This window comes from Schistocerca americana, chromosome 6, assembly GCF_021461395.2.
Source record: "Schistocerca americana isolate TAMUIC-IGC-003095 chromosome 6, iqSchAmer2.1, whole genome shotgun sequence".
Taxonomy (NCBI): Eukaryota; Metazoa; Arthropoda; class Insecta; order Orthoptera; family Acrididae; genus Schistocerca; species Schistocerca americana.
In genome coordinates, this window is record NC_060124.1 from 238,280,189 (window position 1) to 239,433,621 (window position 1,153,433).

A 1,153,433-nucleotide genomic window follows, 5' to 3' on the forward strand; every position below is an offset into this window, starting at 1 on the left:
TTCTTCAGTTACACTTTTATGGTGAGAAGAGGTCACATTGTTTTTAAAAGTAGTTACACAACTGTCGAATTTAAATGACTACCAACAGGCAGTTGCATCTGCTGCGACCACGATGTTGTTGTTGTTGTTGTGGTCTTCAGTCCTGAGACTGGTCTGTTAAGCCAAACGGTCGTGTACTATCTTGTAACTTGCCTTAAAACTAAAGGGTTCTTTTTCGTTTTTTTGATATAGCACAGTACTTAACGTCATCTGCTTTGTGATCACCAATCCTGTTACGTTTGGCAATGTACTCATTCTTGCTACTTCTTATTACTTTCGTCTTACTTCCTTTTCTTCTCAGTGCATGTTCCGTAGTTATTACACTGTTCATTCCATTCCTCTACTTCTTCTTCACTGTCACTGTGGATAGCAATATCATCATCGGATATTATAATTCATATCCTTTCACCTTCAATTCTATTACACTCTTTAATCTTTCTATTATTTACGTCTTTGCTTCTTCGATCTATGGATTGAGCAGTAGAGGCCAAAGACCACGTCCTAGGCTGACACCCTTATTAATCGAAGCACTTAGTTCTAGGTAGCCCACTCTTATTATTCCCTCTTGGCTCTTCTACATACTGTATGTTAAAGGTCTTTCCCTACAGCTTACAACTATTTTTCTCAGAATTTCGAACATCTCGCTCCATTTGACGTGGTCGAACGTTCTTTCCAGGACGACAAATCCTATGAATGAGTCTTGAGGTTTCTCTAGCCTTGCTTCCATTATCAACCGCGACGTCAGAATTGCCTTTCTGGTGCCTTTACCTTTCCTAAAGCCAGACTGATGGTCATCTAACATATCCTCAATTTTCTTTTCCATTCTTCTGTATATTATCCTTGTCAGCAACCGGAATGTATGAGCTGTTAAGCTGATTGTGCGGTACTTCTCGCCCTTGTCGGCTATTAGTTGTCTGCAGCTTATGTTTCAAAATATATTTAGCTTGTAATTCGTTTTCGATAACGCTTCATAATAATTTTGTTTCATTTACTGGTTATTGGTGTGTAGTAGCTTGATGGTGTGACACATAGACTGTTAAATACAGTACTGTCTAGATTATCTGAATTGCAACAATTTAAATTTGACACTACGCAAGAACGCAGAGGTGACCATGTTGTACCTTGGAACAGGTTTTCACCATAGCAAAAATCTGTCTTTTACAGGGTCAGTACAGTCATTTCACCAAAATTCTGCAGCACGCGTAAAATGGAACTCTTCATTTCATAGTGGAAAAAGAAAATATATTAAACTTCTATTACAGGGGTAAAGAACCTGAGAAGCGTTCCAACGAACTGGACTCTCTCTTTCAGTATGAAATTCCTTGTATAAAAGCAGTGCAGTTAAAGAGAATACTCTTAAATTAGAGATGACGCAAAACATAGCCCAGAGTCCAAGAGCATTTCTCCATGTAATAACGCGCTATATATCCCACTAACGTCGTCCCATTCGTGTACGACTAGTTTGATGCTAAGCCGTAAGTCAAAAGGAAAAAAATCATTTAACTCAGAATGACAGTAATGTAAACAGTAACGAGCATATCAGTCAACAATCTGTAAACAGTATGCTGACGATGATTTCGTTTTGGGAGTAAGGAACATTATTTTCACTGGCGTAGCTGTGAACTGAAGGAGGACGTAATCTGACAACCATATGTCGCCAATTCTTCGATTTTCTTAAGATTATTCTATATTTTACTTGTGATATTTAACAAAGACACTGGTTGCTCGCATTAATTAAGGCACCCTGAGGCGGCTTGTGAGACATGGAGCTGGTCCACATCTGGATGCAAGGCACGTACCGGGTTAACGACCTTTGCTCTTGCATCGCTTTCAGAAAAGTAAACGTTGCAGGTCGTTTACCACAACCTGTAAACAAGTTCCCCCGAATCATGAAAAAGAAACATTTAAAACAAAACAAACGCACACAGAGGAGGAGGCACAAGAATAGTACACAAAGCGGAATACGCAACATTTCTGATCTTCTTAATTAATACTGATGCGTCGGCTGGTGTGGTACTAAACCACAGGATGTTATTACTAAAGTCAAATCGTGGCTGGGTGGTTGCTCAGTTTGTGCCGACTTATTAAAATCTCAGGAAAGAGATATCAGCGAGAGAACTGAAGGACCAAACGAGGAATGAAATATATTCCTCCCTTTTACTTCTTTGTCACAGCCACCTACTCGATGTCAAGAACTGGACATAGGCCTCTTCTGGACACTTCAGTTGTACGCATCCGCTTGGTTCCCATGTGTTGCCCAATGTCTCTGACCCACACTTCATCAGGTTGTCGCCTCAGTATTTTCCTATCTTTTGGAATCCAGCAACTCGGTTAACCATTTCTCAAGCACTAGGCTACGTACATGTTCTGCCTATCACTGTTTCATCTTCATTACGTTCGCAATTACATCTTCCAGTGGTGTCTGTTCTCTGATCAATTTTTATGCCTCGTCTCTCTTGTAACATGGGAGAGTTTAGTAACTGAACGCACTAGGATTTGGAAATTCTGTGAAAATATGACGGTTTCCAACTACTGTGGCACTTTTCTGATTCCCGTAAGTAACGAACAGGAATAAGAAAGCACCACTAGAGCTGTGAACTGAGTGGGTGTGAGGCAAATGAAACAGACAAGTTTCTTGTTATTTGCAGCGGGAAATAAGAAGGCCATGATACAGTTATTGGAGATGTTGAATAGTCCACAGGTTTTGATGATGTCGATGAAAAATAACCAGTATGCTGTCGAATTTAAATGACTACCAACAGGCAGTTGCATCTGCTGCGACCACGATGTTGTTGTTGTTGTGGTCTTCAGTCCTGAGACTGGTTTGATGCAGCTCTCCATGCTACTCTATCCTGTGCAAGCTGCTTCATCTCCCAGAACCTACTGCAATCTACATCCTTCTGAATCTGCCTGGTGTATTCATCTCTTGGTCTCCCTCTAAGATTTTTACTCTCCACGCTGCCCTCCAATACTGAATTGGTGATCCCTTGATGCCTCAGAACATGTCCTACCAACCGATCCCTTCTTCTAGTCAAATTGTGCCACAAACGTCTCTACTCCCCGATCCTCTTCAACACCTCCTCATTAGTTATGTGATCTACCCATCTAATCTTCAGCATTCTTCTGTAGCACCACATTTCGAAAGCTTCTATTCTCTTCTTGTCTAAACTATTTATCGTCCACGTTTCACTTCCATACATGGCTACACTACATACAAATACTTTCAGAAACGACTTCCTGACACTAACAAATTTCTCTTCTTCAGAAACGCTTGCCTTCCCATTGCCAGTCTACATTTTATATCCTCTCCACTTCGACCATCATCAGTTATTTTGCTCCCCAAATAGCAAAACTCCCTTACTACTTTAAGTGTCTCATGTTCTAATCTAATACCCTCAGCATCACCCGACTTAATTCGATTACATTACATTATCCTCGTTTTGCTTTTGTTGATGTTCATCTTATATCCTCCTTTCAAGACACTGTCCATTCTGTTCAACTGCTCATCCAAGTCCTTTGCTGTCACTGACAGAATTACAATGTCATCGGCGACCCTCAAAGTTTTTATTTCTTCTCAATGGATTTTAATACCTACTCCGAATTTTTCTACTGTTTCCTTCACTGCTTGCTCAATATACAGATTGAATAATATCGGGGAGAGGCTACAACCTTGTCTCACTCCCTTCCCAACCACTGCTTCACTTTCATGCCCCTCAACTCTTATAACTGCCATTTGGTTTCTATACAAATTGTAAATAGCCATTCACTCCCTATATTTTACTCCTGTCACCTTCAGAATTTGAAAGAGAGTACTCCAGTCAACATTGTCAAAAGCTTTCTCTAAGTCTACAAATGCTAGAAACGTAGGTTTGCCTTTCTTTAATCTAGCTTCTAAGATAAGTAGTAGGGTCAGTATTGCACCACGTGTTCCAATATTTCTACGGAATCCAAACTGATCTTCCCTAGGTCGGCTTCTACTACTTTTTCCATCCGTCTGTAAAGAATTCGCTTTAGTATTTTGCAGCTGTGACTTATTAAACTGGTAGTTCGGTAATTTTCACATCTGTCAACACCTGCTTTCTTTGGGATTGGAATTATTATATTCATCTTGAAGTCTGAGGGTATTTTGCCTGTCTCATACATCTTGCTCACCAGATGGTAGAGTTTTGTCAGGACTGCCTCTCCCAAGGCCGTCAGTAGTTCTAATGGAATGTTGTCTACTCCCGGGGCCTTGTTTCGACTCAGGTCTTTCAGTGCTCTGTCAAACTCTTCACGCAGTATCATATCCCCCATTTCATCTTCATCTACATCCTCTTCCATTTCCATAATATTGTCCTCACGTACATCGCCCTTGTATAGACCCTCTATATACTCCGTCCACCTTTCTGCTTTCCCTTCTTTGCTTAGAACTGGGCTTCCATCTGAGCTCTTAATATTCATAGAAGTGGTTCTCTTTTCTCCAAAGGTCTCTTTAATTTTCCTGTAGGCAGTATCTATCTTATCCCTAGTGAGATAAGCCTCTACATCCTTACATTTGTCCTCAAGCCGTCCCTGCTTAGCCATTTTGCACTTCCTGACGATCTCATTTTTGAGACATTTGTATTCCTTTTTGCCTGCTTCATTTGCTGCATTTTTATATTTTCTCCTTGCATCAATTAAATTCAATATTTCTTCTGTTACCCAAGGATTTCTACTAGCCCTCGTCTTTTTACGTACTAGATCCTCTGCTGCCTTCACTACTTCATCGCTCAAAGCTACCCATTCTTCTTCTACTGTATTTCTTTCCCCCATTCCTGTCATTTGTTCCCTTTCGCTCTCCCTGAAACTCTGTACAACCTCTGGTTTAGTCAGTTTATCCAGATCCCATCTCCTTAAATTCCCACCTTTTTGCAGTTTCTTCAGTTTTAATCTACTGTTCATAACCAATATATTGTGGTCAGAGTCCACATCTGCCCCTGGAAATGTCTTACAATTTAAAACGTGGTTCCTAAATCTCTGTCTTACCATTATATAATCTATCTGAAACTTGTCAGTGAGGACGAATATCTGGGGTACAGCTGTGCTGGATGCTCCGGTTGGAATCATGTTGCAGGTACCATGTTTGTGGTGACTGCTCAATCAAGGAATGAACTTTGTAATAATTGATGAAACGTGAAAACAGAAGTGGTTACACATTCCTTCTCTCTGCTTGGATACATTTCAGTGTCCAATTTTGTAACAGAAATTATCAGGTAAGTTAATTGGCGATTATTTTCGCTCTTGTGTATTTAACATATGCTTCCGTTATTTATTACGTTTTCTCAACCACCGCAGAGGATTACTCCATGGGATGGGAAATCGTGTACCATCACATCTTACTTATATTTACAGTTCTGCTTCATTGTACTGTTTCCTACATTAAGATTGACTTAGTACAGCAAAAGTAGAGAAACTACAGCAATCTTCTGTGCAGTTGATTTTAGACTACTTATTACGAATTTGTCAAAATCATAACTTCCCTTGTGTAGACACTCTTCCCCCACTTTTCCTTAGTTTTCAGAATGTATCTCTTCATTCCTAGCTGAGCAACCCTCAGTTTTTGATTTGCTTTTTTATTAACCGTCTATGTCTGATGCAAAAGAAAGAACAGTTTACACATAATGGTTCAGAAGTTTCGTTTAGAGACACATCGAAAGTTTTGTTTTAAAAACTCTGTATGGTTTAGCAACAGACCTTCACATAGCTTTAACTCTTCTGTTGATGCTTTTTTCCTACACAAGAAGTCGTTGTTTTCGACTACGCTGTGGACTCAGCAGCGCATTATATGGATTAACTGGTAAGTTGTACGATTTCCTCTTCGATATGTTCCTCATAAGTTATTTTCATCTCATTGTAATTGATTCTCGACTCTCCTTTTCAAACTGAGCTGTTAAGTTCTTCTATTCACCGTCGAAATTTTTCGGCCATAGAGACAAACAAAGAAATGTCATTCACAAAACAGAAGAAGCATCAGATAGAATTTTGTGAACAGTTATTCCTTCCGGATTTTCCAGTTAAAGTTCCTCTGGGACCGGTAAACATAATTTTGGTGACACTCAATCTCCTTGCCTCCTCCTTGAATACTAATTTCTCACTTTGTTGATGAAGTTTATGGGAAGTGTAACTCTGAAGTGAAGTAGGTAGCCATAAAACTGTCTGAAAAGTATGTAAGGCTTTTGCAGGGGAGGTTGTTCAAATGGTTGAAATGGCTCTGAGCACTAAGCGACTTAACTTCTGAGGTCATCAGTCGCCTAGAACTTAGAACTAAGTAAACCTAACTAACCTAAGGACATCACATACATCCATGCCCGAGGCAGGATTCGAACCTGCGACCGTAACGATCTCTCAGATCCAAACTGCAGCGCCTAGAACCGCACGGCCACTCCGGCTGGCGGGGAAGTTGTGCTCAGAGATGATTCTAAAGATAGAAAGTTGATACGTTGCGCTGTTTCCGAGTTATTTAGCATTGTAGTTAACCAGTCAGGCCATTGCACGTGCAAATTGAAGCACCTGCACGTGCGAGAATGCGGTAATGCACAGACATCTGTGAATCTGTGAGTTATCATTTGGTGAAATGCTCATTATCAGTTAAAATGTGTCGTTTTCGGAAGTGATAAATTTAAGCTAGGTGTGAAAAAGATACGTTTGTTTGGTTTATGGAAACCAAACGAGGAACGCTTTTGGTGACACAGCCTCCGGCACGCTGCTTGATTTTGCGCGCGACTACCTGATTGGCTATCTTTAATGATAAATAACTCGGAAACGGCGCAAAGTATTGAATTTCTTTTTTAACAGTTCGTTCTCAGCACAATCTCCCATGTTACAGTCTTGAAAGATTTTCAGACTGTTTCTGACCACCCTGTATAGCCTCCAGAAAAGTAGCTTATGTTGGATCAGTACTTTGTGCTCAAAGGTTGTTAACAACTTCTCCTTTAGTGGTCATAATATATCACTACTACATTTTTTATTCTTGTTTTTATGTACATAAAACCCAGATTTTTAATCACTATCAGACAAGTACGATGCCGTAACTGCAAAATAGAATACATCGAAATATATGTAAGCCAACGGCCTTGCCGCAGTGGTAACACCGGTTCCCGTCAGATCGCCGAAGTTAAGCACTCTCGGGCTGGGCTACCACTTGGACGGGTGACCATCCGGTCTGCCGTGCGCTGTTGGCAAGCGGGGTGCACTCAGCCCTTGTGAGGCAAACTGAGGAGCTACTTGATTGAGAAGTAGCGGCTCCGGTCTCGGAAACTGCCATACGGCCGGGAAAGCGGTGTGCTGACCACATGCCCGTCCATATCCGCATCCAGTGACGCCTGGGGGCTGAGGATGACACGGCGGCCGGTCGGTACCGTTGGGCCTTCATGGCCTCTTTGGGAGGGAGGAGAAATATATGTAAAGTGCAATATCTATAAATTATCTTTGTGTCCCGGGGGAATCCTGGTCATCTTACTTGATCTCAATATTTCGGAAGTAGGACACTTGGGGTTCCGTGTGTAGAAGTTACGACTGACAGGAAAATGGGAGGCTCCAGTTTAATGCTCTGGAGGAAACAAGGTTACGTAAGGTGCCTGGTATAAATCGATTACGCAATATGTATTTCTCGTGCGTTGAAGGACTAGTGTCGCTTTTTCACATTGTTTCTTACAATACAAGGCACTGATACTACTACATGTTGACTCTCGGGAGCTCCGAGAAAGCCTGTGATGCACAATTAAGATAAATTCAAAATAAGTACGTACGATGTAGCTACAACTATCCTGAAAAACCAGAGAAACATTAGGGTACAGCGTTCTCTCGATGTCACTATCAGTCGGGGAGTAGCCTCAGTTAGGTGAATTTTAGGACAGTACTCAGATTTGTCCTGTTTGGTTAAGGAATCATCGCTGTATTCTCTGCGGTTGGTCAAAATAACTCCTGTAAAATATAAAACTTTGTTGCTAACTAATACTTCTAGCATTATATCGCTTCGTGTTAGAGGGAGCAAAAATAAGTGGTCATTAGTCAGTAGCAACTGTAAAAAAGTAACTGGTAAAATCTCAGCTAATGAAATGCCATGTAACCGAATAAATGAAGTGCAGATTATGTTTCACTCTTGAGGAGTGTACACACAGGAGTGATATTTCTTATTCGCATACCCTAGCGTTCGTGAAGACTGATTTCTTTATTACCAGGCATCACAGAGTGTTTTGTTAGAAGTCGCTCACGCCTAAGAAGAGGTACTGAGAATATATTATCTCATTTTCGTTTGGTCTTGCTTTGTCGTTGGTTCGTGCGAACAGCCAACAACCTAAGATGACGTATACATTGTTTCTTAATAATTGTTATTCCTGTTGAATTGTTTTATAATATTGGTTAAATCATGAGCTGAAACCAGGATAAGCTGTTTTAGCTACTCTACGGTAGATTGGTTATAATCTCATTCCATATGTTAACGAATTCCGGGTATCATTACCGGGGTAAGCTGCAATATATATAATTAGAGGAAGGCCTGTGTCTAAGAGGATTCCCGTCGTGATAATTTAGCGAAGTGTATGTGAGAGGATTTATACGTTGCACAACTCTTCTCGGAAAGAGACATTCTCGGAAATTAACCGGTCAAACTCACAGTGTCGTACATCGCCTTCCTTGTAGGGTCTGTGACTGGAGATAGATGAACTTCTCAGTGGGACACTCGGGACTACTAAGCGTACGGAGGGAAAAACTCGCCGCTGTTGTTTCTATTTTCTCTATCTGCTCCATTAACAACACCTAATAAGGGCCCCACATCGAAGAGGTATCCTGAAGACTGCGTCGAACAAGTATTTTCTAAGGATCTCCATTACGAGTGCATAATTACGAATATACTCTTTGCAGTCTCAAGGTATAAAGAATAAACCACAATGAGCGGAAGGTTATCTACATCTTGGAGCAGAAACCAGCCTGCCATTATAAAAATCGAAGGTTGCGAAAAGGAAGCAACAGTTGAAACATGAGTGCGACAAGGTTACAGTTTACCGCTTATGTTACTAAGTCCGTACGATTAGCAAGAAGTGGGGGAATCGAAGGAGGATTTTGAAAATTGGTTTGAAGTTTAGGGAGAAACAATAAAAATCTTTGGTGGTTGTCGACGATACTGTAATTATGTCAGCAAAGGACAGTGAAGATCAGATGAACAGAATGGATATTGTCTTGTAAATACGTGAAAATACGTAAAGATGAATGTTAACAAATGTAGAACTAGGATAACGGAATGCAGTCGAACCAAACCAGGTGATACTGAGGGAATTAGATTACGAAATCAGATAGTAAACGCAATATATGAGTTTTGCTATTTAGAATAATCGAAGTAGAGATGATATAAAATGCAGACACGCAATAGCAAGGTAAATATTTCTAAAAAAAGAAGAATTTGTTAACATCGAGTGTAAATTTGAGTGCTGGGAAGTCTTTTCTGAAAGTATTTCTCTGGAGTGTAGCCTTGTACGGAAATTAATCGTGAATGATAAACATTTCAGACAAGAAGGTAACGCAAGGGGCCCTCAAATGAATATGAGGCAGATGGCAAAATATAAGTAAACGATTTATTATTTGCAATTTCTCATTGTCAGAGACTGCAAGGAGCTATCTGCAGTTCCTGTGAAAAGTCTTTTAATAGCAAAGAACACATTCAGTATTATATAGCAACGAGTTTTTAGAAGCTCAGAAGATGACAGTCTTAAGGTTTGATCCCGGTCTCAAGTAATAAACAGTACTAAATGTGATCTGGGCTATTAACTCCTTCTGTAATGCTTACTACTTCAAAAGTATTAGCCGTAACCGCAACAACATATATCATATTGTGAGACAAGACGAAAAATATCTCCAAGGGAAAAGGTTTCCCGTGGCCTACGGCACAACAGGTGTGCTCAGACCTGATCGCCCAGTCGTTAGCAAGGCTGTTTCGACTACCGTGCAGACGTGTTGCGGGAAAGCCATTACACATTTTCCACACAGTCCCTATACCTGTCAATGTGATTTCCATGTTTTTGGTGCTCTCATGAAAGACATTCGTGGCTGTATATTTTCTTGAAGAGATGCATTTCTCGGTACAACCATAGTACCGTAACATGAAGCTGTGCATCATCTTGTCTCGCAATGTAATGAATGTGGTAGCAGTCATGGCGATTAATTTTGAAATAATGAACAGCTTACTTATGTTTTCCACCTGTCTCGTTTACATTTGACTTCTCCTTGTAGAGGCTCTGGAAGTGTCGCCCTAGATAAATAGAGAGAATGCTAATGAAAAAGGTATTGATTCAAGGAAAAAAGAAACTAGTAGTACGAAGTTAAAGGGTGACTCAGTAGATACTTAACATCCCGAGGCGTCAAGGAATACTTAATTTGCGATTTTAGTTAAGTGTTTGGGGGAACAACTGCAGAAAGATACCTAGGCTTGAATAAAATGAGAGGAGTCTAAGTACAGTAGTTTGCAGTAATGGAGCAGACATGACAATATTTGTACACGACAGACTAGATTGAGAAGTTGCATCAAACCTGTCTTCGGGCCGAATACCACAACACAAACCGGAAAAGAGAACAAGGGATACAAGTTGATTAAACATAGCTCATCTACCTTCGTTTTATTGTTGACATTAGATTACATCAACATCTGGCATGCCTTGCTTTCAATTACGCCTCTACCCATCAAGATTTAAGTTTTCAGAGGTTCCCCGCAACAGGTTAAGCTAAATGGCCCCTGTAAAAAGGACACGGCCTCAGAAAGCCGGAGTTCGTACCCAGTCATTAAATGATCGAGCTGTCGGAGAGACGTTAAACATAAGCTACTTTCATTCGGAAGTCAAGAAACACGACCGCAAATGGTGGCCCGACATTCTGCCACCTGGATCTCATTGAAGAACAGAGCTTCAGAGGATCTCTGTTGGTACAATCCAATCAGATACCTACAAAGGCGGTTCTCTTCAGAAAGGTCATAATACCTGACCATAAACCATGTTTCATAATTCTGTAACGGATTAACGTCGGCAGTGTCCGACTGCAGTTATTTACGTCTGTCCGACGACCTTTCCTTTCCTATTCTCAGTCAGTCTGAATGCTCGCTATAGAAGCGATTTACTGCTGCTACAAGGGAATTTCTTTCGCAGAATCTGTATTGAATCACAAAATAATCCTGTCAGATAAAACACCTCTCCTCTTCCAACAAATTTTTGTTTCCTATTCAGCAATTACTTTTCTGAAAATCTGGCGCTTAAGAGTTAGCAGGATGAGTTAAAGGAAGAATCGTAACACGATCATCCACAGTGAGAGTATCTGGGAGAAATAGAATCCGGCATGTCGACTCCATCGGTGTTGTCCTCTGTTTCGATGCCAGTATGATCACCAAACGGTTTTTTAGATGACATTGACCTGTTTACTTCTTTTACGAGAGCAGTCAAATGAAAACGAGACAGATGAAAAAAGGAAAATAACAGTTTACTGTTTTAAAAGTAATCGCGATAATAGATGTATCCCACGGCGAGACAAGGCGGTCACTGCCATCTTGAGGAAACGTTTGCTGTTGCCTGCATAACCATGTTGCCCGCCCACGTACTGCCAAGATTGTGTCGAGTATACTGCAGAAGCCCTGTACGTTCTCCATACAGACCCGAAATCTCCTCAGGCGGTTTTCATATTTTTGGTGCCCCGAAGAGAGACAATAGTGGCAGTCGATTAACTCTGGACGAAGAGGTACACACAGGCGACCGCAAACATTTTCCCAAGAACATATTGACCGTCTCACAGGGGAATAAACGCATTAACAGTTACGCCAATTACTTTGGAAATAATAAACAGTTTATTTTATCCATCTGTCTCATTTTCATTTGACTACCCCTTATAAATAAGGTGAAACCGTTATAAAACATCTTAATTTCATATTAATACGAGTAGAACGCTTTTTACATAACTTTCGTCATACCTTGTTTGTTAACAAGTATTTGACGTCGTTTAAAGGAGGATGTTTGTAAAACTGGTTAAAATTGTTGAATTTCCTTTCCACCAGATAGTTCTGTAGCACGTTAGAAATATTATCTCCAATTTTCAGAGTTCAATTCGTCCTACAAGTAATGTAAAAGCCACCTTGTTTCAGCCAGTGGACAGTGCCGCGCTCCAATCTTCACACGACTATGTCCTTGTTTGCGATACTTTATAATTTCCTGCCATCAGAAAAGACGTATGAAACGCTGTGAGCCCATTTACGATGCACTTAATGATGATTTTGTAAAGAAATGCACTCATGGTGGAACACAAAATTCAAACGACCGTCTTAATAATGTAATTTAAAATAGGCGCCCCAAGACAACCTTTAATTCAGCTACTGTTATTAAAGTTTCCTCATATGATGTTTGTCTGCAGTTCAATGATGGTAACACTGGAATAAAATGGCTCTGAGCACTATGGGACTTAACCGCTGTGGTCATTAGTCCCCTAGAACTTAGAACTACTTAAACCTAACTAACCTAAGGACATCACACACATCCATGCCCGAGGCAGGATTCGAACCTGCGACCGTAGCGGTCGCGCGGTTCCAGACTGTAGCGCCTAGAACCGCTCGGCCACTCCGGCCGGCAACGCTGGAAGAATCAGGACCATTATGAGACTAGGATTTAATGCAGGTTGCTTAACTAAAAACCCACTGATGAAGATTGACGATGTGCGTATTCCTAGCTCTGAGATGTAAGTGAAGGATATTGCTAAAAGGACACGCCAGAAGGATCAGACTATAAGAAAAGAGGTGCACGAAGACAAACAGACCAAGTGTATGGTTACGGCCAACATTAAGGTACTTATTTCTGGCATAAATGCTAAGAAAAACTTTTTTCTGCATATCCTGCAACATTGATTTTTCAGTGTATAAGGAAAATTTTCTGCTGAACCATTGGAGACAAGAAAGTGAAATTTGCTACAGATTTTGTACATGGTATAAAACAAGTTCTTGCGGTACAAAATTTTTGCATTACTGTCAAAGTATTGGAATTAATGTGAAATAAAAATTGCTGTGCTTCAAGCACAATTTTTTTTAAAAATGTAACGAGACTTCTAAAATGGTATTAAAAAATTGGTGAACAGATCTGTTTATCTAATTACTAAGAGCAACCTACCACATTTTGGAGTTGCTAAGTGAAGTAACCTTTGAGAAAAGTTTCGTGGAGTGATAGTAAGTGTTCTAAAAGTATCGAGAAACGTGCTGATCAAATTATTTGACATAAAATAGAAAAGTACGGTTTAGCGCCAATAACTAAACCACATCAAGCGCAAGATTTTGTTCAATTGTCTCTCAGGTAGTAAAAGTTACATTAGCTTATATGTACCAATGCACTTTCTCATACTTCCCCCTTAAAGTCTGTGATATTTCCAAGCCCACACAACAAACTGTTAATCACCCCACTGAAAAGTGGAGTGCTGTACGTCGTGTAGCAGTGATACGAGGCGAGAACGTGACTCTACATCGTTGACGTGAGTCACTGTAGTGAAGTGGTGTTTATGAGGAGTGGGTCGTGTCGAATCAGTGCAGTTATTTGAATGGACGTGACAAAATGGGATACAGGAGCTATCGTGATTGGAACTGCCCATGACCGCGCCGTGAATAAACTCGCCCGATTTGTTGGTGTGTCGACGGTGACTGTCCATTGTGCCTACAAGCAATGGTGTACCACTCGGAGCCTTACTACACAGCGTAAGGACAATGTCCTTCCTCCCTCTCTCAAAAAATACTGACGGAAAAGAATTCCAGCACCAAGAAGCAATTCATGTGGAATCATGAAATTTGCGAAATGTCTGTCTGGGCAGCATCTTGAAGTGATTGATGTTGCAAGTTCACAGGTTAATGTAAGTGGAATAAAAATCATTGCAAATGTGAAATGCGGGTACGTCAATAACCAGTGTAGCCGCTACAATGTTGAATGAAAGCATGCAAACGAACAGGTTTTGGAAGTCAGTTTGTGGGATAATGATGACGTTTGGTTTTTGGGGCGTTCAACTACGCGGTTATCAACACCCATACCAAGTCCAAATTTTTTCACAGTCCAATTTTTTACACACTCCAGTCGAGCCACTGTCACGAATGATGATGATGATGAGGTCCCCAGGTAAAGAAAATCCCCAACCCGGCCGGATTTGTGGGATGAAGTTCAATGCATGCTAAGGGAGCTGCATGCAATGGACATTTAGACCTGGATATCTTGCAAGACCCGATTGTTCACAAAGTCAAATAAAGGGGAGACAGTGAGCTAAGCAATACATAAAACTTACAGTAATTGAGTGGTGTCGTGTAGTCACGTAATCCGAGGAGTCGCTGAGTTGCCTCTTTACAGAAGAGTCGCAAAATGCGCCAAAGAGGCGTTTAAGCTGCAGTGTATGGAGTGTGGTGTTCACATCAGAGGTTGTTCTGCGATGTTTTGGGGACGTTTTTCGTGCCATTGCTTGGAACCACTCATTCGCGCTGCCTTGAAAGTTAGCCTGGCAATTTATTTCAACACTCTCTCTGACCACGTGTTGGTCCTTTCTTCCACATCTTCATGGTGAGTGTGCTGTGGTCTCTTCCGTCTTCCACGAAGGCAATAAACAATATTATTCCCATAGAAAGTGTCTGGTACTATATGGAAGAGAGCATGGAACGTAGCAGTCTACATCTCCGCATTCTGGTAGCTCTACGAGATATAATCAGCAATGAATAACTTCAGATGGATAGGCCTTACCTTAAGAAACTTGAGGACTCTCTTCCTCGTCAAATTGATGCCACTGTCAAGGATAGCGGCTGCAAACCGTGGATGAAGGGCAACAGGCTCACTCCATATTCCTAGATTTCCGGGAAGCGTTTGACATGGTGTCTTCTGCAGATTGTCAATGAAGAACCGAGCTACAGAATAAGTTCCCAGATCTGTGACTTGCTCGGTGACTTGATGTAAAGGAACCCAGTACGTTTTATCCACTGCGAGTGTTCATCAGATACAAGGCCATTGTCAGGACTGCCCCGGGAAGGTGTAACGGGACTGTTCTCATTCTCTCTATAGCGGGTGATTATTGTTAATGTGTTACGGAGATTTTTGTGCGTTGTAATCATCGTATGGCAGCGAAACTTGTTAGATATGCTAATGCGTTAATGTGGAACCGATTTACGCTGGAAAACAAACTAGTTCCCGTTATTGCCGTCAGGTGCTAATTTCTCGCTGTAAACTGTTTGTATGACGATATGACATCCACGCCGTTATTGAGAAGCCATAACGTCAGTGAACAGTATGGCTATTGAGAAGAGAGACCGTGCGCTGTTTGTGAAACTGGTTTATGTAAACAGCAGCAGCGACAGTGCTCCATTAGGTGGGGCTTGAGGAAAGGCCGGATATGATTAAATGGTTTATAGGAGATGAGAATGAAATTCAAAAACATTGGTGAGCTTCTTGAGGCACATGGAGGAGTAAGACATCCTATCTGGGTGATAGCTACTGGCAAGGTTGCTGTTGCTGTAACTGACCATGCAGCACATGGCATGTGTGATGCTGGTGCTCGTGCATTGTCACGAGAACGGTCAATAATATGGAAAGTTCTGTGGTCTATTTGACACTTGTACCCACACAAGATCCAGACGGTACAGCAACTGAAGCCTCATGATACGTAGCTACGTTTTGAATTTGTTCCTTCTCTTTGTGGCACGGATAAAAGTTGGTGATATGTGGCCGGGCAATATTCTGTGGAGTGACGAGGGGCATTCTGTATAACAGGTTGCAGCGAATACACAGAGCCGCCGAGATTTGGGTGCTGTTGAATCTCATGTTGTGCACGAAGAGCCATTGCGCTCGCCATATGTGACTGTGTGGTGTGCGTTCACAGGCACTTTTCTTCGCAGTCCGTTCGTCTTTGAAAGGAATACACCCAGATGACCTGTCAGGTGACCCGTGACTACTGCATGTTATCGATGTACCTCCTGCTTTTGAATGGAACAATTGTGACGAAACCACTCTTTTTGTGCAGGACTGTGCGACACATCATGTCATCCGCCCAGTGGAAGTTCTGCTTAATGTGACCATCTACGAACTTGTTGGCACCAGAGGTGCAAGGCCTGCAACACCGCTTGACCTGAATCCGTGTGACCAGAGACACGTTTGGTCTCTACCTCATCTGAAGTACAATATACGGGAACACGTCGCTCAGATTTCACCGGAACAGCTGCGAGCCACTGTTGATGACTTCGGTTTAGGGATGCAGCATCATCTAGACGTTCTGGCGTTCACCGAGTCAATTGTGTAAGCGGAACTTAACATTAAATTCAATATTGTCCCTTTTTCACTTGTTTGCCTTTTCCTGCCCGCGTTCGTTCCGAATCCATTACATGTTGTTGTTGTGGTCTTCAGTCCAGAGACTGGCTTGATGCAGCTCTCCATGCTACTCTATCCTCTGCAAGCTTCTTCATCTCCCAGTACCTACTGCAACCTACATCCTACTGATTCTGCTTAGTGTATTAATCTCTTGGTCTCCCTCTATGATTTTTACCCTCTACGCTGCCCTCCAATACTAAATTGGTGAACCCTTGATGCCTCAGAACATGTCCTAGCAACCGATGCCTTCTTCTAGTCAAGGTGTGCCACAAAATTCTCTTCTCTCGAATTCTATTCAGTACCTCCTCATTAGTTATGTGATCGACCCATCTAATCTTCAGCATTCTTCTGTAGTACCTCATTTCGAAAGCTTCTATTCTCTTCTTCTCCAGACTATTTATCGTCCACGTTTCACTTCCATAGATGGCCACACTCGATACAAATACTTTCATAAACGACTTCCTGACACTTAAATCTATACTCGATGTTAACAAATTTATCTTCTTCAGAAACGGTTTCCTTGCCATTGCCAGTCTACATTTTATATCCTCTCTACTTCGACCATAATCAGTTATTTTGCTCCCCAAGAAGCAAAACTCATTTAGTACTTTAAGCGTCTCATTTACTATTCTATAACCCTCAGCATTACCCGATTTATTTTGACCACATTCCATTATCCTCGTTTTGCTTTTGTTGATGTTCTATCCACTTTTCAAGACACTGTCCATACCGTTCAGCTGCCCTTCCAGGTCCTTTGCTGTCTCTGACAGAATTACAATGTCATCGGCGAACCTCAGAGTTTTTATTTCTTCTCCATGGATTTTAATACCTACTCCGAATTTTTGTTTTCTTTCCTTTACCCCTTGCTCAATATACAGAATGAATAACATCGGGTATAGGATACAATCTGTCTCACTCCCTTCCCAACCACTGCTTCCCTTTCATGACCCTCGACTCTTATGACTGCCATCTGGTTTCTGTACAAATTGTAAATACCCTTTCGCTCCCTGTATTTTACCCCTGCCACCTTCAGAATTTGAAAGAGAGTATTCCAGTCAACATTGTCAAAAGCTTTCTCTAAGTCTACAAAAGCTAGAAACGTAGGTTTGCCTTTTCTTAATCTATTTTCTAAGATAAGTCGTAGGGTCAGTATTGTCTCACGTGTTCCAACATTTCTACGGAATCCAAACTATCTTTCCCGAGGTCCTACCAGTTTTTCCATTCGTCTGTAAAGAATTCGTGGTAGTATACTGCAGCCGTGGCTTGCATTCAGAGTGCCAGAATTACACCTAATGGCCAAAATTTAAATCTATTTCTTTTCTGAAGTAAATCGGTTCCGCAGTAACGCACAGAATATCTGCGAAGTACCGCTACCATACGGTAATTACAGCGCACTGGACGTCTGTGAGTATCTGCACTTTAATGGTTCAAATGGCTATGAGCACTATGGGACTTAACTTTTCAGGTCATCAGTCCCCTAGAACTTATAACTACTTAAACCTAACTAACTTAGGACATTACACACATCCATGCCCGAGGCAGGATTCGAACCTGCGACCGTATCAGTCGCGCGGTTCCGGACTGAAACGCCTAGAACCGCTCGGCCACCGCGGTCGGCGTACTTTAATGATTACCACCCAGTACATAAATGACCTGACGGACAAGGTGAGTAGCAATCAGCGGCTGTTTGCAGATGACTCTGTGTTATACGGGAAAGTATTGTCGTCGAGTGACTAGGACAGTAGAAGGTGACAAAGAAAATATCCAATTGATCTAATGACTGGCAGCTTGTCCTAAATTTAGAAAAACATAAGTTAATTTAGATGAGTAGGAAAAGCAAACCAGTAACGTTTGTCTACAGAATTGGTATTGTGAGTCTGACAAACAGTCACGTCGATTAAACATCTAGGCTTACCGTTGCAAGGTGATATGAAATGGAGCGAACACATATGATTGGTAGTATGGATGACGCATGGTAGACTTCGGTTTGTTGGGAGAATTTTAGGAAAAATGCGGTTCATCTCTAGAGAAGATTGCGTGTACAACACTAGTGCGGCCCATTTTTGAGTACTGCTCGAGTGTTTTGGACACCCACCAGTCGGATAGAACGTCGAAGCAGTTTAGAACTGGGCTGCTAGATTTGTTACCGGTACGTTCAATCAACACGTATTACGGTGATGCTTGGGGAACTCAAATATGAATCCCTGGAGGGAAGATGATGATCTTTCCGCGGAAAGCTATAGCGAAAATTTAGAGAACCGTCATTTAAAGCTGGCCACAGAACTATTCTACTGCTACCAGCGTACTTTTCGTGAAAGGACTACGAAGATAAGAGCAATTAGGGCTCCTACGGAATCATACAGACAGTTATTCTTCCGTTGTTCTATTTGCGGGTGGAATGGGAAAGTTACCCTCCGTCAAGCACCATAGGTGATTGGTGGTGTATATATGTAGATCTCGATGTATATGTTACAAGGAATACGCGTGATTTGTCATGGGGGTAAATTATTGTTTATCCTACGTGCTTGTCTTTGCTCTCGTGGCAAATTTCTCACACTGCTGTTAAGGATTAAAAGTCACAAGACTTTTAAAAGCCGATAGCAATTACCCAATATTGTGTCAGTACAATGCTTCTATACAAACTTTCAGTGTTGATAAATCATATGTTTCGACTTATACAATTATGAGATTGACTTAGACAGTGCATACACCTTGTTTTCGTTTACCCATCAAGATATAGAAAAAAAACATTTTTGACCACTGAAATAATCCCATTTTATTTATTTATTGGGAAATTGGAGCACTTCCGGTCCATTGAAATTCAAAGATGTGTTTAAGCGACATTCATTAGCGTTTGAAAAGGGGAGAAAGATACAACCATACGGTGCTTTACATCCATTTCTGCCCGAGGATTATAGTGAGCGCCTCAAATTTGAGTTCACTTCACGATTATCTTTCTAAATCATTAATTAGGTTTATGTTTCTGGCAACTGCTTTCCAACAGATACTAAAAGATTTTAAACGAAATACATGCATTTCTTAATAAAACAGAGTTGAATCACTATTTCAAATGCTAAAAATACTTACGGACATAATTTACTATGCCTAATACACGTACTCACCACTCTGGGCACTGTGACTTTATGTAAACACGTTATGTTTGATTTGCTGCACTAACTCGCAACCGGAATGCTTCTAATTATTAGAAAATTGCATTTTTACATCTGTTAAATATATAAAATTGTATATAATTGTAAGCACATGGAGCTATAAAAAAAGTAACTAGGACATTAATTTGTGGTATCCTTCGTTGGATAAGGTTTTAGCATTATCTGGTATTATATGAAACATACATCGTCTACGTCCATGTAACGATTAGAAGAAAGGTTGGGATGCATAACTCGATTTCTATGGTACAAGATAACGCATTAATTTAGACAGTAGCATTGTAATATTTACAAATAATATAATATGTACAAGTGTATACAGAAGTGACTCCATAAAAAAGCAACATACAATAAAGGTACATTAAGTACAAGTTACTTACAGGACTCATCTGGTTCACAGTTTTATCATATCTGACTGTGAAGTTAACAAAAAATATAGCATCCTTCGGACAGATAAGGAAGTTCATAGTTTACCAAAATAACCAGAAACCACAAGTGAACAGCAAGTCCATGACTGAATTAAGACAATACCGCATTACTATTTCCGCAAGAAAGTTTTATTACAAATGACGTCTTTAGCTCCGAGTTCAGTACATTAATTGATGTAAAGTCTCACAGATGAAACCTTTCTCTCGTGATGATGTGATTAATTGTAGACTATCGTCGTGTCGAACGTATCTGTTGTTTTTGTAGATTGCATACGATCTTCACAAAAGTGTTGTCTGCCCTTTTAGAGACACAACTGTCTCTCAGGCTGTTGTTGGGTAGTTGTTTATCTAAAACCACGGACTGCAGTAGGATAGTACAATGACTGTGTCGTCTACAAAAAAGCCGATAGTAACAGTCGGTTGTAGGTGCACAGTAATGGCGGGAGAGGGGAGGGGAGGAACGGTTCGGGATTGGGGAGGATCGAGACTCGATTGCGTTTCACGGAGGATGCCGTCCGTCGTGCAGCAGAACGCGCACACGCACACCTGTGAGTTCAAACAGTCAACCCGAGCTCGGCTCGGTAAACATTACGCAGTGTTTACGGCCGCTGGGCGCCGCCGGGAGACCGCGACGCGCATGCGCGGGTGCTACCTGCGGGCGGCAGCACTGGCCGCTCGCGACACGGCGGCGGGGGCGGGCAGGGGGGCGTCGCAGCGGACGGCCCACAGAAAGGTGGCGGCGGCGGCGGCGGCGGCGGCGGCGGCGGCCAGCAGCGTCTGTGCGAGGCCCAGGGAGCGCGGCCCGGCGGCGGCGCCGCTGGAGCCTGGGGCTGCAACAGGGCGCGGGCAGACACTGCTGTCAGTCGTGCTGAGCTGATACCCACCAAACTGAGAAAGTCACCACGTTCGCAGAATGTCAGGTTTTGTGTAATTACACTACTGGCCATTAAAATTGCTACACCATGATGTGCTACAGACGCGAAATTTAACAGACAGGAAGAAGATGCTGTGATATGAAAATGATCAGCTTTTCAGAGCATTCACACAAGGTTGGCGCCGGTGGTGACACCTACAACGTGCTGACATGAGGAAAGTTTCCAACCGATTTCTCGTACACAAACTGCAGTTGACCGGCGTTGCCTGGTGAAACGTTGTTGTGATGCCTCGTGTAAGGAGGAGAAATGCGTACCATCACGTTTCCGACTTTGATAAAGGTCGGATCGTAGCCTATCGCGATTGCGGTTTATCGTATCGTGACATTGCTGCTCGCGTTGGTCGAGATACAATGACTGTTAGCAGAAAATGGAAACGGTGGGTTCAGGAGGGTAATGCGGAATGCCGTACTGGATCCCGACGGTCTCGTATCACTAGCAGTCGAGAGGACAGGCATCTTATCAGCATGGCTGTAACGGATCGTGCAGCCACGTCTCGATCCCTGCGTCAACAGATGGGGACGTTTGCAAGGCAACAACCATCTGCACGAACAGTTCGACGATGTTTGCAGCAGCATGGACTATCAGCTCGGAGTCCATGACTGCGGTTACCCCTGACGCTGCATCACCAACACGAGTGCCTGCGATGGTGTATTCAACGAGGAACCTGGGTTCACGAATGGCAAAACGTCATTTTTTCGGATGAATCAAGGTTCTCTTTACAGCATCATGATGGTCGCATCCGTGTTTGGCGACATCGCGGTGAACGCACATTGGAAGCGTGTATTCGTCATCGCCATACTGGCGTACCACCCGGCTTGATGGTATGGGGTGCCACTGGTTACACGTCTCAGTCACCCCTTGTTCGCATTGACGGCACTTTGAACAGTGGACGTTACATTTTAGATGTGTTACGAGCCGTGGCTCTACCCTTCAATCGATCCCTGCGAAACCCTACATTTTAGCAGGATCATGCACAACCGCACGTTGCAGGTCCTGTACGGGCCTTTCCGGATACAGAGAATGATCGACTACTGTTCGGGCCAGCACCAATTGAAAACGTCTGGTCAACGGTGGCCGAGCAACTGGCTCGTTCAAATTCGCCAGTCACTACTCTTGATGAACTGTGGTATCGTGTTGAAGCTGCATATGCAGCTGTACGTGTACACGCCATCCAAGCTCTGTTTGACTCAAAGCCCAGGCGTATCAAGGCCGTTATTACGGCCAGAGGTGGTTGTTCTGGGTACTGATTTCTCAGGCTCTATGCACCCAAATTGCGTGAAAATGTAATCACATGTCAGTTCTAGTATAATATATTTGTCCAATGAATACCCGCTTATCATCTGCATTTATTCTTGGTGTAGCAATTTTAATGGCCAGTAGTGTAATAGAACACGTAAATCTTCGCTCATTAGATAATTTTAGAAAATCAAAAAGATTTACTTCGCAATTCATCAACTGTAGACATAGGTGGTGGGGTGGGAAATTAAAAGTAGTGTTCCACAAGGTTCAATGTTCAGACCTCTACTGTTACACGTACTGAGTAGAATGGCAAGTACTACGTCGGGGTTTTTCTAAACGTTTGTAAATCTGCAGAGGTAGTAATCTCGTAGAAAAGAATAGTGAAGTTACTACCCAGCGAACTGCGAATATCACACAATTACAACACTTCGTTACAAAATCTGAGGTTTGATGGAATCAAAAGTGCAGCGTATTACTTAGCAGTATGGCTCAGGACTTAACAAAACGAAGAAAGAAGGTTGTACTTCATAATTACTCATGTGTCGCAGGGGATATCTTTTCTGGCTGAAAAGAATCATTAGTGCGGTTTCACTACGTTCAGTGTTGGATCTTCTGTTGTTTCTCAGGCGTGACTGCAATGGAGCAGAAAAAATATACTTTGAGATTAGCCGATGACTACATAATTCTCTCAGAGGCAGCAAAGGACTTGAAAGAAGATTTGAATGGAATGGACAGTGTCTTCAAAAGTGATCACGAGTCGAGCACATTCAGAAGTAACACATAGGTAATGGAATGCAGATGAATTAATTCAAGCTTAAGAAATTAGATTGGGAAATGAGACACTGAAATCAGTATATAACTTTAGCTACTTGGGCAGCAACGTAACTGATGATGGCCAAATTACGAGTAGAAACGATATAAAATCCAGACCAATAACACTAAGAAAACCATTTCTGCAAAACAAGATTTTGCTAAAATCTCGTATGGATTCAAATGTTAGGAAGTCTTTTCTTCAGGTATTTGTTTGGAGGGTAGTCTCGTACGAAAGTGAGACGTGGACGATGAACAGTTCATACAGGAAGAGAACATAACCTTTCGCAAGGTACTGCTACAGAAGAAAGTTGTAGATTAGATGAGTACATCAAAGAACTGTTGTGGAAATACTGAATCGAAATAGGGAGCAAAAGAATATAAGGACCAATTTGGGTAAAAGAAGGGTTTTGTTGACAGAACACACCCCGAGGCATCAAGGTATAATCAAACTGGCAATAGTGGTAAGTGTGGGAATTAGAAATTGTAATGGGAGATCTATGCATGACTGCAAAAAGCAACTTCAAATGGATTTACGTTGTAGTAGTTCTGCAAAGATGAAGAGGCTTGCACAGGGTAGACTTGCGTGGAGAGCTCCATTGATTTAGACGTCAGACTGAAGACCATGAAAGCAACATTAACAACTGCAAGAACACTTGCGAGTGACAACAAATTAATACATATTGCGTATCTAGGGAAACTTCGAAACATTTGAAAATCTGCAGACATAAGAATCTCGGGATATGGGGAGGATAAACAAGCTAGTCAACCTGCTTCACAAGTTACACGAGTTTCATGCAAAAAATTAAGATGTAGATAACCTATGGTGCAACTAAGTCCGTGTCCTACGTAAGCGTCAGAAGCGACCGACAGCGAGCGACGTCTGGATACGCGATGCTCCAGCGACAGGCAGCAAGGCAGCAGCATCGCGCGAAAAGATGCCCTGCATGCGAATGACCATCTAGCGCTGAAAGATGGCTACTTAGAGCTGGCCAGCTGTTTCTATAAAGCGGCGCCCCTAAACTGTTGAATACCGTGCCTGGGGAGTAAGGCTGCAAGATTACCTTCACTTAGGGAAATAAAGCGAAAAGTAATGCTGTGCATGAAGTTTACAAAGTGACGAATCTTCAAGGAGAATTTCGTAATTTATGTCATCAGTATGAAGATCACCAGAGAAATTCTTCGAATATAGGTGAATGAGCAGAGTAGTACTCGCCTATCTCGTCAATAAATTAAACACGAATGTTCTTTTTTTTTTACATGATCAAGGATTCTTAACAACCTATGAATACGGAAGAATGACTGTGCCGGCACGGTAGCTCAGCGTGTTCGGCTAGAGGACTGCTTGACCTCTGTAATGAAAAACTGAGCAAAGCAATCAACGATCAACTTGGACGGATGTCTCGTGATGTCCAGCCAGACCAAACATAACGAACAATACCCAACAAAATGAAAAAGAAAAGAAAAGTATCTAGTTTCGAACCCAGCTACATTTTAACTGACTCAGCTACAATTCTGTATACTAAGTTTCATCTACACTATATACATTACATCGCTAAGTACATTTTAAGGCTTTGCCAAAGTACTTGATATTTAAGTGTATACACACTTATCCCAGTATATCACACACATTAAATGCCTAGTAAATTACAATGAACAAGCATGAAATCTTACAGAAATTTGACGCTGCGAACGTAAATCATGAGCAGTCAGTATTAAGGCCAAGCGTTTCAGTTAATCTAAACACTCTGCGAATGTAAAGCATACAAAATTTTTGAAAGGAAAGTCAAACATTTTGTGAAATGCAAACGTTTGATGCACTTCATTTTCTGTTCATGATTTTGAGCATCATTCAAAGGCACGTAGAGCGTTTCTCTGGTCTGTTCATTTCTTTTATACAAATCATTTCATAAAATATTCGACCGACTTCTTTCATTTTTTATTTTCAAGTTTTATTCAGAAAGCATGATCTTACTGACTCCCCGTTTGCCTTCCTAAAGTCTTCTGTTCTCGAAAATCCTAACTTCGGCACTTGATTCGAAGGAAGCCTTTTTGACATTTAAATATCACCCCAATATATTTTTTATGTGCAAAATTACTAGGCCTTGAACAGATGAACTTTTTGCAAATCCATTTACACAGTTTACTAACAGCTGTTCGTGATATTTTTCTATTTTTCCTCAACTAATTAATTAAGTTTTCCTTAATTACTCTGATTACTTTCAAGCAGTTAAATATTTTCATGCAAAACTAGACCTCACGCTGGTCACTTTGATACCAGTTTACTTGTTTTTCTCTGTTTGTTTGGCTATGAAAAAAATTCAAATGGCTCTAAGCACTATGGGACTTAACATCTGAGGTCATCAGGCCCTATTGACTTAGAACTACTTAAACGTAACTAACCTAAGGATAGCACACACATTCATGCCCGAGGCAGGATTCGAAATTGCGACCGTAGCAGCAGCGCGGTTCCGGACTGAAGCGCCCAGAACCGCTGGGCCACAGCGGCCTGCAGAATATGAAAATTCGGACAAATCCTCATGTTGTAATTTATAGCGAGTCTTGTTTTCGCTCCGCTCACGCGTTTACAGAAACATATCGAGTACCAGTCATACGATAAAATAGTCCTTTCTGCGTGCTGTCATTTCCAAAAAAAAAAAAAAAAAAGTCGATTCGATACCTTGAACCGTTTATGAGATACGACGGTTTTTGCTAGCACTTGATTCCCGAAGTGCAGGAAAGGATTCCGACGCGCTGCGAGTGACCCGTCCACGGATATAACAACCAATATCTTCAAGAATGAAAAGAGATATCATTCCGGTCTCAACTTTAAATAAAATTTATATATATTGGTTGCATTTCATGCCCAATAACGTATGGCCTTAAATTAACTATACGGAATGTCTACGCAATGTGATTTTACCTCTGCAAAACCTTAAAAATTGCATGCAGCCATGTACTCAGTTTCGTGCAGCACAGTTACAATGACGAAATGAAAATAGATTCAGACCTTTATCGAGCAAATATATCAAACGGTATGATGGGGAAGAATCAACTTTTTTCACCAAATGCTGTTGTTTTGGTCTTCAGTCCAGAGATTGGTCTGCTGCAGCTTTCCATGCTACTCTGTCCTGTGCAAGCCTCTTTGTCTCAGAATAACTACTACAACCTATATCCTTCTGAATCTGCTTAGTGTATTCATCTCTTGGTCTCTCTCTACGATTTTTAAACTCCACGTTTCCCTCCAGTATTAAGTTAGTGATACCTTGATGCCTCAGAACGTGTCCTACCAACCGATCCGTTCCTCTAATAACGTTGTACCACAAATTCCTCTCCCTCCAGTTCTATTCAGTACCTCCTCATTAGTTTCGTAATCTACCCACCTAATCTTCAGCATTCTTCTGTAGCACATCATTTCGAAAGCTTCTATTCTCTTCAAAACTGTTTATCGTTTATGTTTCAACCCATACATGACTCCATAAAAATACTATCAGAAAAGAAATCCTGACGTTTAAATCTATACTCGATGTGCAGAATTTTCTCTTCGTCAGAAACGCTTTCCTTACCAGAGCCAGTCTACATTTTATATCATCTGTACTTCGACCATCATCACTTATTTTGCTTCCAAAAAGCAATACTCATTTGCTACTTTCAGTGTCTCATTTGCCGGCCGAAGTGGCCGTGCGGTTCTAGGCGCAGCAGTCTGGAACCGCGAGACCACTACGGTCGCAGGTTCGAATCCTGCCTCGGGCATGGATGTGTGTGATGTCCTTAGGTTAGTTAGGTTTAAGTAGTTCTAAGTTCTAGGGGACTAATGACCTCAGAAGTTGAGTCCCATAGTGCTCAGAGCCATTTGAACCATTTGAATTTTGTCTCATTTCCTAATCTAATTCCCTCAGCATCGCCTGATTTATTTCGGCTATTTTCCAATATCTTCGTTTTGCTTTTGTTGATGTTCATCTTATACCCTCCTATCAACACACTGTCCATTCCGTTCAGCTGCTCTTCCAGGTCCTTTTTCTGTCTCTGACAGAATTAAAACGTCATCGGCAAATCTCAAAATTTATATTTCTTCTCCATGGACTTTAATTCCTCCTCCAAATTTTTCTTTTGTTTCCTTTACTGCTAGCTCTATATATGGATTGAATAACATCGGGCATAGGCTACAACCCCGTCTCGTTCCCTTAAGAACCACCGCTTCTCTTTCATGGTCCTCGACTTCTATAACTGATATCTCGTTTCTGTACAAATTGTGAAAAGCCTTTCGCACGCTGTATTTGACCCCTGCCACCTTCAGAATTTGAAAGACAGTGTTGCAGTCAACACTGCCATGAGCTGCTTCTATGCCTACAAATGCTAGAAATGTAGGTTTGCCTTTCCTTATTATATCTTCTGAGATAAGTCGTCTTGTCAGTATTCCTTCGCTTGTTCCAACATTTCTACGAAATCCAAGCTGATCTTCCCCAAGGTCGGCTTCTACCAGCTTTTCCGTTCGTCTGTAAAGAATTCGTGTTAGTATTTTGCAGCCGTGACTTATTAAACTGATAGTTCAATAATTTCCACACCTGTCTACACCTTGGTTCTTTGGGATTGGAGTTGTTATATTTTTCTTGAAGACTGAAGGTAGTTCCCCTGTGTCATACATCTTACTCACCAGATCTAAGGGTTTTCTCATGGCTGTCTCTCCCAAAGCTGTTATCAGTTCTAATGGAATGTTGTTTACTCCCGAGCCTGGTTTCGACTTAGATCTTTCAGTATTGTGTCAAATTTGGCAGGCAGTATCAAATCATTTATTTCATCTTTTTCCTCGCCCACTTTCATTTCCATAATGTTGTCCTCAGGCACTTCGCCCTTGTAAAGACCCTCTGTATACTCCTTCCACATTTCCGCTTTCTCTTCTTCGTTTAGGAGTGGTTTTCCGTCTGAGCTCTTGGTATTCATACAGGTGGTTCTCTTTTATCCAAAGGTCTCTTTAATTTTCTGTTGGCAGTTTGTGTCTTACCTTTAGTGATACATGCTTCTACATCTTACGATATGTCCTCTAGCCATCCCTGCTTAGCCATTTTGCACTTCCTGTCGATATCATTTTTGAGACGTTTGTATTCCTTTTGCCTGCTCCACTTATTGCATTTTTATATTTTCTCCTTTCATCAATGAAATTCAATATCTCTTCTGTTACCCAAGAATTTCTACTAGCCCTCATCTTTTTACCTACTTGGTCCTCTCCTCCCTTCACTGTTTCATCTCTCAAAGCTACCCATTCTTCTTCTACTCTATTTCATTCCCCTGTTCTTGTCAACCATTCCCTAATGCTCTGTCTGAATTCTCCATAACCTCTGGTTCTTTCAGTTTATCCATGCCCCATCTCCTTAGATTCCTATCTTTTAGCAGCTTTTTCAGTTTTAAACTATAATTCATAACCATTCAATTTTGGTCGAGCTCACATCAGCCCCTGAAAATCTTACAATTTAAAACCTGGTTCCTAAATCTCTGTCTTACCATTATATAATCTATCTGAAATCTTCCAATGTCTCCAGGCCTCTTCCACGTATACAACTTTCCTTCATGATTCTTAAAGCAAGTATTAGCCATGATAAACTTATACTCTGTGCCAAATTCTACCAGGCGGCTTCCTCTTTCATTCTTTACCCCCAGTCCATATTGACCTAATACGTTTTCTTCCCTTCCCTTTCCTCCAGTACAATTCCAGTGACCCATGACTATTAAATCTTCGTCTCCTTTAATTATCTGAATAATTTCTTTCATCACATCATACATTTCTACAATCTCTTCATCATCTTCTTAGATGTACTATGTGATCAAAAGTATCCGGACACATGGCTCAAAAATACGTGTAAGTTCGTGGCGCTCTCCATCGGTAATGCTGGAATTCAGTATGGTGTTGGCCCACACTTAGTCTTGATGACAGCTTCCACTGTCGCAGTCATACGTTCAGTCAGGTGCTGGAAGGTTTCGTGCGGAATGGCAGCCCATCAGCCCATACTTCACGGCGTGCTCCACTGAGGAGAGGTATCGATGTCGGTCCGTGAGGACTGGCACGAAGTCGGCGTTCCAAAACATCGCAAAGATGTTCTTTAGATTTCAGGTCAGGACACTGTGCAGGCCAGTCCATTACAGTGATGTTATTGGCGTGTAGCCACTACGCCACAGGCCGTGAATTATGAGCAGGTTCAAATGGTTCAAATGGCTCTGATCACTATGGGTCTTAGCATCTGAGGTCATCAGTCCCATAGAAGTTAGAACTACTTAAACCTAACTAACCTAAGGACATCACACACATCCATACCCGAGGCAGTATTCGAACCTCCGATCGTAGTGGTCGCGCGGTTCCAGTCTGAAGCGCTTAGACCCGCTCGGTCACTCTGGCCGGCTATGAACAAGTGCTCGATCGTGTTGAAAGACGCAATCGCCATCCCCTAATTGCTCTTCAACAGTGGGAAGCAAGAAGGTGCTTAAAACATCAATGTAGGCCTGTGCGGTGATAGCGCCACTCAAAACAATAAGGGGTGCAAGCCCCCTCCATGTAAAATACGACCACACCATAACACCACCACCTCCAAATTTTGCTGTTGGTGCTACACACTTTGCCAGATGACGTTCACCAGGCATTCGCCATACCCACACAGTGCCATTGGATCGCCATATTGTGTACCGTGATTTGTCACTCCACAAAACGCTTTTCCACTGTTAAATCGTCCAATGTTTAAGCTCCTTACACCAAGCGAGGCATCGTTTGGCATTTGCTGCGTGACGTGTGGCTTACGAGCAGCCACTCGATCATGAAATCCAAGTCTTCTCACCTCCCACCTAACTGTCATAGTACTTGCAGTGGACCCTGATGCAGTTTGGAATTCCTGTGTGACAGTCTGGATAGACACCTGCCTATTACACATTACGACCCTCTTCAACTGTCGGCGGTCTCTGTCAGTCAACAGATGAGGTCGGCCTCTACGCTTTTGTGCGGTATGTGTGGCTTCACGATTCGCCTTCACTGTCACATCGGAAACAGTGGACCTGGGGATGTTTAGGAGTGTGGAAATCTCGCCTACAGACGTATGAGACAGTTAACACGCAATTACTTGACCACGCTAGAAGCCCGCGAGTTCCGCGGCGCGCCCCATTTTGCTCTGTCATTGTGTCTTTTAATACTGAGCTCGCTGATATGGAGAACCTGGCAGTAGGTGGCAGCACAATGCATCTAATATGAGAAACGCATATAGTGTAGTTACCATATAAACGTGTACTACTGAGGTAGCAGTGGGTTTCGTGTCTATGTTGGCAGCAATACGGCGTTTACTATGCTGTTTTTTAGTAGCTTCTCTGCGAACCAATTTTTTTATTCATTTTTAAACCTGCTCCTGCATTACCGTTATTTGATTTAGTTTTTGTTGTATTCACATGACTAGAAGTCTTGTTCCTCCTGACACCGAACTTCACTAATTCCCACTATATCTAACTTTAACCTATCCATTTCCGTCATTAAATTTTCTATCCTACTGCCCGATTAAGGGATCTGGAATTCCACGCTCCTATCAATAGAATGCCAGTTTTGTTTCTCCTGATAACAACGTACTTCTGAGTAGTCCCCGGCCGGGGGGACTAATTTTACCTCCGAAATATTTTACCCAAGAGAACGCCATCATCATTTAACCATACAGTAAAGCAGCATGCCCTCGGGAAAATTTACCGCTGTAGTTTACCCTTGCTTCCAGCCGTTCGCAGTACCAGCACAGCAAGGCCGTTTTGGTTGATGTTACAAGGCAAGATCAGTCAGTCATTAAGATTGTTGCCCATGCAACTACTGAAAAAGCTGCTGTCCCTCTTCGGGAACCACACGTTTGTCTGGCCTCTCAACAGATACCTCTCCGTTGTGGTTGCACATACTGTACGGCTATCTGTATAGCTGAGGCACGCAAGACTTCCCACCAACGGCAAGTCCCATGGCTCATGCGGGGGTTCACGGAATAGTTTTCTTAAAATTGGATGATAAATGTTTCAAAGCTGCGCCCGCTCCACTGCTTTGCCGAGAAAACAGGTGGCTGTCGCTCTCACTGTCGTGCGCTCTGCAGCGACAAGATTCTAACTCGTTTAAATTCAGACGTCGTTAATTGTAGCAGACAAGAGGCAGCGCCACGGAATTCGCCCACGTAGGACACTTCCGTAACCATACCTGCGGTGGTGCTCCTTCGTCTGAAGTTGTCGCGCGCTGTCGGTCTCTTCTGTCGCTTACGCAGGACGCGACCTAACAGATGTCTAATGTTACATTTAACATAAAGGAACAGAGAAAGTTTGTTTTGTTACTAATAACATTCTACGAAGCACATATTCCTCGCGCTTCAGCTAAACCCGAAAATGTGTACAAAGTGATGATCAATATTCAGGGGTATGACACGAACATGTGCTCTACAACGCTTACTTTAAAAGTTATGATCACTTGTTCATTAGAAGAGCTATATTTAACGGTGTCGATAATGAACAAGTACTCATAGCTCTCAAGGTATGCTTTTAGACCCACGTTTACTTGACTACTTTGATTCGAATGATCATTCTAAACACAGGAATTCGCGTTTAAAATACACTGTAGAACCAAAGCAACAGGTAAAAGTGCTCAATATCGTGTAGCGGCGAACACGCAGAAGTGCCGCAGCACAACATGCCATGGACTCAACTAATGTCTGAAGTAGTGCTGGAGGGAAATGACGCCATGAATCCTGCAGCGCTGTCCATAAATCCGTATGAGTACGAAGGGGTGGAAATCTCCTCTGAATAGCATGTTGCAAGGCATCCCAGATATGCTCAATAATGTTCATGTCTGGGGAGTTTTGTGGCCATCGGAAGTGTTTAAACTAAGAAGTGTGTTGTTGCTGCAGCCTCTCTGTAGCAATTCCGGGCGTGCGGGGTGTCGCCCACTGCTTGAATACTGCTCAGCAGTGTGGGATCCGTACCAGATAGGGTTGATAGAAGACATAGAGAAGATCCAACGGAGAGCAGCGCGCTTCGTTACAGGATCATTTAGTAATCGCGAAAGCGTTACGGAGATGATAGATAAACTCCGGTGGAAGACTCTGCAGGAGAGACGCTCAGTAGCTCGGTACGGGCTTTTGTCAAAGTTTCGAGAACATACCTTCACCGAAGAGTCAAGCACTATATTGCTCCCTCCCACGTATATCTCGCGAAGAGGCCATGAGGATAAAATCAGAGTGATTAGAGCCCACACAGAGGCATACCGACAATCCTTCTTTCCACGAACAATACGAGACTGGAATAGAAGGGAGAACCGATAGAGGTACTCAAGGTACCCTCCGCCACACACCGTCAGGTGGCTTGCGGAGTATGGATGTAGATGTAGATGTAGATGTATTGTCTTACTGGAATTTCCCAAGTCCGTCGGAATGCACAATGGACATGAATGGAAGCAGGTGATCAGAGCGGATGCTTACGTACGTGTCACCTGTCAGAGTCGTGTGTAGACGTGTCAGGGGCCCCATTCTCTCCAACAGCGAATGCCCCACACCGGTAGAGAGACGCCACCAGTTTCAACATTCAGCGTCCATGGATTCATGAGGTTGTCTCCATACGCATACACGTCCATCCGCTCGATGCAATTTGAAACGAGCCTCGTCCAACTAGGCAACATGTTTCCAGTCATCAACAGTCCAATGCCGGTGTTGACGGGCCCAGGCGAGGCGTAAAACTTTCTGTCGAGCAACCATCAAGGGTACACAAATGGATCTTCGGCTCTGAAAGCCCATATCGATGATGTTTCGTTGAATGGTTCACAATCTGACACTTGTTGATGGCCAAGCATTGAAGTCTGCAGCAGTTAGCGGAAGGATTGCTTTTCTATCACGTTGAACGATTCTCTTCAGTCGTCGATCGTCCCGTTCTCGCAGGATACTTTTTCCGGCAGCAGCGATGTCAGTGATTTCATGTCTTGTTGGATTCCTAATATTCACCGTACAATCGTGAAATTGTCGTACGGGAAAATCCCCACTTCATCGCTACCTCGGAGATGTAGTGTCCCATCGTTATTGCGCCAACTGTAACACCACGTTCAAACTCACTTAAATCTTGATAACCTGCCATTGCAGCAGCAGTAAGCGATCTAACAACTGTGCCAGACGCTTGTTGTCTTATACAGGCGTTGCCGACCGCAGCGCTGTATTCTACCTGTTTAGATATCACGGTAATTGAATACGTATGCCTATACCAGTTTCTTTGGCGCTTCAGTGTACATGAAAGACTTCAGTATGTTGTTGGCCTTGCCAAGTTGTAAGAGACTTGGTGCAGCGCCCTGCTAGAACATAGAGCGTAGTCCAAACAACAATGAAAACGCGAATAGACCTACAGAAATGCATTAAAAAATGTAAACGAGTAAGAAATAACGTTGTACATTACTTGTGCCGTCAGGACATGTACAGCGGTTTGTTTAGCGGCCAAGACTTTTTATCTCTTCAAGGCTAGTAAACATGGCTTCTAACATGCATACCGAAAGAGCTGTGAGCACATGTCTGATGGGAGAGATATGTCTCATAGAAGCAAAGATGCTCAAGGGATCAGATAAGAACCACGCACAAAAATTCTTTTTATGTTTATGGAAGATACAAGGAAACACAGTTTGTATGTGAAAAAAACGTTACAGGGACCCGTTCCCCGGTAGGGGTCCAAAAGGGGTTTGACATTAATTATGTTCACAGAGAGAGTTCAAGCTCCCGGCTGATGAATATTATTTCAGAGAGTTAGAGGAGATAAAAGACGCTTTTGCTGTGTGATATACACGACAGGTCGACTGCCACCTCGCCAGCGCTACCTCAGCGGTTTGACGCTGGGCTCTACAGGTAACAACGTTCACAGCTATTTTGTTGCTTCTGTGTACATAAATGTTGCCCCGATCAGGCTCCTATGGATTTCCTTCTGTGGTGGGAGGGGAAGCCTGCGGTATGCGAACAACGCTAGACACTCCACAAGAGCTGGCTGCCCGCTCAGCGGAAGCCGCAGACGTTTTTCGTGAAGTAACTGATTGTTCTGAGCGTGTTAGATAATCATTAATGCGGAGACATCAGTTGCGCATCAATATTGACTAATGTCATTTTCCATTTTCAGCAATACCTCTCAGTTATTAGTTTGAACACCGTCTCTGAATATCAGTAGCGTCAAATCCATCAGGATTCTATAGCGGAGTATGGTGCTCATGTGGCTCTTTTTGGCACATAAAACAAATGTTTTCATTTTTTAAAATTTTGTATATGTAGTTCTTTACAGAGAATCAGAAGGTAGCGAGCCCATCGTCCTGGGTGCATTTTACCCCCAGGGATTTCCGGTACTTCCCTGAACTGGGAGCTGGCGCCGTCCTGGAGGGACCAGAACGAGGAAAATTTCTCTGCTCCTACTTGGGATTGAACACGCCACCTGCTGGGCCGGAGTCTCCCTTGGACGTTCTAGAACTACACTAGATGTAATTCTTATAATTGAGTTGTGCATTCTGAAATTACTGAATTGTAATATGTCTTTATATTCGATGAATTATTCTGAAACAACTCTACCCTTCAATGACGTTTATTAATTATCTATCTTCATACTCGCTGAATCCATGCGCAAAGTAGTTTCATTCAATAGCTGTGCCATGAGCCCATAATTATTCATTGTAGTACTCTCTCTGGTGGTTGTTAGAAAAAAGCTTCCGAGATGGTCTTCGTGCCGATTAGCCTGAGCATTGTTTGAAGAATTGTAATCTGAATATTGCGATTTATGACAAAAGATAACTGATACGAAATTGTACGATTAAAAGGGAAATATATATATATATATATATATTGCTCCTTCATACAAAAGGTGTGTAACAATTTACATTATTTGACATTTGAGAATATTCATAGATATATTGCGTAGTTGTTAATCACAAGGGAACTTCCGAAAGACTGGATACGAACCTGCATTTAATAATCCAAGAACTCCAATACTTCTTCGGAAGGTTAAACTTCATCAAAGCCAAATATCCGCTTGATCTGAGGTTTCCCGACTGATTATAAAACGCTCCCAGAAATATGAGGCATTCTATTTGTACAGATTAGCAGACTGCCGTAAAGCACGAGCCTGCAGAGAAGAAGAATCATCGCCTGATTTCATTCTAACAAGTAAAATTTCTGAATCATTTTGAGTGACTGAGTTATGACTGTGTTTCCTATTATGAATGATTGATTGCTCGAGCGAATTGAGAACTACAGTACCTAGATGTTAAGTTTCTCAGAAAATGATTCTGTAACTAATTAATGGTAATCAAATGAAACTATATGGTTCCAGAGACCTTTTCACGTCTCAAACATGTTTATGTATTCAGAGTGAAGTGACGAATGAAAATTGGTACCACGGCCGGGATTCGAACGCGCAGTGGCTTTGCACAACTGCACGAACTATCCTAGCATGCCTTCCTACTCAGTCCAAATTCCGATTCACACTCACCCCACCTAGTATTTTCCCTAAACTCGAACAGCATTGCGGAGGCTTTCAAAGTCTGTTGGAACAGCACCTCAGCACAGAACAAAACTGGGGATGCTTCCTGAAACCCAGGTGTAAGTGCTTTACTCACCTACTAGATAGACGACGCGCGAGTCGGATCCGTGCAGTTGTGTAAAACCACTGCGCCACGGTGGCGTAGTGATTAGCGCACATCTCCCTAGAGAGCCGGAAGCCGCGTTCGAGTCCCAGTCTTCGTATATGTTTATGTTTGTAACGTCAGTCTGCATATATACCTCAATTGATGAAAACGATATCGTGAGAGGGTAGCTCAATAAGCATGTTTCCCTATTTTATTTCTCTGCAAAATATACTGTGCCTGTGTTATGTGAGGGCTGACGAGTGCGACTGTAATGTGTTAACTACGTATAAGCTCGTTTCTCCTTGGAGATTATATGGGTTAATTAATGATTATTATGTTACAATCCTCTTGTTGTGGTTGACCGTTTATATCAAGACATCGTTCATTGTTAAATGCAATGGTGTGGTACTAACTGTTGGAGAGGCAGTAAATTTAATTTATTTCCTTTATCACACTGCCCAAACATAAACACGTTATTATTGAAACTGTGTGCCACTACTATTAAACATAGAGATAAATCCTTCTCTACGCAACCGCCTACACCTTCCACGGCTTCTCAACAACTGCCTCTACTTGCGACTCTGCCTCGCCCTCCAAAGAACAACCACTGACAGATACTACACACCAGTACCCTCACAAACGCTCTCACCGGCTTACGAAGCATACCTTAGTATCTCGCTAATATGCTGCCATTTACCATGAAGTTTTCACTACAGTTTGTGAGCTGCCCTCTGTCATTCATTTTTCTGCAGCAAAACAACTGTTCGCTGTCGATATCAGTCGGGAATTAACCGCTGCCTGTGGGGAAGGCCGTATGAGCAGTCAAACAGGGTTGAAACCTGAGTCCATAATTCGATCCCCGAGACGAAATGCCAAAGCATGATGTGGAAGTCCCTCAAAAGGCAAGGGTAACAAATTCGGCAGGGTAAGTTATGGTAACCATCTTTCTGGGCTGTTGGAGGCGGGAGGGATGGTTGTTACACGTTCATGCCTGCCTTGCAACACCACAATGAACACAGAGAGGTAATGTCTTGAGGAATTTGTGTGCTGCCATCAAAGGGAGACGTCCTGGACTTTTTCCCGCAGACAATGTTTGGCCTCATACAGCTCGAATCATCCAGATCGAGCTCGGAAGATTCAACTGGGAAGCGCTCCCGAATCCTCCATCGACACCAGACCTTGCCCCAAATGTTTTTCACCTGTGCCCACTACTCAAAGGTCCCCTTGGAGGTAACACTTCAGCATCGATTCTGAAGTCACATCAACAGCGAACAGCTGGCTGCTAACACACGTTCGTACCGGGTAAAATACTGGTTTTGGAAAAACTTGTGTTACGTTACGAAAAATGTTTGGTAAAACATTGCGAGTAGAAAAGTAACAGAAGCAATATACGTACAATCTCAATAAAATTGTTTCAAAATTATAATCTGTGTGTACTTTTTTTTTTTGGTAAAATGATGAAAATTACTTATTGGAAGGCTCCCACAGGTACACACTCATAGTTTGTTTATTCATACATGTATTTCAGCGTATAATGCACATAAGAACACACGGCAACTCTGCGCACCTCAAATAGCTGGTATTTACTTACAAAGCTATTCTCACATTGGTTGCATAACTTAAATGCCGATTTAGGCTTCCTTTTTAAAAGTAAACTTTCTAAGAATGTTTATGTTTGATGTAATGTTAAGGACGCGCGCAAGCGCGCCACATAGAGGAAAGTTACCTAGTCGACTGGCTGCGCGAACGTTGTGTGCTTTGTAAGCAAACTTGTAAGCCTGATTGGAACGAGTTATTGCGTAATCTACAGACTGTGCTACGTGGTTTCGTAACATGCACGTGTGGCCTTATAGCAGCACTGCTTTTGAAAGAGTGTAGGGGTGGGAACATACATGAAAAGATGCAGCAAATCCACAATTTTGGAGATACGTCAATGAAATTTTGTACCGTACTTGACACGAAATTAACATATTTACTGTTAAGTTCTTCGGGTTATACATATTTAACTTCTTTGTTGTTGTTGTGGTCTTCAGTCCTGAGACTGGTTTGATGCAGTCTCCATGCTACTCTATCCTGTGCAAGCTTCTTCATCTCCGCAGTACTTACCGCAACCTACATCCTTGTGAAACTGCTTAGTGTATTCATCTCTTGGTCTCCCTCTACGACTTTTACCCTCCACGCTGCCCTCCAATACTAAATTAGTGATCCCTTGATGCCTCAGAACATGTACTACCAACCGATCCCTTCTTCCAGTCAAGTTGGGCCACAAACTCCTCTTCTCGCCAATTCTGTTCAATACCTCTTCATTATTTATGTGATCTACCGATCTAATCTTGAGCATTCCTTTGTAGCACCACATTTCGAAAGCTTCTACTCTCTTCTTGTCCAAACTATTTATCGTCCATGTTTCACTTCCATACATGGCCACACTCCATACAAATACTTTCACAAACGACTTCCTGACCGAGCGAGGTGGCGCAGTGGTTAGACACCGGACTCGCATTCGGGAGGACGACGGTTCAATCCCGCGTCCGGCCATCCTGATTTCGGTTTTCCGTGATTTCCCTAAATCACTCCAGGCAAATGCCGGGATGGTTCCTCTGAAAGGGCACGGCCGACTTCCCTCCCCATCCTTCCCTAATCCGATGAGACCGATGAGCACGCTGTCTGGTCTCCTTCCCCAAAACAACGAACCAACCAAACGACTTCCTGACACTTAAATCTATACTCAATGTTAACAAATTTCCCTTCCTCAAAAACGCTTTCCTTGCCATTGCCCGTCTACATTTTATATCCTCTCTACTTCGACCATCATCAATTATTTTGCACCCCAAATAGCAAAATTCTTTTAGTACTTTAAGTGTCACATTCCATAATCCTCGTTTTGCTTTTGTTGATGTTCATCTTATATCCTCCTTTCTTTATAAGGTTTAAAATTTTCATTTCCAAAAAGTATTATATGGATCTTTTTGTCAACAATTATTCATGACATTTCAAGAAAATTTTCTCTGTTTAATCAGCTTGCATACAGTAAGCTTCTCTCCTGAGTTTTTTTTAATATGTCAAATAGAAGAATTTTAATGACTTTTGGTTGTAAGCCTGTAAGTATAATGTAAAATTAACGCAAAAGTGCAAGCCCTTTTCCGGACATCTCAGCTTACACTCGGAATTTCAATATTACTCTTGCGCCAACATTTATTGGGTTTATAGAAATAAGTGCACAAATTTTCGTTATTCTAGCCTTCATAGATACTGAGAAAAATGTACATAAACTTTAAAAAAGACTATTTTCAGGAATCGCAGTTTAGAGTTCAACCCAACTTTATTTTTCTTATGTTACTTCTTCAGGGGGCCCCTGATTGGTACTCAGGGTCCTCTTTACCTTCATGGCTTCCATTCTAGTCTCTTGTTTGCTACCTTATTTCCTCTACCAGGACTTCAGCTGACTTTTCAGCTGCAGAGACGCGATGTGGATCTATTTTTCTCAAGATGTCTTGAGCGAAATTTCCTATCTTGAAACCCATTCTCTAATATGTCCATCCTCCCTATGTTCCAACGTTAAATACAAGAACTGCGTCATAAATTGCAATTCTGACAGCTGTAACAGATGAAATTCTGATTTTAGAGCATCGTTTCAAAATGGTTCAAATGGCTGTAAGCACTATGGGACTTAACAGCTGAGGTCATCAGTCCCCTAAACTTAGAACTATTAAACCTAACTAACCTAAGGACATAACACACACCCATGCCCGAGGCAGGATTCGAACCTGCGACCGTAGGAGCAGCGCGGCTCCGGACTGGAGCGCCTAGAACGGCACGACCACCGTGGCCGGCAGCATCGTTTCCATGTGAGCGAATATAGAGGTACATTTGGATTATGTGTTTTGCCGTAAACACACTTTTTTAAGAAGCTAAAGTAATCTTGACAACATGCAGGATGTAATTTGAAAGCCACTAATTTGTGAATACAATTCAGGTAATCGTTGTCTACTGAGCTAGTATTGAGTGTTGCTTCAAAAAGCAGGAGTGACAGGGAAGTCGCGTCAATTATTTTTCAGGCAGTTCGGATGCGATTTCACCTTTGAAACTTTGGGAACTTACTGTCCATGAGTTCAACTAATAAATAAAAGTAAATTCAAAAATTAACATTTTCGGTGAATATCATGAACGTCCCACCTTAAGGTTTCCCCCACATCGTGGCTCTCAGTAGCTGAATAGTTGCATTGTTTGCTCGTAGGTACCCACAAAGTTCCCCACAGATTTCACGTTCGCTGATTACAGTCTATTGAAGTAAGTTCTGCAGTAAATCTCGTAATATCCAGGATAGGTCTGCTGGATAGGACCATACCCTGACTAACATAATGTTCTTTTTCTTAGAGATTCACTGATGATACACCGGAAGACCGAATAGCACCAATAAAAGTAGTGTTTCCTCTGCAACCATGACTGTTTTTATTTTGAAATTAGGAATATAAATAACCAGTATAAATTAACATCATTTTAAATCCCTTATAGCAGCAACCATGAACACTGCTGATGTAACTGAACTAAAAAAACACTCCGTCATCAGGCCGCATGTGGCCCACCGGGACCATCCGACCGCCGTTTGATCCTCACTGAGGATGTGGATAGGAGGGGCATGTGGTCAGCACACCGCTCTCCCGGTCGTTATGATGGTTTTCTTTGACCGGAGCCGCTACTATTCGGTCATATAGCTCCTCAATTGGCATCACGAGGCTGAGTGCACCCCGAAAAATGGCAACAGCGCATGGCGTCCAGGATGGTCACTCAGCCAAGTGCCGGCCTCGCCCGACAGCGCTTAACTTCCGTGATCTGACGAGAACCGGTGTATCCACTGCGACAAGGCCGTTGCCAACTGAACTAAGGAGCTTTATTAATTATAGTATGTGAATTATACAGTTCAGCTCGTGATCTATCTACAGCCAAACCAATTAAGATATTTTCTTGTTAGTGTAGACCATTCTTATAGATCGTAGGACTCTACAAAGAATTTTAGAAACTAGTTTACTGAGAAAATTTGTAAAACGAAATGTGTTTTTCTTTGTGACGCATTATCAACACTAATTTAACTATTGGAATTTTAATCTGTCATTAATATTATTCAGTCAAAATAATGTTTCAGAAAGTGAGAATCAAAGAGAGAAACAGTCACATACTCCATATAGTTGTCTTCGAATTTAAAAACACGTAAGATAAAGACAACATTTATTCGTTACATACATAAAAGCAAGAAATATGTTCTCTCTGCTGCCTTTCTTATGAAGTATCAGTCTAGTCTTACAATTGTGCAGGTACTGAAGACTGGGATATATAGTTCTTTGTGATAGTTAAGTAGGACACCCCCTCATACGTTACAGCCACGGCCAAGCTTTCTGCCTGCCTCTGCCTACATCTCCCTCTCCGTCACATCATCGTCCTCTTATTTGCACCTCAAAGTGGGAGCACAGACGAAGAGGGGCATGCACTTGGTCCCTGGGGGCAGGGCGCTTTGGGTGTGGCGGCTGGGCCCAGCGCCCGCACCTGCTCGGACGCCTTTGAGGATCGACTTCAGAAGGGAGTCCTGGCAGGGTCGCCAATTACCTTGCTACAGGCCAGGTACGAGCGACCAATTTTGTACTGTGGGCGCACGGCTCCCTCAGTGTGCAGAACACATCACACACGGGTTCCCAAGCCCTTGTGGTGGCTACCAGGAACGTTACTGCTCCTTGACGTAGCACCACGTTAAAAGCTGACTCTTCATACATAAACTCCTCGCAGCTATCAGTAGTGTATTGGGTGAATTACGAGCTTAATACGAGAAAGTCACAGTAACTACAAACTGAGCCAAATTTACCATTATGAATCAAAAGTCACCGTTAAAAGACTGTTGAAAACTCATGGTTGTAAACAACCACATAAATCGATTTATTACACATCCATTTATGCCTTGCCACAGATTTACTGTACGCTATACCTGAAGATGGGTTACTACTGAAAATGCATGTATAAATGATCGCCTCCTCAAAATAATGTAACCATTAAAAGAGACATATTTCTCTCGACAGATTTCCAAATGTTCATCTGCACTACACAAGCACCTAAATATTTACAGGATTTTCTTCAGAAAATAACATTATGGAAAAGTCAACATGCGTCTGCCAAAATGCTTAGGTAACAGACGAATTTTATCACTGATGTAATATAAAGATTCACATTCATACTAATATAAAAAAATCCAATCTGAAGCTGATGAGTATGAAACACTGTTAGAACTTGAAATGAATCGAACAACCAACACAACATCTACATACTGCGCCTTCTATAACCTACGATTCTGTCAATACTTCTTCTTGTACATCAGATTCTCTGGCGTAAGCATCACTTTAATATAACTTCTGATCTGCTAGATACACAGGCTGCAGCATGGTGCAAAAACCTTCTGAAGTTGCATATGCATATGCATATGCACTACTGGAAGCAACCTCTTCGTAGTTTATATATGACAAAGGGTGATAATGATTTAAGAAGCTGAAATGTTTCTCCTACCAAAAAACTAAGAATGTCAAAATTAAGCGAAAAAACTATCTACTCAAAGGAGTAATGAACAGAGTCTTCATGACTTCTTCCATTAATTTTATCATCCCTTACTTCCGCCCTAATCTCTTAGTAATTCTCAGAATTTCACTTAATGTCTTTTTTCTGTTGTCGACAGAGATCCTTTGGCCGTCTGACTAGCTTCTTTCTTCTGATTCCATCGTATCCACTGAAAATATAACATTATACATCCGCATTACTTATCCAAATGTTATTATTATTATTACTGCATACTGTTGTTACTATCAATCTAATTACTGACGTTTTTTCTATCAAGAGTTTGCTATTTGATTATTATATTTCCGTATTACTGCCGATTTTATCATTTACTAGTGACGGACCTTGGATTTGAACAGGTAGCACTAAGTGTCTACATCCGGAAAATTCGTTTATAATACGTAGTGATACAAAACATCCTTTCTAGGCTCTGAGCACTATGCGACTTAACTTCTGAGGTCATCAGCCGCCTAGAACTTAGAACTAATTAAACCTAACTAACGTAAGGACATCACACACATCCATGCTCGAGGCTGGAGTCGAACCTACGACCGTAGCTGTCGCTCGGTTCCAGACTTTAGCGCCTAGAACCGCATGGCCACTCCGGCCGGCCCATCCTTTCTTGTAAATCAGTCTATCTATTAGTCAAACCCGTATCAAAGACCATACAGTACTGACTGAGATTAATCTTCACATGCAGAAAAACGCGACGTAATACTTTTAGTCAAAACCGTATCTACGTCTCGACAATACTGACTGAGATCAGCCTTCATACACAGAAAAGCAAAATACTTTAATTTATAATATGTATAGGTATGCACGCAGCTTCGTCATGAATTAACGTATTTATCAGTGAAGACCGTATCAAAATTCCTACAGTAGTTGCTAAGATTAACCTCCACATACAGACAAAGGTGGTAAAGGTCTTTCACTTATAACGTGCTTAGATGTTCAGAATTATGACGTATTGTTTACGGTATAAGTGCATTGTTGTGCCTCCAGCCAAGCTGATATTTCATACTTACAAAAATAATTTTCACGAAGTATATAAACATTTTCGTAACGCGACATGACTAACCGCATGTAGTTACTAGGTAACCTGAACCTCAAAGTCCTTGGAAACTCGAGAATGTATCTTTTATCCACCACCCTGGCAAAACCTTGGATGTTACATTTATAAGCATGTTCCAAGATAACCAAATCTGTGCAAGATACGTAATAAGGCGCAAGAGATGGTGTGTTGATAATCCTCATAATTACTGTAAATTCGAAAAATGTGATCTTTTCACTAGTGAAAATATAGTTGCCCACGTCGCAATAAATACCTACATAGACTACTAGTTTCCACAGCTTCAATTGCATTCTACAAGTATCAGCCGTTGTGTCAGTCCATGTAGTGCACTCTCATCTAGTCAAAAAATATTTCGTGTAGTGTGCATCAACGAGATGCTTCCAGATACAAGTATGTTCATGAGTAGGTAACAGTACACTACACCGAGTGGAACAATCGTTGCTGTATGTCAATAATCTGAAAATGGCAATTTAAACTGCCGGAACTAGTTGTTTATATATGTATTTCCTGCGATATGGCCGGCCGGAGTGACTGAGCGGTTCTAGGCGCTTCAGTCTGGAACCTCGCGACTACTACGGTCGCAGGTTCAAATCCTGCCTCGGGCATGGATGTGTATGATATCTTTAGGTTAGTTAGGTTAAAGTAGTTCTAAGTTCTAGGGGACTGATGACCTCAGATGTTAAGTCCCATAGTGCTCAGAGCCATTTGAACCAACCTGCGATATGGGCAAATAAAATATCTCTAGCAAGAAGATTACATAGTTCAATTCATGGATGACTCTCCCGCTGACAGTGTCACGTAACCATAATATAAATGCATTAATAAATAATGTGTGTTTCTCTTACTTGTGCTTATGACTATTTCAGTGTTTTTCCTGTTCCAAAACGTTTTCCGTTCTGTAAATTCCTTCGATGGTTCTGATAATGAAAAGAGAACCTCTAGCAGTTTGTTCGGAAAAAAAATATGTTGACAGGGGCTTGTGAAATGCATCTCACTTCTTTCATGACTTCAAGAAAACTGGGACAATCATCCAGTAGGTTTCTCTCAAGTGTAATTCAAAAACTGCAGTTGTATATAACCTCACAAATACTCCCAATTCCGATGGCCTCTGTCCTATTTCTAGCTCGATCGATATTTGGCTGAAATTCCCTGACGACGGTCATTAATTGTTCGAACAACCTGCGCTACTTAGATAAAAATGGCTCTGAGCACTATGGGACTTAAACCTAACCAACCTAAGGACATCGCACACATCCATGCCCGAGGCAGGATTCGAACCTGCGACTGTAGCAGTCACGCGGTTCCGGACTGAAGCTACCGCGGCCAGCTCTACTTAGAGAGATGTAAAAAGTATTTCCGTTTCGTATTCTCTTCGCTCTGTTCCCACACTACGGATATTTGGATGTAAAGAACCACCATTCTGTTCTGACAATGACTTCAAATAGCCTGTTCACACCTTTGAGTTGAGAACTGAAAAAAAAAAAAAAACTGAAATATGGGAAAATAGCTTCTGCACTACCCCAACGGTATGTTAGAGAATCTCTGTTGTTAACGAGCTACAATTTATTATATCAGATGATCTGCGAGGATGTTCTCTGAACCTGTTGACTTACTTAGGAAAACAACAAAGAAAGCAAACTGCAAAGAAAAGCTGGAAGCCTATTAGAGGATCGATGGTTGGTGCAGAGACAGAACGTTGACAACATAAACAGATATGAAGTACCGTGCATAAATGAGCTGAAATGCCGAGTGTTATTTATTTACACGACTGAAGTTTAGTCACTTGAAACAGTAGCAAGTATTAAACGCCGAAATAAAGAGATCGCATTAAATTTGCTTTATAAAAAGTAACTAATGGAAGTCGCCAGACATCATCTTTGTTTAAAAGTGTGACAGTCTATATGTGATGTATTACGATAGAGGATGGAGCCCGTGACCATTCGAGTCAATGCACAGGTTGCCCCAAAATCTTAACAGAACACACACGTATCGGATTAATACATATAAACCCACCCGATGATGCAGGTTTGAGCCTATGAAAAGCATTATGGATACAAATAAACAGTGGCTATAATAGTAATCTTGTCGATTAGTTCTAAGGAAGAGCAACTCTTTCTTCTTGACTTTATTTCGTTAGGACAAGAGCGTCACGGTGATTGTTAACCAACAATGGAGCGAGTAACAGAGCAAGACGGCGGCTCAGGTAGTAAGCATAATTTATGCGTTATGCAGATCTTGGTTCCACTTGCGTCCATCTAGAAAAGGTAAAGATTTTACTATTTTGTATTTCTTGTTTTTACTGAGTTTAACGAAGGCGATGTTGGCCTGATATATTTCACGATGCCCTTTGGCTACACTGACTAAAGGATTCTTCTAAGAAATACCAAATTAAGGTTTTTGCTCTTTCAATAGGTTATCTGTTTATACATGCTTATAGGTTATCCAAGTCTGCACAACGCGATCGCGATTCTTAAATAGATGTATTTGTTCTCTGTTTTGTATGTAGATAACCTGAAGATGCCTAAATAAGGCGAAACGCATCGTTGAAAAATAAAAAACTAAAATTGCAACCAAGACAGTTTCTAACCAATACTAAATTCTTACAGTGAAAGTTTTTATGAAATACAGTAATCTATTTTGGAGACATTTACGTTGCAATAAATATAACTGGCTACAACTTAGTGAATCCATAAGAGATTCAGGGTCCCCATGTTTTACTTATGTCCTGCATACTGCAAATACTTATATCTTCTACACTTGAAAAGATTTGCTACTGCTACTTGTTAGCATAACGGTTTCATGAGCATTAAACTATTACTCTACTGCAGCTGTGCAGTGTTAGGGCCATCTCACGCTCAATTTAGTTGCACTCATCCATAATTAAGCAGTACGGTGTAATGAATACTATCTATCTTGTTTTGAAATAGACAGTGTTCGTCAGCGGGAGATAGTTTGTTGCCAGGACATTTTAAGCATTTATCTGCGTTTGTCATGAATTGTTAATTAATATACAGTTACTTCGTTATGAAATTGTTTCGTATACAGTTTACAAAACAGATTCCAGGTAAAGTAAAGTTACATGCAGCAGTTGGTTTTCTTGATTAACAGCATATTTACTCAGGATCACTTTGCCTTATTAGGCCGACTACCGTCTTCTTATTTACGCGACCACAGTTTCACATTACAACAGCAATAATATTGGTTCGATCCACGTTAAATTAACTACTGCTCTCTTTCAAAACAGAATCTGTGTGGTAATGATATACAGGGTGGTCCATTGATCGTGACCGGGCCAAATATCTCACGAAATAAGCGTCAAACGAAAAAACTACAAAGAAAGGAAACTTGTCTAGCTTGAAGGGGGAAACCAGATGGCGCTATGGTTGGCTCGGTAGATGGCGGTGCCATAATTCAAACGGATATCAACTGCGTTTTTTTTAAATGGGAACCCCACTTTTTATTACATATTCGTGTAGTACGTAAATAAATATGAATGTTTTAGTTGGACCACTTTTTTCGCTTTCTGATGGATGGCGCTGTAATTACACAAACATACGGCTCACAATTTTAGACGAACAGTTGTTAACAGGTAGTTTTTTAAATTACAATACAGAACGTAGCTACGTTTGAACATTTTATTTCGGTTGTTCCAATGTGATACATGTACCTTTGTGAACATGTCATTTCTTAGAAGGCACGCTGTTGCAGTGTGATTACCTGTAAATACCACATTAATGCAATAAATGCTCAAAATGATGTCCGTCAACCTCAACGCATTTGGCAATACGTGTGACGACATTCCCCTCAACAGCGAGTAGTTCGCCTTCCGTAATGTTCGCACATGAATTGACAATGCGCTGACGCATGTTGTCAGGCGTTGTCAGTGGATCACGATAGCAAATATCCTTCAACTTTTCTCACAGAAAGAAGTCCAGGGACGTCAGACCCGGTGAATGTGCGGGCCATGGTATGGTGCTTCGACGACCAATCCACCTGTCATGAAATATGCTATTCAATACCGCTTCAACCGCACGCGAGCTATGTGCCGGACATCCATCATGTTGGAAGCACATCGCCATTCTGCCATGCAGTGAAACATCTTGAAGTAACATCGGTAGAACATTACGTAGGAAATAAGCATACATTGCATTATTTAGATTGCCATCGATAAAATGGGGGCCAATTATCCTTCCTCCCGTAATGCCGCACCATACATTAACCTGCCAAGGTCGCTGACGTTCCACTTGTTGCATCCATCGTGGATTTTCCGTTCCCCAATAGGGCATATTATGCCGGTTTACGTTACCGCTGTGGATGAATGACGCTTCATCGCTAAATAGAACGCGTGCAAAAATTCTGTCATCATCCCGTCATTTCCCTTGTGCCCAGTGGCAGAACTGTACACGACGTTCAGAGTCGTCTGCCTGCAAATCTTGCTGCATAGAAACATGGTACGGGTGCAACCGATGTTGATGTAGCATTCTCAACACCGACGTCTTTGAGATTCCCGATTCTCGCGCAATTTGTCTGCTACTGATGTGCGGATTAGCCGCGAACGCAGCTAGAACACCTACTTGGGTATCATCATTTGTTGCAGGTCGTGGTTGACGTTTTACATGTGCCTGAACACTTACTGTTTCCTTAAATAACGTAACTCTCCGGCGAACGGTCCGGACCCTTGGATGATGTCGTCCAGAATACCGAGCAACATACATAGCACACGCCCGTTGGGCGTTTTGATCACAACAGCCATACATCAACACGATATCGACCTTTTCCGCAATTGGTAAACGGTCCATTTTAACACGGGTAATGTATCACGAAGCAAATACCGTCCGCACTGGCGGTATGTTACGTGATACCACGTACTTATACGTTTGTGACTATTACAGCGCCATCTATCACAAAGCGAAAAAAGTGGTCCAACTAAAACACTCATATTTCCTTACGTACTACACGAATATGAAATAAAAAATGGGGGTTTCTATTTAAAGAAAAACGCAGATGATATCAGTTTGACCTATGGCAGCGCCATCTAGAGGGCCAACCATAGCGCCATCTGGTTTCCCCCTTCAAGCTAGCCCCCTTCAAGCTAGTGAAGTTTCGCTCTTTGTAGTTTTTTCGTTTGATGCTTATTTCGTGAGATATTTGGCCCGGTCACTATCAATGGACCATATTGTATAGTCCAATTCCATCCCATTACCACAGGCAGACGGTCAAGTTCCTATCACAGGAGCAACACTATCGAGGATTTACTCACGTGGTAATAAGCAGTATCGTTATATAGTGACTATACACCGCGGCATTTCGCCCCATCCTTACAGTGGTACCGACAGTGGAGATGCTGGTGACATCTGGCAGTGTCCGGAGGAAGACTAGGAGAGGTTCACGTAGCCAGCCCCGCTGATTTCAGCAGGAAGCGACCCTCTGACTTCCTGATTGCCTCCGCCGAGGATTGTCCGCTGTTTGGAGCCGAGACATGTGGAGTGGTCTCCCTGGGCTTACTCGCCCTTCGCTGTACACCACGCGTCCTAATAAAGGCCCGCCCTGCGACCTCGTTGCTCTGTCGGCTGCTTCTGTTGGCCGCGAATTGTGGTCCGCGTAATTGCATGCTGGTCTGGCACCGAGAACGCGGCAGAAAACATGGGACCCGAGCGGCTGCCCCAGCTGCAGGCGCTGCCACACAGGGGGCGCGCCGCAGGGTTAATTCGAAAACTCGGCTGCGTGTTGATTTGATATTCTGCTGGCCGCAACATTCTCATGCTTTGCAGTAGAACACTTCTATTGTGCTAGAGAAAACTAACTGAGGTCAGCGTATCAGTAGTTATTTCTGGAACCAATTCGGCGCTGTTTCTGCAGTCTCAAATCCACACTATTCTACAAGGTACATATCTAATGAGTACAGCAATCTGCATCCATTAATGCCGACTTACTGTATTCAAGCCTTTGATACCTCTAATACTTCATAAACACACTGTACAAAAATTTAGAAATTTCGTCACCCCCTGGAGATAACGCGTTAATGCCGTGTAACCTGACCTATAACCTTTTATCCTGTAGTGCTACCAAATTGCTGGTATGCTGACTGCTGCGGTTCACCCGCTGCAGTCTAGTTCCTCCACAAGTTGTAAATAACCCTCGAACCTGTCTTTTATGTTTGTTAACTACTAAATTTCAAAGAGCTTGAAACACCTATTTTCAAACTATTTTGTTGTTGTATAGTTGTTGTAAGACGTATATATTTCTATTGTCTATTGTCAAACCACAATTTATGAAAAATGTTTATATTTTATTAATAGTATTAAGTAGGAATAATTAATATTTGTCATGTTGGAAATAATTGTGGTAGCAGGGAATGTCTGCACCAAAGTGTTCTTGGCAGGAGAGACCGCACATTGATATAATTTTGGAAAGGGGTGGTAGAGACCGCGTATGGATACATTTTAAGAAAAGAGCGCGAAAGACCTCGCATTGATACATTTTGTAATGTAGCGGGGATTGTTTGCACCAGAAAGCATTGTTGGCGGGAGAGACCGCGCTATAGCGTTCGTAGGAAGTCAGTAGTAAGCGAGATGTGAAGCGAGTCGGTAGCAGGTCTGAAGCGAGAGGTTGAGAGGAGCGGTGTGCCTGCCAGCCATCAGCTATGATTTACAAGAGATTATAAACGGATGTACAGAGACAACAGCTAACTATTACCATAAGAGGAACTAATATTATTGAATTATTTTTTTGAGAAACTCAAGACTACTGAAGGTATGTTTGCGCAATTCTAGTTGTAAGATTATTGTAAAAAGTACGTCCCATTTGAACGTTTGTAAAATCATTTCATTTAGAATATAACAAATTTTTGCCAGCCATATTGCATTACTGACTATAATCCATCCCAAAAACCATCAACGTAAAACTTTGCAAAATTTTATTGTTGTCAAGAAAAAGTTTAACTATGAATGACGTAACTTCAGTCAAATTGATTAAAGAGTAACGTCAGCTTTGCTATTAAAGAATAACGTCAGCTTTGGTAATAAATACAGGCACCTATTATGACAGCCCACCAGCAGCTAATAGAGTATAGTAAAACAGAGTAAGTATATTCATGTCGCAGTTCGATGTAGCAGTCAGATGGCGATCCAGTAACAGTAAAAAAGGTAAGGAACCGTTCTGGGTCATTGCAGGTAACGACTGAGGACCATGACGACGACACATTCTATGTTTCGTCGGTATAATCAGAAAATAAATTTTAATAAGCAGCATTTAAATTTGTATGCGAAGATTGAGAAAGAGAATTAATTTCAAAGGGAAGATTTCATTTGTTATTATTAAGCAAGAGATAGAAATCCTAAGGGAAGGTTTCATAGGTTATTGTAGGAGGGAAGGTTGCGTAACAAAAGAGATATAGAAGAGACGGGAAGGTTTCATTGTTTCTATGTCAATTGGTAGTGTTGCTTATGTAGAGTGTTGTATCTGTCATGAAAATTCTTTGACTGCATATACATAGTTCAGTTTCTTTTGAACGGTGTTATTTAAACTGTGATTGTGGAGTTAAATAACTACTGGAATGATCGTTATATAATGTACTGTAAATGACTTGGTGCATAATTAGGGAACATAGGGTTGAATATAAAAGATGTGGGGAAGCCGCGCGGCTACGGAAGTAGCCTGGCGGAGTGGAAAATGTATGGTTGCTGCGCAACTGGCAACTCGTCGTTTGTGATGGGTTAAGAGTCTCGGTTGATCAGTGGTGTGGTTAACATTTCGCTAGTAGTAGCGTATCACTGTGGCTCATATTCTTGGAGTTTTAAGGCCAGAGGAGCTTAAGAGTAGTATACTTGGGCCTCAGATACTGCATTTAGTGTCATTTTCATGGGATGGTTTTTGGCCCTGTAAAAATATAATTTCGACGCCAAGAAGATCTTAGCCAAATCCATAAGGGGGGCACTAATAGTCATGTATGTTCCTCTTTTTTAGACTAATATTAGTGTCCAATGAGAAGTTCAGGCAGGCAGGTGCTAAAGAGATCAGAAACTCACAAGATTCTGACGACAGTAAAGTAAATAATAATGTTACCATATGTAACGAAAATATTGGTGGATTAAAGAAAAAAGTACAATCTCACAAAAGTAAAGTAAAAAATAATGTTACAATTTTTCACCAAAATATTCCAGGGTTGAAGAATAAAGCAGATAAGCTTCTGGTTTGTTTAGATGACATTGAATCTGATAATGTAATAGATATACTGTGCCTGCCTGAGCATCACATTGCGTCTGATATGAAAAAGGATAATATCAGTGGTTATAAACTATCTGCACATATGAGTAGACAGTATAAGGTGAGAGGAGGAGATGCCATATATGTCAAAAGTTATCGCTGTGTAAAAAGCTTAGATACAAAACGTTTTGTCTAGAGCAACATATAGAAGCATGTGCCTGTCAACTTATACTGAAGGAGAGCTCTTTTATAACTGTAACTTTCATTTATTCCTGGAAAACTTGGATGCCTTGTTGTGCTATCTGTCAGACAGAGGAAAGCAAATTATTATTTGTGGGGACTTCAATGTTGATTCAGTGAAAGAGTGTAATAGGAAGAATGACCTGGAAGTCTTACTCGGTTCTTTCAATTTGACATCGGTCATTGATTTTCCTACTCGGGTAGTAGAGGACAGCAGCACATTCATAGATAATACTTTCATAAACCAATATAAGTTTAAAAACATATATTCTTGTTCTGTTGAGAATGGCCTTTCTGATCATGGTGCTCATCTAGTTACAGTATATAACATAGCTCCATTCAGTAATTCAACACTACCCTCCAAAGTTGTGCATTAAATTAATGACTCAAGAATTAGAAATTTCAGGGAAAATCTTCAGCAGTGACACTGGGATGAGGTGAACAAGGAACCCAACGCTAATTTAAAATATAACTTATTTCATGATACACTTGTAAGAGAATATGGTAACTGTTTCCCCAAGAAAGCTGTTAAATCTAATTATATGAAACCATGCAAAAAACATTGGCTTACTAAAGGAATAAAAATATCTTGTAACCACAAATGGGAACTAACAACAAGAAAGGGTAATGACCCAGAAACAGCCAAATATTATAAAAACTACTGTGCTACATTAAGAAAAGTTATTAAAAAGTCCAGAGGCATGTGCATCATGCCTGAGATTAATACCTCTGATAACAAAATCAAAACAATTTGGAATATTATCACAATGGTGACAGGGCAACCAAGAGTACAGGATGATGGCATTACCATCAGAGCGAATGGAAACTTGATAAACAACAAGCCAGAAGTCTAAAAGGTTTTGAATAATCATTTTTTAAATGTTGTAGAGAAAATAGGATCTAAATGTTCATTAGAAGAAGCAAGGCAGTTAATGGAAGAGGCTGTACCCACACAATTTGATACAACTGAAATTCAACCCACCTCTCCTTCTGAAATTAGGAACATGATAAACTCTCTCAAGAATCAAAGCTCACATGGAATTGATGGCATTTCCAGCAGGATAATAAAAGCTTGTTCCCAAGAGATAAGTGGGATTCTTAGCCACATGAGGAATAGCTCTCTGAAGTAGGGTATTTTCCCAGTTGGACTGAAGTATGCCATTGTTAAACCAGTGCATAAAAAAGGGGATACGTCTGATGTCAACAATTACCGCCAAATCTCTCTTCTGACTGCCTTATCCATAATTCTTGAAAAAGTAATGTACTGTAGAGTAGCTTCACACCTTTGTAAAAATAAAGTTCTAACAAAATGTCAGTTTGGTTTCCAGTAGGGTTTATCAACGGAAAATGCTATATATACTATCACTAATGAAATATTAAATGCTCAGAGTAACCGGAAGTCACCCGTTGAGATTTTTTGTGACCTCTCAAAGGATTTTGATTGTGTAAATCATGGAATACTTAGAGATACGCTTAAGTATTGTGGTATAAATGGGACAGCGGTCAAATGGTTTAAATCATACCCAACTGGAAGAGTGCAGAAAGTTGAAGTAGGCAGTTCACATAATATGCAAAAAACTGGTGATCTCTCAAACTGGGGAACAATCAAGGATAGGGGGGCGCAAGGTTCGGTCTTGGATCGTCTGCTGTTCTTAATACATATTAATGACTTGACATTCCATATTCACGATGATGCAAAGCTGGTACTTTTTGCCGATGATACAAGTATAGCTATTACACCCAACAGACAAGAATTAACTGATGAAATTGTAAACGATTTTTCAGAAAATCATTAAATGGTCCTCTGCAAATGAGCTCTCATTAAACTTTGACTAATCACAGTGTATACAGTTCCACACAGTAAATGGAACGACACCATTAATAAATATAGACTTCGATCAGAAATCGGTAGCTAAGGTATAATATTCAAAACTTCTAGGTGTATGCATTGATGAGAGGTTGAACTGGAAAAAACGCACTGAAGGTCTGCTGAAACGTTTTAGTTCAGCTACATAGCTATTCGGGTCATTGCAAATTTTGGCGATATACATCTCAGTAAATGAGCTTACCATGCCCATTTTCATTCTCTGCTTTCGTATGGCATCATATTCTGGGATAAGTCGTCATTGTGTAAAAGAGTGTTCATTGCAGAAAAGCGTGTAATAAGAATAATTGGTGGAGCTCACCCAAGATCATCCTGCAGACACTTATTTAAAGAGCTTGGGATCTTCACTGTAGCCTCACAATGTATATATATATATATATATATATATATATATATATATATATATATATATATATAAATTCACTTATGAAATTTGTTATTAACAGTCCGAACGAATTCAAAATTAATAGCAGTGTACATGGCTACAACACTAGGAGAAAGGATGATCTTCACTACTCAAGGTTAAATCTAACTTTGGCTCAGAAGGGGGTAAATTATGCGCACACAAAAGTCTTTCATCACTTACCTAATAGCACCAAAATTCTGACAGATATCCATATAGCATTTAAAAGGAAATTAAAAGAGTTTCTGAATGGCAAATTCTTCGACTCATTAGATGAATTTTTGGATATAGTAAGTGGGTAATTTCCCCACTCCCACAAAAAATTTAAAATATTAAGTGTGATGCAATATTTTGTGTAATGTAATATCTTGGATAAACACTTTTTACTAACCTGACACGTTCCACATCATTACAAAGTGTCGTATTCGTGGTCTAAGCAACAAGTACTAATCTAATCTAATCAGTAACAGGGCGAGGCCAACAGTACTGCCACAATGTTAACAGCCACTGAAAATTACGCCACCAGTGCCACCATCATTCCAGTACTTGTTTATATTTGGTACTCTGTAAATGGACCAGGTATTTGTGAAATTTGGTTGATTTTAACAATAATGGTGGTGTTGCTAAGAACTATAGCTCACACTCATGATTACCCAAATCACAAACTTGGACCTGAATACTACCCTAGCGATTTTGATTCAGAGTGTCGTAATTTATTATGGAAAAGCTTATTCGGCAGGTGTAAAGATAGTTGTGACTGCTTTCTAATGTGTGGAGTTATAGTTTTTAAAGTTGAGTTTTATAGTTCGAGAAATACTCCACTTCCAGTGCATTTTTAAATCTATCTGCAGTCATTTTATTAAATAATTTGTCTTAGTTGAGAATCTGTCTGGAAGTAGTGAAGTAGCTAGTTAAAAGAACAATAGTATTGATCTGAAGTGAAAAAATTACCTGTTGAATTCAATGCACTTTGATCAGAAGTACAAAGTTCCATTAGTGATCATTTCATGAGAAAGTGTTTGAACTTGAAGTTAATGTTGTGTGGTCATTTTCACAGCCAACTATACTTTGAGTAGATTAAAAGACAGCTTATCAAATCACATTTGTTAATTAAAAAGTTATAGTTGATTTGCTTTATTTCATTAATAATTATTGATGAGAATACTTACCATTTCTCATACATACTTTCGTAATTTTGTTAATGAGCATGGTTCTTCAAATCATGAAAGTTTAAGGGCTCCCATTTCCTAGGCTAGTTCGTTAATGAAGCAAAGCAATGCCTCCTTCACAGCCAGTAGGACAGATTTTCATTCTGTTTATTTGTTTCAAAGTGAATTTTAGAGAGAAATATTGATTTTGTTAGCTATTCTGCTGCAAGCTGGTTGATGCAAAGGCATAGAAACCCTGTCGTTAGAATTTATGATCATTAATAGACCACCTGATTTAAGCCAGAATCGTTTCGTGCTCTTCCCTGTTTAGAATTGCTATTAGTTTCATGTGTGGTGGTGATTAGTTCTATTAACTGCTGCATCTAACTCACGTGTTGTTGAGAGGCATATGTTACAGTTCGCTATCTCATTGGCCATTTGTTTGTCTGATCTATCTGCAGAGAGAGAGAGAGAGAGAGAGAGAGAGAGAGTGTCAAGGAAGATTAGGTTAGCCTTAGCACTGCCTTCTGCTTTGTTATATTGCTTGACACAAGAATGCTTAATTAGGCTGGCGACCGATATTAATTACAGCTTGCTTTGCGCTATCAGAACGTCTGTTCCTGACCCACTTGTTTACTGTTGGTTATGCTCTGCTGGAGTGTTTCGGAAATGAATCCCAGCCTGACTGTTCTGTTTCCATTAGATTATCTCACAGGCAAAACTTCCTGAAGCTTTCTCGCAGAAGTTTAACGTTTCCCTCGATTGTCATTTAACGTGGTCGGTGCTACTGTTACAGGCTTAATCCAGTAAACATTGTCAAAAGTTTTTTCTAAATCCACAACTGCCATAAATGTAGGTTTGCCTGTCTTCGTCCTATCTTTTAGGATAAGTAGTTGCGTCAGTATTGCATTGCCTACTCCTACATTTCTGTAGAGCCCAAACTGCGACTCCTCAAGGTCGCTTCCATCATACTCTCCATTCGTCAATAAATAAGTCGTATTAGTTTCCTTCAACCATGTTTTACTGAACTCAGGGTTTGGTAATACTACGATGTGTCCGCTGCTGTTATTTTTTGGAAATGGAATTAGCACATTATTCTCAAAGTCTGTGGGTACTTTACCTCTGTCATACAGTGGAGCCTTCTTATCATGGATGTGCTCTCCCATTGAGACTTACGATTGAGAAGGAATGTCGTCTACTCCAGGTGCCTAACTTCAGAGTAAGTCTTTCAGTGGACTGTCAAATTATTGTCGCAGTATCATGTCTCCCATACCAGGTCCATCCATTTCCTCTTCCTTTTCTAAAATGTTGCCATAAAGTTCGTTCCCACGCTAACTGTTCTGTATTTTTTTTTCCATCTCTGAACCATCCCATCGCCATTTCGCGCTGACATAATTATCTGTATTCTTAATATTATCTTTTCTTCAAAGTTCACTCAAATTTTTCCTTAGGCGTCATTTGTCTAATTCCTCTGGTGATTCCTGTGTTGGAATTTTGGATTTTCTGTCAATCTCATTTTTTATACGTCTGTATTCCCTTATTCCTTATTCATTCCGTGCATTTTTCTGATAGACCCTTCCTTCAACTAGATTCAATACTTCGTGTGTTTTTTGAGGACTTCTATTGGATTTTGTCTTGTGGCGTATTTGCTACCTTCACCATTTCAACTCTCAAAGCTACCCATTCTTCTTCTATTGTCACAATCAATCGCCACCTAACGATCCCTTTGAGTTTCTCGACAACCTCTGGTTCACTTAAGATGCGACATAAAGTCGCGCAGGAGGCCCGCGGTAATGATGCAAAATGGGAAGCACATATTATGACAACGCTAAGGGCGACTCTAGAGATGAACTGACCTCGTTGTTCAAAAATTTCATACTGTTGAGTGTCGGTCGCTCCGTACCTTCAGAATGTCTGCCAAACAAAATACAAACTCATAAATAAAAGCATAACTTACAGAAGTCATTAAGAGTACATATACAGATGCTATTACAAACAGTATTAAAAAAATAATCATACCAAACCTTAATACAAAGTTGTGAGTAGCTAATCGGTATATAAACTTGGACGTGTGGTATATGGATTATAATTTTAGCAGAAATCGGTCATAAGCATGGCTTAAATAATTACTTAACTCAGACAAATACCGCATACGGATTTTTACAGTTTCTTAGAGATTTCCTTTCTTTCAAGCTGAGGCGTCGTTTTGTATACGTTACTAGTGAGATGGTGAGAGAAACAGAAGGTTTTCCGTTCATAATACGTTAAATATACGAGAGATGTTTCATTCTGACTTTCACAGAACTATTCATGAAATACTTTTTAATATAACAGGAAATGAGGTGGCAAGTTCTGTGTTGGATGTTTCTGAGTGACGAATTTGTGCTATTTTTGTGTTTGGCGCCATATAACGGCTGTTTAGTTCCATGTAAATTGTTATAGCATACATAGTATCATATTTTATGGTAATCACATGGTCAACATTTGAAAAACGTGGTCCAGCTCTCCTACCTTCACCATCTTACTAACGAAGAAACTTTTCTTCATCTCTGCCCACCACTCCAGTAACGAGGAAATAAAGAAAAGCTGTAATAAGCCATATGAAGACTGTTTTATAAAAATTCGAAACCGGTAACTTATTGAGGTAAACAATTCTTTGTAGAATCATATCCGTGACTGACTTCTACTTAAATTATAAACCTTCTAAATACAGCCACGTCTCTCAACATGTTAACTTTTGACAATAGAGCGTTGTACATGTGCGGTAGGTGTTTGTTTCATGTCTGTCGTGGCTACGATATTGCTTTCAGTATTCCGTTGATGGCAAATTATCCATATTCCCATTTTCATATTCACCGACGGACCTACTCTTACAGTGCCCCTATTTCCTTTTGTGTTGATTAATTCTTTACTCACCTGACCTGAAATCCAGTTCTTCCTGCCATTGCACATCACTTATTCGCACTGTGTCTAACTCCAAGCAATCCATTTGTCTTTTTAAATTTTCTAATGTACCTACTTGTTCAAGTGATACGAAATTCCATGCTCCAACCCGCAGAATGCAAGTTCTGTTTTTTTTTTTTTTTTTCTGATCACAGGAACCTCCGAAATAGTTCTCGCCGGATATCCAAATATAATGACCATTTACCTCTGGAATATTTTACTCAAGAGCAATAACTCACACAGAAGAGCTGCATGCCCTCCCAAAATATAAAAGTTGTAGTTTCCCCTTGTTTTCAGCTGTTCGCAGAGCCACAATGGGAAGGACACGTTGGCTGATGTTATAAGGCCACATCAGTCAGTCATCCAGAGCAGTGGTTCTCGAACTGCAGCCCGCGGACCACATGCGGCCTGAATCAAGCGTTCGTGCGGTCCGCAGTTCTCAGCCTATTTAATAATCAGAAATGTGCTTGTAGCAACAAACAGCAGTTGATAGAACACTTGCCTGAGGAAGGCAAAGGTCAAAAGTTCGAATATCTGTCCGGCACATATTTTAATCTGCTAGAAAGTACGTTAGCGGCAAGAAAAAATCAATGCCTTCTCTACGCGATAGCAATGGAGATACTATCGCAGACAGGGCTGCCAAGGCAGAGTTACTAAACACAGCCTTCCGAAATGCCTTCACAAAAGAAGACGAAGTAAATATTCCAGAATTCGAATCTAGAACAGCTGCCAACATGAGTAACGTAGAAGTAAATACCCTCGGAGTAGTGAAGCAACTTAGACCACTTAATAAAAGCAAGTCTTCTGGTCCAGACTGTATACCAATTAGGTTCCTTTCGGAGTATGCTGATGCATTAGCTCGATACTTAACAATGGTATACAACCGTTCGCTCGACGAAAGATCTTTACCCAAAGCCTGGAAGTTGTACAGGTCACACCAATATTCAAGAATGGTAGTAAGAGTATTCCACTAAATTACAGGCCCATGACGTCAACGTCGATATGCAGCAATATTTTGGAACGTATATTGCGTTCGAACATTATGAATTACCTCGAAGATAACGGTCTATTGACACACAGTCAACATGGGTTTAGAAAACATCGTTCCTGTGAAACACAACTAGCTCTTCAGTCACATGGGGTGTTGAGTGCTATTGACAAGGGATTTCAGATCGATTCCGTATTTCTGGATTTCCCGAAGGCTTTTGACACTAGCACACAACCGGCTCTTAGTGAAATTGCGTGCATATGGAATATCGTCTCAGTTATGTGACTGGATTTGTGATTTCCTGTCAGGGAGGTCACAGTTCGTAGTAACTGACGGAAAGTCATCGAGTAAAACAGAAGTGATTTCTGGCGTTCCCCAAGGTAGTGTTATAGGCCCTTTGCTGTTCCTTATCTATATTAACGATTTTAACACATAATCTGAGCAGCCGTATTCGGTTGTTTGCAGATGATGCTGTCGTTTATCGACTAATAGTCATCAGAAGACCAAAACAAACTGCAAAACGATTTAGAAAAAATATCGGAATGGTGCGATAATTGGCAGTTTACCCTAAATAGCGAAAAGTATGAGTTCATCCACATGTGTGCTAAAAGGAACTTGTTAAACTTCGGTTACACGATAAATCAGCCTAATCTAAAAGCCGTAGGTATTACAATTACGAGCAACTTAAATAGGAAGGAACGCATAGAAAATGTTATGGGGAAGCCTAACCACAGACTGCGTTTTATTGGCAGGACACTTCGAAAATTTAACAGACCTATTAAGGAGACTGCCTACTTTAGGCTTGTCCGTCCCCTTTTAGAATACTGCTGCACGTTGTGGGATCCTTGCCAGGTGGGACTGACGGAGTACATCGAAAAAGTTCAAAGAAAGGCAGAACGTTTTGTATTATCGTGAAATATGGGAGAGAGTGTACAGAAATGATACAGGATTTGGGCTGGACATCATTAAAAGAAAGGCGTTTTTCGTTGCGACAGAATCTTCTCACGAAATTCCAATCACCCACTTTCTCCTCCGAATGCGACAATATTTTGTTGACATCGACCTACATAGGGAGGAACGATCACCAAGATAAAATAAGGGAAATCAGAGCTCGTACGGAAAGATATAGGTGTTCATTCTTCCCGCGCGCTATACGAGATTGGAATAATAGAGCATTGTGAAGGTGGTTCGATGAACCCTGTGCCAGGCACTTAAACGTGATTTGCAGAGTATCCATGTATATGCAGATGTATAAGTTTCATATCAGCGCACTCCGATGCACAGCGAATATCTCAATCTGGTTACGTTAAGAGCTTCTTAAGAGAGTATTTTTCTCGCTCACTACTTGATATTGGAGAATTCGGCGGTGAACTACGTAGGGTTGACCACTGTCGAACGGAAATAGCAAGGACTGATGAATACATATTGTACACGTGGTCATTTTGAAATGAGGCACATGGTTGTGGTAAGCAAATTGATATCAAACTGTGACACAACGCAATACTTTGAAGGAAAGTGACATTGCAAACGTTAAGTAAACATTTGAGCTAGTGCCTCATATTGCGATTCCTTTTATTAATTAATACAACACTCTTATTTATGTAGGATACCAATTATCAGTAAAATCGGTGGAAGATGTGATAAAGTGGGCAGGACAGAAAAAGTGGCCATTGTGTATTTTCTACCACGAACAGTATCCTCTAATGCACGGAGAAGTGGACTTTCTGTAAGCCTTGAGAAAAATTCATGTGGCTGCCTGCCGAGAAGTGGTCACATGCATCGCTATTGTTGTCAGCAAGACTGAGAAGTGAAGCCTGGTCCGTTATTTTTTAATGAAATTATTTTGTTTCAGTCATCTGATGTAAGACAAGTCATATATGTTACTTGTGTTACCACATTTTACTTTTTAAAAATGTAAATTTCTGAACAACATTTTGGGTCTACAAATGTATTTTCTTGCTGTTTATTTCCGTTTGATAACTTCCTCGGTGTAGCACCAACACTGGCATGACGTCCAGTCACGAAGAGCGGCCACACTACTCGTCGGGAAAAGTGGCCGAAGTGTTCACTCAGATAATAGATGGTTACTTCAAAAAGTCAAGCGTAATGCAAGAGATAAAACACTCATAAACACTTTCATGTACAAATATATCACCCGCCATTTTATCCCTATGTCACAATTTTGAATTGATTAAATGACATTATTTAAAACCGTCTCTATTGTGTTATATCTGGCATAATACAGATGTCTAATTGAGATTGGTCTGCTGCAGTCGATTGGAATTCTTTCACATCCTAGTGCTTGAAAATCCTCAGAAAACGTGCCAGTAAACCAGAAAAACAGAGATGGGGTCCTGCCGCGATTCCACTGGCCACAGAAACCCATAATGCACGCCAAAATTGCTGTCTTTGTAAACCTTGAGGAAAATGCACATATCTCCTATGTATACTTTTATTTTTCACTTGAAAGTACATGGTGTATATAAAAGAATTTCGCGGTTTTAACGCTTTATAATATTAATTATATTAAACTTACAGTTATAATTGGTATGTAAAATGAAAGAGAAACTTAGTTTTACCAAGAAATGATCAATGTGAGCACCATTTGTCCCGGCACACATCAAGTCTATAGCTGAGTTCTTCTCAAACGTTGATAAGTGTGTCTTCAGTGATTGTAGAAACAGCTGCTTCAATCCGGTTTCGTAATTCAGGGAGGTCTGCTGGTAGCGGAGGCACGTACACAAGATCCTTGATGAAGCCCCAGAGGAAAACATCGCATGGCGCTAGGTCGGGTGAACGTGGAGGCCATGCAAAGCAAGCCCTGTCACTGCGACCTTTGCGGCCTATCCAGCGCTTGGGTACAGTGAAGTTCAACCAATCGCGTACTACTGCTATGCCAGTGAGATGGCGCACCATCTTGCTGGTGCCAAACACAACTGTTTGATTTGCTTGATTTGACATATCATTTACAACTGTGAGTTTAATGTAATAAACATTACAAATCGTTAAAACCTCGATATTCATTTATAAACACCCCGTATTTGGTGGTGTACCTCATAATAATTACATTCAAAATGTTTTAAAGGTACACTACTGGCCATTTAAATTGCTACACCAAGAAAAAATGCAGATGATAAACGGGTATTCATTGGACAAATATATTATACTAGGACTGACATGTGATTACATTTTCATCCAATTTGGGTGCATAGATCCTGAGAAATCAGTACCCAGAACAACCACCTCTGACAGTAACAACGGCCTTGATTCGCCTGGGCATTGAGTCAAACAGAGCTTGGATGGCGTGTACAGTTACAGATGCCCATGGAGTTTCAACGCGATACCGCAGTTCATCAAGAGTCGTGACTGGCGTATTGTGATAAGCCAGTTGATCGGCCACCAATGACTAGATGTTTTCAATTGGTGAGAGATCTGGAGAATGTGCTGGCCAGGGCAAGAGTCGAACATTTTCTACATCCAGAATGGCCCATACAGGACCTGCACCATGTAGTCGTGCATTATCCTGCTGAAATGTAGGGTTTCGCAGGGATCGAATGAAGGGTAGAGTCACGGTTCGTAACACATCTGAAATGTAACGTCCACTGTTTAATGCGAACAAGAGGTGACCGAGATGTGTAACGAATAGCACCCCGCACCATCACGCCGGGTGATACGCCAGTATGGCGATGACGAACACACACTTCCAATATGCGTTCACCGCGTTGTCGATAAATACGAATGCGACCGTCATGATGCTGTAAACAGAACTTGGATTCATCCGAAAAAATTACGTTTTGCCATTCGTGCATCCAGGTTCCTCGTTGAGTACAACATCGCAGGCGCTCCTGTCTGTGATGCAGCGTCAAGGGTAACCGCAGCCGTGGTCCCCGAGCTGATAGTCGATGCTGCTGCAAACGTCGTCGAACTGTTCGTGCAGATGGTTGTTGTCTTGCAAACGTCCCCATCTGTTGACACAGGGATCGAGACGTGGCTGCACGATCCGTTACAGCCATGCGGATAAGGTGCCTGTCATCTCGACTGCTAGTGATACGAGGCCGCTGGGATCCAGCACGGCGTTCCGTATTAACCTCCTGAACCCACCGATTCAATATTATGCTGTCATTGGATCTCGACCAACGCGAGCAGCAATGTCGCGATACGATAAACCGCAATCGCGATAGGCTACAATCCGACCTTTATCAAAGTCGGAAACGTGGATGGCACGCATTTCTCCTCCTTTCACGAGGTATCACAACAACGTTTCACCAGGCAACACCGGACTGCTGTTTGTGTATGAGAAATCGGTTGGAAACTTTCCTCATGTCAGCACATTGTAAGTGTCGACACGGGCGCCAACCTTGTGTGAATGCTCTGAAAACTGCATATCACAGCATCATCTTCCTGTCGATTAAATTTCGCGTGTGTAGCACGTCATCTTCGTGGTGTAGCAATTTTAATGGCCAGTAGTGTAGCATTCTACAATAAGCGTGGTTTGGTGAAAACTGAATTTGATTTGAGTGCCACTGTACTTTACCCCCCCCCCCCCCCCCCCCCCACACACACACACACAGCCCCCTTCCTTCCTTATGCGGCCTGATGTGTCACCCTACCACGTCAGAATTGGTTCTTAAGCAAAGATGTTTGACGGCCGCTAAGCCGGAGTCTTGTCCCCGCATCTACTGAAGAGGCTGCTGCTACTCCAGCAGGAGCCATATGTTAATCGGGACTCTCTGCAGTATCACAGCGTTGTGGTTGCACCTGCGGAACGGCTGTCTGTATCGTAGAAGCATGCTAGCAACCCTACCGCGTCAAGGTCCGTGATTCGTAGAGGTTACTTCTGGGTACGATAGTGAGCCGTGTATCGACTCGTGCTACACCCTGTGTTTGGACTGCATTGGTTTTCCTTTTCTTCCCCTGACATGTTTGTTTGATACGTTGTCTGTCATTAAGTGGCGGCTTGGTTGTCTTTTCCCTCTGCTATCGATATCTGCGTTTTTGATTCCGGGCAACTGCTATGGAGAAAGTGAGATCTTTGACCGGTTGTAACCTCGTGAGGTGGCACGGAAGTAGGGGCGTTGCGCGCAGAGAGTGTGGTGGACACGGGAGGGCAGTGTGGCTCTCCAGCGCGAAGCAGGCGTGGTCGGTTGTACCGAGTCGTTACGTGATGTATGTCGGTTGTGGGTAACGAGCGGGTCGAGTTGACGGAAGAGCTCCCCGCGTGTTGGTTGTATACAGAATCGCCCCACGAGTAGTTGCTGTTCGTTTCGCCTTGGTGGGACGTTAACAAGCTTCTTTAAATCCTCCGTATCAACACTGGAGTTTAAAAGGAGACACCTAACATGAAGGAGCGGTCACTACCCGTCAACGTGAAGACGTGAACTCCGGTGACAGAGCGTGTTGTCGCATGACCGTGGCGTGTTGGGTACGCTGGCGACGCGTGCGCGGTCGGATGTGTGGATCCTTGCCATCGGAGGTCGTGTACTGCCTGTTCGATCATAATTGCAAGTTAAGTTCGTGGAAGGTTTAATCATTAAGTAATAATTATGTGTAACCAGCGTCTCTTCTCCCTTGTGGCCTCCGGCGACCGGGTTTCCTGTCCCTGGCACCGGTGTAATTGAAGACAGTGATATTTCCTCCTCCTCGCGTTACTGTCCGATGGGAGGTGTAGTTTTGGCAGTTTAATTGTTTCGCAATTCTGTCGTGGGTTATGAGTAAATTCATGCTTCTTGTTGGTTTATCATGTGGTCGCTCACTCAGGACTGTGTGGTGTAATGTTTCCTTGCACGAGGTTAGCTGTAATTGTGTCAGCAAGTTAAGCCATCTTATAACAAGTTTTCGCTGGCTAAAAGTCGGTGCAGTGACCAGCCTGAGAGTGGCAATTGTGTTTACGGGCGAATTTAAATTGATCAGTATTCTGTTTAGCCTGAGCATCCCTGAGTGGGTGATTTGTGGCCGCCTTACACGGGTCCGTCATATCTCTTATGTTCTAATGATATTCCAGGACACTTTTGTTTAAAATTTTTTTAAATCTCTGCAAGTTTGTAAATTCCTTTTATTGCCATTAATCGTGTGTTTGCTGAGACCTGTTTAATTTTTTTAATGGCGGTGTTGGTAGCTTCACTACCTCACTGTACTTTATTAACAAAGTTCTGTATTTACATTAGTAGCCTGTTTACTGATGTTCTTTAAATTTTTTTAAAATTGTTGTATTGTTATAAATTACTTTGATTGGCGTTAGCGGTGTGTTTTAAAAGGTAGTTTATTGCCGTATTGCTAGCTTCTGTGTTTTTTTTTTTATTTTTTAAAATTGTTGTATTGCTATAAATTACTTGATTGCCGTTAGCGGCGTGTTTAAAAGGCTGTTTATTGCCGTACTGCTAGTTTCTGTAAGATACGAATAAAACATTTGTGAAAATCTCAACTCGACAGTAAACTACTAAAAATTTGGCCCCGTTTCCCATCTTGGGGTTTGGCTTGTAGTAACCGCAACCACTGTGTGTGTCAGATAGTGTAATTGATGTTTCCTGAGCTGGAGCGTATGTTTAGTCACTGAGTTGCCGTTTACCGTCTTCCCCTCCTCCCCAAAAGCAATGATAAGACGTCTATGGTTGTGGGGTAAGGACAACAACACCAATGATCGGAGCAGAAGGTCCACAAAGGGAACTTGCTCGGTCCCGGTGGGCGTGCCGGCGTTGGCAATATCATTGCAAATTTATCACCGGCCCAGGTGCCGGGCGGTGCGTGGTGGTTGGGCCCTGTCCCGGCGCCGTCCGCCACCTTTTATCGCTCGGCCACGCCGTCGGCCCGGGGCACGCGCCCCCCGCGATATTTATGTGTTTCTTCCCTGACAGCCGCCGCCAGCGCCGCTGCGCCTTTTCCCTTCTGCCGTGCGCTCGGGGAAGCGCTGAATTTAAAATTTCGGCAGACCGAATGGGCGTACGCATAAAACAGTGACTGTAATAAATTCAGGAGAGGCCACTCTTGCCCCTCCCCCCCCCCCCCCCCCCCCCCCACGCGCCCCTCGGTAAGCCAGCAGCGGGCTACGCGACCGTCTCGCCTCCAGCGCGCGTGCGCAGTTGCGTTTAGATGCCGCGTCGCGCCGCTGGAAAATTTATCTCCGTTCGTATCGTTTGTCATCAAAGGGATTAAATCGCTGCCCCACTGCGGGCAATAAATATCGAAATTCCGCGGTTTTTACTCGAGGGGCTATTTGGGGTCTTTCGTAGAGAACTGGCTTAGTTCGCCAAGTTACAATAGTATCATTCTCTATTGCCGTTTGTTCTTTTGGAGATAGCTGCCTATCGAAAAAAATTGATCCATAAGTCTTCAGAATGAGATTTACACTCTGCAGCAGAGTGTGCGCTCATATGAAACTTCCTGGCAGATTAAAACTGTGTGCCGGACCGAGACTCGAACTCGGAACCTCTGCCTTTCGCAGGCAAATGCTCTACCATCTGAGGTACCCAAGCACGACTCACGCCCCGTCCTCACTGCTTCACTTCTGCCAGTACCTCATCTCCCACCTTTCGGACATTACAGAAGCTCTCCTGCGAACTTGCAGAACTAGCGCCCCTGAAAGAAAGGCTGTGAGGACGGGGCGTCAGTCGTGCTTGGGTAGCTCAGATGATAGAGCACTTGCCCGCGAAAGGCAAAGGTTCCGAGTTCGAGTCTCGGTCCGGCACACAGTTTTAATCTGCCAGGAAGTTTCATATGAGCGCACACTCCGCTGCAGAGTGAAAATCTCTTTCTGATAACTTACGGATCAATTTTTTCGATTGGCATCTTTCGCGAGCAAGTGCTCTACCATCTGAGGTACCCAAGCACGACTCACGCTCCGTCCTCACAGCTTTACTTCTGTCAGTATCTCGTCTTCCACCTTCCGAACTTTACAGAAGCTGTCCTGCGAAACTTGCTGAACCAGCACTCCTGAAAGAAAGGCTGTGAGCACGGGGCGTCAGTCGTGCTTAGGTAGCTCATATGGTAGAGCACTTGCCCGCGAAAGGCAAAGGTCCCGTGTTCGAGTTTCGGTCCGGCACACAGTTTTAATCTGCCAGGAAGTTTCGTAAGACACATATTCAACACGTTTAAAAAAATAAGTATTGAGTAGAAGATGCCGAGTGGCATTTGGGCACGGTAGAATCGGTGGCTGCGTCAAACGATTGAGAGATATGTATGGCGGTAATATACTAAAGGTGTAACAGTCCCAACAGCAACAAATAAGCTTCGCGATATGGCGTTCCCCCCCATGAACCATGGACCTTGCCGTTGGTGGGGAAACTTGCGTGCCTCAGCGATACAGATAGCCGTACCGTAGGTGCAACCACAACGGAGGGGTATCTGTTGAGAGGCCAGACAAACTTGTGGTTCCTGAAGAGGGGCAGCAGCCTTTTCAGTAGTTGCAAGGGCAACAGTCTGTATGATTGACTGATTTAGCCTTGTAACAATAACCAAAACGGCCTTGCTGTACTGGTACTGCGAACGGCTGAAAGCAAGGGGAAACTACAGCCGTAATCTTTCCCGAGGGCATGCAGCTTTACTGTATGATTAAATGATGATGGCGTCCTCTTGGGTAAAATATTCCGGAGGTAAAATAGTCCCCCATTCGGATCTCCGGGCGGGGACTACTCAAGAGGATGTCGTTATCAGGAGAAAGAAAACTGGCGTTCTACGGATCGGAGCGTGGAATGTCAGATCCCTTAATCGGGCAGGTAGGTTAGAAAATTTAAAAAGGGAAATGGATAGGTTGAAGTTAGATATAGTGGGAATTAGTGAAGTTCGGTGGCAGGAGGAACAAGATTTCTGGTCAGGTGACTACAGGGTTATAAACACAAAATCAAATAGGGGTAATGCAGGAGTAGGTTTAATAATGAATAGGAAAATAGGAATGCGGGTAAGCTATTACAAACAGCATAGTGAACGGATTATTGTGGCCAAGATAGATACGAAGCCCACACCTACTACAGTAGTACAAGTTTATATGCCAACTGGCTCTGCAGATGACGAAGAAATTGAAGAAATGTATGATGAAATAGAAGAAATTATTCAGATTGTGAAGGGAGACGAAAATTTAATAGTCATGGGTGACTGGAAGTCGAGTGTAGGAAAAGGGAGAGAAGGAAACATAGTAGGTGAATATGGATTGGGGCTAAGAAATGAGAGAGGAAGCCGTCTGGTAGAATTTTGCACAAAGCACAACTTAATCATATCTAACACTTGGTTTAAGAATCATGAAAGAAGGTTGTATACATGGAAGAACCCTGGAGATACTAAAAGGTATCAGATAGATTATATAATGGTAAGACAGAGATTTAGGAACCAGGTTTTAAATTGTAAGACATTTCCAGGGGCAGATGTGGACTCTGACCACAATCTATTGGTTATGACCTGTAGATTAAAACTGAAGAAACTACAAAAAGGTGGGAATTTAAGGAGATGGGACCTGGATAAACTGAAAGAACCAGAGGTTGTACAGAGTTTCAGGGAGAGCATAAGGGAACAATTGACAGGAATGGGGGAAAGAAATACAGTAGAAGAAGAATGGGTAGCTTTGAGGGATGAAGTAGCGAATGCAGCAGAGGATCAAGTAGGTAAAAAGACGAGGGCTAGTAGAAATCCTTGGGTAACAGAAGAAATATTGAATTTAATTGATGAAAGGAGAAAATATAAAAATGCAGTAAGTGAAACAGGCAAAAAGGAATACAAACGTCTCAAAAATGAGATCGACAGGAAGTGCAAAATGGCTAAGCAGGGATGGATAGAGGACAAATGTAAGGATGTAGAGGCCTATCTCACTAGGGGTAAGATAGATACCGCCTACAGGAAAATTAAAGAGACCTTTGGAGATAAGAGAACGACTTGTATGAATATCAAGAGCTCAGATGGAAACCCAGTTCTAAGCAAAGAAGGGAAAGCAGAAAGGTGGAAGGAGTATATAGAGGGTCTATACAAGGGAGATGTACTTGAGGACAATATTATGGAAATGGAAGAGGATGTAGATGAAGATGAAATGGGAGATATGATACTGCGTGAAGAGTTTGACAGAGCACTGAAAGACCTGAGTCGAAACAAGGCCCCCAGAGTAGACAATATTCCATTGGAACTACTGACAGCCGTGGGAGAGCCAGTCCTGACAAAACTCTACCATCTGGTGAGCAAGATGTATGAAACAGGCGAAATACCCTCAGACTTCAAGAAGAATATAATAATTCCAATCCCAAAGAAAGCAGGTGTTGACAGATGTCAAAATTACCGAACTATCAGCTTAATAAGTCACAGCTGCAAAATACTAACACGAATTCTTTACAGACGAATGGAAAAACTAGTAGAAGCCAACCTCGGGGAAGATCAGTTTGGATTCCGTAGAAACACTGGAACACGTGAGGCAATACTGACCTTACGACTTATCTTAGAAGAAAGATTAAGGAAAGACAAACCTACGTTTCTAGCATTTGTAGACTTAGAAAAAGCTTTTGACAATGTTGACTGGAATACTCTCTTTCAAATTCTAAAGGTGGCAGGGGTAAAATACAGGGAGCGAAAGGCTATTTACAATTTGTACAGAAACCAGATGGCAGTTATAAGAGTCGAGGGACATGAAAGGGAAGCAGTGGTTGGGAAGGGAGTAAGACAGTGTTGTAGCCTCTCCCCGATGTTGTTCAATCTGTATATTGAGCAAGCAATAAAGGAAAGAAAAGAAAAATTCGGAGTAGGTATTAAAATTCATGGAGAAGAAATAAAAACTTTGAGGTTCGCCGATGACATTGTAATTCTGTCAGAGACAGCAAAGGACTTGGAAGAGCAGTTGAATGGAATGGACAGTGTCTTGAAAGGAGGATATAAGATGAACATCATAAAAGCAAAACAAGGATAATGGAATGTAGTCTAATTAAGTCGGGTGATGCTGAGGGAATTAGATTAGGAAATGAGGCACTTAAAGTAGTAAAGGAGTTTTGCTATTTGGGGAGCAAAATAACTGATGATGGTCGAAGTAGAGAGGATATAAAATGTAGGCTGGCAATGGCAAGGAAAGCGCTTCTGAAGAAGAGAAATTTGTTAACATCCAGTATTGATTTAAGTGTCAGGAAGTCATTTCTGAAAGTATTCGTATGGAGTGTAGCCATGTATGGAAGTGAAACATGGACGATAAATAGTTTGGACAAGAAGAGAATAGAAGCTTTCGAAATGTGGTGCTACAGAAGAATGTTGAAGATTAGATGGGTAGATCACATAACTAATGAGGAAGTATTGAATAGGATTGGGGAGAAGAGAAGTTTGTGGCACAACTTGACCAGAAGAAGGGATCGGTTGGTAGGACATGTTCTGAGGCATCAAGGGATCACCAATTTAGTATTGGAGGGCAGCGTGGAGGGTAAAAATAGTAGAGGGAGACCAAGAGATGAATACACTAAGCAGATTCAGAAGGATGTAGGTTGCTGTAGGTACTGGAAGGTGAAGAGGCTTGCACAGGATAGAGTAGCATGGAGAGCTGCATCAAACCAGTCTCAGGACTGAAGACCACAACAACAACAACATATGGCGTTGGGCTGCAAACCGCTGTCCTGGCCACTGTCGGCTTTTCTGATCTAGTAGCCATCAATTCTCACTCAATCAGCTGCCGATCTCAGGGATGAGTTCACAACATCGTGGTCCTCCCACCGAGGAAAAATTCACATAGCGGCCAGACACAATGACCACTGAGACACGGAGGCAGATAAAGAGCAATGGTGGTGATGCAAATGAGTGATAAAAATTTTACTACGTTCGAAGGAAATTATGCTCTCTTTATGGCGCAGACAAAATAATAGTGAGAGCGAAGGGGCACAGATTAACGAGTCTTTCTGGATCAGAATCGCATTAGAATAGCCGGAAAAGGGAATCTCCTCTGCAGCACATCAGAAGCTCAAGAGGGAAAGACTGGAAGTGTTTCTGTGCAGGCAGGCGTGGAAGTCAATCACACGCCCTCGCTCTCAGCCTCGTAACTTGTAACCAGTAGGATAGTAGGCCATGCAGCATCTTGTAGCCTGCTTTATTGTGTACGTACACTCTGTCGATATGTCATCTACAGACGTGTCCTAAGTAAAACGTAAAGTAAGACCAACGTTAATGCATCATAATAACTACATATTTAAAAATTCATATGTGGTAACGGAATTCACGTGGAGGTATAAAATGTTCCGTTTACTGTCAGACAAATAAATCAGATTGTACACAGCGTTATTTCCCATTAGGAATTATTAAAATGAAGACTTTCATGTGCCTAGACAAAGACATTATAAATACTTTCATTTGTATTACCACAGTGACGAACATTTGAGGGATGATTATGTTTTAACGTCCAGTCGACAACTGCTAAATATTCATGAGAATTGGATATACATCGTCATCTCCAACCCCCAACCCCCTCTCTCGGTGTCAATTATCTCCTCCCACCCTCCATCTCTCCGCCGTCCACAGCACGTGTTCTAGTGGCTATCGTTGCTGCCTGTGGATCACGGGATCCCGGGATCGATTCCCGACCGGGTTGGGGATTTTCTATGCCCGGGGACTGGATGTATGTGTTGTCCTTATCATTTCGTCATCATCATGCGTGACAAGGACCAGATTGGAGTATGTAAAACTTGGACTGTGTAAAATCGGGGCGCAGATGACCACGCAGTTGAGCGCCCCACAAACCAATCATAATCATCACCTCTCTGCCCATCTTCTCCTCCCACCCTCCATCGCTCTGCCCATCTCCTTCTTCCGTCGGAGGTTCGAGTCCTGCCTCGTGCTTGGGTGTGTGTGTTGTCCATAGCGTATGTTAGTTTGTTCGATTAAGTAGTGTGTAGGCTAAGGGACCGATGACCTAAGTAGTTTGTTCACAGAAGACCTTACCACTCACTCCGTCTTCAGGCCATGAGGGGCTTACCGGGACCATCCGCCCGCCGTGTCCTCCTCAGTGGAGGATGAGGATGGGAGGGGCGTGGGGTCAGCACACCGCTCTCCCGGTCGTTATGATGGTATTCTTGACCGAAGCCGTTTCTATTCGGTCGAGTAGCTCCTCAGTTGGCGTCAGGAGGCTGAGTGCACCCCGAAAAATGGCAACAGCCCATGGAGGCCTGGATGGTCACCCATCCAAGTGCCGACCACGCCCGACAGCGCTTAACTTCGGAGATCTCACGGGAACCAGTGTAGCCACTGCGGCAAGGCCGTTGACATAAGACCTTACCACAGATTTCCAAATTTATCACTCTCCACATCTCCAACTCCTGTTCTCTCCTCTATCTGTCCATTTCCTCCTTGCCTCTGTCTATGCACAATTTTTCCACCCCTTCCTCCCCTCCACCGGTCTCAGTCAATATCCTCTTTCCGCATCTCACTGAGCTTCAGCCATGTTTATCGTTACAACCAACGAAAACTTCATTGAGAATACAAGTCGCTTGTATGCTTTTGAGATATATATAATATCGCAATACACTACTGGCCATTAAAATTGCTACATCATGAAGAAATGCAGATGATAAACGAGAATTCATTGGACAAATTTATTATACTAGAACTGACATGTGATTACATTTTGAAGCAATTTGCGTGTATAGATCCTGAGAATTCAGTACCCAGAAAAACCACCTCTGGCTGTAATAACGGCCTTGATACGCCTGGGCATTGAGTCAAACAGAGCTTGGATGGCGTGTACAGGTACAGCTGCCCATGCAGCTTCAACATGATACCACAGTTCATAAAGAGTAGTGACAGGCGTATTGTGACGAGCCAGTTGCTCGGCCACCATTGCTCAGACGTTTTCAATTGGTGAGCATTCTGGAGAATGTTCTGGCCAGGGCAGCAGTCGAACATTTTCTGTATCCAGAAAGGCCCTGCTGAAATGTAGGGTTTCGCAGGGATCGAATGAAGGGTAGAGCCACGGCTCGTAACAAATCTGAAATGTAACGTCCACTGTTGAAAGTGACGTCAATGCGAACAAGAGGTGACCGAGACGTGTAACCAATGGCACCCCATACCATCACGCCGGGTGATACGCCAGTATGGCGATGACGAATACACGCTTCCAATGTGCGTTCACCGCGATGTCGCCAAACACGGATGCGACCATCATGATGCTGTAAGCAGAACCTGGATTCATCCGAAAAGATGGTTTGGCCATTCGTGCACCCAGGATCGTCGTCGAGTACACCATGCAGGCCCTCCTGTCTCTGATGCAGCGTCAAGGGGAAATGCAGCCATGGTCTCCGAGCTGATAGTCGATACTACTGCAAACGTACGAGATTGTTGTCTTGGAAATGTCCCCATCTGTTTACTCAGGGATCGAGACGTGGCTGCACGATCCGCTACAGCCATGTGGATAAAATGCCTGTCATCTCGACTGCTAGCGATACGGGGACGTTGGGATCCAGCACGGCGTTCCGTATTACCCTCCTGTACCCACGGATTTCATATTCTGCTAACAGTCATTGGATCTCGACCAACGCGAGCAGCAATGTCGCGATACGATAAACCGCAATCTCGATAGGCTACAATCCGACCTTTATCAAAGTCGAAAAGGTGATGGTACACATTTCTGCTCCTTACACGAGGCATCACAACAACGTTTCACCAGGCAACGCCGGTCAAATGCTGTTTGTGTATGAGAAATCGGTTGGAAACTTTCCTCATGTCAGCACATTTTAGGTGTCGCCACCGGCGCCAACCTTGTGTGAATGCTCTGAAAAGCTATTCATTTGCATATCACAGCATCTTCTTCCTGTCGGTTAAATTTCGTGTCTGTAGCACGTCATCGTCGTGGTGTACCAATTTTAATGGCCAGTAGTGTAGGAGATGTGGTGATCGGTTCCATCACTGCCGACAGATCAACGTTCATCTAGTTTCAGAACATTATTTTCAGTTTCAAGCTGAATTTGTAGTATAGTATTTCTTTACCTGAAAAAGCAGTTAACTGCATATTGATCAGTTACAATTATATGTTTACATTTATAGGTTTTTATTATTGAATACCGTATCTATTCCATCCGCAAAGTGACTTTCCTGTCTGTGAGATTGGCAAATTAGTACCTTTTGGGTATGATACGGTTTTTCCAAGTAAAATAAAGTAGCTCCGTTGAACTCAGTTGTACTACTACCCTCTGAACAACGTTTTCTAGAAATGATGATAGGAACTCAGTTGCTATTCCTTTTGTTCCCAATCATCCTACCTTCATTAAATGATATTACGGTGCACGTATCAAAAGTCTGGTAGAGATATAAGAATGTGTTTGTGATGCAGGCGTCATTGCTTGGTGTATAACGTCAACACTATAGAAGTCGTGCTCTGACTGACTCTCTGCTTGTCTACTTTCATACAGCCAACTGTGCTTTTCTGAATAGATTGCGTAACATAATTCATTTGCCTATGTTCCATAAACACTGCTATTACTTATGAGAATGATTACTGAAGAGATACAGCAACATAATTATTAATAACGTCATCGTTACCTTTCCTTAGATAAGGTGCACCTCTCGCTTGTCTTAGATGCTCTCTAAAAGATAACTGAACTGAAAGATATGTTTACTCTGCTTAAGAAGTTTGTATGTCATGTTTACTCGTCCCAGTATAAAATCATTACTCTCTCTGTTAACGCTTTATTTTTCTATTTAGTACTCCCTTCCCAGTAACATTGTAACATGGCTATCACATATCACTAGCGATTTTGTTTCAGCTCCATTTGGATCATGCCATAATTAATTATGTGAGCTTGATAGTGTTGGGAGTCAAAACATTTCATTCCTCGCCAGGAGAGAGTGGATCTTTAGGGCTAGAAGTCCCATAAGGTTGATAGGACTTTCATGGTGTCTAAAAACCAGAGAACCAGCACCTCTTCATTGGCAGACAAATCTTGCGGCAATGGTTCTGTATTCCAAAATGATTATCGTATACACTACCTAGCCACTAACCTTCATTGTGCCGCTGGTGGCCGCAGCTATTCTCTGAGGGTGAAAGTGCCTTTCCGTCCACACATCAAAGAGGAGCCGCCCATTGTTGCTTCCCTGGCTTAAGAAAGTTCTTTGCTCCCCCCTCCCCTCTCCCCAAAGGTACTAACCATTCAGTCCAAAGTAATGCCCCCGCCACTAAGATGCGGTGCAAACATTAGTCAAAAACGGAGAGACAACGTTTGACATCAATACCAACTTCATGAATAGTAGTATGCTTTTTGCAAATTTGCCACTTACCACGGTTTTTACATAGAAAATGGAACATATTCTTTCGTGAGAATGGCAGTAGCGTTTAGTCTCCTTCCAACTGGCGATCAGTGAGTTTCTGCTTCCCGCCTCTCATTTGGTGCTGCTGGCGCCTTATCAGTCTACTTGTGGATTATAGATTTCGCTCAGGCGGTAGCATAATCCATCTTCTGAGCGACTCGCATTTAACACATTTGGTTAGGCCAATAAATGGCAGTCCTTCGTTTGCTTTCCCAATCCATGTGATAGTTCCAATTGAAGGTATTTGTCATAGTAACCCCAAAATATTTAGTTGAATTTACAGGCTTCAGATTTGTATGATTTATCGTATAACCGAAATTTAGTGGATTTCTGTTACTACTCGCGTGGATGACTTCACACTTGTCATTATTTCGAGTCAGCTGCCACTTTTCGCAACATACAGATATCTTCTTTACAACACGAGGCATCTAACTTTAAACATCGTCCTGTACTTGCTGCGAATTTTTTTTACAATTTGTGTCCGACTTTTGGACTTGTGTTGAAACCCCTTTGCACAAACGCCATTTACAAAATTCATTTGTTCATGGGATTAATTTAATTAGCTATCCCACTTCTTTATGTATAATCGCAACTATTTATTGTCAGCATTACGCATTCAATAATTTCTTGACTGTTTTCAAGCAAGTAGTATACTAACGTAAATTTTGTGACAGATTATATAAGTAAATAACACATTACAGAGAAACGTTCTCAGCTATTATGAGGACCTCCTGTACAAAATACAAAGAACGTTCTACACGAAAAGATTTCAGTTTGGACCTGAATATTTGGGGTTTATAAGATATTATTTCCAGTTCTGCTGGAAGCCTATTGAAAATAAAGTATGCTGAATAGTGGATTCCTCTCTGCACAATATCCAAGGAAGTGTTATACAAGCATACATCGTTCTCCTTCCTAGTGTTCATTGAATAAATGTAGCAGTTTATTTTGAACGAGGCAGTACTGTGAACAACAAACCCCATTGTGGAATATATGTACAGGGATGGCAGAACAGGAATTCAGAGGCATTGGAATAACAGCCTGCACGAAGTCCGCGAACTACCACTGCAGATAGGTCTGACCTCCACATCTTGGATTAAGAATGTGCTAGGTGAGTGAGCAGATCTTCCTCGGATTATGCCACACCAGATAACAGCGTGAAATTAAGGAAACGAGCGTCGTTATTTTAGTATTACTGACAGTGATGATAATTCCTACATCAGATGGCAGCATTCACTTCGTATAAAGGATCTTGAAGCTGATACTGCCAAGATCGTCTTCCATCTACTCTCAGTCCTGAGAATTTTCAACGGTCACGTCATTGGCTGTTTGAACACCTTTAGACAACAGAACATCGCTTTTACAAGAGTTCCGTGTCGGATACATACGCGCTGCGTGTTGTTACAGTAATGCATTAATACCTTATCTGTAAGTCATGTAATAATGTTAGTGACTATTGCCTGAGCTAAATCATTTCTACTACGTTCCACGTCTTCCACAGTAACGGCTGTTATCTCTAGAAAGATAAATACGAGGGCGAGTTAAATGAAAACCTTAAATTTGTAATAACAAATTGAAATTTTGCGCCATTAACCTGTAAGTTGGTAATCGTGCTACAAACAGCGTGCAGAATGACCTGTAGGAGGCAGCACAGTGCATATGCATACATACCGTCGCAGTATCAGTATAAAGATGGCCGCTCCACTTGTTACTTGGACCAGGGAAGAACAGCGTTATGTTGTTCGGTTTTTGCGTCGTGAAGGTGTGAAACTTATTGAAATTCATTGACAAATGAAAGTTCAGTACGGTGATGCATGTTTGTCACAGCAGCAAGTCTACGAATGGAGTAGGAAGTTCGCAAATGTGACTTCAGTGGAGATGCTCCTCGGCCAGGTCAGGCACAACGAGTTGTGACTCCATGGAACATTGCAGCAGTTGAAGCCATAGTGAAGGAAAACCGCCGAGTGACACTGATTGACATTGCAGCATGTTTACAAATTAGTCATGGGTCAGCACACCACACTGTGCTTGATGTGCTCCAGTTTCACAAAGTGTCTGCAAGATGGGTGTCATGGCAGCTGACTCGTGAAATGAGAGAACGACGTGATGACGCTTGTGAAGAACTTCTTCGGCGCTTTGAACGAGAAGGTGACGGCTTCCTTGCAAGAATCGTTACTGGGGACGAAACCTGGGTTCACATCCACCAACCGGAAACGAAGAGAGCGAGCGATGAATGAAGCCATTCCTCATCACCAAAACCAAAGAAGTTTCGAACAGAACCATCAGCAGGGAATGTTATGCTTACTCTCTTTTGGGACAAAAAAGGCGTCATTTTGGAGCATTACATGCCTAGAGGAACCACCGTCACTAGTGCATCTTACACATATCCCTAAAAAATCATCTGCGACCTGTAATCAAATCAAAGCGACGTGGATCGCTGTCAGCAGGTATTTTTTTTTATTTATCGTGTCAGAAGCAAACTAAAAACAATATTAGATACATTACTACATACATACATACATTATGGTTTATAAATTAAACTAGTCAAGAATGAAATAAATGATTAGACACAGGTTGTGTTGTCAAACATAAGGTAATTTTAATCTATACAGTGGATGCCCAAAAATTTGCAACGTCCAGTGCACTTTGTGTAGCGTTTACGAGGTCCTCCATGGTGCACACAGTTGGAGGTAATGTGCATTGTAGTTGATGTGTTGATGTCTGCACGGCAGCTCCGCAGTCCAGGTGGACTCTCTCCAGTGTGACTGCGAAGCTGCCGTGCAGACATCAACACATCAACTACAATGCACATTACCTCCAACTGTGTGCACCATGGAGGACCTCATAAACGCTACACAAAGTGCACTGGACGTTGCAAATTTTTGGGAATCCACTGTATAGATTGAAATTACCTTATGTTTGACAACACAATCTGTGTCTAATCATTTATTTCATTCTTGACTAGTTTAATTTATAAACTATAATGCATGTATGTATTAATGTATCTAATATTGTTTTTAGTTTGCTTCTGACACGATAAATAAAAAAAAAAACCTGCTGACAGCGATCCACGTCAGCAGGTGTCCTTTTGCAACATGAAAATGCAAGGCCCCACACTGTACCTACAACAGTTGCAACAATCAGAGACCTGTATTTTGAGTGTCTTCCTCATCCACCATACTCACCATACCTTACCCCAAGTGATTTCCGTATGTTTGGACCACTCAAAGACGCAATGGGAAGGAAGAAGTTCCGTTCTGATAAAGAGGTACGCCACGCGGTGCGTGAGTGGTTGCGCAGACTACCAAAAGAATTTTTTTCTAAAGGAATTTATGCACTTAGTAAGCGCTGGAGGACTTGCATTGAGCCCGCATCTCGTGGTCGTGCGGTAGCGTTCTCGCTTCCCGCGCCCGGGTTCCCGGGTTCGATTCCCTGCGGGGTCAGGGATTTTCTCTGCCTCGTGATGGCTGGGTGTTGTGTGCTGTCCTTAGGTTAGTTAGGTTTAAGTAGTTCTAGGGGACTGATGACCATAGATGTTAAGTCCCATAGTGCTCAGAGCCATTTGAGCCATTTTTTTTTTTTTTTTTTTTTTTTTTGACTTGCATTGAGCGTGAGGGAGATTATGTTGAAAAGCGATACAGCTTTGTACCACTTCTGCACAATAAATAATATTTTTAAAAATATTTAAGGTTTTCATTTGACTCACCCTCACCTAACACTGCCAATGCGTCACACACAAAAGAATATTTAACATTTACTGCCGATATTCTTATCCTGAAGCCAAACTGAGAGTCTGGCAGCAAATTGTATGTACTGAGAAGGTCAGTTAGTCTAATATACGGCTATATTGCTTTACTCAGATGAATCGAATGACTAGTCGATATTCGAAGTACTGAGCTATCGTCACCGGCTAATTCTGCTGTTAGGGCTTCTCTATTCACACCCCAGTACACCCGTCCTCATTTTATACCGGCGGGTCCTCTACTCGTGACATCTAGTGCTCAGTTCAGCCTTACATGTAACGTCATGTGATGTATTTGCCTCGGAACACCAGCTTTCAAGAGTGCTACGTATTTACCGATTCCAAAAAACTTTTCGTTTAGCTTGCTGACTGCTGACAAGAAGTCATTGCTAAATATATTGCATAACTCTGATGGACCACTCCCAGTTTCATTTTCTCTCAAGGAAACTGCAATAATATAACGCCCAAACTAAAACTTTTCGATCTTGAGTTAGCTCGTAGAGATTAGCTTTAATTTCCGTGAAAAAGCCTAGCGTGATTATTAGTATCTCTAACGCAGACTGCTGACCGCCGTTCTTAGGATAAATTGCACATCACAAGTTTAAATTCAGGGCAATAAAATGCGTTATATGCCGCAGTTCAGTCGCTTGTCACTTAAAATAAGCTCTCGACAGAGCATCTTGGGTTTCCGTGAGACATTACGGCGGCCACTTCCCACACTGTTCCGCTTTACACCTGAAGTAACGTCACTTGTGAAGTGCTTCCTCATGTCTAGGTGTCGTCTATAATCGAACGGTAGCCAGCAGCCAATGTGTCAATGAGACATCGACTAACCTATAATTTTAATCGGACTGCAGTTTAACACTGCAACTGCATGCGCATAAATGCTGATAATGACTTTGTAATTGTATCAGAGACAGACAAGGACCTGTGAGAGCAGTTGAACGGAATGGACACGGTCTTCAAAGGAGGGTACAAGACGAACATCAGCAAAATGAGGATAATGGAATGTAGTCGAATGAAATCAGTGATGAGGGAACTAGATTAGGAAATGAGACACTTAAAGTAGTAAAAGAGTTTTGCTATTCAAGATTCAAGGAGCAGAGTAACTGATGATGGTTGAAGTAGGGGGGGTGGGGGGGGGGGTAAAATGTATACTAAGTATATGGAAAGGAAAAAATTTCTGGAGAAGAGATATTCGTTAACATCGAGTACAACAAACAGTGTAAACAAAAAGAGAATAGAAGCTTTCGAATGTGTTGCAGAAGAATGCTGAGGCTTGGATTGGTATATCACGTAACTAATGAGGAGGTACTGTGTAGAATTTAGGAGAAGAGGAATATGTGGCACGACTTGACTAGAAGAAGGGATCGGTTGGTAGGACACGTTCTGAGGCATCAATGGATAACGAATTTAGTATTGGAGGGAAGCTTAGTGAATAAAAATCATACAGGGAGACCAAGAGATGAATACACTAAGCAGATTCAGAAGGTTGTAGTAGTTATTCGGAGATGAGGAGGCTTGCACAGGATAGAATACCATGGAACGCTGCCTCTAACCAGTCTCTGGACTGAAGACTACAAGAACAACAACAACAACAACAACAATGGCATTATTTTCGGAAGACTGCATGTGATGTGAATACATATTATGTATTTGTAACTTATTCATGATCATGTCGTTGATAATTGCTGACTCTTACGTACCTAGGAGCTGTATTCATCCTGAAGGCCGAGGGGATGCCCTGAACCTCTGTCTGCTCATCCGCTCTGTTTGACACGGTTGGTAGGATGAGGGTGACTCTCCGTGCTGGAAGTTTTCGGCCTCCATAGCTGATGATTTTCATTAACAATGTAAGCAGGGGCTTTGATCAAACTCGGGACACAGAATCTCTGGATTGGCAGTCAGAGATACTACCCTTTATACTGTGAACAATAAGGACACCAACCTGATCCTTAGCAATTCCTGTAGGTGATGAGAACTCATGTTGAAATAGTGTTTAAAAGAATGCATTCATCGACTTCGCTGAAGGACAGAAAGTATTTCGTACAACGGTGGTGTTCATACAGACCACGCAAAAAAACGGAAGCATCGCATTGATTAAATGCCATTTTTCTTAAAGTCACGGAGACAGTCCTGTTTACCAATTTCATTAGGAATCTACATGTTGTTTGCGTTGTTTTCGTTGGTGATACCTCGATGCCTCACAACATGTCCTACCAACCCATCCCCTCTTCTAGTCAAGTTGTGCCACAAATTCCTCTTCTTCCCAATTCTAATCAATACTTCCTCATTAGTTATGCGATATACCCATCAAATCTTCAGCATTCTTCTGTAGCACCACATTTAGAAAGCCTCTATTCGCTTGTTGACCAAACTATTTATCGTCTATGTTTCACTTCCATACATGGCTGTACTCCATGCAAATACTTTCAGAAACGACTTCCTGACACTTAAATTTATAGTCGATGTTAACAAAGTCCTCTTCTTCTGAAACGCTTTCCTTGCCAATGCCAGTCTACATTTTATATCCACTCTACTTCGATCATCATCAGTTATTTTGCTCCCCAAATAGCAAAACTCCTTTACTACTTTAGGCGTCTCATTTTCTATTCTAATTCCCTCAGCATCACCCGAATTAATTCGACTAAATTACATTATCCTCGTTAGCTTTTGTTGATGTTCATCTTACATCCTCCTTTCAAGACACTGTCCATTCCATTCAATTGCTTTTCGAAGTCCTTTGCTGTCTCTGACAGAATTACAATGTCATCAAAAAAATAGCTCTGAGAACTATGGGACTTAACTACTGAGGTCATCAGTCCCCTAGAACTTAGACCTACTTAAACCTAACTAACCTATGGACATCACACACATCCATGCCCGAGGCAGGCTTCGAACCTGCGACCGTAGCGGTATCGCGGTTCCAAACTGACGCGCTTAGATCCGCACGACCACACCGGCCGGCTTACAATGTCATCGGCGAACCTCAAAGACTTTATTTCTTCTCCATGGATTTTAATTCCTAGTCCGAATTTTTCTTTTGTTTCCTTTGCTGCTTGCTCAACATACAGATTGAATATCATCAGGGATAGGCTACAACCCTGTCTCACTCCCTTCCCAACCACTGCTTCCCTTTCATGTCACTCGATTTTTATAACTGGTTTCTGTACAAATTGTAAATAGCCTTTCCTTCCCTGTATTTTACCCCTGCCACCTTCAGAATTTGAAATAGAGTATTCCAGTCAACATTGCCAAAAGATTTCTCTAAGTCTAAAAATGCTAGAAATGTAGGTTTGCCTTTCCTTGATCTATTTTCTAAGATAAGTCGTAGGGTCAGAATTGCCGCACGTGTTCCAACATTTCTACGGAATCCAAACTGATCTTCCCCGAGGTCAGCTTCTACCAGTTTTTCCATTCGTCTGTAAAGAATTCGCATTAGTGTTTTGCCGCCGTGACTTATTAAACTGATAGTTCTGTAATTTTCACATCCGTCAACACTTCCTTTCTTTGGGATTGGAATTATTATATTCCTCTCGAAGTCTGAGGGTATTTCGCCTGTTTCATACACCTTGCTCACCAGATGGTAGAGTTTTGTCAGGACTGGCTCTCCCAAGGTTGTCAGTAGTTCTAATGGAATGTTGTCTACTCTCGGGGCCTTGTTTCGACTCAGGTCTTTCAGTGCTCTGTCAAACTATTCACATAGTATCATATCTCCCATTTCATCTTCATCTACATCCTCTTCCACATCCATAATATTGTCCTCAAGTACATTGTCCTTGTATAGACCCTCTATATACTAATTCCACCTTTCTGATATCCCTTCTATGCTTAGAACTGGGTTTTCATATGAGCTCTTGATATTCATACAAGTGGTTCTCTTTTCTCCAAAGATCTCTTAAATCTTCCTGTAGCCAGTATCTATCTTACCCCTAGTAAGATAAGCCTCTACATCCTTACATTTGTCCTCTCGCCATCCCTGCTTAGCCATTTTGCACTTCCTATCGATCTCATTTTTGAGACGTTTGTATTCCTTTTTGCCTGCTTCATTTACTGAATTTTTATATTTTCACCTTTCATCAATGAACTTAAATATCTCTTCTATTACCCAAGGATTTCTACTAGCCCTCGTCTTTTTATTTACTGAATTTTTATATTTTCTCCTTTCATCAATGAAATTAAATATCTCTTCTGTTACCCAAGGATTTCTGCTAGTCCTTGTCTTTTTACCTACTTGCTGCCTTCTCTACTTCATCCCTCAAAGCTACCCATTCCTCTTCTTCTGTATTTCTTTCCCCCATGCCTGTCAATTGTTCCCTTATGCTCTCCCTGAAACTCTGTACAACCTTCAGTCCGGAACCACGCGGCTGCTACGGTCACAGGTTGGAATCGTGCCTCGGGCATGGATGTGTGTGATGTCCTTAGATTTAAGTAGTTCTAAGTCTAGGGGACTGATGACGTCCGCTGTTAAGTCCCATTGTGCCTAGAGCCATTTGAACCATCTTTCTGTACAACCTCTGGTTTAGTCAGTTTATCCAGGTCACATCTCCTTAAATTCCCACCCTTTTGCAGTTTTTCAGTTTTAATGTACAGTTCATAACCAAAAGATTGTGGTCAGAGGAATCTACATAAACAACCATATTTATACTCTGGAAACCATTTCAAACAATGTCGAAAGATTTTTCAGCACCATTATGTTTTTCTTCTTTTCCTTTCCAGGAAGCGAATGGTGCACGGAAAAATACTCTCTGCCAGACTTTACGGGAGCTCGAATTTCTGTGATTTTATCGTCATGGCTGTATCCAGAGATGTGCCTGTGAGAAAGTAATATAACGCCAGCCTTTTCTTGGAAAGTAAAAGAAAATGTTTCAGTGATATTCAACGCCTCTCTTTGTAGCATCGACCACGGGAATTTCAGGAGAATTGTGTGACGCTCTCGCTCTTTGCAAACGGGGCCGTGATGAAATACGTCAGTCCCCTTCATCTCTGATATTGATGCTAGGTAAGGTTTCCAAACTTAAGAGCAGTACCAGAGAATACTTCGAACGAGTGTACACCATGCTACTTTCGTATTTTTGGAATCCTGAAGAAAGACATTCGTGACCGTGGATTTGCTTTCGACGAAGAGATGCAAAACTGGGTACAATCATGTTTCAGTAGGCAACGGCAAACCTTTTACGGTAAGGGCATTAACCGTCTTATCTCACACTAGAATAAGTGTATTAACAGCTAGGGCAGTGATTTTTGCATTAATAACAGTTCACTTTTTTCCAAATGTCTGGATGTAATCGGAGTGCCCCTTTTACTTCTCATTAAATTTCTTCTTACGAATCTGTCTGGCACCTGATTTTCCTGTACGTATAGTTGTTACTATTTCCAATTATTTATCTCTCACAGCGTATGGCATAAAAATGGACGGTATGTGACTGGAATTGCGATTTCCTGTCAGAGAGGTCAGAGTTCGTAGTAATTGACGGAAAGTCATCGAGTAAAACAGAAGTGATTTCAGGCGTTCCCCAAGGTAGTGTTATAGGCCCTTTGCTGTTCCTTATCTATATAAACGATCTGGGAGACAATAGGAGCAGCCGTCTTCGGCTGTTTGCGGATGACGCTGTCGTTTATCGACTAATAAAGCCGTCAGAAGATCAAAACAAACTGCAAAACGATTTATAAAAGTAATCTGCATGGTGCGAAAAGTGGCAGTTGACCTTAAATAACGAAAAGTGTGATGTCATCCACATGAGTGCTAAAAGGAATTCGTCACACTTTGGTTACACGATAAATCCGTCTAATCTAAAAGCCGTAAATTCAACTAAATACCTAGGTATTACTATTACGAAAAACACAATTTGGAAGGAACACACAGAAAATGTTGTGAGGAAGGCTAACGAAAGACTGCGTTTTGTTGGCAGGACACTTAGAAAATGTAACAGACCTACTAAGCAGACTGCGTACACTACGCCTGTCCGTCTTCTTTTAGAATATTGATGCGCGGTGTACGATCCTTACCATGTAGGACTGACGCAGTACATCGAAAAAGTTCAAAGAAAGGCAGCACGTTTTGTATTATCATTAAAGGAAAGGCGTCTTTCGTTGCGACGGAATCTTCTCATGAAACTCCAATCACCAACTTTCTCCTTCGAATGCGAAAATATTTTGTTGACACCGACCTACATCGGGCGGAACTATCACCACGATAAAATAAGGGAAATCGGAGCTCGTACGGAAATATATAGGTGTTCATTCTTTTCGCGCACTATGCGAGATTGGAATAATAGAGAATTGTGATGGTGGTTCCATAAACCCTCTGCCAGGCACTTAAATATGATTTGCGGAGTATCCATGTAGATGTAGATGTAGAATGCAGCACGCTGCATTTGTTTATGTCGAAGACGAACTTCCAGTCCTAGCACTTGGCGTCGATCCTTTGAAGATCTTCTTGCATTTAGTTAGTTTTATGAAGCTGCAGCTTTCATATATACGACAGCACCATCAGTGAAGTCTCGTGAAGCTATCATAGAGGTAATCCACATCGCGAATGTCAAAGCCGCTGTAGCACTCCCTTGGGACAATCCCGAAATTACATTTAATTTTACGATTTCGGTCCAGTAAGAACGACGTGTTGTTTCCACCTACAGTGTAGTCCTAAATGCTTTTACAATGCTGGTACTACGTTATTCCGTAAGATCTTATTCTGCTCACAAGACAACAATCTAAAACTCAATCCTACTCCCTCCAGAAGCAAAATGGCGTCAACCTGGCGCCTGTAGCTACGGCTGTCTCTATCTCATGGAAGCAAAGAGCGAACTGAGTTTCGAAAGATCGCTGTTTGTGGAATGTATGTTGATTCCTGTAGAACAGCTACCTATTCTTCAAAATGGTCATAAGCCGTGAGCATAAATTTCTGTAATGCTACAACAGAAATCATATATAAAATTATCCGATCAAGTGCAACTGGTTAATAGATATTCTTGAGAACGGATGTGAGCTGTGGGGCTTCGTTGATCCGCAGACGTACAGGAAATTGCTGCTAGAACGCTTCTGTTTGTTGATAAAAGTAAACATGGTCCCTAGTAGACTGTAACGCGATGTTTATTTAATCGGGCGATTGGCTAATTTCGACTAAGAGTCACTGTCAAGCACATCCGTAACATATTTATTTGATGTCATATTGAAATCACTCTTAATTACAAGTAAAAAGTAGTCATATTCCGTCATTTTACGAAAGGAGCCACACTACAGGGACAGCTCTTTAGTTCGTATTTCATGTGTTTTTCAAATCACTCGTAATTACAGAAGGTGTCACTGTAGTGATGATCCTTTCGTAAAATGCCGGAATATGGCTACTTTTTACTTGTAATTAAGTGACTTGAAATGCATGTGCATGACAATGACGCTTAGTCAAAATTAGCTAATCGAGCGATTAAATAAACATCACATTACAGCCTACTGCGAACCATGTTCGCGTTTATTGCTTAATGGTCTGGAGACGGTGAATCACCATAAAATACAAAATTTGTGTGAAACATGCAACACGCAGAAGGAATGGTCGAAAGCACTCCAAAATCGGAGAATGTGTCGGTGATGAGCACATGTAATGTCACGTCCTTAGAGTTTCTCGTGTTGATTACAAGTACCTTCAATGTAAACTAGATTAGGCGCCAGTTACAGCATTCAACAGTCCAGTGGTTCCCAACGAAATTTTATGGGGGGCGGGGTGTAAAAACACAAAGGTTTAGATTACGGTTCAGACACGAAACTTAATTGCTCCAAAAATATCAATTTCACTACTTCATTAAACTAATAGGTTTGAGATAGTTTGCCAGTTCAAGAAGTATAAAAAATTACATTAACGCATGACGGAGCGTGGTGAAGGTCACAGCGAATATATTAACAACAGACATTATTGGAACTACGCGTGCAGTATGTGACAACTAACTGCGTTGGCTACTTGCCTGTAGTGTTGCGGCAGTTTATCATTTACTCCACCGAGTTATCTGCTCGGTCATTGTTCTTCTTTCGTCAATCGGTTGCTAACTCACCAATCAAATCGATGGACATGAAGCGAATGCCTCCGACTTCACTAACTTCTCAACGTATTTCGGATGAGACGAAAGAGAGAAACAAGGTGAATGAAGATTTTCCTATTCAAGCGCTAAGTGTTGGGTAAGAGATTCCTAATCAACAGCACTGCCTTTTGTTTCCTATTGGAGAGAAATAGTTGAGTCGATAAGGTATCAGTAGGTGTGTAAGATTTTTTATCTGTAGTTGTGTTGCCACTGAACAGTAATCCTAAAAAGATCACTATAAATAACGTACACAGCTACAATACAAAAATTATTTCACTGTAAGAACAAACATGGATTCACCACATGCCTGAAGCTGATCTTTTCACTGTAAAATAAACGCTGGAGACAAAGGTGTATGATTTCAGACATTGGCATAATAGTGATTACAGGGTTGCGAATCAAGAAAATGGAAGCCGAGAAAAATCCTTATAGAAGTCTATGAGACGTATTTTGTTATAGTATTCCCATTAACATAAAAAGAGAAACTACTCACTATCACGACAGTGTGGTGAATGGCTTCAATTGTGATCAAAGCTACAACAGATTTATCATCTGGTCATGCTTCGGAAGAAACGCTCACACTGCGCTAAACACCACTGTCCCCCCCTCCCCCCCGCCCCCCCCCCCCCCCCCCCGCCACCATTTTCTCACAAGCTGCCACCTGAAAACGCCTGATCTAGGCAAGCATAATAAAGGTGGCAGCAATCGCAGTACACAGTGACACAATGTTCAAACGCATTGTCACAATTGTTTGTGACAGACATTTTCGCCCTGCCACGCAAAGAATCTGGATTTGAGGAAAGCATAAATCTGAAAATTGAGTCGTATTCTGCATCGCTAAAAAAATTCTTTGTGTAAGAGAACAAAAGAGCCATTACTCGGTGAAGTAGATTTCCTTCGGAAAATGATTTACTTTTTGCATAAAAAATTAAAAACGACAGATTTTGGATTCGCGTGTTTCTTCGCTATGTAGTCAACAAACTAATGCTGTGAAACTATTCGTTTTGATTCTTTAGCGTCTTATTCTCATACCGTTATCTGATGATGAAGTATCTATGTTTCCATTATTGGTCATATTTATTACGATTTTTTCGAAGTTAAGTAGCTCAGTTCTTTTTCTGTTCGAAGAATGCGCAGTGTATTATGAGTGCAAAGTGCGACTGCTGATCCGAGGAAGGCAGAAATTGGAAATCTGAAAATGTCTTTTTATCCACAGGCGTCACCCAACCATCTCTACAAGGCTTTCGAATACTTCTGTATCCGCCCGCAAGTAATATGTGAATCCCATCCCATCCACTATATTTTAGAAGATTGTACCTATATGTGTCAAGTACTTTTAGAGCCTCATGAATCCACTCAGGTTTATAAACAATGCTGTTACCTTTCGGTTGCTGCATTTTAGGTCATACATTTGTGCAAATGAAAGTAGCTCACATACGGAAATAATTTTTTATGTTGATAATAGACCAATGGCCATTCCTCGTCACTGGAGATTCGTTCACCAGCCTTATGTATAATTTCAAAATTTACTATAAAAATAATCAGAATACATTTAGACGCGTCCACAAAGAGCGCTCTGGGTTGAACATTTTCTGCATGTTACAACAAAATCTTCTCGGTTTTCAAGCCGCATCAATTCGAATAAAGTTTTCAGTGTATCAATGACCATTTGATCCATCATCGTCAGGAGTAAATGGGTGGTCTGACAGCGGCACAATTCGCGGCCCATCAGCCAAGAGATTACATAGAATACCACAGGGGAATATTACATGCATAAATATGAGGATAAAAGGTGAAATTTACACATGAGAATGTGGGTGCAATTGGAGTCAAAAATACAAAACAGGGGTAGCACGTTTACATAAATGCCACATAGTTCGAATGGCACTCCATGAAGACATAGCACAGAGATACAGGCGTCATGAATAGCACAATTGAAAACGGCGTTACAGTATAGGACTATTACACTGAATATACACTACACTGATGTTCTATATACGGCGACCACCAGAACACGACGAAGTAACTGCAGTAAAAACTTTAAGCCCCTGCCAAGAGAAGGGAGGCCAGAGAGGAAGGAGAGAGGAGATAGAGATTGCGGATGACAGAGGACAGATGATAGGGTACAAGGTGGGGGTGGGGGGGGGGAAGCACACCAAGAGGCAAGAGATGGGGAGGGAGTGCAAGGACTGGGTGGGCCACGATTAGTGTGTCTTAGATGTAGACCCACCAGCGCCTGCATAAAGAGATGCTTCGGTGGAGTCCGCATACCCCTCCAGTCACGAGGATTGTTACTCTACACGAGGAGACCAACATGATTCCTCTGAAGATGTCCAGTCGAGAGAAGGCAAGGCGCCGACACACCAAAGTGAACACCCTACGTGACATGGTCCATGGATTGAAACACATTGGCACCACGACTCCCTAGCGCTGGCATATCCACCCTCTTCCGCTTACCATCCTTGATGATTCAGATTCGGACCATGGATAATGATAGCCCTGGTATGGCCACATGTACACTATTGGCTATTAGAACTGCTACACCAAGAAGAAATACAGATGATAAACGGGTATTCATTGTACAAATATACACTCCTGGAAATGGAAAAAAGAACACATTGACACCGGTGTGTCAGACCCACCATACTTGCTCCGGACACTGCGAGAGGGCTGTACAAGCAATGATCACACGCACGGCACAGCGGACACACCAGGAACCGCGGTGTTGGCCGTCGAATGGCGCTAGCTGCGCAGCATTTGTGCACCGCCGCCGTCAGTGTCAGCCAGTTTGCCGTGGCATACGGAGCTCCATCGCAGTCTTTAACACTGGTAGCATGCCGCGACAGCGTGGACGTGAACCGTATGTGCAGTTGACGGACTTTGAGCGAGGGCGTATAGTGGGCATGCGGGAGGCCGGGTGGACGTACCGCCGAATTGCTCAACACGTGGGGCGTGAGGTTTCCACAGTACATCGATGTTGTCGCCAGTGGTCGGCGGAAGGTGCACGTGCCCTTCGACCTGGGACCGGACCGCAGCGACGCACGGATGCACGCCAAGACCGTAGGATCCTACGCAGTGCCGTAGGGGACCGCACCGCCACTTCCCAGCAAATTAGGGACACTGTTGCTCCTGGGGTATCGGCGAGGACCATTCGCAACCGTCTCCATGAAGCTGGGCTACGGTCCCGCACACCGTTAGGCCGTCTTCCGCTCACGCCCCAACATCGTGCAGCCCGCCTCCAGTGGTGTCGCGACAGGCGTGAATGGAGGGACGAATGGAGACGTGTCGTCTTCAGCGATGAGTGTCGCTTCTGCCTTGGTGCCAATGATGGTCGTATGCGTATTTGGCGCCGTGCAGGTGAGCGCCACAATCAGGACTGCATATAGACCGAGGCACACAGGGCCAACACCCGGCATCATGGTGTGAGGAGCGATCTCCTACACTGGCCGTACACCACTGGTGATCGTCGAGGGGACACTGAATAGTGCACGGTACATCCAAACCGTCATCGAACCCATCGTTCTACCATTCCTAGACCGGCAAGGGAACTTGCTGTTCCAACAGGACAATGCACGTCCGCATGTATCCCGTGCCACCCAACGTGCTCTAGAAGGTGTAAGTCAACTACCCTGGCCAGCAAGATCTCCGGATCTGTCCCCCATTGAGCATGTTTGGGACTGGATGAAGCGTCGCCTCACGCGGTCTGCACGTCCAGCACGAACGCTGGTCCAACTGAGGCGCCAGGTGGAAATGGCATGGCAAGCCGTTCCACAGGACTACATCCAGCATCTCTACGATCGTCTCCATGGGAGAATAGCAGCCTGCATTGCTGCGAAAGGTGGATATACACTGTACTAGTGCCAACATTGTGCATGCTCTGTTGCCTGTGTCTATGTGCCTGTGGTTCTGTCAGTGTGATCATGTGATGTATCTGACCCCAGGAATGTGTCAATAAAGTTTCCCCTTCCTAGGACAATGAATTCACGGTGTTCTTATTTCAATTTCCAGGAGTGTATTATACTAGAACTGACATGTGATTACATTATCCGCAGTTTTGGTGCATAGATCCTGAGAAATCAGTTGCCAGAATAACCATCTCTGACCGTAATAACGGCCTTGATAACCCTTGGCATTGAGTCAAACAGAGCTCGGATGGCGTGTACAGGTACAGCTGCCCATGCAGCTTCATCACGATACCACAGTTCATCAAGATTAGTGACTGGAGTATTGTGACGAGCTAGTTGCTCGGCCAACACTGACCAGACGTTTCCAATTGGTGCGAGATCTAGAGAATGTGCTGGCCAGGGCAGCAGACCAACATATTCTGTATCCAGAAAGGCCCGTGCAGGACCTGCAACATGCGGTCGTGCGTGATCCTGCTGAAATGTAGGGTTTCGCAGGGATCGAATGAAGAGTAGAGCCACGGGTCGTAAAACATCTGAAATGTAACGTCCACTGTTCAAAGTGCCGTCAATGCGAACAAGAGGTGACCGAGACGTGTAACCAATGACACCTCATACCATCACGCCGGGTGGTGCGCCAGTATAGCGATGACGAATACACGCTTCCAATGTGTGTTCACCGCGATGCCGCCACAGACGGATGCGACCATCATGATGCTATAACTGACACTGGATTCATGTGAAAAAATTACGTTTTGCCATTCGTGCACCCAGGTTCGTCGTTGAGTGCACCATCGAAGAAGCTCCTGTCTGTGGTGCAGCGTCAAGAGTAACCGCAGCCATGGTCTCTGAGCTGATAGTCCACGCTGCTGCAAACGTCGTCGAACTGTTCGTGCAGATGGTCGTTGTCTTGCAAACGTCCCCATCTGTTGACTCAGGGATCGAGACGTGGCTGCACGATCCGTTACAGCCATGCAGATAAGATGCCTGCCATCTCGACTGCTAGTGATACGAGGCCGTTGGGATCCTGCAAGGCGTTCTGTATTACCCTCCTGATCCCACGGATTCCATATTCTGCTAACAGTCATTGAATCTCGACCAACGTCAGCAGCAATGTCGCGATACGATATAACGCAATCGGGATAGGCTGCAATCCGACCTTTATCAAAGTCGGAAACGTGATGGTACGTATTTCTCCTCCTTACACGAAGCATCACAACAACGTTTCACCAGGCAACGGCTGTCAACTGTTGCTGGTGTCAAAGAAAACGGTTGGAAACTTTCCTCATGTAAGCACGTTGTAGGTGTCGCCACCGGCGCCAACCTTGTGTGAATGCTCTGAAAAGCTAATCATTTGCATATCACAGCATCTTTTTCCAGTCGGTTAAATTTCGTGTCTGTAGCAGGTCATCTTCGTGGATAGCAATTTTAATGGCCAATATTTTTTAATACGGACACTCATTTTATGCAATCATTGTGTGACCACCTTGCTACTTCCTTAGTTGTACCACATTTTATCAGACACCTTGAATTCACACCGTTGGAGGATGGTATGTGACATCAAGTCCGAATGCACACCTTCAACGTGGAGTACAATGATGTCACTGAGATGCCATCATTCTATGACAGAAAACAGAAAACCATTACTCTGCCAGCAAGACAGCTATACTCCATACGTCGATGGAAGAGCCCTAAAAGCTGGCGCGGCAACACTCGGCTCCCTCGGAACCTAATAATGCCACGTCATTCACTGCAGCTTTCCTGTAGGGGCAGCACTCTGCTGACTGATCTGTTTTTTCACATGCGCTACCAGTGTTTGTCATCTTACACAGACACACACATAAATATTTTCTTTAATGATGTTGCAGCCATATGAGGAAATAAGATCGAGTAATTTTTTTGCACTGCAGTTAGATGAATCGACTGACATTGCGTATTGTTCCTAGGTGCTTATCTATGTTCGATACATATAAGACGGTGACCTGAAAGAAGAATACTTGTACTCGGAATCATTGGACACTAATACAAGCGGCGAGGATGTTTTCCGATCAGTAAAGAATTTTGATGCAGATAATAAGTTGCAGTGGTCGAAATTGATGGGTGTATGTACAGACGAAGCACGCTCCATGTTGGGCGCCCACTCTTGGTTCCACAGATTGGTGAAAGAAGCTGCAGTTGCCAGTTTTCTTCGGAGCCTGAAGCGTTACCAGCGCAGGACTGGAGTTCAAGCCATTTCGATGTCCCGAGAATTGAAAGTAATGCTCGATGCTAACAGTGAAAAGTGCTCATTCACAAATGAGAGAAGTCACCACTTATGATCAGTAACTAATTCTGTCAGTAACTGTTTTCCTGAACTGGGCAATCGACAAGTAAATTCCGGGGTTTTATGTCCGTCTTTAGTGCACGAAAGAATATTTTCAGATAGTGAAATTGAAGCCAAAGCATTACTTCTTGGACTACGTTAAGAACACACGCAGAAAATAGGAGTATATTTCTCCAAAACAGAGCTGGGAACATTTTGGAGAAAGCTAGGTGACAAGTACGCATTATTATAAGAAAAAGCATCAACAATGGTGATTCCATGCGGCACAACTTACAGGTGAGAAAATTGATTTGTCACTATTGTGGCAGTGGAAACAAAAGCAAGGAATCGACTGAACTCGGATCACGATTTACGATGTGCACCACAAAATATCGAAGCCAATATAAAAGAAATATTGTTAAAAATAAGCCCTTCCAAACATCTTATTGACGTTCATTATTTCTTGATTTAGTACAACGCTTTAAAAACATGTGAGTTTTATTTCTTGAATGTTAATAAAATGTTCTGTGTTCTCCTGTAATTTTAAAAATTGTAGTGTTCAAACTTTTCTTTCAAATAATAATGAATTAAGGATGAATGCCCCTTTTTGCAAGCATACAGTTATTCTGTTTCAGTACACAAACATGTTCCACCACAACTGCCGCAGCCTCGGTGGGTTGTTTCTTTCATTTTGTCTTGCAGTTTACGCTGTGTGAGCGCTGTGTCTGCCAGTGGAAATCGTCCGGAAGTCTAGATTTGTAAACTACATCATCTTTGCCGGATTTGGATTGCCCTGAGCTGTAGCTGGATTGTATTTTGTACCGTTTTTCATTTTTTTATGTTTTTGGAGTGACTTTTCCCCTGCTCGTTCGTGACTGCGTCTTGTTGTTTTTTCCACTCTCAAATTTAGTTATCACTAAACTCTATTGAGGGTATAGGTTTCTATACGATTTCGTTCAGTGGTAATTTTCTCAAAGAGGTTGGGAACCACTATCCTACACCCTGCCTCTCCTCCCACCTCCTCGTCACCGATCAGCAACCAGCAACACCATCAATGCCGGGTCTTTGCTGCTATGATTAGAAACGACTGCCTCCTTTGATGTGTCGCATTGATTTTAATATAATTTTCTATGCATATCTGTCTTTCTTTTACGTTACTCTGCCCACAACACCATCCTATCTTCTTTCCTCCACTCCTCTTTGCTGTCCTGTCATGTCGTGATTTCACTAAAACGCTTTAGGCAAATGCCGGCATGGTTCCTGTGAAAGGGCACGGCCGATTTCCTTCCCCATCATTCCCTAATACGAGCTTTTGACGTTACACACCAATCTCCTTCTCCCTCCTCCTCTTGTCATGTCTACCACCTCTTCAATTTCTCAGCATCCCATCACTATTTATATTGCTTCTTCCTCATCTCGTTCGCTCCTTCGTTTTCACCATTCATTTCCGTCCCCTTATCTAATCACTCTCCTCATCACACTTCGTCTCTGCTTCTCGCTCATTAATCCCTCTACCTCCCTTTGGTATTTTACACTCCCCCTGCTTTTCTGTCCTCTCCTCCCCCTACTCTCTCTCTATCTCTCTCTCTCTATCCCTACTATCTCTCTCTCTCTCTCTCTCATACACATCACTCTCCTCATCGCACTTTGTCTCTGCTTCTCCCTCATTAATCCCTCTATCTCCCTTTGGTATTTTACACTCACCCTGCTCTTCGTTCCTCTCCACCCCTACTCTCTCTCTCTCTCTCTCTATCCCTATCTTTATCTCTCTCTCTCTCTCTCTCTCTCTCTCTCTCTCTCTCTCTCTGTCTCTCATACACATCACTCTCCTCAGTGCACTTCGTCTATGCTTCTCCCTCATTAATCCCTCTACCTCCCTTTGGTATTTCACACTCCTCTTGCTTTCCGTTCCTCTCCTTCCCCTACACTCTCTCTCTCTCTCTCTCTCTCTCTCTCTCTCTCTCTAGCTCTCTCTGTCATACACATCACGCGCGCCACTCGCCCTCACCCTACTAGGGATGCTGGCTGGAGACGCACCTTGCACCATGTCCGCGCGCGACACGCTGGGCGGCCGCGTGGCTCTGCTCTCGAGCACGGGCGCCTTCTGCAGGCGGTCGCTCTCGACGCTCTCCTCATTGGTGCGCCAGTAGACGGTCGCCACCGTCGCCAGGCACTTGAGTTTCATGTCGCCGCGCCGGAAGTGCCGCGGCCTCACTTTGAACTCCAGACCCAGCACCGACGTCTCCAGGCCCGTGTCTTCACCGTCCAGAACAGAGTTGTCGCTCGACACCAGAATGTATGGCCCTCGTAGCAGCGTCGAGTTCGCCTATGGATGAAAAGACAATTTTATCAATGCTTGATGGCAGTCATCTATCAGTATTAATGATGGTACTTCGCGGCAGAATAAAACTGTGCGCCAGACTGGGACTCGAAGCTGATATTTGTTTTTAGTGGATAATGCTCTTCCGGCTGAGCTATGCAAGCATTACTCAGGACCATAGCCTCTGTCCTACTTTCCATATTTCACAGGTGGTCTGTTTCACACACTCATGCATCAGCACACTGGCAAGGAAGGTGACCACCGAAAAAAAGACTTACGATTTTATTGAATGGCCCCTTAACATATTGTGATTTTAATTTTATGAAGATGCTATATGCTGATGATCAAATTTAGGTGAATCCAAAGAAGTGGTTTAAATTGAAGTAAATAAATTGAGTCAAATTACCGCCATATAAGGAACGAGAATTTCAATAAATAAAGCAAAAGTGATGACGTGTAAAGGACTGAAACGCATATGAACCATATCAAGGGAGAAATTTTAAAATCGGTTGATGTAGATCTAAAATTAGGCACGTTCATACATTTCTGTAAAACTAAAACATACACTAAAACATAACGTACGGAAGGAAACACTAATTAGTCTCTACAAAATAATATCGTGGTCTTCGCTATTCTATGGTAGCGAATTTTGGACCCTAACATCTGATCAATTATTACGAATCGAATCATCAATGTTCCTCCGCTTTTAGCTGAATAGTCATAGTTGGGCCGCTAAAGAAAAACTGATATTAGTCTAGAACTAAATGTTGTACCCTTTACAAATATAACATACAAGAACCGACTGATGTGGAAAGACGATGTCTAGCATATGTCTAATGATAACTAAAGCTGCAATGCAATATCACCCAACCGACAAGAGGAACAATCGGCAAGAGGAATGTTGGACGTGCCTTAAAGAGATGGCGTGAACAATACTGAGCAGGTACAGGCCAAAAGGCTTAATCCTTCAAGACGATGACTATGATGACGGTGGTGGTGCTGGTTGTGGTGGTCATGGTGATGATGAATCTTTCATTCAGCAGCGGTCACTGCGCTGCTCTGAAATTTCGCGACAGATTATCGTTCAGACCGAGATTCAAACCGGAGTTTTGTCTCCGTTGAAGCGTGAATAATCAATTTTCGAAACAACCTCGAAATGTCCTCCCAGCATAACTGCGCGAAATGTTCTCTATTTTGAAGCTGAGTCAGTTCCGAATGAGGCTTGTGTCCGTCACGCCTACTAATGTCATCGCACCCCTGCTGGGCTGCTTTAACTGACATTTCTGTGCATGCGATAGTTACCGACTGAAGCTATTGAGTGCATCGTGAGGTTTCTCTTTAGTCCAGATGGAAGAACCATTGCTTGCAAGGGCAGGGTTCCAAGTTCGAACCGCTATGTTAGTTTTCCCAAAAATTTCAAAACTGTTCACATTTTGCTTCAAAGTGAAAGATCGAACCCAGTGTGAGTAACAATGAGCGCAAGATGAGACAAACGCTGCTGTCCGCTTAGAAGGGAGTGGAAACATTTGAATATGAATGAACCTAGTGTGAGAACTTCTGAAATCCCACAAGACTTTCAAAAGAGCGAGGTGGTGTAGTAATTCAGAAAGTGAAACTATGGATAGGGTAACTGGGATACGATCCCACGCCCTCTGCCATCTTCCTGCATCTTCGTCAGTCATTCCTCTAATACACCGTCTCTCACATTCGTACATCTCTTCGTCCCTTTCCTTCCTGTACTCCTTCACTCCCACACTTATATATGCCACCTGATTTCTTTACACAATTTTCGTAGACCACTACCGGTCGATATAACTAGACTCTTTCACAGTACCCTTCCACAGCTTGGCTTTACGGAACTTAGCTGGTGCATAGTTCCCACAGAAACGTCTACTGAATGGTGGTTGGTTGGTTGGTTGGTTGTTTTGGGGAAGGAGACCAGACAGCGAGGTCATCGGTCTCAACGGATTAGGGAAGGACGGGGAAGGAAGTCGGCCGTGCATTTTGAACGGAACCATCCCGGCATTTGCCTGGAGAGATTTAGGGAAATCACGGAAAACCTCAATCAGGATCGCCGGACGCGGGATTGAACCGTCGTCCTTCCGAATGCGAGACTACTGAATGGTGCCCTGGTCTCGTACACCGATAGCGACGTACGAGAATAGCACCCTAAGGGATTACACAAGTTTTCTGACTTCTGATTCGGTATCACTGAAGAGGGTATGACTACAGCTCCTCCTCACGATGCTAGGTAGTACACCAAATTGACAAATATCGTAAAATGATTACCATACTGAAAGCAACTGTCACTCCATAGATGGAAGTTCATTCCTTCAATCTGAGATACCTAATACATGTTTCTGCCATACCTGCCTTATTGTATCTGTCGTTTCACTCTAAATGCTGTTTCTAAAAATCATTATCTGAACAAAAAACCATTCCAATGTGCAGCTCAGTGATGGGATGGCGAGGCGCGGGCGACTCGAGTGCACCGAGAATTCCTCGAGCCTCTAGTTCTGAAGCATTTCTCGAGCACCGCGCCGCTGTTGTTTTAGGATTTGAATGCCGCCGCTAGACAAACACGCTCGCTGCTCGCTGTGCTCCTAACTAGTATGTCTCAGGTTTCATTCGAGTAAAATTGTTATTCTAATCAATATAGACACTCGAAAGCGAACATCATGGTGCTGGAAATACTTTACGGAGGATGGAGATAACGTTACTTGCAACATTTATAGTAAAAATCTCCGTAATGTGTCAAAAAATACAACGGACATGATTAGACATCTTAAACTGCACAATTTATCGAGGAATAAAACAGTGACGTCCGTGGATGCAGATGCTCATTCTTCCAATATTGCGAGGCAGACAAAATATCCAGGTATGTACGGTACAAAAGGTGAATTCCGTGCAAAAGTTCGGACAGTGTCCAAATCGTTCCGCCACGCTTAAGAAAATTTTTAGGTTTTAATCGTACTCCGTTTCTCTTGATAGAGGGAAGTAAACGACAACAACAGCTAGATGAAGCACTAGTGTCCATAATAACAGACGATTTTCAACCGCTTTCAATCGTCGAGGACACTGGTTGTCGACGTTTTGTTTCAGTGTTTGACGCACAATACTCGATACAAAATCGAAAAAAGTGGCACCTCATGACTGAGGATGATTACCATAAACAGAAAGGGGCTGTAAACTTGGCCGTGGAAGACTCTACTAGTGTCTCTTTAACGACCGATATCTGGACCTCACTCAATAGTGAGGCATATATTGCTGTAACTGGTCATTTCATTAACACTAATTGGTGCCTTAAAGCTTTAGCTCTCGAGACATTCCGTTTCCCGGGAAAGCTTACAGCGCTAAATATTAGTGAGGCGTAAGATAACGTGATTTCAAAATGGAACATTGAAAACAAAGTTGTAAGCATCACAACTGACAATGCCAGTGATATGACGGCAGCCGTACAACGTATTCACAGTGGCAACATAGATATGCAACATGTGCCTTTTTTAGCACACACCATCAATTTAGGTGTGAAAAGTTCTTTGAACAGCAACAGTGAGCTCTGCATAATACGGAAAAAGGCCAGAAAAACTGTTAGCTATTTTAAAACATGTTGCAATGCTAATGAAAAACTCCATGAGATCCCCGATCTAATGAAAAAACCTGTTCATAAATTGAATCGGGAAACCAAAACCCGATGGATCAGTACGTTTTATATGCTACAACGTCTAGTGGAGCAAAAGGAATGCCTTGCAACCTGTTTATCATCTTTGTATTCAGGTGTAGAGAGCCTCACAGCTGACGAGTGGCGAATTTTGAGCAAACGTTATGTGTACTGGAGCCTTGAAGTGGTAAAAAGTGGAATCTCAACTGAAAACTATACCTCTCTTTCGAAAGCTATTCCAATAATCAGACAGCTAATCCGTATGCGATGGGAAGTGGGCTGCCACGACAGCGCAAGAGCTACAGCAACATCTGCACAACTCACTAATAGCCCGGCTAGGATTAATAGAAACAAAGTACATGCCGTTGCCACAGTTCTCGACCCAAGATTCAAAACGTTACCATTTACGAATCCCATTCATTCAAAACATGCAGTTGCAAGCCTAATTGCAGAGTGCACAAACGTGGTAGAGACCGTACGATCTACTCATTCGGCTGCTAACGACACTATAGCATAGACCTGGAGATACAACGATATTTAGAAGAACCGTACCTACAACGATCGGATAATCCTTTACATTACTGGGAAAAAAATGAAAACCGTTACCCAGGTCTAGCTGCCGTGGCAAAAAAATATCTTGCAATACCTGCAACTTCTGTTCCTAGTGAAAGACAACTTTCGAAAACACGACTACTTGTAAACAAACAAAGAAGCAGACTAAAAGGCCAATTGGTTAATAATATCGTATTTCTAAACAAAAATCGACGACAGTGCAGCAAATGGATGTAAAAATGCCTTCTGCTGAACAACTTTTGTTTCCTTTCTTTCTTCAGTAAGTAAACGCATGTAAGCAGTTTCTTGTCTTTTACGTTTAAGCATGCATGCATACATGCCGAATGTACAAGGTAGTTTATTTTGTAAGAATAGAGCTTCTGTTTCATGCGAATTCTGTGCTTTGCTTTAAACAACAATTCTATGATTTTTGTCTTATGAGACATAAACTACCACTTCGGTGCACATTAATAACGGTAGCACAGTTGATATCAATCATAGAATTTCAAAGTTTTCCGTGCACGTACGTACGACGAGTACGGCCGCTGCGGCTCAGTGCTTCGTGTACTGAAGGTTTGCGCAATTTCTCAGAGAGCGCAGCGCTGTCAACTTCTCGAACGTACCCGAGACATTCTCGAGAAATTGCCTTCGCGTCGCGCGTTTCTCGAGTGCGATCATAGCCCATCCCTAGTGCACCTGTGTGAGATGTGAGAGAATCATCAGACATTCTACTTTTAAAACAAGTGACCCAATGGCCTCTGTTTCGGTTCTTCGGCCGACGTTTGTTTTATGATGTTTCTGACGTTTCGTCAGCACCAGTGGCAGCCATTGTGAAACCTTCACCCTCCATTATTGGTGGTGGTCTGGAGTCGAGCTCGCGTTCGCAGATTATATGTATCAGGTGCGTCAACGTTCGATGATTTCCCGTGGCCATTACTGCTGTGGTTCCCTAGTTACCTGCAACTGTCGTTCGACGCAGCGCGAGAATCCAGGACCGGTTCACCTTGAGGCTTTGCTCTTTCTTTGTCATTTTAATGGATTTCTATAGCTTTTCTGAACAAGTGATTGTGGCAGCTCTTCTTCGCAGCGAGCACTTCCGTGTCGGCGAATCTCATTCTGTGGTGAAGCCCACACAGCGGGTGCTGCAGCACGGCCGGTATCTCCACGTGCCCAAACATGCAGTGCCGCTTTTGTTCGGTGATCCTGGTACTGACTGATTGTCCAGTAAATCCAACAGTGGCCTCTCCACGTCTGCTTGATGTGCGGTATATTCCCGACATTGCTCAGTGTCTCTGTTTTATCCTTTGTCGATCTGGGACACTCATCGACTTCCTTCGTCGGTTTATAGTCTTTGCGCCATGTGGAATATACGGCAATTTCTATCCGTCACTCTGGGAATGCCTGTCAGGAAGCCCATACCCAACATTTCTTCTCCCGATGTGACCCTTCGCCGAGTTCTTATGTAACTGGTGGAGGACCCATTGTTCCTCAGAACACTTTCCAGGTGTTGGATCTTCTGCCTTCTGTTGCTTCGGCTCACTTATTCCTCTTGCGTGCGTTGTGAGCGTACTAATCGTGCCTTTTTTTTTTTTTTTTTTTTTTGGTGGTGAATTAACACTACGTGAAGGTGTCGGTCAGTGTGCGTCGGTTTTCAATATGGGCTGTGTCATACGTTTTAAAAACACTCGTGACCAGCACGTCTAGGAAAGGTAGCAGTTGGTCCTTTCCTGATCCCATACTAACTTTTATGTTGGCGTCTTAGGAAGTCACCCAGCTATCTCCCACGATTCAGGTAACCACAACGAACGTCGGCATCTACATCTACATCTACATGATTACTCCGCAATACACATTTAAGTGCTTAGCAGAGGGTTCATCGAACCACAATCATACAATCTCTCTACCATTCCACTCCCGAACAGCGCGTGGGGAAAACGAACACCTAAACCTTTCTGTTCGAGCTCTGATTTCTCTTATTTAATTTTGATGATCATTCCTACCTATGTAGGTTGGGCTCAACAAAATATTTTCGCATTCGGAAGAGAAAGTTGGTGACTGAAATTTCGTAAATAGATCTCGCCGCGACGAAAAACATCTTTGCTTTAATGATTTCCATCCCATTTTGCGTATCATATCTGCCACACTCTCTCCCCTCTTACGTGATAATACAAAACGAACTGCCCCTTTTTGCACCCTTTCGATGTCCTCCGTCAATCCCACCTGGTAAGGATCCCACAACGAACAGCAATATTCTAACAGAGGACGAACGATTGTAGTGTAAGCTGTCTCTTTAGTGGACTTGTTGCATCTTCTTAGTGTCCTGCCAATGAAACGCAACCTTTGGCTCGCCTTCCCCACAGTATTATCTATGTGGTCTTTTAAAATGAAGTTGTTCGCAATTTTAACACCCAGGTGCCTAATTGAATTGACAGCCATGAGAATTGTACTATTTATCGAGTAATCGAATTCCAACGGATTTCCCTTGGAACTCATGTGGATCACCTCACACTTTTCGTTATTTAGCGTCAACTGCCACCTGCCACACCATACAGCAATCTTTTCTAAATCGCTTTGCAACTGATACTGGTCTTCGGTTGACCGTTCTAGGCGGTAAATTACATCATCATCTGCGAACAACCTAAGAGAACTGCTCAGATTGTCACCCAGGTCATTTATATAGATCAGGAGCAGCAGAGGTCCCAGGACGCTTCCCTGGGGAATACCTGATATCACTTCAGTTTTACTCGATGATTTGCCGTATATTACTACGAACTGCGACCTTCCTAACAGGAAATCACGAATCCAGTCGCACAACTGAGACGATACCCCATAGGCCCGCAGCTTGATTAGAAGTCGCTTGTGAGGAACGGTGTCAAAAGCTTACCGGAAATCTAGGTTCATGTAATCTGCGGCCACGAGTTCGACTTCAGTCCGCCACTGAAGCTTTGACAATGCCAGACATTCTTAGTGACGAAACATCAGAAAAAATCGTCGAATAAAAGTCGCTCAAAGTTCGCGAAACAAAAGCGTAGAGGCGATTTGTCAACAAGTGACCACGAAAGTCTCAACAGTTTTGTACCATTTGTAAAAGATGGTACAACCAGGCAAACGGTTCTGATAAAAGTGTAATATTGTCTTAGTTCTAAACTAACAAGAGTAACACTTTGTACACTTCATTCAGCATTGGAGTAATTATTCCGCCACGGGCAGGACAATCAAGGGTAATCAAGTGCTGCAACAATTCTAGCACTTGTTTAACTAACTACGCAATCACGATGTACGACCAGAGCAGATTAGCAGCAGGTAGCTGAGATGTCAGATAATACGCAGGAGTAAACACCCAGGCCGTAATGAACGGTGTACACGGAGGTCTCTGAACGAGAACGCTGCTGTAGGCGCCCGCTTCATGTCAATCCGCTAACGATTAGGGGGAGAGTTAATCTAAGTTTTAATGGCCTTCCTAAGTGGCAGCCGGCCCCGTCCCGGCCGGTGAGCGGGCGTTAACCTCTGGCAGTGTGTGTGAACTCGCTGACCCTTCGGCACTAGCTCCTCCCCCTCTTTCGAGTGGGCGGCCAGCTTCTGCACTACCGTATGCTCCAGGCAACTGCCTTTCAAAAGTCTTAAGATACTCACTGAGTACCAAGTGTCTCTAGTTTTGGCGTGAAAGTCCTAGTTATGCATTTGCTACAGAACATCACCATTCAAGACAACATTACTTGCTGAAAAGATACTCCACGTCCTGACCAAACGTTCGTGGAGACTGTCGTCAGTTTCCTCAATCACTAATTAGTAATTAATTTAAAACTGAAAAATCAATACAGTGTTAAATATGCCTGGTTCTGAACAACCGTATATAATCTTGAAACACAGGAATTGTACAGGCAACAGGTTGCAAATAACTGTTTGGTACAATGACCTAGGTTTCGACACCTACTACGGGCGTATTCATCAGAATGAAATTCTGAGAAACCGTGAAATTATGTTGTGAGAAAGCAATGGTCCGAATTTATAGAGTAGCTATGCTCAAGTCAAAAACAAAATAAAACAAGTTCCAGTCTTGTCACGTATGCCTAGCTAGGCACAACATTGTAGACAAGGCTGGAACATGTTTTATTTGAATTTTGACTGCACAGCTGCTCCAAATACTGATCATTGCTTTCTCACAATGTAATTTTACGATTTTTCAGAATTTCATTCTGATAAAGACACCCGTTATAGGAGGTGAAGCCTAGGTCTCTGTACAAAACAGATACTTGCAACTAATTGGCTGTATAATTCCTATGTTTGAAAAACTAATAATTAAATGAAATGATCTGTAAAATACGGCCAGGAGCGTGATGCTGCTTTGGAAAGACAATTGGACTCGTCAGTTTCCTGTAATTTAAAATAAAAAAGTTTAATAGCAGACTTTCTTTATAGAGTGCGTAGTTGTATACAGGACGCGTGATTCACGAAGCAGTTTTATCCATGAGTAATTATCTCATCTAGGTAACAATGGTGACACTCCTTGCAGATTAAAACTAGACTAAACCTTGTGAGCACGAGCGATCCTTTTGTGACACACTTATTCAGGCAATAGTCTCTACCCGCCCTCGCAGCTTACATCTACGTCTGCATGGATACTCTGCATATCACACTGAAGTGCCTGGCAGAGGGTTGATCGAACCACCCTCACCATTCTCTACTGTTCCAATTTCGTATAGCGCGCGGAAAGAACGAACACCTGTATCTTTTCGTACGAGCTCTGATTTCCCTTATTTTATTTTGATGATCGTTTCTCCCTATGTAGGTTGGTGTCAACAAAATATTTTCGCATTCGGAGGAGAAAGTTGGTGATTGGAATGTTTTGAGAAGATTCCGTCGCAACGAAAAACGCCTTTCTTTTAATGATATCCAGTCCAAATCATGTATCATTTCTGTGACACTCTCTCCCATATTTCGCGATAATACAAAACGTGCTGCCTTTCTTTGAACTTTTTCGATGTACTCCGTCAGTCCTGTCTGCTAAGGATCCCATACCGCGCAACATTATTCTAAAAGAAGACGAACAATCGTAGTGTAGGCAGTCTCATTAGTAGATCTGTTACATTTTAGAAGTTTCTTGCCAATAAAACGCAGTCTTTGGTTAACCTTCGCCACAACATTTTCTATGTGTTCCTCCCAATTTAAGTTGTTCGTAATTGTAATACCTAGGTATTTAGTTGAACTTACAGCTTTCAGATTAGACTGATTTATCGTGGAACCGAAGTTCACTTAATGCTAACAGGACCTCGCCCCTATCCACCAGGCTTCAAACGGCCTTTTCCGCATACCATGCTAGTCCGACTTTTCACGTCGCGCATTCTATGCAAAGCTTGCAAGTAGATTGTCTGTTTAAGTGTCATCTACAGTGCTCGTCTCTAACATAGGCACTTCGTGATCATAGTGTATCTACTAAGCGACGTCGCCAAGCCCGATGCACTCTGATTTGTCCGATTGACAACTTTGTTCTTCGTCTACTCCGCTTACTTGGTTTGCGATTCAGTATGGTGGACTTAATCTTTAATGGAACGCAGAGGCATTATAACAGCAAGATCGAAGCATCTGTAATTTTTATTTTTATATATTTGATTATTCATTTCTTTTTTTACACTGTGCTTATTGTGTGCTGAGGTTTAGGGATGCAGCATCATCTAGACGTCCTGGCGTTCACCGAGTCAATTGTGTAAGCGGCACTTAACAATAAAATCAACATTGTCCCTTTTTCACTTGTTTGCCTTTTCCTGCCCGCGTTCGTTCCGAATCCATTACATGTTGTTGTTGTGGTCTTCAGTCTTGAGACTGGTTTGATGCAGCCCTCCATGCTACTCTATCCTGTGAAAGCTTCTTCATCTCCCAGTACCTACTGCAGCCTACATCCTTCTAAATCTGCTTAGTGTATTCATCTCTTGGTCTCCCTCTACGATTTTTACCCTCCGCGCTGCCCTCCAATACTAAATTGGTGTTCCCTTGATGCTTCAGAATAAGTCCTACCAACCGATCCCTTCTTCTTGTCAAGTCGTGCCACAAATTTCTCTTCTCTCCAATTCTATTCAATACCACCTCATTAGTTATGTGATCTACCCATCTAATCTTCAGCATTCTTCTATATTACCACATTTCGAAAGCTTCTATTCTCTTCATATCTAAACTTTTTATCGTTCACGTTTCACTTCCATACATGGCTACAATCCATACAAATACTTTAAGAAACGACTTCCTGACACTTAAATCTATACTCGATGTTAACAAATTTCTCTTCTTCAGAAGCGCTTTCCTTGCCACTGCCAGTCGACGTCTTATATCCTCTCTACTTCGACCATCATCAGTTATTTGGCTCCCCAAATAGCAAAAGTCATCTACTACTTTAAGAGTCTCATTTCCTAATCTAATTCCCTCAGCATCACCTGACTTAATTCGACTACATTCCATTATCCTCGTTTTGCTTTTGTTGATGTTCATCTTATATCCTCCTTTTAAGACACTGTCCATTCCGTTCAGCTGCTCTTCCAGGTCCTTTGCTGTCTACTGACAGAATTACAATGTCATCGGCGAACCTGAAAATTTTAATTTATTCTCCATGGATTTTAATTCCTACTCCAAATTTTTTGTTTGTTTCCTTTACTGCTTGCTAGGTATACAGATTGAATAACATCGGGGATAGGCTACAATCCTGTCTCACCCCCTTCCCAACCGCTGCTTCCCTTTCATGCCCCTCGACTCTTATAACTGCCATCTGGTTTCTGTACAAATTGTAAATAGCCTTTCGCTCCCTGTGTTTTACCCCTGTCACCTTCAGAATTTGCAACAGAGTATTCCAGTCAACATTGTCAAAAACTTTCTCTAAGTCATACATAGTATTGTAGTATAGTTTTATAAAACTTGTATTTCACAAGACCACATGAACAAATATATTTTGCTCGACTTCAACGGAAATAGTGTTCTTAAAGTACCTGCAGTTACTTTTGCATAACGTATATCGGCGTTTTGGACAATAGCTACGGTGCTGAAGGTTCTACAACAGCTGCAACTAAAAACAAAATCGAGAGGTAGGAAATATTCTCGGTCTTATTAAGGCAATCCGATGCAGCAAAACTCCTGGTAGTGGGAGTCAAGTTCTCATACGCAGTCACGCACAGAGTCCCTCGTAAATAAATTTCGTTCATAGGCGATCCGAAACAATAATGATGTCTCAGGTATTACCAGAATTAATTTCATGTTTTTCTCAACAGTTTTCTAGCGGTGAGTTTTCACGACGTCCAACAGAACGCAAAGGCATCAGCGACTACATTTTCTTTTACACAAACGAAACAGATTCAAACCTCTTACGGGATTCTATTTTTATCTTGGAATACTTTTAATTTATTCACGATAAAACATGTATCACATTTGAGAATGTCCACACTTTTTCAGTCCAAATGTGTTAGTGTTTCTATTTTCTTTCGCAGTTCGAGGTAAATGAAAATATTATTGTTGGAAATTTATCGTAACGTTATTTTTTTTTTTTTTTATTAACGACTGCCAAAATTTTCTTTGGAAAGTACACCATGACATTCTAGACCAAAAATGGAATGTCTAATATTTTTTTCTGAGTTTCGACAAACTTTAGAAATTTTCACTAACTGGCAGTACCGTAAGATAGTGTGACCGCACTGGCCTGTGTAGTTTCGCGACGTCGACTATAATGTTAAGTACACCACAGACCTATCGCTTAAACATACTGCTGCTATACCTTCATAATATTCGATCACTAATGAAAGTACCATGACATTTAATACTAGCAGCATGCTACAGTCTGTTCACTAGTGAATTATAAATTTTTCTTCTTTTCCGATACTTCCGGATCCCAACAAAATCACTGATTACGGCATCCACGTCTAATTACGTACGCTACAAGATTATTCTCATTCAGATTCTTATTGCTTCCAAATACAACCTTTGTTTTGATAGTGTGCCAAGTATCTCACATGTTTTCTGTCTTGATAGTTTAGTTCACTTCAGTTTTAACATGAAATCTTCTGAAAAATTCAGTTTGCAACATGACTCATGAAACAGAACCACTGAGCTGTGTTTTCAGCTGCTCTTTTCCAAAAGAAAACAAGTCAGCACCTATTCATCTGTTCAAATGTGTGTGAGTTCTTAAGGGACCAAGCTGCAGAGGCCATCGGTCCCTAGACACACTACATTAACTTAAATTAGCCTATGCTAAGAACAGCACACACACCCATGCCCGGCAGGAGGATATTCATCTGTCTTCCCTTCGCAGAAACCAGTGATATCGGAATATCTAAGCCTGAGGAAGAATCTGGAGCTTGAGTGAAATTTTATCAGGTTGTTAACGAAAACTGAAAACGGTGTGGCTACGCCTTCATCAAAAATTCATTTGAAAAAATATAATTCCTCAGCAAAAATAATTGCAACTACTAGTATAAAATTATCTCCAAAATTGCTCATATCTGCTTTTAACAGAAGTTTACTCTTAAGTTATAATATCTAAATTAAATTTTAATTTCATTCAGTTTCAAAATATTCGCATTTTGCACATCTGGCTATGATTTTTAATTTTTATTTTATTAGGTTAGCGTGCGGGAGGTATCCATCTGCAGACATAATGCCCACGACCTGGTCATGATGAAAACTTCATTCAGATGCAGACGTCTCAAGAAAGAGATAGTAAAACAGAAATGGGCAGTAGACAACTGAAGGACTGGTAACGTATTGTGCACAGTGCACAGACAACCTAGCTAAAAATTTCCGACATGACGGAGCATAAGAAGACTGAGGTGAAATTAAATTTGCTATATATGTAACGCATCAGAAAAGGCAGTTGAGAAAACGAAACCCAACAAAAAGAGGAAATGAATTACACCAGATGACATTGAGCATATCGGAAAGAGAACGCCACGTGAAAACGCAACTGATGAACAAGGAAAAGCTGAATACAACAGTCTAAGGGATTTAGTTAACAGAGAAACAAAGATAGAAAAAAGTCTTCCTTGAGGAAGTGTGAGGGGAAATGGAGTACAGTATGTGAAATGAAACAACTAATTATAGCACGCAGAACAGCAAATAAAAAAAAAGTTTTTAACAAGCGCAAAACAACACTCTCGGGTACAGCAGAAAACGAAGAAAAATGCTGTATGGTGAAGACGTAGTGAAGAGATAGAAAGATTACATGGAGGAATTATATGACGAAGGATGTAACAGGAGGATGTAATAGGAAAAAGTCGAAACAGATCAAGATGACAAAGGAAACAACATTGTACAAGAAGGATTTGAGAAAGTTCTCAAATAGCTGAGGGATAACAAAGTCACGAGTATTGTTGACGTTCCTGCAGAACTAACCAAGAATCTAGGTAACAGCATGAATATGACGCTGCTATAACTGGCTATGCCCACTTATAATGCGGGAAAGACTCCAAGCGACTTCCAGAAAAATCATCACGGTTTCTATGCCGAAGAAGATGGCAGCTGCAAAATGTGGTCAGTACCGAATCTTAAGCACAATACTACATACGTCAAAAATTGTCCTAAAGATAATTCTGAGGAAAACTGAAGAAAAGGTGGAGGATATGGTGCGTGAAGACTCGTTTGGACTGGGGAGGCAATTAGGAATCAGAGAGGCGATTCTGGCACTGGGGCTTCTTAGTGAAAAGCAAATACAAAAAATAAACCGACTTATATATCTTCCGTAGACCTAGAAAAAGCACTTGGTAATGTTAACAGGCAAGAGATATACAGAGTGATGAAGAAAACAGGTCTAAAATACAAAGAAATGCATGCGACGCTCGGCCTTTGTAAGAAAGAAATTGCTGTGTTTAGAAATGTTCATAAGGAACAGCAGACAAAAATTGGAAAAGGCGTGAAACAAGGATGTGCTCTCTCTCTCTCTCTCTCTCTCTCTCTCTCTCTCTCTCTCTCTCTCTCTTCTTATATTCCATGCTTACGTCCAAGGAGCTATAAACCAAGTTCGCAAAACTACTGAGGTGAGGATTGAAATTGATGGGGAGAAGATTGACATGCTGCGTTAAGCAGATGATATTTCTATGGTCATGAAAAAGGGTCTAGAGGTGGTCGCGAGCACAATGGAAAGGATTTTCTGGAGTCAGTACTGCATGATAATAAAAATCGAAAAACTAATATATGCAGTACTCAAAAAGAGTATGAACATTGAAGAATATGAATTGGTAGAGAGGAGCTAGTTGTGATACGGAAATGTAGCTATTTGGGAAGCGTGGTCACAAGGGATGGTAGATGCTGGAAAAAGAAAAACTGTGTGCATAATAGACGAGGCGAAATTGCATTTAATATGGAAAAGAACTTACTCACCTGCAGGAACATCACTCTGTGAATAAGGAAATGGACCATGAAAGCATTTATTTGGATCGTGATCCTACACGTGCTTGGAACTAGGACAGTAGGAAAACAAGAGGGTAGATGCTATAACACTGGAGATTTTACGCTACAGAAATATGATGACCAGCAGGAGAGACAGAGCTACCAATGAAGAGATGTTGAGAAGAGTACAGGAAACCTGTCTTTATGGAGGCAGGTCCCAACAACACGAGACAGACTTGTAGTCTGACACATTTGAAGACACAACAACATCGTTATAACAATAGCAGAAGGAGCTGTTGAGGAAAGAGTTGCTGGGGACGACCAAGGATGTCATTCACGCAACACATTATATATATGAGAGAGAGAGAGAGAGAGAGAGAGGGAGAGAATTTTTTTTAGTTATTTATTGATAGTAATGCATACATCTCAGAAATTCCTGGTATGCTCTTATGTTTATTCTTTGACCAGCGGTATTCTTCTGCACAGCTTTTCCGTGACGTAAGTCCTTCAAACAGTCACAAACAGTGTAATACGTAAATGCCGCTAACAGCGCCACATTGTGAGACTTCGCAGCCAGGCTCACGCCTGTGGCCCTTTGTTCTGGCTGCTTAACTATTCCTCCGTTGTTTACTTTTTCACTAATGTGCTCCGTTTTGTAATCATGATGTCTAGCGATTTTTGTGAAGGTAAACACTCAAAAATGGCTTTAAGACGAAACTATTACAGCTGTGAATCGGTCTTACTGTTTATTCAACTTTAGTGGAAAAATCTCACTTTCATCCAATAGATTTATTACTATGTTACTCACTATAAAGAAGAGGTTTCCAATACCTCATCACACCGGAAAATATTTGCTCCAAGTAAAAATAGTTTACTCTTCAGATACCATTGCCAAACACTTAGGAGATTGTTAAACTACATAGATTCACTTGTTTTGTAAATAAAGCCGCCTTTTCCTGCTGCAACTTAAGTGCAGCATGAAAAGGTGGTTTTATTTACCAAACAAGTATTTCTATGCTTGCTGCGGAAGATGGCCACGCAAACAAACTTGTCACTTAGATTCATTTTGCTGCCGTACGGACAACTGGTGCATCGCAAACTGCGAGTGAGATGGTACGGCAACTGGAAACGCATTCCAAAGCTCCAGTACGCGGGACAATATGATTCTTGTGGGCAAAGCGTCTGAACTGCACAGGTGCACCATGAAATTATGGCGATATACGGGCCAAATGGAATGTCGCTTCTAGCCATAGTGAAATGGTGCCAAAATTTGACCAACGCCGCACCGACGTAGGTGATACAGATCCACCATACGTTCCATATCTTACACAATGCGATTTCCATCTTCAGGGAAAGCTGAGAGAGTAAGGGAGGAGGGGGCCGGGAGAGGTTTCCAACGATGAGAAAGTTCACGCATCGGTTCTCGAAATGCCCCGTTGCATAGGAGCAGAGTTCTACCGTCGAGGAACCGAAAGATTGTTAGAGCGTTCGGACCATTATATACAGAGACATGGTGACCATGCTCATAATCAGTGTTATATATGTGAGTCACATGGTAGTGGAAAAATGTTTCCATGTGTTATCATAATAATATGTTTGTTACTTACTTCACTCTATAATACGTAAGGACTTCAGAAACTAGGTTACGCATGACGCCACTCGTGAAGTGTTGGATTTAAAAATTTCAGACATGTACAGGTCACTGTTTCTTAATCTGTCTTCTGTGGCAGTGTGTTTCACAGTCTAAGAAATTGCACTTTAGCAGCCTTGATCTTACTTTCTTGTAGTTTCTAAAACTGCATCAGTTTTTTCATTCTGTAATTTGTTTCTAAGGCACGTCCGTAATATCCCACATATTTTCCAATTTTGATATTTTCTTGTCTATCACTATGTCATACTCGTACATGATATAACATGACATAAAATTCAAATCAGTGACCAGTTCGACTACAGTATTGTTCATGTTATCTTTATTCTCATGGGGCCCCTTCCTACAAAAACCAATGTTTAGTTTTATTTATGAAACATATTGCAGTCTTTTGCTAATAAATCCATATAACGTACATTCCTTTTCAAGTCAGTCCCTTACTCTGTTAAGAATGCGACATCGTCTGTATATAAAACGATTGAAGGTTTCCTATTTGTTCTAACATCAGCATGAAACTTTCATTTACATTCACGCTGTTGCGATGAAGTAATATTAATTATTAATTCGTTGTTGACTATGATACAGTCCCACAATCTCGGGCCCATTCGAGAAATTCGTTGGGAAATTTGCCATTCACTCAAATGTTAGTGTATTCCGTAACTATGAGCACAGGCATCATGTTCAATATTGAAATGGCTGAAGTTTTTGCACTAATCGTATTAAAGTTTTTGATGTTCAATAGATTTGTAAAACAAACATATTTAATGGATATACAGAGTGTTACAAAAAGGTACGGCCAAACATTCAGGAAACATTCCTCACACACAAAGAAAGAAAATATGTTATGTGGACATGAGTCCGGAAACGCTTACTTTCCATGTTAGAGCTCATTTTATTACTTCTCTTCAAATCACATTAATCATGGAATGGAAACACACAGCAATAGAACGTACCAGCGTGACTTCAAACACTTTGTTACAGGAAATGTTCAAAATGTCCTCCGTTAGCGTCGATACATGCATCCACCCTCCCTCGCATGGAATCCCCGATACGCTGATGCAGCCCTGGAGAATGGCGTATTGTATCACAGCCGTCCACAATACGAGCACAAAGAGTCTCTACATTTGGTACCGGGGTTGCGTAGACAAGAGCTTTCGAATGCCCCCATAAATGAAAGTCAAGAGAGTTGAGGTCAGGAGAGCGTGGAGGCCATGGAATTGGTCCGCCTCTACCAATCCATCGGTCACCGAATCTGTTGTTGAAAAGCGTACGAACACTTCGACTGAAATGTGCAGGAGCTCCATCGTGCATGAACCACATGTTGTGTCGTTCTTGTAAAGGCACATGTTCTAGCAACATAGGTAGAGTATCCCGTATGAAATTATGATAACGTTCTCCATTGAGCGTAGGTGGAAGAACTAAAATCAGCTCTAACATGGAAATTAAGCGGTTCCGGACACATCTCCACATAACATCTTTTCTTTATTTGTTTGTGAGGCATGTTTCCTGAAAGTTTGGCCGTACCTTTTTGTAACACCCTGTATAATTTAAAAAGTATATATGTCAAGACTTTTGGGTATACAATCTTATATTTACGAGTTAGAGCGGACTTTCGTTGAAATATTTAAACGATCAAAACTATTCATACTTCGCAAATGATATTTTTATGAACTCTTAAGAACTGATTGATGATTAAAACGTAAAGGAAGATACAAAGAAAAGATGTATGGCACGTAAATTCTATATGGTGTTCAGCATGTGTTGTGTACAGTCAGAGCTTTCTGGAGGCGAAAGTTACAAATGAAACCGAAAACCTAGCACAGCTTTCGAAAAAAGTCGTATTTATTTCAGAATACCGCAAACGTAGCGATAAATCTATGTATTGAGCGAAAAAATAAAGGAAATGAGTATCTCTTTGTCATATTTTTACTAATTGCTTGCAGGCTATCCTGAAGAGAACAAAAGCCTGTTAAATGAAGAAGGCACTGAAACTCACGATGATGCAGGATCCTCATTATCAGGTTTTTAGTGTATACGTATCTGTTGTATTTATTCACGCTTGTTTTATGACAAGTGTCGGCTGGAACATTACACAAGCCTTTATTTTAAACAATCTTTATCATATTACTGTAGGCGATTATTCAGCCAATAATGAGCTTTGTAAGAATAAGAGATATTATATCAGGGCTATCGAAATGAAAGAATTTCTCTGTTCATTGGTAAATATCGAGAACCCCTGAACATATTTCAGGCTTTCTTGCAGAACAATGGGTGCATATATTTTCCTATTATTACTTTTATGACAAAATGTTGTTGCATTGCCTTTGAACGTCTGTTTAGATTGATAATTTTCTTTTCCCAGTTTGGGGAAAATGAGAAATAGTCGACCGATACCTACACTGTTATAAGCTCTGTTAATTTAAACAAAAATACTGGCATGTATGTTTTTAGTGATGGTCTGAAAACTACAGTAAATGGCGCTGAAACGCAGGGCAGAAACATCGCCCAGCAGAAAACATAAAAACCGAAACGCTGGGAGAAGCTTAATTATCGGGCTTCGCCCTATTCGCTTACTCTTTTTTTCCGCTTTTCCTTGAGTTTCAGAGAGACCTGGTTCTCTGATAACAACACGCAAAATATCCCCGTCCTATGCCCGCTTATCCAAGTTTCCAGCGAGCCGTCGGCTTAAACAGCGTCCTTTTTCCCCCAAATTGCCAGCGAGTAAAACTCGTTACCACCTAGTAGCGACAGAAATGTAATACAGTACTACAAAAAGAGATATCAAAATATGCATCTAAATACGGCCGTATAACAGCTCTTGGGTGCACATTGTTACAGCAAACAGAAACTTGGGTAATACACGAACAAACCCAGATATCCATTTACCACCGCCGAAATTATAGTTATTACTTCAGCCGTACGTCGTAATAAACAGCCTGACAAGAAACGTAAACCATCATTAAGGGGACGAGAAAATGAAATAAAACTTCATAGGCTGAGAGGATATATGGTATTATCCCAGTCATTTAAAAGTCAAGTGAAGTATACGAAGAAGTGGCAGTATGTGCCCCACCTATAGCATGACGGTATGTCCCCTGCGTCCTGCATGCATGCACTGACTCTGTTTGGGGGGAAGTCATACAGCTTTTGTATCCTCTCCTGACGCTAGTTGACCCACGAATATTGCAACAAGTCTTTGATATCCTGGTACTGAGATAGCACTGACAACAGGGCTGGTCCAACACATACTCTGTCATACTCTGTCCAACACATACCTTAGCAAAAGATCTTGCTGAAAACCCAAGGAAATTCTGATCTTACGTAAAATCTGTAAGCGGGTCGAAGGCTTCCATCCAGTCACTCACTGATCTGTCTGGCCTGGCAACGGAAGACAGCAAAACGAAAGCTGAAATTTTAAATTTACCATTTGATAAATCCTTCACGCAGGAGGATCGTACGAACATACCGCCGTTTGAGTCTCGTACAGATTCCCGTTTGGAGGACATAGCGATAGACATCCCTGGGGTTGTGAAGCAGCTGAATGTGTTGAAAATAAATAAATCGCCAGGTCCTGATGGGATTCCAATTCGGTTTTACAGAGAGTACCCTACTGCATTGGCTCCTTACTTAACTTGCATTTATCGCGAATCTCTTGACCGACGTAAAGTCCTGAGCGTCTGAAAAAAAGCGCAGGTGCTGCCTGTATATAAGAAGGGTAGAAGGACGGATCCTCAAAATTACAGACCAATATCCTTAACATCGGTTTGTTGCAGGATTCTCGAACATATTCTCAGTTCGAATATAATGAATTTCCTTGAGACAGAGAAGTTGCTGTCCATGCATCAGCACGGCTTTAGAAAGCATCGCTCCTGCGAAACGCAACTCGCCCTTTTTTCACATGATATCTTATGAACCATGGATGAACGGTATCAGACGGATGCCATATTCCTTGACTTCCGGAATGCGTTTGGCTCGGTGCCCCACTGCAGAATCCCAACTAAGGTACGAGCATATGGGATTGGTTCCCAAGTATGTGAGTGGCTCGAAGGCTTCTTAGGTAATAGAACCCGGTACGTTGTCCTCGACGGTGAGTGTTCATCGTAGGTGAAGGTATCATCCGGAGTGTCCCAGGGAAGTGTGGTAGGTCCGCTGTTGTTTTCTATCTACATAAATGATCTTTTGGATAGGGTCGATAGCAGTGTGTGACTGTTTGCTGATGATGATGTGGTGTACGGGAAGGTGTCGTCGTTGAGTGACTGTAGGAGGATACAAGATGACTTGGACAGGATTTGTGATTGGTGTAAAGAATGGCAGCTAACTCTAAATGTAGATAAATGTAAATTAATGCAGATGAATAGGAAAAAGAATGCTGTAATGTTTGAATACTCCATTATTAGTGTAGCGCTTGACACAGTCACGTCGATTAAATATTTGGGCGTAACATTGCAGAGCGATATGATGTGGGACAAACATGTAATGGCAGTTGTGGGGAAGGCGGATAGTCGACTTCGGTTCATTGTTGGAATTTTGGGAAGATGTGGTTCATCTGTAAAGGAGACCGCTTATAAAACACTAATACGACTTAGTCTTGAGTACTGCTCGAGCGTTTGGGATCCCTATCTGGTCGGATTGAGGGTGGACATAGAAGCAATTCAGACGCGGGCTGCTAGATTTGTTACTGGTAGGTTTGGTCATCACCCGAGTGTTACGCAAATGCTTCAGGAACTCGGGTGGGAGTCTCTAGAGGAAAGGAGGCGTTCTTTTCGTGAATCGCTACTGAGGAAATTTAGAGAACCAGCATTTGAGGCTGACTGCAGTATAATTTTACTGTCGCCAACTTACATTTCGCTGAAATACCACAAAGATAAGATAGGAGAGATTAGGGCTCGTACAGAGGCATATAGGCAGTCATTTTTCCCTCGTTCTGTTTGGGAGTGGAACAGGGAGAGAAGATGCTAATTTCGGTACGAGGTACCCTCCGCCACGCACCGTATAGTGGATTGCGGAGTATTTATGTAGATGTATAAGTAGAGGACAAATCTGGGCATCCCACGATACTTTTGCACTGGAAGGTAACACAACAGGCCCCAGGATGTACTGTCAGAGTTCTCTCGATCAACACCATCCGTGAACCGAGTAGCAGCTATAGCCCGACGTTACACCCGATGGCCCCTCATAGCATGACGGGAGAGGTAACACCACTGTTCTTCTTCAAGACATTGAGACAATGGCTTCTCTCCCCGTGTCGCCGCTATACTAACCGTTGATGGTCTGATCCGCCATTCATCGCTTAACACACTGCGAATACATATATTCTGGCACTATGCATGTCAGTGCTGAAATACACATTTACTGTTATTCAAGAAAAACACCATGGTGTAGGGATTCTACCGTTTCTTTATATGTTACAGACATGGGTGAGCATTTTACAGGAAATCATATCTTTCATAGTGATGCTGACATTAAAAACTTGATTCCAAAACCAGTATCGAAATATGCCAGTCTCAGGTCGCAATATTGGTAACGTAGGAAGCGACTTTATGTTTCATGGGGCAATGTGGGTAGAAATAAGAAAAAATTCTACCGCTCTGTCCATGTGTGCAGCTCGGGCGCCATTATGTTCCAGGAACGTTATTAGGCAAGTCGTACAAAGAGTTCTTCCAAATATATTTAATCCATACAGTAATCACCCAGAAAGAATAACAATCCACCATCCAATATTAAGCCTGTTTAAAATAAGGTCTGCTGTTAAAATAAAAGATACAGACATGTCCGCTACTATTTGTATAGTATCCACCAGGCCGGTCGGCAGAACAATTAGCGACATCCGTTATAGTTTCGAGCAACTGCTAACATAAAAGAAATTTTGGGGCTATACGAATCAGTCTTCGTGGGGCTTTCTGAATCGCAGCATAGTATGCATTATTACTTCTTTACTAAAATATGTATGTAACTTAATCACTCAACCTCGATTAGAGAATTTGTTTCTAGCAAAATTTTCGACATAGCCTGGAGACGGGAAATTAATGTAGGAGAAGCTGTGGAGGCACCTGAATGCACGAGAATTTTTCCCTTCAATGCAAACAAAGTACCATCACACAAAATCCTCCCTTCGTCGCGTTCCTGAACCATGGACCCGCTCTGTTACCACAGAAACAGAAAAAAATCCAGGCCCTGTAACTGCTTCTAGTCATCCAAGAAATTCGGAAAGTCAGAACTAAGCAACATTGTCACCATTTTCTTCTGTTTTGTCAGTCCTACCGAAAACCACCCGTACCACACGTTGGATATTCAAGATAAACCTTCCAGTCCATCAGCAACTGAAGCTGAGTCGCAGGGATGAAACATACCTTGTGGTTTCTGCAGCATCAAATAACACGGCCCTAGACCTATGAAGAACGTGGAATAGATCAATGTTGATAAGCGCAAGGTGTTTTTTTACAAAATATGTAAGGGGGCTGCTGGTCGCAACCAATTCCGCTGTGGGAAAAACATGTAATAACTACTAGAACACACTGTGTAGAATTGTATAACGGTTTACTTTTTCACTATTTTCGTTCAGATAGTCCCACAAATGTTAAATTTTTCTGTTGTTTCAATGTTTTAAATTTTGCTGTTTGTAATGAAAAAGAATATATCTTGAACCAATGTACCTTTATCCTGAAAATCTTACAACTATAATTTATTCATTTATTGTGGTAAAGTCTTATGAGACCTAACCACTTAGGTCATCGGTCCCTAACCTTACACGCTACTTAATCTAACTTAACTAACTTACGCTATGGACAACACACACACCCATGCCCGAAGGAGGGCTCGAACCTCTGACAAGGGGAGCTGCACGGACTGTGACAAGGAGCCTCAGACCGCTCGGCTACACCGCGCGGCTCTATTCAATCTTACAATTTAAAATGTGTAATAAAATATTTACTATCCCTTTGCGACCCAAAGTGATTCATTTAGCATACCTTACCTTAAACGAGGAACATAAGATACAACACTTCCATTGACAAGTTTTAAATAAGTAAAGTGCAATATGAATGCCGTCAAAAAATAACTATAGAAACACGAAACCAGTAATTCGATACACAGTTATAAATATGAATAATTTATTTATTGCAATCACTGTACGCTACGCACTGCCCTTTTGAGCATGTATTACATTGTCTGACAAAAAACGTGAAGCATTAGCCTCGCGGGATTAGCCGAGCGGTCTCAGAAGCTGCAGTCATGGAGTGTGTGGCTGGTCCCGGTGGAGGTTCGAGTCCTCGCTCGGGCATGAGGGTGTGTGTTTTTTCTTAGGATAATTTAGGTTAAGTAGTGTGTAAGCTTAGGGACTGATGACCTTAGCAGTTAAGTCCCATAAGATTTCACACACATTTGAAATTTTTTTTGTAAAGGATTACGAAGGTATGGTTGGATGAAAATGTAACTTCATACACGTACACACCATCGCTGGCTGCATAAGTGATTAGAGTTGTAATTCTCGGGACAAGCGGAACAGCCACCAGAGTGCATTAGTGTCATTGGTATTTAGTGTTGTTTCCACTTCCAGTTGCGAATATAAGTGACGCGAAAATCATCAGAGGTTGAGTGATCACTGTGGAGGACAAAGAGAAGCCACCTATTCGTGTGGGACAGATTTATAGACGCAAGACAATTTGAAAGAGGCCTGATTAAGAGTCTCAATTTGGCTAGCTTATTGAGTCGTGCAATATCCACAGTTACCCAGCATTCGGATATGACAGTGGCCTGATGTTGGACTACATGGTAACATGAGAGCAGGCGGACATCCTCGTCACCAACACTCCAGCCGATTATCACCAAATGGGAGGCTCGCCATATTCTGCACCAATCACATCGTGCCCATTCACGTCTGCACGTGCCATTCGAGAATATCAGTGGACTCTTTGCAACATTTTCTGTTACCTTGCACCATTATTCGGTGATTAGTAGCAGCTGGAGTAGGGAATTACCATCCTATGCGTAGGCTGCCATTACCACCAAAACACGAACGGCTGCGTTTGAAGTCCTGCTGGCCGGCCGGAGTAGCCGAGCGGTTCTAGGCGCTTCAGTCTGGAACCGCGCGACCGCTACGGTCGCAGGTTCGAATCCTGTCTCGGGCATGGATGTGTGTGATGACCTTAGGTTAGTTGGGTTTAAGTAGTTCTAAGTTCTAGGGGACTGATGACCTTAGCAGTTAAGTCCCATAGTGCTCAGAGCCATTTGAACCATTTGAAGTGGTACTATGACCGAGGTGCTTAGGTTCGGTTAAAACGTCGCATTGTGTTCAACGATGAAACGTGTTTTAGCATCGTCGGAAAGTAAGGCGCCGACGTGGTGAGTGGTCCGGTTCAGTATTTTGGAGAGGGACAGCGGTGTTAATCCCGGAGTCATGGTGTGGGGAGCCATCAGATTTGACTTCGCATCGCGACTGATAGTGACTGCTGGAACTTTTACGGTGGTGACATTTATCAACAAGACAATGCTCGACCACTCATGGCACGTGTCTACATCTACATCTACATCCATACTCCGCCAGCCACCTGACGGTGTGTGGCGGAGGGATGTGTCTCTACGAACTTCGTGCGTGTTGCTGCTGTACTCCCATGGCCATCAAGATTCCTAGATGTGTCCCGGATAGAGCACATGGGGGACCTGCTCGGACGTCAGAACAGTCCCAGCGCCAGAGTCCAGATGTGGGCCAGGAGAGGATACAAAAGCTTGTGAAACCTTTCTCAACCGAATCAGTGCATACATCCAGGCCAGAGGGGATGCAACGCCGCACTGATAAGTGGTTTCGTTCCAGTAAGATCTTTGTAAATTCTATTGGATTTTATTATCACTGAAATAACATCACGTACCCTTGAAATTCTACCCCTTGTTTGTTAACCTGATTAATTTTCATGTAAGAAGTATCTTCCTTTTATATGAGCGGACCCAGTACTCCATGGTTCCCATTTCTAGCGATATGTATCTAATTCTGTCAATTGGGACCGAGAAATTGAGATATGGGTAATCAAACCCGCTAGAAAAGATAGTATTCTAATTTAAAAATGAAGTAACGGATAACGCAACATCGATGAATGGCCATGGAACAATACGTCCACATTAGGGACGGTAAGACTTTCTTTTTCTGATACTATGAATTCAGTTAGTCGCATGAAGTGCATAATGCATACAATGGACATGCCTGGATTCAAAATTCATAGAACATAGTCATTATCTCAGTGGTATGGATGTAGGATACTAAATAACTCTAAGAGAGAATTTCAGTTATCATTCTGATTTATTTAGATAATATTTAAGAAAACTATTCTCTCTGTGACAAAACATTTAAGAAAATTATTACTCTCTGTGACAAAACAATTAAAGAAATTATTACTCTCTGTGACAAAACATTTGAGGAAACTATTACTCCTTGTGAAAAAACATACATGAAATCTATTATATTTAAGAAAACTACCACTCTCAGTGACAAAACTACATGAAGCACTCACTATCTCTTGCATCTCGTCATACCGAAAACACAGACAACACCTCGTCGCCAGTTACATCTACTAATGATTAAAATGGGTAAAAATTAATGTTACTGAATGGTGGCCTCTTAACACCCTTTACTTGTTGTCACACCTATTTAGCGCGCGGAGTAGGGAAGGATATTACCTTTCACTCTCTCAAATATTACTTGCGTTACTACAAATGCAGTACCATGCGCATAAGTTCATGTTGAAACCGCGTATTATGTAACCGCAATGCAACGTGAGCAAACCAGCCCAGGCTTCTTGACTCCACATTATTCATGCTATAATTAACGAAAGGCAAATCCAATGACTACCCTTATGAATGCTGGCAACACGTAGCCAAGTTCAACAACAAAGAAACGAGTAAAATAAACCGTCGAATCATGAAAAATTTATATTGCTTGTTTCCAGAACGAAACTATGCAACAAATGAAATATTAATGAACCTATCCGCCATTCACTTAAGAACAAGAACCGTTGGTTCATGCCCTCAATCACCTCGCGCCTAAGTCCGCTAGTGGAAACACATTAATCTGAAAAATATCTACAGATAAAATATCGCTGAACGTTTCCCGGTATTAATTCACACCCGAACATGCTTCATAATCAACTTTACCTCAAAAAACCTACATTATGAATAACTTTTCTCACCATCAATGAGGAGCGCCGCACCCCTGCGTCTGTCTCGTTCAATCGGCGGCCCCAGAGTGTCCTAAGACGGCGTGTTCCAGGAGCAACCGCCAACCGTTCAAAAAAAAAAAAAAAAAAAAAAAAAAAACTGGTGGTGGGGGTAGCACCTCAGTGAGAACCAACCTCACAAACTCTGCCCTGCTCATCCACACTATCTTTGGAATCACGAAATCCCTGCCGAATCTGCTCACGTTGTTATGTTGGTGCTAAACTACCCTACTGCTATGCCCGCATCTCGTGGTCGTGCGGTAGCGTTCTCGCTTCCCACGCCCGGGTTCCCGGGTTCGATTCCCGGCGGGGTCAGGGATTTTCTCTGCCTCGTGATGGCTGGGTGTTGTGTGCTGTCCTTAGGTTAGTTAGGTTTACGTAGTTCTAAGTTCTAGGGGACTGATGACCATAGATGTTAAGTCCCATAGTGCTCAGAGCCATTTGAACCATTACCCTACTGCTACCATCTTTGACTAACCCAGATTATTATACATCCCATGCATAGTTACGTTTATCCATCCACATACATCATGGGATCGAAGGATGAGAGATGAGGTGTGACACCAACAGAAGAAAAAATATACACGGAAGCATTCTTGAATCCAGAGGCTAATTAGCTAGACGAAACATTGAAAGGACGCTCCTGGCGTAAAATGAATTATTAAACATGTCGAAATTAATCAGTCAGTTAAATGAAGCGTAAACCTGTGACGTTTCACCCTCTCAGACTGAGGAGATTCATTCTTCTGTCAGGCAGTGTTGTTGAATGCGAATAACGAAACACGACAATGAAGAACACGGCAACATTTTTCAGCAGGCCAACATAGCAGACCGTTGGCAGCCGCGAAACGGTACGGAAGGAGGAGACGCGCTGTTTGCCGCTCTCCGCCTCATCACTCTTCGGTGTCTTCCGCGCCTGCAAACTGCACTTGACGCTCCATTTAATAGACGGTTGTTTTCCCAGCTTACTGTGAAAATCACATGCAAGACGAGTGTGAGGATGACTCACCTGCTCTCCATTGATGAACCAGGCGAGCTGCGCGGCCGGCTTGGACCTGCCCGAGGTGCAGTTGACCCTGACGGTGTCGCCCACCTGGTAGCGGGGTCGGCCGCCCGTGATCCGAGGACCTTCGTCCGGCAGGGCTGAAACACAGCAGGCAAAGCTGTCCTGCAATTTCTGCACATGATGGAACATAAGCTCACCGTGGTGGCCCCCTTAAAAAGCATTACACTGATGAGCCGAAACATTACGACTTCTGCCCACCACGAAAGTTCTGGTGGTGTTTGGGGCACATGAGGCAGTAAGGAAAGAATGTAAGCGGAGGAGAGACGAATGGGTATCCATTTTGGTGAAGATACTGGCCGAAAATACGGATATCACTTTTATGGGTGGCTTTGACGAAGTGGACATTGAAACTTCCTGGCAGATTAAAACTGTGTGCCGGACCGATACTCGAACTCGGGTTCCGAGTTCGAGTCTCGGTCCGGCACACAGATTTAATCTGCCAGGAAGTTTCATATCAGCGCACACTCCGCTGCAGAGTGAAAATATCATTCAGGAAACATCCCACAGGCTGTGGCTAAGCCATGTCTCCGCAATATCCTTTCTTTCAGGAGTGCTAGTTCTGCAAGGTTCGCGGAATAGCTTCTGTAAAGTTTGGAAGGTAGGAGACGAGGTACTGGCAGAAGTAAGGCTGTGAGAACGGGGCGTGAATAGTGCTTGGGTAGCTCAGAGCACTTGCCCGCGAAAGGCAAGGTCCCGAGTTCGAGTCTCGGTCCGGCACACAGTTTTAATCTGCCAGGAAGTTTCATAACAGTGCACACTCCGCTGCTGGGTGAAAATCTCATTCTGAAAGTGGACATTGTTATGGTCCTGCAGCTGGAAACGAGAATCTCTGAAACGGCGAAGCTGATCGTGTGGTGGCGTACTACTGTCGTGAACACCTATGGAAAGCAGCTGATGGATGGTGAAATAACGAGTAGGTCGTATGGTATTGGACTACCAAGTCTCATCACAAAACGTGGAGATCGGAGGATAGCTCGCTGTGTAATCCAGGATAGGCAGCGATCTGTGGTAGATCTGACGACAATGTGCAATTCTGGTGCAGACACAAGTGTCTCGGAGCACACCGTCCAAAGGCCATTTTGAAGATGGAGCTCCATATCGCATGACCTCCTGCTTGTTCCTGTGGTGACTCAACTACATCTTCAGTTACGATTGCAGTTGTCAGAGCATTACTGATTTTTCACCGTGGGTCAATAGAAACGTGTCTCCTATCGAATTAATCACATGTCCTCTTACACCACGTCAATGGCCGGTTTCTTACATGCTGTCATCCAGGCGAATGTGGCACGAAACATGCACTGCGCCATAGATGCATGTCCGTGAGTGCAGAATATTGCTATGGGGTACACTCAATTGGGCTTCCATGAAATCTGTGGTGAGAATCGAAGGTATCGGACATCAATGAACATTATTATTGCGGACCACCTGCGTCACTACATGCTTGAAGTCTCCCCCTAGGGCGATGACTTCTTCCAACAGCATAACTGCCCGTGTTGAAAGGTCAGAATCGTTTCACAGTGAATTGAGGGGCATTGCAGTGAACTCAGATAGACGTCTTTGCTAGGTAAGTGCCTGATCTGTCCCCACTGGAACACACATCATGCGCCAGCTGCGTGCCTTTCAAACACCATCCCGTAACTTGACGGAATTGCTTGGGCTGTGCCTTGACATCTGGTGCCACATACTTCCAGAATCCTTCCCAGGACTTGTAGAATCCATGCCAAGCAAAATATCCGCCGTACTGTGTTTAAAAAGAGAAATATCAAGCTATTAAACAGGTGGTCATAATATTTTGGCTCTTCGGCGCATATACGCCATAGAAATGGTGCCACATAGTCAGCTACCCTCCAGGTTTTATATGCCGGAATACATGCCCATGACCATAAGATGAATGAACTCGCTCCTCTCCTGAGAGGGGCCAATATGGACTGACCGACCGCCGTGTTGTCCTCAGGTAATGGCGTCATTTGGACGTGATATGGTGGGATATTGGGTTATCACTTCCTTATCAAAGTCGTTTTCCGTTCTGTAGACCTTTGAGCATCGCCTTCTCATTGAGGTGGATCCTCAAACTGCGTCACGAGGTTGAGTGCACCCCATTACATTCCTTCCAGTGAGGAACAATCCCTGGTAATATAGAAAAACGAACCCGGGACCTTCACACGGCAGTCAGTCTTTGACTACTCAGCTACGAACACAGACGTAACATGAAGATAACCAGTTTTTTCGCATCTCAAAGCGGACTGTCCTACACGTTTCTAAGGACTGACTTACCACACGCACCTATGCAACACAGTAGTCGTAAAAGGGTACCAACTGCCATGCAGCAGAGACGTGTCCCTCTCCCGTCAATAACAATCAGTGTCAAACCTGCCCGCTAGGGACTGCTGCTGTCAGTGAACACAGGTCCATGTGAATCAGTTTTCGGGAGAACATTGTCAAGCGAACAGCATGGAAGTGATACTTGGCGTCAGGTACCTTGAAAGAGAGCATTGCTCGAAGTGGAATATAAGACTGCACGACTTCTGTGGGCCAAAATACACAGAAACTGAAGAGAAGCTGACTGGAGGCGTATACTGGTCTGACTTGTTGGGTTTCCCTGTCCTTTCAAATTATGCACGGCGTTTAATCTATAGTGTGTTGAGAGCGTTGTTCAGGCTGGAGGTGGGTCGAGTGACTTTCACATCACGACTTTGGGGCACTCATGCAAATTATCCTAAACATGAACGATTTAGAAATGACCATCCTGGTTATGACGGAGACCAAGCGACATCCTTTCTACTACAACATCATGATGAGTATGCTGTGGACATGCTTCTTCCATGATAAATACAGCTATGTCATCATTATCCTCAAGGAAGGTGACTTCAATGTGTATCGGAACCCCCGTCGTACATCGGTACTGACAGTTGCACATAAAATTCCTGCAAGAATTCTTTTAAATCGGATTAAGCTTATTCCAGACAGCATTTTGCCTGAATCTCATTGTGGTTTCCGAACCTCCAGAAGCACAACAGGTATGAACTTTTGTGCCAGAGAACTCCAGGAAAACTCTAGAGGGCAACAGAAGCCTCTATATTTAATCAGCTACAACCAGGAAAAAGTCATTGATTCACTAATCTGCCATATGGAAGGAGCTAAAACACTTTGAATGTCGAAAACACTATGTGGAACTCAAGTTTTAGGTTGTCTATCCTTTTGACAGGAGGCCTTTGGGACAGCGGCTGTTTACTGTTATGAGAAAATCAAGCGCCTGTAGCCATCCTTATGATTTTATTTATTTTGTTGCAACCAGTTTCGGCGCTTCATTGTACCATCCTCAGGCTGTAGTTCATGCGGAGGGGGTTGACAGGATCTCTATATACACCGCATCAGTGGCCTGCTTAACGGCTTACACAGACTATCTGAAAATTTTGGTGTCAGCACTCTAACCATCGTCAGTTGCCAGTTGATGGTTAGAGTGCTGACACCATAGTTTTCAGATAGTCTGCGTAACCGGTTATGCTGGCCACTGATGCGATATTTATGGCTGTCGTGTGAACCCCTTCCGCATCAACTACAGACTGTAGATGGCGCATTGAAGCACCGAAACTGGTTGCAACAAAATAAAACCATAAGGACAGCTAGAGGCGTTTCATTTTCTCTCTATATGGCACTGGTTCGAGCTCTGCATGATGGCATATCTGGGCTGGTTCTTCACAGTGACTCTGCATCAGATTCGTTTCCAATCACTCAAGGTTTAAAACAAGGCTGTGTGTTTGCTCAAACACTCTTGCTACTGTACCTGGCTGCCATGCTGTATGAATCATCTGCAAAGAACGAAGTAATGGAGGTTAAATTTCATTTTGGTGGAGCTCCTTTCAATCTGAGAACACTTAATTCGCATGGAAATTTCGGTTTGACGGAGGTCTTTTCCGTTTGGGAAGACTTTGTTCACAAAGACGTACCGAGGTTACCAGTGCGACAGAGCTACAGGGCGCAACTGACACTGCATCACCTGGTCTAACACTGGCAGAGCTACAAGAGTCAGTCAACTGCTTTAAAATCGCATGTGACCAAGGAAGAAACGAAGGTACTCGCAGAACCTGCTCCAGGATTAACTCTCCCCGAGTTCAATATCTCCACCCTTGACACAGCACTGGAGCAGATTGAGCACTTTTCGTATCTTGGAAGCATCTCTTCTAAACGGTGTATGTTGATAAAAGACTTGGGGGTGTCCATACAGTATTTGGACAGTTAACGCACAGAGTCTTCATGAATAAAGAACTAAAACTGCATACGAAACTCATGGCGTACAGAGGTGTTGTCATCTCTGCACTCCAGTAAGGATGTGAAACTTTGATGCCCTATCACCGTGATATCAAAAAACTTGTGTTCTGGCACTAACAAAAAATGAGATATATCTTCAACAGTAAGTGGGAGGACGATGTGACTAGCATTGTGTTCTAGAGAAACCAGATATAATCAGCACTGAGGTAACCATCATCGCTCATCAACTGAGATGGTAAGGCCTTGTTACTCGCATGACTGATACAAGGCCTCCCCGTCAAGTCTTTTATGGTGAAATCTGCTCTGGCAGTAGATCTGATGGTGCCCCTCTCGAACGCTCTAAGCAAAAGCTAAAACACGTCATGAAGACGTCTGGCATAAACATACAAACGTGGGAAGAACGTACTGTTGGCCGGTTACTGTGAAGGAACACTACATTCGCGGCTGTCAGCTAGTATGAAGGAGGACGCATCAGACACGAAGAGTCGAAGCGACCATCAAGAAAGCTCCGTCAGTCACAACCCCACCCTCCTCCAACCATTCAGTGCGATTTGTGTGGGAGCATATTTTGTAGCAGGACTGATCCGTTTAGCCATAGAAAGCACATCCATAGTTGAGTTGAGATGCTCATTCTATGCAGCAAGAATCTCTGAATGGCTGGCTCTAAGTACTATGGGACTTAACTTCTGAGGTCATTAGTCCCCTAGACTTAGAACTACTTAATCCTAACTAACCTAAGGACATCAAACACATCCATGCCCGAGGCAGGATTCGAACCTGCGACCGTAGCAGCAGCGCGGTTCCGGTCTGAAGTGCCTAGAACCGCTTGGCCACAGCGGCCGGCAAGAAACTCTGCATACTCGGCATCGAGGCACAGCCGAGGACGATGACAGCCGCGTTCATAGTGGTGCATGCATACCTTTTCGGTCTGAACGTTCAAGTATTCAGTGACGCTAAGTCACCCAGTCTTAATCATCTAGAAATGTCTGGGACTATTTAGACCAACACGTTCAACATTGCATCGGCATCATCATAATTTGGTACCTCATTCTATATCTAATGCTCAATGAATGGCTTCCATGGCGTACCTAAAAGAACTTGTCGACTCTCTTCCTCGCGGGTTAAGACCATCATAAAGGTTAACGGTGATATCAGTGTGATGTCTCGTGAACGTGGCTAATTTTTATGTCCTGCGTGCTTGTAAGTTCCTAGACTCATCGGAGCAAGTATTGGAGGAGCTATTATCTGAGCTGAAGCAGAGACTTTATTTTCCTGTGACCCGATATAACGTGTTGGTTTTTTATCGACAGAGGAACAGTTTCCAGAAGACCTTCCACGGACACCATCAGCTATAGGTGCTGGCTTTAAAACCTGGATCTGATGCGTTAGGTTTCCGTAATCCGCGTAATGTGTGTGACAGGACACGTGCACAGATGAGCTGTCTCGAACATAATGATCTCATCTATACAAACTAGAGTGAATTCGAAAAGCGTACGACATGCTAAACCGAACTTGAAATTTTCTCACACCACTTTTGCAAATTATTTCATCTAGCTTCAAACAACGTTTATTGACTACAGTACCGTAATATGGGATATCGAACTATATTTGTGGATGGTCTCAGCATTTCTTGGTAGGAAGGACGCAGCATGTTGTATGGACAGTCATTTACAGCAGTAGAATTAATGTCAGTCGTGCCCCTGGGATGTGTGTTTGGGACCCTCCCTGTTAGTAATGTATATCAATAACCTGCCAAACAATATTAACTGTAACCTCAGACTTTTTGTAGATGAAGCAATTATCCACAATTACATACGATCTGAAAAGGCAGCACAAATATCCAATGACATAGCGATATGCAGAATGAAACTGTCACTCTGCATCGGAGTGTGCGCTGATATCAAACTTCCTGGCAGATTAAAACTGTGTGCAGGACCGAGACTCGAACTCGGGACCTTTGCCTTTCGCGGGCAAGTGCTCTACCAGCTGAGCTACCCAAGCACGGCTCACGCCCTGTCCTCACAGCTTCAATTCCGCCAGTACCACGTCTCCTACCTTCCAAACTTCACAGAGTTTCTCACTGTTGCAGCGAGGATTTAGCCCCAGCAGTGTCGGAGAAACCAACCTAGTATGGCTGTTTGGATGCAGCCTCCAGTTCACGTGGATGCCTGCTGCTACTGGAGACAAAGTCCTTGGAAAGCGACTGAATGCCTCATCTAATGATCTCGTATATTCATACTATGTTTGCCCTGCTAAAACACTTTTAAAAAAGAGAAGCACCACAAAGGAATTATCCAAATGGTACGAAATCGGTGGATGTGAATTACATGCACAGACAAACAAATAATTACAAATCAGAAATATTGGATGACTTATTGAAGAAGAAGTGCATCATAGACTGAGCAAGTCACTAACGCGTTGGTCCACCTCTGGACCTTGTGCAAGCACGTACTCCGCTTTGCACTGTTTGATTGGACGTCCTCCTGAGGAATACCGTGTCAAATTCGGTCCAATTGACACGTTAAATTGCCAAAATCCAGAGCAGGGTGAAGGGCCCCCTGTACGTAATGCCCCAAACGTTTTCAGTTGAGGAGAGGTATGATGACCTTGCTGGCCAACGTAGAGTTTCGCAAGCACGAAGACAAGCAGTAGAAACTCACGCCGTGAGCATGCGGGCATTATCTTATCGAAATGTAAGCCTAGGATGGTCTACATCTACATCCACATCCACACCCCGCAAGCCACCTGACGGTGTGTGGCGGAGGGTACCTTGGGTACCTCTATCGGTTCTCCCTTCTATTGCAGTCTCGTATTGTTCGTGGAAAGAAGGATTGTCGGTATGCCTCTGTGTGGGCTTCTAATCTCTCTGATTTTATCCTCATGGTATCTTCGCGAGATATAAGTGGGAGGGAGCAATATACTGCTTGACTCGTCGATGAAGGTATGTTCTCGAAACTTCAACAAAAGCCCGTACCGAGCTACTGAGCATCTCTCCTGCAGAGTCTTCCACTAGAGTTTATCTGTCATCTCCGTAACGCTTTCGCGATTACAAAATGATCTTGTAACGAAGCGCGTTGCTCTCCGTTGGATCTTCTCTATGTCTTCTATCAAACCTATCTGGTACGGATCCCACACTGCTGAACAGTATTTAAGAAGTGGGCGAACAAGCGTACTGTAACCTACTTCCTTTGTTTTCGGAGTGCATTTCCTTAGGATTCTTCCAGTGAATCTCAGTCTGGCATCTGCTTTACCGACGATCAACTTTATATGATCATTCCATTTTAAATAACTCCTAATGTCTACTCCCAGATAATGTATGGAATTAACTGCTTCCAGTTGCTGACCTGCTATATTGTAGCTAAATGATGAGGGATCTTTCTTTCTATGTATTCGCAGCACATTACACTTGTCTACATTGAGATTCAATTGCCATTCCCTACAACATGCGTCAATTCGCAGCAGATCCTCCTGTATTTCAGTACAATTTTCAGTTGTTAAAACCTCTCGATATACCACAGCATCATTCGCAAAAAGCCTCAGTGCACTTCCGATGTTACCCACAAGGTCATTTATGCATATTGTAAATACCAAAGGTCCTACGACACTCCCCTGCGGTACACCTGAAATCACTGTTACTTCGGAAGACTCCTCTACACTGAGAATGACATGCTGCGTTCTGTTATCTAGGAACTCTTCAATCCAATCACACAATTGGTCTGATAGTCCATATCCTCTTACTTCATTAACCGACTGTGGGGAACTGAACGCCTTGCGGAAGTCAAGAACCACGGCATCTACCTGGGAACCCGTGTCTATGGCCCTCTGAGTCTCGTGGACGAATAGTGCGAGCTAGGTTTCACACGATCGTCTTTTTCGAAACCCATGCTGATTCCTACAGAGTACATTTATAGTCTCCAGAAAAGTCATTATACTCGAACATAATACATGTTCCAAAATTCTACAACTGATCGACGTTAGAGATATAGGTCTATAGTTCTGCACATCTGTTCGACGTCCCTTCTTGGAAACGGGAATGACCTGTGCCCTTTTCGAATCCATTGGAACGCTACGCTCTTCTAGAAACCTACGGTACACCGCTGCAAGAAGAGGGGCAAGTACCTTCGCGTACTTCGTTTAAAATCGAACTGGTATCCCATCAGGTCCAGCGGCCTTTCCTCTTTTGAGCGATTTTAGTTGTTTCTCTATCCCTCTGTCGTCTATTTCGATATCTACCATTTTGTCATCTGTGCGACAATCTAGAGAAGGGCAACAAAACCGGGAGTAGAATATCGCCGACGTACCGCTAAGCTGTGAGTGTGGAGCGGACGACAACCAAAGGGATTCGGCTGTGAGAAGAAATGTCACACCACATCATCACTCCTGTTTGTTGGGCCGTATGGCTGGCGATGGTGGTGTTGGTATCCCACCGCTGTGTAGGTGTCTCCAAACACGTCTTCACTGATCGCCAGGGCTCAATTCGCAGCGGGACTAATCCCTGAAGACAATTGTACTCCAGTCAATGAGAATCCGTGTCTGGAGACATCCTGGACAGTGGTGGGATACCAGCCGAACTCATTTCACCGGGGAACTCGTTTCCCTGGACATACTGTAACACTGGCCAATGCTTCGAGGGTCGCTCTGAATGTAAGGCCCCATATTTCTTCCTTCAAGAATTATTTATTCTACTCAATAAAATTTAAACACATGAAAGCATGATGTTTTTCCACGTCGTATTTTTCCACGCAGCTTAACTCCCATTTTATGGCCTTCCTCCTGCGAGACACACGGACGTGTATGTCCTGTTCGTACGTGTTTGCCAGCTCACGAAGTCATTTCTTTATAGCGTGAATTATCCTTTTCTCGTCCTCAAAAAGTGTTGAACAAATGTTGTCCTTCAAAGGGGCACGCAAGTGAAGGTTCAAGGGAGCTAGGCCATGTCTATGGCGTAAGTGGTACCACTGGACGCCTCTGTTACGAGATGTGTCCAGAAGCCGTCGTATTCCTGTGCGACCGAGCATTATCGTGCTGAACCGAAACATCACCGGGTTGCTGTTGCACAGAAGTCGCCGGAAACACGTACTGGGTGTGGTTAAGGTATTAATGTAGTCCTCTGAATTAATGGTACTCCCTCTTGCGTCACAATGATCTAGATGCTTATCTGTCGAGCATTTCGTGCTCGGCATGTGTGCAGGTTAAAATTTAGTATATTATTCCTGCTAAAGCCGTCGATGCGATACTATAGTTACCTCATTTACTGTATTAGCCACAGGTGATGTGGAGATGATTTCTCTGGGGCCGCTGAGCAGAAAAATACTCTCGCAACAAGACTGGTACCTGGTGATGTGGAAGTGAAATGTTCTCAGACTGCTGCGGAGAAAATTATTCTCGCAGCAGATCCGGCCAACCTGTTGTCCGCCTGCGATGGCCGTCACATCGATGGTGATCAAATACTCAGATCCGAAATTACAGCCATTATGATCTTATCAGCAGAAGGAGTTGCTTTGAATTTTTTATTCCGTGAAGGCTGAGGAAAACGCAATTACATGGACTGACTTCTTGTTTCGGGCTCAACATGTTGAACGTGGTATGAAACTTCCTGGCAGATTAAAACTGTGTGTCCGACCGAGACTCGAACTCGGGACCTTTGCCTTTCGCGGGCAAGTGCTCTACCAACTGAGCTACCGAAGCACGACTCACGCCCGGTACTCACAGCTTTACTTCTGCCAGTACCTCGTCTCCTACCTTCCAAACTTTACAGAAGCTCTCCAGCGAACCTTGCAGAACTAGCACTCCTGAAAGAAAGGATATTGCGGAGACATGGCTTAGCCACAGCCTGGGGGATGTTTCCAGAAAGAGATTTTCAGCGGGTGTGAGTCGTGCTTCGGTAGCTCAGTTGGTAGAGCACTTGCCCGCGAAAGGCAAAGGTCCCGAGTTCGAGTCTCGGTCGGGCACACAGTTTTAATCTGCCAGGAAGTTTCATATCAGCGCACACTCCGCTGCAGAGTGAAAATCTCATTCTGGAAACATCCCCCAGGCTGTGGCTAAGCCATGTCTCCGCAATATCCTTTCTTTCAGGAGTGCTAGTTCTGCAAGGTTCGCAGGAGAGCTTCTGTAAAGTTTGGAAGGTAGGAGACGAGGTACTGGCAGAAGTAAAGCTGTGAGTACCGGGCGTGAGTCGTGCTTCGGTAGCTCAGTTGGTACAGTCTGCCTTCGGCAGTGACACAGTGCGGACCGTGTTGCCTGCCGGCCGCGCTGTGGTGCGCGCGCTTGTTTGTTTACGCCGGAGCAGCTTCGCGTGTGCGGTGTTGTGAGTCTAGAACGAGATGGCACACTCGTACCGAAAAACGACTTTGAAGTTCAGTTTTGCGAACGAATATACACGACCAAAGGCACACGAGATTGAACGTTTCTTCAGAGAAGAGGTAAAAATCGATCCACAGGAAATCGTGGGAATCAATTTATCGCTCGTTTCAAGCGTCGTCTATGTCAAGCTTGTTGACGAGGCTGCTTGTGAAAGACTTCTACTACGATCACCGAACGGGTATCGTTTCTGTCATGCCGACGGGAATGTTGGTGCGGTTACAGTCGATCACGCGGGAATGGGGATCCGCACTATACGAGTCTTCGAACTTCCGTTTGAGGTCCCGTCTGAACTTGTTACCGACGCCTTTCGCCCATGCGGTACAGTTCTATCCCATGTGGCCGAAAAATGGACGAGTTTTACCACGTACCCCGTTTTAAATGGGGTGAGACAAATACGGATAGAACTGCGCAAGCACGTCCCCTCTTATTTGTACATAGGAGGTTGTCGAGCGATTATAATCTATGATGGGCAACCTCGCACTTGCTCGGGGTGCGGGAAAGAAGGTCACGTCCGCTCGGAATGCCTCCAGCGACGTTTAGTGCAAACTCCACGGGATGACGTTCAGGCGCCACAACTGACGACTGTCTTACCGTTGACCTTTGTGGAAGCCCTGAGAGGTGACGTGAGGGAGACTTCCGTTGGGCACCAGCAGCTGCCCCCTATAGATAACATGGACACCAACGGACTGGAACTCCGACCACCGGTTCCACCACAGCAGACACAGGACACAGCACAAGAGATGCAGCTGACGGCCGCTCCAGGCTCATCCGTGGTGGCTGCCAGTGCTTCCACCGACAGGGTGATAGGCCAGGCCCAAGACGGAGGATACGCAACCCCAACAGCCGATGCGGAAGCAAGGCAACGGAAACAGCGTTCGCCGAAGAGAAGAAAGAAGCGTCGACTGACTTCTGCTGACGATAGCCATAGTCCCGAGGGGACAGTGGACGACAACGACAGTATCGACCTGAGACCAGTGGATTCAACAGATACCGAGATGTCGATGCAGGAACTACACAGCGACAAAAACTTGAACTCTCCTTCTGGTGACCGGAAGGCGGAAGTGGAGATGACAACTGTCCAGCATCAGAGCGATGACAACGTTACCTCCCATCCTTCGACCAGTTCCGGAAATATGCTGGGGGACTGGGCGCAAGAAATGGACCAACAGGAACAGGATCAAAATACGAACGCGACGATTGAGGACAGTCCTGCCCAGAGGCCGGGAGGGGTCGGGAAATGTTGACCAACTTAGTGTGTTGAGGAGCGCCGGAGGTGCAGATGGACGCTTAATGACACCGCCCTACAACTGATGAACACAAGTCAGGCGTACCGCATTGCCACGATAAACATTAATGGCATACGGACACCGCTTAAAATTCAAATGCTGAAAGATACGTTACGCGCTGCGGACGTGGATATTGTACTCCTACAAGAAGTGCGTTTCACATCGCCGCCAGAGTTCTACGGTTACGAGGCACATTATTCAGTGCACGATGAAAGTGGATGCGGTGTGGCGATTCTCACCAGGGAAGGAATAGGAGTGGAGGACGTCAGGTCTCTCCCTTCGGCACGCGGCATAGCGATCACTGTCGACGGCGTTCGTTTCATCAATTTATACGCACCATCTGGCTCCACAAAACGAAGAGAAAGGGCGGCTTTTTACACCGAAGAGATAGCACCGTTGTTCGCTGGACGCTTTGATAACTATATAGTGGGCGGCGACTTTAATTGTGTCGTCGACAAAAAGGACCAAGTACCTCATTATGTGCCATGCATGGAACTGCGTGCGTTGATTACCGAAATGGCGCTTCTGGATACCTGGGAACTGCAGCATGGTGACAGACCGGGTTATACGTTTGTCACGGGACACTCGGCGAGTAGACTTGATAGAGTGTACGTGACACGAGCTCTACGGACGACGATACTGGATGCCGAAATCTGGCCAGCGGCTTTTACGGATCATATGGCGTACGTCTGTACGATTTCACTAACGCGTCAGAAGATATGGCGGAGTAAAGGTCACTGGAACATGAATTGTGCACTTTTACGTGACACTGAATGTCACCGGTCGATAGAGGCGGCCTGGGAGACCTGCGTTCGCCGCCAACGAGCATACACCTCGGTCCTCCAGTGGTGGGTTAAATGCGCAAAACCAACGTTACGGCGAACGTTGATACGATACGGGCAGGACAAATCGCAGTGGACCCGCACAACGGCTGATTTTTATTTTACAGCCCTGAGGGAGCTGATGACCCAACAACCATCTCCGGAAAGGCACACGGCCATGCGCAGGATAAAAGCCAAGTTATTACAGCTGACGAGACTAAGAATGGAAGGTATAATGGTCCGGGCGAGATTGGCGGACACAGTTGCTGCCGAAACCCCCTCCATGCACCATGTGGTACGTGAACGCCAACGACGACGCAGGACATTGATCAGGGAACTAATCTCTGAAACTGGCCAGCAAGTTGTGCACCAGCGTGATATTGCGCATGTGTTTACCGACTATTTCCGCCAGTTATATGGACCTGTCCATGTGAACCACGAGACACTACATGATGTCATCTCGGAAATGCCAGACAGAGGACCACCACTGGATGCAGAGACTTTCATCACAGCGATAACAGAGGACGAGCTGACAGACGCAATTGCCAGGGGGGCTCCGAACAAGTCCCCAGGACAGGACGGCTTCCCAATTGAATTTTACCGCGCCTTTGCATACCTCATGGGACGGACCTGGATTCAGATGTACAACGAACTCCTGTTACCGCAGACTGAGATACCTGCCGAATTCACGGAGGGTATCATCATCCCAATACCCAAACCACGCGGTGGCAGAAATCCAGGAGATTATAGACCACTGACTCTCTTGAACTGCGACTATAAGATTTTCGCGCGCATCCTTGGGGCTCGCCTGCGGTCTTCACTTTCTGATAGACTCCTCATAGATCAAACTTGCCTCGGCGGTAAGAGCAACGTACATACGGCGCTCAGTGACTACCGAGATATCATCGCATTAGCAGCGGCATGCCGAGTGCGTGGGGCACTCGTCGCTATTGACTTCGATCATGCGTTCGACAGAGTGGATCATACCTTTTTGCATGCGGTGATGGGCAGATTGGGAATCCCACAGGCCTTCATCCTAGTGATCATGCGACTGTTACACGGTGTACGATCAAAGATCTCGGTGAATGGGCGGGGCACTGACTACATTGTTATTTCAAGGTCAGTTCGTCAAGGTTGCCCCCTTTCGATATTTTTGTATGCAATGGCTTTGGAACCCTGTCTATATGGTCTCCGAAGACGGTTGGAGGGAGTGCCGTTGCCACAACTGACCTTTCATTGCCGCGCTTACGCTGACGATGTGATGCTGGTGGCCCGGACCGGCGAAGAAGTACGTACGGCGTTGGCATGGATACAGCGATACGGGATGGCGGCAGGAAGCGTGCTTAATCTACAAAAATCACGCTGCATGAATGTCGGTCGAGGATTACAACCGGGGGAGGAAGGCCCGCTCATCTTAGTTAAGACCATAAAATGCATAGGTATTACGTTCCACACGGATGTGCAGCGGACAGCAGCGGATAACTACCGACGCATATTGAAGCTGATGCGGACAATGGTGCTGTTACAGAAATTAAGAGCGTTGGATATGATTCAGAGGGTGACCTATGTTAACGTATACCTAGCACCGAGACTCACTCACGTAGCGCATGTCCTGCCTTTAACGCGCACAATGGCATCACGGATACAAGCAACTTTCGGAACCTACGTGAGTGTGGGACACCTGTTTAAGATCCGATACACAACGCTTACACTACCACCTGGAGAGGGTGGACTTGGTCTAGTTAACGTATATGAAAAGGCACGGGCGTTATTCGTCAGTACGATGTTCCGACAGTGGCGCGGTCAATTTCGCAATATCTCGGGTGCGTTGGCCGATGTACTAGCGCCCACTTCAATGCTGCCCCCAGTCGATGTGGGCCGTATTTCACCGAAGCTGTCACATTTCAAGTCTTTTTTTTTGGAGCTTAGCTATGTCAGAGATTCCTTCCCAACAACACGACTACCGACGACGCGAGACGTATACCAACTCTTACTGCGCCGGTGCCCCAGGAATACCCTGGAAAAGAAGTACCCAGACAAGAACTGGCGACAGATATGGCGCGTTATACGGAACGTTTACCTCCCAACGTCGGTACGCTCAACATGGTATGTGGTGATAAATAGGAAGTTCGCAACGAATCAACGGCGGCACGCGATTCATTTGGCAGACACTCCACTATGTTTAGGCTGCGCAACAGTGGACACTGATGAACATCGTTTAGCATGTAGTGGGACGGCTCCAGTGTGGCACTTGGCACAACAGATATTGGCGTTCCTGTTACGCTCCGCCCCTCACACAATTTCATCAGACACACTTTTTTTCCCCCAAGAATCTTATTTCCCGGTCCAAAAAACCAATGCAGTGACATGGGTGCGGGGAATGGTGGTGGGCTACGTGTATAACGAATCGGAAAAGGACAAAATTGATTTTTGGCATTTTCTCCTAGATGGACACACGAAGCTGCAACAGCATAAGAAATATAGGCAAGACTTCGCTAATTACTTGCGACTTACATTTACCGACCCGCCGGCCAGATGGGGTGTGACGGGTGAGAGATGAGATTGACGAAGAAGCCGAGATAGACATCGATCACTCTTACGGACCCTTAGTTTAATTTCGAGAAGACGACCCAGTCTTACACCAACGTCTGGAGAACGAGTCGATAGATGGCTCTCTTGCTCTATCGAACGTCGGGTCGTGAGCAGGTGTCGCCCCCGACAGGAATTTCATTTCATTGCTACAGGAGAATGTTTATTTTTTATTTGTACTATCCGCAATGTCTTCATGTCTTTCATTTGGGCATTTTCAGTTTTATTCATTTCCTTAATTAATTCATAAAAAAAAAAAAAGAGTTGGTAGAGCACTTGCCCGCGAAAGGCAAAGGTCCCGAGTTCGAGTCTCGGTCGGGCACACAGTTTTAATCTGCCAGGAAGTTTCATATCAGCGCACACTCCGCTGCAGAGTGAAAATCTCATTCTGGAAACATCCCCCAGGCTGTGGCTAAGCCATGTCTCCGCAATATCCTTTCTTTCAGGAGTGCTAGTTCTGCAAGGTTCGCAGGAGAGCTTCTGTAAAGTTTGGAAGGTAGGAGACGAGGTACTGGCAGAAGTAAAGCTGTGAGTACCGGGCGTGAGTCGTGCTTCGGTAGCTCAGTTGGTAGAGCACTTGCCCGCGAAAGGCAAAGGTCCCGAGTTCGAGTCTCGGTCGGGCACACAGTTTTAATCTGCCAGGAAGTTTCATATCAGCGCACACTCCGCTGCAGAGTGAAAATCTCATTCTGGAAACGTCCCCCAGGCTGTGGCTAAGCCATGTCTCCGCAATATCCTTTCTTTCAGGAGTGCTAGTTCTGCAAGGTTCGCAGGAGAGTTTCTGTAAAGTTTGAAAGGTAGGAGACGAGGTAATGGCAGAAGTACAGCTGTGAGTACTGGGCGTGAGTCGTGCTTCGGTAGCTCAATTGGTAGAGCACTTGCCCGCGAAAGGCAAAGGTCCCGAGTTCGAGTCTCGGTGGGGCACACAGTTTTAATCTGCCAGGAAGTTTCATATCAGCGCACACTCCGCTGCAGAGTGAAAATCTCATTCTGGGAACATCCCCCAGGCTGTGGCTAAGCCATGTCTCCGCAATATCCTTTCTTTCAGGAGTGCTAGTTCTGCAAGGTTCGCAGGAGAGCTTCTGTAAAGTTTGGAAGGTAGGAGACGAGGTTCTGGCAGAAGTAAAGCTGTGAGTACCGGGCGTGAGTCGTGCTTCGGTAGCTCAGTTGGTAGAGCACTTGCCCGCGAAAAGCAAAGGTCCCGAGTTCGAGTCTCGGTCGGGCACACAGTTTTAATCTGCCAGGAAGTTTCATATCAGCGCACACTCCGCTGCAGAGTGAAAATCTCATTCTGGAAACATCCCCCAGGCTGTGGCTAAGCCATGTCTCCGCAATATCCTTTCTTTCAGGAGTGCTAGTTCTGCAAGGTTCGCAGGAGAGCTTCTGTAAAGTTTGGAAGGTAGGAGACGAGGTACTGGCAGAAGTAAAGCTGTGAGTACCGGGCGTGAGTCGTGCTTCGGTAGCTCAGTTGGTAGAGCACTTGCCCGCGAAAGGCAAAGGTCCCGAGTTCGAGTCTCGGTGGGGCACACAGTTTTAATCTGCCAGGAAGTTTCATATCAGCGCACACTCCGCTGCAGAGTGAAAATCTCATTCTGGATGTTGAACGTGGGTTTCATCACATGCCACAATCCAGAGCATGAAGGCCCCCTCCTCAACTGTAACAATTCAAAATAAACTTTGTCTCTTAGATTTGTATTCCAATGTATGACAGCGCAGAACCCACCTTGCACGCACTTTTGAGTATCTAAGAGCGTGGAAAATTACAAACACTTACTTGGTCGATTACAGCATCAGTGCCAACTGCTGAGTCGTAATGTGTCGATTCTCGCGAATGAGAACGTCAACAGCACGCTGAGACATGCCAAGCGTGACACCCGTTGATGATCTTCCGGCTTCAGTGAATTCATATTTAATGTCTCGTATCCGCAAAATTTTGGTCGGTTGGAGATAAAAGAAGTGGCTCATTACATTCTAGATAACGGTTGTACAAATAGCTGTCATGTGATGTGTATTGGTTTGCAAAACGACCAGGAGTTGGGATGTTTCAATATGATATCTGCAAATGTTAGCATCGACGTTTATCAGGACGATGGGTTAGTTCCGCGAGTGGATCAAAGGAAATTATTTTGGCGCACTCAGTCCTTACACCGGATTTCTGAATGTGTTTCTACAGGGTATTGGTCGGATTCCTTGACTTTCAGCGAAGTTGTAAGAATTCAATAGACACACCAATACAGTCATGGAGAACATCACAACAGATCTGTTTGAATATCCTTGGTAAAGTGGTCACCATCGCACGGATCTTACATCCAGTGTATCCTAGCTCAATGAAAGTACTTTTCACTTTGACGGAGTGGTAAATCATGTATATAACCCTTTAAAAATTGTAATCATCGTATACGAAACGTTTTTCTTGGATTTCAAAAACACGGTCCACTCAATGAATGTCTAAATAGTTGACAGTGGATTGGATTTTGAGATTCTGTATATTTCTGTAACATGGAAAGCTATTATAGAAGCATGAATAAAATCAGAGATAGACTGTTTTGGAGGGACAGAGAGGGAAGGACAGAGATAGAAGGGGAGACAGACAGACAGACAGAGAGAGAGAGGGAGAGAGAGAGAGAGAGGGAGGGAGGGAGGGAGGGAGGGAGGGAGAACGTTCTCTTTTCGATGGTGGATGAATTAATTCAGTGGGTCACTTGACTGATATTTCGTCGGAGTTTCTGCCTACCATTGACGTGAAGGACGGGTGCAGAGTTATTGAGACGCTTGATATCGTCGTATTTCACAAAGTTGTGCAACATATAGGGCATCTCATTTGCGTACTTGGGCACGCATTGACTCTCTCATGCTATCCCCGCAATCGCATTACGATCATATTGTGCACCGTGCAAGTGAAAATACAATTGGTTACCTCTGTGCAGCAAATTAGGTGCAACAGTCCGTTCAGACAGGCACTAATTCCCTTTGGACGTACACACATGCTGTTATATGTTGAAATCAGGCTTAACGCCACTATGTGTTCGACTGCAATAAGTTAACGTCTGAGTGGATTGAAGCTCCGACGCATCGTAGAGAGGTATCCTATCAGAACGGCGCCTCTGCTACGCTTGTGATGAGAGGAGGTGTTTCTCATCAAACTAGCAGTCCGAGCGAACGAGCTCTTTCGTTACATCACTGTTGAGTGTGGTGTGATGAACGGAGTATAGTATCCTTACTGTTTTTCCTGGCAGGCTCTACCAAGTATAAAGTGTCCACAATCAATCCTGTATAATGTGCTTATTGTTCTCTTTCTGATAAGTGGTAATGTTTATGAATCTCTTCCTTTTATTAAATCTGACTGCCTTTTTGAAAGAAATCTATCTACAAATGAAAGCTATTTACAGATTCTGCAACATGCAATCAACACAGACACTCCGAAGTCGTTTTCTTCGTCTGAGAAACTAATTTGCAATTCCTGTAAAAAATATCTGCTCTTTGCTACCTTAAAAAAAGTGGATCTGTGATGGGTTGTGTCAATCATGTCTTGATGTAAATTTGTTGTCAAGTGATTTGTTTGAAATGAGAAACACCTATAATCATTCCTTTTTCATTATCACTGTTATCAGACACTTTTACGTTATTCCACCATTTATGCCCATTATGTGCAAGTAAAAATAAACTTGCTCACGTAATTTTACATCCACACGTCAGTTTCCTCATACGCTCTCCTCCTCCCATCTTCACACTGTTAATTCAGACACTCGTTCTTCACATCAGTCGACGTAATCTCTCCCACAATTAATTGCCTCTCTCGACGTTGCAACTCGGCTTTCTGCTTCTGTTTCTGTGTGTGTATTCCGCCACTGTCTGCTCCTGGCTCGACAATCTACTTGGTGTACGTGTTTCGGGTGACGCTGCTGGGTTTGGCGTCCTGGATTATTTGTAATGATTTCAACTTATTCAATGTGTCTTTCCGTATTACCTGGCGATGTATTTGCTAATCACTGTCTTTTCCGTGTGATGCATTATTTTGATCAACGTCTGCTTTGAGTTCCGGTTTATTTCACCTCGAAGCTAGCTTACACAATGTTCGATTGTTCTGCAGTGAATGAAATGCAATGTGACATCTGAGTTTACCGCAGATTTCGTCTCATTATACGTTGCGCACTGCGAAGATTCCTCTTCTCTTGCCGATTTGTTTATATAAGACTTGAAAATGACGTTGTGAAAGAAGAGATCTAAATGACTAGCGACTGGGTTTCAGTGGTAACTTTACCGACGACAACATTATCTACACATTTGCAGTGAGTCAAAAATTTTCTCAAAGTATAAGGGACCATCAAAAAGCTTCGGTTTGAGGACGTTGCTGCAACGTATACACAACGTCTCAAGACTTCAATGTGTGTAAACAGGGTGGTCCATTGATCGTGACTGGGCCAAATATCTCACGACATAAGCGTCAAACCAAAAAAACTACAAAGAACGAAACTTCGAAACTTGTCTAGCTTGAAGGGGGAAACCAGATAGTGCTATGGTTGGACCGCTAGATGGCGCTGCCATAGGACAAAGGGATATCAACTGCGTTTATTTAAATAGGAACCCCCATTTTTTATTACATATTCGTGTAGTACGTAAAGAAATATGAATGTTTTTGTTGGACCACTTTTTTCGCTTTGTGATAGATGGCGCTGTAATAGTCACAAACATATGGCTTACAATTTTAGACGAACAGTTGGTAACAGGTAGGGTTTTAAATTAAAATACAGAACGTAGATACGTTTGAAGATTTTACTTCGGTTGTTCCAATGTGATACATATACCTTTGTGAACTTATTATTTCTGAGAATGCATGCTGTTATAGCGTGATTACCTGTAAATACCACATTAATGCAATAAATGCTCAAAATGATGTCCGTCAATCTCAATGCATTTGGCAATAGGTGTAACGACATTCCTCTCAACAGCGAGTAGTACGCCTTCCGTAATGTTCGCACATGCATTGACAATACGGTGATGCTTTTTGTTAGGCGTTGTCGGTGGATCACTATAGCGAATATCCTTCAACTTTACCCACAGAAAGAAATCCGAGGACGTCAGATCCGGTGAACGTTCGGGCGATGGTATGGTGCTTCGACGACCAATCCACCTGTCATGAAATATGCTATTCAATACCGCTTCAACCGCATGCGAGCTATGTGGCGGACATCCATCATGTTGGAAGTACATCGCCCTACTGTCATACAGTGAAACATCTTGTAGTAACATCGGTAGAACATTACCTAGGAAATCAGCATACATTGCACCATTTAGATTGCAATCGATAAAATGGGGGCAAATTATCCTTCCTCCCATAATGCTGCACCATACATTAACCCGCCAAGTTCGCTGACGTTCCACTTGCCGCATCCATCGTGGATTTTCCGTTGCGCAGTAGTGCTTATTATGCCGGTTTACGTTACCGCTGTTGGTGAATGACGCTCGTCGCTAAATACGACACGTGCAAAAAATCTGTCGTCTTCCCGTAATTTCTCTTGTGCCCAGTGCCAGAACTGTAAACGACGTTCAGAATCGTCGCCATGCAATTCCTGGTGCATAGAAATATGTTGCGGGTGCAATCGATGTTGATGTAGTATTCTCAACACCAACGTTTTTGTGAGTCCCGATTCTCGCGCAATTTGTCTGCTACTGATGTGCTGACTAGCCGCGACAGCAGCTAAACACCTACTTGGGCATCATCATTTGTTGCAGATCGTGGTTGACCTTTTCCGCAATTGGTAAACGATCCATTTTAACACTGGTAATGTATCACGAAGCAAATACCGTCTGCACTGGCAGAATGTTACGTGATACCACGTACTTATACGTTGTGACTATACAGCGCCATCTACCATAAAGCGAAAGAAGTGGTCCAACTAAAACATTAATATTTCTTTACGTACTACACGAATATGTAATTAAAATGGGGGTTCCTATTTGAAAAAAACGCAGTTGATATCCGTTTGATCTATGGCAGAGCCATCTAGCGGGCCAACCTTAGCGCTATCTGGTTTGCCCCTTCAAGCTAGATGACTTTCGTTCTTTGTAGTTATTTCGTTTGATGCTTACTTCGTGAGATATTTGGCCCGGTCACTGTCAATGGACCACCCTGTAAAAGCATCGACATGTAGGTAAGGCATAAATGTGTCATTCGTGTTTTTCTGTCGTGCGTTCGGCGAACGCTGGAGCATGAACTATTGCCACGATATTATCAAATGCACCCAGACACGACCAACGTGCTGTTATTCTGTTCTCGGTTGCCGAACGACAAACACCAGTAGACGCCCGTCGGATAATGAAGAATGTGTTTGGGGCAGCACGTCTGTCGGAAACCAACGTTGCGAAATGGTGCGCGGGAAGCAACGCTGCTGATTCAAAAAAATGCACGTCCACGTTTTGCAAATGTCGTAACGCAGAAATTACGCCAACTCAAGTGGTAGATACTCGAGCACTCTCCCGATAGTTCTGATGAATACCCGTACGACTATCAGGCATTCGGTTCCCTAAAAAAGGCCTTGAAGGGTGGAAAATTTCTGTCGGGTGATGGGCAGTAGGCGGTATCTTCGACGCCGCCGTCGGTTGGATGATTTCCTTACTGTTCACAGCGATGACTGGCATACCGATTCTGAACTCGGCAGTTTTCGAACAGAAACTTTTTGACCGCCCTAATGTTTCACACTGAATGTTTAGCTCCAACGAGTTACCGAAAGCATCACACACGTTCTCTGCTCGAGCATACATTTCAGTAACAAAGTATTAGCAAGTGAACTAAATGCAGACCGCGCAGATACTGATAGCCCACAAGAGAATTAACAAATAATTTGATCCAAAGTTAGTGTTCTAGTCTTCTTTAGGAAAACATTTTATTTTCCAAGATCACAAGGTAGGCTTCAGTGCTTACTAGTTTCGACCAGTTATATGACCATCTTCAGATCTGTAACTACACCGGCGGTTAAAGACCAATATTCGTAATAGTCGTCTTGGGGTTGAAGCTCTTTTTTCCGTGTTTGCTTTAACAATACGTATGTTTTTGGATAGGGGCCGCCTTTAGCAAAACACAAATTTGTTTTTTAACCCAAGCATGTTTCACTGCACTTCCAGCACCTTCAGTGGGCCACTGAAGATGCTGCAACTTCAGCAAAACATGTTTGGGTTAAAAAACAAAACATACGTAATACTCGTAACAGAAAGAAGAGACGAAATTAATTGTCTCAGAATAGTTGTCAGAGTAATTACCACATAACGAAAAGCAGTGTCTACAGCGACTACTGAAGTGAGTCGCTTTATCATATTTATGTATACAGTTCCAAAGTGTAAAATGTAATGAAATAAAGTTTTACAGAAAAAATCCCCAGTGATCAGTAAAAAATTAAGTGCAATAGTATTTTTTGAGTAACACGTATCCCAAGTTTTGAGGCTATAATACATACGTATCAGATACCGTACTCAGCATTTCATTGTGCGGTGTAACAGATACATCATAGTAATCTACTGAGACAGTATAAGGAGCAGTTTTGTCTGTTGAGGTATCTGATGAAACCATGCAGCTGACAGCAATAGTCAGACGGAACAGTATTCTGTATACCGACTTCTGATTCACTGAAGCTGCCATCAGATGGCAGTTCCGTAAACATACAATACTTTCACATAGTAAAATAATAAAAAATAACGAAAAAATGATGCAGTAATTTACAAGGTAGATGTTGAGTTCATTATAACATATTACACCTGAAAATTTGAAAGCTGCACAGGGCCGGCCGGTGTGGCCGTCCGGTTCTAGGCGCTTCAGTCTGGAACCGCGCGACCGCTACGGTCGCAGATTCGAATCCTGCCTCGGGCATGGATGTGTGTGATGTCCTTAGTTAGTTAGGTTTAAGTAGTTCTAAGTTCTAGGGGACTGATGGCCATAGATGTTAAGTCCCATAGTGCCCAGAGCCATTTGAACCATTTGACGCTGCACAGACAGAGCCAAAAAATGGAGTAGGTGATAAAGACTGACGTTCTAGTAATTCGATACATCGGACTATACGTACCTGTTTCAACGTAAAACACCAGACACCACACGAGACAGTAGTATGTTTAAAATTATAAAATAGGAATACAATGTACTTTTACAAATTTGAAATATAATTTATTGTGGTCGGTGGCTACTCAAGTACCGGACTGTCAACGTAGTAATGATGCAAGTTATACGAGAGAAAACTATTTTGTCTGACCTGCATGGTACCTGAAAGCGTATATAGTTAATGGCTATATTTAAATACATGTCAGTGTTTCATCCTGAATAACAGCAAATAATAAAATACTAAAGGTTATGACGAAACCTGATAAATATATTTAAAGCAAATGTAAATGTTACGTAAAAGAAGAGACTTATGAAGACGCAACTAATATAAACACATACAGTGATGTAGCGTTAGTAATTAAAGAGAAATACGAGTATCTACAAGCGTACATACAACTAACGTAAGTGAATTATGCGTACAGAATGCAGAATTCTCACACGTACTGCGTGGTATATATGCGCTAATAAACACATATGGCAGTCAAAACAGTACAAGTATAATGTCTTTTAAATTTAACAGTTCAGCAGTTAAGAGCTGAAGAATACATTGTGCGTAGATCGGTGTCTACTTTATTATTATATTGCCTATTGAACCTAATGCCAATCGCACATTGACTGCAGAATGTGATACCAGTCATACAAAAGCATGGTAGATCCGTACATTATGGTGACAGATGTAAGTAACCACTAAAATTCAATACATCACAAGCAAACGCTCTGGCTGTACAAACTGCAACATCTACGTAAATCTAACAAAATGATAAAATTGAAGAGGAAGGTTATACGTGCCTGTTATCTGAAGAACATACAAAGGCTATATAATATGATGTATGTTCTAATTTACTGTTTTGTAGTATAAATGCACAGCACTTTAGAGACATGTCTTGATGGTAAGATTGTCACATTTGGAAAAGTTTCCTTATGAAGTATGAGCTAGTGCTACGAAGCCCGAGAATATGGCCTGTAGCCGTCTGTAAACATTCAGACTAGTAAATGGCCACTTAAATTGTCGAAATCGGTAATCGATGTAGCCTCGAAACTTTCTGGCAGATTAAAACTGTGTGCCGGACCGAGATTTGAACTCGGGACCTTTGCCTTTCACGTGCAACTGCTCTACAAACTGAGGTACGAAAGCACGACTCACGTCGTCCTCACAGTTTTACTTCTGCCAGTACCTCGTCTCCTACCTTCCAAGCTTTACAGAAGCTCTCCAGCGAACCTTGCAGAACTAGCACTCCTGAAAGAAAGGATATTGCGGAGACATGGCTTAGCCACAGCCTAGGGTATGATTCCAGAATGAGATTTTCACTCTGCAGCGGAGTGTGCGCTGATAAGAAACTTCCAGGCAGATTAAAACTGTGTGCCGGACCGAGACTCGAACTCGGAACTTTTGCCTTTCGCGGGCAAGTGCTCTACCAACTGAGATACCCAACCAAGACACACGTCGTCCTCACAGTTTTACTTCTGCCAGTACCTTGTCTCCTACCTTCCAAACTTTACAGAAGCTCTCCTGCGAACCTTGCAGAACTAGCACTCCTGAAAGAAATGATCTTACTACAACACTGAAAAAGTTACGTAATTATGATTCAAAATTCATTACAAATGAGGACCAAAGTTCTTGACCCTATTACACATGTGTCCGGTGGGCGTGTACAAAACATTACCATTGACGATTTTTACTAATTTAACTGAGATCCTATGACAAACTGCTACATGAAAACGCGATGAGATTCCAAAACCATCAGGGTATTAAAAAGAACTGTATGATACGGCTGTTCTCATGAAGATGATGATTCTCCCTTATTTTCATATACCAGTCATGACTGCTCCTGCGCAACGGAAACTTACTTGTGGATAGGAAATATGTCACCGACTGAAATATTAACTACTGGCCATTAAAACTGCTACACCAAGAAGAAATGCAGATGATAAACGGGTATTCATTGGTGAAATATATTATACTACAACTGACATGTGATTACATTTTCACGCAATTTGGGTGCATAGATCCTAAGAAATCAGTACGCAGAACAACCACCTCTGGCCGTAATAACGGCCTTGATACGCCTGGGCATTGAGTCAAACAAAGCTTGGATGGCTTGTACAAGTACAGCTGCGCATGCAGCTTCAACACGATACCACAGTTCATCAAGAGCAGTGACTGGCGTATTGTGACGAGCCAGTTGCTCGGCCACCATTGATCAGACGTTTTCAATTGGTGAGAGATCTGGAGAATGTGCTGGCCAGGGCAGCAGTCGAACATTTTCTGTATCCAGAACGGCCCGTATAGGACCTGCAACATGCGGTCGTGCATTATCCTGCTGAAACGTAGGGTTTCGCAGAGATCTTATGAAGGGTAGAGCCACGGGTCGTAACACATCTGAAATGTAACGTCCACTGTTCAAAGTGCCGTCAATGCGAACAAGAGGTGACCGAGACGTGTAACCAATGGCACCACATACCATGACGCCGGGTGATACACCAGTATGGCGATGACGAATACACGCTTCCAATGTACGTTCACGTCGATGTCGTCTAACACGGTTGCGACCATCATTATGCTGTAAACAGAACCTGGATTCATCCCAAAAAGTGAGGTTTTGCCATTCGTGCTCCCGGGTTCGTCGTTGAGTACACCATCGCAAGTGCTCCTGTCTGTGATGGAGCTTCAAGGGTAACCGCAGCCATGGTCACGGAGCTGATAGTCCATGCTGCTGCAAACCTCGTCGAACTGTTCGTGCAGATGGTTGTTGTCTTGCAAACGTGTCCATCTGTTGACTCAGGTATCGAGACATGGCTGCACGATCCGTTACAGCCATGCGGATAAGATGCCTGTTATCTCGACTGATAGTGACACGAGGCCGTTGGGATCCAGCACGGGTTTCCGTATTACCCTCCTGAACCCATCGATTCCATACTCTGCTAACAGTCATTGGATCTCGAGCAACGCGAGCAGCAATGTCGCGATACGATAAACCGCAATTGCGATAGCCTACAATCCGACGTTTGTCAAAGTCGGAAACGTGGTGGTACGCATTTCGCCTCCTTACACGAGGCATCACAACAACGTTTCACGAGGCAAGACCGGACAACTGCTGTTTGTATATGAGAAATTGGTTGGAAACTTTCCTCATGTCAGCACGTTGTAGGTGTCGCCAAAGGCGCCAACCTTGTGTGAATTCTCTGAAAGGCTAATCATTTGCATATCACTGCATCTTCTTCCTGTTGGATAAATTTCGCGTCTGTAGCACGTCATCTTCTTGGTGTAGCAACTTTAATGGCCAATAGTGTAATTTTTTTCTGTAATTGTTGGAAAATATAGTAATGTTTGGCGCAACCACAAGGAGTAGATTTTTACAGCAATGGTTTAAAGTTACAATCTTTACTACATATAGTTTTAATTGGTAGCGACAAATCATTCTGAAATTACCTTGATTGCGTCAATTACTACTTCTGTGTTATAATTCAGTTGTTAGGTACAGAATGCCAGTGTAACCAGCAGTGACGGATTTGTTTACGTGTGTATGGTGTGTTTACGACGACGATATCCTGTAAATAGCATTTGCGTGTGATACCGAGCTACTGATCAGCAATTTTCCGTCGAGCAGGTGGCGGCAAAAGGAATTCCATCCAGCACGTGCCACTGCGTGTTTCGGGGAGCAACTACCGCAGTCGTAAATCATTTCACTCTCCTGCGGGTCACGGAAGTGTCACTGACACGTGGAGTGATTAATGAGTACTCGAGATCGAAACGAGAGGATTTAGAAGCATTACGGATTCCTCGGAGGTCTCTATTTACCTTCAATTACGCAAACTCCCGTTCCTGTCTGACTCACTCTCTGCTTCCAGCAGAAGCAGCAGCAACCGGTGGGGCAGTTAGGCAATCGGTATGAAACAGGTAATTGCTCGGCTCTCCCCTGATATCCGATTATACCATCTGTCTGATCAGAACTGTTAAATTCGTCGAAACACGGAGCTCAGGTTCAATAGAGCAAAGCAAACACTCTTAAAGTGGTCAGTTTCGACAATTTGCTGACGACCTAAATCAGCCAGCAAGAACAAAATAATCTTTGTAACTTGAACACTCTTTTGTTGGTCCATGATTGCGTAGAACAATATGGGGTCTTGGGTCCTCCTCGACACGAAAAACGCTTTGTTTATTACTTCCCCAAAGAAGTTCCAGCGAAAATTTCGCCAACATCAGTGATTTCTTTTTTATTCCGAAATGTTCAAAGTTAGCATAGTTACAGAACACTACAACAACAATATTACATGCATAATGTTTGGTTCCAGATATTGTATTTTGTGAATAGTTTTATAATACCTTTTTACATTTGAGTTACTGCATGGTTCTTAAACTCACGACTTTCTGGCGTATTTTCTGTGTTCGTTGCCACTTGTGGATTACAATACGTCATCTGCAACGGTGTGAGCGGCTGTTATTGAGGAGAACATATGGAACTATGAACTTACATACGTCAGCGTTATACTGTTGGGAACTGCGTTAGTGTTTTGGATAGAATTTTGGTAGGCAGTAGGTTATAACGTAACCTGTCATATACTCACGATTGTCGATCGTCCTGCAGTTCCACTACAACACAGGAAAACGTAACTTAACACCTTGGCAGTAATTCAGAACGTTACGCCACTTTGCTGCATGTGTGGCGAGAGGTATCATGTATCGCTAGAATGTTTCAAAGCTTTAGCGAGATTATTGTGGGGTGGTTATTTCGATTTATTATGCATAATGCGAAAATTGAGTGTGTGCCGTCACTCTTCAGAGCTCTCATGTGCTCTGTTTAGATCTTTGAAAAGTTTCTGCACGTTTATCTCATGTACTGCGATTAACAGGAGTTGCATGTGGGACGGTATATTCCTACATTTCTGAATTTTTCTGAAGTTCTTTATTCTGATCTCAGTTTTGGTTGTACTATGTTGTTTATTCCGAGGGTTATTACGATACCTTGTTTCTTCAATATATTTCCAATTAAATGTACTCTTTTACCACTGTATGTTCGTGCGTACGCCGGCAGCTGTGGCCGAGCTGTTCTGGGCGCTTCAGTACGGCACCGGGCTGCTGCTACGGTCGCAGGTTCGAATCCTGCCGGGGCATGAATGTGTGTGATGTCCTTAGGTTAGTTAGGTTTAAGTAGTTGTAAGTCTAGGGGACTGATGACCTCAGATGTTAAATCCCATAGTTTTTACAGCCATTTTTGTGTGTACATTTGTTCCATTTTTCTGATTGGTGTGGTATGCTGTGTTATCAGTTTGTTTTGCGTCTGTGGTTTCAGACGCTTCAGTTGTCCACTTGAGTAGGTGGAGACTGTCATTATCTTTCATTTTATCCTGTTGTTCAGCTTGTTTATGGTGTCCGCTTAGTACTGATTTTCAGTGGCAATTGTTTCGATTACATTTAGTTCGTGTGTGTACTTCTGAGGTTTAAGAGATGTTCTGTTTCTCCTGCGGAACATGGGTGTAAAAGTGGCAAACTTATGGTCTGTCGGATGCCTGGATGAAGAATGAATAACATTGCTTGATGTGGGTTTTCTGTAGACGGTGAGTTATTGATAGTGAGTAAAATGAGAGACTTAGCTTCAGATTTGATAGGATGACAAAGCTACTGGTCCAGAAAGCATTACAAAATCAGTGCCCTTAGATACTTGTACTTACGAAGATACTTCACGGCTGAGAGAAACGAGATGCTAATGATACCTAAAGGAGGGCACAAGCAATGATTTTACTGGAATACATATTTTTAAAGGTATTTTATCTGAACATTTAATCAGACCATGCTCCGACATCCCTAAGTTTGCATATGACGTGGTGTATTAATTCAGCCGAATTCGGCGCGTCCGAGGCGACTGCCTCGTCCGCGCGCGTAGCGTTCTCGCTCGTCGGCATCGCGAACTCCACATATGGTGCAGATTTATGTCTCATGATATACGGGCACACCGTAAGAGCCCCTACGAGTTCTCAGTTCATCCTATCGAGCCATCGTCAATTTTCGCATGTATGAAGTGTGCTAGCATTTCATTTTTGCATTTCGCCTTGTTTGGTTAATACTGTTGTTTCGTTCATGTCCGTAATTTTCTTATCTCAACTTAGTTTACATTACATATGCATTCAGCAATGTGGCGCCATCTGCCGGATAAAAAGTCCGATCTTCCTGGTTGTCATCAATTGTACGCTAGATGGATGCCAACACCGTTTTACGTTTTGGCATTATAATTAACTTTTGCTCTTGGATAAAAATATGATAGATAATTTACAAAAATTAAATTTTTTTAAAATTCTTTCGATGTTGTGCTTCTCAGCTATGTTTGTTCCTTTTTACTGATTTGTAGATTCGCTTTTAGGCGTATGTAACTGTACTACGTGGTTGACAAAATCTTTGTCGATATATCCGTTTCATGTGAATATTTTAGTATTATATCATCTCCGGCGGCGCATCAGAGGGTTGGATCCCCTCAGTCGACGACGTCAGGTTGCAACGCCTGGGCTGCTCTCAGGTTGTAATCTCCGTCTTCGGCGGTTGTGTCTGTCTGTCTGTCTGCCTGCCTGCCCGTCGCTTCCTGCTGTCGCTGTCCGTCCGTCCGTCCGTCCGTCTGCCTGCCTGCTCGCTGCCGTCTGCTGTCCGTCCGTCCGTCTGTTCGTCGCCGCCGCCAGCCGGTGCCCGCCGCCGCCGCCGCCGCCAGCCGGTGCCCGCCGCCGCCGCCGCCGCCGCCGCCGCCGCCGCCATCCGGTGCCCGCCGCCGCCGCCGCCGCCGTCGCCGCCGTCCTGACCCTGGTCTACGGCCGTCTTCATCCGTCTTCGTCTTTGTCTGTCCCCAGTTTCTGTCCTCTCCTCTTCGTTCTGTTCGTTCTTGTTTCTGTCTCCCGTCATGTCCGCCCCCACCACCACTGTCACTACTACCACCACCGCCATTGTCTATACCTCCCCTTCCGCCGCCTCCACCACTATAACTTGGTGTGCCCAGTCCCACCCCCCCTCCTTCCATTCCACCTCTCCTCACTCTCCCTTCACCCTCTACCTTTGTCGCCCCCTCTCCCGCTTCTTCCTCCCGCTCCTCTCGTTCTGATCCCTTCCCCCCACTCCCCCAGCCTGTCACTGCAGCTCCGGCTCGGGTGGTGGCCCGTCGGGCCACTGCCCACGCCCAGCTCTCCCCGTCACCTTCGCCGTCACCGCCGCCACTGCCACCGTCATCGTCATCGTCGCCGTCGCCTTCGCCTTCACCGTCACCGTCACCATCTCCGGCGCCGACTCCGGCCCCGGGACCTGCCCCTCCCCGCCACATTCCCGTTGTTCCCATCCCCCACACCTCCTCCACCGCCGTCAAGCGCCCCAGTGGCACTCCTGCTTCCTCTGCTTCCAAAAAGGCTGCGCCTCGTCCTCCTTCCCCCACCCATGATGCCATGGAAGTTTCCCCGCCTGTCCCTGCCCCCTCATCCTCCTCCTCTCCCCCTTCCTCCTACCGCTACCCCCCTCTCCCGTCCTGATCCCTCTCTCCTTGAAGCCCGGAACCTCACCCTCTTCCTTCGCCAGCATTGTCCTGGTGCCCCCATCTCCCTCCTCACTCCTCGCCGAGATTCGGTCCTCATCTCCTCCCCCAGCCCAACCCTCCACACCTCCCTCCTTTCCCGCATCCCTGACACCCGCTTTGGCCCTCATGCCTCTCTCACCCCTGCTCCTTCACCACCTCCCTCCCGCCAACCCGAACCTCCCCGTCGCCCGCCAACTCTCACCGCCGTGATCACTCGGCTTAGTCCAGTGATCACGGAGGAGGAGGTGTTGGCGGAGCTCAAGGCGCATCCCCATTTGGAGGTGCGTGCGGTTCGCCGCATACATAACGCTGCCGGCCCCACCCGCCTTATGCGGGTTTTTTCTGAGCACGCCCCCTCCATTGACCGTCTCCTGAAGGAGGGTGCCCTCCTTTTTAACCAGCGGTACAAGGTCGACCCCTCCCGTTCCCCTCCTCAATCCCTGCACTGCCAGAGGTGTCTGCGCTATAACGCGCACCCCACAGCTGAGTGCCGCGAGGCCCCCACCTGCCCGCATTGTCGGCAAGCGCACTTCCTCAGGCAGTGCCCTAACCTCCAATCCCCTCCTTCCTGCAATACCTGCAATCTCCCCCATCCCACCTACTCCCAAAAGTGTAAAGCCCGACCCCCTCCAACCACTCCTGAACTCACCGTCCCTGTCCGTCCCCTGGACGCCCCCACCCCTCCTGGCAATTCCCTTCAGGTTCCTTACCATCGTCCTCCAGAATGTTCATCCCTTTCAGCGCCCACACACCCTCCAACAGATCTCACTCGCCACCCATTCCATATACCAACTCAAGATGTACGCCACCTACGCCAACAACCAGGCCCATTTCACCTTCTCCCGCCTCGACACCCTCGTCTAAATCCCTATCATGGCGCGACAGCAACGTATCCTTTTCAACAACATCCACTCCCTACCCGCCAACAGGAACCTCTTCCTGCACACCCTTGCCACCCACCGCGTGGATGCCTTCCTCCTTAATGAAACCTTCCTCCAACCCCACCACACCATTCACACTTCGCCCTACCTCCTCCACCGCTCCGATAATCCCCTCCCAATTGCGCGTGGCGGAGTTGCCATTGGTCACCACCGCCAGATCCCCGTTCGGCTCCAACCTCTCCTTCTCGACCCCACCGAACACCTGATCCTTAGTCTCTTCTTCCCCAGCCTTACCGTTACCTGCGCCACCATCTATGTCCGCCCCAACGCTCCTATTCCCTTCGACTTCCTCTCCCACGTCGATCGTACCTTTTCCTCCTACGTGATCGCCGCCGACCTCAACATCCATAGTCGTTCCGCTGCCCAGTTACGGCGATGGCATCGGTTCCTCTCCACCCTTCAAGGTGACCTCGTCCCCATCCCCCGGCATACCCGTCCTGAATTCAACTCCACTCCTGATGTTATCCTCTCCTCCCCCAACCTCCTTGGCCGCATAACGGTGGATGTCCTGGAGCCTATTGGTAGCGACCAACTCCCTGTCCTCCTCACCGTTTCAGACGGTCGTCGCCCTCGCCCCGACCCTCGTACTGACCCTCCCCCTAAGTATGTCCACGACTATTCCCGAGCCGACTGGAATGCCTACCGGGATACCCTTTCCACCCAGGTCGATAGCTACCCTCTCACCTACCACCACCCTGACGATGAAACCCATGCCGCCTCCTTTATCCAGCAGACCTTGTCTGAGGCCGTGGAGGCCCACGTTCCTACTGTCGCCATCCACCCCCACCGTCCTACCTTACCCCCACAGGCCGTTCTCCTCCTCCGTGAATCCCGTCGTCTCTACCTTGCCTTCCTCCGCACGCGTGACCCAGACACACTACGACGCCACCGGCAACTCCAGCGACACGTTCGTAATTTGCTCGCGGCTAAGAAACGCGGGGACTGGCGGCAGAGATGCACCCGTTTAAATGCAACCCTACCAATCAACTCGTCCAAGTTCTGGTCGGCCTTCCGTCGCCTTACCGGAACTCAACCCACCCCCTACTATCCTCTTCTCCACGATGATCACCCCTTCCCTGACACCCTTAGTAAGGCCAATCACTTTGCCTCCTACCTCTCCGATGTCTTCTCCGCCCCCGACGATCCCCAGTTCAATTACTCCCTCTTCCCGGATATCCGCGATCGAACTGACACCTCTGTCCCTCCCCTCGCTCCTGGTTTCCAGTACTTGGACAACATTACACACACGGAACTCAATGCCCCTATCACTACACAGGATCTCATTGATACACTCCGCACAAAACGCAACACCGCTCCTGGTCACGATCGTGCCACCTACTGTCACCTTCGTGAAGCTCCTGTCTCTTTCCTCTCCACCCTGGCCAGGCTCTACAATGTAGTCCTGTCCACCGGTTACTACCCCGACCTGTGGAAAACCTCCCATATCCTCATGTTCTTTAAACCTGGCAAACCGCCATCCGCCGTCTCCTCCTACCGTCCCATCAGCCTTACCTCGGTCTTCAGCAAGGTCCTGGAATCCATCCTCACCCGCCGCATCCACCAGCATCTCAGCCAGCACCGCCTCCTTCCCGTCACCCAGTGTGGCTTTCGGCCATCCTTCTCTTCCGACGATCTTCTCCTTCACCTCACTCATCTCCTTTCAGAACAGCTTAATTCCAGTCGCTCCGCAATCTTCCTCTCCCTTGACCTCGAACGCGCTTATGACCGCATCTGGCATTCCGGTCTCCTCTTCAAGCTCCAAACCTTTGCCCTTCCCATTAACTACGTCCGTCTGATCGGTTCCTTTCTCTCCCGCCGTCCTTCCTATGTCACCATCCATAACACAGATTCCTACACCTTTTTCCCCTCCGCCGGTGTGCCCCAAGGCTCCGTCCTCTCCCCCCTTCTGTACCTTTTGTACACGGCGGACATGCCGCCGCCGTCGCCCCCCGTCCACCTCCTCCAGTTTGCCGATGACACCGCCTTCCTCGCCCTTGCCCCCACCCTGCAACGCTCCCAACGCCTTCTCCAATCCCATCTTGACCGATTCACCGCTTGGTGTAACCAGTGGTTGCTCAAGGTCAATCCTTCGAAAACCCAGGCGATCATTGTAGGCAAAACCACCCCTTCCTTCTGCCTCCTTGATTTCTATCTCACCATCTATGGCCGTCCCATCGCCCTCACTCCCACCCTTAAGTACCTTGGCGTCACCCTCGACCGTCGCCTCTCCTGGACTCCCCATCTCCATACAATCCAAGCCAAGGCACGTTCCCGACTCCGTCTCCTCAAGCTCCTTTCCGGCCGTACGTGGGGTCTGGACCCTTACACAATCCTCCACACCTATAAATACCTCATCCGCCCTATCCTTTGTTATGCCCATCCAGCCTGGATCTCCGCCCCCCCTACCTTTTATAAATCCCTCCAAATCCTTGAACGCCATGCTCTCCGTCTCGCCTATCGCATCCGTCTCCCCTCCCCCACGCGGATCCTGTATGATCTCATCCCCTTCCCCCACCTCCTCCTTTTCCTTGAAAGGATACGGATCCTGTACACCTCCCGTAAACTCGATCCTCCTCACCCGCTCGTCTCCCCAATCCTCTCCCATCCCCGCCCGCTGCCGCGCCTGTATTCCCACGTCCCGCCCGGTCTCCATCTCTCCACCCTCCTTACTCTCTCCCAAGGTGGCTTCCGCCAGCTCCCCCTCCCTGATGATGTCCTCCTCCCCTCCATCTACCCCTCCTATCAACTTTGACCCTGCCCCACCACCCACTTCCGGTGTCCTTTCCTTTAGGCACCCTCCCTCCCTCCCTTCTCTTCCCTTCCCTCCCCTTCTCTTTCCTTTTCTCCCATCCCCTCCCTCCACCACTCTTCCCCCCGGGCTTCCCCTCCCCCTTCCTCCCTCCCCCCTTTCTCCCCTGCCCGTGGCATCTCTGCTCTCCCCTCTCCCTCTCCCCTTCCTCCTCCTCCTCTCTTGGCAGGTCCCCGGACTCGCACACGCATGGTGAACATTCGCGCGCCGGAGATCATCGCCATCAGTGTCTAGTGTGTGCCGTCGTGTTTAGTGTTCAGTGTTCCCCGTCACTCTCCCTCGTTCACCAGTGCCATCGTCATCTTCAGAGTTTGTGCGTCGTCTCATCAGTTAGCAGTGTGGATTATCGACAAGTGTGAACGGCTCCGTGTTTGTCTCTATGTGTCTCCTGTTTTATTGCACACATTCTGTAACTTATGTGTCTTCTCCTGTTTTCTCTGCTTGTATCTTCTATGGCTGAAGAGCAGCGTAGTGTGCTGCTGACAGCCTGCCTGTTGTACAGGCTTTAAAATAACAATAAAGTAAAAAAAAAAATCTCCGGCGGTACTCCGCAAGGATACCGCCCTTCGATTGTGCCATTCCAGCACTAATCTAAGTGCTAGGTTTTTCAAGTGCCAGCCAGCCAGCCAGCCAGCCGAGCAGCAGAAGCAGCAGCAGCAGTAGCGGTCCCGGTCCCGGTCCCGATCCCGGTCCCGGCCAGCAGCAGCGGTCCAGCCGGCAGCAGCCAGCCAGCCCTCCTGCAGCAGCAGCAGCAGCAGCAGCAGCAGCGATCCAGCCAGCCAGCCAGCCAGCCAGCCAGCCCAGCAGCAGCAGCAGCAGCAGCAGCGGCCCCAGCCCCGGCCCCGTCCGCGGCAGCGGCAGCGGCAGCAGCAGCAGTAGCTGCGGCATTCCTGCCACCCATCGTCGACGTCAGCGCCAGCGCCAGCAGCGTGGGACTCTGGTCTTCGTCCGTCTTCGTCTTCCTCCGTCTCCGTCTCCATCTTCATCTCTGTCTTCGTCTTCGTCTTCATCTTCGTCTGTCCCCAGTTTTTGTCCTTTCTTTTTCGTCCGTTTTTGTTTCTCCCTGTCGTCATGTCAGCCCCCACCACCACTACCACCACAGCCATAGTTTATACTTCCCCCTCCGCCGCCACCACCACCATAACATGGTGTGCCAAGTCACACCCCCCTCTTTCCATCCCGCCTCTTCTCACTCTCCCTTCGCTCTCGCTCTTTGTCGCCCCCTCTACAGCTTCTTCCTCCCACTCCTCTCCCTCTGATCCTTTCCCCCCACTCCCCCAGCCTGTCACTGCAGCTGCACACCATCCACACTTCGCCCTACCTCCTCCACTGCTCCGATAGTCCCCTCCCGATTGCACATGGCGGAGTTGCCATTGGTCACCACCACCAGATCCCCATTCGGCTACAACCTCTCCTTCCCGACCCCACCGAACACCTGATCCTTAGTCTCTTCTTCCCCGGCCTTACCGTTACCTGCGCCGCCACCTATGTCCGCCCTAATGCCCCTATTCCTTTCGACTTCCTCTCCCTCATTGACCGTACCTTCTCCTCCTAAGTGATCGCCACCGACCTCAACATCCATAGTCGTTGCGCCGCCCAGTTACGGCGGTGGCATCGGTTCCTCTCCTCCCTTCAAGGCGACCTCCTCCCCATCCCCCAGCACACCCGTCCAGAATCCAACTCCACTCACGATGTTATCCTTTCCTCCCCCAACCTCGTTGGCCGCATAACGGTGGATGTCCTGGAGCCTATTGGTAGCGACCATCTCCCTGTCCTCCTCACCATTTCAGACGGTCGTCGCCCCCACCCTGACCCTCGTAATGGCGCTCCCCCTAAATACATCCATGACCATTTCTGTGCCAACTGGAATGACTACCGGGATACCCTTTCCACCCAGGTCGATAGCCACCCCTTCACCTACCACCACCCTGACGATGAAACCCATGCCGCCTCCTTTATCCAGCAGACCTTGTCTGAGGCCATGGAGGCCCACGTCCCTACTGTCGCCATCCACCCCCACCGTCCTACCTTACCCCCACAGGCCGTCCTCCTCCTCCGTGAATCCTGCTGTCTCTACCGTGCCTTCTTCCGCATGCATGACCCGGACACACTACGACGCCACCGGCAACTCCCGCGACACATTCGTAATTTGCTCACGGCTAAGAAACGCCGGGACTGGCGACAGACATGCACCCATTTAAATGCTACCCTACCTATCAACTCGTCCAAGTTCTGGTCAGCCTTACGTCGCCTTACCGGAACTAAACCCTCCCCCTACTATCCTCTTCTCCATGATGATCACCCCTTCCCTGACACCCTTAGTGAGGTCAATCACTTTGCCTCCTACGTCTCTGATGTGTTTTCCATCCCTGATGATCCCCAGTTCGATTACTCCCTCTTCCTGGATGTCCGCGATCGAACTGACACCACTGTCCCTCCCCTCGCACCTGGTTTTCAGTACTTGGACAACATTGCACACACGGAACTCAATTCCCCTATCACTACACCGGATCTCATTACTACACTCCGCACAAAACGCAACACCGATCCTGGTCTCGATCGTGTCACCTACCGTCACCTTTGTGAAGCTCCTGTCGCTTTCCTCTCCACTCTGGCCAGGCTCTACAATGTAGTCCTGTCCACCTGTTACTACCCTGACCTGTAGAAAACCTCCCCTATCCTGATGTTCCTTAAACCTGGCAAACCGCCGTCCGCTGTCTCTTCCTAACATCCCATCATCCTTACCTCGGTCTTCAGCATGGTCCTGGAATCTATCCTCACCCGACGCATCCACCAGCATCTCCGCTAGCACCGCCCCCTTCCCGTTACCCAGTGTATCTTTCAGCCGTCCTTCTCTTCCGACGACCTTCTCCTTCACCTCACTCATCTCCTTTCCGACCAGCTTAATTCCCGTCGCCCCGTGATCTTCCTCTCCCTGGACCTCGAACGTGCTTATGACCACGTATGGCATTCCGGTCTCCTCTTCAAGCTCCAAACCTTCGCCCTTCCCATGAAGTATGTCTGTCTGATCGGCTCCTTTCTCTCCCATCATCCTTCCTACGTCACCATCCATAACACGGATTCCTACGCCTTTTTCCCCTCTGCCGGTGTGCCCCAAGGCTCCGTCCTCTCCCCCCTTGTGTACCTTTTGTACATGGCGGACATGCCGCCGCCGTCACCCACCGTCTACCTTCTCCAGTTTGCCGATGACACCGCCTTCCTTGCCATTGCCCCCACCCTGCAGCGCTCCCAACACCTTCTCCAATCCCATCTTGACCAGTTCACCGCTTGGTGCAACCAGTGGTTGCTCAAAGTCAATCCCTCCAAAACCCAGGCGATCATTGTAGGCAAAACCACCCCTTCCTTCCGCCTCCTTGATTTCTATCTCACCATCTATGGCTGTCCTATCGCCCTCACTCACACCCTTAAGTACCTTGGCGTCACCCTCGACCGTCGCCTCTCCTGGACTCCCCATCTCCGGACAATCCAAGCCAAGGCACGCTCCCGGCTCCATCTCCTCAAGCTCCTTTCTGGCCGTACGTGGGGTCTGGACCCCTCCCCCATCCTCCACACCTATAAATCCCTCATCCGCCATATCCTTTGTTACACCCATCTGGCCTGGATCTCCGTCCCCCCTACCTTTTATAAATCCCTACAAATCCTTGAACGCCATGCTCTCCGCCTCACCTATCGCATCCGTCTCCCCTCCCCCACGCGGATTCTGTATGATCTCATCCCCTTCCCCCACCTCCTCCTGTACACCTCCCGCAAACTCGATCTTCCTCATCCGTTTGCCTCACCCATCCTCTCCCACCCCCGCCCACTGCTGCGCCTGTATTTCCATGTCCCACCCGGTCTCCATCTCTCCACCCTCCTTATCCTCTCCTGAGGTGGCTTCCCCTCCTCCCCCTCACTGATGATGTCCTCCTCTCCTCCATCTACCCCTCCTATCAACTTTGATACTGCCCTCCCCCCCCCCCACTTCCGGTGTCCTTTCCTTTAGGCACCCTCCCTCCCTTCTCTTCCCTTCCCTTCTCTTTCCTTTTCCCCCATCCCCTCCCTCCACCCCTCTTCCCCCGGGCTTCCCCTCCCCCTTCCACCCTGCCCCTATCTACCCTGCCCATGGCATCTCTGCTCTCCCCTCTCCCTCTCCCGTTCCCCTTCCTCCTCCTCCTCTCTTGGCTGGTCCCCAGACTCGCACACGCTCAGTGAACATTCGCACGCCAGAGATCATCGCCATCAGTGTCTCGTGTGTGTGCCTTCATTTGTGTTTAGTGTTTGTTCGCCATCACGCCACCACTGTTCACGTGTACCGTCGCCGTCATCCATGTTCTGTGCGCCGTGCCAACTAGTGTTAGTGATGTCTCTCGTCCAGCGTGAACGGCTCCATGTTTTTTGTTTTTTAGTGTCTACATTTTTTGCCCGCCGTTTTGATTGTATTCTCTGTGCCACCTATATGTATTACCTATTGTAAAACTCAGGGCTGAAGAGCGGCGTACTCTGCTACTGACAGCCCGCCTTGTGTAAGGTGATCAAAATCACAATAAAGAAAAAAAAAGTATTATATCATTATGTTTTACCTCACTTTGTATGTCATACCTCTTTCTTCTTCTTCTCATTTTTATTTTAGCTGTATCTTTTCGCATAGAGGGCGGGATTGCTTTGCAGCGCGCCCTTATGGTTTCTCGTTATCATAGTCAATTCTTGATGTATCACTTTATGTTTGACCTCTGCTTAAGACAGTATTACTAATCAGGGCACATATTGGTTGAAAGGTAAATTTGTATGTTCATTTCAAATGGTTTAATGCGTCTATATGCATTTAATTGGTTTCCGTTGCTTCATGAACATTTATTCATTTGTTCACAGTTATTAATTACTTTTATTCTTGAATTTGTAGCACCGATGATGGCTGTTAATCAGTTGAAATCTATTTGCAGAAGTGAATAAATAAAACATGATTTTGCGTCTGGTTTCGACATATTCGGTAATTTAATGGTTTACGCTCGCTGCACGACTTGGGAACCACAAGGAGCCCGCCATTCATAAGGGAGCATTATGTTATGGGGAGTATTTTCGTGACACTCCCTGGGTTGATTGTCATTCTGTAAGGCACAATGGATCAAAGGAAGTATGTATCTGTGTTCCAGTACCATGTCAACACCAACATGCAGTTCGGTTTCCGTTGGCACGATGGCATCTATCAGCAGGATAATGCAATGTGTCACAAAGCTCTCAGCGTACGTGCATTGTTGGAAAAGCAGCAGGATGCATTTACAGCACTTCCTTTGCAACTAAACTCCCCGGACTTAAACCCAATGTACAATCTATGGGATGGTGCCATCGATCCTCAACCGACAGTTCTAGCACAGTTTGCCACAGCTCTGGAGTCGGCGTGGCTCCACCATCCCCTTCAGTCCCTTCCAGAACCTCATTCAGTGTCTACCTGCACGTCTCGTAGCAGTCCGCGGCACGAGATCTACATCTACATTTATATGCCGCAAGCCACCCGACGGTGTGTGGCGGAGGGCACTTAACGTGCCACTGGCATTATCTCGCTTTCCTGTTCCAGTCGCGTATGGTTCGCGGGAAGAACGACTGCCGGAAAGCCTCCGTGCGGGCTCTACTCTCTCTAATTTTACATTCGTGATCTCCTCGAGAGGGATAAGTAGGGGGAAGCAATATATTCGATACATCATCCAGAAACGCACCCTCTCGAAACCTAGCGAGCAAGCTACACCGCGATGCAAAGTGCCTCTCTTGCAGAGTCTGCCACTTGAGTTTGCTAAACATCTCCGTAACGCTGTCACGCTTACCAAATAACCGTGCGACGAAACGCACCGCTCTTCTTTGGATCTTCTCTATCTCCTCTGTCAACCCGATCTGGTATGGATCCCACAGTGATGAGCAATACTCAAGTATAGGTCGAACGAGTGTTTTGTAAGCCACCTCCTTTGTTGATGGACTACATTTTCTAAGGACTTTCCCAATGAATCTCAACCTGGTACCCGCCTTACCAACAATTAATTTCATATGATCATTCCACTTCAAATCGTTCCGCATGCATACTCCCAGATATTTTACAGAAGTAATTGCTATCATTGTTTGTTCCGCTATCGTATAATCATACAATAAAGGGTCTTCTTTCCATGTATTCGCAATACATTACATTTGTCTATGTTAAGAGTCAGTCGCCACTCCCTGCACCAAGTGCCTATGCGCTGCAGATCTGCCTGCATTTCGCTGCAATTTTCTAATGCTGCAGCTTCTCTGTATACCACAGCATCATCCTCGAAAAGCCGCGTGGAACTTCCGACACTACTAGGTCATTTATATATACTGCGAAAAGCAATAGTCGCATAACACTCCCCTGTGGCACGCCAGAGGTTACTATAACGTCTGTAGACGTCTCTCCATTGAGAACAACATGCTGTGTTCTGTTTGCTAAAAACTCTTCAATCCAGCCACAAAGCTGGTCTGATATTCCGTAGGCTCTTACTTTGTTTATCAGGCGACAGTGCAGAACTGTATCGAACGCCTTACGGAAGTCAAGGAAAATGGCATCTACCTGGGAGCCTGTATCTATTATTTTCTAGGTCTTATGAACAAATAAAGCGAGTTGGGTGGCACACCATCCCGGTTTCCGGAATCCATGTTGATTCCTACAGAGTAGATTCTGGGTTTCCAGCAATGACATGTTACGCGAGCAAAAAACATGTTCTAAAATTCTAGAACATATCGTTGTCAGAGATATGGGCCTATAGTTTTGCGCATCTGCTCTACGACCAGCCGGCCGCTGTGACCGAGCGGTTCTAGGCGCTTCAGTCTGGAACCGTGCTGCTGCTACGGTCGCAGGTTCGAATCCTGCCTCGGGCATGGATGTGTGTGATGTCGTTAGGTTAGTTAAGTTTAAGTAGTTGTAAGTTCTAGGGGAGTGATGACCTCAGATGTTAAGTCCCATAGTGCTTAGAGCCATTTGAACCATTTTGTTGCTCGATGACCCTTCTTGAAAACTGGGACTACCTGTGCTCTTTTCCAATGATTTGGAACCCTCCGTTCCTCTGGAGACTTGCGGTACACGGCTGTTCGAAAGGGGGCAAGTTCTTTCGCGTACTCTGTGTAGAATCGAATTGGTATCCCTTCAGGTCCAGTGGACTTTCCTCTGTTGAGTGATTTCGGTTCCTTTTCTATTCGTTGGGCACTTATTTCGATGTCAGCCGGTTTTTCGTTCGTGCGAGGACATGGTTATTCAGGCTTTCAACACGTGAGCACTTTAACGTGACTGGACGTGTACTGGCATCGGTGCACTGCGCCACTACGTCCGTCGGTCGCCACGTTACTTTATCGTACCTTCAGCGGCACCGAGCCACCTGCTGGTGCACCTGCTCGCTCCGTCAGCGGACGGGACGGAGTGCAGCGTCCTCGGCGTCGGCGTCGCGGCGGCCTATCGACCCGGCGCCGGCGCCCTGGCCGCCCGACGCTCTCTGGCGCGCGCCGGACCGGAACGAGAAGAGTGCTGCCGCGTAATCAGCCGGCGGCGATCTCCGCTAATACAGCCGCCACGCCGCGCCGCGCCACGCCACGCACGTCAGCCGCCAGCCGGCAGCAGTAGCAGCAGCGCGCACAAAAGGCCCGCGTCACTCCGCCGCCTGTTGTCTGGCGAGACAGTCGCAGCCGCAGCGCCGGACCACGCGTGGGGCCGCGGCGGCAGTGACCACAGCTTGGCTTCCCGCTCATCCACGTCTCTACTGTTCTACTTTAGCGTACCAGCTCTTGGAGCCATGACCAGTTTCACGTCATTCAAAGCATCTTACGTATTGCAGCATGCTATGTCACAACTACACTCCTGGAAATGGAAAAAAGAACACATTGACACCGGTGTGTCAGACCCACCATACTTGCTCCGGACACTGCGAGAGGGCTGTACAAGGAATGATCACACGCACGGCACAGCGGACACACCAGGAACCGCGGTGTTGGCCGTCGAATGGCGCTAGCTGCGCAGCATTTGTGCACCGCCGCCGTCAGTGTCAGCCAGTTTGCCGTGGCATACGGAGCTCCATCGCAGTCTTTAACACTGGTAGCATGCCGCGACAGCGTGGACGTGAACCGTATGTGCAGTTGACGGACTTTGAGCGAGGGCGTATAGTGGGCATGCGGGAGGCCGGGTGGACGTACCGCCGAATTGCTCAACACGTGGGGCGTGAGGTCTCCACAGTACATCGATGTCGTCGCCAGTGGTCGGCGGAAGGTGCACGTGCCCGTCGACCTGGGACCGGACCACAGCGACGCACGGATGCACGCCAAGACCGTAGGATCCTACGCAGTGCCGTAGGGGACCGCACCGCCACTTCCCAGCAAATTAGGGACACTGTTGCTCCTGGAGTATCGGCGAGGACCATTCGCAACCGTCTCCATGAAGCTGGGCTACGGTCCCGCACACCGCTCACGCCCCAACATCGTGCAGCCCGCCTCCAGTGGTGTCGCGACAGGCGTGAATGGAGGGACGATTGGAGACGTGTCGTCTTCAGCGATGAGAGTCGCTTCTGCCTTGGTGCCAATGATGGTCGTATGCGTGTTTGGCGCCGTGCAGGTGAGCGCCACAATCAGGACTGCATACGACCGAGGCACACAGGGCCAACACCCGGCATCATGGTGTGGGGAGCGATCTCCTACACTGGCCGTACACCACTGGTGATCGTCGAGGGGACACTGAATAGTGCACGGTACATCCAAACCGTCATCGAACCCATCGTTCTACCATTCCTAGACCGGCAAGGGAACTTGCTGTTCCAACAGGACAATGCACGTCCGCATGTATCCCGTGCCACCCAACGTGCTCTAGAAGGTGTAAGTTAACTACCCTGGCCAGCAAGATCTCCGGATCTGTCCCTCATTGAGCATGTTTGGGACTGGATGAAGCGTCGTCTCACGCGGTCTGCACGTCCAGCACGAACGCTGGTCCAACTGAGGCGCCAGGTGGAAATGGCATGGCAAGCCGTTCCACAGGACTACATCCAGCATCTCTACGATCGTCTCCATGGGAGAATAGCAGCCTGCATTGCTGCGAAAGGTGGATATACACTGTACTAGTGCCGACATTGTGCATGCTCTGTTGCCTGTGTCTATGTGTCTGTGGTTCTGTCAGTGTGATCATGTGATGTATCTGACCCCAGGAATGTGTCAATAAAGTTTCCCCTTCCTGGGACAATGAATTCACGGTGTTCTTATTTCAATTTCCAGGAGTCTAATAATGGTCTCTCTTAGGCACCAAGGAATTTGTAGGTTTACATGCGGCACTGGAGTTCCAACAGGACTCGATTTTAGGTCACTTGGAACCTGTGGACGATGTCACAACCCGTTTGGCTGCAGATATACACTACTGGCTATTAAAATTGCTACACCACGAAGATGACGTGCTACAGACTCGAAATTCAGCCGACAGGAAGAAGATGCTGTGATATGCAAATGATTAGCTTTTCAGAGCATTCACACAAGGTTGGCACCGATTTCTCATACTCAAACAGCAGTTGACCGGCGTTGCCTGGTGAAACGTGTAAGGAAGAGAAATGCGTACCATCCCGTTTCCGACTTTGATAAAGGTCGGATTGTAGCCTATCGCGATTGCGGTTTATCGTATCGCGACATTGCTGCTCGTGTTGTTCGAGATCCAATGACTGTTAGTAGAATACGGAATCATTGGGTTCAGGAGGGTAATACGGAACGCCGTGCTGGATCTCAACGGCCTCGTATCACTAGCAGTCGAGATGACAGGCATCTTATCCGCATGGCTGTAACGGATCGTGCTACCACGTCTCGATCCCTGAGTCAACAGATGGGGACGTTTGATAGCCAAGAACCATCTGCACGAACAGTTCAACGACGTTTGCAGCACCATGGACTATCAGCTCGGAGACCATGGCTGCGGTTACCCTCGACGCTGCATCACAGACAGGAGCGCCTGCGATGGTGTACTCAACGACGAACCTGGGTGCACGAATGGCAAAACGTCATTTTTTCGGATGAATCCAGGTTCTGTTTACGGCATCACGATGGTCGCATCCGTGTTTGGCGACATCGCGGCGAACGCACATTGGAAGCGTGTATTCACCACCGCCATACTGGCGTATCACCCACCGTGATGGTACGGGGTGCTATTGGTTACACGTCTCGGTCACCTCTTGTTCGCATTGGCGCCACTCTGAATAGTGGACGTTACATTTCAGATGTGTTACGACCCGTGGCTCTACCCTTCATTCGATCCCTGCGTAACCCTAAATTTCAGCAGGATAATGCACGACCGCATGTTGCAGGTCCTGTACGGACCTTTCTGGATACAGAAAATGTTCGACTCCTGCCCTGGCCAGCACATTCTCCAGATCTCTCACCAACTGAAAATGTCTGGTCAATGGTGGCCGAGCAACTGGCTCGTCACAATACGCCAATCACTACTCTTGATAAACTGTGGTATCGTGTTGAAGCTGCATGGGCAGCTGTACCTGTACACGCCATCCAAGCTCTGTTTGACTCAATGCCCAGGCGTATCTAGCCCGTCATTACAGCCAGAGGTGGTTGTTCTGGGTACTGATTTCTCAGGATCTATACACCCAAATTGCATGAAAATGTAATCACATGTCTGTTCTAGTATAATATATTTGTCCAATGGACACCCGTTTATCATCTGCATTTATTTTTGGTGTAGCATTTTTAATGGCCAGTAGTGTACATCAAGCGCTCCGAGATGAACTACAATATTTTTCTTCTTCCAACAATCTAGGTTTGGCCTGTTTCGGCCTTTCTACCTCTTCCTCGGCCTTCCCACACCCCTTCATTCAATAGGACTGTATTCCACATTCCATTAGAGGTGACATACGTAATACATCCTCTTTCCAATCTTGTCTTCGTTGGACTACCTTCTCAGTTAATGGCTGTACCCCCCCTCCCCCCTCCCCCCGCCCCACCGGTTCCTATTATTTATCTTTATTTAGTATTTTAATTTTCTTGTTTAGCCTTTCACAGAGTCAAGGAACATCATTTCTGATATTCTTATTGTGACACGCTCAAGCCGACGGAAAAAATAGCAATACCAAACAGAGTAATACAATTTCGGAATACAATCGTCTAGGTAATGTATTTAAGTGACTAGTACTGCGAGATCACAGGTTAATATAAAAACTAAATGAGCCATTGTGAGTGTGAATTGCTGGTACATTAATAACCGGTGTAACCGGCTAAATGTTGAATGCAACTGTGTGTACATTGTGTTGTTGTGCAGGTGCCAATGTTAGTTTTGTGTAATGGAATTCCATGCCTGTTCCACTTGTTCGGTCAATACATGGACTGTCACTTGTGGTTGTGAGTGATGCTGGAGTTTTCGTCTGATGGAAATGGAAATGCTGTGTGGCTAGGGCCTCCCGTCGGGTAGACTGTTCGCCTATTGCAAGTGTTTCGAGTTGATGCCACTTCGGTGACTTGCGTGTCGATGGGGATGAAATGATAATGGTTAGGACAAGACCCAGTCCCTCAGAGGAGAAAATCTCCGACCCAGCCGGGAATCGAACCCGGGGCGTTAGGTATGACTTTTCTGGTAGGCTTTTGACACTGTACCACACAAGCGGCTCGTTGTGAAATTGCGTGCTTATGGAATATCGTCTCAGTTATGTGACTGGATTTGCGATTTCCTGTCAGAGAGGTCAGAGTTCGTAGTAATTGACGGAAAGTCATCGAGTAAAACAGAATTGATTTCTGGCGTTCCCCAAGGTACTGTTATAGGCCTTTTGTTGTTCCTTATCTATATAAACGATTTGGGAGACATTCTGAGCAGCCGTCTTCGGTTGTTTGCAGATGACGCTGTCGTTTATCGACTAATTAAGTCATCAGAAGATCAAAACAAACTGCAAAATGATTTAGAAAAAATATCTGAATGGTGCGAAAAGTGGCAGTTGACCCTAAATAACGAAAAGTGTGAGGTCATCCACATGAGTGCTAAAAGGAACTCGTTAAACTTCGGTTACACGATAAATCAGTCTAATATAAAAGCCGTAAATTCAACTAAATACCTGGGTATTACAATTACGAACAACTTAAATTGAAAGTAACACACAGAAAATGTTGTGGAGAAGGCTAACCAAAGGCTGCGTTTTATTGGCAAGGCACTTACAAAATGGAACAGACAACTAAGGAGACTGCCTTACACTATGCTTGTCCGTCCTCTCTTAGAATACTGGTGAGCGGTGTGGGATTCTTATCAGATAGAACTAACGGAGTACATCGAAAAAGTTCAAAGAAAGGAAGCACGTTTTGTATTAATGCGAAATATGGGAGAGAGTGTCACAGAAATGATACAAAATTTGGGCTGGAAATCATTAAAAGAAAGGCGTTTTTCGTTGCGACGGAATCTTCTCACGAAATTCCAATCACCAACTTTCTCCTCTGAATGCGAAAATATTTTGTTGACACCGACATACATAGGGAGGAACGATCATCACGATAAAATAAGGGAAATCAGAGGTCGTACGGATTGATATAGGTGTTCATTCTTTCGGCGCGCTATACGAGACTGGAATAATAGAGAACTGTGAACGTGGTTCGATGAGCACTCTGCCGGGCACTTTGAATGTGCTTTGCAGAGTATCCACGTAGATATGGATGTAGATCCCGTCGCGCTGACCACTCAGCAACCAGGGTCGGACGCCGCCTGATTGTGGCCTATATGTGCTCGATCGGAGGCAGATCCGGTGATCGAGAAGGCCAAAGCAACATGTCGACACTGTATGGAGCATGTTGCGTTACGAAAGCACTGTGCGGGAGTAGTGGAGCAATGGGGCTTCAAGCACCAGCGACGTCACAGCCTATCTCTGACGTCACAACAACGTAATGATGACGTCACAATGACGTAATGATGATGTCATAATGATGTAATTATGACATCACATTCTCAACCTATCTATGACGTCATAATGACGTAACTATGACGTCATAATGACGTCATGCTTATTTCCGCGTGTTTTGATACTGACCTTACATAATATGACATCTTTAGCTCAATGCAAAAATTTATTTTATGAAGTTATGATATACTTGGTGGACTTTTGCCAACAGCGTTGACCTTATTTCCACATGTTTTGATACTGACCTTACATAATATGACGTCTTTAGCTCACTGTGATAGTGTTGACAGTGCCACAACCTACATAGCTATATTTTGTTAAGTCATGATGATGACATGGTGATGTACTTGATGGCACTGACCTTACGTAAAATTCACACACACACACACACACACACACACACACACACACACACACACACACACACACATACACACACACAAGGTGTGCAATAAAAACAAGCTTATATGTTTATTCAGATATCATTTAATGTAAAAAAAATAATTTTATTACAAAATGTTATTAATTTATTTTACACTTTTACTTAAATCTACTACATCATCTGCCAGATCAGTTTTATTTTTCAACCATAAATACATGCAACCAGGGAACCAGCGATAGTGTTCACCCCATGGATCATCACCATCAACCCAATCATGCAGTGTGCCACCACAGTAGAAGCAGGTAGTGTGATCAGCAGTACCAGAGTAGAAGAAACCTGCTTCAGCCAGTTCTTCAGCCTTTACTGGGATATACGAGGGCCAATCATGGAAGGACTGTTGACGTACTTGTTGACAGCAATACTGAGGCCATGCTGGTTGTGCTGTATGCATCAAAGAGTGTTTTTTAACTGTACAACAAGGACAACATGTGTTGATACCACCAAGATGGTATGATGCAGGACATATATGTCTCAGAAATGGTATGTCATCAAATTGCCAGTTACTCTCTTCAATGTTACAATACATACATTTTACAGTATCATCGTTACTGTTGTGATTTGGTCTATAGAAGCCCATCTCTGCTAGGTCTTCAGGCTTCAAAAAGTCGATGGGCCAGTTACCATTCTCAAAAGTCTTTAGATGCTCAGCAAATGTAGGGTACATTGTGTGGCCTGCTTACAATTCTTAGTGCACATGTGTTATGTGGTCACTGACTCGTTATTTGCTCTTTATATATTCTAATGATTAGATAACCAACTCTTACATAATTATTCCAGCTTCTCGTAATTCTTCTTCAATAGAAATAATCTCATTGTCATGTGATGAATTACCTGCTGCTTTTGACCCATGCAAAAAGAAAAGACGTTCAACAAGTTCATTTGGGTCATCCCAGTACACATAATCAGGAGGTAAATTGCTGCTATATGTCTTCCACTGTTTTACTTCTGGAACATTACCTTCTGTTTCTTTCTCATCTACAGTAATTCCTTTACCACTATGAATACTAGGTTCACTTTCCAAAGTTTCCTCACTTAGCTGACGATGTGCTTTTAGTAAATTTGCTCGAGATGATTTTCGAACTTCGCTTACATCAGACTGATTTAAATGAAGTATGCGTCGTATGATTGTTTTATATTTTATACTGTTATTAATATTAACTGGTTTATGAGCAGAATAACCTTTCTTATGGGCATTGGTAGCTTTCAAAATTTTTGCATACGTAAGAAGATCAGATTTTGTATAGCTTCTAGCTAAAGGTTTTTTTCTAAGAAGTAGATTATATAATCCTTTTGAACCATTGTATGTTACATCATTAATGATTATATCCGCTCCATCAATTACCGCTTTTTCATTCCCTATCATCCACCCATTACGGAGATCATATCTCATACCATACACTTCATCACGTTCTTTAGGAGGAATTTGCCTTAATATTGATGATACTAATGTCTCATCAGGTGAAGTGAGAATATCTGGTTTCTCATCATCTTCCACTTTTTCCTCTTGATCATATGATATAACATCGGGTGAAATAAGATTTTCTGGTTTCACTCCCTCTTTATAATGAGATGCTGTAAATGTAGGATATGAAAGTTTTTCTCTTTTACTAATAGAAACAAGTTCTCTCAGAGGATCAGAAACTGGCTTCAATTCTTCCTCCAATTGTTTTTTTCTTTTAATCTCTTTTTCCTTAAGGGATAAAAATTTTTTACGTATATTTCTTCTAGCAGACATAATTTGCCTTTTCAATTTTATATTGCGGTTTACAGCCTGTTGAAGCATTTCAAGTTATTTGTATGGTTGGCACTAGATAATGATTGAAACAGGTACTGAGGTTACATCTCATCTGAGAAATATAGTCAAATTACAGCATATTTATATTACCTCATATTCAAATTCCACATGAAGACCATAATTTCCCAATTGAAATGGGTGCGGTTGTTTAAAACTGAATTTATCTCCTTCCTTCACGCTTAAGGGTACATTTAACGCAAGCTCAGTTTCCTTGCCATTGTGTACAAATGTAATCACTTCCAAATCAGGTGATGCTGAGCGTAGTTTCATAGTTCCTGTATAAGGAATATCATATTCATACTTTCCATTATGTAACAAATATTGTATAGAATTTGGATTTGTGGAAGGTATGCTATCTATGCGTAAAATGAATTTCTGACTTACTTTAGAGAGCGTTTTATCTACATATGCTTTGTTAGCTGCGTCTGTTTCTATTATTGGTTCTCGCAAATTTGCAAGACGCTTATGTTGTATATCAAACACTCGATCTGTTACACCAAAGAGATCTAACATATTTATATTAGGCTGTGACATTTTAACTCGAATATTATTCTCATTTTCTAACATAGATGTTACTTTATGATCGATTTTTTTTACAATATTTTCAACATATTTCTTATTAACAGCATCATACATATTAATTGGATCCAAAACATTTTCAATTCTCATATTGTTTATATCAAGAACACCTTCCCTGACTGATAAATTATTCAGTAGTAAATCATTCTGAGGAATCTTATAGGAATCGACAAGTGGTCTGATTTTTACTTCTAACTGATTATATTTTCTATCCACATAACCCTTTGTAGCCACATCACTTGATATTAATGGATCTATGACCCCACTTAGTCGTTTACCTTTAAGTTGCATGACATTGGTTCTATCATCGGACTCTAAGAAGCTCTTGTTTTTCAAGTCCATTTTTTGCTCAAACTGCTTCTTAAGCTGTATAAATGAATCATCCACATATTTCTTTGTGCTAGCATCATTATTTTCCTTAGGAGAAGAAAGGTTGCTAATGCGTTTCGAGTTTAGTCTGATAGAATCACTTAAGACATCGAATGCACTTAAAACAACATTAAGTTTGTTCCAGGTAACTATATTGTCAACAAACCTTCTAAGACTAGTTATGGAACTATCAACATACTTTTTGGTAGATGCATCACTGTTCTCCAGTGGATCTCGCAAACCTGAAACACGTTTGTTTCCAAAGTTGACTGCATCATGTGAAAGATGTAGTATACTGAAAAATGATTTTAGCTGCGGAATCCATTTACTGATTGAAGCTAAGAAATTGTCAACATATTGCTTTGTAGCTACATCATTCACTGCTTGTGGTTCAGAGAGAACAAGCTGAACATTTCCAGAGGACTGCATTGTGCAAACTAAAATAAAAGTAATGCGAAGTCTTCTTAAATGCAAAAGTACTCATCAAACTTCTTGCGATAACGTCCATTGTGAATTTTATCATCTTTGCTGATAACTAAGAAACTGTGTGGTTCACTATCCCAAACTTGTTTACACAAGTTTAGAAATTGAGCATAATCCATATCTGTATTAACATGATCATTGTATACATGCCTTAAATTACACTCATCTTGTTTGAATAGTATAATCATGTTAGCATTATCTCTAATCAGTTGCTTTGGGATCCTGCTGTATGTCTGACATAGGTAAAGGCAGTCAATATCATAATGTCGCCCCATGCAAAAATAAGCCCTTATGTTGTCCTGTTTGTCGCATATAACATCATCAAAAACAAAAACTGAAGATGGTAAGGCTTTATCAGGTAAAATAACATCTTCATTGTTTGAAAATGTAAAGAATTTGATCCCTTCAAGCCCAGATAATATGTGTGTGAGAAATTTATACTTCGCTTGATGCAACGATTTTGAATATATATAAATATTCTGAAATTTTAGACCATTTTCATGAATTAGAAGATTCACTACAACATTAGTTTTTCCACAATTTGAGGGTCCGCAAATAATGCATCGCACAGTATCTGGTAACAAATCACCATGTTTCTTCCTCTTACCATCTACATTATCAAATGAAATATTTGTAACTGGTAGTTGGAGTACATGTTTCTTCAAGCGCATGTTGGTTAAAAGTGTTACAGATGCTTGGTGTAATGTATATAAAAGTAGATTTTTCCTACCAATCTAATCATTTAATGGCTAGACACGCTCAGAGGAAGGTTGGCAGAGGTATTTTAAACACAGCTATTAACAAACTCCCTATAGAATTGCACCTACCAGGATACAATTATTGTGGTCCAGGTACCAAACTACAGAAGAGATTACAACGTGGTGATCGTGGTATCAATCCACTAGATGATGCATGTAAAGAGCATGACATAGCATACGCCACATTTCCAGATAATCTTTCACAAAGACATAAAGCTGATGAAATGTTAGCAAAGAAAGCTTGGGAACGTGTTAAAGCAAAATCCGCAAAGCTTGGTGAGAAACTGGCGGCATTAGGAGTTGCAGGAACAATGAAAGCAAAAGTTAAATTGGGGATGGGCGCAAAATATACTTCAAGGAGGAAGAAAGACACATTGAAGAAGGTTATTACAAAGGTAGGTAGAGCTATGAAGGGATTAAAGAAGAATGGGAATCTTCTTAGTACAGCTAAGATTGCTCATAAAATAGCGGTAGACAGTGTTCGAAAGACAGGAGTCGAAAATTTGCAAAAGAATAAGACTCGTTTCATACCTATTCCAAAAACAGGTGGTGCTTTACCTCTTATACCTATTTTTGCAGCTCTTTCTGCTATTGGAAGTCTTGCAGGTGGAGCCTCTGGTATAGCTAAAGCAGTTAATGATGCAAAAAGTGCCCGTAAGCAGTTGGCAGAGATGCAACAACATAATAGAAAAATTGAAGCTATAGCTTTGCAAAAGGGTAATGGCCTTTATTTAACCCCATACAAAAAGAATGGTATGGGACTTTATCTAAATAAAGGAACTAAAAAAAAAAAATTCAGTTGATCTTACCAGATCGACCTCTTACAAATATCGATTTGAGACTCTATGCAAAAAAGTTGAAAATACCTAATTTCCGAGGTGTTTTCATGAGAGACACATTACCTAAAACAGCAAAAAAATTTGAAAGTGCAATTGTGAACTTGAACACTTCAAAAGAGCCTGGATCACACTGGGTTGCATACAAAAAGAAGAATGATACTGTCTACTACTTTGATAGCTTTGGTAATCTACCACCACCTTATGAAATCTTAAAATATTTGAATCATTGCACTTTTAAATATAATTACAATACCTTTCAAGCAATTAGTAGTTACAATTGTGGTCACCTGTGTTTGAAATTTCTTTGTAAAGAATAAAAGGAGCTACAAGTGTACATACATATGCATTCACACAATGGATATTGGACAAGGTAAAACATTAATTGTTAGTGGAAAAAAATCAGTGCTGGTAACAAAATTTAATCCAGCACTGGACGTATCAAATGGTGTCTATGAAATAGCGCTTCTGAACTATTTTTCATACAATTCGATACCTAATGTTACTCCACAGAATTGCAATTTCTATTTTTCTAAACATAATGAAATATTCCAGAAGTTTGTCATTCCCACTGGTTCATACGAATTGCAAGATATTTTCTCTGAACTGTTAAAACAAACAGATGAATATAATGCAAAATTAGCAAGCTCATCTCTCAAAATTTTTCTTGACTTTGATTATGATAAACATCTTAATCGATGCAAAATAAAGCACAATGTTACACTAAACTTTGATTTAAATAACAATCTTGGATCCCTTCTAGGATTTACAAAAGGAGTGTTTAAAGGCAATAAAGATGATCACATTATATCAATAGCTAACCATTCTGTGAATATTCAGAACATAAATGTTTTAAATATAGAATGTAATATATCAGGTGGTTCCTATATTAATGGTGAACCTTCTCATGTTATTCACCAGTTTTGGCCAACAGTAGCTCCAGGATATAAGATTGTGGAAACACCAAATTCACCCATTTATATGCCAGTCATTACAAGATACATAACAGATTTGATAATATCTATTTGTGACCAAGACGGGCAAGTTGTACCACTAGATGAAGACGAAATAACTGTTAGGCTTCACTTGAGACGAATTAAGTAATGGGAATTGTGTATAAGGAGAACTGTAATTTTAGTAATGGAAGTGGTGTCACTATCAAAAAAGTAAGAAAAACTAAAAAAAAAAAAGTTTTTAACTATATACAGTAAACAGCTATTGAAGTCATTAGGGTACAAATTAGTATAAATACTATAACACCATAGATGGTAACAACACTTCTGCATGGATTGCTAAACAGTGAAAAAGGAACGATGAGCAGTATTTTGAATGTTCGTGAAACCATTACTTTCGATGATTCAATTCATCGAATTGAGAACCATGCATACAAACCGTATGGACAATCAGTATTTGGGTATAATGATTCAGTATCAATTGTCATTCAAAATGAAAACAGTTACTTATTACCTTCAGAAAGTAGATTATTCATTGAAGGAAAAATAGTAAATACGGCTAAAACTAAGGCAACTGATGCTAATTTAGGCAAAAACTGTGCACTTTTCTTATTTTCAGAACTTCAATATCGTCTTAATAATGAAGTTGTTGACCATGTTCGTAATCCTGGAATTACTACACTTCTGAAGGGAACCGCATCTTTTACACCTGATCATTCCAATATACTGTTAAATGCAGGATGGGGCTCAGTTGCAAACATCAAAGAACTTGTAGATAGTAAAGGACATTTCAACTTCTGTATTCCTTTGAAAATGATATTTGGCTTTTGTGAAGATTATAAAAAAATTATACTGAATGCACGACATGAATTAGTTTTAATTCGTAACAGGAATGATACATCGTCCGTATTAGCAACTAAATCAGATCCGGATGTGCAAATAATACTGGAAAAAGTGTGGTGGGAAATGCCTCATGTGCATGTATCAGATAAAAATCAAATTCCATTGTGGAATATTTTGAAAAATGATAGAAGTTTAAGACTTGCCTTTCGTCATTGGGATTTAATAGAAAGCATAGCACCAGAGATTAATTTTTGGTCCTGGCAAATTAAGTTCACAACACATCTGGAAACTGCTAGATATGTAATTTTGGGTTTTCAAGTTGATAGGGAAGCCTATGACAAAGATTCTAGTATATTTGATAGTGTAGATATAACAAATTTGAAAGTGTATTTAAATTCTGTGCGATATCCAGAAGAAAACTTTCTATGTGATTTTGAAACCAAAACATTGGCTCAAGCATATGATTTATATTCAAGATTTCAGCCTTCATATTATATTTATAATGGATTAAGTAAACCACTTTTCAGTCCAATTGAATTCCATAACAACCCCATATTTGTTATTGATTGTTCACATCAAAATGAATCAATAAAATCCTCCATAATAGATATGAAGATTGAGATAGAAACAAAGAATCCTTTTAAAAGGAACACAATGGCATACTGTCTTGTAATACATGATGTTATTATTGATATGAACCCCACTACCAACCGCGTGATAAAACGTGTGCAGATATAAGCTTATAAAGTTATATTCTACTGTTAGTACTGCTCTTGTAACAGACTGTATCAAAATGAATAAGGTAATAATCATTGAATCAAGACACAATATTGTGACTTGTTTAATGGTGAACTTGATTGAGGATGCTGAAAAAATATTAAGTGTTCATACTGTACCTTATTCAGCAAGTACACTGGAAAGTCTTATAAGAACCTTGCTTCTAGCGCACAGAGAGTGTAAAACAATTGCATACTCTAGAAATCATCTGCAAATGGAAATTCTACGGTGCTTGAAGAATGTTATTCCGGATGACTTAAATCTCATACAACTTGAAGATTATGGTTTCCAAGAAGATGAGTGCGACGTTTTTATGGTGTTTCAATGGTTAAAGTCAATAAATGTTTGTAAAACCATATTTAGAATATATCTTAAACTGGGACAACCTCAGAATCTAAATGGTTTAGATTATTATCTATTTCCTGTCAAGCTCTTACCCAAGTTAATCTCAGTTCCACAAATCTTTAAACTGTTACCACAATGTATGCAAGATGATGAATATTTAAAATGTTACCAATATTGTTATCGACTTCATGCCAATGATGTTAGAGATAATTGTTAAATGTGAATGTAAGTGATAAGGTTTATTTTTTTAATAAAATACTGAACAACTTATATAGACTTACTATTTTTATTTACTTTATAAGTATACATTTTACATATCACAAGTTTTGATAATGACATATTGTGCTACACATCCGAAAGTTTTTCTATCCTATAATGTCCCCATGGTAATGTATATACACCATTTTTTTCCACATACCTTTTATCATCATCATATGTTAATGCTAATTTTCTTTGCTTTATAGTGTGTACTATATGAGAATTAGATTGAATAGTGTATTGTGTAGTCATTTTTGGTACATTATCCAATATGCAACTACGATAGTCATCAATACTTATTTCCTTCAGAGATGCACGTTTCACACCTTTCGCCTTCTTTATAGTAGAATGAGAATCAGTATCTATTACATACATTTTTGCTCTGAGACCAATAAATTCAGTTGCAATCTCTCCATTAAATTCATCTTTCATTAAACCAATTACACGTTTGTTACATATTGGAATATTATATCTATTTTCAGATGAATATCCAGAGGTATCAAACATACAATTAATGTCGGGTCTGATATCACTATACAAATCACTTGTAGATATAAGATATACAAAGCTGTCAGTATCAGTGTAACACATTTTCACTTTTTGTAGAGGATACTTTTTCAACATATAATTATAATGGAAGTTAAACATACTTGTTTTAGAAATGTCAAGGATTGTCATTCCTACCGCAATCGGTTTATCAAATACTACTGATGTTTTTGCCATTTCTATAGCAACTAAAGATTCATCGAAAATAACCCTCTTCTTAAAATTTGGTTGGGCAATATATGCTGCTGCACCATACCTACCATTCCATGAGGTTACCAATCGAACATCTCGCATTTTTCTTACATTTTGCATAGTCTTACCAAAGGTACTATTATTCATTAACTTAAAAAAGTTTTTTTCAAAATCGTTTTTAGCTTGAATCCTTTTTCTTGTGTTGATTTCAATATATGGTTTCATCCATGCCTTCTGAGAAAATGATAGAATTCTGTGAATCTTTTCTAATTCAAGACCTAAAGAGAGGCTTTGTTTAAGATTTCTGTAATGTAAAACATATTTCGTTTTATCATAAAGTGTACACATTAATCTAGGTGGGGCTTTACTATTACTCTTAGGAGATTTCATTTTCTCAGGGCACAAAGGAAAATCTTGATGTTGGTCATGACATTTTTTGGGATACTTCAGATCAACTTCTAATATGTATCCAACATCAGCTTCATCCAATACATTCATTACATTGAATGTTTGTACCTCATCTGCTGTTAACCACTTAAAATTACCAACAGGTAAGTATTGCATCATTGCCCAACCATACAGATTATTTACATCAAAATATCCAATGAATGATTCTTCCTTAGAAGAATCATAACTCTTCATATACTTGTTATTAGCTACAGCATGTCTGTGTGAGCAATGAACAATACCTCCTCTGATTCCTCTTTCAACAAATTGTAATTGGGTTACATCTGTAATTAACTCCAATATTACATTTGTAGATTTAAGAAGAGCATCCCAAGCTAAACCTGGTGATGTTACATAATGAGCAGGATCTAATTTGTATGTATCAAGACATAATTTTCTGAAATTTTCAAATACATCTGCAAGCAATAGAACATCAGATTTTAAGTATATATCTGAATAATCTCCAATAGTTTTACATTTAAAAAGAGCCCATACATCATATGCACGTTTATACTCTAAGTGTGATACAGTTTCACCAGTTAGAAGACTTTGGAAATGTTCTCTCTGTGGTAGTTTTGTTTCTTGCAATTTCATTTCATCAGTGATATACTCATATGGGAATATACCTTTCTGACATACTAAACTGAACTGATTTTCATCATTAAAATATTTTCTTGTTAATTGTAAAGAGCATTTATCCATATATGAGACACATTTTTCTAATGAACAAGCTAAAAAATTTAGAGAGTCTATAAATCGGTATTTAATGAAGCCAAATGATTTATCACCTATTACTTTTTTCACATATTTTGTAAATGACTTGTATTTTTCAGTATTTGTAGGTATTAAGGTGACACGGCTTTCATTCTTTTTTGAAATTTCTTTCTCCTCATCAGATACCTTGCATTCACATAAATCTTTTATAAGAAAGTGAGCATCATAGTTCGTTAAGTTATGGAATATTACTGGTATTATCACACTAGGCTTATAATTTAAATTACAAGATTGATGTGCTGCTCCACGAAATTTTCCAGTAAAATGACAATGATCCTTGACTCTTACATCAGTTGTAAGGAAGTGTTTTTTACATATATGGCATGTTTTAGCGTTTTCAAAGAACTCTTTGTCCTGATCATTCATCTGTAATTGTTTTTTATTCTTAAAGTACTGTAATATATTGTCCGAAATTGCATTTAGATTATCAGTAAACCACTTCATACAATCTAACCCTCTATACAAGTAAAAATTGGAATATTTTTCATCATGAGTACAATGTACATACATTGCAACACTGTATGGAACATGAACATGAACAGGTTCTGAATGAGATCTCTCACTACTTTGAGAACATGTTGTGAGAGGTTGTAACATACATTCAATATCACCATAAATAACAAATGGTACCTTTTCCTTATTGCAGTAGTTTTGAAATTGTATAGTTTTAGTTTCTTTACTTGGCATTACTGTTCTCACAGCCTGAAATTTAATACAATCTTCCAAATGCACCTTCAGTTTATCCTCTGTGTAAAAGTAACACAAACATCTTTCACGGAAGTGAATCGATTGTTTATGGCTTGTTAGTGAAGATCTCATCAAACGAGATAGATTGGTTATGCAGTAGAAGTGATAAATATTAGAAAAATCAGTTTGAAGTACTAATAGATTTGCATGCCTATTATATCTTTGTTTGCTTATATGTATAGGTACAAAATTAAACTCTTTATTTTGAGTAATATTTTTTCTTGCAACCATCCAATCACCATTATCATACTGAATTCCATAGACATTAACTGATATACCTGGATTCTGCCTCTCGAATTGAGTAAGATATTTAAACTCCATTGGAAATGGAATTCCAGTAAAATTAAGTTCATTTTCAAATTTTTTATAATTAGACAACTTATATTTATTCTGTTTCACTGGATACAAAGCACATAACACTGCCCATTTAAAACATTCATTATCACTGCTATGTATGCTAACTACTGCTCTCTTGTCTCTAATTACATCAGGCAATTCATGATTCCCCCCAACTCGAAAGCCTTTATTTACATTAAGATTTACACAAAGCTTTACAATTTCCTTTAATGCTAAACCTGAATCTCTCTCTTGAAATGAATCAAATTTTTTCATGATTGCCTCCACAACATGTTCTGTGTACCATGCATATATATCATCAGAAATAAAAAACTCTTTATTTTTAGAAGAAATATAAATTTCCTTTTCCTCAGCAGATATTGGTGAGAGGAATATGCACAAAAGAGAACAATTGATTTTCAAAGCCTGATGTTTTGTTTCAACATTTGTTTTAAACAATGGAAAACACCTTTCCAAAAAAAGTCGTGGGTCTTGAATGTTATGATTATATATTTCACCAGTACAAATACGTTTTCGGAATGCTGATTGTCTATCAGTCCATTCTAATTCTACATCTGCTTGCTCACTTCTTCGCTTTTGCGGTAGAGCACTAGTAGCCATGCCCCCACAGTTTGTACAGTCTATCTGTACCGAGAAGTAATTGCTTACAATTTGAATATACACACTTGATTTCTCTGTTTGAGAAATCTGTTTTCAAATGATACTCTGCTTCACATTGGTCATATCTACAGAACACAGAATCTGATATCGAAGATGTCTGTAATATATATAACAATTCTTTGAAGTAGTGTACTCCAAGTTCTTTTGGATTGAATACGAAAAGTTCAGTCTCATAAGTACACTGGAGTTTGCTGTATCTCAGATAAGCTAAGTAATGCTCACCTTTACAGAACTTGTCATTTATTTCTTTCAAAATTACTTCTTCCAGAAGCCTTTTATATTCTAAAAAATTGTTACTGACACTGTGTAATCTAAATCTGAAGTTGAGTGTATCCTCATCTTTAAGTTTTCTATCACACCCATCATCCACAAAACTGTTGACATCTACAACCTTCACATTCCCATGTGCACATACTTTATTAAATTCTAAAGACATTTTTCTTCTTTCTAAACGCAAAGTAATTAGTCACACTATAAAACACTCTACAAGACACACTATAAAACACACTATAAACACTCTTCTTAGTCTACACAAAAACTAACTGTGTCCATATTATTTTCCTCAACTCTTCCAGTATATGTTAAATGAACTTTTCCACTGTTGAGGTACTCCAAATCTTCATCGCTCATCTTAGAAAACCGAGTAGGAAGAAAGACTTTTGTGCTTTCTAATTCCACAAGCACCGCTGGACCAAAGGGTGTAGTAACCCTTTTTGCTCGTAGTATTATGAACTTCTCATTTATAGGTAATGTTGACAACCTCGTTGTTGCCTTCTGTATGCTAGCCCCACTGCCAAGAGCATTAAGGTTCTGCAATGAAGGATTCCTATCTTAAGATATAATATAAACTATTTCATGTTTATGTTGATGCTTAACTATGCTTAAAGCAATACATATACTTACATTTTGGTAGGTCTTTGAAGCAAGATCAATAACACAGCTATTGACTTGTAGAACTCTAACTTCTCTGATCTGTGAATGAGCTTATATACACACTCCACCAGGATATCTCTAAAGTTCCACTTTTTTGACTTAAAAGGTTATCCAGAAGGTTAGAAGATGTAATGCTTTGCAGCTTCTACAAAACTAAAAGGTTATCCATTAGGTCAATGTGCTGAAATGTGACATCAGCATGCAGGCTGATGAAATTTGTGTCCCACGCAGAGGGTTATCCATAGGTCAACAGTCTAGCAGTCTTAATTATAACTGAAAGCCAGCTAATTAATCGATGTGATACCAACCAGTTGGCAAACGAAATGTTTACAGATTATCCATCAGGTCAACAGCTTGAATTGTGATGTAAGCTTGCTGGCTGATGAAATTTTACCCTATGCAAAGGGTTATCCATAGGTCAGCGAGCTAGTAGTCTTAATTACTCCCAGTGTCTGCTAATTAAACGATATGCGATTCTGGTCTGTCTGATAAAATTTTACCACGTGCACAGGGTTATCCATAGGTCAACAGTCTAGCAGCCTTAATTATAACAGAAAGCCTGCTAATTAATCGATTTGATACCGGCCAGTTGGCTAACGAAATGTTTACAGATTATCCATCAGGTCAGCATCTTGAACTGTGACCTCAGCCTGCTGGCTGATGAAATTTTATCACATGCAAAGGGTTATCCATAGGTCAGCGAGCTAGTAGTCTTAATTACACCCAGTATCTGCTAAATAAACGATATGCAATACTGGTCTCTTGGCTGACGAAATGTTTACCACAAGCATAGGGTTATCTACATAGGTCAATAAAACTAATGATTTGTTAACTCCGTGAGGAAACACCCTTTGAAAAAGGTTATTCATAGGTCAGCGAGCTGGTGGTCTTAGTTCCAACCAGCAACTCATAATTAATCGATAAGTGGTATCAGTCTGTTGCCTAACGAAATGTTTAGCGTATGCAAAAGGTTGACAATAGGGTCAACACACTGCTTAAAAATACTCAGCTCTTTATTATATAGCCAGCCCTTGGAAGAGGGAATAAAGTGGAAGTTATTTACGACATTGCAATGAGCTAAAGGCGTTATATTTATTTATCTGTAAATTATCTCCTCAACCAAACTAAAATGTATTTATACCACAAATTTGTGAAGCATATTAGTCAGTTCACTCTTCACCATTCTGGTGTGTGTGTGTGTGTGTGTGTGTAAACTTCTTTCAAGATGTATACTGTAATCTTTGACTGTCAAGGCTTCAAGACATGTGCGAATGAATTTGTTCCTAAGGACTTAGCATTCCAAATGCTGTGCGATGATGGAACAGTGTTTGCCTCTGGAAGCTACATTCTTCAATGTACAACACCGCATTATGAACTTGATATCGAATCAGCAAAATGGTTGGCAGAGAACCATCACCACTACAACATTAATTCAGTTGGAGTCTCGCTAGATAGTGCATTAAACTCCATCAAATCAGTGGTACCAACAAACTGCATTGTACTTGTTAAAGGTACTGAAAAAGTGAAATGGGTAAGAGAGTTCTTACCTGACTGCCTAATAACTAATGCGGAGGAGAAAGGCTGCCCTTCACTACATGCTCTACGTATGCTGAATGGTATTGGCAGGTACCAACCAGTAACTGCGAAATTGAACACAAATGTGCTGGTGAAGTGGTACAAAGAGTACTACTTAAAAAATGATGCCAAACAGTGTGGTGTAAAGAGTGTGATGGACCCATACTAAAACAGGCAAGTGTGAACTGATAGACAATTGTGAATCCTGTGAAAACTGTGAAGCTTATTTTCATTTCCTAGTATTCAGACCTTTTTTGTAAATGCTTTAAAAATTCCTGATGTGTTGTTTGATGGTGTGCATCTGTGGTATAACTATTAAGAACTTGAAGAAGCAGTTGTTCGTTTAGTATATCTTTAAAACATAACTGTAATTTTATATAATTCTTTAAAAAAACTGTAATTTTATATAATAAAATTACATGTTATGTTACTGTAATCCAACTGTTATGTTTTCTATCAAAACCTAACCATTTCACAAATGCTTTATTTCCTTTCCTGTACAATACTTTCTCTACTAGATAAGTATTGGGGTATTTTGTTTTTTGTAATTCATGACCATAAAACGCACCAGCAATATTATTTAGTTCAAAATCTTGCAGAGTGTATGTCCTAGGATTTGTTTCTTGGACTCCAATTATCTTAAATATTTCTGTAGACCAATTTGGTGTGTATCCTTTATCAAAAATGGCTTTGTTTTTACTGATTCTTACGAACTCTCCTACTTTAAATTTCTGCTTTGATTTGTCTATGGTACGTATTTTATTATATACTGTGGATAAAAGGTGATTATCATTAACATCGCAAGGTCGCATCTTAATTGTGGAATGCTTTGTTCTATTATATTTATCAGTTAAATGTGGTAGAATGTTAATCCACCTGTAAGAGCCTGTAGCTGTAAATTCTTTAAACATTAGTCCTTTTAATGTTCTGTTGAAACGTTCAACAACTGAAGCCTTCAGATTGGAATAAGTAGAATAATGATGGATGTTAAGTTGCAGCATTAACATTTTAAATTTTGAATTATAGAATTCTTTTCCAAAATCTGTTTGTAAAAATGCGGGTACTCTCTCACTGTGTTTGTACAATTTCTTAATAGCTTTTGTAACTTCATCTCCAGACTTGGTCTTTAAAGCAACTGCCCAAGCATATTTCGAGTACACATCAATCAGTGTTAGTATATACTTGTAACCTGAATTGTATTTAGAATATGCACTCATTTCCACTAAATCAGCTTGATGCAAGTCATCAAGTCCTTTGGTAACAACTGCTCGCCTAGGATACACTTTTCGAGCACTACGATGGAGCTCATTAGCAATGGCACGTTGTGTCATATTGAGTTGTGTAATTAGAGAAAAGTGATGTCATTTACACATGTCTGATGTTCTTTATACGTGCAGAATATATGAAAAAATTCAATGTCACTTCAGTGTGTGTGTGTGTGTGTGTGTGTGTGTGTGTGTGTGTGTGTGTGTGTGTGTGTGAATTTTACGTAAGGTCAGTGCCATCAAGTACGTCACCATGCCATCATTGTGACTTAACAAAATATAGCTATGTAGGTTGTGGCACTGTCAACACTATCACAGTGAGCTAAAGACGTCATATTATGTAAGGTCAGTATCAAAACATGTGGAAATAAGGTCAATGCTGTTGGCAAAAGTCCACCAAGTATATCATAACTTCATAAAAAAATTTTTGCAGTGAGCTAAAGATGTCGTATTATGTAAGGTCAGTATCAAAACATGCGGAAATAAGCATGACGTCATTATGACGTCATAGTTACGTCATTATGACGTCATAGATAGGTTGAGAATGTGATGTCATAATTACATCATTATGACATCATCATTACGTCATTGTGACGTCATCATTACGTTGTTGTGACGTCAGAGATAGGCTGTGACGTCGCTGGTGCTTGAAGCCCCATTGCTCCACTACTTGCGGGCGAGTATTTCCCTTTTACAAACATCCCCTGTAATGCTGTTCAGAAATGGCAGCACAACAGGTCGAATCACCAGACTGACGTACAAATTTGCAGTCAGGTTGCGTGCAATAACCACGAGGTTGCTCTTGCTGTCTTATCAATCGCACACCTGACCATAACTCCAGGTGAAGGTTGAGTGTGTCTAGCTTGCAGACATATTGTTTGCAGGCCTTCAACTGGCCTCCTTGTAACCAAAACACGGCCACAGCTGGCACTGAGTCATTCAGAAAACACAACACCCATCCACTCCGCTCTCCAGTGAACTCTCGCTTGACACTACTGAAATCACAAATGACGGTGGTCTGGGCTCAGTAGACTTCATCCTGAAAGGCATCTGGCTCGGAGCTGCCCTTGAACCGATTTGCAGCAGTTTGTTGTGTCACTGTGGTGCCAACTACTGCTCAGATTGCGGCTGCAGCTACCAGCAAATCATGTACAGTGCGCGAATTCCTGCCACGTCTTTATGCAGTATCGCATAAAGAACATCCAGCTTCTCGTAGCCCGATTACACGACCTATGAGGTGTTAACAATGTCGTCTTTGCGGCCTTAAAGGTGTTCTGGACTAACATCAACTAACCATTTCGAATGTAAGTAACGCTCCCAACCGCTACAGCGTGTATTTAAAACAAACCTGATCCTCATCCTTATAATGGCACTACTGGCGCCACACTTACGCGACTGGCGCGTAATCTCAATAGAGATCATCTTTCATATGTAGATACATGTCTACCAACTTTCCTGTATGTCGCAAGGCGCCTTCTTGGAGATGGAATCTTTTTTCCTGTGAGTGTATGTTTCTAGGTATTAATTTTCTTACACAAGTATTTCTTTGCATCAAAAGTTATCCTTTACTTTACATACTGGAAATGAGACTCCTGTTTTGCAATTATTTTACCAATATTTGTTTATCGTTGTTCTTGCGGGCTATTTTCCTAAAAACGTCCATCCTAATGTTGTTGTTAATATCGTCAGGCTATAATTTAAGATTACATTCTTTAACCTACACATCACTGTTTTGAATTTGTATAACTGCAATACGTTTTAGTAATTATTATACGAAATCTTGTCCAGTTAATAACTATTACACTGCACAACGTAACACAAATAAAGGACCACTTTTTCGAAACCCCGTACGCATAAATTTGAAATTTGATGCTTACAACACTCCACTGTGTAGGTGACAACGACATCACCCTTGGGCTCGACGATGCTTTAAACCACTAGCTGTCGACACATGCGAGAAAAAGGCCTTAGTTCAGAAGTCCATGTGCGCTGTAAGGTTGGTAAATGACGTCACATTGGCACCAAATATCACCACACTTCCTCCCTACGAAGCCGTGAACGTGTCACACGTTGGGAAGGTTGTCACATTCCCTTTTACCCACATTTCACTCTTTTTGTAACGCGTCTGCTATGGAGATCAGAACGGTGACACCTAGCCTTGAAATCACGAGACTTTGTTACGGGTAGCCGAGGAAACGATATCAGACACACTGAGGTTCAGAAACGACGCGAAAAGGCCTCAAAGGGTGGCGTGAAGGGTGTCTATCGAAGCACCGCTTCCCTCAGTGCGTACATTGCCACACATTTTGAAGTCTAAAATGACAGTTCTCAGTGCAATGAGGAGCATGACCATGTTTGACACTGTTGGCATCCCATTGTTGGAACCAGTATGGAGTGTTCAAAACCATTCGACGACATCTGAAAGTGATTCGAAGCAGAAAATGGTGATTACCCCATTCCAACTTTCCTGCGTGGCGTAATCACAGATGGGCGTTACATTGGCACATGCGTGAATACATGGTAAAGGGTCCTTCAAAGACCTCCCAGTTGAACAATACCTTCCAAGGTACACACCCCCATTTACTGTAAAGCTTAAAAATGTGCCTTCACAGAGACAATCTGCGCAGTAGCCCTGAAGGCTAACCACTTGGCACCTTCCGTCGTTTTCGACCGTGAAATGCGCCGGAATCAATGCCCCAAGGAAGTGGGCTGGTTTCATTGATACTCTTTATGACACCCCCTGAGATCTTCTCGTGTCGATTCTGAGCGACGGTGTCTGAAATCGTTTCCTCGGGTACCAATAAGGAAATCTCGTGATTTCAACACTGGTCGTCACCGTTCTAACCTCAATCTTAGAGGCGCCACAAAAAGAGGTGAAATACTGGCTAGAGAGGGTATGATGACCTCACTATGTGACACGCTAATTGACATCATTATCCCATCTTTACAGCTCATATGATCTTGTGAGCTGTAACCTTTTTTCGCATATGTCAAGATCTAGCTGTTCGATGCACCATCAAGTGTGAGGTCTCAGGGTGCCATGCTTTTGTACGTTTGCGGAGCAAGGTTGTATGCACATTGGAACTAAATATTAAATTTTTATGTCGCAATATAAGTCAATTACCGGTTTTCGAAAAAGTCTTTCCTTACTTGTTTTCCGCTTTGTATATTGTAGCCTAGTGGTCATCCAAGTCGCAAGCAACCAGACAGATGCGGACTGTCGACTGCCGCATCTACAGACCGCAGGCAACACTACCACATGAGTTACTTACAAAGAGCCCAAAAAGTATATGAACAGCCCAGGTAATTTTAAGCCAACCTCAATGGTTTCGCCATAATATCAGGTGGCCCTAGCAGTGGTGCTGCCGTCATACTGGTACAAAACACAGCGGTGCGATTATGGGCACCTCTTCCCATCCACGAGATCACAAACTAGTTGTATGCACGCCTTTAAACTTCCACCAGGCGGGTATTTCTGGCTCCAACCGACCGCAGCTCGGCAGTGTACTTATCATGTACTCAGCATGTACATCAGTGAGGTGGTCGAGAAACGATAACTGCTGCGTGGTAGTCGTCAGAGCATCATGATATGCCTCCTCTATTATACATTACTCGACTTCACATTCGAACCATCTTTCAGCTCGCCACCGACCGTACGGGTCAGTGTCTTCACAGGACGTCATCTACAATGATCCAGCGCTCCATCCTCATCAGACACCATCGGCAATCGTTCAGGGTTCTTGCCTCTACCATCTGGCGGTCCAGGGCCGCCTCCCAATTGGACGTATCTCTGACCATCTATCACTTCTGTCTCTCTGGACTGAACTCCAACCTTCAACGATTGTCATCTCCCTGTACACATCTCCAACCTGGAGACTAGCATCTCACTGGATACATCTTTGACATTCGAGTACTGCTCTCCCACTGGACACATCTCTTGCCATCCAAGACTTCCATTTCCTGGACACAGCTCTGGCTGTCCAGGACTCCCATCCTGCTTGGCACATCTCTAACCATCCAAGGCTGCTGTCTTGGTGGACACTTCTCTTATCATCCAGGACTGCCATCTCGCTGTTCGAATCTCTGGCCATCCTGGACTGCTGCCTTACTAGATTCTCTTCTGACTGTCCTAGACTGTTGTCGCACTGGACGCCTTTCTGACCATCCAGGACTGCCATCCCACTTGATTCACCGCTTACCACTATAACTGCCATATTGCTGGACGCATTTCACACTGCACAGGACTTCCATCCCACTCGACGCATCTCTCATCATCCAGGACTGCCAACTTGTTGAATACATCTCTGGCTCCGCAGGACTTATGCCTCACTGAACGGATCTGTAGCATCCAGGACTTCTGACTTGCTGGATGTATCTGAGACTATCAAGTACTGCGATTTTTCTGGACATATTTCTTACTGTCCAGGCCTGCAGACTCAGTGGAAACATCTCTGATGTTCCAGTATTGCTATCTCACTGGGTGAATCTCCCATCATCCAGGACTGCTGTCTTCTTGGACACATCTTAGCTGGTCCAGGACTGCCATCTCGCTGCACACTCTCTGACCATCCTGGATAGCTATCCCAAAAGATTTACCTTGTCATCTGCCATCTTGTCAGACACATCTGTGACTCCCCAGGACTACCATCCCATAGGGCGCATCTGTGACCATCTAGGACATCCGACTTGCTGGATGCATCTCTTACCATCCAATACTGCCATTTTGCTGGATATATCTCTGAGCATCTAGGACTACCATCAAACTGGACACATCTCTTACCACTTAGGATTGCTATTTCCTGGACACATCTCTGACCATCCAGGATTGCTGACCTGTTTGGCACATCACTCATCATCCAAGACTGCTGACTCACGGGACACATCCCTGAAATTCCAGTACTGTCATCCCACTCTACGCCACTGCCATCTTTCTGGACACATCTCTGGCCATCCTGGACTTCGATCCCACAGGGTTCACCTGTAACTGTCAGGACCATCTCATTATGCTGAACATCTCTGACTATCCATATCTGCTGTCTTGCTGGACACTTCTCTGATTGCACAGGACTTCCATCCCACTGGAAGCATCTCTGATCATCCAGATCTGCCACCACACTGGATTTGTCACTGACCATCCAAGAATGCCTTCTTGCTGGATGTATCTCTGACCATACAGGACTGCTTTCTTGGTGGAAACAGCTGACTGTCCAGGACTACCATTTCACTGGACACAACATCTCTGAAATTCCAGGACTGTCATCTCAGTGGACACCTCCCTGGCTGTTGCTGGACGCTTCTATTGCCATCCAGGACTGCCGTCATCAGACGCTTCTCCAACTGCCCAGGACTACCAACTCATTAGTCACATCTCCAACTGTCCAGGACTGCTGTCTCACTGAAGCATCTCCGACCATCCAGGATGGCTGATGCACTGGAATGCTGTCTAGATGAACACATCCCTGAATATACAAGCTACCATCTCGGTGTACACACGTCTGAACTACCAACTCACATCTCTATTGAAGAAGGGCTACCACCACGCTGGACGCCATTTTCGATCGTCCAGGACGTTCGCTTCGCTGGAATTCGACTGATTTTCGTGCTCAATCTTTCTTCCTCTTGTTTCAAAATTAACAAATACCGATCCTGTAAGATTTTCAAGGAGATCTCATAGTATTCTTTCTCAAAAGTTGTGCTAATTTCAGGTAACGATGATTGGAAGTCGATAATCATCACTCGCCGTTCTCTCAGAAGTAGATACTTAGAACTTAATACCACTAATGTATGATGAAACGTGACAATTCATCCTTGTGCTCACAGAAACAGTCCTGCTGCATGATGCGAGCTTTGTGAACAGGATTACAATCGTCTTATAACACAGCACCACCTTTGGGGAACAAACATTGTATCATGGGGTGGACCTGATCAGCCAAAATCGTCACACAGTCCTTGGAAGAAATACTGCCTTCAACAGTAACCACGAGGACCATACCACTATATGGCTGCCCATATCCTCAGCAAATCCCTCCATGTTTCACTTTTGGGTGTAAACTGGACCAGAATTTGGTAAGTGTGAAACAAGACTCATCTGGGCAAATAATTTTCTTGCATTGCACCACAGGTTTTATGGCGTCGGCATCACGATTTTCTGTTATGGGCATTTCCATCATTTGTGAGTGGTTTTCGAAATCCAGCTCGCCCTGTAATTCCAAGCTTATGAAGCTCCCTTCGAGTCTTTATGGCGCTGACAGGGATCACAAGAACAATTCAATTTTTCAGTGACTTTTGGAGCTGTCGTGCTCATTGATTTCGCCACAATTCTCTTCAGCAACCATCTATTATGATCACTCAACACACACCACAGTCTGCATTTTGATTTATCAGATGATGTTTTTCAACTTTCTTTGTATGTGGTGCGTCATGAAACTTTGGCTCCCTTGGGTATGGAAGCACCCATCGTACGATCACTACTAATTTGCCAACGATTGAATTTACTTACCTCCAACATAACGGCCTGAGAACTACACAGAACTCCATTCTGACCACGACTGACACTTGAAACGTACTGATGACGTGGCACACAGGTGTCGTCCGTGGTCAAATACAACAGCGCAATCTGCAGGCTTTACTACCAACTGCATTTGAGTTCAAGGACGGATTCCTCGCTGTGTGTCCAAAATGTTTGTCCATCTCATGTACTCCGCAGTGTATTGTATCTTGTAAGAAAGGTAATGAGGAATTCACGGCAGTTCCTACCGAGACAGATTTAATTCGTTTTCAACGTATTTCCACAAAGAAATGACAAAAGTAAACGGCACAATATCAGGAAGTGGGATGGAAGGTAAATATGAAAGCACCATGCATTACTTAGAGAAATCAAACTCGTGATTGATCAGGAGACGCCATATACCTCGTGCACAGCATCAGAGGAAACTGGAGATTGTGATGTCACGATAGTAAGCAGAATTATTTACACATTTCACGTGCAGCAGTTCACTGAATTAACCAGTAAGATCAGTTCGCTGTCCAGTGAACATAAACGTTGATTCTTTTCACAACAGATGACAGGGCAGAGACATGAGATCATGTAATATTTCAATCACTAATCAGTAAATAATTGTTTTATTTCAGTTTGCAACAGCTGTCACAGTAGAAAAACGCACAGATGACACCTTATGCACGCTATAACTTAGATAGTTCATTTTTTAAGTTTGTAATTGGTTATTGTGGTTTATGGGTCTATGCTGCCGTGAATGAGCTTATGCCCATTGAAACGTCGACCAGAAGTCACTCTGCTTAACTTCTACTTTTGTTTTCAAGGAAGCAACGCAGCCGTAGTATATGCGATTTCCACGTTGTCGATCTCCAACATATTCGCTATTATGATGCCAACGTTTTTGCTGACGCTTCTCCAAATAAATATTGCGAAATATTGTGCCGTTCGTGGCCTCGCGCTTCCGTGCGATAGTATCACTTCTTTTCAGCCAAAATTATCTGATGGAAGATGTAACGCCTCACATATCGCTGCGATGGAACAGACAGCTTGGAATGAAGACACGAGGTCAGTACAACTTGCAGAACCCAGCATTCTCCTCGAATGGGTTAAGACCTAACTTCCACATGGGCTGTCGTCTCAGTACATATGAGGTCACAATAGACAAAATGGTAACATTTGTGGTATTTCTTAGCATGTAGAGACACTTTGAACCGTGAGACAAATTGCTTTTACTAGTCGTCAGTGAAGGCGTTTGAACGGCTGAAGAGAAACAAAGTTCAAATACAGCAAGGGCGTCGTAAGCATACAAAATCTGTGATTGACTACCGAAAGAGAAAAGCCATATTGGTGTGGCTCTGTAGGAACAGCACTGCTAACAACCGAGTAGCTTTTCATTTCTGGAGCATTTCGTTTAATCTTTAACCTCCTTCAGTCTTAAAGTCGTATGTTATAAGTGAAGACGATGAAACTTCCTGGCAGATTAAAACTGTGTGCCCGACCGAGACTCGAACTCGGGACCTTTGCCTTTCGCGGGCAAGTGCTCTACCATCTGAGGTACCGAAACTGGAAAACTGGAAACATCCCCCAGGCTGTGGCTAAGCCATGTCTCCGCTATATCCTTTCTTTCAGGAGTGCTAGTTCTGCAAGGTTCGCAGGAGAGCTTCTGTAAAGTTTGGAAGGTAGGAGACGAGATACTGGCAGAAGTAAAGCTGTGAGTACCGGGCGTGAGTCGTGCTTCGGTAGCTCAGATGGTAGAGCACTTACCCGCGAAAGGCAAAGGTCTCGAGTTCGAGTCTCGGTCGGGCACACAGTTTTAATCTGCCAGGAAGTTTCGTATCAGCGCCCACTCCGTTGCAGAGTGAAAATCTCATTCTGAAGACGATGACTTAGAGCTCATCCGTAACTCGATGTGTAACCTCGAGGAAGATAAAAATGCCAAATGAAGATAGTATCCACTGCTTTTCTCAACACTCTTCCATAGTAACATGCAGAGAAATGCGTTACTATTGCTACGCTGTGAACAGTAGTAACGTTTTTAAGTACTACTCGTGGATGTTGTCTGATTAAACAGCTGCCTGTGTACAGCAAGACACTGTAAATAACAATTTAAACTGTGGCAGAAGTCACTTCGCGTAATGATATGTCAAATAAGGCAAATGAAACGGTATTAGCATGAATGCATGGACTTAATTGTTGCTGACTTCTTTTGCTTGTCTATTTTCATGCATAAAACTGAATACAAGACAGTTAAAGCAGAAATAAGCTTGTGAGGTCTATCACACATTGTACTGCAATATGCAATATGACATGCGATTTTAAACCCATATTGACTGTTAATCTACAGTGGCTGCTTTAAAAATATCAAATGGTATATAAACACCATTGCCGATCACAGTGTTTGTTGAGTACTCAAACTATTTAATTAACAGCATGTCTATAGTTTAGGCCTCAATAGCAGGTTATAGTGGCAATACAACAAACATTTAACATAAACAGATATTAAATTTTCTTTGCGTAGTATTGGTATGTGCTGAGGTCATATTGTGAAGAAAGAGAAGGATAAACGAGTAAGAATGGATGTCACTTTGTACATTGATCTGCTGTCCGTACGAAACATTTTTGAATAATCTCTCACTTTCATCTTGTTGTGTGTCAATCTTCTTATGATGTGTTGAAGAGTGTCTGTTTCTATCGCTCTTTGGAACTAGTTAGCCACTGCTCACAAATTTCTAAATGTATTAGTCGAACACAGTATTATTGCATCTGGGAATGAAAGTGCCTCGGTCAGCTTATCGTCAGATTTTATCGTGATATTTCATGAGGATATGCTGAACCACTTTGACAGTATATGCACATCTTGAAATCATTCAGAGTGCGATGCGTGTTCTCTGCCACCAGTGTACTTGCTTCCTGTAACGTTACCGTGTGTTTCTATAATGGCGACGGGAGGTCAAGTAAAATAGTAATGTGGTTTCGTACTTACTTGAAACACAATCTCATAAACAAATCAACAGTGCAGAAACCTAGATGGCTGTCAAAACAAAGCTTTTTTTCGATTTGACTATCGATACGCCGATTCTGGTGTAGTCAGTCACAATGTCTTCCGAAAAACTTGCTGTCGCAACACTGATGGTTTTTGGCGAAATATGAGAAAATGAGCGACTGTGACAATTTTATAATAAAAATGGCAGTGTAAAAATGTATTTTAAAAACTGAGTACCCAACGTTCGCAATGTATGTACTTATTCAGTCTTCCATTAGTCTATCTCCTCCTCCCCTGTATCTCTATCCATTTCCTCCCCCGTTTCTCTGTCCACCTACTCCTCTCTCTTTCCCTGCTCGTCTCCACTTCTCTTTCCCGGTACATCTCCTCCCCTCTCACTGTCCACCTACCACTTTCCGTTCTACATCTACATCTACATCCATACTCCGCAAGCCATCTGACGGTGTGTGGCGGAAGGTTCCGTCTGTCCCTTTCCCCAACCTTCTCTTTGTCAATTTCCTCCTCCTCTCTATCTCCGTTGGTCTTCTTCTCTCCCTTCGCTGTCTACACATCTCTTCCCCTTCCTCCCATTTTTCAATATTCTATCACGCTCACCCCAATAGGAAGCTGGTGGTTCTCACTCGCATAGTAATTCTCCAGATCATTACTTACATGTGTACCAAATATGAATGAAACCGTTACTGGGATTTAGGATGAGATTTTTACCTGAGTACTTGCCTACGTACGCTCAAGTCAAATATACATACCTCAAAAAAGTTTTGCATCACCCCTGTTTCCAGAACTCCTGAAGGTAAACTTTGAGGGTGGATATTGTATCACAGACACAGTCCATTTTGACTGTTCACAGATGTCACTAAACCCACCCAAAGATGTAAACAACCATGCATGAGCAATACCTATTAGACGGAGGGGATCCGACAGCCGCTCACTTCCAATCATTCCACCATGAGGGAGGTACATGGCTCGTGTTGACTGTAGTTGAAGCATGCCTAGAAGGTCAATACCGCGGTTCGATCTGTTCCGCATTGTTACTTTGTGCCAGGAAGGACTCTCAACAAGGGAAGTGTCCAGTCGTCTCGGAGTGAACGATAGCGATGTTGTTCGGACAAGGAGGAGATACAAAAAGACAGGAACTGTCGATGACATGCCTCGCTCAGTCCACCCAATTGCTACTACAGCAGTGGATGACCGCTACCTATGGATTATGGCACGGAGGAACCCTGACAGCAACGCCACCATGTTGAATAATGCTTTTCGTGCAGCTACAGGACGTCGTGTTACGACTCAAACTGTGTTCAGTAGGCTGCATGACGAGCACCTTCACTCCCGATGGCCATGGCGAGAACCATCTTTGCAATCACGATACCATGCAGCGCGGTACAGATGGGCCCAACAACATGCCGAATGGACCGCTCAGGATTGGCATCACGTTTTCTTCACCGACGAGTGTCGCATATGCCTTCAACCAGACAATCGGAGAAGACATGTTTGGAGGCAACCCGGTCAGGCTGAACGCCTTAGACACGCTGTCCAGTGAGTGTAGCAAGGTGGAGGTTCCCTGCGGTTTAGGAGTGGCATGATGTGGGGCCGACGTACGCCGCTGATGGTCATGGAAGGCCCCGTAACGGCTGCACGATATGTGAATGCCATCCTCTGACGGGTAGAGCAAACATATCGGCAGCATATTGGCGAGGCATTCGTCATGGACGACAATTCGCGATCCCATCGTGCACATCTTGAGAATAAATTCCTTCAAGATAAGGATATCGCTCGACTAGAGTAGCCAACATGTTCTGCGGACATGAACCCTATCGAACATGCCTGGGATAGATTGAAAAGGGCTGTTTATGGACGAACGTGACCGACAAACTACTCTGAGGGATGTACGCAGAATCACCGTTTAGGGGTGGGACAATCTGAACCAACAGTGCCTTGACGAACTTGTGGATAGTATGCCAAGACGAATACAAGCATGCATCAAATGAAGACACAGTGCTACTGGGTATTAGAGGTACCGGTGTGTACAGCAATCTGGACCATCACCTCTGAAGGTCTCGTTGTATGGTGGCACAATATGCTATGTGTGGTCTTCATGAGGAATAAAAACGGTGGAAATGAAGTTTATGTTGATCTCTATTCCAGTTTTCTGTACAGGTTCTCGAACTCTCGGAACCGCTGTGATGCAAAACTTTTTTTGATGTGTGTATTTCTGATATGTTTAACATATTTTCCACGTATTTCTACGCATATTTCACCCGTATCTCTAGCGAATTTCGCCATGTAGTTTATTTTCACTCAGCTTAATGCTATCGACGTCGTATTTTCTGAACTAAGTGCTTACAGTCATACAATGATGCAGATACATCCAGTGGTATATGTGGCTACTGTCTGCGAAATGTGTTATGAATTGTGTTGGTGGTCAAGAAGCAATAAAGTAAAATGCCATCCATGATGCGGCAGTTTTTCAAGCATGTCATTGCTGATGATAAGTAAATTTGTATGTACATTCATTTTAATAATACACAATATGTTTGGATTACAAAGATATGACTTGGACTTGGACTCATATCAACTCTTAACGTTTTGTATTTTCTGTGTTAAGAGTGTTGAATGCGTCCAGAGAATTTACGTCGAGTACTGGTCTGCTGGGCAGCCTGGATGTGATATCTGACTATATGGACAAGTTTCCGGTACTCATGTTCCGCCTCATTTACACCGTTAGTATACCTTCAGACGACTTTGCACGTTTCCATATGTGATAGCACTAAACGTAGATGGATGAGGTACGCGAATATCCGTTCCGGTGGGGAGAGAAGGGCGGTAGGGGAGGAGAGCGACAGGAAGGATATCCGGCTATCCTCTGCCACTAACACTGCCAGATTCATAAATTAAGCAGCTGACCCAGTGAATACACAGGATACAGATCACGAAAATGAAGAAACAAGTAGTAGTCAAACAATGTATGTAACAGTGTTGTCGCCGGCCGGTGTGGCCGAGCAGATCTAGGCGCTTCATTCTGGAACCGCTCGACCGCTACGGTCGCAGTTTCGAATCCTGCCTCGGGCATGGATGTGTGTGATGTCCTTAGGTTAGTTAGGTTTAAGTAGTTCTCAGTTCTAGGGGGCTGATGACCTCAGATGTTAAGTCCCATAGAGCTCAGAGCCATTTGAACCATCTGAACATGGCTGTCGGTAGCCATGAAGAGACAAAAAACAAGTGGTTGTACAAGACCGTTTGGACTTTCTTAAGCTCAGAAATGCGACTGAGGGTGTGCCATTGCTCCTTCCACTTGAGCCGTCTGCGGAGCTACGGGGAAGTGATTGTTTCAAGTTTTATTTGGTGAGTAGACAGTGTTAAACGCCACAGCTAAGGGTGAGGGCTAAGCCGGTCGTACATCCTAACGAAAGAAAGAGCATGAAGCATTGCAACCTCTCTATGGCCAGGGGAGGAGAGATTTCTGTGCATGTATGTACTAGCCCGGACTGTAGCAAACACTCGAACGTGTCGGCTGTTACCGGAGAATGTGCTTATCTATAGTAAATACCTATTTCGCTTACGATCATGTAAGCATTATATTACTGAATTTGGCACAAAAACATAAACAAAATACAGTCTGATGGCCAAAATATTGCAGCGACCATTATATCTCTTGTAGTAACGTTTTATCTCTTGGTACGCCAAGAAAATTTGAAGTGGGAGTAGCTTGTTCAGTAAGGTGGAGTTGTTGTCAGAACCAAGCGGTAGCACTGCAAAGTGTGATGCGGACAAACATCACAGATATATCTTACGCATGTGTTCATCACCACCTCAGATCTTTAATTCAATGGCAAGTTCGACTCATGGAAAGAAATTCGGACTGAACGTAAATACCACGAGTCGCACTCATGAGCAAAAAGTCTCTCAAAACTTTCTTCTTATGTTTTGGATATCGCTCTATCCAAAATACCTACTTAATACATACAATAATAGACGATCAGAGACAGGAAACATGTCTTGATTACTGAGTAAATACAGCACAGGTAATGTTAAAATTTACCAATTCCGGACTAGGTAAAGCGAGGAAAAATTTAACCCTAGGGGAAAAGAAAGAAAGAAAGATTGAAAGAGAGAGAGAGAGAGAGAGAGAGAGAGAGAGAGAGCAAGGATTTACAATGTTTGCGTGGGACACAAAGTACGAAGCGGAACGACTTGTGACACAGTGCTTTCGATATTATCATGCCATGCAAGACAACAAATTTTTTTTTAGTGTTTTATATGTTTTCCCACTATAAATTCATTCAATGGGGCCATTTCTCCTTGTAATTACATTTTTCGCTGACAATATCTATTTTTTGGCTTCGTGTTATTACGTTCCATGTCCGCCCCTAGTATCTGAGTGGTCAGCGCTACGGAATGCCATACCTAACGGCCCGAGTTCGATTTCCGGCTGGGTCGGAGTTTTTCTCCGCTCAGCGACTGGGTGTTGCGTTGTCCTTATCATCATCATTTCATCCCCATCGACACGTAAGTTGCCGAAGTGGCGTCAACTCGAAAGACTTGCACCAGGCGAAATGTCTACCCGACGGGAGGCCCTAGCCACACGGCATATCCATTTCCACTACGTTCCATTTGAAGAAGCCACATCTGAAGATACCACGAAGATTATAATTTCTATTAAAGCGTTATTTTTGTTTAAGAATTGTTATTTCTATTTTGAAGTTGTGAGGAACTAGAATTAAACTAGTATTAACGTCCATAGCAGCAGTATCATGTGAAGCAAATAAGCATGTAGCTACATGACAGGTACCCGCGTATCGGGTTGTATTGTGATCACACTGACCCGGTTCGCACGCGTCGTCGACAACCTTTTGGGTATGGGTTTCGTCAAACTAAATGATGTAGCAGGGAAGTAACGATGGGACTGGTGAAGACAAAGGCGACAGCTAATTAGCCAGCAATACATATCAAGTGTTTAATAGTTAGTTCAATTGTTTACTAATAAGGGAAACTCCCCATCGCACCCCCCTCAGATTTAGTTATAAGTTGGTACAGTGGACAGGCCTTGAAAAACTGAACACAGATCAATCGAGAAAACAGGAAGAAGTTATGTGCAACTATGAAAAAAAAGCGAAATATAGAAACTGAGTAGTCCATGTGCAAGATAAGCAACATTAAGGAACTGTAAGCTCAGGCGCACCGTGGTCCCGTGGTTAGCGTGGACAGCTACAGCACGAGAGGTCCTTGGTTCAAGTCTTTCCTCGTGTGAAAATTTAAATTTTTTATTTTCAGACAGTTACTATCCGTCCCTCCGATGCAAAGTAACTGCGCCGTAGTATGGGGACGCTACACCTAAACAAGAAAACCTAAATCGGGCAAGGTAGAAGAATCTTTTTACCCATTCGCCAAGTTAGGTGGGTCGACAACATATTCCTGTCATGTGACGCACATGCCGTCACGTGTCGTATATAATATATCAGACGTGTTTTCCTTTGGAGGAATCGGTTGACCTACGACCTTGCGATCAAATGTTTTCGGTTGCCATTGGAGAGGCACGTCCTTTCGTCTACTAATCGCACGGTTTTGAGATGCGGTCGCAAAACACATACACTAAACTTCTTACAGTGAACAGAGACGTCAATGAACGAACGGACAGATCATAACTTTGCGAAAATAAAGAACGTAAAATTCTCATGCGAGGGGAGACGTGAACCAAGGACCTCTCGTTCCGCAGCTGCTCACGCTAACCACGGGGACCACGGTGCTCATGAGCTCACGGTTCCTTAATGTTGCCTATCTTCCACATGGACTACTCAGTTTGTATATTTTGCCTTTTTTTCATAGTTGCACATAACTTCTTCCTGTTTTCTCGATTGATCTGTGTTCAGTTTTTCAAGGCCTATCCACTGTGCCAACTTATAAGTAAATCTGAGGGGGGTGCGATGGGGAGGTTCCCTTGTAAGCTGTATCTTATATCTGTTGCGATGACGATCAACACGTGACAAAAATTTACGGTCTTGCGCCTTATAACGATTGTAACTAGTTCATCCAACAAGCGTTGCATTTAAGACGACCAGTGAGCACGTACACATGTAGTCATCTGCCTGTATTTGTTGCTTGTGCCTATTTACTCAACCTGATAGTTGCAGTAAATCCCTACACCGAATATACCCAAATTTGAATTCAACGCTGTGAAAGGGGTCGGCTATCCGTTCGCCGTCTCCCTTCATGAAAGAGCAAGCGCTCCGGTCTCATGTTTTCTTGCCAAGTAGGGGAAGCCTAGCAGTCAGGCAGTACTGCCTGTGTGCGGCTGCCATCTTTGGACAGTCGCGCACTGAACGTCACGCAAAGTTCAAGGACTTTGGACAGCGGCAGCTAATCATGGGTAACCAGTGAAAATGACGTTTCGCCAAAACGTGGTCACACATGCCGCTCTTGGACCTGTTTTTGTTTGATGCGGACGTTTCGGTCATAGTTTTCGGACGGACGATTCCGATTTGCGATTTTAACACATTATTTCAAATACAGGGATAAAATTAATAAAACTGACAAACTGCAGGGACTGATTTCAGACTGGTAATAGTGGAAAAAAGGTCCTATGAAGATATATCTGGAAGTCAATCGTTAACGCGGTAGATATCACTGACGAACGGAAATTCCTCTGACCACGTGCCTTGTGCTGCTTGTATGTTGCGGGCTATGTTATTGAAGCAGGGTACTATCAGCCGTGGAATGATCCGGTATTCGTGTCGGGAACAAGTCGTGATGGTGTTTATTTACAAACAAGCACATGGAAACGGTCGAGAGCTCCACAGCTATACCGTAAAATGTACCCTCACCGACACCAGCCACATCACACAACACTTGAAGCCCTCTTTGGACGTCTGTGTGACCATGATCATTTCAGACAGTCGAGTGTCCATCAAAGCGGTGGCCTGTGCATACGCCAGATGTGGAGTACAACAGTCTATAGGATACTGAGGCGTACGCTGGTACAAACTCCAGGCAAGTGGGCCGCCAGCATGATGTAAGCCAAAGAATGATTACGTATATCGTGCACGACAACCGTTGCTATCCCTTTCACCTGAAACGAGTGCAGGGATTATCAGCGGCGGACTTCCCTCTACGGGAAGGGCTCTGTCGATGTTTTTTGCACCAGACCATCACAATTACGGGATTTCTGTTATCTATCCTCTTCACCGACGAAGCAATCCTTACCAGAACTGGCGTCATCAATCTGCATAATCTGCATCTGTGCGCAGCCGACAATCCTCGGGGAATGGCTGAGACATTTCCATCAGCGCCGGTTCAGCATCACTGAGTGGGCAGGGATTCTAAGTGACGACATATCTGTCCCGGTTATCATTCCGCAACGCCTCGCCGGAGGAACGTACTCGGACTTCCTCCGGAATACTCTGCCTGCTGCTTGAGAATGTGGCTTTGGTAATATAAGAGGTTATGTGGTTTCTGCAAGACGGAGCACTGCCCCACAGCCACATTACAGTCCGCAATCACCTCAACATCTCCGGACAATGGATAGCACGCGGAGGGCTTTAGCATGGCCTGCTAGATCACCGTACGTAAACCTCCAGAATTTTTACCTCTGAGGGCATCTGAAAAGTGTTTCATGTGCTGAACCAGTTCCCGACGTGCAGACTCTTCAACAGCGTCTTCACGACGACTTTGACGCTACTCCGAGAGGGGCCGGAACTTGCGAAAGAGTGCGGCAATCCGTAATGTGACGTGTGAACCCGTGAACTGCTTCCCATGGAGGCCACTTTGAACATCTGTTGTGACATGGATTCGATACTGCTGTGTACTGTGTTTCGCAACGATTTGTTGTCATTGCGCTCACACTTGTTGAAAGGACCTCTTCTCCTCGGTTTCCAGTCAGGAATACGACCCAGCAATTTGTCGGTTTTATTAATAACATATGTTTTTGGTTGGGGTTCGCCTTTAGCAAAACACAATTTTTTTTTTATCCCAGACATGTTTCACTGCAGTTGCAGCATCGTCGGCGTTTTTATTATTATTATTATTATTATTATTATGGCCGTTAAACGTAAGGAATGTTCTTTACTGTTTAAATACATATAAATATTAGTTTCTAAATTGTAACTACAGATTTTTGATGAACACATAAAATTGTGCATTCATACCTTCTTACTACATGGTGTGGTTTTCCTACTGTATTACGTTTTTACAGTCTGCTTTTCTTTACAGTTTGTCATCTGCAACTATGTACAACTTAATGTAGGCAAAATATTTATTCAAAAATTACGATATCTAAACTGTTACTATGCATGAGATTAATAATTTATGTGAAAGTGTGTGTGTGTGTGTGTGTGTGTGTGTGTGTGTGTGTGTGTGTGTCTATTTACATCATGTTTCACTTACAGTTTCTTTTTTCGTCATCTTCTTCATTGTCATGTTCTGCGTATTGAGTTGTCACTGTCACTGTTTACCAGTTGTAATAACAAGATGGCGGACAGTGCAACAGTTGAAGGTGTGAAAACAAGATTGCGGACAGTGGAACAGTTGAAATTCGGTATATATATATATATATATATATATATATATATATATATATATATATATATGTGTGTGTGTGTGTGTGTGTGTGTGTGTGTGTGTGTGTGTGTGTGATTGTGAAAAGAGAGAGAGACAGAGAGAGAGGAAGAGAGAGAGAGAGAGAGAGAGAGAGAGAGAGAGAGTAGGTTTGAGGATTTATCATTATTATTATAATTATATATATTTATTTATTTTTAATTTTATGTGTGTGTATGTACTTATGTGTCTGTGTGGGTGGGTGGGGAGGGGGGGGGGGAGTTCTATAGGTTGGTATTATCCAGTAATCCTTTGAGGGAAGAGAACAGACGTTTTATTAATGTTTAGTCTCTATTTAAGCGAGGTCGCAGATAGCGTTACTCTTGAGTCATTTTATAGAGAGCAAATAACCTTATCAAATTGTAACAAAAACAAGCTTTTCTTTTCGGTAAGTTCGGAATTATGTGGCCAGTTAGTTGGCGAAATACATTCGCGAGCGTCCCATCTGTGAAAAATGTTGGCAATTAAATTCTCTCTCTCTCTCCTTCTCTTTCTCTATCCCAACTAAAAGCAGGAGGAACGATTTCATTGTATCCTTTCCTGTTCAGGCTACATACAGACAAAGCTGCTCATTATTTTGTGGTATTTAAAACAAGGTGTAATCCCACAGTCACCCACGTGGGGATATCTGTTGATGTGTCGACAGAAGTGCCGACACAGTGTGGTTTGAGGAGACCGAAATGCACGCTATAAGCTCACGCAGGATGGCGTGAGGTCTGAAACAGGATACGTAATGAATGCTATAAAGAAAAGTACGTAGCTTCTGGAATACTTAACTTTAATCCATCATTTGTATACATCGTTCTTGATGAGACATGCTTCATACGATAACTATCAACTGCTATGGCGCCTTGCTAGGTCGTAGCCATTGACTTAGCTGAAGGCTATTCTAACTATCTTTTCTGCAAATAAACGAGGCTTCGTCCGTTGCATCGCTAGCTAAGTCGTCCGTACAACTGGGGCGAGTGCTAGTAAGTCTCTCGAGACCTGCCGTGTGGTGGCGCTCGGTCTGCGATCACTGACAGTGGCGACACGCGGGTCCGACATGTACTAATGGACCGCGGCCGATTTAAAGCTACCACCTAGCAAGTGTGGTGTCTGGCGGTGACACCACATCTGTCTTGTGTAAATTTGTTCGGAACAGTAGAATATCTACTAGCGCAATTTGCTTTCATCTTTTAGCTGCATATAGAAGGTTCCTTTGTATGATCTTGCAACAACGTGGCTTTATATGCCTGCACCAGTGCTGACTGTCCATACGGTTCCTGATTCCCTTTTTATTGTTTCGCTTCGCTAAGAAATGCACTTGCTTTGCGTTGTCGAACACTCTTATGCTGCCTTCCGTAGCATTTCCAGCTATCGGGTAAGTCGACGAGATGTAGTGTGGACTAGCTACGCCGTCAGATCATCCTCTTCAACATAAATTTCGTCATTAGTTGTTAGGGTTGAAAGTGTAGTTAATTTGATAGTAGGCGGACGCCAATCACGTTGTCTGACACGTGTTTCGTCTACAAGATGAAGCTTACTACACTTTGATGCACTAATGCTAACACATTACTGGTCAAAACTTGTCAATCCATTTCTTCGAGAAACATAGAAGTGAAATTCTTGTTGCGGTTGCGAAAGCACTACCGCTGTTATTAGAATTTAAGAGTCAGATTGAGTTATCAGGGAACCTGCCCGAAAATTGGCCCAAATCAGCGTAAAAGTTACTTCAACATTTTGAATGAACATTTTTTAACATTCTTCTAGACGGATGGAGGCTTTGAACTACGAATCATATTATTGTTTTTTAAATGGCTTCATGTTCGATTCTGGCTGTAACTTTTTATTCTGCTATTCGGCATTTGTGTCATTTTCACGCATAAGATGTCATAATGTATTACGGTATACTGTGTCCTACGCACCCGAGATTTATTTCCTGTGGGACTGTGTTACTCTTTGCGCTAATATAGTAATTAGTAGTTATTAATTACTGGAGTGAATTTATTATTGGTTTGCAGGTTGAAGTTAGTCAACGTGGGGTAGATATTTAGCATTGTAAGCTGTTGGGCAATCAGAAACACATTTACATTTCGGATACAGCAGAAATTACGAATAAAAATCCAATAAAACAAAGAAAATGAAAAATTAAAGTTTCATGCACACGTTTCCCAACCACTCGATTGCCTCGGAGCAAGCGTGGTAAAGTTCTGCAACATTCGAGTGGCAGCTGATATATGCACCTGCCTATGACAGCTCGTTGAGTCAGATCTTGGAGTGCCTCATCCCTGGTTGTCGAGAGCGGCTGCAGTTCCTAGTATACGATAGGACTTAGTTTACCCCTTATGGCATGAGAAACGTTGAAACCTGAAAGTATGACACTCAAGTTTCCTAATCGCAACAAGCCTTCCAGAAATGAAGATGATCATCACGATTTTCAGGAAACCTTGTGGATGAATGCACTTGTTAAGAGGCTCACTACTGTTCTCCTGATTTGTTATTTGCATTTATATCTCACTGTCGGGTCTTGATGAATTCTATAATGTGGGGAACAGATTCGTTCTTCTATATTTTTTGTCCATGTCTAAGCAATAGCTTATCTTCTTAGGTGAGGTGTATGTACTCAACGGATTAATAAAGCTAGGCAATAGTCATTTCCGTCGACCTCAGAATGTTTGCGACAGCTTTCTATGAAATTTCAGTTAACCTTCGCATGGATTATTTTGGCTTTTTATTTCTCCATATGATTTACAAAAATCTTTTCAGTGCTTAAGTGATCTACCACAAGTGACTTCCAACATTATAATCTGTGAACGTTACCTGAGGAACGGGGTTTGCATATTTAATGCTCAGATGAAATGCTGTGGCTTTTGCCTGATTGAGATTGGTTTGAGCTTCAACATTCTGAAACGCATTACCCACACACACTGGCCATATGTCATGACATTTTCTCCGTCTGAGAGAGTGGCCGATGAATAGATAACTGTTATCGCCGAATATAAATTTCTTGGCAACTACTAAGACTTGAGCTGCTTAGAAGATGCAAGTTTGCAATATAGATGGAAGAGGACAGATAAATTTATCCATGGTACGGAAATAAGGCAACGTGTAATCGTTTACCCTCGGATTCTGTGACCCACTGTTGCTTCCAGTAAGTGTTTCCGAATACGGTACGTGACGGACGAATTCCTTTCCTGTGTCTACTATTTCGACGTTTTTCTTCTTCTTCTTCTTCATCATCTTCATGATGAACTAAGTGAATACATCACGGTGTGAGATTCAGTTAGTGGTTGGAGTACTATAAATAAATTTATATAGTTGAACGCCTTGAGATATGCATCACAAACACCAGGAATTTGAAATGTAGAAAAGTGGATAACTGTAAACATAACAAAGCTCTCTCAGAATCTCAAAAGTCTGAAATTTCTGACAAGAGCTATAGGGAACCAGAATTCCTTATAGGAAAACGTCTATTGGAGATATTGTTTGCAAAAAGTGCTACATATGACAAATATGTTTTACTGCTTAAAAGAGAAGGAAAGTAATCTGAAATGTTGTAGAATGGAAACAAGAAAAAACTAAACATAACAACTAAATAGCTAAAGAACGAGGATAGAACAATAAATTGTTAACACGAGGTAGCCGTTTTTTACTGAATGCTTTCATACCCACTTGAAAATATATCGGAAAATGTTCAACAAAAGATAAAAGTATAGCTGATGGTATAGAGCCAAAGCCATGGTAGAACTGTATGTATGTATGTTGCCACGTCTGCAGATGAATAGAACTTGCTCATTATGGGTAACATTGTAGAAAACATAAAACAAATATAAATGTGACAAGTGAAAACACACATGATCATTAGAATTATGTTGTTAGCCTCCACAGACCACAAAGTTAAGAAAAAAAAATTAAACAGAAGCAGAGTGATAGCAGGCACAAAGTAGCAGTCGCTGTAATGAAAGAAAACAGATAGCATTCAATCTTTGTTAATTAACATGTTAAATGAGTTCTTCAGCTCACTTAAATTCTCACAGAGTCTAATGCAAAAGTTGTATTTCCACTGAAAAAAGGAAATGTAAATGACATCCATCCAAGGCGTTTGAAACTGTTGACCACAAAATTCCGAAATGTAGCCATCAAGGAGGTTAACAACTGGAGAGTAGGCAATAAACTGTATCTTAGCGTACGGACAAAACACTCAGATTGTTTTTCAGTTTGAGGAAGGAAAAGTTACTATCACACAAAATGTAAGCAGTAAATCCACAAGTGTACAACGAACGTAAAAGTCTTAGTGATGAATTTTTATTATCGACTGAAGTGCTCTTAACACGTAATGATATTAGAAAAGAAAGTGTCACCAGCATACTAGGCCTTAGATTGCCATTATCAGTGTTTAACACGAAAAGTAGCTCATAGTCACTTACAATTTCAAAGTATATTCCATGGCTAACTATAGTGTCATTTTTGGGGCTCGATTGCACAACATATGGGCCCAAGACGTAAAAACGGGTATAGTAATGATAGTTAAGTAGTGTAATCATGTTTATTGCTAAAGTTTCTTTGCAGAGCTGGAAATTCTAAGTGCAGAGTGTATTTCTATCAATCGATTTTCCATGTCCAGTATAACATTAGTAACTGTATCGCCAACAGATCTTTCCATGATCATGAAACAAAATTCCTCTTTAACTTACATGCACAGAAAAGCATTCAAAAGCAGAATTATCCACCCGGTAATAAAACATTGCAATAAACCCACCAAGAAATTGAAAGAATAAGCAAAATTCACCGGGTTCTAAAAGGCTGCTAAGGCATACCGCTTAAGTAGTACAAGCTGTACAGTGAAGGGCACAAAGTAGCACTATTAAAAGAACTCTTCGCAACGTAGTTCTGTAGTACGTTGGATGTTACTGAAAAATTTAATAATTACTACCTGCAATGCAAATGCTACCTCCTTTCATCTCCCTGTGGTCATCATCTCTTTTATTAGGGAGGGTTCCTGCGTCAACTGCCTAGACTGACAAATGGATGCGCACAGTTAATGTAATACAGAGGCAGGGCTATTATCATGATACTAATGTCTGCTGAAAAAAACGTGCGTGTAGTGTCTGCAGTGAGTGCAATTTGTGCAGTGACGCGTGATGAATTGCGAATAAAGAGTGATACATATGTTTTGAAATTTACTAAGTTTTTGTTGTTTCCTATTGTCATATTAAGCTAAAAAATAACAAGATAATTGAAAAATGATCCGCAAATGAGTAAACAACTAGGCGTTTTATTATGAAATACCATAGTCTTGTGTGAGTCTACCAACAGCGTTGCTAAAACTAAAGCATTCATAATACACTGTGTGAGTTACTGTAAAATAAAATAATGGTATGGCATTATTGGTCGGCAGACCCCGTGTGCCACTGTTGGATCGCCTGGTGCACGTATTTCTAATTGACACCACTTCGGCAGCTTTCGCGTCTTCGAAGATGGGATAAAATGATTGGGACAACACAAACACCTACTTCCTGAGAAAAGATAATTTCTGACACAGCTGAGAATCCTCATTTAACAATATAATCTATATTACATCGTCGGGTAAAGGACAACGCCGGGAAAGGAAATACAGCGATCTCTGTTGTTTGCTAAAGATTTTTAATAGTTTTAATTGCAACAAAAATTAATCAGTTCTTTCATATAATTACTATATTGTTCAAAAGTTTAGATTTTGTGTTTTATGTCATTAAGTTTCTAAAACCATGTGCGGACGACATTCTTTTACGAGGTATTCGCTAACTTTAACCGCGTTTTAAAAATGGAACGCACTGGAAACAGCACGAGCATGGCATCGTGGTTCGACGGGTAGGTCCTCGTAAATTATGCAACGGTATTGTGGATAGCACTCTCGCGGAAATTCGAAGCGTTTGCGATGCAGCGGTACGATCCGAATCGCGACGGCCTCAGGGGCACGCGGCTGTAAATGGCTACTGACTCTAGATTTAAAGTTGTCAGGACTGTGAGCTGCAGGTGCACGTATATAGCATTCGACAGGTATAGAACATGTTAATGCTTTGGAACTGTTCATTTATTCCATACACAACTGCATAATACCACGGAGGACCATCAACGTTTCCAAGCGTTAGAAGTCGCCTTAAGACTGGATGATTTATTCATTCACTCATTCATTCTTTGCGTTTCGTAGATTTCACCACGAACGTGAACCTTCAGGGAAGAGGAACGAGTCAATGTATACACTGACAAAAGGAAAACAACTCCTAGAAACCACTTGTGTGCAGTGTTTTAATAATAAATTGCTGATACGTTGCTCAATACTATTTGTGTTTATGCCAGTTAAAGGAAACATCTACATTTGAATGGATACTCTGCAAATCACACCTAAGTGCCTGGCAGAGGGTTTATCGAACCACCTTCAAAATAATTCTCTATTACTCCAACGTAAAGCAGCGTGGGAGGAAAAAACGAACATTTATATCTTTCCTTGCAAGCACTCATTTCCCTTATGTTATTATGATGATCAATTCTTCAAGTGTAGGATAGCGACAAAAAAATACACAAATCAAAAAACGTTTTGCATCACCGCGGTTGCAGTGTTCCAGAACCTATACAGAAAATTGGAATAGAGATCAACATAAACATGATTTCCTCCCTTTTTTTTGCTCATGAAAACCACACATTGTAAGTTGTACCACCGTACAACGAGACCTTCAGAGGTGGTGGTCTAGACTGCTGTACACAACGGTACCTCTAAAGCCCAGTTGCACGGCCTCTTGCATTGGTGCACGCCTGTATTCGTCGTGGCATACTATCGACAAGTTCATCAAGGCACTGTTGTTTCACATTGTCCCACTCCTCAACGACGATTCGGCGTAGATCCCCGAGAGTGGTTGGTGGGTCACTTCGTCCATAAACAGTCCTTTCCAGTCCATCCCAGGCATGTTCGATACGGTTCATGTCTGGAGAACACGCTGGCCACTCTAATCGACCGATGTCGTTATCCTGAAGGAAGTCATTCACAAGATGTGCACGATGGGGGCGCGAATTGTTGTCCATGAAGATGAATGCCTCGCCAATATGCTGAAGAGATGGTTGCACTATCGGTCGGAAGATGGCATTCACTTATCGTACAGCCGTTACGGCGCCTTCCATGACCATCAGGGGCGTAGGTCGCCCCACATAATGCTACCGCAAAGCAACAGGGAACGTCCACCTTGCTACATTTGCTGGACAGTGTTTCTAAGGCGTTCAGCCTCACTGGATTGCATCTAAGCACGTCTGCGACGATTGTCTTGTTGAAGGCATTGGCAACACGCACCGGTGAAGAGAATGTGATGCCAATCCTGAGCGGTCTATTGTACATGTTTTTGGCCCCAACCGTACCGCGCTGCGCAGGCCGAAGTGGCCGAGCGGTTCTCGGCGCTACAGTCTGGAACCGCGCGACCGCTACGGTCGCAGGTTCGAATCATGCCTCGGGTATGGATGTGCGTGATGTCCTTAGGTTAGTTAGGTTTGAGTAGTTCTAAGTTCTATGGGACTGGTGACGTCAACAGTTATGTCCCATAGTGCTCAGAGCCATTTGAACCATGTTCTGTACCGCACTGCATGGTGTCGTGGTCGCAATGATGGGCCTCGCCATGGGCGTCGGGAATAAAGTTACGCATCATGCAGCCTATTGCAGACATTTTGAGTCCTAACACGACGCCCTGTGGCTGCACGAAAAGCATTATTCAACATGGTGACGTTGCTGTCAGGGTTCGTCCGAGCCATAATCCGTAGGTAGCGGTCATCGACTGCAGTAGCAGCAATTGGGCGGCCTGAGCGAGGCATCTCATAGACAGTTCCTGTTTCTCTGTATCTGCTCCATGTCGGAACAACATCGCTATGGTTCACTCCGAGACGACTGAACACTTCCCTTGTTGAGAGCCCTTCCTGGCACAAAGTAACAATGCGGACACGATCGAACACGGTATTGACCTTCTACGCATCGTTGAATTACGGCAACACGACCCATGTACCTTATTATTGGTGGAATGACTGGAACTGATTGGCTGTCGGACCCCTTCCGTCTAACAGGCACTGTTTGCAATATCTCTTTATATTCTATGAATTATTCTGATACAATTCTACCCTTGAATGACGTTTACTAATTTTCTGTCTTCATACCCGCAGAATCCATGCGCAAAGTAGTTTTTATACAATAGCTATGCCATGAGCGCATAAGTATTCTTTGTAGTACTCTCTCTGGTGGTTGTTAGAAAAAAAATGCTTCCGAGACTGTCTTCGTCCCGATTAGCCTGAGCTTTGTTTGAAGAACTGTAATCTGATTCTTGATATTTATGACGGAAGATAACTGATACGGAATTGTACGATTAAAAGGAAAAAATACATTATATATATTGCTCCTTCATACTAAAGGTGTGTATTTGACATTTGAGAATTAATGACATTCATCGATATAATGCGTAGTTGTTAATCAGAAGGGAACTTCCGAAAGACTGGATACGAAACTGCATTTAATAATCCAAGAGCTCCATTACTTCTTCGGAAGGTTAAACTTCATCAAAGCCAAATATCCGCTTGATCTGAGGTTTCCCGACTGATTATACAACTCTCCCAAAATTACGAGGCCTTTTATTTGTACAGATTAGCAGACTGCCGCAAAGCACGAGCCTGCAGAGAGGAAGAATCATCGCCTGATTTCATTCTAACAAGCAAAATTTCAGAATCATTTTGAGAGACTGAGCTGTGACTGTGTTTTCTATCATGAACGATTGATTGCTCGAACGAATTGAGAACTACATAGATAGGAGGAAAAATTGCATGCTAATACATGGTTGTTTATCTTTTGGCGTGTTTAGTGACATCTGTGAACAGTCAAATCGACTGTGTCTGTGAGGCAATATCCACTGCCAACGTCTGTCTTCAGGAGTTCTATTTTAGCATTCAGAGGAGAAATCTGGTGACTGAAATCTCTTGACAAGATTCGGCCGCAACGAAAAACGCCTTTGTTTTAATCATGTCCACCACAAATCCTGTGTCACGTCAGTAACAGTCACTCCCCTATTTCTCGATAATACAAAACATGCTGCCCTTCCTCAAACTTTCTCCATGTACTTCCTTAATTCTATCTGCGAAGGACCGCACTCCCTGCACCAATACTCCAAAAGAGTCAAGTGTAGGCGGTCTTTGTAGCAGATCTGTTACATGTTTTAAGTGTCCTGCCAACCGCACGACCGCTACGGTCGCAGGTTCGAATCCTGCCTCGGGTATGATGTTTAAGTAGTTCTAAGCTCTAGGGGACTGATGACCTCAGAAATTAAGTCCCATAGTGCTCAGAGCCATTTTTTTGTCCTGCCAATAAAACGCAGTCTTGGTTTTGCCTTCCTCACAACATTTTGATTGTGTTCCTTCCAATTGAAGCTGTTTGTAATTGTAATTCCTGTGTATTTAGTTGAATTTACGGCCTTTAGTATTGACTGATTCATCGTGTAACCGAAGTTTAGCGGATTCCTTTTACCACTCAAATGAATGACACACTTTTCTGGCCAAATTCCAGTTCTCGCACCGTACAGATGTCTTTTCTAAATCGTTTTGCAATTTGTTTTGATCTTCTGATCACTAGTCGATAAACAACAGATTAATCTGCAAACAACCTGAGACGCTCTAAAGCGTATATATATATAAGGAAAAGCAGAGGGCCTATAGCACTATTTTGGGGAACGCCAGAAGCCATTTCAGTTTTACTCGATGACTTTCAGTCAATTACTGCGAGCTGTGTCCTCTCTGACGGGAAATCACGAATCCAGTCACAAAACTGAGACTATATTCCATAAGCACGCAGTTTCACTACAAGCCACTTGTGTGGTACAATGTCAAAAGCCTTTCGGAAATCCAGAAATACGGAATCAATTTGAAATCCCTTGTCAGTATTACTCAGCACTTAGAGTAAGTAAAGACCTAGTTGTGTTTCACAAGAATGAGTTTTCTAAATACTTCTCTTCGAGGTAATTCATAATCTTCGACTACAATGTATGTTCCGCAATCCTGCTGCAAAGCGACGTTAATGATATAGACCTGTAATTTATTAGACTTTTCAGTCTTTGGGTACGGATCGTTCGTCGAGCGAGGGTTTGTATATGATCGTTAAGTATCGACCAATCGTTCCAGTATAATATGAAAGGAAATTAATTGGTATAGAACCGAGACCAGAAGACTTGCTTTTACTAAGTGATTTAAGTTACTTCACTACTCTGCGGATGTCTACTCATGTTACTCATGGTGGAAGCGGTTCTTAATTCGAATTCTGGAGTATTTACTTCGCCTTCTTTGAAGAAAGGATTTTGGAAGGCTGTGTGTAATAACTCTGCTTCAGAAGGTCTGCCATCGATACTGTTACCATTGCTATCACGCAGAGAAGGCTTTCATTGTATTTTGCCGCTAGCATACTTTACGTACGACCAGAATCTCTTTGGATTTCCTGCTAGGCTTCGAGACAAAGATTCGTTCTGAAAACTATTATAAGCTTCTTGCTAAATTTAGAGCTTCTGTAAACGAACGCCAATCTTGGACATTTTGCGTTCGTTTAAATTTGGCACCTTTTTTCGTGTTTCTGCAACAGAGTTCGGACCAGTTTTGTGTACCAAGGATTAACCGATACGTCGTTTCTTAATTTATCTGGTATAAATCTCTCAGTTGCTATCGGTACTACTAGGTGTCCCTAAAGTCCCTTTCCAAATTCAAAATTTTATTACAACGGCAGTTGGTGAAATATTTTAACAAAATTTCTTTTATTGCAATCACTGTTTACTAAAGTTTTTATATGTACTAAATTTTTTGTTGCATATACTCTGTTGATGAAAGGAGCTGAATCTCTATAAATGGCGACTCTTCAAGAGAAGGAGCAATGTGTGTCCTGGTTTATTGAGACAAAATCGGATGTTCAGAACGAAGTATGGAAGAGATCCACCCTCTTGCCCTTCAGTCCGTGCAGGGACAGTGTTAGATAAAGGGAGGAGCGGGCGACCAAGAACATACGAGGAAACATCGATCGCATTTTAAACGTCTTCACTTGTTCACCTACGAAGTCCATCCGCACTGCTGCCAGACGGTTGCTACTACCACGTTCAACTGTGCATAACGTCCTTCACAAGAACTTACGATTGTACGCTTACAAAGTTCAACTGTTACAGACACTTGAGCCAAATGACAAGCCAAAACGAACAGAGTTTGCAATCAACATGCTGGAGCGCCTTTCGGAGGACGAAGCATTTGTCACGCGAGTTTGTTTCAGTGACGAGATAACTTTTCATGGTTCTGGGACATTAAGTAGACACAATGTGACTACGGAGCTTCATCTGAGAGTCCAAAAGTGAGTATGTGGTGTGGAATCATGTGCAACCGAATAATTGGTCCATTTTTCTCCAACCAGTCAACAATTACTGCAGATGTTTACCTCGACCTGCTGATCGAATATGTAGCACCACAAATGACTGATTTGTAACCAACTATCATCTTCCAGCAAGATGGTGCACCATAACATTGGGGACTGTGCATGGGGGCTCAGTTAAAAATATTAATAAATAAATGCAATAATTTTAGTATTCTCGTAACCGGTTGGCTCTGACTAGTATTAGCACGCAATATGACTGCATAAAATAAAAATAACGACTGACAAGGAATTTCCATTAAAACAATTGATTAATTAAGTCCCCTGCAACGGAACAACAAAGCACAAGTGTAACTGTTCTGTGTGTGGTAGTGTGGTTCAACGTACATGTATCTGGCTTGGTTCTTTCTCAATACGACAAAATATTTTAAACTCCATTTACAATGAACTAATTGAAAAAGCAGAAATACTATAATTGCACGTAGAAACAAGAATTACAAGTCCTATAAATGAACACGACCCAGATGCCTTGTTGAATGTACCTGTGAGCAAGAGTCATTGTCATTAAGGAAAACTGTAATACCTTTTTACCTCATTATATATTGACGAAAATTTTCCATTACACCAGCATCATAAATCAAAAGCCCATCTCCTTTCTCAAATACACTCTGACAATTGCAACTTCTTTCATCTATACATTACACCAACCGAACAGCATCTACTGTCTCGCCCAACAGAACAACAACTGCCCTCGACATCCTCTGCACTACTACTGCACCAGTGGAGGCGGCGGAATAATAGTCTTTGGCGCAATCTCTGGCGCTGTGACTCAGTGTAGCCACCTTTCAACTGCATGTTCGGCAGTTCCTCAATGAAACATTTCCAGGCATATGGATTGGGAGGGATAAGCCAATTCCTTGGCCACCGCGTTCGCCAGATGTCATTCCCTCGGCATTTTTATGGGGGTATGTGAAAGATATCGTGTATCAAACACAGATACCGGACATTAATGACTTGAAGGAAAGGGTTCGTAATGCCATTGTCACCATTGATGACGCTATGCTACAGCGAAAAAGGCAAGAAGTCGAGTAACGTCTTGACGTACTTCATGCAACTAAAGGCGCCCATATAGAGGTATACTAAACACTGTCAAAAAAACTTTTATAAAAACTGATTACAATAAAAGAAACGTTATTAAAATATTTCAATAACTGGGTTGTAATAAAATTTTGAAGTGGTAAAGGGGCTTTATGGACACCCTGTATTTCTTTGAATTCAAGCCACATCTGGTCCCCAATTACTGGTACATTGTTAATTTGGAAGAAGTTAAGATTGTTTCTCAGTAAGGTGTCAAGTGAATTTTTATCTCATTTTTTGAGTCGGTGCGTTTTTCTTATCTTTTTGGGGGATTTGGTAGCTACGGTACTGAGTCTCGCTACGACAACCCTGTGTTCGCTAATCCCTGCATCTGTTTTGATGCTCCATACACGGTTTAATACGTGTCGTACTCATCGGATCTTGTGGGACTCTCGCATTCAAAAGGCTGCATTTTGATAGTCTTATATTCTGACAGAATGTAACTTCTGCAGTGCTACTTGAAAATGGCCCTAACGCCGAAAATGCAATCGTAATAATAAATATATCATACAGTCAACGGCGACTATGGTGTCTTTTAAGAAATATTATATGACTGTGAATTCCAACCATGAGAGGTTAATCAGATGTTTTATGTGTAGCTCGGGATTGAAACATGTACTTTCGTCAACATATCGAAGGTTTAAGTCACCAACAATTGTAATTGAATGAGCCGGGTACTTGTTTGAAATTAGCCTCGAATTTTCTTTGAACCTTCCAGCAATTGCATCATCTGAGTTGGGAGGTCGGTAAAAGGGTCCAATTATTGTTTTATTTCGGTTTCCAAGAATGACCTCTACCCATAGTAAATCACGCGAACTATCTACTACAGTTTCGATACAAGATAAACTACTTCTGACTGCAACAACCACATCACCGCCAACTGTGTTTGGCCTATTCTTTCTGAACACCGTTAGGTCCTCTAAAAAATTTCGGTTGAAATCTCCAACTTTAACCAGCTTTCAAACTCTATAACTATTTGAGAATCACTGCTTTCTATTAGCGCTCGACTCGGGACCTTTGCCTCTCGCGGGCAAGTGCTCTACCATCTGAGCTATCGAAGCACGACTCACGCCCGGTACTCACAGCTTTACTTCTGTCAGTATCTCGCCTTCTGCAAGGTTCGCAGGAGAACTTCTGTAAAGTTTGGAAGGTAGTTCTCCTGCGAACCTTGCAGAAGGCGAGATACTGACAGAAGTAAAGCTGTGAGTACCGGGCGTGAGTCGTGCTTCGATAGCTCAGATGGTAGAGCACTTGCCCGCGAGAGGCAAAGGTCCCGAGTTCGAGTCTCGGTCGGGCACACAGTTTCAATCTGCCAGGAAATTTCATATCGAAATTGACACCCTTAATATGCTTGCTAAAACAAGGTTCGTATTGATCTAATCACGTGGTGTGAAATGCAGAGATATTAGAGAAACTATAGTGAAATTGGTTCATCTTGGCTTCGAACTTTCTCTCTCTCTCTCTCTCTCTCTCTCTCTCTCTCTCTCTCTCTCTCTCTCCCTCTCTTTCGACTAAGGAATTTTAGTGCGTCATCTTACTGTATTCTATGACTACTTTACCATTGTACACTACTGGCCATTAAAATTGCTACGCCAAGAACGAACGGAGATGATAAACGGGTATTCATTGGACAAATATGTTATACTAGAACTGACATCTGATTACATCTTCACGCAATTTGGGTGCACAGATTCTGAGAAATCTGTACCTAGAACAACCACCTCCGGCTGTAATAACGGCGTTAATATGCCTGGGCATTGAGTCAAACAGAGCTTGGATGGTGTGTACAGGTACAGCTGCCCACGCAGCTTCAACAAGACACCACAGTTCATGAAGAGTAGCGACTGGCGTATTGTGACGAGCTAGTTGCTCGGCCACCATTGATCAGACGTTTTCAATTCGTGAGATAGCTCGAGTATGTGCTGGCCAGGGCAGCACTCGAACATTTTCTGTATCCAGAAAGGCCCGTACAGGACCTGCAACATGCGGTCGTGCATTATCCTGCTGAAATGTAGGGTTTCGCAGGGATCGAACGAAGGGTAGAGCCACCGATCGTAACACATCTGAAATGTAACGTCCACTGTTCAGAGTGCCGTCAGTGTGAACAAGAGGTGACCGAGACGTGTAACCAATGGCACCCCATACCATCACGCCGAGTGACACGCCAGCATGGCGATGACAAATACACGCTTATAATGTGCGTTCACCGCGATGTCGGCAAACACGGATGCGACCATTATGGTGTCGTAAACAGAACCTGGATTCATGCGAAAAAATGATGTTTTGCCATTCGTGCACTCAGGTTCGTCGTTGAGTACACCATCGCAGGCGCTCCTGTCATCCTCGTGGTGTAGCAATTTTAAGAGTCAGTAGTGTATATCTCAGCGCTTTCCACTCATGTTTTAGCCAGCTCTCAGTCACAAGAGTAATTTGAGCCCGAGAACTTTCCTGGAGGGCAGTAAATTCTGGAACATTAGTACGAATACTTCGACAGTTTGCTGATGAAGTGGTGACTGTCGAAGTGTCTTTATTCTGAACGCCTTTTGACTTGCCTTGCTTTCTTTGCCGCCTGAACGCTATCTGCCTAAGGGGCTGCATAACGCGCATAACATTGGAGCTCCCATTTACTAGTGAACCTCTCCCCCCTGTGCCTCCTCGTACCCTGCTGATGGAGCGGCCACCTGTCCAACATTGGCCTTCCGCCTTCAGCGACGTGAACGCGTTACCAACGCCACGTACCCTGCTGTGAGGGCGGATCCGCAGTGTCCCGTGCACTAAGAGGTGTCTCGGAAGCAGGGTCCGTGGACAAAACAAGCCGCGCCAAGCTCCCCGCCACCGCTAGACCGTTGGGCAGCAGCCTGAAGTTAACTGTCCGTAGCCGAAAGCGCATTCAGCTGTTCGCGAACTGCGGTCAGCTCCACCTCCAGCCGCACACAACATTCAGTCATCCTAAACATCCTAGCAAGACAAACTGAAGGAGTAAACTATAGAAGCAGACAGATTCCAAGATTTGCAACTTGCTACAGTCCGGATGTGTCACCTATGGACGCTAATGCGTTAATGAGTTATCTAGCTGGCTCTTCAGTGAGCAACTACTGCGCAACAGACTGAATGAATTTACACTCACAAAATGAGAGATTAACCAACTTAAATAGAATAACAAACACGAAATTTAAGAAATATACTATGAGGAAAACACAGAGAAAGATAAACTCTTAACTTGCGTCTCTGTTGTTGTATATAAGTCTGTGAAGGTACTGGTGTGTAGCATCAGTAAGTGGTTGTTCTTTGGAGGGCGACAATGCCCAGTGGCGCAAAGAGTCGCAAGTAGAGGCAATTGTTGAGAAGCCGTGGAAGGTGTAGGCTGCATGAGCCAAAGGCGGTTGCGTAGAGAAGGATTTATCTCTGTGTTTAATAGTAGTGGCACACAGTTTGAATAATAATGTGTTTATGTTTGTGTAGTGTGATAAAGGTAATAAATTAAATTTTACCAGTTCATAATGCGTCTCCATCAGTTAGTACCACACCATTGCATTTAACAATGAACGAAGTCTCGATATACACGGTCAACTACAACAAGAGGAATGTAACATAATAATCATTAAATAACCCATATAATCTCCAAGGGGACGCGAGCTTATATTTGGCGACGCGTGTGTCGGACGTCGATTCCTTCGCAATCTTCGGATCGTCGGAGCAGACGGCACAAGAAACGGTTAGTGAAGCAGCTAACTGCGACCGCGGCGCTTTGATTCTAATTGTTTTCCACGTTGCACAGGAGAGGTTAGGAAAGGACTCTGAACTATGTTAGAGACTGTGTTATTTATAATATGATCTTTTAAATTAAGGGTTGGAACTAATTATTAACGAACAGTGATTATTCTGAACAATGTTAACTTGGCGGACACAACGCAAAACAACATTGAAGTTATTAACGAGGAGGGACAAGTTAATGCTGTATTCAATGTAGTCTGTATCCAGAAAGGCCCGTACAGAACCTGCAACATGTTGTCGTGCATTATCCTGTTGAAACGTAGGGTTTCGCAGGGATCGAACGAAGAGCAGAGCCTCGGGTCGTAACACATCTGAAATGTAACGTCCACTGTTCAATGTGCCGTCAATGCGAACAAGAGGTGACCGAGACGTGTAACCAATGGCACCCCATACCATCACGCCATGTGTTACGCCAGTATGGCGATGACGAATACACGCTTTCAATGTGCGTACACAATGATGTCGCCAAGCACGGATGCCACCATCATGATGCTGTAAACAGAACCTGGATTCATCGGAAAAAATGATGTTTTGCCATTCGTGCTCTCAGGTTCGTCGTTGAGTACACCATCGCAGGCGCCCCTGTCTGTGATGCAGCCATTGTCTCCGAGCTGATAGTCCATGCTGCTGCAAACGTCACCGAACTGTTTGTGCAGATGGTTGTTGCCTTGCAAACGTCCCCATCTGTTGACTCAGGGATCGAGACGTGGCTGCACTATCCGTTACAGCCATACGGATATGATGCCTGTCATCTCGACTGCTAGTGATACGACTCCGTTGGGATCCAGCACGGCGTTCCGTATTACCCTCCGGACCCAACGATTCCATATTCTGCTAACAGTCATTGGATGTCGACCAACACGAGCAGCAATGTCGCGATACGATAAACCGAAATCGCGATAGGCTACAATCAGACCTTTATCAAAGTCGGAAACGTGATGGTACGCATTTCTCCTCCTTACAGGAGGTATGACAACGAAGTTTCACCAGGTATCGCCGGTCAACTGTTGTTTGTGTATGAGAAATCGGTTGGAAACTTTCCTCGTGTCAGAACGTTGTAGGTTTCGCCACCGTCGCCAAACTTGTGTGAATGCTCTGAAAAGCTAATCATTTGAATATCACAGAATCTTCTTCCTGTCGGTTAAATTTCGTGTCTGTAGCATGTCATCTTTGTGGTGTAGCAATTTTTATGGCCAGTAGTGTATTTAAGTGACATCCAATAACTAGTGAGTATTCGAAGACAGTGAGCTCTCCTGACGGATTCCTTCTGCTGTCCCTTCTGCTGTTACTGTATCCCTACTGACAGCACAGTTCTCCATGCCTTCTTTCGTATTGGCGCTTCCGCCTCTGGTGACATCCAGTGGTCAATTTCGCAGTGTATAGCAGGGTGCGAATACTTTTAAAGAGATAGCGTATATCAGCATTGATATCATTGTCTATGCTTGTTAGGACCAGCTAAACGTTTCTGTGTGAAAGAACGTTGCATTTCAATGCATATCGAAATTGACACCCTTGATATGCTTGCTAGGACAAGGTTCGTATAGATCTAAACACTTGGAGCGAAATGCAGAGATATTAAACGATAGTGAAATTGGCTCTTCTTGGCTTCGAACTTACTCTCTCTCTCTCTCTGTCTTAGGAGTCTTTTATTTTAGTGTGTCATCTTACAGTTTTCTATGGCTACTTTACCATTGTATGATGGCACACCCGCAAGAGTGTTAGAAGGCTGACCCTATAGGAGTTGTGCCATGTAAAAATAAATCCCGGACAAGCTGTTCCGGAATGAAAGACATTCGCGCAACGCCGGTCTGGCGGAAGAATGTGGGAGACGCAACGGGAGCGACGCCCGCCCGTCTCGTGATGAACCTCAGGAAGGGACCCCGGGGCACTCCGGCATTCTCCGCATTCCGCCGCAGCCTCTTCGCAGCTCACTCGGCCAGCAGGCAGAAAGCGGCGTGGGGGTCGCAGATGCTCGCTCGCTTGCTCAGCAGCCCTCTAGAGGGCGGACTCTGCCGGCAGAGTTGGGAGATGTTCTGCCGAGGGGCCAGGCAACATTCTCGGCTGGAGGTGGCTTCTCGTTTGCTGGCAGCCACTCTGCGGTCACTGGCCTCTCGACATATGAGTCCCTGACCTACTTTTTCGTGTACTTCTTCGCTGTAGCTTTTACTAGACGGGACCATTGCGCCGAAAAACCGACAGTCACTTGCTTCTCTGTAATCTCTGTTGTTATTCACAGAATATGTAATGACGAACGTTTCTACATAATCTAATCAAGGGTATCCGGACTTCTCTGTCTAATGCGGAGTTGACTACTACCTGTCACCAAAAGCGACCCGCTAAAATAAAACGAACGGAAAAGGGGGTGGGGGCGATAGATCGTCGTATCAGTAGATTAGCAGTAACAGCTCAGTGTCTTCAGACGTGGGGTAATTAATGGACGTCACCTGAGTAACAAATCCATCGGTGACGTTTGAGCCATTCTAAAGCTGCTCGAGACGGCTGTGGTCGTTAACTGTGAAATGGAAATAAGAAAGAAAAAGTACAACTAAGACAAGATCAGGGAGCCCTCAACCACTGACGCACGGGGACCGTAGCTTGTTGCTGAGGTAGGTTGTAATGAAGCGGACGAAAAGAGCGGAAGGGATCCTCGTGAGATTAGTCCAGCCCTCATAATGACAGTGCAGAGGGCGTAAGACCTGTGGCGTGCAGTGGTTGGATATCTGCTCATTAGCGACATATTTCTACACTCAGTGCTAAGCGATACTCCAAGTGGTCTAAAGAGTGACGCCACTTGATATGGATGACAGGAAACGAGTGATGTAGAGTGAGAAATCACGCTATACTCTCTGACAGTGACTGTTTCGATGTGGTGAATGCCTGGAGAAATCTACCTTCCGTGATGTGTAGTATCAACGGTGAAATACAGAGGAGGTGGTGATAGGATAAGGGAGTATTTGTCGTGGTTAGGGTGTGGAACCCTTACCACTCCTAAGAAAACACTAAGTGAAAAAATTTAGCAGCATCTTGTATATGTGAGCATTTCGGAGAAGATGTTACAAGAATGACAGCTCCTTGCAGAACGCTTAGATGAGAACGCAATCCTTGCTGGAGCGAACCAAGACACTGATGAAGCCATTGTTATCGACGAGCCCTCCATTTCTGTGTCTACCGAAAATACTTCCTTTTCTGACATCCGTTGCGTCTACTTAATAGAAACTAGCGGTGCTCATACACGTCAAATGTGTGGCTGAAACGTTCAGGCCATCTGTGGACATTGTCCAAAAGACTACGACGGTGACGAGGTAAGGGGTTGTTGGGTTAGGAAATGTACAGTGTGTGCTTCAGTATTGAGAAAGCTGTCCAAAGTAAAACTGAATCGAAATTCAGCCTTGAGATTAAAGCAAAACAAATTGAAAAGGGGATTCTGACAAAAAAATTCCTCCTGCACCTTTTGGTGCCACTGCGAGAGTTCTGATACCCGATGTCAACAAAGAACAGGGAGACTCGCGCAATTTGGTGGCAGTTGTTATGAAGGCGACGGAAGATGCCTTTTACCGACTTGGATATGCAGAAGGATTCTTGAAGCAGCTCTACGCCAGATCAGAATTCACTGTAAGTTAAGTGCAATTAAAAAGCCTTTCCTCCTGCAACAAGTACGGCTTGCCTGTTCTGCTTCGTGTTTTACCAGTAACAGTATTCTGTTCGCATTCTTCTTTGAGGCGTGAAATACATGTGCAAGATCAAATTGCCAAAATGTAAGGTATTTTTTTGAGAAGAAGAAAGTGAGTACTTACTGTATCAAGTACCTCAATCACAGTTCTACTTTCATTGTTTCCCTATAAGGATAACCTGTGCTTTATTTCGTAGTCTTGTTCTTTTAATTTTAAAAGTCTATTAAGCAATAAAGGCTTCTCAGCTTGTGCCCTTTAACATAGCGTAAATGGTATTAATCATTCTGTATAATGTTTAGGAACAGTGTAGACACCCTAGGAAAAGTATATATCATTATCACAAAAACTTATGTTCTATAGTTTGCCTAAAACCATCAGACATTCTATACGTCACCAAGGTATTCTACAGAACACAGGGATTTCACGCAATGCCGGTAACATGCGTATGATAACTACACAGACTCTCGGTGTCATGTGCTCGTTTGCACAAACTATCGAGTGCTATTCTTGTGTTCCCATAAAAGCTATTGACACACTCCCTACTTAGTAAAATATTCCCAATAATTAGCAGTATTCGTTAGGATCTCTGTGTGTTAATCCAAGATTTTACCCTTATTTGTAAGGTTGCTTTCAGTAACAGCACATTATTCTAGATGTAGGTACTTGAGATGCCGCCTTAATCTTTACACCAGAAGCGTTTCGGTCTTATTTTAAAAAAGATCTTCTTTGCCGATTCTGGAAATATCGATAGATATGTCAATATATTTTGGTTGTTATAGATCGAAAAGAGTATTTCTATACAAAGTTGAGGTGCAATGTACCAACGGTGTTTCAACCTCTAGTTCACATATTCTGAAAACCACTGCGTTTTCCTTCGTTATAAGCCGAGGCTGAGGTCGAAACGAACTTCATTGTACATACACACTTGGCAGATCTTTGACATTTTTGAAAGCACTTTCTTTTACGCTGCATTGGCGTTTTTTGCACGTCACCTCACTTTAGAAACGGAACATTAGTTACGTGTATTCGCACACAGCCCAGTGTCGCAGTGTTCACGTTTCCTAATTTGTTTTTCGAGTAAGTTCTGAGCATTGCCAACCTGTGAAATATTTTCGAAATAACAATATATAATTCGTGTGTGTGTTTGTTTGTGTGTGTGTGGGGGGGGGGAGGGGGGAGGGGGGAGGGGGGGGGCGAGCGAAGTAGGGCGAGCGGGAGAGAGAGGAAGAGAGAAACAGAGAGAGGGACAGACATTCGAGAGTGGGGGAGGGCAGTAAAGATTTAAAGCAACACACCTTCTCGGGGCTTCACTCCTGCAATGTTTAGAAATGCAGGCAGCTGGTACTATCACAAGATATCTGATATTAAACTTGTGCATTAATTTTGACATTTTATTCCAAAAAATGTTTGTTTTCATATACTTTGTGCGAAGCATTTGATTTGAACGCTTTATGAAAGTGTTGACGAACTTAAACGAACTGTATTACAGGCACTGGGTTCAATTTCTCTAACCTTTTAAATGCCGATCAGAATTGAGAAAGTATTGTTTACAGACATCTTAGAATTCCAAAATCGAAAAGAACGTCCTAGAGCTTGTTTAACTTCTACATTGATAACTGCTATTAATATGTTACATTCTTGTTCCTCGATTCACTGTAGAACGTGGGGCAGCAGGTTGTTTTGACTATGGTAATGATGCTCACATAGATTGTCCACAGACTACTCGGTGGCAAGTCCGATAACTGAGGCTAGATCGAGATTTAGTTTAGTGGCTATTAGTTTTATCCTTAGAGAAAAGAGTATTGAGTAAGTGTTGTGTCATCCGACAATTCCAATGGCGCTATCACTCTCTCACATGGGCGGAGCAACAAACAAAATCGACAGTTAGGCTCGTATGGGTGGTCCTGAAGAGAAAAACTGAAAACACTGACCCGAAATCTGTAAATGCTTAAATCATCAATGAATTATTTTTACTGCGTACCTCAAGAGACATTCCAGGAACACCTGGAGATCTCCTGAAGAAAGTTTTATACATTTTATGTAACCATTATGTTGCAAGTTTCGATCTAATAACTGAAAGATGTTTTCGTCCTTTCATCAGCTACACCGAATGTAAATTGTGCGAACGCATAACATCAGTAGATTTTCACATCTAAGGTCCACAAAAGTTAGACATTCAGATTTCGCAAAAGAAATCAAGAATATACAATTCAAAGAGGCTTTGATCAAATGTGAAGTTAATAATTGGTCACAACATGACATGGTGCAGATCACTGCGAACAAATCAGTGCATGTTAATCACGACATGTGTTACGAATTTTGAGTTGAAGATGATATTGTTAATAAGATACTTAATGAAGATCTAACTGTCAAGAACACAAGGAGGAAGATACCAACATTGTTTACCATGCTAGTTGAATCAGGCAACTAAATCGAGTATCTATTCGATGTTGTGACTGAAATTTTCATTACAATGCTAGGGATTCTGAAAGATGTAAAAAGTTCCGTCAAAATTTGGATGGAAGTTGACAAAGTAATTCCCCTTGATACACTGAAATTTCGCTTCGGTGTGAAACATTGGGATAATGTCTGGCGAAATCTTTATCCTCTTTTCATTCTGCAACAATTTGGGATTACAATCAGCGCAAAGAAACAAAAAATGCTAAAAATTCTGCACTCTACAACAAGGCTTTCCCACATCCAGACAGATATACTTCTGATAGGGGGAAGGTTTACATAAACGTGTAAAATGAAAAGTGAACACTCTTTTGAAACTGTAAATCTGGGTTAATCTAATTACGACGACTGCAATCCGCCACCGTGTAAAGCAGAACGGAACAGCATCTGTTGAAAACAAAATATACTGCGCAAATATGGCGCAATGCTCATACAAAAAAACCTAACAAATCTAAACCCAACAGATTTTGGACGGTATGACAACGAGAGCCGTTACGATTTTTCGTGGTTCTCTGGTACCCAAAATACTAGAAATACTAGAAGTTATTTTCGAAAGAAAATCAGCATTCACAAAAAATACAGCTGAAACGAATTTTAGTGTAAGATTTTTCTGAGGCAATGAGTGATTTTGACTTATTGTAATTGTTGTCCAGAAAATGGAATTAAAATTCTAGGTAGTGATATTGAGAGTGAATTTGATTGTCACGATAATGATGAGGAGTCCGACAATGGATAAAGAGTTTTACATTTCATCACGCCGAATAAACAGTATTTTTTAATCTTCATCCCACTCTCCCATGGTGAAATTTATTTAAAATCCTTAAACAACACTACGACTGTTTCGAGTAAGCTAACTACACTACTGGCCATTAAAACTGCTACAACATGAAGATAATGTGCTACAGACGCGAAATTTAACCAACAGGAAGAAGATGCTGTGAAATGCAAATGATTGGCTTTTCAGTGCATTCACACAAGGTTGGCGCCAGTGGCGACACCTACAACGTGCTGACATGCGTAAAGTTTCCAACCGATTTCTCATACACAAACAGCAGTTGACCGGCGTTGCCTGGTGAAACGTTGTTGCGATGCCTCGTGTAAGGAGGAGAAATGCGTACCATCACGTTTCCGACTTTGATAAAGGTGGGCTTGTAGCCTATCGCGATTGCGGTTTATCGCATTGCGACATTGCTGCTCGCGTTGGTCGAGATCCAATGACTGTTAGCAGAAAATGGAATCAGTGGGTTCATGAGGCTAATACGAAACGCCGTGCTGGATTCCAACGGCCTTGTATCACTAGCAGTCGAGATGACAGGCATCTTATCCGCATGGCTGTAACGGATCGTGCAGCCACGTATCGATCCCTGAGTCAACAGATGGGGGCGATAGCAAGACAACAACCATCTGCACGAACAGTTCGACGATGTTTGCAGCAGCATGGACTATCAGCTCGGAGACCATGGCTGCGGTTACCCTTGACACTGCATCACAGACAGGAGCGCCAGCGATGATGTACTCATCTACATCTACATCCATACTCCGCAAGCCACGTGACGGTGTGTGGCGGAGGGTACTTTGAGTACCTCTATCGGTTCTCCCTTCTATTCCAGTCGCGTATTGTTTGTGGAAAGAAAGATTGTCGGTACGCCCCTGTGTGAGCTCTAATCTCTCTGATTTTATCCTCATGGTCTCTTCGCGAGATATACGTAGGAGGGAGCAATATACTGCTTGACTCGTCGGTGAAGGTATACTCTCGAAACTTTAACAAAAGCCCGTACCGAGTTACTGAGCGCCTCTCCTGCAAAGTCTTCCAGTGGAGTTTATCTATCGTCACCGTAACGCTTTCGCAATTGCTAAATGATCCGGTAACGAAGCGCGCTGCTCTCCGTTGAATCTTCTGTATCTCTTCTATCAACCCTATTTGGTACGGATCCCACACTGGTGAGCAATATTCAAGCAGTTGGCGAACAAGTGTACTGTGCCCTACTTCATTTGTTTTTGGATTACATTTCCTTAGGATTCTTCCAATTAATCTCAGTCTGGCATCTGCTTTACCGAAGATCAACTTTATATGATCATTCCATTCTAAATCACCCTTAATGCCTACTCCCAGATAATTTATGGAATTATCTGCTTCCAGTTGCTGACCTGCTATATTGTAGCTAAATGATAAAGGATCTTTGTTTCTATATATTCGCAGCACATTAAACTTGTCTACATTGCGATTCAATTGCCATTCGCTGCACCATGCGTCAATTCGTCGCAGATCCACCGGCATTTCAGTACAATTTTCCATTGTTACAGCCTCTCGATATACCACAGCATTATCCGCAAAAAGCCTCAGTGAACTTCCGATATTATCCACAAGGTCATTTATGTATATTGTGAATAGCAACGGTACTACGACACTCCCCTGCGGCACACCTGAAATCATTCTTACTTCGGAAGACTTCTCCCCACTGAGAATGACATGCTGCGTTCTGTTATCTAGGAACTCTTCAATTGGTCTGATAGTCCATATGCTCTTACTTTGCTCATTAAACGACTGTGGGACACTGTATCAAACGACTTGCGGAAGTCAAGAACACAGCATCTACCTGGGAACCCGTGTCTATGGCCCTCTGAGTCTCGTGGACGAATAGCGCAAGCTGGGGTTTACACGATCGTCTTTTTCGAAACATTTGCTAATTCCTACAGAGTAGATTTCTAGTCTCCAGAATAGTCATTACATTCGAACTCAACGACGAACCTGGGTGCACGAATGGCAAAACGTAATTTTTTCGGATGGGTCCATGTTCCTTATACAGCATCATGATGGTCGCATCCGTGTTTGACGACATCGCGGTGAACGCACATTGGAAGCGTCTATTCGTCATCGCCATAGTGGCGTATCACCCGGCGTGATGGTATGGGGTGCCATTGGTTACACGTCTCGGTCACCTCTTGTTCGCATTGACGGCACTTTGAACAGTGGACGTTACATTTCAGATGTGGTACGACCCGTGGCTCTACCCTTCATCCGATACCTGCGAAACCCTACATTTCAGCAGGATAATGCACGACTGCATGTGCAGGTCCTGTATGGGCCTTTCTGGATACTGAAAATGTCCGACTGCTGCCCTGGCCAGCACATTCTCTAGATCTCTCACCAATTGAAAACGTCTGGTCAATGGTGGCCGAGCAACTGGCTCGTCACAATACACCAGTCACTACTCTTGATGAACTGTGGTATCGTGTTGAAGCTGCATCGGCAGCTGTACCTGTACACGCCATCCAAGCTCTGTTTAACACAATGCCCTGGCGTATCAAGGCCGTTATTACGGCCAGATGTGGTTGTTTGGGTACTGATTTCTCAGGATCTATTCACCCAAATTGCGTGAAAATGTAATCACATGTCGGTTCTAGTATAATATATCTGTCCAAGGAATACCCGTTTATCATCTGCATTTCTTCTTGGTGTAGCAATTCTGATGGTCAGTAGTGTATTAATCATCTCAGAATTTGGGTATTTATAGTCATCCATTGGCTTGCATGAGCCTTAATACAATTTTTTAAATGATTTTTGAGTATAGAAAAGTTGTGTAATTAGAAATCTGCTGCACTGAATTTGCAGGTGTTTTCTGCGTTTGGCCAACTTATTTTATTGTACCCAATTGTTTTCAGACGTATAGCTTTCCTACTTGTCGGTAAAATTCTTTAATGTTTCCAAAACGTTTATAAAATGGAAGATGCTCAGATTTTATTCTGAAAAATTATTTTTTCGCATTAATTGACACAAATCTACTAGTAAATCATTTTTGTAGACTGTTTGCTCTGATTCTTTTTTCTCTCATTAAAAAAAGGACACATTGCTATGATAGAGTTCGGTAATATTTGTTGACATTTTTGAAAATGCGGTCGCATCACACGTGGCCGCAAAATTTCTGGGACTCGTATTTCTTGGCTTAGGATAATCGCATCCATCATTTTTATATGGTTTTGGCCGTATTTCTGTAAGCCAAGAATTTTCGTCATGGGCTCTCTCGTACTATTAGGTCAAACGTTGGGTCATCACTGGTGTCGCGGCGTGGTGAGAATGGCAGATGTGAAAAAGTGTGAAAGTTAAGGTCAGTGACTGATGAAGCTGTTGCGTGGACTGTATTAGGTCGACCATTGTCATGGTGGAAAATAACATCTGCAGTCAGAAGCCCGCGTCTACTCGATCGGAATATGAAGCACTGGTGATGGTAAACATATAGTGTTCCTAGACAAAAGCTACGTCCATCAGATAAAGGAGTCAGCATAATCTGCACATGGTTCATACTGTGCTTTGTTGATGAATACTGACACCATTTCTAGCTTGTTCTCTTGGTTTCGGGTTGGCGGTTGTGGACCGAAATGTAGTCTCGTGCAATGATTATCTTTTTCAATGAAGTCATCACCTTCTTGTTGCATACTCCGGCTACCATCGCCGGACACATCCCATCTCATAACACTAGGGTTGCCCGCCACGCCTGCACAGTCCGATGGCTGCTCAACATAGACCGTCTTCAAAATGGTTCAAATGGCTCTGAGTACTATGGGACTTAACATCTGAGGTCATCAGTCCCCTAGAACTTAGAACTACTTAAACACAAGTAACCTAAGGACATCACACACATCCATGCCCGGGAAATGATTCGAACCTGCGACCTTAGCGGTCGCGCGGTACCAGACTGAAGCGCCTAGAATCGTTCGCCCACTCCGACCGGCACTTCGTAATTATATCACACCGATAGACTATGAAAACGTACACTTAAGGATTTCTGAGGACAGGCCACACCTATGAGTCAGTTGTAAGGATGCTATTGTAACGTGTGTCATTAATATAATACTATGAAGTACTAGAGTACGAATGAGACGACTGTCTGCAATATTCCATTTAATCCCGAGGTAGCATCTCCCCAATGGGCTAAGATACAATACCTAAGCTCTTCCCTGCGACTACACTTTATCTGCGATCAGTGAACTATTGCCTTTATTTCCCATCAAAAAATAGTAACCTGTGTTGTTGAACGAGTATATATCCAATCTATAGTGACAAAGACCTTCAAATACGTATGTAATTTAGGTAAATTAATTATTAAACCATTTCCGGAGAATAAGATTCAATGTAGCTTAGATCAGTAGTGTAAATTTAAAACCACGTAAACAAGACATCAAGGCCAACCATAGCTTGGCGACCGTGGGCTGAAGCAAATGGTTGCAAACAATAAAGAATTATATTTGTCGTACTTATAGAATTTAGCATGGACTCCGAGACACTGTAGAAAGACTGTCAAAACTAGAGCAAATATCGCTACAGCGTTAATAAGCTTAAGTTCTACCTTGTACACAGTTTCACCAATGACATTAAAAAGTCAAGAAAGAATATTTCTCACAGCAATAAAGTGGAAGCTTCAGCGAAACTTCTCTGGCAGATACATTCCGTATATATACGTCCAAACTGAAGCTTTAAGCCCGCCAATGAACTTTTTGTGGATAGCTAAAATGGTGAGAAAATAACCTTGAATTGTCCATCGTGATATTCTGATTTAATATGTCAGTAGTTTTCAACCACCAAAGTAAAGGATAAGTTGACAGGACACATCCTGAGGCATCAAAGTAGAGTAAGTTGGCTAATGGAGCGAAGCGTATGATGTGAGAATTACAGAGGGATACTGGTCCTTGAATACTGTGACCAGGGTGAAGTGGATGTCGGCTTTAGTAGTTGTGCAGAGAGCACGGAACCAGAACGGGTTAAAATAGCATGTAGAGCTGCATCGAACCATTTTTAGAACTGAAGACAACAACAAATAAAATAACTGCCCTCCTTTCTCGACGCCTCGTAAAGGGGCACTGTGCGTTCGTCCTAAATTGTTGTAATGCAAGTAACAGACTTTTGACACAGATGAGAGCTGTCTCGTTTCTTAATATGTAGTTTCTTTGAAGCTTTATGTAAATCATGACCACATGCCTAGGCAAGGATCTGAGCTTTAATTTTGTGTAAAAATACCAACTAATTCTAAAGAAGTAAAGAAGGGAATAATAATTTGTTTGTTTGAAAGTACTGAGCTCGTAGTGATTCAGATGGAAATATATTTTTGCAGACGATAGTAAATTCACTTTCGTTCCACAGGATAGTGAGGGAGGGAGATAATGTTCTGAAGAAATAGACTGCCATATATCTACTAACATGTCAAACGCAGGAAACCAGAATACGTCTGCACGCAATTTGTGCGCTGTGCAGGAGAGGCGTATATTCGACCAGTTCTGCACTGCTGTACTTGTCTTAGCTAGGGACACGTCAGCAAACAGTACCGGAGCGAGCCGCTATGTGGTTATTGCGGCGAGGGGCACACACGGGACCACTGTCAGTCAACAGGCTAACCACGATACATGTACACTGTGGTATCCGAATACGCCGTGTGTGAAACATGGCTTAAGCCAGGTGAACAATTCCCTTGATTTGCCATCTCTATGACGAACTCACTAACGAAGGATAACATGTTTACAGGCCGGTTGCATTAGCAATGAATATCCAAAAATTACAAAATTATGTTTTTCAGACCAGACTTCCAAGAGAGACCGGTCACGTTACACAAACTCCGACCTACAGGTTGTAGCGTCGCAAGTTGTTCCGAGCGAACGTTTGTTTCAGGATAGCTTGCTACATGCAACTTCGGGGGCTTACATCTAGAGGCCTAACCGAGAGACACCCGAGAATCTGTCACTGCCTGCCGTCGGATAGGTATTCAAGGTCTCTTACTGGACGCGTACATTCACCACCTATAATAACCTAAATAAATGATATTAAGTATTATTCAATCATTTTCAAAATAGGTACACTACATTTTATTATTCAGGAAAAGATTGTATAAAAATTTCAACATTGTAGCTATCATACACTCTTGGAAATTGAAATAAGAACACCGTGAATTCATTGTCCCAGGAAGGGGAAACTTTATTGACCCATTCCTGGGGTCAGATACATCACATGATCACACTGACAGAACCACAGGCACACAGACACAGGCAACAGAGCATGCACAATGTCGGCAGTAGTACAGTGTATATCCACCTTTCGCAGCAATCCAGGCTGCTATTCTCAAATGGAGACGATCGTAGAGATGCTGGATGTAGTCCTGTGGAACGGCTTGCCATGCCATTTCCACCTGGCGCCTCAGTTGGACCAGCGTTCGTGCTGGACGTGCAGACCGCGTGAGACGACGCTTCATCCAGTCCCAAACATGCTCAATGGGGGACAGATCCGGAGATCTTGCTGGCCAGGATAGTTGACTTACACCTTCTAGAGCACGTTGGGTGGCACGGGATACATGCGGACGTGCATTGTCCTGTTGGAACAGCAAGTTCCCTGCCGGTCGAGGAATGGTAGAACGATGGGTTCGATGACGGTTTGGATGTACCGTGCACTATTCAGTGTCCCCTCGACGATCACCAGTGGTGTACGGCCAGTGTTGGAGATCGCTCCCCACACCATGATGCCGGGTGTTGGCCCTGTGTGCCTCGGTCGTATGCAGTCCTGATTGTGGCGCTCACCTGCACGGCGCCAAACACGCATACGACCATCATTGGCACCAAGGCAGAAGCGACTCTCATCGCTGAAGACGACACGTCTCCATTCGTCCCTCCATTCACGCCTGTCGCGACACCACTGGAGGCGGGCTGCACGATGTTGGGGCATGAGCGGAAGATGGCCTAACGGTGTGCGGGACCGTAGCCCAGCTTCATGGAGACGGTTGCGAATGGTCCTTGCCGATACCCCAGGAGCAACAGTGTCCCTAATTTGCTGGGAAGTGGCAGTGCGGTCCCTTACGGCACTGCGTAGGATCCTACGGTCTTGGCGTGCATCCGTGCGTCGCTGCGGTCCGGTCCCAGGTCGACGGGCACGTGCACCTTCCGCCGACCACTGGCGACATCATCGATGTACTGTGGAGACCTCACGCCCCACGTGTTGAGCAATTCGGCGGTACGTCCACCCGGCCTCCCGCATGCCCACTATACGCCCTCTCTCAAAGTCCGCCAACTGCACATACGGTTCACGTCCACGCTGTCGCGGCATGCTACCAATGTTAAAGACTGCGATGGAGCTCCGTATGCCACGGCAAACTGGCTGACACTGACGGCGGCGGTGCACAAATGCTGCGCAGCTAGCGCCATTCGACGGCCAACACCGCGGTTCCTGGTGTGTCCGCTGTGCCGTGCGTGTGATCATTGCTTGTACAGCCCTCTCGCAGTGTCCGGAGCAAGTATAGTGGGTCTTACACACCGGTGTCAATGTGTTCTTTTTTCCATTTCCAGGAGTGTAGTTTCGGAGGTAAAAAAATTGCTAAAAAGTAAAAAACCGACACTTAGGGAACTAAATTCAGTTAGGAAATATGATAGTTTATCTTTTGTTATAATTGTAAAACATAAATCGAACTCTCAGTGTACAGAAAAATTTTCATATTAAAACTTTAATTATTTTTCGTTTTCGTAATATAAAAAAATCTAAGTTATTATTTGTGTCTAATATGGTTGTGGGAGTGAATGTGAGTAAATGAGAGTGTGTATGTGGGACATTCGTTTAATTTCAGTGTTGCATTATATACTGTCTTAAGTAACCTGCAAGTGTTACACAAGCCTGTCGTGGGAAAATGATCCATTGGGATTTACCCACTTTGCTGATGACATATGTCTAGGTGTGACTGCTATTGTAACAGAGCAGCCAGAAAGTCAGCTGGAGTAAAATCTGTATCTAAGAATATTTCCAAAATTATTGTCTTTTCGTTTTCGTTTATTAAACACTACTTTTGTATTTGCATGTTGGAATGATGAAAATGCATCTGTCTATAAGGACGGGTGCAGGCCAGTTTTGGCGCGAGTATGATCTTGAGCGAGCATTCTGATTGGTAGCAAGTATGGTCAGCCAATCAGAATTGAGACAGTTCCCGCTCGTTACCTGATAGTTATACTGGGAGAGAGGCTGGAAGAATGGAGTCGTTCACTAGCTTTGAATGCGGACGGTCATGTTACTAGTGCCAGTCAAAATAATGTGTAAGATAAAGAATTACTTAGTGTTGGAGTTATTGGTGAGCTAAGTCGATAGCCGTTGTTATTGAGGACTCCTTGGCAAAATTTTAGAGGTTTTGACTAAATCTGTTGGACAGATATTCTCGTGTGAAAATTTGACCTTCATAGTATCCGAGTGGCATGTTTCAGTATTCAACCATTGAGCATTTTTGGCCAGCAGTTTATTTTTTAGAAATCCACAAGAAGGACCGAATGTAATAACTGAAATTAGTGATGAAATTAATGACTGTGAAAACGATGTTTAACTCGGGTGGGGTTTGGACAGATTTCTGGCTGCTGTGGGTGTGAAATGTGTGTATGAGTCGTGAACTGGAAAAAATAGCCAATAGTTTAAATGTGGACTGAATAGTACCTTTTTTTGGCTACCAAGGACAAAATGAACATTTTTGGTGTGGACATTTCTGAGATTACTTTCCAGAAGCTAATCCATTTTCTTACCACCTGATAATATTTCTAGTAGTGTATTTCTACAGAAATTTCTTTCATAAGTAGAGCTGCGCGGCCTCAGTAATTGTAGATATTAGGTGGTGTTTTTAATCAACGCTGCTTCCACATCATCTTGTAAGTATCTACTCTTGTAGAGCAAAGGGACACTGAGCAGACGCTGTTCTGAGGTAGGTGGACTTTAAACCTGAGCAGTACGACGATGAAGAAACCCAAACCCGCCACGCCGCAAGGTGTGTGACAAAATCGGAATTAGAAAGAATTCCTCTTCATAATAGAAATCCTTATACATTGTTAGGTGACGTAATAGCATAACACCATGTATGATGCTATAAATTTAACGAAAAACTGGCAATGTATTTTTAGAAGTCGTGGAAAATAGTACTTTATTGTTTTAAATATTAGTAGGGTAGCTCATACGAGGCAGGATAATTTTCAGGAGTAAAAGAAATATGATATCAACCAGCACCGGAATGGTGCTTCAGGAAAATATGAGACGTTACATCTTGCCCACATAGGTGGGTTTTAACACGCATGGACCTACCTTAGGTTAAAGGTGGTGAATATCAGAAATCTGGTGAAGCTGGAAGACACCATAAAATATGAGTGAACTTAATCATGTTATCACCTGATCGAATCAAGATCGTGAAGAATTAATTACAGTTTGAAATTGTGACCTTATTAAAACTTTAAAGTCCTAACAAATACTGAAATCAGGGAAAGTATTGGCTCCGTTGACACTCGACGTATACACACCGGACTTCATAGTGCTTATGACAGGGGCATTCATACAATACAAAAGCTACGTATGTTTAATGGAAGTAAACCATTGGAGAATTGCATCAAAAATATAAAAGTAGCAGTCAATGCACTAAGCAGATTTATGTATCTAAATAGTCTTAAAAAATCAACAAACAATTACGTTGCCGAAGTCTAATGCCGACAATTAAGAGAAAAGTGACTAAAATACTCACTCCATAATATCAGTCGAAAGTTGGAGCCACAATATAAAAGAAATTCCAAAAAGAATGAAAAGGAGCTAATATTCTTCGGAAGGTGCCCATATTGAGACGAAGAATGTACTGTGGAACATTGATCATGATGTACATAACACCCATCCGAGCATATTTTAAGAGCATGCTGCGGATTTGTGTCAAAAACCCTATTCCCAGAAACCAATAAATTTCAAGTTGTACGCTAAAAATACGAATCATAACAACGAAGTCGAAGCCTATCAACGTGCTTCTAGCATAACGTTTGGAATCGCCATTGTCTATTTAAGTTCAGGTTCCTGTTAGGAAAGCTTCTTATCAATTGTACTGAGTTGACTATCATTTCCCTTACTAAGTCACTTTAAAAGAAAAGTAATTACAGAGTATTGTTTACTCTCATGGTAGTAAATACATTCTGGCAATAAACAGTTTCTCTTTATTCAATAAATGATAATCACATTTCCTCTTAGCTTTTTCTGTACAAATGCAGCAAGTCATATACATGAAGCACGTTTAAAATCATTCAATGGGCTTACCTGATGTATATTATCTCATTACCAGGGAAGTTTATGAAGCGGATTTGCTGCGCAGGTCGAAAATGATTGAGGCGAAATATTATTAAGCGGTATTAAATACAATTGAAAGAACTCATACAATGATCAACGAGGCGCTCATGTGTGAATAAGTAAATTTTAACAGTATTACAAGGATATATTGAAATTAAAAACGCATGTATAGCTCCGTCACCGTAATTAATGTGCGGTAATACAAGGCTCAATTTATGGACAATACGTGTCAGCTTGAAATATACGGTGATCCCCTACAACGGCGGTATTTGCTGCGCATTATATATGAGCTTGCAGACAGGCAAACAACAAAGAAAGTATTACATACTGACGGCACAAAATTTGCCAAAGCCGCTGGAGAAGGCTTATACGGTTACAACAAAATGTCACTTTTGACTATACAAGATTCCATTATAAGTCATAATAGAAACAGTACAAGAGGTGGCAGACTTATGTGCCTTCAAATAAACAGAAAAACCATCAAGTAATGATGTTGATAATGTTGAACGCCCGAAAAACTTTTTTCCTGCCAGAAAAGACATAAACTGAAATAATCATATCAGTCATTAGACATCCATCTCAGGACACCGGTCTCCTATAGACTTTTCCATACAAGTTCTTCAGCTGTACACTTCCACTCTGCTTCTTTATTTGTATCTTGTGGCATCATATCCTACACGTCCTCTCCATTTTTCTATGGGGCTTGTGAGAGTTCTGGTGTGTAGTATCTGTAAGAGGTTGTTCTTTGGAGGGCGACAATGCCCAGTGGTGCAGAGAGTCGCAAGTAGAAGCAGTTGTTGAGAGGCTGTGGAAGGTGTAGGCAGAATGAGCCAAAGGCGGTCTCGTAGCGAAGGATTTATCTCTATGTTTAATAGTAGTGGCACACAGTTTGAATAATAGTGTGTTTATGTTTGTGCAGTGTGGTAAAGGAAATAAATTAAATTTTACTAGTTCTTAATGCGTCTCCATCAGTTAGTACCACACCACTGCATTTAACAATGTCTCGATATACACGTTCAACTAAAACAACAGGAGCGTAACATAATAATCATTAAATAACCCATATAATCTCCAAGGAGACGGGAGCTTATATTTGGCGACCAAAACAAAACTAGAGCTAGGTTACCCTTTGGCGAATTTCGCCTACTTCGGTACACAGTTCAGTACATTGCGTCTGTGCGCCTTGAACTAACTTAACAATTGTTTCTTTGTTGCCTTTACATGTACTCTTAATTTCAAAAATTTCATCGTTTTGAGCCTTAACTGTTTCTTGAATTTTGTTAACTAACGTGCTCGATTGTTTACCTTGTTCATTAACTTTTGTGTTAAGATCTTGCATTTTATTTTCAAGATCTTCATGTTTAGTATCACATTCCTTTTGGAGCTCCTTATGTTTCTGATTAAGTGAATTAGTGAGCTCAGTTCCCAAGTTAACCATTGCATTTGATAAATTCCTTATTTCCTCATTGGCGTTCCTACTTTCCTGTTTGATTTCTCTCAACATGTGCACTATCAAATCGTTAGTGCTACCACTCGTTCCCGGTTGTTGACTACTCACTGGTGTTGAACTAGGCGTCGTTGAATCGAAACTAACTACAACACTATCTTCCATTACGTCAACTGTGGTATTCTCAAGTCCAAACTCGCATTCTACATTGACTACAGCATTAACTTGTCCCTCCTCATTAATAACTTCACTGTTGTTTTGCGTTGTGTCCGCCATGTTATCAATGTTCACAAAGATCACTGTTCGTTAATAATTAGTTCCAACACTTAATTTAAAAGATCACATTATAAATATCGCAGTCTCCAACACAGTTCAGAGGTCCTTTCCTAATTTCTCCGTGCAACGTGGAAAACAATTTGAAACGAAACGCAGTGGTCGCAAGTAGCTGCTTCACTCACCGTTTGTTGTGCCGTCTTCTCCGACGATCCGAAGATTGCGAAGGAATCGACGTCCGACACAAGCGTCGCCAAATATAAGCTCTCGTCTCCTTGGAGATTTTATGGGTTATTTAATGATTATTATGTTACATTCCTCTTGTTTTAGTTGACCGTGTATATCGAGACTTCGTTCATTGATAAATGCAATGGTGTGCTACTAACTGATGGAGACGCATTAAGAACTGGTAAAATTTAATTTATTTCCTTTATCACACTGCCGAAACATAAACACACTATTATTCAAACTGTGTGCCACTACTATTAAACATAGAGATAAATCAAAAAATGGTTCAAATGGCTCTGAGCACAATGGGACTTAACTTCTAAGGTCATCAGTCCCCTAGAACTTAGAACTACTTAAACCTAACTAACATAAGGACTTCACACACATCCATGCCCGAGGCAGGATTCGAACCTGCGACCGTAGCGGTCGCACGGTTACAGTCTATAGCGCCTAGAGCCGCTTTTTTTCAGTTTTTTTTTTAATACAGAGGGCAGCTAGCCCTCTGACCGAACACGCTTTTTTCACTTTTTTCCATCTTTTTTTGTTTTTTTCTCTATCCACTTTTTTATCCGTCCTTTTTTCCAGCACTCCAATTTTCATTAACCACTTTTATTTTTTTTTTATTTTTTTTTTATTTATTTATTTATTTTTTTGTATTTTTAGGATGGTCAGGGCGTGGTACACGCCGCACTAGCAGTGGGGTCTGTTCACGGCACTGCCAGTGCGTCGAGGCCCAAACCCCTCCCACCCCTTTTTCATGTTCCCTGTTGGGTCATAGCACTAAGTGTGCAGAAATCTTAACACAATATTCCCATTCTCCGATGTAAGAAAGACAAAGAAACCTCTTCTCTGAGTAGAAACTGAACATTGATAAAAAAAAAAAACTTAACAATTCTTCTCGAATCACACAAATACTTTGGAAGTCGAACACGAGTAATTTTGAACAAAACGTTTTGAAAAAGAAAAATGTTCCGGAAGCAAGGTAATAGTAAATAATAATAAGAAACCAAGTGACTTTTAATTTTCTTCTGTTCGTTCTCGTTCAAGGTGTTGTAGTGGTTCCACATATTTAACCAACACCCATTCTTTCAAAAATGATCTTCAGCATGTTGCCGTAGTGGTTCTTGTGGTTGCGATATGTGCTGACTTTTACATATTCACACTTCATGTAAACGCGGAATTCTATCTCGTTGTCCGACCCAAGTGTGTGGATGACATAACTAACATATTTTCCCAGTAACCGGCTAATGGCGTTGGTTTTTAATTTCGGAAAGTATGTCATGTCTGGTCTCAGGAGGAGCGATGGCGTTATATATTCCGTAGAGGATCTGGTGAGAAAGGCGATTTGTTGCCTGATCCAATTCCAGTTATGCACATTGCCACCACAGGTGAATCTGTGGCTGAGTGTATCCACCAGATTACATTTTCCACAAAGGTGTGGCTGGTTTAAACCGATCTCGTTGGTGATGATGACATTATTAACTGTTTTGTACCATGCGGATAGCGTCTGTAGATAGCCCGGCATAGTTGATGTTCCGCCATACAGCTTTCCCACAATTTGGGAATTTCGTTTCAATTTTGTTTCTACCCTCATTTAACTTCCTTTCAAGTATGATGTCGCGCGCTGTGATACGTATGTTGCTTCTGATTTCGTCACTAAGATAACTTGCTTCGAGGCAAAAGTTCCTCACATACTGCAGACGGGCATTAATCCTTCGCACATCAATCGGTGCTTGCAGGCTATGGGGTGTCACAGCCTCAAAGAGCTTTGCGATTATACATTGTGGAAGTTCTCTGAGTATATGGAAAGTCCGTTTGAGAAGCAGAGCAGACGCTTTATTGCGAATATCCACCAAACCGAGGCCCCCGTTTCTGACATCCAGTATAACGGTAGTCGCACCAACCCTGAATATGTCTCCTCGCCATCAATAATTGGTAACAGTGGACATGATCCCTTTCGCTACTAGTTTAGGGATTGGAAATACCTGCGCAGTGAAATACGCTTTAGACAAAACGCAGGAGTTGATGAATCTGACTTTTTGCACCAGGTCTATAGTTCGATGGACGTTCTCCATTTTAGCACCATCAACTTTCCTCCTAGTTTCCGTCCAGTTAAAAGCAGCCATCCTCATCGGACATGTCATTAAGGTTATTCCCAAAGATTTATGTTTGTTGTCTTGTTTTGCCCATGCAAGTCGAAGGTAATCTAGGCCCCGTAGATTCAATATTTGACTTTTGTTTACATTTGCTGTCGCTCCCGACGCTAGACAATACCTTTGGATTTCTCTTTCCAGTGTAACTGTCTCCTCCTTATTCCTTATTACAACGCCCATGTCATCTGCATAAGCTCGTATGACAGTTTTCTCACCACTCAATGTTATGCCTGTTAATCTTGCGTGGACAGTGAGGACGGGCTCTAAAGATACGGAAAATAAAAACATAGATAAGGGACTGCCCTGTGGAACCCCTCGCCTTATCTGTATGGGTTTAGATGTTTGGCCATTGATTGCTATTTTCGCATTTATACCTGTTGCAATATTCCTTGGCACGTTCACAATCTGGGGGTGGAAAGCCATTCTCGACAGCGTCGCAAAGAGGTATCTATGACTAACGCGGTCAAAAGCTTTGTTGAAATCTATAAAGATTAACGCACATTTTATACTTGTCACTGAGGTAATTGCAATGACGTTTCTGTATGCAGATAGACTTTCGAATATCGTTCTGGTCGGAGAACAAGATTTATGATCACTCAATATTTTGTTGGAAAAGGCAGAGAGTCTTTTGTTGATAATACGCGAAATTATTTTGTAATCAGAATTTAGTAGCGAAAGAGGCCGAAAATTGTTTAAGTTGGTTTTGCCTTTACTCTTAGGAATCAGTAATATTTTACTTTCCTTAAACTCTGCAGGGACCGGTTTTCCGTTCAGGACCTCATTTGCCATGGAAGTGATCTTGTCCCCAATTATAGACCAGTAGCGGGCATAAAACTCCACAGGGAGGCCATCAAGTCCCGGAGATTTTTTGAGAGGTGAGTTACGCACTGCCTCATGCACTTCATCTTTAGTAATAGGTGACAGGATGACAGCGTTGTCTGTTCCCGACAATTGTGGACCTAAAATAGTGAGAAAGTCCTCGAGAGCTGCACCTTCCACTGTGGTAGGGGCATATAAGTTTTCATAGTACCTGTGGACTTCGTCCAGTATTTGTTTCTGGCATGTGAGCCTCGTACCAGTATGCGCCTGGACTTCATCAATTAAAGTTAGACGTCTGTTTTTAGCATGCCTCACCAAGTGATACAGAGGAGCTGTTTCATCTGCTACGACTGATGTGGCTTTCGATTTAATGTTGAGTCCCTCCATCTGTTGCCGTTTAATGCTTAATAACTTGGATTTTATTTTCTTGATATCATTCAGACGAATTACGTCATCATGGGCCTGTTGATATAAGTCTCTTAAAACTTTATAATAAAACTCCATTGTATTCCTCAACTCCCATTGCCTCGCTGCACTATACTGCATGACAACTTTCCGCAGCCTTGGTTTAGCCCTCCTAGTCCACCAGTCAATGACTGTTGGGTGCTTGTCTACTGTGCGGAGGCACATAGCCCACGCTACTCTTATTTCCTGTTCCAGTTCTTCGTCAGTAAAAATAGAGATATTTAAATTCCATTGGCCTCTGAATCGACGGGTTGGCTGTACACTTAAATTAAAGCAAGTTAAAAGTGTACTGTGATCGCTAAAATACACGGGAATAGTTTCAACGTTTAATAAATAATTTTGCAAATTGGTGACACGTAAGTTCTATCTAGTCTGCTGCGGGAGTGGCTGGTTATATACGTGAACCCGACTGACGTCGGGTGCTGAAGTTCCCACACATCCTTAAGGTGTAGATCACTTACTCGGCCACACCGGCCTGCAAAGATAAATCCTTCGCTACGTAACCGACTTTGGCTCAAGCAGCCTACACCTTCCACAGCCTCTCAACAACTGCCTCTGCTTGCGACTCTCTGCGCCACTGGGCATTGTCGGCCTCCAAAGAACAACCACTTACAGATACTACACATTTACTGCCCTCCAGGAAAGTTCTCGGGCTCTAATCACTCTTGGGACTGAGAGCTGGCTAAAACATGAGTGGATCCTCACAGGCTGATATACAACAACAGAGACGCAAGTTAAGTGTTTATCTTTCTCTGTGTTTTCCTCGTAATATATTTCTTAAATTTCGTGTTTGTTATTATATTCAAGTTGGGTAATCTCGTATTTTTGTGAGTGTAAATTCATTCAGTCTGTAGCGCAGTAGATGCTCACTGAAAAGCCAGCTACATAACTCACTAACGCATTAGCGTCCATAGGTGACACATCAGGAGGGTAACAAGTTGCATATCTAGGATTCTGTCGGCTTCTATAGTTTACTTCTTAAGTTTGTCTTGCTAGGATGGTTAGGATGAGTCTATGCTTTGTGCGGTTGGAGGAGGAGCTGACCGCAGTTCGCGAACAGCTGAATGCGCTTTCGGCTACGGACAGTTACCTTCAGGCTGCTGCCCAACGGTCTAGCGGTGGTGGCGGAGAGCCTGGCACGTCTCGTGGGACGCCAAGGTGTGGCTTGTTTTGCCCATGGGCCCTGCTTCCGGGACCCATCGTAGTGCACACGACACTGCCGATCCGCCCTCACAGCAGGGTACATGGCGGTGGTAACGCTCAAGGCGGAAATCCAATGATGGACAGGTGGCCGCTCCTTCAGCAGGGTCCGAGCAGGCACACGGGGGTATGGGTTCACTAGTTAATGGGAGCTCCAATGTTATGCGCGTTATGGAGCCCCTTAGGCAGATAGCGTTCAGGCTGCAAAGAAAGCAAGGCAAGCAAATGGCGTTCAGAATAAAGACAGTTCCACTGTTGCAATTCCATCAGTAAACTGTCGAAGTATTCGCACAAATGTTCCAGAATTTACTGTCCTCCAAGAAAGTTCTCGGGCTCAAATTACTCTTGCGACTGAGAGCAGGCTAAAACATGAGTGGAAAGCGCTAAGATACACTCTACTGACCTTTAAAATTGCTACATCACGAAGATGACGCGCTACAGACACGAAATTTAACGGACAGGAAGAAGATGCTGTGATAAGCAAATGATAAGCTTTTCAGAGCATTCACACAAGGTTGGCGCCAGTGGCGACACCTACTACGTGCTGACATGAAGGAAAGTTTCCAACCGATTTCTCGAACATAAGCAGCAGTTGACAGGCGTTGCCCGGTAAAACGTTGTTGTGATGCCTCGTGTAAGGAGGAGAAAAGCGTACCATCACTGTTCCGACTTTGATAAAGGTCGGACTGTAGACTATCACGATTGCGGTTTATCGTATCACGACATCGTTGCTCGCGTTGGTCGAGATCCAATGACTGTTAACAGAATATGGAATCGGTGGGTTCAAGAGGTTAATACGGAACGCCGTGCTGGATCCCAACGGCCTCGTATCACTAGCAGTCGAGATGACAGGCATCTTATCCGCATGGCTATAACGGATCGTGCAGCCACGTCTCGATCCCTGAGTCAACAGATGGGGACGTTTGCAAGACGACAACGATCTGCACGAACAGTTCGACGACGTTTGCAGCAGCATGGACTATCAGCTCGGAGACCATTGCTGCGGTTTCCCATGACCCGGCATCACAGACAGGATTTCGCATGAATCCAGGTTCTGTTTACAACATCACAATGGTCGCATCCTTGTTTGGCGACATCGGGGTGAACGCAAATTATAAGCGTGTATTCTTCATCGCCATGCTGGCGTGTCACCCGGCGTGATGGTATGGGGTTCTGTTGGTTACACGTCTCGGTCACCTCTTGTTCGCATTGACGGCACTTTGAACAGTGGTCGTTACATTTCAGATGTGTTACGATCGGTGGCTGTACCCTTCGTTCGATCCCTCCGAAACCCGACATTTCAGCAGGATAATGCACGACCGCATGTTGCAGGTCCTGTACGGGCCTTTCTGGATACAGAAAATGTTCGATTGCTGCCCTGGCAAGCACATGCTCCAGATCTCTCACCAATTGAAAACGTCTGGTCAATGGTGGTCGAGTAACTGGCTCGTCATAATACGCCAGTCACTACTCTTGATGAACTGTGGTATCGTGTTGAAGCTGCATGGGCAGCTGTACCTGTACACGCCATCCAAGTTCTGTTTGACTCAATGCCTAGGCGTATAAAGGCCGTTATTACGGCCAGAGGTGGTTGTTCTGGGTACTGATTTCTACATCTACATCTACATCTACATTGATACTCCGCAAGCCACCCAACGGTGTGTGGCGGAGGGCACTTTACGTGCCACTGTCATTACCTCCCTTTCCTGTTCCAGTCGCGTATGGTTCGCGGGAAGAACGACTGTCTGAAAGCCTCCGTGCGCGCTCTAATCTCTCTAATTTTACATTCGTGATCTCCTCGGGAAGTATAAGTAGGGGGAAGCAATATATTCGATACCTCATCCAGAAACGCACCCTCTCGAAACCTGGCGAGCAAGCTACACCGCGATGCAGAGCGCCTCTCTTGCAGAGTCTGCCACTTGAGTTTATTAAACATCTCCGTAACGCTATCACGGTTACCAAATAACCCAGTGACGAAACGCGCCGCTCTTCTTTGGATCTTCTCTATCTCCTCCGTCAACCCGACCTGGTACGGATCCCACACTGATGAGCAATACTCAAGTATAGGTCGAACGAGTGTTTTGTAAGCCACCTCCTTTGTTGATGGACTACATTTTCTAAGCACTCTCCCAATGAATCTCAACCTGGTACCCGCCTTACCAACAATTAGTTTTATATGATCATTCCACTTCAAATCGTTCCGTACGCATACTCCCAGATATTTTACAGAAGTAACTGCTACCAGTGTTTGTTCCGCTATCATATAATCATACAATAAAGGATCCTTCTTTCTATGTATTCGCAATACATTACATTTGTCTATGTTAAGGGTCAGTTGCCACTCCCTGCACCAAGTGCCTATCCGCTGCAGATCTTCCTGTATTTCGCTACAATTTTCTAATGCAGCAACTTCTCTGTATACTACAGCATCATCCGCGAAAAGCCGCATGGAACTTCCGACACTATCTACTAAGTCATTTATATATATTGTGAAAAGCAATGGTCCCATAACACTCCCCTGTGGCACGCCAGAGGTTACTTTAACGTCTGTAGACGTCTCTCCATTGATAACAACATGCTGTGTTCTGTTTGCTAAAAACTCTTCAATCCAGCCACACAGCTGGTCTGATATTCCGTAGGCTCTTACTTTGTTTATCAGGCGACAGTGCGGAACTGTATCGAACGCCTTCCGGAAGTCAAGAAAAATAGCATCTACCTGGGAGCCTGTATCTAATATTTTCTGGGTCTCATGAACAAATAAGGCGAGTTGGGTCTCACACGATCGCTGTTTCCGGAATCTCAGGATCTATGCACCCAAATTGCGTGAAAATGTAATCACATATCAGTTCTAGTATAATATATTTGTCCAATGAATACCTGTTTATCATCTGCATTTCTTCTTGGTGTAGCAATTTTAATGGCCAGTAGTGTAAATATCTCTAACTTTGGTTTGCTGGAGATTGTTTGAACATATTCTCAGTTCTAAGATAATAAACGTTCTTGAGACTGAGAATTTTATGTCCACGAAACTCAGCTTGCCCTTTTCTCACATGATACTCTGCAAACTATGGATGAAAAGGGCAACAGGCAGACTCCATATTTCTAGACTTCCGGAAAGCATTTAACACCGTGCTCCATTGCAGGTTGCTAACGATGGTACGAGCATACGGAATACGGTCACAAATGGATGAGTGGCTCGAAGACTTCTTAAGTATTAGAACCCCGTATGTTGTCTTCGACGGCGAGTGTTCATCAGAGACAAGGGTATTGTCAGGAGTGCCCCAGAGAACTGTGATAGGACCGCTGTTGTTCTCCATTTCATTAATGATTTGGGTCACTGCGTGGGCAGCAATCTTCCAATGTTTGCTGATTACGTCGTGGTGTACAATAAGCTGTCGAACTTAAGTGACTAGAAAGATAAAAGGTGACATGGAGAAATTTCCTTAACGCTTGGAATCGAGCATAGAAGTTTCATGAACCACATAGCATCGATTTGTGTGGCCTTATGTGTACAGTCATCGAGAGATCGCATGATAAAAGTGGAAATCGACAATAAAGCCCCCAGAAAATTTTCTGTCACCCTTTAGAGAGTGAAATTTACCTTTGGTACCATAAAATCATGTGCAGTAGTATTTGTAACTTTTTCGTATATTAATAGTAAGAGCTGTAAATCATGTATGTGGTTGCATAGAGTCCGTTTTCAGTACGAAAAATTAAATGTATCTTGGTCCTCAAACATCGGTTACTTGTTTAACAGAAACCATCAGTGTTACGGTTCATGTCGACGCTCTACGGAGGCATTAATTTAACCATGTCAATAAAGGGCTGGTTTCAGTATTTTAGCAACTAATTCAAGTAGTTATATACAGATATGTGGTTAACCTTATATGTCACTAACCGCGCCATCAATACATTCAACTTTACGTTACACTGTAATTAGTAGTAAAAGTAATGTCATAGAAATCTAGAGCAATGCGCGTGGACGCGGTATGCAGTGATCGCAGTGGAGACACGATGAAGTGACGCAATTCTCATACCCTAGCACCGATGTTAAAGAAGACAATGGAGAACGTCGACTGTAGATTCGAAAACGGCATATGTCGAGGAGAAATCCGTCAGCAGGACGTAATTTTCATACATGAGATTGGGCTAGAGTGTTTTGAAAGTAATGACGCAGCGGTTTAATTTTTCAGAATACAATTTTATAGGTTTCTCCTAGTTTTGTGGAATTTCGTGGGATTATCACAATTATTTTAGTGTTCACCTTTATTGTGGAACCACAACAGACATATATTCCATTACAAATTCTTTGATAAAAATAATTCATGCCTATAGCTGCTACCAGGTATGTGATACAAGGAATCTCAAAAACAAACCGGCAAAAATAATTATTCGACAGCAAAGCCGAATATTTGGTACGGTGAGTTTATATTGCTACATTGTTTCTGTATCACATGTTACGATAATATTTGCACGGTGTGGCTCGGTGACTAAGAGCATGACTGTCTAAGTACAAATCTGAAAGTCCGGGGCCTAATACAGAATTAGCTACAAACTCTCTTCGTTATCATATTGAATAGTCGTTTGGAGTCCGCCTTAAACTATGGATCCATCTATGACTGGCAGGCGAAGTCAATCCTAAAGTCGGTTGAAGACAGGGACATACCACTTGCTGTGGTATCATGTACAGTAAGGTTGTTTTCCATCGTCAAGATTGAAGAAAATTTCCTCTTATATCTCATTTACTATTACTTACCTCATAGTAAACCCCTCCATCCCAGATTCTTTAAGGAATCGACCCTGCAGACATGAAACAGCAACAGATGATTTAATATGTTAAATGTTTTCCTTTAAGCAAGTAAGCGAGAATAGGTTTAGGAAAGACTCGAAATCATATCTAAAGCTTTTGGAAATCACTAAGTGCTCTCATTATCATACCCTGGATGAGTACAGAGCAGGTAACTTACGCTCTGCTTTAAGCAGTGGTAGTTCTTGGCGCGTCTCAATGTACCAGAATGAAATATTCACTCTGAAGCGGCGTGTACGCTGATTTGAAACTTCCTGGCAGGTTAAAACTGTGTGCCGGACCGAGACTCAAACTCGGGACCACCGCCTTGAGCGGGCAAGCGCTCTACCAACTGAGCTACCCAAGCATGACTAACGACTCGTCCTCAGCTTTAATTCCGCCAGTACCTCGTCTGCTACCTTCTAAACTTCACAGAAGCTTCTGTGAAGTTTCGAAGGTAGGAGACGACGTACTGTCGGAATTAAAGCTATGATGACAGCCGTGGGTCGTACTTAGATAGCTGAATCTGTAAAACAGTTGCCCGCGGAAGGCGAAGGTCCCGAGTTCGAGTCTCTGTCCGGAACGCAGTTTTAATCTGCCAGGCGGGTTCTTATGTGTCATACAATTACATAATTTTGTAGGTGCATTCAGTGATATATGTGGACGCTGTCTGCAAAATTTGTTGCGAACAGAGTTGGCAGTACAGAAGTAATAGGTGAGATCGTCATTCGTGAAGCGAAAGTTTCACTGCATGATCAACGAAAATACAAGAAGTGATGCAGTTTTTCCTTCCTTTTGCTATTTTGTGAGCGGATTCGACGAAGAAAAGGCCGAAACGGGTTGAAATTACGTGTAAAGTTTGTTTTAAGTCACGAAGTGCTCTCGTTCCCAGTTACTGGATGAATATAGTCCGATTAATTTGCACGTTGTTACCTACAGTGCGTCATGAGGCAAACACAATTTCTAATTGTAATACTTGTACTACTGAGTTAACACTTTAACATAAGATTATACATCTTGATGAGTAAGTTAAGACAGCATTTCAAGTTTTTAAATTCGGTTAATAAATATATGAAGTGCTGGAAATCAGTCTTGTTGCCCCTGAAATCCATTGGATAGGCAACCTGCAAATGTATGCTAGCCCCCATTTAATCGTTCAGTAATACTGATGTCAGTCCTTTACTACAGTTTCAATAGAAGACCGTCATACGAAATAACATTTTTATTTGTGTGGCGATCACTCAAGATACGCCATGTGATCATAGGTTTCAAAAGGAATGGCACACTCAGGGAAATTGGATGAATACTTCCGGTTAAATTTTGGTACTGGACTAGGAGTGACCATCATGCTGCTGTCTTCTGCTTAACTTCGTTGTTTCATGTACAAATAAGGAAATACGCTGGTTCTGAAAAGGAAGAAACGCTTTTTTTCACTGCTACGATCCCGATGTAAAAGGAGCAGTTAGGAAATTCATGTACATTCTGTCCAACCACGGAACCGCTACGGTCGCAGGTTCGAATCCTGCCTCGGGCATGGATGTGTATGATGTCCTTAGGTTAATTAAGTTTAAGTAGTTCTAAGTTCTAGGGGACTGATGACCTAAGATGTTAAGTCCCATAGTGCTCAGAGCCATTTGAACCATTTTTTCTCGAACCACAATTTATAATTTGTAAATGAATTGCAGTTGTTTCAAAGAAAATGCCTTTTTTGCATATTCCACATCGAAATTTTTATTTTCATTAATACACCCAGATACGTTTCTCCTTTTTTACAAGGCATCTTCAGTGGGTGCCAGGTAACTTCTAATACACTGCATCTAAGCAAATTACTTTTTCTCATCTGGCAACCAGGTGGACATCTTACAGTTCACTTCCAGTTCACTGTTTACTTTACACATCACTGTAACTGCCATCTTGTACAGTGATGTGTAACGTAAACAGTGAACTGGAAGTGAACTGTAAGATGTATACCTGGTTGCCAGATGAGAAAAAGTAGTTTGCTCAGATGCAGTGAATTAGAAGTTACCTGACACCGACTGAATATGCCTTGTAAAGGCGAAACGCAGCTGGGTGCATATATGAAAATAAAAATTTCGATGTTCAGCATGCATAAAAGGCATTTTCTTTGAAACAACTGCAATTTATATACAGCTGCTGCGAAAATGGCTACTACAAGAAACGTGGTTTGTTAATGTTGTGGTCTTCAGTCCTGAGACTGGTTTGATGCAGCTCTCCATGCTACTCTACCCTGTGCAAGCTCCTTCATCTCCCAGTACCTACTGCAACCTACATCCTTCTGAATCTGCTTAGTGTATTCTTCTCTTGGTCTCCCTCTACGGTTTTTACCCTCCACGGTGCCCTCAAATGCTCAATTTGTGATCCCCTGTTGCCTCAAAACATGTCCTACCAACCGATCCCCAATTCTATTCAATACCTCCTCATTAGTTATGTGATCTACCCACCTTATCTTCAGCATTCTTCTGTAGCACCACATTTCGAAAGCTTCTATTCTCTTCTTGTCCAAACTAGTTATCGTCCATGTTTCACTTCCATACATGGCTACACTCCATACAAATACTTTCAGAAACCACTTCCTGACGCTTAAATCTATACTCGATGTTAACAAATTTCTCTTCTTCAGAAACGCTTTCCTTCCCACTGCCAGTCTACATTTTATATCCTCTCTACTTCGACCATCATCAGTTATTTTGCTCCCCAAATAGCAAAAGTCCTTTACTACTTTAAGTGTCTCATTTCCTAATCTAATTCCCTCAGCATCACCTGATTTAATTTGACTACATTCCATTATCCTCGTTTTGCTTTTGTTGATATTCATCTTATATCCTCCTTTCAAGACACTGTCCATTCCGTTCAACTGCTCTTCCAAGTCCTTTGCTGTCTCTGACAGAATTACAATGTCATCGGCGAACCTCAAAGTTTTTACTTCTTCTGCATGAATTTTTTCTTTTGTTTCCTTTACTGCTTGCTCAATACACAGATTGAATAACATCAGGGAGAGGCTACAACCCTGTCTCACACCTTTGCCAACCACTGCTTCCCTTTCATGCCCCTCGACTCTTATAAAAGTCTTCTGGTTTCTGTACAAATTGTAAATAGCCTTTTGCTCCCTGTATTTTACCCCTACCACCTTCAGAATTCGAAAGAGAGTATTCCAGTTAAAATTGTCAAAAGCTTTCTCTAAGTCTACAAATGCTAGAAACGTAGGTTTGCCTTTTCTTAATCTTTCCTCTAAGATAAGTCTTAAGGTTAGTATTGCCTCACGTGTTCTAACATTTCTGCGGAATCCAAACTGATCTTCCCCGAGGTCCGCTTCTACCAGTTTTTCCATTCGTCTGTAAAGAATTCGCGTTAGTATTTTGCAGCCATGACTTATTAAACTGATAGTTCGGTAATTTTCGCATCTGTCAACACCTGCTTTCTTTGGGATTGCAATTATTATATTCTTCTTGAGTCTGAGGGTATTTCGCCTGTCTCATACATCTTCCTCACCAGATGGTAGAGTTCTGTCATGAATGGCTCTCCCAAGGCCATCAGTAGTTCTAATGGAATGTTGTCTACTCCCGGGGCCTTGTTTCGACTCAGGTCTTTCAGTGCTCTGTCAAACTCTTCACGCAGTATCTTATCTCCCATTTCGTCTTCATCTACATCCTCTTCCATTTCCATAATATTGTCCTCAAGTACATCGCCCTTGTATAAACCCTCTATATACTCCTTCCACCTTTCTGCCTTCCCTTCTTTGCTTAGAACTGGGTTGCCATCTGAGCTCTTGATATTCATACAAGTTGTTCTGTGTTCTCCAAAGGTCTCTTTAATTTTCCTGTAGGCAGTATCTATCTTACCCCTAGTGAGACAAGCCTCTACATCCTTACATTTGTCCTCTAGCCAGCCCTGCTTAGCTATTTTGCACTTCCTGTCGATATCATTTTTGAGACGTTTTTATTCCTTTTTGCCTGCCTCATTTACTGCATTTTTATATTTTCTCCTTTCGTCAACTAAATTCAATATTTCTTCTGTTACCCAAGGATTTCTATTAGCCCTCGTCTTTTTACCTACTTGATCGTCTGCTGCCTTCACTACTTCATCCCTCAGAGCTGCCCATTCTCCTTCTACTGTATTTCTTTCCCCCATTCCTGTCAATTGTTCCCTTATGCTCTCCCTCAAACTCTCTACAACCTCTGGTTCTTTCAGTTTATCCAGGTCCCATCTCCTTAAATTCCCACCTTTTTGCAGTTTCTTCAGTTTCAATCTGCAGTTCATAACCAATAGATTGTGGTCACAATGCACATCTGCCCCTGGAAATGTCTTACAGTTTAAAACCTGGTTCCGAAATCTCTGTCTTACCATTATATAATCTATCTGATACCTTTTAGTACCTCCAGGATTCTTCCAGGTATACTACCTTCTTTTATGATTCTTGAACCAAGTGTTAGCTATGATTAACTTATGCTCTGTATAAAATTCTACAAGGCGGCTTCCTCTTTCGTTCCTTCCCCCCAATCCATATTCACCTACTATGTTTCCTTCTCTCCCTTTTCCTACTGACGAATTCCAGTCACCCATGACTATTAAACTTTCGTCTCCCTTCACTACCTGAATAATTTCTTTTATCTCATCATACATTTCATCTATTTCTTCATCATGTGCAGAGCTAGTTGGCATATAAACTTGTACTACTGTAGTAGGCATGGGATTTGGGTCTATCTTGGCCACAATAATGCGTTCACTATGCTGTTTGTAGTAGCTAACCCGCACTCCTATTTTTTTATTCATTATTAAACCTACTCCTGCATTACCCCTATTTGATTTTGTATTTGTAACCCTGTAATCACCCGACCAAAAGTTATGTTCCTCCTGCCACCGAACTTCACTAATTCCCACTATATCTAACTTTAACCTATCCATTTCCCTTTCTAAATTTTCTAACCTACCTGCCCCATTAAGGGATCTGACATTCCACGCTCCGATCCGTAGAACGCCAGTTTTCTTTCTCCTGATAACGACGTCCTCTTGAGAAGTCCCCGCCCGGAGATCCGAATGGGGGACTATTTTACCTCCGGAATATTTTACCCAAGAGGACGCCATCATCATTTGATAATACAGTAAAGCTGCATGCCCTCGGGAAAAATTACGGCAGTAGTTTCCCCTTGCTTTCAGCCGTTCGCAGTACCAGAACAGCAAGGCCGTTTTGGTTATTGTTACAAGGCCAGATCAGTCAATCATCCAGGCTGTTGCCCCTGCAACTACTGAAAAGGCTGCTGCCCCTCTTCAGAAACCACACGTTTGTCTGGCCTCTCAACAGATACCCCTCCGTTGTGGTTGCACCTACGGTACGGCCATCTGTATCGCTGAGGCACGCAAGCCTCCCCACCAACGGCAAGGTCCATGGTTCATGAGGAAGGAAACGTGTTTTAGAATTTGTAATTAGCCTCACTTAATTACATCAAATTAGAGGCTCAGCAGAATACATAGAACTACTTAAGTCTCCTGTTCACAGAAATCCTGTGATTTATCAGAAACAATTTACCGGATTTCGGACAGTGAACGCCGCCCAATCTGTTTCTTCTATATCGACGATACTGGCAAGTGATATTACTGTTGTTCCATTTGATACAACAAAGTCGATGCCTGTACGTTTGTAATTACTATTACCCTTGAAAGACAGGGTATGTGGCTTAGTTTACGGGTTTTATCTTTGAATTTATCTGAGTGGGAAGAAAATTACACTACGAGCATATACACACATACAAACACACAAACACTCACACACACACACACATACACACACACACACACACACACACAAAACACGCGCGCTAATGCGAATTCTAACGTAAAATCATTTCTCCTGGACAACTCCTCCTAGTCCGTGGACTTATTTTTTATTGTAATTACACGAGTGTAACTAAAAGGATAATATGTTCATCAATGTTAAAATTAATCACGTGTACATATCCTGTAAACTGACGCGTTCCATACCATTTCGATAAAAGAATCGTTCTAATCATCTGTCAAACATGTAACTACTTATAACACACGCTATGCGTCTTCATATGCTCGACGTTCGGACTTGTCCATGTATTAGCCTTGAGCTGTATGCATCTCATCGTTTTTTTGGACGTTATCTAGTGTCATAGATCGCAAATCATGCCTCATTCTGGAAAGATTTTCGCGTTACAATTCCAAGTCTCATTGTGATAAGCCAGGACTGGTAATACGAAATGGCCCTAAATTTTGCTTTTCAAGCACATCAACTTAGTGTTGAAGACCCTATTTAGTTCAGAAAAACCACTTAAACCTATTTTAACTCTATTGTTTCACTATTCCTCTGTCGGTTCAGGTGTTATATCCAGTTGCCCTAAATATAGAAACTCATCCACTGTTCTGTGATTCTACTGTTAAAGGTGCATTTTTGTACATTGGTTTTTTATTATTTTAATGTTATTCTAGTTGAGTATCAGGTGTATATTAAAACATGCTGTATTAACTTCCCCGGCCGGAGTGGCAGAGCGGTTCTAGGCGCTACAGTCTGGAGCGGCGCGACTGGTACGGTCGCAGGTTCGAATCCTGCGTCAGGCATAGATGTGTGTGTTGTCCTTAGGTTAGTTACGTTTAAGTAGTTCTAATTTGTAGGGGACTCATGACCTCAGCAGTTAAGTCCCATAGCGCTCAGAGCCATTTGTATTAACTTCTTGCTGTTGTTGCTGTAGATTATGCTTCCTGGACATCAGAAAATAAATACCTAAGCGCCAGTGAAAATTGTGTATTTGCAGGGAAGAGGTTGCCCAGAAAATTATTGCCACCTACACACTGGACATTTATGATTTTGTCATCAGCAAGTGCTCTGCCAGAGAAGCTGGTCCAGCTGCAAGCAATGGGCACGTAGTGCTCAGAATGTCGTAAATGCACAAAGTGGGTTCTGTCATCTTTTTCCTTCATAGAGGCAACGCTGGTAACTGGTCCGCCTGCCTCGCGTGTTATCGCATTACCGGTTCCCCCTTTCGCGGCCATATCGCATGCAATTGTCCACCATTTCAGAGGCGGTGCGCCGCAGGACTCTACGATTAGGCGGCCCCAAAGAGAAGCCCCGAGGGACGCACTTGGAGACCCACTATACGGATCTCTGGCTCGTTATTGCGCCGTTTCTGTAGACGGAATCCAGGAGCTCGAGGGCAAGAAATAAAGATCTGTTCCCCGTGCGGGCTCGGTCCGATCCCTTTCATTTTTCCGCAGAATCGCCCCCCCCCCCCTTACTTCCCCTCCCCCTCCCCCCGATCCCTCTGACACGGGCGCAGCACACAAGCACACACGATTCGGAGACAGAGAGAAAGCGCCGGCAGACGGAGCTGGGCCATTGTAGCGCATGTGCAGGGCGAAGAAAAATGGATATCGGGAAATTCCCCGCCTTGCACGTGGCCGGGTGGAGAGGGCATTCAGCGTCCGATATTACCGCCCTCTAATCTCGTTCTGGCTCGCCTGTCCTTTGTAGTGTTCGTTCTGATTTCTTTCTCACCCCAGGGAACGGGCAAATCTCCAGGTTTATTCGCCGTCTCTGGCTGAAAGTTGGTTGCATTACGCAAAACACTTTAAATTATTCACTCGTTATTCTCACAGAAATTGCAGAAAACAGTCCATTTTGCACAGACATATCTTATAATTAATCTTCCCTCTATAATATAAAAGAAGGACATTAGTTTGAGATCCGCAGATATGAGAGAGGATAGGCATTTGGCCATAAGAATCTGCCCTTTGTTTAAGTCACGTCAGTGGACTTCCCCATTTGAGGCCCATATTGTTGCCATAGTGATCCACCATTCATCTCTACTTCACTTGTATACTCGGAGATGCTGACTCGCGATGGACACAATAAAAAGATTCACACAATCATAGCTTTCGGCCATTAAGGCCTTAGTCAGCAGTAGACACACATACACAGGTGTAGTTTCAGGTCTCTGAGACTGCAGACGTGTGTACAAGTTGCGCTTGCGTAAGTGTGTGTGTGCGTGCGTATGTGTATGTGTGTCTACTGCTGACAAAGGTCTTAATGGCCGAAAGCTTTGATTGTGCGAATCTTTTTATTGTGCCTCTCGCGACTCAGCATCTCCGCTATATGGTGGGTAGCAACTGTCCTTCTCTCGTATTGTTACATTCCATCCTGGATTTTCCATTGTTTAATACACTTTTATACTCGTACTTTCTTACCGCGTCACATGCCCCCGAAACCACCAGACTGGATTCAACCTCACGGCGGCGGTTAACATGGTGAAACATGCTAGCAGATTGAAACTGTGTGCCTCAGCGAGGCTCGAACCTGGGATATTTCCCTATCGTGGAAATGTGCTCTACAGACTGAACTATCCAAGAATGTTTCACGACCTGTCCTCACAGGTTTACTGCCGCCAGTAGCTTATCTCCTACATTCCAAACTTCTGCACGTGGGCTTGATGTTTTTGCCCAATGGAATCAAATATGGCTCTGAGCACTATGGGACTTAACATCTGAGGTCATCAGTCACCTAGAACTTAGAACTACTTAAACCTAACTAACCTAAGGACATCATACACATCCATCCCCGAGGCAATCGCGCGGTCCCGGACTGAAGATCGTAGAACCGCTCGGTCACAGCGGCCGGCTGCCCACTGGGGCACAGTCATTATTTGACAAGTTTTTCAGCCCTACAAGACTCAGTTGGTATTCGAAATCGTCATTTCCGCGACAATTTTTATACAGTTGAGCGTTACTCTGGATTAATCTCCAACAACACCACGAAAATGTATTTGTAAAATCGAATATGACAGTTACAGTTTGTTGTTATTCACACGTTATTGTTAACTTAAACCACGTGAGCCGCTCACAATCAGAGACCTACTACTTTAATAACTCCCATCACAATATTTTCATCCATATTGCTAATTAATATGCATATTCTTGTCACGTCTACCATTAACCTTCTGTCTCACTTTCATTTCCACCAATGCTCTAAACTCTGGGTACTCCATCCAACTCCTCCGGCTCATTCACTGTCTGAGAACATATGCGCGCCTGAAACATGAACCTCACATTGTCTGCATTACAGTTCCCAACGACTGGCTGACAGGCGAAAACATAACTTGGTCTTGTCGAATATCGCACCTTTACAACTGGAGTCAAGTTCCGAAGGAGTGGGCTTCTAATCCCTGTCCAACAACCCACATCTTGGCTTCTGCAGTTTCTCTAAGTCGCGTAAAGCGTATGCCGGGATGATTCCTTAGGAAAGGACATGACCGATTTCCTTTTCAATCCTCCACTAACGACCCCTTCGATGAGCGCAACCTGAACCCTAATCTTACTTTTTCCTCCCTTGCGTCCACATTCCTTGACCAGCAGCTAGTTGGATATGTCTTGGTTGTGGTTGACCGGCTACTTGTTGTTCGTCCTGCGTCTCCAGTGAACCCTGTTACGCTTAGTGGACGAACACAGTCTACGTCAACGGAGGTGCTGCAGGTATCAAAGAAGTTGCTTCGATTCTAAGCGATAGTTTTTAAAGGTTCTTTTCTTACATCACTACATCAGCCTTTACTTCGGACACAGTATGGTATTGCACAGTGGGCTAAGGGTACTCTAATGTAAATCTCCAGATGTTTCATTCGTTGTGTCTTACTAAATTGTTCGCTTGTAGAGCTCCTAAAGGTAAATTTATCCAGCTGGCTATAGGGTAACCTATCATCTGACGTGAATTCTGAACCATGATGCAATCCGGCATTTTTAACATTAGCAAGTCATTGCCCGAGATGAAAGAAGCGATATGTGAGACAAAATATTCCAGCGTCTCCTTGATATCGAACTATCACACTACTGTATTACGTAGCACACCTCAAAAATGGGCACCTACACGTTGGCTGTCTATACAGATAGTATATCCACTCGGGGAACCGAGGATACAGACAATTTTTGCCTGTTGGCGACACTGATATTGGCGACATATAGGTTTGAAATCGGGTAACAAATAAGAAACGAAATACATTTTCGTGTGATAGAATTAAAAATTAACAGTATCGCAATTTTCCCTTTACTTGTACTGTGAAATCTATTTTCCTGTCAAATGTCATGATTATACTGGTTTTTTGGTTTGTAACCCAGTCGAGGGTGTCTGACCAATTTTCCATCATTCTGTGTCGGTCTTGACTGCATATCTATGGACCTGCGTTAGGGTGTGGAGAATTGTTGGTTTGCACTTTACAGGTCAGGACCGCACTACACAAAGAAAGCAGCTACTGAGATAGCAGAGTACGTGTGGAATTCACTTAATTTTTTTTTTAAGGCTAGGTGGTAATTTGACGTCCTCCGACGAACGCTCGATACACAGAGAGCGAAATCAGACCGCTTATAAAGTAAAGACAATTCAACGCTCATAATAACATTTAGCGACGCCATAGAAAGGGGAATGTTCAGTACAGTCGACAAAAGTATGTTGTCTATTAAGGGCGAAACTGAACCTTATTGTAAAGTTATCGGGATCCAAGTAATAGGCGTAGGTGAAGTCATGTTAATTATCGGACATTTTAGCGACCACCCGATTCCGCTGTGATAGTTGTAGAATCATTCAAATAAAGTCTACACTCAGAAGGGCAGAAATATCCAGATCATGCAATATTGGTTGGAGGTGACTTTAACCTACTGGGTATAGTCTGGGACATCTATGGATCCATTACATGTGGTAAGGACAGACATGCTTCTCACGTAATTTGAACACGTTTACCGAAACTGTATTGAGATAGTCCGACAGCCCATACGCAATGGAAATATTTTAGACCTTGTGGCTGCGGCCGGCCGGAGTGGCCGAGCGGTTAAAGGCGCTACAGTCTGGAACCGCACGACCGCTACGGTCGCAGGTTCGAATCCTGCCTCGGGCATGGATGTGTGTGATGTCCTTAGGTTAGTTAGGTTTAAGTAGTTCTAAGTTCTAGGGGACTTATGACCACAGCAGTTGAGTCCCATAGTGCTCAGAGCCATTTGAACCTTGTGGCTGCAAACAGGTCTGACCTTATCGACAGTGGCAGAATGGAGACAGATTAGTGATTCGATATCATCATAGCCACAATGATTATTTAAGTTAATAAATCCATAATTGTTTTTCTATAAAGAGCAGATAAGCAGTTTTCAGCATCCCAATGTACATCACTTAGTTCCAGAATGACGAATGTAGAGGAATCATTGATACTGCACATCACGCTCTGCAGAAGTATGTACCGAGTAAGTGGATTAATGACGGAAAACCCCCATCGTGTTTTTGTAACAAAATTCGGAAAATTCTGAGGAAGCAAAGACTCTTCAGCTCTCAGTTCAAAATGCAAAGCAAAGATGACGTCAAGCGAAAGTTAATAGAAATTAAGGCGACTGTAAAAAGTCGATGTGCGAGGTTGCAACTTCCATCGTCGTACTTAAGCAAAAACGTTTTGCCGAGTACCATGGTCCTACGTAAAATCGCAAAGCTGATCGAAGGTTTCTATCAAGTCACTGGCTGAGCAGTAAGGCGTGGTAACAAAAGACAGCAAAACGAAAGCAGAAGCTTCAAATTAAGCATTTATGGAACCATTAACGCAAGAGGATCGTTTGACCGGCGCACAGACTCCGCTTGGGGCTAGTGACATTCTAACATTCTGCGTGGTGTCTGTTTGTTCTATATCGTGTCTCCCTACCACTTTCGCGCAACGACGCTCTGAGCGTGTTTCTTAGGGAATTGACTAGTTTGAACCCGGGACCTGTTGCTGGTAAGGAGACGCCAGACCATACGTAACATGTAGAGTTCAGAAGAGTTCAGTGAGACTAGTGATGATATAACCAAATACTTAATGGTTTCAGCGTCAGCTCCACCGCACTCCCTGTAAAAGAATCTTAATACTAACTAAATTTAGTGGAAGGGGTTCAAGGCTTTCCTATTTTTAGTTAGCTGGTAAAATAACGTCGGAAAAGCAGTTAAGTTTACCATTGGAAATTTTATTCTACTCACAAAACATTGTTTTTAAACTGCACTATTGATAAAAGGAAATATTTTAATACAGGATGATAAAAACCAACTGCGTTCAACAAAAATGTGAACGAACATTCCCTGAGTGGGTTTCCAAGTTCTACAATGGATCGCAGGATGACCTATGCCATATTACATCTATAATCTAGGTTTAAATTAATTTTCACAAAAGAGAAAACTATCAAAATGGTCTATAGTGACCGTCGAATATCTTTAATTACTTATCTAACTTCTCGTAAATTACAGTGGCTGATGTGGCTTCTCAATAACTATATAACAGAAAAATCATCGCGTTTCAGATTTTTACTTCAAGTGGCAAATGTGAACACCATGAGCTTTAATTGACGATTTACACTAGTATTACGCAAAAAGGACAGATGAGACTTCTGCAGTTCTGAGTGAAGCTTTATGAGCTGTTATGCGGCATCGCGTGCGTTCATTACCTTGTCGGTGTTCGTCAGGGGGTGGCAGCCAGGACAGCTCCGCTCACCTCGCCGTCTCCAAATCAACTCTCTCCTCACTTCTCCTTACTACAATTTACCAAATTTGGTTTAAAAAAACTATCTGGCTGTGTTTTCATCTGACCAATCACGGTCTCAATGTTAACCTTAAGCTCCGCCTACAAAAATTCTGTCTATCCAATGAGAAACGTTATACTTTTCGTGGTGGGGCAATGTTTTTAAAGTTTGCAACGTAAGAGAGACGTGAAAAAGTCTCACGCTAAAACTTGCAGCTGGTGTGGTCCTTTTAGTGTTATCGTAAGATCTATACTGTTTTTCTGGAGGGCTCTATCTTTTAACATGGGCTGGGTGGTGGTCCTGACGTAACAGAGATGCGAAAAAGTCTCACGCTAAAACTTGCGCCTGGGGTGGCCCTTTTCGTGTTATCGTAAGATCTATGCTGTTCTTCTGGAGGGCTCTATCTTTTAACATGAGCTGGGGGGTGGTCCTGACGTTAGAGAGACGCGGAAAAGTCTCACGCTAAAACTTGCGCCTGGGGTGGTCCTAGCGGTTAGCTGGCGACATGGGTGTCCGTCCCTTATCGTAGGGCCTTCAGCTTAACACGGTTCTGCTCTCGGCTTCTGTTCTCGTTTCTCCCCTCGGAACTGCGTCTGTCTCACGGTGGGAAGGTATGACATGCATTTAGGCATTCTTGTGTTAGTCTGTGGTATTCCATTTGCTCACTCGTTACTCGTATTACTTTGGTTAATTTGATGTCACTATTTATTCGGAGCTATGTGACATACTATTGGATTTGCTTATCATGTCAGGGTTTTCATGGAAGGTGTTGGATTTGCCTGACACCTTACAACATAGTAGAGAAGCGACCAAAAGACCTGAAAGCAAATCAGTGTTCATATCTCGATGGATTCCTACTTAGGTTATAAAGAGTATACCCTACGGCATTGGTCTATTGTTTAGCTTGATTTTAGCGTAAATCTAGTGCCCAGCGCCAAGTCCTCAGCACAGGAGTGGCTTCCGTATGTAGGCAGCGTAAAAGAACGGGCCCGAAAATAACAAACTCCCTTAAAATCGGTTTGCTACAGAAGGAAGTGAGACAGGGTTGTAGCCTCTCCCCGACGTCATTCTATCTGTATATTGAGCAAGCAGTAAAGGCAACAAAAGAAAAATTCGGAGTAGGTATTAAAATCCATGTAGAAGAAATAAAAACTTTGAGGTTCACCGATGACATTGTAATTCTGTCAGAGACAGGACTTGGAAGAGCAGCTGAAAGGAATGGACAGTGTCTTGAAAGGAGGATATAAGTTGAAAATCAACAAAAGCAAATCGAGGATAATGGAATGTAGTCGAATGAAGTCTGGTGATGCTGAGGGAATTAGATTAGGAATTGAGACAAGAACTGAACAGATGCTTTCGAAATGTGGTGCTACAGAAGAATGCTGAAGATTAGATGGGTAGATCACATAACTAACGAGGAGGTATTGAATAGAATAGGGGAGAAGAGGAGTTTGTGGCACAACTTGACTAGAAGAAGGGACCGGTTAGTAGGACATGTTCTGAGGCATCAAGGGTTCCCAAACGAATGGTCAGTGTCTTGAAAGGAGGATATAAGTTGAAAATCAACAAAAGCAAAACGAGGATAATGGAATGTAGTCGAATGAAGTCAGGTGATGCTGAGGGAATTAGATTAGGAATCGAGACAAGAACTGAACAGATGCTTTCGAAATGTGGTGCTACAGAAGAATGCTGAAGATTAGATGGGTAGATCACGTAACTAACGAGGAGGTATTGAATAGAATAGGGGAGAAGAGGAGTTTGTGGCACAACTTGACTAGAAGAAGAGACCGGTTAGTAGGACATGTTCTGAGGCATCAAGGGTTCACCAGTTTAGTATTAGAGGGCAGCGTGGAGGGTAAAAATGGTAGAGGGAGACCAAGAGATGAATACATTAAGCAGGTTCAGAAGGATGTAGGTTGCGGTACGTACTGGGAGATGAAGAAGCTTGCAAGGATAGCCTAGCATGGAGAGCTGCATCAAACCAGTCTCTGGACTAAAGACCACAACAACAACAGAATTATTGAACATATTTTCCGTTAGAATATAATAAATATCCTTGAGACCGAAAAGCTTACGTTCACAGATCAGCACAGATTTAAAAAGGATCATCCATGCGAAACTCAGCTTTCCGTTTTCTCACATGATATTCTGCGCACATGGATGACGAGAAACAGGCAGATTCTACACTTCTACATTCCCGAAAAGTGCTTGGCACGGTGTCCCGCTGCAGATGGGCTAACGAAGGTTCGAGCACACAGGTTAGGTCCCCTGATACCTGAGTGTCGAAAACTTCTTATGTAATAAAACCCAGTGCGTTGTCCTCATTAGAGACAAGGGTAGCACCAGGACTGCCCCATGGAAGAGTGATTGGACCGTTCTTATCCTCCATACTGGGTGTCCAAGGAGCAATGGTCAATATTCAGGGGTATTAAAGAAACTGCCTTTGAATCAAAAATTTCTAGCAAACACGGGCTCCAAAATGCATGCCTTAAGAGCTATGAGCACTTCTTTATCATCGATACTGCGAAACAAACCTCTTCTTCTCCAACATCCTTGCTTTCCTTAATTTGGACGGAGAAGGTATGAGCGGAAACATTTTCTAGTAAACAATGGACTCTGATATGGATACCTTGTTCAGTAGAGGAAATTTGTTTCAAAGCAGTGAATATGAACAAGCGCTCATTGTTCTTAAGGTATGCATCTTAGAGCCCATGTTTACTCTATTTCTGGATCTAATGATTGCTCCTGTCGTATCACTGAATATTGAACATACCTCCTGTGGTATCCTGTAAACGTAAATGAACTGACGTGCAGGGGGAGCAGCAATCTGCTGCTGTTAGCTGATGACGCTGTGTCGTACAGGAAGGTGTCGTCCTGGAAGTGACTATAGGAGGATATAAGATCATTTCTCAAATTTCTAGTTGGTTTGACGAATGGAAAGCTTGCCCTAAATGTAGAAAAATTTAAATAAATAGATCTGAATGAAATAGAATCCTGCTCGAATACAGTATTAGTAGGTTGTGATGCAGGACACAGTTATATCGCTAAATATCTAGGCACAACATTGCAAAGCGGCGCGAAATGGAACAAGCACATAAAGATAGAGTAGTGAAAGTGAATGTTCGACTTCGGTTTTAGAGATGCGTAGCTCATCTACAAAGGAGACCATATATGAAACACTTTTGCGACACATTCTTGAGTACTGATCGGGGTTTTGGGATCCCTACCAGGTGGGATTATAGGAAAATATCGATGCAATTCAGAAGCGTTCTGATATATTTGTTGCCAGTAGGTTCGCTCAATACAGAGATAGTTTATGAACACCCTGGAAGCGAGACGACGTTCATTTCGCGAAGCACTATTTGGAGTAACAGAATCTCAGGGTGACTGCGGAACGATTCTACTGCAGCCATCGTACAATTAGCACGATGACCACTAAGATAAGATAAGATAAGAGAAATAAGGTTTCGTATGGAGAAATATGGACAGTCGTTTCACCCTCTCTCTTTTTGCGAGTGTAACAAGAAACGAAGTGATCTGTAGTGGTACAAATTACCCTTCGTCATGCACCAAACGGTGAAACGCGGAGCGTGTATGTAGAAGTAGATGTAGACCGTTATTCAATTACGTTGCGACTACGTACTTCAGAAATAGGTGAAATGCTCTCATTCGCATATCATTGTCAGTCAACTGCCTGAAGAGGAAAGAGGTATTAAACATTCTACCAACTATTCGCATATCATTGTCAGTCAACTGCTTGAAGAGGAAAGAGATATTAAACATTCTACCAACTCTATGTTTTCGCAGCGTAAAGACTGTTCCACAAAATTTCGGGCGTGCAGCCGCACAGCATAAATTCAGTTTCTTCTTCTAATATTTCAGCTGAATACCGTCCAGGAATCTTCAGAGTGAGCCGAGCTGAATGACGCTCCAGCACTTGCTCCGTCTTTTTAAACTAGAGGACCGAACCACTGCGGATGCGGCCGAGCGTCTTGTGTATCTTTGGCCTCATCCGCAGTGGTTCGGTCCTCGAGTTTAAAAGGACGGAGCAAGTGCTGGAGCGTCATTCACCTCGGCTCACTCTGAAGAAGCCTGGGCGGTATTCAGCCGAAATATTAGAAGAAGAAACTAAATCTATGCTATATAGCTGCACGCCGGAAATTTTATGAACATTTTACCAACTCGTTTGTGGTGGAACCGTATTTACGATATACATATCTGAGCCTGTCTCATACGTGGAATCCTTCACCAACCTCGATTAATGCATGTCTAACGATGGTTTTATAGTTCATACTGATGCGTTCTGTAGCCCTGTGTTTGATGAATGTTTATGGTTTACAAGTTTTCACCTTATATGATTAAAGCTCCAGGCTTTTCACTGAGATATTGTACGAAAAGAGGGTGCTGCAACAAATGTAGCGTACTTTGATGTTTCTCTCACTAATGCACGTCATGTCCTCATTATGTTGGTTGGGTAGCGCAGTTGGTACAGCACTTGCCCGCGAAAGGCAAAGGTCCCGAGTTCGAGTCTCGGTCGGGCACACAGTTTTAATCTGCCAGGAAGTTTCATATCAGCGCACACTCCGCTGCAGAGTGAAAATTTCATTCTGGAAACATCCCCCAGCCTGTGGCTAAGCCATGTCTCCGCAATATCCTTTCTTTCAGGAGTGCTAGTTCTGCAAGTTTCGCAGGAGAGCTTCTGTAAAGTTTGGAAGGTAGGAGACGAGGTACTGGCAGAAGTAAAGCTGTGAGTACCGGACGTGAGTCGTGCTTCGGTAGTTCAGATGGTAGATCACTTGCCCGCGAAAGGCAAAGGTCCCGAGTTCGAGTCTCGGTCGGGCACACAGTTTTAATCTGCCAGGAAGTTTCATATCAGCGCACACTCCGCTGCAGAGTGAAAATTTCATTCTGTTTCTTAATTGCTTAGTTTTCTTCTATTGTCGAAATTTATTATTCATACCTATGGCGTAAAACTTCAAACTGTAAATGAATTGAGATGTGCCCATTACGCATCTGATTCGTCGACTGGACATCTCCTTCTCCATAGTGAAATTCCTTATGATCTTCTTATGAATGTGGTATAGAAGTGATTCAGAAGTTTCATAATGGTGCCGGCACGGTAGCTCGGCGTGTTCGATCAGAGGGCTGCTCGTCATCTGTAATAAAAAAAAACTGAGTAAAGGAATCAGCGGTGAACTTGATCGGATGTCTTGTGACGTCCGCCCAGACCAAACGCAACGAACAATACCGAAAAAAAAACGGAAAAGAAAAAAGAAGAGGTATGGTTTCCATCTAATGAAATGTTTAAGTAGGCCGATTGCTTCAGATTAGTTGGCAATCAGATGTACAGATGTTTGCAGTTTATTTCAGTCCTGATTAATTAACTGGACTTGATACAGTTTTAGCCATAATTTGAGGTAATTGATGATCATTGATTAATGATGATGAGTGATCAATAATGGCCAATAATCAGTGATCAATTGGCATTATGCATCAGGCATTAATTATTAAGTGTTATGCATTAGGTGTTAGGCATTAGGCGTTAGCCTTTCTACATTATTCATTAGGCAGTAGATGTCAGCCATTAGGTGGTAGTCATTATGCATTAGTGATTAGGCAATAGGCTTCGACTATTAGGAATTTTCCATTAGGTTTTAGACATTAGGCGTTAGGCATGTGGCATCGATCTTAGGCAATAATTACTAGCAATTAAGCATTAGGTGTTAGGCATTAGCCATTAGCCATAATGTGTAAGTTATTAACATCTAGGGATTAGACATATTTGATGCCTCATTTTGCTCGTGAAATGTGTAAAATTATAGATAATTCCACCTTACTGTAGCACCTTACTGTAGCAGTATTTAATTTGAAGCCTCATTGTGCTTCCAGTGTGTGAGAAATCTTACATACAATGTATTTTAATTTTGCTTGAATGTTCATAAAGATCTTGAGTATATTCTGCAAGCTGAGTTCATTTGAACCCCTTCAGATCCTCTGGCTACAATTATTACGTTAACTTTTACTGTGTCTTAGCTGCAACAGAACTATGTTTCCCCAATGGCATCCTGAGGTACCCATTTGTAAATGTTCAACCTTTTCAGCATGCTGAAGTACTGCCTACTATTCGGCATCACTAAGAAAATATCAGCAAGTCAATGTAGCAGTGTGTTGTAGCTCGTGACTTCCACAATATCTGGGTGTAGGTGGTTGGCTACATTCCACTGAAAAATCGAATATTATTATTGTTGTTGTGCGCAGTAATTATTGAATGATGATTCTACTATTTATTACAATAGAGAATATTTCGTAATTAGTTATGTTGATCCATAAAAAGAAGCTAAGTTTGCGAAGCATATTTTGAAAATGGGTATATATTTTTGTATAAATCTCGCATCTAAAATTATTTTAAAAGATCATCTAATAGCATCACAACATAAATAAAAATTTTCCTTTCTCCAGAAAAAAAGGCAGGTCTGAAAGGGTTAATAAGTAATACAGACAAGTTACATGCTGAAATATTTAATTTTTTGAGCTTAATTGTGTTCGCAAAGTATAAGAAATCTCACAATAAGTGATGAATAATATTATTTATTTTCGACATATCATCTCTAATAATTTCACTGGACACGTCAAATCTCCCACTGTTACCGTCTTTGATCGTCTCAACGTGAGAGTGGGTTCATTAACAGACCATGTCGATCTGCAGTTTAAGTGATATATAGTAATAGAAGACCTTATTTCTTCCTAAAATCGAACTCCTTATTTCAGTCAAGTAAATGAGCAACCAACTTCACTTTAGAATGGAAGTAGCGTAAACATCACTCGCAAACACAAGGATTTCTTGAATGACCAGGGCATACACAGTACGCAATGGATTTCTTGAATGAGCAATGATGCTACTCCACAATGTACTCAAAAGGTTTTGTATGTAGCAGAAACGGTAGATTTCCGTGTTTGCAACGGCTAGCTTGCTTCTCACATTTATAATGTTTCAATATGAGCCATGGAATGACTTGAAAATTTAGTTCCTTCGTCTTCTTTTTCTACTCTCACCTATAGCCATCCACTCATACTCTGAGTACCGAATCCTAAACACATTAACGAAGGGATTTACTTCTTCCTTAAAATATTTCCATGTGACTGAATTCTGTAGGAAATGAAAAGTTTAGTACATGCGAATATTGACGATAACTAGAACATGGTTCACATTATTATTTTCTGGGTACAAACCTGCTATAATTGACTATTTGAAGCAATAATCAGCTTTCCTCGAATCAATATTTAAAATAATGGGTGAGTACCACCATTTTGTGATGGAAAATTTTAGCAATCTATCATATTTTGAATTTACTGCAAATATCGTAACTTAAGGTGGATACTAACTTTTTCTGATGGAAAAATGTAGCCATCTGCCGTTATTTTATTTCATTGTAAACAATATAAATTATAGATTGTAACTTGAGTTGAGTATCACTTTTTACTGACGCGAAAATTTGGTGGTCCATCATAATCTGATTTAATTGCGAAGATATAAATTCCTAAAAATATAATTTGAATATTTCAAGAACGTAAATACGTTAAAATGCGTTAAAACTATAATTTGTAATTAACATTCTATGAAAAAACCATTTATTCGTGATAAATTTCGTATGTGGGGTATTCTTTCTGCATTGAGTTCTCTTTCTTACTCCTCCATCGTCTGTTTTCACATAATGCTACAGAGTAATTTTCAGCAGCGATGCATTTTATCAGGTTAGGTGAGATGAGTGAAGATATTTCTATCTGCATTGCGCTTTATCTCTGTTGCAAAAGATGGGCACTGCCACTCGGTAATACGTTACTGTATGCATGCTTGTGACGAAAGAGCTTGAGAGATTGGAGTACTTATACTCTGACGTAAAAATTTATGAGAGATGACACGTAATAACGACACAGATGTGCACAAACACACGCGCGTGGTGAGATTTAATGATAAAAATTAAATGACGAGACAGTAAAGACGGTAATTTGGGTGATTTTTATTTGAAATTTGTTACACGTCCTTGGAAATCTGGGAAGAATGTTCTACTGATCACATATTTGCTTAAGTTGTATCTAGTATATTTGATGAATGGATTGCATATATATATATATATATATATATATATATATATATATATATATATATATATATATACGAGGGCAGTTCAATAAGTAATGCAATACATTTTTTTTCTCGGCCAATTTTGGTTGAAAAAACCGGAAATTTCTTGTGGAATATTTTCAAACATTCCCGCTTTGTCTCGTATAGTTTCATTGACTTCCGACAGGTGGCAGCGCTGTACGGAGCTGTTAAAATGGCGTCTGTAACGGATGTGCGTTACAAACAACGGGCAGTGATCGAGTTTTTTTTGACGGAAAACCAGGGCATCTCAGATATTCATAGGCGCTTACAGAATGTCTACGGTGATCTGGCAGTGGACAAAAGCACGGTGAGTCGTTGGGCAAAGCGTGTGTCATCATCGCCGCAAGGTCAAGCAAGACTGTCTGATCTCCCGCTTGCGGGCCGGCCGTGCACAGCTGTGACTCCTGCAATGGCGGAGCGTGCGAACACACTCGTTCGAGATGATCGACGGATCACCATCAAACAACTCAGTGCTCAACTTGACATCTCTGTTGGTAGTGCTGTCACAATTGCTCACCAGTTGGGATATTCAAAGGTTTGTTCCCGCTGGGTCCCTCGCTGTCTAACCGAACACCATAAAGAGCAAAGGAGAACCATCTGTGCGGAATTGCTTGCTCGTCATGTGGCTGAGAGTGACAATTTCTTGTCAAAGATTGTTACAGGCGATGAAACATGGGTTCATCACTTCGAACCTGAAACAAAACGGCAATCAATGGAGTGGCGCCACACCCACTCCCCTACCAAGAAAAAGTTTAAAGCCATACCCTCAGCCGGTAAAGTCATGGTTACAGTCTTCTGGGACGCTGAAGGGGTTATTCTGTTCGATGTCCTTCCCCATGGTCAAACGATCAACTCTGAAGTGTATTGTGCTACTCTTCAGAAATTGAACTAACTTCTCCTTCTTCATGACAACGCAAAACCTCACACAAGTCTTCGCACCCGAGAGGAGCTCACAAAACTTCAGTGGACTGTTCTTCCTCATGCACCCTACAGCTCCGATCTCGCACCGTCGGATTTCCATATGTTTGGCCCAATGAAGGACGCAATCCGTGGGAGGCACTACGCGGATGATGAAGAAGTTATTGATGCAGTACGACGTTGGCTCCGACATCGACCAGTGGAATGGCACCGTGCAGGCATACAGGCCCTCATTTCAAGGTGGCGTAAGGACGTAGCATTGAATGGAGATTACGTTGAAAAATAGTGTTGTGTAGCTAAAAGATTGGGGAATAACCTGGTGTATTTCAATGCTGAATAAAACAACCCCTGTTTCAGAAAAAAAATGTGTTGCATTACTTATTGAACAGCCCTCGTATAATATATATATATATATATATATATATATATATATATATATATATATATATATATATATGTGTGTGTGTGTGTGTGTGTGTGTGTGTGTGTGTGCGTGGCTGTGTGTGTGTGTGTGTGTGTGTGTGTGTGTGTGTGTGTGTGTGTGTGTGGGTGTGAATTAGAAAGAGAGAGACATTATTGCCTTCCATGAGGGGGATCAGAAGTGTGCACAGTATTCTGATACATAAAATACAGAGAGAAATGATTACTTTGGTTGAGAGAGATGTTTAAGGAGTATAATATCTGATATTGAAACGCAGATAGTTTTCATGTTTGTAAGGAACACAGAACATGACACACACAGACATCATTTCACGTATGTAATTGACGTAGTATGTGCTCGTCATGTGGAATATCTTTGACATATAAGGAAATAATGAATATCTTTGACTTTCATGTTGCCATTACGTAACTTTTTGCTGCATATCTAGTGCCTCCTTTAAAGAACATCATTGAAACACTATGCTCTGATGGGTTGGGAAAGGAGGAGGGAGAACCGCACAATTTGTCTGTCTCCGTCATTTCTTGCATATTTTCTTATACTGCATTATGACTGCTGGAGATAAGAAAGAGGTAGAAGGAGCGTGACTGGGTGTGTACGTCAGAAATGTAATTTGAGACCATTTTTAAGTAATACGCTCTGAAAGGGAGAGAGAGAGAACGCGTTATAAAGGTCACATTTGGTCCCTGTTTTCATGTAAGGAGGGGAGAATTTTCTATTAACACAACTGCGCTATTTCTGCCATTTTGTGTTTTTAATACCACACTATGATTAACTGGAGACGAGAAGTGCAGCACTGTATGACTGGCTGGAGATGGAGAAAGGGGCGTTTTCTGTCTTTTATTACTTTTCCATTAATAGACTACATTACTTCCACCATCTTAGATTTTTCAATAACACATTATGAATGGCTGGGAATGTGAAGTACTGAATTGTATGATTGATTGGAGGTAGTGGGAGGAAGACACCGTTTTTAATTTTCCACAAATTCTGTTGGCTATGTCCGGCATCTTGGATTCTTTAACACTGTATTATGATTGGCTACAGACAAGGAGTTGCAGTTGAGGGAAAGGGTCGTGGAATCACACTGATAAGGATGATGTCACTGATAACAGTGATGACGTCACTGGTGTGGATGACGACGATTTTTGTAGTCTGTCAGTGACCTATGTGACATGACATTGCAAATGTAAATAAACTGTGTGTCCTCGGAGTCTTTTGCGGCGGCATGACTGGATAACATATTCTCGATTTTCGAGCCGCGTCAGATCCAGTAGAATTCTCGAGCTTTCGACAGCTAGCTCCACCTTCATAGTTAGGAGTGAAATCACTGACAGCCGGGACTGGCACTATTTACTGCAGTCAGTAGTTCTACATTTGATAATGGCGGAGCTAGTCATCGATAGCTTGAGAATTTTACTGGGATTGAAGCGGCCTGAAAACCGAGAAGATGTTATCCAATAAACAAACTGTTCCAGAACCCCCAAACCCATACTACCACTTGGTGGTTTGTGTTCAGGGGAGCTAAGGCAGTATTATGTTGATACTTTGTATACACCATTTTAAATATTTCCTGTGATATATTTTCGTGCTTACGTGTGATGACACTATTTCACTTGTTGGTGTAGTAGCCTTTCATTAGACTGTGTTACCTCTGAGACAAGTAAATTCGATTACACCTAAAAGTAAAGGTGTATTGTCTTTCGTAGTTGTGAATCATAGTTCGCCACACACCGTCAAAAGTAGATGAAATGAATCTCAGCGAATGTGATGTATGTCAAATAAAATTGTAGGACCCACTTGTGGGAACAAGCATAAAGAATGTTAGGACGTATAGTTGGGTACAGGGTGAAAAGTATCTAAACCGACAAACTCTGGGAGGTAGTGGGGACTTCAAAACAAATATTTTTCCCGAATGTCATTTTTCCCTATGAGGATTATTTAAACCGGTCGAGGCCCTATTACGCTCTTCAGTTGTTAAAGGCCGTATTACGCTCCTCAGTTGAAGGCAACTGCTGTCCACCAGTGTGGTAGTACATTGTCTCTGTTTACTAATGCAGCGATACACCTGGAGTACACTGATATGGTTGGTGCGTACTACCTAGCGCACTACAACGGGCGAGCTGCACAGTGGGTTTATCAGCAACAATATCCTAATCGTCGTATCCCGCGTCATACGACCTTTGCTGCTGTGTTCCAAGGTCTTCGTGAGACCGGGTCATTTAGCAGATTACCTGGACAGAGAAGCCGTCGCACGGTAAGAACGCTGAGGTTTGAGGAAGCTGTCTTGCAGCATGTGGAGCGGGATCCTTCGATCAGCACTCGTGCAATTGCACGTCACATGCGGACGAATCAAACGAATGTAAGAACAGTCCTTCGAGAGCAATTGTTACGTCCATTTCACTTACAGCGTGTCCACAACCTGGAACCAGTTGATTATCCACCCAGAGCACAGTTTTCGCAGTGGTACCTGGAACAGTGTGAAATGCATCCTACATTTCCATCCTCTGTGTTGTTTACCGATGAAGCAACGTTCGGGCGTGATGGAGTCTTCAACACACACAATTCACATGTCTGGAGTGAGGATAGCCCACATGCCACAGTTACTAGCGCTCATCAAGTGTGGTTCTTCGTTAATGTGTGCGTCGGTGTTGTTGGGGACTGTCTAATTAGGCCGTATCTGCTACCTAGGTCATTAAATGGCAAGCACTATTACAATTTTCTCGCCAGAGCATTGCCAGAATCCCTGGAAGACGTCCCGCTCCCTACAAGACAACGCATGTGGTTCCAACATGACGGGGCGCAGGCCCATTTCAGTCGTCGTGTGCATCGATTCCTTGACCGACGGTTCCCAGAAACGTGGATTGGCAGAGGTGGTCCTGTACCATGGCCTGCTCGATCCCCAGATATGTCCCCTCTGGACTTTTTTGTGTGGGGAGAGATGCGAAAACTTGTTTACGCAACTCCTGTTGCATCAGAAGAGGAACTGGTTGCCCGGATAGTAGCAGCAACAGGAACAATTCAGGATACTCCTGGGGTTTTTGCCCGTGTCAGACAGAATATGATCCGACAGTGTAACCTTTGTTTACGTGTCAATGGAGGCATTTCTGAAAATCTACTGTAATTGAAATTCGGTTGTGTTAATGTGTTGTCTCTTGGTCATAAAAAATGGAAAAGTGTTTGTTGGTTTAATTAATGTGCCGCCAGAGAAATCTTCCTCTACCGGTTTAAATACTCTTCATAGGAAAAAATGACATTAGGGAAAAATATTTGTTTTGATGTCCCCTACAGCCTCCCAGAGTTTGTCGATTTAATACTTTTCACCCTGTATAGTGTTGGGAGTATTCTCGACACAATGATATTGATATCTTGCATCGAACTCCAAGCCGTTGAAGCTCTCTGGAAACTGGAAAATGTACATTTTACATATACAGCTACAGAATTGCTGCACCAAGGCTCTTTCTGTTGCAATGAGCTACTCCTGCGACGCTCAGCAAAAAGTCTTCATGCAGAGAGAAGCAAGAGTCAGCCTTAAGTCGAGACACCGTTTTACAAGAACGTGTATTTGGAACAAAGAACCCTTACCTGCAAGCTGTCGAAGCATAAGAAGCATCTGAAGTGTAATGCTGGGAAATATTAAAGCTCCAGCTGGGCTCCTGTGGAAGACGACCAAACTAGCCATCGGCACTCGATGGCGACATCCGCCCGCTGCATTACGCCTGCTGTAACCAGTAGTCTCTCCCAGGTTGGGATGGTGCTGATGAAGAAGTACTGGCCAAAACTCTCTCATAAATATTCCTTCCTTAGGTGTTCTCAGATGCTCACTGCCGTCCTCTGTACAAGACCATTTTGTTGTCTGTACGTGACGCCAAACACCATCGTCTTCATCAGCTGTTAACTTTGAAGCGAAGACTACTACAAAGCAAGAAGACATATCCAATCACGTATCTGTCCAGAAGATGCACAGCCGCCTGAGCTGGTGGCTGTACACAGACAAGTTGACACCTTCACACCACAGAGTGACCGGCCAAGTTACTGTGTTCTGCTGGTGACCATCTGCCTGGTGGGCTGCAAGTTCAATCCTAGGATGGGGGCTGCCTGGCCACTCTGTTGGTATACACCAGCTCCTGCAGGCTTTCGTTGTTACTACCCTGTCAGGCATACACCTTCGACTTTGGCTATGCTGGTTACTACAGCATCAACAGCATCCTCGCTGGTGTGGTTCACAGTGACCCAGGCGTAGTCAGGCTGTGAAAAGCTGAGCCTGACACACATTGGCAACAATTTCACTCACGCCAACGCCCATCGCTGCTAACACGTGCTGTGTCAGCCAGCAGTGGCTGACGTTGCCACCTGGCATGCAGACAGCCATCTGCATCATCGAATGGCTATAGTTTTCATTCTGTTGCAGTCATGTCTCTGTATAAAATCGTATAAATCAATTTTGTAAATAGGTATGGTTCAAATGGCTCTGAGCACTATGGGACTTAACTTCTGAGGTCATCAGTCCCCTAGAACGTATTACTACTTAAACCTAACTAACCTAAGGACATCACACACATTCATGCCCGAGGCAGGATTCGAACCTGCGACCGTAGTGGTCGCGCGGTTCCAGAATGAAGTGCCTAGAGCCGCTCGGCCACCCCAGCCGGCAAGCAGGTATGTTTTATTAATGGTGACTGGACAAATGGCTGCAGTCGCCATCACATCTTACAACTCATGTCGGTACCAGGAAGCAGCATCTTTTGCATACACATGAATGGCGGATTCCTACTGGTGTAATCAACCATTAGTTCTAACAGGACTTTTAGGTATCTGTGGCGCTTTGTTGCTTGAAAATTTTCGGTGCACGAAATGTACAGATTTTAGTTCGCAGCACAAATTGTAACTTTTCTAAAGTTCTTTCTTTGGACCCTCAGCCTCTGGGCTCTAGTGGGTGGTGGGGGGGCGCGGAGGGGGGAGGGAGGAGTGGGGGGGGGGGCAGTAGAGACCTGATCGGCTGATGTGCTAATCAAGGTAGCCACTGGGCACTGTTGTTGACATATCAAAATCCTCCAGACAGACGGGGTTTGTCAGTCTATGCTGAGTGCATAGAACAACTAACGTCGCAGCACCGTGTGACTTGGAGTGAAGTAACGTTTTCTAGCTCACAGCACTCTCATGCTAGCGAGAAACTCACATGCCGCAAGTTTAACCAGGCCTAGCAAACTGTGCTTGGGCAGAGCGAGACAGGATAAGCTGACAGGACAAGTATGTGACAAATCTACTCGTTCCCCCCTGTAGGACTACGTCAGAAGTGTATCTCATAGGGTATAAATAATCGAGGTTACAGGCTCAAAGCATTTAGTTGTGCCGCCATTCTGTCTGCGTCTTGCGTGAGGTACACAAGTGTTGGTGATGTTGGTCTGCTGGCTGCTTGCCCGCTGATTAACTCGCCATTTTCTGGCCGGAGGCTCGCCACACTCGCGTTGTGGCAGCTGCGGGTCCTGAGAAACTTCACCATTGCGTGGAGCTGGTGCCAGGTCATCCACTGCCCTCTGAGGGACTTTGGCTGGCGGACTGCTATATGTCTGTGATTTAGCTGGGGCGGAGGGAGGGAGTGGGGGGAGGAGGCGATCATGCCTGCCTGCTAGCCAGATAGCCATCATTAGCCACCGTCCTGATTTATTAATGGGAGGTGAGCAGGACGCAGATGCTCGGCATCGGGACTTATAGTGTTGGCTATCACACCCACGGGCACAACATTGGGACAACAGGTATGCGCGGGGGTGCCTAGCCAGAGGGCGTGGACGGGATGTGCTCGTCCTTCACTAAGTGGCGAACCACGCAGTGCCGCAGCAGCAGTCGCCAGCGACCCAGGATATCGGACATCACCAGCGTGATAGATTCATCAGCGAATTCTGCAGTCGGCTGCATTTGCACGCAAATAGTACGGCCCAGGGACTGGTCGGAATGCTGTGTAAGGCTGCTTGAATAAACACTTGTCAATACTACTACTGTTTAACTGCACTCACCGGCGTGGATCTGCCCTGTCCCTCACGAATTCTCTCGTCCTTCCTGAAGAATAGCAACCAGGAATAGGCCGTGTCAGTATGATATGAATATTCCGATATAAACCCACCAGCACCGAAACAGAATCATGTCTGTATAGGAATACCTAAAAGATACCACCACTCTGAGCAGATGTCGCGTGACATGTGAAATCCTTTGATACTAGTGGGATGCTGGACAATACTGCCAAGACTCCAAAGTGCGCCGGATCGCGAATGTAATATAAAGGTATTTCATTAAACGTTAAGTTCAATTTCGATAAAAATTTGGTTGACAGTAAAGATACACGTTTGAAAGTGCATAAATGCCGTCTCTTTGAGTAATAATTTCAATATTTGTGTGTATCTAGAGACTGATCGTTAACTTCTGTACTTCATTATTGACTTGCAGATTAAAGGAATACAAAACTATAAATTCTAATTGGAGGGAGCCCAATACTTGGAACTGTTGTCACTCGGATTCGAACATGCGACATGGGACGCAATACCAAGGGATGGAGTGGGAGGGGTCCTGGCACTCAATTACATCTCTATACGAACTTATCAAACGTTAACATTATCTCTTGGGAAATTATAAATGCATGATGAGAAGAAATGTGATAATACACTAGGTTTATTGGGATAGGAACTCGCACAGGTATCTAATATCGTAATAAATGTCTGCTTTGGGGCTGGAATAAAGCCGCTAAGTAGAAGAAATGAAACAGTTTCGAAAATGCAATAAAATGTTGCTATTATGGCATTCAGTACTAAGAATAGTTCGATATAGAGCTTCAAACTGATCTACTCTGTGCAAGCTTCTTCATCACTGCACAATAATTGCAATTTACAGCCGTTTTAATATGTTTGTTATAGTGAAACCTTCGTTTCCCGCTACAAAACCGGTATACAAAAACTGCATAAGGTGACGTCAAGGGTTTCGTAGCAGATGCATATAACTAAAAAGTAGTTCTACTTTGATATGGACTAAGCGGCCGAAAGTCACAGAAAGCGTTATCCCCCGCGTACGATGCCTGAATATTGTGGTGGGATGCGGCGTATAGTGCAAATGCTTAGGTATTATATTTGAGCTGTCTAGTACAGACTGCTATGTCATGAACTTGGCAACATTTGGCAAATTAGTCGACTTTGAACGTGGAATGGTAGTTGGTGCTAAACGCTTGAGTCACAAGATATCAAAGATTACATCACAGTTCGGATATCAGAGGTCAACAGTGGCTTGGGAAATCTTCACTATCGCTGAGACGATTTTTCCGGACCGCATGGGATGGCCACTAGCGTTTGACGTATGGCTGCGTCTGCAAAACCATATGCATGCCTGAATGGTCACCATGAGTCAGACAGCCGTCAGTTTAAGTATGGAGCGTCAAAAACCGTTCTACAACGAAACTTCCTGGCGGATTGCGACTGTGTCCTGGATCGAGACTCGAAATCGGAACCTCTGCCTTCCGTGTTCAAGTGCACTATCAGCCGAGCTACCGAAGCGTGACTCATGATCCGTCCTCAACAGTTTTACTTCCGCCAGTTTCTCGTTTGCTCCAACCGAAACTTACAGAAGTTCTTCTACAAAACTTGCAAGAAAGGATACTGCAAAGGCACAGCGTAGCCACAGCCTGGTGCAGTTCCACAATGGAATCATCGCTCTACAGCGGAGTGTGCGCTGATGTGAAACTTTCTGGCAGAGAAAAGGTGTGTATAGAAAGGTAACAAATTAGAAAACCGGGTGTGCTCCCTGCCGCCGTTGGATAACCAGCTGCAGCAGCAAGTCATATACTCTTAGCTCACTTATTTGTTACATAGTTTAATTCTTAATTTCTTTGCGTGTTTTGAGTACTTGCATTGTTTAATTCATAAATTTCGGGCGTATTATAGTATTTGAGAGTTGTAGCATCGCGCTTTAGTACCTGAATAGTGTAAATTCACGTAGTCTCATTCTGCCGCCGAGCAGTGTGACAGCAGTGCGCAAGTAGCAGCATTACTGCATTTACTAGGCAATCTTGTATTTTAGTAACCGTTTAAGTTTTGGCCGGCCGAAGTGGCCGTGCGGTTAAAGGCGCTGCAGTCTGGAACCGCAAGACCGCTACGGTCACAGGTTCGAATCCTGCCTCAGGCATGGATGTTTGTGATGTCCTTAGGTTAGTTAGGTTTAACTAGTTCTAAGTTCTAGGGGACTAATGACCTCAGCAGTTGAGTCCCATAGTGCTCAGAGCCATTTGAACCATTTTTAAATTTTGTGTCGAATTATTTGTGCTCTCTGTAGATTAGTTCATACGTTCTTTGCACAACAGTATTTAGCATGCTCAGAGCCATTTGAACCATTTTTAAATTTTGTGTCGAATTGTTTGTGCTCTCTGTAGATTAGTTCATACGTTCTTTGCACAACAGTATTTAGCATGGATAGGGACTGCGACTGCTGTGTTTGGATGCAGTTTGAGTTGGCATCCATTCGCTCCCAGCTTCAGGCAGTGTTGGCTTCGGTCACACAGCTTGAGGCTGTTGCCAATGGGCATCACTGTGGGAGTCCGAATGGGGGTTTTTCGGGGACGGCCAGCTCGACCCACGCACCCCCCGATCGGACTACGGCTGTGGCTGCCCGGGATACTGCCCACATTGAGGCTGACCCCTCACCTGTGGTAGAGTGGGAGGTCGTCTCGCGGTGTGGCAGGGGGCGGAAGACATTCCGGAGGATTGAACGGAAGGCCTCTCCAGTTTGTCTGACGGACCGGTTTCAGGCTCTGTCTCCGGCTGATACTGATCTTCGGCCGGACATGGCTGCTTGTCCTGTTCCAGAGGTTGCCCCTCAGTCTGCAAGATCCGAGCGGTCGCAGAGGGTGGGCTTACTGGTAGTTGGGAGCTGCAACGTCAGGCGCGTAATGGGGCCCCTTAGGGATATGGCAGCAAGAGAGGGGAAGAAAACCAATGTGTACTCCGTGTGCATACCGGGGAGAGTCATTCCAGATGTGGAAAGGGTCCTTCCGGACATCATGGGTGCACCCATCTGCAGGTGGTCGCTCATGTCGGCACCAATGATGTGTGTCGCTATGGATCGTAGGAAATCCTCTCTGGCTTATGGCGGCTATCTGATTTGGTGAAGACTGCCAGTCTCGCTAGCGGGATGAAAGCAGAGTTCACCATCTACAGCATCGTCGACAGGACTGACTGCGGACCTGTGGTACAGAGCCGAGTGGAGTGTCTGAATCAGAGGCTGAGACGGTTCTGCGACCGTGTCGGCTGCAGATTCCTCAACTTGCGCCATAGGGTGGTGGTGTTTCGGGTTCCGTTGGATAAGTCACGAGTCAACTACACACAGCAGGCGGCTACACGGGTAGCAGGGGTTGTGTGCCGTGGACTGGGCGGTTCTTTAGGTTAGATGGCCTCGGGCAAGTACAGAAAGGGCACCAGCCTCAAAGGGGGCGGGGCAAAGTCAGGACATGTGGGGACCAAGCAGCAATCGGTATTGTAATTCTAAACTGTCGAAGCTGCGTTGGTAAAGTACTTGAACTTCAAACGCTGATAGAAATCACCGAAGCTGAAATCGTTATAGGTACGGAAAGCTGGCTGAAGCCACAGATAAATTCTGCCGAAATTTTTACAAAGGCACAGATGGTGTTTAGAAAGGATAGATTGCATACAACCGGTGTGGAATGTTTGTTGCTGTTAGTAGTAGTTTATCCTGTAGTGCAGTAGAAGTGGATACTTGCTGTGAATTATTATGGGTGGAGATTACACTCAACAACCGTGCTAGGTTAATAATTGGCTCCTTTTACCGACCTCCCGACTCAGCAGCATTAGTGGCAGAACAACTGAGAGAAAACCTGGAATACATTTCACATAAATTTTGTCAGCATGTTATAGTCTTAGGTGGAGGTTTATATTTACCAGATATAGACTGGGACACTCAGATGTTTAGGACGAGTGGTAGGACAGTGCATCGAGTGACATTATACTGAGTTCACCATCCGAAAATTACCTAGAGCAATTAAACAGAGAACCAACTAGTGGAGATAACATCTTGGACCTACTGATAACAAACAGACCCGAACTTTCCCACTCTGTGAGCACAGAACAGGGAATCAGTGATCATAAGGCCGTTGCAGCATCCCTGAATATGGAAGTAAATAGGAATATAAAAAAAGGGAGGAACGTTTATCTGTTTAGCAAGAGTAATAGAAGGCAGATTTCAGACTACCTAACAGATCTAAAGGAAAATTTATGTTCCGACACTGGCAATGTTGAGTGTTTATGGAAAAAGTTAAAGGCAATCATAAAATGCGTTTTAGACAGGTACATGCCGAGTAAAACTGTGAGGGACGGGAAAAACCCACCGTGGTTCAACAACAAAGTTAGGAAACTACTGCGAAAGCAAAGAGAGCTTCACTGCAAATTTAAACGCAGCCAAAACCTCTCAGACAAACAGAAGAGAAACGATATCAAAGTTAGCGTAAGGACGGCTATGCGTGAGGCGTTCAGTGAATTCGAAAGTAAGATTCTATGTACCGACTTGACAGAAAATCCTAGGAAGTTCTGGTCTTACGTTAAATCAGTAAGTGGATCGAAACAGCATATCCAGACACTCTGGGATGATGATGGCACTGAAACAGAGGACGACAAGCGTAAAGCTGAAATACTAAACACCTTTTTCCAAAGCTGTTTCACAGAGGATGACCGCACTGCAGTTCCGTCTCTAAATCCTCGCACAAACGAAAACATGGCTGACATCGAAATAAGTGTCCAACGAATAGAAAAGCAACTGAGATCACTCAACAGAGGAAAGTCCACTGGACCTGACGGGATACCAATTCGATTCTACACAGAGTACGCGAAAGAACTTGCCCCCCTTCTAACAGGCTTGTACCGCAAGTCTCCTGAGGAACGGAAGGTTCCAAATGATCGGAAAGGGCACAGGTAGTCCCAGTCTTCAAGAAAGGTCGTCGAGCAGATACGCAAAACTATAGGCCTATTTCTCTGACATCGATCTGTTGTAGGATTTTAGAACATGTTTTTTTGCTCGCGTATCATGTCATTTCAGGAAACCCAGAATCTACTCTGTAGGAATCAACATGGATTCCGGAAACAGCGATCGTGTGAGACCCAACTCGCTTTATTTGTTCGTGAGACCCAGAAAATATTCAATACAGGCTCCCAGGTAGATGCCATTTTCCTTGACTTCCGGAAGGCGTTCGATACAGTTCCGCACTGTCACCTGCTAAACAAAGTAAGAGTGTAATGGTTCAAATGGCTCTGAGCACTATGGGACTCAACTGCTGAGGTCATTAGTCCCCTAGAACTTAGAACTAGTTAAACGTAACTAACCTAAGGACATCACAAACATCCATGCCCGAGGCAGCATTCGAACCTGCGACCGTAGCGGTCTTGCGGTTCCAGACTGCAGCGCCTTTAACGGCACGGCCACGTCGGCCGGCAAGTAAGAGTCTACGGAACATCAGACCAGCTGTGTGGCTAGATTGAAGAGCTTTTAGCAAACAGAACACAGCATGTTGTTCTCAATGGAGAGACGTCTACAGACGTTAAAGTAACCTCTGGCGTTCCACAGGAGAGTGTTGTGGGAAAATTGCTTTTCATAATATATGTAAATGACCTAGTAGATAGGGTCGGAAGTTCCATGCGGCTTTTCGCGGATGATGCTGTAGTATACAGAGAAGTTGCAGCATTAGAAAATTGCAGCGAAATGCAGGAAGATCTGCAGCGGATAGGCACTTGGTGCAAGGAGTGGCAACTGACCCTTAACATAGACAGTATTGACAACACATAGAAAGAAGGATCCTTTACTGTATGATTATACGATAGTGGAACAAAAACTGGTAGCAGTTACTTCTGTAAAATATCTGGGAGTATGCGTACGGAACGATCTGAAGTGGAATGATCGTATAAAATTAATTGTTGATAAGGCGGGTGTTAGGTTGAGATTCATTGGGAGAGTTCTTAGAAAATGTAGTCCATCAACAAAGGAGGTGGCTTACAATACACTCGTTCGACCTATACTTGAGTATGGCTCATTAGTGTGGGATCCGTACCAGGTCGGGTTGACGGAGGAGATAGAGAAGATCCAAAGAAGAGCGGCGCGTTTCGTCACAGGGTTATTTGGTAAGCGTGATAGCGTTACGGAGATGTTTAGCAAGCTCAAGTGGTAGTCTCTGCAAGAGAGGCGCTCTGCATCGCGGTGTAGCTTGCTGTCCAGGTTTCGAGAGGGTGCGTTTCTGGATGAGGTATCGAATATATTGCTTCCCGCTACTTATATCTTCCGAGGAGATCACGAATGTAAAATTAGAGAGATTCGAGCGCGCACGGAGGCTTTCCGGCAGTCGTTCTTCCCGCAACCATACGCGACTGGAACAGGAAAGGGAGGTAATGACAGTGGCACGTTAAGTGCCCTCCGCCACACACCTTTGTGTGGCTTGCGGAGTATAAATGTAGATGTAGATGCAGATGTAGTGGAGGAAGTAAAGCTGTGAGGACGGGTCGTCTGTCGTGCTTGGGAAGCTCAGGCCGTGGCGCCCTTGGTTGCGAAAGACAAAAGCCCCGAGTCCGAATATCGCTTCGGCACAGGAAGTTTCATATCAGCGCAAATTCCACGGCAGAGTGAAAATTACATTTTTCAAACACCCCTCAGGCTGTGGCTAAGACATGTCTCCGCAATATCCGTTCTTCCAGGAGTACTAGTCCAGAAAGTTTCGTAGAAAAACTTCAGTGAAGTTTGTAAGTTAGGAAGGGTCGTGACTCGTGTTTGGTTACCACAGTTGGAAGAGCATTTGTCGACGAAAGGCAAAAGTCCTGATTTCGAGTTTCGGCCTGGCACTCAGTTTTGATCTGCCAGGAAGTTTCACGTGAGCGCACATTCCGCTGCAGAGTGAAAATCTCGTTCATTTACGTATACAAATACGCCACATGGGCTTCTGCAGCTGAGGAAGTAATGGTATCACAAGGACTTCCTATGACTGTATGAGGCGTTGCGGCTAGGGCGCGATCGCCAATTTGTTTATTAAAGCTTTCTTGTATGAATGTATGTGGGTTCCAGCGCGAGCAGTCGGAATCTTATACGATCTGCAACGGGCCAGCTGCGTCCTGCAGACGTGAGTCATGACCATATGGCGTGACTGCAGCGTGTGAAAGTAGAGGAGAGGCGCTTACAGAGTAGTTACATTCTCTGGAACTATAAAAATTAATAACTGATCTAGAAACAGCCGGAGGAACTTCATATTAGGTATTCTGTTGTGTAAAGGAACAATCTGTCAAAATCTGAAATCAATTAAGAACTTGCAAGTGTTCCAGCTTTGTATCGTGGGAACGAATCCATCAGTGGCTCCCCTACTAGCGGATGACGGATGTCCAAGCACGTTTGAATATGTAAGAGACAGCCAGAACGTTCGCGACTATATAGTTAAATTCCAGACGTAAAGTACAGTTTAAAGTTTATTTCATTTTATTTATTTAACAAGAGAGTTTTGAGTTGCTTATTTTAATGACGTCAGTGAGCTGAGAGCAGTGATTGGTTCTTGCTAGATTTTGGCGCGAGCCGCGCCCTGAAAGTCAGTTCTGATTGGCCGTAATTCTGTACAGCCAATAGGAAGTGAGACGGTTTGCCACCTAACGCATAAGATAGAAGTGCTTGTAGAGGCAGAGAGAGAAGAAGGAGGTGGTGGACTATAGAGATGGGAACACTGAAACACGTAACTGTTTTGAAACAAATGAAACAGTACAATGTAATATTTCGACATGCAGTTTCGAAACAGTGAAACAGTTTGTGTTTTGTAATCTAATAAACCTACACATTTTATCATCTTGAATGTCTACTATATAAGTATGTCCATATAAACACAAATGAGGTGCGAGAGCGCTAATCATGTCGCAGAAAGTATGAAACTATCACTTCGGCGTCTTGGCAGTTTCGTATTTCCTGCAGCAAATGCGCTGCTCTCGTGTGTGACTTTCATACTTTACAACTGACTGAGGACAGCCATAGCTGAAGACAAAAGAACCACCACGAACGGAACCGGAGGTGGCAGCAAACTGCAGAAACAACGGATATGCTACTGGGATTCCCACATTCCGCTAGTATGGGTAATATACCCATCCTGCTAATTTCCATACACACGAAGGGAATCATTGTGGAGAATAGGCACATTGACTATGGACTCACAAATAACGCGCAAATAATTCGAATAAATAACCGTTACTATAAATTCACCATGCTTCCCAGCCCTTCCCGTTCACCACTACACTATAAGTGATATGTCAAACAGATTGCTTGCAATTGTACCTATATCAAATTTATGAATATGTCTAATAACTGTCACTCTACGCCTTTTTTTATTCAAAATGTTGTAGGCTTACTTGCGTTTCTTAATATGATTACTGTACATGAACAGAGAAGCGTATGTTATAAAAAGTGTAATTTAACTGAATGATTTTCACATATTTATTACTTTGAATGTGAATAGTATGCGTTGTTTTATTGTTTGTTTAGTGTTTATAAAACAGATGTTACGCCATTTCGGAATAGGACAGTCAGCTAGAAACGAAGCTTTATTTTCGGATATCTCAAGTTTCATGCAATTGCTTGTCACAAAGATTTCGACACTCTTGAAAGTGGTTCAAGGAGTCGTATGTTGTGTTTCAGTACCTGTGCAGAACCCGAATCTCGTCAGACACCGAGCGGAATGAACATCACTGTTTCGATACAATTAGTCCGTTCCAAGCACAGGTGGACTGAAACATCCTTATTTTGAAACAACGATACAGTTTCTGTGTCTGGCTCGAGATCGAATCTGGTCCGGTTATCCGAGACAGGGGCGGAATGAAACACCACTGTTTCGAAACAGTGAACCACAGCCGTTCCGAAACACTGAAACAGTTCCACGTATCGATACACTGTATCGAAACATAGAAACAGGGGCCAAGTCTAGTGGACTAGTTTTCGAAGGAGCCGGTTATGCTGAAAGTGTCCGAACGCATTGTGTGTAAAATGAAGTGATATTGTGACTTCTGCATTTCGGTACAGTGATAAAGGTAGCTGGTGTTTACCAATAACTATTTGTGAAATTTTAAGAGTCGAGAGATATTTTGTTCTGGAGAAAATCGCGTGTGTAAACTTTGAACTAAAAGCTTGGCGGCGCTTAGTACATTTTTTTACTGAGTATTTATGGCGAGCAAAAACTGTATTTAAAGACAACCACTGAATGCCGAGTGCAAAAGTAAATAGCAGTTTACTGACTGTGTTACTCTCGTAAATGATTTCAAAATTGGATAGGAAAAGTTCTGACTGTTTGAGTGTGACGAGGACTGTGAATAGGAACTTTAATGATTTGAACACATGTGGGCTGATGATCTTGCTTAATAGCAATTAAAAAAAATCCTAATGCAAGTTTAAAAGGACCTTCAAACTTAGAAATTTGAAGAGCAACCCATTTCCTATTTGCTCTTTAGAGTTCACAAGACTATTTTCAACTTTTTGTACTTATAGCGACCGACGTGTAGTTATGAAATCTCAGTTTCTTCAATACTGCTTTTCTGTGATCGCTTAATTGCTGCAGTCAGGAGTTACGTGTGTAGATCTGCAGCAGTATGGAGATAGGTGGACAATTTATGTAGCAGAACTGCCGTCGATGTCCGAAAGAGCGTGTTACGTCGTACGTAGGCGATTCATTACACTGTAACAACGTATTCAGCTGTCACTTCTCATTACGCTAGAGGCGCTCTGAGACAGTGATAGCTCTTTAAAAGGAACATAATTTTTAAAATTATATTGTGAGATATATCTACATCTACATCTACGTGATTACTCTGCAATTCACATTTAAGTGCTTGGCAGAGGGTTCATAGAACCTCAATCATACTATCTCTCTACCATTCCACTCCGGAACAGCGCACGGGAAAAACGAACACCTAAACCTTTCTGTTCGAGCTCTGATTTCTCTTATTTTATTTTGATGATCATTCCTACCTATGTAGGTTGGGCTCAACAAAATATTTTCGCATTCGGAAGAGAAAGTTGGTGACTGAAATTTCGTAAGTAGATCATGCCGCGACGAAAAACGTCTTTGTTTTAATGATTTCCATCGCAACTCGCGTATCATATCTGCCACACTCTCTCCCCTGTTACGTGATAATACAAAACGAGCTGCCCTTTTTTGCACCCTTTCGATGTCTCTAGTCAATCCCACCTGGTAAGGATGCCACACCGCGCAGCAATATTCTAACAGAGGACGAACGAGTCTAGTGTAAGCTGTCTCTTTAGTGGACATGTTGCATCTTCTAAGTGTCCTGCCAATGAAACGCAACCTTTGGCAATATTATCTATGTGGTCTTTCCAACTGAAGTTGTTCGCAATTTTAACACCCAGGTACTCAGTTGAACAGACAGCCTTGAGAATTGTACTATTTATCGAGTAATCGAATTCCAACAGATTTCTTTTGGAACTCATGTGGATCACCTCACACTTTTCGTTATTTAGCGTCAACTGCCACCTACCACACCATACAGCAATCTTTTCTAAATCGCTTTGCAACTGATACTGGTCTTCGGATGACCTTACTAGACGGTAAATTACAGCATCATCTGCGAACAACCTAAGAGAACTGCACAGATTGTCACCCAGGTCATTTACATAGATCAGGAACAGTAAAGGTCCCAGGACGCTTCCCTGGGGAACACCTGATATCACTTCAGTTTTTCTCGATGATTTGCCGTCAATTACTGCGACCTTCCCGACAGGGAATCACGAATCCAGTCACACAACTGAGACGATACCCCGTAGGGCAGCAGCTTGATTAGAAGTCGCTTGTGAGGAACGGTGTCAAAAGCTTTCCGGAAATCTAGAAATACGGAATCAACTTGAGATCCCCTGTCGATAGTGGCCAACATAACTTAGTTTACGTTTTTTTTTCCCACATTGCATTATCTGTGACACGGAGGAATAGTGTATGTTCTTTTTTGTAGGAAATCCTAGAGCCACCTTACTAGAGTAGCCAGTCCTTACTGCGAGGTAGTGCGCTGTCACGCCGCTGCCAACTCACCGACTACGATCATGTCGCCGTGCTCGGAGACAGTCTGGAAGGAGGGCGCCTCCCCGGAGACCTCGCAGCGGTAGCGGCCGGAGCTGCTCAGCGTCACGTCCTTCAGCTCCACCTGGCTCGCCGTCGAGTTGTTCATCTGCGAACAGGAAGAAGCCGAGCACGCTGTAGCCAGAGTCCAAACACTGTGGCAGCTGCGGCTCTGCTCTCTAGTCTATAACTTAGACTACTGGCCATTAGAACTGCTAAACCACGAATATGACGTGCTACAGACGCGAAATTTAACCGACAGGAAGAAGATGCTGAGATATGCAAATGATTAGCTTTTCAGAGCATTCACACAAAGTTGGCACCGGTGGCGGCACCTACAACGTGCTGACGTCAGGAAAGTTTCCAACCGATTTTTCATACACAAACAGGAGTTGACCGGCATTGCCTGCTGAACTGTTGTTGTGATGCCTCGTGCAAGGAGGAGAAATGCGTACCATCACGTTTCCGACTTTGATAAAGGTCAGATTGTAGCCTACCGCGATTGCTGTTTATCGTATTGCGACATTGCTGCTCGCGATGGTCGAGATACAATGACGGTTAGCAGAATATGGAATCGGTGGATTCAGGAGGGTTATACGGAACGCCGTGCTGGATCCCAACGCCCTCGTGTCACTTGCATTCGAGATAACAGGCATCTTATCCGCGTGGCTGTAGCGGATCGTGCAGCCACGGCTCGATCCCGGAGTCAACAGATGGGAACGTTTGTAAGACAACAACCATCTTCACGAACAGTTCGACGACGTTTGCAGCAGCTTGGACTATCAGCTCGGAGGCCATGGCTGCGGTTACCCTTGACGCTGCATCACAGATAGGATCGCCTGCGATGATGTACTCAAAGTCGCACCTGGGTGCACGAATGGCAAAACGTAATTTCTTTTTTCGGATGAATCCAGGCTCTGTTTACAGCATCATGATGGTCGCATCCGTGTTTGGCGACATCGCGGTGAACGCACATTGGAAGCGTGTATTCGTCATCGCCATACTGGCGTATCACCCGGCGTGATGGTAAGGGGTGCCATCGGTTACACGTCTCGGTCACCTCTTGTTCGCAATGACGGCACTCTGAACAGTGGACGTTACATTTCAGATGTGTTACGACCCGTGGCTCTACCCTTCATTCGATACCTGCGAAACCCTACATTTCAGCAGGATGATGCACGACCGCATGTTGCAGGTCCTGTACGGGGCTTTCTGGATACAGAAAATGTTCGACTGCTGCCCTGGCCAGCACATTATCCACATCTCTCACCAACTGAAAACGTCTGTTCAATGGTGGCCGAGTAACCGGTTCGTCACAATACGCCAGTCACTACTGTTGATGAACTGCGGTATAGTGTGGATGCTGCATGGGCAGTTGTACCTGTACACGCCACCAAGCTCTGTTTGACTCAATGCCCAGGTGGTTGTTGTGGATACGGATTTCTCAGGATCTACGCACCCAAATTGCGGGAAAATGTAATCACATATCAGTTCTAGTATAATATATTTGTCCAATGAATACCCGTTTATCATCTGCATTTCTTTTTGGTGTAGCAGTTTTAATGGGCAGTAGTGTACCTATCCGACATCTACACATGCTGTCCGATATCGTGTGCAGGAGGGTACGTATTTCGGCAACAACATTTTGCCCCTTTTCCCTGCGCAAGTGGTCCACAGGAAGACGTACAGCCGGTAAACCTTTACGTAATCCCGAGCGTATGCTACCTGCGTACTGTGCACCACTGTGTATTACTGTTTAGAAGGGGCGTTCGGTAATTAACACAACATTTTTTTGTGAAAGCGGATTGGTTTTATTTAGGATTCTGCTATACCATATTATTCCCCGCTCTTTTGGCCACCACATCCTATTTTGCAGCATGATACACGTTCAATGTTAGTGCCTTACGCCTCTTTACTGAGACGCGTGTACATCTTCAAGATACCATTCCACTGATCGATGTCGGAGCCAACGAACAGCTTTCCCATTATCCACGTACTGCTTCCCGCGGAGTTCATACCTCATTGGGTCGAACAGATGGAAGTTTGAAGGTGAGTGTTTCGGGCAGTACGACAGTGAGGTTTTGTGAACTCCTCTCGGGCAAGCAGACTCGTGTGAGGCCTTGCTTTGTCATGGAGATGGAGAAGTTCTTTCACATCACCTAGAATGAGAGTGTCCGCACGTTCCAACATTGCAGGAGTCACAGATGTGTGCAGTCGGTCGACACGCTAGAGATCGGACAGTTCTGCGAGTCCTTGTTGCCATGATAACACACGCTTCGCCCAAAGATTCGCCGTGTTCTTTTTTTTCAGTGTTAGGATTCGGCAGACTTCTGCAAATGCCTATGAACATCTGAGATGCTCAGCTTCTTCCGCCAAAAGAATGTCAGTGACAGCTCACTGTTGCAAACCCACCTCCGTTACGGGCGCTATTTTGAAGGGTACTTTCAGCGCAGCCACCTATAGGAATTTTGTGAAACTATAGGGGCTGAACAACGGCCTTGCCACAATGGTAACAGCGGTTCCCGTCAGATCACCGAAGTTAAGCGCTGTTGGGCTGGGCTAGCCGAGCGCTGTTGGCAAGCGGGGTGCACTCAGCCCTTGTGAGGCAAACTCAGGAGCCACTTGATTGAGAAGTAGCGACTGCGGTCTTGGATGCTAACATATGGCCGGGAGAGCGGTGTGTTGACCACATACCCCTCCATATCCGGATCCAGTGACGCCTATAGGCTGACGATGATATGGCGGCCGGTCGGTACCGTTGGGCCTACATGTCCTGTTCGGGAGGAGTTTAGTTTAGTTTATAGGGGCTGAGAAGTGAATATTACACCATGTCGCACAACGAATTCCACATTTTTGCAACATAAATTGGCCGAGGAAATAAATGTGTTGCATTACTTGTCGAGTGTTCTCGTACAAGGAGGCGGTGTCTGTGCCTTTCTCCACTTCATACTCAAAGACGCGGAAACAATCAAACGGACTGAGGTGGTGTTTTGCACGGACATGTGTAACAAGTCTCTGTCAAATACAGGCACGTTGCGGTTCTAAAGTCTTCCACCATTTCAAAATGACGGAGAAACACTAGGTGATCATAAACCGTGTGGAAACCTGTAAGGGAGTTGCAGGTTAGGTTGTGCAGTGAAATAATTGTTAAGAGCAAAATATGTTGCGCTGCTTCTCAGTTAATTGGCATTGAAGGTAGCCAATTCAGACTTTTGCCCGTGCTAGTTCAACCACCCCGCCAGAGACCGTGTCGCCAAACGTGTTCGATTGGTTTCTTAAAACCGATCAAGAGAGCGATACAGTAACTGGACAAGGGTCTGTAACGAGGCTCGAATCCGAGTCAAAGGTTCAGCAGTCCCGTGTGCTATCACCTACACTGTACTGGTGGGCAACTTTAATTTGCGAGCGGAACGGCCTGACTGGCTAACCTAAATGCTAATTTACTCAGAAAGGGCCTAATGTATCAAATTTCTTGTTAACAATTATTTCTCAGCACAAACAACCCCGCGACACCCTTACAAATGTTCCACAGCGTTTCTGACCAATCTCTATATGACTTCACTGCAGAAGGGTCGACCAATGACATCATACCTAAGGCAGAGATGCTACATAGAGGCAATCTTTGAAAACAACTAATCATATTCGCAAACAAAAGAATGTATCATATGATAAAATTTAAAACACAGTTCACGTGATTAATTACTTAGCCACAGATTATACCGACAAGAATTGCAGGTAACGAAAATAAATAAGAACAGAAAAAGAGAAGTATACATGTCTGACATAAATTGTTATCGAGATTTATGCCAGTAAGAAAAGCACAGAGAACCTTTAAATCCAGTACAGAATGGCGAATGGTGAAGTCATAATATTATGAATCAGCGTCAACTTTTAATAATAATTGTTAAATTTAACGGTACTAGTACGCAACGGAAACTTGTAAAAAGTAGGATCTAACAAATACTGGAACTGGTACCTGGAACTGACCTATATAGGTTATTTCTACTTACCGATTACAACCATTTCACAGTTCCTTATTTAGATCGTTTTAACAAGTGTGTGCACTAAAGTGTTACAGGATTTCTACGTATGGTATTACTATCTTCATTACCATGAAAAAGAGAAAAATCTGGAAGCTGTACCTACAAAATTTATTACTTTTTCGTAGTAGTTCTGAAATCAATATCAAATTTTGTAACGCTACAGTAACATAGTCCACAGATTTACTGTGAAAATCTCCTACATCATGAACCATCGACAAATTGAAATCGGTAGCTAGAATAGACCTATATAGGACAAGAGTGAGATTTTCACTCTGCAGCGGAGTGTGCGCTGCACATAGTTTCAATCTGCAAGGAAGTTTTATATAGGTCAATTCTAACTAGACCTATATAGGTCAATTCTAGTTACCGATTCCAACTTTTCGATGGTTCATTAATTAGATCGATTTTTCAGCACGTGTATGCTCCAAAATGTCCAAAACTAGATCGTTTTTTAGCACGTGTGTGCTCTAAAATGTAGACTAATATGACTCCTGCATTTGTAATTGCTCTCTGAACTACTGCAAGAAAGGTACTGACATTGGAATCGGTAACTAGAATTGACTTACATAGAAAATCAGTTCTAGTTGCCGGTTCCAATTTTTTTTATATACCGCAGTAGTTTTAGATAGCAATTTCAAATGTAGAAATGGTATTACGTTTCAGTGCATACAGCTGTAAGAATAATTTACATATGAATCGTGGGGCGGTTGGAAACTGTAAATGGAATTTAGCTACATAGGTTAATTCTAGTTACCGATCCAATATTCTTTACTTTTCGTAGATATTCGTTTCTCATGAACTATCTTTTCTTTTAGAATTAAGTGTGTCAGTTTCTCCCCATTTTATGCTAATGTTTCGTATTTGTTGTCATTCATTTAATTTTCCCGTTTATCTGATACATTTTAGTTTGTCCCCCCCCCCCCCCAAACCCCCACCCTCCTGTGCTCCTCCCGTTAAATTCAAAAATTCAAATGGCTCTGAGCACTATGGGACTTAACATCTATGGAGGCAGAGAAAATCCCTGACCCCGCCGGGATTCGAACCCGGGAGCCCGGGCGCGGAAAACGAGAACGCTACCGCACGACCACGAGCTGCGGACAATTCAAAAATTAATATAAACTTAACGCTATTTTATAACAGTATGATTTCACCATGCGCTTTACTGTAATGGAATTTAAAAGTTCTCTCTGTCTTTCTAGTCGCATACATTACGAGAACGCTTCTTACCAGACATGAAAATTTGTTTATAAATCTTGTTCTTAATTATTTTCGTTGTCTTCAGTTCGTTTCGATATAATTCATGAATAAGCAAATAACTGCGTGAATGCAAGTTTATCGTATGCTACATTCGTTTGTTTACGAGTATGATCCGTTGCTTTCATAGACTGCCTATACGCAGCGTCTTTGCCTTAGGTATGACGTCATTGCTACAAGCCGACGAGTGGAATCGGACACTAGAATTCTTCGAAAAATTTCTACATTATCGCAGATTTAGCAGCTGAAGGACTCACATTTACGGGAATCTGTTTACCTTCTTTCTTCATTCGACGAGGTCCTTCCATCATCCACATGGTGATCCCGAACTACATCGACAAAACTTCCTAATTTAGTTAGCCGTATATTCTGTAGATATGATTAATTTAGTCTGTTAACCCAGCTACTTTCGTATCTGAGGAAACGCCTCGACAACAACGAAAAAGAATATAAATGCAATCACCAAAATATGCAATCCAAAACAAGCAGTAATTCAATACTCAAACAGAGAGTTCTTTATAAATGCTCTGACAATATTTCCCTTGACAGTTTCATTTCTTTGTGCAGTAGTGGTGATATTTCAGCAGCAAGACTTTATATGTAGGAGTAAGTTAAGAAAGTATCTGTTTTGTCTTCTTTTCTAACTACAGTTTTGTGAGGAAACATTCGAAGAAATGAAACATGACTCTTAAAACATGGTCTCGCGGCGATACAATTTAATGAGTGGTTAAGCGCTTTCTGCCGAGTGATCAGATCCACTGGGTGCTGCAGCTGTTACGTACACTTAAAGGTCAATATCTGCGCAGCAACCACTTTACAGTACAGAAGAGGAATATTAATGCGACCGTAGTGCATTGTGCCAACGCCATCTCAGAAGTCAAAATCTGGGAAAAGAATTGAACCACCTACGAAAAGACTTCTGCAAAAATAGCCACAAGCACTTCAACACTTCTTTTCCTATTTCTAGTTAGGAGCGAATATCAACCTCGATGAATTACTCAATCATGCTGCTGTTTTACCTTTTTGTGGTTCAGTGATGAGAGTTGTCTTCGGGCCCCTAACGTAAATACTACAGCTCACAAGGCGTGTGGGAGTCGATGTAAGAACACACAGTCGGGCAACGACGGGGATAATACGAGTCATGCTCACGCTAGCATTATCTCGAGAAGCAAACCGTCATAGAAGATAACGACAATGTACTTAATTATGTGGAATCACAGCTGTTAAGAGGACGTACGTTTCTAGCGTAGCGTCATAAGATAAGCAGTTGAAATTAAAAACTCGAAAAAAATTCTCAGTAAGGACAACGTACTGTAACTCGGTAGAACGCGGAATCCGACCATAGCGAGACTGAAGAAGGCGCAGCGAATGCGGGACGCAAATATTGTATTGCATCATTAGGCGATGAATTAAGCACCAGCGACGTCACAGCAGATAACATGCGTAAGTAAGCACGACGCCGCTGAGGACAAGGCAGTTTTCACGGTAAGAGAATGGCTGTTGCGTGCTCGGGCGAAATCTCTTGGAAATTTACACACCTTACACAATAAAACGGTATCAGGTTTTTCTTGGCATTGGGTAATTGTATTGTATTGTACAGTATTTATGTTACACTGGTAACCTAGTTTATAACGAAATCCTCAAACCATCATACCGCCGCTTCCACCTGCTGCTTCAGTAGAGTGAAAAGTAGTTGCACCTCTAAACACAATTCCGTAGAAAGAGACACACTACATAATACTCAGCACTATTTAAAAATAAATGAAAGAAAAGAGTGAAAAATAAAGGTCACTAAATTCAAATTATCTACATTTTAATATGCAAACCTGGGTGATACAGTGCAATAAATAAAAAAATAGAGATTATGTAAAGAAAACAAGATGAATGGCTTACAGGCAAGAAAATCACATTGTCGCGAGCAGTTAATACTTTTCTGAACACAGCAAAGTTGAGAAGTGCCAGACATCTACTAATAATTGAGGAATAAGTCTGGAAAGGCTATAACTTGGAACGCCGTACGGCTTGCAAGTGAAAAATACATAGTGGACAACATATAAAATATGAGACAGTATGCACCTCAAAAGCTACTACTATTTTATTCTTCTTCTGCGTGTATTGCTCCTTTGGTTTTTCCAGAATCTGTCTCTTTCTTGACCTTTTCAGACTTTTACAGCCTATAGAGTTATAACTTCTGACTCTGTAACGCCGTCTTGCGTGGTTCATTCTATCGAGACGTTCACACTATTTTTTTCTGTTGTATAGAGTTTTGTTTCTTACGTTAAACATGTTAAGTTCCTTGCTAATGTCACTGTTTCTTAATCCATCGACTCTTTCACAGTTGTAAGTAATCTAATTTCAGTTCTCTTGGTCTTACTATGTTGTTGTTTGCAAATGATCCACGCCTCATTTCCGTCGAGTAGTGTGAGGACGACCATCAATTTTACTTTTTGTGCCTATTTTCTAAAGTAACTTTTTAATGTTCCACATGTGTATTTAAATTTATCGTTTTGTTTGTCAACGCATTAGTCATATTTGTATCAGGTATTACATTCCACGTAATTAAAACGATTGACATGCTCCAGTATAGCATTGTTCATTACTACTTTTGTTCTTGTGGATCCCTTCCTACAAATGCCATTGTTTTAGTTTCCTTTGAGGATACAATCATATTACAGTTTTGGCTATTTTGCACAGAATGTTAATTCCTTTTTGCAGCTCATTCTCTTTCTCCTTTAAAACTGTAACATCGTCTGTGTATATAACATAATTCAGTACATTGCGGTAACTGCATGTAACTCAGCTGTCCATTCACAAATTCAAGATGCTGCCAGTTCTTCATTTATATGTAAACATGTATAACTTTTTTTATTTCAGTAGAACTGAGATGAAATAATAAATGTGGAAGAATCGATTCGTCGGATATCAGTATTAGATGACTTGCTAATTTAACAAATTAAAGGGAAACAACTGTGATAATGTGGTATTCACCTACTAAGGAATTATGATGCTACTAGCATGAGATAGGCAGTAGTTCAATTAGTCACCAACAGAAAGTTTGAGAAATATCGACTTACACATTATGTACCACAGCACATCACTGGACGTTCGCTACCAAATTATGTGTACTCCCCAAAGTGACAGCTACATCATTAAAATTTTAGGTACCGAAGAAGTGTATTGATGCTGAATCGAAACACAGCGACGGCCTTCATGCTATTCATCAATTATTCACAAATACGTTTCTCCTGGACTGATACCACCACATTGTGGTCTGCACATTCACATGGCACGTCAATTATTGAACATTTCTGTGCCTGCGAAGGTCGGCAGCTCGTTTGTGGCGCTCGGCCGATATCCAATACACGTCAACGTTGCACTCTCGTTGAGGACTTTTGGGATAATATTCGTCGCAGGCACTCGGAAGCGAAATACGGCCGATGTTGCGACATGTAATGATATAGAACTATACACCTATTAGAAGTTTGTGTTACTGTTCTGTACTTGGATATTTCTGTTCAATAACATGGGCTATACACAAAGGGAATTTAATTTTTATATATGCTTCTTCAGGGCGTAGCTTATTTCTTATAGTTTATGTATTAAAAGCGCTTTATCAGGTATGTAGCACAAAATATACGTACTTTATACGATAAAAAAGTAATACTAAGAACCATTAATAATACTAGGAACCAGGAAGCAATATATTCATGTAAGATACCTGGCACTTGCGGATCAGTTTGCTGTACTATTTCAAAATGTAGCCCTCACATAATGGAAGTAAATCTTTTGGAAAATGTATACAGTATGATTAACAATCACTGTCGAAAGCCCGAAATTTTTTATGACATCAAATGTACTGACAGTTATCTAAGAGGAGTAAGTAAAGAAAGTGTATCAGAAAAAATTAACTTTGATTAAAGATTAATCAAAATGAAAAGAGCATAGGAAATAGCTATGAATATTTTCACGTAGAAGCATGGATCACGAAATGCACAAATAACGAATTGCAACAAAGTAGTAAAATCAGAAAGCCTTCATCCAAATATCTAGTACTGAATTGCAAGTTGTGAATTAGCCTAAATAGAGGCAGTAGATAAAACCATTACGAGATAGTCTTTGGTCCAGCAAAAAGTGTGCTAGCTAGTTTATTAAGGCAAAATGACAAAATTTATCAAATCTTTGTAAAAATCACAGCAGCAATAAGTAAAGAAGACGGATAATTACACAAATTAGAGGGAACTGCTAACAAATCAGGGCTTAAACTGTCTTTGGCAAATGGAATTAACAACCTGGTTGCTAGAAGTTAAAAATTATTCAGAAGGCCGTAACATTGATGGTGAAAAAGTGACTCAACTAAGTGACTTCAGAAGGAATAATTGCAAAATAGAACAGGTCACAAATCGTGACGAGATAAAGGAATATTGTAGGAAAAGAAATCAGCTTAAAGAAAACAAAGGCAACGTTATTACTAACGTTGTAATTTACGCATCTAAATACGTAAGAACTTACAACAGTATCACAGATAGTATTTTCCTTTCCCTTACAGAAAGGCGTATGGAAATATTTTTAATTTTCGGAAATACTGCATCCGTCTATCTAGATATTGGACCCTATTTTCTTTTTATCGATCTTATGCATGGAATTCTGTCTGATTCTAGAACAGTGGGCGTCAAACTTTCTCGCTCAAGAACCAATACGACTGTGGGGCGGGGCACCTCCGGCCGCATCTGTATTATTATTATTATTATTATTACGTTATATCTTTCCTTTCTCAGACGTTATGTCTGGTTAAAAATGGAAAGTGACGCGGACCTTGATAATGCGTCACTTCCTTTTAACTGTACGGTATATGTTACATTTCATTTAGGAACTTTATTATTATTATTATTATTATTATTAGTAGTAGTAGTAGTAGTAGTAGTAGTAGTAGTAGTAGAATTTTGGTCCTCCCCCCCATGAACCATGGACCTTGCCGTTGGTGGGGAGGCTTGCGTGCCTCAGCGAGACACATAGCCGTACCGTAGGTGCAACACAAACGGAGGGGTATCTGTTGAGAGGCCAGACAAACGTGTGGTTCCTGAAGAGGGGCAGAAGCCTTTTCAGTAGTTGCAGGGGCAACAGTCTGGATTATTGACTCATCTGGCCTTGTAACATTTACCAAAATGGCCTTGCTGTGCTGGTACTGAGAACGGCTGAAAGCAAGAGGAAACAACAGAAGTAATTTTTCTCGAGGGCATGCAACTTAACTATATGGTTAAACGATGATGACATCCTCTTGGGTAAAATATTCCGAAGGTAAAATAGTCCCCCATTCGGATCTCCGAGAGGAGACTACTCAAGTGGACGTCGTTATCAGGAGCAAAAAAAAACTGGCGTTCTACGGATCGGAAAGTGGAATGGCAGATTCCCTAATCGGGCATGTAGGGTACAAAATTTAAAAAGGGAAATGTATAGGTTAAAGTTAGATATAGTGGGAATTAGTGAAGTTCGGTGGCACGAGGAACAAGACTTTTGGTCAGGTGAATACAGGGCTATAAATATAAAATCAAATAGGGGTAATGCAGGAGTAGGTTTAATAATGAATAAAAAAGGGAGTGCAGGTAAGCTACTACAAACAGCATAGTGAACGAATTATTGTGGCCAAGATAGACACGAACCCCACGCCTACTACAGTAGTACAAGTTTATATGCCAACTAGCTCTGCAGATGTTGAAGAAATTGATGAAATGTATGATGAGATAAAAGAAATTATTCAGGTAGTGAACGGAGGCGAAAATTTAATAAACATGGATGACTGGAATCCCGAGAGTAGGAGAAGGGAGAGAAGGAAACATAGTAGGTGAATATGGATTGGGGGTAAGCAATTAAAGAGGAAGCCGTCTGGTAGAATTTTGCACAGAGCATAACTTAATCATAGCTAACACTTGGTTCAAGAATTATAAAAGAAGGGTGTATACATGGAAGAAGCCTGGAGATACTGACACGATTCAGATAGGTTATATAATGGTAAGACAGAGATTTAGGAACCAGGTTTTAAATTGTAAGACATTTCCAGGGGCAGATGCGGACTCTGATCACAATCTACTTGTTATGAACTGTAGATTAAAACTGAAGGAACTAGCAAAAAGGTGGGAATTTAAGGAGATAGGACTTGGATAAACTGACTAAACCAGAGGTTGTACAGAGTATCAGGGAGAGCATAAGCGAACAATTGAGAGGAATGTCGGAAAGAAATACAGTAGAAGAAGAATGGGTAGCTCTGAGGGATGAAGTAGTGAAGGCAGCAGACGATCAAGTAGGCAAAAAGACGAGGGCTAGTAGAAATCCTTGGGTAACAGAAGAAATATTGAATTTAACTGATGAAAGGAGAAAATATAAAAATGAAGCAGGGAAAAAGGAATACAAACGTCTCAAAAATGAGATCGACAGGAAGTGCAAAATGGCTAATCAGGGATGGCTAGAGGACAAATGTAAGGATGTAGAGGCTTATTTCCTTAGGGGTATGATAGGTACTGCCTACAAGAAAATTAGTGAGCTTTTGAGAAAATAGAACTACTTGTATGAATATCAAGAGCTCAGATAGAAACCCAGTTCTAAGCAAAGAAGGTAAAGCAGAAAGGTGGAAGGAGTATATAGAGGGTCTATACAAGGGCAATGTACTTGAGAACAATATTATGGAAATGGAAGAGAATGTAGATGAAGATGAAATGGGAGATACGATACTGCGTGAAGAGTTTGACAGAGCACTGAAAGACTTGAGCTGAAACAAGGCCCCGGGAGTAGAAAACATTCCATTAGAACTATTGACGGCCTTGGGAGAGCCAGTCCTGACAAAACTTTACCATCTGGTGAGCAAGATGTATGAGACAGGCGAAATACTATCAGACTTCAAGAAGAATATAATAATTCCAATCCCAAAGAAAGCCGGTGTTGACTGATGTGAAAATTACCGAACTATCAGTTTAATAAGTCACAGCTGCAATATACTAACACGAATTCTGTACAGACGAATGGAAAAACTGGTAGAAGTCGACCTCGGGGAAGATCAGTTTGGATTCCGTAGAAATGCTGGAACATGTGAGGCCGTACTGATCTTACGACTTATCTTAGAAGATAGATTAAGGAAAGGAAAACCTAAGTTTCTTGCATTTGTAGACCTAGAAAACAAAACAATACGAGGATAATGGAATGTAGTCGAATGAAGTCGGGTGATGCTGAGGGAATTAGATTAGGAAATGGGACACTTAAAGTAGAAAAGGAGTTTTGCTATTTGAGGAGCAAAATAACTGATGATGGTCGAAGGAGAGGATATCAAGTGTAGTCTAGCAATGGCAAGGAAAGCGTTTCTGAAGAAGAGAAATTTGTTAACATCGAGTATAGATTTAAGTGTCAGGAAGTCGTTTCTGAAAGTATTTGTATGGAGCGTATCCACGCATGGAAGTGAAAATCGTAGAGGGAGGCCAAGAGATGAATACACTGAGCAGATTCAGAAGAATTTAGGCTGCAGTAGGTACTGGGAAATGAAGAAGCTTGCACGGGATAGAGTTGCATGGAAAGCTGCATCAAACCACTCTTAGGACTGAAGACCTCAAGAACAACAACAACAGATGAAAATAAATCACCTTTTGTCATCTTTTATCCGTTATCACTGTCTCTCTTGTCTTTGATGCGAGTAGTCGGACATCTTGGCGAGTACAGTTATGTGTAAACATTATTGTACTTGTAATCAGATAATATGTTAGTTTGATGCTATTATTCACATTTAATTATAAGAGGTGAGCCCTATCTCATGTCCGCTTTCTTTGAATACCAGTAATTCAAGTTATTTTCAGCGCAGCAATTGCAGCCACAGCCGCCATTACGCGGCAATTTTAATTTATGAAATTAGCGGAAGCAAATTATTCGCTCGCTTCTATTATAATACACATTTTTCCACAGCCGCCAGCCGCTGCAACGGAAGACATAGCTTTAAAATTTTTATTTTCAGTTTAGCAGCCGAGATGCAGACCCACGACTCAGACTACAATGCATTACGAAAGAAAATGGTAAGCAATTATTCTCTCGCACGTGTGTGGGCAAACGCAAATAATAATCGGAGATCTCTTGTTTGAGCAGAAACGTTTAGCCGAGGCAATAACCTATTAAAGTTTAATTCATTTTCAACTTATATGTAACGTGTTACAAAATCAGTGTGTCTTACAACTATTAACGTGATTAATGATTTTGCTAAGGATTAACTTTCATTGAACAACCCGTCTTACGAAAAACAATTTAATTCGAATCAAAGAAAAAATCGAAATTAAACTAATAACCAAATTAGATATTAATTTTGAGAAAAGTCCACTACGTAATAACGACATTTATATAAAAATAAGGAGAAAAATATTTTTACTATCACAAATCACGCGAGAGAAGGTTTCTCTGAACTAAAAAAGTCCCATGTGCACGCTACACGTACTCCGCTATCCTAGTAGCTGCTTTCTGCGTGTAGGGTACGCCTGATGTGTTAAGGAGAACCCTACAGTTCTGATCCCTATGGCGAAGATCAAAAAACTGGATCGGATATTTTCTAACTATCTACAACGATGGTCGTGAAACAGCGGCCTGCGGGCTGCATGCCGCCCGAATCAAGTATTCGTGCCACCCGCAGTTCTTAAACGTATCTTATAGCAGTAAAATGCACGTATAGTAAGATTCGCGAGCGATGGCGCTTCGTGCGGGTAGAGGTACCACGGACACTGAACTATTGCGGTTTCCAGTAGAGAGATGCTTCACGCAAACATATGTGCTTTGTGCTTGAAGAAAGTGTGTATATTGTAAATTATGTACCTCGCGTGATCATCTAGAATTCGTCGATTCGCACCTCCATCAGCGATGGCAACTCGCTTCGTGTGAAATAAAAATTCACTAAATAACTCTGTACGACAAAGCTGAATGCTCGCATTGGATACGCCATTCGCAGGAGAGAGCTCAGAACACTAATGGAAGTCCATTGGCTGTCGGAGAATGCTTGCCATATGTGCTGAAAACGAGGCGAAACTCGACGGCCATTGTTCGTGGCTCCAACTAATTCAACTAACAGCCGATACCTCGTCTTACCAGGACTATTTCGCTGGATGCAGCCCCGCAAAAGAGAAGGAATGCAATCGGTGGCTCATCAAGTGAATATTCAACATTTTCATGTTTCCTTTTCTTGGAGAACGCTGAACTGATTGCGCCTTTTGCAGCTCTACGTGCAGAAAAATAGGGAGAGTCATGGGAAGATGGAGTATCAGATGTATTTTACGACCTCCTAAGAAGATAAAGCAGGTACTACGCCCTGTTAAGGACAGTCTTGGCCTGAGATTTACGGCGATTTACAACATCCCATGTGGGTGCGGAAGCAGTTACATCGGTCAGTCCATCCGCATCGTTTCCGACCGCTGTGCACAACATCTATGGCATATTAAAAATGCAGAACTGGGGAAATTTGCGGTTGCTGGGCACAGGCTCACAAACAGACATAAATTATTGTTTGAAGAAAGAGAAGTTTTGTCCCAGGCTTCCACATACTGGGATTCTTATAATTAAAGAGGTTGTAGAAATAAGAATGTGTGAGAAAACCTTCAACCGTGATGGTGGATATAATCTTTGTGGGGCGAGTAAGCGAGCTCCCGATGCAGAGAAGAGCCAACGATATTCGTCGTAATGTTTACGCTACGGCGTGAGCGGTTGCGCCACCACGGCAAACGTTGACTTCGTCTGTGACAGCATGACGTAACTACCGACTAATCAGAAGCCGCTTTTGGGCTATATAAGAACACCACTGCAACAATTTTGACAGTCAGTTGCTCCTTGTGAAGATGATGGTGGAAATCGTCGAAAGCTCGACGTTTTAACCTGAATCGACGCAGCAAGAGGGCCGACAATAATTTATACAACAGTGCTGTCACGGAAACTTCATTCTATTATAACTGCGATCGTGTGTCATGTTCATACTACATTTAGATGTCAATTAGCTTAGTGTTAATAATCAATCAACCATTCGTCCACTCAGAAAATACAACACTTCGTCAGGCAACTACAGTGTCACAGTTATGTGGTCGGCGAACGTAAGCGCCGTAGCGACAACAGCACTCAGAAAACAGGCGACGTGCAGTATTTCTAATGATGCCGACTTTAATGATCAGTACTTGGGGGGTCAGCTGCCAACTTACCGCAAGCTCTCTGTAGCTAGTCTAATAACGGCTCATTACGTACTAATCTATGTAAGCCACCAAAATACTGTTGTTGCTGATGTTTCCGTGGTCTTCAGACCTGAGACTGGTTTGATGCAACTCTCCATGCTACCCTATCCTGTGCATGTTTCTTCACCTCCCAGTACTTACTCCAACCTACGTCCTTCTTAATCTCCTTAGTGTATTCATCTCTTAGTCTCCCTCAACGATTTTTACCCTCCACGCTGCCCTCCAATGCTAAATTTATGATCCCCTGATGCCTCTGAATATGTCCTACCAATCGGTCCCTTCTTCTCGTCAAGTAGTGCCACAAACTCCTCTTCTCCCCAATTCTATTCAGTACAGCCTCATTTGTTATGTGATCTACCCATCTAATCTTCAGCATTCTTCTGTAGCACCACATTTCGAAAGCTTTTATTCTCTTCTTGTCTAAACTGTTTATCGTCCACGTTTCACTTCCATACATGACGACACTCCATTCAATACTTTCAGAAACGACTTGCTGAACTTAAATCTATACTCGATGGTAACAAATTTCTCTTCTTCCGAAACGTTTTCCTTCCCATTGCCAGTCTACATTTCATACCTTCTCTACTTCGACCATCATCAGTTACTTTGCTCTCCAAATAGCAAAACTCCTTTACTACTTTAAGTGTCTCATTTCCTAATCTAATTCCCTCAGCATCACCCGACTTAATTCGACTACTTTCCATTATCCTCGTTTTGCTTTTGTTGATTTTCATCTTATATCCTCCTTTCAAGACACTATACATTCCGTTAAACTACTCTTCCAAGTTCTTTGCTGTCTCTGACAGAATTACAATGTCATCGGCGAATCTCAAAGTTTTATCTCTTCTCCATGGATTTTAATACCTACTCCGAATTTTTCTTTTGTTTCCTTCACTGCTTGCTCAATATACAGATTGAATAACATCGGGGATAGGCTACAACCCTGTCTCACTCCCTTCCCAACCACTGCTTCCCTTTCATGCCCCTCGACTCTTATAGCTGCCATCTGCTATCTGTACAAATTGTAAATAGCCTTTCGCTCCCTGTATTTTACCCCTGCCACCTTCAGAATTTGAAAAAGAGTATTCCAGTCAACATTGTCAAAAGCTTTCTCTAAGTCTACAAATGCTAGAAACGTAAGTTTGCCTTCCCTCAATCTAGTTTCTAAGATAAGTCGTAGGGTCAGTATTACCTCACGTGTTCCAATATTTCTACGGAATCCAAACTGATCTACCCCGAGGTCGGCTTCTACCAGTTTTTCCATTCGTCTCTATAGAATTCGCGTTAGTATCTTGCATCCGTGACTTATTAAACAGATTGTTCGGTAATTTTCACATCTGTCAACACCTGCTTTCTTGGGATTGGAATTATTATATTCTTCTTGAAGTCTGAGGGAATTGCGGTTGTCTCATACATCTTGCTCAGCAGAGGGTAGATTTTTGTCAGGACTGGCTCTCCCACGGCCGTCAGTAGTTCTAATGGAATGTTGTCTACTCCCAGAGCCATGTTTCGACTCAGGTCTTTCAGTGCTCTGTCAGACTCTTCACGCAGTATCGTATCGCCCATTTCATCATCATCTACATTCTCTTCCATTTCCATAATATTGTCCTCAAGTACATTGCCCTTGTATAGACCCTCTACATACTCCTTCCACCTTTCTGCATTCCCTTCTTTGCTTAGAACAGGTTTTTCCATCTGAGCTCTTGATGTTCATAAAAGTGGTTCTCCTTTCACCAAAGGTCTCTTTTAATTTTCCTGTAGGCAGTAACTATCTTACCCCTAATGAAATAAGCCTCTACATCCTTACATTTGTCCTCTAGCCATCCCTGCTTAGCCATTTTGCACTTCCTGTCAATCTCATGTTTGAGACGTTTGTATTCTTTTTTGCCTGCTTCTTTTACTCCATTTTTATATTTATTCCTTTCATCAGTTAAATTCAATATTTCTTCTGTTACCCACGGATTTCTACTAGCCCTCGTCTTTTTACCTACTTGATCCTCTACTGCCTTCACTACTTCGTCCCTCAAAGCTACCCATTCTACTTCTACTGTATTTATTTCCCCCATTCCTGTCAATTGTTCCCTTATGCTCTCCCTGAAACTCTGTACAACCTCTGGTTTAGTCAGTTTATCCAGGTCCCATCTCTTTAAATTCCCACCTTTTTGTAGCTTCTTCAATTTTAATCTACAGTTCATAACCAGTAGATTGTGGTCAGAGTCCGCATCTGCCCCTGGAAATGTCTTATAATTTAAAACCTGGTTCCTAAATCTCTCTCTTATCATTACATAATCAATCTGAAACGTGTCAGTATCTCCAGGCTTCTTCCAGGTATACAACCTTCTTTTATGATTCTTGAACCCAGTGTTAGCCATGATTAAGTTGTGCTCTGTGCAAAATTCTATCAGGCGGCTTCCTCTATTATTTTTTAGCCGCAATTCTTATTCACCTACTACGTTTCTTTCTCTCCCTTTTCCTACTGCCGAATTTCAGTCACCCATGGCTATTAAATTTTCGTCTCCCTTCACTATCTGAATAATTTCTTTTATTTCATCATACGTTCCTTCAATTCCTTCGTCATCTGCAGAGCTAGTTGGCATATAAACTCGTAGTACTGTAGTAGGCGTGGGGTTCGTGTCTATCTTGACCACAATAATGCGTTCCCTATGCTGTTTGTAGTAGCTTACCCTAACTCCTATTTCATGTATTCATTATTAAACCGACTCCTGCGTTACCCCTATTTTATTTTGTATTTATATCCCTGTATTCGCCTGACCAAGAGGCTTGTTCCTCCTGCCAGCGATCTTCACTAATTCCCACTATATCTAATTGTAACCTATCCATTTCCCTTTTTAATGTTTCTAATCTAACTGCCCGATTAAGGGATCTGACATTCCACGCTCCGATCCGTAGAATGCCAGTTTTCTTTCTCCTAATACGACGTCCTCCTGAGTAGTCCCCGCCCGGAGACCCGAATGGGGGACTATTTTACCTCCGGAACATTTTACCCAAGAGGACGCCATCATCATTTAACCATACAGGAAATCTTCATGCCCTCAGGAAAAAATACAGCTGTAGTTTCCCCTTGCTTTCAGCAGTTTGCAGTTCCAGCACAGCAAGGCCGTTTTGGTTAGTGTTACAAGGCCAGATCAGTTAATTGTCCAGACTATTGCCCCTGCAACTACTGAAAAGGCTGCTGCCCCTCTTCAGGAACCACACGTTTGTCTGGCCTCTCAACAGATACCCCTCCGTTTGTGTTGCACCTACAGTACGGCTATCTGTATCATTGAGGCACGCAAGCCTCCCCACCAACGCCAAGGTACATTGTTCTTTGGGGAGGGGGGGGGGGTGAATTTTATGTGATAATAATTTTATATGATAATAATAATAATATAGATGAGAGAAAATTACATATCGCCTGAGCGAGTAATGTTCCAATATTAAATGGTTTTTTCAAATGCCACTTTCAAATTTTTGTAATATTTCAACAGCGGATGGTACAACTCCCTTAGGATCAAAGGCGATTTGCTGCATAAATTAGCCATAATATCATCGGAGAAAGTCGTCGCACATGTTAGTCGCACTGCAGGAGTATGCAAGGAAAGGTCTCAGAATTAGTATCGCTTACTGAGGTCTAAAATGCACAGATAGTATTAGGTGCAGAACGATGGTTAAAACGAGACGTTCGCGAGAACGAAATCGTAATTTACAATTGGAATGTAAGAATAGGTTAGTCGCGAATGGTGGCAGGGTGTTTATTGGAGTAAGGAATTCGATACAAATCTATTGAGGTTATCATGGATTCCGATTGTGAATTAGTCTCGGTGAAGTTAAGTGCCAAATACCGGTCAGAAATGGTAATCGGATGCATTTATAGACCGCCTGGATCAGGAGCCCTGGTGGTAGAGCACTTCAGACAGAATTTGCTGGATATTGTTAATAATTTTCGTGATTATGCTATTATAATAGGAAGTGACCTCAACTTGCCAGATGTAGTTTGGGAGTGTCATGTTGTCAAAACTAGTGCCAGAGACAGGGATCCGTGTGACATTGTTCTGAATGTATTGTCCGAAAATTACTTTGGGTTGATAGCTAGAGAACAAACTGGTGATGGTGACGATTTAGATGTCATGGCAACAGACAGACCTGAACTCCTGAACTCATCGAATCAGCTAACGCAGAGAAAGGTATCAGTGATCGTAAGGCTGTGATACCATATATGACAACGGGTGTAACAAAGAATTTTAAGAAAGGTAGGAAGGTATCTGAGCAGTCAGCATCAAATAGTCGGTGATGGGGACGAAGATGTGGAAAACGAATGGAAAAAGATTCAAAGGAATTTTTTATTATGTCCTAGACAATTACGTTCCGAGTAAGGCCGAAATACTGAATACTCTTCCGAAATTGTTTCACCGCGGAAGATTGTAACAGCGTCGTACGAACGTCGAAGTGGCAGACATTGAGACAACTGGTGGCGGAATATAAAACCAACTACAATCACTTGGAAGTGGAAAGGCGTCAGGACAAGATGAGATACCCGTACGATTTCACAAAGATTGTGCGAAAGAACTTCTTCTATCAGTAATTTATCGTAGATCGCTAGAGTAAGGCAGGGTACCTAGCGACTGGAAGAAAGCGCAGGTCGTTCCCGTTTTTAAGAAGGGCTGTAGGACAGATGCAGAAAAGTATAGTCCTGTATCGTTGATGTCATTCAGTTACAGAATTATGGAACGTGTTTTGTACAGAAGTATTATGACCTTCTTGGAGAAGTAAATTCCCGTCTATAAATATCAACATGGATTCCGCCTACAGAGATCATGCGAAACTCAGCTCGATCTGTTCCTCCATGAGATCCACAGCGCCGTAGACAATGGCGCTCAGACTGATGTCGTGTTCTTTGACTTGAGGGAGGCATCTGACACCGTCCCACATTGCCGTACAGTGTAAAAAAATACAAGCTTATCCAGTATCGGAGCAGAGTAGCTACTGGATTCAAGACATCCTTGTAGACAGAATTCAGCCCGTCGCTCTTAACGGAACAAAATCAACAGATGTAAAGACAATTTCCGGAGTACCCCAAGCAAGTGTGAAAGGACCGTTACCATTTACAGTGTATCTAAATGATCTAGAAGAAAGCGTCGGTTGCTCTCTAAAAGTATTTGCAAATATTGCGGTTGTCTATAACAAACTAGCAACGCCAGAAACTAGTAACGATTTGCAGAATGACCTCCAGAGAAATGATGAATGGTGCAGGCTCCAGCAGATGACCCTGAACGTAAATAAATGTAACACATTGCGCGTACATAGGAAATGAAATCCACTATTGTATAGGTACAGTACTGACTGCAAACCGATGGAAACAGTATCTAGCATAGAAAATCTAGGAGTAACTATTCAGAGCCTCCTGAAAGCGGAAAAGTGGATGCCAGGCTCAGATTCATATATACACTCCTGGAAATTGAAATAATAACACCGTGAATTCATTGTCCCAGGAAGGGGAAACTTTATTGACACATTCCTGGGGTCAGATACATCACATGATCACACTGACAGAACCACAGGCACATAGACACAGGCAACAGAGCATGCACAATGTCGGCACTAGTACAGTGTATATCCACCTTTCGCAGCAATGCAGGCTGCTATTCTCCCATGGAGACGATCGTACAGATGCTGGATGTAGTCCTGTGGAACGGCTTGCCATGCCATTTCCACCTGGCGCCTCAGTTGGACCAGCGTTCGTGCTGGACGTGCAGACCGCGTGAGACGACGCTTCATCCAGTCCCAAACATGCTCAATGGGGGACAGATCCGGAGATCTTGCTGGCCAGGGTAGTTGACTTACACCTTCTAGAGCACGTTGGGTGGCACGGGATACATGCGGACGTGCATTGTCCTGTTGGAACAGCAAGTTCCCTTGCCGGTCTAGGAATGGTAGAACGATGGGTTCGATGACGGTTTGGATGTACCGTGCACTATTCAGTGTCCCCTCGACGATCACCAGTGGTGTACGGCCAGTGTAGGAGATCGCTCCCCACATCATGATGCTGGGTGTTGGCCCTGTGTGCCTCGGTCGTATGCAGTCCTGATTGTGGCGCTCACCTGCACGGCGCCAAACACGCATACGACCATCATTGGCACCAAGGCAGAAGCGACTCTCATCGCTGAAGACGACACGTCTCCATTCGTCCCTCCATTCACGCGTGTCGCGACACCACTGTAGGCGGGCTGCACGATGTTGGGGCGTGAGCGGAAGACGGCCTAACGGTGTGCGGTACCGTAGCCCAGCTTCATGGAGACGGTTGCGAATGGTCCTCGCCGATACCCCAGGAGCAACAGTGTCCCTAATTTGCTGGGAAGTGGCGGTGCGGTCCCCTACGGCACTGCGTAGGATCCTACGGTCTTGGCGTGCATCCGTGCGTCGCTGCGGTCCGGTCCCAGGTCGACGGGCACGTGCACCTTCCGCCGACCACTGGCGACAACATCGATGTACTGTGGAGACCTCACGCCCCACGTGTTGAGCAATTCGGCGGTACGTCCACCCGGCCTCCCGCGTGCCCACTATACGCCCTCGCTCAAAGTCCGCCAACTGCACATACGGTTCGCGTCCACGCTGTCGCGGCATGCTACCAGTGTTAAAGACTGCGATGGAGCTCCGTATGCCACGGCAAACTGGCTGACACTGACGGCGGCGGTCCACAAATGCTGCGCAGCTAGCGCCATTCGACGGCCAAGACCGCGGTTCCTGGTGTGTCCGCTGTGCCGTGCGTGTGATCATTGCTTGTACAGCCCTCTCGCAGTGTCCGGAGCAAGTATGGTGGGTCTGACACACCGGTGTCAATGTGTTCTTTTTTCCATTTCCAGGAGTGTAGAATCTGAGGAAAATGTAACTCATTCACGAAGGAAGCGGTTTATAAGGCGCTTGTTCGCCCGATTCTTGAGTATTGTTCATCTGCCTAGGATCCATATCAAATAGGACTGATAGACAGAGAAGATCCAAAGAAGAGCGGCACGGTTCGTCATGGGATCGTTTAGTCGGCACCTGAGCGTTACGGAGATGCTCAACAAACTCCATTGACAGACGTTACAAGAGAGGCGTTGCGCATCCGGGAGAAATTTACTATTCAAATAACGAGAGGGCACTTTCCGGGATCCCTCGGGCATGGGTGAGTGTGTTGTCCTTAGCGTTCAAATGGCTCTGAACACTATGGGACTCAACTTCTGAGGTCATTAGTCCCCTAGAACTTAGAACTAGTTAAACCTAACTAACCTAAGGACATCACACACATCCATGCCCGAGGCAGGATTCGAACCTGCGACCGTAGCGGTCTCGCGGTTCCAGACTGCAGCGCCTACAACCGCACGGCCACATCGGCCGGCTGTCCTTAGCGTAAGTTAGATTAAATAGTGTGTAAGCGTAGGGAGTCCACAGCTCGTGGTCTCGCAGTACTGGTCTCGCTTCCCGAGCACGGAGTCCCGGGTTCGATTCCTGAAAGAGATTTTCACCTGCCTCGAGATGAATGGGTGTTGTTGTGTCGTTTTCATCATCATCATTCATCCCCATGACGGTCGGAGGAAGGCAATGGCACACCACCTCCACTAGGACCTTGAACTTACCATAAATTTCCAAATTTACTTTCTGGTAAGAGTCGGACAGCATATTACTTCGTCTCATGTAGGTATCGTGTAACGACCATGAAGACAGAATTCGAGAAATTAGAGCCAATACAGAGGCATACCGACAGTCATTCTTCCCACAGGAATGAAGGCTCAACTAATTGTGCAAGAAGTGCACTTAACCACATAACATTAAGTAGCTTTCGGAGTATGATGTAGACGTAGACGAACGTATTAGGAGAAAATAAATGGATACCATCAGAAATATTTGATTATGGCCCTAGGCATTTGTGCTTAATCCGTCAAACCAATTACTTCTCGTGAGGAGTTATTGAAATTCAGCATACTGCAAAATTTCATGGAACCACGCTTTGACTTTAGAGAGGGAAAAAGTAAGACACCAGTACGAAATCTTACTGCACATGAAACAAATCGACAAATTTTCCTACGTCGTCATTTAGCCTACCAGTGTATAATTTCTGACTTTGTAAGGTAGTCTGCAGCCTTCAATCTGTCAATACATTCACTCCCTGTACTTCTATTGTCTTCGGTTACGTACCTGTCTCCAAATGTCTATGAGGCTAGGAGATGATTGGACTTGATTGCCAAGAAGTTTCATGTTAGGTGATTCACTGGGTTATCGTGTGCAGCCTATGAAAGTGATCACTGTTTCACGCTTCAGGCGAGAGTTCTACAAGATATTAAGAACATGGTACTTGTCTGCACTCTGCAGTTAGCTGTCCACTGACAGATACAAAAGAGGGAATTCCAGTCGAGCTTTTAATTGGTAGTTAGCGATACTGGAAAAATATCACCGATAGTTACAGTTTGTCACCCATAGTCTAACAATCCGCATTTCTGAATCCATTGTTCTGTTTTAGATCGTAGAAATAGCCCACACTCCTGCAAGACAAGTTCCAGGAATGCTTGCTGATATCAATACTAACAGCCATGGGATGTAACCGTAACCGTAACAGAACTGCAAGTATTCCTCGCAGAAGATTCCTTTAAGGACTCGCTGTTAAAAAAGAACGTTCCCCTAACTACGAAATCTGCTATCTCCGTTCTCACTGTTAGTAGAATATGTAATAATATTTTGTTTCTCAGGCAGACGAACGACTCTTCGATGATCACGCACAAGATAAGTTGCCTGAAATTCTTGAAGTAGAACATAATCCTTATTGGTCTTTACTGAAGCGCAGTTATGCCATCTGTCTCTAGATCCCAAAATGGTTACAGTTGATGATCGTTGTACATGTGAGCCTGAAGTGCAAAGCTAACAACAGCTAAATTCGTACAGATGGCATACTTGCTTCCACTGAGAATCCATCTGAATATGTTGAGAAACATACCTCCTCTAATATCGAAGTTGACAAGGCTACTTCAGCTGGTCTACCACTAATGAGTAACTGCGCACTATGAGACTTGATATATTTTTTGGACTTGTCGGATCTTGGACGAATTTTTGGGAGCAGTTCCAGCAATTGGCTGATAAAAATCACACGATATGCGCTATTCATAAACATATTTTTGTGTGGCTCCTTAGAATGGGAGCCTAAGTATTAGGCTGTGGGTGTCACTGCGATCTCTGACGTATGTGAAGAAACCAGGAGAATCCTCACTACATAATGTGGCAATAAAAATGGAATTATAATATCTCACATGGATTATTAGAAATTTATTAAATCTAAACACGTTCAGCATCCTGCAACACTGCCTTCTATACTTATCGACCGCACCCATAGCATCCAAACTGTGAGCGCACTCGGCGAAGACGTACATCTACATCTACTTCTACATCCATACTCCGCAATCCACCTGATGGTGTGTGGCGGAGGGTACCTTGAGTACCTCTATCGGTTCTCCCTTCTATTCGAGTCTCGTATTGTTCGAGGAAAGAAAGATTGTCGGTATGCCTTTGTGTGAACTCTAATCTCTCTGATTTTATCCTCATGGTCTCTTCATTAGATATACGTAGGAGGGAGCTATATACTGCTTGACTCCTTGGTGAAGGTAGGTTCTCGAAACTTCAACAAAAGCCCGTACCGAACTACTGAGCGTGTCTCTCTTGCAGAGTCTTCCACTGGAGTTTATCTATCATCTCCGTAACGCCTTCGCGATTACTAAATGATTCTGTAACGAAGCGCGCTGCTCTCAATCTCTTCTATCAACCCTATCTGGCACCGGTGAGCAGTATTCAAGCAGTGGGCGAACAAGTGTACTGTAACCTACTTCATTTGTTTTCGGACTGCATTTCCTTAGGATTCTTCCAATGAATCTCAGACTGGCATCTGCTTTACCGACGATTAATTTCACATGGTCATTACATTTCAAATCACTCCTAATGCCTACTCACAGATAATTTATGGAATTAACTGCTTCCAGTTGTTGACCTGCTGTATTGTAGCTAAATGATAAAGGATTTTTCTATGTATTCCCAGCACATTACACTTGTCTACATTGAGACTCAATTTCCATTCCCTGCACCATGCGTCAATTCGTTGCAGATCCTCCTGCATTTCAGTACAATTTTCCATTGCTACAACCTCTCGATATACTACAGCATCATCCGCAAAAAGCCTCAGTGAACTTCCGATGTTATCCACAAGGTCATTTATGTATATTGTGAATAGCAACGGTCCTACGACACTCAGCTGCGGCACGCCTGACATCACTCTTACTTCGGAAGACTTCTCTCCATTGGGAATGACATGCTGCGTCCTGTTATCTAGGAACTCGTCAATCTAATCACACAGTTGGTCTGACAGTTCATATGCTAATACTTTGTTCATTAAACGACTGTGGGGACCTGTATCAGGCGCCTTGCGGAAGTCAAGAAACACGGCATTTACCTGGGAACCCGTGTCTATGGCCCTCTGACTCTCGTGGACGAGTAGACCGAGCTGGGTTTCACACGATCGTCGTTTTCGAAACCCATGCTGATCCCTACAGAGTCGATTTTTAGTATCCAGAAAAGTCATTATACTCGAACATAATACGTGTTCCAAAATTCTACAACTGATCGACGTTAGAGATACAGGTCTATAGTTTCGCACATCAGTTCGACGTCCCTTCTTCAAAACGGGGATAACCTGTGCCCTTTTCCCAACTTTTGGAAGCCTACGATCTTCTAGAGACATACGGTACACTGCCGCAAGAAGGGGGGGGGGGGGGGGGGCGCGTTCCTTCTCGTACTCTGTGTAAAATCGAACTGGTATCCCATCAGGTTCAGCTGCGTTTCCTCTTTTGAACGATTTTAATTGTTTTTCTATCCCTCTGTCATCTATTTCGATATCTACCATTTTGTCATCTGTGCGACAATATAGAGAAGGTACTACAGTGCTAACGTAAATGCTTTATTCGTGTACTGGGACCCAAAATTTTCAGTACTTTTCTTGATGATATCTGCCGACGCTGCCTTATTCATGTCAAGCAAAATGGTCTTTCTGAATGGAACATAATACACTTAATATAATTTACAGGAACGAAAATAGACGCTGTGTTTGCTTCGCAAAAGATCAGCTCTGAAAATGAAACGTTAATTTACGCTCTCACGGCTGCAGCCCTTCATGTCCACTCAAATCGGAAACGAAAATTACCAAACAATAAAAATTAATATCCACTTGCGTCCTTTGCAAGAACGTGGCCACTGTGATCAAGAATGTTAGCGAACGAAATATGATTTTTGTGCCTAATCAGAGTACATAAAATCTCAAATTGCGGAAAAAAGGGTAGGAAACTTCGTGATGACTGTAAAAAAACCGCGTCAAAAGTCGACAGGCGTCGAAGGTACGACATGTAGATCTCAGCAGCACAAAACGTAGCTTCTGTCGGTGAAATAGGCGGAGCTACGACAAGCGTCACATACTTGTACACAGCACAGGTGCGTATCGTAGGACCAACAGGACTAAATAAACTTACTCAATGTTTAGTAGACAACGGAAGACAAAATCATTAATTGAAGATCATAAAGTGTCTGCCTTCGACCAACGTGTTGCACGTTCTTCAAAAAAATGCCTCTGAGCACTATGGGACTTAACATCTGAGGTCATCAGCCCCTAGAACTTAGAACTACTTAAGCCTAAGTAACCTAAGGGCATCACACACATCCATGCCCGAGACAGGATTCGAACCAACGACCGTAACAGTCGCGCGGTTCCAGACTGTAGCGTCTAGAACCGCTAGGTCACCCCGGCCGGCTGTTGCACGTTCTACTCTCGTGTAGGAAATTGTGAGGTGTGAAGGAATTACGGAAGTGTATACTTTGATAAACAACAAACAGATGAAAGCACAACTCATAAACAATTTACAGGTCGCGAGTAATATCTGACAATCCGTTAAAGCGCGAACCAACTGCTACAGAAGGACTTCTTTTTTTTTTTTTGTTTTAGTTATCAGTCTCCGGACTGGACTGATGCGGCCTTCCACGAATTCCTCACCTGTGCCAACCTTTTCATCTCAGAGTAGCATTTGGAACCTATGTCCTCGATTATTTGCTGAATGTGCATTAGATCAGATATACTTTTCGTTCCAATTCATCCATGATGAGGAGATCCTCTGGGATGTGGAAAATGTCAGAAAACAAGAATACACAATGAATGTTTATAAAATAATAACACAGATCCTAAATGCAACTGCCCTTGTAGATGTGGAATCGATAAAAAAAAAGAAATGAAAACAAAAGTTGAAGCATGTTGACATTTAGAAGGGTATAAAACTTATCACCATTCATTAAATGTTCAGTACACTGAAGTGCATATCATAATTCTTAGCCACTCATCATCAATTAACAAAAATAAAAATGAATATTGTACAGCATTCACATAAAATGATCGATTGACTACACAAAATTTGTACAGAAACCAGATTTTACGCAATATTCACCTTATGTGACATTACTAATAATATACATGAGTCAGTCGATTCAGCTAAGAAATAGAACCGAGTAGAAGGTGGTGGCCACAAATAAATCCTTTAGATTCTTTTCAAATTGATCTTTATTTTATTTTTTATTTATCCGAATAATTCTTCTGGAGGGTACAATAAAACACCTTTGGTTTTGCTTCTTTGTACTTAATTTTCGTTGCTCACTGACTTCCTTCATACTTTGAGAGTGTCCTTCGTTTTATTCCTGGATCCACTTTCCTCCTTTGCAGACCTCTTTCTTTCCTGAAATCCCGCTTTTTGTGTTGCTTCTCTAAAAAAATACCTGTTATCTACTACGTCCATTCTAATTCCTGTGTTTTTCATATCTTTGTCAATTTCGATAAACCGTGTGATTTTGGATTTATAGATGTTGAGTAAATTGAAGATCTGCTTAGTTAGTCTGTTATTATCCATTTCATATGTTGTTGTTGTTGTGGTCTTCATCCTGAGACTGGTTTGATGCAGCTCTCCATGCCACTCTATCCTGTGCAAGCTTCTTCATCTCACAGTACCTACTGCAACCTACATCCTTCTGAAACTGTATAGTGTAGTCACCTCTTAGTCTCCCTCTACGATTTTTACCCTCCGCACTGCCCTATAATACTAAATTGGTGATCCCTTGATGCCTCAGAACATGTCCTACGAACCGATCCCTTCTTCTATTCACTTTGTCCCACAGACTCCTCTTCTCCCCAATCCTATTCAGTACCACCTCATTAGTTACGTGACCCACCCATGTAATCTTCAGCATTCTTCTGTAGCACCACATTTCGAAAGCGTCTATTCTCTTCTTGTGCAAACTATTTATTGTCCATGTTTCACATCCATACATGGCTGCACTCCAAACAAATACTTTCTGAAACGACTTCCTGACACTTAAATCTATACCCAATGCCATTGCCAGTCTACATTTGATATCCTCTCTACTTCGACCATCAACAGTTATTTTGCTCCCCAAATAGCAAAACTCCTTTACTACTTTAGGCGTCTCATTTTCTATTCTAATTCCCTCAGCATCACCCGACTTAATTCGACTACATTCCATTATCCTCGTTTTGCTTTTGTTGATGTTCATCTTATATCCTCCTTTCAAGACACTATCCACTCCGTTCAAATGCTCTTCCAAGTCCTTTGCTGTCTCTGACCGATTTACAATGTCATCGGCGAACCTCAAAGTTTTTATTTCTTCTCCATGGATTTTAATACCTACTCAGAAATTTCTTTTGTTTGCTTCACTGCTTGCTCAATATACAGATTGAATAACATCGGGGAGAGGCTACAAACCTGTCTCACTCCATTCCCAACCACTGCTTCCCTTTCATGCCCCTCGACTCCTATAAATGCCATCTGGTTTCTGTACAAATTGTAAAAAGCCTTTCGCTCCCTGTATTTTACCCCTGCCACCTTCAGAATTTGAAAGAGAGTATTCCAGTCAACCATGTCATAAGCTTTCTCTAAGTCGACAAATGCTAGAAACGTAGGTTTGCCTTTCCTTAATCTAGTTTCTAAGATAAGTCATAGGGTCAGTATTGCCTCACGTGTTCCAATATTTCTACGGAATCCCAACTGATGTTCCCTAGGTCGGCTTCTATTAGTTTTTCCATTCGTCTGTCAAGAATTCGCGTTAGTATTTTGCAGCTGTGACTTATTAATCTGGTAGTTCGGTAATTTTCACATCTGTCAACACCTGCTTTCTTTGGGACTGGAATTATTATATTCTTCTTGAAGTCTGAGGGAATTTCGCCTGTCTCATACATTTTGCTCACCAGATAGTAGTGTTTTGTCAGGAATGGCTCTCCCAAGGTTGTCTGTATTTCTAATGGATTGTTGTCTACTCCAGGGGCCTTGTTTCGACTCAGACATTTCAGTGCTCTGTCGAACTCTTCACGCAGTATCATATCTCCCATTTCATCTTCATCTACATCCTCTTCCATTTCCATAATATTGTCCTCAAGTACATCGCCCTTGTATAGGCCCTCTGTATACTCATTCCACCTTTCTGCTTTCCGTTCTTTGCTTAGAACTGGGTTTCCATCTGAGTTCTTGATATTCATACAAGTGGTTCTCTTTTCTCCGAAGGTCTCTTCAATTTTTCTGTAGGTAATATCTATCTCACCCCTAGTGAGATAAGACTGTACATCCTTACATTTGTCCTCTAATCATCCCTGCTGAGCCAGTTTGCACTTCCTGTCGATCTCATTTTTGAGACGTTTGTATTCCTTTTTGCCTGCTTCATATACTGCCTTTTTATATTTTCTCCTTTCATCAGTAAAATTAAATATTTCTTCTGTTACCCAAGGATTCCTACTAGCCCTCGTCTTTCTACCTACTGGATCCTCTGTTGCCTTCACTACTTCATCCCTCAAAGCTACCCATTCTTCTTCTACTGTATTTGTTACCACCATTCCTGTCAGTTGTTCCCTTATTCTCTTCCTGAAACTCTGTACAACCTCTGGTTTAGTCAGTTTATCCAGGTCCCATCTCCTTAAATTCCCACCTTTTTTTCAGTTTCTTCAAATTTTAAGCTGCAGTTCATAACCAATAGATTGTGGGCAGAGTCCACATCTGCCCCTGGAAATGTCTTACAATTTAAAACCTAAATCTCTGTCTTACCATTACATAATCTGTCTGAAACCTGTGAGTATCTCCAGGCTTCTTCCATGTATACAACCTTCTTTTATGATTCTTGAACCAAGTGTTAGTTATGATTAAGTTATGCTCTGTGCAAAATTCTACCAGGCGGCTTCCTCTTTCATTTCTTCCCCACAATCCGTATTCACCTACTAGGTTCCATCTCTCCCTTTTCCTACTAGCGAATTCCAGTCTATTAAATTTTCGTCTCACTTCACTATCTGAATAATTTCTTTTATCTCATCATACATTTCTTCAATTTCTTCGTCTTCTGCAGAGCTAGTTGGCATATAAACTTGTACTACTGTAGTAGGCGTGGGGTTCGTGTCTATCTTGACCACAATAATCCGTTCACTATGCTGTTTGTAGTAGCTTATCCGCACTCCTATTTTTTTATTCATTATTAATCCTACTCCTGCATTACCCCTATTTGATTTTGTATTTATAATCCTGTATTCACCTGACCAAAAGTCTTGTTCCTCCTGCCACCAACTTCGCGAATTCCCACTATATCTAACTTTAATCTATCCATTTCCCTTTTTAAATTTTCTAACCTATCTGGCCCATTAAGGGATCTGACATTCGACGCTCCGATCCGTAGAACTCCAGTTTTCTTTCACCTGATAACGACGTCCTCCTTAGTAGTCCCCGCCTGGAGATCCGAATGGGGGACTATTTTACCTCCAGAATTTTTTACCCAAGAGGACGCCATCATCATTTAACCATACAGTAAAGCTGCACGCCCTCGGGAAAAATTACGGCTGTAGTTTCCCATTGCTTTCAGCTGTTCGCAGTACCAGCACAGCAAGGCCGTTTTGGTTAGTATTCCCAGGCGAGATCAGTCAGTCATCCAGACTGTTGCCCCTGGAACTACTGAAAAGGCTGCTGCTCCTCTTCAGGCACCACACGTTTGTCTGGCCTCTCAGCAGATACCCCTCCGTTGTGGTTGCACGGCTATCCGTATCGCTGAGGCACGCAAGCCTCCCGACCATCGGCAAGGTCCATGGTTCATGGGGGGAGTCCATTTCATATATGTGGCCATGAACTAGTCTTCTTTCGTTCATGACATCAATTAGTTTTTCCATTTTCAAGTAGCGCTCTCTGTCTGATCTTAATTTGTATTCAACTTTAGTATTACTTCTAGGTCCCAATATTTTCCTTAAAATTCTTCTTTATTTCCAAATCTTGTTAGTTTAAGTATTTATGCTGCACACAGTGTTTCAGGCCTTGTTACTATTTGATAGTGTCTTAGTTTTGTACTCCAGGACTAAGTTTTATTTTGTTAGATATGGTTTTTGTCATTTGGAATGCACTTTCTATTTTATGCACTCTATTTTCTTTTGTGTTGCTTGCTATTCATTCTCCTACGTATTTAAAATACATTGGTTAACTTTTGTGCTGTTATGAATTTGAAGATTTGGAGGGGCGTCACTGATATTTGTCATGAAACGTCTTTTCTCAAATGAAATTTTTAGGTCAATTTCGTTTGCTTGTTTCTGTAGTTCTGTGGTTTCTTTCTTGGCACCATCCAGTGAGTCAGTAACTAAAGTCACATTATCTACAAATCTTGACAATCAATAGTGTTTTTTCCTATTCTGCCACTATCTTCACCAATGCACAGTTTAAAAATAGGGGTGATTTTATTGCAAAGGTTTTGGAAGTTCACCCACAAATTTAACTTTTGATGTTGCGTTTGTTAAATTTACTTTAATTATTTCTGTTGTTTTATTGTAGAGATCGGATTCCTTTAAATTGTTGATCAGTGCGTTTCTGTCAATTGGGACACATGCAAAATCTACGAAAGTTATCAGGTATTTAAGGTTTCTGATTTTATTCGTTTTTATTATGTTCTTTAGATTTAGTATTTACTCCACACGAGATCTTCCGTTCCTAAATCCGGTTTGATACTCTCCCAGTTGTGGGTCGAGTATTCCTTCAGCTCCCTTTAAAAGTGCCATGGATAAGATTTTATAAGTCACTGATAAGAGGGACATCCCTCTGTAATTGTTAGGATAAGTTTTCTTTCCTATTTTATGTAGTGGATATATTAATTCCGATGACATTCTAATGGCAAGCTGTTTGTTGTCCAAATTTCATTAATGACTGCTATTAGACATAGAATAATGTTATCACTAGTGCTTTTCCACAGTTCAGCAACTATATTTTCTTCTCCTGCTGCTTTGTTATTTTTAGATTGTTTTATGATTTCTTTGATTACCTCTGTTGTTGATGACTGAGTCTCGTTGCATTTGGATTGCGTTATGAAAATGAAATTCTTTTTTTGATGGATCGCTGTTGCGCAATTCTTTGAAGTAGTCCACAATAATTCTGCATATTTATGTGTTACTGAATGCAATCGTTTTAGTTTTTGGACGTATAAATTTTAAACTTGGTGGCGTATACCTCCTTAAGCTATTTTTGAATGATTTATAATGTTCCTTGTATTGTTCTGTCTTGAGTGACGTTACCGGATCTTTTATATTTGTACTATGATTTTATGAGACCTTTAATATTGATTAAAATTTTATGGCTGCTGGCATGTTACTGAAAATCTGAATTGATGAACAGTGGACACATTCTGGACTAAATTGAGTGATTTTAAATCCGTGTGAAACTTATTCTTATATCTATTATTGATTCCATGTTCTAAAACAAGATATATTTTTAATGACAAATTTCATTAAGGAGTAAATATATAGGGAAGCAGTAGCTAGTAATCACAGTTCCTTAACCAGCCTTCCGCAGGACGTTCTTGAGATAACAATACAAATAACTCGTATTGCATGTTTTTGGACTAGGAAAACTTTGGCTTGGCTTGATGACGTACCCCAGAACATAATTCCTCTTCAGTTTTTACCCTCTACAGCTCCCTCTTATACCGCTGAAGTTATTCCCTGATTTCTAACACGTGTTCTACCTTCCTGTCCCTTCTTTTTTGTCAGTGTTCTACATATATTCTTCCTCGCCGATCCTGCAGAGATCCTCCTCATTCCTTACTTTATCAGTCCACATAATTTTCAACATTCTTCTGTAGCACCACATCTCAAACGCATCGATTCTGTTTTGTTCGGTTTTCCCACACACTATTTTTCACTCCATACAATGCTGTGTTCCAAACGTAGATTCTCGGAAATTTCTTCCACAATTTAAGGCCTATAATACTAGTAGAATTCTCTTGTTCAGGAATGTGCAGTTGCCAGTGCTAGTCTCCTTTTGATGTCCTCCTTGATCCATACCACACTGTTTATTTTACTGCCCAGGTAGCAGAATTCCTTAATTTCATGTACTTCGTGGTCACCAATCCTGATGCTAATATTCTCACTGTTGTCATTTCCGCTACTCCTAATTACTTTAGTCTTTCTTCAACTTACTGTAGTCCTTAGGACTGTTCATTTCACTGAGCGGATCCAGTAATTCTTCTTCTCTTTCACTGAGGATAGTGATGTCATCAGCAAACCGTATCAGTGATATCCCTTCACCTTGAATTTTCGTTCCACTCTTGAAACTTCCTTTTTTTGTCATTGGCCCTCCAATGTACAGATAAAACAATAGTTGCGAAAGACTACATAACTGTCTCACACCCTTTTTAATGAAGAACTTCGTTCATAATATTCCACTGTTATTGCTCTAGCTTGGGTCTTACACATATTGTGCAGTATCTGTCTTTCCCTTTGGGTTGCCCATATACCTCTCAAAATTTCAAACATTCTGCTCCATTTGTCATTACAGAACGCTCTCTTCAGGTCGACATATCCTGCGAAGGTGTCTTGATTTTCTCTAGTCTTCCTCCCACAGTCACAAACAACGTCAGACCTGCCTCTCTGGTACCTTTACCTCTCTTGAAGCTAAACTGAACGTCATTTGAGAGATCGAAAGTTTTCTATTCCCTTCAGTCTTTCTTTTCAGAAACTTGGATGCATCAGTTGTTAACCTGATTGTGCGATAATTCTCGCAATTGTTAGCTCTTGCAGCCATCGAAATAGTGTGGATGATGTTTTCCGGAAGTCAGATAGTATATCGCCAGACTCCTAGTCTACACACCAACGTGAATGGTCGTGTAGTTCCCACTTCCTCCAATGATTTTAGATATTTTGGTGGATATTTATTTATCCCTTGTGCCTCATTTGACGGTAAGTCTCCTGAAACTAATTTAATTCCTGATTCTAATACTGAGTGCCCTATCTGTTCTATATCGATTCCTGTTTCTTTTCCTACCACGTTTTTCTTCCCCCTCATAGAGGCATTCAACGTACTCTTTACACCTGTCCGCTCACTTCTCTGCATTTAACAGTGGAATTTCCGTTCCATTCTTATCGCCACCAAAGGTTGTTTTGACCTTTCTAAATGTCGAGTCAGCCCTGCTCACAATCACTGTTTTTCGATTTCTTCGCATTTTTGTTGTAGCCATCTCACCTTATCGTCCTTGGACTTCCTGTTTATTTCCTTCCTAAGTGACTTGTATTTCAGCATTCGTAAATTTCCCTGAACAGTTTTGTACTTCCTTCTTCCACCGATTAACTGAAGTATTTATTTTCTTACCCAACGTTTTTTCGTCGATACCTTCATTGTACCTATGTTTTTCTACCCTGTTTCTGTGATTGCCCTTTTTAGAGATGTCCATTCATCTTTAACTGAACTGCCAACTGAGCTATTCCTTATCGCGGCCTTAGAGAGCTTCAAGCGTATCCCTTCATTCTTCAGTACTTTCGTATCCCACTTCTTTGAGTATTGATTCTTCCTGACTAGTGTTATAATCTTCAGTCTACTCTTCGTTGCTAATAAATTGTTTTACCTAAGTCTATATCCGCTCCTGGTTGCGCCTTATAATCGGCTACCTTATTTCGGAATCTATGCCTGACCATGATGTAATCTAACTGAATTCATCCCGCATCTCCCGGCATCTTCCAAGTACACCTCCTTTTCTTTTGATTCTTGACCAAAGTATTCGCTATGAGTAGCTGAAAATTATTGCAGAACACAGTCAGCCTTTCTCCTCTCTCATTTCTAGTACCAATCCCATATTCTACTGTAATCATTTCTTCTATTTCTTCCCTTACAACTGCATTCTAGTCCCCCATCTCTCTTTAGGTGCTGAATTACCCGTTCAATATTCTCATACACTTTATTTATCTCTTCTCCTTTCGTTAGAGACGTCGGCATGTATACATGAACTATCGTTGTCAGTGTTGGTTTTCTGTCGATTCTGATGGGAACAACCGTATCACTGAACTGTTCACAGTAACTCACTCTCTGTCCTACCCTCCTATTCATAACGGATCCGACTCCCGTTCTACCATTTTCTGCGGCTTTTTATATTACCCTTTACTCATCTAACCTGAAATCCTTGTCTTCCATCCATTTCACTTCACTGACCACCACAATATTTTGATTGTGCCATTGCATTTCCCTCTTCAGATCTTTCAACTTCTTTGTCATTTTCACACTTCTGACGTACCACTCCCCGACTCATAGAACGTTATCCTTTTGTTGGTCAGTCAGTCTTCTTCACACATAATGTGTCTTTAATTCAGTGGTTTTCGACTGCCGCCACCCCCCCCCCCCCCCAACCTGTTGATCATTACTGAGTCTTCCGTCTTTAGGGAATGGGTTGCCACCCCACGGCAAGACAGTGCCCTGAACCTCTGTCGGCACTTCAGCCCTCTTTGACAAGGCCGATGTCTTCGGCCGCCATTACTGTCGATTTTTCTTCAAAATGTATACTGTGATGGGCTTCGAACTCGGGTCCTAGGACGTTTTGATTACTAATCAAAGACCCTACGCCCCGACCACAATATCAGTAAGACCACAAGTATGAAATGAACTGGGTTTGCAAATTGTAGTGTGAAGTGTCTGGCTTGATAATCCACTTGCTTGCTGTCTTCGTCGGAAAATTTTGTTACCTGGTGTGATAAATCACTGCGTAAACTGCGCTCAAAAGTCTCTGTATCACAGCCGGAATCGTGGAAATTTCCCTACACCCTCATGGTGTCGGCAGTAATTTTTAAAATTTTATGTCATGACTGGCAATAGTAGGCAGCGGTTTGCTGTCTAACATAACTCTTAATTTACAAATCTCAGATCGTATGTAAAAAAAAAGTGTTCACAGTTGTCATAATCAGTCATAGATACAAATGTCTTTATCACATCAGTTTATAATACGGCACCCAGTCATGGATGCAGAAGTGGCTGTCGCATTTAAACCGACTGTCGTTGAGATTCCAGGGTCTCTCTCGGTTAGGATCTATTCAAGACAACACCTAGCACGAAGTGTTTCATTGGTGCACGTGGTACATAATTTCTTGTAGGTCTTTTGGACAATCCACGCAGATACACTGACACGACAGGTAACTTCTTATTTCTTCACCTGATATCTTCAGGTCTCTCATAACCATGACCTTTAGTGATATAAAATTGACAGGAATGCATCACAAACTATATGTGGAATCGGCACAATAAGATGGTTCGACGTGTAGATTTGACAGGATGGCAGAGCAATCGTATTGGAAGTACTCATGACTACACCTCGATGGACGTGGAGATTTTGAGAAGGGTTTCACCTTAAACAAAAACTGGCGAACGCAATGAACGAGTGCAACTCCAACAGAACGAAGAACGCTGGAGTTGGAACGACGAGTGAGTAACCACCCAGAAACGAACGAGCCCATCCAAACGGAGCAAAGCGGAAGCAAGAAACTGAGGCACTACAACGAGGAATGTCAGACCGAGACCGACCGAACGTGACGTGGAAATTGGAGCGAGCAACGAGACTGAGATGGAAATGAGACGATTCTGAAGGGAATAGTGAACGACGACAAGTTGTTGCGTACCGTCGATCTGATCTGGTGAGTTGGCGTTGTACTCAGTTATGAAAGAAGCAGATGCGATTTAGCTGCATTAACAATCAAATGAAAACTTTCGGGCAGTAGACAGGTTTTATCGATCCTCAAACGACGGAGGGGACAATCGACAGTCATAATTTTTCCAGAACTGTTCCAATGATTAAACGAGGAAGGGTAAGTAGTACCACATTTCAACGGTCAAACTGTATGGTCTCCTGACTGACCAGTTCTTGTTCACACCAATAATGAACCTGTCTTTGGCAATGGACTGTTTCACAGGTAGTGTATATATTTCCCTCCTGTTGACTTCAGATCTAGTGGGTGTTAGAGCTGCAGTGCTGCAGTGCTTTATATACACTCCTGGAAATGGAAAAAAGAACACATTGACACCGGTGTGTCAGACCCACCATACTTGGTCCGGACACTGCGAGAGGGCTGTACAAGCAATGATCACACGCACGGCACAGCGGACACACCAGGAACCGCGGTGTTGGCCGTCGAATGGCGCTAGCTGCGCAGCATTTGTGCACCGCCGCCGTCAGTGTCAGCCAGTTTGCCGTGGCATACGGAGCTCCTTCGCAGTCTTTAACACTGGTAGCATGCCGCGACAGCGTGGACGTGAACCGTATGTGCAGTTGACGGACTTTGAGCGAGGGCGTATAGTGGGCATGCGGGAGGCCGGGTGGACGTACCGCCGAATTGCTCAACACGTGGGGCGTGAGGTCTCCACAGTACATCGATGTTGTCGCCAGTGGTCGGCGGAAGGTGCACGTGCCCGTCGACCTGGGACCGGACCGCAGCGACGCACGGATGCACGCCAAGACCGTAGGATCCTACGCAGTGCCGTAGGGGACCGCACCGCCACTTCCCAGCAAATCAGGGACACTGTTGCTCCTGGGGTATCGGCGAGGACCATTCGCAACCGTCTCCATGAAGCTGGGCTACGGTCCCGCACACCGTTAGGCCGTCTTCCGCTCACGCCCCAACATCGTGCAGCCCGCCTCCAGTGGTGTCGCGACAGGCGTGAATGGAGGGACGAATGGAGACGTGTCGTCTTCAGCGATGAGAGTCGCTTCTGCCTTGGTGCCAATGATGGTCGTATGCGTGTTTGGCGCCGTGCAGGTGAGCGCCACAATCAGGACTGCATACGACCGAGGCACACAGGGCCAACACCCGGCAACATGGTGTGGGGAGCGATCTCCTACACTGGCCGTACACCACTGGTGATCGTCGAGGGGACACTGAATAGTGCACGGTACATCCAAACCGTCATCGAACCCATCGTTCTACCATTCCTAGACCGGCAAGGGAACTTCCTGTTCCAACAGGACAATGCACGTCCGCATGTATCCCGTGCCACCCAACGTGCTCTAGAAGGTGTAAGTCAACTACCCTGGCCAGCAAGATCTTCGGATCTGTCCCCCATTGAGCATGTTTGGGACTGGATGAAGCGTCGTCTCACGCGGTCTGCACGTCCAGCACGAACGCTGGTCCAACTGAGGCGCCAGGTGGAAATGGCATGGCAAGCCGTTCCACAGGACTACATCCAGCATCTCTACGATCGTCTCCATGGGAGAATAGCAGCCTGCATTGCTGCGAAAGGTGGATATACACTGTACTAGTGCCGACATTGTGCATGCTCTGTTGCCTGTGTCTATGTGCCTGTGGTTCTGTCAGTGTGATCATGTGATGTATCTGACCCCAGGAATGTGTCAATAAAGTTTCCCCTTCCTGGGACAATGAATTCACGGTGTTCTTATTTCAATTTCCAGGAGTGTAGATTATTCTGAGGAAGCCGTTTCATTAGAGACTTTACACTCAGTATTCGCAATAGTCGTTATGGGCCGTTGAGAATTAACCCGCTACCCAGCCACGAACACCGATCTGCAGTGAACTTGTGGGCGGGCATAACTATTGACTGGTCAGGAGATGCTTGTTAACTTGTCGGATCAGGGGCACAATACATGCCAGACTACAAAACTGTCGAACCTCAGTCTCCTCCTCTACCACTATAGATGATTTGTTAATGAGAACAATGCAGAGTGGGACATTGGTTGGGGGCCCTTGTTACTCAAGGGTAAGTTAGTTCAGTGGTAGGAGAAAGTAAATCTACATCTACATCATACTCCGCAAGCTACCTAATAGTGGGTGGCGGAGGGTAATTTCGGTACCACTACATGATCTCTCTAATCCTGTTCCACTCGCGAATGGTGCGTGGGAAGAATGATTGTCAGTAAGCCTCTGTATTGGCTCTTATTTCTCGAATTTCCTCCTCGTGGTCAACACGCGAGATATATGTGGGGGAATTTCCGACTCCTGAAAAGTGCTGTCCCGAAATTTGAATAGTAAATCTCTCCGTGATGCACAATGCCTCTTTTGTAACGTCTACCAGTGGAGTTTGCTTAGCAGCTTCATAACGCTCTCTCGCCAACTAAACGATCCCGTGACGAAACGGGACGCTCTTAGTTTGATCTTCTCTATCTCCTCTATCATTCCTACCTAATAGGGATCCCAAATAGATGAACAATAGTCAAGAATCGGGCGAACGAGCACCTTATAAGCCACTTCTTTCGTGGATGAGTTATATTTACTTAAGATTATTCTGATGACGGTTCAAATAGCTCTGAGCACTATGGGACTTAACACCTGAGGTCATCAGTCCCCTAGAACTTAAAACTGCTTATCACTAACTAACCTAAGGACATCACACACATCCATTCACGAGGCAGGATTTGAACCTGCGACCGTAGCGGTTGCTCGGTTCCAGACAGTAGCGCCTAGAACCGCACGGCCACTCCGGCCGGCAGCCCGAGGCAGCATTCGAACCTGCGACCGTAGCGGACGTGTGGTTCCAGACTGAAGCGCCTAGAACCGCTTGGCCACAACGGCCGGCTTCTTCCGATGAATCCGAATCTGGTGTCTGCTTTCTTCAGTATCTGTTTTATACGCTCACGGAGTACGATCTGCAATAGGACAATGCCTAGTAAACCGTTGTGCTGTTCAGACCAACTCGCGAATAGAGGACACACTATTTATCTACCTGTTTCCCACTTAACAGCAATATAATGCACTAGATTTCTTAGAGAAATAATTCTATGTTTCCTTATAATATCCCACTTCATCTTCGTGCATGCAAGAGGCTCCAACATGATGGAACTCCAGCTCACCTATCACAACTTCCTCGTGAGCGGCTGCAAAAGACGTTCCCCGAAGAGTAGATAAAAGAATGTGATCTTGTGTTGTCAAGTTGCAGAATGAGATCTTGTGTTGTCAAACTGTTTCACGTGATAGCTCTTATTTTGTTGGCCTGTGTTTTCGAGGCGCCTGTCTGGAGTGAAGCTGCTTCTCGGTACTTGTGACGTGGTTTGAACAACATTTTGAAACAAGTGTTGTGAATGTAATATCCTGATCATGTCATGCTGATAAAAAAAGTTAAACGTCTAGTTGGCATTTTCTCATCGTCAGCCTTCATACGATCATCATCGTCAACATCAAGAATTAAACAATCTCTGCCTTCTTATGCCCTCAAATAAGCACCTGAACAAAGTGTAGTCACCTCCAGAGGAGATCACCCAAAACGTGTAATGACGCGTTTAGTCTTGTAATGCCCTCAGTTCAGCGAGGAGGAGGTGCCTCTTATCGACCTGAAACCATTCCTTGATAACTGTATTTTGTAGAGCTGGGAAGTTCTGGAGATGTTGAATGCTAAATTTTACCGACTGTTGCAAATAGCCCCGCATACTATTTATGGAATTAAGACTGTGCGAACTAGAGCGGCAGTCTAGGTACAATGCGTCGCCTTGGTATTGGTCATAGCATGAACATATGCGTGCAGCTGAGTGTGCAGGCTTCTTGCATCTCGAAAAACAAGAATATCCTCAGAGTAGGTACCGGGAGGGCATAATTAAAGTGCAACTACCGGGTGATCAAAAAGTCTGTAAAAATTTGAAAACTGAATAAATCACGCTATAATGCAGACAGAGAGGTACAAATTGACACGCATGCTTGGAATGACATGGGGTTTTATTAGAACCAAAAAATACTCTAACATTCTGCGTGGTGTCTGTTTGTTATAAGTCGTGTCTCCCTACCACTTTCGCGCAACGACGCTCTGAGCGTGTTTCTTAGGGAATTGACTAGTTTGAACCTGGGACCTCTTACTGGTAAGGAGACGCCAGACCACACATGACATGTAGAGTTCAGAAGAGTTCAGTGAGACTAGCGATGATATAATAAAATGCTTAATGATTTCAGCGTCAGCTCCACTGCACCCCCTGTAAAAGAATCTTAATACTAACTAAATTTAGTGGAAGGGGTTCAAGGCTTTCCTATTTTTAGTTATCTGGTAAAATAACGTCTAAAAAGCAGTTACGTTTACCATTGGAAATTTTATTCTATTCACAAAACATTGTTTATAAATTGCACTATTGATAAAAGGAAATATTTTAATACAGGATGATAAAAACCAACTGCGTTCAACAAAAATGTGAAAGAATATTCCCTGAATTGGTTTCCAAGTTCGACAATGGATCGAAGGATGACCTATGCCATATCACATCTATAATCTAGGTTTAAATTAAGTTTCATAAAAGAGAAAACTATCAAAAATGGTCTACAGTGACCCTCAATCATCTTTAATTACTTATTTAACTTGTCGTAAATTACAGTGGCTGATGTGGCTTCTCAATAATTATATAACAGAAAAATCATCGCGTTTCATATTTTAACTTACGTAGCAAATGTGAATACCATGAGCTTCAATTGACGATCGACACTAGTATTACGCAAAAAGGGGGTGTAACAGATGAGACTTCTGCAGTTCTGAGTGAAGCTTTATGCGCTGTTATGCGGCATCGCGTGCGTTCATTACCTTGTCGGTGTTTAGGCAGCGTCAGGGCGGCGCAGCTCCATATCTCGGAAGCAACTCTAACTTCTCCTTACTACAATTTACCGAAGTTGGTTTAAGAAAAGCTATCTGGCTGTGTTTTCAACTGACCAATCAGGGTCTCAATGTTAACCTTAAGCGCTGCCTACAAAAATTCTGTCTATCCAGTGAGAAATGTCATACTTTTCGTGGTGGAGAAATGTTTTTAACGTTTGCAACGTAACAGAGACGCGTATATTCTCACGCTAAAACTTGCAGCTGGTGTGGCTCTTTTAGTGTTATCGTAAGATCTATACTGTTCTTCTTTTAACATGGGCTGGGGGTGGTCTTGGCGGTCGGCTGGCGACGTGGGTGTCCGTCCCTTATCGTAGGGCCTCCTAGCCTACACGACTCTGCTCTCTGCTTCTGTTCACGTTTCTCCTCTCGGAACTGCGTCTGTTTCACGGTGGGAAAGTATGACATGCATTTAGGCATTCTTCTGTTAGTCTGTGGTATTCCATTTGCACACTCGTTGATCGTATTACTTTGGTTAATTTAATGTCAGAGTTCATTCGGAGCTATGTGACCTACTGCCGGATTTGCTATCATGTCAGGATTTTCATGGAAGGTGTGGGATTTACCTGACACCTTGCAAAACAAACGTTCAAAAAATGTCCGACAGATGGCGCTTCATCTGATCAGAACAGCAATAATCATTCCTCAACAAATACTGTAGTCGAGGAATAATGTTGTGAACAGCACTGTAAAGCATGTCCGGAGTTACGGTGAGGCATTTGCGTCGGATGTTGCCTTTCAGGATCCCTAGAGATGTCGGTCGATCACGATACACTTGCGACTTCAGGTAACCCCAAAGCCAGTAATCGCACGGACAGAGGACTGCGGACCTGGGAGGCCAAGCATGATGAAAGTGGCGGCTGAGCACACGATCATCACCAAACGACGCGCGTAAGAGATCTTACACGCGTCTAGCAATATGGTTTTTTTTGTTCTAATAAAACCCCATGTCATTCCAAGCATGTGTGTCAATTTTTACCTCTCTATCTACATTATTCCGTGGTTTATTACGTTTACAAATTTATACTGACTTCTTGATCGTCCGGTACTTACAGAGTACCGTTGTCGGCAGTAATAATCATATGGCAGCGAAACTTTGTAGATAAGCTAATGCGTTAATGCCAAACCGATTTGCACCGGAAAAAAATACTTCATGTTTTGACCACGAAGATCAAATTGTGTAAGCGGCGGTTAATAATAAAATTAAACCATGCCTTTCTCACTTGATTGGCCTTTCTGCCCACGTCGTATTCCTAATGTATTAAATCTGGAAACAATTCCATATGACTTTCTTGCATTTACAGCACCGGATCTGTACCTGGAGGCCAAAATTGAACTAATTTTGCGCAATAATACTTTACAATATCTATCAAATTTCACTGTCATACGATAATAACAGCCCACACTCGAGCTTTGAGGGCTGCTGCACTTTAATTAAAGCCACCCGTTACCAAGAAGATATAGACGAAAACAGGCGACACTCGGTCATCGAGAATGGCTCTGAGCACTATGGGACTTAACATCTGTGGTCATCAGTCCCCTAGAACTTAGAACTACTTAAACCTAACTAACCTAAGGACATCACACACATCCATGCCCGAGGCAGGATTCGAACCTGCGACCGTAGCAGTCGCGCGGTTCCGGACTGAGCGCCTAGAACCGCAGGACCACCGCGACCGGCGGTCATCGAGAATTTTGAAATATTGTTTCATGTTCAGTGTGGACTGGAGGAGTGGTTCCTGCCGTGGTACGAAAACACGAAACGCGTCAGTGTGCTGTCGATACTCTCAACACCAAACCATTTGAAAAAGAAGCAAAATCGCGATTCCTCGGACCACAACAGAAGCGTCCTCCTACTGTCCGTATTCTGTGTTAATTTACCCAGTTAAGCCGTGGAACTGTATGTGCCACAGTTACCAGTGCCCTTTCGCGACCTACCTGTCTCCAAATATCCGCTGTGAATAGATCTTTTCGCAGTGTTCGCTCGGAAATACACTGAGATGAACGCGCATTAATTGACAGAAATATTGTAAAGTTTGAAACTCATGGAACCTGCAGGACACTCGTCTTCTTGTGGACACGTTGGACACACTAACAAAACAGTCAGTTCCACTCACATCGTGGGCATTATTGGACCGAAACATGATAGCTTACTTCTGCCGTTATACCAATTCTCCACCTCGAAGTACCTTACTGCACTGGTTACGTGCGAGGGCTGTTGATAAGGAATCCGACGTTAGCCTTTATTGTTGAAACCAACAATAGTTTTGGGAGGCGCGCACCCTTTGTGTTTGTAGGCATACTTAGTGTGCATGCCTGAGATTTATGCAACTGCAGAAACTACCAGAAGCTGGGTAGCCGTTAACAAGTGAACCAACGTAAATGGTAGTCTTCAGATTTTGTGCTGTAGCCAAAATGACAGAAAAAGTAGAACAACTTTATTTTGTTTAAAGTCTGGCGAATCTCAAACTGAAACGATCCGCAAGCTTCGACAGGTTTTTGAGGGTAAAGCAAAGGGTCTGTGCAGGTGAAGGGGTGATACAGCTGCTTCAAAGATGGCCGTTCTTCAGTGACGAGTTGAAGCACGTTCGGGTAGCCCCTCAACATCCGCGAATGAGGTTGCTGTCGGGGTGGCCGAGCGGTTCTAGGCGCTACAATCTGGAACAGCGTGACCGCTACTGTCGCAGGTTCGAATCCTGCCTTGAGCATGGATGAGTGTGATGTCCTTAGGTTAGTTAGGTTCAATTAGTTCTAAGTTCTAGGGGACAGCAGTTAAGTCACATAGTGCTCAGAGCCATTTGAACCACTTGAACAAATTCTCGTTTTTCCATTTAACTTTCAGCTCAGCGATTTACGGACCAGAATTTCCAATCTCAAACTGATACCTACACCCTTATCCACAAAGTATGGTGCCTTCGCCAAGGAAACACCCAGTACGGACTTTGTTTTGAGTCAAAGCTATACAAGTGAAAGTGGATGCTAAACCCATTATCTTGAGGTAAGAAACTAATGAACGGAAACTAACACAGAGTTTCTTATTCACGTAAATATCTAACACTTCATAGCGAAAACTTAAGCTCATGTGACGACCATTAAATGTGACGACCATTAAGTTGACGGGTGCTTTCACTGAGTCCTTTCCTACTCGATTCCGCACAACTCCCTCATGTTCCCCACTGTGAAGCATTCCTTGTCGAGAACCTTGGCCACCTGTTTCTAGGCGTGAACTACTCTGTTTCCAAAAGTTTGTTCTAATTAGGATGATCCCTTTTGCTAAATTTATCTCTGCACGTTCATTCAACTTTGTTGCGACTTAATCCTGATTTATCGTGTACTAAATGCCTGTTTGCACGTTCTCACAACAAGTAGTGCTCCATCGCGGATAATCATACGTGTGTGGTACACATGGGCAACTGAATGTAGCTTTGCAAGGCAGCGCCTCCAGCATCGACGAGTCTAAAAGTGGCCTGTTACAAAATACAAGTTTTCACAAATACGAGTCTCACAAGCACTCCTAATGTAAGTCCAGATATCTCCTGTATATTATATTCTGCCAATCACTCTCTAACTTATTTCTTGAATGCCGATTACCAGATAACATGTAGCAGGAGTAGGAAAATAAAGTATGTTTCTTATATCCACCTCGCTTCGTCCGTCATGTGTTAACTTACTTCCAAGGTAAGTGAACCCCTTCACTTCGTCTAGTATTAAATTCACTTCTGCTACTCCTCGGCTTATCTTCGGAGCTAGATTAAGGAAAGGCAAACCTACGTTTCTAGCATTTGTAGACTTAGAGAAAGCCTTTGACAATGTTTACTGGAATACTCTCTTTCAAGTTCTGAAGGTGGCAGGGGTAAAATATAGGGAGCGAAAAGCTACTTACAATTTGTATAGAAACCAAATGGCAGTTATAAGAGTTGAGGTGCATGAAAGGGAAGCAGTGGTTGCGAAGGGAGTGAGACAAGTTTGTAGCCTCTCCCCGATGTTATTCAATCTGTATATTGAGCAAGCAGTGAAGGAAACAAAAGAAAAATTCGGAGTAGGTATTAAAATCCATGGAGAAGAAATAAAAACTTCGAGGTTCGTCGATGACATTGCAATTCTGTCGGAGACAGCAAAGGACTTGGAGGAGCAGTTGAACGGAATGGATGGTGTATTAAAAGGAGGATATAAGATAAACATCAACAAAAGCAAAACGAGGATAATGGAATGTAGTCGAATTAAGTCGAGTGATGTTGAGGGTATTAGATTAGGAAATGAGACACTTAAAGTAGTAAAGAAGTTTTGCTGTTTGGGGAGCAAAATAACTGAAGATGGTCGAAGTAGAGAGGATATAAAATGTAGACTGGCAATGGGAAGGAAAGCGTTTCTGAAGAAGAGAAATTTGTTAACATCGAGTATTGATTTAAGTGTTAGGAAGTCGTTTCTGAAAGTATTTGTATGGAGTGTAGCCATGTATGGAAGTGAAACATGGACGATAAATAGTTTAGACAAGAAGAGAATAGAAGCTTTCGAAATATGGTGCTGCAGAAGAATGCTGAAGATTAGATGGGTAGATCACTTAACTAATGAGAAGGTGTTGAATAGGAATGGGGAGAAGAGGAGTTTGTGGCACAACTTGACTAGAAGAAGGGATCGGTTGGCAGGACATGTTCTGAGGCATCAAGGGATCACCAATTTAGTATTGGAGGGCAGCGTGGAGGGTAAACATCGTAGAGGGATACCAAGAGATGAATACACCAAGCAGATTCAGAAGGATGTAGGTTGCAGTAGGTACTGGGAGATGAAGAAGCTTGCACAGGATACAGTAGCATGGAGAGCTGCATCAAACCAGTCTCAGGACTGAAGACCACAACAACAACAACAACAACAACTCCTCGATACTTTCGCCTTTCCTTGGCTTACTTTCACAAGGCAAGTACTAGGGTTGGACAAAAATTAGTGGCAACACTGCCATAATATAAACGAAGTGCATCCAATGACATGCACACTGTCTGTAGCTAATATCAGAAGCTCAGTTGAAGCAGTGCAGTGAGCGGCGATAGCTGTGTTTGAGTCACCCGCGGTGTGTTGTGTCTGAAAGTCCGAGAGTTCAGTTAAAGCACCCTAACAGTAGGTTTAGGAAACAGAATCAACGTGCATCGTTCAAGACTGAATCGGCACGTGATCGGAGCGCACAACAATGTTTTCAGGGACGGCGTGACCAGTGTGGAGATGCGGCACTGCCATATCGTACGGTGGCGAGATTGGTGAAAGTGTTTCGGGAAGGCAGGAAGACCGCCCCCCAAGCCCCCCCCCCCCCCCCCTTCCATGGACAACATGAATATTGGGCTCCTTGCCTCCTTGCTGTATGTGGATCGCCGATGGACTGCATCTCAACATACTTCATGGCAATGAACGATGCCACACGGTGAACCCCGTGGAGGAGTTCCTGTGTATGTTGGGGTGGGAGATACTGTAAAATCCATCGTATTCACCTAATATGAGTCCGTGCAGTTACGACGTATTCGCCAAATGAGGGAAACTGACAGGAGACGACATCATCCCTGCCATAGGGCGGTCCTTGCTTGGCATCGTCGAAGATGAACGCGCTGACGGCTTACGGTACTTTTCATCTACATGGGGGAATGTGGCTGAGAAGTGGAGCGATTATATATGAGCATGTGATACGGTCAGCGTCGGACAATAAAATCTTCTATGAATAAGTGTTACCAATACTTTTTATCCAATCCATGAATTTACCCATTGGGTAAACAATTTCATCTTAATATGTGAACTTTCACCGCCGGAGGATCAGTAAAATGTTGCGGGCTATTATACCGTGATCGAATGGATTTCACCTTAAAAAAATGGTTTGTTCAAATGGCTCTGAGCACTATGCGACTTAACTTCTGAGGTCATCAGTCGCCTAGAACTTAGAACTCATTAAACTTAACTAACCCAAGGACATCACACACATCCATGCCCGAGGCAGGATTCGAACCTGCGACCGTAGCGATCGCTCAGCTCCAGATTGCAGCGCCTAGAGCCGCACGGCCACTCGGGCCGGCTCACCTTACAACCTGACGTTTCGTCCCCATCTGCGGATGACATTTTCAAGGGGACCGTAGCTTTGTTGAATGTCCGTTTCACACCCTGGCTCGCTACTCACTACAGCAAAATTCCACTTCCGCGAGCTTCTGCGCAGTGGCGTGACGTCACATGTTTTGAATACGCCAGCGCCATTGGGCATTGTCGACTGCCGTCTTCCGCTGTTGTTATCATCCCGTGGTGGCAGACTGGTACACATCTTCGTCAGCACCGGAATCCAAATGCTATTCAATTTCACGCCTTCCTTCTTCCTACTGGAATTCCTGTAATGTTTTACAACCCTATGGCCTCTGCATAGCTTTTCATAGTATCCGATCGTGGTTGTCAGTACTTGCGTCCTATCAAAATGAATGTGGTAGTCTGCTGGTTGTAAAGCATTTTCCGCAACAGCTCATCTGGCAGGCTACCCTCTTCTGTAATTGCCCTTTTGCTCTTCGAGTCGTTTTCCGACTGTTTTTGTAGAATTCAAGTACACGTCCCCACAACCACACGAAATCCCCTAAATTCCATCTGGAAAAAGCAAGCCGCCGAGGACAACATACTGGGTTCTGTTACTTACGAATTCTTCCAGCCACGCACATATCTGGGTATGTAGTAGCGATAAACATTCTTCGTTTCATCGTTTAGCAGAGGTTGTCAGCGATAAAAATTTTCGTAACGGTTTGAAATTACATGTAAAATTTATTGCAAATCAGTAAGCGGTCTCATTCTCATTGATGAAGGAAGTATTTGTATTTTCGCGTCGTGGGGCACACTGATGCTTGATACAGACCACTTTCATAGGTAGGTAGTTCTCACTCCACAACGATTTTCTTCATATAGTAAGTGCTATGTGTACCAAGTGTCGTTGAAATCAGTCCAGTGGTTTAGGAAACGTGGTACACACACACAAACATACATACATCCGTTTTAGTAACATGTATTAATACAGGGTGAGTCACCTAACATTACCAATGGAAACACATCCCAAACCACAACAAACACTGAAACACAGAGTGGCTGTTGTAATTGGTTAATACAAACCACTGAGAAATGCACGGAAGTCTGATTTTCAATACATACTTACGTTTTTTTTTTTAAATGGAAACTTATTATTTTTGGTACAACTGAAAATAGAAACAAATACTTAATCAATGCCGTTGTTACATTGTAAAATGTTAAGTAGATCCAGAGTAATTTCTAGCGTAAGGTTGACGCTTGAAACCTCTGACGTTCAGTCGCGTGTTGTAACAAACAAGATCTATAGGGTATGTTCACGAAGACTCCGCCATACACCGTCAGGTGGCTTGCGGAGTATTGATGTAGATGTAGAAAACTACTACAGTGTTTACGAGTTTGGCTGTCTTCGTGTCTGCATGTAGCGCATGCTGAATTACGGTGGTACTCAGAATAACTGTAGTACACTGTGTTACCGGACGTCTGCAGTAGCGTACTGTACACAAGTAAGAACAGAAGTACGCACAGTAGGAACGTGAGAAGGTCGCAAGTACAACAGTGTGTACAGTGTTGTAAGAACTGTGAAAATGATTTATTCTAACTCTGAAAAGACAGAGATGATATTCATCTATGGCGAGTGTAGACAAAACGCAGCTGCAGCCTGCAGGTTGTATGCAGAAAGGTACCCGGACAGAGATCATCCAAAGCGCCGTACATTTGAAAACCTTTAAAAACAATTGTATGCAACAGATATGGTCCTAACACGCAAACCGGTCCGGAACAAACTCATCACAGGAGAAGCAGGTGCAGTTGGTGTGTTAGCTGCTGTTGCCGTGAACCCACACATGAGTTCACGTAACATCGCTAGAGGCAGTGCAATGAGTAAAAGTAGTGTAATGCACATACTTCATCGTCACAAATTTCACCCGTATCATCTTTCGCTGCACCGGCAATTACATAGAGATGAGTTCAATAATCGAGTGAATATCTGTCAATGGGCGTTAACGGAGAATGTATTGCAGTTCTACCTGTTTACCGATGAAGCAGGTTTCACAAACCACTGTGCAGTGAATTTACGAATCGTGCACTCCTGGCCCCTGGACAATCTTCGCTGGTTTCGACAAGTAAAGTGGTAGCGACGTGGAATGTAAATGTATGGTGCGCAGTAACTGGCGACCATCTCATTGGTCCTCACTTCATTGAAGGCACCCAAACAGCTGCAAAATACATCGAGTTTCTACTAAATGATCTGCCAAAATTGCTAGAAAATGTCCCGATGGAAATGCGTAGACGTATGTGGTATCAACATGCACATTCAGCAATGAACCCTAGGCTGACCCTTGACAGAATGTTCGACGGGCGTTTCAGAGGACGTGGCGGACGCATAAACTGGCCATTCTGTTCTCCTGATCTTGCACTTTTAGACTTCTTTCCGTGGGGCACGTTAAAGGAGAACCTGTACCGTGATGTGCCTACAATCCCAGAGGATTTGAAACATCGTATTGAGGCAGCGTATGGCTACATTACACCAGATATACTGCGTCGTGTAAGACATGCATTACATGGTAGATTGCAAATGTGTACAGAAAATGATGGGCAAAACTTTCAACATTTATTGGCCTGAAATGTCAGCACATACTCCTTTACATTCTGTAGTTGAAAACAAAAAAACAAATTAATAAGTTTAACTAAATTCTCATGTTAATGTACATTTTCTTCTAGCAAATCAGTGCCGTGCAGTATTCTCCAGAGAAAAAGAAATAATAAAAATGTTAACATGTGGACGTAACATGTTGTTCAAGTTTCTTCTGTACCTACGTTACATCGCTGATCTTTTTGTATCCCTAATTAATTCGGTTCTCTCCGATACACACGATTGAACTGCTGAGGAGTTACTCAAGCGTCAACTTCACGTTAAAATTTATTATAGATGTAATTAATATTTTACAGTGTAAGAAAAGGCATTGATTAAGTATTTTTTCTTTATTAATTTGTGCAAAAATAAATACAGGTTTCTATTCAAGAAAAACAGAAGTATGTTTTGAAAATCATACTTGCGTGCATTTCTCAATGGTTTGTATTAACGAATTACACCAGCCCTTCTCCTCACTTTCGGTCTGCAGAATTGGTTATTCCGTGTTTGTTGTGGTTTGGGAGGAGTTTCCATTGGTGATGTTAGATGATTCACCCTGTATATAAGGTGTTCGGAAATTCCAATTACAAACTTTTAGGACTTGTAGAAGGGAGTGAGTACATAATATTCTGAATAGGAACCCACGTCCGGAAACGTACGACTTCCGTTCTACGACGGTTTCAGTTCACATGTGTAACGCTTGGACGTCTGCTCAGGGAAAGACAAAGGTCTCAGGGTAGTTTGTCCTGGTATGCAACAGGATAGACAGAATGACGTGTAATCCTACGGACTGCTACCTGTGGGGGCGTATTCAAATTATACGAGACTCCTGTAGACACAGAGGAAGATTTGCTGGCATGCGTTCTGGCTACTGCACTGGAAATTGGAGAACCAACAAATGGAATAGAGAGTGTGTAACAAGACATATTTCTTAGGTACATTGTCTGGAACAGCGTTGGTGGTCGCAACATCAAGCCTCAGTACTGTTCTCTGAGTACAGTACGCTGGGTTCTTTTTGTTTTGGAATAGTGTAAACACGTGATGTTGAAGTGTTAATACAAACGAATGTGTTTGAGTGATAAATGGAAATTTCGTTATGGCTGTTTTCGAATTTTTATCTATTAACTGTGCTGAGTCTCCCCTAATTCAATTTCTCAAGTTGAAGTGGATAATATAAACATGTGCATTGAAACCGTCTTGGAACGGAAATCGTACGTTTCCGGACGTGGTTTTGTATTCAAAATTCTATTTACTTAGTCCCATCTACAAGTCGTAGAAGACTAGAACGGGAAATTCCGAACACACTATATACAAAGTTTTCTCGTCAATCGTTGTATCTATTACTGAAAACTGTATCAAAATCCCTAGAGTTGCTGAAGAGATCAGCCTTCTAACAGAGACAGGAGAAGGTGGCGGAGGACATAAATTTATAATATGAAGTGATAGGCCCTTTTTTTTGTTAAATAAAAGTTTAAGATATACTTAAGACAATGTAATGTGCTGTCGGTTTGTACATATTTCTGTTGAGATGTAATGTAGGTATCGATTTAATTTTATGTTCTGATATCCATACGAAATGTACTGCACCTTCCGTTGGAATGCACTAGATATGGGCACCGACAGAGAGCTAGAATTCTCTCACTCTTTGTTTTACACTACTGGCCATTAAAATTGCTACACGACGAAGATGACGTGCTACAGACGCGAAATTAATCCTACAGGAAGAAGATGCTGTGATATGCAAGTGATTAGCTTTTCAGAGCATTCACACAGTGTAGGCGCCGGTGCTGACACCTACAAATTGCTGACATGAGGAAAGTTTCCAGCCGATTTCTCATACACAAACGGCAGTTGACCGGCGTTGCCTGGTGAAATGTTGTTGTGATGCCTCGTGTAAGGAGGAGAAATGCGTACCATCACGTTTCCGACTTTGATAAAGGTCGAATTGTAGCCTATCGCGATTGCGGTTTATCGTATCGCGACATTGCTACTCGCGTTGGTCGAGATCCAATGACTGTTAGCAGAATATGGAATCGGTGGGTTGAGGAGGGTAATATGGAACGCCGTGCTGGATCCCAACGGCCTCGTATCACTAGCAGTCGAGATGACAGGCATCTTATTCTCACGGCTGTAACGGATCGTGCAGGCACGTCTCGATCCCTGAGTCAACAAATGGGGACGTTTGCAAGACAACAACCATCTGCACGCACAGTTCGACGACGTTGGCAGCAGCATGGACTATCAGCTCGGAAACCACGGCTGCGGTTATCGTTGACGCTGCATCACAGACAGGAGCGCCTGCTATGGTGTACTCAACGACTAACCTGGGTGACGAATGGCAAAACGTCATTTTCTCGGATGAATCCAGGTTCCGTTTACAGCATCATGATGGTCGCATCCGTGTTTGGCGACATCGCAGTGAAGGCACATTGGAAGCGTGTATTCGTCATCGCCATACTGGCGTATCACCCGGCGTGATGGTATGGGGTGCTATTGGTTACACGTCTCGGTCACCTCTTGTTCACATTGACGGCACTTTGAACAGTAGACGTTACATTTCAGATGTGTTACGACCCGTGGCTCGTATCAAGGCTGTTATTACGGCCAGAGGTGGTTGTTCTGGGTACCGATTTCTCAGGATCTATGCACCCAAATTGCGTGAAAATGTAATCACATGTCAGTCCTAGTATAATATATTTGTCCAATGAATACCCGTTTATCATCTGCATTTTTTCTTGGTGTAGCAATTTTAATGGCCAGTAGTGTACTTAAACAATATAATGTGCAGTCGGTGTGTACATACTTCTGTTGACATATTATCTAGGTATCGATTTAATTTTATGTTCTGATATCCATACGAAATGTACCGCACCTTCCGTTGGAATGCACTAGATGTGGGCAGAGAGCGAGAGTTAGAATTCTCCCACTCAGTGTTTTCGGTATGTGCGTAGGCTGTCACGGAAAAAGCACTTGCGATTGAAAGTGGTGGTCGTGACACAGATTATCTAGATGCCGGCTACAGATGTAAACGAGGTGGGCGAAAACCGGCGACCAGGGCACTAGACCTGAAACGTTACTTAGGTTCGGACGAAGCGTTGTCCCGAGCCTCTCCACTGGAGTCTCGAGGCGGAGTGTTGTTGTTTTCCGGCCGGCGTACTCCGGTGCTCATGACGGCGAGGCCATCTGATAGTATAATGCCTCAGGGTGAGGCGGCGGACTCCTCTCCGCGGTAAATCCGCCTCTCGGAGAGAACGGAGGAAGGGAGGCGGCGGAAAGAAGCGCGACGGAGGTCCGGGCGAATCAATGAGACCCGCCGTGGCAGCCGCAGTCCGCATAACAAGAAGCTTTGTCTCCGGGAAGGCAGAGAAGCTGACGCGGCGGACAGCAGGACGTGGCTGCGCCGGCGGGGGCCCGGGGAAGTAGCCGCGGAAGACAGACAGACGCCCTGGAAGCAGGCACTGGAGGCTAAGCCCCGCTGCTGCTGCAGCTTTCTGGAGGGCCGGATGCGTACCTCACCCGTCTTCATTACGTCGGCGAAATAAGGATGTCACACGAAATGTCTGAACTCACCGACAGCTACACACATCGAGTGTGCTATGCACCGTGAACGCAAGCCTTCTGCGGTACGGCGGGTGATATCTTGCGAACCGTGGATGAAGGGTATCAGACGGATGCCATATTTCTTGACTTCCGGAAAGCGTTTGACTCGGTGCCCCACTGCAGACTCCTAACTAAGGCACGAGCATATGGGGTTGGTTCCCAAGTATGTGAGTGGCTCGAAGACTTCTTAAGTAATAGAACCCAGTACGTTGTCAATGGTGAGTGTTCAGCCGAGGTGAAGGTATTATCTGGAGTGCCCCAGGGAAGTGTGGTAGGTCCGCTGTTGTTTTCTATCTACATAAATGATCTTTTGGATAGGGTGGATAGCAATGTGCTGTGGTGTACGGGAAGGTGTCATCGTTGAGTGACTGTAGGAGGACACAAGATGACTTTGACAGGATTTGTGATTGGTGTAAAAATGGCAGTTAACTCTAAATATAGATAAATGTAAATCAATGCAGATGAATAGGAAAAAGAATCCTGTAATGTTTGAACACTCCAGCGCTTGACACAGTAACGTCGGTTAAATATTTGGGCGTAACATTGCAGAGCGATATGAAGTGGGACAAGCATGTAATGACAGTTGTGCGGAAAGCGGATAGTCGACTTCGGTTCATTGGTAGAATTTTGGGAAGATGTGATTCATCTGTAAAGGAGACCGCTTGCAAAACACTAATACGACCTATTGTTGAGTACTTCTCGAGCCTTTGGGATCCATATCCGGTTCAAAAATGGTTCAAATGGCTCTGAGCGCTATGGGACTTAACATCTATGGTCATCAGTCCCCTAGAACTTAGAACTACTTAAACCTAACTAACCTAAGGACATCACACAACACCCAGTCATCATGAGGCAGAGAAAATCCCTGACCCTGCCGGGAATCGAACCCGAGAACCCGGGCGTGGGAAGCGAGAACGCTACCGCACGACCAGGAGCTGCGGACCCCCATCAGGTCAGATTGAGGGAGGACATAGGAGCAATTCAGAAGCGGGCTGCTAGATTTGTTACTGGTAGGTTTGATCATCACGCGAGTGTTACGCAAATGCTTCAGGAGCTCGGCTGGGAGTCTCTAGAGGAAAGAAGGCGTTCTTTTCGTGAATCGCTACTGAGGAAATTTAGGGAACCAGCATTTGAGGCTGACTGCTGAACAATTTTACTGCCGCCAACTTACATTTCGCGGAAAGACCACAAAGTTAAGATAAGAGAGATTAGGGCTCGTACAGAGGCATATAGGCAATCATTATTCCCTCGTTCTGTTTGGGAGTGGAACAGGGAGAGAAGATACTAGTTGTGGTACGAGGTACCCTCCGCCACGCACCGTATGGTGGATTGCGGAGTATGTATGTTGAGTAGATGTAGAGGTTATAAATGTGTTTATGCAACAGAATCGTGCCGTAAAAACCTCGAGCAGAAGCCTGTACAAGATGCTGCCTGTGATTGTATGTTAGATAGCATGGAGTGATCGGATAGTAAATAAGTGAACTTAATCTCTGTTTTGGGCCGAAAATAGGCAAGAATGTGACAATAATACACTTAATTATTAATTGATATTGTTCTTTTAACGAATACACTGATGTATTGTGTCTCACTGTTTAGAGGCACAAAATGCGTTGGTGTTTTCAGCTCGTTACTAAATGCAAATAAGTAGGAGGTCGAGTTGATAGGAGCTGAAGGAGTCCAGGTTGCAATAATATGCGGTACGGCACACTGTTAGAGAGAAGGATTATTATTCAAGAAACACGTAGTACAATGAAAATTACTTGTCTTCAGTAGTTCGTAGGACTGCAGCTACGGCTATAACTAATACAACATATTCTCAGGGACTAAGCCTGATGGGCCCTCCTCAGAGAATCAATGCAAACAGAACTGGCTGACTCCCGATTATGAAAGTGCGTCTGCCTAGGTTGAAATCTAGCTAACAAGTGAACGAGGCACACTCCAGTTCCGTCGTAAACAGCCCGCTAGAGTGCGCTGTTCTCGGCAGACGACGGGCTGCCAACCTTATGTTGGCGCGGCGTTGTAGCAGTATCTGTGACAATGATACTACATGATCATAGTGTCATACACCGTAAGTGCTACAGCTACACTGTGGTTAATCAAGTTTCTGCCATAAAAACAATTAAAAAATGTCTTTGATCTGACGCCACGGACGCAAGCAGCACAATATGGCCCTAGGAAGACAAACTCTGTACATATTTCTTGTCCTAATGCCTGATGCTTTTGGAAATGACCTTGGGTTCTTTTCTTGAAGTAAGAGACTGAATTAAGACATTCAGATTTATTAAAAATTACGTTTACATAGAGGAAATTTGAACTGTGTATCAAATAACTTTGTTAAATGTTACTTGTAACACGCCCGGGGGTACAAATGGGTGGGGTACTGTTAAACTTGTTGTCGCTTCTCCTTACTAGAAACCGTGCGCCTTGTCCACACCACGTACCTGATAATCCCACGGCGGTCGTATTGTCCTGCTCCACACTGCTGTTGGCCTGCCTGAAATTATCTATCGAAATATGCAAGCGGGTTTAGGGGAGCCACTCAACGTTGAAACACAACACTGTTCGACGTCTGGTATGAACAACTATATTCTGAGACAATTAAAGAGAATCGCAGGTTTTACTGTTTACATTCTAATTCATATGGGTTATCCCAATTAATGTATGATTACCAGTCCACAATATCATTCGAAGGAGCGTACGCGTAACCGACACGACAAGGGTGATTGTTGATGATGCGGAAGCCGAACGATCGCACGAAAGTTCTTACGCTCGTCACGCATACACAGATATTTGGTACCAGTCCTTTACAACAGTAATGAATTTAAACACTGTTCATAAAGTTAAATTTACAGTTCACAGTTCTCAGTTGTACGAGCACGCGCATAACCGTCGCGGCGCGGCTGATTGTTGATAATGCGGAACGCGATGATCGAACGCACGTTCTCACGGTCGCTACAAGACACTGGCACTTAAATGATCTCTTGTGTGGTAAATAGTATTACTGATTGACATTAGTTCATTCTGGGACACCGAACACGGCGCGGATTATTGATACTGTACGGTACGACACGCAACGAGAGGATACAGAAATACGTTATCGGCAGCAGTGGTCATTTTTAATTTCTTCTTGAGCAAATTTCCTCTGAGTCATTTCCATATTTCATCACGTTACTGTAATAGCACCTGTAGCAACACTTCAACTTCCATACTAACAATGCCTCTCACATGCAGAGCTACACACATCACAACATAACAGATGCGTGTCCCGCGCTCGACTATATAGACGCGGCTGCCCGCAAAGATACTCCTCAAACAAGCCAGCGATATGACAGTACGCTTACACACTGTCCTGACAAAATGAAGACTTGACAGTAACTTGGCAGACAAAGTAATCTGCACGGGGGGTGTCTCTATGATATTACAAGCCTGTGCATGAATCAAACGTGTTTCAACAGAGATAAGCTTCTCTGGGACCAAAGAACAAGAGAGAAAGTCGCTGTTACTCATTCAAAGAGATTCACTGTGTTCATAAACATATGATTACGTTAACCGATTTGCACGGGACATGAGCAGAGCGAAAGAGAAATTAATGTTAGTGACAATTATTCAAGCAAGAGACTAAACAAGCTGGTCAACCTAAAACTGGGCGGTATAAAGAATTTAGTTTACAATATATGTGACAAAGATTTCTGCAATTCGGAAAAGGTTTGGTGCACAGAACTGAGATGACTAAGAAGTTCTAATGGTGATTTAACTACCACCATGCCATCAGGCAGTTGCATTGCATCTCACCACTATTGTATCGTGGTACGGCTGCTCAGAGTGTCCCCATCTGCCAGTAGCATTTCCAACGCGACCAGGCAGCAGCTCATACCTCCTCCAACAGCTTACCGTTCACTCCTCTACACCCCCGAGAGGACGCACTTCTTTGGCGCATATTCCGACCAGTCACAGATCTAGCTTCTGGGTGCCACATATCAATCGAATCGGCTCACGTCGAAAGCGCACTCTCTCGATCCCTTGTTCGCCTGTTTTAACTGACAGGTTTTCTGACAAGACCTCGAAGGTTCTACGGTGAACCTCCAGCAACAAATGGGAACAGTCGCCCACTAATCCAATGGGAAAGATCGTTCCACCTACGCGCTCCACGTCATGCACGCCAGCGCAGAGAAGGCTGGGGTCTTCTGCCTACATTTCTCTATCTGTTCTTCGAGCCCCAGTCCCGTCCCCCTTCCTTGCTATTGTTCTGTGAATTCCAACGGTTCAACCCTCCGTATCAAAGCTAGGAGAGAGCAAAAATTTCGACTTAGCCCATAGCCAAACTAATAGAGTGGATTTCATGGAAGACAGGGAGTGTTCATGAAATGCAGATCGTAAAGGATCAGTTAGGATTACGAGGGGTATTTGAAAAGTCTGTGCAAAAATAACGGCTACTTATGTGTTTGGGGTAAACCATTTTTGGGGTAAACCATTTTTATTTTTCGACACATTCTCCATTTAGACTTATACGTTTCGTCCAGTTCTGTTCTAATTTGTTGATCCCTTCCGAATAATAGGAATTGTCCACGTCTGCAAAATAGCTGCCGGCCGGTGTGGCCGAGCGGTTCGAGGCGCTACAGTCTGGAACCGAGCGACCGCTACGGTCGCAGGTTCGAATTCTGCCTCGGGCATGGATGTGTGTGATGTCCTTTGGTTAGTTAGGTTTAAGTAGTTCTAAGTTCTGGGGGACTGATCATCTCAGATGTTAAGTCCCGTAGTGCTCAGAGCCATGTGGTCCATTTTTGCAGAATAGCTATTAGTTGCTGCAATCATCTCGTTTGAATAAAATCTTCGCCCCGCCAGCTATTTCTTCAAATTGGGGAACAAATAGTAGTCCAAGGGAGCCAAGCCTGGAACATAGGGGGGATGTGAAACGAGTTGGAATACTATTTCCATTAATTTTGTGACCACAACTGCTGAGGTGTTTGTTGGTGCATTGTCGTGATGGTAAAGGACTTTTTTGGGGTCCAATCACCGGCGTTTTTCTAGAAGCTCGGTTTTCATACGGTCCAAAAACGATGTATAACACGCACCTGTAATAGTTTTAACCTTTTCCAGATAGTAGATGAGGGTTATCCCTTGCGAATCCCAAAAGGCAGCCGCCATATCCTTTCCGGCCGAAGGAATCATCTTCACCTTTCTGGTGCAGATTCTCCCTTGGTAACCCATTGTTTAGATTGTTGTTTGGTCTCACGAGTGTATTAATGTATCCATGTTTCATCCACAGTGACGAAACGACGCTTAAATTATTGCGGATTCTTCCTGAACAGCTGCAAAACATCCTTGCAACACTTCGCACGATTCCGTTTTTGGTCAAGCGTGAGCAATCACGGAACCCATCTTGCGGATAGCTTTCGCACGTCCAAATGTTTATACAAAATATTATCTACCCGTTCATTCGAGATGCCCACAGCACTAGCAATCTCACGCACCTTAACTCATCTGTCATCCATCACCATATCATGGATTTTATCAATGATTTCTGGATTGGTAACCTCCATAGGGCGTCCAGAACGTTCAGCATCACTTGTACCCATATGGCCACTCCGAAAATTTTGAAACCACTAATAAAGTGTTGTAATCGAAGAGTCACTGTAATGTTTATCAAGCTTCTCTTTAGTCTCCTGAGGCGTTTTGCCTGCCATAAAGTAATGTTTAATCACTACACGAAGTTCTTTTTCGTCCATTTTTTGGCAATCACTCGACGTCCTTGATTCACACGAATGACAAACACAAATAAATATACCAATATGACTGAAACTTGGTTAGCGTTCTTTCCAAAGATGCTACTAACTAAACATGACCTCGATACGTGCCGGTGGTCCCATCTTTCGGACTTTGCACGGACTTTTCAAACGCCCCTGGTAAGTAAAATACTTACCCCACAGATCACTTCCTATAGGCATTGGTCCTAGTAGAATATGATATAGATGGCATATAAAATGAAAAAATACCGTTTCTAATCGAAACGATATACACTAATGAAAGACGCACTGAAACATACGTCTTTCGCCTGTTCAAGTATATAACGAATAATACGCTTGCTTCCTAGGAACTAGATGTTCTCCGTACCGTTTACGGAAACCATACTGCGATTATACCAAAGGACGTGAAGCCATCAGTAAAGGAAACGAAAGAAAAAGTTGGAATGTGACTTAAAGCTACTGGAGAAGAAATGGAAAATTTAAGATTTGGTGACGACAGTGTAATTCTATCTCTTGAATGATCAGCTGGATGGAATTAACAGTTCCTTAACGGAGATTGTAATATGTTATTAACAGACATTAAGTCGTGGGTTGTCCGTGACTGTAGGTTCTAGGATAGGCATATATTTAATTAATTATATTCCGTCTGCAGTCACAATATTTTACGAGTATTATCTAGTTATTGTCGAATACTTTTCGGAACTACAGTTCCATTTACAAACGCTATATAGATGAAATGGACATTAAATGTGCCTCAGATTTTTTGGTTAAAAGCAATAGAACGACACAGCTGTTAGATTTAACGAGAAAACTATAATGCAACCATCAACAAAAGTAAAACAAGAGTGAAGTAACGTAGTTGAATTAAATTAGGTGACACCGAGGGAATTAGATTGGGAAACGAGGCACCAAAAGTATTGCATCAATTCTCTTATTTGGGCAGAAAAGTGAATGATCATAACCGAAACAGAGGGGATATTAAATGTCTACAGGCAATGCCAAAAAATTCGTTTGTTAAGAACATAATTTTATATGTAAACTGAAGGAGGAGAGGGAGAAAGGAAGAGAAAGAGAAGGAACTAATGGTCCAAGCTGCATAGGGACTTTATATAGAAGCAGTGGCGACGAATGAAAATACGTGATCGCCTGGAACTCGAACCTGAGATCTCCTCCTTGCTAGGGAGTTGCGTTAACCATTGCACCATCCGGGCGCGGTGTTCATCGCAAATGCGCGGCGTTCCTCGACCCACACTCCCATCTAGCGGCACCTATCTGCAGAACCCATTCATGTTCTCCACGCTCGCTAGGAGGTCGAACGTAAATGTGTACCCGCACTGAAGGCTGTGAATTTATTGCCCATCGAATGTAATGAAATATATGAATGTGTGGTGTCTCTTCTTTCGGCTGTTTAAATGTTAATGTTGGTTTTCTGTAGCCGTTACTCTGGAGTGTAGTCTTGTGCAGAAGACAATGTGGACGACAAACAGTTCGGATGAGAAGGGAGTAGAAGATTTTAAAATGTAATGCTGCAGTGACGAATGCTGAAAATTAGATGTGGTATTGAATAACTAATTAAAATGTACTGAATAGTAAGTAAAGTCCCACGATTCTTGACAGAGCGTAGGAAACGATGCGGGAGACCTGCACCGCCGTACTATGCAAGGTCCTAGTGGAGGTGGTTTGCCGTTGCCGTCGTCCGGCCATAACGGGGATGAATGATGATGATGAAGACGACACAACAACACCCAGTGATCTCAGGGCAGGTGAAAATCCCTAACCCCGGCGGGAATCGAACCCGGGACCCTGTGCTTGGGAAGCTAGAACGCTACCGCGAGACCACGAGCTTGCGGACGTACCGAATGGAAGTCGGGAAATAGAAATTTGTGGCAAATCTTAGCTAAATGAAGGGCTCAGTTGGTAAGACATGAAGGAATTTTTAATTCGGTAATGAAAGTTTGTGGAGTGTGAACATACGTGTGAATATGACTTTGGCTCAGAATCTGGGTTTGGAGAGTTCAGCCGCCTGGTGCAAGCCTTTTCATTTGCCACAATTTCGATGACTGCGCACCGATGATGATAAAATCTTGCTGAAGGCAGCACACACACCGACACCCAGCCCCGAACGGAAGAAGTCTCCCACGCGTCCGGCAATCGATCCCGTGACCCCTTGGTCGAGATTCAGAAATGCTGAGCACATGACCACCTGACTGTATGTGCAGTGAAAACTGTAGAGGGAGACCAAGCCTCGAATACGGTAGGCAGGTTCAAATTGACTTAGGCCGAACTAGGTCTGCATAGATGAAGGGGCTTTCACAGTTTTGCGTAACTAGGAAAGCTGCATCAAACCAGTCTAATGACTTCAACAACAAACAAACAGTTAGTTACTACCTGACCACATTATTGTTGTATCTGTCTTACCAAAGCCCTTGTCGGAAATACTTGGTGACGGCCCAGTAAGCAAGTACAATGGAAAATGCATCGCACTTCGAATGATTTGAAGAGAGTTGTGCACATACTATCAAGTGTTCCAGCGTGTCCTCGTGAAATACCACGATAAAAATTCTTTGTAAGCTGATCGAAGCGCCCTCACTTCCAGGCGCTATAATATTTCGGTCGAGTAATACCTATACAGACTGCAACCTGATAATAAGGTCATATCATGGTAGCGGACGTGGAATCGAGAAAATGTTTAAAATAATGGTAGAATGATGTCTATCCATTAAGTGTGTTGTAATTTCATTTGCACGCTTTGTGGTTCTTTAGTGGATACGGGAGCAAGGAAAAGACGCCATTCGGGTACATAGAATTCAGATATTTATTTATTCTCCAAGTTCTATAAAGTTTGCATAACATTTCGAATGATAGTGGCACAAGGGTGGTTAATTTTGCTGTTTCAAAAGACATGATTGTTGGAAGCACATATTTCAAAAGAAGGACATTCATAAAACAACTTGGGTCTGTCCCGATGGACACACCCGAAATCAAATTGATCATGTTCTTGTAGATCGCAGATGGCACGCTAGTATAGAAAATGTTAGGACTCTCAGGGGAGCAGACTGCGATTCTGATAATTTTCTTGTAGTTGCCGAAGTTCACCAACGGCTATCTACAGCAACATCAAGGTGTCACAGTGCAGAACTTGTTAGGTTCGACACTGACAAGCTAAATGATGAAAACTTTAGAAGAAGGTACATGATAGAAATAGGTTTGATGCTCTCAGGACACACGAAGATCAAGACGAGGATGTAAATAAACAGTGGATCACTGTGAGGAATAATATCAAAGAGGCAGTTAAGGTCACAAAAGGTATAATTAAGAAGCAGTGAACACATGGTGTGTCGTGGGCGAACACTCTGTTTTTTAAAATAATTGAAAAGCCACGATCGCTTCATTCGTTTATTAGATGACCGGTTTCAGCACTCTGAAGGTGCCATCATCAGATCTGTGAAGGTATAACATAACAGGTTTAAGGGAGGGCTTACATGAGTTAACCATTTACATTACAATTATTACAGAGCCACGTACCTGAAACGTGGATTAACATTTATAAAATCATATGGACATCATGGCATATGAGGCAGACCATCTGATAAAATCGTTGTCACAACCAATGAAAAATATTAAAACTGCTCTCATGGTCATTCTTTGCATAAAATATGAAACTGAAGTCACCAGATGAAACTACCACTGCTCGCCCAACACCGGTCGGCATCATCACTGCCCTATTCCGCGCAGGCTTACCTGCTGTGATTCTAGCGGTTCACCATCGGCCACCAGATAGCGCTGTCCAGGCAGCACACACGCAGTCCCACAGTATAACCACTCACTACTCCTAAAACACGACTTTAACTGCTTGTCACGTACCCATGCAAAACGCACATTTGCACATACAGTTCTTGTACATACTATAATTACTATAAAGTACGTCAATTACAAAGTAAAAGTATCTGAGGCACAGACATTACCCATTAGCGCCTTACAAAACTACATAATATAATTTACCTTTATTCATATAAGGACGTCAGGAATATGCACACAGAAAGCTATTCATAACACTACTTAGGTGCAACGTGACGAGCGATTAAAACCTGTATGCTGGGTTTTACCTGACTAGGCACTATGGTCTTAGGTATTGCGAGCGCTAAAAAAGAACATATTCACTTGATATAAAGTCTCTCACCATCTAAACATTCATTATGAGCAAGGTACGAATTAATTAAGAAGAACAGGAGGAAACCGTGGTTTGATGAGGAATGCAAGAAATTGGTAGAGGAAAGGATTTCTCCGATTAGATTGGGATAGAATAGGAGACAGAAAATGAGAGGAGTTCTTGAACATGAGAAGGGAAGTTGGTCATAGGCTACGGGCAAAGAAGAGGGATTATTTGAACAACCAAATTTAAAAAAAATGGAAACAAACAGTACAACAAAAAACATTAGGGAACTTTACCTAGACATAAATGGGTATAGGAAGGTGTTCAAGGCTAGGACAAATGCACTTCGAGGGGTGCCGGGGGAATATTGACAGACCCCAGTGCTATATTAAGTAAATGGAGGGCGTATTTTGAGCATCTATAAAATGTACATCAGGAAGCAGCAACTCAGCAGGCGCACGAAAAACATACAGCAGAACACCAGATACCTGAGCCAACGTTAAAGGAAGTAAGAGATGCAATCAACAAATCTAAAAACCATAAAGCACCAGGATCAGATTACATAGCTGCAGAATTAGTTAAAAATGGGGCACAGAAATTGGTGGAAGTAGTTCGCAAAGTGATAACTAAAGTATGAAACTGAGAGATGATACCTGAGGAGTGGCAGGAGTTGATTCTGATCCCAATTTTTAAGAAGGGCGACAAAATGGGTTGTAGTAATTATAGAGGGATATCGCTATTACCAATAGGTTCCAAAGTTTTCTCGAATATCCTGCTAAACAGGCTTACACCATATGCAGATAAAATTGTGGGGGATTACCAAGTTGGCTTTCGGAGGAACAGATCAACTATAGACCAAATATTCACCCTGCGTCAAATTTTGGAAAAGAAATGGGAATACAATAACCAGTTCATAATCTTTTCATAGGTTTTACAAAGAAATATGATTCAGTATTGCAATCAAAATTGTGCAGAATTCTTTTGGAACTTGGAATTCCAAAGAAGTATGTTAGACTTATAGAAGCGAGTTTGAAAAACGCAAAAAGTAGAGTACGCGTGGGGAAATTGGAGATAGAAGAATTTGTAATAAAGAACGGACTTAATTTAATCCTAGAATATATTGTACGAATGGCAGCAGGTAATTCAGATGGTGTGGAGTTAAATGGAAATATTAAGATACTGGGGTATGCAGATGATCTAAACATCATTAGCGATAGGAAAGAATCTGTAAAAGCAAATGCTAATGCGTTAATCAAGGCTAGTGAAGATGTAGGTCTAAGGATAAGTGAAGAAAAAACTAAATACCTGGTTACTACTAGAATGCCAACAGCAGTAGATCAGGAAATGTTAAGAGTTGGAGACATGCAGTTTGACAAAGTGAACACATTTAAAAATCTAGGCGTGGACATCACTTCGAGAAATGAGATTGATTCCGAATTACTTTCATCACGGATATTGTCTAGAAATTTAAAGATTACAATATACAAAAATATTATTCCACCAGTTATGCTGTATGGGTGTGAGACTTGGTCTCTCACTGTGCAAAATGAAAAGTCGTTTCGAGTATTAGAAAACAAAATTTTGAAGAAAATTTTCGGAGCAAAAAGGGATGACATTAGCGGAGAGTGACGAAAACTGCATAACGAAGAGGTTCACGAACTCTATTCAAGCCCTCACATAATCAGTATTATTAAATCACGTAGGCTGCGATGGGCGGGTCACATTGCTCGAATGGATGAGGGCAGGGCAGCGCGCAGAGTACTGGTAGGGCACCTAGAGGGAAAACGTCCTGTGGGGAGACCGAGGCGTAGATGGGAGGGCAATATGAAGGCTGATTTGAGGAGCCTAGGTATTGAAGGTGAATGGAAGGAAATAGCCCATGTCAGGGACAGATGGCGAAAATACGTTGCTGCGGTAATGGACTCTCGAGTCCAGTGTGACCAGTGAGTGTGTTATATAAAATAGTAAAGGTAATACTTAACTTTGTTTGTTGTATTTGCAGCGTCAGTTACTAACAGTAGATTTGAATGTTGAAATATGTACAGATACAAAGGCTTACAATTCAGTCAGTGTTCGGTACAGTCACTATTCCGTAGATGACGAGCCCTGAGCGCTAAGAAAGTCTCAAGTTTTATGAATTGACATCACACAAAATGGGGTCTGTTCATTGAAGTTTAAACTTAAGTAGGCCAGCCGCTGGAGCTCCGGAGAGGTGATACTTGTCCGCAGCTCGTGGTCTTGCGGTAGCGTTCTCGTTTCTCGCGCACATGTTCCCAGGTTCGATTCCCGGGCGATTTAGGGATTTACTCTGCCTCGAGATGACTGGATGTTGTGTACCCTTCATCATCACTGACTCGCAAGTCGCCGAAGTGGCGTCAACAATGTCATACAATCACTTTCATTTTTGCACCTTACAGCACAGCATCTTGACACTTTTACTGAATGCAGTTTCTACAGTACAGGTTATTAAAGAAATTAATATCACTGCAGTGTTTTTAACGTAGTTGATTTAACAGTCGTGGTTAATCCAGTAGACATCACAGGAAATTCTATCTGACGTAAATGCCTTTGGATAGAAATTGATAATTTGTCAATCTTCGGCACCGTAGCTACTTGAATTATTACTTGCAACTCGACGAATAGCTGTGCGGGTTAAAGCGCTCCTACCAGGACGCAGTTGTACTAGCTCCGATCTAAATCCACCTGGCAGATTGACAGCGAGGATTGGTGTGCCGGACACACAACATTTGGTTGTCAGGCGGTTTCCCACACCCCAGTAGGTGAATACCTGACAGGTTCCCACGTCCTGCCTCGGTTACACGATTCGCAAACACTTAGAAATCTTCATGTGATTTGAACACGAATAACACTACATGCTGGCAGTTGGAGTACACATATTCTGCCCCTGTGTTAACGGGGCGGTAACTTAGAAGGGTATCCGATCAGCCCTTAAACTAACCATGCCATATCCGTTCATAACCTTGCCGACCCTGCGTCGAATCAAGACAAACTCATGAGAAAAATTTGATTAGCAAACTTCCTGTTTAGCACTTTATGTATTATCTTATATGCACATACTCCCAACCGAGCGTAGGTGATCGGCCGTAGCTCCGCAACAGTGTATTTCTAATATGCAGTTTTCTGAAAAATTCTCGTCCATTCGACGTGACCTTACTATCAGGCTATTTTTCACCAAAAAGTGTAAACCAAAAATACCGTAATGGTATTTGTGGTTTATAAAGAGATTGAATTCAGGATGAACTTTGCAGTTCAGGACCGCAATACTAAAAGTCGTAGTTAAAACCCATGCAGATTGTGCGCCAATGTCTGTTTATTTACACTCATGCTCATAAATTAAGGGTAATGCTGATACATTGTGAAACAACGCTCTGGTGGGCGGTTTGCGGATTTAAATCACCTCGGGGTATGACCATGCGGTGCATTTGACCTACGGTCGTCGCCCAGTGGCGCTGGCAGCAGTCCACATACGCAGAGGTGTGTTGGTGCATGTCAGAGTACGGTGCAGCGAGTAAGTGTGCAGACGTTTTCAGACGTGCTAATGGTGACTGTGTGTTGAAAATGGCTCAAAGAACACATATTGATGCCGTTATGAGGGGTAGAATACTAGGGCAACTGGAGGCTCGTCAAACACAGCAGGTCGTAGCACAGGCACTCCGTGTGCCACAAAGTGTGATCTCACGATTATGGCAACGATTCCAGCAGACAGTAAACGTGTGCAGGTGCTACAGGACGGGACATCCACAGTGTACAAAACCACAAGAAACCGATATCTCACCATCAGTGCCCGCAGACGGCCAAGGAGTACTGCAGGTAGCCTTGCTCGGGACATAACCGCAGCGACTGGAACAGTTGTCTCCAGACACACAGTCTACAGACGACTGAACAGACATGGTTTATTCGCCCGGAGACCTGCAAGGTGAATTCTACTGCCCCTTGTCACAGGAGAGCCCGTGAAGCCTGGTGTCAAGAACAAAGTACATGGTCATTGGAACAGTGATCCCCGGTTATGTTCACGGACGACTCCACGTATAGTCTGAACAGTGATTCTCGCCGGGTTTTCATCTGGCGTGAACCAGGAACCAGATACCAACCCCTTAATGTCCCTTGAAAGGGGCCTGTATGGAGGTCGTGGTTTCATGGCGTGGGGTGGGATTATGATTGGTGCACGTACACCCCTGCATGTCTTTGACAGAGGAACTGTAACAGGTCAGGTGTATCGGGACGTCATTTTGCACCAGTATGTCCGCCTTTTCAGGGGTGCAATGGGTCGCACCTTCCTCCTGATGGATGATAACGCACGGCCCCACCGAGCTGCCTTCGTGGAGGAGTACCTTGAAACAGAAGATATCAGGGGAATGGAGTGGTCTGGCTGTTCTCCAGATCTAAACCCCATCGCGGACGTCTGGGATGCTGTCGGTCGACGTATCTCTGCACGTCTTCAAACTCCTACGACATTTCAGGAGCTCCGACAGGCACTGGTACAAGAATGGGAGGCTATACCCGAGCAGCTGCTCGACCACCTGATCCAGAGTATGACAACCCGTTGTGCAGCCTGTTTACGTGTGCATGGTGATCATATCCTATAGTGATGTCGGGGTGCATGCGCAGGAAACAGTGGCGTTTCGTAGCACATGTGTTTTGGGACGGTTTTCTCAACTTATTACCAATACCGTGGACTTACAGATCTGTGTCGTGTGTGTACCCTATGTGTCTGTACTATTAGCGACAGTTTTGTGTGGTGGTACGTTGTGTGGCACCACATTCTGCAATTATCCTTGATTTATGAGCGTAAGGGTATTTATTTATGTATTTGCCTCGTCTGAAAAGATTTTTGCTTTCAGACATGCTCTCACATCCTTACTAACACTGACATACATGTAGAATATGAGCAGTGAAAATAATAATTATAACACTAAAATAGCTAATAGCGTATTTAGAAATTGTTTCGTTATGTTTCTCCGATTATAAGTAACTGATTCTAACAAAAATATAAGGTAGCAGTAAAAGTTGTAAAATCTGGACAATAAATTCGCAGGTGTAGGGAACAGTAAGAAACAGCGTGGTAAGCATAGCAGAAGAGACAGGAGAATGAAAACGGAAATAGTGGTGAGGACAGCGTATATACTGCTGACAACATGACAAAGATACTGGTTCATTGTTGGACAGAAGAAACGCAGCTGGGATCTCCCGAGTCGGTGACTTCGCCGGAGACAAGAGGTAAAGGTTTATCCTCTTCTTGTAATGCAGAGTAGTTAAACAAGACTCGGGCTATAGGAAGTGGCTGAAGTGGAGAAGGAGACAGATAGAGATTTAGTGGTATGCATAAGTGCAGCCAACGGTGCTGGAAGTATCAGCTTTGAATTGTAGTTACTGAATGAGTGTAGTTGTTTGATGGGCGGGAAGAGGTATTTATGACACTGGTGACTAAGAAACCACCGAGGAAAACAGAGTGTGTAAAAATCACGACGTCTATTTGGTAGTATCCAACCTAGCTGAGTATAACAAAGACTGAAGTGAACAAATAAACGAATGTTCTGCGCGTAGTTTAAGCCAGCATTCATGCGTGGGTCGATAGAGTCGTCAAGAGTATTACTACTTATACAGGGTCCGCTCCCGGTAGCTGAGTCATCAGCGAAACAGAATGTCAATCCTAAGGGCCCGGGTTCGATTCCCGGCTGAGTAGTAGATTTTCTCCGCTCAGGGACTGTGTGTTGTGTTGTCGTAATCATCATCATTTAATCCCCATAGACGCGCAAGTCACCGAAGTGGCATCAAATGGAAAGACTTGCACCCGGACAAGGATGAACTACTGTACATCGCTAATGCTCAGATTCGGTAGGACTAATGAGGGGACTAGTTTATAATGGAGTTTTGTACTCTAGTGTAAAAGTCTATAGTACGATGCCACCAGATAATACGCATGACACTGAAATGTTCAGAAACGATTCAAAAACGATTTATCAGCATGGAAAATAGTACCTAATTTGGCACTCCTTCTACAACTTGTCAAAGTTTTATGACACGTGGATGTAAATTGCATGTAAATCTAATGTTTATATTAAGCATATCATAATTTATCGAGTATACTGAAAGCTGGTAGTTGTCTGCATACATTTATATAAATGGATTGTATGCAGCAAGACGTAAAACTACCAGCTGAGTAATGTGAGAGATGGAGCAGTGGCTTCTTAGTTTTTCGAAGCAGATATTTTTCTTTTAATATTCATATACGTATATAATCTGGAATCACTTCCTACAATTATCACAAAGCATACGTTAGTATTAGTCATAATATATTGTTGGCATACTTTATGGAAGGAGACTGGAACTTGCGGGGTAGGCGGTGAGGGGTCGGGGTTTTTTTTTTTTTTTGGGGGGGGGGGGGCGGGGGGGGGGATAGGGGTCCAAGCGGGCGTCGGCCTTTGTCTTGTCTGTGGTGAGAGGTAATGCCTCGGCACAATCTCGAACCTGTGGATCTCGGAAACACTGAACTCCCTTATCATTTGCGAAAAGGAATGCCCATGCCTCTAGGTCCGACTACTATTCCCCCGTCCAAGGTCTGTTAATTCCCGTCGTGCGACCATAATCACTTTGGAAACCTTTTTACATGAATCACCTGATAACAATACCTAGGTATACGTTATACTACAGCCATCTGTATATTTCCATGTCATTATCCTATAACTTCTGTCACCACCGTGTGAAAATAAATAAAATTGTTAATGCTAGGTCGTTTTTCCTGAATTACAGCTTGAATCTGAAGTAGAACTGGCAAAAAACAGTCAGAGAGAAACATAGCAGCTCCTTCTGGGAAATTATCGCTAATCGAGAAAGTGTTTTTGGAGATGCTAAGGACAACGGGAGCCACACAGGTAGTGAATTTCAACATCGTGTTCATTAAATCATTCTCAGATATTTACAGATGTGTGAACAGGAACATTATCAGCTCGTTCAATAAGAAACATTTACAGCATTGGGTAAGAGTGGTCGGTCAGAACACTGACATAAAACCGCCCTGTGAATAGGAAGTTTACTTGAACAGTGAAACTCCGACTGCTGTACCTACAACGTTCAGAATAACCGCTGACTTCGACGGTTTTCAGACCACGTCTTTCGGAAAATGTGGCTAATAAATTATTCGTCTCCTCACACTACCAGTACGTCAACTCGCAGTACAAATCTGCCTTTTGTATAACAACTGACATTGCCGGTAGGTCAAAGGTGCTACGTCGATGTTACTGGTGCTAACTAATAAAAATTACGAACAAGACTGACAATTTTGTACATCCTCCAAGAGCGTGAAGAAGAGCGTGAACTGTTTATAGTGTAACGTTAAAGAAAGTCATTAAATGTTTTAAGAAAATGTTTCACGGTCTCCTAGTAATCTTCCTTAGGGTAAAACATTTTGATGATGCTATCGGAAAAATTAGCAGCTGTACGAGATGATAGTACATGGTTTAAACAAATATCTCGTGCGTAAAAGGGTGAATGGTTCAAATGGCTCTGAGCACTATGGGACTGAACTTCTAAGGTCATCAGTCCCCTAGAACTTAGAACTACTTTACCTAACTAAGCTAAGGACATCAAACACATCAATGCCCGAGGCAGGATTCGAACCTGCGACCGTAGCGGTCGCGCGGTTCCAGACTGAAGCGCCTAGAACCGCATGGCCACTCCGACCGGCTAAAAGGTTGAAATATGTTCTATCTTCTAAACCTCTCACTTACAGGGTTTTAAATAGTCGTACATGAAGGTGAAGTACCAATATACTGCTACACTATGTGATAAAAAGTATCCAGACACTTGCTGAAAATGACTTACAAGTTCGTGGCACCCTCCGTCGGTAATGCTGGAATTCAGTTGGCCCAACCTTAGCCTTGATGACAGCTTCCACTCTCGCAGGCATACGTTCAATCAGGTGCTGGTAGGTTTCTTGGGGAATGGCAGCTCATTCTCCACAGAGTGCTGCACTGAGCAGAGGGATCGACGACGGTCGTTGAGACCTGGCACGAAGTCGGCGTTCCAAAAGATCCCAAAGGTGTTCTACAGGGTTCAGGTCAGGACTCTGTGCAGGCCAGTCCATTACAGGGATGTTTTTGTCGGGTAACCACTCCGCTACAGGCCGTGCATTCTGAACAGGTGCTCGACCGTATTGAAAGATACAATCGCCATCCCCGAATTGCTCTTCAACAATGGGAAAGAAGGTGCTTAAGACATCAATGTAGGCCACTGCTGTAATAGTGCCGCGCAAAACAACAAGGGGTAAAGTCCCCTCCATGAAGAACACGACCACACCCTAACACCACCGCCTCCAAATTTTACTGTTGCCACTACACACACTGGCAAATGACGTTCACCGGGCATTCGCCATACCCACACTCTGCCATCGGATCGCCATAATGTGTACCGTATTTCGTCACTCCACACAACGTTTTTCCACTGTTCTGTCGTCCAATGTTTACGTTCCTTACACCAAGCGAAGCGTCGTTTGACATTTAGTGGCGTGGTGTGGTTTTATGTGCAGCCGCTCAACTATGAAATACAAGTTTTCTCACCTCCCGCCTAACTCTCATAGTACTTGCAGTCGCTCCTGATGCAGATTGGAATTCCTGTGTGATGGTCTGAATAGATGTCTGCCTATTACACATCACGACAATCTTCAGCAGTCGGTGGTCTCTGTCAGAGAACACACGAGGTCGGCCTGTACGCTTTTGTGCTGTACGTGTCCCTTCACGTTTCCACTTCACTATCACATCGGAAACAGTGGACCTAAAAATGTTTAGGAGGGTGGAAATCTCGTGTACAGATGTATGACACAAGTGACACCCAATCACCAGACCAAGTTCGAAGTCTGTGAGTTCCCCAGAGCCCCCATTCCGCTCTCTCACGATGTCTATTGACTACTGCGGCCGTTGGCTGGCTCTGAGCACTATGGGACTTAACTTCTAAGGTCATCAATCTCCTAGAATTTAGAACTACTTCAACCTTACTAACCTAAGGACATGACAAACATCCATGCCCGAGGGAGGATTCGAACCTGCGACCGTAGCGGTCGTGCGGCTCCAGACCATAGCGCGTAGAACCAGTCGGCCACCCCGGCCGGCTGAGGCCGTTGATTTGGAGTACCTTGCAGTAGGTGGCAGCACGATTCACCTAATATGGAAAACGTGTTTCTGGGGCTGTCCGGATACTTTTGATCACATAGTCTAACTATATAGGTCCATACTACTTAAAATAAGAATAGCGGATTGGATAATTTTCAAGAAGCTTCGCCTATCGAAAGGGTGAGTTCCGAACGACATGTGTCGAACAATGAAATTCATCGAACGCACCAGCTGTCGTTGCGGGAGATATGCAAAGTGTTTAGTGCGTTGCCAAGTGTAATCGTGTAATACTTAGCGTTGTGAATAGGAATGAGTGAAGGAGTAGTAGTCTCGAGTACCAGTACTCTTACCTAGCGAAACTTAATTGGTGGACTGTGTAGTACGCAATATTGTTTGCATTTCTCTTGGAAATATGGATTGCTAACAGATGACGATTTCAGGAATTGTCTGAAATGTCACGGAGAGAGGAACGAACTATACCTCTTCTAGTACCTGTAACTTCACAATTTACTATTGGGAAAACGTGGTATAAGTCAAAGTCAGCCTACAGAGACTCCACCAATATTCCTCAGAGAGACATCTAGAATGTACCTGGGTTACAGGAAACAAGGATTGTTTCTGGCGGTCTATACAAGCGTGGAATAACCCACGAATAAGATGTGGCTGACGAGTAAATTAAGTGACGTTACTAGTTTCCTTTGTAATGAATGTTAATTTAGAAAACGTTCGACTTTCTTCGTCGCTCCAGCCTACACAATAAACAGTTTCCATATGTGCGCGATCGATACAATCGATACATAGGGTGAGTCACGAAAGAGATAACACCCTTATTATTTCGTGAACAGTTACAATACCGATAAGCGGTTTTCGGCAAATGTGAGATTATTGGTGAAAATTCTTGTGGCTACCAATGGTGAGCCATCGGCATAGGCTAATATTCCCGCCCTGATGCAGAAGAAGGGACATTATTGGCTACGAGTTTAGCTGATGCAGAAGGATGGACGTTATTAGCTAAGAGTTTAGCCACTAACGTCTCTTCTTCTGTATCAGCGCGGTAATACCAGCTTATTACGATGGCCCACCAATGGCAGCCAAAAGAATTTTAACCAATACTCCCATTTATATAAGAATGCAACGCTGGTCGCTGACAGTGTTCTAGCAATAGTGAGCACCGGAAGATCCAGAAGAAGATTCCAGCAGAGGGATCGAAACGTCGATTATTTTAGAGGAAATATGTCGCGGTATAACACCCCAGAAGATTTTAACTATACATATGTTTTTGTTTGGTTAATTTTTTTAGCACTAGTATCGAGGGACATATTGAAGAAAGTAGGTTTTTTTAATGGATCCGTGTACTTTTAATAATTGCATTCGATAGCTCTTGAGTAGACAATTACAGTGATAATAGGCCGGCCGAAGTGGCCGCGCGGTTCTGGCGCTGCAGTCTGGAACTGCGAGACCGTTACGGTCGCAGGTTCGAATCCTGCCTCGGGCATGGTTGTGTGTGATGTCCTTAGGTTAGTTAGGTTTAACTAGTTCTAAGTTCTAGGGGACTAATGACCTCAGCAGTTGAGTCCCATACTGCTCAGAGCCATTTGAACCATTTTTTTGATAATACGTTTATTAACGTTGTCACTGAAACCTGGCGTAAGAAGATTGGAGAAATGGCCTAGAATTCGAGAGCACGGCGGCCGCAATCGGAATTAGCGGTGCAAACACGCCAAGCAGAGCTGTCGTGCTACGCTGTGTCAGAATGTCAACACATTTGCCTGTTTACTTGGCTGCATTGCAGGTCGCTCATTTCTGCTTCAGCATCCGTTGCGCTCAGACATGTATACCACGGGGGAGAAGTTGGGAATACTAGGCCTTCTTTTATACGGTAGATGTAAAAGAAATGCCGTAAAAATATTGCAGCAGTATAGGGCCGCGCCAGGCAGTTGCACGAATTATAAAGACGCTAGTGCGGACAGGCTGCTTCAACGTCAAAAAGAGAACAAGAAAAAAGACAGAGAACACGTAGAAGCTGTTTTGGCTACGACGTTAATGAATCCACACAGTGGTACGAGACATATGGCCAAGGAATTGGGAATCAGCCAGACGAGCGTCGTTTTCATCCCGCGTCGACAGAATCTCTCTCTGTATCACCTGTCAGTACATTGGGCATTCGACGACCGTGATTTCGAACGTAGCACAGAAATTTGTCGGTTTGCCCTTCAGCAACTGAGGAGTGACCCTACGTTTTGCCAGCGTGTGCTCTTTACCGGCGCAGCAACGTTTACTAACCACGCTAATGTAAATTTGCATAACATGCGCTACGGGGCAGCCGAAAATCCACACTGGCTACGTCCTGTGCAACATCAACGGTCGCGGAACGTAAACGTATAGTGCGGCGTCATAGGAAATTACATTGTGGGACCTTACTTCATCTCAGGCGTTCCACATGGACCTTCGTACGCACACTTTCTGACGAACATTCTGCTGGTTCTTCAAGAAGAGCTAATAGTGGATTTTCGACAGTGTATTTGGCTGCAACACGACGGCTATCCACCTCAGTCGTCCCGTGTTGCAACGCAAATACTGAATGAGAACTTCGCTGGACATTGGACAGGACGAAATTTTGTTATCAAATGTCCTGCGAGGTCCCCCAATTTGATTATTCTTCATTTCTTTTCTTGGGGACCACACAAAAATGCAGTCTATGACAAAGATCCAACTGCGTCAGACGATATGTCGTCCAATCGCCAATACATGCTTTACTATATTATCCACTGTAATTACACCTGCTCATCGTTCTTTTGAACGGCGGTTGTAAACGTGCCTTTCAGTCCATGGTCAACAGTCTGAACACATGCTTAAACAAAGGATACAGTTACTGATTTGGAAGACAATATTTATGTTATGTGATTTGGGAGGTTACCAAATCATTGTTAATAAATTTTAGTCCTTATAATTGTGTACAAAATTGCATTGTTATGTCAAATAAGTCAATAGCGTGTATTGCACATATCTGGTAACACTGTCATTACGCGCTTACGTTCAGCATCAAACGACGTTGCGTTAAGAAGAATATTGATACAGGTGGTCACCAAAGTATTTTAATAAAATGTTTATTTAAGCGAATGTATCACATATGATATAATTTAGAGCAGTATAAATGGAAACAGTTGTCCGACAGCATGTATTTTACCTATAAGAAGCACACAACCACGCACAGGGAAACATTTAGATTTTAATACAGCAGTTGCTTTTGCAGCGTATAAGACCTCTTTATTTTTGAAAAATGAACAGTTGATTTCTCAGTTTTAGCTCGTGTAAGTCTGGTAGGATACACAAATTCGAAATAGTTCTCCTAGGCCCCATGTAATACCTTAAGTCTTATTTCCATATACAACCTAGTAGGTGAACTTGCATGTAAGTCGTAAGCTGATTCAAGGAGAAATAAAGCGTTATTTTGCTAGCGCAGGCCTACCTTACGGTATACTGCTACGAAACTTGGTCCTAAACGCCTACTTGTCAGTGTTTGCACCGCAAACACCGTTACCGCCCACCGTGCTCTCACATTCTGGGATATTTCTTGAATTATTATGTCAGATTTTGAGCGTCAACATTAACAAACGCTACGTCCGCCCCAGGTAGCCGGATGGTCAGCATGTCGGATTGTCAGTCCTCTGGGCCTGGTTTCGATACCCGGCTGGGTCGGGGAATTTTCTCCGCCCAGGGACTTGGTGTTGTGCTGTCATCATCCTATCGTCATCATCGACTGCAGGTCGCCGAAGTGGCGTCAAATTGAAATACCGGCACCCGGCGAATGGTCTGCCCCACGGGGGGCCCTAGCCATTCGATTAAATGAATAAAACCAATGCTACATCACTTTAATGGTCTTTCCAAAAGATATCGAAAGCAGTGATAACAAGTATACGGCTCCACTTAGAAAAAACATACTGACTTCAATATCTCGGTTCATACCAGCGCTACGAAGATTAAGGAAACAAAGGCATACGTGCCGTTTGACGCTCTAACATCTGCCGAAAACCACGTTTTGATACGTGCAACCGTTCACGAAATGAAAGAAGTGTTACGTCTTACGTTACTCACCTTGTACATCGTTTGGAGCCAGCGCGCTTGATAGGCAACACTTGTTGGAAATTGCAAGCCGTTTGCCTCCATTTTTGTAAACTATAGCCTGTATCTGATTTAGAATCAACAAACAACGGTAAGAGAGAAACATAGAAACTCATCCTGAAAATTAACGCTAATCGAGAAATGTTCTGGGAGATGCTAGGGTCTAACGGGGCCACACGGGTAGTGAAGTTCAGCACAGCGTTCATGGAATCACTCCTTGAGAATGGAAGATGTATCAATGGGAGAATTGTCAGGTCGTTGTAGAAGCACTGAGTACTGTGGCCGGTCAGAATACTGATATAAAGCCTCCCTGTGAGCTGTCCGTATAGGACAAAAGTGGACCAAGACGGTGTGCGACGCAGAACGCGACAATGTCGCCAAAGCTTCGCCGTGCTTCGCAGACAGACGCAGGTAATCAACATGGTAGGCACCTCCATGCGTTCATCGGACGTAAGCATCCCCACTGATCAAGAATAAAGACGTGATAGTTCTTATGACCAAAACGATTAAATGTCATTCCCCTACGCTGATGGGTCCTGCTCACACTCCTGCGACATCAGTTTCAAGATTTAATGTCTTTGCTTAGTGTAGTGAATGGTAATCAAATATGAATGTTTGCCGCATGCACTACATACGATGTACTTTTTGACGATGCAGCTGCCTAAGGATGTATGTTCATCTCAGATATTACTAGGAATGATATTTTCTTGCACTTTCTTGCCACATCCCGCCTCCAATTCCAACACCTTCCGTCTCTACCCGTCACCTGCAACTTCCGGCCTCTGTTATGTCTGTGCACAAGATATTTCTATGTGTTTGTTGCATGCTGTTATTTCAATCTAAAGGTGTTTCTACCAACAACCAATCAGGATTATTATCTTCGTCACTCAGGAATAATCACCTTTATGAATGAGTGCGCAGCCGTAACGAAGTTTTAAATGCAGTAGATTTCTAATCTACTTCTATATACGACGGTTGTCCAGATAGTAAGTTCCGATCGGTCGCTAAATGGAAACCACAGTGAAAATCAGAAGCATTTTATTTGCAAGAGTTAGCTACACTTTCGAGACACTTTACATAGTCGCCGCTCCGATTCAGACATTTGTCGGAGCGTTATACCAAATTTCCAACACCATTGTCATAGATACAGCCGCGTGTGCTTTCCGATAATTCTCTACGCTGGTCTATAGCGCGTAGCTTGCGTCCAAGTGTTGTCTTCGTATCCAGCGTTTCATATGAACAGAGATGATACTCAGGACGAGCCAATTAGGGCTGTGTTGTGGGTGATGGAACACTTCCCATCGAAAAGGCTGCAGGAGCGTCTTCACTGCCCCTGCAGAGTGCGGCTAAGAATTGTCGTGGAGAAGGAAGTGCGTGGCAGTTGTGTTAGGTGGGCTGCAGTCATTAAGGCGAACCCTCTCAGCGGGCCCTCCTACTTGGCGGGAGATATCGTTGTTCTAGGCACCTTTATTCGCTCACAGTGCGTTCACAACTGAAAAGAGTGTCTTGATGCGATCGACGGTCATACTAGAGACACTACTCAACACGTCTGTGCAAAGCTTCATCAGGTTTTCACTGTGGTGTTCATTTCGCGACCAATTGAAACTTACTTTCTGGACAACCTTCGTATATACTCCGCAAGCAGTAGTGAAATACTATGGATCTCCTGACCTTTTCACTCCTGTACTGAAATAGCGAAAGATGATTGCCCATGTGCCTTTTTTGCGCCGTCCATTTTCTCTCATTTTGTTTTCATGTTCTCTATGCAACATACGCGACGGCCGAAGCAGAACTGTCGAACGTTTCTTCTTCAAATAGTGGTTTCCTAAACTTATTCAACAGTTTTTCGCGAGAGTTACGTCTTCTTTCCACCAATGACTTCCATTTATGTTCCCCAAGCATTTCTTTTAGTCTTCCGTAGGGCTGAAGCGATCTGTTACGATCCTAGCATATCGTCTCAGAATTCATCCCATGTGTATTGTCATGAATACTTGATAAGGAATCCAAACACTGGAATAATCAGCATAATTGGTGCCACCAGTGTCGTATACGCTATTTCCTTTACAAATGCAAAGCATTTTCCTAGAACTGTTGCAACAATTCTTAATAATCCATTCGCCTAATGCTTCTTTTACGTGAACGTGCCATTTCATACCATTCCCTACTACTACAACTAAGTACTTATAAGACGCGACTTGCTTAAGAAGTTCGGCAGCAGTTTTCTAATTACAGAAACTATAGAGATCTGCATTTTATTGCAGCAAAGTGACAGTTTTGCTCAAGACGTTATGTATTTCTTCACGATCCCCCAACGAAGTTGTTTTCATTTGGAGAAGAGTACCGTCAGCGAATTACAGTGCTGCTGATCCATATAACATTGAGAGCGCCCAGTCCTTATCACTGCTGCTAAAAATATGATGCATGTACAAAACTGCCAGCTACGTAGCACACTACAGTACCAGGGGATGTGAGTACACAGCAAATTTCCTTTGATTACTTTTGTTACACAGGTCTTCATATCATTGTGTGCTACTTTTAAATGCAAAAAGTAGCTATATGCCAAATGATACATTATATTTCGGGTCCGATGCATGAATCCTTAGGTGCTCTGGCTTTTGCAATATAGCGTGTGATTTTTAGCAGTAGGTGTTAAAAGAAGCTGTATTATGCAGGACAATGTAAAATTACATTACGATCATTCGGTGAAGTGACAGCTAAATTATTATTCAAGTCAATGTGTAGAATCAAAGAGACTTACGTAATACCATAGAAATTTCGGAAAATATCATATTTTGGAAGATGACAGTAAGAGCTAATAAATACGAGAAGTTTCTTACAGTCAGTTTCTCAGATCACTAGTCCAAGTTGCTGACGACAAGAATACAAAAATCATTAAGAAAGTGAACTGAGAACATCTTTGTCACTGAGTTTAGCTTTGGAATAGACAGAGCCACTAGGGAGGCAGTTCTGACGTTATGTTTGCTAATGTAAACAATAAATTTAAAAGATCAATACATTTTACAGAATTTATTGAATGACTTTAACAGTGTAAAGTAGAGAAAAATGTTTTAAATTTTCGGAAAAATGGATACATGCAACTGACAATGTCGAATAACATGCAACATGTAAGCTTGAAGAATATGAATGTCAAACTAACGGAGAGTTACTAGGATTTACAACAGCCTAACACAAGCTCTTTGTATTTTCCCTGTACTTTTCAAGCTGTATAGTCGAAGAGGCAATAGAGGAAAAGAAATAAACGTTCAGAAATAGGATTAAAAATAATGGTGTGAAAGAGCATCAACGCCAAGATTCGCTGATCACTCTGCTATTCTCCGTGAAAGTAGGGTAGAGAGCTACTAAATGGGGTCGAATACGAAAGAGAAATGAGATTAGTGACATTTTTAAGAAAATCGTATGGTCTGCAGAGTTTTGTATGACATGAGTAAGGAACTTCGAAAAAACCAGAAAGAAACAGAATCAAATCGTTTCAAAAGTAGTGTTATGGAAGTACGCTGAAATATACGTGTACCAACCAAAGGGGGGATGGGTTCTGCGTCTTATCAACGAAGAAATTACTATATGAAAAATATCCCTTAAATGCATGTTATTTTATTTCAAGCCGGAAAATTTACCACGTTTATTTGATAGTGCCTACATTACGAGAAAAAAATGCTGAAAAATTTTTTAATTAAATTAACAAAGCATTATTGTTGTCCATCGCTACAAACACAAAAACAGACCTAATTTCAAATCTATCGTAAAGACACTCGAATTAACTGTCTACACCAAATCTACATACGTTTTCAAAATGAAAAAGTAATTTTAAAACCCACAAATCAGTGCAGAAACCCCAAAAAAACATCTCTACTTTCCGCCAAAACACACGCGTGGCAGTACATCCACATAGCTAAGTGTCGAACTGGTTCAGTTCATCCTGCCATTTACGATCGCTATGAAGAACTACTAGCAGCTTAGCAGCTGCAGTAGAGTGTATACACTTAACTACATAACGAATTTGTTACAGACTGTTGCTCAGTATAGGATACACCGAAGAAATGAAGTCTGTAGCTGATCAGCTACACTATGCTTTTAAGTGATATAAATCACATCACACTGTTTACCACTAAAACTGTAATGTCGGGAGGCGCAGCAAATAACAAAATTTTACTTACTGTATCGAATGTAGGAAGCAGATTACATTATCAGCTTCCTTGGCAATTAAAGGGTATTACATGGTGTCAGTATAGGTAAACAGTGTCGGGGCGTTTGGCAGCAACAACGATTATAACCCGACATGGGATCGAGTCGAACAGAGTTTGGATCACACTTACTGGTATGTCATTTCATGCTGCTTAAACTATGTACTATAGTTCATCAAACGTAGATAATGGTGATTAGCGGCGTTCCAGTCTCCCAGCAACTCAAGATCAGATTTTTTCAGTGAGTGAGGGAGCTACCGAACGATCTGGGCAGGGCTACAGTCGAACGTCCACTGTATCGACGTAAACCAGAATGGCATGGGAAAAAAACGTGTTTACGTTGCTCTGTTACATGACGTCACCGAGACCTCGAAGATAGTGTGCAGCCGCTGGCGTCAGCTCGTAACAAACGTAGCGCCAGCTATCCAGCATACAGGATATGCGAACCCGAGGTAATCTTGTTCCGTACATCATGGCACCTCATAATAACACGTCGGGTGTTTTGTCTGAATGACGATGACAAGTACAACCAGGCAACGCTTGTCCACCTCGAAACCTCCAGATACTGATGCTATGTGTAGAAATGGGACCCGTCTGAAAAGACGAAAAGCTGCCTCTTCTGTCTCCAGTGGCGTCGTTGGACGAACCAGTAACGGCGAGCGAAGCTGCTGCCACAACAATGGTCACTGTACACAAAGTCCGTCGTCCTGCTGACGTCATCACGTTATCTTTCTGGATACATGTCTTGCAGCAGGTAATCCTGTTTCCTGACATATCTGACGTGATTGCACGATCTTGCACGACCGAGAGAATAATGTGCTTTTTGTCTAGTGGGATAGTCGTGCTGGGCTGGTAGAATCCTTAACTGAAGCCCTAACTGGGTTGAGTATGGCCCTCCTGAATTGGTCAATTTCATATTAGTATGACAGTCGGATATCGACCAACGCAAGCAACAATAGTATTAACGTGTTAGTCCACCACGATCCTGCCCCTCTCGATTTCTGGTAGGTGATTCTCTACATCTACATTTATACTCCGCAAGCCACCCAACGGTGTGTGGCCGAGGGCACTTTACGTGCCACTGTCATTACCTCCCTTTCCTGTTCCAGTCGCGTATGATTCGGGGGAAGAACGGTTGCCGGAAAGCCTCCGTGCGCGCTCGAATGTCTCTAATTTTACACTCGTGATCTTCTCGGGAGGTATAAGTAGGGGGTAGCAATATATTCGATACCTCATCAAGAAACGCAGCCTCTCGAAACTCGGACAGCAAGCTACACCGCGATGCAGAGCGCCTCTCTTGCAGAGTCTGCCACTTGAGTTTGCTAAACATCTCCGTAACGCTATCGCGCTTACCAAATAACCCTGTGACGAAACGCGCCGCTCTTCTTTGGGTTCTTCTCTATCTCCTCTGTCTACCCGGCCTGGTACGGATCCCACACTGATGAGCAATACTCAAGTATAGGTCGAACAAGTTTTGTAAGCCACCTCCTGTGTTGAAGGACTACATTTTCTAAGGACTCTCCCAATGAATCTCAATCTGGCACCCGCCTTACCAGCAATTAATTTTATATGATCATTCCACTTGAAGTCGTTCCGTACGCATACTCCCAGATATTTTACAGAAGTAACTGCTACCAGTGTTTGTTTCGCTATCATATAACCATACAATAAAGGATCCTTCTTTCTATGTATTCGCAATACATTACATTTGTCTATGTTAAGGGTCCGTTGCTACTCCCTGCACCAAGTGCCTATCCGCTGCAGATCCTCCTGCATTTCGCTGCAATTTCCTAATGCTGCAACTTCCCTGTATACTACAGCATCATCCGCGAAAAGCCGCATGGAACTTCCGACACTATCTACTAGGTCATTTATATATATTGTGAAAAGCAGTGGTCCCATAACACTCGCCTGTGGTACGCCAGAGGTTACTTTAACGTCTGTAGACGTCTCTCCATTGAGAACAACATGCTGTGTTCTGTTTGCTAAAAACTCTTCAATACAGCCACACAGCTGGTCTGATACTCCGTATACTCTTACTTTACTTATCAAGCGACAGTGCGGAAATGTATCGAACGCCTTCCGGAAGTCAAGGAAAAAGCCATCTATCTGGGAGCCTGTATCTAATACTTTCTGGGTCTCATGAACAAATAAAGCGAGTTGGGTCTCACACGATCGCTGTTTCCAAAATCCATGTTGATTCCTACAGAGTAGATTCTGGGTTTCCAGGAATGACTTGATACGCGAGCAAGAGGCAGAACACGATCTCTTCAGAAACAAACAACAGTCAAAATGAGGTTTTCGAATGATAAATCCGCTGCGAAGTCTTTCCCTTGTGGCAGAATGTAGATGGCATACCTCCTATCTACTGTAGTGTCGCCAGTATTTTTCGGCACTACTAACTGAAACAGCAGGACTGCCGCCGCTGTCGGAAGTGTGCTCGGACGTGAGTGAGGACCGAAACACTGTTGCATCGGGTGCAGCACAACCAGCAGCCGTTTTCAATGCTGAGGGCCAGGGTTAAGGCCGGCGCCTGTTGGACAAGGAGAACAGAGAAGGGGACGGGCACTTTTGGAGAACACATTTCTTCCTTGTGTTGTTTTGAGAGCAGTAACAGTTGTGTTTATGTGGCCGCCGTCTGCGAAAGCTATTTTTGTTCAAAATGGTTCAAATGGCTCTGAGCACTATGGGACTTAACATCTCAGGTCATCAGTCCCATAGAACTTAGAACTACTTAAACCTAACTAACCCAAGGACATCACACACATCCATGCCCGAGGCAGGATTCCAACCTGCGACCGCAGCGGTCGCGCGGTTCCAGACTGAAGCGCCTAGAACCGCCCGGACACCAGCGGCCGGCGCTGTTTTTGTTACTTGTTGTCTTTATTTTTGGAATAACGATAGCAGTTGATGTTGCGTTCTCTAAGATTGAGAAATGAATCATTTGTTGTGACAGTTGGCCGAGGAATTCAAGACTGATGAAACCAACTTTTATTGCTTTCCCTAACCGCGGAAAAAGATGTTCATCACAACTTTAACTTGGAATTATATGATTTACAATGAGGTAATAGATAATCCTTTACACGTACAGTGCAGTTAGTACTGTGCCTGCACGTTGTTCATAAGTTACACTTTCTCTTTTTCAGTGTTGCTGAAAGGAAAATTTGCTTTCTTATGATCTGTTACTTGAAATTTAAAGATTAAAAACAGTCTTCATCGCAACTTTTATTTTTATAGGAGTGACCGGTTTCGATTCTTTTTAAGAACTATCTTCAGACTCTGAAAAAATCATATTACTAGGTACAGGGATCACACCCAACGTCCTGAGTGTGACATGACTGCTAGCCAATCAGAAAGACGTCTATGATTAGGTAAGCACAAGAAGTAGATTAAAAAGTGCATTATAGTTAAATTACATCGTAACATCATTATAAATGATTGTTAGTCATAAAATATAAACTATAACGGTTACTTGGTTTAAGATCAGCTAAAATTATGCTAAACGGCGTCCTATTCCAATGTGGCAGTCTACAGTGCTGTCAGACATTACAATCGGCGAGGACCAACGGCCTCTGTCGATATAACATGTTTGAGATAACTAGAAGTGAATATAGCTATATTATATCGTAACATCACATAAGTCCCATTATTTGTCATGAGATATAAACTGTAAAGGTTAAAGACTTAAGTTCAGCTAAAAGTACGCTACCCTCTAATGTTAATTCTGTAAAAGATGCAACAAAGGTTGCTTTATCGATAGCGAGACGGTGCTAGCGGAGCTACATCGAGAGTTGCCGTAGAGACGGCGTCCTATTCCGACGCGTCAGTCCACAGAGCTGTCAAAGATCGCTATAGATGAAGACCAACGTTCTCTGTCGATATAACATGTTAGAAATAACTTTATATAATGGTGGTTTTAACAGTCATTACAATGAGTGCGTGAGGAGGCAGTCTTGGTTCAAATGGCTCTGAGCACTATGGGACTCAACTGCTGAGGTCATTAGTCCCCTAGAACTTAGAACTAGTTAAACCTAACTAACCTAAGGACATCACGAACATCCATGCCCGAGGCAGGATTCGAACCTGCGACCGTAGCGGTCTTGCGGTTCCAGACTGCAGCGCCTTTAACCGCACGGCCACTTCGGGGAGGCAGTCTTCACATTAGTGCATAGTCAAAGGCATAGATAGTATAGAGTAGTATGAACTTACTATATGCAGGTTCTATTCTATCTAGTATTGATTAGGAAAAAGTTAAAAAGTAGAATCATGATGCTATTAAGTAGAATAGTGGCAATATTCATGTACACCAAGGGAAATAATCCCGTAATGACAGATAGTTGACACAAATATGTGATATAAACTTACATTACGTATAGCATTTAGAGGATAGAACCTCTATAACCAGGAAACCATTAGCAATATAGGAAAATGGGGTATTATTTGCTAGAATTGACATACCGTAAATCCAAGTATTATCATGAATGTAATGAGGCTACAGCAACGATTATATCAAAATATAAAATATGATATATGTGAAAAGTATAAAAACAAAATTATGATAAAATCAAGAGTCAACTTGATTTATAAAAAGATCAAGAACATAACGTATTTGAAAACGAGAGAACAGTATTACTTATAAGTAAGTCTTTAAAAAGATCAAAGAAAACTTTTTCTCTGAAGTCGAGCTGCTCGTTGAGTGAGGATAGAGGCTTGTTTTTTTAATGTTTATCAATTTCTATTTCTTCCAACGAATTTAATAAAAAAATTTCTTTGATCTTTTTGAAGACTTATTATAAGTACATAATTCCAGAACTATAAAGCAAAAAGTTATGAAAAACGAGGAGAACGTCATCCCATTTGCATGTCGTCACGAGATCTCCTCTGTTTATTTCTGCAGAGGCGACAACGAATCGCCTAGTCTCCGCTTCGCGCTACATCTCAAGCAGCGATTTCAGAAGAAAGTGATGAAAATTAACGGAATTGAACTTTATGGACGCGTGAAGCCAGACCCTCTCAGCGGGCTGCACTTACATTTAACACTTGTTTCACTGTAATATGCCGGCTGCGGTGGTCTAGCGGTTCTAGGCGCTCAGTCAGGAATCGCGCGACTGCTACGGTCGCAGGTTCGAATCCTGCCTCGGGCATGGATGTGTGTGATGTCCTTAGGTTAGTTAGGTTTAAGTAGTTCTAAGTTCTAGGGGACTGATGACCACAGATGTTAAGTCCCATAGTGCTCAGAGCCATTTGAACCAATCACTGTAATATGCAAAGTTTTGAAAAAAGATGGGAACGGGTAAGGAAAGAATACGTTTCACAGGGCAGACAAAAGCCCAGAAAGAGACAGAGATTAAACTGATTTTAACTTAAGAATATTAGATAATTTGGTTCGCAGAAACCTAATTTTATTTCACGTGCAGTCAATCAAGAATGCAGCTTTTCGAGTAACTACTTCAACAGTTATTCCTTCTAAACTATTTGGTTGAGAAACACGTAATTTTGTAAATTTATTGAAATTACGAGTATTGAAATTTCGTACTAGTGAACACGGCAATGCTCGCTAAATACGTATGGGTATAGCATATGAATGTTCAATAGAGTATCGTGTAAAAGTTCGAAGTAAATCTGTGAAGATCTGTTTGAGATTTATGGTAACTACGTTTCCCCTTTATATATTACATATATATTTGTATACATATAGCCTTTGTCAGTCCAAACGTTCATTACAGTTTTGTGGAAAAACTGGAATTAAATCGCTCAAGAACTTGATGTCCATGACGTACCGATACGCTTTCAGAGTTCCCTCAAACGGTACCGTCAATTACTTTCTGGATGTATTCCAGTCTTTGTCTTCCTCTATAGTTTTTACCCTCCACGACTCCCCCTAGTACCATGGAAGTCATTCCGTAATATCTGAACTGAAATCTTACCATCCTGTCCCTTTTTCTTGTCGGTGTTTTCCACATATTCCATTCCTTGTCGATTTTCAAAGAACCTCCTCATTCTTTACTTTATCAGTCCACCTAATTTTCAACATTCGTCTGTAGCCCCTCATTTCAAATGCTTCGATTCTATGCTGTTGCGGTTTTCCAACATTCATGTGTCACTATCGGACAATGGTGTGCTCCAAAGGTACATTCTCAGAAATTTCTTCCTCAGGCTAAAGCCTTCCCTCGGCAAGGAATGCCATTGTTGCCAATGCTAGTCTGCCTTTGATGGTCTCTTGGGTAAACCGTCATAGGTTATTTTGTTGCCTAGGTAGCAGAATTTCGTAATTTCATCTACTTCGTGATTATCAATTCTTATGTTCAATTTCTCGCTGTTCTCATTTATGCTGCATCTCCTTACTTTCGTCTTCCTTCGATTTACTCTCATTCCATATTCTGTAATCATTAGAACGTTCATTCATTCAACAGATTTTGTGATTCCTCTTCATTTTCATTGAGGATTGTAACGTCATCAGCGAATCCTATCACTTATATCCTTTCATCCTGAATTTTAATTACGCTCTTGAACCCTTCTTTTATTTCCGTGATTGCTTCCTCGACGTATCGATTGCACTGTAGGGGTGAAAGACTACATCCATGTCTTACACCCTTTTTAATCCGAGAAATTCGTTGTACATCTACCACCCCACAGCTCGCTGTTATGTTTTGTACATATTTTACATTAGCCGTCTTTCGCAATAACTTATCCCTATTTTTCCTCAATGCGTCAATTTACATTCTCGAACGCTCTTTTCAGGTCAACAAATACTATGAACGTGTCTTGATTTTTCCTCAGTCTTGCGATGTCTTTACCTTTCCTACAAGCCAACCTCAATGTCATCTAACAAATACTCAATTTTATATTCCATTCTTCTGTACATTATTTTCGACAGCATGTGTGATCCATGAGCACTTATGCTGAATGTATGATAATTCCCGCTGTTGTCGGCTTTTGAAATCTTCGGAAATGTGTGGGTAATGTTTTTCCGAAGGTCGGATAGCATGTCGCCAGACTCATATGCTCTGTACACCAATGTAAATAGTCGTTTCATTGCCACTTTCCGGAATAGTTTTACAAATTACGATGGAGTGTTACCCACCTTTTTACCTTATTCGATCATAAGTCTTGGAAAGCTACATTAAATTCCGATTCTAATACTGGATCACCTATCTCTTCTATATCAACTTCTGTTTCTTTTCCTATGACGTTATCAGACAGGTCTTCTCACACACAGAGGCCTGCAGTGTACTCTTCCAACCTGTCCAATTCTCTCCTTTGCATTAAAAGTGGAATTTCGATTGCACTCTTAATGTTACCGCCCTTGCTTTTAATTTCAGCGAAGTTTATTTCTTCACATTTTTCGTTCAGGCATTTTGCCTTTGCTATTTATTTCATTCCTAAGTGACTTGCGTTTCTGTATTCCTGAATTTCCCTGAACATTTTTGTACTTCGCTCCTTCACCGATCAACTGAAGTATTTCTTGTGTTATCTTTTTTGTAACTATGTTCTTCTCTCCAGATTATGTGATCCCACTGCTTTTAAAATGTCGTTTCCTCTTGAAGAGAACTGCCTGCTGAGCTATTCCTTATCGCAGTGTCTACAGCGTCTCTCTTTCCTTGGTACTTCCTTATCCCACTTCTTTGTGCTCTGACTCTTCCTAACTAATCCTTTAAAATTCATCATACTCTTTATCATTGCTAAATTGTGATCTTAATCTGTATCTGCTGCTAGGTAGCTTACAGTAAAGAATTTCATTTCGGAATCTGTGCCTGACCATGATGAAATTTAACTGAACCCTTTCGTATCCCACGGGCTTTTTCAGGAATACCTCTTCCTCTTGTGATTCATGATTAGAGCGTTCGCTATTATTAGCTGAAATTTACTGCAGAACTCAGTTAGTCTTTCTCCTCTCTCATTCCTAATACCAGCCCATAGTCTCCCGTAATTCTTTCTTGTACTCCTTCACCTACAACTGCATTCCAGTCCCCAATGATGATTACATTTTCATCCCCATTTGCGTGCGAATTCTACTCCTCTTTTTCTGCTGTTGTTGATGTTACCCTACACTCATCCAACCAGAAATCTTTGTCTCCTTTCACTGACGCTCTCTACAGATTTTCAAGTTCCCTGTCAAGTTCAAAGCTGTGGCATTCCATTCCCAGACTCGTAGAATATTATGCTTTCGTTGGTTATTCAATCTTTTTGCTCATCGTCACCTCCCCCTTGCAGTCCCCTCCTGGAGATCCGAATGGAGGACTAGCCCGGAATCTTTTGTCAATAGAGAGATCATCATGATTTTTTTTTTCACTTACAAGACACATGTCCTGTGGATTCACATTATGATGTGATTGATGATACCTGCTTACTCACCAATTTCTGAAGAGTAACTGAAAGGAGTTACAAGTAGTTTGGCGATGGCTGGCAGCAAATTTGCGATACTTATACACGAAACTGAGATGATTAACTCGCTACGACTTGTCGACAAGGCCAAGATACTGTATAATTACAGTCACTGTGGTTGGGAGGCTGGTCCTACAAGAGACTCCGGTAATTTAAATACCTGGGAGCGCTTTTGACGGAGAAGTCACGATCAACGCCAGGATTCAGGTTGTAATCGTCCTACAGCCTAAAACAACTATTTCAGTCCAAATGGTTCTCGAGACGGTTCCATATGCGGCTATGCAAAACATTGATGCAGCCCGTGGTGCTATATGGCTGTGAGACGTGGAGTACCATGATGTAGGACTTCCATACATTTCTCGTAGTCGAGAGAGAAGTACTGTGCGAAAGGAGTATACTGGGGCACACTTGTATGTGGCACTAGAATAAGAAAAGAATATTAATAAATTAAAATGAAACTAATGTAGTATAAACGATGAATGTCTCTGACAGGCTCGATGATGTGGATCCCTGACAGTGCGCGAACGCAGAACCAAAGATACTGTATTGCTATTGTTGGAGTAAAAGAGCGCTTGCCGAGCGGGATTAGCCTAGCGGCTTAAGGCGCTGCAGTACGGCTGGTCCCGGTGGAGGTTCGAGTCCTCCCTCGGCCATGGGTGTGTGTGTCCTTAGGATAATTTAGGTTAAGTAGTGTGTAAGCTTAGGGACTGATGACCTTAGCAGTTAAGTCCCATAAGATTTCACACACATTTGAACAAGAAGACGATGGAGTAGTCAATTTTCGTGGTGTGCTGTGTGGAGCCACAAAGATTTAGATTAATGTAGGTATGTAAATATTGTTGAACATGGAAGCAGAAGCCTTCGTGCAAATAAGGTAACGATGTTAAATAATTATGATTTCTGTTTTTACCAGCGCGTTAGTACAGATAAGTTGGCTCATAATTTATAATTGCAGAGTAACCACAGAATGTGCGTAAACGATTTTGAGAAAGAGGCTAGGTAAATATGTCACCTTTGAAGTGCTTTTAAGATTTGTTAACAGAGCTATGTGTAATTTGATGATATTCATTTATGTTGGAGTAATGAAGTTAGGAAATACTTGCTGTTTAAATCTCATTGTTTGTGAATCAGTTGTGAGTAATGTATCTTCAGTTGACAGATGTTTTTGAAAAGTGAAACTTAACTTGCATTATAATTTTGCTAAGAAAGTGAGTGTTAGTAATTGATCATAATCAGTACCTCCTCCCTGTCCAGGTCATATTTTTTAGAGAAGTTCGATGTTCGTAAATGTTCTCGTTTATCAGCCAAATAAATTTCATGTGCATTTCAAGTATTATGGCCAGCGTTGCACACTTTTGAGCTTGTAGATAGAATAATTATATTTTTGTATGACAGATCAGAATATATCGCGTAACTCCGTTGCTGCTTAAGAGGTAAGACAGTTTAATTTATTTGTTATCTGCACAGGGACCGCCGGCCGCAGTGGCCGAGTACGTCTAGGCGCTTCAGTCCGGAACCGCGCTGCTGCTACGGTCCAGGTTCGATTCCTGCCTCGGGCATGGATGTGTGTTATGTCCTTAAGTTAGTTAGGTTTAAGTAGTTCTAGGCCTAAGGGACTGATGACCTCAGATGTTAAGTCCCATAGTGCACAGAGCCATCTGCACAGGTAGCCAAGATATCAGGTTTGAACGGGACCAGATGATTCAGTGCCTGTTGTTGTTGATTTGGTCTTCAGTGCAGAGACTGGTTTGATGCACCTCTCCATGCTATTCTAACCTGTGCAAGCTTCTTCATCTCCCAGTACCTACTGCAACCTACATCCTTCCGAATCTGATTAGTGTATTCATCTCTTGGTATCCCTCTACGGTTTTTACCATCCGCACTGCCCTATAATACTAAATTGGTGATCCCTTGATGTCTCAGAACATGTCCTACCAACCGATCCCTTCTTCTAGTCAATTTGTGCCACAAATTTCTCTTCTCCCCAATTCTATTCAATACCTCCTCATTAGTTATGTGATCTACCCATCTAATCTTCAGCATTCTTCTGTAGCACAACATTTCGATAGCTTCTCTTTTTGTCTAAACGATTTATCGTCCACGTTTCACTTCCACAGGTGGCTACACTCCATACAAATACTTACAGAAATGAATTCCTGACACTTAAATCTATACACGATGTTAACAAATTTATCTTCTTCAGAAACGCTTTCCTTGCCATTACCAGCCTACATTTTATATCCTCTCTACTTCGACCATCAACAGTTATTTTGCTCCCCAAATAGCAAAACTCCTTTACTGCTTTAAGTGTCTCATTTTCTAATCTAATTCCCTCAGCATCACCCGACTTAATTCGACTACATTCCATTATCCTCGTTTTGATTTTGTTGATGTTCATCTTATATCCTCCTTTCAAGACACTGTCCATTCCGTTCAGCTGCTCTTTCAAGTCCTTTGTTGTCTCTGACAGAATTACAATGTCATCGGCAAACCTCAAATTTATAAATTCTTCAGTGCCTAAGGGGCTGAATATATTTTGCATTAACCGAAGTTCTATATTTGTATCGGGAGTTGCATTGCCCAATCGATTCGTGTAAAGTTTTGCTAACAATAAGACAGAGTAAGCACATCACTTGCACTTACAATATGCAACACGACCAATCGAGTTCTGTTTCCATTCCACAGATCAGACGTTCATTCAATGTAAACGTTATCATTAATAAAAGAACGTTACTTGTGGAAGATCTTTGGTCGGTGTTAGATGCAAACAAGGTTGAATGAAGTGTCAGACACAACCATGAGCTAAATGAACTGTGCCCCCTGGTGTGGCCGAATGTTTCTAGGCGCTACAGTCTGGAACCACGCGACCGCTATGGTCGCTGTTTCGAATCCTGCCTCGGGCATGGATGTGTGTGATGTCCTTAGGTTAGTTAGGTTTAAGTAGTTCTACATGCTAGGGGACTGATGACCTCAGATGTTAAGTCCCATAGTGCTCAGAGCCATTTTGAACCATAAATGAACTGTAACAAGTTACCAATATAGCAGGTCTCATCAGAAGCCAGGGACTGGAGTGGTGGGACACTTGCGCTGTGTGAAAGAAAACACGTTCAAAATGGTTCAAATGGCTCTGAGCACTATGGGACTTAACATCTGAGGTCACCAGTCCCCTAGAACTTAGAACTACTTAAACCTTCCAAACCTAAGGACATCACACACATTCATGCCTGAGGCAGGATTCGAACCTGCAACAAGGCGACAGGTGACCACCAAAGCTCCTGCTGGTAGGGGGTGTCAAGGAAGACTAAGGAAGTGGTGGTGTCCATGAAGACCTGCAACACCTAGATGTGGCTGGACAGCGGATGGCAGCGATCGATGGACAGAAGACGATAGAGGAGGAAACTTGTAGTCTCGTGCAGTCCGTTGGGCCTGATGGCGTAAAGTAAAAAAAAAGTAAAAAAAATAAAAAATGGCTGAATACGGTTTCCAAGTAACAATGAGGAGCGATTAGAAGCATTTTGGAGTTAGCAGATGATGACAGTGTTGCGAAATACCCTCTTTCAGCCTTTAAGACATATCCTCGAGGTTCCACGTGGCAAAGTAAGCTTAGTGAAGCCCCTGCAGCTTCTGCTTGCCCGCCATAGCATCGCGGCACGGGCTGAGAGGGTGTCCGGCCACCGGACGACAGCCACCTCGTCCCCTCCGGCAGGCCAGGCCTGCTGCCATCCTTACGGGAGCCCAGTTTTCAATTTCCGGATCCCGGGTCGGCCGCTGGCTGTCCTCTCCGGCACGGCTGGCCACGTTCGTTTCCGCCCCCGGCAGCGCCGTCCGCCGAGCACGCCTTTACGGCTTCGGCCCCCGAGCGTACGCGACGCGCGGCGCGAATTACCTGGCTCCACTTTCTCCGCCCAACGAGATCGCAGCCCTCCACCCCAACCCAGATGGCCCGCCGAGTCCCTGGAATCCTATCAGCGCCCTCCAGAGCCGTTCCACCAGAAGGCACCTCCTCTCCAGCAGGAAGCCCAACTGTTCGCCTTCCACACCGGGCACTGGTGTCGCTCGGCGGACGACGAGAACTTTCCGATCGCTGCCCCTACACTGTTGCCTGGTGTCTTCTCCCTCATGTGAGCCCACAGAAAACTGGTGACAGATTTCCGAAAATTTACAGGCAGGCTGTTTGAATACACGTGTAGCTACGAGGGCCACTCCAAAAGAAATGCACACTATTTTTGTAAAAGTACAGTTTTCATTCTGCATGTGTGAAAGTTTTACAGTGTGTAGATCCGTCCTTCTCGCTTGTTTTCAAACTTAAGTCAACCTGTTGCCGTGACTGGCGCCGTCACAGCATGTCTTCAAGATGGCTGCTACACTTGACGATCGTCAGAAGGAACGTGCTGTCATAGAATTCCTGTGCTGAGAAAACGAGGCAGTGGGAAACATCCACAAGAGGTTGAAAAAGGTGTATGGAGATGCTGCTGTCGATCGCAGTACAGGTAGTCGGTGGGCAAGCAGGTTACATGATGAAAGCGGGCACGGCAGTACTGAGGATTGTCCCTGCAGCGGCAAGCCTCGTACTGCACACACTCCAGATAATGTGCAGAGAGTTAACGAATTGGTGACTTCTGACAGACGGATCACAGTGAACGAATTGTCACGCTACGTTGGGATAGGGGAAGGAAGTGTTTGCAGAATACAAAGTGCTGGCGTTAAAAAGGTTTTTGCCAGGTGGCTTCCCACGATGTTGAGAGTGGCTCACAAAGAAACATGAAAAACGGTATGCAGCGAAATTTTGGAACAGTATGAGAATGGTGGACATGAATTTCTTGTAAGAATTGTGACAGGTGATGAAACATGGCTCCATAATTTTTTACCAGAGACGAAGTGGCAATCAGTGGAGTGGCATCATGGAAATACACCCAAGAAAAGAAAAATCCAAAACCACACCTTCTGCTGGGAAAGTTATGGCTACGGTGTTTTTCGATTCCGAAGGACTCTTACTTGTGGACATCATGCTAAGTAGAACCACCATAAATTCTGATGCATATGTGACGACACTGAAGAAACCTTAACCTCGACTGAGTCGTGTTGGAACACATTGGCAAAAGCAGGATGTTTTGCTGTTGTACGACAATGCACGGCCACATGTCAGTCAAAAAACCATGAAGCGATCACAAAACTCGGATGGACAACACTGAAACACCCGCCTTACAGTCCTGATACGGCTCCATGTGACTATCATCTCTTTCGGAAACTGAAAGACTCTCTTCGTGGAGCAATGTTTGAAGATGATGACTCTCTTGTGCACGCTGCCAAACAGTGGCTCCAGCAGGTTGGTCCAGAATTTTTCCGTGCGGGTATACAGGTTCCAAGATGCCGTAAGGCAGTTGAGAGGGATTGAAATTAAATGGAGAAATGAAAACATTGTTCCTAAAGTATGTATCCACACACTGTAAAACTTTCAAACATGTAGAATAAAAGATGGATTTTTAAAAAAATACTGTGCATTTCTTTTGGAATGACCCTAGTATATTCACTAGGCATAGAAGGAAACTTCAGCGCCTGATTCATACCTTAGACCGAAAAAGCAATTACTTTTCGAGGTAGTCAGATTTTAAATCAACATATTTTGACCAACTGTCTTACACTCAGCAGATCCCACCCAAAAGACCGATTCTAAGGACGGAAATAATAAGAAATATCCGATATTTTTCAGATTATCCGATATTTATTATTATTTTCGTCATCATTCTTCTGACTGTTTGGGTACAGATTGTCTCGATATTCTCTTCTGTGCCAATATCTTCACCTTGGTGTAACACTTACACCCAACCCATTAGTTATGCTTAGTCAAAATTATGTCTTCCCCTAAATTTTAGCCATCAATGGCGAGATCTAGTATCAGTTATTCAACGTTGACAAAACACATGCCCTACTATCTACTCCCTTCTTCTGTTTACAGTTTTCGTTATATTGTTTCCTTTCCGTTATTGCAGAGAACTTTCCTATTATTACCTTGTCGTCCCAATTAATTTTCAGTTTCCTTCTGCCCATCTATATCTAAATCAACAAAGACACTCAGCAAGCTACCGTACAGTGCGTGGCGGAGGGCACTGTGTACCACTACTAGTCATTTCCTTTCCTGTTCCACTCGCAGATAGAGCGACGGAAAAACGACTCTTTGCATGCCTCCGTATGAGCCCTAATTTCTCGTATCTTAGCTTCGTGGTCTTTAAGTGAAATGTATTTTGGCGACAGTAGAATCGTTCGGCATTCAGATTTAGATGCCTGTTCTCTAAACTTCCTCAATAGCATTTCTCAGAAAGAAGATCGCCTTCTCTCCAGGGTTTCCCATTTGAGTTTCCGAAGCATTTCCGTAACACTTACGTGTTGCTCGAACCTACCGTAACAAATTTAACATCCCGCCTCTGAACTGCTTCGAGATCTTCCTTCAATCCGACCTGGCAGGATCCAAACACTAGAGCAGTATTCAAGAATAGATCGTACCAGCGTCCTATACGTGGTCTCCTTTACAAGTGAACCACTCTGTCCCAAAATTCTCCCAATAAACCGGAGTCGGCCATTTGCCTGTCCTACCACAGTTCTCACATGCTCGTTCAATTTCATATCGTTCTGCAACCTTACACCCAGATACTTAAGCGACTTGACTTTGTCAAGCAGGACTCTCGTAATACTGTACCCGAACATTACACAATTTCTTTGATACTCATATGCAATAACTCACATTTTTCCACATTTATGGATGACTGCCATTCGTAACACCAAATGGGAATTTTGTCTAAGTCATCTTGCATTTTCCTACAGTCCCTCAATTTCAACACTTTACTGTACACCAGAGAATCATCAGCAGGCAACGGCAGATTGCTGTCCATACTGTCCGCCCAGTCATTTATGTACACAACTGGCCATTAAAATTGCTACACCACGAAGATGGCGTGCTACAGACGCGAAATGTACCCGACAGGAAGAAGATGCTGTGATACGCAAATGCTTTTCAGAGCATTCACACAAGGTTGGCGCCGGTGGCGACACCTACAACGTGCTGACATGATGAAAGTTTCCAACCGATTTCTCATACACAAACAGCAGTTGACCGGCGTTGCCTGGTGGAACGTTGTTCTGATGCCTCGTGTAAGGAGGAGAAATGCGTACCACCACGTTTCCGACTTTGATGAAGGTCTGATTGTAGCCCATCGCGATTGCGGTTTATCGTATCACGACATTGCTGCTCGCGTTGGTCGAGATCCAATGACTGTTAGCGGAATATGGAATCGGTGGGTTCAGGAGGGTAAAACGGAACGCCGTGATGTATCCCAACTGCCTCGTATCAATAGCAGTCGAGACGACAGGCATCTTATCCGCATGGTTGTAACAGATCGTCCAGCCACGTCTCGATCCCTGAGTCAACAGATGCGAACGTTTGCAAGACAACAACCATCTGCACGAAGAGTTCGACGACGTTTGCAGCAGCATGGACTATCAGCTCGGAGACCACGGCTGTGGTTACCCTTGACACTGCATCACAGACAGGAGCGCCTGCAATGGTGTAGTCAACGACGAACCTGGGTGCACGAATGGCAAAGCGTCATTTTTACGGATGAATCCAGGTTCTGTTTAGCGCATCATGATGGTCGCATCCGTGTTTGGCGACATCGCGGTGCACGCACATAGGAAGCGTGTATTCGTCATCGCCGTACTGGCGTATCACGCGGCATGATGGTATGGGATGCTATTCGTTACACGTCTCGGTCACCTCTTCTTCGCATTGACGGCACTGCTGACACTGGACGTTTTACATTTCAGATGTGTTACGGCCCGTGGCTCTACCCTTCATTGTCTGGAACCATGCGACCGCTACCGTCGCAGGTTCGAATCCTGCCTCGGGCATGGATGTGTGTGATGTCCTTAGGTTAGTTAGGTTTACGTAATTCTAAGTTCTAGGGGACTGATGACCTCAGCAGTTAAGTCCCATAGTGATCAGAGCCATTTGAACCATTTTTTCTACCCTTCATTCGATCCCTGCGAAACACTACATTTCAGCAGGATAATGCACGACCGCATGTTGCAGGTCCTGTACGGGCCTTTCTGGATACAGAAAATGTTCGACTGCTGCCCTGGCCACCACATTCTCCAGATCTCTCACGAACTAAAAACGTGTGGTCAACGGTGGCCGAGCAACTGGCTCGTCACAATACGCCAGTCACTACTCTTGATGGACTGTGGTATCGTGTTGAAGCTCCATGGGCAGCTGTACCTGTACACGCCATCCAAGCTATGTTTGACTCAATGCCCAGTCGTATTACTGCCAGAGGTGGTTGTTCTGGGTACTGATTTCTCAGGATCTATGCACCCAAATTGCGTGAAAATGTAATCACATGTCAGCTGTAGTATAATATATTTGTCCAATGAATACCATATTACCATCTGCATTTCTTCTTGGTGTAGCAATTGTAATGGCCAGTAGTGTATATGGAAAGCAACAATGGTCCTATTACTATTCCCAGTGGCATTCCTCACAATGGCCCCACTCTGATGAACACATGTCGTTGAGGACAACATATTGGGTTCCATTACTTAAGAAGTCTTCGAGCCACTCACATATCTAAGAGCTTATTCAATATGCTCGTAACTTCGTTAACAGCCTGCAATGGGGCACCATGTCAAATGATTTCTGAAAATCAAATATGGAATCCGCCTGTTGCCCATCAGCCATTGTTCGCCGTACATCTTGTGAGAAAACGGCAAGGTCGGTTTCGCACGAGCGATGCTTTCTAAGACCGTGGACATAAATTTCTCAGTCTTAAGAAACATTGTTATATTCGACTGCGAATATGTTCAAGCATTCTGCAGCAAACCTAAGTTAGGGGTACTGGTCTGCAATTTTGAGGGTCCGTACTTCTACCCCTCTCTTATACCGGAATCACCTGCGCTTTTTGCGACTTTGTGTTGGACGAGAGATTCACAATAAATGCAGGCAAGGTAAGGGGTTAATGCCGTAGAGTACTCTGTAAAATAAAAGTGGTATTCCATTCAGCAATGGTGATGTATTTATTTTCAAATATTTCAGTTGTTTCTCTACGTCAGGCATGCTTATGACTATATAGTACATACGGGACTGAGTCCGATGGACAAATGACGGCATGTTTGCACAATTCTCCTTTGTGAACTATTTCTTGAACGTGAAATTCACATTTCAAATGTTTAGATTCTCTTGTTTTTCGATGAAAACCTAATTCACATACAAAATCTCACACCAATGTTCAAAGGAATTAATTTCTGAAAATGAGGCCTATTTTTCACAATAACAGTTTGTATTTGCGACTAATGCTCTCCTTGGCTGTGCTCGTTTGGTTCTGATGATGTCCTTCATTTTTCCGTCACAATGGTTTTTCTTTGAAGAAAGCAGTATCACTTATCCTCGTTTGCTTATTACTCACCGATTTTGATGTTATGCTTGGAGCTAATCTCAGCTCTGTTTCTTCTCCATACGTCCTGTAGCGTAGCATGGAAATGCGTCTACGCTCCTTTCCGCCTTTTTCTTTCTTAATCAATGAATAACTGATTTTATGAGCTAATTTGATATCGATTTGCCGGCCGGAGTGGCCGTGCGGTTCTAGGCGCTACAGTCTGGAGCCGAGCGACCGCTACGGTCGCACGTTCGAATCCTGCATTGGGCATGGATGTGTGTGATGTCCTTAGGTTAGTTAGGTTTAATTAGTTCTAAGTTCTAGGCGACTAGTGACCTCAGAAGTTAAGTAGCATAGTGCTCAGAGCCATTTGAAGCATTTGATATCGATTTACGAGGGTGTCTCCGAATTTTTCTGCGAGAACTCTTAGATCTTTCGAAGTAGAACAAACATTATTAACATTCTACATCTTTATTCTTCATTTCTACGTGTTTATTTCACAACGTGTTACCCTGGTTTCGAAGACATTTCTCCAGATGGGTGAAGGGGTTTGTTGGTGTCGTCAATGCAGAAAGTTTGGGTTCGTCTACGTAGTCACAGCCTTATCTCTGTTCGTACCGCTTCATCACTATGAAAGTGAAGTACCCGAATGTGTTTTGGATACGGATGAAGATCGGATAGGGCCAAGTCGGTACTGAATGAACGACGACCCATGACAGTGAACCCAAAGCGCTGGATTGTGGCAGGTGTTGCAGCGCTCGTGTATGTTTTGGCATTCTCATGCTGAAAGGGAGGGTGCTCCACGCGTGGACGAAGGTTTCTGGCGTTAGAAACTGGATTACAGCAGTTTCTCACTCACCTGGATAGTTACATTACACTCCGCTTTGTTACACGATGCAATTTGGAGCCGTTTGGAGGCAGAGGACTGCAAATTTGTAGGCATGAAAATAAATACAGTATGTGGAGTGTTAATAACGTTTATTTTATTTCTCGTAATAAATATGGGGGCATTACTTACCAGCATGTAGTTGTATTCAAGATAAAAAAAAGAGAATCTGATAGGAAACACGTATTTCCGTTCCATGCAATTAATTTCGTGACATAATTATAATGCTCTGAGTAGGCATCAGAGGAGAGAGTGTGCTCGAAATCATTAACAGCTAACAAGGCCGCCTTAACAACGTATTTTCGGCGGAGTTTACGCGGACTTTGCAAACGTAAGTATTGACGGTGTTTTTCTTCAACGCTGCTTTTAACATCGACTGGACAGTGTCTAAGGATGCAGAGAAACGGACTGGTGATCAGACACCGTACTGAGGAAGGTGGAACTTTTGTAGTGCACAGTACGAGAGACAGTGAACAAACATTTACGCTACGCCACAATTTTAAGCCGCCTCGCCGCAAACAGCTGTAACGTAATCCCTTGGTGTCGCGGATGGCGACGTAGCTCCGCAGCTTACTTCACGTCTCTCGTAAGTTTCCAATGCACTAACAGGTACTGTTTGCGTTTTCCTGACAGTAGCTAAAATTCTGACGGCCGCAGGTTTGCGATAAACAACGTTAAGTGTTCTACTATTTTATGGGACATTGCAAGTTGCAAAGTAGCTTATAAGACCCTTAGTGACAGAGCTGACATCTGGCTGTTTCTGCTTCGGTACCGTGTACAGCTGTAACTGGAGAAGTAGTTCTTTTTCGTATTCTTTTATGAAGCCATCACTCACCGAAGTAAATGGTTTCCTGTCAAAGGTTACGTAGGGCGTTCAATAATTAAAGCAACAATTTTTTCTAGCCCTTCAGTCAAAAGTACGAAGGTAAGCGCATTTCAGTGGAGGTCCGTTAGCATGCTACCTGTCTACCACCAAAACGGGATGGTTAAATGTCTCACTTACTCGGCCTAACGCACAGGACGAAGCATTCCGTCTTTCTTCGGTTCATTATCAATCAAAATTCTGCTCTAAACAGATAGTTCATCCCATGCAGCACGTCCCGTCTAAGGTCTTCCGCAGTTCCGCACTATATAACAAAATCTTCCCCTTATCGCTGATAATCTTTCACTGAAAATTTTAATTTCGTTTCTGGATTTTCCTTTTATTTCCTTCATTGCTTCGTCGATATGCAGGTCAATTAATAGAGGAGAAAGCCTGCAATCGTGCTTTACACCTGTCTTCATCTGAGCACTTTCTTCTCTGTCGTCCAGTCTCATTGTTTTCTTGCATTTTTGCATATCGCATATTATCTGCCTTTTGTGAGATACGCCTCAGGGGAAGACTAATAGTATAGTGAAACACCCATTTACGGTTTCCACAGTTTCTTCTTTAATTTCAAAGAATTTTCTGGCCTCAAATTTCTTGAGATATGTGAATATACAGTCGTCAGAGGACGCTTAATCGAATCAATAGTGTGGGTAATCCGGTTATTGTTATTGATTTCTTTGCTTGTATATACCTTGAGGAGACTCATAGTTTTTAGTCTTGCAACGATCGGTTTCTACCGTAATCCACAGTCGTATACAGATCTATAAATGAGGAAAGTACATCTGATCAGAACTGACAAAGAACAATTATAGAATAAAAGGAAAGGATGATGCGTTTGATTACAAATTTCGCAGCATAAGTTGCATGTGTTGTGTTATTGCCTAAAGTAACGCCTACAGGAGATAACATGTGGAAATACAATAGGAAAGTAATTTACAAACGACGTTTCTGTCGATAAAAAAAATAAGATCGTTAATTACTCAATGCGTATCATTTCTTTTTACGAAAATGTTACATGAATTGAGACAAATAGTGAACCACACACACGAGCTCATTAGGTTTTATCGTACTTTCCGATTAACTGAAATAGAGGTACGGATAAATATGTGTCCCCGTCACTTGAAGTGAGGAACGATGAAAGAATGAGCGTGATAAAACTGATATTGTGAAATCAGATGATAAAAGGAAGGTCAACAGAAAGAGACAACCCTTCCTACTTTTGTATTCTTCATTATGGTAGCAATCGTTTCCTGCGAGTAAAGAACACGACAAAAATGTAAAATCAAGAGTGTCATTTTCGAACTAATGAGTATTTCCTCTGTATTACTGAAGATTCCAATGCCCACAGTAGCTATGCTGTCATATTTCGTACGTCCTATACGGTTCTGTCAATTTGTTTGGGTTTCTCTGGGTCCCAAATGCACAATAAAAGTTGTGCCGACCGTACGTATATTTACCTCACAACTCTTTAATCTGACAGCTACATTTCTTGTCAAACTTTTAAAATATGGAACAGCAAAATTATTGAAGTACGAGGTCAGTAATAAATTTTATTCCTTATCCTTTTAAAGAGGTTCATTTTGGTGTTCGTTTATTGACCACATTCCACTATGCAATAGGACAAAGCAGGAAGAGCACTTAGGGTAATCTAAAACAAACGGGGAATATCTGTGTGGTGGTGTCCAAAAATGGCCTTTTGCATGTAAAACCAATGCCAGCAACTTTTCTCTCCTCTTCTTGGTCACTATGCCAGCTGTAAGCACAAAGAGACGTGACTATCGTAATGACCTTCCTCTGGTGCTTCGTAAGACGAGAAAGGTTAAGTTGATAGCGGTAGTAAGGTTGATGTTGCATGTGTTCCAGGTGTTCTATGACCTAGCAACTCACTGGTCCAAGAAAATTTTACACCATATCATGCAGGACGAGAATTTCTTTAGTTACCCAGTCTGGTGATAACATTAGGGTTTATATATGAACGGAAATGTAAGGGAGAAACATCACCATTTGAAATAAAAGTAGTGTTAGAGGAAGAAAAGGCCTACCTATCACCTTTGAGTATAATTGTATTTCAGAAAATATTGTAGTGATCTGGAATTTGAAGATAAAAATCACAAGACTGAACCAAAAATGTTGAGGAGATTACCAAATGGAATGAAGATAAACTGCCTAGCACCTGCAAAAAGTTTGCAATACTTGGAGAAAATCTGACAGAAGCAAATGCTGAAATAAATCTTAGGGAAAGAATACACAACAGAACGAGTGTCAGAATGGCAGCTGAAAAAAGTTAATGACAAATAAAGTGCGTGCCGAAATACACAGAAACATAGGTAGGTGAAACAGAGCTCGTTAATAAATCTGAAATCCTTAGAGAAACAATATAGCAGAACGGACTAGAAAAACTTGGGATGGACGTAAGAGTTAAGAAAATGAAAAGAGCATTTTGTTTAGCTAAAAATATCTGCGACAATAAATGCGCATCCAGACAGACGAAAGTGGAACACTGTACTACAGTGGTTCGAGGCGAATGTTAACATGCGTGGAAATGCTTGACGATGAACTAAAAGCTGCACAGAACAGAGATACATGAAAGACCGATTTTTGAATAATAGAGGGCGCGAAAATATTACAGCGCCGGTGAATATGATAATAATAACGAGATCAACAAAAGTATTCTGGAAACATCAGAAGTAGCGTCAAAGCGAAGGTTAATCTTCTTTGGGTGCCTCTACCGAATGAATGAGAATAGCCTAACATAAGAAAGTGTTTGTATATTTTTCGAAAGAGAAGTGATCCCAGTAACAACAAAAGAACTAGCAAAAGAAATGAAAGAAACACTAATAAAACAAAAAGGTTTTTAACTATAAAATACTAAATTTAGAAGGCCTTTAACGAAGAATAAATACGGGATCAGGAACAACATGGCCAGAAGAAAGAAAATGACAACATGAGAAGGAGGAGGAGGAGGTGCAGGAAGGGTGAAAAACTGTTTCAAATACGAGTGATCAGCGATAAAACTTTTTATTAATTGTATCTTGTAGAATTCACGATTTTTCTAGAGAAAAAATAGTCTCTGCTCCATAATAATCGCAATTAACAAGATTCCGTCCATCTCCTAAGCACTGATTTCTATAAATTACGATATACTTTCGATGCTGCGAATAAACATAAGAGAGCTGAAAAATCATGTATACGGTCAGTACAACGGTATTGCACAGAACGTCCACTGCAAATCGGTGGCGGTGCGCTCTGCCGGTGTGACCTGTACGCACCAGAGTCGTAGGAGGCTTATGGGAGAGGCAGCTCAGTCTAGAAGGGCAGAGGCGCCATTTACCACGTAAGTTATGGAGAGTGGCTGTCATTATATCGTAGGCGAATGCAACGGACACAGGTGTGCCAAGCACCGCTCAGCACATGAAGGAGTGTTTACTGTGGGAAAGCAAATATGTACAATGATCTCTGGATCAGTGTACAGCAGCACTCTTCGTACATGAATCGTGGTTTAGATTTCTGAGTGAGGTATTCAGAAGTAAACTGTCAATGCACCTCAAACTGAAAGTCTGTACCCAGTGTATACTTTCAGTACTAACCAGCAAAGGAGATACACAAGGTTGTGTGTGCGAACACTCCAAAAACAGAAGAGCTCCCAACGAGCAAAGGAAAGCTGCACGTTGTGAATAACAAATAGGGACAAAATTTCAAATAAGTGAATAAAAGAAACCTGTTGAGTGTGTGACAGTAAATATTCGAACTTGAATTGAGATGGGCTGACTCCAGGAAGTAATGGCATAAGAATTTAGGAGATTCTATTTGGTTCGCAATAAAAAGAAAAGACCCGACGACGATGTCACGGAAGTTGGATGGAGAACATAAGGAAATAAGCAGGGCAGACTTGGATGCGAGAAGCTGAGGACAGTAATGTATGGAGAAGTTTGGAAGCCACCTGTATCCAACAGTGTATGATTAGAAGTTGTCAATAGTGATCGTGATTGTAAAAAGCAGCCTTGTAATGATGGGCAGCAGATATACATTGAGAGCCATAGAGTTTCAATATTTGCCACTTGGAATATAGAAGAACTTACAAAATGCAGATCAGAGGAATATTATATATTACGAAGCATGCATGTGTCAATAAATCTTGCGTTAGTGGAACCACTATTGATCATCTTCGACATCAAATCGTTCTCCAATTCTCGAGAATAACTCCAGTTTCATGTTAGAATACCTCGTGTGAAACTTACCGGAACAAAATTCTGTGGAGATATATGACATTGAGATAAAAGGAAAATTATACGCTGAGTATATAAACGAAAGTGTCACTGGAAAAGTACTTTGTCTTTCAAAAACATTTCTGGCTGTGGAATGTAATACGAAGACACTAATAAGGGCTGTGCCCAAGCAAGAATAGCCAAGAATCAATAAAACGTTATTTTAAAACCAAGAGCCACACCTTTTGTTCCACTTCTGTAGTTCATGTATATGTAAAACCCTGCATTTGTATATAATCTGTGTTTTGAAATTGACGGTTCTAAATACTAGAAGAGTACAAGCCACTGAAGAAACGGTGCATGTAACAGACAACTGGACCAGCAGATTATAGTTCACAAATGAGGTCTTATTTTGTTAAAAGGTGAACATTTACATAACTTACGCAGAACTTACAGATTATATTTCCCACTATGTTGCTGGGTTCTCGCATTTTCTTCTCCCATTACTCACCGAAGGGCAAATGTGCAGTTTCAATTAAGTGATAAAACACAGCATTATGGTAAAGCTGGAGATAGCAGTTGCTGTTGTTCTAAAGACTGCACTACAAAAGTGAAGACAGACCAAAAATGGTGCAGCACGTCCAAATATTACTCCCGACAAGTAAACGTACTCTTCTATATAAACTGCGTTTTAATCACTTCACCGAAATTCCAGATTTTCACTGTTATTACAGATGATTAAGATGAATTATTATTCCAAGTAATATTAGCTAAGTACACTGTATTGTCCACCTTTCTAGAAGTGTCTTGTAAATGTCATTGATCAAAACGCTCTAAAGATAAATAAGTATTATTACATTGCCTGAAAAACAAAGTGAAGCACACAGAAGACATGGTCGGATATCATTGTAACATCGACGACGAGCAAAAATGTGCACCGGACTGGGTTTCGAAACCGGGATCTCTAGCTGATTTTCTTTTTTTATACTTTTATTTTTCTTATTTTTTTTGATGCTACCCTTTTTATTTTAATTATAAAAAATTGTGGAGAGTAGGGTGGTCAGTTCTGAGCTGGTGGAGATAGGGTGGGCAGAGGTCGAAACCCGAGGCCAGGTCACGATGCCTTCCCGTTCCCATCCCTGAATCACTCCCCTGTACTTTTTTTTTTTTTACCGGCAACAGGATAAGCAAACAAAATATCTTTATTTGTACAAGCATAAATACAACAGAAATGCCATCCTTCCGGCGGAATCAACACGAGACATTACATTCGAACAACGAGAGCAGAAGTCATTATTAACAATTTGTCGGTAAAAATAATTACAGTAATACTGAAGTAGGTTAAGAGGTGTGAGGCAATAGACAAAAAGGGAAGAAGGTGCGGCCCGGCACATGGAGCGTGAAGGCACAGTGGACAGGGGTCAACATGCGAGGCCTGGACGCTGTGTCCCCGACACCACTACCGGGAAAAAGCGCCAGAAGGGATGATAGAAGCCAAAGAGAGGGACAGTAGAGTTGGGGGAATGATCAGCGTGCTCTGGTACAGCGCATAAAAGAATGGAGGCGCGTGTCCAAGCGCCTACTCCACTGTGAGTTACGATATGGAAAGGTTCGCGGAGAGTCTCAGATGTCAGCAGGGGAGGGGGGCGGAGGGGGGGAGAGTGTCGTCCGCGTGTGGCACTATCCACCTGAGAGGGGTTGACGTAAATATCACGTGTAAGTAATTGACGAAAAGGCGTGGTAACGCGATCGGTGCTCGGCTTCACTGTGCTTCACTGTGGACGGTCTGTAAGAACTTCCAGAAGTCCAGGCGTGATTTGTCGCCATCATTATACATGTAGGTGATCGTCCACCCCTTGACCAATACAATAGCATGAATTTTGATGTCGGGGAAATAAGTATTGTCAGGATGGATAAAAGTTCATGGGTCAATCGAATCTGGCGGAACGCAGAGGTAACAGGCAACGAACTGTCGACCAAGTTTCCAGACGTCACTGTTGGCAGCACAAGTCAGTTGGTGGACATCGTCATCCATGAGGTGGCAAATTGAACAAAGTGGGGAATCCGTTAGTGCGATGGCGTGAAGACATTGATTCGTGGTGAATTTTCCACATGCGACGTGGTACAAAGTTGCCCGGACGTTGGAGGGAACGAAAAGCTGGTGGATATGACGTCTAACCGTGGGCCACCGAGTCGATAGGTGTCTGAGTTCGATGTTGTTGCTGGATGTGTAACGAAGCAGTGGGGTGTAAAAATCTTTAAGTCGAGGAAAACACGTGTCTGGTAAGTGTGTGTGAGCATAACTGAAATCGACGATGAAATCAAAAATGTGCATCAGATGGTGCTTGAAGTGTCCGACTTATACTAGTGGCGTTATGGTAGCGGGCATAAGAATTCCCAGCAAGCTGCGCGTAACGGAAGGGCCCCCGTTCCACTGCTTCTGCGTGGTGGACATGAATAAGGACGCCGGTCGGAGTCGCACATTGACAGCGGGAGAACCTGTTCGATGTGGACCATTCTGGACGCCACATGTTGATTGAGGTATTGGACACTTTGTAAAGAATGGAGTCGGCGGAGGAGATTTTGTCGCACCGCCGTGATAATTTGGAGTACACTCCGAAAATTGATGGCAACGGAGCGGCTCACGGTGGAGATGAAAATGATATCAAGGTATCGTAGTTTCTGTTCCCATAGGAGAGGTGCTAAGTCGTTTTGTGAGAGGCCGGGTCCAATGGACCAATGGACATAGCCGTGGATTTAGGCACATTCATGTTACCGCCCGCTGCAGCTGATATCAAAACAAGCACCCTTTGTCCCTTTGTGTTTTATTCCGTGAGCGGACCAAGAGGAGGACGTCGTCCGCATACGTACGACACCGAAACCTGTGCTATCGCAAAGTTAGATCAGAAAGGTGGCTCGTCACACTCCCGATGAGTGGCTCCAGATTTATGGCATAGAGTATCGTCGAAAATGGGCAACCTTGCCTTATGGAACGCCGGATCTCACTGGTCCCTCCACACGGCCATGGACCTGAATCAGCGATTCGGCGGTGCCGTAAAGGCGCCGGATCACATCGATAAAAGCGGGTGGAAAACCCATTCGGCTCATTACGGAGAACAGAAAACGATGCCGCTCCTTGTCGAATCAGCTGTCAAAGTCAATGGCAACCACCGCGGCGCGGAGTCTGCACTCCGCTCCCAGTGCAATTAAATCACGACGTTCTCCTGTGGCCGTTTGTATGTTAATTGAACCTCCCGGAGATGTCCGTTCCGGGGATAGAGTTCCAGGCGGGATTTGCGGCATCGCGTCGCCAGGAGTCGTGTAAATATTTTATAGTCTGCGCTAAGCAGAGTCAGGGGACGGTAATGTGCTGTCGTCACTCCCGGTGTCGGTTTGTGGATCGGTATAATAATTCCCGTGACAAGGGACGGCGGTACGGCGTTCCCCATAGTCATCAGTTCATGAAACATCGTTGTCCACCGTGACGCCCTTAGCGCGAGGAAAGCGCGATAAAATTCTATCGGCAGTCCGTCGACACCAGGTGACTTACTCAGAGCACTTTTGTTGATTGCACCGTAGACTTCGTCGCGAATAACTGGCTCCATCACCTCGTCCGCTTCCTCGCTGGCGAGGGTGCGAGTTACGTGTGGTAACACCAACTCCTCAGCGTGGTTGATGGTAGTCTCCTCCTGGTATCTTGTGGAATAGGGGCTTATAGAGGCATTGACGATTTCGGCCTGCAACGGGTGCAGATCTCGGTGATGAGTCGTTGTCGTCGGTGTTTCCTATCGGAGGTGATAAGATGCATGGTGGGATGTTCTTGTTCCGCCGAATCTTGACGTCGGGTCCGCACCATCGACCCCTGCAGTCTACGGCGTATCAACATTACAATTTGTGCCTTAATCCAGCTGTGTTGACTCTGTGTTTCGGGGGTGGGCGGCTAGTGTCCAGGCCGCGTAGGACGGTGTAGAAATAGCCGGTAGCGTGCCGGCGCCACGCAGCTACTTCCTTGCCATACCGAATCAAGGTACGTCGAATGGCAGGTTTGGCACATTCCAGCCACCAAGTCAAGGTTGTGCAGTATTTAGGTAAGTGACGCTCACAGGTGGCCCCTGTCTCGCCGTAACAAGTTGAAGACATTCGGGATCATGAGGAAGGCAGGTATTTAGCTTCCACGGTGCACGACTGCACCAGACCACTTGTTGCCGGAGGAGAATATTTCATATGTAGGCACAGTGGTCCGAAAAAAGCCAAGGGTCAAAGTTCTGCACCTTGGGCTACAGGTGTGAGTTCACGAGAGACGTTTATCCTAACAAGGCGGCTCACAGAGTGACTCGTCTGGTAAGTATGTCCAGGTACGTCGCCGTGCCGATTTTCCCAAGTGACGTGGAGCAACAGATCCCGGACGACGAGGTGCAGTTCTTGACAGATGGCTACGTCACATCCCAGGTGGTCACCAGGAGAAGGATAAGTGTTATGAGGCGTGTTTTTTAAGCAAGTAGCGTTTTGAAATTAAAGAAAGACGTGCTAAGATATCTCAATAATTTTATTTTTACATGAAGGACTGCACCTTAATTCACTTTTCTACATAATTTCCGTCAATATTGAGATACTTGTCATAACGTTGTACCAGTTTTTGAATACTCGCCTGACTTGTTAACCACTGCATCACCACTGTTTTGGCTCCGTCATCGTCTTGAAGACGCTGACCGCCCAGGTGTTCCTTCAAGTGCAGAAGCAGATGGTAGTCACTGGGCGCAAGTTCGGGGCTGTACTGAGGATAATCTAGAGTTTCCCATCGAAAAGACGTGATGAGATCTTAGGTCTGATTCGTGACGGGCATTGTCCTGCAGCAAAACGATGCCCTTGCTCAACTTCCATGGACTGTTGCTTTGATTCTGGTGTGACTAGGCCACCCATGTTTGATCGCCCGTAAGAATTTAGCTTAAAGAATCATCACCGCCGTGGTGGTACCGCTCAAGGGAACTCACTGCACTGTCTAAACGTCTGGTTTTGTGCACATCCGTTAACATCTTCGGTACCAAACGTGCGCACAATTTTCGGTAATTCAAGTGCTCGGTCTCAATGCCATACAAAACACTACGAGAAATATTAGGAAAGTCATCCCGCAAGGAGTAAATCGTAAAGCGTCTATTTTCTCTCACCTTATTGTCCACTTGCTGCACCAAACTTTCATTAACGACCGAAGGAAGCCCACTCCGTTGTTCATCATGCACATTTGTGCGGCCATCTTTAAATGCTCTCATCCACTTTCTTATCATTCCATCACTCATAATGTTTTCTCCATAAACTGCTCAGATCTGACGATGAATGTCGATCGCTTTTAGGCTTTTAGCACTAAGAAATCTTATAACAGCCCGTACTTCACAGTCGGCGGGACTCACGAGTATCGGAGGCATCTTAAACACTCAGTACACAATGTAAACAAGGAAGAATCAGACTGTAATGGCGTCAGTGCGTAGATTAAGGTACAGGCTTTCATGTAAAAATGAAATTGTTGAGAGTCTTTTTTTAATTTCAAAACGGTACTTACTTAAAAAACACGCCTCGTATATCCCGCGACGTCTGTAAGTGTACTTCCTGTAGTACTGCGATGTCGACGTCCGATGCCCATATCATCTCTCGCAGCAGTTAACGGAGGAGCTAATGGTGTTGATGTTTATCGTCGCTGCCAAGTAGGTTTGTAGTCGTACCCCGCCGTGGAGAGTGAAGTGGGGCGAGCCAACGGCGAGTCATGCCGTATGCCACCTGACGACGTTGTCGGCGGCGTAATAGACTTCCGTCTGGGGTAACTCAGTTCCCGGCGTGTGGTTCCGGCCTTCGTTGACGTCGTCACTCCACAACGTTCAAGGCGCTGTCGTTGTGATATTCCAACGTTCCACTTCGTTCGGAGGAGCGGAGGACGTCTCGGCGGCAGTCGCAACGGTGGAGTCCAGTGGTTGAGGAGCTCCTGGGCGAGCCAGCAGAGTAGGCACCGGCGCAGCTACAGCCGGCGTCATGTTGTCGTCATTCGTGTATTCGTGCAATTTCTCTGAGGCCTCGTCGAGCCGAACAGCCTCTGGAGCCCCAGGAGGATGTGATCTGTCTCGTTAAGAGACGGTACGGCGCCTCCCTTGCGCCTTTTAGGTGACAGTTGTGCCCGTGTTCGTCTCTCTGTGTCGGAAGACAGGAAGGAGTGGTGGCGGTCTGGGAGGAATGCCATCGCGGGAACGATAAGTGAACTGGCGTCCGTACCATCGGTCGGGTGTGTAGAGGTGGCGGAGTGGCGTCAGATTGTGAGCGCGACTCGTCGACCACGGTGGTATTCGTAGCAGAAGGAGGGTCACCGGTACATGGTCCAACGGACGGCGGCCAGTGGGAGGAGAAGAGAGCGCCGATGCGTAGGTGATCGGCAAAACAGTCGTCAGAGTCGTCTGGCAGTTGGGTCATTCGTCGCTAAAGACACTCAGATTTGAGGTGGTTTTCTTTCAAGCACCTGGAACAGGTCTTGGGTTGGCCGTCGTATGTGACGACCGCGCGGCAACCGCTGATTTGCGGGGGGTACGTTTGGAATTGCGCCCATCGTTCGACAGTGTGGTCATGTTCAGTACCATAGAGGCGGAAAGTCGCGATAACTTCTTCCGCCAAGAGCTCGAACGGGAGTTCGAAGACTCGTATGGTGCGCATTCCCAAGACTGCCGCACCGACATTTCCGTCCCCGTGGCAAAAGCGTAGTCCGTGTTTGAAGTCACGAAGTGTTCTTCCGCACAACGCGTCTTTGACGAATTTGGCTTACAACGTACTGCTTAATAAGGACAAATGGATGCCCAAGATGTCGGAAGTAGGGATCTTAGCAACGTCGCGTAGGAAGCGTTCCACTTCCAAGGCCTTTGGTTTGCGTACCATGAAGTTTCCGACTTTGATAAAGTTCGGATTGTAGGCTATCGCGATTTCGGTTTATCGTATCGCGACATTGCTGCTCGCGTTGGTCGAGATCCAATTACTGTTTGCAGAATATGGAATAGGGGGGTTCAGGAGGGTAATACGGAACGCCGTGCTGGATCCCAACGGCCTCGTATCACTACCAGTCGAGATGACAGGCATCTTATCCGCATGGCTGTAACGGATCGTGCAGCGACGTCTCGATCCCTGCGTCAGCACATGGGGACGTTTGCAAGACAACAACCATCTGCACGAACAGTTTGACGACGTTTGCAGCAGCATGGACTATCAGCTCGCAGACCATGGCTCCGGTTAGCCTTGACGCTACATCACATACAGGAGCGCCTGCGATGGTGTACTCAACGACGAACCTGGGTGCACGAATGGCAGAACGTCATTTTTCGGATGAATCCAGGTTCTGTTTACAGCATCATGATGGTCGCATCCATGTTTGGCGACATCGCGGTGAACGCACATTGGAAGCGTGTATTCGTCATCGCCATACTGGCGTATCACCCGGTGTGATGGTATGGGGTGCCAATGGTTACACGTCTCGGTCACCTATTGTTTGCATTGCCGGCACTTTGAACAGTGGAAGTTACATTTCAGATGTGTTACGACCCGTGGCTCTACCTTACATTCGATCCCTGCGAAACCCTACATTTCAGCAGGATAATGCACGACCGCGTGTTGCAGGTCCTGTACGGGCCTTCCTGAACAGAAAATGTTCGACTGCTGCCCTGGCCAGCACATTCTCCAGATCTCTCCCCAATTGAAAACGTCTGGTCAATGGTGGCCGAGCAACTGGCTCGTCACAATACGCCAGTTACTACTCTTGATGAACTGTGGTATCGTGTTGAAGCTGCATGGGCAGCTGTACATGTACACGCCATGCAAGCTCTGTTTGACTCAATGCCCAGGCGTATCAAGGCCGTTATTACGGCCAGAGGTGGTTGTTCTGGGTACTGATTTCTCAGGATCTATTTACCCAATCTGCGTGAAAATGTAATCACATGTCAGTTCTAGCATAATATATTTGTCCAATGAATACCTGTTTATCATCTGCATTTCTTCTTGGTGTAGCAATTTTAATGGCCAGTAGTGTATTTGTGCATCCTCACTGAAGAAGTTGGATTCATGGCCCAGTTGGGCGTATCAGTTATATGAATGCGTGATGTTTCTTCCTTCGGACATGTGCCAAAGAACAGACGCTACGCATTGATATAATTGCTTGATGTGCTGGGCATTCGGATGTGGCAGTGCTTGATATTGGTTCAAATGGTTCACATGGATCTATGGGACTTAACATCTGAGGTCATCAGTCCCGTGGACCTTAGAACTACTTAAAACTGACTAACCTAAGGACATCACACACATCCATGCCAGAGGCAGGATTCGAACCTGCGATCGTAGCGGTCGCGCGGTTCCAGACTGAAGCGTCTAGATCCGCTCGGCCACAACGGCCGACGCTCGGTACTGGACTGCGTGCAATCATACGGGCAGGAATGCTCGTCTTTATAGTTCCGGTCGACCGCGTCTGACCCACAGGAGGGAGCGTCTTCTTATCCTGGCCAAAGCACATCGAAACCTCTCCACATCTGCGCCTGCCGTCCCAGAACAAATAACAGCTTCCCGTTATATTCTGTGTCATCCGCGTCATTGGTCGGAGACTAATGGTAGCCGGACTAGGGAATTGGCGTCCGATGCGTAGGCTACACTTAACACCACAACAAAAACGGCTGCAATTAATGCATTGTAGGACATGCAGCGCAATATATGTCACAGCATGATACTTTGTATAACGAATAATTCTGTTATCTGGTAAAAGGATTATTGATTCTGTGCAAAGAGAATACATGCCCCAAACAACAATCAACAAACCCGAAAATAAGACTCAATCGAGAAAATCAACCAAAAGAGATGACTAGACACGTACTTACCATCTGCATGGAATTTCGAATAAAATAAATGACACATTAAAATATACGGCGGTTAAATTAACATTAAGAACAACAAACAATTTGCTTGCTGTTGTGGCCGAGCAGTTCTAGGCGCTTCAGTCTGGAACCGCGCGACCGCTACAGTCGCAGGTTTGAATCCTGCCTCGGGCATGGATGTGTGTGATGTCCTTAGGTTAGTTAGATTTAAGTAGTTCTACGTTCTAGGGGACTGATGACCTCAGATGTTGAGTCCCATAGTGCGGAGAGCCATTTGAACCATTTTAACAAACAATTTCAACAGAAAAATCCTTTCAGGAAAAACCACCTTACGAAATTACCCATATCCAGGAGTGTATAAAATCACCTACGATATCCGTGAAAAATTTTACGTAGCACAAACAGGGAGAAATTTCACCATTAGATATTGAGAACAGACATATTAACAGCAACTAATCTCACTTCTTCCTACACATAAAAAGGCAGAATCATACAGCAGAAAACATAGAAACTGCGCTCCAAATATTACACAAGCTTCTGAAAAAGATCACTATGATTTTTTAAAAGAATTTAAAATGTACATGCACACCGTAAAATATTGTAAACGAATAGACAGATCTAACACACGAACACTACCTCTAAGAAATTATTGTCCTTCTAAAACGGTAAAGCATATAGCATCAAAACCTCAGGATTACATATTTAACGACTACAGACGACAATATAATCATGACTTATGATAAGTACGAATACAATCAAACTTCAGACACACAGCACATGTCCAATAGCTGCCAAACTTCATGTCAGCTATCAAAATTAAGTTATGTAAATAACATTTCAAATCAGATAAAGACAGCAGAGAACGACAACACAAAGGTGCAGTACGTACGAACGTCAAGAAATCCTAGATGTAATAAAATAGTCAAACATATCTTACTTAAACTACTACCAAATAGATGATATCTATACTGTTCGTATTAATCGGACGTTGTGGTACAAAATAACACTGACGCCGAAATAAGCCTAAGATATAGAATCAATCAACATTTCAGAATCTAATTTGAACTGTTCCTTATATAAAATGTCATAGAAGCGGCTGCATTTGCCGTAGTGTCGTTACTGGGAAGTATGGACTTCTGATAAATGGCGTCACATTGTGTTCAACAATGGATAGCGGTTCTGCACTACCCCTTATGTTCATAGTCGACGAGGACAGCGCGGACCCGAGGAGAATCCCGGGTCTTCCAATTATTTTGAGGGGCACGGATGTGTTGCTTCTGTCATCAAGGTGCGAGGAGCCATCGGATATGACTCCTGGTCACGGCTGACAGTGGCTGAGTCCAGTCCGGCGGTGCAACGGTACGTCATGGACATCCTTCGTCCACGTGATACCTCTCATGCGACAGTATAGTGGTACCCTTTTTCAACAGATCAATGAACGTCCACAATTGGTAAGTATTTCTACGAATTGTCTGTGTCGTATCGAGACACACCATTGGTCAGCATCATCCCCAGCTCGGTCCCTGATAGAACTTACGCGGAATCAGATTCGGCGTCAACACCGTGCCAGTGCCAATACCCACAATATCGAGGACCATTTACATCAGATGTGGGGCAGCTTGATTCAGGGCAGGATAAAACGGATTTCAACACCCTTCCCAACCGAATAATTGCATACTTCCAAGCCAGAGAGGGTGCTAAGTAATACTGATAAGTCGGCCGAAACTGCAAAGTTCACCGAAAATTTGATTTGATGTTGATTTGCTGAAAATAACATAACAACCTGTGAAGTGTCATTTTGTTTCCTTCTCCTGCGTACTTCACTTTTTTGCCACGCCCTATCTTGTTATTTAAAAGGGCTCATCAGAAAAGACGCTAAACTGGACCGTGTGCTATTTTTACAATTTCGCGCAGATTATATGTGACTTCGGCAATGAACGTTACGGTAAATAATCGAGTGCGCGCTTAGGCACATGTTATTAGTCTGATAGCTAGTTTCAAATCTGAGCTCACTCCGTCGTAGAGCTGATGCTTTATCATGCCTGCATACCTCAGGCCGTGGCTAAATGACATTTCTTGACACGAGTGCGGATTAAGAGTATTACTCTGAATTTTGAAAATTACAATACAAGGGCAAAACCTTACGTAAAACAGCAGTTCAACCGATTCTTGATAACTGTTCGCCAGTCTTGGACACCTATGGAGTAGGGCTGAGAAAGTAGAGATTCAGTACAAACCTTCGTAATTTGTCAAGCGTTCGTTTAGCCAGCATGAGTGTGTCACAGAGGTGTTCAAAGAACTGGAGTGGGAGGCGTTGCAATAAAGACTTTGTGCGCAAAGGATAGTATTACAGAACTCCTAGAGTCCCCATTTCATAAAGAGTGAAGCAACTGTGCCGTGATACAGATGGCACAACTGGAGGTCCCCGCTTGCTCGTCAAGTGCTGCTAAAGTCACAAGCACTTCATCGTTCCGTGCGAGAGGGCACCCATAACATAGAGTGTGGGCCGCAGCTAGCGCCTTGGGCGCCGATGAGCGGCTGGTGGAAGTGCACTGGGAAAGCGAGACGAACAAGGCGCCTGGGGCAGCGATGGAGAAGGCCGAGCCAGCGCTGGGGAGGACGATTCGCTGCCAGTGGAGGGTCGTGCGGGGGAGTACGAAAGGGGCAGCCCGGTGGCGGGCGAACACAACGAACGCGGAACCAGCTGGACGCATGGATGCTGTTATTTTATTTCCTGTTATCTGCAGCAGTCACTTGCTGTTGTAGTATTCAAGTAGCGCGTATGCCATTGTACTTTGTTGAGCGGTGCTTAAGACGTAGCCTAACTTGTCCTTCGGCTGATACCGCTATTTAAGTTGACAACTATGTGGTCTGATGATTTTACATATTGGTATTTTTATTCCGCGTTGATGAGATGATCATTTCGGTTTTTGAACTCCGCCTTATGCAAAACACTATGTTTTTCTTTCCCTATGTACCCAGATATTTTTCTGTGAGTCTCGATTTGGTTCATTGAGAATATTATTCGAATTTCATGATTTTTTTCTATTTTCGGCCTAAAAACTATAAAATTTGCATTTTTTAAATCTTGCTTCGATTATTCACCTGAAATTACATTAATTGTGAAAGTGGATTTGTACAGGTCGTCATGTTTTTGTGCGTGTACAAATCCCCTCTTGGTTCAAATGGCTTTGAGCACTATGGGACTTATCTTCTGAGGTCATCAGTCCCCTAGAACTTAGAACTACTTAAACCTAACTAATCTAAGGACATCACACATATCCATGCCCGAGGCAGGATTCGAACCTGCGACCGTAGCGGTCGCGTGGTTCCAGACTGAAGCACCTAGAACCGCTCGACCACTCCGACCGGCAAAATCCCCTCTCACTATTGATGTAGTTTCAGATGAGCAATCTAAACAAAATTAAAAAGGCACATGTAAAATTTCTTAGGCTTCACCGGGAAGAACAACCACAAACTACGTATAATGTTTTTAGAGAAATAAATTGAGGCCGTAGAAGATGACACGTAGGTGTCGAAACATGTTTGGGTAAATAAAGAAAGAAGTATATTGTATTCTGAAGGGCGTGGAGTTAAAAAACTGAAATCTGATTCGCAAATCCAGAAGGAACATCAACAGGAGTTTCCATTATCAGTACAATTACTTGATCACATTAGCTGAGAAAATCCATGCTACACCAATGGTATCTTTTACTAGTACGGTCTGTGGGCAAATTAAATTCCATAGTGACACTTTCGAAGTTGTAAATTATAAGTGCTTCGAACAGTATTGCTTCTTTGGATTTTGTAAATTTGTTATTTTTCATTCTCATTCTGTGTGTAAGATTATTTAACCCGAAGTGGTTGGGAGGCTGTGAACTACGCATGCAAACGAACTGAATATGGCAAATTCCTGCAATTAATTGCTAGATAACATGTCAACCTGTTCTCATTTGCCGCTTCAGTTTGGGTATAAACAGATTTGTAACTTTAGTTGTGCATAGGACGTCGTGAGTTGCTGTTGAAACAAGTATGAGATTGCTGGGGTTTGTTAAATCCGAACACACCACTATCGAATTGTAAGACGAAAAACTCAAGGCACCCATTTGAGTGCATATTTGTGAGTATTTTGCGAAAGATTTGTATTTGATTGTATAATTAAGAGCAAATATTATTACAGTTGGATCATTATAGGCGTGAATGGGACCAAGTGCGAGTATTCATTGATAACTTACTTGATGAGGTCCAATTGATTCTAATGGTGGAGATAAGTAAGCTGCTGTTATTGTCAGTGATCACAAAACGCCAAAGTAAGAAGGAGATGAAAATTATAAAGACGAGGTCAGTGGTAGTTATGATCTGGGAAAAAAACCACTAAATGGAGAAAAGAATTGCGCCAGTAAGGAGAAATTAGATGGTCAATCATGAAAATGCTTTTAGCATAATGAGTGCCTTGTAGTACTGTCTATGTATATAAGGTATTTTGGTAATTGTAAGCCGCGCAGGATTAGCCGAGCGGTATAGGGCGCTGCAGACATCGCTTGTGCGGCTGGTCCCGGCAGAGGTTCGAGTCCTCCCTCGGGCATGAGCGTGTGTGTTCGTGCGTAGGATAATTTAGGTTAAGTAGTGTGTAAGCTTAGAGACTGATGACCTTAGCAGTTAAGTCCCATAAGATTTCACACACATCTGAACATTTTTGGTAATTGTAACCTCTGTTATTTCAATACAATAGCTTCGGACAGCAAAGATTAATTTCAATATTGTATGATTCAATATCAGTAACTGGCTTGTGACTACTAATTAATGAATAAAATTCCGTTTTATTGTTGTCACTACGTATTAATAACATTAGTTTATAGTAATAATTTACAGCTGATTAAATCATTAAATTCGAAATTAAAATATTCAATACATGGAAGAAACTACATAGGATGTAGTACATCTACATCTATATCTACAATTATACTCCGCAATCCACCCAACGGTGTGTGGCGGAGGGCACTTTACGTGCCACTGTCATTGCCTCCGTTTCCTGTTCCACTCGAGTCTGGTTCGCGGGAAGAACGACTGCCGGAAAGCCTCCGTGCCCGCTCGAATCTCTCTAATTTTACATTCGTGATCTCCTCGGGAGGTATAAGTAGGGGGAAGCAATATATTCGATACCTCATCCAGAAACGCACTCTCTCAAAACCTGGACAGCAAGCTACACCGCGATGCAGAGCGCCCCTCTTGCAGAGTCTGCCACTTGAGTTTGCTAAACATCTCCGTAACGCTATCACGCTTACCAAATAACCCTGTGACGAAACGCGCCGCTCTTCTTTGAATCTTCTCTATCTCCTCCGTCAACCCGATCTGGTACGGATCCCACACTGATGAGCAATACTCAAGTATAGGTCGAACGAGTGTTATGTAAGCCACCTCCTTCGCTGGTGGACTACATTTTCTAATGACTCTCCCAATGCATCTCAACCTGGCACCCGCCTTAAAACAACAATTAATTTTATGTGATCATAGCACTTCAAATCGTTCCGTTCGCATATTCCCAAATATTTTACAGAAGTAAATGCTACCAGTGTTTGTTCCGCTATCATATAATCACACAATAAAGGATCCTTCTTTCTATGTATTCGCAATAGACTACATTTGTCTATGTTAAGGGTCAGTTGCCGCTCCCTGCACCAAGTGCCTATCCGCTGCACATCTTCCTGTATTTCCCTGCAATTATCTAATGCTGCAACTTCTCTGTATACTACAGCATCATCCGCGAAAAGCCGCATGGAACTTCCGACGCTATCTACTGGGTCATTTATATCACACGTTGGGTAAGAATTCCAGGCCACACCCCTGCCGGGTTAAAGGGTCATTTGAGTTGTTGTTTACAGGTGTAGTATTAGCAAGAGTTAAACTATAATGAAATTATGTTCTCACAATTCCGACTCTTTCCAATCTACAGTTCCGACGCCGCTGCATACCTACCAAAACCCACTGTTTCCTCAAACATACACTTCACGCAATCATCACAACTATAAAATTCTAAAAATTCGAGCCCACATAGAGGGTTACCGACACTATATGTCCACGTTAACAACCAGCGGCTGGAGTAGGCAGTGGGAGAATGATACCTGTGCACCGTGTACCCTCCGCCACACATTGTATCCATCAGAGTACAGAAATAGATGTAGAACCCGAATGGATCACGAGCTGTCTTTGGCAAAGACAGACGATAAGAACATTATCCCCAGTTCTAGCCTCGGCGCCGCAAATGGGTTCAAAGGAGTAGGAACTCTGAGCAGATTCAGTACTCACGTCGACGACGACCCCAGGCAGCTGGAAGATCTGGGCCGGCGGCGTGTCCCTGGGCACGAAGCGGTAGAACTCGCGGCCGTCCTTGTACCACTTGACCGAGTAGAGCGACTCGCCCTCCAGGTCGTAGTGGCACTCGAGGCGCGCGTTCTGGTGCAGCACCGTGTGCATCGGGATCCTCACCTCGACCAGCCGCAGGCTCCAGCCCCCTGCAACAAAAAGCACTCACTCACTGACGACCAGGCTTCACAGTTACTGACAGACAAACACATACACGGTGTACAACTAAACAACTGGCTATTAAAAAGAGATGCAGATGATAAACAGGTATTCATTGGACAAATATATTATACTAGAACGGACATGTGATTACATTTTCACGCAAATTGGGTGCACAGATCCTGAGAAATCAGTTCCCAGAACAACCACCTCTGGCCGTAATAACGACCTTGATACGCCTGGGCATTGAGTCAAACAGAGCTTGGATGGCGTGTGCAACTTCAACACGATACCACAGTTCATCAAGAGTAGTGACTGGCGTATTGTGACGAACCAGTTACTCGGCCACCATTGACCAGACGTTTTCAGTTGGTGAGAGATCTCGAGAACGTGCTGGCCAGGGCAGCAGTCGAGCAATTTCTGTATCCAGAAGGTCCGTACAGAACCTGCAACATGCGGTCGTGCATTATCCTGCTGAAATCTAGGGTTTCGCAAGGATCGATTGAAGGGTAGAGCCACGGGTCGTAACACATCTGAAGTGTAACGTCCACTGTTCAAAGTGCCGTCAATGAAACAAGAGGTGACCGAGACGTGTAACCGATGGCACACCATACCATCACGCCGAGTGATGCGCCAGTATGGCGATGACTAATAAATGCTTCCAATGTGCGTTCACCCCGATGTCGGCAACTCTAAACAGAACCTAGATTCATTCGAAGAAATTACGTTTTGCCATTCGTGCACCCAGGTTCGTCGTTGAGTACACCATCGCAGGCGCTCATGTCTGTGAAGCAGCGTCAAGGCTAACTGGAGCTATGGTCTGCGAGCTGATAGTCCATGCTACTGCAAACGTCGTCGAACTGTTCGTGCAGATTGTCGTTGTCTTGCAAAGATCCCCATCTGTTGACTCAGGGATCGAGACGTGGCGGCACGATCCGTTACAGCCAAGCGGATAAAATGCCTGTCATCTCGACTGCTAGTGATACGAGGCCGTTGGGATGCAGCACGGCGTTCCGTATTACCCTCCTGAACCCATCGATTTCATATTCTGCTAACAGTCATTGGATCTAGACCAACGCGAGCAGCAATGTCGCGATACGATAAACCGCAATCGCGATAGGCTACAATCCGACCTTTATCAAAGTCGCGTTTCTCCTCCTTACACGAGGCATCACAACAACGTTTCACCATGCAACGCTGGTCAACTGCGGTTTGTGTATGAGAAATCGGTTGGAAACTTTCCTCATGTCAGCACGTTGTAGGTGTCGCCACCGGCACCAACCTTGTGTGAATGCTCTGAAAAGGTAATCAGTTGCATATCACAGCATCTTCTTCCTGTTGGTTAAATTTCGCGTCTGTAGCACGTAATCTTCGTGGTGTAGCAATTTTAATGGCCAGTAGTGTATTAATACCGGAAAGTCATACGGAAGAAGATATAGGTTAACGGAAGTACGAGGTCCGTTCTGCAGTAAACGCAACATGTTTACCCCGGCTAATATCGCTTTAGAAAATGCTGAGTTTGTTGTGGACATCGTAGAATATTTCTACTTCAGCCCCTATAGTTGTATGAAGTTTCGATAGGTGGCGGCGCTGTATGTAGCGTTCTACCTGACATCTCAGCAGAGAGGTGTCGTAGAGTTCCTTTTGGCGGAAAAGCAGTGCATCGCAAACATACCGAGGCACTTTCAGAATGTATTCATAGACCTGTCAGTGAACAAAAGCACGGTGAGCCGTTGGTCGTGGCGTATGTCATCAGCGCAGCAAGGTAGCGGAAACCTGTTCGGTCTCCCGCGTGGCAGCCGGCCACAAACAGCTGTGACTCCTGAAATATTGGAAGGTGCGGACGCTTTCATTGGAGCTGATTGACGGATAAAAACCAAACATCTCGCTGCAAAACTGAACGTCTCTGTTGGGAGTGGTCACAAAAGTTCCCTGGACTCTGCTTCCTCATCTACTCTAAAGCGTGCTACCATATGGGCATGTAGTCTCTCCCACTAAGGTGCCATCAAGCTGTCGCATTCAACGGAGATTATGTGAAAAAGTAGGATTTCGTCGCCAGAAGAGTAGGGAATAATCTAGCATGTGGGAATTCTGAATGAAACTAACTTACTCTTAGAAAAAATATTAGTATTCAATGAACCTCGTAAAAATGTCTCAGTAAACAAGGGTCGATAAAGCAGATGTTAGCAACTGCGAAAGAGTGAAAGCGAGCCCGCTGACCGAAACATTATGACCACTGTCCAAAACGACAATGAATGATATGTGGTGCCGTTGCAGACACGTGACGCGAAAAGGAAAATATGCAAGGGCGGCAGTGACGAATAGGAAATCTTCTAGTGACAAAATGGGTCGCGAATGGGGAAATACACTGACACAAGAGACTTGAAAAAGAGTAAATTATTAGTGCCTCGTGCTTGGGAACGAGAATTTCGGAAACCGCGAAGCCGTTGCTGTTCACATTCTGTTGTGGTAAACATCTATGGAAAGTGGATGAAGAACGGTGAAACCACGAGTAGGCGACAGGGTGTTGGACGTCCACTCCACATCATAGGAACGTAGATGTCAGAGAATTCTCGGCTCTGTGGCAGGTGGGTACCGTGCTGGAGCAGGTGCAATTGGTTTGGAGTACACCTTTCAACGCACATTGTTGAATTTGACGGTCCGCAGCAGATGCCCTCTACGTGTTTCCACATTGAGAGCGATAACATCAATTATGATTAAAATTGCCAAGGGTTCATCGATATTGGTCGGTGAATGAATGCAAACGTGTCACCAGGTGGAATGAATCATGTTTTTTGTTCCAGTATATCGTTAGCAGTATTCAGATAGGCTGTCATCCAAGAGAACGACAGCTCGAAAAATGCACAACGCCATGGATGAAGGCCAGTGGATGCAGTATTGTGCTATGGGGGAGATTTAGTTGGACTTCCATGGGATGAGTGGAAGCAATCGAGGTCACCAAGAGAGCTGTGGACTGTATAAACACAACTGTGGGCCACCAGATCTCGTCGACAGAATGATCCAGCAGGGTAACTGTCCGTATCAGCATCTCAGGTCATGCTGTAAGTATGATAGAGAAAGCACATTTATGTCTTGCACACAGAATTTGCTTCACACAAATCCGATGGAAAATATCTAAGTCAATATAGGCCGCCAACTGCGCAAATACAAACCAGGTACTGTTATTTGCGATAGCTGTGGGTAGACATTTGGTGCTACATATCTGTGGAAAAATATTAACTGACTGTCGCAACCTTACCATTCACAATCGCTGCTGTATTGCATTCCAAAGCTGGACCAACACACTACTAAGGAGCTCATAACGTGAGTGATGTTTTCGTTCTGTAACGGAGTGTGCACTAATATGGAACTTATTGGTATACTAAAATTGTGTGCCAGACAAAGACTATAAGTCTGGACCCTTTCCTTTCGCCGGAGAGTGACCTGCCAACTGAGCTATCCAAGCACTACTCATAACCCGTCCTTACAGCTTTGCTTTTACCAGTACTACGTCTCCTACCTTCCAAACTTCATAGCAGCTCTCCTGCGAATGTAAGTAAATGTGAAATTTTCGATTAAGTATTTATCTAATTGAGCACAAATTTCACACAGGGTCTGTGCAGTTCAATACTTCTTTAGCACGTTGAATATTACACTTTTACTGTACGCTTGTATATATTATAGGAGTAGGTCCTCCATTAGCCACCCTCGTGTAAACATACTACACTAGCCTCTGCAGACAGTTATGAATTATTTCAAACATTGCTGGATCATCATATACATTATGTGATCAAAAGTATCAGGACATCTGACTGAAAATTACTTACAAGTTCGTGGCGCCCTCCATCGGTAATGCTGGAATTCAATATGGTGTTGGCCCATCCTTAGACTTGATGAAAACTTCCACTATCGCAGGCATATGTTCACTCTGGTGCTAGAAGGTTTCTTGCGGAATGGCAGTCCATTCTTCATCGAGTACTTCACTCAGGGCCGGCCTTAGCCATCCAGGTGCCCCGGGCGAGTCGTCCAGTTGGCGCCCTTTATTGTGTAAATAGCGAACCTGGCAGTGCTTTGCAACACGGTATTTGACTGTTTTCTAGAAATCGTCTTAAGTGGTTAATGGCGTCATCTTATGATCATAAGATGGTCTCTTCAATCGTAAATTTGAGTATTTTATTTTTTTAAATGGAAATGAAACCCAAATAATCTGAAAGCCCGCTAAGACGCTCCATGTGAGTCTTGTGTAGCCTGTGACGTCAGTCCAGCATGCTGCCGTAACAGTCAGTATAGCAGTGATATATTGTTTGGGCATTCACGTTTCGGGAAATTGTCTAAAAATATTCCGTAGTACTGCACTGTACATCTACAAAAACTCCAGAAAATTGTTTTTGCGTGTTCCAAACAAAGAAAAGATGCGTAAAATGTGGTTGAAACAGGCTCGTATATCCCAAATATTTCTTTTCTTTTCTGTAGCACCCCTGTACTAAAGCGAACAAAACAAATCAAAAATTATTCAAATTGGTCACGCCATTTCTTTGTTTTGGTGAGACTAACACACAACAATTGATTTTTATATATAGGAGGTAATATGTATAATGAAAAAACACTAATTTTGAATTGGGTACCATATTTTTATTGAATTTAATATAACTGTAAGCTATAAACCTATATTTTCTGTCAGTCATCTGAACACAAAACATATTACGCCTAATGAAAAACAATTATAAACGACTAAAATTTTACTTTTCTCGCTTTTCTGTCGGCAAAGTCTCTGATCAGATTAGCAAAGTCCAGGTTTTCTGCAACTTCATTTTCAATGGACAGTGAGGCCAAACTGGTTAGTCTTGTTTGAGACATTGTAGACCGCAAGTACGTTTTTATCAACTTCAGTTTGGAAAAACTGCGTTCGCCGCTTGCGACAGTCACTGGTATTGTTAGCAAAATACGTAACGTTATCCAGATGTTGGGATATAACTCTTGAAGATTATGCTTTCTTATGAAGTTTAAGGCTTCAATAGGCGTTGCCTGGCTGTCTTCGAGATAGTGTTGCAGGCCTAAAATTTCGTCGCACAGCAAATTTCCATCAATATCTGACTTCATGTTGACAGTTAACTTTTCTTTTAATTTAGAACAGCATTGTATTAGTTCTTCTTTATTTTGATTTTTTTTTAATGTCAAACAAGAAACTCCACGTCGCAGAAAATTCTTGCATCTGTTCAAATCTTTCTTTCATGGATATGTGCACGGTGTCCAACAGTGCATTGAAAAAGTCTACTTTAAACTTCTCATTTGGGTCAGTTATTTGATCATCAACAGCCTCTTCACCCGGCCTGCGTTTAATACGTCTTAATCGCATTTGTGGTTTAAATAATGGCTGCGTATCAAGATCCGAAGCCAGTTCAGTTGCTGTTACAATAGCTTGTTCGAAACCTGTTTGTCTATATGTTTCCAAATAAGAGCAACATTTGTCAAGGATTCCCATAAACTAGACAAAGTTGATTGTGGGTGACTGACTTGCTTTACTCACAACGTTAATTTGGAACAGAACATCATACCATGTCACGAGAGAAACAATGAAGCGGAAGTCTTTTAATTGTCCTCCTAGTGTTGTCGCTTCGTGTGACACCGCAGCATCGCTTTGTTCAGTAGCATCGGCCAAGGAAACCAAAGCGTCATGCATTTCGCATAATTGATAACGAACCGCTTTGACGCTATCAATTCGAGCTTCCCAGCGTGTGTCACTTACATTTTTCAGGGTGTATATCTTCAAATGGTCGGTCAAAATTTTCCATCTATTTACCGATCCAGCAAATAGATTAAACATTTTTTGTAACATTCCGAACAGTGTCACGGATTTTACTGATGATTTTGCCGCATCACACAATACCAAATTATAACTATGGCATCCACATGGCACAAAAAAGCTAGTGGATTTAACTTCTTAATTCTGTTCTGGACGCCTTTATTTTTCCCCTTCATGTTCGCGCCGTTATCGTAGCCCTGTCCTCTGCAGTCATTAATGTTAAGGTCAAGATAACACAATGTTTTTAAAATGCTTTCTGTGAGGCCTTCACCGGTTGTATCATCTATTTGCAGAAATGAGATGAAATGTTCTTTTACACTTACGCCATTCTCTGTTATGTCGGCGCATCTTAAAGTTATCGAAAGTTGTTCTTTGTGTCTTATATCTGGAGTACAGTCGGCTATGATTGCATAATACTTTGAACCCTTTATGCGGGATACGATTGTAGACATAACGTGTGATGCCATGAGTTCTATTAATTCATTTTGTATATTTTTGCCGCAATAATGGTCAGCCAAATCACCATTCAATGCCAGTCTGACGTGCTCTTCCGTTATTGGATCAAACTTTGCCAATAACTGTACAAGACCTAAGAATTTTCCATTATTTGGGGTAAATAATTTATCTGATAACCCTCTGAATGCCATATTATTTTCAGGTAAATACAAAGTAATGTGCATCAATCTTTGAAGCGCATTGCTCCATCGTAAACTTTCTTTAGAAATTAGCTTTTGTTCTTCCTTATCAACAGTTAATCCAGCTTTAAACCTGATTTCAGCTTCAGTCCATTGAGTAAATGCTTTTTTGTGGTTAGGACTATTTTCATGCAGTTTCAGAGCTTCACTTAGAAGTTTCCAATTTCTGAAACCCACAGTGGTAGTCAAATTAGTAGTTGACTTTAAATCAAACAGTCGACAACAAAAGCAAAAGACACTGTCGTTTGATGCAGAATATACTAGCCACCGTCGTCTGATAGTTTCTTCGTTTGATAGTTTTCTTGTGTAATGAGTTGAAGAGAAATGACGCCCATTTTCATCTTTTGGAAAGTTATTTAGACATACTTGTGAGGGTCCACATATTATAATGCGATCTATATCTCTAGCATATAGTACTTTTGGCCACGTACCTACATCAGAAACATTGTATTCTTTTATTGCAAGAACGTTGATACTTTCATCGACCACAGATGTCATGTGTTGATTTTGACTTGGAGAAATATCAGAGGATTCATGCAAAGATGTACTGCGCTGGTCAATTTGATCACCTTCAATAGGTGATTGTATATTTTTTGTGTATAATTGTTCACAGTCTGAAGAAATATTTGCTGATACATGGACTTTTTATTCAATATCTGAAGTATTTGCCTTAGAATTTCCTTTGAGGTACTTACAAATATTCATGTGCTTTTTAGTTTCTTCAAGAACTTTTTCTTTTTCAGCTTTTCTTTTCCGATTTTCTGAACCAGAAAGCTTTTTTTTAATCATTTCCTTCTCTTCTGGCATGATTTAATGATTTGACAAATTATTGCTTGGACAATGCTCTATTTCGCGACCACAATATTCGATCTATAACAAATAAAGAAATTCACCTATCAGTAGACGTAACTAGAAAAAAACCTGAACTGAAAGATAAAAATGTTTTTCGCACATACCAGAAAATTAAAATGTTGACATAGTCACGACACTCGTTTCACTCACAATAATTCAGCCACGAAAACATGACCGCTGCATCCGACTCTTACCGACAATTACTGACATGCGGGTGCAAATCGTAGCGCTGCCAACATATGCAGTCTAACAAACATTGTGTGGCGCTGTATTATTTCAGTAAGTTAGGGGAGAATTCTCTATGAATGCAGTGCACGCATTGCATGATATATTAATTAATGTACATGAGTCATTAAGTCACAAATATTCGATGTAAATACATTCGTATTAATTAAATTATAATGTAATGTATATTTCACAGTCTGTATTTTCTTTTATTTGGAACGACCGGTAGTTTCTGTTGTAAACGAGAGATGGTGCGGCTGCATGGGCTCTTCCTTGTTGCAGTTCTTGAAACAAATAAGAGAGGTGCTTTGGTAGAGCCCGTGCTAGCCCGCGTCAAACATGGATGGTTGCAGACAATGCGAAGATTGCATTCAGCATGATTTCTCTTCTGCTACCCCGAATTCATCGCGCATTCGTGAGATTAGCGACGTATGTTGAATGAGACTGAATAATATTTTAGTTTCGCGAAATGGGTGATTGTAAATTGTAATTTTTTTTTTACATGCGTTTAGTACGTGGCGCCCCTTGGGCCCCGGCGCCCTGGGCGACCGCCCGAGTCGCCCCACCCTAAAGCCGGCGCTGACTTCACTGAGGAGAGGTACCGACGTTGGTCGGGGAGGCCTGGAATGAAGTCGGGTATCGAAAACATTCCAAAGGTGTTCTATAGGATTCAGGTCAGGACTCGGTGCAGGCCAGTTCATTACACGGATGTGATAGTCTGGTAACCACTCCGCCACAGGCTGTGCATTATGAAGAGGTGCTCGATCGCGTTGAAAGATGCAGTCGCTATTCCCGTATTGCTCTTCAACATTGGGAAGGAAGAAGGTGCTTAAGAAATCAATGTGGGCCTGTGCAGTTATAGTGGCACGCAAAACAACGTGGGGTGCAAGCCCCTCCATGAAGAACACGACCACACCATAACACTACCACCTCCGAATTTTACTATTGGCACTACACACGCTGACAGATGACGTTCACCGGGCATTCGCTATACCAACACTCTCTGCTAGCTGATCGCCACATTGTGTACCATGAGTTGTCACTCCAAGCAACGTTTTTCCACTGTTCTGTCATCCAAGGTTTACGCTCGTTACACCAAGCGAAGCGTCGTTTGGCATTTAGCGGCGTGGTGTGGCTTATGAGCAGCCGCTCGATCATGAAATCTAAGTTTTCCCACCTCCCGCCTAACTGTCCCAGTACTTGCAGTGGATCGTGATGCACTTTGGAATTCCTGTGTGATGGTCTGGATAGATGTCTGCCTATTACACATTATGACCCTTTTTCACTGTCGGTGGTCTCTGTCAGTCAACAGACGAGGTCGGCCTGTATGCTTCTGTGCTGTACGTGTCCTGTCCCTTCAGGTTTCCACTTGACTATCACATCAGAAACAGTGGACATAGGGATGTTTAGGAGTGTAGAAATCTCGCGTACTGACGTATGTCACAAGTGACACCCAATCACTTGACCACGTTCAAAGGCCGTGAGTTCCTCGGAGCACCCCACTGTGCTCTCTCACTGTGTCTAATGACTACTGAGGCCCCTGATATGGAGTGCCTGGCAGCAGATGGCAGCACAATTTACCTAATATGAGCCGGCCGCTGTGGCCGAGCGGTTCTAGGCGCTTCAGTCCGGAACCGCGCTGCTGCTACGGCCGCAAGTTCGAATCCTGCCTCGGATACGGCTGTGTGTGATGTCCTTAGGTTAGTTAGGTTTAAGAAGTTCTAAGTCTAGGTGACTGATGACCTCAGATGTTGAGTTCCATAGTGTTTAGAGCCATTTTGAATCTAATATGAAAAAAATATGTTTTTGTGGTTGTCCGGATACTTTTGATCGCACAGTTTAAATGTTGATAAAAATGTAAAATGTGCTGCTCCAGCTCTTCAACCTCATGAACATTACTGTTCTACACTTCATTTTTGAGTTGACACCAGACATAAAAAACCATATTTTTAAAGTCAGTTGATCTAGGTGGCCAGGGTACATGCCCTTCTCAACTCATCGGTTTTAGACCATATTGGCACGCTGCATATCTCTCATCATGAGCAAAATGTGTCGGTGCACTATCGCGTATCTACTACAATTCTCAACCATGGACAGTGAGAGACGTTAGAGCCTAAGTGGATGGCGAATTAATTGAGAAGCTTACATTTCAAATAGATTTATACTGTCTAGGATAGTGGTCGTCAAACTTTCGTGCTCAAGAGCCAATAACGACCTCGTGGGGAGCCACCTCGGGCCGCATATATAGGTAGCTTATTGTTGATATTTGTAACCTACATAAATTAGCACCTGATTACCCACAAAAGACTAGCTACAATAAGGGAATGATATATTGTTCGCCGGCCTCCACTACTGATCGTTAAAATTCGCACCATTCGGAATGCTTCGTGTCTAGTGTTCTGTTTGATGGTTGTCACCCACAGCGACCCTAAAGTTGAAACAGGGTGTTTCCCCGACGAACCGTTCTTGTGTTTGTGTGAGTGGATAATTACTTAATTGAAACAGTATTTGTACTTACATTTAAATTCGTTATGCCATAAGGAACATGATCAGAGATATTTATTAAATGCTATGATGTCATTCTTCTTCTGCTCATTGCGCTGTAGTCAACAGCCTCAACCTAATTTCATATCTCTTGTTACACATAAGTACGGCATTGCGTCCACGAATCGATAAGTCACAATCTACACGACAGAAGCGGATCAGTACGATCGAGCACGCCATTCAGTTGTCAGGACTGCAAGAAAAACAATAAAACCTTCCCCCTCTCTCATCCTCTATCCCCGCAGTGTCCGCGTTAGTTACCTCTCGGCCACAGAAGTAGACGGTTAATTTTACTTAGCTCGCGACCGAATCCTCCAGCCTCAATTAAAACAAAGCACATCTCAAAATATTACTCTCTCTGGAAATATTATTACGGGAATGGAACGGGAAAACTACACTGTTAGGAAGCTCTTAAAGTCAGATGATATTTTTGGATCCGGCTGTTAGCTGCTAGATGCATCCTACGCACACCAAAACAAGTTTTTCATCACCCCGGTTCGAAGAGTGCCAGAAGACAGACGTTGACTGTGGATATTGTATCACAGAAACAGTCCCATTGACTGTTCAGAGAAGTCATTAAACACGCCCTAAGATGTAAGCACCCACGCATGGGCAGCGCCTATTAGACGGAGGGGTTCGACAGCCGATCAGTTCCAGCATTCCGCAAGGAAGGAAGAACACGGCTCATGTTGTCTATAGTTCAACCACTCCTAGACGGTCAATACCGTGGTTTGATAGCGTCCGCATTGTTACTTTGTGCTAGGAAGGACTCTCAACAAGGGAAGTGTCCAGGCGTCTCGGATGAATCAAAGCGACGTTATTCGGACATGGAGGAATACAGGGAGACAGGTTTTATCGATAACACGACTCGCTCAGGTCGCCCAAGGGCTACTAACGCAGTGGATGACGTCCATGGCGAGGTCCATCTTTGCAACCACGACACCATGCAGCGCGGTATAGATGAGCTCAACAACATGCCGAATGGACCGCTCAGGATAGGCATCACTTTCTCTTCTCCGATGAGTGTCGCATATGTCTTCAACCAGATAATCGTCGGAGCCGTGTTTGGAGGCAACCCGGTCAGGCTGAACGCCTTAGACACACTGTCCAGCTAGTGCAGAAAGGTGGAGTTTCCCTGCTGTTTTGGGGTGGCATTATGTGGGGCCGACGTACGCCGCTGGTGGTCATGGACGGCGCCCTAATGGCTGTACGATACGAGAATTCCATCCTCTGACCCATAGTGCAACCATTTCGGCAGCATATTGGGGAGGAGGCATTCGTCTTCATGGACAACAATTCGCACCCCAATCGTGCACATCTTGTGAATGACTTCCTGCAGGATAACGACATCGCTCGACTAGAGTGCCCAGCATGTTCTCCAGACATGAATCCAATCGGACATGCCTGGCATAGATTGAAAAGGGCTGTTAATGGATGACGTGACCCATCAACCACTCTGATGAATCTACGCCAAATCGCCGTTGAGAACTGGGATAATCTGGACGAACAGTGCCTTGATGAACTTGTGGATAGTATGCCACGACGAATATAGGCATGCATCAATGAAAGAGGACGTGCTACTGGGTGTTAGAGGCACCGGTGTCTAAAGCAGTGTGGGCCACCACCTCCGAAGGTGTCGCTGTGTGGTGGTACAACATGCAATGTGTGGTTTTCATGAGCAATACAAAGAGCGGCAATGATGTTTATGCTGATTTTTATTCCAAATTCCTGTACAGGTACCGGAACTCTCGGAACCGAGGTGATGCAAAACTTTTTTTGATTTGTCTATAATGAAACACGGTTGCGAAGATCACCACCTATGTAGGTGGCGCTGTTAAGTACCGCTGGCCGCACGAATACTTGGTTCAAGTCGAACGCGACCCGCGGGTCGGCGTTTGATGAGCACTGCTGTAGGTCATTATCTTATTCTACCCTCAGTGATGGACTGAAACCACACATTCGCAACTCTCTCTTAAACGGCTCTTTGCAGGGCGACTTTGACTGGAAAGTTTTTGTTGTTTTAATTACTATACATTCAGCGTATTTAATTTAGGAATGTTCTAAGTCGCCACGATATTTTTGCACCAATCTTTCTCGGTCTTGTTTCATTAGGTGTAAAAGGTGACTCAGGCGTCCAAGAACTTACACCGTCGTCAGCCTCACATGCTCACTGCCGAAACCAATGCTGTGTGAGTAACTTACAGGCAACGGTCTACTGAGTCAGGATATAGACCCGAAAATTATCACATAATCAGTCTAGTGCCATATACATTAAAATAACTATTATAAATACTCTAGACGGTAATGGAAGGGAAAGGTGAAAGCAGATGAAAACCTCTTCTACTGAGTGACCACTTGGTCTACCTCAGTAAACAGCAGCGCCACTGCCCTCCTATATCAGTACTAAGTCCTCCGGTCCGACTGGTCGTTTTTGTTTACACGTCGGTGCTGCTGTGACACCTTGTGCCGCACAGGTCCTAGTATGAGCGTCGAATATGATATTTGTGATGGGCCGTCCTTATTAAAAAAATAGAAATATAGTAATGAAATTACTGATTTAGCACTGCGAATTCAGTTCAATAAAGACCAGGACAATTCTTAGTTGATTTTCGTGACGAAGATCGTATGGAAATTGCCCAACAAAGCTGAAAACCGAAAGAGAAGTGTTGGCTACACATTTCAAACTTTGCACGTAAAAAAATGTTTAGGTGAGACTAAAGAGTGCGGCTCTACTTCTTCTCTGTATGTTCTTTTCTTCCTACGTGCCAAATAAAATCGAAAATGACTTCCCTCGTTCAATAAATTTGATTTCTTCACTGTTGAAAGAATTTTCACTAAAATGTATATTTATTCGCATTCTTATTTATGCGCTGTGTAGGCTGTTTCTCCGTCCAGGTATTGCAGAACCTAAATACTATTTTGCTTTGACAGATTTAGGCTCTCTTGTGAGCAGTGGGAATACTATCAGGTCCATAAGCTACCTTTGTAATGTGCTTTGAAGCCACAGAAAGCTATACAATAACAACTGATAAGGTACAACAGCACAAAATCCATAACTATAACACGAGTGAGTGCGGCAAGGTTTATTCATAACGTCTAGCAATAGCAGACGACGGCACAGTCTTAGGTGTCAACGTACTTTCAGTCTGTACACGTAGCGTAATGAGGTTTCCAGAACTATAAACTCGGGACAGTCTAGCGATCATCGACGTCACCGACTCACTGGCGACGTACTTGGCGGCTGTTTTAAATCCAGGCAAGTGCTCCGCACACACCGACAGTAGTCGATTTTGATCTGTCTAAAGCGTGCTTACGAGAGAAGTATTGCGGTTAGGAGAGAAAAGGGACTCGAGGGGCAAGTAGAAAAAAAATTGAGTCCCGCTTACTGGCCGTAGATGAGCCAACTGGGTCCGTCCGACCGCCGTGTCATCCTCTGCCAGTGTTGTCATGGGAAGAGGTACAGGTGGGCCTTGTGGTCAGCAGGCCGTTCTCCCGATCGTTGTCGGGTTTTCTAACCTTGGTACCGCTGGTAGTCGCTTGAGTAACTCTTCAGTTGACTTCACAGGGCTGAATACACCCGTACGAGTTCTCCCACCAGGAAAAATCCTTCACAATCCTGGGAATCGAAACGCTGTCTCCCAGATGGCAGTCAGCTTCGTTGACCATCTCAGGCACTGAAGAGGACATGGAGCAATTTTAGCACTGCGGTCAACAATATAAAACGAAAGACAATGAAATATGCATTCCATAGGCAGATTTGTAGAAGGATATACAGAACATAAAATCCCGTATGAGGCCTGCGATCATTTTTATGTTAATAATTGGCAACCAGTTCGACACTTTCATCGAGTTGTCAAGGCTGTGCACCTGGTTGGTTAGGAAGGACTTGAAGTTTGGAATGTCTGAAGATGGGTGTAATCCCGAAACGTGTAACATGTTCTAATAAGAGTCAATTGAACATCTCATGACTTCATTGCGATTTGTAGAAGGTTTTTAGTAATTCTGTAGGGAATAAAACGTCTTTCGTTATTAACTAATATTTTATCGACTACAGGGATAAAAGTCTAACAGTAGTCTTTTTTTTTTGTCTTTGCACGGTGGGAAGGGCACAGGAAGTAAGCAGCAGTTTCCGAGTGACATCTGGGATGGTTTACTGCTCAAGGTAACAACATATGAAGGCTGATGCAACGGTATGGAAGTCTTTTCCGGATTTGGTGTCGACCCGGAGTGGTTCTGTCCTTCGGGCACGACTTGTGTCTGGTGGTGCTGAGTAGTGCACAGGTGGCGTGGTGATCGACGCTGTGGCGAGTGGAACGCGCCTGGCTCCCGGAGAGAATGGCACAGTCGGTAGTGCGATGAGCCGGCAGCGGTGTCGGCAGCCACCGGCGGCCTCTGGCGAAATAGCGCTCGATCAGCGGTGACTACATGCGATGTAGTGAGGCCCATTGGAAGGCGACAGCGATGTTTGCTCTGGGCGATGGCGGTGTCGGCTGCACCTGGGAGGCAGCGCTCGATCATTGGGGCCGCCCAGAGTACAGTGACAGCCACGGAGTGCGCTGGCGTAGACCCAATGAACCGGCGACGCCGTCGGCAGGTGTCGGGGACCGAGAGGAGCAACTCATTGGCCAATGGTGGCTGCCCGAGGAAGCAGCGATACCGAAGGGACGGCGAGGCGTACGATAATGCTTTGACTAGTAGACTTCGAGCAACCGGAGCAATTCCCCAGATCGGGAGAACCATATCTATATTGGTGGCTTTTCTTTCATTTATTCTTACGTAAGTCCCCACAAAGTGGTCAGATTGACAGCGGATGAAAAGACTCTTCGGCCAGAGACTACATGTATTTAAGAGATGGGTAAATTATATAAAAAATTTGAAAATAACAGATTAGTTTTTAAAACACACATAGGGGAATGATAGTTACGATTTTACATTAAAACAAATAACAATAAACGAAGTTCAATAAAAACAATACCAGTCGCCGTAGTATACGTTTATTTCTAGGCTACCAGTGTCGACGTTACACTACGTCGTCTTCAGTCCTAAACTGCTCCAATCCAGTACCCTCCGTGTTACAAAAGTAGCAGTGCCTTTAACTGGTCTCGTAATAGCTTTTACGGGCATTCGTGTTTGCTGGACAACAGTCCAACAGTTGCTGACTGTTGTCCAACGAGCACGGATGATGCCATGTTGTAATGCTGATGCTGGTGATACATGAAAATAATAGTGGAGGTGATGGAGGTGTAATGATGAATATGACAGTGCGGTCCTGTAGAAAAGCCGGCCGAAGTGGCCGTGCGGTTAAAGGCGCTGCAGTCAGGAACCGCAAGACCGCTACGGTCGCAGGTTCGAATCCTGCCTCGGGCATGGATGTTTGTGATGTCCTTAGGTTAGTTAGGTTTAACTAGTTCAAAGTTCTAGGGGACTAATGACCTCAGCAGTTGAGTCCCATAGTGCTCAGAGCCATTTGAACCATTTTTGAACCTGTAGAAAAGCAGGTACGACAATTGGTAATCAAGGTAGAGCAAGGGTGAAAGATAAAATGAAGGTATCGTGTGAGGTGGAGCATGTGATTAGGCTTAGAAGTAGGGGTATATATCAGAACGGATTTCGTTGTTGGGGGCTGGGAGTTGTCTGAAACTGTTGCTGGCCTCGGCACGGCTTTTAAAGGCAGGAGTACTGATATGAACGTAATCACGTGACTTTGGACGCAACGCTGATATTATGGGTGGTGTATGGGCACACGTGTGCACACACGTGACCCCGGGTGAAGAAAATACCTCCGCACCGTTAACGGCGGTGCGGGCGCAGCAAGCTGGAACTTGGAGCCTTTAACGAGGAAACGCCTGCGGTCGAGCCGCTAGACAACCCACACGACATGTTGGTAATGTTGGCGGTTGCAGGGATCCTGCAAGGGGCCAGCTACAATAGTCTTTATTCAAACCAGACTCGAGTAGGCGGTATTGATACAAGAGGCCATAATCAGGAAAAAGTGTAAAGCAGGTTAGCTCATTAAGGCACAAATGAATTACAGACATTGGCTGCACGTGAGTATTGATGGAAGTCAAAGGGGAGAGTTCAAAATTTGTGGCGGACTATGATTCGAACCCAGGTCCCTGCTTACTCGGCCGTTCCTTTGACTATTAAGCCAGTCGGACACAATGTAATAGTAACTGCACGGAGTACCCTACTACGCCTCTCGCCAGACCCAAATTCTCAACTTATCCACAGACTACGAATGTTGCGCAGCTTGCTCATTATCCTCATTTCTAGCGGAATTTCGCCGATTTTCGGAAGACCTAGCCTGTCGTGAATCTGTACTAAAGAGGTCATTGGCCGTCTCCGCCTTAACTATATGTACGTGGTGCCTGTTCTTCCGGACATGTCCGAAAGAATAGACCACACACACACACACACACACACACACACACACACACACACACACACACACATATATATATATATATATATATATATATATATTAACTAGAAAATATGTACTTCTATGTGACAGTTTTGCACTGTCTGATCGTTGGTATCCGAACCCCATTTGTAATGCTGAATTGCCAGTAAATGCCACGACAGGTGGATCCACCGGTATAAAGGAGGCAGGGACCATCAGCGCTGTCAGTACAGAGGCAGTAACAGGACAATGGGTCATCAGGAGAGAGCAGTGAACTCTGACGTGGACTAGTCATTGAATGTCATCTGAGGAACACTCTATCAATAAAATTTCAACTCTTCTACAGCTTCTTAAGTCGACTGTTGGTGATTTGATTGAGAAGTGGGGACGAGAAGGAACAATAAAGGGTAAACAATGAAATCTAAACGAAGACCAGCCAAACCTCATGTACTGACGGACGGGTACAGTCGAACACTGCAGCATACGTATGTAAAAAGTCTCTTGAAATCAACGGAAGAAATAACTCGTCAGTTCAATTGTGCTACCAGCACAACGACTGTGCGTGGGGAGTTAAGGCCAGGTTCTCATTCAAAATAGTCGAAAATTCGAATTTTTTGTAATTTTATTTTTTGAAAAGTGTATCTATCTGGAATGTTGGGGCGAAAAACTTTTTTAATCCGTACGCTACAAAAGCTTCTACAGCCCATTGTTCGAAGCAGTGTCACGGTCGCCGTGGCACACTCTCCGACGGAGACGCTCGGGTCGGGTAGAAAACTTGTTGCGCCATGGCGCACGTTCAGAAAATGATTTGTATTGCGGCATGCATGCAAACATATTAGCCGAAAAATTGCCGAAGAACCTATGCATGCTACCGAACGCAGCATATCCTGCTCAGCCAGATCGGATTTTCTGGCCAAGAAGAACAAGAGAGTTTCTCACCACGGATAATCTGTAGTAGAGGAAGGGTTGATATAAGGTCCTGGAGTTGCAGACAAAACGTAAGTAACGAGAACCCTCATTTCTTTGGTCAAATCTTGGTCGAAGTTGGTCAAAACATAAGTTTTGGTAAGCTTTGGTGAAACATATTGAATTATCCAGTTTGAATTTTCTAAATCTAACTTCAGATTCGTGTTCAGCAACATCAGAAATATACATAATAACAGGCAGTTTACGTAAATTCAAATATATCTATATATAATAAAATTTACACACACACACACACACACACACACACACACACATATATATATATATATATATATATATATATATATATATATATATATAAGTTTCCCCTTAACATTAAATAGGTTTTTCACAAGAAACGATTTTTCAAAACTGCGTGCAGCATAGAATAAGAACAAACCAAACTGTTACCTTCTACCTTTGATCACAAAAAGTAAACACTTTTCTCTGGAGCTTAGATCTATAATATATGAAAATTGTTAGTATTAACTAGTTTTTGTAAAGCCGTAAAGACAGAAACAAAGCCCCAAAAATCGAATTCAAAATTCGACTTACCACCATATCGCTAAATGTAAGATTATTTCATTTGAGTTAGCTATAATCTCCCATAAATTTAATGTAGTATCGACTGATGTTATCCATTTTTGATTTCAGTTAACTATTTAGAGGCTACACGGCACGCAGTCTCCGTACTTCAAACTCGCAGACCTTTGACAAAATCGTAATTACGGTTTCCATTTTGCTTTGTGCATTGCACTGATAATCTAGAATAAATTCCATAGTATGATGAATGATAATCCCAAAAATCAATTGTACGTCTTCTCATCGCCTCAAGAAAATTCCACATTTGCCCATTTTTTTCTCATTTGAATGAGAACCTGGCGTTAAAAAGAAACGGATAAAGTTACCCAGAATCCAAAACATCACCAGTCGACGGTAGGTGACTGTTGAGGTGTTCCAAAGAAAGACACCACTGGACAATCGATGACTGGAAACGAGTGATCTGGAGTGATGAATCACGCCATACCACGTGGCAATCCGGTGGAAGGGTTTCGATTTGGCGAATGCCTGCAGAAGATTACCTGCCATCATGTGTAGTGGGAACAGTGAACCTGCGCGGAGGGGGGCTGTGGTAGGATGATGTTTTCCGTAGTCAGTGTGTGGCCCCCTTAGTGTGCCTAAGAAAACGCTAAATGTGAAAGGAAATGAATACATTTTACAGCATTGTGTTCTGTGTAGAGGATCAGTTCGGAGTAGTTGATTGTAGCAGAATGTCACTGCACCCTGACGTGAAACAGTATCTGCGAGACAAAGGTTTGTGGAAAAGAAAAATGGAACAGTCGGCCGAATGTCCTGGCCTACATCAATAGCTGCATCGACTACGCTCCAGCCCCAGCGTCCAACGTCACCACCTTATCTGGTTTCGGCTCTTGAGTAAGAGTGGGCTGTCATTCCACCACAGGCATTGAGACACCTCACTGAAAACGTACCCAGCAGAGTTGATGTAGCCCGAGAAGGGTGGGCGCGCACCATGTCAGTATCCACTAATGTGTGCCCGTATACTTTTGATCAGATAGAGTATGTCATGGGCGCAGAATCTTCATCATACAGTTCGCTAATGAGATAGCAGTGACTGTGGTGTCACCGCCAGACACCACACTTCCTAGGTGGTAGCCTTTTAAATCGGCCGCGGTCCATTAGTATACGACGGACCCGCGTGTCGCCACTGTCAGTGATAGCAGACCGAGCGCCACCACACGGCAGGTCTAGAGAGACGTACTGGCACTCGCCCCAGTTGTACAGCCGACTTTACAAGGAACGGTTCACTGAGAATTACGCTCTCATTTGCCGAGACGATAGTTAGCATAGCCTTCAGCTAAGTCAATTGCTACGACCTAGCAAGGCGCCATTTATCCTTTGCTATGCATCTGATGAAGCATGTACAGTAACAAGACCAATGTTCACCAATTGTGGACTAAAGTTAAGTATTCCAGCAGCTACGTACTTTTCTTTATAGCATTCATTACGTATCCTGTTTCAGACCTCACGCCAGCCTGCGTGAGTTTAAGCGCGTGCCTTTCGGTTACCCGTCACTGTGGATTGGCTGTCTTGCCAGTCCACAACAGTGACAGCCTGTAAGGAAGTGGAAATGAGTTGCGTGCTCTATAAAGTGGAACATGTGCTAGGTGGTCGATATGCTACGCTAACAAAAAAGAAACAACAAACGAAGTGATGACGCAGCAGGTACACCAGTTGACTACGTGCTTACTTTGGACACGGCACCCTTGATATGATACATGAATTTTGCCATATCGGAAAAACAGTTGATAAAAAAAAGAAGATACAAGAAAAAACCCACGAGCAAGAGAATTTGAAACAAGCCTAAGTGCTTTCTACGAAAAGAAACAGCCGCTATTTTCCTAAAACATATACCTTCATACCAGAAAAAGACAATGAAAAATTACGTTTCGATAATTACTCAGAGTGTGAATAAGAAATACAGAAATAACACAATCGCCAGTGAAGGAGAATCAGTAACGAATGGTAGATTTAGACAACCAAAAAATGCATTTAAATTCAAAACAGTTGTTCATTTATTAATTTTTTGAAAATGTTACCAATGTGACTATTGTAACAAAGATTGCTCTAGCACAGAATAAATAATGCAATGAAACAATAGAGTGGTTAGTAATGATTAGTACCCCAGTTTATTTTTAATTATCAATCAGACTATGAGCTGTATCGAAAAATAAGAACTCACCCTTAATACTGATGTGGAAAGGGTTAAAATTTGTACATGAGAACTGCTATAGTTACAAGATTTATAGTACATTCAGTTGAATGTCAGATGCAGTTGATCGACACGAAATCCTGAATCACTTTGCTCCATCATTCAACTAGATATTCGTGAAATGGGACCAAAATCACCAGCCCGAGACCGTGTTTTTGAGTGCCGTATAGATTGTTGCAAAATACTACGAGCAAACTTACAGGCTATGTTCCTTGCAGATTGCAAGTAGGCTCTTTAAGTGTTTGTATGTTTGCACCGCTATGTAGCACTCTGCATTAATAACTCCGACAGCGCTGTGCGCACCCTGTATGAGACTCTGTGGCTGGTTGGACTAGCAGTTGGAGGTGAACAGCCAGCAGTGATGGAAGTTGGGAGTGAACAGCCAGCAGTGATGGAAGGTGGGAGTGAGTAGTCAGCATTGATGGAGATTAGAGGTTTGAAGTGTTAGCGAAAGTGGACGATCTGGACGTGTCCGACTTGGAGATTGAATATTATTCATGATTATATAATTTTTTGAACTGGATGTCACGGACGATTATATATTTTTTGAACTGGATGTCACATTATTAAGGTAAAAATACATTGTTTGCTTTGCAACAAAATCTTTCCTTTGCTAATCTTATGTCTATCAGTAGTTAGAGCCTTCTTTTATTTAGCTGGCAGTATTGGTGCTTAGGGCATTGCTGTAGTTCCGGTAATGAAGATTTTTGTGAGGTAAGTGACTTACGTAATGTATAGGTTATTGTTAGGATTTCTTCTCTTCTCTTCAGGGCCATTCTTTTATATTAATTATTTGAAGTCAGGTTATCAATTTTAAAGCAGTCAGATCGCGCTATCGTTGAATATTGTGGGTAATTAATGAATAGTAGAAGTTACAGTACTGTTTGTCAGGGCAGATTCTGTAGGTCAGATATGAAACGATAAAGAGTAGTAAAGAGACAGTACAGTCAATTTCATTCAGCAATATAAGCAGAAAATTTAATTAAGAAGTTTCACCTTCTCAGTTATTGCAATTTAAGTAAAAAACAATTTTAAATAAAGCAGTTTCAAGATAGAAGAAAACTCTCTGTTTCCCTGTAAAAACTCATTCCCTACAGCTTTTCATAGTTCGTTAGTTATGGAAAACATTCAGAAACGAATTGATACTGGCCTCAACCCTCCCTCGCGCTGATGTAACTCTGCAGCACAAGGTATTGTTTGGAACGTACGAAGATCGTTTGCACATTGTACAGAGTTTCGACTGACAAGAGCTTTGAAATACCCCGACAAGTAAAAATCTACTGGGTTTAAGGCCATAGAACGTGGAAGTCAGAACACACATCTCCACCACCCCGTACATCCTATGATCATGTCATTCGGAAGCTGACTGGAATTAACTCTGAAATGAAGAGGTGCTTCATTGTGCTTTGTCGTACCGAAACAGGCACAGCTTCGAGAATGCAGCTACAATACTGTTTAAGAACGATTTTCTATTGAGCCTAATCGGGACAACAGCAGGCTTTAATAGACATTGACAACGGTGGCGGCAAAACCCTAGGAAAAAATACCCATCGACAACTAGCTTCAACAGTGCCGTGTGGCTTCACGTCAGCTCATATTTGGTCACATTGAAACGACGCCTAATCCTTGAAGAGCACATTTGCCTTCAAAAAGGGTAAAATATATATTGCTGGAAAAAAAATTAGTAAATATTTTCAGAGGTTTCCAATTCATTAAAGATTTATTGGTGCAACAGTGCATATGGAGTACATGAAATTATTACATTTGCAGATCAATAACGCAAGCGGTTCTGAGGTACCAGGTGTCGACCATTGCTGATGCACTCTTATTAATAAGTGGTGTAGCCTCCACGGGCGGCAATGCAGGTACTGACTCCGGTTTCCAGTCGATCGTACAGATGGTGAATACTGCCCTAGGATACGTTACTCGACGTCTGCTTGACCCGTTCGCGTAGTTCTGTCAGAGTTTATTGGCTGACAATTGGCACAAGTCACTTCTCGTCCCCTCATATCATACATGTGCTCGATTGTAGACGAGTCCGCAGATGACCCTGGACAGGGGAGTTGCTGCACGTCTTGCAGACCACGTTGAGTTTCACGGGCAGTGTGTGGGCGAGCATCGTCCTGTTGGTACAAAACATCACCTTCCTGCTGCAATAACGGAAAAGAACGGGTGTAACAACATTCTGCACGTACCAGACGCTGTTTAGCGTCACCCCCAGAAACACCAAAGGTGAACAAGAGTTGTAGCTGAAACTACCTGGCAGATTAAAACTGTGTGCCGGACCGAGACTCAAACTCGAGTCTCGGTCCAGCACACAGTTTTAATCCGCCAGGAAGTATCATATCAGCGCACACTCCGCTACAGAGTGATAATCTCATTCTGGAAACATCCCCCAGGCTGTGGCTAAGCCATGTCTCTGCAATATCCTTTCTTTCAGGTGTGCCAGTTCTTCAAGGTTCGCAGGAGAGCTTCTGTAAAGTTTGGAAGGTAGGAGACGAGGTACTGGCAGAAGTAAAGCTGTGAGGACGGGGTGTGAGTCGTGCATGGGTAGCTCAGTTGGTAGAGCACTTGCCCGCGAAAGGCAAAGGTCCCGAGTTCGAATCTCGGTCCGACACACAGTTTTAATCTGCCAGTAAGTTTCATATCAGCGCACACTCCGCTGCAGAGTGAAAATCTCATTCTGGAAGAGATGTAGCTTATTGTAGCCCGGACCATCAGGCTTGGGGTTTGGCCGGTGTAGCTTGGATGAATGCACTCTACGAGACAGCGCTCATCAGGTCTATGTCGTACTCGCAAACGACCATAGCATTCGTGCTGGAAGAACCTGCTTTCGTCGTTGAAGACCTCGGCGCGCCATTCCATCTTCCAAATGATCCTCTGACGGCATCAGTCGAACCGTGAAGGTCGATGCTGTGGTGTGAGTGGCAGATGTGCTGGAGATGTGTGCGTCTGTAATCCCACTGCTAATAACCGATGCGCAACAGTTCATGATGACACGTCTGCGCTCACACACCCTCCTATCTGTGCTGTGGTAGCTGTACGATCTGCCACTGCCGCTCTTACAGTACGACGATCTTGTGCTGCGTGGACGTGTAGAACCTGGTCTGCGGCTGTGGGAATGTTCACGGGATCATTGATCATCGTTGCACAACTGACGTAGCACGACCAACTTGTGCGGATATTTTCCGAAAGAATCATCCCGCCACTCGGAAGGCCGCCTTTCAGACTCACTCAATTTTATGTAGAAAATACGGCTGCGTCTTCGTGACACGGTTTCCTGCTTGTTTCGTACGTTTGCACCACACCAAGCCTTATGACGGTGAAATGGATATGAGTGTTTGGCGTCATTGGCCGGGAGGCCCCTTGTGGGGCAGGTTCAGCCGCCTTGATGCAGGTCTTATTACATTCGACGCCAAATTGGGCGACCTGCGCGCCGGATGAGGATGAAATGATGATGAAGACAACACAACACCTAGTCCCTGAGCGGAGAAAATCCCCGACCCAGCCGGGAATCGAACCCGGTCCCGTACGATGGCAAACCGTCACGCTCACCTTTCGGCTATAGGGGCAGACCTTCTGACTGAGCAATCCCTATTAAAGTGCAGACACGAGTGGCACTCTTGTAGCTACGCCGTTACACTACTGTTGGTGGACGACGCTGAAACCATCTACTGCCCTCTACGTGGCATATGCCATTATCAGATCAAAATCGATGTGTCATTCCAGGCGTACAAATTTTTTTCCAGCAGCGTGCTTGAATCATGCAGGACAACAGACTTGTGGTAGTGCCTCATGCGCTGTTAATGGTATGGATGTAGACAGCAGGTTATCATGTAACACCCATTAGACTGTCATTCGGTAAACATGACATGTTGCAGCTAATTGCCCTACGCTGACAATAAGGTCGTCATTGACTGCCTGAAGATTTGCTCCTTATAAGTGTATATCCTCGTCCTTCTAGGGTTCAACTTCTAGGTGATGTTAAGCTGTATTAAACGTTTTCTTCGGCTCATTGTTCGCCCCGATAGCTGAGTGGTCAGCGTGATGGATTGCCGTCCTACGGGCCATGTTCGATTCCAGGCTGGGTCGGAGATTTTATCCGCTCAGGAACTGCGTGTTGTCTTCATAATCATTTCATCCCTATTCGGCGCGCAGGTCGCCCAATGCGGCGTCGAATGTAATAAACCCTGCACCAAGGCGGCCGGACCTGCCCCGCAAGGGGCCTCCCGGCCAATGATGCCAAAAGCTCATTTCCATTTCGGCTCATTAATGACAAAAATTCTTGGTGGCTTGACCATTACTTTACACTTATCCATGAGTGGAATAGGTATTCGCCTCACCCGAATTTGTGTACAGTTCCACTGAACTTTCAGCTCAGCCAATGATTAACATTAGTAAACAGTTACGTCCTAACCAATTACGTAACTATCACACAAAGAGCTGAAGCAACACATAATACAGTCACGTGATTCGCATTTCGACAATACCAAAAGTGTAACGAATATAGTGGTAAACCTAAGAATAACTACCAAATGAAGAGCGGTTTTCTATTTTTTTTGGTAAGAAGATTTACGGATTACGAAAGAATGTAGTGGTTCATAGAAACGAATGCAAAAATTCTGTACCAAAGTTTAAACTAAGGAAAAGTATGGTAGAAGTATTTTTTCTACGACTGACCGGAATGGAAAAAGGAAAAAAAGGAAGAAATACTTTCGTTTGCTTTGATGACACAAATTTTTAGCTCCTAACTATACTACTCACCAATTACTTTAACTAGCTTTACTGCCGTCCCAGAGTTGATGGCTACTCGACCTACTTGTAACAGTGCTTGTCTTAAACAGTGTATTTTTGAAACGTCTCGCCCACGACAGTAGCACTTCTTCCTCGCGGACGGCAACTGCAGGCCCTTCTCTCCCTTCGTTACAACACTCCTGGTCGCCCTGTCTGTGCGTCTTTGCAGACCCTTCGCATCCCTTGTACCTGGTGCAGGGAGCGGAGTGGCCGCGTATGTAGCGGCTCGATTTCAAAGACCGGCGGTCATTAAAGTGCAGAGAACGGACGTAACTGATGCGCCCGCCGTGTAGAGCCGAGGAATGTAATTAGAAACGCCGGTCGTTTGTCGAGTTAAAAAGGCTAAATTAGAGAGACGAGCTTTTATTTTTTTCCCCGTAAAAAGCTGCTGCGCCGCGGAGATAACAGCTTGGAAGCTCCGGACCTTAACGAGACATTTATATCGCGGCGCGAAATATTAACACGGGCAAAATGCAGCGAGATACGATTGTGACGGATGTATTGCGGTGTGTGTAAAATGCCGTTAATTAGTAGTCGATCTCTTGAGAACCATTTGCTACGTCTCTGATCGAGACCTGGCTATTTATTTCTGTCTACGTGTTTTCTACAACGCTACTGTGAAAGGGGATTTACAAGGTCGGATTGTTGATTCAGTATGGGAAGTATGTTACTGTGGAACCATCTTTTCGGGTCAAAGCTAGTTCTAAAACCATGATGAATAGCTTTCGATTTGATTGCAGCCCTGTAATGAATGCGAACCACTGAAAGTACGTCCGCCCCCGGTAGCTGAGTGGTACTCCTTGTCCGCCCCAGTACTGAAATCGACCATTCCAACCCCCTTTTATTACATCCAACGATTTTTCCTGCAGTTCACTTATGTCTACCGGTCCTTACCGCTTGCACGTTTGTACCTCACGAAAACAGTCTCCGAATCGTTACAACAGTGCCACCCGCCCAACCCCATCGAACGTAAGTATCCACAGTACGAGTGGCGACACATATGGAAGGTGATCCATGCGCGTTTTCTCGAATCAGACGTTCAATCAGCGTGGTACAACACCGTGAATGGCAAACAAGTTAACCGAGATCGTCTGCACCGCATCCATCTCGCCGATTCATCACTCTGCCCCCAATGTGGAGTGGATGACACGGATGTCCACCGGTTCCACTGTAGCACAGCGTTCGACATCTGGACACTTGCGCGGCGAATTTTGGCGTTTCTTTCTCGACAGACACCATCTCAGATCGACGTCCACATGCTTTTGTACCCCGATAAGACTTTCTACCCCTCCGCCAAAACCCACTCTGTGAATTGGATCTGTGGCCACACGATCCGCTATCATTTTACTTCTGGCAACAAGTCTACGCTAGGATATTGGACTTATCTCAGCGAACGAAACTGCGTCCTGATACGCAAACCACGCTATAAGCAATATTTTTCCAATTTCTTACGGAGCACCTTCGATGACCCACCACGTAGCTGGAACGTCCAAGCCGTGAGAAGCTGAAAACTCAATTAACCGAACCGAACTGAAAAGATCTGCTACCCAGAACCCACGCCTACGCAATGAGAAGACACGTTTGGGCGAGCCGGCCTGCTGTAGGCGGAGACACTTCAGGCGCTCCTGTAACAACTGGTCTTTAGTTACAAGTCGCACGACGACTTAATATATATATATATTATTCCTCATAATTTGTTCTTAAAGGAAAAAGAAATTTGATTTTGGCTTTGAGAAACGTTTTTTGTTCCAAAAGATTGCGTCTTCGCCATCAAGACAAAGCAGACTAATTTTTGTTTACTGGAAGGAGAAACCAGGATAATTGGAGTATTTGTTTTCGTTTGAACCCAGAGAAAACAAAGTGGTAATCGTCGTGCATTGTAAACTTACAGTCACCTCTTCGCGTCCAACTGTATAATAATTATTTTTTTTACCACATTTCGGCCCTCGTCTTAAACTAAGGAAAAAAAAGTGGTCAGAGCGACAGACTGTCAATCCCGCTCAGGGACTGGGTGTTGTGTTATCCTAATCATCATCATTTCATCCCCATCGACACGCAAGTCGCCAAAGTGGCGTCAAATTGAAATACTTTCACCAGGCGAGCGGTCTACCCGACGGGAGGCCCTCGTCACACGCCTATTATATTATACTTAAAGTACAATCGCAATACCAGTCGAATCACCCGCCATATTATCGAACCATCATTAGATATTCATAACTACTAATCCTGGTACACAGCAATAATCAACATAAACCATCTGCAGCGCTTAACGCTATGCTACGACGTTCATGGTCGGGAGGCGGATACGGATATCCCCACCCCACCCAGCTATCGATCGAAAGCATTCAGCACTTCTGCTATGAGCCATGTACATCATCGGAGGACGTACATATTAAACTTCCTGGCAGAATGAAATTGTATGCTCGTTTGTCATTCGATCGGTGAACCCTGTCTTTCACAACTACGCTCTTACCAACTAGAGTTTTAATACCGACTCAGAAAGCGCTCCTGCAGTTTTACTTCAACCGAAGCCTTTCTCCTACTTTTCAAACTTCACAGACGTTTTCTGCTCCGAAACTCCACATAATACTTAGTTTTGACCTTCCAACGTTTCACAATATGTCTATCTACTCGACGTTTCTGTATCCCTATGGGTTAATTTCTCCACCTGTGTAAGGATACGCATAGCATATACCAGCGATGTATGGTTGTAACTCCAATAAAGGCCGAAGGTTAATCATCTTTTTTTGGATTAATGTTAATGCCATTCCTTATTCCTTGCGCGGTATGTTGACGTATTTCACTAGATCTCAAACCCAGGATTGTTACACCCAAAACGCGACTTGCAGATGGCCATGTAAAATTTAAATTAAGAGTGAAACCTTCCCCTAGAGAAGAAGATGGCGAAATATGAGTAGCTGTAGTTATAAATTAACGTGACTGATGTCATGGGATAGCGAATGAACATACACACATGGCAATAATATCACGTACACAAGGTCTAAAAAGGCCGTGCATAGACAAAGCTATCATTTGTACTCAGGCGATTCATATAAAATGGTGTCCATCCTGTTTATGGCCGTACAATGCGTATTAGCAGATTTTGAAAGCGAAATGGTAGTTGGAGCTAGACGCATGGGACATATCGTTTCGGATATACACTCCTGGAAACTGAAATAAGAACACCGTGAATTCATTGTCCCAGGAAGGGGAAACTTTATTGACACATTCCTGGGGTCAGATACATCACATGAGCACACTGACAGAACCACAGGCACATACACACAGGCAACAGAGCATGCACAATGTCGGCACTAGTACAGTGTATATCCACCTTTCGCAGCAATGCAGGCTGCTATTCTCCCATGGAGACGATCGTAGAGATGCTGGATGTAGTCCTGTGGAACGGCTTGCCATGCCATTTCCACCTGGCGCCTCAGTTGGACCAGCGTTCGTGCTGGACGTGCAGACCGCGTGAGACGACGCTTCATCCAGTCCCAAACATGAACATGCTCAATGGGGGACAGATCCGGAGATCTTGCTGGCCAGGGTAGTTGACTTACACCTTCTAGAGCACGTTGGGTGGCACGGGATACATGCGGACGTGCATTGTCCTGTTGGAACAGCAAGTTCCCTTGCCGGTCTAGGAATGGTAGAACGATGGGTTCGATGACCTTTTTTGGATGTACCGTGCACTATTCAGTGTCCCCTCGACGATCACCAGTGGTGTACGGCCAGTGTAGGAGATCGCTCCCCACACCATGATGCCGGGTGTTGGCCCCGTGTGCCTCGGTCGTATGCAGTCCTGATTGTGGCGCTCACCTGCACGGCGCCAAACACGCATACGACCATCATTGGCACCAAGGCAGAAGCGACTCTCATCGCTGAAGACGACACGTCTCCATTCGTCCCTCCATTCACGCCTGTCGCGACACCACTGGAGGCGGACTGCACGATGTTGGGGCGTGAGCGGAAGACGGCCTAACGGTGTGCGGGACCGTAGCCCAGCTTCATGGAGACGGTTGCGAATGGTCCTCGCCGATACCCCAGGAGCAACAGTGTCCCTAATTTGCTGGGAAGTGGCGGTGCGGTCCCCTACGGCACTGCGTAGGATCCTACGGTCTTGGCGTGCATCCGTGCGTCGCTGCGGTCCGGTCCCAGGTCGACGGGCACGTGCACCTTCCGCCGACCACTGGCGACAACATCGATGTACTGTGGAGACCTCATGCCTCACGTGTTGAGCAATTCGGCGGTACGTCCACCCGGCCTCCCGCATGCCCACTACACGCCCTCGCTCAAAGTCCGTCAACTGCACATACGGTTCACGTCCACGCTGTCGCGGCATGCTACCAGTGTTAAAGACTGCGATGGAGCTCCGTATGCCACAGCAAACTGGCTGACACTGACGGCGGCGGTGCACAAATGCTGCGCAGCTAGCGCCATTCGACGGCCAACACCGCGGTTCCTGGTGTGTCCGTTGTGCCGTGCGTGTGATCATTGCTTGTACAGCCCTCTCGCAGTGTCCGGAGCAAGTATGGTGGGTCTGACACACCGGTGTCAATGTGTTCTTTTTTCCATTTCCAGGAGTGTAGTTAGGGAATTCAGTAATCTGAAATCCACAGAGTCAACGTGTGCCGAGTATAACAAATATCAGGCATTATCTCTCATTACGGACAGTGCAGTGGGCAGACGGCTTTCACTTAAGGACCGAGAACAGCGGCTTTTCAGTGCTAGCAGACAAGCAGCACTGCGTGAAATAACCATGGAAATAAATATGGGACGTACGACTAAAGCATCCGATAGGAGAGAGCAGCGAAATTTGGCGTTAATGAGCTATGGCAACAGACGACAATATCTGAGCAGCTCTCCTGGGCTCGGGACCTTATCGGTTGAACTCGACTGGGAAACTGTGGCCAGATCAGATGACTCCCGATTTCAGTTGGTATGAGCTGACGGCAGGGTTCGAGTGTGACCCACGAAGCCATGGACCCAAGTGGTCAACAAGGCACTGTGCAAAGTACTGATGGCTCGATAATCGTGTAGACTGTATTTACATTGAATGGGCTGCGTCCTGTGGTCCAACTGACCCAACCATTGACTGCAAATGGTTATGTTTGGCTACTTTCAGTTGATAAGATCTGATAGCAGGGTTCGAGTGTGGTCCACGAAGCCATGGACCCAAGTGGTCAACAAGGCACTGTGCAAGGTACTGATGGCTCGATAATCGTGTAGACTGTATTTACAATGAATGGGCTGGGTCCTCTGGTCCAACTGACCCAATCATTGACTGCAAATGGTTACGTTTGGCTAATTTCAGTTGGTAAGAGCTAATAGCAGGGTTCAAGCGTGGCCCACGAAGCCATGGACCCAAGTTGTCAACAAGGCACTGTGCAAGGTAGTGATGGCTCGATAATCGTGTAGACTGTATTTAAATTGAATGGACTGGGTCCTCTGGTCCAACTGACCCAATCATTGACTGCAAATGGTTATGTTTGGCTACTTTCAGTTTGTAAGAGCTAATAGCAGGGTTCGTGTGTGTCCCACAAATCCATGGACCCAAGTGGTCAACAAGGCACTGTGCTAGGTAGTCATGGCTCGATAATCGTGTCGACTGTGTTTACATCGAATGGGCTGGGTCCTCTGGTCCAACTGACCCAATCATTGACTGCAAATGGTTCTGTTTGGCTACTTTCAGTTGGTAAGAGCTGATGGCAGGGTTCAAGCGTGGCCCACGAAGCCATGGACCCAAGTTGTCAACAAGGCACTGTGCAAGGTAGTGATGGGTCGATAATCGTGTAGACTGTATTTACACTGAATTGGCTGGGTCCTCAGGTTCCACTGACCCAATCATTGACTGCAAATGGTTATGTTTGGCTACTTGGAGATCATTTGCAGCCATTCATGGACTTCCCAAATAGCGACGGAATTTTTATAGATAACAATGCGCCAGGTCACCGGACTAGAATCGTTCGCGATTTGTTTGATGAACATTCTGGAAAATTTTAACGAATAAGTTTGTCACCTAGATTTCCCGACGTGAGTCCCACGGAACATGTATGGGACATAACAGAGAGACCAGTTGGTGCACAAAAACCTGCACTGGTAACACATACACAATTATAGACGGCTACAGAGGCAGCGTGGCTCATTGCTTCTGCAGGAGACTTTCAATGACTTATTGAGTCCACGCCACGTCGAGTTGCCGTACTGCGACGGGCAAGAGGTCCGACGCGTTATTAGGAGGTATCCCGTGATTTTTATCGCCTCAGTATAAAAGCATGGCGTCGTTTATGGCAAGGTGGATGATTTTAAGTGGTTTAAGGCAAATTTCCTTTTTATTCAAGTGGTTAGTCTTCCGACTGATAAGATTGTTCTGGAGATATCTTTCTTCACGTATTCTTCTCAGTTATTACTGCATTCGGGAGGACGGCGGTTCGATTCCGTCTCCGGCCATCCTGATTTAGGTTTTCTGTGATTTCCCTAAATCGCTTCAGGCAAATGCCGGGATGGTTACTTTGAAAGGGCACGGCCGATTTCCTCCCCCATCCTTCCCTCACCCGAGCTTGGGCTCCGTCTCTAATGACCTCGCTGTCGACGGGACGTTAAACATTAATCTCCTCCTCCTCAGTTATTACTCATTTCCTTATATATTTGGCCACATACTTTTTAACGTTTAAAATTATTTTCGTTTTTTTCTCTTGGATTCCGAAAGTATACGTTTAATTTTCAAACAGTTCGGTGCTCCAGATGTTCATCGTTCGTCCGAAATGTTCCAAGATTCTCTTTATACCTGGCGTACGCGCCACGTCAGCGCAGTAACTATGGTGGCAGGACAGTAAACAACATAAGTGGATTCGACCAATTAGCTGTGAGCAGACAGTGCTAGCAGCGGACGTATCAACGTTGTGTCACAAATCGCAGTGAAGCTACGTCTCTAAACCAAGTGCTCAATACATTCTACAGGATATTTTGGAGAAGAGAAATTCGTGCGCAAAATAAGTCGCAACACTTTGACTCTCGGACAAACACAACGTCGCGTGGACGCCTGTTGTGGCTTGCTAGAAATGCAAAATGTGGACCTTTTTTCTGCAAAATATCATTGGCGGTGACAGGACTTACTGTTCTCAATTACAATCCTGCCGTAAAACGACATGTGAGGAAATTAACATGAAGGGTCAATGCATTAACAATCAGACGGCATTAATGCCAATGTGACGCGCGAGTTCAGTAAAACCCCAAAGAAGGATTCTGTGACAGTTTCATAAAGCTGCATGAACTTTGTGCTCTAGTAGGGAAAGGCTATGCAGAACCTCTGAAACATTAACACCACCTTCTTAATTTTTCCGTACTTTTTGTTGATCCAGAAGCGAATCCTTTTGAGACCGACGGGTCACACTATCAAAAATTTCATTCTGAATTCATGATTAACATTGAGTACTATACTCATGCTCATAAATTAAGGATAATTGCAGAATATGGTGCCACACAACGTGACACTACACAACACTGGCGCTAGCATAGGTACATAGGGAACACAAACGACGCAGATCTGTAAGACCACGATATTGGTGATAAGTCGAAAAAACCATCCCAAAACACTTGTGCTACAAAATGCCACTGTTTCCTGGGCATGTACCCCGCCATCAGTATGGGATATGATCACCATGCACACGTACACAGGCCGCACAACGGGTTGGCATACTCTGGATCAGGTGGTCGAGCAGCTGCTGAAGTGTCCTGGGTTTGAAGACGTGCAGCAATACGTCAACTGAGAGCATCCTAGACGTACTCGTTGGGGTTAGGTCTGGAGAACAGGCAGGCCACTCCATTCGCCTGATATCTTCTGTTTCAAGGTACTCCTCCACGATGACAACTCGGTGGGGCAGTGCGTTTTCATCCATCAGGATGAAGGTAGGACCAATGCACCCCTGAAAAGGCGTACATACTGGTGAAAACTGACGTCCCGATACACCTGACCTGTTACAGTTCCTCTGTCAAAGACATGCAGGGGTGTACGTGCACCACTCATAATCCCACCCCACACCATCAAACCACGACGTCCATACAGGTCCCTTTCAAGGACATTAAGGGGTTGGTATCTGGTTCTTTCTTCACGCCAGATGAAAACCCGGCGAGACTCACTGGTCAGGCTATACGTGGACTCGTCCGTGAACATAACAGGGACCACTTTTCCAATGACCATGTACTGTGTTCTTGACACCAGGCTTTATGGGCTCTCCTGTGACCAGGGGTCAGTGGAATGCACCTTGCAGGTCTCCGGGCGAACAAACCATGTCAGTTCAGTCATCTGTAGACTGTGAGTCTGGAGACAACAGTTCCACTGGCTGTGGTAAGGTCCCGAACAAGGCTACCTTCAGTACTCCGTGGCCGTCTGCGGGCAGAGATGGTGACATATCGGTCTTCTTGTGGTGTTTTACACTGTGGACGTCCCGTACTGTAGCGCCTGGACACGTTTCCTGTCTGCTTTAATCGTTGCCATATTCTTGAGATCACACTTTGTGACACACAGAGGGCCCGTGCTGCGACATGCTGCGTTTGACCAGCCTCTAGTCACCCTAGTATTCTACCCCTCATAACGTCATCAATATGTGTCCTTTGAGCCATTTTCAGGACAAAGTCACCATTAGCACGTCTGAAAATGTCTGCACACTTACTCGCTGCACCGTACTCTGACATGCACCAACACACCTCTGCGTATGTGGACTGCTGCCAGCGCCACCGTGCGACGACCGCAGGTCAAATGCACCGCATGGTCATACCCTGAGGTGATTTAAACCCGCAAACGCCAACCAGAGCGTTGTTTCACCATGTATCAGTATTACCCTTAATTTATCAGCGAGACTGTAGTAGAACTTGTGCAATGAAGAAACGCTTTTCACCTGTGCCAGTCTACTTCTGATATCTTATTTGCGAACTTTGTAATCTTGTTCGTAGATAGGAGAATCACCTCTTCTTCCACCGCGCCGTTTTCCCCAATTTTTAACTTAAGGAAAATGTTATTGTCACTTTTACCTTCGCCTTCGCCTGCTTTACGTCATAAATGACTGCCCAAGCAATAACGTAACATAGGCCCCAAAAATAGCGCTGTTGCTGCGTGTATTGCTGAACTTACAGCGGATAACTGCATTTGAGAGTTTACTGACGCTCTTCTTAGCTTTGTCACCTTTTCTATTAAAGTTGCTTATATCCTTCTCTGACGACGGTCGGATAAAGTGACGAATAGTCAACCTGCGCCCTCGCCAGTAGATGTCTCACGTAATGAAACCCCGTATTTCCGAAGGCTACGTAGAATTCGCGAGAACTTCTTTTCCACAAGTTCCTCTCTTTCCTCTTCGATCGGGCGTTTTTCGATACTTAATTAGGAGAGCTAATTTCGAAGACTGTTACACAAGTCATTAGCAGGGGATTAGTGCCGCCATTTGCACTGTTGGCAGGACTCTTGGTGTGCGAGGGGGATTTCAGCGTTGGCGCTGAAAAGAAGCGCCAGGCGGACCTTACTAATGAAGCGGTTATTAAAACGGTGTAGCCATTCTTCAGCCTAGCGATAAAGGCGGCGGACGTTTCTTGAGATTTCGTCTCTCCTCCCTGTTCAGCTGCGTCTTCTGAGGAACATGGGTACGTCTTCCTGCAAAAGGAACCCGGACACTCCGCCTGCCTTCAGTTAGATTTTTTTTAAGATAAAGAATCCGGGATTAGTGGGAAGCGATAGCGCTTTGAGTGTGTTCTGGAATCCATGGAGTGCATGCTGCCTAGACTGCTTCCTTAAACGAACGAGAACTGAAATCCCGAACATTGGATCAATGAAAACGCAATGGGTGCTGCAATTTGATTTTTGTGAACTAGTTTGCGACTTGAAACATCATAGCAGAAATTAAGACACACAGGTATATCTTAAGGTTCAATTGAAGACGAAAATTACATATTCCATATGATCTTACTTCGTCTCACACCTGTTCTAATGCCAAAAGAAAATTCTGAGCCAAAGGGAAAATTCAATGCCTCCAGGAATGGCTAAAATCTTTATTTTATTGATCATAAAACTCTCTAAGCTGCCACTCTGCTTTGTGAACTGGAATTTCGATATTTATGCAAGGAGAAGATCATTATTTATGCCCTGAAATATACACCTGAACTGAAGATACAGCAAGGGAAAATCTTTTAAATTGTGATGCCTTACTGAACATTAAACATGACATGTGAGCCGCGAGCTCATAAATAGATTCTGCATCCTCCGAATACGCCCATTACTCTCGGCTGCTTATAATTAAAAAATGTTGAAATGTCTCTTCGCACTATGGGACTTAACGTCTGTGGTTGTCAGTCCCCTAGAATTTAAAACTATTTAAACCTAACTAACCTAAGGACATCACACACATCCATGCCCGAGGCAGGATTCGAACCTGCGACCGTAGCGGTCACGCGGTTTCAGACTGAAGCGCCTAGAACCGCACGGCCACACCAGCCGGCTGCTTATAATTGTTTGACAATCAGCAAAACTTTGTTATCTGAGCAGTATTAAAGAGTAAAAGTTTTTCCGTTGCATGAAGATCTTGGAGAAAAACTGCGTCAGCGTCTAAATTATCTTACGACCTACGAAAGAAAAGTTTAGAGGAAATATGCTAATAGAATGTGTGCCTTATATCCGCGATTCTACGGATTGTATGGGTTTCATAAAGAATTCCAATGAGAAAGCCGTGCAACAAGGCAATTTTGTGTCTCAGGATAAGGCGGAACACATCAACGAATTTTTTTAAAAATAAAAGGCCATTTACCGTATTTTCTTGTATTTCCCGCGTACGATCTAGACCTCGGCTTTCACGCCATTATCGAGTAAAATGATTTCAGACCACTAACGTATTTTGCTGCGTACTGTGCAGGATGACATACTATTACACGACATTTTCGAAAACAATGTTCTTACGCTATTAACATAATTTATCTGTGTACTGTATAGGTTGGCAAACACACAGCGCAACCAATTTGCTTTTGATGACGTAAATGGTAAAAAATTAACGTCTTGTAAGAATGCAACACTTTAACGTACAGGCACACCGCATCTGGCAGTGTGAGCCCAAAGCAGGTGAACCAAGATGAGTCTAAGACTGGTCTAAGATCATTGTTCTGGATAATGGCATCAAAGTCAAAATCTGGATTGCACAGAGGAAATCTACAGAAATATACAATCAAACAGCGATGTTTTGTTTCAAAAAATAATGTGTCACTGTGGCTGAGCACCATCGAAAAAATTAATGAATGATTGCAGACAAATGAAACTAACTGATTCATGACTAATGAAAGGAACAATAACATTTTCTAGCGATGCAGGAAATATCTATTTTATTATAAACCCAGCCACAGATCACAAATGTTTCACATTCAGTCAACGCTGACCATCTTCACACGTCCATAGATACATTAAACTAAGAGACGTCATATGTAGCATATTGCATCCACTCAGGTCTGAGAATGGTCAATGTTCACTGAAATTGATAACCAAAATGTGAAACAATTGCAGTCCTTGATTGGATTTATAATAAAATAAACTGACCGAAGCTACAACTGAAAAAGGGAATCCAGTGCACATTTCAGGCTAGGTTTCCGTGTACATTCGTTGAAATCAACCAACTTTAAATGCTCTTTTGACAGCGCCTCAAAAACCACACGACAAAAAGGATATTCCGCTAGGAGTAAACACATCATTTACAATTAAAGAAGGTACATGTACGTCACTTGATGTTTAGGATATCTGTCACTGAATTGTATTCCGAACCACAAGTGCTATATACCAAATGCTAGGTCGTACAAATACCGAGGTTTAACACCAGAAATCCCAAAGTTGATAATCCTGTACGGCTCTTTTCCAAATGAAGCTGGACACCATGCGCGCAGCAAACGCATCTCACTATATTGCATAGACGTGTGCTGCTCGAAAGGTTCCATTTTATGCAATAGACAGAGATCTGAATAATTACATGATACGTGCAGTTGCAACGATATGGCGTGCTGCAAACGACGATCTGGATTAGCGTGAGACCCTCTGAACCAAGACCAGCCAAACATAAGATTGCTTGGTTGGTCTATTTGGGAAACGGAACAGCGAGTTCATCGGTCCGATTGGATTGGGGAAGGAAATCGGCCGTGCTCTTCCAAAGGACCCATCCCGGCAATTGCCTGAAGCGATTTAGGGAAATCACGGAAAAACCTAAATCAGGATGGCCGGACGCGGGTTTGAACTGTCGAAATCCCAATTGCGAGTCCAGTGTGTTAACCACTGCTCCACCTCGTTCGTTCGAAAATAAGAGCTGATTTTGAGGTGCCGAGAGGCGTAGCAGGAACAGGCGAAAACTACCGCTTCGCGTCCCGACTGCCTGACAAATGCTCAAATATTAACGTCTCAGAAGAGATCACTCATTTTAGCAGAGATGCATTACTTCCTCTTTCTGCAGTCGACAAGCTGATCGACAGCCCGAACAACCAAGTGATCAACGCAATGCATCTTGCATATTAAGGCGTTTCCACCAGGGAATAAAGTTTTACAATAAACTGAATAAACGTTCCGTTGGGCATTAGCATAGTACACATCGTTATAAGGCATAATGAAAATGAAAGCTCCAAAATTAACTGCAATAAGTTACTATATTTAACATTTTACAGGATAGGATTGTTTCGGCTTAATTCCCATTATCAAATTCCCTGCGAAAATAACATTGGTAGGACAATCTGTACGTAAATCATGGCTGTTTTATGTTTGCGTTTGCATTGGTATTTACTTGTAGTTGGAATTTACTACATCTGTAGTTATTTTTTTCAACAACCGTGGTAGATACAATACTTTTTGTTGTTACAAAAGGGAAAAACACCTTTTCGACAGACATTTTGTTACTTCAATATTTTGAAAGTTCTTTACTACGATGGCTATTTGCTAACAAAACATGTACATCTTACCAGAAAAGATGTTGTTCTTATTTTCTTTTGAAATTTATCTATGGTCTATGTACGTTTCGTTTTCCATAAGACTGTCCCTTTTCGTATTCTTCTTCTTTAAATAAAAATTACGAAAAGGTATATTTGTAGTTAAAACAAAACATGTCCAGACCTCAGACAAAATTCAAAGGAAAATAAAAGCAACAAAATGTAACATTTTCTCTAGTAAGGTTTGTAGATACATGCTATCATACTAAAGAAGTGCCAAAATACTGAACTGACAAAATATCTGAAAAACTTATTTTTTACAATTTTTAACGACTAAAAATTTTATAATGACCACAGCGTGACGAAAAAAGTTACTACACCTGCAATATGGTCGCCACTTAAAACGAGAAGTAAGTACCAATGCAGATGTAAACATAAAATAGGCGTGATTTATTTACTGATAATTTAACCAATGTCATTTTCTCAGGTCACTTGATAATGACAATTACGGCGAGACAGGTCTGTCCTGTACAGCGTTACATGTATTACCTTATTGCAGGTAGATTTGGAGCTTTTATTTTCATTAAGTAGTAGAGGTATTAACAAAACAAACGCATTTAATAAGGTTTTACAAAGTGTCTGTTTAAAAATATGTCTTATATAGTGAACTGTTACTTAGGTAATACACATTACGAGTTTCGTAAACCATGTGACACCAGTAATTAATGACAAAATTACTTGTGACTTCACAACTGGCTTGCACAGAACACCGTCCTTGCCTCTTCTCTCGAAAACCGTACACAAAAGCTATGAAACGAGTAAATTGTCATTCTCGTTCCCGCCTCAGTATCTTACTGATTGTGAAGGGATATTAACTAATTTTTCAAGAAAGCAAGTGGGAAGTTGCAGTTCACAAAATGGATGCCAAACATAATTGTCACTGTCATACTGATAGGCCTAGCGCGAGCGGGCACCTGTGCTCTGTGTGTGTGTGTGTGTGTGTGTGTGTGTGTGTGTGTGTGTGTTTGTGTGTCTATCTGTGTCTGTGTGTGTGTATGTGTATGTATCTGTATGTGTGGAATTGTGTGTAGTGTATGAAATGACTGATGTAGAGAAATGAATTAACAGTGTAGTACTAGCTTTTTACATTATGATCGTACTAATCCTATCAGGATTAGACCATTAGCCGCTTCCGATCTCAGTTTCTCTGCCATGTCTTCATAGGTCGACAAACATCTTGTCTCCTAGAGGATTATATCTAAGGGTAAGCTTCGGAATTGTTCTCCATTCTGAAACTGTTTTTTTCCCCTTTTCTCTTGTTTTAGGAAAGCCTGTCTTTCAAAGAGAATACATTTGATTGCCGTCTCTAGCTTCATTGAATTTTATGTCTTTTAGGGCTTATCCTTTAACTGGTCTGAAGATCCGCACTTCAAACGATTGTATTTTGTTTAGGTAATTTATTTGATTCACCAACGGATTCCTTCCACACAACACTTTGTGCGTCAATATGACATGCAGGTAATGTCATACTATTGATATTGTCTTTTCTTGTGATACGGTTTCAACTTATAATCTAATGTCCCCTCAGTTACGTACGCACAATTTTATTGTTTTCAATGTAAAGAATCACTTTCTCGGCGAGTTTTGCAACAAACAGTTCACGTTATTCAGCCATTTATGGTTTTCTAAAAACATATCCTCTTCGCTACCTAAAACAAATCGTGTAGTACACTCTACACATTGAATACCTTCATTAAGGCACTGTTGGTCCAGATTATCCCGCTCCTGAATCACCAAATGTTTTCCAGTTCGTTATGTATTTGCTCCACGTATCATAATCGAAATCTCGCTACGATGTGGAAGATGTCATTCAGTTTACAGCAGTAACGCCCTTGTTTGGTGAAAAATTTAGTAGCATGCTGACCATTTACGTGACTTTTTAACTACGCTTTATGCTTTCTATATTTGTGTTTTTTACTTTTACAGTCTTCTGTTTACGAAAATCGCAAGAATTTAAAAACGATTCCAGTGTACGTCAAACACTGGTAGCCCTGCAAATCTCTATACATTCTTGTGCTGTTGATACCAGATTCAGAACGCAGTACTCTGAAATCGATAGTCTTTTACTTCCGTTAATTAACGTTTTATGTTACGTTCCTTTTAAATAGTGTATCACCTAACAGGTGTAGGATTCGTTATGAATAGGAAGGTAGGGCAGAGGGTGTGTTACTGTGAACAGTTCAGTGACCGGGTTGATCTAATCAGAATCGACAGCAGACCAACACCGACAACGATAGTTCAGGTATAAATGCCGACGTCGCAAGCTGAAGATGAACAGATAGAGAAAGTGTATGAGGATATTGAAAAGGTAATGCAGTATGTAAAGGGGGACGAAAATCTAATAGTCATGGGCGACTGGAATGCAGATGTAGGGGAAGGAGTAGAAGAAAAGGTTACAGGAGAATATGGGCTTGGGACAAGGAATGAAAGAGGAGAAAGACTAATTGAGCTCCGTAACAAGTTTCAGCTAGTAATAGCGAATACCCTGTTCAAGAATCACAAGAGGAGGAGGTATACTTGGATAAGGCCGGGAGATACGAGAAGATTTCAATTAGATTACATCATGGTCAGACAGAGATTCCGAAATCAGATACTGGACTGTAAGGCGTACCCAGGAGCAGATATAGACTCAGATCACAATATAGTAGTGATGATGAGTAGGCTGAAGTTCAAGACACTAGTCAGGAAGAATCAATACGCAAAAAAGTGGGATACGGAAGTACTAAGGAATGACGAGATACGTTTGAAGTTCTCTAACGCTATAGATACAGCAATAAGAAATAGCGCAGTAGGCAGTACAGTTGAAGAGGAATGGACATCTCTAAAAAGGGCCATCACAGAAGTTGGGAAGGAAAACATTGGTACAAAGAAGGTAGCTGCGAAGAAACAATGGGTAACAGATGAAATACTTCAGTTGATTGATGAAAGGAGGAAGTACAAACATGTTCCGGGAAAATCAGGAATACAGAAATACAAGTCGCTGAGGAATGAAATAAATAGGAAGTGCAGGGAAGCTAAGACGAAATGGCTGCAGGAAAAATGTGAAGACATCGAAAAAGATATGATTGTCGGAAGGACAGACTCAGCATACAGGAAAGTCAAAACAACCTTTGGTGACATTAAAAGGAACGGTGGTAACATTAAGAGTGCAACGGGAATTCCACTGTTAAATGCAGAGGAGAGAACAGATAGGTGGAAAGAATACATTGAAAGCCTCTATGAGGGTGAAGATTTGTCTGATGTGATAGAAGAAGAAACAGGAGTCGATTTAGAAGAGATAGGGGATTCAGTATTAGAATCGGAATTTAAAAGAGCTTTGGGGGACTTACGGTCAAATAAGGCAGAAGGGATAGATAACATTCCATCAGAATTTCTAAAATCATTGGGGGAAGTGGCAACAAAACGACTATTCACGTTGGTGTGTAGAATATATGAGTCTGGCGACATACCATCCACATCTGGCGACATACCATACACACAATTCCGAAGACGGCAAGAGCTGACAAGTGCGAGAATTATCGCACAATCAGCTTAACAGCTCATGCATCGAAGCTGCTTACAAGAATAATATATAAGCTGCTCGGGGGAACACAATGGTAAGCGCCATCGCCGTGTATTTTGCGGTAGATGGCTAATGACACCACCTGTGAGATGCACAATGCAGTAAACTTACTAGTAGTTCCAAATTTACTCAACAGATGTCAGGGAGGAGCTTAATGTTAAGCGGCACTGTCCGTCTGTTGCGGAAACATAATGGTAAGTGACAGAGAGAATGGCGGCAAGTAAAAACATCTCCGAGATTATGGCAACAGTGAACATGGCAGAAGAAGTGGAATATACTTCCAATGATACTAATATCTTCGAGAGGGATCCAGAATACATTCCTAACGATTCAGATGACTCAGAGGTATGTTATTTTGTAAATATATTGTCTTTAGTACGTTTCACGAACATAATGGTAAGTGCATGTACATACCATTATGTTCCTGAAGTACAATTGAAAATTACGTTCGCCAACAAGTACAAGATGTGAACAGGCCAGATCAGTGGTGTGAGATCATCAAGAAGTCGGCTAAGAAGACTCCATTGCTTGTATATAATATGAAAAGAGAGGATTTCTATCAAATACGACACTCTAAAGACGCGTTTGTCTTCAGAAAGAAGACAGTTGATGGTCGAGATGTCAACCTAAGGAAAGTATGTAGGGTGAAGGAGACCTCCGAATATCCATCATCTTTATTCATCAGCGAGACAATTTGTCATGACATTTGGCATGAAATAAACTTCAGGAAACGTGGAAGGCATGGACCAGTTCCTATGCTTCTACTTAAATACAATGGGCCAAGGCTTATTGAAAAGAAGAAAGTTGCTGACGTCTTGTCGCTCCTAAATTACGTACCTCCTGTCCACAATGGATTTTTCCTGTCACTAAAGCCAATAGTTTTAGATGAAAAAGACATTAGTAATGAGAGTGATGAATGACTTTGCCGTTTCAGTAAAGTGTTGAAGACTTACTGTAAAATTTAATATGTAATGTTCTATCACCATGTGTTGTTAATGGTATATGGTAATGTAATAATTTTTGTATATTGCATTTGTTTTAGTCAGTTCTGAGTTTCATATGTGTCTGTATAGTAGAGGATAGATGTTAGAATCACTACAGAATAAAATGACTGTTAAAAAAAAATTATTCAGATTTGCAGATCAATTGAAACTTTAGATGCGCTGTATCTCGAAACTGTGATTTTGGCGCTTACCATTTTGTTCCCCTGAACAGCTCATATAAAAGAATGGAAAAGAAAATTGAGAATGCGCTAGGTGACGATCAGCTTGGCTTTAGGAAAAGTAAAGGGACGAGAGAGGCAATTCTGACGTTACGACTAATCTTGGAAGCAAGGCTAAAGAAAAATCAAGACACTTTCATAGGATTTGTCGACCTGGAAAAAGCGTTCGATAATATAAAACGGTGCAAGCTGTTCGAGATTCTGAAAATAGTAGGGGTAAGCTATAGGGAGAGACGGGTCATATACAATATGTACTACAACCAAGAGGGAATAATAATAGTGGACGATCAAGAACGAAGTGCTCGTATTAAGAAGGGTGTAAGACAAGGCTGTAACCTTTCGCCCCTACTCTTCAATCTGTACATCGAGGAAGCAATGAGGGAAATAAAAGAAAGGTTCAGGAGTGGAATTAAAATATAAGGTGAAAGGATATCAATGATACGATTCGCTGATGACATTGCTATCCTGAGTGAAAGTGAAGAAGAATTAAATGATCTGCTGAACGCAATGAACAGTCTAATGAGTACACAATATGGTTTGAGAGTAAATCGGAGAAAGGCGAAGGTAATGAGAAGTAGTAGAAATGAGAACAGCGAGAAACTTAACATCAGGATTGATGGTCACGAAGTCAATGAAGTTAAGGAATTCTGCTACCTAGGCAGTAAAATAACCAATGACAGACGGAGCAAGGAGGACATCAAAAGCAGACTCGCTATGGCAAAAAAGGCATTTCTGGCCAAGAGAAGTCTACTAATATCAAATACCGCCCTAATTTGAGGAAGAAATTTTTGAGGATGTACGTCTGGAGTACAGCATTGTATGTTAGTGAAACATGGACTGTGGGAAAACCGGATCAGAAGAGAATCGAAGCATTTGAGATGTGGTGCTATAGACGAATGTTGAAAATTAGGTCTACTGATAAGGTAAGGAATGAGGAGGTTCTATGCAGAATCGGAGAGGAAAGGAATATGTGGAAAACACTGATAAGGAGAAGAGACAGGATGATAGGACATCTGCTAAGACATGAGGGAATGACTTCCATGGTACTAGAGGGAGCTGTAGAGGGCAAAAATTGTAGAGGAAGACAGAGATTGGAATACGTCAAGCAAATAATTGAGGACGTAGGATGCAAGTGCTACTCTGAGATGAAGAGGTTAGCACAGGGAAGGAATTCGTGGCGGGCCGCATCAAACCAGTCAGTAGACTGATGACCAAAAAAAAAATACGCACGTGAAAATCACCTAGTGGTATGTGGAGAAACGCCTAAAAACCACATCCAGGGTGTTCGGCACACCAGTCCTTGTCGTTAATCTGCCGGGCGGATTCGATCCGGGGCCAGCGAGTCAACTTTTTTTGTTTACATAAAATCTCATGCAAATACACGTGCCTTTTCATCAAATTACCCTTCAATTGGAATGTGTGCGAAATAATGCGACGAATGTTGAAAAAATATAAATAAAAAAAGTGAGCGAGATTCCACCCAGCGATCCACCGATTTCCGAGGTTTTCTTTCTTTCTTTCTTTTTTTTTAGTTTGTGCTGAACCGGAACACGAACCATATCTTTTTGCTTATCCGCTTATCTCGAGCGGTCGTCTTCCCATTTTTTTGTGTTCGTACTCCAAATCACTTATATAAGGCAATCAATTAAAAATAAAAAAAGTCATTTCGACAAAAACAAAAGCGTTAAACCAGGAAACGTATATAATAGAATATGGCGTTAATTTTTACGTGCTCACCCATCTATTCCTACATCGTATAACATTTAAATCCAAACAAGAGTGTCAACAAAAAGGGGGGATTTCAACTCATCCAACTCCTTGTCGATGAAAAACAAGATAAAGCATATCAGAAAAAAGCTGTCTATAACGTGGCATCCTGAGCCACGTCCAATGGGCTGTAGCCATATACTGGGAAAAGGCACAGTCATATCCACTCACCATCACGTAGTGGATATAATGTTCAACAAGCCACATGATGGCACCGTTCTTCGATCGGGGAAATAAGGATGAATCAGGACGCACTAGAATCTCCCCCGAGACGGCCGCTTCCAACGTCCTGAGAAGAAAAGCCAGTTGTCGGCGAAGCCATTTCCAATGGCCTTGACCGTAGGAGATCAACCGACAGTATCAGATTCATGGCAAGGATTGCAGCGATCCGTCACACTGAGGCCAATACGAAAAAATCGCACGTCGTTAGGCACAGTATTATGAACAACTTGGTATCACGAGGACGCCACTTCCATCGGGAAAATCGGGAGGCTTAGGTTAGACCAAACAATCCTCCAATGCGTTTCTGGTGACAGGGTTTCCACAGAGGAAAACTATAAGGAACTGGCCAGCTGCTTAACAGAATTTTTAGGGAGAGATTCTCTTGGGAAAGGATATTTACTCCTAAATAACTGAATTCAAGAAAAAATTCCATAACGTGCCTTAGATTATAAGTAATCCTACCAATATCTACTGGAGGTGTTAAACTCGCCGGTCGGATACAGTCAGGAAGGCGAGCTGCAAGTGATAGGCGGGGGCAAACGAGCAGCTACAGATCGCAATAAGGGTTCCAGAAACAGAACGCAGAGCGACATAGATAATGAACTCCCCTGAAGGACGCCCTGACACACCGCGATGGGGGAAGTAAGACGGCCATTTACGTCAATGGACGCCCGAATACCAGTAATTAGAGAAGTAAACAACAGTCGCGCCGCATCGTTAAAACCAACAGTCGTGAATACTCGCATAAGAAATCCATGATCAACGCGGTCGAACGCTTGGTGAAAATCAATGAAAAGCAAAGCACTTGTCACGGTAATGGTGGAAGCAATCGAAATTAGATCATGACATTCAGCAACGGCAGTCAGGAGAGTACGACCCGGAAGACAACTTTGATGGCTCGTGACGATGGTAGCCAACAACACCGATAGTCTGCTATTTACGGCTCTCGCCACTATTTTATAATCATAGTTGAAGAGGGCTATCAGACGGACCTGATCCACACGCATACGTCCCTGCTTTTTGGGGATCAGGATAATTTTAGCGCCGGCCACGGTGGCCGTGCGGTTCTAGGCGCTCCAGTCCGGAGCCGCGCTGCTGCTACGGTCGCAGGTTCGAATCCTGCCTCGGGCATGGGTGTTTGTGATGTCCTTAGGTTAGTTAGGTTTAAGTAGTTCTAAGTTCTAGGGGACTGATGACCACAGCAGTTGAGTCCCATAGTGCTCAGAGCCATTTGAACCATTTGATAATTTTAGCAACCTTAAAAAAAATGGTTCCAATTGCTCTGAGCACTATGAGACTTAACATCTCAGGTCATCAGTCGCTTAGAACTTAGAACTACTTAAATCTAACTAACCTAAGGACATCACATACATCCATACCCGAGGCAGGATTCGAGCCTACGACCGTAGCGGCCGCGCGGTTCCAGACTGAAACGCCTATAACCGCTCGGCCACAGCGGCCGGCCGATGACGGAGAGAGGCCAAGACATCCTGGACGATTGAACGCGGCCGGGAACACAAGCGGACACCATCCATTAGCCTACGTTTGAGTTGAAGAAGTTTTGCCTTCACACGGTGGACGTCTACGACTCTCAAGGGGGCATCACGAGCATTATCGTAAAGATCGCGAAGGACAACATAATAAAACTCCATAGTTCGTCTTATTTAAGCCGCTTTCTCAGCGCTAAAATGCTTGAGTGTATTTCGAATCCGAGGATTAACAAAGGTAACCCACCTTTCTAGAATTCAGGGATAACGCGCCTGAGACTGGATTGTCCGCCGCCATACGCCTGCGATGATGCCTTCCAGAGACCGAGTCCGTGGGTTGTAGAGTGTTTAGCTTCCATAAAGGGCGCGGAAGATGGACCCGCTGTGGGGTGTGGTTAAAAGTCATTGAAACAGCACAGTGATCAGTGAAACTGGCAGGAAATACATCAATCAATAGAAGCTGACTACAGATGGGGGCAGATAAATAAAAGCGGTCCAATCGGCTACTTGATGCAAAGATGTCACCGTATCATTAAGTTCACGACAATATATATAAGTGGGGGTCTGATCTACCCGACGTAAGACGCAGTTAAAATCGCCCTCCAACAAAACCTTACGCGGGTTCCGTCGGAGTACATAAACAACTTGTTCCTTATAAAAGCGCGCGCGGTCGGATGAACGACCGGATCCAGACAGAGCGTAAAGAAAAATTAAGGTGAGGTCATAAAAACGACAGTCTATACTGCGACCATCATCTAGTGTTTCGACGTCCGTCAGCGGGATTCCGTCTCGATAAAGCAAAGCCATACCGGTAGAATTTTCAGGCGCGGCATTGAGAAACATAGAGTACCCAGGAAACAAAACACATCAAATAATACCTCTTGTAAACACATGGGAACAGCTTGGGAATCGTAAATAGACTGGAGTAACGCAGCAAGACGTAATTGGGAACATATCCTATTAACATTGAGGGTGAGAAATGTATATGCCTGAATCCGTTAGCACATGTAAGGTCAATGAAACAACACTAAGGAAAATGCACTCATCACGCCCTTTTCTCCTGAACGTCCGGAGGCGGTGGAGAGAAGGTATTATTCTAATCCTCCCCACCGGAAGCCGAGGAATACCCGTTTTTATTTTTTCGACGCGCCGCTGCCCGTGGAGGTTGAAATTGCTGTTTCACACCACTCCATGAACACATACCCTCTTGATGTGGAAAGGTTGGGGGCACGTCAAGCTCTGATTTGATAGAGGAGCCATCTCCACTGCACTCACCGGAAATCGGGGAGCACAACTCAGAACGACTTACAACAACATCAGGTACAGAAGAGACAGGTAATGCAGTACCGGTGAAGGATTGCATCACCTGATCATGAGGATGAGAACGAGTGGAATAACGTTGCCCCACCGTCTCAGCGGCCGAGCGGTTATAGGCGCTACAGTCTGGAACCGCAAGACCACTACGGTCGCAGGTTCGAATCCTGCCTCGGGCATGGATGTGTGTGATGTCCTTAGGTTAGTTAGGATTAAGTAGTTCTAAGTTCTAGGGGACTTATGACCACAGCAGTTGAGTCCCATAGTGCTCAGAGCCATTTGAACTATTTTATAAAGACTGGTCAGCAGGCAATGTCTCTGCGGAAACATCTGAACTCATGGGAGCCGTCGCGTCTACAGGTGAAGTGGGGGACGCAGATGCAACACAAATTTCAACATCAACAGAAGGAGCTACATCATCTCTGGTAAAACTGGAATCACAATTAACGTCAGAAGACAACTCACTGGCGCCAGAAGGCGCATCCTCTGTCAACGCCGTATCAGAAGAACGAGACTGGAGAGGGGCGTTCTCGAAATCTGTACCGTCCTTAGTCCGCCAGCGTTTGACTTGCGCCGTCGTCTCGTCATGGACAGAAGCCGCACAGGAGCGCGCCGGTAACGGTGGAAATTTGCGAAGAGTAGGGGGTAATGTTGCCCCACCATCGCTTAAAGCTGGAGATTGACTCTCAGTAGACTGCGAAGACATTATGTCTTCCTATATTAAAGGAAGACGTTTTTGATAAGACGACGTCAGTAGTACGGTGCAGACAATCGGATCTGAGATGACCGATTTCGTTACAGAGAAAACAGATTCCTTCTTGCGCTGCATACGTAACATGGATCCGGTAACCACAAACAGTTAAGTGGGAAGGAATATTCTTTTTAACGCACATGTCCACAGTGCGGATACCATTACAACTCTGGAAGCGACGTTGTGCTGACCAACGTTCTCATCGGATATGTCGTATTACTCCAAACGGAAGTAACGCTGTTTTAAGAAATGAATCGACCACTTCCAGAGGAAGGTTATAAATTCTAACCGGAGTACACTCGAGTGCCGTATGTTCAAGGAGAATTCGACTAACGGAACCATCTCGATGTGTAAATAACACTTTAGGACCAACCCGAGAGAGAAGCCGTTCTACTTGAACGGGATCATAAAACTTTACGAAGAACGCAGACAAATCAGAACCAAAGTAAGCAGTATCTAACTGATCAAGTCTAACACGAATAACATCAGCCAACCAATCGTGAATTTCTAAAGAGCCGGGCTGAACACGACGCGTACTCTTGTCAAAATTAAAACGAAGAGTAGCTCGACGAGGAATAGGAGACTCGACAGACACCACGGCGCGGGCAGCAAACAGCGCCGTCTAGAGAAAAACGACAACAAACTCCGCTACGGAACTACGATGTGACTCCGGCCGATACACCAACAAGACTGAGTAGCTTCGACACAAGCGGTGCTGCGGCACAGGCGGAAGTTAACTACGACCTGCTCGCTCGACGCGCAAGGCGACAATACTCGAGTTCATGAAGCAGCGCATCAGCGCTCTCGGCTAACCTGGTGGGTTCTTTACTACAAAGACTGGTATCCCTAATAAAGTTGTCGAGTTATGCGCTAAAGAGTTACTTTCGGTTCAAGCCAATACAAATAAAATTATTCGATGATTGAGAACATTCTGTTTCAAATACTGACTTTTTCGCATTCATTATTCGTAGAAGTGAGTGGTCATTCGTTGGCTCCACTTATAGTCAATCTCTTAATATATTTAAAAGTATTGTAACTATTTTTCAGTTACTGAAGTTTCTTAGTTACGCTTCAGAGATGTAATAGGTATTACACCTGGATTAGGTCACATATACACATCAAAAAATGTTCTGCATCACCCCGGTTCCCAGAAGTCCTGTGGATATTGTATAACAGATACAGTCCCTCTGCCTGTTCAGAGATGTCCCTAAACCCTCCCAAAGATGTAAACAACCATGCCTGAGCAGCGCCTTTAAATGAAGCGGGTCCGGCAGCCGATCAGTGCCAATCATTCCACCAGGAATGAGGTACACAGCTCGTGTTGTCTGTAGTTCAACCATGCCTAGCGGTCAGTACCGCGGTTTGATCGCTTCAACATTGTTACTATGTGCCAGAAAGGGCTCCCAACAAGGGAAGTGCTCAGGTATCTCGGAGTGAACCAAAGCAATGTTGTCCCAACTGGGATGGGGTACAGAGAGCCAGGAACTGCCAGCGGAAGGCAAAGGTCCCGAGTTCGAGTCTCGGTTCGGCACACAGTTTTAATCTGCCAGGAAGTTTCATATCAGCGCACACTCCGCCGCTGAGTGAAAATCTCATTCTACTACAGCAGTGGATGACCAATACCTACGGACAATTGCTCGCAGAAACCCTGACGGCAACGCCACCATGTTGACTAATGCTTTTCGTGCAGCCACAGGACGTCGTGTTACGACTCAAACTATGCGCAGTAGTTTGCATATGCGAAACTTCACTCCCGACATCCATGGCGAGGTCCACATTTGCAACTACCACACCATGCAGCTAGGTGCAGATGGTCCCAACAACATCCCGAATGGACAGCTCAGGATTGCCATCACGTTCTCTTCATCGATGAGTGTCGCATATGCCTTCAACCAGACAATCGTCGGAGTCGTGTTTAGAGGTAACCCGGTCGGGCTGAACGCCTTAGACGCACTGTCCAGCGAGTGCAGGAAGGTGGAGGTTCCCTGCTCTTTTGGGGTGGCATTATATGGGGCTGACTTACGCCGCTTGTGCTCGTGGAAGGCGCCGTAACGGCAGTACGATGCGTGAATGCCATCCTCCGACCGATAGTGCAACCATTTCGGCAGCATATTGGCGAGGAGGAATTCGTCTTCATGGACGACAATTCGCGCCCCCATTGTGCACATCTTGTGAAGGACTTCCTTCAGGATAACGACATCGCTCAACTAGAGTGGCCAGCATGTTCTGCAGACATGAACCCTATCGAACATGCCTGGGATACATGAAAAGGATTGTTTATGGACGACGTGACCCACCAACCACTCTAGAGGATCTACGTTTAATCGCCGTTCAGGAGTGGGACAATATGGACCAACAGTGCCTTGACGAAGTTGTGTATAAATGCCACGACAAATACAGGCATCATCAATACAAGGGGACGTGCTACTGGGTATCAGAGGTACCAATTTTCTATACAGGTTCCAGAACTCTCGGAACCGAGGTGATACAAAACTTTTTTGATGTGTGTATAAAAGAATTGAGGAAGGAAATGCTGTGTTGTGTGTGTGTGCGTGTGTGTGTGTGCGTGTGTGTGTGTGTGTGTGTGTGTGTGTGTGTGTGGTGTAGGCGGGTATGTACGTATCTACTGAAGTAGATAATCCTCTCGAAGAAAATTTGACTCATGCTACGGTGGGTGTCAAACAGAGGGGAAAGAAACCGTCGGCTGTGATCCAGTGAAGCATGCTTATTTTTTCTTTGTTTCCAGTCAGCAACCTTAAGTCGACAACCATATAGGACCATACGGTACAATTTATTGACGCATCTGTCCTTCATTTGGTATAGTCATCACGCGGATACATGGTAAGACACGTTCGGCCACATCTGAATGATATCTCCGATTTTTTATGTCGTCAGGTGATAAGGTGTTTCATCTTTCTTTATCTTGAACTAATCTTTTCATTTCTAGACAATTACGACACCTAACATCCTATGTAATCGGCTCCACATATTCTAGCCGTTTGACTGTAGTATTTTCTTCCAGCGCTAAGTTAAGTACTTCTGGATGTGATGGAATATTTCCCTCTAATCTGTTACTTCCTTCGTCAAGCGTCTTCTATTGACTTCTTTCATTATCTATATTTTTAGTGCTTACACGTTTTTTACTTCACCTATACACTTAAATTTTTGACCTTCTATGGCACCGCATTTCGAAAAAAAGGAATGGAAGAAAATAGGATTTGACGTACTGTCGACATGGAGGTCATTAACAATGGCACATAAGCTGGGAATATTTCTAGGATGGAAAAGGAAATCGGCTGTGTCCTTTTAAAGAAATCACCTCCACGTTTACCGGGACCGACTGAGGGGAATCACAGAAAAGCTAAATCTGGATCCCCGCCAGCGGATTTGAACCTGCTACAAGCGTGTCCAGCGTGCTAACTAGAGGGCTACCTCTCTCGGTACCACATTTTGAATATTTGCTGAATATTCTTGTCCAGATATCCGATGCCTCCCATTTGACTTCTCATCAAACGTGCTTCAGACATAGGGACTACGGAATTATAATTTACCTGGGTGGTTTAAACGGTTTGCTGAACACGTCCACGAACTCCGGATGTTGTCTTTCGTGGCCAGTGCTGTTACAAACTGAGCACGACTCACGATCCATCCTCACAGCTTCACTTGCGCCATCCCTTCTCTCTCCTGTGTTCTTACTGGTAGCACAACCTGATACCAGCAGGACTCTTCTAATGAAGAAAGCTTTATTTGCCTGTGACATTCTCCTTATCACATCTTCTTTGCTTCGGAAAATATTAATTCCTACATATAAGTGTTTAACATTTTTCATTAAGCATTCCTTAATTTCTTATAATGAAGCAGCAGATTCGATATAATGCCGCAGCAAGTTTGAACTATTATTTTTTTGTTGTGGTTTCATGCGGCTCGCCCAACACGCGCGGATGTTAATGTCAACGGTTCAAAAATTTCCCTCTCGAGGCAATGGGTTTAAACCCATATGAAGTTCATAACCAATTGATTGTGGTCAGAGTCCACATCTGCCCCTGGAAATGTCTTACAATTTAAAACCTGGTTCCTAAATCTCTGTCTTACCATTATGTAGTCTATCTGATACCTTTTAGTATCTCCAGGGTTCTTCCATGTATATAACCTTCTTTCATGATTCTTAAACCAAGTGTTAGCTATGATTAAGTTACGCTCTGCGCAAAATTCTACCAGACGGCTTCCTCTTTCATTTCTTAGCCGCAATCCATGTTCATGTACTATGTTTCCTTCTCTCCCTTTTCCTATGCTTGAATTCCAGTCACCCATGACTATTAAATTTTCATCTCCCTTCACTATTTGAATAATTTCCTTTATCTCCTCATACATTTCATCAAATTCTTCGTCATCTGCAGAGCTAGTAGGCATATAAACTTGTACTACTGTAGTAAGCGTGGGCTTCGTGTCTATCTTGGCCACAATAATCCGTTCACTACGCTGTTTGTAGTAGCTTACCCGTACTCCTATTTTTTTATTCATTATTAAACCTACTCCTGCATTACCCCTATTTCATTTTGTATTTATAATCCTGTATTCACCTGACCAAAAGTCTTGTTCCTCCTGCCACCGAACTTCACAAATTCCCACTATATCTAACTTTAACCCATCCATTTCCCTTTTTAAATTTTCTAACCTACCTGCCCGATTAAGGGATCTGACATTCCACGCTCCGATCCGTAGAATGCCAGTTTTCTTTCTCCTGATAACAACGTCCTCCTGAATAGTCCCCGCCCGGAGATCCGAATGGGGGACTATTTTACCTCCGGAATATTTTACCCAAGAGGACGCCATCATCATTTAATCATACAGTAAAGCTGCATGCCCTCGGGAAAAATTACAGCTGCAGTTTCCCCTTGCTTTCAGCCGTTCGCAGTACCAGCACAGCAAGGCCGTTTTGGTTAGTGTTACAAGGCCAGGTGAGTCAATCATCCAGACCGTTGCCCCTGCAGCTACTGGAAAGGCTGCTGCCCCTCTTCAGGAACCACAAGTTTGTCTGGCCTCTCAATAGATACCCCTCCGTTGTGGTTGCACCTACGGTACGGCTATCTGTATCTTTGAGGCACGCAAGCCTCCCCACCAACGCCAAGGTCCGTGGTTCATGTTACTCAGTAGAAGATCTCATGAAAATTTCATCTTTTTATCTGTTATAGTTTCGGAGATTGAAAAAACTTTGTTAGGAATAGTAAAAATTTGTCTTTTATCATTTGAAGTTATTACCAAAATTGTCAGGATAAAAAATTATTTAATGTGATTTTTTTTTTCCTTTCAAAAACTTTAATGACTTTGCATTTCGTAGTATAAAATTCATGAAAATTTAATATTTAGTTATTATGTTATTGTGTGAATAAATGGGAATAAATGAGTGTGTATGTGGGACATACGTTAAAATTCAATGTTGTTTCTGTAAAACTTGTCGAAATTGGACCGTGGGGAAGATGTATTGTACCCACGTTGCTGATGACGTATGTTGAGGTGTGCTTGTTTTTGTAAAAGAGCAGCAATAATATCGGTTGGAATTGTAACAGGTTTCTAAGTTAATTTCCAGATTATTTTTCATTTCGAACTTTTTTATTAAACATTATATTAACATTTGCATTTTGGAATGACGTAAATAACTTTCTGAAGAGTGATTGGCCTAGGCAAGTTTTGCCGCGAGAATGACCCAGAAATATCTTTCTGATGTGTTTGAGTCTATTGGTTAAGAGTTATGAGCGTGTGAGATTTCGGCCTTTATCGAAAATTCCGCATGGCATATTCCGAATTTCATTATGGAATATTTGGTTAGCATTTCTTCTATAAAAGCCCACTGATAAGACAGATTGTGAAACTCACTTATAATAGTGGATCAGTGACTGGGAGATCACGTATTGAATTGGGTTAGACTGATACAGAATCTGGTTGCTTTTGCGTGTGAAACCCGTAGTTGTGACTGTGAATTGTGACTGATAGAGTTGTATATCACTAAATAAGGACTTGGTAACCATTTCCCTCTGTTTCCTAAGCAATGAACATACAGGTCTTTGAATTTCGGACGCTTATTTCAGTCAAAAATACACCATATTACCGCCCGAAATCTTGATGTATATGAACTTGCAGGAACTGTTTTTCACTACTAGAGTTACGCGGGATCAGCAGGGTAGATATTAGGAGGTATTTTTCTTCAACACTGTTTTTTCGCTGCCTAGTAAGTGCCTACGATTGCAGAGTGAAGGGACGTCGAGCAGAAGCAGTACTGATGTAGGTGGACGTTATAATATGAGCCGTAGGAGGGACGAACCGACCCCGCCGCGCCGCACGTTCAGCGAAGGTTGCTGCGTATGAGACTCAGCGGCAGCGCTTGGTTCATAGAGGGCATTCCCTGATTGATCTCGGAATTATGGAAAGCATAATGGACCAACATAAATATGCATCTGTCCTTGGAGACCATGTCCAGAACTACATGCAGTTTGGTTTTCCTTGGCATGATGTCATTTGCCAGCAGGATAATACACCGTGTCACACAGGTTCACAGTAGAGGTGCGTTCTTCGCAGGGCACCAGGAGGATTTTACCGTAATCTCCTGGCCACCATACTCCCCGGCTTTAAACCCAATCGAGAATCTGCAGGACCGCCTCGATCGGTAATTTCGCTCCACGAATCATCTTTTGAGAAACTTAGCGCAGCTGGCCACGGCGCTGTAGTCAGCATGGGTTAACAGCCCTGTCGGTACTTTACAGAACTTCACTGGCTCTCCACCTGCACATATTATAGCAGTCTGTACTTCAGAATGTGATCACTGAGGCTTGTGACAGGTGGTCACATTAATATGACTGGACAGTGTATATTCTAAGTTGTGCAAAAAGGAGAAAGCCGAAGATAAAAAAACGAACCACTCCACATTCATAAAAACTGAAGGACCTGCACTGGAAAAGTATAGCTACCAGACTGAACGCTATTCCTTTTGTGGTGATGTACGTATAGATAAAGGGGTCTGATGAGCGAAGGTGATGGGGTAAGAAGAGGAAACGGATAGGGAGAGTCTCAGAGGGAAGATGGAGTCCAGATGTGGGAAGAACAGAAAGAAAAAGAGTTTGAACTGATACGATCGATAAATATGGGAGCGGATTTTTTTCTGGGAGGAGAGAGGCGGTTGAAGTTTCGCAGGGAGAAAATATGGAGTTTGCACCGGTACACAGTTGGTGGAATATGATGCCGCAGCGTTCCGGAATTGGAAATTACAAGGGAAATAATGCAATTGTTGGAGACGAGTTTGATGATATTGCAGTATGTACGGAGGTGTTGAATGTGAGTGGGCAGAGGCAGGAATTTGATCAAATGGGGATAACTGTGTGAAAGTAAACGGATATGGAAAGCTAGGTAGAGTGTTTGGTATTCAACGATTCAGAGGGAGTGATCTCCATGCAACATTGGCATAACAGAGAACCGGTCGGATCGGTGTTTTGTGTGTATGGAGAGTTGTGAAAAGGTGGATCCCAATATTTGGCCAGTTAGTACTTTTAGTGCATTGTGGGCCACAATATTTGTGACCAGCTTCGAGGGATTGTAGAGGGTGTCCTGAGGAACAAACCGTGGACAGGAACCCTTTTCTGGAAACGTCATGTGACGACAGAGAGCGGCGCGGGATTAACCAAGCGGTCTAAGGCGCTGCAGTCGTGGACTGGTCCCGGCGGAGGTTCGAGTCCTCCCTCGGGATTGGGTGTGTGTGTTTGTCCTTAGGATAATTTAGGTTAAGTAGTGTGTAAGCTTAGGGACTTATGACCTTAGCAGTTAAGTCCCATAAGATTTCACACACATTTGAATATTTTTGAGGACAGAGAGCCAAAGTTATATTCGCTGGCGCCCCTTCGACAGGAAACGTGACTTTGTACCCCGACGAAATGTAGGCGGAACGACTCGCAATGTTGTTCGTTATTTAATTATCGCTACTGATTGCCATGATCAACAGAGGAGAAGATGGAGCTAGCTGTTGCGTAGAATGGCCTTGTCCCCTATGATTTGCGACGCTCTGTTGTCTTGGTGGATGACAGTTCTGGACACAGGTTTCACCTGCAGTTTATTTTCTTTTCTCTTGTACACTGAGAAACATAGGAGACATCAGTGGGTTCCAGTTGAACATAAAATGTGAATGACAATCCGTGTCCAAAGCTGTCCTCCACCGAGGCAACAGATCGGATACAAGACTTTTATACGTAGCAGTTAGCTCCATCTTATCCACTGGCGATCGTGGAAATCAGTCGCGATCACTGAATAATAAACATTTCGAGGCTTTCCGCCTACGCTCCGTCAGGGAACAGAGCCACATTTTCTGTCACAGGGGTGGCCTACTGGCAGGCGCCTGTGCCTACAACTTCGACGACCTGTAGCGTCACTGGATGACGTTGCTGGACACGAGTTCTTATACTCGTTTTGTTCCTCAAGACACACTCTACAGCTCCAGCAGTCCGTCGCAACATTTCTAGGACACCCAGCAGAATCTTAGATAGGTACAGTTTTCATTTTGGTGGCTGGTCAAGTTTTAGTCCAAGGTATTTTAATGTTTTGGTTAGCGGTAAGTCTTGAATGATTCGGCATAAATCAAGGAGAACAAAACTATGGGTAATTTGTCATATAGACATTGCATGTTGAGCCATGGAAAAAATTGCTGTTTTGAAGAGCGCATTGCAGTGCGTAATGTGAAGCAGTCGCCCTCCGTTTCTGGCGGTGGCGCCGCTGTGGCAATCGCAGCTCTGGTGTCTCCCTCTGCTGGGAAATGGGAAAGGTTGCCTGTTCACATGTATTTAAGGGGTGCTATGAGCTCACCAGCCAGTGAGTCGGGGTCAGTCTGTGGGTCAGTCTCTCTTCCCCAGCTTGCTAGTCTGTCTCTCGTCTGCATTTGTTAGGCACTTAGTGTCTGTCTGTCATTCGGTGTGCTAGTATGTATGTCGTCCGGACCATCCTTTAAAGCCGGCAAAATGAGTCTTTCCACTTCTCAAGTAAGAGAACTCAGCGAGTGGTCACCCGGTCGGGGCTTAGTTCCTGCATCCGAGTCCGCGCGTTAGGCCACCAGTCTGCTCGAGTTTGATCAGGCAATGGTCACTGGCGGTTGGATCGATCGGTTGGTCGGTCGCGCACTGAGACACAAGATGACTTGTCCGTCTTGAGCATCGGCTCATGTGAGGTTGCCGCGAGAGTCCAGTGGGCCCTGCCGTATAGTGATGGGTAGTGGCTTCGCGGTCGACACGAGAGCAATAGGAACCAAACCAAGACACCGTGAGACAGGAGATCGGCGCGCCTTCCTGCGTCCGCTGAAGCGGCTGGCTGCGGACGGTTCGGGAGAGCGATTTGGCGGTCCTGCGCCAGGTCTTCTCGAGATATCGCAGTTTATTAGAAGTTAAGTGAATGGTGATACGTTGTGTGATTTACTCTTGTTAAATTCTAGTTATTTTCTTGGTCAATCTCTCGTCCCCAGCTTGCTCGTCTGTCTCTCGTCCGCATTTATTAGGCAGTTAATGTCTGTCTGGCGTTCGGAGCTGCCTCTGTCATGTTTGTCGGATTTGGTGTGTTAACGAATTTATTGCTTGGCGTGTAACGGCCTAATACCCGCCGGCCGGAGAAGCCAAGCGGTTCTAGGCGCTTCAGTCCGGAACTGCGCGACAGCTTGGTCGCAGGTTCGAATCCTGTCTCGGGCATGTATGTGCGTGATGTCCTTAGGTTAGTTAGGTTTAAGCAGTTCTAAGTTCTAGGGGACTAATGACCTCAGATGTTAAGTCCTATAGTGCTCAGAGCCATTTTTGTGCCTAATGACTGAAATATGTTTTGATCATCTTGAGAGGCGGTATCTGTGTACTGTAGAGCATCTTAACTTGATTGGCCAACCTTTAAGAATTTTATATAAGATTCCATTTCATGGGCTTTTATTTAAATAACCATTTAAGTATATAAAGTTGCCACCCTTTCACCGTAAGACTTTTCTTAGAAGTTAAAATCAAGTTGCACCTTCAGTGGCAAATTTAATATTTTAATTGTTAGTGTTTTGTTCCATTTCCATCCCTCCTGCATAGTTTGTGTGCTTGTGTAAATTGTTAAAACTCTTAGTTCAAATTAATCTGGTGTGTTGCAGATTTGCACCAGTGTAGTCTTTCAGCCGCTGTTGTGAGCGGTCGTAACTACAGCCATGTCAAAGGGGAGTGGTAAGGTTCTCTGCTCAAAAGCTCATACAGTCAAAATTTGTTTCTTTCTGTCTCTGAATAAATTGTAACTTGATATTTAGAGGGGCTTTCTGATTATAATTTTAAATCTGTTTCTTAAAAAAAGGCTTTTAGGTACTATTAATGTGAATAAAATTCCCATTTATTAAAATGAATTTGATTATGATTTCATCAGTTACTCCCTGGCAGCTACTTCCATGCTTACATAGTGTGATTAACAGTGTAAATGTTCTTGATGAATCGCTAGTAAGTAAAATAAATTTCTAAGAATATTCTTTGAAAATAAACCACGGTTCACATGTGTTTTGGAAGGGTAAAGTTTACTTTAGGTATCACTATCTTGACGTCAAATTGCAACTAAAGAATTTATTGTATAATGACACTCAATTATTTATTTTTTAACGAATCACGTACGTGATTAATTCCTTAAAATGCGTACAAACAATGCTATTCCTAGCACTGTCACTTGACTTCACTGAAGCTACTAGGTAGCATGTATCAACATAAGGAAAACCACATTTCATTGATATTAATGCCATCTTTCCCTCCTACAGTAGCTATCGAACAACACGAGTAGTTGTAGCTCCGTTGGACTATTTGATATCATTCTTCCGCCATACACCCGGAAAGATTCCATCGAAATAAAGCAGGCTTCAGCTTCCATCGATAGAAAGTAGTCCTCACTTTGGCAACAAAAGCCATTGGGGGGGGGGGGGGGGGCGGAGTATCGGCTCTGCGCCGCGCCAAGTGCAGGCGAGTGGCGGGGTGGCGCGCAGCTGCCGGCGAAGACGGTAACGGCCGGCGGCCAACGGCGTCGCCAAGTGGCGCGCGACGTCACACTCTAGCGAAGGCGGGGGACCCTCGCCGATAATGCGGCGAGCCACCGCCTCAGATGGCGGCCTTATCTGACCCAGGTGGCGACGAATTATGCAAAGTGGCCATCGGGCGGCCCGGCCGGACAAATTGGATAAACCGCGGAGGGCCGGTTTTCGCCTCGTCCGCCGCCTTTACGGTTCGATTTTATGCGCGCACAGCCTCTGCGGTAATGGTTACACCCGAATAACTCAGGCGCACAATCCAATCAGGTGGCCGATGGCCAGCCGTATTGATTCGGCCGGCGCGTTTTTGCCGGAAACCCACGCCGCCGAATTTACGTTGGCGCTGGAGGCAGTCCGGAGCGGCGCACGTCGGCCCCGAAATTAATTTCTGGAATTTGGCGGTCGGTTTCACATCAGCCGCAATTGTTTCCTTTTCGAATACCGGTGAAATCCGCGTGCAAACTGTGGCTATTACTGCGTATCTACACGACCTCACTGACTTCATGACCTGCGAGAGTGATTTATCAAGTTTCGTGTGCGGCAGCCGGTGGATGAAGAGCGTCGGATAATTTCGGCAATCCCATTATCGATATCTAAAATGAAGCTTCAGTTTGGACAGATACGCGTTTATGTAAAATCGAACTCAGACACACACACACGCATGCACACACACACACACACACACACACACACACACACACACACACACAGATAGAGCAGAGAGAGAGAGACAGAGAGAGAGAGAGAGAGAGAGAGAGAGAGAGAGAGAAGGTATTCTATTGTCGAAGAATCTATACAGAGTATTACGCGGATATTGGCACAAATTATGGGCGATTGCTTCAGGGATTAAGAGCAGAAGAAAAGCTCATAGGAAAATATGGTGTAACACGGTTCTGTTTCAATATAATATTGGTCTGAGCACCGTTAACATGGTAGTGACATGAATTCCGAAAATATAGCGAATAAAATGAATACCTGTAAGTGCCAGTTCAAGAATTTATGGTTGAAAGGGAAAGCTTAGAATATGTATTACCTATTCCGGCTACTGCTTTGCCGCAGTGGCTACACCGGTTCCCGTGAGATCACCAAAGTTAAGCGCTGTCGCTCGCGGTCGGCACTTGGATGGGTGACCATCCGGGCCACCATTCGCTGTTGCCATTTTTCGGGGTGCACTCAGCCTCGTGATGCCAATTGAGGAGCTACTCGACCGAATAAAGGCGGCTTCGGTCAACAATTCCATCATAACGACCGGGAGAGCGGTGTGGTGACCCACACCCCTCCTATCCGCATCCTCCTTGAGGATGACACGGCGGTCGGACGCTCCCGATGGTCCACTTGCGGCCTATTGACGGAGTGGTATGATTACCTATACCAGGTTATGGCAGTGAGACGTACACTTGAAATGAGAAATAAAGAGGTTTACGGGGAAATATCAGGGAGATGCATATTGGGAATTGCTTGCCGAATGCGGGAAAAGAAATAAATAAATCAGGGACTGGAAATACAATTATCATCGCAATGAAAGTAGATTCAACCGTCCATTATTTCTGCCAATATTCACGTGATACTCGTATAGTTTCTTCACCAACAGAGTAGCTTCTCTCCATTTCTCTCTCTGTCTCTCTCTCTCGCTCTCTTTCTACCTGTGTGTGTGTCTGTGTGTGCGTTCGGGCAAGTGTGTGTGTGTGTGTGTGTGTGTGTGTGTTGAAAGAAAATTGTGTAAGAAATAGTGACAAACAAAATATCCTTGTCTTAATCTACGAGAGAAGGAAATACAAAATTGCTCTATAAAAGTGAAGAATTCTTCAATATACCAGGGACATTCAACTGCTGGTACACTACTGGGCATTAAAATTGCTGCACCACGAAGATGTGCTACAGACGCGAAATTTAACCGACAGGAAGAAGATGCTGTGATATGCAAATAATTAGCTTTTCAGAGCATTCACACAAGGTTGGCGCCGGTGGCGACACCTACAACGTGCTGACATGAGGAACATTACCAACCGATTCCCCATACACAAACAGCAGTTGACCGGCGTTGCCTGGTGGAACGTTGTTGTGATGCCTCGCGTAAGGAGGAGAAATGAAATGCGTACCATCACGTTTCCGACTTTGATAAAGGTCGGATTGTAGCCTATCGCGATTGCGGTTTATCGTATCGCGGCATTGTGTAACGACAACTGTACATATAATAATTTTTTTTTCTTTATGAATTTAGATAAATTAATGTAAGCAATGTTTTGAACTTTTTTTTCGGTTCGTATCGTTATGTTAAAGAGACTGTGAGCAACTTTTGAAATGAATATTATTATTTATGTTAGATTTCAAATAATGTGGTAATCAAAGGAAAGTGTATTTAATGTTAAAACTATTGTAAGATGTGAAAATTGTAATTTATACACTTGGTCCATACGTAGGTAATGCATTAGGATATGTGTAGTAGAAAACCTATGGTGAATACCCTACCTGTAGGGGAGCGGGAAAAGGTGGAGGCAGGCAAGGCGGGAAAACGCACACTGGCGCGGTTCGGCACAACGGGCACAGTATTACAGTCGGAGGCGAGCTACAGTCGGAAGTACACGTACTGTACCGAGGAGGCTACCCAGGAAAAGTGGATCCCATTGAGCCTCGGATGAACCGATTCCGACGACTACTTGGCATGGCTATATTCTGAGGCACAAAATTGGAAAGATTACGACGCTAAGAAGATGGAAAGTGCCGATGTTGTGTGAGCCTTAGCCGTGCGTGTATGTGTGCCGTGCTGCCCGCTATCTCGCTGCCCGCCAACCGCCGCACCGACTTGCACAGGTCAAACATTTATTTCATCTTTAGAAGTGTATCTGTGTGGACCAGTGTCGAAACTGTTTCTAACTGTTCAATAATAACGTGACTTTTACCAGAATTGCCTTAGCCATTACTGATCCTGATCACTGATCTAGACAGGATCCTTACCTCGTATTGTGCAATCCGAGTATCCTGAACTGAAAGTTTAATGTTAGTGTTAATGAAAATTATCAGCAGATTAATCTATGCCATAAAGGTATCTAAAGTTCAGTGTGTTATTGCAAATGTTGGTAAAGAACAAAAGTATGACTAAGTTGAAAGAGAGTTTTTTTTTAAATTGAGTTAGCGATGTTATTTAATCAATTTGAGACAGAAATAATGACAGTTAAATTATTCATAAGTAAGACAAAAGAGTAGTTATCCATAGATTGATAATTTTGAGTGTTAATTTGGCTTCAGTACTTAATAGTTTCAGTATAACGACCATAACAGTTTCAGGGCCCCCCCCCCCCCTTTTCTCTTGTCCATTCTTTCAAACCTTGTTGTGTACTGATCAGATTTGACCAGTAAAGCTAAATTCTATATTAATCCTAAGTGTATTAGTGTTTTTCCATCATTAATAGTGATATTGTGTGTGTACTTTGAAGATTGTCGATGCTGGGGCAATCTATGCCCGATTTCAGTCTGATCAATATACAAAATGCAGTTCGTAGTAATCATTGCTGTATGGTGTTGTGTAAATTTAGCTCGTCCAAATTAGTACAAAAAGAGAAAACTTTAGTTCAGTGGATTTTTCTGGTTCCAAACTGTACCATATAACGCATCATTACTACGTGTTACTATGCTTGTACATGCACCCACTTGTACAAGGAAAAACTCACTCTACGCCTAATTAGGCTGGCGACCGAATCATTAATTATAGGCAGCATCTACTGTGTGTACTTCTTGTCCATGTGAACGAGTAGTTATACTTTACTTTTGCTTGATGCATCACTGTAGTTATTGACTGAGTATAAGTCCGATCTTGCTTCTATTAGGTACACGCGGTCAACTTTTGTATTAAAATCCTTGTTTATAAGGTGAAGCCCGCGAACTTATTACAGTACAGGCTTTATAGAGCTAACGTACGTCCGAGTAGGGCGGTAGCGTTACAAGTGGCTTCCCGGTGACAGGACATCCAGCTGTTGTCGGTTACAAATTAAGGTAAATACCGAACAGTGGATGTTCAGTGGCACGAATTGCAATAAAAGTCAGTAAAATAAACTGCCGTGGGAGTCAAGTATAATAGTGTGGTGTAGTTGGCATTTAGTATGGACAGAAAAGTAGACGGGGTAAGTGCGCCAAGCGAAATGGAGAATGCGGCTGGCAGTAGCCGGAGTTTATGCGGCCAGATAACAGATGGCGTTAGCGAAAGACAGTTGGCGTACATACAATACCACGAACATGTCAATGAACAGATTGAAAGGTTGAGATCGCCTCGGACACAGCAAGGAATAAAACAGGAAGTAGAGGGTGATTTTGTAGATGATAGTGGGTACGTAAACGAATCCACTGACATGTTTGATTCACCACAGATAAAGAAAGAACCGAAAGACACTTCTGAAGTAGTATCGGAACACATCGATCCTGTAGAACAAAACAGTATAAAAATTTTAAGTATGAACGACTTATTTGAACAATTAACCAAACAAATTGCAGGACAGAATGAGCAGCTTAAAACGCACGTTGACGAGCAACTCAAAATACAGGGAAGTCAGCTCAAAACACAGAATGAACAGCTTAAAACACACGTTGACGAGCAACTCAAAACACAGAATGAACAGCTTAAAACACACGTTGACGAGCGACTCAAAACACAGGTGGATCAAATTAAAGCACAGGTTGAAGGACAGGGAATTAAAATTAGTAAACAAATAGAACAGGTAGAACAAAAAGTGGGTAATTTAAGTTCTGTGGTAAATACACTGAAACTTGAAACTGATACCATTAACAAAAATATGGATAGTAACCGGATGTGTACAAAATTGTGAACAAAATACTACGAAAATTCAAGGCAGAATTTTCGATCTGGAGAGCAAAATTAAAGATAGGCCTGGTGTTGTCTGTAATGGCACACCAATTACGAAGCTGTTAGAAGGCGAGGAACGCTTCGATCCAGCCAAGAAACAATGGGTGGCATCCGTTAGATTTTATTAAAAATTGCGAGAGAGTATTTCCTGAGCACTTGTCTGATCAGGAAAAGATAAACGTTGTAATTAGCGCCTTAGCGGGTGATGCTAAGCGCTGGGGAATAAATTTAAATACCGAACGAATGACGTTCGAAGAATTTAGGCAAAGATTTACGGAAGAATATTGGTCTGAACAAAAGCAGGACCATTTATGGCGGGAGTTCATCATGGCCAAACAGCATAACAACAGGGGCAGGAATTCTTTGAAAGATTTCTGCGAGCATTGGTACCGGAAATTGACGCATTTAAAAGGCCGAAGATCAGATTCAGAAATTATCTGGGAGCTATATAAAAAGCTTCCGGAGGATTCCAAGAGGTACGTAGGAAGCAATCATCGTAGCTTCCAAGCATTTCTAGAAAGGGTCGAAGATGAAGACCATTGGCGCGAAAGTCGTGCCAATTATCAAAATTTTGGTAACCGTAATAACCGACACAATGACGAACGAAACGACGGCGATGAATTTCGCGTCAATGTAATACAAAGAGGAAGAGGCAGAGGAAATAATCCAGGTCGCGGTAGAGGGTATACCGCGCAAAATAATAACGACGCGGGAAACTAATTTCCGCGAACGTTGCGGGCCAAACGGAAGCGGACAATACATACCGGCCCCGATTTAAGAAAAAATATCGGACCGACAGTAATGCAATGAGACAGGATAGGGACAGTCATGGAACGCCGCGACGTGTTGTGGCGAAACAAGCGTCAGGTGCGAGCCAGAATGAGTCATCTCTGCCGCACAGAGCGCTACATGTTAACAGCCGAGTGGAGCATCAGGGGGCAACGGCCCAGCCTAGCAGAACATCTGTTCGGAAAGAAGCCGCTAGTAATACGGCAGCAGTAGGTACGAACGTAGCCGTAAGAGCTGAGGAAAATTTTACGAGTGATAATTCCGTGGCAAAGGAAACAATAAATGAAACTGTGAATACACAGAGAGGTGCGGTTAGCAGTGTTTGCAATGAGATAAAAGGCGAGGATGAATTAGCAGAAGTAACTGATTGGCGTGTGCAGATCGATGATCTGTACAAGGGCCTAAAGCAATGTGAGTGGGAGGATTTTAAAAGGGAGTATGAGGCGAAGAAATTAGTTGGTGGAAAGAGAGATAGTAGGGACGTCCATAAAGTGACGTGGCCCAAATTTGAAGAGGGGAGAATAAATAGCGCCGCGCAAAGTACGCGTGCTGCCGATAGGAGGAAGATTAATGATAGGAAGGGTTTGGAGGATGAAATCCTCAGCATTGACGAAGAAATAACTCCTGCTAACAGTCCGCCAATAGTACAAGCTGCTACCGAGAGGCACCGTGGAGAAGGGGTAGATGATTACCTGAAAGTAATTAAAGTCCACGAGGATTACACTAAATATGAAGTCACAGTAGATGTAAATAAAGCTGATGATGAGGCCGTTTTGCCAAAAGAGGATACTGAATTAAAATCTAAGCAAGACGACAATACAGAGGAAGAACTTAGTGCTTGTCTCAGAAAAGCTTTTATGTTAGAACCTGAAAGCGATCCGGAATGGTCGGATTCCGACGATAGTTCAGATGATGAAAGATACACAAATACAGACGAAAATGAATGTACTAACTATCCCTATTGTGCAAAAGTAGCGTACTTCCCCATTCTTGACACAATCCTAGCTTCAATGACCTCGAATGACCTCAATGTCGACTATCTACCTTCCGTCGGAACTCCGAAGGAATATTATCTACACAACTGTGTAGATCGTAGGGTAAGAAGTGTACAAGAACAATCGCACGAACAGTTTAACAACTCACGCATGTAAGTTGTTGACAAGTCTATTATACAGACCAATGGATAAGAAAATTGAAAACGTTTTAGATAACGATAGGTTTGGCATTCGGAAACGTAAAGCCATCAGACAGGCAGTTCTGAGGCTCTCTATACGGTGGCAAGACTTAAGAAAAGACAAGACATCTTGACATTGTTTTCTGATTCACAAAAATCGTTGGAGAATATAAAATAGGAGCAGGATGCTTGAAATTCTCAAAAATATTGATCAAACTTTTAGAGAAAAACAGGAAATATAAAGGGCGTAGAAAAACCAATAAATTGTATTCTGAATGGAAAATCGTGTAAGAAGAACACAAACTGAAAGCGGAATGAAGCCGGGATGAGGCCTTTTGCCCTTACTGTTCAATCTTAAATCGAAGATGCACGACGAAAATAATAGGGATGTTCGATATTGGGATTAAAATTCATGGTGTAGGGTATCAAAGGTAAGATTCGTTGATGGTACTGCTATACTCAGTGAAAGTGAGCGATAGTTAAAAGCCTTGTTCCGTGGAATGAAGAGTCTGTTGAACACAGATTATGAGCTGAGAATAAACCGAAGAATTATTAAAGTAACGAAGAGTAGCAGAAACGAAATTACTGAAAATTTTAAATTAAATTTGGGGACCACACTGTAGACGATAATAAGGAATTATGCTATGTCTAAAGCAAACCAAATCATGGCAGGGAAAGCAAGGAAGACATGATGAACAGTGAAAAACAGATAAATGTTGAATATGTTTGTAACAAAACCTTTAGTGATATTAGACGTAGAACTTAATTTGAGGAAAATATTTCGAAGAATGTTCTTGTATTTCTGAAGCACGCTATTCAACGTACTGAAAAATGTTGGTTATGATTGCACGGAGAAAAGGGCAGTCATAAAATGGGGGAAATAAATACTCCTCTTAATCGATGAAAGAGACAAAATGCAAAAAAGAAAGGGAAGCACCAAGGCAGTATATTTCATTTACAAATCATATCAGTCGGAAATGCATGGGACCGAATTCCGAAAAAAAAAAACAACATGAGATACAACCGAAACCTAATAATCGCCGGAAAGATAGATTCAGCATAGAAAAAAATTCAGAACGTTTTCGGAGATTTTAAAAATAAAGATGTCAATATTTAACAGGACAAACGCAATCCACTATCAAACGTAAGGGCACGACGGGCGGGTGGAAATAGGATCTGTAGCGTCGGGGAATCAGTAGGGAAAGAAAAGGTCTTCTTTGAGAAACTGGAATGGGTTGTGCCGAGCCTCATGGGGACAACTGATGGATTTCTGATAAACAGATTAAGAGAGCCAACACTACTGGCGGTTTACCCACCAGTCCACACTGCACCGTGGTGACAGATGTTGAGAAAGGCATCGCGTGATGCACGAGGCATGACGCAAGGCCAAGATTCTGATCTAGGATCGTTATCACAGCTACAGCTAAACTCCGCCACGAAGGTCAGTCTCAACAGCCACAGCGTAGCAGTCCGCAAAGTGTTATTTTAGATATTGCAATGTTGCCACCATTATATCGCTGCCATGCTGAGGTAAGGGCAGACGTAATATGCAGGACGAAAAGGACAGAAAATGAAGGGTATTCAGATTGATAACGTTGTACTTACGTGTATGTAACACTTCTTTGGGTATGTAGGCTTTGTCAGTGATTATCTCTTCCTTCGAAGTCTCTCGTTTACAGTAGAGTTCTGCAACTCTTCGTTGCGCAAATGTTAATAACCCAATGTGCCACAATGGCTGTTCGAAGGACGTTAAGTGAAGTACATTGAGTTCTCCTGGTATATGTCAGGGCATAGTTTGAACTATATTTAAAGAATTAGAAAAATATCCGTTTTATAATGGTAACATCCACAAAATATTAATAAAATGTATTCGCTTCACAAGCAGCGTCATTACCAATAAGATAGTCGAGCTTTCTGGGATAGTACGGTGTTCTGCTTATATAGATGTAATGGCATCTTCTGGAACCTTCCAGAGAGGATCTGAGTGGCGAGTGCTTGGAGGGCAAGTTGGGTAGCTCCTAGCGGCGTCGTACCGCCCTGAGACCGAGTGACGTCACATGGAGCGAGACGAGGCCCACGAGAAAGACAGGCCGCGACGCGTACGCCATGAAGGTAGTCCTGAACTCGCTCGCTCACTCAGCTCAGCAGACAGAATGGGTTTCTAAACCTGTTAACTCGCAGCTGGGCGTGTAAGTACTAACGAGAATGGCATCTTCCATTGGAATCTGCTATTATGAAGTCTTACTTATTGACAGTACTACAGCAAAATTTAATTTAAGATCAATACTCGATATAAATGGTATAACGGCTTGTTTATAGCAATTAGTCTCTTCTGCTTAACAGTACTCATTACATGCGGGAAGTGGTGCATTATGCAACTGATTATCATTTTAGCATGATTTTATTTTATTGTACGTTAGTACAGCCGTAACAAATTAATAGACTTCACTTCATTATGGGACAAATAACAGTAAGATTCCATAACAGCGGATTCCAGTAGAAGATTCAGTTTTCGTTTGTACGGACACGGCTAAGTACGAGTTAACAGGTGTCGAAACGTAGTTTGTCTACTGATTTGAGCGAGCGAGCGAGCGCAGGACTACCTTCGTGACGTACGCGCCGCGGCCTGTCTTTCTCGTACGCCTCGGAACGAGCGGCCGGCGCCACGTTTGGAAGCACCGCACCCGCGTCCCTACAAGCGTCAAGCGTTCGTATTTGGTTTCGTTTAATGTCCAATGCCCCCCCCCCTCCCATGCCCCAACAAGTGAGTATCCCTCGTCGCTGTAAAACTGCTTCTTTGATAAGAGAATCCCTGCTTGATGGTGTCTGAGCCAAAACTCTCGTTGTTTTTTGTTTTTTTTCCAAATCGTATTTTATGCCTTTTATCTAGGAAATGCTCAGCCACGACCGATATCTCATGGTTCCTTTGTTAGATGTGTCGTAAATGCTCTGCACAATTTACGGCAACAGTGCAAACAGACCGATGTAAATGCTACAACATTCACATAAGGCACCATAGACGCCAGGAACTCGAACACCTTTGTCGTCTTTAATGGGACATAACATATCTCTTATCTTAGAAATGGGGGCCGGAACACTGTTCTGAGGCCATGTATGTTTAGAATGCGCTCTGCACAATATGGTATAAATGCAGCTAGCTTGGCCCGCTTGCTCCGATTCACAAGGCGTGTTTCGTTGGTAGCACTTGAAAGCTTTAGCAGTTTCTCCCTTGCTATAATAGTTTCCTCTGAACGCGCGCTTCAAATGCAGACTCCAGATAGTCGTCATTAGACATAATCTTTCCCCCGTGTAGTAACTTGTTCAGTACATCTTTATTGTGTACAGGTTGGTGAAAACTGTTGGCTTTTAAGTACCGGTAGATGTGCATAGATTGCTGAATTGGAGTGGGGTGGTAAGATTCCGTTCTTGGCTGTTTTAGCTGAACGGAAGGCAGGAGGCCAGCTTGGTCATTCAATGTGCAGGAAATCTGCGCATATTGACAGCTACTTAAATGCCAAATGTTTTCACCACCCTGTACACACGAAAGCGATACTGTACGGTGCGGTAAGATAGGAGCAGTTAGTACGTAGGGGAAAAATTATTTCTGACGATAACCGATAACCACTGGATCCTGAATTTCAGCAACTGATGAGCGTGATCAGAGAAAATGGTGACAGTAAATCTACATCTACATCTACATGATTACTCTGCAATTCACATTTAAGTGCTTGGCAGGGGGTTCATCGAACCACAATCATACTATCTCTCTACCATTCCACTCCCGAACAGCGCGCGGGAAAAACGAACACCTAAACCTTTCTGTTCGAACTCTGATTTCTCTTATTTTATTTTGATAATCATTCCTACCTATGCAGATTGGGCTCAAAAAAATATTTTCGCATTCGAATGAGAAAGTTGGTGACTGAAATTTCGTAAATAGATCTCGCCGCGACGAGAAACGTCTTTGCTTTAATGACTTCCATCCCAACTCGCGTATCATATCTGCCACACTCTCTCCCCTATTACGTGATAATACAAAACGAGCTGCCCTTTTTTGCACCCTTTCGATGTCCTCCGTCAATCCCACCTGGTAAGGATCCCACACCGCGCAGCAATATTCTAACAGAGGACGAACAAGTGTAGTGTAAGCTGTCTCTTTAGTGGACTTGTTGCATCTTCTAAGTGTTCTACCAATGAAACGCAACCTTTAGCCCGCCTTCCCCACAGTATTATCTATATGGTCTTTCCAACTGAAGTTGTTCGTAATTTTAACACAAAGGTACTCAGTTGAATTGACAGCCTTGAGAATTGTACTATTTATCGAGTAATCGAATTCCAACGGATTTCTTTTGGCACTCATGTGGATCACTTCACACTTTTCGTTATTTAGCGTCGACTGCCACCTGCCACACCATACAGCAATCTTTTCTAAATCGCTTTGCAAATGATACTGGTCTTCGGATGACCTTACTAGACGGTAAATTACAGCATCATCTGCGAACAACCTAAGAGAACTGCTCAGATTGTCACCCAGGTCATTTATATAGATCAGAAACAGCAGAGGTCCCAGGACGCTTCCCTGGGGAACACCTGATATCACTTCAGTTTTACTCGATGATTTGCCGTCTATTACTACGAACCGCGACCTTCCTGACAGGAAATCACGAATCCAGTCGCACAACTGAGACGATACCCCATAGGCCCGCAGCTTGATCAGAAGTCGCTTGTGAGGAACGGTGTCAAAAGCTTTCCGGAAATCTAGAAATACGGAATCAACTTGAGACCCCCTGTCGATAGCGGCCATTACTTCGTGCGAATAAAGAGCTAGCTGCGTTGCACAAGAACGATGTTTTCTGAAACCACGCTGATTACGTATCAATAGATCGTTCCCTTCGAGGTGATTCATAATGTTTGAATACAGTATATGTTCCAAAACCCTACTGCAAACCGACGTCAGTGATATAGGTCTGTAGTTCGATGGATTACTCCTACTCCCCTTCTTAAACACTGGCGCGTCCTGCGCAATTTTCCAATCTGTAGGTACAGATCTATCGGTGAGCGAGCCGTTGTACATGATTGCTAAATAGGGAGCTATTGTATCAGCGTAATCTGAAAGGAACCTAATTGGTATACAATCTGGACCTGAAGACTTGCCCGTATCAAGCGATTTGAGTTGCTTCGCAACCTATAAGGTATCTACTTCTAAGAAACTCATGCTAGCAGCTGTTCGTGTTTCAAATTCTGGAATATTCCATTCGTCTTCCCTGGTGAAGAAATTTCGGAAAACTGCGTTCAATAACTCCGCTTTAGCGGCACAGTCGTCGGTAACAGTACCATCGGCACTGCGCAGCGAAGGTATTGGTTGCGTCTTGCCGCTTGTGTACTTTACATACGACCAGAATTTATTCGGAGTTTCTGCCAAATTTCGAGACAATGTTTCGTTGTGGGACCTATTAAAGGCATCTCACATTGAAGCCTGTGCCGAATTTCGCGCGTCTGTAAATTTTAGCCAATCTTCGGGATTTAGCGTTCTCCTGAACTTCGCATGCTTTTTCCGTAGCCTCTGCATCAGCGTTCGGACCTGTTTTGTGTACCATGGGGGGATCAGTTCCATCTCTTACCAGTTTATGAGGTATGAATCTCTCAATTGCTGTTGCTACTATACCTTTGAATTTGAGCCATATCTCGTCTACATTTGCATAGTCAGTTCGGAATGAATGGAGATTGTCTCTTAGGAAGGCTTCTAGTGACACTTTATCCGCTTTTTTAAATAAAATTATTTTGCGTTTCTTTCTGGTGGATTTGGAAGAAACGGTATTGAGCTTAACTACAACGACCTTGTGGTCACTAATCCCCGTATCAGTCATGATGCTCTCTATTAGCTCTGGATTGTTTGTGGCTAAGAGGTCAAGTGTGTTTTCGCAACCATTTACAATTCGCGTAGGTTCGTGGACTAACTGCTCGAAATAATTTTCGGAGAAAGCATTTAGGACAATCTCTGAAAATGTTTTCTGCCTACCACCGGTTTTGAACAAGTATTTTTGCTAACATATCGAGGGAAGGTTGAAGTCCCCACCAACTATAACCCTATGAGTGGGGTATTTATTTGTTACGAGACTCAAATTTTCTCTGAACTGTTCAGCAACTATATCATCGGAGTCTGGGGGTCGGTAGAAGGAGCCAATTATTAACTTAGTTCGCCTGTTAAGTATAACGTCCACCCATACCAATTCGCACCGAGTATCTACTTCGACTTCACTACAAGATAAACCACTACTGACAGACACAAACACTTCACCACCAGTTCTGCCTAATCTATCTTTCCTGAACACCATCTGAGACTCCGTAAAAATTTCTGCGGAACTTATTTCAGGCTTTAGCCAGCTTTCTGTACCTATAACGAGTTCAGCTTCTGTGCTTTCTATTAGCGCTTGAAGCTCAGGGACGTAATGCATAATACGTTAGTCAAATTACACCATGTGATCAAAAGTATCCGGACACCCTCCAAGAACATACGTTTTTCATATTAGGTGCATTGTGCTACCACCTACTGCCAGGTACTCCAGCCGGACGCTGTGGCTGAGCGGTTCTAGGTGCTTCAGTCCGGAACCGCACTGCTGCTACGATCGCACGTTCGAATCCTACCTCGGGCATGGATGTGTGTGATGTCCTTAGGTTAGTTAGGTTTAAGTAGTTCTAAGTCTAGGGGACTGATGACCTCAGATGTTAGATAAATTAGTGCTTAGAGCCATTTGAACAATTTTACCAGGTACTCCATATCAGTGACCTCAGTAATCATTAGACACCGTGAGACAGATCGGCGGAACTCACGGAGACTCTGAAGGCTGAATTATCCCACGCTTTCCCAGTCGCGAATCGTGGGTACTACAAGAGGTATAGTTCGTTTCATTCTCCGTGACATTTCATACCATATCCGAAATCGTCATCTGTTAGCAATCTATATTTCCAAGAGAAATGCAAACAAGATTGCGTACTACACAGTCCACGAATTAAGTTTCGGTAGGTACGAGTATTGGCACTCGAGACTACTACTGCTTCATTCATTCCTATTCACAACGCTAAGGATTACACGACTACACTTGGGAACGCGGTAAACACTTTGCGTATCTCCTGCCATGACAGCCGTGCTTTCGATAAATTTCGTTGTTCGATATATGTCGTTCGGAGCCCACCCATTCGACAAGCGACGCTCCTTGAAAATTATCCTATCCGCCATTCTTCTTTTAAGTAGTACGTACCCCATAATCGACGCTTCTTGAAAATTATCTTATCCGCTAATCTTCTTTTAAGTAATATGGACCTATATAATTACACTATGTGATCAAAAGTATCCGGAAACCCCCAAAAATATACGTTTTCCACATTAGGTGCATTGTCCTGCCACCTACTGCCAGGTACTCCATGTCAGCGACCTCAGTAGTCATTAGACGTCGTGAGAGAGCAGAATGGGGGCGCTCCGCGGAAATCACAGATTTCGAACGCGGTCAGGTGATTGGATGTCACTTGTCTCATACGTCTGTACGCGAGATTTCCACAGTACTAAACATCCCTAGGCCCACTGTTTCCGATGTGATAGTGAAGTGGAAACGTGAAATGACACGTACAGCACAAAAGCGTACTGGCCAACATCGTCTGTTGACTGACAGAGACCGCCGACAGAGGAAGAGGATCGTAATTTGTAATAGTCGGACATATATCCAGACCATCATACAGGAATTCCAAACTCTATCACGATTCACTGCAAGTACTAGGACAGTTAGGCGGGAGGCGAGAAAACTTGGATTTCATGGTCTTGCTGCTCATAAACCACATATCACGCCGGTAAATGCCAAACGACTCCTCGCTTGGCGTATGGAGCGTAAACATTGGACGACTGAACAGTGGAAAAACGTTGTGTGGAGTCGCGAATCACGGTACATAATGTGGCGATCCACGGCCTGTGGCGGAGTGGTTCCACGACAGTAAAATCCCTGTAATGGACTGGCCTGCACAGAGTCCTGACCTGAATCCTATAGAGCACCTCTGGGATGTTTTGGAAAGCCGACATTGTGCCAGGCCTCACCGACCGACATAGATACCTCTCCTGAGCGCAGCAATCCGTGCAGAATGGGCTGCCATTCCCCAAGAAACCTTCCAGCACCTAATTCAACGTACACCTGCGAGAGTGGAAGGTGTCATCAAGGAAAGGGTGGGCCAACACAATACTGAATTCGAGCATTGCCGATGGAGGTCGCTACGAACTTCTAAGTCATTTTCAGCCAGGTGTACGGATGCTTTTGATCACCTAGTGTAGACATATTACTTACAAAAGTAATGCACCGGTACTATAACATGTGGTTTACGTACAGAACACATCAACATGTATATACTAAATCTTATGCATGTTTCATGCTTTACGTAACACTTGTAGCCGAAACTAATACCGTAAACAACCAGTTGACTCTGGACGTGTTGTAACGACCTCAAGCATTTCTGAAGCGAGGGGCGCTTGAAAGGTGAATGTACTTCAGATCAGACGTATGTGTGATTGGCTGTGTAAAACAACATTGCACAATACTAACTGAACTTCAACAATGTATGATTTGGGTAATTATCAACCTACGAAGTAATACAGCTACCTCATACCTACTAGAAAGAGAAGAAATTTGGTATTTAAATTAGATAACAGAAACAATTACCACAAAGGGACTGCACGGAATTAATGAACCTGGGAGAAGCGTGAAGGAGACAACACTATAAAAACTAAGTACTAACTTTACTTTTCTCTATGCAACCACGTAGCGCTGCTGCGACATCAGGACTTTGTCATGTAACTTCCATGCCTAATGACGGTACATACGATATCCAGACAAGAACACTGAGTGCAACTTACAAGTGTGGCCAGGGACGCTGGAGCCTGTTGTAAGAAATTGTGGTACTTGAGCCGTGGTAAAAATTGCTGTTTTGAAGAGCGCGCCGTAGCGAGTAGTGTGAAGCAGTCCCTCTCCGTTTCTGGCGGTGGCGCCGCTGTGGTGATCGCAACTTTGGTGTCTCTCTCTGGTGAGAAAGAGGAAAGTTTGCCTGTTCACGTGCATTTAAAGGGCGCTATGAGCTCGCCAGTCGACCAGTCTGGGTCAGTCTCTCGTCCCTTGCTTGCTAGTCTGTCTCTCGTCCGCATTTGTTAAGCAGTTAGTGTCTGTCTGTCGTTCGGAGTGCTAGTATGTCTGTCGTTCGGATCAACCTTTAAAGCCGGCAAAGTGAGAGTCTTTCCACTCCACCAGTAAGAGAACTCAGCGAGTGGTCGCGCGGTTGGGGCTTAGGTCCTGCATCTGAGTCTGCGCGTTAGGCCCCCAACCTGCGCGAGTTTGCTGAGGCAATGGTCATTGGCGCTTGGATCGATCGGTTGGTCAGTCGCGCACTGAGACACAAGATGACTTGTCCGTCCTGAGCGTCGGCGCATGTGAGGTTGCCACGTGAGTACAGTGGGCCGCGGCGTATAGCGAGGGGTAGTGACTTAACGGTCGACACGAGAGCAACAGGAGTCAACCCACGACATCAGTCTGGCCGGTGCGAGCTGCGACGCCGTGAGATGGGAGATCGTCGCGCTTTCCTGGGTCCGTTGAAGCGGTTGGTTCAAATGGCTCTGAGCACTATGGGACTTAACTGCTGTGGTCATCAGTCCCCTAGAACTTAGAGCTACTTAAACCTAACTAACCTAAGGACATCACACACATCCATGCCCGAGGCAGGATTCGAACATGCGACCGTAGCTGAAGCGGTTGGCAGCGGACGGTTCGGGAGAGCGATTTGGGTGTGCTGCGCCAGGTCTTCTCGAGAAATCGCACTTTATTAGAAGTTAAGTGATTGGTGATATGTTGTTTGATTTACTCTTGTTAAATTCTACATGTTTTCTTGGTGAGGTCACCAGCCGTTTCGCTTTGGGGTCGTCCCACCATTCTTCTCCGTTTGCGCACCCTCGGGAAGGTGGTTGTTTATAAATTGGATGTCCCGTTTTTCCTTTGTGGAGTAGGGGCGGGTTCAAGCAACCTGCGGTTCGGGTTGCTCGGTAATCTCCCTATCAGTCTACCGTATGTTAATAGCTGCCTCTGTCAAGTTTGTCGGATTTGGTGTGTTAACGAATTTATTGCTTGGAGTGTAACGGCCTAGTACCCGAAATATGTTTTGATCTTTGGAAACTTTGATATTATTGCCTATGATCTTGAGAGGCGGTATCTGTGTAATGTAGAGCATCTTAACTCTTGTTTGGCCAATCTTGCAGAATTTTATATAAGATTGCATTTCATGGGCTTTTATTTAAATGATCGTTTTAGTATATAAAGTTGCCACCCTTTCACCGTAAGACTTTTCTTAGAAGTTAAAATCAAGTTTCACCTTCGGTGGCAAGGTTAATATTTTAATTGTTAGTGTTTTGTACCATTTCCATCCCTCCTACGGGGGGTGCATAGTTTGTGTGCTTGTGTAAATTATTAAAACTCTTAGTTTAAAGTTATCTGGTGCGTCGCAGATTTGCACCAGTGTAGTCTTTCAAAGGCTGTTGTGAGTGGTCGTAACTGCGGCTGTGTCAAAAGGGAGCGGCAAGGTTCTCTGCCTGAAAGCTCATACAGTCAAAACTTGTTTCTTTCTGCCTCTGAATAAATTGTAACTTTCATATTTATAGGGTGCTTTCTGATTATAATTTTAAATCTGTTTCTTTTTTAAAAAAAATGCTTTTAGGCACTATTAAAATAAATAAAATTCCCATTTGATAAAAGGAATTTGGTTATGATTTCACCAGTTACTCCCTGGCAACTACTTCCATGCTTACATAGTGTGATTAAATGTGTTAATGTTCTTGATGAATAGCTAGTAAATAAAGTAAATTCTTAAGAATATTCTTTGAAAATAAACCACGGTTCATTACTCTATACCGTTTAGTGGAACCACAGAGGGAGCACGGAGCCTTTGTTTCGACGTCACATCTTGTATTCCGCCACCTTTTACTTGGCTGTGTGTCAACACCGTGTACGTTGCTACTGTACTGAACAACAGACGGGTGCAGCAGTAACAGGCGCTGCTGTGGAAATGCACAGCGCCGCAGGCAGACCTCGGTTGTACGTTATCTTGCTGGAAAGCGCTCACCTGTTAAGGGACAGACTGACGGCTGGCTTCTGGCCAGAGAGGCGGTGGGCCTGCCCCGGCAGAGCGAGAGGAATGGCGGCCAAAGGAGAGCGAAGGGGCAGGTAAAGGAAAGGGGATGGGCTGGCAAAGGAAGGGGGAGGCGCTGGCGGTGACAGGACGTCCCGAGGCATAACGCAGCCGTAGCCGCAGTGGGCCCAGCGGCTGTCACACACTCTGTAAATTAGCGCACAGCAGCTCCGCGGCGAGGCAGGGCCAAGCCGCTCGGGGCTGTGAGCGGCCTCGTGCTTAAATACCGGCCGCTCAGCGGTGTGCAGCGCACCGCGAAGTCGTAACGTTTTTGTGTTTGCGTTTTCTTCAGAGCCCTCTTAATTTCTTTTATCTTTATTTACTTGTAGAATGCCACGAAATGTACGGTTAATATGTCATTCGGCAATAATACTACCACAAGTAATGAACAAATACACTACTGGCCATTAAAACTGCTACACCAAGATCAAATGCAGATGATAAACGGGTATTCATTGGACTAATATATTATACTAGAACTGACATGTGATTACATTTTCACGCAATTAGGGTGCATAGATCCAGAGAAATCACTACCCAGAACCACCACCTCCGGCCGTAATAACGGCCTTGATACGCCTGGGCATTGAGTCAGAAAGAGCTTCGATGACGTGTACGGGTACAGCTGCCCATGCAGCTTCAACACGATACCGCAGTTCATCGACAGTAGTGACTGACGTATTGTGACGAGCCAGTTGCTCGGCCACCATTCACAAGACGTTTTCAATTGGTGAGAGATCTGAAGAATGCGATGGCCAGGGCAGCAGTCGAACATTTTATGTATCCAGGAAGGCCCGTACAGGACCTGCAACATGCGGTCGTCCATTATCCTGCTGAAATGTAGGGCTTCGGAGGTATCGAAAGAAGGGTAGAGTCACGGGTCGCAACACATCTCAAATGTAACGTCCACTGTTCAAAGTGCCGTCAATTCGATCAAGAGGTGACTGAGACGTGTAACCAATAGCACCCCATAGCATCACCCCGGGTGATACGCCGGTATGGCGATGACGAATACACGCTTCCTATGTGCGTTCATCGCGATGTCGACAAACACGGATGCGACCATCATGATGCTGTAAATAGAACCTGGATTCATCCGAAAAAATGACGTTTTGCCATTCGTGCACCCAGGTTCGTCGCTGAGTACACCATCGCAGGCGGTTCTGTCCGTGATGCAGCGTCAAGGGCAACCGCAGCCATGGTCTCCGAGCTGATGTTCCATGCTTCTGCAAACGTCGTCGAACTGTTCGTGCAAATGGTTGTTGTCTTGCAAACGTCCCCATCTGTTGACCCTAAGGATCGAGCCGTGGCTTCACGATCCGTTACAGCCATGCGGATAAGATGCTTGTCATCTCGACTGCTAGTGATACGAGGCCGTTGGGATCCAGCACAGCGTTCCGTATTACCCTCCTGAACCCACCGATTCCATATTCTGCTAACAGTCATTGGATCTCGACCAACGCGAGCAGCAGTGTCGCGATACGATAAACCGCACTCGCGATAGGCTACAATCCGACCTTTATCAAAGTCGGAAACGTGATGGTACGCATTTCTCCTCTTTACATGAGGCATCACAACAACGTTTCACCAGGCAACGCCGGTCAACTGCTGTTTGTGTATGAGAAATCGGTTGGAAATCTTCCTCATGTCAGCACGTTGTAGGTGTCGCCACCGGCGCCAACCTTGTGTGAATGCTCTGAAAAGCTAATCATTTCCATATCACAGCACCTTCTTCCTTTCTGTTAAATTTCGCTTCTGTAGCACGTCACCTTCGTGGTGTAGCTATTTTAATAGCCAGTAGTGTAGTTGAAACTAAAACTGAAAAATAATTGTCTGAAGAACAGTTCGGCTTCAGAAGTGACAAAGTTACAAGCGATGCATCAGAGTGTTACGAAGAAGCGAGAAAAGACATCTAGAGTTGGAAAAACCCTTTTTAATGAGTTTCGTGCATTAAACTATAAAAATAATAAATATGTAAAACCAGCTTTTTTGTACATTGACAACAGTTGTCAAAACCTGATTGTGGGTGGTGTAGGGGTTGTAACACAATAAAATATGGCTATTTTTAGAAACTTTGTATGTTTGCCTATACGTCTGTTTGAACACGCTAATCTCCAAAACTGATAGACTAATTTTCATGGGTTTTTAACAGATAATTTAAACGTAGCTTGGTGCAACACACAGCTTTTATGAGCATAGTTGCTCAAGTCATACATTAAAATATAAAATCGTACTGTAAAGAATCGTAATTAAAAAGTTTTAGGAGTCTGGTCAGCTCTGTGGTTTGGTGGACTACCTCAGTTACACGATCGCCACGGCGTGGTGTACTTAAGAACCAATACATGTAAATGGCGCTATTATTTTAGCAGTACACCAAAGAACGATCGGATAGAGCTGTTAGATTTTTTCCTTCAGTGACAGAAGTATTTTCGGAAGTTTACGTCAATGACAGCACTAAGCGCCTCAGTCTTATATTTACGATTACAAACTAACTTTAAACTTAATTGGCTAGGATATACAGATTTACCCATTGGCTTTGTGCTTTAAAAACGTGGAAATTGCTTTGATTGCTTCGTAGGTTTTATTTCTGTTTGACTTCTTTGCTAGAGAAACACGAGTTCATTGAGTTTACTTGGTGAGTTGGGCGCCTATTTATCACATTTTGATTTCGTTTTGTTTACGAATAAAATGCCTAGAATAAAGTCGATTCTTTCTTAGTGCTCGACAATGGCAAAAAGTCTGCGGACTACGCGGCCTCAAAACCCCAATGAAGGCCTTGAGATGAGACTTGCTCATCAAGCTTTAAATCACTGTTTGGAAACTACTTCTAAATGCGAAGCATGACATAACTCGACCGCGATCGTCATGCATTATCTCAGCCCCCACTGTATATTATAAACAAGTCGACCGGCCACAGATACTTTGTGCTACCCATGCAAAACGGAGGCAGACCGCTAGTCTCTTACATGTTCGGAAGAAGCTCGCAATGCTAGGAAAGGAGGGAGACAAATAAGCAATTTATACATAACATAAAAGTAAGAGCAGGAGATGAGATGGCAAGCGGAATTAAAATTTGGAAAGGGTTTAGACAAGTCTGTTGTCTGTTACCCTGTTTAATCTCTAAATAGATGCCTTAGTTACAAACTACTTCCAACAAAAGAGTGGCGAGACAACACGGGGAATTATGATCAAATGTATAAGATAGGTGATGCCATGCTATTGCTAAGTGAAAATCACCAGGTAATTAACGGTTTGTTGAAAGAACTGAACACCAGTTGTGAGGAAAATGGAATCACTACAAACGCGAAGAGGCCTAAGGCAATTATTTTTACAACACAAGCAGGATAAATGTGACATTTTCTGAAAAATTTGTGAAAAAAGTAGATATCTCTAGATCCCTATGATCTCGAATGAGATGCATGAAGAGGAATAATGTCTGTGTTACATTAATCGAAAAATTCACTAGGGGTTAGATGAAGTGTGTTATAAAGACTGGTCCTACATAGTGCCGAAGCACAATAAAGAATGACTTCGAAGGAATGGTGTTTCTGAAAACGGCCAGAGGAAGAAAAAGATTCTGGGTAACTGAGGACGTAAGGATAAGTCATACACAGCTAGTGGAAGTGTGGCGGAAAACGGGGAGGGCTGATGAATGAAGAAGTAGCACTTATACATCTTCCTAATGGGAATAACATACCGTCATCGACGCATGCCTGTACGTCGTTTGCAGATAATTTATAAACAAATTCTGGAAACAATTAAGAGGACGATTCAATCGATATTCAACGTCAAATTTTCTTTTTTATAGGAAAAACATTAGGAGATCGCCTGTGGCAGAACAACAAGCCACCAGCTGCCTGCAACTGTGAAAGCAAATAGCTGCTTTATTTTGGCAATACACGAGAGACAGATACGAGGAAACATATGCTTCACACGTTCTACATCGTTCTCCAAGTCGCTCTCCCAGCGAAGCATTGAGAAAGTGTGGTGTTTCCAAATTTACGACCCTCTCGCTCTTGTTTGAGTACGGAAACATTTCATTACATTGCGAACAGTATGATTCATTTACTCAGATCAGCTCCATGAAGCCCGTATAACGTGATCATTTTAGGTACGCATTTGGGTTTGTCTTACTCAGACTGGTCACCTTTTAGATTCCCTTTAGCATTGTATGAATATCGTTTCATATACATTTTCATATACAGCAGAAGTCATTACGTATACCAATGCAAAAATACTGCACTTCAAATGAGTTAAATCTGTATAATTGGGTCCTCTCTGACTAATCGCTCATCCATTGCGATAGTGACACTAACTCCTTGACCTCACTCCCACGCAGCACGTGTGCATCGAAGATCAACCCTATTACAACTCATTATTACATAAATACACATCGGACGCCCGTCCCCCTACCAAAAAAGAAAAATAATTCATGTACCTATGACAAGGTACCGAACTACCGTTGACCTTGTTTGACTGCCTGTTGTAAACTGTATTTCACCTCTACCCACTCTGCGAAATACTACTCAATAATTCTGGAAACGACCTTGTCGAACATATCTCCCAGATATCCCTCACCTAGCAGTCTTAAACTACCTGCTTCACCAAACAAGAATACTTCAATACTACGATCAGTGCTGTAACTAAAGTTTGCTTTGAATTCCGACGTAATACAAAGCTGTTGTCAAGGCAAATGTTGATTAGAAAATTGAATTAGTTTACCAGCTTTGATTCTATTCGAGGAGACATGCTGTTGCTTTTGTCCGACTTTTGAATGGACTTACTCAGTCTGTTAGCGGGACCTACAGTGTGGGCTTCTAATCATGGTGCAATCATTTGAGAAGTAACACATGTCCAGTCGCCCTATCCCTTCTTCTGCGCCGGCCGGTGTGGCCGAGCGGTTCTAGGCGCGTCAGTCTGAAACTGCGCGACCGCTACGGTCGCAGGTTCGAATCCTGCCTCGGTCATGGATGTGTGTGATATCCGTAGGTTAGTTTAAGTAGTTCTAAGTTCTAGGGGACTGATGACCTCAGATGTTGAGTCCCATAGTGCTCAGAGCCATTTTTGAACCTTCTTCTGCTCAATAGTTGGCAAATGTTCCTTTACTCGCCGATTTTGTGGTGAATATTCTAATTTCTTAAGAGTCAACTTAAATTTAACCATCATTTCTTAACTCCACATCTTAAACGCTTCAACTCTTTTTAGTTTTTACGCACTCCATGATTTACTTCCATGAAATTTATGTTGTGACATAAATTATAAGATACTTCTTTCTCTAATTCAGGATTATAACGTTTGGAAACAGTGGACTCTTTTTGACGTGGATTGTATCTTTGCCTCTGCTAGTTTTTCCGAATGTCCACCTTACTTTATCCATTATGCGTTATTTTGCTTACATGGTAGCGGAATTCCCTCACATGTCTGCCACGTCGTCCCATATTTGGATGTGGAGTGTGGCGATAATCTTATTTCCGTAGCTCCCTAGTGCTTTCATCTTTCCTTGATTTACAGTCAGTACATATTCTGAGCTCAGCAGACTGTTCGTTCGGTCCAACAGATCCGGTAATTCTATCTCACTTTTTCAAAGGATAGCGATGCGGTCAGCGGCTTATACAGCTGATATCCAGACGTTCAGAATTTAATTCCACTTCAAAACCTTTATTTTACTTCCTTCTTTGCTTCTGTGATATGAAGGATGACCAGTACAGGAGAAAAACTGCGTCCCTACATTACGCACTTTTTAATTATAAGTATTCCTCTCTCGCAAATGTGGGCAACGTATGACTGTTTTAGAACTTTTTGTAACATTACCTTATAAAAACATGCACATTGACATTCAATATCTACGTGTATGGAATTTTATAACGTTTATTATTCAACCTTGATGTGCTATGAAGTATTCACAATATGAAATATTAACTGCCAAAATGTAGCCGCCTAGCTCTGGACACTGTTGTGATATGACGTCTAAGACACGGAAGGTAAAGTTAAATTCATCTTTCGAAAAGATGGGCTCACCTAGCCTCTCTTTACGACACACAGCTGTAACTTTGTTACAAATCTGCTCGACGTTATGAGCTTTGTATCATCAATATGCAGACAATCAATTCTCACAAAATTTGCCAATTTGTTGACATTTATTTTTCTACCTTACTTGAAATGCTCATGATTATTGGCATATCATCACTGAAACAGAATAAGAATGGAAACGAGCTAAACTGAATTAAGCTAGATAAAAAATAGGTCACAACACTTGCGTTTAACGCAATATCATCTAAGCAGGGTAATTAGCTCAAACAGTTAGACAGTTGCTTATATGTGCGGTGACATGAGAACAAAACTAAGTCATGGCACATTTAATGCAATAATCTAACAACTGTATGTTATATGAAGGGTATATTTCAATAGTGGTACAAGTCCACTTTTGTTCATCCTGAGAGGCAGAGTCCTAAAGTTAAATGAGCGCTGAAAAATCTGCAGTTGAGATACCAGAAATATTCAAGCACGTAGCTTCTTGCTAGAGATGAACCATTCCTTCTGTTCGTTTGGACTATTAATGTCAGATGCATTATAGAAAGAAAAGTGGAGGTAATGGACGTGTACCACTATTGAAATAAGCCCTTCATATAAAGTACAGTCATTAAATTCTGAGACTGTGCGCAAAGCCGTGGTGTGGTGCACCAGATTACATAAATGCCATCATGATGTGGTATCTTTTCAGTTAGTCTCTCGTCCTAGCTAGAGATAACTGAGTGCATTCTTTGAAAGCATAACTACGATTGTTGCTATGATGTTGATACTACCGAATGGGTCGGAACTGAAGTATATCGCTGCTGGAACAACGATCCTGCCGGAAATCAGGCAAAACCTCTACGGAAACGCATCAATTGATGCACAAAATGTACGATGAGGTCTCATTGAGTCAAGGTGTAGTGTTTTGCTAGCACCGAATGTTTTCGCATGGGAGAGACAATTTGGAGGATGATGTGCATACTGGTCGGCCATAGACGGTTCTAACGGAACGCGAGATTAAGGAGTGCCACGCGCATCCAGACCGTAGGAGATCTCGCAATAGCACCAAGGGTCAGTCATCGTAAGTGCTTCAGAATTGTGACAGATGATCTAAACCAGTCGCGTGTTACACAGCTTGGTGTACGCCCGTGTACAATGCGTCTTTTGAGACATCCATATTTTTCTGGTTGCGTAACGTCCAGGCGTCAACCTTAAATCTTACTGACTGCAGTATATTTAGAAATGAAAATAACGCAAAATAAAACTTTGTCCTTTTTACTAAACCATTCACACATGGTCTAACCTTATTCATACTGTATCATACAGTTTCAATTGCCACACTTATTTCTGCAGGTGTTTTGAGCTGTCAAAACCTTAGCGCTATAATCGACGGAAAAGGCTTTTCTTGTTTTCCAGTGGCTGAGAAACATTTTTGTAAATGTTTAATCTTATACAATATTATCTGCAAATGTAGCTTCTTATATCAACTTACGTTCAGGTAATTCAGTTATTAAAATGTATGGGCAGAAGCAGAAAGATTTCAAGAAAACTGCAGGTACTTTTTCCACTTACAGAGAAAATGGCTTTGTGCCTACAAATATAATGCATGACCATGTAGTTTCCATCAGTAATGGCAGCGCTATGCAAGAACGAACAGCAGTAGAACTGTATATTGAATGTTGGCTTGGTTTACAGTATTTAAGAATAAAAAGCTATACTGCGCTGATATCACAAAGTAATACCAAAGTCACGAAGTTTCCCCTTTTTACGGTAATGGAAAGACGTTTCCCCATAGCATTGATTTTTATTTATTTACTTATTTTTTCTTTTTGAGTCTCCAGTCTGCTGACTGGTTTGATGCGGCCCGCCACAAATTCCTCTCCTGTGCCAGCATTTTCTTCCCACTGCAGCACTTGCAACCTACGTCCTAGACTATTTGCTGGATGTATTCCACTCTCTGTTTTCCTCTACAGTTTTTGCTCTGTACAGCACCCTCTGGTACCATGAAAGTAATTCACTGATGTCTTAACACATATCCTAAAATCCTGTCCCTTCTCCTTTCGTCTCCGATTCTGCGCAGAACCTCCTCATTCCTCACCATATCCGTCCATCTAATTTTCAACATTCGTCTATAGCATCACATCTACACTGCTTCGATTATCTACTGTTCTAGTTTTCCCACAGTCCATCTTTCACTACCACACAATAATCTGCTCCAAACGTACATTATCAGAAATTTCTTCCTCAAATTAAAGCCTATGTTTGATACCAGTAGACTTCTCTTGGCCATGAATGCCATTTTTGCCAGTGTTGGGCTCACTTTGGTGTCCTCCTTGCTCCGTCCGTGATTGCTTATTTTGCTTCCTAGGTAGCAGAATTCCTTAACGTCATCTACTTCGTGACCAACGGTCCTTTTGTTAAGTGTCTCTCTCTCCTCATTTATGCTATTTTGCATTACATTCGGCTTTCTTCGATTTTCTCTCCATTCATATTCTCTACTCATTAGACTGTTCATTCAGCACATCATGTAATTCTACTTCTCTCTCACTCAGGATAACAATATCATTAGCGAATCATATCATTGCTATCCTTTTACCTTGACTTTTAATTCTACTCATGGACCTTCTTTGACGTACAGCGGTGAATGACTACATCTCCGCCTTACAGCCTTTTATTCCGAGTACTTAGTTCTTGATCGTCCGTCATTATTATTCCCTCTTGGCTCTTGTACATATTATACATTACCCTATAACTTTCCCTTATCTTTTTTAGAATTTCGAATATCTTGCACCATTTTACGCTGTCGAACGCTTTTCCCAGGTGACATATCCTCTGAACGTGTCTTGCTTTTTCTTTAGTCTTGCTTCCATTACCAGCCGCAACGTCAAAAGTGCCTCTCTGGTGACTTTTCCTTTCCTAGTGCCAAACTGATCATCATCTGACACCCCCTCAATTTTCTTTTCCCTTCTTCTATATGTTATTCTTGTCAGAAACTTGGATGCATTAGCTGTTAAGCTAATTGTGCGATAACTCTCGCGCGTCTTGTAGTCTTCGGAATTGTGTGGATGATATTTTTCCGAAAGTCAGATGATGTCTCGCCAGACTCATACATTCTACACACAAATGTGAATAGTACTTCCCCTAATGATTTTATAAATTCTGATGGAATTTTTTCGAACCCTTCTGCCTTATTTGATCTTAAATCCCCCACAGCTCTCTTAAACTTTGATTCTAATCCTGGATCCCCTGTCTCATTTGCATCGTCTCCTGTTTCTTCTCCTATCACATCAGACAAATCTTGCCCTCATACAGGCCTCCAGTGTACTGTTTCCGTCTACCCGCTTTCTCTTCTGCATTTTACCGTGGAATTCCCGTTGTATTCTTGATGTTACGACCCTTGCTTTTAATTTCACCGAAGACTGTTTTGACTTTCCTATATGCTGAGTCAGTTTACCAACAATCATTTATTTCCGATTTCTTCATATATTGATGCAACCATTTCGTCTTAGGTCCGTGCAATTCCTATTTAAATCATTCCTCATCGATTTCTGTATTCCTTAATTTCCCTAAACATTTTTGTACTTTCCTCTTTCATCGATCAACTTAATTATTTATTCTGTTAGCCATGACTTCTTCGCAGTTAACTTCTTTGTACCTATGTTTTTATTTCCAACTGCTGTGATTGCCCTTTTTAGTGATCTCCATTCCTCTTCAGCAGTACTGTCTGCTGGGTTATCTACAGCCCTAGAGAACTTGAAGCGTACCTCGTCATACCTTAGGACTTCCATATCCCACTGCTTTGCTTATTGATTCTTCCTGACTAGTATCTGAAACTTCAGTCTACTCTGCATCTCTGCCACATTGTGATCTGAGTCAATATCTGCTCCTGGGTACGCCTTAAAATCCCGTATCTGATTTCGGAATCTCTGTCTGACCATGATGTAATCTAACTGAAATCTTCCCGTATGCCCCTGCCTTTTCCAAGTATAGCTTCTCCTCTTGTGATTCTTGAACAGAGTATTCGCTATTACTAGCTGAAATTTATTACAGAACTCAATTACTCTTTCTCCTCTGTCATTCCTTGCCCCAAGTCCTTATTCTCCTGTAACCTTTTTTCCTGTTCCTTCAACTACAACTGCATTCCAGTCACAGTAACACACTCTCTGCCCTTCCTTCCTATTCATAACGAATTCCTACTCCCGTCTCACCATTTTCCGCTCCTATAGTTCTTGGTCTATACTCATCTGACGAGATTCCTCGTCTTCTTTCCATTTCGCTTCGCTGACCCCTACTATATCTAGATTGAGCCTTTGCATTTCCCTTTTCAGATTTTCGGCTTCCCTACCACGTGCAAGTTTCTGACATTCCACGCCCCGACTCCCAGGACGTTACCCTTTCGATGGTTATTCTTGCTTTTTCTCATGGCCACCTCCCCCTTGGCAGTCCCTTGACGCAGATCTGAATGGGGGCTATTCCTGAATCTTTTGGCAATGGGCAAATGATTGTGACACTTTTTCAATAACAGGCCACATCTTCTGAGGATACAAGTTATGTTTCTTTAATACAGGGGTTTCCATTGCATTCTATGTCCTCATGCCGTTGATTGTTGCTGATTCTTCCGCCTGTAGGGGCAGTTTCCCACTCGAAGGACAATAGAGTGGCCTGAACTTCTGTCAGCTCCTCCGCCCCCTTTGATCAGTCCGTTGGCAGATTAAGTGTGACTTCTTACGCCGGAAGTCTTCGGCCACCACTGCTGATTGTTAATTAAAATTTAAGTGGCAATGGATTTCGAACCTGGTATCGAGAACGAAAAAAATGGTTCAAATGGCTCTGAGCACTATGGGACTTAACATCTATGGTCATCAGTCCCCTAGAACTTAGAACTACTTAAACCTAACTAACCTAAGGACAGCACACAACACCCAGCCATCACGAGGCAGAGAAAATCCCTGACCCCGCCGGGAATCGAACCCGGGAACCCGGGCGTGGGAAGCGAGAACGCTACCGCACGACCACGAGATGCGGGCAATATCGAGAACGTTCCTGATTGCTATTCAAAGACGCTGCCACTAGACCAGGCGTCTGTGGATAATTGGTACTCTTAATCCCCTTTTGTTTGGGTTCGGAACAGCTTACCCAAACGCTTTTTCTAAGTCAAAAAACGTATGAAAGTATTTTGATTGATCGAAATCCTTTGTTTCATCTTTAAGCATGGCGTTAGCTGTAAGAAAATCTTTGCGGAAAGGCCTTTTTATTGACGGGAAAATGTTGCACATGCTTTAAATTGTTAGATTTTCCCCGTAATCTTAGTTTCGTCATAGGTTTTCAAGAAGCTTTGTTATTTTGTGCGGTTGTGGCAACGAGTTGCATTTATCGCTAATGGTGCAGTTACCTCCTGGAGATTCAGTTTCGCTACGTTTTGGGAAGTATAGATTTAAGTGTCAGGAAGTCGTTTCCGAAACTATTTTTATAGAGTGTAGCCATGTATGGAAGTGAAACATGGACGTTGGACAAGAAGAGAATAGAAGCTTTCGAAATGTGGTGCTACAGAAGAATGCTGAAGATTATATGGGTGGATCACATAACTAATGAGGAGGTACTGAATAGAACTGGGGAAAAGAGGAATTTGTAGCACAACTCGACTAGAAGAAGGGATCGGTTGGTAGGACATGTTCTGAGGCATCAAGGGATCACCAATTTAGTATTGGAGGGCAGCGTGGAGGGTAAAAATCGTAGAGGGAGACCAAGAGATGAATACACTAAGCAGATTCAAAAGGATATAGGTTGTAGTAGGTACTGGGAGATGAAGAAGCTTGCACAGGATAGAGTAGCATGGAGAGCTGCATCAAACCAGTCTCAGGACTGAAGACCACAACAACAACCACCTTTTTCGTCCCTTGCTAAGACCCAATTATGTGTCTTGCTCTGCAGCTACGGCCGTGCAATTGCCTACAAGCCAGGCTCAATGAAATCCATGCTCGTGTTAATAGCACTCTGAAGCTTCACTTTATGCCAGCGGAAATACTACTTGATAATCTAGACTGTTGACTCGCTTTAACCTATCCGCAATATACAGCCATCTCAAATTCTTGTATGCCAATATACGAAGCAATACTGCCGATAGTTGAAAAGCGTTTTGTATAGACTTAATAACTGTAGATACATGAAAATTCTGTTTTTACTGTATGAAGCATTTAAAACGATGGCATTTGTGAGTATTCATACGTTATCAAGTATTGGCTGCACTTCCCCTTTCTTGATTAAGACTATCTGAAGACAATATAAAATAATACAGTACATTCATTATCCACTTTAATAATGGTTTTACATTAGCTTTCAATGATTTCACTGCAATTTATTCTGCTTACTCGTTTTCTGAATTTGTTCTTGCGGAAAAATTTGAAATTTTGTTGGATAGTTTCAAAAGTACTTCAGTTATTTATTATATCTGTTCTTAAATAATTTCTATCATGCGCTTCTTTATTTCTTTTCTATACGCTTCCCTTTTTTTTTTTTTTTTTTACTCTTGCAAATATGATTCTATTCGTTTTGTGAAGGTACTTTCGTCCATGCTCAGTAGATGCTCAAACAACCTAATTCGTCTTCTCTCATGCTATCGGAATTGGTTCCACGTCCTTAACCCTTGCAGACCTATTCAGTGGTTCTGTAAACACCACATTCAATTGTTGAACTGCTTACGACTTGGGAATAAGCGGTGAAACTGAGTTCACTATGACTACCCTTAGTAATAAGAGAGTTGTACGTTGACGATATGACGTATAGTCGTTGGCCAAAGTAAAGTTGGTTCAGAAAACATTTCATGCTTAGATAAGGGAGCCCAGCTTACATCATCCTTACTTGGGATGTATTATGCAATTCTGGTTGCCTATCTGTGCATTTATCTGAGGTTTGTGAATTAATTTTGTGCACCAGTTTCATTTTGCCTAGTTTATATGCGTTACAGTCTTTCTTGCTGTCGTCGGGTTCGAAATATGGTTCGAAAATGGTGCACTGGAACAGGATACCTTCACGACTAGTCTGTTACACTGTTACAAAAATTCCTATGTTCTTATAATGACAAAGCTTTATTCAAAAGAAAACAAAAATTTTTCGATCGTTATTAATGAAATACGTTGTTAACATATTTTATTAGAGATTACAAAGTAGTAAGCAACAAGCATAAGTGACATGTACAGTACTGACACTCACCATTTTGAAATAGACATGTCGCAGTTGGTGAAACGTATTACATTTATGTGGTAGAATCCCATTACCATCGCTACGATGTCCGGTTGTAAGTCGTCATATTCTTCTTGTTTGTATTTCAAATTCTTCTGTAGTGACGCCTCCCAGGAACGCCAATGGAGCTACATAAAAAATATTATTTATAAACATAAGTCCTTTTGTCGTAAAAAGGGTAGGGTTTAACGCACCGCCGATGATGGTGCCCTTAGAAACGTAGTTCGAGCTTGGATTTGATAATCAGGAACATGTCTTTTTCCTAAGGAAAACCATCTACGCATCTGCAAATCTGAAGAGCTGGACTGATATTTGTCTTGTGTGATTTGCAATACAATACAATGATAATTTTAATTTACGTAGGAAAATGATTAACTAAGTTATCCGTAAAAGTAACTCCTTGTAGATTTTGCCACATAAACAGTTGTTATTTCGGAAACAACTGCCTTCATTTTATTAATCCGATAATGCTCACGATATCGTGATCATTTGCGTAGTCGTTTAGGGAGGTGGAAGATTACACACAATTATTGAGGACATTAATGTGATCACATACTTTCTGTAACAACGCTAGTTTTTAGATAATGATTTTATAAGAATCTTACCACACAAAATACTAGTCACTGCCTCAAAGAGTTCATTAGTCCCGTCGGAGCGCTGTACTTGGTGTAGAACTGGTACCAAGACACACACTTTATATAGATAACAGGATACCTGTGGTTATGTGTTAATCTTTCTTCTAGATCTTCATCTTTATGACGAATTTGCTGTGGTACTGTCATTTTCCAAGATGACAACCTCTGTGTTCTCATGGCTGCCCTCGTACATTCCTGGTGTGACAAACACTCAAGTTCATCAGACATGTGATTCGTAGCGAACACCATCTGTGCTGCTTGACAGTCCTACGGGATCTAATCAACAATGATTTGCTTTCACTGGATACCGCATACGTGGCAATATGTACTGTCCGTCTCCTTACAAGGAAATGAAGGCTTTATAAAAATGGTTCAAATGGCTCTGAGCACTACGGGACTTAACTTCCGAGTTCATCAGTCCCCTAGAACGTAGAACTACTTAAACCTAACTAACCTAAGGACATCACACACATCAATGCCCGAGGCAGAATTCGAACCTACGACCGTTGCAGTCGCGCGGTTCCAGACTGTCGCGCCTAGAACCACTCGGCCACCCCGGCCGGCGAAGGCTTTATAAAGACGATGGGCAGTGTTAAGGGGCTCTCACATGCTCAGTACTTATTTTGTAATAATATTGTGTCAGTATATCGAGAGAAAGTGCGAGGTCAAAAATGGCACAACATTAGTGCGCAATATTTTTACTCAGGACGCGTCGCTGCCCCCGCAGTGAATATGCCAGCGTTCGAGTATATGGAACCCCGATGTAATGCGACTGAGTTGCTTGCCTTGCAAAACTCAACCATGAATCATGCAGAACAGACAAAATAGGTCTGAAGAATTTCCAGTTTACCAGGAGCTCATTCATTGGAGCATAGATTCCTAAACCACAACAACAACTAATTACAAATTCAAGGAGTCAAATGTGTAGCTCATCGTGTACATCTTCTTGTTTTCCCTGTATCTCTCTACTGTAGCATTGTTGCAAACGAAATGAAAACATTATTTACTGACGACTGATTGGAAGTCAACGTGATCGAATGTCTGCAGTGCGACGTATGTTCCAAGAAAAGAATTACATGTATGACCACTGTACAGCTTACCCCTTCTTTGTTTGTCAACTCCGTACAATACAACAAGTAAAATAAACATTTCTGCTTTCTGTCGTGACTCCATAATCTTCGTTTCCTGTGGTACTGTGTACAACAGGGCATCTGGCGTTTCCTAAACAGTCAGGAATTTAATTTCGCAAAATACCTCATGGTGCTTTAATATGAATCCGCCAGCAAACTCACAGATCTTTTGTCATTTACTTTCTTCAGTTCTTTGTTGAAATGTGTTCGGAGTGAATTGAATTCCTCCTGGTCTCGTCAGGAACTGCCGTTTCTTGTGGAATACCATCCTTGCATGATGAAGATATTGCCCGGCATATTGAGAGAGCGTCAATATTTTGAAGATCTCCTTCAGTATACTGCGCAATCCGCCAATCCTGCTCGTAGTGGTCCATATTATTGCACATCACTCAGTATTGTACAATAAATATTGAGCGTTTTAGAGTCTCCTTTCATGACAATAGCGTGGTCCTTCCAGAGGTGACCAATACTCTCTCTTGCAAGCATACGTTCCCTGTGAAAAATCGACATTGTAGCATTGAATTACACATCTCCTGATATCAATACCATACCCCTGAAAACCAAACAAAGAAGAATCACCGTCAAGTTACGCTCTAAATTGAATCATTGTTGCGGAAGAAACTAGTGCAAACACTACGTTCGGGAAATTTCTGTTTAGCGTTTCCACTGTTCATATATTGTTTCTATAAGAAGTTGTTCACCTAACAGAATGTAGGTATAATACTCAAGTCCGACTGATGTACTTAGACTATCGTTCGAAGCGCAACGTTATATGAGAAGAACTAATTATTTCAGATCTTCCTCAAAGAAAAGCCTCAAATTCCGCTTATGCATGGTATTCTTGTCTCTATGAAAGTTTGATACACGTATGGCAGATTACCAGCTGTAAAAAATAAAGTACTTTAATATGAAATCAAGAAAATTGAAATTAATTATTATGATGTGCTACCGCTTTTCTCGCGAGTAATTATTCTATTAAGAATCTGTATGGGGCTAGAAAAAATGATTTTATACTTTTCAGTTAGATTTAAAATCATGGTATGCTAAAAATACATTTTTATTTCAATAATTATTCTATACCTTTTAGTTTTGTGGTATGAAAGTTTTACACCGATTTCAAACATTCTGATAAGATTGCAACATAGACATATGGTTAATCTTATGTTTGTTTCATTTTCACTTCACCTCAGTCAACCAGTATATTGCGAAGAGACAGACAGTGTAAAAACTAAACACTCGAACTTACACGGAGGTTTACCAGCAATTGTTCCTTTTGTGAACCATTCATGACTGGAACCGGCAAAGGGGAGAAATGGAAGTGGTACGCAGATTATCCTCTGCCACACACTGGAGAAGAAAGTGGGTTAATACTGAACTGTCGTCCACTTAAGTTGTATGTTTAAAATTTCAAGTTATAACACTACCGCCTGCTACTGCTGTACCATAACCTTAAAGTTGGAGGCAGGTTGTGAAATAAAACTGTCTTGTTAAAGCAGTTATGGTATAACGCGACAGAGCAGTGTTACCCTCTGAGAGGAATTTTGTTACGTTGACCGTGTTGTACCTAACGGAGGTGGCTTATCGAAAGTGAAAGTCAGAATTGCGTAAATTTTTAAACAGTAACAAACTATAATTTACATATTTATACTGTTCAACGGATAAAGAAAACGGTCGCTAGCCTAATTAGGCAAGAGAATGATTAACATTCTTGTTCAAGAAAATAGTTATTAGTAACTTTAACGGATAAACACAACCTATACTTTGTCACACGCGAGTGCAATGAACTCTGACACATACATACGTTTACCGTAAGATTGAAGCTAACAACTAGAGCAGCACAAACTACACTCCTGGAAATTGAAATAAGAACACCGTGAATTCATTGTCCCAGGAAGGGGAAACTTTATTGACACATTCCTGGGGTCAGATACATCACATGATCACACTGACAGAACCACAGGCACATAGACACAGGCAACAGAGCATGCACAATGTCGGCACTAGTACAGTGTATATCCACCTTTCGCAGCAATGCAGGCTGCTATTCTCCCATGGAGACGATCGTAGAGATGCTGGATGTAGTCCTGTGGAACGGCTTGCCATGCCATTTCCACCTGGCGCCTCAGTTGGACCAGCGTTCGTGCTGGACGTGCAGACCGCGTGAGACGACGCTTCATCCAGTCCCAAACATGCTCAATGGGGGACAGATCCGGAGATCTTGCTGGCCAGGGTAGTTGACTTACACCTTCTAGAGCACGTTGGGTGGCACGGGATACATGTGGACGTGCATTGTCCTGTTGGAACAGCAAGTTCCCTTGCCGGTCTAGGAATGGTAGAACGATGGGTTCGATGACGGTTTGGATGTACCGTGCACTATTCAGTGTCCCCTCGACGATCACCAGTGGTGTACGGCCAGTGTAGGAGATCGCTCCCCACACCATGATGCCGGGTGTTGGCCCTGTGTGCCTCGGTCGTATGCAGTCCTGATTGTGGCGCTCACCTGCACGGCGCCAAACACGCATACGACCATCATTGGCACCAAGGCAGAAGCGACTCTCATCGCTGAAGACGACACGTCTCCATTCGTCCCTCCATTCGCGCCTGTCGCGACTCCACTGGAGGCGGGCTGCACGATGTTGGGGCGTGAGCGGAAGACGGCCTAACGGTGTGCGGGACCGTAGCCCAGCTTCATGGAGACGGTTGCGAATGGTCCTCGCCGATACCCCAGGAGCAACAGTGTCCCTAATTTGCTGGGAAGTGGCGGTGCGGTCCCCTACGGCACTGCGTAGGATCCTACGGTCTTGGCGTGCATCCGTGCGTCGCTGCGGTCCGGTCCCAGGTCGCGGGCACGTGCACCTTCCGCCGACCACTGGCGACAACATCGATGTACTGTGGAGACCTCACGCCCAACGTGTTGAGCAATTCGGCGGTACGTCCACCCGGCCTCCCGCATGCCCACTATACGCCCTCGCTCAAAGTCCGTCAACTGCACATACGGTTCACGTCCACGCTGTCGCGGCATGCTACCAGTGTTAAAGACTGCGATGGAGCTCCCTATGCCACGACAAACTGGCTGACACTGACGGCGGCGGTGCACAAATGCTGCGCAGCTAGCGCCATTCGACGGCCAACACCGCGGTTCCTGGTGTGTCCGCTGTGCCGTGCGTGTGATCATTGCTTGTACAGCCCTCTCGCAGTGTCCGGAGCAAGTATGGTGGGTCTGACACACCGGTGTCAATGTGTTCTTTTTTCCATTTCCAGGAGTGTATTTGCAAAATTATTACAGATACCGAAACACACTATTACTTTCAGAGCTTGTTCAAACTGAACGGTCTTTATAATATTACTATTAACATTCACTGCAGGATCATAAATTGGACATAGGTTAAGCCTCTCTCAGTTAAATACTTTACTATTGAAAATGAAAGTTAATTGGAATCCACTAACAGGTTGCTTCTCACTATCATTTGAATAAAGAAATTGTGGTTTTCATAATTAGTGGTCTTCCCGTTACTTGTTACCTAGCATTAGCACAATAGACATACTGTGGATCCTGTTCTACTATTAATATGCACTTCCAATACTCAAGAAAGATAAAACACTTACCAATCATGAACATATAATTTTCTACTATTGCAGTTTTCCACTTTTACTACAGCGAAACACAATGTTGTCAAGTTTGCAAGAACTGACTCACCTTTTAAAATTTACTACAGGTAGCACTATGATCACTAACTATGCAAAATTTTATAAGCCTCAATTTTAAGAACTTTAATTTATAAAATAAACAGCAAATTGTCTTTATTACCAAAGTCTTCTAATTTCAAGTAAATGATTAAATAGGTGACTTTGAAACTCCAAAAAACTATAAATTAGACTATTTCCATCACTGGGAGGCTTTCACAAAACTACATTTACTACCTCCCACAATTTCATGAAAATCCACAGTAAACCTGAATACTCTCTTATTACCAAAGATCAAACCACATCATTTAATGTTTTGAGGCTTTCATTTTTTCAACAAACTAGGACACTCCGTAATCATAGTTCAAATGGAGAGGAACCTGAGAGGTGTTGTAATAGGGAAAAAATCAAGGTAGTTACATGAATTCAATTATAAGTTATCTTATACTTGTGCACACTAAAACATCCAATAAGGTGATCCTTCACTGTACATTATTATAGCATTCCGATACACTGATTGCACAATGTGGTGGCAACTGCATGTTGGTAGGTGGATTTGCGGTCAGAATTGCTGGACTCTGTCCCTTCTTGGTGGCGATGATGGATACCAATTCCAGAATCGTTCCAGCTATTTATCCATCCATCCGAGGCATTGGAAAGTGATAGAAAAAGCCTCTCTCGGAACCAGCACAATATACAACATTAACATGGCAGTGCACAGTTTGGTAGCTCGTCCCCGACTGACACTTGTTCCACCTTTTCTACCTATGCCAACCACAATTTGCGCGCGCTACACAGTTCCGTTCCCGAGGGGAACTACAACACCTTTTGCATACTAAATAACTAAGAAACGTAAGTGAGGATCAGGAATTTACATAACAGCAAACAAACATTTTAAATAAAACAGAACATTTGCACATACTGACATTTCTACAAAAAATTATTCACACAGAAATTACAATTGTATACAGTAAGTTTTGTTCCCTCGAAGTGGGACAAAGAATTTAAATGACAGATATACTACATTATACCACATTGCATAGAATCAAGCCACGACAGCAAAGGTTTAAAGGAAGAAAAGAGTATACAGTTTTGTGTTATCTATTCAATCAAACACATTTACAGAAGCTCAACGATGTAACATTAAACCAAAGCAAAAGGCAAAATAAATCCATACAGCATTAGATCCATGGTGTTACAAAGTCTCCAGCAATTTGGGAACGACAGTTGTAAACAATGTACCCTCTGCCACACAACAGACGAGGAAGTAAGTTAACACGGTATTATCATCTAGTTCTGAGCTATGCTTAAAATTTCTGATCCCTGGTTCATTGGAAAGTTAGTTTAAAACAAATTGGAAAATTTGTACCGAACAAATGGTTCAAATGGCTCTGAGCACTATGGGACTTAACTTCTCAGGTCATCAGTCCCCTAGAACTTAGAACTACTTAAACCTAACGAACCTAAGGACATCACACACATCCATGCCCGAGGCAGGATTCGAACCTGCGACCGTAGCGGTCACGCGGTTCCAAACTGAAGCGCTTAGAACCGCACGGCCACACTGGCCAGCTGTACCGAACAGGCAAGCAGATAGTAAACTGCTATTGAGCTCCTCTTGCGTCCTCTTTCTGGACAGACATGTCTGTCGAATTGTATATCACCGGGAACACATTCCAATACTACGTGCAAAACACACAAGTCTTTCAGGAGAGCCGAGATGTCATGCGTTACCAAACACTATCACTCCTACCTCCACCTGTACCAAACAGACAGCGAAGAAAGAGAGTTAATATTACGTTGTCATTCAGCTCTGATGTATGTTTAAAATTTCTAGACTCCAGCTCATAGGGAAGGTAGTTCGTATGCAGTTGCAATATTTTTAACCGAACAGACACGGACGAGCAAGCGACCTAATACAAAAAGTTAAAATACTTCTGTAAATGGCTCTAAGCACTATGGGACTTAACATCTGAGGTCATCAGTCCCCTAGACTTAGAACTACTTAAACCTAACTAACATAAGGACATCACACACACCCATGCCCGAGGCAGGATTCGTACCTGCGACCGTAGCAGCAGCACGGTTCCGGACTGAAGCGCCTAGAACCGCTCGGCCACAACGGCCGGCAAAATACTTCTGTACATAAGAAAATTTGACACTTTGTCCACTATAAGTAACTTAGCGTAAACGGCACCTCTAAGTATTCACGCGTTCTGGATACATTTGGATTGGCCTTTCTTAGCTGCCTCACCGTTTATGTGTAGATGTAGAAATGTAAATGTCATGTAACAGTGACGGCTAAGATATTCCCCAGGATTGATTCAGCTGCCTGTCAGAGAGGGTGTTCTTCCTCTGTACACATTGGTCCCCTTCCTTTCAGCCCGCATCTCGTGGTCGTGCGGTAGCGTTCTCGCTTCCCACGCCCGGGTTCCCGGGTTCGATTCCCGGCGGGGTCAGGGATTTTCTCTGCCTCGTGATGGCTGGGTGTTGTGTGATGTCCTTAGGTTAGTTAGGTTTAAGTAGTTTTAAGTTCTAGGGGACTGATGACCATAGATGTTAAGTCCCATAGTGCTCAGAGCCATTCCTTTCAGATATGAGAATTGGTAATAAGTGTATTTGAAGAGTGTAATGGATGTTTGTGTTAGATGATGATAATGATGATGATGAAAGATAGGAGAGAGAGAAAACCTGTGGCGGCACATAGGCTATTCTTCTCGAAAAGCACCAGCGAGACTGCAGAGTTTAACGTCCCCATCTGATGGACGGATCAGCATCATTTACACGGGTCTCGAATTCAGTCCTGGACATCGCTGCAAAGACTGGTGATCTGGGACATTACACCACGGCCTTTTGTTGATCAAACACAGGCAGCAAAAATTTCATCCACCAGCAGGATTTGAACTGGCTTAACTCCGAATAGAGCTCCACCACAAAGATTTGCATTGGCGACCTAGGCCATAGAGGTGGGTGATGTAGCTGTAGGTTTAGAATAACGTTCCCGTAGTTAATTAAACTGGACTCGCTTCGTTCAATTTCAGGCTTGTACAGCGGCGGAACAGCTGCGCTTGAAGTAGAGCAGATTTTCAAGCGCACTTGTGTGTGTGTGTTTTGTGCTCTGATTATCGGCGGCATGTGGCGCGCCTTTCCCACAGTGCACACAGCTGCGCAGCGCGGACACGCGGACAGCAGGAATGCCCGGCCCGGACGGGGCCGGTGTGTACGGCCTTACGCAATCCCGCCCATCGAGACCCACCCCTTACCCGACGTCAACGTCGCGTTCACCGGAGAGAACCGGCGCGCCTAATGGCTCCGGCTGACCGACTGCGGTAGCCGCAGAGGCAGCGGACTTAATTGAATTGTAGTCCGGCCGGAATGGGCATTGCGAATCGCGCGCGGACGCCGTAATCAGCGCTGATCCGGCCCGGGACAGAGGTGCACCGGCCGATGTCAGCGCCGCCGCAGTCTGGGTTTAGGGGGGCGTGGCTGGGCGCGGCTTTCTGGCTCTGCTCGACACAATACGCGCCGCAGCGCCGGCTGAGCGTGTTCTCTCGTTTAATGCTGGCAGCCGCTCCCGCAGTCGTGTGCTTCCACAGCACATTGCCGCTCTCCACTGTTGACATGGCTCGGGGGACGAATGCGACACCGCAGGTAGGGAGAGAACATTGCACGGACCACTCAGCACCGTAAGCTAACAAATACCGGGTGATCAAAAAGTCTGTATGCTTCAGCAGAAAATGAGCGCTCCTCACGTGTCCACTGCACTATAAAATGGTTCAAATGGCTCTGAGCACTATGGGACCTAACATCTGAGGTCACTCAGTCCTCCAGGACTTAAAAATACTTAAACGTCACTAACCTAAGGATATCACAGACATCCATGCCTGAGGCAGGATTCGAACCTGCTACCGTAACAGCGCGTGGTTCCGGACTGAAGCGGTTAGAACTGCTCGGCCACAGCGGTCGGCACTGCGCTATCGCAACTGAACAACAATTGAATATACACTTCACATCTTTCACTATAAACCAAGCCCGCTGTTCCATCTATTCGACTAACAGCTGATACGGGATTGTAAATAAATTCATTCAGCTATCTAGCTGTCTTTATTCACAAAATATACACCATAATCCAAATTCATTCAGGAACTTTATTTGGTTTATTGATGGTCTGGAAAATGTGCCGGGTGATCAAAAAGTCAGTATAAATTTGAAAACTGAATAAACCGCGGAATAATGTAGATAGAGAGGTACAAATTGACACACACGCTTCGAATGACATGGGGTTTCATTAGAACCACCCCATGTTGCTAGACGCGTGAAAGATCTCTTGCGCGCTTCGTTTGGTGATGATCGTGTGCTCAGCCGCCACTTTCGTCACGCTTGGCCTGCCGGGTCCCCAGACCTCAGTCGGTGCGATTATTGGCTTTGGGGTTACCTGAAGTCGCAAGTGTATCGTGATCGACCGACATCTCTAGGGATGCTGAAAGGCAACATCCGACGCCAATGCCTCACCGTAACTCCGGACATGTTTTATAGTGCTATTCACAGCATTATTACTCGACAACACCTATTGTTGAGGTTGATGGTGGACACATTGAGTATTACCTGTAAAGAACATCATCTTTGCTTAGTCTTACTTCGTTATGCTAATTATTGCTATTCTGATCAGATGAAGCGCCATCTGTCGGACCTTTTCTGAACTTTTGTATTTATCCGATTCTAATAAAACCCTATGTCATTCCAAGCATGTGTGTCAATTTGTACCTCTCAATCTACAATATTTCGTGATTTATTCAGTTTACAAATTTATACTGACTTTTTGATAACTCGGTACATTTCTCATACCATCAATAAAGCAAATAAAGTTCCTGAATGAATTTGGATTATGGTGTATATTTTGTGAATAAAGACAGCTAGATAGCTGAATGAATTTATTTACAATCCCATAACAGCTGTTGCTCGAATAGATGGAAGAGCAGGCTTGGTTTATAGTGAAATATGTGAGGTTTATATTCAATTGTGGTTCAGTTGCGATAGCGCAGTGCCGGTCGCTGTGGCCAAGCGGTTCTAGGCGCTTCAGTCCGGAACTGCATTACTGTTACGGTCGCAGCTTCGAATCCTGCCTCGGGCATGAATTTGTATGATGTCCTTAGGTTAGTTAACTTTACGTACACTACCGAAGAAGAAATGCAGATGATAAAGGGGTATTCACTGGACAAATATATTATACTAGAACTAACATGTGATTACATTCTCACGCAATTTGGGTGCATAGATCCTGAGGAATCAGTACCCAGAACAATCACCTCTGGCCGTAATAACGGCCTTGATACGCCTGGGCATTGAGTCAAACAGAGCTTGGATGGCGTGTCCAGATAGAGCTGCCCATGCAGCTTCAACACGATACCACAGTTCATCAAGAGTAGTGACTGGCGTATTGTGATGAGACAGTTGCTCGGCCCACATTGACTAGACGTTCTCAATTGGTGAGAGATCTGGAGAATGTGCTGGCCAGGGCAGCAGTCGAACGTTTTCTGCATCCGGAAAGACCCATACAGGACCTGCAATATGCGGTCGTGCATTGTCCTGTTGAAACGTATGGTTTCGCAGGGATCGAATGAAGGGTAGAGCCACGGGACGTAACGCATCTGAAATCTAACGCCTACTGTTCAAAGTGCCGACAATGCGAACAAGAGGTGACCGGGACGTGTAACCAATGGCACCCCATAACATCACGCCGGGTGATACGTCAGTATGGCGATGACGAATATACGCTTCCAAAGTTCGTTCACCGCGATGTCGCCAAACACGGATGCGACCATCATGATACTGTAAACCGAACCTGGATTCATGCGAGAAAATGACGTTTTGCCATTCGTGCACCCAGGTTCGTCGCTGAGTACACCATCGCAGGCGCTCTTGTCTGTGATGCAGCGTCAATGGTAACCGCAGCCATGGTCTCTGAGCTGATAGTCCATGCTGCTGCAAACGTCGTCGAACTGTTCGTGCAGATGGTTGTTGTCTTGCAAACGTCCCCATCTGTTGACTCAGGGATCTAGACGTGGCTGCACGATCCGTTTCAGCAATGCGGATAAGATGCCTCTCATCTCGACTGCTAGTGATACGAGGCCGTTGGGATCCAGCACAGCGTTCCGTATTTCTCTCCTGAACCCACCGATTCCATATTCTGCTAACAGTCGTAGGATCTCGACCAACGCGAGCAGCAATGTCGCGATACGATAAACCGCAATCGCGATAGGCTACAATCCGACCTTTATCAAAGTCGGAACGTGATGGTACGCATTTTTTCCTCCTTACTCGATGCTTCACAACAACGTTTCACCAGGCGACGCCGGTCAACTGTAGTTTGTGTTTGGGAAATCGGTTGGAAACTTTCCTCATGTCAGCACGTTGTAGGTGTCGTCACCGGCGTCACCCTTGTGAGAATGCTCTGAATAGCTAATCATTGCATATCATAGCATCTTCTCCCTGTCGGTTAAATTTCGCGTCTGTATCAGGTCATCATCGTGGTGTAGCAATTTTAATGGCCAGTAGTTTAGATAGCTGAATGTATTGATTTACAATCCCATATCAGGTGTTGGTCGAATAGATGGTACAGCGGGCTTGGTTTATAGTGAAAGATGTGAGGTTTATATTCAATTGTCGTTCACTTGCGATAGAGCAGTGCACACGTGAGGAGCGTTAATTTTCTACTGAAGCGTATTTTTTGAATCTCCACTCGATCATTGCAGTCAAGCGTGCTTCTTGTTTTCGATATGCAGACCACCATTAGGACGTGTTTCTGGACGCCAATCAATTTTAAATTGGGTAAATGCATTCAGAACTACGGGGAGTGTGTCTTCTGTATGAAGAGGACCTGCTCTTAGGATTTAAAGATAGTCTCTGCGCCGGATTATTCATAATGAAATGAATTTTCACCCGTATACAGTACGCGTGGTCCAGCAGTTGTCAGTACGAAATTATGTATCACGAAGGACATCTTGTGCAGACATGCTTGTAACCATATCCTGTGAAGCAAATGTGTTCTTTTCTGATGAGGCACACTTTCACCTCAGTTGGTGTGTAAACAAACAGAATTTGCGGTATTGCAGTGACACGAACCCCAGAAAAATTCACCAGAGACTCCTGCACTCAGACCGCGTCACTGTGTGTTGCGCCATATCACGGGCAGGCATCATTGACCCACACTTTTTCCTGTTACTGTGAATTTGGACCTTTACTTAAATATGCTGCAAGAGACTTCGAGGCTGCCTCTGAGAAATTGCAGTTACAGGATACCTCCTTTCAACAAGAAGGTGCCACTGTACAGATGATACAGTTGCTGAAAATATTCAAAGAAAACTTGAGCTTGATTTCAAACACATACCCGACTCATACGATTATAGTTGGTGGTGGCTTTAATTTACCATCGATATATTGGCAAAAATACATGTTTAATTCCGGAAGGACGCATAAAACATCATCCGAAATTGTGCTAAACGCATTCTCTGAAAATTATTTCGAGCAGTTAGTTAATGAGCCCACGCGAATAGTAAACGGCTGTGAAAGCATACTTGACCTCTTAGCAGCAAATAATCCTGAATTAACAACGAGCATCAAAACGGATACAGGGATTGGTGAACACAGGTTTGTCGTAGCGAGACTGAATATTGTAACCCCCAAATCCTCCAAAAATAAACGAAAACTTTACTATTCCAAAAAAAGTAGACAAAAATTCATTTGACACCTTCCTGAGAGACAATCTCCACTCCTTCCTAATTAATTATATAAGTGTAGACAAAATGTGACGAATTCAGAGAAATAGTATCGGCAGCAATTGAGAGATTTATGCCAAATAAATTAACAAACGACGGAGCTGATTCTCATTGGTACACAAAACGGGTTAGAACACTGTTGCAGAAACAACGAAACAAACATGCCAAATTTAAACAGACGCAAATTCCCCAAGATTAGCAATCTTTTACAGAAGCTCGAAATTTATCGTGGACTTCAATGCGAGATGCTTATAACAGTTTCCACGACGAAACTTTGTCTCGAAACCTGGCGGAAAATCCAAAGACATTCCGGTCGTGTGTGAAGTACGTTAGTGGCAAGAAACAATTAATGCCTTCTCTGCGCAACAGCAATGGAGATGCTGTTGAAGACATTGCTGCAAAAGCAGAGTTACCAAACGCAGCCGTCCGAAATGCCTTCACAAAAGAAGACGAAGTAAATATTCCAGAATTCCAATCAAGTACAGCTGCCGACATGAGTAACGCAGAAGTAAGTATCCTCGGAGTAGTGAAGCATCTTAAATCACTTAATAAAAGCAAGTCTTCTGGTTCAGACTTTATACCATCTAGGTTCCTTTCAGAGAATGCCGATGCCTTATTTCCATACTTGACAATCACATAGAGCCGTTCGCTCGACGAAAGATCCGTACCCAAAGACTGGAAAGTTGTACAGGTCACACCAATATTCAAAAAATTAACGTCGATATGCAATAGGATTCTGGAACATATATTGTGTTCGAACATTATGAATTACCTCTAAGAAAACGGTCTATTGACACACAGACAACATGGGTTTAGAAATCATCATTCTTGTGAAACACAACTAGCTCTTTACTCGCATGAGGTGTTGATTGCTACCGGCAAGGGATTTCATATTGACTCCGTATCTCTACATTTCCAGAAGGCTTTTGACATCGTACTTCACAAGCAGCTCAGAAACAAATTGCGTGCATTTGGAATATCGTTGCCGGCCGTGGTGGCCGAGCAGTTCTAGGCGCTGCAGTCTGGAACCGTGCGACCGCTACGGTTGCAAGTTCGAATCCTGGCTCGTGGACGTGTCTGATGCCCTTAGGTTAGTTAGGTTTAAGTAGTTCTAAGTTCTAGGGGACTGATGACCTCTGAAGTTTAGTCCCATAGTGCTCAGAGCCATTTGAACCATTTGGAATATCGTCCCAATTATGCTACTGGTTTCTTGATTTCCTATCAGACAGGTCACAGTTCGTAGTAAAGGACGGAAAGTCATTGAATCAAATGGAAGTGCTCTCTGTTGTTCTCCAAAGCAGTGTGATCCGTATTTCTATATCTCCAGAAGGCTTTTGACACCGTACCTTACAAGCGGCTTGTAATAAAACAGCATGCTTATGAAATATCGTTTCATTTCTGTGACTGAATTTGTGACTTCCTATCAGAGAGTTCACAATTCGTAGTAAGACGGAAGATCATCGAGTAATATGGCAGACAGTGCCACTGAAATGGTACAGGATTTGGGATGGACATCATTAAAAGAAAGGTGTTTTTCGTTGCGACGGAATCTTCCCACGAAATTCCAATCACCAACTTTCTCCTCCGAATGCGAAGATATTTTCTTGATTCCGACCTACATAGAGAGAAACGATCACCGCGATAAAATAAGGGAAATCAGCGCTCGTACGGAAAGGTATAGGTGTTCGTTCTTTCCGCTCGCTATACGAGATTGGAATGATAGAGAATTGTGAAGGTGGTTCGATGAACCCTCTGCCAGGCACTTAAATGTGATTTGTAGAGTAACCATGTAGGTGTAGATGTTGATGTAGATGTACACACAGCGGACATTACCACGAATTTTTCGAGGGAAATGCTTCCTGGACGGCTGAACTCTCGAATGGGGAATCTCAACTAGACCGCACTATTACTGGACTTAGTCCTATGAGATTTTTTTCTTTGGGGTTACCTGAAGTCAAAGGCGTATTGCAACCGTCCCAACACCCTGGAAGACTTACAGAACAATATTGAGGCTGAAATTGCAAGAATACCAGAAGACATGCTTGAAAGAGAGCATGAGGATTTCAGAAAACGACGGCAGCAGTGTGTGGATTGCGAAGGTAGACATTTTACAGATCATTTCCAAATCAGCAATTTACCGCGCTCGACCCCAATAATAATTGAAAACTTTTAAAAAGGTCTAAAAGCTTTACTCACAGTAAATTAGGGCTTGAAAAGAAAATTCAGTATCAGTTTCTGTCAAACTTGCCGTAATGCTAGAATCACTTGGGGTGGTAAACTACTAGTGCCGTATCAAAGTTAGCTTACTTAAGACCATTGGTAGAAAAATATAGTCATCCCATTCCTAATTCTATGGACTTTATTCAGAGACTTAGCAATGTCAGGCTAAATAGTACGGCTGTGCTTGTTAGTTTTGACGTGGTATTATTATACACCAAGGTACCTTTAAAGGGCTCTTAATATCTTATCGGTCAACATTTTCATAAGAACATTACGGAATTATTTGAACATGTGCTTTTATCATCTCATATTCAGTTTAATGGTGAAATTTATGAGCAGATTGATGACGTTGCTATTGGAAGCTCCCTCACCCCATTGGTAGCTAATTTATTCATGGAGGACTTCGAGGACAAGGCGCTTGACCCAGTAAGTTTTAAACCAACGGTCTTCTGAAGTTACATGGACGACACATTTAAGTTATGGCCGCGCGGAGTGGATGAATTACATCGATTTCTTGAGCATTTGAATTTCATCCATGCTAGTATGAAATTAACTATTGAAATAGAAGAAGACGGCTGTCTCCCATTTTTGTATGTTGTCGTTCGCAGTAAAGATGATGGCACATTAGGACATGCCGTATATCGAAATCCAACACACTCAAATCTGTATCTACATGCCACTAGCCGCCATCACCCTTCACAGACCATAGTTGTCCTTAAGACCTTAGTGCATAGGGCGCAATGTATATTCGATAGAGATAATTTGCAAGAACAGCTCATATACCACGCTTTTTAAAGAAAATAGGTTTTCTCCGCAACACATCCGTAGAGCATTCAATGTAAAACTTAGAACGCAGGCATGTGATGGGGAAGAAGATAGTAATTCCTTCAGATCAAATGAGTTCTTGCCCTGTGTAGGTGCTCTTTTCTCGAAGATAGGCCGTATTCTTGGGAAACACTGTGTTAAGGTGATCTTCCGGTCAACCACGAAGATTGCAGCTTTACTCGACTCTGTAAAGGATGATTTACTGCTTCGTAAAGCGCGTGTGTACCAGACTCTTTGCGGTAATTGTGAGAAGTCATACACAGGTCAAACACCTCGCACCGATCTTGAGAGCTGTGTGGAGCATTAAAGACACACACGCTTATCACAGCCAGACAAGTCAGCTGTGTCCGATCATTGTACTGATACAGGACATTCCATGAATTACAGTGATGTGAAGATTTTAACATCCACCTCTTCCTTTTGGGATTCTGTCTTCAAGGAAGCTATAGAGATTAGATTAGCTACTAATTTAATAAATAGAGATAATGGTTTTAATTTGGACAAAGCATGGAATCCGGCTCTTGGGGTAATTAAATTGCAGAGCAGTCGTCATGGTGTCACCGCCGCCGATCATAGATCGATAAGTGAATCGAATGTCTGTACGCCTTCGCCACAGGCGGAGCATGTGTAAGAGTATTCCTTTGCCGCTGACCAGCGTCTGTGACCCGAATGCGCAGTACCGCCTTGGTGGAGCATATAAGGCCACGCTTGGCATCGTGTCGTCAGTCTTGTGACTCGCTCTGTGGATGGCCGCACGATACGCAGCCGAAATATCAGTGGGGGAAGTTTTATTTGCGCGGCTGCATTCCCGAAATTTAATGGACTATTCCTTACGCCGCGAGAAGTTGGAAATGCACATGATCTAACACAAGTATAAATCCGCAAGGATACTAGCTGTATGGTGACAGACTCTTGCCGCCTTACATGTACGGGAAATATTACGCTGATTGTAGATGGTGGAGTCTGCCGTAGAGAGCTGTGAATTCACCACGAACTTCACTAATTTTGCCGTAAATTGTGGGTACTCTGACTATTTTACGCCATTGGGTTTCTATTAAAGACGCACGATCTACATGTTTAATGTTCCTACAAATTACATGACAGGATTTGAGCTTTGGTGATGATTAGGGGTAGACAAGAAGTATTAGATCATCTTTTGAGAGGCCTAAGAAATAATCTATACAGGGTGTATCAAAAATGATGGCGCACACTTACACGGCTGAAAGTATACAATAATAGAAGCACAAATGTCAATTAAACATGGGCTCTAAAATGCATACTTTAAGAGCTATGACAAATTCTTGATTTTAAGTATTGTGAAACAAATCTCTCCTACTGAAAGCTCTTTGCTTTCCATGTTTTGGGAAGTGGTAGTATGGACCAAAACCAGAAAAAAATGTCCATTAAACACATGCTCTAAAATGCATACCTTAAAAGTTAAGAGCACTTGTTCATTCGAAGAGTTGTGTTCCAAAGTACCGCAGCTGAACAGGTGTTCATAGCTGTTAAGATATGCATTTTAAAGCACATGTTTACTCAACATTTTCTTTTTGTTTTGGTCCATACTACCACTTCCCAAAATATGGAAAGGAAAGAGCTTCCAGTAAAAGCGATTTGTTTCACACTATTTAACATCAAGAATACCTAATAGCTCTTAAAGTATGCGTTTTACAGCCCATGTTTACATGACATTCATACTTCTGTTATGTTTTTTCAACCGTGTAAGTTTTGCGTTACCCTTTTTGATACACTCTGTATATTTTATTTTTTGAAATGATAATTAATTGAAACTCTCAGCTGCCGACAGGTGTTGTTGATATACCTCGATAGGTTCACCTGAAAATGTGAGCCCCGACCGGGACTCGAACCCGGGATCTCCTGCTTACATGATAGACGCTCTATCCATCTTTTTTTTTTAACTGTTCGTTGAATTTGTTCGTGCCGGACGTCCGATGACACCAGTTCAGGTTGTTCTTTGATCCGTTCACTCAGTGTTTTGTTACAGAGGGTAGCTAAACGCTCTGACCGAACACGCTGAGCTACCGCGCCGGCGATCTGAGGCACCGAGGGCACAGATGAAAAGCGCGACTGCAGGGACTTACCCCTTGCACGCTTCCTGTGAGACCCACATTCCCAACTGTCCACAATCTACATACATAATGTTCTTAATAGATACTTTGCCCGTCTACTCATTACTCTCGCACACTATGTCGATTCCTGTAAGAGTTCGGGCAGCCTGTGCGCATTCGCACAGACGAAGGTCCATGGCTGGGTGGCCTTTAACTATGTACATGAAGTTAGTAACTGTTCTCGAAAGAACAGGTACCATTGATGACGGGAAGCGTCCAAGGGATAAGTCCCTGCAGTCGCGCTATTCATCTGTATCCTCGGTGGCTCGGCAGTGAAGGATTTTACGATGTCGCTGTTCAGGACTGCTCTTCTGTCCACGTAATTTACCCTGGAAGGAACACACGTCACGGATTTACTGACTAATTTGGGCCTCGGAAATGATGATGAGGAACCTCAGGCTGCAGAAGAAGAAAATGTGCATGCTGAGCCGCCACCAGTTGAACGTGAGAGTGGAGGTGCTAAATGTGTGCTACTGCTAAAGACCGCATATCATTCCTCATTCTTTGAATGCTGTAATTTATGACTGCAATTATCTGTCACCTTATTTATGACATTTCATTGTAAGCTAGCCATTTTGTTACTGTATTTGTGGAATAAAAAATAAAAAAGATGGATAGAGCGTCAGCCATGTAAGCAGGAGATCCCGGGTTCGAGTCACGGTCGGGGCACACATTTGCATCTGCCCCCATCGAGGTATATCAACAACACCTGTTGGCAGCTCAGGGTTTAAATTAATTGTCATTTATTCTAGAGAAGCTGCATGGTTATTAGTGGTACCTGTTCTTTCGAGAACAGTTACTGTCTTCATATACATACACACACACACAGACACACACACACACACACACACACACACACACACACACACACACATATATATATATATATATATATATATATATATATATATATATATATTTATTTATTTATTTTCAACCTCTTTCGTTGCCATTACATGCATAAGAGCCGGCTGGGGTGGCCCAGCGGTTCTAGGCACTACAGTCTGGAACCGCGTGACCGCTACGGTCGCAGGTTCGAATCCTGCCTCGGGCATGGATGTGTGTGATGTCCTTAGGTTGGTTAGGTTTAAGTAGTTCTAAGTTCAAGGGGACTGATGAGCTCAGAAGTTAAGTCCCATAGTGCTCAGAGCCATTTGAACCATATTTGAACATGTATAAGAGTTTGAATGCACACCATGGTGTGTATGTTTTATAACGAGAGAGTGCTCGTGTTTCCGCTGCTAAAGAATCTTCTTAGGTTTATTGCAGAAGGGTTGTCTTCATTGAAGCTAATGTGGTCCTCAATGAAAAGATTTTATTGAGCTTATGTTTGGGGTTTTATAAACGACCCCAGTTAACCACTTCCGGCTCTGTAGATTCATTGCGATAAACTTCATTTTTGCATGTGTTCCTTCGTTAGTGTTAAATGAGTTAATGTTATGGCCTTTGAGGTCTGCTTCATACGCACCGGTACCTCCTCTGTACTTGACTGGACTGTCTAGCTAGCTGTGCTAACGTGGCAGTATAAAATGCTGTCATAATCTGCTTAGTAACAGGTACGGTGTTACTGTAAAAGTTTAACATAGTAAGTCAAGTATTAATGCTAGAAACTGTCTGTATGTACTCAGGCAGCATAACTGCAGGGCCTGCAAATTATCCAGGCTCTATGCAACCTTCAAACGTTTGATTACTATACAAATGAGTTAATGTGTTACGTATTTGGCGTTAATAATGTTGACTCCTTAAGACTGAATCCGCGAAACACTAATCATCTTGGTTTTACTAGATTCAGATTATTCACCCAGAGACTAATGAAATAGTCAAAATAAAAATGTGGGGTTGTTCGCAACGTATGTTAAGAAAGCATTAGGATTATGCTTCAAGTTCGTTGTCAGATGCTAAGTGGTGTCATTATGAAACACTAGATGAGCTCAGCCTGTGTAGTGCGACTTCCAATAAACTTTACACACAATTTCAAACATTTTCGAAATATTTTCTTGCTGGTGTTCTCCAAAAAATAATAAAAGATGAAGAATTTATTGCTTAATAGATTTTCCCAGAACATGAAGTAAAACTTCAGCGTTAGGTATGACGTTTTATTCGATTCTCTCTCCTTTACTCAAACTTTTTGTGACTCATTTTTCAGCCAATATCCACTTATTCCACTGAACTTACCTTTACAATAGTATCATCGTACGACACACTGTTGAGGAGGCCCACTGAGGTAAGAAGACTTGATATACCGATATGCACATGTGGACAACAGACAGTGGTAGTATGACGTACACAAGGTATAAAAGGGCAGTGCGTTGGTGACGTTGTCTCTTGTATTCAGGTGATTATTACGAAAGGTTTCCGGTGTGATTATGATCTTACGACGGGAGTTAAGAGACTTTAAACGCAAAATGGCAGCTGAAGCTAGATGCATGGAACATTGCATTTCGGAAATGGGTATGGAATTGAATCTCTGGAATCCACAGTGTACAGACTGTGCCGGGAACATCATCTTTCAGACATTACGCTTCACCACAGACAACACAGTTGCCGATAGCCTTCACGTAATGACTAAAAGCAGCGGTGTTTGCGTAGAGTTGTTAGTACTAATAGACAAGCAGCATTTCGTGAAATCACAGCAGAAAAGTGGGACCTACGACGTACGTATCCGTTAGGACAGTGCAGCGAAATATGGCGTTAGTAAGGCAGCAGACGGCTGACGCGAGTGCCTTTGCTAACAGCACGACATTGCCTTCAGCGCCTCCGCGGGGCTCGTGACCATAGCGCTTGGACCCTAGACTGTTGGAAAATATTGGATTGTTTAAATGAGTCCCGATTTTACTTGGTAATAGCTGATGGTAGGTTTCGAGTATGAAGCAGACCAGTGGAAACCATGGACCAAATTTCTCAAGAGGACACTGTAGAGCTGGTAGTTGCTCCGTAATGGTGTGTGGTTTGTTTACATGGAATGGAAGGTGTCCTCTGGACAGACTAAACCGGTCATTGAAGGTAAATGATTATGTTGTCTACTTGGGGACCATTTGCAGCCACTCATGGACTTCATGATCCCAAGCAACGATGTCATGTCAGCGAGCTGCCATCGCTCGCGATTGGTTTGAAGAACATTCTGGACAGTTCGAGCGAATCATTTAGCGACCCAGATCGCCCAACATGAATTCCGTCCAGTGTTTACGGGAAATGTTGAAAGGTCAGTTCGTGCACAAAATCCTGCACCGGCGACACTTCCGCAATTATGGACGGCTACAGAGTCAGCATAGGTCAGTATTGCTGGAGAGGACTTCCTACGACTTCAATCGATGCGACCGGCCGTTGTGACCGAGCGGTGCTAGATGACATAGTCTGGAACCGCGCGACCGGTAGGGTCGCAGGTTCGAATCCTGCCTCGGGCATGGATGTGTGTGATGTCCTTAGGTTAGTTAGGTTTAAGTAGTTCTAAGTCTGGGGAACTGATGAACTCAGCAATTCAGTCCCATAGCGTTCAGAGCCATTTGAACCATTTTTGAATCGATGCCGCGTCGAGTTGCTGCACCTACCCAGTGAAAGGAGGTCCGAAAGATATACGGAGGTGTCCCGCGACTTTTGTTACCTGAGTGTATAGCGACGCAATATTTTGAAGCGAGAAACAGTCGGTTTTCATAAAACTGTGAGCGAACTACACAGGCTGACCTCATCCAGTGTTTCATAAAGACAACACCTAGCATCTGACAACGAACTTTAAGCATAATCCAAACGCCTTCTTGACTTTTCGTTGCAGACAACCCCACATTTTAATTTTGACTCTTTCATTAGTCTCTGGGTGAATAATAAGAAACTAATAATACCAAGATAATTACTATTTCGCAGATTCAGTCTTAAAGAGTCAACTTTATTAATGTCAAATATTTAACACATTAACTCATTTGTAAAGTAATCAAAAGTTTAAAGATATATACAGGGAAGTTATATTCCTTAAAGAATCGGGCGTGGGAGGTTACTGATGAGTAAGAGAAAAAAACTTAATAATTCTGTAAATAGTTTAGAAGTAAGCACAATAGAATGTATGCACGCAGATAATTCTTGTATGCACTGTACGTAATATGCTCCTGATAATTTATTTTGTATCTTTCTATTTTTATAATCAGAAAGCCAGCTCACTTAGAGTCTGTGGAACGAATGTTAGCTTCTAGGTATATCTTACGTATGATTATGTATTTATTTTCACATAATATATTGCATATTGATATTCCCGCTATAGGTTGTAAGTAGGCTCTTTAGTTTTTTTTATTGGTAACGCCACGTAGCGCTCTGTATGAAAATCACTGGATGTGCTGTGTGCAGTCTGTGGTTAGGTTGTATTGTTGTTGGCTATTGTAGTGTTGGGCAGCTGGATGTTAACAGCGCGTAGCGTTGCGCAGTTGGAGGTGAGCCGCCAGCAGTGGTGGATGAGGGGAAGTGAGATGGCGGATTTTTGAGAGCGGATGATCTGGACGTGTGTCCATCAGAAACAGTACATTTGTAAGAATGGATGCCATGAACTGCTATAAATGACTTTTGAACACTATTAAGGTAAATACATTGTAGTTCTCTATCAAAATCTTTCATTTGCAAACTATGCCTATCAGTAGTTAGTGCCTTCAGTAGTTTGAATCTTTTATTTAGCTGGCAGTAGTGGCGCTCGCTGTATTGCAGTAGTTAGAGTCACGAAGATTTTTGTGAGGTAAGTAATTTGTGAAAGGTATAGGTTAATGTTAGTCAGGGCCATTCTTTTGTAGGGATTATTGAAAGTCAGATTGCGTTGCACTAAAAAATATTGTGTGTCAGTTTAGTGTTGATCAGAATTGGTAAAGAGCGAAATATCTGGGTACGTTCAGTTTTGCTCAGCTGTTTTAAAATCAAATAACGTATGGGATTTACCAGCGCCGTAATTCAATAATTTTTATAAGGGGGCGTTTCATATGTCGGCCCTTAGCCGAGGATGCCTCACTGGAATCTTCTGATTTTTTCTTGTACTTTGTGTAATTAGTGTAGCTTTTGTTTATTGCTCGCGCGTAATTGTAGAGAGACTCTCCTTTTTAGTTGCAGTCTTTCATTGTTGTACAGTAAAAGAGTTGTGGCATGCATGTAGATTTGCACCAAGTATTTCGCAGATGCGCTTGCGATTAACTAGATATTATTTTCAGTGCTATGTTAACGTGTTTTCTTATTTTTGCTCTTCAAATTGTGCTTTTCCGTGTTATCGTGTGAAATATTGTGACAATTATTGCGTGTGAAAAACGTAATACTAGGCTCGAAAATAAACTGAGAAATGACAGTGAAGACGAAAGCAGTGTGTTAGCGCCGCCGAGTAATGAATTAACTAATGTTCAGCATAGTAATTTGGTAATTGTGCATAGGGAAATGGAGCGGGCGGCAAACAATGTTGTAGTCAGTGAAAAAATTAGTGAACAGGGAAGCATTATCGATCGATCGGTCGGCAACAGCCCGCCTCAGGAATCGGGAATGACAGGACACAATCTTGCAAATACTGCAGATTCAGGTTTTGGTTCCTCACCGTTTTCTCAAATAAGTCAAGACACATTTTCTGCTTGTCAAAATGTGAATGTTGCCGGTGCAACTTCACTGCCGAAAAGCACTGAGGAACATGTTTCAGACACCAGTGCATTGTTATTACAGTTAATGCAACAAATGGGACAAAGGCTACAAAAGTTAGACACAATGGAACAAAACCTTTAAAAGTTAGACACAATGGAACAAAATCTTCAAAAGTTAGACACAATGGAACAAAATCTTCAAAAGTTAGACACAATGGAACAAAATCTTCAAAAGTTAGACACATTAGAACAAAATCTTCAAAAGTTAGACACAATGGAACAAAATCTTCAAAAGTTAGACACAGTGGGACAACACCAGAGAGAAACACAGCAACAGTTAGACGCAATGGAACAAAAGCTTCAAAAGTTAGACTCAGTGGAACATACGCTTGAATAAACACGTGAAGATTTAACTACTGAGTTACATAAAATCGAATCGAAATGTCAAAAAGTTTGTAATGTCGTAAAAACACAAATTCATGAGCATTTCCAACCTATTTTTTCGCGGCATGAAAATACATTACAGAATCACGAAGCAGCCATAAAAGAACTGCAAACTATTGTTCATGAAAATCATAAGACCTTGCAAGCTGTGATTGACTCAGTTGCATCTACCGATTCGGTTACGCAACTTGCAAAAACTCAGGAAAACTTAAAGGACACAGTAGATACGATTTCAACACAAATAGTCACTCTGAAACTTGGTTCAGAAAAACACACTGAGGAAATAAGTGCACTATTGGAGAAAGTAGCCGAACTTTCGGATTAGTTCACTAACTTTTCTACAAAGGTAGATGATGATGTGAATGACACAAGACCTCTAGCCATTACTGACACAGTATAGTATGAACAAATTAATAAATTCAAACAAAATCAGAATCAAATTAATACACAACACAAAAGAGAAATCCGGGAAGTACAAGATCAGTTGACGCAGGTAATACAAGAATTACGTATTTCAGAGGACACTCGCGCTCCTATACGGGAAGAGGGACATAGAAATACGGAACAGCCACAAAATAATAACACGGGGTACTTAGAAAATTATGAAGGAAATTGGCAAGGTTCAACGAATTTTGAGATGGAACCGCCGAAACGAAGTAACAATGACCGACATGCGACTCGCCGACATGATGATTTTGAATATAAGCTGTTCATTACTACATGTAAATTCAAAACATTGAATAATTCTGGCAACGACATTCATCCACAAGCGTGGCTTCATCAATTCTCTCATTGTTTTCCTCCCAACTGGTCATTAGAGCACAGATTAGAATTTATGTGTGGCTACTTAGAGAATGAACCAGCTGTAAGAATGCGATCAGTCATTCACGATTGCCACAGTGAAGGAGAATTTTATCATACCTTCCTCTCAGCATATTGCTCTCAAGCCACACAAGACCGATTAAAACATAGCATCATAATGATGAAACATTTCGAACAATCTGAATTTTCCAGTCTTGTGAAATATTTTGAAGACATGTTGCACAAGAATCAGTACCTGTCAAACTCCTACAGCCCCTCAGAACTCATCCGCATTTGCTTCATCAAATTGCCTGAACATTTACGACATATTATTTTGGCAGGACGTTGCAAAGACGACATTGAAGCTCTCAGGGACTCTTACAAGAATTGGAAATCGACACTGACAATCGTGGGATGCGAAAACAGGTACACAACAATTACAGGTCACGTCCATCACAATTCCGCGATGAAAGAAATAATAACTGGACACGACAAGGCTATTCTTACAACACAAATCGTGACCAAAGCAGACACCACCCGTATGACAACTGTTGGCAGAGTAGTAATAATTACAGAGAAAGATCGCATCTCCATAGTAATGAATGTGACAGAGAGAACCATAGAAACAGACAATATGGGAACCAAAACAATTATTATCAAGGGAGACAGAATAACTTCAGACACAAAGGTCCTCTGCGCAGTTACGACTCAGGGAGAAGTTCTCCACCATGTGACCGACAAGAAATTAATGACAGAAATTATCGACATGACGACAGACGATATAATCGTAACGACAGACCTGAATTGCATCAAAACTGGCGGAATTCAAACAGGGCAGGGCCCTTTCGACAAGGTGAATTCGTAGAAGTTAGGTCTCCTAATCCCAATAACGACGCGCGCAAACAAAGGGACAGGCAATGGCCCGCACCACAGGCAGCCACGTGCGCCGGATGGCTCAGAGAGAAATAACATAGATGCTAACCTTGAGAAAAGTTTTAGCATTCCTTACCGACGTATGCCACATGATAATTGCTTTGAAGTTGAAACTCTGTGTACTAGAATGGGTAAAAGATTGCAGCACATTTCACAACCGTTTATTGAAAGATAATCTGCTTTTTAACTTAGTCTTTGTCATAAAATTTTTGACTTCATGTTACTAGTACTCTTTGTCACACTTAGAATCTGTTAACATGCAACTATGTTTTGAAGTTAATTATCCAGTCTATAACCTAGGGAACGTATTTAGACAGTAATTACGAATGCATTGTTATAGTGAACAGACGACACAGTGTTGTTATTTGTACATTCTTACTTGTTAGTTGCACGATTACGTAACGAATATATGGCTTACATGCTTGGAACGTATACTGCTAATGAGATTTTAAAGCAACATTTTGGTTTACTTGAAAATACATTCTGGATTTAAAGTACTTTCTGAGGGATACCAGATGACACAGTGGTTAGTTTATTAGACAGCTACACGAATATATCACGATGGTACTAATGTGTGACACGATTTACATTGTTGCTTTTGCGGTGTGTCTGTGTCTTTCTGAATTCTTCTGGAAAGGAGAACATGTTTTAGTAGCAACTTTGTGGTATAGTTATAATGAGACAGCCTTTTCCATAGCACAACAACATGTTACAGCACAGTACTTTCTTAATCACGGCAATAAGCGTAATAACTAAGATATCTATAGGCAAAGCATTTCACTTTTGTTTATGATGAGGTGAGTACATAAACTTCAGCAGAACTTTGCTTACAGAGGACGATAACTACGACACTTCCACAGAATTATCTTACAGCAAGACGCACAGTTTAGCGGTACAGTACACGTATTTGAATGATTAATTTTGTACTTAAAACATTTATTTTTAAAGATTTTTGAGTCACAATGATACAAAGGTTTTCCGTGATACATTTCATTCCATTGCTGTAATCCGTAACACCTGAGGATATAATTACATTACATTACCTGAGGGTATAATTACATTTAACTGAGAGAGAGAGAAACATTTATTTTACTACATCAGTGATAGATATTTACGTAATTACACAGTTGGATAACTTCACACTTATGAAATTGTATTTTGTATGTACTTTGTGAACTGTTCATATATTTTTCGGGACCATTGTGATACTATGAGAGCTTTGAATGATGTATTTGGTATGGGATCGTGATTTTTAAAGTACGTTTGAGATAGATGACACTATTGAAATGAGCAGAGAACTTTTTTTTTAGGTTTTGAAATTGTTGCAGAAAGATACGACGTTTTTGAGATTTGGCTGAGTTTTTATGATATTATTACGATGACAATGTGTATTATGCCGTTGAGGTATGTTTATGATCAATAAGCTGATGCTATATGAGGAATTTGATTATGCTATGTATTTACTATGATGAAATATTGAAGAAGTGTCAACGAATATGTACATGGGTAATAAGGTAAGGAATAATGAGTAGTGGTTAGGGACTCTGGTTTGTGAAAAAGGATGTTGGAAACCAAGAATCGTACTTTAAGAATTATGAAATGTGTGTAAATGCGTTAATGTATTACAATGCCGACGAAAATTTTTGGACACTGTTATATTTATAGGATTTTGTTTCTACACATTTGTAATGCAAATTCTCGACCTGTGAAATTTTTTATATGAGGCTGTCACTGTAGTGCAAACTGGTGTCGTAAATATTTCGGTAAGAAAGCTAAGTGACCTTGACGTATTGCGTTATGGGCGACCAGCTGTGTGAGTCACCTGGAGAAAAAGCCATTAGGTGGAGAAAAAAAAAGAGACCATTATCCTCGCTATTGACATTTCTAGGTAGAAAGCATCACAAATACGACACGCTCAAACTTGAAAACATATGATTACACTGTGGAGCTCTTAATTTGGATTTTTACTGAAATGCCTAATGAAATGACGAGAAATATTTTATGTCTGTACACCTGATGATGATTACTGTCTTTCTAGTTGAGAGATTTTTACTGCCTTATGAAATGCCATATGGCTAGTGAATGATGTTTGGTGCCTTCCTTTGTACATATTTGTTCATTTTGTTTAATATCTAGTTTCTAGCTGCACTGCATCATCGGTTAAAATAAAACTTAATAGATATACTGATATCACTATTTTCTGTCTACAGACCCACTAAAGAATAATTTTATGATGTACTTTCGTAGAAAAGAGAGCATAAATAGACATTTCCCTTCACAGGCATTCCAAAAATAATTTTTTAACGGTTTGGTAACTTGTCTGCTAGAGTAAGTCAAGGTGATGCATCACTCTAGTGTTAAGATGCGACATAGGTATTAGACATGGCCATCTTTACTGTAATATTTTTTCTGCTTGAGCTTTGTCATCATTAGATATAAGTTATTGTATTTGCTGCTGCTTGCTTTGCCAATTTCCATTTTTTTGGCCTTGCTGTTTGTGTAAATTTGTTATGTGCTGCTGCATTGTCTCGCCCCTTGGTATATACATCTGAGCTCAGTAGATTTAAGTTAGCTTAAGAGGGGGTAGACTATATAAGAGAATGAGTTGCAATGAATTGGAAGAAATGCATTGAGAAGTTATGCGAAAAAAGTACAGAAAGCAGGTATAGATAGGACTTTTTGGGAATAATGATGAACGAAGGGAGATCTCCGAGAAGTAAATAATGTTTTGTTTGGAAAATACTGCAGTAAAACAACCCCTGTCCTTTTCTTGTGTTATTCCGCTATGTGTTTGTGTACACTATGTGAATTTGTGTTTTTCCTGTCTTTATGTGTTTAGCTAATAAGACTTACTTTGTAAAATTTTTCTGATAATATGTTATTTACTTTGTAAAGATGCTTAGACATTAATTATTCTGTTTTGTTTTAATGCTCATGTGTGAAGTTGATGTTTCAACAGTTATTCTGATCTTTTATTTATTTATGTCATAATTCCTGTAACACTGATGTATCTGTTTATTTCTATTCGTTTGTAAAGCCTGTACTACTACAAATGTTATCTGTATTTTTATGTTCTTTAATGATGTATTTTGTACCTTTGTTATTGTATTCTCATGTTATAAAATTGAAATTGACACCAGTTCATCAAATTAAGTAACTTGTGAGCATTCATTTCACTGCACATATTTCTGTTGGTCATAGTATATGCACAATATGTGAAAAAAAAGAGGACTGTTAGTGTTTGGACGCATGTTGATAATTCAGCAAGGGACAGGTTAACAGCATTGCTGGTTCTAAGGACAATTCCAAAAACTTTGTGAGTGCACAAGTGGTGGTTTATGGACTTGCTATATTGTCCGCAAGACTGTTCAATGGTGATTGTGCACCTGCATAGTCGCAACAGATGGCTACTGGCCGTCTCTACAAGGACTACAGTGGGTCTACACCTTTTATGACTCACCAATACCATTATTTCTACAAGGACTGCAGTGGGTCTGCACCTCTGGTGGCCCACCTATACCATAATCTCTACCAGGAATACAGTGGGTCTCCTCTGTGATGACCTACCTACCAATATTCTTCAAAATTTCGACTGACTCTGCTGTGGGTTTGCTCTGTTGTGGCCCATTACCTGTCTCCAGATTCAGTCTTAAAGAGTCAACTTTATTAATGTCAAATATTTAACACATTAACTCATTTGTAAAGTAATCAAACGTTTAAAGATGTTATATAGAGGGAACTTATATTCTTTAAAGAATCGGGCGTGGGAGATTACTAGTGAGTAAGAGAAAAAAACTTAATAATTCTGTAATTGGTTTAGAAGTAAGCACATTAGAATGTATGCACGTAGATAATTCTTGTATGCACTGTACGTAATATGCTCCTGATAATTTATTTTTTATCTTTCTATTTTTATAATCAGAAAGCCAGCTCACTTAGAGTCCGTGGAACGAATATTGGCTTCTAGGTGTATCATACGTATGATTATGTATTTATTTCCACATAATATATTGCATATTGATATTCCCGCTATAGGTTGTAAGTAGGCTGTTTACGTTTTTCTTATTGGTAACGCCACGTAGCGCTCTGTATGAAAATTACTGGCAGTGCTGTGTGCAGTCTGTGGCTGGTTTGCATTGTTGTTGGCTATTGTAGTGTTGGGCAGCTGGATGTTAACAGCACGTAGTGTTGCGCAGTTGGAGGTGAGCCGCCAGCAGTGGTGGATGTGGGGAAGTGAGATTTCGGATTTTTGAGAGCGGATGATATGGACGTATGTCCATCAGAAACAGTGCATTTGTAAGAATGGATGTCATGAACTGCTATATATGACTTTTGAACACTATTAAGGTAAATACATTGTTGTTCTCTATCATAATCTTTCATTTGCTAACTATGCCTATCAGTAGTTAGAGCCTTCAGTGGTATGAATCTTTCATTTAGCTGGCAGAACTGGCACTCGCTGTATTGCAGTAGGTAGAGTAACGAAGATTTTTGTGAGGTAAGTGATTTCTGAAAGGTATAGGTTAATGTTAGCCAGGGCCGTTCTTTTGTTGGGATTATTGAAAGTCAGATTGCGTTGCGCTAAAAAATATTGTGTGTCAATTTAGTGTTGATCAGAATAGGTAAAGAGCGAAATGTCTGGGTACGTTCAGTTTTGCTCAGCTGTTTGAAAATCAAATAACGTAAGGATTTACCAGCGCAGTAACTCAATAATTTTTCTAAAGGGACGTTTCAAGGTCAATGGAAGAAGCGGTGGAACTTATTTAATGTTATCGGAACGCGAGTGGCTGGCGTCACTATTGCTAACAGCAGCTAAGTTGAAACTTCCTGGAAGATTAAAACTGTGTACCGGAACGAGACTCGAACTCAGGACCTTTGCCTTTCGCGGGCAAGTACTCTACGATCTGAGCTACCCAAGCACGACTCACGCCCTGTCCTCACGGCTTTATTTCCGCCAGTACCTCGTCTCCTACTTTCCAAACTTCACAGAAGCTCTCCTGCGAACCTTGCAGAACTAGCACTCCTGGAAGAAAGGAAACATCCCCAGGCTGTGGCTAAGCCATGTCTCCACAGTATCCTTTCTTCCAGGAGTGCTAGTCCTGCATGGTTCGCAGGAGAGCTTCAGTGAAGTTTGGAAAGTAGGAGACGACTTACTGGCGAAAGCAAAGATGTGAAGACGGGGCGTGAGTCGTGCTTGGGGAGCTAAGATGGTAGAGCATCTAAAAATACCACCACTTGCAAAGTAGGTTAGAAATCAAATTAATAATGTTGCTCACGCAGCGTATGTTCGCTTTGACGGGCAACAACAAAGTTATTGACTGTGGATAGTACTGTCAGAATGGAAATAATGAAGTCCCTGTAGAAAAGTCATTAATTTTGGCACTTGAATGGATTCCAGCGTAGATTTCGTCGATGTTGTTATGGCACGTGTTGTTGATTCTAGGGTGATTCCACTTTGACTGCTAGAAGGTCCAGATCTATATTTTAGCAATATCTGAAGACCTAACAAATGCGTTTTTCAGGAAATTCTTAATGATCAAACAATCCCAGATCAGAACAATGGTATGATTGAAATAATTTTTGACTTGGTATTCACAATCCACATTTTTATTAAACTTCTTGTAAATTCACGTATACTTCTTTTTAACTGTCACATCATCAAGAAAGAAGTTTTCTATCGATCTTCATATATTTGATTTCCACTTTAATCAAACACAAGACTTGACTGTTCTTTTACTGACTTCTGAAAAGTGAAACAAAGACTGCTCTGTGCGCATTCGCGCCAAAATGGATACAAGTAAGTCAAAGATTATGACAGTCTCACAGAAATGAATACACACTAGAACTATATCACTATAATATATCAATACATCGGAGTACCTAAACATTAATAAAACCAAATGTGAATATTGTCACAAAAACATGTCTGTTGCTTCGCAGAAAAGTAGTACGATATTACTGGTATCGAAAACTTGGGTTGGAGTGCAGTAATGGTCATGTAAATAAAGAACCATTATAAGCACTTGCCCACGAAAGGGAAAGGTCCCGAGTTCGAGTCTCGGTCCGGCACACAGTTTCAATCTGCCAGGAAGCTTCATATCAGCGCACAATCCGCTGCAGAGTGAAAATCTCATTCTGGAAACGTCCCCCAGGCAGTGTCTAAGCAATGTCTCCACAATATCCTTTCTTCCAGGAGTGATAGTTCTGTAAGGTTCACAGGACAGCTTCTGTGAAGTTTGGAAAGTAGGAGACGAGGTACTGGCGGAAGTGAAGCTGTGAGGACGTGGCGCGAGTCGTGCTTGGGTAGCTCAAACAGTAGAGCACTTGCCCGCGAAAGGCAAAGCTCCCGAGTTCGAGTCTCGGTCCGGCACACAGTTCTAATCTGCCAGAAAGTTTCATATCAGCGCATACTCCGCTGCAGAGTGAAAATCTCATCAGCTAAGTTGCTTATCAGCCATCGCATAATCCTCTCCTCATCTCGACGAAACCCCTAGAAAGCCAACTGAGTTCGAGTGAGCTTCCCTTTGAGCTGGGAGGCTCAGTGACTAACTCTCTAGCTTCCAATGACCAACATACCAACATATCCACCCTCAAAAAATGTAGACTGGGGACTTCGTGGTCTATGACACATAACATCTCTTGTGTGTTCAGCAGAGTAAAAGCAGTGATCAAATGTGTAGAAAATTTGCAAGGTTTGAAGTAGTGAGAACTTCTGACACCTTGTTCAGACTCATTTACACATGAATATCTTAAAAAAAGCTGTACGTTGCATTTTTCTAGTTAGCAAGCATAAAATGTTCGTTATGAAGCATTGCTAACTTCAGGTGGAACGGACTTTGCAGGCTGAGATAGATACAGGTTATAGAGGATGCAGCAGACGGTAGATACGCATAGATAACGAGTCAAGAAAAAATAGATATGAAGAAAGGACAACAACAAACAAAGCACTCCATCTTCAGGCCACAAGTGGCCCATCGGGACCATCCGACCACCGTGTCATCCTCTGTTGGGGATGCGGATAGGAGGGGCGTGGGGTCAGCACACCGCTCTCCCGGTCGTTATGATGGTATTCTTTGACCGGAGCCGCTACTATTCGGTCGAGTAGCTCCTCAATTGCCATCACGAGGCTGAGTGCACCCGAAAAATGGCAACAGCGCATGGCGGATGGATGGTCACTAATCCAAGTGCCGGCCACGCCTGACAGCGCGTAACTTCGGTGATCTCACGGGAACCGGTTTATCCACTGTGGCAAGGCCGTTGCCACAACACCAAACAAGGTAGACGAAAAATAAGTTAAAGAAGTAGAATCCTAAATCTGAAGTAATAATCATTTGAGAACCAGTTTACAATTTAACACTCGATTTCGATGTACAAATGATTATCATTAAAAGAGGACTGTTGCACAGCCTCCACTGATCTTCTTAAAGCCAAAAAGAGAAAATAAATATTGATGGAGCATCTGTATCCTCGCACTCCAATAAAGGTAGCTGATTTCCGTCAATTACAAAATGACTACAAGTTGTCTTTAGAGATAAATCTGACACTTAGACACCTCCAGTAGACAGTGACACGTGTGATCAGTTCCCTGTGTCACACGTACTCTCGTTTATCGCAGTCGCATTTTCCTCGTTTCAGAAACAAAATTTTCCTTTCCTTTCGAATCGCTGCCGTCGATTGCATTACATGCGGTCATTGATCTAAAGAGTGGAAACCAATATCACAGCCGGATTAGCTAGTAATTAGCTCCATCGAAGCATATAAATGACCTCTATTTATTGGTCAGGCATTGCATGGTTTTCGTTGCGGACAAAGTGAATGAAATTTTCCGCAGTAAAGCAATAATAAACAAACTGTAGTGCGAGTTCAGGTAATCACTCACTAGTGTTTGCAGTTTTAATAACGCAGTACTGATCTTTTAGAAACCAGCAGCCTGTATTGGTGTCATATTAGTGTAAATTGAATTAAGCGATTGCTGTAGGAAATGCAGGGTTAGATGTAAGTTATAAACCACCACGAATGGCTGACACGCAATTTTAGACCACAACCCGTTATACTATTTGTGATAAGCATAATTTATCTGTTTTTGACGTGATGAATGATAAAATTTGTATTTGCTGTGTCTCTCATTCTGAACGTGGAAAACAGGAAAAGAGAAAATATTCTTGAAGGAGAAGTATTATTGTCATGACTTTAGGAATGAACGTGAGTAGTTTAAAAGGTTTTCAACATTGCTGCTGCTGTTTATTTATTTTGCTTCCAACGGATATCTTCTGACAGTATTTTTAGGTAAGAGATAATAATAGTGGGTGATTCCGTGAGGATGTTACAAACTTTCAGAGACGATGCAGGGGGCTCCATTAATTGCAGGTAAGGGACCGTGGTCCGGGAACGACCGAGTCGACAGCTGTAAGCGAAAATCGTTCTGACAATTCAGAGAATGAAATACATGTGCCGGTACTGTCGTTAGTAGGACTGTAGGGCAGGCAGCTTTCAGAGGTGATAGTATGGGCCATCACAAGAAAAGAAAGTCCAGTGAACATGGCCTCTAGAAAACTTACCAAAAAGAGCTATGATCACTTGTTCGTCATATACTGTGAAACACGTATCTTCTACTGAACAAATTTCCATGTTTACTGGACAATTTTTTAAAGTGTATTCGCAATTGTGAGTAAGGACAACCTTCAGCTATAGAATGGAATTACGACAATGAAAATTTATGCCTCACTGGGACACGGACCCAGACTTCCCGCTTTTATGCATGCATGTCCAAAGGAAATTTCCATCGTAATCGTAGTAACACAGGCACTGCGATATCATAATTTTGTTCTTGTTTTGGTCCATGCTATCGCCTGTGAAAGTCGCCTAGCCTACAGTCTTAAGAACAGCACTACTCATAGACTGATTCCAGAGGTTACAGACCGGTTTTCGCCTTTAACTTTTGCCTCGGTGTCATTTCCGCACAGGGATTCCATAACTCAGATTGGTACATTTACAGCCGGCAGCGGTGGTCTCGCGGTTCTAGGCGCGCAGTCCGGAACCGTGCGACTGCTGCGATCGCAGGTTCGAATCCTGCCTCGGGCATGGATGTGTGTGATGTCCTTAGGTTAGTTAGGTTTAAGTAGTTCTAAGTTCTAGGGGACAGATGACCACAGCTGTTAAGTCCCATAGTGCTCAGAGCCATTTGGTACATTTACTCTCTTCCATCAGCCGTGTATAGTAATAAACATTTAGATTAAAGATGTATGATCTGAAGACATATGTGTTGGCAATTGTTAGCACAAACTTTAATCGTGCGAGACCCCTGCAGCACCAGTTTTAAAATCAGTTTCAATGTATGTCAGAAAGTGGTCCAGCGCAGGTCAGTCATTGATTCCAGTTCTATCGTCTTCAGTCCGAAGGATGTTGTGATTTAGCTCTCCACGCTAGAGTGTCCCGAGCAAGGCTCCTCATCTCTGCGTGACTTTTACATCCTACATCCATTTGTACCTGCCTGCCGTCGGCAAGCATTGAAATTTTTACCCTGTTTCCGACATCCGCCCGTTACGAAACATACTATTTTTTCAGACCGCGAATTGTGTCACGTCAACCGTTTCTCTGCCTATGGTCAAGCTGTACCGGAAATTCTTTTCTCCTCTGCAATTCAATACCTCATCATTGATCACCCGATCCACTCTCACCTTTGTGAATCTTTTTTAACAATGAAATGAATAGCCCTAGCTGCATACAGTCGTTGATATAAGTCAACGGGGTCAGCTGAAAATATGTGCCGCGGCCGGAACTCGAACCCGTGTTCTCCTGCTTAGATGGCAGACGCCCTATCCATCTGAGCCACCGAGGACACCGATGAGAGTGCGACTGCAGGGGCTTATCTCTGACACGTCTCCCGTGAGACCCACAATCCCAAATTATTGTCCCGCCCTATATTCATAGTGCCCCTGCCCATTATACTCATTACTCGTGGCTTGTTGTCGATAGGCGTAAGAGTTCGGGCACTGTTTATGCATCCGCACAGAAGAAGATGGTCAAGATATATATAATCTTTTTTACACACCACATTTATCACATTTACCGTCTCTTGCCGGATGAATGCTTACTTTCACGTAGTTCAGCGATACACCACTTGAGACATTACTTTCAGCTTCATGTACTTCATTTTACGACACTTAAATACTCTCCTTGTGGAATGATGCGGCACCGTGCTTCATACTGGAGGGGACGATGCTAATGAAGATTATTATTCGTCTACATCTACATGACTATTCCGCAATTCACATTTAAGTGCTTGGCAAAGGGTTCATCGAACCACAATCATACTATCTCTCTACCATTCCACTCCCGAACAGCGCGCGAGAAAAACGAACACCTAAACCTTTCTGTTCGAGCTCTGATTTCTCTTATTTTATTTTGATGATCGTTCCTATCTATGTAGGTTGGGCTCAACAAAATATTTTCGCATTCGGAAGAGAAAGTTGGTGACTGAAATTTCGTAAATAGATCTCGGCGCTACGAAAAACGTCTTTGCTTTAATGACTTCTATTCCAACTAGAGTATCATATCTGCCACACTCTCTCCCTTTCACGTGATAATACAAAACGAGCTGCCCTTTTTTGCACCCTTTCGATGTCCTCCGTCAATCCCACCTGGTAAGGATCCCACACCGCGCAGCAATATTCTAACAGAGGACGAACAAGTGTAGTGTAAGCTGTCTCTTTAGTGGACTTGTTGCATCTTCTAAGTGTCCTGCCAATGAAACGCAACCTTTGGCTCGCCTTCCCCACAATATTATCTATGTGATCTTTTCAACTGAAGTTGTTCGTAATTTTAACACCCAGGTACTTAGTTGAATTGACAGCCTTGAGAATTGTACTATTTATCGAGTAATCGAATTCCAACGGATTTCTTTTGGAACTCATGAGGATCACCTCACGCTTTTTGTTATTTAGCGTCAACTGCCACCTGCCACACCATAGCCTATCGCGATTGTGGTTTATCGTATCGCGACATTGCTGCTCGTGGTCGAGATCCAATGACTGTTAGCAGAATATGGAATCGGTGGGTTCAGAAGGATAATACAGAACGCCGTGCTGGATCCCAACAGCCTCGTATCAGTAGCAGTCGAGATGACAGGCATCTTATCCGCATGGGTGTAACGGATCGTGCAGCAACGTCTCGATCCCTGAGTGAACAGTTGGGGACGTCTGCAAGACAACAGCCATCTGCACGAACACTTCGACGACGTTTGCAGCAGCACGGACTATCAGCTCAGAGACCATGGCTGCGGTTACCCTTGACGCTGCATCACGGACAGGAGTGCCTGCGATGGTGTACTCAACGACGAACCTGGGTGCACGAATGGCAAAACGTCATTTTTTCGGATGAATCCAGGTTCTGTTTACAGCATCGTGATGGTCGAATGCGTGTTTGGCGACATCCGGTGAACGCCCATCGGAAACGTGTATTCGTCATCGCCATACTGGCGTATCACCCGGCGTGATAGTATTGGGTGCCATTGGTTACACGTCTCGGTCACCTCTTGTTCTCATTGACGGCACTTTGAACAGTGTACGTTATATTTCAGATGTGTCACGACCCGTGGCTCTACCCTTCATTCGATCACTGCGAAACCCTACATTTCAGCAGGATAATGCGCAACCGCATGTTGCAGGTCCTGTAAGAGCCTTTCTGGATACAGATAACGTTCGACTGCTGCCCTGGTCAGCACATTCTCCAGATCTCTCATCAACTGAAAACGTCTGGTCAATGGTGGCGGAGCAACTGGCTCGTCACAATACGCCAGTCACTACTCTTGATGAACTGTGGTATCGTGTTGAAGCTGCACTGGCAGCTGTACCTGTACACGCCGTCCAAGCTCTGGTTGCCTCAATTCCCAGGCGTATCAAGGCCGTTATTACGGTCAGAGGTGGTTGTTCTGGATTCTGATTTCTCAGGATGTATGCAACCAAATTGCGTGAAAGTGCAATCACATGTCAGTTCTAGTATATTTGTCCAACGAATACCCGTTTATTATCTGCATTTGTTCTTGGTGTAGGAATTTTAATGGCCAGTAGTGTAGTCATGTACTGAGCGGTGACAGGCGGCCTTCTCACATGATCTCATTGTATGACCCATCGGGCCTGAAACTTCTGAAACTAAGCACCCTGAAGCAATCGTCGGAAGAGTCCAGGGCGGAGGAGGGAGCTTTATGGCCTCGGGAATGTTTTCATGGAATTGGCCACGTAACCTCGTCACTATGAAAGTCACAATGGGTCAACACAAGTATGCATCTATGCTTTAGGACCACATGCACTCCTAGAAATAGCTTGTTTTGCTCGGCACAAAGGCACCTACCAGCAGGACAGTGCAAAGTGTCTCACAGCTTGCCTGGCACGTGCATGGTTCGAACAATACGACGATGAGTTTACCGTACTCCCCTGGCCAACAAACTCAGCGTATTTAAATCCAGTCGAGGATCTGTGAGACCACCTTGATCGGGCTGTTCGCGCAACGTATCCTAAATCAAGAGACCTAGCGTCGCTGGACACAGCTATGCAGTCGTCATACTGTAGGGAAGCAGCCTACTCACGCGGTAGTAAATTCACATCAGTTTCCATTATGTGCCAGCCAGGCTGCTGTAGCTAGCTCTGACGTCATAAATGTTGCGCAATACCTTAAAAATCAAGCAAATGAACTAAAACTTTTCTAGCATGTCAGGAATATTACTAAATTAATGTGTGTTAAATATCAGTTCGATAACTTCAGCCATTTCCGAGATTTGGACGTTTTTCTGAAAAAAATCATTGGCGCAACAGAACAGAGCTAGAGACTTCAAAATTTGTATTTAGATTCATCTTTCATAATGATTTAATAAAAACAGTACTTTGGATTTCACAAATTAAGACTTTAGTGGAAATTCATGATTTTCTGGTTTACGTCTCAAAACTGAAGGAAGCAAGATAGATTAAGTAGGCTAGTAAATAAGGCTAGGATGTTTAGATTTAAATAGGTTGGAGGTCCGCTATGATTATGAAGATGTGTAAAGTTTCTTTTTAATACCTATAAAATTATAGCGATAGCGGATCTCAAAAGGGACAGTTCAGAGCTCATCTGCTGCGTGCAGGGTAATTTAATTAATTCTCTCGCTCAAAGTATTTAACTTAGCCACGTCAAAATTTTATTATCAATACTTACCTGCGTGCTGAATGCACGTTTAAATTAAGAGCTTCTACGGCCATCAGCCAAAGAAGCTATAAATTATTATGTAACTTGAAGTGGTGCGTTACTAGCCCAGCGGCTAGTCGGGAGAGCGGAATTGATCAGGCGATCCCTCAGCCGTCCGCACCGCGGCTTTATATATAAGAACACTGCGCGAGGAAGCAAGGCCCCAGTTCTCTCCAGACGCTGAATGACACGCCATCTGTGTCGGGAGTCGCGTCGCATCAGTGTAACTGCTACAGACAGCCTCGGGTGCCGTATTAAGTTACTAGAGATACGCGGAACCATGAAGACATTTTATGTGAAGTGTTAATTCTGGAATGATTTTCATTAACTAGCTTCAGTTTGCGTATTGTCGTATTTTCACGTGCCGTCGCGGGACAGTCATTCTACCAAATATTTAGCGTGGCGTTTGATGAAATATTTTCATCAAATTATGGCGAGCATTCTTTTTAACATTTGATTCGGACATTTATAGTTGCATCAGCGCATTAGACTCTGAACTGTTCTGTTAGTTAGGTTGTAGGGATACTTGTGGTTTTTCTTAGTGAATTTCAGAATATACTCAACTATTTTGGAAAACCGTTTTTGATTAGAAATCCCGGACAATCTCCTAATTCCTCAGAGCTATAAGCTGCAGCTATAAGAACATTCTCAGGTAAAGTGGGCACTAGGATATCTATTTACTGGCTCCAAGTTTTATTAAATCACTTTCTGGGGGTCACGGAGTAAATAGAGAGCCAGTGTTGAGAACGGCAAAAGACAGCAATAACAACATTCTAAAAGCTAGAAACTGATTCAACACGCAAGCGTTTATGCAGCAAATTATTATTTTACACAAAATTATCCGCCGCCCCACATATGGTGCATCGGCCGGGAAATCAACTAAGTGAAAGTGATTTTTAACTTTTCGGATTCGCGAGTGAAATGCGACACGCAACTGAGTATAGAACAGTGAAGGTGTTACGTGTGCATGTGGACGACGCAATTGGATTAACAACGCATCTGGATTGACGGAGCTGGCACTGAGTCTAGCGGTGCTGCCGGCATCGCGAGAAGCCAGTCTCGCCGCACCGCAGTCGTCCGCTGGAGCAGCCGACGCAGAGCCTGCAATTGCGGGCCACGCTAACACAAAACAGCCGTCGGAGAGCCGTGTGCAGTTCACCGTGCCACGTCGCATCAGGAATCCTGGTACGCCGCGCCGGCAACGCCATACGTCGTGCAGAAGGAACTAAGTTAAGTGAAAAGCTGTTAAAAATTTTACTAACCTGCACTAAAAGACTGTCGGCGATGGAACCGCCAAAAGAAACTGAGTTTAAACTTAAATCAGAACCTATGTCTGTTGAGGGAACTGTAAATCCAGACAACGGTTCAAGTGTAAATATGCATGAAAGTAGTAATGTTAAAGTGAAATATGAAGTATTGTCTCCTGACAGTAGTGTGCGAAGGGGCAATGATTCAATAATAGAGACCCCTGTAGTAAAGCGGAAAGTAGAAATTGTAAATTTATTGGATGATAGTTTCTCTGATGAATTAAAAATGAAACAGTCATCAGAGATGGTAGAGTTTAAGAAGGAGCAATTGGATATGACTAATCAATCAGAAGTTTCATGTAGTTTTGATGATTCTGGTATTGGAGCTAGTTTTTCGTCACCTGAGTGTGATAAAAAGCCAGCTCGTGAGCAACCCAAAGATGCTGGGGCTGTTGATCTAAATGTTATATTACAAGCAATAGCTGCCAGTCAAACAAATTTTAATATGCGGTTTGAGGCAATGGACAATAAATTAGAATCCAATAATGCTGAATTAAAGTCTGAAATAAGTGAGGTCAAGAGCAGTAATGCTAGAATGAATGCTGAGTTAAAGTCTGAAATAAGTGAACAGGTCAAAAGCAGTAATGCTGAATTAAAGTCTGAGATTGTGGCCAGCCAAACAAATTTTAATAAACGATTGGAGGTAATGGACGATACCTTCAAGGCTGGTTGCAATAAGTTGAAAGAGGATCTAGACAGTTTGAATTGTAAAATTGATTGCAATCATGAGGATATTAAGAAAAAGGTTGCTCAACAATTTTCTGAAATGTATAAGACAATAAAATCCGAAGTCGCTGAGGTTCGCAAAGACTTCCAAATGAAAGATGCGAAGCTGGAGCACAAGTTAACAGAAAAGATCGAGGCGGAGTCTGAACTGTGCTCAGATAGATTTAAAGATGTTAATATAAAAGTAAACATATGTCAAGCAGAAGTAGAAGCAATCAAAACTGACACTACTCATATTGTGCAAAGAGTAGATAATGTTGAAATGAAAGTAGAAAATATAAGTACTAACATTGCTAACATTGAGAGTAAAGTAGCTTCAGTAACTTCTGGTAATGGTAATGTACAACAAGTTGTAGCTGCAAACGCCGCTTTTATCGGGTGTCGGCAGTTCTTGCGGTTCGATCCAGATAAAAATATCCACCCGCTAGATTTCTGGAACGATTTTGAAGATGTGATTCCACCAACTTGGTCTGAGCGAGAGAAAATCTCATTTATTAGAAGCCATTTAGCAGGTGACGCCATGCGTTGGTCAGCTGATGTTATGTTGAAATGTAAAACATTAGCGGAATTTAAAACAGCTTTTATTAATGAATATTGGTCTAGCAATAAGCAAAATGAAGTGTTGAGAGAATTTTGGAGTGGAAAACGCTTCAATGCAGGCAAGGAATCTATTAAAGAGTTTGCTAGGTCATGGATTTCACGTTTGTCACATTTGGCGGAAAAGCTAAAACCAGAAATGATTATACTAGGTCTGGAAGCCAAACTGCCATGGTACTGGCAAACTAGAATTATATCAGCCCCTAGAGACAATCTGGATCGTTTCATTGAGTATTTGGAACGTGTAGAACGTGTTGCTGCCAATGAGGAGCAAGCACGTAATAATAGAAATGCTAATAATAATGGTAGTAATTTTAGGAACGAGCAAAATGGCAATGTAAACATCAGAACAGTAGGTGTTCGCCATCCTAAGAGAGGTAGGAATTGGGGAAATAATTATCAGAACCAACAATGGCATCCAAGGGATAATAATTTTGGTCCAAACAGAAATATGCATGTAAACAACAGTACGGAAAGTAATGCTGTGCCAGTTAACTATAATGAAAATAAAGGAAACAGCAGTAGGCCGAGGCAGGAAAACTAGTTCCCGTCTATGAGGACACTGGCGCTCACCAGGCGGTTACTTTTCCTAAGCCAGTAGTTACGGGAATTGGTAAGACAGATCAGAATACTCAAACTGAACATGTGGATGAAGAGTCGGTAGCACCTAAGGATACAACAGAAATATTAGATCACTCACAGTATTTGATAGATACCGTGTTAGAGACGCTTTCTAAGTGGGAAGAGAAAGAGAAGGCGCAGCAGTGTAACGATAGGGACGAGCTACAAAATACTGAATTGACAGGTGAAGAAGCAGAAGAAATTCATGGTTATATTTACGATGAGGATGATGTGCTCTTATCTAAAGTGCCTGTGCAGGATGTTGATAATGTACTAATAGATTTAGGACAGGAGATAAGTGAGAATGTAGAGGGTAGGCTGTTTGGGGTCGATGAACCCAGTAGCTGTGACCAGTTGTCACTTGAGAAGGAAACCGACGATAATGGTGAAAGTGGTTTAGCTGTAACTAATGTTATGCCCGGTCTGGAGGCGCAGAATCGCTCAGACTACAGTAATTTGGGTCATGTTCAGCAAACTAAATGTAATGAAGTCGTGCGGTGTTTCGATTTAAAATTAATAGACCGACTGGAAAAGGCAGCTGAAAATGTAATTCAGGAAACCCCTACACACTGTAACCTAAATGTAATGAAGACAGATGTCGATCACTTTAGTTGGAGACATATCCAAAAGGAACTATTAGATGAATTTGAGGAACCACCTGTACAACCTAGAATAAGCCACCCTATAATAATAGTGAATATGTTGGGTATCAATGTACGTTGTCTCTTAGACAGTGGAAGTGAGGTGAGTGCAATATCTCAGTCCTTCTTTGATGCATTACCTGGTAAGGACAAGCTTACAGTAATGAGGGTATCAGGACTAAGAATAATTGGTGCTACTGGCAAGGTTTCAAAAACGGTAAAGCAAGAAGAACATAAGTGGTAATTTAATTGATCATCCATGTTTAATTGTAAATAATCTCAGTATTGAGGTTTTAATTGGCATAGATTTCTTGTCAAAATATCAGAGTGTTGTTGACTTTGAAAGAAGCCAGTTAAAAATGGTCTTGCCAATAACCGGAGTAATTATAGTACCTTTTAGTGATAAACATGTAGTAACTGATGATGGAACTTGGGAGCTGCCTATACGAGTTCTGAAAAATAGGAGGTATTGGGACGAAGGTGTTAATCTTAATAACAATAAGCTGAATACAGAAGAAGAAGAAGAAGCAATTATTTTGGACAAAATAGAAGCTAAATTGCAGGAAATCGATAGGATTTCAGGCAATCAAGAGGAAGAACTGAGACAGGTTCTAAAAAGGCATCATAAAGTATTTTCAGATCGACCTGGCAGATTCATAGGTAGCCACTGAGTGCTGTAGGGAGGAGGTTGTTCTGTAACCTCTACACAGTGTGGCAGCTGTGCAGTCCCAGCTGTGTGAGATCTTCTTTCCCATTTCAGGTCTCACTCATTCTTCATCTTTCCTATCTACAAAAATTTCGACCTCTTCTTTCATACATTAAATTTTCCGGTATGGTTATCTTTACAGCATTTAACCAATGAATGCTGTAGGGAGGAGGTTGTTCTGTAACCTCTACACAGTGTGGCAGCTGTGCAGTCCCAGCTGTGTGAGATCTTCTTTCCCATTTCAGATCTCACTCATTCTTCATCTTTCCTATCTACAAAAATTTCGACATCTTCTTACAACACATAAAATTTTCCGTTATAACTCTTCTTTACAGCATTAAACCAATGAATGCTGTAGGGAGGAGGTTGTTCTTTAACCTCTACACAGTGTGGCAGCTGTGCAGTCCCAGCTGTGTGAGATCTTCTTTCCCTTTCAGGTCTCACTCACTCTTCATCTTTCCTATCCACCTAAAATTTCTAACTCTTCTTTACAGCATTTAACCAATGAATGCTGTAGGGAGGAGGTTGTTCTTTAACCTCTACACAGTGTGGCAGCTGTGCAGTCCCAGCTGTGTGAGATCTTCTTTCCCATTTCAGATCTCACTCATTCTTCATCTTTCCTATCTACAAAAATTTCGACATCTTCTTACAACACATAAAATTTTCCGTTATAACTCTTCTTTACAGCATTAAACCAATGAATGCTGTAGGGAGGAGGTTGTTCCGTAACCTCTACACAGTGTGGCAGCTGTGCAGGCCCAGCTGTGTGAGATCTTCTTTCCTTTTCAGGTCTCACTCACTCTTCATCTTTTCTATCCACCTAAAATTTCTAACTCTTCTTTACAGCATTAAGCTAATGAATGCTGTAGGGAGGAGGTTGTTCTGTGACCTCTACACAGTGTGGCAGCTGTGCAGTCCCAGCTGTGTGAGATCTTCTTTCCATTTCAGGTCTCACTCACTCTTCATCTTTCCTATCTACAAAAATTTCGACATCTTCTTCCAACACATAAAATTTTCCGTTATGGTTACCAGGCCAACAATAAACCAATGAATGCTGTAGGGAGGAGGTTGTTCCGTAACCTCTACACAGTGTGGCAGCTGTGCAGGCCCAGCTGTGTGAGATCTTCTTTCCTTTTCAGGTCTCACTCACTCTTCATCTTTTCTATCCACCTAAAATTTCTAACTCTTCTTTACAGCATTAAACCAATGAATGGTGTAGGGAGGAGGTTGTTCTGTAACCTCTACACAGTGTGGCAGCTGTGCATCCCAGCTGTGTGAGATCTTCTTTCCCTTTCAGGTCTCACTCATTCTTCATCTTTCCTGTCCTCAAAAATTTCGACTTTTTCTTTCCAGACATGAAAATTTTCTGTCATGGCTATCAAGCCATGAGTTATGTAACCATTCTATCTACCGATTAGTGAAGAAAAATACCTAATGTGACAAACCTAATAGTGACAAACAATAGAGAAGTATGACGTAATTAAGATATAAAATGTATTTGAGTAACAAGTATGTACAGAACCCAGGTAATATAGTAACTACAGAGTGTTGTTTTATTGGAAATGGTCCACCAACAGTAATTTAAAAAGATATATGAATTCATGTACAAGCAGGATCTGAAGTGGTAGAGAAACCTAGTGTATGCATTAGAACTAACTAATAAATAGTAAGAAAGAGATTGCATAGTGTTATGAAAAATATGCAGATAAGTTGTAAGATTACACTCACCTGGTGTAGCAAGGAAAGGCAGTGTAATAGAATTGGGCAGTGTTTGTGGTTAAGACGTGAAGGACACGTCCCTGAAGTATTTATAAGGTTGGAGCTGGCCATTATTTTAGTGTAGTGTGTGACAGGATACACCTACACATATTGGTTATGAGTTGGAGGAGTGAATGCGACCATAGGTACCCTTATGTTAGATGAGACAGAGCAGCTCATGGTGTCCTATAGGTTTAAGGAATTTAGCATTACGCTCGTCCATAATTATTTGATGCAGTTTAGTGGTAGGTCTGAGAGAGACTACCTGTGGTTTCAGCGTCCGATTGAGTGGAAATGGATTGCCACGTGAGCAAACTAATCAGCTGCAGTACACTATGAATATGAGATAAATGTGCTTTCCTATGCTTTAAATTTAAATGGAGTATTACTTAAGTTCATACCTTAGCAAAGTAAGTCAGTACATACTGACAGACGTAAAACATTATTTTAGCTCAGCATAAATACACTTCATAGCAAAGTAAGTACCTAATTGCAGATGTGGAACTGGCAACAGCAGAGGACCAATAAGTGGATTTTGTAGTCAACTAAACGTAGTGTGTTTTGAACACTCACAATTGTACTGTTACCAAAAGTTACTCACATGTACAAAGAAGCTGAGAAAACAACCACTTATCATACTCATACTATCTCTAAGAATAAGGTAATCAAAGATGAGTCAGTTAAGTGCTTAAAATACAAATGTATCAAGAATGTACCGAGCATTGGTTCAGTGTTCCGGGCCAGAAATAAGAAATTCAGATTAAATATGATTTATGATTGTATGCCTTAGGAGCATAAATTTTCTCCAGTACATGACTAAAGGCGTTTTGAGCCATTTGTTTAACGATTTTATGACAGTTAAGTAACCACGAGAGTAATTGAGAAAGATTCTGTTAACTTTGTTCCAGCAACATACTGAAGGATAAAATGTATATATCCCCATTTCATTGTGACCCACCCTTAGATATTAAGTGAACAGAGTCTGAGGCACTCTTTTTGTTTGTTCTAAAGGACAAACCAGATAATGGCAGCCTGGTAGCTGCGTGAAAGTGTGGAGTGACTTGGACACAACTCACAGTGACCCCTCCCCTTTCCCCCATGTAATTTAGAGAGAACGTGAAGGACGCACACCATAGCAACTTCCCCTCCTCTACCCTTGTGAATGGAAGTGTAGGACGCCAGCCAAAGCGGCTACAACCACGTGTGTAAAAATTATCTGTGAACTTTTCTTTCAGGTTTAGAAAAGACTGCTAAGAGATAATCATCTGTTTATGTATCAGTTTATTTTCTTTGAATTTGTGTATGTAAAAATGTATTTAATGGATCTAAGATTTTCATAATTTTTCAATTTTTATGTGTTTGTTTGTCTAAGGCAATATGTATGCCAAAATATTTCATTGACTTTGCTTAAAATTCTGAGTAATGACATTGTTTAAAAGGCAGTGAACATGCCTACAATTTAAATAATTAATGTAGGTAATCAGTTTTCTTTAATTTTTCTACGGTTTATATTTCGATTTTGATTTTTCATAGGGAGTTAAACTGTACTCTTGCTTCCCTTTTTGTAATTAAATTTTTTTTTCATTCATTAACATTCATAAACAAAAAATTTAAGTAGAGGGTGATGTAGGGAAGCAGCCTACTCACGCGGTAGTAAATTCACATCAGTTTCCATTATGTGCCAGCCAGGCTGCTGTAGCTAGCTCTGACGTCATAAATGTTGCGCAATACCTTAAAAATCAAGCAAATGAACTAAAACTTTTCTAGCATGTCAGGAATATTACTAAATTAATGTGTGTTAAATATCAGTTCGATAACTTCAGCCATTTCCGAGATTTGGACGTTTTTCTGAAAAAAATCATTGGCGCAACAGAACAGAGCTAGAGACTTCAAAATTTGTATTTAGATTCATCTTTCATAATGATTTAATAAAAACAGTACTTTGGATTTCACAAATTAAGACTTTAGTGGAAATTCATGATTTTCTGGTTTACGTCTCAAAACTGAAGGAAGCAAGATAGATTAAGTAGGCTAGTAAATAAGGCTAGGATGTTTAGATTTAAATAGGTTGGAGGTCCGCTATGATTATGAAGATGTGTAAAGTTTCTTTTTAATACCTATAAAATTATAGCGATAGCGGATCTCAAAAGGGACAGTTCAGAGCTCATCTGCTGCGTGCAGGGTAATTTAATTAATTCTCTCGCTCAAAGTATTTAACTTAGCCACGTCAAAATTTTATTATCAATACTTACCTGCGTGCTGAATGCACGTTTAAATTAAGAGCTTCTACGGCCATCAGCCAAAGAAGCTATAAATTATTATGTAACTTGAAGTGGTGCGTTACTAGCCCAGCGGCTAGTCGGGAGAGCGGAATTGATCAGGCGATCCCTCAGCCGTCCGCACCGCGGCTTTATATATAAGAACACTGCGCGAGGAAGCAAGGCCCCAGTTCTCTCCAGACGCTGAATGACACGCCATCTGTGTCGGGAGTCGCGTCGCATCAGTGTAACTGCTACAGACAGCCTCGGGTGCCGTATTAAGTTACTAGAGATACGCGGAACCATGAAGACATTTTATGTGAAGTGTTAATTCTGGAATGATTTTCATTAACTAGCTTCAGTTTGCGTATTGTCGTATTTTCACGTGCCGTCGCGGGACAGTCATTCTACCAAATATTTAGCGTGGCGTTTGATGAAATATTTTCATCAAATTATGGCGAGCATTCTTTTTAACATTTGATTCGGACATTTATAGTTGCATCAGCGCATTAGACTCTGAACTGTTCTGTTAGTTAGGTTGTAGGGATACTTGTGGTTTTTCTTAGTGAATTTCAGAATATACTCAACTATTTTGGAAAACCGTTTTTGATTAGAAATCCCGGACAATCTCCTAATTCCTCAGAGCTATAAGCTGCAGCTATAAGAACATTCTCAGGTAAAGTGGGCACTAGGATATCTATTTACTGGCTCCAAGTTTTATTAAATCACTTTCTGGGGGTCACGGAGTAAATAGAGAGCCAGTGTTGAGAACGGCAAAAGACAGCAATAACAACATTCTAAAAGCTAGAAACTGATTCAACACGCAAGCGTTTATGCAGCAAATTATTATTTTACACAAAATTATCCGCCGCCCCACAATATCTCCACATGGTAGCACGTTCTGGAGCCTCCTTCAGTCTCTTTCTGTACATCTCGCAGCGGTCGGCACTGCAAAAGGTACTTTTTCAGGTTTCTGACATATGGTCATATGACATTACCTTAAGATTCTAATTTTATTGATGTAGAAGGTACAGTTTTGTAAAACTGTATGAATCTTTCTGAAACACGAAGTATTATGTTTTTATGGCAGCGCGAACCGTACGAATGTTTTTCTGGAAGGACGTGATTAACGCACATGTAATAAGGAGTGAGTAAATTAAAGGAAATCTTTGCTCTATTTGCAGCTCACTCTCTCCGGCCTTTCCTGTGGCACACAGTACGCCGCTGCTTGTCAGCTCCTGGTGAACCAGCAGCGACAAATAATGCAGTAAGCCACCAGCATGCGGCGAGCGGTGCCCGAAAAGGCCCGACACGACACCACACTGCGCTGAGACCACTTCTGCGAAGCGTCAGACCGAACCTCTCCCCAACCCCCACCCCTCTCCGCTCAACACAACGACCTTTTCACTAATCTATTTCCGAGCACACTATTCCGAATCCAGTCAACCCCAAAGGGCACCACGCAGCGTAGCGCAGATACAAGGAGCTGATTAAACTCCGTAAATAACACACACCATCCGCTGCAATAAGAATGTACCGACACCATACCCATCTATATTTACATCCACGTCTACATGGCGTGGCAGAGGGTTTATCGAAGCATCTTTCTACTAGTTCTTTATTATTCTACTCTCGAACAGCGCGCGGAAAATAAGAACCCCTATATTGTTACGCGAGAGCGCTGATTTTCCTTATTTTATTAGGATGGTCTTTTCTCCCTATGTAGGTCGGAGTCAACAAATTATTTTCACATTGGAAGCAGACAGTTGGTGATTGAAATTTCGTGTGACGATCATGCAGCAACGAAAACCGCCTTTGTTCTAATAATTTCCACCCCAAATCTTGTATCACGCCCGTCACACTCCCTATCCTTTTTTTTTTGGTCATCAGTCTACCGACTGGTTTGATGCGGCCCGCCACGAATTCCTTTCCTGTGCTTATCTCTTCATCTCAGAGTAGCACTTGCAACCTACGTCCTCAATTATTTGCTTGACGTATTCCAATCTCTGTCTTCCTCTACAGTTTTTGCCCTCTACAGCTCCCTCTAGTACCATGGAAGTCATTCCCTCATGCCTTAGCAGATGTCCTATCATCCTGTCCCTTCTCCTTATCAGTGTTTTCCACATATTCCTTTCCTCTCCGATTCTGCATAGAACCTCCTCATTCCTTACCTTATCAGTCCACCTAATTTTCAACATTCGTCTATAGCACCACATCTCAAATGCTTCGATTCTCTTCTATTCCGATTTTCCCACAGTCAATGTTTCACTACCATACAATGCTGTACTCCAGACGTACATCCTCAGAAGTTTCTTCCTCAAATTAAGGCCGGTATTTGATATTAGTAGACTTCTCTTGGCCAGAAATGCCTTTTTATGCCATAGCGAGTCTGCTTTTGATGTCCTCCTTGCTCCGTCCGTCATTGGTTATTTTCCTGCCTAGGTAGCAGAATTCCTTAACTTCATTGACTTCGTGACCATCAATCCTGATGTTAAGTTCCTCGCTGTTCTCATTTCTACTTCTTCTCATTACCTTCGTCTTTCTCCGATTTACTCTCAAACCATACTGTGTACTCATTAGACTGTTCATTCCGTTCATCAGATCATTTAATTCTTCTTCACTTTCACTCAGGATAGCAATATCTTCAGCGAATCGAGCCATTGATATCCTTTCACCTTGTATTTTAATTCCACTCCTGAACCTTCCTTTTATTTCCATCTTTGCTTCCTCGATGTACAAATTGAAGAGTAGGGGGGAAAGGCTACAGCCTTGTCTTACACCCTTCTTAATACGAGCACTTCGTTCTTGATCGTCCACTCTTATTATTCCCTCTTGGTTGTGGTACATATTGTATATGACCCGTCTCTCCCTATAGCATACCCCTACTTTTTTCAGAATCTCGAACAGCTTTCACCATTTTATATTGTCGAACGCTTTTTCCAGGTCGACAAATCCTATGAAAGTGTCTTGATTTTTCTTTAGCCTTGCTTCCATTGTTAGCCGTAATGTCAGAATTGCCTCTCTCGTCCCTTTACTTTTCCTAAAGCCAAACTGATCGTCACCTAGCGCATTCTCTATTTTCTTTTCCATTCTTCTGTATATTATTCTTGTAACCAGCTTCGATGCATGAGCTGCTAATCTGATTGTGCGATAATTCTTGCACTTGTCAGCTCTTGCCGTCTTCGGAATTGTGTGGATGATGCTTTTCCGAAAGTATGATGATATGTCGCCAGACTCATATATTCTACACACCAACGTGAATAGTCGTTTTGTTCCCACTTCCCCCAATGATTTTAGAAATTCTGATGGAATGTTATCTATCCCCTCTGCCTTATTTGACCGTAAGTCCTCCAAAGCTCTCTTAAATTCCGATTCTAATACTGGATCCCCTATCTCTTCTAAATCGACTCCTGTTTCTTCTTCTATCACATCAGACAAATCTTCACCCTCAGAGGTTTTCAATGTATTCTTTCCACCTATCTGCTCTCTCCTCTGCATTTAACAGTGGAATTCCCGTTGCACTCTTAATGTTACCACCGTTCCTTTTAATGTCACCAAAGGTTGTTTTGACTTTCCTATATGCTGTGTCTGTCCGTCCGACAATCATATCTTTTTCGATGTCTTCACATTTTTCCTGCAGCCATTTCGTCTTAGCTTCCCTGCACTTCCTATTTATTTCATTCCTCAGCGACTTGTATTTCTGTATTCCTGATTTCCCCGGAACGTGTTTGTACTTCCTCCTTTCATCAATCAACTAAAGTATTTCTCCTGTTACCCATGGTTTCTTCGCAGCTACCTTCTTTGTACCTATGTTTTGCTTCCCAACTTCTGTGATGGCCCTTTTTAGAGATGTCCATTCCTCTTCAACTGTACTGCCTACTGCGCTATTCCTTATTGCTGTATCTATAGCGTTAGAGAACTTCAAACGTATCTCGTCATTCCTTAGTACTTCCGTATCCCACTTCTTTGCTTATTGATTCTTCCTGACTAATGTCTTGAACTTCAGCCTACTCTTCATCACTACTATATTGTGATCTGAGTCTATATCTGCTCCTGGGTACGCCTTACAATCCAGTATCTGATTTCGGAATCTCTGTCTGGCCAAGATGTAATCTAATTGAAATCTTCCCGTATCTCCCGGCCTTATCCAAGTAAACCTCCTCCTCTTGTGATTCTTGAACAGGGTATTCGCTATTACTAGCTGAAACTTGTTACAGAACTCAATTAGTCTTTCTCCTCTTTCATTCCTTGTCCCAAGCCCATATTCTCCTGTAACATTTTCTTCTACCCCTTCCCCTACAACTGCATTCCAGTCGCCCATGACTATTAGATTTTCGTCCCCCTTTACATACTGCAGTACCCTTTCAATATCCTCATACACTTTCTCTATCTGTTCATCTTCAGCTTGCAACGTCGGCATGTATACCTGAACTATCGTTGTCGGTGTTGGTCTGCTGTCGATTCTGATTAGGACAACCCGGTCACTGAACTGTTCACAGTAACACACCCTCTGCCCTACCTTCCTATTCATAACGAATCCTACACCTGTTATACAATTTTCTGCTGTTGTTGATATTACCCGATACTCATCTGACCAGAAATCCTTGTCTTCCTTCCACTTCACTTCACTGACCCCTACTATATCTATATTGAGCCTTTGCATTTCCCTTTTCAGATTTTCTAGTTTCCATACCACGTTCAAACTTCTGACATTCCACGTCCCGACTCGTAGGACGTTATCCTTTCGTTGATTATTCAATCTTTTTCTCATGGTAACCTCCCCCCTGGCAGTCCTCTCCCGGAGATCCAAAAGGGGGACTATTCCGGAATCTTTTGCCAATGGAGAGATCATCATCACACTTCTTCAATTACAGGCCACGTTACGTGTCTTTAATGCAGTGGTTTCCATTGCCTTCTGCATCCTCATGTCGTTGATCATTGCTGATTCTTCCGCCTTTAGGGGCAATTTCCCACCCCTAGGACAGAAGAGTGCCATGAACCTCTATCCGCTCCTCCGCCCTCTTTGACAAGGCCGTTGGCAGAATGAGGCTGACTTCTCATGCCGGAAGTCTTCGGCCGCCATTGCTGATTATTTATCAAAATTTAGGCAGTGGCGGGGATCGAACCCGGGATCGAAGCCGTTTTGGTTACGAATCAAAGACGCTATCCCTAGACCACGCTACCCCTATCCTATTTCTCGATAATACAACACCTACTGCCCCTTCTCTGAACTTAATTCCGTTAATCCTATACGGTGAGGATCGCACATCGCGCAGCAGTGCCCTAAAAGAGGAAGGACAAGAGTATGGTAGGCTGTCTCTTTAGTAGATCTGTTGCATCTTATAAAACACAGTCGTTGGTTTCACCATCCCCATTTTCTATGTATTCTTTCCAATTTAAGTTGTTCGTAACTGTAATTGTTGAATTTACAATCCTTTACATTTGATTGTTTTATTGTGTAACTGAAGTTTAACGTATCTTCATTACTCACGTGGATTACCTCACACTTTCCATTATGTATAGTCAATTGTCAATTTTCGCACCATACAGGCATTTTATCAATGGTTCAAATGGCTCTGAGCACTATGAGACTTAACTGCTGAGGTCATCAGTCCCCTAGAACTTAGAACTACTTAAACCTAACTAACCTAAGGACATCACACACATCCATGCCCGTGGCAGGATTCGAACCTGCGACCGTAGCGGTCGCGCGGTTCCAGTCTGTAGCGCCTAGAACCGCTCGGCCACACCGGCAGGCGGCATTTTATCAAAATCATTTCGCAATTGATTTTGATCTTCTGATGACATTACTAGGCGGTAAGCGACAGCATCATCTTTTTTCAACCTAAAACCGCTGCTCAGATTGCCTCCTAAATCGTTTATACAGATAAGGAGTAGCAGAGGGCGTATTACACTACCTTGCGGAACACCAGAAACCACTTATGTTGCACTTGATGACTTTTCCTTTGTTATTACGAACCGTGACCTATATGATTTGAAATTACGAGACCAGTTGCATAACTGGGGCTATATTCCATAAGCACGCAATTTGATTTCGAGCCACTTTTGAGGTACGGTGTCAAAAGCCCTCTGGAAGTCTAGAAAGAAGGAATCAGGTTGAAATCCACTGTCAGTAGCACTCAAAACTTCGTGTGAGTAAAGAGCTTGTTGTGTTTCACAAGGACGATGTCTTCTAGGTCCGTATTGACTACGTCTCATTAGATCATTTACTTCGAGGTAATTCATAATGTTCGAACGTATTGTATGTTCCAGAATCCTGCTGCATACCGACGCTAATGAAATGAATCTGTAATTTAGGAGATTACTCCTATTGCTTTCTTGAATATTAGCGTGACTTGTGCAAATTTCTAGTCTTTGGGTACCGATCTTTTCGTCGAGCGAGCGGTTGTACACGGTAGTTACGTATGGAGCTATTGCATCAGCATACTATGAAGGGAACATAACGGGGATACAATCTGGACAGGGAGACTTGCTTTGATTAAGTGATTTCAGTTGATCGACTACCTCGTGGAAACGTACTCCTAAGTTACTCTTGTTGGTATTTGTTCTTGATTAGAATTCTGGAATATTAACTTCGTCTTCTTTGGTGAAGGGATTACCGAAGGCTTTGTTTAGTAACTCTGCTTTGACAGCATTGTCATCCATAGTATTTACATCTCTACCACGCAGAAGTACGAGCTGATAGATGTACTTCAGATGTGCATTCTGTAGACTTTCAGTGAAACTGGACTGAGGTACATGAATGAAAATTGAGCTTCTAATTATCAATCGCCACTTTCAATCGTAACTACAGTTCCTTTCTTTCTTATCGTTCCTCTTTCAGAAATTCGAGAGGACAACGTTCTAGACTGTACACCCTGTAGTCCTTATAACTGAATTTTACTGCATTTTTCATGTTTCACTCATGTGGCACCACCTCATATAGTCTTTTATTGTCTTTGGTATAATAATGAATCTGTCTCCTGTTAGAACGCAGAACTCTCACTTAGATATCTACTTCCAACAACGGCAAATGGTTAAAATGCCGCTAGCTTTCGAACATGCACTCCTTGGCCACTGTCGAGTGGATTGTATATTAACAGCTGCTGATAAGCGCTTATGCACACAAGTCGCCGGTTGTGACTTCACTCGTGCCCTCGGCATTACCATACGTGGGTATACGTTCGATGCGCCCGCTTCAGCCTTGCGATCGCTGGATCCCAAGCCATGCTGAGCTAAGGGTCACCGTCTCTATTAAAGATGTTGCCAATAATTTTCGTTTCGGTGGTTTCTTTAATTACATGGTACAAGAAATAGTTAGTGGGAGCCGTGACAGAAGTTTCGTCCAACTCGATACGATGACAGTTTTCGGAGTAGCTTAGGCTATAAAGGCCAACGGCTATGGCGCAGTGGTAACACCGGTTCCCGTCAGATCACAGAAGTTACCCGCTGTTGGGCTTAGCTTGTATTTGGACTGGTGACCGTCTGGTCTGCCGAGCGCAGCTGGAAAGCGGGAAGCACTCAGCCCTTGTGAGGCAAACTGAGGACGAACTTGACAGAAGTCGCGGGTCACGTCACGAAAACTCAAAACGGTCCATACCAGCATCCAACGACGCACATAGCCTGAGGATTACATAGCGGTAGGTCAATACCATTGGTCCTACCGATGCGTGTTCCGACGGAGTTTACTTATTTTTATATGAAGATAAAGCCACTCGTGCACCTTCCTGCTTTGTTCTACAGTGTACCTTATTTGTCCGACGTAAGAATGGCCTATCCGCAAGGTATCTTGAAGTTACCAAGTGTTCTAAAAACCTCCGCTTCTTTACTTGGTCTCAGTAATTACCGAAGTTTTGACGGAGTCCTGCCTATCGTTTTCATTCTGTGTCTTTCCCAGAAACCAGCTTATCTGGTCTAAAACGGAGTCACAGAACAGAAAAATATCAAGTTTCTTTCTTTTTCCTACATGATAGTTTTACTGCGACTCGCTTGAGGTCACTCCATTCACTTGGTGATCGTTGTAATCCTTCCTCCTGGAGACCTTGCGGACGAAATACGAGTAATGTGCGAATCGAGCCGTGTTCTCACGATCTGATAAAACCTCTGTAATGGCTCATGCTAACGACTTCTGAGACTGTATAACTAACGAAGCCATAGAAATAAAAACAGTCACGACGTCCTTCAGAAAGCTCGGTGTTAGTTTCAAGGAGCGCAAGGTTGAAGCGGGATCTTCGAAAGCGGAGTCCATACATGTGACGTTAAGGCGGCAGATAGATTATACAAGGGTCATTGCATAAGTCATGGCAACTATAGCATATCTTGCGAACCTGTGGTATCACGGTAATCGTAGTAAATAACCGACAGACAAAGATGGATAGGTACCAGCGCATGAAACTTTCTGTGTGACCTTGGCCATGCGACAGGATGGACACAAGCAGAATGGAACGGCGGGCATACATGAAAATTACCTTTCCCGCTCGCAGAAATGCTATTCACTGTCATGTGGATTTACGAGCAGCTGTGTCTGATAGGGCATTGTCCTAGTGAACAGTTGCACTTTCGGCGGAGGCCGTACGATCTTGAGGCGCAGCAACGACAGACTCGCCGCGAAGTGGATAGTCCACGTCTGCTCGTGATGACCTATCCGTGGATGTTATTAAACAGTGTTTAACAGGGGACCGACGCTGGACTTCACAGGACATCAACCTGGAGTGATTTGAGTGGGAAGGAAATGACATTCTCAGTCGCATTTTATGAAACCTGGGCACGAGCATAGAAAACAGCACTGAAAACCCTCTCAGGAGAACGGTGTTATCCAAGTTCACCACGACGACATAAAGTGCGAAGGAATGCATCACCCACAAACGCCATACTCATTCCGACGTTCCACACTAAAGTGTCAAAGTGTTTGGGACCGCAACACAGTCAGTGCCCAATACTACCACAACTTTCTGCTGTACCATCTGCGACGCACACTTCGGCGCAAACGTCCGGCCCTGGTGGATAATACAGTCATACCCCGCGATAATGCTACAGCCCACACTGCAGGCTTCATCAAGAATTGTGTATAGCGGTGGAGGCGGGAAATCTTCCCCCACCCACCCTACTTACCAGACTTCAGTCCATACGACTTCTACCTCATTCCACAACTGAAGAAACTACTGTGTGGAAGGCGCTTTGCAAACAGGGCATATATCCTCACTGCATTTCGGCGACAGGTGGCACACATTTCTGACAATGCCAACAGCATTCAAAGCCTTCCCCAACGTTGACATCGCTGTGTGGATTCACTGTCTAACTGTTTTGAAGGACAATAGTTTATTTTGAATCATTATGTTCCATTTTTACACGTACACAGTGAAGATACACAGTGCATCATTTGAAGATTTGTCACGACCTCCTGTATTGGAACCCTGTTTTATGGGGCATTCAGGTGCACATTGATTTATCGGTTCAATTTACATCGTGGAACTCACATGCTATGGCATTATGGCAAGATGTACTATGGTTGCCATGACTTACGGAATGAGCCTCGTATAAGAGTGAATCAGCAGCCCATCAGCATATATTCCACTTGACAATGCTCAAAAAGTGCATTCTCAAAGCTCGCGTCATTTTAACAATTTGACGCGGCTGAAAAACACAGAAAATTTTATTGAATCCCACTGATAACAACTGTCTCTTCACTTACCAATTTCTTCTTCCTATCTGGGCGTCCCTCACACCCACCCTAACAGCTTCACCCCTGTGAGTACTTGACTCCGAAAAGAAAGATTTCTATAAATCTGCTACTTGTCTTCAACGTACTGAAACATTTTTATTCTCAGTAGTCGCCTTCTTTTGTAATAACTTGTAAGAGGGTGAAAATAGAAAGAAAATGAAAATGTGCAGTGATGAGCGAAAGCATTATGACCACCTACTTCACAAGTTGTTTGCCGGCCTTCGGAACGAAATATATCGCTGTTCCTGTGTATCAGGGATCCGACGGTTTGTTGGTAGTTTTGTGGAGGTCTGTGGCGTTAGATGTATACGCACAGGTAAAGTAATTCGCTTGCATGACATGCCGCTGATTTGCGTCCGCGGTGATGGCACCCGATAGCGAACCTGATGGATCCATAGGATTTAAATCAGGCGAATTTGGTCGCCGAGACATCAACGTGAGTTCGCTGTAACGCTCCTCAAACCACTGTTGCGCGATTCCGGCTCCAATAAACTGACAATTATACTGCTGAAACATGACATCAAATTGGTTCAAATGGCCCAGAGCACTATGGGACTTAACATCTCAGGTCATCAGTCCCCTAGAACTTAGAACTACTTAAACCTAACTAACCTAAGGACATCACAAACATCCATGCCCATCAAATCTGCGACCGTAGTGGTCGCGCGGTTCCAGACTGAAGCGCCTAGAACCACTCGGCCACTAGAGGCCGGCAACATGACATCGCCGCCGGGGAAATCGTCAAGCATGAAGGGATGCAGGTGTTTCGCAGCTGTCATCGTGTCTTCTGTTACTACCACAGTTCGTATGCTATCGCAGCAGAACGTCTTCCACAGCATAATACTGCTCCCAGAAGCCTGCGTCCGTGGCGCGCTGCACGGCATTCACCTCGATGACGGTTTGTGGAGATGACCATCGGGCTAGTGTAATGAAAACGTGGTTCACCCAAAGAGCTGACGCATTTTCATTACTCGACGGTCGATTCCAGATGGTCCCGTGCCCACTGCATTGTAATTGATGATGTCGTTGAATCAACGCGTGAAGACGTACAGGTGGTCTGCTGCGGAGATCCATGATAAACAATGTACGATGAGCGCTGTGTTCCGAAACACTTGTGTGTGCACCAAAATTGTACGCTGTAGGCAAAGATGCCACAGATCACCACCTATACTTTATAGAAGAGACAACCCTCCGAATATCACGTTCTGTGGAGAATCGTGGACGTCCAACCATTTAGCGCCTAGTGGTAGTTTCACTGTCCTCCTACCCTTCTGTAGATGGTCACGACAGTAGCACGTGAAACATGCGACTAACTTCGCCGATTTTGAGATTCTCAGGCTACCGTTTTTGAGATACTCATTTTCAGGCTCTGCGTAATAGTAATCTGCCCTTTGTCAAAGTCGCTTATCTCAATCCACTTCCCCATCTACAGCCCATATCTTCGGTAGAGTGGCCCCCCTTCCGTATTTCTCTGCTTACATACTGTTGTTACCATGTCAAGTGCCTGAAACGCTATCAGACCGCGTACAACGACTCTGTGGACAGTGGTTATAATGTTTTGGCTTATCAAAGTGTGTGTGTGTTCAAATATGTTTTTGGATTCCTAAGGGACCAAACTGCTAAGTGACTTACACACCACTTAAACTAACTTATGCTAAGAAGAACACACACATTAATGCCCGAGGGAGGACTGAAACCTCCGACGAGAAGGCCGCGCAATCTGTTCCATGGCGCCTCAAACCGCGCGGCCACTCCTCTCGGCTGTTTTGGCCTACCAGTGTAAACAACATGTCATTACACAAACCAAATAATAGTGAATATGATACTTTGTTAAACACTGAATCATCAACCGCACATTTCTATTTCCCCTTTTTGAACACGTATAAACGTAGTAGACCAATTACCCAAGTTTGTTATTCCACGTCCAGATTAATGTTGATTGCTGTGACTCATGGTGTTTTATAACCATATGCTAACTCACTGTCAGCAGATATCTTTGGACATATAGATGGAAAAACATAAGTATGATTTACGCCCAGCAATAAAAGTTGAGAAACGGAAAACGTGTATACTTTAAATGCATTAACAAGATATTGGTGGCTTTCTGGGAGGCAACCTACCATGTTGTTGTGTGGATAGATATCCTTAACAATGTTCCTGCCCTTAGCAACAGCTCCGGAAAAGAGAAAATGTCTATGGAAAAACTTTTTTTCCAAAGCTTTGAATTAGAGACACTTTTGTCTGTCTCTATGTACTACGAAATTTATTAACGCAACAAATTATTTCTCTCTAATTGAAGCCATGAAGTATGTAATCACTGGCATCGCGCTATCTAGTAATGCATGTTAAGGAAATTTTGACTGTTTGCCAATTTTCGTTATTTTATCGCAAACTCTTTCTAATTTATCGTTGATAACGATCTTTGAAAACCACTTTAAAACTTAAATGCAATGCATGTTTTCCTATTTAAATGTAACCTGGTCGTGGCAAGTCAGCATGTCATGATGAAACACGCTCTGTAATTCAAGACCGAAACCTTCATATTAACGTTGTTTGCATAAGAAATAATATTATTTGCTCAATCTTCCGTAGGTAAAGTCAATAAGTAATTGTAGCCAGGTATCGTTCGGCTCTGAGATTACTTTGATGAACTGTGGTAGCTAAAGAAATTTCATCACACGAATTTATTACGTCAGTGGAAAGACAATGCATGGCGTACAAGAACACTCGGACCGTATAATCACAGGAATATTCAGTATCTTATTCGTGAAGCCCGAGCAATACTTTGGTATATGTTATTGATGAACTCTACCGTAGGGCTGCATAATTAAAACTACAATGAAGCGCCAATGGCCGGCCGTATGGCCGAGCGGTTCTAGGCGCTTCAGTCTGAAACCGCGCGACCGCTACGGTGGCAGGTTCGAATCCTGCCTCGGGCATCGGCGTGTGTGATGTCCTTAGATTAGTTAGGTTTAAGTATTTCTAAGTTGTGGGGGACTGATGACCTCAGATGTTAGGTCCCACAGTGCTCAGAGCCATTTGAACCATTTGAAGCACGAAAAAATCTGGTATAGGCATGTACATTCAAATACAGAAATACGTAAACAGGCAGGATACGACGCTTGCGGTCTGCAACGCCTTTTTAAAACAACAAGCGTCTGGAGCAGTTGTTGGCTTGGTTACTGCTGCTACAATGACAGATTATCAAGATTTAAGTGAGTTTTAACGTGGTGTCATAGTCGGCGCACGAACGATGGGGCACAACATCTCCGAGGTACCAATGAAGTGATGATTCTCCCGTACGACCATTTCACGAGTGTATCGTGAATATCAGGAACCCGGTAAAACGTTAAATCTCCGACATCGCTGCGGCAGGAAACTGATCCTGCAAGATCGGTACCACGACGGCTAAAGAGGATCATTCGTGACAGAAATGCAGCCCTTCCGAAAATTGCTGCAGATTTCAGTGCTGGACAATCAACAAGTGTCAATGTGCGAATCATTCAACGAAATATCATCGTTATGGGCTTTCTGAGACAAAGGCCCACTCGTGTATCTTGATGACTGCACGTCATAAAGCTTTACGCCTCGCCTGGGCCTGTCAGCATCAACATTGGACTGTTGATGACTGGAAACATGTTGCCTTGTCGGACGAGTCTCGTTTCAAATTGTATCGAGCGGATGGCCGTGTACGGGTGTGGTGAAAGCCTCATGAACGCATTGACCCTGCATGTCAACAGGGGACTGTTAAAGACGGTGGAGGCTGTGTAATGGTGTGGGGCATGTGCAGTTGGAGTGATATGGGACCCGTGATACATGTAGATACGACTCTGACAGGTGACACGTACGTAAGCATCCTGTCTGATCATCTGTATCCATTCACGTCCATTGTGCATTCCGAGGACGTGGACGATTACAGCATGACAATACGACGCCCCCACACGGCCAGAATTGCTACAGAGTGGCTCCATGAACACTCTTCTGAGTTTAAACACTTCCGCTGTCCACCAGACTCCCAAGACATGAATGTTATTGAGCATATCTGGGATGTCTTGCAACGTAGTGATCAGAAGTGATCTCCAACCCCTCGTCCTCTTATGCATCTATGGTCGGCCCTGTAGGATTCATGGTGTCAGTTCCCTCCAGAACTACTTCAGTCGACTCCACGACACGTCATATTGCGGCACTTCTGCCTTCTCGCAGGGGCCCTACACGATATTAGGCAGGCGTACCAGTTTCTTTGGCTCTTCAGTGTATATACACTGTAAAGTTGTTCTGTACAACACATTTCTTATACCAAGGACTTGCTAAAAGGGTAGAATGTTTATGTTTCCTTTGGGACTTCAATGATTGCAGTGATTATTAGATTTAATTCACATTGTGGAGTGTAGTCAAACACATGCTCCAATGCAATTCCTTTTAACAACTCCCCAGAATTAATGACTGGGGAAATGTGAAAATTATTATAGAGCCACACGTTTCATTCTACTTCAGAAAATTGCAGTGTTTTTTGCTTTAAGTTTCTAAGTACCAATATTCACGTAGCTATTAGGTGGATAGCCATGACATGCAAATCGTCTCTCATTGCAAAGGCATAGGTATCATAGCGGGTTGTTCTCACAGTAGCCAATATTTTGAGTCCGGTATAAATCTTCCACGTTCAATTCAGTGTCACCCTCGACTTGCTGCACTGCTTGCCATTAACTTCTATACACTTAAATTACGTTACAGGCAGAGTCCCCTACTTAGGAAAGCGGTTCATCGATTAAGACAAATAACTCGCACTCTGGCCCATAACGGCTCTTATCCGGATTCGGCGACTCAGATTTACGGACCATTCGGTTTCCCTTTAATCGAATAAAGCAAATTCGCTGATGGTTTCCTTAAAAAGGACACAGCCGATTTCTTTTCTCATCCAGAGCCAGCCTACATCTACATCCGTATTTTGCATACCAATGTGAAATGCGTGGCGCTTAGCATTCATCATACTACACATGATGCGGTCTCCGTATTCCAGTCGCGTATAGTTGGATGGAAGAATGACGCTCCAACAGCTCTGTGCACAACGTCATTAGTCTAATGTTGCCGATGGAAGCGATGTGAGGTTGAATAATATTACTAGATTCTTCTCCGAACACTCGGTTTCTATGTTCAACTTTTGAAGTTCTGTCTCCCTCAGTTGCCTGTAATATTACGGTATATTGATAATTTTTACTTTTTGGTACGTCTGACTACAACTGAAGGAAACACAGTTTTGCCACGAAAATTGTGTTTCATTCAGTTGTAGTCAGACCGTCCAAAAATTAAAAATTATCAATATACTGCAGACTCCGTTTGTAAACTTTGTAGGTAGGCTTCCACGGGATAATCGAGGTTTGATAATTCTGGTGCTTCAACACTTCCAATCTTTTCGCCACTTATAAATTTTATCAAGGTATGACTTTGTCATATACACTCTGAGAAAAAAAAGAAAGAACCAACTCACCACCAAGGAATTATCCGAATGGGACGGAAATAATTAAATGTGACATAGATGTACAGACAAAGAAATCATTACAATTTTGGAAAAATTAGATGATTTATTCAAGAGAAACAGCTTCACAAGTCAATAACGTCCTTAGGCAAGCAATTATTTGGTCTGGCATTCATTGATAGAGTAGTTGGGTGGCCTCCTGAGGGATAACGTGCCAAATTCTGTCCAATTGGGGCGTTACATCCCGAGCTGCTTGTAGGGCCCTACCCATAATTCTCCAGATGTTTTCAACTGGCGAGAGATCCAACGTCCTTGATGGCCCAAGAATAGTTTCGCAAGAACGAAGACAAGCAGTAGAAACTTTGCAGAGTGCGCGCGGGCATTATCTTGCTGAAATGTAAGCCCCGAATGGCTTGCCATGGAGGGGAAACAAAACGAGGCGGACAATATCGTCGACGCACCGATGTGCTGTGAGCGTGCCGGGAAGGACAACCAAAGCGGTCAGGCTATGATATGAAACTGCTTCCAGAGCATCACTCCTCGTCATCGGGCAGTATGGCAGGCGACAGTCAGGTTGCTATCCCATCGCTCTCCAGCGCCTCTCTACACGCGTCTGCGGCCTGGAATATCATTAACTGAAGTAGACCTGCCTTCAGCGATGAGTACCTCTTCGAACTAAGCTCCAATGGCCAGCGAAAACGTGACTTCAGATGCCCTGGACAGCGGTGGATGCCAACCTGACATGCAAGGGGTGTGAACAATGTCACATGTCGGATAAAAACTGCGGAGGACACAGAAATGTCGCGTACCGATGTGAGATGGCGTTGTCAGCAACTTACAGGGTTAGAGAGGGACGTCAGAGCTTATCTCCAATTACGCCGCTCGACATATCCTGTAATATCCAGTTTTGTGGCGCATTTGATTGTTACACTGATCCGATACTGCACTGCATGAAGATGTGAAAGCAGGCTTACTAGTCGTCAAGATTCCGGTCTACCATGTCTGACAACCACAATGGACGATCGCTGTATTTGTCACCAAGCACGTCGACGACGATCCGAGAATAAGTAATGGTCTCCCTGTAACACTGGTGCCATCCAGCACCATTAATCGGAGACTACCAGCATCTGTACTAGGGAATTTACGTTCCTAGCGTAGGTTACCGATAACACCACAACAGAAACGACTTTATTTAAAACTGAGCCGTGACCAGAAGCGTGGACTGCTGTCTAATGGTGGCGAACAGCGTTCTGCACTGACCCACGAGACCAACGTCGGCGTGGCGGTGTTGGGAGAGGTCCCATTCTTTTACTGTTTTGGACAGCCACAAAACTGCTATTTCTGGAGCCATGTTATGGGGAGCCATCCTTTATGGCTTCAGATCACGGCTACAAGCGGCTGAGGTAGCTCTAACGTCGCAACGGTTCATCAAGGACAGCCTGCGTCCTTGTGTGTTACATATCATGCGTCACTATCGTGGTACCATTGTTCAGCAGGGAAATTCTCGTCCACACATGGAACGTCTGTACGAGATGTCAGCGTGATGTTAAGGTACTCGCGTGACCAACCAAATCCCCAGATAGATAATGCGTGGTACCAGCTCAGATGCCAACTTCGTTGCAGTGGCAGTATCCAGGATGCCAATGAGCAGGCAGAACAGCTGTGTGCCAGCTTGTCTCTGGAGGGGAGACAATGTTTTTGTGACACCGTCAGAATCCAATCAGTGCGTGCATCCAGTACAACGTCATACTGATAAGTGAGGTCATACGTCTTTGTTAATCTGACTACCTGTAAGTTTCGTTTTTCTCTCGCCTTCTGGGTGCTTCACCCTTCTTTGTCAGACAGTGTGCACTGATCATTCGATAAACATCATAAAATGTCTGTCATGTATCAAAATAAATAGTAGACATTGTCAAAAGTAATATGTTTTTGATAACTCTCATTCCTTGGGTGAATTTCAAATTATATACTGGTAGAATTTGTAACTGAAAATTAGATTTAAGCTTAAATCTAGTGACTGATATGTTCATTCCTATCAAATTGAAGCCAATGTGATACTTAGTAAGCTACCCTTCAGGATAAGTGAGCGTTCTGAAGCGTCGCTTCCGGCACGGGAGGTGCGTCCCTCTGTATCGAATCCGTCGAACGAGGCTCGGTAGCCAAGTGTGGTTTTTGGGCAGTTTCCCACATCCCACTCCGTAAATATCGGACTGGTATCCAAGCCCCGCCTCAGTTACACGATTCGCAAACATTAGAACACATCCGCTCACCACATACACAACACTACTTGTTCACAGTTTATGTTTACGTATTCCTTCATGGGAGGTTAAGGGATGGCTACAATAAAGGCATCGGGCCACCATTAAACTAACAACGCCATATACGTTAATAACTATCCCAACCCTGCTGGAATGACGGCTAAAGCCACAAGAAAAGCAGAATATGTGCTTTTTAGTACGCTGGAAATGACCAGCATTTCGCCATACTGAGAAAAAAAATTATGCCCATATAGATTGTAAGCTAAATGTCCAACGCAATTTCAGCAAAACTCATGCAGATAGTCTATGGAAATTGCAACCAACCAGGAAACAAACTGTTGTTACAATGGCCGGTCGGAGTGGCCTTGCGGTTCTAGGCGCTACAGTCTGGAACCGAGCGACCGCTATGGTCACAGGTTCGAATCCTGCCTCGGGCATAGATGTGTGTGTTGTCCTTAGGATAGTTAGATTTAATTAGTTCTAAGTTCTAGGCGACTGATGACCTCAGAAGTTAAGTCGCATAGTGCTCAGAGCCATTTGAACCATTTTGTTGTTACAGTGAAGAAGAGTGCTGCAATATACTCGTACTTGGTAACTGTATGCAATTCTGTTGAACGTGAATATGCGTATAGGACAAAGACCAATTAATAGCCACGAAGATCTCTAGACGACCTAAAGACCCCCAACAAAAGGAATAGAGTTGTGAGCTGCATCAGCATTTTCCGTATTGTTTCACAGATCAAGTACATTATGAGACAGATTATCAGAGGTCAGATACATACAAGAAATTTTTTCAATATATACGTATGAAATACTCTATCTCTGTACGCCAAGTTGTTATGCTATAGATCAGAGGTGTGGTTCATGAAACAATTATACGCAAAAGACCTAAGAGCATTTAAACTAAATATTTACAGATCTCTGTGATTGGTAAGAGGGTCGAAAGAAACTCATTCAGTTAAATTAACGGAATAGCAGAGAAATCATTGTTTAAAACATATAGAGAGGTATGCAGGTAAGAGGCCAGCACAGCAAAGAAAATAATGAAAAGGAAATTGAATTTCACAGAAAGGATGGGCCAACTACGTGCAACTGCATAAACTTTGTATTGGATGACTTTGTTCGATTGATGGATCGAAATAAAAAGCAAAAATTTGAACCTATCTCAGGTTCGATACCAGATAACCACCTAAGATTTTTCAGGTCGTAGCAATGTGCAAAGTATCCCTCTCAGATTCATTATTTCAAATAGGAAACTGTTTCTACCAACTTACACACACTCTGTCGGAACGACGTCAAATCCACGATAGCAGTTTCACAACTATTTTTCTGGTTGTAATGGTAACATTTGGGCAACAACGCACTGTGATGTTAATTTTAGTAAATATTCTGAGTTTTATCACCAGTACAGATTTAACGTAATTGTCGGACTGTTATAGGAGAGGATTCTGAAAGTGTTATGGCTGATTACACCCACTGAGATGAAAACGAACTATTTTCAAAAATATTTTAATGCCCCACTCTAAACTGAACACATACCGTGTTTATAAGTAGTCTTCAGAAAATGTTCATCCCCTTACCAGACGTAAAGTCGTACCAAGTAGATATTCTTTTGAAGTTTTCAGGAAATGCACTAGATAATCGAGTTTCATGGAATTATGAGCACTTAGACTGTTATAACGTCATCTGCATCATCACTGTCCACACAGACTGTCTCTCAAGCGAAAAGCCAGTTCGGAGGAAAGGAGCGTAGTTCATAAACCTATTCAACAATAGTCGGCATTTGAATTCTCTTGGGACTGGATTGGATTGGATTGTTTGGAGTAAGAGACCAAACAGCGAGGTTATCGGTCTCATCGGATTAGGGAAGGAAGGGGAAGGAACTCGGCCGTGCCCTTAGAAGGAACCATCCCAACATTTGCCTGGAGCGATTTAGGGAAATCACGGAAAACCCAAATCAGGATGGCCGGACGTGGGATCGAACCGTCGTCCTCCCGAATGCGAGTCCTGCGCCACCTCGCTCGGTAATTCTCTTGGGATCAAGAAATACTACAAGTAGTCCACAAGACTAAAGCCAGGTTATGAAGGTCGCCATACCTGCCACCGCATCCAAAGCTATAATCACAACCACTACAAACACCGCCGCTACCACTACAGCTACAATCAGAAATGATCAGCCACAATCTCTTCACCATAGCTATCATCATCTTCAGCAACAACACCGTCATCATCAGACCAAAATCACTATCAGCTCATCGCCACCAACTTCACATTGTCACAATAACCACCATTTACGTTATGTTAATTACCAGTATCATAATCACCCCAAACACATTACCCTCATCGTCATCATTATCCAGTTATGGCACTATCAAAACCATCACATCTAAACATCATCTCCATTACAGGCCGTATCATCACATCATCATCACCATCACCATCACCATCCCCGTCATCAATATCATCAACAATGAAATTATCAAGTGGGAGGTAGGACCGCCAGTCCATGTACACGATTCCACAACAATTAAACTAAATGAAATCCTGCGACTGACAATTCACAAGTTGTGTTTCCAACAGTCACTTTCTAAGCGTATCAGCAAATACAGTATTTAGTGGTTCAGTTGGCGAAGCAACAAAATAAAATTAAAATGTCATTCTACGAAATTTTAAGCAGAATTCCTTACTGAAATTAATACAGTTACAAGAATTCAGAAAACAGAAGCTCCTGTTTTGATGGAATCACAAACAGATTTCGGAAAAGTTTGTTCCAACTTAATAAGTAATGTCCTTAATGATATATGGCACAGGGGATTCTTCCAGATGAGTTAAAATATGCAATTACCAAAACCATATCATAAAAACCGTGACAAGACAGGCTTAAAAGTTTACTGTCTAGCCTTCTTATTTTTAAAAAATATTCGAAAATATAGCACATTCAAGAACAGTCCGAAACATAAGTGGAAACAACTTACTTAGCATATCACAGTTTGGATTCCAGAATGGCTGCTCGAGTGAGATTGCTATTTATACATTCATTCACCAAATAGTAAAAGTCTCAAATAACCATACAGCGGCAGCTGTTATCTTTTGTGATCTTTCGAAGGCGTTTGACCATGCGGATCATACTACTCTCTTAGAAAAAGTCTAGTTTTATGATCCTGACAGCTTTATGCGCAGCTGGTCTGAATCATACTTGACAAACAGAACACTAAAGGCTGTGCTTATTAATTCAGATCATGGCGGAAAGGTAGAAAATTTTAGTGACTGGAAAAAAAAACTACAAAGGGAGTCCCATGGGGTTCCATTTTGGGATATCTCCTATTTCTTATGTATGTGAACGGCCTTTCACTTACCATTAAAAAGCAAAATTAGTAATTTTTGCTGAAGATGCTAGTGTTACAATAAATGCCATTAGAGAAAATCATCAGAAGGGTTGGTAAATGATATTTTCCAAATGTTCTATGTGGTCTTCCGAGAACGGACTCTCCCTAAATTTTGGGAAAAAACTCACAAAATTCAGTTCTGCACAGCAAATAAAGTCAGACCAACAACAGATGTCAGACAATAGTTAGTAAATAAGGTAGACGGCTCCAAATCTTCAAATTTTTAGGTGTACATTTACTGAGCTTCTCACACAATTAAGTTCGGCTACTTTTGTTCTTTGTACACTCCTGGACATGGAAAAAAGAACACATTGACACCGGTGTGTCAGACCCACCATACTTGCTCCGGACACTGCGAGAGGGCTGTACAAGCAATGATCACACGCACGGCACAGCGGACACACCAGGAACCGCGGTGTTGGCCGTCGAATGGCGCTAGCTGCGCAGCATTTGAGCACCGCCGCCGTCAGTGTCAGCCAGTTTGCCGTGGCATACGGAGCTCCATCGCAGTCTTTAACACTGGTAACATGCCGCGACAGCGTGGACGCGAACCGTATGTGCAGTTGACGGACTTTGAGCGAGGGCGTATAGTGGGCATGCGGGAGGCCGGGTGGACGTACCGCCGAATTGCTTAACACGTGGGGCGTGAGGTCTCCACAGTACATCGATGTTGTCGCCAGTGGTCGGCGGAAGGTGCACGTGCCCGTCGACCTGGGACCGGACCGCAGCGACGCGCGGATGCACGCCAAGACCGTAGGATCCTACGCAGTGCCGTAGGGGACCGCACCGCCACTTCCCAGCAAATTAGGGACACTGTTGCTCCTGGGATATCGGCGAGGACCATTCGCAACCGTCTCCATGAAGCTGGGCTACGGTCCCGCACACCGTTAGGCCGTCTTCCGCTCACGCCCCAACATCGTGCAGCCCGCCTCCAGTGGTGTCGCGACAGGCGTGAATGGAGGGACGAATGGAGACGTGTCGTCTTCAGCGATGAGAGTCGCTTCTGCCTTGGTGCCAATGATGGTCGTATGCGTGTTTGGCGCCGTGCAGGTGAGCGCCACAATCAGGACTGCATACGACCGAGGCGCACAGGGCCAACACCCGGCATCATGGTGTGGGGAGCGATCTCCTACACTGGCCGTACACCACTGGTGATCGTCGAGGGGACACTGAATAGTGCACGGTACATCCAAACCGTCGTCGAACCCATCGTTCTACCATTCTTAGACCGGCAAGGGAACTTGCTGTTCCAACAGGACAATGCACGTCCGCATGTATCCCGTGCCACCCAACGTGCTCTAGAAGGTGTAAGTCAACTACCCTGGCCAGCAAGATCTCCGGATCTGTCCCCCATTGAGCATCTTTGGGACTGGATGAAGCGTCGTCTCACGCGGTCTGCACGTCCAGCACGAACGCTGGTCCAACTGAGGCGCCAGGTGGAAATGGCATGGCTAGCCGTTCCACAGGACTACATCCAGCATCTCTACGATCATCTCCATGGGAGAATAGCAGCCTGCATTGCTGCGAAAGGTGGATATACACTGTACTAGTGCCGACATTGTGCATGCTCTGTTGCCTGTGTCTATGTGCCTGTGGTTCTGTCAGTGTGATCATGTGATGTATCTGACCCCAGGAATGTGTCAATAAAGTTTCCCCTTCCTGGGACAATGAATTCACGGTGTTCTTATTTCAATTTCCAGGAGTGTATAGTTGATAATCTTTGAAACGAACGTATAAACGATCTGACATTTTTTCATATTTGCACTCAATAATGTCTTACAGAATAATTTTCTGGGTTGTCTCATCACGTAGAAGAATAGTATTGTTTACATGAAAGCGAGCGGTAATAATAATTGGTGTTCACCCATGTGTCATATAGGTACCTCTTAAAAGAGCTAGCCATTTTAACTGCGCCGTCACAATATTTGTAACATGTAATGTAATTCGTCATAAATAATGCAATACAACATGAGAATAATGGTGATATCGTACTTACAGCACTAGAGGGAAGAATGAACTTCACTAGTCATTGCTAAAGCTTTCAGTGGCTCATAGTTCAATACGCAGCATTCGTTTGCCCAGTAACATAAAATGTCTCTCAGACGGCGAAGCAAGTTGTAAATCTAACTTAAAATCATTTCTCCTGGACAACTCCTATTTTACTGACCAGTTTCTACTTAAAGACTGACAGCCAGTAGAAAAAAAAAATGAAGCGTAGTTGTGCGAGTAGGAGTAATACTAACAATGCGTGCATTAATGTTAACACTAATCATGTATACATATCCTGAAAACTGAGTAGTTCCACACAGTTTCGATAAAAGAATAGTTCAAATGATTAATGGAACATTTAGCTAAAAGAGTAAGGAAGCAAGTAACTTACCATATCTAGGGTTCATAAAAAGATATTTCACCGACACTTTTAAAATCCTTCTGTGTAAATGCCACGAAAGGAAATCAATTGCTGTTAAGCCAACTGCCTAGCTGAATATGGCAAAACCTTACTGCTGAGGTCTTCTCTCTTGAAAGACGCCTGTCCTCCACTTCTCATCGAGATGAACGACGAATTCCACCTGGGCGGTAAATAATTAGGTAATGTGAAATTTATCTCAGGAAATCGTCAGGCGCGGCCGACCACGCCCACGGGGAACGATCTCCCGATTGCGTCGACTGGAAGGAAAGGTGCGCCAGAGGTCGCGCTAAATCTAAAAATAAAAGCCGAGTGCACGTCGCCCTGCAGAGCCAATAGGCAGTGGCTTTTTTCACCCGCTAACCGGTTTCGCTCAACTCCCTCCGTCTCTTTTCTTGTCGCATTCTTTCTTCGCTGGCAATGACGCAGTTACTGCGCGTAAAATGGAAGCGAGAAGAAACAGTTAATTCATCATTCGCATTATAAGACAATTTTTGCCACTGTAATGGTGAATTTATATCGTATCACAAGTGCCCTTTTCTAAACACTTTACTGGGATTCTCCGAGTACATTTTTAGACGTAGATACTTGATTGCTGACTTTTCTATAGCATAGAGCATTTCAATTAGAAGTAACTGCTGTACTGACAAGAGGGGGATCGCGACTCCACTAGAGGCTAGACCATGTAATTTTCTTTTCTCTGATCAAGCGCGTGGCAATTTTGGGACAAGAAGCATTTTTCCAGACCACGATTTAGAGGTGAAGTTCCTTGCAGCTACAATTTGAGATGTTATTTTACGGTCTACCTACGGATTTGCCTACTAATTGTTTAGGCATGGATATGACGCCATACTACTAGTTTTTAATCAGTTCATCAGATCTTTTAGTTTCTAAATGTTAATCTTTATTTTTTTTAATTTCTTTACCTTTTTAGTGTAGTATGTTACGACTGTTCTTTACTTCATATTTTAGATACGGCTGATAATGTTGCTAAGATCCCGAAACCTTGTTATGTATATCGGCTTCATTCGCGGAAGATTTCGATCAATGAAAGTACTCTACAACTATGCCTGATTTGTTTACCATGATCATATTGAAGAACAGCTACAGATGCTCCACAAGTTTAGTAATCACTAAACTTGTGTTTAAATTGGCACAGAAAAGTTAGTTGTTAAATGTATTGTGCAATACCGACAGGGTGCTATTTACAAGCGCATTCTATCTGTATTATTTTTTTATTATGTGAGAGGGCCAACCCCCATGAACCATGGACCTTTGCCGTTGGTGGGGAGGCTTGCGTGCCTCAGCGATACAGATGGCAGTACCGTAGATGCAACCACAACGGAGGGGTATCTGTTGAGAGGCCAGACAAACGTGTGGTTCCTGAAGAGGGGCAGCAGCCTTTTCAGTAGTTGCAGGGGTAACAGTCTGGATGATTGACTGATCTGGCATTGCAACACTAACCAAAACGGCCTTGCTGTACTGGTACTGCGAACGGCTGAAAGCAAGGGGAAACTACAGCCGTAATTTTTCCCGAGGGCATGCAGCTTTACCGTATGGTTAAATGATGATGGCATCCTCTTGGGTAAAATATTCCGGAGGTAAAATAGTCCCCCATTCGGATCTCCGGGCGGGGACTACTCAGGAGGCCGTCGTTATCAGGAGAAAGAAAACTGGCGTTCTACGGAACGGAGCGTGGAATGTCAGATCCCTTAATCGGAGCAGGTAGGCTAGAAAATTTAAAAACGGGAAATGGATAGGTTAAAGTTAGATATAGTGGGAAATAGTGAAGTTCGGTGGCAGGAGGAACAAGACTTCTGGTCAGGTGAATACAGGGTTATAAATACAAAATCAAATAGGGGTAATGCAGGAGTAGGTTTAATAATGAATGAAAAATAGGAGTGCGGGTAAGCCACTACCAACAGCATAGTGAACGCATTATTGTGGCCAAGATAGACACGAAGCCCACGTCTACTACAGTAGTACAAGTTTATATGCCAACTAGCTCTGCAGATGATGAAGAAATTGATGAAATGTATGATGAGATAAAAGAAATTATTCAGGTAGTGAAGGGAGACGAAAATTTAATAGTCATGGGTGACTGGAATCCGAGAGTAGGAAAAAGGAGAGAAGGAAACACAGTGGGTGAATATGGATTGGAGGAGAGATATGAAAGAGGAAGCCGTCTGGTAGAATTTTGCACAGAGCATAACTTAATCATAGCTAACACTTGGTTCAAGAATCATAAAAGAAGGTTGTATACCTGTAAGAACCCTGGAGATACTAGAAGGTATCAGATAGATTATATAATGGTAAGACAGAGATTTAGGAACCAGGTTTTAAATTGTAAGACATTTCCAGGGGCAGATGTGGACTCTGACCACAAGCTATTGTTTATGAACTGTAGATTAAAACTGAAGAAACTGCAAAAAGGTGGGAATTTAAGGAGATGGGACCTGGATAAACTGACTAAACCAGAGGTTGTACAGAGTTTCAGGGATAGCGTAAGGAAACAACTGACAGGAATGGGGGAAAGAAATACAGTAGAAGAAGGATGGGTAGCTCTGAGGTATGAAGTAGTGAAGGCAGCAGAGGATCAAGTAGGTAAAAAGACGAGGGCTAGTAGAAATCCTTGGGTACCCAGAAGAAATACTGAATTTAATTGATGAAACGAGAAAATGTAAAAATGCAGTAAATGAAGCAGGCACAAAGGAATACAAACGTCTCAAAAACGAGATCGTCAGGAAGTGTAAAATGGCTGAGCAGGGATGGCTAGAGGACAAATATAAGGATGTAGAGGCGTATCTCACTATGGGTAAGATAGATACAGCCTACAGGAAAATTAAAGAGACCTTTGGAGAAAAGAGAGCCACATGTATGAATATCAAGAGCTCAGATGGAAACCCAGTTCTAAGCAAAGAAGGGAAAGCAGAAAGGTGGAAGGAGTATATAGAGGGTCTATACAAGGGCGATGTACTTGAGGACAATATTATGGAAATGGAAGAGGATGTAGATGAAGATGAAATGGGAAATACGATACTGCGTGGAGAGTTTGACAGAACACTGACAGACCTGAGACGAAACAAGTCCGCGGGAGTAGACAACATTCCATTAGAACTACTGACGGCCTTGGGAGAGCCAGTCTTGACAAAACTCTACCATCTGGTAAGCAAGATGTATGAGACAGGCAAAATTCCCTCAGACGTCAAGAAGAATATAATAATTCCAAACCCAAAGAAAGCAGGTGTTGACAGATGTGAAAATTACCGAACTATCAGTTTAATAAGTCACGGCTGCAAAATACTAACGCGAATTCCTTACAGACGAGTGGAAAAACTGGTAGAAGCCGACCTCGGCGAAGATCAGTTTGGATTCCGCAGAAATGTTGAAACACGTGAGGCAATACTCACCCTACGACTTATCTTAGATGCTCGATTAAGGAAAGGCAAACCTACATTTCTGGCATTTGTAGACTTAGAGAAAGCTTTTGACAATGTTGACTGGAATACTCTCTTTCAAATTATAAAGGTGACAGGAGTAAAATACAGGGAGCGAAAAGCTATTTACAATTTGTACAGGAACCAGATGGCAGTTATAAGAGTCGAGGGGCATGAAAGGGAAACAGCGGTTGGGAAGGGAGTGAGACAGGGTTGTAGCCTGTCCCCGATGATATTCGATCTGTATATTGAGCAAGAAATGAAGGAAACAAAATAAAAATTCGGAATAGGTGTTGAAATCCATGGAGAAGAAATAAAAACTTTAAGGTTCGCCGATGACATTGTAATTCTGTCAGAGACAGCAAAAGGACTTGGAAGAGCAGGTGAACGGCAGAGACAGTGTCTTGAAAGGAGGATATAAGATGAACACCAACAAAAGCAAAACGAGGATAATGGAATGTAGTCGAGCTAAGTCGGGTAATGCTGAGGGAATTAGATTAGAAAATGAGACACTTAAAGTAGTAAAGGAGTTTTGATATTTGGGGAACAAAATAACTGATGATGGTCGAAGTAGAGAGGATATAAAATGTAGACTGGCAATGGCAAGGAAAGCGTTTCTGAAGAAGAGAAATTTGTTAACATCGGGTATAGATTTAAGTGTCAGAAAGTCTTTTCTGAAAGTATTTGTATAGGGTGTAGCCATGTATGGAAGTGAAACATGAACGTTAATAGTTTGGACAAGAAGAGAATAGCAGCTTTCGAAATGTGGTGCTACAGAAGAGTGCTGAAAATTAGATGGGCAGATCACATAACTAATGAGGAGGTATTGAATAGAATTGGGGAGAAGAGGAGTTTGTGGCACAACTTGACAAGAAGAAGGGACCGTTTGGTAGGACATGTTCTGAGGCATCAAGGGACCACAAATTTAGCATTGGAGGGTAAAAATCATAGAGGGAGAAGAAGAGATGAATACACTAAGCAGATTCAGAAGGATGTAGGTTGCAGTAGGTACTGGTAGATGAAGAAACTTGCACAGGATAGAGTAGCATGGAGAGCTGCATCAGACCAGTCTCAGGACTGAAGACAACAACAACAACAACATGTGAGAGGGTATTTTGCTTTCTTTCTTTCAGTAAATAAATCAGTTTCTGAATTTATAGTTCTCTCTTTTCTCTTCGGTAAGCTCGGGTCCCCCATGCAGTATTTTCTAGTGGGCTAATGTTGCACGTTGAGAAGCGCTGTCTCAAGGTAAACGCTAAATAACACCAATATATTTTTAAATTAAAATTCAGATTTTAAAAGCATATATCTTTTAAACGCATTCACATAAACCTTGAGTTACATTTAAGTTGAGAATCAACATTGTAATTTATGTTTCAAAAATGATCAATGTGCGATCCATCGGACGCACCACAAAAATCTAGACGGTAGTCAAACCTGTGCCACTCTTTTGAGAGCTTACCTAGAGCTATTACGTTTAACGACGTTATTATATGGCTTCGCAGTTCATACAAATTTGCTGGGAAGGGCGGCACACAGACGGAAGCTTTCGAAAGCCGCCAGAACTAAAAACTTACATAGCACGAGATGGTACCTCAGAGGACGATGGCGTATTGAGGAATCCACAGTTAATAAAATAGCCCGGGATATTATGCCATGGTCGATTGGATTTCACACTGTAACACGGCGTTTTGTCCCCATCTGAGAAGGAGATCGTAGCTTCTTTGAGCATACAACTCACATCCCGTCTCGCTAAGCGAGCCAAGGTGTGAATCGGACACTCAGAGAAGCTATTAAGTGAGTGGGCGTGTGAATCTTATACTTTAAGATGACGTCATCCGTGTACAAAATGTTTTCCGCAGTTGAGGAGGGAACTTTGGATTTTAATATGAAATTCAGTCAACAACAGCATAATCGCACGGAATATTTTAGTAACTGTAGCATTTCCGGCATGAAAGGTCACATTTTACAGTAAGTGAGGGAATGCCCCTTGAGACGGCTCATTGTTAATAAACGCTCTTACAGGCATGTTCCAGTGCGGCTTTGCTCCGTTCAGTTGTAAAACAAAATTTTCTGTATCTTGTTGTAATTGTGGGAAAAGCCAGATCTTAAACATATCCAATTACGTTATTCCTGTACAACTATTTTCAGCAAAAAAGAATCTCCTCTCGCCAATGGGCGTAAAATACAAGAAGATTTGCGGAGTCTCTCTCATACTCGATTACGGTCTGCGGCTGCTGTATTCCCCATATTCTGACTGTGTGATGATTCAGTTTTACATTTAAAGGAACGTAGCCTCAACAGCGAACATTAAACGTGCATTCAAACTGTAATATTCCATCTCCAAGCCCATAATGAAATTCGCAAATCGTGTTGTTCACTATCATCACAAAACGCGTGTAGCAATTGAAACATGAATACTGTGAAACACGAACGTCGCCGCTAAACACGCCAGACACACACGTGAGCAGTGGCTTACACTGGGCCGGTAAGACGAGTATGTTTCTGAAGACCATGTGCCAAACTCAGCTGAAAGTGCTGTGCGTCTCGAACGAACACACAGTGGCCGACTGCGGGTAACATAAACAACCTGTGTGTCTTGAAACATGCAGGTGCCATCGCCGAATGCCGTGTGCTGTAGAAGAAAATCACGCCCCCCCCCCCCCCCCCCCACTAATATCTGAAGTACACCTTTGATAGGGAACAATGTATTCTCATGAGGAATGCTGCAACGGTGTCAAATCTTTAAAATTTTCTTTGTAACAGCTTCACTTGCAGTTAGTTGCAGATGGTAACTAGTCTCGTTCATTTCATGGTTATCTTGAGATTCAAAACTAAAATGAAGGTAGGGTACAAAGAATAGAGATAACACATACTTCAAATAGATCTAAACATTTAGAAAAACACCTATCAGAACCAAAATACATTAATATATCGGTCCCGCAAGGTAGCATATTAGGACCAATACTGTTCCTGATATACACTCCTGGAAATGGAAAAAAGAACACATTGACACCGGTGTGTCAGACCCACCATGCTTGCTCCGGACACTGCGAGAGGGCTGTACAAGCAATGATCACACGCACGGCACAGCGGACACACCAGGAACCGCGGTGTTGGCCGTCGAATGGCGCTAGCTGCGCAGCATTTGTGCACCGCCGCCGTCAGTGTCAGCCAGTTTGCCGTGGCATACGGAGCTCCATCGCAGTCTTTAACACTGGTAGCATGCCGCGACAGCGTGGACGTGAACCGTATGTGCAGTTGACGGACTTTGAGCGAGGGCGTATAGTGGGCATGCGGGAGGCTGGGTGGACGTACTGCCGAATTGCTCAACACGTGGGGCGTGAGGCCTCCACAGTACATCGATGTTGTCGCCAGTGGTCGGCGGAAGGTGCACCTGCCCGTCGACCTGGGACCGGACCGCAGCGACGCACGGATGCACGCCAAGACCGTAGGATCCTACGCAGTGCCGTAGGGGACCGCACCGCCACTTCCCAGCAAATTAGGGACACTGTTGCTCCTGGGGTATCGGCGAGGACGATTCGCAACCGTCTCCATGAAGCTGGGCTACGGTCCCGCACACCGTTAGGCCATCTTCCGCTCACGCCCCAACATCGTGCAGCCCGCCTCCAGTGGTGTCGCGACAGGCGTGAATGGAGGGACGAATGGAGACGTGTCGTCTTCAGCGATGAGAGTCGCTTCTGCCTTGGTGCCAATGATGGTCGTATGCGTGTTTGGCGCCGTGCAGGTGAGCGCCACAATCAGGACTGCATACGACCGAGGCACACAGGGCCAACACCCGGCATCATGGAGTGGGGAGCGATCTCCTACACTGGCCGTACACCACTGATGATCGTCGAGGGGACACTGAATAGTGCACGGTACATCCAAACCGTCATCGAACCCATCGTTCTACCATTCCTAGACCGGCAAGGGAACTTGCTGTTCCAACAGGACAATGCACGTCCGCATGTATCCCGTGCCACCCAACGTGCTCTAGAAGGTGTAAGTCAACTACCCTGGCCAGCAAGATCTCCGGATCTGTCCCCCATTGAGCATGTTTGGGACTGGATGAAGCGTCGTCTCACGCGGTCTGCACGTCCAGCACGAACGCTGGACCAACTGAGGCGCCAGGTGGAAATGGCATGGCAAGCCGTTCCACAGGACTACATCCAGCAGCTCTACGATCGTCTCCATGGGAGAATAGCAGCCTGCATTGCTGCGAAAGGTGGATATACACTGTACTAGTGCCGACATTGTGCATGCTCTGTTGCCTGTGTCTATGTGCCTGTGGTTCTGTCAGTGTGATCATGTGATGTATCTGACCCCAGGAATGTGTCAATAAAGTTTCCCCTTCCTGGGACAATGAATTCACGGTGTTCTTATTTCAATTTCCAGGAGTGTACATCAATGACTTTTCCCAATAGTGTTACTCATGGTGAAAAAAATCCTCTTCGCTGATGACAGCAATATTATAGTCGCTGAAAAAACAAGAGAACTCCTTGCCTAGAAAGCAAATGAAACTCTCAAGGAAGTTTATGATTGGTCAATAAGTAATAAAGTGACATTGAACATAAAGAAAACTAATGCCATGAATTTCAGTTTGAAGAGGAAAAATGACAATGTTAAATTAAATGTAGATGGCACCTCTATAGAATATGTAATGAATGCAAAATTTCTAGGAATGAATATCGATTCTCAGTTGAAGTGGTGTGAACACACAAAGGTACTTGCAAACAGAATATCATCAGCATGTTATGCCCTTAGAATCCTATCATCAGTGTGTAACAAGCAGTGTCTGTTAGTTACATTTTATTCATATGTAGACTCAATTCTTAGCTACGGAATTCTTTTTTTTTGGGGAACAAATGCACAAAATATGAACAATTTTCAAACTCCAGAAAAGAGCCATAAGAATAATAACCAAAAATACTAGTCGAGCTCATTCTAAAGATCTGTTCAGAACACTGGGGATTTTAACTGCTCCGTGTGCATACATTTACCAGTCAGTTGCTCACATTAAAAATAACATTGGTAATTACTGCACAAACAGCTCTGTCCATGACCATGCAACAATAAATAGGCTCAACTTACATTTACAAAGAAAAAATAAACATAAAACTCGAAACAGCATTTTCTACCAAGGAATAAAACTGCACAATAAATTACCAAAAGAGATTAAAGAAATTTCCAAAATACACTTATTTTAAAAGGCAGCTTAAAAAGGGCCTCTTGTGCAATACATTTTATACATGGAAGGATTACTAAGCTAAAACAGAGTAGGGGTTTGATTAAAAATGTTATACAAATAAATAATAATGATTATAAAATATCCAACACTCCACATAACACCTTCACTTTATGTTTTTTTCCTTTTTTTTCCTTTCTAGAAATCTTACCCCCAAGCTATGCATAGCATAGTACTAACACTTTTTCCTTTTTCTGAGCTCAACGTCTCACTCATTATGGAGGGATGCTGACTCAGTTTCTCAGGATAGCGAATGGGAAGTCGCGGTACAGAAAATGGCCCAGAGATCACCTCTGTGTGTGTGTGTGTGTGTGTGTGTGTGTGTGTGTGTGTGTGTTTGTGTATGTGTATGTGTAGTATGTTAAGTGATACGAAACAATGTGTGTATAGTGTGTACAATGACTGATAGTGAGATATGAGTGAACACTGTGGCATTACATTATTTAATAAGTTATTTGTAAACAAAGTATTGTATACCAGTACTAAATCTAATGATTGTCTCTAACTAGAAGTTGATCTAAGTTTGTAAATACTTTGACATGTCCTATATCCCTGTAAAAAGTGATCTACGGATGAATAAAGCTACTACTACTACTATTATTAACTATTAACATTTTACTTTATTTCAGTTTTCGAAAAGAAGACGATCTGTACGTGATTGAAGCTTGTTTTAATGTGTTACTAGTTGCTGTTGAGAGTGTTAAAATAACTATTTTTAAAAAAATTATTATAACAATTTCTGTGTTATAGCCATCTCGCGTCCATGCATATTGGCCAATGAGCGAACGATTGAGACAGAGAACTTACAATTAACACGAATGCAAACGTTTGATTACTACGCGCTGAGTTTTTACGTCGTTTACGCGGAAGATGGTATCATGTGAAGCCATCTGAATCTTGTCGAAAAGTCCTGTATATGCAACATGCAAATTATCTCCCTAGACAAAATAAGAGGGAGCTAAATGAATGGTTTGATCCTTTAAGATACGTATGTTCGTGACTAATCGCGAAATTGTTTTCCCAACACTTCTCTTACAGGAATTGTTTCTCTACCTTCGACAAGGACACGGATCTCTGTATCGAACTGCGGCCCCATCTCTCGGCAGAGGCAACCAGTCAGTTGGGCTGTGGAAACAGAAGTTGCGCCGTGATTGAAAACCGTACGAGTCGGCCTCGTGGAAATGGCTCGGTTAGCCCGTAGCCCTTGGCGGCGTGTTTGCGGAGGCGGCCTCGTACAGACGCGGTTCTTCAGGGCGGGGCCTCGATTCGTCTCACATGGAGAGGGAAGGGCAGCTACCCCCACCCACTCCGGCGCTCCCCTACGCAACGAGAGCGCGGCTTCTCACAGGCGACCCCGCCAGGCGACGAGATCCTTCCGGGCTGCAATGCCAACGGCTGGGGCACAGCTGGCGAGACGCGGATTTGGTGTACACGGCACGTCTCACCTTAATCAACATTTCACTTTGTTACTCTGTGGTCCCAGCATTTGTATCCATAATGCGCCAATATTTACTAACGTTAAGTATGGTCGTATGGAGTGTCAAATGAAATTTGCGACCTGAATGAAGGTTTCTCTGTAGGAAGGACACAGCCTGTTATCTTCTCTTTCTTTTAATTTGTAACCCAAACAGACGTTCACCATTTGTTTCATTTAACCTCCCGTTACTAGCGCGAAAATTCGTGACATCATCACACATGCGGATAACAATACCTCCTCATTAGTTATGTGATCTACCCATCTAATCTTCAGCATTCTTCTGTAGCACCACACTTCGGAAGCTTCTATTCTCTTCTTGTCCAAACTATTTGTCGTCCACGTTTCACTTCCATACATGGCTACACTCCATACAAATACTTTCAGAAACGCCTTTCTGACGCTTAAATCTGTACTGATGTTAACAAATTTCTCTTCTTCAGAAAAGCTTTCCTTGCCATTGCCAGTCTACATTTTATATCCTGTCTATTTCGACCATCATCATTTACTTTGCTCCCGAAATAGCACAATTCATTTAATACTTTAAGCGTCTCATTTCCTAATCTAATAACCTCAGCATCGCCCGATTTAATTCGACTACCTTTGTTGATGTTCATCATATACCCTCCTTTCAAGACACTGTCAATTCTGTTCAGCTGCTCTTCCATGTCCGTTGCTGTCTCTGACAGAATTACTATGTCATCGGCGAACCTCAAAGTTTTTATTTCTTCTCCATGGATTTTAACACCTACTCCGAATTTTTCTTTTGTTTCCTTCACTGCCTGCTCAATACACAGATTGAATATCATTGGGGAGAGGCTACACCCCTGTCTCACTCCCTTTCCAACCACCGCTTCCCTTTTATGTCCCTCGACTCTTATAACGGCCATCTGGTTTCTGTAAAAATTGTAAATAGCCTTTCGCTCCCTGTATTTTACTCCAGTCACCTTTATAATTTGAAAGAGAGTATTCCAGTCAACATTGTCAAAAGCTTTCTCTCTAAGTCGGGTGAGTATTGCCTCACGTGTTCTAACATTTCTACGGAATCCAAACTGATCTTCCCTGAGGTCGGCGTCTACCAGTTTTTCCATTCGTCTGTAAAGAATGACTTTTTTTATTAAATCTAGATGTTTTTAAAAATCTAAATATAATACATTTAGTAATACAGTATAATATAATCTAACGTTTGAATCAGTTTGACCATTCGAACAACAATATCTTAATTACTGGCATTACATGGTCCCTCTTGTTGCTTAGCGACGTACGGTTCTAAACTCAAAGTGTAAGCTGTTTTTACAACAAACAAAGCAAGCGGTTTTAACCCATACTTTGCTGGTTTGCTAGGAATATATTGCCTGAACGGACAGTTTCCTCTAAAAGCCAAAAGCTGTTCGTCAACAGTGAGATATTCACTAGGTGAAAAATATTTTTGGCAATTGTTCGTGAACAGTTCAAGTACGTCTCTGATAGCTCTGATGGCAGCCAACTTGTCAGCCTCTCTGCGAACGCATCTGTCACGGATATTATCAGACCTCAGACATCTCAACAGGAACCTTAATCTGTTTTCACTTATGCATAAATAACATGATTCAAGTCCGTTTCCCTTTGAATTATCCCACAATTTCGATACACTCTTGCCAGAACATCACATAGATACAACAAATCAATGAAAGCTCTGATCTCTATCGCATCTGTTTCTTTAACGTCCCTTTCCCTAGAGAAGTTACCACGAACTTAATTGATATGTATATATATATATATATATATATATATATATATATATATATATATATATTAGTGCATGTTGCGATAATGCTTATTATGTTTTCATCCAAGAACGAGCTTGATTTTTTGGTCCAGGCAAATGCGTAATAAAATTATAAGATCTTCTTCTAACACTGGTAGGATGTTTATTTTTCCTCCTTTTAGTTATTCCATCTTTCCCTAAAAAAAATGCATCCTCTTGAGTTATTTCTTCCTGTGATTCATATTCATCATTTTCTGACACTTCTTGTTCTGTTACTGAATCATGACCGCTTTCATGAACAGAATCCTCAATCTCTGAGTCAGCGTTATCACTGTGAGCATCTTCATCACTCAGCTCATTGAGCCATTCCAGTCATACACTAGGATCTCTACTAAACTCTGTCCGAGGTTTTCTGCCTTTGACATTTCTTCCACAATTTAAAAATGAAGAGAATACTAGGTAACATGGTAGGTAACTGCAATCAGTTTCAATGCGTCTGAATTTACGCACATGAAAGATCGATTGAATCTAGGAAAGCAATAAAGTAATACAGACTTACTTTGTTTCGTATTGTGGCAGCAGAGCTCGCGCGGATGACCAGTGTCCTTCAGACTACAATAATGTTTCATAAACAATGTATCTTTCGTAACTGAAAGCCGACAATGATGGGAGCTAACAGGCGGAGAGTTAACAGAAAGTTACTGAAAAATGGCGCGAACTCAATCCAGCGCCGTCAGCGGGAAAGTCATGTGGATGACGAGTGTCATCCGTAAAAATCACGATTGCTTTTTTCACGCCGATTAAAGATGCCTCCCACGAGAAAACTCAGAAAAATTTCAGTTTCAGTGTTACAAGCAAACTGTATTTTATCGCAATCATTGATTACCTGGAACTATACCCACAGCAGCTACACGAGCTGCCCGGCTACCAATCGATGGTTGGCACTTGGCTGCACATTCCAAACGAATTAGAAGGACAATTAGAGCGAATAAAAAGTTCAATACACTGATCGAAATGATGCAGAAAATTATTAGAATTAAATAAAAAATGCACTGAAACCAATTAATTGAATAAAAATAAAAATCAATGTCTTTCAATTAGATGCTGAAGAAAAAATAGGGCGACATTCTAACATACGCCCTCCTACAGGTAGAGTTTATATGTTAACCACTGCGCTATGCCACTGTACAGTGTGAATTTTCGTTTGCTTATGACACTAGTCACTGATTTGCAACGATGAAGTGCACCATTTAAAATTCCGTTGCACATAATGTCGTGCGAAACTTTCTAATATAAGCCAACCTATGTGCTTAAAGTAACTTATGAAAAGTGTGTATTTCCTTAGAATAGTTGTGTGTGTGTGTGTGTGTGTGTGTGTGTGTGTGTGTGTGTGTTTGTGTGTGTGTGTTGTTTTGTGGTGTGATTATCATGTGTGATGAAATCTATATATATAAAAGAGAGTCGTGTTAGTTACACTATTTATAACACAAGAACGGCTGGACCGATTTGGCTGAAAATTGGTGGAGAGGTAGCTTAGAACCAGGAGACGGACGTAGGATACTTTTGATGCCGTTCAACCGCTATAAAACGTTGTATAACAAAAACGCATCTGGCATGGAATAATAAAACGCAAATGTCAGCTAAACGTCACTATAAAACGTGGTATAACAAAAACGCATCTGGCATGGAATAACAAAACTCAAATGACGGCTAAACATCTATGGTTAAGTATCAGTATATATCATTAATTAAAAATTTAAAGAAATAATTTGTATTTTCTTTGAATCATCATTAACAAGGCCGCGACCAAGACGCTCGAATATTTCTCGACAAAGCCGTAGTGCAAGAAGGATACAAAACATTGCGAATGAAAGGACTGAAGAACAACAAATTGCCCGTGAAGAGCACCGCGTTAGTATGGCTCGACTTCGTGCTTCTCAATCTCAAGAGCAAAGTGAGGCAGCCCGTGAAACGGCTCGATTGTCAATGTTAAATCGTCGAGCGAACAACAGAGATCAACATGTAGATAATTTTTGACGCACAAGAAGAGGTTTATCACGTGATGATTTGAATCGAGCAGTGTTTATATGCGATTGCAGCACTGATTACTGCTTGTATCCTTGCGTTTCCATTGGGCCGATGGACGTTGTTTGCAAGTATTGTGGAGCATTGAAGATTTACGGACAAACGCACGGTTTGTGCTGCCTTAGTGGGAAAGTAAAATTGCCATCATTGACTCAGCCACCTGAGCCATTACATTCATTGCTTTGTGGCGAAACACCCGAATCACGTCATTTTCTTGCAAGCACCCAAAAATAAATAGTTTTCAAATGACCTCATTTGGGGCAGACAGTATCGGAGAACGAGGATTTAACCCGACATTCAAAGTATTTATTTATTTATATTTCTACTCACACACAATATAGTAGAAGAATAACTTACTATCTTATTCGTACGTATTATGTTTGCTAATTCTAAAAAAGTCTTTATAAATCAGTAATATTTTATTTGGAAGATACAAGGGCAGATTCACCATCGAATTGGATCATTCCTACCTCTCGAAGATGCACAGCATAAGTTTTTACAAATATACTTCATGGCCAACGTGGAAGAATAACTTGATCGACGTCAAGAGATCAATGCAGCAATGAAAAGAGCAACTCTTCAAGATTTGCAGCAACTACTTCATGAACATCATGAGTTAGCCAGGCTCTTCAAGAGTGATTTAGAGCGCATGCCAAATGATGGCTACAAAGTCGTGATTAGAGCAGATAAACGACCATCTGGAACACACGAACGCACATTTAACGATCCTACAATATATGAAGTTGTCATCCTGATTGTTGGTGAACACCTGGAAACACGCGATATTGTTCTTACACTTTGTCTCATCGAAAGACGAACTTATCAAAGAAGTATTCCCAAACATCATTACCAACTACAAAAGTAATGAATGGTTGAGTGACCGATCAATTTTAGCGGCTAAGAATAAAGATGTAGATGACCTAAACTACATGATTCAGAATGAGATCATTGGTAAAATGCATTCATTCAAGTCTCTTGATTGTGTAACAAATAAAGAAGAAGCCACCAACTATCGAATCGAATTTTTAAACTCCTTGGATGAGCCTAGCTTACCACTGCACAATTTACGCCTAAAAGTTGGCTCCGTAATACTCATGCTTCGAAACATAAACCAACCAAAACTGTGCCACGGTACGCGTTTGGTGGTAAATAAATTGATGAATAATGTTATTTACGCGACGATACTCAAAGGAAAATTCGAAGGTGAGGAAGCTCTCATTCCGAGGATCCCGATGATCCCAACCGATGTGCCGTTTGAGTTTAAAAGACTTCAATTTCCGATCCGTCTTGCATTCGCCATGACCATTAACAAATCACAAGGCCAATCCTTGAAAGTTTGTGGTTTAAATCTGGAATATCCATGTTTTTCACATGGTTAATTATATGTGGCATGTTCACGGGCGTGAAGACCATCTGCGTTGTATGTTCTTGCACCTGACAATTAAACAAAAAATGTCGTGTATCACAATTAATTGAAGAGTGGAAGCTATGCACCGAAAAACATAAAGAATAAACAATCATTAAAATACTTAATTTTTTATTTGAATTTCCTAATAAAAAATTGAACTTAACATCCAAAATCTGATTATTTATTGGCTTCAAGGCGGAACAGAGTTCGCCGGGTCAGCTAGTACAAAGTAAAAGCGCCAGACCCAGTAATCTCCAGCACGTCCGGGAATCGAACCCGGGCCTGCTGCTTGGTAGGCAGACACGTTACCACGCACTTAAGCAGGCGGACGCCGGATAAGGAATTAAAAGTGAACTGGCCAATTGCTGTAGCAGCCTGGCAGTGGTGAATGATTCCGACGTGACGTTGAAAGCTCTGGTTGGAGGAAACAAGTTGCAGCTTATGAAGTATCAAGTAACTTTGGTCGCACTTTAGTGGAGGTGCGTGTCACCCATGCCCCCTCGAATTCCAACTGTGAACTCGTCCTCAATGAAGCACGTTAGTTTATGGAGAAGAGGATGAGCTGTGTTTGCTGCCCTACTAAATACGAATTCCTGAGCCAAGAAATCCCTCCGATTGTTGAGGCATCTTTCTTACGTCCACAAAATGTACACTACTTGCTTCTATGCAGGAGAACTTCCGTGATGTTTCGAAGATAGGAGAGAGGTACTTGAGAAACTGAAGCTGTGAGAGCAGGCCATGAGCTATGCCTGAGGAACTCACCGGTAAGAGCATTGTACAAGAAGGACGAGATACCGTGCTAAGAGTTTCGGCCGGGCACGTAGTTTGAACTATCAGGCTGATCGCTGACAATGCTGTTCTCTGCAGGAAAGTACCATCGTTGGATGACCATAAGGAAATACAGAAACATTTGGACATATTTCTTCCTGGTATTGTGATTGGTATTGTTGTGGTCTCGTTTGATGCAGCTCTCCATGCTCCTCTCTCCTGTTCACGCCTCTTCATCTCCGAGTAAGTATTGAAACCTACATCCATTTGAACCTGCTTACTGTATTCATCTCTTCCTCTTCCTTTACGATCACTACCACCTACACTTCCTTCCAATACTAAATTGATGGCCCCTTGATGTCCCTTCTTTCAGCCAAGTTGTGCCACAAATTTCTTTTTCCCCGGTATGCTATTCAGTACCTAGTCCGCCTTCGTAGTTCAGTGGTCTGCATGTCTGGCTACTATGCGGAGTACCCGGTTTGTACTGTACCCAGTGCTGTCAGGAATTTTTCCCTGGCGGAAGGACAGGAATGGGGTGCTCTCAATCTCATGATGCCAACTGAGTAGCTGTTTCACTGAGAAGTAGCGACTCAAAGATCCAGCAACTCGGTAAAACGGTCTGGAAATCGGTGTGGTGGTCGCATCCAAATTACGACTCTAACAGAGGATGACATGGCGGTCGGGCGGTCTAGAATGCTCCATGTGGGCTAGGACGCGGAACTTGACTGTCCTGTTCCGTACTTCCTAATTAGTTAGGCGATCAACCCATTCAGCACTCTTGTGTAACGCGATATTTCGAAAGCTTTTGTCCTTTGCTTGTCTGAACTGATTGTCGCCCACGTTTCGCTTCCTAACTAGGGTTTAGTCCTGACATACATCTTCAGAAAATGAAATAAAATATAAGTAAATATAAAAAATGTAGGTATCTTATTATAAATTTAAAGACACTAACATCTCACTGCGTAAGGCGTGCTTTTCTATTGATGGTCCATGCTTTTTAAATATGTTTACATTAACATTTATATCCGTGGACGTGATGTTGTCTATTATGTACAGAACCAAGAAATCCGTTCAGAATAGCCTAGAAGGCAGCAACTTGTCGAGAACAAATAAAATTATTACAACAATTTATCTAAATTTTTATTCGATGTTAATGAGTTTCGGTTTTTCAGGAACGCTTTCCGTGCCATTGTCAGTCTGTATTTCGCATCCTCTCTGCTCTGGCCTTCTTCAGTTATTTTACAGCTCAAATAGCAAAACTCATCTATTACTTTTAATGTCTCATTCCCTAACACAATTCTCTCAACATCGCCTAATTTTATTCGACTATATTCCATTATACTTGTTTTGCTTTTGCTGATGCTGATAATATATCCTCCATTCAAGACACTATCCAATCCTTTCAGTTGCTCTTCCATGTCCTTTGCTGTCTCTAAGGGATTTATAATATTATCGGAAAATCTCTAATGTTTTTATTTATTTCATTTTCATGATCTTTAATTCCCTTTACAATTTTTCTTTGATATACACTCCTGGAAATGGAAAAAAGAACACATTGACACCGGTGTGTCAGACCCACCATACTTGCTCCGGACACTGCGAGAGGGCTGTACAAGCAATGATCACAAGCAGGGCACAGCGGACGCACCAGGAACCGCGGTGTTGGCCGTCGAATGGCGCTAGCTGCGCAGCATTTGTGCACCGCCGCCGTCAGTGTCAGCCAGTTTGCCGTGGCATACGGAGCTCCATCGCAGTCTTTAACACTGGTAGCATGCCGCGACAGCGTGGACGTGAACCGTATGTGCAGTTGACGGACTTTGAGCGAGGGCGTATAGTGGGCATGCGGGAGGCCGGGTGGACGTACCGCCGAATTGCTCAACACGTGGGGCGTGAGGCCTCCACAGTACATCGATGTTGTCGCCAGTGGTCGGCGGAAGGTGCACGTGCCCGTCGACCTGGGACCGGACCGCAGCGACGCACGGATGCACGCCAAGACCGTAGGATCCTACGCAGTGCCGTAGGGGACCGCACCGCCACTTCCCAGCAAATTAGGGACACTGTTGCTCCTGGGGTATCGGCGAGGACCATTCGCAACCGTCTCCATGAAGCTGGGCTACGGTCCCGCAAACCGTTAGGCCGTCTTCCGCTCACGCCCCAACATCGTGCAGCCCGCCTCCAGTGGTGTCGCGACAGGCGTGAATGGAGGGACGAATGGAGACGTGTCGTCTTCAGCGATGAGAGCCGCTTCTGCCTTGGTGCCAATGATGGTCGTATGCGTGTTTGGCGCCGTGCAGGTGAGCGCCACAATCAGGACTGCATACGACCGAGGCACACAGGGCCAACACCCGGCATCATGGTGTGGGGAGCGATCTCCTACACTGGCCGTACACCACTGGTGATCGTCGAGGGGACACTGAATAGTGCACGGTACATCCAAACCGTCATCGAACCCATCGTTCTACCATTCCTAGACCGGCAAAGGAACTTGCTGTTCCAACAGGACAATGCACGTCCGCATGCATCCCGTGCCACCCAACGTGCTCTAGAAGGTGTAAGTCAACTACCCTGGCCAGCAAGATCTCCGGATCTGTCCCCCATTGAGCATGTTTGGGACTGGATGAAGCGTCGTCTCACGCGGTCTGCACGTCCAGCACGAACGCTGGTCCAACTGAGGCGCCAGGTGGAAATGGCATGGCAAGCCGTTCCACAGGACTACATCCAGCATCTGTACGATCGTCTCCATGGGAGAATAGCAGCCTGCATTGCTGCGAAAGGTGGATATACACTGTACTAGTGCCGACATTGTGCATGCTCTGTTGCCTGTGTCTATGTGCCTGTGGTTCTGTCAGTGTGATCATGTGATGTATCTGACCCCAGGAATGTGTCAATAAAGTTTCCCCTTCCTGGGACAATGAATTCACGGTGTTCTTATTTCAATTTCCAGGAGTGTACTTTAATGTGTGCTCAACGTAGATAGTGAATAACACCGGGAATAGGCTACAGCTCTGTTTCATTTCCTTCCCGACACTGATTTCCTTACATGCCCTACTCCTTTTTTTCACTCTCTATATTTTACCCCTGCCATCTTAAAATTTCACAGAATGTATTCCAGTCAATTGCTCTCTTTACATGTTTTTGAATGTCAGTTAATGTCTCCTCTAAATGAAAGAGTCAATATCCAATCTCAATATAGTGGTGAACATTTTGAGGACGACGCATCATAGAAGTGTGTAGGATATTACTAAAAAGGGGCACAAATGAGTCGACATGTAAAACCATTATTGGAACAGTTCTGGAAAAGTGCAGTGTGTCGGTATTGGAAAACGCATGCAGGATGTTAGTGCAAACAAGTTTAAACTATTGTTCGTTTGGAACTCTTGTCAGCAAGACCTTAAAGTAGACATCGAAGTAATTCATTGTCATGCTGATAGGTTCGTATCTGGACGGTACAACCCTTATGTAAGTGTAACAGAGACACTCGAGGAAATTAGATTTGAAAGAAAAACTCTTTAGTTTCCGTGAAACTATGTTGCGAAAACTTGCTATATTGCAGGAAGACAGTGCTTTCGTTGTGCTGCCATGTCACATACATCCCGTAGGAGTAATAAGAATAAGGTAAGAGTGACTAGAGCAAGTATAGAGACTTACAGCAGTTTTCCTATTTCAATAAGCGATGGAACAGGACGGAAAATAACTAAACTGATACGATGTACCCTTTGCTATACACTGAACAGTTACGTTAAATGTATGGATATAGATGTAGAATCCCTATTTGAGCTGTGACTCTGAAATACTACTTGTCTGAGACTGGACGTTAGACCCAGATCTTCCATAGGCTTTTGCTTGTTTGTTGCATGAAGCTGAATATTCACGGCACATAAGGCAAGACAGAAATATCCTCACTTTCGCAGAGTACGCTACGACTCAGTACCCTCTTAATATTCCCGGGACATGGCACCTACGCACGCGAACTACTGAGTTCATCTAAACTTGAGCGGAGCATGAATCTCAGTTGTTCTCGCACGTCCCTTCACACAGTTTGGTCCGTGGCTGGTTCTCGTCGGACTAGGCCGTTTGCATATTCAAGAACGAACATCTCCCAAGTTTGAGGATCGCCAAGGGGGATTACTCGGGAGACGGCAGATCTGACATTTAGATGAAGAACTGAAGTTGGCGAGGCTTCCGGAACAGAAGGGAATTGTGTAGCAATTTTGTAAGGTCGAAGATTCTGTTAAAAGTTTTGTCCTCTCACTGGTCACAGATACGTGCAGATTTTACGTACCTAGCACTGATGGCCTCAAATCACACATGCAAGTGAGTACTTTCTTAGATAACCGCCATAGATTTAACTTCAAATTCAAGAGAAATTGAATTCTACTTCTGACGTGACTATTTGTTATGCCAAATGAAAGAAAGACGAAGTACCATAAATGAGAATACTGAGAAATTTAACATGACTGGTAACCACGAAGGAGATGAAGTTAAGAAATTCTGCTATCTAGGCAGCAAAATAGCTCATGGCAGAGGGAACAAGGAGGACATAAAAAGCAGACTAGTAGTGTCAAAAACGGCGTTCCTGTGTAAGAGAAGTCGACTGGTATCAAACATCTGAGGACAAAATTTCTGATAATACGCGTTTGAAGCACAGCCTTGTATGATAGTGAAACATGGACTGTGGGAAAATGGGAACAGAAGGGAATCGAGATATTTGAGATGTGGTGCTACAGGAGAACGTTGATAATTAGTAGGGCTGATAAGGTAAGGAATGACGAGGTTCTCCGCAGAATCGGTGAGAAATGGAACATATGGAGAACACTGACAAGAAAAAAGGACATGATGATGGGACGTCTGTTACGACCTCGGGGAATAGCTTTCATGATACTAGATGTATGTTTTTCTTCCGGGGCATGGATCGAATTGTAGACAACTTAAATTTTTTTCTTATGGAGTAGAGAGCCTATTTCTGTTTTCTCCAGTGTGATATAAATGCGATCAATATGTTCTCAGAGTTTTGCTTATTTACGTGAACGGTATGCAGCCACGATACCACAGTTCGTTAGAAATTGCAAATTATCTTACATTAGTTTATAAGATTTTCGTTTTTGTTGTTCGGTAGTTCCAAATCAGTCAGTAATCGAGCCCAGCATGTGACGTGAACACGGCTTTAAGCTGGCCTCACAGGAAATTTGATTTTTTAAATTTATCTGCTGCTGATGCGTAGCGTAAAAATTATGGTAAAAAGGTAGCTGGCAAGAAATGAAATGAAGCTTAGGACTTAGCAGTGATGGATTGGGTAGAAGTATTTTGCTGGGTTTTGGGGAAAAACCTGACTGGATCTTCTACTAAGGGTGGTAGATGGACTTTGCTTCGATTGACATTATTCTCAATTGGATGTACTAAGACTGTGAGCTCTTGTTGCAATCGCGGCAATATGTGGACTGGAGCTGATTGTAGGTGTTGCACACTGCGGAGAAAAGAGGTTGAAACTTCTTTATTTAATGTTTTGCTTAAACTGCTGAGTGAAATTGACTATACTGTCTCTTTGCTTGTCTTTATCATCTCAACACTGACCCACAATATTCTAGCGCAACGCAAACTGAGTGCTCAAAAATGATAACCTGACTTCAAATAATGAATACAAAAGAAGGGCCCTGAATAAGAAGAAATCCTGACAACAACCTATACATTACATAAGTCACTTACCTCACAAAAATCTTCATTACCCGAACTACTGCGATTCAGCAAGCGCCAATACAGCCAGATAAATAAAAGATTCTAACTACTGTAGGTTGAAACTATTAATAGGCATAAGATTAACAAAGGAAAGATTTTGTTGGAAAGCAAATAATGTATTTTTTACTTTAATAATGTGACTTATGGTCGTCCGTGACATCCAGTTCCAAAAATTATATAATCGTCAGTAATTCCATTACCCACATTTTACAATCCATGTCCAACCAATATTAAATTTCCATGACGGACACACGTCCAGACCGTCCGCTCGCGCTAACACTGCTTCTAACTTCCATCACTGCTAACTACTCGCATTAATTTCAAACTGCGAGTCCGACCAGCCACAGAGTCTCTTACAGAAGGTACCCAGCGCTGTCAGTGATATTAATGCAGTCTATAGCGCTGCCAACATACAAACACATAAACACGCTATTAACAAGGTATGAGACAACGTGTAAGGTAGTCGGTCTCCATACGGTGAGTGTAAATTTGCGGTTCGTGGCAGTGTTGGGCAAGAGGCCTACAGCAACGCTATGCTTCAGAGAGAACTTTGAAAGGCTCAACTGAAAACAGCACTTTCCTGTATTTATGAAAAGCTGAAGTACATTCTTTTGTCATTCTAGTGATTTCTCTTTCAGAAAGTGACGTAGTGGGGATTTCTCTATGAAACAGTGATGCTAACTGTCAATCGCTGTATCGGTAGTACTCATATTTCCATTTCTACGCATCGGCTCTAACTTCTTCTCGTCTCTTCATCAAGCGTGTTTGCTTCCCACTTTTGCCCTGTCAGTTCTCTCACGTTACATAGTGTCACAGTTCTTCACTACAGTCCATCCATGCGTGCAATCATCTGTCTGATTGTCTGCTCTAGAATCAAATGCGTACTGTATCTATTTCTGCTGTAATTACCGTTGCAACTGCACAGAGTGACAGTGTTCCAGGATGTCGGCTACTGACTCGAAATTGGCGTGTGCGCGAAGCTATGGATTGGGATTTACAGTACGGCCTAGAAGGCAGAGTCAAGAATGCTTACCCAGCAACAGCACTCTTTATTATTCCGTACTTTCTGACAGGAGGTCGATGGCTGCGTCAGAACTACTGCAGCGCAGTGCTGTGGAAATTCGTCTGTGGTTGGTCCACATATCCCATGCCTGGATGCCACGGCTGGCATGAGGATGATTCCACAACGTTAGAGTGCCACATTCTTTCCAAACGTTAGATTCCACATGTAACACAGCACCTGATTTTCCACAGAGCAAGTGAGGTGGCGTGTTAGTAACACTGTTGGATCGTGTTCGGGAGGATGACGGTTCAAGTCGCCGTCCAGTCATCTACATTTAGGTTTCCTGTGATTTCCCTAAATGGCATGAGCTCAATGTCGGGATGGTCCTTCTGAGAGGTCACGGTCTATTTCTTCCCCATCCTCCCCCAATCGGAACGCAAGCTCTGTTTCAAATTAACTCGCCGTCGATGAAACGTTATAACCTAACCTTGATTCTCTCTTGTTGTCTTATTGTTTCTCAGGTGTCAAAATTAATGAACTTATAAACTGTAAAAGAGGTGTACGATTCCTTAAACTGTAAAACAGGTGTACGATTCCTTATGGATAGCAAAGTAGAACAGAAAGTTAGTTAATGCGAACAGTTCACTGATATTGTTGCTCTCATCAGAACTGACAGTAAAACAACGTCAGCAACAGACGTTCAGGTATGCATGCCGACGTCACAAGAAGAAAATGAAGGTATAGGAATGTATGTAAGGATATTGAAAAAATAATTCAGGCTGTAAAAGGAGATGGAAATGCAGTAATCATGGGGAACTGGAAGACAGTTGTAGGGGAAGGACTAGAAGGAATGGTTACGGTAGAACAAGGGCTTGGTAGCAGAAAGCAGAAAAACTAATAGAAGCCTGCATTCAGTTTCAGCTAGTAATATCGGATACATTATTCAAAACTCAAAAGGACTGGAGATACGGGGAGATTTCAGTTACATTGCATCATGGTCAGACAGAGATACCGAAATCACGTGTTGCGTAGGAAAGTATATCCTGGAGCAGATATAGGCTCAGATCACAATTTAGTAGTGATGAAGTGTAGACTGCAGTTTAAGAGGATCACATGAAAGAGTTAATGTGGAAAGAAGTGGAATACTGAAGTACTGAGAAATGGCGAGATGCATTTGAAGTCCTCTATGGCTGCAGATACCACGATAATGAATAACACAACAGGCAGCTCGGTTGAAGAGAAACGGGCGTTGATAGAAATAGCGATAACAGACGCTGAACAGATTAACAGAGGTACAAGGGTACCGTGGCTAAAAGAAGAAGTACTTCAATTGATTGATGAAATAATAAAGTACAGAAACGTTCATGGAAAGACATGATGTAGTAAAATTTCACTTAGGCGCGAAACAATTAGAAACTGCGGGAATATAAGGCGAAATGGCTGCAGGAAAAGTGTGAACAAACAAAAAAAGAAATGGCCATCGGAAGGGCATTCAGCATTCAAGAAAGTCAAAATAGCCTTCGGCAACCACATTAACGGTGCAGTAGGTACTTCTCTGTTCAAAAATGGCTCTGAGCACTATGGGACTTAACATCTGAGGTCATCAGTCCCCTAGAATTTAGAACTACTTGAACCTAACTAACCTAAGGACATCACATACATCCACGCCCGAGGCAGGATTCGAACTTGCGACCGTAGCGGTCGCGCGGTTCCAGACTGAAGCGCCTAGAATCGCTCGGCCACACCGGCCGGCACTTCTCTGTTAAACGCAAACGTGAGAGAGGACAGGTGGAAGGAGTACATCGAAGGCCTCGACGGGTGGGGGGATTTATTGTCTGAAGGCGTCATTTAAAAAGGTATGGAAGACTTAAGGGATACAGCATTCGAAACAGGGTTTCACAGAGTTTTGAAAGACCGTATGAATAAAATTATTTCGGAATGTCTAAGATCATACAGGCAAGTGGCAACCCTAAGATGATTCAGTTAGAAATTTAGAATCTATGAGGCTGCAGACATGCCATCAAAATTTCGAATAATATCGTCCTTGCAATACCGAAGAGTAAATAACTGCGGGAACTATTGCACAATCAGCGTAACATCTGAGGCGTCCAAGAATTGTATGGAGATGAATGAAAAATAAAATCCACGATCCGTTAGCTAATAATCATTTCGGCTTTCAGGAAGCTAATGTTACCAGAGACACAGCTGTAACGCTTTACTTGATAATGGAGGCAATATTGATAAAAATAAAGACACGTTCACATGATCTGTTGACCTGGGAAAAGTTTTTTTTTTTTTTTTTTGGGTCACCAGTCTTCTATCCGCTTTGACGCAGCACGCTACGAATTCCTCTCTTGTGCCAACCTTTTCATCTCAGAGTAGCACTTGCGACTTACGACCTCTATTATTTACTGGATGTATTCCAATCTCTGACTTCCTCTAAAATTTTAGCCTGTTACAGGTTCCTCTAGTATCATGGAAGTCATTCCCTCACGTCTTCACAGATGACCTATCATCCTGTCGCTTCTTCTTATCAGTGTTTTCCACATATCCATTTCCTCTCCGATTCTGCACAGAACCTCCTCATTCTTTATCTTATCAGTCCACGTAATTTTCTACATTCGTCTGTAGCACCACATCTCAAATGCTTCGATTCTCTTCTAAGCCGGTTTTCCCACAGTCCATGTTTCACTACCATACAATGCTGTATTCCAGACGAACATTCTCAGAAATGTCTTCCTCAAATTAAGGCCGATATTTGATATTAGTAGACTCCTCTTGGCCACGAATGCCCTTTTTGCCGTTGCTAGTCTGCTTTTGATGTCCTCCTTTCTCTGTCCATCACTCATTATTTTCCTGCCTATGTAGCAGAATTCTTAACGTTCTCTGCTTTGCGACCATTGATCTTGCTATTACGTTTCTCGCTGTTCTCATTTCTACTACTTCTCATTACCTTCGTCTTTCTCCGATTTACTCTCAAACCATACTGTGTACTCATTAGACTGTTCATTCCGCTCAGCAGATCATTTAATTCTTCTTCACTTTCACTCAGGATAGTAATGTCATCAGCGAATCATGTCATTGATATCCATTCACCTTGAATTTTAATTCCACTCCTGAACCTTTCTTTTATTTCCATCATTGCTTCCTCGATGTACAGAGTGAACAGTAGGAGCGAAAGACTACATCCTTGTATTACACCCTTTTTAGTTCGAGCACTTCGTTCTTGGTCGTCCACTCTTATTATTCCCTCTTGGCTCTTTTACATATTGTACATGGAACATCTTGCACCACTTTACATTGTCCAATGCTTTTTCCAGGTCGACATATCCTACGAACGTATCTTGATTTTTCTTTAGTCTTGCTTCCATTATTAACCGCAACGTCAGAATTGCCTCTCTTATGCCTTTACATTTCCTAAAGCCAAACTGATCGTCATCTAGCGCATTCTCAATTTTCTTTTCCTTTCTTCTGTATATTATTCTTGTCAGTAACTTGGATGCATGAGCTGTTAAGCTGATTGTGCGATAATTCTCACACTTGGCAGCTCTTGACGTATTCGGAATTGTGTGGATGATATTTTCCCGAAAGTCAGATGGTATCGCGCCAGACTCATACATCCTGCACACCAACGTGAATAGTCGTTTTGTTGCCACTTCCCCCAACGATTTTAGAAATTCTGATGGAATGTTATCTATCCCTTGTGCATTATTTGATCTTAAGCTCTTACTTGATCTTAAGTTCTTTTAAATTCTCATTCTAATACCGGGTCCCCCATCTCATCTAAATCGACTCCTGTTTCTTCTTCTCTCACATCAGACTAGTCTTCCCTCCCATAGAGGCTTTCAATGTATTTTCTCCACCTATCTGCTCTCTTTTCTGCATGTACCAGTGGAATTCCTGTTTCAATCTTAATGTTATCACCCTTGCTTTTAATGTCATAAAAGTTTGTTTTGACTTTCCTGTATGCTGAGTCTGTCCTTCCGACAATCATTTCTTTTTCGAGGACTTCACATTTTTCATGCAGCCGTTTCGTCTTAGCTGCCCTGAACTTCCTATTTATTTCATTCCTCAGCGACTTGTATTCCTGTATTGCTGAGTCTCCCAGAACAATTTTGTACTTCCTCCTTTCATCGATCAACTGAAGTATTTCTTCCGTTACCCATGGTTTCTTCGCAGTTACCTTCTTTGTACCTATGTTTTCCTTCCCAGTTTCTGTTATCGCCCTTTTAAGGGATGTCCATTCCTCCTCAACTGTATTGCCTACTAAGCAATTCCTTATTGCTGTATCTATAGCCTTAGAAAACTTCAAGCGTATCTCGACATTCATTAGTATTTCCGTGTCCCATTTCTTTGCGTATCGATTCTTCCTGACTGATGTCTTAAACTTCAGCCTACTTTTCATCACCACTATATTGTGATCTGAGTCTGTATCTGCTCCTGGGTACGCCTTACGGTCCAGTATCCAATTTCGGAATCTGTCTGACCATGATGTAATCTAACTGAAATCTTCTCGTATCACCCGGCCTTTTCCAAGTATACATCCTCTTCTTATGATTCATGAATAGAGTATTCGCTATTACTAGCTGAAGTTTATTACAGAACTCAATCAATCTTTCTCCCCTCTTTTGCCTTGTCCCAAGCCCTTATTCTCCTGTAACCTTTTGTTCTACTTCTTCCCCTACAACTGCATTCCAGTCCCGCATGACAATTACATTTTCATCTTCCTTTGCATACTGTATTACCCTGGCAATATCCTCATACACTTTCTCAATCTCTTCGTCTTCAGCTTGAGACGTCGGCATATATACCTGAACTATCGCTGTTGGTGTTGGTTTGCTGTCGATTCTGATAAGAATAATCCTATCAATGAAATGTTCACAGCAACACACTCTCTGCCCTACGTTCCTATTCATAACGAATCCGACTCCCTTTATACCATTTTCTGCTGCTGTTGACGTTACCCTATACTCATCTGACCAGAAATCCTTGTCGTCTTTCCACTTCCCTTCACTGAACCCTACTTTATCTAGATTGAGCCTTTGCATTTACCTTTTCAGATTTTCTCGTTTCCCTACCTCGTTCCAGCTTCTGACATTCTACGCTCTGACTCGTAGAATGTTACTATTTCGTTGACTATTCAATATTTCCCTAATGGTAACCTCCCCCTTTGCAGTCCCCTCCTGGAGATCCGAAAGCGGGACTATTCCGGAATCTTTCGCCAATGGTGAGATCACCATGACACTTCTTAATTTACAGGCCACATGTCCTGTGGAAACACGTTACGTGTCTTTAATGCAGTGGTTTCCATTGGCTTCTGCATCCTCATGCTATTGATCTTCGTTGATTCTTCCGCCTTCAGGGGGAATTTCCCACCCCTAGGACAGGAGAGTGCCGTGAACCTCTGTCCGCTCCTCCGCCCTCTTTCACAAGGCCGTTGGCAGAATGAGGGTGACTTCTCACGCAGGCAGTCTTCTTCCGCCAATGCTGATTATTAATCAAAATTAAGCAACGGCGGGATTCGAACCCGGGCCTCAGAATCGTTTGATTATGAATCAAAGATGCTACCCCAACACCACGGGTGAGATTTGACGAAATGTAGTGGTAAAGGATAAGCAAATGTGTCCGAAAAGTAGCAGTAAGCTATAAGGAAAGGTGGATAATATGTAATATTTACAAGAACCAAGAGGGGACAATATGACTGGAAGAGCAAGAACACAGTGCTTTGATTACAGTGAAAGGCAGTGATGCAGCCTTTCGCATCTGCTGTTCAATCTGTACATCGAAGAAACAATGACGGAAATAAAAGGAAGGTTCAAAATTCAGGGTGAGAGGACATCAATGACTGACATTGCTGTCCTCAGTGAAAATCAAGAAGAATTGCAGGAGATGTTGAAAGGAATATACAGTCTTTGAGCACAGAATACCGTCTGAGAGTAAACCGAGGAAAGGCTAAAGCACTGAAGAACAATAGAAATGGGATTAGCGATGACTGTAACATCGAAACTGGAGACCATGAAGTAGACAAAGTTAAGGAATTCTGCTACGTTCGAAGCAAAATAAGACATGGTGGACGATGTAAGACGAATATAGAAAGCAGACCAGCACAGGCAAAGAGGGTACACTGATCAAAGAAGTCTGCAGGTATCTAACATAGACCTTAATATGAGGAAGAAATTTTTGTGCATCTACATTTGGACCACAACAATGTAGAGTAGTGAATCATGGACTGTGGGAAAACCGAAAAAGAGGAGAATCGAAGCGTTTGAGATGTGATATACTTGGCTATTCTTGATTGGCGGACTGATAATTTCCCGCAGAATCGTGATGACAGGAACATGCGGAAAACATTAACGAGATGGGACAGGATTGATAGAGAATGTGTTACGACATCAGAGAATAACGTCAAAAGTACTAGAGGGAGCTGTAGAGAGCAAAAATTGTAGCAGAAGACACAGATTGGATTGTGCTGTGACTTACAATTCGTAGTTTTTCACAAACACAACTTTTATCGATGTAAGTTCACGAGGTTGATGACAGAACAACAAACGAAAGGTAATCGTAACGATGCCAGTACAAGTCTCCTAACTGAGGCAAACAAAAGTTAACTTCTAATTTTTCACAAAGGCTCATGGTAAAACACACACACACACACACACACACACACACACAAAACCTCGTCCTCTGTGGTGTAATATGGGTTGCCTGCCCTCAGGGGCTACCTTGGCGTTGGTATAACTGATTCCATCCAACAAATAACCGAATATGGATTGTGCAAGTGGTACTCTGATATGTACAGATTGGCGGAAGAGAGGAATTCGTGGTGTGCCACATCAGAGGATACCTAAAATTAACTTTTGAATAATACCGATTACATGCAACAGATGACCTTGTTTCATTAATCTGACCAGGAAAAGTGTACCCATAAATAAAAATTTCTACCGTTGCATTCCCAACCATCTTTAAGATTAGTTCGTTCCCAGAAATTTTAACTTGTTTCATTAACACGCTCCATAATAAAGAAGCTGCTTACCATAAAAGGAAGAATAAGACAACACCCCGATCGATTACGGTAGCAATTTAACTGTGTAAGAATTATTAAAGTGTTTTGAGGATGAAAGTGTTCTCTCTGAATTACAAAACGTTTTTAGAATAGAAGTGACATCGTTTTTAAACCGTAGGCTGATTATTCTGTCGTGTGTGTCACAGCTTACAAAATAGTTTAAAAAAATGAGATTAAGTTCTGTGTAACAAACTGCATGGAAAGCAATGGCCTCAATCAAGCACAGCAGTTTGCAAAGTGAGGATACTGAAACTGTAGCACACCAGTCTCAAATACATGCCGACTAGTCTACTATAATAGACTACAAAGCGTCAGCAACCTCTCTGCATTACATATCCGCCGAGGCAAATTTATCTGGTATCCCCATATTATGACTCAGATAAATGGTACGCGATTTTCTATAATTGAAGTGCTTCTATAGCGTTGGGCGCTTGAAGTATTAAATTGCCAGTTACCACTTGAATATCAGTGTATGATTATTTCTTCAAGTAATAGAATAGAGCGGAAGTGAAAGAATTTGTTTTGGTCCGACCCACAGACTGCTCTTCGGTTTTCTGTTCCCTTGTCCACTTATAGCTTCTGTCTCGGACCTTGTCAATCCAAAAAGTATCGAGACTGGATTAACAGGAAAACAGCGATAAGTTGAGATGGTGGTTGTAATGCTTGTTCTACGTGGTCTCCTCCCACTTGTGTACCACTCATAGGAAGTTCATACAAGCATGTGAAACTGCCAGAAAAGTCCGTTCTCTGGAATGTTTTTCAACCGACGCGTCATACTGACACCTCCTTGCGTCTTCGCGAACCATCAGAGACCCTTTCTGTACTTTGTCGTTCTGCGGCACGCTCGCATTAATAGCACCAAAAATCGTGAACCGTGATGACTTTCTTTTCCAGAAACGAACTGTCCCTGTTTTTCATTTCACTCAATATGCAGCAGGTGTTCCAGCGTATTTGCTTTTCTTAAGGAATTAAGATATGCGGCAAGAACTTTTTCCCTTCCGCAAACATTCTGGAGAATGTCCTGAAGACGTGATTTAGAGAGATTTCCAGTTTGTAGTTCCATTGTGATTTGTGATACAACAACGTTGACACACACGTCTTCTACTTAACAGTGTGTGCCCACATCAGACGGATCGAAGGTTCATATAAACGTTCATATTTGTTAGTCCAAGCTGCCAAAGCAACTACTTGCGCTGACGCCGCTTGGACGCCAGAAATGAAACCAGTCTCAGAGCGTTTAAGACGGACTGTGAGAAAAGCGAAATTGTACTTTGGTTCGGGGTCCATGTTAAATCACAAGCACTCCACAAAGAGCTGGATGAGTCAATTCAAAGCACCATTAGTGCAATTTTCAAACTAACCGTCTGACTGAAGTGAGCTTTAAATTTGTTTAAAGTATTGTTTTGATAAAAGTCGCTGCCAGTCATCACTCAATTACTGTGGCCGCTGATAACTGGAAAACGTTACACTTTAACGTCAGACGTAAGGATGCACTGAGAGATGAAATTCATTTCCATGATTAACATCAACTTCTATATTTCACACGAGACAGTGCGATGCATATGGAGTGCACATAAAGTCCGAGTATATAGTTTCTTTATCATTTCTGTTGAGTTGATGGGTAATGCGGGAGAGGGACCATCAGTTCTAAGCAAGGTGGTAATTTCTCTACCTATCGAGATACAGTTATTTAACGTGATGTCTGTGGTAGAACTGATATATATTTCGATTTGTGAAGAAGAGACCAGCGTCAGATTTTTAATAATAAACGGTCTGCGACTTATTGCTGCTTTCATTTCGCGTAACTCAATTGAAGTTGCTGCCAATTTCTGCTACACTGGCACAATTACAAAACAAACCCAGGGGCAAATCATGTAGGAATCTTCTGTCGCCAATTAGCTTGTTAAAGCTACTAGCCTCTTCCTGAAACTATGGTTAGTTCTGCCCGATAGCGAAAGATATGTTCTGTAATCTTGGCCAAAATTGGGCGTGAAGGACTATGTTAAACATTACTTACTGGCTCACCGTCGAAACTTCCAATAAAAACATACAAAATTAATGTGTAATCATAAACAAATCCTTGCTAATTTTTATTCATTCATTCTAATTTTACGTTCATATTCATCGCAACATTCATCTTTAAGACGTCATTATCCACACATATTACTAAATCATTCAGAAGTTTAACTAACCTTCATTCTGCAGCGTATTTTAACGATAAGATTTAATAATGCTCCTGACTCTAATTTAGTCCACAATGCTCCCGCTGCTTTCTGAAACAGCCACTGTCTCGCGCAGAGGACACGTAGAGTACATGCGGGCAGCTAGCTACTTCCATAGCACTGTTTTAAAGCAACCCCGACACCGAGTTGCCTCAAACAAAAAGTAGGAGGAAAATTTCCCAACATGTATTAAATGAATCGTGCAGTTTCATGCAACAAAAATTTAATAATAATTAATTACAGTGGAACACCGATTATCGGAGCTCAAATTAGCCGAGCTGTCGATTACACGAGGTTTGAATGTGCGGTTTTTGGTTTCCGATTACTGGAACTTTTTTTGACATTCAGCCACTCCCTGTTGATTATCATAGGCCTACAGAAGACAGGCAAAATACAATCTACAGAGTCTGTCGACCCTTTTTATTGACATTTAGGGATACTACATCGTTATTATTCCGATTCAGTTGTACATAAAGGTACTCAGTACAACTTGGTTTTATTCTATTATGGCAATAGTCGATGTCAGTATTTATAAAATACCAGCATAATTTTCATTTTCTACTTCTTGCCTTATTTTCTGGCCAACGTTCAGCCAATACCTTTCCAAAAATTAATCCGTAGAAACTCAGACACAAAGTGGTTTCGCATCAGTGGAAAGCAGAAATAATAAAATACACTGATTATGTATGGCGAGGAGCTATACCGTTCTCACTGAGTATGATGTAGTAGTTCACACTCTTGGAGAAGAAACAAAACAGCATTTGATAAATTTGCAGAAAAATTTAGATACCGGTACCGTCTTAGTTACAGAGAGGCTTCTGTTCGTGTAGAAGTAAAGAAGCATAATGCTGTTCGCATTTTCCTCGACTTTGCCCTATATTAAGTGGATCATTATGGAAACTGGAATTTTCCAGCGGTAAATGCATCCACCTCACGTGGGTGAAGTCATACTTACGTCAACAACAGAAGAAAAAGGATGAAGCTAATGAAAGTTACCACAGGAATAAAACAAAATTTGGAGTGGCGAAATATTAAATACGGTATTCCACAAGACGTAGTAATGCGCACTGTATTGAACAATATAAATGATTTACAAAGATACAGCAGGGCTCTTCAAAAACTGTGGTGTTTGCTTATGATACAAGTTCGGTGGTAGAAAGAATAAGCACCCTCGCAACGGACACAGTCAGGTCAATAGTGAAACAGGCATACACCTGGTCAATAGTAAACAGTTCGAATACCAATCTTTCAAAAATTAATTTTATGCTATTCCAAGCAGATAAAAACTACTTAAACGTCACAGAAATAGAGGTCAATGGACACACACACACACACACACACACTACATGACACTTATTGGCTGAAATTTCCTTGCAGGCCCATAGATAACATACAGAGCAGGCACCAGCACATGGATAAGTTAACAAAATAGCTCAAACCCGTCAGAATTTCGAATAGAAATCTCATTATATGGTCTGGTAGACGGAATTTCACTTTCGCTGTTACTGCACTGTGTCATAAGCTTATGAGTCAATGCACTTAAAGTAAAAAAAAATCGTTTAACAAACGAAGGTGTAAGTAATTAGGTAAAATTGGTAACCGAAAGTCTGGTGGAAAACTCGTAAGGTAAGTAATGGTTCTTACACTTACGGGGCAATATATTTATTCGCTAGTTGTAACTGTTGCTAACAATATAGGTGCATTTAGGATGAATTTTAAAATTTATAACCATAATACTAGCATTATAAATAAGTTGCATAAGTTGCTTTAAGAGTGTGACTCACTGTCTACGATTCCGAATCGAGTTTTCTTTATAGTGATACTAAAATCATTCACTGGTGGTCAGCAAACAGCAGCCGGGAAACTGTAAATCTCAAAATATTCAAAATTAAAATAAAAAGTATTAGTTGTTTCTTCTTTAATTTATCACAATATGAATGGTGAGCGTAAATTTCGCTTAACAGAAATGCTCGTAATAAACACATTTATAACTTAGTCAACATTCACTTGGGAGTAGGTAAAAACACGTTGCCGTGTGCGTCATTGCAATTGTCAGACGAAAAGCTATCAGCAGACGCCGTAGGAGCTGCTCTGTTTTGGGAAGAATTTAAAAACTTTGCAGAGATAATGGGTTACATAGTTTATCGTTGACTTAGTTTTGATGATACGAGTATAGTTTTTAAAGTGCTGACATACCAAAACTTTAGAGTAACCAACAGCATAAAGACAGATTGACTGTAACAACGAGTGCAAACCACTTACAGTAATAATTAAAACTATCAACCTAAAAAACCTGGAAATCTGTCTCCTCATGTCTTCATCTGTAGTAAAACAATCATTGGAGCACATAGATGTCTGCAGGTCTCTTCCATGACAGGCTTCACAATGAGTTTTTCCTGGAACGTGAAAATACATTTCATCTGTGAAGTTCTTCTCTTGTTGAGGAACGGTCCAACGGACTTATCGGCAACTCAGATGAAAAGTGGAAAAATAGCAGCAAAGGTTTTGCCACCAAACATCACAATGCAGCATGTAGACCAGTGAGGTAGTGGGGTGACGTCATCTTGAACTGCTGCTTCAACAACTTACTGCTAACCATTGTGGCGACGCTTCTTGCAAGTATGTATACATGCGTTCGACATCAAGAAAGATATATAGGGCTACTTGAGAGCAGAAGCTTGAGGTACAGTCCCAGAAAACACACAGAAATCATGGAGGAATAACTTGATGAACTCAGAAGAAGGTGGTGCAACAAAGAACTTGACAGTAATGGGTAATGCTCTTCCAAATCTAGAAAATAGTATTCCCTAATTCGAAAATGTTACTGAGAAGGACGATGAAAGATAATTGTATAAACATCCCTAACGGTAACTTAATAATCAAGGATCCTGTCGTATCCAGCCATTCTTTCAGTAACTGGTTGTATTGTATTGTATGTTAATTGGGGACCTAGAAACCACGGAGAGGCTCCGTCCCCGGCACAGCCTCAGTGGTCCACAACCCCACGATTACTAGCGCAGTCCACTTCGCCCCCCAACCGTCCCCCACCGAACCCAGGGTTATTGTGCGGTTCGGTCCTCGGTGGACCCCCCAGGGAATGTTCACACCAGACATATGTTACCATTACGTTTGCGTGGTAGAGTAATGGTGGTGTACGCGTACGTGGAGAACTCGTTTGCACAGCAATCGCCGACATGGTGTAACTGAGGCGGAATATGGGGAACCAGCCCGCATTCGTCGAGGCAGATGGAAAACCGCCTAAAAACCATCCACAGACTGGCCGATTCACCGGACCTCGACACAAATCCGCCGGGCGGAATCGTGCCGGGGACCAAGCACTCCTTACCGCCCGGAAAACCGTGCGTTAGACCGCACTGTCTACCTGGCGGGCTCAGTAACTGGTTATTTCATTAAGGTACTACGTTAAAAATGTAGACTCATATTCCGCTAGCTCACGCAGTAGTTCCCCTCTACAATTTTGGCATTGACATACTGCAGTGATAGAGGGTAGTGTTTCTACCATGCAACCAGCCACTTTCATATACTAAGAAACGTTAAATAGGGAATATAGTGAGTATGTAGTGTTCGAGAAGTAATTGTTTTATCGGCAGCTTGCCACTGCTTTCGACTTGTTGAAAAATGAAATCATCAATTTACTTCCTACAATACATAACATTTATGATAGGTATCTAGCTACAACGAAACAGAGTCCTACAAAACCAGTTAAGAAATATAGACTGTGAGGCCAGACCAAAAAATTGCGTCCTCCAGGAAGGATAGTTAATAACGAACTTTTACTTAATTGTGCGTATATGAAATATTAGTAAGAATAGATGATTACATTTGCAGGTGAGCGAGGATACACAGTGCGCAAAATTTAATACACAGAGCACCCACCTCTGTCAGAAACAGTCTAATCCGGTTGGGCATTTAATCCAATTGAGCTTAGAAGACATATACTTCAACTGCTTCAACTGATGTCCAAATGGTTCAGATGGCTTTGAGCACTATGGGACTAAACATCTATGGTCATCAGTTCCCTATAACTTAGAACTACTTAAACCTAACTAACCTAAGGACATCACACAACACCCAGTCATCACGAGGCAGAGAAAATCACTGACCCCGCCGGGAATCGAACCCGGGAACCCGGGCGTGGGAAGCGAGAACGCTACCGCAGGACCACGAGCTGCGGACCAACTGATGTCCAAATTATCAACTAAGGCGAACAAGAGGTGATCACAATGTGCAGCCAGTAGCATCCCATTACGCCAGTTGTGTCCGAATAACAATAACGCAGTTTTGGAACGTTCGTTCTGCTCGGAGGCTTCAGATATGGATATTTTCCATCGTGATGCTGAATACCGAACCAAGACTCGTCTGTAAAGAAGACATGGTGTCACCCTTCAGCGTTATTGGGCACACCACTAACGGTGCGGCTGTGTCTCATGTCACGTCACGGGAAAATGGAACAATGATTACCTTATTGACAGTATGTGGTGTTCTGGATGTCGTCACACTGCAGGTGTGGATACTGCTCTTGGATGGGATGCAAACATTCACATTTCCGTGTTCAAGGTACGTGATTTGGCTGAATGATCCTCCGTGGCCGAATTAACAATTTCTTCCGTCTTCTCAGGCGCTAGCCACTTGCGGCGGTCGTTGAGGTCCAGAATCGTGTTAAGTAAGGTCCTCCAGAACCTGTCGATTCCATATGCGCGCGACCAATGCGAGAAGCTTTGTCGCGGAACGGTAAACGTCACTGTTGACTGGCTTAGATTCTGCCACTGTCGAATTCCGCCACCTTCTTCCTTCTTGGGGGCCGTCTATTGATTACGTGAGCGATTTTGGCGTTTTCTCGACCCCCTCTCCCTTGGTGAGATGTCGTGAGATTTGGCTCGACCCCCTCCCTAACTCAAGGGAGATTTTTCAAAACGCCTTTTTTTAGTGTTAGCACGTTAATAGGGGCTTGACTGCATTGTATTTACTTTAAAAAACATAATTTCCTTAATTATTTTTATTTAGTACTAGTTAATACTAGACCTCTGCTTCGCTGCGTTCCATAACTTCGTCACTTCTTCCTGGAAGCACTTTATCGTGTTGTAGACGTGTCATTTCACATATGCAACATAATAATCATGATAACTCATTTGAATGAGTAGCGGAACACTTACGGGCGTAACCACAGCAGGTTGGGGGACCTGTCGGAGTGCCGCTGCCACCCGGCTCTTACACCGCAGCGTCCGACGAGTTGCCCGTTTTGTCTGGCCGGTGGCGGCCAAACAATCGAGGGTGTAATACGCTACTTTGTGGCGTTCGCACAGCTGCGATACATCGTATTGTATAGGATTTAGCCATATTGCAGTGGAGAAACACGTCTTACTTAATTTAATCCAATTTTATCGCAATTTTACACTGTTTTTTGGGAAAAAAATTGCGTGATATTTGGCGAGACCGCTCTCTCCTCTACGTGAGATTAGGTAGATTCGGCCTAATGGACGCCCCCTTACACGAGGTGTAAAAACAATGTTTCCACAAACAAACGAACAACATTCGAATGCGATCTCTGACTGAGAAACCGCCGCGTACAAAATTAGATTTTTTTTTTTTTTACATAATGTGGGGCAACAGTGATAATATAGTCTATTTCTTTAAAGTCAATACCGCCATTAGACTGTTGTTTATCTACAGTGTCACATTTACGCTTACTCGATCATGATTTCGGCTTCATAGTGCCAGTATCAAGTGTTTTAAGTGTTATAAATTGCCTGGGATGGCACACTGTCGTCAAGTCAAGATGGTGTACACAGTAATGAAACAAAGCAGTAGGTTCTGCCATAAATATCGACTCTTAGACAATGTGTCTAATAGTGTATTTTAATACGACAGTATACGATCCCAGGCAATTTATAACACTTAAAACAGGTGATAATGGCACTTTGAAGCCGAAATCATGATTGTGTAAGTGTAAATGTAACACTGTAAATAAACAACAGTCTATTGGCGGTACTGACTTTAAAGAGAATTAGATGGCTTTATTCCTACCTAATAAGTCTGACTACCCTGAAATACCAATCATCTGCACATCAAATCAGGTACAGCACCTCATGCCAAAATGAGGTCTGTTGTTTTCCGTCCTCATAGTGTTGTATTTAACGACGACTGTGTGCTCCAATAGGAGTTGCTATATCGTTACGGAAAAATCAAACAGAACATCCAGATGCAGTCTTCCAGCCAGTGTAATACAATTCTTCATTGTATCTCTCTTTTTCGTCACACATTGGCAAATACGATACATATTCAGAACACGGTCCAGTGGGATGATAATTCTAATTTGGCATTTACTGTATATTGTGATGGTATAATTAAAATGATCCTACAGTTTCTTTTCATAAACAGAAATAACACATTAGAATAAGATAAGAATTATTTTCAGGAAATATAATTATTTTCCGATTTGCAGTTTCATTCAAAATTATAACCACATTTGAAATTATTAATGTCATTCTATAAGTAATACATAGTAAGAATTGACAACAATTATGAAGAAACCCACAGTGAAACATGTCGTCAAAGCACGAGTATAAGAGAGATTTATTAATTTTTCAAGTAACCGCTACGTGAATACTAACATTTTCTTCTTTTCTTTGACACTGACCAAAATTGAAGACAGTAATTCCAATCCGTAACGTAGTATGCACGCGGATCTTGGTAGCATCATTTTTAGCTCATTCTTTTCTAACGACAAAACAGACGTTTTATAGTTGTGGGATGTTAGACTAGATAACTCTCATAGGGGTACTCACTTTATAATTAGTCATAGATTTACAAAAGTGCTGATGTATTGTGGAGACATATGTCTAGAAGCTTTCTCAAGTTCTAAGTGATGGACTTTATTAAATTTCAATAAAGTAGTCTCGATCGCAACAGATGTTAATTTTCATTGGCAACCCGTTTCGATCTATAATTTAGATCATCTTCAGGCCTTAAACATTGCAGTACACTAGCAACACATATTCAGATCAATTTGAATACAAAAAGATGGTAGGCGGACTAAAAAGATTGAGAGTAAAAGCTACAATAATAACAACATAAAATGTTATACTCATGATGCCGGCTCGTCGTTATTTCTTCTGACTACTGATGGCCGAATTGCGGCAATTAGTTTCTTCACTATTGTCGTCTATCAAAGCTGAAACACGACGATCGAATTCCAAGCGGTCAGATAGCCGCCACCTCCTCAGTATTCCGTCACCTATCGCAGTGTTTGCGATGGGACTCGCTAAAGTGTAACTATCGGTAATGGTAAGTCATTGCTGTGGTAACCAGTATAGCCATGACGTATAAATAAATCAGTACAAATGCCCATAAGGTTACTCCACCCAGAAAACCGATCAGTCTGTGATAGCATTTCTTTATTTTAAAAAGATTATGGATGCATTTACAGTGAATCGTTACGTATATAATGTACATGTAACATCTTTGTACCTAATTTTGTTGTAAATTTTAACTACACCATTTAATGTAACATTTCTCACATAATGAGTACAGCATTGGTTGTCGATAATGTAAAGCGATGGACGTGACCATATATACAGTGTGATTATAATTAAAGTTCAACTTTCAAACCACTGTAGAGATAACACCATTGGTCAGAATGACGTCAAATTGCAACGGAATATTATCGAAGAATGGGGAAAGCATACGGCAGAAGAAAAATAAATAGTTGCGAAATGTAGCAATAGGTGGCAACGCAAGCGTCATAATTTAATAGTGGTCGACTACAAATGACAAATGAACCACACAACAATGCCTAAGGTGTATGTTTGACGTTAAACAAACTGTATTACTCAGTGTGCATGGGCGTACAGGTGTCATACTGTTAATTACGTAAGCCCATCCACCACGACAAGGTCATATCACAGCGGATGAGAAAAATCGGTTTTTAATTGTCCTGAGACCAACATTCGCATAAAAAGCATCACTCAATTTGTCCTGAGGCCAAAAACCACATAAAAAGCATGAGTCAAAATTAAATCGGATTATTAATTTGCGTGTGACTGGCGTAAAACACGTTCAATACGGTGTCCACCGTTTCCTGCAACAACATGAAATCGAGAAACAGCATGTATCACACCTGATCGAAGTGTTTCCGCGGTCACTTTCAGAATGTGTTGCCCAATGCGTGCCTTCAATGCAGCTAAGTTTGTAATTGGAACACTGAACACAACATCCTGCAGATAGCCCCACAGCCACAAGTCACACGGATTAAGATCAGGTGATCGGGACGGTCAGGCTGTAGGGAAATGTCGGCTGATAATTCTAGCATTTCCGAAATGGCGCTTCAGCAACTGCTTACCTGGATTTGCAATGTGCGGAAGTGCACCATCTTGCATAAGAATGATACCACCCACAAATTCACGCTGTTGGAGAGCTGGAATGACGTGGTTGCGCAAAAGACACTCATAGCGCTTTCCAGAGATGGTACAGGTAACAGAACCGGAAGCACCTGTCTCTTCGAAAAAATATGACCCTATGATAAATGATGCTGTAAACCCGCACCACACAGTGACCTTTTCAGGACGAAGTGGCACTGGTTGATTTACATGCGGATTTTCCGTTGCCCATATTCGAGAATTCTGTGTATTGACATATCCTGTCAAATGATAAAAATGTGTGTGAATTCCTAAAGGACCAGACTCCTGAGGTCATCGGTCCCTAGACTTAAACACTACTTAAAGTAACTTAAACTAACTTATGCTATGAACAACACACACAGCCACGCCCGTGGGAGGACTCGAACCTCCGGCGGGAGGGGCAGCGCAATCCGTGACATGGTGCCTCAAACCACGCGGCAACTCTGCGCGGCACATATCCTGTCAGATGGAAGTGGGCTTCGTCTGTTCACAGAATCTTCCACGGTCAATTACTGTCCACTTCCATGCAAGCAAGAAATTCTAAAGCAAAGGTCTCTCTTTCTGGCGGGTGAACAGGAAGGAACTCGTGCACATGGGTAATTTTGAACGGACAGCAAAAGAGGATGTTTCGTAGGATTTTACGCACCATGCTCAAGGGTATAACCAACGTTCGAGCAATTCTCCGTGCACTACACATTTACGCACCACCATTCATCTCCTCCTGCATTGCTGTGGCCACTGCTTCCACTGACGTCGAATCAATTCATTTCCTCCCTCTACTAGGTTGCCCACCAAAAGAACCCATCTTTTCAAATTTCCGAACTATTTTCTCCAGAACCACGGCAGTCTTCGGACCAACGCCTCTTTTCAAACCCTTCAGTGTCAGGAACTACTGCAGAGCGACGTTAGAACATTCTTGTAGTACATCTTTCAATCAGAGTGCGATCTCGCATTGAGACAGTTTGGCGAACATTTCAGACGCGAAAGGAGGAAAAGCCGTGTACCCGGCGTATTTATACCAACTTCAGTGAGTCGTGCGCATGACAGGTGTTTTCATTTACAAAGTCTAACACATACAGCGCCATCTATTGATCAATTTTCACACTATTTTTTTCTTCAGCCATACGTCTTCCCCCGTCTCCGATAATATTCCTCTGCAATTTGATGTCATTCTGACCGGCGGTATTATTTCTACAGCATTTTGAAAGTTTAATTTGTATCATAATAACCCTGTATTCTCGAGTAATGCTCCGTTATTCTTCAGTTGACGTCCGTGTTCTTACAAATATTGCTCCGTTTAACACCACCAGCCGCCAGGGTGTAACACTTTATTTTAAGTATTTTATCTATCTTCAGCAACTGAATAATAGTGTCCTGGACGAGTGACTCGACGTGTATGAATGCATATAACCACATACCGTGAAGCGCACATCACGTTTACTCCCGCCACGTGATCCACACCGGTTTAGAGTGTAGTACGAGGTGTGACAGTAAGCGTGAAGTAGTGCAAAGGGGACGATGGTACTCACAGCGTAGCAGTGGGTGTGTGTTGCGGAAAGTTACGTGGCAACAAAGTCGTGGAAACGATGTGGTCACTTATTTGCTGAGACGTTTAGTGGCGCTAAAGTGCCAGCAGAGAGTGCCATGCAACGCCAAGTCCGAAAATGGTGTCATACAGGATCTGTTTTGAAAAGGTCGAAAAACATTCCGAAACGTGGCCGCATACCAGTATGCGTGGCTGCAGTTCACAATAAAATGCCTTATAGTCTACCAAATCAACTCTACGCCTGCCGCAAGAGACCGGCACATCACGTCGTTCATGCGGACGAATACTTCACTCGGACCTTCAGTCTGGTCGCGGCCCTAGCTGGCCACCCACGTCACCTGATCTGTCAGTGTGCTATTACTTTGTGTGGGGAGCCCTCAAGTCCAAGGTGTATCGCAGCACACCTTACAAATGGTTCAAATGGCTCTGAGCACTATGGGACTTAACATCGGAGGTCATCAGTCCCCTAACTAACCTAAGGACATCACACACATCCATGCCCGAGGCAGGATTCGAACCTGCGACCGTAGCGGTCGCCACACCTTACAGTCGTAAACAATTGCAGTAGAACATTTCGGATGAGACTTCAACAATTCCAGCCGTCCAGCTTGGATCCGACTTCAGCAACTTGCTGACCAGGGACGAGAATTGCCAAAAGATGAATGGTGGTCACTTTCAACATCTGCTGTTGTGAGGTTACTGCTCTATTTCCTTTCCTCGGCTGTGTTTCTTTGTACCCTGGAACTTTGTTCTCTGGGTCACTTTTTAATTGTTCCACCCTGTATATACCGAAATTATCATCAACCAATTCTATAAAACAAATTTAATTTCTTAACTGATATCCGGTACATTGAGCTCTTCGTGAGATCGTACCAATCTCATAACTGTTGACACTCGCAAATAATGCGGTAGATACAACCATGGGAAGAAAGACAATATATGATCGAAACCGCTAAATAAATTAAACTTCTTTTATGCAACTGGTTGCTGATTATTTCGATATACATTTTATTCTGTTATTGTAACTTTTATCCCTACGTACGAGGGTGAGTCAAATGAAAACCTTTAATTTGTAACAAGAAATCGAAATTTCGCGCCGTTATATTTTAAGGTGGTAAGAGTGCTACAAACAGCGTGCAGAATGGCCTGTAGGTGGCAGCATAGTGCAGATGAACACATACCGTCGCAGTATCAGTATAAAGATGGCCGCCCCCTTGCGACTTGCACCAGGGAAGAACAGCGTTATGTTATTCGGCTTTTGCGTAGTGAAGGTGTGAAAACTATTGAAATTCATCGACGAATGAAGGTTCAGTACGGTGATGCATGTTTGTCACAGCAGAAAGTCTACAAATGGAGTAGGAAGTTCGCAAATGGTGTGACTTCAGTAGAAAATGCTCCTCATCCAGGTCAAGCATAACCAGTTGTGACTCCACAGAACATTGCAGTAGTTGAAGCCATAGTGGAGGAAAACCGAGTGACACTGAATGACATTGCAGCATGTTTACAGATTAGTCATGGGTCAGCACACCACATTGAGCACTATGTGCTCCAGTTTCACAAAGTGTCTGCAAGATGGGTACCACCACAGCTGATTCCTGAAATGAGAGAACGATGTGTTGATACTTGTGAAGAACTTCTTCGGCGCTTTGAACAAGGAGGCGATGGCTTCCTGGCAAGAATCGTTACTGGGGCGAAACCTGGTTTCACTTCCACCAACCGGAAACGAAGAGAGCGAGCAAGGAATTGCGCCATTCCTCATCACCAAAACCAAATAAGTTTCGAACTGAACCATCAGCAGGGAAGATTAGGCTGACTCTCTTTTGGGACGAAAAAGGCGTCGTTCTGGAGCATTACATAGCCTAGAGGGACCACTGTCACCAGTGCTTCAGAGATCTTCTAAGAAATCATCTGCGGCCTGCAATCAAATCAAAGCGACGTGGATTGCTGTCAGCAGGTGTCCTTTTGCAACATGACAATGCAAGGCCCCACACTGCCCGTACAACAATCACAGACCTGTATTTTGAATGTCTTCCTCATCCACCATACTCACCACAGCTTGCCCCAAGTGATTTCCATATGTCTGGACCACTCAAAGACACAGTGGGAGGAAAGAAGTTTCGTTCTGATGAAGAGGTATGCCATACAGTGCATGAGTGGTTGCACGGACTACCAAAAGAATTTTTTCCTAAAGGAATTTGCGCACTTTTGAAGCGCCGGAGGACTTGCATTGAGCGTGGAGGAGATTATCTTGAAAAGCGATACAGATTTATACTACTCCTGCACAGTAAATAATATCTAAAAAATATTTAAGATTTTCATTTGACTCACCCTCGTATTTAACCACATTGTCATCTGTCTGGATTCCGTAGAAATGTTAGAACACGTGAAGCAATACTGACCCTACAACTTACCTTAGAAAAAAGATTAAGGAAAGGCAAACCTACGTTTCTAGCATTTGTAGTGTTAGAGAAAACTTTTGACAATGTTAACTGGAATACTCTCTTTGAAATTCTGAAGGTGGCAGGCGTAAAATACAGTGAGCGAAAGGCTATTTACAATTTGTATAGAAACCAGATGGCAGTTATAAGAGTCGAGGGACATCAAAGGGAAGAAGTGGTTGGGAAGGGAGTGAGACAGGGTTGTAGCCTTTCCCCGATGCTATTCAAACTGTATATTGAGCCAGCAGTAAAGGAAACAAAAGGAAAGTTCGGAGTAGGAATTAAAATCCATGGAGAAGAAATAAAAACTTTGAGGTTGGCCGATGACATTGTAATTCTGTCAGAGACAGCAAAGGACTTGGAAGAGCAGTTGAACGGAATGGACAGTGTCTTGAAAGGAGGATATAAGATGAACATCAATAAAAGCAAAACAAGGATAATGGAATGTAGTCGAATTAAGTCGGGTGATGCTGAGGGAATTAGATTAGGAAGTGAGACACTTGAAGTAGTAAAGGAGTTTTGCTATTTGGGGAGCAAAATAACTGATGATGGTCGAAGTAGAGAAGATATAAAATGTAGACTGACAACGGCAAGGAAAGCGTTTCTGAAGAAGAGAAATTTGTTAACATCGAGTATAGATTAAGTGTTAGGAAGTCATTTCCGAAAGTATTTGTACGGAGTGTAGCCATGTATGGAAGTGAAACATGGACGATAAATAGTTTGGACAAGAAGAGAATAGAAGCTTTCGAAATGTGGTGCTACAGAAGAAGGCTGCAGATTAGATGGGTAGATCACGTAACTGATGAGGAGGTATTGAATAGAATTGGGGAGAAGAGGAGTTTGTGGCACAACTTGACTAGAAGAAGGGACCGGTTGGTAGGACATGTTCTGAGGCATCAAGGGTTCATCAATTTAGTATTGGAGGGCAGCGTGGAGGGTAAAAATCGTAGAGGGAGACCAAGAGATGAGTACACTAAGCAGATTCAGAAGGATGTAGGCTACAGTAGGTACTGGGAGATGAAGGAGCTTGCACAGGATAGAGTAGCATGGAGAGCTGCATCAAACCAGTCTCAGGACTGAAGACCACAACAACAACAACAACAATCATATGTTTGTATAGAAGTCCCTCTGGATGTGTGATGTTTACGGCCTGAAGATGGTCTAAATTATAGACCGAAACAGGTAGCAAAAGAGAATAAACATCTGTTGCGATGGAGACTGTTTTACTGAATTTTGATATTTTACACTGATCGCTGTTCGCTCTTCACGAAAGAATGCTCTCTAAAATCAGAATGACTTCTGTTTGAAGTTCGTTCCACACTGAAACGATGTCGACAAGATTTTGTTGAAACCCGATTTACGCCCGTAGCGGGGTAAAGGGGAAGGAGGGGCTGTGGCCAGCGAAGAGGCAGCGCGGTGGGACACGTGCGGGTGGAAAGTCGGACGTCAGCCCCTCTCCGGCCGTGGCATATCACAGAGCTGCACGGCATGGCACACCGCACACCACCACAATAGGCCCTTGAGCCGCGCCGCGCACCAGCGTCGCTTCGCCATTGTGTGGCGCCGCGAGTCGAGTCGACGGCCGCCGTGTCGGGTTACACAATCTCTCCCTCCCACTCTCTCTCTCTCTCTCTCTCTCTCTCTCTCTCTCTCTTCCCGCCCTGGGGTTGCACAGAACACGGCTGGTGGAGATGCGCAGTGGCTGCCCTGTCGATACTCGTCACAGCCTACGTGCTAAGGGAAGGCACGAAATCTGCCGTATTTGTTCGGGCTTCCCATTATGGGAACCTAAGCTCGCAGCGCAATACAATAGCACGCCGTTAAAAGAACGCACAGGTCTCTTAGAAGCAAAGTAGGTGGTGAACAACTGGTAGCAGACCGTCATATGTTTCGCCGTCGCTGATGTAAGTAATGGCACCTCAGCGAGGTGTACTGTCCGTGCAAACCGTCCGATCGTAGATGGGAAACACCTTTAAGGCGGGCCTCAAGATGAGACGCAGGCCCGTGAGGTGACGCAGGGGGGCTCACGCCAAATTCCTCACGGCAGTGTGAGTCACGGCGACAATTATCGCAAGTTGGATCGCAGTTTCAATACGCAATTTGCTAAGGAACTTCGGCTCTGGCAGAAATGGCGACTACTTCTGCTATGTTAACAGATATAAGTTCAGAATCGGATTCCAATTCTGAGTTTGAGTTCGAAACGGTGTGTTACATCGCTTTGATGAAACAAGGTTCTCACGCCGAAGAAGGCACGAGGGGGACCAAATGGCGTGAGTCAGAAGGGGCAGAGTAGCTGGTGAGAAAAGCCCTTGCTGTCGCCAGGGCTACTGTATACAGGATGTTACAAAAAGGTACGGCCAAACTTTCAGGAAACGTTCCTCACACACAAATAAAGAAAAGATGTTATGTGGACATGTGTCCGGAAACGCCTAATTTCCATGTTGGAGCTCATTTTAGTTTCGTCAGTATGTACTGTACTTCCTCGATTCACCGCCAGTTGGCCTAATTGAAGGAAGGTAATGTTGCAATTGTGCAATCACGTCATCAACACAGATTTTCTGTAAACGTTTGGAGAGGCATTGTTGGTGATGTCTTGACTGAGCCCCATGTTCTTCCACCTACGCTCAATGGAGCATGTTATCATGATTTCATACGGGATACTCTACCTGTGCTGCTAGAACATTTGCCTTTACAAGTACGACACAACATGTGATCATGCACGATGGAGCTCCTGCACATTTCAGTCGAAGTGGTCGTACGCTTCTCAACAACAGATTCGGTGACCGATGGATTGGTAGAGGCGGACCAATTCCATGGTCTCCACACTCTCCTGACCTCAACCCTCTTGACTTTCATTTATGGGGGCATTTGAAAACTCTTGTGTACGCAACCCCGGTACCAAATGTAGAGACTCTTCGTGCTCGTATTGTGGACGGCTGTGATACAATACGCCATTCTCCAGGGTGCATCAGCGCATCAGGGATTCCATGCGACGGAGGGTGGATGCATGTATCCACGCTAACGGAGGACATTTTGAACATTTCCTGTAACAAAGTGTTTGAAGTCACGCTGGTACGTTCTGTGGCTGTGTGTTTCCATTCCATGATTAATGTGATTTGAAGAGAAGTAATAAAATGAGCTCTAACATGGAAAGTAAGCGTTTCCGGACACATGTCCTCATAACATATTTTCTTTCTTTGTGTGTGAGGAGTGTTTCCTGAAAGTTTGGCCGTACCTTTTTGTAACACCCTGTATATAGCGAGAAGTGGGCAAATTTCATTATTATCAATTAACAGAAACAGTATTTTCGCATACAGACATTAGCAGAAACAGAATCCTTTTAGTCATCAGGACTGTCCAACAACAAATCAATTTAAACAGTGCTCATAGAACTTTGTGTCATCCTCCTAATATATCAGAAATGTACTCGGACGACCGTTTCGATTCTATATTGATGTCAAAGACGTGGTTAAATCCAGCTACTCCGTTTTCACTGGTAGATATGGAGGGCTACAGGCTATTAAGGAATGATATTGTAAGGAACCTAGGCATATTTTTTGATAAACATTTAACCAGGACAGAGCACATCACGAAAATTTGCTACAGAGTTTTAACAACGTCAATGTAGAATGTTAACAACGAATTACAATGCAACTTACCATTTCGAATGTCAATTTCCTTGGCCACTTCCTCCCACTGCTCAGCTTTCAGCTTCGTTTTCAAGTAATCTTCATAGCTTGTATCATACAGAACTTTGCGAACACGTATGGCTTCAATTAGCTTTTCCTCCATTTCGAACTACCAACAGCCAGAACCTCCGTGAGCCTCGCAGTAAACTGCGTACAGGAGACTGCGGTCCGCAGGGTCACCAAGCGCAGGAACTGCGTCACGTCCCGCTGCGCTCTAACGTGCGCAGGACCATTCAGCTGTGTGGTTCGCAAAAAACTCACCGTGAGTCACCCTGCGTCACCTCACGGACCTGCGTCTCATCTTGCGGCCAGTCTAAGTCGCTCCCATCAGCCACCGCTCCCAGTGGCAGCTTCGTTTAAGGCAGGGGTCTCCAACCTACCACCCGCGGGCCTAAACCGGCCCGCGTTAGCTGGCCGGACATCCCCGGTATCCGGCCCGCCAAATATTTGAGGTGGTGCCTATACTGCCAACAACTGAGTTTCGAGACCTATCGCGACCAATACACCGCGACACTGGCTCTGCTACTCGCTGCAAGACTACATAACTAAACTTATTGTTGCGCCGCTTGAAATAACAATGCGTTGACATACTCTACCTCTGTTACATATTGCAGTAACAGTGTTGCTAACAATGATTTTGAGATATCGTTAACTTTGCAGGACGCTTTCGTGAAATTCGCCAGAATAAAATACGCCAGAGTTTCGGTCAGGTACGTTCACCAAATTCGCCAGAATAAAATACGCCAGAATTTCGGTCAGGTACGTTCACCAATCAAAATTATGTAATTAAATAAAAATCGTAGTTCGTTTCAGTTCTAGATATTCCCACAACCTTAGATTTTTGTGATTTCATCTTTCCTTTAGCCTTACATTACGGTGATCAATGAGTACTAGGGTGCTTTAATCCCACTAGGTAGACATTGGCCCTTATGACTTCGTGGAGGAGTCAATGTGGCCTGCGGACTAAAAAGTTTCCCCTGGTTTAAGGCATGGCCCGCCACGGCGTGCCACACTTCACGCTAGCCGAATGTTGTAAGGTGCTTCTTACGCGAGGAAGATATTTTTACCAGTTTTAATAAATTATTGTCTCTTATTGATGTATTCACGATAGTTAGGAAGTGCTGTAGTCCGTAGCCGGCCACGAGTCGGAGAGCATTTCCCACGCTAGGTGACGAAGCGACCATATGTCGCGTATAGTGGGGTGGGCCAACACCCACTCAAAGGAAGGCCTCAGCGCTTGTTCGTGACGTCACGTCAGCTAGGCACGGAGAACGCCAGGTCTGTTGCAGGTATACTCTTTATGGTGGTGTCTCCCTCTCTGGCACAGGAAAATGTGAAACTATTGGCGGTAGGTGACCAACACACATTGTTCTGAGAGATTTCTGCAATCAATTAATTGTGCAATTCATTACACTTCTTAACAAATAGTGTACTCCTTAACTTAAATTTCCACCTGTTTTAAGGACTGACATACAAATACAACTTCATGGTCCAGCAGCAACAGAATTCGTGCTTCTTTACCTTATTTGTAAATCTGAGGAAGTTGCGTATGTACTGGGTTGCTTTTGCAAGAAACTGTGAACATATTAGTGCTCTTCTTTAGGTATCTTGGTTGACTATGGGGTGAGGAGCACCGAATGTTAATGAAATATCTTGCGATTGTACACGTTGGGGGAGGGGTTGGGGGACAGAAGAAGAGGCAAAAGAGAGATACTTGTTTTATCAAATAAAATTTTTTTATCTTATAAAGTTTCTCCTTTCAGTTGGAAGAGGGGAATATTTATTTTTTCCTAATGTGCATGTTTAAAAAAGTTTAAACTCAGCAGTATTTTCGATGTACGAAGCTATTTTGTTTCCTGTTTAGAATTCCTTTCGTTGAAAACGACTGCAATCTAATGACTGGCAACAGTTGGACATTTACACATGTAAATTAGTTCATATTTCCAGTGACGACGTCAAACGAAAATAAATAAATAAATAAATAAAAGAAACGAGTTAATTTTAAGGGGTTGGGGTAAATTTCGATAGCAAAATAGATCAAGTAAATATAGTTACTTGAATCTAAAATTTCCGAAGCTTGCAATGGGGCAAAGCATCATCTCATATTGATCTACGTTTGTTTCGACAGGATTCAGTAATACAGAACTATGATATTTATTTGTAGCTTTATGATAGTAAGAAAATCTTTCATCTAAATAAAACTGCGGAATCCAAAACAATACCAAACATTTTGTCCAAAAATAAGAGACTTTTAGTGATAAGCACGCCTAGGCGTTCGCCGTGCCTAGTTGACGCGGCGTCGCCAACAAGCGCCGAGGTCTTCCTTTGAGTCGGTGTTGGTGGGGCTCGACACTGGACCTTCGCAACAAGCGTCAGCCTGGGAAATATACATGACGGGAAGTACCGCCATCTTGGCGCCAAAGTCACCGATTTTGTTTATTTATATTTAATAATTAAAGTCATTTATGACCATATGAATACTAGGAGGAGCCTCTGGATGTTTAAAACTATTTATCATAATTTTGCCTCGTTAAAATTCACATCCACTCATTAACAAATGCATATCGTAGTAAGTACGAACTTGATCGGAAATCCACGAACTGTGACGAAACTAGTAAGAGATACGGACTGCGCGCCAAATTCGACAGTCGGCGTTAAGAGCTATTTCTGTCTTGTTCGATGGTAGGCATTCCCTCGGTTACGAGTAGTTTGTGACATGAGTGTTTCATTATTGATCTAATAGGAATAAAAGTGATATTACGGCATTCTGATTGTTAATTTCGATTAAATAGATACCCCAAAGTTAATCGACAGCAATTTCAGATAGTTAGTTTCCACCGACAGAGACATCCAATGCGCCAATGAAGAATCTGCACGGGACGACATTTACGAGAGCTGCACCGCGCACAGGTAAGAGGAACACCGACGACATGATCCACGAAGTCGGATCAAGGAAGGTCTGACTTACACTCGCATATTCCGGGTGGAAATGCTGACCAGTTATACTGTACGTCACATATACCACCCTCTACGGACTCGCGGCTAAGCTGAGGAATAATAGTATCAGTTTAGAAGCGAGGGGATCTTGCAATGTGTGGCCCATGGCACAGTCTGTCTCGGCTTTGCTCGTTCCTTTCTGGAAGTACTCTGCACTGTGCGACATTTCATTTGGTGTACTGCCGAATTAGGGCAATGAAAGAATTCTCTGGTGATAAATCAACATTTGGCCGATAGCTGACTATGCAGATGCGTTAACCATCCACAACTCAATTTTTTCCGTCGCTACGCAAGTACCTCACGGTCAAAGTGCTTCGTGTTGACTCGCTTTTTTTTTCTTTTTCTTTTTCTTTTCCTTTTTTTCTCTTTTATCTCTACTGGCGAGTTAATGGTACCTAGAGATAAAAACAAGAATCAGGCACGCCACTCGTGACTCTATCAACAAAGGTAAACTGATCCCTCTTCAGGCAATACCATCGTAAGTACACCTTAAAGCTCCTTCCCCAACCGTCACCTAAGGAAACTAAGACAGCTAAAATTGGGCAATCTTTCGAGACACAATCCTGAAGGGCGATGGGAATGAATGATAAGGAATCTCAATAACCATGAAACAAGGATTTTTATAGAATGAAATTTTCACTCTACAGCGGAATGTGCGCTGATATGAAACTTCCTGGCAGATTAGAACTGTTTGCCGAACTGAGACTCGAACTCGGGACCTTTGCCTTTCGCAGGCAAGTGCTCTGCCAACAGAGGTACCCAAGCACGACTCACGCACCGTTTGGAAGGTAGGAATTGAAGCTGTGAGGTACTGGCGGAATTGGAGCTGTGAGGACTGGGCGTGAGTCGTGCTTGGGTGGCTCAGTTGGTAGAGCACTTGCCCGCAAAAGGCAAAGGTCCCGAGTTCGAGTCTCGGTCCGGCAAACAGTTCTAATCTGCCAGGAAGTTTCATAAGGATTTTTATTTTTTAACTTTTTGTAATTTTTATTTTTCATCTTATTTTCATTTTTATTTTTTGTTCTTATTATATCTGTTCGTCGGTAATGGGGTAATTGGATGAGTGTACTGTGCTCAATGACAATAAGACTCCCAAAGTCAAGGACAGTGTGTGGACCCTGTTCTCGAAACCAGATGTGATCATGGAGTGAAGGTTGGGGCAACAGCAGGAAATCTGGGGTAACCGTCGTTGGCAGGGCGCGGAGATAACAAAAAGCCCACGATGTGTTGGATGAGGAGCCAAACGTCCCGCTTAGAAGGCATGTAGGACGATGCTCGTCTGTGTCGTCAAGATGGCAGACGGAGCAAAGTGACGACGTAGTCAATCCCATATGACAAAGTCGACGATTGGTTAAGAATTTACCGACGACGACGACGTACCAGACTCCAGACAAGTTAATTGATTGAAGCGGTGCATGGACGCACCCTGGAGTAGTGGTGTAGTCATTAGACACTACTGTATGGGCCACCCAAGCACGCATTCGCCCTCCCCCCCCCCCCCCCACCCCACATCCCCTGCCCCTCAACCCAAATTGCTATTAACCGCATACTACAATATCAATGTCCTGCAGACCATTTTTCCTCCTTTTTGCTCGTCGCACTACGGGAAATACTGCACGAGGTCGGGCGAAGAGTGCTCTGCATTGAATCATCATAAAAGCCTTCATGATGCATATGAGTGGTGTCTGTACTTTCGGATATTACTGATACAGACTTCATTTAGTATTGCAGTATGTCATTTTTCGCTCGGTACAACTGTCTATCGTTCTGCAGAATCGTGATGTCAACGTTGTTTATCCTTCGCTACTTGTTCTCGGTATGGAGGATGTTCACAGGTCCAGTGGATGTTTGCACAAAAAGAGGCAGTCTAGTCATCTGTCGTCACAAGCCTTTACAAATGAATGGAAATTACAGACTAGAGAGATGAGAATTCTCAATATCGATTATACAGTCGCATAAACGACAGATACTGCAAATTTCTTATGAAACGACATTACAGTACCATGCAGAAAACATTTAAGGATGAAGTTGGTAAAGAAAGAGCAGAAAATTACAGTGATCGACAGACGGGGTTCATTGAACAGTATATCAAGAAGCAATTTGCGTTAAATTTGCAGGCATGAAGTACGTGAAGAAATTGGTGATGGGAATTGTACAACTTCTGAAATCACACGCATTATTTCACTTTCAGTTGCCACAGTTTTAATTGGAAATGTGAAAAGAGTATGGAGTATATATTACTGTAAACTACAATGGTTAAGGCAAGGGCCATGCCTGGAACTATATTCCGATTTACAACTCGCTGTTGTTCAATTTCTTAAGGAAAAATAGGTGCAGGAACAAAAATTAGAACATTTGGAATGGATTATAGACCTCACATTTTCTGTAGACTTGGCTGCACACCTCCCATATATACAACCACATCTACATGGATACTCTGCAAATCATACATAAGTGCCTGGCAGAGGGTTCATCGCACCACCGTCACCATAATTCTCTGTTACTCCAATTTCGAACAGCGTGCGGAAAAAGCGAACACCTATATATTTCCTTGCAAGCTTTGATTTCCCTTATTTTAGTATGATGATTGTTTCGACCTATGTAGGTCGGCGTCAACAAAATATTTTCGCATTTGAAGGAGAAAGCTGATGTTTGAAATTTCGTGAGAAGTTTCCGTCTCATCGAAAGACGCCTTTATTGTAATGAAAATGTTCAAATGTGTGTAAAATCTTATGGGAATTAAATGCTAAGGTCATTTTTCCCTAAGCTTACACACTACTTAACCTAAATTATCCTAATGACAAACACACACACCCATGCCCGAGGGAGGAATCGATCCTCCGCCTGGAGCAGTCGTGTTGTAATGATGTCCACCCCAGTGTCAGTGACACTCCCTCCTCTGTTCGGGATGATACAAAACGTGCTGCTTTTATTTGAACTTTCTCGATGTACTGCGTGAATCCTATCTGGTAAGGATCTGAGACCACGCAGCAATACTCCAAAAGGAGAACAGACATTCGTAGTGTAGGTAATCCCTTTACAATAAAATGCAGTCTTTCGTTTGCCTTCCCCACAATATTTTCTATGTGTTGTTTCCAATTTAAGTTGTTTGTAATTGTAATTCTTAGATATTTAGTTCAAGTTATGGCCTGCAGATTTGACTGATTTTGTAGTGTAACTGAAGTTTAACGGATTTCTTGTAGCATCCATATCGATTATCTCACGCTTTTCATTATTTAGGGTCAATCGCGAATTTTCACACCATACAGACATCTTATCTAAGTCATTTTAGAATTGATTTTGATCTTCTGTTGACTTTCCCGGACGACACCACAATCTGCAAGCAATGTAAATGGCTGCTCAGATTGCCTCCTAAATCAATTATATGGATAAGGAACAGCATAGGGCCTATCTCACTACTTTGAAGAACAACAGAATGAACTTTCGTTTGACTCGAAGACTTTCCGTCCATTACTACGAACTGTGACTTGTCTGACAGGAAATCACGAAACCAGTCTCGTAACTGGGACGATATTCCAAATGCACGAAATTTAGTTTTGAGCTGCTTGTTAAGTACGGTGTCAAAAGCCTTCTGGAAATATAGAGATACGGAATAAATTTGAAACCCCTTGTCAATAGCACTCAGCACTTCGTGTGAGTAAAGAGTTAGTTGTGATTCACAAGAAAGATGTTTTCTAAATCCGTGTTGACGTTGTGTGTTGACCTTCTGTCAACAGACCGTTCTCTTCGAGGTAATTGATAGTGTTCGAACACAATATATGTTCCAAAACCCTGCTGCATATCGACGTTAATGATATGGGCCTGTAATTTAGTGAACTACTTCTACTACCTTTCTTGAATACTTGTGTGACCTGGGTAACTTTCCGGTCTTTGGGTAACGGATCTTGCTTCGAGGGAGCGGTTGTATATGATTGTTAGGTACGGAGCTAGAGCATCAGCATAGTCTGAAAGGAACCTAATAGGTGTACCATCTGGAACGGAAGACTTGCTTTTATTAAGTGATTTAAGTTGCTTCACTAGCCCGAGGTTATGTACTTCGAAGTTACTCATGTTGGCGAAAGTTCTTGATTAGAATTCTGGAATACTTACGTCTTCTTTGACGAACAAATTTCGGAAGGCTTCTTTTAGTAAGTCTGCTTTAGCAGCGCTGTCATCGACAGTATCCCCATTGCTATCGCGCAGCGAAGACATTGATGGTGCCTTGCCGCTAGCATACTTTACATACGACCAGAATCTCTATGGATTTTCTGCCAGGTTTAGAGATATAGTTTCGTTGTGGTAACTATTATAAGCATCTCGCATTAAGGCTTGCGCTAAATTACGAGTTTCTGTAAAAGTCTCCACATCTTGGAGATCTTGCGTACTTTTAAATTTAGCGTGGTTTTTTCGTTGATTCTGCAACCGTGTTCCGACTCGTTTTGTGTACCATGGGGTGTCAGCTGCATCGTTTGTTATTTTATTTAGTATAAATCTCTCAGCTGCTGTCGGTACTATTTCTTTGAATTGAAGCCACATATGGCCTACACTTACTTGTTAATTTGGAATGAGTGGAGGTTGTCTCTCAGGAAGGCGTCAAGTGAATGTTTATCTGCCTTTTTGAGTAGGTATATTTTTCGATTATTTTGGGAGGATTTAGGGGTCACAACATCCAGTCTTCCTACGACAACCCTGCGTTCACTAATCCAAGTATCCGTTTTAATGTTCGTTATTACCTCAGGATTGTTGCTAAGACATTGCAAGGTGAGAAACAACCTCTTTCTGATTTGGTAGGGATGAATTTAAAAAGAAAATAGCGTTACGGAGGGATATATTCTGACAAACAAAGAATGTTTTATCTGTGTATTGTTTTATCTGTGACATGCTATTGTTCCTTGACACTTTTTATTACAGTTTGACACAGCATCAGTATGCGGCTTTCACTGTTGTAACAAGCAAATACTTTTGATAATGTCACAAGGTAAGTTCCAACATTGAAATAGTGTATGCAGTCGCTATGTGAAATCGTATATGTTTGAGGGACCTTACCTCGAGAAGTTAGTTTTTGTAACTTTCAGATCAACGATCTTGGCGTACATGATTCTTGAAAAATAATATAGCTTTCAGATCGCCCCTAACGATTGAAAATGTCAAACATACATGAAATTAGTTTTTTTGTGATTTATGTTATTGAGGAATGAGAAATATAACACTAAATCATGTGCAGCGCGACTGCACCGCCATTTAAATCGGGCGATGTCGGAGTTTCTCCCTCTCCCCTCTCCAAGGGCTCTGACAGTGTGGCGTTACGTTTGGGGAAATGTGCAGCGAGGGTCAACGCAGTAGCACTCGTGGAAATGCACGGCTGGAGAGTCGAAATCTTGACCGTCCCTGGTTTACGCGCACAGTGTATGCTAGTCTGTTATACAGAAACGAGGCAGGAAGGAGCAGTCGTGTTTGAGAATGACCTCGACCATTCCGCGACTATCCTACGTGTCAAGTAATGATATACCACTCGCAGCCACGTAACGCGGCGTAAGAACATGGATTGTTAAATAGATACTAACAAACAGAGACGGGAGACGGATGTTGCGCCTTGTCAGTGAGAATAGGTTTCAAACCACACCAGCAATGCTGGTTTAATACAGTTTCACTTCGACCACTTAAAGCGTGATAACTGCAAAGGGAACACCATGCAACGGACATTTAAAGTGTGATACCTTGCAAAGGCCATTGCTTTCCGCAGAAGATATAGCAGCATGTCTTCGCTGGCCCAGACAACACAGAACCACCAACTTGGCTGGCTTCATATTTCGTGCTCCGACGAGTCGCGATTTTCCTCCTTTTCAAATGACGCAAGGAGCTGAGGGCACTGATGTCGAACTTAGTTGTTTAACGCACGATGCGAGTGTGCACCGTCCGTCTAGAGAGTTCTGCTATTGATATTATTCCTGGTGTAAAAGCGACGTCAGCGTAGTACGCACGTTTACCGCTCGAACTAACATCTGTAAACAATAGACATGCATTCGAACAGTCAACAGTGTTAGGCAGTAAATGTGCGGTCATAGTGTCTGTCAACGTTACTGAGCCGAAAATCGCAATGTTGCGATGAACTTAAGAAATCTAAATCAAGTTTCCAAGGTGTACTTCAGAACGAAAGAGAGAAAAGTGTGCGTGAAGTTCGTCCCGCACACCTTGGTGCCAGAACAACAAATACAACGCATGGACGCATGCTGCGACTTGATTAAAATGAAAAACGAAGACAGTTTTTTTTTCCGGGAAAAAAGTCATCACGGGTGACGAGACTTGGTGTCGTTAATCAAACCTACCACAAAAAGCAAAGTGCAGGATGCATGTCTGGTGGTTCGCCAAGGCCGAAGAAGGTGAGAATGTGACGCACGAGTTGGACAACGTCTCGAAGGACTTCTGACAAACCCCTGAAGACTATTTACAACATATCTGCCGGGAAAGCTTGAAGAGTCAAATATAATGGCTCTGAGCACTATGGGACTCAACTGCTGAGGTCATTAGTCCCCTAGAACTTAGAACTAGTTAAACCCAACTAACCTAAGGACATCACAAACATCCATGCCCGAGGCAGGATTCGAACCTGCGACCGTAGCGGTCTTGCGGTTCCAGACTGCAGCGCCTTTAACCGCACGGCCACTTCGGCCGGCTTTGAAGAGTCACTTTCCCGACAGTTTCATAAGGCTACATGAACGTTCCGAGTGTTGAACTCCAGTGGGGGATGTTAGAACAGCCGAAGCATTAAAACCATCGTCATAACTTTTCTTTAGGTTTTATTAATCCATTTTCCACTGACGATGTAGCATGTACTTCCGGCTGGAGATGTATGTGATGTTTCATAGTATTTTTTGTACAATGACTTCGGTCCATTGACTCAGGTTACCATGAACATAAACCGTGACGTTTATCGCAACGTTCTCGGTGACCTCAGTGTCGTTTATTCTCCTACATCTTCATGGAGGGTACGCTGTGGACACTACAGTCTTCCTTGGCGACATCTACTGTGTACGATTCTAGTTCGAGGAGCACTGTGACAACCTACCACATCTCTAGTGGTCGATCTGAATTCCTTGGGGAATATCTGAGATTAACTGGATCAGTGGATGGAACGTAGCAAATAACATATCCCCAACTTGGCAGCTCTAGACGAACTAGTTGTCAGTCACGGGCTCATTTGGATATGGCAGACCTAACGAAACTTGTCTACGCTGCTCCTCCCCTAATTGAGGCCATTATCAGGCCTAAAGGGGATACCGGTAGAGGCAAAGGTGGATAAATGGGCCCCTGCTGGTATTATGAGCCCCCTACATATTTGGGAGTACAGGCCACGAATTCTAGCGGAAAGCACATGAACTACTAGAACTAGTTGCCAAACTTCACTGTAGAGTGTGCTGACGTAGTAGCTGTCATGGTTTGTGAGTAGTTGTGCTGTGAATTTTTTCGCTGTCATCAAAAGTTTGAAAGGTTAGTGTTTATTTGAATAAAACTCAAATTTCTAACATGTTATTACTAAAACTAAGGTAAGGTACGGATTTGGCTTGTTGTTGGGATGCCGTTTTACATTAATTAACGTCGGTTACGAACCAAACTAACCGTAGGCAAAATCGTTTTTCCCAAGATGTCGAGGGTGGATACATGGGCCCCTTTTTCTGCTGGTATTGTGGGCCCCGCAAAATCAATCAGATTTTATGGGACCATTTACAAATATTGCTACTCTTTATGTTTCAGATGCCTCGAAGACATCTTGTACCACCAAAAAAATCGAAACGGCAATCGTGGGACAAAGCAAATATGTGAAATGCTATTGTAGCTATTAAAGAGAAAAAAATGGGGTTGAAAAAAGCGGTTAAAGTGTACTCTGTCCCTCGTCCTACACTCCAAAGGCTTTCACGAATCGATACACCGGTCGAAGAAATAGTTAATATAAAACTGGGCCGTCCACCGGTTTTACCACAGGGACTTGAGACGAACTGGTTAAATATCTTCTCATTACGGAATCCAAATTCTACAGCCTTACCAGAAATGACGTCAGGCGCATGGCCTACCACCTTTGCACAAGAAATAAAATCCCTCATCCATTTGTAAAGGGCGAAGTTTCTGGTCGAACTTGGTTTGACCATTTTATGTCACGGCACAAAAATATTCTGTCTATTTTGAAGCCTTCCTCAACTTCGATTTCACGTGCTAATGGGTTTAACAAACAAGCTGTCGACAATTTCTTCAGTTTACTTGAAGCTGCGTTCACTAACTACAAATATCCTGCGGACAGAGTTTTTAATGTAGACGAGTCAAAAAATGGCTCTGAGCACTATGGGACTTATAGTCTGGAAGACGAGTCTTTGGTACTGACAGCTCGGTAGCGTCTTTCCGTTGCCTAGCGACCGCAGGCAGGCAGCCAATGACGGCCTGACTGAGCGGGTAGCAAGGGCCACGTTGCCGCTCTGAAACCCGGTCGCGTGCGCTTATGAAACTTACCTGTGTCTCGCGTGCAGGCGGTGCGGTCGTTCGTCGTTTGTTTGAAGTTGAATTCGCAGTTTATTTCGTTTTTGTTCTTTTTAGTGTTTCTTTGTTTATGTTTCGTTGTAAACAATGTCTAGTGCGGCGGGTAGTACCAGCCCAACACAAGAAGTGAAACGGAGGAAGAAAAGTGTGCTACACACCCAGGCCCGTGAATTCGTGTGCTCTGTGAGGGATTACTTTGAGAAAGAAAAGGACAAAGGTGGGCCCTTAATTCCTGTTGTTCAGGTTGTGAAGAGAACTGCAGCAGCATTGAAAATAAGTAAGAACGCTGTTGTTCAAATGGTTCAAATGGCTCTGAGCACTATGGGACTTAACATCTATGGTCATCAGTCCCCTAGAACTTAGAACTAATTAAACCTAACTAACCTAAGGACAGAACACAACACCCAGCCATCACGAGGCAGAGAAAATCCCTGATCCCGCCGGGAATCGAACCCGGGAACCCGGGCGTGGGAAGCGAGAACGCTACCGCACGACCACGAGATGCGGGCAACTGTTGTAAAGGTAGGGAAAGAACAGTATAGTGTAGATTGTGACGAGAGTGGCACAACAAAGCTGCACACACCAGGAAAGAAGCGACCGAGAAATAAGCAGGTGACAGCTTTGGACGATTTTCAGAAAGACGCTATTCGTCGTCATACACTCCTGGAAATGGAAAAAAGAACACATTGACACCGGTGTGTCAGACCCACCATACTTGCTCCGGACACTGCGAGAGGGCTGTAAAAGCAATGATCACACGCACGGCACAGCGGACACACCAGGAACCGCGGTGTTGGCCGTCGAATGGCGCTAGCTGCGCAGCATTTGTGCACCGCCGCCGTCAGTGTCAGCCAGTTTGCCGTGGCATACGGAGCTCCATCGCAGTCTTTAACACTGGTAGCATGCCGCGACAGCGTGGATGTGAACCATATGTGCAGTTGACGGACTTTGAGCGAGGGCGTATAGTGGGCATGCGGGAGGCTGGGTGGACGTACCGCCGAATTGCTCAACACGTGGGGCGTGAGGTCTCCACAGTACATCGATGTTGTCGCCAGTGGTCGGCGGAAGGTGCACGTGCCCATCGACCTGGGACCGGACCGCAGCGACGCACGGATGCACGCCAAGACCGTAGGATCCTACGCAGTGCCGTAGGGGACCGCACCGCCACTTCCCAGCAAATTAGGGACACTGTTGCTCCTGGAGTATCGGCAAGGACCATTCGCAACCGTCTCCATGAAGCTGGGCTACGGTCCCGCACACCGTTAGGCCGTCTTCCGCTCACGCCCCAACATCGTGCAGCCCGCCTCCAGTGGTGTCGCGACAGGCGTGAATGGAGGGACGAATGGAGATGTGTCGTCTTCAGCGATGAGAGTCGCTTCTGCCTTGGTGCCAATGATGGTCGTATGCGTGTTTGGCGCCGTGCAGGTGAGCGCCACAATCAGGACTGCATACGACCGAGGCACACACGGCCAACACCCGGCATCATGGTGTGGGGAGCGATCTCCTACACTGGCCGTACACCACTGGTGATCGTCGAGGGGACACTGAATAGTGCACGGTACATCCAAACCGTCATCGAACCCATCGTTCTACCATTCCTAGACCGGCAAGGGAACTTGCTGTTCCAACAGGACAATGCACGTCCGCATGTATCCCGTGCCACCCAACGTGCTCTAGAAGGTGTAAGTCAACTACCCTGGCCAGCAAGATCTCCGGATCTGTCCCCTATTGAGCATGTTTGGGACTGAATGAAGCGTCGTCTCACGCGGTCTGCACGTCCAGCACGAACGCTGGTCCAACTGAGGCGCCAGGTGGAAATGGCATGGCAAGCCGTTCCACAGGACTACATCCAGCATCTCTACGATCGTCTCCATGGGAGAATAGCAGCCTGCATTGCTGCGAAAGGTGGATATACACTGTACTAGTGCCGACATTGTGCATGCTCTGTTGCCTGTGTCTATGTGCCTGTGGTTCTGTCAGTGTGATCATGTGATGTATCTGACCCCAGGAATGTGTCAATAAAGTTTCCCCTTTCTGGGACAATGAATTCACGGTGTTCTTATTTCAATTTCCAGGAGTGTATATACAGCTATTATAAGAGAAGGGAACATCCCACTCTATCTAAATTACTGGTGTCGCTTCAGAAAGACGATCTTTTTAAAGGGAGCAAATTTTCATTGCGTACAGTGTTGAAAGACATAGGCTTCAGCTATTCACTGTTTAACGGACGCAAAATATTAATGGAAAGGACAGATGCAGTTGCATGGCGGTGCAGATTTCTGCGCAGGATCATGGGTGTGGAATTCGAAAGTATAGTGTGGTTAGATGAAACTTGGGTCAATGCCAGCCATTCTTTACGTAGAGGCTGGAATGATGGAACGCCCGAGGGGACAATGGCAGCGCCTGTTGGTAAAGGAGGGCGTATTATTGTCTTACATGCAGGAACATCGAAAGGTTTTGTGCCAAACTGCTTGAAAATGTTTCGGTCATAAAAGACGGGAGATTACCATGAAGAAATGAACAGTGTAGTATTTCAAGAATGGTTCGAGACATCGCTTATGACGAATCTGACAAGTCCATCAGTGATTGTTATGGACAATGCGCCTTGTCAAAAAAATGGTTCAAATGGCTCTGAGCACTATGGGACTCAACATCTTAGGTCATAAGTCCCCTAGAACTTAGAACTACTTAAACCTAACTAACCTAAGGACATCACACACACCCATGCCCGAGGCAGGATTCGAACCTGCGACCGTAGCAGTCCCGCGGTTCCGGACTGCAGCGCCAGAACCGCTGGCGCCTTGTCATTCCGTTGTTCACGATAAGGCACCAACCTTGGCAACAAAAAAAGACGATATCATTCAGTGGTTGAAACGGCGAAAAGTTGATTTCAGAGAAGATTTAAGGAAGGCGGAACTGCTCGAAATTGTGGCACAAAAGAAACCTCAATTTCCAACATATGTAATTGACAAGATTGCTAAAAGGCACGGGCATGAAATCGTTCGGCTTCCTCCATACCACTGTCACTTCAATGCAATTGAAGGAGTGTGGGTGCAGATAAAAAATTACATTGCTGCAAACAATAAAAAATTCACGATCTCTGAAGTGGAAACTCTCCTTCCAGCAGCTATCAATAAAGTGACAAGCGAGACGTGGGCTAAAATTGTAAACAGCACTGCAAGTGCCATCAGAGAGGCGGCCAAAACCGAAGGGGTTGTGGAAGAATGCATCGAAAATTTAATTATACATCTGGGAGAGAGCAGTGATAGTTCGACTAGTGCTGAGGAAGACAATGTCAAATCAGATTCTGACAGTGATGTGAGTGGTGTTTTTCCATTACAGTAACTACAACGTATTCAGGAATGTAAGGAGGGAGTTTGCTATCGATCTACAACCAGATCATCATATTGTGAGTACTTTCTTCAGATTATAACTCTTAATACACTGACCAATTATTCTGTAGCTTGTAGTAGAACAAATTAATAATGCTTATACTTAACAATGGAAACCAAAACTGCTAATGTTCAACAACTTGCGAAAATAGTTTTAATTTTAGTTGTGAAGTTTAACAAATAACTTTATTATGTTTCAGCATCTTAGATACTTGTACTAAATAGCTCTTATCAGTTTTCGAGTTAATATTTTTCAAGCATCAACTTTAAATAAATTCACGCGTACCAATACGACTTGTACTTTGTCTCGCTTTTATTTCTGCTGCTAGAGAATGCTTGTAGCAGACAGGGCGCCGCGTGCTGTGAGCCACGTTCGGCAACAGCGCCGTCTGCCCGCCGGAACTGTCAGTACCAATCACTCGTCTCACGGACTATAACTGCTGAGGTCATCAGTCCCCTAGAACTTAGAGCTACTTAAACCTAACTAACCTAAGGACACCACACACATCCATGCCCGAGGCAGGATTCGAACCTGCGACCGTAGCGGTCGCGCGGTTCCAGACTGTAGCGCCTAGAACCGCTCGACCACCCCGGCCGGCAGACGAGTCAGGTCTCAGTGTCGTTCAAAGAAAAATTTCTCGTGTCATCGGCCGGAGGAGAAAAAGGCAAGTTGGTACATTACCTGCAGCTTAAAGAGGATCACTTGTAATGTGTAAAAAGATGCTTATGTGTGTGACTATTGTGAATAGACTAGGCATAGGCTGTGAAAATCATCCCACCAGTAGACTAATTAACAATGTTCAGAATGAATCTTTCTTTCATTATACACAAAAATGAAATAAAACTATTTTTTCAAATTTTTGTTTCTTTTTATTTCAAATTAACTTGGGGCTCATATTACCAGCACAAATTCTTGACGCAACAAAATGAAGACTATCAGGAAAAATAAAATTTTGTTTTAAATATTAAAAAGTTGAACCAAAATATGTCGTAACTATTTGCAGGACATACTAGAGAAATGTTTTATGTTAATTTGAGGTGATTATACTAAAAATAAAAGGTGTTCTATACAAAAAAAAAACAAAAAAACAAAATGGGGGCTCATTTATCCACCTTTACCTCTATTAGTGCGATGACTCCTAGTGGTGGAAAACTTTTTATTCGGTGAGCTTGTTTACGAGTGTCCTTCGTTGACAAGGTATGCCTGACACATCCGTACTTTTGCTGGGAAGGGTTTCGACGTTATGTTCCTGGTGCGTGCCTACAGAAAATCCGCCTGCAGAGAGTATGCACAAGCTCACAGGGCAAAAAATTGGTCACCCCAGTGCGCACACGCAGCTGAATCATTAAGACTTTACAGGTGGCGCAATTATCGAGCCTTTCTGAACCATGCGCGCACTATCTCTAATTAAGCATAAGGCAGTTGTGATCAAAGAGAAGTCTACGTTTGAAGCGGTCATTGTAGCTAAAGATGGTTAAATGTAGGGGCGTGACAGAGTGGGAAAAAGGGGCACTCGTGTTTGAGCGTGCCGGTGCGTGTAGTTGTTGGATCTTTTGGGTTTTTCTCGATGGACTATCCGTCTCTTCAAGCAGTGGTATAACATACTGGCCACGAAACACGACGTCAGAATTGTTACTGGAGAAAGATCCTAACTGAGAGGGATCGGAGATGCGTTTCAGGATTTGTGAAACAAAACTACTTCCAAACCGACAAGAATTGCTGCGGGTATTGAATGAAGGTCCGTCCCAACCTATCAGCGACACAGCTACGCGACGGTAACTGCATAGAGCTAACATTTTGGGTCGGTCACCTCGGAAGAGGCAATTTCTCGCACAGGCATATAAATACGATAGCAGAAAGTTTATGGGGCTCGAAGAGTATGTTGACAGGTTTTCTAAGCACTGTCCACACTCCACTGCCATGAAAAATCACCGGACTTCAACCCCACAGAAAATCTATGGGACATGTTTAAACAGCGGGTATAGCGGTGCGCAGAATCCCTGGTATTTGGCGGAATTGTGCGAGCAAATCCTCAGCGAATGGCTTAACCTGAATGCGACGTACCCGAAAACGCTTGTCAACTCACTTTCTAAGCGAACCCAGTTGGTTATCAAATCCAGGGACGAAATTACAGGCTATCAAGTGATGCTTGTAATAATTTCTCTAGGGACGACAATTTTTTTGTCCGACAAGTTTACGTTTGAGATCAAAGTTAGTCTTCACGTTATTGGTCGAAAAACTGTTTTGTAAGTAATTAACAACCAAGCTTTTTGTTTATATAAGCGACCTTTCGGAAACAGCATGTGATCACTACAGGCATTCGACGCGAATAAAGGAGCTGACAACCGTGCGGGAAGCAGAAGTTGGTAATTTTCTCTCGATGACATTTGCCAAGTCGTTTCGACAGTAAAGCAAATAGGAAGTTTCGATCCCCTTTCGTTTGGTTCACTACTGGAACTTAAGGGTAGTTTTCTTATCGATGTGCTTCGTTTAGACAAAGCACCTCCATAAATTCTTTATACTACGACAGTTTTACACCATTACACATTCATAAGTTTTGTGTTCCTCTAAGTAGTTGTTTCCTAGTTTCAGAAAATTACGATAGCTCTGTTAGGATTTGTTTGCATCGAAAATCGTATGCATTGAATTTTTTTCGGGATTATCTATACATCATGTGGTGTTTAGTATAAATCGGAATGTCAACCTGTATAGCTATTCATTTTGCTACCCAGCTGGGGGAGCCGAGTTAAGTTTGTTATATTTACTGATTGCAAATACAGCAGTGCCAGTTGTGGATGATGATGTTAAAATCTTCAGTCTGAGACTTTTGTCATATGGATCTCGACTGTAACTTTTCAGCTGTGCCGGCCGGAGTGGCCGAGCGGTTAAAGGCGCTACAGTCTGGAACCGCACGACCGCTACGGTCGCAGGTTCGAATCCTGCCTCGGGCATGGATGTGTGTGATGTCCTTAGGTTAGTTAGGTTTAAGTAGTTCTAAATTCTAGGGGACTTATGACCACAGCAGTTGAGTCCCATAGTGCTCAGAGCCCTTTGAACCATTTTCAGCTGTGCGTAGTCACCCCATGCCATATCTTCAGCCCACTTATTGTGGACAAGCTTTGAATCCCTTTCAGGACAGACTTCTTCACACTTAAAATTATACCCAGTGTTAATTTTTTTATTTACACGTCAAGTTCCGTAGGACCAAGTTGAGGAGCAAATCTCCAAGATCATGGAGCGTGTCAGCACATGAACTTACAACAAAGAAGTAATAACAGATAAAAATAAATGTTCATGAACCTGAAAAAGTCAGTCCATATGTTTAAGCAAACGCTATCAGCAATACAATAAGAATCAGCTTAATTTTTCAAGGAACTCCTCGACGGAATAGAAAGAGTGACCCATGAGGAAACTTGACTTGAAAGCGCATGGATTACTGCTAAGATTTTTGAATTCGAGTGGTAGCTCATTGAAAATGGATGCAGCAGTGTATTGCTCACCTTTCTGCACAAGAGTGAAGGAAGTCCGATCCAAATGCAGGTTTGATTTCTGCCGAGTATTAACCGAGTGAAAGCTGCTCATTCTTGGGAATTAACTAAAATTGGTAATAAGAAACGACAATAAGGAATATACATATTGAGAGGCCAACGTCAAAATATCCAGACTCGTGAATGGAGGTCGATTCCTCATTTCAGGAAAATCTTTCCTTGCTCTGCTATTCCATAATTTGGACTCTCTTCAATTTGGTCGTCATCAGTTAATTTACTACTGCATTCGTAGGACTCGTCCACTACTTTCAGTGTTTAATTTCCTAATTTAATTGCCCTATTAACTTCTGGCTTCGTTTGACTACATTAATTTCTTTTAATAAAATTCTTCTTGCGGTCTTCCCGCATTGTGAGATGAAAAGACTGAGTGAAGAATCGTGTCACCTCGAGTATGAAAAAGAGAGAGAACTTCCTTTTGCTCTTGGGCAGGTAGCATTTTTCATCTCACAGAGGTCGGCCGCAGGGCAGCGGATATACTCTCACTCACTCATAAAAGTGGCTTGCACTGGGATGCCAGCCACTCACCGTCGGCAAACAACCCACGTCAACCAGCGAATGAACAGAGATAACCAGCCAATGTAGACAGCCAGTGGGTGAAGATGCATGAACACATCTACGCGAAGGAATACTTCGGAAATTAGTGGTGTGCATATCGGCCAGACGATCTACTTTCTTCGATATAGATCCCTGTTTCATTGCGTAGTCTCTCCTCTTTTGTACCTCAAGAGACACCTTCGTTTGTTCATTCTGTTATTTGAATGGCGGGCGCTGTTATCCGACGTTCAACTATCTAAATCACTCCCAGTTAATCAGCAGTACTCGCTCATTACACCTGTTTATCAGGATATACTTGAGCATCTAACAAAGAGAGTTGTCTCTAGCAACGTCCCAAGCAGCACACAGCTTATAAAAGAGAATTATAATCCGGTCGATTTCCGTAGGCATTCCTAAACGTACTGAGAATCTCAAAAACACAAGGCCACTTCCTGTCATCGTTTTCTATCTTGGTGAAAGGGGTCCGTTACATTTCAAGCCCAATAAGACTAATGACAGTGGAGGAGAAAGCGATTTCTAGCTACTAGCATCTTCTTATAACCATCCAGGGGATCTTAACGGGTAGCTCTACTCTTTGTAGCCTTCTACCACACTGCACACTGCTAAGGGTTTATACTGATTACTGACCTTGCTCAGGCATTCATAATGAAATGTTTTACATCCGTTACTCTTATACCGCCGCTCACCGTACGTCTAACACTCGCACTGCACCAACACTAAAATAATAGATGAAGCCCTAGTTAAGTTGTTAATAAATACATTAAGACGCGCGACGGACAGAAAATTTCGGTTTCTGTACGAGCATGCAGTAGCAACCATCGCTCTACGGAATAGTTTCTCATACTAAGAGGCAACACGTCACACAGGTTCTCTTGCTATCGTAGGGGTCTCTCGGGAAATGTACTCTCAAAATTATTTAACACATTTAGTAACAGCAGTAAGAGTGGAAACGGTGAGAAGGGTAATTCAACTAGGGATCGGTTGCAACAAATGAATGTTTATTACATCGATCTTCTTCTTTTCATCGAAGGAAATCATTACAATATATTTAAACAGAAGTTCATTAAGTTTCCTTACATAATGAAGCGCATATGTAATTAACTAACTGATCACGGAGAATCGAGGATTTGATGCTATGGAAGTTGACAAAATGTAATAAGACTGGATCATTACATACAATCAATCACATGAAGGGAGAAGTGGAAGCCTGAGTGCACCAGACCTGACAAAACCCAATTATTTCAATAGAAATCTGACCTAGGTGACGTATCACACACAAAGGGATTCGTTACCTTCAGGATAATTAGTACGATTGAATTATAGAAGAGGCCATCGAACACGTAAGCGTTAGAAAAAGCTACTCCCCGAAACAAGGGACGACAGTTCTAATAAAATCTGTACAGAACCGTAATGGTGGGTGTAGAGATTCTTTACACTCAGCAAGGTGTGCACTCTCTGAACGAAGGGATCCCTAAACGTAAAACTCACATTCGGAACCACGTGATGGCCAGTCCAGAGTAGCGGATAGGTTCAAATTACCGAACGAATGACACGGTATAAGAAACCAACAGACCACAATCAAGCATATGAGTAATAAGGGAAAATCCCTGAAGGCGATTAAATAAGAGAAGAATGAGTATAATTTAGACTGCAAGAAAACATTAAGGCGGTGGTCAATTGCTCCTGATGCACGAAATTCCGCTACACCGAATATTCATTCACGATGCGTAACACGGAAAATTAACACTCCACGCAGACACTAGTACTGAGCAATCATATCGAAACTTGAGATACTAAATTGATCAACAACTAGCATGCTAACGCCACGTGCCCAGTAACAGATAGAGGGACTAAAGACAAAACACAGATGCAAGATCACACGTTATGTGGCAATTATATTTAAGTGGAAAACGCAATGCCCACTAAGAACATTAAAATGTAGTGTTTCGACATGAAATCGTTGATTGTTTCATCTCCACCGACTTCCTGGCGCACACAATGTAACCTAACATGACTGAATAATCTTACATTCGCACACATGGAGAACTGCCGCAAGAGTGCCTCAAAAAGCTAGCTTCCAGTCACTTGTTGGAAGCGGAGCTTTGTTTTTTTTTTTATGGAATGGGATGAGCAGTGTTCGGATAGGCAACAGAGTGAATCGAAAATAGCGGGAAAACTCCGAATTTGCAGTATGATGGGTCAGAAGACATCTAAGTAAAGGAAATAGGTAGATGGGTATTGCTTCTCTCTGAAGCAAGACACTTGTTTGATCAACCCAACTTCATTTGTAAACCACCGATCCAGGCACCCAAATGGTACAGATATTTCGTTCGTGGTATCGGACAGCAAAATGGGTTGCTGATGTCAGATGAAATAAAACAGAACCGCTCTATTATATCCTCTTCCCAAGCTGAACGAGGCACAAAAGACAAATATGATTAACGTAAACGCATTTACAGATAAACCTGATATCAAAAGTGGGGTCACGAAATAGACGAAATGAAATAAATTTGCTACCGTGGAAAGAACATAATGCAAAGCGGACAACGCAAGGAAGACAAATCGGAGGTTAGCACAGTCAAAGAGGGAATTCCTGACAAAACGTCTAGTAATATCGAACATCGGCCGTAATCGGAAGAAGATATTTCTAAGAACTGTATGGCAATGAATCATGGACTGTGGAGATACCGGAAAAGAAGAGAATCGATATTTCTTAGATTTAGTGTAAGAGGATGCTGAAAATTAGGTTGACTTACTAAAAAAACAATGCGGACATTCCTGCAGAATCGGGGAGAAGTACAACATGTGGAAAGCATTCACACTGCTGGACAGGGGTATGGGATATGTGCTACTCATCTGGTATCTCAGGTTTCCATACACAAAAGTAGGAGATGTTACGCTACCGTTGCGCTACTGTTATTTTTTTGTCACTATAAAAGTGTAACGAACATGCAACCCCATCAAGAATGTACAATAAAATGAAAAACACATGTTAGAAATCATAAAACTAATGAAAGTAGCCCAAACTCAAAAATTTACTGTTACAGAAAGAAAACGAGATCCACAAAGATTTCCCATGGATGTTGAAACAGAACAAAAAATTTGATTTTGCAAAAAGACAGACTCTTAAAAGACCAAATTCAATTCACCAACACGGAAAGGTGATAATAGGAGTTTCCAAGCCCGGCAAGACTGCATAAAGCGTTATCCAACAAAACACCCCTGCGTTGCTCAAATAATGACGTGTAGTAAAGAATTAGGTATTAAAGAAGGGTGGGCCTTGTGAAACCAGGACAACATGTTAGTGGAAGTACTTAACTGTTGCCGGCCGGAGTGGCCGTGCGATTCTAGGCGCTACAGTCTGGAACCGAGCGACCGCCAGGGTCGCACGGTCGCAGGTTCGAATCCTGCCTCGGGCATGGATGTGTGTGATGTCCTTAGGTTAGTTAGGTTTAATTAGTTCTAAGTTCTAGGCGACTGATGACCTCAGAAGTTAAGTAGCATAGTGCTCAGAGCCATTTGAACCATTTGAACTTAACTGTGTACCAATATCTGATATTAGTAGCTGTGTGGACAGAATGAGCAAGAAATGCAAATGTAATAGAAAGAAGAAGCCAAGTAAACAATCAAAGGAAATCGTTAGCAGATCAAGGAACCAATTTCTGAGACATATGGTTCAAATGGCTCTGAGCACTATGGGACTTAACTTCTGTGGTCATCAGTCCCCTAGAACTTAGAACTACTTTAACTAACCTAAGGACATCACACACATCCATGGCCGAGGCAGGATTCGAACCTGCGACCGTAGCAGTCGCGCGGTTCCGGACTGAGCGCCTTAACCGCGAGACCACCGCGGCCGGCTCTGAGACATATAGTACACCATCATGGAATAATGAACTTGCTTCGAAAGAAGCAGTGCAGAGTCAGATTTGTATAGGCTGGTAGCTACTGGTAAAGATTAAGAGATTGGGACACTTTAAAAAAATAATGAGGGGTAGCATGAGAGTCTCCTAAAGAGTAATGGCCGAAGAAAGAGGTATTAATCACTATCCTAAAGCGCTGTCTATAGAGAGAAAGAAAACAAACAAAAAGATAGCGAAAATTATGCGGCATCGTGATAAATTTCAGCTGACGGTTTTTAAACGTCGTCAACAAGTTGGAAAGTGATGGGCGCTCATTAACATAGGGAGACTGGAAGAGATACTATCGGATTACGTTACTTCAGTTTCCATTCAGTTGCTGTAACTTGGAAAACACCGAGATTAATAGGTATGACGTCATACTGGTTCCTAACAAGCAACACACGGCGGGAATAGCACGTGTTACACCATCACTTCCTTCGGATCGTCTTTTTTTTTCTTCATTTATTAAAAGAGACAGGCAACAGAATGAAATCTGAATAGCACTCTAGTAGAAAAACTGATGCTGACGGCAATACTAATACATACAAACGTGTAATAAATATTTTGCCGATATTGAGCAACCGAGTCCTTGTGTTTTTCTCAGGGACTCACAAGAGTGGAGTCAATACTGGGGGAAATAAAAGAAAACGCAATATATGTTTGTTTTCGTGCAAGCGTATTTTTCAACAAGGAGAAGCAAGCAGGTGTTGCCAAACATACAAGACAAGAATTCGCCTTCTTCCACACAACAATTTAAAGGAACAGGTGACACAGGTACAGGTGACAGGTACTTTTGTAAATATGTAAACAATCTGTCCTCTTCTAATAGGTTTCCTGGCCGGAGAAATAGTTGGCAAACAAAAACACTAACAACTTCATTGTCAGTATCTGGCCGCAACGGAAATCCGTTAACATTTTATTCCTGAGCTAATCGATGGACAGTGGTGTGTAAGTTTGTCGAAGGTAACTGGTAATTGATAGTAAGAGAGAGAGAGAGAGAGAGAGAGAGAGAGACAAAGAGGGAAAGGGAAGCATAGAATTAAGAGTCAATGATTAAAACTTCATCTTTAGTTGAAAGGAGTTAAATACTGAAGGCTAGAATGTGTTGAAAGAATCTATAATGATAACAGCAGGGATATCGTATCTTTAATCGTATGCGAGGATAAGTACTGCGTTTTTTATGTGATTAATGAACGACGTTGATATCCCATTCCCTGAGACACTTCGTTAGCTATGTAAGTTACTCATGCGATGAGTGTGAATATAATTAAAATCTATATTCACACAGACAACATATATTTTCCATTTTATTCGTTAACTTTTCTCCATAGGGCTGTATGTGGATGTGCACCATGCGGAAAGTGAATTATAATTATATAAAGTATTGTTGTACCTAACTGTGTGTCGTGTATCCACGAAACTTACCTGCACGATACGCCAGGGGCAGATTTATTACTAGGTGACCTCAATCGACGTGTGGTAATGCGGTGTACATTTACATTGTGAGAATCTACTTTAAGGGAATCGAATAGATCAGTGTTTCCAGGTCCCATTGTAGATTCTACACAACAACACAGCCCCTCCCCCCCCCCCCCCCCCCCAAGACAAGACTTCCCTGCATGTTGAAATTTTGAAATATAACTACACATCGTGGATCGTGGTTAGTTATTCAGGAAGGTGCAGCAAATGAAGCAGGTAAGTGAACGGGAAACCTATCTGTAACGCGAACAGAAGATACAAAACTAAGTTTCCCTGTTGCCGCTAAATTAAAATTACAATCAGAACGTATTATTTGTTTTGACACACTGAAATGGACAATGACTTTTAGCTCGATGGCCATGCAAAATTATGGGGTTGTTCTTTAGGCGATTAAGATACGTATGTTGGAAATTACTGGGGAAGACAAGAAAATAAATGAATCCGTGAACCGGCCGGAAAGCATGGAAATGAGATGTAGATCTGCAGGTCGTGTAGCCTGACTAGTCGATGGTACCTGGTCTAAGGCAGTTCCTTACGGTATTTCGTGAAATAAAAAACGCGACAGAGGCGATGGCTAATTGAAAGGGAATATATCATACTACGAGGTATGCAATAACCACATTAAGGCGAAGAGGAAACACTGTATTGCATGGAAAAATGTGGATAAGCTCAGCACTGGATGATGATTATTTGTTTTCTTTCTTCTCGAATACGCCAACTATGGACTAAGGGCCAATTTCAATTCTTATTACGTATTCTCTGCTTTTCTTTCAGTACTCTTTCATCTATTTACTATGTTTTTCTTCCTGTCTTCTAATCACTTCAGATCACTATTTTTCACTCTCCTGCTTAGGACTCCTTCCACATTCAATACTCTTTCCCCAAACACTTCTATGATTTTTGTTTCTAATGCTTTTTATACATTTTTTTACAAATCTTTTGTTACTTTTTAACTCCAACTCGTCTTTCTATATCCACATATTTGGCAATGTTTTCGATTAAGCTATTGTCTTGCGACGATATAACTATTCACACAACAACAGTATTATTTTCCTCATTACTTCTGATATGTTTTCTATGTTTAGATAAATTTCATGATTAGTATGAAATATCCAAACTTTCTTATCTTTCGTAGGCCTAATATTTTTCTAATGATTCGCCTTCCTAGTATGTCTAATTTGTGTAAGGTACAGTTGAATGCTAGAATTATCTTGCGCAAAGACATTCTGCCTTCACAACGATACTGCAACGCCTTATTTTTGCGTATTTATATGGGCAATTTTCGTTGTAATAGTTTCTTTGTTATACCATTTACCTTTCCCATTTTGTGTATCCTATTATTTCTAGCAGCTTACTCCAAGCTATTTTCGTGTCTTATAATTCCAAGATATTTGAATTTTTTAACCTTTTCATTCTGCCCTATAGCTGTTTTAGAAATTTCAGTTTAACTTTAATGTTCGTAAAAAAATTAAGTTTCTTCTGTAGAAATTCTTAAGCCAGTCCTACAGGCTATTTCTTCTAAAAGAATAAATTGTGTTACAGAAGATGACATATTTTATGCAAAGTCATCAGCAAATACGAGCGAGTTTATTTCAGTATTTTTGTTTCCTCTTCCCAAACATATTGATGAAATCATATATACACTCTATTTTTTCGTTGCATATTCTCACTGTTTTCTAGAACACAGTTAAAAATAATTCGGTAAAGGTCATCATCTTGCCGTAGACCTGTCTTTGCTTCGAAGGGCGGAGATATTTCTCCCATAAATTTGATCTTAGATACATTTCTATGACTAATAAACTCATCAGAAGACCAAAACAAACCGCAAAAAGATTTAGAAAGGATATCTGAATGGTGCGAAAAGTGGCACTTCACCGTAAATAACGAAAAGTGTAAGGTCATCCACATGAGTGCAAAAGGAACTCGTTAAACTTCGGTTACACGATAAATATGTATAATCTAAAAGCTGTAAATTCAACTAAATACCTAGGTATTACAATAACGAATAACTAAAATTGGAAGGAACACAAAAAATGCTGTGGGGAAGGCTAACCAATGACTGCGTTTTATTGGCAGGACACTTAGAAAATGTAACAGACCTACTAAGGAGACTGCCTACACTACGCTTGTCCGTCCTCTTTTAGAATTCTGCTGCACGGTGTGGGATCCTTACCAGATAGGACTGACGGAGTACATCGAAAAATTTCAAAGAAAGGCAGCACTCTGTATTATCGCGAAATATGAAGAGAGTGTCACAGAAATGATACAGGATTTGGGCTGGACATCATTAACAGAAAGGCGTTTTTAGTTGCGACGGAATCTTCTCACGAAATTCCAATCACCAACTTTCTCCTCCGAATGCGAAAATATTTTGATGACACTGATCTACATAGGGAGGAACGATCACCAAGGTAAAATAAGGAAAATCAGAGCTCGTACGGAAAGACACAGGTGTTCATTCTTTCCGGGTGCTATACGAGATTGGAATATTAGAGAATTGTGAATGTGGTTAGATGAACCCTCTGCCACACACTTAAATGTGATTTGGAGAGTATCCATGCAGATGTAGATGTACGTGGTACGTTTGCTAATATTTAGATTTGACACCAAATTCTTGGATTATTATTATTATTACCATACGACTTATTAACCTGAAGTAAAGAGGACCAACATCGGAATCCTTACTTTCTACACATTCATGGGCGACCTTATCATGTTTAATGATGTGTTGCCATAGTCAGAATGAGAGTTCCACATTCTAGATGAGTATCGCAGTTTTGGCAAACCTACAAATAGTCTCTCCTATACATCCCATTAGCAATTGGAACTATTTTCAGGGTGCAGAACCTGACATTTAGAAACGAATTCCCTAAGTAGATCTAAATTCTGACTCAAGCAGATCGATGATCTACTTCACACCACTTCTCTTGCATATTTTTGATTATGTTAGACTGGTAAATTGGTACACTGACATATCGTCTCACTGTATTCATGTTGTTCTAAAAATTTCTTTGCCCTCCATTCTTACTTTTCCTTCCACTTTTCTTTCTCTGCATCTCACCCTTCTTTCCTCTGCCACGCATACTTCCTGTCCCTGCCTCTCTCCCCCCTTCCTTTCGCTCTCCCCCTTCCCTTTTTTTACAGCATTACCATCTATCTTCGTGCCTTTCACTCTTCATTCATTCCTTCCTTTCTATTTTCCTGCTCCTTCGTTTGATTCTTCCTTCTTTCTCTGTCTTTGTTCTGACACACCATACAATCAAAATTATTGATTGACTCCAGACCTACTACTACACTACTGGCCATGAAAATTGCTACACCACGAAGATGACGTGCTACAGACGCGAAATGTAACCGACAGGAAGGAGATGCTGTGACATGCAAATGATTAGCTTTTGAGAAGCTTCACACAAGTTTGGCGCCGGTGGCGACACCTACAACGTGCTGACATGAGGAAAGTTTCCAACCGATTTCTCATACACAAACAGCAGTTGACCGATGTTGCCTTGTGAAAGGTTCTTGTGATGCCTCGTGTAAGGAGGAGAAATGCGTATCATCACGTTTCCGACATTGGTAAAGGTTGGATTGTAGCCTATGGCGATTACGGTTAATCGTATAGCGACATTGCAGCTCGCGTTGGTCGAGATCCAATGACTGTTAACAGAATATGGAATCGGTGGGTTCAGGAGGGTAACAGGGAACGCCGTGCTGGATCCCAACGGCCTCGTATCGCTAGCAGTCGAGATGACAGGCATCTTATCCGCATAGCTGTAACGGATCGTGCAGCCACGTCTCGATCTCTGAGTCAACAGATGGGGACGTTTGCAAGACAACAACCATCTGCACGAACAGTTCGACGACGTTTGCAGCAGCGTGGACTATCAGCTCGGAGACCATGGCTGCTGTTACCCTTGACGTTGTATCACAGACAGGAGCGCCTGCGATGGTGTACTCAACGACGAACCTGGGTGCACGAATGGCAAAACGTCATTTTTTTCGGATGAATCCAGGTTCTGTTTACAGCATCGTGATGGTCGTATTCATGTTTGGCGACATCGTGGTCAACGCACATTGGAAGCGTGTATTCGTCATCGCCATAATGGCGTATCACCCGGCGTGATAGTATGGGGTGCCATTGGTTACACGTCTCGGTCACCTCTTGTTCGCATTGACGGCACTTAGAACAGTGTACGTTACGTTTCAGATGTGTTACGACCCGTGGCTGTACCCCTCATTCGACCCCTGCGAAACCCTACACTTCAGCAGGATAATGCACGACCGCATCTTGCAGGTCCTGTACGGGCCTTTCTGGATACAGAAAATGTTTGACTGCTGCCCTGGCCAGCACATTCTCCAGATCTCTCACCAACTGGAAATGTCTGGTCAATGGTGACCGAGCAACTGTCTCGTTACAATACGCCAGTCACTACTCTTGATTAACTGTTTTATCGTGTTGAAGCTGCATGGGCAGCTGTACCTGTACACGCCATCCAAGCTCTGTTTGACTCAATGCCCAGGCGTATCAAGGCCGTTATTACGGCCAGAGGTGGTTGTTCTGGGTACTGATTTCTCAGGATCTGTGCACCCAAATTGCGTGAAAATGTAATCAAATGTCAGTTCTAGTATAATATATTTGTCCAATGAATACCCGTTTATCATCTGCATTTCATCTTGGTGTACCAATTTTAATGGCCAGTAGTGTAGTTGTGGTTTTAACCAAACAACTGTCTCACTTTGTAATCCCTCAGTTAATTTCTAAGAAGCGAGAAAATTTCACAGACACAAAGTACAATTAGCACCTTTAAATACAAGTATTTCCTTTACTCTGTGAGGGATGAACGAAACCCGTCGCTCCCTGGGCAGCTGTGCTGTCGGTTCCGTGGCGTGGCCCCGCGCCTTGTGCCCGTTTCGACAAAAGTTCGAACAGCAGTCGAGTCTGGCCCGTCCCGTGCCGTCGACGCCTTCGCTTCGGTCACGGTTCATTGTTTATTCATCGAGCTCTTTGCCAGTGGCGCCACGTTCGTCCTAATTGCGAGGACCAAGTCGGCGGGCGCCGACCATCTAAATAGAAATGAAACGAATTTAGCGTTCGAAATTTGCATAACGAAGTAATGCCGCAGGCAAAGGGACCATTTTGTTTCGGCCGTGCGACAGCGGCACCCAGTACGTCCGCGCTATGGAATCTTAGTCCACGCGCTCACACACACTCACACACACATATACACACACACACACACACACACACACACACACACACACACACACACGCACACGCACACACACGAGAGAGACAGAGAGAGAGAGAGAGAGAGAGAGAGAGAGAGAGAGAGAGAGAGAGAGAGAGAGCGAGACAGAGAGAGAGAGAGAGAGAGAGAGAGAGAGAGCACTTACAGTTTAAAATTTCGCGCACCTCCGAAATAATAGAGAGAAATTTGTCAGTAAAACTGTATGCTGAAGAATAGAAAGAAAAACTGAACACGTAGTGGATGAAGATCATTTTCGTTTCAGGAAAGGTGTTAGAGGGACAAATCGGACATTGATGTTGCTAACAGAAGCCAGAATGAAGAGAAATTAAGAAACCGTGTACAGTTGGACGTGGAATAAGATGTTCCTAATCCTTGGAAAATTATGGCTAACTCAAGGAGGTAGACGAGTTTATAATAGGAGTATCTACAAAACTCAGGTCGGAGAGAGAATAGTTCAACGTCGAGGAAAGCAAGTAACTGGTAAGAGATATAAGGCGTTGTTACAGCGTATCACCACTCTTGATTTGTATTTGCGTCGTGAAGCAATGAAGGTTGTGAAAGGATATGTTGGGACACGAATCAAAGGGCAAGTCAACCTGATACCATCCTATAACTTCATAAACTACGTAATCGTTCAAGCCAGATTCAAGGGAAATTCTAAGACTTGTTAAAGAAATGGATGGCGTTTTTAATAGTGTGCCAAACGCCTCTCCACTCATAATTATTTAAATAACCGAACTCCCTCGTATAAAACAGCTTCAAACATCACATTACTTTACATTGATTATGTGTTAAGTTTTTTATGTTAAGCATTTAAAATCTTTATGCTTGAAGAAACAAAACAATAATTGTGTTACTTTTATTAGTTCGCTTTATTCACCCATAGCTTAATGAAAATATTTAGAAAAAGGTTTGAAAGTATGTTTGAAGTTTGTTGCAAGCCGCCAAGTGCTCTCAGTATCAAACACAGGATGATTATATTTAGCTACTTTCCGCTCTGTTTTAAGAAAAGCAAGTTTTTCACACATCACATTGTTTATGACGTCATATATCCATAACTGCGCACCTTATAACGATATAGTTTTGCAGGTACATTCAATTGTGTAACTCAAAATGGTACTGAAATGTAGTTGTTCGTAACTGAGACAGTGTGGCAGAAGCCGTACTGGTTTCTGTAATACGAACCGTCGACGTGACGTTTCCTGCCATTTTACTGTAAGGAATTGTATCCAAAGGACGTGTTTATGATGTATCAGCACTGAGCCATAGCCGTGAAATAGTGTATTTTCATTGACCACCATGTTCTATTACAAAATCTAGCGATAAAGCTGTATAACAGTATCGTAGGCGTTCGGTTCCGTCAGTCACACAGAGAACAATCTTGCACCACATCGGTTCACATTTCGCACGTTGCGAAGATTCAGCATGAGTTATCCTGTGTTTACCGCACATGAATGCTCCAAAATCTTGACTTCCACTTTATTCTCTCATCGATCTCGGCTACGTTTACGTTCGTGCCAGGTATGTACACTGCTATAGGAAGCCATGACGAGCAACTTAAATCAAGGAACATGCGCAACGACCAGATTATCACACCCTTGTAATGGGTGAAAGGAAACTGGCCGATTTTTTTGAAAGGAACCATTCCGGTTACTGCTGGGACACCATTCGCGCGTTAACACAGGCCGCTTTATTCACACAAAAATCTTGTAATCAACATATGCAGCTGAATGTGTTAATTCCGTCTTCTTAGACTTCTGAAAGGCGTCCGACACCCTACATCGCCGTCTTCTACTGAGCAAGAGACGACCGTAGACAGTTACTGCGCAAATGCGAGATTTGCTCGAGGAACAGATGACTAATAACATTCGTTACGCTGCATTGGATGGCGAATGTCGTATAGAAATTAAGGCAGCATAGTGTATGCCCCATCCTCTGATCCTATACATAATCCATTTGTCAGATAGGATAAGCAGCACCATAAGAATATTTGGTGATGGTGCTGTTGTTCACAGGAAAAAAATCATCGTTAGACGATCGTTAGTAAATGCAGAGCAGCTCTTTTTAAATGTAGATCAGTATTATGCCTATAGAAAATAGAAAGTACCAGAGAGTATACTACTACTCGAAATAAGCTAAACACCTTGAGAAATTCGGATCAGATATTTAGAGGTAAAACTAAGAAGCTATATGAAACCATGTAAAATCCTAACTAGAGAAGAATATAGAAAGAATTGTATATGTTGGAAGGCTTCTGGCAAAGTGCAAAGCACCCGTAAAGAAAATCACATACAAGACGCTAGTCGAATACTACGTTTAAACCACTCTTCCTATAAATTACTCTCAGGCATTTTCTCTGAGAATAAGATCAGGTGATTTAGCGGACCTGTCGAAGAGCAGTTGGGGTTCCTGACGGTACATCAAAAGATAAACGAAGGCGAGCAGCTTCTTGGACGCGGTTGTTTTCGCGCTCGAAGTATCCATAGCACTCTCTTGATGGAGATGTAGAGCAACTGGCAATATTTGATTTCCGAGAATGATTAAAAAGCCGTCCTGGTTCATGCTGTCATTGACCTGAATGAGGGGCTCAACTCACCGTAACAATAACACTCCGCTGATTGTACTACATTCCCTACCCACTTAGAACTCAACGAGTTTTTGGGCCACTGGTGCCCTAGTCGCCTTGCATACTTTGTACAGTAGTAAACTATAGTTCACCGTACCACACTACACGATTCCAGTCAGTTACGTCCCAGTATTTGGATAGTCTGGCCCACAGACGACGTCCAGCTGCACATACAGTTGTGAATGTGGCCTCTTGTGGGATACCAGAACCCGTATGTCCAACACATGCAACACCTTTCACTGTGAAATCTTGGAAACTGGTTGCGGTGGACCTGCATGGACTGACAGCAGCGTTTCCGGACGGGTTTAAACATGAACAAGGAATGACATTCTTCTCTGATCACTCTCAGTTAGGATATTTTTTTACGATCAATGTTGTTATGCCATATTAACTCACTGTAAGTGTGAGATGTGGCAGCAATTGTCTGTCCACTGTGGGCGCTCACCTCCTTTCTCATCAGTAAAGTAAGACGCTGAAGGAAAGAAATAATGATGTGTAATAATATCTAGATACATGGAAAATTTTACTACGGTAAGCACCGAGTGAGGTGGCGCAGCGGTTAACACACTGGCTCGCATTCGGGAAGAGACGGTTCAAACCCACGTCCTGCCATCCTGATTTAGGTTTTCCGTGATTTCCATAAATCACATCAGGCAAATGCCGGGATGGTTCTTTGAAGACTTTCTTCCCCACCCTTCCCTAACCCGATAAGACCGAGGACCTCGCTGTTTGGTCCCCTCCCCCGAATCAACCAACCAACTGCAGTAAGTTTGTTGAAAACAGGATCGTTACGCGAATGGAAAATCACGAGATATTTGTGGTTTAATTCAAACTGCCTATATGAACTCACACGAGCCAGAGATGAGCGCGAACCACCATTACCAAGTAGCAGGGTGATATTAACAACAAGAATGGAGGTCACCATTGATGTGGATTCAACCAACGCCGTCGGTAATGTTCGAATGGTGGCGTAGCTATACTAACTGTGTCCTAAGAAAAAATACTGCGTAGTTTGCAGAATCAGACATCCTTTCGGTACGTACTGTTAGAAGAGTCCAAGGGAGTGTAGAAGGACAGAACAAAACGAGTGCGTGATAAAGATGTAGAATTTTGGAGCACGTATTATGTTCGAGTATAATGACTTTTCTGGAGACTAGAAATCTACTCTGTAGAAATCAGCATGGGTTTCGAAAAAGACGGAAGACGGTCGTGTGAAACCCAGCTCGCGCTGTTCGTCCACGAGACTCAGAGGGCCAGAGACACGGGTTCACAGGTAGATGCCGTGTTTCTTGACTTCCGCAAGGCGTTCGATACAGTTCCCCACAGTCGTTTAAGTAAGAGCATATGGAATATCAGACCAATTGTGTGATTGGATTGAAGAGTTCCTAGATAACAGTACGCAGCATGTCACTTTCAATGGAGAGAAGAAGTGTTCCGAAGTAAGAGTGATTTCAGGTGTGCCGCATCTGAGTGTCATAGGACCGTTGCTATTCACAATATACATAAATGACCTTGTGGATGACATCGGAAGTTCACTGAGGCTTTTTGCAGATGATGCTGTGGTGTATCAAGAGGTTGTAGTAATGGAAAACTGTACTGAAATGCAGGAGGATCTGCAGCGAATTGGCGCATGGTGCAGGGAATGGAAATTGAATCTTAATGTAGACAAGTGTAATGTGCTGCAAATACATAGAAAGATAGATCCCTTATCATTTAGCTACAAAATAGCAGGTCAGCAACTGGAAGCAGTTAATTCTGTAAATTATCTGGGAGTGCGCATTAGGAGTGATTTAAAATGGAATGATCGTATAAAGTAGATCGTCGGTAAAACAGATGCCAGACTGAGATTCATTGGAAGAATCCTAAGAAAATGCAATCCGAAAACAAAGGAAGTAGGTTACAGTACGCTTGTTCGTCCACTGCTTGAATACTGCTCAGCAGTGTGGGATCCGTACCAGATAGTGTTGATTGAAGAGATAGAGAAGATCCAACGGAGAGCAGCGCGCTTCGTTACAGGATCATTTAGCAATCGCGAAAGCGTTACGGAGATGATAGATAAACTCCAGTGGAAGACTCTGCAAAAGAGACGCTCAGTAGCTCGGTACGGGCTTTTGTTAAAGTTTCGAGAACATGCCTTCACCGAAGAGTCAAGCAGTATATTGCTCCCTCCTACGTATATCTCGCGAAGAGGCCATGAGGATAAAATCAGAGAGATTAGAGGCCACACAGAAGCATACCGACAACCCTTCTTTCCACGAACAATACGAGACTGGAATAGAAGGGAGAACCGACAGAGGTACTCAGGGTACACTCCGCCACACACCGTCAGGTGGCTTGCGGAGTATGTATGTAGATGTAGATGTAGAAAGTTACGCACAGTCATCATTAACGTGTAGGTGAAATGCTATGTCATAATTTAGAGCGTGTCTCACATGACGACATGACACCCAGGCTGGGTAATGGTAGGGGTTGAGGCGCCAGTGCTATGGTGAACGAGGGGGGGGGGGGGGAGAGTTGTAGCCTGTATTAAGTCAACAATTTCTCAGCAAGATATGAACTTTTTTCGTTAGCCAAAGTATATTTTCATTTGTCAAAACTTGCGCGGAATCAGACGATTCCAGACAGTAAGGAAAGCTTATGACAAGCGCATCGCCAGCACTGCTATTCGTGTCGAAAAGTTGGATCCTTTGACTGTTCCAGTGTTCATCAAATAAGTGTTGTGGTTTTAGCGCCGCTGATAACCATTGGTTGCGACACGGAGATTATTTTACAGTTGAGGTTTTGAGATGATATTGGGTTATTACGTGACAGAAGTTCCTAAAGTATGCTGGCATTGTGGTAGAAAGTCCAGCATGACAGGTAGCAACAATGTGCCTCAAAGCATAGTAGAGCTGTGATAGGTCAGCCGTTTAAGATCGTGTGGAAGGAACTTTCTCTTGAGTATCAGTATTGTCGTGTCACGAATGGGAAGTTACCACCCCGTGAGCTCCGTGCATTCTGATCAAAGCTTTCGTAACTTCGTGCAACTGCTTTAACAAATGCACGTCTCATAAACTGGAGAACATTAAGCCGTGGCGATACACCACGAGTCCACAAAGTCTCTCCGCAGCGGCGAGCTTTGCGTGTCTCGCCTTGCGGGCCCGTAAGGTCATGTCGCTGTATAAGTTAAGGGCCGGGATTCACTGATACTGGCTGCAGTTATGTTGGCTAATAGGATCCAGCACTATTATAACTAAAATAAAGATATTAATTAATTATATTGCAAATGCCGCGTGGCTAGGATCTCCCGCCGGGTAGACCGTTCGCCTGGTGCCAGTCTTTCGAGTTGTCGCCACTTCGGCGACTTTCGTGTCGATGGGGATAAAATGATGATGATGAGGACAACAGAACAGCCAGTCCCTGAGCGGAGAAAATCTCCGACCCAGCTAGGAATCGAACCCGGGCCTTTAGGTATAACATTCCGTCGCGCTGACCACTCAGCAACCACGGGCAGAAATTAATTATACTGAATACAATTAGATGTACTGTACTCAACAGAATCACAGTCGCTGTTGGAAATGTTTTCCTCTTTCTTGAAAGCATAGCGCAACTCGTTTACGTTTATTTGCGAACAGCTTTACTAATGTTCCACTTGTAACCGAATGCAGGTGATCAGTTACCACCGTCTTCAGTTCTCTATCGTCTTTGGGTTGTTTTGATACACAAATGTTTTAGCCAAACCCCGAAGCAAATAGTCGGGCGGAGATGGATCCGGTGAGGTGGCCAGAGATCTTTCGTAGTTATTCTGTCTCCAAAGATTTCCTCTATAAGTCGTAGGGACTGGTGTGCCGCATGAGCAATAGCGTTGTGCGATCGGAAAAAAATGTATGATTGATCTTGTTTTCATTCAGCAAGGCAATAAATGGATAAATTATCTGGGGACAATAGACATCGGAAGCGAGGGTAGTATCGAAAATGATCGGCCCATTAATTCGCAACCCTCACACCCATTTGCTCTGCGCGCAATGGCGTTTCTCTTAAGGAGTATGAATTTTCTTATTAACAAACTTGCGAATTTTGGGAATTAATATAGCCAGATAGGTGAAATAAAATCTCATCAGTGAAAAGGGTTCGATCTGAAACATAAACATCATGACGGTTAACAAATCGTTTTGGATGGTCCATACAGTGTAATTTTGCATAGGAATAATTTTACACGGATACATCCTCCGTTCTTTGGTTGCGGCCTTATGTGCTGTCGTAAGAGAGACTTTAGCCTCTTGCGATAATCTCCTCATTGAGAGGGACTTTAGCCTCTTGCGATAATCTCCTCATTGATTTTGATCGTCTCCGCAAATTGATGTCCGAAATGTCGTCAAGCTTCCGTTCTGTTAAAACTGAGGGCCTACCAGTCTGTCGTGCATCGTGAACTGGACATGTTGTCCGGAATTTGCGAATAAACTCAAGTACAGTGTCACGATGTGGACACATCGAACCAGGAAAACGCAATCTAAATAGCCACCTCACATTCTCCATAAAGCTACCTCCTGCACAGAAAACCTCTTCCACTAAAAACGCTCTCTCTGCAATGATAGGCATTCTCACTTCACTCGGCTCACACAAGAACTAGACTATAATATGGCTAACACTGCCGGTCCGCAGAACACGTACGGGCGAGAATTGAGCGTGTTGCCAACATCACGCGCCCCGCAAGGTGAGACACGTGAGGCTCACCGCTGCGGATAGACTTTGACGAAGCTCGGTATTATGATTCTACCAGATTTGTCCCTTATTCATTTACGAGCGTACAGACATCCCGCAGAAATTTGTTATGGTATCAGAATTATAAAGTGGAGCCCAACGTACTTGCGGCTGCACTGCTTGTAAGATCAGGTGAGTTTATTAGGTGGAGGATGTGCAGTTAGACTTCTGAGATACAGTACAAACAGGTAGGTCTGATATTCACTATAGCCAAGCACCCCTAATAGATTTCCGCTTCTTGATACAGGTAGCTTGTTTCTGGTACATTGTTGGTCAGGGTGTGCACATCAAGTATTTTCTCTCTTTGTTTCGATGGGAACTAAGATGTCCCAAGTTCCGCTAAGGTAAAATATGAGAGAGCGTAACGAAGAATTTTTCAAGTGGTACACCTTTCCTTGTAGATAGTTTGAACAGTCCGTGTTGATACACCAACAAGTCAGGTAGTTCAAACATGGTAATCTCTTTCTACCATTCTGTATATCGACCCAGTTTCTTGCGATAATTCCACAAAGGGGACTAAACATACACACCACTTTACTGCCAGGAAGTATGTCGGCGTTGCAGGCTCACATGACCACCTGGGACCAGTTCTGGCTGGCCGCTGTGGTCGAGCGGTTCTAGGCGCTTCAGTCCGGAACCCCGCTGCTGCTACGATCGCAGGTTCGAATGCTGCCTCTGACATGGATGTGTGTGAGGTCCTTAGGTTAGTTAGGATTAAGTAGTTCTAAGTCTAGGGAACTGATGACTTCAGATGTTAAGTCTCATAGTGCTCAGAGCCATTTGAACCAGTTCTATGCCATATACAACACTCCCAAGCGATCAGTGCGCTTTTATAACGGCGAGACTGGAAGTTTTTTGAGTGATCTCACCTCGAAAGTTGCATGTTAACCGCTACAGTATTTGCTCATCTGTTCATTTAGTGATGCCGTAACACTGAATACAGTGCGACTTTCATACTTCAAATATATCAATTCAAGAAAGAGAACAACTTCCATTTACAGACCACATGAAAATATTTGATAGCGTATAATGCAAAAAATCGAAGATATTTCAGTCGATGTCGGACCTTCACAACTGATAAAATTAATAAATATCATGGATATATGTTCACATATTAGCTTTTCTAGAGACGAAAACTTCGTGCGGAAAATACATGTAAGTGTAGACGACAATGCAGTGTTTCACGGTAGTTTTAAATAAGCCTATAAATTGCGAAATGGACGTCGCATTCCCATTACAGTTTCCATGCGTTTTATTTTTAAATATGAGTAGCGTCTTCAGAAAATATAGATTAACGATTATGATCTGTATGTACAAGTGATGAAGTACTGTAATGTTTCACGTTCAGTTATTTACAGACAACTATGTGCTACCAACTGACAGTGGGAAATCACTGCAAGAGTCTAATCATGAACTTCACATTGTTAATACCGATTTCTGTTTAGTATTTCGAACAAACAGATGAAAACCATGATACTTACTGGAAAGAACCTATTAACTTTAACCCGAAGATTGGAAAAATAAAAAGGTGAAGTGTAAATTAACCTGACTTTTTGGAATACGTCTTACCCACCGTTCCAAAACTGGAAATTTAATACGAAGCTTCAGTTACATTGCATTTCAAAGAGATTTAAAAGAAACATTAAGATTCGATTCTGTTAGGAAACTGTGTAAATCCATTGTTCAAAGTATCCTTGGTAGGCAGAATTAAGGTATACATACTGAAGAGAGAAAAAAATGGTTCAAATGGCTCTGAGCACTATGGGACTTAACATCAGTCCCCTAGAACTTAGAATTACTTAAACTTAGCTAACCTAAGGACATCACACACATCCATGCCCGAGGCAGGATTCGAACCTGCGACCGTAACAGTCGCGGGGTTCCGGACTGAAGCGCCTAGAACCGCACAGCCACCGCGGCCGGCGAAGAGAGAAAGAAACTGGTGTAGGCATGCGTATTCAAATACAGAGATATGTAAACAGGCAGGATATGGCGCTGCGGTCGGCAACTCCTCTGTAACGCAGGTGGCTCGAGCAGTTGTTACATTGGCTACTGCTGCTACAATGGCAGGTAAGGGAGACCTGTACGTGGTGTTATAGTCGGCGCGCGAGCGAAGGGGCACAGCATCTCCGAGGTAGTGGGGGATCTTCTCGTATGACCGTTTCAGGAGTGTACCGTTAATATCAGGAATCCTGTAAAACGTCAAATCTCCACCATCGCTGCGTCCGGAAAAGATCCTCCAAGACCGGGACCAACGACAACTGAAGATAATCGTTCAACGTGACAGAAGCGCAACACTTCCGCAAATTACTGCACGTTTCAATGCTGGGCCGTTACATGTGTCAGCGTGAGAACCATTCAATGAAAATCATCTTTATGGGTTTTCGGAGTCGAAGGCCCACTAGTGTGCCTTTTATGACTGCACGACATAGACGTTTACGCGTGGGCCCGTCGACACAGACATTGGACTGTTGATGATTGGTCGGAGGGGTCTCGTTTCAGATTGTATCGAGCGGATAGACGTGTTGGGGTACGGAGACCACCTTATGAATCCATGGACCCTGCATGTCAGCAGGGGATTGTTCAAGCTGGTGGAGGCTCTGTGGTGGTGTGGGGGGTGTGCAGTTGGAATGATATGGGACCCGTGACACGTCTGGATACGACTCTGACAGGTAACAGGCAAGTAAGCATCCTTTGTGATCACCTGCATCCATTCATCTCCATTGTCCATTTCGACGGACTTGGCCAATTCCAGCAGGACTACACGACATCCCACATGTCCACAATTGCTACAGAGTGGCTCCAGGACATGTACATTATTGAGCATATCTGGAATGCCTTGGAATGCGTTGTTTAGAAGAGATTTGCACCCTGTCGTATCCTTACGGATTATGGAAAGCCAAGCAGGGTTCATGGTGTCGGTTCCCTCCAGAACAACTTCAGACATTAGTGGAGTCCATGCCACGTCGTGTTGCGGCACTTCTGCGCGCTCGCGGGGGCTATACACGATATTAGGCAGGTGTACCAGTTTCTTTGGCTCTTCAGTGTAGCCTATAAACAGTGAGAAATAGAGAGAGATCGCGGGGGAGTAAGGAAGCCATTAAATTGGATTTTAGAAGGAAATGGTGTGAATAGGAGCAGAAGAGTAAAATATCACAATACAGTATAAACACAGAACGAGAAGCACAGAGTCTGTCTGAAGTGTTCAAGACATCCGAATAAAACAGATAAATACATCACAAGGAATTGATAACATTCCATATTTATCCAGAAGAGGGCCGTGGGTACCACTACGGAAAAAATGTGTAGACCAGCGACGCGGATAAGAAGTAAAAGTTGTGGCACGTGACCAAAGCTGATGAAGAGGAGGGCAGTGTTGTTACACATGGATGAAGAAACTATTCCATTTTACAGTTTACGCGAGGGTAATATTCTGCAAACAGCGAACTGAACCTTCCTCTGAAACAGGAAAGCTGACTAGCCCCATTCCATCAAGCAGACCACAGTACTGAATCAGCGCTGAAGAAAATTTACATCAGAAATACACAGAGTCTGCAGCGCTGGGCTATATCGCGCATCTGTATGTGTAATAAATGAGAAAACTTGGGAAGTAATAACGGTTGAAAGCGAAACAACTCTAACGGAATGCATTTCAAACTTGAATTTAAGTTATCGTAGTTTTAAATGGAGTTTGGCCCTCGCGCGCAGAAGCGTATCGCCCCGCCAGTTAATAAAGTCCGACATACGTTGGCAGTCCTTAAAGAGCGGGAGCTATTTCATAAGCAGAACTCGGTTGGGTCTACACTTCTACCAGCAAGTTTATGGCGTTAAGGGATCGCCCGTGTTTTTGATACCACAGTCGCAAAAATGTTATTCTGTGCCCATAGACGATATTAAATTCACAAAATTACGATGTAGTTTGCTATCGCGCTAATGTTATGATAGAAAGAGACGCTTTCCCAAGCGTTTTTCGTGTGGCGGAAATGTTACTTACGTCCACTGTGAACCTTGAGCATTTATTTGAACTTCATACAAGAAGAAAGTTTGTAATATGCTGACATTACTCTTGAAAAATCTATAGCTATGTTTTGAACCCCAGCAAATGTGTCATTGGAAGATGTCGTTAACGGCATATTACTTCATAAAAAGCTTCAGTGACAATATAAACATTTAAATAGAGTGTTCTATTAAAATTTAAACACACGACAGAATTTTGACAGATTAAAGCGCACCAAGCTCCACACAATAACAGCAAGTCACGTAGCCCAGCAAATTGTCCGGAATATTGACAATATATGCATTAATGCCCTAATTATAGTTAAAAATGAAGAAAAAGTATCATGCTGAAAACAGGGATTTTGCAGGTGTCTGACAAGGATGGGTACTACTCCTCGTCTTCACCAGGTTAGCGGAAACGAAGGCGACGTTCAGAAGAACACAGGAGCGAAGAAAAACAAGAAATCATTCATTAGAAATTAGTATATATATTTACACTACAGTTTTTTTGGATGTTATTGCCGTAAACGTATGTTAAACTATACATATTCAGCTGAGTACACCATAATTTAAAAAAAGAATACGAGAAATAAATCGTCTAAGGTGTATATTTAAATGTAGTGGAACATAAGAAGTTAAGAAATTAATACTGTGAAAGGCACTGAGTATGATTAGTATAGAGAGATATGGGACAGTGTTAAACCAGTCTCACCAATAATAATTATAAAAATACAAATATCAGACACACGTATGTGGGAGCGAACGGGTCTATTGTAACTGTCCTGCTGAATGACTTTCCAGATTCCAGCATTCGAATGTATAGAACATTTAGTGAAGGTATCATTGCAAACCAAAGCTGATTGCGTTCGCATGCTTCATTACACGAATACCGAGGGCATCGTCAGTGGTTTGCACTACGACCCCATCATCTTGAATGAAATTAGGATTATTTTTCTTAAAGCAAGAAGCTATGCGCGCAGTGCTTGCAATCCAGTTGTCATCTTGGAACACTGGAGTGTCCTGAACACTCTCATCATAAAGACGTAGAAAAAAAGGCAACACCTAGTCACCGATAACCTTGAAATAAACATCCTTGCTCATTTTAACGGTTATCTGAATGAGTATGCCCAAGGCATGGTACGAAAGACACCACCAAAACATCATGGAACCACATCCGGCCCGAACTACACCATTCACACATTGAGCGCTGAAAGTGTCACTGGGCCGTCAGTCATTCGACACCTCACATCATTTGATGACAGGCATAACAGCTACTCGTCGGATCAGACTGCACGCATTCAAGTAGCTACGTCCAGTTTCTGTACTGCACTGGCCCAATGAACCAATGAAGACAGTGTTACGTGCCACTGTGAGCTATAGCCTTCTGCGCCCTACCCCACTCAAAATATCCATTCCGCCCAATTTCTTCACAGAGCACAGTGACACGGACAAGGCGTGACACTCATCTCCGCTCCCTTTGGGTGAGAACCTTTCTGCGACCACTGCGTTAAGGCCGTATTAGTTGATTGAGACACATTGGAAACCCATGTTCATAAAACAACAAATCGTGCAGCTTCATTCACGTTGAGGTCATTGGTATGTTCCAACACGATAGCTGCTAGCTGCCATCCTCTCAAGTCGATCCAACCTTACCACATTGATTACATATGACCCATTGGCACAGATTTTATAGAAGCAGATGAATGACATGTCCGACAGAACAGACTCTATTCATATCTATAATTCCATGAGCGCTACGGCTATTTGATGAAGTTTCAGTGCGAATGCACAACCAACGTCGAACTCCTACGGGAATCAAAAAATTTGAGGGACGAAAGAAACAGTCATCCAGATAGCGGAGGATCTGAGGTTCAGTCATGTTAGGCGTGATGCGGGGGTAACAAACTAAGCTCTTCTGTGTCAACAGCCAGCACCAGAGGACGACAAGCACGTGAAGCGATGTTTATTGGGCAGAGGGGACAGTCAGTTAATCCGATAGGAAGAGGATGTTGTCTTGTGGCACATTGTATGTTGGTGACTTGATACCACGTTGAGCGCACGGTGGTAGTCAGAAAGTGGGGTGTATCTTTTTCCGTGCTCATGTCAAAAATGGTTCAAATGGCTCTGAACACTATGGGACTTAACATCTGAGGTCATCAGTCCCCTAGAACTTAGAACTACTTAAACCTAACTAACCTAAGAACGTCACACACATCCATGCCCGAGGTAGGATTCGAACCTGCGACTGTAGCGGTCGCGCGGTTCTAGACTGAAGCGCCTAGAACTGCTCGGCCGCCCATGTCGGCCCGTTCATGTCCAACAGTCGCTTCAGTACTTGGTTTCTACAAAGTTACATGGAACCGACTGCAGAAGGGTGGTGTAAAAATATTTTGCCTTCGGTGGGCACTTTGTGGAAGTTCCGAGATCACACAGCAGTTTCAAGAATGAATGTCAATACATGTGAGAGCTGTGTCGCGATGTGCAGCACCGACACCAGCAGCAAGTGAGAGACTGGCGTGAGAGACTCCAGCAGGCGACCCATGAGGGAGGCTTATTTACTGGTCCACTATTTCAACGTGCTGCTCACATACAGGGCAGCTTCCCATGCCCAGATGTTAACCAGTCCCAACCCTCCTTCGCAAAGGGGAGTGAGCAGTGTCGTAACATAGTTTAAAAACGTGTTCTGTGGGTAGGAAATAATCAAAGACCGCCTGTGACCTATCACCGCCGGTAGGGTGAAGGCTTGTGCTACGTGATTGAGTTTTGACACTCTGTAGAGGTTCACGTATTCCACACTTTTTTGCTGGTTCAAGCCCTGGGGCAGGTAGTGATGCATCATCATTCATACAGTCGTAGTAATCGTTGATAGTCTGCCACTGTCATTCCAAGCACATCCTTCGTAAACATGACTTCCATGTACTGTATATCAGTTCAGTAACTGATGGTAGGTGGGCAAAAGTGGCCAGCCAGAGACCACGCCCAATATACGAAGCCACTAACTTCTTGATGTTCACAAGGCTGTTACCCATAAGACTGCCTGTGGTCTGTCTGTATCACTTGATCCAGTTTCTATCGTGGATCAAACCAGCAGTAGCAAGTCATCGCCATTTGCCCATTTGCCCATTTGATGATCTGAGGGTTATTTCTAGCTTGAGCTTGAGACTCATGAGGAGTGGTTTAGGAGAAATTGGATAAAGGAAAAGTAAAATGAGGCAACTCTTAATGGGTATTGAAACCACTGCCCATCCATTGACCAGGACCTGACAGATGGCTGCTGCCAAGTGACACCACAGTGTGTCAGTGAGGCCCAGGGATAAGCCCATATGGTCTGTCGTCTATTGGAGGAAGTTATGATGCACGCTAGCGAAATCCTGATCAAAGTTGATGGACACAATCGCCCCTCTCAGGCGGCACGCCGAAGTCATCACTGGTAAAGTCCCTGCAGTCGGGCATTGTAGTGGCACTACCATTTGGGATAGGCAAAGTCAGATTTGGTGCAATATTTCTGAGTTCACAAGTTACAGCCAGACGCAGGCCTGTTTACAGTGAGTTATGTTCACCAGCAGTTGCAAAGTAAAGTAGGGGCCACAAGGGCGTAGAACCACCATATAAAGTACACACAGTAGTTTGTGTGGCACAAGTCACAGGCAGAAGGGGCTCACTGGCCAACCAAAGTGTTATGAGTACTTGACACGGAGCAGCACTTTTATCAAAACAGATGTGCAAAGCCACGTATAAATAGGTGCCAGTTCACTAACAAAGCATTCAAGAGTGACAACTGTTTTAGATGGCTGGGCGTGTCACACCACCAGCTACATGCAGCAGCAGATGGGACACCAGCGTTCCAGTCTATGGCGAGACCATGGTTCGACTGCCTGAGGCCAATGCGGGGTCCGCAGCCAGCCAGTGGTGGGCCACGCCACAGCTCGCTACTGTGGGCAGTCTTGTTGGCTTCCAACACACGCTGGAGGCATCCCGAGGCGAGGGCCGCAGATTCTGATGCTGGATTGTGGGCGCTTGTTGTCGCCACATTCTTAGCCACGCCAGTGAGGAAGCACGCCGTGGGTCGCCCTGCAGCAGGCGGCGCTGAGGCGACAGAGGCGAGGGCCGGTGAGTCGACTGCTGGCACATCCTGACGTCGATGTAACTCAGCGTCCTTAGAAGGCCAACACGCAGCGGCGTGTTGCACAGGTCACAGAGGCAGCCATTCCACGCCAAGCCATTTCGCAGACGGCAGAGTGGTGTCCTCAGCATTGTGGGACCTGTCGACGCAGACCAAGGGGAACACAGCACTGTAGTTGGAAGCAATAAATCACTTGGAAAGCTTGGACGAGTCTTAATATGGTGCCTTCTACCTCTTCCCGCTACATCTATTCTGGGGCGAGGATCATTGGCAATGTTGTCTTGATATGGACTGCTAGAAGCCTGACGAATACCTCCTAGTAAGCATTCAACACTGTAAGTGGCCAATAGTTATGGACGAATTGCTCTCCCAAGGGTATGTGTACTGGTATAAAAAGACCTTCAACTGAAGTATAAGGCACGGCGCAGTCCAGGGACATGAATTCTCACAACGTTGCAACCAAGCAGGGCAAGTCACAGAAGGTCCCGTAAAACTTGACTGGTAATCCATCGGTGCCTGGAGACTTTGTAACCACAATCTTGTCCAAAGTCTCCCCCACCCCATCAGTTGAGACTTTCTCCATTAATGCCATCGCTGCTGCTGTGTCGATAGTGAGTGTCACCTGCAGGAACGCTTCCATAGTCTCCTCGTCACCTATGGTTCTTTCCTGTCAAAAATGTCGAAAACGATCCTCCACAGCTTTCACTATGGTTGCTTGGATCGTATAGAAGCTACAATTTCGCATCATCAGATGTGTGATTAACTGTAGGCGATGTCAATGCATATCCGCCACAATGGGTGCATGGAATGTAGCTCTGCAGCTGTTCGGACATGTCGTCGCTAGTGGACTACGCCTAATTGTCGCCTTGTTAACAGTAGTACGTAAGCCTTGATTTGCTGTCGTTCTCGTTACCTGCCTGCCAATAGGGGTAGAGTGTCGAGGTCCCTGAGAAGTGCACATTAAAAGTACCCTGTCTGCCAGTGCATGAGTGCAGAAATGTCTTGCAGATTGCTGAACTGGCGGAGAGGAGCCACCATGCCAAGTTGACGAGTATTGGGGGTGACTTCACTCACAGCCAGCCCACGTTCTGGCTCCTTGCTGACGACAGTCTGGGTCCTGGAGGTGAGCTGAAAGCTGTTACTGTACCAGACTGGCAAGGGGGGGGAGGGGTGGAGGGGGGAGGGGTGGAGGGGGGAGGGGGGGGAGATGCATCGTGACGGTACAGCAAGTGTGATCAGAAAAAAAACAGAGACCAACGTTTGGCGGCCACAATTCCCTGTGTAATACCTCATGACGCATATACATCTACATCTACATCTATACTCCGCGAGCCACCTTACGGTGTGTGGCGGAGGGTACTTATTGTACCACTATCTGATCCCCCCTTCCCTGTTCCATTCACGAATTGTGCGTGGGAAGAACGACTGCTTGTAAGTCTCCGTATTTGCTCTAATTTCTCGGATCTTTTCGTTGTGATCATTACGCGAGATATATGTGGGCGGTAGTAATATGTTGCCCATCTCTTCCCGGAATGTGCTCTCTCGTAATTTCGATAATAAACCTCTCCGTATTGCGTAACGCCTTTCTTGAAGTGTCCGCCACTGGAGCTTGTTCAGCATCTCCGTAACGCTCTCGCGCTGACTAAATGTCCCCATGACGAATCGCGCTGCTTTTCGCTGGATCATGTCTATCTCTTCTATTAATCCAACCTGGTAAGGGTCCCATACTGATGAGCAATACTCAAGAATCGGACGAACAAGCGTTTTGTAAGCTACTTCTTTCGTCGATGAGTCACATTTTCTTAGAATTCTTCCTATGAATCTCAACCTGGCGCCTGCTTTTCCCACTATTTGTTTTATGTGATCATTCCACTTCAGATCGCTCCGGATAGCAACTCCTAAGTATTTTACGGTCGTTACCGCTTCCAATGATTTACCACCTATGGCATAATCGTACTGGAATGGATTTCTGCTCCTATGTATGCGCATTATATTACATTTATCTACGTTTAGGGAAAGCTGCCAGCTGTCGCACCATATATAGGTTGTTTCCATAACAGCGTGCAAAAATTTAACAGGACGTAGACAATCCTCCACTGAACAACTTGAGATAGGGAACCAGAGGTCGGAGAAGCCAAGAAGCCACCTTAAGGAGATATGAAAGTAAATTTGTCTACCTCTTTGTCTAACATTACTGTTTTCCAGCTTATTTACAACTAACATTCATACACGTTTGCACGTAATGTGTTGTTTATTTACATGTACATTCTTTATTGAATGCACGGAAACATGGAGGACGAGCCTGATTACTAGAAAGTCATGATTCAATAGGTTGTTGGAGAACATAGCCTTGACTGTTCTTGAGAGGATGTGGAAACAAAATGACAGTGCACCGCCTCACCTCAGTATGGATGTCCGCCACTCTCTCAATGCTGTATTTCCTGGCCATTGAATTGGAAGGGGTGGTCCTATACCTGAGTGGTAACCTGACCTGAATTCCCTTGATTATTTCCTACGGGGATATTCAAAGTGACTTGCGTTGAAGACCCCCAGCGGATGCGAAATTGGAAGTAATTGTCAGAACTGTAGCTGCCTAACATGTGATTCGAAACACACCAGGGATATTTGTCAGGGTGGCCGCCGATGTCATGCTTGCATTGAGGTTGATGGCAGTCAGTTTCAGCATATTCTGTGTAAGATAAATTACAAATGATACGTTCAATGTGTCAATGATATTTGCAGTTAACTGTAACTAATGTAAATAAAAAAGTACACAGTAATGTGATTTTATTATATTATATTATTAAGCTAGGTTTTCCGGCCACAGGTTCCCTATCTCAATTTTTTCAGTGGAGCAACCTCTACGTCCTGTTAAATTTTTTAACGCTTTTACGGAAACACCTTGCATACAATCCAGTTAGCTCGCTGAATAACTGGTAAGATGCATGTGTTCAGAGCTGCTGCCGTGTACATTTTCCCACATGTCGCTCAAGTGAAGATCGTAAATCACAACGCACACTTCCAGGCAGGGCAAGCAGTGCAGAATTTATTCTTCTGGAAGAAGGACGCATTCAAAATCTGCAGCAAAGATGCTGCGTTCATACCAGCCCAGAAAAGGGGGGCATTGTCCGTGGAGTAGAACCTGGCCCAGTCACTGTGTTTGGTGGTGACTGGCAGTGCATAAGAATTAATGAATCGGGTGACTGCTTATCCTCATGTGGAGGGGAGATACATGATGTTGGTGGCTTTCATACCATCGTGCGCTAAAATCGTCACGCTTGTATATGCAGGACCACCAGGCATCACGTACACTGCGTAACGTAAAAGTACCAGAATGCATTCGTTCGCACTTTTTGCAGGAATGAGTGGTCGACTCCTGTGACTCGTATTGTTTCTCTGAAGTTGGAGCTTGGCAGGGGAGCTAATCATGTTGACATCCATCGTGGGCAAGTGGTAAGTCTTGTGTTGCTACGGTTGAGTAAGGTTATCCATAGTGATGGTGGAAAGAAGTGGACTTCCCAAGTGATGTTGCTCTCTGCCAACCGCTGCGCTACTGGCGTTGGTCAAACCGGATGGTTTGGTGGCACGCAAGGGGAGCCTCAGATTTGGGCCATGCCTAGTATCGATGTCCATTAACCACGACCTGGGCACAAAAGTCTGCCCATGTTTCATATGGTCGTAGTGGTTCATAGGAAGGGCCAAGTGGCTTCGCAGCCTGCACTGGAACCTTCCTGCTGTCCGCAGGACTTGCAGATGGATGCAACCCACCCTGATATCCATTCTGCACGGGTAATTGTGTCAGCCTCATGTTTAGCATCCTGCAGGACCAGTTCTTCCTCCAGCGAGTGGGAGCTTCTGTATTCTAACACGGTCCTGTGGCTACGGTTTCGCAGTTTCGGTGCTCTTTTCGTACATGGTCTTCCGTATCGGACAATGGCTTTGACTCATGCCTCGCCAGCACAAAGGCGTTGGTTGGTATGATAAGTGAATCGACAGCTGTCTTGCTGTTGGCGGTACTTGTACTGTTCGATGGTATCGATAATGTACACAGTTCTGCCACTGGCCAGGCTGACTGATCCTCTGTGCGCTGATCCACGAAGGGCTGTTCCAGTGCAACCACGTCGGTCTGTAGTGTCTGCGATGTCGCGAGCGCCGCTGTGTAACTTACTGGAGGGGGCCCTCCGGAGTCGGTGAATGTATCATGTTCTGTGATTAAAGTTGTGTGATCACTGGCACTCGGAACGCAGGTGACCTTCTCTGCTGCATTTTAGACCGGTCATCACGTATAGCTACGGCCCGGTAGCCTCTAATCTGGAGTTATGATGGTATGTGTCGACCGAGTTCAATGCATACCTGTCTTACTCCACTGAGGATCGGACAAGTCTTAAGTTGGGTCCACTTTTCTACCACATGTTCTTGACCGTGCCGTAGGGGTGGAGCGCCAATACACCATTTGCCACTAGGTATACAAGGGATATAATTCGAATGTGTGTATAATCTGCAGTCCCAGTCTTGCATGGTCGACAGCGACGTTTCCAACATCTCCGTCTGCGTGGGAGAAGCAAAGTTTTTGCTTCGTCTCTCCACAACCTTGTCGGATGTAGGGTCATTTGTAATTTTCACATAGGCCGTATCGTTTACTAGCGGAAAGTGGATGTCGAAGATGTCGGCACGGGGGATGTGGAGCTATAAAATGCGCACGACATCGATTGCTATTGGTCTAACAAAGTCGTTTCGAAAAGCGACTTTCAAAGTCGATTTTCTGTATTGATTCACCACGATCTTGTTGCACTACAGTTTCGCGTTAGTGTCGGGCAGAAGAAGTAAAGAACACGTGCGTGCTAGCGCTCCAAGCAGAAACATCCCGCACGTCTGCTCCACTCATCTGCTAAAGCCAGAATGTCGATAATTTCAAGTTTGGCGTTTCTACTAAATATTTTGCGATTGAAATCTAATTATGAACATTTAAAACTGAAATGAACGGATCTATTTAAGGGGGGTAGGACGTCAAACGGGCCGACCTGGAGCAGGAGAGTCACCACAGGACATTTTAATTTCTACTCTCTATACTTTTACAAATAGATTCAAAAAACTTTGTCACCATGACCAGGAAGGATTGAGGACTCACACTCATCGCAGTGGAAGTTCAAAAACGTAGCAAAATACGTTTTTTTTACATGTGAAATTTCATCATATTTTCATTTATTACTGGCTGCATTTGTTGCTATAGGTATACTTGTCTTCCAAAGTAAGAGAGATTCTTCGATGAATTTTTCATATCATACAAACAGTAGTTACAGGTGTATGAAACTCTAGAATTTTCCAAATCTATTAAAAAACTGTGGAAAAATTGAGATAATTAACTATAAAACTTGAATTTTTTCTGAACATGAAGTTTAAAATGTAACAGTTCATTCATTTTTTCATAAATTAAATAACTTCTCGAGTTTCGTACACCTGTAACTATGGTTTGTATGCAGTGCAAAAGTCATCGTAGAATCTCTCTTACTTAGGAAGAAAAGTGTACCTATAGAAAAAAAAGCAGCCAGTAGTAAGTGAGAAAAAATGATATTTCACGTGTAAAAAAAAGTGTTTTGTTACGTTTTTGAGCTTTCGCTGCTATGAGTATGAATCCTGAATCCTTCCTGGTCATGCTGTTAAGGTTGTATGAATTTATTTGTAAAAGTATAGACAGTGGAAATTAAAATGTCCTGTGGTGCCTCTCCTCCACCAAGTCGGCCCGTTTGACGTCCTACCCCCCTAAAGAGAGAGCCTGCACTACGATTGTCCGTCCTCTTCTGGACTACTGTTGGGTGGCATGAGATCCTTATCAGGTAGGTCTGACGGAGAACATCGAAAAAGTTCAAAGAAGGACACTTCGTTTACTGTTATAACGAGATATGGGGGAGAGAGTGTCAGGGATGCGATAAGCCAATTGAGGTGGCAATCATTAAAAGAAAGTCTTGCTTCGTTGTGGCGAGACATTTAAGCGAAATTTCAATCATCAGCTTTTTCCCTCGAATGCCGAAAGTACGTACTTCACTCCGATCTCCAAATGGAGAAATGGCAATCGTAATAAAATGACAAAAATTAGAGTTCTGACGCAAAGATTCATTAGTTCGTTTTTCCCCGTGTTGTCCGAGTGTCGAAGGATAGAGTAGTCTGAAAGTCGTTCAGTGAACCTTATGCTAAAAGCGTAAGTGTGAAATGCGGAGTAGTCGTGTAGATGCAGAACTCCGGATGTTTTCGTCCTCTACGTCTGCCCCGTAATTACCCGTGAAGCCAGAGCGAGGTCAAGGTAGGAGGCCGCGCGGTGACGGGACTCACAGCACGCCACTGGACGGCGCGGCGCCTCACCGCCGTGTTTACTCGCGGGCGGCGGCACGTGATTGGCGGATATTGGTGGCCGCCTTGCCAAGGCCCAGGGGGTTAATTACGCGGCTCGAGTGTGCGCATACCGCGCCACTAATTAGTGTTTAACGCGCGGTCGACACGCCGCTATTCGCGATTCCAAGAGTAGGCGGCGCTTCGCCTGCCGCTCTCCAGTGTTGAAGGCGACCTCCGCTCGCTACCTGCTACCTAGGACTAGCGGCACGCCTCGGTGAGCGCTTCTGTCGTGAGACCCGGAGTTGAAATGATTTATGGAGAAACTCAATTTGCCTGCTCAAAAAGCTGAGGAAGGTACGACATGCAATTTCGTGTCGGCCATATCCTATAGGAAAGATTCATCACAGTAGCGCCGTTAATCGGAGTGTCATTAGTAGCGGAAACTGACACGCTAAAATGCACGATAAATAAAGTAAAATGTTTCCAGTAAACGTATGTCTGCAGTCGAGCCGTTTGCTATGTGTGGTATCGACCCGCAATCTGTAGCGTCGTAAATTATACCGAAAGAAGTGACTTACAAACCACATATTCGACCGATTGCTATCAATTGCTCTTTCTTTGAATTAGTCTTTTTACCGAAATAATCACAGAGCTTGACTAGTGACATTATACTAGTTTTGGATAACCATCATATTCTTCACTTACTAGGAAGATAATTGGACTATTATTGCTGCTAAGGAAATCTTATATATATATATATATATATATATATATATATATATATATATATATATATATATATATTCAAAACGGAAATATTAACGAAAGTAACTTTAATAACTATATATATATATATATATATATATATATATATATATATATATATATATATATATATATAGAGAGAGAGAGAGAGAGAGAGAGAGAGAGAGAGATATGAGTATAAACAGTGTAATTACTCGTATGATATTATTTGTCTTGATTTGTGTTTTTACATGTCAGTTACGGTAGATAGAAGCCCCTCATGTCCAAGTTTAGTTCTGTACTTCATGCACTAACATTACAGTCTTGGTTTAAGTAGTGACCTTGAGTGTTTAAGCTTGGTGCAAATTCTTTCTATGGTTACTGGTGTTTGCATTATTAGTAACTGCTGCTACACACAGCTCAGAGTATCCTGTGTCAGTTTGTATCATGTGTGCTATTCAAAACGGAAATATTAACGAAAGTAACTTTAATAACCATTACCCAATTTTCTGAAACATATATTTCCAAATTAATGTGCCCACTTGTACTGGCGACCGTTCATTTTTTCCCATTCATATATGAATTTTATCACTTTCATTAACTCCCAAGGTTAAGGTCTGTTTAGTTTTTCTGTTAATTTAACCATATTCAAAATTGTAGCTCAAAACCTTTACCCATTAGACACACACGCGGTCAAAATTCAAAATCCTCTCACAGCGTAACATTAGCTTGTTTCACGGCAAGTTAGCCTTACACGTGGCTTTTCCCAAGACTGGAATAGCATGTTCGGTTGTTAGGGAAGAGTGACGTATATAGCAGACTAGTGTTATACGTCGTCTTCCGGAAGGCAAGTGCAGTATGCTAACCACTGCACCACCCTGTTCGGTGGTTCTTGTTGCTGACAGCTTCCATGTTATTCTCGCATTACTGTTGCTGTTTTCTGCTGTTCAGTTGCTTTTCTGCCCTCCACCTTTCAAAAAGTCGCTACTTTTAATCTCAGAGTACCTGCATCAATTTTAATTTATTCCAATTATTTATAGTATTACGTTTCGCTGAAAGTGATTCCTTTAACAACTGATGGAAGTTGTGAAGTTACTAACTATACAAGAATAGTAAAAACAGGCAATAAATGTTTGAACGTATGATATCATCTCAAGTGGCTCTGAGCACTATGCGACTTAACTTCTAAGGTCATCAGTCGCCTAGAACTTAGAACTAATTAAACCTAACTAACCTAAGGACATCACACACATCCATGCCCGAGGCAGGATTCGAACCTGTGATCGTAGCGGTCGCTCGGTTCCAGACTGCAGCGCCTAGAACCACACGGCCACTCCGGCCGGCTAAGATATCAACTCTGAGGTGGATATGTGGAATGTAAACAATTGCCTTTTAACTCAGGTTCTTCTGTAGGAGAGTGTATTCGTATGCACCCATTCAAAGTACATAGTAAACATTCTTCACGAAGTGAGTCAGTAGAAGATGCTATACGTCACGTACCATTTTCACTGTTCTTGTTGTTGTTGTTGTTGTTGTTGTTTACACTGCAGAGAAATACTTTCTGTAAAGACATTCTGACACATAAATTTACATTCGATGTTACATTTCTTTTCTTTCAAAAGCTATTTGTAACTATGACCAGGTACTTTGCACGTCTTTTTCTTCTACAATTGTCAGTTGTTAACTGCTCATACACTGAAACTGTTACGCTACTTTGTGCCTCCTTTCCTAATCTAATTCCGCTACTTAATCTAATTTGTGTACCCTGCATGACTCTCGTTCTATTTTGTTATGGTCCTCCTATCATGTCTTACCTAAATTTACATTTATACTTAGCAAGCCTAGTTACCTACATCTACACAATCTTCGTCATACATACTCCGAAAGCCGGCCGAAGTGGCCGTGCGGTTAAAGGCGCTGCAGTCTGGAACCGCAAGACCGCTACGGTCGCAGGTTCGAATCCTGCCTCGGGCATGGATGTTTGTGACGTCCTTAGGTTAGTTAGGTTTAACTAGTTCTAAGTTCTAGGGGACTAATGACCTCAGCAGTTGAGTCCCATAGTGCTCAGAGCCCATTTACTCCGAAAAGTGGAAGGGTACCTTGCGCCAATGCTGCACATTCCCTTTGCTGTTCCACTCGCAAATGGAGCGAGGGCAAAGCAACTGCCTGCGTGTATGCGTACGCTCTCTGATTTATCTTGTCTTCGTAGGCCATGCGCGAGACGTATGTTGGTGGCAGGAGCATCGTTCTGTAGTCCGTCGCGAATGCCTTATCTCTAAACATTCTCAACAGTGATTTCTGAAAACAACGTCTTCTTCCCGCAAGGTATTTCCATTTGAGTTCATGGAGCATTTCCTCAAAAGACTTGCTAGGTTCGATATCTTCGTTTAACAGTGCTGTACGATGAGTCGCACAGGTGTTGTATATGCACACTTCATTACAAATGAGCTACGTTTTCCTAGAATTCTCCTAATAACTTGAAGCTAACTATTCGCCTTTTACGTACTCGTTTAATTTCATACTACTTCGCAACGTCAGGACAAAATATTCAATCGCCGCGACTGTGTCAGGCAGTGTGAGAAAAGGGACAGATCAATTTCAAATGAGCGATACTTCCTGAATTAATGTTGATTTGTTGATAGATACTTTTTCCCTCAAGTAAATGTATTAGATTCGAATTTATAACGTGCTACGTGCAACAGGCTACTTTTTAAATCCGTGTTGATTTGTTTACAGTTGGTTTTCTGTAGCAACGAAATTTGGAACTGAGAATGTGCTGAACAATTCGGAAGCGAATCTACGTTAAGTATATTGATCTCTGATATTACGGGTCCGTTCTTTTACTGTTCTTATAGACAAAAACCACCTTTGTTATTTTCCAGTAGGCTGGAATCCTGCGCTAGGTGACAGATCCACAATGAATAAAACATCGGAAGCAAGAGGCCAATACTGAAGAACGCTCTCTGTAGAAAAAAGGTTAATATGTGTGACATTACGGGTTATCGGATCAGAGCTATGCAAGGGAAACCCACTTGCGCCAAAGCCAAGAAAACGCCGCGGAAGTTCAGTTTTGGCCTACTATTTCTGTCATTGGTTTTGATGAGGTTTTTGCTGGCAATTACTTTCTTTTTCAATATGAGCGTATTTGTGTATGTGTGCGTTTATGTGTGTGTGTGTGTGTGTGCGTGTGTGGTATAGATGCAGATATTTCTATCGGTGTCTGAGGACAGTATACTGAACAACGTTAGATCAGTATTTACGTCATTTGTAGACCGATAAATATAGTTATTACAAATAATATGTTTTTAGGTTGGGTTGTACATCTAAATAAGTGTGGCAAGAGCAATCAGTAAATGCTTATTTTCGGTTAAGTAGCAGGTCAGGTTTCGAAGTGTGGACGCATGGACACACAATGGTTAGTCTATACCGACAGGCCTAGTCCACTTAGTGTTGGTTTGACGACCGTGCAAAAAATATCAAGTCTGTGACGTGTTTGTGTGAAGACTATTCAATGCAGAGATAAAAAACAACCGAGAAACTGGTGTGTACATATTACGATACCTCATATAAAATATCTGCACCTACATCCATTACAGTGGGTACGCACATGAAAACAAGGTACGAGGGTATTTCGGAAAGTAAAGATACACCGTACGCCAGAGGAACAGAAGAGTTTTGGCGAGCAAGTTGGCAACGCTGGTGTTAACCTTTAACCGTTAGCTTTCTCCTCGCGGTCGTTCGGCAGTTGAACGTTGCTTCTGGTTGGAGTAGGTCGTGTTTAAAATGGCTGCACCGATTCCGAATCCCGCCAAATGCAAAGTGCGCCCCGTCATACGTTTTCTTCATGCAAAAGTTCAGCGACCAGCGGATATTCACAAAGAAATGGTTTCTGTTTATGGGAACATTATGAATCGACGAAATGTAACGAAGTGGTGTAGTCATTTCGCTGAAGGTAGGACCGATGTTCATGAGGAACAAAGAACAGGTCAGCCATCTGTGATCTCTGATGCCCTTCTTCGGAGAACGGAGGAAGCAATTTGGGCGAATAGACGTCTCACATTGAAAGAATTGCATCAGATCATACCGCACGTGTCAATGACAACTCTTTATGATATGTGACTGTAAAATTAGGGTACAGGAAATTGTGTGCGCGCTGGGTTCCAAAACTGTTAACGGAAGAACAAAAAAAGAAAAGGACAGGTTTTGCACTCGACTTCCTCACACGCAATGCTGAAGCAGGTGATGAGTTCCTTGATCACATTGTAACAGGTGACGAGACGTGGGTTTATCACCATACACCTGAATCCAAGCAACAATCAATGCAATGGCGCCATTCGAATTCACCAAAAGCCAAGAAATGCGAAACGTCGATTTCAGCGAAGAAAATCATGGCTTCTGTTTTTTGGGACAGACAAGGCATTCTTCTGTTGGAATTTATGCCTCCTAGAACGACAATTAATGCTGCTGCATATTACCAGACTTTGAAACGTCTTCGAAGGGCAATTCAAAACAAACGCAGGGGAATGCTGCGAAGTGGAGTCCACTTGCTTCATGACAACGCTCGGCCTCACACAGCGATCGTAACCAAAGCACTACTCAAATAATTCAAATGAGACGTATTGGACAATCCGCCATACAGCCAAGATCTGGCGCCCACCGACTTCCACGTCTTTCATTACCTGAAGTCATATCTTGGTGGAAAATCATTCCACGACGATAAAGAGATCAAAGGTGAAGTTGAAATGTGTTTCCGACAACAGGCGGCAACCTTCTATGACTGTGGGATACAAAAGCTTGTGCACCAACTTAACAAATGTTTGGATAACGGGGGTAATTATGTCAAAAAAGAACTAATAATCCAGTTAATAAGATGTAACGGACGTTGTCTAAATAAATGTTCTATTTAAGGACTGCGAGCCATTGTATCTTTACGTTTCGAAATGTCCTCGTATGTGCAAAGCGCAGTTAAAATTCCTCCAATGCGCCCGCCATTTTGGTCTGTGAACGTAAATGAATGGGGACTGTGTGTATATGAGAACACAAATGTTTCGAGAGGTCAGCGCGTTAGGCACCGGGTCGCGAAACGGGAACTCGCTGGTCGCCAGAAGCCGCTACGGATCATCGGCCGGCAGGGAAGGCCTACAAGGCGACTCGCCTAAAGTGATTAGCTATTGAGCGGCGCTGATCCGCTGCGCAGCTGGGCTGGTGTGGGGTGGGGTGGGAGCGGGTGGAGGGTGGAGGGTGAGGCGTGTCGCGTCGTGTCGCTTCTCACGGGTCGCGAGAGGTCGTGCCCCGGCGCCGGCCGGATGACCTACAAGTCGCCCCCCCAAGGAGCGGCTAATTAGCATTACTACCGGCAGCCTTACACGCTGTCGTCACACCTGCCAGCTGCGAGGGGCGCTCCCGGGGCGGGTAATTGCACGCACTTCTCCGGTGTCCCATACCGTCCAGGACAGGGAGCCCCCACACATTTCACGTGTCTCAAAGCGTGGACACACAACGCCGACGATCGACAGCCAACCGCTTCGTTAGCCGAGATTTGCTTACGAAGAGACGTCCCCGACGGCTGGATCCACTTTTTGAAACCACCTGTACGGTGATGTACACTATTAGCGATTAAAATTGCTACACCAAGAAGTAATGCAGATGATAAACGGGTATTCATTATATTACACTACAACTGTCATGTGATTACATTGTCACGTAATTTGGGTGCATAGATCCTGAGAAATCAGTACCCAGAACAACCAACGCTGGCCGTAATAACAGCCTTGAGACGCCTGGGCATTGAGTCAAACAGAGCTTGGATGGCGTGTACAGATACAGCTTCAACGTGATACCACAGTTCATCAAGAGTAGTGACTGGCGTATTGTGAAGAGCCAGTTGTTCGGCCACCATTGACCAGACGTTTTCAGTTGGTGAGAGGTCTGGAGAATGTGCTGGCCAGGGCAGCAGCCTAACTTTTTCTGTATCCAGAAAGGCCCGTACAGGACCTGCAATATGCGGTCGTGCATTATCCTGCTAAAAAGTAGGGTTTCGTAGGGATCGAATGAAGGGTAGAGCCACGGGTCGTAACACAACTGAAATGTAACGTCCACTGTTCAAAGTGCCGTCAATGCGAACAAGAGGTGACCGAGACGTGTAACCAATGGCACCCCACACCACCACGCCGGGTGATACGCCATTATGGCGATGACGAATACACGCTTCCAATGTGCGTTCACCGCGATGTCGCCAAACACGGATGCGACGATCATGATGCTGTAAACAGAACCTGGATTCATCCGAAAAAATGACGTTTTGCTATTCGTGCACCCACGTTCGTCGTCGAGTACACCATCGCAGGCGCTCCTGTCTGTGATGCAGCGTCAAGGGTAACCGCAGCCATGGTTTCCGAGCTGATGGTCCATGCTGCTGCAAACGTCGTCGAACTGTTCGTGCAGATGGTTGTCGTCTTGCAAACGTCCCCATCTGTCGACTCATGGATCGAGACGTGGCTGCACGTTCCGTTACAGCCATGCGCATAAGATGCCTGTCATCTCGACTGCTAGTGAAACGAGGCGTTTGGGAACTAGCACGGCGTTCCGTATTACCATCCTGAACCCACCGACTCCATATTCTGCTAACAGTCACTGGATCTCGACATACGCGAGCAGCAATGTCGCGATACGATAAACCGCAATCGCGATAGGCTACAATCCGACCTTTATCAAAGTCGAAAACGTGATGGTACGCATTTCTCCTCCTTACACGAGGCATCACAACAACGTTTCACCAGGGAACGCCGGTCAACTGCTGTGTGTGTATGAGAAATCGGTTGGAAACTTTCCTCATGTCATATCACAGAATCTTCTTCCTGTCGGTTGAATTTCGCGTCTGTAGCACGTCATCTTCGTGGTGTAGCAATTTTAATGGCCCGTAGTGTAATAAATTTCCTTAAGACGAAGAGCTTCAGTCGACGATAATTTCCATAATGTGCATTGCCACTGAAAGTTAATTTGTCAAAGAAAGCTATAACAAGTCTTTACACAGTTCTTTTAGTACGGGAAATTTTCTTGTAGCAATATTTTCCTCCGTTACTGTTGTAAGAAGTGTATATTTCTATTGTCTATTGTCAAACCATAATTTATGAAAGAAGATCATATTTTATTGATAGGATTAAGTAGGAATAATTAATATTTATCATTTTGGAAATAATTGTGGTAGCAGTGAATGTCTGCACCAAAGTATTGCTGGCGGGAGAGACCGCAAATTGATATAATTTTAAAAAGGGCGGGAGAGACAGCGTAAGGATACATTTTAAGAAAAGAGCGGGAAAGACAGCGCATTCATACATTTTGTAATGGTAGCAGGGACTTTCTGCACCAGAAAGCATTGTTGGCGGGAGAGACCGCACTTTAGCGTTCGTAGGAAGTCAGTAGTAAGCGAGAAGTGATTCGAGTCGGTAGCAGGTCTGAAGCGAGAGGTTTTGGGGAGCGGTGTGCCTGCCAGTCACCTGCTGTGATTTACAAGAGATTATAAACAGATGTACCGGGACATCAGCTAACTATTATCATAAGAGCAACTAATATTATTGAATTATTTTTTTGAGAAACTCAAGACTAGTGAAGGTATGTTTGCGCAATGCTAGTTGTAAGATTATTGTAAAAAGTAAGTCCCATTTGAACGTTTGTAAAATCATTTCATTCAGAATATAATTAATTTTTGCAGCAATATAGCGTTACTGATTATAATCCATCCCAAAAACCATCAACGTAAAACTTTGCAAAATTTTATTGTTGTCAAGAAAAAGATTAACTATGAATTATGTAACTTCAGTCATATTAATTAAAAAACGTCAGCTTTGCTATTAAAGAATAACGTCAGTTTTGGTAACAAATACAGCCACTTATTATGACAGCCCACCGGCAGCTAGCAGAGTATAGTAAAACTGAGTAAGTATATTTATGTCGCAGTTCGATGTAGCAGTCAGATGGCGATCCAGTAACAGTAAAAAAGGTAAGGAACAGTTTTGGGGCCGGCCGGAGTGGCCGTGCAATTCTAGGCTATACAGTCTGGAACCGGGCGATCGCTACGGTCGCAGGTTCGAATCCTGCCTCGGGCATGGATGTGTGTGATGTCCTTAGGTTGGTTAGGTTTAATTAGTTCTAGGTTCTAGGCGACTGATGACCTCAGAAGTTAAGTCGCATAGTGCTCAGAGCCATTTGAATAGTTTTGGGTTATTGCAGGTAACAACTGCGGGCCACCACGACGACCCATTCAATGTTTCGTCGAAATAATCAACAAATCACTTTTAATAAGCAGCATTTAAATTTGTATGCGAAGCTGGCACTTACTATTATTGAGAAAGAGAATTAATTTCAAAGGGAAAATTTCATTTGTTATCATTAATCAAGAGATAGAAATCCTAAGGGAAGCTTTCATAGGTTATTGTAGAAGGGAAGGTTGAGTAACAAAAGAGATATAGCGGAGACAGAAAAGTTTCAACATCCCAGAAATCAAGCTGCAGCCATTCACCCTGTTGCGCCCTTGTTTGCTACTAATCGACGAGAAAAGATTCTGAATTTTACGTAACATTCAGGGGGGGGGGGGGGGGGGGGTTGCGTGGTGTAATGGACAGGACTCGGCCTTCACGTGTAGAACGTTGTGGGTTCGTATCTTGGTGGGTGCTTTACATTTTCTTATTTTGAAATCTTTATCAAAATTACTTTGATCATTAATTTCATTCAGTTAATTCGTACAAATGTAGTTTTCTTTCTATTCCTTTGTCACCTCATTTACTCTTTGTGCGAAGTTTTCAAGACATTCTCAGTTTTTCTTTATATCATTAATTATCAATTCGAAATTTTCGTGATTGTCAATTCAGCTATATTTAACTATTGCAACATTTAAATATGTAAAATGTCGTTCTATTACTTAGAAGCGAAAGACTAAATAATCTATTTATATTGACTGTGCACTGGGGTCAAAAATGTATTTTTCGTTGTAATATGAGCCTTTCCTTGTGGATCATAATCGTCGTACATACATTTAAAGCATAGCCTAAGTCACTATTGCAGTTTGGACTGCATAACGCAGATCAAGATTTTAACGAAAGAAAGCGTTATAACTACCACGAAATTAATGCTAAATGAGGAATAAAAATAATGAATGCAGTAACATGGACGAAAAGTTAGGATGATAAAAATAATAACATTTAATCGAAATTAATACGTAAAATTAATTAAAAACACAAAGATTTCAAGATGAAAAAGAATGATAGGAAGAAAAAGGAGAGCAAATGAACAATTATATATGATGATTGAAACGATGTGACAAAGGAATATAAATTAAAAAATAGGTTTAAACTAATTACTTCAATAAAAATAGCTATCAAAGAAGAAGATTTTAAAAATACTAACAAATTATATTACCTGATTAGATTCGAATCCAGAAATTTCTGCACATAAAGGCTTTGCCCCATTTATTACACCGCCAATTGGTACGAAACTACTTTTTTAATACTATTAAGCATCATGCAAAATTCTGAATTCTTTTTCAACAGTTACCCGCAAACAACGGACCGCCAGCAAAATGGCTATAGCGTGTGACACCTAAATCTTAACCTACATCACTGTATGAATGGTTTCAAAATATCAGTCACACCGCTGGCGACCTCTAATTGTTGGTGAGTGCGGGCTGCAAATTGGAGCCAAGGAAGAGGTTTGCCTTATCTCTTATTCGGGCTAACATTAAAGCGATGGCAGTTGGTTGGCCCTGGGCCCCTCTACTACCCTGGGCGCCAGATCTAGTGTTCGTTGGTTCAGTAGAGATTTGGCGCGTGTCTGGGACGGATGTGTATTTAACTTTTTCGGGACAGCCCTAAGTTGAGCTTACCGTGTTTCATCGACCGATTTCGTTCTTTAATTTAAAAGAGCATCATCACAAATTCTGGAATTTGCAGATTAAAGTACAACAGTTGGCTGTTAAATTAAAGACCGAAACCGCTCAGTCGAACATACTCAGTGGGACTTGCGGCTGCCATGAAAAAACTCATTTAAGAGTCACGGTTCCCCCTGCACGCAATGCCCGCTCTCGCTAATGGTGTGTATTTATTGTGTTTAAGAATACTGGACTATGGAGCGGAATATGGAGGGAGCTTTAGGCTGATGGTGTTTTATCGTGATTAAGGATGTTTCTGGGCCCCTACGAACTGTGATTATAAAAAGACGAAAGGATTAGACGCTTGGAGAGAAATAAGTGAACTGTGAGAAAGGAACGTGCACGATGTGAAAAAGAAAATGGAGTCTTTACTAACACCTTTTCGCCGTGAACGACATACAGAAACGAACAAAACTGGGAGCAGTCATTAATCTATCTGTCGCATGTACAGCTCCCCTAACAGCGTCGTCATCTTTAGAAATTTTAGGGCTTGCACAGTTTAATAACAATCTGAAACCTGCACCTTTCATTCGGAAAAAGTTATGAAATCATGTTAACAGAATCTTCCGTCGGTTCTAGGTAGAACAAAATTATAATAAATGAAAATCACCAGTTTGCTTTTGCTCCACAATATTACTTTTATTGTTAACCGGTTTTCAGCTTACAAGGCCATGGTCAGACATTTACTGAGTATTATCACTAAAGAAGTTACAATGTTTGCAAGCAACGTTGGAAGAGAAGTAACACGTCTAGACTGAAGTAGGAACATACAGTAAGTAACATCTTCGACAGTGTAGTGATAATGCAATGAAAAAGTAAAAATTGAACTGTACATAAATAACAATGGAGCAGACAGGAAAACCTTTAACACAAAATAGGAATAGCATGTCTACATAACAGTTTCTATTAATAAACAAAACCAATAAAATAAAATTAGTACTAGACAAAGCTAATCAGGAGGTATGAAACATGGAAAGTGATACACAAATGTGGTGTCACCGCCAGACACCACACTTGCTAGGTGGTAGTTTTAAATCGGCCGCGGTCCAATAGTACATGTCGGACCCGCGTGTCGCCACTGTGTGATCGCAGACCGAGCGCCACCACAAGGCAGGTCTCGAGATACGGAATAGCACTCGCCCCAGTTGTACGGACGACGTAGCTAGCGACTACACTGACGAAGCCTCGCTCCTTTGCCGAGCAGATAGTTAGAATAGCCTTCAGCTAAGTCAATGGCTACGACCTAGCAAGGCGCCATTAGTAACATTGCATGTATCTAAAGAGTCTCACTTGTATCGCCACAATCTCCAGATGTACCAAAAGGATGGATTAAAGTTAAGTATTCCAGAAGCTACGTACTTTTGTTTATAGCATTCATTACGTATCCTGTTTCAGACCTCACGCCATCCTGCTTTAACTTAGCGCGTGCCTTTCGGCTTCCTCTCATTGTGTCTAGGCTGTCTTGTCTAGACACAACAACAAATCAATTAGAAGAAGAGACAGTTATCAATGTTAACTACAGAATACATAAGGAGCTTAAGCAATATCCATAACATAAACGTAAATAAATAAATGCAGGAAAATGGAGGCGTTTGAGGGAACCTACAGTAAATATAATATTAGCGAGTGTGGGGGAACTGTATTTTAGCATTAACATTATAATCAAAACAGTGGCTATGCAACAGTTTGCATTAAATAAACGAACAAAGCAAAATATGAACAATATTTGATGGGACAATTACAAGGGGTGTTAAACATTGACTGTAATACAAGTACCAGTTAGATAAAAGCCTTAACTACTGAAACTACAGTCTATATGCAAACTGTTACACAGCTACTGTTTTGATTATAATGTTAATTTTAAAATGCAGTACCACCACACTCTCAAGGATAACATTTACTGTAGGTTCCCTCAAACGCCTCCATTTTCCTGCATTTATTTATTTATGTTTATGTTATTGATATTGCTTAAGTTCCTTATGTATTCTGTAGTTACATTGATAATTGTCTCTTGTTTTAATTGTTTTGTGTATCACTCTCCATGTTTCATACCTCCTTATGTAGCTTTGTCTAGTACTAATTTTATTTTATTTTTTTAGTTTTGTTTATTAATAGAAACTGTTATGTACACATGCTATTCCTATTTCGTGTTGAAGGTTTTCCTGCCTCCTCCATTTTTATTTATGTACTGTTCAATTTTTACTTTTTCATTGCATTATCACCACACTGCCAAAGGTGTAACTTACTGGATGTTCCTTTTCAGTCTAGACGTGTTACTTCTCTTCCAATGTTGTTTGCAAACATTGTAACATCTTTGGTGATAATACTCAGTATATGTCTGACGATGGCCTTGTAAGCCGAAAACCGGTTAGCAACAAAAGTAATACTGTAGAACAAAAGCAAACTGGTGCTTTTCATTTATTAAATTATGAAATAATATTCCAATTCAGATTAAAGGTAGGCATTAATTATGTCCCATTACACTGTTCCGTACTTTTTAAAAGAGAGGTCATTCACCAGTGTCGTTTCTTCTTCTTCTTCTTCTTCTTCTTCTTTTATCGACGATGGGCTTCTTTCAGTCAAATATACGCTTCACATGCGACGACTGCTGAATGCTCATCTTCGCTCATAATATCGGCGGATGAAATTTAAATATGAATGGTATTTTATAACAATAACAAAATAGGCCTCCCCCATGAACCATGGACCTGGCCGTTGGTGGGGAGGCTTGTGTGCCTCAGCGATACAGATAGCTGTACCGTTGGTGCAATCACAACGGAGGGATATCTGTTGAGAGGCCAGACAAACGTGTGGTTCCTGAAGAGGGGCAGCAGCCTTTCCAGTAGTTGCAAGGGCAACAGTCTGGATGATTGACTGATTTGGCCTTGTAACAATAACGAAAACGGCGTTGCTGTGCTGGTACTGCGAACGGCTGAAAGCAAGGGGAAACTACGGCCGTAATTTTTCCCGAGGGCATGCAGCTTTACTGTATGCTTAAATGATGATGGCGTCCTCTTGGGTAAAATATTCTGGAGGAAAAATAGTCCCCCATTCGGATCTCCGGGCGGGGACTACTCAAGAGGATGTCGTTATCAGGAGAAAGAAAACTGGCGTTCTACGGATCGGAGCGTCGAATGTCAAATCACTTAATCCGGCAGGTAGGTTAGAAAATTTAAAAAGGGAAATGGATAGGTTAAAGTTAGATATAGTAGGAATTAGTGAAGTTCGGTGGCAGGAGGAACAAGACTTCTGGTCAGGTGCCTACAGGTTTATAAACACAAAATCAAATAGGGGTAATGCAGGAGTAGGTTTGATAATGAATAGGAAAATAGGAATGCGGGTAAGCTACTACAAACAGCATAGTGAACGCATTATTGTGGCCAAGATAGATACGAAGCCCACACCTACTACAGTAGTACAAGTTTATATGCCAACTAGCTCTGCAGATGACGAAGAAATTGAAGAGATGTATGATGAAATAAAAGAAATTATTCAGATAGTCAAGGGTGACGAAAATTTAATAGTCATGGGTGACTGGAATTCGGTAGTAGGAAAAGGGAGAGAAGGAAACATAGTAGGTGAATATGGATTGGGGCTAAGAAATGAAAGAGGAAGCCGCCTGGTAGAATTTTGCACAAGAGCACAACTTAATCATAGCTAACACTTGGTTTAAGAATCATGAAAGAAGGTTGTATACATGGAAGAACCCTGGAGATACTAAAAGACATCAGATAGATTATATAATGATAAGACAGATTTAGGAACCAGGTTTTAAATTGTAAGACATTTCCAGGGGCAGATGTGGACTGACCACAATCTATTGGTTATGACCTGTAGATTAAAACTAAAGAAACTGCAAAAAGGTGTGAGCTTAGGGAGATGGGACCTGGATAAACTGAAAGAACCAGAGGTTGTACAGAGTTTCAGGGAAAGCATAAGGAAACAATTGACAGGAATGGGGGCAAGAAATACAGTAGAAGAAGAATGGGTAGCTTTGAGGGATGAAGTAGTGAAGGTAACAGAGGATCAAGTAGGTAAAAAGACGAGGGCTAGTAGAAATCCTTGGATAACAGAAGAAATATTGAATTTAATTGATGAAAGGAGAAAATATAAAAATGCAGTAAATGAATCAGGCAAAAAGGAATACAAACGTCTCAAAAATGAGATCGACAGGAAGTGCAAAATGGCTAAGCAGGGATGGCTAGAGGACAAATGTAAGGATGTAGAGGCTTATCTCACTAGGGGTAAGATAGATACTGCCTACAGGAAAATTAAAGAGACCTTTGGAGATAAGAGCACTACTTGTATGAACATCAGGAGCTCAGATGGAAACCCAGTTCTAAGCAAAGAAGGGAAAGCAGAAAGGTTGGTTGGTTGGTTTGGGGAAGGAGACCAGACAGCGTGGTCATTGGTCTCATCGGATTAGGGAAGGTTGGGGAAGGAAGTCGGCCGTGCCCTTTCAGAGGAACCATCCCGAAAGCAGAAAGGTGGAAGGAGTATATAGTGTGTCTATACAAGGGCGATGTACTTGAGGACAATATTATGGAAATGGAAGAGGATGTAGATGAAGATGAAATGGGAGATACGATACTGCGTGAAGAGTTTGACAGAGTACTGAAAGACCTGAATCGAAACAAGGCCCCCGGAGTAGACAACATTAAACTGGAACTTCTGACGGCCTTGGGAGAGCCAGTCATGACAAAACTCTACCATCTTGTGAGCAAGATGTATGAAACATGCAAAATACCCTCAAACTTCAAGAAGAAGATAATAATTCCAATCCCAAAGAAAGCAGGTGTTGACAGATGTGAAAATTTCCGAACAATCAGTTTAATAAGCCACGGCTGCAAAACACTAACACGAAATCTTTACAGACGAATGGAAAAACTAGTAGAAGACGACCTCGGGGAAGATCAGTTTGGATTCCGTAGAAATACTGGAACACGTGAGGCAATACTGACCTTACGACTTATTTTAGAAGAAAGATTAAGGAAAGGCAAACCTACGTTTCTACCATTTGTAGACTTTGAGAAATTCTTTTGACAATGTTGACTGGAATACTCTCTTTCAAATTCTAAAGGTGGCAGGGGTAAAATACGGGGAGCGAAAGGCTATTTACAATTTGTACAGAAACCAGATGGCAGTTATAAGAGTCGAGAGACATAAAAGGGAAGCAGTTGTTGGGAAGGGAGTAAGACAGGGTAGTAGCCTCTCCCGGATGTTATTCAATCTGTATATTGAGCAAGCAGTAAAGGAAACAAAAGAAAAATTCGGAGTAAGTATTAAAATCCATGGAGAAGAAATAAAAACTTTGAGGTCAGCCGATGACATTGCAATTCTGTCAGAGACAGCAAAGGACTTGGAAGAGCAGTTGAACGGAATGGACAGTGTCTTGAAAGGAGGATATAAGATGAACATCAACAAAAGCAAAACGAGGATAATGGAATGTAGTCGAATTAAGTCGGGCGATGCTGAGGGAATTAGATTAGGGAATGAGACACTTAAAGTAGTAAAGGAGTTTTGCTATTTGGGGAGCAAAATGACTGATGATGGTCGAAGTAGAGAGGATATAAAATGTAGACTGGCAATGGCAAGGAAAGCGTTTCTGAAGAAGAGAAATTTGTTAACATCGAGTATAGACTTAAGTGTCAGGAAGTCGTTTCTGAAAGTATTTGTATGGAGTGTAGCCATGTATGGAAGTGAAACATGGACGATAAATAGTTTGGACAAGAAGAAAATAGAAGCTTTGGAAATGTGGTGCTACAGAAGAATGCTGAAGATTTGGTTGGTAGATCACATAACTAGTGAGGAAGTATTGAATAGGATTGAGGAGAAGAGAATTTGTGGCACAACTTGACCAGAAGAAGGGATCGGTTGGTAGGACATGTTCTGAGGCATCAAGCGATCACCAATTTAGTATTGGAGGGCAGCGTGGAGGGTAAAAATCGTAGAGGGAGACCAAGTGATGAATACACTAAGCAGATTCAGAAGGATGTAGGTTGCAGTAGGTACTGGGAGATGAAGAAGCTTGCACCGGATAGAGTAGCATGGAGAGCTGCATCAAACCAGTCTCAGGACTGAAGACCACAACAACAACAACAGCAACGAAACAGGAGCAACACTGGCAAATTATCAGAGCCAACTGCGATCCCATATGGCCGAATCCCTTGGCCCTAAGTCCCTTGGTTGGTGGCGTTGAAAAGCTGAACGCCAATGTATTGACAACCAGCGTTCGAGCGAATCCAGTGTCTGTCGCTCGCTGGCCTTCGTTGGCCTATTTTGTGCGCGCCTTTACGAGAACCAGAAAGGAACACTAAGGAGCAAATAACATTGGTAGATTAAGACTAGAACATGTGAAAGAGATTATATATTACTTTGTGCAATAGTCACGTAAAGATAAAAATATTAGTACAAGGTAGGGAATGATAACGACAGCTTATTCGGCAGATTCGTGACTAATACAAATGATTCTAAACACTCTGCATGGTCGCTGCTAAGGCGATTCGACAATTGGCGTTTACATGTACAATTGTGCGCATTGATGGTACACAGGCTCAAACATTTGCACGCTGCGAGTTCTGTACAAGCTTGCATAAATGGTAATCGATCAAGGCACAAGCGGCTAGCACATTCAAGTGCTTGGGTAAAATTTACATACAGACTCTCAAGTTGCTTGGGCAGAGTTTTAGATCAAGTGTGATTGTCAAGCTTACAAATAAGAGCATATTCAACTTAAGACATTTCGAAACGCCATTGCTGCACATACGCCCGTTGGAGACAGTGGTTAGCCAGACTCTGCCCACTATGAAATTTTGCACATCGTGTCTGCTTGAAAGCTTTCTGAATAAAAATAGTCAGAAACAGGCAGCTATTGTTCTCCATGGCAGCTTTATTGCCATTTAAATCGATTAGCAGTGAATGATGTATCTGACACCTCAAAGCACCAGCAGGAAAGAAATATGGCTCTTTGGCCCATTTACAGTTTGTGACTCAATTAAATCCCACAACGTGCGAAATGGTTTGTGACGACACTATCTGGAAAGCTTGCAGAAACTGGTACTTCGATATTAAGGCCAAATGGAGGAAATTGATGGAAATGAATTAAATAATACGAATAGGAATGTCATCAACAAAGCTCCAATTACGTGAAATATCAGTGATAACTGGTCAGACGTGTAACGAATAAGGATTGGCAACGAAAATACATGCCAGATAAACGCCATATTTCTAATGGTGACTGTAGAGTGTATAGAGCGTTCAAATCAAAACTGGCTAGAAACTGCACACCAAACAACAAAGTTTAGCTACCTTCCATTTTGTTCAGTAACGATTGGTTTCTCAATATTATTGGCACATGTGTATTTTGTTTTAGCTCTGCCACGTTATTTCACGTCGCAATATGCGTCCCCACTAACTTAAAGATTTGCGTGTCACTCATGGAAATGAGAGAAAAGTTTTTAATATATTTTACGGTTTGTTCATAAGGTTTAAGTCACCGGATTCTAGTTACGAGTTTTGCTACTGTTCTGTACTGCTTCTGTTCAATATGTCTCTTTAGCACTCATAATGTACTTTTAACGCTTTTCATGCAACTTCCTTGTAATTTTGCAAGTAAATCACAAATACAAATATTGGACGGTCGGGCTAGTTGGTCCCGCGGTGCTCTTCTCGTCAACAGACGGTAGTATTTCTGCCAATCTAGTTTACCAGTTTGCTCCCTCCTTAGTGTACGCTACTACGCGCTCTGTGCTCGGCGATGGGACAACGCGTCCTATGCTAGTCCATCGCGGCGCTCGAGATCACAGCGAACAGTCTTAAGCGGCCTGGTGTTCATTGCATATTGACTTATCAAGGCAGTCGTCCATTGTATTGTCTGGTGTCGCTTTGGCATTGACTTGAGTTTCACTGCACCGAGTCCGACCGCTGTTTCCTGAAATGTTATACAGAACTTTTTTTTGTTTTGTTATATACACTTATGCTTGTAAAAATTGTTATTAGCTTAGGTCTGTGGTTCATTTTCAGTATCACACCTGGTTATGGGCATGTAACAGCTCTAAATCGGTCGCGGTTTAAGCACTGTGGAATGAAAAGAACCTTATAACAGAAGAAGTATTTTCAATCTCTATTTCAAAAAAATATATATTCCAGCCATTCAAATACCGACCATATCTGATGCCAACAAAAGGCCCTACACCGGCCGAACCGGCAACCCACAAAAAGTTAAGTAAAACAAAAAAGGAAGAACCCTCCACAGTCAATAACGTAACAGGACTGATATTCCCATTCATAGTCGAAAATGTCTGGAAGGACTACTTATATGCTCTCCTAATCAGATGCGTCTGCCGCTTTAGAATGTATTTGCTTTGGTTTGGCTTCTGTTAGTATTGACTGCATACGAACGCAATTGCTTTTGTGCAGTATATGGATAAAGGAACGTCGCAACATTCCAACAGCAGTGGAGAGAGACCTGGTGATGATTCTTCGGTCCTCGGCAAGAGTAAAATGTTGTTGCGGAAGGAAGTAAATCTCTCCCGCAACGTAAGCTCTTGCATCGGCAAGCCCATACGTGAAATGCACGTCGGCATTTTCCTCGATTGCTATCGAAGTAACACCATGACGCGTCTGTTAGCAGTCGTCGGCGCGGCGAGTATCGGCCGGAACAAGAACGCCAGGATTTTGGCTCGATGGCCGTGGGCGCTCATTCAGCCTACGGGCAAAAGAGGGAAACTGCATCAGATGTAACTGGCAGTGCCGTCGCACTGTATAGTACTTGGTTTTGGTTTTATATTCCACATTTTCGAACAACACAGATCACAAACAAAATTTTCCGTATTATTTCTTTTTGGTGCGCTGAAGGCGTGATATAATTTTTATCTGGTACATGCTGTCAGCGAACGGACAGACGCAGACCGTTTGACAGGGTTTCGCCCTCTGGTTGCCACTTAATAGTGACATCTAGTTTCACGTTCGGAAAAAGGTCTTTCACACAAGTATGTCTATCGAAATATTGAAGCATTTTAGCAACCTCATTGTGGAGACTTGGAAATTCTACCTGAGGACAGCAACGAAGGCGTTCTCGACAGTTGCAACGTAAAAAGTTTTCTCATTAAAACTGGAATTACCAAACAGGTTAATCAGTTACAGCTGCACATGTACACGCGCGCTTTCAACTGAAACTGCTCGTAAATATTCTCAAAATATTTGTAAAACTATACCTGTAATTTTTTCAAGGTCACATTGAATTCTTCAAACCTTGCGCTTTCTTTACCGATATTATGTTTAGGGACTGTCTTGGTCACAGAGTGTCGCTTCTACAAAGCGATATTGTTTTTAAATGCATCCCCATCAAATTAGAAAAAAGTTGCGTTGCACTGTAGACAGTTGGCAGTCAAGTCGACTTAAAATGCGAATTCTGCACTCCATTCTGGATGTTTTATTTTTACTTCCTGCTCTGCTTCCTTTCTTTCGTAAATTCTACAATAGCGAGTTTTAAATCGAAAAAATCGTTCCAGCCGTGCCTGCTGACTCTACCAACGTACTTTGCAGTAACATATGGAGTCTTCATACTGTTGATTCAGTTCCACTAAAAACTGTTGCAACTGAGAATGAAATAATGCGTGTGACTACAGAAATTTTACACTCGTACCATCAATGCCTTCACGTGCATTAGATCTGATGTACAGAACAAACAGTTCTGTCTATTAGTTAGTTAGTTAGTTACGTGTTCCATTGATCAATAGCACGGAAAAACCGTTATGATATGGAACGCGTCAAATGCACAAGAAATGCGCACAGGAAACAAGTTTTTTTTAAAAAATTATAGTGTTATACCTAAATATTTCTATTATCTATCCCATTCCCTTAAATGGCACAAAATGCATATGTCATATCTCCATATTTATTTACTCATATTCAAGAATTCATCTATGGAGTAGAAGGAGTTGTCCAGAAGGTATGATTTCAATTCGTTTTTGAAACTACTACTGCTGTCTGTCAGACATTTTATTTCACCTGGTAATTTATCAAAAAGTTTTATAGCAGCATATTTTACCCCTTTCTGTGCCAAAGATAGGTTAAGTAAAGTATAGTGTGGGTCTTTCTTTTTTCTGGTATTGTAATCATGAATGTCGCTGTTGATTTTAAACTGGTCCATGTTGTTGTGAAAAAATTTCATTACTGAGTAAATGTACTGTTAAGTAGTTGTAAGAATTCCTAACCCTTTAAACAGATGCCTTCAAGATGTGCGACTATGAACCCCACACATTATTCTAACTAGTTTCTATTAATCGTTGCTAGTTTTTGCTCTTTCATTCTCAGCTAAATCGTTAAATTCTTTCTGCATGGTATTGCAATTTGGTTTCATTGCAAATATGCAGTACCTGCCGCTTATGTGAATTGAGTCCGCCCCTGCTAGCTGAGAGGACAGCCCGACGAAATGTCATAGCTAACAGCTGGGGTTCGATTCCCGGCTGGGTCGGAGATTTTCTCCGCTCAGGGACTGAGTGTCGTGTTGTCCTTATCATCATCATTTCATCCCCATCGACTCGCCAGTGGCCGAAGTGGCGTCAACTCGAAGGACTTGTACCATGCGAACGCTCTATCCGGCGGTAGGCCCTAGCCACACGGCATTTCCATTTCCATGTGAACTGAGAATCCATATCCCTCTCTTCTGTCTTTCCATTTTAGAGGACTGCAACTACAGGTTGCTAGCACTACCTCTTTTTGTCTAAACAGCCGCTGGACCTGTGAACGTCGTTCGTATCACGAACAAATAGCATAGCTTAAACAACTTTTGACTGCACGATTATATTGAACTCAGAGAGTTATGCCAACCATGGAAGAATCCTAAGGAAACGCAATGCGAAAACAAATGAAGTAGGTTACAGTACGCTTGTTCGCCCACTGCTTGGATACTGCTCAGCAGTGTGGGATCCGTACCAGATAGGGTTGATAGAAGAGGTAGAGAAGATCCAACGGAGAGCAGCGCGCTTCGTTACAGGATCATTTAGTAATCGCGAAATCGTTACGGAGATGATAGATAAACTCTAGTGGAAGACTCTGCAGGAGAGACGCCCAGTAGCTCGGTACGGGCTTTTGTTAAAGTTTCGAGAACATGCCTTCACCGAAGAGTCAAGTAGTATATTGCTCTCTCCTACGTATATCTCGCGAAGAGACCATGAGGATAAAATCAGAGAGATTAGAGCCCACACAGAAGCATACCGACAATCCTTCTTTCCAGGAACAATACGAGACTGGAATAGAAGGGAGAACCGATAGAGGTACTCAAGGTACCCTCTGCCACACACCGTCAGGTGGCTTGCGGAGTATGGATGTAGATGTAGATGTAGATGAACCAGAAACTGCCACACCGGAAGGCTAAATGAAATGCCGCGACATGCCCATTACTTCCGAGAATCACCGAGCCAAGCCGGGTGGTAGGTCAGGCCTTAGCCCCTCCGCTGCCCTCACACACTGCACGCGAGCAGCTCGACACGCCTGGTTTGGAGCAAACAGCCAGTGCAGTGCTGTTGCAAACACGTCATGCACGCAGCCGGTTTCCTCCGCCAATGACCGCTCTTCCCGTTGGCGGGACAGACATTCAAGGGCATGAGACTGTATGTACACACTGCCACTGCGGGTAACGTGTGGCTCATACGTTCAAACACAATTCCACATACACTACAGTGCAGTTTGTGCTTTCTCGTATCTTTCGAACGCTCGCAGATGCGAATCAGTTCATTTGTGTGTTATTTGATCCTTCTGTGGGTGAATAACATGTCAAGATCGTTGGGTTTGTCGATTTCTCATTAAGTGGCCAACTGTTTCTTTTGACAACATATCTAGAAGAACAAAATTATCTACGTTCCGTCGTTTGTTGCGCGTAGTGGCATACGGTCTTGGGAGTATTTTTTTTCACTCACCACGTAAACAAAAGTGTACTCCATGTGCGTCCGAACATTTATTAGGGTATCATGTAAAAATGTGAAGTAAATCGGTCAAGAGCTTTTCGAGATTTTAGGTAACAACTTGAAACATCGACCTGTCTTTTCATAGTTGTATAGATTTTAAGCGTGTATTTATACACAATATATTTTCAAAAACGTAAGCCATGTCATAAGGTTTATCAGAGTGCCATATAAATATTGGAAGCCAATTTGACAATTACTTTTCGAGATTTTTTGTAACAACGTTAAAGGGCGTCTTGTCTTTATACAGGCTGTCCCAGCTATCTTGTCCACCCAAAATATCTCTGGAACAATAACAGCTATTGGAAAACGACTTTCACCGGTATCAATGTAGGGCTCGGGCCCATGAATGTACATATTTGGAAACATTCTAAAACGAAAGCATATGTGTTTTTTAACACAAACTTATGTTTTTTTAAATGGACCTCCTATATTTTTTCTTCAGCAATCCATAGCATGACAAAGCACATACACAACGGCGTTGATTGCATCGCAGTATTCCCATTACATCCCGAGATATTGAGACGCGAAGTTGACGCTTGAAACACCCGACATGCGCTGCTAGCGCACGTCCTGAAGCTCAGGCGTGAACCCCATGCCACAGTTACCACTTCGCCTTGTTTGTGATTTGCGACCCATGAAAACTCCTGTACTCCACCACCCTCCGAGCATCCCATTTGTTGTTGCTTTGGCGTGCAGTACACCGCTTGCCAGTGTAGTCGTGCATCAGAGTAATCTAGTGACGGCACGGAGGTAGTACACATTGTGAATAAACGTTGTGTTGTGGAACTTATACTGTACAGTATAATGTACACACGTGAAGATATAGTAGAAATGCTGCTGATCTATGGAGAATGTACGTTGACGGGAAATACGTTATGAGATTGCTTGTTTGTAGATAGTACTGTTAGCGAACATTATGATTATTAAAAAAAGTGGTTCAAATGGCTCTGAGCACTATGGGACTCAACTGCTGAGGTCATTAGTCCCCTAGAACTTAGAACTAGTTAAACCTAACTGACCTAAGGACATCACAAACATCCACGCCCGAGGCAGGATTCGAACCTGCGACCGTAGCGGTCGTGCGGTTCCAGACTTCAGCGCCTTTAACCGCACGGCCACTTCGGCCGGCTATGATTATTAAGTTAATATGTCTGTTTTCTACCCTACTCTACATACCTGTACTGTACCCTGTTGTAGGTGGACGAAATGCTGTTCAGGCAGAACGACTGTACAGAAGTCGGTTCCCTGACAAGCCATCGCCTTTGTGCCGGATGTTTGGTCGTCTCACATCTCGTCTATGTGAAACGGGAAGCTTAAATCCAAGACCTCGACATCGTCCTAGAACACGCACAGATGATCGTGCTGAAGTTCCTGTGCTCGCTACCATAGCTGTGAATCCTCAAATCAGCACACGTCAAATTGAACATGAAGTTGGTATGTCGAAATCAAGTGCACAGCGTATTCTTAAACGTCATAAATTTCATCCTTACCATGTTCATTTACACCAGGATCTTCATGGAAATGACTTCCGCAATAGGGTAACATTTTGTCGGTGGGCTCAGCAAAATCTTCTGACTAATCCAATTTTTTTTTGCAGATGTTCTCTTTACCGACGCGGCATCATTCTTCAACAATGGAATTGTCAATATGAAGAATATGCATTATTGGTCCGCAGACAATCCAAAATGGCTCCGTCAGGTAGAGCATTAACGTCCGTGGAAAGTTAATGTTTGGTGTGGGATTACTGGAGATACCATTATCGGACCTTTCTTTATAAATGGCATCCAAAATGGCAGACAATACTCCAGATTTATACGACACAATCTTCCTGTTCTCTTGGACACCGTACCTCTGAACCGGAGAATGGTCATGTGGTATAAGCATGACGGATGCCCTGCACATAACGCCTTACGAGCACGACGACTTCTGAACCGTAAGTTCCCTGGTAGGTGGATTGGACGAGGTGGCCCAGTTACGTGGCCTGCCCGATCTCCGGACCTTACAGCGCTGGATTATTTTCTTTGGGGAGCAGTAAAGGATGCTGTTTACCAACATGAACGAACAACACCAGAGGACATGAAGCAACGCATTATTGATGCTTGTAGAGCCATCAAAGAGGAAACAGTAGCACGAAGTAGGGCATCCTTAATCCGCAGAGTGACCCTATGTATGCAAGCCAATGGGCATCACTTTGAGCATGAGATGTGAACGCTGTGTTTAGTATGTAGTGCTGGTAACACAGTAGAAGTTTCTACAAAGGGCCATTTTACCCAGTGATGTTAAGAAACATTTGTTTGCAACAATTTGTCATTTAATGCATTAGATAAACATAACATTGATAATTATGTGATGATAAAACTAATTGGTTAAACATGTTTACATTCATCTTCTATGTCCTACCTGAACTTCCCAAATCAAAACATTTTTACCTAAACAATGGTAAAACTTTTAGTCCACTTGCTCGTTTCACTAAAACCATCAACATTAGTTTTACTATTACGAATGAATGATTAACTGTCACTTGCGCTAGATCTACAGTAAAGTAAAGTTTTAATGTTGAACGGCATTACCTTTTTAGTAACGGATTAACGATTAGCGAAGTTAACTTTGTGACCAACGTTGCGGTACACAGATATGTTACAGAACCGCATCACCCCTAGCCTATGGGATAAATACCTGCTGGAATGTACGACGTTAATGCAGGATGGCAGCTGACCGTATTATTCGTTTCGGACCTCATGATAAGTATGGAAGTGTGATTATGCATGACAATCACATCGCGATTACGGGCAGTATGGAGTTCACGCCTGAGCCTCAGGACGTGCGCTAGCAGCGCATGTCGGGTGTTTCAAGCGTCAACTTCGCGTCTTAATATCTCGGGATGTGATGGGAATATTGCGATGCAATCAACGCCATTGTGTATGTGCTTTGTCATGCTATGGATTACTGAAGAAAAAATATAGGAGGTCCATTTAAAAAAACATAACTTTGTGTTAAAAGACACATATGTTTTCGTTTTAGAATGTATCCAAATACGTACATTCATGGGCCCCAGCCCTACATTGATACCGGTGAAAGTCGTTTTCCAATAGCTGTTATTGTTCCAGAGATATTTTGAGTGGACAAGATAGCTGGGACACCCTGTATAGTATTATAGATAAATATTTTACAGTAATAAATTTGAAGCAAAGATGATGATATATTGCATTAACAAAAGGAGAGAAACTGTGTTTTCCAGTAGCTGGACATTAAATAACGCAAATTTAAATCGCAAACGCGGAGAAAACGTCCACATGAGCTCACAGCCCAAGAAATGGTTGAACATTTCAAATGACTGCTCCAAATCAAAGATGCTTTCAAGCTTGACAATTCTGTTAGCAGGAAATCGTATTTCCACTCGGTTGAGGTGTAGCGCAACGCTACGTGAAGATCTCACCCACTAACTCAGTGAAAGAGAGAGTTAAATTAATGGAGAACGAGTAGAACCGGAGAAATATTTTGACATTTAGAGGGTAATGCGCTGAAGTAGTGATTGATGTAAGTTATGAAACATAATCCTTTAGTATAAAGGACGTATTGTATTTTGTAGCTAATTTTTGCACAACAATTGTATCTTTATTTACTGGGGGATTTTCTATATTACTAATACTACGGTAAGCTTTTTTGTAATGACGTAATGTAATTCCATATCCTACACGTCAACAGTACTCAGCGGTTTAAAAATATTGCACGAATTCATTAATACCAGAAATTGCCATCATTTTCAAGAGGAAAAATTTTAATTCTACTCTTATTTATTTTTAACGTTGGCGTCAGATTACATACGGTAGTTAGTGGACTGCTCTTACCTCGTTATTGCAGAAGAGCACATTGCAGTCAATTATATCGGGCTTCATGGACACGAGTGAATAACATTACACAGACTGTCAGGTGGCAGTTTCAACGTGTTGTTGATCTTGTGATGACAGTCCGGAGGTGCTGTTGATAATCTCGTGAACGGAAATGGCACAGGTCTCATCGAGAAGGAAACAGTCAGTCGTACGGAATCACAGAGATCAGTGTGGGTACTCAACGACCGGCTGGAGTTAAGAAAGTCTGCACTGAAGTAAATTCTAATAAAATGATTACAGTGCATCCCCTACAAATACGATTACAGCGTTATGGTGCTGTAATGGCTTGCTGGTATTGCATTCTTGCTTCCAATTTTGAACTGACACCCAGTCAGTTTCAGCGGAATCTACTGTTTGACGTGGATACCAAGACGAAACTTTATCATGTTTACGAAGCACTTGCAGAAGTGAAAGAAGAAACGCGAGGGACGAAATTGTCAGGACCCTCTGAGGAGTGAACTTCGAGTCTTTGCATTTCTTTTGAATGGCTGTGCGAGGTTAAGATATGTGAACACAATACAGGCAGTCTCGCATATGCGGATGACTTAGTTGTGATGGCAGATTCGATTGAAAGTTTGCAATGTAATATTTCAGGGCTAGATCAGAAATGTAAGGACTATGGTATGAAGATCAGCATCTCCAAAACGAAAGTAATGTCAGTGGGAAAGAGATATAAACGGCTTGAGTGCCAAATAGAAGGAACGAAGTTAGAACAGGTGGACGGTTTCAAGTACTTAGGATGCATATTCTCACAGGATGGCAACATAGTGAAAGAACTGGAAGCGAGGTGTAGCAAAGCAAATGCAGTGAGCGCTCAGCTACGATCTACTCTCTTCTGCAAGAAGGAAGTCAGTACCAAGACTAAGTTATCTGTGCACCGTTAAACCTTCCGACGAACTTTGTTGTATGGGAGCGAAAGCTGGGTGGATTCAGGTTACCTTATCAATAAAGTTGAGGTTACGGATATGAAAGTAGCTACGATGATTGCAGGTACTAGTAGATGGGAACAATGGCAGGAGGGTGTCCACAACGAGGAAATCAAAGAAAAACTGGGAATGAACTCTATAGATGTAGCAGTCAAGACGAACAGGCTTAGTTGGTGGGTTCATGTTACACGCATGGGAGAAGCAGGGATACCCAAGAGACTCATGGGTTCAGCAGTAGATGGTAGGAGGAGTCGGAGTAGACCAAGGAGAAGGTACCTGGGTTCGGTTAAGAATGATTCAGAAGAGGCACCAGTGTTAGCACTGAACAGGGAATCTTGGAGGAATTTTATAAGGGGGACTATGCTCCAGACTGAACTCTTAAAGGCATAATCAGTCTTAAATGATGATGATGATGATAAACTAAATGCACAGAAATGAAATGAATGGATTGGTGGAGTTGAAAACATTTAAAATTACGAGTGTGCAATGACATGAAACTGATCCATTCTTTTTAGGTCACCTGCAATGCGATAAGCGTTTTGTAACAATGAAAATTTGAGACAGAGTTGGATTCGAAGTTTGAATAGCTGCTTGTCGCTAGAAGTAGCCATGGCAATTAGACTATCTGTAAAAGGTAAATCGGTCATGAACGGGAAGGTTGCTTTGAACACCACAGTGCGTTAATAAGCATGGCCCTATGGGAAGTTGGAAGCCCTCCTCTAACCTTTGAACTGACTTACAAATTCAATATAGGAGGATCGACAGTTTGACGTGGACTCCGAAACTGCGTGGAACTCCGCATGTTTCACATTAAAGGAAATTACTACAAGTGAAAAAGTGATAAACAACAGATAATCCTAAGATCCTAAGATCTGTGGATCCTTAGTCTGGCGCTTTAACTCTCTATTGCATATTATTGCTTCACATCTTTCTTCTATACATCCATAGTCCAGTCACATTAATGTAACCACCGACTATGATCGACATCAAGAGTAATAAGCGATCATAGACGGCCGGTGGCAATATATAAAGGGTGTCGGGGGGGGGGGGGGGGGGACGTGAAAACAGTGCACTCGTTGTCATAACGCGGAACGGGCTAATTTTATCTGAAGTCCAGAAAGGCAAGATTATTGGCTTTCGGGTCAAGAGTGGAAACATTTCCGAAACGGCTAAGTTTCTAAAGTGTTCGCGTCTGGCTGTAGTTAAATTATACCGTACATGGGAAAACGGCGTTAACCAAAACGGGTGCCACGAAACTGTGGTGCACCGTGGTCGACAGAGGACAGGGGTGAATAATGGCTGAAGAGATGTGTAAGTGGATGGTTCGAAGAGTTTCATTATAAGTTTATTATACTTCCCTGGCCACCAAACTCCCCCGGTTTAAACCCAGTCGAGGATTTGTGGGAATGCCTCAATCAGTCTTCCCGCGCCATGGATCCTCAACTGAGAGACCTGGAGCAGGTAACCACGGCACTGGAATCGGGATGGCTGCAGACACCTGTCGGTACCTTCCAGAACTTCTCTGACTCCCTTCCTACACAACTCACAGTCTTCCTGCAAGATGTGGTTATTCAGCCTTTTGAGAAGTGGTCATATTATTGTGACTAGATGGTGTATATAAATTAAAGGTAGTTTGCGTCTGCATGTTACGAATAATTTCAGCAATAGCCATAGAGGAAGGTTTCTGTACATAACTTAAAATGTTTTTTGATGCACATTGGCTGAACTATGATGAATTAAGTTCTCCTGTGGCTGTGAAAACGATGATCAGATATTAAACTGATAACAGATTATTTTGTACAGAGCTAATGTTCAAGATCTATAAAGGAAAAAGCAGGGAAAAACACACACAGAATAGGTAGCTCACGCCAGACTTACGCTCGAGTTGGGCACTCAGCAGTTGATATCTCGCGCTGAGCTGATGTTGCAGTCGGGTGGCGGAGTAACTCACAGCGTCCTTCACTGCCACTAGATGTGTCTCCAAACGCCAGTGACGTATGGAGTCGATAACATTCGTGTCTCGTGAGAACTTTCCTACACTGCGCTGCTTAGATCGTTGAAGTTATATGAAGGTGATGACAGTGAGGTACTTAACGTTGTTCTCTGAATTTTAATCACAACTGTGTATAGTGGCCTGTAGACAAAATGACCCCTATATTAGACAAGTCATCTAGCCACAGATACTAAGCGCCACCCGTGCAAAATGGGGCAGATTGCTAGTACAGAGCGGTGCAAATGAAAGTGGCTCAGATGAAAGAGTTCCAGGGTACATAGAAACACAGCAGGGGAAAGGAAATACAGTACTAACCCGACTACAGCAGACGATTCATCTCCTGAACTTTTGACATCAGGAAACTGCTAAAGGCGGATCGAAGCTGGACTGCTGGAATTGCTGCAGTCTGATCCGAAATGTTCTGCTGCAGTTCTTGAAGACTATGAGGGTTGTTGGGATACGTCTTAGACTTATGGGATCCCTTCACAAAGTAATCACACACTGAGAGGTCAGACAACCTGACTGGCCAGTTAGGGCCGCAACCAGACTGATCTCTGCTAACAGTTGTCAGGCGTGAAGATTGTGTAAATGTGCTCCATGGTAGGCCGGCTGTATGGGCAGTTGCTCCATCTTGTTGCAAGTAACTATAGTTCTTTTCCTACTCCGTTAGTTCTGCCACAAATGGTTACAAAATGTAGGCAATGTAGCACGCCAAAGTCAGCATCTGATGAAAGAAGATTGGACCAATAATGCAGCACCCAGACACAGCACACCAAACCCCAACCTTCTGATCATGCAACGGTGTTTCGTGGAAGTTACGCAGATTCTCCTCTGCCCATGTGATTTTATGAATTGACATTACCATTCCGGTGAAATCGGGCGTCATCAGACGTAAAGAACAGATCCATGCCCAAGCTATTCATTGTGATCTCAGGGAACCGCCACTCACGAAACTAGACGCGCTGACGAGCATCTGCCGGTCTTAATGCATGAACAACAGACACTCGGTAGGGATGTATGTGCAGGTCCAGGTGGAGTAATCGTCCGCATGATCGACGTTCTATGGAGGTGTGTTGCGACAGGCACGAGTTGATTCGATAGGACTCTGAAGCATTTTCAGACGAACTGCAGCTGTATTTTCTGTAGTGCGGTAACATCGTCCCCTTCCATACCTCAGCGCACTCTGACACAGCCTACTCCACACTCTGAACTGGTGTGGATCGCGTGCTGGGCGTACACGTGGTGTGAGCATCTCATCGTGTGGTTAATGCATACATTCACATCCTGTGATACCCACTCATCCGTGCCACTGTTATTTGCCGCCGCACCCTGTATATTATTAATGCTGTCCAGTCCCTGTAAGTTCACCCAAAGCATTCTGCTTCATTAGAGCATTCTTTCTCATCATCCACGATATTCTCACTATTTTCTTCATGGAGTTTCTTTCTGTCCACTTTGTCCATAATTTCTCTGCGACCTCTTTTTCTGTCCCCACGTTCTGCTTGCTCACATATCTTGTATCTGTATATATTTCTGTCTCCAATTCCTATTGGCTACGTCTGTGATTTTTCTAGGCTAAGTCTGTCTTGTGTGATCCATGATGTTGTTGACTGGACCCTTTGTATGAATGTCACAATTCTCTTGGTGAGTCTTTTTGGTGGTACCCTGCTGATGTGGCTGTAGAATTTAAACTTTCTTTGTCTGACGTCTGGTGCTAGATTTGACATCATCTTTGTGGTTCTCTGTGCTCGTTCAGCTTAGGGTCGAGAATTTCTCTCGTGATTTTGTGATACGGCAAAATAAATTGAGTTGCACATTTCTAATATCTAGGTGAAATCCTCGAAACTGGTGAAGAGAGGATCTCACAGAAGACTGGACTACAAAAAACGAAGAGAGCGTATGCGAAGCCACAGGACATCATATATAATAAGAAATTAAAGTTCATCCACAGAAAAATGAGACACTACAACGCAGTAAAAGGATGCCTGATGTACTGTATGCAAAAGAGTAGATTTGTGTTACTTTGCCAAAGAACTCCGACCTTCTCTATGATAGTGTAAGTTCAGTTACTCCAGAATCCGAGTTCCTGGTTGCCGTTCGTTGAGGGATGGACTGGTTGCTACCTGGGGTATTGTACCTATGTCCCACAACAGCAGTGTTTGCTTGTGATCTTATTGGTCCAATGTCTCCACTGGGAAATTATAACCAGACATTGTTCGTTTCTGGAGCACCATTTGCAGTAGCAAGCTGTCTGTGCACAGAAGCTTATTAGGTAGCCACCCAGTGTGGATACCCTCCCACCTGGATATAAAGGGAGTGATGGTAATACATGCTGGTATTTCTATTGTTAAATCGGCCCCGTATATAGATCAGTATTTCCGTCATTTGAAGACTAATAATTATAGTTATTACAAGTCGCATATTTTTGGGTTGGGTAGTACCTGTAAGTACATGTGGCAAGGAGAAGAAATTAGTGCTTATTTGTCCATGGGCAACAGCTGAGGTGGATGCGTGGACGCAAAATGGTCAGCTGACACAAGCTGACAGGCATAGTCCACTTAGTGCTGCAGTTACGGCCATGCCGGAAACATCAGGCTGTAAAGTTTGTGACTTGTTTTGGGAAGACTGGCAAAAATATCTGTACTTATCACTTTTACCCAGTCGTGTGTGTGTGTGTGTGTGTGTGTGTGTGTGTGTGTGTGTGTGTGTGTGTGTCAGGGTGTGGAAAGTGGGGAAACAGAACTGGGAGGATCACAAGCCCTTGAAACTTAGTGTTACTGTAAACACCTGTAGATAATCTGTTTTCGTCGAGTAAGGAATGAAGGAATGAAGAGTTTCTGCAATGAGGTAACAACTGAAAAGAGGCTAACAAAGAACACAACAAAACTAAATTATAGATTGGTCGTTGGCGTACCACAGCTTCCGTATTACTACAAACTGCAGCAGAAAAACTGGTGGAAGGAAAAAACTTGCACATAGATGTAATTACAAGTGTACAAGGAAGGAAGGTGGTGATGTAGGATGCAGAAGTTTCACTCATACGAAGAGAACAGCTGTATAATGGGAGTAATAGAAAACTACAACCAAAACGTAATACATGGCTGGTGACTGAAAAAAAGTAAATGGTCTCGCACCAACTTTTTGAAAGCTATGCCCCTAAAAATGTTTCCTTTGAGCGAATCAGTCTCAGAAACAGACCTGCATTGTTAGTTCCACAAAAAACTCTTTTGCCTACACCCTAGTTACCTCCTTGATTTTCGCCACGTCGTATCGGTTACTTGCCGATATTCGATAGAGCATAGAGAATTATACACAGTGTTAACTTGTATTGCAATTACAACTGTGGTAATCCCCCATTTACATCATATCGGTGTATCTCTATCGTTTCAGTACATTAAAAACCAGTCTGTGTTTCTACAATCACATACAAATTTAGACTTTTTAATATTTTTTCGTATGTGAAAGATAACTTTTCTGATGCCCTGCATTTTGTAATGCAAAGTCCCCAGGGCTCTGTGCCTTAGCGTGCTTTGAGAATTATACACGTAAATCAGATTCACTGATTATGAGCTGTTCGTCACCGACATATATCGCTCAGCTGCACAAGAGATAGAGATATTGTAATATATTCGTGACAACAAAGAAATATGAAACAGATGTACTTACGTTGGAAATATGCATCATAACGTGCTAACGTCGCCAACACATCTGCCGCCGCTGCTGCGGAACAATTATTAATTAACGTAAAGCTGACAACGAATATCATTCTAATCAAAGTCCAGCTTTTCATGAAAACAATATTGTGCGAAAAGCTGCTTCAGATTCCCAGCCGTTATTCAGGCATTTTGACTAATTCTGCCGCATGGGAATGAGACCTGTTCTCGTGTATTGAATGGGGCGCTGGATTGTTAGGACAGGCGAATACACCGCGGGTGAAATGAGCGTTTTATGCAAGCGTTTACATGTTTGCCGGAAACGAGGCCAATATTTATTTTATGTTAACCCGCGCGGCCGCATAAACAGACCCCCGGTTTACCGCTACCCTGCGTATTACGCTGAATGACATGCGAGGGCGCAGCCATTCCTTCTCTCTCTCTCTCTCTCTCTCTCTCTCTCTCTCTCTCTCTCTCTCATTCTGTCGCGCTTTTTGCCTCTGCGTCGTTCGTCTCTTTGAGCGATTAAATTTTACAACGTCAGCAAGGTGGAGATTTGACATTACGTGATTGTACTGTGTACATATACAGTTGTATGGTCATTATTATTAGCCACTTTGTTGAATGATATCAGGGAAATGTACGTAACTGGGAGGCCACTAAAGCAATTACGTGCCAAAATTACGGTGAGTCCAACGAATGCCAGTTGGAAAGGTTGCGTGTCGCTGCCTCGACGGTATAGCTCTACTGTGCGAATTCGTAATGCGTCACGGTAACTGCCAATTGCGGCTACTGCACATTTACATACTTATACATGAATTTCACGAGTTGCGTCTATTCTGTTTCTGTTGTGACAAGTTCTCTGAGAGGTAGCGACGAATAACAGACAGGCAAGTTTCAGTAATAAAGAGATATTTTACACTTAGTTCTAAATAGGGGGTTAATAGCAGAGAGAAGCAGTTACGGAGAATACAATTACCTTAGAAAATTTGAATGTGTTTGGATATATATGTATCTGATATGAAATAACGTCAGAGCACGTTAACATTCTATCTCTACTACATTAGTCTCGGAAATGCATCAAGGCTGTTTACGGCACTATACCACACGTAATTTCTTATGCACCTGGAACTGGATACTGTGCCAGTGTGAAGCTGATAATGTACTGCGGTTTCTGCTGGTGCAGATACACAACGTTTAATACGTCACTTGCATACATGTTTGAGAGAATACGTGTGCCCTACGCGAGCACCGCACGCAGTTCCACGTTGGCAACGGTGGCGAAGAGTTACGCGTCGAAGGAGGTGCGTAAAAGTGGCTCTGAGCACTTTGGGACTTAACTTCCGAGGTCATCAGTTCCCTAGAACTTAGAACTACTTAAACCTAACCAACCTAAGGACATGACACACATCCATGCCCGAGGCAGAATTCGAACCTGCGGCAGTAGCGGCCGCGCGGTTCCAGACTGTAGCGCCTAGAACCGCGGAGGTGCTTAAAAATCAGATGTAATATAGTGCGATAAACAGTCGCCATGCTTTTCACGCACACATTGCTTGAAACTGTCATTGTGTCTATTTTTAACCAATAAATATGCACGTATTCACTCAATTAATATTGATACTAACAGATCCCACATACATATTTTATTTTATTACTCGTATAGTAATATTATACTGCTGACACAGAACTTTGTAAGCTTTTACAACCTATAAAAACTTGTAAATAGCTAAAAATTCGGCATATTATATTAATAGAGATAATAAGGTCCGTCGACATCCAACTTGTAGGACTCTGTCTCTAATGAGTGTGATGTTGATCGGATTGTTTCAAGGATGCAGTAGGAAATCGACGATTCTCTTTCAAAGTAACCATCCCGGCATTTGCTGGAGCGATTGAGGGATATCAAAATGCTCGGACGTGGATGTAAAAGTCGTCCTGCCGAATGCGAGACCCGAAGTACATCAAAACCGCTGTAAGCCTTTGCAAACGTTTCAGTGAATGGTCATTTGCGTCATGTAGCAAAGAGTGTAATGTTATGAGCTACTACTGTGAATATAAAACTTAATAGGAAATTTTATACACGCCTGTCGTTTTCAAGGTTAAAATCATTCTTCGCGCCTACGGTATCAGAAGTGAATGAAGGTAAAATACGTTCGCATATAAATATAACGCACATTTGTTAATAGCTAAGGTAGAGTGAATGCGAAAACACTTTGTGGAGAACGAAAAAAGTATCAGAACCGATAGCAGTGGTTTTTATTGCGATAAAACATGTAATGAAAGCCATTCTGTTCAGTATACGTAAAGTAATGAAACAAAGTGTATTATATAAATCAGAAAAACTAGGAAAGGTCGATCGCTGACACTAGAGAGTAGGGAGTACAGGAAATATTAACAAATTTCCCTCATTACAATCTGCCTAATATATAACTCAAATCGGCCAAATCGGAAGGTAACGTAACAACTACTTGGATCGCAGTACGAGCGAACGGCAGACCGTTAGTACCGGCGAGAAGTCGGTAAGTAAGTGTGTGTGTGTGTGTGTGTGTGTGTGTGTGTGTGTGTGTGTGTGTTGGGACGGGGAGAAGAAGGGGGCGGGGGGGGCACGCCACTCATATTGCAAACATAGTTTAATTCTTCAGTAGTGAAACAGTTCTGCCATATTTTTACATTATTTTTTTCCTTAAACCTAACAACTATGTTGCTATGTTGATACCAAAGCAAAGACATGGTGAAACGAGTCCCTGAAATCAGACAAAAATAACTGCCATTGGTGGAAAACTAGAGAGGCAAATTCAAAGAGAAACCTTTCATGTCATTTCATACATTTTATACTACACAGTGTGAACATTAATTAACCCGTCAAACTGCAGGGACGTATTCCTGACTGGCAATACAGGAACGGTCCTGTAATCATGTGCCCCGGAAAGGCATCGTTCCCACGGTAGATGGCGCTGACGAATGATACTTCCCCTGACGACGTTCCCTCTGTACCTTGAGTGTTGGAGACTGTGAGATTGGCGCAGCGTATTGTGAGCAGAAGGAAGGTCCGATATTCATGTTGAAAACAAGGCGAGATTGTGTTCGTGTAAGGCCAAGCAGATACAAACAGTCGAGAGGCAGCACGGCTATACCGACACAAGTACCCTCACGGACGCCAAGCACATCACGTATCATTTCAAGTCCTTTTGGGCCTTAGGGGGATACGGGTCCTTTCAGACACGAACGTGCAGGAAGGAGGTCGACCGTGCGTACACTAGTTTTGGAGGACCGAGTTCTACTGGATATTGAGACGAACCCTAGTACAAGCTCCAGGCAAGTGGCCCACCAACATCGTAAAGGCCAAAGTACGATTATGTGTATCGTGCATGACAACCGCTACTATCTCTATCATCTGCAATTCCATGGAGGCAACTTTGAAAATCGATCGTGACGTGGATGTGATGTAGCACTGTACTGTCTGCCGGGACGATTTGTTCTCGTTGCACGCACACCGCCCATTTCCGAACATATGTTCATAGGACCTTTTTTCCTCTATTTCCAGCCAGGAGTCCGTCCCTCCAGTGTGTCGGTTTTATTAATGTTCACCCTGTATGTTTGTTACTCAATGCAATGAGTGATTCTAGTCAAGGAAAAAAATAATGAACTCTTATACTCGTCTCAGCCGCGCAAGGAGCTAATGTGTTGACGTAAATAAGTGGCTCTGGCACAGACACAACAGATTGCTGACGCAACTACAGAGCTCTCTGAAGACGATTGATGGGTATCGAAACTAGTCATGTATTAAAAAATGTGAAACTGAGACTGAAAACTAATCGGTGTGCTGCAATTGTTTTAAGTAAATACGTAGAGTGAAGCACGCCCATGGAGGTAGACTGTTGGTGGGCCCAGCGACTACTGGAAAAGACACGAGAGTTGGCCGTTTGAGAGACAGAAGCTGACAGAAGGTGTGCCAGACGTGGATGCTCGCCACTGGCATTGTGCGAGATACGGGATGGCATTGTAATTCTGTCAGAGACAGCAAAGGACTTGGAAGAGCAGTTGAACGGAATGGACAGTGTCTTGAAAGGAGGATATAAGATGAACATCAACAGAAGCAAAACGAAGATAATGGAATGTATTCGAATTAAGTCGTGTGATGTTGAGGGAATTAGATTAGAAAATGAGGCACTTAAAGTAGTAAAGGAGTTTTGCTATTTGGGGAGCAAAATAACTGATAATGGTCGAAGTAGAGAGGATATAAAATGTAGACTGGCAATGGCAATGGCAAGGAAAGCGTTTCTGAAGAAGAAAAAATTGTTTACATCAAGTATAGATTTAAGCATCAGGAAGTCGTTTCTGAAAGTATTTGTATGGAGTGTAGCCATGCATGGAAGTGAAACATGGACGATAAATAGTTTGGACAAGAAGAGAGTAGAAGCTTTCGAAATGTGATGCTACAGAAGAATGCTGATGATTAGATGGGTAGATCACATAACTGATGATGAGGTATTGAATAGATTTGGGGAGAAGAGGAGCTTGTAGCACAACTTGACTAGAAGAAGGGATCGGTTGCTAGGACATGTTCTGAGGCATCAAGGGATCGCCGATTTAGCATTGGAGGGCAGCGTGGAGGGTAAAAATCGTAGAGGGACACCAAGAGATGAATACACTAAGCAGATTCAGAAGGATGTAGGCTACAGTAGGTACTTGGAGACGAAGAAGCTTGCACAGGATAGAGTAGCACGGAGAGCTGCATCAGACCAGTCTCAGGACTGAAGACAACAACAACAACTGGATGGCAGTAACAGCCAGCAGGTATTCTTCGATGCTGTCCAGCGGAGGAGGACGTGGCACCTGGCTCCACTGCGGTTTGGAGACTCCAGTCTAAATTACGGGCTAAATCAGCTCATACCTCTTAGGATGCAAGGATTCAGCGGGCACTAATCTCGAAACTAAAGATGGCTGCCATTTGTTAAATAAGGAAAGGATTGATACCATCTTGGGTGTAACGATCCCTGTAGTATGAAAGACTTGCTGGAAGGATATTTTATTAACTGATCTTAGGCGATGGCTCAGAATTTCATTTACATAAGTTAAAAGTTTGCTGGGAATGCATCATTCATAAAGGTATTTGAACCAGTGATATATGATCTTCGTAAGTCAGCGCAAACCTTTTACCGAAAAATTTATCAGGGAATAATATCACTACACGTGACCTGCCAGGTTAGCTGAGAGTGTTAATGCACTGCTTCCTGGACACGGGTAGGCTCGCCGGCCCCGGATCGAATGCGCTCGGCGGATTGAAGACGAGGGCCGGCGTGCCAGTCACCCTAGATGTGGTTTTTAGGCGGTTTTCCACATCCCGCTGGTTGAATACCGGGCTGGTCTCCACGTTCCGCCTCAGTTACAAGACTCACAGACATTTGCAACACTTTCGCTATATTTCTTGATTTACAGTAGACACTGGCAGATGGGGTACACTAATTCCATCCCGCGGGATATAGGGTGGCAGCAGGAAGGGCATCCGGCCATCCCTTCAAATTAACCACGCCAAATCTGTACTTAACCCTGCCTACCCCGTGCACGATATGGGACAAAGGCAGTAGCCACAGATCACTATATGTAGAAAGTTGCAGACAACATCTCACCAAAATCAGTGCTATGAAGGCATTACAAGTAAGTATACTTTCCCACAACATGATACTGTGACCAGTATAATTTCAATAAAATAACTGCTTCAGTTTTCCTTTACTTGATTAGCTCTCTCTCCCTGCTGTATCTTAATGCTGGAGCATTAATTACAAACTTCTTTCACAAATATCACATTATTGAAATTACTGAGAAACTTTTATTGTTGGCCACAGCACTGTTTTCAGAGCTTAGGTTAATGTGGAGTAGTGTATGAATGTAAAAAGTTTTAATTTGTGATGCTTCATTCACTATGACCATGTGTGAAGAACAGCAGCAGAGGCTGAAAACACTGAAAATTTAGGCAGTTGCAGCCCAATCTGTGTTGTGAATGGCTTTTATGACCCCTGCGAGTGGGAAGAGAAAGTGTGTGCTGGCTACATAGAGTCAGCTTTTCATTTGTCAGTCTCTTTCGGTTTGACAATGCACATGTCATAATACTGACAGTGATTCAATACCATAACTGAAACAAAGAACAAAGTCTAAAGTCCAATAGCCGAAAACGTGTTGCAATCTAAATAAAAATGCAATTCTTGTGACCAATGAGAATATGAAAAAGATATCTTTCCGTCGATTTCCAACGTGCATAAGTCAGCAGCCACAGGAACACCCTATACAGTGCTGTGCGTATCTTCAGAATCCCTGAGAAGCTGTCTAGAATGGTGAAAACTTGAATGGATGGATCAACGGTAGTAGTGTGTTTCAGAGGAATGACGTCAGAAGAGTTCGAGATTGAGAGAAATCTCTGACAACAGGATGCTCTCTCAGGTGCTCCGTTCATTGACATCTTAGGGAAAGTGAGGGAAAATAAGGGAACGTATTCAATAGGAGTGACCTGGAGTACAGATGGGTGGTAATTTCAATTGTCTCGTATATGCAGACGATACAGTACCATTCAAACGATGATCTGGAATAACTGTACCAGAAAATGGACAACCACGCACACAACGTAGCACTCATGGTGAATCAAGATAAAATGGATTTCGTACAATTGGCAAGACGACGAGAGCAGCAAGAGTTTCTTTGGAGAGACGGCATGAGGTCCAGTTCAAATACTTAGATCTTGGTTTACCAGTTACAACAGTACAGGAATGAATATCGAGGAAAGACCATCAGTGGGAATGAAATCCATGCACTCCCTCAGGGAGACGCTGAGCTCACATTCAATATCAGGGAACATTATGATGAGAAACGTAGGGATATGCTCAGCAGTCACGTACAGTTCAGAAACCTGGAGCCTGACTAAACGAGAAAGGGAAAAATTTGTTAATATTTGAAAGAGGTGTAATGAATCAGATATGGTGACCGATATTGGGTAAAGAAGAATTCAGCAGTAAGAAGACCGAGGAAATATACCTCTTGATGAAACAACAGTCCTTCGTATGACAGAAGAAAGAAGGCGAAGAAGTCACTTGAGGAGAAACCAAACATCAGACTCCCCTTAGGACGACCATGGCAGCATTGGATGGACGACCTGGCAGCCCTGGGGATTGAAGGCACCTGGAAGAACCGAGCACTAAACAGATAGGAATGGAGGAGATTTGTTGAGGCAGCGCTGTGGCCTGCAGGACCTGTAATCACTGGATACATGTTTATGTGCAGTGCTTTTAGATGGATAGGACATTACATGATTGAGTTATAATGTGACGAATCCATGAGAAAAGTATAATGATCTGAGGAAGTCTGTCACAGAAATAACACTAAACGCTTTATTCAGGTGACTGGAATTGTATGAATAGACCACTGAAAGTAATTGTTACCGAATAATTTCTTTAGCTGTGTCTTCAAATGGAGTTTAAACATAAGCAACAGCAAGTACAAGCTCGCGGGATTTAAAACAGTACTACGGCAACGACGATGTAGTGGGTGTCCCAGGAGCAGTGACCAATATTCAAGTATGTGACAGGAAAGATCACTCGAAGCAAAAACGTCTAGCAAACAGGGGATCTAAAAGGCATATCATAAGAGTTATGAACACCTCTTCATCTTTGATGCTGTGGAACAATTCTCTTCTACCGTAAGGTTTTACTTTTCATATTTTATGAAGAGGTAGTATAGACCAAAATGAGAAAAACATGGGCTTCTGAAATGCATACCTTAACGGCTATGAGCAAATGTTCATCTTGGCTGCTGTGAAACGCTCTCGCGCTTACCAAACATTGCCGTGGTGGAATCCGGCGCTCATTATTGGACCTCCTCCGTCACTTCTATTAATCCAACGTGGCAAAGGTCCCACAGTATTGAGCAATACTCAAGAATGGTCTTAAGAATTGTTTTGTAAGACCCTTCCTTCGTTAATCAATTCTATTTCCTTAATAGTCTTCCAACGAATCTTCACCTGGTATCTGCATCGAGGACGTTGCTACTAGGTTTTTCAGTGGTTCATTACCGATAGCGTAACCTAAAATTAACGGGACTTTTCGACTACTATTGTTCAGTCGGTTACATTTACACTTCTGGTCATTAAAATTCCTAAACCAAGAAGAAATGCAGATCATAAACTGGTATTCATTGGACAAATATATTTCACTAGAGGTGACATGTGATTACATTTTCACGCAATTTGGGTGCATAGATCCTGAGAAATCAGTACCGAAAACAACCACCTCTGGCCGTAATAACGGCCTTGGTACGACTGGGCATTGAGTCAAACAGAATTTGGATGGCGTGTACAGGTACAGCTCCCCATACAGCTTCAACACGATACCACAGTTCATCAAGAGTAGTGAGTGGCGTATTGTGACGACCCAGTTACTCGGCCACCATTGACCAGACGTTTTCAGTTGGTGAGAGATCTGGAGAATGTGCTGGCCAGGCCAGCAGTCGAAAATTTTCTGTATCCAGAAACGCTCGTACAGGACCTGCAACATGCGCTCGTGCATTATCCTGCTGAAATGTAGGGTTTCGCAGGGATAGAATGAAGGGTAGAGCCACGGGTTGTAATACATCTGAACTGTAGCGTCCACTGTTTAAAGTGTCGTCAGTGTGAACAAGAGGTGACCGAGACGTGTAACCAATGGCACCCCATAGCATCACGCAGGGTGATACGCCAGGATGGCGATGACGAATACACGCTTCCAATGTGCGCTCACCACGATGTCGCCAAACACGGATGCGACATCATGATGCCTGGATTCATCCGAAAAAATGACCTTTTGCCATTCGTGCACCCAGGTTCGTCGTTGAGTACACCATCGCAGGCACTCCTGTCTGTGATGCAGCGTCAAGTGTAACCGCAGCCATGGTCTCCGAGCTGATAGTCCATGCTGCTGCAAACGTCGTCGGACTACGCACTATAAAACTTTGAAACATGTAGAATAAAAGATGGATTAAAAAAACAGTTGGAATTTCTTTTGGAGTGACCCTCGTACAAGCAAATTGTAACACTATCGTATCTAGCAACTACTCAGATTGTATGGCACAGAGAAGTGTTGGTGCGGAAACTTTGCGCTGAACGATGTCTCGTAAACGACTCGAACTAGAATCCTGCAACGAACACCACTGGTATTCTAATTTTCTCTGTTTTTAGTTTGTTGATGGCAATACGCTTTTTTGCAATTACAATTGCATGTTTTTAATAAAAACTACGCTTTCTAAGTATTATTACAATCTGTGTATTGGCTAATAATACGAGTCCCTGATGACCAATCCATTCTGTGAAAACCGCGCATCAATAGCACTTTCAGTTTCCGTAATATTTGCGGTGCAAGTTTTAAGTGATTCACCCTGTATACAACATCTGGTGAAGAAAATAATATCTCAGAACGTTTTGTTAGTACTTGTCGTATTAAAATTATTCTTATTCCTGAGGTAACTGTGAGGTAGAAGAAACTGTATGTGTGAAACGCTGGTCCGATCTAAGAGAGGACCTGAAAGCCCTAATTTCATCAGGTAAAATAAATAAATAAAAATGTAAGAAAATGAAGATTGGAAAATTGACAAGTTGCACCGATACATAAGAAAGGAAGTACGCTGAATTACAGAGCCACATCACCAACTTCGATTAGTAGCATGGTTTTCGAACGTGTACAGTGTACGAACATTATGAATTAAGTCCAAGAAAACCATTTTTGACGCATAGGACGGATTCAGAAAATATCGTTCTTGTTAGACTAAAATAGTTTATTCACGCGCAATAGCGAGTGCAATCGACAGCGGATCTCAAACTGCTCCTGTGTTTCTATCTATCCGTAAAGCTTTTGCCACCGTTTCTCACAAGCTAACCAAAGTGCATGCCTGTGGAATATCGCCTCAGTTGCGCTACTGTATTCGTAATTTCCTGTCAGAATGTTCACAGTTCGTAGCAACTGACGGAAAGTCGTCGAGTAATACAGAAGTGTTACAGACCACCTGCTGTTTCTAATCTACATAAAAGATTTAGGAGACAATCTCAACAGTCATCATAGATTGAGAATGGTGCTATTATTTACCGCCTAGTACAATCTTCAGGAGATCAAAACCAACTGCAAAATGATTTGGACAAGAGACCTGTATACTGCGAAAAGTGACCGTTGACCATAAATAACGAAAAGTTTGAGGTCATCTACATAAGGATTAAAAGGAATCTGTTAAATTTCAGTTACACGATAAATCTCACAAATCTAAAGGCTGTCAGTTCATTACCTTGGGATAAGAACTACGAACAACTTCATTTTGAACGATCAGGCTGATCGTGTTGTGGGAATATTAAACCAAAGATTGCGTTCTATTGAATAAACACTTACAAGAGATAACAAATACGCTAAATAAACTGCTTACATTACACTTGTCCATCCTCTGCTAGAGTACTGCTGTGCGGTACTGGATCTTTTCCAGATATATTTGACGGAGGTCGCCGCAAAAGTTAAAAGTAGCGCAGCTGGTTCTGTACTGTCGCGAAACGGGGGAGAGAGTCACGGAGATGAATCGCGAGTTGGGGTAGTAATCATTAAAAGAAAGGAGCTTTTCGTTGCCGGGAGATCTTTTCATAACATGTCAGTCTCCAGCTTTCTCCTCCGAATGCGAAAATATTTTCTGACGCCCACATAGGGAGAAAGGTCATCGTAATAAAATAAGAGGAATCAGAGCCCGCACGGTAAGATTCAAATGTTCGTTTTTCCCGCGTCGTTTTCTAGAAGGGAACGACAGAGCAACAGTCTGAAAGTGGTTCGATGAGCGCTCTGCTAAGCGCTAAAGTGTGAAATTCAGAGTAGTCGCGTAGTTATATACGTAGGCCGATTGGTGTGCTTGATCTCGCGCAACCTTCTGGCGTTGTTATCTTTCTGTACAAAAAAAGCATCGTCTCAGATTTTATCCACTAAATAATTTATATAGGTTGTACACTGTGATGGGCGTACATAATTCCTTTACTATAACCCCGAAATTATCTTTAAATATGCCGAACTTGTCTCTTCAGTAACAATGTGCTGAGTTGTATGTGCTAGGAAGGTCTTTGCCTAAATCTCTATCCGATCCAGCATCCGACAATATCGTCCTTTGTTTACTAAACGACAGTATCGAATGCCTCCTGGAAGACAAGGAAGACGGCACCTACATGCTCCATATTTCATCGGCGAACAGAACAACCTGTGCTCTGCTAGATCTTTGCTTACTAAGCACATATTAATTGTGATAGAGGAGTTCTTTCCCCAAAACCTTAATACTGCATGAGAATAAAACATGTTCCATAATCCAGTACCTCATCTCATACCTTCCAAAGTTCACAGAAGTTCTGCGTATGTTGCGCGAGTAGCACTCCTGGATTTCACGGAAGTCAGCTACGCTGGTGTTGCAAAACTTAAGGCTGAAACTAACTTTTACATAATGTGTCACTGGCAAGTAACATGGCTCGATGGAACTTGGATCGTGTACATAAAGAAGTGCCACACTACATTGCGGAGGGTAACAAAGAAAAACGCAATGAGACGAACAGAGGCGATACGAATTTTTAATCAAGTACAATTAGTACACTGAAACACAGTAATATCAGAAATTGAGTCCGCCTTGATGCAAAACACCTTGTTATTCGTTTATTTCTTTATTCTCCGAAACTAATTTCGGCGACAACTATCAGCATCATCAGTGGGGTTTTTAAATCTTATTTATTGTATGTTACAGCGTGTTTTAAGCAATTATTGGCGCTGTTTGCGACATATTTTCTGTGTTCTTTTTTTCTCTTGCCGTTTTTTACTTAGCGACCATCATGTTCGTTGGATGTTATATTACGCCACATTCTGGTTCAGAAAAAAAAGCACGAAAGTTTAGTTTTTTTGTGTATAAAAGCAGCCACATGCCTTCCAACGAACACGACATGACGTTCGCTAAGAAAAAAAAGAGCACAGAAAATATGTCGCAAACAGCGCCAATAATTGCTAAAACATGCTGTAACATACAATAAATAAGATTTAAAAACCCCACTGATGATGCTGATATTTGTCGCCGAAACTAGTGTGGAAGAATAAAGAAATAAACGAATAACAAGGTGTTTTGCATCAAGGCGGACTGAATTTTTGATATTACTGTTTTCATATGCAAGCACGGGTCAAATGGAAGAGTTCCAAGATAAAATCAAAGTACACTGAAGTCAACGGGATTTATGATGGCCCCCTGGAAATTACAATAGGCGGGAAATGGTTCTTACTAGTGTGTGTATTCACCACGGACGGCAATGCTTGCCCTTTGCCGTGCTGCCGGCCGCGGTGGTCTAGCGGTTCTAGGCGCCCAGTCCGGAGCCGCGCGACTGCTACGGTCGCAGGTTCGAATCCTGCCTCGGGCATGGATGTGTGTGATGTCCTTAGGTTAGTTAGGTTTCAGTAGTTCTAAGTTCTAGGGGACTGATGACCACAGATGTTAAGTCCCATAGTGCTCAGAGCCATTTGAACCATTTTGCCGTGCTCCCATGATGGCCACAAGGTTGCTAAATAGTTCTTACAATAGGCGCTCTCACTTCTCCACCAGCTCGGTTGACAGCTGGTGGATGATCCAGATTGAGATGATGGATGATCGCATGTATACATGCTGCAGTACGTCCCGCAGGTGCATTCCACACATGTTCGATGAGCTGTCAGTGGCGTAAACCGATAGGCCAGTCCATTCGCCGAGTATCTTCTCGTTCCAACAGCTCCTCCACCTGCGCTGTTTGATGCGATCGCGTGTTGTCAGAGCGGAATGTACAGCTTGAAAGGCGCACTTGGAGAAGGAATACAAGGTCACAACGATGTTGATCGGTGGGTGCACCATTCGAAGATTTGGAGGTCAGTAGCCTCCTCCCCCTAACCCCCTCCCCTCCCCTCTCCCCAACACTATGCCTCCCTACACCATAACTAATGGATCACCAAAAGGATCATATTCGATTGTGTTTCCTGCTGTATTACGTGTTCCCGCCTCTTGCCATAGGAAGTTACACTACTGGCCATTAAAACTGCTACACCAAGAAGAAATGCAGATGATAAACGGATATTCATTGGACAAATATATTATACTAGAACTGACATGTGATTACATTTACACGCAATTTGGGTGCATAGATCCTGAGAAATCAGTACCCAGAACAACCACCTCTGATCGTAATAACGGCCTTGATACGCCTGGGCATTGGGTCAAACAGAGCTTGGATGGGGTGTACAGGTACAGCTGCCCACGCAGCTTCAACACGATACCACAGTTCATCAAGAGTAGTGACTGGCGTATTGTGACGAACCAGTTGCTCGGCCACCATTGACCAGACGTTTTCAATTGCTGAGAGATCTGGAGAATGTGCTGTCCAGGCCAGCAATCGAACATTTTCTGTATCCAGAGGGCCTGTACACGACCTGCAACATGCGGTCGAGTATTACCCTGCTGAAATGTAGGGTTTCGCAGGGATCTTATGAAGGGTAGAGCCACGGGTCGTAACACATCTGAAATGTAACGTCCACTATTCAAACTGCCGTCAATGCGAACAAGAGGTGACCGAGACGTGTAACCAATGGCACCCCATACCATCACGCTGGGTGATACACCAGTATGGCGATGACGAATAGACGCTTCCAATGTGCGTTCACCGCGATATCGCCAAACACGGATGCGACCATGATAATGCTGTAAACAGAACCTGGATTCATCCTAAAAAATGACGTTTTGCCATTCGTGCACCCAGGTTCATCGTTGAGTACACCATCGCAGGCGCTCCTGTCCGTGATGCAGCGTCAAGGGTAACCGCAGCCATGGTTTCCGAGCTGATAGTCCATGCGTTGTCGAACTGTTCGTGCAGGTGGTTGTTGTCTTACAAACGTCCCCATCTGATGACTCAGGGATCGAGACGTGTCTGCACGATCCGTTACAGCCATGCCGATAAGATGCCTGTCATCTCGACTGCTACTATACGAGGCCGTTGGGATCCCGCAGGGCGTTCCGTATTACCCTCCTGAACCCACCGATTCCATATTCTACTAACAGTCATTGGATCTCGACCAACGCGAGCAGCAATGTTGCGAAACGATAAACCGCAATCGCGATAGGCTACAATCCGACCTTTATCGAAGTCGGAAACGTGATGGTAGGCATTTCTCCTCCTTACACGAGTCATCACAAGAACGTTTCACCAGGCAACGCCGGTCAACTGCTGTTTGTGTATGAGAAATTGGTTGGAAACTTTCCTCATGTCAGCACGTTGTAGATGTCGCCACCGGCGCCAACCTTGTGTGAATGCTCTGAAAAGCTAATCATTTGCATATCACAGCATCTTATTCCTGTTGGTTAAATTTCGCGTCTGTGGCACGTTATCTTCGTGGTGTAGCAATTTTAATGGCCGATAGTGTACGTCCAACATTGTCGAAAACGTTCAGTTTCGTCTTACAAAGATACCGCGCCTACTCGTAATTACAGATTCCGTCCAGATTTATAGTACGTGCTGGGTTTGGCCAGAAATGAAAGCGACAGAAATGACGGCCTAGCGTTTAGAAGTAAATAGCATAATCGGCAATAAATCCTTAAATGTAAGGATAGTAGAACAAATCTATTGAAGTTTAAGAATATATGTCGTTACAGTTCGAACTAAAGGTAATCCTTTCCCAACATTTTCAGTCAGTTCAGTTTGGTTATGGTGTTACTGCTAAACTGAGTTCAACCAACCTCTGGTTTGTCCCTTTGTACGTGGTATTGGATGACACAGTATGCAATAGCACTTTTGAAACCAGAGAGTTTACATTACACAGGATAGTCAAGGAAAATTCTCAGATTGTGTACAGTTTGCCTTGGCGTAACTCCATAATACCGTATATCCACTTCCAAACGACATTTGCCTTAAATGTTCCGACACAGATCATAATAAATACAATTATCGATTATGATTGCTATATAGACCTTCCCTATCACGCATTTAACAGCCAGAACATTATGACCACATACCTAATAGTCAGTATGTCCACCTTCGGCACGGATAACAGCGGCGACGCGTCGTGGCATGGAAGCAGTAAGACCTTCGTAGGTCGCTGGAGGGAGTTGGTAACACAGCTACACACGCAAGTCATCTAATCCCCGTTAATTCCGGGGAGGAGGGCAATTAGCACTGACGCCACGTTCAATCCCATCCAGATGTGACCCATCTGGTACAGATCTGGAGAGTTAGATACCGCTTGCATTGCCCTCTTCGTTTTTCATGTGTGTATGTGGCTGCATAGGGCCACGCGAACTAGAGCCGTTTGCTCATCGAATGAGTCATTACATTTTTACTGAATGCTGATTACAAAATTTTAAAACCAAAGAAATAAAGAACTAATAGATCAGAAAAAATATGTCAGAGAGCATACAAATAAATAACACATTACAGAAAAAAGTTATCAACTATTGGGAGGAAGTACATGTCTAAATGGAAATATCCCACAGAAAAACCTCTCAGCTTGGATTTGAATCCTTGTGGTTCACCACTCAGTGTGTACGGCTCTGCTTGTACTCTATTGAAAATGGTACGTGGGAGGTGTCATCCCAGTGCAAAGCTTTTTCCCGTCTTACGCTCAATGAGTGAATGTTGCTGTGTTTTCTGAATGAGAGTACTGTGAACCGGAGATCAGTCTGCTCGCCCTTTTCTGGACAGATTGTAACGGGCCATTGCGTTCCCCAAACCATTCCATCACCCTCATGACCTTGTGCCACCGCACGTTTTCCTGTCGAAAAATGCCATTGCCATCAGTAAACATCATCGTCATGAAGATTCAAATGGCTCTGAGCACTATGGGACTTAACATCGGAGGTCATCAGTCCCCTAGAACTTAGAACTAGTTAAACCTAACTAACCTAAAGACATCATACATATCCATGCCCGAGGCAGGATTCGAACCTGCGACCGTAGCAGTCGCGCGGTTCCGGACTGAAGCGCCTAGAACCGCTCGGCCACCGTGGCCGGCTTGTCATGAAGGGGTATACGTATTATGCAACCAGAGTACGATAGTACTTGGCCGTCATGGCGCCTTGCACATCTTGCACTGGACCCTGGATTCCCCGGAGCATAATGGAGCCGTCGCCAGCTTGTTCCCCTCCCGCGGTACAGGTAACAAGGAGCTGTTGCTCAAGCAGACTACGGATTCAAGCCCTGACATCGACATGATGAAGGCATTGGGATTCATCAAACCCTGCAACCCACTGCCACAGCGCCAACGTCCAGTGCCGATGGTCACGTGCCCATTTCAGTCGTAGTTGCCGAAGTCGTGGTGTTAACATTGGCACATGCATGGACCATCGGTTGCGAAGACCCATCGTTAGTAGTGTTCGGTGGATTGAGTGTTCAGACACACTTGTACTCATGCACTGTGCCGAACATTAAAGGCTGATGTTAGTTCCGCCAGTTTGTCGTCTGCCCTGTTTCACCAATCTGTCCAGCCTAAGATATTTGAGATCTATAATGAGGGGTGCCCGCCCAACCGCACAAGCTCTGGACGTGGCTTCACGTTGGTTTCACCACGTGTTGAAGATACTCACCACAACACTTCTAGAACGCCTGACAGGCCTTGCAGTTTGCAAAACGCTCGCGCCAAGCTTCCAGGCCATCACAATCTGCCCTCAATGAAACTCAGACAGATGCCACGCCTTCCTCATTCTACACACGGACAGCACGCTCACTGAGTATTGATTATTCGTATACGAAGGTCCACCACGGTAAGTAGCAATAGGGTGTGGTACATGAGAACCTAACGTACAGCACTGAATAGTGGGTTTCAGTGAGTCGATCTCACACATGGGAATCACGTGACTTAGGTCCTAAATTGCAGGTGTGCATAAATAATTTCTGTTGTCAAAGGGGAATATTACGACTGTAGTCCCTTGAAAAATTCTACATGTCTGTGAACACCAGCCATGGGAATTTAATGAAAAGTTAATCTCTCCTTGTCATTTAAACCCAACGCACTACCTGCTGTAACGTCCCCTTTGGAAATTTATATATTACTGTGCTGATAAACCTCTAACGTTATTTGATTTTCAAACAGCTGAGCAAAACTGAACGTACTGAGACATTTCTTTCTTTACTTATTCTGATCAACACTAAACTGACAAACATTTTTTTTTTCAGCCCAACGCAGTCTGACTTCCAATAATCCCTACAAAAGAATGGCCCTGACTAACAATAACCTTTACCTTTCATGAATCACCTACCTCACAAAATCTTCGTGACTCGAACAACTGCAATACAGCGAGTGCCAATACTGTCAGCTAAATAAATGTTTCTAACTACTGAAGGCACTAACTACTGATAGGCATAGTGAGCAAATGAAAGATTTTAATGGAGAACAAACAATGCATTTACCTTAATAGTGTTCAAAAGTGATTATATATATATATATATATATATAATCAGCTCATGACATCCAGTCTTACAAATTTCCTTTTTCTGACGGACACACGTCCAGATAGTATACTCTGGAAACTCTGCCATCTCTCTCCGCACATCCACCACTGCTGGCGGCTCACCTCCAACTGCGCAACGCTACGCGCTGTTTAAATCCAACTGGCCAGCACTACAATAGCAAATATTCCAACAACGCAAACCAGACACAGACTGCACACAGCACAGTCAGTGATTTTCATACAGAAAGCTACGTGGTGTTACTCACATAAAAACCTAAACAGCCTGCTTACACTGCTATACTATTCCAGTAATGAGAAGCGTCATCCAGCGGTCGCAACGTGGTTATCAGGCTGTTGGTTCCCTCGCAGTGACAAAGAAGGCTCTGGCTTCGTAAGTGAAGCAGCCTGTATTGAGGTACCGTAGCTATCAGTAGCATGCACTGTAACTGAATTGTTCAACTTCGTAATTCTTATGAAGACCGTTGCTATGAGCGCCTGGACAGTAAAGATTTGTGTTTTGCATTTTTATGTATAACCTTGCTCCTCAATGATAGGTAAAGGCCTGTATGGGTCGCGCCTAATAGTCTACTCATCTCAAACGGAACGAAACGAGATCGAGATCCCCGTACGGTTGGGGCGATCGGTAGCCCCACGCCTTCATATATATACTCGTACACGGAAACGCGCATCCCATAACACTAACGTGTGTTTACGGCTTCAGTGCGAAGAGTCAGAGGTACACAGAGATCGAAATGCTTCAAATGGCTCTGAGCACTATGGGACTTAACATCTGAGGTCATCAGTCCACTAGACTTAGAACTGCTTAAACCTAACTAACCTAAAGACATCATACATATCCATGCCCGAGGCAGGATTCGAACCTACGACCGTAGCAGTCGCGCGGTTCCGGACTGAAGCGCCTAGAACCGCTCGGCCACAGTGGCCGGCTATACAGAGATCTCTGTGTGGCTATATAAATGCAGGGTGAATTAAAATTAGCTCACTCGATTGCCAAATCTCGATTGCCTGCGTACCAACAGTACTAAAAATATCTAACAAAATTTTGTACCGTGCATATTATCAGTACAGATCACACACCAAAGAAAGAGAATTTCACCACACTGAGGTAGCTTGTAAGACAAGTACCTTCATTCTGTACTGTTTAGCTGTATCACCTAGTCAGTTTGTGATATTGGTGAAAAACTGAGAAGGCCTTTGTGGCCGAGCGGTTCTAGGCGCTTTAGTCCGGAACCGCGCTGCTGCTGCGGTAGCAGGTTCGAATCCTGCCTCGGGCATGAATGTGTGTGATGTCCTTAGGTTAGTTACGTTTAAGTAGTTCTAAGTCTAGGGACCTGATGACCTCAGATGTTAAGTCCCATAGTGCTCAGAGCCATTTGAACCATTTTTTGGAAAAACTGAATTCTGTGAATGCCTTAATTTTTCTTCAAGGAAGTTTGCTATGCTATGGTATTTAATGGAGGACCTTTACTCTTTTACCATGACGTAATAGTTATTTAGAAAGAAGATTCATTTGCCCAAGATCATTAGTAATTAGTTCAGTATTGTTGTTATCGACCTTTCCTAAGAGGACGCATGTCATGAATAACTGCAGCGTAGGCAACACAGACGATCGCGCTGAACAAATTGCGCAAGGAAAACCTTACCGCTGATTAAAGTGTACGCATAGCGATCACAGTGGGAAAAAACATTAAAAACGATAAAAAAGCTAAAAGTAAATAAATAAGGCAAAAATAAAAAATTAAAAACAGTTAGTGCAGCGGGTATGTTTTGCATTACAACACTAGAGTTCGATTTTTTAATTTCCCAATTTTCACCTATACAATAATGATGTAGAATCCACTGCTACTTAAAAGATACGAATCCTACAATTACAGCTGTTTTTTTTACGTTGAACGTAATAATTATTGCTAAGAAGTGTCAGAAATACTCGTGACAAGTAAAAATTAGTTGAAATTAATTACCTGTCACAGGACAGAAACATCAACGAAACATATCAGTGTCGATATTGAACATACATACTACTTTCGGTAAGAATGGCCAATTGACTGATACCTGAAAGACGTAATCAGGCGTTCATGTGACGGTAATAAGCGTTTGTGGTAACTCACATGTGCTGTATATTAGTGGGAACTGTATGACTGCGTGATTAATATCCAAGTTGCTGGTCCTATCCCCCATAAGAACGTCAGAACTTCATAAAAGTGTAAGGGACATGAAAGTGGCAAGCGTGATAGTTGTTACTAGTCGACTGAACTAATATCAGGGAGGTACAGTGAAAACTGGGCTCCAATGAATTTGACGAAGTAGTGCAAAACAATGTGCTTGCTCCATGTGGTATGCATGGTTGAAGGGGGATCCACCTAGGATAAAAGGAACAGGGATGGACAATAAACAGAAGAGTGGAGTCGACGTTGTTGGCTTTTTTACTTTGGGAGAAGGAGTATAAGGGGAGAAAAGGAAGCAATATTGACAATGCTCCGAAAAGAATGGAAGGAGGTAGTGTGAGGAAGACCACAGATTAAATGTTTCGATAACTTTTTGAAGATGTAATAAAAAAAGGATTGCAGTCTCTTTTTTGTGTTAAACAGTTGCACGCATTTCGTATAAGACATGCTGTACTTTATAAAGTTAAAATTACACCTACACCCCAAACAGAACTTTCGAACGCGAGGTTTGTAACGCAAAATTCGACCTAGTGCAGTAACTGAGTAGCAGAGCTACCTATGCAGAATTTAGTGAGGTTGATAGTCTTACGTGTTATTATAGTGTTGCCAAACTGCCTTTCTGTGACGTCCATTTCTCCTGGAAACAGGCACGAAACGAAATTTTGTTACGGGTACTGCTGTACTTTTGCGTTGTTGCACTGTGGCGCCAGAGTGCGCCAATTTTGATTTGGTCAAATCAAGGAAATGCCACGCATACAGTTTGTGACACGGAGCTCTCGTAAACGCGAATTTTTACTGCGATCAGACAGTAAATGAAGTCGACCATTTTAAAGATTTACGACTGAGGGTACATGGGAGGCTTTCGTTGGAGTACTGTATTCTCTACCTTGTGCAGAAACTTAACGTGGCCATACTCATCTGAGAATGACTTCCCCTGTCTCTGGCACTAAAACGCGAAGGCTCGTTTTCGCTGATTATTTGCACTGTGTTATATTATGTGGTGTTATACTTCAAAGCAACTCCGTGCAGTCGTCTACAATCTTCTCACAATCTCTCCACAAAAGGCCGAGCAACCTGATCTCCAGTTCACAGTACTCTCATTCAGAAGACACAGCAACATTCACTCATTGAGCGTAAGACGGGAAAAAGCTTAGCACTCGGATGACACCTCCGACGTACCATTTTCAATAGACTACATGCACAACCGTACACACTGAGTGGTGAACGCCAATGATTCAAATCCAAGTTGAGGGATTTTTCTGTGGGATACTTCCACTTAGTACAGGACTTCCTCCCAATAGTTGATAACTTTTTTCTGTAATGTGTTATTTATTTGTATGCTCTCTGCATATTTTTTCTGTTGTATTAGTTCTTTATTTTTTAGGTTTTAAAATTTTGTAATCAGCATTCAGTAAAATGTAATGACTCGTTCCATGAGAAAACGGCTCTAGTTCGTGTGGCCCCATGCAACCACACGCACACACACACACACATGAAAAAATGAAGAGGGGCAATGCAAGCGGTATCTAATCTCCTTTGTTGCGGGTCTGTCGAGTACCGTCTCAGCCTTGCGACTGCGATCATGATTTCCCGTCAGACTGACCACTGTTTGTAATGACTGACGGTGTGTCACCTAGTAAGACAGGTCCTCCAAGGAAGCGTCATGGGCCCTCTGTTGTTCCTAAATTCTGTAAACGACGTGGATGAAAATTTGAGCACTTCTATTAGATTTCTTACAAACGATGCTGTTTATTACCAACTAGTGAAGTCATCAGAAGATCAAAACTGCAGAGTGATTTACACAAAAATCTGCTTAGTGCCAAGAGCAGCAACTAACCACGCAGAATACATAAGTGAGACTGTCTGCATAAGTAGACCTACAACGTACATCCGTTAAATTTTGGTTACACGATGAATAGTACAAGTCTGATATTTGTTAATTCAACTAAAACAAAACTAAAGATTAAAGTTATTAACTATTTGAAAAGGAATCGTCACATGGGAAATGTTACAGGATAACGGAAACTAAGACTACATTTTATTAGAAGAACAGAAGCTGCATAAGGTCCACTAAAGAGCCTGCCCACACTATGCTAGCCTGCCCTAATCTGGAGTATTCCTGAGCGTTATGGGAGGCAGACAGGAGTGATGAGTACACCGGAAAAGTTACAGGAAGTGCAACTCGTTTCATGTTGTCTCCAAATGGGGAGAAAGTGTAGAGACTATCACGAATATGATACGCGAGTTGGGGTAGGAATTACTTAAACAAAGGCTATTTCCCTTGCAGTAAGATCTCTTCTCGAAATTTCAACCCCCAACTTTCTCCTCAGCATTCCCAAATACTGTACTGACTCCCAGCTACGTAGAGAGAAATGAGCATCGTAATAATCAGAGCTTGCACGGAAAGATTCAAGCGTTCATTTTTCCCACGTCCTATTCGCTAGTGGCTTTGAAGGTAACAGTAATTGGGCTGCAAGTGGTTCTATGCAGCGTTTGCCGAATGCTTAACTGTAAATTGCAGAGTATTCGTGCATTTTTAGCCATGGTACAATACTTGGCGCAACCTGATTTCTGAGGGTGTTTGCAACCCCAAATGGTTCAAATGGCTCTGAGCACTATGGGACTCAACTTCTGAGGTCATCAGTCCCCTAGAACTTAGAACTACTTAAACCTAACTAACCTAAAGACATCACACACCCATGCCCGAGGCAGGATTCGAACCTGCGACCGTAGCAGCCTCGCGGTTCCAGACTGCAGCGCCAGAACCGCACGGCCACCGCGGCCGGCGATCATGCATCAAAGATAGTTTTCTACCATGCAATTATTCATCAGTTCATAAGACTGAACTTGAAGGGAGTTCGCCGGCCGGTTTGGCCGTGCGGTTCTAGGCGCTTCAGCCTGGAACCGCCTGACCGCTACGGTCGCAGGTTCGAATCCTGCCTCGGGCATGGATGTGTGTGATGTCCTTAGGTTAGTTAGGTTTAAGTAGTTCTAAGTCTAGGGGACTGATGACCTCAGATGTTAAGTCCCATAGTGCTTAGAGCCATTTGAATCGTTTGAAGGGAGTTCAAGCAACGTGATCAAGCGAATTGCGCAAAACACGATTTAAAGAAGCTAGATAGGCCACTTAACGTCGTAAGCACACTACACAATGAGTTTCTTCACCCTAGGAGACGTGATCCTCGTACCGTATAATACCACCACAAAGATCTTGACTTCTTAAAAAAATGCTGCTAAAGTTCCTGGAAGAAATACCACCAGACTTAAGGCAGTCCATTTGGTACTAAAATGACGGATCTCACCCCATTTTTGACAGATAATTATAGACTTTCTCGACAGAACTTTCTGAGATCGTTGGATCGATCACTTGAGAACCACAAACCATCACAAACGCTGGTCGGGATTCGAAAATTGAAAAGAGAAGCATACAAGGAAACACTGAGGACTCCCGAAGGTATGAAATGCCGTTTAGGAGGGGCCTGTGCTGTGGTGAGTCTAGATGAAGTTCACGGTACAGTGTCGTGTGTTCGTAATTGCCTTATCGCCCGTATTAGTGCTCGATGTCAGCATTTTGAGAACTTGATCTGACAGTCACAATAATAAAGTGCTGTTCGCCTGTTACTATTTGATCACGTTACACACATCTTATGTCGCTGAAGTTCTGTACCAAGGCTCTTTGCAATGTTACACAGTTATATATATACAAAATTCCAATTAAGAATGATGGTGTCCTAATTCGACCGTTACAAACATTAAACATTACTTGTGTATGTGAGACTACTCACGACACCGTCGGCTGTAATTTACACAAAACCTGCATCTCCATATATACACCCATTCCTGATATATATTGTATAGTCCTCTTTAGCTGCACCACCCTGCATATGCCCCCAATTAAACATTTAATTATATAACAGATCAGCTCAGTTCTGACAGCAGAATTTTTTACTGATTTGAAATTCACTGCAGCAGTAATCAATGCGTCAGGTATTGGCTTAACCACAACAACTACAACGGTATCAGCAGACAGCTGAACATTCCCACGTAGTACTTCTTCTAAGCTGTGCCAAAACCCGAACACTTGAGCAACAGCTTCCGCAAATGTGGTTCAGAAACACAGACTCCAAAGACAGGGTCGCCCTAAGGGATTTCAGCACGGAATCGGAATCATGCAGATTTCCGGGGATAAGTTCTGAGTTTCTTTCACGAGCAGTCTTGCCAGTTGCGGCAGCTTTGGGAGATATAAGAACTCGGGAGAGCGTCTGCGACAGCGCAGCCGGGATCGCCGGAAAATCCCTCGGCGGGCGAGATCCGATCCAGGCCACCGGACGAGTTCCCGCGTGTTGCAACTTTCATAAGCCCATAAACTACACTCACTTCGATTTGCACGCTCCTACCGTTGAAACTTAACAGTGCGAGATAATTTAGAGGATATGTCGGCAATTATTCTCGTCACCCACGAGTCTCAATTGAGTAACTTCTCTTTGCACTTAACTCAAATGTAGAAACACTACAACCAGTAATGCTTACTGAACTTTCCACTTCGCGTTTCAGATTATCTTATAACCATCATCAGGTGAGTTAATTTCAAATGAACAACATACTAAAGATTTTTACGTGCCGCGTTTCTGGGCAATCTGTGGCTCCCTCTGGCAGCATAAGACTAAACAGAAACTGAGGTAGTCCATTTTAGTTACGTGTACTCTGTGAATGCCTGTATTTGTAGCAATATAAACATCTTTCAGTGGTAATTGACTACAACCGCTGTAAGAAATAGTGTATGAACCACTTTCTTAAGTTATTTATATCATTATGCGTTTAGGGCTTTCCACCATCTTCATTTGGGTAATACGTATTTAAATCTTCAGTTATCACTTTATCGACTGTGCAAAATAACAAATCTGTGTAGCAACCATACTTTGCGAGTCGTATAATTACAATATGTTGCTCGTTATATGCTTTTGTTTTCTATTCTGCTTTTTCCTCCAGTTTTCTGCATTTATAAACGTATGTTCCTCGAAACCAGCACAGGGACTAGATTTAAAATGTAATATGTCTTCGTTTTTTCTATATAGGCATTATGGTAATGATCGTAGATATACTATTTCTCATTTGTTCTGTATCCCTGAGACATTTTGAAGAATGTAATCGAAACTTTTTAAAATCTATAACGTTTTTTTAAACGAAAAATATAGATCAAGTCGGACGGTGGTATGGACTAATGACAATGATCCTTGATTTGTATAATCATTTTGTCATTTATAGAGAAAATCACGGACAGGCCTATCCTCAGATGTTGGCATTCAAAGATTCTGGTTAACGTGACGTTTATTAATCTTTGTCGACCAAAAATGAAACGATAGTATTGGTTAAAAACACCATCCGTCATAAATTATCCCTTATTACACTACTAGCCATTGAAATGCAGATGATAAACGGGTATTCATTGGACAAGTATGTTATACTAGAACTGACATGGGATTACATTTTCACGTAATTTGGGTGCATAGTTCCTGAGAAATCAGTACCCAGAAAACCACCTATGGCCATAATAACGGCCTTGATACGAATGGGCATTGAGTCCAACAGAGCTTGGATGGCGTGTACAGGTACAGCTGCCCATGCAGCTTCAACACGATACCACAGCTCACCAAGAGTAGTGACTGGCGTACTGTGACGAGCCAGTTGCTCGGCCACCATTAACCAGACGTTTTCAGTTGATGAGAGACCTGGAGAATGTGCTGGCCAGGGCAACAGTCGAACATTTTCTATATCCAGAAAGGCCCGTACAGGACCTCCAACATGCGGTCGCGCATTATGCTGCTGAAATGTAATGAAGGATGGAGCCACGGGTCGCAACACATATGAAATGTAACGTCCACTGTTCAAAGTGCCGTCAATGCGAACAAGAGGTGACCGAGACGTGTAACCAATGGCACCCCATACCACCACGCTGGGTGATACGCCAGTATGGTGATGACGAATACACGCTTCCAATATGCGTTCACTGCGATGTCACCAAACACGGATGCGACCATCACGATGCCGTAAACAGAACGCGAATTCATCCGAAAAAATGACGTTTTGCCATTCGTGCACCTAGGTTCGTCGTTGAGTACACCATCGCAGGCGCTCCTGTCTGTGATGCGGCGTCAAGTGTAACCGCAGCCATGGTGTCCGAGCTGATAGTCCATGCGTTGTCGAAATGTTCGTGCAGATGGTTATTGTCTTGCAAACGTCCCCATCTGTTGGCTCAGGGATCGAGACGTGGCTGCACGATCCGTTACAGCCATGCGGATAAGATTCCTGTCATCTCGACTGCTACTATACGAGGCCGTTGGGATCCAGCACGGCGTTCCGTATTACCCTCCTGAACCCACCGATTCCATATTCTGCTAACAGTCATTGGATCTCGACCAACGCGAACAGCAATGGTGCGATACGACTAACCGCAATCGCGATAGGCTACAATCCGACCTTTATCAACGTCGGAAACGTGATGGTACGTATTTCTCCTCCTTACACGAGGCATCACAACAACGGTTCACCAAGCAACGCCGGTCAAATGCTGTTTGTGTGTGAGAAATCGGTTGGAAACATTCCTTATGTCAGCACGTTATAGGTGTCGTCACCGGCGCCAACCTTGTGTGAATGCTCTGAAGAGCTAATCATTTGCATATCACAGCATCTTCTTCCTGTCGGTAAAATTTTTCGTCTGTAGCACGTCTTCATGATGGTGTAGCATTTTTAATGGCCAGTAGTGTATTTCTCTGAATGTCATAATACATCACTGCATGGCAAAAGAGTAAGCCGTAGTTTTCATATCCTGTCAGTTCGCAGCCTGAACGTAATGTAATCTGCAACTGCTTTGGTTCCAACTGTAAGACCAGCTGTCATTGACCGCTATGCGCACATGAGTGTCACTAGATTTAGAGAAGTGTACAGACATAAAAGAACACAAAGCTTTCAAAAAAGCTAAAAATTATAAGTACACCCCAGATCTTGGTTACATAAGGAAGGGGATCGGTTATGTTTCTTTTCAAAAGAAACGTAATGGTATTCACCTTAAGTCGAGTTAATGAAACCGCAGGAAACCAAAATCTGGCTAGGCGTTACTAGTTCGAGACGCTGACCACTAGAACTCGCTGTCAACTTGCCTTTGTAAGTGGAATATTAGCTTCAGCAGTAGTGGCATTTGAAGACTTGAAAGGGTGCGATAGTTCTGGAGAGAGTTAGTGTGATGGACGAGGAAACTGACACTACAATAAAATGAGTCGACATAGTTGGAACAAAGAGTCAAGAGTCAGCGTTATGAACCACGACTGAAACGACAGACGAATCAACAGTCACAACTATGGAAAGGAACTACATCACAATGGGTCATGTTTACTGAACTTTCCACTTCGCGTTTCAGATTATCACATCTCCATCATCAGGCGAGTTGACCTCACATAAAATGAATGAGATATTAAAGATTTTTCCGTGCCATATTTCTGAGCAATCTATGGATCTCTCTGGCGACCGGGTTCCCAGGTTCGATTCCCGGCGGGGTCAGGGATTTTCTCTGCCACGTGATGACTGGGTGTTGTGTGCTCTCCTTAGTTTAGTTAGGTTTAAGTAGTTCTAAGTTCTAGGGGACTGATGACCATAGATGTTAAGTCCCATAGTGCTCAGAGCCATTTTTTTCTCTGGCGGCGTAAGACTAAATACAAACTGACGTAGTCCATTTTAGTTATGTGTATTCTGTTAATGCATGTGCTTGTAGCAATATAAACGTCTTTCAGTGGTAACGGACTACAATCGCTGTTCAAAAAAAGGTAGCGGTCGCGCGGTCCCAGACTGAAGCGCCTAGAACCGCTCGGCCACAACGGCCGGCTACAATCGCTGTACGAAATAGTGTATGAACCACTTTTTTAATCCGATGTAGTGAGCCTTTTCTGAAAATATGTTGTTTCCTTCTTACACGTTGACTAATTTTCTCTCGCTTCTTCTAAAACCGTATCTATAAGACAATACAATTTTTTTTCGAAGGTACCTGGCTAGCCTTGGAGAACCGAAGAAAGTAAGAGATGAATAAATATTATCACAGTGGTAGTGTGCAATAAGAATTGTCAAACAAAAGAGCCGGTCAGCGTGTAACTGTTGTGTTATGCACGGAACTAGCGCACGGATATGTGGTGTTTAACGATGCACTGCTGACAAAATACGGTAGTGTGAGCTACAGCATGTCATCAAGAAGGCATGTATTCGTGCAGCAACATGTGGTCGTGCATTGTCTTGATGAAAAATGGCTACTCGTGTGATGTGCGGAATGGGTATGCCCACTGGTCGCAACATCTCATTCACGTAGGTCACACAGGTAACAGCTCCCGAGGCAAGCATCAATTCAGATTTGTGGCTGTATCCAATGGCACCCCCCACCGTAAGGCACTGAGCTGGCGCTGTGTGTGTAGTGTGAATGCAGTAATTCTGATGCCGCCCTCCGAGTTTGCGGCGAACCAAAATACGGCTATCATTTTCAAACAAACAGGACCTGGATTCATCCGAAAACACGATCTCATGCCATTCTTGTCCCCAGTGACGTCGTTCTATACACCACTGCCGTCTAGCATATTTCTGTACATTTGTCAATGGTTGGCGGAGAAGTGTACGACGCGAACTTAACCCATGCCGTAATTAACGACGACGGACTGTCACCCCCGATAGTGTACGATGCGTCACATTGTATCGCTGGAGCCCAGAAAACCGGAGATCTATCCTGCAATGCCATCCGGATGAGGTGTGGATCATCTCGGGAGTGCTGTGGTTGGTGCGACCTGACCCTTCTCGTCGTGTTCTACGGCCTTCAGGGAACCGTTCTGCATAGACCCGTTGCACTACCGAAACACTTGGTCCCACGCGAGCAGATAATTTCCGGATGGATGCATCACATTCTTTCATGCCAATAAAGCACCCCGTTTCGAACTCACTGATGTTGACCTTGAAGCCGCGGGACGGCATGGTTAAAATGCTAATGATTTCTGCAGATCCGGCCGTTGTGGCCGAGCGGTTTTAGGCGCTCCAGTCCGGAACCGCGCTGCTGCTACGGTCGCAGGTTCGAATCCTGCCTCGGGCATGGATGTGTGTGCTGTCCTTAGGTTAGTTAGGTTTAAGTAGTTCTAAGTTCTAGGGGAATGTTGACCTCAGATGCTAAGTTCCATAGTGCTCAGAGACATTTGAACAATTTCTGCAGAACATGCTAATATACATGTTCTGTGAATACGAACGTCGTACCTCCACTCACTCAAGGTGTTCCAATTTTTCTGAACACGAGTCTAGTTTAAGTAGTGGCACAGTACAGTTAGCTGTGTCTTGCAACCGACAGTCCCTATTTTGGTTCGCCTCAGTTAAGAGAGCAATGAACACGTTCTCGCCGGAGTTCTGACTTACGTTGCTCGTTGGGGGGCTCTTATTCATGCTCTCCGGCATCTGGTGGTGTTGCTTTTCCTATTTTCACCATGGGCGGGTGGTCATATTCAAACGCCCGAGGCTAATATTTTAATACGTTTGCCTATTATTTTTAAAACAACGAGGGATCACATAAAACGAATTTGCATATACCTAATCACAAATTATGTGATGTCTCAAAACTCAGAAATCAGTCACGTTGAAGGATCAAAGGAAAGTGTATTCCGATATTCCGATTTGTTCATTACACCTGGATGATAGGTAGCTGTTAGCATAATTGGCAGATCAGAAGCACGTATTGTTGGTAGCGATCTGAAAATTTGGTCAACAAGAGTATTTGGTAGGCAGCATCGAGAGTTGCAAATTTTGTGGTTTTATTTTATTTCCTCAATGACCGGTTTCGACAGAGTCTACCTGTCCCCTTCGGATCTACTGTTTAACAGTAGAAAAACATTACTATGCCAGTCCGCACAACTGACTCAACACTACACATGTGGGAAAACAACGTTAACAAACAGATATCACAACATTTTAGCTTACCTTCAGGAAACAATATTACTGTGCACGAATGGCATGAGCATAACGAGAGAACGCAGCACTTACAAAGCAAAGCAGCAACAGTGTGCCCCGGAGCGGAGGCGAGTTCGTCAATGGAGCCATTATAGCTTCGGAAGCATTGATGGGCGTTGACACGCTTGGTCTATAGGCGGTGGCAGTGATCCATTGTATCTATTATTAAATATTCTTAGAAACACAAAATTGTACTCGATAGATATGTTAATATAGGAATGGTTATTATATAATGGGAAAACGTATCTTCGTTCTAAACGAAAAAAATCACAAGCATAACATAAGGCAACATCTGTCGGTTTCACGCTGAATCATCGAAATACTTAGATCGCACTTAACCAATGTTATAGCTTGTTCACAAATGCAGATATATTAACTTGTTACAGGTGGCACTACGTACATAGTCCCTGCATGTGGATGTTTCTGTAATTGTAATAGCAATGTTTACTTGCTGGTGCACTGTATATCCCGAGACAACAGCTAGACTCTTACCGAAACATGTCATTGAACAAATAAAATAAATATATTATAATGAGCGACTTTGTCTACCAAACATTGTTATTTATAATTGATGCAGTCGAGCGTGAGGCATCGGTGCTACACTCGGGCCTGAACGTGGTAAGTAACAATGGGCAGCTTGTTCGGGGCCGCTACGGCGTCAGTTTTGAAGACAATCTCACTTATCCGTACACTCAGCAGAAAAAAGATTTCATTAATTTAAACAATCTTCTGCATATTGACGACCATCTTTCTCTGTTGGTTTACAATAATTTTGTATTTGATATGAATCAATATATTTGGAATACATGAGGCAAAATGTGGCATTTCTTTTAGTAAATGAGTGTCATTATGTCATGGAACCTTTACATAAGATTTTCTGCATAAAACCGTCTGCAGTGCTCAGTATAAGTCTTTATTAATTGTGATGTTTCTGAATCTGATATCATCAGATATCAAAACCTCTGTACGTACAAAATGAATTTTAGTGTCAGTATTAAAATCTATACCTATCTGGGCCTTCAGCTTCTTATATATTACTACTCGTTGTTTATAGAGAAAGCGTAGGACGGGATGAGAAATTCAAATAGCACTTTCCACTGTAGATACTGGCTATTCTAAATAAAGCTCATATCCATTTTAATAGCTTATGTAATTATCTGTTAAAGCTGCAGCAGTCATATATAGATGATCGTTTTTTTGGATGTGTAAGCTTTTGTTGGTTTTCTCCGTCTTTGTGGATAATTTTTTTAACCCCTTCTGCAACCACTATGTATTTCTTTTTTCTATTCTTTACCCAAACATGTTTCGAAACCCATGTTTTATCTTCAGTGGGACTCTTGATAGTGTTCATGTTGTTGTGGTAATGGCCAAAGACTGATTTCATGCAACTTTCAATGCTAGTCTATCAGGTACAACCCTCTTCATCTCTGCGTACATACTGCATCCTACATGTTACATATTTTTGCTGTTTTTCTATGTGTAATAACATTAACTCTTTTCTCAGCTGTTTTCACGTCAAACTGCATGACCAAAATAAAGATGAAGAAATGAGCAGCAACAATAACAAAGCATCTCCAAACAACTGTGGCGAGTTACATTTCTCATAATTGCCATTTTTGTGTATGATCTGAAACCTCAACGACAACTGACTCATGCTGGATCCATACGGCACCTATATCTCTAGTATTTCGATCAAATACTTTATCCCATGATTTTATGCAAATCTGTTAGGTATTAGTGTGGTGTGTAACTTACAAGTCAATGTCTTAACTGTCTCGTTATTTAAGCGAAGGGCGTTGTATCTATTCTGCCAAACTAATAAATTAATAAACTTGTTACGCGAAGGTAAAATCTAAATAATATGGATCAGAGATTTATATAGATGATAACATTTCAAACACATAATTCTCTCTCTTTAAACCCCTCGACATTTCTCTGAAACCCCACCTTTATAGACCTGCACATCAATTGGAAATCCTTTATTAAGTGACCGAAAATTTACCGCTATGATGCGTCTTTAATAATGGTTCATCTAAATCTGGATATGTGTGTACACAATTACGTATTACAATCTGTGACATTCTTCAGACTTACTTTTTTCACTCGTTTAGTGAGGGACTGTTCACAGCCTCAAGTAATTCTCAAACATTGGCATTGCCATAAATGGCTGTGGCTATTTATGTAATGTGTGTGGAATTTCGACTTATCTCCACTTTCACGCAACCTAAACTTTGTATTGAACAGAAGTGTTGTATGTTTTCAGTTTTTTAAAACTGATTGAAATCTCAATAGCTGTAAATGTAATTGTTCGTACTTAAGTAACAGAATGCGAAGCGTTGAACTCAGTAATTCAAACAATGATGGTAGGAGAAAAAACTTTAGTGACTGGAGTGAAATCACGAAGGGCGTCCAACAGGATTCAATTTTGGGTGAATTTCTGCTCCTTACGTATTTGACTGTCCTTCCTCTTAACATTCATCAGCAGAACTGATATTTTTGCAGACGATATATTAGTGTTAGAATAATACACAATACATTTACATTGATGCTCTCCAAACCACTATGACATGCTTAACAAGGGGTATGTTCCATTTTACACGATATTATGGGATATTACCCTTCCTTTCACATATGAGCGCAGGAGAAACGATTGTTTAATGCCCTCCGCGCGTGCTGTAATCAATCTATTGTTGTTCTCACGCTTCCTGTGAGAGAGATACGTAGGGGGTTGTAGTACATTCTGAGAATCATCTAAAGCTACCTCTTGAAGCCTTATAAGTAAGCTTTCTCGGGATAGTTAACGTCTGTCTTCAAGAGCCTGTCAGTTTAGCTTCTTAAGCATCTCTGTGAGACTCTCATGGCTCAGAAAAACCCGTGAATATTCGTGCTGCCTACCTGAGTATACATTCAATACTCCATGTTTGTCCTACTGGATATGAGTCCCACAACGTTGAACAATTTTCAAGGATGGGTCGCACGTGTGATTTGTAAGCTATCTTCTTTGTAGGCTATTGCATCTTCGCCCTATTGTACCAAAAACTCGAAGTCTTCCACCTGCTGTATCCATAACTGAGTCTGCGTGATCATTACATTTCACACCCCTGCAAAGTATTACGCTCAGGTATTCGTTTGTGTTGACAAACTCCAGCTATGGATCGTTAATATTATAGTCATAAGATACTTTTTCATTTGGTGGAGAGCACAATTTTACATTTCAGAACAGTTAAAGCAAGTTGCCGGCCTTTGTAGCACCTTGAAAACGTATCAAGACCTGACTGAATATTTATGCAGCTTCTTTGAGAGAGTATTTCACTATCGATAACTGCATTATCTGCAAGAAGTCTGCGATTACTATTTATATTGTCCGCAAGACCATTAATGAAGAAGATGAGCAGCAAGGTTCTAACATACTTCCTTGGAGCACATCCGAAGATACTTCTGCATTACAGAGAAATCAGCACGAGAAACTGTAAACGATGTTTCTCAAATAATGATCATGTGGTTTTCTAAAACGGATGCTCCCTAAATTTGGAGAAAACGCACTGTATTCAGTTCTGTACAAGAGAGGCATAGCAGCAATAGGTGGAGTACATAAACGGGAGTCAGAGAATAGGTTGTTGGCTCCCAATATTTTGGTACACAAAAAAAATGGTTCAAATGGCTCTGAGCACTATGGGACTTAACATCTGAGGTCATCAGTCCCCTAGAACTTAGAACTACTTAAACCTAACTAACCTAAGGACATCACACACATCCATGCCCGAGGCAGGATTCGAACCTACGACCGTAGCGGTCGCGCGGTTCCGGATTTTGGTACACAATCTGTCGAAATCTTGAACTGCCAGAAGCACATTACTGAGCTGCTCAAACAACTAAATTCAGCTAATTTTTATCCTGGTATAATTGCTAGTCTTGAAAATAAACGAATTTACCTCTTAGCTCGTTTCCCACATGTCCACTCAATAACGTCTTATGTGCTAATTCCCTGTCGTAACTCATCACTTAGAAAGAAAGTAATGACTGCACAAACATGAACAGTAAAAATAATATGTGCTGTTCACCTGCAATCATTTGGTAGTCACCTCTTACAATAGTTAAGAATTTTAACTGCACCTTCACAATATATTCGGTAGCAAAATTCGTCATAAGTAGTCTATTAGAACATGAGAAGAACAGTTGTGTCCACATTATGAAAAGAAAAATGACATTTATTACCCATTTTATTTGTTTATGACTCAGAAAGGAGTTCAATGTGCACCTACAAAAGTCTGAGAGCATTTGCCGAAAATCATCAACTGTATCACGTGTAGCGTAGCAAATTTTGAATCTAATATGAAATCATTTCTTCTGGGCAACTTCAACCATCACAGACGATTTTTTATTTAAAAATTAGTATCATGCACAAAAATTGTTTTAAGTGTAGCTGAATAAGTTGGACTGAAAAATAACTAATATTTTCCTTATCGTTAGCACTATTCGTGTATACATTTCCTGTAGACTGACTCGTTCCACATTTCGCAATAATAGTTGGTCATATGTGCTATGAATCGTGTAACTAAATAGGTCATTAATTTGAAGCTGTAAGAATTATAGGTTCCCTACAGCAAAAAAGACAACCCTCAAGCAAAAGCAATAGCTTACCTCTCACATAGCATTAGGCAATTAGAACATAAATACTTCCATCCTCTCCATTTACATGGGCAGTTGTACAACCGCTGAAGTATTGCTTTTCCACGTATTGGTCTATCGATTTATCGAATCTCAATACTTTTACTTAATTTAAATTGAATATTTCAGTTTTCTGCAGACTTTCAAAAGAAATAAGAACGCTTTTAATCTCTGCCGGATACAAGGTTTAGTTTAAATCTCAGCGTCGCCTAGACGCTGCGTACACAGAATCCCAAGGTACCTGCATTCACTCCTCGCCGTGCTGTTTCCAGCCGGTCGACGGAGTGTTCATACGATCGTCATGTCCCAGAATTTGCCTTTGTCGTTACGTAAGAAATAATTCTTAAGTCATAATGTTGGCAAAAGTCTGTGGCGACTTCAAATGATGATTCTTGGCAGTGCAGTTTGATGATGTTCCTTTGAACGAAACAGGTCGTGTCGTAACAAATCGTTTTTCAACAAACCTGTGGTGGTTTCTTATTGTTACTAACAACAATCAGTACCTTTACTTCCCATCGTTCCTTCATGCTGGGAAGCTTCCTTCGCAAGACGTGTCCGATTTCCCTCCGTATCTGTGTCCAACACGGGCTTACGCTCTTTCTCTAACGAACTCGTCGACGCGATATTAAACACTCGTCTTCCTTTCTTCGTGGTTGTGCTTGTTTCTTTTGTAAAAGTTCGACTGGAAATTCTTGTTTCGATATCTTGTGATAACACTCCTAACTTCGTACAGTCACTACAGATTATTTAACGTACTCCTTCTTTATCTCTTAAAGCAGTAGGTACCATCGCCCTGGTTGATCCTCTGTGCCTTGACTTCTGGAAGGCGTCAGATACAGCTCCGCACTACCGCCTAACGTAAGAACTTGCGTAATATACGACAAGCGTTGTGACTGCATAGCAGAAAGAATACAGCATGTCATTCTCAATGGAGGGAAATCTTCAGACACAAAACTAACTTCGGGTACACTCCAAAGGAATGGTACTGGGCCCTCACTTTCTACACTGAAGAGCCAAAGAAACCGGTACTCCTGCCTAATACCGTGTAGGGCGTAGAAGTGTCCCAACACGAGTGACATGGGCTCGACTAATGTCCGAAGTAGTACTGAAGGAAACTGATATCATGAATCGTGTAGGGCTGTCTACAAATCCGTAAGATTACGAGTAAGTGGAGATCTCTCCTGAACAGCACGTTGCAAGGCATCAGAGATGTGCTCAATAATGTTCATGTCTGAGGAGTTTTGTGGCCAGCGGAAGTGTTCAAACATAGAAGACTGTTCCTAGAGCCACTCTGTAGCAATTCTGTGCTTGTGAGAGGTCCCATTGTCCTGTTGTAATTGCCAAAGTCCGTCGGAATGCATAATGGACATGAATGGATGCAGGTGATCAGACACGATGCTTACGTATGTGTCACCTGCAAGAGTCGTGTCTAGACGTATCAGGGATCTCATATCACTCTCAACGCACACCCCCACACCATTACAGAGCCTCCACCAGGTTTAACATTCCCGTGCTGAGATGCAGGGTCCATGGATTCACGAGGCTGTCTCCATACCCGTACACGTCCATCCGCTTGGTACAATTTGAAACGAGACTCGGCCAACCAGGTAACATGTTTCCGGCCATGTCGGTGTTGACGTACCCGGCGAGGCGTAAAGCTTTGTGTCATGCAATCATCAAGTGTACACGAGCGGGCCTTCGGCTCCGAAAGCCCATGTCGATGATGTTTCGTTGAATGATTCGCACGCTGACACTTGGTGATGGACCAGCATTGAAATCTGTAGCAATTTGCGGAAGGGTTGCACTTCTGTCACGTTGAACGATTCTGTTCAGTCGTCGTTGGTCCCGCTCTGGCAGTATCTTTTTCCGGCCGCAGCGATGTCGGAGATTAGATGATTTACCGGGTTACTGATAATCACGGTACAATCGTTAACAGTTGCGCGGGAAAATCCCCACTTCATCGCTACCTCGGAGATGATCTACATCTACATCTACATTTATACTCCGCAAGCCACACAACGGTGTGTGGCGGAGGGCACTTTACCTGCCACTGTCATTACCTCCCTTTCCTGTCCCAGTCGCGTTTGGTTCGCGGGAAGAACGACTGCCGGAAAGCCTCCGTGATCTCCTCGCGAGGTATAAGTAGGGGGAAGCAACATATTCGATACCTCATCCAGAAACGCTCTCTCTCAAAACCTGGCGAGCAAGATACTCCGCGATGCAGAGCGCCTCTCTTGCAGAGTCTGCCACTTGAGTTTGCTAAACATCTCCGTAACGCTATCACGCTAACCAAATAACCCTGTGACGAACGCGCCGCTCTTCTTTTGATCTTCTCCATTTCCTCCGTCAACCCGACCTGGTACGGATCCCACACCGATGAGCAATACTCAAGTATAGGTCGAACGAGTGTTTTGTAAGCCACCTCCTTTGTTGATGGACTACATTTTCTAAGGACTCTCCCAATGAATCTCAACCTGGTACCCGCCTTACCAACAACTAATTTTATATGATCATTCCACTTGAAATCGTTGCGTACGCATACTCCCAGATATTTTACAGAAGTAACTACTACCAGTGTTTGTTCCGCTATCATATAATCATACAATAAAGGATCCTTCTTTCTATGTATTCGCAATCATTACATTTGTCTATGTTAAGGGTCAGCTGCCACTCCCTGCACAAAATGCCTATCCCCTGCAGATCTTCCTGCATTTCGGTGCAATTTTCTAATGCTGCAACTTCTCTGTATACTACAGCATCATCCGCGACAAGCCGCGTGGAACTTCCGACACTATCTACTAGGTCATTTATAAATATTGTGAAAAGCAATGGTACCATAACACTCCCCTGTGGCACGCCAGAGGTTACTTTAACGTCTGTAGACATCTCTCCATTGAGAACAACATGCTGTGTTCCGTTTGCTAAAATCTCTTCAATCCTGCCACACAGCTGGTCTGATATTCCGTAGGCTCTTACTTTGCTTATCAGGCGACAGCGCGGTACTGTATCTAACGCCTTCCGGAAGTCAAGGAAAACGGCATCCACCTGGAAGCCTGCATCTAATATTTTCTGGGTCTCATGAACAAATAAAGCGAGTTGGATCTCACAAGATCGCCGTTTCCGGAATCCATGTCGATTCCTACAGAGTAGATTCTGGGTTTCCAGGACTGACATGATTGGCTAGCAAAAAACATGTTCTAAAATTCTAAAACAGATCGATGTCAGAGATATAGGCCTATAGTTTTGCGCATCTGCTCGACGACCCTTCTTGAAAACTGAACTACCTATGCTCTTTTCCAATCATTTGGAACCTTTCGTTCCTCTGGAGTCTTACGGTACACGGCTGTTAGAAGGGGGGCAAGTTCTTTCGCGTACTCTGTGTAGAATCGAATTGGTATCCCGTCAGGTCCAGTGGACTTTCCTCTCTTGAGTGATTTCAGTTGCTTTTCTATTTTTGGACACTTATTTCGATGTCAGCCATTTTTTCGTTCGTGCGAAGATTTAGAGATGGAACTGCAGTGCGTTCTTTCTCTGTGAAACACATTTGGAAAAAGGTGTTTAGTATTTCAGCTTTACGCGTGTCATCCTCTGTTTCAATGCCATTATCATCCCAGAGTGTCTGGATATGCTGTTTGATGCACTTACTGATTTAACGTAAAACCAGAACTTCCTAGGATTTTCTGTCAAGTCGGTACATAGAATTTTACTTTCGAATTCACTGAACGCTTTTCGCATAGCCCTCCTTACGCTAAATTTGACATCGTTTAGCTTCTGTTTTGGCTGCGTTTAAATTTGCAGTGAAGCTCTCTTGTCTTTCGTAGTAGTTTCCTAATTATGTTCTTGAACCACGGTGGGTTTTACCCGTCCCGAACAGTTTTACTCGGCACGTACCTGTCTAAAACGCATTTTACGATTGCCTTGAACTTTTTCCATAAACACTCAATATTGACAATGTTGAAACAGAAATTTTCGTTTTGATCTGTTAGGTAGTTTGAAATCTGCCTCCTATTATTCTTGCTAAGCAGATAAACCTTCCTCCCTTTTTTTATATTCCTATTTACTTCCATATTCAGGGATGCTGCAACGGCCTTATGATCACTGACTCCCTGTTCTGCGCTTACAGAGTCGAAAAGTTCGGGTCTGTTTGTTATCAGTAGGTCCAAGATGTTATCTCCACGAGTCGGTTCTGTGTGTAATTGTACGAGGTAATTTTCGGACAGTGCACTCAGTATTATGTCACTCGATGCTCTGTCCCGACCACCCGTCCTAAACTTCTGAGTGTCCCAGTCTATGTCTGGTAAATTGAAATCTCCACCTAAGACTATAACATTCTGAGGAAATTTATGTGAAATGTATTCCAGATTTTCTCTCAGTTGTTCTGCCACTAATGCTGCTGAGTCGGGAGGTCGGTAAAAGCAGCCAATTATTAACTTAGTTCGGTTGTTGAGTATAACCTCCACCCATAATAATTCACAGGACCTATCCACTTCTATTTCGCTACAGGACAAACTACTACTAACAGCGACAAACACGCCACCACCGGTTGCATTCAATCTACACTTTCTCAACACCGTCTGTGCCTTTGTAAAAATTTCGGCAGAATTTATCTCTGGCTTCAGCCAGCTTTCCATACCTTTAACGATTTCAGCTTCGGTGCTTTCTATCAGCGCTTTAAGTTCCGGTACTTTACCAACGCAGCTTCGACAGTTTACAATTACAATACCGATTCCTGCTTGGTCCCCGCATGTCCTGACTTTTCCCCGCAACCTTTGAGGCTGTTGCCCTTTCTGTACTTGCCCGAGGCCATCTAACCTAAAAAACCGCCCAGTCCACGCCACACAACCCATGCTACCCGTGTAGCCGCCTGCTGCGTGTAGTGGACTCCTGACCTACCCAGCGGAACCCGAAACCCCACCACCCTATGGCGCAAGCCAAGGAATTATGCAGCCCACACGGTCGCAGAACCGTCTCAGCCTCTGATTCAGACCCTCTACTCTGCTCTGTACCAAAGGTCCGCAGTCAGTCCTGTCGATGATGCTGCAGATGGTGAGCTCTGTTTTCATCAAGCTAGCGAGACTGGCAGTCTTCACCAAATCAGATAGCCGCCGGAAGCCGGAGAGGATTTCCTCCGATCCATAGCGACACACATCATTGGTGCCGACATGAGCGACCACCTGCAGATGGGTGCACCCTGTATCCTTCATGGGATCCGAAAGGACCCTTTCCACATCTGGAATGACTCCCCCCCTGTACGCACACAGAGTGCACATTGGTTTTCTTCCCCTCCCTTGCAGTCATATCCCTAAAGGCCACCATCACGCGCCTGACGTTGAAGCTCCCAACTACTAGTAAGCCCACCCTCTGCGACCGCCCGGATCTTGCAGACTGAGGGGCAACCTCTGTAACAGGACAAGCAGCCATGTCAGGCCGAAGATCAGTATCAGCCTGAAACAGAGCCTGAAACCGATTCGTCAGACAAACTGGAGAGGCCTTCCGTTCAGCCCTCCAGAATGTCTTTCGCCCCCTGCCACACCTTGAGACGACCTCCCACTCTACCACAGGTGAGGGATCAGCCTCAATGCGGGCAGTATCCCGGGAAGCCACAGCCGTAGTCCGATCGGGGGATGCGTGGGACGAGCTGGCCGTCCGCGACAAACCCCCATCCGGACCCCTACAGTGATGTCCATTGGCAACAGCCTCAAGCTGTGAAATGCGTTCCATCGCACGTGAGCCAACTATAACACCAAGTTCAAACTCACTTAAATCTTGATAACCTGCCATTGTAGCGGCAGTAACCGATCTAGCAACTGCGCTAGGCACTTGTCTTAATAGTCGTTGCCATTCGCAGCGCCGTACTCCGCCTGTTTCATACGTCTGTATTTGCACACGCAAGCCTGTACCAGTTTCTCTTCAGTGTACAATACATGTAAATGCCCTAGTGGTTATTATTGTTAATTAGAGAAGACTTGTGGTGGAGGATGATTCCGTACACATACAAGTAACAAAGCTAGATAATTTAATGGAAATTCAGGGAGACCTATAGACGATTGACGCTTGGTTAAAATAGTCGCAGTCGACCACTTATTGAGCACAAACAGGCAGAAGGATCCATGACTGCAAGATTACATGACTGCAGTGTGGAATATCCAGGAGTCTGGAAACTTAGCGACTTTGGAACGACCACATAAAGCCAAGAGCAGGTAAGACATTTGTTCTAGACTGAGATCCTGTGGAAGAATACTCAGGAAGCGTAGATCGCTCACAAAGGAAGTAGTTTACAAAACCCTCTTTCGACCAGTAATTGATTGTGGTTCGTCAGTCTGAGATCTGTACCGGAATGGATTGATAGAATAAATAGAGAAGATGCGAAAAAGAGTAGAAAGTTTCCTTGCAGGTTGAATTAATACGCGCGAAAGCGTCACGGAGATGTTCGGCCAGCTCCATTGGCAAGCGCTGCACGATGTGATTTACTGTTAAAATTCCGAGAGCGCACATTCCTAGAAGAGTCACCTAATATATTACTTCGTCCTCTGTATATCACGAGAAACGATAATGAATCTAAAATGAAAGAGATTCCAGTTTTCGTAGAGGTTTATATGAAACAGTCTTTCCGCGAACCAATGGTGACCGGAGCAGGCAAAAGGGGAAGTGACATAGGCATACGAAGTACCCTCCTCCATACACTGTGAGGTGATTTGCAGAGCCTAGATGTAGATATAATACTATAATCGTCGTCGACGGAAACTGGTACTAGTTTTAGACTCTAATAATTGTTTAACTGTTCCCCATGCAGCGCTACAATGCTGTAGCAGTAGGAAAGCTATAAAACTTCGTTCTGAATTATCCTGCATTATATTTCACAAAATACTCTACACGCACATGGGTAATTATTTAGATCGTTGTCAGCAATCTGAGAAAGATATTTCCGATATTTTAAAACGCGTTCAAACACTGAGCTCGGAAAAAAAAAACAATTTTGCGTTAGTTAGTACACAGCGAAGCCCAATATGCGAATGGAACCAACTGTTAGCCTCTGTTAATTAGGTAAACATAAACACATACGCATTAATCGGAAATCGACCGAAACGCTGCGTTATTATTAGCGCATTGCGTCTGATGCAGACAAATTTGGCTTGTGGGTATCCTTGTAAACTGCAAATGTTTATAACAATTGATCACTTATTATTTCGCAGTCATAATAACAAATACATTCTTACCGCTTGGAGGTATGACAGCTGTTTAATGACTTGTTAATTAAAAGGGCTGGAGTCACTGCAGATAGCAAGATTGGCATAGGTTAGGTCCCGTGACGAAAACAAACAGTAAAAAAGGGTGCTGGCAAGTAACCGTTTTTCCTTTTTTCATCTTAATTTTTCTTCGACACGATCATGCATGTTTGTTAATGTTGTTAGAGTTGAGAACGTGACGGAAAGCGTTTGCACCATGTGCCTTTAGTCTAAAGACGACAATTGGCTGTCCGAAACCAGTAACGGCATTATAAAACGCTCATATGATTGTGTCGAAAAAATAAATAAAATAAAACGTTTCTATTCTACTACTTATGTTACACACACGTCTAATAAAAGAAGTTGTCCTGAAATGCAGAACTGCTAAGCAAAAATGCTACAGGACAAATGAAAGGCAGCAGAAACATGCATCACTAGCCGAAACACACATGTCGTCTACAGTAAAATGAAAGAGGCCTCTTTATATCAGAAAAGCAGTTGAATGACAATCAGAACTGAGATGGTAAACCAGTATCAGGAACAAGACAGATAGTTGAAAGGCTGTCTACGGGGGAAAGAAACTAGAGGATTATACTATAGAAAGAGAAGAGAAAATACTTGAAGACGAGAGAGAAGACATGATACTGCGAGAAGAATCTGACAGAGCACTGAAAGGTCTAAGTGGATCAGAATTATTGAGAACCTGGAAAAGTCAGCGATGACAAAATTTGATGAAAAGATCAGGTCATCATCCTTTAGGGAAGTTGGTGCACTCAGCGACTGTGATACTATTTATAAATTATAGAGGGCAGCAGTCAGTCGTCCATTTTTTTGGCGGTTTTATTTGGCAAATCGAGATTTCGACTAGTGCCTAGCCATTATCAATGCACTATTTTCTAGTCTCGATACATGTCAGTTCCTTGTCGTTCGGCGTCAGTCACAGTTCTTTGAATACTACTGTTTACAGTATTATAACCACGTGTAGCGATGAGTACAGTAACGTATTTTATTTTTTTCAAAGTTTACTGTCATTTCTTGATATTGTTGCCGCAGATACACTGTGAAAGTAACCTGCACATTATCTGTCACTGCCAAACAACTGCCAAACTACTGTATACAGTAGTATTCAAAGAACTGTGACTGACGCCCGAACAACAGGGAACTGCCGAGTACTGAGACTATAAAATAGTGCATTGGTAATGGCTAGGCACAAGCCGAAATCTGGATTTGCCAAATAAAACCTACAAAAAGGACGACTGATTGCACCGCTCTATAACTTATAAAAAATTCATAAATTCATGAAATGTTTTCACAGTTGCGAATACGGACAACCAACAACTGCATAACGGAATGGCGACAATGAACAGGGCATCGAATCTGGATTTCCGCTTATGTTGAGTGGTCGCCTTAATATTACGGCATCCGAGCACGCTCAACGAACATATCCAAGTTTCCATATGTCGTCAACCAAGTATCTAAAACCTGCACTCGTACATTCATTATGTATATTTCCGTACAGGGGAGACATTTTATTGACAGTTGCTTGCCCGGTGTCGGCGAAATGCGATATTTCAGCACCGGTGTTGTTCAGAAGTACGATGCACTGATCCTTCGGACGTGAATGCAAGCCGCGCGTGTTAGGAGCGTGGTCTTGGGCGCCTTGTCGCGCTTCGCGCGGCTCCCCCAGTCAGAGGTTCGAGTCCTCCCTCGGGCATGGGTGTGTCTGTTGTCCTTAGCGAAAGTTAGTTTAAGTTAGATTGAGAAGTGTGTAAGCCTATGTACCGTTGACCTCAGCAGTTTGGTCCCATAGGAACTTACCACCACCATGAATACAAGTCTGAAGGAACATCCCATCGACTTTCGAACAACACAGGCGCTGCAATATCGGATCGTATAGTATGACGAAACTGTTGCGCTTGGTGTGCGAGATATACGACCAGAGGAAGTACCTTAGGACTTCAGGAGGACTGTAATAATTCCAGTTCCACAGAAGGCAGGAGCTGGCATGTCTGAATACTATCGGACGATCAGTTAAATAAGTCATGGTTGCAAAACATTGACACGAATACTGATTCTTCAAATTCTTCCGGAGCAATTCATAACCAAATACTTCGCCAGTTAGCTATTTCCTCACTGGCACGAATTATTTGCGGAAGAGTGGAAAAAACTGGTAGAAGCCGACCTTTGGGAAATCAGTTTGGGTTATATAGAATTGAAGAAATATACTGGACTTATGTCTTACCTTAGAAGACCGGTTAAAGAAAGGCAGACCTTTGTTTTTGATATCTGTAGATTTACAAAAAGCGTCGACAATGATGAGAGAACGACACTCTTTGCAATTTTCAAGTAGCAAGAATAAAAGCACGGAGAGAAAGGTTATTTACAACTTGTACAGCTGTCAGAGTCGAAGTACCGGAAAACGAAAGTGGTAGTTGAGAGGGGTATGAGGCAGGATTGTAGACTACCCCAATTTTATGCAATCTGTGCTTTGAGCGAGTAGTGAAGGAAACAAAAGATAGTTGATGGGAGCAGAAGTAGATAGTATAGAAACTTTAGACTTGCAAATATCGTGACAAGTGTTCCTGAAAAGAGGGATCTATTAAAATATAATATAAATTCAAGTGTTAGGAAGCATTTTCTGAGGACATTTGACTGGAGTGTAATCTCGAACGGAAGTGAAACGTAGATGATACGCTGTTCAGAAAAGAGAATAATACAAGCTTTTGAAGTAGGGTGTTACAGAAGAATTCTGAAGATTGGATGAATAAGTATAATAACTAATGGGAAGGTAGCTAATCGAATCAGGAAATCAAGAAGTTTATGGCACAACCTGACTACAAGAAGGTTGACTGCTTGTATCCTGCGGCATCAAGTAGCAGTCCTGTTTGATAACGGAGTGTGCGCTTCGCCTTCTCGACCACCAGTCTCATCTGGACCTACAGAATATTGGACATCATTTAGTTTAGGAAGCTGCCAATAGATCAGAAATAAAATAAAATTTACCTTGACATACGAATAAGTCAGCATAAATGGTCATTTAAATAAGAAGACCAGTAAATATTATTCCTAAGGCTGTCTAATACTATATATGACGGTAGTATCTGTTCCCGAAAGAACAGTTACCGTGGATGACCATGCAGCTATGCTAGAAATGAAATGATAATTAAATGGACACCCTAGCTGCAAACAGGTGTTGATGTACTTCATTGGGGACATGCTGAAAATGTGTGCCCCGACCGGGACACGAACCCGGGATCTCCTGCTTACATGGCAGACGCTCTATCCATCTGAGCCACCGTGGGCACGGAGGTTAGTGCGACTGCAGGGACTTATCCCTTGCACGCTCCCCGTGAGATACACACTCCCAACATGTCCACACCACTACATTCGTAGTACGCCTAATAGATGATGGGCAAACATCTACTAGGCGTACTACGAATGTAGTGGTGTGGACATGTTGGGAATGTGTATCTCACGGGGAGCGTGCAAGGGATAAGTCCCTGCAGTCGCGCTATCCTCTGTGCCCAGGGTGGCTCAGATGGATAGAGCGTCTACCACGTAAGCAGGAGATCCCGGGTTCGAGTCCCGGTCGGAACACACATTTTCAGCATGTCCCCAATGAAGTACATCAACGCCTGTTTGCAGCTAGGGTGTCCATTTAATTATCATTTCATTGCTGTCTAATACGTTCACTTTGAGACAAAGCGCAAATAATAGTATGGCATTCGCTTGGTTACAACTGGTAAATACTCATATTTTAGAAAAGGACAAACCAGAAAGCTGATATTTCCATATGAGTGGACGAAAACGAATCGAAAGAACAGAAATGGAGTAGAGACACAGTGGAGGGGTAGAGAGACACAGACTTTCTTGGAGATAGATAATAAACTGGAAGGTATGGTCTCCAGCAGGCAGTGCAAAGAGTCAGAAATGTATGTAGTTCCATTCGAAAAATAAAACGCAGTTGTGATATTTTGGCAGCTATAGACGTTATAAATTAGCCACATCTTCTGCTATAAACAAGTGGAAATCGCTCGTTCTAAATGTGCTTTGGATAGATTGTATTAGATACCTCACTCCACATATAAAGCCTGAAACGCTTGAAACATTCTCAAACTGCGCTGTGCTCAGGACTTTACTACTATTCGGCCCAATAATAAAGTTTAGCCAACCATAGGCTGAAATCCAAATACCTCCAGCAAGGATTTCCTGAAACTTTAATTTATACTAGATGTTAACATACTTCTCTTACACCATCTAGTCACATGTAAACGTATTTAGTCGACTGAAATTAGAACAATGAATGTCTCAGTCGTATTTGAAAGTTACAGTTAGCACCGAGCTACATTTAGAATTAATGGTGGCATAATTCAGAAGAGACAAGATGGAACGCTTTATGTCAGATACAAGTTTCTATTAGTAATAGGTGATTTAGAATGAGACCACAGTTAACTTGATATTCTTCACTCAATACAGCGTCGAAACGCCAGTCGAGCGTATACGTTATTGATATAAATAAAATTTAAATTTATTCTTAGTCGGTGTTTCGTATAATGTATATAACCAGCGTAGCGATGAGTACAATAAAGTATTTTACTTTTTTCAAAATTTACTTTCATTTCTTGACATGTTGCCGCAAATACACTGTGAAAGTACCTTTCACATTATCTAGCACTGCCAAACAACATAGTTCGAGGGAACTTGGACCATGTTCTGTTGCAGTACTGCTATGGTGTAGAACATAAGGTAAATGATAACAATATGGAATAACACGAAAAGAAATGACACTTCGGTTCATAGTCAATAATCGCACTGATGGCAACATGCTCTATGGTGGTCTTCTGGACATTAAAAAAGGTGGGACATGGTTCTTAATAGGACGTGGGATCATTATGAACCGCAGTGCATGCCTTGTAACGTGCTCCTATGTTGGCAACTAAGGAGTTCTTGTGGTAGGGGGTTCGATTTCTGCACCAATGCAGTTAACAACGGCTGGCTGTCATTGGCGCACGTAGACATGCCGCATTACGTCTTTCCAGCGCATACCACATTCGCTCGATGAGACTTAGGTCAGGGGTACGGGCAATCTAGTCCATTCACCGAATACTCTCGTGTTCCAAGATTCCCTCCACCTGCGTTGTTCGATGCAGTTGGGCACTGTAATTCATAAAAATGAAGCCAGTGCCGAATACACCCCTGAAATGACGCATCTGGGGAAGGAATACAGCGACACAATAAAGTCGACCCGTGAGTGTACCGTGATCACGTACGTGGACGTCAGAACATCCATGCATCATACCTTCACACGCCGTAACACATGGACAACCAAAACGATCATGTTCGACAATGTTCCTAGGTTCATCACGTACCCCCACATTCCAAGAGGTAGTAGCACTCAATACATCGAGAAACATCGTCGAACATGATCGTTTTAGTAGACCAGGTGTAACAGTGGGCATAGACATAATGTTGTATGAACATACTGACACCCAGTTCTTTGAACACGGTACACTCTCAGGTCACTGTATTCCTTTTCGGTGAGTGTCTTATCAGAGGCGTATTCGGCCCTGACTTCGTTTTTGAGGATGACAGTGCTCCACCGCATCGAACAGCGCAGGTCGAGGAGGTCACGGAACGGAAGGGTATTCGGCGAATGGACTGTCCTGTTCGTTTCACCTATTTAACTCCCATCGAGAAAATGAAGGATACGCTGGGGAGAGTAATGAAGCGTGTCCCCAAGCACCAACGCCCATATAACAGTTGTCGACCGCGCTGGTGGAGAAATACAAACATTTCCTCAAGAGTTAGCAAATTAAGACCAGCACAGGAGAACTGCCATCCATGGTTATCACACAGCACCATGTCCCACCTTTTTAAAAGCCCAGTGCAGCATCATAAATTGAAGTCAATTCGCTATAATTATTGGGTTCAAAAATGGTTCAAATGGCTCTGAGCACTACGGGACTTAACATATGTGGTCATCAGTCCCCTAGAACTTAGAACTACTTAAACCTAATTAACCTAAGGACATCACACATCCATGCCCGAGGCAGGATTCGAACCTGCGACCGTAGCGGTCACGCGGTTTTAGACTGAAGCGCCTAGAACTGCACGGCCACACCGGCCGGCTATAATTATTGGGCATTATGAGTCTTGACGTTAATGGCCTTAAAGTTCGTAGCTTGTTTACCATTAAATTACATTCAGTCAGAACACGAGAAATCGAATGCATCTATTTACGAGTCTACCTTACTTCTCATGCTGAATTACTTCCATTGTGACGGAAAACCATCCTAAGAGAATTAGTGAGTTGTTTCCCAGTCAGTCTCAAAGGAAAGAAGAAGCTGTAAATGAAATCAGGGAGGCAGCGCAGAACGAATGAAAACCGTTCAACTTCTATAATTCATTAAAAGTTAGTGATCGGTAATTAATAAATTGATGTGTTTCAGTAGTGAAAAGGCTATTCAAAGAATAAAATTTATTCATTAAGAAAATTAATGTAGAAAATTCAATATAAAGGGTGACATCGTGCACAAAAGCATATCAAGAAACTGGTGGTGGAACGGGGGGGGGGGGGGGGGGGGGGTCGTAGTAAATGTACGTCTGTCTGCTGTCTGACTGTCAGGCCAGAGTGAGAGTTGTTCGCGAAGATTTTCTCTTACGAGAGGCTGGGGTGCATCGGCATCCTGTGTTGTTCTACTTAATTAAAGATTACCTTTCCACTTCAGATGGTATGTCATGGAAATTGCTTCGTCAACTTACGCTCGTATTTATATCCACAGTGGGCATTAGCTGGTTTGTTATTGTAAAACCTAAATAATTTTCCACTCCCACATATCTGTCCTCCCTTGCGTAAGAACAGTCAATGGAAAAATATCCAAGTCCTAATAGAACATTTGAAATTTGACACGAAAACAAAGCATAATAACAAAATAAATATTAAGAAGACGCAAAAGAACAAAATCCACCATTATACCACGTGTGAAAGCGACGATAATAGGTCAACTTACCATGTTAGTAGACGATGCCGTCAAAATTTTCATGCCGAGAAACCGTGATGTGCCATGCCGCGAAGTGATGCGACGGTCCGATGATATGCTTGAATGCCGCCATTTGAAATGCATTGTGGAATACTTTGACGCGACGTGACGCAACGTGACGTGACGAGACAGCGAATGTGAAATGCCCCAAGATCATGTAACAATTCCAGCGTAATGTTGACGACATGTGCAGAAAGCAGGGCGCACTCCATAGATGTTCTACTCTACGGCTTTGGCCATGGAGTCTACAAAAATGCCTTGTAAACGATCGCGCATTTCATGAAGAGCAGGAATATCTGTGGATTGGACATAGCGTATGTCGCTTACATCACATCGGAATTGTTATGTGAGTGTAGTATATTACTAACGCAGATTTTTTACGGATTGTGCCGAAGCTGATATTTTAATATTACACATTTTCCTTGGTTTATAAATTTATTTATTAGTAACGGAAATGGTATATAATTGTTACTGTTCAGTTGCAAATCACAATACGTCAAAATGATGAAAATTTGGATTTCGTAGGTAAGAACCACAGATCACTAATTACGGTTATCATACTAGAAGTAAGTGCTGTATCTGCTGAAAAATATCCAGGCACATTATTGTAAAGAGTTTATGCCGTAGTGATAATCTGTGTGGCCGCAAAGCATATGCGAACAAATACTAGATCAGTTAATGCATGAGTTCGTTGCTACTCAATCTCTCTAATGTAGGCGTGTTTAGAGTAGTGTGCCACGTGCCACTCCAGATAAAATTTATATCTGACACCCTGAGTCATTTCTTTCACAGTATTGTACAGATCTCCAAACCACTATGCTTATTTTAAAATATGAAACTGTTCTATTAGTAACTATAACGTGCAGAACGATTATGTGCGATTAATTTTTAGGTTCCCTAAACATGGACACAAATTTTTAAAAAAAGTGTATCATGATAGAATTTCTGGACGCATTCATACTGGGCTACTATGAAGATATTTCACACCACCACAGCATAACTTACTCCGGGACTCAGCAATAAGCTAAACTGCATGTCGAAATTTGAAAAATAGCGATTACTTTTCATTCTTTTCCTACCACAAAAGAGAAACATCTCATTTGTGACAGTTGCCACAAAGCAAGCGAAATGCTGTAAGCCAAGTGCATTTCAGATATCGAAAGCAACATGCCAAAGTACCTATGCAGTATGTGTGCAGAATCCAAGATCCTTTTGAACAGCATCTCTGTACAAACTGCAGTATGTAATTACATTAAAAAACTACAGAGTGCTTACGGGGAAAATTTACACTGTACCATAGCCACGTGACATGTGACAATGTACAACAATCAGGCAGAACATTATGCCCACTGCCCACCGGGACGATGCGTGCTACTTGGTGACGTTGCGGGCACATGACGCGGTAAGAAAGGATATAAGCGGATCAGACACGCATGGGGGATCAACCCGGCGATGATATGGGCATAAAATAGGGAAATCCATTGAGATGAGCGACACTGGTTGAATGTTCACGTGTTACAATCATGAGTATGTACTGAAGGACGTAGAAGGACAGTGAAACTACAATTAGGCGCTAAATAGTTGCACGTTCAACCTCTTCGCAGAACGTTGGATTCGGAGGCTTGTCTGGTCTGTAAATTAGGATAGATGGTGATCTCTGGCATCTCGGTCCAAAGAGCACAATGCTGGAGCACGCACAAGTGTTTTGGAGCACGCTGTTTGTCGAACATTGTTGAACATGGAGCTCCGCAGCAGACCGCTGCTACGTGTTCACATGTTGATCCAACGACATTCTCTATTACGATTGCAGTGGACACGGGACCATCGAGATTCGACGGTCGATCAATCGATACGTGACGGCTGTTCGGCTGAATCATATTTTTGCTACTGTAAGTCTATTGTCGTGTCTACAACCGCTGTCATCGAGGTGAACGGCGGCTCGAAACGAGCAGCGCGCCACGGACGCAAGGTGGTGGGAGCAGTATTATGCTATGTGAGACATTCTTTTTGCGCTGGCATGCGATCTGTGGCAGGTTCCCAAGACACTCTATGAGAACTGCGAACCACCTGCATGTCTTCATGCTTTATGTCTTCCCTGAAGGTGATGTCTTGTTTCAGCAGTATAATTGTCCAAGTCTCTGAGCCAGAACCATGTTACATTGGTTTGGGGAGCAATATAGTGGAATCGCGTTGGAGTCTCGGCGACCAAATTCGCCAAATATAAATTCTATGTTCCCCTTGTGGGTCGCTGTCGGGCTCCATCACTTCAAGTACGCAAATCAGCGGCTCATTATTTACACGAATTACGTGAAATATTGTAGGATCCATCATACACAGAATCAGGGATGTTTTTCGTTCCAAACGTGGATAAACAAGCTGTTAATCAGGTAGTCTCAATGTTTTGGCTACAGAAATGGCTACAGAAATGACGTTCTGCGCATCTGAATGCGCACTCCATTGATGTTCCTCCTGTATGACGATATGTAAGATTTTTGACAATGAATTTATAAAGGTGAAGAATTAAAGATAACGCTAAAATCTGACCTTTCGGTAAGAACGTCGTTTGCATTTACACAAGTAAATTCCAGTTCTTATAAATTTGGTTTTATATTACCTTTATCTGCAGTGTGAAGTAAGTAGTCCTCGTTTCTGTGCTCGTTTTTGTCTCGTTATTGTCAACGTATGTGTATACAGTATATCTACGACGTATTTTTCTTTCCGTTGCTGACTAGACTGTACGATTGAAATCAAATTGATATGTTGACAGAACGTGGGTCAACAAAGTGACATGAAAACCGAAACAGTATTGAAAGCACTGAGTGGGAATCAGCCATCTTCTATAAAAAGCGGAGATATCGACTTCATCCGTCGGAAGTAATATGACCGATATTTCCTGTCATGCAAACGGAACCTTCTTCTGATTCATTATCTAGCAAAGCGTGGCTGAATACCTGGCACGTATAATGGGAAACCTCCGGCCAAACTTTACCAAAAATTACGCTTGATGTCGCCTCAACAGTACAACTGAAAAATTTGTATTTCTTAAGGGGAAGACAGTATACCTTGTGAGTGTACTGTACAGTAGCCACTTGCGTTCCTACTAAAGTGGCTGTTCCAGTCTAGACTTGAGAGGGTTGAACCTAACAATAAACATACCGGAGCTCTGTTAAACAATGTGTTTGGTGATCCCGGGCGCTCAACGGCTAGGTTGTCAGCGCTGTGTTAAGCAATGTGAACAGTTAACCGCTGTTTACAGTCAGCGAGTGCAACGAACAGTACACTGGTGACCACCAAGCAGGGCACACGCGTGTCGTCTGCGTTAACTAAAAAAGTTAGGGTTTGCTGATGTACGATGTGCAAATGTAGTAACTCTTCAATAGTAGATGTAATACTTTTTTTTAGCAATTTCAATATTTCTGATTATATGGAGGTACGGTAAACACGACACAAATATTATCGTTGTATTCTCTAACTCAACGGCCACCACTATTAAAAAAAAAAAAAAAAAGAAGTAATGCTGTAAGTCTCCTCTCCCGACGCGAGTTTCACCACTGAGTCGTCAGCACGGGTTCACACAAACACACCCACACTTTCCACAAAGATTTTTCGGCAATAGGAAACTGAAAACGTGCGAGTTCTTGAGCGTTTGTCTCGTTACAGATTTGTCACTCTAATTTGCAGCTGTTTCCACGTCTAAAGGTACTTGTAGCTAGCAAAATGGCGCACTGTTACGGCTCTGGATCTGTACTCTGGAGGACGACAATTCAAATCTCTGGCTGAGAATTTAGATTAAGGGTTGCGGTGATCTGTCTAAATTACGTAAGCGAATGCCGGGATGGTTTCTTAGTTAGGGAATGACCAGTTTCCTCTCCAACCTTTTCTAGTAAGAGTTTTTCTCACTCTCCAATAAAATCGACGCCGATTGGCCGTTAGACCCTAATCTATCATGCTTCCTACTTTATAGATTCGATTTGTAAATTTCTGGGATCTGTTAAGATTATATCATGGTTGCTACAATTGAAGAAATGTGTGAACACTTTTACAAATATATGTAGGATGCATTGGTGTTTTGTGAAGGACAAGCTAGGAAGCCAGCTTCTGTGGCCGAGCTTTTCTAAGCGCTTCAGTCCGGTGCCGCGCGACTTATGCGGTCGCAGGTTCGAATCCTGCCTCGGGCATGGAAGTGTGTGATGTATTTAGGTTAGTTAGGTTTAAGTAGTTCTAAGTTACAGCGGACCTCAGCTGTTAAGTCCCATAGTGCTATGAGCCATTGAACATTTTTTGACAAGCTAGGAAATTTTTAATACGAAACTAGTTAGTTAATGACATAACTGTGAGTTTGCCCAATATCTTTAAACTGCTTATTTGATTTTTTGGTAGAAGTGTTAAAATCAGGGACTGTGAGACAACTACTGGGATACCAAGAATAACAAAACTACAGAGACTAAGCATAAAATTTCGTTCCATTACGACGGGGCTAATAATTTGATTCGAAAGGCCAAGGAACGAGGCATAACGTCGTTACTCTTATTCGGTAAATGTTTGGCAGTTGTTTTAACAATTGAGCATATAGCTTGTAATAATACTTGTTTTTTGGCATCGACTTTTATTCATTTGTTCTGCGTTCGCATTTCGCCTTTGTTTTTACGCGTCGATAATGGAACTTCGTTATTTTAGATATTCGTTTTTATATAAAACTCTCTTTTTACAGTAAAACCTGTTTTAACACACAAATCCATTAGCTGAAAATTTAGGTGCTAACATAACTGTCACGACTAAAAACATCTATTACTTAATAAGAACCATACATCTGTATCGAAGGACATGAGAGGGAGACAGTTGTTTAGAAGGAAGTGAGACAGGGTCAAGAGCCTGTCACTGATTTGAATCCGTAAATTAACCAGACAGTTATGATAGCCAAGCTGAAACCTGGAGGAAAATGAATATCAAGTAGCTGAAATAAAAACTTTGGCAAATGTTTCTGATTGGCGCCCACCTTTATCAAACACAATTTTCTTTTTGTTCCATTTGGGCTGCAGGTGACATACTGTTAACTTTTACATATGTATAGTTAGGTATTACATTACGTGAAAGGCAGATTCTGTTGAGTTTTATGTTTAAAATAGTTTGATGTAACTTTGCCGTGCTGTTCCGGAATTTGCTGTAGAGCTTGCTTGGAAATGCCGGGCAGGGCGTCGAAATAGTCATCTTGATGTTGAAGCGTTTTTGTCTGTGTTTGCTTCAACAATAACATATGTTTTTGAGTGGGGTCCGCCTTTAGAAAAACACAATTTTGTGTTATTGTTAAAGCAAACACAGACAAAAGACCTTCCACATCAAGATGAAAAACTTTGGCGTTTGTCAATGACGCTGTAATTCTGTCACAGACGGCAAAGTAACTGGACGATCATTATTTTATCCACTACGGTTTCAGTACATTCTTTTCGCAAACACCACTGAAGAAAAAACTGTAGCCGTATTCAAATATTAAATGAATGATTTATATCTTCACTGATATTTCCTTAGGTTAGTGGATAGTAAGAGATCTTCAGAAGCGGTTCTGAAGAGGGAATGGGAATAATTGAATTCAATCAGAAGATTCTGAGAGAATTATCTTAGGATGCGAAACAGTCACAATAGTAGACTAGTTTCACTAGTTGGGCTGCAAAATAAGTGACGAGGGCGGAAGTAAAGAGGATATAACATGCACGCAGGCAATTCCAAGATAAGAGCTCGTGAAACTGAGAAATATGTGAACATCAAGTATAAATTTAAGTAATAATAAATCTTTCAAAAAAAATGGTTCAAATGGCTCTGAGCACTATGGGACTTAACATTTTAGATCATCAGTCCCCTAGAACGTAGAACTACGTAAACCTAACTAACCTAAGGACATCACACACATCCATGCCCGAGGCAGGATTCGAACCTGCGACCGTAGCAGTCCCGCGGTTCCGGACTGCAGCGCCTAGAACCGCAAGACCACCGCGACCGGCAATAAATCTTTCCTAAAGGTATTTGTCTGAAGTGCAGCCCTGCACGAAAGTGAAACGCAAACGGTGTATAACATTATGAGTACTGCCCACTGCAAGGTTGGATTTCACCTGATGGCGTAGCGTCTACGTGACGTTGTAATAAAATGATGTAAGCGGAGCAGACACGGAGGAGGGATCACATAAGGGAACGTCTGGGCTGCAAATGGGGAAATCCATTGATATGAGCGATTTTGACAAAGGGCAGATTATTATTACGCAGAGCATGTAAACGAGTATCTCGGAAACGACGAAGCCTGTCGAATGTTCACGTGCTACTGTCGTGAGCACATACGGAAAGAGGTAGAAGGAGCTAAATAGACGTCCACGACCGTTCACAGAACGTGGGGTTCGGAGGCTTGTCTGCTCTGTAAAGTAGCGTACATGATGATCCGTGTCATCTCTGCCGAAAGAGGACAATACCGGTACACGAGCAACTGTTTCTGAGCACACCGTTTGACGTACATTGTTAAACACGAAACTCCGCAGCAGATCGCACCTACGTGTTCACATGTTGATCCAACGATGACATCCTCAATCACCATTACAGTGGGCAGCGGACCGTCGAAATTCAACCATCGATCAATTGAAAGGTGTCGGCTTTTCGGGTGAATCACATTTTTCCTACAGTATATTTATGGTCGTCAGCATAAACACCGTCATAGAGGTGACGGCGGCTCGAAACGTGTAGCGCGCCACAGACATAGTTAGCGGGAGCAACATTATGCTGTGGGAGACATTCTCATGCACTGGCATGTGACATGTTGTAGGAATCGGAGCCACTCTAACAGCTGCGAACCACCGCATACCTTCATTCTTGATGTCTACCCCCACGCCGATGTCATCTTTCAGCAACATAATTGCCCATGGCTCTGAGCCAAAACAGTGTTACAGTGGTTTGAGGAGCGCTACAGGGAACTCATGTTGGCGTCTTGGTAACCAGATTCGTCTTATGTGCATTCTATGGAACCCATATCGCTATCGTCACTTTGTACGCGAATTACGTGACCTATGCGTAGACATCTAATGCCATGTACCTCCACCATCCTACCAAAAAATTGTCATGTCAGTCATACACAGAATCAGGGATGTACTTCGTTCCAAATATAGACAAAGAAATACTAAGCAGGTGGTCATACTGTTTTGGCTCTTCAGTGTGGAGTTCAGGCAAGAAGAATACAGAAGCGTTTGAAATATGGTGCTTCAGAAGAATTCTGAAGATTAGTACGACAGATTGAATAAATAATCGGTTGACAGGACGCCCCTTGAGGAATCAAGATGCCGCTAATGGAAGTAAGTGCGGAGGCTGAAAATTGTTGAGGGAGACGAATTGTTTAGCACACTAAGCATATTCAAATGGATGCAGGTTATTGCAGTTCTACAGAGATGAAAAGGCCTACTCGAGCAACACTGTCGGGGAGAGCTACGTTAAACCAGTCTTTGAACTGAAGACCACAGTAGCTACAATATGCATTAATATGGAAATTTCTACTTACAATGTTAAAAGGAAACTATAGCTGCATTTTATTTACTAGACATCAGCTCACAGTGTCAATTAATAGTTATCATATGGTAAAAGCATGAAACTTGTTACTATTAAAAAGATATAATATATATTGTATACAAATTGCATCCTCTATTTGTTGACTGCACAAAGCACCCTCAAAATCTCCAAGTTAAAAACTCAGCTCAGTCAAGTCTCTTTATGAACGTTGAACGCTAACTCAGTTTTTTTCTGGTGTAGACACCAATAATCTGTTGTAAAATCTATGAGCGATTGTGTCATCCCTTTTGTACGTCATTTGTACACCACAAAAACGCACTTATGTTAATTACAGGTTCATCTAAACTGACAAAAAGACTCAATTTACTGTTGCTACACTGAAAGTGATAAAGACTACTTTTTACGACATTGCAAAACAATATAGCGCTTCATCAAGGAAGATGGCGCAGTGCATAAGAAATTGGTCTATTGACTGACAGCTGCGTTGTCAGGGTGTATACGGGGTCAACGAAAAAAAATTCCCGGATTATTCCCGGATTTCTCCCGGATATCCCGTTTAAAAAATATGCTTTTTCCCGGGCGAAAATACACTTTTTCTGTGCTAAGTGACAGTAAGTTTTCCGTAGATTTTCCCTCAGAACTGTAAAACTTATCAATCCTTTGAATGGTTAACGTTTTATACAATGACGTAGAACTTCCCGGAAAAAAAAGAAAAGACGGGGCAGAGAAGTTTTGGAGAGACTTTTGATTAAAAAAAGGAGAGAAGTTTTGGAAAGACCTTTGATATGCAGCAACATATACGCTGCATATTTTTGTATTACGGAAGTATAAATTCGAATTGCACCAAACACAGCGCGTTAGTTTCCGGAGCGTTGAAACCGAGGTTGCGATGTCCTTTTGTAAGCGAGTCATATCTCAAGCCACGAGATCTCTCCAGCTGATGACAGCAGCTATTCAAAGTATAGGACACCTGTTATAGTCAGCCAATAGCAAGATCACTGGTTACATAGCGCGAACACGCAAGAGGAAAAGTTAACGGTTTACATTAATGTACACAGTACCGTATATCTACAAGAAAAGCTAAGCTTTCACATATAATTTTGGTCTCTGGTCCTCAAAGTGTTCAGTTTCGAACGCTCTGTGATTTAGATATCCATCCCACTTTCTCACACGTAACAAAATTCATGTTGCGTAAAAAGAAATTTTCTTTGAAAGTAACACTTTTTTAACCACCGTTCGCAATACTATCCGGAGACTGTTAGAGATATGTTCGATTTACCAGTTGCCAGAGAACGCCAGGAAACAGGCATTATTGTGCGTGTGCAACTGTAGTGATGTAGGAAGACCGCATGTTCGTGTGTATAAAGCACTAACAGAGCTTACATTACACAATAAAAGAAACAGAGCATCAGAGGATACTCCGAAGAGCATCGGAATTTCGTACACCACACTAAAATGCATAATTCGGCTTGAAGTGCAAATTGGCTTTTTCCAGTTCACAATGAAGTAGGTCCCATCTGATATTAAGCTTTCCTGTGTGGTTTTTGGGATGTAAATTTTCTTGGAGTACCAGTACTGTGTGATCTCATTTTAGCTTCTTTATTATGGCATAGTGCCATATATGGCAGAAGATGATAACGTGCACTTGAAATTCAGCGAACATTTGGAACTAGGCAATACTGTAGAATGAAACACTTCGTTTCAAATAAAATAATTGCCTCAGCCGAAAGATTAATAAAGCCAAATTTCTTTAGCAAACTCGCAAAACTGACTTCACTGTTCTGCAAGGCGATTAATGCTTGACTGCTACTACCTTAAAAATAAAATAAAATCAGAAAACAAATTAATAATATATCTTTGCCCTCCGTAATTATGTGAATGTATTTTAATTCACTTGATAGCTGCCGACCACAAAAATCCGTTTGTTTTCACATGACGTGAGAGCTGTACACGAAGAGAAGCAGCGAAATCACATAACGTAAACACGAGTCACTTGGAGATAAACCCCCTCCCCACTACAACCCAGACAACTCCGTGCGAGCGTGAATCTGGCAGGTAGGGCGCGGGAGAAAAATTTTTCTCGTTTGCATCTGGCTGCTTACCGATACAACTAACAGCCAAACTTCAAGTAGCGGGAGAAGGCACTGCTTATACGCGAGTCAAATGCGCTTGCGCAACAGACCGCTGGCAATTGGTCAAACAAACCTAACGTGAACAGTTGTGACGTAATTCCCATAGCAAGCAGTTTATTGTTACGAAGAATTACAGTCTGCGCCCTACGGCCGTTGAAATATTTTTGCTATTTGCAGACGCTTGTGCGTGCACGGTATTTTGTTGTTGTAAATTGCTCATTTCCTTTGCCACCAAAGTTTTATTTTTTTCCCTCTCGTTTATATTTTATTGCTGCAGTATCATTCTGCAGTAGCAGGATACAATAAAATTCTTTGCTGGAGAATCAATTCTGCAGTCAAAATTGCAAAAAATTAACTGAAAGCTAAAACAATGAAAAATTCCCGGAATTCCGAAAAATTCCCGGGTTTTTCCCGGTTTTCTCTCGGATGAAAAAATTTCCGGATTTTTCCCTGATTTCCCGGTTGTCCACGGTCGTATACACCCTGGGTGTTCAAATCACCGTAGGAACATTATGATTTTTTGTGAATGTAGACTATCCTGATTTTGGAATTCGTTAGTTTCCTTTACTTATATCTGGCAAATATTAGGCAATTATTCTAAACGGCTACGACCGTTTCCTTCTGAAACATCCCCTTAGGAAAATTTTTATTTTACTGTGCTGGAAAACCTCTACGTCATTTGATTTTCAAACAGCTGAGCAAAACTGAACGTACTCAGACATTTCTCTCTTTACTTATTCTGACCAACACTAAACTGACACACAATATTTTCAGCGCAACGCTATCTGACTTTCAATAATCCCTACAAAAGAATGGCCCTGACTAACTTACCTCACAAAAATCTTCGTTATTCGAATTACTGTAATACAGCGAGCGCCAATAATGCCAGCTAAATAAAAGATTCTAACTACTGAAGGCACTAACTACTGCTAGACATAATTAGCAAATGAAAGATTTTGATGGAGAACAAACAATGTATTTATGTTAATAGTGTTGAAAAGCCATTATATATATATATATATATATATATATATATATATATATATAATAGTGTTGAAAAGCCATTATATATATATATATATATATATATATATATATATATATATATATATATAACCAGCTCATGACATCCAGTCTTATAAATTTACTCTTTCTGATGGACGCACGTCCAGATCATCCGCTCTCAAAAGTCTGCCATCTCTCTCCTCACATCCACTACTGCTGGCGGCTCACCTCCAACTGCACAACGCTACGCGCTGTTCACATCCAACTGCCCAACGCTAAAATAACGAATATTCCAACAATGCCAATCAGCCACAGACTGCACACAGCACAGCCAGTGATTTTCATACAGAGCTCTACGTAGCGTTACCAACATAAAAACCTAAACAGCCTACTTACACTTCTCCATCCTCGTTCACGTGATCTAATGCTCTATCTATTATAACGTTGTTATCAACAGGTCTTTAAGCCATGACGTTCCCTTTGTTTGCGGCAGATCCCGCTTTTCCTATTACATACTGGCCACTTGATCGTTTGAAGTTATCCGCAAAATTTTGACGCCTTTGCATGGTAATCTGGCATTTTACCTCTATTTTGCTACGTTGAAGGATGTACGGTATACAGAACGCATGCCCAGTCTCTCCCAGCAGAGAAACAATTATTAATTAGTAACTGATTAGTTTTAACTTTTTAACCGAATTCTACGCCCTAGGACGTCACGTACGTCACCCGAAAGTTCTGCTTAAGCTGAAATGACATGAATTTTTATTGCTTTGATTCAGAAGGTTGATCAAGCATAATCTTCCGTTGAAGATACGGGTCTGAATTCACACTGTCTCAGGTTTCGCTCAATTCTTTACGTAACTCCCATTCAAATTCATGAACTGCCCTTCGGAATCGATCCAGTTTTTTAGGGCTCTCCTTACTTTTGAAATATGTTGATTTCGTACAGATTGATCCTTTCTCTTCGGCTCTGCAATGCTTAATGGGAAAACCAGAACGTTCCGTAATGATTCTCGCTGCAGGCTGATGACAATGTATTTGTACCTTGAAAATCATCGCAAACTGATTTCTTGCCTAAGGTAACCAACGTGTGTTGTGTCCAACTGCCACTAAATTATCAGAGGTAATACAAATAAGAGGTATGAAATTGAAAGAATATTCGAAATTAATTTTAGCAAAGGCGAATGGATAATTTGTTGCGAGCTTCCGTAAAAATGCGATACATCACGGAGACTACAGACGAAACACTTGTGTGACGTATTCTAGAGTACCGTTCGAATGTTTACAGCCATTTTCATATCATTACAGCAGAGACTGGTCGAATTGAAGACGCGCTGACAGGGTCAAAGAGAAACCGTACTCGAGGAAGACACTTCCGGTGCCCCCATCATACAACGCGAAAGGGGTACATAATTATAAGAGAAATTAGTGCGCCTGCTAGTCGTACAGTTCTTTTTCTCTCGCTCAGTACGCGAATATAACAGGAGAAAAAGCAGACAGAACTTCTGACTGTATCATACAGTGACTTGCGGGTACATATGAGGATGTACAAGATGGAATATGGACTGAGCAGTACAGTAGTCGAAGTCAAAAACGTCGGTTAGATAGCGTTAGCCTACACCAAAGAAACTTAAAGCATTTCTAACTGTTAACAAACTAAAATTCCTGTTTCCTGGAATTTTTATGGTTCGGCATTCGCACACTACGGATGGTATTACGGAACCACTAGTGGAAATGTTCTGGTCTAGCAACTGATAAACAAATAGTTCAAATGGCAGTGAGCACTATGGGACTTAACATCTGTGATCATCAGTCCCCTAGAACTTAGAACCACTTAAACCTAACTAACCTAAGGACATCACACACATTCACGCCCGAGGCAAGGCCGGCCGCGGTGGTCTCGCGGTTCTAGGCGCGTAGTCCGGAACCGTGCGACTGCTACGGTCGCAGGTTCGAATCCTGCCTCGGGCATGGATGTGTGTGATGTCCTTAGGTTAGTTAGGTTTAAGTAGTTCTAAGTTCTAGGGGACTGATAACCACAGCAGTTGAGTCCCATATTGCTCAGAGCCATTTGACCCATTTGCACCCGAGGCAGGATTTGAACCAGCGACTGTAGCGGTCACGCGGTCCCAGACTGAATCGCCTAGAACCGCACGGCCACACCTGCCGGCCAACTGATAAACATAAATACGATATTTGTGTCAGACATCCATGTCTCATATAGTGAGGTATGACATTTTAATGGTCTAAGAAGTTAGCATTGTTTTTGATAACGTCATAAGAGCCGAAATCTTGGTGCTACAGAAGAAAAAAACCGTAATTCACAATCAAATGGCGGTTTACTATTTTTTAAAAAATCTTACGTACATCATTTCTCTCAAGTTTCTATCAAGACCACGCGCCCTGTGTTACCACAGATCGTTATAGCGCAACTGCGGCACGGTCTCTCCGAACGACACTGCCTGAAAAAAAAAACACAAAGTACACGGAAGATATGGTTCGCTGTCAATATATCTTCGTACAAGTACACACCATCTGAGGGTATGTAACTGATTACAGCTCGTGTCCCCTGTGACGGATAGAATGACCACCAGAGTGCATTAGTGCTGTTAGTGTATAGTATTGTTACCAGGCGTGGTAAAAGATTACGGATTACGGGGGGGGGAGGGAGATAAGGACACAGAGTTACACTTGTGTGAGACGCGTTATCAGCACCTGACAGAGTTTGGAAGAGGTGTCTCCACCTGGCAGTCTGTTTTCGAGACCAGATATGTGGGTCACACTGATGTTACTGTGGCTCCATGTTAGACCCGATGAGAACGTAGTGGCAAGCAAACCTGTCCTCAAGGTTTCGACCAGCACAACGGGGATGCAACAAGCTCACTGTACTCCCTTCATAACTGCGCCTGCCAGTCGAGAACAAGTCATGCACTCCTTACAATATTCTGTGCTATCCTGCACCATTGTTTGTAGACTAGCAGCAGCCGGGATTGGGAACTGCCGCCCCGTACACATGCTGCATACTGTTTTTGGAGTCTTGCCGTGACCGGTGACTTGCGTGACGTTGTGTTCACGGTGAATCGCGGTTCTGTAGTACCCTGAGTGACCATCGTCTGCCAGCATGTCGGCGACCTGGGAGGTCCCATTCTTCCAGAAATTTGAAGAGCCACAGCGGTGTTACCCCCTAGCATCATGGTGTGGTGAGCCGTCGCCTATGACTTCATAATACGGATGCTATGGGAAGGCAACTCTGGTGGCATAAAGGTAAGTCAGTGACATTCTGTGTCCTCATATGTTACCTGTCATGCAATAGTACCACGGTGTCATATTCCGACAGGTCAGTGCACGTCCGCACATGGCACGTGTCTCTGTGAACAAGTGCTTGATAACGAGGTTCTCCCTGAAATATGCTCACTATTTTTATTTACTTAAATTTGGCATATTTCGTGACAGTACCTTTTCGTGAAATGTTTACAAGATGATTTCTGTCTTGGCTTCAGTCGTCTAGTGGAAGTATGATTCCACTATGTAGCTTCTTCGACTGCAGAAATGACCTGGTTCAATGCGTTTGCCTCATTTTTGGTGCTTCAAATACCATTTCTTCGAATGTGGTTTCTTCTTAAAGTTTATATAAAAAAGTAGTAACATAATTCATTTTTTCTTGTTCACTAGCAAATTATTTATAGCGGCGACCTGCTCATTATTCTACCGTCAACACACACTAACAGTTCACTGCCGACTGACTACAGTCAAAGACGATTCCAGCGTCAAAGACATTTTACACAACACACAAGCTTCCACTAGTAATCAGTCTCTTTGATATTCTTCGTCACATCTACTAATAATAATCAATATGCTGTCACTCTCAAAAATATAAGTAAATTAGCATAAAATAAGGCAAATTACAATTTAAAAAATTCTGACAAATGTATAAGAAAACATTTACAATTTGGTATCGACAAATCCGGTAGAAAATCAAATGCTGTATTTACTTTTAGTATCCAATTCATACCCAAAAGAAAATCCTCATTAAATTCCTGAATTACAAATCATCCATGTGTCAACAACTTGCCTTCAATTAAAAATGTCACTAAAGCCTGGCTTTTTACCAATTTACTGCTCTTCCCAGTGGCACCTTTTATCTGTACCCCGACAACTGGGATTTCAACATAATCTTTCCCCACTTTCAATTTCTTGCTTAACCTTTCAGATATTCCCAAGATCTCACTCCCTGTAACAATTAAACATTTTATCAATCCATGAACCAATTTGAACTTTTATATAAGGACAGCAAAATTGATCACTTTTCTCAGAACCTGTATCCTCATGTAAGAAATCACTTTCAATTTCCCCAAACCTATACTTACCAGAATCATATGGTATACCATTATATGTATTATTTGTCACAGTTATAAAATTTGCACAAGATACCAAATTGACATTAGTACTCTCTATTATCTCAAATAGCCAAGAATTTTCATCCAAATCACATTGTATACTATTGAAGTACTTATCCTTCAGCTTTTCAAAAATAAAATATCCCATCTTTTTACACCATTCAGGACATATAGTTTCACATACATTAATAAGCATCTTTCTAAAGTTTTTGTCAAAAGAAATAGTTTCACTGTTCAGCCATAGATTTGTAAGAAATGTGTATGTGTGTCATTAGTATCTGTAAATGTTTCACTTAGGCTAGAAGCTATACTTGTGTCATCATTATTTGTGTAGTCAGATTCTTACCAACAACATCAAAATTCACACTTTTGCATGCACCCTGCTTGCAAGCCTCATTCATCCTGGTAGCATCCCTGGGAATTTCTATAATATTCTCACTATTCAATCTATTTTCTGCCATGTGTATACCCAACTCCCTATTGAAACAAATGAAACGCCTTTCCTTAACATCATCATCAATACCATTACCATCATTATCAACTTTATCATCAACATCATTATCATTATACATATTCAGGTCATACACATTCAAATTATCCCCCAAAATGTTATTTCCCCTTTCTAAAGTTACCAGATCCCTTTCACCAATATTTTCATTCTCACAGCATGTATTCTCTCTTTCATTCACACACCTCTCCGAACTACTACAAATTACATCATCTGACAAAGTGTTGTTCTTTTCTACCCAAGTGTAAAACTCTGTCAAATTAAATGAATCACAATTACTTTTATCTACTGTATGTTCTTGTGTACCGAAAATTTTATCTCTATCATTATCATCATTATTTTCCTCTTGATATTTCTTCAATAAGTAACAACTAATAACCTCATGGGATACTTTAGGTTTGGAACTGTTACGTTTGGGTTTGTGATAGTCACATCCATTGGTCCTTTCATTATGCTCACCATCTGCCTCAGCCTTGCGGACCTTCCAGGGGGCGTCTAATCATTTTTTATTTCCTGAATTACAACTGGTTCCTGTTTGAACTGCTGATTGTGGTTCTGCCAATGTCTCTGATCAACATTTCTGTTCCCATTCCTATGCCAAACATTACCTGGTTGTTGGTAGTTTCTATTGTACTGATCTCTTGCAAAATTTCTGTGATTTTGATCCCTAAGGTGTTCTTTATTTTGTTGAATATATCCGCGAAAATGTTGTTCTTGCTTTGGATGAAAATTATGGTCCTTTTTTTGAAAATTGTTGTATCCCCCTGAATTTTGACTGACACCATGATAATTGTTTTGTTCCCTTTTTTGAAAGTTATTATTTCCCCAATTTGGCCACTACCTTTCTGAGTAAACCCACTGTGTGTTCTTGTTGTTACCCTATCCAACTTTTCAATATAATTGAGAAACTGCTCTACATTACTATCAGGACAATGAACTAAACTCAACTGCATTGGTGATGGCAATCTTCTCTTTAAGGTATCAATTTTGATCAAGTCATCCAAAGGTTTTGTTAAATGAATAAGTTTTTGAGGTTTACTTTTGCAAAATTGTTTCATGCTCCCATCTGATTCTCTATAGTTTCTCCCATTCAAAAATTCACTTTTGATTCTAATTTGTTTAAGATCATCCCAAAAATTGTCCAGAAATTTTGATTCAAATTCTGAAAAGGTCATCCCCACAGTTACAATCTGGTTTGCCCAAGTCAAAGCTTCCATTTGCAAGAATTTTTTCACAAATTTAATTTTCATATCATCTGGTGAGTGAGGTACAAAACAATCCTTACAATACTGTATAAAAGCAACAGGGTGTAAGGGTCCTTCTACCGAAAAGTGCTTCACTGGAATATTAGATAAAAGATTGCATGTGTTGACATTGTGATTTTTGCTTTGAAATTCAATGTCAAAACTTTCAATTTTATCGCTAAGTTCTTTGACAGTTTTTTTGTTTTCTGAATCATTGTATTCTACTTATTTTCCAAAGTAACCAAATGATTGTCAGTTTTTTGTTCTACATTTTTTACTAAAACTTTTGTGTTCTCATCCAAATTTTTGATTTCCCCTTTTATCTCATTAAAATGAATTAAATTTCTTTCCCTATCTGCCAGTAACTCATTTTTTACAGTATTAATTTCATCGCTCAATTTAGCATCAATTTCATTTAATTTTGCTTCCACAGATTCAATTTTTTCCTCAACACTGCCAACTCTGTTCGAAAGATCACCCACTTGGGCATTGACTGCTTGGACTTGCAACAAACCGTTATCAATTTTTTCATCCCAGTAAGTCTTATTGTCGTCAACTGATTGCTTAATTTCTTTTGTGAAGTTTACAAGAAAATTTTTTAAATCAAATTGATCGGTTCTTTCTGTTTCATTTGACCTGTCCTGATTTTCGAAGTCTATTAAATTACTATTTTCTAGTTTAGGCACAGTACTCTCGTAAATCTCATAAGTCATTGTGAAGAAAAAAAAAATTATACACAACAATACAAAACAAGTTAAAAATATTTTTTAACCAAATACAAGGGTTTTGTGACTTATCTGGAACACTCTTCTACTGTTGCAAATCCACGTTTTCCATCTATGTGATTGTTGACCAAAATTCTCAAAATTACTTCTTCTGTCGAAAATTATATTTTTTTACCGAAACATTTCTTCTCCAAAACTTTTACTTCCCGATGAACACAAATACTGTAACACACATTCTGAAAAAACTGGTATTACCACACAAACATTTTCTTCTTCGTAGCACTGTTGAAGATCACGTGAACACAATATCCTGGCTGAGCCCCTAGTTGAAATATGCTCACTATTTTTCGTGACAGTACCTTTTCCGTGAAATTTTTACAACATGATATTTGTCTTGGCTTCAGTCGTCTAGTGGAAGTATGATTCCACTATGCAGTTTCGTCGGCTGCAGAAATGACCTGGTTCAATGCGTTTGCCTCATTTTTGGTGCTTCAAATACCATTTCTTCGAATGTGGTTTCTTCTTAAAGTTTATATAAAAAAGTAGTAACATAATTCATTTTTGCCTGTTCACTAGCAAATTATTTATAACGGCGACCTGCTCATTATTCTACCGTCAACACACACCAAGAGTTCACTGCCAACTGACTACAGTCAAAGACGACTCCAGCGTCAAAGACATTTTACACAACACACAAGCTTCCACTAGTAATCAGTCTCTTTGATATTCTTCGTCACATCTACTAATAGTAATCAATATGCTGTAACTCTCAAAAATATAAGTAAATTAGCATAAAATAAGGCAAATTACAATTTAAAAAATTCTGACAAAAATATAAGAAAACATTTACAATTTCGTATCGACAAATACGGTAGAAAATAACACATCTCCCAGATCCATTACATCCCGTGGCAGATCTTCATTCTACAGTACATGTATAAGACCACCACAGACGTCAATTCCGCCATAGTGCCGATATTCAGGATATCAATCCCAGTTACCACAGTTGTGGTTTAGATTTCTACGATGGAGGATAAACTAGATTTATGCCACCCTTCCCACCAGAATCAGTGCATGCATCCTGACGAGAGGGTGTGCGGCGTCATACTGTCAAGTCACCTCACGCTGGCAAGTATTTTATTAATTCGACTCGATTTTGTAATCACTGAAACAACGTCACTCACTCTCTCAGGCTGTAACGCTTCGTCTCTTTTTCTCCTCCCCTTCTGTATGCTACACTTTTCTTGTCAGGGTGTGTACCTCTACAATCGCAGAACGTGAGGGTGTAGCTATGATGAAATCTTATTTCACATAATGGGAGAAACATATCACTGAACCAGTTAAAATTGTGAAAAATCGTTTGGCTAAGTGCATTAATATAAAATATAACCACAATTAAATCTGCAAAAAATTCTAAACTCTTATGATACCTTCTTATAGTTGGCAAATAACCACAATTAAATCTGCAAAAAATTCTAAACTCTTATGATACCTTCTTATAATTGGCAAATTTTGCAGTGTAGCGAAAGAGTATACTTAGTCGTACATAGTTGAGAACATTCTAGCCTAATGTCTCTTCGATGACTGAAACCGAAGCACCAATTCGTGCGTTTAACTCACTGACATTTGCATTCTTCCATTCTGGACTTCAAACTTTCCATTTTATTTTTGGTGTGTTATTTTTTATTTACGTGACAAGTTCAGTAGGACCAAATTGAGGAGCAAATCTCAAACGTTATGCAATGTGTCACTACTTCAAATTACAACATAAAAGTAATAACAGATAAAAATAAAAGGTTTATAAAACCGAAAGAAAGTCAATCCGTAAGTTTAAGTAAACGCAATGAACAATACAACAAGAATCAGCTTACTTTTTCATGGAACTCCTCGACAGAATAGAAGGATTGAGCCATTAGGAAACTTTTCAGTATCGATTTGAAAGTTCGTGGATTACTGATAAGATTTTTGAATTCTAGTGGTAGCTTATTGACAATGGATGCAGCAGTGTACTGCACACCTTTCTGCACAAGTATTAAGGAAGTCTGGTCCAAATGCAGGTGTGATTTCTGCTGAGTATTAACTTAGTGAAAGCTGCTTATTCTTGGGAATAAGCTAATATTGTTAACAAGAAATGACACTAAGGAATATATACAGCGAGAGGCCAATGTCAAACTACCCAGACTTGTAAACAGGGGTCGACAAGAGGTTCGTGAATTACACCATGAACTTACACCACTTATTGCCCGAACCGCCCGTTACTGAACCAAAAATATTCTTTTATAATGGAAAGAGTTACCCCAAAATATAATACCATACGACATAAACGAATGAAAATAAGCGAAGTCGACTAATTTTCGTGTCCAACGATCACTCACTTCAGATACCGTTCAATAGTAAAAATGGCAGCATTAAGTCTTCGAACAAGATCCTGAACGATGGCTTTCCACGACAGCTTACTATCTATCTGAACACCTAGAAATTTGAACGTTTCAGTGTCACTAATCATAGGCCCATTTTGTGAAATTAAAATGTTAGGTTTTACTTAACTATGTGTTAGAAACTGTATAAACTGAGTCTTACTACGATTTGACATTAGTTTATTTTCCTCAAGCCAAGAGGTTAGGTCATGGCTGCACTATTCGAAACCGAGGCAATGTTGCACATGACATCCTTTACTACCAAGCCAGTGTCATCAGCAAACAGAAATATTTTTGAGTTACCTGTAATATTACAGGGCATATCATTTATAGAAATAAGAATCAGGAGTGGCCCCAACACTGATCCCTGGAGCACCCCCCACTTGACTGTACCCTACTCAGACCCCACATCACAGTCATTCTCAACATTGTGAATAATGATATTTTGCTGTCTGTTGCTAAAGTAAGAGGTGAACCAATTATGAGCTACTACCCGTATTATGTAATGGTCCAACTTCTGAATCAATATTTTGTGATTAACACACTCAAACGCCTTAAGTAAATCAAATAATATGACTAGCGTTCGAAACCATTTGTTTAACCCATCCAGGACCTCACAGAGAAAAGAGAATATAGCATTTACAGCTGTTAAGCGACTTCTAAAGCCGAACTGTACATTTGACCAGAAATAGTGTGATATAAAATTATCAATTGTCCTTACGTACACAGCCTTTTTAATAACTTTCGCAAACACTGATGGCATAGAAATACGTCTAAAACTGTCTACATTATCCCGTTCCCCTTTTTATAAAGCGGCTTCACTAATGAGTACTTTAATCGTTCGGGAAAAATTACAAATATGGCTAAATAAATGGCTAACATGTGTAGCACAGTACTTTAATATTTGCTAGGCATTCCATCATAACCATGAGAGTCCTTAGTCTTCAGTGATTTTATTATTGACTGAATCTCCCCCTTGTCTATACCACAGAGGAGTATTTCAGACATCATCTCGGAAAGGCATTTGCCAAGCTAGTTGTATGACTCCCTGTAGAAGCTAAATTTTTATTTCATTCACCAGCAATGCTCAGGAAATGATTGTTAAATGCTGAACATGTATCTGATTTATCAGTGACAGAAATATTTTTACTACGAACTGACTTTATATCGTCGATCTTGTGTTATCACACACTTCCTTCAGAACTCCTCTGTATATTTAGTCATGTTCTCGCAAGGTTTACCTACTCGTACAACTTAGGAACCTCATTTCTGCTATTTTATGTGCGTTTGCGTATTTTTCTTCTTTGCTGAGTACTCAATTTTCACTACCATACTTCCACAGCATGTAATGCATGTTTCCAATATAGCTTTCTTCGTAAGGTTATTCTTTCCACATACCTGCTAGAACAAAGTTTGTAATCCATATCTTTCTATTCATGTTCCAAATAAGATATACAAAAGAGCAGTGTTACCCTCTGGGCATTCTGCAGCATAACACTGTCAAAATTTCGTTCGTCGCAGTGTCCTACATAAAAATAGCCAAATTACGAAATTGAGATCTTACACATTATAAGAGAAACATTTTAACAGTGGGAGACAACACGGATGTCTTCGACTAAGTTTTGTAAGACTGTGTACTCCTTTCTCTCTAACAAAATAAGTATCTACTATACCATTTTCGTATCGATTACCATCTTTGATCTAACTTTGATGACAATATATTTTTGTTTAGTCAGATAATATTTTTAAACTGTTCATTCAGCTATTATCTGAGGTTATTTGGAGGTAAGAAAATGTCATCAAATGAAATGTGTATTATGTGTATTATCTTTTCTTAGCATAACTGCTTTCGCAAATAGCTGAATCGAAGCAAATGTGAAAAAAAAACAGGAGGCTGTTGACCCTCCTGTTTAACTCTGTTCCGCAACCGCATATAATTTCATCCTAGATGGCAGAATTTGGTATCTGAATCTGTATCACTGTTGATTATATCCACAAACTCTGTCAAATACAAGCATACATCATCTACGTTTTGGACATCGCACCAGTCAGTGAGATAAAAGTTACCAGCAGCTTCTGCCATAAATATTTAACCCGTAGTAATTTTTGTAACAATCGTTTTTAAATAGTTACGTCACGGCTCATTGAACTAAGCTCGAGAAGGTCGTGTACTGCAAAAGACTGTATTTTAGCACATGTCAACCGTTACACATCTTCTGATACGTAGACACACATTATGTATTGGATTACAAAATAGCATGAAATGCTACGCAGTCCGAAGAGATACCTTGTAGTGAAGCAACTCTGGCACAGTGTGAAACAGAAAATGATACTGCGACATAAGCGGCGCTCTTCATTCCACTAAGTAAACTGCGTAATATGAGCTTAATAAAACACTTTTCGGTGAGAATATCCCAACCAGAAGTTCGTAAACATCAGCTGTTATCGGAGACATTTTGCCTGTATGACAGGCTATTTACTACAGTCACTGTTGCTACGAATATAGCACTACTTATATTCCGCAAGGCACTATACGGGGCGCAACGAAAGGTCTACGCTTTCCCTTACAATGGTCTCGATTCCTCGTTGCCTCATTGTCCCCGCAGCGAGCATTAGGTGATGAATTTCCAGGACTACGAAATACGGATATAGATAATGTGTATATGGATGTCTCTGCCGGTCTACGCAGTGTGCACAGATAGCCGAAGTCATTGAGGAGACCGTTCGTGATAAGCGGCATATTCGGCCTCGAGTCCTGACCGGCAAAAATCTTCATATGTTCCTTTTGGGTACTAATCCAGTACTTAATGCAGCTCACACGAAGAAAGTTGCAGTGAGAGAATTAATTTCGAAATTATTTCGTACAGCTGTGGATCGTAAACATTCTCTTGAACTCGCAGATGCAACGAGGAAAAAACGACTGCCTCTATATTTCCGTTTGGGCCGCGATTTCTTTTATCTTTCTTGCTTTTGTACGGCGTGTTGGTAACGACTGTACGATCTCTCTGCAGTCCGTCGCAGTAGTCGTCACTCTGAACATTCTCAACATTCATAAACATCTCTTTGATTAGGTTCACAGTCAAGTCAAAATTTTTAAAAGACATCACAGTTGCCACTGATTGTATAAATTACTTATTTTTACTATTGTATGTTCGGCCTAAGGCCGTATATCAAGTGGTGTACTGCAAAAGACTGTATTTTAGCATATATCAATCTTTAAACATCTTCTGACATGTAGACATGTCATCGGCGTGTCTTTAAGCATTTTAAAAGAATAGTGGTTTGTTGAAATTAACGTTATGGATGATAAAAGGCTCAGATAGGATGACAAAGTGTGTACAAGTCAGAAGATTTTTAAAGTTTGACAGTTGTTACAGCTCAGTATTTTACAATGTACCACTTGATAAACGCCTCAAGGCCTATGTTGCAATAGTGAAAATAAATGATGAAAATGAAAGTAAATCATTCTTACAGTCAGCGGCGACTGCGATCTCTTTTAAAAAGTTTCTCAACACAGTTTCGCGAAAAGAATTCCAGGGACTCCTATTTGAATCTTGTGTATTTCACTCGCGAGTTGATCGAACTCATCTCTAAAATTTCTACTACCACGCCTCTACATTGCTTTCACGCCTTCCTTTAATCGGAGCTGGTGAGGATCCAAACACCCAAGCAGTACTCTTGAATGACTCGTAGAAGGGTTCTGTAATCAGTCTTCTTTGTAGAACCACGAAATGTATTCGCAGTTGCGAACATGGACCACCATCAGCTGTATAATGGAATCACAACGAAAATGCACGCCTGGCGTGAACCTGGGACGAGCATCCATTACGCATATTTCCGCAGAGGGGAGACATGTCAACTGAAAGTCGCTTGGCTGGTGTCGGTAGATAAATCGGTACTACAGTGCCTGCGTTGTTCAGAAGTACGAGGCAACATTCCTTCGGCTATGCCACTCTCCTTCCGTACAACCGACATTACGTGTTCATTCCATTTCATGTCGCACGCTAGAAACGTGGCACTAGGGCCAAACCCAACCTCTACATAGACTTAAAGGGATTAACAGAAAGGAGTCAATTACGTATCAGTCTGCCAGATCACGTCAAACGTCATGTAGGCAATATGGTGAAGTTTAAAAAGGAATTAAAGAACATTTTGTTGGGCTCTTCCTTTCAGGCTACTGGAAGGTAGCTGTTAGGTTATTTTATAATTAGAATTAATACAGTAATACAAAAGCATTTATTAATGTTTCATTTCGTTGAGCTTCACGCAACGTGCGTTAAATGTTCATATATGACTTTTTTCCGCACCCCACAAACCGCTCTCTGTAAGATCGATGGTATATGACTAATGCAGTGTCATAAAGTGGTTACGGGTTTGGCTTTTAGTGATCTTCACATATTTTCGGCTTGGTTACAGACGCATCAACTACATCGCCTCAACATTAATAACCTACACGGCGAAGAAAATGACATGATACTGCAAACAACCTGATTATGTTGAAGACAAGCCCCAACGGCCGAAATCTGTATTCATCTGTCTCATATCACAACCTAGATTTTAATAAGAAATCTAGTATATATTCCCGTTATTGCTGTATATCTCGATAGAAACTATTTATGACTTTATCATGCATACCGGCTGCGATGGAAATTACAGAAAAACTTGCCAAATGTGAGACATTTTAGTAAATGTGGTACTGTCTACTCTTTGGTAGAAAGGGAACTGTATCGAGATGTTTATGAAAGTGTTCAAGGTAAGGTGAGTCAGGTAAGTACCTGAGACCAATGTCGTAGCATTCAGAATTACATTTTACCATCACCCAAAATACACGTCCTCTTGATTCAACACTAAATGCTTTCCCCTGGTTTTTAGTGCGGAATAGCCCCGTAACAAGATAAATTTCAGTTACTAACGCCATTTAGCTATGTGTACAAAATATCATATAACAGCCCAGTAAAACACGGTACTGCGCATGTGGATATTTTGATATTTAATAACACAGATGTTTTTATGTGGGCTTTCGAACATTTTCCATAATTAGAATACTTCCAAACATATGTCAGGTCTTTACTAAACTGATAGAGATACACAAGATGTGTAAGCATATTCATGTACGAGACGGAATATCCTATTGACAGTGGGATGACGAACGAAAAATCGTCGATTGCTGTCAGAAAATGGAATTCTGTAACTTCCTTGAATACAAAGTCCTAAAATTAAAAAAAAATTAATTATGGTAATAGAATGTTTCAGAACGGAAGAGCCTATTTACAGAGGACGACAAAACACGAGCCGTTTCGCCGAACTAAATCGCCTCTGAAAGGAAGTGATTCCTTACCATAACTACAATAAGAAGAATCAAATGCATCAACAGATAGACACAAGCAACAAATTACATTTCTAAAAAATAGCTCTAAGCACTATGGGACATCTGAGATCATCAGTCCCCTAGACTTAGAACTACTTAAACCTAACTAACCTAAGAACATCACACACATCCATGACCGAGGCAGGATTCGAACCTGTGACCGTAACAGCAATGCGGTTCCGGACTGAAGCGCCTAGAACAGCTCGGCCACAGCGGCCTGCCAATTAAATTTCTAGTTCAATTTCACGGAGAAGTTTAGACCATTACAGAAGAAGCACTGCTCGTACTGGGAGCGATGTACTTTAAAGCAGTACAGCTTCACACGACGCATGGGTGGAGAGGCGAAGGAGAGATTAAGAAGTTGCGTAACAGATGTGGGACTACGTAGCTGTCGAAAGTGTCTGTGGTAGATAAGGCGTTGCGTTCACTTGTCCTTCATATCTCTCACAATGAACTAATTCAGAACAAAATAACTGTAACATTCAGAAATATGGGTAAACAGCTTTCAACATAATAAAAGGCTGCACGGTTTGAAGAGAACAGTAGAAAAAAAAATCTTTTTGACTCTCACTCGTAGATATATAAGGTAGTTGCGTGAGAGGCGAAGATTGAGGAGTCTAATGAACAGGAAGGATATAAAACAGCACTACATGGTGAGTTACCAGGAGCAGAATACACGGAGCAGAAAGCTGTCTACATCTCATATGTCATGCTGCACTTCTAATAGTGGAAGATTTTGAATACGAGGGAGTCTTCGAGAACAATCTGACATAAAATTGTAACCTATGTCACATATACTCAATTGTATATCTAGAATTTCGGTGAAGGCACCAAGGAGAAATTTCTAAAATCAATTTAGGAGCTGGGGGAAGAAATAACAACTTTGGAAGTTTGCTGCACTACCATCACAGACCCGAATGAGTTGGTAGGTCCGTTGAACGAAATGGACAATGTCTTGAAAGAAAGGTTACAACACGAATATTAAAAATGGCAAAACACTTACGGCTACCGAGGGCAAATCTGTGGTGTCGCAGAATATAATCTAATCTCATAAAGGGACAGTCGGAACGATATGCCGTGTCACTTCGCGAATGTCATTCAGACCATTGTTCCGGGTCTTGGAATTCTAACGTAGCCATCCCTGCACCGATACTCCCTTGCGTAATTTGTGGTTAATAATGTGGGGTCACTTGAAAGGAACTTCACAATTCACTCAGTGAACACTAGAGGAAAAGCAGTCCCCGTCTGGACAACACTTTCGTAACCTACGGACAGGTAGGTGCGTGCTATTCTACACATTACAATAGACTTCCAGCAGAACTGCAAAATTTTAATGATGAACTCTCGTCTTTTAAAACTGAAGTTGCCGCCCTCCCATTGTTATGCTTTGATGTTTCTCGTGGCAAATTAGTGGCTTGCAGTGTAACTCATTTTTGCTGTATTTGCTGTTGTATTTTTATTTCTTTTCGTAATTTTTATATTCTTAATTTATGATTTTTAAATTTTTCGTGTCAGGTTTCTCTGGTGACTCTCCATGGTCACGTTTTCCGAATGACCAGATAAATCAAATAAATGAAAACCAAATTCGCCTTTGTTAGAGACTGTGTTCAGAAATCAAAATTAGCATCTTCTGATATGACTGAGAGAAATATTGCAAAATTATACATCCATAACTCTCACTGTATTTAGAGAATTCTGGCTTCGTGAACAGAAATACTTCAGATTTAAATTTGAATTTGATTTGACCCTAACTCAGGCACCTAGTTACATAGGAAAACACAAACTACATGTAAGACTACATACGGTTTATCCCATTGAAGTTACAAAGTAACAGTATTTCAGACAATAGAACTCAGAATAATACACCTGCATACATTTCCATGACATCATCCTACGTGATGTTAATAGCAGTACTCCTTGAAGATAATTGTTATTTCGTGCAGGATTTTCAACATCTGCTCACAACCGATGATAGCTGATTACGTCTTTAATTTACGGAACGAAATAACACATTTAAACAGTTGAGTTCTTATTGATACCAGCTGTCTAAACCATTGACTCAAAAACATTTTCATTTAAGTTACCACGTTTCCACAGTATCGTTCCGCAGGAATGAAGCCAGTGGTCCAATCCAGTTGCGGATGTCAAAAATAGATAAGCGATCTGCGTCAGTAACCTCTAAACTACGTTATCATCAATTCCAGCGGTTAGATAAAATGTAAACAAAAATAATAATAATTCTCATTTAAAATTATAGCTCAAAAGTTTCTGAAGCAGATTTTGGTACCAAACACCGACCTGCAACTAACACAAGTAATTCCCAACATGATTTATAATTCTAACTGCAGTAATTAATTAGTTTTTCATAGACGAACGCTGCAGCTGTAATTGCTAGGACTGTCGTTTTCCGCTAATGCCATTCTCTGCTTGAGTGTCAGAAGTACAAAGGCAGATGTGGTTAATTTCCTCAATCTTCTACAGTGTTCGTATTGATGTAAGACGATGCTGCCAATATCTCATGGTTACACTTTTTTTCCGAATCTGGCATGCAAATGGGAAGGGATGTAGAATTTAACGTAGGATAGATCTCGAGGTCGTTATGTATAGAGTTAACGGTAGTTTATATAAAATATTGGGATGGAAAACTACCGTATCCTTCTCAAAAGGATCATCCCGAATTTCACCTTAGGAAAGCCGCAGAAAATCTGCATTTGACGAGAATACAGTGCTGCGCCACATAGGGGCGCATGAAACACACGTTTGGGAATCGACTCAGGTTTCCGAAAATGGAGCTTTGTATGAAGATGAAAGTCGAGATACAGTATCCTAACATACTGTCAATGTCGGGGTCATTAGAGCTCAGGCTCATACTCGACAAGTAAGGAAAACTAATCCGCTGTGTCACTGTGAACGGAACAACAAACAAACCTGTGAAAACAGAAATCGTCATGATCAGACGAGGATTTGAACCACTAACGAGTATGAATCCAGTGCCGTCACCATTCTGTAGCGGGGCCTATCTGCGTGACGTGTATGTGATGTCACTGGTAACTGTACATATACCAGTATTATTCTGGATAAAAAATGTCTGCATCACATCTCATAAATTAAAATGTTTATGCATTTGACTTATTTCAGATATCCGGGAAGTTTGAAATATATTCGTCAACTTTTTTAGAAACTTACACGAAATTCGACACTGAAAAGTAAGAACTGCGGCACAAACAGGAAAATGTTGAGAACTTTTTAAACTTTTGCGCAGTCCGTAAGATACCACTGGTAGTTCGAAAGCTGGTATCTGTCCAGCACCTCACAGGTGTTTGGTTCCCAAGAACGAAATTTGTGGTGCTAACAACGATGGCAATCTTTATGATACACGGGTAACCTCATGTGACAGGTGAGCACATCTAGTATAAGAGAAAAAATAATTTCATACAACACTTTTTCGCCAATTATAGAGCGTCCTTATAGCTGATGAACTCTAAATAGACATGAGAGAATAATTTTAAACAAAATGTTTGTAAAATATTGAAGTTCATGTGAACTCATATATCCAACTTCGAAAAGCCATCAACTATGCATATTAGGAAATTTCATGTGTGCTTAGTTGACGAAATATGAATATTCTTCAGATACAGCTGGGTATTCTTATCGTAAATACTCTAAAAATGAGATACATCTACTGAGTCCGTGTTAAAAACTATAATTAAGTATCACACATTATTTATGAGCAAATGAAACATTAAGTTAGGCTAGAAGCTGTAAATAAATAAAACAAACATTTGCATGGGAAATATGCGCTAGCGCACTTAACGATATTAATTTTTAATATGTATTAATGGATAATTAGGTAAAACTAATTCACAAATAAAAAAAATAATCTCTTCGTTTGAAATAGTGTTCTTTACCATTTAACGTAAACCAATGTAAGGATTACCAATGCAGTAATGAAAAACATCGATTTTTATTGTGTAATTACGTTGCCACCGCTATGTTCCGTTGAAGATATGCAACATGGTAAGGGTGTTGTGTAATATATGAGAATGGGTTGCAAACGTTTAATTGTTCAATGGGTATAAAAGTGACACTATTACCGTGTTACACGTAGGTACCAGTTTAAACATTTTGATATTGGTTAAATTTCTACGTAATGGAGAAATTGGCGGTGCTATGTTTCCATAGGACGGTTTACGTTGAAATTTAGTGAGCCAGTCTCGAAAATTGGTCTAACGGAGAAGAGGGGTGACCTCCTTTGTTTGTAGTTTCAACATAAATAAAGACTATGTAAGAAACATTTTTTTCACAGTTTCTCAAGAAGCCAGACGTAATAATGTATGTCAGTGTATAAGTTGGCTGATGTACTGGACGGAGAGCTTACCTTGACAGCTAAAGATTGTCGCAATTATCAGCGTAACAAATCGGAGACCACTGTATTCCATGTCTGTCAAAGCAACTGAACGGCTATCTCGTAGCGTAGGGAGTGCTTCTAATGTTAATCACATTTGAGAAAGTATTAGTTGTCTGACATTCCCCGACTCACGAAGAAGACACTTTCGCAAGCCCATACAAGTATTACAAGTAAACTGTATTTGTCCGCGTGTGTATGCCCAGGCAGGGAAAAAGTCTCGTGCGTGCACCTGAGGAACAGTCCCACTGAGAGTTTGACCTGTTCGGGAACTGGGGTTACGACTCGTCGTACCGGCAGAGCGAGGGAGTTGCGTTGCGCGGGTGGGCTCCAATCGGCATGTCACGCGTTCGCGCCTAGCAGGTAGGCCGCTGCAGCGTCGCAGCTGCGAGCGTCTGTGCAGAGCGGGGCGCGAAGACACACTGGGGCAGGAGGCGTCGCAGCCACGCTTGGGCCCGCGCGCCTCCGGCTCCCGGCATGCACCGCGGTGCGTCGCGCATGCGCCCCGCGGCTGACTGGCCGGTTTTAATAGCGAGGGGGTGACATCCGCTGCCGGCTGTCATAGCTCCGGAGGGAGCTTCTGATGCTGGCCTCTCGTTTCCAGAGGAGGAGCGAAAAACCACAGACAGTCTGAAGGGGGAGGGGACGGCGAGTTACGCAATACTACAGCCAGATTTAAAGTACGATCTGATTTAAAGTAGCTGACATCAGATGTTTAATGTCCAAAGCTGCGACACTGTCGGGAGGTAGCCACTATAGATAATTATCGCTTTACAGTCACAATTTCCTACAAGTATCACGTAAAAAATCTGAAATTCAGCAAGTCTATAGACATGTATGATGTCTAAAATCAGTTGTTAAATAGAATTAGGGGCTAAGTAACTTTATTAATGTATTAAATTTTGTCATTCGGGAAAGAACTTCTAACTTTATTGTCTTCAATTACCAAACTACACCCACAGATGCATGTCACATTGCTTTCGCAAAGCATATGTTTCGAGAAACTTCCGTTTTTAATGAAAATTAACACGTAAAAGTACACTACTGGTCATTAAAATCGCTACACCAAGAAGAAATGCAGATGATAAACGGGTATTCATTGGACAAATTTATTATACTAGAACTGACATGTGATTACAATTTCACGCGATTTGGGTGCATAGATCCTGAGAAATCAGTGCCCAGGACAACCACCTCTGGCCGTAATAACGGCCTTGATACGCCTGGGCATTGAGCCAAACAGAGCTTGGATAGCGTGTACAGCTACAGCTGCCAATGCAGCTTCAACACAATACTACAGTTCATCAACAGTAGTGACTGGCGTTTTGTGACGAGCCAGTTGCTCGGCCACCATTGGCCACACGTTTTCAAGTTGTGAGAGACCTGGAGAATGTGCTGGTCAGTCAGCAGTCGAACATTTTCTTTGTCAGAAAGGTCCGCACAGGACAACATGCTGTCGTGCACTATCCTGCTGAAATGTAGGGTTTCGCAGGGATCCAATGAAGGGTAGAGCCACCTTTCAAAGTGCCGTCAATGTGAACAAGAGGTGATCGAGACGTGTAACCAATGGCACCCCATACGATCACGCCGGGTGATACGCCAGTATGGCGATGACAAATACGCGCTTCCAATGTGCGTTCACCGCGATGTCACCAAACACGGATGTGACCATCATGATGCTGTAAACATAACCTGGATTCATCCGAAAAAAATGACTTTTTGCCATTCGTGAACCCATTTTCGTCGTTAAATACACCAGCGCAGGCGCTCCGGTCTGTGATGCAGCGTCAAGAGTAACCGCAGCCATATTCTCCGAGCTGATAGTCCATGCTGCAGCAAACGTCGTCGAACTGTTCGTGCAGGTGGTTGTTGTCTTGCAATCGTCCCCATCTGTTGACTCAGGGATCGAGACGTGGCTGCACGATCCGTTACAGCCATGCGGATAAGATGCCTGTCATCTCGACTGCTAGAGATACGAAACCGTTGGGATCCAGCACGGCGTTCTGTATTATCCTCCTGAACCCACCGATTCCATATTCTGCTAACAGTAATTGGATATTGACCAACACGAGCAGCAGTGTCGTGATACGATAAACCGCAATCGTGATAGGCTACAATCCGACCTTTATCAAAGTCGGAAACGTGATGGTACGCATTTCTCCTCCTTACACGAGGCATCACAACAACGTTTCGCCAGGCAACTCCGGTCAACTGCTGTGTGTGTATGAGAAATCGGTTGGAAACTTTCCTCATGTCATCACGTTGTAGGTGTTGCCACCGGCGCCAGCCTTGTGTGAATGCTCTGAAAAGCTAATCATTTGCATATCACAGCATCTTCTTCCTGTCTGTTAAATTTCGCGTCTGTAGCGCGTCATTTTGGTGGTGTAGCAATTTTAATGGCCAGAAGTGTAGCTGGGGTCAACGAAGTGAAATGGAAAGAAGATAACGATATCTGGTGATACGAACTTTGGGTAGTATCAACCGCAGCACAAAATAATGTAATGTGATTAGGATTCGTTATGAATAGGGAATTAGAACAGATAGTGAGCTACAGGGAACAGTTTAGTGGTAGGGCTGTTTTTGTTAGATTCGACAGCAAACATAACAGTCCCGCTACACATGCATGCGTCGCAAGCAGAAGATGACGAGGTAGAGAAAGTTTATGAGGAAAGTTATCGGGGACTTCAGTATGTAAGGGCAAATGACTGTCTAATGGCCATTACGGATTGGAACGCAGTTGTAAGGGAAAGAATAGGAGTAAGTGTTGCAGGAGAATATGCACTTGGCAGTAAGAATGAGAGACGAGAAAGGCTAACCTGAGTCCTGCAATAAATTGCAGATGGAAATAGCGAATAATCTGTTTAACAATGATAAGAGGAGGGGATACACGTGAAAAACGTCCGAAGACACATGAAGATTCAAGGTGGATTATAATATTGATCAGACAAATTTCAAAATCACAAACTGGATTGTAAGGCACACCGAGGTACAGATATAGACCCATATTACAATTTAACACTGATGAAGAGCATCCTGAAGTTTAAGAGACTCACCCAAAAGAATCATTGTGGATGGAAATGGGATGCTGAAGAACTGTAGAATGATGAGGAGCGTTTCAAGTTAGCTAAGAGAGGTTAACATATCTAAGAAGAGCAATTGGAGATGTTGGACAAACATACATAGGCCCAAGTACGGATACTGCGAAGAAACAAAAAATGTTTCAAATGGCTCCGATCACGATGAGACTCAACATGTGAGGTCATCAGTGCCCTAGAACTTAGAACTACTTAAACCTAACTAACCTAAGGACATCGGACACATCCATGCTCGAGGCAGGATTCGAACCTCCAACCGTAGCAGTCGCGCGGTTCCGAACTGAAGCGCCTAGAACCGCTGGGCACCGCGACCGGCCGACTTCGAAGAAACAATGGGCAACAGAAGAAAACTTACGAAAGACAGGATTACAGCAACATAAGACAGTTATGAATTAAAAAAGAAAAGTAGGAATTCCAGGGCACCCAAGGCGAATGGCTGCAAGAAAGTAGAGAAGAAACCGAAAAAGTAATGACCGTCGGGAGGACTGACTCAGCACCCAGAAAAGTCGAAACAACCTTCGGTGAAATTATAGGTAAGGGTGGTAATATTAAGAGTGCAATGAAATTTCACTGTTAAATGCAGAGGAGAGAGAGAGTATATTGGAGGCGTCTATGAGTGGGAGTATTGGTCTGATGAATTGACGGAAGATGAAACTGGAGTCATTGTAGAAGACATTGGGGATACAGTATTAGAGTCGGCGCTCCGAAAGCCTACAGATCAGATGAGATAAAATAAGACAGAAGAGACAGGTAACATTCCACCCGAATTTCTAAAATCACTGTGGAAGTGGCAACCAAACTACTAATCAAGTTGGTGTCTAGAATCTGTGAAGGAGGCAGCCTACCGTCGGACTTTCGGAAGAATTTCACTCACACAATTCCGAAGATGCCATGGCAGATAAGTACTGGAACTGTCGCACAGCATCAGCGTAACGGTTCATGCATCCAAGTTGCTGACAAGAATAATGCACAGAAGAATAGAAAAGAAAACAGTCGATTTGTTAGATGGTTATTAGTTTGGCTTTAGAAAAGGTAATGGTACAAGAGAGACAATTCTGACGTTACACTTGATAATGGAAGCAAGACTGAAGTAACCATCAGGAATCGCTCATAGTGTCTATAGACCTAGAAAAAGCGTTCAGGAACGAGAAATGCTGAAAGATGCTCTAAATTCTGAGGACAATAGGCTTAAGCTGTAGGGAAAGACGGGTAATATTGAATATGTACCAGAACCAAGAGGAAAGAATAACATTCGAGGAGCAAGAAGGAAATGTTCGGATTGAAAATAAGGTGACGTAATGCATTAGTTAATGGTTGCAAATGCGTTTTCTGTTTTGGTTGTTGACTAACAAGTATCTCTGTTGCGACATTCATGATATTCTCTTACGTCCCACTTTCCGTGATACGTACTTTTATGTATTATAATTTGAGTTTCACTTCTGTGTAAGTAGTATAAATGCATCTTTGTCAAGTTGTCCACGATATTCTGACATGTAGTTAGAAGCTATGTAGGGTTTCTTTGTATACTTACTTTTTCTATGGTCATTGCTAACCCACCCACCGGCCTTTTTTTACTTCATAGATATATTTCGCATCCCTCGAACCATAGACCTTGCCGTAGGTGGGGAGGCTTGCTGCCTCAGCCATACAGATAGCCGTACCTTAGGTGCAACCACAACGGAGGAGTATCTGTTGAGAGGCCAGACAAACGAGTGGTTCCTGAAGAGGGGCAGCAGCCTTTTCAGTAGTTGAGGGGGCAACAGTCTGGATGACTGACTGATCTGGCCTTGTAACGCTATCCAAAACGACCGTGCTGTGCTGGGACTGCGAACGGCTGAAGCCAAGGGGAAACTATAGCCGTAATTTTTCCCGAGGGCATGCAGCTCTACTGTATGGTCTCTGAACTGAAGACCACAACAACACAGGTTAATCGCAAATATGCCTCTATAGGATCTGTATTGTAGTCAGTGTACGTGCTCACTTTTGGGAGCCTTTTAGTAAAGTTTGAATTAAATGTAAGCATTATATTAACTATGAGTGTTATATTAACTATATTATATTAACAACAAACAGCATAGTGAACGCATTATTGTGGCCAAGATAGACACGAAGCATACGCCTACTACAGTAGTACAAGTTTATATGCCAACTAGCTCTGCAGATGATGAAGAAATTGAAGAAATGTATGATGAGATAAAAGAAATTATTCAGATACTGAAGGGAGACGAAAATTTAATAGTCATGGGTGACTCGAATTCGACAGTACGAAAAGGGAGAGAAGGAAACATAGTAGGTGAATATGGATTGGGGCTAAGAAATGAAAGAGGAAGCTGCCTGGTAGAGTTTTGCACAGATTATAACTTAATCATAGCTAACACTTGGTTCAAGAATCATGAAAGAAGGTTGTATACATGGAAGAATCCTGGAGATACTAGAAGGTATTAGATATATTATAAGATGGTAAGACAGAGATTTAGGAACCGGGTTTTAAATTGTAAGACATTTCCAGGGGCAGATTTGGATTCTGACCACAATCTATTGGTTATGAACTATAGACTAAAACTGAAGAAACTGCAAAAAGGTGGGAGTTTAAGGAGATGGGACCTGGATAAACCGACTAAACCAGAGGTTGTACAGTGTTTCAGGGAGAGCTTAAGGGATGAAGTAGTGAAGGCAGCAGAGGATAAAGTAGGTAAAAAGACGAAGGCTAATATAAATACTTGGGTAACGGTAGAGATATTGAATTTAACTGACGAAGGGAGAAAATATAAAAATGCAGCAAATGAAGCAGGCAAAAAGGAATACAGGCATCTCAAAAATGAGATCGACAGGAAGTGCAAAATGGCTAAGCAGGGATGGCTAGAGGACAAATGTAAGGATGTAGAGACTTATCTCACTAGGGGTAAGTTGGATACTGCCTACAGGAAAATTAAAGAGACCTTTGGAGAAAAGAGAACCACTTGTATGAATATCAAGAGCTCAGATGGAAACCCAGTTCTAAGCAAAGAAGGGAAAGCAGAAAGGTGGAAGGAGTATATAGAGGATCTATACAAGGCGCTGTACTTGAGGACAATATTATGGAAATGGAAGAGGATGTAGATGAAGATGAAATGGGAGATACGACACTGCGTGAAGAGTTTGAGAGAGCACTGAAAGACCTGAGTCGGAAGAAGGCCCCGGGAGTAGACAACATTCCATTACAACTACTAATGGCCTTAGGAGAGCCGATCCTGACAAATCTCTACCATCTGGTGAGCAAGATGTGTGAGACAGGCGAACATCAGACTTCAAGAAGAATATAATAATTCCAATCCCAAAGAAAGCAGGTGTTGACAGATTTGAAAATTACCCAACTATCAGTTTAAGAAGTCACAGCTGCAAAATACTAAGCGAATTCTTTACAGACGAATGGAAAAACTGGTAGAAGCTGACCTCGGGGAAGATCAGTTTGAATTCCGTAGAAATATTGGAACACGTGAGGCAATACTGACTCTACGACTTATCTTAGAAGAAAAATTAAAGAAAAGGCAAACCTACGTTTCTAGCATTTGTAGACTTAGAGAAAGCTTTTGACAATGTTGACTGGACTACTCTCTTTCAAATTGTAAAGGTGGCAGGGGTAAAATACAGGGAGCGAAGGGCTATTTGCAATTTGTACAGAAACCAGATGGCAGTTATAAGAGTCGAGGGGCATGAAAGGGAAGCAGTGGTTGGGAAGGGAGTGAGACAGGGTTGTATCCTTTCCCTGATGTTATTGAATTTGTCTATTGAGCAAGCAGTAAAGGAAACAAAAGAAAAATTCGGAGTGGGTATTAAAATCCATGGAGAAGAAATAAAAACTTTGAGGTTCGCCGATGACACAGTAGTTCTGTCAGAGACAGCAAAGGACATGGAAGAGCAATTGAACGCAATGGACAGTGTCTTGAAAGGAGGACATAAGATGAACATCAAAAAACGTAAAACGAGGTTAATCTAATGTAGTCGAATTAAGTCGGGTGATGCTGAGGAAATTAGAGTAGGAAATGAAACACTTAAAGTAGTAAAGGAGTTTTGCTATTTGGGGAGCAAAATAACTGATGATGGTTGAAGTAGAGAAGATATAAAATGTAGACTGGCAATGGCAAGGAAAGCGTTTCTGAAGAAGTGAAATTTGTTAACATCGAGTATAGATTTAAGTGGCAGGAAGTCGTTTCTGAAAGTATTTGTATGGAGTGTAGCCATGTATGGAAGTGAAACATGGACGATAAATAGTTTGGACAAGAAGAGAATAGAAGCTTTCGAAATGTAGTGCTACAGAAGAATGCTGAAGATTAGATGGGTAGATCACATAACTAATGATGAAGTATCGAATAGAATTGGGGAGAACGGGAGTATGTGGCACAACTTGACAAAAAGAAGGGACCGGTTAGTAGGACATGATCTGAGGCATCAAAGGATCACAAATTTAGCATTGGAGGGCAGCGTGGAGGGTAAAATTCGTTTAGGGAGACCAAGAGATGAATGCACTAAGCAGAGTCAGAAGGATGTGTGTTGCATTAAGTACTGGGAAATGAAGAAGCTTGCACAGGATAGGGTAGCATGGAGGGCTGCATCGGACCAACCTCAGGACTGAAGACCACAACAACAACAACATTATATTAACTGATAACTATGTGTATGGACCACGCAAAGAAGTGACCCGGACGAGTGGGTATGACTGGACTTCAATGTATGCAAATAGCCACAGCCCTACAGTTACTTTCAACAGGATGGAGCGACTGCCCATACAGTCGACCGGACCATACAGCACATTTATACAATCTTCAGTCCTGACAGACCTGTTAGCAGAGGTCAGTCTGCTCGCTGCCCTAGGGTGACCTGGTCTGTCGGTGTGCGATTACTTTATGTGGTGAGTTCTCAGGTCTATGAACTGCAGCAGAACATTTCGGACGAGGCTGTAGCAATTCCAGCAGTCCAGCTTCGATCCGTACATTTACCCCACAGCCTCTGCTTGACGATTATATTTTGAAACGCGTAACGCTTCACAAACAACTGTGCGATCAAGGCATTTCCATATTTCAAGGTTGCCTGCCTCTAGCATGGATGTGTTTCTCCCTTAAGTAATCAAAGTATTTGAGATTTGGTGCAACAGAAGAATGTTGAAAATTATGTGAACTGATAAGAACTGAGGAGCTTCTTCGCAGAATCACCGAATGAAATACTTACAAGAAAAGGGGAAAGGATGATAGGACACCTGTTAAGACTTCAGGGAACACCTTCCTTGGCACTAGAGGGAGCCGCAGAGGGTGAAAAAGAGGACGTAAGTTGCAAGTGCTACTCTGAGATGCAGAGGTAGGTGCAGTAGGGAAATTCGTGGAGGGCAGCATGAAATAAGTCAGAAGACTGAAGACTTCATAAAACCTCTGATCGTAATTGAATTTGAGAATGAAGATTTAAAGAGTTGTTAATTTTTTATTTTTACGTAATTTTAGCCAGCCCATCAACAGCTTAAATCTGTGAAGGCTTGGAATTTGCACACCAATACCTTACCTGAGAGGCGACCGATGGCCTTTTCAGAAGGATCATTCCATTGGACTGATGGCAATTGCTGTGTAAGACGTGATACATCCTGCAATTTATCTCCTCAGCCAGATGGCATCTACCGATAGGACAATGCAATGTGTCACACAGCTCGCAGTGTATGAGTGTGGTTGGAAGACCTCCAGAATGAGTTTACCTTTCTCCACTAGCCGCTAGATTCCCCGGATTTAAACTCATTCGATAATCTGTGTGACTACTGTACGCGTCATTGATGCTCAGCCCAGAAACGCAACGCAGGAGGCGACGGTGCTGGAATCGCCATGGCTCCAGATCCCTGTTGGTACTATCCAGAACTCAGTGACGTCATTCCTGCACGCCTCGCATCGGTTCGCGCTGCAAAAGATGGTTAGGATTTTTACAATATAAAGTGGTAAGTCATTCATTTCATAGATGTCTGACATCAGTTTAAATGTCATAATAGTTCCTACAAATCCTACTGATTGCACTTAAAAGGTCAATCACCCTCTCCTGATATTACTCAAACATCCGTGTACTTCTTTCCACATCTTCTAGCACGTCCTGTTTTCTCATAAAGAATGAGTGTTTGTCGCCTTTGTAGAAGTTTGCGGTGTAATCTCACCATTTGTCAGCCCTTTTTCCTGAATTTAAAACAGGTTGTGCATGTGCGTCTCGCAGGTTTATACGAGGGGCGTCCTTTACGTCAATCGACATTTTTTATGAAAGTAGGTTTCTTTTATTCAGCATTACAAAACACCATTTGTTACACGCTCTTGTGACTAAAAATCCCTATTTTTAAACATAATCTCCGTTCAATGCGACGCCGTTACGCCACAGTACTTGAATGTGCCGTTCGCCTGCCTGGTATCACTTTACTGGTGGACGTCCGAGCCGACGTCTTGCTGTATCAGTAACCTCCTTCTCGTCCACGTACTGCCTCCAGCAGAACGCATTCTTCGTTGGGCCAAACAGATGGGAGTGGAAGTTGCGAGACCTGGGTTGTAGCAAGCACAGTCCAATACAGGTTTGTTAGTTCCACTTGGGTGCAAAGATTGTGTGAGGTTTAGCGCTGTCATAGTGAGGACGATGGTTCACATTTTGTGGCGACGAACACGCTGAAGTCGTTTCTTCAGTTTCCTGACGGCAGCACAATACACTTACTAGTTAATCGTAGCACCGTGAGGGAATACTGAAACGGAATAACCTCTTCAGAGCCTCAGAGGACCACCTCCATGACTTTACCTTCAGAGGGTGCGGCTTTAAAATTTTTTCGGAGAAGGGGTGGTGTGGAGCCACTCCATGGATTGCTGTTTTGTTTCAGGTTCGGAGTGGTGAACCCACTTTTCATCGCCTGTGGCGATGTTCGACAAATATTGTCACCATCATTCTCGTACCGCACAAGTATTTGCTCTTGACAGTCTTCGGTTACACGTCGAGCAACCCAGTGGACACTCACCTTTAAGTACCCCAATCAGTGGACAAGTGTGTCAGCACGAACAATAGAGACGTCCAGCTGAGCAGCGAGGTGTTTGATTGTGATCTTCGATCACCGCGAAAAACAGTGTACGCGCGTTCTAACATTGCAGGAGTAACAGCTGGTCGACACTTGGGAGACTGACCGCGGCCACCTTCTTGCGCTGATGACGCACGCCTCGCGCAACAACTCACCGTACTTTTGTTCACCGCCAGGTCTCCGTAGACATTCTACAAGCGCCTCTGAATATCTGCGATGCTCTGGTTTTTCGCCAAAAGAAGCTCAGTGACAGCTGCCTGCTTGGAACGCACCTACTTTTCGGACACCATTTTGAAGGCTGGCAACGGCCTTGCCGCAGTGGATACACCGGTTCCCGTCAGATCACCGAAGTTAAGCGCTGTCGGGAGTGGCCGCCATGCGCTGTTGCCATTTTTCGGTGTGCACTCAGCCTCGTTATGCCAATTGAGGAGCTACTCGACCGAATAGTAGCGGCTCCGGTCAAAGAAAACCATCGTAACGACCGGCAGAGCGGTGTGCTGACCACACGCCCTTCCTATCCGCATCCTCAGCTGAGGATGACACGGCGGTCGAATGGTCCCGATGGACCACTTGTGGCCTGATGACGGAGTGCATTTTGAACGCTACGTATAGCGCCACCATCTGTCGGTACTGCCTGAAACTAAACGATTTCTCCCAGCAAATGCCATATTTTTGTCAACCGAAGCTCGCTGGGAAAAAAAGGTATTGTATTACTTATTGAACGCCCCTTGCAACTTTAATTTTTTTTGCCAAAGGTAATTTAATTATACTATACATCGACTCCATTTTTCCTCTAGTCATATCTTAATCAATATAAACAAATAATTGGCTCATCCATGCTGACTTGTTAAGTTTACACTTTCTTTTAACTTCGTTCCTAAGCTGCCAAAACTGTTCTTTTTCTACTTCATTCGTAACATATTTATTTTTTCTTCTTTTGTCAACAATCTACTGCATCTTTGGTTCTACCTCCAAGGATCTTGCAGTTTCCAGTCATATCTTAATTAACAGAATATTACATTGTAAAAGAAGACTTTACCGCTACTCAGTAGATATATTAGTATTTTGCCAAACATACAGGCAGCATCATAAACGAGTGCAAATACTTTAGATCGACGGACAGAGACATTATATAGAAAGTGATAGCTAACTGAATGCCGACAGATTCTGACAGATGGTGTCCTCCTGAAATGTGGGCTATTTCCCTGTGAGTTCATTTATGCCTTGCAAAATGCTTGTTTGTCGGACAATATGTTCCACCCGCAGTCGTGAAGACGTAATCTGATAGAGCGAAGTTGAATGCTTACTCTGCGTGTAGTGCAGAGTATCAGTGCCACAAATCTGCTCTGTGTGTATTTATTATTGTTATTTCATCCTTCAGAACGAGGGAAACTCCTGGCCTTACAGTGCTTCACCTCTTCCGCTTTACTATATTTCTTTACCCAACGTAGCTAACACAAACTTTAAATGTTAAAAAAATAATATGTTTACGGAGAAAGGAGGTATTCGTTTGGTAAAGATCGCTGAAACGGTGAACATTAGAGCATTGTTTTACTTGGTGCTTCGGAAAGTTATCTGCAAGACCAGGTTCACAGGTTTTACAAGCTGGTACAAGTAACTGATGGATGTAATTGGATCAAGAAGTAAAGTGAAACTCGGTTATAACTTCTGTTGGGAGGGAAGGTGCATAATAGAGTTTCCCTGGCTAGCATTGCGGGGCTTTCTGTATCAGTTTCCCTGGTGAAGTTTAGGTAAAACGGAATTGGGCGCGCTACAAATGATAAAGCAGTAGAGAGTTTAAAGCAGTATCTTGGTGGGAGACAGTGTTGTGTAGGTACGTCTGGAGTACGCCTTCTTGAAATGCGGAATGGAGAGCTAGTGTGTACCCTGAAAGCAGACGGGGTTTCTCAAACGTGTGGCCTAAAGAGATAAATCTGTCTTCATTCCAACGTCACAGAGGTGTATTAAGGTTCTGTGCTCTGGCCTTGGTTTGAACATTGAAATTCAGTTACCCACTTAACTATAGGACGATCTACATGGATACCAAATCACGGTGCAACTTCGCGTTTTACACGTTAACAGATCGTTACCAGAGCTAAAGCAAACCCTCTTTTTGAGTCATTAGTCTTGTGACTGGTATGATGCGGCAAGCCACGATTTCCTATCTTGTGCCAAACTCTTCATCTCAGAGTAGCACTTGCAACCTAAGTCCTCAGGTATTAGCCGGATGTATACCAATCCTGTCTTCCTCTACAGATTTTGCCCTATACAGATCCCTCAAGTATCATGGAAGTCATTCCGTGATGTATCAACAGATCATCCGGTCCCCCTCTTCTTGTCAGTGTTTCCTCTCTGGTTATGCTCAGAACCTCTTCATTCCTTACCTCACCAGTCCACATAATTTTCAAAATGCGCCTGTAGCATCGCATCTCAAATACCTCGATTCTCTTCTGTTCCAGTTTTCCCAAAGTCTTTGTTTCACTAAATGCTGTGCTCCAGACGTACATTCTCAGAAATTTCTTCCTCAAATCAAGGTCTATATTTGATGCTGGTAGACTTCTCTTTGCCAGAAATGCCCTTTTTGCCAGGGCTAGTCTGCTATTGATGTCCTCCTTGCTCCGTCTGTCATTAGTTATTTTGCCCTCAGGGGCTCAGCATTTGTTTACTGAGTAAGGGCTTGGCTACCCCGGGGTTCCTGAGCTGGGGACTGGTAAGCGCCACCAGTCCTCTGTCACCGTAAGCTCTGGTTGTACTTCAACGACCACCGTGCGGCGCAACGGTGGAAAGTTGTGAGTTTCGGAGAACGGGGGTCTTGGCCTCACCGCCTCGACTGCGAGGAAGGTACACACCTCCAAAAAAATCCCTCAACCTCAAGGTGAACTACTTGCTGAGGTGGTGAATGGCTGCTGTGGTGAAACAATCTTTAGCGAGCAACCTCTGGGGCACCTGCCGCACCCCAGTTGAATCAGGCTTGCTCAAGTATGCAGGACTCTGCCTTGGTCGACGGTTGTTTACCTAACGTCTCGTGGGATCCTTATGGAACTGTCTCACGAAACTACTACTCCTGACGGGATGGTTGTACCGTCAGGCAACACTTACACCCACTCCTCAAAGAGAGCTCGGTTGGTCAGTCCTCCCGAAAAGAAGTCTCCGAGTAATAGTAACAGGGCATTTGTGTGCCATAACACTTTCATTGTAATCAAGCGAAACGGGGGAAGCTTTGAGATGATATCCCCTTTCTATATTAACAAGGCATTGGAAGGTATTGCTGGGTCTCTGAAAAGTGTCAAACGACTACGTAATGGAACGCTTTTGGTTGAAACTGCTAATTCCATCCAAATATCTAAGCTTCTGGGATGTAAGGCCTTAGGTGACTACCCAATCGAGGCTGAATTGCATAACACTCTTATATATAGTAAGGACGTGGTTACCTGCTCCGATATAATGGAGATGCACCTCGCGGAGTTGCGTGAAGATTGGAAGAATGTGGGCGTCACGGAGGTGCAGAATTATATGAGTAGAGTCAATGGCAAATTGGAAAAATCGGCAACGTTTATTCTAACGTTTAGTACTCCCGAGTTGCCGGAACATATCCTTGCCGGCTATATCCGCCTTAAGGCTCGCCCGTTTGTTCCTAACCCCATGCGATGTTATAAATGTCAAAGATTTGGCCATACCACTATGGGATGCAACGGGAAGGCTACGTGTGGCAATTGTGGAGGCTCCGCTCACCAGTCAGGGACTTGTTGTACACTTCCTCCGAAATATTTTAGCTGCTCTGGGGATCACCCAGTGTGGAGCAAAAAGTGCGGGGCTTACAACGAGGAAAAGGAAATTCAGGAGTTGAAAGTACAAAGACGCATACCCTACGGCGAAGCTAAAAAGGCTTACAAAGCCATGCAACCCCCGGTTTTACAACTTCTTTTGCATCAGCCCTTAGAACACCAACAGCTAAGTGTGATGCATTCACACAAACTCCGACTACAGATTCAAGTACGAGAACATGAACTTGTCGCTGTACCTTGGGGGAAACGCTCCACTTGCAACTGATGTCGCTCGGAAGCCGTCAGCAGTAGACTTACCACCTAAGCCACATACCACTCCCCAACTTTGGAAGCCACCTAAGCTATCCCAGCACCCAGGCAGCCTCCTCCTCCTGCCAGTAAAGAAAAACGTTCTTCCAAAAGTAGTTCTGCCCAGTAAAGCGGTAGGTGAGCCTTCGGATCGACGAGTGCTCTCCTTTTCTGATGGCGACTTTGCTCTTCAAGATATGGACTTCCAATAGGAGCAACTGGAGAACGCGGAACCGGCTAACGTTCCCCCTGACCTCCCTGGTAAATCACCGCCTCCGAGGGAGAAACGAAAGAACCACCATCGCTAACCAATGGCTTCCATACGGACTTCTGTGTTGCCGTGGAATTTGAATGGATACCGCTCACATTTGAAAGAATTGCAGCTGCTGGTCCAGGATAAACCTTTCTGCATCTGCGTACAAGAAACGCATCTTAAAGTCACAGGCACACCTACATTATAGGGCTACCACATATACAGGTAAGACGATACTACTGTAGGCAGGGCTAAAGGTGGAGTGGCTATTTTTCTTGATGACAGATACCACTCCTCTCCTGTCCCTCTTACCACGACCATCCAAGCAATTGCGTGAAAATTCTCTCACCGTTTACTATCACAGTGTGTTTGCCCATTCTGAGGATATCTGCCTTCTGAATGCGGGTCAGATGACTCACTTTTCCACAGCTGCAGGGTATTTTTGAGCTATTGATGTCTGCTTTTGTTCCTCAGCTATTGGAGATTCAGTTCAGTGGGAAGTGGCTCCAGATTTACATTCTAGTGACCACTCCCCAGTGTGGATTCATCTACCGCCTAGGACAGTGACCAGCAGGAGACCACGCAGATGGATGATACAAAGGGCAAATTGGTTACAGTACAGGCGACAGGCTATTTTTGAACGAAAGGATTGTGCACAAGAGGCGGTGGCCCATATCTCTCATGAGATCCAAAGGTCTGCCGCAGAGTCCATACCCATGTCTAGTAACCATCTCGGACGACGGCCTGTACCTTGGTGGAATGACGACTGTCGAATGACAATCAGGGCCAGACAGACAGCTCTTCGGAACTTCAAACGGTGTCCAACTACAGACAATCTTCATGTCTTCAGGTCTGCGAGAGCACATGCAAGGCGAGTGATCAAAGAACGGAAGAGGGCTTCCTGGAGGGAATTCACGACTTCCATTAATCGGTACACTTCCGCTGCGCACGTATGGGAATCAATAAGACGGATTTCAGGCAAGGGTAGTCCACATCCCCTTACAGCCTTGTCAAATAATGGGGTCTTGGTGGACACGCCAGAAGAGATGGCTCACGTTTTAGCTGAACACTTCTTTGCTGTTACTGAGTCATCCAGACAAGCTCCTGCTGTTCAGGTATTCCATCGGACTGCAGAGATGAGCAAGCTCAAACCTTCCATTCTCCAAGTGGGAACTGGAATCAGCTTTATCTGCCGCCAGAGACACTGCTCCTGGACCTGATGAGGCCCATTATACCGTGCTTCGTCATCTGTGCCCTGAAGCGAAAGGTCAGCTACTCTCTTGTTTCAATCAGATTTGTTTGCCATCACTATCAATGGCATTTCCTCTGCAGTCAGGAGCCCTGTCAAATGCTCTTCGTTTGTAGATGACTCTACAATCTTCTACTCTTCCTCTGGTCTTACGACGACAACGAGGCAGCTACAACTGACCATTAGGAGGCTGGAAGCCTGGGCCCACACAACTGTTTTTCGGTCCTCACCTAAGAAGACTGTGTGTGTCAATTTTAATCGTGCTCGTCTGAGCTTTAACCAACCAGAGCTTACAATGGGGGGACCGTATTTTACTTTTTCAGGACAGAGTGCGCTTTTTGGATTTATTTTTGGCTCGAAATTAACATGGATCCCACACCTGAAAGACCTACGAACAAAGGGCTTTCGGTTGTTGAACATTTTGAATTGTCTTGGTGGAAAAACATGAGGGGATGACAGGTCCCGCGTCCTACAGTTTTATAGGGCATTTGTTCGATCACGCTTAGACTATGGCACCGTGGTCTATAGATTGACGCGTCCTTCCTACCTCGTGATGTTAGATGCTGTCCACCATGCGGGCATCCGGATACCGACTGGAGCGTTTCGGGCCAGCGCAGTACAGAGGCTGTGTGCAGAGGCTGGTGAACCATCACTCCGGATTCGGCGACGTATCCTTTTCGCTCGACAGGCGCTGAAAATCTCATCGTCACCCTAGTCATTGGCATTTAGTTCAGTGATTGGCGATCTTTTACAGAAGCTCGAAATTCAGCGCGGACTTCAATGCGAGATGCCTGGAGTAATCCATTAAATCACAGGCCCATATCGTTAACGTCGATATGCAGTAGGGTTTTAGAACATATATTGTGCTCAAACATTATGAATTACCTCGAAGAAAACGGTCTATGATACACAGTCAACATAGGTTTAGAAAACATCGTTCCTGTGAAACACAACTAGCTCTTTATTCACATGAAGTGGTGAGTGCTATAGACAAGGGATTTCAGATCGACTCCGTATTTCTGGATTTCCGGAAGGCTTTTGACACTGTACCACACAAACAGCTCGTAGTGAGATTGCGGGCGTATGGAATATCGTCAGTTATGTGACTGGATTTGTGATTTCCTGTCAGAGAGGTTACAGTTCGTAGTAATTGACGGAAAGTCATCGAGTAAAACAGATTTCTGGCGTTCCCCAAGGTAGTGTTATAGGCCCTTTGATGTTCCTTATCTATATTAACGATTTTGGAGACAATCTGAGCAGCCGCCTTATGTTGTTTGCAGATGACGCTGTCGTTTATCGACTAATAAAGTCATCAGATGATCAAAACAAATGCAAAACGATTTATAAAAGATATCTGAATGGTGCGAAAAGTGGCAGTTGACCCTAAATAACGAAAAGTGTCAGGTCATCCACATGAGTGCTAAAAGGAACTCGTCAAACTTCGGTTACACGATAAATCAGTCTAATTTAAAAGCCGTAAATTCAACTAAATACCTAGGTATTACAATTACGATCAACTTAAATTGGAAGTAACACATAGAAAATGTTGTGAGGAAGGCTAACCAAAGACTGCCTTCTATTGGCAGGACACTTAGAAAATGTAACATGTCTACTAAGAAGACTGCCGATACTACGCTTGTTCGTCCTCTTTTAGAATACTGCTGCGCGGTGTGGGATCCTTACCAGATAGAACTGACGGAGTACATCGAAAAAGTCCAAAGAAAGGCAGCACGTTTTGTACCATCGCGAAATATGGTAGAGAGTGTCACTGAAATGATACAGGATTTGGGCTGGACAGCATTAAAAGAAAGGCGTTTTTCGTTGCGACGAAATATTCTCACCAAATTCCAATCACCAACTTTCTTCTCCGAATGCGAAAATATTTTGTTGACACCGACCTACATACGGAGGAACGATCACCTAGATAAAATATGTGAAATCAGAGCTCGTACGGAAAGATATAGGTGTTCATTCTTCCCTTGCGCTATACGAGATTGTAGAACAGAGAATTCTGAAGGTGGTTCGATGAACCCTCTGCCAGGCACTAAAATGTGACTTGCACAGTATCCATGTAGATATAGATGTCTGGTGATTCAACCCACCTTCGAACGACTGTTCAGCAATCGGCCCCAAGCGACCCAGCCATTTGGTATACGTGTTACGGACTGCCTCAAGGATATGGATCACTCGGGCATGAAAATACACACCCAGGGATGGAACGCACTGCCGCTTTGGTGTCTTCGGAGGCCCAAAGTGATTTTAAGATTGACGCAGTACCCGAAAACTTGTACTCCAGATATGGTTTTTACAACTTTGTTTCGTCTATTTAAGTATGTACCATAGTTTTATCGTTATTTTACAGATGGATCCTAGCAGGGGAATGCTCTCGGTTGTTCTGCGGTTTTCCCTGATAGGGGTTTTAAAGTACGTCTTTCAGAACAATTTACAAATTATGATGCGGAGTTATATGACATTCTAACTGCACTGGAGAGGGTTCACAGACATCACCGTACGAGTTTTCTTGCCTGTTCCGACTCTCTTAGTGCACTGCAAGCGCTTCAACAAATGTATCCGGTAGACCCGCTGATTCAGCTCATCCATGACTGCTTACAGCGGCTCCAACGCCGTGGCAAGGAGGTAATCTTTTGCTGGGTACCTGGCCACGTTGGGATACAGGGTAACGACATGGCTGATAAAGCTGCCAAGGAAGCGTGTGGGGATGGTGCTGTCCATCAATGTCGCATTATCTCATTTTCTGACAGATGCATCATGCATCAGTGGGAGACTGAATGCTTGCAGGTGTCGGACAACAAACTGCGGTCGCTCAAACCGACCACAAAAGCTTGGCGGACCTCGTGTCAGCCTCGCCGCTGGAAGGGGGTTTTGCTTACCAGACTGCGCACTGGGCATAGTCCTTCCACACATGGCTTCCTCCTCCTGTGGGAGGATCAACCTTTCTGTGAAGTTTGTGGCGTGCAGCTTTCAGTTCAGCATATTGTGGCTACGTGTGTCTTGTATACTGATATTGGGGCAGCCCTTGGTCTCCCTGGAGATCTGCCCACCGTCCTCGAAGATACCAATACCAGAGAACTATCAGATCTCATCCCTAAACTGGGGGGGGGGAGGTGGCAGACTTTAGTACGTAGTAAACTGCTCTGCATGTGGGGACAGCCTTCGTCGCCACCCATGAGATTTCATGTTGACTTTTCGTCAGAGCGCTGATGACTGTGATGTCGAGTTTCCCCTCAACCCAACTCATCACTAGTTATTTTGCGGCATAGGTAGTAGAATTCCTTACCTTCATCTACTTCGTGACCATCAACCCTGATATTAAGTTTCACGCTGTTCTCATTTCTACTAATAGTCATTACTTTTGCTTTTCTTTGATTTACTCTCAATCCACATTCTGTACTCATTAGACCATTCCATTCAAGAGATCCTGTAATTCGTCTTCACTTTCACTCAGGATAACAATGTCATCAACTATTCGCATCATTGATATTCTTTCACCTTAGTTCCACTCATGAACCGTTCTTTAATTCTATCATTGCTTCTTCATAGTACAGATTGAAAAGTAGGGGTGAAAGACTACAACCCAGTCATACACCCTTTTTAATCGAAGCACTTCGTTCTTCGTCGTCCACTCTTATTATTCCTTCTTGTCTCTAGTACATATTGTATATTACCCGTCTCTCCATATAACCTACCCCTACTTTTCACAGTATTTTGATCATCTTGAACCATTTTAAGTTTCCTAAAGCTTTTTGCAGGTCGACAAATCCTATGAACGTGTCATGATTTTTCTTTAGTTTTGCCTCTCTAGTGTCTCTAGCTTTCCCAAAGCCAAACTGATCTTCATCTAACACATTCTCAGTTTTCTTTACCTTTCTTCTGTATATTATTCTTGTCAGCAACTTGGATGAAAGAGCTGTTAAGCTGATTGTACGTCAATTCTCGCACTTGTCAGCTCTTACAGTCTTCGGAAGAGTGTAGATGATACTTTTCCGAAAGTTACGTGGTATGTCGCCAAACTCATACACTCTAAAAACCAACGGGAATAGTTGTTTCGTAGCCTCTCCCCCACTGATTTTAGAAATTCTCGTGGAATGTTATCTATCCCTTCTGCCTTACTCGATCCCAGGTCCTTTAAAGATTATTTGAATTCTGATTGTAATACTGGATATCCTATCACTTCTAAATCGGCTCCTGTTTCTTCTTCTTTCACGTGGGACAAATCTCCGTCCTCATAGAGGACTTCAAAGTACCCTCTCCACCTATCTGCATTTAACAGTGACATTCCTGTTGTATTCTTAACGTTATCACCCCTGATTTTAACACCACCAAAGTTTGTTTTGACTTACCTATATGCTGAGTTAATCCTTCCGACAATCATCTCTTTTACGATTTCTTCATATTTTTCATGTAGCCATTTCGTCTGTTTCCCTGCATTTGCTATTCATTTCATTCCTCAGCTACTTGTATTTTTGTATTCCTGAATTTCTGTGAACATTTTTGTACTTCATTCTTTCTACGATGAACTGAAGTATTTTTTCTGTTACATACGGTTTCTTCACTTTTACCTTCTTGGTACGTGTGTTTTTTCTTTCCAACGTCTGTGACTGACTTTTATAGAGATGTCAGTTCTTCTTCAACTGTACTGCCTACTAAGCTATTGCTTATTGCTGTTTCTATAGGCTTGGAGAACTTCAAGAGTATCTCTTCATTCCTTAGTACTTCCATGTACCACTTCCTTGCATATTTATTCTTCCTGTCTAATCTCTTAATCTTCAACTTACTGTTCATCACTACTACATTATGGTGTGAATCTATATCTCCTCATGGGTACGCCTTAGAATCCAGTATTTGATTTCGAAATCTCCGCCCGACTGTGATGTAATCTAACTGAAATCTTACCATAGCGCCCTACCTTTTCCAAGTATATCCCATCCTCTTGTGATTCTTGAACAGAGTGTTTACTATTACTAAATGAAATTTATTACCGAACTCATTTAACCTTTCCTCTCTCTCTCATTCCTTGTCCCAAGCCCGTATTCTCTTATAACCTTTTCTTCTACTCATCCCCCTATGACTGCATTCCAGTCCCCCGTGATTGTTAGACTTTCATATCCCTTTACATACTGTATTACCCTTTCAGTATTCTGGCATATTTTCTCCATCTCTTCATCTTCAGCTTGCAACGTTGGCATGTATATCTGGGCTATCGTTGTCGGTGATGGTTTGTTGTCGACTCTGATCAGAACAACCCTATAACTGAATTGTTCACAGTAACACTCTCTCTGCCCTACATTCCTATTCCTACCGAATGGTACTCCCATTGTACCATTTTCTGCGGCTGTTGCTATTACTCTATACTCATCTGACCTGATGTGCTTGTCTTCGTTCTGTTTCACTTTACTAACCCCCACTATATCTCCACTGAGCCTTTGCATTTTTCTTTTCAGATTTTCTAACTTCCCTGTCATGTTGAAACTTCTGACATTCCACACGCCAACTCGCAGAACGTTATCCTCTTGTTGCTTATGCAATCTTTTTCTCATGGGCACCTGCTCCTTGGCAGTCCCTTCTCAGAGATCCGAATGGGGGACTGTTCCGAAATCTTTTGCCAATGGAGATACTATCATGACACTTTTTCAATTACAGGCCACATGTCCTTTCGATACTCGTTATGTGCCCATAATGCAGTGGTTTCTGCCGTTGATCACTACTGAGTCTTCCACCTTTGGGGGCAGTTCCCCACCCCAAGGGCAAGAGACTACCCTAAACCTCTGGGCGCTCCTCCACCCTTTTTGACTAGACCGTTGGTAGAATAAGGGTGACTACTTGTGCCGGAAGTCTTACGCCGCCAATGCTGATTATTAATCAAAATTTAAGCAGTGACGAGTTTGGAACGCGGGACTGAGGACGCTTTGATTATTAATGAAAGACCGTACCCTAGACCACGGGTGCAATGATAAAAGAACCCTAAAAGACAGAAAAAAGTTCGCAGACCCACTGGACTAACTAACAGGTCACAGGCGTATAACGAAAAAAAAATTATCTTGAGTGGGTATGGCAGGACATATAAAGTTTGAAGGGAGTGATGTGGAGTGGTACGTTGGTAGACTTGAAGGTAAAAGCCGTATGAGGTTTCGTGTGCTGCAGTATTGCCTTACACTTATGGCGATAGGTACAGTGGGTTACGTTACTTGTCTACAGGCAGCGTCAGTGGGTTAAGAATGTTTCAAATGAAATAAAGCTACAGCAAGGAAAGGAGATATGGAAAGAGTTAGAGAAATTTTAGGAACGTAGTACACCAGTGATCATGCCATATGTGTGGAGTGTTCTTTCTCTCTTGTTTGTTAAGGAGTGTGCTGAGTCATTTACAGCGAGTTTTACCGTGCATCTTATCTGAGTCTCGGTGATCTGAACGAACAGGTCTCTTTGTCAGACCTCCACCAAGGACGATTTTCATTCAGATGAAATATCAAAAGTCACGGAGTTTCAAAAATGGCTCTGAGCACTATGGGACTCAACTGCTGTGGTCATCAGTCCCCTAGAACTTAGAACTACTTAAACCTAACTAACCTAAGGACATCACACACATCCATGCCCGAGGCAGGATTCGAACCTGCGACCGTAGCAGTCTCACGGTTCCGGACTGCGCGCCTAGGTCACGGAGTTTCATCTGATGTCAGTAAGGTTGGTTGTGATCGTCTTGATACAACTATGATTGCTGTGAAGGATAATAATGTAGCTAAGCTTATGCGTATGATATTGCTGATGTTACGACAGCTGTATATGATACTGGTTATAGCAACTGAGCTGCAGTATGTTAGGTAGTATCGACGACGAAGGTGATTTTACGGAAAATATAAGATTTGCCTTTGTGATGGGCTAGACGAGAAAGATGGAAATTAAAAGTGGGAATAATATATACATGGTCCAGAAGCACATGTGGTTATGGGAATATGGAGAGAGGAAAGAGATGAGAATAAATTATTTAGTGGGTTACACTGGTGACAAGATGGTAGCAGGAAAATCCATGTCTCTCAAATGTATACAGAGCTAGAAGAAGAACTGACGAGCAGATGCATATTACTCTAACGATAATTAATGGATTGATAGCTACAGGAAAACCGTTGGTCTTTATGGTCACAAAGAGTAAATGGCTCTGAGCACTATAGGACTTAACATCTGTGGTCATCAGTCCCCTAGAACTTAGAACTACTTAAACCTAACTAACCTAAGGACATCGCACACATCCATGACCGAGGCAGGATTCGAACCAGCGACGTAGCAGTCGCGCGGTTCCGGACTGAGCGCCTAGAACTGTATGGCCACCGCGGCCGGCACAAAGAGTAAAGGCGTTTACATAGACGCGGGCAGGAGGGATAAAGGGCGTTGCGGAGGAAGTGGTCCTCCGGAAGACAGGTGATGACGGCAGGTGGAGCGCAACGGATGTGTTGCAATGAAAGCGTTTGTGGCACCACAGTAAACAGGCGACGACCATGGCAGTGGTATAATAGAAGACAAGTGAAGATGGCGACAGTTGTCTCAGAGAAAACAGGCAATGACAGTGATCGTGTCACCCGAAAGCCGAAGTTGGCGGTCGAATTGGCAGCTGTGCCACCCTCACGGATGACAAGCAATGATGACGTTGGTGCTGCGCAAAAGATAACAGGTAATAACTCCAATGGTGAAGCCCACCACAGACATTTTGCGGAGACAACAGGTGCTGAGGTAGAGAGGCTACAGGCGCTAAGGTTAGCTGCCTGTGGCACAGGTGACATGACCCTGACAGCGACATCACAGACGCCCTGCCGCCAAGCGATAACCGCGGCACTGCCATCAAATGCGCTGACAGAGGCGGTAGCATCAGAAGCGACAGCCAATGCCGTCGTTGACGACAATAAGAGGTAAAAAGTGACGACTACAGCGGTGGCGGGAGAGACAGCATCTGAAGGCATCGGCCCCTGAGAGAGGTTGGCAGACATTTGTGTTATGGGTAATGATGGTGGCCGTGGAACATCAGGTCCTCGCATTACCTCCGAATGTACTCCCCTTTCTATGCCAGGAATAGTAACAATATTTAGCTGATTTAAGTTAGAAAATGGGTTTAAAAGTTTCCAACAAATTAATTTAAGTATATTTCATTACAAGAAATAACTTTCATTCTAAGCCTTAATGATTCAAAGGGAACAGATGACCTGAGACTTGCCATGGATGCACAACAGGCAACCATTAAATGCTTCTTAGACTGCAGTAAAGCCTTTGACACTGTCGACTATAACAGTTTACTTGCCAAACTTACCAACCTAAGTTTCTCACCAATTGCAGTGCAATAGTTTCCCTCATACCTCCAGCAGTGCGTCATGTCCGCCACTATAAAGTCACATTGTAGGCAGGTAACATCGGGCGTCCCCCCACCCCGTCCACCCCCCCCCCCCCCCCCATTTGTTCACATTTCACCACCATATGCAGGCTGTGTGCACACAAGTGCAGAGAGTCGCATAACCATCTTCTCTACTGTGTTACCAGTTAACAATGTTTCTCGTATCTGTCATCGACCTTAACGTCCGTGTCTGAACAACAAGGCAGAAACAACAGTTCTCATCTGGACAAAACTTTTTCTGTCCCACCCCATGGTTCAGCCACTTGCTTGATGTCCTCCTCAGTAGCAAGAACCCGAATCTGGAAGACCCTCTTGCATTTGTATTAGAGAAGTGAATAACCTCTCCAGCTTCAGAAGACAGTTAATGACGTATGTACTAAATCAACAATAAGAATTACCATTGTTCTTGTACGCAGTCGTTACCCTTTTACATCCAACTTTTCAGCCTAATCTTCCTCATTTCCCCGTATCTTTAGCCAACTTTATCTCCTTAAGTTTCCTTTCCCGTGAACTCAATATATCAGAAAACATCTCTTTTGTACACTTATAAATTCTTCTTTTATCTGCCACTATCATTAGTTTTATTATTTTCATTATTTCTGTCATTACTGTTGTCACTATTAGTGACAGAAGTTACAGTAGTACAACTACTCCCAGTATTATCTATATTATTTCATGTCCACTATAATTTACTCACACTGCCACTTCAGACACTCGAAATATTTTGGCAGTAATTGTCTTACTAAAATTGTTATTTCCTTGGTAACTATGACGTAAAAAAGGCACTGTATGCGTGAAACGCTGGTCTAATGTGACAGAATGCCTGATGGCCCTTATCAGATCAGGTTAAAACAGTAAATAAAAGAAAAACAAAAGCAGCTTTACTGTAAATGAGGACATTCGGTACACACTTCCACCAGCTTCCTAAAATCTCCCACCAGACTAGAATCAAAATTAATTTAGAACTGCTAAAGAACCAAACTATTTGAACTCAATAGATCAACCACTTCACCGAGCGAACTTCCTCAAATAATTAAAAAGTCATTTTCCAGACATAATGTGGAATTTGCTCTCAAATACAAGTCATGAGCACGTGAACATTTCTACGTATTGAACACTGACCACAACTGATAAAGTTTCTAAGAGGAAAGAATAAGGAATGGCGATCAAGAACGAAGACTTCAGATTAAAGAGGATGTAAGACAGGGGTGCAGTCATCCGTCCCCGCTTTTCAGTCTATACATCGAAGATGCAATAAAGGAAATTAAAGAAATATTCAGGAACGGGTTGAAATTCAGGAAGAAAGATATCAATGGTAAGGCTCAGTGATGACGTTGCTATCTACGCCAAAAGTAGGCAAGAATTAAAGAACTCGTTAGAATGAAAGCAACAATCTAATGAACAAGCACCTTGTGTTGAGAGTAAACAAAAAAAAAATACGAACGTAATACGGGAATGGATGATGTAAGCTATTCACGATTATAACACAAAAATGCCGGTTCACGTGGCAGATGAAATGACGGAATTGTGCTATCTTAAAAGCAAAGTAACGCATTTCAGACGAAATAAGGAGGAAATTAAAAACAGACATTAGTTTCCAAATGAAATCCACTAGTTTAGGAATAGGACTGAGTTTCAGAAGATATTTTCGGGAATGAGAACTGAAGGGGTTGAGCGCAGAATCGAAGGGAAGAGAAAACATTCTCAAGAAGAAACAGAAATGTAGACCAAGCGCTACGCCATCAGGATAGAATTTCCTTGGTATCTGAGGGAGAAGTAGATGGTAAAAACTCCAGGGGAAGACAAGTATTGGAGTACATCCAACAAATAATTCCTGACACTTGATGCAAGGACTACTCTGAGATGAAGATGAGTGCACGCGACAGGAACTGCTGGTGTGCCATAGCAAACCAGTCGGATGACTAGTGGAAAAAATATCATGCCGTCTAAATTCGTGCCTGTGCTTAGCTACCTTGACGCCGTTCTCACCAGTTTCAACAGTTTATAACCAACAGCAGGGAGAGAAAAGTTTGTCCACTTTGAGCCCACGATAGTCCACGGCTTTCGGAAGCAGAGTTGCAGGCAGAACTACAATGTTACCAGTCTGTTACTACAGCGTCCATGAAAACCATTGTCACATTGCATTCTTCACTGAAAATGATGGAAAACTGAATAAAATGTCATTTTGAAAAACAGTGTTTCCGGTTTGAAATCTGAATGACCCTATGACTAAACAATACCGAGAAACTACGATGGGCTGCAGAGGAGATTTGAGATTGGTACCCGTAGCGACAAATGGCTCTGGAGGCAACCCCTTCGTTGGCCGCTGAGCCTCACGCCGAAGTTCTTCCGACATACCTGACAGTATATGGAATGTTAGATGGCGTCGTAACACGCGTATAGCCTAGATGCAGTCACTGTTACCTACACCTTCGTGGTACCGTCATACCGTTCCATGAAGCTGCCGACATGTTTTCCTATCCTAAATCAGTTTTCCAAACACTTTCGACAACCCTTCGAAGCCACTTTGTGTGATCCCGGGTTCGATTCCCGGCGGGGTCAGGGATTGTATCTGCCTCGTGATGACTAGGTGTTGTGTGATGTCCTTAGGTTAGTTAGGTTTAAATAGTTCTAAGTTCTAGGGGGCTAATGACCATAGATGTTAAGTCCCATAGTGCTCAGAGCAATATGAACCACTTTGTGTGAAGTATTACAAATGTTTAAATTTTATCAGGAATTCGTTCACTTTCAGAAAACTGTTGACTCTGTTTCAAGGAAATCTGTATCATTGGTCTTTAAGGAACGCTGCGTTAATTCAATCTATCCAAATATTCTGAAGAATGTATACGCCACTAATGCAGCGTCCGCTTCATTTCGCCAGGGCAGTGAGAAATTTAGAATTGAAACAGCAGTCAGACAACCATATATTGTATCACAAAACCTATTTATAGTAGTCTTAGAGGAAGTTTTCAGAATGTTTAATTGAGTAACGAAGACTTTAAGAGTGTTGATGTGTCGTATCTGAACCACTCTCGTTTTTTACGATGGCGCTCTACGGCCTCTAGTGCACTCAGACATGTTAAACGTAAAAAAAAGAAGTATTACAGAACCCTGAAAAGCGTAAATATGACTAAATCCATGTACAATCAATATGTCGGAGAGAAATTAACAATCAAGTCTTAGTACCTGTTGATGAGCATATTATATTTCTGGAATTTCAAAAAATTAGTGATTTTTTTTATCGTTCTTATGTACTGATGATTGTACGATGCACATTTAAATGATTGTAGTTTCTTTTATAATCATTATTACTGTTATCACTGTGTACTGTTGACGTACTATATTTATGATGATGCTAACTTCATATGGGTTTATGGTTACATGTAGGATATGGTCTGAAGGTCATAATCTTGCCAAGTGAAATAGACGCACAAAAAAGTAAACTGAAGAATAAAAATTGTGTGGCGCTCTCTTGGTAATTTTCCAACCAAGTTTTCTATTTTTCTGGAAAAATTGTCTATCCACATGCATTTAAAGCGGTGACGGACTGCAATTCGAAATGGACTTTAAATGTCAATGTTATTATAAAAATGAAGAAGGATGCATCTTTGGAATTTCTGACAGTAGCAGGAAGATAATGAAATGTGGGGGACAATTAGAATGGGAGGCTGTCATTATATTATTAACGAAAATGTAATGTAGTTGGTCAGACATACAACCAATAAAATGCCTAATACATGAAAGAAGATGGTTTTATGGATTCCGTGGGAGGTGGTGGGCGACATAATGGCGTGTGGATAGATGATATTAAAAAATATGAAGAACATGGCTGCGTTTTGTTGAAGAACGAATGCATGGAAAAAACTAGAAGAGGCCTTTAGCCACCATTGGATTGAGTCAGGCAGCAGCAGCCCGCAGGTAAGCAGCGACGACAGGGAAATAACCGATTTTGTGTCATTTTAGGAGTTCCTCACCAGGAGAGAATTATTTAGTTTCATCTATGTGCTTCGGTAGTTTAATTTTTCAGTTTCTTCGCGTTTATTTATATTTAATAGACGTAGTTGTACCTTTTATGTTTGTGTTGGAAACTAAACTGCTTTTGTGACATTTTACAAGTTCCTAAACAGGAGCGAATTGTATAGTTTCATTTGTGTGCTTTGGTAGTTCAGTTTCTGAATCTGTGCGTGTAAATATACACCACTGGCCATTAAAATTGCTACACTACGAAGATGACGTGCTACAGATGCGAAATTCTACCAACAGGAAGAAGATGCTGTGATCCAATGACTGTTAGCAGAATATGGAATCGGTGAGTTCAGGAGGGTAATACGCAACGCCGTGCTGGATCCCAACGGCCTCGTATCACTAGCAGTCGCGATGATAGGCATCGTATCCCCATGGCTGTAACGGATCGTGGAGCCACGTCTCGATCCCTGAGTCAACAGGTGGGGACGTAGTCAACAGATGGGGACTTTTGCAAGACAACAACGATCTGCACGAAAAGTTCAACGACGTTTGCAGCAGCATGGACTATCAGCTCGGAGACCATGGCTGCGGTTACCCTTGACAGGAGCGCCTGCGATGGTGTGCCCAACGAAAAATCTGGGTGCAAAACGTCATTTTTTCAGATGAATCCAGGTTATGTTTATAGCATCATGATGGTCGCATCCGTGTTTGGCGACATCGCGGTGAAAGCACATTGGAAGCGTGTATTCGTCATCGCCATTCTGGCGTATCACCCGGCGTGATGGTATGGGGTGCCATTGGTTACACGTCTCAGTCTCCTCTTGTTCGCATTGACGGCACTATGAACAGTGGACGTTACATTTCAGATGTGTTACGACCCGTGGCTCTACCCTTCAATCGATCTCTGCGAAACCCTACATTTTAGCAGGCTAATGCAGGACCGCATGTTGCAGGTTCTGTACGGGCCTTTCTGGATACAGAAAATGTTCGACTGCTGCCCTGGCCAGCACATTTTCCAGATCTCTCACCAATTGAAAACGTCTGCTCAATGGTGGCCGAGCAACTGGCTCGTCACAATACGCCAGTCACTACTTTTGATGAACTGTGGTATCGTGTTGAAGCTGCATGGACAGCTGTACCTGTACAGGTCATCAAAGCTCTGTTTGACTCAATGCCCAGGCGTGTCAAGGCCGTTATTACGGCCAGAGGTGGTTGTTCTGGGTACTGATTTCTCAGGATCTATGCACCAAAATTTCGTGAAAATCTAATCACATGTCAGTTCTAGTATAATGTATTTGTCCAATGAATACCCGTTTATCGCCTGCATTTCCTCTTGGTGTATCAATTTTAATAGCCAGTAGTGTAATTTATTAGACATAGTTTTTGCCCTTTCGTCAGTGTCTACAGTACAGTTTCATTGCACAAATCGATAGTCGTTTGTTTGTGCAGTGTTGTTTTCGACGGTCTTTAGTATGGCTAGGGACTGCGATTGCTGTGTAAGGATGCGAGCCGAGTTGGTGACACATAGCTCTAAGCTCCAGGCTTTTTTGGCTTCGATTTCACAGCCTTAGGCTGCAGAGGATGGCCATCACTGTTGTGGACCGACTATAGGGACCCAACGGACGTCCAGCAGGACCCACGAGTCCTCCGGTTGGTCCGTAACAGTGGCCAGCCCAGATACTGCTCGGAGTGAGGTTGACGCCCACCCGTGGTCGTGTGAGAGGTCGAGTGGGACTGTGCCGGTTTGAACCGAAAGAGAGTTTTTCCGGTTTCGAACAGCTGTCAGAAAAGGCAAGGACTGCGAGTCTTAGAGGTGAAAGTAGAGCTCAATATATGCAGCACTGACGACGAGACCGACTGCAAACCTCTGGTACAGATCCGAGTGGAGGGTCTGAATCAGTGGCTCAGGTGGTTCGGCGGCCTTGACTTGCGACATGGGGTGGGGGGTTTCGGTTACTGTTAAATACGTCAGGAGTCCATTACACGCAGGAGGCGGGTATACGGGTACCAGGGGCTCTGTGGCGTGGTCTGGGCGATTCCTTAGGTTAGAGAGCCTCGGAAAAATACAGAAAGGGCTGCAGTATCAAAGGGTACAGATCTAACACAGAAAGAGCGTAGATTCAGGAACCATCGGTATAACGGTTTAAACTGTCGTCGCTTTGTTTGAAAAGTACCAGAACTCCAAATAATAGAAAGCACTGATGCTCAAGTCTTTGTAAGCACTTTAAGGTGGCTACAACCGGAGACAAATTCAACAGAAATTTTTACGAAATGCGTAATGGTGTTCAGAAAGGGTAGGCTAAATACAATAGGCGGTGGCGTGTTTGTTGCTGTCAGAAGTGGTCCATCTTGTAGCGAAATTGAAGCAGATTGTTCCTGTGAGTTAGTATGGGCTTAAGTCATTTTTGGCAACTGGAGTAAAATATTACTGGATCCTTTTATCGACCTCGTAACTCCGACGATACAATTTCTAAAGGGTTCAAAGAAAGCTCGAGTCTAATATCGAACACGCATCCAACTCCTACAATTATAGTTGGTGGTGATTTTAATTTACTCTCGATATATTGGCGAAAATACAGCTTTAAATCCTGAGGTACACATGAAACATCATCCGATATTGTGATAACTGCGTTCTCTGAAAATTATTTCGAGCAATTAGTTTATGAACTCACTCGAATAGTAAAAAGGTTTGAAAACACGCTTGACCTATTAGCAAAAAATCATTCTAAGCTAATAACGAGATACAGTGATTACTGAACACAGGGTTATCGTAAAGAGATTGAATATCGTAACTCTCAAATCCCCCAAAAAGATACAAAACACGTATCTATTCAAAAAAAGCAGGTAAAAATTTTCCTAATGCCTTCCTGAGAGACAACCTCCACTCGTTTCAAATTAACAGCGTCAGTGTAGATCAGATGTGGCTTGAATTAAAACAAAGAGTTTCAACAGTAATTGAGAGATTTATACCAAATATATTAACAAACGATGGAGCTGATATCTCTAGTACACAAAACAGTCAGGACACTGTTGCAGAAATAACGAAAAAAGTACGCCAGATGTAAACGCAGAATCCCCAAGATTGACCTCTTTTGCGGAAGCTCGAAATTTGGCCACGACTTCAATGCGAAATGCGTTTAATAATTTCACAACGAAACTTTGCACAAACTTCAAAGGAATTTTAGTTGTATGTAAAGTATACTAGCGCCAAGATACAGTCAATGCCTTCTCTGCGCATTAGCCATGGGAATATTACCTATGGAGTGCAAGTAAACACAGCCTTCCGAAATTAATTCAACAAAGAAGACGAAGTAAGTATTCCACAATGCGAATCAAGAATTCCTGGCAACATGAATAGCTTAGAAGTACGTATGCAGGAGTAGTGAAGTAACTTAAATCACTTAATAAAAGCAACACTTCCGGTCCAGACTCTCTATTAATTAGGTTAGTTTCAGAGTATGCTGATGCAGTAGCTCCATACTGAACAACCATATTAAACGGGATTGGCTCGATGAATGATCTGTACCCAAAACTGGAAAAATGCGCAGGTCACATCAGTATTCAAGAAAGGCAATACGAGTAATCCACTACATTACAGGCTCATATCACGATTTGCAGCAGGATTTTGGAACGTATATTGTGTTCTAACATTATATACCTATAAGAAAATGGTCTATTGACACTCAGTCAAGACGGATTTAGAAAACATCGTTCTTGTGAAACAAAAAAGCTCCTTACTCACATGAAGTGCTGGCTGCTACCGGCAAGGGATTTCATATTGACTCCGTATTTCTAGCTCTCCAGAAGGCTTTTGACACCGTACCTCACAAGCGACATGTAATCAAATTTCGTGGTTGTGGAACATCGTCTCAGTAATGTGACTGGATCTGTAATTGCCTGTCAGAGAGGTCACAGTTCGTAGTATCTGACGGAAAGTCGTCGAGTACAACAGGAATGATTTCTGGCATTCCCAAAGGTTGTGCTATAGGCCACTGCTTTCCTTATCTACATAAGCGGTTTATGAGACAATCTGAGCAGCCGTCCTTGATTGTTTGTGGATTACGCTCTCTTTCTTCATCTATTAAAGTGATCGGAAGGTCAAAACAGAATGAAAAATGCTTAAGATAACTGTATCGTGCCTAAATTGGTAATGGAACCTACATAACGAAAAGTGTGCTAAAAGGAATGCGTTAAACTTCGGTTACACGACAAATCTCTGAAAGGCCGTAAATTCAGATAACTACCTAGGAACTACAATTACGAACACGTTAAATTGGAAAGAACACAGAGAAAATTTTGGGTGGAAGGCGTAACATAGACTACGTTTTGTTGGGAGAACACTTAGAACATGCAACAGATCTACTAAAGACACTGCCAACACTACGTTTGTCCGTTCTCTTCACTGCTCCGCAGTGTGGGATCCTTACCAGATAGGGTTAACAGAATGTATCGAGAGAGTTCAAAGCACGGAATTATGTTTCGTATTATCGATAAATAGGGGGAGATAGTCATGGACATGATACGTAATTTGGGGTGGACGTCATTAATACAAATGCTTATCTCTGTGCAACGGGATCTTCATACTAAGTTTCAGTCACCAATTTTCTCGTCCGAATGCAAAAAATTTCGTTGACACCGATCTTCATAGGGAGAAACGATCTTTGTAACAAAAAGAGGGAAACAGAGCTCTCACGGAAACGTACATGTGATCGTTTTTACCGCGCGCTGTTCAAGAGTGGAATAATACAGAATTATTGTGAAGGTGGTTGATGAGCCCTCTGCCAGGCACTTAAGTGTGATTTGTAGTGTGTCCATGTAGACGTAGATGTAGAGTATCGTGTCGGGCCTCCTGTTGCCGGCGGTAGTGCAGTAACTGGATGTGGCGTTGACTCAACAACTCGTTGGAAGTCCGCTGCAGACTTTCTGAGCCAAGCTGCCCCTCTCTCTCGTTTACGTCTACATCTACATCTACATACATTCTCCGCAAGCCACCTGACGGTGTGTGGCGGAGGGTACCTTGAGTACCTCTATCGGTTCTCCCTTCTACTCCAGTCTCGTATTGTTCGTGGAAAGAAAGATTGTCGGTATGCCTCTGTGTGGGCTCAAATCTCTCTGATTTTATGCTCACGGTCTCTTCATCAGATATACGTAGGAGGGAGCAATATACTGCTTGACTCCTCGGTGAAGGTATGTTCTCGAAACTTCAACAACAGCCCGTACCGAGCTACTGAGCGTCTCTCTTGCAGAGTCTTCCAATGGAGTTTATCTATCATCTCCGTAACGCTTTCGCGATTACTAAATGATCCTGTAACGAAGCGCGCTGCTCTCCGTTGGATCCTCTCTATCTCCTCTATCAACCCCATCTGGTACGGATCCCACACCAGTGAGCAGTATTCAAGCAGTGGGCGAACAAGTATACTGTAACCTACTTCCTTTTTTTTCGGACTGCATTTCCTTAGGATTCTTCCAACGAATCTCAGTGTGGCATCTGCTTTACCGACGATTAATTTTATATGGTCATTCCATTTTAAATCACTCCTAATACCTACTCCCAGATAATTTATGTAATTAACCTCTTCGAGTTGCTGACCTGTTGTATTGTAGCTAAATGATAAAGGAGCTTTCTTTCTGTGTATTCGCAGCACGCTGCACTTGACTACATTGAGATTCAATCGCCATTCGTTGCACCATGCGTCAATTCGTTGCAGATCCTCTTGCATTTCAGTACAATTTTCCATTCGTACACACTCTCGATATAGTACAGCATCATCCGCAAAAACGCCTCGGTGAACTTCCGATGTTATCCACAAGGTCATTTACATATATATTGTGAATAGCAACGGTCCTACGATACTCCCCTGCGGCATACCTGAAATCATTCTTACTTCGGAAGACTTCTCTCCATTGAGACTGACATGTTATCTAGGAACTCTTCAGTCCAATCACACAGTTGTTCTGATAAGCCACATGCTCTCACTTTGTTCATTAAACGACTGTGGGGAAGTATATTAAATGAGCTGCGGAAGTCAAGAAACACGGCATCTACCAGGAAACCCGTGTCTATGGCCATCTGAGTCTCGTGGACGAATAACGCGAGCTGGGTTTCACACGATTGTCCTTTTCGTATCCCATGCTGATTCCTACAGAGTAGATTTCTAGTCTCCAGAAAAGTAATCATTCTCGAACATAATAAGTGTTCCAAAATTTATTTGCCATAAATGTTCGGTGGGATTCATATCGGCCAATATCGGTGGCCAAATCATTCGTTCGAATTGTCCAGAATGTTCCTCTAACGGATCGCGATCAAATGTGGGCCGACGACATGGTGCATTGTCAACTATAAATATTCCATCTTTGTTTGCGAACATGAATGGCTGCAAATGGTGTTTAAGTACCCGAATGTAACTCTTTCCATTCAGTGATAGGTTCAGTTCGACAAGAAGAAGCAGTCGATTCCATGTAAACTCAGTCCATAATATTCTCGAGCCACCTCTAGCTTGTACTGCGCCCTGTTGACAACTTGGATTCATGGCTTCGTGGGATCTGAGTCACACTCGATCCTTACCGTCAGCTGACATAGGTACTCATCTGACCAGGTCACGGTTTTCCAGTTGTCTAGAGACAAACGATATGCTCAGGGGCGCAGGAGAGGTGCTGCAGGCGATGTCGCGCTGTCAGCAAAGTCACTCTCGTCTGTTGTCTGTTGCTATATTCCATTAACGCCAAATTTCGCCTCACTGTCCAAACGGAGCCGTTCACCGTACCTCCCGCACTGATTTCTGAGGTTATTTCAAGCAGTGTTGCTTGTCTGTTAGCACTGACAAGTGTACGCAAACGATGCCCCTCTCGGTCTTTAAGTGAAGGCCGTCGGCCACAGCGTTGTCCGCGGTGACAGGTAATGCCTGAAGTCAGGTGCTCCCGGGACACTCTTGACAATGTGTATCTCTGAATACCGAATTCCGTAACGATTTCCGAAACGGAATGTACCATGCGTCTAGCTCCAACAACAGGTCCGCGTTCGAAGTCCGTTAATTTTCGTTGTGCGGCCATAATCACATACGACACCTTTTACGTGAATCTCCTGAGTACAAATGATAGCTCCGCTAATGTATTGTCCTTTTATAACTCGTGTACGCGATACTACTGCCACCTGTATATACGAGGCTAACTCAATTACTATCCGCAAAGTAGTTATAAAATTTTATTCTTATCAAATAGGAAACTTACAAGAACATTGTTTTTCGACATAGTCTCCTTGCGTTTCAACGCACATGGTCCATCATCGTACAGTCTTCCAGGTGCCCTCATAAAAGAAGGTTTTCGGTCGAGCTGCGAGCCAGGAATGCACCGCTTCTTTCACGGCCCCTTAATGCCTGTTTGAGTGGACCAGACAAGTGATAGTCAGAAGAGGCAAGATCGGGACTATATGGAGAATGATTCAGTATTTCAAATTTTAGTTATGGAGTGTGTCAGCAGTGTGGGCAGCAGTAGGAGTGTGGACGGGCATTGTCGTGCAACAACACAACACCTTTTGGCAGCAGTCCTCGGCGTTTGCTTCGAATTGCAGGTTTTAGCCTGGCAGTAGACATCTCACTGTAACGTACACTGTTTATTGTTGTGCCCCTTTCCCCATAATGTTGCAGTACTGGACCTTGTGCGTCCCAAAAGACTTTAAGCATCAGTTTTCCTGCGGATGGTTGCGTCTTGAACTTTTTCTTGCGTAGCGAATTTGGATGTTTCCATTCAATACTCTCTTGTTTACTCTCCGGCTCGTAATGACGGATCCATGTTGCGTCACCAGTAATGATCCCGCCTAAGAAGTTGTCCCCTTCGTTACCATAGTGATCCAAATGTTTTTTGCAGATGTCCGAGCGCCTTTGTTTATGCACCTGTATGAGTTGTTGTGGGACTCATCTTGCACAAACTTTATGAAACCCAAGACTGTTGTGGTTGGTTTCGTAGGCAGAACCGCGACTAATTTGCAGACGATGTGCCACTTCGTCAATAGTTAATCGTCTGTCTAAGAGAATCATTTCATATGAACGCTCAGTTGTTTCTTTATTTGTGGCGGTAAACAGTCGTCCGGCTCCTTCATCGTGCGTAACACTTGTGCGACCATTTCTGAATTTTTCAGTCCATTCTAACACACTCCGTAGTGGCAAAACACTGTTCCCAAACTGTACCGAAAGTCTTCGATGAATTTCGGCCCCTGATACGCCTTTCGACCACAAAAAACGGATCACTGAACGTAGCTCTTCTTTGGTACAAATAGACAGCGGAGCACCCATGATTAACAGCACGGCAGCGATAACGAAACAAACCTAGCAGCTTTAAAATTGCAAAGATATAACAAAAAATAAACAAAGCATGCCTCATCAACGTAAAACGACAGTACTACCAAAATAAAGCAAAAATATAAATTGCGGATAATAATTGGCTTACCCTCGTATGCATATCGTTCTATCATGACTTTTGGCACTTCAGTGCATAACAACCCAACACCCTAAACGGCACTGCTGTTACGACTTCTTGTGAGTAATGGTCTCACTCAAAAATTTAATATCAACGCACACAATATTTCCTCCGTCCTATTCATCAATAAAATGGCTCTGAGCACTATGGGACTCAACTTCTGAGGTCATGAGTCCTGTAGAACTTAGAACTAGTTAAACCTAACTAACCTAAGGACAACACACACATCCATGCCCGAGGCAGGATTCGATCCTCGCGGTTCCAGACTGCAACACCTAGAACCGTACGGCCACTTCGGCCGGCCCTATTCATCAGTGGTTACTTTCTTGAGAGGGAGACTATTTCACAGAGGGACTGTAGTTGTCTGTGTGTGTGTGTGTGATCCCTGTTATGATGATATAGTCCGAAGAGCATTCCTCTACTTTTCAGTAAATTTCGGATGAGGATTTTTGACTAGACGTGTCAGTTAACAATAAACTCGTTGGTGAGAACTTGTTGCACTGAACGTTTCTCTATATTAATGACACGCTCTATCACGGTGATATGGGTAATCTTCATTACCCGAAACAATTCTTGATGACAAGCATCACGATTTTGCAGTTCTTGTAGTGTCCAGCCCTTATATTATTTTCTGCAACAACAAAAATTAAATTCATCCCTTTAAATTTCGCTTGCTGGACAATATTCTGACAAGCATACTTCCCACGAAATCTTTTCCATTCCGATTAATCACTGCTAAACACATGTTACGACTGACCTCAAGTTACACTGGAGTCGGGATTGCTGTTTCTTTGTACCTTATGGCACAGAAGAATGTGAGTGTCGTTAGTGCCTGGAGCACATACTGAATCACTGCAAACGTCTTCAATGATGACACCGATGGGAGGCTAGTGGACATCGGAAGGAATGCTTCGATTATCGTCGCTAGAAAAATGAAACTTTACGCCGAAATACGTCTGCTTAGTGCTGCGGTCGTTCTTTCGCATTAATGAAACGTAATAACCAGAAATGGTGTCTGCTCTAAGTTATAATTGCTGGAAATGTTGGGCTAATTTATTAAAATGATTACATCTCTTTTAATGATATTTTATGACACTTTACAAAGCAAGTTATTACCACTGTCTCTTAAGGAAACCACTGAGAACTACTTACCCTTCACAGCATATTTACTTTCGTAGCAGCTGTATTTTCCTGTGTTTACCAGGCGATGTCCATCGGTTTGTCATATCAGACTTGACAATCAGACGGTCAGCCGCAATCAATAGCTGGAAATATCGCTCAATAGACATCCGAAGAACAGCTGCGATGCGAACGTATACGAGATATGACATTCTTCATCTCTTATGTGACATACCATTCTCATATTTTATTCAATCTGTTTCTTCATTTTTTTTGGAAAAATGCAGTGTAATTTGTTCTGTCAGACTAAGATCTGATACCAATGTTGCTTAACTACTCTTTAACCCTCGCTGAATTAATAAAGGAAGTTTAGGGCTTAATTTCCTGCAGAAGAGGACGATAGTACCGAAGTAAAAGCTCCGAGTTGATAATTACAATGAACAAAATTGTAAGTGGCTTATTCAAAAGAAGGATCGAGTGCATATATTTCCCACACACGTTTCCGATATCGGTGACTTACAGTCTCAAAGATAGTAGAGATCTCTCCAAGCAACGTCATGTAAATGCAGGAACACCTCCGGCATTGATATTGATCTCAGTTCGATGAGGAGGAGTTTCTAGAAACTTCAAAACGTCTGTTCGTAATCACCACAGTAGACATTCTTTATCTGCCTGGGAGGCATTCGCATTGTACTTGCAGTGTCCCGGCAGCCACAGCACAAAAACACCACCTTCACTTTTGAAACTGTTCTATGCCGTTACGTGCTTCTTAATGATTCCTCTTGATTATGTCACTATTATATAGGAAAAACTCAAACACTGAAGTTTTGCGCTAGGTAAAATCATGGAAACAAAGATTATTTCTGGAACACGTGGGACTCTGTAAAATATAGGTAAGGCTGTTCACAACGGAAGGGTGCAAATCGAAGCTATTTAGAGTAAGTAATCTCGAAGTATACCGCTAAAAGGAGGCGTGTTAGTCGCGACGAGACAATTTGACGACACAGATGTTTGAGAAAACAGCTGAAAAAACAAATATGAATTATACATATCTGATGAACTTATTTCCGTTTCCTGCCTCGGCCCTTAGTCGATGTGAATAAAATTGAAAGATATGAACCTAGGGTTTTGCCGCTGACTGAACTCTGGTGCTCTAGGCACTGCGTCTGGAATCGTAATCGCTATTTTGCCTCGTTCGGTTCTCCTTTTGACATTTAAATCTTTTTTTTTTCGGGTAATTTGTGAATTATACAGATGACAAAACACACGTTTTAGGATATGAAGGACACAAAAAGCACAACAAACTATCAGTTTGTGTTTTGTTTCTTGGTTGAGATGATTAATTGTGTCTCTGTTGCAAAATAATAAACATATTCCCTTATAAAGTGAGCAGAAAGTCATCTGATAATTAGATAATACCATAGAAGAGCAGATCGAATGGATTAAAATTTTTCTGGCAGCAATAGGTCGGAAATTTATCTTTCTGGTTGGTGCTACGACCACAAAGCAGTAGTTAACCAACAAAGTGCAACACAATTCAACAGTCGCAAGTGAAAATCATTTGCATTAGTGTTCGAAATTTTATTCAGTCGGCTGCTTACGTAGAAACACGGGGCATTTTTTTAGAAACATTTTTGGTTTTTATTCTTTCAATATTCGTAGTGCTGTTAGGTCACCACGACTGGTCTGCTGCTCCTTTATTTCTGATGCGATTGTATTTGCGGGTACTGTTGGTGAACCTCTAACGCCATCACTCTGTGGTTGATCATACATTTTCTACGTGTTTTGCTAAGTTTTATTTATAATCTGTGCTGAATATTACTCTTGTAAATATGTTGTCAAGTTACAAAAAAATGGCTCTGAGCACTATGGGACTTAACATCTGAGGTCATCAGTCCCTTAGAACTTAGAACTACTTAAACCTAACTAATCTAAGGACATCACACACATCCATGCCCGAGGCAGGATTCGAACCTGCAGCCGTAGCGGTTGCGCAGTTCCTGACTGAAGAGCCTAGAACCAGTCAAGTTACAAATGCTGTTTGTTATTGAAGGAAGAGAATACGCATGCAGTGTAAACATTTTGTATGTAGACGCAAGAAGATCAAGCTGTGCCCTTGTGAGCGAACGTGTGAGTGCTATACTGTCATTCTGCGTAACAGATTAATCTGAGATGTACCCTTTACCCTGTGGCTCCTGCAAGATACAATTTACACCCTCACACCACTACAGAAGTCAGACAGACGCTCCTAACGTTCTAAAGAGAAATGCCTTAAAAACTTTCAGCAATAAATATCTTCTGGAGTCGTCGGCTGTAAGGAAATGACACAAAGGTTCACAAACTTCCTTATGTAACTAGTGGGATACTTGGGTACTAGAGTAGTGCTAATTAGTGTAAGAAAAACATGAAACTAGCGAAAATTATAATTTTTTTGCAAAATTTCTGAGAAATCACAATGGCACTTTTAGTTATGAACTGAACCAGTTATTTCTGGGTTCTTTCCGGAATGTGAAGTTACCTCTTAAGGATAGGATTCGCTAATGAAATTTCTATACAAAGTTTAAGATTGTTATTAACTTGGCAGAATGGCTCAGAGCCGCACCTACTCAACTTGAATAATTATGTGTTAGAATGTTGCTAGGTACGGTCGGGCTGTCGCGTGTCAAATGCAGTGAAGTGTACTGTTGTGAAGGAAATATGGGGCTCAGAAGAGCTGTAGCACACAATACCGTGAGCTGCGATGACTGCTGTCTGCACCGCTCGCTGCTGACAAGTAAGATAACTCTCGTTCTGTCTGGATTTACCTTCGCCAGTCAAACTCTCCCTACATCTTGATGAAGTTAAGGACTCCCTTTCCCCCCTAGTCTAACTATTGGTGTGGTACACCGGTCAGACAACCAGTCCACCGCGATGCCACTCAAAAATTCGCTCGCAGGCCTTTAACTATAACTCTGTCGGTTCACACCGCACAGTAAGTGTGACGGCCAACACAGTGAACAACGCTTAATCGCAAGGACTCAATATAGAGCCACACTCCGATTCGCTCTCGACAGAGGTGCTCTCCCAGTGAAGTACTGAGGAGAGACTTGTTCCTCACTCTTTCAGTACACGTACGAGCAGACACGGTCTCGTTACGTGTTCTCACTCCAAGAGCACCAATGGAATGGCCCCTCTCGACGCCAGCTGTGAAGGGGTATATCTTTCGGTCTCTTCCATTACTCCTTCAGACCAAGGCGTCAGGAATATCATCTGCCAATCAGCATTGCTCTTCTAAATCGGGAGAATGACGTTTCGTTTAAGGCGACCAATCCAGAAATCTGTAGGATTGACGTTTGGCGTTTGCTGTCTCCCTGTGAAAACCTCTGAAACTGCATGCTACATTTGTAAAGAAAGATTAGGCTGGAGGCTCCCACACAATGTAGAAGAATTTGCTTTTAAGCCGAAAATGGGGTTGTTCTCCCTTTCACTTGGGCAAATGCTGTCTGCTCTATGGGCAGTCGTCAGCCGACGTAGATAGGTTGACTCGTTCTCTGAAGGGACCAGGCTCCTGGCATGCGGTTTGCCTCTCCCAAAGTAAAAGCTTTTGTGACTGCTGTGTCTTGAATGTGTGTGTATGCCAGCCTCGAGTATTTCAACCTCGGTGCGCACTTGCGTTTTACCTGTTTTTCGCATATCGTTTACATGAATTCATACAACATTGACTTTATCTTATCAAGTTTGGGTTTGAATGATGCGCCTTGATGTGTGGAATATGATTGTGAGGGCGGAATATGTAAGCTGTGAAGGTCAGGAGATCACGATGTCTTACATACCTCCATCGTTCTGACAAAATTTTTGTCTGGGGTTTGTCAGTGCCGAGGGAAACATTGACAAAGTCAGGCAAAAATTGTTCTTTTAGCTTTTCAAATAAACTTTTCTCAACCATTCTTAACATTTGTTTATAATGATATCTTTATAGCTATTGTTTCTATTTTTTAATTCTACAGTTTATGTTTTGTTGTTAGGCAAATATAGACTTTACAAAGGTTGTTATTCTTTGTCGTTGCCAGTACGTGTCTCTGCTTTTCTTTTTCATTTCCAATTATTGTTTTTACAATATTAATTTTTCTAAACTTGTTAGTGTACAGTGTATCAAGATTTAATGTGGTTATATCTTTTCTTTAGTTAAACTTCACGTGAATGTTCGCAAAAGCTTTATTGTGTGACTTTGTTTTATTTATTTAGGCATTATTTTCCCTTTTTTGTGTCACTGTTTTAAGAGTGAAGCAGTGTTTTTCTTTATTCTATCCTCTTTCAATCTATGATTAACCAAAACCTTTTTTATATAAAAAAAACTAACTTTGCTTCACAGGGATATTTGAGATTATCTACTTATACTAATTAATTTTCTTTACATAATATTTTAAGGTCTCTATCACATTATGGAACTTACATATATGATAAAATAATTACTTTTACAAAAAAGGAAAAAAATATTTTTACAAATATATCATTTTCTTAACTCTACATTTGTATCTTATCAGTGTTTTCGTCTTGTGCTGCGTCAGTTTCTGTGCTCGACGATCCCCACTGTAATACTGGAAGGCGTCGACTCATTTGCATGGGTGTCACAAATCATGAGAGAAGCACTCTAGCACCTGATGTCGGGTCTTACTTGTGGACATTGTCATCATGGAGTGGTACTTTTAACCGATAGTGATGACTGTGGTTTGCTGCATAAACAGTGATGTCTTGGTACTCCTTTGCTGTCACATTTTGGACGGTATGGCAGTTCGATGATTGTAGTTGAGTGCCAACGATCGCCACCCAATATTATGCTGTGACGTCTTGGTACTTCACACCTGGTTTGTTATGGCAATTTGATGATGTGGTAGGGAGAATACTGTTCACTTTGCTGTATCTATTTCTAGATAATGTTGGTTGGTTCTACTTAATATTACGTTTGCCGCTCGCTTGTATTTGTTTGACGATTCAAGGTTTATTTTTGGAGAGGTGGTTGTAGTAGTTGCCATGCCTCAAAGTTAATGGAAAGACGTTTGTAGCAATTTCCTTTGTAGGATAGGAGAGAAAGGTATCGTGCTGTCTTCTGACCTTCTTCATCTTGCATCTTCTGTTCTTCTCTTCTTTCGTGCATTCTTCTGTTCTTCTTGGGCTAGGAATATATGAATTTTAGTATAGGAATGGTATAGGATTTGTAGGATGTGACTGCCTTTCCAAATGTTACTTGATGAGTTTGTAGATTCAAATGGCTCTGAGCACTATGGGACTCAATATCTTAGGTCATAAGTCCCCTAGAACTTAGAACTACTTAAACCTAACTAACCTAAGGACATCACACACACCCATGCCCGAGGCAGGATTCGAACCTGCGACCGTAGCAGTTCCGCGGTTCCGGACTGCGGCGCCAGAACCGCTAGACCACCGCGGCCGGCTGAGTTTGTAGATCTTAGTAATTTTTTGTACATTCATTGTTGTCTCGTCGTATTATGATTCTCCCCACGCTCTTTTGTTGTGTAGCAGTGTTGTGACATATGAAATGTCCGTGCTGCACATTGTCCTCCTGAAGTCCAACCTGGTTGCAACCTGCATTTCCAGTGTCGCGTTGGTCTTCATGTTGTAGTTATTGCCCTAAGTGCTTTCTCAACATGTCTGTACCCTCTCCGTCGCTATCTCGAAGTATCTGGTTTTAAGGGAGTGGGTGATTGGTGTTGGTGGCGATGTCCCTTTTTTCGTGCAGAGAATTTTTTACAATGTTTTGTTTTATACAAACAACAAGAGATTTTGACTCTATACAATGCAATGTTTATAAAAACGAAGAAAATTATTATTTATTTCTTATGCTAGTTTAATTAAATCATATATCTATCATTTTTGTAGCCTACCACTTCTTCATTCTTTTAATAGTTGTGTACCATTTATTGTTTGTGTGCATGTGGTAGTGTACTTGATACTACAAGAGATTGTTAGTGTTTATTGTGTGTCTTTTTTCTTTAATTATTGTGTTATTTTGTTGATTTCAAATATATTTTTTGATTTAGTGGTTAGTACACGATTTGCGATTGCCCCTCTGTCTCTTTCCCTTTCTTCTCTTTTACCATTTCTTTCATTCACATTGTTTTAGGTGGCTCACGTGGTAGATGCCAATACTTTTACCTGTTCTTTTTCATCGTTCAAAGTTTGAATAAAATGTAGTATTACAGCATCCATTGTTACGAAGCCTTGTGGTATGCAAATGTGAACCTTACGCTCATTAATGAAATCTACACCCATTATCATTTCAGCCATAAGTTTTGGTACGATTATAAAATTGTTTTCAAACTCGTAACCTTGGCAATTGAATGAAAGACGTATTTCGTATTTCACCTCTGTTGCATTTTTTCCTAAGGCTCCAAAGACTCTTTTCCATTTTGTCCTTATAATTGGTAGTCCTTGCTCTCTATTGCACCTTTCAAATAGGCTTTCTGATATAGACATCACTTGACTCCCACTATCTATGATTGCTTGTGTCGTGATTTGACCAATGTTTATCTTTAATATGGGTTGTATAATTGTGGATGTAACGATTTCCTTTTCTTGCATCAAATCCTCTGCTATAGATTCATAGCTTAACCTGTGGATAATTGCACCTTCCATTTGTGTTTGCTTTGGTGTTAACTCCGTGAGAAAAACCGTTTGCGACCTGTCTACTTCTTTTCGTCTGTTTTCGAGCTCCTGTCTCTCCTTTCCCTTCATTTCCATACATTCCCGAATGTACTCTCTCTCTATCTCCTCATAGTCACCCATGTTTTATACATTATACGTCTTTTGTGTTCGTGGCGTGTGTGTTTTGTTTTTATCTAGGATACTCTGCTCTGTTTTATCGCGTTCATTTACTTGCTTCTCGTCAAATATATTGCTAAGTCCGGTTGACAATTCTTCATCGCTTACTTCTTTAATGCACAGAAGTGGTGGCAGTTCATCCTCGCTTTCAGAATTTTCCCAGTCTATGCTGTTTTCCCAGGCTATGTAGCGTCATTCAAGTGTATCTGGTGCTGAGTCTTTATCGGAAATTTTCGTAAGTCTCTGATTGTCTGAATTATGGCTATTTTCTCTAATGGCTATTTTTTCTAATTTTGATCTTGCTGCTTCGAAAACATGAATGTCCTTTTTTGATTGTTTTAATGAATGGACGTAATTTGCCTAACCTCTTCCGGATTTTCCCGTCAATCTTTACGTTTTTCAGGATTTGTAGGCCTAATTTCTACTTCTGGTTTCCCTTTGCTGTGTTGTTCTTGCCTCTGTGGACCATAATTTCCTCGGTGATTATTCCCGCTCTGTTCTCGCCAGTTGCTGTTTCTAACATCGTGACCTCTTTCAAAGTACCCTTGACCTTTGGCATTTTGATTCCTAAACCCATATCCGCCACTGTATGAGTGTCCATTACCGTTCGTATTTCGGTACCAATTATTCTGGCTATCGTTTCTATGCCAATTGTCTCCATTGTGCTAATGTCTTTGTCTGTTAAATTGCCTGAAATTATTGGTGTCAGGATTACGATTATTATTATTGGAATATTCGTTCCTGGTGCTCTCCTATTGCTGTTCCCTTTCCTTTATTTTTGCTTTCACCTCGTCTTCTTTAAACATAAATTCAGGTTCACTTAAAACCTCTTTGAATTCTTCGGTATTTCTACTTTTTCCTACTGTCGCTTGTTAATAGATTACCGGTAATTTCATTCTACATAAACGTATCAGCTCTCCGTTACTGTATGGTTTGTCTAGGCATTGATTCTTTTTGTCCATTGTATCAAAGAATTTTACCACGCTTTTCTCTCCTGAGTTTTCATATGGTGTCATCTGAAGTAACACGTATTTAATTTTGTTTTGCGCCTCCTTATACCAATATCGTTCGAGAAATGCTGTTGTGAACTGTAGGTAAGACGTACAAGTAGCCGCGATCTTTTGCATCACCTCTGCTACTGTCCCTGACATGTGTGCACAAATGAAGTCAACTTAGTGAGCTACGCTCCAGTGGTTTGGTAAGCCCACTTGAAACTTATCGATGAATGTGCGTGCATGCAAGCTACCGCCTTCTTCCTTGAAATGTTGAAATTTTCTAACTACTCATAAATCCGGTATGTGGCTGATTCATGGACTGCTTGTGTCGTCGTGTTTATTCTCTGGTAGTCTACTGCCTGTCTGCCTATTCTCAATTTCCTGACTCATATCCGCGTCATATCGTATCATTGGTGAACAAAAGTGTTGTTCCTGTGTTTCTACTCTCGTTCGCGGTATAGTACCTGTGTTGCTGTTATGTTGTGTCACTGGATTTACAGGTCCAGTTGCCTGTCTTTCGATTGGTATCGGCTGAATGTATGTGTTCCGTTGTTCTAGATACTGTGCCTGGTCCTGTGGCATGTCATGTATTACTTTAATCGGGGTATTCTGTTTCGATTTCTGCGCGTGTGTTACGTCTAGCCTTGGTTCTACTTGAACTTTCTTAGACGGCGCGTGTTCGTGTACTGAATTAATGCTTGACGTGTCAGTTGTTTCGCTACAGGTGTAATCGGTCTCGAGCTTTTCTTCGATAGTTTGTATCAACACTGTTCGAAGCTTTTCAAACTGATCTTTGGTTTTAGGTTCTATTTCATTGATCCACTGATCATAATTTTTCAGTGCAACCTTTGCGACCTTGCTTTGAATTACTTGTTCTTCCGAAATCTGTATTGCTGTTCGAGTGGCTTTTTTCGTAAAACGTTCCACCTTTTTGTCAACGTTTACAATGTGCAATTGGACCTTGTCCACATCAGTGCGTAATTTCTGCTGACCTTGTGTTAGTACATGAATTCTTTCTCTAGATTCTTTCGCGTCTTTGTTTATCTGAGTGATCTATCAATTCTGGCGATCCCTTCTTCCATCCCTGGATTTTAACCTGTTGGATGTGTGTCTTAATAGCCTTATTATCCTGTTTCAGTTCCTAATACTGTTTTGTCATCTGTCTATTCTGTTTCGTTATCTGTGTATTAATATCCTGATTCTGTTTCGTCATACTAGCGTTCATTTTTTTGTGACATCTCCATGATCGCGCCCTGTCCTGTAACATTACCTTCTGCTGAACTATGTATTCTCGATCTATCGTTTTCTACTCGTTCAGCTACGTCGTTTACTGGGCTACGCTGTGGCGTTTCTAAGTTTGATAACTGCAATAACCCGTCCTGTCTGTGTTGAATACTAGTTGCGTTTGTCATTGAACCATTACGTGGCGCAAAAAACTCCGCATTCTGCCCTCTCTGTTGTGTATGTCTTGTATTTGCAGGTACAGTTGTGTCTAATATGCAACCTTATCGTGGCGCTCGTAACTCCGCAAAATTCTGTGTCTGTTGGGGCATATTTAGAATGTGTACGATAGGATCGACGTATTCTAAATGTTTCCCCTCTTCCTCACTGTCTACTTCACTTCGAACGTTAGCTAACTGCCGGTTCATTGACTGTATTGACGCGTATTCTGCCCCTTAATATGCGGTAAACAAACACGTTTCCTGTGCTCGTTTCGCTTCTAATCTTTGCCATTTCCTTCGTGGGCTGTCTAGTTCGGGCCCAGAATGTGCCTTACCTGGAATTTCATATTCTGGAAATTCGATGTTCTCGTCCCTTCGATTCCCATCTGACTGATCTGTCTCAACGTCGTGACTTCTCGGCTAATGTTCTGTCTGCTCTGCTACAGTCTCCAATCTCCACCACTGCGCTTGCAAACAGAGAAAAATGTTATTTCCTAATTATAACTTATATAATGCTTCATTACACTGCATCTCTGCGTCAGTCTGCGTCTGTGCCCATCACTTGAAACTCCTATGCCCAAACAGCTACGCAAAAATCGTAAAAAAATGCAAAATTTTCCAACACAATAACACACGCCCTTTTCCATACAATTCTGCTTTCTTCACTACCTGTATCTATTCAGATCCCAATCTTTGCAAATAGCTATATAATACATGAAAGAAAGTTCTTCAAAGTGCTACTGCTGCAACCTGCCGTGCCTAACACTCCTGACACTTTCCTATCCTGGTAGCTTACCTGTTTTACCTATCCTGGCAGGGTCGCCATTTTCTGTTAGCGAACGTGTGGGTGCTATTCTGTCATTCTGCACGTCGGATTAATCTGAGATGTACCCTTTACCCTGTGGCTCCAGCAAAATGCAATTTCCACCCCCACACCACTTCAGAAGTCAGACAGACGCTCCTAACGTTCTAAAGAGAAATGCCTTAAAAACTTTCAAAAATAAGTATCTTCTGGAGTCGTCCACTGTAAGGAAATGAGACAAAGATTCACAAAATTTCTTACGTAGCTAGTGGGATACTTGGGTACTGAGGTAGTGCTAATTAATGTAAGAAATACTTGAAACTAACGAAAATTATTATTTTTTTGCAAAATTTCTGAGAAATCACTATGGCACTTTTAGTTATGAAATATCCGGGTTCTTTTCGGAATGTGAAGTTACCTCTTAAGGACAGGATTCGCTACTGAAATTTCTATACAAAGTTTAAGATTGTTATTGACTTGGCAGAATGACTGAGAGCTGCACCTACTCAAATTGAATAATTATCTGTTAGAATGTCGCTAGGTATGGTCGAGGCTGTCACGTGTGAAATGCAGTGAAGTGTACTGTTGTGGAGAAAATATGGGGCTCGCCGGGGCTGTAGTGCATAGTACCGTAAGCTGCGTTGACTGCTGTCTGCGCCGCTCGCTGCTGACAAATAAGATAACTCTCGTTCTGTCTGGATTGACCCACGCCAATCAAACTCTCCCTACGCCTTGATTTCCGAGTGAAGTACTGAGGAGAAACTTGTTCTTCACTCTTTGAGTACACATACGAGAAGACACGGTCTCGTTACGTGTTCTCGCTCCAAGAGCACCAATGGAATGGCCCCTCTCGACGCCAGACGTGAAGGGGTATATCTTTTGGTCTCTTCCATTATTCCTCCAGATCAAGGCGTCAGGAATATCATCTGCCAATCAGCATTGCTCTTCTAAAACGGGAGAATGACGTTTCGTTTAAGGCGACAAATCCACAAATGTGTAGTATTGACATTTGGCATTTGCTGTCTCTCTGTGAAAACCTCTGAAACTGCGTGCTATGTTTGTAAAGAATGCGTTGGCTGGGCGCTCCCACACAATGTAGAAGAATTTGCTTTTAAGCTGAACATGGGGTCGTTCTCCCTTTCACTTGGGCAAATGCTGTCTGCTCTACAGGCAGTCGCCGGCCGACTTAGATAGGTTGACTGGTCCCATGAAGGGACCGACCTCCTGGCATGCAGTTTGCCTCTCCTGAAATAAAACTTTTGTGACCGTTGTGTCTTGAATGTGTGTGTCTATGCCAGCCTCGAGTATTTCAACCTCAGTGTGCACTTGCGATTTACCTGTTATTTGCATGTTGTTTACATGAATTGATACAACATTGACTTTATCTTATCGAGTTTGGGTTCGAATGAAGCGTCTTGATGTGCAGAATATGATTGTGAGGGCAGAATATACAAGCAGTGAAGGTCAGGAGACCACGACGTCTTACATACCTCCCTCATTCTGACATAATTTTTGTCTGGGGTTTGTCAATGCTGAGGAAAACGTTGACAAAAATGGCTATGAGCACTATGAGACTTAACTTCTGAGGTCATCAGTCGCCTAGAACTTAGAACTACTTAAACCTAACTAACCTAAGGACATCACACACATCCATGCCCGGGGCAGGATTCGAACTCGCGACCGTAGCGGTCGCACAGCTCCAGACTGTAGCGCCTAGAACCGCTCGGCCACTCCGGCCAGCAAAACATTGACAAAGTCAGGCAAAAATTGTTCTTGTGACATTTTATAATTGGAAGTGTAATAGACTGACCAGCGTAGTTAAAATTTTATTTCCTATCCCTTTGTATAAATCTAGATAATCAGGAAAGTACTGAAAATGAAGTGAACATTAATATATTAGATTATCTAAACATAATTTTTCCGAGTTTTGGACAATTACGTAATAATGAAATCTTTAGTTGTAGTATCAATAATGTCAGAAACAGAGTGATGCAAAATCAGTATTAATTCATTTGCTAAAAATTGAGTAACTGTCATAATAAAAAATTGTTAATAAAACTTTACATAACTTGGACACTGAATTTCACTGTCAGAGCACAGTTCTAATTTATAGCTTCTGGCATAATTTGTAAATTGTATTACAAAAAAGTATCAGAGTAACAGCTAGGTAAGTGACAATCTTTACCAATAAGCAAACTCAATCTTTCTGCTTGCTACAATTACGACAGTCAGTAATACGGTTTGTAACGTAACAAAAAGTTTCTGCCGAAAACTAGTATACAATCTTACTTTAATTGATCTTAGAAAAATAATACAATTGTTGTATGTGTTTGCTATTTGATTATTGTTTGATTACTATGACATGTGTGTTGTAAAGTACATGAAAGTGTGCATTAGGTACTGTTCCTTCTTGATGACGCCAATAGCTATTCTTACATCAGATTGCGTAAGAGTATAATGTTCAGTTTCAATTTAATTGTTCTTGTTCCAGTGAGGAACAGTCGACCATTGGTTATTTTGGTATTTTCATTAATGACTTACTTAAAAAACATTTTTCTAAATTTTCCTCTAACTACTGTTAATTAAACATTATTCTGCGTAATAAAATATATAAAGTTAACCGAATTTCGTTTGTAATCATCACTGCTAAAGTACTGAACAGTGGCGATTCGGTTATAAGTTCATCTACTTCTCTCGGTTTCACATTATTCTTCGGAGTAGATGCCTTTTCCCCATAGATTAGGGACTTTATGTACACGGTCATATACACTCCTGGAAATGGAAAAAAGAACACATTGACACCGGTGTGTCAGACCCACCATACTTGCTCCGGACACTGCGAGAGGGCTGTACAAGCAATGATCACACGCACGGCACAGCGGACACACCAGGAACCGCGGTGTTGGCCGTCGAATGGCGCTAGCTGCGCAGCATTTGTGCACCGCCGCCGTCAGTGTCAGCCAGTTTGCCGTGGCATACGGAGCTCCATCGCAGTCTTTAACACTGGTAGCATGCCGCGACAGCGTGGACGTGAACCGTATGTGCAGTTGACGGACTTTGAGCGAGGGCGTATAGTGGGCATGCGGGAGGCCGGGTGGACGTACCGCCGAATTGCTCAACACGTGGGGCGTGAGGTCTCCACAGTACATCGATGTTGTCGCCAGTGGTCGGCGGAAGGTGCACGTGCCCGTCGACCTGGGACCGGACCGCAGCGACGCACGGATGCACGCCAAGACCGTAGGATCCTACGCAGTGCCGTAGGGGACCGCACCGCCACTTCCCAGCAAATTAGGGACACTGTTGCTCCTGGGGTATCGGCGAGGACCATTCGCAACCGTCTCCATGAAGCTGGGCTACGGTCCCGCACACCGTTAGGCCGTCTTCCGCTCACGCCCCAACATCGTGCAGCCCGCCTCCAGTGGTGTCGCGACAGGCGTGAATGGATGGACGAATGGAGACGTGTCGTCTTCAGCGATGAGAGTCGCTTCTGCCTTGGTGCCAATGATGGTCGTATGCGTGTTTGGCGCCGTGCAGGTGAGCGCCACAATCAGGACTGCATACCACCGAGGCACACAGGGCCAACACCCGGCATCATGGTGTGGGGAGCGATCTCCTACACTGGCCGTACACCACTGGTGATCGTCGAGGGGACACTGAATAGTGCACGGTACATCCAAACCGTCATCGAACCCATCGTTCTACCATTCCTAGACCGGCAAGGGAACTTGCTGTTCCAACAGGACAATGCACGTCCGCATGTATCCCGTGCCACCCAACGTGCTCTAGAAGGTGTAAGTCAACTACCCTGGCCAGCAAGATCTCCGGATCTGTCCCCCATTGAGCATGTTTGGGACTGGATGAAGCGTCGTCTCACGCGGTCTGCACGTCCAGCACGAACGCTGGTCCAACTGAGGCGCCAGGTGGAAATGGCATGGCAAGCCGTTCCACAGGACTACATATAGCATCTCTACGATCGTCTCCATGGGAGAATAGCAGCCTGCATTTCTGCGAAAGGTGGATATACACTGTACTAGTGCCGACATTGTGCATGCTCTGTTGCCTGTGTCTATGTGCCTGTGGTTCTGTCAGTGTGATCATGTGATGTATCTGACCCCAGGAATGTGTCAATAAAGTTGCCCCTTCCTGGGACAATGAATTCACGGTGTTCTTATTTCAATTTCCAGGAGTGTAGAAAAGCCTAATTAGCCGCAGAGGTAGGAGGGTTATGAACCCTCTGAATGTTCTGAAGGGGTAAACAATTTTTCAACCACTATTACGACTAACAGCTTCAGTAAATGAAGGTAATGCTCTGAATAATTCATTTCAGGCTCTTACATAGCACACAGTACATTTTCGGCGATGGTACATTACGATGCCACTTGCTGGTCCAAATCAGGTACGTTATCCTCCAGTCCCATGTAAATGCGCTTCTGACTCTGGCAAACTGCATTTTACTTTTCTCAAATGTATTTTCAAACTTATTTGATGGTTGAAACAACAGAAACTAGTAATAAAGGAACGCTATATATATTCAGCCAGTTTGTATCACTGACTTACTCTACTACCTAGCCACAAAGCACGTGGAAGCACAGTGGCCGCTCGTCTAGCCTTCAGACAAAGGGAGAGTGTCCAAATAAAATTTAATTAAATATTATGATGACAAATTCACTGTGTCCTCAGACTAAGAGTGGACTGATGCAATAGGTCATGAGCGAAACGGCCCAGTAACTTAAAAGACATTTTAATTAAATGTCGATTAAATCATACCAAATGAATTTTCCCTGGCAATTAGGGACCTCCGTAGGCTTGCCTAACCACGTGACTCACAGATGTACTAGACTGAATTGAAGCTTACATGTTGCTAAGCTGAAACAAGATTTCCGTTATGTCGTTGCATCCGGAAATTTACAATATAACGTGGGCATTGAACGCTCGTGATGAAATAGTAATTCTCTGACGCCCAGTTTACTTAACATACAATTCGCATGACGTGGCGTAATCATGGAAGGCCAAGGTAACTATTAGGTAAATTCAGTCCTTCTTCCCCACACCGAGCGAAGTGTCGCAGTGGTTAGCGTACTGGATTCGCATTCGGAAGGATGATAGGTTTTCCACGATTTCCCTAAATCGCTGCTGGCAAATGACGAGATGGTTCCTTCGAAAGGACACAGCCGATTTCCTTCTCCATCCTTGACACAATCCTAGCTTGTTCTGTGTCTCTAATGACCTCGATGTCGACGGGACGTTAAACCCAATCGTCCTTAGTTCCTTCTTCACTAGCGTCGGCGGGATACACCTCGCCTGTCATTTTCGTATAAGAGCCGATATCAAGGTCTCCCAACCTGTGGGCCGCAAGCATTGCCTTCAAGGACCGAGAAAATTTCGTAAGTGGCGCACCTGACGGGTTGGGTCTTCCTGCACTTTAAAGGACGAGAACTGCGGACGGGCTTAGTTGAATCCAGTTCTTTGTTGGAGCAGGCTTACGGCTATCGTTGGCTAGTCAGTTGTCGCCATCATGCACAGGGCGGCATGCTTCTTGTATCGTTAGTTGCCACTGATCACGCGACTCGCTGCAGTACGGTCAGTAATCAATTTCTCTTCTTTGTGCTCATCGGCCATAATTCCGGCGGGAAGCAATAGAGCGTCTATAATACCGTAGGCGCGAAAACGCATCATGTTTCCGGAATAGCAATTTAAATCACCCCCACCTTTACCAGTCTCCTCAATTCTACACTACTGGCCATTAAAATTACTTCATGAAAAAGAAATGCAGATGACAAACGGGTATTCATTGGACAGATGTATTATACTAGAACTGACATGTGATTACATTTTCACACAATTTGGGTGCATAGATCCAGAGAAATCAGTACCCAGAACAACCACCTCTGGCCGTAATAACGGCCTTGGTACGACTGGCCATTGAGTCAAACAGAACTTAGATGGCGTGTACAGGAACAGCTGCCCACGCAGCTTCAACGCGATACAACTGTTCATCAAGAGTAGTGACTGGCGTATTGTGACGAGACAGTTGCTCGGATACCTTAGACCACCCGGTCGAACATTTTCTGTAGCCACAAAGGCCCGTACAGGACCTGCAACATGCGGTCGTGCATTATCCTGCTGATATGTAGGGTTTTCCAGGGATCGAATGACGGGTAGAGCTACAGGTCGTAACACATCTGAAATGTAACGTCTACTGTTCAAAGTGCCGTTAATGCGAACAAGAGGTGACCGAGACGTGTAACCAATGGCACCCCATACCATCACGCCGGGTGATACGCCAGTACGGCGATGACGAATACACACTTCGAATGTGCGTTAACCGGAATGTCGCCACAGATATGACCATCATGATGCCATAAACAGAACCTGGATTCATCCGAAAAAATTACGTTTTGCCATTCGTGTACCCAGGTTCGTCGTTGAATACACCATCGCAGGCGCTCCTGTCTATGATGCAGCGTCAAGGGTAACCGCAGCCGTGGTCTCCGAGCTGATAGTCCATGCTGCTGCAAACGTCGTCGAACTGTTCGTGCAGATTGTTGTTGTCTTGCAAACGTCCCCATCTGTTGACTCAGGGATCGACACGTGGCTGCACGATCCGTTACACCCATGCGGATAAGATGCATGTCATCTCGACTGCTAGTGATACGAGGCCGTTGGGATCCAGCTTGGCGTTCCGTATTATCCACCTGAACCCATCGATTTCATATTCTGCTAATAGTCATTGGATATGGACCAACGCGAGCAGCAACGTCGCGATACGATAAACCGCAATCGCGATAGGCTACAATCCGACCTTTATCAATGTCAGAAAGGTGATGGTACGCATTTCTCTTCCTTACACGAGGCATCACAACAACGTTTCACCTGAAAACGCCGGTCAACTGCTGTTTGTGTATGAGAAATCGGTTTGAAACTTTCCACATGTCAGCACGTTGTAGGTGTCGCCACCGGCGCCAACCTTGTGTTAATGCTCCGAAAAGCTAATCATTTGCATATCACAGCATCTTCTTTCTGTTGGTTAAATTTCGCGTCTGTAGCACGTCATCTTCGTGGTGTAGCAATTTTAATGGCCAGTAGTGTATTTCAGGAACTTCTCGGTGCACTCTGTCTTCATTCAGGGGTTAGACCATTCATCGCTATGTCCGTTATTTGTTTCCTGTTGAATTGCTCTTGCGTCTTGACCTGCATCAAGACGACTTCCCGCCAGTTTCTTAGCTGAAATTGTGTTCACTAACGGTTATTCACTTGCTACAGGGTACCTTTCATTTAATATGTTCTTCTGAGACAATATATGCTACATTTTACCAGATCTGTCTGTTTTTCCTTAGTCTGTGGCTTCCCCATATCTTCTGTTTTTACTGTAAATTCGAATACTGAAACCCCAGCTAGAGATGATGGATCCTGACGCTGTCGGCGATCGAGACAACAGCAAAACGGGAGATTAGATCCAAAATTGCTTGCCCGTTAGGGCAATAAGGCAGACTGACAGCCAATTTAAAGAGTGCTATCACACCTTCAAATAATCTCATCATCTTACGCCATCCCAAGAAGCACGAGCCACAAATTATAAAACAATGTAACCCTTCAAGCATATTGTAGTGGAAAACACATCTGCACTCTATAAAATATTTTCGTAATTATTGATGATATACGGCGGGATTTTCAGAAGCCTAACGTCCAGAAATGGGGAGCAACGTAACAAATGCTGGCAGGGGCATGACTGCCACGGTTGCCGGTGCGTGACGGAAGATCTCTGCACGCAGGCTGCTTAAGCGTCGACTTCCATCTCCCCGCTGACTGAGAACATGGAATGGGCGGACGGGCAACCCAGATACGGCGCTACGCTTTACTTCCTGCCGTGCTATTCATTAACATCGCCCGGAGGGCTCTCCGCGTCGCTAAATGATATTCCCGCTCAAGGACGCACTCCGTTTACTTTGCATCTTGCAGGATGTTCTCCGCTCTTCGACGACAGAGGAGCTTCGTTAACCGACAGCAGAATTCCGCTACCAGCCTTCCCGTGCTAATTTCGGTACCAGGCAAGGAAGGCGTTGAAGCAGACGTATGGAATGAAATCTAAAATCTGGAGCTATGTCGGAAGTGGTTCGTTTGTACGTTTTGCACATTGTGATTGAAATTATACGCTGAATAAGTTGCTTCCATTTTGGGTGTGTACAATTTTACAATAACATAAATATTAGGGAGATGTTCAACTTTGCATTTTACACATCACTAAATTACTGTAAATGGCATCAAACAATGATTAATGTACGTGAAATGTAGGCCAACATTATAAAAATACGATATATCGTATAGTTCACTTGAAAATTGTGAAAGTAGCGAGCTCTATTTTCTTGTCTCGTGTTTTCTACTGAAAATCTCGTGCTTGTACTCTCGTTAACTTTACTATTACAGAGATCGCCTAAACTTTATTTTTTTTTTTTTTTTAAATGCTCCTGTGCGCAACAAATAACTTACTTGGTCTTCCTGGTGCCACTGCTTGATCTGTTGCATTCCATTATTTAACAAAAACATAAAAAAAACCTATTATTCATGCTGAGTGCAATGCATGTTCTGTATGGAGGCTCCTGCTATTGCTGCGGCTGCTCACTACAACTTCATATAATTCAAGAGAAAGGGTTTGGTCAAATCTAAACTCGATAAATGATAACCCAAACAAGTTATTCCTTTTTTTCAAAAACTATATTCTGAAAGCGATTCTTTCTCCATCAAATAGCAAAACGCTAGAAGCTCTTTGAATAATGGCTTCGTATGTAAATCTGCCTCCAGTGGCATTAAAGCAGTATTACAAATTAATGAAACCTTTGAGACAGACTGAAATACTTCTCAATTAAATACACAGTAAAACAATTCCATGACAATTAAAAAGGAAATCAATGACAAAAATCAGTACTTAATCTATTCGCCTAACAATGGTTTCCCTTAAGAATTCAACTCCTATCATTATCAAAATTACCGTCTGCTGCTACGCACATACACAAACCCTTTTCTTTCAATTACTGAGCGCGCTGCAAATTATAATAAAATATCAACTCAATACCAAATCCTTTGTCGCTACTGGTGGACACGGCAGTACGGCAGCTCGGCGACGACCCCTCCCCCAACACACATGCGCACCATAGCAGGGAAGCTCCTACACTGGCTTCAAAACTGCCACTAGTTAATCCGTGCGCTGCGAAGCGCGACAACAATATCTTAGATTCCAGAGCTTGTGTACGTGCACTGTAGCCAACCTTTAAATCCTAAGATAGTATTGCCAATTTTCAATTGTATTGCGTACTCCTATAAGAATGAAGATTTTCTCCTGTGGATTGGTGTTGTCTTCCATCTTTTATTGCTTTCGGTTAATCTTTTCTGCCATCTGTTAATCTTTTCTGCCATCTGTTAATCTTTTCTCTGTAGAGAGATATTACACCCTGAGATGTAACTGCCTTGTTCGGAGAGCAATATCATGAAATGCCCAGTATCTGATTCGTATTGGAGTACGCAATACAATTTTCAAGTGAGCTATACGTTACATCGTAATGTTTACCTGAATTTTACATACATTAATTGTTATTTGATACAATCACAGTAATTTAGTGACATGCATAAGGCAAAGTTGAACATCCCAAATCATATGAAAAATTACAAAGTTATACAAACGGAAACATAATGTATGAATATTTTAGTTTAGTCAATTTAATGATTTCAAATAAAAAAAAAGATATTCGTTACTGTTACACAGTTTTTGTGCAAAATATGCAAATTTTTGCTACAGAAATTTATAAAAAGCACTGCAAAGCAACACAATCAATCATCTAAACTGCAAACATTTGAAATGTCACTACCTTCAAAACTTCAACACAGGAACGTTTGTAAATGGAGGCAATTGTAATATTTAAATATTTTCACTTATAATTTACATATCGCAAAGGAAACTGTTTAGATATGACATTTCATTATTTTTGTGTATCGAAGATCGATAACCAACACTATGAATCATTTCTTCACTTTCTCGATACGGAACTTGCTGACACATTTAAAACTTTATTAATATTAGATCCTTCATTGTAAATACGAAAATTTACTGGTACCAATAATGTACTAATATCTGATTGCTTTTCTTTTATATAAGGGCCAGCGCCATACCACGTTTCCAGCCGCAGTTATGAATCAATCATGAGACAATTTTTGTTCCAATATTCTATCTATTTGGCACCCATGTTTTGACACAGATACACATGGGACACAAAAATATGTTTTTCACTCCAGAATTTGTATAACGCCACGAACATCTCGCTGACTCAAGACAAGGTCCTATCACCAACAGTTAAGTACTTAATAAATTCTACCAGTCCCTCCCGGCACGAACATCTCGCTGACTCAAGACAAGGTCCTATCACCAACAGTTAAGTACTTAATAAATTCTACCAGTCCCTCCCGGCACGAAAATAATCTGCCCTATTTAATGGCCCTGTTACAACTGTATATTTACCGTTAGGTGAGAGGGTAAGTCAGACCACAACATTCTCTACAGTCTGTTCTACATATCCCAATGTCTGCCTCCTCCAACCTTTTTCTCCTATTCCAGCGTCACTATACCTTGTTGTTGGACGCCTAAGCCGGTGCTTCTGTCCGTTCCTCTGGCGTGGGTGTTTCATTGGCTTCTTTCCTCACCTAGTACCTTTATATTCCGCTCATTATCAGCCCACATAATTTTTAACATTATTCGAGAGAATCACATTTCAAATACTTCCAGTAAATTTTTTCCCGCATTTTCAAAGGTCTACGTTTCCCTTCTGTACAATGCTGTGCACAATATACGTGTGTATACTTACGCCTTATTTCCGTGTCAGTATCCAATACTAGTAGATCTGCTTATCGAAGAAATTTTTCTTCGCCTGTGACAACCTGCTTCTAAAACTTACCTTCCCTTCACAATATTTTGTAATCTTACTTGCAAAGTAGGATTATTGTTATTTCAGTTCATCCACCATCGAGTACTTCCGAAGTTAGATGTTCAGCTAGTAGCTATTCTCCTTTCTGAAACTCTTCATTACTGATGTGTTTGCATTCTTTATTGTTAAATCGTATGATGTGCTGAGTGTACTCTCCACCCGTATCAATAAATCTTCTACGTCTTTCTTATATTTGGGCGTAAGGGAATATTATAACGATTCATACCATTTAACACAGTTACAAAGTTTTAGAGTAGAATTATTTTCATCCTTCGGAGTCATGCCTTACTGAACATAAAGGAGTATGCCTTAATGGGAACAGCATTTTCTATTAATGTCTTCGACGTCGTGACACCGTCAGAGTGTCTGTGAACATGAATCTCTTCGTGTGCGAAGTCCACAGATCCCTTCTGTAATTCCTCGAATGACGCTTTGCGTAGATCTGTAATTACTTCGAAAGAGATGGTAAAAATATTATGTGCGTCTCTATACAGCGATGGATAGGCCTTCAGAATTTTTAGTAACATGATGAAGCAGTTTATAACTGGCTGCGAGGTCTAGTCGTGAGACATGTAATACACACACTCCAAGCGACCTACAACCAGTTCATGTACGTGGTGTTGAGTGTTCAGGCTTCAGTGCCATACAGACATACGGGTAATGTGTAACAATAATGCGTAGCGGTGTACAACCCGACAGCACATAGTACAATTAAAATGACAATGGTCTCTGAGATGTTCGAGTTTTTTAAGTTTTACCCACGCGTTACCAATTATGATCGTAGCCTCATGTTTCAGACCTCCTATTAACCAATATGTTTGCTGTTTGAATTCCGTTACTTTCTCAACTATGTTCAATGTCTGTTTGATAACTTCACAGTCTATCGTTTTCTTCCTGCTGACATGATGTTTGTGGTTTTGTGCGATTGAGGACTCGTTAATAGCTCTGTTACTTATTTTTAGAAGTCGGTGAACACTTTATATGTTTCACGAAAACAACTCAACATCATCCCCCGCAAAGGATTTTGTTTAAAAATAGGATACTGATCTTAACTGATACACAGACACAATTAAAATTATTTTGAAATACAACTATAAAAAACAAGCTCACGAACGTAGAAGAAAATGTCTGATACTTTTAACTGCTCGACATCCGCCTGTAACTATATTTCCAACACTAGTAGCGAGTGTTTGTTTACTAGACATCACACGATTAAATCTAAAATAAAACTGGTAAGTATCAATTTGTAGACGCTAGTTAGAAGTAATGAGGGTGTATGTTCATATATACAAAACTGTTTATACTTTGAACTTATGAAACCGGTGTTAAAATGCTACGAATCGCTGTTCCTAAAAATGGTTGTTATTCGTGTCTTAAAGGTTGGAATCACGTGCCAAAATCAGGACCTTCAGGCTGGATTGAAACCACACAATACATTACCATCGAGTACCACGGCAAGTCGAATGGGTGTTTACGAATCAAGTCGTTACAACCAGATTATTCTTCTACTGCAAAAGCAGTTTTTTAACTGGTATTACTAAAACACAACGCCAGAAAAACATTATTCTAGGACATAAGAAACAATTTTAGTGATTGTTATTTTTTTGTGCCAAGAATTGATGGCAAATTCAAGTGGTGATACAATATATTGTATATACAATTTTTATGCGATCTTAAATTGCACCTTTATTCCATTTTTCGAAATCACAGGAAATTTGGGCGCAAGGAGAATTACGTAAATTACCAGCATTCGCCGTTAAAGCACAAGAATGTACATCTGATACAATTAGTAACTTACTGTGATTATTTAACGACATGACGAATTTTCATATCTTACATGGCTGTATGGCATTGAGTAACTACTATAATACGTAAAAACACAATCAGCGTTGGATTTAACAACTTCACTGCACTGAATATTGTACATTCAGAACTGGTGTATATCATACAACATTGGTGCGTTATAGAAACAAGTTCGACTGAAATAACAATGTGCGGAAAAAATAACAACTACAAAGTGACTCTTTTATGGCTGCTGCTAGGTTATATATTCCTCCATCGTAAACGACAGACAGACATAAAATACAAGATCTTAACCGGTTTAATATCACTGAGGAGTGCAAACCCATAAACAGAAAAGGTACACGCATAACTCCAGACCTGGCTGCTCGGAACTGCTTGCCATTAAGCTGAAACGTAAGCCAGAGTGCGAATGAAATTTAGGATGCTTCAGGCATGGGAGGGGCAAGGTGCATTTAAAGTCGTAACAATCAGAATACAGACTCAAGTAGTCGACTGTTACGACAACTTGTAATCTCCAGGTAAGTGGAACACGTTGTGTGATTCTTGTTTAACATTAGGCCTAACGTACTGCCTGTCATTTTGACACTAATTCTCTGTGATTTGTCAAATGAAATCAATGATTTGGTTTTCTGAAAGTGAAGTTGTGCTATACGCTATAAATACTGCGCCGTATATTGTCATCTACAGCTTGAGGTACTCTGTTCTGCTACCTTAACTTTCAACAGCTTGTACCAATCTCTAAATATGTTACGTCAGTTATTATCGAGTAAATAGTATACAAGTGGAACTGATTTAGAAACTTTCAAGAAATTGTTGAAGCTTGCTACTGAATTTCATTGTAGCGAGCAAAAACGTTTTACTCAACTAAAATATACCAATCCTGAAACAACAGGAATTGCAATATTCGTTTTACAAGAGGTTAACGAGATTTTTCCTAATTATTCTACAGTTTAATTCCTTTATTTAATTTTTGATCTCTTCACTTTGAGTTACGTTTTGTCATTTTCTGGAAATAAAGTCAAGATGACACTGTTGTGAGCAGACGAAACTACTGCCGTCCAAACACAACTGAGAGTGCTTTGACTGCTCGGTGATGTTGCACATAGGAATTGTAGCTAATGAAATACTGGTTCACAGTATTACATTCGTGAAGAAAAGATTTATTTAACTTTGACACACTTCTTTGTCACCAGAGTACTGGATTATTTACATCTGTCATTGAGTAGCAAAGCATCACTTGCTACACTAATTACCAAACGGTTCTCTTGAGGTACTGTCTCAGCATTTACTAAAGTACAGGTTGATCAGAAACTGTAACAATTGTCACTGTCCTGCACGATGATGTTCATCATTGTTGAAGAGGTCACCAACTGGTCTGAGCTCGACACTGTGTTGACCTCAGTGTGAGGCCGCTGCTATACCGGGAGGGAAGAATGGTCTCCTGGAGTGCCTTCCATTGGTTAGAGCGGATTACAGCGAGCCCCCGCTATTGTCTGTGATATCGATTCGCGTTGTCGACTTTGGTGTGACACTGATATATGTGGGCGACACCACAGACACGCTACTGCATGACTAAATATATTACATACATTCTCGAAAACTGACTCCACGTCCCCATCATTCTCTTGCTTCTTCACCACATTTCTTCCTTTCGTCTCCTGCAACTTACCATAGCAAATTCTCCTTTCGTTTAATGCGAAAATTTCTGGTACGTCCGGCTTATGTAAAGATATTTATTTCAGTTTAGAGTGTCCATCTAATTTTCTTTGCAATATTATACCTAAATGACACCATTCACAACGATAGACAAATTGGAACGAGAAATGATACAACCCTTTAATGTACGTAGCAAAATGTACAGTTATGTATTGCTGTAGCAATGATTCTAGAATTTATTAGGACAATGATAACAGCCTTAGCGGAAAGTGTGAAATTCCAGTCTTGCAAAATAACGGTTTCTGAAACACTAAATCAGTTCATATTTTGATGTAACCTGTTTGGTGTGAATGTACTGCATTCAACGCGTTTTCAGTAAATCGATTACTATTCTACATTTAAGAACGACTGGAACCATACTAAAAGGACAAATTTACTGTTGCCGTAACTAAAAACCTTTTTCAGTCAAATGTAAGAACTGTTGGAAGACAGCTGGTACCTAATTTCGTCGATAGAGCAAATGTTCAGACAGTTCGTATTTCAGATCCTTAGGTTTTTCCATTTCTAAAGCACACACATAAATGTTTTTCCTCTACAGATCAACCATTTTATTCGTAAGATCCACGCAGTCATCTTTTGTTAACAGTGCCATTACTCTTTCAAAAGCAATGAGTAAGATGAACTCCATTTCAATCCCAGAAAGGCTGGCCACGATATTTCCAAAAAATTAACCAGGATTCGTAATTTTGGTGTAGGGTAAACATCGTTAAGATTTTAGCTACTGCGTTTCCGATGTGGCTTGTACGTTACCTTTCAAGAAAACAGAATAATTATCGTTTTTTGATCGAGCTGCATACCTTGTCGCTAGTGTTTGTTCCAGATAGCTGTTCCAAAAAACGCAAGCTCCTGATTTGGTCAATCGTAATTTAGAATGAGGTTAATTGAAATAACAAATCCCAACATGATAGTCGTTCATTGCTGTAATAAACGCGACACGTCATCGAACTTCGTCTCAGAAGATTCACGCTCAGCTGTGCAAAGAAAAAAGTATTTTAAGCAAGTTAACAAATCTCGCCAATGGCGGATCGGGAGTAATATCAAACCTCTGCGTATTTCCAACAAGTGATGAAAAATGTTTTGAAACTGATAAGTTAACTCACCAAAATTTAGGAGAGAATACTTGGATAGTTAACATAATGATTACAGTAATAATTGTCGTCAGATATTATTATTAATGCGAAGTCATATCAATATAAGAAAGAGATATTTACACATGATTAGTCAAAATGCAAAAGAGGAAGGAGGTTAGGAAACATGCCCAAAAGGTTTGAAAGGCTGAGTCTAGTCTGTTTACTGAGGTACAAATTACATCTTTGACATTTATTTTACAAACGTTTTAAATTATAACATAAGAGTGTTTTCAACAGATGGTCTCACGATTCCCCCTTGAATTGATACGAAGATGTCAACCTTACGATGACGAGGATTTCAAAGAACTAATTTCACCTTTTAGATCATAGTTTCAGTGTCTCATTTTAATTCACACGGTGATCCATTGATAGATTCCGGGCCAAATATCTCACGAAATAAGCATCAAACGAAAAAACTACAAAGAACGAAACTCGTCTAGCTTGAAGGGGAAAACCAGATGGCGCTATGACTGGCCCGCTGGATGGCGCTGCCATAGGTCAAACGGATATCAACTGCGTTTTTTAAATAGGAACCCCCATTTTGTATTACGTATTCGTAAATTACGTAAAGGAATATGAATGTTTTTGTTGGACCACTTTTTTCGCTTTGTGATAAATGGCGCTGTAATAGTCACAAAAGTATAAGTATGTGGTATCACTTAACATTCCGCCAGTGCGGACGGTATTTGCTTCATGATACATTACCCGCGTTAAAATGGACCGTTTACAAATTGCGGAAAAGGTCGATATCGTGTTGATGTATAGCTATTGTGATCAAAATGCCCAACGGGCATGTGCTATGTATGTTGCTCGGTATCCTGGACGACATCATCCAAGTGTTCGGACCGTTCGAAGGATAGTTACGTTATTTAAGGAAACACGAAGTGTTCAGCCACATGTGAAACGTCAACCACGCCCTGCAACAAACGATGATGCCCAAGTAGATGTTTTAGCTGCTGTCGCGGCCAATCCGCACATCAGTAGCAGACAAATTGCGCGAGAATCGGGAATCTCAAAAACGTCGGTGTTGAGAATGCTACATCAACATCGATTGCACCCGTACCATATTCCTATGCACCAGGAATTGCATGGCGACGGCTTTGAACGCCGTGTACAGTTCTGCCACTGGGCACAAGAGAAATTGCGGGACGATGACAGATTTTTTGCACGCGTTCTATTTAGCGACGAAGCGTCATTCACCAACAGCGCTAACGCAAACCGGCGTATTACGCACTATTGGGCAACGGAAAATCCACGATGGTTGCGACAAGTGGAACATCAGCGACTTTGGCGGGTGTGTTACGAGAGGAAGGATAATTGGCCCCCATTTTATCGATGGCACTCTAGATGGTGCAATGTGTGCTGATTTCCTACGTAATGTTCTACCGATGTTACTACAAAATGTTTCACTGCATGACAGAATGGCGATGTACTTCCAACATGATGGTTGTCCGGCACATAGCTGGCGTTCGATTGGAGCGGTATTGAATAGCATGTTTCATGACAGGTGGATTGGTCGTCGAAGCACCGTACCGTGGCCCGCACGTTCACGGGATCTGACGTCCTCGGATTTTTTTCTGTGGGGAAAGTTGAAGGATATTAGCTATCGTGATCCACCGACAACGCCTGACAACATGCGTCAGCGCATTGTGCGAATATTAGGGAAGGCGATCCACTCGCTGTTGAGAGGAATGTCGTTACACGTATTACCTAATGCATTGAGGTTGACGGACATCATTTAGAGCATTTATTGCATTAATGTGGTATTTACAGGTAATCACGCTGTAACAGCATGCGTTCTCAGAAATGATAAGTTCATAAAAGTACATGTATCACAACCGAAATAAAATGTTCAAACGTACCTACGTTCTGTATTTTAATTTAAGAAACCTACCTGTTAGCAACTGTTCGTCTAAAATTGTGAGCTATATGTTTGTGACTATTACAGCGCCATCTATCACAAAGCGAAAAAAGTGGTCCAACTAAAATATTCATATTTCTTTACGTACTACACGAGTATGTAATAAAAATGGGGGTTCCTATTTAATAAAAACGCAGTTGGTATCCGTTTTACCTATGGCAGAGCCATCTAGCGGGCCAACCATGGCGCCATCTGGTTTCCTCCTTCAAGCTAGACTAGTTTCGTTCTTTGTAGGTTTTTCGTTTGACGCATATTTCGTGAGATATTTAGCCCGGTCACGATCAGTGAACCACCCTGTATACATTCCGTTGTATGCGTCTACATTGTGGTTCATGTGATGAGTGTGCGGGTTTTCAATAAAAAATATTTTGTTGTTTTCAACTATGTACCCTCAGACTCAGAGATGAAATACTGTAGTTTTAGCTGGTTTCGTTGTCTAGGGCTGGGATACGTAGTTGCCTCATTACAAGCCAAACACTGCTGAGTCTACAGTATACAATATGAATATATACATGAATCGAAGGTTCCTATCACTCGGCAATTGCGAATTTTGAATGTAACATAGAAATTTATAAATAAAAGATAGCAATTAAATAATATCTGCAGGTACTATTTTAACGAAATTAAATTATGAGTACGAAAGCAGAAGTACTTTTGAGTGTGCCGTTTATTTCTGCAAAACACTTACTGGTGTCGATGGTCCACCAATTAAATAAAATATAAGTTGAATAACAGGGAAACAATAGATTCCTACCTCACGTAAACAGTTATGAGCAACAACATAGCTCGCTAGATATTCGCTTCTAAACGCATACTACGTCTTCACTGCAGAAGCGACGGAAATCTCACTAGTGCACAAGTCGGCACTACGAAATATTTCTATCTCCCGTGATCACGCGTAAACTGCTCAACACTCTCCAAGTATTTCCTACGACAGTCCGTCGCGCCTTCCTGTCCAGCACTCCCCTGTGTCCTCTGCCACCCGATGCTCCACCCCTACTTCCATACAGTCTCTCCATTGACTTCAGTAGTCGCACCGTAGTAACGAGCACTGTGATTGGCTAGAGCACTCCCGCCATGTCTCCAAGCCAGCATACACTCATAAACATATTGAAACACATATGAAATATTCGATTTACATTTAAATAACTTGAAATTAAATAAATATTCCTATGGCTGGACCATAAACCCGCTCTAACACACGTTATCAAATACATAATCAACTCAAATAAACATATATCAAAGGAATAGAAACAACTTTAGGCCAGTGGCCTAATGTCTCTGTGCTTTCTAAAACCCAATAAATATTTGACCAGTTTCTTAATTAATAGTATATACTGGATATAAACAAAGACATACACGAGTAGATATATTTATAAGCATGTTGCAACCGTTTTTTCGAGTAACTGTGGAGTACTTATGGCCTGATGCGATCAATAGTAATCAGCCACTTTAACCTCCAATAAATCATATACTATTTCAAGTTACATGCCTGTAATTCATACCAACGTAGGTTTACACTAATATATTTCTAAAGACACGTCGATCGACAAAATGGGATGAACCCTTTAGATTTTGGAAATTAGTTGCTGGGTGTTCCTTGTATAATTTCAGTCAGATACTAATCTTTAAACTAAAAAGATATTGAAAATCTGATTACACCATCACAATCGTCATGGAAATAAAGGTAATATACATGTTTATTTTTGAGGTATCATGATTCCTCTGTCTATTATTAATTTCTACATGAACTGTAAAATGTCTGCCATTATGGTTTCACAAAGTCCGCCACCTTTGGCACTCCCGGCATACAAATCTCCTTCTCAAAACAAGACACAGTGCTCGACACAGCGTCAACATGGGATTCCCAGCCACACAGTCTGTCTGTGCTGGGGTTACCCCACTTGCTCCAGCTAATGATGGCACCACGCGATTACTGACGAGCCCCGACTTGCCGAACGGCCCATGCGGCCTCGCTAACTCCGAATATTTTCGGGGAGCCTCAACTCGCCCGTTACCTCACAAGTGACACATCTCTTATGGTTCGTACTGGAGACAACACTTTTCGGCTTTTGTCACAAGATGCAGCAGAGCGGAAAGGGTGGTGGCGCGTGACGTCAGTCTCGCGTCAACAACCAGAGGGCGGGCAGCAGTCTGGTGTGCGTGCCTCGTTGGTGATTCCGCGTCCACGAGGGAAGTGACGCCCGATACATTTATTTACCAGGTGTCCCACGTCCTCACTTGTAATGGTTCCAGATTCCAGGAGTATGTGAAAAAATTGTACCACTGTATTCATCTTTCTGAAGGGGTTGCACGATTCAGAGCACATAATAAATTGAAATACGTTATTTACATACGTACAGGTAAACCATACCAATTTTTCTTTTCTATTACAGTGGCTGCGAGTTTAATTTTTTATATTATTTACAATAAAATATATTTCTTTTACCTTATGAAGTCAATTTTCAAAATTTGAACCATTCCCATTGTAGAAGTATTACTTGAGCCGATGGAATTTGATTCTCACTATTGTGATGTAATAATCTTTTCTCTATGAAGAACAGTTAAAAGTGAGTAAACAATATAACTGTCTTTGGATCATAACTTATCTTCCAAAATGACATATTAGTGTAGTCATTTAAAAGTACAGTAAATTCTGTCGCTTCACTGGCGATCGACAGTGCTGAGTTTGTTCTTACAGCACCGGCACTTTGGCTGGCGCGTGACAGTTGGAAACAAACTAAATCGTTCACATGAAGTTTCTCTTTGGGATTGTGTTGGTGTCTTCTTTGAAAAGTTCGTGGAGGCCAATTCATCGATTCCTTCGGTGTCATGCCCTATTGATTCGAAAAGTTCAAGAATTTCGAGGACAGTAAACACTACTACACTAAGTGGATATGTCTTTTGCTGGCCGGCCGGAGTGGCCGAGCGGTTAAAGGCGCTACAGTCTGGAACCGCACGACCGCTACGGTCGTAGGTTCGAATCCTGCCTCGGGCATGGATGTGTGTGATGTCCTTAAGTTAGTTAGGTTTAAATAGTTCTAAGTTCTAGGGGACTTATGACCACAGCAGTTGAGTATCATAGTGCTCAGAGCCATTTGAACCATTTTTTTGTCTTTTGCTTGTAGGAAGTCCTTATAACTTTCTACCAAGAACTGGGATTATAATCCTGTACTTCCTTCCTGACAACACACTGTGAGTTACTCTTCCTTACCTGTTTGCTGGTCACTCTTTCTTTTTACTTAATACATGTATTCATTATATATTTACATGTTGTCCTGTATAGGTTATGGCTTTTAAAAACATAATTTTCTGATTCAGTTCATTTTACCACACTGTTAACTAATTTTTCCAGTCATCTGATTTACATTTCACATTGACAAAATATTGGTCAGTTTCCTACACATTGAATTATCTGGAAATATTGTTCTTATTCTTTAAAATGAGATTTCGTATCATGCGCTCATTTTTACAGATACGTCAGACAAAAACACTTTGACACAAATCTACTTAAGGCCTCTAAGTATTTGAACAAACATGATGATGTATCAAAACGACAAAGGCAGAATACTAAAGTAGCTTAAATAAAAGAATAAAAGAAAATCGTGGCGTATCAGCAGTACTCCATAGTTTTATTGCTTAATATTATATCATTGTATCACTTGTCCACACGTGTTTTTCTATTGTTGTAGAGAGATGTACAGTTCAGAGTGTAGCATGTCGGCATAGTAGTTCCACTCACGAAGCAACAGTGTGTTGCGCTGTTCTGTTTTGTTATTTTGTTTGCTTCTCCAACATGACAGATGATTTTCTCAGTTAGTAATTGTTCATCGCTAAAATACGTGTTACATATAGCATACGCAGTATGTTTCATTGTGAAATGCACTTCTGCATTCAGTTAAACAAACATTAATCCGTTATAGTTAAAAAAATTATTCAAGCAATGAAATAGACATAACAAAGGAAACGTAAATAAATTATGATTGTGCCACAGCACATACGTGTTAAGTGAAAATATTTATGTGTAGACAGAAGAATAAATAAAATTTACTTTGGATAAGCTGTAGTATTGCAGATACGTGTCTGTTATGTAAAAGAAGTACTTGTTCTTGATGACATAAATACTAAGAATATTCAGTGCATTTGTTTTGTTTGATGATTCCCATGAAGCATGTTTCTGTAGCTACCCTTACCTTCGGATATTCTGTTCACTGATTCTGTATAGGGTGAAATTTCTTGAGATCCTCGTTTGGATACAAGCCCCAAATTTAGTTGTTTCTAGGATCTGACAATAAGCAGCAACCTGGATGTATGCGGCAAACAACGTATGGTCTTCCGTATAGTAACGCCCATGTGGTGTTTCCTCGCTTAATCTGTGATGATTTTCGGTGATTTTTACATCTACATCTACATTTATACTCCGCAAGCCACCCAATGGTGTGTGGCGGATGGCACTTTACGTGCCACTGTCATTACCTCCCTTTTCTGTTCCAGTCGCGTATGGTTCGCGGGAAGAACGACTGTCTGAAAGCCTCCGTGCGCGCTCGAATCTCTCTAATTTTACATTCGTGATCTCCTCGGGAGGTATAAGTAGGGGGAAGCAATATATTCGATACCTCATCCAGAATCGCACCCTCTCGAAACCTGGCGAGCAAGCTACACCGCGATGCAGAGCGCCTCTCTTACAGAGTCTGCCACTTGAGTTTGCTAAACATCTCCGTAACGCTATCACGATTACCAAATAACCCTGTGACGAAAAGAGCCGCTCTTCTTTGGATCTTCTCTATCTCCTCCGTCAACCCGATCTGGTACGGATCCCACACTGTTGAGCAATACTCAAGTATAGGTTGTTGATGGACTACATTTTCTAAGGACTCTCCCAATGAATCTCAACCTGGTACCCGCCTTACCAACAATTATTTTTATATGATCATTCCACTTCAAATCGTTCCGCACGCATACTCCCAGATATTTTACAGAAGTAACTGCTACCAGTGTTTGTTCCGCTATCATATAATCATACATTAAAGGATCCTTCTTTCTATGTATTCGCAATACATTACATTTGTCTATGTTAAGGGTCAGTTGCCACTCCCTGCACAAAATGTCTATCCCCTGCAGATCTTCCTGCATTTCGGTGCATTTTTCTAATGCTGCAACTTCTCTGTATACTACAGCATCATCCGCGAAAAGCCGCATGGAACTTCCGACACCATCTACTAGGTCATTTATATATATTGTGAAAACCAATGGTCCCATAACACTCGCATGTGGCCACCAGATGTTACTTTAACGTCTGTAGACGTCTCTCCATTGATAACAACATGCAGTGTTCTGTTTGCTAAACACTCTTCAATCCAGCCACACAGCTGGTCTGATATTCCGTAGGCTCTTACTTTGTTTATCAGGGCACAGTGCGGAACTGTATCGAACGCCTTCCGGAAGTCAAGGAAAATAGCATCTACCTGGAAGCCTGTATCTAATGTTTTCTGGGTCTCATGAACAAAGAGTTGGGTCTCACACGATCGCTGTTTCCGGAATCCATGTTGATTCCTACATGGTAGATTCTGGGTTTCCAGAAATGACATGATACTCGAGCAAAAAACATGTTCTAAAATTCTACAAGAGATCGACGTCAGAGATATAGGTCTATAGTTTTGCGCATCTGCTCGACGACCCTTCTTGAAGACTGGGACTATCTGTGCTCTTTTCCAATCATTTGGAACCCTCCGTTCCTCTAGAGACTTGCGGTACACGGCTGTTAGAAGGGGGGCAAGTTCTTTCGCGTACTCTGTGTAGAATCGAATTGGCATCCCGTCAGGTCCAGTGGACTTTCCTCTATTGAGTGATTCCAGTTGCTTTTCTATTCCTTGGACATTTATTTCGATGTCAGCCATTTTTTCGTTTGTGGGAGGATTTAGGGAAGGAACTGCAGTGCGGTCTTCCTCTGTGAAACAGCTTTGGAAAAAGGCGTTTAGTATTTCACCTTTACGCGTGTCATCCTCTGTTTCAATGCCATCATCATCCCGGAGTGTCTGGATATGCTGTTTCGAGCCACTTACTGATTTAACGTAAGACCAGAACTTCCTAGGATTTTCTGTTAAGTCAGAACATAGAATTTTACTTTAGAATTCACTGAACGCCTCACGCATAGCCCTCCTTACGCTAACTTTGACATCTTTTAGGTTCTGTTTGTCTGAGAGGTTTTGGCTTCGTTTAAACTTGGAGTGAAGCTCTATTTGCTTTCGCAGTAGCTTCCTAACTTTGTTGTTGAACCACGGTGGGTTTTTCCCGTCCCTCACAGTTTTACTCGACACGTACCTGTCTAAAAGGCATTTTACAATTGCCTTAAACTTTTTCCATAAACACTCAACATTGTCAGTGTCGGAACAGAAATTTTCGTTTTGATCCGTTAGGTAGTCTGAAATCTGCCTTCTATTACTCTTGCTAAACAGATAAACCTTCCTCCCTTTTTCTATATTCCTATTAACTTCCATATTCAGGGATGTTGCAACGGCCTTATGATCACTGATTCCCAGTTCTGCACTTACAGAGTCGAAAAGTTCGGTTCTGTTTGTTATCAGTAGGTCCAAGATGTTATCTCCACGAGTCGGATCTCTGTTTAATTGCTCGAGGTAATTTTCGGACAGTGCACTCAGTATAATGTTACTCGATGCTCTCGATGCTCTGTCCCTACCACCCGTCCTAAACATCTGAGTGTCCCAGTCTATATCTAGTAAATTGAAATCTCCACCTAAGACTATAATATGCTGAGAAAATTTATGTGAAATGTATTCCAAATTTTCTCTCAGTTGTTCTGCAGCTAATGCTGCTGAGTCGGGAGGTCGGTAAAAGGAGCCAATTATTAACCTATCTCGGTTGTTGAGTGTAACCTCCACCCATAATATTTCACAGGAACTATCCACTTCTACTACACTACAGGATAAACTACTACTAACAGCGACAAACACGCCACCACCGGTTGCATGCAATCTATCCTTTCTAAACACCGTTTGTGCCTTTGTAAAAATTTCGGCTGAAATTATCACCGTCTTCAGCCAGCTTTCTGTACCTATAACGATTTCAGCTTCGGTGCTTTCTATCAGCGCTTGAAGTTCCGGTACTTCACCAATGCAGCTTCGACAGTTTACAATTACAATACCGATTGCTGCATGGTCCCCGCATGTCCTGACTTTGCCCCGCACCCTTTGAGGCTGTTGCCCTTTCTGTACTTGCCCGAGGCCATCTAACCTAAAAAAAACGCCCAGTCCACGCCACACAACCCTTGCTACCAGTGTAGCCGCTTGATGTGTGTAGTGGACTCCTGACCTATCCAGCGGAACCCGAAACCCCACCACCCTATGGCGCAAGTCGAGGAAACTGCAGCACACACGGTCGCAGAACCGTCTCAGCCTCTGATTGAGACCCTCCACTCGGCTCTGTATCAAAGGTCCGCAGTCAGTCCTGTCGACGATGCTGCAGATGGTGAGCTCTGCTTTCATCCCGCTAGCGAGACTGGCAGTCTTCATCAAATCAGATAGCCGCCGGAAGCCAGAGGGGATTTCCTCCGATCCATAGCGACACAGACCATTGGTGCCGACATGAGCGACCACCTCCAGATGGGTGCACCCTGTACCCTTCATGGCATCTGGAAGAACCCTTTCCACATCTGGAATGACTTCCCCCGGTATGCACACGGAGTGCACATTGGTTTTCTTCCCCTTTCTTGCTGCCATATCCCCAAGGGGCCCCATCACGCGCCTGACGTTGGAGCTCCCAACTACTAGTAAGCCCACCCTCTGCGACTACCCGGATCATGCAGACTGAGGGGAACCTCTGGAACAGGGCAAGCAGCCGTCTCCAACCGAACATCAGTATCAGCCAGAGACAGAGCCTGAAACCGGTTCGTCAGACAAACTGTAGAGGCCTTCCGTTCCGCCCTCCGGAATGTCTTTCGCCCCCTGCCACACCTTGAGATGACCTCCCACTCTACCACAGGTGAGGGATCAGCCTCAATGTGGGCAGTATCCTGGGCAGCCACAGTCGTAGTCCGATCGGGGGATGCGTTGGACGAGCTGGCTGTCACCGACGAACCCCCATCCGGACCCCCACAGTGATGCCCATTGGCAACAGCCTCAAGCTGTGTGACCAAAGCCAAAACTGCCTGAAGCTGGAAGCGAAGGGATGCCAACTCAGCCTGCATGCGAACACAGCAGTTGCAGTCCCTATCCATGCTAAAAACTGTTCTGCAAATAACGTGTGAACTAATCTACAGAGAGCACAAACAAATCGACACAAAATTTAAACGGTTATTAAAATACAAGATTGCCTAGTAAATGCAGTAATGTTGCTACTTGCGCACCGCTGACGCACTGCTTGGCGGCGGAAGGAGACTACGCGATTTTACACTATTCAGGTACTAAAACGCGATGCTACAACTCTCCAATACTATAATACGCCCGAAATTTATGAATTAGAACAATGCAAGTACCAAAAACACGCAAAGAAATTAAGAATTAAACTATGTAACAAATGAGTGACCTAGGAGTATACGACTTTCTGCTGGCAGCTGCTTATCCAACGGCGGCAGGGTGCACACAGGATATTTTTAAGCAGGATGATATTTCCGATTTCATAATTCTGTACATTTCTTAGATTCTCGTGATATTGTTGCTTTCGGAAATGTGCTTCCCGTGTTAGTCCAAATTAAAATAGATCTTTTTTTATCGTAGGTTGCAGATTTCCCATGGAACTTCGGAATGACGTTCCATACGTCATGTATTGGAAGATGATTTAGTACTTGTTTAAATGGTGTTAAATATTGTACCCAATGAGTGTGTTTGCTGTTGGCAGGTCCGCATGAGGCGGTTAAGTTCGGGAAATACTCATTCGCAGGGTTGGCTTGCAGACTGAAACGTAATATCAGGATAATTTTTATATCCTTCTATGGTAGATATTGTATCCTGTAAGATAAGATGCATCGTCTGACAGTAACACTTTAGGTTTTCCCATTTTACGTATGTAATGGTCAGAGATTTTTTTGATGATTGTTGTTGTTATGGTTGCCTTAGATGAGTACAATTTAACAAGGTTTTAAAATACATCGTAAAGTGGGTAACATACCACACACACACAAGTGGCGTCTGATGTGGACCGGTAACGTCAATGGCAACTGCTTCCCTTGCCTTACTTGGTAAAATGGCATGCAATTCATTTTTGGTAGTAGCAATGATTGCTTTCGTTTGATGGCTTTTATACATGTATGCGTAAGTCGATTAATCTTGCGTCGCATGTTCGGGAAATAAAAGAACACATTTGTTTTTGTTAACACCTCTTTGTCCCAAAATGCCCCACCGAGCATGATGTGTGTAGCAAACGATCGCGTCAGTACTGTCTACAGGTACGCACACTCACCGAACGTCAATGTCTATAGGAGAATAATACATCGCTATACAAAGTGTAGTATTGTTTTAGTGGGGTAGCGTCACTGTGTCGTTACTGTCCTCTTACTTGTACCACTTGGGATCATTTCCTTGTAAGCTCTTCATGACAATGTAATACTGCCTGTAATATCGAACTTGCGTAACTAAGATTCCGCAGTCAGATATCTGCTCTATTGTTTCAGTGTTCTCGGGTAGTCCTTCCGGTAATTGGGATAGTGCGTCAGCTATAACTCTCAGTTTATCTAAGATATGGATTATTTCAAAAGAGCATTCTTGTACAAGTAACATCCAATGTGATAAACCTCCCCGTAAAAGTTTGCTTGATAGAACAAACTTATCCTGGTGGTCAGTGCAGACTTTTATGTTTCTGCAATATGTGAACCATGGACCTTGGCGCTGGTGGGGAGGCTTGCGTGCCTCACCGATACAGATAGCAGCACCGTGGGTGCAACCACATCAGAGGGGTATCTGTTGAGGGGTCAGACAAACCTGTGGTTCCTGAAGAGGGGCAGCAGTCTTTCTAGTAGTTGCAGGGGCTCTGGATGGTTAACTGATCTGCCCTTGGAACACCAAACAAAACGGCTTTCTGTGCTGGTACTGCGAACGACTGAAAGCAAGGGGAACAACAAACTTCATTAACTCCGAGCGCATGCAGCTTCACTGTATGGTTAAATGATAATAGGGTCCTTTTGGGTACAACATTCCGGAGGTAAAATAGTCCCTCAATCGCATCTCCGAGCGGGAACTACTCAGGAGGATCACGAGAAACGAAACTGGCATTCTTCGAATCGGAGGGTGGAATGTCAGATCCCTTAATCGGGCAGGTAGGTTAGAAAATTTGTAAAGGGCAGTAGGTAGGTTAAAGTTAGTTACAGTGGGAATTAGTGAAGTTCGGTGGCAGGAGGAACAAGATTTTCGGTCAGGTGAATAGAGGATTATAAATACATAACCAAATAACGCTAATGTAGGAGTAGGTTTAATAATGAATAAAATATAGGAACGCGGATAAGCTACTACGAACAGTATATTGAATGCATTATTGTAGCCAAGATAGACACGAAGCCCACGCCTACTACAGTAGTACAAGTTAATATGCCAACTAGCTCCGAAGATGATGAAGAAATTGAAAACAAAAATGTATGATGCGACAAAAGAAATTATTCAGATAGTTAAGGGAGACGAAAATTTAATAATCATGGGGGACTGGGATTCGACTATAAGAAAAGAAAGAGAAGGAATAGTAGTAGGGGAATATAGAATAATAGAAAGAAATGAAAGAAGAAGCCCTGCCTGGTAGAATTTTGCACAGAGCATAATTTAAACATAGCTAACACTTGGTTTAAAAATCACGAAAGAGGGTCATTCAACAGACCTGGAGGCAGCAGAGGTTTTCAAATTTTTTATATAACGATCAGACAGAGATTTTGAAACCACGTTTTAAACTGTAAGACATTTCCAGGGGCAGATCAGGACTCTGCCCTCAATTTATTGGTTATGAACTCTAGATTAAGACTGAAGAAACTGCAAAAAGGCAGGAATTTAAGGATATTGGACCCGGTTAAACTGAAAGAACCAAGGGTTGTAGAGGGTTTCAGAAAGATCATTAGGGATCGGTTGACAAAAACAGAGGAAAGAAATGCAGTAGAAGAAGAATGGGTAACTTTGAGAGAGGAAACAGAGATAGCAGCAGAGGATCAGGTAGGTGAAAAGAAAAGGGCCAGTAGAAATCCTTGGGTAACAGAAGAGATAGTGAGTTTAATTTATGAAAGAAGAACATATAAAAATACAGTAAATGAAGCACACGAAACGGAATACAAATGTCTAAAAAATGAGATCGACACAAAGTGCAAAATGGCCAAGGAGGAATGGCTAGAGGATGAATGAAAGGATGTAGAGCCATAAATCAGTAGGGGTAAAATAGATGCTTCCTACAGGAAAGTTAGACATATGGAGAAAAGAGAACCGCTTCAATGAACATTGAGAGCTAGGATGGAAAACCAGTCCGAAGCAAAGAAGGGAAAGCAGAGAGGCGGAAGGAGTATACAGAGGGTCTATATAAGGGCGATGTACTTGAGGGCATTATTATGGAAATGGAAGAGGACGTAGATGAAGACGAAATGGGTGATATGATGCTGTGTGAAGAATTTGGCAGAGCACTGAATGACCTAAGTCGAATCAAGGCCACAGGAATACACAGCATTCCATTAGGACTACTGATAGCCTTGGGAGAGCCAGCCCTGACGAAACCTTACGATCTAGAGAGCAAGATGTATGAGACAGGCGAAATACCTTCTGACTTCAAGAAGAATCCAATAATTCCAATGTAAAGAAAGCAGGTGTTGACAGGTGTGAAAATTACCGAACTACCAGTTTAATAAGTCATGGTTGCAAAATGCTAACAGGAATTCTTTTTGAGCGAATGGAAAATCTTGTAGAAGCCGCCCTCTGGGAAGATTAGTTCGGATTCTGTAGAAATGTCGGAACACGCGAACCAATACTGGCGATACGACTTATCTTAGAAGATATATTAAGAAATGCAAACCCACGTTTCTAGTATTTGTAGACGCAGAAAAAGCTTTTGACGATGTTAACTGTAATACTCTGTTTCAAATTCTGAACGTGGCAGGTGTAAAATACAGGGAGCGAAAGGGTATTTACAATTTGTACAGAAACCAGATGGTAGTTATAAGAGTCGAGGGTCATGAAAAGGAACCAGTGATTGAGATGGAAGTTGGACAGGGTTGTAGCGTATCCCCGATATTATTCAATCTATATATTGAGCAAGAACTAAAGAAAACCCATAGAGAAGAAATAAAAACTTGGAGGTTTACCGACGACATTGTAATTCTATCAGAGACAGCAAAGGGCCTGGAAGAGCAGCTGAATGGAATGGAAAGTGTGCTGGTCGGCGTAGCCGAGCGGTTCTAGGCGGTACAGTCTGGAACCGCTTGACCACTACGGTCGCAGGTTCGAGTCCTGCCTTGGGCATGGATGTGTCTGATGTCCTTATGTTAGTTTGGTTTAAGTTGTTTCTAGGGGACTGATGACCTCAGACGTTATGTCCCATAGTGCCCAGAGCCATTTGAACCATTTTTGAATGGACAGTGTCTAGAAACGAGGATATAAAGAGAACACGAACTAAAGCAAAACGAGGATAATGGAATGCAGTCTAAGTAAATTAGGTGATGCTGACGGGTTTAGATTAGGAAACTAGACACCTAAAGTAGAAAATGAGTTTTGCTACTTGGGGAACAAAATAACTGATGATGGTCAGAGTAGAGAGGATATAAAACGTAGACTGGCCATGACAAGGAAAGTTCTGAAGATGAGAAATTTGTTAACGTCGAGTATAAATTTAAGTGTCAGGAAGTCTTTCCTGAAAGTATTTGTATGGAGTGTAGCCATGTATGAAAGTGAAACATGGACGATAAACAATGTAGACAAGAAGAGAACAGAAGCTTTCGAATGTTGTGCTACGGAAGAATGCTAAGTATTAGATGGGTAGATCATGTAACTAATGAGGAGGTACTGAATAGAATTGGGGAGAAGAGAAATTTGTGACACAACTTGACTAGAAGAAGGGATCGGTTGGCAGGACACCAATTTAGTATTAGAGGGAAGCGTGGAAGAGGGAGACCAAGAGATGAATAGACTAAACAGATTCAGAAGGATGTAGGCTGCAGTAGTTATTCGGTTTTTATCGGTTATTATCAAGCCAGTCTCTGGACCGAAGGCGACGACAAGAACAACAACAACAATATGAAGCAATTAAATTTCTGATCCTGGCTTCAAGACTTTTAACTAAAAGTCTAAGTACCCGACATTGTCTAATGTATTGGAGAGGTCGCAAGTGCCGGATAGTGAACGTTCCACTAGATACGGTGAACAGCTGCGAATGCTGAATAAGCAGTACCAGACCAAGGAAAAATAACACCAAATCCATTTGCGTCGGTCTTGTAGCAACTGGCAAAGTGGTCAGTGTCTATTCACCAGCGGTGCAGCTGCGGCTGAAATTTATATTCTTGAACCTACCCTTCCAGTCTTAAAACTCTTGAGTTCACTCAGTGAGTCTACTCAACCTCAGCTGATTCCAGGTACAATCGTCATGAAGCAGTTTGATAATCACAGTATTACCCCAGATGGTCAGTCCAACGTCAGTATTACTGGCGCAACTGGTCCTTCGGATTCTGGGGTGGCCAGGTTAAACTGCAGTGTGATTCAACAGGGAAAGTCGGAGTCCTCTGGACAACTTAAATCCAAAACAAATACATTTTTGCAACACCTAAAATACAAACACTTTCGCAACCAGGTAAACTTCATAAATTGGGAGATACATTAAAAGAACAGAAGATTCAAATTTTGGCACTTCAAGATACACGAATGACGGAAGAGAACACCATGTATTTCGGTAACTATCGTCATTTTAAAAGTAAAACTAATTAAAGAATAATAAAACACCACATCTGGGAGTGCTTTTGCATTCTCCAAAAATATTTTAAATTCAATAACGGAGGTAAAACCTATTAATAATAGAGTGATGAAAATTTTTCTTAAATGGACAAATAAGGCATACGCTTCAATTAATGCCCATATGCCAGTCAGTGAGAATAACGGTAAAAAACCTGAAGAAGTTAATGAAACTTGGGAAACGTTAGAAAGCGTCATCTCGAAAATTCCCTTAAACCATGTTATAATTTTAATTGGTGAGTTTGATGCTCAATTAGGTAAAGAGAAAAAGAAAGATAAGAAAACGGTGGGTGGATTGCCTGCTCATAAATGGACAAGCCAAAATGGCCGAAGAGTTGTCGAAACGTGCAAAAATTTTGACCTTAAAATCATGTCAACACATTTTAAAAAGAACCCTTCTAAACGAAGAACTTGGTGGGCACGCAATTAATTTATTGGGGAATTTCAATAATGCAGCAATTTCATACCCAAACTACAAAAAAAAGTTCGAGTTATGGCAAGGGCTAATGTAGGTTCTGACCAGTATTTAATCCAATAAAACTAAAACTTTAACCTCAAAAACTATTCAAAACGAAAACTGTTATCCCAAAATTTGACACTGCTAAAATAATCCCAACTCTATAAAAACGAACTTGACAAAAAGCAAAGCAACCATTGGCAAAGCCTAAAAGAAAGACTCATTACAACAGCACAAAATTTAATTCATTCTGAAAGGATGAAACAAATTTGAAGAGAAAGGAAGGCCAACCAACAAATGTGACATTGGTGGATTGTACCTCGCGTGGTCCTATTTGGGCCAATACGTGAGTAACAATAATAATAATAAAATATTTCTTAAAAGACCACACGATTGCAAGTGTTTCCAGTTCCGTGGATGAACATGTACCTTCTCATTCTGTTAATGTTCTATTGGCAAAGCTAATTATTCTAACATTGTTTCTCCGGTTCTTTTACGCTCTGGAATAGACAAGAACCCAAACCTGGCTACACAGAAGTCTTCATCTATATCTCAATGGCATATGCTGTCTGAGTATTTTAGTGCTTCTTTAACTGCATTGAACTCATTCGTACATTCAGGTGTCCATAATCATAATATGTTTTTTTAAGCAGACTGAGTAGAGGTGAACTATTGATTAACTGGTCAGGAAGAAATCGACTAAGGAATGAACACAAACGCAGGAAAGCTTTCAATTTGTTTGTGGAAAAGGAAAATTTTGAATTGCAGTGATCGTATTTTGATCTGGATGTATACCTCGCAATGTGATAATTCGTTCCAAGAACTTGATTTCTTCTCTAGAGAGTTTAGATATTTGCAAGTTTGCCATTACCCCTGCCTGTGCAATTTCTTCTTAAGTCTATTCCAAAATGTGTGTATGTCTTTCCCAGGTATGCTCAAGATACTCCAGAACTAACGTTTATTCCAAACCGTAAAACACATAATTGGTAGCTTCAACCTGTAAAGATAAAAGCAGTGTATTTCCTGCATGCAGGTTGTTAATTTTACTTTCCAATAAAAGTTTTTAAATTTATGCTGGTGAGGCATTTGACTCCTAAAAATTTCTGCATTTTTTCTTCCAAGCTCTCTGGTGTAATACGTACAGACATAATGGTATTGTTCATAGCACGCACATTTAGCTCGAGAAGAATCCTTCCATTACGTTTATTCAAAGCAAGACGTGGACTGCTGTATAGTGGCATTGATGTTTCAATTATTTTCCAAGGTAACATGTGTTTAGCCCTCGCTGCATATCGTTTAGGCCTGGATAGTGTATATGTGTTGTAATAAAAAAACGTCAAAGGGCGAACTTCAATATTATAGTATAAGTCTTCATTATCGCTGGTTTCCGTGTGAAAACTTGTATATATTGTAGCAACACATCATATAACTTACCTTGTTGGTCGTTATCAATCTCAGCAGATTGTGTAACTTTATCGCTGATGAGTACTTCCAAGTCTACTACTTCTTCACTTGTTATGAGTGGGTAATCAGTATAATTTCCATCATTGTCTAACAGTTGTATCTTATAACCTTGCAGTATGTACTGCGGTTTAACTTTTACTTCAACTGCCTCGCCGTCATTTGTTGAGTAGCCTTTTCCTGATGAGAAATCGAAATATCTACCCCTACGAGACAACCTGTGACTGAGCGATCAATTACAAGGAGTGGGCGTTCCTTGACTCCATTTCCAAACTGCAGTGTCACGATAACTCTATTAGATTTAAGGCCAACGGCAGTTATGATCCGGCATTTGTGAACAGGGGATTTCAGAACAGGGCCTAGTTCCATCATATTTTTGTACAGATAATATGACACAGCACATACGGCTGCCTCCGTATCTAATATGACAGTAGTGGGCACACCGCCAACAATTTCTTCGGTCGTGGCTTGTATTACTTCGGTCTGCAGTTCACGAGACCCAGTATTTTCGCGTTTTACCTCGTCGCGTAAGCCCGTGCCCCCATCGTATCTTAGAAGCAGTATAGGTTCCGTCTCTTTACTACTCTGCTTATACAGTGCCTTTGTGTTAGTATCACACAACAGGTTGTTACCGTTTTATTGTAATTGTTGTCGTTGTTGTTGTTGTTATCGTCTCACATACAGTCACTGGTCAACATTCGGGAGTGAGATGTGACCGTATTTAATTTGACGGGCCACTTCAGTTATATTTAGTTGCGTGTATTGTCTTTGCCAGTCTCCCTGTACTGCATGACCTGTTGTCTGGTTCTATGTATTCTTTTGATTTCTACTGTTGGTGTTATCAAACGTTGGCGAATTCCTTGCATTAGTTGAATCATTATTCGGCGGATACCATAGCTATTGTCAGTTTCACTGATTTTTATTTCTATTTCGGCTATCAGACCGTCGATTTCCGTAATTATGGTTCCGCTTGTATGGCCGTTTCCATGTCAACTATTTCCTCTGTTATTACTGTCATCGCAACCTGGATTAAATCTATTTCTGGTCTTCTTTCTTTGGTGGTTAGATGGTTACGGACCTTAATTTCACGGTGCCGAATTCCCTTGCGGCGGCTGATTCGCCAGCGCCACGTAGTTCACAGAATTCTCGCGGTTCGAGTTGTATTGGTCATACTGCCGCGGCGGCACCGAGTGGGCTGACTGGTCGCTAGTATTGTTCCGCGAGCATCTACCTACCGAACAGAGAACAGACACGAAGTCATTCAGTGTCCGTCTCGGTTACTTGCACCAAGTTTTCGCGTATCTCATACGGCAACTTCGCCATTAAGATGCGCAAAGCGTCTCGCTTCGAAAGTGGGTCATCCCAGTCATGGGTCAACTTTAGGTATTTGTCAAAATGACGCCGTAGGCTTCCTTGGTGAGGATTAAAGAATTCGGGGTCAAAAATTAGTTTTCTAAGTCTCTCTTGAACCGCTCCCGACCAAAACTTGTTCAAAAATACCCGTTAAAATTTCGCATCATCTATGCAGTTATCTGCTGTCTCAGTTGCCCATACGGAAGCTTCACCATGAATGTAACCTACTATGTAGTTGATCTTTTGTTCTAAGTAAAGCAGTCTTAAACGATTTCAGGAAAACGATGGCATTTACAGTCTCCTTTTCCGGGATGAATACTTGTTACTGACGATGTTTACGTAGATTTCCTTCTTATAATACTGTAGATAGATTTGGTACTCTTTACGTGTTACACATCAGATTATAGATAGGGCTCTTAATAAAATAATTATTCGCATTCTCATAGCTACGTGAAGTTCGTATCTGATCAGTATTTTATGTCGTTGGGGCAGCCGTACGTGATGTTTGCTGTGGCCTCCGTTACTTGCTTTAATTCACAGTTGCTCCGACACATTCCAGTTGCCATTCCGGCAAGTCTTCGTCTACGCTTTGCTTAAGATGTTCCACTTCACTTGACTGTTATAGCTTCACGACTTCACTACTACTACGACTCTCAATCACCGACCGCTGCACTGCACGCGACTGCTCTTCATTGACACTTCGGTCAGTATGGTTGTCTTTCTCATTTATCCATTCTGAAAAGTTACTCGTAAATGTATTCATCTGCTCGTCATATTGTAATTTCAAACAGTGGATATGGTGGGTAGTAAAATGTTCAACTTGTAAAGCTTGAAATCTAGCACTGAGGGTGGAATTTTCTGTAGTACGTTTATCTATGGTACTTGACAAAGCCTCGCAAACGTAAGACAAATTAGAGGAATTACTAGTCAGTACCTGCTGTTGTTTCTTTAGATTATCATTTTCTTGTGTTAACTGATTTATATTTTTCGGCATTTCATTACTAAAAGTATCCCTTATAGTTTTACGTACTTCCAGGTCAATTTTCATATCATTTAAAAGCCTTTTAAACATATTTCATTACTAAATTCAGAGGCATCTTGTGTTCGCGTGTTTGTTGAATCGACTGAAAGTCGCTAATATTTGGTTGTGGTTCCATGTGAATATCAGATGGAAGTGCAATATTGCCAGGTTGTATAATGTTTTCTGATACGACAGCATTAGTATTTTCTATCTCCATATCTGTTAATCTGTTACGTGTTTTTCACTTGGAACTATAATGTACCGATTTACACTAGGCGTATTTGCCTTTTCATCATTTTCAGCATAATATTATGAACTAAGTAATTTCACTTAAAATTTTTCTTTGAAAACATGATGGTAAACAAGCAAGGTAGACGTTAATGTTGTAGTTCGTTTACAATACTGATATCTTCTGTGTTAGCAATTACGACACGCCGTAACATCGGCCATCTTAGGCTAGGTAACTTGCATATTGATAGAATGAAGACTTGCACGGTCGGTTGACATTCCTGCTGGTAAACTTTTTCAGGTGTAAGGTCGTGTCCACGGAACTCTTCCATTTCTAACTTCTCGTCCAGAATTGCCCTGGACATGTTCAGAGGCATTACTCCTCCGTTGAATCCTGCTGACTAATGAGTCTGACGTCTGAGGGCGACAGACATGCTGTAGAAAAAGGGGGCGTGGCAGAAGTTGCACATGATAAGCAGAGATCATCTTCTTCAAAGACACAATTTAATTGTGGATTGTCGTCTTGACAAGGATAAAAAAAATCTGTTTAGCGAGTTTGCAGAATTACTGTCCATGCGTCGCTAAGTTTCATGGACTATTCTTTCCTTTTAAAATTACCCGTACGTTTAAACACTTCATTGGCTTCTCTACATAGTCGTGGATAATAGTTCGTCGTTATAGATAAAATTTTTGTTTCAGATAACTTCACTTCATGACTTCCTGGCTGAAGAGCATGCTCTGCTACAGCCGATCTGTCTGTTATTCGTAGTTGGCAAAGACTTTTATGTTCCTTTAGCTGTGAATTCATGCTTCTCTTGGATGTTCCAAAGTAACTTCACTAAACGTAAAAGAAATTTTACGTATTCCATCTGCTAATAGAAGAGGGGTGTATCCCTCACAGATCCGAGAGCTTGATCTACTTTCCGGTTTAATGTCATGTTTCTGTAATATCTTTCCGTTCTGATCTGTTACTTTTTTAATAAAAGAGAGAGGAACTGCATTCTTCCATCGTTGCTTTTCATGCTCTTCCTTTGATCTTCCGTTATTTGGTTGTAGAACTCCATTAACTTCCTTCAACGAGTAGCCATTTTTCTCGAAAGCCTACTTTAGATGTTTTACGTAATTCACGTCCAGCTGTTCCGCCATGCAAATCCCTTTCACTCTATCGGCAACACTTTTAATGACGCATCTCTTTTGTTGTGGGTGGTGGTTACAGTTGTTATGTAAGTATCTACTCATGTGAGTTACTTTTCGCAAAACCTTACATTCCAAACGTCCATCGGTGTGTCTCATAATTAAAACATCTAGGAAAGGTATTTTGTTGTCATTTTATATTTCCGTAGTGAACTGGATTTTTGGATTTAAATTATTAGAAAACCAAAGAATTCGTCCGAAGCCTTTTTCCCATGTGGCCAAACCACATTTGTGTCACCCACAAACTGATACCATCGAGATGGTTTCTTACTAGCTATTTCTACAGTTCACTGTTCCAATACTTCCATATAGTGTGCCGGCGTAAGCTGTCGCCAGCCCAGTGGGAGTCTACGTCAGAGTCAGTCTGTACCTAGTGACCAGAGTAGTGTGCATAGCGGGACTTTTACTTCACCAGCAGTGAGGCTAATGTGGACTTAATGGAAGAGCTTGTACTACAGCACCTGGACTGTCTTAAATAACTTCTTGTTTTTGTGAATAAGGAACACTGTTAATACATGCGTGCAGTTTGTGTTATAGAAGAGGATACCGGCCACCAAACAACATCCTCTCCTTGCTTCCCATAATAAAAGCCTACAGTGACATCGAGACGACACAAAGTATAGAAATTAGCTATATCAGGACCTACTGGGTTACCAATTGCCACATCATCATGTTGTTCATAAGACTCATCATCCCACTGGAACCGACTGAAAGTAGGAGAACATCTGAAAACAGCTGACAGATCTCTGGAAAAATATCCATTATAAATATCATAACTCGGTTGACAGGGATCATATTGGAAACAGTCCCTATGTCGAAACTGACAAGGATGTCTTCAGAAGCGAGAAATGGTTCTTCACTTTTGTCTATAAAAATGACGCCAGTATTTTATACATGAGTCAGTTTATCCAATATATGGCTGTAAATGAGTTGCCAGATACCTTGATATTTCTAATAAATAGCAGTAATAAAGGGTTTCAGAGGAAGATCTGTTTTATGAATTTTCGGTAAGCGGCCAATTCTAGGACACAAAGTTTCAGGTTTCAATAATACTGTTCTTTCTTGTTTTTGAATAGAAGTAGTTGACTTTATCATATTATTTCTATTCCTCAGTACATCTACATCTATATAGATACTCCAGAAGCCGCCGTACGGTGCATGGCGGAGGGCACCCTGAACCACTACTAGTCATTTCCTTCCCTCTTCCATTCGCAAAGAGCGCGAGGAGGAAACGACTATCTATATGCTTCCGAATGGGCCCTAATTTCTCGAATCTTAATTTCGTAGTCCTTACGCCCAATCTATGTCATCAGCAGTAGAATCGTTCGGCAGCAAGCTTGAAAAAAAGGGTTCTCTAAATTTTCTCAACATTGTTTCTCGAAAAGAACTTCACCTTCCCTCTAGCGACTTACATTTGAGTTTCCGAAGCATTTGAGTAACACTTATGTGTTGTTCGAACCTACTGGTAGCAAATCTAGTACGCCAGCTGCAGGGTCATCCTTAAGATTTTTCCTTTCCTGACGTTAAAAGAGTCAAAATTTTCTTCGATAAACCTCTTTATTGATAAGAACGGTAATATTCCCCTTGTTAGCAGGAAGAATTACTCTTTCTTCATCAGCATTTAACTCTCTAAGAGCCTTTCTTTCATCTTTCGTTTAATTACGTTCCAAAGGTTTCCTTCGGCAAAGTACTCTGGAGGTTTCAGTCCGGATTACTGTTGTAATTTCTGTGGGGGAGATTATGTATACCTGCTCCTATATTAGCAATAATATCTTCAACTAGTACTTTCATAGGTGTTGTAACGAAGTTTTCTTCTTTTGCAAGAACGGAAATCTCGCCTTGAGATAATACTCTCGTTGACTTGTTAATAAGAGTACCAGGTATCACCTTAATATTTGTACATTCTATATAAGTTTGTAACTTTCATAACTTCATCTTATGTAATCTATTAAGTAATCTGTTTTGTTCCACAGCTCTATCTGTACCTTACTAGTAACAAAGAAATGTAGCTGCAGTAAGTCACATTCAACAGACCCATCTCTTGTCTTGCATAATGTATGCAGTAGTGCTGCTTCTGCATAATTATAAATCCGATGACCTGGGCCGTCCGGAAAGTCCTCTTCAGCTTTATAGGATTAGGTATGCAAGACAAATCCTTACAATTCAACAAGAAAGTTGAAACATAAATTAAATGTGCTCCCTTATTACGTAAAAATTCCAGGCGTCTGACAGGCTTTGGGAAATTCTTCTCGTGGAGTCTTCTGATGTAGAATGAAGGCGTTCAGTACCGGATGGTATTGTTGCTGGTAAACCTTTTGGAATATAAGATCGTGGTCCACAAAACTCTTCTGTTCATAAAGTTTCGTCCAGAACTGGGCTGGAGATCTTCAGAGTCTTGCTTACTGATGGATCAGTCGTCTGATAGCGATATAGATACTGTAGTAAAAGGGGCAGAGCCGGAGTTACACGTGAAAAGCACAGATGATCCTCGTCAAAGATAAAATTTAACTCTCGATTGTCATGTTGTCAAAGTTAAAATATAGTACACATGTTGCTCTCAGACATCCCACCTGTCAGTCCGCAAGGCGAAACGGAGGAGGAATGCCTCTCAAAATGTCCAGCGCAGTTCTGGATGAAAAGTTAGGAACAGAAGAGTTTCGGGGACCACGATCTTGTACCCCGACAGGTTTACCAGCAGCAATATCATCCGGTCGTGAAAGCCTTCATTCTGTCCACAAAAGACTCCACAGGCAGAATTTCTCAAAATGAGTCAGGCTTATGAAATTTTTACGTAGGAAAAGAGTATAGTTAATCTGTACTTTAACTCTCTTGTTGAGTTGTAGAGACTCGTCTTACATACCTCATTTTTAAAGCTGAAGAGTAATTTCTGGGCAGTACGGGTTCATCGGTCATATAATTATACAGAAGCACCACTACTTCGAGAATGGATACATTATACAAGACGAGAGATGGATTCTTTTGACTTTAAGTTGCTGCAACTACATTTATTTCTTGCTAGGAAGGTACAGATTGATGTATGGAACAAGACAGATTACCTTACGTTAAGATCTGCGGAAGCTATGATAGAAACGACTCCTAGTAAACAAAGGAAAGGGTTCGAAAGTTAGAAACTTATATAGAAAGTACAGATAACAAAGTGATGCCTGTTACTGTTATTAACAAGTCGGCGAGAATATTATCTCAATACGAGATTTCCGTCATAGCAAACAGAGGAAACAACGCTATAACACCTATGAAAGTAGCAGCTGAGATTATTTTCACGAATGTAGAAGGAGACATACGTTCCACCCCAAAGAAACTGCAAATGCAATCTGGTGTTGAAACCGCCAGAGTATGGTGCCACAGTAAACATTTGGAACGTAATTTAAGGAAATATGAAAGAAAGACTCTTAGAGATTTAAATGCAGACGAAGGAATAGTGATTCTCCCTGTTGACAATGGGAATACTACCGTTCTTTTGAATAAAGAGTGTTATCGAAGAAAAGTTTTGAAGTCGCGCGGAGTGGCCGCGAGTTCTTAGGCGCTACGTAACGAATTGCGCGGCCCCTCCCGCCAGTGGTTCGAGTCCTCCCTCGGGCATGGGTGTGTATGTTGTCGTTGGTGTAAGTTAGTTCAAGTAATGTTTAAGTCAAGGAACCGCTGACCTCAGCAGTTTGGTCCCTTAGGGTTCACACACATTTGAACATTTTGAAAAGTTTTGAATCTTTTAACGTCAGGACAGTACAAAAACTTTAGGAAGTTCCTACAGCCGGCATACTGAGGAAAACAAATAAATTGATAAAGTCATCTACTTCTATGCAAAAAGGAAGAAAAAAGAGCTTTATTGAAGACGAAGCTTTGTGTCCTAGTCTTGAAGACCTTATAACACTAGCCTGTCGTGACACAAACTGATGTTACCCTTTGAGAGGATTTATAATTTTTACCGTGCATGTACGTCTAACGGCTAAAGGCATCGAAGATTAATTTTGAATATGGTGAATTTAACAGAAAAACTAAACAGGCTTTAAACTTTGGGTTTTAATCAAAGTAGTAAATTTCGTATACGAATGAAAAACTGAATGGTCGCCAGATAAATTAGTCACATGAATTTAGAAATATATGTTTAAGAAAATTAAATATTAATTACTGAAGTCACTTTCATTAATAAATTTCCTTTGAATAGCAAACAAGATACAAACGGACACAGGGCACCCTGGGCTGTGAGTAGCAGCAGTCACCAATACTGCACGTACTAGTAATAATAGAAAGCACAATTTGTACCAAACTCAACTAATAAGAGCTACACTCAGGATTGTTACTTGGATCAGTACTGAAATGTTAATGCAAGAAGTGGAGAACTAAAATTAGCCAGGAGAGGATTCTGACTAAACTGGCATATAAGTACCACCAATAAAAATAAATAGTACCATAATTACACTGCTTATACACCTATTTATAGAAACGCATCATGTTTCCTTAGTAGCAATAATATTCCAATTATCTTTCTAATATGAGAAGAATATGGTGGGGACCAATAAACTGATATTGTATCACTAGGCAAACTATATGATTATTTAAGGAGCAAAATTCAATTCAGCTAAATTTAATTCTTAGCTCCACTTGAAATAGTTTATGTTTTTGCTTTTCAATGCAAATTATTCAACACTGAGCTCAATTAACTTCAAAAATTCGTTCATAATAGTAATCAAAGCTAAATTAAGTTTCAAGTGAGTATAACTTATTTGCCTCTTTCATCACCTGTGAAACAGGTATTTTAGACAGTAACATTTACACAGTCTTATACTGAATTTTTGCAATACGACACTTTACAGTAAGTTGGGAGTGTATATGAAGACAGTAACTGTTCTCGAAAGAAGAGGTACCGTTGATGACCATACAGCCTCTCTGGAACAAATGATAATCAATTGAAACCCTCAGCTACTGACAGGTGTTGTTGAAATACCTCGATGGGGAGAGCTGAAAATTTGTGCCCCAACCGGGACTCGAACCCGGGATCTCCTGCTTAAATGGCAGACGCTCTATCCATCTTTCTTTTTTTAATTTGCTCGGTATTGTTCGATGCGTTTGGTCTGGGCGGACGTCACAAGATATCCGTTCAAGCTGATCGTTGATTCCTTTACTCAGCTTTTTAATTACAGAGGGCGAGCAGGCCTCTGACCAAACACGATGAGCTACCGTGCCGGCAATCTACATACGTAATGTTTCTAATAGATATTTGCCCGTCCACTTACGGGAATCGTTACCTTAGTGGGCGCGAGTAATGAGTGGATGGGTAAATATCTATTAGAAACGTTAACGTTACGAATGTAGATTGTGGCCAGTCGGGAATGTGGGTCTCACGAGAGGCTTGCAAGGGATAAGTTCCTGCAGTCGCGCTATTCATCTGTGTCCTTGGTGGCTCAGATGGACAGAGCGTCTGCCACGTAAGCAGGAGATCGCGGGTTCAGGTCCCGGTCGAGGCAGACATTTTCAGCTGTCCCTTCGAGGTATATCAACAACACCTGTCAGCAGCTGAGGGTTTCAAGTTGAGAGTATTTTAGTAAAATTCTAACTAGCTTCAGGTTTAATAATCCTTGCTCATCTGAAAAACATAAATAAACAATAATAGTGGATTTGAAACAGAATACTCGGTTTTATAAACACTTAGGACGGGATCCTGCATAGTTTCATGATCAGGATAAAAGGTATGATTCTAAACACAGCTTTATAGCACTTGGAATAATATTAAAATCACTCACACAAATTAACTGGTCCCTTCTCTGATACATATATGTGTGCATGAAGTTGGTGGAGCAGTGAGGAAGTAGTGGTGGCAAGTGACGTGGCGGATAACTGTACTCACGGCTCTTGATGTTTGAATGCTCTACACAATTTCTTCTTGGCGACGGATTTTTAATGCGTGAGAGCCACTCCTTATTGCCGAGACCACCATGCAACAGCCAAATCCACACCCGAGGCGAAATTCCTTGCAAAGCGGCTTCCAATTGCCTCCCTCTGCACCTTCGATGTGTACCGTTCAACGGCTACCCACTGACTGCGCACCGTTCCCACCAAGTAGCCGCCCAGTTCGACCGCCAAAAACCACCTTTTACATCGCGCCTAGCCGCTTCCGTTGCGGAGGGACTTCCCTACATCTTTTACGTTTTACAATACAAGTGCCCTAAGCATGAACCAGTTTCCAATAACATTGTTTTTCATTTAAATATATACATGTTATAAAATGTCATATTTAAATATCATTTAGCTTTTTCCACACATACAGAAATCTAAATTTCCTGTCACAATTCCATGACCTCCACTAACAAAGAACACACACTTCATAATTACAGTTACGTAATATGAACCTACTTCTAATCGATACAAGCGCTACAACCTACACAAAATCCATACAATTGATCTTTCTCTGTGACCCAGCCCTATTAGTTCTCCCACGTATGAAATAGTAACATATGTGGCAATTCATTTGTAGCCATATATTGGGAAAGCTGACTCGCGTCATTTTATAGAGGACAATGAAGGGGTAATTCTCGCTGCTGAAGATGTCAGTTTCGATGTTGTGTCTTTATTTATTATGATCCCAGTGAAGGAAGTTGAGATATCTATAACGGATGTTTTTCCTGAAGATCTTTCTGCTCTCTTCAGACGGTGTCTTATTTCCAGTCAGTTGGACGCGGAGAATCTGAAACTTGGCTGTCTTGTTCCCCGGATTTGATGGCTGTAGACTTCTTTTCTGTGGAAAAAGCAGAAATACGCTGTATGCTAGGACATACCAACTACACCCGGTGAACTGTAAGGAGATATTACTACAGCCTGCTCGAACATCTCTGCTTAAATGCCAGCACGTGTGCAACAGTCGTTCCATGCCAGACTGGAAGCGTGTATTGCTACTACCGGTGGTAATTTTGAACACAACCTGTAATAGTCATTTTTGCCGTTACTGGTCAGTATTCACCGAACATGTGTACCACTGAGGTGTTCTTTAGTGTGTGCTACTGGTCATTGAAATTGCTACACCAAGAAGAAATTCGGATAATAAACGGGTATTCATTGGACAAATATATTATACTAGAACTGAAACCCCATACCATCACGCCGGGTAATACGTCAGTATGGCGATGACGAATACACGCTTCCAACGTGCGTTCACCGCGATGTCGCCAAACACGGATGCGACCAACATGATGCTGTAAACAGAACCTGGATTCGTCCGAAAAAATGGCGTTTAGCCATTCGTGCACCCATGTTCGTCGTTGAGGACACCATAGCAGGCGCTCCTGTCTGTGATGCAGCGTCAAGGGTAACCGAGCCATGGTCTCCGAGCTGATAGTCCATGCTACTGCAAACGTCGTCGGACTGTTCGTGCAGATGGTTGTTGTCTTATAACGTCCCCATCTGTTGACTCAGGGATCGAGACGTGGCTGCACGATCCGTTACAGCCATGTGGATAAGATGCCTGTCATCTCGACTGCTAGTGATACGAGGCCGTTGGGATCCAGCACGGTGTTCCGTATTACCCTCCTGAACCCACCAATTCCATATTCTGCTAAGTCATTGGATCTCGACCAACGCGAGCAGCTGTGTCACGATACGATAAACCGCAATCGCGATAGGCTACAATCCGACCTTTATTAAAGTCGGGAACGTGACGGTAAGCATTTCTCCTCCTTACACGAGGCATCACAACACCGTTTCACCAGGCAACGCCGGTCAACTGCTGTTCGTGTATGAGAAATCGGTTGGAAACTTTCCTCATTTCAGCATGTAGTGGCTGTCGCCACCGGCGCCAACCTTGTGTGAATGCTCTGAAAACCTAATCAGTTGCATATCATAGCTTCTTCTTCCTGTCGGTTCAATTTCGCGTCTGTAGCACGTCATCTTCGTGGTGTGGCAATTGTAATGTCCAGTAGTGTATTATACAATCGTCGGCGCGTGAATTTTTCAAAATACAATACCTCGTAAACGAGTCTCACTCGAACCCTGCAAGTAAAACTACTGACATTCTAAGTTACCCTACTTTCAGGTCGTTAATGCCAATAGACATTGTTGCATCTGAGAAGTGTATGTTCGCACAGAAAAGACACTTTCTAAAAATTATTACGGTCTGTTGATTGGCTAACAATACGAACCTCTGTGAAAGCCGCACATCAATAGCATTTTCAGAATGAGAGTTTCACCCTGCAGCGGAATTTGCGCTGACACGAAACTTTCTGGCAGATTAGAACTGTGTGCCGGACCGACACTCGAATTCCGGACCGTTGCTTTTCGCGGGCAAGTGCTCTACCATCTGAGCTACCCAAGCACGACTGACGCCCCGTCCTCACAGCTTTGCTACTGCCAGTACCTCGTCTCCTACCTTCCAAACTTGCAAGCGAAAGGCAAAGCTCCCGAGATCTCTGTCCGGCAGATAGTTTTAATCTGCCAGGAAATTTCAATAGCATTTTCCATTTCCGAAATATTTCCGGTGCAAGTTTTAGGTGTTTCACTCCTGAAAGAAGGCCTACATGCTACAGCGGATGTCAAATATCCGCTGGTACTGCTGCCTGTATCGATGATGGTAATAATGATGAATGTCTTATGCTGACCGAAAGGAAAGGAATGTCCCTCCTACTCGTCTGATCGTCGAAAGCTTCACACATCTCCATCCAACATCAGTGGATGTTGCTGTTTAAGCTGCATTATAAGCGGTTGTGATACGGTGCACGTGAACAAACACGCAATACCTAATCACTGCGAAGCAGTCGCACCAGGTTAAAGAGCGCTGCAGCAACTATAATAGACTCATGAGAGCACAACGTCTTTCAGATCAGTGTTTGGAACTACGCCTGTGAAGGTTCAAAGACACAGCCTTGTTGCAGCCGCATTGTGTCTAGTCAGGACTGTTCAAAAGTTTTTAGCTGACGGTGATGAGACATAATACCCTACTGGTCATTAAAATTGCTACACCAAGAAGAAATGCAGATGATAAACGGGCATTCATTGGACAAATATATTATACTAGAACTGACATATGATTACATTTTCACGCAATCTGGGTGAATAGATCCTGAGAAATCAGTACCCAGAACAATCACCTCTGGCCGTAATAACGGCCATTATACGCCTGGGCCTTGAGTCAAACAGAGTTTGGATGGCGTGTACAGGTACAGCTGTCCATGCAGCTTCAACACCATACCACAATTCATCAATAGTAGTGACTGGCGTATTGTGACGAGCCAGTTGCTCGGCCGCCATTGACCAGACGTTTTCAATTAGTGAGAGATCTGGAGAATGTGTTGGCCAGGGCAGCAGTCGAACATTTTTTGTATCCAGAAAGGCCCGTACAGGACCATCAACATGCGGTCGTGCATTATCCTGCTGAAATGTAGGGTTTCGCAGGGATCGAATGACGGGTAGAGCCACGGGTCGTAACACATATGAAATGTAACGTCCACTGTTCAAAGTGCCGTCAATGCGAACATGAGGTGACCGAGACGTGTAACCAATGGCACCCCATACCATCACGCCGGGTGATACACCAGTATGGCGATGACGACTACACGCTTCCAATGTGCGTTCACCGCGATGTCAACAAACACAGTTGCGATCATCATGATGCTGCAAACAGAACCTGGATTCATCCGAAAAAATGACGTTTTGCCATTGTGCACCCAGGTTTGTCGTTGACTACACCATCGCAGGCGCTCCTGTCTGTGATGCAGCGTCAAGGGTAACCGTAGCCATGGTCTCGGAGCTGATAGTCCATGATGCTGCAAACGTCGTCGAACTGTTCCTGCAGATGGTTGTTGTCTTGGAAACGTCCCCATCTGTTGACTCAGGGATCGAGACGTGGCTGCACGATACGTTACAGCTATGCGGGTAAGATACCAGTCATCTCCACTGCTAGTGATACGAGGCCTTTGGGATCCAGCACGGCGTTCCGTATTACCCTCCTCAACCCACCGATTCCATATTCTGCTAACAGTCATTGGATCTCGACCAACGCGACGGCAATTTCTCGATACGATAAACCGCAATCGCGATAGGCTACAATCCGACCTTTATCAAAGTCGGAAACGAGATGGTATGCATTTCTCCACTTTACACGAGGCATGATAACAACATTTCACCAGGCAACGCCGGTCAACTGCTGTTTGTGTATGAGAAATCGGTTGGAAACTTTCCTCATGTCAGCACGTTGCAGGTGTCGCCACCGGCTCGAACCTTGTGTGAATGCTCTGAAAAGCTAATCATTTGCATATCACCGCATCGTCTTCCTGTAGGTTAAATTTCGCGTATGTAGCACGTCATTTTCTTGGTGTAGCAATTTTAATGGCCAGTAGTGTATTATCAATAGTAACAGCGTTGTGTGGTCATAATTCCATGTATATCTGCAAGGTCATTGTGCTAAACATGATCAAGCACGGAATGGAAGAAATTTCAGATCGCTAATGAACTTGTGTAAAATGTAGTAGGAGCCAATAGAGAAAGTCGGCGATTTCCGTTTTCTGAATTTTAGCCTCGTTTCCTTCACGTTTCAAGAACGACTTGTAAGAAGGGAGAACGCGAATTTCCCTTACGGCAAAGTTATTTTTCGTGTTGTACCAAAATGTGTCTCTGACGGCCATTAGTATTGTTGCAGTCTTCAGTCTGTCACCCGCTTCCATGCAACTTTCAACATCTGTTTACCCTGGGAAAGCGTTTTCGCCTCCGCATAACTACTGCAACCTACATTCCTTTGTTACTTTTATTTAATAAAATTGCAGCCAAATAGCCATATGCAGTTACTCTGCTTAACATTTTACATTCACATTTACGTTTTACATTTTTGCATATTCATTTATCGATTTCACTCTTTTACTGCACAGTTCTATGTGATATCGTTCACAGGCTTCGTTATACAGTTCACTTACACATGTTGTGGTTGGGTCGTGATAAGTTTTGATTTTGCAAATTAGATGATGAAAGCTATGAATAGAAAGTCTAGTTGCGACATGTTGCAGCTCGAAGTTTGGTGCTGTCCATGAGCGGTTCGTCATTGCTTCGGTGCCATAGAACTCCGGCCATATTTTTTCTCGTTTGTGCTCCATGATCTTCAGTTGCTTTCTGGAAGCCCTGGTGTGTGGCATCTTGTATCGAAGTTTGATATCTTCATTTACAAATGTCTCTCTCGCTAGCAGGTACACTAGTCTAGATCTTGCTGTCTTTGAGAGACCTAGTGCTCTTGTTAGATAAGTCGATTTTACCTTGTCTAGTGTTTCTAGATTTTTTTCTGTCCGGTGGTCCCGTATAACCTGTTGTGGACTGGCAAGACAGCCAGTCCACAGTGACGGGTAACCGAAAGGCACGCACTTAAACTCACGCAGGATGGCGTGAGGTCTGAAACAGGATACGTAATGAATGCTATAAAGAAAAGTACGTTGCTTCTGGAATACTTAACTTTAATCCATCATTTGTATACATCGTTCTTGATGAGACATGCTTCATACGATAACTATTAATTGCTATGGCGCCTTGCTAGGTCGTAGCCATTGACTTAGCTGAAGGCTATTCTAACTATCTTCTCTGCAAATAAACGAGGCTTCGTCAGTGTTGCATCGCTAGCTAAGTCGTCCGTACGACTGGGGCGAGTGCTAGTAAGTCTCTCGAGACCTGCCGTGTGGTGGCGCTCGGTCTGCGATCACTGACAGTGGCGACACGCGGGTCCGACATGTACTAATTGACCGCGGCCGATTTAAAGCTACCACCTAGCAAGTGTGGTGTCTGGCGGTGACACTACATAACCTCCATCCCATAGGCCAGGATTGGCAAGATTTTTGCCCTGAATAATTTCATGGCTGTTTCTAGACTGAGCAGGTGGACGTTTTTGATGTCCTGTATTGCTATTATTGCTTGGGCTGCACGTTCTGTTGTGTTTTGGCAAGCATTTGGCGCTGTCACCCCTAGGTATTTAAAGACTGCTGAGAATTCTATTTTTTGTCCTCTGATGCTGATTTACGAATTCTTGGGCGTTTTGCCTTCTTTTCTGAAAATTACCATTTCTGTCTTTGTTATGTTTATGCGTAGCTCGTGTTCACGGCACCATTTGTCTATTTTCTCAATGATTTTCTGCAGATTCTGTATATCTGTTGAACCTACGGCTATGTCGTCAGCGTATGCATATACATATACATCTTCTTCATTTTCTCCAATTCGGAGTACTTCTTCAGTGGCAAGAATGTACAGCAAAGGGCTCGTTGGGTCACCTTGTAAGATTCTGTTCGATTGCAGAATGAGGTTCGAAAAAGAGAGGTTGTCTGATATTGTGATTAAATGGTATTCGAGGGTTGACTTGATTATTCTTGCCCATACGCTATCTTCTCCCATTGTGTTTTCCAGTTTTCGGACTATAAGATCTCTTTCCAGTAGGTCAAAGGCTTTGGTAAAGTCTATGAACACTGTGTATAACTTTTGTTTCTTTTGTAGCGCTTCGTCGATGTTGTTGAGAAAAAGCCTGACTGCCGTAAGCGTTGATCTTCCAGGTCTGAAACCCATTTATCGTTATGGGAGATGACTGTCCACAAAGGCTTTGATTCCTTGTGTAATTATCTTTCAAAACATCTGGAACTGAGTATTTTCCAGGGCTATGCCTCTGTACTTGTTTGGGTCCTTTAGGTCTCCTCTACCTTTGTAGAGAACTTTTATTGTTCAGTGTCTCCGTTGTGTCGGAATTCTTCCAAGTTCCATTATTTAACAAACTTTGGTTTGTTACTGTATTGAAGAACTGGTCTCCCTCTGCAATCGTACCCCACACACTTCCCTCAACTGTCAAACTGGTGATTTTCTGATGCCACAGGATGTGTCTTCTCAACCAATCCCTTCTTTTAGGTAAGTTGCACTGTACATTTATGTTCAACATCTCTTCGTTAGTTATCCAATCCACCCCCCCCCCTCCTCCCCCAATCTTGAGCAGTCTTCTGTAGCGTGAATGCTATCCTCCGATCGGTAGTGCAATCATATTAGCATGATACTGGCGAAGCATTCGTATTCATAGATGACAATTCCCACCCCCATAGTGCACATCTTGTGAATGACGTCCTTCAGGATAACGACATCTCCCGATTAGAATGGCCAGCATGTTCTCCAGACATGAACCCTATAGATCATGCCTGGGAGAGATCGAAAAGGGCTGTTTATGGTCGACGTGACCCACCAACCACTCTGTGAGATCTACGCTGAATCGCCGTTGGGGAGTGGACCAATCTGGACCAACAGTGCCTTAATGAACTTGTGGATAGTATGCCACGACGAATACAGGCATGCATCAGTGGTACTGGGTATTAGAGGTACCGGTGAGTACAGCAATCTGGACCCCCAGGTCTTGCTGTATGGTGGTACAATAGGCAATGCGTGGTTTTCATGAACAATAAAAACGGCGGAAATGATGTTTATGTTGATCTCTATTCCAGTTTTCTGTACAGGTTCCAGAACTCTTGGAAGCGAGGTGATGCAAAACTTTTTTTGATGTGTGTACAATCTCACTGGGGAACCTCATAGTTTTCATTCTTTTTTAAAAGTTTTCGTTGGTCACCTTTACTTCTTGTTCCAGGTATAGACTGAATTTATTGCTCAGTGTACAGACCGAATAATATCAGAGATAGGTTACAGCACTGACAGACTCCCATCTCATATCTTGCCTCCGTTTTATGACCTTCTACTCTGTTAAATGCAATTTGGTTTCTGTAACCTTTGTATATAACCATTCGCTCTCTGTATTTTATCCAGGCTAGCTTCAGAAAATCAAAGAGTGTTTTCCATTCAAGCTTTCTCTACATCTACAATTCTTATAGCCATAGATTTATCATTGTTCATCCTTACAGTCTTCTGACAGTGTGGGGGTGATCTGTAGTATTACGAACACTGAATAAATTCTGATGATTTCAATCATTAGATGAACGTCGGCCGAAGAACCCGAGACAGAAGCCAATAGGCAGTTTGTCAACAAGTGGCCACGAAAGCCTTAACAATTTTGTATTACGCCTCTACGGGGAGGAGATTTGCAGATTGTACCGACGCCTTGGCCAACGACGGAAGAAGAAAGCGCGACTGATGTCCTCTCTCGCCTTTCTGTCACGATGCCGAGATGAATGTGCTACACCGAAGTTCTTGAGATGTAAGCGCCTATTCACCACCGCCCAAGCACATCGTATCTACGACAGAATGGAACGAGCTTTTCTTCGTGAGCGAATGCATACAACACGGAGAGACTTGGCAAGAACGGATCAGGAACTTCTGGACATTTTCTATCAACTAAGTAGCAGAATGCATCGAGACGAATGGGACAAGATCGACAGCATCACTCACAGGAGCATGCAGAACGAACTCGAGCGCTGCACCGAGCGGCAGAAGAAAAAGTTTGAAAGATGCCGGAAGCAGACCGACAAGGCGATTCCCGACATGTCACACACAGTGGTCAACCTCACTGAACGACAATTGACCGAAGAGGAAGTGTCTGTTCTTCAAAAAGGAGGGAATTTCGCTATCGTGCCGAGAACTGTACCTATGGAGGACATAATTGCCAACACCGAAGCAGCCATTCGGACCCTTCCTTGTGAAAGGGCTGAGGAAATACGCACTGAAACAGCCAGGATACTGCGCCGAGCAAAACCACCAGCTTGCAACCTGAAGAAAGAAGAGGTACAAGCCATTAAGAAACTCAACGCCGACAAGAGTATATTGGTACAACCTGCCGATAGGGGGAATGCGACCGTCGTAATGAAGACCGAAGATTATGAGCAAAAGGTCCGAGACCTATTAGATCCGACGACGTACCGAAAACTAAGTGCAGATCCGACGCAGCGTATCACTCGGAACACGAATCGATTAATCAAGGCGTCTTCTCTGCTAGCGGACATACAGAGAAACCTGCGCAGCACAGAAGCCCTACCACCTCGGCTGTATGGATTACCCAAGATCCATAAGAACAACGTTCCACTGAGACCGATCGTTAGCGCTCCTGGCTCACCAACGTATAAACTGGCAAAACACTTGGCCTCTCTGCTCCAGCCACACGTGGGGAAGACCGACACATACATTAAGGACTCAGGACATTTCATTGAGAAGCTGAAGGAACTGAAACTTGCACCAAACGACATACTGGTCAGCTTTGATGTTGTTTCGTTATTTACGAAAGTGCCACTCAGTGACGCTCTGGAGCACATCGGTTCCATGTTCCCGCAAGACATCAAAAAGCTCTTCCATGCATGTCTCACCACGAGCTATTTCACGTGGAATGGTGATTTCTACGAACAGCTGGAAGGCGTCGCCATGGGTAGTCCTCTCAGTCCAGTGGTGGCCAACTTCTTCATGGAACAATTTGAAGCACAGGCACTGGACTCGGCGACTTGCAAACCTAAGGTGTGGTACAGGTACGTCGATGAAACTTTCGTGGTGTGGAGCCATGGTGAAGAACAGCTCGGTGACTTCCTAAGGCACTTGAACAGCCTCCATGCCAACATAACATTTACCATGGAAGTAGAAAAAGACAAGAAACTGCCATTTCTAGATGTGCTGGTCACAAGGGACGGCGAAAACCTGGGACACAGCGTGTATCGAAAACCGACACACACGGACCGATACCTGCACAAACTGTCAAACCACCACCCGAGCCAGAAAAGAGGCATGATTAGCACGCTCGTAACGAGAGCAGGACGAATATGTAAGCCGCAACACCTCAAACGAGAAATGCAACACCTGGAAACTGTTCTGAGGAGCAATGGGTACTCCACAAATTACATTAGAAGTGTAACAGAGCCAAACACTCGGCGAAGTAAGGAACCAGAAGAAGAAATGTCGGGTACGGCCTTTCTGCCATACATTCCCAGAGTGACGGACAGAATCGGCCGTATACTGCGCAAACATGGCGTAAAGACGATTTTCAAACTGACAAGGAAGATCAAAGAGTGTCTTAGATCGGCGAAGGAGAAAAGAGGCCCACTTGCAATGTCGGGAATATACTGTATACCATGCACATGCGGAAAAGTTTATGTCGGAATGACTGGACGATCCATTAACACCAGGATCAAAGAGCATAAGCGACATTGTAGGTTGGGGCAGGTGGAGAAATCGGCAGTGGCAGAGCACGCACTGAATGAGACCAACCACGTAATAAAATTCGCCGACACGGAAGTTCTAGCTGTAGAGAAGCACTATCACACGCACTTGCTTAGAGAAGCCGTAGAAATACAAAAACAAGCGAACAGTTTCTACAAGAAAGAGGAAAGCCTTAAGGTAAACGGATCCTGGCTTCCCGTACTGCAGCGAACGACCGTCGCAGGTAGCAAGAGGAGAACCGCACCGGAAATGACCGCGGAGAAGCCCTCGGACGTTGGCGCGCCAGGTACATATAGTCTGCGGCCGCGAGCTCGGCTCCAGTTCACCACCGGCAATGGAGGGTGAAGCTTTGACAATGCCAGCCACTCGTGCTGGCGAAACGTCAGAAAAATCATTAGATGAACGTCGGCCGAAGAACCCGAGACAGAAGCCAATAGGCAGTTTGTCAAACATAAATTTGTGACAACAGAGAACTGCCGAACCCGGTCTTTTACATGAATAAATGATTCTAGTTATCTTCGCAGTTGGAAATTTATTCTTCATTTTATCTTGTAAAATAAGTCGTATTACCTCGCGTGTTCCTACATATCTTTGGAAGCAAAACTGACCTTCCGCTGGGTCGGCTTCTCCTAAACCTTACATTATTCCGTAGATAATTCCTGTCAGTGTTTTACAACAATGTCTTACTAGGTTGATGATTCGGTAATATTCACAACTGTTAGCATCCTCTTGTTTTATAACTGGAATTATTACATTCACCTGAAATCTGAGACTATGTTGATCATCTCGCTTTCCTTGAATAGCAGCTGAAACAGTTCTGTGATAATATTTTTCAAGAGGATCTCAATATTTCGGAGGGAATGTCGCTTACCACTGCTGTCTTATTTTAAATAAGTACTTTCATTTATACTCTCACCCATTTTCAGCTACTTCCTTTTCCCCTTCATTAAAATTGTTTTCAATCTAATTTGCTTTGTATAAGCTGTCTATATATTTCTTTTACCTTTCAGTCTGCCCTTCTTTACTGAGGACTGTGGTGCAGTGTGAGCTCTTGATAATTTGTATAGCTGGTTCTCTCATCTCAAAGGGTTTTTTTTCCTTTTAAGGACCACAAAAATCGTTAAAATTTTTCCGACTCACAATCCTTTCTATGGCATCCAGACAAAGATGACCTTTTTCCCGATCACAGTGTTTCAGGTGTAGGACATCGGTTCGTTTGTAAACATAGAGACATGAAAGAAATCTATGACGTGAGTCCACACCAGTGCACCAAGGAAACATGGTTTTGCTTCATGTCTGAACGGGAGAAGAGTGCTTCTCGTCCATATTATAGAATCAGGCACAAATATCTCTGTATCGCTATGTAGCGAAGCATAGGAGAAGTTACAAGAGCAGTTTATAGGAAATACCGTCATCGATTTGCAAAGCAGTTTTGTTACACAACACCGTTCGTCCTTAATCTGATATGAAAATTCGAGATCCATAGCTTCAGACGGGAGTTGCAATACCACCTCCACGGCAATGGGGGCCACGTATTTCTCGACATGGAAATACGTCTTCGTTAAAGTTCGCGTAAGATGAATTGCTTTAAGAAATCGATTTTTTTATTGTCATTGGCAACAAAAGTTTAAAACAAGAATATCCGTACCTCAAACAGTATAATAAGTACAAAACGAGTCAGCATATTATTAATCTCTTCATGAGGAGATTAACTGTTAGTATTAGTTGCCGATAATAAAGAGCTCCAGTTTCAAAATATTTTATAAAACAATACTATTATCCTGGGACTTCACGTATGGGTTCATCCGTGTTAATAATTTCACGAAATATTTGAAGAATATATTGAGTATGGTGCTGTAATTATTGTCGGGGAACTACGTAAAGTAGTAGCGTTTGGCCACTGAAATCGGCGGTGATTCCTAACGTGACACAGAACTATTACATAGAACGCACTTTTCACTTTTCAGCAGAGTGTTCTCTGTCACAGAATTACCTGGTATTTTAAAACTGTGTATAGGGTCGACTACCAAAATCGGTATCTCAACTTTCCAGGTCAATCGTCTTACAGACTGAACTATACACACACAACTTATGAGGCCGCTAGACCGATAGTTAGGTAGTAGCGCGCAGTACGCTGCAGATTGAGGGCATCATGTTGGAAACAATTCCGAGCTGAGAGATGTAATTATCCTAATTGTGTAGTTAATTCCATAAACATAATTACATGCAGTTTACACTATTATCTTTAAACAACGGTTGTATGATACATCGCTTTCAACCAAATTATACTCATTTCTTACGAATTATTATCTAGAGGTTTCTTGTCATTTCATGTCCTCAACAAAATACCGAGTTACATTTAGTAATTCGGCGTTAATCTGTAATGTGCACTAATTAGTGGTAGTCAGTAATTAAGTCCCAGTCAGTATGCTAACAGAAACCGAAAAAGCATACAGTACGATTTAGTGGAATTTACGCTTTACTGTCAAAGGAACTACAGACATAATGTGAATCGATTTCGACTACTCCAAATACGAAAACAAAGAATAAATCTTTATTTAGAGCTCATATTATTAATAATTATAGCTTATGACCATTCGAAAATTTCTATGTTCAATATCAGTTATGAGGAAAATGCTGTATAGTGCTAACTCATATTTAGCCAAATAGTATTACTATGGCTATAAATCCTGGAAGTTGGGAGTTGTAAGCTATGGCTTAGCCATTATTCCCGAACGTCGTTCTTTCAGGAATGCTAGTCTCGTAAGGTATGCAGCAGGTGCATTGTGAATTTTGGAAGAGAGGGGACGCTGGTAGAAATGAAGCTTTGAAGATGAACCGCAAGTCAAGCCTGGGTAGCACACCTTTACCATAGAGCAGCGAGTTCGGATAGGGGCTGGCCAACCTCTTAAATAAAACATGTGACTGATTATCGATTCGGTTCGAAAGAGGTCTTGCGAAATCTGCACAGAACCCCTGACGAAAAGAAATGAATTAACGGATGGAAAGAAGAAGACCAAAGAAAAAGAAGATGTCGGTGGAGCACTTGTCTGTTAAAGCGGGTTCCGGGTTCGAGGCCCAGTGAGGAACTCTATTCTTATATCGCTAGAAGTTTCAAAAACTCCACTGCACAGAGAATGATTCATTTTAGTAACTAAATTTAAAATCTTAAGTCCAAACGTAAAATAAATGTAAAGGGAAGAAACCAGAAATACATTAAGACTGAAAAGGGGAAAATGGTGTGTCAAAGTGCATGTGTTTCTGCATGGATGAGATCGAAGATAATGTCAACATGAACAAGGAACTACACTCACCGTAACAACCTAAAGGTCTGTGTAACAAATTAACTTAAATAACGATCACAGTGAAGTAAAACGTAATTAATAGAAGACAAGATTACTGAAGAATAGGTATCAAGGTATTAAATATCAAAGGAAATGCAGAATCAAGGTGAAATACGTAAATGTAGAGTATAAAATATATCTTGCCCCGTGTCCAACAGTACTCGATTGGGATCAAAAGAAAAAAAGAAGACTACAGTTTACCCATCGGCATCAAGCTCACTAGGGTTGATGCAGCATCTCATAACTGGAGTTGAGGAAAGGATGTGAGAAAAATGTTGGCCAAGTCAATTGCCTTCACCGAGATAAGGAAGTCACGGAAAACATAAACCTGGGTGATGAGACGGGGATTTGAATCCCCATCTACTCGATTTTTTTCCTTTCTTGATTTTCGATTACCCCCCGCCCCCTCCCCTGCTGTGGCTGGTCGCGACACTGACAAGGAACGCACAGCACTGGACATTCACTGATAACAGCACTATGGCGACACGGCGGCAGATGGGGGCGGGGGGAGGACCCGGACCTATGAGGGGGAAAAGGGGGGGAAGGAGTGGAGAAGGAAAATTGGGGAGCCGACGGAGGAAGAGGACAGAGGAAAAGGGGGGTAGGGCGGACGCGAGAAGGAGTTAGGAAGGCAGTGGAGGGGAAAGCAAAAGGACTCAGGGGAGAGAAGGGAGTCAAAGAATGGATAGGCGGGGAAGAACAGAATGGAAGGGGTGAGAGGGATCCCCGGGGAAGGTACAGAGGGAGGGAGGGGGAAGTGAGGATCAGAGTTGATGGGAAGGATAAATCGAGGGAGAGAGGGCATCATCCGGGAGGGGGAGTTGATGGAAGCCACCCTGGGAAAGGAGATGAAGGGTGTAAAGGTGGAGGGTAGGGGGAACACAACGGTGAATCTCTCCAATACGATACAAGGGTTTTGAACACTGAAACCTCGTTCAATTTGGGATAAGAAGTAGTGCGCCGGGGATATGCAGTGCTTACGAATATAACTTAAGAGTTTTGGCGTATTTTAATAACATGTACCTGAAGATAAACGTGGGCGCTCACATTTATTTCTCGGTCAGTTTCGGCTGACAAAAAGGGGAATTAGTTACTGAACATCTCTCAACATTCCCGCTTCAGTCCCTGAAATTTCATGGACTTCTGATAGGTTGCGGCGCTATATGTACACATGAAAACGGCGTCTGTAACGGAGTTGTGTTCAAAGCAGAGAGCTATCAGTGACTTTCTTTAGGTGGAGGACCATCTAACAATACCACCACTTGCAAAGTAGGTTAGAAATCAGATTAATAATGTTGCTCACGCAGCGTATGTTCGCTTTATCAGGCAAAAACAAAGTTATTAACTGTGGATGGTATCATCAGAATGTCCGCAGCTCGTGGTCGTGCGGTAGCGTTCTCGCTTCCCGCGCCCAGGTTCCCGGGTTCGATTCCCGGAGGGGTCAGGGATTTTCTCTGCCTCATGATGACTGGGTGTTGAGTGATGTCCTTAGGTTAGTTAGGTCTAAGTAGTTCTAAGTTCTAGGGGACTGATGACCATAGATGTTAAGTCCCATAGTGCTCAGAGCCATTTGAACCATATCATCAGAATGGAAATAATGAGGTCACTGTAAAAAAGTCATTAATTTAGCACTTATCTTGAATGGATTTCCACGTAGATTTCGTCGAAATTGTTATGGCTCGTCTTGTTGATTCTAGGATGATTCCACTTTGACTGCTAGAAGGTCCAGATCTATGTTTTAGCAATATTTGAAGACCTAACAAATGCGTTTTTCAGGAAATTCTTAATGATCAAACAATCCCAGATCAGAACACTGTCATGGTAGAAATAATTTTTGACTTGGTGTTCACGATCCACATTTTTAATAAACTTCATGTAAATTCACATATACTTCTCCTTAATTGTCACATCATCAAGAAAACAGTTTTGTATCAATCTTCATGTATTTAATTTCCACTTTAACTAAACACAAGGCTTGACTGTTCTTTTACAAAGCGAAATAAGAACACAACTTCTGAAAAGTGAAACAAAGACTACTCTGTGCGCATTCGAGCCAAAACGGTTACATGTAATTCAAAGATTATGACAGTCTCACAGAAATGAATAAACACAAGAACCATATCACTGTAATACATCGATACATCGGAGTACCTATACATTAATAAAACCAAAATGTGAATATTGTCACAAAAATATGTCTGTTACTTCGCAGAAAAGTATTACGATATTACTGGTATCGAGAACTTGGGTTGGAGTGCCGTAATGGTCACGTAAATAAAGAACCATTACAACCAGAGCAGGCAGATATTCATAACTGCTTCCAGAATATCTACGGAGGCCTGGCAGTGAACAAAAGCATGTTGAGTCGCTGAGCGAGGTTCCTGTCACCATCGCAAAAAGCTCGCGCAAACCCTTCGATCTCTTGCGTGCCGGCCAGCTGCACTCAGCTGTGACACCTGCAATGTTGGAACGCGCGGACACTGTCATTCGAGATGATCGACGGAGCACAATCAAATACCTCAGTGCCCAACTAGACCTCTCTGTTGGTAGTGTTGTCACACACGTTCAGCAGTTGCGGTACTCAAAGGCGAGTGCCCGCTGGTTTTGTCCATCTAACAGAGGACCGTAAAGAGCAACGAGGGATCATCTGTGCGGAATTGCTTGCTCGTTACGAGGCCTATCGTGACAATTTTTTTGTCGAATATCGACTCAGGTGATGAAACATGGGCTCACCATTTTCAACCAGGAAGAAAACGACAGTCCATGGACTGACGCCACCTTGTAACATAGCTTTTTCTTATCGGCAGAATAAAATTTGTGAAAAATATCTCAACGTAATAAAAACGTATGCTATGCGTTAATGAATGGTTTGCCTCGGGAAAAGTACGTTACAGGTGCGCCGGCACGGCCGGCCGGTGTGGCCGAGCAGTTCTAGGCGCTTCAGTCTGGAACATCGCGACCGCTACGGTCGCAGGTTCGAATCCTTCCTCAGGCATGGATGTGTGTGGCGTCCTTAGGTTAGTTAGGTTTAAGTAGTTCTAAGTCTAGGGGAATGATGACCTCAGATGTTAAGTCCCACAGTGCTCAGAGCCATTTGTACCATTTTTTAAGCGACGGCACGATGCAGTTATAAGTTCAACATCGAGGTACATCACATAATGCTGAATTATTCTATTTAAGCTCGCCGGATTACTTTTTATCATAGTATTGTCATTTCGATACGTCTCAGACCATGGTTGCTATCGTATTTGGCTGGCTCTGAGCACTATGGGACTTAACATCTGTGGTCATCAGTCCCCTAGAACTTAGAACTACTTAAACCTAACTAACCTAAGGACAACACAAACATCCATGCCCGAGGCAGGATTCGAACCTGCGCCCGTAGCAGTCGTGCGGTTCCGGACTGCGCGCCTAGAACCGGCAGACGACCGCGGCCGTATCGTATTTCTCATTGTTCGAAAGAATAATTGGATTGTAAGGGTAGTGCATTAATATCCACGTAAAAATAAGATGCGTGTATCACTTTGGAATCAAGAAAATACTTCCATGTTCAATTTCGTATGTAAGCAACGTTTAAACGAGATAGAGCGATAGCTTTCGGTCGTTCTGCTCGCAAACAGTGAGTGCACAGTTCTGATACGTATTCCTCTGAAACGCAAGAATCTGACATAACAAATTTTTGTGTATAGCTAAGGAATTCTACAAATGGTTTGGAAACACCTGTTAAATATGAATTTGATAGCTATTATTCAATAATAATTACGAGTTCCACAGAGCTGTTGCACGTACCTCTACTCGGCTAAGGGAACACAAGAAATAGTGAAGATCAGAGGAGGAAGAACACTCTTCCTAACTTGCGTTTTAAATATATTTTATGCTTTATACGCTCTACACAGTCTGTGAATTAAATCTGCTCTGCTCTGAATGACATTAAATTAATGTTCGAAATTTACGAAGGAAGGTGAAAAACAAGATTCTCCTTATACACTACCGGCCATAGAGTTACTATACCACGAACATGACGTGCTACAGACGCGAAATTTAACGGACAGGTTGAAGATGCTGTGATATGCAAATGATTAGCTTTTCGGAGCATTCACACAAGGTTGGCGCCGGTGGCGACACCTACAACGTGCTGACATGAGGAAAGTTTCCAACCGATTTATCATACACAGGCAGCAGTTGACCGGCGTTGCCTGGTGAAACGTTGTTGTGATGCCTCGTGTAAGGAGGAGAAATGCGTATCACCACGTTTACGACTTTGATAAAGGTCGGATTGTAGCCTATCGCGATTACAATTTATCGTATGGCGACACTGCTGCCCGCGTTGGTCGAGATCCAACGACTGTTAGCAGAATATGGAATCGGTGGGTTCAGGAGGGTAATACGGAAGACCGTGCTGGATCCCAACGGCCTCGTATCACTAGCAGTCCAGATGACAGGCATCTTATCCGCATGGCTGTAACGGATCGTGCAATCACCTCTCGATCCCTGAGTCAAAAGATGGGGACGTTTGCAAGACAACAACCATCTGCACGAACAGTTCGACGACGTTTGCAGCATCATGGACTATCAGCTCGGAGACCATGGTTACGGTTACCCTTGACGCTGCATCACAGACAGGAGCACCTGCGATGGTGCACTCAACGACGAACCTGTGTGCACGAATGGCATAACGTCATTTTTTGGGATGAGTCCAGGTTCTGTTTACAGCATCATGATGGTCACATCCGTGTTTGGCGACATTGCGGTGAACACACATTGGAAGCGTGTATTCGTCATCGCCATACTGGCGTATCACCCGGCGTGATGGTTTGGGGTGCCATTGGTTACACGTTTCGGTCACCTCTTGTTCGCACTGACGGCACTTTGAACAGTGGACGTTACATTTCAGATGTGTTACGACCCGTGGCTCTACCCTTCATTCGGCCCCTGCGAAACCCTACATTTCAGCAGGATAATGCACGACCGCATCTTGCAGGTCCTGTACAGGCCTTTCCAGATACAGAAAATGTTCGACTGCTGCCCTGGCCAACACATTCTCCAGATCTCTCACCAATTGGAAACGTCAGGTCAACTGTGGCCGAACAACTGGCTTGTCACAATACGCCAGTCACTACTCTTGATGAACTGTGGTATGGTGTTGAAGCTGCATGGACAGCTGTACCTGTACACGCCATCCAAACTCTGTTTGACTCAAGGCCCAGGCGTGTAATGGCCGTTATTATGGCCAGAGGTGATTGTTGTGGGTACTGATTTATCAGGATCTATTCACCCAAATTGCGTGAAAATGTAATCACATGTCAGTTATAGAATAATGTATTTGTCCAGTGAATACCCGTTTGTCATCCGCATTTCTTCTTGATGTAGCAATTTTAATGGTCAGTAGTGTAAAATTTGTTTGTACCTCTCTTCCGAAGAAAAAGTTCGAAGCCATACCCTCAAACGGTAAAGTAATGGCGACGATCTTCTGGTAGTCTGCAGGGGTTATCTGTTCAATGTTATGCATTATGGCGCAACGATCAGCTCTGAATTGTATTGTGATACCCTTAGAAAATTGAAGAAGCGACTTCAGTGATATCGTCGCCACAAAAATGCAAAACAACTTCTTCTTCTCCATTACAATGCAAGGCCTCACACAAATGTGCGCTACCTATAGCAGCTCACAATTTTTCGTTGGACTGTTTTTGCTCGTCCACTCTACAGCACGGATCTCGCACCTTCCGACTTCCGTCCTTTTGGGCCAATGTAGGATGCACTCAGCAGGAAACTGTACGGGGATGATGAGGTTATTGACGCAGCGAAAGTTTGGCTCCGACGTCTACCAGTAGAATTGTGTCGTAATGCCGTCGCACTGGAGGGAAACTACGTTGAGGGATAGGGTCTTATAGCAGAGAGAGTGCGTAACAATATGGTGTACTGGAATCCAAAATAAAGCCACCCTGTTTTCAAATGGTAATGTGCAGCGTTACTTACTGAGCGTCCCTTGTATGTAACAAATATTACAGTAACACTGAACATATTAATCCGTAAATATTACGATTGAGGGGTTGTTGATAGTATATATTAACTGTCGTTCATAATAGCATAAAACTTGAATTTAAATGCTTGTCACTGATACGTGTCTTGCTCTTTAACATAACTGATCTCCCTTTGCCGGTGTCCTTTTTATGTAAATGCGTGCACAGATGTACATCTACGTAATTACTCTGCTATTCACAATAAATTGCTTGGCAGAGGGTTCAATGAACCACCCTCATGCTGTCTCTCTACCGTTCCACTCTCGAACGGCACGCCGGAAAACGAGCACTTAAATTTTCCGTGTGAGCCCTGATTTCTCTTATTTTATCATGATGGTCATTTCTCCCTGTGCAGGTGGGTGCCAACAGAGTGTTTTCGCAACCGGAGGAGAAAACTGGTGATTGAAATTTCATGAGATGTTCCCGTCGCAACGAAAACCACCTTTGTTTTAATGATTGCCACTCCAATTCACGTATCATGTCTGTGACACTATCTCCCGTATTTCGCGATAATACAAAACGAGCTGCCGTTCTTTGTACTTTTTCGATGTCATCTGTCAGTCCTACTTGATACGGATCCCACACCGCACAGTAGTACTCCAGAACAGGGCGGACAAGTGTAGTGTAAGCAGTCTCTTTGGCAGACCTGTGGCACCTTCTAAGTTTTCTGCCAATGAATCGCAGTTTTTGGTTTGCTCTACCCACAATATTATTTATGTGATCGTTCCAATTTAGGTTATTCGTAATTGCAATCCAAAAGTATTTAGCTGAATTTACAGCCCTCAGATTTATGTGACTTACCGTGTAATCGAAATTTAGCTGATTTCCTTTACTACTCATGTGAATAACATCGCAATTTTCTTTATTCCCGGTCAATTGCCACTTTTCGCACCATACAGATATCTTCATTTTGCAAGTCGTTTTGATCATATGATGACTTTACAAGACGGTAAATGACAGCATCATCTGCAAACAATCTAAGACGGCTACTCAGATTGTCTCCTATGTCGTTAATATAGATCGGGAACAATAGAGGGCCTATAACACTTCCTTGAGGAACGCCGGATGTTACTTCTATTTTACTCGATGACTTTCCGTCTATTACTTCGAAGTGTGACGTTTCTGACAGGAAATCACGAATCCAGTCGCACAACTGAGGCGATACTCCGTAGGCGCGTAGTTTGATTAGAAGACGCTTGTAAGGAACGGTGCGAAAGCCTTCTGGAAATCTAAAAATATGTAATCAATTTCACATCCCCTGTCAAGAGCTAGTTGTGTATCACAAGAACGATATTTTCTGAATCCGTGCTGAATATATGTCAATAAATTCTTTTCTTCGAGGTACTTCATTAAGTTTGAATACAGTATATGTTCTAAAACTCTACTGCAAATCGACGTTAGTGATATAGGCCTGTAATTCAGCGGACCCAAACCCAACAAAGAAACAGTCAATCCTGTCTAACTATGGAGCAAGAACCAGCTGGGGACCCAAAGTTTTCATTCTCAAAATAAAAAGTCTTGCCCTTTACGCAGAAGTCCTAAAATAAAAAGAGGTAAGTGCCCAGCAGTTGCACGTTGCCGGTAATTCCGGCTAGAGTCCCGTTTGAATGTAGTGTCCTTTTGCGCACACCTGGATGTTAAGGCAGCTGCGCTGATAAGGTGGCAGCCTTGTGGCGTGCACTTCACAAGCTGGCGTCGCTAGCTGGTTCTCAGTACGGCTCGGTGCGGCAGCACCGTACCAAGAGCGGAACGGATCGGGACCACGTGGTCGGAGGTCTGTTGTTTATGCAGCCACCCTTGGCTTCCTTCACAGCGTGTTAGCCCGACCGTTGATTCCGTTAAGATGGTCGCGGGTGGGCTAGCGTGTTGCACAGCAAACAGAAAGGCATCAGCTAAGTTCAGGGCAAACCGACCGAGGTAACTGCTCGATCCTAGCATTACACTTCTTAATCTATTAATAGACGTAATTCCCATTTCCTTTAATCCACCAAAGGATAGAAAGCAGCTGGTCAGGGTAGCCGAGCGGTTCTAGGCGCTACAGTTTGGAACCGCGCGACCACCACGGTCGCAGGTTCGAATCCTGCCTCGGGCATGGATGTGTGTGATGTCCTTAGGTTAGTTAGGTTTAAGTAGTTCTAAGATGTAGGGGACTGACGACCTCAGAAGTTAAGTCCCATAGTGCTCAGAGCCATTTGAACCATTTTTTTTATGGAAAGCAAAGGTACACGTACTTCCTTTGAAACATGGTTTCACTCAAACGGGCAGCATAATGTCAGTTTTTAGACACAGATACAACACAGCACAACACAACACAATCTTTTTATTGTGGTGTTCAATCCGAAGACAGATGTATTAACTCTAGTCTGTCCTGTGCAAGCCTCTTCGTCGCTGTATAACTACTGCAATCTTCGCCCACTTGAATTTACTTACTGTGGTCATGCTTTTCTCTATCTTCTTCTACAATAAATATTACCATACACAGACACACACACACTCAGCACACAAACTTATTGCTAACTCAGCACAGCACACAACAATAGCGAAATATCTATTTAACTAATAATAAGGTTATAACGTTTCTCTTTCATATGACTTGACTACCCAGAACAAGTGTAGAACATGTTAAAAAATGAACGAATAGAAAAACGAAGTGAATCACCACACAATCGTAAAGGATAACACTGAAACTATTTATTCCGATAATGAAACTTCCTGGCAGATTAAAACTGTGTGGCGGACCGAAACTCGAACTCGGGACCTTTGCCTTTCACGGGCAAGTGTTCCACCACCTGAGCTACCCAATCATGACTCACGACCCCTACTCACAGCTTCAATTCTGCCAGTACTTCGCCCCCTACCTTCCAAACTTCACAGAAGCTCTTCTGCGAACCTATTACAATTAGCACTCCTGGAAGAAAGGATATTGTGGAGACATGGCTTAGCCACAGCCAGCGGGATGTTTCCAGAATGAGATTTTCACTCTGCGGCGGAGTGCTAATTCTACTTGGTTCGCAGAAGAGCTTCTGTGAAGTTTGGAAGGTAGGAGACGAGGTACTGGCAGAGTTGAAGCTGTAAGGATGGGTACTGAGTCGTGTTCGGGTAGCTCAGTTGGATGCCGGCACGGTAGCTCAGCGCGTTCGGTCAGAGGGCTAGCTGCCCTCTGTAATGAAAAAACTGAGTTACTAGATCAGCAACGAACTGAAACGGATGTCTTTCGACCTCCGCCCAGAGCAGATACAACGAACGATAACGAACAAAATGAGGAAAAAAAAAAGTTCGTAGAGCACTTGTCCGCGAAAGTCAAATGTCCCGAGTTCGAGTCGCGGTCCGGCACACAGTTCTAATCTGCCATGAAGTTTCATATCAGCGTACATTCCACTGCAGAGTGAAAATCTCATTCTATTCCCACAATTTTTTCTAACACTGGTGAAGAAGAGTGGCAGAAATAGTGAGCGAGAGATGCAATGAGCCAGTTGTCGGTTATCCCTTCGATTGTCACCTGTGGAGAGTCAAATGAGACGATAGGACGACAGTGGATTTGTACATTCAGGCCCTCGCCCGTGGTACTTCAGGAACAACTTATTAGAGGCGTCTAGTTGCCTCTCGTATGAAACAATAGACGTCCAGCATTGGTGACAGTGCAAACCGAGCGGCTGAGTGTGGCATCACTGGAATGATACTGTCAGTGGCGTCTCACGCTACGACCACGATGACAGCGTGGCGGTTGAGCGACGATAGGGAGGACGGCTCTTTGCTCCGTCAGTGGCTGTCAGGTGACTCAGGACAAGCCTCCCTGTCCCATTGTCGAAAACCGGACCTCGTGCTGCTTCCAAAATGTTGTTCTGGGTGTCATAGGTTCGTGATGTAGGCTGTGATATTGAGATGAGAATAACGTAGTACACGAATGGCTGAATACTTATAAGCTCCATACAGTATTCGTATAGGGCTTAAGGCATGTACTCTAAACACTTCCATGGGGGCAAGCGAGGAAAGGCCTCCGTCTTTCTGATAGCATATTACATCGTCGGCTGTTGTTATACCACGCCCAACTGGCTCGGTTTCGAAACGCTTGTTGGTAGTGTTTGCTTCGCAATGCTTAACACTCTTGACTACCTGTGGCTGACTGTTGCAGCTTACTTCCTCTCTGTAGTAGTTCTTGACTGAATATGGTATATACGCTACATTGCCCTCCTTTTTATCGAGACCCGCTCCCTTAGTCTGACCAAACTAGATTATCCATTACAATAGAGTTCCTGCCGACCAGTCCTTCTGGCCATATTTTACCTCTTAGGAATTATTCTAACAGCGTGTTTCCTTAACCCTATCACGTAATCTTACAAATTTCTGCAGGACCACTTGCCCTTCTCCTTTACTCAAACAAAACAACAAGGTGTGCCTCAAGGAAGTCCTTTGTGCATGTCGCTCTTCGCCATTTCACTGGAACCTTTCCTCCGACAGGTCCATGCTACATTAAATGGCTTAACAATATCAGGAAATAAAACAGTTACAACAGCCTATGCTGACGATATGGGAGTCATTATGAGGAATAATGAAGAGGTAACTACGTGATTGATACGTACTGTAGAGCATCTGGAGTCGATGGAACGTCGAGTGGGTAAAATCAGTTCGACAACATAAAACACTTGGAATCACCCTGACAGCACGTCCCATGAAAATGACGGCTTCAAATTGGAAATTGGCAGCAGATAAAGTGCAAGGAGCCATAATATAAAATTTAATTCGATATGTCAAACAAGTTCACAGAATAAAGTGTATCAACTCCTGCATCTTTGCTGAAGCTTGATATACTGCCCAGCTGTTTCCAATACCGAGAATGATTGCAAGGACAATAATGTCCGGAATCACAAACTTTTTGTGGAAAGGTTAAGTGTTCAGAGTACCTGCTAAAGTAGTCACTTTACATCCTAAAAATGGTGTGGTAGAATTAACTGATATATCGGATAAAGCCTCTGCACCTTTTATCAAAAGGCTACTTAATTTAATAAGAGAATCGCGAGAAAGAATAACCAGCCAACTTTTCTAGATCATTAAACCTCGAAACCTGCTTCCTCCGATTGACGTGCAGAATATCAACAGTCGTTTACAGCATGGGAGGGTTTTCTATGTTGAGTTCAGTCATGTAAGTGCCGAAATCAGACAGTCACGACACTTTACATGAAGAGCCATAATGCGGCAACAAAAGGAAAATGCCATCTAGTTGACACAATAATTCATGTATACACTTGCAGCGGTCACATGAATAGTTGGAAGTGGATCCGAGAGCAAATGGCTCTGATTACAAGGACCACCCCTGAGAGTACATCGCTGTCATTGTCACACAGGCTTGAAACGCGCTAGTTCCCTGTGACAGCCATTTCATAAACAAAATAAAATTATTTATGACTTTATTGGTAAAAATTTAGGTAATTAATTTTATTCAAAAGATGTTATAAGTTTAAAACAATTACGGAAATGAAAGAAATAAAACCTGCAGGTAGAATTGAACCTGGAGAAGTCATATAACATTCTAGTAAACTACTGACTGATCTGTTTCACCTGTTCGCAGCAGTGCCACTTGTTACCGTATATGAGACGTACGTGTGAGCTACGCTTAAAATTTTGGAGCCCTTTTTCTCGGAATTTTCAGGACAGTGCGCTTTAAGGCTTCTATGAGTGGACGCCCTTGAGGTATACAACCAACCTGCGAAGTCTTATCCCGAACTGAATTCCCGAGATCAGAAGGTCCCTTTGTTAGTCTTACAGCCCATCGCATCAAACTACTACAAGGATTCTGTAACCCCAACAACCATTTTAATGCCGCATGATCTGTTATTACTCTAAACTTTTTACCGTACAGATAACATTTGAAACATGTGATTCCATAAATAACGCTTAATATATCTTTCTACGTTGTGGAGTAATTTTTTTTTCGGAATTTAGCTGCCTTGATGCGTAAGCTACCGGATGGTTTACGCCTTCTATGCCTTGTGACAACACTCAGGCGAGTGCATAGCTCCTCGCATCGCGTGATAAAACAAACTCTCTGTCAGAATCCGGACTCGATCTTAAAGCTTCTTTTAGCTTCTCAGGAACATGCTGGAACTCTTCTGACTACAAATTCAGTACCTTTTTTTTAACAATTATGTCAATGGTCTGGTTATAGACGCAAATCCTTCTAAGAACTGGCCGTAATACAGCAGTTTGCGACTCCTAAGAACGATTGCAACTCCTTTACAAATTCTGGTGCAGGAAATTGACATATAGCTCTGGGGTCTGTCTTAACCCCATCTTTACTTATGATCTGACCTAGGTATCCTACCTCTTCCATCACAAAATTACGCTTTCCCATATTCATTGTTAATTTCGCTACTTTTATTCTTAGGAATACTTCCCTAATTCATTGCATACGCTGTCCCATATCACACCCACAGACGATTATCTTATCGGGATACACTGTGGTTTTAACCCTCTGAGTAGGCTCCATCCAACAATTTCTGAAACGATGCAGGTGCATTTTGTAATCCGAATGGCATTCTTCTGAACTGGTAATGTGTCCACGGTGCCGAAAACGTCGTTTTGCGTCGATCCTGTGGTGCAACCTCCACATGGTGATAACCACTCTTTAAATCCATTGTTGAAAGATTTTAGTATTGCCCTAAATCATCCAAGGCTTCTGCGATGTTTTACAAAGGGCAGGCGTCTTTTATAGTTTTCGCATTTACAGTTACATGTGGCAGCTGGCGTCTTGAATGCCAAAAAACTGTTCGACCAAGATTTGTATCAAAAGAAAGCGAAAATAATGAAGTAACAAACTGCAATAAGTACGACGGAACCTTCCATCGCAACAAAACCTATATTCCAGAATGAGATATTCACTCTGCAGCGGTGTGTGCGCTGATGTGAAACTTCCTGGCAAATTAAAAATGTGTGCCGGACCGAGAGTCGAACTCGGGACCTTTGCCTTTCGCGGGCAATTGCTCATCCCCCAGGCTGTGGCTAAGCCACGTCTCCGCAATATCATTTGTTTAAGGAGTGCTAGTTCTGCAAGGTTCGCAGGAGAGCTTCTGTAAAGTTTGGAAGGTAGGAGACGAGATACTGGCAGAAGTAAAGCTATGAGGACTGGGCGTGAGTCGTGCTTGGGTGGTAGAGCAATTTCCCGCGAAAAGCAAAGGTCCCCAGTTCGAGTCTCGGTCCGGCATGCAGTTTTAATCTGTCAGGAAATTTCAAAACCTATATTATCATATTCCATCCTTTGACTTTTTGGGCATGGGGACTATTCTTGTTATTTCTGTGGTGACAAGTGAGGTGAAACCTCCGTCCTTCTGCTAGTGTATTGCAAAGTCGGCTGTTGCTATAACGCACGCAGCTGACTGCTTCACAATGTCTGTCGGTCATGTTTTGCTTCGTAATGCATAACACTCTTGCCTGCCTGTGGTTGACTCTGTTGCAACTTACTTCCACTCTGGTGATTTTTTTCACCGAATATAGTCGATAAGCTACACAGTTACATGTGGCAGCTGGCGTCTTGAACGCCAAAAAATTGTTCGACCAAGATTTGTATCGAAAGAAAGCGAAAATAATGAACTAACAAACTGCAGTAAGTATGTCGGAACCTTCAACGTCAAGCGACAGCTCAATCACGAGATACAATAGAGTAACACTCTCGTTACTTTGTTTAATGTAGAATGCCGCACGTTGTATATTATAACTAAGGAATTAGGCGTTGCCTTCGTCTACCAGTTTTACGTTCGTTTGTACATCTGTATCACGTCTGTTTCTGTCATGTAGGAGAAGGGAATAGTGAAACTCATTGCCTGCTTCTTTTCGAAATTCTCCACGGGACCAGGCCAGTTTAACATCCCCAACACATGAACGGACCACCACTGTCACAGCCTCGACTTCGTCGAGATTCGAAATTTCTTCAGGGACACTGCCGAAACGTCTAAGGAAATTTACATTGCCATCTCGCCAGCCAAATAGTGGCGGCGAAACGTTATTTGACCTCCCGAGATCGAATTCACAAACTTGAAGGCAACATGTACTGCCAAAATGTGTGATAGTGACTTTGGCTACGGAGGTAGATGTGTGTGTGAGTTGAAGGTCAAATAATACTGCCGGCCATTATAATTGCAAAGCCATGAAGGCAACATTTAGCAAATGTCAGACTGGCAAAAAGTATACTACATGTTTGGATAACCAAAAATTTTCATTTGAGCGCAATTCACAAAGGCAGTAGGAATGACAACTTTTACATACCGCACTTAATGAAAGATGTCGCCGTGGGTCTGTCTTTCAGAATATTTTTTGTTCCTAGGAAGATCGTGTAAGAAATAAAGATGTGTACCAGCATGCATCGGAATTCGAGAACGGTAGATCGTGGTCTATTGTGACAGCTTTTTAAAGTTTCGCGATATAGATGCCCGCAGTGGTTGTAAAACCATGCTTTTCTACATCTACATCTATACTCCGCAAGCCACCCAACGGTGTGTGGCGGAGGGCACTTTACGTGCCACTGTCATTACCTCCCTTTCGTGTTCCAGTTGCGTATATAATTCGCGGGAAGAAAGCCTCCGTGCGCGCTCGAATCTCTCTGATTTTAGATTCGTGATCATGAAGATAAATTTAGAGTGATTCGAGCCCAACTGAAGCTTATCTGCCAATCGTTCTTCCTGCGGGCCATTGGCGAAGCGACAGGAGAGGCGAAGTGAGTAGCACACAAAGTACTCTCCGCTGCGCACCAAAAGGTGACTTTCGGAGTGTAGATGTAGATGTGCTAGTTTTGGTTGTATCGCTCTTTGCATGCGAGAACTATGTTTTTCCTGTCGTCACCCCTTCTGTTAAGAGTGAGAGTCGTAGCCAACTCATATTGTTCCTTTTACCAATCCTAAACGGGAAGTTTGGTTAAAATTATCCATCTTCTTCTCCATTGTTTTATAAGCATATTTCTGGAAAACCTGTCCCACGGCTTCATTTTATTTTTGTATTTATTTCTTCACTATTAGTTTCTGGGTCTCATACCAGATGATTTAAAAAGAAAGAACAGATTTGAAGTGTTTATCAGAGACAAACTACAAAAGATAGAAACACATGGCGCATGTCACTGGATAGAGGAAAGTGCAGAGATTTGACACACTTGCGCTGTTATTTGCTCGTAGCGACATGGCGAGCACACCACAACAGAAATCAGTTTGCGTTCAAATTCGGACGAAGCCAATCCGTTATTCAGTTGCAAAGTATATTCCACCTTCGATTCAGCAAGAAGCCGTCTCTGCACGAGCAGGTTTATTACTGGAATACAAAATTCTAGGAGGCTGAAAGTTCCTTAGAGTTTCGGCTGTGTCCCTGAAGAAATTTAAAACCTCCCCGAAATCGAGGCTGAGACGGGTCGTCTACGCACTGTCGCAACTGCGTACCGACGACCATAGCAAGAGGAACGAATTTTGCGTTTCAGTTCTTCTGTAAATGGCAGAGGACATTTTTTCCGATCGAGTCATCTTCTTGCGCGAATCGACTTTTCACATATCGTGTAAAGTAAACCGCCATAATGTAAGAATATGGGGGCCACATAACCTGGCATCGTCGTCGATTATGAAAAAGACGGACCGAAACTGAATGTATTAAGAGCCATTTCTGTTCACAAAGTTTTGGGACCTTCCATATTTGCTGATGAAACTGTGAGAGGAATCTCATACCTGGACATTGTGTAATATTCGGTAGTCACAGTTCGGTAGCCACCGACCCCCCACGTTAGCCGAGAGCGTATTCCGGCTTTCGCTGTCGCCGCGGTCGGACGTGCTAGCTGGTTGCTCCGCGTCGTCGGTGTCCTTGCCAGTGTTTACCGTTTGCCGTTGTGTGTTTCTGTGTTCCGAGTGATTCACGTGTATTGTACTTTTTTGTCGTCGTCCTTTTCGTCAGGAACTTGCCGATCTTGTACGGGATTCGGGCTTGACCGGATTCCCTACAGCTGCAGCGCCATGTCTACCACCATCCGGAAAAATACCCTGGTTTTTGGCTTTGACAAGGATACCCGCCGAGTTCAACCTACCGCCCTCGAGATTCATGACTGGCTAACCCAGGTAATAGGCATCACTTCTGATTCTGTGCACACCACCCAGCTATATTCTGATCGTTATTGCGTGTTTGTCAAGTTTCTCAGTCCAGTAGCAGTTGATCGACTTCTTGAAAAAATCGGCAAACAAGTCCCTTCATCGGAACGGCACCACTAGTATGGTTACTGTAACACGTGCCGATACCTCGATTCAGACAGTTCGAGTACGTAACTTGCCCATAGAGAGTGATAATGCTAAAATTAAAGATGCACTTTCTAAGTTTGGTGAGGTTAAAGAAATTGTCAACGAAAAGTGGTCGTCTCGCTACAAATTACAGTGTTTCAATGGGATTAGATCTGTGGACATGGAAGTAAAAATGAACATTCCTTCTCACATCACGGTCGATGGTTATAAGGCTCACATTATATATTCTGGTCAAGCCCCCACCTGCCATATCTGCAATGAACTAGGCCATCTTTGCCAGGACTGCCCCCGCCGAGTTTTTGTCTTAAAAAATAATCTCCAGCCACGGCGTAGATTAACAATTAACGAGGTAATGGCAGTAGATGCTTCTGGTTCTTCGGCACACCCTGATGTTGATGCTCCCCAGGCAACTACCTCCGAGACCCCGCCCATAACCGCTGATGCTTTTCCACCACTCGTAGGACGGCAAACTGCTGCGCCAGTTTGTCTTGAAAGTGAATCTCAGCAAAAGAAAAGGCCGCTGGAACATAGTGATAAGCATTCAGATGAGGAAGTATCTCACACGACTCCAGCAGCCCGGAAACCAAAACCATCAATCGCGGAGGATTTAGTACCAGATGATGTTATGCGGGGTCGATTTTGAAGCCAGTGCGGATGGACTTGAGGGGATGCCGACTTCTGAGACGCCGGGTCATGAACAGCAACCTATAACTTTGAGTGCCGCGCCCGAAGGACAACAGCCGCTACAACGCGGACGCAGTGAGGAAGTGTTGTGTCAACAACGCGCTGCAGCTGACGTCCGACAACAAGTTCCAGGCGGAAGTAAACAAGCGATAGTGTTTACCACCCGGCCAGCTGCCGGCGGCAGTGCTGCGACAACGGCACCACCGCGTCTCAAAGAATCCACAAAAACTCCGGGACCTCAAAATGCCCCACGACGAAGGCTCAATCCACAGCCAAATCTCTCAGTTCCTCGCAACAAGGGCAATTCCACTTCGTCACAAGCGGATGTCGTACCCCGAAATGTTAGTTATGAAATTGTGATGGTAGGATTCGGTGATGACAACAACAAAGAACTCGGCGAAGCCCATCCTCCACAGTAGTAATTCCGTTGGTACAAGGTTTGTTCCTTGCTGTCGCCTAAGGTTGCAAGGCTTCTTCGTGTTTCTTCTGTCCTTTTATCCGGTTGTGGTTCGCAGCATTCACTGTGTCGTTTTTGCTACAACCGGCCTATGATTCGTAGTGTATCACTTGTTATGGTCTTTATTTAGCTTCTTGATCCAATAATCCTCTCATGGCTGCTCCCATTATACCTTTTTTAATCCTGCAGCCGGCACTCCTGAGCTCCATGCCATCGTTTTGTTATACTTTTACATCTCATTATCTATATGCTACAGGCCTATACTATCACCTCCCTTAATATCAATAGGATTACGTCAGAGTTAAAACTTGCTTTATTAAAACAATTTCTGTTTGACTCTGGTACAGATATTGCCCTTTTACAAGAGGTTGCAACATGGCAAATTAACATTCCCGGCTATGTTGCAATAATTAATTTCGCTCCCGAATTGAGTGCTGGCACAGCGATTTTAGTCAGGGAAGGAATACCTCTAACCGATGTCGAAAAGTTGCACAGGGCATAGGCGTGAATATCATGGGCGTCAGTGTAATCAATCTGTATGCACCATTTGGAAGTGCACGGCGCGCTGACAGATCGAAGTTTTTTAAGGAGGATATCATTCACTTATTGCGGAGAGACTCTCCAAACTTGATCATTGCAGGCGATTTTAATTGTGTATTGCACCATAAAGATCAATCCCCCAATTTTAATTATTCCCCTGAATTAAACTTTCTTGTCTCCCAAATGAAATTGAGGGACGCGTGGGAAGTGAAGTATCCCACGCTTGTGAAATATACGCACATTTCACGTAATTCCAGTAGCAGGATTGATAGAATCTATATGTGAAGTCACATAGTGAGGAATTTGCTACAAGTGGAAATCACTCCAGTCAGCTTCTCTAATCACTGTAGTGTGAGTGCCTGCATCAGCTTAGACCGGCAACCAACTCACTGGTTTAGGAATCAGTGGAGCGTGAATGTCGGCCTTTTAGCAGACGACGAGCTCGAGGCCGAATTAAAGACAGCTTGGAAATTTTGCTTGCGCTCTGTACACAACTTTTGGAGTGGTGGACCCGCAAGGCGAAGCCCAAATTACGGAAAGTAATTATATCTTATAGTATAGAGAGATCTCGGGCAGTTCACCGTACAATAGAATTTTACTACATGGTTTTAAGGGACTTGTATGATCAGGCAGATGGCTCAGACAGGCGCTCGTCTGACATCAAGAAAATTAAAGCGACATTATTAAGCTTAAAGAGAAAACAACTGGAGGGTCCTAAAATTAAGTCAAAAGCTAGATCTGTTAGCGAGGACGAAACGGCTGCGTTATATCATCTGATTAAACATCGCAAGAACCGACGACGGATATTCATGGACGAACTTAGATTAGAAAACGGTACTGCCCTCACTGTGCAAAACGAGATAATCAGAGAAATCCACAGGTATTACAGTGCCCTGTATGAGGCAGAAGCAACGCAAGAGGACGATTCGGATGAGTTATTTGCGTTTACAACCTCCACAATTACGGCCGACGACAACGCCAGCTTATTTTCGGCTTTTAGTCCAGATGATGTCCTTGAAATAATTTGCGGCTTCTCTAAAAGGAAATCGCCGGGCCCTGATGGCCTTCCGGTCGAATTATATCAACGATATTGGAGTATCATAGGTGATAAGTTGACACAAGCCGTTAACGACGTCCTGCGGGGAAAGTTTGTACCATCAGAACTTAAGGAATGTAAAATCGTGTTGATTCATAAAAATAAGGGATGTAAAAAGATTAACAACTTCCGGCCGATTTCTCTTCTTAATTCAGATTATAAGATTATTCCGAGAGCTTTAAACAAACGAATCATGCCGTTGACCGCAAACATAATTGGGCAACAGCAAACTTGTGCTTATAGGTGATCAATATTTCAGACTACAGCACAATATAGAGATATCGTCGCTCTGTCTTCTGCCAGCACCATTAATTGCGGCCTCCTTTTTGTCAACTTTTATAAAGCAATTGATCGTGTCAGCCATAAATAACTCTTCGAAACGATGCGGAGGATGGGCTTCCGGCATGACTCCATCGCTGTCGTGCGCAATATGATCACTGGTCTGGCCGCCACGATCTCCGTCAGCTGCCAGTTCACAAGACTTATTACCATCGCAATTGGTGTCCCCCAAGGAAGCCCCCATTCCATGTTGCTCTTTGTCATCTCACTAGAACCATTGCTGCGGCTAGTACAAGAGCACATGACGGGCATGACGACCGCCGGAAGAAAACTGCAGTTGGGGCATACGCTAATGATGTCGGCATCGTCGTGAGGAAAAGGGAGGATGTGATTCAACTGGAGGCAGACCTCAGAAGCTATTGTTCCGCTTCTGGCGCAAAAATGAATGAAACCAAAAGCAAATTTCTACGTATAAGGGGACTTGACGATGTCGGCCTAGAATGGGCTAACCATCTTACGGAAAACAAATCTCTTGGGACGATACTGACGGTCCCCCCACAAAGGGTGATAACGGTGAATTGGCGGGATGTCTCGCTCAAAGTCAAGGGTGCTTTAATAGATAACGTTTATCGCAGCATGGACCAAATTCAGAGGGTTACATTTATAAATACATGTATCCTGTCGCGAGCATATTATGTGGCACAGGTCTTTCCAATATCCACTGTCATAGCCAAACAGATAATGAGCAAGTTGACCAATTTTCTGTGGCGGGGGGAAGTATTTCGAGTTGACGTGAAGACTGTGACCCTCTACCCTCTGCATGGCGGTATGGGTCTGACCGATCTGAACGCCAAAGCAATGGCTTTGTACATTAAACGGATGACATCCTTAATCAAAACTACTCTGACACACTTACGGCAAAGTTGTTTGAGGCAGTCGCTCCGAAAAGCTTAGAACCACCGATCAATGTGCAGACGATCGATTACCAGCTCTCCCACATCCGCACATATTATCTGGAAAAGAGCTACTTGAGCGAGGTCCTTCTCCAACATCGACCCTTAACTGCCAAGGACATTCAGGAGCACAGGAAACAATATGAAGGCAAGAACAAAATCGAACAAAAGCATACTGGAGTCAATTGGGGTGTCCTGTGGGCGAACATCAGCAGCAGTGTACTTCCGTCCTTGGTCAGGTCGACATGGTACAAAACGGTTAACAACATTATCAGCACAAATGAGCGCCTGCATGCGATTGGGCTAAGCGAGACAGCCCTTTGTTCAGATTGTGACCAAGTGGATACTGTTCCCCACAGATATACTTGCAGTCACCGCATGCGCATTTGGCAATGGGTTCGTCAAAAAGTCGCCCTTGTAACTAGGACTTCTGAAAATAACGTAGACACGAACTTACTACACAGACCGGACGTCAAATATATTCCGCCAACTAAAAATTATGCCGTCATGTGGCTGTTGGGCCACTATACAAGTCATGTCTTCAATCGGCTGACGGGCGACGATTATAGCGAATTTCTGCTACACATGGAAACGGAATATATTAAAATTAGACACTACGCGGATCACCGTCGCAAGTACGGTAATATGCTCCATATTGCATTCAATAGAACAGGTATTGGATAGCTGTTCGAGCTCTAAAGCCTTCACCCGTTTCTGTATCAACCGAACGATCTGGCTCCAATCCCATATTGATGCTGTCCCCCCCCCCCCCAAAAAAAAAAAAAATATATATATATATATATATATATATATATATATATAAAAGAGCGCTAATGCTCTGCTTCGTGGACTCGGGTAGGCGCGCCGGCACCGGATCGTATCCGTCCGGCGGATTAACGACGACGGTTGGTGTGCCGGCCAGCCTGGATGTGGTTTCTAGGTGGTTTTCCACATCCCCCTAGATGAATACCAGGCTGGTCCCCATGTCCCGTCTCAGTTACACGGCTCGCAGACACCTGAAGACTTGTGCATTATTCCATGGATTACACTAGTCGCAGACAGTTGGGGTACACTAATTCCGTCCCGGGGGGTACAGGGTAGTGGCAGGAAGGGCATCTGCCCACCCCTTAATCTAACATTGCCAAATCTGATTAACCATGCCGACCCTGCGTCCCTGCGGGAAAAAGGCACAAGCGAAAGAAAGAAAGAAAAGAAAGAACAGTTCGGTAGTCACTTTGCCATGAAGCAAAATCGCACCGATTACTCCGTGATTCGACATTACCCACCACATAGTCACCTGTTGAGGGAGAAAAGACTTCTGGATCGCGAAATGCAGATTCTCAGTCCCCCAAGTACACCAATTTTGCTCATTGACGAACCTATGCAGATGAAAATGAGGTTAGTCGCTAAACCAAAACATAATGCGCATAGTAATTCCCACGATGCCCCGCGGTGAACCGTGCTGTTTGAACGTCCTAACGCAAACCGTTCAGAAGTTACGACGATTTATTTCATAAAGTTCAGTAACTGTCACACTGTATGTACAATAAACATATCAGCAAAAATTTAAGGTAGCTCATCTACAGGGTGATCCATTGATCGTGACCGGGCCGAATATCTCACCAAATAATCGTCAAACGAAAAAACTACAAAGAACGAAACATGTCTAGCTTGAAGGGGGAAACCAGATGGCGCTATGGTTGGCCCGCTAGATGGCGCTGCCATAGGCTCTGAGCGCTATGGGACTTAACTGCTGAGGTCATCAGTCACTGCTATAGGTCAAACGGATATCAATTGCGTTTTTTTAAATAGGAATCCCCAATTTTTATTACATATTCGTGTAGTGCGTTAAGATATATGATTGTTTTAGTTGGACCACTTTTTTCGCTTTGGGGTAGATGGCGCTGTAATAGTCACAAACTTAAGGCTCACAGTTTTAGGCGAACAGTTGTCAATAGGTAGGTTTTTAAATTAAAATACAGAACGTAGGGACGTTTGAACATTTTATTTCGGTTGTTCCAATGTGATACATGTACCTTTGTGAACTTATCATTTCGGAGAACGCACGCTGTTACAGCGTGATTACCTGTAAATACCATATTAATGCAATAAATGGTCAAAATGATGTCCGTCAACCTCAATGCATTTCGCAATACATGTAAAGACATTCCTCTCAACCGCGAGTAGTTCGCCTTCCGCAATGTTCGCACATGCATTGACAATGCGCTGACGCATGTTGTCAGGCGTAGTCGATGGATAACGAGGGAAAATATCCTTCAACTTTCCCCACAGAAAGAAATCCGGGGACGTCAGATCCGGTGTTGCCCGGATTTGAATGCGCGCCACGATTTGAGTCGCGCGCCACAGGCTACCCAGCCAATCAGAAGCCGCGCGGCAACGAGCGCGGCGGCTAAGTCCGCTTCAAGGTCACCCGCCTAGCAAGCAACCAAGAGCGGCCTGCAGACCAACTTCTAAGTGAACTTTGTTTTTAGTTTAAAAAAAAAAAAAATCTCACGGGAGAGATAAGGATGGTTCTCAGGTAGGGCAATCTTTATTGTCTGTAATACAACATACAATCACCATTGATCTTTATTTTACAATTTCCATTACCAACCTTGCACCCTAAAAAAATATCTTCATCAGCATTCAATTTCTTCCTTCTTCGGCTACTCAAAGTAAATGGCATACTAGGAACAACAGTACCATAAGGCTGCTTAGCCAAAAGTCCTGTTGTCTCTGCTATACTCCATGTCTTCCATGTTAAAATATTTCCATCTGGAAACGCTTCAAGGCCACCATAGTCTGCATGGTTGCCCCATACAACAGCAAGTGTAAGCCAGGTACTACCTCCAAACACTGCTTCAATACCGCTTCAACCGCACGCGAGCTATGTGCCGGACATCCATCATGTTGGAAGTAGATCGCCATTCTGTCATGCAGTGAAACATCTTGTATCAATATCGGTAGAACATTAGTAGGAAATCAGCGTACATTTGCACCATTTTGATTGCCATCGATAAAATGGGGGCCAATTATCCTTTCTCCCATAATGCCGCACCATACATTAACCCGCCAAGGTGGCTGATGTTCCACTTGTCGCAGCCATCGTGGATTTTCCGTTGCCCAATAGTGCATAATACGCCGGTTTGCGTTAGCGCTGTTGGTGAATGACGCTTCGTCGCTAAATAGAACGCGTGCCAAAAATCTGTCATCGTCCCGTAATTACTCTTGTGTCCAAAGGCAGAACTGTACACGACGTTCAAAGTCGTCGCCATGCAATTCCTGGGGCATAGATATATGGTACGGGTGCAATCGATGTTGATGTAGCAATCTGAACACCGACGTTTTGGAGATTCCCGAGTCTCGCGCAGTTTGTATGCTACTGATGTGCGGATTAGCCGCGACAACAGTTAGAACACCTACTTGGGCATCATCATTTGTTGCAGGTCGTGGTTGCCGTTTCACATGTGGCTGAATACTTCCCGTTTCCTTAAATAACATAACTATCCGGCGAACGGTCCGGACACATGAATGATGTCGTCCAGGATACCGAGCAGCATAGATAGCACACGCACGTTGGGCGTTTTGATCACAATAGCCATACATCAACACGATATCGACCTTTTCCGCGATTGGTAAACAGTCCATTTTAACACGGGTAATGTATCACGAAGCAAATACCGTCCGCACTGGCGGAATGTTACGTGATACCACGTACTTATACGTTTGCGACTATTACAGCGCCATCTATCACAAAGCGTAAAAAGTGGTCCAACTAAAACATTCATATGTCTCTACGTACTACACGAATATGTAATAAAAAATGGGGGTTCCAATTTAAAAAAAGCAGTTGACATTCGTTAGACCCATGGCAGCGCCATCTAGCGGGCGAACCATAGCGCCATCTGATTTCCCCCTTCAAGCTAGACGAGTTTCGTTCTTTGTAGTTTTTTCGTTTGATACTTATTTCGTGAGATATTTGGTCTGGTCACAATCAATGGACCACCCTTTGTATTATAGAGTCACACACCCATGTACCTTTCATGTTTTTAGGATGCTACGATGTTGCGAAATGTTCTGCAATTTCATTTTCATGCTTCTGTTTCACTTCCACATCTTCCAATTTGTCAAAGTGGATAAACGACCGATATGGCGCAGTGGTTAGCTCACTGGACTCGAATTCGGGAGGACGACGGTTCAAACCCGTCTGCGGCCATCCTGATTTAGGTTTTCCGTGATGTCCCTAAATCGTTTCAGGCAAATTTCCTCCCCCTCCTCAAAGTGGACAATTCTTTCAACATTACTTTGCCTCTTGTCAGACAGTTTCAGACGTAGTTGGAGTACCGCAAAAAAGAAGAGTTCATCTATGTCACATGGAGAGTTAGTCAGCCTTGGAGGCATAGTAGGCCACTGCATAAAAACCTTAACCTGGAAGGACGACTGAATGGTGATCAGGGATAAGGTAGATAATAGTTACTAATACGATTAGGCAGTGCTGCGTTACAAAGTTGCGTTTACGTTTGGATTTTTCCCACAAAAATATTGGGAGGCGGCTGGTCTGCTGACGGAGCCTTGGCGGCGCTGGGCCTCCGCCGCCGCTTCGCACATCCCTCAGTCCCTGCCCAGTCTGAGCCACGGAGCGCGCAGGCGGCAACCCTGCCCCCTCGCTGCCGCTTCCCGCACCGCTCGATAACCCTAATTCGGCTATTCATTTACATTTGAGAGGTCTGCGGGAAACGGTAAGTGGGCGGCATTACTCGACATTAACCTGGCCAGGCCGCGCCGAATGGCTGCCTCTGGAGGCGCAGCCGGCTGGCGCCCGCGTCTCCAGCACCGCGCGCGCCTCTGGAGAACATTCCAGCACCGCAGGCGCCTTTGCAGAAGGTTATTCCAGTTATGATGCGGCGCGGAGTTCCACACACACACGACGGCATGTGCAGCTCGTAAAAGGGCAACACAGTCGCCCATTTACAAAGAGCAATATCGTTTGGGAAAAATCTTCGGGGGAAACCGACATAGCAATGAAACGGAGAAATGCAGAGAAACGGGCAGTGAGAAACATTTCTGACAGATGTGTGCCACGCCACAACCATCATCTTTCCATTTCGTAAAATAACAGTAAACTCTGATTCCTTAAAAAACTATAATAATAAGGTCTTGTATTTATAACCTCCCGTCGGGTAGATCGTTCGCCTGGTACAAGTCTTCGATTTGACGCCACTTCGGTGAGTTGCGCGGCGATGGGGATAAACTGATGATGGTAAAGACAACACAACACCCAGTCCATGAGAGGAGAAAATATCCGACCCAGCCGGAAATCGAACCCGGGTCCTTAGGATTGACATTCTGTCGCGCTGACCATTTAGCTACCGGGAGCGGACCGTTAAAGAACTGACCTCCCATGTGTAAAATATATTGAAATGCCTCATTGTTTTACAAACTAGATCATGTGTTAAATATTTGAAGTTAATAGTGTAAGAGAGGAAAAAGTTTAGAAGAGTTTTGAAAATGTTTAGCTTTCGATGGAAGTCGCTAAGTATTCTCATTATGAAACAATAGATGAATATAAATTGAGTGATTTGCGCTCCAGTAAAACCAGAAGCCAGTTTGTCACGCATTTCAATGTATATGACATCATATGTACTGAACTGTGTAACATATAGCGATGTCATTTTGCCAATTCATCCACTGTACCGGGTGGTTGTAAATAAAGAGGTTCAGTGTGGGCTGTAAGTATCGCATCGCAGCAAAACTTAGCAAATACTCTAATACGTTAAGGTTGAATGGATTTATGCTGCCAAAACTTTTGGTTCTAATTTTTGTCACCAGGTGAAAATCTGGCTCTGTACACTATCTCGTCGACGTCTCCGGTGCTCATATTCAACAAATTGCCTAAATCATGGCTAATAATAAAATAAGCATAATCCCTTTCTCATTTTTCTGACCTTTGCTGCCCACTGCTTATTCCGACTTCCATACACGGAAACATTTCTATGCGCCTCTCTTGTATTCACAGCACCATATTTAGACCTGCTGACCAAAGCTGAAATTAACTTTTTCCATCTTATATCTATGCTGCATTACCAAAACGAATGTCTACAAATTTTCCCTGCCATAAGATAATACAGCCCACACTGGACCTCTGTCAGTAGTGCACTTGAGTTATAACCACCAAGTATATATGTATATTGCATGCAGAGTATGTTCAAACGGAGGTAACTGTGAAGAAGTAACAAATTAAAACGCACGCCTGATGCTGGAGTTTTACTGCAGGCTCTTTCAAGCAGAAAATTTTTCACTCATATAACTGTCTATGTCGTTATATCTTCTGAACCATGTATCGTACTTTGGTGTATTTCGGTACAGTCTGCTACCTGTGTTACGGAGTCGGGAGTAAAGAAATAACAAATTAGAACGTCATGTGTGATGTTGAAGTTGTATTGCATAAACAGCGAAAATGTAGTGAGTGTTAATTTCTTTTCCTTTCATCATTTTGTCGGGAGGTATCAGCGTCAAATGCTTCCTAAAGGTTGGAAATTATTTATAAAGTTATTTGGAAGTTGCGAAATGCCATAATTGCCAGACATTGGGTGGATATAGTCCTGAAATTTGTGAGCCGTCAGTTATGCTGCCTGAAGACAAACACCAAGTTCATCGGGTTCAAATGGTTCTGAGCACTATGGGACTTAACATCTGTGATCATCAGTCTCCTAGAACTTAGAACTACTTAAACGTAACTAACGTAAGGACATCAAACACGTTTATTCCCGAGGGAGGATTCGAACCTGCGACCGTAGCTGTCGAGCGGTTCCCGACTCAAACGCCTAGAACCGCTTGGCCACAGCGGCCGGCACAAACACCCAGTCTCTGACAGTAATACTTGCCCTTTTGTGTTACACTTTTAACTTTACTGCTCAGTGAGTAGATTACGAAGCATTTTACGTTTCATATTCGGTCAATAATTAGGGAAAATACTGAAGCTCAGATTTTTGTTGCCCTGGAAGCCGTTAGTCAACCTGCAACTGATTTCGCTTTCCACGGAAGTCTCTTAGTAGCATACAAATGGTAGTCAGATGAAAACAAGCCACATGAAAGCAAAGTAAGTAAACTAATAGAATCATCTCTGGGCTGCAGCGCCGTCGGCTAGTTAAAATCCCACAAGCTTTCGACTGAGCTCTCCCCGGCCATTGTGAACTGGTACACGACTGCCGCGTCGCCGTTACATGCAAGATTGCTGTGACGTCACTGGTGCTCTATTCCTCGCCAAATACGGTAATATCTTCGTCCCGCGTCCTTCGCGCTCACTGCAACCTCGCGGTGGCCGGGTTCCAGGGTGAGCAGAGATTACAAACAGTCATTATTACTGATGGGATTTTCAGATATTTTTATTTCTATAGCTTCTCAAATGTTCAAATGGCTCTGATCACTATGGGACTCAACATCTGTGATCATCAGTCGCCTAGAACTTAGAACTATTTAAACCTAACTAACCTAAGGACATCACACGACACCCAGTCATCACGAGGCAGAGAAAATCCCTGACCCCGCCGGGAATCGAACCCGGGAACACGGGCGCGGGAAGCGAGAACGCTACCGCACGACCACGAGCTGCGGACTATAGCTTCTCGTGGATTTTGACCACCTGACGTGGCTGGAGGCCCGAAAATAATTCGTATCGCCACAAGACCATGAATTCATACAGAAAGTAATCTGTAAATTGAAATTTTCGATCTGCAGCGGATTGTGCAATGATATGAAGCCTCCTGACAGATGAAAACTATGAGCCAGACCGAGACTCGAAATCTGGAATTTTGACTTTCTCGGGAAAGTGCTCTATCGGGAAAGGCAAAGTTAGCGAGTGTGGGTCCTGTGCACAACTTTATCTCCCAAAAAATTTCAATAAGTAGGCTGTTCATTATATTAAAAGTAAGCTGTATAAATTATCATATATTTATCCCACTGTGGAACTAGATGCCCAATGAATTCATGGAAAAAATGTTTTCAGTTGCCTATGGAGTCATGACTACACCGAAAAGTGGACCTAGTAGTCCAAAGTAAATCGACGGCCAAGAATAATTTTTCCTTTCAGGGCTGCAAAAATATGGAAATCGCTTGGGGACAGACCTGCACTGTATGGAGGACGTATAATGGATTGCCAGATAAACGTCTAAACATGTAGGCGGGACTACAAGTGGCCAAACTTCCTTGGATAGCCTGCAGTTTCACTGGGAGGGCCTTACAGGTCCTCCAAACAGAGTCTGTGTCCCCAATGCGATATCCATGATTTTACGGCACTGAGGAAAGACATTCGTGGCCGTTAATTAATTTTTGGTGTTGCAATTTTTCCCGTCAGTGCATATTGCGTTAATATGCCACTTTATCAAAGGGAGACGGGCGCTAGTCTTTCTCCCTTCAGTTCCACAATGATGGACCAAATTCAGAGTACTGTCAAATGAGTATCGGGGGGGGGGGGGGGGGGGGGAATAAAGGCAGTCGGGGCGATTGGCTAATAATCTCTGTCTCCAAGCGCCTTGTCGCAGAAAGGCCATACTCTGTCTGCAGTCAGGACAACAGGCCGGATACAAGTTTGTGCCTCAGACTTTACTTTACTAATAAAGGAAAGCGAGAAGAAAAACAGAGTTATGCATGGCTCGAGCATTCGGAGAATTCATTGTTTGTCTAGCACTTTCCGAATATGGCACTCGGAATAAATTACAAAAGATTTTCGATGTTGCTTTCCTATCCTTTTAACAGGAGGGTGGAAGAATTTAGGTAAATTTCTTTACATAACAAAAATTGAGAAATGTGTATTTTACCGCATTAGCTAAACTTCTCTTACTTCTCTAATCTTTCTCTAACGTCCATTCTCTTTATTGCTTCGTCGTTTCTTACTTTTTATTTTCTGGAAGTTGTTGGTGATCTTCACCAAAGGTCCATTTCTACTGCTTACAGTTTTCTTATGTGTTTTAGATTAGTAGTACAAGTCCCCACTCCATTTATAACTATGCTCTCTGGTGTCGGTTTATATATGATTTTTTCGGTTCTGTTTATTATATTTATGCTAGATAAAGTTGAGTTGAGCACCTGAATGACCTTTCTTCCTCTGCTATTTCTTTCATTTATTTCTGCCTCTGATTTTTCCCTCCTCCTCTGAACTGGTTTCCAAGTAAGAGAGAGTGTTGATCTTCTTAATTTTCTTTCCCTCTATGTATAAGTCATCTGGATCATTAGTGAGGTAAAGTGTTTTCTGGTAAATAATCTTCAGTCCTTAGTTTCTGTATTCCATTACTAGTTGGTTACATATATAATTTGCATCCTTCCCATCTTGTGCCGTTACTACTTGATCATCAGCAAATAGTAGGAGATGTCTTAAGACTGATGTCTATATAGATTTTAAATAATATTGGTGAAGTGGGGCAGCCTTGTAACAGACCCTTCGTTGTTCTAAATTTCTGCGAAAGTGTCCTACCAATTTTCACTTCACATATGTTATCTTTATATATTTCTTGTATTAATTTAATTAAAGAATCCTTTATGTTTGCCATATGTAATGTTCTCCAAATAGTTTTCTCGGGACTGTATCATACGCTTTTTCTGAATCTATGGTTCAAGTGGTTCAAATGGCTCTGGGCACTATGGGACTCAACTTCTGAGGACATTAGTCCCCTAGAACTTAGAACTAGTTAAACCTAACTAACCTAAGGACATCACACACATCCATGCACGAGGCAGGATTCGAACCTGCGACCGTAGCGGTCTCGCGGTTCCAGACTGCAGCGCCTAGAACCGCACGGCCACTTCGGCCAGCTCTGAATCTATGAAAATTAATCATATGTGTTTCTTATTTTTGCCTATGTTTCTCTAAGATCGGTCGTAATGTGAAAATATGGTCTACACATGATGTTGTGGACTGGCAAGACAGCCAATCCACTGTGACGGGTAGCCGAAAGGCACGCGTTTAAGCTCACGCAGGCTGGCGTGAGGTCTAGAACAGTTAAAGGATTTGAGTCTAGCAAATAAAGTACGTAGCTGTTGGAATACTTAACTTTAATCCATAATTGGTGAACATCGGTCTGACGGTACATGCATCACAAGATAAACAGCAAATGATAATGGCGCCTTGCTAGGTCGTAGCAAATGACGTAGCTGAAGGCTATGCTAACTATCGTCTCGGCAAATGAGAGCGCAATTTGTCAGTGAACCATCGCTAGCAAAGTCGGCTGTACAACTGGGGCGAGTGCTAGGAAGTCTCTCTAGATCTGCCGTGTGTCGGCGCTCGGTCTGCAATCACTGACAGTGGCGACACGCGGGTCCGACGTATACTAGCGGACCGCGGCCGATTTAAAGGCTACCACCTAGCAAGTGTGGTGTCTGGCGGTGACACCACACATGAACTACTAGCTTTGAAGCCACATTATTCTTCCTGGATTGCAAATTTATTTCCAGCTCATTTTTAATTATTTTCCCAAAAATTCTCATTTATATGTTTATAACACAAATTCCTCGATAGTTCGGGCAGGTTTTGTGATCCCCTTTCTTAAATAGAGTATTAATATAGCCCAGCTTCATTTCCTTGGCTATTGAACCTCCTTGCAACATTTTATCGAATAACAGTGTTATTAGTTTCACAATTTGGTCACCAGAGGACAGGTACTCTCTCTATCCTCATTCAATATTTTCCGGAAATATTCTTCCCAAGTTGTTTTAATCCCTTTAGTTATTATTGACTTTGTACCTTTTTCAGTAGACTTTCTGGATAGATTTGTAGATGAGATACTTTCAGATACTGACACAATTGTACTATGGAATACTGAATTTCATATTAGTATCTCTTTCCATATACACCACGTCTCGGATCATCTCTTTTAACTTCTTCCTAAACCAGTGTATCCCAGCTTTTTACAGTGATGCCTCAGATTTGTAAGGAGCTACATTGTTTATTTCCATTAATTGTGTATCATGCTCAGTCCACTAGCAACACTGTGTACACATGAACTGTTTCAGTCTGAACACTGTCCATAAAAATATTATCTATCACAGTCCTGCTATCTAGTTCATACAAAACGATGAATTCGCTACTGAAATCAGACTGAAACAGGCAAATAATGATTCCAGTTCACTTTTCCTGTCAGACTCATTTAGGAAATCTGCATCTGATCTTACCATCCTTCCTCCCCCCCACCGCCCCCCTCCCCCCAGGGTCTTGCCACTCTTAGGTGGGTTCGTGCTTAGCTACCACGGGGCCCAAGCCTTTGCAGCATCTTTTCCTTTCCGTGCTGCATGTCTATCTTCCTGCTATTCTATTTCCTCTGGGTTGGGGAACATGTCTGGGGTGTTTATGGGAATATTTTTCGTCGTCTGTACCTGACAGATAGACAGTCTCTCCACTGTTTTTCGTTTCGTCTTCCTTTCTTCGTTCACCTTCTCCTATCCTTCCACCGCTTCGTCGTTTGAGGCTCGTCTTTTTCTTCTTCCCCCCTGTACGCTCCTGAACACTGACCCACTTGTCTGACGCGTAACAAGTGACTGGGTAACGCATAATTCCCAACCCCGGATCGATAGGTAGGGTTCGCACGTACCCCATGGTGTAAGCCTGGCCCAAGGAGGGATGATAGCCCGAGCTGCTACCATCCGAAATTGCCGATTGGTCCCTCTGTCAGGTGTTCAGGGGGTGTGACCTGATGTGTGAACAATCACCTAAGGCTTGTGAGACCCCCTGTGAAGGGGGCCCACAGCTGGAAGGAACGCACCGTCGGAGATGCTGGCAATCATGGAGGATTTTCTCGCAATGAGCCACTCATCTTCACAATCAACGTCTACCAAACGTAAACGGAATAAGTCTAACGATTCAAAGGCTCTACGAGCTGCACCATGGTTCACGGCTATCCTGTTCGTGTTGAGGCACACAGAACTCTGAATTCATCCTGTGGTGTTATTTACACTAGGCTGCTTTGACGGTCTGACCGACGCTGAAATCCAAATGTACCCCTCTGACATTGGGCGATGGAAAAGTAGACGTTTCCTTAGCGCCTGCACGCACTCTTATTCTCACCTTTGATAGAGTGGTGCTTCCATCCTCGGCCATAGCTGGCTATGAATTTATCGCAGTCGAACCATACACTACGAACCCAACACGCTGCAATGAGTGTGATAGCTTCAACCACACGGAAATGTGTTGCTGACAACTGTCCAAATGTGTAACCTGTGGCAGGGATGTGGACGATGGCGAATGTCTGCGTCCTTCTCCCTGCAATGGCAACCATGCCGCCTCCTCTCACGATTGTCTCGTGTATCTGGATGAGAAGGCTGTCCAGGAGTTATTGGCTAGTCACAAACCCTGCACTCTACCATCTGGCACTTTTAGTGGTGTTCTTGCTACATCTCTCGCCATCAAGGACATGCGACCTCAGACTCTGCTCTGGGGTTGTGAAATCGCCCAGTGGCATGGTAGAATCCCCATCCCCTCGCCCAGCTGTGCCAGAAGCCATCAAACTCTCGCCTCAAGGAGCGAAGCCACCAACTATATAACTGGCAGGTCAGAAAGAACAGAAGGAATACTCCCATGAAGACTTCCTACATTCTTCCAGCTAGCCAACACCTTAGTCTTTCTCTGCTAATTGGAAACAATCGAAAAGTTCAACAAAGGCAAACGGTCTTCTCCATCAATGACTCCAAGATCGTCTTCGAAAGTGTCGCCACATGATACCTTCATCTGGACAGCCTCTGTGTCGTCGGTGTGCACCACCAACCGTTTTTCTGCGTTCGACGGAGGCAGGCCGACGGAGAAGGAAGCCGTCGCTTCTGTGGACCTCATGGAGCAGGATCTTATTGCCTCTATGGCCTGCAGTAGAGAGTCTTTGCAGAGTGGCACTCAGCAGCCACCGAGGTGACACCATTCCTTTTCTCCTCATCATGACTGTCCTCCAATGGGACGTTCGCGGCCTTCGATTCCACAAAGAGGATTTATAGCTTCTTTGAGACTCGCTGCATCCACTTGTACTCTGCCTTCACGAAACGAACTTGCGTCTTCACGACCACTTTGAGCTTTCGAATTTCTTCCCGGTCCATTTTGACCTTCCCCCCCATTGTCGGCATTCCATCTCATTGGGGAGTCATGCTGCTCATGTGGGATGACATTCGTAGTCAACCCATCTCCCCGACTACCTATCTTCAAACTGTTGCAACTCGCCATTTCCTTACTGACGTGACCTTTTCCTTTTGTACGTACCATTTACATCCCTCCATCATTCGATGTCACCAGGGCAGACATCCTCCAGCTTATTGGGCAGCTTCCTCTCCCATTTCAGCTGCTCGACGACTTTAATGCGCATCATCGCCTTTGGAGTTTTCCCAGAACTTATCCGAGAGTTGCCCTCTTGGCTGACCTTCTTAATCAACTTAACCTCTTTTACTTTAACACAGGAGCACTTATATTACTTTCAGGCTCCTCGCACACCTATTCCCATTCGGACACATTCTTCTGCACTGCCCAGCGTGCCCACCATCTCGAGTGGTCCATTATTTCTGACATGTACTCGAGCGACCATTTCCCTTGTGCTATCGGTTTGCTGACTCCTACCCCACCTGCGTGCACACCAAAATGACAGCTTACTAAGGCCGACTGGCGGCTTTACGGCTCCCTACCGATCTTTGACGAACAAGATTTCCCCAGTCGTGACGACCACGTGGAATATCTTATAAATGTTATCCTTACCACTGCAGAACATTCCATTCCTCGGACTTCCTCTTTACCACGTGTTATTGGTGATAGGAAGGTAGGATCAAGTGCTTTGGCTAGCCCTGGGGCTAGGGAACATTTATTTATCGGACCGCACAGAAGAATCGTCCTAGTTTCACTATCCTACAGTACAAGGTCAAAGTGTGAATACTACAAACTTCCTCCAGCTTGGGCAAGTGGAACGTTTGATTGGTTCCTTGTAAATTACATGTAGTCGAAGGTGGATCTTAGGGGTTTCAGGAGGTACCATTATTTCATGGACGGTTCCATACAAAATCTGAAAAAAGCGTTTTTTACCATTTTTTCGTACCAAAACAGAGCCGCGGAATCCAAGATGGCTATGAACAGTAAATGGTTTAAATTTTTATGATATTTTCTTAAGACCACCGTTCGAACAACCTTCAAAATATTCTTGATACATAGGTTCAAATTTACCCAGTTGTTGTTGTTGTGGTCTTCAGGCCTGAGACTGGTTTGATGCAGCTCTCCATGCTACTCTATCCTGTGCAAGCTTCTTCATTTCCCAGTACCTACTGCAACCTACATCCTTCTGAATCTGCTTAGTGTATTCATCTCTTGCTCTCCCACTACGATTTTTACCCTCCACGCTGCCCTCCAATACTAAATTGGTGATCCCTTGATGCCGCAGAACATGTCCTACCAACCGATCCCTTCTTCTAGTTAAGTTGTGCCACAAAATTCTCTTCTCCCCAATCCTATTCAGTACTTCCTCGTTAGTTATGTGATCTACCCATCTAATCTTCAGCATTCTTCTGTAGCACCACATTTCGCAAGCTTCTATTCTCTTCTTGTCCAAACTATTTATCGTCCATGTTTCACTTCCATACATGGCTACACTCCATACAAATACTTTCAGAAATGACTTCCTGACACTTAAATCTATACTCGATGTTAACAAATTTTTCTTCTTCAGAAACGCTTTCCTTGCCATTGCCAGTCTACATTTTATATCCTCTCTACTTCGACCATCATCAGTTATTTTGCTCCCCAAATAGCAAAACTCCTTTACTACTTTAAGTGTCTCATTTCCTAATATAATTCCCGCAGCATCACCCGACTTAATTCGACTACATTCCATTAGCCTCGTTTTGCTTTTGTTGATGTTCATTTTATATCCTCCTTTCAAGACACTGTCCATTCCATTCAACTGCTCTTCCAAGTCCTTTGCTGTCTGCAACAGAAATACAATGTCATCGGCAAACCTCAAAGTCTTTATCTCTTCTCCAGGGATTTTAATTCCTACTCCAGATTTTTCTTTTGTTTCCTTTACTGCTCGTTCAATATACTGATTGAATAACATAGAGGATAGGCTACAACTCTGTCTCACTACCTTCCCAATCACTGCTTCTCTTTCATGCCCTTCGACTCATAACTGCCATCTTGTTTCTGTACAAACTGTGAATGGCCTTGCACTCCCTATATTTTACCCCTGCCACCTTCAGAGAATATTCCAGTCAACACTGACAAAAGCTTTCTCCAAGTCTATAAATGCAAGAAATGTAGGTTTGCCTTTCCTTAATCTATCTTCTAAGATAATTCGTAGGGTCAGTGCCGCCTCACGTGTTCCAATATTTCTACGGAATCCAAACTGATCTTCCCCGTGGTCGGCATCTACCAGTTTTTCCTTTTGCCTGTAAAGAATTTGTGTTAGTACTTTGCAGCTGTGACTTATAGTTCAGTAATTTTCACACCTGTCAACGCCTGCTTTCTTTGCAATTCGAATTACACTCCTGGAAATGGAAAAAAGAACAAATTGACACCGGTGTGTCAGACTCACCATACTTGCTCCGGACACTGCGAGAGGGCTGTACAAGCAATGATCACACGCACGGCACAGCGGACACACCAGGAACCGCGGTGTTGGCCGTCGAATGGCGCTAGCTGCGCAGCATTTGTGCACCGCCGCCGTCAGTGTCAGCCAGTTTGCCGTGGCATACGGAGCTCCATCGCAGTCTTTAACACTGGTAGCATGCCGCGACAGCGTGGACGTGAACCGTATGTGCAGTTGACGGACTTTGAGCGAGGGCGTATAGTGGGCATGCGGGAGGCCGGGTGGACGTACCGCCGAATTGCTCAACACGTGGGGCGTGAGGTCTCCACAGTACATCGATGTTGTCGCCAGTGGTCGGCGGAAGGTGCACGTGCCCGTCGACCTGGGACCGGACCGCAGCGACGCACGGATGCACGCCAAGACCGTAGGATCCTACGCAGTGCCGTAGGGGACCGCACCGCCACTTCCCAGCAAATTAGGGACACTGTTGCTCCTGGGGTATCGGCGAGGACCATTCGCAACCGTCTCCATGAAGCTGGGCTACGGTCCCGCACACCGTTAGGCCGTCTTCCGCTCACGCCCCAACATCGTGCAGCCCGCCTCCAGTGGTGTCGCGACAGGCGTGAATGGAGGGACGAATGGAGACGTGTCGTCTTCAGCGATGAGAGTCGCTTCTGCCTTGGTGCCAATGATGGTCGTATGCGTGTTTGGCGCCGTGCAGGTGAGCGCCACAATCAGGACTGCATACGACCGAGGCACACAGGGCCAACACCCGGCATCATGGTGTGGGGAGCGATCTCCTACACTGGCCGTACACCACTGGTGATCGTCGAGGGGACACTGAATAGTGCACGGTACATCCAAACCGTCATCGAACCCATCGTTCTACCATTCCTAGACCGGCAAGGGAACGTGCTGTTCCAACAGGACAATGCACGTCCGCATGTATCCCGTGCCACCCAACGTGCTCTAGAAGGTGTAAGTCAACTACCCTGGCCAGCAATATCTCCGGATCTGTCCCCCATTGAGCATGTTTGGGACTGGATGAAGCGTCGTCTCACGCGGTCTGCACGTCCAGCACGAACGCTGGTCCAACTGAGGCGCCAGGTGGAAATGGCATGGCAAGCCGTTCCACAGCACTACATCCAGCATCTCTACGATCATCCCCATGGGAGAATAGCAGCATGCATTGCTGCGAAAGGTGGATATACACTGTACTAGTGCCGACATTGTGCATGCTCTGTTGCCTGTGTCTATGTGCCTGTGGTTCTGTCAGTGTGATCATGTGATGTATCTGACCCTAGGAATGTGTCAATAAAGTTTCCCCTTCCTGGGACAATGAATTCACGGTGTTCTTATTTCAATTTCCAGGAGAGTATTATATTCTTCTTGAAGTCTGAGGGTATTTCACGCGTCTCATATATCTTGCTCACCAGATGGTAGAGTTTTGTGAGGGCTGGCTCACCCAAGGCTATCAGTAGTTCTAATAGAATGTTGTCTACTCCTAGGGCCTTGTTTAGACTTAGGTCTTTCAGTGCTCTGTCAAACTCTTCACGCAGTATCGTATCTCCCATTTCATCTTCATATACATCCTCTTCCATTTCCATAATATTGTCCTCAAGTACATCGCCCTTGTATAGACCCTCTATATACACCTTCCACCTTTCTGCTTTCCCTTCTTTGCTTAGAACTGGGTTTCCATCTGAGCTCTTGATATTCATACAAGTGGTGCTCTTATCTCCAAAGGTCTCTTTAATTTTCCTGTAGGCAGTATCTATCTTACCCCTAGTGAGATAAGCCTCTACATCCTTACATTTATCCTCTAGCCATCCCTGCTTAGCCATTTTGCACTTCCTGTCGATCTCATTTTTGAGACGTTTGTATTCCTTTTTACCTGCTTCATTTACTGCATTTTTATGTTTTCCCCTTTCATCAATTAAGTTCAATATTTCTTCTGTTACCCAAGGATTTCTACTAGCCCTCGTCTTTTTACGTACTTGTTCCTCTGCTGCCTACACTACTTCATCGCTCAATGCTACCCATTCTTCTTCTACTCTATTTCTTTCTCCCATTGCTCTCAATTGTTTCCTTATGCTCTCCCTGAAACTCTGTACAACCTCTGATTCTTTCAGTTTATCCAGGTCCCATATCCTTAAATTTCCACCTTTTTGCAGTTTCTTCAGTTTTAATCTACAGGTCATAACCAATAGATTGTGGTCAGAGTCCACATGTGCCCCTGGAAATGTCTCACAATTTAAAACCTGGTTCCTAAGTCTCTGTCTTATCATTATATAATCTATCTGATGTCTTTTAGTATCTCCAGGGTTCTTCCATGTATGCAACCTTCTTTCATGATTCTTAAACCAAGTGTTAGCTATGATTAAGTTGTGGTCTTGTGAAAAATTCTAATAGGCGGCTTCCTCATTCATTTCTTAGCCCCAATCCATATTCACCTATTACGTTTTCTTCTCTCCCTTTTCCTACTACCGAATTCAAGTCACCCGTGACTATTCAATTTACGTCACCCTTCACTATCTGAATAATTTCTTTTATTTCATCGTATATTTCTTCAATTTCTTCGTCATCTGCAGAGCTAGTTGGCATATGAACTTGTACTACTGTAGTAGGTGTGGGCTTCGTATCTATCTTGGCCACAATAATGTGTTCACTATGCTGTTTGCAGTAGCTTACCCGTATTCCTATTTTCCTATTCATTATTAAACCTACTCCTGCATTACCCCTATTTGATTTTGTGTTTATAACCCTGTAGTCACCTGACCAGAAGTCTTGTTCCTCCTCCCACCGAACTTCACTAATTCCCACTATATCTAACTTTAACCTATCCATTTCCCTTTTTAAATTTTCTAACCTTCCTGCCCGATTAAGGGATCTGACATTCCACGCTCCGATCCGTAGAACGCGTTTTCTTTCTCCTGATAACGACATCCTCTTGAGTAGTACCCGCCCGGAGATCCGAATGGGGGAATATTTTACCTCCGGAATATTTTACCCAAGAGGACGCCATCATCATTTAATCATACAGTAAAACTGCATGCCCTAGGGAAAAATTACGGCTGTAGTTTCCCCTTGCTTTCAGCCGTTCGCAGTACCAGCACAGCAAGGCCGTTTTGGTTAGTAGTACAAGGCCAGATCAGTCAATCATCCAGACTTGCCCTTGCAACTACTGAAAAGGCTGCTGCCCCTCTTCAGGAACCACACGTTTGTCGGGTCTCTCAACCGATACCCCTCTGTAGTGGTTTCACCTACGTTACGGCTATCTGTATCGCTGAGGCACGCAAGCCTCCCCACCAACGGCAAGGTCCATGGTTCATAGGGGGAGTGACAGAACAGTGCTAGGAAAAGAGTGAGGAGGCAGCGAGAGAGGAATAAAGAAAAGGAGAAAGTAGAAGGGGTCGAGAGCCTGTGATAATGACAGGCAGAGTCTATGACAGTGATAACGAGGAAGAGAGAGATAGTGACACAAGAAGAGACAGCAGCAGCGGGAAGGAAAGAGTGAGATAGTAACAGCAAGAGGGAGACAATGACAGTGAGAGGAGACTGTAGTAGTAGGACAGAACGAAGGAGACTGTGGCTGTGACTTAGCAGACAGTGAATGTCAGAGAGACACAATGGGATAATGACAATGAATCGGGCTGAGTGAGTGAGTGTGAAGGGTAAATGGAAATGGATGGGTATGAGCAACTTACAGCGAAGGACTAATGGGTGTGAGCAAGTTACAGTCAGGGATGCTCGTGGAAGCTTGCATGTTGAAAAGAGCGCGAAATCTTTGCGAAGATTTTTATATGTGCCAAGGCAGGTAGAATGAGGCAGCTCGTACCACACTTTGCAGTCATTTTAACAGAAGGTTATCCGCCATCATTGATCTTTGTCCTACGATTTTTGGACGCTGCGGCTTCCTGTAGCTATCCATTACCATGAAAGTTATTCCTAGGATTCTTAGTACATGTTCTACCGTATGTTACTGGTCCACACTACTTTCAGCAGCACTAATACCGCATCTCAGACGCTTCGATTCCCTTGTACCCGGTTACCACATAATATATAATTCATCTCTTCATAATATTGCGTTCCTGATTCACATTCTCATATGGACGTTTTTCTAGTTTAGGTCCATGTTTAATGCTAATGAATTTCTGTAAGAGAAGAATTCTGTCGTTTTTAACTACAGAATGTACGTATGGCCACCTGGGCTGCATAAAATTGTTGTTAAACTGACCAGATGTTTTTCACCTACGGTGTGATTACATAGAATCGTATGTAATTTTTATTCTGATTAAGACCGCCTTAGAGCTGTCGAAATCTTGGTCAATTTGACAACAATTTTATGCAGCCGAGGTGACTACACGTACATTCTGTAACTACGTTAACGCACAGTTGCTGGTCTTCAGCCAATAACAATGTTTGAAATTTCACAATTCTGTCTTGGTCTGTGCCAATCTCCTTATTTCATCCTTTCTTCGCCCGCAAGGCGATATTTCGATTCCGAGTCTCCGGAAGTGCTTTTCTGGACTACAAAGTGGTATTTATATTCTTGAATTCCTTTGTTTTTCTTAAGAGTTTGGCATTTCTTTCGTTCCTTTATCCACAGAAGCACCTCTTCTGTTACAGTTTCATCGTTGTTACTTCTCTGTAATGATAATTTGTAGACCTATCAATCCTCGCGAGCTGAAGTACCTACTGTTATATTCACTATCACAGTATTTGAAGGCTATGAGACCTTGGAAGGCACGTTATCATTCTTCAATAAATCTTTGCATGATTATTGTTCATTCAGCCTATTCCTATTCTTTGTAAATTACGACATGAGAACGGACGAACAACCGAACAATGAAACATGACATTCACATAATTCTTATTTCTGTTCATACGTGCTGGGTGTCGCTTTTGTTAGTTATACAGTCGCGATAAATGTAGTTTCTGCGAAAAAACTGGTCGCCATCTGTCTTATCTAAGGTTGCTTCGCGTGGATAACGGTCATTGGACAAATTGTTGTGTCTATGCGGAACGCTGTTCACGAGTACAGGAGTGATCTACTACTGCTTTTAACATAGAAATAGTGAACATAAATCGTAGAACACTCCACCGCTCGATTTTATCAAACGTGCTTCTCACTATCAGTTATTTATGGTCCGCGGTCTATCCTCCATTTGTCACGACTCAGCCATAGATTGTACTTTGCTCCAACGTGTAGTAACGATGAAACATCTGCACCATAATCATAGAGGTTTTCGTTAACTTCTTTTTTTTTGTTATAGATATCTTACTGGCGTCTTCTAATTTCGTGTCCAGTATGAAGATATACACATTGCGCTAATGTGATTACGTATACCATGTGGCAGAGAGTTCGTTGCCTTTGGAGGTTTAAGTGACTGCCTGTTTTGACATTCACGGTTCCAGACTGTAGCGCCTCGAACCGCTCGGCCACTCTGGCCGGCAAAGTTTTTAATGAGTGCTCGCTCATCCCTGTAAGTTGTTACTTACTATTTTTATTAATCTTTCAGTATTCGTGATATTAACCGATTTTGAGGTTACCATAACTTTTGGGTCTCGTGACCCTGAAATAAAGATCGATCTTTCAGAACGTGCATATTGCTGACCACAATCCACTGCCGCATCGCTCTTCACCGTAAGTTACACAGTTTTCGCGTAATGCGCGAAAAACCAAACAATGCCCCTAGGTGCAGGCCACGTGGCCGTCTGGCGGCAGAGACCATCCCAACGACCGTTGCAAATTTCGCGTGGGTGCGCCACACGCTTCTGCGAATCGCGCACCATGTAGTGCGCTCACTCTCCACAAAGGAATCCTTGCATACTAGAAATTTTCATCTAGTAACGGGGGTATGAACCGTCACACACTACATCTGAGATGTTTCGATTACCTTTCTGTTCAAGTTTCCCCACAGTCCATGTTTCACTACCTTACAATATTGTGTGCTGTAAATGTACATTCTCTGTAATTTCTTCGTGATATTAGTGCCTGTGTTTGATACTAGTAGACTTCTCGTGGCCAGGAAAGCCCTTTTTGCCAGGGCTAGTCAGCTTCTTATGTCATCCTTGCTCCGTCCGTCGTGGGTTATTTTGCGTCCTAGGTACCAAAATTCCTTAACTTCCTCTATGTCCTGATCGCCGGCTCTGGTGTTACGTTTCTCAGTATTCTCGTTTCTACTACATCTCATCACCTTCGTCTTTTTCAGATTTACTCTCAGTCCATATTTTGTACTCATTATACCGTTCATTCCATTCTATAGATCCTGTATTTCTTCAGCAACACTGAGCATATCATTGTCATCAGCGAATCTTATCATTGATATCCTTTCACCCTGAATGTTAGTCCCACTCTTGAATCCAACTTTTATTTTCATCATTGCTTCTCTGATGTATAGAGTGAACAGTACTGGCAAAGTACTACATCCCTCTCTTACTCTCTTTCATCCGAACACTTCGTTCTAGGTCTCCCACTCTTGCTGTTGCATCTACCTTCTTATACATACTGTATAGCATCTGTCTTTCCCTATAGCTTGCCCCTATTTTTCTCAGAATCAGGAATGTCAAAAAAATGGCTCTGAGCACTATGGGACTCAACTGCTGTGGTTATCAGTCCCCTAGAACTTAGAACTACTTAAACCTAACTAACCTAAGGACATCACATACACCCACGCCCGAGGCAGGATTCGAACCTGCGACCGTAGCAACAGCGCGGCTCCGGACCGGAGCGCCTAGAACCGCACGGCCACCGCGGCCGGCTCAGGAATGTCATTGTCCACAAACCCTTGCCTAACAGATGCTGCTTACATGGTGGATGCTGCGCCTCTCATGACATCAAATGATAAATTTCGCATTTTATAGGGATATCCGGATAGTTTTGATCCGTTAGTGCAGGTGTTCTCTAGCTTTTCCTCTGACGGAACCCTTTGAGAATCCTGATGCCTTGATGGAACACCTTGTTTATTTAGTAGATAAATAAAACCTTAACAAATGAGAAAAACTGGTTCCATTAAGGGATTCTGCAACTTTAAATCATAACTAATAACAAAGAAATTAAAACGAAATTTAAGAAAAGTCCATAGCATCGATAAACTGTGGAAAAAACCGCAATGTTATCAATACTTTTTTGTGAAGTATTTGTTCAATTCCCGCGCAATACCACTGTTTCGCGGAACAGTGTTTGGGAAACACTGAGTTAGTGTATATTAGAACCATAAATGTACATGTCATGAATAACCAGTTCAAAATAGTACTTCGTCGAAGTCAGATGTGATCATAAAGGTTCCAGGGTGAAAATGCACTGTGCTCACTTTCGGCAAGATGGCGGTTCATATCTGTGATTCACATTGCAGTTTTCTGCAGTTACCTTCCCCGGTACGAGCTTACGTTCGTGTCCGATACACCTTCATCGATGGAACATTGTTGTTGTTGTTGTGGTCTTCAGTCCAGAGACTGGTTTGATGCTGCTCTCCATGCTACTCTATCCTGTGCAAGCTTCTTCATCTCCAAGTATCTACTGCAACCTACATCCTTCTGACCCTGTTTAGTGTATTGATCTCTTGGTCTCTATCTACGATTTTTACCTTCCACGCTGCCCTCCATTACTAAATTGGTGATCCATTGATGCCTCAGAACAAGTCCTACCAACAGATCCCTTCTTCTAGTCAAGTTGTGCCACAAGCTTCTCTTCTCCCCAATTCTATTCAATACCTCCTCATTAGTTATGTGATCTACCCATCAATCTTCAGCATTCTTCTGTAGTACCACATTTCGAAAGCTTCTATTCTCTTCTTGTCTAAACTATTTATCACTTCCATACATGGCTACACTCCATACAAATACTTTCAGAAACGACTTTCTGATATTTAAATCTATACTCGATGGTAACAATTTTCTCTTCTGCAAGAAACGCCTTCCTTGCCATTGGTAGTCTACATTTTATATCCTCTCTACTTCGATAATCGTTAGTTACTTTGTTCCCCAAACAGCAAAACTCATTTACTACTTTAAGCGCCTCATTTCCTAATCTAATTCCTGCAGCATCATCCGATTTAATTCGACTATATTCCATTATCCTCGTTTTGCTTTTGTGGATGTTCATCTTACATCCTCCTTTCAAGACACTGTCCATTCCGTTCAGCTGCTGTTCCAGGTCATTCAGGAACATTAGAACCCTGATATTTCTTTGTTTGAAGCCACTCCCAGCTAAGCCATACAAAGGTTCTCGTTCCACATCCATCAGCAAGACAAAGCACACACCTTTCTTTCCCAAGCTGTATCAGAATCGTTTGACAAACCCTCAACGAGTATGGTGATACTTGTGTGCCTCAGTCCCGCTGTTCAGCTATAGATTTATATTTATGTTGATCTCTGTCATACTGCACAGATCTGGTTTCGATCAACCATCGTGAGCTCGCCTTAGACAGAGCACCACCAAGTTACACGGAGTGGTGGCAGTTGCTGTGGAGTAGAGAACCATCAAGATTCCACCTGTGAGGCTCCATGTTGTAGTTTCGTCGTTTCCCACTCAAGTATTCTCATCACTTGTGAGACGCGCACAACCTGAGTAACAAAAATGTGGAGGAGAATCTTTCAACGTTTCTTTGCCACGAAACTTTTGAGTGCTGGAGGGCCTCGCCGAACTGCAGAACTCTTCATTGTATCTTCACTGTATATTCTCGCAAGTGGTATTGACAAAGATCCCATACTAACAAAAAATGCTCATGAATCTGTTGCATCAGAATATGTCGTGGGAAAAATTTCCGTTCCTTCGTATTATCCAGACGATGTACATCTGGTACCCAAGTAGCATATTCATCGTTTCGTTTGTTCACAATCATTTTAGTAAGCTTCACTGTGCAGATCAGCTGAAATTCTTTATATGATGCTTCGACCATTAGCAGCTTCTACGTTTATCAACCTGGTTGTAACGTTTGGCGGTTGAATTTAATTAGGATCGCTCCTCCTATACATGATCCCACAGTGTCCACGGTACTGACCTCATTGGTTTTGAGACTGCAGCCCGGGTAGGGGTTGCGGACGAATCTTAACACATCGGAAAAGATCGCTGAGTTCTGTTAAGGTGTACTGAACTGCGTCATCACTCGAAGCAATGTGTCCTATCGCAGTGAGGTGTCCATTCTTCATTAGGTACCGTTGCTTCAGATGCATTGCTACTACATGTTTCTCGGAAACTCTGACTTAGGCAGGTTATTATGTGACATTTTCGAAATTTTACAACGTCTGCTAGTTCATTTTATTCACGACGTTGACGCTGATTAAAAATAACGAGACCATCATCACACACTGGAGTGCACCCAATGATCAACAATCTATAATACTCACGCAAGGTACCCCACATATGTTAGAACAATGCTTTTCATCCCCAATGGGGAATAATCATCTTTCCCGTTAACTATTTGGCGTGCACTGCTCTAAGACTCGTGCCAACAACTATCTCGTTGGCTGCCAGCGCAATCACTTTCTGAGCCATTGGCAACCCGGTTATGGAAGATGTGATTTGGGCTGTTGATCTCTTTTTTTTTTTTTAGATTTACGAATGCTATAGTCAGTTTGTTTTAATAAATATGACTTAACAATTTCACACGTTATACCCTAATGCATATACTTATCTGACATCTTGTTTAATTAATAAATAGTCACAATCGCCCACAATATGTTCTTCAGAGGTCAGATACGCGCTACAACGCGTTTGGTCGCTATAAAGTAATGATGGATACAAGAAATAGAAATGTTAAGAATAGTTTCACTGGGCAGAATTACTTTGAAGGATTTCACGTTGCCCACGTACAGGCAGCGTGTTTCAGTTATATGTTGTTCTCCATAATATGTGCAAGGGATATTTATTCAGGTAGTTAAACGTAAGGAAACGTTACTCTTTGTGTGTAGTTATGAACATAGTTTATTTAGTTCTTGCTCAGAGGTTACTATAATTTTTAAGCAAAGTTTTTTATCACAAAGCTTATATATTTAAATCAGTTGTGTGTATATCAGCGACACAGGGTTTCCCGACGGGCTCGTACGTCTCATACACTCATATCTCATGGACAGGAGTTTCAACACCGACGTGCAGGATAAACAGTCGACACGACATGGTATCCAGGCTGGAGTACCCCAAGGAAGCATCCTAGGGCCCATACTGTTTAATCACTACATTAATGACCTCCGACCTACACGCAACTCGACGGCGGCCATCTACGCGGATGACTGCCATCCTCGTGCAAGACTGGAAACCGTCTAACATTAACTCACGACTACAGACTGCACTCAGAGCGGCAGAGCCTTGGTTGGTGAAATGGCGTGTTAGAGTAAACGTCGACATGTTCGAATCCGTTCTGTTCACTAGAAGACCGAAACTGCTGCGCAAACATCAACAGTGCAACCCAATAACACTATACGCACGCCCAAAACTTTTCCCTGAGGAGGTCAAATACCTCGGTGTCTGGCTGGACCGGAAACTACTGTGGGGGGACCACATTCAACGCATCACCAACAGAGCAAACGCAAGGCTGACACAACTCTATCCTATGATTAACAGGCGTAGCACACTGAATAGGAGGGTATCCAGGCCCATGTACACCACACTCATTAGACCTCTGATGACGTATGCTGCTCTCGTCTGGGGATAAGCTGCGCTCACACGTCTGCGCCGTTTGCAGCTCATACAGAACAAAGTACTCAGAATCATAAGCAATGCTCCGCGTTACACACGCACCACGGATCTTCACCGGGAATATCGGCCAGATACCCTCTTGTAGGTATTAAAGAAACTCTCCAAGCGACTGTACAGAAACACGAGACACTCACGTAACCCGTATATTTCCTCTGGGGAACTACGACCACGACCATAGATGGAAACATAATAGACCAAAGACACTATTAGCGAGGAACTAAACATCTATGGTCCATAGAACGCTAACACAACACTGCTGGCGAGCCCCTGTAACACGGCTACTACTAGCAACCCCAGATGCTAGACCTGCCGAAAAAGAAAACAGGCAATCGCAGGGAAGTCGTACTGTACACAACACGCACACCTCCCACACACGTACCCTACACTTTCTGTGAGCCGATCTATGGCCGATCGCCCACTAATGTATGACGACCTCGGACTGTTACAAGGGCGCAGCCGCTGTAGCAGGCCCTACAGCGAGCACCCGCAACGACAAAGGTAACGATGCACGATACCTCGCACTAACACAACACACCTTGCACGCACTGTCGCAGCTAGCAAGCCGCTACTGCCGTTGCTACCCGTCCTACCGTCGCTGAGGTTTTCTTCCCTTGGCGATTGCCTTGGCACTTTTTTCCCTCTGTCCGTACAAATCGCTACCCTTCGATTGCTTTCGTCGACTTTCTGTCCCCTGATGGACCATATCAATGAGTAATCCTACCCAGGCAGATGGACAACATCACAGCCCGCATCCTGTGACTCCTGATTCGAAAACTAAAATATTATACGCAGGTGACAGTAGAACTTTTGGTTTAGCCATCACGTCGGAGTGGGCGTGGAGAGGCCCCATCCTATATTAAAAAAATATCAGTTTGAATCAAATTTCTGTTAGTTCTAGGTTGGGGGTTGCAAACGTCCAAAGTTTAAGGAGTGGATGCCACAGGCTGTACGTAATTGTCGGCGTTCAGATTTTAGGCAGACCTTCATTTATTCGAACTGCCTTGTATATTATCGCAGGAGCATACATTTTGAGTTCTAACAGAACGTGACTTCAGTCAGCGTATCGAGGAAAGTTGTCGCTCTGTGATATCGGCAACGTTGCATCTCGTCCGCAGATCGATTAGAAGGCATAGTGACTTGTGCGTCCAGGGAAAGGGGCACTTGTTTGGACATCTCAATGAAGCCATTAGTGCACATAATAATTTTTTGTTAATTTCTTACGTTTAGTAACTTTACTTTCTGTGTTATATTGATAAAGAATCATTTAAAGTGAAGAATCAGTAATTGTTGTTGTTGTTGTTGTTGTCGTTGTCTTCAGTCCTGAGACTGATTTGATGCAGCTCTCCATGATACCCTATCCTGTGGAAGCTTCTTCGTCTCCCAGTACTTACTGCAACCTACATCCATCTGAATCTGCTTAGTGTATTCATCTCTTGGTCTCCCTCTATGACGTCAGAATGATGGGTCCAGGAAAATCCGTGAATTTTCTTGACGGTTGAGAATATTTTTTAACCTTAATTACTGGGCTGTAGTTGATGCTGTTGAAACAAAGGAGCTGTCGTGTCATTTACACAGAAACAGACTGTATTTGTTTTGTATGGCAGAATGAATAGATCCTCTTTCATTTTTCTCTGGTTCCTTCTTCTTTGGAAGGGTGCGGTTTTGGGGGACACAATTTTCGCTCACAGTCCCAGTGTCCGTAGAATATTGCTCTCAAAGAGGAACAAACATTTCAAATCAGAACTTGTACAAATGGTGTAAAAAATAGAAGTAAAAGTTACTAAAATGGTCTCATTATTGCTTAGCGTTACTTTTATGTAACGCAAAATCTGTAACATGTGTCCCATCTCATCAAATCATGTTGTATGAGTTTCAGTAAATGACATGTGAATGCTGGTTTATTAAGGAAGTAATTACAGTTTTTGAAATTCAAAGTTAAGTATTTTAGTTGTTTTACTTACTCGATATCTGTGGTTTTATGAGAGTCTGAACCTATAAAAAAAAAATATTTAAATTGTATTGCCGGTGGAACCTTCTAGCAGACTGCCTCTCAGAATTCCTAACACAAGACTGAAAAATCCTCGCCGGCCGGAGTGACCGAGCGGTTCTAGGCGCTACAGTCTGGAACCGCGCAACCGCTACGGTCGCAGGTTCGAATCCGGCCTCGGGCATGGATGTCTGTGATGTCCTTAGGTTAGTTAGGTTTAAGTAGTTCTAAGTCTAGGGAACTGATGACCACAGCGGTTGAGTCCCATAGTGCTCAGAGCCATTTCAACCAATACACATCTGAAAACAGTCAATGACCGTATGCACATCGTGTTGTGTGCAGCATTAAGATCTGTACTTTTCTAATTCAATCACTAAAATTTATAGAAACTTAATTTAATCTGATCTGTACACAGCTGGTTTCAATACGTCATTCCTTTCACGCATTATTTTGTAGGTAACAAAATAACGGCCATTGGCTTACTCTGCCTTGCTTACGCCCGGTACGATCGTCGCTTCTAAAGATATATTTTAATTGACAACGTTATACTAGGGTCTTATTTCCAAAAAATTTCACTCCAATCATTTATTTGCTCCGATATTTTGTACATCTTTTTTCTGACTCTACAGTAATTCATCAGAAAAGGCCCTTCTACATATTTCAGTGAGAAAAAAGCAAGACGATTTTCATATCTTCCGCGCTATCGAAACTGCTGTCGATTCTTCCAAGGAATATGTTGTCGCTGAAATAGTATTAATGCGAAGTACGCATTAAAACTTCAACATGATCAGTGTTTGTTCCGTAATAAATGAGAAATCGACTTCATATTGTTCATTACTCCGTTTCTTCGTTTTCGTTGCAACGGTAAACACAAATAAAAATGAAATAGAGCTGCCGTTAGTACGTTAGCTATCTGTAAATCATAAAACAGTTATTTGACTTCTGAAATGTCATTACAGACAGTGATGTCTTGAATGATAACACCCACACACACACACACACACACACACATATATATATAGCAAGTGCATGTAGTCAAATTATATAGAATTGCTTTTTTTATTTTGAGGTCTGAGCGACTACTAACACTTTGGTTTAAAACAAACATTTTATGTGCCTTATTGGTGTGTGTGTGTGTGTGTGTGTGTGTGTGTGTGTGTATGTGTGTGTGTATGTGTGTGCGTACGATCATCCAATTTGCGAACAAGGACAGACGCAAGGCAGTGAGAAATTCCCACCACGTCCATGACGAATAACACTGAGATACACGATCAAGAAACTGTGGCGTTGGAAGGCGTTTTATCAGTAGTATACACAGGAGGCACCGGGCAAAATGTTCTCGAATTTGCATGTGAAACACCGGGTGGTGGCAAAGTCAACAGGAGATAACGGCATACAAAAAAGGAGCAGTAACTTTCGTTCAATAGCACGGTGAAAATTGTGAGACAATTGCGGGATGTAAATTGTGGAGCATTATCTTACTTTGGAATAAGTTACGTTTTTCCTGTTCAGAGAAGAAATTCGTTTTCGAAACATAAAATACGAAGACAGGCTCCGGGCGCAAATGAAGCGGAGCAAGTCACTCCTTTCTTCCGCGAACGCTGTCACGGACTGCTTGCTGAGAAACTTTGGCAAAATTATCGCAAACGGCTGTCACAATGGACTGTATTCTGGGTACAAGGGGTCTGCGTCATTGTGAAGAAACCCCCAGGAATGATGGAGAAGTGCAGGCGTACCAGTTGGAGGTGAAAGAACTCTGGTCCAGAAACAACTGAGCCGAAATTTGTTGGCGAAAGTGAGAAAATTCAAAATGTGCAGCAGATCTATGGTATGCCCACACTGAAGCTCCAAAGAAATTGATATATACTTGTGCATTTAAATACAAGGATATGTAAGCAGGCAGAATACATTACTGCGGTCGGCAACGCCTATATAGGACAATAAGTGTCTGGCGCAGTTGTTAGATCGGTTACTGTTGTTACAATTGTAGGATACCAAGATTTAAGTGAGTTTGAATGTGGTGTTATAGTCGCCACACGTGCGATGTGACACACCATCTCCTACATAGCTATGAAGTGAGAATTTTCCCGCATGACCATTTCACGAGTGTATCGTGAATATCAGGAGTCTGGTAACACATCAAGTCTCCGACATCGCTGCGGCCGAAAAAAGATCCTGCAAGAACGGGACCAACGACGAAGAGAATTGTTCAGCGTGACAGAAGTGCAACCCACCCACAAATTGCTGCATATTTCCATGCTGAGCGTGCGAACCACTCACCGAAACATTATCGATATGGCCTTTCGAAGCCGAAGGCCCACTCGTGTAACCTTGATGACTACACGAGACACCACCATTGGACTGTTGATGACTGGAAACATGTTGCGTGTTTGGACGAGCCTCGTTTCAAATTGTATGAAGTGGATGGATATGTGCGGTTATGGAGACAACCTCATCAATCCATACACCCTGCATGTCAGCAGAGGACTGTTCAGACTGGTGGAGGCACTGTAATGGTGATGGGCGAGTGCAGTTGGAGTGATATGGGACCGCTCACACATCTAGATACGACGTTGACGTAAGCATTCATTCATGTCCATCGTTCAGAAGAACTCTCCACCCCACCGTACTCTCATGGATGTATGGACAGCAGTGCAGGATTCATGGTGTCAGTTCCATCCACCACTAGTATTACGGCAATTCTGCGTGCTCGCGGGAGCCCTACACGATGTTTGGCAGGTGTACCACTAAATGCAGTATTTCTTCAAGTTTATCCCTGCCTAACATGTTGTTTCGCAATGTTTCCGCTAATTGGCACCCGCGAATGAGTTATTCCAACAGTCATCATGGAGTCCCATAGCCGGCCGAAGTGGCCGTGCGGTTAAAGGCGCTGCAGTCTGGAACCGCAAGACCGCTACGGTCGCAGGTTCGAATCCTGCCTCGGGCATGGATGTTTGTGATGTCCTTAGGTTAGTTAGTTTTAACTAGTACTAAGTTCTAGGGGACTAATGACCTCAGAAGTTGAGTCCCATAGTGCTCAGAGCCATTTGAACCATTTTTTTGGAGTCGCATAACGGTGCAGAGGGTGCGCAGTTGTATTTATGGTTTCATGGAGTCAAATCCCCTACTATAGTTCTGGAACGGTTCAGAATTACATATCGCAGCCGCCAGCTCAAAGACAAACAGTTACGAACTGGTACAATCGTTCTCACAGAAACTGGTCGTGTATCGCATAGGACGCCGAGTCAGGGTCGGCCAACAGTCTCTGGCGCAGCAATTGAACCAAATCGGCAGTCTTACATTTGTCGTCCGGGTGTATAAACGAAACGTGTCTGCTTAGAATTGAATATGCATATTTGCAAGCTTTAAGAGAAAATGACAAAGAGAAACGAGCTGAGTTTTGAGTAGAAATGGTTGACAAAATTGGGAATGACGAAGATTTTTTGAATAAAATTGTGTTCTATGACGAAGCCACCGTCCATACCTATGGTAAAGAGAATCGGCACAAAGTTCGGATATGGGGTGAACGGAAACCACGCCACGTAATCGAAGATGTGCAGGACTCACATAAGGCAAATGTTTTTAGGGCTGAAAGCTTTTTTTGCCGGTTCAACTGTAGCTGACAAATCGTATCTGGACATGCCTGACTATTGTCATCTAATGCCTCAATTACAGAAGGATATGGACACAGAATTTACGTTTCAGAAAGGTGGCTCGCCATCATATTATCATCGTGAAATTTTAAGAATGCGCCGACTTGAATTGGACGTGGTGGAACAACATCCTGGACCCCCGGTCACATAATTTAACCTCAGTGAACTCCTGTGTATAGGGTTACATTAATGACAGAGTGTTTCTACGCTTACGGGAAGCGCCTAACTGCTGCGACAACACAAACAGCTGTCACCATACATCAAGACTTGCTTCATAGTATTTGGCAGGAAACTGACTGCAGTTGGGACATTTGTAGCGTTACAGAAGGTAGCCACATCGAACATGTGTAAAACAAACTTGAAGATATACTGTATTCAGTTCCGTAAGTTATTTACATTTTTCACCATTAATGGTTATACAAAAAAAACATATTTATAAACACCCTGGTTTTCGGTGACCGATCCAGCTGTCTTCTTCTAGTGCAGAGAAGTTTGCTGTTAAGTGTGCTTGCTGCGTGGACTCCATCCATTGTTGATCACGCGCTGCTGTTTATAGCTCAGTTCGATTCCTGATGCCCACCACTTCGTTTGACGCGCTCTAGTTTTTGAGAGCCTACGCTGATACTCCGTTAAACGCAAATTCTGTCACTGTTTCCTATCTTTGGTGGATGTGAGGGCCAGCGAGATTTCAATAAACCGAGTGCCAGATCGCAAGTCCTGTTAAACTGAAACCTCCATCACTGTGTATTAGTTATTTATTTATTTAATTAACTTGGCAAGATGAGGGCAACCAAGCCCTCTTTAGTAACTAACCACGCGTTCTATGTATTTTACATTGCAAATATTACAGTAAGCAAGCTGCACTAAATTTAGAAACGTAAAAATTATAATAGTACATAATAGAAAATCATACAGTTTACATCCATACACGGTAAATACAAAAATCATTAGAGATTACAATAAAGTAGGTTTTCAATAATGAATGCTAGCAGCAATCCGTATGGAGAAATGAATAGACGGGTAAGGGAAAGATGAAAATGATAACATACAGATGAAGAATGTGATGGAGGAGGTGGCATGACTCATGGGGAAAAGAAAAGAGAAAGAAGCATAGCTGGGATAAGACCACCAACTTGGCCTTTGCCTCTCGACAGAGACGAAGTTGGCCATTATGTTAATTTTGGTGACGCGTTATGAGGACGACAGGAGGAATTTCTTCAACTTTTTCGTAAGAGTAGCAGGTCATCAAACTACGTGAAGAGTGCAGGGCAACTTGTTCCAGAGATGAAAAGCAGCGACAGCGGAAGAGTTTACCAGTGCTTTTGTTTTATGAATCGACACAGCTAGGATACCAGACAGGAAAGACTTTGTCTTTATATTATGACTGCACGAAAGATGTTTTATCCCCAAGGCAAGGATCTGAGATGCTTGTACAGTGAGGAGCTAGTGAAGTAGACTTAGTTTGTGGTATTCCTGTAACTTGTCTAGCCGCAACCACCCTAACTGGGCGTATGACACACAGACATGGTGATATCGACGAATGTTGCAGATGTAATGCATTTATGTTTAGAGCTGAACGTGTAATGTTTTCAACATTTGTATAAAATTTAATTACATCACTTAGTGGAGTTTCGGTGGTCGCATGATTTTTCTCACATCCTGTGGAGATACGTTTCGAAACTTTTTGAGGACATAGAGGCAAGCGTCAGTCTTTCGGTGTATAGCGACAGCATTCTCCGCACAATTTAAATATCTCACAACGTTACACCCAAGTTCTTCGCTGTTGTCTGATCTGGTACTGGGATGCCGTAAAGTTGGAGACAATTGATTGCGATATTTTCACCTTATTAATTTCTGATGAGATACTAACATTACTTGCGACTTTTTTGCATTTAGTTTAAGCCCTAGGTTTATCGCTCATGTTATTACTGAAGCAGATCACCACTCATCTGGGAATTCGCAGTGTTCATATCTACAGGTCTGGCACTTAGGCAGAGCTGGAGGTAGTCGGCATGAAATGATATTTGTAGGAAGGTAGACCCGGTTAAAAATTACTGACATATAAGGGAAGCAAAATTGGGCGTAAGACTGACTGTTGTGGCACTACTGAAATAACGTGTTTCGGAGACGATTTCTCATTTCCAAAGACAACATTTCGCTGTCTCTTTTTCAAGTAGCTTTGAAACCTCTTCAGGCCAGTAGCTGAAAAATTTAGCTTTCGTATTTTTCTGAGCAGTATATCACGTTGACAGTACGAAAAGCTTTGCTAAATCTGGTAAAACTAATATAGTGAACTCACGATTGTCCATGGCGTATTTCAGGACATCAGTTACTTCGGTTAAAGGAGTTTTTGTGCCATGGTGTTTACGTAAGCCGGATGGATACTTGTGAAAAACGTTGAATGCGCACAGGTGTTCAGTAATTTGTTCGTGTACAATATATTCCAAAACTTGGGACACAGCAGGTAATATGCTTCAGAAGAAATTCTCATAATTGCTTTCCTTTATTTATTGTTTCCTGTTTCAGGTGGGAAGTGTGGAAAGTTATGTATTTAGGAGAGTATGTTTTATGTCAAGGCTTGGGGACCGACACTCAGCTAACTGATTTCTGGCTGGCCCTCACATCCACCAGAATTGGAAAACGCTGAGAAAAATTGTGTTTCTCGGAATGTCAGTGCTGACTCAGAAAATAAAAATGGATCAAAAAGCTTAGTTCGGGGTCGGCCACAGCGCGCCAAACCTCACTCTAGCCCTACGTGCGAGCCGAGGTTCGGCCCGTATTGACTTTGCTCGGTCCTTCTCGGAATTACTCGGTGCAGGGCGACAATTAATTCCGTGCGTGGTGCGGCAATTTTCGGTCAGCATGACTCTCCTGAATTCCGCAGAATCATGTTGTCAGCGCTGTTTATCCTTCGCTGTTTGTTAATTGTGTAAAGGAGATTCACAGGACCAAAAGATACAGTCAGTGATTTATAGACATAAGCCTTTAAAAATGAATCGGTATCACAGAAGATAATAGTGAGAATTCTCGTCATCTATTATGCAGTCACATAATCGATAGGTATTGCAGATTTGCTATAAAACATTACAACGCTACGAATTTAAAGATTAACATGACAATGAAGGAGCAAAAAAATTATGACGATCGACAGTCAGTATCAATTTCTCTCTACATCAAGAAACACTGTGGCCTAAATTTGGAGGCATGGCACACGTGAAGGAACTGGTGGTACGAATAGTAAATTTTCTGAGGTCATATGCACTTATAGGGGTCCGGTTCCAGACTCCTACAGCCATCAGGAGAGATACAGTTACCAACAGTCGTTTAATGAACAAAGTAAGAGCATATGGACTATCAGACCAATTGTGTGATTGGATTGAAGAGTTCGTAGATAACAGAACGCAGCATGTCATTCTCAATAGAGAGAAGTCTTCCAAAGTAAGAGTGATTTCAGGTGTGCCGCAAGGGAGTGTCATAGAACCGTTGCTTTTCACAATATACATAAATGACCTTGTGGATGGCATCGGAAGTTCACTGACGCTTTTTGCAGAAGATGCTGTGATGTATCGAGAGGTTGTAACAATGGAAAATTGTACTGAAATGCAGGAGGATCTGCAGCGAATTGACGCATGGTGCAGGGAATGGCAATTGAATCTCGATGTAGACAAGTGTAATGTGCTGCGATACATAGAAACATAGTTCCCTTATCATTTAGCTACAAAATAGCAGGTCAGCAACTGGAAGCAGTTAATTCCGTAAATTATATGGGAGTACGCATTAGGAGTGATTTAAAATGGAATGGTCATATTAAGTTGATCGTGGGTAAAGCAGATGCCATACAGATTCATTGGAAGAATCCTAAGGAAATGCAATCCGAAAACAAAGGAAGTAGGTTACAGTACGCTTGTTCGCCCACTGCTTGAATACTGCTCAACAGTGTGGGATCCGTACCAGATAGGATTGATAGAAGAGATAGAGAAGATCCAACGGAGAGCAGCGCGCTTCATTACAGGATCATTTAGTAATCGCGAAAGCGTTACAGAGGTGATAGATAAACTCCAGTGGAAGACTCTGCAGGAGAGACGCTCAGTAGCTCGGTACGGGCTTTTGTTAATGTTTCGAGAACATACCTTCACCGAAGAGTCAAGCAGTATATTGCTCCCTCCTACGTATATCTCGCGAAGACACCATGAGGATAAAATCAGAGAGATTAGAGCCCACACAGAAGCATACCGACAATCCTTCTTTCCACGAACAATACGAGACTGGAGTAGAAGGGAGAACCAATAGAGGTACTCAGGGTACCCTCGACCACACACCGTCAGGTGGCTTGCGGAGTATGGCTGTAGATGTAGATGGAGAGCGAGGTGAGATACACTGGTGAAATTCTAGTTACACTGAAGATCTACAAGAAAAACAGCATTGACAATAGCACATTCACTAAGCAGTGATACAGGATTGTCTTCCAAAGTACTGTGCCAAAAACGTTGTCAGTGGCAGAAGGCGAGCTTGCACTCGACTTGCAATATAGCCGGCCAAGCGAAGCATGAGGTGACGGCTGCTACGTCATGGGTGGTTGTCGACCGCAGAATCCGACTGGTTCCTACTCTACATATCGATCTCCAAACTGCTTTAGAGTGACGTCGAAGATTTGCGCTCAAGCGTCTCGTTCCAGGTCCACCTGAAGTACTCGCGGGCTCGCAGAGGTCAGCTCTCAGCCCCTGTTTAGGAAAAAGGAGCCAGCAGCATATGTGTCGTCCTCAGGAACGAGATGAGCAGTAGCGGTGTTTAATTTCTCGAAGGCGGATAACAGACATCGTACAGGTCACGCAGTTCAAGCCTCCAGCAGGTCTGTAGGGTGATGGCGGCCTTCGCGGCCCAGCAGTATTGGGTCGGAAGTTCCCAGTGCTTCTGGCAGCTGCAGCGCCCTTCCAGCCAGAGTCGTGGCTCAACAGATGATCAAAGACAGCTAGGCGTGCTGAGGGTCGACATCCATAGCCGCCCTTCACACTGGACAGCTGGAGCTGACATAAGATTTGAGACTACACATTGGGAAGTCGGCCCTCAGCACTAATCAGTTCGCAGTCAGCCATTTGTTAAGAAGGGTTTGGTATCGATGTTGGTTCTTTCCGTGCAGCCTGCGGTGGTAGGTATGACTATGACATCGTGTTCAAAAAATGATTCAAATGGCTCTGAGCACTATGGGACTTAACATCTGAGGCCATCAGTCCCCTAGACTTAGAACTACTTAAACCTAACTAACCTAAGGACATCACACATATCCATGCCCGAGGCAGGATTCGAACCTGCGACCGTAGCGGTCTCGCCGTTCCAGACTGTAGCGCTTAGAACCGCTCGGCCACTCCGGCCGGCCTGACATCGTGTGCCTCGTTTTCCCTTGCTGTCGGCACTCCTAGTACGTCAAACTTTTGCAACTTCACCTTTCAGAGGCTCTTTTCTGCTGGCTCGACGCCTGATTACTTATTGTTGCATTGTAAAGCCTTCCGTATTAAACTCTGCATTGTCATTAATATGACACTATCTCTCGGCTTCCATGATGTCATTATGCTTCGCTTGCAACCTTGGACAATCAGTCGTTCCCTTATGCTGTGACAGCTTCGGTGTTTGCCGCAGCTCGCTCAGCAGTTTCCTACTGGATGGCACTCTGCTCGTCACTGACACAGATAATTCGTCTTGTGGCAGCTGCCAAACTAGAACTTGGACAAATATTTAGTGACCAGCGGGGATACAGTCCTGGAGCGTAACATATTATTGTGCTGTCAGTTGCTACAGTTTTCGGTGGAACTGTACGGAGAGGATGGAGACTTTATATGTTGCTGTAAAGCATATTGGTTAACTAAAGGTGCGTGCCTGGATCGATTTTTCATTTGAAAACACACTATTGTTGCATTCATGAAGGAAAAAGGCAAACACTAACGAAAATTACTTGAGTGGATTGCAGTCCTCCTATTTTCAGTGGCCTTTTCTGCACCCTGTCTTCAGGAAGACAATGCAAGGTGAGAAACAATCTATTTCTGATCTGATGGGAATGCATTTAAACAGAAAAAATCGCATTCTAGAAGTCGCGAAAAACACAATTTCCATAATCTCACTCGTGTTAAAGATAATTTGAGAATGGAGCAATTCATTGTGGCCTTAAAAGAATTTCAAGGACAGTTTTCTAAACTTTTAAGGACATTGCCAATATTACATTTGATTCCGTTTTATAAATCGTTCGCAATTCTACTGGGAAGCGCCCTGTGCATGTGTAAATAGAACTGCTGATCTGCCCTGTAATTTTCGTTTTCAAAACAAATCCTTTTATGTTAAAATTGTCCACGTCTTCAACATTCTTTCCTCAGGTAGAGTTTCCCCGTTTTCATAAAGAGGTTGAAAAATTGCTAAAAAATTTTGATCAACATGTGTGTGCGTGTTGTTGATGTTGTTGTTGTGGTCTTCAGTCCAGAGACAGGTATGATGCAGCTCTCCTTGCTGCACTATCCTGTGCAAGCTTCTTCATCTCCCAGTACTCACTGCAACCTATATCCTTCTGAATCTGCTTAGTGTATTCATCTCTTGGCCTCCCTCTACGATTTTTATCCTTAACGCTTCCTTCCAGTATTAAAGTGGTGATCCCTTGATGCGTCAGGACGTGTCCTATCAACCGATCCCTTCTTCTGGTCACGTTGTGCCACAGATTCCTCTTCTTCTTCATTCTATTCAGTACCTCATCATCAGTTACGTGATCTACGTATATAATCTTCAGCATACACTGATTATCGTCCACGTTTCACATCTATACATGGCTACACTCCATACAAATACTTTTAGAAAAGACTTCCTGACACCTATATCTATACTTGATGTTAACAAATTTCTCCTCTTCACAAATGATTTTCTTGCCAATGCCAGTCTACATTTTATATCCTCTCTACTTCAACCATCATCAGTTATTTTGCTCCCCAATAAGCAGAACTAATCTAATACTTTAAGTGTCTCATTTCCTAATCTAATTCCCTCAGCATCACCTGGTTTAATTAGACTACATTTCACTATTCTCGCTTTGATTTTATTGATGTTCATCTTATATCCTCCTTTCAAGATAACTGTCCAATCCGTTCAACTGCTCTCCCAGGTCCTTTGCTGTCTCTGACAGAATTACAACGTCATCGGCAAACCTCAAAGTTTTTACTTCTTTTCCATGGATTTTAATTCCTGCTCCAAATACTTCTTTTGTTTCCTTTACTGCTTGCTCAATATACCGATTCAATAACATCGGGGATAGGCTACAACCCTGTCTCACTCCCTTCACAACCACTGCTTCCCTTTCATACCCTCGACTCTTATAAATGCCATCTGGTTTCTATACAAATTGTAAATAACCTGACAGTAACTGTATTCGACCACTACCACCTTCAGAATTTGGGTTTTAAAGTCAACATTGTCAAAAGCTTTCCCTAAGTCTGCAAGTGCAAGAAACGTATCTTCTAGGATAAGTCGTAGGGTCAGTATTGCTTCACGTGTTCCAACATTTCTACGGAATCCGAAATAATCTTCCCTGAGGTCGGCTTCTACCAGTTTTTCCATTCGTCTGTAAAGAATTCGTGTTAGTATTTTGCAGAAGTGACTTATTAAGCTGATAATTCGCTAATTTTCACACCTATCGACACATGCTTTCTTTGGGATTTAAATTATTATGTTCTTCTTGAAGTCTAAGGGTATTTCACATGTCTCATACATCTTACTCACCAGGTGCTAGAGTTTCGTCAGGGCTGGCTCTCCCAATTCTATCATTAGCTCTAATGGAATGTTGTCATTAGTATTTAACTATAGTTCAGCTGTGAGCATTTGACACAAAGCATTGTCAAAGTTTCTACTGTTTCATACCGATCACAAAAAATGTTATTAGAGTATTGTTCACTCATTTGAATGATTTCTTTCTCTTAATACAACTCGGAATTTCACTTCAGGTAAGGAAGGTTCCTACTATGGAAAATGTTCGGGTTGAAACATAACAATCGATATCACAGTGAAAAACTTTAATTTGAACACTGACAATTCTAAACACTGGAACGTAAGTACAAACTCATACCATAAACTGCTTAGAACTTACTTTGTGCTGAATCTTCTTAGGTGCATCGAAACATAACTTTAGATAGCAATAAACGGTACACGCTCTTCATGGCCTTGATTTACAATTTACAACATTGGGCCCACAGTACATTTTGTTGCCAGTTAAGTTCTTGAAGTTTTGTACTGTGCCCACATAATTCCAAATACTGCCTGTCCATAGAAAATCTCCTCATTGCAGCATAACGACAAACGTTCCAGCACCATCACAAGCACACACAGCTCTCAGCACACTTTGACTGTAATACATTTTACATCTGAACCAGAAGCATTCTAGTAACACAAAAGCAATAGCTGCCTCTCCAACAACTATTTCGCTCGCAGGCGCGTCCAAAGACATAAATGAAGCCTTCCAATCGATACTCTTAGAGACAGTTTTACGCCCTTGACTATTCCAGCATATGCACATACAATACTTTAAACATTTATCATTTATTAACCGTAACAAAAATATTCATAGCTTAAAAATCACAGAAAAATATGCACAATCGTAAGCTCGCATTAAAGCGGAAAATCAATAATCCGCTGTGTTATTTTGTTACAAACCAGCAAATCTTTACTCCCAACACTTAAAAGAATCTAACTCTCATGCATAAAGAGTCATATCTCTATAAAAGTGTTTGATACACTGATATAATTATGCAAGCATTTTCAGTGGTATTTATGGATACTGTCAGGAAAATGTGTAAAGAAAGGCGATCGCAGTAAATAAGAAATAGATGGAAATGTGTGGTTTGCTGAAGAGAGAAAAATTTATTGGAGGTGGAGGCAGTAAGATCATCAAAGAGTCAAAGTTTCGTAGAGGTGTGAAATTATGTGTAAAGTGGACTGTGCGGCTGATCCAGGCGCAGGTTCGAGTCCTTCCTCGGACATGGGTGTGTGTGTTTGTCAGGATAATTTAGGTTAAGTAGTGTGTAATCTTAGGGAGTGATGACCTTAGCAGTTAAGTCCCATAAGATTTCACACACATTTGAACAATTTTTATGTGAAAAGTTTGTTGCAAGTCTCTTATTCTTGAATACTGGATACCATATTCTGAGTAATTTGGGTGTCGTGAGTAATGCTGCCCGAAGAGATACTCGCATACCCAGTTTCCAAGCGTAAACTTGCACTACGTGATCAAAAGTATCCGGGCACCTCCAAAAACATACGTTTTTCATATCAGGTGCATTGTGCTGCCACCTAGTGCCAGATACTCCATATCTGCGACCCCAATAGTGATTAGACATAGTGAGAGAGCAGAATGGGGGCTGCGCGGAACTCACGGACTTCGAACGTGGTCAGGTGACTGGGTGCCACTTGTGTCATACGTCTGTACGCGTGATTTTCATACTTACAAACATCCCTACGTCCACTTTTTCCGATGTGATAGTGAAGCGGAAACGTGATGGGACACGTACAGCACAAAAGCATAGAGGCCGACCTCGTCTGGTGACTGACAGAAACCGCCGACTCTTGAAGAGGATCTTAATGTGTAATAGGCAGACATCAATTCAGACCATAACACAGGAGCTCCAAACTGTGTCAGAATCCACTGCAAGTACTATGACAGTTAGGTAGGAGGTGAGAAAACTTGGATTTCATGCTCGAGCGGCTGCTCATGAGCCACACATAACTCCGGTAAATACCAAACGACGCCTCGCTTGGTGTAAGTAGCGTAATCACTTGACAACTGAACAGTGGAAAAACGCTGTGTGGAAAGACGAATCACAGTACACAATGTGGTGATCCGATGGCAGGGTGTGGGTATGGCGAATGCTCGGTGAACGTCATCTGCCAGGGTGTGTAGTGCCAACAGTAAAATTCGGAGGCCGTGGTGTTACGGTGTGGTCGTGTTTTTCATGGAGGGTGCTTGCACTCATTATTGTTCTGCGTGCACTATCACAGTACAGGCCTACCTTGATATTTTAAGGTCCTTATAGCTTCCCATGTTGAAGTGCAATTAGGGGATGCAGATTGCATCTTTCAACACGATCGAGTACTTGTTCATAATGCACGGCTTGTGGCGGAGTGGTTAAACGGCAATAACGTTCCTATAATGGAGTGGCCTGCACAGAGTCCTGACAATCCTATAGAACACCTTTGGGATGTTCTGGAACGCCGAATTCGTGCCAGGCCTCGCCGACCGACATTGATACCTCTCGTCATTGCAGCACTCCGCGAAGAGAGGGCTGCCATTCCGGAAGAAACCTTCCAGCATCTGATTGAACGTATGCCTACGAGAGTGGAAGCTGTCATCAAAGCTTAGGGTGGGCCAACACCATACTGAATTCCAGCATTACCGATGGAGGGCGCCACGAAAATTTCTAAGTCATTTTCAGCCAGGTTTCCGGATACTTTTGATCACATAGTGTATCTTACTGTGTTAAAACTGTAACTCAAGATTGTGCCTCTGAATGTGTAGAGTTTGGCAGCATTTTAAATTTTTAAATTCTTTCAATAAATATATGAAATGTTGAAAATTAATTTTTGTTGCTCTGGGAAGTAGTTACAAAGGAAACCACCAACGATGGTACCTAATGAACGTGAGTAAGCTTAGACGTCAAGTAATATATATATATATATATATATATTCCCCTATATCTCGCCGGCCCCGGATCGAATCCGCCCGGCGGATTAACGACGAGGGCCGGTGTGCCGGCCAGCCTGGATGTGGTTTTCAGGCGGTTTTCCACATACCGCTAGGTGAATACCGGGCTGGTACCCACGCTCCGCGTCAGTTACACGCGTCGCAGACATTTGACACACGTTCGGACTATTGCACGATTTACACTAGATGCAGACAGGTGGGGTACACTGATTCCATCCCTGGGGGTATGGGATGGTGGCAGGAAGGGCATCCGGCCACCCCTAAAACTAACCTTGCCAAATCCATTGTAACCACGCCGACCCTCCGATCGCTGCGGGACTACGGTATAAGCGAAAGAAAGAAAGAAAGAATATATTCAACTATATACACTTTCAGCAATTTCTTCCAGAGGTAGATATTACCCTCTCATACCATTTGAGCTCTTTTTTTTAACAAAACCATTTTTATTCACGCAGGCTGCCTCTGATATATTCCATTTTTCGGCCATCCGGCGTACGCTGATCAACCGGAACATTATGACCACGGCCCGCCGTGACGTGTTGCGGGCACGTGACGCGATAACAAAAATATTAAAACGGAGCTGACATGGATGGGGAAAGGAAAGATATGGGCTGCAAATGGGGAAATCCATTGCGACAAGCGACTTTAGGGCAGATTTTTATTACGCAGAGCTTCTGAACGAGTACCTCGGAAACGGTGATGCTGTTCGAACATTCACTTCCTACTGTCGTGAGCATCTGTGGAAAGAGGTAGGAAAGTGAAACTACAACTAGTGTATTAAATGGTTGGACGTCCATGACTCTTCACAGCGTTCATCGTACATTATTAAACATGGAGCTCCGCAGCAGACCACTCCTAACTGTTCATATGTTCACCCAACGACATCGTCATTACGTCTGCAGTGGACACAGTAGTATCGGTATTCGACCTGCGATCAATGGAAACGTGTCGGTTCTTCGGCCGAATCATATATTTGCAACTTGAGGTCGATGTGCATCTCCAGAATCGCCGTCACCGATGTGAATGGCGGATCGAAACGTGCAGCGCGCCACGGACGAGGTCTGCTGGGGCCAGTATTGTGCCAGGGGAGACGTTCTCCTGCGCTTGCATGGGACCTGTCTTAGTAATCGAAATCACGCTCACAGCTGCGAACCACCTGAATCCGTTCATGCTTGATGTCTTCCCCAACAACCATGTCATCTTACAGCAGCATAACTGCGAGTGTCAGTGTCTCGGAGCCAGAACGGTGCAACAATTCTTTGACGAGCATTTTAGTTAACTCACGTTGATGTCTCGGCGGCCTAATTCGCCTGATGTAACTCATATGGAACCCATCACCGCGTACGCAAATCACCGGCTCGTTAGATACTCGAATTACATGACCTGTGCATAGACATCTAATGCCACATACCTCCAGAGACCTATCAACAAACTGTCAGATCACTAGTACGCAGAATCAGTGATGTACTTCGTTGCAAAGACAGACAAACAAGTTATTAATCAGGTGGTCATAATGATTTTGGCTGGTCAGTTTAATTGTTCTCGTAGGAGGATTGTTTCCCTTTTCCACAGCTGTGTCCCTCCCACATCCAGTGTTAGGCAAGTCTTCCTTCTCCCTTCAAGTACCCTGTCACCTTCAGTTCTGATATTCTGGTAAGCCATTTTCTATTTTAAGTCTTTTGTCCGTAGCTTATAACAATTTTCACAAGTCTTCCTTTCAATCACCCACAAGGGCTAATTCGACTGTGAACCTTGGTATCTGTTCCCCATCCATTTTTACCTCTCTACAGAAGTTTCTTTTCTGATGCCCTTTATTCGTTGCCGACTCATATGTTGAACAGCGGTGTGAATAAACTACAGCTCTAGTTTATACCCTCGTTAACCGTGCCTTTCTTAACCCTCCAGTTGAACACTACACATCACACTAAAGGGGTCACATTTTTGGAATCCCAAACATGTGTTCCATTGTGAAACAGAGGTCTGAAATTTGGCCACCATTATTTGTAATGGTACTAAAGCGTTGCTCCCTGCGACCTTATCCACGGCCTCTATGGCCCTTCAGACAGCAATGGGTCGATTCTTGCGTGAAAAAGGCCTGAGCTCAGAAGATCGTTAACGATGGTTAACGATGTCACATTGGCACCAAATTTCACTACAATTTTGCCCAATGCCACCGTCAGGTTGTCACATATTAGAGAGGTTGTCACATCCCCTCTTAATCTTAATTCTCCCCCTCATTTGACGCCTCTGTGATGGAGTTCAGAACTGCGACATCAAACACTGAAATCACACTATCACGTTATTGGTCGCTAAGGAAAAAATTTCAGACTCGCCGCCACTGAGAACTGACGTGAAACACCTCGGGAAGTGGCATAAATGGGGTCATGGTGCGTTCATTTTTGCAAGTTTGGCTGTCCAGAACTACAGTTTCCAATTTTATGTGCAGCAGGACGATCTACTTAGTATCGGTTGAGAGTGCTGACACCCGCTGGACGATTCAAACGTTATCTAAGGAAATTTAGCGCTGCAGTCTCATTGATCGTGTATTTATCTTACCCCTAGTGATATATACCACTACATCCTTACGTTTTCCATCTAGTCATTCCTGTTTAGTTATTTTGCACTTCCTGTCATCATCTGCATATTACACTGAATTATACGTCTTCTTTATTTCTGTCTAGTGCACAATAATGTTTATTGTTCTGTTTGTGCTCCTGTGCATGACAATGTAATTCATTTGTGGTTCAAATGGCTCTAAGCACTATGGGACTTAGCATCTGAGGACATCAGACCCTGGACTTAGTACTACTTAAACCTAACTAACTAAGGACATCACACACATCGCCCGAGGCAGGATTCGAACCTGCGACCGTAGCAGCAGCGCGGTCCGGACTGAAGTGATTATAACCGCTCGACCACAGCGGCCGGCTCAATCGTTTACCTTTACTATAAAAGATGTAACTTTTTATGCTCGTCGAGTGTTTAAGTGATTGTTTCAACTTATGTTCTTTTCTACTTTATTTTGTAACATAGGTAGAGAACTTTTCAGACTAATTTTGGTCACTTACAAATATCACTTTCCAAATTCTGGCCGAAGAGCCCGAGAGGTAATGTCAGGTGTCTGTATATGCACTGACCAACCAGAACATTATGATTACTTGCCTGGTAGCCCTGTATGTCTACCTTTGGCACGCATAACAGTGGCAGCGCGTCGTGGCACAGGTGTAATGAGGCCTTGGTAGGTCGCTGGAGGGAGTTGGCACCACACCTGCACACACAAGTCGCCTGATTCCCGTAAATTCCTGGGAGGAAGGCGATGAGGTCTGGCGCCATATTCAATCGCATCCCAGACGTGTCCGATCTAGTTCAGAAGTAGCGGGTTGGAGGTCATCACATCAATTGGAAATTTTCCATCGAATCACTCCGTCACACTCCGGGCCTTGTGATGTGACGCATTATCTTGCTGAAAACTGCCACTGCCGTCGGGAAACATGATCGTCATGAAGGGATATTCGTGGTCTGCAACCAGTGTACGACCCTCCTTGTCTGTAATGGTGCCGTACACGAGCTCATTTGGGCCCGTGGATGCATAGTGAATGTTCCCCAGAGCATAATGGAGTCAATTATTCAAAAACAGTGTTAATCGCATTTATTATTATTATACAGCCAACAGGTTTCAACACGGCGTAGGGGTCATCTTCAGGGCGTCTACACCATTGGTCGACTGCTGGTGGTGTCACTCCTGTCTACATAACGGCAGGAAACTCCTGTAGACAGGAGTGACACCACCAGCAGTCGACCAGTGGTGTAAACGCCCAGATGATGACCCCTACGTCGGGTTGAAACCGGTTGGTGGTATAATAATGATAAATGCGATTAAGACTGTTTTTCAATAATTGATTAATCATACTAATCGCTGCTCCATTTCCAGAACCATGTTGTCCAAAAATACAAATGGGGTCACCGCCAGCTTGTCTCCGTCCCGCAGTACAGGTGTCAAGGAGCAGTTCCGCTTGAGGACGACTAACTTGTGTCCTCCCATTGGCATTACGAAGAAGGTATCGGAATTCATCGGACCATGCAACGCTCTGCCTCTGCGCCAACATCCGGTGCCGATGGTCGGGCACTCATTTCAGTCATGGTGTAACGTTGTAACACGTGTGTTTTTTCGGCTGTAGAGATCCTTCGTTAAGAGTGTTCGGTCCACTGTGTGTTCAGACATACTTGTGCTCTGCCGACCAGTAAATTCTGATATCAGTTTCACCACTGTTCGCCGCCTGTCCTGTTTTACCAGTCTGCCCGGCCTCCGACGTCCGACAGCTGTAACTATGTGTGGCCGCCCAAGCCCACGACGTGGCTTCGTCATGGTTTCGTCACGTGTTTAAGACACTCACCACAGCAGTCATCGAACACCCGACATGTCTTGCAGTTTCCAAAATGCTCGTACCGCGGATCCAGACCATCACAATCTGTCCTCGGTCAAAATCATATAAACTGCTCACCTTCCGTTCTGTACATGGACAGGTTGCTCATGCGTGTGGCTGACCACCAGTCAGTCATCGCCAGGTGTGGTTGCTATCTCTTGGATGGGTTTATATCGGTAGTAGGTCGGCGTCTTAATGTTCTGGGTGATCACTGTAATTTTATTGGTAACGTCTTGTCTTTGGATGTCTTAAGACGCGCATGTAATCTTTGTACCGTTCAGCTACTGACGCGCAGAGTCGTGGTAGATGATGCACTGTGGAATGCAACCGCAACTTTTCCTCTGTTATACAGGACGGAAACACTAGAAACCTGTCAAAACCATTCAACAAAATTCGAAAGTGATCCGATGCGCCAAAATTTCATTCTTTCTTCAGGCCTCCTGTAGTGATCACGGAGCGCAGGGAACACTGGTAAGCTCGAAAACTGGCAGTAGAGACTCTGGAGTATAATTGTCTTCCTGATGAGTTCCGCTTCCATTGAGCCCCAATGGCCAGTGAAAACGTTCTTGGAAACACCAAGGACAGCGGGGGGATACCAGCCTGACTGTACCCTGGCATACATCCCAAAAACAAAGATGTAACGCGCCAGTTGGGCAGAATATGGCACGATGTCACTCAGGAGGATACCCAACAAGTCTTTCAATCAATGCCAAGCCGAATAACTGTTTCCATATGGGCCATTGGTGGACCAAATCATTATTTACTTGTTCAATTTATGAAGCTCTTTCCGTTGAATAAATCAACCAATTTTTCTGAAATTATTTGTTTGTTAGTACATGCACATCATGTCTACCGATGTCAGTCCCGTTCGGATAATCCTTGGTGGTGAGTCGTTATTTTGTCTTAGAGTGGATTTTAATGAATGATCGTTATTTGTTACTTCTGGTATTTTACTGGTGTTTTAGTTTAAAATTGCCCTCTGACGTGTCTAGTTGCAAGTGTTCAAACTAGTCAGCAACATACAGCAACTAATCAACACCGAAACTATGTGGTGAATACACCAGTGGATGTACGAACTATTCATTTTGTCTTCGCACTTCAGCCTTAACCCTGTAAGGAGAGAGGTCATCTTATTTCACTCAACGTTATCGATGGCAATCCCTAGATCCATAAATACTAATAATTTATCCTGACTTTTAATCAGTTTTCAATAACCTATTCTACAATATCTCTGTGTGTTACTGTCAGTTTTCAGGGTGGCTGTACACTCTAACAACTAGGATCCGGAGATTATTGTATGATAGGTGCCGAGACATTATATTTAATGTATACGGGTTGGCTCGTTACCTATTAGTAAAATAGTTGTATTTGTCAGTAGATTGTAAAGACTGTGTACAAATTGTTGCCTAAATGCCGTCTCTTACGCTTTCGGAACATACCAAATTCATAATTCTCATGTATATATTTTTTAATATCACTCAGATGAAATGAGGTCAACGAGTAATAACTGTTGGCTGATACTTCTCATAATGAGTTCCTGGAAATGCGTAGCAGTTTAATTACTGGTTTTCTCTCTCGTACGTTTGAAATTGCATTGATATTTACTTCCGCGAAATTCTTTTTCCAGCATTGGTTCTAATACTTATAAATTGCCCTTAACGGCTATGTCACGATTCATCCGAAGGTACCGTTACACGTGAAATAAACACAGTATTTATCAAATGCTGCAGGAGGCTTTCGTTTGGGGCTATAGTATGTCATTCGGATACGTGTGGACAACGTGAGTTTTAACTCTGAAACGCGTTGTAACTGATCGCCATGTAGGAACCAAATTTCCTACCGATTGCAAACGGAGACATAGCTGAAAGGTGACGTTTTGTCAGAGGAGAGATCAGTGGTCTTCGTTTATTATTTAACGAAGAAACCAATCTAAATCACGTTTTATTTAATTGCTGCTACTGGTTTTGGCAAAATTAGATAAACTTCTTATTTAATAACAGTATAAAAAGGGATAAAAAAGTTAGTTACTTTCAATTGTTGAAGTTATTTATAAAATTATATGACAGAGGTAAATTATGGCTAAGTGGGGTTTACCTTAGAGCACATTATTTTGTGAGTGGTTGTCATCGTGGCACGCAGAAGGGGGTGAGGCAGCTGGGGAACCTCTGGTGAGCTGGCAACAGATATCCTGGCATCTTTCGAAGTAAACAACTAGGACGTTTCCAGCATCCCGTCTATGAAAAGATCAACCTACAAGAAAGAACAGACACCACATATTGACAGGGCGAAACACCTAAACCTTGCACCACAAATATTACAAAAATATGATGTGTTAGTGATACGCAATTTTCACAGAATCTTCACGTAAATGATAACAACCAAACAGTTGCATGATAAAGATTTATCAAAATTCTTGACCACGGTTTCGGTATATATAAATACTCCTTCATCAGAAGTAAAATACACTAAAATCACATCCTGCAGTGGAGATACACAAAACAATTATGCCAAAGGATATTCAGATGTATCATGCATGTTGTTTACTGATGAAGCCACCTTTATGAATCACTGGCAGGTAAACTGCCGAAACATGCATTGTTGCTGTGTTGACAATCCACGTTTGCTTTGTTAGGTGGAACGTCCGGATCCACGCAGTGTAAAAGTGTGGTTCAAAATTGGTTCAAATGGCTCTGGGCACTATGGGACTTAACTTCTGAGGTCATCAGTTCCCTAGAACTTAGAACTAGTTAAACCTAACTAACCTAAGGACATCACACACATCCATGCCCGAGGCACGATTTGAACCTGCGACCGTAGCGGTCGCGCAGTCCCAGACTGTATCGCCTAGAACCGCTCGACCACTCCGGCCGGCCTGTGTGATGTGGGATACTCAACCATCAGCTTATAAACCAGTCTTTCATAGACGAAACACTGAACGCGCACAATTATCGTAGTCTCCTAACAGACCATCTTCCCTGAATGCTAGAAGACGTTAATCTGCAGACTAAGAGGAACCAACGTGATGGCTGCACGAAGCACTGCAGTGTGTCCTCAAAAATGTTTCCAAATCGTTGGATTGGATGCAGAGGACCTGTACCTTGGCCGGCCAGTTACCCGAATTACTGCAACCTAGGATATCTCTGCCGAAATGCTAGCACGTGTGAAGCACTTGTTCCATGCCAGACTGAAAGCGTGTATTGCCGCTGCCAGTAGTCATTTTTAACACAGCTTGCGATAATCAGTTGTCTCGTATCTGGTCTGAATCCACGTAACTAGTATATGCACTTTTGTTGTTTTTAACTGTGTGTTGCCACAGCTATTGTACAAGGGACGGTATGGGAACTTTTCAAAATACGGTATCTCATACATGAGTCGCACCAGAATCCTGCAACAAACATCATTGGCACAATTTACCTCACTTGTAGTTCGTTAATGTCAAAAGCTATTGTTCCAAGTAATAAATTGTATGCCTGCGCAGAGAATACACTTTACAAGTATTATTACACTTCGTTTATTGGCTAATATTACAAGCCCCTGACTACCAACCAGTTCTGCGAAAACTGTACATCAATAGCACTTCTTATTTCCGCAGTATTTGCGCTGCATATTTTAGGTAATTCACAGTGTGTAATTAAGGCAAGGACGACCAATGAGCTCTTCAGTGCAGACGCACACGTGACTCGAACTCTTAGGGGAACCGGCGGAATGCCACCAAAATAATGAGAATAATTGGTAAGGGGCACCACTACATTAGTAGTCTGTGGACAAGTTGTGTCTGGCGGGAGGCTTGCCGAGGTAGTCCGTGCAGTAGCGCTGACCGTATTGTCCACATGGTGCTGTGGTCGGCGCATCTCGCTAGTAGGAAAGAAATCCGGCTTCGAACCCGGATCCGGCACAAATTCCCAACTATCACCCTAGATTTAAATCAATTCCTGCTCGCAGCCAATGTCTGTAATGCCTTTGTGTCTTAATGGCAATTACGTCACAAGCTTCCACATATTGTGGTGCGACAGATATTTAGACCACACTGCTGTTATTGCCGAATGAGCGACTCGTGGTAAATATTTCTTTATACTTGACGTACCTCGTAAGAGTCGTAGGCTCAATTTCCCTAGCGTTTACGGGAGATACATGTCATTTCGTTTTTGCAATACGTAGGTGGAGGCAGCCCAAACAAAAAGTGCTGAACATTTATTTCATTCGACGCTCAGTGTCGACGAAAAGCATCGGTTTCTTCCCCGAACAAAATTATTTTTAAAGCGTAATCATACGTTCGTGCTGAATAGAAAGATGCCAAATTAGTCTAGCGCGATATCCGTGTCATCGGTATGTATCAACAGGGGCAATGAAACAAGAGGAATAACTACTACTCCAGAAGGCACGCCACAGCACTGTCCAGCACTGACTCCTGCCGCCATGGAGAAGTGCTACTCTGTCGATTTTGGAGTACTGGTTATTCAACCTGTTTTATTGTCCCTGTTGATACATACCGGTAGAACGAACATCGCGCTCGATTAATTTGGGAGCTCTGTATCTGCTCTATAAATTACTTTCTTTATAACGGGATACAAACCGACGCTTTCCGTCAACAGTTGGCTTTACATGAAAGACGTTGTTGAGCAGTATCTGTATGAAGTGACTCCAATTACACATCGTAAAAAAAGGAATTGTAATCATCTGTTTGAAAACCAGAGAACATCCGCCTGATTACTCTTAGCAGTGACACCCGGTATAATATATTTATTGAATTACTACACATTATGTATTGAAGGATGGAGATACACACAACAGTCAGTCGCAATCTCATAGTTTTCATTACTCTTGCATATCTAGATTTCGGCTATAAATAATCTTCTTCAGTGTATTTGAATTACAGTCCATTAAACTAGCGGCAGTACATGTTAACATACGATCTTACTAATGTATAGGCTCAAGGAAATTGACCTGCCTAGATAAGCTGCGCTCCACTTGGTCTGAACGCTGATGCTGACGCTCCGCAGTCAGACGCTGCCTCGGAGAACGACTGTCACACGCAGGCAATACTCTAAGAGTTTTTTTATGCGTCCCCATCATAATGGTAACGAATGCACGGATCACACTCGTTCACAGCGGAATTGATGCCATTACATGCAGTCGTTAACCGAACGTGAACGTCAGTTGATTCCGCTTCCCACGACAAATGCGAGGGTTGTTAGGAAAGAAAGGAACGATCGGTCGCCAAGTGGAAACCACAGTGAAAATCAAAACTATTTTCTTTGCACATTTAGCTACACCTTCTAGGTACTTCTCTACACGTCGGGGCGTTATACCAAATTTCCAGCACCGTCGTCATAGAAGGCAGCCACCTGTGCTTTCCGATAATTCTGTAGAGTGCGGCTGAGAATTGCCATGGAGATGGAAGTGCGTGGCAGTTGTGTTAGGTGGGCTGCATTCAGTAAGGCGAAGCCTCTCAGTGGGCTCTCCTAATTGGTGGGAGACATTGTTGTTCTAGGCACCTTCACTCTCTGACAGTGCGCTAACGACTGAAAAGAGCGTCTTGATGAGATCGACGGGCATACTACAGACTCTGCCCAAAACGTCTGTGAAAAGCCTCGTCGGATTTTCACAGTGGTTTCCATTTCACGACCGATCGTTCCTCACTTTCCGAATAGCTCTCGTACGTAATACGAATGGAGCCGACATCAAGCCACCACCGACACGGGGGCAACTTTCCTCTAATTCTTTGTTGATTTATTTGCGTACATCGTCTGTGGTAACCTTCTTGTACATTCAGTTTGTCCTGAGTCAGTAGCAGCTGTCAATGGGGCCATCTGGCTATCTGTTGCGACCGTCTTGTATGGAAGCTAAGCTGAATTTTTCGACCCAAGGCCTGAATATTCGTGTTGAGCGATCGTCGCTTATCCTCTTTGGAGGATGCGGCAGCCGAGCAATGCTTGAGATACATGCGGCCGGATGAGGCTGTAGACGCGGAACCTCAGCCATGTCGTGCACCTGAGCTCTCGGAAAGACCTCTAGCAGGTTCAGAGACTTCCATATTGTGCGATTCTGATCTCTTGTACGTGCGTTTCGGAGCGTGACTCAAGACAGTGGCGGCGTACTCGAACGCAGGGTGGAGCAGCGCGTTGTTCTGCATGATAACAACCTGCAGCTATAGGGCTGGCCAATCAGCTTTGGCTACAACTTGCTGAGATGACTACTTGGTTCATATTGTCTCGGTTGTACGGTGCCACTTTAGACTTCGGTCTAACGTCTATTTATTAGCCCACCACATTTTCTTCATCCTTCTACAGAGCCATGTCCCACACTCTTCACCGAGCGAGGTGGTGCAGTGGCTAGCACACTGGACGCGCATTCGGGAGGACGACAGTTCAATCCCACGTCCGGCCGTCCTGGTTTAGGTTTTCCGTGATTTTCCTAAATCGCTCTAGGCAAACGCCGGGATGGTTTGTAACCTCCCCCTCACTTATCGACCTTAATGACAGTGAAAAATTAAACCGCGTGTACCTAATGGAAATTTGGGAAAAGCAATCGTCACCGAAGTTAATCTGTCGGTAAAGTGGGAGGAAAGGGTTACATCTAAATGAAAGGAAAAATGCAAATGAAATTGGTGGAAATTAATTTTGAGAAAAGGGTAAAATTAATAAAGAAAGTTAATGTGCGGTCGTCACGTTAACAATTAATTGGAATTAATTAGATATTTGAGATTTGGGGAAAATTACGGTAGCCAGTCCTATGGGCAATTATTATAATAACTGAAAAAGAAAGATTATTACACATATAATTTGCACTAGAAGCGTGGCAACTGAAGGTTGACACGTGTAGTGTGAAAACTGAAAGTTTGTCAGAAGTAATAAATTTCGCTACACTCTGACTTAATTTAGCAAAAGAATTAATATAACCGGAAAATTGAAAGTTAATTTAGTGACTGAAATTACTAGTGAGCTTTGTTTCTGAAGCACATCGAAATTCAGTGAAATACGGTTAGTCTTGGGCTACCTCAACAATCATTTCAAAAGCTACTTGAATCTACGCAATTTAGAAATAAGAGATTTAACTTTGAACTTGAATTAAATGATTCTGAACAATTAGCAATAGTAAAATTTAGTACGTACCAAGCTGAGCTGCAGTCACAGGTAAGCTAAAATACGGTAACAAAACTCGCACTCTTAATTTGTGCTTGTGTAATCTAAATATTGTAGCCAGCTATGAATATCTTAACTGAACTTTGAAATTAAAGCAGTGGAATGGAATGATATTACTTTAATGCTGGCGTTTGAATTTCAACGACATTCGGGTTCATTCCGGAAAAGGAAGGGACCCTGCTTGGTAATGCAATTGGGACAATGAGCAACAAAGGTTCATGCTATGTTGCTGTCATTTAAAGAGAAAAATTTAACAGTTTGAAAAGCTGAGGTCTGCCATACAGTTCTAAAACTTTACGTGCTACCAGTCTTCCTTGTTGGTTGATTGAAGGTTTGAAGTCGTCGATCGAGGAGGTGGCGACAGTCACTCATTGTCGGCCGTCGCTGTTGCAGAAACTGGATGTTGGCGCGCCTTCTTCTCGACACGGTCTCCAGCCGAAACGGGCTCTTCATGTGTGCCAGCTAACGCTCCCGTCCGGGACACCATGTCAGAAACTAACATAGCAAGTCGAGCGCAAGTACATGCTGCCAAACCCCGAAAGCGCGGCAACTCGCGGGAGCGTCACACAACACACCTGCTCCACCGCTCGACCCCAGCCAGACTCTCTCTGCCCGAGCTCCACGCGGCCGAGTTCACACTACCAAAAATCCTAAACACTTTGGTTCTCCACACGACCTATCGCTGTATTCGTTCGATAGTACAGTTTTCCCTAGGCCAGACCCAACGCAAAAATACAAATAATATTTACAAAACAAACCAATTGTACATCGACATAGATGCATAAATAAATATATATATACAAATAGTAAAACAATTACAATATATAAAGACACAGAAATGTCATATCTTCAGGTAACAAAATAAGGAAAAAGAATTATAGTACAATAGATGGAAATAGGAGGATATGTATTTCTGGCATTACAGGTTCCTTCGAAAGGGCACGGTCGACTTCCTTTCCCGTTCTTCCCTAATCCGATGAGACCGATGACCTCGCTGTCTGGTCTTCTCCCCGAAAGAACCCAACAACCCATACTCTTCGATTTTCATATTTTTCGGTTTCTTCACTATTCGCTTCTAGTAAATGCTGTGCGTGAAAGGCACATTCTCAGAATTTTCTGCTTAAGCTGAGGCCGATGTTTAATACGAGTAGATCTCTCCGGGCCAAGAATGCCCACTCTTCCTGCGGCACTTCTTTGCTTGGTGCATTAAGTGTACCTTTGATTCCGTGCTAGGAATATTATTTTACTTCGTCTACTTCGTGATACCTAATTATCATGTTAAACTTGTTACTAATCTCATCTGTGCTGCTCCTTATTACTTCCCTCTTTCTGCGGTTTACTCACAACCCACATTCTGTGCTCATTAGGTTGTTCATCCCATTCAGTGGACCCGCAATTCTTTGTCACTTTCAATGAGAACATCAATGTCAACAGCGAATATCACTGATAGGCCCGATAAAGCTGTCCGTCATGCGGTCGTTCTGGTTTAGATCTGGTGGTCACTGGCACAGCTGACATCACTGCAGCACTAATTTGATGTGGAAGGAGTGGTATCAGCTTTGTTACACAATGCAGCAGAGCAGTGACTTTAGAACTTAATCTGCAGACATCGCTCTTTGGAGAAGCTGTTGGTACCACGGTTACTGGCGCCAGTTCCAAGGGCTGTGTCAATGTCAGTACTCGAGGACGGTCGAACCCCAGTCGACCATTTCTTCTGCTCTTCATCATAATTTTCGGCTCTATTACGTCTAGTCAGAGGTCTCGCCTACGTTCGTGGGGTGCCGGAAGTAAATTACTGCATTGACGTGCGTAGCAGCTGCGTAGAGGCGGCAGCATCTTCAGGCAGCTGCAACACATTCTTCTGCACGACCTTAGTGTTGTTTTCATTCCGTAACGTGCTTGGACGCTGCTGGGCAGATGCTTCTGCGTTGGCATCGATGCGGCGGCATCGGCGTAAGATACGCGAGGACGTGTCTTGGCCGTCTTCTAATGCGAATCGCAGTAGTACGTCCACGATGGCGAGGTATAGCACGCTTGCATACGGTGCAGCGAAAGTAGCTGGTCACATGTCATTCCTAGCAGAAGACTGAAAATGACGACGTCGAACTACGGTGGGTGAGCGCAGTGACGACATGTGTGGTTGTCAGTACTCTTGACACAGTCCTCTGTCACCGGACAACGTGTCTGATGTCCTGTCACCGGTAACACTGCGCCGAGCTTTGTTTAGCTCTTAGATTTTCTATTCTCACCGTGAGACTAAAGAGACTAGTCAAGTGGAAAAGCTTTCTATTTTCCAAATTGTCAGTGGCAATAATAGAGGTAATCTAAATCTGGCGTATCTTTTATTGCCTTCGGCAATTTGGGCTCCATGACTGTCTTTACACAAAAGTCCACAGTTTCAAGTGGCACAGTGCTCCACTTATTATCAAGCCAGGTAGCAACGCCTAGAACCTTCCAGAGCACGCCTTGGGCAGCTTCTGGAACATTCCGCCCGCTGAAGTACAGAGTGACATAATCTGGAGCAAAATGGGGATAACGACAAATAAGGGTTCTCTTGCGTACGTCACAGCATGCGGCTCTAGAGTCTTACGAGTTTCAACGACTGTCTCCAGCGGGAAGCGAGTTATTATATGAGACTACTGTAATACTTCGTGGCTGTGCGTTTAAATAGACGCACGCTTTCGATAAAACATGACCAAGTTAAGGATTTTATCGAGTACCTTCGCACTGACATACTGATCTCCCGCCCAGCCCCGGACATAGCCAGTTGTTCACGTTGTGTGTAAAGCGTGGCAACTAATGTGACGTCACATGTTCACTGCGGGGCGCTTATTCCTCGTGGTCCCAGATGCTGTACGACACTCATGCTTCCCAAACATCGTCAGGCATCGGTCTTTGCTTTCACTCCGTGCCCAAAGCCCATAAAATGACTTTTATCTTAATAATGCTACGCAAATTACTCGTACATTACCAAAATTACATACAACAAAAAAAGCCTATCTATAGATGCAAAATTAAAACACTATAAAACAGTTACACAACCAGAAATAACGTATGCAGCTGAAACTATCTTCAAAACAACTAATTCAGCAGAAATTGACAGAATACTAAAAATAGAAAGAAGAATAATTAGAACATGTATAAATAAACAGTATAAAATAAATGCACATTGGAGAATAGCATCAAATGAAATAGTATATAAGAATATAGAACCTGTCATGAGCACGATCAGGAAGAAACGCATCTCATTCTTTGGACATCTGATGAGAACTCCAGAAAAGAGAATTAGTAAAAAAATAATACAAAAACTGTGGAATAGCAAGAGCGACATTAAATGGATCACAGAAATTAAGGAAGATGTAAAAGAATTACAAATTACAGTAGATGACCTAAAAAACAAGACAGAGAAAACCAGAATACTGCGAAACGCACAAACCAGACTACAAATGAAAATCAATAAAAGGAGTACAGGAAGAGTGGTCTCAGATGAAGAAAGAAAGAAAATATCTGAAAGAATGAAGAAATATTGGGCAGACATAACAGCAAAACACCTTTCATATAAGAATATACTCTAATAATTATACTACCTAAATATCATATTAAGTTATTGTTGAGCCAAATTGTATCTCTGTGTAACAACTTGTTTACAACTTTGTATTTTTGACTTGAGTGGTCCAATGAAGGCCATAAAATAAATAATAAAAAATACGAATATTTATGTATGTGTTTGGAGAGAGAGAGAGAGAGAGAGAGAAAGACTGATTTTTGATTGAGACTTTACTTTAAGTTGTAACTGGTACCTGAATTTTTGTTGCTGCCTCCTTAAATGATAAGCTTCTGCACCAGTTGGTGACGTATTATAATTTGGAGGAAGTTATTGTTATTTAAGATTAAAAATACGACTCTGTTGGTTACTTGGCCGTATTGCGGATACCTTTGAGACCACGTTTTCTTAGCTTTTCCTACCTAGGGACCACTGTTGTAAGTAAATAAGATTAAAAGCAATCTGCTTTTCGTGAGAAAAGGAGATTGCTTGGCACACGAAGTTCCTTCAAACTACACGTCCTGCTACATCAAAATTGGTCAGTGGAGTTCAGCACCATACTATTATACAAGAACATAATCAAATTACGGACTTCTTAAGTAATAGAACCCAGTACGTTGTCCTCGGTGGTGAGTGTTCAGCGAAGGTGAGGGTATCATCTGGAGTGTCCCAGGGAAGTGTGGTAGGTACACTGTTGTTTTCTATCTACATAAATGATCTGTTGGATAGGCTGAATAGCAATGTACGGCTGTTTGCTGATGATGCTGTGGTGTACGGGAAGGTATCGTCGTTGAGTGACTGTAGGAGGGTACAAGATGACTTGGACAGGATTCGTGACTGGGGTAAAGAATGGCAGCTAACTCTAAATATAGAGAAACGTAAATTAATGCAGATGAATAGGAAAAGAATCCCGTAATGTTTAATACTCCATTAGTAGTGTAGCGCTAGACACAGTCTCGTCGATTAAATATTTTGGCGTAACATTGCAGAGCGATATGAAGTGGGACAAGCATGTAATGGCAGTTGTGGGGAAGGCTGATAGTCGTCTTCGGTTCATTGGTAGAATTTTGGGAAGATGTGGTTCATGTGTAAAGGAGACCGCTTATAAAACACTAATACGACCTATTCTTGAGTACTGCTCGAGCGTTTGGGATCCCTGTCAGGTTTGATTGAGGGAGAACGTAGAAGAAATTCAGAGGCGGGCTGCTAGATTTGTTACTGGTAGGTTTGATCATCACGCGAGTGTTACGGAAATGCTTCAGGAACTCGGGTGGGAGTCTCTGGAGGAAGGAGGCGTTCTTTTCGTGAATCGCTGCTGAGGAAAGTTAGAGAACCAGCATTTGAGGTTGAATGCAATACAATTTTACTGCCGCCAACTTATATTTCGCGGAAAGACCACAAAGATAAGATAAGAGAGATTAGGGCTCGTACAGAGGCATATAGGCAGTCATGTTTCCCTCGTTCTCTTTGGGAGTGGAACAGGGAGAGAAGATGCTAGTTGTGGTACGAGGTCCCCTCCGCCACGAACCGTATGGTGAATTGCGGAGTATGCATGTAGATGTAGATGTTGAATAAAATTAGGCACAAATGAGTTAAGAAAAGGGCAGTGAGGCTCACATAACATTACAAGCCCACCCCAACACCCTAGTAACAGTGTTCCACAATCTCGGGTAAAATTATTTCAGTTTGATCTTGATGACCCCTTTTGTAACAGAATTCCCCTTCTATTCAAGCTATATTCTGTATCCGTTTATAAGTAATTTTTAGCCCTGGCTGACTTATAAAACTCCTTTTGCTGTGCACAGCGCGCATCAACAACACGAATTGTTCCGGCTTTCGCCTTCACAGGTTACGGAATGAATACGGGGTACTCTTAGACCTACTTCGCCTTTAACTATACTTAACACACCTCAAATCCTGTATGTAGACCGAAACAATGTCCTCAGTCCATATCAATAGCTCTCACGTCCTCTTTTGTGAACTTAACCTTAACCTTAAATTACTGTCGTGTAACGTCGTATAACTTACGGTTTCAGTTCGGTATCCCTTGCCGTCTCTGAGCAATCTGGATATCTGAGATAAAGGTGCTCTTGAGTATCTTCATGGCAAACATTACTGTTAACAGTGGATGGATTATTCATTGCCCGATTCCAAGGGTTTGTGGCACTTGTGCTCTTGTAGTAAATATTACGAATGTTTACTAATGGTTTCCTGTTTCTTAATAGTAGGCACATTTATTTTGTCGCTTCCAATTTGTCGTAGTGTGGCACCTCCGTTGAAATATTAAACAGTTAGAAGAGTGTTAGTTGATGTCACACTGCCCTCCATCAGTCCTAATCTCCTCTTAATCTACTGAAATTAGCACAGTATGCAGTTCTGTGTTTGATTTTGATAATAACATACTGGGTGATTTCCTCGATGAATTTGTTCAAGACTAAGACAATGAATAATTTGGTGGAGAAGTAGGTAATGTTATGTCTAGATGACGGTGACGTAGAACCAGACATTGAATCAGAAAATAAGAAAAACAAGGAGTCAAAGTAAGAATTCCTGGGTTGCCATGGTAGATCGATCTAGGCCATGCTTAGGTCAAAATAACAGCGTAAAAATCAGAAAATGCTCTACTCATTTTGTGCATAAAATACCGTGGAATTATAGTAATTTGTTCAAATGTTTTCAAATGTGTGTGAAATCTTATGGGAATTAACTGCTAAGGTCATCAGTCCCTAAGCATACACACTACTTAAGCTAAATTATCCTAACGACAAACACACACACGCATGACAGAGGGAGGACGCGAACCTCCACCGAGACCAGCCGTAATAATTTGTAACTAGTGCTTAAAAGAAATTCTGACATCTTTTTCATTTACGTTTTGAGGAGTAAAATTGACATTATAGGATATAAAACAGGACAATTTGTACTTATTTTGTATGTAGCACACGACTGGAGATTTAATACTTGTAATTAACTAGTGCAGAGGCTATGTATTTGACTTCGTTTCAAGAAAATTTGTAGTAGTAAAACTTACGACGGTTTAGTAGCAATGTAAATTATACCCCAATTTTAGTGCTACAGGGTTAAATTGGGCATTTCACAAATTACTGTCTACTTTCCCTTTTTGTTTCCAAAGCAATAAATACTGATCAGCGCTGTACCTTCCGCAGGGGCTATGGTTCGCTGCCTTATAAGAGACTTACAAATTTCGTTGGATAAGGGAGTAGCAGAAGCAATATGGAACTTCGGTGAACTGCCATAAATACAAGTGCACCGAGACCTTCATCAAAATGAGTAGAGAACAGTTCCGAAAGGACTCAACGTACAATTGGCAGTCTGATTTTCCACGATTTTAAAGCATACTATTACATCTCTGAATTCAACTTCAGTATGTGTACGGTGAACCCGAATACTATGGACAAAATGTAGGAGCCTCTGCAGGGATACTTTAGTAGTATTTTGTCTCCGGTGGCTCGTTACGGAGTAACTGCATTCCATTTGATTTCTAACCCCCATTTACCTTCATCTACGTATTGTACTTGAAGCATCTGCATAACGGTGCAGGTGTCGACTGTACATGCTCTGCGTCTTGTTTGGATTCATACTTGTTCCACTGGCAGGGTACCGGCTGTTGACAACAGTAAAGCACACTTCACTCTTTGCCCTGTAGTTTGCATTCAGGACTGCTTGGTTCGTCTTAGTTTCGTTTCTCCGCAAGTGGTAGTTGTACTCTGACAGTGTTACATGGCGGTACGACTAGGCTTATTGATGAAAAGTCGGCTGATATGTTTCCGCAGCAACGGCAACCACTGCAATACTTGACCGTGTTAGACAGTATATCGTGCATCACTGTAGACTCTGTCCGCCCCTTGTAGCTGAGTGGTGCGCGCGCCGGACTGTCATACCTAACAGCCCGGGTTCGATTCCCGACTGGGTCGGAGATTTTCTCCGCTCAGGGACTGGGTGTTGTGTTGTCCTTATCATCATCATTTAATCCCCATCGACACGCAAGTCAAATCGGAAGACTTGCACCAAACGAACGGTCTACCCGACGGGAAGCGTTACCGACAAGGCATTTGCATTTTTTCCCCTGTAGACTATGGCATGATCATTGTGGTTGACAGTTTGAGTTATACCTGTGAAAGGAACAGTTCTACATTTGTTGCGTCGTATACTGTGTAGAGACATAACAGACTGAACATCGCATAGTAAAAGTGTACGTTCTTGTTCTCGGAATTGTGGCATTATTCTGTGGTTTATATTGTACATTTAGGTGATTCAATATTACAGGCACTTTCGTTTCTCAGAAGCTATTTTCACTGAAACAAATGGAATCGTGGTAAGAAATCGAATAAATGAAAAGCATTCTACACTGAGGTGACCAGACTCTTGGGATAGCCGTGTGCATACACACAGATGGAGGCAGTTGCGCGTTGACGAGGCATAAAAGGACAGTGCATTGGAGGAGCTGTTGTTTGTAAGCAGGTTATTCGAGTGAAAAGCTTTCCAACATGACTATGGCCGCACAACGGGATTTAACAGAGATGGTAGTTGGAGCTGGACGCCTGACACTTTCCGTTTCGGAAATGGTTAGGGAATTCTGTATTCCGATATCCACAGTGTCAAGAGTGTACAGAGAACACCAAACTCCAGGCTTTACCTCCCACCGCGGAGAGCGCTGTGGCCGACGGCCTACACTCACCGCCCGCGAGCGGCGGTGTCTGCACAGAGTTGTCAGTTCTAACAGACAAACGACATTGTGTGAAATGACCCGAAAAATCAATATGGGACGTACGTTGAACGTATCCGCTAGGATAGTGCTGCCAAATATAGCTTTAATGGGCTTTGGCAGCACACGACCGACATGAGTGCCTTTGCTAACAACACGACATAGACTGCAGCGCCTCGTCCTGGATTAGTGGTCATATCAGTTGGATCCTAGACGACTGGAAAAAGTTGGCCTGCTCAGATGGGCCCCAACTGCAGTTGGTAAGAGCTGATGGTAGGGTTAGAGTGTGGCGCTGACCCCACTAAGCCTTGGACCCAAGTTGTCAACAAGGCACTGTGCAAACTAATGGTGGTTCCTTAGTGGTTTAAGCTGTGGTTACATGGAATGGAATGGAATGTGTCCTTCGGTCCAACTGAACCGATTATGCGCTGGAAATGGTTATTTTGGCTATTTCGAGATCTTTTTCAGCCGCTTGTGGAATTCACGTTCCCAACCAACGATGTGCCTTGTCACCAGGCCACAACTGTTCACCATTTGTTTGAAGAAAATTCTGGACAGTTCGAGCGAATGATTTGGCCACCGAGATCGATTGACGTGAATCACATCAAACATTTCTGGGACATAATCGGGGGGGTCAATTCGTGCACAAAATCCTACAGCGACAACACTTTTGCAGGTATGGATGGACAGAGACAGATGGAGAATATATAGAGGCCGCGTGGCTCAGTATTGCTGCAGGAGAGTTCCACTCCACGTCGAGATGCTTCACTATGCCGGAAAAACGGAGGTTCAACATGATGTTAGGATGTATCTCATGATTTTTGCCACCTCAATGTATCATTATACCTCAAAGCAGGCCGAAAGTCTTATACCAAGAGACTTAGAAAATACCTCTAGACAAATTCTGAAATATTGCAGTGGGTACCCACTATACAGGGCTATTACAAATGATTGAAGCGATTTCATAAATTCACTGTTGCTCCTTTAATTGACATATGGTCACGACACACTACAGATACGTAGAAAAACTCATAAAGTTTTGTTCGGCTGAAGCCGCACTTCGGGTTTCTGCCGCCAGAGCGCTCGAGAGCGCAGTGAGACAAAATGGCGACAGGAGCCGAGAAAGCGTATGTCGTACTTGAAATGCACTCACATCAGTCAGTCATAACAGTGCAACGACACTTCAGGACGAAGTTCAACAAACATCCACCAACTGCTAACTCCATTCGGCGATGGTATGCGCAGTTTAAAGCTTCTGGATGCCTCTGTAAGGGGAAATCAACGGGTCGGCCTGCAGTGAGCGAAGAAACGGTTGAACGCGTGCGGGCAAGTTCCACGCGTAGCCCGCGGAAGTCGACGAATAAAGCAAGCAGGGAGCTAAACGTACTACAGCCGACGGTTTGGAAAAGGCTAAAGCAGAAGCCTTACCGTTTACAATTGCTACAAGCCCTGACACCCAATGACAAAGTCAAACGCTTTGAATTTTCGGCGCGGTTGCAACAGCACATGGAAGAGGATGCGTTCAGTGCGAAACTTGTTTTCAGTGATGAAGCAACATTTTTTCTTAATGGTGAAGTGAACAGACACAATGTCCGAATCTGGGCGGTAGAGAATCCTCACGCATTCGTGCAGCAAATTCGCAATTCACCAAAAGTTAACGTGTTTTGTGCAATCTCACGGTTTAAAGTTTACGGCCCCTTTTTCTTCTGCGAAAAAAACGTTACAGGACACGTGTATCTGGACATGCTGGAAAATTGGCTCATGCCACAACTGGAGACCGACAGCGCTGACTTCATCTTTCAACAGAATGGTGCTCCACCGCACTTCCATCATGATGTCTGGCATTCCTTAAACAGGAGATTGGAAAACCGATGGATCGGTCGTGGTGGAGATCATGATCGGCAATTCATGTCATGGCCTCCACGTTCTCCCGACTTAACCCCATGCGATATCTTTCTGTGGGGTTATGTGAAAGATTCAGTGTTTAAACCTCCTCTACCATGAAACGTGCCAGAACTGCGAGCTCGCATCAACGATGCTTTCGAACTCATTGATGGGGACATGCTGCGCCGAGTGTGGGAGGAACTTGATTATCGGCTTGATGTCTGCCGAATCACTAAAGGGGCACATATCGAACATTTGTGAATGCGTAAAAAAACTTTTTGAGTTTTTGTATGTGTGTGCAAAGCATTGTGAAAATATCTTAAATAATAAAGTTATTGTAGAGCTGTGAAATCACTTCAATCATTTGTAATAACCCTGTACATTAAGTGCAATGACGAGTAACAATAATTAGCAACAAGTCACTACACCTTCCTTGTGTCTGTGGTTTACAGACTGGACATGCAGTCGTCGGTACACAACGTAAATCGTAAAACAGCACTTCGTTCACAGATATTTTCCAGGTTACTTGTAGAGGATAGGCGAGACTCTCAAACATGTTCGTGCGATCCAAATATGCAACGAGATTTACTCAATCTTTACATCTGAACTAAGCGATGGTAAGTAAATCTCTTCATGCAACGGACTCAGAAGAACGAAATACAACTTTAGTACTAACGTCACCTTCATCGTTGTGTTAGAAAGTACAACCACTGTTACCAACTTGCAGATTATCCAAGTTTGTTTGAGTGTCTGGCCACAACGATTTAACGATGAACGACCACATAAATCTAGCCAAGGGGAAGTAATAAGTCAAATGTGTTGGAAAAATCCCAAGGAAGTGTAATCTGCAAGCGAAAGAAGTCGTTTACAACAAACAAGCTCCACCAAAACTCTTGTGCATATTCGACACTCCAGGACCATTAGAAAATAGGACTAATGAAACAGAGACAGAGATAGAAAATTGAAAGAGGAGCTGCGCTCTACGCCACGGTTTCATTTCGAATGGGTGAGAGAGTAACGAAAATACTCAAAAATTTGAAATGAGGGACGATAGTTCCAAAGCATAGTGCATCTCGGAATTACTTGGACCTACTCACAAAAATTACAAAACGTGTGGAAATTACGAAACGAGTCATGAAAGATAGTACTTCCTCCAACATCGACCTGGCGTAATGACCACAACGGGATATTTCTAATGAATGTAAGGTAGATGGTAGACTATGTTTAGCATACTGTCGACGACGAGGCTATTAGAGAGGCAGTCCAAGTTCGAATATGGTAATGATGAGAAATGAAACCGAGCGTCCCGTTATTAAAGGGAGATCCCGGCATTTGTCACGGAGAAACTAAATCTGCTGGGTGGCTCTGAGCACTATGGGACTTAACGTCTGAGGTCATTAGTCCCCTAGAACTTAGAACTACTTAAACCTAACTAACCTAAGGACATCACACACATCCAGCAGGATTCGAACCTGCGACCGCAGCGGTCGCGCGGTTCCAGACTCTAGCGCCTAGAACCGCACGGCCAATCTGACCGGCAATCTGTTGGGTGGAAAGGGCATACGAGCAGCCGTCGTCCCAGTTACGAATCCAGGAGAATTCCGAAATATCGAGCCGTATACTAACAATCACTCTTCCCATATGTCATACTCAATTTACAGAGGGACGAAGAGAAATGAATCTCTTGCATAATTTACCCTTCATCTCAAGTCGCATGGTTGTTTGTGGAGAAAATGTAAAGATGCAGAGTTTGAGCTGAATGAAGATGAACCATCCTAAAGGAAACCACATGTTTCAAGTAATGTTGCAGATGGATAAAAGTTTCTCCGGTCCATAAGTGTGTGAGAAACGTAACGTTGATAATTTGTAATAAGTTGTGTTACGTGTGTGTGGTGGTGGCTGAGCATTTTTCATATCCCTGAGATGTTACAAGATCACAACACAGTGACTTATAACGGTGAAACTACGTAAAATAAAAAAGCAAAATTGTGCAGCGGTTAACTGACTGACTTTCTGAATTAAACGGGGTTGGTCGAGTTTTACATGGTGTTACAATAAGGTACGGCCAAACTTTGGGGAAACATTCCTCACACATAAATAAAGAAAATATGTTATGTGGACATGTGTCCGGAAACGCTTAATTTCCATGTTAGAGCTCATTTTAGTTTCGTCAGTATGTTCTCCCACCTACGCTCAATGGAGCACGTTATCATGATTTCATACGGGATACTCTACCTGTGCTGCTAGAATATGTGCCTTTACAAGTACGACACAACATGTGGGTCATGCACGATGGAGCTCCTGCACATTTCAGTCGAAGTGTTCGTACGCTTCTCAACAACAGATTCGGTGACCGATGGATTGGTAGAGGCGGACCAATTCCATGGCCTCCACGCTCTCCTGACCTCAACTACCTTGACTTTCATTTATGGGGGCATTTGAAAGCTCTTGTCTATGCAACCCCGGTACCAAATGTAGAGACTCCTCGTGCTAGTATTGTGGACGGCTGTGATACAATATGCCATTCTCCAGGGCTGCATCAGTGCATCAGGGATTCGATGCGACGGAGGGTGGATGCATGTATCCTCGCTAACGGAGGACATTTTGAACATTCTCTGTAACAAAGTGTTTGACGTCACGCTGGTGCGTTCTGTTGCTGCGTTTTTCTATTCCATGATTAATGTGATTTGAAGAGAAGTAATAAAATGAGCTCTAACATGGAAAGTAAGCGTTTCTGGACACATGTCCACATAACATATTTTCTTTCTTTGTGTGTGAGGAATGTTTCCTGAAAGTTTGGCCGTACCTTTTTGTAACACCCTGTATGGGTACCACTACCTACATAGAAATATCGATGATGGTTTCCGTCAAGCCACCATACGAAACTAAAGGTCATAATAATAATTCGGTTTATTGCTATATGCCTTTGTATGATTCTAATCACTCAATAAACTATACATCTAATTACAAGGAGCAGAAAGATGGACAATATATGAAAGACCTCAGCACAGGTGGGTGAGTTTGGTATAGAATGATACGAAAAATGAATCCACGAATATCATCAGTGATTGCTTTATAAGCTAACAACGATACAGGTTGCTGGCTGTGGATTACTGCTGAAAAACGAAACTTTGACTAGAAACAAGTAACTTTGTGGTCCCCTCATCACGATCTACGCTATTGTGGCTTATGCTTACCACTCTGCAGGTGCCCAAGTGCCGAGAATGGCTGTTCTAGTGATGGCTGAGAATTCTAAGTTCATCCCTACTATCCAGCTGTAAAGTGAAGACACCTCCATTGTCTCCCTGACGTCCTGCAATGGAGAAGTGTATGTTTTCATGTCCTAAGATGAAGTCTTTGCTCTGTAACACTCTGAGAATAAGCGTCTTTCTCTGCTCCTCCACAGAATCTCAAAAATGGTTCAATTGGCTCTGAGCACTATGGGACTTAACATCTGTGATCATCAGTCCCCTAGAACTTAGAACTACTTAAACTAACTAACCTAAGGACATCACACACATCCATTCCCGAGGCAGGATTCGAACCTGCGATCGTAGCGGTCACGCGGTTCCAGGCTGAAGCGCCTAGAACCGCACGGCCACACCGGCCGGCTCGACAGAATCTAGTTGGTTCTTCCAGCACTGGAATGTTGACAGCCATCACATTACACATTCTACGTCCAGACCCATGAAAAGCTTATAACTGTTGCAACATTATCCCTTCTCCGAATGGAACAGCTATTGTTAAGATATAGTATTCAATTCCTTCTTAGAGAGGAGCAGAAGACAGAGATTCTCTCCTGTCCAATGAAAATGGCTCCATATAAGAACTCACAGGCTGTATTCCCCGCCACCAAAGTAACTACTTCGAGCCAATCATGGGTTCCGTTAAAGAATTTAAACATACAGACCTGTGACTTCCTTGAGCTTGCAACAGTTGTCTCCAACGCTGAGTGGGTTGTGGTTTTCTCCTTCCGTCGTAGATTTTATTATTTCTAGAAAACATTCTGTAAGCTCCTTACTTTCTTAAAGTGTGCAACATACTGAGAACTCTCAGCTTGCTTCCCCCACGGCGGCCACCTAGTGGTTTTATCTGCCGGAGAAACAACGCTCTGCTCATGGGTGTTATCTGTCTGACTACTAACTTTCAGCAGAAACATTTTTACTCTCTGCCTGCCATGCTCCCCCTGGGTACTCCTGTCCATTCTTGTATCTAGCCGCTGGCTATCTCAAATTTCAGCAAGATGCAACACAGACCCTCCATCATACAGAATTATATCTGTTGTCATTGGTTTTAGCTTTAACTGTTTGCATACTTCCGTGCAGCATTACAAATTTAAAGAGATTATGTATGCTCATCTGAATAATGGATGATGACGCAAATATCGAAAAATTTGTCCCATAGTAGAGTAGTGTTGTGCTTGTTTGATGCGAGAATTTCAGCTGACCTCATGTAAAGTTAACAATAAGAGCTAAAAAGCCTTTCCTTCACGTAAATAGGAACGCAAGAGATTAATGTACCATCTGTCTCAACGTCATTGGGAATCGGAAACTAACCTGAGTTGACGATAAAGGAAAACAAAATCAGTCAGAAACTCAAATCAATTCATGGATATAAACAATGACGGATGGATTTGGATTTGAATACGACGCCAGTGTCCTGAACCACTGTACCTACACTCATGATTATAAGTTAAGGATACTTGCAGAATGTGGTGCCACACAACGTGGCATTACACAAAACTGGCGCTAATAGCATAGGCACGTAGGGAATACACACGACACAGATCTGTAAATCCACGGAATTGGTGATAAGTTGAGAAAATCGTCCCGAAACCCATATGCTACAAAACTCCACTGTTTCCTGCGCATGTACCCCGACATCAATATGGGATATGATCACCATGCTCACGTATAAAGGCCTCACAACGGGTTGGCATACTCTGGATTAGGTGGTCGAGCCGCTGCTGGGGTATAGCCTCCTTTTCTTGCACCAGTGTCTGTCGGAGCTCCTGAAGCGTCCTAGAGGTGTGAAGACGTGCAGCGATACGTCGACCGCGATCATCCCAGACGTGCTCGACGGGGTTTAGGTCTGGAGAACAGGCAGGCCACTTCATTCGCCTGATATCTTCTGCTTCAAGGTACTCGGTGGGGCGGTACGTTATCATTTATCAGGAGGAAGGTGGGACCCACTGCACCCCTGAAAAGGCGGACATACTGGTGCAAAATGACGTCCCGATACACCTAACCTGTTACAGTTCCTCTGTCAAATACGTGCGGGGGTGTACGTGCATCAATCATAATCCCACCCCACACCATCAAACCACGACCTCCATATAGGTCCCTTTCAAGGACATAAAGGGGTTGGAATCTGGTTTCTGGTTCACGCCAGATGAAAACCCGGCGAGAATCACTGACTATACCTGGATTCATCCGTGAACATAACCTGAGACCAGGGTTCCAATGACCATATACTGCGTTATTGACACCAGGCTTTACGGGATCTCCTATGACCAGGGGTCAGCGGAATGCACCTTGCAGGTTTCTGGGCCACCAACCATGTCTGTTCAGTCGTCTGTAGACTGTGTGTCTGGAGACAACTGTTCCATTGACTGTGGTAAATTCCCGATCAAGGCTACCTGCAGTATTTTGTGGCCGTCTGCGGACACTGATGGTGAGATATCGGTCTCCTTATGGTATTGTACACTGTGGACGTCCCGTACTGTAGCGCCTGTACACGTTTCCTGTCTGCTGGAATCGCTACCATAATCTTGAGATAACACTTTGTGGCACACGGAGGGCCTGTGCTACGACCTGCTGTGTTTGACCAGCCTCCAGTCGCCCTAGTATTCTACCCCCTCAGAACGTCATCAACATGTGTTCTTTGAGCCATTCTCAACACACAGTCACCATTAGCACGTCTGAAAACGTCTGCACACTTATTCGCTGCACCGTACTCTGACATTCACCAACGCACCTCTGAGTCTGTGGACTGTTGCCAGTGCCACCGTGCGACGACCGCAGGTCAAATGCACCGCGTGGGCATACGCCGAGGTGGTTTAAACCCGCAAACCGCCCATCAGAGCGTTGTTTCGCAATGTAACAACATTATCCTTAATTTATGAGCATGAGTGTAGTTCTGCATATCTATTCCGCAAGCCACAGTATGCAGTGTAACAAAGTCAATTGCTATCACTCATTTTCTATTTTAATTCACAAATGGAGTGACGGAAATAATGGCTTCTATGAATCTGTACGAGCCCTAATTTTTCTTGCTTTGTCTTCACGGCTCTTTAGAAGATATTTGTATGAGATGGTAAGATTATTCATTATTCTGTGGTACATTGTTTTTCTCTAAACCCGCTCAAAAGCGTTTTCTGAATAGATTGTGTTCTTCCTCGCCAGGATTTTCATCTATGCTGATAGAATATTTCCGGAGTGCCTTCAAACTGATCGAACCAACAAGTAAGAGAGCTAGCAGAATGCCTTTGTATTTCTTCGCCGGCCGGAGAGGCCGTGCGGTTCTAGGCGCTACAGTCTGGAACCGAGCGACCGCTACGGACGCAGGTGGTTCGAATCCTGCCTCGGGCATGGATGTGTGTGATGTCCTTAGGTTAGTTAGGTTTAATTAGTTCTAAGTTCTATGCGACTGATGACCTCAGAAGTTAAGTCGCATAGTGCTCAGAGCCATTTGAACCATTTTTTTTTTTTTTATTTCTTCGATATCCTCTTCTAACCTCATCTTTTGGGGATCCGAGACATTCGGGTGGTAATGATACACTGGGTCGCACAAGTGTTTTCCACGACGTATGCTTTTGCAAATGCGCTGCATGTGTCTACAACTCTCGGAATAAACTGTAGTCAGCTGTTCGCCGTCGCTGCAGCTCATCTTGTGTGCTCTTTCCAGTTCGTATCGCTCCGAAATGTTACGTGTGGATATTTTATCGACGCTGCTTAGCCAGTGAGAACAGAATTTAATAGTGAACTTTAACTCTATTATATTGCTATTAACTTAACTCAGCCTCATTTAGTGAAAGGTGCCGTTCGTACGAAATAAAAATTCTGCCCATGCTAGCCCATTCTGTTGCTAGCCCATACAGTCCGCTCGTAAGAGCCTCATGAGACAAATAGTGTCTTATTGCTGATCACTTCATCTGACAGATCTATTATTTGCATAGAATAAAGGAGTGATGCTATCGCACTAACGTGCGCGTCATTTATGACGACGGCCGAGTTTAGGTTCGTTCTGCGCATCTGACGTCACAAAACACGGTCAGCCAATGAACAGAGAACGACGTTGCCAGAGCTCGACTGCAGTGCAGAGCACGGACGAGTGTCTTCAGTTTTAGAAACGTTCAGACATAAATAAAGGAATTGAACAAAAGCAAAGTCTTGATAGCAGACTTTCTTTTATAGAAAGTTAGGAAAAATCATTCTTTATACCAATTGCTTCATATTCTATTAATTAATTAAACCAAACATGCAATAAGCCTCCTAATTAAGGCGATAGCAAGGAAAGGTGTTTGTATCATTCTCACTAACCGCTTTTTTGCAATAAAGATCAGCGGTAATTGTTTATTTCCTATTGTACTTCGACGAAACGTGAGTAATTCATAATCATACCAACAGTGTTTGTCGGTATTTTGCGTGATATTTTTAAGTCCTCCAGGAGATATAATGAATGACGAGGTGCTTTAGCATCATGGTTACAGTTTATGGCTGCTAAGCGAAAGGTTCTGGGTTCAAACCTTGATCAGTGCTCAATATTTTCATTTAAAAATAATATCGAAGGGTCTTACTTCATGAATTTTATTTGTTTGAATGTAACTTTTTGAAATTTCTAGTGGCAACTAAAATCGACCATACGGAAAGGATACGCTATGGACTTTTACATCTGCAAACTCTTCAAAATTTGTGCAATGGTTTACTACATCTAATGCTGCACAATAACTGCGTTGAACATCGAAACAAAATTAAGTCATTTATTGGTGGAACGTATCAGCGAAGAAGATGTGTAAAAATCAAATTTTTGGGCCAAATAGTTTTTGTGAATGATAAAGTGTGTCAAAGCAGTCGAAACACCATGTGTCTGCACATGGCGAACAGTGCAATGATGACAAAATCGCGCACATCGCGGAATGCGGGGAGCATGTCTCTGTAGAAGCGAAAGGGTTAATGCGGCCGTGGTGGCTTTGCTTCATAAACTGCGCGCTCCCCCCTAAACGTAAGTTTGCGAACTATACTATGGTCTCCTCCCCCAAACAACACACAACTATACTATGGCACTGCTTCTCCTGGCGCGTACAACTGGCAACGCAGCAATCTCCCGCGTCTGGGCGGGCATGCGCGAACCGCCAAGATAAAAGAATTGAACTATAGCATGGAGAAGTCCTCATGTTACGTTTGTCTCTGTTGAGCACTTACCGTACCATCACTGCACCGACTCGCTTACTCTCTCTGAAAGTGAACAGAGGCACTTGGCAATCGATAAATACGCGCCGAGCATGTGTGTGTGTGTGTGTGTGTGTGTGTGTGTATTTGTTTCTGCGTCATGTGCAGACCAAGCTATTAACTGGCCATGCTACTAATGATGCTGTGCAAATGCGAAAATTGCGTAAATTATCTATACTGTTTTGCTTTAGCGCAAATGAAATAATTTGATTCCGCAATGTTGGGGCATCATCAACCTCTAAAACTTTTTATCAAATTTGCTCTGAAATTAGGCACAGCCGCACACTTTAATGCCGATACTGTTCGCCCACAAAGCGGCGGCACGAACAGCACGTAAATTTCCACTGCTCTGTATTACCATTCATTCGGTTTCAAGCAGAGAATACCATATGTGCGAATTACAAAGCATCCTACATGGGACTATTATCAGACGAGTTATTCTTATTCTTTCCTTTTTTCTAATTACACGCGTCCAAGCAAGCGAGAAGGGAAAGCTCACACAAAACACTTAAGCGTATGAGAAGATCTGCTATATTTGTATGCAACAGAAAATCAAAAGGTACTCCAAAACGTATTACTTAATTGAATGACGTTTCTTGTAATCGGTTTATTTTGATCAAAAGCTGTGGAACTTCAACGAATTCTTTGCTTCTCCTTTGCCCGTATAGTTACCCTTCTGTGTCTTATGAGTCCTTCTGTGTTTGTGTGTACTTTGAAGGATGTATAAACATATTAAACTTCGAGACATTTCAAGTGGAATCTTTATTATGGCGAGGCACTGACGTCGTGTTGGTATTTATATAAAATGGGAAGTGTTCAACAAATTTCAGAAAAAGTGTTACACGCCTTTACGCTGGGAAAGGGACTGTTCTATGTCTTACAAAACACAGCATCCTAGGCAGTACTATAGGATGAAATGTGAACAACAAGGCATCTGGTGATGATACAGATACACAGTGATGTCATCAGACATCAGATTCTGGCGCTGTATGTGCTACTCAAGAGCTGCATGTACACGACAATATGTTAAAGTACTCGTAAAAACCATGTTCACAAGGAAAGTAGTGTTACGAGGTTTAGACAGAAAATGAGATGAGTCGTTCAATGCTAATGAAATAGGTGAAGCGGTTCTGTGAAGGACTTGACTCAGAGCATGATGGCGGACGAATTGGTCGTCCATGTTTGGTTATCGATTAACTGATTCGTGCAGTTTAACCCGTAAAGGAGAACCGTAAATTTACAGATCCGATTTTTCTGTGTACTTTCTGCAAATTTGAAGTTTTTCATTTATCTGAAACAGTGAATTTTAGAGAACTATGTGCGCATATGGTGCCAAAATATCTTAGGGAGCAACACCAAAAACAGTACCTGGGCAGTGTACTTGACCTTTGACACGTTACAACCGTGATATTGATGATTTTGGAAGAAAAATAGTGACTGGAGATGCGACTTGCGTCGTTCATGAAACTTTTAAATTAACTGACAGTCAATTGAACAGAGGTAAGTGCATCAAAAGTAAAGGCTAAAGCGAAATAAATCTTGACACCTCGAAAAGTCATGTGCGCAGTCGTTTGGAGCATACACAAAATTCTACTGATCCAATTTTTGCCCTGTTCAGAAACACCCAATGCAAATACAGCGTGCGACAAATAAAAGTTGCCCGAAGAACAGAGTTTCAGGATGCAACGAAACACAGCAGAGGAAAGCAGATACAGTATTAACCTGACTATAGCAGATGTTGATAGTGAACACTACTCATCTGTTGGCACTTCTGGCCCCTGGTCAGCACGTTGCTGAAGGCGGATCGCAACTGGACAGCTGAAATTGTTGTAGTCTCATCCGAAAAGTTCTGCTGCAGTTCTTGAAGACTATGAGGGTCTTTCGCGACACACCTTAGACATTACGGCTCCCCACACGAAGTAATCGCAGATTACCAGTTCAGATGGCCTATATGGCCAGCTGTGGCCACCAAACTGACATCTGCTAGAAGCCCTGTCAGGCGAGCAGATTGTGTAAATGTGCTCCATGGTTCCACTGGCTGTGTGTGCAGTTGGTCCATCCTGTTGGAAGTAACTGTAGGTATTTTCCTCCTCCGTTAATGCTGCCACATATGGTTTTAAAATGTTGGCTATGTAACGTGACTAAGTGAGCGTCTAATGAAAGAAGATGGGACCAATAATGCGGCGTGCAGACATTGCACCCCAAACTCCAACCTTCTGATCATGCAATGGTCTTTCGTGAAAGCTATGTGGATTCCCCGCTGTCCAAAACTCGTTATTCTGTGAGCTGACATTATCACTATGGTGAAACCTGGCTTCGTCAGACATAAAGAACAGATCCAGGCCGAAGTCATTCATTACCATCTCAGTGTACAGCTACTTACAAAACTGAAGGCACTGAGGAGCATCTGCTGGTCTTAATGCATGAACAACAGTGAATGTGCAGGTCCATGTGGTGTACATACGTGACATGCCGGTCTCTTTCTACAGGCGTCGGCTTCATTTAATCGGATTCTGAGGCATTTTCTGGTAAACTGTAGCCATATTTTCTGGAGTGCGGCCACGTTTCGGAATGTTTGAGTTGTTCGAAACATATCCTGTCTGACGATATTTTCGGGCTAAGCATTGCATGGCACTCTAAGCTGGCACGTTGACACCATTAAAATTCTCAGCAAACAACTGACCACACAGTTTCCACGACTTTGCTGTCATATAACTTTCCACAATGAATACCAGCTGCTCCACTGTGAGTACCATAGTCCCCTTTGCAGTGCTCCATTCATAGTGAGACAGCCTGCACTACGCTCTGAACCGGTGTGGATGAAGTGGCGGGCGTCCACATGGGTGCGCGTTGCGGGGCGTGTTTATATGTATACATTCACGTCCAACCGTATCCACTCGTCCAGGGTGCTTTTATTTGCCCCAACCTGTTTCACTGTTTGTCGCTTACGAAACTACGTCGCAAAATACAGGATAAGGACTGTAGAAATCTCACAAAGGGTATTTTTGTGATTAATGATTATGGCTGGTCTCGCACTACGGGAAAGACAGCATAACTCTTACACGACTTTGTAGGGATCCAGTACGACTATACTGACCACAGTTGTAGCGATTTCAATTGCCTTTTGTTCGCGGAAACATTCTGTGGTGGTCAAAACTTTAATAAGATTAATGAACCCAAAGAACATGTCACCACACGATTGTCAACAGAGGCGGAAAAGTTCTATGAGGAAGGCATTCATAAACTTGAACTCTGCTACGGCCAGTGCCTGTAAAATGGTGGCCGCTGTCGATTGCTTTCTCCAGTGAGCGTGCCATAGCTTCTATCCTGACAAGCCGTATCCCGAACTCAACGTTTTCCCTCGATACATATCGTCACATATAGACCCACGTATTCCATTACGACAATACATCTCAAGAATCACTCAAGTCTAATGATCCCAAATTATTCTACTATTTATTTCTGTGCAATAAAGTGCTTCTATTTTATTATTTATTCCTTATTTTCATTGTTTAACTAAATAGAAAATTAACTTTTACAACATTATAAAGGTACAAACGTTCTCTTTAGTAATTTTTTATGTTTATATCGAATCATTTTGGCATTTTAAACTACTTTTGTCGTAGGTTGCCTGCGTAGCTACATGTGCCAAGTGATTTTATTATAGCATAGGTCATTCTACATTACCAGAAGGGATGCCAGCCGGATGTACACTACTGGTACGTATCGCCGAGATCACTCTGTTATAGAATTACAGAACGTGTTTAAATGTCATGCTTGACGACGCTTTTCGGGAACGGAAAAGTCCTCTGTAAAAATCGAGACAGATTCTACAGGCAGAGGTCTTGTGACACTCAACTCGCTCTGTTGGTCCATTACTAACATAGTATGATAAACAAGGGTGTCCAAGTTTGACGGAGTTTCGTGATTTCCTGAAGTATTCAGTAAAGTTCAAATGGTTCAAATGGCTCTGAGCACTATGGGACTTAACATCTATGGTCATCAGTCCCCTAGAACTTAGAACTACTTAAACCTAACTAACCTAAGGGCAGCACACAACACCCAGCCATCACGAGGCAGAGAAAATCCCTGACCCCGCCGGGAATCGAACCCGGGAACCCGGGCGTGGGAAGCGAGAACGCTACCGCACGACCACGAGATGCGGGCACAGTAAAGTTCCACAGTGTTGTTTAGTGAACAAAATACGGGCTTACCGAGTATCAGACCAGATTTATGACCGTATTAAAAACATCGATGCATATAGAACTCAACACTTCGTTCTTAGCAGGGCAATATCAGCAGATTCGAAGGTAAATTCGGAAGTATCCTTAAATAATGTTATAAGGCCGTTACTATTTAAAACACGTACCCCCCTCCAGTCCTGATACTCACCTCACACTCCCTCCCTCTGTTCTTTTCCCGGGCTCCCCTTCTCCCATTTCCATCCTGCTTTTCCCCCGCCTACCCTCCCTCTGACTCCCTTCACTCCTCCAAGTCCTTTTGCTTTCCCCTCCACTGCCTCCCCCAATCCCTCGGCGTCCGTCCTGTCTCCTCTTTTTTCTGTGTCTTCTCCCTCCATCGGCTCCCCCTTTCCCTCACCTCCCCTCATCAGTCTGAGTCCTCCCCCCACCCCAATCTGCCACCGTGTCGCCACTATAGTGCTGTTTAAAGTGAATGTTCAGTGTCGTACATCCCCAGTCAGTGTTGCAAACAACCACCATACTGTCGCTAGTTGTGTTTTTCATCTCGTGCGAACAGAAACCAGATTGTCACTGTGTTTTTTTTTAACTGTGCCTGTCAACTTATTGTGTGTCTTCATCCACATCGTCAACGTCGTGTTTTTATATTTTAAATTCCACAGCTTTCCTCCTTATTACAGTTTTTTTACAATGTCACTATTTTATCACTTGTTTTTATTGTTTATTTATATTCTCATTATGTTTCTCAACTTTTCTGTCGGCTGTAGAGCAGCCTATTACGCTGCTACCAGTCCCCCCCCCCCCCCAGGGCGGGGGGGGGGGGGGGGAATCGAAATGCAATAAAGAAAAAAAATACAATAAAACGTGTACATAAACCATCAAATCACCTGGACCCTCATCTCCTGACTATCCAGGAGAAAGCGAATATATGCCTCTGCCTCCAGAAACTCCCGTCTGGCTAGACATGGGTATGCATCCTTTCACCATCCTTCACACATACCAATCCCTATCATCTGTTATTCCAGCGTTGCCTGGATCTCCACCACCCCCTTTTATAAGACCACCCAAATCCTTGAATGCTGTGTGCTCCGCCTTGTCTTCTGTATCCATCTTTTACCCTCCACACGGATCCTGTACGAACTCATTCCCTTTCGCCACCTCCTACTTTACCTCCAACATATCCAGTTCCTTCACACTGTCTGCAGGTTTGATTCCTCCACCCCCTGATGTCCTCCTTCCCCTCAACCCCCCACCTGTTGCCGTGCACCTATTGCTGTAACCCACCCACTCTCCAGCTCCACACTCTCCACATTCTTCATCTTGGCAATTTGCTGCACCTCCCCCACCCAGATGATGAAATTCGCCATCACATCTATCCTTCTTATCACCTGTAGCCTGGCCTTGTTTCCCCCCCCCCCTCCCCAGGGCCCCCCTTTCCCCTCCCCTCCTTACCCCAGATCAATTTTTCCTCCTTCAGCGCCCCCCTTCTCCCTCATCTCCCCAAACCTGGCAGATCCTACAAGTCTTTTATTCATCGTCGAGTCTGCTGTGTTCGTTTCTGTGCAGTTCTACAGTGTCGTCAAGTGGGGTGGTTTTTACTTGTGTGCTCGCTTTGTATACAGTTTTGTTGTCCATTTGTCCATGGTTTTTCCGTGCTGCACTACCCATGGCGTGGCTGTTTTAATCGTTCTGCCATACTTGGACTTGTGTCTTTTAATACTCACAGCGCACAGTGGTTGGTTTTTGTGTAAAATATTTTTTGTTTTTAATCTCCATTTTACACTAACCCCTCCTTTTTTGTACTTTCTCCCATTATGTTCGCCACTTTTTTATGTCTATGTTCACTCATGTTTCTCCTTTTTAATATTTTAAATATCATCCCGTACACTTGTAACGTCTCTTGGCTGAAGAGCAGCGCGTATGCTGCTGCCAGTCCGCCCCGGATGGGGAACTGAAATCACAATCAACAAAATAAAAAAGAAATTAAAACTTACATAAATGATCTCGTGGAACAGCGTCGGAAGTTGCGTGAGGCCGTTCGTAGACGATACAGTTGCCTGTGGGAAGGCTGAAACGCTATAAAACTGTAGCGAAATACAGGTCAACCTGCTGAGGATCTACCACTGGTACAGAGACTGACACTTGACCCTGAACGTGAAGGAACATAACGGAATGCGCACAAATAGGCGGCGGGACCCACTAATGTTCGAATACACTAGAAACGACAATTTCCATTAAGTACGTAGGCGTAAACTCCCTGAGTGACTTAAAGCAGGGTAAGTACATAAAATAAATTGTAGTAGCTGCCAGTTTGAGATTCATTGGAACAATGAAAGAAGCCGCTGCAAATCTCTTGCAAGATCTTTCTGGGGTATTGCTCAACCGGCAGGACCCTTACAGTGTTGGACTAATAACGGATATAGAGAGAATCCAGCGAGGAGCGACGCCTTTTGTTACGCGGGAGCACATTTGAAAGATGCTGAACAAACTCCTGTCGTAATCTCAGACATTTTAAAAAATTTAGCTAACAGCCAGATCAAAAAGAGAATTACTGGACGGGAGGAGGGCGTAAGTGTCTTGCATAGACTGAGAAAATGACAAATCGGGCAGCTAACAGGAAATTTGGAGAAAATAACCTGACTTTAAATTGGATGCCACACGTCATTTAGGCAAGTAGCCAGGACACAGACAGTAGAGAAGGCCGCAAAGCACTTGGAGGACAAAATCAAATAAGACGGAGGAAATATTCCACAGACTCATATAACGTGCAATAACAGAATTAATCTAACATTAAGCAGCACATCAAGACGGAATTCTCCTAAAGAGAGAGTCCAACCGGGCAATGCAGCATCATTGGACGTGATGGGAAACTTCTTAGTAGATTAAACCAGACAATACCGAGGTCACATGGGAAATCCGCGTGCAGTCAGATCAATTATGACGGATATAAAGGGGCCGTTATCAGCAGTAAGGAGATTCGCTTATCAGTTGCAGTACGGAGCTGTCAGCTTACGGGGTGGCAACGCGGCTGTAGCAGACAGTTTCTTCAGACACGAGAAGCCGGTGGAAGGCTCTCAAACGCACAACAATTTCGAGATAATTAGTTGTACATTTCATGGAGTTGTATTGAGCAGGGAATGCCTGTATCTGTCCCAAGTAGTAGTACTTCAGGATTTCAGTAAATGTCAGGACCAAGTTATAACTGACCTCCCCTCTACTGCAAAGACAAGTGACCATATACTAAAAGAGAAACCAGTCCAGGGGGGCAGTAGTTAGCAGAACGTGTGTGACTCAGGGCCCTCGATTCTGATTCGTTTCGATAGATGGCTGTGAAGTAAAAGTTTGTGTATCTCACACCTCACTTGCTCTAAGTCTCTATAATGTCACTTGTGTGAAACAGCTCAATGAAAGTGTTACATCAAAGGAAAAATTTACAATTTTTTGCAGAATCTATCTGCAACACTACTCATTCATAATCGACAATATTGATATTACAAAACTCCCAATCAACAAAGGAGACTCTTTCTCCCTCTCGTCTCCGTTATCAAGGTTGTGAAGGGTTACTCCTACTTCAGAAAGGCACCCTGATTGCATCACTCAGGTAACATCGTCTCGTGAAAGGCATCACCTGCGCAGGGAAGCGATACTCCAATATCTGTCGGTAGTACAGAGGTGTTCTGCTTCATGGGAAGTTCGGAGAGAATATGTTCCGGGACATGTCTAGTTACATATTACGTCCTCCGACATACCTTTCGCTAAATAGTCACTACAAGGAGCTAAAGCACCGGCTTACGAACAGTCGTTGTTTCTATACCCAATTTGCAACTGAAGTAGGGAAAAGGGGATAATGGTAGTGCTACAGGAGGTATCCTGCCCCAGAAATGCTTTTAGAGAATACTGTAGCGAGCAAAAATTCATGACCACCTGTTGGTACACGTTTACAACGCAATACGGCAACGGTTCAGAGGGTTTGTGCCACTGAATGTCTATGTAGGCGTCACGCAATTTCATGTTTAACAGTGAGCTGAACGCTGAACACCGAAACAGTTGTGCCTGGAGAATTCTAATCTATCATCAGATCTGCCGAAGACTGCCGCCTGTCCTACTTTACAGAGCGGAGGAGCCTCGACCTCCACGATCTGTGATGAGGCAAGTTGTCACCTATTCGTGGTATGACCGTCCTTCAACCACTTCCTACAGACAGCCTTCATAAAAACGGTTGCGGGACCTCGGCTGTTCAGTTAAAATGTCGACTCAAAATACCTTCGGCCGTATTAATTTCCAGGTGTTATTTTATTGGAGCAACGAGTTTCTGCGCTACGTTACGCCATCTCCGGGCCCCCTGCTCGAAGTGTGGGAAGAATGCCACCTTTGGTCCATTCAAAATAGGGGTCAGCATTCTGCGACTGGTTTCCGTAGAGTTTTGACACAGCGATCCCCTAGATCATTACTTGCCGAAAATGGCGCAATACGGCGCCGAAACTGGTTGCTCAGATAAAATAACAACTGGAAATTTAGACGGCAAGTGATGATCGAAGGGATCACTTGCCAAGAAGGGCGTTGTGTAGGGGCGACACCGGTTGCTCAAATAAAATAACAACTGGAAATTTAGACAGCTGAAAGTGTTTCGATTCGACATTCCTCTTTCTATAAATGCTCGCGACAGCAGGACGCAGCAACCAACCAGCTCGGCTTTCTCCGAGATATTCGTTCCCATGCGTTTGTTGACATCCACCTGTATTTTGTCAATGTCGAGTAAGTAAGTGGATGTCTCCACTTGCTGCTCGTATCTACATCTACATCTACATCTACATCTACATGGTTACCCTGAAATTTACACTTAAGGTCCTGGCAGAGGGTTCATCTAACTATTTTCATACTATTTCTCTACCATTCCACTCTCGAATGGCGCGTGAGAATAAGGAACACTTAAATCTTTCCGTAAGAGCTTTGATTTCTCTTGTTTTATTATGATGATAAAATCTCCCTTCGTAGGTCTGTGTCAATAAAATATTTTCGCATTCTGAAGAGAAAGTTGGTGATTGAAATTTCATAAAGAGGTCTCGCCGCACAGAAAACCGCCTTTGTTTCAGTGACTGCCACCCCAACTCGCGAATCATATCAGTGACACTCTCACCCCTATTGCGCGATAACACGAAACGAGCTGCCCTTCTTTGCTCTCTTTCGATGTCCTCCGTCAATTCTACCTGGTAAGGATCCCACACCGCGCAGTAATATTCCAGCAGAGGACGGACAAGTGTAATGTAGGCTGTCTCTTTAGTGCGTTTGTCGCATCTTCTAAGTGTTCTACATCTACATACATACTCCGCAAGCCACCCGACGGTGCGTGGCGGAGGGTACCTTGAGTACCTCTGTCGGTTCTCCCTTCTATTCCGGTCTCGTATTGCTCGTGGAGAGAAAGACTGTCGGTATGCCTCTGTGTGATTTTATCCTCATGGCCTCTTCGCGAAATATACGTAGGAGGGAGCAATATACTGCTTGACTCCCCGGTTAAGGTATGTTCTCGAAACTTCAACAAAAGTCCCTACCAAGCTACTGAGCGTCTCTCTTGCAGTCTTCCACTGGAGTTCATCTACGAGTATCATCTCCGTAACGCTTTCGCGATTACTAAATAATCCTGTAACGAAGCGCGCTGCTCTCCGTTGGATCCTCTCTATCTCTTCTATCAACCCTATCTGGTATGGATCCCACACCGGTGAGCAGTAGTCAATCAGTGAGCGAACAAGTGTACCATAACCTACTTCCTTTGTTTTCGGATTGCATTTCCTTAGGATTCTTCTAATGAATATGTATGGCATCTGCTTTACCGACGATTAATTTTACATGGTAATTCAATTTTAAATCAGTCCTAATGCCTACTCCTAGATAATTTATGGAATTAACTGCTTACAGTTGCTGACCTGCTATATTGTAGCTAAATGATAAAGCATCTTCCTTTCTGTGTATTCGCAGCACAATAAATTTGTTTACACTGAGATTCAATTGCCATTCCCTGCACCATGCGTCAATTCGTTGCAGATCCTCCTACATTTCAGTACAATATTCCATTGTTACAACCTCTCGATATACTACAGCATCATTCGCAAAAAGCCTCCGTGAACTTCCGATGTCATCCACAAGGTCATGTATACATATTGTGAACAGCAACAGTCCCACGACACTCCCCTACGGCACACCTGAAATCACTCTTACTTCGGAAGACTTATCTTCATTGAGAACGACATGCTGCGTTCTGTTATCTAGGAACTCTTCAATCCAATCACACAACTGGTCTGATAGTCCATATGCTCTCACCTTGTTCTTTAGACGACTGTGGGGAACTGTATCAAACGCCTTGCTGAAGTCAAGAAACACGGCATCTATTTGGGAACCCGTGTCTATGGCCCTGCGAGTCTCGTGGACAAATAGCGCGATATGGGTTTCACACGATAGTCTTTTTCGAAACCCATGCTTATTCCTACAGAGTAAATTTCCAGTCTCCAGAAAAATCATTATGCTCGAACATAATACGTGTTCCAAAATTCTACAACTGATTGACCTTAGAGGTATAGGTCTATAGTTCTGCACATCTGTTCGATGTCCCTTCTTGAAAACGGGGATGACCTGTGCCCTTTTCCAATGTTTTGGAAAGCTACGCTCTTCAGGAGAACTACGGTACACCACTGCAAGAAGGCGGGAATGTTCCTTCGCGTACTCTGTGTAAAATCGAACTGATATCCCATCAGGTCCAGCGGCGTTTCCTCTTGTGGGCGATTTTAATTGTTTTTCTATCCCTCTGTCATCTATTTCGATATCTACCATTTTGTCATCTGTGCGACAATCTAGAGAAGGAACTACGGTGGAGTCTTTGTTCTGCCAACAAAGCGCAGTCTTTGTTTCGCCTTCCCCACAATATTGTCTATGTGGTCATCCCAATTTAATTTGCTCGTAATATTAATTCCTAGGTATTTAGTCGAATTGGCAGCCCTTAGATTTGTGCCATTTATCGTATGCCCAAAATTTATCGGATTTCTTTTAGTACCCATGTGGATGACCTCGCAATTTTCTTTGTTTAGCGCCAATTGCCACTTTTCGCACCATACAGAATTTCTCTCTGGATCATTTTGTAATTGGATTTGATCGTCTGATGATTTTACTAGACGGTGAATTACAGCGTCATCTACAAACAATCTAAGGGGCTGCTCAGATTATCACCTAGATCATTTATATAAATCAGGAGCAGCAGAGGTCCTAAGACACTACCTTGCCGAACGCCAGATATCACTTCTGTTCTACTCGATGATTTACCGTATATCACTACGAACTGTGAACTCTCTGAGAGGAAATCACTAATCCAGTCACACAACTCAGACGATACTCGATATGCACGCAATTTGATTAATCGTCGCTTGTGAGGAACGGTATCAAAAGCCTTCTGGAAATCTAGGAATATGGAACCGATCTGAGATCCCTTGTCGACAGCACTCATTACTTCATGGGAATAAAGATCTAGCTGTGTTGCAGAGGAACGATATTTTCTGAATCCGTTTTGGTTATGTATCAATAAGTCATTTTCTTCAAGGTGATTCATAATGTTCGGGTACAGTATATGCTCCAAAACCCTACCGCAAATTGAAGTCAGTAATTCAATGGGTTACTCCTTTTTCCATTTTTGAATATTGGTGTGACCTGTGCTACTTTCTTTAGGAACAGACCTTTCGTCAAGTGAGCGGTTGTATATGATTGCTAAGAAAGGCGCTATTGCGTCTGCATACTCTGAGAGGAACCTTATTGGTATACCATCTGGACAGGAAGACTTGCCTTTCTTAAGCGATTTGAGTTTTTTCGCAACACTTAAGATATCTTCTTTTATGTCACTCATGCTAACAGCTGTTCTGGTTTCGAATTCTGGAATATTTACTTCGTCTTCTTTCGTGGAGGAATTACGGAAAACTATATTTAGTAACACCACTTTAGTGGCACCATCATCGGTAACATTTCCATCGCTATCGCTCAGTGACAGTATGGACTGTTATTTGCCACTGGTGTACCTTACACACGACCAGAATATCTTTGGGTTTTCTACCACATTTTGAGAGAATATTTCACTGTAGAAACTATTAAAAGCATCTCGCATTGACGTCCGCACTAAATTTCGAGCTTCCGTGAACCTTAGCCAGTCTTGGGGATTTGCGTTCTTCTGAATTCGGCATGCTTTTTTCGTTGCATCTGCAACAGTGTTCTGAAGTGTTTTGCGTACCATGGTGGATCAGTCCTGTCTCTTATTAACTTACGCGGTATGAATCTATCTATTGCTGTCGATACTGTATCTTTGAATTTGAGCCATATCTGGTCTACACTTACATAATTATCTTGGAAAGAATGCAGACTCTCTCTTAGGAAGGCATCAAGCGAATTTTTATCTGCTGTTTCAAATAGATATATTTTGCGTTTGGTTTTAGTGGTTTTGGTTGATATGGTTTAGGGTCGAGCTACAATGACCTTGTGTTCACTAATCCCTGTATCCGTCATGACCCTCTCTATTAGATCAGGGTTATTTGTGGCTAAGGGGTCAAGGCACATCATTGGACTAATCCCCCATTCGTCTCTAGTCTGATGACAAAGTCTCCTTTCATCATGATGTGCCTACAAAAGCAGCATCCTACATTCGATCTAGCTGCCATTACTTTTTGACTCATTGGTGTAGATGTAAACATGGAACAAGCAGGACGGGTACGTCACGGCATCCAGCACACTTTCGATCACAGAGAGGGAATAAAATAGTCGTAACAACAAAAAACAAATAAAGCGATCAGTTGAAAGATAATTAATAAGTTTTAATCCAGAAATAAGCATTAGAGTTGCCGCAAGAATTTTTGCAGAAAAAACGAATCGCTACAAATTACTAAAAATGCATTGAATTTTCTGAAAACAGGTGTTGAGAAAATAGGAGATGTTGAAATATTTAAATATCTTTGAGAAAAATTGAAGAAAATGGTTTTCAAAGCACCGCCATATCTAAAATGGGAAGAAGAGACGGTGGAACTAATGATCTTTGCAATAAAAAGTGGCTGTCTAAAAACGCAAAAACTAGATATTCAAATACAGTAGTGAATCGAAAATGTCCAAATGCAAGCGAATGTTTAGCATTAAACTATAAACTGTAATTAGAAATACTACAAAGGTGAATCGTTAGGAAAATATTAGGCTCACGAAATCCTATGGAGGGCTGAAATTACGAAGTAATGATGAGATTTATCCAAACTGTGCTGTATAGCCCTCCGCCGATCGCGCCACCGCATTTTTACAGCCCCCACGAACGATTAACGTCGCCGCCAGTGAGAAGCAAGTATCCCACATCTGGAGCTCCACCGGCGTTTACTTAACTTCGAACATTCACGCACTGTGCCGGCCGCGGTGGTCGTGCGGTTCTGGCGCTGCAGTCCGAAACCGCGGGAGTGCTACGGTCGCAGGTTCGAATCCTGCCTCGGGCATGGGTGTGTGTGATGTCCTTAGGTTAGTTAGGTTTAAGTAGTTCTAAGTTCTAGGGGACTTATGACCTAAGATGTTGAGTCCCATAGTGCTCAGAGCCATTTGAACCACGCACTGTGCTCTGTTTGTCTGTTTGCCGGTTGAATAACATTCGCCGACTTTCATAGTCGCCGGGCTCGACATCTTCTGAATAGACATTGTACTGAAAAGTCAGTGATTTATAAATCTCTTATATCTGGATACATTTCTACACTCCAGTCTAATGTTAGTAACTAGCGCTGCAAATACAGTTACAAAGATATGTATTATGTTTAAATGGTTCAAATGGCTCTAAGCACTATGGATGAGCCTTAACATCTGAGGTCATCCGTCCCCTGGACTTAGAACTACTTAAACCTAACTAACATAAGGACATCACACACATCCATGCCCGAGGCAGGATTCGAACCTGCGACCGTAGCAGCAGCGTGGTTCCGGACCATTATATTTACCATTTGATATTAGATGTAGAGTAAATTAATATCTGAAGTCTCTGTCCATGAACAGCATCCGTTCCTCGCTTCTGTATCCACTAAAGAACCGCACAACGTGCATAGGAAGTCACAACAGAAATATTTAAAATACATCAGAAATAACAATGAAAAGAACACCACTGTTATCTTGATATTTGCATTTAGTGTTAGAAAATATCTTAAAACACTTATATAATACAAAAGAAGCAGTAAGTTGGACCATGAAGCAGAGAGGGATTTAGAAAAAAGAACATAAAAACCGAAGAAAGGATTGTCAGAGAAGTGTTTTGGGGAAAAGCAAGAATTATGAAGGATTCCAAATGAGGAGAGTGGAAAAAAACTTGTGTCAAAACACAGCTACGAAAAACATAGTGAACAGATGGAAGAGTACTGAAACAGTAGAAAAAAACAAACAAAGAGTAACAAATTGAAATTGGCACTTTGTCTTTTGTTGGTCTATTCGAGAAGAGGAATAAAAGTGTCTGAAGAGTGAAAACTACAGGATGGCGCAGTTAAAAGCAGTCCACCTGAACTTTGAATGCGAATGCAATAGTTTCACTTCTAAAATAGACAGCTACAACAATGGACAGTTGTATGCAGTAGTCGATAATTAGTATTCTTCTGTCAGAATTTTAGTTAGACATTTCTCTTTGTGGTCTGCAAAATGACTTCCTCGATAGGAGAAGGAATTGAAATTGAGGAAGCATATGTGAAAACGGGTCTGATTAAAGAAACTCGTGAAATTTTGGGGGTCAAGTATCCAGATAGAGGGCTGTCAGCAAAGAGCAATATAGAGTCTGCATAAAAATTGGCGCACCTATGAATCTGTATAAAATGTAAAACAACGAAGAATTCTTTGAGTTCGCACATCAGAGGTTATTGCAGACAGTCACTGAAACATCAGAGCCCAGAGTAGTCTACAGGTAAATTGGCTCAACAGACGCACGTCAGCAGGAGGAGTTGCCAGCGGATAAAGAAAAGTTTTAATTTGAAGCCATTTCGTATGTTGGTTGTGCAGCAATTACGTCAGGATGACCGTCAGAAGTAGATGAGGTACTGGCGTAATTGAAGCTGTGAGGACGGGTCGTGAGTCACGCTTCGTAGAGCTCTCGCCCGCGAAAGGTAAGGGTCACGAGTTCGAGTCTCGGGCCGCCACACAGTTCTACTTTGCCAGGAAGATTCAGTCATAAACATGTTGATTGCTGTACGAGGCGTTTTGAATAACATTTGAACAACATCAAAGATGGTTTGTTAGACCCTTTCAATTCCATTATGAGTGATGAAACATGGTTTCATCTTTCCGGTCATGTGAATTTACCGAACACGGAGAACCATAACACTGAGTGTCAGAAACCGCTCCACGATGAAAAATTGGCGTTTGGTGCGGTATAACAGGAACCCCACTACTCGAGGGATATTTTTTTGACGCTTCCCTCAGCACGGTTGCATATATGGAAAGTTCTGATACAGAATGAGATTTTCACTCTGCAGCGGAGTGTGCACTGATATGAAACTACCTAGCAGATTAAAATTGTGTGCCGGACAGAGACTCAAACTCGGGACCTTTGCAGGCAAGTGTTTTACCACCTGAGCTACCCAAGCACGACTTACGCCCCATTCACACTGCTTTACTTCTGCCAGTACTTCGTCTCCTACCTTCCAAACTGTACAGAAGCTCTCCTGAGGAGACGAGGTACTGGCAGAAGTAAAGCTGTGAGGACAGGGCGTGAGTCGTGCTTGGGTAGCTCAGATGGTAGAGCACGCGAAAGGCAAAGGTCGGCCATGAAGTTTCAGTTCTGATACGGTTTGTGCTGAACTCACTGAAAATGAAAAAAGATACTGCTTCTTTCAGCAAGATGGGGCAATATGCCACACGTCTGAAGTATTCCTGGAACGAACTGTCAGCAAACATTTATGACCACCACGTGCGCCGGACCTAACAACACGTGATTTTTTTTTCTGTGAAACATTTGAAGAGCATTGTCTATGAAATAAATCCACACACAACGCAGGAACTGAAAGCCATCATGAGCCGTGAAGCTACCGCCGTCGATATCCGAACTTTACTCTGGGTATAATTGCATATGGTTAGATTTGCGCAGCTGTATGTTGATGTTGCAGTGGGTCACTTTCAACATATTCTATAAATGTGTTTTTCATTGTAAATAAATAAATGGCAAGTCCATTCCAGTTATTCATTTCTGCAATTTCACTGTATTTCCTTTATACACACACACAAAAAAAAAAAAAAACGTATGCATCTCGCCGATTCCCAGAACTCCTGATGATAGAATTTTTTTTTTTTATTTTGTGGTGAGGTCTTACGGGACCAAACTGCGGAGGTCATCGGCCCCCAAGCTTACCCACTACTTAATGTAATTTAAAATAACTTACGCTATGGACGACACACATATCCATGCCCGAGGGAGGACTCGAGCCTTTGACGGGGGGAGCCGCGCGGACCGTGACAAGACGCCTAAGAGAACGCGGGCACCAGACGCCGCTCCTGAAGATAGACGTTGGCTGTAGATATTGTATCACAGACACAGTCCGTCTGACGATTCAGAGAAGTCGGTAAACACGCCCAAATATGTAAACAACCGTGCATGAGCAGCGCCTATTAGACGGAGGGGGTCCGACAGCCGATGAGATCCAGTCATTCCACCAGGAAGGAAGTAAAATGGTTCAAATGGCTCTGAGCACTATGGGACTTAACATCTGAGGTCATCAGTCCCCTAGAAATTAGAACTACTTAAATCTAATTAACCTAAGAACATCACACACATCCATGCCCGAAGTAGGATTGGAACCTGAGACCGTAGTGGTCTCGCGGTTACAGACTGGAGCGCCTAGAATCGCTCGGCCACACCGGCCGGCAGGAACGGGGTACATGGCTCTTGTTGTCTGTAGTTCAACCATGCCTAGGCGGTCAATACCGCGGTTCGATAGCGTCCGCATTGTTAACTTGTGCCAGGAAGGGCTCTCAACAAGGGAAGTTTCCAGGCGTCTCGGAGTGAACCAAGGCGATGTTGTTCGGACATGGAGGAGATACAGCGAGACTGGAATTGTCTATGACATGCCTCGATGAAGCCCCCGAAGGGCTACTACTGGAGTGGATGACCGCTGGCTACTGATTATGTCTCGGAGGAACCCTGATAGTAACGCTAGCATGTTGAATAATGCTTTCAGTGCAGCCACAGGTGGTCGTGTTACGACTCAAACTCTGCGCACTAGGCTGCATGATTCGCAACTTCACTCCCGACGTCCATGGCGAGGTCCATCTTCGCAACCACGACACCATGCAGCGCTGTACAGATGGGTCCAGCAACGTGCCGATTGGACCACTCAGGACTGGCATCACATTCTCTTCACCGATGAGTGTTGCATATGCCTTCAACCAGACAATCGTTGGAGACGTGTTTGGAGCCAAACCAATTAGGCTCAACGCCTTAGACACACTGTCTAGCGAGTCCAGCAAGACTGATGTTCCCTGCTGTTTTGGGGTGGCATTATGCGTGGCCGACGTACGCCTCTGGTGGTCATGAAAGGCGCCGTAACGGCTGTACGATACGTGAATGCCATCCTCCGACCGATAGTGCAACCATATCGGCAGCATATTGGCTAGACATTCGTCTTCATGGACGACAATTCTCGCCCCCATCGTGCACTTCTTGTGAATGACTTCCTTCAGGATAACGACATTGCTCGACTAAAGTGGTCAGCATGTTCTCCCGACATTAACGCTGTCGAACATACCTGCGACGGATTGAAAAGGACTGTTTATGGATGACGTGACCCACGAACCACTCTGATGGATCTACGGCGACTCGCCGTTGAGGAGTGGGACAATGTGGACCACCAGTGCCTTTTGGGTAGTAGCCACGACCAATACAGGCATGCATAAATGCAAGGGGACGTGCTACTGAGTATTAGAGGTAGCGATGTGTACAGAAATGTGGACCACTGCCCCTGGCCGGCCTAAGTGGCCGTGCGGTTAAAGGCGCTGCAGTCTGGAACCGCAAGACCGCTACGGTCGCAGGTTCGAATCCTGCCTCGGGCATGGATGTTTGTGATGTCCTTAGGTTAGTTAGGCTTAACTAGTTCTAAGTTCTAGGGGACTGGTGACCTCAGCAGTTGAGTCCCATAGTGCTCAGAGCCATTTGAACCACTGCCCCTGAAGGTCTCGCTATTTGGTGGTACAACATGCAATGTGTGGTATTCATGAGCAATTAAAAGGGCGGAAGAGATGTTTATGTTGATCTGTCTTCCACTTTTCTTTACAGGTTCCGGATCTCTCGAGACCGAGGTGATGCAAAACTTTTTTTGATGTGTGTATTTACAGGGATCACTTTTATCTGTGCCGCCCTGTAGTTTGGAATCTAACGGTCCCAATGTTTCAGATTGGTAGACGTGTTACTTTGTCTCGGAGGTTGTACATTCAAAGATGGCCTCGGGCAAATACAGAAAGGGCAACAGCCTCAAAGGATGCGGGGCAAGGTCAGGACATGCGGGGACCAAGCAGCAATCGGTATTTGAATTGTAAACTGTCGAAGGTGCGTTGGTAAAGTACAGGAACTTCAAGCACTGATATAAAGCACCGAAGCTGACATCGTTATAGGTACGGACAGCTGGCTGAAGCCAGAGATAAATTCTGCCGAAATTTTTTCAAAGGCACAGGCGGTGTTAAGAAAGGATAGACTGCATGCAACCGGTGGTGGCGTGTTTGACGCTTTTAGTAGTAGTTTATCCTGTAGTGAAATAGAAGTGGATAGTTCCTGTGAATTATTATGGGTGGAGGCTATACTGAACAACCGAGATAGGTTGATAACTGGCTCTTTTTACAGACCTCCCGACTCAGAAGCATTAGTGGCCGAACAACTGAGAGAAAATCTGGAATACATATCACATAAATTTCCTCAGCATGTTATAGTCTTAAGTGGAGATTTCAATTTACCAGATATGGATTGGGACACTCAGATGTTTAGGACGGGTGGTAGGGATAGAGCATCGAGTGACATTATACTGAGTGCACTATCCGAAAATTACCTCGAGCGATTAAACAGAGAACAGACTCGTGGAGAAAACATTTTGGACCTACTGATAAAAAAGACTCTGTAAGCGCAGAACAGGGTATCAGTGATCATACGGCCGTTGCAGCATCCCTGAATATGGAAGTAAATAGGAATATAAAAAAAGGGAGGAAGGTTTATCTGTTTAGCAAGAGTAATAGGAGGCAAAATTCAGACTACCTAACAGATCAAAACAAACATTTCTATTCCGACACTGACAATGCTGAGGGTTTATGGAAAAAGTTCAAGGCAATCGTAAAATGCGTTTTAGACAGTTACGTGCCGAGTAAAACTGTGAGGGACGGGAGAAACCCACCGTGGTTCAACAACAAAGTTAGGAAACTATTACAAAAGCAAAGAGAGCTTCACTGCAAATTTAAACGCATCCAAAACCTCTCAGACAAACAGAAGCTAAACGATGTCAAAGTTAGCGTAAGGAAGGTTATGCGTGAAGCATACAGACAATTCGAAAGTAAAATTCTATGTACCGACTTGACAGAAAATCCTAGGAAGTTCTGGTCTTATGTTAAATCAGTAAGTGGATCGAAACAGCATATCCAGACACTCTGGGGTGATAATGGCAATGAAACAAAGGATGTCACGCGTAAAGCTGAAATACTAAACACCTTTTTCCATAGCTGTTTCACACAGGAAGACCGCACTGCAGTTCCTTCCCTAAATCCTCCCACAAACGAAAACATGGCTGACATCGAAATAAGCGTCCAAGGAATAGAAAAGCAACTGAAATCACTCAACAGAAGAATGTCCACTGGACCTGACGGGATACCAGTTCGATTTTACACAGAGTAAGCGAAAGAACTTGCTCCCCTTGCAACAGCCGTGTACTGCAAGTTTCAAGAGGAGCGGCAGGTTCCAAGTGACTGGGGAAGAGCACAGGTGGTTCCAGTCTTCAAGAAGGGTCGTCGAGCAGATGCGCAAAAATATAGGGCTATATCTCTGACACCGATCAGCTGTAGAATTATAGAACATGTTTTTTGATCGCGTATCATGTCATTTCTGGAAACCCAGAATCTACTCTGTAAGAATCAACATGGATTCCGGAAACAGCGATCGTGTGAGACCCAACTCGCTTTATTTGTTCATGAGACCCAGAAAATATTAGATACAAGCTCCAACGTAGATGCTATTTTCTTTGACTTCCGGAAGGCGTTCGATACAGTTGCGCGCTGTCTCCTGATAAACAAAATAAGAGCCTACGGAATATCAGACCAGCCGCGTGGCTGGATTGAAGAGTTTTTAGCAAACAGAACAGAGCATGTTGATTTCAATGGAGAGACGTCTACAGACGTTAAAGTAACCTCTGGCGTGCCACAGGAGAGTGTTATGGGACCATTGCTTTTCACAACATATATAAATGACCTAGTAGATAGTGTCGGAATTTCCATGCAGCTTTTCGAGGATGATGGTGTAGTATACAGAGAAGATGCATCATTAGAAAATTGCAGCGAAATGCAGGAAGATCTGAAGCGGATAGGCACTCGGTGCAGGGAGTGGCAACTGACCCTTACCATAGACAAATGTAATGTACTGTGAAAACATAGAAAGAAGTATCCTTTATTGTATGATTATATGATAGTGGAACAAACACTGATAGCAGTTACTTCTGTAAAATATCTGGAAGTATGCGTACGGAACGATTTGAAGTGCAACCATCATTTAAAACTAATTGTTGGTAACGCGGGTGCCACGTTGAGATTCATTGGGAGAGCCCTTACAAAATGTAGTCCATCAACAAAGGAGGTGGCTTACAAAACACTCGTTCGACCTATACTTGAGTATTGCTCATCAGTGCGGGATCCGTACCAGGTCAGGTTGACAGAGGAGGTAGAGAAAATTCAAAGAAGACCGGCGCGTTCCGTCACAGGGTTATTTGGTAAGCGTGATAGCGTTACGGAGATGTTTAGCAAACTCAAGTGGCAGACTCTGCAAGAGAGGCGCTGCGCATCGCGGCGTAGCTTGCTGTCCAGGTTTCGAGAGGGTGCGTTTCTGGATGAGGTATCGAATATATTGCTTCCCCCTACTTATACCTCCAGAGGAGATCACGAATGTAAAATTAGAAAGATTCGAGGTCGCACAGAGGCTTTCCGGCAGTCGTTCTTCCCGCGAAACATACGCGACTGGAGCAGGAAAGGGAGGTAATGACAGTGGCACTAAAGTGCCCTCCGCCAGACACCGTTGGGCGGCTTGCGGAGTATAAATGTAGATGCAGACGTAGACCTCCCGTCACCTGTCTGTTCAACAGCCTCCGTGTTTCAGAACTCGGAGGAGGAGCAGTGGCGGTGTTGCAGCGTTGGTCGGAAGGAGCGAAGCCCGCTAATCGGCCGTGACGCGTGGGGGTGGAGGGGCAGTGCGTGAGGGCGAGCGTGCTGCGTGCTGGTAGCGGCTGCGCCCGCCTCGAGCGCTGCTAACGATGCGTGCAGCCCGACAGGTCGCGGCGTGTTTGAGGCCCGCCGCTCCGCCACGCTGCCTTCTTGCAGACGCGTTGGCGACGCGGGGGGTCTGCCCGCCTACGCAGGCTGAAGACCACTACTGAGGCTAGAGCTCAGACTTACGCAGCAGCCGCTAATAATCGACATACATTGTAGCTCCACAGACAGCAGTCACGTTGATTTGATCTCGAGTGCGAAGACTGGTGTAACGCAGCTCTCCACACAAAACTATCATGTACAACCATCTCTGCATAAGCACTGCAAACAGAAATCCACATTCACCTGTTTACAGTAGTCGAACCTTATGTCATGCTATAACTGAGCCGTATGTCTTCTCTCAACATATATCGCGCTGTAAAGATTGTTCTGAATCCTTCCATTCCATCGTTAATTGATTCTTTGATATTTATCGTTACGCTGCCTACGATTCTGTTGACATTTCCCTCTGGGGGCGTGTCTGGTCTAATCGATCTTCGAGTCGTTGCTTCCTGTTAGCCTTGTGTAAGGGAATAAGGTCTTTGAGGGGATGGCCGGTTGGTTGCCTAGCGGTGACGAGTCAGTCGGTCAGTTTTTAAAATTGGGAATTAGAGAATGTCGTATGATGAGATCGTGGCGTGGCGGTGGAGAGTTGGCTGTTGTTCCGAGAAGCCGCGTGGCTATACTGGCGGTGCGAGGCGTGTGGGACGATTTGACGGGACAAGGCTGTAAGCTGTTGCTGTGAACACCCGGGGGGCACGGCTGTGGTTCCGAGTCACTACTTGGTGGGAGCGGCAACGGATGTCTTTAAATTGTCCGTCTGGAGGCGGTAATGATGGGCTAGTAACTCGCCTCACCCGAGGAGAGGTATTTCTGCGCCGCGGGTGCAGAGAAGACGAGGGCTCCGGTGACAGAGCGCGTGGCTGCGTGACTGTGCCCAGCTGGGTACGAGGGCGACGTGTACAGGGTCGGGTGTGAGGAACCTTTGCATCGGAGTTCGCCTGCTGTTTCTCTGATAAAGTGCAAGTTAAGCTGGTTAAAGGTTTAGATGTTAATTGAAGAATTTTGGTTTGTGCAACCAGCGTCTTTTCTGCCTTGTGGCCTCCTGCGATCGGGTTTCCTGTCCATGTCGCCGGTGTATTTATAGACAGTGATCTTTTCCGCTTCTTATTAGTACTGCCCGGTAGGAAGTGTATTTTGGGCAGTGATTATTGTTTTAGATTACATTTTTTTCTGCCTTGTGGCCTCCTGCGTTCGGATTTCCTATATAGACACTGATCTTTTGGCTTCTTATTAGTACTGCCTGGGAGGAAGTGTATTTTTGGGCAGGGATTATGGTTCCTGATTTGATTCCTCCTCCTCCTCTGGCCTCGCGTGAGGTCGATGTGATTGCTGAATGTGAGGCGTTGTGGGTCTGTTAGTACGCTTCTAGCCTGAGCATCCTTCGGGCGACATTGTGGCCGCCCTTACATCCGGTCGGTTAATTATTTCTATCCCAGGACATTTTGGTGGCAAGACATGGTATTAAAGTTGTTAGTTATTGTAAAATGTTAAATGGTTGTATTTTGCTCTGTTTGTTTTTTGGCCGCTGTTTAAAAAGATTAACTTTACCTTTCATTGCTGGGTTTTTCAAATTACGTGGCTTTAAAATTGTTAGTTATTGTAAAAGGTGAATGACTGTATCTTTACTTTGATTGTTTTAATCTACTTGGCATCCTTTGAAAATGCTAGTTCTGCCTCCCTGTTAGCAAGCCCTTGTAATTTAATATCTTGTTGTGCCAAAGCTTAAAAGAAGTTGGCTCCCTACATGTTCGGTAGCAAAATTGTATGCAAATTGGTTATTTTTGTTTCATTACTTGCAAAGTTTTAATTTTGTTAGTAAATGCTTTATCAAAGCCTGTTTTAAGTAAAATAGGTTGGCTATTAACGGTAAAGTAAAGTTTTTAATTTCATTACTTGGAAAATTTTGATTTGTTATCAAATGTTTTATCAAAGTCGGTTTTAAGTAAAATGGCTTCGCCGTAACTGTAAAAGAAATTGTTTTGAAAAGACACTCATGCCTACTAGCTGGTCAAGTGATAAAGAAATGACTTTTAATGGTTGAAGTAATCAATAAAGAAATTGTAAATTCCAACTCGGTAGTAACCAACTAATTTTGGCCCCGTTTCCCAGCTGGGGGTTTTCCTTGATTAATCGTAACACCCGTCTCAATAGCTTTCACAAAAAAAAAGAGAAGGAGTTGTTGAAATTGGTCACAAGTTCCTACTAATGCAGGTATCGACGCAAAGTGCAAAATAGTAAACTATGGTGGTTGATGGATAGATGTATGACGCTGCAGCGCAGTTCATTCGCACAGCAGCCAAGGATGGTAAACGTCGCTACCAAGGCATATAGTCTTCGCGAAATTCATTGTGTGTACTCAGTTCGACAGTAGTTATGCCTCACAGACAGGAGCACGAAAATTATCAGCGGAGCCAGCACTTTAGAGGAGATGTAGTTGGGCTGAAAGAAGTCGGTTGGAGTAATCTGGGAATCGCTCGACCTTTGAATAGGAGCAGTGCCACTATTCGACGATGTTGACAGGAATGGGTAAACCCTGGGTGAACATATTGTCAAGACGAAGCGGTAGACCTAGAGAGACAGCAGAACGAGACGACAGTAAACGTTAGAGAGGCACTCTGATTCATTACTATCACGAATCAAGATTCTTACACGCCAGGAAGGTATCTGGCCCAGACGGTAACCCCGTAAGATTTTATGTTGACTATCCTACAAACATAGCACCATTCTTATCCACCATCTATCAGAGATCACTGGGACAGCGGAAAGTTCCACGAGACTGGAAGAAGGCCCAGGTCATAGCAATCTATAAAAAGGGTAGAAAATCGGATGCACGTAATTATCGGCCAATTTCACTGACATCGATTTGTTGTAGAATCATGGAACATATTTTGTGTTCAGGCATAACGAACTTTCTAGAGTCTGAGAAGCTCATCTGAAGAAACCAGCAGGGTTTTAGGAAACAGGGGTCATGCGAGACACAGCTGGCCCTCTTTGTGAATGATATACAACAGGCTCTAGATACCGGCTCCCAGGTTGATGCCATATTTCTCGATTTTCGAAAGGCGTTCGACTCAGTTCCGCACTGTCGCTTGCTACAAAAAGTGCGCGCTTATGGTCTATCCGATCACATATGCGGTTGGATAGAAAGTTTTCTAACAGACAGGAAGCAGTATGTCGTCCTGAACGGGGTGACTCCAACAGAAACAAGCGTAACTTCAGGTGTGCCCCAGGGCAGCGTAATAGGTCCTCTGCTTTTTACGATTTGCATAAACGATCTGGTTGATGGTATTGACACCGGCATTAGACTGTTTGCTGATGCCGCTGTAGTCTACAGGGAAGTAGTATCACACGAAAGTTGCGAACAAATCAGTGAGGATTTGCAGATAATAAATGCGTGGTGTAATGACTGGCAGTTATCTTTCAATATTAGTAAGTGTAACCTACTGCGTATAACAAGGCGAAAATCCCCATTAATGTATGAGTACAAAATAAATGCCCGGTCTTTGGAAGCGGTAACATCCGTCAAGTATCTGGGTGTGACTATTCGAAATGATCTCAAATGGAATGATCAGATTACACAAGTAGCGGGCAAGGCGAACTCTGGATTGTGGTTTATTGGTAGAATCCTGTGGCGATGCAGTCCTTCAACAAAGGAAATAGCTTACAATACGTTAGTTCGTCCAGTCTTAGAGTATTGTTCGTCTGTATGGGACCCTTAGCGGTTGGGTCTGATTCAAGAGATTGGAAGGTCCAAATAAGAGCTGCAATATTCGTGACTGGTACATTTAGCCATCGCGAGAGCGTTACAAAGCTCATAGAAAGTTTGAAATGGGACACACTTGCAGAAGGGGCTGCAGAAGGGGCTGCTCACTAAATTCCGAAATCCGATCTTCACCGAGGATGTAGAGCATATATTATTACCATCAACTTTCAAATCGCGCAATGATCACCATTCAAAGATATGGGTAATAAGGGCTGGTACTGAGGCGTTCAGACAGTCGTTTTTTCCTCGTGCGATCCGCGAGTTGAAAAAAGCGGGGGAAATATGACTTTGGCACGAATTGTGCCCTCAGCCACACACCGCTTGGTGGCTAGTGGAGTATATATGTAGATGTAGAATGCGAAATGCAACTGGAGTGCCTGTAATGACAACGACCTTTAACAGGCGCTGACAGAGAGCTAATTGCGCCCCTTGCGTTGGCTTCCATTGAGCTCTGTACATCGACAAGCCCTTTTGCAGTGGTGTTGGGCACATTCGGCCTGGAATCTCACTGACTGGAGTAGAGCCGTATTCATTGATGAGTTCCGCTCCGAACTAAGCGTTGACGGGCAGCGGAGGCGTGTCTAGAAACAACCCATATAGCAGAGAGATACCAGCGTGACTGTCGTCTATAATACCGCCCGGTTATCAGAAGTGGAGCTCTGGGGTACCATTTCATGACAGTAACCCATTTGGTTGTCATGCGCGCACCCTTACACCACAGCTGTTCGTCGACCGTATTCTGCGCCCAGTTTTGTTGCCCTTCATGGCAAACCGTCCTGGGCTTACATTTCAGCATAATAATTCCCGCTTGCACACGGCCAGAGTTTCTACTACTTGTCTTCGTACCTGTCAAATCTTTTCTTGGCCAGAAAGGTCTCCGTATTTGTCCCCAGTTGATAACGTTTGGATCTCTATGGGCAGGGTTCTCCTATGAGCTTTAGATTTTAAGGAGCTAACGCGTCAGTTAGCTAGCATATGGGAGGATATCCCTCGAGAGGACATACCGCAACAACTCTGTCAGTCGGTTCCAATTGAAATAAATGTTTACATAAGGACCAGAACTGGAGCAACGCGTAACTGACTTGTTCAGTTTCTGAAGCACTTTCTCTTGAATAAATCATCCAGTTTTGCTCAAACAGTAATTTTTTTCTGATATTTTAAAATTCCCTTCCACTCTTTTCTGCCGGTATGCGAAAGTTAACCTCAGGAACTACTGAAGAGATATTGTTACGGTTTTCACTAAGAACGAAGTAATTGACAAGGAAGGTTTGCGTATGTAGTTTATAGTTATGATAATGATGAGTGTCCATATATGGATGTTTTTATCTGTTTCATATTTAACTTTCAACTGATATTTTGTGACAGTGATGAGAACTTGGATGTGGTCAGCTATAGAGCAGTAGATATCTGGCCAGAAAAACGGTATACTCCATTCCAACTTCCGAGAGCATCGAAGCATAACCAGACGTATGCATCTATACATGTCTCTTCTACCAGTACATATAAAGTTTAGCCCCCTCCGTGATTTCCTGTCAACACGTGAACGGTAATCTGAGAAGCCGCTGTACGGATTTTGATACAGTTTTCGCTGATAGACATAGATGAGTGTGAGTCTGGTGAAAGAAATGGTAGTGAATGTGATAATGAACTGCTTACTCAATCTTCAATTAATCTTCCTTAGTCTTCAAACGAAAACCTAGTACCGGGTGATCAAAAAGTCAGTATAAATTTGAAAACTGAATAAATCACGGAATAATGTGGATAGAGAGAAGTGACACACATGCTTGGAATGACATGGGGATTTATTAGAACAAAAAAGAAATAGTTAAAAAAATGTCCGACAGATGGCTCTTCATCTGATCAGAATAGCAATAATTAGCATAACAAAGTAAGACAAAGCAAAGATGATGTTCTTTACAGGAAATGCTCAATATGTCCACCATCATTCATCAACAATAGCTGTAGTCGAGGAATAATGTTGTGAACAGCACTGTAAAGCATGTCCGCAGTTATGGCCAGGCATTGGCATCGGATGTTGTCTTTCAGCACCCCTAGAGATGTCGGTCGATCACGATACACTTTCGACTTCAGGTAACCACAAAGCCAATAATCGCACCGACTGAGGTCTGGGGACCTGGGAGGCGGCTGAGCACACGATCGTCACCAAACGACGCGCGCAAGAGATCTTTCACGCGTCTAGCAATATGGGGTGTTTTTTTTTGTTCTGATAAAACCCCATGTCATTCCAAGCATGTGTGTCAGTTTTTACCTCTCTATCTACATTATTCCGTGGTTTATTAAGTTTTAAAATTTATACTGACTTTATGATCACCCGGTATTTATGACCGATGCTTAATTCGTCATTCTAAACAAGGATTTGAACGCATGATTAAGCACGAGCGAAAATGTTTGTATAGGTACAATTGCTTATAGTTTGACCGCGATTGGAGTAGGCCTTTCTGTAAATTGTGTGGAATGCATTTAAAAATGGTATCGAAGCTCTACAAAAAACATAGGGAGAGTTGATCTCTGTAGGTTGCACTAAATGTAGAGAAGCTACTGGAACGACGGTAAAACTAGAAAAACACGCCAGTTCAGAAAAACATGCGAACATTGTGTTACAGAGACGAAACGTCTCAACTCATGCGGAGGTAATTAAGCAATATGAAAATGAGTGTTAAATTGCCAAACAATACCTTCTTTAATTTGAAGTGAGTATTTTCTTAACAGTGAGATATCTCCCACATAACAACATACGAACCTCTGATTAGTAAGTTCCAAAATGCGACATTAATATTGAAAAGTGGGTTAAATATGAAAGTGCAAAGTCCACGTATGATAGCAAAAATACTTATTCAGGATTATTAAATTGCCTTGGTGAGGTTCTAGATATTCAAGACGAAACAGTTGTTCTTGACAACTACTGATCCTTAATGGCAGACGAATTTACAGGTGTTTCTAATCAAAGTGGCCATTGCTAGTTCATTATTTTGCATCGTTTCCAGCTTTTCAGTTTAAATAAAGGTTTTTATGTCTGGTTGAGTTGAAGAGCAATACTGCTGAATTTATATTTACTGCAGTTGATAGTAAACTGCGCTAACTAATTGTTTCTATGCTGCACTACACGGCTGCCAGTCATACAATTCACCTTGCAGACAACTTGTACATTCCTTGTTAATACAGCAAAAATTTTTACAACCTCATTCACGGTATTACCACGAATAAGTCAAGAAACAACGGCCCCTTTGTCCCATTCAGTCACGTCTCCATGTCGACCCTCTCACTGTGTTAACTACATACAACAGACCGGCACACCTGTGGTATTAAACATCTGAAACAGATCTGCCCGTCTGAGGCCTTCCAGAAACAACGAAAACATTATTTTCAATGTGATTCTTGAATTTCTCCAAGCTTATTTCATGACGAAATAAATCTCGGCTGAACAGCCTAGTATGAGTGAGCATAGGATACAATGTTTCGGCAATCGACCACGTTGCCATCATCAGGTGCGCTGATGTACTGACCGGTGGTGAGCCGGAGCCAGGCATATATAGGCAGCGGAAAGACCATCATAAATCTCACTAACAAGGAACTGGATGATGACGCTATTTCGGTTCTCAAGAAAGGATTGAATTTCGCTCCGAGTCCTAAAGATGTACCCATTGCTGACATCATTAGCACAGTGAAACAAACAGCTGCTCGACTTCCACCTGAAGCTGCTGAAGAAGTTCGTCGTGAAACCTGCAGATCTCTAACCAAAACGAAGCAGATGAACCCGAAAGTTTCCTACAGGGAGAGGGCCGCCATGCGGGAGCTAAGAGAAGATCCAGACATAGTAATATTACCTGCAGACAAGGGCAACGCAACAGTGATCTTATCCCGACAGGATTATGCTGACAAGATGCGGGGCCTACTTGGTGACAGCGCATACCGCAAGATTGACACCGATCTTACCAAGAGGGTCGAAAGGAAGACTCTGGCGCTTCTCAAGGGTTCCGGCTTCCCTGTCGACATTACCAAGAAGACTTTACGGACTGCCGAAGGTGCACAAGGAATCGATTCTGTTACGTCCCATTGTCAGCAATGTTGGTGCCCCAACGTACTTTCTCGCCAAGCACCTCGAACAACTGCTTAGCCCTTACGTTGGGAGATGTACTCACCATATCCGTAACTCCGTGGATTCCCCGGGACGCATCAACAACCTTGCGCTTAAGGAAGCTGACATACTGGTGAGCTTCGACGTGGTATCTCTATTCACTAACGAATCCTTGGAACTCATCAGCCAGAAATTTGACGAAGAGACCACCAACCTTGTCAGACATGTTCTGACACCCACTTACTTCTTATTTGACGCTGAATACTACGAGCAGACAGAAGGAGAAGCCATGAGGAGTCCTCTCTCACCAGTTGTCGCAAATATGTACATGGAACATTTCGAGGCGGAAGCTCCTGAATCTGCACATCTAATACCCATCTGTTTCTTTAGATATGGCCACATGGAAGAGATAAACTGGCAGACTTCGTCACACATCTCAAATCCAGACACGAGAATATTAAGTTCACCATGGAGATCGAAAAGGATGCGATGCTCCGTTTCCTAGATGTTTTGATTAGAAGACGAGCTGACGGCACTTTGGGCCACAGCGTGTACAGGAAGAAGACGCACACCGATTTGTACCTACATGCGGATAGCTGACACCACCTGGCACAAAAGAATGGCGTGCTCAAACTCTTGTACACAGAGCTCACACCATCTCCGACAGGGACAGTCTCCAACAACAATTGGACCATCTGAAGACGGTGTTTCGGCGGAACGGTTACAAGGAAGGGCAAATTCAGAAGGCTGTACATCCCACACCTGCAGCACCGGAGGAAACTGAGGATGAACCTCAGGAGGAGGCGGCCTTGGCTATTATTCCGTTTTGTGGGGCCTTATCCGGAAAAATTGGGCGCATTTTACGTAAACACCAAGTGAAAACCATTTTCCGTGCTCCAAGCAAAACCAAGAGCCTTCTTGGTAGTGTCAAGGACAACCTTGGTCTACGTAAATCAGTGGTTTATCAGATACCTCGCCAATGCGGTAGTGTATACATAGGTCAGACCATGTCGGAGCTCCACAGAATGGATTATGACCAAACCAAAGTCCTGACATAGACTTACAAATACTGGGACTGTGTCATCAAAGAAGCCATAGAGATCATAATAAGTTAGCCACAACTAAATCGTGACAGCGGTTACATCCTTTGCAAGGCGTCGGAACCCGCGATCACCTGGATTAAGAAAAAAAAGGATTTTTCCCAGAGTGTACCGATTTCGGGGGAGGAGGGAAGAATAACGAGAGCGGTGCCGGCGAACCCTAATGAACGAGAAGACCTAGGACGCAGCGCCCAGACGGCGGGAGAACGAACGCTATACCTGGACCGCGCGCGGGGCGCGGACCGCACCGACTCGTAGGAAGCGCCTGAGGTAGGAGCGGGAGGGGGATTGTCCTATACATACATGGCGCCGCCCACCGCCGGTCAGTACATCACCGCACCTGATGATGCAAACGAGGTCGACTGCCGAAATATTGTGTTCTATGCACACTCATACCAGCTGTTCACCCGAGATTTATTTCGTCATTATTTTCAATATTCATACGTTTATTAACCGAATTCAAAGGTTTTAAATGCTGTCATAATCTGCTCATTAAGAGCTATAACTTTATGCAGAAGACTTAACTCAGTGTTACGGTTAGATAGTGTGTGTATACGTCTTGAGGCAGAATAACTCATATTCGTCCAGTATTTGTGCATGAGAGCACTTAGCGACATCCAAAAACTTTTTCCTCGTTGACAAGTCCCGCAAAATGATAAATTGAAAACAGTTTATCGCATACTATGTTTTTGCTGTTCGTACAATAATACATGAATCACTTAATTATACACTGGACTCGCATTCGGAAGGACGACGGTTCAATCCCGTCTCCGGCCATCCTGATTTAGGTTTTCCGTGATTTCCCTCAACCGTTTCAGGCAAATGCCGGGATGGTTCCTTTGAAAGGGCACGGCCGATTTCCTTCCCAATCCTTCCCTAACCCGAGCTTGCACTCCGTCTCTAATGATCTCGTAGTCGACGGGCGTTAAACACTAACCACCACCACCACTTAATTATCCTGCGAAATTATGTAACTTTCCGACACTAAGTTCGGGAGACGTTTTTATATGTGAGTTCTGTTCTTTAAAAAATCAGGGCTGGTGTCTACTTCGACTCACTGGTTCACTCTCATGCCTGACGTCACCTGTGGAGGGCCTGGTATTCGGCCTACTCCATCTACAGCTGTCTAAAATGAACAGCGATCTCTGTCAAAGGGAAACTAAAATTACGCACGGTAAACTTACTTTACGCCCAAAAGAAAAGGGTATAGCAATCACTGGCAGACAATATCTATTGCATATCCAGATTCCGGTCACACAGTGGCTAACAGACTTATAGAGAACCAGTTACAATCAGCCGAAAAACACTCATATACAAAAATGAGAATATTTTCCCATTTCTTTAAGAGACTCTGACTGAAAGGTGGGATGCCAGCTGCCTCACTCTACCTTTTTCAGCACGTTTAAAATTTTTCGCAAATATTTTGACATGCGAACACAGTATGTGCTCTTTCTAACATCCAACTCACCTCTCTCTCATACAAGTTCTCTTAACTGAAACTCGCTCACACGCATTACTCCATAGCTATGACTCTGTCATACTCACGCACTCCCACTTGGCGAATCTCACTCACTCATTCAGCCTAATTAATTGTCATTATCTCTCTGTGCCTGTCTGTCACTGCCTCATGCATCACAGCCACAGTCCACTTCGTTCTGTCTCCTCTCCCTGTCACTGCCTGCTCTGCCTCTTTCTTTCTGCTAACACCTCCTTCCATCCTCCCTTCCTTCCTAGGGCTGTGTGTGACGTCAAGCGCAGTACTAAGGCGAAGCGGACTACACAGTGGTGCAGCAACTGCAATTCGTAGGAAAGCTGGACAAGAGCAGAAATGATTAGCGAACAAGTTAACATAACAAACAAAAGATTTACTTCACTTGTATTTCTCCAAGTTTATAAAGACTGATTAGAAATAATGTAGGAAGAAAAAGGATCCAGGTGAAACAATAGCAACAAAGATGATGCCCTGTGAACTAAAGCACGAAAGATGTTGTCAAAAACACAACTAGGCGTTGTCTGCGTAGCATCTCGCAGCGAAGAGGCTCCTACCGTGAGTAGACAGTGTGCCTGCTACAATGAGTCCTATATCGTTGCAAGAGAGAGCGCTCGTAGTTCAGAGCAGCAGGAGGTGTGAGTCAGTGGGCATGTAACATGGGGTCTGCCAGATCTTGCACGAGCGCTGCCGGATTGGGATGCAAACTTGCAATTCCGTTGCCAATTTTGAGACGAAGGTAAGGCGGTAATTTGAAGCCATTTGGACTATTTTTTTGAGCGTGACTGTCTCGAGAAACATGCAAAGGTTTTTTAAATTACAGCTACCAGTCACAAACTTTGTTGACTATTGTATTACTTATTTATTTAGTGACATGTTTCGAGGGAATAAGTTCAAATGGTTCAAATGGCTCTGAGCACTATGGGACTTAACATCTCTGGTCATCAGTCCCCTAGAACTTAGAACTACTTAAACCTAACTAACCTAAGGACATCACACACATCCATGCCCGAGGCAGGATTCGAACCTGCGACCGTAGCAGTCGCGCGGTTCCGGACTGAGCGCCTGAACCGCTAGACCACCGCGGCCGGCGAGGGAATAAGTCATCTTCAGGATAAATGGCATTACAAAAACAATTTTACGATAAGGTCATACTGATGTTACATAGTCTTTTCGTAAATGCTGTGGTTACCTTTGTTCTTCTGGCGTGGCAGTCTCTTTGTGATGGACTGAGGTGTTTCCATTTCTGTGGCTCTCTTCGCTTTCTTGGTCTGTGTTCACAAATTTTCGCTAACATAACAGTAACTTGGAAACACCATCACAAAAACAAATCTGTAACGAGCGGACAAGATGGCGCTCGAAATACAGCTGGTTTCGATTTGACTATCGATCTGTCGATCCATGTGGAAACAGATGTTTACGTGTCCTATGTACGTCTTGTTATCGTATTACAGATGTATGTTGACTAAATACATTACAAATTCAGTACCTGTTACAGTATTATTGTATTCATCATGATATGAACTACTTATTTTTCATATTCCTAAGCTATAGCTGGGACAAGAGTTAAACATCTGCCATGTTATGTATCTTTTGTTCTCAGAGTACTGTAATGAAATTGGTAAAAGAAATGTAAATTTTCGAAGTCTGTCATTTCATTCAGGATCTTGTTACTCCCATGTGGCCATGAATGAATATTTCCATTTCTTTCAAGATGACCATTTTGCAGCTCTTTTCTAAATTATGTAGTACTTTGAGGTCGTTGTCTATTGTAACGCTGTGTTATATATTTCGCTATAGCTGATTTATTCGCTTTTCCATGTCTGAAACAGTCAACGTGTTCTTTAAAGTGGGTTTTAAAATTTCTTCCTGTTTCGCCAATGTAATATTTGTTGCAATGACTGCATGTAATTTTACAAATTCCTGATTTGTTAAGCTTATCTGTGCAATGCGAGATGTGACTTATCAGTTTCTTTAATAACTTTTTGTTGGTAGCAAAAGTGACCATGATGTCTATTTTTTTAAACAGCTTAGCTATTTTGTCTGATATGACACCTTTATATGGTAACGTTATGTACTTGAGTTTTTTGGATGTTGTGGGAGGAAACTGTGTCACATTGTTTGTTGTTATTTTTAGTTATGCGTTGTGACAGTGTGTCTATTTCATATTCGTGATAACCATTATTATGTGCAATGCGTTTGATAGTGTTCATTTCTGTCTCATAGTCGGCAGCATTAAGTGAAATTTCTGTGCTCTGTTTAAGAAGGATCTGAATGCAGCCTGTGTATGTGAGTTGCGATGTGTGGAAGATTTATGAATGACTGAGTCTGTGTATGTTGGTTTTCTGTATACATTGATATTAAGGGTTTGGTCTGTCTTACTTATTGTCATGTCTAGAAAATTAATTTTGTTACCTTTCTCGCGTTCTATGGTGAACTGGATGTTGTTGTGTGAATTATTGAATCTGATTAATAGAGTTTCTGTTTGTAAACAAGGAATGTGTCATCAACATATCTGCACTAGTGTACTATTTTGTGGGTTATTATGTCTTTGTTGTTGAGAAGTTTATTTTCAAGGTGGTTAATGAAAATTTCTGCAATGATTCCATGTAGACAACTTCCCATTGCAAGCCCACATCTTGTTTGTACATTCTTCCATTGAATGTGAAATAATTGTGTGAAAGAACAAACTCTAGCAATTCTATTACTTCAACTACCTTAGCTGTGGACATAGTCTGACCTTTTAATAAATTATTTTTGATTATATCTATGGCTTCTTTGATGGGGATGCTGTTGTATAAGTCTACTATATCAAGGGAGATGAGGTTTGCATTGTATGGGATATGAAGATCTTTAAAACTTTGAATTGCTTGGTAGCCATTTTGAACTGGAAAAGAGATTTTAAATTTATATCGTTTTTCTAAAATTAATGCAGCTTACTTATACTTTTGTAACCTGGATGATTTATAGCATTGACAATTGGCTTGATGGGGGTTATTAGGTTTCTGGATCTTAGGCTGGGCTCTTAACTTGGGGGCTGTTGGGTTTGTAATTGTTAATCTCTTCCCACAAATTTTTCATAAGATTAGTCAATTCCACAAACATTCATTTCAACTACGATGAATTCTTTCTACTAAAGAAAGGTCTTAAACATAACCTAAAACCAGAACACAATCAGCAGAACATTAAAGATATCAATTGCTCACTCAAAATGGTAGCAGATGTAGCCAAACCAAACGAAAATGAATAAATAGGACATAAATCTAAGAAATTAATAGAGAAATACCTTAACAATAATCCACTAAAAGAAGCTAAAGAAGAAAACCAGTTACTTAAGAACATCAACAAGAAGCTCATTGAGGACAATGCACTAGCAGTAAAATCTGACAAAGGAAATACAGTAGTTATCATGGACAAACATGAATATATAAATAAAACACTCAAGTTATTTCAGAATAAACATATACAAGAAATGACCCCACTCAGAAATTAAATGGGAACGTAAAGAAACAGTTATTAACAAGGGGAGAAACACAGAGATTATCAATTATGAACCCAACAGCCCCAAAGTTAAGACCCTAGCCTAAGATCCAGAAACCTAATATCCCCATCAGACCAATTTTCAATGTTATAAATCATCCAGTCTACAAAGTTATGAGTAAGCTGCATTCAATTTTACAAAAACAATACAAATTTAAAACCTCTTTTTCAGTGAAAAATTCAAAGTATTAAACATCTTAATATCCCATCCAATACAAAGCTCATTTCCCTTGACATAGTAAACTTGTATAGCAGCACCCCCCTCGAAGAATCTATAGATATAATCAAAAACACTTTATTAAAATGTCAGACTATGTCCATAGCTGAAGTAGTTGAAGTATTAGAATTGCTAGAGCTTGTTCTTTCACACAATTATTTCACATTCAATGGTGAAAAGTACAAACAAGATGTAGGCATAGCAATGGGAAGTCCTATAAGTGGAATCATTGCAGAAATTTTCACTAACCACCTTGAAAATAATCTTCTCAACAACAAAGACACAATAACCCAGAAAACAATACACTACTGCAGATATGTTGATGACGCATTCATTGTATACTATGTGTTGCATCATAAGTTGTTCTGAGCGAACATTTGTTTTAGGATAGCTTGTTGCATGTAACTTTGGGGGCTGACGTCTAGTGGTCTACTCAGGAGACACATGTGCATCTGTCACTGCCTGCCATGGGAAAGCTATTCGAGGTCCGTTACTGAACACATACATTCACTACCTATAAAAACCTAAATAAAAGATATTAAATATTATAAAATCATTCTCGAAATCGGTACACTACCTTTTGTTATTCAGGAGAAGATTGCATAAAAATTTCAAACTTGTAACTATCATAGTTTCAGAGATAAAGAATATTACGGAAAAAGCAAACACCGACACTTAGGGAATTAAATTCAGATAGGAACTATAATAGTTTATCTTTTTTGTATCATTTGAAATCATAAAAAGAACGCTCAGTATGTAGAATAAATTAACTGAGATTTTCATATTAAAACTTTAATTATTTTTCATTTTCGTAATATAAAAATCAGACAAAATTATTATTTGTGTCTAATATTGTTATGTGAGCCTGTGAGTAAACGAGAGTGTGTATGTGGGACATTCGTCAAATTTTAATGTTGCGTTATATATCGTCTTAAGTAACCTGCAAGAGTTACACAAGCCTGTCGTGGGATTTACCCACTTTGCTGATGACGCATGTCTAGCTGTGATTGCTATTGTATCAAAGCAGCCAGAAAATCAGCTGGACTAAAATCAGTATCTAAGGAACATTTCCAGAATTATTGTCATTTCGTTTTCGTTTATTAAACATTACTTTAATATTTGCATGTCAGATTGACTTAAATGCATCTGTGTATAGACTGGTGCAGGCTAGTTTTGCCGCGTGTGTGATCTTGGCGAGTATTCTGTTTGGTAGTCAGTATGGTCAGTCAATCAGAATTGAGACGGTTCCCGCTTGTTACCTGATAGTTATACTGGGAGTGGGGCTGGTAGTGAGGAGTCACTCACTAGCTCTGGATGTGGACGGTCATGTTACTAGTGCCAGTAAAAATAATGTGTGAGAAATTTTAAAGGTTTTGACTAAACCTGTCGGACAGATATTCACATGTGAAAATTTGGCCTTCATAGTATCCGTGTGACATGTTTCAGTATTCAACCACTGAACATTTCTGGCCATTAGTTTCTGTTTTGGAAATCCACAAGAAGGGCCGAATGTAATAACTCATATTAGTGGTGAAATTAATGACTGTTAAAATGTTGTTTGGTTCGGGTCGGGTTTGGACAGATTTCTGGCTGCTGTGTATGTAAATGTGTGTATGAATCATGAACTGGAAGGTAATAGCCAATAGTTTAATGTGGACTAAATAGTACCTTATGTTTGCTTATCAAGGACAAAAAAACATTATTGTGTGGAATTTTCGGACATTATTTTCCAGAAGCCAATCCATTTCTTACTGCCCAATAAAACTGAATGACAGTTTTCCTACAGAACTTTCTTTCATAACTAGAGTTGCGCGGCCTCAGTAATTGTAGATATAAAGTGGCGTTTTTTATCAACGCTCCTTTTACAACTTCTTATAAGTATCTACATTGACGAGTGAACGACATCGAGCAGACGCCGATCTGAGGTAGGTGGACTTTAAATTTGAACAGTACGATGGACGACGAGTAGCAATCAAACCCAGCCCACAGCAATTGGTGCTTTATCACCCAGGAAAATCAACAGCAGCAGTGTTTAAATGGATTCGTAAAGTATTCACACACGGGTGACAAAGGAACTATTATAGGACAATAGACACGTGTGCTAATGAATTGTAGTTGGTGCGCAGCAGCAAAGAACTCGAGTGCAAAGTTATTAGTGAAGTGTACCATGGAGTGAGAACAATTGATGGTGCGCTGTAGTAGACGATGTGCTGATAACTGGCGATCGACAGGCGCTGCGCTACTGCAGTAAACAAACCAGACAAACGGGGGGGTTGGATCAATGGCAGACACGGTGGCCCCTAAACTGGACTTGAGTCTGCTTAGCCTGCTGTACGGACCCGCGGTTACATCTTGCTGTAGTGGAGATGTCTGAAGACAAAAGTTAAGTAGTTTTACTTTATTGTGTGTGTGCTGAAAAACTGTGTGAAATGGCTGAAAGTAAGCAGAAAATTGTAGATGAGGAGAAGAAGATAGAATTAAATAAGGAAAAGGACGAATATGAGGCCATGACTTTTATTTTTCATGTATCGCAATATAATGACAGTGATTTACCTGAGTCAATGTCGTCTAACTATGGTGTAGATAATGAACTGAGCACAGTGGAAGCCTATGCTAAACATATACCTGTTACTGTTAAAGAAATGAAACAGGAAGCAACATCAGTGGCTTTTGAACCAAAGGATAGTGTTTCAGATATGTTTGCAAATATTCTCAAACATATGAAGGAGATGGATTCAGATATAAAAGCTTCAAGAAGTTCTGACATTGATACTAAAATGAATAAACTAGGTTTGGATATAAATGAGTTGTTGAAACGGAATCCAAATTGGAAAATAAAATTTCAAATTTGAGGGATTTGTGGAAAAATGACCTGACTTTGTTTGGCCATAAGATTAAGAGTGATATTAGTTATGTCAGGCAAGAATGTAATGCTGCAGGTGTAACAGTGGAAAGTGAACTAACTTCCCAGATTAATCACGTTGCTGAGGATAGCGAACATTTCAAAAAATACGTATATTCAGAAGTGGATAAATTTCATGAACATGTACAGAGTGTAGAAAATTACTGAGAGGTTAACCATGCTGCCTTCAGAAAGTAGAAATAAAGAATGGAAAGACAGGTGTACAAAGTCTGGAGCACAAGTGGCTAGTAAAATCACTAACCTAGAAACTAACATTAGTCTGTTAGGTACCAGTGTGAATGAGCAGTTGTGTGAACGTGATAGTAGACTAACAAAAGTTGAACAGAATGGTAACAGCAATAATGTTTGTGTAATGTCTAATGGTGTTGTCGAATCTACGGAAATTGTGTATGTAACGCATCGTCAATTTCTGAAATTTGGTCCAAATGAGAACGTGCATCCGAAAGAATTCTGGAGTGACTTTGAAGATGTGTCAACTAAAGTGTGGAGTGGCAAACAAAAGATTGGATTCATAACTACGAATCTAATGGATGAAGCTAGAATCTGGGGTAATTCAGCTTCAGAAAAATATGATAAACTAGTACTTTTCAAACAGGCCTTTTTCGAAGAATACTGGGGAAAGAGGAAGCAGATGGAAGTTTTGAACAAATTTTGTTCGAGGGAAAGATATGACACAAAGAAAGATAACATTAAGAGATTTGTACGAAAGTGGATTACGAATTTGTCATATTTAGATGCTAAGGTAGAAACAGAGCAGATCATTATTGGGATTGAGAACAAGCTGCCGTTATACTGGCGAAATAAAATCATTTCTGCTCCATTATTTGGAAAGAGTTGAGAACCTTTTAAAAGAAGAAGATAGCGCTAGGATAGAGTATAGGCCAGTGAAAACCGAGCGGACGTCAGTATAAAGATGGTTTCAATGCCGCGGGTGAACAGTTACAGAGGAAGGGGAAGTGCCGGTAGGGGCAGGTTCATTAACCCGGACCGGCAAGCTGAGAAACAACGACGTAATGGATACGCGACCGCTGTCAGGTGGTAGCTGCGTCAGAGGCAGTTATATCATATGGCAGGAAAACTGCTAGCGGTCTGCGATGAAGCTGGCGCTCGCCGACGAAATCACTACAAATTAAACCCACTAGCGACGCCCTTTGTAAAGAAGGCACCTACTAAGCAGTGTTTTGAAAGTAATGTTAACGAAAATAGGAGGGCTAAGGAGAGTGACAATGCTAAAGAATTTGTTTCTTTAGAAAAGGAAGTAGCATTTTGTGAGAGTGAAAGTTCAGACAGACATCTGCTGAAACATTTTAAAGAGGAACTTATTGCAGAGAGTAAATATGCAAATCCGGAGGTGTGGGCAGATCAGCACCCCAGGTCAGGTGAGAGGGTACCTGGAGACTGGAATTAATATTATGGAAACGCACGAGGAAGAGGATGAAAGAGGATCCCGTAAGTGTACAGTTACTTTCCACAGGAGGGGTAGGTTTCGACAGACGAGAGGTGATGCATGATTCACTAGACGAACCTGAAACTCAGTGTCTAAATATAAATCCCAGACAACCTATTACTGAAGTCATTGTATTTAATGATAAAGTTACTTGTTTAATTGACAGTGGTTCTCATACTTGTGCAGTGTTACAGGAATTTGTGAATGTTCTCCTGGAAAGTAAAGCAGTTATGATAATGTCAGTAAGTCGGTTAAACATTAATTTCGCGACTGGTAGAAGCAAAAAGGTAGTGAAGCAAGGGTGGGGTTCTGCTGGAACACAACTTTTTGATTATTAAAGGACTTAATGTTGAGGTGCTGTTAGGTGCCAACTTTTTACAGATATATCAAGGATGATTAGATTTTGGAAACACTGAGGCAGTAATAAATGTACGAGGCGAAACTATAGCCATTCCTTTTGTTAGAGAAAAGGGGTGCATTGCCAAAGACTTACCAATACGCTTTTGCAGAACCACAGTAAACAGTGAAGAGAATGATGAAGGTGGAGAAGGGAAAGAAGTTTGTCCTGTTGAAATAAAATCATTTAATCATCATGGAAATCAAAAACATACTTGATGTAAAGAGATATTTAATGGAGCAGTAACTAAGAAGCCTCAGAGGGCGTTGTACTCTATGCAATGCTATGGTTTGACGGTGCTCGAGCTATTGACAAATATTATTTCCGTTTCTTTTCGTATTGTCAATCTTCCTCTTCATCATTCAGAACTAATGTCTATTACCTTTCCCTCTTCCCTATCATTGTAAATAATGTTGGAATAGAGTTTGTGGAGTAGTACGAAAAATACAGTGAGCTAGTGTCCCAGTATAAACTTAAAGAACTAACCAGAGAGAGAGAGAGGAATGAAAAGTATGCATTAAGGTGACTATACAGTAATATGAAGAGTAATACAGAAGTTTTTGTAACCTGTAAAGACGTTGCAGTGTAAGAAATGTGTTTAAGGCAAGAGAGGGCCTATTCGAGGAATTAAAGTTTAAAATGTGATATGTTTTGGAAGCCACAGATGTTAGCTTAAGATGTCTAATTTTTCTGAAGTTTTATGTAACTGGTGGAAATGTTATTGTAAAGGTAATGTGTTCAGAGGCAAAAGAGGATTGCCTGCCTGAAAGGTAAAAAGGAGTTTTATATTTGAGATGACTTGAAAGCCACCGAGAGGTGGACTTACGTGTATTTAATATATTTCAGTAACGTATGTTTTCTTGAAAATAGTGAATGAGATGTGTTGGAGAGCCACACGAGTTGGCGTGAGTCGTGCTTAATGTTTATCTATAAGGACTTGTTTTGTATGTACTGTATATTTATTGTAATTTAATCATGAGATTATGAAGAGCCACAGTAATTGGCTAGCAGGGTCAGTACTGTTGTACATGGATTTTTTTTTTTAATTTTCTTGAATATTGTGTACGCTAAGTGCAGAGCCACAGAGGTGCCATGAGCCATGTTCAAATTTTTTATATAAGGAATCTTAGCAATATTTGCCAATAATTTATGAAAGGTGTGTCTAAGGGTATTTATTGCTGGAGGCACAGAAGCTGGCATAAAGGATTATAAGTCTGTTAACCACAACATGGCAAATTTTGTATAGGATAAAAGTTAGGACTTTGCTCAAGTCATAGATGATGGCAAGAATATTTTTCAGAGTTTTTATAAGGACTTTCTATAGAATAGGTATTCTTTGTATATAGTAGTATGTAAGATGTGCTTCAGAGCAACTGTAGAGGACATAAGTAAATTTAAGTAATGTGATAAAATTGTTTTCTCTTTTTATACGATGTATGTGGGAGGTGTTGCAGGACTGTAAGAGGTGGGCTGAATGATTTTCAGTGCTCAATAATTTTGTATTTATTTACGTAATGTGTAATGACGTTTCTCAGAGCTGCAGATGATTGCGGACATAAATTTGCAGGATATTTTATGTCACTGTATTTTGTTCTTCGTGTACAATAGTTTATTTGTGTGAAGGCAAGGAGTAAATTATGTTTTCTGAAAGAGAGTTAAGAAAGACTGATATTTTGAGTCAGCACAATTTGTAACAGTAACTTGCTTAATGATTAAAGCAGATTTTTGAAAAAGAATTAAGTGGTGCTGCCAATTTTGGATACTGTTGATTTTTTCTAAGGGAAACAGTTAATTAACTTTTTACTGAGCGGATTAGTATTAAATGAAAGATTAGTATTAAGATGTTAAATTGCCATGAAATATGAATTTGTCTGAGAAAGATCGTTTTTGAGTAAAGTGAGAAGGAAAATTTTGAGGACAGTATCATTTTTGCGAAAATTTTTCATTAATTCTTTGCTTTTAAATTGAGGGCAGCAATTGCTGACGAAAATATATATGTGTGTTGGGTTAGGATGTAGTTATTAAGCATGGACACTTAGACGTAGCGTACTTTGCAGGTAAGAAAAAACTGTACAGAACCCGATACAAGACTGAGAGAGAACACCAATCTGTGACTTAGAGCTGGATTATGTACCCCAGTGACGAGAACGTAATGCTACTCGTATGTAAGTGCTGAACTAAATTTATCAGAACCCCAAAGTTTTGTGAAGAAAGAGTCAAGTAAAAGAGACAACCCCCACATCGAAGAGAAGATTTTGTTAAAATTCAGAGACGACCCCTATAGCGAAGTGAATATAATCTGTAAAGGTTCAGGAAAGGACACCCTACACGGTGTCTAAATTGTATTTTAGTAAATTTTTGAATGCTGATAAAGCGACGTAATAAAATTACTATTTTTGCTTAAAGACAATGTGAAAGATTAAGAACTTCTGTTCAGAGAAGACTGTAATTGCAAGAAAAGTTCACTGTAATAATTTTGCTTATTCAGTGTTGAGGAAAATATTCAAGACTATAATTTTGTGAGAAAAATGTGATTTTAGTGAAAGACAGAAATTTTTTGTAAATTAATTTGATTGAATCCTATTCAATCCTAGCTTTTGATATTCTATGTATATGTATATAGTACTGTCGTGTAGTTTAGATGTTTGGTTAGTTGGGAAAAACAAATTTTGATTAACAATTTCGCGGTAGTTAAAGATTCAACTTTTGGATGCAGTTAGAACCATGAAATGTAATTGAAAGAAATTTTAGGTTCTTAGGGGGTGTGTAGCGTAGCAAGTTGTTCCCAGCGAACATTTCTTTCACGATAGCTTGATGCATGTAACTTCGGGGGCTGACATCTGGCGGCCTACCTGGGAGACACACATGCATCTGTCACTGCCTGCCGTGGGAAAGCTTTTCAGTGTCTCCTACTGAACACGTACATTCACCACCTATAAGAACCTAAATAAAAGATATTAAATATTATTCAATCATTTTCGAAATCGGCGCACTACCTTTTGTTATTCAGGAGAAGATTGTATAAAAATTTCAACATTGTAACTATCTTAGCTTCGGAGATAAGGAAAATTACGAAAAAAGGCCAAAAACCGACACTTAGAGAATTAAATTCAGTTAGGAACTATAATAGTTTATCTTTTGGTGTCATTTGATAACAAAAACAGAGCAGAATTTACTAACTGAGATTTTCACGTTAAAACATTAGTTATATTTCGTTTTCGTAATGTAAAAGTCAGACAATTATTATTTGTGTCTAATATTGCTATGTGAGCCTGTGAGTAAATGAGAGTGTGTATGTGAGACATTCGTTAAATTTTAATGTTGTATTCTACACGGTCTTAAGTAACCGGCAAGAGTTACACAAGCCTGTCGTGGGAAAATGATCCTTGGGGATTTACCCACTTTGCTGATGACGTATGTCTAGGTGTGATTGCTATTGTAATAGAGCAGCCAGAAAGTCAGCTGGAGTGAAATCAGTATCTAAAAATATTTCCAGAACCATTGTTTTCTCGTTTTCGTTTATTAAACATTACTTTAACAAAATAAAATTTATGTAGTTTACTTATACGAAACCAAAATAACGCGAAGCTTATGTTACACATCATAGCACACCTGAATGGAAAAACTTTTTACGTGTGCTTCAATTGTAACATGGGAATCACGAATGATAACGGAGACACTTTACAGAATATTTTTCCGTGCTACTTCACTTGATAAACTACGTTTTAGCATCGCATCGGATTTTACGGGTATACGTAGGGTAATTTTGAACCTCTGTAGCTCATAAACGGATATAGACACTAAGAAAATTTTCAACTTTTTCTGAGATTGGAATCTTAAGAATACATCGTAAAAACTACAGCTTTTTCTGTGCATAACAGTCTTGGAATCCGTGGCTGGGTTTTGGTCTGCTGTGATGGCAAAGAAGGAGCAAAAAACAAAACCGAATATTTTTGGGGGTTTTCCGAGGAACCGCTAATGAAGCAACGGTATCTCCATAATTCTCACGAAGCCCACCGTAGACATCAAATGCGAAAAGAATCAACCGATTTGTTGCATTTGCCTAAGCATAATGAAATGTGAAATATTCGTACGTTGACCCTGTACTGTAGGATAGTGACACTAAGACAACCCTGCTGAGTGTACATGTGATCCACAGTCCAAGAGATACCCAGAACTATAGATCCTACCTTTTATCACCAATAGAAACTTGAGTAACCAGGACTGGGTAATCCAGTTTTCAGGCGTTGCGTTTTGGAACATTAGGTAGATGTGCAGACACTTGCACACTGGTAAGGTAACATGCATGCCTTATTATATGTGCAATCGCATATCCCATATTTGTGAGTTAGTTGTGAAATACATACCAGTAAGTTTAAGTTAAAATCACCTATATATTCGCACAGTTCCAACTGCACTATTCATTTCAAAGGTTGAATTCACACTGAAATCATTGTCTACTGTTACAACACAGCTGGTTTCATAGTATTTTGGAAAATCAATCTACAGCGCCCACTTCAAACGTGTGACGTGTTCGCAAAATGTATTAACTTTATTTTACGCTTCCAATGTTCTTTCATTTTATTTAGGTTTTATTCTTTTTATAAAGTTACTTAGATAATCAAATATGGTGGCTGTAACTATAAACAGTGAATAATGATTTATAAAATGTTTCAACTGGCTCTGAGCACTATGGGACTTAACATCTGAGGTCATCAGTAACCTAGAATTTGGAACTACTTAAACCTAACTAACCTAAGGACATCACACACATCCATTCCTAGGCAGGATTCGAGTCCGCGACCGCAGCGGCCACACGGTTCCAGACTGAAGCGCCTAGAACCGCTCGGCCACACCGGCTGGCAATGATTTATAATTATACATGGTGGTAATTGTCAATGACAGCGGTTATTGCGCACACTTTAAAGTTTATCAAAGTTTAAAAAATACCTAAAGTCTTGTTTAGAAAACCTAAATTAATAAAATGTTTACTAAAACAGTGTAACATACTAAACATAGTTTAAGAAACTAGAACAGACAAGAGTGGTGTTGTAAATTTTCGTACCAGCAGCAGTACGTCAAAAGAACCAGAAATCTTTTTGCCGTATAGTGTCCTTTCTCCTAAGTTTCATATGAAAACACATTGTAATTTATGCCGTTTGGTGTTAAAACTAGTAAGCTTTCAACTACATCAAGTAATAATACGCAAAATAAGCTGTATTTCTATCTAAATACTTTGTACTCATATGCGCTCTAGAAGGACTGTAATCGTAAGTACGTCTTTATTGTTGAATCAGTGCGGCTGTTGGGATCGGCGTGTAGTAGCCTCTATTCCTTCATTGTAATTCAATGCCCCATCTGTGGCGGGCTGGCAGCAGCACATACGCTCCCCTTCAGCCGAAAGACATTAATTATACAAAGGAATTCCATTTGAAACAACAGAAAGAGAAAATATGGTGTACATAGACATAAAAAAGGGGGAACAGTACTGAAGAGAACAGACAAAAGGGGGCGACTGTAAAATGCAGATAAAAACCGTAAAAAATTACCGCACACAAAACAAAACCACACACTGTATCACAAAAGTATCGACGGACGGCGTTGCACACAACAATCACTGGCAATAACACTATGTACAAATCCATCACACAACTAAAATCAAAGCCCTGGACGCACAGGAGAACCACAACAAACACAACACTGACGTAGTACATGACGATGAGCAAACAGAGAGGATCTGCCAGGGGCATGCAGACGATGGAGAATGGAAGAAGGGAGGGAGGGGAGGAGGGGGGTGGAGGGAAGGAGGAAGGGAGAGGAGGAGAGGGGGATAGAAGGAAGAAGGAAGGGAGGGGAGGAGAGGGGGGAGATAAGTGGGCGGCATGCCAAAGAGGGCCGGGGAGGGAAGGTTGTGGGAGGGAAGCAGTTGAGGAGGGAGAGCAGGGACTCAGGGAGTGATGGATAAAAATCTGCTCTGGGAGAAGGAGGGGAGAGGAAAAAGGGGGCCCTGGGGAGGGAGGGAACAAGACCAGGTTACAGTTGGAAGGATGGGTAAATGTCATAGCAAAGTTCAACAACTGGGAGAGGGAAGTGATTTAAATTGGTTCTGATGTAGTAGGTGGAGGTGTGGAGGTGGAGAGAGAGAGGGATACAGTGATATATGTGCAGCAACAGGCAGAGGGTGGAGGCAGAGAACTTGGTGTTCGAGGATTTGGAGGGCCTTGTAAAAGTGGGTGGGGGCGGAGATCCAGGCAACACTGGCATAACAGAGGATAGGATGGATGAGGGATCTGTAGGTGTGGAGGATGGTTGAGGGATGCAATCCCCATGTCCAGCCAGACAGGGTTTTCATTAAATGGAGCTTGGAATGGACTTTCTGCTGGATGGTCAGGAGGTGAGGGGTCCAGGTGAGGTGACAGTCGAGGGTGTGGCAAAGGTATCTCAGGGTGGGGGTGATGTGGATGGGATGACCATAAATGGTCAGGTACAAATCATAGAGATGGAAGGAGTGGGTGCTGCAGCCTATGATGACAGCCTAGGTTTTGGAGGGTTGAGACAAAGGAACCACTGGTTACACCAAATGGTGAACTGGTCAAGGTGGGTTTGGAGGGTGCATTGGTACTGTTGAAGGATGGGATAGAGAGCCAGGAAGGTGGTGTCATCAGCATATTGGAGATGGTGTACAGGTGGGGGTGACTTGAGCATATCAGCGGTGTACAGGAGATAGAGGATGGAACCCTGGTGGATGCCAGCACTGGGATAAAAGATATGGGAGTTGTTGTTGTGGATTGTGACATAGGAAAGATGGTATATGAGAAACGAAGTGATGAGACAGACTAAATTGATAGGCAGGGCATAGATTTGTTCAAAGAGGAGACCAGGACGCCAGATGAGGTCACAGGCATTTTGAAGTTCGAGGGAAGCAAGAATTGTTGAGCAATTGGAGTTAAGCTGGATGGAGAGAAGGTGGATGAGGTTAAGGAGTAGGTGTTTAGTGGAGAAGGAAGTTGGGAAGCCACACCAGATGAGGGGGAGGAGGGGGAGTTTATTCAGGTGCTGCTGGATACGACAAGAGAGGATGGATTCAAAGATCTTACTGAAGACGGCAGTGAGGCAGATGAGAGGATAGGAAGAGGCAGTGGAAGGGGGTTTGTTGGATTTGAGGAATAAGAGGTCATGGTAATTCTTCCACAGGTCAGGGTAGAACCTGGTAGAGAGGATAACGTTATAGAGATTGGCAAGGACAGTCAGGAAGGAGAGGGGGCTTTCTCTAAGTTGGTGGTAGGTGACACAGTCAGAATCATGGGCCATGTTGCATTTGGACCGGAGGATAAGATTAATGTCTTGTGCTGTGATTGGAGTGTTGATGTCAGAGGAGGCAACTGCCCCAAGTACTGGAGACTAGGAGCAAGTGGAGTGACTGAGGCATCAGCGCATTCTATGATAGTGGGGAAAAGAGAATAATCAAAGTGCAGATCACCAATGACAGAGAAGACCTTGGAAGGGTGGTCCTCACTGAGGTTGTCGGGAGGGGAGTGGTTGTTATGAAGCAGGGGGTAATGGGGTGCAGAATGGGAACCAGAAAGGCAATGGAAGGCGCAACAGTAAATGGAGGAGTTGATAGGAAGGGTGGTGTTGAGTTATGTACTGGTCTGGCGCAAGTCCTGGCGTTTCTTTTCCATAATAAGGTTCCGAATGTGTCACTGTATTTTCCGATGGTGTTGGAGTGTATCCCTGTCACGAGTGCACCGGAAGGAGTGATAGAGGCGGCGAGATTTGCAGAGAAGGAGGACAGCCTGCGGAGGGAGAGTGGGATGGTGGGGGTGGATGGTTTTAGTTGGAACATGAGCCACCATGGCATCAGTAATTGCCTTCTGCAGGAAGGATGAGGTGTGGATGATGCCATCAGGATGGTGAGCTATGGATTCCTGGTAGGCATCCCACTTGGCAGGATAGTAGTCATGGATGACCCTCCCCAGGGAGGGGAGCTGGAAGGGGATGGTGAGCAGACATTGTGATGAGGAGGATGGGGAGGTGGTAACTACCTGTGGGGTCAAGTATGTCGACAGTGATATGCCCAAGAACGTTGGTGTAAGCAACAACAACAACATCAGGGCGGGTGTTGGTTATGGGACAGGCATGTTGGGGAAGGGGAACAAGGTCACCTTCAGTCGTGGAGAGGAATTGATGCCACTGCCGAAGGACAGCAGGGGATCAGCTATGGATGTTGATGTCGGCAGCAATCACATAGATGGAGAAGGTGCTGTCGGCAGAGGAAATGGTGATGGAGGGGAAGAAGACTCTGAGGATAAGGTGTTCAGTGACATCATTAAGGAGGGGTTGTGGCTGGATGGGGATATGCTTATGGTGGCCAAAGGCGATTCCACCCTGCACTTGAGGACCAGGAGCATCAGTGCAGTGGAGGATATATGGAGAGGTGCAGAGAGGATGGTGGGGCTGGAGAAAGGTTTTGTTCAGGGGGAAGTGTCGACCCACTGGTGGGAGAGGGTGTTCATAAGTAGATATTTGCTGGTGCAGAAGGAGTGGATATTGTAGAATACACGGTGACACCTGTACTGCACCATGATGGGAAGAGATGGGAGGTGAAGAGAGGGTAGGGAAAAGGCTTATACTAGGGTGTCAAGGAGGGTGAAGGTGATGTAGGCATGGTTGTGGGAGTAAGTGGCGAAGGTGTTCAGGTAAAAGATGGAGTGGGCAGCGAGGGAAATGTGTTAGAGTGTGAGGTGGCACTGAAAATGGTGAATGTGTTGGAGGACTATGGCGAGGAACTGGATGATGTCTTCATCTGTGGCTGGTGGATGGAGGGAATTGTTTGGATAGATGGGGGATCAATGGGCCAGACAGGGACAGTAAGCATGAGGGTGGCAGGAGGGGGTTTAGATTTACACTTGTGGGAGAAGGTTTGATGGAGGTATTACAGGAACGAGGGGTGGCGAGGTTGGGGCAGTTTTTGAGAAAGTGGGAGGTCCTGAAGTGGGGACAGGTGAGAGGGTTTTGCAGTTTGGGGTCAGGTGACTGTTGTACATGAGGCAGCACTGACAACAGTAGGATTGGGGAAGGGATTTGGGGGATTTAACAGGGGGGTGACAGTGGAAAATCAGGGCACCCTGGGTGAGGAGGTGGTCAATAGAGGGGGTGTACTCTGAAAAGACCTGCATGAGAAAGGTGCATTGGAAGCATTGTGGATACATTGGGCAGAGCGGATTTCTAGGTCCAGATGTGAGTTCAGTTCCACCAACATCTCATCCTCCATGATCACAGAGCTGAGCTTGGTGCTCACAGCTGTGTAGGTGGCGGGATGACAGGGAGGCTGGGGCTGGTGGTGAGAGGAAGAGGAGAGGAAGAGTGTCAGGGATGCATGGGGGCCAAACATAATGTGTGGGAGTTTACAGAGTAGGTCCGTGTGAAGGGAGAGGGATTTGATGAGGACTGAGTGCCTGCAAGGAATCAGCTGGGAGAGGATACTGGCATCAAGGATCTTAGGGTCTGGGGTTGACAAGACAAAAGTGTGGTGGTGGCTGGGGTATGGGTGTTGGGAGGATGGGTGGTGTCCATGGAGGCGATGGGGGGAGGAGGAGGAGGTGGTGACTTTTTGTTGGAAGTGGTGGGAGCAGAGTCAGCAGTGACATGCTTCTGGGGTTTTTTGGAGACTGTAGGCTGGTAGGAGGGGAGAAAGAGACGGGGAGGAGAGAGAGATGGCGGGTGGCAGATCCCATAGGCTTGGTGGAGGAGCTGGGAGAAGCAGCTGGATCAGTGGCGGCGATGGTGGCCCAGTGTGACTTGATGTGTGCAGGGGACGCAGATGATGAAGTGATCGGTGGGGGGGGGGGGGTTGAGAGAGGGGAAGCCAACCACCTGAGGGGTGGCAGCAGAGACATACTTGAGGGTGGGGACAGGAATGGGAGCTGTTGTGGTTATGGAGGCTGGGGAAAGGGTGTAAATTTGGGGGTACACAGCACTGGAGGAGATGGGGGAATGGGTAAGTGGGGGAAGGGGAGTCGAGGTATAAGGAGAGAGGCCAGGGGCAGCACTCCAGGAAGTGATAGTGGAAGAGGGAGAGGGGTAGGTGTAGATGACAGTGGAGGTGGGAAGGCTCATAATGGACGGACGGCGACAGACGGACGGCCGGTGGCGGCGACGATGGACGGCGATGGACTGACGGACGGCGACGGACAGCGGACGGCAGGCGGCGGCGAGCACCAGGCGGTGTCGGCGATGATGGTGAGCCCCAGACGGTGCCGAACAGGCAGGCCAGCGGCTAGCAGGCTGCGACAATGGCGTACGAACAGACAGACGAACAGACGAACAGACAGATCGACGGACACAGCAACAGCAACAGCAACAGGTGCTTCGAAACCGTAGATTGCACCCTGAGGGTAGCCCAGGCTCTGTAATCTGTTGTCTTCGAAGTGAGGGGACCAACCCTCCAGATGCTGTAGTAGCTGAACTTCAATGATTTTTATACGCTTGCTAACATTGGGAACTCCTGGTGCTCCGTTGCTCATCAAGTGGGGCCCACGAGATAGCGCCAAATGCCAAGAGAGTTCGATCGAACGTACAGTATATTCCAAAATGCAATTTTGTAGACAGTGGCATCAGTTTGAACTCAGTTGGGACTATGCGAATCTACAAGTGCTTATAAGGTTCTAACTTTGATTTATTGGTGACTCACATTTGAAGCCTATACAGCTGTACTTATAACAAGGCACGAAATCTGGATACGCAATGAGCATTATTTGCGACTGATAGCCGCGACCTTTACTAAATGTAATACGGTTGCTGGCAGATCTGCTTCCGCATGATATCACACCAGATTATACACTGAAGCACGTAAGAAACTGGTATAGGCATGTGTATTCAAATACTGAAATATGTAAACAGGTAGAATACGGCACTGCGGTCGGCAACGCCTATATAATACAAGAAGTGTGTGGCGCTCTTGTTAGATCGGTTACTGGTGCTACAATGGCAGGTTATCAAGATTTAAGTGAGTTCAAAGTTAGTGTTATTGTCGGCCCCCGAACAATGGGATACAGCATCTCCAAGGTAGTGATGAAGTGGGGATTTTCCCATACGGGCATCTCACGATTGTACTGTGAGTATGAGGAATCTGGTAATACATCAGATCTGACATTGAAGCAGCCAGAAAAAGATCCTGCAAGAACGGGACCAACGACGAGTTAAGAAAAGCCTTCAACGTGACAGAACTGCAGCCCTTCCGCAAATTTCAACACTGGGCCACCAACAAGTGACAGCGTGCAAATCATTGAACGGAACATCATTGATATGGACTTTCGGAGCCGAAGGTCCATTCGTGTACCCCTGATGACAGCTTTACGCCTTTCCTGGGCCAGTGCTCACCTAAATTGGACTATTGATGACTGGAAACATGTTGCCTGGTCGGACGAGTCTCGTTTCAAATTGTATTGAGCCAATGGACGTGTATGTGTATGGAGACAACATCATCAATCCATCGACCTTGCATGTCAGCAGGGGACTTTTCACTGTGGTGCAGGCTCTGTTATGGTAAGGGACGTGTGCAGTTGTGGTGATATGGGCCCCTGATACGTCTAGATACGACTCTGACAGGTGACACGTACGTAAGCACCCTGCCGTATCACCTGCATCCATTCATGTCCATAGTGTATTCCGATGGTCTTGAGAAATTCTAGTAGGATAATGCGACATCCCACACGCCCACAATTGCTACAATGTGGCTCCAGGAACACTTTTCTGAGTTTAAACACTTCCACTGGCAACCAAACTCCCCAGACATGTACATTATTGAGCATATCTGGGATGCCTTGCAATGTGCTGTTCGGAAAAGATATCCACACCGTCGTTCTGTTAAGGATTTATGGACATCCCTGTAGGATTCATGGCAACGGCCTTGCTGCAGTGGATACACCGGTTCCCGTGAGATCACCGAAGTTAAGCGGTGTCGGGCGTCGTCGGCACTTGGATGGGTGACCATCCAGGCCGCCATGCGCTGTTGCCATTTTTCTGGGTGCACTCAGCCTCATGATGCCAACTGTGGAGCTACTCGACCGAATAGTAGCGGCTTCGGTCAAGAATACTATCATAACCACTGGGAGAGCGGTCTGCTGACCCCACGTCCCTCCTATCCGCATGATCCTCTGAGGACGACACGGCGGTCGGATGGTCCCGGTAGGCCACTCGTGGCCTGAAGACGGAGTGCCTGTAGGATTCATAGTGTCAGCTCCCTCCAGCTCTACTTAATACATTAGTCGAGTCCATGTCACGACCTGTTGTGGCACTTTTTTGTGCTCGCGCGGGCCCTACACGATCTTAAGCAGGTGTACCACTTTCCTTTGCTCTTCAGTGTGATATAGTGTTTCTACTTATTTTAAACATAGGATATATAAATTTCCTTTTCAGGACGTATCTACTTTTTGTGAAACAGATTCTCACACTGCGTAGATTTTGTTCCTGCTCGTTCAGCCGTGTGCAGCCAGGACATTCAAGCTTCAGCGCACTCGGACTGGGTGTCCGGGTCCCTGTGTGACGCAGGCTGCCGCCACGCGGGGAGGTGGGTATTGTGTAAGTTGTAACCGCGTTAGGTGGCGCGCTCTGTATGAAATAACGAAGTTATGCACGCTTCGCGGCCCGCCAGGAGGGCAGCGCCAGCCACGCCACGCCGCGGAACTTGAGTAACGAGTTGGTAAAGCCGCGGCAGCCTGGGGCGCCCTGCTGGCCCCAAGGCGGGCTGGGGGGACCCTGCCGAGGCACTCCTGTCCAGGGCAGCCGGCCGCCGCTCTGAGCAGCTATTACCGAGTAAACGCGGAAGATAATGCACACCTTCCCCTGCATGTAGTAATTTTAGTGTCTCCGAACTTCTCTCCACATCCCATAAGAGATACTGAAAAACTTAGCTAAAATTTCATTTTAGCATTCTAAATTAAAGCATACAGTCTTGTAATCTCTCCCTCTCCCCTTTTCCACGCGGATCCTGTACGACCTCATTCCGTTCCCCCACCTCCTCCTTTTCCTCGAATGGATACAGATCGTGTACACCTCCTGAAAACTCGATCCTCCTCACCCACTTGTCTCCCCCACCCTCTCCCACCCTCTCCCGCTGCCGCGCCTGTATTCCCACATCCCACCCAGTCTCCATCTCTCCACCCTCCTTACCCTCTCCCAAGGTGGCTTCCGCCAGCTCCCTCTCCCTGTTGATGCCCTCCTCCCCTCCATCTACCCCTCCTACCAACTTTGATCCTCCCTCTCTCTTCCTGTGTTTCCAGAATGAGATTTTCACTCTGCAGCGGAGTGTGCGCTGATATGAAACTTCCTGGCAGATTAAAACTGTGTGCCCGACCGAGACTCGAACTCGGGACCTTTGCCTTTCGCGGGCAAGTGCTCTACCATCTGAGCTACCGAAGCACGACTCACGCCCGGTACTCACAGCTTTACTTTCATATCAGCGCACACTCCGCTGCAGAGTGAAAATCTCATTCTGGGAACATCCCCCATGCTGTGGCTAAGCCATGTCTCCGCAGTATCCTTTCTTTCAGGAGTGCTAGTTCTGCAAGGTTCGCAGGAGAGCTTCTGTAAAGTTTGGAAGGTAGGAAACGAGATACTGGCAGAAGTAAAGCTGTGAGTACCGGGCGTGAGTCGTGCTTCGGTATCTCAGATGGTAGAGCACTTGCCTGCGGAAGGCAAAGGTCCCGAGTTCGAGTCTCGGTCGGGCACAGAGTTTTAATCTGCCAGGACGTTGGTTTATGACGTGATATCTCCTGAACGGTGTGCCGAGAAATGATATAATTATATACCGGTAAGTACGACCAGTGGCATATGCGGTTACTGTCTGCAAACTGTATTGCGAGCAGAGTCTGTAGTAAAGAAGTAATACACTACTGCCCATTAATATTGCTACACCAAGAAGAAATGCAGATGATAAACGGGTATTCACTGGACAAATATATTATACTAGAACTGACATGTGATTATACACTCCTGGAAATGGAAAAAAGAACACATTGACACCGGTGTGTCAGACCAACCATACTTGCTCCGGACACTGCGAGAGGGCTGTACAAGCAATGATCACACGCACGGCACAGCGGACACACCAGGAACCGCGGTGTTGGCCGTCGAATGGCGCTAGCTGCGCAGCATTTGTGCACCGCCGCCGTCAGTGTCAGCCAGTTTGCCGTGGCATACGGAGCTCCATCGCAGTCTTTAACACTGGTAGCATGCCGCGACAGCGTGGACGTGAACCGTATGTGCAGTTGACGGACTTTGAGCGAGGGCGTATAGTGGGCATGCGGGAGGCCGGGTGGACGTACCGCCGAATTGCTCAACACGTGGGGCGTGAGGTCTCCACAGTACATCGATGTTGTCGCCAGTGGTCGGCGGAAGGTGCACGTGCCCGTCGACCTGGGACCGGACCGCAGCGACGCACGGATGCACGCCAAGACCGTAGGATCCTACGCAGTGTCGTAGGGGACCGCACCGCCACTTCCCAGCAAATTAGGGACGCTGTTGCTCCTGGGGTATCGGCGAGGACCATTCGCAACCGTCTCCATGAAGCTGGGCTTCGGTTTCGCACACCGTTAGGCCGTCTTCCGCTCACGCCCCAACATCGTGCAGCCCGCCTCCAGTGGTGTCGCGACAGGCGCGAATGGAGGGACGAATGGAGACGTGTAGTCTTCAGCGATGAGAGTCGCTTCTGCCTTGGTGCCAATGATGGTCGTATGCGTGTTTGGCGCCGTGCAGGTGAGCGCCACAATCAGGACTGCATACGACCGAGGCACACAGGGCCAACACCCGGCATCATGGTGTGGGAAGCGATCTCCTACACTGGCCGTACACCACTGGTGATCGTCGAGGGGACACTGAATAGTGCACGGTACATCCAAACCGCCATCGAACCCATCGTTCTACCATTCCTAGACCGGCAAGGGAACTTGCTGTTCCAACAGGACAATGCACGTCCGCATGTATCCCGTGGCACCCAACGTGCTCTAGAAGGTGTAAGTCAACTACCCTGGCCAGCAAGATCTCCGGATCTGTCCCCCATTGAGCATGTTTGGGACTGGATGAAGCGTCGTCTCACGCGGTCTGCACGTCCAGCACGAACGCTGGTCCAACTGAGGCGCCAGGTGGAAATGGCATGGCAAGCCGTTCCACAGGACTACATCCAGCATCTCTACGATCGTCTCCATGGGAGAATAGCAGCCTGCATTGCTGCGAAAGGTGGATATACACTGTACTAGTGCCGACATTGTGCATGCTCTGTTGCCTGTGTCTATGTGCCTGTGGTTCTGTCAGTGTGATCATGTGATGTATCTGACCCCAGGAATGTGTCAATAAAGTTTCCCCTTCCTGGGACAATGAATTCACGGTGTTCTTATTTCAATTTCCAGGAGTGTATTTCACGCAATTTGAGTGCATAGATCCAGAGAAATCTGTACCCAGAACAACCACCTCTGGCCGTAATAACGGCCTTGATACGCCTGGGCATTGAGTCAAACACAGCTTGGATGGCGTGTACAGGTACAGATGCCCATGTGGCTTCAACACGATACCACAGTTCTTAAAGAGTAGTGACTGGCGTATTGTGACGAGCCAGTTGCTCGGCCACCATTGACCAGACGTTTTCAATTAGTGAGACAACTGGAGAATGTGCTGCCAGGGCAGCAATCGAACATTTTCTGTATTCAGAAAGCCCGTAAAGGACCTCCAACATGCGGTCATGCATTATCCTGCTGAAGTGTAGGCTTTCGCCGGGATCGAATGAAGTGTAGAGCCACGGGTCGTAATACATCTGAAATGTAACGTCCACTGTTAAAAGTGCCGTCAATGCGAACAAGAGGTGACCGAGACGTGTAACCAATGGCACTCCATACCATCACGCCGGGTGATACGCCAGTATGGCGATGACGAATACACTCTTCCAATGTGCGTTCACCGCGATGTCGCCAAACACGGATGCGACTATCATGATGCTGTAAACAGAAGCTGGATTCATCCGGAAAAATGACGTTTTCCCATTCATGCACCCAGGTTCGTCGTCGAGTACACCATCGGAGGCGCTCCTGTATGTGATGCAGCATCAAGGGTAACCGCAGCCATGGTCTCCGAGCTGATAGTCCATACTGCAGCAAACGTCGTCGAACTGTTCGTGCAGATGGTTGTTGTGTAGCAAACGCCCCGATTTGTTGACTCAGGGATGGAGACGTGGCTGCACGATCCGTAACAGCCATGCGGATAAGATGCCTGTCATCTCGACTGCTAATGATACGAGGGCGTTGGGATCCAGCACGGCGTTCCGTATTACCCTCCTGAACTCACCGATTCCATATTCTGCTAACAGTCATTGGATCTCGACCAACGCGAGCAGCAATGTCGCGATACGATAAACCGCAGTCGCGATAGGCTGCAATCCGACCTTTATCAAAGTCGGATACGTGATGGTACGCATTTCTCATCCATACACGAGGCATGACAACAACGTTTCACCAGACAACGCCGGTCAACTGCTTTCGATGTATGAAAAATCAGTTGGAATCTTTCCTCATGTCAGCACGTTGTAGGTGTCTCCACCGGCGCCAACCTTGTGTGAATGCTCTGAAAAGCTAATCATTTGCATATCACAGCATCTTCTTCCTGTCGGTTAAATTTCGCGTCTGTAGCACGTCCTCTTCGTGTTGTAGCAACTATAATGGGCAGTAGTGTAAATACTGGATGAATACAATCCGAGTAATTGCGCCATCAGCTACTCTGCCTCAAGGCAGTTTCTAACTATAATACTTGTGTTATTGTATTAAAATGGTAACATTAGACTATACCTCTTAATGAGAATATTATGACAGCATTTCAAGCTTTTTAATTTCGTCAATAATTACACCACAAGTTTAGAAATTGAAGATCAAAGTTTTGTTACCCCTGGAAGACGTGAGATAGGCGGTTTTCAACTGGTTTTGTTTTCCGAGAAAGCGGTTTAGTATTATCGATGGAAGTTCAGTACAATATAGAAATTTAAATTTTGGAATGCCTTCTATGCTAGAACGTCACTACTTTTTATGCCAAGCGACTGGCTCAGAAGCTCCTCAAACAAATGCTAAGGACTTTCGTATTACGGAGTTGAAGGACTCTGCATGTGTGCTGATAGCCTTCCTGATAGCCGAAACGTTGAAGACAAATCCCGCCGACTCGGACGCAGATATGTGAAAAGGATCCTTGTGGGTTCCTCATTCCCAGCCCACATGAAGCAACTTGTGGACATTAAATCTCACAGTAAAACTTTCAGGCAGCGTCGTCACAGATGCGGCCACGGCGAAACGTCGTTACATTTGTGGCAGTGAGTTTCGTTGCTCTCCAGACGCTCCGAGTTCGCCGTACCTCTGCAAGGAACGCCGATTTCTGTTTGCCTAACGGCAGGCGTCCACTGACGGCCGTCGCGCAGAACGGGAGGAAGCGGTCTGCTTCCGCCGTCCCTGCCCGGAGCACAACTTGGCGGGCGGGCTGCTACAATAGCGGTCCGCGCCTTGCAGCGCGCCTGTTTGCTCCTCGGCTTTGGGCTGCTTCCTCTCTGCCGAACAGCTTCCGGGGAACCCAGACACACAATTGCACGGATTAAGCACCCGTGGGAGTAATCAGATATCTATTAAGTGCTTAGAATATACAGGGTGATTCAAAAAGAATACCACAACTTTAAAAATGTGTATTTAATGAAAGAAACATAATATAACCTTCTGTTATACATCATTACAAAGAGTATTAAAAAAGGTTTTTTTTTCGCTCAAAAACAAGTTCAGAGATGTTCAATATGGCCCCCTCCAGACACACGAGCAATATCAACCCGATACTCCAACTCGTTCCACACTCTCTGTAGCATATCAGGCGTAACGGTTTGGATAGCTGCTGTTATTTCTCGTTTCAAATCATCAATGGTGGCTGGGAGAGGTGGCCGAAACACCATATCCTTAACATACCCCCATAAGAAAAAATTCGCAGGGGGTAAGATCAGGGCTTCTTGGAGGCCAGTGATGAAGTTCTCTGTCATGGGCTGCCTGGCGGCCGATCCATCGCCTCGGTAGTTGACGGTCAGGTAGTTACGGACAGATAAGTGCCAATGTGGTGGCGCTCCATCCTGCTGAAATATGAATTGTTGTGCTTCTTGTTCGAGCTGAGGGAACAGCCAATCTCCAGATACTGTAGTCCAGTTACAGTAGCACCTTCGAAGAAAAAGGGACCAAAAACTTTATTGGCTGAAATGGCACAGAAAACGTTCACCTTAGGCGAGTCACGTTCATACTGAGTTGTTTCCCGCGGATTCTCAGTGCCCCATATACAGACATTGTGACGGTTGACTTTCCCGTTAGTGTGGAAAGTTGCTTCATCACTAAACACAATCTTTGAAACGAAAGATTCATCTGTTTCCATTTGAGCAAGGATAAAATCACAGAAATCGATTGTTTTAATCTTATCAGCTGCAGACAGTGCTTGAATCAATTTCAGACGATAAGGTTTCATAACTAACCTTTTTCGTAGGACTCTCCATACAGTTGATTGTGGAATTTGCAGCTCTCTGCTAGCTCTGCGAGTCGATTTTCCTGGGCTGCGAACAAATGCTTGCTGGATGCGTGCTACATTTTCATCACTCGTTCTCGGCCGTCCAGAACTTTTCCCTTTGCACAAACACCCATTCTCTGTAAACTGTTTATACCAACGTTTAATACACCACCTATCAGGAGGTTTAACACCATACTTCGTTCGAAATGCACGCTGAACAACTGTCGTCGATTCACTTCTGCCGTACTCAGTAACACAAAAAGCTTTCTGCTGAGCGGTCGCCATCTTAGCATCAACTGACGCTGACGCCTAGTCAACAGCGCCTCAAGCGAACAAATGTACAACTAAATGAAACTTTATAGCTCCCTTAATTCGCCGACAGATAGTGCTTAGCTCTGCCTTTTGTCGTTGCAGAGTTTTAAATTCCTAAAGTTGTGGTATTCTTTTTGAATCACCCTGTAGTTTACAAGTTTGGAGAGATATGGGTAAAAAAAGAAAACCTATGACTGGAGTGCTATTTTTCAATTACAGTTTACTGTATGGATCATTAAGGAGATTATTAATTGATACATACTTCGACTCTGACTCCTTCACGTACAGAACACAAAACTGTAGCGAAACAGGATCCCACCTAGTATTACTTCCACCAAAAATGACGGTATTCACCAAAAATTTTAAAAATAAAGACTATCTTCCCACATTCTGTCAAAAATGTTGCTAGGGAGAGGTAATCCGACGCATTACTCTCCTATCGAGCGTAACATTCCATTCTTGCAGGCAACATTTCCTTAAATAAAAAAATAAGATATATAAAATAAACAATATAACTGTTATTGGAAGTGACAGTATGGTACACACTCTATAATTTTTTTTATAATATGAATATTTATATATGTGTTTGGAGAGAGAGAGGGAGAGAGAGAGAGAGAGAGAGAGAGAGAGATTGATTTTTAATTGAGATTTTTACTTTAAGTCGTAAGTGGTACCTGAATTTTGGTTGCTGCCTCCTTGAATTATCAGCTTCTGCACCAGTTGGTGACGTATTACAATTTGGAGGAAGTTTTTGTTCTTTAAGGTTTAAAATACGACTCTGTTAGTTACGTGGCCGTATTGCGGATAGCTTTGAGCCCAAGTTTTCGTAGCTTTTCATACCTAAGGGACCACTGTTGTAAGTAAATAATATCAAACAGCAATCTGCTTTTGGTGAGAAACGGAGATTGCTTAGCACGCAAACTTCCTTCAATCTACACGTCCTGCTACATCAAAATTGGTCAGTGGAGTTCAACACCATACTATTGTAAAAGAACATAACCCAATTACTGTAATTAAGAAATTATGAGAGGTTGTTACTTATTGAATGAAAACTATAGAGAATGCATTTCTTTTCCTCTATTTTAGTGAACTTTGTATACTTACAAGTCTGTCTATTGATAGACGGCGCCGACAATGAAGTTCACCTCCTTTTCCAAAAACAAGATATTTCTATTCTTCACTTACAGAAAATTTGTATACATAAATGTTTGGCAAGTCTAACACATACTTTACTCGGTTTTATCAATAAAATACCAGTTTTTATTAAATGTAATAATACGTTCTGAGCGACGGCCTAGAAATACGCCCTCTTTCCACAAGATACAGATTAAGAGTTCTCTTTATTTTTTAATATATCAATTGTCTTTTTTTTAGAGTCCGTACTCAAAGGTTCACAACTACTATATTTGCGCGGATTGCGCGCTAGAGAGTTTGTTGCTGTCCAGCTGCGCTTCACTTCACTTCAAGTACTTTTTGAATCAAATTTACATTTACGGTATTAACATACATTACTGAGCTTCTCAGAATGAAATCAGACACAGATTAGTTAAAAACAAGTGGGGCAGTGAGGCTCACATAACAATACAACTCTTAAACAAAAAGTATTACTGATATTCACCTAAGAGATAAACAAGTTGAATTTCAGATATAGAAGTATGAGCATTTTTCAGGCGTAAACAAGCTCTAGTCAGCACTAACCCGTCTAATTTTTCCTCTCTTCGTGGTCTGAACGCTTCACCAATGAAAATGCACAAACTTTTCCCTGATTAGTCGAAGCCAACTGGCTTCACAGTGGGTCCTATATAATACCTGAATTTTACCAACAAATTGTACGAAATGTCAAAAACAGTGAAATAAAATTTGAATAAACCAGTAAATTATGCTTTAAGTTATGGTTCACAAACGCTTCGAGTAAACATTTCAATGTAATAAAAAATGAACGAAACATTAAATGAATAACTTCTTGTCAGTAATGTGCAAGACATGCAAATGCATTACAATGAGACGAATTACAGAGTGAAAGTGGTTACAGACAGATTTTACATTTATATAAAAGTTATTGAACGATGAAATTTATGTTTATATCTATAAAACATTTTGTAAATACTGAAAAGTCGTTAAAGATATCTGGGAGAAAAATTAGGTAGACAATTAAGAATAGCGAGAAGACTTCTACCAAAACCCAGGAAACAATTATACGTTTATTATTGAAAACCGTTTTCTAATGGCTTAGGAGAGGACAACCTCTTCCATTTACCTGTAATAATTGGCGTTTCGTAAACCCATCAATCAAATAGGAACTGAAGCTGAAAAACTATCTAATACCATATATCCATGCTACTATGTTATAGAATATAAACAAGAAAGATTTTATGAATTATCTGTAATGTATCTTAGAAATACAGGTAATCAGTTCGTAAATATGGAATATGATTACTGTATTTTTTGTTCTTGTTAGGGGAATAAGTACAGGGTGACAATTATTGAACTATATGAATTAAAATCGACATAATGTCTGAACGGTTTGCGTGAACTGCACGATTGGCCGCGGGCATTATGAGAATTAGTATCGGCATGCATGGTTTGCTTTGGCGATGAAGCCCACTTTCATTATGATGGGTTCGCCAATAAGCGAAATTGGCGCGTTGGGGAGACTGAGAATCCGCATTTCGCGATCGAGAAGACTTCACTCCGAACGGCTGACTGTGTGGTGTGCAATCTCCGGTCACGGAATAATCAGTGCGATATTTCTTCTTGTCAAGGCGACTATCGAAAGTTACGTGAAGATTTTGGAAGATGAATTCATCCCTATTGTCCAAAGTAAGCGTGATTTCGATAAGATGTGGTTCACGCAAGACGGAGTTCGACCCCATCGAAGCAGGACAGTGTTTGATGTCCTGGAGGAGCACGTTGGGGACCACACTGGCATGGGCCTCCATATTCTCGGGATCTGAACACATGCAACTCCTTTTTGTGTGGCTATATTAAAGACAAGGAGTACGGCAATAACCACAAAACCTTTGCTGACCTGAATACAACCATTCAGGAGGTCATCGACAGCATCGGTGTTCTGAGACTTTAGCGGGTCATACTGAATTTCGCTATTAGTCAGCGCCACGTCATCACCAGTGACGGCAGGCATATCGAATATATCATAACCTAAACCCCAATATCTGTAGTGACATATGGGATTGCAGTATTTCTCGGCGTATTCCACTGATGAATTCTTCTCGGGTTATCAGCCGACTGGTGACGTCGTCTTGTCGCAACGTTTCAATGATCTTCGTATCCATCATCTTCGCCAGAAGATGTCGCAACGTTCCAATGAGTTTATTCTGGCGAAGATGATTGGTACGAAACTCATTGAAACGTTGCGACAAGACGACGCCACCACTCGGCTGATAACCTGAGAAGAATTCACCATCTGTGGTGACGTTTACATGTTGACTAAAGTGTGAGCACGCCGTAGTTTGCAACTAATTTACGCTTTTATCATATACTTCAACGATTCTTAACCTGTATGTAGGAGAGTCTTCGATGCGCCAAATTTGAGTAGTCATCACATGTTCTTAGGCATTAACTGGAATAATAATTACTTTTTTTGCTCTCGATTACGTAAAATGGTTAGTCCTTTTGTATATTGTGATTTAATATGTGACATTTTACAATAATCTTATTAAGAAATACAAAGAAGGGAGAAGCGCTGGACCATCCATACGAAGAAATTGTGGGCATGCTCGATGAATATACGACCATAGTCAGTTACTTTGCTGCCCAAATAACAATACTCATCTACTACTTTAAGTGTCTCATTTCCTAATTCGATTTCCTCAGCATCACCTGATGTAATTGGACTACATTCCATTACCTTTGTTTTGCTTTTGTTGATGGTTATGTTATGTACTGCTTTCAAGACACAATCCATTACGTCCAATTGCTCATCCTAGTCCTTTGCTATCTCCGTCAGAATTACAGTGTCATCAGCAAACCTCATAGTTTTTATATCTTCTTCCTGGACATTAATTCCTACTCCAAATATTTTCTTTTGTTTTCTTTGCTTGCTCAATATATAGACTGAATAACATCGGGGATAGACAACAACACTGTTTCGCTCCCCTCTCAACCACTGCTTCCCTTTCCTGCCCCTCGACTCTTACAATTACGATGTGGTTTCTCAAGAAGCTGTAAATGCCCTTTCGATCCCTGTATTTTACCGCTGTCACCTACATAATTTGAAAGAGAGTATTGCAGTCACCATTGTCAAAAGCTTTCACTAAGTCTACAAATGCTATAAACGTTGATTACCTGCAGACTAGCAATGTCACCGTTGTTTTAAACAAACAAGATTATATACAAATGATGCAAGTTTTATTATTTGACTCAGCTTATCGCAGAATCGATGCTGACCCCACGAAAAGTGTTGAGAGAAAGACCAACAGCCTCCTGAAGAAAAATGGTTTGTCGCAGGACACTATCAAGAGTCTAAGCACCTACAGTGCTGTTCACCCTAGGTTATATGGACTTCCCAAGCTACATAAGGAAGGGAATGCTTTCCGTCCTATAGTGAGCAACATCGGCGCTGCGACGTATCGTTAGCCAAGCATCTTGCTTCTCTGTCAAGTCCTGAAGATGTTCGGTGTGAGCATCATACCAGGAACTCAGCCGATTTCTTACGTCGTTTGGAGGGAATGCGGTTAAATGACTCTGATATTTTAGTAAGTTTTGATGTGCTCTCTTTCTTCACTCGTGTTCCTCTGTCTGGTTCGTTGTGGTTAATTGAGATTAGATTTTGTGTTGAATTAACTAATCTCTTCCGGCATGTGTTGACATCCACCTACTTTTTATTCAACGACCAGTATTACGAGCAGATGGATGGAGTTGCGATGGGTAGTCCTTAGTCTCCTGTGATTGCAAATTTGTTTATTGAAGACTTTGAGGAATGCGCATTGGAGTCGGCGCCTTTGCAAGCTGCCTGTTTCTTCAGATATGTTGATGACACTTTTGTTGTGTGACCTCAGAGTAGGAAGAATTTGAATGTCTTTTTAGAACATCTGAACTCGATGCACCGGAACATACGTTTTACGATGGAGTTGCGAGAAGACTATTGCCTTCTCTTTCTTGATGTTTTAGTTAGGAGGAAGGTTGATGGATGATTGTGCCATGCAGTCTACAGGAAACGTACTCACACCGTCATGTACGTACAGGCTAATAGTTGTCATAAACCGGCTCAGCGTGAAGGGGTACTTCTTACCTCGGTCCACAGGGCACATGTCATTTCCGACACTGAGACTTTACCAGCTGAGCTGGCCCATCTTGAAGCTACATTTCATCAAAATGGGTATAGTGGAAGACAGATTGCACGTGCGTTGCGCTATCGACCAACTGTGCAAAAGGTGACTAATGATAATACTGAGTCGACACCTAAGTATACTGTCTTTTTCCCTTACGCAGGAAGCACTTCCAACATGATCGGTCGTATTTTACGGAAATACGACGTGAAATGTGTTTTCTGACCTCCATCTAAAATTAGAGTGCTTTTGGGTTCTGTTAAGGATGATCTTAGTTAGCGTAAGGCGGGTTGTATATCGAATTCCTTGTATATATACCGGTACATATATCGGTCAGATTATCAGGACCGTGGAGGAGCCATGAACTGAGCATAAACGGTACACACGATTACAGCAGCCAAGGGGATCTGCTGTTGCCGAACATTGTTTGGATACTGGTCACCCTATGTTATGTAACACTGCCGAGATATTGGCATGCACGTCCAGCTATTGGGACAGTGTTATTAAGGAGGCTGTTGGGATTAAATTAGTGAGCAACGTTGCAAACAGGGACGGAGGTTTTTGCTTAAAGTCTGCTTCGAATCCTGGTTTCTCCCTTGTCAAAAAACAGAGGGACAGAGTCAATGTTACCTCTCTCGCTAGTTCGTAGTGTTTGCCTATCGATACCTCTGAATTTGGTCATCTTTGGTGGCACTGGTGTTCAGTGTGTGTGTGTTATCTCTCCTGAATTTTTACAGGAACCGAGGTCTTAAATTTGTCTGTGCATCGCCTGTCCGTTGCAGTTTGTGCCTTGAAAATGGCGGGCTGTACTCCCGCCGAAATATCGGCGGTCGCTGTAAACATTATTTGGCTGAATTCCCGTAAGTTGTTTGAAGAAAATTATTTGTCTCACAAGACCAATCAGAAATTCGTTAACTCTCAGTCTGTTTTGCTTATGAATGATTGAGCTAAGCCGCACTCGTTCTGACAGCATGGTATCATCCTCAGTACTTCTAGGTTGACGCGAACCACATCACTGGAAGTCATTCGTTAAGTAAGATGATGATACGTGAAGGGACTTGTGTGATCCTAGTGTATCAGTTGTATAACTAATATAAAATGTAAAATGACGGTCTAACTACACTACTGGCCATTAAAATTGCTACACCATGAAGATGATGTGCTACAGGCGCGAAATTTAACCAACAGGAAGAAGATGCTGTGATATGCAAATGATTAGCTTTTCAGAGTATTCACACAAGGTTGGCGCCGGTGGTGCCACCTACAACGTGCTGACATGTGGGAAGTTTCCGACCGATTTCTCATACACAAACAGCAGTTTACCGGCGTTACCTGGTGAAACGTTGTTGTGGTGCCTCGTGTAAGGAAGAGAAATGCTTACCATCATGTTTCCGACTTTGATAAAGGTCGGATTGTAGCCTATCGCGATTGCGCTTTATCGCATCGTGACATTATGCTCGCGTTGGTCTAGATCCAATGACAGTTAGCGGAATATGGAATCGATGGTTTCAGGAGGATAATACGGAACGCCGTGCTGGATCCCAACGGCCTCGTATCACTACCAGTCGAGATGACAGGCATCTTATCCGCATGGCTGTAACGGATCGTGCAGCCACGTCTCGATCCCTGAGTCAACAGATGTGGACCTTTGTAAGACAACAAGCATCTGCACGAACAGTTGGACGACATTTCTAGCAGGATGGACTATCAGCTCGGAGACCATGGCTGCGGTTACCCTTGACTCTGCATCACAGACAGGATCACCTGCGATGGTGTACTCAACGACGAAACTGGGTGCACGAATGGCAAAACGTCGTTTTTTCGGATGAATCCAGGTGCTGTTTACAGCATCATGATGGTCGCATCCGTGTTTGGCGACATCGCGGTGAGCGCACATTGGAAGCGTGTATTCGTCATCGCCATACTGGCGTATCACCCGGCGTGATGGTATGGAGTGCCATTGGTTACACGGCTCGGTCACCGCTTGTTCGCATTGACGGCACTTTTAACAGTGGACGTTACATTTCAGATGTGTTACGACCCGTGGCTCTACGTCTCATTCGATCCTTGCGAAACCCTACTTTTCTCCAGGATAACGCACGACCGCATGTTGCAGGTCCTGTACGGGCCTTTCTGGATACAGAAAATGTTCGACTGCTGTCTTGGCCAGCTCATTCTCCAACTGAAAATATCTGGTCAATGGTGGCCCAGCAACTGGCTCGTCACAATACGCCATTCACTACTCTTGATGAACTGTGGTATCGTGTTGAAGCTGCATGGGCAGCTGTACTTGTACACGCCTTCCAAGCTCTGTTTGACTCAATGCCCACGCGTATCAAGGCCGTTATTACGGCCAGAGGTGGTTGTTATGGCTACTGATTTCTCAGGATCTATGCACCAAAATTGTGTGAAAATGTAGTCACATGTGAGTTCTAGTATAATATATTTGTCCAATGAATACCCGTTTATCATCTGCATTTCTTCTTGGTGTAGCAATTTTAATGGCCAGTAGTGTATACTATAATACAAAGCCTGAGAGATAAGTGAAGCTCTCAGAAGGGGAGGAGGAGACAAAGTATCGGTGGGTGAGAGGCTATATGATGTTATTTCACTGATACAATATGGACCGGAACTTGTAAAGCAGTTGGTAGTAAGATCCCACTTTGTAAAAACGACACACCTCCTCTAGGCTGGACACGTGTACTGGTTCGGTTAGGAGGGTTGTAATAAAGCCGTTGTATCCTCAGCTGAGGAAAGCTGATTCACAAGTGCTCTAAATGGTCCTTCAAATCCTCGATACTGCCCTTGGAATGGAGCTGACGTCCCGCTGGTCCCACACATTATCTATCAGGCACGGAAATGGGGACTTTGTTGGCCACTGGAGTACCTCAATATCACGATGACAGTTCATAGAGACACGTGCCGTATGTGGATGGGCACTGTCCTGTTGAACGATGGCGCTACGATACCGTCACATGGGACGTAGCCAATGTGGACGCAGGATGTCTGGAATATACTGTTGTGGCGTCAGAACTTCCTCAAACACCACCATCCACGACATGAAATCATATCCTATGGTTCGCCATATCATAACGCCAGAGTAACACAGCTGAGTCTCTCCAAAACATTGAAAGAAAGAGCCTCTCCTGACGTCATCAGCAAAGTCTTGAACGATGCTCATCTGGGGTAGTTTCAGAAGTAACGCGATTCATCACTGAGCAAAATACGACGACATGCTTCCCGGTCACGGCGCCGCCGCAAACACAGTCGTTTGTACTGTGGTGTTGATGCACGGGGAAAAAACGCCGTAATCCGTCTGCTGCTAGTCCCTGACTAATGGTGTTGGTGACGACGTGTGTTACATGATGTGCGTTAAGTATTTCCTGATAGCTGGCGCAGATGTGGAGTTGTTAAGATTTGCTTGTTGCGCAATATAGAGGTCAGCCCTTGTAATGGACATACGTGGTCACACACAACTTTTGCAATGAGAACACCTGCCCTCACATTCTCACATAGCGCAACGTAGGGTCGGTATCATTTGTGAATAACCCAGAAGTCTGTAGATTGCACACTTCGACCAGCTGACCAAATGGAGAAGCGAGATGAGGTCCCTTTCAAGCTCTGCCAGGTACTGATGGTGCTGTCCCCGTCGAAGTTCTTGTCAAACTTTCTAGTACAGTACTGAGAGGATTTCCCAGATTATTGAGGAACATATCTCGTGATTAAATTACGATGTTCTCCACAATGTGGCGTTCAACTAGATAAAATAACATAACATATTACCTACTAGGTGGAAATGAATAACAGTGCAGGAGCATGTTACCAAAGGTCTCCCTGTCGTGAACAGTAAGTAGGAAATCACATGGGGTGAGGTCAACGCCGAGGGCAATTGGCCCCTCAACACAAGGCTCCTAAAGGATCGGGAAGAGGGAGTGTATGTCAATTAGCAGGAGATTACAGTGTACTATGGTGGTGTTCTTCATTACAAAATGATGTGAAGACAACATTGCGATGATTTCACATGGAGAAGAATAATCTAGAAGCTGGAAGAAGGACAAAGTCTGGCTATGTGGTCCAGCTATTACGTATTCCTCACAGCACTGTTACACGTTTATGGAAGCTTTTCAACGAAGCACCGGAACAGGTGCCTGAATATTACAGGCCATTGTCTCCAGCATCGATTTACTGCAGAATCTTTGAACATATTCTCAGTTCGAATATAATAAATTTTCTTGAGACCGAGAACCTTACGTCGACGAACCAGCTTGGTTTTAGAATGCGTCCCTCGTGCGAATTTCAGCTTGCCCATTTTCACACGAGATATTGTGAACTATGGTTGAAGGGCAACAGACAGATCCCATATATTTGGAAAATTTTGACATGGGGCTCATTTCAGATTTTTAAAGAAAGTAAGAGCATATGGAGACACGGGTATCTTCGGGAGTGCCTCAGGGAATATTAAAATAAATGGTCTGCACAGGTTGTGCTGCGATCTGCGGTTGTCTGCTGACGATACTGTGGAGTACAGTAAGGTGTCACTGTTGAGTAACTGTAGGAGAATACAAGATGATTTCTAGTTGGTGCGATGAGTGGCAGCTAGGTCAAAATGTAGAAAAATGTAAGCCAATGCGGATGAGTAGGAAAAACAGACCCGTCATGTTCGGATGTAACATTAGTAGTGTCCTGTTTGACACAGACATGTCGTTTGAAAATCTGACCGCAACGTTGCAAAGGGATATGAAATGAAATGAGCAAGTATGGACTGTGGCTCGACTTGGGTTTATTGGGAGAATTCTAGGAAAATATGGTTTATCTGTAAAGGGGACCGCATGTAGAACGCTAGTGCGACATATTCTTGAGTACTGTTCATGTATTTGGGATCCGTACCAGGTCGGATTAAAGGAAGACATCGAAGCAGTGCAAAGGAGGGCTGCTAGATTTGTTACTGGTAGGTCCGAACAACACTCAACTGATGCAGAGATGCTTCGGGAATTCCACAGGAAATCACTGGAGGTAAGACGACATTGTTTTCCAGGAACTATTGAGAAAATGTAGCGAACCAGAATTTGAAGTTGACTGTTGAACGATTATGTTGCCTCCAAGACACATCGTACGTAAGTACCACGAAAGTCGGATACGAGAAATTATGGCGCATACGGAGGCATATAGACAGTTGCTTCTCCCTCGTTATATTTGCGAGTGGAACAGGGAAGGAAATGGCTAGTAGTGGTAGGGGCACCCTCCACCACGCGCCGTAAGGTGGATTGCGGAGTATGGATGTAGATGTAGATGTCGATGTAGGAGGAGAGAAGATGGCGGACCTCAGCGAGGAACGAAAGCAGATGACCGCTGCAACAAGAAGGGACCGTCGTCAAACAGCTGGTTCAATTGAATGTACTTTTAACAGAACTGCTGGGCACGCTATCACACTGTCCACAGCGCCACAGTGACTGGATGGGGATGGTCTATTTGCTCTACACCCAGTACTCCGTGTTCCCTTGGCGGCGCCATTTGCCCTAGTGCCAATAGCATAGGAATTGAACCAACAAAGAATGAAGCGGCGTGATATTCTCTTAGGAGAGTAAATTCAGTCTGAGCAGTCTTCTCGGCGTACCTTCATATGGCGAGAGGTGCGAACAGTTGAAGCGTCCAGGAACATTGCCGAACAAGGTCGTTTCAGTGGTTCAGCGGTTGTGGCATGGCGATGAAAATTTGGCATGGGCGTACTGACGTCCTGATCTTTAACTCGGTACACCACCGGCCAACAATACTGTGGCACTCTACTCCTCCTACAAAATCCATTTCTGGGGTGCATATGGCCTTGACTTCATTTTTGTGGATGACAATGCGCGACCGCATCGAACGTGGAGGAGCTCTTGGAACGAGACATTATTGGGCGAGTGGACTGGCCTGTCTGTAGCCCATTCTCTGTAAAATGACATTGAGCAGGTGTGGGATGCGATGCGGAGACGTACACTATGTGATCAAAAGTTTCCGGAGACCTGGTTGAAAATGACTTATAAGTTCGTGGCGCCCTTCAACGATGATGCTGGAATTCATTATGTGGTGGCCCACAATTACTCTTGATGACAGCTTCCACATTCGCATGCATACGTTGAATCAGGTGCTGGAAGCTTTCTTGAGGAGTAGCAGCCCATTCTTCACGGAGAGCTGCACTGAGGAGAGGTATCGATGACGGTCGGTAAAGCCTGGAACGAAGTTGGCGTTGAAAAACATCACAAAGGTGCTCTATACGATTCAGGTCAGGACTCTGTGCAGGCCAGTCCATCACAGGGATGTTATTGTCATGTAACCTTTCCTCCACAGGCCGCGCATTATGAACACGTGCTCGATAGTGTTGAAAGATGCAATCGCCTTCCCCGAATTGCTCTTCAACAGCGGGAAGCAGGAAGCTGCTTAAAACATGCTGCTGTGATAGTACCATGCAAAACAACAAGGAGTGCAAGCCCCCTTCTTGAGAAACACGACTACAGCTTAACACCACCGCCTCCCAATGTTACTGTTGGCGCTACACACACTGGCAGATGACGTTCACCGGGAATTCACCATACCCACACCCTGCCGTCGGATCGCCATGTTGGGTACCGCGACTCGGCACTCCACACATCGTTTTTCCACCGTTCAATCGTCCAACTTTTACGCTCCTTAAATCAAGAGAGGCGTCGTTTGGCATATACCGGCGTGATGTGTGGCTCATGAGCAGCCGCTTGACCATGAAATCCAAGTTTCCTCACCTCCCACGTAACTGTCATAGTACTTGCAGTGGATCTTGATGCAGTTTGGAATTCCTGTGTGGTGGAACCCTCTTCGAATGTCGGCGGTCTCTGCCAGTCAACAGACGAGGTCAGCCCGTACGCTTTTGTACTGTACGTGTCCCTTCACGTTCACACTTCACTATCACATCGGAAACAGTGGACCTAGGGATGTTTATGAGTATGGAAATATCACATACAGACGTATGACGCAAGTGACAGCCAATCACCTGACCGCGTTCGAAGTCCGTGATATCCGCAGAGCGCCCCATTCTGCTCTCTCACGATGTCTAATAACTACTGTGTTCGCTGAAATGGAGTACCTGGCAGAAGGTGGCAACACACTACACCTAATACGAAAAACGTATGTTTTTGGAGTGTCCGGATACTTTTGATAACATAGTGTATTACAGCGCATCCACCGGTACCAACGACCATCCAGCAGTTGTTAGCAGCATTGTTAGAGGATTGGAACGTCCCACAAAAACATCTCTTATCCAGCTTTGTGGCGAGTATGGCATCACGTTGCAGAGCGTCCATTGCCTTCCGTGGTGATCACGTGTCATAGTGAGAACCATGTCGAGCGTTTTGTAATATCCATGGGAGATCATAAATGAAAGTGATTTCTCCGTAATTATTGTCACTGAATACTGGTGCCATTTCTGTATGTTTCATTGTGTGTTTCTTTCAGTTAGCTTCTATACTGCACTGTAGCATTTCTTTCTATTCATGGTCCAATTTTCATTGAGCTATATTAGTTGGCAATGACAAATCATGAGAAATGAAACCTGGTAGTCAAGGGAAGGCAGGCTTCAGGTACAATTGTGGACGGCGCCGTAAGCAATTACCATTCCTTGCCTTTTACAGTTACACACAATTTATTTTAAACCAGTAATTCCAGACTCAACTATAAATAAAAATACCACCCGTTATTAATGAAGGAATAAACAACTGGGTAAATAATAGTGCTTTTCAGTGAGTTACAATTTAGCAAATCACCATTAAATACAGATACAGCAGATAATGTTTTAAAAGCAAACCACTGTGATCTGGGCAGAAGGTCTTACACGCCAGGAATGGCAATAAATTAAGAATTGTTTAAAACTCGCTGCAACTTACAAATTACAGGTATTGAAATATTAAAGGCAGGTCGTCACAAACACAGCAGAAGGCATCGGACGCCAGGAATGGTAGTAAATAAGGTTTTAAGGCTTACTGCTAAAATACAAATACCAATTTAGAATTTTAAAGCAAATGACCACAATCACGGCTGAAGGCCTTACACGCCAGGAACGGCAATATATAAAAAAATTTAGAGACCTGGTGTAAAACAGCAGATACAATAGCGAAGTTTAATTTGAAAAAAAAACAAGTTATGACGTAATGGGTGATATAAGATCATGGTAAACTTTATAACACAACCCTTAACATCCACTGAACACTACACTGCTAGATTTACTGCAGAAGGCGACCAGATCTATTAACCAGACATATATAACCTTTAATGTAGACATTACAAGGTATTGTAATAAATAATACAATAATAAAACACAAGGACCAGTACGTAAGTTCCTTAAAGGGTATTGACGCAGATTGTACCCGCAGAAGGCGTGGGCTGAAGTAGCGTTACACTGAACTACTGCCCATCAGACCCCGTTTTAGAACACACGTCTTACAAGAACCAAGCGGCCACAGGCTGTGCTCCACGAATCGACTCCCTCTGAGATAGGCAGCCAAGAGTTGCACTAACTTCAAAAAATGGTAACTCAGAGTAGGGGCAGCCTAACGAATGACTAATGATAATCTTGCTAAAGCTACCTGACGTCCGATAAACCAAATGCAACGATGGAACAATACACCAAAGCCGGAACCGGTGGTCTGCGCTACGTCCCCAGAATACTGTGTTTAGAGCGCCTGGAACGAGAAAGGAACCACTACTCAAGAGCAGAAGAATCACCAACTGGCCTACTATCATGAAAGCTGTCAAAACTATACGCCTTACCGGACAGCAACGGCAAGGCGGGGAACGTACACTGCCATTACATACACTAACACCCATGGTAGGTAACTGGGGCTTTAGCGGCCACCAGGTAAGAAAAATTACCCCTCGTTGAACTTAACAAATTGTAACATGTTGGACATAGTCAATAGTAATAAGAAGTCGAGGAAAGCTAATCAGATCCGCCTTCCCCAAGCACTCCACTAGCTGCTCTTCGCCTCGGCGACACTACGGGCAGCAACACGAAGCCAAGTCACTGAAGAATCGCCAGATATCACAGTGATGGAGGTTTCTCTACATGGATTGAAATGCACTGATCTTAAAGCTTGCTGGATCCAGTTTTCGACGAGGTCGTGCACCCTCGTGACCACAGCCCTTCCATCCGACAGTCCACGCTTGCCGCTAGCGGTCCGGGCGTGTTCTGACACTGCACGGACCTGGCTCCTCCTGAGTCCCCAACCGAACTGGCTCACTCACACGACCCGGAACATCAACGTCGTCGCCCCAAAGATATGGCAACAGTTACTATATAGAGATAACCGCCGCTGCTGCCACTAGCGGTCAGGACACGCTTGCGAAAGAGAGTGGCGCCAGTCAACACGAGAAGAAGACAAGGAACCGCAACCATGCCAACTAAACGATACCGTCTGGCCTCCAGGAGAGGGCGGAAACATACAAACAGCACCAACGCGAGCCGCAGCACGACTCAAGAACGTTAATTTCGAATTTCGTCCTTAAGATCTGCACACCACTGGAGTTGCTAATAGTAAATGAAAGTGCTCTGTTTGGCTTGCAGAGAACAGGACAACCCCGTGTATGTTTCAATACAGCTGTCAACTAGAGAGCAAGTAGTTTCTGTTGGAGCTTCATCACTATAGCACCAACTGCCGTGGTTGGCTCATCACACCTCATGACGTCACAAGACTGCTGTTACAGCCTCATTCAACTCAAATTAAAATCTACAGCAATAAAGTAATGACTGCGGGTGCCAGACGTCCCGCAGAAAGTCGAGTCGAAGTGACGGAGACGCGCCGTTGGTGACGAGCTCTGGCCGCGGTCGCGTGCGACTGTCGGGGAAGCCCCTAGCACCGGCAGGACGGCGGCCGCGTCCCCGCAGGGCCGGGCGGCCGCGGGATCAGAGCGGACGTTAATCTCGGCCGCGGCCAGCTGCGGCGGATCGCTCGATATATCAGCGCCGCCTGGCCGCAGGCCCGGGAAGAAAGCCGGCCGTCGCGGCGACGGCCACCGGCCATATATCGTCCGGAGCCGGGCAGGGCCACCGGGCCGGGCCGAGACAAAACAGCTTAGGCCGGCGTCCCTCCTCTCAGATTAATGTACGGCCCGCCGAGGTCCGCGCTGTGCGGGCACCCGTGTGCGCATAAACACCGTTCAGACGACCTATACGCCTACACAAAGAGAAACAGAGCTCTTGCTTGTGCGAGACGACTTAAAAATTACATAGTTTGACGGAACAGAGAGATTGCCATCGTAAATGAAAGCTAATGGCATCTTACCATGCTGACTACCTATACATTTACAGGGAATTAAGGAAATGTTCCATATTTTAAGACGTCGTAGTAAGGCCCAAAACAAGGGAAAAATGCCCAGCTCCAAATTGTACACCTTAAGAATATTTACTATCATAAACAGTCTTGATCACAATTTATTTGTTACGGTGACCGGTGACTGCTGTGATCATCTTCAGACCTACAAGTCGTATATAAAGCTTTAATTAGAGGGCTACATACATTAACGAAAAACATTAACTTATGAAGCTATAAAACTGCTTTAGAATGTTCACTCTACTGTCCTTCGTTTTCTAAAATTATTAAGACATTTAGGAAATATTTTGTCTTTACTTTGTAATTTTATTTCATCAAATACTATTTTATGACTAACTATCTGTTATTAGAATGTTTGCTTTTATGCTTTTAGACCGCATTTGCTAATTCACGTCCTTTTATTTCTGACACTATGGCTCATAGTATTACAATTTTAAATTCCTGGCATTTTCATTATTTTTATTTGTTCATAACATTGGTGCAACATAAGACAAGCAATGCCTTTTTTAAAAATTGTCACATTGTGGCGTAGTGCCGTATAACGATCCTGTCTTGGAGGCGGTTAAGTGGGAGATGTGACATCAGAGCTGGATAGTGACAGATGGTGACGTGAGACTGGACACTCACGTAGTTATGTATCAGCCGACAGAGGACAGTATTGGATAGGGGGACTGTGATTTTAGTTTCGATTGTGCCCACTACAGTGCACTAAAGTAATAGAATGTTTTTCATAAACTGTTCTAATTTTTTCATAAAGTGTTATTATGTATTTTTCTGTATGTAAAATGTTATAAATGTGTTTTAGCAGTATGAATGATGCCTGAGTGTGGTTTAAGGTTAATATGAAGATAACTGTTTAACGAGTTATGTAGTAGGATTTAGTGTGGGAACATTTCGAAGAAGTATGGATATGGACAAAGGGGACCCTTGTAAATAGATTTGTAATGTAAGTTTAAATTAAAGGGAGAGTTCATTCAGGTATTAATAACAATAGTATACAACATTATGCATAAGCAAAACTTCAGAATATTAGATAATTACGTCAGTAAAAATTGCAGTCATTAGGTTTACTATTTTGCGATTGACTATTGATAAAAACGCGGACTGTCGCGGGAGACTGTTGTTTTGTTATTGGCTGTTGAGTAAACTGACCAATGGTAAAGCAATATTCTTCGCGCGCCTTTCTCTGCTGGTAGAGAAGACTTACAGTATTCTAGAGAGGAGTAGGAGCCTAGCCATGAAACAGTTCAGACGTGAGTAGTAGTAGTTCCGTTGGAAACTATAAGTTGCCGGATCTAGCAGTGTTTCATACATCAAAAGTGTTGGAAACTGACGGCATAATTATTCCATTGTGTGTGTAGGAATTTCGGAATTTTTAAGTGAATTTTGTGACGACAAAAGACATATATTCCGCGTGGCGTATTGAGCAGGTCGGTGGCTAAAAACTGTGACTGTATTAGGTACCGACAGACTTAATATTTAGCGAGCATTCTCAATCAAAAACGATCAGTATTTTTGTAGCTATTACGTTTTCGGGAAATGCAACACCATAAACTTGCTAAGGTGAGTGAAAGGGATTGTGAGTGACTGTGTTAAGACTAGCACGGGCTTGGCAGTAATTCTTGTTCACCTAAGTTTCAGAATATATTAATTGAGGACAAAATTTCCAAATTTTCATTTGTGTGAAAACTTCCTCCTGAAACGTAGATTAGTGACTTACATTGCAGCCTGGTTCACTTCGAAGTACATTAGGTTTCACTCGGCTTCCCTACTGATGATCTGCGGAGACAATGTCCACAGGTAGGTGCAGGTACGTCGTAAAGGGACGGAAAGAACTGCGCCGCTGCGGTAAAAAAAATGGAATCTACGTATGAACTTCGTCGACAATATTTTTTTTAGTATTGATTTGTAAGAATTATTAAGTTATCTATGTAAAAGAAAGTCTAAAGTTTCTCCTTACACCAATAAACCGTATCTCTACAGCGTATACCATACACGTCAGTTAAAAATTATTGCAGCCTACTCATTGAAAACCGTTTCAACAGCGACATGTTGCTGCTCAATAGTACATCGTATGACGTGACAGTCTTTGCCATTCCACTTTCGCAACAACTTAGTTACAAAGAAGCGTGCTGCCACATCTTTGGAACGGCGTCCAACTTCACCATGGCAACCAGTGGTTCCAAATGGTTCACTAACAGGCCTTGAGAGGGCAACCCACGTTCTGTCAAAAGGAGGTTCATTTATCCTACATGTTTAAATATTTTTAACGCATTTTAATTGACAATAGCTGTTAGACAACCTACGTTTAGTGCGTGTATATTTTCTTTCTTGACAATGTTCTTTTAACTAAAAAATTTTACATTGTTATTCGACCTATGACCCATTGGTTAATAAGGACATCATTCCGTCAGAAGTGGGCGGAGCCTCCACTATATACAGTAAGACGTGCACTCGGTTCTCCAGTAGTAATTCTCCAGCAGAGGCAGGTTCTTACTCATTGTTAATTCATCGTTTTATAGCTCTATAATTTTATATATTTTCTTTAAGGTATGTAGTCTTCTAATTAAAGCTTTGTACGCGACTTGTAGCTCTGAAGATGATCACAGTAATGGTCGAAATCAGTCACCGTAATAAATAAATTGTGATCAAGACTGTTTTTGATAGTAAATATTTGTAACACATTGATCACTGTTCACTCTCATAATGTATTCAAAAGTAATTATACCCTAAGAGCAACGAGCACTTCTTTACCTTCGCCACTGTGAAACACGTATCTTGTATTGCAAGCTCTTTGCTATTACTCGCGACATACAAACTGCAGTAAACAAACGAGGACACATTATTCTCGGTATATCGTGGGTTAACGCCTGCTCAGCCAGCAGCACACATTACATCCAAGTTATCCGTTCATCCAGTTACCTCACAGTCGACACACTTGGCACACGGCCACCAGACAGTGACCGAAGCGCCAGCAGAGGTTGCTGGTCACATGGACTTCTTTTCTACATCAGCCACCTGACAGGAATGTATCCTGGAGCTGAGGCTATCAAATAGCATTCGTCAACGTCGTACTGACCCAGTGCCTGACATACTATTATGGCACGCCAACACAATCGTCTCTAGTTCGCATAGGGGAAATTGGGACAGCAAGTGTTAGAGTTCTTAACTATTAGGCCAGTAGCTGCGTCCTGCCTTCAGTACCCCTGTGAAAATATCTTTTAGTATAACCTAAGTCTGCGCCGTTACAGGTTTGTCCGACCTTCCTCGACACAAAGTTCGACAGTTGCCTTGGGAGCACGTTCTCCAGATCTCCTCCCCACTGAAAACATACAGCTATCGATTGTCGAGAGACTCGCATGCCACCACTCGCCGGGCACTGCGACTGATCAACTCTAACGGCACAGAATGTTATAAGCGTATCTCTTCATTGGAGCTCATTTAGACTAGATGCTCAGAGACGTTGCGGCCATATTACTGTTCCGGACTCCTGTATGCCCAAAAATCCCCTATAATTTTAATAATAAAGATTCGTTACTATACTGATACGCACAAGAAGCAAAATTCCATTAATTGCTCTGCTTTGCTGTGCTGCAGTTTTTGGGGAGAATGGTACGTATGCTGTAAGCGTAAAGACGTATCTTGTAAGCGTAAAGACGACTGCGAATCATATGTGTAAACAAAACTTTCATCTCGCTTGTTATTTGAGATTGAAGATTAACTCAGCTAGTCATTCACGGCTCACATTATGGATCAGAGTGTTGACTATACCGTAGTATTGTACCGGACAACACGACGCATTGTTAAGGATCTGGAACACACATTAGGCGAGAGGGTGGTACAGGCCCTCCATATTTACGCGTCCTGAGGTTTGCGTAAATCGCTTAAGGACAGCGCTAAGATTATTTAATCGCAAATGACATGGTCTACTTCCTACTGCATCGTTCTCTAATCTGTGCTTATGTCACTAACGCGGACGGGAATTAAATATTTGTCATCCTGTTTACTTCATAGTTCCGTGTTAGGATATGCCAATGAGTTGGATATCTATTCTATTAAGGGGGGACGTATGAGGAAATACATGGGAATATTATAAGCTAATGTAACTCTCAATGTTTGAGATATAAGTGAACCAAATTTTTCATTTCTTGTCATTACTTTATACGCTATAATTTGAATTTTCGATCATCTTGCCAAATAATTTGATCAGGGCGTTGCTGCATACTTGTAGTACACAAGCTACCACACGAGAAACATTTTCTTAAAGATAACTTTATTTGTCACTTTAATGCAATAGGTTACTTCTACCGATTCGATAAATAAAATTTGTGTTCCAGTTTCTCCATATAAGTCTTAGAACTCTCACAACAATTTTGTAAATGTATGTGCATGATACAGAGCAGTTTTTATTTCATAAAAATTAGAAAATTTGGACAATAACGTACTTTGAAATATTTTGTACCGCAGGAAGTTATGTTATGTACGTAGAAAGTCTACAGCAAATTTCACCTTTTCATCTGCAAGTACTCAGCAGTAGGAGTTCTAATACACTGAGAAATGAAAGTTGCGAGAAACGCTGAAATGTTGCAGAAATATTGCCCATAATGAAGCATTGGTTATTTGAGTCTTCATGTAGCTCTTTTTTTTCTATTCTGGTCCTTCTGCCGTGCCCTTTTGGCAATACCCTCCCCTGACGTTTCAAAACTAGCAATACGCACATCATCAGTCTGCTTCAACACGTCTGCACACAAGCAATCTCAGTAAAATGGAATTGACAGTTACTTCACCCAAAGAAATAGAATCCATCATGAATTCCTTGAAATCAAAGCATTCTAGTGCTTATGATAACATATCAACAAAGTTAATAAAAGAGTGTTCATGTGAGCTTAGTCATATCTTAAATTATTTATCTAATCAATCACTTATCATAGGAACATTCCCGGACTGGCTTAAATACGCTGAAGTTATACCTCTCCATAAGATAGGGGACGAAGAAATGCCGTCCAATTACCGACCGATCTCACATTTGACAGATTTTTCAAAAATCTTCGAAACGGTTATGTTCAATCGTCTACTTAACCACTTCAGTGAAAATAACATGCGTCAAAGTCATAGTTTTGGTTTCTCAAGGGTTCTGATATTGAGAAGGACATTTACACTTACAGTGAAAATGTCCTTAATTCATTAGACAACAAATTAGAAGCAACCGGCATATTCTGTGACCTGTCAAACGCTTTTGACTGTGTGAATCACAGCATTCATTCAAGTAAATTAAAATATTATGGTATCACTGGTAGTGCTGCAAAGTGGTTGGAGCCATATCTTACTAATAGAAAACAAAGGGTGTCATTACATAACACATCAGCAGTAGGCAATCAGACATCATCTGACTGGGAAGAAATTCCATGTGGTGTCCCCAAGGTTCCATACTAGGTCCACTACTTTTTCTTGTTTATATTAATAACCTGTCATCTGTTACATTACCAGATGCCAAGTATGTCTTAGTTGTAGATGATACAGACATTGCAGTAAATAGTAAATCAAATATAAATTTAGAAAGGGCAGCTAATCAAATTTTTACTGACATTAATAAGTGTTTCATAGCCAATTCACTGTCATTAAACTTTGAAAAGACTCACTATATCCAGTCCAGAACATCCCAGAGTTTTCCTCCTAGTGTGTGTATAAAACAAGATGGCATGGAAATAGGAGATGTTGAGAGTGTAAAACTCTTGGGATTACGACTTGATAATAAATTAAGTTGGGAGCGACATACTAACGAACTGCTAGAGCACCTAAACAAGTCTGTGTTTGCAGTGCGAATGATGTCAGACACAGGAGATATAAATATTAAAAAAACTGGCATGTTGTTGTTGTTGACCATTTTGCCATATGGTGTCATATTTTGGGCTAACTCCACAAACGGAGAAAAAAATTTTACACGAATTTCTCAACAAGTGCGGTAGACCATTTTAATGGAAATTTATTATACTTTAATTTTTGACATTACTTGATTGTAACAGCCAAGTAACTACCTACTGTGTGAATGATGTTGTTGTTGTGGTCTTCAGTCCTGAGACTGGTTTGATGCAGCTCTCCATGCTACCCTATACTGTGCAAGCTTCTTCATCTCCCAGAACTTACTGCAACCCACATCCTTCTGAATTTGCTTAGTGTATTCATCACTTGGTCTCCCTCTACGATTTTTACCCTCCACGCTGCCTTTCAATACTAAATTGGTGATCCCTTGATGCCTCAGAACATGTCCTACTAACCGATCCCTTCTTTTTGTCAAGTTGTGCCACATACTCCTCTTCTCCCCAATTCTATTCAATACTTCATCATTAGTTATGTGATCTACCCATCTAATCTAAAGCATTCTTCTGTAGCACCACATTTCAAAAGCTTCTATTCTCTACTTGTCCAAACTATTTATCATCCATGTTTCACTTCCATACTTGGCTACACTCCATACAAACACTTTCAGAAACGACTTCCTGACACTTAAATCTATACTCGATGTTAACAAATTTCTCTTCTTCAGAAACGCTATCCTTGCCATTGCCAGTCTACATTTTATATCTTCTCTACTTCGACCATCATTAGTTATTTTGCTCCCCAAATAGCAAAACTCCTTTACTACTTTAAGTGTCTCATTTCCTAATCTAATTCCCTCAGCATCACCCGACTTAATTCGACTACATTCCATTACCCTCGTTTTGCTTTTGTTGATGTTCATCTTATATCCTCCTTTCAAGACACTGTACATTCCGTTCAACTGCTCTTCCAAGTTCTTTGCTGTCTCTGATAGAATTACAATGTCATCTTCTTCTTCATATGCCGTCTCCTCTAAGAAGGTTGGCTGTCATCATGGCAATTTCTGATCTTGATTTGGCTGATCTAAGGAGTTCTGACGTTGAACAGTTGTACCAATTTTTTAAATTGTCAATCCAGGATGTCCGTCTTCTACCCCTCGTTCTCTTCCCACAAATTTTCCCTTCTAGTATTATTTGCAATATTTTGTAATTTACTCCCCTAATAACATGGCCTAAATATTGTAGCTTCCTTACTTTAATAATTTTAATTAATTCTTTTTCTTTTCCCATTCTTCTTAGGACATCCTGATTAGTAATCCTCGACACCCAACTAATTCTAAGTATTCTTCTATATGCCCACATTTCTAAAGCTTCTAAACCGTTCATGTCCTTCTTTTTCAATGTCCACGCTTCCATTCCGTATAATAATTTTGAGAATACATAGCATCTTAGCAACCTCATTTTTGTGTTTAAACAAATGTCTCTCGAACAGAATGCATTTTTCATCTTATTAAAGATACTTCTGGCCTGTCCTATTCTCGATTTAATTTCTTCTGAGCTTTCAATCTCCTCATTTACAATGTCATCGGCGAACCTCAAAGTTTTTATTTCCTCTCCATGTATTTTAATACCTACTCCGAATTGTTCTTTTGCTTCCTTTACTGCTTGCTCAATGTACAGATTGAATAAGATCGGGGAGAGGCTACAACCCTGTCTCACTCCCTTCCCAACCACTGCTTCCCTTTCATGCCCTTCGACTCTTATAACTGCCATCTGGTTTCTGTACAAATTGTAAATAGCCTTTCGCTCCCTGTATTTTACCCCTGCCACCTTTAAAATTTGAAAGAGACTATTCCAGTCAACATTGTCAAAAGCTTTCTCTAAGTCCACAAGTGCTAGAAACGTAGGTTTGCCTTTCCTTACTCTTTCTTCTAAGATAAGACGTAAGGTCAGTATTGCCTCACGTGTTCCAATATTTCTACAGAATCCAAACTGATCTTCCCCGAGGTCAGCTTCTACCAGTTTTTGCATTCTTCTGTAAAGAATTCGCGTTACTATTTTGCAGCTGTGAATTATTAAACTGATAGTTCGGTAATTCTCACATCTGTCAACACCTGCTTTCTTTCGGAATGGAATTATTATATTGTTCTTGAAGTCTGAGGGTATTTCGCCTGTCTCATTCATCTTGCTCACCAGATGGTAGAGTTTTGTCAGGGCTGGCTCCCCCAAGGCCGTCTGTAGTTCTAATGGAATGTTGTCTACTCTTGGGGCCTTGTTACGACACAGCTTTTTCAGTGCTCTGTCAAACTCTTCCGCAGTATCGTATCTACCATTTCATCTTCATCTACATCCTCTTCCATTTCCATAATATTGTCCTCAAGTACATCGACCTTGTATAGACCCTCTATATACTCCTTCCACATTTCTGCTTTCCCTTCTTTGCTTACAACTGGGTTTCCATCTGAGCCCTTGATATTCATACAAGTGGCTCTCTTTTCTCGAAAGGTCTCTTTAATTGTTCCTGTACCCAGTATCTATCATACCCCTAATGAGATAAGCCTCTACATATTTACATTTGTCCTCTAGCCATCCGCCACCCGGTGTGGTCCAGCGGTTATAGGCGCTTCAGTCTGGAACCGCGCGACCGTGACGGTCGCGGGTTCAAACTCTGCCTCGGGCATGAATGTGTGTGATATCCTTAGGTTAGTTAGGTTTAAATAGTTCTAAGTTCTAGGGGACTGATGACCTCAGATGTTAAGTTCCATAGTGCGCACAGCCATTTTAACCATCTAGCCATTCCTGCTTAGCCATTTTGCACTTCCTGTCGATGTCATTCTTGAGATGTCTTCATTCCTGTTTGCCTGCTTCATTTACTGCATTTTTATATTTTCTCCATTCGTCAATTAAGTTCAATATTTCTTCTGTTACCCAAGGATTTCTATTAGCCCTCGTCTTTACCTACTTGATCCTCTGCTGCCTTCACTACTTCATCCCTCAAAGCTACCCATTCTTCTTCTACTGTACTTCTTTCCCCCATTCCTGTCAATTGTACCCTTATGCTCTCCCTGAAACTCTGTACAACCTCTGGTTCTTTCAGTTTATCCAAGTCACATCTTCTTAAATTCCCACCTTTTTGCAGTTTCTTCAGTTTTAATCTATAGTTCATAACCATTAGATTGTGGTCATGGTCCACATCTGCCCCTGGAAATATTTTACAAGTTAAAACCTCGTCCTAAATCTCTGTCTTACCGTTATATAATCTATCTGATATCTTCTAGTATCTCCAGGATTCTTCCATGTATACAACCTTCTTTTATGATTCTTGAACCAAGTGTTTGCTAAGATTAAGTTATGCTCTGTGCAAAACTCTACCAGGCGGCTTCCTCTATCATTTCTTAGCCCCAATCCATATTCACCTACCATGTTTCCTTCTCTCCCTTTTCCTACTCTCGAATTCCAGTCATCCATGACTATTAAATTTTTGTCTCCCTTCACTACCTGAATAATTTCTTTTATCTCGTCATACATTTCTTCAATTTCTTCATAATCTCCAAAGGTAGTTGGCATATAAACTTGTACTACTGTAGTAAGCATGGGCTTCGTGTCTATCTTGGCCACAATAATGCGTTCACTATGCTGTTTGTAGTAACTTAACCGCATTCCTATTTTACAATTCATTATTAAACCTACTCCTGCATTACCCCTATTTGATTTTGTGTTTATAACCCTGTATTCACCTGACCAAAAGTCTTGTTCCTCCTACCACCGAACTTCACTAATTCCCACTATATCTAACTTTAACCTATCCATTTCCCTTTCTAAATTTTCTAATCCACCTACCCGGTTAAGGGATCTGACATTCCACGCTCCGATCCGTAGAACGCCAGTTTTCTTTTTCCTGGTAACGACGTCCTCTTGAGTAGTCCCCGCCCGGAGATCCGAATGGGGGACTATTTTACCTCCGGATTATTTTACCCAAGAGGACGCCATCATCATTTATCCATACAGTAAAGCTGCATGCCCTCGGGAAAAATTACGGCCGTAGTTTCCCCTTGCTTTCAGCCGTTCGCAGTACCAGCACAGCAAAGCCGTTTTTTTTAATGTTGCAAGGCCAGGTCAGTCAATCATCCAGACTGTTGCCCCTGCAACTACTGAAAGGGATGCTGCCCCTCTTCAGGAACCACACGTTTGTCTGGCCTCTCACCAGATACCCCTCCGTTGTGGTTGCACCTACGGTACGGCCATCTGTATCGCTGAGGCCCGCAAGCCTCCCCACCAACGGCAAGGTCCATGGTTCATGGGGAAGGGTGTGAATGATAGATGTTTAGAAAGCAGATATAAGTCTTAAGTCTGTAAATAGTGGAAGTTTAATTTTAAATCTTGTACATAATTTGACTGTTCTTAACTGAGGGTCATTTAAATGAATAATTTACTTTAATTTTTTGACAATACTTGGATGTAATAGCCAAGTAACTAGCTACAACGTGAATGTTGGATTTAATGCTAGCAGATGTAAGTATTTAACCTGTAAATATTAGAAGTTTAATTTTAATTCATGTATATAACTTTATTGTTTGTTGACTGAGGATCATTAAAGTTAATGAAACTCAAGTTTCACTAATTTCATTTTTGTAATGTGTTTATCTGACATGTTCGACACCCATTAGGATCCCCTCTTTTTCGGGTCGATGGAATGAATAATTTATCTAATCTAATCTCGAATCTTCAAAGTTTTTCAGTGACGCAACCTCTATTAGTCTCGTAAGAGTGCTGATTCTTCCACCCCTAAAACCGTTGAACAAGAGACATGTATGACATAAGAAAATTTCAGCGGTGCTAGATGAGCAAAACGTCCTCGGTCGTCCACTATAAGTAGGGTTATTAAAGCTTTCGTTCGCGTTTTATGTTCCACTCTAAGTGCATTTCGTTAATAAACCGTACTTAACCGCATCTTTAAGAAACTCACAGTCTTCTATACTCAACAGGTGAATTCTCTGATGGCAGGAGAAAGCAGCGTGCACTGGTAGAAGCAAGATGTCCCTCACATGATTTGCAACATGAATTAAACTCCGAAAATTGGAAACAATATATCTAACATGTTACAGAACTAGCTGATGGAAAAGACCTTCAATATTTTTGACTAATTTTACTTACATCCCCCCTTAATATTTGAAGGTAAAATCTTACCGCATCATCTTTCTCTTGAAATATCTGCTTGCAAAGTCGACGTTTGAACCAATCTGCTGGACTTTTCTGGTGTCCCTGTTAGTTGAGCACTGTGCTTACCAGTTCTGAGTTCTGAAGATTTTCTACGGAGGGTTTCAAACGTCGACGTGTGAAGAAGAAATTTCGATAGTATCATGACGCGGTCGAACAGCCTAGGAGATCTTACCTTCATTGAAGGCGGCCACGAAATGTTACAGACGTATTTAAATGTTCATTGAGGAAATCAATATTTTTTTACTTAACGAACACTGTATGAGGAGAATAACTGTTTAATTTCCTTCAGAAAGAAGTTACCTTTCCGCTTTTTGTAGCATTGAAATGTAACGGGATGAAATGCAACTAAAGCTTGTCAGTCGTATGCTTTTAGGCGAGAGCCTGTGGCTGCGTCAGTAGCTTCCGTCCGCTAATTAAGCGCTCGAAGGCAGCAGAGGGGAAGTGTTTGTACGCCAGCGAGGACGCTGTTTGAGGCGGCGGCCGCACCTCGGCGAGGAGACCACAGCCCGACCCCATCCCTGGTGGTAGCGGGACAAGCCAGCCGGAGGGCAGGGCAGCGGCCGGGCCACTGTTTGCCCACAGACCCTTCCTCAGCCCTCCACCCACCGCTACCCGTCCTTCTCCTTGTCTGGCGCTGTCGCTCGGCGGTCGCCTTCATCAGGGCCGCCGCCCCTGATCCCCCGGAACACGCAGCGGGAATAGCAATTACCGGGTCACAGGTCAATGCGGCACAACTGCCCTGCCCTAGATTCAGTCCATCTGGTGGCTCCGTAAGTCCGCCGTGAGTCTCAGCTGGCTTTCGCGTCGGCTGGCGGTTGTGGTACCGGGAACTTGAGTTAACCATGTAACTGAAAGACATTATGTAGGAGATGAGGAAGAGGAGGAGAGACCTTATAATCCAGGCCGGTATCTGGTTCTGATTACACCGATCGATAAGTGTCTTTCATCGTTCCGCTTGATACGCCATCTCTATTTCAGCCGTCCCTATGGCGAACTACTTTATATAATACTGAATGACGTCGTGCTGTGTAGGACAGTGGATTTCTATCCGCCGGGACGACTGTTGAAATCCCTGTGCGACCACCCAGATTACTATTACGCGTGCTTTGCGCTAACTTCTTAAAGTGAATGCGAGAATGATGAAACGGCACAGCTCACTTTCTTACCCAATTCGACCTCAGTAACGATCCCTAACGACGCGATGCTAAGTACTAGTCTTCCTTTCCGCTGCCATTGTGATACTTTACTGTCCCCAGAATCGTGGAATATAACAAAATATCCCATTCAGTGGCATCACTGAGAATCACTCGCTCAATCTTTGCGTTTTCCATTTATCAGCTACCTAAAGACATCTAGAATATTTTCCTAACACGAAATTTCAATCCTGAAGAGGCAATGTCTTTGAAGATCGTCGAAAATACTTTGACAAGCAGTAAATCTCTGCTATATGAGCAGCTGCTGTTATTCAGAGATATGGCTTCACAAAAGATAAAAGAAAGGCTTTCATCTAGCCCGAGTTACGGCGCTGATAGCGAAATATTGTTTTCTTCATATTACTATAAACACTGTGAAGGTTTAACTCGATATTATTCATTTTTTCCTTGGTAAAACTTTTAGACCTGCGTATAGCGTGTGTGATTTGTTCTTATGCAGAAATTGTAATAGAATGTAGCCAAAAAATTTTTGGTTTGGGAGTTCTGTCGATACTAGAAATTAATGTTTGATTAGTTTGGTTTATAAGAATTCTCGTATTTGATTTGTGCCGTTGATTTCTTATTAAGAACTCTGTAAGTCAGGGTGGCAGTCTTTCACATCTGCTCTTCAACTAGCCAGTCAAAAGAGCTTATAAGTAATTGACTGACAGCCGTCGACTTCTCTAAAGTTGGACGCAATGTTTAAGCTCCTGAATGGAGCCTAAGGTATCGTCGAAAATCTCGACGTAACTCATTTTCAAAAACCTCAAATATCTCGCAAAGAAGCTAGAAGTAATCATGCTGCTAACGAAATAAATGTTGACTGCGAAAGCATATCATATGAATAAACACGTCTGCTGAAGTAAAATGATCGCAGTAGAGCCTTTACAGCAGTTATGAAGTGTCCGAGACCAGGGCATGTCACTCTGAATAGTTGTGTTTCATCTATTAATTTCACGCCCGCCCTCTTAGCCGTGCGGCCTAACGCACGGCTTTCCGGACAGGGGAGGAGCGCCTGGTCCCCGGCACGAATCCGCCCGGCGGACTTGTGTCGAGGTTTTAGGCGGTTTTCCATCTGCCTCGGCGAATGCGGGTTGGTTCCCCTTATTCCGCCTCAGCTACACTATGTCGACGATTGCTGCGCAAACAAGTTCTCCACGTACGCGTACACCACTATATTCTACCACGCCAACATAGGGGTTACACTCGTCTGGTGTGAGAAGTTCCCTGGGGCGTCATCCGGGAGCCGAACGCCACAATTACTCTGGGTTTGGTGTGGGGCGGCGGAGGTTTGAAGTGGACTGCGGTAGTCGTCGAGGGGTTGTGGACCACTGTAGCTGCGGCGGGGACGGAACCACTCCGTCGTTTCTAGGCCCCCGGTTAATATACAATACAACACAATACAATCAATTTGACAATGGCAAGTGAATGCAAATAAATTCGAAGAAATTGTACTCAAGTTAATGATGGTTCCATCTCAAGACAGCTCATAGTACAAGGTAGAATGCAATTATTCATAAGGAAGCACGTGAAACTCTATGTCAACACGTAATAGAGAATTTTCGCAGACATTGTTCGAGAATCCTACGAAGCTACCAAGAAAAGTTAAATGAGTGAGAAAGTGATGTACGTAGCTAACCTACGATTCGGATGCAGTATTGAGAAACACATATCTGACACACGTGAATCGACACTATCCCACAGCACAAGGCACATTACATCCTATCTTTTGTAATGTCTCGTTCCAGTGAAGTGATACGCTAGGCTGTGTCCCGCTAGGTTTCACCTCACCGTAACTCGTAATTCGTAACATAAGTGTTCCGGCGTAACATCAAGCGCCGGCTCGTCGGCCTGGAACTATACACCAGAGAAGGCTATAAGGCTATGAGACGTCAGCCAATAGAACGCTGACTAGGACAACACCACGACAGGAGCGGCACCTATACGAAGAGAGTGTAAGCACCGCTTCGGCTAGCCTCGGCCGCTCTAGAAGACCGGCAGTAGAAGACGAGCCATGATCGAAACGATTTAGCCGTGACTTGTGATCTGTGTTAATTGATTGCATGGAACTTGTGTATATCGGCGGATATTGGTTATTCGCATGTCGCCAATTGCTTGCGACACCTCTTTGTAAAAAGGCAAAGTTAAGCATTGTCAATTCAATTTATTGTATAAACTTCATTAATAAGATTTGTTTGAATTGTATCCTAGGCGCCCTATATTGGACGAGTGGGCAGGACTCCACAACAAGTTTGCAAAAAACAGTCTCATGCCAAATTTTCCCATCACTTTGCTCCATTAAGCAAGTATCAATATGTAATATCTCTTTATATTCGATGAATTATTCTGATACAATTCTACCCTTGAATGACGTTTACTAATTTTGTATCTTCATACCCACAAAATCCATCCGCAAAGTAGTTTCATACAATAGCTATGCCATGAGCGCATAATTATTCTTTGTAGTACTCTCTCTGGGGGTTGTTAGAAAGAAAGCTTCCGAGATTGTCTTCGTGCCGATTAGCCTGAGCATTTTTTGAACAATTGTAATCTGAATATTGAGATTTATAACAAAAGATAACTGATACGAAATTGTACGATTAAAAGGGATATATATATATATATATATATATATATATATATATATATATATATATATATATTGCTCCTTCATACAAAAGGTGTGTAACAATTTACATTATTTGACATTTGAGAATTAATGATATTCATCGATATATTGCGTAGTTGTTAATCAGAGGGAACTTCCGAAAGACTGGATACGAACCTGCATTTAATAATCCAAGAGCTCCATTACTTCTTCGGAAGGTTAAACTTCATCAAAGCCAAATATCCGCTTGATCTGAGGTTTTCCGACTGATTATACAACGCTCCCAAAATACGAGGCATTTTGTTTGTACAGATTAGCAGACTGCCGCAAGGCATGAGCCTGCAGAGAAGAAGAATCATCGCCTGATTTCATTCTAACAAGTAAAATTTCTGAATAATTTTGAGTGACTGAGTTATGACTGTGTTTCCTATTATGACTGATTGATTGCTCGAACTAATTGAGATCTACATAACAACATAATTACATAGGTAGGAGGAAAAATTACAAACACATATCTGCAAACTTAAAGCCATGTATCCAAGCGTCGAACAGCAGACCCTTGCAGGTCTCTCACGTCTTTCCGTCTCCAATTTGAAGGCTGTCGGTACCTTACCGGTGCGAAACTGCATTGAGCTCTCGTTGGCCAAAGACTGTCCTCAATTCAGACATCGCTTACTGGGCACACAATATGCACAGCATCGCTTACTGTGCACGTAAATACACAAGGCATTTTAACAGAACCATTTTGCAAATATATCCTTTCAAACTTCGATTTGTAATTCTATGTAGCATTTCTCATTCTGTTTGTTTTGTGTGTTGGAATTACAACCCACGAATTTTGGCACTGTTTACTGCATTTCACGTTTTGGTATATTTAATACAATACAGTAAGACGGTTTTAGATAGCATTGTGATTCATCTAGTCATATAGAGTTTCCGTAATTATGCTACTTCCACCGGCCTTTGTGGCCGAGCGGTTCTAACCGCTTCAGTCTGGAACCGCGCGACCTCTACGGTCGCAGGTTCGAATCCTGCCTCGGGCGTCGATGTGTGTGATGTCCTTAGGTTAGTTAGGTGCTCAGAGCCATATGAACCATACTACTTGCATTGTTCAGGATAACAACACAGATACACGGAGTTTAAGATAGGGAAGCCGTCCAGTCAAGATTTAGTTCACAACAAGCAAATATTTTTTAATTTAGAAACGCTACATCTTAATAAGTTATTCGACCAATCAGAAGGTTACGTCAGTTGCAGAAGAATGTTTTGTAGATCTTCCACTGTCACTCTATGGGGGAGATATACTCATTACAAAAATTCTGAACAGAGTAATTACCCAAAACGCGTACTATGTCAACAACTATGCGTACTGTGAACTAAAATAATCTTACGTTCCACAGTCTTTCAGATAGGAGTGTATTAACAATTGAGAGTTTTTGGTGTACTCGTAATCCATTCATTGTAAATATACAGTGGTATGATATGCAGCAAATTGTATTCCTTGGATCCCACTGAAGAGCTAATTTGGATACTTCGTAAACCCGAAATTCTCCAAATGCTGTGTCCTTGTCTGTGGCGTCATCAGAGCGCCAACGCAACATCACGGTAACCCACCAACACTCAAGCAAGCAGCGCATTCATATATCACATTCATTTTAGGTATTATAATGTCCTTTACTAAGGTATGAATTCTATCCCGGCTCGTCAGTCTAGAAAACAAGATTATTGTTTCTGTGTGTTGTACACTGTGGCCCAACAGACCAGAATGTGTGGGTACTGCAGTGTTGTGATGTTAGCGTCTACCAGCATGCTGGCAAGTTCGCTGTTGATAATTGCAGTTGGCTTACGTTCACAGAATCATTACTAGAAACAAGTTCAGCCTTCATAAATGCGTAAAATCCCTTTCTTATGTCTGGAGATGTCAGTTATTTAGGCATACACACTTTCAAAGACTTATGAGCACCGTAAAGCGTTTAGATACTAATATGATTTACTGATAGTCAGCTACTACTCCACTGACGAATTTCGTAGGGGAACGAACTGATGTACTTATTGTTAGCTATACCTTGTCACCAATTTTATGTAATGCCTGTTTTTTTTGCAGAGCTTCAAAGCAATTATGCAATTTGTGTAAGTGTGTCTTGTAACAAGTTTTTGAAGATTCTGTTTCAACGTGGATCCATAGATGCTAGGAAATTTTCGAAAGTCTACAACCTTTATTTTTAATTTCGTTATTTTGTTTTATTTCCATGTTGCTGTACAATTCTTCCTTTAGGCCACTTTCAAGTACTCTTTTAAAAGTTTTTAACAATCTTAGATCTTCATCACACGATTATTCGTTATTGTTACAAGTAGTGAATAAACGGGATATTAGTTATGTTACATTATTTTAAAACAATACTAGATTTTCAGAAGACTGTTTTTTGGTTAAGGTTAAAAGCAGTGACTCAACAAAATGTTACTTATATTACATGTAACAACTTACAACATACCTGCTAAAATAGCTGTGGTGCTGTCTAACACACTATAACATATATACACTTGAGAGGTGTCAGCTACGTTTGGGCTCTTGATCTTAGTTTTAATACAGTATGTCACTAAAGTGAAAGCGGTTTTACATGACTTTGCTCTTATTTACTGTCGGATTAATTTACAAACAAAGAACGAGTGATTACGAATTTCATTCACTGATCAGACAGATCATTATGACCACATGCCCAATGGCTGGTAACTGCGGTAATGTGTCATGGCATGGAAGTAATGAGGCCTTGGTAGGTCACTGGAGGGATTTGGCACCAATCTGTAAACACAAGTCACTTAATCCTCGTAAATTCCGTGGAGGGGGCGATGAACTCTGTCGCCACGTTCAATCACATCCCAGATGTGTTCTATAGGGTTCAGATCTGACGAATTGAGGCCAGCATATGAATTGGAACTCGACACTGTGTTCCTCGAACCACTGCATCACACTTTTGACCTTGTGACATAGCGCACTGTCTTGTTGAAAAATTTCACTGCCGTCGGGAAACAAAATCGTCACAAATGGGTGTACGTTATCTGCAACCAGTGTACGGTACTCTTTGGCAGTCATGGTGCCTTGCAAGAACTCGACTGGATCCTTGGATGCACACGTGAATGTTTCCCAGATCATAAACATCAGTCTCGCAATACAGGTGTCAAGGAGTTGTTCTCCTGGAAGAAGGCGGATTCGCGGCCTTCCATCTGCGTGATGGAGAAGACACCTCCATTCATCAGACCATGCAATGCTCTGCCACTGTGTCAGCGTCCAGTGCCGATGATCATGTGTCTATTTCAGTCGTAGTTGGCGAAGTCGTGGTGTTAAAATTGGCACACTCACTGGACGTCGGCTACGGAGGCCCATCGTTAGGAGAGTTCGGTGTGCTGTATGTTCAGACACACTTGTACTCTACCCAGCAATAAAGTCTGATGTTAGCTGCTCCCCAGTTCGCCACCAGTGCTGTGTTAACAGTCTCTCCAGCCTACAAAGTTCAACATCTGCAATGAGGAATGGCCGCCCAACCCCACGACGTCTGGACATGGTTTCGTCTTGGTTTCAGGACGTGTTGAAGACACTCACCAAAGCACTTCTCGAAAATCCGACAAGTCTTGCAGTTTCTGAAATGCTCGTGCCTCCGGACCATCACAAACTGGCAGCGGTCAAATAGTTCGCGCGCCTTCCCCATTCGCCACATGACCACCACGCTAACTATAGTACGTGCACCGTGCGTTTGTCTGATCAACAGTCATTCCTCACCAGGTGACACAGCTATTACCTGGACTGCTTTATATCGACAGTAGGTCGGCGGTCATAATGTTCTGGCAGATCACTTGTGTAGTGGGCTCTTCAGTTGGTTACATCTGCTTACTTTCTTCTTGCATTTAGTGCAACATCAGTGCATGTGATACAGTTGCCAGGAGACTAGTTCTGTTGTTCCGTGCTGGAGGAAGGAGAGGAATTTACGACGAGATTTCCGTTTGGGAACCTGGGAACCTACCGGACTCAGCCTGTGAGATGGGAGGCAAGAGACGTCTGGCTAGTACAATCACGTTGGGGGGGGGGGGGGGGGGAAGAGGCTGTGGCGACCGCCTGCGTCCTAAGACTCCTGGTGGTGTCGCACTGCCCACTTTTAGCAGACTCAGAAGAGACTACCTCTTCTTTAGAAATATAGAGTTAAAAATGCAGAAAGATCTCGTAACATTACGTCACGGCCTGCTCTCTGAAGAGGAACACCCCGCTCATCCTAACTGGCTAAGAACAAAATGAGAACTCACATCCTCGTCCAGACATGAGAAATGATTGCCTACGTAACAACGCAGCTGGACCAGCTTGGCTAACTGTTCGGTAAGAGATAGCATTAGAGGGATGAGTGCAGACCCTGTCTGTGTTGCCTGTACATGACCAGCTTAGCAGCCTCCGCACTCTTTCGGTCTGTAAATTACCTGACTTCACCTGCAATGATGTCAATCGTTCATTTTTCACCACCCTGTGAATTCTGTATAAGGCTAATGCAGGCAAGTGGGTTTGCCACTACTAAAGAAAGTAATGGAATTCTGGTAAAAGTGACATACATTCATCAGACGCGTTGGCCTCTGCAATATTTTCTTTAAATACAAACCCCAGCACTGTCGTATTGTGCGATTCAGAAGCCATTATGATGGCACCCATGCGTTTATGCCTGCTCTGTGTGATGCCTGTGCAACAATCAGTCCGTTTCGGTGCTGCAGTAAATCTTACCACATATACGCTAATCCCAACTACTCACTCAGTAGTACACTGAAGAGCCGAAGAAACTGGTACACCTGCCTCATATCGTGTAGCGCCCCCGCTTGCACGCAACACGACGTGGCACGACCTCGGCTAATGTATGAAGTAGTGCTGGAGGGAGCTGACTCCATGAATCCTGCAGGGTTATCCATAAATCCGTAAGATTATGACGGTTGGAGATCTCTCTGAGCAGCACGTTGTAAGATATCGAAGATGTGCTGAATAATGTACATGTCTGAGTAGTTTGGTGGCCAGGCAGAAGTGTTTAAACGCAGAAGAGCGTTCCTAGAGCCACTCTGTAGCAATTCTGGACGTGTGCGGTGTCGCATTGTCCTCCCGGAATTGCCCAAGTCCGTCGAAATGCACAGTGGACATGAATGGAAGCAAGTGATCAGACATGATGCTTACGTACGTGTCACCTCTCAGAGTTGTATGCAGACATATCAAGGGTCCCATATCACTCCAACAGCACACGCTCCGTACCATTACAGAGCCGTGGCGACCTGCCGCCAGTGATATTTTGTTCGTGTATCGTTGGGATCGATTGCGTTTGAGATAAGCTATCTTCACTTTTTGCGTGTTTTATCTTCCGGGTTGGCGGGCGAAGGGATTGGGTTGTTAGCCTTCGACGGGTAATCCTCAAGATCTCGTGACATTCGCTGGGAGACGAGTGTCAACGGCGGCTGAACAAGCATGATGACCGTTATGTTGTGGTGTGAAATTAGTGGGGCGTTTTGGTGACATGGACAGCTTGAAGATACAAGTTCTGGGACTTCGCTGAGATCAAAATTTGAAGTGAAGCGGTAAGCTGTGGAACCCGCTCCTTAGTATTGTGTACGTGATATGAAATAAGTTGTCGTAACTGTGTTTTGTTGACCGACGCACTCAGACGCATTTAAATTTTACTATTATTGTGATAATTTCATAGCCGGCCGCTGTGGCCGAGCGGTTCTAGGCGCTTCGGTCCGGAACCGCGCAGCTGCTACGGTCACATGTTCGAATCCTGCCTCGCGCATGGATGTGTATGATGTCCTTAGGTTGGTTAGGTTTAAGTAGTTCTAAGTCTAGGGGACTGATAACCACACATGTTAAGTCCCGTAGTGCTTAGAGCCGTTTGAGACCTTCGTTGTCGAACTTTAAGATGGTGTGGAAGAGTTCAGATGACCTAGTTAAATGGTGGCCGTTATTTGAATGTTTTTCTCATAAGTTTTACTAGTGCTCTGTGTTTCTTGTAATGAAATGATTTTATGTTGGCGTTTTCAAAGCCAGCACTCTGGTAATACAGTGGCCCATGTGTAAAATGCTGAAGGCCAAAGTTGCGAATTTGTCAGAAGTGTAACGTGTTCCTTTACACGCTTACCCATCTATCGAGTCAAAGGTTCTGCCGATTTTTTCTATGTTTCAGAGTTATTCGAATGTCTTTGTGTTTCGCGCAAAAACCTTTGATTTTGCCATCGCCTTGGTGGGGAGTGAAATGCCATCAGAGGTCTAGGCCTGGCAGTGTTTAAGAACCTGGCCACTACCGGGAGTTGTTCACATACCGCCTTCCAAAGTCTAGTATTTATCTTCTTTTTTTCCACCAAGGCAGGTGAAGCTGGTAGATATATAAATATACATTTTATGTAACCTGTTCTTATACGAACCTGTTTCCTTAGCGACTGGCAACTGACTAAACTTTAAATTGCGTAGCATCTGCTGAGTTCCTTGCGCAACTCTTTCTAGTAGTCTTTTATTAACACGTATGAGCACGTGAACATTCATTTTCAAATATCATCGTTTCTGCTGTAGATTTTTATGTAAGTGGTTCTATCATGTTATGTAATTGGATCTTAGCTTGGCACTAGTTTTGAAGTGCCACTAAGTCACTCTTCATTGGTAACTGTTTTCATTATATGTATTTTGAGGGAAATCCTACATGGTAGTTTGAATTTCTGAAGTTTGTCAGTAATTCTGTTTTCTTAACAAGGGAAAATAAATCGAAGGGTATTGGTGCCCGACAACGTTAAGTTTGTAATTTACATTTTAACAAGTGCTTCTTTAACGGATTGAAATAGAAGACTTATAAGGGTATTTTAGTGAAGAATGTTAAGCGTGGCCATCTTAGTGTACTAACTGGTTTTAAGGAGTATGATGAAGTGGCTATGTGAAGTAAATCATAACTGCTATGCTTAAGGTTTCTATAACTTTTTCTCAAGGGACTGGTCATCTGGGAACTGTTTACGTTGGGCTTCTAACTGTATTTGCAAAGCTTTATCTAGTGGCTCGTCCACAATTTGTAATTGTCAAATTCCTTAAAAGGCGTAATGTCAATGTTGTTGTTGTTGTTGTTGTGGTCTTCAGTCTTGAGACTGGTTTGATGCAGCTCTCCATGCTACTCTATCCTGTGCAAGCTTCTTCATCTCCCAGTATTTACTGCAACCTACATCCTTCTGAATCTGCTTAGTGTATTCATCTCTTGGTCTCCCTCTACGATTTTTACCCTCCACGCTGCCCTCCAATTCTAAATTGGTGATCCCTTGATGCCTCAGAACATGTCCTACCAACCGATCCGTTCTTCTGGTCAAGTTGTGCCACAAACTTCTCTTCTCCCCAATCCTATTCAATACTTCCTCACTAGCTATGTGATCTACCCATCTAATCTTCAGCATTCTTCTGTAGCACCACATTTCGAAAGCTTCTATTCTCTTCATGTCCAAACTATTTATCGTCCATGTTTCACTTCCATACATGGCTACACTCCATACAAATACTTACAGAGATGTCTTCCTGACACTTAAATCTATACTCGATGTTAACAAATTTCTCTTCTTCAGAAACACTTTCCTTGCCATTGCCAGTCTACATTTTATATCCTCTCTACTTCGACCATCATCAGTTATTTTGCTCCCCAAATAGCAACACTCCTTTACTACTTTAAGTGTCTCTTTTCCTAATCTAATTCCCTCAGCATCACCCGACTTAATTCAACTACATTCCATTATCCTCGTTTTGCTTTTGTTGATGTTCATCTTATATCCTCCTTTCAAGACACTGTCCATTCCATTCAACTGCTCTTCCAAGCCCTTTGCTGTCTCTGACAGAATTAGAATGTCATCGGCGAACTTAAAAGTTTTTATTTCTTCTCCATGTATTTTAATACCTACTCCGAATTTTTCTTTTGTTTGCTTTACTGCTTGCTCAATATACAGATTGAATAACATCGGGGAGAGGCTACAACCCTGTCTTACTCCCTTCCCAACCACTGCTTCCCTTTCATGCCCCTCGACTCTTATAACTACCATCTGGTTTCTGTACAAATTGTAAATACCCTTTCGCTCCCTGTATTTTACCCCTGCCACCTTTAGAATTTGAAACAGAGTATTCCAGTCAACATTGTCAAAAGCTTTCTATAAGTCTACAAATGCTAGAAACGTAGGTTTGCCTTTCCTTAATCTTTCTTCTAAGATAAGTCGTAAGGTCAGTATTGCCTCACGTGTTCCAGTATTTCTACGGAATCCAAACCGATCTTCCCCGAGGTCGGCTCCAACTAGTTTTTGCACTCGTCTGTAAAGAATTCGTGTTATTATTTTGCAGCTGTGACTTATTAAACTGGTTGTTCGGTAATTTTCACATCTGTCAACATCTGCTATTGTCAGGACTGGCTCTCGCAAGGCTGTCAGTAGTTTCAATGGAATGTTGTCTACTCCGGGGGCCTTGTTTCGACTCAGGTCTTTCAGTGCTCTGTCAAACTCTTCACGCAGTATCGTATCTCCCATTTCATCTTCATCTACATCCTCTTCCATTTCCATAATATTGTCCTCAAGTACATCGCCCTTGTATAGACCCTCTATATACTCCTTCCACCTTTCTGCTTTCCTTTCTTTGCTTAGAACTGGGTTTCCATCTGAGCTCTTGATGTTCATACAAGTGGTTCTCTTATCTCCAAAGGTCTCTTTAATTTTCCTGTATGCAGTATCTATCTTACCCCTCGTGAGATAAGCCTCTACATCCTTACATTTGTCCTCTAGCCCTCCCTGCTTAGCCATTCTGCACTTCCTGTCGATCTCATTTTTGAGACGTTTGTATTCCTTTTTGCCTGCTTCATTTACTGCATTTTTATATTTTCTCATTTCATCAATTAAATTCAATATTTCTTCTGTTACCCAAGGATTTGTACTAGCCCTCGTCTTTTTACCTACTTGATCCTCTGCTGCCTTCACTACGTCACCCCTCAAAGCTACCCACTCTTCTTCAACTGTATTTCTTTCCCCCATTCCTGTCAATTGTTCCCTTATGCTCTCCCTGAAACACTGTACAACCTCTGGTTCTTTCAGTTTATCCAGGTCCCATTTCCTTAAAGTCCCACCTTTTTGCAGTTTCTTCAGTCTTAATCTACTGGTCATAACCAATAGATTGTGGTCAGAGTCCACATCTGCCCCCGGAAATGTCTTACAATTTAAAACCTAGTTCCTAAATCTCTGTCTTACCGTTATATAATCTATCTGATACCTTCTAGTATCTCCAGGATTCTTCCATGTATACAACCTTCTTTCATGAATCTTAAACCAAGTGTTAGCTATGATTAAGTTGTGCTCTGTGCAAAATTCTACCAGGCGGCTTCCTCTTTCATTTCTTAGCCCCAATCCATATTCACCTACTACGTTTCCTTCCCTCCCTTTTCCTACACTCGAATTCCAGTTACCCATAACTATTAAATTTTCGTCTCCCTTCACTATCTGAATAATTTTTTTTATTTCACCATCATTTCTTCAATTTCTTCGTCATCTGCAGAGCTAGTTGGCATATAAACTTGTACTACTGTAGTAGGTGTGGGCTTCGTATCTATCTTGGCCACAATAATGCGTTCACTATGCTGTTTGTAATAGCTTACCCGCATTCCTATTTTCCTGTTCATTATTAAACCTACTCCTGCATTACACCTATTTGATTTTGTGTTTATAACCCCGTATTCACCTGACCAGAAGTCTTGTTCCTCCTGCCACCGAACTTCACTAATTCCCACTATATCTAACTTTAACCTATCCATTTCCCTTTTTAAATTTTCTAACCTACCTGCCCGATTAAGGGATCTGACATTCTACGCTCCGATCCGTAGAATGCCAGTTTTCTTTCTCCTGATAACGACATCCTGTTGAGTAGTCCCCGCCCGGAGATCCGAATGGGGGACTATTTTACCTCCGGAATATTTTACCCAAGAGGACGCCATCATCATTTAATCATACAGTAAAGCTGCATGCCCTCTAGAAAAATTACGGCCGTAGTTTCCCCTTGCTTTCAGCCGTTCGCAGTACCAGCACAGCAAGGCCGTTTTGGTTATTGTTACAAGGCCAGATCAGTCAATCACTTAGACTGTTGCCCTTGCAACTACTGAAAAGCTGCTGCCCCTCTTCAGGAACCACACGTTTGTCTGGCCTCCCAACAGATACGCCTCCGTTGTGGTTGTACCTACGGTACGGCTATCTGTATCGCTGAGGCACGCAAGCCTCCCCAACAACGGCAAGGTCCATGGTTCATGGGGGAGGGGGGGGGGGGTTATGTCAATAAACTGTCTTAATTATAAATTGTGACTACGAACCATGATTCCATCCCGCTTCCTCTTTTATGGCATCTAAGACATGGTGGGTAAGTGTGGTACGAAAGGGGATCGACGTACCAGATGCAGATGATCAGACAGGACGCTTACGTACTTGTCACCTGTTATAGTCGTATGCAGACGTATCAGGGGTCCCATATCACTCCAACTGCACACGATTCACACCATTACAGAGCCTCCACCAACTTTAACAGTCCCCTGCTGACATGCCGGGTCCATGGATTCATGAGATTGTTTCCTTATCCGTACAAGTCCATCCGCTCGATAAAATTTGAAACGAGACTCGTCCGACCAGGCAACATGTTTCCAGTCATCAACAATCCAATGTCACTATTGACGGGTCCAGGCTAGGCGTAAAGCGTCGTGTGTACAGTCATCAAGGGTACATGAGTGGGTCTTCGTCTCCGAAAGCCCATACCGATGATGTTTCGTTGAATGGTTGGCACGCTGACACTTGTTGATGGCCCCGCATTGCAATCTGCAGGAATTTGGGAGAGGATTGTACTTCTGTCATGCTGAACGATTCTCTTCAGTCGTCGTTGGTCCCGATCTTGCACGGTCTTTTCTCAGCCTAAGCGATGTCGGAGATTTGATGTTTTACCGGATTCGTGATCTTCACGGTACACTAGTGAAATGGTCGTACGGGAAAATGCTGACTTCATCGCTAACTTGGAGATACTGTGTTGCATTCCTTAGGAGCGGGCTATAACACCACTTTCAAAGTCACTTACATCTTGATAATTAGCCATTGTAACAGCAGTAACCGATCTAACAAGTGCGTGAGTCACTTCTTTTCTTATATGGGCGTTGGCGACCGCAGCGCCGTATTCTGGCTGTTTGCATATCTCACCATTGAATACGCATAGCTAAACCAGTTTTTTTGGCGCTTCAGTGTACTATGATCTTTCTGACTCGCGGTCTTCATTATACAATGCCTCGTAATGCCATCTGGTCGAGGAGACGCATATGGGATTATGTTCACGAAAAAAAAAGGAAATAAACTTAAATTGCTCTGAAACACTCTGCAACCGCATTCCTAAGGCAGGAAGGCGGTTGCAGAGTGTTTCAGAGCAATTAAAGCTACGTGTTCGGCCTTTGACTTGCGGGGAAACTCAACACTTGAATTTGAAGCTAGAGGGATGAGAGCGGGCGCGCGTTCCCTTGAGGCAGAAGTGAGTTCGGTTAGCTCTTCTGTGCTGATGCTGGAGAATGGTTGTCATTTTATATGGTGCAAAATGTTCAAATGTGTGTGAAATCGTATGGGACATAACTGCTAAGGTCATCAGTCCCTTAACTTACACACTACTTAACCTAAATTATCCTAAGGACAAACACACACACACCCATGCCCGAGGGAGGACTCGAACCTCCGCCGGGACTAGCCGCACACTCGATGACTGCAGCGCCCTAGACTGCTCGGCTAATCCCGCGCTGCATTTTATATGGTACCTCTTTATTGTGTAACAACAATTTTGGTCCTTTTCTCCACATTCGATTCTTTTAATATGTGTATGTCAGATGATAACCTCGGTGTCGAGCACCTTTAAAGCTCCAAACACACACACACACACACACACACACGCTCCAAACACACACACACACACACACACACACACACACACACACACACACACTTCTGTACTGACTAAGCTGAGAGAGTTAAACGTTATTGCGGAAAATGGATATGTGAACCATGAGCTGTTTTCATTTTAAACTCAAACTCTAGCGGTTTCGGTCTTGGACCATCTTCACTGATAGTCCAAGACCGAAACCGGTGGAATTTGGTTTAAAAATAAAAACAGCTCATAGTTCAAATATGCATTTTATACACTACTTAATGGCTGTTGGCAGTCACCTTCCAAAAATGTTTCAATGTTACTGTCGGATCTTTTGATTAGCAGCTGCATTCCATGTCTGCCTGGCGACTGGTCAGGAGGCGAGGCACGCCGGGCGATTTAATCTTATTTCACAGAGAGAAGTCTGAGAAGACAGCCTGGTTTTTAGAGAGCAGTTGCTCATATTCGGTGTTAGGACGTATAAAGGCACATTTGCATGCCGAGCGTGAGTTTCCTCGGAAACGCGAGGTATTAATTAAATAAATAATCAGTGACAAATAAATAAAGCCTATGGCACACAACTGCAGCGCTGTGTCGCTGATAAAACAAAAGCACAATTTCGTTACTCGTATGTTTGATTAAGAAAGGAGAAGCACGTATTTTAGTTTATTGTCTGGCACACCGCCATATTTCATGTTATAGAAAATTACTGCGAGTTGCAACCATACTAGGCACTCGATTCTGAAAAGAATTTATATTTATAAAAGTAAGTAGGATTGTGAACAGTAGGCTTATTCATTGAATATATATGATTTAACTAACTGTGTAATTTTTTTGTTTAGTAGACAATCACCTCTGTACGACGTTTTGGCATGGCTGGCAAATTATTGTAATATTGAGATTTAGTTTATGAGTCCGCACCTACCGCAGCAGTCTTTGGAAACGATTTAATTACGAAGTCCGATTATTTCAGTTTTATTTCACGGTCAACTACGAGTAACATTGCCTTTACGAAAAAGCCATTGTCAAGCGTCTGATACCGAATAATCAAAACCTGACGACTCATAGGAGAGCCAATCATACAGATAAAAATAATTAATATTTTATTTTATTTTATTTTATTTTATTTATTTTATATTGGCGACCGTGACAGGACGTTGTTCTTTTGTCATTTGTTACATTGTTCTCTTTGTTTCATGTGAAAAATCAACCTTCTGGACCTGAACTTGACTATATGAGAAATAAAAAAAAAATCAGAAGATATTTGCCAATTATAAAATTTTGCGGGAAGACGCAAAGAAGCTTCCAGCAAAATAAGGTAAGACGCAGCATCTTTGCATTAGCAGGCTTGACCAGACGTATAATTCAATGTATTAGCTTTTCAGTAAAATTCTGTAGTGTTTCTTTTCCGCATAACAGTTTCAGTGATAAATTCCATTCTCAGTATTTTTCCTTAAACAATAACGTATGCAACAATACCAGTACACGAGTGTACAATATGGCCGACTTCTGTACGATACGTTGTAACATGGACAGCAGCCATTAACAATAATCCCATATTCAGTTTATATTTTTAAATTAACAAACAGCCATTGTTGCTACGAGCGATTCATGCTCAACTGGATTTTATTTTAAAACCAGTGTCAAACATTAATTTCTTGAAATATATATCACGTGTGGCATGGTAATAACTAGAAAACAATACGCAAAGATGGAACAGCAAAGACATACTATTCAGACGCAATCCGACTCGGACGAGAGACAAGTGTTAGAAAATGACTTTACGACAGCAACCGGTAGTGACGATTCATCAAATATTGACGCAAGTGTTAACGGAAGTTTTGACAATAGGCCGTCCACCACAAAAATTTCAAAGTCTCAGTCAGAGCCCATGTTAATACATGACGTCACGTCTAATGACGCGGCGGGGGCAGAGACCTTGCAAACAGTAAACATTGCCAACATGTTACAAGTGCTAATGAAACAGAACGCGGAAAACATGGCAACCTTAAAGACACAAAATGACGAAATTAAATCTGACCTCATAGCAATCAAGGCATGTAATAACACTTTGTGTAAACGTGTGGAACTTATAGACGCCACACTGACCAAACAGATGACTGAACTCAGTACGAAATTTTCCAAGCTTAATACGAGACAAGAAAAGACTACAAATGACGTAGCACTTTTACAGACACAATTAAAAAACCTTAATGTCACGTGTGAAGCTCTTACTGAACAAATTCAAACATATCCTTCAGTACACGACAACCTTGAAAAACGAATTACTGACGTACAGAATAAATTTGACAATGTTGAACAACACCTGACTGACATCTTACAATCTGATGCCACAGCTCATTTTCAAAATATTAATAAAGAATTTCATGATTGGGTAGAGAACAAAGACAAACATTTTGATAGATGCATACGTGAAAATTTACCAACAATTGTGCACGACTCCGTAGCGGAATACATCACTAATAACAAACAGCTGATCAGTGACGCAGTACAATCCGTCACTGCACCCATGAGACAATTCACCGATCAACCACAGTCTGAATGTAACGAAAACATCAGTCAAAATGTACAGTTCAGAAACCAATATACATACGAGTGTGACGCACACATACCGCACACGACAAACACACAAGAACAAAACACACCACGACAACAACACATACCACAACGTGCAAACACAAACACAAGCTATTATCATGGTAAACTACAGCAACATTATCGTAATTACTCGCCAGCTGAGCATTGCAGTAATTACAGTGGTACAAATCCATATCATAATGCAAAGGAAGAAGAAAGCTTAATGAAACACAGGCAATTTCAGATTTTTATCCCAGAAAAACGAACCATTCATCCGGTGATTTTTCTCAAATCTTTTAGTAACGCATTTCCACGCACTTGGAGTGACCGGAAAAAGATTTCATATATTGTCGGTTACATCCAAGGCGATGCAGCTGTCTGGGCATACAGTCAAGCTGACGTGTGTACCACGTACAGTGAGTTTGAGCGTGCTTTTCTGAACAAATTCTGGTCGCAATCCGTCCAGGAGCGACTCAGGAGACAAATTTTAGAACCTGAAACTTTTAACAGTAAAAATGGTAACTTACGCAGATATTTTGAAAAATACTTGAACATGGGACATTTTTTAGACGAACCAGTCGCAACACGTGATATACTCCGAGCGTTGAAGGCCAAATTGCCTTTCAACATTAAGGAAAAACTTCTACATATCCCGGATGACGATTCAGATTATTTTTTAACAGCTTTAGATTCGGTTGACATGTTACTTGAAGATCAGCGCTTCGCGCGGCAAAACAGCAGCCACAATGTTTACACTAGTGGTATGCAAAACATGCAGGCTTGCCAACACAATTCTGGCGCGCCCACAGTTGGATACGCGGTACAGCAAAAACAGCAAACTCACATGCCGTCTCAATACGGAAATCAAAATCAACACGCGTATTCCAATACAAACAACAATTACAATAGTAATAACACTTCATGCGGCAATCCATACAAAAGGCACCGCGGTAATAACAACAACGGTAACAACGGATACAAATGTAACAACAAAAACACAAACAGAAATAGAAATAATAATAACTACGAGCCAAGACAGCATCAAGGCTGGACTCGTAGCGATCAATACTTTCATTCAAACACTGCTTTACCACAGCAGCCACCAGGACAAAATTGGAGCATACCTTACGACCGACAGGTAAGTTATAATGCGCAACAGCTACAACAACCGCATAAGTTTGGAGATCATAATAGGCAATATCCGAATGTGAATATAATAGAAATGACACCTGATGCACAACCCCAATCTGTGTCAGTACCTAGTACAAATGATAATCCAACAAACTAGAAACAGTCACTACTTTGCCCCAGGTCGTGGCTGAAGAATTCTTGGGGGGCGACTTCAATGTTAATCAGTTATTTGACACCACAATTGAACAACAAAATATTGATGTGCCTAATAATTCTAAACAAAAGCTACCTGTTTTATTTATAAGATACAACCACAATGACAATATATCAGATGAACTTTTACAAGACAGTACACAATGTCGTTTAAACACAAATGAAATTGTTTTAGCATCTACTACTGGTGTAGTAGGTGGGATTCCAACTACTATTATCTTAGATACAGGTGCAGCTGTGAGCGTTTTGTCTTTTAATTTCTATAAAAAGATGTGTGAATTGGAGCCTGTGCCTGAGTTTCCTGCCCAAAACTGTAAAATAACTACCGCTCTAGGTAATAAGTCATGTAGGGTTACAAAGCAAGTTTTTGTAGACGTTAAAATAGGTAATGGAATCGTACAATGGCCATTCCTGGTTGTACAAAACCTTGTGACAAATTGCATATTAGGAATAGATATTATGAGCGAGAAGGACTGCATTATAGACTTCTCCAAAGGTAAATGTATTTTAAATGATAAAGGCAGTGTAATTATTATTGATTTGGACAGGAGAACTCTAAAGCATGACAAACACTGTGCAGGGTACAAGGTTCAGTTAGTACTTGACAAAGACATTCAAGACATGCAAACACACTCATCTGACACAGAGCTAATGGACTTGAAAACATTGCTTGATCATAAGATAAGTGAAGCTACAGCTCTCAGTGTACATGAACGTATAAAACTACAGGAAGTGTTATCCAAATATTTACAAGTTTTTACCAAACGATTAGGTGTTATCAACACGTATGTGTACAAGATTGAAGTTAAGCCTCACAAGATCTTCTACCACAAGACATATAACGTACCGTTATCTCAACGACCTGCTGTGTGGCAAGAACTAAAACAAATTACAACATAGATTATAAGTAGTATAGAAATTTTCATTTCAGCGGTTCCAGTGACGCAGTTGAAGACAGAAGAACTTTTCTTTCAACGCCGCGGCACCACCGAGAAGACTGAATATTAAAGTAAAATTTATGATTACGTAGCAGTGAATGACATGTTAATTTTTCACGGAACATTTGTTATTGTAGGTACCACTGACCTGGTATGACACCTGACGAACCGACAGACGTCATCTGTGAAGCGATCTTTTACTTTGAGAAATAGATTAGACGCACATCTCTCAACACGAAAGGCATCTATCAGTAGTCAAGGCCACACAGACACTATACACACACGCACAAAACGCGAGGAATCTAACAGCTTTCCGTCTCTTATTATTTTGAATATTTATTGAGTAGTGAAAACGCCTGGTCTTGCCTACTGATGTAATGAATGTTGTGTCTAACCTATCTTAATTTCAGATGACATCACAAAAAACATCGATAATATCCCAGCAAAACCGCTAAAGAGGATGTAAATATCTGCAATTCATGTAATCAAATGTGACACAATGTAATAACCTATAGCGATGTAATGATGATGTAAACATGTTTATGTGCAACTGTATTATGTTTATACTAAGACAATATGTGACGTGTGTATGTATAATTACTTATTTTCTTTTTAACTGATGTATCATGTAAAAATTTGAACAAAAACGAGTGCCAAAAAGACATTGCATAGTGAACCTCTGTTCACGGACATTAACAAACATTACTAACTCTGCAACTACGCAGAAACCTATGTGAAGTGAATAATTCGTGCATCGTCTAGTGACATTACTACAGTACCCAACTTCAAGATGTTAACTGGATTAAATGGACACAAAGTGCCTGTCCAGAAAACAACACGACGGGTGGAAGAATTTTGGTTGGAACTTCAGGGAATGAAATGTTCTCGAAATGTGACGGACGCTCTTACCTGGACTGTCCAAGGATCGACGCCAGCTATGTGTCGTCCGAGGTTCTGCAACCAAGCTTCCACGGAATATCGAAAACGAACTGCATATGGACTAATTACTCGACGGGTCACGTCTGATCTGTAATAAACAATGCTTTTTGTCACAACGAACTGCATCACAACGACTATAATGGAAATAGGAAATGGACATGCTTATGTATCAATCACGTTCTTATACAGCGATGTTACTGTGATCAAAAAACTTTACCACGACGACACTAACCTGTGAAACAGTACTGTGCAGTAGATGAATATGAACTGTAATAACGACACGATGTGTATAGGTCAACGCACCTGAAACAACAGAACATTTTTCGTTGAAGCATTTCATTGCAATGCTATGTAACTAAGAACATTCAACAATCTAAAGTTGTATTGTATTATAACAAATATTGTAATTTTAAAACTAAGTTACCTGTCATAGAATGTAGTCTTCATATGTAATCTTGGTGGAATATTTTCTTTGTGCAACGACTAAGAAATGCGCGCGCACACGAACAATATGAACTGCAATACTGTGCCGCGTGATCTAAATTTACGAAATAACGGCAGTGCCGCAGTTACACAGACGCTTCTGCGCATGCGCGCACTCTATCTGCCAACATAAGAACTTTTACGGCGCACCCGCGTCATTCAAATTTTGTATATAATGTATATAATGTGTATAATGTAAGTCATGTAAATAGTTGTAGATAACTTAGATTTTCTTGTGCCTTTAGGTGAATTGCTCGCCTGCAGGTGTGTCCTTTCGCCTCGCAATTCAGGGGGCAATATAAAGACACATTTGCATGCCGAGCGTGAGTTTCCTCGGAAACGCGAGATATTAATTAAATAAATAATCAGTGACAAATAAATAAAGCCTATGGCACACAACTGCAGCGCTGTGTTGCTGATAAAACAAAAGCACAATTTCGTTACTCGTATGTTTGATTAAGAAAGGAGAAGCACGTATTTTAGTTTATTGTCTGGCACACCGCCATATTTCATGTTATAGAAAATTACTGCGAGTTGCAACCATACTAGGCACTCGATTCTGAAAAGAATTTATATTTATAAAAGTAAGTAGGATTGTGAACAGTAGGCTTATTCATTGAATATATATGATTTAACTAACTGTGTAATTTTTTTGTTTAGTAGACAATCACCTCTGTACGACGTTTTGGCATGGCTGGCAAATTATTGTAATATTGAGATTTAGTTTATGAGTCCGCACCTACCGCAGCAGTCTTTGGAAACGATTTAATTACGAAGTCCGATTATTTCAGTTTTATTTCACGGTCAACTACGAGTAACATTGCCTTTACGAAAAAGCCATTGTCAAGCGTCTGATACCGAATAATCAAAACCTGACGACTCATAGGAGAGCCAATCATACAGATAAAAATAATTAATATTTTATTTTATTTTATTTTATTTTATTTATTTTATAGACGTTTTCAGCGAGCAGTTCCGTGCCTTCATTCGAGACAGGAGTCTCCGACCTGCACTGAGCATTGCTGCGGTGGCCTGCAGAGGCGCACTAGGGTACCAGCCTGTCTCCCTACGCTACCCACAAGCGAAACGAGGGCGCGACTTGAAGCCGTATTGCATTGCCTGCAGCCGAAATCATCTAGCCAGCAGTGATGATAACAGTAGGCAATGCAAAAATTTGAGTCAGCAGTCTGTGCTGGGATGGTCAGATTTCAGGTTAGGCAACGTGAGGTTTAGCCTGTTAGTGTTTATCCAGACAACAGAGGTTAGGTGAGCAGTTAATGATCTTTTGGCCTGTTCTTTTTGTTCTCTCTGAGTACTTACTCATCTTAATAGTAAAAGTAAGGGAAGAAATGTCTTTGGGATATGAGAGAATTAATTGTATTTGTCTTCTTAACCATAACAAATAAAGGGCTCTAAGTACAATGGGACTTACTAATCCTAACAACCATATCCTTTATTCGACAGAATTCAAATGTATATTAGGTTATGTGTTATTCAATACATGGATTGTGTCATTTTTTTACGTTAGAGGGTTCAAATTAATTATTCTTTTGAAGTGTATTTGTCACCTGTGATGACCATGTGTTTCTTTTTTTCTCTTGAATCAACTAACATTGCTGAATCATTGATTTCCATATAGTAGATGACATCACTACGTTAATTATTGTACTAGTGAACCCACCTCCGTAACTTAAAAATGGTTCAAATGACTCTGAGCACTATGGGACTTAACATCTGAGGTCATCAGTCCCCTAGAACCTAGAACTAATTAAACCTTACTAACCTAAAGACAACACACACATCCATGCCCGAGGCAGGATTCGAACCAGCGACCGTAGCGGTCGCGCGGTTCCAGACTGAAGCGCCTAGAGCCGCTCGGCCACTCCGGCCACCGACTGTAACTTAGCTGTTACTGACTTGTTCATTGTTTGTTAAATAGGGATTTAGGAGCATTTCTGCATGTGCGACAGTCTTGTAACCATTATGCTCATGGGCCCCTACAGCACATTGTTCAGAGTCTCATGGGACAGTACGCATCTTCATTCATCAGATCTGGCGATACACACACATTGAAATTTTTGCGGGGAGCCTTTTGTTAATATGTAAACGAAAAATAGTATGAGTGTTCTGACCTTCTCACGTTAGTGAGACTATTTCACGTAGTACCTGAGTACCGACAATAATCATATAAAATGAAATTTGCCCTCTACAGTGGAGCGAGCGCTGATAGGAAACTTCTTGGCAGATTAAAACTGTGTGCCGAATCGAGACTCGAACCCGGGACATTTGCCTCGCGCGGGAAAGAGCTCTACCGTTTTTATCACAAATGCTACACCCTTTTATTTCTTCAACATCAGTTTTCTTTCAGTTCATGTATTATACCAATTTTTTTTGTTTTTTGTTTAGATCACATAGGACGCCCTCCATGCGTAAAATAATGATGTATAATTAGCATCAACAACAGATAAAATATAAAGGGAACTAAAGAAAATGCCCTCCTGGTAGAACAAACAAAACGGTAACCGTGTCCCGCCAACTTGTGGGTAGACGCACTCTGAATCCCAAGGCAGTCAGGCATGTACCAGCCACGTCTTCGCGAAGAATATTCCATTTTGTCGCTACAATGGACCAAGTTCTGCTATTACACACAATCATACTGAAATCACCTTCTCATACCTGGCACACCCCAGCTACAGGGGATGGTGGGGGGGAATCGAAGAAGGCACTACCAAGAAAGTTGGCATAGTACTGACGGTATCGCGGATGGTGCAATAAAAAAATAAAGCGATCTTGCAAGAACGTCCAAAAATCAAGAACACTGTTATCACCTTCACGGAACATATAAGAGATCGAGAGGTCTTTTATCCAGATCACAGCGTTGGACTTCGCAAGTGGGAAAAAAGTCTCATCTGGGAACAGAAATGATTTCAGTGTAATGACATGGGGAGCCGTATGTAGAAGAAAGACAAACATCTTCTGAAGCAGCTGTCACACGTCTGCAGAAGATCCACACATCAGTCGATGTTCGTCCGTATCAAGCGTGTGACAACGAGGACACAGCGTCGAAGCTGTCATTTTTATGACATGTAGACGAAGTTGTGTCATGTATTATCCATTAACGACCAGATAGATACCAACCGCATGAGCGCTCGTGTCGAGAAGGACATGGTACACATTGTGCACAGAACGGCAAACCACGGGCCATGCGATCGTAGGATTTCAGCTTGGTTGGTTCGTTGGTTTAAAAGAGCGGGGGGAGGGACCAAACGGCTAGGTCATCGGTCCCTCGATCCAATTAAAATAATTCCACAAGGGTGGAAGTAAAATAATCTTGACATACAAAACACAGCTGGAAGAAAGGAGAACACCACAAGAATGACAGAAGGGCAACAAACACTAAAATGGACAAAATTGGACAACAGAACCACAGAGAGACGCAAGAAATTTGTAGAAGAGATCAAAACAAAGAGCAGGTTACCATGGTAGGCTGACCATGAGAATAAAAAGGAGAAGCCAGCCACTCTGTAACACATTAAAACCTTCACCATAAAAACACTAGGGTTGAGGACACATGCGCTGAAACTTACATAAAATGATAAAAACCACCCTCACGAATAAAACATAAAACAAAAGCTGCTGTTGAGGCATTTTCTCCCAATACCAAAGGTAGGGAGCTAGGAAAGTTAAACGTCTTCCGCAAAGGGGCAAAAAGTTGGCAGTCTAACAAGAGGTGGCAGACCGTCATTCGTGAGCCACAGCGACACCGAGGTGGGTCCTCGTGACGGAGGAGGTAACCACGCATCACTTACGTATGGCCAATGCGGAGCCAGCAGAGGACAACTGATTCCCTGCGAGAGGACCGCATGGAAGACTTAAACACATTAGTACTCTCCTTAATGACACGCAGTTTGCTGTGCATACTGTTATGCCATTCCGTCTCCCAAACCGATAAACCCTGCGGCGTAAGACAGAACGCAGGTCAGTTTCGGAGATACCCATCTCCAGAAGGTGCTTCCGCGTAGCCTGTTTGGCCAGTCTGTCAGCAAGTTCGTTACCTGGAATTTCGACGTGTCCTGGGATCCACACAAACATCACCGAACGACGGGACCGTTCCAGGACGTAGATGGACTGCAGAAAAGAAGCTATTAATGGATGTCAAGGGGAGCACTCGTCGATAGCTTGTAGGCTCCTTAACCCTTAACCGGAATTGATATTTTGACAAACAGAACTGGAATCGCGGGTCCTAATGGACGCTTGAATAAAAATTCTACATAATCCCCATAAAAGATATAATTCACATGTAAATATGTAATGATTGTATTAAAATAAGTTTTGTTCAAACATAAATCAACGTTTATTGAGCAAAACTTTTTCATAGTATTATTTTTTAATCATTAAGTCCTACGTCTTATATTTTACAAGAATTTTTAGTACCTTACTTTGGAATGCTACATGATTACAAAAAAGGCTTAGATTAAAAAACCTAGATATAGCATGGGGTTTCTCATAACTTCCCCTTAACATAAATAGGGATTCTTTATGACATCACTCAGAAACAAAAATAATGACAACGAAACTTGCAAGTGTCCAAATGTTATCTATATCAGTACCTGAACTAAGAATGGCACTTGGTACACAACACTTTTTTTCTGGATGTCGTTTACAGATGAATTTAAGACATCTGTCACATTTTTGTGATTGTTTGCTGTCAGTGTTAGGACCACATAAATAACATCTTCCTTGTTTTCGTGAGCCACTTTGATTGCATGGTGAATTTTCTAGTCGTAGGTCATTTTGTAGTTCATCAGCTGTCCCTAGAAAATTATCAATTCTACTCTTCAAATCTACTGAAAATGAAGAATATTCCATCTTCGTTTCTGTGATAAATGGCCTTATGAAATTCAGTCCTATTTCTTTTATGTAATGATTACGTTTCATACGTTTTTCGCTATTTGATGCCTTCCATAACACGAATCCATTTGCACTTGCAATATTTAATATTGCTGCAAAAATGACACATGGCCATCGCTGATTTCTTCTAGAGACTGAATAATTGGCGCATTTCTGATCTAATGTATCAACACCACCTTTTCTTCTGTTGTAAAATTCAATTATCTCAGGTTTTCCACTGTTTTCATTGACTGAATTGTCATGGTGCATTGATGAGACTACCACTACACTTAGATTCTTTTTTGGGACATAAGATGCCAATGTTTTATCTTTCACAAAGCCAAATAATGTAGATCCTACTACCCGTCGTTTATTGGCTAAAAATTCTGGTGGTATTTCCCTTTTCTTTTTACGCATCGTTCCAACTTAGGTCAACCATTTTCAATCAGTTTGTCAACCAACTCCACAGAAGAGAACCAGTTATCAGCAGTTATATTTCTGTTTGTTCCAAATAAAGGTTCTGCAAGCTGCAGTACATTCTGTGTTGGAACTGAGAGTTGGCTTGTTTTATTGGTGATAGCTTTGTTTGTATAGATAAAAGCATTGTATAAATATTGTGTTTTAGCGTCGCAAAGGCACATAATCTTGATGCCATAGTTAGCAGCTTTCGATTTCATATAAACCCTGAAAAAACATTTCCCTCTAAAAGGGCAAAGCATTTCATCAACTGTCAAATATTCTGAGCAGCTATAGTTTTTCTGACAGTTCTGAATGAAGTTTCCAAATATTTCTGAGATGAGACCAGCGCGATCACTAGTTCTTCTTTTTTCCCTAGGATTCACATCATCAAATCTCAAAGCAGATAACAGGAACATAAATCGCTTTACCGGCATCGTTATTCTGAATAAATCTCAGCCAGTTCCATCAGTTGCCCATAAACTTTCTATATCTTCATGGCCAGATTTGAATACACCTGATAAAAGCAACAACCCAAAGAATGCTATCATTTCCATAATACTCACATGGTTAGTGTAAGTAGCATTATTTTTATACTTTTCTGAATATTCTGTTATTTTATGATTAGTGTGAGTGCAAATAATTGTGATCATTTCATCTGATATCAGCAACTGCCATGATTCAATTAATGACATGTTCCGTTTTTCACGAACTGTACCGATGAGACCAGGCAGGTAAGTGATGATGTTGTGGCTTCTGACTCTGGACCTAGCTGGTGGATGAGTAGACCACTTGAATCGATTTTTGCCACTAAAATATGCACTACTTGACAGCCAGCTATCTCTCTCTACTGAATCATCAGATGATGAATTACTTGAATCAGAAGAAATTTCTTGTTGTGTATTTTCATTGTCACTTATGTTCTCTTCATCACAAGTTGAAAATCACTTAAAGATTCTGTGTGTGAATAATTTTCGTCAAGTAATAGTTCACAGATTTCTTTTTCAGTGAGGCCCCGCTGCATTGTGGCAATAAAGTGCCTGAAACACCACAAAATGAATCGGTGTACACTGACTTCAAAAATCCCGTGTATGGAATCGCGGGTCAAATTGGACCCAGCGATGGCACTTACCTCCACTTCTAGTATATTTCAAGCAGCGAGCTCCCGGCCCCTGGTCCACCTCACAATGTACTGAGATTACACTGGCGCGCGAAACAGAAACTCCGCGTGTTTTCATTGTTATACGGCTTTATTGTTGTCGGTGGGTCCAAAATGACCCACGATTACGATTAAGGGGTAGGCTGCTCAAGGAGTCAGTACACAGGAGAAATGGCTCGCAGGGGCATGAACGGATGTGCTCAAGAGCACGAGATATGGCCGCCAGCTCTGCAGTGAAAACACTGCAGCCCTCTGGCAAGGAGTGCTGTTCAATATTTCCTCCATGAACACACGCAAAGCCTACGTGACCATCAGCCATCGAGCCGTCCCGGTACAGTGAGTGGATCGTCATTACGGTAAAGTTCTGGTTCTGGATGAACGGTGCGACGCCGACACAAATGCGTGACATACGACTTCGCGGTAGTAAACTGGAGGCCGTGGGCTAGATACCATGACTGCGCCTTGTGAATGGCTCCCTGTAGGCGCCGCTCAGCAACACCGGCACTGGAGGAGAAGTACGAAGTGCAGAAGTCTTCCGCATACAGAAAAGGTGAGACCGACGGCCCTACAGCTCCTGTTGGACCGGTTGTAGCCAGTAAAAATACAGAGACACTCAATATGGAGCCCTGCAGAACGCCATTGTCTTGAATTTTGGAGAGAACTATGGGAGGCACCGACACGGAAATTGTGACAAAATAAAACACCTGTAGCCGTCCTTATGATTTTATTTTGTTGCAACATTATGTGCATATCCAGTAATGCTGGCAAATGATTTGATGTATATAGGGATCATATCAACCCGTACCATATCAACGACAGCCTGAAGATGAGTTGAAACAGGTTGCATCAAAATGAAATAAAATCATAAGGACGGCAGTAGGTGTTTTATTTTGTCACAATAGTAAACGGCCGTCGTCCCAGAGACCTCCTGCCAAGAGGACGGACGTACAAAATCTGGACACGGAAAGTACGGAAGGTATGGATAAAAATCTGGAGCGGGTCCCGGAGACCTCACTTATAAAATGTGGCAAGGATACGACGTCGCCAGGTCGTGGAATATGCTTGGAGTACGTAAAAAAAGGTCGCAACCTGATGTTGGCGTCTGGAAAGGGCTGTATGAATGGCAGACTCGAGGGACACAAGATTATCAGTGGTAGAGCGACCCTGGCAGAAGATGCCCTGACATGGAACCAGTAGATCACGTGACTCCAGGAACCAACCCAACTGCTGACACACCGTCTGTTATAGCAGCGTACAAAGAAAGTTGGTGAGACAGATGGGCCGGTAGCCATCCACGCCAAGCAGGTTTTGACTAGGTTTGAGCACCGGAATGATATTGCTCTCCCGCCATTGCGATGGAAAGACACCATCGCACCAGATCCTGTCGGAGAAGACGAGGAGATGTCGCTTGTAGTCAGACGAAAAATGCTTAATCATCTAACTGTGGATCCGATCCGGCCCAGAAGCTGTGTCGGGGCAATGTGCAAGGGCGCTCAGGAGCTCACCTCGGTAAATCGGGCGTTATAGGATTCACTGAGGCGTGTAGTGAACGAGAGGACTTTTCTTTCCATACGCCGTTTGAGGGTGCAGAAGGCTTGGAGGTAGTTCTCCGATACAGAAGCTCGAGCATAGTGCTTAGCAAAGTGCTCGACAATCGCGTTTGCTTCGGTAGATAACACGCCATTGATGTTAATGCCAGGACACCTGTTGGAGTCTGGTATCCAAAACGACGTCTGGTCTTCGTCCGGACTTAGGAAGGTGACATATGGAGCCCAATGGTCGACATGTACCTCTCCCAACACTCCTGTTTCCGTCGTTTTAGCTGGCGAACAGGGGCACGAAACCGCTTAAAGGCTAATGGGTGCTCTAGGGAAGGGTGCCGCTTATGTCGCTGTAGAGTTCGCCGACGCTCTTTAATTGACTCAGCGACTTCCGGCGACCACGAAGGGACTCCTTTTCGTTGGGGGCAACCTAAAGAAAGATGGACCGCGTTTTCTGCCGCAGAAACGATCTTTGTAGTGACCTGTTTAACGACAACATCGATGGCACCTTATGGGGAGATTCAACGATGACAGCAAAGGTGAAGGCTTCCGAGTCTCCCTCGTTTAAATCCCTTATGGGTAGGCTTCTGTGTGCATGACGCCAGGGGAGTGACAGGAAGATGGGGAAGTGGTCACTACCAACACACGTGGCCATGTGCTCTTCATTGGATAGATGGAAGAAGGCCAGGACTGAAAACCGTGAGATGAATGGCCAAATATGTGCCATGTACCACGCTGAAATGTGTGAGGGCACCTGTATTTAAAAGGCAGAGGTCGAGCTGTGACAGTAAATTTTCGACCACTATATCTCGGCCAGTAAGCACGGCGCCAACCCACAAACGGTTATGCACGTTAAAATCTCCCAAGAGTAGGACAAGTTGAGCGATTTGATCAATCAGTGCAGCCAATATGTTCAGGGGTACTGCACCATCTGGAGGAATATATACACTGCAGAGAGTTATTTCCTGTGTTGTCCTTATCCTGACAGCCACAGCTTCAAGAGGGGTTTGAAGGGCACACGTTCACTACATACTGAGTTCAGGACATAGACGCAAACTCCACCTGACACTCTGTTATAGTCGCTACGGTTCCTGTAATATCCCTTATAGCTGCAGAGGGCAGGGTTTCGCATTGCCAGGAACCAGGTTTCCTGGAGAACAATGCAGAAAGAAGGTGTAAAGCTTAACAGTTGCCACAGCTCATCCAGGTGATGGAAAAAACCGCCGAAATTCCACTGGAGGATTACGTGATCATGAGCCTGGGAAGGCATGAAACACTCAGTGAGTCAATCTATGCCTCAGGTTCACCTGCTGCCACCAGATGTTCGTTCGACATCCATTGTGTCTGAGGGCCCAGAAACGTTTAGGTCCTCAGTGGACGCCAGAATCTACACCTCATCCTCAGACACAGAGCTTGTAGGTAGTGGTGGCGTGGGTGCCACCCCAGTGCCTTGGGTCTTGGAGGTCTTTTTCTTTTGATGTTTCTCTCACCGCTCCTTAGATTTGTCTGGCTGGGAGGGCTTTACTGATCCAGTCTCAAGGACTGAGGAGGACTATGATGGCCTACAACCAGCTACCTGTGGTTGCTTCAGCCACTGGTGGGTATCAGCTTTGCCACTGGTAGGAACCTGGGAAGGGAGTCCACCAAGGGATCACTTCCTGGCGAGAGGAGCCAAAGAAGACTTACACTTCTCCAGCTGAGAAGTGAGGACTGATGTCCCCAGTGGTTGCTGGGGTGTTGCTCCTGAAGTAGGTTGTGCAGGAGCAACAGGGAGGGAAGTGCCCCCTACCATCAAGGGGGCATGCGGAGTCTAACAACTCTGAGAGCCAACTGTATGTGGCGGAATGGTAGAACCGCTGCACAGGATGTAGCCTCTCATATTTTCTCTTAGCCTCAGTGTAGGTCAGTCGGTCCAGAGTCTTGTATTCCATTATTTATCTTTCTTTCTGGAGAATATTGCAGTCTGGCGAGCAAGGCAAATGGTCCTCTCTGCAGTTGACACAGATGGGACCCAGGGAACAGGGAGTATTGTGATGTGAAGGACGTCACAGTCCCGACAGGTGACGCTAGAAGTACAGCACAAAGACATATGGCCGAACTTCCATCACGTAATGCACCGCATCGGGGGAGGGACATATGGCTTCACGTCACAGCGGTAGACCATCACCTTGAATTTCTTGAGTAATGTGTCACCCACGAATGCCAAGACGAGGCACCAGTGGCAACCTGATTATTCCTTGGAACCCGGTGGACGCGTGGGAAAAATGGACACCTCGCCACTCTAAATTGACGCGTTGCTCATTGTCAGACTGCAAAACTAGGTCCTTTTGAAATATGACATCCTGGACCATATATAAGTTCTTATGGGGCGAGATGGAAACAGAAACATCCCCCAACTTGTCACAGGTGAGTAGTGCCCATGACTCGGCAGAGGATGCTGTTTTAGTCAAGACTGACCCTTATCAAATTTTGGACAAGCTCTTCACCTCCCCAAACATGTCCTCTAAATGCTGAAAAAAAAAAAAAGCTGAGCTTTCTTTGACAAGAAAGATTCCCCATCAACTCTCGTACATACGAGCCACTGGGGTGAATAAACTTCGCTCCATCCCTAGCGTTCCTCCCATGGTGTGGCAAGGGGCAAGGGAAGGGGGGGAGGAACGATTTCGGGTCGTATTTCGCAGGATTGAAGTTAGACCTTGACTGCTTTGTTTGTGTTTGACCACCAGCAAGACATGACATACTGCGCTTCATGGCATTTCATACACCCTGATGCCACTCACTCTGACCAGGGGCCCTCCCCATGGGCGCCACCCAACCATAGCAAAGGCCACCTGGCAGGATGGCCATTGCCAGGAGTCCTGAAGCTGCAGGGTGACGGGCATCTACTTCTTGGGATAGATGAGGAATTAACGGCACAGAGATCAGCAGAGCGATCCCTGTCTGGTCAGGGGGCTACAACCAACAGGGTACATGGCGGCCCACCACGACGGTCTGGCTACCATGCTGGATATCAGGTGCAAATGAGATAAGAAGTCCACTATCGTCGACAGTGTAGAAAGCGATACTACACAGGGGATGGAGGAATACGCACCCAGGAGGGTGACGTCGCCCAACAGCTGGAGAATGAGCGGTAGTGCAGATTCATGTTAACGAAGGATGCGAGAAGTCTCAGTGCGTGATGGGTAATTTTCTCGCTCTTAGGGAAAATTTAGAAAAATGGAGGTGAAACCCTACAGAGGACCATCACATAAAGACAGAAACGTGTGAGACTCTTTTTAGTCGCCTGTGACACAGGCAGGAATACCTCGGGCCTATTCTAAACCCCTTAACCCACAGGGGGGGGGGGGGGTGATATCGGCTTTCCTGAATATGATTTCTCATCATTAGGCGGCAAACATCACACGCAATAGGGTTCCTGGTACAAGGCAAATCGGCATGGATGTAACTGTGTGCGATGAAAAAGGTCCTGACATGTGATAGAGAGGAAGAAATATGGACTACTGCAATGGGCGCTGTAACGTAGTAACTTATTACGAGATGACATTCGTTGCAGTAAGGCACGCAGCCGTTTGGTACGGTGGCTGCAGGACGACTAAGTTTTGCTTTGCTCACAGCGTAGCTGACGCTGCCTGCCGAGAGAACTGCATAGAGTAACATTCAGTCGCCACGAAAATTCATACCCTCTACGAATCTAAATAATCCATTTAGTTATTATTAGATTTTGTTACCATTTAGTACAAAGCCTTTTGTTGTTAATGGAATGCTGCTATCAAAATTTCAGATTTTTATTTATTATAGTTCCGGAGATTATGAAAATCACCTAAAAGTCCTAAAACCGACGCTTATGTTTTAAAACCCAATTAGAAACAATAATAAATTGACTTTCATTACCACCTGAAGCCATTACAAAGTTATCAGTGCATAAAGTCAATTAATTAGAATTTTCTTTTTAAAACTTTAGTAATACAAAAATTGCTCAAAATTATTATTTGATTATATTTTGCTTTGTGAGTGCGTGAGAATGATTGAGAGCGTGTATGTGGGATATATGTGAAAACTTAATATGTCATTTTTCATAAAACCTTCTACAAACAGACCATGGGAAAGTTATGGTGCAACATGATGCAGATGACATATGTCGGCGTGCGCTTGCCTTTGTACAAAATCAGCGAGAATGAAAGTTAGAGGCGGAATAAGTTTATTTCTCAATTTGGAGAATAACTCTTACTTCGCTTATTTTGATTAGACAATATACTAGAAATTGAAGATTTAATTATGTTAATTAGTATCAGATTATTGATTGGATGATACAAGGTTTGCCTCGAGTATGCTCTGGAAGGAACATCCTGATTGGTCGTTTAGATCAACAGCCAATCAGAAGTAAGCTGTTCCGTGCAAATATAGTGGAGTGGGCAGTGAGTAGAATAGTTCGAGATAGTCGCTTGCTAACCGGCCTATGGATAACACCATGTTAGATAGCTCCATCAAAATACTCTGGAAAATAAACAAATAGTGTGCTAATTGCGGTTCGAACCCGTCGTGATTGAAGCGACTGGAGTTAAGAACATTTCAAGGAAAGTTTGTGCTTCTAAATTAAGTAGTTTGAGAGTTATGAGCGTGTGAACTTTCTGGTCGTAGTAAAAATTCCGTATGGCAAGTCTCCTGCTCTGTACGGAATACTATGGCGAGCACTTTTTACTTAGAAGACCACTGAAACGACAGAATGTTTAACTCGCGAGTAGTTGTGGGTCTGCGACTGTTAGAACGTGAAAATTAGTCGGGTCGGACTTGGAAAAATTCTGGCCGGGAGTGAAACTATGTTGTACAGATAGTGAACTTTGAATGAAAGAGTATTACCATAGTAAATACGGACTTGACAGCCATTTCATGTGTTTCCATACGAATAACAAGTAGATTCCATCTAATCTTCATCCTCGCAACGCCCGATTTTTAAAAAAATGAGCTATTCGGAACTGACTTTCAACTCGAATTACGCGGCCTCGGTGTCGTAGGTATTAGGCAGTGGTTTCATCAACGCTGCTTTACACTGCCTAGCACGTATCTGCTACTACAGAGTGGAGGGACATCGGAAAGAAGCATACCGAGGTAGGTGGACATTCAATAAGTGAAAAAGAGAATGCAGACGACCTACCCAGCCCCACCGCAGTTGGTTCATCTGCCGGGAAATGTGAAGTTCAAATGAATGCGAATTTTAAAAGTAGCAGTGTAGCTAACCCGATAAAAGATAGACCCACCCGTGCATAAATAAACTTTAATCAGAATGGGCAGCAATAGCGAAGTGGAAGATTTAGCGACTGGAACAAGCGGTGGAGAAGGCGGCTGAAGACGTCGGTGGCAGCTGAACATCGCGTGACAACGAGCAACAGCAGCCGGGAGTTTGCGGCAGTTGGCAGCAATGGACCGAGTGTGGACCCGGAAAATACATCTGCCGGGGCAGAGTTTGGCGAAAGGATCCGCTGTAACATCTCACTGTGCTGACACCGATCGAGAAAACCTAAGTTGCATTCTACTTCGTTTGGTGTGTGTGTGTGTGTGTGTGTGTGTGTGTGTGCGTGCAAAGAAACTTGTGAACATGGCGGAAAATAATAACCATGCTATAGAAGACGAGAATGTGGGGGTAGATTTTGATGAAGTAATATATGCAGATGATGCAATGGCTGGTGGATTTAGTTGTGATACATCACAAGCAAATGATAGTGGCTTGCTAGATTCAGTGTATGCTAATTATGGGACAGAAAGTGAACAGAACACGGTGGAAACCGGTGTCAGGTTTACACCGTTTCGTGTTCAAAGGCTAAAAAGGGAATCGAGGGTTGGAAACTCCATACCTATTCCTATCCGGGAGGCAAAAAGTGAAGAAGCACCTCAGGTTAATGCTAAGTTTATACATGTTACTGTTACAGAGATAAAGCAGGAACCATTGTCGACTGCTTGTGAGCAGAAATAAAGTGTTTCAGAAATATTAGAGAATATTTTGAAAAATATGAAGGGAATAGGTTCCGATATTGACACAAAAATGAATGGGTTGCATTCTGAGGTTAGTCAAGGTTTTACTAACATGTCTGTAGGAATGGAATCCAGAATGGGGGAAAAAAATTCTAAAGAGATTCATTGAAAAACGATATGATTTTATTTAGCGACGGTATAAAAAGTGAGATTAGTAAAGTAAAACAAGAATTTAATAATGCTGTTGTAACAGTAAAAAATTAATTGACATCTCAGATTAAGCAATCTGCTGATGATAGCTAACAGTTAAAGGAACAAGCAAATACATATTTAAATAAAACCCAGGAACAAGTAAATACTGTGGGAAAACTATGTGGGGATAGTCACACTATAATGGAAAATCAAATCAAGGAAGGAAAGGATGTGTGTGCGAAATTCTGTGTGCAAGTGGTTGCTAAATTTACTAACCTGGAAACTAACATAAATCAGTTTAGTACAGCTGTAGACGAACAACTGCATAACCATGGTGGTAGACTAAAAAGAGCACAACAAAGTGTTAGTAACAACACTGGATATATAATATCTAATGGTGTGGAATAATCTTCAGAAATTGCATATGTGACACATCGGCGGTTTTTGCGATTCGATACAAGATAAAATGTACATCTTACAGCATTTTAGGGGGTTTTGAAGACGTCTTGCCTAAATTATGGAATGATAAACAAAAAATTGGTTTCATTACATCAGTTTTGATGGGGGAAGCTAGAGTTTGGGGAAACTTGGCAGTAGATAAATATGACAAGATAGAGGATTTTAAACAGGCATTGATCGAGAAATATTGGGGTAAACGAAAACAGATGGAAGTTTTAAACAAATTCTGATTTGTACAAAAATGGCTAACAACTTCGTCGTATTTGAGCTCTAAAGTGGAGACAGTACAGATCATTATGGGGATAGAGAATAAGTTGCCTTTGTACTGGCGTAATAAAATTATCACGGTACCTAGGGGTGATACTGATAAATCTATTCATTGTCTTGAGAGAGTACAAAATATTTTAAAAGAGGAGGAGAATGGTAGAAGAGAGTGTAGGCCTCCTGTTAGGCAAAATGAAAACAGAGCTGAGGTAAATGTATATAGAGTAGGAGTGCAAAGATCTAGTAATTACAGAGGCAGATACCGAGGGCGAGGGGTCCTGTTGGAAGTAGATATAATAACAGAGACGGAAACACTGAATATAGATAGCAGCAATCCGCTGACAGGGCGGAATGGCGCAGACCGCCAGCCGAAAGGAATATCAGTGGCAATGACCGCGTAGGAGAATGGAGAAAGCTAATGGCAGTCTGTAATGGTGCTAGTGTTTGCAGACTGCGGCTATGACGTCACGGTAGTCGCTGAGTGCCGTCTGACTGTTAGTGTCACCACCAAAGCACTTTTGATCCTGAGAAATGACTTGAGGGACGACGCGCCGAAGACGAGCGGCAAGAATCCGGATAAAAGTCTTGAAGTCACAACTCAGCATGGTGACCGGCCGATAATGTCCAACTCCCCGACCTCCCGGTGGCTTGGGGACCAGGATAAGCAAGCCTTTAACGAATTCGGGTCGGAGGGAAAGGTCAGGATTCGTCAGTTCTTCACACATCGCCGCAGTCCAGCATGGGCCCATGCTGTCGTGGAATGTGTGGTAAAACTCCAGCGGAAAACGGTCGGGACTTGGGGCTTTGTTCGCCGCCCCCTTATGAAGAGCATCAGCGACGTCATCAACCGTAATTTTCGCTGTGCGAATCTTCACAGCAGCGCCGTTAAGGGTACCTGTCAGGGAACGGAGGACATCAGTCATTACCACCATGTTCTTGTCTTCTGCTACATAGAACTGCTTGTAGTGATCTACAAAGGCGTTTACGACATCATTCTGGAATATCAATCGGCACCTGTCTAGAATGTCGAGGGTGCTGACCAGCTTTCTCCGACGCCGCTGCTTCTCTCGGATAATAAGATGCATGGACGGGGCTTCTCCTAGTACACAATCGTGGCATCTTGCGCGTACTATTCTACCTTCAAGGCGGTGACGCATAAGTGAAATTATCTTCGCCTTAATCCGTTGAATTTCAAGCCGTCGTTGAACGGAGTGGGCATGGTTTGAGAGTTCGCGGAGAATTGTGAAATAGTATTCCATGGTATGTCGTTGCCACAGCATTTTGTCGCGACCGCAATTCATCATCGAACTACTTAAAGCAGGCCTGGTACAGTCGAGCCACCACCGGAGTGTTGAAGTATACGCTGGAAGGCGTCAAACACTTGTTCCACTTCGTCTCTATGACCTGTCATCATTCCTGATCCTTGCGATGGGTGAGATTCAGCTTTCACAGGCCTCAACCACGCCACACCTTCTGCCTCTGGATCGAAACAGTGCAAATGTAGGAGATATGGTCAGAGAAGGCGGTAGGCCATAACTAGGCGTCAAGCGTCTCAGTTACGATTCCTTGGGAAACGTAGACACGGTCAAGACGACTAGCTTAATTGCTGGTGACACACGCATATCGAGGTCGATCACCATGCTCGCGGACCCAACTATCGGTGAGTTTCAGTTCATCCAAAAGCAGTTTGACTTCCTGGCTTGTGGTGAAATGGGGATGTTGGTCCTTCTGTGATAACACACAAATGAAGTCGCCGCCAAGAATAATATGGTCGTGGCGGCCCACAAACAAAGGAGCGACCTGTTCTGATTAGAATGGTGACCGTTCCCGTCTCCTGGCCGTGTCCGAGGGAGCGTAAACATTGATGATTCGGACACCATGGAAAGTCACAGCAATACCCCTAGCCGATGGTAGGTAAGTCAAGTCGTCTATATCAGTATCTTCCTTTAAAAGAATAGCCGTCCCACAGCCACCGTCAGCACACAGCGTGAGGTAAGTAACATAGCCATAGATATTGGGAAACGTCGCTACGCGAACTTCCGGCAAAAAGGCAAAATCGAGGTCCGATGCCCTCAGCGTTTCAAGGAGCAACGGCAGTTTGACAGAGGTGCCAATGGTGTTGACATTGACAGAGCCAATCCTGTAAGATTGTCGTGGAATTGGGACTACTGGGACCCTCGTGGAGGCATGACGAGCAGCAGCGAACACGAACATTGTCCCAGAACGCTGCACATCCTCATCCAGTAACCCTGTCGATTAGCTGTCGTGGGTTGGAGCAACAACATTCGCCACTGCCACAGCGGTGGGTGTTTCGTCGTCTACATCGTCAGACCACGAAAAAGTGCATGGATGATGTGAGTCCAGTGCAGTACCCGTGGAGTCCGAAGGCGGGGTCACGTCGCGGTGGAAGAGTGGTGCTGGCTCAGCTGCTGTTCCAGGTCCATAGGTACAGCGCCTGGTGCATGCAAAGGTATTTGTTCCTCCGACAGGGGGCAGGCCGGTGCTTCCACTACGCAATCGTCCATTGGGAGAACACCTTGAAAGTTGTGATCCTCATCGTCTTGAGACTGCACTCTGCAGGTGTCAGAGGGGGCTATCTGCCGTTTCCGACGTCTCTTTGGCGGTCGTTGCTTGCGCACCTGGTCTTCAGTGTCCGAAGACGGCTGGGGATGCGGATCCCAAGATCTCTTCACGATGTCTGACAGCAGTTAAACCTTGCCAATTTAACTGTAAAATTTCTTGAAGAGGTGTTCGAGTTGTCAACATAATCCCTGCCCACACCATTGTGGATCATCCTCGATATCAGTATCTTTCCACTATGTTTGAGTCCCGAACTCGTGTACCGCGCTCCCTCCAGACCCGGATCCGTCGAGAATCATTGTCCACACCAAACTGGGGCTCATCTGTAGAAAGGACATTGGCCCACTGCTCAACCGTGCAGGTTGCATGGTCACGGCTCTACTCCTCTGTGAAGACGCATCAGAGGTAGACATACAGCACGGCTCCGGCAATGAAGGCCAGTCCCTGCCGAAGTCTTCTGTACACCGTTTGCCTCCCTACAACACGTCTAGCAAATGTTACGAGGTCAGATGCCAGTTGCTGTGAAGTAGTAAGGCGATGCCGTCGATCCCTTACAGCGAAATAACAGTTCTCTCTTCCCGATGTCACACGTGGTTGGCCCCGCCCTAGTCTCTTGGATAGTTTCGATCTCTGTAAACTGTCGCCACAGCCGAAAAGCAGCCGGCCGCGGTGGCCGAGCGGTTCTAAGTGCTTGAGTCCGGAACCGAGCGACTGCTACGGTCGCAGGTTCGAATCCTGCCTCGGGCATGGATGTGTGTGATGTCCTGAGGTTAGTTAGGTTTAAGTAGCTGTAAGTTCTAGGGGACTGATGACCTCAGATGTTAAATCCCATAATGCTCAGAGCCATTTGAACCATTTTGAACCCGAAAAGCAACAGAACGATTCACATTAAGCCATAGGGTCAGATCAGTTTGCGAGTGTCCTGCTTCCATTCTTCCCATGGCTCTCCACCGCAGGGGCCTGGTAGGCGCCTTTCTGTGCCGTACTGCACCGTCTGTGGCTGTGTACACAGCGATTGTGGATATGGGACTACCCGGCAAACACTTTCCGGTTAAATAGGTGCCCTGACGTCATCGCTGTCGTGGTGAATGTTATCTTCCTTGCAGGACACGATCGTAAGGACATTTGTTGACAGTTTGTACGATTATATGGTGAATAGGACACAGGCCGGGAAAATACTGGTTTAGTGCTTCAATTTTGGACACTATTGTACGAGGGGCGTTCAGAAAGTAAGCTCCGATCGGTCGCGAAATGGAAAAGACTATGAAAATCCGATAAAGCTTTGCACAGATGTGTTGGGTAGTGTCTCTAGTATAACCCCAGTTAGCATCACGTCGCTCTTCTCATTTCTGAGCTCGCAGTGAGTGCGTAAAGATGTCTAGAAAATAGTGTCTGCCGCCAAGTACGAGGGCCTGGTGAGAAATTTCGCCTGAAGCTATGCAGCTAACATTACATAACTGTCGTGCTGTTTCGTCTCCACGACAATTCTCAGCCGCATTCTGCAGGGGCAATGAAGATGCTCCTGCATCGTTTTCAAATGGAAATGTTAGATTACCCACAATACAGTCAGCAATTGTCTCCCCCTGAGTTTCATCTCCGGTCACATGAACCGCTGTCTTTGAAGACAACATTTTGACACACACAACGAGGTGTAGGCCAGCGTGGAGAATTGGCGGAAAGCACTGGCGGCTGCCTTCTATGATGAGGCTATTGAAAAGTTGGTACAACGCTAAGACAAAAGTCTAAGTCAGAACGGCGACTACGTAGAGAAGTAGCTGAAAGGTGTAGCTAATTGTTACAAGTAAAACATTTCTGATGTTCACTGTGGTTTCAATTTGGAAATCAATCGGAGCTTACTTTCTGAACAGGCCTCGTATATTCTGCTTCACTATTTACAACGTTTGCAACGCTACGGTAATTTTTCGCTTCCGTGACTGTAGGAATGACGTGGCTTTGAGGCGAAGAACTCGTAGAGTCATGTTCGGAGCTAATTTTCATCCAAAATCAAAGATCCCTGAAGGTTATTCGATAGAGAGCGGACAAGATGAAAATTTGAGGGGGAGAGATCAAGTGAATAAGCTGGACGTGAACTGACTTCCCAACCCAGCTCGTAAATAGTGTTTTTCGTCGTCTATCAGAATGCGGACGGGTGTTATGATGGAGTAACATCACTGTACGCAGTCTTCCTGGTCGTTGTTCTTGGATTGCCACTGCGAGGCGCCTCAGTTGTTGATAATTGTCGGCAGCGATGGGCACACGTCGGGGGAAGAATTCGAAGGCACCACACCGCCGCAGCACCACCGAATGCATAACATTGTCTTTGTATGCGCACAGGTCTCCTATGTGGATTTGCTGCTTTGTTTGTGCTTAACCTTTCCTTCCTTTTCCTCATGTTAGCATAAAGATACCATTTGACGTCACCAGAAACCATACAGGATAGTTGATTTTTGTGATTTTGGTTCAGAGCATGCGATACCCATGCACCAGACTTCTGTACCTTCTCCATCGCATGAAAATGTCGACTGTGGTGGAATGACCACAGTTCATCACATATGCCAATTCACGAGTACACTGACTTGGTACGTGACACATTAATGCGTTTAAACTATTTCCATCAAACCCCGAATGTCTTCCTGAACGTGGAGAGTCAGCAACATTAAAACGATTATCACTGAAACGAGAACATTTTCTTACCGTGCTCTGTCCAATGTCATTACTTCCATACATGGCACGCATGTTTCTGGCAGCCTCCTCTGCTGTCACCCCTCTACTGAATTTAAGCAGAAGAATGTGTAGGAAATGTTTCGGTTCCTCCGATTTGCACTCGATTTTCCTGCGTCCACAGCTGCACTCACTATTTCCAAATGACAACAAAATGGCAATATTTAAACTGAAACAGGACAATGAATTACAGATAAAAAATAGCAGTGGATAAATAAGACCACAGCAAACGGAATTCTAACATGCAAAACAAAAATGCTACGAACTTCTGCACCAACCTAATAGATCAATAATAAAATTGTAAAACTGTAGTGTCTGCTTGTCTGTTTCAACGGGCTTCGCGAAAACTACTGTATGAATTTTTATTGAGTTTTCGCAGGTAGCTCGAGCATAGCTTTGGACAACGAATAGAGTTTATTTAATCAGAAACGGTTCGCGGAAAAAAGATGTTATTTAAATGCGAGAACAGCCGCGGGTAAAGGTTTGTGCACTACAAATTTAAACACAGTGACTATTACGCACTTAGCCACTTCTAGAAGAATCGCTACCCATAGTATATTATATTTCACACAATAAAGGCTTTGGGAAGAGTATTTAATCGTGCAAAAGCAGTTATGGAAGCTATAAAGGGAGAAAGAGGGAGTTATAGGACGCCGTACGTAATTAGGCGACTGACTGCGGTATTAATAAGCACGCATCTGGCCAACTTTATGACCTTGGCAGCTTAAGGAAAAGACGTAATCCAATTCTGCATAAGCTCTTCCGGAAATATTTATCTCTAAGAAGCCCTAGCCGGCGACGACCGCCTCGCCTCTCCTTGGCCGCGCGATTCGTCGATTTCCACCCTAAATGCCTTTGTTCCTAATGACCGCCGCCTCGTCTTATTTACGCCGCTGAACTTGGCGAAATATCTGCCCGAACCCGCCGAGTCTCCCTGCCTGTCATTACGGCTTTACGTCCAACTGCGCAAATTCCTTGTCCGCCATTTATTCCGTGTCTTAACCACCTTCTCTCTTTCCCTCTCGCTTCCGCAGACCAATTATCAGCCACACGGCTGAGTTAATGCTCCACGACGGGAATGATAAATAATCCGTTTTCTCGATATTGTACTGCAGTTCTCGAAAAGCTCTACTCCCTAGTTCGAGCGAAATTCACGATTTTAGATTCAGATCATAAGGACATGTTCTTTCAAGATTAATTTTTATAGCCCGTCTGAAAGTCATTCGTCCCATTACATGGAATGGTATCGAAAATAGTTTTTATTGACAATGTTGTATATAAACATCTTCCTGTAATCGGTTCTTGTTCTCGTGACTCAATCGCAGAGATAACAAAATTCCAGAAGGGCAGTATCATATTTTATTTCTTTAATGCAGAAATTGCCATACAGTCTCTTATGTTGTCATTCAGTCAATCAGTTTAGTTACAGAGCATTAAGTGGAAGGGCTGAAGCTGAGGAGGTAGGTATAATACACTCCTGGAAATTGAAATAAGAACACCGTGAATTCATTGTCCCAGGAAGGGGAAACTTTATTGACACATTCCTGGGGTCAGATACATCACATGATCACACTGACAGAACCGCAGGCACATCGACACAGGCAACAGAGCATGCACAATGTCGGCACTAGTACAGTGTATATCCACCTTTCGCAGCAATGCAGGCTGCTATTCTCCCATGGAGACGATCGTAGAGATGCTGGATGTAGTCCTGTGGAACAGCTTGCCATGCCATTTCCACCTGGCGCCTCAGTTGGACCAGCGTTCGTGCTGGACGTGCAGACCGCGTGAGACGACGCTTCATCCAGTCCCAAACATGCTCAATGGGGGACAGATCCGGAGATCTTGCTGGCCAGGGTAGTTGACTTACACCTTCTCGAGCACGTTGGGTGGCACGGAATACATGCGGACGTGCATTGTCCTGTTGGAACAGCAAGTTCCCTTGCCGGTCTAGGAATGGTAGAACGATGGGTTCGATGAAGGTTTGGATGTACCGTGCACTATTCAGTGTCCCCTCGACGATCACCAGTGGTGTACGGCCAGTGTAGGAGATCGCTCCCCACACCATGATGCCGGGTGTTGGCCCTGTGTGCCTCGGTCGTATGCAGTCCTGATTGTGGCGCTCACCTGCACGGCGCCAAACACGCATACGACCATCATTGGCACCAAGGCAGAAGCGACTCTCATCGCTGAAGACGACACGTCTCCATTCGTCCCTCCATTCACGCCTGTCGCGACACCACTGGAGGCGGGCTGCACGATGTTGGGGCGTGAGTGGAAGACGGCCTAACGGTGTGCGGGATCGTAGCCCAGCTTCATGGAGACGGTTGCGAATGGTCCTCGCCGATACCCCAGGAGCAACAGTGTCCCTAATTTGCTGGGAAGTGGCGGTGCGGTCCCCTACGGCACTGCATAGGATCCTACGGTCTTGGCGTGCATCCGTGCGTCGCTGCGGTCCGGTCCCAGGTCGACGGGCACGTGCACCTTCCGCCGACCACTGGCGACAACATCGATGTACTGTGGAGACCTCACGCCCCACGTGTTGAGCAATTCGGCGGTACGTCCACCCGGCCTCCCGCATGCCCACTATACGCCCTCGCTCAAAGTCCGTCAACTGCACATACGGTTCACGTCCACGCTGTCACGGCATGCTACCAGTGTTAAAGACTGCTATGGAGCTCCGTATGCCACGGCAAACTGGCTGACACTGACGGCGGTGGTGCACAAATGCTGCGCAGCTAGCGCCATTCGACGGCCAACACCGCGGTTCCTGGTGTGTCCGCTGTGCCGTGCGTGTGATCATTGCTTGTACAGCCCTCTCGCAGTGTCCGGAGCAAGTATGGTGGGTCTGACACACCGGTGTCAATGTGTTCTTTTTTCCATTTCCAGGAGTGTACAACAGTTCTAAGCATAATTTTAATATAATGACCATCCAAACATAAAAAAAACACCAAATAATTGATTTAAAACAATATGTCAAAGAAACTTTACAGTGAAGCTTTAATGCTTAATCTTTACCAAGAAAACTTTACAACCAGAAGTGAATATAACACATGCACTCATCCTGTCAAAATTACTGCAGTTCCTCATTCGTCTATCCTCGCTCAATGCAAACTGTTAAAAGGAAACAACTATCAAAATTTGTCTCTGGACAGGACACGAAAATAACGATCTAAATGCATTACGTATGAATAGCATGATAAGTTTCCGAACTACCCCTCCCGCAGAGTCCTCTGAGCCACATAGAACACGCCCGGTATTCAGAACGCTGGTCAACGACCATTCCAATCACCACAGCTCACTATAACTCGAAAAGGTTCATGATCGGTACTATCTTCGGTGTCACCGATACCGACCAAAGGCATCCTCTGTTCGCAACACGTCGTGTAGCAGGTTGACGCAGTCCGAGGCTCTGCTCCTCCGTCTCGCTGCCCGGTTGCAACCGACCTCCGTGTAGCTGGGTCCGGCCGTCCCTCATGGCAGTCGGCAGAGGGCGACCTGAGTGGCGCTGGTCACTGTAGTACCAACGAGGGAAGGTTGCGCGCGGCATTCAAAGGCGTCGGACACGTGGCGATGATACCATAGGCATAAGTTTCTGTGCCTACCTGTGTTTCTCTTTCAATCTCTACTGTACTTTATAACGAGGGGTGTTCAGTAAGAAATGCATCATATTTTTATGCTCGGCCGATTTCAGTTAAAAAAATGCAGAACTTTTTGCGGGACCTTGTGGAATATTTCCGCTTCAGTCCCTATTGTTCCATGAAGTTGCGACAGGTATGGCGCTATACGTAGCCTAGAAAACAGTGTCTGCAACGGAGATGCATTCTAAGCTCAGAGCCGCCATTTATTTCTTTTGGCGGATAACCAGAGAATCGCAGACATTCATAGGCGCTTGCAGAATTTTTGCGGAGTTGGCAACGAACAAAAGCACGTTGAGTCGTTGGGTGAGGCGTCTATCATCATCGCAACGAGGTCGCGCAAACTTTCCAATCTCTCGCCTGCCGGCCTGCCACACCGAACTGTGACTATTTCAGTTATAGAATGTGGGGACACACTCATTCGAGGTGATCGACGGAATGCAGTCAAACACTTCGCTGCACAACTGGACGTCTCTGTTGATAGTACTGACACACTGGTCCACCACTTCGAGTACTCAAACGTGTGTGCCCCCTGCGTTCCTTACCGCCTGACACTTGACCACAGACAGCATTTATGCAGATCTGCTTGCGGCTTACGAGGCTGCCCGTGAAAATATTTTGTCAAATATCGTCACAGGGGTTCGTCACTTCGAACCGGAAACAAAACGGAAATCCATTGAAGGGCGACACACACCCTGTCCGAAGAAAATGTTTAAAGCCGCAACCTCAGCCGATGAAGTTATAGCGACGGCCTACTGGGACTCCGAAAGGGTTATTATGTTTCATAAACTCCTTCATGGGGCAAATCATAAGATCTGAAGTGTATTGTGCTACCATCAGGAAACTGGAGAAACAACTTCAACATGTTTGTCGAGACAATAATGCAAACGCACATCTTCGTTATGACAACGGAAGGCCTGGGGGTAAGTCCATGCACCCGAGAAGAGCCCGCATAACCTTACAGGAGTGTTCTTCCTCATCCATCCTACACCCGGGAACTCTCACCTTCCGACATCCCTCTGTTTCGTCCAATGAAGGATGTACTCCACGGGAAGCAATACGTGGGTGATGGGGAGATTCTTGATGCAGGAAGACGTTGGCTCCGACTCGACGAATAGTGTGGTACCATGAGAACAAACAGGCCCTCCGAGTGAAGTGGCTTAAAGCCGTGGCACTGAATTGAGGTTATTTTGCAAAACAGGCTTTCGTATCCAAAACGGTGTGGAATACACGGTGCATTATAATCCTGCATAAAGCCGTCCTGCCTTCAGAAGAAAAAGGGTTGCACGTTGCTTTACTTACTGAACACCCGTCACGTTTGTTTCTCATTAACTGGATATGACACACTCAGTAATATATACACAAAATCTTTGTAAATACGTATTTGTGTTGAACAGTAAGTTAACGATTTAACAAGAATTTAAATTCGTTTCGACTAATAACTGGACATCTTCAGATTCCAGTAAACTAATTCCTGGCGCTTATACATGTAGAATCAGGCGTAATTACTCAACGTTTCAATTGTAACTTCTAATAATGGGCTGTTTTCTGGTTTATGTATTCTGTCCATAATAGAGTTATTTTTTAATTTCGTAGTTATGAAATAACATATTTTTTGAAACGTCAACGCGAAGTTCTTCTTAAAAATTTCCTTTGTTTACTACATTTCTTTTCAGTCTTCTGTACCTACTGCTCATGATTCACAATAGTATTGAAATAATGTAGTCATTACGTGGATATTTTTTCTCCTCTCTCTGGGTTATACGAGTATGTAGTGTGTTATACACTACTGGCCATTAAAATTGCTGCAGCTAGCAGAAATACGGATGACAAACGGGTATTCATTGGATAAATATATTATACTAGAACTGACATGTGATTACATTTTCAAGCAATTTGGATGAATAGATCCTGAGAAATCAGTACACAGAACAACCACATCTGGCCGTAATAACGGCCTTGATACGCCTGGGCATTGAGTCAAACAGAGCTTGGATGGCGTGTACAGGTACAGCTGCAAAATGGTTCAAATGGCTCTGAGCACTGTGGGACTTAACATCTGAGGTCATCAGTCCCCTAGAACTTAGAACTACTTAAAGCTAACTAACCTAAGGAAATCACACACATCCATGGCCGGAGCAAGATTCGAAGCTGCGACCGTAGCGGTCGCGCGGTTCCAGACTGAAACGCCTAGAACCGCTCGGCCACACCGACAGGCGTACAGCTGCACATGCAGCTTCAACATAATACCACAGTTCATTAAGTGTAGTAACTAGCGTATTGAGTCAGTTGCTCGGCCACCATTGACCAGACGTTTTCAATTGGTGAGAGATCTGGAGAATGTGCTGGCCAAGGCAGCAGTCGAACATTTTCTGTATCCAGAAAGGCCCGTACAGGACCTGCAACATGCGGTCGTGCATTATCCTACCGAAATTTAGGGTTTCACATGGATCGAATGAGGGGTAGAGGCCCGCATCTCGTGGTCGTGCGGTAGCGTTCTCGCATCCCACGCCCGGGTTCCCGGGTTCGATTCCCGGCGGGGTCAGGGATTTTCTCTGCCTCGTGATGGCTGGGTGTTGTGTGCTGTCCTTAGGTTAGTTAGGTTTAAGTAGTTCTAAGTTCTAGGGGACTGATGACCATAGTTGTTAAGTCCCATAGTGCTCAGAGCCATTTGAGGGGTAGAGCCACGGGTCGTAACACATCTGAAATGTAACATCCAGTGTTTAAAGTACCGTCAATGCGAACAACAGGTGACCGAGACGAGTAACCAATGGCACATCATACCGTCACGCCGGGTGATACGCCAGTATGGCGATGACGATACACGCTTGCATTGTGCGTTCACCGCCATGTCGCCAAACACAGATGCGTCCATCATGATGCTGTAAACGGAACCTGGATTCATCCGAAAAAAAATTGACGTTTTGCCATTCGTGCACCCAGGTTCGTCGTTGAGTACACCATCGCAGGCGCTCCTGTCTGTGATGCAGCGTCAACGTTAACCGCAGCCGTGGTCTCCGAGCTGATAGTACATGCTGCTGCAAACGTCGTCGAACTGCTCGTGCAGATGGTTGTTGTCTTGCAAACGTCCCCATCTGTTGACGTAGGGATCGAGACGTGGCTGCACGATGCGTTACAGCCATGCGAATAAGATGCCTGTCATGACGACTGCTAGTGATACGAGGCCTTTGGGATCCAGCACGGCGTTCCGTATTACCCTTCTGAACCCATCGATTCCATATTCTGCTAACAGTCATTGGATATCGACCAACGCGAGTAGCAATGTCGCAATACGATAAACCGCAATCGCGATAGGCTACAATCCGACCTTTATCAAAGTCGGAAACGTGATGGTACGTATTTCTCCTCCTTACACAACAACTCTTCAGCAGGCAACGCCCGTCAACTGCTGTTTGTGTATGAGAAATCAGTTGGAAACTTTCCACGTGTCAGACCGTTGTAGGTGTCGCCACCGGCGCCAGCCATGTGTGAATGCTCTGAATAGTTGATCATTTGCGTATCACGGCATCTTCTTCCTGTCGGTTAAATTTCGCGTCTGTAGCAAGTCATCTTCGTGGTGTAGCAATTCTAATCGCCAGTAGTGTATTTCCGCTTCAGGACCTATAGTTCCATGAAGTTGCGATATGTGGCGGCGCTAAACGTCGCCTAGAAAATGGCGTCTGCAACGGCGGTGCATTCCAAGCACAGAGCCGCCATTTGTTTCTTTTGGCTGATAACCAGAGAATCGCAGATATTCATAGTCGGTTGCATGATGTTTGCGGAGTTGGCAACGAACAAAAGTATGGTGAGTCGTTGGGCGAGGAATCTATCATCATCGCAATAAGGTCGCGCAAACCTTCCAATTTCCCGCCTACCGGCCTGCTGCACGCAGGTGTGACTCCTTCAGTTTTGAAATTTGGGGAAACTCTCATTCGACATGATGGACGGATCACAATCAAACACCTTGCTGCACAGCTGGACGTCTCTGTTGATAGTACTGACACACTAGTCCACCATTTTGAGTACTCTAACATGTGTGCCCCCTGCGTTCCTTACCGCATGACAGGTGACTATAAAGAGCATTTATGCGGATTTGCTCGCGCATTACAGGGCTGCCCGTGAAAATATTTTGTCAGGCAACATCACAGTTGCTGAAACATGGGTTCTTCACTTCGAATCGGAAACAAAACAGAAATCCATGGAGGAACGACACACAGGCTGTCCGAAGAAAATTTTTAAAGACGCACCCTCAGCCGATGAAGTCATAGCGACGGCCTTCTGGGACTCTGAAAAGGGTTATTATGTTTCATGTCCTCCCTCATGGCGCAAATGATCAGATCTGAAGTTGATTGTGCTACCATCAGGAAACTAAAGAGAAAACTTCTACATGTTCGTCGCCACAGTAATGCAAACGCACATCTTCGTTATGACAATGGAAGGCCTCATATAAGCCCGCGCACCCGAGAGGAGCCCACATAACCTCATAGGAGTGTTCTTCCTCATACATCCCAAAGCCCTGATCTCTCACCTTCTGACTTTTATCTGTTTGGCCCAGTGAAGGATGTACACCACGGGAAGCAATACGTGGGTGATGGGGAGATTCTTGATGCAGGAAGACGTTGGCTCCGACTCGACGAATAGTGTGGTACCATGCGCGCAAACAGGCGCTCCGAGTGAAGTCGCTTAAAGCCGTCGCACTGAATTGAGATTATGTTGCAAAATAGGGTTTCGTAGCTAAAAGTGTGCGGAATAACACGGTGCATTGTAATCCTGAATAACGCCGTCCTGACTTCAGAAAAAATAGTGTTGCTTTACTTACTGAACGCCCCTCGTGTTATTTGTCATTAACCATATATGATACACTCAGTAATATATAAACAAAATTTTTGTAAATACATATTTGTGTTGAACAGTCAAATGGTTCAAAAGGCTCTGAGCACTATGGGATTTAACTTCTGAGGTCAACAGTCCCCTAGAACTTAGAACTACTTAAACCTAAATAACATAAGGCCATCACACACATCCATGCCCGAGGCAGGATTCGAACCTGCGACCGTAGCGGTCGCGCGGTACCAGACTGTAGCGCCTAGAACCGCTGGGCCACCCCGGCTGGCTGTTGAACAGACAGTTAACGCTTTCACGACAATTTAAATTCGTTTTGACTTATAACTGGACATCTTCAGATACCAGTAAACTAATTCCTGGCGCTTACACAAGTAGAACCAGTCGTTATTACTCAACGTTTAAATTGTAACTTCTGATAATGGGCTGTTTTCTGGTTTACATATTCTCTCAATAACCGAGTTAATTTTTAATTTCGTAGTTATGAAATAACTTATTTTTTGAGACCTGGGGGTTCAACGTGAAGTTCTTCATAAAAATTCCCCTTAGTTTATTACATTTTTTAAATCTTCTGTACCTACTGCTCATTATTCACAACAGTATTGAAATAATGTAGTAGTTACATGGATAATTTTTCTTCTCCCCCAATGTTATACTAGTATGTAGTGTGTTATACATTGTCACGGAGTACTGGGCCATCAGGGTTAAAAGGGTGAAGCGACTGACTGAGCTATGGTCACACATCTTAAACAACAAATTAATTGAAACCTTTATTAAGTTTAACATTAACCCACTTCAGCATGCGAAAACCAACTTATAGGTACTCACATACTCATCTAGGATTCTGTAATGGACGGACATCAGGTAAGTAATTTTTGTCTGGAACTCTGCTCGTTAAATCTTCTATCTATTTTGCAAAGACGAGCGCCCTTTTAACAATATAGTTAAGGGGGCCTATGGAAGTAGTTCTTCGTCTTTTCTTTTCCTTTATTTTACATGATGTTTGGTTTTTCGTACTATTGTTGTTATTAACTGGAGATATCTCTCATTTATGATTCTTTGCAGCCTTTAGGTACTGGTGCAGCAGTAGCCTCCTGCGTAAATAAGTTCTAAATGACAAATTTGTTATTTCTACATTCTGTCAGATGTCTTAAGTTTCGAAATCTGACGGATTAACAGAGGACTGAATGCAAGATTTGGACCATTTCACTGACTTGTTTTAAGAACAGAACTTCATAGGATTTTTTAAAGTTATTTCGCCAGAATATGACTGTGAAAATGAGTGTTGGCTTCACGCATAGACCGTCTTATGAATGTACGAGTTACTATCAAGTTCCTCTATAGTTTCTCCTGCAGTCTCTTTTGTAACGTGAGTGTGGAAGTCTGTTCACTTGAATACATCTACACTAATTTAGACTGTGTATGAGCGTAATGTCTGATTTTGAGCATGTGTCCAGGCTAACGAAATTGGGAAAGTTATACCTGCCTACCTTGCGGGGAGGAGTAGCGCACTTTGGAGACTTCCTGAAGCCTACAAAACAACGCCTGTAGAAGCTAGTACAATTAATATGGACAAACTGGACGTAAAAGCGCAAAAAGAAAAAGAAAAGAGGACAGAATTTTGATCTTCGTCAAACAGTAAAGTCCACGGTGGAAATTGGCAGGAGAATTAATCGGCTGACACAATCTGTCGAGGAACGCAGGGGGAATAAACCACTCAACTACAAGAGGCATAATTCCCCTCGTATTGATACACTGAAGTTATTTTACGTTTGTACGCAGTCTCATCATAAGTGTCTATATAACGCTTCTGGTAACGCGCAACATAAGTGTGCGAGAAATATGACGGGAGTGACGAAGTGATGATCAAACTTGCAAGAATGAATAGGTACATTTGTTTACAAATAACGTCTCACGTGTTGCTTTACGAGAATTCTCTGACAACAATACATTCACTGAGTTAGGAAAGTACTTCAAGCGTACGAGATGCAACATGTAAAAGAACATTACACATGACATAGAAAAGATGTAAATGTGTATAAAATTTATGCAGCACACACATTTGTAATTTACTTATTTCATGGAAAAATATAGTTTGGCCTCTTTTCTTCGCCTATTATTTATTGTTGCAAGCTAAGTTTCCATGTAATTACGTTTCACCAGTAAACACAATAAAATAAAAATCTTCTTCCCCTCCCCCTCCCTCACGCTCTCTCTCTCTCTCTTCCTCTTTCCACATTAATGCTTAGTTTGTACACACCAATACAACCTTCTTCAGCATAATTTTGGTTGCAGGAAATACTGCGTAGAAAGGCACTTGAAATAGACTGTACGTAACCACAGGGAGGTGCAGCTTAACAACATCTCTGACTTTACTCACCAAGAAAAATTGACAGACAGCTGTAAGTTTTGGGAAGATATTTTATTTTATTTTGACGATCAGTTTCGATATATCAATTGGCCATCTTCAAGCTTCACATAAACGTGATGCACACGTGTCGATATGGGCATACTGGAGACAGAAGTATCTGGTTACCGTGAACTGTACAACGAAAGGACTAACTCTGAAGCCTAAATAAAATTTTCACTATCCGGCGGAGTTTGCACTGATATGAAACTTCCTGGAAGAGTAAAACTGAGTGCCGCACCGAGAGTCGCACTCGGGACCTCAGCCTTTCGCAGGCAAGTGGTCTACCGACCTTTTTTTTTTTTTTTTTTTTTTTTAATTAACACCCGCTTTACGCGAGCGGTCGCCTTAAGCGCTTTTCTTACGACAGTGAATTTTTGTTTTTGTTGTTTACTGAGTATGGAAGGAAGAAACAACACAAAGAAACACTTCTACAGTTCGCCACATGGGACGTCGTCCGGCAGGCTGCAGGAGATAAGATGGGGAGGTGTCGAATTCCTAGGTCGAATTCCTGGATCTCCCCCCGTCCATCATCGAAGTGCCCCGTCACAATTTTTTTAAGCCAGCAAATACGCGGTGGCCGTGGGGTTGTAGGCGCTTCAGTCCGGAACCGCGGGACTGTACGGTCGCAGGTTCGAATCCCGCCTCGGGCATGGATGGGTATGATGTCCTTAGGTTAGTTAGGTTTAAGTAGTTCGAAGTTCTAGGGGACTGATGACCTAAGATATTAAGTCCCGTAGTGCTCAGAGCAATTTGAACCATTTTGAACCAACAAATACAAGGCAGCCATACGATAATAATTATAATGATGTTGTGAACGATCCCGCTGGGATCACCTTATCGAAGCAGGTGGCCACTAGCAGGCGGTTGTCATTTCAACGGCATTACGAGTCATCAACCGCAGGAGTTTCTGGGGCCGCTGTTACCGTATGGGGATCGTGGAAACATCGTGTCTGCAGTTCAACTTCTTCTCACACCCGGCAAACCCCAGCAGGACAGTGGGTCCATGAACGACGACCATAAGTAGTTAGCAGAAACATTCCAGTATTGCGTTCTGTTCGTTAAGACGATGAACTCGTCCACCAAGTACTGCCACATGTAGAGGACTTCCTTTTCACCATCGCGGTGCATGTAGTGCATCGTCATTCCTTTTACCCAGTTGAATGCATTCATCCAGGTTGTCGGGAAACAGACGGCGTCGGGATGAAAGAGGTCCAAGAGCACAATCGAAGTAGAGGGGTGGCGTAGGAGGAAAGCCAGTACCTGGCGTATCACTGTCCAGCACTCGCGTGCGGGACCGCGTTTCGGTCTGTGTTCGTCCGTACAAACTAGGCCAACGGGGGCACACAGGATCGTGTTAGGTGAACGGCATGTAGCCTTCGACCTGTCGGAAGTTTCTCGTTAATGACCACATACCAAGTCGACCGGACTAAAGGGGACAGGAAGGGCGCGTGGATGGCGCGCCAAACCCGCATACGGTCGACTTTGGGATGTCGTTGTACAATGTCTTTAGCCGAGTTTCAGTGTTGGAGGACACTGTAATAGATCTTTGCTATCAGAGTCCTTATCTCCAGTATAACTCCAACATTCAGCTGTGTTCCACGAAAAACTCCTAATATGGGATAGAAAGGGTAATAAATGTCCAACAGGTACGGATGCGCACAGCGTGTGTGCCGCCACCCTTCTATCAGAATGCCAGGAAGATTTTGTGTTGGTGAAAGCCAGAGTCACCGCATTGAGCGAAGGTAAGCCACCACTGCTCTGTGCTTGTCACGATTTAGTCCCGCATTTCCTTTGTGAAGGGGTGAAGTAAGAGTAACAAAATGGATCGTAAAAACTACACCAGCGTTGCCCACGTGTCCGAAAACGGCCTGTGTTCTGGATGCCATCATGTCTGTCATCGGTAATAAGTGGTCGTAATGGTTAAGTTGAGAAGGCATGTGCGCACTGACATACTGAGCTCGATGAAAAATGTCCAACGATCTAAATTTGATGAGGCGAGCCTGTATGCGGAGTGGCTGTAAGACCTTACGAGACGTAAAGGCTGCCCTACATTGCATTTTTCGGTGGAGTAGCATCCCTAAACATTTGAGCATTGGGACGTTTGTCAGCAGTCTACACTGTTCTGGAGGCATGTCTCGTTCCACCTCCGTGTCGCGTGGTTTCCATAAGCTGACCGAACTGCCTGCCACCGCCCCATACTGTTGGAGCCATGAAAGCACCGTACGTATTTCGTCACCAGTTCGTGCTGAGAACATCACATCATCGGCTTACGCGCCATATCGAAAGGTCACAGAGCGGATGTTAAAAAGTCGCCCCAGTCAGATGTGTCCCATAGCTGCACACAGGAAACCACGTTAGACGCGATCGAAAGCCCGGTAAAAGTGCAGTGCAATAACAGCGCCGTGGAGATGGCACGCTTGCACCAGCGACCCCCGTCTCTACAGGTGCTGAGCCTCTAAACATATTAGTGTTGCCTACGAGGCAGGTTTGATGAGTGTGGATGGCCGCGCCGCCATTGCAGATTTGAGCATCTCACGATGTGGGGCGGCGGGTGGAAAAGTTAAGTTATTATATATTATTATTTCTTTTGTATTGCCATTCTCAACACAGGTCCTCTAACTACAATGTTGGCAACCAGAAAGTGATTAGCAAAAACGTAATGCCTGCAATTAGAGTTCACTGTGCCCACTCTGACGGAGAAATAAATTATTGATTATTGAAGTTCATTACTCTGAGGATTTAGGATGGTGTCTGGGATTCATAGAGAATGCAGTTTACTACAACAATTTTCACTACATTTTGAAAACGATAAAGCATAAAATTCCAGACAAATGATTACCCATATCAGCTATTGTACTATCAGAGCTGTTCACAGTCTATTGCACGGATCCTATTATCCCTAGATAACGCAACTGTTCAATAATCGTTATCGATGTAAATATTCAAAATGAATGCTCGCGAAAATTTGATGTTAATACTCATCAAACGCAACGCTAGTAATGGTAGAAAGACTGTCCTGCGGCAACACATGAAAATACGACATACGTAAACTGAGACAAAATCATTGAAGTCGTTCCTTAATTAACACTTTACCACAATGCGAACTCATTGTTAAGTGCATATCGAGTTACGTAATGCGACATCCAAGGCTGTTCCTTGCAACTGCACAAACGCGACGCGGCTTCCCACATGGAGTGCGCACTGATATAAATCTAGAAGAGAACTGGGGCTTTACTCTAGTTTCTTTTCCTTTATTAATTTTCAATTCCCCTCGAAGGGGGCGGGCTGGCAGCAGCTTAGTACGCTGCTCTACAGCCTACAGACTTTAAAAAAAAAAAACCGAAGATGAAAAGGAACAAGAAAAACAGGCGATAAAACGGTGACGTAAAGTGTAAAATGGCGGAAAAATGCGGAAAGTTAAAACAGAAAGCAAAAAGGGTTGGCCATGTTAATAAAAGACACAGGAATCAGACAAGTAACATAGTACACACACAATTAAAAAACATGGCGACAGTATGGTTTCTGTTCGCAAGAGATAAAAAGCACACCCAGCGACAGTATGATGGCCATTCGCAACACTTCCCAAAAAACACAACACGGAACACTCACTGTAAAACACTCACTGTAAAACACTGCACGAAAATGGCGGCACAAAGATGACACTCCCGAGCCAAAGCCAGATGGGGGGGGGGGGGGCCTGGGGGAGGGGGAAGAACAAGGAGGGAGGAAGGATAAAAAACGAAAAGGGGGGGGGGGACCAAGGAGGGAGAGGACTAATAAAGGGGGAGAGGGGCAGGGCAGACACGAGAGGGAATGAGAGGAGGCAGAGGAGGGAATTGCAAAATGACTCGGGGGAGAGAAGGGGACAGAGAGAGGGGAGGTGGGGAAAAAAGAGGATGGAAGGGGGAAGAGGGAGCCCAGGAAAAGGGCAGAGGAAAGGAGGGGGAGTGAGGATCAGAGTTGATAGGAGGGATAAATGGAGGGAGAGAGGGCATCATACGGGAGGGGGAGTTGATGGAAGCCACCTTGGGAAAGGAGATGAAGGCTGTAGAGATGGAGGGTAGGGGGGACACAACAGTGAAGACGTGGCAGGGGGCGGGGATGGGAGAGGAGAGGAGCAACCAGGGGGCGAGGGGGATCAAGGCGGCGGGAGGCATAGATGATGCGGATATGTTCGAGGAATAGGAGCAGATGGGGGAAAGGAATGAGATCATAGAGGATCCACGTGGGGGATGGGAGGTGTATACGGAAGGCAAGGTGGAGTGCATGACGCTCAAGGATCTGGAGAGACTTATAGGATTTGGGGGGGGCAGATATCCAGGCAGGACTGGCATAACAGAGGATGGGACGGATTAAGGATTTGTAGGTGTGGAAGATAGTAGAGCGGTGCAACCCCCATGTCCGGCCAGAGAGGAGTTTGAGGAGTCGGAGGCAGTTGTGGGCTTTGGATTGGATGGAGCAGAGATGAGGGATCCAGGTGAGGCGACGGTCAATGGTGAGGCCAAGGTAGGTGAGGGTGGGGGTGAGGTGGACAGGACGGGCACAGACAGTAAGGTAGAAACCCAGGAGCCGGAAGGAACCAGTGGCACGACCGATGATGATTGCCTGGGTCTTGGAAGGATTGATTTTCAGGAGCCACTTGTTACACCATGCAGCAAAAAGGTCAAGGTGATTCTGGAGAAGGCCTTGAGGCCATTGGAGGGTAGGAGTGAGGGCGAGGAATGCTGTGTCATCATCATATTGCAAGAGGTGTACTGGAGCGGGGGGGGGGGGGGGGGCATATCTGCCGTGTACTGGAGGTAGAGGAGAGGGGAGAGGACAGAGCCCTGGGGCACACCTGCAGAGGGGTAGAAGGTGTGGGAATTGGCATTATGGATGGTAACATAGGAGGGGCGATGGGAGAGGAAGGAGGCCATCAGACAGATGTAGTTGATAGGAAGGGCGTAGGTTTGGAATTTAAACAGAAGGCCAGGATGCCAGACACGGTCATAGGCCTTTTCGAGGTCAAGGGAGACAAAAATGGCGGAGCAATAGGAGTTAAGCTGGAGGGAGAGGAGATGAGTGAGGCGGAGGAATTGGTCATCAGCAGAGAAGGAAGGTCGAAAGCCACATTGGGTGTTGGGGAGGAGGTGGTTTTGGCGGAGGTGGTGCTGGATGCGCTGGGACAGGATGGATTCCAAGAGCTTGCTGAACACCGATGTGAGACAAATAGGACGAGAGGAAGAGGCATCAGATCAGATGGAGGCCTGTTGGGTTCGGAGAACATCAGGATACGGGAGAGTTTCCACAGGTCAGGATAGAGGCCAGTGGCAAGGATGACATTCTAGAGGGTGTCAAGGACTGAAAGGAAGGAGAGAGGGCAGTGTTTGAGGTGGCGATAGGTAATGCAGTCGTGGCCGGGAGCAGTGTTGCGTTTAGTGTGGAGTGTGAGGCTGATGTCCTGTGTAGTGATGGGAGCGTTAAGTTCAGATGGTGGTGTGTGGCCCAACTACTGGAAGCTAGGAACAAGGGGAGGACCAGAGGTATTCGTACGGTCCATGACGTCAGGGAAGAGGGAATAATCAAAGTGGGGATCATCTGGGATGGAAAAAACATTGGAGAGGTGAGAGGCAAAGTGGTTTGCCTTACTGAGGTTGTCAGGAAAGGGAGGTCATTAAGGAGGAGAGGGTACTGGGGGGTGGGGCGGTTCCCAGTAAGGTGGTGGAAAGCAGACCAATACTTGGAAGAGTTTATGGGGAGTGTGGAGTTGTGTACATATGTGGCGCCAGGCACGGCGTTTCTTCGCAGTAAGCAGGTTGCGGGTGTGTCGTTGTAATTTCAGGTGGCAGGTAATTGTATCCCGGTCACGAGTGTGGAGAAAAGAGCGGTAGAGGCGGCGGGACTCTCGAAGGAGAAGGACAGCCTGTGGAGGCAGGGCGGGGCGGTGAGGGTGGATGGCTTTGGTGGGGATATGTATGGCGACGGCGTCAGACAAGGTTCTTGCAGGGAGATGTAATGTGGTCTTTGTATGTGAGACAGCGTTGGCAGCAGTAGGATTGGACTGTGGAACGGGAGGAGTCCACCTTATGACGGCGATTGTAGATGAGGGCTCCCTCGGTGAGGAGACGGTCAATGGAGGAGGAGGATTCGGTGAATATCCGCATGTGAGCAGTCGGCCTGGCATCACTGAAGATGCGACAGGCCAAGCGGATTTCAATGTCGGGCCGGGAGTCGAGTTCTGCCAACACCTCGGCCTCCGTGATCATGGGGCTAAGCTTCGTGATCACAGCGGTGAAGGTCGGCAGACGTCGGGGAGGTTGATTCTGGCAGGGAGAGGACGGGGTGTGGTAGGGGGTGAGGGTTGCACGTTGGCCAAATTGGATACGGGGGATGTGGGAGAGGAGATCGGTGTGGAAGGAAGCATTGGGGGATTTAATGAGAACCGAGTCCTTGCAACGAATCAGAAGGGAGGTGGGGGCATTGGGGTAGTATTTCCGGATGGCGAGGGTGAAGGAGTGGGCATCAAGGAATTGAGGGTCAGGATTGGAGAGAACAAAGGTGTTGGTGGCAGGTGTGGTGGGGGCAGGGATCGGGGTCGCGTCCATGGGGGTGGGTGGGTCACGGGGATTGGGGGTTTTCTTGGAGCAGAATGCGGGGGACAGGGTCAACATTCGGGCGCTTTGAAGGTTTCGTGGTCACGACCGGGTGGAGAGGGGGCTGGGGGACTGACTGCAGGGGGAGATGGCGGGGGGCAGTACCACCCTGAGCAGCGGATGATGCAGAGGGAGGGGGCGTGGGTGTCACAGAGACTGTGGAACGTCGAGCCGAAATCCATGCTGGCTTGGAGCCCGTCGGAGGCGGTGCAGGGAGCGGCGGAAAGTCAGTAGGTGTCGATGGGGCGACAGTGATGGGGGAGGGGGAGTTGGTGGTGGTTGCAGCCGAAAGTGGTGCAGGGATGGGGTGGACAGGGAGAGAAGGAAGGACAGGAAGGGGGGTGGAGGATGAGCTCCATGTGATGGTGGTTGGAGCAGCGGAGGGAGAGGTGAAAATGATAGTGGTGGTTGGTTGGGACATAGTGGTGGCGGGGGCGGCGGCGGCGGCGAGCACCGGCAGGCGGCGACCGAGCGGCGGCGGCGGCGGCGACCAGGCGGCGGCGACCAGGCGGCGGCAGCAGGCAGCGACCGAACGGCGGCGGCGGCGAGGAGGACCGGACGGCGAGCAGTAGTGACGGCGAGCAGACGACACGGCAAGGAAATGGTGGCGCTCTTCCACGTCGAAGATACACCCTGACAGTAGCGCAGGCAGTGCGAGTTCTTGACGAAGAAGTGAGGCAATCCATCCCTCGAATGGTTACTCTAGCTCCCATGCACTCATTTATATAGCCGCGGTGCGGACCGCCGAAGGTACAGCCGACAAGATTTGCCTTACTGCCTAGCCGCTGGGCTAGCATAACATGACTTCAATTTACTAAATAATTAATTCCTTCATTCGCTGAAGGCCAATAAAGCTCTCGATTTAATTGTGCCATCAGCACACAGGTATGTATCTATAATAAAATTCGAATGTGGCTAGATTAAATACTTTTGCCGAGAGAATTATTTTAGTTGTACTGCACGCAACATATGAGCTCTGAACTTGCCCTTTGGAGAGACGCTACAGCTGTAGTTTTACAGCTACCTTTTTGAAACTTCGCACATCTTTGTTATTTTTGCGTATCTCCCTTCTACCTAAATCTAAACAGCCTAGCTTTGTCTAATCACTTACTTAATCTATCTTGCTTCCAAACTTTTAGGTCACAAAAACAGAAAATCATGAATTTCAACCAAAATAATACTTTGTTAGATCCGGCATGCTGTTTCCATTAAATTACAATGAAAAAGGAATCCGAATATAAATTTTGAAGTTTCTATCTCCTTCCTGTTGCGCTGATGATTTTTACGTAGAATGTCCAAATTTAGAAAACTGTTATAGTTACTGTGGTGTCACCGCCAGACACCACACTTGCTAGGCGGTAGCTAGGTGACAAACTGTGCCCGGGTAAATATTTTTCGAAGTTGGACCTAGCAGATGCGTACTTGCAAATACCAGTGGACGACGAATCCCAGTGCGTCTTGGTGGTTAACACGCATCTTGGTTTGTATCGATTCAAAAGACTGCCATTCGGGTGTGCATCCGCCCCTGCATTGTTTCAGCAATATCTACAAACTGTTTGTGCCTCGGTCCCTACTGCAGCAAACTATCTGGACGATATTGTGATCTCCGGAAAGATGGAAGAAGAACATTTAGCCAATCTCAGAACATTATTTCAGGTCTTGCGACAAAATGGTCTTCGCTTGCGGAAGGACAAATGTGTGTTTTTTGCTTGTGACTTACCAATCTGGGCCACGTACTCAATGCCCAAGGCATACATCCTAGTCCAGAGCACCTCCGTGCAATACAAGACTTGCCTTCGCCGCAGAATTTGAAGCAGCTACAGAGTGTGCGGGGAAAAATTAACTATTAGCACAGATATGTACCGCATGCCTCTTCCATTTCAGCTCCGCTGCATCGCTTACGCCGTAAATGTGTTCCGTTCGTCTGGACGACGGAATGCGAACGTGCATTTCGCCAGTTGAAATCGGCGTTGCTTTCTAATACTTCCCTTACGCCATTCGATCCCCAGAAACCCCTCTTGTTAATGGTAGATGCATCGGATTTCGTAATCGGTGCTGTGCTTGCGCACAAAGATGGATCGCATGATCGCCCTATTGCCTTTGCGTCCAAATTGCTCTCGTCTGCGCAAAGAAATTATTCCCAGATCGAGAAAGAAGCTTTGGCTTTCGTATTTGGTGTTACAAAGTTTCATGATTTCTTGTATGGTCGTCACTTTACCATCATCACAGACCACAAACCTTTGACATCGCTTTTTCATCCAAACAAGCCTGTACCTCCACGTACAGCGCAGAAATTCATTCGCTGGTCTATTTTCCTCTCGCAGTAGCGCTACGATATCTTGTATCGGTCCACTGCTAAGCACGGAAACGCCGATGCGTTGTCGCGTTTGCCTGTTGCTGAGGATAGAGCATTCGATTCTTCCGAACTTGCTTGCATGTTCATTGATGCGGAATCCGATGACGTGGTCGAATCGTTTCCGATTGATTTTCGTCGTGTAGCTACAGCCACAGCTGCTGACCCTGTCCTTGCTACAGTTTTGCGTTTTGTTGCTACGCAATGGCCCTTGTCAAAGTCACGGATCGAGGATCCGTTGGTTCGCCGATTTTTTGCTCACAAGGAGAGACTTTTTGTGCGACGTGGTGTTTTGCTGTTGCGTTCTGATAATGATCAGTCCAGGGTCGTGGTCCCACGTTCATTACAGTCCTCTGTCTTACGGCTTCTCCCCCAAGGACATTGGGGTATAGTGCGCACGAAACAACTTGCTCGTCAGCACTGTACTTGGTTCGGAATCGATGCTGCGATTACGAATATGTGCTCTTCTTGCATGGCGTGTGCCGAACACCAATCCGCACCGCCGCGGAAATTCTTTGCATGGCCGAAAGCCATTCTGGAATGCTCGATGGTTGGTTGTGGTAGATTCATTCAGTAATTTTCCTTTTGTTGTCCGGATGTCTTCCACGACGTCATCTGCCACCATCCAAGCGTTATCCGCTATCTTTTGCATTGAAGGTCTTCCACAGACTATTGTTTCCGACAATGGCCCACAATTCATGTCCCCAGAATTTCAGTCATTCTGCAAGGCCAATGGTATTCAACATCTGACATCCGCACCGTTTTCGCCTCAATCAAACGGTGCTGCTGAAAGATTGGTCTGGACTTTCAAGTCACAGATGTTGAAGTTAAAAGAGTCGCATTCTCGGGAGGACGCGTTATTGCTCTTTTTGTCCTCGTATCGCTCTCAGCCCCGTGATGGTCGCTCGCCAGCTGAGTTGCTCCTCGGTCGTTCTCATCGAACCTTGATGTCTTTACTGCATCCGCCGCATCAGGTTCCTGTGCAGCGGCAGCCACCTGCTTTTGCTCCAGGCGACGTTGTATACTAACGCAACTATCGAGGTTCACGGCGTTGGCTCGCAGGGTGCATTCTTCGCTGCCTCGGCCGCGCTATGTATCTGGTTTTGGGGGCCACTGGTGAGGTGCGTCAGCATCTCAATCTGCTGCGCCTCTGTCGTCGCACGGGTTCTGCCACTCCCCGTCTGCTTTCAGCGACGGTGCCGTCCGGTCAGCGCCCTGGGGACCCATCTACTGGCTCGCCTCATCCCCAAGTGTTACCGACGATGCCTTCCATTTTGCCCAATGGCGACGCGCCGCCGCCGCCGCCGCCTGTTCTCCCGCCGGCGACGCCAGCAGTGGACGCTTCGCTGCAGCCGCCAAGCGCCTCCCTGGGTCACGCGTCGCCGATCGCTTCCCGTGACCAGCTGTCCTCCGACATGGAACTCTTGCCCGCTCCGGACCAGATAACGTCTTCGCCCGTCGGGTACCCCGACGCGATGGAGGTCGACCCTTCGGCCCCTCCTGTCTCTCTACGGGCGCATACACCGCATGTTGGCGTGCACCCTGGACTAGGTTTTCAGACGTTTCCTAGCTCCCCTCGGACCGAATGGCCGGGTGTGGGTGGCACAGCCTCGCCTGTTGTTAGGCTCCCCACCTCGTCGCATACGTCAACATGGGGTCCTCCCCACGGCGGGCTGAAGCCTTATAACACAACCGTACGCCGATTTACGGGGGAGGAACGTGGTGTCACCGCCAGACACCACACTTGCTAGGTGGTAGCCTTTAAATCGGCCGCGGTCCGTTAGTATACGTCGGACCCGCGTGTCGCCACAGTCAGTGATTGCAGACCGAGCGCCACCACATGGCAGGTCTAGAGAGACTTCCTAGCACTCGCCCCAGTTATACAGCCGACTTTACTAGCGAAGCTACACTGACCAATACGCTCTCATTTGCCGAGACGATAGTTAGCTTAGCCTTCAGCTACGTCATTTGCTACGACCTAGCAAGGCGCCATTACCAGTTTATATTCAGTGAAATAATGTCTAAACAAGAGCGATGTTCTCCAATTGTGGATTAAAGTATTCCAAGAACTACCTTTTTTTTTCTTTATAGGATAATTACTTTACCTTGTTCCAGACCTCACGCCAATCTGCGTGAGCTTAACGCGTGCCTTTCGGCTACCTCCGAGTGGCTTGGCTGTCTTGCCATGCCACTACGGTTACTAAACTGGAACTTAACACATTATCATTTTAGCATTATTCCTGACATGCTATCAACTTTGCAGATTATTTATTTTATTTTTAACGTACTGCACAACATTCGTGGCGTCATACCCAGTTACAGCTGACTAGGCAGGCACACAATGGAAAGCGTATGAATTTTATATGGCGTGAGTAGGCTGCTTCCCTATAATGGCGAATGCATGTGAACAGTTTGTAGTCGGTGTTTAGCATTGTCAGTGGGCCAAAATCAAGTGGCCAACAATCTCCTCTGGGTTTGGGCACCAGAATCAAAAGGCCCCCAATGAATTCAGATGATACTTGAAAATCGGAATTTAGGAGTCCTCTGTAATCTTGACCCTCGTTGGGCCCATAAGATCAAAAAAACGTTAGGAAATTTCAAAAGAGAGTCCGTCAGGTCCCGGCATTTTGTTGGGAGCACCACGCAACATAAGCTCTTCTTCCAAAGTCATCTTCGATCAGAGCGTAGCATCACCTTGTGGGTTCCGAGAGACGGGAAGGTCGGATAGGACTTCCCTCCTACATCAATGTTGTACTCTCGGTCTTAGAGAAGTATACAGGGTGTTACAGAAAGGTACGGCCAAACTTTCAGGAAACATTCCTCACACACAAATACAGAAAAGATATTATGTGGACATGTGTCCGGAAAAGCTTAATTTCCATGTTAGAGCTCATTTTAGCTTCGTCAGTATGTACTGTACTTCCTCGATTCACCGCCAGTTGGCCTAATTGAAGGAAGGTAATGTTGACTTCGGTGGTTGTGTTGACATGCGACTCATTCCTCTACAGTACTAGCATCAAGCACATCAGTACGTAGCATCAACAGGTTAGTGTTCATCACGAACGTGGTTTTGCAGTCAGTGCAATGTTTTACAAATGCAGAGTTGGCAGATGCCCATTTGATGTATGGATTAGCACGGGGCAATAGCCGTGTCGCGGTACGTTTGTATGGAGACAGGTTTCCAGAACGAAGGTGTCCCGACAGGAAGACGTTCGAAGCAATTGATCGTCGTCTTAGGGAGCACGGAACATTCCAGCCTATGACTCGCGACTGGGGAAGACCTAGAACGACGAGGACACCTTCAATGGACGAGGCAATTCTTCGTGCAGTTGATGATAACCCTAATGTCAGCGTCAGCTGCTGTACAAAGTAACGTTGACCACGTCTCTGTATGGAGAGCTACGGGAGAAACAGTTGTTTCCGTACCATGTACAGCGTGTGCAGGCACTATCAGCAGCTGATTGGCCTCCACGGGTACACTTCTGCGAATGGTTCATCCAACAATGTGTCAATCCTCATTTCAGTGAAATGTTCTCTTAACGGATGAGGCTTCATTCCAACGTGATCAGATTGTAAATTTTCACAATCAATATGTGTGGGCTGACGGGAATCCGCACGCAATTGTGCAATCACGTCATCAACACAGATTTTCTGTGAACGTTTGGGCAGGCATTGTTGGTGATGTCTTGATTGGGCACCATGTTCTTCCACCTACGCTCAATGGAGTACGTTATCATGATCTCCTACGGGATACTCTACCTGTGCTGCTAGAACATGTGCCTTTACAAGTACGACACAACATGTGGTTCATGAAGCTCCTGCACATTTCAGTCGAAGTGTTCATACACTTCTCAACAACAGATTCGGTGACCGATGGATTGGTAGAGGCGGACCAATTCCATGGCCTCCTCGCTCTCCTAACCTCATCCCTCTTGACTTTCATTTATGGGGGCATTTGAAAGCTCTCGTCTACGCAACCCCGGTACCAAATGTAGAGACTCTTCGTGCTCGTATTGTGGACGGCTGTGATATAATACGCCATTCTCCAGGGCTGCATCAGCGCATAAGGGATTCCATGCGACGGAGGGTGGATGCATGTATCCTCGCTGACGGAGGACATTTTGAACATTTCCTGTAACGACGTGTTTGAAGTCACGCTGGTACGTTCTGTTGCTGTGTGTTTCCATTCCATGATTAATGTGATTTGAAGAGAAGTAATAAAATGAGCTCTAACATGGAAAGTAAGCGTTTCCGGACACATGTCCACATAACATATTTTCTTTCTTTGTGTGTGAGTAATGTTTCCGAAAAGTTTGGCCTTACCTTTTTGTAACACCCTGTATATGACTGCGTGAATGCTCGGATGACAACCATTTGCGTTTCGGCTCATCGTCCATCTCTCGTCTCGACTTCCGTAATGAGCTGCCTCTTGCGTCTTCTCCTGTCTTGAATTATATGCTGGAGGGGAGGTCATTCTCCACTAGCATCACCAGTTGTCCTCGCCCACACCCGTACACCCGCGAGACGTAACGCGGTGATGCGTTGCAATTGTGCCTTGACGTGATGTTCTGCCGTTTGTCGTTCCGGCAACGGCAGCCGCACAGCCAGTTCAGGGAGCGCAGTTTGGTAGGAATCAGTGGTCGCGGTATACCAGCGTGCTCTATCTCGTTCATAGCTGTCCAATGTACGGCACAAAGCGGATCTGACGCACCGTAACCACCATTGAAGTGTGGAACCGTAGGTGGTTAAGGGGCTCCGGAACGCCCTATACTTGCAATGTTAAAATAACGCTTATAAATTACATCCTTCCTCACAAAGTATTTGAGGTAGGAAGTTGAACTTTTTACAGATTATTTATTGGAATATGGGCTACAACTTAACACAGGGATTTTACAAAATTTTAGTTCAGATATTAAAGATAATTTTTTTTTTCAATTGTAATGAAAGTTCACAACACTTTTTTGCAATTTTTTATTTATATATTCAAAAATATACAGTTTCTTGGAAAAAGGCTGTGTTAAATTATGCAGAAGGTACCGTGTAACATTTACTGAAAGTTTGAAACAAATATGTTTGGAAGATCCTTAGAAAACATGTCATTAGTATGAGAAAATAAAAGTTTTGGGAATCGAGCGACAAAGATTGGATTAACTTTTTAGTGCATTCCAGGTCCATAGGATGGATTATCTTCATCCTCTGCAAACTCCTCCTCCAGCTTCCTCTTGTTCCTCCTCCTGTTTACTCTTGCTTGTATTTCTAGACTCTTTACAGCCCTGTCTGCAGCCCGAAGGCGTTCCTTGTCTAAAGCAAGCATCGCTCGTACCGTGTTAGAACCTATCTTCATTCCCATATTTCTAAATACCTTGCACCTTACAATGTTGCCATCATTGAAAGTCGCAACAGCATCATACACACCAAAGTGAAGTATTTCTATTCCAACAAATACAGTCTTGGGGATTCTCGACCATATAACACTATTTACACTTTCATTGGGGTTTTGAGTTTTTCCGTGAATACACTTTTTCTACAGTTCAGGTGCTGCTAAGTCTCTGAAAACAGGTTTTATCACCTCCATTATTGCATGAGGCAGACTATGCTTATGAGTGTACACTTCACCAGTTTGCAATCCTTTGTTATATTTACACCAACTGTCTTCTTCTTTGGGACACAAGCTGTGTTGGGGATTTTCATCGGTTGAAGAAGTATGAAAAAAAAGAGCCCAAACAGCCTTCTTCATTTCGTCGACACTTTGTGTATTTTGCCTAATAGCCATTCAATAATAGTTCTGTATTTTGTCAATTACACTATCAGTTAACCTTACCTTCCCATCCAACCCTTTACCATCACTGAGTTTTTGTTTTTTGTACGAAGCTTTCAGTCGCCGAAGTCTTGTTCCCATTCGCTTCTGTACGTGTCCAATACACTCAAATTTCTGCACTACAACATCATCACCATAGGGCTTCAGTCCTTGAACGTGTTTGAAACTTTTAGAATCACCGTCACCAAGATAATTAACATATCGCACTTTATCACACGCCTCAGAACGCTGGAATATACTGGCAACACCAGCCACTTCCATTCCTCCACTACTGCCACTGTAGTTAGCTTTGCAATTATTTTCATGTGTACCTTTATATTTTTGTGGACATCTACAATACTTTGATATTACTGCTACATCTAAAACTTTCCCTATATACATACTGGTGGCAGATGCTACACCATGAAGAGATGTGTGTCCCCGTTTATGCCAGGTACCATCGAACGCTGCAGTCAAATCTCTGTTACCATTATTTTCCATTACTGCCTCTTCCACAGCGTTCTTCATAGATTCTATACATACATCTTCTACTTTAGACCCTATTAATTTATTATAGGTCGTAAACTTGGTTGGGGCATTTGGAAGATTCATGATGCCACAGAAAATTGCACCTGCAGTAGCACCCTTACCAACTGAACGCAAGGAATAAACAAATCTAATGTTGTGTTCGTAGATTTTGCTACCATTTTCTTCAGTTGCAGTTACTGCAACACTGTTCCAAAAGGTGGTCGTGTATGAACATTTATCACATTTCAGTTGTATTTCACTAGCAAGTGCTACGTGCTTTATTATGGAGAGTTCCAGACCAACTTCACTGCAATGAATACATCTTACACAGTTTGAAAAAATTCCTTTGAGAACCGACATATCAAATATTTGATTCACATCCGATTCGCCCATAAAACATTCATAGTTTCCAGTCATTGAACCAAGCTTCTTCTGTGAAGTATTTTCTTTCCCACTTTGACTGCTATGGGCAGGTGTACTTGAGAGGTTAGGTTCACTCACTTGGTTATCGTCTTTATTGTTTACAGTAATAACACATACCTTTGGCTTTCCAACATTTCTCCTTTTCTTAAAAGCCTTCAGAGGATTTCTAATAACTTTACTTTTACTCATTATTATACTTCAACAAAACAGAGACTCAAGAAACAGAATTAATTACGAATATTTTCGAGATAACGACAGAGTAAATAAACATGAAACAATCGACAATCACACCAGCGATATATATTGAACCATCACAGGTTAGCCACAACACATACTTAATCTCACATCACTAAAATGTACCTGATGAGCACGGACGTTAATAATAACACCATTTGACAGCAGTTTAACAGCGCCACTGTGGGTCACGCCCACGTAGAATACATTTAAAAAAAAATTTTAAAAGTAGTTGTAGTCTTCGGAATTGAATAAATTATATATCTATTAAAAGGTAATAGTCTGCAGATTCAGAAAACGCAAAAAAGTAAAAATTGAACTTTTCATGATTTTGAGCCTTTTCGGAGCCCCTTAATCGCCGTTCGTATCTGCTCCACGTGCACTCAACTTCACGTCTGCAGTTTACCTCATCATGAAAGGCCACACTGAGGCGCCTGGGACTTTACTTCGTCGGACGCGTTGGCGGGGGAGGGTGAGAGTACACACATATGCTAGGTGGTCCGTGAACGGTGCTGGCCACATCTCAGCGTCAACAACTGCCGATCCCAGGCCGCCTGTGACTTAAACTCGATCCAAACCGCTCGAGGAATGGCAAGCAAAGTGAATGTATATGACTGTCGACTGGAGTGTTGTATGATCCATTTGTTCAGCAATGGCAAGTCCGTTACCAGTGCCTGAAGTGCCGGGTAGGTGGTACTGCGCGGCGTCTGATAGAATGGTCTGAGCGCACAATTCAAATCACAGCTTGCTACCAAGAGGTTGGCGTTGCCTTGGAAGAAATGCTTCAAATGGCTCTGAGCACTATGGGACTTGACATCTGAGGTCCTCAGTCCCCTAGAACTTAGAACTACTTAAACTTAACCAACCTAAGGACATCTCACACATCCATGCACGAGGCAGGATTCGAACCTGCGACCTTAGCGGTCGCTCGGTTCCTGACTGAAGCGCCTAGAACCACTCGACTGCCCTGGAAGATCATTGTTATGTCTTCAGCATAAAAGGTGCGGCTGACGGTAAATAGGATACTTCAGTTGCCACATCCCTTCCCAGAGCAGAATAGCCGTACCTCCTCCCCCGACATCTGAAGGCATGGCGTAGGCGTCATAATCGTAGGTATCGAGACAGAGCCCCAGTCGGATTTCTTGAAGGAAAAGAGCATGCAGATCCGCAGCTCGTAAAGTATCTTGCAGCATACGGGTTTTGAGAGCAGAAGTAATGCCGTTGTCATTGACTGTGGCGAGGAGGTATGGATGTTCCTTCAAGTCGCGGGGGCTCTCCTAGGTATTACGGATGGGCGGGATTCACGGTGTGTTCCGGACGAAGAGGTAAGCAGCGGTAGGTGTAGGTTATGCAGGCCTATCCCAACGGCATCGGTGTGTTGTCACGGTCCTGAAACGCATCCTGCATCTCCATCTCCTGCTCCAGTCTCCCAGAGAGGTCGATAACACTTGAACTCGAGAGGCAGACGTAGTTGTGGGCGCATCCCCGGGGGCGTGGATTCCGTGATCTTCCGCATCCCCGCACTGCGCCGTCCCGCTGGTAGCGGGGGAAGACATAGAACCGTATGGAACTTCAGGATCTGCCGTGTCGGATAGGTGGTATCGACTGACGCAGCTCATCATCCACCGTTGCTTCCTCAGGCAGTTCTACAGCCTCAGTCGTTATGCGCCGTTTCTTATGTAGCCTAGGACATTGCTATTTGAGCTGTCTCCTCTTTGCGTCCGGCGCAGGGCAGTGAGTGGATGCGGCATCCTGATTTTCAACTTCCATCGCAACGTTGTCTTGTGGCTGCAGCGGTGTGTGCGTTCCGCCTGGGCTCGAAGAGAGGCCAACAGAGGCACCGGCGCTACAAAACGCTGGAGGCTTCTCAGGAACTGTTGCAGGGGCCTCCAAGGCCAACACAGAACTGTAGCCATAGATAGCTGGCATCTCCCATCTCGCCGCCGCAACATACGTAATCGGTATAGAGGTCGCTATCGACTGTCGAATCTGATCGTCTGAAGCCGTCTGCACGAAACGGCGTTGCAGGCATTCTTTGCGTACATGGCCTGCCTGTCTACATCCGGAGCAGGTCCTCGATTGACCGTCGTAAATAATTATCGCCAGGCAACCAACGATCGTGAGGTATGAAGTTATATGGCAGTGCAGTTCAATACGGACCTGTCGCACCCCGTTGAGGACGGGGTAAGTGTCGAAGATCTTCAATTTTTCAGCCGTAAGGACTAGGATTGTTCCATAAGGTCGAACAGCGTGGGTGACTAAATCCACTGGAAGATAAATGATAGCTCAAACACGCGCACATTTTGTACTCCCAGTCCAGTACGTTCAAATTATAACACGCCCACGTTTCCGTCAGATTGGCAGAATCTGTGACCTTTAGTCGAGAGTCTGAGAAGTTTGTCACAGGCCTCATCGTCAGTGAACTTATGATATATATAGTATGTGATCAAAAGTATCCAGACACCCTGAAAACATACCTTTTTCATATTAGGTGCATTGTGCTGCCACCTACTGCCGGGCACTCCACATCAGGGACCTCAGTAGTCATTAGACATCATGACAGAGCAGAATGGGCTGTCTCGCGGAACTCACGGACTTCGAAAGTGGTCAGGTGATTGAGTGTCACTTGTGTCATACACAACATTCCTAGGTCCACTGGTTCCGATGTGATAGTGAAGTGGAAACGTGAAGGACGTACAGTACAAAGGCTTGCAAGCAGACCTCGTCTGTTGACTGACAAGGACGGCCGACGATTGAAGAGGATCGTAATGAGTAATTGGCAGGCATCTATCCAGATGAATTCCAAACTGCAACAGGATCCACTGCAAGTACTAAACAGTTACGCGGGAGGTGAGAAAATTTGCATATCATGATCGAGCGGCTGCTAATAAGCCATACATTACGCCGGTAAATGGCAAACGACGCCTCGCTTGGTGCAAGGAGCGTAAACATTGGACGATTGAACAGTGCAAAAAAGTTGTGTGGAGTGCCGAGTCACAGTACACAATGTGGCAATCCTATGTCAGGGTGTGGGTGTGGTGAATGCACAGTAAAATGGGGAGGCGGTGGTGTTATGGTGTGATCATGGAGGGGGCTTGCACCCCTTGTTGTTTTGCGTGGCACTAACACAGCATTGACGTTTCCTAAGCTCCTTCTTGCTTGCCACTGTTGAAGAAAAATTCTGGAACGGCAATTGCATCTTCCAACACGATACAGCATCTGTTAATAATGCACGGCCTGCGGCGGAGTCGTTACACGACAATAACATCCCTGTAATAGACTTCCTGCACAGAGTCCTGATCTGAATCTTACAGACACCTTTGGGATACTTTCGAATGCCGACTTCGCGCCAGGCCTCAGCGATCGGCGGCATTTTTACCTCCCCTCAGTACAGCACATCGTGAAGAATGGGCTGACACTCCCCAACAAACCTTCCAGCACCTGACTGAACGTAAGCCTGCGAAAGTGGAAGCTGTCATCAAGGCTAAGGGTGAGCCAAAATCATTTTGAATTCCAGAATTACTGATGGAGGGCGCCACGAACATGTAAGTCATTTTAAGCCAGGCATCTGGATACTTTTGATCACATAGTGTAGAACGCTGGTGACGATAGGTAAGTGGATACCCAGCGGCTCTTTCGGGTCAACGTGTATCACGTCTCGTAGAAGTCTCTTAACTTCGTTGTCCTTGGGTCTAGAGTACGTTGCGTCAAACTGCAGTTCTATTGTGGCTTTGCGATACGAAAGAGCCACTGAGTGTCAGGAATGTAGCCATGACACTGAACATTACCGCGATGGCGCAGTAAGCAACAGACACACGTAGCGGCAGGGACGTACCGCACAGCTCCACAGCCAAAGGCCGACAACCCAAACACGAAGACGGCCTGTCGTGCTTGGGTAGCTCAGTCGGTAGAGCTCCTGCCCGCGAAAGGCAAAGATCCAGATTTCGAGTCTCGGCCCGGCACGCAGTTTTAATCTGCCAGGAAGGTTCATGTTAGCGCACACTCCTCTGCAGAGTGAAAAAATCGTTCTGGAAACATCCTCCAGACTCTGCCTAACCCAAGTGTCCACAATATTCTTTCTTCCTGGAGTGCTAGTCCTACAAGTTTCGCAGGAGTGCTTCCGAGAAATTTGGAAGGTAGGAGACAAGGTACTGGCGGAAGTGAAGCTGTGAGGACGGGTCGTAGATTGTACTTAGATAGCTCAAACGATAGAGCACATGCCAGCAAAAACCAAACGTCCCGAGATCGAGTCTGAGTCTGGCACACAATTTTCATCTGCCAGGAAGTTTCAGTCACGCCTGAAGTAACAGGTCTAGATGAACATCCAATCCAAACATGCTACATGCTAGCATATATTGATTGGCGAAGATGGCATATTGAAATGCCGAAACCGGTTGCCAAATAAAATTATTTCTCAAAACCTACTGCGATTTGGCGATTTTTCCTGGTAAATATTTGACTAGCCACTTTCCCACGTCCACAGTGAATTAATAGACACGTTTCTTTCTTTCTCTGTCTTCCAGGTTTTCCCTTTCATTCTTTATATTAGGTGTACTACTACAGTTGACACGTGCCATATCGTGGATATATTTTGTGTAGATGACGTTCCAATCTTTTAAACCCATAGGTATTACCGCCTGATAGCTGCAAAATGACTTACTATACATAACGAGTAGTTCCGATAGTACAACCATCATCTGGTAGAACATATTAACGAAACATTCAGAATCAGAGACTGTGCAATGCCTATGTAAATGACAATATGTAAAGATAAATATCAAAACTTGATAACTAAAATTTGCGTTAATGAGTCATCCGCTTGAAGTTTCGGGAGCCACTGTCATAATGAACCACTTAACACTACACGCATTTGTTTATTTCTCTGCAATCACATGTATAAAGCATTTATTTTTATTATTTAGCTCATATAATGACTTATCTGTGTGAAATAATTTCATAATATGTATAAAAACCTGTGCAAATATAAATGTCCATGACTTTCTGAACTATAGTACCAATAGTTCAAAAAAACGGCAATAAGTCGCTAATTTTATAGACCATGCAAGTTACACAGAAATATGTAATGAACATGAGATTATTTATACATACCTTTGCACACCCCCTAAATCAAGACGTTTATTTGTATGTTCGACTAGATACTGATAATACTATTGATAAAAAGTTCCATTACATAAGTACAGAAAATATTATGTTTCTACTTCACTCTGAAAGACTGTTGTGATATACTGTCTGCATTATCCCCTAGAATACTGATTTCAGAGGTAAATAAATAAAATGAAACCTGAATTGACTGTCACATTACGTATCGTGGTAATTAGGAAGGATAAGGTGCTAATAATTTGCCTCGATAACGTCAGAGGTCTTAAACTGAAATTCGTCCATCTCTGAAATAGGTATGTTCCTCAGCCAGAACAAACGGTGTATGTCAATGTCGGATATTGTTTGATTTCACAAAACGTTTTTAAAACTCTTCAGAACTGATATGTACCTTCGGAGTCAACATTTTAGAGGAAACCATGTGGCGACACATTGTCGTTATATCAGTAAGTGAATATGTTTTTTGTTATGAATCAGAGCAGGCGTCCCTTAGAATCATGTCTTTCTTCTGCAGTTTCATTTCGTCCTCGTTCCTGTTCTAACTTATGATGATCTTTTATTTCTTATATATTCGACGTTCTCTATTTTCTGTGTTGCATTTTTCGATCTTGTTGATCTTCTACAAACTTACAACTGTAATGCTTCTTGCAGTTGTGACGTATTCGATCAGCACTGACACATTTTCAAGTACAAATGGAAATAAGTCACTAAAAGCCACAAGTGTGGGAGTGCCATTCTACACAGAACTTTAAAGTACTTATATCCAGGGTTAGGAAACTGCAGATCAACTGAAAAATTTACAGAAACACTGTTAAATTGCTACGTATTTATTTTGTAACTTGAAAGCTATATATTATTCTTATAGAGCAAATGAGCGTGGCTAAAATGTTGTCAAAACCAAAGTACTAATAAAATATCATCTGGTAGGCAAAAATAAATGACACACATCTGGTTTGTAGCATAGTATACTAATAATCTCCCTCAAGTTAGAAGCTATTATACTGAAAACCTCACGTCATCATTTGTTGGTTAACATTCTTGTCTGAGAACAACATTCTATTATTAAAAATATATTTTAAAATTACAGATCGTTCTCTTTCAGAAATTGCGCATATTTGCTTTTGAATCGCTGATAATATTGTCTCATTGAATTGGGTTTGCAAAAAGAAGAAAAAATAGTTGCCATTTTAAAACAAATATTAATTTTACCATAAAATTAAAGTAACAAAATAATTTCTTGGTGCCTTTAATTTACTAGCGTTTTGTGCTTAATCTGTGTTGTGGAATTCATATCTCCCTATATTAGATGTCCACAAATTTTCTGATTTGGTGATATTAACTAATTCGTTGTTAATTTAAGCACAGCATTTTACTTTCGTTCCACAGTTAAGTACCGCAGCAGTTTGATTCGCAGTGTCATCTGTAACAGTACAATCACTCTGATTTGCGATTTAATCAAAATGGACCACATCATCATTTATGAGGTGTTTCAAATCACTTTAACGAAGCAGTCCCCTAAAAGACTACAACCTACGAGTGCTCCTTATTTTCAACTACCATTTATCTGTCGCGTATCGACCTTGTATTCTTAATAGATATACTGTGCCTCAAGGTCGACATATATTTTCGGAAATATGTCACACAATGGTCAGTTAACTATTCCCGGACGTCTCTACGGATGTGATGATAATATTTCCCATCTGTTGATGAGGGCTTCCCTAACGTTGTTCTTTTACTGTCTGTTCTTTCACTTACTTTATCTTTAAGTGTTACTTAAATCAACATTTAGTACTACTGACTCCGCCGCAGCGAAATGAAACTTTTTGCAAATGGTAAGTAAAATTAGGAAATCGGGTATGTCTATCCCCTCATGGGGAACAGGCTTGCCGTATCCCTGGGTTCCCCAAAAAAGGTGGTAGTGTTTGTAACGTTATGATTGGCCTATGCTCTGGGGAACGTTGTGACTTTCTTCACACAGTGAGCAGCTGGAACGTGTTAACTTGAACGACGTAGTGAGCAAACGAAAGTTACATTTTCGTGTCGAAACACTTGAGGTAGGGGTGGCGGTCCGAGCGCTGGACGCTAAGTAAACCGTCGTGCTGCAACTTTGCCACAGACGTTTCCCAGCCAGACCAGCAGCGCCCTCCAAGAGGCGGAGCGGGTTTTTATAATCAAAGAAATTCATGCTTTTACAGCCTGCAGCTCTTCAAGTAAATTAACTTAAGTAATAATTGTACGAATAAATACTGAGTCTCATTTACGTTAACCTTGTTTTCGAAAGGCTCGCTTCAATCAAATTTTGGGTGTCAGATGTTAAAATACCTCGTTTCTAAAAGAATCACCGAATGCTTGTAGTTTACTTACGACATAACTAAATCAAATTAACCGTGTATCTAAAAACCTCGTGCGGACCTCATTTCACAGAGAGCCTGACCTCCTTCTCCGGGACACAACAAATAAGAAGGCATTTGAAACTAATAAATGTGTTCCAACGTTTTTTTTTAGTTGAAGGGCTAGCGATATCATGTGTGATAACACTTTTATTATTGGTGAGTTCAACCGCATTATAATTTTGTAGTTGTATAAGGTTACAAGGAGGCTTTAGTCTTATTATCCCAAGGAGAGACTCTGAAAATTACTAAATTTAGCAAATACTGATGACTTTTACATTTATTAAGAGAATATTTTACGTTATATGAATTCAGCGGCGCAAAATTTCTCAGGTGGCGGAAACGGATATTTTTGTACCAGTTTCAGCTTTATAATCTGTCTGATATGAGATACACAAGGAGTGGCATTAGCTGTACCCCATTTCTCCATATTTGGTTTCAGGGGATAACACTGTAAAATTGTATGGAAATTCATGAGTACCTGATAGGCTTTGCTGCTTCGTGGAGGACTGGCAACGGACCCTTAACATAAACAAATGGAACTAATCGCTTGTAAACAGACAGTACTGTTACCCGTCTGCCGTAGTGGTGCTGGAAGCCGTGGCATCCATTACATACGTGGGAGTGTGTGTATGGGCAGTTTAAAGTGGAATGGCAACATAAACCAAATCACGGTAAAGGTAGGTGCCAGATTGAGATTCACTCTAAGAACCCTCAGAAAGTGTAATACACGCAAGAAATAACTTATAAAATCCTTGTTCGACCGATAAATCGCTATTTCTCGTGTCTGGGACCCGTACTGAAATAGGCTGATAGAGGAAATACAAATGAACCAAAGAGGACCGTCAAATTTCGCCTCAAATTCATTTGGTACACGCGTAAGTGTCACGGTGGCACCTAGTCGCAGAGGCCATAGCAGAGGCCTTTTGCGTCACATTGTGGTTTCATATCGAAATTTCGCAAGCGTTATTCCTTAAAGAGTGAGCCAATATATTATTTTTCCCTCGTACGTCTTGCGATAAGCCCATAAAGGTAAAATTAGGGAGATTAAATTTTGAGGAAAGTGGTGGGGGAATCGACAATGGTAGACAAAGTGGCCTTGCTATACACTATAGGATGACTTGTGGAGTATGGATGTAGATGTCGTAGACGTAGATGTAATTGTGCTAGGACAAAATCTGGGCTGAGTCTTATCGAAATGCGTCTTTGTACCAACATTTTATATCTCCCATTAGGTAATGTACAAAACGGTGTTATGTATAAAGCGTGAGATAACCGTCTGGAAAGGCGTTTTAGCTATAACTATCTTCAGGCTTAATAAAGGATAAAAGCTTCACACTCCTATCTCCTATATGTGTTTTGTACGTGAATCAGGGACAAAAGACTTCAATAGGTACAAGTTTCATGAGCAGAAACTGTCACGTAGGGAATGTAGTGTAACACCTGTTTAAAAATTTTCGAACTTCCGAATAAGATTGATACAGATTTATAAAAGTTTTATCTCACTTTTTCAATAACATCTATGGTTCCGATACGAATAATAGTTCACTACATTTGTGTATTCCTTTTCATAAAACGCCTAGAGTAGTTCTGTTTCATTCCTATAACAGTAAATTTAAAAAATCCTGATTTTAATGGAAAAATGATTAGTTACAAACTAAAGTGAAAAAGAACAGCAACACAAATAAATTCTTAGAACTCACTTATAAGCAAGTATCTTGCAGCCGATTTCATGCGATCTAGCTCACTGGTGATAAGACTCTCTGAACAAGGACATGAGAGTAGTGTATCTATCATGAAATTGCCTTCCTTTTTTTTTGAGTCATCTGTCTTCTGACTTGTTTGATGTGGCCCCAACCTCTTTATTTCACAATAGCACTGGCACCATACGTCCTCAGTTATTTGCGGGATGTATTTCAGTCTCTGTCCTCCCCTATAGCTTTTGCCCTCCACAGCTCTCTGTAGTACCACGGAGGTTATTTCCTGATACCTTAACAAATGTCGTATTATCCTGTCCTTTATTCGTGTAATGTTTTCCATTTGTTCCTTCCGACGTCGATTCTGTGACGAACCTACTCATTTCTTATTTTATCAGTCCATCTAGTTCTCTGGCGCCACGTATCAAACGCTTCGATTCTCACCTGTTCCAGTTTTCCCACCGTATGTGATACAGTACCAAACAACGTCGTGCTCTCAACTACCCTGTCAGAAGTTTATTTTTCAAATTAAGATTTAATGTTGATACCAGTAGATTCTTCTGAGCCCGCACTGGCCCTTGGCTTCTGCTAGTCTGTTTCTTATGTCCTCCCTGCTTCTTCCGTCTTGAGTTACTTTGTTCACAAGGTAGCAGAATTCCTTCGGCTATTTCGTGACCACTAATTTTGATGTTCAGTTTCTCGCTATTCTCATTTGTGGTACTTCTCATGCACGCATGTCCCAACGAGCATTGCATTGCAATTCCAGATAACACATGCTCTGCAATATCGTACCTATCATTGAACTGTTCACAGTAGCTCCTTCTTGCTCTCCTATCCTATTCTTAACGAATCAGTCCCCCATTATATCATTTTCTGTTGCTGTTGATACTACCGTGTTTGCCTCTGACTATACATGCTTACCTGCTTTTCGTTTCCCTTCAGTGACCTCCTCTACATCTAGATTACACCTTTGCATTTCCCTTTTCAAACTTGCAAGCTTTCCTACTACGTTCAGACCTCTGAAACACTATTCCCCGACTCGTAGAATTTTATGCCTTTTTTGATTATTCCAGCCGTTTCTCATTCTCATCTCCTCCTTGGCTGTCCCCTCCCAGAGACCGGAGTGGAGGACTAATCCGAAATATTTTGCCAGTGGAGAGATCATCATGACACTTTCTCAATTACAGGCCGCTTACCCTGTGCATGCACTTTGTGTATCTTTGATTCAGATGGTTCAAATGGCTCTGAGCACTACGCGACTTAACTTCTGAGGTCATCAGTCGCCTAGAACTTAGAACTAATTAAACATAACTAACCTAAGGGCATCACACACATCCATGCCCGAGGCAGGATTCGAACCTGCGACCGTAGCGGTCGGTCGGTTCCAGACTGTAGCGCCTAGAACCGCATGGTCACTCCGGCCGGCTTTGATTCAATGGTTCACATATCCTTCTGCGCCATCATGCATTTGATCACTGCTGATTCGTTCGCGTTTTAGGAGCAGTTTGCAGCCCAACGTCAAGAGAACGCCCAGAAAATCGGCTCGCTCCTCCGTCCTCCCTTATTACAGCATTAACAGCACCAAGTGCGACGCTCAGGCTCTGCTCTCATTCTCATAACGTGGCAACAATGGCCATCCGACTCCCCTCCCCGTCGCTTCCCCTTCTCCAGAACCCACTCCACCAACTCACAGCGTAATAATAAAATGATGTGTGTGTGTGTGTGTGTGTGTGTGTGTGTGTGTGTGTTTGGATCACATGGGCGCCCAACGGCGAGGTCATCAGCGCCCTTACACTTATTAAAACAAACGAATGTGGAGATGAACCAAAATAGTTGTACACGCATGCACTTGAACTGACGACGCAGTCACTCTATTTCACATACACTCTCACATGCACGAACAGCAGTTAGGAGGGAAAGTAGCTAATCAAGAAATTGAAACACAGAGGAAACAAAACACAGGCGAGCTAAAAGAAAAGCACAGAGAAATGTGACTTGTTGCCCACATAAAAAAACCTTGGGAGAACGAGCCACTCTGTTGACACATTAATAACGTCTCCCTAAAGTCTTGTTAAAAATGTTGGGCAATTTACAAAACTTTAAAATGCGAATCACATTCGTTTGATAATTACTTAAAATAGACTGCCGATCCGCCAGCAAATCCGCCGTAGTCCGCTGGTCGGCAAATAAAACGTAGCCCAACGAAATGCGGCGCACTGTGACCAGCACGCCACAAGCACCACACAATGGAGTGCCCTCTCGCTGGAGTAAGAATCCATGCGTCATAGGGCAGTAGCCTATGCGAAGACGAGTGAGGGAGGACCTCGTCCCGTCGACGTGGCCGGAGGGAAGTACGTCACGGCAGAGTTGTGGGCTTTATGACACAGAGCTTATTGTCGGTCACTTCTAGCCACTCGGCTTCTCATCAACACAAGACTTTATACGTCAACAGCGAGGTGAGAGCATTCAGGGGGTTAGCACACCTAAATACCTGGGATTCACGACACGCCTACTTGGCTGCTCGATCCGTCCTTTCGTTCCCCGCATTTCCCACGTGCCCTGGTACACAGCAGAAAGACACCTCCTTCCCCAGTCGTTGTAGTTGGAGGAGGGCATCTTCGATATTCTGTATTACTTTATATGCTGCGCACAAACACTGAACGTCTCATTGGCTCCAGTGCCCGCAAGATCGCAAATAATTGTGCGTCAAAGATAGTAAATTCTGGACGCAGTCTAACTTCGAGAACGCGATCGGGGAAGACGACTGAGCAACCAGCACAGTCCCCCTAGTTATACCCATATTTAGAAACAGCTCCATCGTTGTGGTGCTCAGATAAAATGTCAGAAAATATCACATTAAAAATGGAAGCAGGAGTGCTATCTCCCCTGTACCGCACCAAATCTAAAATCACTCTGGGCCTCTCCAGTAACCAAGATGGCAGTCGTTTAAAACCCTGGACTTGGAATCGGACTGGCTCCACATCGAGTGATTCCAGCACATGCAACATGTGGATCCCAAATGGCTTTGTGGCTCGTGGATGGTTGGAAAAAAGGCACTCCAGAGGCAGAGGAGCAACAGTATGGTGTGCGGGTGAAGTTGGAGCTGCGAGGAACTTACATGCCTGACTCATCATGAGCAGCTGGCGCCTCAGCATGGGACTGGTCTGATAAGCATCCGTGGCCAGCCACGTACTCTCATGGTCGAGAGCATCAATGATCCGCAGATAAGAGGACCTCGCCGGCCCATACACAGTGCAACGATAGTCCAGCCACGGACGCACGAAAGACTGATAAAACACGACCTGTACGCTCCCCCTGTGGCTGTGGCATTTGATGATGTTCAGTACCTTCAGGGTTCTGGCTTTCAGGTTTCGCAGGTGTGGCAACCATGACAATCTGGAATCAAAAATGAGGTCCAGAAACCGCACTGTGTCTATAAATGTAAGATAGACATGTCCCCCATATTCAAGGCAGGCAAATTAAAAAGACGAGAAGAATGATTAAAATGAATACAAACACACGTATCCGCAGAAAACTGAAAACCCTTCTTTGCAGCCCACTTCTCTCACCTCCGCACTGTAAGTTGGAACTGACGGCTTGCTGTTGCAACACAGGAGGAGGAAGAGAAGACATCAAGACCGTCCACAAATAAGGAGCACTGTACAGGACTCCTTCCCGGAGACGCGATACTGTTGATGGCTATGGCAAAGAGGGTAGCACTTGAAACGCTGCCCTGAGGGTCACCATTCTTCTGCTCAGATCGATGAGACAGTGTGTCACCAACTCCGGTACTAAAAAACCTCTGAGACAGGAAAGACTGTAGGAAGATCGATAGGTGGCCACGAAATCCCCATTGATGTACTTGTGTGACAATACAGTGTCTCCGAGTAGTATTGTATGCCTTACTTATATCGAAAAAATGCCGATAGTGCTATGCTCATGGAGGAAAGCCTTCTGAATAGCCGCCACTAGGAGGGTGAGGTTGTTGACAGTGGACCGAAATCTTTGCAATCCAGACTTAGAGCAGATAAGGAGTTGCCTGGTCTCCAGCAGACAGACCAGATGACGGTTAACCATTCGCTACGTGGTCTTTCCTATACACTCATTAAGCGATACTCCGATAACACCTGGGACATTTGCGGTCATTCCCTGGTTTGAGAAGAGGGATCAGAATTGCTTCCCTCCACGAGTTGGGAAAGTTGCTTCTGTGCCATATCAGATTAAACATTCGAGGAGGATTTCTTTTAACACCGCTGTCAAATGCCAAAGAATGCAGTACCAGATGTGGTCGTGACCAGGTGCAATGTCGTAAGTCTCAGTCAGTGCCGATTTGAGCTCCCACATGGAAAAAGCGAAGGCCTCAGAACTGTTGAAACTGAAGTCCAATTTCTCTCTCTCTACAGTCACACAGTAGTGACGAAACCCTGGATCCTGGCTGGCATTGACAGTAGTTTGTGCAAAATGCTCGGTCAGTGTCTGAGCAATGTCTCTGGGTGTTGTTAGGCACCGCCGTTTCAGTACTGCGGCTATCAGTAAACGGCTGTACTTTCTGAAAATCCTCCAGGTGGCTTCTCATACTTTTGAGGAACAAGTGGGACGCTTAGTGGCGTCCAGGAACTCTTGCCATGAGCCTTTTTTGCTTTCTTTAATGACAAAGCGAGCCTTGGCTCCCGCGAGTCGAAAGGCAATGAGATTGTCTGCTGTTGGGCGGCATTTAAACCGTCAGAGAGCAGCACGCCTGTCCCCAATGGCTGAATGGCACTCGCCTGTCCATCAAGATACAGGCTGCCTATTAAAAGGGCCGAACGACTTTGGTATGGATTGGTCAGCAGAACGATGGATCACATGTGTGATGTGTTCCATCCATTCCTGGACGCTGTCACGGTGTTCAAACTCAGCCAACTGGCTGAACCGCATCCTGTTAGCCCTGCTAATCATCCGTGTTGGTGGCTTCTGTTCCAGCAACACACTATCCAGTTGGTGAATGCGAATGGGGAAGTGCTCGCTGGAATGAAGGTAGTCAGGGACCTCCTAGTGAACAGATTCTGTTAGGGCTGTAGAGCAGAGACATAGGTTGATGGCTGAGAACGACCCAGTAGCAGCACAGAAATGCGATAGAGTACCAATGTTGAGAATGCACAACTCTTGAGATGTCATAAGCCACTAAAAAATCAAGCCTGAGGGCAATTACAGCTTGCCCCTCACAGGGTATGATAGGTATTGAAGTCTACCAGGAGGGGAAATGGTCAGGAGAGTTTTTCCATAAGTTTAGTGAGAGCCTAGAAGTTTACTTCATCCAGCGGAGGTAAATAAAGAGAGCAAAGTGATGGCCTCCTTTGTGCATGAATTTCAACTGCAACTGCTTGCAGGTCGGTATCCAGGGGGAAAGCGGAGGAGTGGTGCCCAAAACACGGCGACCTCCCCTTGGGCCCATTCCCCAGTACGTCATCCTTGGGTAGTGTATAGCTCCACAATATAGGAGCATCACATTCACGGCAGCCTTTGCTGTGGGGGGAGTTTCAGTTCCTCCACGTGTGTCCAGAATCCATTCATGTTCCACTGTATAATGCGAGGCATCTATCAGGGTGGTAGTAACTTCATCCTGACTTTCTTTTGTGGACGGGAGCCCATGTTGGGTGGAAGCTCAATTTTGGGGCGAGATGACTGCCCCAGTCTATATCAACCTCCATTGCCTCTGAAGAAGATTTGAGAGAGACATAAGAGAGAATTACATCGACATCATCGGACTGTGTACCTCCTGTCTCCTTCAGCGGACGAGTCTTTGCCTTTGATTTCGATATTTTGGTCTGAGTCGGCTTTGGAGCCACAACTTCAGAAGTAACAGGGGGTGTAGCAGCGCTTGGCGGTGCACAAGACTTGACCTGTGGAGGCAGAGGAAAGTTCACAATGTCAGCAACCACGGCCTTTTCTGAAGTTTGGGAGGGGGAGGGCAGGCCTCAAAGGAACTTTGGCAGCATGTGTGCACTGAGAAATGCAGGTGCTAGCCCTGACAGTAGCAGCCTCCGTTTGTGTAGCGGCATCAGTTTTCAGGACTGGTTGTTTCAGAATTGAAACTTGTATAACTTCTTGGCTTGACCCTACAGGATGGGGTTTATCTGCTGGATCTTCCGCTTCTCAAGGAAAACTCTACAATCCCTGCTCCACACAGGGTGATCCTCAGAGCAGTTGACACACTTCGGAAGAGAGGAGAAACCACATCCCTCATGGGCGGCTTTGCGACACATCTTGTAAGTGGCTTCTTCTCCTTTGCAGCCGAGAGCAGTGTATCCGAAGTACTGGCATTTAAAGCACCACATTAGATTTGGTTAATAAGGTCGCACACTGAGGTGTAGAAAACCTGCCTTAACATGCTCTGGTAGTTCGGTGCCGTTAAAAATAAACTGTGTATTGATGGTTTATTCGTTTATGTCTACGATAGTACTGCGGAATCTGAGCGATGTAGCGTAGTGGTTAGCAAACTGGACTCGTATTCGGGAGGAAGAATGTTCAAACACGCGTCCAGCCATCCTGATATAGGGAAATGCCGGGACGGTTTCTTTGAAAGGGCAGGGACGATTTTTTTCTCCCTACTTCCCGAACCGAAGCTTATGCTCCACCTTAAATGACCTCGTTGTCGACAGGAGTTAAACACTAGTCTCCTCCTCCTCCAGAATCTGAATCTCCGAAACGTTGTAATTCTGTCCAGTTGCAAATTAAAAGTGTGCTACCATCCTCACAGATCCAGCAACTAAATATACACTGCTGGTCATTAAAATTGCTACACCAAGAAGAAATGCAGATGATAAACGAGTATTTATTGGACAAATATTATACTAGAACTGACATGTGATTACATTTTCACGCAATCTGAGTGCATAGATCCTGAGAAATCAGTACCCAGAACGACAACCTCTGGCCGTAAAAACGGCCTTGTTGCGCCTGGGAATTGAGTCAAACAGAGTTTCGGTGGCGTGTACAGGTACAGCTGCCCATGCAGCTTCAACACGATACCACAGTTCATCAAGAGTAGCGACTGGCGTAATGTGACGAGGCAGTTGCTCGGCCACGATTGACCAAACGTTTTCAATTGGTGAGAGACCTGGAGAATGTTCTGGCCAGGGCAGCAGGCGAGCATTTTCGATATATCCAGAAAGGCCCGTACAGGACTTGCAGCATGCGGTCGTGCACTATCCTGCTGAAATATAGGGTTTCGCAGGGATCGAATGAAAGGTAGAGCCACGGGTCGTAACTCATCCGAAATGTAACGTCCGAGACGTGTAACCAATGGCACCACATACCATCACGCCGAGTGATACGTCAGTATTGCGATGACGAATACACGCTTCCATCGTGCGTTCACCGCGATGTCGCCAAACACGGATGCGACCATCATGACGCTGTAAAAAGAACATGGATTCATCCGAAAAAAAAATCACGTTTTGCCATTCGTGAACCCAGGTTCGTCATCGAGTACACCATCGCAGGCGCTCCTGTCTGTGATGCAGCGTCAAGGGTAACAGCAGTCGTGGTCTCCGAGCTGATAGTCCATGGTGCTGCAAACGTCGTCGAATTGTTCGTGCAGATGGTTGTTGTCTTCCAAACGTCCCCATCTGTTGACTCAGGGATCAGGACGTGGCTGCACGATCCGTTACAGCCATGCGGATAAGATGCCTGTCATCGCGTCTGCTAGTGAAACGAGGCCGTTGGGATCCAGCAAGGCGTTCCGTATTATCCTCCTGAACCCACGGATTCCATATTCTGCTAACAGTCATTGAATCTCGACGAACCCGAGAAGCAATGTCGCGACCTTTATCAAAGTCGAAAACGTGATGGTACGCATTTCTCCTCCTTAAACGAGGCATCACAACAACGTTTCACTAGGCAACGCTGGTCAACTGCTGTTTGTGTATGAGAAATCGGTTGGAAACTTTCCTCATGTCAGCACGTTGTAGGTGTCGCCACCGGCGCCAACCTTGTGTGAATGCTCTGAAAAGCTAATCATTTGCATGTCACAGCATCTTCTTCATGTCGGTTAAATTTCGCGTCTGTAGCACGTCATCTTCGTGGTGTAGCAATTTTAATGGCCAGTAGTGTATGCGTCGCACACACCTTATACCAATGAACGCAATCGATTTAAGTATTAATTTAAGCGGCGTTAGTTCCTTATGATGCTTTTTTTTGCAATAACGATGAACAAGGCTCGCCGTCAAAGACATGGGTAAGATGGCGGATTGTGGAGGGGGGGGGGCGGAGGAAACAAACAAAGTTAGGGGGCGGAGGTGAAGCCAGAGAGGTGGAGGAAGAGGAGGAGATGAGCAAATACAGAGGAGAGGAGGAAATG

General features: G+C 43.1%; 1 protein-coding gene and 2 non-coding genes across 3 annotated transcripts; 1 reads left to right on the top strand and 2 right to left on the bottom strand.

Annotated features, from left to right (window-relative positions):
- Nucleotides 1-65,762: 65,762 nt before the first annotated feature.
- On the bottom strand, nucleotides 65,763-783,530 carry LOC124620069. Its single transcript, XM_047146736.1, has 6 exons — nucleotides 783,110-783,530; nucleotides 409,801-410,006; nucleotides 288,747-288,882; nucleotides 123,055-123,188; nucleotides 95,344-95,632; nucleotides 65,763-65,965 (listed from the first exon to the last, which is right to left on the bottom strand). Exons 1-6 carry the CDS (start codon nucleotides 783,168-783,170, stop codon nucleotides 65,763-65,765), a joined length of 1,029 nt encoding a protein of 342 aa, XP_047002692.1. The 5' UTR covers nucleotides 783,171-783,530.
- Trnal-caa lies at nucleotides 624,091-624,165 on the top strand. Its single transcript has one exon. It is a non-coding gene; the product is annotated as a tRNA-Leu (tRNA).
- Trnat-ugu lies at nucleotides 749,588-749,662 on the bottom strand. Its single transcript has one exon. It is a non-coding gene; the product is annotated as a tRNA-Thr (tRNA).
- Nucleotides 783,531-1,153,433: the final 369,903 nt, after the last annotated feature.

What these genes read in the sequence shown, in the direction of transcription:
- LOC124620069 (XM_047146736.1), bottom strand. Translation starts at nt 783,170, where the DNA reads ATGGAATACAGTGGTCTCCGATTTGTTACGCTGATAATTGCGACAATC. An exon ending in GACAATCTTTAGCTGTCAAG is followed by an intron (nt 410,007 to 783,109) that starts GTAAGCTCTCCG and finishes TTTTTGTTGCAG; the next exon opens with GGGGCTGGAGCCTGCGGCTG. An exon ending in GGTTCATCAATGGAGAGCAG is followed by an intron (nt 95,633 to 123,054) that starts GTGAGTCATCCT and finishes TTTCATCCATAG; the next exon opens with GCGAACTCGACGCTGCTACG.